The following is a 1,004,683-nucleotide window of genomic DNA, read 5'->3' as shown; positions in this document are numbered from 1 at the left end:
TCTAACAAGGCTATTATTGTTGTGCTTCCAAAGCCAGGTAAAGACCCCCAGCTCTGCAGTAGCTATCGCCCCATCTCTTTATTGAACACTGATATTAAAATCTTGGCCAGCATTCTTGCTTCGCGTTTGCGTAAAGTCTTGCCTTCCTTGATACACCATTCTCAAGTAGGCTTTGTACCGGGTCGATCCTCTCGGAACCATCTGCGTTCTCTGGCCCATGCATTATGGTCGGCTCAACATCTCAAGGATGATGCGTTAGCCCTTTCACTTGACGCAGAAAAGGCGTTCGACCGCATTGAATGGAACTATCTCTTCAAAGTCATGGATAGATTTGGTTTAGGCACGAAATTTATTGATAAAGTACGCTTATTATACGACCATCCTTCTGCTCAGGTAAATTGTGGTGGGTTTCTATCAGACACCTTTACCATTAAGAGAGGGACACGTCAAGGATGCCCACTATCCCCTCTTTTGTTTCTTCTGGCTATGGAGCCCTTGGCCGCCACCATTCGTCAATCGGATGAGGTCTCTGGTGTCCCCCTTCCAATTGGACATTCTAAAATATACCTGTATGCTGATGATATTTTACTCACCCTTACTCGTCTTCCCCGGTCGATTCCTTCCCTTCTTCACATTATTAATGATTTCTCTTCTTTTTCAGGTTATAAGATTAATTGGGACAAGAGTGAGGCTTTGCCCATCTCTAACGGTACCACAAAAGCAGCCATTTTTGGATTTCCTTTTCATTGGCAGCCTTCACGCCTTAAATACTTGGGTGTCCTCGTTAATAAAGGATTGCAAGATATGGTTGCAGATAATTTATCTCCTCTTATATCCCAAATGCAACGGGATTTTGACAAATGGAAGGCTCTGGGCCTTTCTCTTTGGGGCAGAACTCAGGCGGTTAAAATGGTTACCCTTCCGAGATTTATATACATTTTAGGGATGCTTCCTTTGCAGATTCCTCTATCCCTACTTCGATCAATAGATGCCCAGATTAAAACTTTCATCTGGGGTACTATGAAGCCGCGCCTTGCTATCACTAAGTTGAAGGCTCACCAGTTATCTGGCGGAATTGGTCTTCCTTCTATTGAACACTACTCTTTGGCGTTACATATTTCCCAAATCTCATATTTTTTACCTGGCATCAAAGATTTACCACAATGGGTTCAAATAGAAAGACATCTCCTATCCTCAGAATCAAATCTTTCTCCTCTGTATGGTACTGGCTCTAGTCGTTCTGACCCAAAAAACCCGATACTATCTGCCATGCATAAATCCTGGCAGAGAAGTCATAGATTATTAGGCTCAAACTCCAGAATCCATGCTAAGGCTCCCTTGTGGAATAATTCGGGGATCCGTCTTAATGGTCGTATGTTATCCTGGCCTGAATGGCGAGCTGCAGGTATTCTCCATTTGGATCAACTTCTACATGATGGGGATTTTAAGTCATTCTCTCAGCTAAGGGTAGAATTTGATCTTCCCCTTCATCATTCTTCCAAATATCTTCAACTCCAACAATGTTTAAAGACCCATATGGGGACATCACCATGGCTCCTGCAGGATTCCCCTATATTATCCTATTTGCACGTTTGGGGGAAATTTAAGGGTGTTACTTCTGGTATATACAAAATTTTTTCATCTCATCTTTTTTCTAAACCTCTTTCACATGATCTCCAGCGTAAATGGCAATCTCGTCTCTCCATTTCCTTTTCCGATGCTGAGTGGGATTTGATTCTAGAGAGTTTAAATAAGGGAGCCCGTGAATCAAGGCTTAAATTTTGTCTTTTTAAAATTCTGCATGATTGGCACTGGTCTCCTGTCAAATTACACCAAGCTGGTCTTCTCTCTCATTCTAACTGTTGGAGATGCTTCAATTCAGGTTGTGATATTACTCATATCATTTGTGAATGTCCCAGTATCCAACCCTATTGGACTTTTATCGGTGTTACCTTGAAATCCACTATGCCCCTAAAATTGCCACTCACATCTACTAACATTCTCCTACATGACTTACGTCATTCCCCAAAGCTCACGAAGCCACAACTCCGTCTTTTTCATACTTCAATTGCTACTGCCAAAATATGTATACTGCGTCATTGGAAATCAACTATGCCTCCATCACAGGAGGACTGGTTGGTGGCAATGATGCAAACTGCTTCCCATGAACGTATAATCTATAATCTTCAAGATCAAAACGACACTTTTCTTCGAATATGGTCTCCATTTCTTAAATCAAATGCTGATGATTCTCCGGCCTCCACTTCTACTTAAACACACTAATCAACTTTCACTTTTCTGTTTTTTGTTTTTTCTCTTCTCTCTGTTCCCTCACAATCCTTTGCTCCCTCCGTTGTGTTATTCTTCTGCTTTTATTTAATTATTTTTCCTTTGTTCTATTTCTTTATATTTCCAGCACTTTATATTCTACTATGTTTTTCTTCTCTCTCTTTTCCCTATTGCTCACTCTTATTACATGTCATTCTGCGTTTTGATATCATTGTTGCATTAATTCGTATTTATCTATTTAAACGTATATTTATATTGTATTTCTTTATTAATATCTTATTCCATGATTCCTTCTAACATGTAATTATTCTCTTTTACTCACTATTGCATATGCTCTAATGTATTTGTCTTATAAAATTCAATAAAAAATTTCAACACAAAAAAAAAAAAAAAAAAAAAAGAATGGAACCAGTAGCGTGGGATCAGGAGGAAGATGAAAGACAAGGTATTGGAGAAGGGAACGTTACACCAGTGAATTAAAATCAGGGTGGTCCATGGGGTGGCATAACATAATATAGAAAGAAGGGGAGCAAAATATCTGGAGAGAAACAACGAAACACAGGACCACAGTCCACCTTTCGCAGCTATGAAAAATGTACGAAATTGCTTCTGCCCATAAATATACCATGAAGATTATGTCATGGTACAGTCATGCAACAGAAAAGAGTCCCAGGTAGTGGCGTAACATAAGTCCACGCAGCTCCCCCCGGTGCGGGGGGGACCCGCTCTGCAAAAGTGCTAGGCGGTGAGCCAGGGAGGGGTCCCGCTTGGCTTACTTTGCAGTGAGGCCCCCCTCAAGTTGTATTACGGCACTGGTCACAGAGTGAATAGACTTCCCCAGTAGTACTGACGATAAAGCCAGATTGGCTGCATGATTCTGTATGGACATCAGTTCATTACATTTTATTGCTTCAGGTAACAATTTATTACAGCAAATCATACAATAAACCCAGAAAATAAATACATTAGGATCACAAAATCAATGAAGTCACTCTCAGAATGTCTTAAAAATCTGGGTCCATTGACCACTGAGCCCTCAAGACAAAAATTAAAACTTAGTCACCAGCAAGTGGCAACTTTAACACACAATTACAGTTTTATCATTCCATTTGTCTTACCGCAGGATGTAGCTCAACGATTGGTTGACAAGCGAATAAATAGCCCAAGAGATCAATGCAACTTATTTGGCAATCTATGTCATAGAAATGAATAGTTCTGGAAATGGTAATGATGCCATCGCAAGTAGATGATTCTGTAGGGAACTCTGTCGAGTCTTCCAACATAAAGAGACGTATCAGAAATGGGAGAACGGCCAAACGACACATTCAGCAAGAGCGGGTCTTCTGATTTTGCTTATCCAAAGACACAATAATAACTAGGGTGACATTTTGACAAAAACAATGTTGCATGACCCCTTACCAAACCCCAGAAGACACTGGCTCTACTAGGTTTTTAGTCCCCGCCTGTTGGTCAACAGTGTCCTTTCGTCCCTCTTGGATTTTAGTTATAATTTTGAGCCTTTTAGTTACCTTTAATAACACATCATCAAACCAGATTCCCATGAGATATTTTTCAACATTTCAATCAGAGAAACCTAAGGGCTACCTCTAAATACCTTGTAAGAAGCCATACCTTTTCACGATTGACCAGCTGCAACAGAGTAATTCTGCTTGAAAACATATAGCAAGGCGGTTTTATCATCTAGCATACGTTCTGCGACTCTACCCAACTCTAATCTGACTAGCGCTTGAACTCCCTCAAATTTAAGAGTCGCTGAAACACATTACACTCAATCAATGTAAGTTTTTTGGGTTTTTTTACAATATGTTCGATTATACACTACTGCCAAGTACAACAATATCGACACGGTCTTGCAGGAAAATATTTGCAGCAAAGGGCCAGGTGCACGAAAGCAACAGGATACAAAGTTTTCTTGACCATTGTTTTCTTAAATATAGAAAAAAGCTTTCATGTTTCCTTGCCGGACCAGGAGATCAAAGCAAACGTAAGGAGCTAAAATAGGAATAACGTTTACCCTGAGGCTTAAGGGGCCGGATTCAGATCTTGGGGGACGGGTTACTCCGCCACAACGGTGATGGATATCCCGTCCGCCAAAATATAAATTCCATTGGATATCATGGGATTTCTATTTTGGCAGACGGGATATCTGTCAGATCTAAATTAGGCCCTTAAGTTCTTTTCTCGTCCTTCTGAGTAAGATGAGTAGGCAGCCTTTATTTACAGAAGTGTCCAACAGCAAAGATGTGCACCTATTTTCTGTGTAATAGAAGACTTATTTAAGATAATTCTGTGCCCCATCCACAGTGCTTGAAATGGACATTCAGAAAAGCAAGTACTCAAGAGGACCTGCTCACTACTGAGAAGTGCCGATACTCTCCCTTTCAAATTTAAGAAATGCAGGTACTCAGTAGCGGACAGTAACTCGCTCAATTCAAGCCCCGCCTTTCCATGGCACTGCCACCACGCAAAGTGGTCCCTGGCACTCTGATGCCGTGTGTCATTGTTTTATTTTATTTTCAGCTAGTCCAAAAGTATCAAACCTGAAGCATTTGTGCATTTTTAGGATACACTGACACAGCATTTACATAGTTGCATTTTACTTCCTTAAGCTGGGCCTGGGGGGTGATATAACTGAGCAGAGCTCAGGGGTATTGTGTCAAAGTGACTGCAGAGGATGTCAACACGGTCTCATGAATGAACGCAAGAATCCAAGGTTACATGGCAAGTTATTAATGGAAGGATAATTGCTAATGCTAAGGCACCCTGCCTAATTTTGTCAATTTTCACGGTCAATCTTCCATTCAGGTGTGATCGGCAGACAAGGAGAGGCTAGCTTCATGCAGAGGCAGTGGGATACAGACACGTGACCTCTGTGCGTGTAGCGTAGTAGCTCTGGACGTCCATAAATGTCCGCGATAGTCTTTCGGAGTCGAGGACACACTGCTTTAGAGGTCTCCGGAGTGTTAGCATCAATGAGAAGCAAGTTTGACAAAGATACAACACTAAGTATAAGCCAGGAAGTCAAAAGTGACTTATTTCCAATCGTCGCGTAACAAACTACCCATGCTTCAATGCCAATGGCTGGTTCTTGACCTCGCGCAGCCGGTGGAACCAAAGCTCCAGTATCTGAGCAGGGGGGGGGGGGGGGCTGCTTTTTTGCTCCACCCAAGGACCGAGGGCCAGGTTTAAATGTTGCCGGAGAGAGAACTCCACCACAAAGGAGTTCACTCCCCGCCAACCTTATGGTCTGCTCGGCCAATTTAAATGCGGAGTCACCATAGTTTGACGACAACGGAGACTACAATGGAAAAAGATGGCAGTACGGGGCAATGAAAAGTGCGCAATGCCGCCCTCGCCATGGGAGGCAACTCCCATGGCGAGGAAGGAATTGTGTCTTTTTATGTTCAAAACGAAAATAACGCTTTCGGATTTCCTTACGGAAAGTTAAAAAAACGTGGTAAGTTTGCTGTACGCCTCCGTCATGTCGATGGAGCCGCACATCAAAATTGCAATGCGTTGACCGGAACTGCAACGACAGTGGGTTCTACCAATGCTAGGAGTGTTCACTGGGCCGGCGGACATTTCTAAATTTGGCAGAGTCTGTAGCTACAACCTAAGCTCTTTCCTGATCATGCAGCTTTTTTTTTTTTAATGAATTTGTGATTGGGCTTCAACCTAGATTTGCCCATCTCCAAATCGGATTCCCTGCTCCTGGGTAACTTAAACTTTCCTGTGCGTTTTTAGCAGCTCATTGCCTCCTCTCCCTGACAAAATGATCTCTTTTCAGTCTCTGAACTGCTATCAAAGCCATAACTTCCATTAATGAGCCCTTGCTCTAGCTACAAAATGGCTGTTTCTAAAGTTGAGCAACAAATTCCAAACCAGAGAGCACAGGCGGCATGGTCTTAAAACAATCATAAAGCTAACCGACTCAGCATCTCAACACTCTTTGAGGATGCACCATCCAGCCAGACAGGAGAAGTGATCTATTTCCTAAACTTAGGGCTTCACCTATAATGCCACTTTTATTTCCGGGAAAATGTTCCCTTTATCCCTTTCAAGCATTTGGTTGTTTTACTCACAGTAGGATAGGGGTGCTCGTGGGATTTTTAGATGCTTCAGTCCCGTTTCTACTTTCACTGAAATCTTTGTAGGAAATGTGTGTGCATTAATGTTTAACCCTCACGCTGCAACACAACGAAATGGCATGAAGTAATATCTAGCTGATAGTGCTACTTTGCTTTTTACTTTAACAACCACAGTAAGTATCCTCAACCAAGAAATGTTCTATATTCCTGCTTCACTGCTCACTTAGTGCGACGCTACGCTACTCAGAGCGCCACCTTGAATGTTGTAACCCTGTCATATCACACAGTTCTATCATGTTTAAATGGCATATTTAAAGGAATCGTGGAATCCTAACATTTCCACGTGGGAGAAGAGTCATAAGGTTGGAAAGAATACTGCACTGAGATCAGAAGAAGCAAAAATATATATGTTTGTATTACTCTTGTCTAGTGTCTGTGGGAAGTTGTAGAGTGCAGGTTTGTTGACATTGTGTGCACTTCTTAGACGAGGCCTCTTTTGAGGCAAGAAAGGCCCATTTCTTCCTGAAGCAACCTTAGACTCCTGAATTATCACAGGTAGTCAACAGATGTGACTAGAATAGAAGCATGATGGAAGTAAAAAGACAGGATGCAGTAAAAAAAAATTCCACCAAGCCAGACCAGTCGACAGGATGAGCAGAGGAACAAAGCTTGAGGAAAGAATGAGAAACGAAGGAATACCAGCAGGTCACCAACAGGCAAACACGCATAATTGTAATATGACCAGGAACTAGTTTGGTCTCCTTTTCATAGCTCAAAATAGGAAGTAAACCTGTGGAAAGAAACAGGAACTGGTGAGCCACCATCTTATCTTGGGCCATTCAAAAACTAAATAATGGAAAAAAGAGACCTTAACCAAAGAAAGAAAATCTGACAGGGACTACTAAATTATTAAGTTCTCATTTTCCTTGCCTGCAGCTTTACAGAGATGCTGGAGGCAACAACAACCTCATGGCGTGCAATCCTACTGAAACGCTGCCGCCAGGAAGCAAACTCACCCAGGACACACGCTGCACAACGATGCGCGGCATCAGACCAGAAAGACACTGCGCGACTGCGCAACACCAAAAACAAAGCCATGGCGCCTTCAATGAAGTCAGAAATGGCGAAATCTGGCCCCTGGTAGACAAGAGCTACACACCGCCTCTGGAGCGTAACACAGGTACCTGCAACCCTGGGTGCCCCAATCCTTCAGGGAGCACCCCTTCAGCCCAAAGGCATTGAATATCTGTGAGATATGGGAGAGTCAGGGGCCCTTCCTCGGGTTCTACAAAGAGGGGGGCATCATATAGCATGATGCCCCTATCTGCCTCCTCTTAGGAGCTCCAGGTGTACTAGGGTTTCTCTTAAAACATGGTCTGCTCTGCCCTCAGGGTAAGCGGGAGCTCACAGCCCTCTGCTTGCACACACATATTGGAGAGTAAACCCTGCCGGGGCTGTTCAGTAGAACACAGCCACATTAGCTCTAGTTTGTGTCCTGCTCTGCAGTGTTTCCAACTCCATCAGACGGACAGAATAGGAGGCGGAAGGAGCCTGCGGGACAACTGTGCAGGCACAGCAGGACGGTCCACCTGTAAACAAAGAACTCCTAGCTCCCGTACACAAGTTAACATAAAACCGTGGTCATGGCCCAGTACAACGAAAGCTTGACCATTCCCGGCCCGACTCTGAGAAACTGGAACCAGGCCGATGGAGCAGGGAAGTAACACAGGAGCGGGATTTCATGGATTAAAAGATCCTGATTATGATATTAGCGGAGGGGATACTCCATCACAAACACGACGGCTATCCTGCCCACCCTATTAGAAGCTCTATAGGATATAATGGAATTGTACTTTGGCGGGCGGACGTTTGTGACCGAGTAACCCTTCTGCCTTGGATCGTAATCAAGCCCTTACTGAGTATTGCCTGAAGTGGAGCCCCGCCACACTGTCATACTCAGTTTTTAATACTCAGCTGAGAGTGAGATCTTGAGTGACTTTGGAAGGGTCTCAGACTCCATATATCTGTAGCCGCATGCACAGGAAGCCACCAATCGGAGCACTTTGACCAAAGGAGTCTACATCAGTGTATCCACAGTCGCTGTAGCTGCAATATTTACGTTGTCATTTTCATAGCATCAGACTACATCGTCAGTACATATAGGTCATCTACTATACATCATGTTGTCAATGTCTTTCTATTGTAACCGCCCCTAAATCCAACCCATAACTCCTAGCCTTAACCCACCCCTTAACCCCACCTTTACCACTATCTCTCGAACGACTGCGACTCCTCTGCTATGGCGGAGTAGCAATGCCCCCAAAAACGTCAGGGAAGGAAAAAAAATGATAATTATGTTGTAACATAAATGATGTCCAGTTGACCAGGTGTAGATTAGTTAAGATGGGTTTAATAAGGAGTTAAGATCAAGAACTATAATGAAGAGCCCCACCAGAAGCAGCCTTCCAGCTGCTCAGCCCATCCTCCAACTGACTCTCTGAGACATCCAACATTACATGCATCACCAGGCACCAACGTTACACTCTACACTCACTCTGGAGGAGCAGCAGGTATAGCTAACTCCCTTCTTTACAAAAGCTCGAGTAACGTTAGCGACTACTACATGCATATCTACAATAGCAAATCGAGAGGCAAGAAACATGCATGGAAAGATCAGGTGGAAAAGAAGTCAAACCCATGCTGCAGAACTCAGTAAGCAAACATATTGTCAATGTAAGTATAGAGAGGTACACGTCACAATATCAAATGCAAGAAGAACATGCATGTAACTTATTCTTTGCAAAAGACCATGCATGAAAATCAAATTAAATTAAAAAAATAAGATCTAAATGTAATCAGAAAACATGCAAGTAACTTGTTGAGTGCAAACATATTGTCATTTTAAAAATAGAGAGATGGTACACGTCAACATGTCACTATGATCATACACTCTACCATATGCATGCCACTCAGAACAAAGAAAACAATAAATAAATCAAGCACACCTCGCTCATCTTCTCCCTTTCCATCAACAAAAGAAAATCATACACTCTACCACACCACAGCCCCTCTTTCAAACCCCTAATGCCACAAACACGCCAGCTGGCCAGGCTGACATGAAAGACAACACGCAGGGAACCAACCACAGAAGGTGCAGTAGGGACAAGCCCATAGCAACAAAACAAAAAAACACAGGTGGGTTACACCCCCACAATCATATCACACTAAAACATCACCATTCCCCTTATAAGTGGGAGATTCACTTACGACCTTCCCACAAATCCACACAGCTGTGGTAGACAAAAGCGACTTATACCCATACAGTCATCTCAACCATAACGCCTAATTATGTGGTTGATTACCCTATAATCAAAACCAAACAACACAATTGTGGTAGAAGTGAGTGACTTCTTCTCAACCAGTCATCTCAAACACAGCATCAACAGTGGGTGATTTACCTACTCCATCTCACAACCACACAATAGTGGTAGACATGAGTGACTTAACCACGAAAAGCCATCTCAAACACAACACCAACAGTGAGTGGGTGATTTACCTACATCATCCCACAACCATACAATAGTGATAGACCTGAGTGACTCAACCAGTCATCTCAAACACAACACCAACAGTGGGTGATTTACCTACATCATCCCACTACCATACAATAGTGATAGCCTGAGTGACTCAACCAGTCATCCCAAACACAACACCAACAGTGAGCGATTTAACTACAATCATCCCACAACCACACCATAGTGGTACACCTGAGTGACTTAACCACGAGCAGTCAAACTCATAACACAGCAGTCATCCCAACTGTACAACCTAGAAGTGGGCGAACAAGTCAGAAACACTCCACACATCAGCAAAAAAAGTAATCTCAAACACACATGACTTACACTATAACAGTCTTTCCAGTCTCAACAGACGGAATTAATAAAATACCCACACAAAAATAACTCCGCATGAAAGCAACATACATTAGTCCCACCAAACTAGATCAGAGTAAGCACAGAGCACACAACACCACACACACCTGTCACCATAAGAGCCTTGCGTAGAACGTACATGACACAACATCACAACTCAACACATTGACAATACCCACTCAAAGGTATACAGGACAACCCAAACCTCCCACACCCGTACTTCCATCACATGCAGCATTACATCTGTCATTTGCTGGAATAACCCGGAAGTCAGTCGAGCAGCACCCAAGACAACAAGGGCAGTTTCTGGCTCCAAAGCAGTCCTCCCAACAAACACAAGAAATTCCCCAACTGATGGCTGTGAACAGATCTCCAGAGCGTCACGGGACCGCCCAGCTGAGACAGTTTACGAATGCATAAAGAAGGGAGAAACATTATAAGTGCTATCATAAGCAATAGACAATGTCTTGATAAACCACCAGTGAGCGAAATCTCAATCGAATTGAAACAATCCCAAACGGACCCAGTCTTACCAGCCTGCCAACATAGAGAAATTGATCAGCAGTAACGTCCATGAAAATTGTCCATACAGCTCCATTCTCTATATGAATGCCCAATAGGGCTGAAACTCCCCTGTTGAGCGCGGTGACGAGCATAGCAGAGACGCCACACCAATATAGGCTCCAGTGCCCGGAACTCTGCCACATTAAACCATCAGGTGCTAGAAATTACTCCAATATAGCGGTGGCTCTGGGCGCGTATGCTCAGTACAACGTCACTCTGCAAAATGCCAAGCCATGCACTGCCGAACACCTTGAACAGCTCCATGCTGCTCCGACGACAAGGTGAGGGGTGCACGAGTAACTCACAACCCATTCGTCGTGAGTTACTCGTAGCATTTAACGTGCAAGTAGCACTCAACGGGCATACACCGTCAACACCGTTACTTCTCCAAAAACCTCATAGCTCACCAATGTCACAAGTGGTTCAAAGGCACATTGCTGGTCCTTCAGCCAGCTTCACAAAATCGCAATAGAGACCATGCCACTGTCAGTTTCCCCCTTTAAAAAACTTCCACTTTGACTGGACACAACGCAACACGCTGCAAACACAGATTCCCCTTTAAGCCTTGCCAAATCCTATTAAATAACTGGTACAGCCCAGGTTGTCATCAAGCACATGAAGCTCATGAAAGTAAATAAAAGAAGCACACCTTGCTAGGCTGACCGGTCTCAAGATCACTGGTGCGGCGGCAGGGTTGCTGAGCTTACTGTATTTCCGTGTACCTATAGTCACTTTAAATTCCATATAAAGTCTTTCTCTCCTTCAGGTTTCTTCGGGTTCTCAGTTCCTTTTAATTCTGGTTTTCAACTTTTTTCCCCATTCAATTAAGTGCACATAGGCTCTTGTTCACCAAATTATTGCCAAAATGTTGTGATGTCCAGTTGACCAGGTGTAGATTAGTTGAGATGGGTTTAATAAGTAGTTAAGATCAAGAACTATAATGAAGAGCTCAACCCATAATCCACAGGCACTCACAGGCACCCTAACATTCCAAAGCATCACCACGCACCAACGTTACACTCCACACTCACACTGGCTAAGCAGCAGGTATAACAAATTAACACTCGTTTTATTTATCCTTTCGTGCCGAGTCTCGGGGGCAGGGCCTGGGAGTGACAGGCACTGAGGGAAGTGGTAGTGCTCTCCCATCACTGCGCATGACAGTTTGGCCAGCTGTCTCACACTGGCCAAACCGTCATGCGCAGTGAAAGCTCTCTCCGACCCAGCAACGCAGCTGGGTTGGAGAGAGTAAATGCAAAAACAACAGTTGATGGACAGAATGCAGAACAATGTCATACATTCACCCCAGTACAGAGATCTGGGCCTAAATCCATCGTTTTTTTGCTCACCATGCCATTCCAGTGTGAACCCAGCCATATGCAAATCAGTCTTGACCCTGTGCCTCATGGGAACAGTCCAGCCCGAACTGCCAAGCCAGGCCAAGCCAGGTCCTCCCTGGACTGGAAACAAGCATCCTAGGACCGGTTTCGGGGTTTCACCCCTCTTCAGCCAGGATAGCTTGATTCCAGTGGCATGGAGAGCAAGGGACCCACGTCTGGGCATACCCGGGCCACTCGCGTTGACAAATGCAAAAACAACAGTTGATGGACAGAATGCAGAACAATGTCATACATTCACCCCAGTACAGAGATCTGGGCCTAAATCCATCGTTTTTTTGCTCACTATGCCGTTCCCGTTTGAACCCAGCCATATGCAAATCAGTCTTGACCCTGTGCCTCATGGGAACAGTCCAGCCCGAACTGCCAAGCCAGGTCCTTCCTGGACCGGAAACAAGCATCCTAGGACCGGTTTTGGGGTTTCACCCCTCTTCAGCCAGGATAGCTTGATTCCAGTGGCATGGAGAGGGTCGGAGAGAGTAGGCACAGACTTACGGTCTGTCCTGGAGTGCAAATCAGGGGCACTCAGGGCAATCCTGAAGCGGTCTCATGTGTGAGGGCAGCTTCAGGATTAGCCGCAGGGCATTCTGGGAGCCTGTGCCTTCTTTTCCTACAGCGAATAGGTGCAGAAGAGCGCAACGGCTGCAGGGAACTTTTTTTTATTATTATTTTTTACCCCACCCGCGACCCTTGTATACCCCCTGTCTGCCCCGCTGCTTGTCCAGCACACCGGCCGCTACTGCTCTTGAATCTACCTACAACACAGACCTCTTTCCCTTGGACTAACCCCAGCCTCTAACAGACCTTATTGTTAAACGACAGTGTGACTTATGATAATGTAATTGTTATCGTGTAAGTGATGCTACTGTAAAACTAGCCGGCCGAGTACATGTGAGTCTAGTGTAATTGTAAAGGGGGGTATGAGAAGCTGGTATGTGGGATAACACTCAATAAATCAGTGTCAGTCAGTGCTTTTACTTTAAATAGGAAAAGAACCTTAATGTACATACAGCCAAACACTACCACAAAATCACAAATATATATAAAATTCCAGTAGATAAAATTACAGCAGACCTCCTAAGGGGCCTCGCGAGAACTACCTGGATGCATATCTTCAACCCCAAGGTTTTATCGGAGAGGCTAGCCCTAAAACGTTACCCCCTAAAGTAATCTGCCAAGTTTCATGCTACGAAAACCCAGCCCAGGGGCTTTGAAACAGTGTAATGACAATCCACGTCTTTAACACATTTTTCATTAGTAGAAATACAGGCCTACAGACTTTAGCATGACTTTTAATAACACTTAAAATCGTGCCTTCAAGCTTTAAAAATGTCACTGTTTACAATACCACAGAAATGCCTACTGTCTGTGGGTTAACCATGGGTCTTTAACTAAAGAGATAAGTCTATGCACTAGCCAGACCTAATATATCATGATGTTAAGATAATGATTTCCGATGCAGTGTTGTACAATTGAAGTTTTATCCTCAAGATCAAACATATCAACCCTCACAGACCTCGGTCCAGCATCAAGTGCCGGAGGCACACCCCAAACAGAACAGAACAACATCAGAACCATGGAACCACTTACATCCCGCAGTGACGCGGTAAGTGTTCCTAACCTCACACAGAACCATAGCACATGAGTGCTCCAGTGGGGGCTGATTTGGATCACACCCGATGACATTTGATACCCAGAGATATTTATTAGGTGCGATAGGCATTGCATATTGCAGGTTCAGTTCTCCAAAATGGGGCATAATATGCAGATGAGGTGTTTTATGCACCAAAGTAGAATGTTCCTATATTTTCAGGACATTGCCCCAGCAAATAGCCGGATTGAACCGCAAAAGTGTACCGGGGGAAGTTGTGAGACAATTACCGGGTGTGGTGAACTCACACTGCTGACCCCTGCACAAACCGCGATTTGCACAAGAGTCAGAATTTCCTCTTCCCGTTTCAACGAGGGCGATACAAGCTTAAAGAATTGACCAGACCTAAATATTTATACATAAACCTAAGGTCCCCCTACCGTAAGGACTATGCAAAGCTCAGCCGTGCTTAATTTTAGGAGGGCCGAGCTCGCAAGCTTCAGCCTGCTATCCTGGTTGCTTACATGGTTTCCTAGCAACCAGGCAGCCAATCAGACTCGACCAGGTACACGGCTGGACTCTTTGTTACAGCCGCCTTGATGTTTCTTTTCATTAGTAAAAAGTGCTTCATTGTTTCACTCTCTGCAGACACCCCGCCTTTCTTGGGGTCCCCAACACACCCTGCACCCGGCCCACTGTTGGTCACCTGACCTCACTGAGGCCATCACAACCAGCACCCCTCCCCTCCCCCCACCTGTCTTGCAGACAAGCTCCCTTTTTGGTGGTTCTTGGCACACCTGCACCCAGGACACCATCAGACCTCAGACTAAGAAGTGTAAAAAAGAGAAAAACGGGACAGCAGGCTTTCCCATCAATGCACCCCTTATCTGGTGCTGCCTCCCTGTATCAGTCAGGACTGCCCAGTGGCGGCTAGCAACTACGCGGCGGCGGTTGTACGCGCAAAAATATTAGTATTAAAAAAACGTACCTGAACCGCCGTCCTCCGTTCCAGAACTCCTCCCAGGAACTGGATGCAATGTGGGCACCAATCCTGGTGCTGTTCTCATGCTGTGAGAGCAGCGCCCTGATTGGAGAGAGCAACTTCACTCTCCGCTACCGAGGACACTGGAGCCCTCGCCTTACTGTAACGCTGCTGTTTTAAGACAGCTGGGTTAGAGGTATCAAAGTGCGCATGTGCGGCTGGCCATCGCAAGGCTGCCGGCCAAAGGGACATCAGCCCACCCTCCTCCCTGCTGTCATTCAGCAGCGGCCCGCCCCCGTCCTGACGCTCCTTCCAGTACAGGCGGATAACAAATAAAATGGAAATGAACGACCATTTTGTTTTTCATCTTCGGAGGTAATTCAAGTGTGGCGACGCTCCTCAGCTCCAACCGAGGAGCCGTCCCTGGGACCGCCCCAACGCTGCTTCAATTTAGAAACAAGTTGAAGACGCGCGTCTTTAAAGAGCACTACATCGAAATACATCAACCGTCTGCATCTCAGCTACCTCTTCTATCACTCGTTGACCTCATGCTCGTCTTTGATCCTGTACACTGTTCCGCAGCCGTTTGGCTAAGTTTGCGCTATGGAAATACCAGATACATCCATTCATAACATGCATACATATATGCATACATACGTTTGTTGTTTCTTTGGTCTCTCTTGCGCCTAGCCATGTCTTGTGACCTAATTCTCAGATCAGAGTTGACATTTCATTTATTTTTGTTAGGAGATGCAATTTGAAGATGGATTGATCCTTTCATTACATTTTTAATTTTTTTTTTAAATAAAATCTTTTTATGAGTTTTCTGTTAACAGTGTGCCTAACAATGGGGCATAGTAGAAAACACATCAATAGCATACGTTCATGCATGAATCACCATCAAATAATAAACAAACAGTAACCAGAACAACAACAATAACGCGTAGTGGCGCGGTCGTTTGGCTTCGCTTCCTTACCATCCTTAGCATTGATACAGTTCAAGGAAGACAGTCATGTTTCTATCCCCCTTCCGTCACTTCCTCAGTGTTTTTTCAGTGCAATATTAAGTAGCCCCCCAAATATGCAGGCCTTTACACCCTGTCCCCCTCTCTAGCTGGTTTACCCCCTGACCGCCTGACCCTTTCATCACATAATGCATGTTTGTTGTGCTGCGGCAAGCTGAGCATAAGATCCCTTGAGGCTCTGTTTGAACACACTAATGAGGAAAGCTCTGATGATGTAACATTGCTTTCATGAAACTTATGTCTCAATTAATTAATTGGCATAGGTTCTACGCTTGAAATGACTGAATTATGTAGAAGTTTAGGGATTTCCTTTTTTTTATATTATCAATTCCACGAAAGAATATTCCAAGTAATGTTCTTTGAGAATGCCTAATTTGTAGGGGAACGATCATCAGAATTAATGGTTCTTTTAAGGATGGCTGTCTCCCCCCTCTCTCCTACAGAACATGTTCTAGTTATCATTTCATCGACTATCCTCTTCGTTAGTTTGAGCAGCTGAAGTGATACATGGTCCCGTGGTTACCTATGGGCTTGGTTAAATAAAACACTTTGGGCCACATTACGATGCGGTTTGGACTGCAACCGACAGCTTGTCGGTTGCGATCGGAACCGTATCTACTGCTGCGGTCCGACCAACGCATTACGATGTGTGTGGTCGGAGGCAGCAGTCAGAGGGACCGACCAACGCCTTTTGACAGGCTCATGGAGCCCGTCGGACAGTTGGAAACTCCTTATAATCCCTTAAAGACGGCATTTCCGCAGTCGGGATTATGATGTCAGTTTCCGACAGCCTTTCCATGTCAGCCTTTCCGACATGGAAAGGCTGTTGGAAAGCAACATTGGGGGCCCCTAGCAGGGCCTCCTTACTCCCTGCCGTCAGCATCTGGCCCCCCTGAAAATTCCTGCACCGTGTGACAGGCACCGAGAGATGCCTGCCACACGGTGCAGGGAATTTCAAAAACTCCCATTCAGAAATGGAAGTATGCGACAGCACCATGTGTGGTCGGATCATGATCAGGTGTTCGGAACCGCCGACCTATGGTTGGTTTGTTTCCTCACCACACGATGTCGGTCGGAGGCAAATCCGACCGACACCGTAATCAGGGCCTTTGTGTAGCTGTAAACCTTCACACTGCAAGAGGGGCAAGCTGCAACTAAGGCCACCATTACAAATATCGATCAAATTACACATACAATAAGTCAAATTGTGGTCCACTGATTTTTTTATTAGTTGAGAAATTTGAGATTCACCCTCCCCCCCCCCCCAAATCTCACTGACTAAGCTACACCCCTAGTTGCAATGCTCAGTAAGAATTTCAAATGGTTCTCTGGAGCCAATCAAAAATGCCTCCATTCAGTACAAGCCATCTTCATGGCTGAGAGCAATCGTCCATGTGCTGCGTAATTCTCTTCTGATTCTGACAGATCATAATACAAACAAAATAAAGGATGTTCTTGTCCATCATCTTCCTGCTTCTATAATAAAACTATTCCTACTGCTCTTTCTGAGGAGTCTTTTTCCACAATAAACATATTTGAAATATCAGGATGTGTCAGGTTTGTAAGAAAGTGCTCTTTTTGTATGGTCGTCCCCTTACTTTTTGCTCCAGTGCTGATGGTTATGACTGAGTGCAAACTACTTGAACTCGACTTTACCCTCACCATGTGTGGTAAAGTCAATGCATTATTTTTCATCTGTGCCAGTCACCCCTAAGGAAGGCCTCCTGAAGCCCAGGTGGCAAGGTGCATTATATCAAAGGTGTTGACATGTAAGTGCAAGCTTATATGGCCCTATAGTGCCCTTTACCATCAAAAGACACTATAAGTGATAGACGGTCCATAGAATAACATGGACTGGCACCCAGGCAAACCGAGGTTGGCAGCTCCATTATGGTACTGCTAAATATGTCATATTTGGTATCAAATAACGTGCCTTCTCACCCCTGATATGAATCTCAAGTCGAGGGTGATGTGACATTCACCCAGGTGGCTACTTTAGAGGTTGTTCTCCTGATATCATACTGAACTCCTCACGCACAATGAAACGCCAGATCAACGGCGTATCCTCATCCTGCTTCCAAACGCTCTGCCTGCTTCGTAAGCCATTCAGATGGATCCCCACAGAATCCAAAAAGACGGTCACCCACGGACTCATCACCAGCAGACTCGACTATGGCAACACACTCTACCCCGGCGCCACCCAGAAACAGCTCAGGAAACTACAGAATGTTCAAAGGAAGATCCTTCTCCTACGTCACCGCCAAGACCCGGATCACCGTGCCCCTCGACCTCAAACAATCCCCGTTGCTGACCCAATTCAGGAAGGATCTCAAGATCTGGCTCTTCAACTGAACTTCCACGCACCAACGGATCAAAGCCCCCCCAAGTGCCTTGATACTCTCTCGGGTGAGTAGTTGCACTTTACAAACTCCCGATTGATTGACTGGTTGCTCCAGCTTCTCTGTGCTCTGGCTGGCATGTTCACATAGCAAAAGAGGGATACTCTGCACCCTCAGACTCCCTCGAACTAGTGGCACTAGTCCTTTGTGAACAGTAGGTAAAAGAACGCTCTGGATCCGAAGATTCACTGGCTGTCGGGCCCTCTGTTGGACTGCCCAAATGCAGATGGTCTAGTGTATTATGGGAACTGTAGTTCTGCCTTCCATGAAGTTACAGGCAGGTACCATGCTCCCCGGGGACCACCGGACGTCGAAGTACCTTTTTGCAAGGATTATTGGTACCAGTCTGGTAACCAACCCCTTCACTTGACGCTACATCTAGAGTGAATTCCATACATCCTTCGATCAACATCAGCAACGCTCCAGTTGTTGTGTTTTTGCATCTTGTTTCCTCACAACACTGTGCATTCGGTAAAAGCAGCTCTCCTGCGGCTCCCGTTCAGCACCAGGGACAGCCAGGACAACTCTTCACCGGGCTCCACGGGCCAGGTAAATTTGAACTGATTGTCATGGCCTGGTCCTGGTACCCGCATCACCTTTACCCTGCAAGGTTACCTGGCAACTCAACCTGCAAGTGACGATTGTCACTAGGGGTTTTTCCTACTGACCGCAATGTTAAATTTTCCCTATATTACTTTGCACTGGTTTTATATTGCTTCTAAAATCTATAACTCTGGTTACTTGTATAATATTCAGTTCATTTTTGGTGTCTAAATTAAGAAAAAAATACACTCAAATTTTATAAATTAGTGTTGTATTTCTCTTGAGTCATGTCAATTAGTTATCGTCTATGTTGGTGCTCAGAAATGCTTAACACATGTTCCTCTAGTAAAGCCTGACAGCCCTTTGCCACACAACCAGGGCTGAGCTAAGGATTTATTAGTGTGAATACAAGGAGCATCTTTGGGGTTTGTGACAGTATTGCTATCCAGCATCACCACATAATATTCCACCTTCCTCAAAGGATGTACTAAACTTGTGCTCAGAATTCAGCGGCAAAGATGCACTCTCTCATTGTTCACCACCTTCCCCAACTACGACATACACAGGAATACAAAGGTCGAAATGGGCAAAGGGGTTGGAAAAAGAGAGCAATCAGAGACATTGAACTCAAACATTCTGATTTGCCACTTCCACTAGTCATTGATGTCTGCAGGCTGGAGTGGATACCTAAAGGCAAAGAGATATCTTTAGTAACTTGGCATGACATTTCAGCGCTCACCAGTAATGGCGAATGGATATGACTTTGCAATAGGGCTGCTTAATAGACTTTCTGTACTTTATGTAAAATTGTCAGTTCCTGAAACTAAACAAGCAAATAATGAGTATCTTAAATCTATGTTCCCTGACACTTCACCGTGGGAATTGAATATCTACTTCAACTTTGGTCAGTACACACTCTCTATGAAAGATGCGTCATAGTTTCTACTCGTCTCCTGTAGCACTACAAGGTAACCACCATTTGTTAAATATTCTGCAATTTCTTATCGGATCAACTTGAGTGAACGTGCTAGAACTCTACTACCTTCTGCTTTAAGATGTACACCTAGCATGAGCAACACAGCCTCATGGTCCTATCTGTCCCATCACAGGATAACCCTCAAGTGAATGCAACAAACCCATATTAGTATTCAAGTTCTTATACACGTTCAACTAGTTTATTGTTAATTCCCACCAAAAACATGTTTTTCAGATATACTTCTCTAAATCTAAAGGAAGCAGTTGGTTTTTAGCAAAGGAAATCCTAGATCTACATAGCAAGATGCTGGCTGAACAACCCCGTGTAACCATTATTATCCAGCAAAGGTGCCATAAGCTCGAGGAAAGTTATATTCCTAAGCCCAAAATGGCTGCCGTATCTCCAGGCTGTGTGAGAGTTCATGGACCGGTGCTTGTTGTTGGGATGATGCAGCGTAGTGCATGTGAAACCGCAGTCCAAGCAATGCTGACACTCTGCAGGAACCGTCAGCCTTTCCCTCCCTGGGAAAGCAATGTCTTTAGCTTTGCTTCCTCACAGTGGACCCGTCTCTCATAGGCTGCCATCTCCTGGGTTGGTCTCATGGTTTATCAGGATATTATGCATAAAGTTCTTTCAGCAAACATGGAGCATGAAAATTAGAAGCAAGTTTCAATACATCAGATATTACAATCCTCCAAATATAATAATATTTATTACAATTATTGCATCTAACATCTTATGTCTCTTGTGCACTTTCTGCATTCACATGAACTGTTTTAACGAAAGATACATGAAAAACTGAGTATATCCTCATAATCTGGGGTAATTTCATATTGCACAATAAATAGATTTAAAATCTGTTTGATCAAAAATTCACCCACAAACTTAGGTTGCAATTGAGAAGATTTTTTCAGAAGCAATTATTTTTGTGAGTAACCATACTTTCTCACCTGCAACATATTGGGGTGCTGGACTTTCCTTGTGGTGACATGGAACTTTAAAGTATCTTTGTTTTTTTCAGAAACTGTATGGCTTGATTTCTGAATATTAAAGAACTCAGTTAAGTGTTCTTGCATATAAGGAACAGATGCAGACAAGGACTGAGCCAATAGAAATAAGGGGGATAGTGGCCATACATCTCAAATAAAGATGACAATACAATAGTTGAGTGTTCAATGTTCTGTATATTGGCTCTGCAAACTACACTGCCTTACTCAAGTCCTCCTCTTGTGACAGAGTTGATTCCTCAAATACTGTTCAATACATTGATTCCACCTCTCAGTCTGTCAATCTGTCTGAAGATGGTAATTGGTAGAGAGTAGAACGTCAATATCTAACTCTTTACACATGGAAGCTTAGAACTTTGAAATAAATTGAGACATTCTGCCGGTATTCAGAACCTATGACACACCTTGTAATTGAATAACATGTTGTAGAAAAGCCCGTGCTAAGTCTTCTAGAGGTGGGCAATCAAGGCAAGGATATGAAATGAACCATTTTTGTAAAATGGCCACAACCACAAGAATTACTATGCAACCTTGACTTTTCGGTGATTCGACAAGAAAATCCATTGACACTGTATGCCAAGATCCAAGTGAAATAGGCAAAAGTCACAAAAGAAAGACCCATTGGTTTACTGTACGAACTCTTAAATTGGGTACAGATTGAAAATGTCAACATCAGCTGATAGACTTGAGCACCAAAAATATCTCCTCGCTGCTGCCAAAGTCTTAGCAGTTCCAGGTTGCCCAACCAGTTCATGGCCTCTTGTCGTAACTGGATTGATAGTTTTTCCTTGACATAACAATCCATCTTCTTCATGTCTATTTTTTTGTCCTCTTAACAAGCTTCTTTCTAAATGGATTCACTTTCTGCACATACTTCTGTCAGAAATGAATCCACGTTCATTAGAGCAATGGATTGATAATGTAACACATTTGAAGATAACATTAATTGACAACTGAATTACAATTGAATTACAACCTCTGAATGTTCTCATCATGACAGAGCATCGGCCATACCATTCTTAGACCTGGTCTGCAGTTTATCATACAATCGCAGTGAGAATAAAACAAGATCTATCCGAGTTGCCTGGAAGTGTGCGCTCTGGTTGATTTCAGAAATTGCAAATTTCTGTGGCGTCAGTGCACACTTTATAGTGTGTTTGGCCCCTAATAAATAATATCTCCACTCTTACAGAACAAAACTCTCAATGCGCAAAAGTATCTTGCAAGTGATTGCATAGTTTAACTCTGCTGGTGAAAATTCCGTAGGAAAGTAAGTACTGGTTAAACCTTGCCAGTGTTTCAATTTCTCTAAAGTAAAACACTTCCCACAGCATGATAGGAAGTATCTGCCCCAACTAGGAAGTCACTTTGTACAATAGGAGGTTACAAAATTGGAATACAGGAACAACTCACTTAAAAACAGCCTACTCTGCTTCTTTTGACATAATAAAAAATACTCTCTTTCACATAAACTTGGTAATGGGTCTTATGATTTCAGACAACCAATTAATGAATTCCTGTTAAAAATGTAAAATGCCCCAAAAACTTTGACTAGCCTTGGCGGACATTTGTGTGGGGCCCTGAACAATTGCTAACAATTTCCTTTCTTCCATCATAATGCCCCGGAGTGTAATTTTGTACTGAAAAACTTTCCATTAGTGGTATTCAAAATATTTTTATCCTTGGTGATTTCTTAATAGCTGTAATACTGCCTTAACATGTGAAATGTGAGTTTCCAAGGTTTCTGAAAGGAACAAGATATCATCTTAAGAGGTAATGCAGAACAGATCCAAAATTCCTTTCAATACCCCATCCATAAATACTGGAATGCTACAGAACAAGAGCTAAAAGGGTATTCAAACAACCCAAACTTGGTATGGAATGCTATCTTCCATTCATCACTCTCTCGGACTCTGAATAGATTGTAATCTCTCTTGAGGTGCAGTTGTGCATTTTGAAGATGCATACAGGTAGGAAGCCTAGAGGGCAGGTAGGTATAGGAACAGGTACTTAAGGAACAAGTTACAAGTAATGACCTCCACCAGAAAGTAACATGTAACACGCTCAGCCTCTACCTGTAGACTGAAACTGGAACGGAGAGGAACCGACAGTCACACTTATAACACCAGGTATTCCACATGACTCAACATTCAACACCAGGCTAGCATAGAAGACACACCAGGTTATAACAGAGAACAGGAGCACACATCTTCACTCTAACAGAAAACAGTGGCACAATAAAGTACAAGAACACAAAATAACACAACAAACAGAACACATGATAGCCAAAGTATAGGAACACAACTGGGTTGACTTATAATACACAAATAACACTGAAACAATGAAAGCAAACTAAAACCTTATAAGCCATGCACACACCATTCTATAAACAAATTCAAAATTAAACACCAGCGTACACAACATCACAAACAGCAAATGATAACACACAAGCTCATACACCTCCTCAGACAGGGAACTCAACTACACACCCATACAGGGCATACACAACCAAAAAATAACCTCAACATCAATATTATGCATGGCCATCACACCCAGACAAACATCACACAGCAGTACAACACAGCATAGTACAAAAATGCTACACAAAGAGCAAATAGGCCTTCAACCGGGTGGAATAGAGGCCCTCTACACAATCAGCACACAGGCCTTCAAACTAGTGAAATATGCACCCTCATTTATCAGCAGTCTTCAAACTTTCAAATGCCGCGAACCCCATAGAAAAAACTTATAATTGCTTACCCCCTCAAAATTGTTCACAATTATTCTATTAAACTTGCATTGTTTAAATATATCTAGACTTACTTAAACATTGCAGTTTAGTTCTGTATCGTTTTAAAAATGCAATCAAACACATGATTGCCAAACATATTACTCTGGTCAGGCAGGTCTTACTAACATGTAAAAGTATCCACAGAGTGATTATCAGAAATTGGGATGCAGGTGTTGAAGGATATTTGGAATCTCTTCCCTTGTGACACCTTCTCCCAGCCAGGATATAAATGACAAAAGATGTTAGTGATGGGTCACTACAGAGTGGCTTACTGCCGCTCAGTCTCCCCCTGCTGACAACAAAGCACTGTTATCACCATAATGCTTCTTATAGCCAGAGCCTGGCGCCCCCCTCCTTGTACTCAAGGCCCCCCCGTTTGAAGACCCCTGCTCTATACAAACAGTACATGGGCATTCACCGCAATGGAGTACGCACCCTCCAAGTAAACTGTTATTGGGCATTCAACCCTTTGGAGTACACACATTTCACACAAACAGACAGGGTCTTCAACCCAGGGGATTAAGTGCCCTCCTCACAAACAGCACACAGGCCTTCAACCGAGTGGAGTATGGACTGTCCATGCAAACAGCACACAGGCCTTCAACCGAGTGGAGTATGGACTGTCCAGGCAAACAGCACACAGGCCTTCAACCGAGTGGAGTATGGACTGTCCATGCAAACAGCACACAGGCCTTCAACCGAGTGGAGTATGGACTGTCCATGCAAACAGCACACAGGCCTTCAACCGAGTGGAGTATGGACTGTCCATGCAAACAGCACACAGGCCTTCAACCGAGTGGAGTATGGACTGTCCAGGCAAACAGCACACAGGCCTTCAACCGAGTGGAGTATGGACTGTCCATGCAAACAGCACACAGGCCTTCAACCGAGTGGAGTATGGACTGTCCATGCAAACAGCACACAGGCCTTCAACCGAGTGGAGTATGGACTGTCTATGCAAACAGCACACATGCTTTCAACCCAGTAGAATGACATCACACATTTCACATGGCTTAACATCACTAGGCTCTTCATAACAATGGGGTAGATGGACAGCACAGCCAGTAGCTGTCAAATTCCACATTCCCCTGAGCACTTTAAAGGAACTACTCACTCTGTGTTGCCATTAAATACTCTGACAGTAATATGGATTCAGTTGCACGGTCCTGGTGTCCCAAACATTACAAGGATTATATAAGGTCACCCAGGGCACTCACAAAAGCACCTTAAACTGAGGAGCACCAATCAAAGCAAGTAAATCACGTGACACCTCATTAGACCTGAGCATACATTAGAATTGTGAGCGTGCAGAGCCTGGGGATCCATGTACCAGTGGTGCACACAAACATTGGATGGATTGTGTTCACCTCGCAGTTATGAAGCAATGTGTCTGTAGAGACAAGAGTAAAAACAGAATAAAAATAAGAAAATAAAACACAGTCAATAAGAAAGGATTGACTCAAAAAAGGAGTTTGAGATTAGAAATGTAGAAAGACCATGAAGGTTTATCGCAAAATTCAAAGTACAACTCCGAAATAATAAAATGCAGATGCAGCAATAGACTCATTGAATCTCACAAAGGTGATTTGCCATGAAGGCCCCACATGCAGAGCAATGTAGCAGCAGGAAAAAACCATAGAAATACCAAGTCTCAAGTTTGCAGCAAAATCAATATGAAGCAAGACTGTGCACACGTTAATTTCACAGTATTCAAGGTATGTTACCAATTTGTATTCAAACAAGATTCATGCAATATAATAATTGGATAATGAGGGATCACAGGACGACCAAGTAGATTCAGTTTTCGGTTTTATGGTGAAATTCAGAACAATCCAGCCAGCCAACACGTGTTTCGTCATGGGGTACACACACCCCCCGACTTCCTCAGGGCTGGTAAGAAAACATATACAGGGTATATATCACAGACAAGTATCTGAATATAATGACATACAGTAATCTAGTTAAAAATCTAACTCGGAAGGTGGGAAAAACCGACATTGGTCAATTGCACCATGAATTTCAGAGAGGTAACCAGGTGTTAAGGGTCCACTTGTAGAGGGTTTAGGGGTTGTTTTCCCTCTTCTGTTGCACCGTTTCTGATTTATTTCAACTTGAGACAAGAACGTTCAAAAGAGAGCGCTCATTAATAACCTGGCAGTGTGAAATAATACCCCCATTTTGGCTAATTATCAAATTGGTACGCAGGTTAGAGCAGCATCCGCGTGAAGACTCATCATGAACAGTGATAGAGATAAAATTGCAGAGGAACTTTTTGACAACCTTGCCAAAGGGCAATCAGTAGCAGCGAGTGCTGGGCTTAATATACCCACACGCAAAGAGGGTCTGCGGGACAAATTTATGAGATTAGAAAAATTGAAAAAAACTGAAAATTCGAAATGGTGGGACGGAGCTACATTGAAGCAGTACATGCGTCTCAATAGGGTCCCCAGGGGTCTAAGATCGCAAATCTTCCCAACATACGATGACCTGGAGGAGGACCTTTTAAAGAAATGGGAAGACACATTAAATGATAAATCCCAAACACTTATGACAATTCTAATTGAGAATACAGACAGGAAATTGATAAAACTTCAAAAAGATATTGAGACATTAGAACAAGAGATATTAGCCCTAGACCTCAAAGAAGCCACCGAGAAAAATTATGTTATACTTAATGAGATTTTAATGAAACATCAGAATGAGATTAAAGAAAGGAAAGCGAGAAAACTGAAACGGGATGAAATAGATTACAGGGAAGGACGAGTGTATACCTATGCGAGAAAATATGATTATCTTTTTCAGACAGGGAAAGAATCAGAAAAAACTAATCTAAGACAGGATATGAGTTCAATCTCTTCCAGTACCTCTTCTTTAAATGCACCAGTCACTAGCGACAGCGAATTGGAGAATGCAGGGGCACCTTCCTCTTCCTCTTTTTTACGAGAGGTACTGAGAATCAGGAGAGGGAACAGACTTCCACCTATCCGCGATCCCACAAACGCAAAACCCGCAGAGGTCAGAGGGCAGGGAGAAAAAGAGGATTACCGCACCAAACTGAGGTCAGGTCAGAACAAGAAATAAAGGCAGGGTCGACAGATGATATTGAGATCATGAACCTGTCTTCCATATCTTTGAATGATGAAATGGTTAATTTGTTAAAAAAAGGTTTGAGTTTTAACCCCACTAATGAGGGTGATGTGTGTAATACCAAAGTGGATCTATACAAATTTACGAGAAATTTGAAATTGAAAAGTTTTTTTGAAATGAACCCTGTACCCAATAAAATCTCTATGCATATTCCTACTGATTCTTCGAACATCAGTTATAGTATCCAAGACGCGCTAAATACACAATTACTCTTATCTTTAGCAGACACAGAGGAAACACCCCAACGAATAGATTCACTATTACAAGAGCTTGACATCCAGACAGATTACACATTGACCAGTGGGCTTCGATCAAAATCCAAGTGGACACCCATACTAACTAGCGGGAACTCAATAGACATTTTTCACAAATTAGTACTGGCTGACCTTAACAAATTTGAAGACAAAAGGGACAAAAAGAAATCAAGATACACGGACAACCTGTCCAAAGGGGAACGAGTGGCCCTTAAAGAACTTGCAAACAACAAAGATGTTGTAATTAGAGAAGCGGACAAAGGAGGCAACGTAGTGGTAATGAATAAGCAGGATTACAATGCAGAAATACTTTCACAACTCAATGATACATCATGCTACGAACCAATACACCACAATCCAATAGGTCCACTTTCACAAACGATTAATCACAAACTTACTGAGTGGTATAATGACAGTCTGCTGACCCTGGAAGAAATGCATTATCTCAAAGTGTTTAAACCCAACTACCCTTGCATTTACACACTTCCGAAAGTACACAAACATTTCACTTTCCCTCCGGGTAGACCAATAGTAGCAGGAATTGGGGGTCCCACGGAGAGATTGGCTGAATATGTAGACGTGTTTCTGTCACCACTGGTAAAAAACCTTCCTTCATATATAAGGGACACGAAGCATATATTGAACATTCTGTCAGATCTAAGATGGGAGGAGGGCATGATCCTGGTGACGATGGACGTGGTGTCTTTGTACACCAGCATTGAACTGGAACTGGAAATAAAATCCATAGAGAATATTCTGTTTAAAAGAGCGGCTTCACAATGGAAACACACAGAGATGCTGATCGATATGATGCGCATTATTCTCTATAACAATGTATTTTTATTCAATTCCCAATGGTATAAACAGAAGAAGGGAGTGGCGATGGGATCCAAATTTTCCCCCAGTTTCGCAAATCTGTTCATGGGTAAATTGGAAGAGGACTGGATATGGGGACCAGGAGGAGGCAGATTCCATGACTCTATTCTATACTGGGGGCGCTACATCGATGATTGTCTAATGATTTGGACAGGCAGCCCTGAAAAACTCACGGAATTCTGCATATACCTAAATTTAAACACTTCACATATGAAATTTACACAGGAATCAAGCAGCATGGGTATCAAATTTTTGGATATTGAAATATTCATTAAAAACAACCAACTGCACACCAGATTACATAGGAAAGACACTGCATGTAATGCGATCTTACACGCAAAAAGTGCACATCCACCGCACCAAATCAATGCCATTCCACTAGGCGAATACACCAGGGCCAGACGGAACTGCAGTATTGACACAGATTTTCGACATTGCTTACGGGACATGGAAACCAGATTTATCAAAAGGGGATACAACACATCTGTGATCCAGAAAGCAGGGAACAAAATCAGAAACACTGACAGAATCAAAACAATCACAGACAAGGAGAAGAAACCCGCAGATACATCAGTCAGGCTGATCACTAATTACGATGATCACAGTAGGGCCCTATCCAAAAGCCTACAGAAACACTGGCACATCCTCACAATTATCTAAGTTCATTAACAAAAAACCACAGATTACTTATCGAAGGGGCAAAACCTTACGCGCACGCCTAAGTCCGAGCTATACACACAACGCTTTCCCAGACACATGGCTTAGCGCAAGATCCAAAGGTTTTTACAAATGTAGTTGTTGTGGCATTTGTAGATGGGCGGATGACAAGAAAAGGACGTTTCAAGGCCCAAGTAAAGAATATGAGATCAGGGTAAACATTAATTGCAACACTAAATTTGTAGTGTATGTACTAGAATGTACATGTGGTGGTAAATATGTAGGCAGCACTATAAGATGCCTGAAGGAAAGGATTGCAGAACACGTAAGAGCCTTAAAACAGAAAGATTCAAGATACCCCATGGCATTACACATTTGGGAGTGTCCCACACAAGGCCAGACCAAGAAGTTTAAATTCTATGGTATAGATTTTTGCAAACAGAACCCTAGAGGAGGTAATAGGGAGCTTAACTTGAGGAGACTGGAAGCCTTTTGGATCATGCGCTTGAGAACCTACGACCTAGGTTTTAATAGTGACAATGAGATACACTATTTCATAGGAGACTGATAGGTTCCTTTTATTTTGAAATCTGAAGGGTTATTGATTTTGGAGCATGGTCCTGAGCAGGTGATCATCTCGACAAAGTATATACACGGGAATGACCACCATTGAACCATAACCCATATTAATAAAGGATAGTAACATCATGTACCAACAATCACACCACACAGCTTTTTCTAAGAAACAAATTTGTCACAATAAATTTTGAATAAGGGTACACCGAGAACGATATCAGATGGTTAGTAATGTGTAATGCAGACCTTTTATCATGAAATTTCATGCATCGATAAATATTGTGGCTTATTTTCTTCTCCTATGTGCACTTTAATGTCTCTGCTTTTCTCTACGAAGTGTTTTCAATACCAATCGATACTTTGCTGCAATTTGTACCGCTTCTCCAATGTAATCCATCAAGTGAAGAAATTTTTTTTATCGTTTAGAATATATATTGATTTTCGGCCATGTATTTTCATGTAAGAATTGTCTTAACTTTTCTTTCGAGATTCGCGTTTCTTGACAAACTTGGAGATAAACACAAATTCAATCCTACGCATGCGCACCACTAAACGCATTCACACACACACGTTCTAGTGTTTGACTTAGTTTCCCAATATAAACACTTCCGGGTATGCGCATTAATAGAAACGCAAATACACGCGGAGAACACCAAGCACCTACGGATAGACGTACTCGTCAACGGGTAAGAATTACTCTAGAATTGGAGACTCTTGTTTAATTGATGGCCCCATTCGATTTTTTAGGGCGTGCGAGTGACCGATTCATATTACTCTTTACAGAGCCTGAATGTCGAAATTGGAACAGTGTGACTAACTCACAGATTTGTTGGACCTTTGGGTAAACAACTGCGGACAACGCTTAATCACACCGGTTGTTTTTTGAAATATAAGACCCCCTGGGTCGGAATTATCACCAGGTGTAAGGTAAGCCTGGATTCGAAGTACTTACTGCACCGCATATGGTGAAAGAGTGTATCTAAGGACTCTTCAGTGTGTGTTCATGGTTAATCAATAATCAAGAAATGGATCGTGATAGTGTATGGATTTTTCACTTGCTTATAGGTCTGAATCATTGGCCGTACTACGATAAGGTAGGGGTACTTCGATATCGACTCGCACGTATATTTCAATTCTCTCCCTGAGTGGGGCTAATGATAGAATTCGCCACATACACTTGGTTCACCCGGTTTAATACAGTCTCAATCAGGATGTTTGAATCCACAAGACTCGCACATGTAACACCGTGTAAAAATAGAGGACACATCCGTTCACGCGGCACCTGCTGTGAAGGGGTCTTCATAGTATTTTCACGCACTAAGGACGACGTATACCTATTGATATTTTTCTATCTCTCTGTTTTGGTCAAGAATACTCAAATTACAGTCTTTGATCTATACTTATTTGGGTGATTAACCCTTAACACCTGGTTACCTCTCTGAAATTCATGGTGCAATTGACCAATGTCGGTTTTTCCCACCTTCCGAGTTAGATTTTTAACTAGATTACTGTATGTCATTATATTCAGATACTTGTCTGTGATATATACCCTGTATATGTTTTCTTACCAGCCCTGAAGAAGTCGGGGGGTGTGTGTACCCCATGACGAAACACGTGTTGGCTGGCTGGATTGTTCTGAATTTCACCATAAAACCGAAAACTGAATCTACTTGGTCGTCCTGTGATCCCTCATTATCCAATTATTATATTGCATGAATCTTGTTTGAATACAAATTGGTAACATACCTTGAATACTGTGAAATTAACGTGTGCACAATCTTGCTTTACGTTCGTATAGCGGGCTCAGGCCCACTTGTAGAGGGTTTAGGGGTTGTTTTCCCTCTTCTGTTGCACCGTTTCTGATTTATTTCAACTTGAGACAAGAACGTTCAAAAGAGAGCGCTCATTAATAACCTGGCAGTGTGAAATAATACCCCCATTTTGGCTAAAAATCAATATGAAATCAGGCAACATCCTTGGAAGAAGCCCAAAAAGAGTCTGTCGCACCCCCAGATTCAAGTGTTTACATACAGTTTTTATGTATCTAAAAGTCATCATGATATGATCATTGCACATGGTTACATTCTCAAGCGTCACATGAGCCCTATCCCAGTACACGAATATTGATTCGCCCCTTCTGACCTAATATCATCCGGAGATGCTAGAGCAAATTAGCTACATAAACAACAGGACACCACTGTGAATGACTGCAGTACAGTGTGCGAGTGGAAATGCATGGAATATTTGTTTTACAAGGGCTTCCTCTAGAGAGCACTTCGAGAACAATGTCATACAGAAATAAAAAAACCACATCTTGCAGCAAGTAGTTTAGAGAGAAATATAAACACAAATGAAACATCAGGATACGGCGTCCATTTTAAATAGGATTCCATTGAGGCCTAAGTCGCCAATGTCAGAAGAACACCATAATACGCCACAGCAGATTTGCTCCAATCGCAGTAGCCTTATGTCAGTCACACGTGTGAATCAAGTGCAGTGCAACTGATAATAATGTACAATTTTGGTAAATCCCCAAAACCGCCAGCATTTTTCCTCCTGAAGAATATATAATCACCAAAACCCAAACTATTTACAATACAGTATACATCACTTTCTGTTTCTTGCGTCTCGACTTTTCCAGCATCTTACGCCGGTCATAGACTCTTCCATCTCACTCGATGTCCTTTTGGATGCCGTTGTCTCCTTTTCTTTGCACTCACAATTTAGACCCATCTTATAAATAATAAATTCAGAGAATTTGAACAAAAGGCATAGAACTATTGCACAATTCAATAATCATAGTAGTTAATATACCCCGCATCATGCCCTCACCCAAATTGTCAAACCACTCACCAACTTTTCTATATCTTTATCCAAGCTCACTAAACCAGGAACCTGTTGATTCCCAAAAGCCGTACTATTCAAATGCTTTGACTTCACAAGAAACATCAGTAATGTTATTGAGATCTGCATTAATAACCTTACTGTTATCAGTAATGAGGTTACAGCACTCTCTCATCTTCAAAACACTGCAACGTTTGCCCTCCTTCGCGAGAAGGATATCTCTTACAAGATAGTTTTGTATCATCAGAGCTTGCATTGCAATAAATTCATTATTGATCTTGGTTAATGCTCCAGCACTTTTAGACGCAAGGTGATCTAAAAGTGTAGACAATCTTTTAATTTGCACGCCACTCATAACCGAGTCCAATAGATGGAATCATAGCACCCAACACATCTAACACAACTTGTCCAAATCCACGATTTAATTTCTTTAAACTACCATCATGAATCATTCACATGGTAAACCCGAGGGACTCCCAAAGTAAGCTCCCAACCAATTACGGTCATTTAACACAATATCATCAGTCGACACAAGTGCTACTGGAGGGACAAACAGAATTTGCATAGCTCTGCCCAGAAGGATTTAATGAGGTGAGAGACCTGTATTTTTTTCTGGGGTGCTTCTGATGCCCATGAGAACAAAAGGAAGAGCATTCGCCCATTCAAACTTGTTGAGGCACACACCTTGGCGAGTTAGTGAAGAGGTGTGGCGCCGTGGCCAGGGCAGGGAAGAGGTGTGGCGCTGCGGCCAGGGCAGGGAAGAGGTGTGGCGCCGCGGCCAGGGCAAGGAAGAGGTGTGGTGCCGCAGCCAGGGCAGGGAAGAGGTGTGGCGCGGCGGCCAGGGCAGGGAAGAGGTGTGGCGCCGCAGCCAGGGCAGGTGTGGCGCCGCGGCCAGGGCAGGGAAGCGGTTTGGCGCCGCGGCCAGGGCGACTGACTCCAGAATCTGGGGATCGCGGTTCGATCCCCGGCACCTTAGGCAGATTAGCCCTGCACCATGTGACTCTGGGCAATAGCTTGCTTATTCTTCCCGACGGCCCCCAGCGCCTAGAGACCCTTACAGGTGACCGTTCGTGCTTTACAAATGTGTATTATTATTATTAGTTCATTTTTTCAAATACTTCAGATGCTTCCAGACGGTTACTGCAGCAGAACCCTTGCTCTATCTGTGGAGCAATGCACAATCATTTGGGGATCTCATTCTTAGAATGAGTTCCTCGGTCTGCCTCAATATAAGGCATACCCAACCGCTGTATCAACTCCCGCAGGAGTTTGGCCGCAGCCATGCTGTCACTTCTCCTGGTCGGATACTCCTGCGCACATCTAGAAAACAAGCAGACAATCACAAGAACATATCTGAGCCCATTACACACAGGCATCTCTATGAGATCTGCTTGCAGTCTTGTGAACGGGCCTTCGGATTTCGCCTGCTCATTTTCTGACCAGTAATCCATCTCTGACACAAATCTGCTATGCTTCTGAACTGTAAATTATACCAATGCTAACCATACCACCCCTGCCTACATGGGTCTGAGCTTTTAGGTATCTTGAAATGCCCTGATGCCTTTAGCCTAGCAAAACAAATCTGAAATAATCCAAATATTATGTTTTCTCTTACAACCAGTTTTTTCCCAACCTTTCTTTCATCCTCTGCTAGTTTTCCCTGTAGCTCTCTGATTTCACAAAAAATTTGCTTTTATTGGATTCAACAAAACAGTTCACGTTATTTGTATAATCAGCTTTTACATCAATTTCACAGTGTTCTGAGTCTTCGGTCTGTTTCTGCACAATTGATTTAACAGTTACACTTTCAGGAGTGCATTATTTTGCAACCTGGTCAGCATGGTGATTGCCCAGGGTGGCAATGTCATCACCAGACTTAAGAGCAATGCCCTTTATAACTGACACCTCTTCTGGTTCCCTAATACCCTCCAACAGGTCTAAAGTGTATGACCCATTTTGCATAGGAGCATCAGAGAATGGCACAAAGTCTCTTCACGACTGTCCAAAGTTGTGTGCAACTCCAAATCCATATTGGCTGTCCGTGTAAATTGTCACAATCAGATCACTGGCTCAGCAGCGGGCTCTGGTTAGAGCAATGGCCTCTGCTACTTGGGCTGAAATGACATCGGCAAGCATGATGGTCCGAGGATTTTAGAAATAGAACAGCCTGCGTATATACATTCCTTGATGGCCTCTTAACCAGAACCATCCACAAACAAACACAGTCAGATCAGCTACCTCCAGGGGGACATCTTTGGGAAATGGCCTTGGTTTGGTACACAACTCTCAAGCAATAATACTGGTATGGTCGGGGTCTTCTTCATCACCTTCATCAGTGTTTGGAATCGGAAGCAACTTTGCAGGATTTAAGGTAAAGCACCTTCTAGTCAAAATGTTTTCAGCTTCAGCATTGCCTCTTCAGATGCTGAAATCGAGTACGTTTCAACAAAATCTCGACTGAATGAAGGAGAAATACAACAAGGTTATATAACGCATAACGAGGATTGGGAGGCGACCCTGATGCACACCAGGGAGGTGGCGGTCAAGTCCCGCCTGCGACTTATTCAGTTTAAGGCCCTGCACAGGGTAAACTATGACAGGGCCAGTTTACATAGACTTGGTAGGGCAGAGGCCCCAAACTGTCTGAGATGTAGGGTCGAGATTGGGTCATTCATGGATACAATGTGGTCCTGCCCAGTGATAAGCTCATACTGGATTATTGTTGTGGAGGAACTTACTAAGATACTGGGTGTAAGCCTGACAATAGCCCCCAAATTTGGCCTAGGGGGATACCCACGGAGGGAGACATACCCAGATGTAAACTCTGCTATAGGAATTTGGGCCTTGTGGTGGCGAAGCGGGATGTGGCCAAGCACTGGTGTGCCCCCCGAACCACCCACCCTCAGGGAATGGAAGGTAGGAATGGATCTTTATATGGTGGCTGAAAGAGTTCCATATAAGGCAAGATGATGCCCCAAGAAGTTCTGTAAAGTGTGTGCTCCCTGGCTCAGGCACTACAACATAGACATGGGTGGAGATGGAGATAGGCCCTCCTCTACGTAGTTTCCCTGATTCATACCGATACAGAAAGAGGAACATACAGAGGTAAGGCTGTGGTGGACATGCCGGATCTATACTGCATTACTGTAACACTGTACGATTGTACGTTGGATCCCACGTAGCATTGTTGATGAATGTGATGTTTTGTATCATGTTTTGTTCCAGAGAAAAATCTAATAAAAATATATATTTTTAAAACCAATTTCCTCACTCTGTTCAATTGCATGGCAAACGGCGAACAGACTTCAAAGAACAGAAAGAGCTACGACTACTGAAACCGATGTAGAAGAAATGTAACTGACAGGCCACTTTACCCTGTCATGCGTTTCTACCAGAATAGATAATGCACACCCTTCCTTCCCAGGATAATAGAAAGAGAACTCTTTCTTGGAGTCACTCATTGTGATTGTGACAGCCGGTGAACTGCCCACATTTTATCTGAGCTCTCGAAAGCCTTTCATGCATTCTCTATCAAATAGCACAGCCTCCTTTATGTCACTGTGAGTAAGCCTTAGTAAACACTTCGTAGTCAGGGATCTTTTTGTAAATTCCACTGATAACAGTAGCCAACCATGCCCCAAAACATCCTCACTTCCCTATGGGTAGTTGGAGGTCTAATTTTTAGGATTGTAGAAATGCGTTCTTTGGACTTTCCTTGCCCCCTCCTCAATGTGGTGACCAAGATAAATCTCTTCTCTCTTACAGTACAGCATCTTGAGCATTGTCAACAAGGTGTTTTAGGAGTGCGATTGTATCTAACTTGCAAACTATTTAAATTTTTGATTCCACTAGTAAATCGTGAATACATTGCACCAGCACTGTTACAGGGCAGCTGTAAACTCTCCAAATCTTTCTTTTAAATCTGACTAAAGTTTGAGGGGTTTTCTGTATACCCTTGTGGGATTCAACACCAAATTAGAATTTTATTGATGACCTGAAATATAAAAAACAATATTGGCTAACCTCATGAAAAGTAAGAGAAAAGAATGCTTGGCATAAGTCAATGACTAGTCTATATCCGCAGGGATTTGAAGGGAGATCAAAGCAGGATGTGATACCACTGGACAGCATAGGACTACAATTTTACTTATTTTCCTAAGGTCTTGGACTGCCCTCCACTTTCCACCTGGTTTTTATTGCCTATCACCGGAGAGTTGCTAAAACTATGAAGCACCTCTTGTAAAAATTCCCTGTCCTAACATCTTCTTAATAATGTGCTTCATTCCCTCTTTCGCTTCACCTGAAAGTCTGTACAGTTGAGTTCTTGACTAGTTCTGCACTTTAAAAAAATCCTATCTGCTATTCAGTAATACTTCTTAAGTCACTGTGTGTCTTAAATCAAGAGGCAGACCATCCTTTAGATTAATGATTCTTCTCCGTTTATCTTATTTTGACTGGAACATTAACTGAAACCTGGTTATTAATCTGTTTGTTGCTTATTTCTACGACTGGGACTTCTCTTGCAGAGAAGGGTTGGTTTGGAAACTCCATGGAGTGAGTGGTGGAGTGAGTACCACCAGTATGGATCAAGAATAATATCAAGGGCCCTTTTATCTCACCTGCAATGTATGGGCCACTCTGGTCTATCTCTAGGACTGGACAGTATGCAGTCCAGCTCTTGTGTGGCTCCCATCGTCTTTGCCCAGTTCACCTCTTTCTCTGGAACCTTCTTTTTCAAATTTCTATTACTGCTTACATTGTTCTATAACTACATCAACAGGAGCATTATTAAGTGGAACCCTAGTTGTTGGTGCCAAACAACAGCAGCTTTGCATTCTGCCAATAAATCTTTGGGAACAATAACTTAAAATAACACACCTAAATCCATTCAAAGCTTCTCAAATTGTCACTAATCTGGGAACCTTTCCATACCATGCATCATGTCCCTCTCTCAGTTTGGGAAAACTTGTCATAAAAACATAGAGACTGCCCCTTGTCCAAGATACATGTACATGATTCCCTTCCCATATATCTCATATTGGAAAATCTGTCACTGATTCTGCTTCAAGTTCAATCATTTTTTTCCAGTGTCAATATTCTTTTTCATAGAACCAACTTTCATCTTCCACTTGTCCCGAAATGTCCTCAAGTGTCTCCAGTCCCTTTTACTTCCACCTTAGGGCCTTATTACGAGTTTGGCAGTCCCATGGACTGCCGTATCAGCAGTGGCGGTCTGAGTGCAGTGAGCTTGGCTGTCCAACTGCCGTATTACGAGCTGCGCGGATTGACTTTGAGAAGACTGCCACTGGACCACTGAGACCACCAACCGCCGGGTACGTGGTTGGGGAAAGGCCGATGCCATAAAGTGGTACAGGGGAGCTGCACCGCCATCCATATTACGAGTTTTCTGTTCCACGAGCGGACCCCAGCGATATGACTGCCTGCTTCAAGGTGGTGGTGATGAAGGATTTGGGATGCAAATTCATCCCTTTCTTTTCCTTCCAGTCAGATTCCAAGGTGAATCCCTTTCTCCAGGTCAGCCCTTCACAGCAGGATCTTCAGCCTGAGGATTATGACTCTGTTTGCGGCGATCTTCAGGTGAGTCTGTTTCGAACCATATACCCACTGCCAGGACTGCCCACATATGGGTTAAACCCTGTTAATGAGTATGTTTTTTCCACAGATATCATGCATATGTGTGCATCTGACACACCTGCAATCAAAATGCACACAAATGCAACCATATATTCGTGAAAAATACTCCCCACCGCTGCAAGTTCCCCTCCTCCACACTGCCAGGCCCTGTAGCCGACTCGTAATACAGCAGTCTTTGGACCGACAGCGCCATGGGCTGCTGGCATGGGTGGACGCGGACCTTCGGCGGTCGGACCGCCAAACTCATAATAAGGCCCTGAGACTTTGATATGGGATTGCAGAGTCATTTGACACGTTTGCTATTTCTGCTTTATTCAATTCCATTTTGTACTTCTTTCACAAAGTAATATACTTGTGTTAGTCCGCCCCAAAATCTTGTGCTAAATCTTGCATATCATTAGGAGCCTCATTTGCACTCCTCGTTGCTTCTTTGATCAAATATTTAAACTCATCTGAATTATATACGAGTATCCTATTTATGTCACTTATTCCCTGCACAATTTCTTCAAATTCACTTTTTCAATTTGCAATATTAATTTCTCACTTCTCAGGTAGTATAGAGGCCACAGCTTCAACAACAGTAACAACTGTGCTCACAACACGTGTAACTCCACTATGACCAGGTAAAATGATCAATGCGCTCTTACGGAGCACCTGCAACTGCAATAGTACTTGCGCCTGGTAGTGCTAGCGTTGTTATTCACTGTGTACTCCTACACAGTTTGCCACCCACACACATATCGGGTGTGTCTGTGTATCATCTGTGCAAGGAGGAGGTCTGGAATCTAACGGGTCATTTAAGAAACCATCACACTCATCAGAATCAAATTCCTCTATTTGTTTCTGCCTTTCAGTTTTAGATTCATACACTTTCTTTACATCTGATTCATTAACCATTGCTGGGAAACCCCTCACACCTTGCCTTTTTCTGAATGCCCTACTTGGTTTCTAACCAACCTTTAAAGTGCTCATTCACTTTGTTTCTTTCCCTTTCTGTAGCTTCTCCACCCCATTCATTTAATGCTTTACATTGTGTAGGTCTAGGTTGTAGCTTTATTTCATGTATTTCATGCCTCGGGAAATCAAGCTTTCTAGTCTTAAAGGTACCCTCTAAAGGAAATTGCATGTCCTTGACACCGGAAGTATACTTGTACCACGCTTTTAACTGCATGCACTTGTAATCAATGGCGTCTGTCCTCATTCCACATGCTGGAGAACCTTCGAAAGGAATCCCTTCACCTTCTGCAGCAGGTACGCTCAGGACTTAGGGCTTTTTCAATTCATAAACCTAAAAAAACTCACAAAATAAGCAACCAAATGAACAAACAATTCCATGGCGGCTGTGGCAAATCACAATCCACCAATCACCATGCAGCTACAGCGGTAACCAACCAATGACAGCATGGCTCATGACGATGGCTCCCAGCGTCAGCTAACAAAATGCAGCACATCTCCTCCTTCATGAATTGTGAATCAACACAAATGTCTTTCGCCAGTAAACAAGCACAAATAAACAATTAAACTCTTGTCTGCCCAACCTAAAGAAAAAAAGTAAGGTCAAAGGAAGCGAATAATTCAAAGGTACTAATTCACATATCACACTAAGGCAGAGTCCAGTCCAGTAGTATTCCACCCCTGATTAGTGCATTTACTTTTGTACACAGAAGGGAACATACATTTTACCAATCCATATTAGACGCACAAACCAGTGCAAGAAAACTTTTAGTTAATTCAGAAAATCCCTTAACGTGTGAGAGCAGCACCTCACAAAATACACTGCATTTGCAGATAAATTCAATAGCAAATGTCGAGGTCTTGGATTAAAACAAAACCGAGTAACTCAGCTTAACCAACAAATAACAAAGCCTAAACCTTTTTCAACACACTTCACAAATCTGACAAACACATCATAACTACAGAAACTGAAGAGAACCAAGAATCAGAAATGCAAAATTAATGAAATCACACACACTGAAGCAATTATAACCCAAACACAACCTATGCTCTGAACTACAAATCCCACAATGCATTATTAACACATCAAAACACTCTCTGTCGCCTCAATAATTTGCCTATTGATACTCAGAAACATCTTTCACAGGAACAGCACCATAGTATTGGTGTTCCAGCCCCAGCAAATAATCCAATTTGAGTTCTAAGGAGCTGAGACAAAAATCCAGATCAGGTATAAAAATTGTAAACAGAGGAACTATCCTCTTATCTTTCTAAACCATCCTCTGCTCCCAAAACCTGTGGGTGTGCAGGGCCCTTGGAAATCTATGCATCTCTGGGTGTGCCAAATGATTGTATGGATCGGGATGGTGTTAACCTCAAAGTTATGAGGCAGTGTGTCCCTAGAGAAAAGAGTCCAAAAGGCATTTAAAAAATACAGTAAATAAGAATGGACTGACTGAAAAAGGGAGTTCGAGATCAGAAAGTTAGAAAAGCCATGAAGCTTTATTACAAAATCCAAAGTAAAATACTGGAATTAAAAAAAAGAGATGCAGCAGTAATCTCATGGAAGTTCATAAGGGTCACTGGCCATGAGGGCTATTAAATACGAAGTAACCTAACAGTAGACAAAAAACATAGACATGCCAAGTCTCAAGTGTGCAGCAAAGGCAATAGGAAATAGAGGAGCATCCCTAGTAGGAGCCCAAAAACAACCTGGCTCACCCACAAATTCAAGGTTTATATTCAGTTTTTTTGCTCTTGAAAGTAGAGACACTGCAAAAGCAGCATGGTATGATAATTGCACTAACAAACCACAACATAACATACTATGATGTCACATAGCCCTATCACATAAGCACTATCCCAGTGCATGAATATTGATTCACCCCTTCTGACCTAATGTTGTCCAGAGATGTGAGAATAAACTAGTCACATACACAGCAGTAGTATCAGGGAGAAATATAAACAGAGAACAAACATCGTGGCACCGCATCCATTTAAAACAAGATGGTTTTGAGGCCTGAGGCCTAGTGAGCCTAAGCCAGAAATACACACTGTAATACACCAAACACCATATCACATCTGTTCAATTGCAACAGCCTCATGTTATTATACAAGTGTGACTCAAGTGCAGAGCAACTGATATCAATGCTCAATTTTTGTTAATACACAAAAGCTATAACAGAATCATCCACTGCCTTGAGATACTTGGGTAACATTTTCTCCATTACCGAAATCTGCAAAGTATGAGCAAACTTAAGATCCATATCATTTCTAGAAGATTCAGACTCTATAAGTGCCTTAAATCGTCCTCTCATGACCCTAGGACAAAAGCGTCTTCATGGAATTAAGCATATGGGCCACATCCGACGGCATAGTATTCAATGCCAACGTGGGACTAACATAACCTCTTCACTCGACAAGGCACCTCCTTTCATTTTGGAGGAAGCTTGTCTTCCAATGGCTCCGACCTTTCGATGGGCGAGGCTGCAGATGCTTGACTTTTAAAGATCCTCATAAAATAGTGACAAAGTGACCTGACTTTCCACAATACAAGCACAATCTGTGTATGCACATGCTTTCTCTCCCTTTTCTATTTAGAAATGGGCTCCCTAATACATACCTGCCAACTTACAAATGAATGCCACTGTGTGAGAAGGGGCAGAGCCTTGGAGGGGGCGGGGCCTGATGCCGGGAGCTATTTAAGAGGCAATCTGCATCTCACCAAGCTCCCACGCCCCTCCCAAAAAAACACAAACAAAGGGTCGTTGAAGCTGTTGCGATGTCCTGGGGTGTTTCCACACCTCTTAATGTGCATTGACCGCTTACTGCCTCTGAAAAAGAGCTAAAAACCCACTGTTTACAGTGGTTTTCAGCTCATTTTCCCTGCCACCATGTGATTTAGGCTTTAAACCGCGTGAAGGGAGCCAACATCGTGTGACACATGGTGGCCCCGTGTGATTTCGCAGTTATACAAATACTGCCTAACTGCCTTGGCTCACAGTCTCAATAAATCTATTCGCCTCTACATTAGGCTGAACTCCTTAGACTTTGGTCTCTTCTGAAAGATGTTCAGGTAAGCGATGATACAACTCCATCGCTGATTCTGTGAGCTCACCACATTTACTAGGAGGATTAACCATCTGCACCAAGACATCCTTCGATTCACTGCCCTTGATAAAATAAGGAAGCCCTTTTTGTCTTGGGCCAACCAGTCTCAACTACCAGGTGAATAAATGTGGTAATACAAGTTAATACATCTTGATGGATCTGTTCACATTTGGCAACTCATCGCCTAAAGACACAGCGTGTCATTTTCTGTGAAACAGTTTCCTTATCAAATAACAGGCAGAACAATTACAAAGCAAAAGATAATGTCTGTCTTCTAGTGGGATACTCCAGGTTGCTGCATTCCCACACTACAATGACAAAACAGATGATACATTAGTTTCATCGTCAGCAAAGTTTTAGGTTTCAAGATAAAGTATCACTGGCATTGATTAGGAAATAATGCAAATTGAATTGGGTGTCTGGAGAAACTGCTAAGCAATACTGGTTTAGCGCCTTGTTATACTATAACCTTTTTTTCATTATAAGGTACTTATTAGCAATATGTAAATCCTCTACCACCATTTCTAGAAACACCAGGTGTTCTACCAATTCAGTGGAAACAATGGTATGATATAAGATGCATTTCAAATGTATTTGGGAGCTATTGGTCCATCTTGATTTAGACCAGAAAGTGCTATATTCTGTTATTTACTTCATTCATTAGGTTTTGAAACTTGGGAAATATTCAACCATCTCCCAAATCTTGTTATGGTAGAGAAAAGATGTTTTCTGTATCTGCACAAAATTGAGAGGAACAATTATTATTGTATGGTCTGTTGCTGGGCAAGTCTTTCTTTCATGTCAACCATAGTCTGTTCTTTATATTGATTACTATCACTGGCACTGATGATCTGGATTGACATAGGTGACAACGTCAAAAAGCATCACCAGTAAACGAAATACTGGATTCATAATCTTCGGTGTGCGGGTCCACTTCCTGGTATAGATGGGGTCAGGTGGTGGCACCGGCCAGCCCTGCACCAACCTCTTGAGCTGTGTGCTGGGTGGGATACATACAAATATATCCAATCCCGCTTTTATTGGTACAAGTGTGGCAATGCTGGGTGGGAAGTAATTTGTGGATCCCCACAGATTCCGTAACTTTCTCTCATAGAAATGTGAGGAAAATGCATGTTTTATGCCAAAGTATGAAGCTTGAAGGGCATTGTGGGTAAAAAAACATCATGGGATCCATGCGATGCACACCAACCTGGACTCACCTGTGCGTCTAGTTTTCAGAAATGTCTAGGTTTGGTAGGTTTCCCAGGGTTACTGCTGAGCCGGGGCCAAAATTCAGCAGCTATCCACATCACAAAAATAGGGTCAGTTTCGACTGGTCTCTTTAGCTCGTTTTTGGGTGTTTTGTGTCACAGACACTAGGCCCAGCCACACATGTGGGGTACTGTTTTTTTAGGATGACATGTGGGAATACTGAGTGGTAGTAATTTTGTAGACCTCGCAGGTTCTTGAATTTTATCTCACAGAAATGTGAGGAAAATGTGTGTTTTTAGACAAAATTTGAGATTCACATGAGTTTATTGGTAAAAAAATAAATATTGTGAGACCCATACATGTCATACCACCTTGTACTCCCCTCAGAGTCTCGTTTTCAGACGTGTGTGTGTGCTAAGTTTCTCTGCAGGGCAGAAGAGCCATAGCTTACAAACCTCATATACCCACATCGCTGAAGCGGGTCATTTGTTTCCCACATTTTTGATGTGTCCACACATTGGGTTTTGGAGCCCTATGTGACACAAGTGCGAAGCCCAGTCTCACAAGTGGAGTACTATTTTTATTGAGCGATGTATTCTGGGTGGTGGGAATTTTGTGCATCCCTGCACTTTGCAAAACTTTTCGGCCACAGAAATGTGAGAAATGTAACGAAAATTGCTGTTTTTGCTAAAGTTTGAGGTTTGCAAAGCTTTCCGGGAGACAAAAAGTTATGGGATCTACACAAATCACACCACCCTGAGCTCCCCTGGGTTTCCAGTTTTCAGAAATGTTCGAGTGTGATAGGTTTTCCTTGGTGGTGGTTAGGGCCCAATTTCCACAGCTACTCACATTGTAAAAAGAAGTGTTGATTTTGGTGGGTGAAACGCAACGTCTCCAGGTTGTGTTAGGGAGCGCTTCACGTTGCTAACTGCTGGGTACAGCCACACAGTTGTTGCAGCGTTTGTATCTTGTGCACATTTCAGAAATACATGGGCTTCCGTCAAATCCATTTTTCATTTTAGATATTTTACCGCATGAATTGCGCTATGGTCGTTACACATTGAAAACTCACGGTAATCCGCAGCTCAGTTGTTGGCGCTGGTTATCGCGCGCTTTCGGAGAACCTATAACCTTTATACATCCCTGTAGCTAGAAGGGTCTATCGGACATTAGAGAATATTGCTTTTGTAATACGGTCATCGTGACAAAAACTTACAGGTGAAAAGGTTGTCACCAGTGGCTATATTTTCCTAGGTATTCAGACTATTTTTTTTTATTCAATGACTAGTTTCTTTGGGAAAACGTAAAAGGAATCTACATGAATTGCCCCTTGGTAAATTCCACATGTTCTCTGCTGTTCAAATGTGTATCGCTTTCTGGAATCACCCCTGGGTTCCACACCTGTTTGCACTGCAAAGTGGACGTAGGTGGAAATCACAAACATTAGGAATAATGGACTACCTCTTAAAAAACGCAAAACACTGTAGTAAAAAAGATGTTTTTTGATATAGCTCTGCTCAATATGTGTGGTATATCCCTCCGAAAGCTGCATGAAACCACAAATGAATGGATTCAAATCTAGAATTATGATGCTGAACCCCTCACACAGTCCGCACTCCTCGCTCACGGGCCTTCCATGCAGACACGTCAGTGCATCTGGAGCCGCCGCAACGCTAAAGCGCCTAGAGGCGTGGCGGGTGTCTGAAGAGCGCAGCTTCTGAAGTGGCGTTTCTCCAAGCAGATTCTGTTCCATTCTGGCTAGAGTCATGGGACTTCTTGTGAGAATCAAGCTGCATTCCATCGCGAGACCCAGAGTTCAATCCCCGCCCCCCCCCCCCCCCCTCCTGTAAGAACTCTGAATATGTCTAATTGTGGCTGAGGTGATACTCACTGAACAGCAGCGAGCTCTCCGGGCGAGGCGTGTCCTTCGCTGCTGACAATCTGTGTGCTTGGCCTACTTAAGGTATGTGAGCATTCACTGTTGTCATGCCCTTGAAGAGCGTGAAATGTCCTTGGGCTCCTGGAAGGCGTCAGACGCCGGTGCCAGCTGCTGGGCCCGCGGGCAGGAGGTGGGCGGCTTCGGGGGGGGGCTTCATGTGTGCTCCTGTGCCCTCCAGCCCCCCTTGAGGTGCCCTTAGAGGCCTTGAAATGATGCCACAGATCTGTGACAGAGCAGCTTGCCCTGCTCTGTGGCTCGTTGCTGCCCACCTGGTGCCAGCTCCTGGATCCGCGGGCAGGAGGTGTGTGGCTTCAGTGAGGCTTCATGTGTGTTCCTGTGCCCTCCACCCCCCCCCCCCCCCCCCCCCCTTGAGATGCCTTTGGAGGCCTTGACATGATGCCACAGACCAGGGACCCAGCAGCTTGCCCTGCTCCTTCGCTGCCCACCTGGTGCCAGCTCCTGGGCCCGCGGGCAGGAGGTGGGAGGTTTCAGGGGGGCTTCATGTTTGCTCCTGTCCACTTCTGCCCCCTTGAGGTGCCCTTGGAGGCCTTGAAATGATGCCACGGATCAGGGATTCACCTTGCCATGCTCTGTGGCCCGTCGCTGCCCACCTGGTACCGGGAGGCTGTTTCCCACTGCCTGGCGTCTTGTTGTTTTACAGATAAGCCGTGTGTAGCCTGCAAGAGCTTCATACATATTTTTCAAGGGCCTGGCTGATTGTAAAGGCCTCAGTAAACAATACCAAGAAAATGCCAGAGTTGGACCTGCTGCTGTCAGTAACTTTGCTCCTCGATGCTTTGCCCTGAGAGTTAGGCCTTGTTATGTTCTGCAGCAGATACAGACTTGTGGTTATTACACTCATCTGTTGAAGGCTGTGCTTTTTTTCTTGCATGGGTTTTAACGGTGCAGCACGCGCTTTCCATGGGGCTGCAGCACAGCGTGCATTGGAAGGAGCTCCGCACCCCTTTGTAGCGTTGTGATTGGTGCAAGCACAGCACTCAGGGAGTGCAGCACATCACCACCGCCTGGGCTGCCTGTCCCCGTCCTTCTTCATCGGAAGACAGGCAGCTCACATGCCCCCTTTCTTTTAGTCCTCCCGCAAGGCTATAACTTCCTGCTGGCCCTGATCACTTTCTGCTGGCCCTTACCACTTCCTGCTGGCCCTGATCAATTCCTGCTGGCCCTGATCACTTCCTGCTGGCCCTGATCACTTCCTGCTGCCCTGATCACTTCCTGCTGGCCCTGATCACTTCCTGCTGGCCCTGATCAATTCCTGCTGGCCCTTACCACTTCCTGCTGGCCCTGATCACTTCCTGCTGACCCTGATCACTTCCTGCTGACCCTGATCACTCCCTGCTGCCCTGGTCACTTCCTGCTGGCCCTTATCGCTTCCTGCTGGCCCTGATCACTTCCTGCTGGCCCTTATCTCTTCCTACTAGAACTGATCACTTCCTGCTGGCCGTTACCACTTCCTGCTGGCCGTTACCACTTCCTGCTGGCCCTGATCACTTCCTGCTGGCCCTGAACACTTCCTGCTGGCCCTTATCGCTTCCTGCTGGCCCTTATCACTTCCTGCTGGCCCTTATCTCTTCCTGCTGGCCCTTATCTCTTCCTACTGGACCTGATCTATTCCTACTGGACCTGATCTATTCCTACTGGACCTGACCTCTTCCTGCTGGACCTGACCTCTTCCTGCTTGCCCTGATCACTTCCGACTGGACCTGATTAGTTCCTGCAGGCCCTGATCGCTTCCTTCTTAGTCTGATCACTTCCTGCTTGATCTGATCTCTTTCTCCTTGCCCTCATCACTTCCTGCTTGGTCTGACCACTTCCTCCTTCCCGGATTGCTTCCTGCTGACCCTAATCACTTCCTGCTCGGCCTGATCACTTCCTACTTCCCTGATCACTTCTGCTTGGTCTGCCTCCTGCAGACTTCGAAAAAAGGGGAAGGTAGAGGAAAAATGAGGAACAGGAGGATCCGTCCTCCACAAGTAAACCTATAACCATCAAAAAGAGTCCCTCTGTTTTGCCAGAATAATGAAAACATTATTTTTCCTTTCCCAGCTAGGTGGTAATGGTGTTTTTAAATATATAAGGGAAAGCACAGTGTTTTCCTTCAATGACCCTCACCCTCCTAAAGAGACGGGTGTCTCTAACCTTTACGTTGGTAAAAGAAGGTAAATTAATCTTCAAATTATGTGATTGATTCATAATCATGATCTCACCTTGCGGGCATGTTCAATGCTAAGCTCACTGGTGAGAGTTGCCCGCATGGGCTTACGCTTAAGTAGACACGGGGCTTAAGGTGGCGCTCTCCTGGCGGGAACTGAGGGGTATGGCCTCTGCTGACACAGCACTTCCCTCAAATACCTAGTTAAGCCGTACTCGGGGGAAGTTAGGGTTGAGGACACGGTACTGCCACTGATGGGGAAAAAGGCCGTTCCTGGCTTTATATAACATAACATGTGTATTTGTAAAGCGCATGTTCACCCCAAAGGGTATCTAGGCGCTGATTAACAGATGTTATATTGTTACCCAATCAATGGTACTCCTTTTATCGACCTCTGAAGGATGAAAGACTGATTGGACCCCCCAGGATTTGAACCGCTGACCATGAGGTCAAACACAGGCCCCTACAGGGGATTTTAGTCCACTAAGCCACCAGACCCCGCTTTCATGGCACCGCTTATGTTGTGCTACCACACACATTGTTCCATCACCATGGTAACAGGAGACGTTGGAACTGCGGGGACTGAAGAAGATATTTCCTTCTTACAGTTCTGGTGTCTTACTTTTAGTTGAAGCAGTAAGTGGAAAGATCTCCGACACAAGATTTGTCTTCAGGAGGCAGTGACGTAAAGCTCCATTATGAGTAGGCTTTGAAACCATTTTAGGTAACAGGAGTCGTCATATTTCCACTTTTTATGCAGAATCATTGTCATGTCTGCTTTGCCGCAGACGTCGTCTGACCTTATCTTTCTAAGAACCGAGAAAGTGTCCAGTCAATCGGCTAATGACATAGATAAAACACCTGATGTGACATTAGTCTGGGTCATGTCTGCTTATGACCATGTTAAGGTCAGTTAAGAACAAATACAGACACATAGCCAAAACAGTGGTATCTTAATTGATGTCCTTTCACCTTATATGTTCATAAGAAAATGTCTGGGACATACACCTTGATGCACATAATCTATGTCAGACATTTATGTCAAAAACTCCAATCTCTGATAAGATTTAGTATATAAGGACTGCCACTTGACCACTTGTCAGGAGAGGATCTTCGCCCAAATTAGCATTCGAGATTCTGCCAAAGACGACCCTCACCTACTGCCATCGCACTTCGAAGATATTGCATCTCTCCTGATACTGATAAGGCCGAGTTCCAGAGGAAGGCCGCTACCGCAGCAAATGTTTGCCTTTCACAGGGAACCAGTGATTAATTTGTAAAAACCATAAGTGCCGCGGACCAACTCATTAGACCACCCATTGCCCCTGCCATCACTACCAATGACTGTACCAACACAACCACTAACATCACAGCCCGACAAATGGACAAATGGACAATTCGGAGTATTTCAGGCCCCCAAAGCTATAACGATGGATTTGGTGCCAGGTATTAGTCATTTTTATGTATATTAAATTATGTATATTAAATTAATAAACAACTAAAGTTGTGGATATTTGTAAATGAGATAAATAGTGCCACCATGTAGCAGATTGTCATAAGTGCCGGTGTTGACAATGAAATACCGATGCTCAGCACTGGAAACCACCGGCTCAAATTAAGCACTGAAGGGAACACTACCTTCACAGCTCCACTGCTCCACTGATAACAACAGTTCTTGCTGTCAACAAGATATACAGTGCATCGCTTCTCCCTAAGAAACTCTTGATTTCAAGTTGCTCTGCTCTTCATGCCATCATAGTGTAGCGCATAGAGGTAGGTTTTAGGGTGTTAAGTTTATATGACATTTTAACCATGTTAGAAATATTCATTTTATTGTTTTTCTTCACAATATGCCTTTTTGATGTTTACGACATCCTGTGTATTTATTTTAGATGTGCTGAGAAACTGGTTCAACATGTTGTAGTAAATGCTTTTAGTTAAACGTGCCTATTCTTTTTAGTGCTGTGTGTGTGTGATATTGTGAATACTAAGATAGACTTGTTTCTATTACTATGGTACCCCATGATACCTTTCCAGGGATTGTTAGCAACGCAAAAGCAATAACTCAACTTCAACTATGTATTGGGTGGGTGTTATATCTAAGCATAACAATATATGTGAATGCCCCAACCTATAGACAAATGTGTTGGGGTATTCACATATATTGTTAAGCTTATGTGGTGGGAGCTGGCTCGTGTGACTTCCAGCTCGTGACCCCTCCGCTCTGCGCCGCTTGTCTTGACACTTGGTTGGAATGTTAAGTGAGCGGTTGGAGTCGGCATGGAGCTCCAGGTGTCAGCGAGTGGCTGCCCATAATATGTATAAACCTTCACTTTATTCACACCGAAGCGTGCTGGTGTACAGTGGGGTTTTGTGGGCAACAATAACCTGTCTTTCACATTCAGTGCTGGTGCATTGAACCAAGTTCACCTGCGTCACCCGCGGGTGGGAAAGCAAACCTTGTGGAACTACGCCAAAGTCGTGGTTTACACAACTGCAAAGAAAGGCTCAAGGATTCCTGCTTCAGGATCAATGACCCATGCAGAGCTACAAGAAAATGATGGAGGTGCGGCCTCTGCGCTGCGGCGCCGGTCTCTCCGACAGCAGGACTTTGAAGAGGAGGTAATGGATGACGAGCTCAAGGGAAGCGGCGTGCGGGGCGCCAGCTCCACAGTAAAGGCAGCCTGGGGCGTCTTCCACCGAGGCTGTGGATAATGAGGACTTATTGCTCTTCTGCATCCAGGACTCTGCCTCATGACCTGCGCATGTCGGCGTTCACATATTGTCAGCCAAGAGTGTTGTGATATTGATCGCCTGCTTTCCCAAGGTTCTTTGCTCCCAAACACTGGTTGGATGACTTCGAGGATTGAAGTCCCATCTGCAGATACTGGGATATTTGGGAGCCAGTAGAGCTTCTCCGTCTGCTTTGGCATCTGAAGATGTCTCCCCAGTAGATGCCACAGATAAGAAAAGTGACTTTGCATCAAAAGATCTCGTCTGCTTCCAGTTTTGCACCGCGTGCTGGGGCAGATGACACACACATGTTCAATTACTACTACAGAATTTCCCAACTCTCTTTGATGCGCTACAAAAAGGGCAGGAGCCCGTCCCGCTCTTAGCTGTCCTGGAAGAACAGGTTCAGTTAATGTCAAAAGTGACTTTCGCTGCTGCCTCTGGGGGAGTTTTTTCTAGGTGCCGCCAGGTGTGATTACAACATAGGAAAGTGGATTTAGCCCAGCACAATTTTTTTCTTCACTTGCCTCTCATGGATCAGGTGGTGTTTAGTCCTCAATACGAGTCCTTGATAAAGAAATCAGATGTCTATTACAAAACACTCTTGCCCCTTCTAAAGGTTCATCCTTTTCCAGTAACTGAATGAGCCGTCTCAATACCTATTTTGCAGCAAGGCCCACAGCTGGGGACCTTATACAATGACGTTAAGAAACGGTGGAGGGTAGTGCCTTCTTAAATGGTCCACGTCAGTGGATAATCAACATCAAGAACATTGCTCAAAATAAGATTACTTGTGTTGTTTTTATTTATATTTTGGCCAAAAAAGTGCAGGTATAAATTGTGAAAGGAAAAGCAACAGGCCGACACGTGTTTCGCCCTAGTGGCCCATTGGCCTTGGGCTTTTTCAAGGCGGTTTCCAGTAATCATCAAAAGTCTTCCTGCGGATGTAAGTAGATGAGTCTCTGCGGTCTCGTGGAAATCGGAGGAATGAGCTGTCAGAAGGGTTCATTTTGAGCAATGTTCTTGATGTTGATTATTCACTGACGTGGACCATTTAAGAAGGCACTACCCTCCACCGTTTCCTAACCTTACCTTTTCAATGGCTCTTGGGTGTAGCCATTAACGAGGATTGTGCCACATATAAAATTGGGCCTCAACAACTGTAGTGCCGCAAGTCCAGAACTTTCCACCCATACAGCAATTCATAACCTTATACAATGACAAATTCGGGTCTGCCTCCATTCGCCCCAACCTGTGTCTCCACCCTCCTTCCGACCAGGTCCTTCAAAAGCATGACTACTCTGAGATTCCAAAGCAGATTCCACTCTCACTCAAAGGGAGCAGGTTGTCAGTGCACTGAAACCAGTGGACAAAACTAGGTTTGAATATGTAGGCTCTTAGAGTGATGAGACAGGGCTATTCAATTCAATCTCTATTGGGAAGGCAATCAAAATAGTTCCAAGAACAGAGGAAGGGCCTGTATTCCCCTCTTTTTTAGTGAAAAAGTAATTTAGCATTTATTGACCCATTCTAAGCCCGAATGACAGCTTTATAATCCATTCTGCCCCATATCCATCCTGGGGGTTTTCTTGTGTCCTCGAATCTCAAAGATGCACACTTTCATGTGTCCATTCATCCCACCTGAGGGTCACCATGGCAGATTCTCATCATCAATTTCAGATACAGCGTTTTGGTTTGACATCAGCTCTTCGTACTTTTAACATAGTATTGGCTCCCATGGTTGGTTTTTTTTATTCTAAGGGTGTCAGAGTATTTCTGTATTTAGACAATTGGCTGGTTGCTGCTTCTGCTTTTTCCACGGCTCAGGAATATACTGGGCTTATGTCTCAGACTTTACAGGATCTTGGATTTTGAACCAACACCAAGAAATCCCACGTCAGCTCTCACGGAATTGGATGTTCACGAGGGCCTGCTTATCCAGACTTATAGATGGTGTTCCTTCCAGAGGATTGTGTTCTTTCAACTCCAAATCCAGTTGTCTTTCTTGCTGGAAGAAAATCCAGCTCCAGTTTGATCCTGGCTTCAACTTATGTGTTTCATGGCGGTCAGGACGTTCTTAGCTCGGTGGGCTCAATTCCATCAGAAACATTTAGTGAATTTCATTCTACGTCACAGAGCAAAGACATCAACCTCAGGGCTTGCAAGCTCTTCGGGTTTTCCTGACTTAGTGGTTGAACCAAGACAATCTGCTGTAAGGGATGCCCCTTCTTCCCAAGTCCCCAGTAGTTCTTACCACACATGCCAGTCTAGTGGGATAGAGCACTACTGGGGGAGAGCTTAAAGTCTTTGGCACCCTTCAGAGGGTCTGAACTCATTCAACTGGATGGAAATATGCATCTTTCTGAGGGCCCTTCAGTTCTTTGTTCTCTAGGTGGAAGGGTGTCATCTGAGAGGGCGGATGGACAATCTAGATTCCAGGGCCCACATAAACCACCAGGAATTGTGTGTGTGGGGAGGGGGGATGACAAAATATGTTTCTCCGGATTAATAGGCTCAGGAGATCTTTTTTCAGTAGGCAGGCTCATCTACTATCTATTAAAGTAGTGTTCCTTCTCCAGTTCATTTCTGTCTGTGCCAGAAGGTATTTTTTTCAAATTTGTGCAAGGCAGGGATCACCTCTTCTAGATATCTTTGCCTTTCTGGAGGATGCACGTCTCTCTGTGTGTTGTACAGCGAGTTCCTGGCTCAAGGTTTGGAGAGCGGATGCACTGGCACTAGCTTAGACAGAAAGGTTCTTGGATGCCTTTGCCCCGTGTGAAGAGGACGAGGTGCACCAGAAGCGTACTGCAGGTGGTTCTGACATACCACCCGAACCGGAAAGCCCAGCGGTCTAGTGCCACCGAGGAAAGCCGAGGAAGATGCCATAATGTCACAGTCGGGGGCAAGCCCGGAAGAGGTGGATGGCAGAGACAAAAGCCGGTCTCAAAAAGGACGAGGGGGAGAGCGAGAGGGATCGTTTGGAGTCGGGAGAGAGCAGAGCACAGCAGAAGGGAAGAAGAGGACTGGACGCCCCGGGTCCCAGCGCCACAACCCTGGATACGGGTCGTGGCTCAAGGCAAGTGCCTTTGAGGGGAGTGATCTGGTGGGGGCGGTGGGAAGGTACGAGGAGGTAGAGCACGAGTGTCTTTTTTTTTTTTGCACTACCGGCATTAACCTCACTTTTGCCCTCCACCACATTCTGAAACCGGTGGAGGTAGCACAGTACACGTGAAGTTTAGGACCCTTTATTAAAACAAGACCTTTCTCGCCTGGCGAAAGCAGCGCATGCGCTGCCCTCGCTATAGCGAGTACCTTTTGTAATCGATTCTGGCAAGGGTTTTCGTGCATGTGTCCGCATGGACAAACATGGCTGCTCTTGCCATTTGTCCATAGCAGACAGCATGCGCGTGTCCGTAGTCCGTAGGGACTGTGGACAGCCCGACGCCATTTTGCATCTTGCATTTTGGTGTCCTAGTGTGTCCTAGCAATGGAAATGCTACGCACTAAAATTTAACGACTGCCACCAGTTTTAGTGATGCGAACACTTCCGTCACCCCTCGGGCGCAGTGCACTAAAGCTCACCCAAACTCACAAAGCTCTAACACGATCTCCCTATGCAGTCCACCCCTTATCACCTAAACCCTAAAAATCCGCCGTTCCCCGGGGCACTGTCAGCCTCGCTCCGAGCCCTGCGAGCGCCCCCGGGGCACCGTGAGTGCCCTTCTGGGCCCACGAGCTTCGAAGTTTGCTTGTTCACCATCTTTGAAACTTTCCGACCCCTGTGCTCCACACACCCCTCTCTCATTGGCTGCTCTTTACAGTCATCGCCTTCAATGCTGCCTGCGCATCACACACTCGCCTGTAAAAGGCGAGTCTCTTCATGGCCAGGCGTCAACCTGCCCCCATCCCCACTCCTGTGCCTCAGATCAGCCCCCTGCATTTCCCCGCCACTCCCCCTCACACCACTTTCCAGCAGTTTTCTCGAGAGAGTGGATGGGAGCTCGCCCTAAAACCTTATGGCTCAGTGTGAACTAAACTCCGCTGCTCCTCTTCCCCTCCCTTGTGTGCCCGCCTCCTCCTCCTTACACTAAACTTCCCCTTAAGAGGCGGCGGTAGCATGTGACCCTCCCACCCTGACGCAACCAACCAACCACAGAAACAGCAAGGCGGGGTGTAGGATCAGCTAGCAAGCGCACACCACTGACAACATACACTCCGGTCTCTACAAGCACACACCACCAACATTTACTCCACTCCCTGCTAGCGCAAATCCGCCAACATTCACGCTACTCCCTGCAAGCACACAGCACCAACATTCACTCCGCTCCCTGCAAGCACACACCACCAATATTCACTCCGCTCCCTGCAAGCACACACCACTAACATTCACGCTACTCCCTGCAAGTACACACCACTGACCACATTCACTCTCCCCTGCAAGCATAAACCACCAACATTCATGCTACTCCCTGCAAACATACACCACCAACAGTCACTCCACTCCCTGCAAGCACATACAGCTGACAAACATGCAAGGCACACTACTCCCTGTGTGCACTCTAACACGCACAGCACACTGAGATACCCTTTGCAAATACATACCTACTCACAGCTGAGGCGTCCTTAGCCATCCACTTTAGCAGCTGGGGGGAGGCGGTGCCAGGTTGGGGGTGCCAGAAAGTAGTTCTGTGTAACATATAACTTTTAAATTGGTGTTTAAGGCCGCGTTGACTTTGATTAGAAGCTCATAAACTCCAGCTCTTGCAATGGAAGGAAGGGAGAGATGGTGGGGGAGAGGGAGGAATAGAGAGAAGGATGGGGCCGAAGGAGCGCTATAGAGGAGGATGGAGAGGTTGATGGGTGGATGCCGAGATGAATGGCTAGAGAGGAGAATGGATGGGTGGAGGGAGGGAGGGATGCATCGAGAGAAGCAGGTATTGGGAAAAGTATGGATGGAAACAAGAGTGAATGACTAGAGCCGAAATAATGGTAAGAAAGAAGGAAGGAAGATAGATAGATGAAGGAGGCAAAGATGCACGCATAGATAGAAGAAGGAAGGGTGTATGTATGCAAGGTAAAAAGGAAAGGCGGAGGGGTAAAAAAGGAAGGAAATACAAGATTGGAGTGCAACAACATCAACTGTTGCATTGCTAAACACTTATAAGGTCCGAAAGGCGAGACCTATTGGCTATGCCAATGCTTATGTTTGTTTATTTTCTCCTAATCCCCGCTTCTTGGCTCAAGAGACGTGCCGCTTTCCCCCTGGACCCCTAGACGCAAAGGCAACTTAGAGGAAGTCTCCGGGTATACCGTACTGGGACAAGAAGGGAATCCAAGGATAGACATTCCTGACTGTATTGTTTCTTTTTTCCGGTCTCCACCAAAAAGGACTATAAAATAAAAACGAAAGAATAACCAATACCCCTGCCACATCTGGTGTCTTCTTGTGCCAAAAACAAACCTCTCCCCTACACCACAATTTGTCTCTTATCTCAAAAGTTGGAGAAAATTAATCCCAAAAATTGGAGGAAATTGTGATAGTGACAATTTGGCCTTAAAGGCCTTGATTTCCATTTCTGCTGGAACTAGAAGTTAGTCTTCCTAACGTACAGCTGGTGTCCGCTGGTGTACTCCTCTCTGCCTACCCCTCCTGTCCATCCGTTCAGACTCTTCGTTATCTTCATCAAAGACATAGAGGTTGAGTGGGTCAGCCTCCAGTGATTTGATTATTCTCAAAGGTGGCTTTGGCTCTTTAACAAGAATGCAATTCATCTACCTTGTAACTGTATGTAAAGCATTGGCCTACATTTACTTCTTGGTGTTCATCTAAAGGTTTAAATCTTCAAAACTGTCATCCATAGAAAATTCTTAATTCCTTTGGGGTTTAGAGTCCAGTGGGACCAGAAACCAGCATCCTGGGCCCGGTTTTGGGGTTACACCCCTCATATGGCTGGGTCTGAACTGGGGTGACAAAGTGAGTTCAAGAATTATGATGGATTCAACCCAGATCTGTGACTGGGGGTGGGTGTCTGAAAAATGTCAGCGCTCCGTCCATCATCACCTTGTGTTTGCTTTGCTCGCCCTAAGTTGGCAGGGTTTGCCCAGATGTGGGCCCCCTGCTCACTTTGCCACTGGATTCAAGTTAGCCTGGCTGATGAGATGTGTTACCCCAAAACCGGCCCAAGGAAGCTTGTTTCCGGTTCAGGTAAGACTTGGCTTGGCATTTCGGGCTGGACTGTTCCCATAAGGAACAGGGTCAAGACTGATTTGCATATGGTTGTGTCTGAACTTGGGTGGCGAAGTGAGCTAAAGAACCATGATGGATTTAACCCAGATCTGTGACTGGGAGTGAGTGTCTGAAAAGTTTTAGTGCACCGTCCATCGTCTCCTTGTATTTGCTTTGTTCACCCTAAGTTGGCAGGGTATGCCCAGACGTGGGTCCCTTGCTCAATTTGCCACTGGATTCAAGCTAGACTGGCTGATGAGGGGTGTTACCCCGAAACTGGTCCCAGGATGCCTGTTTCCAGTCCCGGGGAAGACCTGGCTTGGCAGTTCAGGCTAGACTATTTCCATAAGGAACAGGGTCACGACTGATTTGCATATGGTTGGGTCTGAACTAGGGTGGCGAAGTGAGCTAAAGAACGATGATGGATTCAACCCAGATCTGTGACTGGAGGTGAGTGTCTGAAAAGTTTCAGTGCTCCATCCATCATCTCCTTGAGTTAGCTTTGTTCGCCTAAGTTGGCAGGGTATGTCCAGACATGGGTCCCTAGCTCACTTTGTCATTGGATTCAAGCTAGCCTGGCTGGTGAGGGGTGTTACCCTGAAAACAGTCCAAGGACGTCTGTTTCCGGTCCAGGAAGGACCTGTCCTGGCAGTTAGGGCTGGACTGTTCCCATAAGGATCAGGGTCAAGACTGATTTGCATATGGCTGGGTCTGAACTGGGGTGGAGAAGTGAGCTAAAGAACAATTATGGATTCAACACAGATCTGTGACTGTTGGTGATTGTATGAAAAGTTTCAGCGCTCCGCCTATCAACTCCTTGTGTTTGCTTTATCTAGTTATTATGGGCATTGTAGGAGAGTAGGGTCTGCTATCCTATGGTCATCCCAAATTTTTGCTTTTTGCTTCACTGGTTTTTGACATATTGAGGCTGTGGGCCTGCCAATCAGACCCCCAGCCTGCTGTTCTCTCTACTAAATTAACACTATGCACCCTAGGTGCATAACCAATTGGAAGTGGATCACCCTGTCAGCCCCTGTACCAGTGTACACTAGGTACCCAGGGCATTGGTGTACCCAAGGCTTGCCAGGGGCTGAAGCATGTATTATGCCACCCCAGGCTTGGCCTAACAATCTGACACAACTGGCTGATCACTCAGCTGGGGTAAGTTGGTGTAATCACCTCTTACTTAGGTGTAGTATACCTATACCTAACCTTAAATGGGACACCTGGTAACCTATAAGTCACTCCTATGGCAGGCCTTAACAATCCTGAAGGCAGAGTGCTTGGTTCCATGTGAGATGGTGCTCTGGCATGAGCTGAGCCTGTCTGCAGTGGCCGGAACAACTTCCTTCTACTGTTTCCAGATATCGTCATACCATATACTCTTAAGTGCATTATGAACCTCGCGGTTAAATGCTATCTTTGGTTTGGCTTTATCAAAACATGTCGAGTAAGGTGTCATACGAATTGGAATACTAACCCCTCGCCAATTCTGGCGACGGAGTTAGCATTCCACCCTTCTAGAGGGACACGACATGTACAGTACCTGAAACCCGGGTAAAATCAGACATAGCCTCAGCTCCACAAAATGGATGCTGCCACCACAGACACAAGTCTGCCCTCCTGCTGCTGGGAGTCCTTCCAGCTTGGGAGGTGTGGACAAAGGGTTTCCTGCCAGGGGAGGTGCGTGCACCACCCCAGACAGGATTTTGTGTATTGGTCAGGTAGGGCTTGAAAGAAACCAGACATGCCTGTGGCTCACAAGGAGCCTCGGTGCATATGCCAGTTCAAACCGGTCCTGGGGCACACCAGTCCCGGGCTTGGGGCGAGCTGGACAAAGGATTGGGGGTGTAACCACCCCCCTTCCTGGTCCCACCCATAGGGAGGGACCTAGCAGGTAGTCCGGCCCCTAGAATCCGCTTAAAGGTAGGAGCTGTGGCCTAAGACTTCAGACATCCTGGAATCAACTTGAAACTAAGAAGAAGACGGGAACTTCGACATTCTGCTGCACAGAAGACTGAAGGAAATCTCCCCTGTGGTCAGGGAGTGACCACCTTGCTAACGCAAGCACCATCCAGCGAATCAACGTCTGCTTTGCCGCCGCCTCCCGCCGGAGCCCGAGCCCAGAGACTGACAAGACCTGGACCTCCAGACCTCTCACCGCCCGATCCACAGTCCCTGAAAAGAGGAGACCCGTGGAGGCACCGAGACACGTGGAGCCAGCCATCTTGAAACGACCACGACAAGCTGACAAGTGCAACAACCGAGGCTCCCTCCAAGTTGTGCTTTGGGATCTGAGAAGCCCAACCCTCGAACAGCATCTGCACCAAAGGTGAGCCCTCCAGCATCTCCACGATCTGCGTGGGGCCCTTCTGCATTTTGCCACTCGACGCGCCTAACCGGTTGCTGGCCCGCTGGCTAGTAGCCATCTTGGCGACGAACTTTATAAAATACACCGCTGGTCTGGTTGCTCCAGACTGGCCCTTGCTCCCCTCCAAAGGAGCAGTCCTTCTGACCTTGCTGGCCAGAACCATCAGCTTATTTCATCTCCTACAACAATTGCTTTTGCCAAGGCTTGTTTGCGTCGATCAAGTCGCCGACACCGCCGACAGCGAGAGCCTGCGTGGGACAGCTCGTGAACCGACTCCTGGACGTCGTCGACCTCCAGGGACCACGTGGCTGCAGAGACAAGCTACACCTTTCTTCCTGTTTGCACCCGACATTGCCTGGTACCCACCTGGTGCCACGCTGGTCACTGGCTAGTGACTGTGAACACTGTCCCCTCTGCTTACAGGTCTTCAACATCTCCGATCCACTCTTGGATCCACCGCATCTCTCCCGGACCGACCACCTGCAGCATCTTTGTCTTCAGGCTCCACGGAACAGATAGAAGAAACCCGACGCACTTCGAGGCCTATGCACCCGCTTCCTGTGGGTGAGGTAAAGCTGGCACTCCTGTGCCCAAGTGTAGTATTACATCTCTAGTGCCTGTGTTCCAAATCTTGAGTTCCTAGTCCATCCGGAAGATCCTCTTTGCAGTAACTTTGTACTTTTTACGCACCCATTGAAACCTATGGGAGCACGCGTGTGACTATTTGCTCTGCACACGCCACCCGTGGACCTCCTGGTCACTAACTGAAGTTAGCTCCTTGTAGGCCCAGCGATTCTAGAGGCCCTAGGCCTTTTCCCTTTTCTGTTCGTGGTACTTATACCACTATTTTAGTGTATGGTTCGAGCGGCCACCAGGGCCTATCCATATAAAGTGCAACTTCTGTGTATTCTACTGTAATCTTGTTTGACGATTTGTGCTCCTGTGCTCATAAAGAGACTAGGGGTTACTTTGAGAAATAAGTACATATATATTTTGAATATATATCTGTGTGGTGTCCTTTCATTGGTATAAAAGGGGGTTGCATTTGGTAAAACAGCTGGCTTAACACGCTTCACGAGTTTAGCCTCAAAGACTGCTTAGCCTACGCTACCACTAGGGCAGCTAGTCCGAAAAGGTTGACTTACAACCACACCATAAGGGTTGCTTGGCATGGTACAAGGTGATCACTTTAACTAGTGAGCATCATATACCAGGCCAACTTCTCACAGGCATGCCATTTCCAACTCGCCTTCCTCCAGACTTTCCACCCTCTTCCTATCCTTTGGTGAACTTGCTGTCTACATGTTCTCACAATCCGCCATCCCCCTTGAAAATATGCTGCTGGATCAGGTTTTTTGGATATATCTAGCACCAAGGGCACTGACAAACGTTTGTGAAATTGTTTTAAAAATCCAGGTACAAGGGCATAGTCTGTAGGTTCCCAGGATCTATCAGATACATCATATCCCTTCCATGCAACTGGGTACTGTAATAGTAGCGTAACATTAGCACCCACAGTGTGGGGGACCCCATAGCTCCACGGGTCCCCTTTGGCACTGTACAAGGGTGGCGGGTGTAGGAGAGTAGGATCTGCTTCTCATGCTTACCCCCACTTTTTGGTGATGTTACACTGTTTTTCGACTTTAGTATGGCTAGGACCCTGCTATTCAGGGCCCCGTCCTAGCTGCTTCCTCTCTAAATGGATTCCTTGTACTTTAGGTACACTCCAGATTGGATTGTGGGGTACCCTTATAAGTCCCTAGTATATGGTATACTATGTACCCAGGGTATAGGTACCCCAGAGGCCTACCAGGGGCTGCAGCATGTATTGTGCCACCCCTGGGAAGCCATTTAAAATGACACAACAGGTTTGCTACAGCAGCCTGTGTAAGGTGGTGTATGCACCCCTTACTCAGATATAGGTTCCCTGTATCTATCCATATCAATGCACATATAACCCGATCAGTCACCCTTATGGCAGGTCTTATCAATCCTGAAGGCAGGGCGCTGGGTTTTATGTGAGAGTGTGCCCATGCATGAGAAGAGCCCCTCCGCAGCCTTTGGAACCTTTATTACGGGGTTGTTTGTGATGCAGCTAAACCATATACTCTTAAGTACATTATAACCTCGCTGTAAATGCTAACTTTGGAATGGCTGAATAGAAACATGTTGTGTTTGGTGTCAAACACCTTGGAATCATACCTCCACACCAGTAACTGGTGTGAAAGGTATGATTCTACCCTACTAGAGGGAGAACCATGACTTCACCTGTACACCCAGTACCAGCTTCACAGACCCTGGCATCACAAAATGGATGCTGCCAGCCACAGACACAAGTCTGCCCTCCTGCTGCTGGACAAAACTCCAGCAGGGGAGGCTGGACAATAGGTTTCCTGTCACAGGGAGGTGTAACCATCTCCCAGACAGGCTTTAGTGTATTGGGGCTGGGTGGGTGCATTCCAGAAGTGCTTTGATGTCTGCACTGGGGGCACATTTGGTGTCCCTGTGCATAGTCTAGCTCAAACCGGTTGCAGGGGCACTCAGCCCGTTCTCCCTGCTCTAACGCGAAACTGGACAAAGGACATGGGTGTAGCCACCTCTCTGTCCTGACCCTCCCACAGGTGGGTACCCAGAGTTTGTCCCACCCCTTCCTTGGGTATAAAGTAAGAACCCCTGACTACAGGACTTTAGATTTACCTGGACGAAACTCTGCTACAGAATCCCAGAACTTCTACTATCTGCACGATGTTGGATGACCGAAGAATCTCCCTTGGAGTAAAGGAGTTACTCCGCTGCAAGGTAGGCACTAAAGACGCATCTGTCCGGTTTGCATCGACGCTGCTCCTGAAGGACACCAACGATTTTACAACACAGGAGGTGGGTTTCCAAGCTTCCCCAAGGCCGATCCGTGCTCTCAGCAAACCTGAGATCCAAAGCCCTCGTGGGGACCGTGCAACCCGAACCCCTGGACACCGCGACCATTTGCAGCAGCATATGCTTCTTGGCAATCCCTGAGGCTGTGTTTTGGGCGACTTGTAGTCCGGACCCCGAGCAGTGATTCCACAGAAGATTACTGGCCTACACTCCTCGAGTGACCCGTGGGCTGGTATCAAGTGATTCCTCTCGAGGTCCCTTCGCGATCCCTTGTCCGTCGACTTGTGGGTCCCTGAGAAGGATACTTTGACTTTCAACGGGCTTTCCTGGTTGCTCCAGATGTGCCCTGACTCTCCATCGCTTGGGGAGTCCACAGGACCTTACTGGTCCACACCAAAGCCGTTTTACACTCACCGCGTGGGTTGCCGTTGCCAAGGCCTGTTGGTTTCCAATCTGGACACCGACCCCCCAGCACTCGACATCCTTCGTGGGACAGCTCGCCTGCAGACTGTGGTCATCATCGACGCTTCCCGGTCTCCGTGGCAGTGGAGTCAAGCTTCACCTCATCGCACCTGAAACACACGTTCGGTGGGCATTCGTCTATCGTGCCCCTGGTCACTAGAAAGTGACCCAGACTCTGCCCCCTCTGCTTTCAGGTTCTTCAAATCTTCGATCCAAGCTTGGATCACACCGGACACTTTTCCTTTCCACAGCAGCAGCACTTCGCAGCAACTCTCCATTGACGACATCGAAGATTCTCAACACTATTTGACACCTATGCACCCGGCTTCCCTGGGTTAGGTAACGCAAGTACTCCGGTGCTCACGTGGCTGCTGGCCTTAGAACCTTCTAAGTCTGAAAGGGTTTGCTCCAAGTCCTCTCCTAAGTGTCCTTAAACGCTAAAATTCCAACTGCGACTTTCCCATAGGATTGTACGGAGCTCGCGGCTGTGTTCTCACACTGTACGCGTCCCCCGTGGGTCCCCATGTCACTACCTTGGGAGGTTCTTTGGGGTCCCAGCAATTCTACGTGCTCTAGGCACTGTGTCTAGTCAAGTCGTGGTTCTTATACCACTTTCTTCATATATGGTTTGGTCCCACCCTGGAGCCCATTGTATATTGTGCTATTTACTGTTGTTTTAGAACTGTAATATTGTGTGCCTTGCTCTCAAATCTCATAAAGAGGTTAGTAGAGTGTTTAGAAATAAACACATATATTTTATATATACCTTGTGTGGATCTCCTTTCATTTAGTTATTCAAGAGGTTATAATCTGGTAAACCAAGCTGCTTTACACTCCTTCAAGACTTAGCCTGAAGGCTGCTCTCCATAGCTACCACTAGGATAGCTTTCAAAAAAGGTTGTGTTAAACCTAATCATCAATAAGGGTTGTTTGGACTGGTGCAAGGTGCCCACTATAACTAGTGGACAGCATATAACAGGCCAACTTCTCACAGCGGGCCCCTGTCCTGAGAGCTCGTAATTGAGTCCGGACATGGGTGGGCCCCCTATGTGTAATTTGCAGGAGGGCCCCCTCAACTTTTGTTATATAAAATTTCCTAGTTATCCTGTTGGGGAGAGGATGTAGCCTTACGGCTAGAGCGGTTGACCACAAAGCTGGGGAACCAGGTTCGAGTCTCAGCAACGACGCTCAACATCCTGTGATTCTGGGCAAATCACTTAACCTCCCCGAGCCTAACAAAAATTAATGTGTCCATCTGTAACTAAACTGGTGCTCATGTAAAGCGCTCAGATACCCTATGTCTTGGGTCTAGTTTGCGCTATAAAAAACTCTAAAATCTAAAAAAATACAACTGTACTTTAATTGTAACCACAGTAACCCGGAATCAATGATTGCCTCAAATTCATATTAAGGGAAACTATCTATCATCAGGGGAGTAAGAGTACAAGGAGAGCTGCTGGTGGCGTCTATAAGATGAGATACATGAAATGTGGGGTGTATGCGTCAGTGAGTAAGCAGTGCCAATAGAAATGCTGAAGCCCCACTCCATATTTCAATTTTATAAGGTCCCTCATATTTTGGATGGAAGTTGCAGTGTGACCCAGGAATGGTCAGATGCTTTGTTGAGAACACACGTTCTCTAATTTTTGAAATTCCGCTGCTGCAACCCTTGACTGACGAGACTGTGGATGTTGAGATCCTAGCTGGTCACGTCTGAGGATGGTACCCTGTCAGGTGTGTATGTGCAGGAATGAATGACGGCTGTACGACAACCGAAGTATAGAACTTTAGAAATGCGTTTATTATTCTTCTGATATAAGTTTCGGGCCTCTATTGTCCCTCTCCTTTTCTTCCCAGTTTCCCCCGCAGAGGATCTCAGATTAAAAGAAATAAACGCAGGTAAGTCACTGGCATTTTAGTATAGCACGGCCCTCCACCGATTTATCATCCAAGAGTGTTGGTGTACAGCTTGAGGTGAGCACTCACAGCCACAACATCTATTAATGAACACAACAAAATAAATAATAAGGGTAACAAGCTTTCTTGAGACTCTCAAAAGAAGGATTAAGCTCTGCTCCAGGCTTTATTAGTGAAATTTTATAATGGGTAGTTTAAATGTTTCAATGAAAGTTCAGTGTTAGTCCCCCTGATTTCCACCCGGTGACCAGTAGTCTTCAGTTCCCGCCACACATAAGCCCGGATTTTTGAATGCACCTGCTCTAGCCACTCTCCTCCTGAAGCATGGCTCGGACATGTGGCTCTTGGGTTTCTCTGTAAACTCGCCTGGGCACGCAGTGTACAGTATCAGCAATTTTCTCTGGACGACAGTATCTTCTCACATCTCTGGGTCCAGCTGCTTTTCTTTCAGCAGCACTTTGGATCCCTCGCTGTAGAACATCCACAGCGTCTCCAGCGGACCCCTCCTTCTCTCTGCCTGACGCGCCTTCTGGGTTATGCGCCATCCAATTATAGTGATCTCCTTTGTAGGTCCCAAGGTCAAACTCCACCCCTTCCTCCTCTGCGCAATATCGGTTAAAGGGTTAGTACACCAGAGCCTGCGGGAAATTAAAATCTACGTCCTTTGTCATGGAGGAAGACATAGGGGGCCATATTATATATGCAGGTAAGTCATCAACCTCCTCACATAACCATACATACAAAGGATGGGAAATCTTCCAAGAGAGGCATTGCGTGGGCTATTATAGTTAAATTCTGCGAGAACTATCCACCTATTCCAAACATCCGTGTTGGTTCATGGGGAAGAATCTCAACTCTGTATGATGCATTGGTTCAGCCATTTGGTTTGTCCATGCATTTGCGGATGGTAGCTCGTGGGCATATAATGTTTACTGCCTACCCTTTCATAAACGCTTTCCAAAAAATAGCAGTAAACTGTCAGTAATAATGACTTCTGGTAATCCATAAAAACAAACCCTTTGTCTCAATTCAGCTTCCTTTGTATCACTGATATCTGTTTCCCTACCTGGGTGGGAGGGGACCCCTGGCTGTCCAGCCTGATATACTCGTGACAGGGCCCCGTAGGAAGGCATCTCTTCAGATCTACTCTTGTGGGAACATCTCTTTCTAGTTGTAAGAACAGCACAGGTATTCTACATGTTTAGTGTGTTAGGGTTGATCAAAGCCCAGTATTCTGCTCCCTGAAGACAACTTATCTCAACCATTGTTAGATTGGGCTTCATTTGGGTAGAAGGGCACACACTGAACAAATGCCAAGTTTAAAACCTCAAATGAACATTATTCTTGAAGAATTGGCAAGGATTGGGTGACTCTGCTCCACTTCAGAGATCCAGTCTCAATTACTGCATAATCTGATGCCAAGATAATGAGTCATTCGCCGCCTCTGTTTTGGTACCATTTACACATAACACATGTTTAACAACATTGGAAGAATCCCGCAATAAGTTTGATTTCCTTTTATTGAACAATAATACTGAAAGAACATCCGTAACTTATGGAAGGCCTTCTCTGACATGGCAATCAGTACAGAATCAACTGCATTAAAAAGACACGATATTCATGTGCCACCATGCCTCAGGACAGTCACGGTAGCAGTGGACAGTAGTGCAGCACTATCATTTATAAACATGGCAAATAGGGTTGAGGCTAAAGTACAGCCTAGCCTGACCCCTTTGTTCAGGGCACGAGTCGGGGCTACACGCAGGTGTACGGTGTCCACCCACTATTTTCATGAACGCCATCCACCCTGCCAAGAATTTGGGCCCCACTGAATAATGTGCTGAACCCGTCCCGGTGTAATTTCCAAACACCGGTACACTTTCAGCAGCGCCTGCACATTATCCGCAACAACGTGCAGGTGGGGGCGGGGCTTTCATATTTAAGATTCCTGCTGGGCCCATTACAAAGGCCGAATCTGAGGGGTCATCAGGCCTCCTTTTGTCTGAGTCTTCTGGCTGGGAGCAGTTAGGAGCCTCACACCGGATACAAATGAAGCGGAGGGCAAACAAAGGCTCACACCTTGTTAGCACTTCACACATACTTAAGAGAGGCAGCTTTTCACTTTGTTCAGTCCCTGTTTAGGAGATATGCATGCACTGTAAGAACATCAGATGTGTTGGTCTTTCCCAGTATTTACACAAAGCAAATTGCATTTATATTGAGCTTACGTCCCCTGAGGAGGCGTTTAAATAATTTAAGTACCACTATTTTTTCTTGTATAGACCTACTCATTCCAATGCAGGGTGTCAGAGGCATATTACATGTACAATACATTATACACGTTTGTAAATGAATGTACAGGATGTGTTACATAAAACTGGGGGACTGCAAGGTGTAGAAGTCACATATCATCTTCCATAGCTATTATCCTCACAATGCGCTCAAACGTACACATGATAGACCTGCTAAATATATATGTGAGGGCTTTAGATATGATGTCATTCCTTGTGATGCCACTTCCTGTAAAGTTGTGGCTTGTGATGCCCTCTTTTTATCATGTCAATTCCTGTGATGGCATGTGTGATGTTACTCGCCGTGATGTCACGCGCCATGATGTCACTTGCACACTGCCCAACTAGGTTAGTCCCCCCACTTCTTTTTTAAGACTTGTGCCCTGCCTTTGTTGATGACGATGGGTGCGGTACATTGCCCTGCTAGCGTAGGCCCGATACCCCGCAATATTAGTGTGCAAAGAAAGTAGGGCATTTATGAGCACTAAACGCACGCGCGGCGTGGGGAGGCAGAAGGTTTGTGCTGGAAGCATCGAAAGCATGGAACGCTCTTCCTCTACACATGAAAGCCACGACCAGCCTTGTGGCTCTCGAGAAAGCCTTGAAGACGTGGTTCTTTACTTCTGAACGGGCTCCCTACCTTCAGGTCTCTCAGACAGAGACGAGTTTGGTACTCGAGCGCTTTAGAACAATAATTAACATACATGGTTCTTGTTCCACCCCTCCCCAAGGGATGGTGTACACATGAAGGACGTGTGTGCTTAGTGTAGATGCTGGTCTCTGGGGTAACCAGGACTGGCAGGCAGGGCCGGCTTTAGGGCAGTGCGACCGGTGCCACCGCACCGGGTGCTGGCTTCCTGGGGGCGCCGTGTTTGAAAGTTTATTATGCTTTTGAAGCACCTGCTGCAGGGTTTCTTTCCCCGGCAATTACCAGGCCTCACGAAAATGTCAAGATAACTCGTGTGATTAATTATCTTCCTGGAAAGAGATGAGCATTTTATATAGTTGAGGTTTTGACTTCGGTGAAGTAAGTGCAGAGGGTTAATATGCCTGCTGCAAAGAAGGTGTACCAAGTAGATTACAGAGTGCGTATGATGTAAACAGATCATCAGGTTACTGCTTTCAAAAGAGACATCTTTTTTTATACTTGCAATTTATAATTTAAAGTCCTAATATAGAATAGTGAGCTATTAACTTTCATCCTAGAACTGCATACACTATTAAAATATTGATTAATGTTGCAAAAAGGGATCATTTGGCTAGAAATCGATTCTTATTATTAAAGAAAACTCCCAACTATGCTGTTTCTTTTTCGACTCTGAGTTTGTGCTTCTCCACACTTGTTTGTGCACTCTTAAACTATACTGCCTACCAGTATGGATGACATGTGACTCCTACACTTTTAGTCCTTTGGCTTATGTAACATTTCCTATACACTGATTTACACACGGATGATTGATTGTCTCTGTGTGTGTGTGATGCAAAGTGCTCGGACACCCTACACTGGTATGAGTGGCGCTACATAACTAATTCAATGCATCTGAGAGAGTGTGGTTATGGAGACTTGGTCACTGTTAAAGGGTGCTAGTGAGAGAATCCGTGATGGAGGTGGTCATTGGGGGGCGCCAACAAACATTGTCGCACAGGGCACCACCAGCACTAAAGACGGCCCTGCTGGCAGGGGAAGGAGGGACAGACTACAGCTGTAAGATGTGCCTGCCAACATATGTGATCCCTCTGTGCGTGCTTGAGATCCTGGGGCCTGGCCCTGCCTCGGTCCTTCCACTGAATACACATATGTTCCACCTGTAACCGACCAGTATATACTAATATTTTCGCTTTTATTTTCTCTTTTCAAGTTTCACTTTCTAATTTTGAACTGCAGATACCTTTAAGGCAATAAATCGCCAAATGTTCTTACCGGGCAGTTTTATATAACAAGAGGAAAGACAGCCAGCCACGCCAGGGGTATAGAAACTTAAAAGTTTAATTTAAAAACCATTGACAAGTGTTTGTACCTAGCTCTCATTAGACAAGACTGCAGCCCTGTCACTGTCCAGCCCAGCAGCTGTTTCTTAGGTACTGGCCTGTCTCATTTGCATTTCCGTCAGCCTACTGGTGAGGGTTGGTGATGTTGTAACAGATGGAGGAGAAATATGCCCCTTAGAAGAATCTTTTAGTCACTAAAGAACCATTCCGATAATAAAAGTGTATTTCATATGCTGCCTTCTCTCTCAATCTGCTTCGTATTTAAAAGGTCAGAAGAAGTTTTCTGGAATGTTTAATTCTGAGGCAGAACCGCCATCTGCTGGCGATGAGCAGTACTGCACTACAAATAGCAGGGCTTCCTAATTTCAGAAACAATGGATGTAAGCGATCAACTTTAGCAGCGGGGTGGACCAAACTATGGGGTAAGGAAAGGCACATTTTCAAAACGTATGCGACATTTCTTCCCATTGAAAAACAGCTCTGCAGAACAGTACATTGCACGCCATATCTGTCATGTCCTCGAGGAGGTACGGCAGGATTTAAGAGCTGGGAACTTAAACATCAATATTTGTAATTCTGCTGAAGTTTGAGTCCTTGGTGTAAATAACTGTGGCGTTGTGTATCGTGGCTTCATTGCGAGGATGAGTTTGTGTTACTAGTTAAATAAAAAATAAAAAAATCGGTAAAGAAGCGCCCTGCTGCAGATAAAAGTACAATCCTTAGTTCATGAAAACGAGATGTTTTAACAGGGCTGGCTTTAGGGCAGTGCGACTTCTGGGTGCTGACCTCAGGTGGGCCACTGTGTTTAGAAATAATTTATTATTTAAAAGCAACTGATGCAGAGTTGCTTATGTGGCAGCGATAAAAATGTCAAAATAACTCTTGTGATTAATGTTCCTGCTAGAGAGATAGAAATCAGAGTTATGTCTAGTGTCAGTCTAGACATTTCCATAAAGTAAGTTAATGTGCTTGCTGCAAAGAACAGATCTGTATTTAAAGTGGATAGCTGAGTGGATTAGTAAAACCAGCCTTTACCCAGTGCTTAATTTGTAAAATATGAAGTGCAGGTGCTCAAATCTTTGTCGGAGGCCACACCCACTTTTCTATGGCTCCACCCACTTCCTCGATTAGCTCCACCCACATCCTCAACTGGCACTGCGAAAAGTCAGATGAATTTCAGCAAGGGAGCCTGCCTTCCTCAGAGTAAGGCCAAATAAGGACTAACAATATAGGCAGTTACACAGCATTACCCTTGTTATAGGGGCAGCAAAATGCTGTGTGCATGCCACCAAAATAAAGGGGGGGGGGGGGGGGGGGTAGAGAAATACAGAAACATAGATGCCAGCATGTGCCAGGCAGAGATGATGTCAAACGAGTAAAAGGATGGGAAAATAGGGAAATAATTCAAATTGGTGACATAAGCAGTAGTCCTGTATCTTTTTTTCAATTTTATTTCCTATTTTTCATTCAGGGCATTGTCCTCAACCTCATGAAAGAGGAAGACAGAGCAATTACTCTCCCACCCTGAGCAGAAACTAGGTAATCTTTACAAAGCCTCGACTCCCCCTCTTCTGCTAGGTCAGAGGAAGACAATATTTTGAGCAGGTGCTTACACCCCAAGCTCCTGAAAAAACTCCTGAAAGCTCCCAAAGGTAGATAAGAACCTCGCTGTTGAGGCATTGACAACATTGCGTCCTGCTCGTTGTCGACGGTGTTGTGCCTACTTATGAAGTGCCCTAGATCTGAGGTGGACACGGTAAACTGTACAGTCTGGGCACGGCACCATCTCAGGTGGCAATTGCCCCTAGAGATATCTATGCTAGCTGGAACCCCACATTACATAACCTGGCCTTGCCGCTGATTTCAGATCGTAGGGTATCTACTCGACTACAACAGCTGTATTTGATGAAGGTGGGGTGTCTATTCCCAGGGGCACCTTTATAACCACACAACACAAGACATAATAGTAGATCCTAACAACACTCCACTAGGCCCATTTTTGATCCAGAGATTCTGCACCACATGCTGAGAGACGTTACAATTGTTTCCTGATGGTGCACCGGAGCTACATGCAATCCACACTGCAATTTATTACCTGGTTATTATATGCAAGTCAAGGTGCCACTTTGCAAACCAAGTGCTCAAGACCTCAAGCAGCGAGATGTAGAAACGGAACACACAGATGAACAATGGGCATATAATCTGCTATCCCGAACTATCGATTATGGTTGGTACACGTTAAATATCTCCACCATAGAAAGTATTGCACCCCCATCACACTATGTCAACGACATTTGTTGTGCATGCTGTGGGATGGCAGATGCAGACTTTCTGCACCTAGCATGGAGTTGTCCCAGAGTAGCGGCATTTTGGTCCTTAGTGCTAGACACTAGAAAGTATCACAGACTACCGGATAAGTAGGAGCCCTTTAGTGTCAATACTGGTTACATTGCTACTACACTACCACACGGTGACCGGGTGACGTGACCTGCTGCGACCGTCACGCCACCACCACGCTGCACATTATGCCTTTGCAAAAGGTTACTAAGGTTCGCTTCATTTCATTCTAAACAACACACAATGTTATCTCTTCTGTTACGAGAGAGAAGTAACTTCTTGTGACCTTATTCAAGATAAGAAGGAGCCCGGGCGCGATGATTCCAGGCAGTCAGTCACATGAAGCAAGCAACCCAGAGAAATGCAGCTGCCTGCAGGCATCTTGTCCTGACCTGCACCCCCGTATAAGATTAAATCCCACGTTCATGATCATGGTGGCATGACGGCTACGCTACTTAACTAATTTAACTTCTTCAAATCAGTACTGAGTTACTGTTTTGTTTAGTAAAACTTAAGTTACCGCCAGCCACTGATTGTCTTAGGCTGCTGTAATTTAGCTGATTAGGCCTGCCAGACCCTACCTCAAGTCACCTGGTGCTGTTGCATTCAGTCACAGTGATTGCCACTAGCACCCACTACTGGCAGGGGCTAGTACTCACCCATGCAATGCAACATTGTCCAGGTCGTGCTGGCTGGCAGTGAGGGCAGGCACTCTCGGTTCTTGAACCGTTGAACTGTTATTATTTCAATCACTCAATCATAATGACTCGATGGTGGGATGTGGCTGTGAGCGGGTATGCTGGGGAGTGGCAAAGCGGCAAATGCCCCCCCCCCCCCCCCAGCCACACAGATTTGTAGAATACAGCCTGAGCCCTGCCCGGCAACACCGATCTAACAGCCGCCACGCCATCAACAGCAACATATCAGTAAGAATATATTGAGATTTGAGATTCATTCATCATTCATGAATCTCTGTCTCCTCTTGGCTCAGCCAAGGCAGGTCAGGCTGAGGCTCACAGGCTCGCCCGCAACACACTTCGCGCTGGGAGTATACTGGATGGGAGTGGGACGGGGACAGTCAGTGACGGGGGCCAGTACATTGAGTGGGAGACTGGGAGTAGGAATCTATGCACTGCCGGCTGCTGCGCAGCTTTACTAACTGATTGATTCGGCCCGCCAGCCAGGAGGCCCTGTCTCACCTGGTGCAGCTGTTACCAGTACTGGCTACTCAACTTCAAGTCTCAATGCTGGCCAAAGTCGTCCAGGTTGCGTCGTTCAGTACTTAATTGAGACAGTGAGTGAACGGCCATTGAAGTGAACGTACCACGATGACTCGGTCGGACCGTGCGGGTATGCTGGGGCTTGGCAACGAGGCGAATGCATGCGCAATCCTGCCAATCCACAATATAAAATCCAGCCCAACTCTGTGTCCCGCCCACTGGGCCGGCGAAGGCAACACTGCATCAACAATCAACATTACATTGATTTTTCATTATCAACTTAGAGCAGTGAGATCATCAGAACATCATTGAGAAGAAGTCATGTATACTGGCAGAGTCTCCGGACGAGAAGTAGTTGTCAGTTGAACACTTGAACACAACAAAGTACAACAGTACTGCCAAGTCCTGTAGCGATAGCGAAGTAAATTACTATAAATCAATTACGTGCACTAATGCGTGTAGACCCGGCCCTGATAATTAGGTGCCGGTGCTAAGCACCGGCACAAATTAAGCACTGCCTTTACCTGTGCTTTAAAACAAATTTAATGTGTGCGAGGCAGGGGTTATGGAGAGATGAGGGGCCCTTTTGCCAGGTAGTAGTGAGGGAATTTGAGGAGGAGGTCATGGGGTGCGGGTGGGGAGAGGCGCTAAAAAAGATTGCAGCACCGGGCGCCACCAGCGCTAAACACAGCCAGGGATGTTTACACTAATGGAAATAGATGTCATTCTCTTGTTTGCATTGTTTCTTCTCCCACTCTCTGCATCAGGACTGTGGCTGAGTCTCAAAAAGAAAGAGCAAAAGTGAATCTAAATGTGTCTTTGATAAGAGCAGGCCACTTTCCACCTCAGATCCCTGGCTACATTTTCTTACAGCCTTTTGATAATTTGCTGTCTTGTGCCCTGGGGTCCCTGCCCCTTCCAGCATCCCAGGCAGCATGATGACTTTAACACAATGGGAGGCACAGGATTTTAGGAATCATGCAAGTTCAATTGATGGGAAAATACACTCTTTTTTTGTGTGCACCTAATGAAAACTCAGTTGGCTAATGCAATCATTCAGAGGTTGTATGTATGCACAACCAAAAAGAAACAAATACAATTCTGGTTGGTGCAGTGCGGAAAAGTGACTTTTATTTTCATTGAGCTATGAACACATACAGACCGGTCACCGACTTCTCTTTTCTGCCTTAAGTATTGGAGGGCTGTGTGCAATCACAACTCAACAATTCAACAACATACTTGAGGAGACGCCATCAGGCTTCTGACCGGGCTGCTGCACAGGGAATGCCTCTCTAACAATAGTTGGTGATGCTCTCCATGCACTTGACCAAGGTGACTCGTTGCTCCTCACCCTTCTCGGACCCTGAGCCTGTGAATTATGTGAATGAAAGCACTGTGAATATGCAGCAGTCATCTGTAGGTGAGCGCTCTTCCGTTTCAGGGGTTTTGCTGCAATTTCAAGACCGTTTTACAGCTTCTCATTGCTTGAAAAGTTTAATGTCTGATATCTATGTCTTTCTGTGCACTAAATTGCTTGGTTTTACTCCTGAGAAAGTGTCACTCTAAGTGTCACACATTTGGCAGTTGCATGTCACTCATAAGTGCACTGAAACCATGGAAATGTGAACATAAGCAATCTGAAGACCTGACAGCTATGTTTGCGCTCTCAAACGTCCTCTGTGGACCACCTAGTTTCTGAAAACTTGATGCTCACCTCGTTGCGCCCCATAGCACCTATGTTGACTACACATCCTATGAGAACACAGCAGCCTCATTTTAAAGCTGCAGCTTCACTGGCTGCACCAACATACCTCTTGGGGGACCACCTCACCCCGATAACTTGGTCATATTAGTAATCTGCGTCTTCTCCAAGCAGTTGTTCTGCACGATGCTGACGACAGATATTGAGGCATGTAAATCCAACAGCAAGGATTTATACTTTCACTTAAGGCCCACATGGATCATTTCCATGAACAGACTACTTTTCTGGTTAGTAAAATATGGTGTCTAATTTACAAACTATTTTGGACATTCAAAGTCAACACTTAAAAAAGTTGCAGAAGACAGAAAATGCAGTTGTGAGAGTCTTGCTAGGTTTGCCCAAATTTCAGTCGGTTTCTAATGAAATATGAAAATTGCACTGGCTTCCAGTGGGGTACTGAATTAAGTTTAAGGCCTTATGACTGGCTTATAAAGCCTTAAATAACGCAGGTCCTGTCTTTCTTAGAAAGCTTTTTAACAGGTACCAACCCAATAGACTTTTACGTTCCACTGGAGCTAAATATATGATTATTCCCAGATTTCAAAAGACTAACTGGGGTGGACGAAGCCTGACCTATGGAACGGCTAAGCTGTGGAACACTCTTCCCCTGCGTATTAGATCGTCGCCTTCACTGATCCCCTTTAGGAAGGAGCTCAAAACGTGGCTTTTTCAGAACTAGTTTATTTCTTCCAGTTATGTTCTTTGAGCTTCAGCGCCAAGACACCCCAGGGTATTTGTGCGCTTAACAAGTTGCACTAACATAACATAACAAACTTAAAGTATTAACATCCCTGCTCAAGCTCTAGTTTACATGCCACTAGCACTGAATGTAGTTAAAAAAATATTGACAATGCTTATCTTTGGGTTGTACATGCTAATGCAGGCAGAGTAAGCACATCAAAGCCAGACACTTTTGAGAAATGGAAATGCACCCTCGCCTTCAGTACAGTCCAGTTTTGGTTCCCATGTCCAACTAAGGTTGGATGGTAGGTGGTTCTTTATTACAATCAGGGATCGGCAGGGCAAAGCGTGCCCCTACTTCTTCAATTCAATATATTCCGTCCCCCTACTTTTTTATTTTCAACATGCGTCCCAGGACGGCAGAAATAACCAAGGCTCGGCGTTCCTGGCAGTTTGGGGACGGACGGGTGGGCAGAGAAAGAAAAGGACTGTATTTTTGCCTTCTTGCCCAGAGAAGGCAAGGACAGTGTCGACTTCTGCTCTGCCGCTGTGCCTTCAAGAAACAGTTCTCACCCTCTCTTTCCTCCTTTAGTTTATTTGTTCCCCTGTGAAATGGATCCAAAAAAGAAAAACACTTTTGCGGAAAATGTCGTTTTTTGCACATTTTTCTATTTCAAAGTGCTGCCTCGGAAATAAAAGGTTCAAATATGAAAAAAAATTAATGACTATATAAAGCAACACAGAGTGGTGGTAAAGTGGCCAAATTGATTTTATTCACACCTAAACACATCAGTGTCACTTTACAGACTTTGCAGTGAAGCACTACTTTTGTTTTCTTGTCTTTCTTTGAACAGTATTGTTTTCCCTGGGTGGGGAAGTGCACAAATCCTGAAGGTACAGCAATGCCTGATTGATGGGTGGATTGAAGAACAAAAAGTGTACCGCAGCTCTGTGTTCACGGATGTGGTCTTTTTAAACCAAAAAGTCTACCCAGTCCTGATTCCGTGTCTTCTGGGTGTCTCCGAACTTAATCCTGTACTGTTCAGTGGTTAAGCCAAACCCATCAATGAGAGCACTCATCAGAACGGAATAATTGTCGGCATCCTCTTCTCTAACAGTGTGCAGCTTTTCTCTACCTTTGTCAGCAAAGGAGAGCCACAAGACAGCTGCCCACTGCTCTGGAGGGGCCCTCTGTACTTTAAAGGCCCTCTCTAAAGCAGGTATCCATTTGTGTATGTCATCCCCAACATGGAAGGGAGGGACATTCTTGTTCAGGTTCCTATTATCAAAGGAATGATCCTTAACTCTAGAGACACTGTTGCTGCCCCCATGGGACTCTATTCCAAACTTTTTTCTAGCTCTCTGGACTTCTAGGGACTCTTTATCAAGGGCCAACTGCTCTTGCCCGAGCATAAGCCTAGCTTTCTCAAGTTCAAGAAATTGGTTTTCACTTTCATAAGAGTGGTCCCTCTTGCTAGATACAGAGGTCCCGACAGATTGTCCTGAGTGATTAGACTCTGCAGAGGGAGATCTAGATCTCCTTGGTAAACTCTGCACTCTACCAGGAGAAGTAAAGAGGGGAGCCTCATAGCCTCCTCCATTATCCTCTTGAAGATCTGAGTTGTCCAGTAGAGAACCATTAAGTTGTCACCAGTCAGGGTCAGAGTCTAGGTCATAAATGGTGTCAACTCCTGACCTGCCTTCATTCCCTGTCCCACCCACTCTGTCCAGTCATCTGACCCAGGGGTTTTCCTTAAGTCATCTAGAAGTAACACCTCTACCAGGCATTGATTGTTGGCACTTCTCCCTGTCTTCAACTTTCTAGAGGCACACAGGGCTTTCAGTTCTTGGAACGAAAGCTCACTGTATCTAGAAGGCAGAGAGCCACTGGCATCTCCTTTAGCAGACATACTAAGTGTGGTGAGGTGTTGCACCTACCTAACCTAGTGGGAACTAAACTCTCTGAGGTTGTAGAAAGGGTGTGCTAGACCCTTGACTTACCTAACCCTAAGTTCAGTAGAACTTAGTTATTATAAGGTAGTAATATAAGTACCTAGAACTAGTGGTTTTTCAGTTATTCAATCCAAAGATTTATCTGATAAAACAATACAGGCTTGAATCCCAACCGCTGCATACCAATGTGAGAGACTGGCCTGGTATATGATATCCACTAATGTAAGTGTGCACCTTGCACCAATCCACACAACCCTTATTGTGATTTAAGAGGTCTCAGACAACCTTAGAAAGCTATCCAACTGGTAGTTGTGGAGAGCAGCCTTCATGCTTAGTCTTGAAGGAGTGTAAAGTAGCTTGTTTTACCAGAATGCAACCTTACAGTATTTGTTAAATGTAAGGAGAACCACACAGTAGTTAGAAAAATATGTATTTATTAATATAACACTATCTAGTATGACACAGTATCTCCTACACAGAGATAATCACAAAGCACACAATACTTAAGCACAGAAATGACAGTAAATAGCACTAATACACAGTGGGCCCCGGGGGGGACAAAACCATATACTAAGAAAGTGATATAAGAACCGCAACTCGAGTCAAGACAGTGTCGAGAGGACATAGAATCGCTGGGACCCCAAGGAATCACCTAAGGTGAGTAAGTAGGGCCCCCACAGAGGACGGGTGCAGTGTGGAAACAAGACCGCGTGCTCCGTACAATACTATGGGAAAGTCAAGGTTGAAGTTTTAGAGTTTAGGGACCCTCCAAGTGGACTTCGAAGAAACTAAGTGGAAGATAGGAGGTTGGAGAGGCACCCCACCTGTGAATACCGAGGTACCCAAGTTACCTAACCCAGGGAAGCCAGGTGCATAGGTCTGAAATGGCGTCGGAAATCACAGTCAAACCCAATGGAGGATTTCGAAGAAGAGCCGCTGCTGGAAGGAAGAAAAGTGTCCATTGTAATCCAAAGGTGGATTCTTGTCGAAGAGTATCTGAAAGCAGAGGGGACAGAGTCTGGGTCACTCAGGAGTGACCAGGGGTTGGGTAGACGAATGCCCACCGATGTCGGTGCTTCAGGTTGAGGTAATTCAGTTTTCCGATTCCGTTCGTATTTAGCCACCATTTTGTGTTGCCCTCACTCAGGCAGCATGGTGAACGAGGTGTTGTTTTCCCTCTTTCTACTGCAAAGTGTCACATAACCTCCTGCCTCTGTTTAGAGCTGGTGTCAGGGTCTGGCCAACTCCACTAATCCTCGTCTGGTTTGACTGATCCCTGTCTCGACTATCTGTTGGTTCGCACCATTCTTTCCTGACTTTATCTTATCCTCTGGCCTTCGCTATTCTTTACTCGTATTCTCTCATTTCACAACTGTCCTCCAGGGCATACAAATGTGTCCTGCCACCTGCAAGTCGAATTATAAACACTACCACTGATTAAATTGTGGGGAAGGGTGACAAACACAGTTGGAAGAGAGGCTTATTTGAGTTACTTAATATCTTGTTTTCACATTCTTCTCATTGGTTAACCCTGTATGCATTGGGAGTGTTCTTTGTGAATATGTGTGTTATAAAAGATTGTGCGCCATGAAGTAACGTGGCAGTCTCCTAAGAACATACCGAGTGTACTTCTGGGACAACTGTACTTATCTGCAGCTAATAAACCTTATCTTCTACGTCTAAGGGAGTGTCCCGTGTCTCTGTTCGACAAAGCAGGTGGACTCAGGAGATTAAGGCGCACCCTGCGCCGCCAGGCCCATAAGGTCTTGGTTCTTCAAGGTGCGTTGATGGAGTTCTTGATTCTGCAGCTACAGGGACCAGGATATGTCGAGGACAACCAGGAGCTGGATACGAGCTGTCCCACAAAGGATGTCGAGTGCTGAGGGGTCGGTGTTCGGCGGGAGCACCAACAAGCCTTGGCAACGGCAACCCACGCAGAAAGTCAAGGATGGGTATGGTTCGGGCCAGCAAGGTCCAGGAGACTCACCACAGCAAGGGGAGTCTAAGTTGACCCTCAAGTGGACTCACAGGCCGGAGGCACAGGAGGCGCGAGAGGACCTCAAGCTATTTAACCATACAACAGCCCACGGATCATTCGGTGCGAGGAGGCCGAAGTTCTTGGTAGGAAATGGTGCCAGAGGTTGGGGCTACTCGGAGCCCAATGCACTTGTTGGGGAAATGCCACAAGCATATGCACTTGCAAATGTACGCGGTGCACAGGGGTTCGGGTATTGCAGCCCCCACAAGGGATTCTGACCTCAACCTTGGTGAGAGGGCAGCTCGGACCTCGAGGGATGTAGAAACCCACCTCCTGTGTTGCTGAAGCCTTCGGAGTCCGTAGGAGTTCAGGGTCAGCAGGCCTGACAGCAGTGTTGCGGTGCCTGCGAATGCAGGGAAGTGACTCCTTCACTCCAAGGGAGGTATCTTCGGCTGTCCTTGATGCTCCACAGGTCCTGCACGGAACCTGTATGGTGCACGGGCACAGACAATGCTTCAGACTGAGAGGGAGACGAAGTCGGGCCCAAACAAAGTCCTTCGAAGTCCAGAGTGTCCAGACGGTTGAAGTTCAGTGGTTTCTGGTTCAGAATCTTGTCCATGTCAAATCTAAGGTCCAACAGACAGGTAAGTCCTTATTTACCCACGGAAGAGGGTTGGCAAGATTCAGGGGACCCTCCCAGAGGAGGGTCTAGACCAGAGGTACTCACAAACTTTCTCTCGGGGGCCAAATTTACAGTGTGGTTTGTGGCAGAGGGCCGCACCGGTGGGGGCGGGGGCAGTGGGGGAGGGGGCGGGGCTAGAGCAAAAAAAAACTGTGACCATGAGGTTGTACACAGGCCCCTGCAGCAGACGCCTTCGGCCACTGAGCCACCAGACCCGGCATTCACACATATCTATCTATCTATCTATCTATCTATCTATCTATCTATCTATCTATCTATCTATCTATCTATCTATCTAGCTCTGTCTCCCTCCCTCCCTCTATCACTCTCCCTCTCTCTGTCTCCCTCTCTCTCTATCTATTTCTCTCTCTCTCTCTCTCTCCCCCTTTCTCTCTCTCTCCCTCCCTTAGTCTCTGTCTCCCTCCCTCTCTGTCTCAGTCCCTCCCTCCCTCTCCCTCACTCCCTCTATCTCCCTCTGTGTCTCCCTCCCTCTGTCTCCCTCCCTCTCTCTGTCTCCCTCCCTCTCTCTGTCTCCCTCCCTCTCTGTCTCCCCTCTCTGTCTCCCTCCCTCTCTCTGTCTCCCTCCCTCTCTCTGTCTGCCTCCCTCTCTCTCTGTCTCCCTCCCTCTGTCTCCCTCCCTCTCCCTGTCTCCCTCCCTCTCCCTGTCTCCCTCCCTCTCCCTGTCTCTCTTCCTCTATCTCTCTCTCTGCCTCACTCACTGTGTTTGTCTCCCTCCCTCTCTGTCTCCCTCCCTCCCCCTGTCTCCCTCATTCCCTCTCTCTCCCTCCCTCTCTGTCTCCCTCCCTCTCTCTCCCTCCCTCCCTCTCTCTCCCTCCCTCCCTCTCCTTCCCTCCCTCTCTCTATCTCTCTCCCTCTCTCTCAATCAGTTTGTCTCCCTTTCTCTCTGTCTCCGTCCCTCTCTGTCTCCGTCCCTCTCTGTCTCCCTCCCTCTCTGTCTCCCTCCCTCTCCATCTGTTCTCCCTCTGTCCCCCTCCCTCCCTCTGTCTCCCTCCCTCTCCCAACTTGTCTCTCTCTCTCGCTGTCTCTCCCTCCCTGTCTCCTGCTCTGTCTTCCCCCTCTCCCTCTGTCGCACTCTGTCTTCCTCCAGCTTTAAACTCACCTGCTGCTCCCACTAGCTGCTGCCCCCCCCCCCCCTGTCTGTCATCTCACCCGGCGCTGAGTCAGCTTCCCTGGAACACAAACAGCCGCCGCACCCAAGTACTTCACAGGTCTTTTAAAGGCCAAGTCACTTGTTAATGAGGCTTTGTTGTATTTCATCTCTTCTTAGCGCCCCTGCATCTCCACTCATTCAGAGGGGAGATGCAGGGGCGCTAAGAAGAGGTGAAATACAACAAAGCCTCATTAACAAGTGACTTGGCTTATAAAAGAATCGCACGGCCCCCGCTGCTGCAACCGGCGGTGCTTGCACAGGTACGATGTCTGCAAGGTCCGCGGGCCGCCAGGGAAGGCTTGCTGGGCCGTACTATGAGTACCCCTGGTCTAGACAGTGGGGAGGTTACTCTCATGTCCCTTGTTCAGTTTGGCTTGGCTCAGCAGTAGGAGTGCAGACATGTGTCTCTGGTCAGCAGCAACCATTTTGTGCTGTCCAGGACTAGAGGGCTGGTACTGGAAACACCAGGGACCCCACGAAGCTCACTTCTGAGGGGTGGAATCATACCTCCCACACCGGTTACCGGTGGGGGGAGGGTTATGATTTCAACATGTTTGACACCAAACATGATAGGGTTAGATTCAGACATTTTAGAGTTAGTCATCACGCGGTCGCATAATTCCACTCTATATGTCGTAAATGGCTGCCTCACTGACAACCCGGGAGAATGGACTCCGTAGGTCCGTAGGCTGCAGGGGTGTTCTGCTCATTTAGTGGCACCCTCTCACTTAGAACCAAGCACCCTGTCCTCAGGATTGTAAAGGCCTGCTAGAGGGGTGACTTATAGGTTTTAAGTGCATTGACCCTTAAGATGTAGTAAACCTATATCTTAAATAAGTGGTGCATGCACCAACTTGCACAGGCTGCAATGGCAGGCCTGTAGTTCCATTTTGCATGGACACTCATGGGTGGTGTCGGACTCTGCAGTCAGCTCTGCCCGCAGCAGCACTCTTAACCCCGCCAGCGACCTACGATGCGAGCCTCGCCCACTGACTCCAGTCAACTGACGAAGGGGGTGTTTGAGCAGTTATAAGGGGGTTTTGGCAAGGTAAACGCACTTCGCATTCTAACACGGACCACGCCAGGCCTCCCGTATATCCTTTGACTACTGACCTGCCATAACTTGATCCCACGCTGAATGGTAGTCGACCCTGTGTTCTTCTCCGGGCATCTTTGAGTTGTTGTCCATTTCCAGGTTATTGGGCTTCTTCCGGGGTTCCGAGTATCTCGGAGTTCCCTTGCCGGCTGGGAACATCGTTTCCTTCAGGTTTTTGCTGCACTATGTAATGCCTCGTTCCCTGGCAATCTGCCTCTGAAAAATAGAAAAAGGAAAATATTTAAAGAATCATTGTTTCTGTTGTCTGGAAAATCCGTTTTCCTCTTTTTTGGAGCACTCTCACACTTATCCAATTGCTGTGTTCCTTTGTTTGAGGAGTGTGGTTCCTGTTCTCTACTGGTTGCCTCAAGTCTCTGCTTGCTAAAAGAGAGACTGTATTAGAACCACATATTGTTCACATTCCTTTCTTAGTTTGACCCTGCACTTTTTGATATATTTTTTATCCTTGTTTTCTCCTGACAAGGGAAATTAGTTTTGGGGTTTTTCCCAAACTCAGGCGTACTGGATGATTTTTTCTAAGGGTCTCTTGATCTCTTAAGGTGATTCTTATTTAGGTTGGTATGCTTTATATTCCATCCTTGTTTGTGGTTAAACTCCTGCAGTCCCTATAAATAATAAGTTTGGATGGGAAACATCCTTTACCACGCAACCATTACAACGCGGTATGGTTACATCGTGGTTTTTACAACGAAAGTCGTTACACCGACTTGCACTGGAGGGCGCTCTAGACTAAGTAATAGTGTGAATTACTATTCCAACACCTTCCCTACTGTACGTAGACTGGAGTTGGAATAGTAATTCACACTATTCCTAAATCCAGCGCCCTCCAACGCAAGTCGATGTAACGACTTGCGTTGTCAAAACCGCGATGTAACATACCGCGTTGTGATGGTACGCGTTGTACCATCATACATCCAGTTTGGATTTATTTTCAAGATATCTTATGTGTATCCTATGTTCTAGTTGAGAATGTTCTCTACGTATGAATAGCACATCTTTCAACAGGTATAATATCAGAGACGATGATGAATAAATAAGGCCAGTTACTTGTATAATAGAAACTTACTTACCTTGTGTATTTTCCATTAGGAGCATTGGTGACACCCCAAAGGACGATCCAGTGGATTCTACCCCTTCTTCCTTTCCTTGTTTTGTCTCCCCTTCTTCCCCACCCTCCCTCGTTTGCTTTGACCTTATTGGATGAAGGAGGTGGGTGAGGTAAGTAGGGACCTAGCATCGATTCCATCCATTTCGTCCTTGCAGTAAATCCAGGTGAGCCTCAGGTGGCATAATACATGCTTCAGCCCATGGGAGGCCTCTGAGGTACCTATGCCCTGGGTACATGGGTACCATATACTAGTGACTGACAAGGGCAACCCAGTATCCAATATGGAGTGTACCTAAGTACATAGCATAACAGTTTAAGGAGAAAGCAGATAGACTGGGGTCTTGATTAGCAGGATCCCAGTGAGACTAGTCAAAACAGTATCACATTTAGCAAAAAAGTGGGGGTAACCATAAGAAGCAGATCCTACTTTCTTACAAGCATAATTATTCTAAGTAGGGTGATACCAGTGGTGTGGCCCAAGCCAAGGCAATTCCTGATAAAGAATAAATTAAACAGCCCAACTTTGTGAGACCTGAAGAGAACTGTCCAGGATGGAAGGAAAGATTTAGAGTTAGTCCATCCCCAAACTCTTGTTAACAAAACACAGTAGTGCTTGTGGTGACCATCGGAAAATCACGTTCACATCTAGTTAGGGCTTGCTTTAGTAAGGCATGCTCTTATCAGAGTTGAATAAGCTCTCGGTTTTATTCCGGAAAAGCTACTGCCATATCCTCATTCAGATTCATGGCTCCAGTACTATCATTGAAGTGCTAGCATCAAAACCTGTCAAAGGCTGAACATGGAAAGTTTTTCAGGGGCTTGTTTCTGACTTTTCTGAGATAAGGGCTATGCCTTGCATTAGCCCCTATCCCCTCACACGATAACATTTACATTTAAGAAGTAGGTGTCTGTGAAGAATCCAGTAGCTGAAGAAAAGGCCCTAATGTTCAGCACATGAAGGCACAGAGCTGAAACTCAGCTGAAGGCACCATACCTCAGGAGCAACAAGGAAGTAAGTCCAAAGCTAATCTAAATCTGACACAAATAGAGAAGGGACAAAAAGAGAGAACAGGGCAACAAACATGTCAAAATAATATTCTGAGTTATGACACAGAGAGGAACTGGTGTGGTCTCCTTAAATGGTGCCGTACAGCAAAAGAGAACAGGAATCAAGTCCACCATTTTTGATGTGTCACTTGAGTATTGGAAAGTAAAGTAAAATAAAACAGTCTTTACAACAAAACAAAAAAAAAAATGGCCTCAGACCTACAACTCCAACTTGGAATCTTGAAAGGCACCCCTGCAGACTTCCAAAATGGCCCTCGAAGAACCCCACACACTCCCTGCAGCCATGTGCCAGGAAAAAGGAACATTTTCATCCACCGCACACTGGTGGCAAGAACTAAGGAGTGCGCAACCCAGCTCAAACAGCAGGAAGAGAGCAAAGACACTACGCACATGCGGAACTCAGGACAACAACCATCCGCCTCCGGCTATGTGGCATGGGACATCGCTGCTCAACAAGACAGGTAAGTCTGGCGGGCACCACAAGTCCTGGTTACTATTGCAACCAGTGCATAGGAGTAACAGTACATTCCCCTCCCGGAGTGCGTAGCTTGACTGGGAAACTATGGAAGAAATTATAGAGTACCACCGGTTCATCCAGAATTCCAGGACCCATGTTCATCCCACTAGGAGGATATGTTTCCCAATTGACCAAAAATGTAAGTTGGTTAGACTAGAATCATACATTTCACTGACTTCATATTTTGGATGATCAGCCACAAAAACCGGAGGACGAGAAGACAAATGATCGAACAGATGCCGACCATATGGGTTTAGCTGTAACACACGAGAAGTGGATGCACTTTTCTTGATAAGGGTAACTGCAGGTGAAACGTAACTGGACTGATCTGCCTACTAACAATGAAAGGTCTGAAACAGCGTGGCCTTTTGTATGTATGAAATTGTCAGGTCGGTAAAAATCAAGAAGACATCTATACACTGTCACAAGGTTGAAACTTCAGTGTCTGTCTGAGATGTAATCAGTCTTCATAGCTTCTTTAGATTGACGCAAGTGATTATGGTTATTTGTTGTTCCTGAGAGTGCTGAATATAATCTGAAGCTGCTGGAACCACGGGAAGTAACTAAAATGAACCTGGATAAGTTTGAGGATAAAAACCTTGGAGACTGAAACATTTAGATATCTTGGTTTCTGAATGTTCATTATATGGAAATTCTGCTAAGGGTAAGGATTCTGACCAGTTATGCTGAGTAGCATGTCTGAAACTTCATATATACTGTTCCAAACTATGATTGACCCTTTCTGTCTATCCATTGGTCTGGGCATGGAATCCACAGAATGGACACGGATCTATCTTTAATGATTAACAAAGGGTCTTCCAAAAGCAAGAGATGTACTGCGACCTTCTATCAGAAATAACAGTATTTGGCAGACCTTACAGACAAACTATATCAGAAATAAATCATTTTACTCATTACAGGACCAGATGGTATAATCTAAAAATGGGAAAATTGACCCATCTTTAAGAATATAACTACAGTAACCATAATGAATTTATAGCCACTGGAAGAAGGTAGATCAATGATAAAGCTGGTTGAAATGCTGTGCCGTGGTTAAGAAGGTACCAGTAGGGTTTCTAAATCGTGAGTAGCTAGACTTGGACACAGATGGGACAAGCTCACACATAAACTCCCGCATCTTTATGTACTGTTGCCATCAAAAATAAACACTCAAACCAAATTGTCTCATCTTCTAAAAAATGTCTTCTTTTCTTAGAGACAGTATGAAACAGAGAGTAAATACATACATGAGCTCTATTAGAGAATACTTATAACAGTAACAACATACATTACTTCTGTCTACAACCTTGTATAAAGGAGGTAATGGAAAACCAGAGTCAGATTTAAGCATGTCGGCAGGCAGATGGGAAGAGGTAAAAAGGGAACGGAAATAATCAGTCTTGATGAATGAAGCATACAGAAGCATTGATAGGGAGCCCCATCTGATACAGATGTTGGAGAGGGTTACAGTAGGCATTCACAATATAAACCATGAAGAAGAAGCGAAAAGGAGGGGATATATAGCAAGAGTAGGGAGGGGGACCATCATGTGGCTAGCAGACAGTATTAAAAGAGGGATTACGATAGCTTATGTTCGTGGGGGAACAGAATGGACCAAGAGGGCGTCAGTTGATGGCCATAACATTATCATGTATGTGCCAAATGGACTGAGCCGCAACAGGGTTCCCCATAGAGAGGGATATGCTTTTATGTGTGCTTCTAAGATAAGTGACACATGTCCACCATGTGTGATATGATATGTTATTTAATGACTTCCAGTTCAATAAAATGACTTTAATTGCCACTGTTAGCATAAGATCTAGTAGAGCTGATTCTTTGTCAGGCATGTCTAATGGGAGGCTGGAAGCAAGCAGGCCCGACAGTATAAAGTGTAGAGTTTGCTAGAAGTTCACGTTATAAATAACCTTGTGGTTCTCTTTGTATCCTTTATTTATATGTTTTTCATAACAGTGGGATCATAACCATCAGTGTGGCAGTGTCAACAACCCGTTTGTCCCTGCAACGTTATCGTAATTACATCTTGTAAACATCAGCATAATAATATAGCCTTATGTTCATAAATACCACTTTGCAATACAGCATACAATGCAATTCTCAATTTCTACCACATTGCCATCCCATCCATTGAACATTATTAACAGCAGTGCATTGTTCCTGTCCTTCCTTTACCCTCCCCATCAAGTGCCCGTGCCACCCACACCCAGCACACTTATATAGTCTATTTATTGGCTGTTATTTATCATGTACCCTGGTATTTAAATAGTTTCTCAGCAGTTGCCAAATGTCTTTCAGCCTTTATGAAATTGGTTGTAACTCAACAAACAGCTCACTGTTAGTGTCGCTATACATTAAGCTTTTAAACCATTGCTCCATGGTTGGCGTGCTTCTGCGCCCCCAGTGGATGGCCAACTCTCGTTGTGCTATGAGGAGTGCTATACCAACTAGCCTACGCAAGGACTTGGGGACCTTTATGACATATTCCAACAACGCCAGCAGGGGAGACGGCCTAATTGTAATATTTGTCAATTGCTGCAGTTCTAGGAATATATGGGTCCAGTACTCCGCCACCTTGGTGCATGTCATGTCATATGTAGGTAATCAGCATCCGGTGCTCCGCACTTGGGGCAGTCCGCAGTGCTGGAGGCATCTATGCGTGCCATTTTAGCCGGTGTCATATATATCCTGCATATGTATTTATAATGTAACAGCTTATGCCTATAATTCCCAGAGACCCTTTGAGTGTGGATGCAGCATTCTTTCCATACATCATCAATAATGGGGTGCCCCAAGTCTGCCTCCCAAGCGACCCTGAGCCCAGTGTCACACACCGGCATGAGCTCCAGCCCGGCCCGGTATAGCCTAGACACCAGCCGGTCCACCTTTGCGTCAGATATGAGAAGCTTTAATGGTGGGAAAATGTCTGGCTCTAGGGGGTAGGAGGATATGCGGCTCTGCAGCGCATTTTGAAGTCTGGCCAACACAAACCAATCCATAGGTGCCGCGTCTACGAATCGCGCGTCTTCTGTGCATGAATAAACGTGCATCCCTGGGAAAGCGTAACCAAATGTAAATAACCAAAGTGCACACCGTGTACGATTAACTAAGGGTTCAGATGTAATAGGCACCCATGGGTTATTGAGCAGCGGAACTTGAGAATCATATAGTTCCGTACCTCCCGTCAGTCGTAGCATTTTCCTCCAAGCCCAGCAAGTATTTGATACTGTTTGAACATGCCATCTATTGGGAAGCAGGTCGGTTGGCAACAACCCTTGCAACGGCAGGGGGGCCGTCTGGTCCATCTCGGGCTTTGAATATGGCAATCTGGCATCTGGATTATACCAGTGCCATGCATAGCTACACTGGGCTGTCAGATAGTATAACTGCCTATTTGGGACACCGAACCCCCACTGTTCATATGGTAGCATTAAAGTATCCCACCCAATACGCGGTACCTTAAGTCGTTTATTGATATCAGCCCAGTATGAAGATAGCCGTTTGCATGAAAGAAATGTGTTCAGAGTCCCCAGGGGCATCTTTACAGAACAATCAATCAATCAGGCGTTTGTAGAGCGCCGCTACTCACCAGGAAGGGTCTCAAGGCGCTTGGGGTGAGGGGATGGGAAGAGGGGCGCGCAGCTCCTGGGAGTTCAGGGTGATTTGTCGAAGAGCCAGGTCTTGAGTTAGGAACGCCCTCCTGTTCTGGTCTTCTTGATGCGTGGTACCGTAGCAAGGTAGAGCTGGGCTGAGGGTAGGGATCTTTTGGGCGCGTGAAACTAGAGGCGGTGGCTCATGTAGGCGGGTCTAGTGTTTTGGAGGGCATTGTGGGTGTGGGTGAGAAGTTTGAAGGTGATTCTCTTCTTGACGGGGAGCCAGTGTAGTGTCCGCAGGTGTTGGGTGATGTGCAGTGGCGCGGTAGGTTGAGGACTAGTCCGGTCTAGTCCGACAGATGCATTCTAGACATTCTGGAGTTTTCAGGTGAGATTCATGTTCATTCCGGCATAGTGTGTTGCTGTAGTCCAGTCTGCTGCTGATGAGGGCGTGGGTGACGGTTTTCCGGTGTTCGAGGGGAATCCACTTGAAGGTCTTACGTAGGAGGCAGAGGGTGTAGAAGGAGGAGGAGGTGACAGCGTTGATTTGGTGGTCCATTTTGAGTTTGCAGTCTAGGATGATTCCGAGGTTGCGTGCATGTTCAGTGGGGGTGTTCCCAAGGGCGGGGGCCAGCAAGAATCTGAGTCAATCAGTTTCAGTTTGAATAATCTGGATGGGGGCAAATATAAGAAGTGTGATGCAAAAATATCTTGTCTGGGGCAATGAAGGGATCAATTTGTTCTTCATGAGGCTAGTGGAGATTTTGGACAGGCAGTGTCTGGTAGGGGGTGTGTGCTCGAAGTTTGGAAATGTTTGGACCAGCGCTTCTGAATGGGCAGAACAGAGGTGGATTGCGAGTAGAGTATTGTTTTGTAGATTTTAGATGACAAGTGGCCACCCTTACTGGCTGGATGGAAAAATTGGATCAAAGTTGAGGGTTGGAGAGGACAAAATTTGGATAGGTTTATTAAGAGTAAATGTATCCGCTTCCGAGAGTGACTTCATGGGAGTGGATCGACGTACGTCAGCAAATGATTCTTTTGAGGCCGTGTTATTGGGGGTATAGAGTGAGGTGTAAAAACATTTTTTTTAACTCCCAGGATGTCGGAGGTCTTAGTTTTATTGAAACCTTGTTGGGCTCTAATGGCTGTTATAATGGAGTTATTATGTTTGTATTGTAAATAAGCTGCCAGGAATTTCCCCCACTGTATTTAGATTTTTATGCTCTTCTGTGCCTGAACTTGAAGGTGCAATCTTTAGCTAACAATAGAGTTGTATTCATGTTTGAGTGATTTGATCTCCGTCATCTGAGTAGAGTTCCTGGGTTGTCCATAGAGAGATGCCTTGCCTTTGATTTCTTTTTCTAGCTTAGATAGAGAATGCTTAATATCCTTGTTCTTCTTAGTCATTCGTCTGTTACAGAAGCCGCTAGAGGCACACTTTAGAGTGTCCCGTAGTACTATCTGCAATGAGACCGAGTTTGTGTTTTCCTAAAGAAATTCAGATAATTCTTTTTCTAGCCATTGTCTGTCTTCTTCAGAGTCTAAGATTTCACTATTCATGAGCCAGGGACCTTTTTTGGTACTAATGGGGAATTTTAATTGAGCTAGTGATTGCTGCATGATCAGAGACCAGGATCGGTTCTATTGAAGAATCTCGGGAGTCTTGGAGAAGTCCTGCATTTACTACTAAATAGTCAATCCTAGGCAAAAGTGTCGTGGGGAGGTGGAAAAAATATAAAATCACAGGCTGTGGGATTATGGAGTCTCCAAATATCCGTGAGTCTATGGACAGTGCAGAGATTGAGCATAGATTTGTCTGCTTTGGGGAGCCTGCATTTGAATGCCGATTGTCTATCTAGAATCACACCCAGAGAGGTTAAAGTCGCAACCCTAGGACAATGCGTGCGATTGAGGGAGGGAAGCTAGTTTGGCATTAAGGGTGGATCAAAATTGTGGCTTATTACTATTAGGGGCATAAATGTTAACTACGTAAAATTCTCCCTCACTGTGTAATAGTATGGCAATCAACCACCTATCGTCATTGTCTTGTTCCACTGCAATTGTTGACAGCCCGAACATTTTACAATAAGGGTGACCACCTAATTTTTCTTAGAGATGCCAGGTGAGCAGGCCAAATCGGAAATCCAACCACCTCGCATGGATAGGGCATTCTTAGTTTCCTGAAGGAACCTAATCTTAGTTTTTTGAAGGAATGTTATATTGTCCTTAAGATTGTTGCAGTAATCGGAGATCTGTCTATGCTTCATCTGGTGGTTAAGGCACTAAGGGTTAAACAAAACCACTTTCAGGGCGTCAATTTTGAAAGAATCTGTGGGTATGGTATATGATGAGTGGGCAGCCAGGGTGATGGGCAGTAGATTATGCATGTCTTGTGACGACATAAAGGGCCACATTGTGGGAGGTAGGAAAGGAAGAAAAGAATAGAGAAGCAAAGTGAGGAAAACCAAGAGTCCTCTCTCAGAAGGGAGAGGAAGTGTCCCAGGGGACGAGGTATGAAGCCCAGAGACTGTGGGTACATTCACGCAGGGGGTGGGGGAACCTGCCGCACCAACAGGATAGGAAGTCATAAATACATAAGTGAGCTGCCGAAACATCAAAAAGATTAGCCTTTTTTTTATCACATGGAAACAAACAAAAACAACGAGTCTAACAAAAAGAGCAGTTGCATAGCAGTCCGTTAGAAGGTCAAAAGCAAAATTAAGCAAAGCAAAGAGTTCCAACTGCAAGTCAAAATGCTGTAGAATGAGGAGGAAAAAGGGTTAATTAAGTAGTAGCACCAACAGTGAACAGCTCCTACATATCCTTCCACAGAGTAGCAACAATAATTGAAGAACATTTTGTTGTAAGATATTACATTGCCTTAATATCGTCCTGGCCAGTAAATGTGTGTGGGATCATTGTACTGGCCATTGTGCAAACATACAGAGTTGCAAGAAAAGGACGAAAACAGGATGTTGCACAACCATAATGACTTCTGGGACACCAAATATGTTAGGGACCATATGCAAAAAATCAAACTTAGGATACCTTAGATAAAAGAGGACCACCACATATTTTATAGCAAATAACAGACAAGATCCTCCCACTCCTGGAGGCAAGTGAGACAAAACAGCAGTGGAGGAACGCCAGCCCCCTCCACCCCCCACCGGCCGTAGGCCCCCCAGTGGGTAGGAAGACCATCATCAGGAGAGATGAGAAGGACCTGATAACTGCGTCTGATATCTAAAAGAGGGAGGTGAGCCATGCTAGAGGGGGCCTAGTCTTCGTCCATCCCAGATTAGGAAGTGTTGTCCAGAAAGACGCAGAGGTCAGCGAGCTCGTCAAAGATTTGAGTCTTGCCCCTAAAGTCGATTCTAAATCTGGAGGGACATACAAATGAGTGTGGATTTGTTCTTTCAGCAAGCCTCTTCATTAGAGTCAGAAAACCCTTCCTTCTCTCCACAGAGTTGCTCGCAAAGTCTTGTAAAATAGAAATTCTGGCTCCCTGCCAAGAGACCGATTTAACTTTCCTCATGTGGGCAAGAATGGATTCTGAGTGTTGGTGTTGCACAGGTTTAAAAATCACTGGGCGTGGCATGATAGAGTTCTTATGTTTGAAAGTAGGAATCCGGTCGGCTTGTTCGAGTTTAAAGTCTTTATGAAATGTTATATTCAAAATGGACCGAATGCAAGTTTCCAGAAATCCTATCACAGAGGTAGCAGTGTTTTTCACTACTTCAGATAGCCCAAAAATTCTAAGGTTATTCCGTCTACTGTGTCTTCTAAGTTGGTGATGTCACGCTTGAGGGTGGAGATGAGGTATTCTGATGTCTGTAGTTGCTTGGCATGAACAGTAGTGCGATCCTCAATGTTGCCTATTCGGGTGTTCGCGTGAGTGAGCCTGATGTTCAGATCCTTCAGGTCCTTCCTAATGCCTGCCACCTCCACCTGTAGTAAATCTGTGATGGTTTTGGTACTTTGCGCAATGTCATGAACAGCGTTTATTTTTTCAAAAATGACTTCCAGCGTTGGGGACTCTTCTGCCTTGTTCTTAATGGGTGAGTCCGGTACTCGAGGCTCTTGTTTGACTCTCTTCAACATCCCTTAGTTTTCTTTATGCATTGACTACTTAAATTCTGTAATTGTGCTGAGTAGGCAGTGGGCAGGATATTACAGCATAGGGAGCCCAGAAAACAGGGTGTACTCTCCTAACGTATAGACACCAATGACAAGCGCTAAAAGCAATGTATTAATCTCCTCAGGTACGCAAGTTGACAGCACCACTGTGAGAAATATGCATATAAAGCACAGCAAATGCACTTCATTAGAGTGAGGCACATTATTAGTAAAAAATAATGGGTCATATGCTGCAGGGAGTTGAGAGGCCAGTGATTATAGTAAAAAAGTGGAAGTTACGTAAGGTAATTGCATTGCAATGAACCAGAGCGGTATGTTCAATAACTGAAGGATACCACAGACTGATGGATCCATTGACGGCAGAAACTTCTGGCAGCACGTCACTTCAGGGAGAGCCTTTGCTACATAGGCGCTGCCATCGTGGATCCTGCCGTGCTCCCGGGTCGGAGTACACAAAACTGTAGAACAAATGCAGAACGACCAAAAACACTGCATGCTTCCAGAGGACTATCGAATACAAATGACAGATGTCATTGGCAGCCCTGTTGTAGTTGTCAGAGTTGGCGCTGTGGGTTCACTGAAGCTCAAGGCTGAGCAGCCATTCAGTGAGGAGACCAAACCAAGTTGAGTCTTGATTTAATTACCTCAAAAGAGTTACTCACTCACATGCACCCGCCGGTAAGGGGATCTCCAATCCCCCTTAAAAGTGCAGGCGGGTTGCCGCCTGCACAGTGAAACACAGAGTGGCTGCTTCAAAGATGTTCCAAATAGCTGAGTCATGGCACATTTGAAGAACCTCTTCCTGTAACTCTTTTGTGGGAATCAATAAAGCACGTGAAAAGTAAAGATTATGATGGTGAGAAAACAATGTCTTACACTGCATTTTTTGTAATGTTTCCTGGTCTAACTTTGTATGAGCATCTACAATTCTTTGAAGAAAGAGTGACACAACACAAACAACTTGATTTTGTAAAAGTAGCGAAGGTACATTTAAATCTGGGTCTCTGGAGTGTCTTCAGGATAAGGCGTATGCTGTCATATTTTTAGAACGGAATTTATAAGAAGTTATGCGGCTGGTGAACGGTAACTCAATACAAAGTGTTCCCATTTCATTCATTCCTTGGCATGGCCAGATACTGCAATATATATATATATATATATATATATCTACATGATGTCTTCTTACGAGAATGCATATATATCTTCAGGACATTGCCTCAGTTAGTGCTTGGCTAAGACAAAATGAAAAAGAAAAAAAAAAGGACAGTCGTACTGCTAGCCTTAGAAATGTCAAGATGGTTGCGAGGGGTAGTGAGGGGAATTATACAGCCTCAAAATTGTGACATACCTTGTCAATTCTGTGTGTGTGAAATTATGCAGGAAAATATATGTTTAGGATTATGTGCAAATTCAACACTGGAAGAAAATACTAGGTGAATTAGTTAATATTTGATCTATTTAGGTATAGCCAACTTCGGTATGCAAGGTGCATGCTTAATGGCGACTTACGTACAATTGAACAAACGTTCTAGTTTCTGATTTAGCCACACTTTGAGGTTCGAATTTAAAACCATACAGATCTTTGCTGCTGGGAACTGCAGTTCAAACTGCATTCCATGACCAGGTACAATACCAGAGACGCTGGATTAGTTTGGCCCTGGACATATAGCTGTGCTGAATAAAATAAGTGATTAACTTAGAAGATACCCATGGGAGTTTTACTTGTCGAGAGAAAGGACATAGAAGCACTAAATTTTAGTCTCAAACATGGTCACATCCACTGCAAGGGGAACACTTGCTCACATACCGAGGGGGAAAATATAAAGGCTGATTTATTAGATTACTTGTAGTGTTAGTACTGTTGGCAAATATTGCCAAACATTAACGCACATGCTGGGCAGAGCTTAAGGAAGTCATAGGCACCTACCTAAAGATGTCACAAAAGCTGGACAAGTTGTTATTCATTTAAATATGATAACATTCATAATTATTATTCCAAAATCAAATGTTAAACTCACTTTCTTTCAATAGAAACAACACCGAAATTTCTGGTATGCTCCAAAGCAAAGTGTATCTAAGAAATCTGATGAAGTTCACAGTTAGCTATCATAGAAGAAAAGTTAACTAAATGAATTTAAAAGCGCAAAGCAATATTTTTCTAAGCCACTGTAAAGTGCTTGTTTAGTCAGGAGGTCATGCCAATATTGAAAGGTTAATGTAGGCGGCATCTAAACATAAGCTTCCAATGTGATCCTCCGCATTTAAACATAAGCTTCCAATGTGATCCTCCGCATTTAAACATAAGCTTCCAATGTGATCCTCCGCATTGTTGTAGCGATTTCTGGAAGAAAGAGAAACTTACATCACGATTTGATCATTATACATACTAATGGGAAAACGAGCATCAATACAGGAAATGGGAGTACAGTAATCATAACTGGACCAATAAGCAGAAGTGAACATAAAGACTGTCTTTATGAAAGAGGATATAAAAATTCTTGCATAAGTAGAGAGCAGGGACCTTATGTACACATCTCTTCTTCCTTCAAAAAAAGACCCTTCATTGTTCACATCACCAAACCTCTAATTGCTAAGAGGCCCCTTGCTTCAGGCCCTGTCCTTTCATAACTGAAAGAACATCCCAAGTTGAGCTGAAGTAAACAGCTAACATATGAGAGCCCTCCCACTGATGGGCTTTTGCTTGAGGGTCCCTGGTGATGTGGCAAAAGACTTGTCCTTGCTGTAAATAAGTTGGTAAATGCAACATGCCTACATACCACTTAAACTAACAAATATTCCATTAGCTGTACTAAATGCTGCTGTTGTTGAATTTCACTTGTGGCAGCAATACATCAAAGTGCCCATGGTTTTACTTCCATTCATAGTACTACAGCTGATCACACATTCATTTATAGGATTAGATTGGTAAAGGGCACTGCCCAGGATGCAGCATGCGTTACTTATTTAGATTCCAAGCCCTTGTTTCTTTACAAGTCCTTCTAGTGATTACAGGGTAGAACAGTTATATTTGAGGTTTTAATATACAAGAATACCTACATTTGTAGATCTGACATTTTGAAAATAGCATTTCATTTTCTCTAAGCACAACATATCACATTTTGGAAAATAAATAGTGATTTTGTTTTAGTTAACATTTTGCTTTAAGGAAATGCAATTTTGCTTAAATTGAAGAAAACATCACCGGACCAATGCTGCCGTGTTTACAACATTTATTTTTCCATACCCGTTTTATTTTAGTTTTGGTATTTTTTATCCAAAAGTAGATATTTATTGAATTCCATCATTGAAGTCGTGCCTTTGTTTTAATCTGAATTTTTAATAAAATAAACACATTTCTCATACTTATATTTTGTATTCTCTGTTTATCAAATAATGAAATGGTGGGCATTAATTAATTACATTCTGTTTTCCCTCAAAAAACTGCTGTTTACATGTGTTTTAATAAAAAATAAAGGTGTATGTGTTATGGTTTATTAATGCTATGTCATAACATGTTATATTTTATTTATCAGCGCATGTACACCAAAGTTTCTTAGCGTTATTGAGAAGTACAACTTGTAATGGTAAGAAAAATAACGTTGAAATCACATAATGTATATGATAGGAGAGTATTAAAAAAGATAAGGCTTTAATTTCTTGTGGAGGTCAAGCAAGAACGGAAGTGCCCGAGAGGCAGGAGAACCCTGTTCTACTCCGAGTAATACAACTTGATTCATCCATGGGACAATAGGTGACCACTTTTTTAGATAAGTCAATCTCATTCAATTTTACTTCAAGAAAGGATTGTACTCTGACAACAATTGAAATGTTTTTAACTGTAGCTCAGCTACTGATCACTAAAATACTGACTAAACCTGAACTAACTTTTGTGTTTGATTTACATGGGTATTACCTAGATAAATTGCCTTTTGTCTAGATTCTTGCTACAAAAATACCATAAACGTGCCTGCATACATACACTAACTGTTAAGTTACCTGAAAATAAATTGTCAGATTACTTTATACATTGCCTAAGTTTCTGCCTGTGCTTGGTGGGGATGCTAAATGTATAATACCTTTTTATATATACAAAATCAGGATAGCATAGTTGTCATGGAACGTTACTACCATTAAATTAATACGTTTTGATCGAAATAAAGGTTTTTTTTCTGTAGCAGAATTTGAGATGATGATGATTTCTGAGTCTGCGGTGGGATTTAACTAACAATAATTTAATCATCATTTTTGGAGTTAAAGATGCCACCTGACATTGAAACATTCAGCATGAAACCACAGCACTATCCTTTCAGCGTTGTACACAAGTCATGAAAAGACCACAATACTGCAGGTTTCTCGAGATTTTTGCTGTCACACACACCCTCTCTCAGCCCTCGACTATCAATGGAGTACATAAAGTTTGCCATAAAACACGCTCGCCCTGTGGCGCTGAAAAAAGAAGACATCAAAAGACAACTCAAGAAGGTATGACCATCAAATTTGTGTCGGAACTGATGAAAACTCAGAGCTGGGGAGACAAAAAATGTCCAGTGCTTCATGATAGTGCTAAAGAAAGCCATGGCATTTGCCAAACTCACCAAAGCACTTATCTAAAGTTCTCTTCCAGACTCAGGGAGGTCACCATGACATCCCCATAACTCTACCAGGAAAATGTGGGACAAATTTCTGTTTGGTGGGAAAGTAAGAACCCAGCATCCACAGAACAAATAACCACTTCGTCAAGATCATGCAGAAGCACACTAGCAAGATCTGTGCAAGAAAAAGATGAAACCACATGCAGATGGGGGGGGGGGGGGGGGGGGGGGGTTGGCGGTGGTCTCTCACAAAGATGATTTTTGACCCTCGGGTATGTATTGTAAATAACATGAGGGAGTCCGTCCCTCGCAGTTTGGAGAAAGGGGAAACCTCTGACAAGGAACTTGTCTTACTTCATCACCTGAATCGGGACCTATATGAGCCTTTGGCAGCGGATGAGGAGACTGACACTGAGGGCCTCCCTACAGGGAATTCTCTGTCTGATTAGTTTATTGCTGACTCTCTCCAGTGCTGAATGCCTCACCCTCATCTGGGTCTGAACTCAACCTCTCACCCAAGGTGCATCATCAGACCTTCTCAAAGACTTATCAGGGAGACGGCATAGTCACCGCAAGCAGTTTGGTAAGTCGTGTGGACATGCACTGTCCAAAACTATTCATCAATGTTCCAATACGTGAAGGCCTGCACTTATGGTGTGTGTGTGTCTAATGACAGGCATACCAGAACAGATAGATCTGTGCCGACAGCAGATGAGTCTGGACAAGCTGCTGCTAATCTTCAGACTGTCAAGGAGAGAGGGTCTACGTATTGGGACAGCAATAACACGGACCATTATAGAGTGCATGTGGCAAAGGATTCACTCCTGGCAGTGTTGCTAGGGCACTGGATGCAGGAAATCTCCAGTTTCAAAACGATTACTTTTAACAGGTGTCGGTGTCATGCCTGTTAACTATCAGGCACTCAAAATGAGGGGTGTGGTACTGTTTAATAGAGCGATCCTGTTGAAGTGAATGGGGAAAAAAACATTTGGGATGCTGGTGTAGCTTTGTAAAGAAATAGACCTAATGGTCTAAGGAGACATGTTGCTTTTAGGAGGGTGTATGTTATAGAAACAGGAAGACACCCGCCAGATGAGGATGAGTTGACATGTTAATTACAAGTGTTAATATAAAACTGATTTTGATTTGAAAGAGTCTTATCACATGGTTACATGCCATATCTTTAGATGGCTCTGCTAGTGATATGGCCGTTAGACCCAAGCCTGACCCTGGCTGGGCTTCCTTGCTCGCTCACCCCAACTTGTTTGAATTTTTAATTAACAGAATTTGGTGGAGTTTGAGCATCAGGTATGCAATAGAGCTGAAACAATCTTCTGACTGAGGAGCTGGTGAGAGACATCAGCTCACTAAAATGATATGGGTCTGTAACGAAATGAATAGTAAAGAGATTCACTGACAGCTCCACGCGCACTGAGATCTGTAAAACAGGAAAAGACTAGTGAAATAAAGGAGTGACAAGAAAACAAAAGGAAAGGAGAGACAGAAACAGAGCAAGCATTGGCAAAGCCAATATATCTCGGCCATGCAAGAGCTATTGGCTTTGGTAATATGTTTTAGCCATGTTGTGCACCAGTGTGGATGCTGTTCAGCATGGCTAAAAATTAGAGGGGTGAATGGAGTGTCATTGAGTGGCTTAGAAAGTAGTGGAGTAGCATACAGTGGTGTAGAGTGGAGTGGAGTGTTATGGAGTGGCATAGCGTGGAGTGGTGTTGAGTGTTACAGAGTGTTGTGGCTGGAGTAAAATGTTGTTGACTAAAAGGGCACAGAGTGGAGTTGAGTGCAGTAGTGTCAGAATGAAGTATTGTGTTGTACAGTAGAGTGGCGTAGACCTGAGTAGATTGTCGTAGAGTGGAGTAGGCATAGAGTGGAGTAGCGTAGGAGAGTGGAATGGCATAGAGCGGAGTATAATGTTCTTGAGTGGAGTGAAAGACGGAAGTGTGGTAGAGTGGAACAGTGTAGGAGGCTGGTTTAGTATATGGTGCACACTTATTTAACCCCTTCGCCGCGGCACGAATTCCGCCGCGGCGCTGGGGGGGGTTTGGGGGCAGTGCGGCGCCGCCGTGCTCGTGACGGAACCACTCCGTCATGAGTCACGGGCGAGCTGTGCTCATGACGGAGTGGTTCCGTCACGACTCCGCCCACTGCGCTAATCGCCCGTACAGGCGGGGAATTAGCGCCGCGTGGGCGGAGCGGCCGCCAACGGCCGCAGCATGACGGAACCACTCCGTCATGAGCACACGGCGCCCGTGGCTCATGACGGAGTGGTTCTGTCATGAGCACGGAACGGGTTAAGTGAAGCACTCTGCACTTATCCAGATAACCTTTATGGCGATTTTAGTGGTCTTAGACAACCATAGAAAGCTCTCTAAGTGGTAGCTGTGGAGAGCAGCCTTCAGGCTTAGTCCAGAATGAGTGTTAAGCAGCTTGTTTTACCAGAACTAATCATATAGTGTAGGTTAAACGAAAAAGAACCACACAGTGTAGTTATAAAAATAGTTATATCTATTATACACACTCAATTGGTATATCTCCTACCCGGAGATATCAACAATATATTTCAATTGGAAACAGGTAAGTAAGAACAAATACACAGTGGTCTCCAGGGGGAGACCAAACCACATACTAAAGAAGTGGAATGCAAACTGTGACCGAAGTTGACACTTGGACCAGAAGACTCAGTGGAGCTGGGAACCCCAGGAACCACCCAAGTTAAGTACTCAGGGACCCCACAGAGGCTGTGTGCAGAGTGGAAACACAGTTGCGTACTCAATGCAAGTCAATAGGAAAGTTGCTACGGAAGTTTTTAAGAAGAAGGGCCTTTCCCAGAGGACCCTGAAGAAACCCCTTAGAAGGTGGGAGAGTCACCCCATCCGTGGATACCCCAGGAACCAGGATACCTACATCAGGGAAGCTGGGTGCATCGGTGCGAAGTGACGTCGGAAACCGCCGTAGACCACAATGGAGGACTTCAGTAAAGATGCTGCTGGCGAAGAAAGTGAAAGAGTCCGATGGAATGCAAGGATGGATTCTTGAAGAGGAGTACCTGCAAGCAGAGGGAACAGAGTCTATGCCACTCTGGAGTGACTAGGAGGCACGGAAGACCAATGACCACTGATGACAGAAGATACAGGAGTGAGGACGGAAACCTTGTTGCTGCAGCTGTGAGGACAAGGCGATGCAGGGGAAAACCAGGAGCCGTTCACGAGTTGTCCCACGTTGGAAGTCAAGAACTAGGAGGTGGGGTCGGTGTCCGGTGGGAGATCCAACAGGCCTTGGCAGCAGCAACAGACGTGGAAGAGGAAAAAGGTGCATCATTGGGATCCGCAAGGTCTGAGGGATTCACCAAATGCAAGAGAGTCAGAACAGGCCTGAGCAAGCAGGGGTTCCCACTGAAGCCAAAGAAGACTCAAGAGGACCCACAGGCCGAAGGCACAGGAGTCGCAAGAGGACCTTGAGCAGATCACCAAAGATGCAGGCCCATGGTGCAGAGGATGCGATGAGGACGAAGATCTTGCAAGGAAGAGATGCTGGAGGCTGGAGCGTCTTGTAGCCCGAAGATCTCTGGAGGTTAGAGTCAAAATGTTTTGGGAACGGAAAGTCGACACGGTGCACAGGGGTAGAGGGATACTGGCCTCAAACTTGCTGAGAAGACAGTGCAAGCCTCAAGGGAAGGTTCAGGACCACCACTTGTGCTGCTGAGCCTTTCAGAGTCCGTGGGACCTCAGGAGCAGCAGACGGGTAAGCTTTGTTGCGGTGCCGGCAGATGCAGGGAAGTGACTTCTTCACTACAAGGGAGATTACTTTGGGTGTCTTTGATGCCCACAGACCTGGAGAAGAACCTGGATGAAGCACAGACACAGATGACGCCGAGGACTGGCAGGACGACAAGACCAAGAGCAGCAGGAGACTTCCTTGATGCAGTCTTGGTTCCAGGCGAATTCCAACAAAGTCCAAGGTGCCCAGACGGTGAAGTTGAAGTGCTTTCGGATTTGAATCTTGTCCCACAACGAATCTGAAGAGTCACCAACAGATAAGCCCTTAACTACCCTAGAGAAAGGGTTAGGATGATTCAAGGATCCCTCCCAGAGGAAGGGCTGGACAGAGGGGAGGCTACTCCAATGTCTTTTGTCCAGTTTCTCGCCAGAGCGGGAGCCAACGGCTCCATAAACTGGCTGAAACTGGACTATACAAGGAGGGCACCAAATGTGCCCTTCAAAGCAGTCTGGTGGCGCTGGTAAGCACACGCACTCCAGCTTAATACACTAAGTCCTGACTGGGAGGTGGTGACACCTCCCTGTGAGAGGAAACCTATTGTTCTGCCTACCCCTGCTCGAGCTCAGCTCTGCAGCAGGAGGGCAGAAATGTGTCTGTGGTCGGCACAGCAGGCACTAGCTTGCTGTTAGACCCTAAAAGGCTGGTACCAGGAATACAAGGGGGCATCCTAGGGGAGCCCCCCAGTACATGGGATCCTACATCCAACACTGGATTTGGTGTTGGGGTAGGATTCCATCTTGTTTTGATACCAAACATGACTGGTTTTGGTGAACGAAATATATAGTTAGACATCTCGTATTTGACTTGATGCCCACTATATGTATTAAACGGCTGATCGCATTTACAAAGCCTTGTAGAGGGGCCCTGCTGATGCAGGGGCACCATCGCACTTGTAATCAAGTACCCTGCCCTCAGGACTGTAGAGCCTGCCATTGGGGTGACTTATAGGTTTTAAGTGCAGTAACCTTAGATAAAAGGAAACTTATATCTGTTGTAAGTGGTGCTAGCACCAACTTACACAGGCTGCAATGGAAGGCCTGTAGTCACAGTTTGAGTGGTCTCTCATGGGTGGTATAATACATGCTGCAGCCCATGGGAGACCACTGGTGTACCTATGCCCTGGGTACCTTAGTACCATATACTAGGGACTTACCTAGGTACATCAGTAGCCAATTGGGAAGGTACCAACGTACTTACCACTGTCAAATTTAGGGAGGAAGCACAGTGACTGGGGTCCTGATTAGCAGGATTCCAGTCAGACTAGTTAGAAAACAGAATGACAAACAAAAATGGGGGTAACCATAAAAGCAGATCCTACTTTCCTACAAGCAGTGTGCCATATAATAGAGTGGAGTAAAGTGGCATGGAGTGCCATAGAGGAAGTTGTGTTGAGTGGCATAGGGTGAAGTAGAGTGGAGTATTGTGGAGTGAAGTGTCGTAGAGTGAAGTGGCCTTAAGTACAGTGGTGCAGAGTACATTGGAGTAGAGTGCATTGGTTTTGAGTTAAGTGGTGTAGAGTCCATTGGCATAGAGTAAGTGGTGCAGAGTAGGATGCAGTGGTGTAGAGTGAAGTGGAACAGAGTGGAGTACAGTGGTGTAGAGTAGATTGAGTAGAATGAAGTGGCATAGAGCGGAGTGTTGCAGTGTAAATTGGTGTAGAGTGCAGTGGCGTAGAGTGGCGTAGAGTGTAGTGGCATGGAAGGCAGTGGTGCAAAACAGATTAGAGTGGAGTGATGCAGAGCAGAGGGGGTAGAGTGCAATAGGGATGCGCAGTATTGAGTGGTGCTGAGTAGAGTACAGTAGAGTAGAGTGGTGCTGAGTTCAGTGGTCGAGAGTGCAGTCCTATGGAGTAGGGTGTCATATACTGCAGTGGCATAGAATGCATTGTCAGAGTGCACTGGCGTAAAATGCATTGGCGAAAGGTGCAGTGGAGCATATTAGAGTGGGGTAGAGAGCACCGACAGAGTGAAGAGGTGTAGAATTAAGAGGTGGTGTGGAGTGCAGTGTCATACAGTGCAGAGGTGCACACTTTAGAGTGGATTGGCATAGAGTGTACTGGCCCAGAGTTGAGTGGCATAAAGTGGTGCAGAGTAGACTGCAGTAGCATACAGTGAAGTGGCACAGAGTAGAGCGGCACAGAGGTCAGTGGCTGAGAGTGCAGTGGTGTAGAATAGAGTGGTGTAGAGGGCACTAGTTTGGAGTGCGTGGCGTAGATTGGTACAGACTACAGTGACGTAAAGTGCAACGGTCTAGAGTAGCGTAGAGTGTTGAAGACTAGGGTTTCATAGCGTAGAGTGCAGTGGCACAGAGTAAAGTGATGTAGAGTAATTTAATTTGATGATCCCAAGCGAAGAATAATAAAACCTAGTGGCACAACCCTAATTGTGTTCCTAGTAGGTCATTTTAACCTACACAAACCACCTCACGTCTACAGGGTTCTAAAAAATACTAATGTTAATGAATGAGCTAATGCAGCAAATGAACAAAAAACTTTAAGTTAAGAGCAGAGCTTGTATATGTGGGAGGGAAGGAGGATGTTGATATAGTAGTCTAGAGACATTTTTGTTTTGTTGCAACAATGCGGTTCAATAGTGCATTATGAAGCAATATACATAAATATCTGTATAGTGTCCATATTTATTCAAACAGGGTTTAGGAGACTTTAGAGGTGTTTGAAACATGCATGCACACAAAGGTAAAATAAAAGTGTATTGGTGTCATTTCTCACCTTTATTTTGAAACTTACCTTCCAAAATTAAAAGACCCAAATGAGCCTCATTTGTAATAGTTTTAAATGGAGCTTTTTTATGTTTGTGTCTTTCATCACACATTCGTTCATCCTCCATCGGACCCGGTCACAAGAGTGGCATATGTTTTTAACCACCACATCTTTGAAGCCACATAATTTAAAATTAGATATACACCACAACGAAATGTGCAGTAGTTTTGTAAAAAGTTGTTCTCTGTGCTCCATAAATTACCACTGACCTTTGAAAGCCCTTGAACAAACACAGCAAATGCTGTTCTAAAAAGAATACTGATTGAAAGGCTTCATCATTTTCATTATCATAGTGACCTGCCCCACTGGGTCTGGAGTAGGGTTGCTACTTTTCTTAGAAACAATTCTGGCTACTTGATCACATTTTGCTGTTCTGAACCAGCAAACAACTGGTAGGAGAAAACAAATCTTGCAAAATTGTCAAGATTCTTTTGTAACATAGCAATTAGCCCTTTATTTGGTCTAATGATCTTCTGAAACTATTTAGACAGCACTCGCATACTTTTAACAGATTTTTAACGTGCTTGCGCTTTTAGATTTATGTTGCAGAAGGTTATTACCAGAATTCACTATTTTCTCTAGTATTTATTTTCACCGGCTTGTGCTTAAAAGTACAGGCCAGGCCTCTAACAAACACAGCCAGGTGGCATCCTCCATCATGGGATGCTGCCTAGTTCATGCGACCCTCACACAAGTGTTTCTAAAGAGGTCTTTTGTTGTGGGGTTGCCTTTTCTGACATGATGCTGCAGGTCTCTGACATTCAATGAATGCCTAGACGCAGGTGACCTTGGCTTCCTGTTGTGATTTAATCCACTTCAAAGATTGCCCCGCATTATTACAGTAGCACTCCTTTTTCACCGAGTACTCTGGACGTTTTCACGTCCAAATAATTAAAAGTAGGGTCAGCTACCGTGTGCAAAGCAGGCAGTCGTAAAGATGATCTTACATATTCATTAGTGCAGACTGTCAACCGTACCCCACAATTTGTTTGATACTTATCAACAATCCAAGCAAACAAGGATATCTTCCGGACATTCTACTCAAGTGCAGAGTAGCACATGTATATGTAAATATATTGTTGTCTCCGCTAGACTTATAAGTGCGTAAGCAGGTATTTGAAACCTTCATGTTTAGAATATTGCATTAAACATCAGTATTGGGTTGAAATGTTTACAATGGTGATTAAAACTGGGGAAAGCAATTCATGCACATAGGCCAAGATGTAGTTATTATTATTCTAATAAAGGATTCAATCTACATACATTGTTGGTGTGATGTTCTCCAACTTTCCTCCTGTCTGATTTCTTTATGATATTTCTGTGAATTGAACGGATACATTCTTCTTTTGGGAGCACAGCTGCTTCTGCACCCCTTGGCCCAGCTCCGGAGCACAAACCCCTCTTTGAGGGTCCCTCGTTTCTAGCAGACTGCAGGGCCCCGAACGGGTGCAGTCCATTGCCCCGGACCTCCAGAAGCCTTCACCCTCCTCCTCTTGCTGTGTCCCCCCCCCAGGGCCGCGGCATGCTGGGCTCTCCCGGGGGATGTCGACTGTTCCCTCAAGGGCCCTAGACAGCACCGAAACGACGGCGCGCACGCCTCGCTACCAGGCCAGCCTCCCCCGCCAATGGACTCTCCCAGTCACAGTTAGAAAGGGGCGGGGCCGCTGGGCGCGTCCAGTGCGTGGCGCGCAGGGGTGCACAGAGGAGCCGGCGGCCAGCGCCAGTTTGTTTGTTTGTTCAGTTGTGGTTTAGTTTGTGTTCATTCTTAGTTCTGTTTTTTACCGAAAGTTGTCGGCGTTCCAGTTGAGTTTCACAATGGTGAGTACCGCTGCCGCGCGGGGGCGGGAATACTGGGCCCGGCGGGCCCGCGCAGTGACGTATGTATTCGGCGGGAAAGTGGCGACGTAGACTGGTGCGCAGCACACTCTGAGGGGCGGCGGCCCCGGTTAGAATCACGAGTTTGATTTTTGCTTAACGCATCCGATCACGATCGGATGCGTTAAATAACCCAACAATGGTTACGCCGCGACTGGTTAAAACTGTCGGATTTTATCCTACTATGCTTATTTTAAAACACTAAAATCCGCCCGTTATTCCCCAGTAACTCTTTATCGCACCCGAGGAATGAACCCAGGGTACCGTTATTTACCATGTGCGACAGAAAGCACCTTAACTCGTAACCAGGCCATGATTGCGCTGTTATAGGACCAGGTGGTAATGTTTTTTTAAATCGGAAAGTTGGGTTATTGGTTAAAACCGATCGTTTTAAGGAATGTCTTTTCTCGGCCTATAGCCTAATTCAACATGTTAAGTGTGAACATTTATCGTGCTATGCGCGAGGTACAGGATTATACATAACCATTTAAAGAAACACAACATTAAGCTTGGAGTAACAGTTCTTGGCTTGATTTTGTCTGGTGCGCGGGCCGGGTGGGGGACTGCAGAAACAGCGGAGGTTCCGTGGCTTTGTTTTTCTCCATTCTGCCCGTGCCGATCCATTCCGGGTAAAGAGATTTTTAAGTGACGGAAGGAGCGCGTAGGCCTCGTCCTCGGGTGTGGCGCGGACCCATGGATCCCAAAATGGCGGCGGCCCTGATCCGCGCGGTGCGTCTCCCCCCTGCCGTGGAGAGGCCGCCTGCGCGGGGAGGGGCCTCAAGCGGGGAGACTGGAGCGCACATTACCGGCGCGCGCAGCCTCGCGGAGGGTAGCGTGCGCGCCCACGAGAGGCCTCTGAGCGCGTCTCCGGGGGTGCCCGCGCCCGGCCAGCGCTAACTTAAGAAGCCTCACCTTTGTAGAGGGGCGCTTCGACCAGAGCAGCCACGAGGAGAGTAGGGACGAGCACTGTCCTGAGGCGAGAGCTAGAGGGATGCAGGGGTAGAGACCCGTGATCCCTCACGGGAGGCAGGGATATCCGCACACCGCGCAAGGGATCTACTTGTCATGTCTGTGTTCCTTTATACACCTGTTTCAGAGTACTCTTAAGGTGGCTGCAGGCTAAATTAGCCTATTGGCTTGTACTTTCCTGACGTAAAATAACTCGTTCTATTCACTTTATTTAGAACTAAAAGAGTGCAATCATTTCCCCCGTAAAAATATTTTCCCCCCTTATTTGCGTGTCTGATTGACCAAGTGCAGAGAAAATCCTTGCCCTGAACGTTTTGCTAAACTGTTCCTGTGTGCACCAAGTGCTTTCGAGTTTATATATTTTTTTTGTATTGCTGTTTCTGCAAACTAACTGGGCAATTACAGGATAGCAATTATTTTCAGAATACGAGTTTGAGACGGAGACCGCCCCTATCCCAAATAGCCAGCGTCAGAAAACTCCGCGCATATTTAAAAAAAACCCATAGTATGCTGCCACAGAGTTACTAGCACCTACTGCAAATTATACCATGGAAACAAGAACTTATGACTTGTACTCAACGTGTTACGGCTTTAGGGCCACCTCGATCTTAATAATTTACTACTCCAAATTTTATTTGCTATTTTTGGAAGGCCAATGGGGTGGGGCCGAAGGTGATTGGTGCGACGATTTGCAGATGGGTCTATCAAATATTTCTCTAGGATGGGAGGACTTCTAGTAGGTTTGGGTGCCTGGATCGCCTTAAAACCATTCGCTAAAACACAAAATAAACTCATTAATGCTTTCTTTTGGGCATATTATCATGCACCATTAACGCGAATTAATTTACAAACTGCAGTTGTCACTCACTTTCAAACGTCTGTAATACTCCGAAAAGTACAAAAGAGAAGGTAAGGGAGATGATTAACATTTTGGCCTACTTTTAAGGACACAGTGCACCCTACGAGATGTAGTAATTTTCAACATGACCCGTAGATCACCCCCCCCCCCCAGGATGGCCTACAACGTTTTTACTGCACACCAGAGCCCGAACTGAAGTTAATCATCTCTAGAACATGTGGTTGAAGACTTTAAATGCAACTGGCAGATTACTGCTGGAATTCTATTAGTACCTTAGAAGTATGGGAAGTAGTTGACAAAATATATCAAGAATTCAAACCCCCAGGAAGTTCCTATGGATGGGAATGAATAAGTTGGACGTGGCTACAAATAAATTAACTGAAAACGGAAAGGTGTTTTTTTATTTTTATTGTGTACTGTGTGCTCTTTTGAGGACAAGACCTGGAGATTGGATACTTGTGGCCCTTTTAATTGCTCATAATTAATACATATAGTGTGGTGTTTCAGTTCAACTTCGACACAATACGTTTTTAAATTTATTGTCTACTCCTGTGTTCTGTCAGCTGTAATTTAATGGCAACTGGAAAATGTGGCCGAACTGTAAACTGAAGGCGGGGGTCACTGGACTTGTGTGCCCCAAGAAGAACCAAATTATGTCAGGGTTGACAAAATTAGGCAACAGGAAATTGAAAATTATATGGCAAAATGCAACACTGTAGCAGAAATCATTTCTAATTTTAACATTATTAATACTGTCTGAGGTAAGGTACACCTTGTTAGTATAACAGCTGCATACAACTATCAGAATCTGAAAGGTGACAAGCTAATCTTTGCAACAAATCTATTCCTGTGTGTACCTAGATCTGGTACTGTTTATTTTTAATCCATTTGAAATTGAAACATTTTGATTTGGGGTAGGAGAGGAAAATTATGCAGCATAAAATGGATTATGACGCAAATCAATAATTAGGCAGAGCACAGTTGAATCCACAGAAACCCATAATTCCAGGCTCCCTGACAAAAAAATTACATTAACTAAAGTTCATGGTAGACCTTCTTTCTAGCGAGTATCCTAAGCAAAAATTCCCAAAATGTCTTTTCATAACACAAATCTATGTTAACCTGTTAAGTGCAGCCAATGGCTGCTCTTCCTTTCCGCTGCCTGTCGGTCATTGGCCAACAGTAAGAAGGTATTATATAAAGGCCTCTCTCTCTTCTGCTCTGCTCCCCAGGGATTCCTTTATTGTATTTTTACCACTGACTGCTTGGGATCAGCTTCTCGAACAGCCGGAGTGGTTTTTTGTTGTTAACTGTAATGACGATCATTTCAGTAAAGTGAAAGGAAAACAAGCTGATGGGCTTGTTTTACTTTCAGTGTGGGCGGGTGGGGGGGAGAGACATCCCCCAGGGCCTCTAAATATTTCAATGTTTCTGCCCCCAACTCCTCCGGGCAGATGGGGCAATTATCCCTGATTTGCCCCCAGGTTGCAGAAAGCCCATTAGACACCAGGGAAAGTAAAAAAAAAAAAAATAGTATAGGGATGGGGGCTTCTCACCATGGCAATGTTTCCACCCAAGTAAAAGTGGCATCAGTCTTTATGCCCCCTCTGTCCGTGGGTTTGATTGCCCCCAATGTGGCATGGCCATGCTTCCATCCAAGTAAATGTGGCGTCAGTCTTTCTGAACCCCCTCCGGTGGGGGGGATTACCCCCAATCTGCCCCATTGATAGGGGGCAAAAGCCCACTAGACTGGGGAAACTAAAAATAAACATATAAATCTTTCTGCCCCCACCCCCTCGGGGTTTGGTAATTACAGTCCCCCAAGAAAGCCCACTAAAGAGATTTTTTTAAAAGAAATATAAGGGTGGGGGCTTCCAACCATGACCATGCCCCCACCGCAAATAAACGTGGCAAAAGTCTTACTGGTGCTCCTGGGGTGACAGGTGGATGGGGGAGATTACTCCCTCCACCACCCCTGGTGGGGCAGTTGGAGAGCAGTAAATTCACTAGGCACCAGGGAATAAAAAAATACATTTATAAGGGGGGGGGCTGCCCATCATGGGGTTGGCCATGCTGCCACCATACCTGTCTGCCTCCAATTTCCCCCTCTCCCAGTGTGAGGGGTTAGAAAACCCACTATACTCCAGGGATTAAAAAAAATATATACAGGTGGGGCTGCCTGGCATGGCCATGACCCCATCCGAAAAACAAGGCTGTGGGGGTAGAAAGCCCACTAGACGCTAGGGATTGCCTTCAAGCAATGTTTTTTTTTGGGGGGGGAAAGGGTGGTGGCCGTGGGCTTGGGACGTGCCTCCATACCCTGGAACCCAATAGACTTTGTTCTTCCTCAATAGTGAAATTCACCCCCAGTCTGCCCCCACCTGTGGGGAAGAGGGGGAGAAAGCACACTGGGCACCAGAGATTTCAAAATAGAGACAAAACAAGCAAAAGGATGGTGCAGCCTACCCTGGCATCGAGCCATACCCCTGCCCCAGTAGAGTCAATAGTGGCTCTCAGACCCCTTGGGTGTAGATAGGAGGCTTGTCCCAATTTGTGTGGTTGCTCTAAATCTGCCCCCTGAGAGTGTAGAACGCTCACTAAACACCAGGAATTATGTATTTGATGAAAATGAAAGGGGTACGGCGGGCATTGCACTTTTGAATCAATCAATCGGGGATTTGTGAAGCGCATTACTCACCCGTGAGGGGCTCAAGGTGCGAGTGGGGTTTTCGAGCAAGTCAGTCTGATCCGAAGAGCCAGGTCTTGAGGCTCTTCCTGAATCCTAGCAGTGTGGGGGTTCGTCTAATGCTGAGGGGGAGGTTGTTCCAGGTCATGGCAGTGATGTAGGAGAAGTCTCTTCCTCCCGCTCTGACTCTGCGTATGCGAGGGATTTCGGCCAGGGCAAGGTCGGGGGAGCGGAGGTTTCTCTTGGGTGTGTAGAAAGTGATTCTTTCGTTGAGTTATTGGGGTTTGGTGGTGTGGAGGGATTTGTAGGCATGAGTGAGCAGCTTGAAAGTCACTCTCTTTTAGACGGGGAGCCAGTGGAGGTCTTGTAGGTGCTGGGTGATGTCTTGTGGAATGCAGAGTATGAGTCTGGCTGCGGTGTCCTGGATGGTCTGGAGTTTGAGGAGTAGAGATTTGTTGATTCCGGTGTAGAGGACGTTTCCTTAGTCCAGTCTGCTGGTTATGAGTGTGTAGGTGACGATCTTTCTGGATTTGGGGGGATCCATTTGAAGGTCTTGTGGAGAATGCGGAGGGTATTGAAGCACATGGAAGATACTGCGTTGATCTGTCGGTTCATGGTGAGGGAGGAGTCTAGTATGATGCCGAGGTTGTGGGAATCGTCTGTGGGTGTCGGAGGGTTGCTGAGGGCGGTGGGCCAGGTCTAGTACCTTGAAAAATCTCCTCGACCTAACTTCACCCTACTTGACCTCCGTCTCTGAATGCGGAGCAAATGTGACAAGTTAACAAGATTTAAAGGCATCTTTATTGCTCATTAGCTTTGTGAGCAATAAAAATGCCTTTAAATCTTGTTAACTTGTCACATTAGCTCAGTTTTTAAAGACAGAGGATAAAAGTTAGTTTGTTGTCCTACTCGCCAGAAAGGGCGAGTAGGACCTAAATATAGCTCGTTCTCATTAATTCTACCTCGCAAATTCAAGTGGATTTGTTGAGCCCTGGTTGTCCTACGCGGTGGGGTGGATCCGAGGACTTCTGTTTACTCCGAGTTGAGATTCAGGCAGCTTCTGCTCATCTAGAATGCGACGTCCTTCATTCCTTCCTGGAAACTGTGTCTGGTGATGTCGGGTTCCTTGGTGTGGGAGAGGATGAGCTGGGTATCGTCTTGGTAGGATACTATGCTGAGTCTGTGTTTCCCGATAATGGTAGAGAGGGGGGCCACGTAGATGTTAAAGAGTGTGGGGCTGAGTGAGGATCCTTGGGGTACTCCGCAGCTGATCTCAGTGGGTTCGGAGAAGAAGGGCGAGTTTTATTCTTTGAGTTCAGCCGGTGAGGAAGGAGCGGATCCAGTCTAGGACCGTTCCCTGTATGCCGGCGTTGTGGAGTCTGGCGGCTAGTGTGCGGTGGAAGACTGTGTCGAAGGCTGCTGAGAGGTCTGGTAGACTGAGAGCTGCCGTATGGCCTTGGTCGAGGAGAGTGCGGATGTCGTCCGTGGTGGCTAGGAGGGTGGTGTCCGTACTGTGGTTGCTGCAGAATCCGGATCGGGAAGTGTCGATAATAAAGTTGGATTCTATGAAGTTTGTGAGCTGGTTGTTGACTATCTTCTCGGTGACTTTGACTGCGAAGGGGAGGAGAGAGATGGGTCTGTAGTTCTTAAGGTCCATCGTGTCTGCGGAGGGCTTCTTGATGAGGGGTTTGACTTCTGCGCATTTCCGGTTGTCGTGGAATGTGCCTGTTTTGAGGGGTGCAGGTGATTGTACGTCATGGCGTACAATCTATGGCGGAGGCAGCTCTGTGGAAGATGTGCAGCAGGCAGGGCTTTGTGGGGGCTCCTGAGTGTATGCTCCTCATGGTGTTTGCGGTGTCTTCTGTGGTGACAGGGGTCCAGGCGGTGAGGGTAGGCTGGGTGGCGTTGTGGTGGTAGGTGTAGTGTCGGTGCCTTGGTTCTGTTCATTGAAGTCGCAGAGAGTCCTGATCTTGTGATGGAAGTAGGAGCCGAGTTTGTTGCAGAGGTCCTGGGAGGGAGGGACTTCGGAAGTTTCGCTGGGGGGTTTGGTGAATTCTTGTATGATGCTGAAGAGTTCCTTAGAGTTGCAGGAGTTGGAGAGGATTCTGTCCTGGATAAAGTTCCTCTTCGTGGACCTGATGAGTTGGTGGCGTTCTGTCATGGCTGTCTTGCAGGTCGTACGAGCTTCTGAAGTTTTGCTGTTTGGCAGTGCTTTCTTGAGTCGCTGGCTTTTGTGCTTGGATTCCCTGAGGTCCGTGGTCATACACCAACCTGAAAAGGGACTGACCAGTTTTTCTCCTCAAACCTTGATTAAAAACACACATTTTCCTCACATTTCTGTGGAAACAACTTCTGAAATCTACGGAGAGGCTCATATTTCCTCCCACACAGCATTTCCCTAAGTCTCACGATAAAAATGGTACCTCACTTGTGTGGGTGGGAAACGAGACCGTGACTAAAAAAAGGCCCTAAAGCGCAACCTCGAGAGATCGGCGATAAAGGTACCTGCAGTATTCGGAGCAGTGTGCAGCTGCCACCCATGGAAACCTGCCAACCACAGACATTTTTTTAAACTAGACAACCAGAGGATTCCAAGGTGGTGTGCCTTGTATGGATCTCTTGAGGTTTTCCTACCCACAATGTCCTCCAAACCTCAGTTTGCCTGAATTCATGCATTTTCATTACATTTCTGTGATGTAGCTTCGGAATCCACAAAATTCCTACACACCTATCATTGCCCCACCTGTGCTGATAAAAATGCTGCACAACTTGTGTGGCTGGGCCAAGTGCCCGCAAGAAGAACTGATCAAACCAAAGTAAATGGTGGGAAATTTGTGGTTTCCCACAGATTCCAGAAGTTTCCAACACAGAAATGTGATGAAAATGTGTTTCTTTTCTTTGTTTTTTTCCCCGAAGTTTGAGGTTTGAAATGATTTCTGTGTAAAATTACCTAGTTCATCATGCCAAACCCTTTCCAATGGTAAAGGGGGTTCTGGCATAACTCTATTAGAAATGCCTCTTATAGAATATGGACATTTCTAGACATTTCTATGGTATAAGAGTCTTGTGTGCCGTTGTGCCTTGCTCCGGTAGACACCAAGGGTCGGGATAGCCCATCTGTGCATACCCCTGCGACAGTCCTAAACCATGTGCATACCACTAGAACGACAGACCTCTGCCATTTGAGTGCTGAATGGGATGTATGGGAGGGAGGTTTTGACACCGCCTCTGGGGCTGGATCATGGCCCCACGAAAGTTCTACATTCCACCGCCTAGATTTTAGGGTAGACATCTGTGGTTCAAAGGGAAACCAGTTAAACCACCCCTGACTTCAAAGACATACATCAGTATAATTACGACGGCCATCCTTCTGCAAAGGGTGAGATACGATTGTAGGGACCGGCGAACCCGGACTGCGTGGTGCACATTGCAAGATGACTCTGTGTACATAGAGGATTACTGCCCGTGAAGGGTACCACGTGCAATTTCTGAATAGTGGCCCACCAGGGCCTAAGACCTGCTGATGTGTGGTGCCCCGAAGTGTGCTGTCAGTGGGCCTTCTGTTCTCCCGGAGATCTCAGGGACATCAAAAATCTCCTGCGAAGGTCCTACATCATTTACCTGTGACATCTGGAGAGCGGTGCCCTCCTGTAACGCCCTGAACGTCTCAGGATCGTTTAACAGACACGATAATGAGAACGCAACCACTTGTGAAGGTTTAGTTATTTTAATGAAGGCAAAAACAATACAAGGAATAAACAAAGGTTATAGTCACTGGAATCCTCCAGGCTAAGTACGTTACCAGCCCACAGCACGGATGGTCCTAACCGTCCTCTGCATATACGCCGATCCCGGCGTATGCCAACAGAGGGCAGAAATGAAATGGCCGACAACGCCAATCGGTAGGCTGTGAGGGGCACGAAGAGTGTTGGGGAGAATCGAGGAGTCAGGGAAACACCCAGCCGGGGTCTCTACCTGAAGGGAGCAGCCGCTCAACCTCTTCCTCAGACTGCACCGGGACGCGGATTCACCTCCTGGTGATGCGTCACCGATACCCCAATCACAAGCAAAGAAGACTGAACCGAGAGCAGCTCGATCGATCCTGTGGACTTCCGAGTCTGTAACGCGGCAAACACCTCCTGGTGTGCGTTACAGCTGGCAGTCCCTGTATCTCTGGTCGGGCTGGGAGTTACGACTCCAACCAGCAAAAGCGCCACTGCGCTTTGACTCAGCCGAGTCAAAAAAGCGAAGCTCAATGGTTATCCGGTAGAGCTTCCGGGTCCTTCACAGGTGACGATGGGGCAAGACACGGCCCAGGGAGTAACGACTCGACCTACCTCCGTTCTTGCCTTACTGGAGCACCACTCCGGAACACTGCTCTTCACTAAGCAGGTACGTCGGTGTAAACACAATATCCGACAGCGTTGGACCTCCCGGTTCCTCCCTTTATAGGGCGTGTTTTCCTTGAGTTATGTAACAGCTCTCCTGTTTACATAAGGGCGTGTTTTCCTTGAGTTATGTAACAGCTCTCCTGTTTACATAAGGGCGTGTTTTCCTTGAGTTATGTAACAGCTCTCCTGTTTACATAACCTCTCAACCGCTAAGCATCCTGGGAGATGTAGTCTGTTTTCGCTGGTTACCGTTTTCCTCCCCTCGCATGACAGGAATTCTTGACACCTCCCAAGTGCCCATGTAGGCTACCGAATCCCAACAGGTATCGCAGTGTGAGCGTGGAATTAAGAATTGTGCCTGGATTCTGGATTGTATAGTCTGAGCCCCAGAAATCTTGCCAGCATCTAAGACATGTGGTTGACATGACCCTAAGTTGCGATCCCCTCAGGAACAGATGACTTGTCCCAAATCCACTCCACCACTGCTCGCAACAAATTCTACTAATCTGTCACGAACACCAGCGAGGGGGGAAAGGGGAAGTGGAAGAGAAGAAAAAAGAGATTGCCTCAATCGTCTGGTGCATCTCCTCCTACTTTCTTTACTTACACCTAAGAAATGGCATTAAAAGATTTTAACATAAGCACTCCTTAAATTTATCTCCAAATTTAATCACAACTTGTACTAATGTTAATTTTTACCTATTTGATATTGAGGTTTTGCCACTCTATTTTGTTAATAGTTTATTTTTATATACCTAGTAATGTCTGTAGATAATTGACATGCGATTTCCCAATACTATGGTAGCAATAGATATGATGTTCTTAAATGGTCTGGAAGGACTCATTCGATCTTGATCATAGTTTTCAACAGTTCTGTATTTTTTGTAGTAATCTTGTTACTCTCTGGGTTCCTTTGAGAAAAGTTCTGGAAGATTCTTTATGACGAGCTATGTTGTTGCTATATATATATATATATATATATATATATATATATATATTTTTTTTATTTTTACAAGAGTTTTATATAGCGCGAACTTGACCCGAATCGGGTATCCGAGCGCTTTACATAGCACCAGTTGCATTACATGAGGACGCATTCATTTTTGTTGGGCATGGAGAGATTAAGTAATTTGCCCAGAATCACAGGATGTTCAGCGTCGTTGCCGAGACTCGTGCCCAGTTCCCCAGATTCGAGGTCGACCGCCCTAGCCGTTAGGCCAACTCCTCTCCCCTAAATAAATAATAAAATATATATAATATACGATTATGAAACGGGAAGAATTTTCACGTTTGCCCGCAAATATGATACAGCAAAAAGACAGGCTCTGGTTTCCAAAACTCCTGTAATACCTGTACAAAGTACATCTAGTACCATAATGTCAGATGTTGAAATCAGCTCGGCAGCCAGTAGTACTGACTCGGAGGATCTAGCACTACTAATCAAACTCATATGCCGATAAAATATTCTCCTTCAGAAGAATTGTTTTTAATTGTTTTTTTTTAATAGAGGACCGGCGCCACACTCTTCAGCCGCGGACACAACAACAACAGAAGAAAAACGCGGCAGGGACAACAAGCGGCGCAGACAAAGGAGACTATGCAGGAGGCAGGTAAAAGAAATGGTGAGCGATCCCACATCAACCACAGTTCCTGATAACACGGTGGTTAATCTAACGGACACAGTGCTCACAAAAGCGGAATCCCAACTGTTGTCGCTAGGTCTGTCATTCTGTCCGAAATTCTTTCAACTATGTACAAACCCGCATAGACATTTTCAAATTTATACGGAAGCTCAAATTGAAAAAGCATTTAAAACTCAACAAAGCACAAGATCAGGCAGGAGATATAACCAACTTAACGCGCCCCACCAGATACCAGCATTTTGAGAACAATACATGCTCTTTCCACAAATGATGAACACCGTGTTGGATCCACACGAGGATTTATCATCCATGGGCATAAGGAGTAACTTTAAACCACCCTCAACGTTCATACCACTCATGCCAAAAGACGCTATCGATACATTCAATGATGTTGTAATTGAAGAGTTGAAAACGCTGCAGTGTATTACATCTGGCAAGCAAAAAAGATATAGATATATGGAAAAACAATATGCAAAATTGATGAAAAAACTAAGAAGCAACTCTAACCTGATTATCAACAAAGCGGACAAGGGGGGAAACATTGTCATTTGGCCTCGCACTTTATACATGGAAGAGGCAGAACGACACCTAAGCGATAATTTCTGCTACAGGAAAGGCACGTTCAATGACATTAAATGCCTTAAAGAGACTGTTTTTAAAGAATTGAGTCAATGGAAAAGGGAAGGGTTGCTGAGCAAGCAGGAACACAACTTCTTAAAGAATGATTTTCCAGTCACACCCACCCTTTATTTCATTCCGAAAATCCATAAACCGACTATGGCAGTACCAGGTCATCCCATTATCTCGGCCCAACGTAGTCTCCTGGAACCACTCTCAAAGTATGTGGATCATTAACTTTACGAATCAGTAGAGAACCTCCCTTCCTACATCAAGGATACAGGTCATTTTTTGTCCAAACTAAAAGATGTAAAATGGGAAGAGGACTATGTATTAATGGTTATGGACATATGTACCCTTTATACGAGTATTCATCATGCAGATGGATTAAAAGCAGTGAAGTATTTTTTGGATAAACGTAGCATTAACTATCGCCAGCATAATGTTATGATTCTGAAAATGATACAACTCTGTTTGGAAAATAACTACTTCCTGTTTAACAAAGAGATCTTTCAGCAGCTGAGGGGTGTCGCCATGGGGGCATGTTTCTCCCCAACCTATGCTTGTTTACATGTTGGGTGGTGGGAGGAACATGTCCTCAGGGCCACCCACAAGTTGCTGTTTGACTCCAATGTGGTAGAATTCTGGAGGTTTATAGATGACCTTTGCATGATTTGGAAAGGCACACCAGAATCAGCTAGGGATTTTGTAAAAACCATCAACAATAACTATTTAAATTTACAATTCACTGCAGACATCAGTAAATCCGATGTCCAATTCCTAGACGTTGAAATTTATATCAGTAACAGTAAACTCCAAACCAGATTACATAGAAAGAAAACGTCGGGAAATGCAATTCTGCATGCTAGTAGCGCTCACCCTGGTCATCTCATTAGGAGTATACCATATGGAGAATTTCTGAGAATGCGCAGAATTTGCAGTTCTGATATTGATTTAGAGGAATGCCAAACTGAGGCCCAAATGAGTTTTCTTGCATGTGGATACCGTCCAAAAGAGCTGGAGCAGTCCAAAATTAGGGATAATAGCCACATGAGAGAAGAGTGTTTAGACACCACTACTAAATCAAGAAACAAAGAAGTGGCAAGCAACAGCCTTGATCCCCAAACAAGTCAAGAGCAGATCAGACTTATAACTACTTTTAGTATGGAAGTAAAGAAAGTTAGGGGGATCATAAATAAACATTGGCCAATATTAAAAACAGACATAACTTTAGCTCAGCTTCTACCTGAAATGCCACTTATCGCTTTCAGAAGGGCTCCCTCAATGAGGGATGCCCTAGTTAAATCCAGTCCTGAGGTGATAACCTCTAAAAATTGGCTATCAACTAAGACAGGTTTTCACAAATGCATATCCTGCAGGGCCTGTAAATTTGGCATTAACACCACAGAATATTGGAGTGTGTTTGATCCTGGCGCCGTTAAAATCCTAGGCCTGTTTACCTGCCGCACAGAATATGCAGTAAACGTTTTAGAATGCACCTGTATAATTAAATATGTCGGGAGTACCACATCACAGGCATTCTATAGTATTCTGCAACTTCTGTGGGCAATAGTCAATTCTGACGAAAGCTATCCTGTGGCTCGTCATTTCAAATTGGTACACAACAAAAATTTGAATGACTTGCGTTACTTCGTCATTGACTCTGTACCCAAAAATCTGAGAGGGGGTAACGGAGAAAAACAACTGAGGCAACCGGAATTTAAATATATCCTTTTATTGGATACTAGGATTCCAAAAGGGCTTAATATAGGAGAGTATCTTCATAATTTTCTGTAAAATAAAGTAAAATCGTCCAGAAATATCACACTGAATTAGAACATATGATAAGTACTATATTATGTTTGCCTATTTATTGATTTCTGTGATGTCTCTCATATTGATTTTAAATCAATGATTAACAGCTCCCTTTTCATTTCAAGACATTCCATGAGGACTGGCTGAGATCTCGTTTCTTGTCTTGACTCCAACTTTGTTTCAGTCAGGTCGATGGCGAGTATCGGGGTCAGGAGACTGAAAGGTTCTTTAATATAAAGGAACTGCACTACATTCAGGTTTTAACTGGTTTCTCAGCGGAATTATACGACTATATCGTTTGAGTATTTTCATGTGATAGATCATGTGTACATATAGAGTTGTGGGGTTACCTGTGTACTGTTTGAGTTATGATAATTGAAGTGACCTACGGTATGAAATTATATTCTTATATGAATTTTAAGAATGTATGCACTTGCACGACTTAGGGTAATTAGAATCGAGCATCAGCTAATATGCCGCACATATATGTTTTTATTAAGTTTTAGACACTTTTATCCTGGATTTGATATGGATTTAATATCTTTTATTCATGGATAGTTTACTCATTTGCACTATTTTGCACATTTTGCGGTTTTAGCACTAGCACTTTATTACCCTTTTGGTTACAACGTGATTTGGGAATCCAATTTGAGCCAAGGTTCATAAACATGATTATGGTGCATTGATTAAGCCACTTGGCGGTCACGGAAACATGACTACTTGTTTTTAGGAAATTGTTTTTTTAAAGACTTCTTTGTATAATGTTGATATGCTTCATGTCTTTTAACGTATTTTTGTATATTTATAATATTTTAAATATTTATATACAATAAGCGTATTTATTTTGAACCTAACGAATATACTCGAATAGGAAGTATTTTGTTTAGTTCTATAATTGGCCTCACGTAACGTAACCATTCTGTCCAGGATGTCACTATAAATTCACCATGTTTGCTACCGGGGGGGTCATGTGATCAAGGCTGTGGTGACGCAGCCGATACGCGTCATGTTTACTTTGGAGAAATAAAGCACTAAGAGGAATATCTTGTACGTTTGTGGTCTGTACCTGATTTGTCTACTGAAGGATAGCACAGGACTGTTGGTGATATATTATCTACTGGCGGTCGCCAGTAGATAGTTATAGTTAGGACCCTGTTTCCATAGGAAATCCGCAACATTCTATTTGGAATAACTTTGGCGCCGGTCGATGAATCCTCGCGAAATTTTCAAAATAGGTGGGGCGCTACGCTCCGCTCCTACCCTGAAAGTCTCGGGGGGATTCGTCAAGCGGGGGCTGAGAAAAAAGGGGGGTCCCAAAACGCGTTTTTCCCATGCATTTTTCCATAGGACCTTTAGACACAGCTACAGCCAGAACGGCTGAACAGAGTTACTTGAAATTTGGCAGAGAGGTAGTCCTCAGGTCAAGGAAGTGCCTTTTGTAGGTCTGGTGTAAATCTGTTCAGTAGTTCCTGAGAAAATAGCATTTAAATCAATATATATATGTGGGCGGAGCCTAACCACACATCTCATCCTGAGATCTGATTGGCTGTCAGCACTTCATCCAAGAAGTGTTGGCAGCCATCTTGGGACCAATATACATGATAGCACCTCATTAAAAAGCATTGCAGTTAATAGAAGATTTTAAGACTTTAGTTACATTATAAATCATTTGTTGATGGTACCATACTCATTTTAGGAATTGTGGTATGTTCTAAGGTGATTTCACCATGTGAAAAAGCCTTCTGCTGGGATATCATGATTGAGAGAAAAATATTTTCTCATGCTTTTACCACAGAGGTTTGGAAGGTGATCTATAAGCTAAACTGAGAGCTTATTTTCTGTAAATTCACATTATCTTTCTCAGTCATGTGAGAATGAAGTCTGACATTCTCAGTAAAACATGTACATCCAACAAGGGCAGAGACTGTCAGTTGATTCCTTTGTGTTCTACTGCAGCTTTCCAGAGTGTTCCAAAGAACTACTAGAGCGCTAACCGTCCTACTTATGATAAATGTATGGCACACCTGAAGCCATCTTGCTTGGATTAAAGTGGTAACTCTTAAAACATTTAATTTAAAAAGGAACAAAATGAGGTGGTTCATTTTTCCATAAAAAGTATGATTAGTGCTGCATAAAGAAAAATTAGGGCACATTTTGAGTGACTTCTCAAATCCTGGCATGCAGACTGAAACATGCACTTTCAATACCAGCAGCAGTTTTCCCTGGTGAGCAGTAGCTTTACTACAGTGATCTAATGAGCAAAAAGAGTGCTAACATTCTGATTTTATGGCAAATGTGTGACACATTTGAATGCCTTCTTGATGGAATCAAAGTAAAAAACTGAAAGTATTTCCTACTGAGGAGACTGCAGTAAATGAGGAAATTAGGAAACTTCATAACAAATAAGTCTCCCAAGATGGCCACCAGAGACAAAAGAGCCCAAATGTAGCCCAAATATCACCCAGATGTAGCCCAAGTATAGCCCAATGACAGAATGTCCAAGAATGTTCTTAAAAACAACTAGAGCACTTACTGTCTTCATTATGACAAAAGTATGGCACACCTGAAGCCATCTTGATTGGAATAAACTGGTAACACTTAAAACATTTAATTTAAAAAGGAACACAATGAGGGGGTTCATTTTGCCATAGAAATTATGATTAATGCTGAAGAAAGAAAATGAGGGCACATTTTGAGTGACTTCTCAAATCCTCTTCTATTTCATTAAAAAATTCTGACATGCAGACTGAAACATGCACTTTTAATACCAGGAGCAGACTTCCATGGTGAGCAGTAGTTTTACTACAGTGATCTAATGAGCAACTAGAGTGCTAACATTCAGAATTCATGGCAAATGTGTGACATATCTGAATACCTTCATGATGGAATCAAAGTAAAAAACTGAAAGCATTTCCGACTGAGGAGACTGCAGTACATGAGGAAATTAGGAAACTTCATAACAAATAAATCTCCCAAGATGGCCACCGGAGACAAAAGAGCCCAAATGTAGCCCAAAATCACCCAGATATAGCCCAAATATAGCCCAATGACAGAAGTGTGCAAAACACTTATTATTTTGTGTTTTTGCAGTGTTATATAGTGCAGACTTGTCAGGTATTGGAGTGCTTTACATGAGCATTGGTTACATCACACAAGAACAAATTCATTTTGGTTGTAGACATGGGGAGACTAAGTGATTTGACCAGAATCACAGAATGTCGAGCTGAAGCAGAAACTTCAACCTGGTTCCCCAGTTGCAAAGTCTGCAGTTCTGGAAGTAACACCACATCCTCTCCCCTAAGTGCAACATTTAATCAAGTTGTCAACTAGATAAAAAAACATAAAGATAACAAATAATTTAAAAGTGCTTTGTCGCTATTTGAAAACTCAGAAAATATGTCCTTATTTTAGTCTTTTAGAGCACTAACCATAATTTTGATGCCAATAAGACCCTCACATATATGTAATTTCTAAAGGAATGCTCTAGGTATTACAGTTTTGATTACATCAAGATGATGTCAGGCGCTCCACACTTTTGTAATAAATATAGAATGTTAGCAATCTAGTTTTTCATTAGGATACTGTTGAGAGGCAGAGGCCAGGGGCACGGACTCTGAAAATTGAAGGCAGGTAGGAGGGTGCAAAGGCAAAAATTTAACCACACTGAGCAGGCAGGAAGGGCCGTGGAAGCACAACAGACTATGGAGGGCAGTGGAAAGGGGGGAAGGGGCAACAAACCAACAATACAGGACTTGCAAGAGAGGCTGTTGGAGGGAAGATCTATTACGGGTCAAGGAAGCTAGGGGCGGTCCCCAGAGCCCCGGGAGCCACCACAGAACTGAGCAGGAGAGTGAGTCAGGGACAAAAGGGGCACCTTAATTTGAGCCGGGGTGCCTAGGAACGCTTGCTCCAAAAATGAAGAAAACAGACATATGAGACATGGAATTGGAGGCAGAATACAATGGCAGTTTAATGAGAAGATGCAACTTCAAAGAAACCGCAGAATAGAGACCTAAAGTACAAAATACAGAATCCAGATAATCATACAGCTGTCATGATATTCTCTGTATCTCAATTAATGGACTGACAGAGAGAGAGAGAAAACACATCTATAAATGCATCATGAGAAACAAGTTACACCAAGGAAAATGTTACCTAGGGACACTCACATTTACTCTTAGAGCAAGCATTCCTGCAATTACAATACAACATCTTTTAAATGCAAAAGTAAAGAGAACAATGGTTAAACATAACATGACATTTCATATAGGTAAAATAGAATAAGATACTTCAAGCAAAGCCGAGCAAGACATTTTAAGCAAAGGAAGACAAGAGCTCCCAGTTCTTGGGGAAAACCTGCACAGCCTGTTAACCTACATACAGACGGCGAGGTTGTCCGTCGATATCTGTGGGTGCTCCCTTTTTATATCATTTTGTGGGCTCCTTTGCACGCTACATCTACCTACGTATGCTACCCAAAAGCTTCGTCTGCAGATTTTACCAGACATTTCGTCATTTACCCACTTAATGCTGACAATGGACTGGGTGAAAAGGTCAGTCTCTCAGGCCAATCGCTTATCGTAAGTTCCATAGAGCAAGCAGAAAATAATGGGTATTGTACAGGAATTCAATATATTCATGTATAAAATCTCCTCAGTTCTCCTAACTTGACGCTCTGCGGTTGCCACTTCCTTAAAAGCGGGAAACCTGCCCAGGAAGCAAGTACCAGTCCAGGATGCAGCCTACTGTATGTCGACAGCTTCAGGGGGATGTTGAACTTTGATACCGAGCACGGAGCACTCGGGTAGGGTGGGGGCTACTAGTTTGGAGCAGAAGGCCTCGCAGACCTGCCTTCAGACTGCTATACACTAAAATTGCAGAGCTATGGTCAATTTAACAAAGAGGCCTACATATTGAACAGAAGGGCCTACACAGGGGTTTTATGCTGGCTGAGTGGTAAGGATGTCTCAGGATAATTATATAGCAACACAGGACCCGCTGGTCAATTTAATACGGCCTACAAATGCGGCTGGCAGGGCAAGGACAAGGGTCTCATACTTTAGGTGTGGACAGAACGGGCCAGGGGCCCCCTGTGATACAAAATCTACCCTCCTTCAAGGCTGTGGCAATGTAATAGACCATTGTGGGCAGAAGGAAGAGGCAATGGTAGTACAACCATACATGCCAACAGACCCGATTCAGCCAGGAAACGTCCAATGTTTTTAAGCTCAAATGGGCTTTATTTGATCTGTCTCCTGTCTACAATATCCTCTTTTTCAATGTAACTCAAAGGGGAAAATCAATACCCCAGTTTTTTTTCAAAATCTCCCTCTTACCAAGTTCAAAATGTTCGCAAGTATGGTACATTGGATCATGGAAGGAAATGGGATAGGGACATGGACTTGGATAACAGAGGACAGGAGAGACATGGAGAGGTGCACCAAACTGACCCTGCAGGGCAGGCATCAGGGTTTGCAGCAGCACAATACACCACACAGGGCATGCAGGACGGGAGTACAGCACAACAATCCATAGAAAGCAAGAGGGAGGGGACAGGACCATGCACATGGACAACAGAGAACAGAGGGGCAAGAGGCAATGGTAGCTAGCTGACCATAATGGACAGACAGGAGAGAAGGCTGCAGCATAACAGACCATAAAGGGCAGGAGGGACGGATCAGGGGCATTACAATGGAACAGACAAGCCAGGAGGGAGGGAGTAGGGGTCTGCACATGTAAACAGAGGGCTGGGGGCAAGGGGGCAGGGCAGGAGCAGCAAGATGGCCATGGAGGTCAGGCAGGATGGGCACTAGAAGCAAGACACAACATGAAGAGCAACAGTGAGACTGTGATGGCATACACACAGACCATGGAGGGAAGGTGGGAGGGGGTCAGGGGCAGCTAACTGACCACACAGGGAAGGTGGGAGGGGCCATGGCAGCACAGAAGACCATGCATGGCAAGTGGGAGGGTTAGTGGCAGCACAATGGCTATGATGGGCAAGAAGGAGGGTGCAGGGGCATGCACAAAGGACAATGGAGGATAGAAGGGAGGGTCAGGACCTGTGCACAGACAAGAAAGTTCAGGGGAAGGGGCCTCACAACAGACCACACGGGGCAGGCAGGAGGAGCAGTTGCAGCACAACAGACCAGGGAGGGCAGAAGGGTGTGGCAGTACAATGGACCATGTAGGACAGGAGGAAGAGGATAGAGGCATGGCATGTGGACTGGCAGGGTGGAGGTGGCAGGGACAGGTTACAGTCATCTGACAATGCTAGGCAGGTGGGAGGGGAGTGGCAGCTCAACAGAACACTTAGAGTAGATAGGAGTGGCAGGTCCATGGGACATGGTGGGCAAAAAGGATGGAGCAGGGGCATGCACAAAGACATCGGAGGGCAGGGGGAAGGAGAATAGGGGCAGCAAGCTAAGCACAGAGTTTAAGCAGGAGGTCAATGATGGGGCATAGAATTGGGCAATGGAGGGCAGGAGGAGTGGACTGGTACATCATACTAAATTGAGGGCAGTGGCAGCACATCAGACCATGCATGGCAGGAGGGAGGAGGCTAGTCCATGGATTCACACAACAGAGGATAGGGAGGAGGGGGATGGGGCAGCAAGCTAACTGTTCAGAGAAGGCGGGTATTAGAAACTTTATTGTTTTTAAAACATTTTGTCTGTGCAAACTACTTAAAATATGAACAAGTATGCAGCATAATCTCACTTTTATTCAGGAAGAAGAAGACGTTAGTGACTGTGACTCCGGGCTCACTTGGCAAAAACACCCCCTGACCCTCCACCCCCTATCGCAAAATGTAATGCCCGTGAAAAGGGTAGGTGAACACAGTGTTATATAGAACATAGTCCTGAGAGCACGATTGAAAATGAAAACTAGATATAGTGTATGGTATAAACTATGCACCAAAAAGTGTGATATAAGATGAACCATGCGTGAAATATAATATGCAATACATTGTGCGCAATGACAGATTCATTGGAGAGCGCGAGATAGCACAGGCACTAGCGTGTGCTATGCGATATGCGCCTTGGAGTGTAATATGCACAGGGCAGTGTTGTGTAACCTAACTAGTCTCTAAAGTTGTAATATAAAATATGTGCTGGGGAGTGTAACGTTGCATATGCACTGTGACAAAGATATGGATCCCAAATTGTAATATGTATGGCATAGCACTGTGCGTTATAACATAGGCATCGAGGAAGGCACGTTAGATGGGGCAATATAACCCGTGCGAAGACAAGTGTGGCATGACATTTTCACGGGGTGGTGTTACAGTGCACATGGGCTAGAGAGTGTCATAGCATATGCACTAGCTAGTGGAATACAATACAGAGGTGTGTGGCACTCGGCAGGCAATGGTGGGTGTAACACAGCATTGGGCTCTGTCAGGAGCGCGCTGTGACTCGCAAGTGATGTTCGTCCCCTTTCCAGAGAGTAAAATAAAAAGTATTACACATCCGGCAGTGGATGTGTGTTTTATTAACTGTGAGGGGGGTTTCTTGCATAGTTTTGGTCGAATTTTTGTCGAATCCCCTTTGAATGGCTTGGTGTGCATGTGTATTAAATGTGCCCGTCAATAGCTACCCATGTTTGTATAAATAAACGACAAGGGTGTCTACCGGGATTAGGCACGGTAGAGCATCAGACATGTCAGAGCTTCACTAGTGGTGTAAATACATTCCACGTGGATTAATTGCATGCATAGTCGCCTTTTAATGAATATCACGCAAATCGTCATGGTGATAGGTACGTACGGTTTGTCCAGCATGTCCTAGGTGTGTCTATAAATATATATTTTTTAAAAATAATAAAAAACAGTGGCCGGCCCTGGGGATTGGGGTCAAAAAAATATAATTAGGAGACAGGCCCTGGGGGATGGGGTCATCAGGGCCAATAAATTAGAATAAGAAGGGGAACCACACAGCCCCCCTTCTTAAAAAAATAAAATAAATAAAAGACTGGCATCGTGCCGGAGGCCATGCCCCCTCCATGCAGCACTCTGCAAACGCGCCCCCAACAGGCATCTCCAGTATGCGCCAGGGAGCTGCGCTGCAGACAGGTGTTCTGAGGCCAAGCCCCTTTTTACACCTCTCTGCAACGCAGCTCTGTGGCGCTTACTGGAGGTACCTAGTGGTCTAGTGTGACCCTAGGGACCCTTAGGATTCAAGGGGACTTAATCTCTCAACTTAGAACAGCCACAGGGCGCGTTTACACAGTGGTGAAGGGAGGGGACGGGGCCTGAGGTGACGTGTGCAAACACGCACCATGGCACGTTTTAAATTGGGGATATAATTTCCCTTCAATACTGAGGGCCCCTGGGGGCTAACTAGCCCACCAAGTGCTTCCAGTAAGCGCCACTGAGCTGCATTGCAGAGAGGTGGTCCAGGCCGTGCCACTTTTTACACCTCTCTGCAACGCAGCTCTGTGGCACTTACTGGAGGTACCTAGTGGGCTAGTTGGACCCTAGGGACCCTCAGGACTCAAATGAACTTAATCTCCCAACTAAAAACGGACACAGGGCGTGTTTACACAATGGTGAAAGGAGGGGACGGGGCCTGAGTTAACGTGTGCAAAAACGCCCTGTGGCCTGTTTTAAGAGGTAGTTTTAATCCCCATGCCCTATTATATACTAGGGGCTTATAGAGGAGGTAAGGCTAATCACAGGGGGACCCCAACGCATAATGTTCCCTAGTGTATGTAGGTGTTTTCACTGTATTCTAAGTGTCTTTTAACATAGCACTGGCTCTAGGACTGGTTAGTCAGACTCAGTTACCACCAGTATCCGTCTGAAAAAGTTGAGGGTACAGGATGATTTTGCAACAAGGCTTCTTTCTGCTCTTCTTTTTGTTCTTTCTGCACGTTATCCTTCTTCCTGCACTTATCTTTGTATTTGAGGACTTCTGTTGCTTCTTTCTGCACTTCTTTTGTTTCTTTCTGTGCATTTTTTCTTCTTTCTTCACATGTCCTATCTCTGTAGGCATAGTTAGAAATTAGCATTTAAAAAACCTTTGAAATTAACAGAAAAAACCATAGGTTTCAGGCACGTTATAGTTAGGAATTAGCATTTAAAAAACCTCAGAAATTCACTGAAAAAACCATAGGTTTCAGGGGTGTTATAGTTAGCTGGACTTTTCACTTGTACAAAACCATTGAAATTCCCCCGTTATAGTTAGTTCAGCTAACTATAACTCGCGCGCCCGCAATGCACTGCTGATGACGTCACATATTACATCACTCATGACATGGTCAGTGACATCACTCATGACATCACTGATGACATCTCAAATGACATCACTGATGACATCACTGATGACATCATCCTTGTGATAGAGTGGCAGACCTCCTCTCACCCTAATATAACCTTTGATACACACATTCAAAAATAGAGACTAAAATTTTCAAAACAATGGACATACCAATACCAGTTACAACAACCTCTTCAGTAATTCTAAGATCCACATACACATCCACTCATTCACCAACAGTCCAATACAGTCACTCATACATGTACTCACTCATCATATGTACTCATACACCTATACATCCTGTTACACAATGCCACTCATCCATAGTTACTCACACACATAGTCACTCATGCTAATAAAGAATCAAACATACATTTACTTGCATATACAGTTATACACACACCACCACACTTACTTCTACGGAAACTTACACATACTTAGTCTTTTAAACAATCACTTATAGAAACACATACTTATTCATACAGGAACTCTTTCAATCTCTCACTCTCACATATACTCACATATATACACCAATAGTCACATATACTAGTTTAAAACATATGTAGTTACTCATAAAGACACTATTGAGACAGTCATTCACTCACTAACACACCCATACACACACTCATCCACCCATACAGTCCTGCACACATACTGTGTTCAACACATACAAACAGTGAGTCACTCATTCATGCACCTATGCACTACGTAATACCCCCACCGAACCATGCAGACACTCAGACTGATACTCAAAAAACCAACTAATAACCTATATAGACACCCATGTAGCTACTCACCAACCCATGCAGCCACTTATACACAAAGTGAGAGACTGATACAGATATTTACATATTTAAACATTACTCACTAAGCCATGTATTCACTATGATACACTTAATCAGTCAGTTACACAATCAATTTTTCAAAAACAAATCATCCATTTAGACACTTATATACCCATTTATTCTTCCATCGACCTTGAGATATACATATATAAAACATATTTAATTTTCAGAATAACACACATTCACTGGATGATGTCATCAGTGATGTCATCAGTGATGTCATTTGAGATGTCATCAGTGATGTCATGAGTGATGTCACTGACCATGTCATGAGTGATGTAATATGTGACGTCATCAGCAGTGCATTGCGGGCGCGCGAGTTATAGTTAGCTGAACTAACTATAACGGGGGAATTTCAATGGTTTTGTACAAGTGAAAAGTCCAGCTAACTATAACACCCCTGAAACCTATGGTTTTTTCAGTGAATATATATATATATATAGTTCTTTGATTGCGTGTAACTTATTTTACTCATTTCTTTAGAATTGATATTTGAAAAAATTGGAATTCAGTCTTTAATTAAATTCAATATTAACTATGAATCTATTGTAATCAAATACCTAAACAAAGCGTCTTCTGTGCAATTTCACTGAATCACTAGACTCCGATTACAAGAACACTCTTACTTGAATTTTTTAGAGAACTCTTCACTTCACAGAAGGTTCTCTCTTCTCCAACAAAACTCTCCTTGTTTTCTTGTCAGTTCCTTCCCTGCTAAGCTTCCTGAGCTTATGCAGGGAAAGACGCTATTCAACAACAACATTTTCTGGAAACGATAGCTTAGAGGAAACGCAATGCTGAGACGCTACATCAACGGTCCAAATCTTCAGTTGAAGTGCACCGTGCATATATTGCATGTGCGCACTAACAACTCTTCATGTCCTCGCGGCATGAACAACTAGACCGTGAACCTTGCATCGGAGTTGCCACAGCCCAATCAGTATGTGCTCCTTGCACTAGAGCCAGGCACTGCAAAATAACTTTAAGAAGTTTCCAACAAGGATTCCCTCTTCTCCACAGTGGGTAACGGAAGACTTTTCCGGCCAACCAAGGGTCTTTTAAGAAACAAACCATTACAGGATAAGGGGTTCCTGACAGTGGTTCCTTTACCGCAGGGACCCTGACACTCCTAAATGTACTGTTGGTGGTGAGCGGATTCACCAGTTGCGGGAACCGCGTGGCCTGTTTTATCGATTGTGCCATATCTCTATCGTGCTTCACGCTGACTGCATGCTTATTGCGTGTGGTGTCCCGATTCACAGGTTGCGACCCTCTCAGGTGGGGGTGTACCCGTCGTAGTGACTCATTCTATCTCATATGGCTCTGATGAACTTACGCCTGTGTGTGTGTGTGACCGGAATTGCCTGGTGCAACCTATCTCAACGTGCATCGTCATTGTGACTCATTTCCGGGGAGGTAAGCAATTTGCAAATCTTCGTGTTTGAGACCTTAAATGTCCCATACCAACGCGCACCAGATGCTATGCCCGGATTGCCTGGGCACGACCCTGATCAATGCATACCGGACGGGGTGCCTCCTCCTATTGAGAGACTCCCCAGTGTTACACCCCATTCATCTGTTCTCCATTGACCTTCATCATGGCGGACCAACCGCCGCTCTCCACACCTGGCCCCTCCTGAAAACATGGTGGGGCCAGGTAGTAGTGAGCGAGATTGACTGGGTTGAAGCAACTCTTCTGAGAGAGTTTCGCAAGTTGGTCAAGAGACTGCGTGATTCTATTGTGTTTTGAGACCTGTTGGTGAACTTACCGAGTGGCTGCTAAACTCCTGTCGTTTACGTCTACCTTGCTACATATTTCCACCTGCTTCCTGAGGAACCAGACTTAGTGTGACTTTGGCACATGCGGCCTAGTATTCGGGAGGAGGGGCTGGTTATCTTCCTTCCGGGGTGTAGGACAATCAGGTTGAATTACAGGGTGAAGTGAGGTTGGGGTCACGAAGTCTGCAGGTCATTGTCCATTGACCTGCTGGGTACCATTAGTGTGCTGAGTGCGCATGTGTGTGAATGTTCGTACGGACTGGGCTGAAACGTGTTGCACTGTCTAGCAGTGCAGAGTGTGTGTGAGTGGGAGTGATAGTCGGACCGCCTGAGATTCATGACACTGACCAGCGGTGTCGCCTTATACTTTAATTTCATGCCAAAATACATTTGACATTGGGTTTACCCACGAGGCTCCAACTCGTGGTACTTCTAAAAATTGTTCTAGTTTCTTGTATGTACATATTTTTGATATCGTTGTGACCTGGGGTGTACCCTATAACTGTCTGGGATTGTATTATCAGGATTGCTAGTGTGGGCCTGGGGTGGACAGCGTGTCATCCCACATAGTGATGCACTCTCTTTCTCTCTGTGTGAATTTGTTGGGGTGGGGGGGGCAGGGTTTTGATTTGGAATTGTCCACAGTGTGCATACTATTGATATCATACCAATATGAATGGACCGAGTACTGCTAGTAATATTTCTAGTTGTGTTTTATGCCCAAAGTACCTGATGTTTCTGTTATAATGATTCAATAGGTGTGTTGAATACAAACGTTATTTACATACATCCTGTTTGAAGTCTCATTTGTGACTCATTGTATTTATCGTCAGTGATTCCTGTGCCTTTGCTTTACACATTGCCTCTGAGATGAGCCTGACTGCTCAGTGCCAAGCTACCCAAGGGTGAGCACAGGTTATACAGCAAGTGTAATCACCCGCCCTTGATGGGAGTGGGTGGATCTGCCTGGCTGGGGCATCCCTTTAGCCAACCAGAAAGTGCCAGTTCCAACATTTGGCAGTCAAGCGGTGGGATAGGTCTTGCATTTGCACAGCAGCACACGGTGAATGAATGGGCACCATGACTTCATCAAGGCAAATGTGTTTTTGTTTCCTAAGGTGTCCCTAGAAGGGACAGAGACGTGGAGGTGGGCGTTTAGTACTTGTGTCCTCATTGATCTCTCTTTCTGCCCTACTAGTTCGCCAACATGTTTGAGCCTGAGGGCCTGTCTGATGTAGAGATTGAGCTGGCTGAGTTGGAACCTTATACAGTGACACAACTTAAGGAGGCCTTCCGGGCGAGGGGGTGACTTGCAAGGGTAAAGTGAAGAAGGTGGAGTTGCAGGAAGCCTCTGTTGCCTGGGTAGAGGCCCATCCCACGAGGTGGCTGTGAATGTGCACCAGGTTCCGAAGAGAGCGGGGGAAGTAGTTTATTGCGGTACATGCCCCCAGTGGGGAGGGACACCCTCCTAACACTGGATGTGGGGGACCAGACCAGCTACCCTGCCATGAAGACAGAACAGGTCAACAAGTTTGGACTGACCCTGGAAAAATACCACCAGGGGTTCCAGGGGTTTAGAGCCAGACGCACACTGACCACGCAGAATTGGGTAGAGTTCTTAGACTACACGAGTAAGGCACTTAAGGGTTGGGTGTTGGGCAGTAAGTCAATGACTATGAGGGATTATTCAACTTAGACCTGAGGGAGCACTTCATTGAGACCTGTTACACTGACCTGCGCCAACACCTGGTCGACAGCAAGCTGGTTGATTGCCAGAAGTTTGCTGAGGAAGCAGACCTCTAGGCTAGCACCAGAGTGTCTAAGAAGATAGCTGGAGGGGACTCCCAAAAGGGAAGGGGGGCAGGGTCCCACCAAAAGAAGGAGAGGGGGCGACAAAAAGGAGTCTAATGCTCACCCTCCGAAACACTTCCCGGGAAAAAGGCCAATCCTGAGTTCCCAGTCCGGTCCCCTGAACAAAACTTCCCCAGACCAGAATTTGCCACTGAAAACCTGTAGGTGCTATGAGTGTTATTGGTATGTGCACCACAAAGGAGATCCCAAGTTTAAAAAATGTGTGGCCCCACCTGCTGGGGGGAAAGGCTCCAGGGGTGGCAAGCATAGCCGCGGGGAAGGGGCGGTTCCAGGTATTGGAGGGGAGTTTAGTGTTGTTACTCTAGTGTCCCTGGGTGACATTGAGATGGTTCCCCAGATCCAAGTGCCTGAGAATACAGCAAAGCATAGGTAAAGGGCCACCATCAATGGGCAGGGGGCAAAGTTCTCAGGGCTACAGGGGCTAGTATGACTATGGTAAGGAGTACACTGGTCTTCCTGGAGCAGGTGATTCCCCCAGGCCACCCAGCAGGTGGTGGTGGCTGACAACAGAGTGGGTTGTTTCCCGGTGGCGCCGGTGCCGTTTGGATGGGGGTGTTGGGTGTGTTGAAGGCTGCCGTAAGCCCCGACATGCCAGTGGCCATGCCAGTGGCTTGTCTGTTGGGCAATGACCTGGAGCACACCATCTGGTACGAAGTAGCGCTCCAGGCTCATGTGGAGATGGTGGGGTTACCCGACTGGATCTGTGCTATCGCACGATCCATGGATACCAGAGACGCGAGCCAGAAGGGGCTCAAGTCTGGAACAGTAGCCCAGACTCCCACTGCTAAGAAGGGGAGAGGAGGAGGATGGGGAGGCCCGCCTCAGAATGTGCCTTCAGTGAGATGAATGTGGAACTTGCCGAGGCCCCTGAAGAGGGCATTATTTTCCCTGGTGTCCTACCAGGGCTTGCCTGTTGGCAAGTGGAGGCCCCACCAGGGAGGAGCGCTGTAGGGCACAGAGCGAGTGCCCCACCCTCGAGGGCGTACGGTGAAAAGCTGAGGCCCAAGCACCCGATAATGAATCCGGTACACATCACCTATACTTGGAGGACAACCTTCTGTGTAGTGAGTTAAAGGCTCCTGGCCAGGGGACTCGCAGTGCCTTGGTGGTCCCCCAGTGTGATCTGCCCTTCCTATTGGAATTGGCCCATGACATCCCCCTGGCAGGAGGTTTAGGCTGGGACAAGATCTTTGCCTGACTTGCTCCTCAATTTTATTGGCCCAGACTCAGGGTGTCCTTGGATACATTCTGCAGGATCTGTGTGACCTGCCAGGTCAGTGGAAAGATGGGGCAGAAGCTTAAAGCTCCTCATAACCCCTTGCCTGTTGTTGACACCCCATTTGAGCCGATGGACATCGAGATAGTAGGGCCTGTGGACCCACCAACGGCCCAGGGCACAGGTATATCTTGGTGTTGGTGAATCATGCCACACGGTACCCAGAGGCGATCCCTCTGAGAAGCACGACTGCACCTGTGGTGGCGAAGTACCTAATGGGGATTTTTACCCTAGTGGGTTTCTTCAAAGAAGTGGTGTCTGACAGGGGCACAAACGTCGAGGGAATTTTATTTATTTATTTTATTTTATTGAACTTATATTGCGCGCAGCTACCCGCAGTGGGTTTCCCGGCGCCAGGGATAGACTGGAGGAGAAATCGGAAAACAAGTAATTGCAAGAGGGAGACACTAGACCGGAGGAATCTGGAACTAGAACAGGAGGGTCTTCAGTTTTTTGCGGAAAGCCAGAAGACTGGTTTCTGTTTTAAGCGCCATTGGGAGAGCATTCCACATCTTGGGGCACAGATATGCGAATGAACGGCCTCCCATTTTTGCCAGTCGGATTCTGGGAATCACAAGATTGCCACTATTGGATGACCTCAAAAGGCGGCCAGGCTGATTTGGCTGCGCAAGATTGTGCAAGTAGGCCGGAGCGGAGCCTTGGCGAATTTTGAAGAGGATGCACAAAGTTTTGAAGGCCACTCGATCCGAGATTTTTAACCAATGGAGGTCACGTAGAGCCTGCATTGCGGACATTCTCCTTGGGACATTACGCAGCAGGCGGGCGGCTGAGTTCTGTACAACCTGGAGTTTATTGATTGTAGCTTTATCTGCTCCTAGATAAAGCACATTGCCATAGTCGATATGGGACATCACAAGGGCCTGTACGACAGTTCTACGAGTGGACTCAGGCAGCATCCATATGATCTTTTGCAACCAGCGAAGGGTGTTAAAGCAGATCGCAGCGACCTTAGTTGCCTGCTGCCTCATCGAGAGTTTGTCGTCGATTAGGACACCGAGGTTGCGAGCAACAGGCACGGGGGTAGGCAGAGGACCCATGTCACTGGGCCAATGTCGTGGACCCCAGAGATCTTTTTGTTTGCCTAGTATGATCACCTCGGTCTTGTCTCCGTTGAGCTTTAACAGATGCATTTGCATCCAAGCTGCAACGCGAGAGAGGCCGATTTTGAGGGCAGAGGTGTCCTGAGCCCTGCTGCTAGACAAAGAGAACACAATCTGCGTGTCGTCTGCGTATGAGTATATAGACAGACCGGCGTCCTCTACGATGGAAGCAAGTGGTCTGATGTAAATATTGAACAACAGAGGGCTCAATATAGACCCTTGGGGGACGCCGTAGGCAGAGGAATGAATCGCAGATTCAGCTTTGTTTGAGAAAACCTGAAAGGTGCGCTCATTAAGAAATGAGGACACCCAGGCGAGCGCAGATCCAGCAACACCGAGGGAACCGAGAGACTCCAATAGGATGGAGTGGGACACGGTATCGAAAGCAGCGCTTAAGTCAAGAAGAATCAGCGCAAAGGTCTCACCGCCATCGATACCGTGTCGGAGTCGCTCAGTTACCCCTAGGAGTGCGGATTCGGTGGAGTAATTAGCGCGAAAGCCTGATTGGGACGGATGGAGATATCCCATGTTTTCAACAAACTCATTAAGCTGGGTGTTAACATGGCGTTAGTTCTCCATCCTGTACCACCCTCAAACTAAGAGACTTGTGGAAAGATTCAACAAGACCTTTAAATGCATGATCCGAGGCCTACTAGAGGCTCTTGAGGAAAAAGTGGGATGCCCTCTTGCCATACCTGTTGTTCGCCTACCAGGAGATCCCTCAGCAGCGAGTAGGGTTTAACTTCTTTGAACTCCTGTTTGGGCACCCGGTCAGGGGACCTCTAAGTTTGGTCAAAAAGAGCTGGGATCAGTCTCCCAAGAGAACTCCCTTGGATGTAGAAAGCTACATGCTAGTCTTCTGGAGGCAAATGGCCAGGCTGTGGAAGCAAGCCTCCCACAACTTAGAAGTCAGCCAGGATGTCATGAAGAAGTGGTACAACAAACGCCACTCCCGTGGAATTGCCACCGGGACAGAAAGAGTGGGTGATGGAGGCTGTAGAGCCAGGGGTCCTTCAGCACCAATGCTTCGGACCCTGCAAGGTGATTGAGAGAAAGAGGACAACCACCTACATGGAATATCTCAAGACCCCAAGGCAGCCCCTCCGGGTAGTGTGCGTCAATCCACACTTGGAGAGGTCTGAAGTTTCCATGCTAAGGGTGACGGAAGGGAAAAAGGAAGAGGAGAGTGAGCCCCTCCTGGACTCCAAGGAGATGTATGGGTCTGTGCCCTAACTCTTGACCAGCAGAGGGACTGTCACCAAGTGTTGAGACAGTTTCCCTCTCTGTTCTCCGTTATCCTGGGGATGACACACCTGTGCACCCATGATGTGGACACAGGGGACAACCTCCCTGTCAAGAGGAAATCTTACCGGTTGTCTGATCAGGTGAGGGTTATCATCAAGGCGGAGGTATCTAAGATGCTAGAAAAGGAGCCATAGAGACCTCTAGCAGCCCATGGTCCAGTACAGTGGTTCTGGTCCTCAAAGCCGCTCCAGCGGGCACCACCCCAGACCCAAGGTTCTGTGTGAACTAAAAAGGGCTGAACTCGGTGACCTGGATGGATGCCCATCCAATCCAGTAGGCCGATGAATTGATCTATAGGTTGGGCGAGAAAACTGCCTTCTCCACTCCGAAAGGGCTGTACCAATTCCTGGTCATGCCATTCTGGCTCAAGAATGCTCTTGCCACCTTCCAGAGGCTAATTAACCAGGTCCTCGCTGGTATGGAGTCATTCTTGGCTGCGTATCTACACAACCTTGCCGTCTTCAGTACTTCCTCTAGGAAGTACTTCAGGTCCTGAAGCAAGTATGCCTGACTATCAAGGCTAGCACGTGCCATATAGGGCAAGGATTGGTGGTGTACTCGGGACACAGGGTGGGCTGGGGTAAGGGGCCATCCCTTCAGGCCAAGGTGGAAGCCATTCTGGCCTGTGAGCCCCCGAAAACCTAAATGGACGTCATAGCTTTCTTGGGCCTCGCCGGGTGCTACCGGAGGTTCAACAAGGGATATGGCACAATTGTGACCCCCTTGATGGAGCTGGCTTCATAGAAGAAGCCCAACAATGTACTCTGGACCGAGTCCTGCAAAACGACATTGGACTCCCTCAAACAGGCCATGTGCACATCTCCTGTGCTCTGGAACCCTGACTTCTCTCTGGGGGTCATGGTTCAGACAGATGGTATCCGGTGGTACAGTCTCAGCTGAACGAAGAGGGCCTAGACCAGCTGGTAGCCTTTTTCTTCCGGGGGTTATTCCTCCAGTAGCAAAGGTGGAGCGCAATAGGTAGGGAAGCTTTCGCAGTGGTCTGGGCACTGAAAACGTTGCAGCCGTATTTGTTTGGCACACACATTTTGGTACAAATTGAGCACAGTCCCATCAGATGGCTAATGCAGATAAGGGGTGAGAATCCAAAACTGCTGAGATGGTCCCATTTCCTAACAGGGTATAGGCTTTAGAGTGGAGCACCGACCAGGGATCGACCACTCCAATGCTGATACCTATCTAGGTTTTTCCACCTTGTTGAGAAGGACTACCCAGAAGCTGTGTAGAACCTCTCCATTTTTGGCTCAGGGGGACGCACGTTGGACCTGATACTAGTCGGGTAGCCTTTCACTAAACGTTTAGCTTTTTTCGCTTTGGTTTTGCTGATTCTCTTGTGGTGTTCTCCGGGCTCTGGGCACTTTCCCACTGTAAATACCGTCTGGTAGTGCCCGCACCCTTCCTACTCTTGTTGGGAAGTACCGCTGACTCAATGTTCTGAAACATGGGGTGTGTGCGCACTGGCATCTATCTTGATTAAACACATGGGCAACTTTCATTGCAGGTTGCTGTATGTGTGCACCTGTGGTGCCCGTGATTGCGTGTGCAGCCTGCCATCACAGGCCTGTGTGTGCGCACTGACACCCGTATCAGTACACCCATGTTCAGTCCGCCGTTGCATACTCAGGTGGGCGCACTTGCACCCCTGGTGCTGTGGACTATGTTTCCGATCTGCCATTGCAGGTCTGTGTACACGGTAGCGAACATGCGCCCAGGTAGTTAGGAATACGTGCGTGTGTTTTCACAGTCATCACTGACTGGTATGTGCGCACCCACACCTATCTTGATTAAACTCATGAAAAGCCTCCATTGCAGGCTGCTGTATGTGAGCATCCACACCTAAGGGGCCCGTGATTGCGTGTGCAGCCTGTCATCGCAGACATGCGAGTGCGCACTGACACCCGTATTTGTAAACCGCGTCCAGTCTGCTTTTGCAAACGTGGGCGGGCGCACTTGCACCCCTGGTGCTAGGGACTATGTGTCCGACCTGCCTTTGCAGGTCTGTGTTCGCACTAGTACACGTGTGCCAAGTTAGTGAGGAATACATGTATGTGTTTTTACTACCTAAGAGGCTTGCTCTTCCCATAAGTTAACCTGGGAAAGTCGCTGACATTACTGCCTGCTGCAATAGTGGATTGCAGTGGAGGAGCCTCATGATGTTTTCTATCGATGGAATCGCCATGCCAAACACGTTCCAGTGGTAAAGTGGTTTTTGGCATAACTTGCTTAGAAATGCAACTTATAGAATATGGACATCTCTATGCTCTAAGAGTCTTGTTCCGTGGTGCCTGGCTCTGGTGGACTCCAGGAGTCAGGGGAGCACATCTGTGCATTCCCCAGCGACAGTCATAAACCATGAGCATACCACTAAAACTGTAAACCTCTGCCATTTGAGGGTCAAATGGGATAGATAGGAAGGAGAGGTTTTGACGCTTGGCTTCTCGGGGCTGGATCATGGCCCCACTATAGATTAAGACCTACATTCTATGGCCCCATGACAGACAGACCTACAATTTAAGGGAGAAGTCTGTGGTTCAAACGGAAACCCCTTAAACCCCCCCCCCCCCCTTCCCAACTTCAAAGGCACACAACAGTAAAATGTGTTCCTTCAGCAAAGGGTGAGATAGGCTTCTGGAGTCGTGGGACTGGAGAACCCAAACTGCGTTGTGCACATTTTCAGAGGACTTTATTGTGCACATGGAGGTTTACTGCCAAAGACTGGGACCGCGTACCCTTTCTAAATAGTGTCCGGCCTAAGCCAAAGACCTGCTTAAGTGTGGCGCCTGAAGTGTATTCTCCAAGGGCCCGTCGGTGGGCCTCCTGTTCTTTCAGAGATCTCAGGGAGATAAAAAAATCTCCCGCGAGGGACCTACACCAGGTCCCCCGCGAGGGACCTACACCATGTCCCTGTGACATCTGGAGAGCGGTGCCCGCTCGGTTGCCCACATCGGCTACTGAATCCGAACGGGTAGCGTGACATAAGCATGGAACTAAGACTTGTGCTTAAAGACCAAATTGTCTAGTGCCCAGCCCCAGAAACCTTGCCTACATCTAAGACGTGTGGTTCCTGTACTACAGGGACCCTAACTCTCATAAGCGTATAGTTGGTGGTGAGCTGATTCACCGGTTGGGGGACCCTTTGTGGCCCGGTTTATCGTTCGTGCTGCATCTTTCTTGTACGTCATGCTGACCGCATGCTCATTACGTGCAGTGCTACATTCACAGGGTGCGACCCTCGGCAGTGGGGGTGTAGTAGTGACTCATTCTACCTCATGTGGCTCTGCTGAACTTGCGCCTCGTTTGTGAGCGGACTGGTCTGGTGTAACCTGTATCATTGTGCACTGGACGTTGTGCCACATTTCCAGGTAGGTACGGAATTTGCAACTCTTTGCTGTGTGTAACCAGAATTGCCTGGTGGATGTCATTTCAACGTGCACTGGTAATTGTGCCTCATATACAGAGAGGTACGGAATTTGTAACTCTTCGTGTTTAGTGCGACACGTGCCAATGCATACCAGATGCTGTGCCCCAGATTGCCTGGGCACGACCCTGATCAGCGTGTACCAGACGGGGTGCCTGCTCCTATCGAAAGGCTCCCTGTGTTACTTCCCATTTATCAGTTGTTCCTCTTTGAGCCTCATCGCGGCGGATCAACTGCCCTCTCCACACCTGGCCACTCCTGAAGGCATCATAGTTAGTGCCAGACTGCCCTCTCCACACCTGGCCACTCCTGAAGGCATCCTAATCATAGTGCCAGGTAGTAGGGTTGAAGGAACGCTTCCCCAAGGCAGTTCGGAAGCAGGTGAATAGACTACTTGACTCCATTGTTTATTGAGACCTGTGGGTGAACTTTCAGAGTGGCTGCTAAACATGTGTGTGTGTTTTCGTTCGGATTAGGAATTGTCCAGTGTGCATACTATTGATATAATAACAGTACAAGTAGGCCTAGTTCTGCTAGTAATATTTCCAAATGTGTTATATGCCCAAAAATATCTTATGTTTATGTTATGTTTGAATGTGTGTTGAATACAAACGTTATTTACATACTTCCTGTGTGAAGTCTTATTTGTGGCGCTCACTGTATTTATCACAAGTGACTGCTGTGACTTAGCAGTCAGGGTTATCTCAGAGGTAATGTGTAAAGCAAAGTGCCAAGCTACCCAAGGGTGAGCACAGTTTATACAGAGCATGTAATCACCCGCCCTTAACGGGAGCGGTAAGTTCTGCCTGGCTGGGGGCATCCCTTCAGCCAACCAGAAAGTGCTGGTTACAACAGTATGTATGTATAAACTATGTAAAGACATTCCAAATGACAACCTTTTTTTACATTTTTGCTGGCAACCCTGCCAGTTGCGCTGAGGTGACCATGCATAGGGTGGCCACCAACATAATCTTGACTGTTGTGGTCACTACACTATTAGTGTTAGTAGCTATGGATGATTTTCTTTTAACATACCTAGCTCTTATTACAGAAAAGGTTGGAGATTGTTGTTCTAGATGCTGCTGTGATGAGGTGTATTTTGTGCACCTAGCCTGGTGGTGCCCCTGGGTAGCTGCCAAACGGAGAGAGATGTATATGATTTGCAAAAGATAATGCAATCTTGGCTTTGGTTAAATGCCCCACATCTGATAAGGCATGTGCCCTCTTGCTGGCCAGGTGTAAAGTGGCAATGAGTTTAGTGAGCGGCCATGACTTGGGGTGGCATGGTGGCTGAAAGATTTCACTTTTGTAATGACTCCTCAGACACATGAAAAACTTCCACACCCAAGTGCATTTTGTGTCTTCTGAAAGCAATACCTGAAGACCTGAACACTTAGCCCTTGACGTGTACACTGTTACCTGGGTGCTGGAACTTTTTTTTTTTTCCTTCTCAGCTAACAAATGTATGATATGATTAGAATGGCACAGTGACTTTTCATGTGTATGGTTGTTCTTCTCCGAACATTATTTATTGTGCTGAATATATTTTTGAAATCTGCACAGAATATTTTTTTTTTTAAAACTCTTTTTATTAACATTTTCATGTATAACCAATACTGCAATACCATAGCGTGTATTATCAATTACATCACAGTTTGCTCGTGTCAGCTGCTGCCGCGCTTCAAAAGTTCCATTCCGTCTCCTCAGGACTTTAACACCCTCTTCCCCCGCCGTGCCAAACAGCTTGTGTGATGCCGCCCCAGACACCCTAAGTTAGTCTGAGTCATCCGTTAGGGAGTCATCCTGCGGGGGTTCACAGATGTTCCCTCGATAGTCATTCCACTTCCCCCATATCTTAGTCCATTTTTTGGGGCATCTTCTGTGCACATAGACCGACTTCTCCGTCACCATTAGGTCGTCCATACCATTGCACCATTTTTGGAGGGTCGGAGCCTGCCTGGCTCCCCATTGTTGCGCTATGTCTCTTTTCGCCAACGCCATCCCCAACGCTACCCATGTTTGCACTGTCTGCGTGATGTCCGCTTCGTCCCAAATATTCAAAATGCACCCCCTGGGATCAGGGACTAATGTTGCCCCCGTGACCTGCGCAGCTGTTCGCATGACTGCCTTCCAATATTTCTGCATGTGTACACACTGCCATATTATGTGCCAGAACGTGCCTGGCTCTCCGCACTGTCTGACGCAGAGTGGTGTGTCGGCTCTATGTAGTTTATGTAGTAGTGTCCTGGTGTAATAGGTACGGTGTAGTATCTTAAGTTGTATTAATTTAAATCTGGATGAGATCGCCACCTCTCGTGGCGATGCCAGCGCGTCATGCCAATCCATCTCATCCAGCTCCCCCACGTCGGCCTCCCATTTAGTTTTGAGGGCTTGTGTCGGGTCCGGTTGGTTGTTTACTAATTTTTTATATGTGAGTGAGATAGCCTTCTTCGTCATATGATCAGTAAGGAGCCTATCCTCAAGGGGTGTGGACTCTGGGAGCTTAGTGCCTTGTGGTATAAGCGCCGTAAGGGCATGCCTTATCTGTAAGTAGCGGAACGCCTCAGTGTCTGCCATCCCATAGCTACGTTGCAACTGCTCAAACGGGATGGGGCTCCCCTTTTTCCACACGTCCCCTACCTTTGAGATACCGATCAAATCCCACTGTTTAAACCCCTTCGTGTTCCGTAGCCTGCCCAGTTTGTCGGTGTCCCATAGTGGCGTCGCCTGCGTGATGACTCCTTCCCATCCCATCTCCTTCTGTACTGTATGCCAGATCTTAATTGTATGTGCTGTAGGGCCTATAAGGTGCTTGTGTTGAGTCCTATTGTACAGTATTCCCATGAGGTTATCCTCCCCCAGTAGGTGTCTGTCCATACGGTAGGCTGGGTCTCCCTGATCAGCATGAAGCCATTGGTTGATCACCATCAGGTGGGAGGCCCAGTAGTACAGCTTAATGTACGGGAGAGCTATCCCTCCATCATACCACCCTTTCACTAATTTGTGCATCGCTATACGTGTCGCCTTGCCATCCCATAGCAGCTTACTGAGTTCACTATTCACTTCCCGAAAATATGCTGGGGCGACCGGGAATGGTGTATTTTGTAGGGCGTACAGGAACCTCGGGAGCGCCATCATTTTAAAGAGGGCTGCCCTGCCCAATAGGGTGAGTGGTAGGGACCGCCAGCACTGCACATCCCTGCGTAGACGCTCCAGTGGTTTTTTAAGGTTTTCCGCTATGAAGCGGGGTTCCTGCGCCGTGATGTAGATGCCCAAATACATGAATCCCTCAGTCACTATTTTAGCAGCACAATTACGTGGGAGTCGGGGCCCATCGCCCGAGAGTATATAAATATGTGATTTTCCCCAATTTATGGTATACCCTGAGACCCGGCCAAACGCTACACAAATATCCATGAGGCAATTGAGTGATCGGGCCGGTGAGGCCAAATAAAGGAGTATGTCGTCCGCGTAGAGTGATATTCTGTCTTCCCACCCCCGCGCCCATTTAAGCCCACGGATTACCTGGTCTTGTCGTATCCACGCCGCCAAGGGTTCTAACACTAGTGCGAATAGAAGAGGGGATAATGGACAGCCCTGCCGGGTCCCCTTAGCCAGAGGGAAGGTGCCCGAGATCCTCCCATTGGCCACAACGTGCGCCATGGGTTTTGTATAGAGCAGCTCCACCCATTTTATGAATTTGGGACCGAAACCCAAGTGGTGAAGTACCGCGAATAAAAACGGTCATTCCACCATGTCGAACGCCATTTGCGCGTCCAGGGAGAGAATTATGGCGTCTTCTTGAATGAGGGGTTTGCGTGCCATGACGCTATTCACTCGCCTCAGGTTCAGCGCCGTATTCCGCTGTGGCAGAAACCCCGATTGGTCCGGGTGGACCACCGATCCCAGGCAGGGCTGGAGCCGCCTTGCTAGCACTTTGGCTAGTATCTTCGCCTCCGCGTTGATCAGGGATATGGGCCGGTAGGACATGCAACTGGTTGGTGGTTTCCCGGGCTTGTGTATTGCTACTATCGTGGCCAAGCGCTGGTCTCTGGGAAGCTCCCCCCGTTCTAAGCTGTCATTATACATGTTCAAGAGGTGGGGCGTTAAGACCGTAAGCAGGTGTCGGAAAAGCTCCACCGGGATACCATTAGGCCCCAGGGCCTTGCCCGTGTGGAGTGCGAGTATGGCCTGAGTCGTTTCTTCCAGCGTGATGTCCGCCTCAAGCGCCTGCACTGCCGTGGGAGCCAACTTTGGCATTTGAATGTCGTGCAGGAAGGCTATGTTTTCTGCCATAGTGGCCGTTGCAGTTGGTGTGTAGATGCGTTCATAGTGTGCCGCGAGTTCCTCCACAATGTCTTGGGGGTCTGTGATTGGCGCGCCAGTTGGCGCGACCAGCTCTGCTATCCACCTATCGGCTTTGTCTTTCTTATCTAACCAGGCCAGCAGCTTTCCCGCTTTGTCACCCTGCTCATAGACTGTGTGCCTTGTGGCCTGTAGTCTGGTTTTCGCCTCCTCCCATACAAATGTCTTGTACTCTTGCTGCGCCAGCTGTAGCCCATGCGCCGCCTCCTCGGTAGCATCGGCGGCGTAGTCCGCCTCTGCCCGTTGCATGTTCTCCTCCAGCGCGTGGAGTTGTTGGCGCTGGCGCTTTTTGTGGTGCGATATTGAGGAAATGGCCTGACCCCGCAGGACCGTCTTATAGGCTTCCCAGAGTGCCGTTGGCGACTCCACCGTGCGCTCGTTCTCACTAAAGTAGTGTTTTGTGGTGGTGACTAACTTTTTCTTGATCTCTTTAATCGCTAAATAATGTGGATAGATTGGATAGAGTCTGCGCCTGCCCGGGATGTCTGATGAGTATGTGAGCATGATTGGGGAGTGGTCCGAGATTCCCCTGGGCAAGTGCGTCACCTCTGCTATCTGTTCCAATCCCAGCATCTGGGTAAACATGTGATCTATCCGCGACTCACTGTTGTGCGCCCCTGAGTGAAAGGTATACTGCCTGTCTTGTGGGAATTTCGCTCTCCAGGTATCTGTGAGGCCGACCGTATCTACAAAATCTTTAAGTTTCGAACTAGCGCTACCGGGGCCTCTGGGGGGCCGCCTATCCATGTCAGGGTTAACTACGGCGTTGAAATCCCCCCCTATAATCGTTGCACCCTGTGGGAGCGACAACAGGAATACGCCCAGGTCTGGGAGCGCGGTGCCATGCAATGCTGGTGGGATATATACTGATACGAAGTTGTAGCGTTTCCCTTCCCATTGGCCCGTCAAAGCCGCGAATCTGCCCTGCGCATCGGTCCATGTCTGCTGTACTATCAGGGGGCAGCGCTTATGAAGTAGTATACCTACCCCCCGGGATCCAGAGGTGAACTCCGAGTGTACCCCCATTTTATACCCCCACCTGTCTAAGGCTTGACATGCAGTGCCCAGTAAGTGCGTTTCCTGCAGCAGTGCTACCGTCGGCCCCTTTCGTTTAATGTATTGGAGCACCAGACCCCGCTTAATCTTGTCCCCCAACCCGTTGACATTCCAGGACAGGACCACTAGGTTTTTGCCCGTACTGTTGTGGTCAGTTGTGAGCGGATTGTCGGTCGTCCCTAAGGTTCGTTCCGCGTCCAGCCCCATGTGTTATCGTATGTGGTATGCGTGGTGTAGAATGTTCGGTGTATAGCGAGTCTATGCAGGTGCTGACCGAGCTTGCGGTATGCAGATATAACCTTGTGAACCAAAACCCCCTGTAAACCCCTCATTCCCCCCCCCCCCCCTCCCTGCTGCCCTGCCCGGCGGATTTCAAACTACCCACCACCCCCAACTGAGCAGAGTGCTTTATCCCCATAACTGTGTACTTGCGTGCCAGGGGGGGAGATGCTCGCTGCACCCAGTCTCAGTGTCCCCCTCAGAGCTTCATCATGTCCACGGCTGCGAAGAGGGCTCAGGCTCCGGCCGTGCAAGCCCCCCCTCCAGCCCTCTCCAGTATGGCGCCGTTTCTAGACTTCGTAGGCCTTCTGAGCCATCGCCGGCGAGAGTCCCCGGGGAGACAGCCAGGGCCAGCCCCCACGGCCCTCCCCCAGGAGCGGCCGTGGTCGTCAGTCCATTCTCGTTGCCTGGCGAGCACCGCATTCATGTCGTACTTGGCCCAGTGTCACAGTTGTACGTCCGCCTCCTCTTGCAATGGGTCCGATACCTCCGTCCTGCCCGCGGACTGTTCATGTCTCTGCGCCGCTCCCGTGCGTCCCGTTGGTTTTCGCCAGCCCTCCAGCCACTCCATGGCTTCCGTCGGGGACATGAAGAACCAGGTTTTCCCCTCCGCCTCCACCCGGAGCTTCGCGGGGAAGAGCATTGCTTACTTCAGTTCTCTCTTTCGTAGCTCTTTCTTCACGTCCAGAAAGTCTCTGCGTTGCCTCGTTACCAGCGCTGTGTAGTCCGGGTATATCTCGATTTTGCTATTCTCCACTCGGAGTGGGGGAGCGACTCGCGCTGTCTGCAAAATGGCGTCGCGGAAGTTGAAAATTCTTGCTAGTATCGGTCGTGGTGGGGCTCCCGGCTTGGGCGGCCCACCTGGCACCCTGTACGCCCTTTCCACCGAGAAAAACTCCGACAAGCCTCTAGGCTGGAGTTTCTTCTTGACGAGGTCCTCCACATACAAGTCCAGCGCCGGACCGCGCACGGTCTCCGGCACTCCCACTAAGCGGATGTTGTTGCGGCGGGCGCGCCCTTCTTGGTCGTCCAATTTCGCCTCCAGTTGTTTCTGCGCCAGTTCCAGTGCCTTTACTTTGTTCGTGAGCCGCGTTGTTTCCGTGGACAAAGTGGCCGTCGTGTCTTCTACCTCCCTCAGCCTGTCGTTGATTTTTGACACGTCTGCTCGTAACAGTGTAATGTCCGTGGAGATCGTGCCTATCGCCGTTTGCATTTGTGTGAGTGTGCGCATTATGTCCTGCAGGGTAACCTCCCCCGGCTGACCGTCCTGCGTCGCGTCTTCATTCTTCCCGGGAGCCTCTGGGGTTTGCGATGTCTCCCTGCGGTAGGCATATTTATCCAATTTGCCAGTCTGCGGTCCCCGTTGGCCTTTGCCCCCCATGGTGCTTGCTGCGCCTCGCGGTGTAGCGGGGAGGTCGGCAGCCGCCGCTGCCAGGCTGCGCCTTACAGGTCAGCGCTCGGCCTTTTCTACCGTTCGTTTATTGCTTTTTTTTTTGGGCTTATCGATCTTGTAAAAGTAAAACAAGCGATCTCTGTGATCTTAGAAAAATTTGAATTTCTTTTCGACATAAGACGTAACCTGGATTTATTCAGCACCTGGAAACGTGATTCATTTGGAAAAAGTTGGGGAAAAAATGCTTATGCAAAAAGTTTCCGCAGAACAGTTTGTTCTTCACCGTAATCGTATGTAGTTGATTAGTCAGCATTTTCCATAGATTCCAGCTGTTCTTCTTTGATCTCGTTTTAGTTGGAACATCACCGTTCTAAAAGAAACATTGTTTGCATGCATGTATAGGTAGATAACCACAAACAGCCATCTCCTTGTATGGTTGCATTAGCAAAACGTTTGGCCCTGACTGGATGGATCCTGAGGGGGTATTAGGTAGATGTCATTTGGTTTCTGACTGACTATTTAGGAGAACCATTAATTTGGTGTGAATGAGGGGCCGAAGCATCTGATTTAGTATTTTCTTTGCCTCTTCGGAGGGAAGTGGAAGACCATCAGTGTATTGGAGATGCTCTCTCTTCCTACAGGGCCAAAGATGAAACTGACTGATAATTTTGTACCTGCCAAAACCTGATGGTCATCTTGGCAGGGAGTCCCGGGTAGATCCCACGTGGGTCACCCGAGTGAAAGAAGTCCACTGCGTCATGATTCATTATGACATGAGAACTAGAGGTTGGCCTCCAGAGCACGCATAGATGAGAGAACACAGTGGATAGGTTGGAGGTCATAATGATACTTGTAGTTAAGCAGGCAACGCAGTGCTTCTCTTCGAAACCTCCTTCCCGGGCAGGGCTCTTCAATTAGGGCCGTAAAATGAACAATTTGGGGAAGAGTTTCTCTCTAGTGATGACTTCTATGAAGGCTGTCCACTTTGTGGCCATTATTGGGTGTAGGCTGTTCAAACATTATGAATGATCTGGGTATTATTTGGTTATTCATTGCAATAACTCTCCTACCGAATTTGACCCTTGTGAGCATCATTAGGCTAATTCCTGTTCCTTCATTTCAGCTGGCATAATCACAGTCTAGGACACATCAGTTTGACTAGATTGCACAGATTCTGGAATATTAGTCCCACTTGCAAGTCATTTTACACTTTGAGTATAATATAGGACTCCATGAAACTACATTTTTCCTCTTTTACCGATAAACAAAAAAAATGTTATATTATTTTCGATATAGTTACCAGGCCCACTTCAAAACAACATCTATAGCATAATAGGACCTTTTATACCAAATTTCATTTTTACCCGTGCAATTGGAGTTGGGTGTTTTAGATGACATCTGTTCTTTCAGCCTTGACAAAGTCTGGTGGACGTAACACATGTTGGGTGCTTTTCCAATGGAACTTTGTTGTGGAGTAGAATAATAAAAAATCAGTCATTGAAAGATACAAGGCAGTATACTTTTTTGTCTAAATTTACTCTTGAGTTAATGGTATAAATCTTGTGTCAGTGCCCCTGTCACATTGTTCTCAAGTTTTCATGTTAATTTTGTCAACTGAACAAGTAGACCCAAGCCCTTGCACCACAAACCCTTTGGCTGCCAATTACGATGCTTTTTGACGATATGAAGGTGCGTTTACAAAATTAAAAGCAAGATTGTTGAGTTCCAAATGCTTTTTCGGCATACGCATGGACGGGGTAGGTTCAGAGGAGGGAACACCCGTATGAAATTCCTGGTTACTTGCGGGCATCCATTGCTCTTGCCAAGGGAAGTTACATTTTTACAGTGCTAGGCATGGTCAGGAGCAGTCCCTACCACACAGCTGTAGCCACAATGAGGGTACACAGACTTCTGCTCTGCCCTGACTGAGAAAAAAGAGTATTTTAATGCTACGTATTTTGGTTTATTGTGCACCTCACTTGTTTGATGATTTTGGTCCTGAAGAAGCGCCACCGACCTTTTTGGCGATTTAGGCGCGAAACATGTTGACCTGACCTATGACCTCTGACACCTAGGCATAGTGTGCCTTTGGGGCGATGCTTTTACTGCAAAGGGTAAAATGTTTACCACTACGCTGCAGATTTACCCTTGATTATTATTTTATTATTTTTCTATATCACTTTGCACGCACCTCTCTTACCCTCAGTAGACCCTCCCTTCACACACCCTCATGCACCATCCGGCAGTCCTTAAAAGATCTCCGACAAAGTGACCCTTCGGGGGACCCGTAGGGAATTGCAGCGCCGGCCCTACGAGGAGCAATGCCCGATGATGAAGCATGACATCCCTTGGGGTGTGTGAAGGCACTAAAGGACAAAGGTTGATCTTTCTTTCTCCTTCTTTATGGGCTCTCGTTCCTAGGATTCTTTCTCCTTTTTTCTTTTTATTACATGGGTGACTTTTGCACCCCGTTGCATGGGTGACTTTTTGCACCCTGCTATAGGAACTGTGTCATCTTGTTGTTTATTCAGTTCCAAATGCTCCCATATAAATTTTGTAATTTGAAAAAATTGCACCAGTCACATGCAGTTTTGTTAAACTATTGTGCAATTTGAAAGGACAAGTAGATTGAATAAATAATAATGGAGCATTAGAGTTAAACCATTAAGAACAACATTAATAGCAACTGGTAAAAATAAATGATGGGCATTTTCTTCTAGTCCTACAAGTGCACCTGCAGTTTAATCACTTTGCATTGTTTCTGATCTAAGACTTAAAGGAATATAGACCTGTGAGTCTTACTCCTGGCAAACGTTTCTGAATTTTATTTTGACATGAGCAAATACACAAAAAATGCACATTTGCTCAGGTGAAAACCTTGAGAGCAAACCCACATTACAGATTTGTTTCCTTTTTCCCCAGTGGGCAAATATCCCCCCTCACCACCAAGAAATTCCTTTCTCAACATCCCCTCACCTTTTGGAGAGGGTTGTCCCTTCCTCCTCTGGGGAAAGATTTTCCTTTGCCACGTTTAAATGTCCACCCTTTTGGTGATTATATTGGAAAGGAGTAGATAAAAGCCCATTAATACGCTAGTTTGTGGGCGTGTACAATCCAGTAGGGAAATTTAGCCATGGAACTATCATTTCCTTCCAGCCCGACATGACATTTGCTCTCATGAAAAGTTTGTAAGTAAATGATTTTAGGAGTGCAAAACCAACTATGCAGGTGTAAGTCACACTTAATTCCGCAAGTAGTTTTGAGAATGGAGCCTCATATCATTTTGTCTCTGACCAGATATTACAGATTTCATCTAGTTGTAAAATATAAACTAGTTGTTCATCTAGTACTTGGTACATGCTCACAAATATTGCAAATAAGGGAACAGGCACAGTAAAATATAGGGAGTTGCTAACCATTTAAATTTTTTATATAGTAGGTCTTCTGCAACCTATGGGAATGTTGATTCCCCTAATCTTATGGTATCCCCCACGTCTCTGCACCCGGCCGCCTTAGTGCCACTGGTGGTGCAACTTGAGTGCTTACCTAGACCTTAGGGAACCTTGGTCAGAATACTGGTAACATAAAAGTAAAGTATTGGTGAGAAATCCTGATATGAAGGTGCCATGTCCCTCATTGAAGGAATGGAGTACACATAAGACGGAAAGAGACATGACTTAAGCATATGGAAAAGCCAGTTGTGACCGAACTAAATGAGGTCAGTTTGGATGATCTGAAATTAAGGAATATGGTTTGGATCAGCATGACTTGGTAAAATGAGCTAAAGTGAAATATTACAGATGTGGAAGTAGTGTGCCTTTAGCCAACACCAAGTTTTTGTGCTAGAAATTCAATTTGTAGGAAGTATGGGCTTAAGGGACACTATGGACCAGTGCGTACAGCTGTCATTGACAGAGTGAAGTGAACACAAGCCTGTACAAGTGGAAGACAACTATGAAAATGCATGTAAATTACTTATTGGCGTATCAGATGTTGCAAATTAGCAAACAGTGTGACACAGGGAAGATTACATTGTAGAGTGTAATATCATGATAGGACGGTTCGAATTTTCTTTTTTTTTAGCAGACTCTTGTATGTTGGCGAATGATGAGGGTTTGGTGAAAACCTTTGGCTTAGATGACAATGTGTAACATAAGCCAGCCAGACACCGTTTTGGATATGGAGGTGCCACCATTGACCTTGTAGGATACGCTCATATGGTAATAAAATTCTAACGTAGAGAGATGGTTGGTTAAGAGCGTATGGCTAAGAGAGGAGATATTTTGTTTGGGTGGTGTTATCAAAGAGATTTAGGCATTCCTTTGAATCCTAATGCACCGGAATAGGTAATGTTGATATCTCTTGTGAGTTATGATAGTGCTCTACTGGAGAAGTTTCCGGAATTATTTCAAAAGGAATTGGGGTTGTTGAAGGATTTTCTAAACTAGATTGTGTTGAAATGAGATGCAAAGCATGCAGTCTATTAACCCAGTAAGGTTCAAAACGTGATGATTGAGCCACTTAAAGAGGTATTGAACAAGTTATTAAGACAAGGGGAGCTCGAGGAGATAAAACAGTGGAGTTGCTTGCACCTATAGGTATGGCATCCAATGATGGAGGCAAAAATATAAACATGCGTCCGGACCCTAGGGATGTGAACTTAAACATCTGGGTGGATAGACAGCCTTTGCCCAACACATTCGAGGAATTATTGATAACAAAGGATGGTGCAGCGTTCAGTGTGATAGACCTTTTCTCAGTGAATCTTCAAATAGAGTTGTCCATAGAGGGTAGGCCACTCGTGTCATTAGTGACACCTCGGGTGCTTACTCATTAATTAGGAGGCTCTTTGGGCTAGGGTCTGCAGCAGCTTGTTTTCAAAGACTCATGAAACGTATACTTGATAGGTTGCACCAACCTTTATTGTTTTAGGATGATATTTTGGTTTGTGGCAAGCATAAAAAACACAATGGATTTCTGTTGGCACTTCTGGAGAGAGTAAGAGCAAATGGTTTAACGATGAAGAGAAATGCAAATTGAAGTTGCACAGGGAGCTCAAATAGACATTTACGTTTTTGAGGGACTTCCGTTCTGCCTTGTGCTTTGTCTGTTGAGTAATAGCATGTTTGATTTATTGCAAGGGCATTTTTTCAGTTTACACAGTAAAATTTGTAGTTTTTGCAGTGTGATTCCATAAAACATGCAAAACTTCAGCTCTAGAGTGTTCTAGTGTAATAGGGGCTGCTGCTGTGTCTCTCGACAGAAAACCAGTGACTAGACACCAGGTCACATCACTTCACAAGCCTAATTAATTGCTATCTGGACTCTTTCAACAGGATGACATCAAGCTCACTGGTGAGTTTGAGAACTGATTAAAAGCAACATGTATCCCTATTTCAGATAGCGATTACCTAATTATGATTCTCTGCGAATCGCAATTAGGTAATCCCTATTTGATCGTATGAAACTGCATGATTTTCGTTTTGCGTTTCCTAATGGATCGCAAATAGATCTACCTCATTAATATTAATATTAATGAGGAAGGTCGCAATTTGTGACCCATTGGGAATCTGAAAAATCACAGGGATGGTGGCCTGCTGGGGTCAGCAGACCGCCATGTCTGTGATCACTTTTAAATAAATCAATCATTTGTTTTTAAACGCAGCAAGTTTTCCTTAAACGAAAACTGGCTGCGTTTAGAAAATGAAAAGTTTTCTTTATACAAACATTCTCAAAGAGGAAAGGATCCCTCAACGACCCCTTCCTGTTTGCGAATGGGTCCCCACCTACTTGAAGTAGATAGTAAAATGCGAATGTTTTGCCACCGCATTTCGGTTGCAAAACATTCCTACATACCTCTACGATTCAGTATCGCCCTAAACACGCCCCTACCAAATCGGTATGTATTTGTAATTCCAAATTTCAATTAGGTAACATGTTACCGAATCGCAAATTTGTATTCATACATACCATAAAGCATTTTACTGGTCGCAAACAACCTGATTCTGCGATTGGGCCATTTGTGACCGTTAAAATGCATGATACATGTGGCCCAAAAACATTTATCTGTTCCGAACGTACCAGTACTTGCGATACCTTTTGTTTGAGTTACTATCATAATACATTGGTTACTGGGCAATGCCCCTTGTGGGTATTGTCGTTTAGCACTGGTCTTTTCAGAGACACCAATGCTACTGTAATCCATTTGTATAACCAAGTTTCTTCCTTTTGGTGCTAGACTCTCCCAAGGGTAAGCAAGGTGAAATGAGTTAGAACTTCAGTTGTAATCTCACTCAGTCATTGAAACTCAGCAATTTAGTTTCAATACATTTTTATTAAAAATGTAATCAAAAATGTGGCTGTAGGCAAGCCTATACAATAATACATAACCCCTTTTACACCCACTCCCTTTCCAAGAGGTCATACAAACTCAAGAAACTAAATGTCCAGGCAGTGCAGTATCATCCAAGAATAGAAATGTTATTAAGAAGCAGCTAAAATAACAGGCAAAGAAAACCAAGTAGTGGTAACACCTTCCTGGTCAGTCTACTGGACTCAGCTGCTAAGTTTATAGTCACCGAAATTGTGCAAATTCCTACCACAAAAATTTGCCCTGGTGGTCAAGATCACTGGCGGATAAATATCTCAGGACACACTGTTAACAACGTACATTGCAGGGTGGCACTGTTTTCCAATCCATTTAAACAACCTTCTTCCCATTAGATAGGTTAGGTTTCCCACAGTCTGTTCAATCACACCTCAAGGCAGTGTTACACTCTGCGATCAGACCCATTCATCCTGAGGGAAATGCAATCGTGTTAAACCAGGAATGGAGGTAAAGACTCCCTCCAGCTGGCACACACTCAAAACTTTTACTTCACTGATGGGACAACCTGCTGGAACTGTTTCCCCGTGAAGCCTCTGGTGCAAACCGCACTGCTATCCTTCAACAGTAATTTAGAACATTCAGCGTTCTGCCTCTTTTCATTCTGGCAGGCACTCATTGTTGGTCTTCTAGAACCTCTTGTACTTGTTCTTATCTGTTCTATAATACCAGCTGCTGGTTCTATATAATGTACTTTTATACCAGTCGAGTGCATGTGCTGTATATGAAATAGTAATATGAAGAATGACACTGTTCTGGGATGCTAGGTGGGTGCTATAAACCAGAATACTGAAGTGAGTTAAAGAGTATCTGCTTTTATGCATGTTAACCCCAAATGATCCTTACTCCTATTAACTTCAAACTTCTTCTTTGTATTCAGTCTACCGTAGTCTCTGAATCACCTAATGCCACTATCGCCCGAGAGGATGAGACCCACTCCTCGCTGACAACCACGAGTCAAGGCTATGTTTTACCTGAAGGGAAAGTCATGCCTAACACCGTTTTCGTTGGTGGGATTGACATCAGGGTAAGTGGGATTTTCAATTCATGCTTTTTCTTTGTATGTAGTTTGACATGAGTTTGCAGTATGATGCAAGGTCTATATATTTTTCAGATGGATGAGATTGAAATTAGAGATTTTTTTGCAAGATTTGGTGCTGTGAAAGAAGTTAAAATAATCACTGACAGAACTGGGGTTTCTAAAGGGTGAGTATTGATCCTTTAAAAAAAAAAACGTAATATTTGAATGTTATCACATGTTCATTCTCTGTGTGGCTTAAAGTACTTGTTGCTAATGAATTACATTAGTACCTTGTTCCCTTTCCAGATCTTTTGAATCTGAGATCACCACTCAAATTCTTGTTTATAAGCTGGTGTGTAATTACCAGATCTAAGATTACTTTCAGGACTGTTTATATTTGTAGATTAAAAAAAATAATAATCTTGAAAGGAAGTTATGGTGGCCGGGAATCAATAGTGGTTGATGCACATCAAGTAAAAACATCCTGAATAACGTTTTTAAGGCTCTGCCTTCATCCGATTACCCACTGCTGTGTCACCCTCGTCGATCTTGGAGGCTTTGAAATTAGTGCGTGTGAGACTAAGCATCAATGATTGAGTAAACGTGAATGTGATTGTGTCATTAAGTAGGTGGGTTTACACTAAATAGAAATGGTAATTTCTGAATACATTGATGTTTTCTTCTGGCATCTGAACTTGATGATACTGGGTGTGGTATTATGGTCAGGAGGTGTTCTCTGTCATATGATCCTGGCTGGTATTCATGCGTGGGATCTCAGGACACTTTTTACAAGAGAAATAGCTCTTTTTAATAACGTCAACTATAACTATATAACTTAGTAGTCACTGTCTTTTGAGTTTAACTAAAATTTTAAAAAATACCGAAAAGCGTCGACTTGAGTATTAACATTTTTGGAAAGAAAGGCCTCCTGCATGCTTTTCCAGTGTGCGGTGCAAGCCTGCCTTGTAATGTTCCAAAACGAAACTCTGGTGTATTTTTGGCGCTTTTCAATCTCAGCACACAACTCGTTATGTACACCGAGTACCCTTTTTGATTAGACCAGGCCAATGTGGTCTGAATGGGCACATTAAGGGTGCCAACCTTAGCAAGTATGATACTATTAGCTCTCCTGATTATGTGAAGCAGCAGTGTTTAATTTGTATAGATAGATAGATTTTGTTTTACCTGTGCCTTTTGGTCGACCTGTTTCATCATGGTAAATGTCTGATCATCCTCTTGCGACTTGGTTCTTTACTACTTTCGGTATAAATGGAGCATTTGTGTGCAGTACAATTGTATGATAGTGTGAGCTGGGAATGGCTTTTGGGTTGCTCTTGTCCTGACCTACGGTGCGCTACTACTTCTGTTACTGGCCTTACCTGGTGCACCCTGTGCCCTGTGCGCTTCGCCCTGCTGATCTCTCCGTCCTCCGCCGCCGCCTTTAACAACAGTGGCCGCTGAGCGGGGACGATACTACCTTAACTACAACTTCCAGCAGCCCGAGAGGGGGAGAGTCCTGCCGTCAGCGTTTCCCGCGCCAGGAGGCGCTTAAAGACCCGGCACTTCCTCGACAGAGCGGGTTGCTCTTGTCCTGACCTACGGTGCGCTACTACTTCTGTTACTGGCCTTACCTGGTGCACCCTGTGCCCTGTGCGCTTCGCCCTGCTGATCTCTCCGTCCTCCGCCGCCGCCTTTAACAACAGCGGCCGCTGAGCGGGGACGATACTACCTTAACTACAACTCCCAGCAGCCCGAGAGGGGGAGAGTCCTGCCGTCAGCGTTTCCCGCGCCAGGAGGCGCTTAAAGACCCGGCACTTCCTCCGCTTCGCGGGCGGCACCGGGCTAAGCCCGGGCAAAGGGCGGGCCGTCTGTGGCCGTCCGGGGCTGGACAGGGCTGGGCTGGGCCACCCCCTTAACCAGCTTCCACTGCATTCGGGGACTATCTGTTGCTGTCGCTGTATAAAGCCTGTTGTAAGGTTTGGTTAACAATTGTTTGATATGTCGTGTTAACTGTGGTCACAACTGCCCCAAGAGACTTGGCTTAGTACTAGCTATGGCAAAAAACCACAGTAAGTGCTCAACTGTGGCGGGATCAGGGACTTTAGATGCCTTCTTAAGAAAAGCTGAACATGCTGTCTCTAAAGAAATTGAGATCGTTGAGAAAAGGTTGTCTTTAGAGCCCCTTACACAGCTTATGATATCTGCGCCCTCCCAGGCACCTCATTCTATTTCTGCTGGGACTGTTTTAGAGTTTGGTCATTCTAGCGATCAACTTTTGTTGAATGTATCTAGTCCTTCATTGTCCCCCCCTGCCTTACGTTCTAGGCAATCAAAGCCCCCCTCTGTTGTCCCTGTTAAAATACCCAAGGGCAAGAGAAAAGCTACTCGTGCCCCTACTGGAAACTGCCAAAACGCTAAGCAACCCAGAAATAAAGATCCTGGTGAGGGGCTGATTCATCCGATAGGTAGTTTGACGGTTGAGGCTACCACTCATTTAGGAAACGGGTTAATTGAGTCCATTGCTCAAGGGAGCACTGCCACCATGATAGCCATGTCAGCTGACTTAATTAAACGATTGGAGGAGAGTTTGAGTAAGCTTATTTTGCCAGTCTTGGATAGACTTAGCGAGATTGACAATAGACTCACTCTTATCGAACGCCACATCGTTGGTCAACGCGCTCAGGTGTCAAGGCCCACTCCTTCTGATTTATCTCCCTTGGGTGAAGTCACCTCTAGAGTGTCGGACATGGTCAATTGTATGGCAAGTTCTGTGGCAGGCCCTACAATCCCCTCACCACCTGTACGGAGCATTAGCGGTGTTAGACCAGGACTGAGGGACACTACTGATAGTCGTCCAGCACAGGGACAGTTGACACACAAGGAACGTCCATTAAACTTGCCACCAGAGGCATGTCCATATACGATCATCTTGGCTAATGTCCCGAAGACTTGTGACGGCAAGGAAGAGCACTGGTCTTCCCTGAAATATAAAACTCTTCACTTTTTGACGGGGAAGACAGTGCTGGGGAGTCATCTCTTTGATAGCTTTAAAATGGTGAGAAGGGTTCCGTGGGTGGGGAAAACCAACAAGACTTTGAGGGGCGATTGCGTTGTTGTGAATTTTAGTTCCCCTGACATAGTAGATCACATTCTAAGACAAGCAGGGTCTTTGAGAATTCAACAGAACCACATCAACGTTCTTCCATTGGGCTTTTTGTACCCTCCACCTTTTCTAGGTCAGGTTATACAGAGAGAGCGCCCTTTTCTGCAAGTTCCTGGAAGTAACCCACTGGATTTAAAAAACAGATTTGAAGCCCTTAGTACCTTAGACACAAACGATTGACTTAGGGTTAATGGAGTCTACTTACATAATGAGATTTTTAGTACACTTCCCTCTAACCCTTTTGGGCTTTTACCTGTTAGGTCATCTGCTGTGGATTACAACGTTATTTTCACCGCCCCGACAGTTATTAACTCATCTTCACAGACAGAGGTTGCCATTGGTGTTACACAGAGATGTTCCAAGGTAGTCTCCGCAGTAAAGAGAGGTACAACTCCCACTCTTCACTCTGAAAATTTGGGTGTCGTATTGCCTTCTTATGGAGTAGAGGTTGAGCCATTACCCCCTTCATGTGAATTGGCCAATTGTTTAGTTAGCGAACAAGCGGGTGTAACGGAATTTCCAGCAATCGATTCAATTTCTGCTTTATCATGGAATATTGCTGGTCTCCGCTCTAAACGTGGTGATCAAAACTGGAGGGCTTTCCTCTCTACTCATCATATAATCGCTTTACAAGAAACATGGGAGGCCACTGATCCTTATTACCTGGATGGGTACCAATCTTTCATCAAATACGCCATGCCCTCTGTTATGGGGAGACCACGAGGGGGTCTTTTGTTATTCTTTAGCTTAAAGTTATTATATAGCACTGAGCTGATAGTAACCAATTCTCCTCATATTTTAGCGGTGAAAATGGAATGTGTTAACTTACCATCATTTTTGGTGGTTAACTTTTATAACTCATTTACAAGGTCGGACGAGTTAGAGCATCTCAAAGCACTGTTCAGCTTTCTGGATGAGTATGATGCAATTAATGTTAAACCTTATTTTCTTTTACTTTTTGGCGATTTTAACATTCATGTATGTAATCTTAACTGTTTTGTAAATAATTATCATGACTCATGCTTACAAGAGGCTATCCATTTTGAACACTCTAAGGGTGGGAATTTCTTAGAGAATATGGTATCGTCCTTTTACCTTCATATGCCTGTTCAAGATGTGTTGGTCCCGGTTCACACGTTTTCAGGTCAAGGCCATTGTAGCACAATTGACTATATTTTTGTACCACGCATAATGGTGAACCTATTGGGTACTTTTCGAGTCACGCATAATGTTCTAAGTGATCACAACCCACTCACGCTGGAAATTAAAGTCAAGGCACTGAGGAAAGAAATTCTCCTGCCTTTGATTTCTAACACAAATCTTGAGTCTACCAGTCAGGGAAGACGACTGAGATGGGAAGTTATTAACCCGGCCGACTTCCTTGTTAAGTTATATGAACGTAAAAAAGAGGACTTTAGCTTGTGTTTTTCGCCATTGGCTCAACCGTTGGTTATTCTGGGTGCTTTTGACAGAATTACTAAACATGTTACGGGGAATCTCACCACTCATGGGAAACCTAAGCCCAAGAAATTTAAAAACTGGTTTGACCAGGCCTGTGTTAGTGCTCACTCTGCCCTTTTATCGGCTCTTAAAGAACCTGGCAATAACCCAAGTAAGTTAACTGAGGCTAGAAGAAACTATAAAAAAGCGATTAAGGCCAGGAAAAGTGAGCTAAAAAACAAGGCTTGGGACGAGTTATCAGATGCAAGCACTCAGAAAAACAGCAGCCAGTTTTGGAAGGTGATAAATAGCCCCCTTTTTAATGAGCAGGAGAACACTATTAAAGAATGTTTTATCCCGCCTGATAAATGGGTGGCCCATTTTAGTGGCCTATACTCGGAGATACAGGATGTTAACCCAGTAAATTACGCAGACCACACATTAGCCTCAAGAATCCTTTTTAAGGAGGAGGAAGTCCTAGAGGCCATTGAGGCAATGGCATTAGGCAAAGCCCCAGGACCGGACGGAGTGCCTGCGGACCTTTATAAGGCTGACCCAGGGTTTCGGGCGAAAATTTTAACTCGCGTTTTTAACGCTGCCTCTGAGGCCGGAGCTCCAAGATCATGGGGCAAAGCTGTTATTGTCCCTCTTTTTAAAAAGGGTTCAAGAGAAGACCCGGCTTGCTACCGGCCCATTTCTCTCCTGGACACCGCCGTGAAAGTTATGGGTAAAGTTGTCCTTGCCCGTTTAACATTGTGGTTGGAGGAGCAATCTATAATTTCTGACCTACAATATGGGTTCAGACAAGGAAGGGGAACTGTTGGCCAATGCCTTAACTTGCATCTGATCATAGGAAAGTACACGGTCGCCAAGCAGGGGGACCTCCATCTAGCCTTTATGGATTTGTCCACCGCTTTCGACCTTGTTAATCGACAAAAACTATGGGCCTTACTAGCCACTCTGGGGCTTGACTCAGTTCTGATTTCTTTCCTGGCTGTTATCCACGAGGACACCACTGCAGTTGTTCGTTACAGTGAAGACGGAAGTCAGACTGATGCCTGGCAGGTAAAGCGTGGTGTAAGGCAGGGGTGTATTCTTGCACCCCTACTTTTCTCGCTTTACATCAATAACTTGGGTCCGGTTTTAATTGCAACTAGTAAAGACATTCCGAAAGCCGGCTCCAAAATGATCCCTGCATTGCTATACGCGGATGACACAGTTTTATTGGCCAGAACTGCGAGAGGATTACAAGCTCTTTTAAATGGTTTTTATGATTTTATGGTCTCTTTAGACTTTTTAATTAATTTTAAAAAATCCCACTCTATGTCGATTGGCTCGGGGAGAGCAAAAAGGGTGAAATTCTTCTGTAATGGGCAGGAATTAACCAAAGTTCAGTCCTTCCCTTATTTGGGGATTGCATTTGACGACAGATCATCTTGGGTTATACAACGCGCTCAGAAAAAGAACAATTTAGCCAGAGCTACTGGCGCATTGCTGGGCTTTGCAAAACGCATAGGTTGTAAACTGCTTCCTGCTCTATTAAAAATTTATAGCGCAAAGTGTTTGCCCATGGCACTTTATGGAAGCGAGGTCTGGGGTTACAAGGCTGCTCCTAGTATTCAAGTAGTCGAAAACAACTTCTTTCGGAAATTGTTGTCTCTCCCTCCCTCTGCTCCTATTTTTAACATTCATGAGGACTTGGGGATGGGATATGTTGCTGATCAAATAGCTGTTGCACCGCTATTAGGTTGGTTGAGGGTTTGGGCACAACAGCCACCAAACCTAAACCAACAAATTATCGAAGATTGCCTGTCCTTGGAAAAAGCCCTGTCTATTCCATGGTTACGTTACATTAAAAACAATTTGAAATCACTTGGCTGTCTGGAATTGCTCACCAGCCCTTGTGTACTAAGTAAAGAACAAATTAAGGCCATTAAGCATCAGTTTTTGTCCAGAGCAATGTTGTCAAGGGAAGGTGAGGAACTGGGGAAACCGTCAGTTAGGAGGTTTGTTATGTTAAGTTCAGGGAGCGAGATTCAGCCCTATTTAACCTTCATTAACAAACCTTTCCACATGTTTTTGCTAATAAGGTTTAAGCATGGTTTGCTCCCTTGGCTCTTGGCATACCCAAAAGGATTTTTTAAAGAGGGAACTTTGGGGCCCTGTCCTTGTGACAACATTTCTGAACAAAATTTGTTGCATATGTTATTTTTCTGTAAATTTTACTCTTCTCAGCGTAAAAAATATATTCTGCCGATCTTGAAGAATTGTCAATTTAGGCAAGCAAGGCCTGCACTGACCTATTTACAAATGTTGGACTCTCCTTTGACTTGTTTTGGGGTTGCTTGTTTTATTGTGGGTGCATTAAGAGCTAGAAACAGGGCCCAGCTTATATAGTTTTCCACTAATGAGCATTGCTCTTAATATGTTGTTGTGGACAGAGCCTTTTTAGAAGACATGATTTTTTTAGAATGTTTTATTATTGAATGAATGAATTAATTGAAAAACATACTTTTATTGTATATTGCGCCAAACAGTATTGTATTTAATTTTTGTGTTAATTATTTTCTGTAATTGCATTTGCCTGTATCATGAATTTCTGTCCTGTGCTTTGATGGTTTTAATATTTTAACCGAATAAAGCAAATTTTGACTTTGACTTTGGCTTTTGGCACTGTGGACCTAATCTTGGATTGCCTCCACAGATGTTCTGTGTAAAATGAAGGGCGATGTAGCCTGCCAGACAAGCACAGTGTATTGCTTGTATTCCTGTAGCCTTTGTGTGGGAGGAATGACGACATTTGGCTCTTTAGAAATGCAGGAACAGGCCTTGTTCCTGTCAGGCCTTTTGTTCCTTCTTAGCACTATATTAAGTGTGAGGAGAGGGAGTGGTGAGCTAGAGACAGCAGCATATTTAGAAGTTCCCTCAAGATGACACTCCAGAAAGGGTGATAGATGCTATGGTGGTTCTCTCATCGGGTCCTGAGTTTCGGGGTTTAGAATTAGCTGGCTTTGAGCATCATTCCCTCCTGCTTGCAGTTACCTGAGACAAGGACATTTCTGGATTGACCAAGTTGAATACAAGAAGTGACTGGTCCTGCCTTGTACAATTGCAAAATGGAGGTAAGGAATGTAGACTCCTGCCTGTTTGCAATATGAGTCTATAAGAATGACTATTTCAAGTTTTCAAGTTTATTTTTATTATGCATAGTTACTAAAAAAACATTGCACAGTTTTGTGCTGTCAATAAAAACATTGATACAAATTATAAAAGTGCTGTGCAGTGCTTAGTTATAAATATACAAACAAGCATTTGCAATGCAATTGGTCTTGCCTTTGGGACCTTATAAGTATTTATCCATGCAGCACATTATCCTGGGTGCTGCAACCGCTGGCTCAAATTAAGCAGAGGGTGAGTGGAGCAACAAGGGAGGGATGAGAAGCTTGGAGGGAGAGTGTAGCAATAAGGGAGGGACGAGAAGCATGGAGGGAGATGGGAGGAACGAGAGGCCTGGAGGGAGAGGAGAGCAGAGGAAGTACGAGAGGCCTGGAGGGTGAAGAGACCAGCATGGAAGGACGAAAAGCCTGGAGGGAGAGGGGAGCAACGAGACGAGAAGACCACTCCAGTGCAAGAACTTCAAATGGATTCCTGTGCTGCTACAGCTATTCTGACACACAAACTCCATGCACATCCTACTGCATATACATAAGTTACGCACACAAGCAACACCCATGCCCCACGTGGATGAAGCAAAGGACCCTGTTATAGAAAAATGACAGAACAATTTAAAAACACAGAAAACAACTCTTTCTGTAAAAATGCGTGCCCTACCACTATCATCTGTTCCTACCACCACCGTTCAGTGAACCGACTGTCACAATGCTCAGAAAAGGAGAAGGCACTGATGTGCCCCTCCAGGGGAGCCCCCTCTACCGAGCCATGTAGGGGACCTTTTCTGTCCACCCACCTCGTAAATGCATCGACGCTCCTCGAATATGCTGTTCATCCACTATTCTGATCACTTAAGTTACCTCACTAACCTGCCCAAATCGGTCTTTGGACTTTGCAGCTCTATGGTTTAGTATGTTGTACTTGTAGGGTTTCATGTCACACCCGTATATTTACATAGTGTTGCACAACCAAAACATGAGCACATAAAATGAAAACTAACACTGTGAGCGATTCACCAGTAGCCGAGAAGTGGAAAAATACTAAAACATGGGACATTGGAAACAAGGGTTGATTCAAAGTATAATAACATTAACCACTCCAGATATATTGCATACGTTCTCATACCACTAACGTAAACTTGCATTTGCTTTAAACAAATTAAGGCCTTTATAATTACAGCAAAGTATACTCTACTTTTGGTTGTTGCAACATCAATTCAAGATCATTGTTTATTTAAGCACGCCCAGAGTTGGACTGATCCGCGGTTTCCTGTGAAAGGGTTAAGAAGTAGATACTCGACACTGGTTCCGTATTTTTGAAGCAGTGCATTATAGAAGTTGTCCCCCGGCTCGGAAAGGCAGCAGGCGCACGCCGTACCTTACAGTTGCAGAAGTTGTTCAGCGTGTAGGAGTTGCATACCAGGGGGAGGTTAGGCAAGCTGTGTTCAATTGCCCCTTGCGCCGCGGCCGGCTCCGCCAGCGCTTCCTGCTGCTCCCTGGCTCTCTCACACAAGGGCCCGGGCGAGCCCAATCCGCCAGCATACTTTAAATCAGGGGTCTCCAACGAGTAGCTCGGGAGCTACTGGTAGCTCGCCAGTACCCTGAATGTAGCTTTCAGAGTTGAAGACAAGCCAAGACAATCTCAAAGAGTCTATGCATATTAAAGATGGCAGCACCGCTCATCTCAAAACACTTAGGGCTCCATTAGTATTGCGTGCGGACATTGTCCGCCCGCCATACCCTCGGGAAACGGGACCGCCCGCTGAGGGTGTGGCAGTCCCGCACTCCTGATTAGCATGCGCCCGCCACACTGGCGGGCACATGGCGTATCTGCAACATTGCGGCAGACGGTGCAGAGAGCACCACCCGCCGCAATGCCACAAAGGCAGCCTGTGCCTTTCAATGCACAAAGTGGCAGGCACCACACTGTGCCTGCCACGTTGTACATTGAAATGCCGGGGGGTACCATAGGTACCCCCCATTTGCACCCCCCACCCCCAGAATCCCTGCGGACCTGCTACGGGCCCCCAATGTCAAAAACCACCTGCCTTTCAGGCAGGTCTCCGCCTGCATAGTAATATGGATGACAGTGTCTACCAGAAACCGCCACCATATGAACTGCTTTTCCACCCGGTAGGCAATCGGGCGAATTGCCTACTGGCGGAAAACCGACGGACGGTCTTCCTGTCCACCGGGGTCCCCTCCGCCATGGTAATGTGGCGGGGGAATTTTGCAGCGGGCGGAGCTTTTTATCGGGTGGATCGCCACCGCCATACAGGCGGTGGCGATTTTCCTGCTATACTAATGACCCCCTTAGAGTGAAAGCCAACCAAACCAATAGCAGACCCTTTTAATAACACTCAAACACAAACTGAGTTGGGTTACGGGTCGGCCACATGACCGTCTGTATCCACTCTAACTCTAAATCACAAGGAGATTGGCCATGTTATACGCCCTGCTCTTTCAGTCCCCGCACATCTGTGAACAATACGCTATCAAAGAATGACAGTAGAAATCAGTGCTGACCCACCAAAGTGTGGGACTGTAGAAGCCGGAGAGAAAATTTGTTAGGAGCATGATCATCCCAAGAGCTGAGAGGAGCAGTGTATGGATCGAAAGCAGATAAAAAACAATAGCCTCATCTCCATTTATTTATGTGTCGTCTGTCTGACATGGTGTTGCTCCCTAATAAACAGGTTTGTTTCATGGAAGCTACGTCTGGAGTCAAGGACCGTCAAATGTGTTTGTTGGCCTGCATCATAAGGGTTTTATCTTTGGTGCAATTGTTTCCGTTCATGGCATAATAGTGCCCATGCTGTAATAATGGTCATCCTTGACTATTACGGGTATTTTTTAGTGTAGTTTTCCAATACCGGCTGCCATCATTGACATATTGACTGGCCTACTTTTAGCCACCCCTGACAAAATGATGACTGTTTCTTGCAGAAAAATGATGGCCATAACTGATATACGTTGGGCATCCTGGATGTTATGGCGCCCAGCCTTGGTACCTTTGGCCCTGGTATAACGGTGGGCATTATTTGCATAACAAAAGCATACTTGGTGCTATGGTGAGAATCCATTACCTATGATTGTAATATCTGGGCACTTTAAGCAGAAACTGTGTATGTGAGGCATTTTTACATGATAGTACTGATATTTGTGGATAAAATTGAAAACTGATATTTTAATGACAAATATGTTTTTTAGAAAAGATTTTTATTCTGAAAACTGAATTTGTTTGCCCAAAATGGAAAGTGGTATTTGATAGAAAAATAAATCTGCATATTTTCAATAACTAATATGCTGACGAAGACAAAATATTTTATTTCTAAAACTCATTTAAGTTGATCGCCGAATGCTAATTCAAGCTGAGTTGGGGGGGACTTACTGCTCTAGTTCTGTCCTCTGTGCCGCAGAGCATTTGATAATTTGAATGTAACTTCATTAGTGAGGGGGTGGCATTTAATAGTGAGAATTGCTTTCCTGCTATTTCTGCTGGTAATCTTATCTTGAATGCTTGGGTGATTTCTACTGACAATCCTGCTTAGAGTGGTCATAGTGTAATGTTAACACATGTTGGCACTACTTTACAGTGATAACATATGCTAGTAGCTCAGCAGGACTTTGCTTGAGCAGAAGTAGCTCTCAACACAGAAATGGTTGGAGACCCCTGCTTTAAATTGTAAGCAGACGCTTCCCGTCCAGATGGCCCGGCCGCAAATTACTTCTGTGCTGGCAGAACTGGAAGCCCTGCGAGATACGGCAGCCCCTGCCAGCCTGCTTCTGCAATCTGACTCGGAGCACAGGAATGGAGGGCGGCCTGCTGGGGGGGCAAGGGGGTGGGAGACCGACACCAGCTCCAGATTTCCAGGGAGGGGCCTGAGGGCTCATGCAGCAACAGCACCGCATCCGCAAGCATATGTGTTTTGGGTAATTTATTTGTCAAGCATACCTGAGGTGTGCATAATGATCTGGTTGCATACGGTTTCAAGCGCAAGCCCCCCAAAACAGTCCCATTTGGAATGCTGTTGTACCCGTTTCTTTTTTTGGGTTTCAGTGCAATAACCTCGATGGGTTTGAACACGTACATGCCCGTTTGGTAAGCGGCAGAGCTTTGTTGATTGCCACCCTGTTTATTATGTTATATATGTGAAAGCTAGAGTGTCTCACTTACTTTTTGTGGTTGTAGTACTGCAGGAAGTTCCGGCTCGACGCACACCGAGTGCTCGGCGGTCTCTCCGCAGCACGGGTACTGTTTGCCACCGTCCACCCAGGTGTACTCCTGCTTGTGGGACAGTGTCTCTTCAAACTCCAGCACGTAGTTATCGGCGTTTGTCCTCCTCTGCCCGAGCACCTCGTCTGCTTTCTCTTTGGCATGGTGGCCGGGCGCCACCTTCACCACGTGCCCCTGCAGCTGAGCTCCATCCTCGGGCAGTGCGCGCCATACGCCAAGTCATCGGTGCCCAGGAAGTGGTCAAAGCAACAAATAGGGAAGAACATCAAAAAAGCCGGACATGCTTGTGGTGTTTTGTCGCGCATGCGTACGATGTAAGGCATTGCGCGCATGTGAGACAAATAGTGCGAATGCACGCAGGAATCAAAAAGCAAACAAGCACTGAAAATGCAATAGGACGCGTATTTACGAGAGCCCTATTGCATTTTTAACGGAAGTGCACACGTAAAAGAAGGCACGAACAGGAGGGGGTAGGAAGGTGTTTATTGTCGAAGAAGTCACGAAGTAATGGAGGGAACGGGGAGAGGCAGGGGAGAGAAAAACTGTTTATGAAGTAAAGGGGCTGATAGCCTCGGAAGGGAAAAAATGACGACATGCTCGTCAACTGTTGTTTTTGCATTTGTCACCCCAAGTGGGAAGGGTATGCCCAGACGGGGGTCCCGTGTTCTCCATGCCACTGGGATCAAGCTATCCTGGCTGAAACCCCGAAACCGGTCCTAGGATGCTTGCTTCCAGTCCAGGGAGGATCTGGTTCTGTTCCGCCAGTTTGAGGAATTTGACCGCTCTGCAGTTCAGTTGTGTGGCCTCTAAGTCAAAATATGCCAACACCGCTTGTCCCCTGTTGCGGGTCCCCGACTGCTTGAGCGGGATCTTTAGCAGCTGTGTCCTCTCTTGCTCCAGCGCCGTTCATGTGCAGATTAAGTGCAGAATGTCGTCGCACAGACCGCAGATGTTTGGTGAGCATGCCCTCTGCCATGGTGGAAGATGTTCAACGCACGGTAGAATGCCCAGGCGGTGTTTTTTTGTTTTAAGAACCTTATTTTGAGACTTTTAGGATAACCCTGGTTAAAGTATTTTTGGGGTGCAGATGTTTTGTAAGAGTTCAGGGTCATCCAGGAATGGGATCTGGCTGAGAATAGAGCCTTGTCTTCCAGCAGTGAGAGTTGTTATACTGTCTCCAATACCAATTTTTTTGAACTGTGTGTGTTGTAACTGAGTGTTCCAGAGGTTGATGAGCCTTGAGATTTCAAGAGATTCTTGTAGGTAGCGTCTGCCCGGGGAGGTATCTCTATGCTGGAGTTCTTGCCATAGCAGCTGATTTACAGTGTTTGAGGCAGAGTCTTATCTTAATCCAGCAGATGATGTAGGTGCCATGCCTGGCCAGCGATTGTTTCACTAAGCCGAACTCTAGCCTTATCTGTGCTGGTGAGGTGTATTTTGGGAAGCTGAACGCCAGTATCAGGGAGCTGTCCAGTTGCTTTGCATCTCTCCCCTGCGTTGCTTCGCTGCCGTAGGTTAGCGTGAGGAGTAGCTTGGCCTGTGCTACCTTCAGGAGAGGGCATAGTGAGGGCCCCATCAGTTTTGAAGACAGTTTTTTCAGTGTTATAGCGACAACCAGGCCTCTCCTTCTGATTTCTTCTCTCTGGTGCGTAAAAGAACCTACATTATCAAAAATGACGCCTAGATATTTGTAGTCCGTGGTGGGTTCATTAAGAACTCCCAGGTGCCACCTCTTCTGCTGCCTTCTTTTGTAATTTATTGTCATAGCTCATGTTTACTTGAAGTTAATTTTTTGACTATTTCCTGGGTGTATTTCTGCATTTCGTCGAGCAGATTTTGGAGACCGATGAGTGTGGCTGAGCAGCGCCACGTCATCAGCATACATAAGGTTTGAAAGGGGTTTACCACCGAGCCTGGGTGCGTGTGCGTTGTTGGTGTAGAGAGCTTCAGGGAGGTCGGCCATATAAAGGTTGAACAGAGTGGGTGCCAGCACGCAATCCTGCTTCAGGCCTTTGGTTGTGGAGATGTTTCTAGAAAGGTCAGTTCCCCCTCCCAGTTTCACCTGGACCTAGGTGTCCGTGTGTAGAAGCTGCAGGATGTCCAAGATGTCCTGAGGGATTCCCCAGCATGCCAGCTTCCCCCAAAGTTCCCCCATCTCAACATTATCGAATGCCGCACGAACGTCAATGAAGCCTAGATCTAGTTGCAGGTTGGCTATCTTCATTTCATCAATAAGAAGAGCGAGTGTGAGGATGTTAGTTGTCGTGCCAGACATTTTGCAGAAGCCGGTCTGGTTTGGCGGGATTATTTTGTTGGCGTCTGCCCAGGCTATGAGATCCTATAAGATGGTGCCTGTGAGAAGGTGGCCTGATATATACTGTCCACTAGTTCTAGTGGGCACCTTGTATCAGTCCAAACAACCCCTTGGGGTGAATTGATTATAGACAACCTTTATTGAAAGCTATCCTAGTGGTAGCTGTGGAGAGCAGCCTTCAGGCTAAGTCTTGAAGGAATGTAAAGCAGCTTGTTTTACCAGTCTATAATCTCTTGAATGATCAAATGAAAGGACAACCACACCAGGTATATATTCAAAATATATGTATTTAGGGTAAACACACCCCTCTAGTCTCTTTATGAGACTGGAGTTCGAAGTACTTAATTTACAAGTTAGCAATCAACAGTAATAGCACAAATACACGTTTGGGCCCTAGGGGCGTGCCAAACCATAGACCAATAAAGTGGTATAAGAACCACAACTGAACTAGACACAAGGCCTAGAGCCTGCAGAATCGCTGGTACCCCAAGGAACCACCCAAGGTAGTGACAGAGGGGACCCACGGGGACTGTGGCAATGTGTAAACACGACCGCAGGTTCCTGTTAGCTTCTATGGGCAATGTCGCGGTTGGAAATTTAAGATTAGGGACACTTAGAATCGAGTCTGGACCAAACCCTTTTGGACTTAAGAAGTTCTAGGGCTAGCACCCACGAGAGCACCGGAGTACTCGAGTTACCTCACCCAGGGAAGCCGGGTGCATAGGTGTCTTTTGGTGTCGGGTCGCGCCGTCGATTACAATGGAAGCTTGGGAAGAACTGCTGCTGCCATGAAGAGGATAAGTGTCCGAAGAGATCCAAGCCTGGATCTAGATGGAAGGAACCTGAAAGCAGCGGGGACAGAGTCTGGGTCACTTATGAGTGACCTAGGGCAGGATGGACCAATGCCCGCAGATGTCGGGTGCTTCAGGTGAGTTGATGGGTGTCTTGACTCCTCAGCCAAGAGGTCCAGGAGGCGTCGACGAGCCGGATTCGAGCTGTCCCACGAAGTGTGTCGTGTGCTGCGGTGTCGGCGACCAGATTGGACCCAACAAGCCTTGGCAATGGCAAGTCTCGTGGAAAGAAAAGAAGGATGTCGGTGCAGACCAGCAAGGTCTGAGGGACTCACCCAGCGAGGGTAAGTCAGGGCACGTCTGGAGCAACCAGGGAAGCCCACCTAGAAGAGGAGTTGCCTTCGTGGGGACCCACTAGCCAACGGACTAGCGATCACGAAGGAGCCTCGAGCGGTCGCACTGGAACCCGGCCCACGGGTCACTCGTGGAGTGGAGGCCGGATATCTTCTGGGCAGTCTGTGCTCAAGGCTGGGACTACTCGGAGCCCAAAGCAGAACTTCAAGAATGAACAGGAAGTCGATGTACCAGCAATAGTACGTGGTTCCCAGGGGTCACGGTTCCTCGTCACCCACGATAGCCACGGGCCTCAGCTTTGCTGTGGACTCAGGGTTTCCTCGGGGAAGTCAGGAAATCCACCTCTGGTAATGCAGAGACTTCGGCGTCCAACGGGAGCTTTGGAATTGCAGACCGGACAGTTGCTTCTTTGGTGCCTGCCAAGCAGGGGAGTCACTCCTTGACCCCAAGGGAGATTTCTTCCGTCTTCTAGTCGAAATAGAAAGTCGAATGTCCAGGATATATATTGCAGAGTTTCATCCAGGGTAATCTAAAGTCACTAGGACTGGGTTCCCATACTTATACTGAGTTTGGGGGTTGGACATACTCTAGGGACCCACCTATGGGAGTGTTTGGAAAGAGGGGTGGTTACACCCATTTCCTTTGTCCAGTTTCGCGCCAGAGCAGGGGCAGGTAGCCCCTGGAAACGGTTTGAACTGGACTATTCACAGGGACACCAAATGTGCCCCCAGTGCAGGACTTCAAAGCACCAGAGAGTGCTCCCACCCAGCCCCAATACACATCTGCCTGTCTGGGGAGGTGGTTACAACTCCCTGGGACAGGAAACCTATTGTCCAGGCCTCCCCTGCCGGAGTTTCGGTCTGGCAGAGGCATCCATTTTTTGATGCCAGGGCTCAAGAAAGTCCTACCGGGTTAGACCAGTGTGAACATGTCTCTCCCTCTAGAATGATGGAATGCTACCCCCGCTGCCAGAACTGGCGGGGAGGAGGGGGGTAGTATTCCAAAGCGTTTGACACCAAACACGACATGTTTCCGTGCAGCCATCCCAAACTTAGCATTTTTCGCGAGGTTATAATGCACTTGAGAGTATATGGTCAGGCTGCACCACAAACCGCATCAGTGGAGGTACTCGGAACGCTGCAGAGGGGCTCTGCTCATGCAGAGGCACCCTCTCACATAAAAACCAAGCACTCTGCCTTCAGGATTGTTAATGCCTGCCATAGGAGTGACTTATAGGTTTTATATGTGTGCGCAATGGTAGTGATATAGGTAGCCTATGTGAGAAGTTGGCATGATATATGATGTCACTAATTCTAGTGTACACCTTGTATCCGTCCAAACAACCCTTATGGTGATTGGTTGTAAAGTCAACCTTATAGACCAGCTATCCCAGTGGTAGCATGGACAAGAGCAGTCTTAGGCTAAACTCTGTATGGCATGTGAAGCCAGCTGTTATACCATATGTAATCCCTTGAATACCAAATGAAAGGACACCACAACAGATATATATATAAAAATAGAATGTATTTATTCTAGTCAAACCCTCTGCACTCTTTATGAGATTCGAGGTAAGTACAACACAGTCTTATTTAAGCATACATTAAGTCACACAGGTAAGTAATACAGTTAGGCCCTAGGGGCCACGCAAACCATATACTAAGTAAGTGGTATAAGAACCACTGTCACGAACACAGGATAGGCCTAGGGAATCGCTGGGGCTACACTATACTACCAAAGGTTAGGAAGTGGGAGGCCCACGGATTCAGGTGCAGAGTGGAAACACTCACGCTTAATGCGTAAAAGTCGATATAAATAGTGGTTATTAGAAATTAACAGTTTTAGGACACTTCTGGAATAGCTAGGAGTTCGAGACTTGGAAACTAGACCCTAGGATAGTCAATACCCTTGTGAGCACCGGAGTACTCAAGTTACCTAGCCCACGGGCTGCGGGTGCATAGGTGTGAACTTGCGTCGGGTTTCGTCGTTGACTCCTATGGATGCCTGAAGGATAGTTGCTGACAGGCAGTCAGTGAAGAGTGTCCGGTGGATCCCAAGGATGGAATCAAGAAGGAAGGATACCTGCAAGCAGAAGGGACAGAGTCTAGGTCACCAGCCAGGAGCCGGGCAGGAACCAGGAAGGAACCAGGCGATGTCGTGCAGACGCAGGTGAAGAGGTGAAGCTTGTCGCAGCAGCCACGGGTACCAGGAGGCATCGAGGACGACCAGGACCAGGAGGTGAGCTGTCCCACGAAGGTTCTTGCTCTCGGTGGCGTCGATGTCGAGTTAGGACCCAACAAGCCTTGGCAAGCGGAACCCACGCAGAATGGAGGACTTGCTTCTGGTGCAGACCAGGAAGGTCTGGGGTGCTTCTCTTTCACAGAGGAGCAGGTGCCAGTCTGGAGGAGCCGGACCAGCAAGGTGAAATCAAAGGTTCGTCGTCGCAGAGGTCACTAGCCAACGGGCCAGCAACCGGACAGCACGTCGAGCAACTCAGGTGCAGAAGGGCCCCACGCAGAACACGTGAAGTGTGGGGAGCTGATCATCTTTGCAGATGGTGCTCGGGATGGGGGCTTCTCAATTCCCCAAGCACAGCCTCGAGGAAGCCTCAGAAGTCGCGCTAGTCAGTTACTAGCCACTTTTCCCAAGTCTCCGGTCCCAAGTCCCTCGTCGCCTCCACGGGTCTCCGCTTTGCTGTAGAGGTGGATCTGGTTCAGAGGTGTCTGGAAGTCTCGGCGCTGGTCAGTCTCTGCAGTCGTCCCTCGTAGGATCAGTCGCAAAGCAAGCAGCGGTCGCTGGATGGTGCCTGGTTGCCCAGGGTGGTCACTCCTTGGCCACAAGGGAGATTCTTCAGTCTTCTTCCTGAGGTCGAATGTTAAAGGTCCAGAGTTTCTGTTCAAGTTGCAGATTCAGGATAATCTAATCTTGCAGGGCTCAGCTACCTTCTAATATACTAGGCTAGTGGGCTGGGCTACCTGCAAGGTCCCTCCTATGGGTGGGACCAGGAAGGGGGGTGGCTACACCCCCTTTCCTTTGTCCAGTTTCGCGCCAGAGCTGGGGCTGGAGTGCCCCAGCGCTGGTTTGAACTGGACTATGCATGGAGCACCTTGTGTGCCCCAGGCATTTCTCATTCCTTTCAGCCCTCCCTGCCCCAATACACTAAAGTCGGTCTGGGGAGGTGCTAGCACCTCCCCAAGCAGGAAACCTATTGTCCAGGCCTCCCTGGCTGGGAGGGCTCCCAGCTGCAGGAGGTCAGACTCGTGTCTGTGGCAGCAGCATCCATTTTGTGATGCTGAGGCTTTGGTCAGAGTTAAACAGCAAAGTAGGATTTTAACATGTCTCTCCCTCTAGAAGGGGGGAATAATATCCTCCTCACCAGAAATGGTATGGGGGTATTATTCCAAAGTGTTAGACACCTTACACAACGTGTTTTGATACAGCCAAACCATAGTCACCATAACCGTTTAAGATTATATGGCACTTTAAGATTATATGGTAGGCTATATCATAGAACAGCTATAAGGACATGGTTCCGAAAGCTGCAGACAGGCTCAGCTCATGCTAGAGCACTATCTCACATGTTACCAAGCACTCTGCCTCCAGGATTGTTAAGGCCTGCCATAGGAGTGGCTGATAGGTACACGTGTCTATATATAAGGTAGGTATAGGAATACTACACCTAAGCAAGGGGTGATTACACAACCTTGCCCCAGCTGAGTGATCAGCCAGTTGTGTCTGATTGGAAGGCCAGGCCAGGGGTGGCATAATACATGCTGCAGCCCCTGGGAGGCCTAGGGTACACCTATGCCCTGGGTACCTAGGGTACACTGTACAGGGTCCAATAAGGTGACCCTTACCAATTGGGTATGTACCTAGGGTACATGGAGTCCATTTTAAAGAGTGAGCAGACAGCCTGAGACCCTGAATGGCAGGATCTCAGGCCAACTAAGTCGAAAAACCAGCTAGACACTAGGCAAAAAGTTGGGGGTAACCATAGTCTGATATCCACCTTCCTACAGCCTATACCACAGTAAGGGGTGCAAGCACACCCTTACCCAGGCTCCAGTAGCAGGCCTCTGATGCCATTTGGGAGTGCTTCCCAGGGGTGGCATAATACATGCTTCAGCTCCTGATAGGCCTCTGAGGTACCTATGTCCTAGGTACATAGTATACCGTATGCTAGGGGCTTATAAGGCACTCCAAAATCCAATTAGATATGTACCTAATGTGCATGCAAACCTTTTAAGAGAGGAAGCAGATAGGCTGAGGTCCTGATTAGCAGGGTCACAGCCAGACTAATGTCGAAAAACAGTGAAACACCAGCAAAAAGTGGGGGTACCCATGTGAAGCAGATCCTACTCTCCTACAGTGCCTGCAAAATACTTTGCCTCGTTGTCGATCAGGGCCACTAGATAATAGTTGCTAGGCTGGGCCTTGTCGCCACTCTTATAGATCGGCGTGATCGTTGAGCCTTTCCATGATTCGGGAATTCTGCCTTGTGACCGGAATTCCAAAAATAGGGGTTGCAGGAAGTTAGCCCAGTCGACCGGTTTGTGTTTAAACCCCGCTGGTGGAATTCCATTTGGGCCTGGAGCCCCCTCTCTTCTCCCTTTTGCAATTTGCTTCTTGGTTGCCAATGGAGATGGGTCGTTTGGCTCGTGCCCTGCTGATTTTACTGGATTTGGCATGTTCGACCCCAGCAACACTTTATGGCCTGCTCCTGGGCGATCGCATGGTTTCCGTCTGTGTCCATTGGGCAGGTTTCCCCGGCATCGTTGTTAAAATGCTCGAATAGAAATTTAAGCCATATTTCCTCTGGGATGTGAGACAAGACTCCCTTGTGGTGTGGGCGGATTATAGCATTTACCTTTTTCCAGAATTGGGCACTGTTGTTACAGTTAGCATCATGAAGCAGCTTTGCCCAGATTACATCTTCTTGCTCTTTCTTGATTCACCCAGTTCAATTTCTTTAGAAGTTTCCGTCTGTCTCGCAAGAAGGTGCAGGCGCTTGAGTCCCCTGGGTCTCTTCTCAGGCGTCTTAGAGTGGAGTTGATGTGATTTCGTGAGCATTTTTAGTTGGTCCCTTTGAGCTTTGGGGATCCTGTTTCACGGGCCGGTTGTCCGGCAAGAGTCTGCTTTCAGGGGTGTTATGCCCCAGAGGCTTAAGAGCTTTGCGAAAAAAAGTTTCCCAGTGTGTTATTTGGTCAATTGTGCCTGTTTCTGTTGATTGAAAAAACGTGGTTTCTGTTTTTGAAAGCGACTCTAGTTGTTGCTGCGCATTTGATCCTCCTTAAATTTGAGGTGTAGGTAGGCACCAAAGCTAGTTCTTGTTGGATAGCGAAGGGAGCAGTAGCTGACAGTAGAATTTCCTGTGGGCGATGGTCGCTGTCCCCCATTCGAAACTCTCGAATGAAGGAGAATATTGAGAGGCTTGCGAACGTGTAATCTAAGATTAAACATGATGAGTTGGTGTAATGTGAGGGAACGGGGAGAGAGTCCTCGGGGAATCTGCCGTTTAGAGCCCCGAGTTTTAGATGTTCTAGATCTTCTAAGAGGCAGTTTTTCTTGCGGGTCTTGCTTGCAGATAGGGAAGCGAACTGTGGCGGGATGTTGCAGAGTGAAGTGAGGATGGCGGTCTCTTCACCCCCCCGATGTGCCTAGGAGATGTTGATTTAGATCCCCGGTTACGATTAAATATGGGATTTCCGTTTCAATTATGAAACTAGATACTTTGTCTTTTAAATTCTCTGAATCTTTGGCTTTCCTTTTTGGGTTGATGCAAGTGTTGACTTAGTACCACCTCGTCTTGCTCTCCGTAAAGAGAGAGGGCAATCTTTACTACGAGGGTGGCCTGTACAGGGAAGCCAACTGGGGCCGCTGAGGTGAATCGTTGTAGAGACCAAGGTCGCCAGCCCTCCAGAATGGTGTCCAAATTTGTTGCTCATCATGGCCGATGTGGAGAAAGCATATAAAGCCTTGGATATGATGCGGTAGAGTGTTTTCTGCAGCATAATTACGTCGAAAGATTGAAGATATTGTAATAAGCACTGATCCATCATTTTTGTCGACAAGCCGTTTGTATTCCACGAGCATAGGCGGAGAGGGTTGGAGTCTGCTCTATCCTTTAGGCCGTTTTGAGTTGGTTATCATTGCCTTCCGTTGGAGATGGTTATTGTCCGAGTGATTTGCCTGAAGTCTGGCGATCTGCTCCACGTGGCGGGTGCTGCCCAAGAGCTGTTTTGACTGTCCGTCCTCGAATTGGCCCCTCGGAGAGGTGATTGGCCTAGCGACCCTCTGAGCACTGAGTTTGGGCCCCCCTGGGGATTTGAAGATGCTGGCCTCAGAATGGGGGCCAGAAAAGGCATTGATACGCTGGAGTTAGAAACCGGCCGATATCTATCCCCCAGGCTTTGAAAATGCCCTGTTAAGCTAAAACCTTCTGGGCGGCTGTTGCAGATTTCCATGTAGCATTGGTGGCCTCTGGCATTGTAGGGTCTGCAGGTCGAATGAATTCTATAGAGAGTATGTCAGTTGAACTCAGATCAGGGAGAGTTGGAATTGCTTTCAGCAGCCTTATGATATTCCCCCTGTTCAGCGGTATCCTGGTGACCTCTTGATGTAAACTTGGGGTGACTGCCTTGTAATGCTGCCCTTATCAGGTATTAGGGTATCTTTCATAGATTCACATGCCTGAATCATTCCCCGTCGTCGGGATGGGAGTCCGCGGTACATAAATAAAGTAATGTCCCATTAGACATATATAGTAATAGGCCAAGGGCCTCACATTAGTAACATCTCCATGTCCTTTTGTAAAAAGGACCAAACTCTAGAAAAGAGCCAATAAGCTATCACCACCCTCTGGAACCCACCTGGAAGGAGCTCTAGTTCCACAGATTTTCTACCGCACGTCGTGCTAAAGTCTCCCCTGAGCTCTGCTCAGTTTTCCCTGTTTTCTGGATTTCCAGTTATTTTTTTTCTTTTCTTCTTCTGTGTGAAGTTCTCAATATCTTTTCATGGCAGATACTCCTAAGGAAAGGCCTTTTTAGGCCCTGTGCTTCCTGTGGTAAAAAGAGGCTTCATGTTGATGACCAAAACAAATACTGCCTCTATTGTCTTTACCCTGAACACTCCTCGAAGGACTGCAAGGTATGTCGTACTTTTTCCTCAAAGACCCTTAATGATCGGGTGGGACGCCTTCTAATTTGGCTGCAGAGACTTAAAGATAAAGACCAAGTCCTGTCTTCTGAGGAGAGTGAAGGCTGCTCTAACCTTCAAAATCCTCTCAAAAAAGCCCCAGAGTTGCTTCTCCAGGACCTTCGGCGCAGCCCCCTCAAAAGAAGGCGCACAAAAAGTCTTCAGAGACTCCCCTTAAGGCTTTACCAACAAAGGTTTCTCCACAGGAGGTTCTACACACCTTTAAAAAGCCTGGTTCCACCTCTTCGACGACGGCTTCGTCGACGGTGAGAAAATCCCTGTCTACAGCTGTGGGGGTAACTTCATCAACGACGACCGTCTCCACCTCTTTGGCATCCTCTGCCTCGTCGTCGACGATGACTTCATCGTCGACGGCTGCTAAACCTGCATCGTCGACGATTAAAATTAAAAAATCAACGTCCAAGCCAGCGTTGATGCTACGATCGCCGACGAGCGCGTCGACGCCTATGTCGACGAAGAGTGTTTAGTCGAAGTCTACCCCGTCGACGACGAAGACGACATCGTCGACGAGGGCTCCGTCGACGACGACGCTGTCGACGACTGTTCCGATGACGACGACACAGTCGACAACTGCTCCGTCAACGGTAGCTTTGTCAACGTTTCCTTCAATTTTGCCAGTTGGTGCTTCACCGTCCACGACTACACTGACGACGGGCTCGTCGACGATACCAGAGTCCAAAGTGGAGCGTGCGTATGTCCATCTCAAAATCACAAAACGCACGTTTTCACCTGCCCTGACTTCTCCTAGCAGGCTCCAGCAGTTACCTCCGACTCACCTTTTGGAAGAGGAGGAAGATTCAGACGATGGTGGTATGTTCGGAACTGCAACGAGTCCTACGGAGCTTCATGTCAAATACCAAGAGAGTTCGGACTATGACGAACAAGAACCAGAAGACCAGCCATATTATCCTGACGACAGCCATCCTCCTCAACCTCCCATGGTCGGTCTACCCACGTCTTTGGTTTCTGACTTCCAATTTCTGATTACTGACTACAAGCAGAGATTTCCTACTTCAGCTATGTCTCCTGCTCCGGTTGTCTCTCCGCCGCCAAGGCTGCAGCCTCCACCTCTTCCTCCACAGTGTGTGCCTGTCATGCTACTGCCTCCAGCTTCCACAGATGATGAGGATGATGAGCAACAAGAGGAGGGAGAACTCATGATTCTCAATCTACTCATGATGAGTGGGATGATTGTTATCCCTTGTCCAGCGTCCCCGGTGCCTACTCAAGCTGATTCGCCTCCTGAGGATATCGGGGGTTTTCATAATGTCTTGGAAAGAGCCGCACAGCGTTTCCAGATCCCTATGCCTTCTCACCAACAGGATTGTTTCCTTTATGACTTTAAAGAACCTTTCAAAAAGTCTGTAAGATCAGTACCTATTATAGACTGCATCTGGGATCAGGTTGTAAAAATAATGCACAATCCATCTTCGATTCCCCCAGTGTTACCTCGGCTAGACAAAAAGTACAGAGCCCCGGACACTGCTCCAGCCTGCCTTACCGGACATCCAAAGCCTGATTCAGTCATCACTCAGGCTGCTCAAAGGAAGTCTAGAAACCCTTCTGCCCCACTGTCCGCTCCTCTTTAAAAAGAATGCAAGACGACTTGACAATATTGGAAAACGTTTTTCATCCATGTCTGCATTAACAGTGCGGGCGTCAAATTTCTTAGCGTTATTAGGGCGCTATAACAGGCAGATGTGGGCGGACATTGCTCCATACTTGGGAGCCTTGCCGGACGACTCGAGGGAAGAAGCGAAGAAGATCCTGCTGGAGGGCGAACGTTCGGCTTCCGAGATCATTGATTGTGCGATGGATATCGCCTCTACTGGTTTCCGTCAACTTGCTGGCGCTGTTGTTCTAAGACGCCAAGGTTGGCTGAAGGCAACTTCATTCCGGCCGGAAGTTTAGACAAAAATTCTGGACATGCCCTACGATGGTCAGCTTCTCTTTGGCACGCATATTGATGAGGCTCTTCAGGGTATACAAAAAGGATACCGACACGGCTAGGGCTTTGGGTATCCTTCAATTTAAAAAAAAAAACCTTTTCGTGGCTCAAGGGGTAGAGGTCAATCTTCCACCAGAGGAGGCTACCAACACTATTGGTCTTCCTATTCCTCCTCCAACCAACAATATCGGCCACAGTACCAACAACGTCAACAGCAATCCTCTTACACTAAAACCTCCTTTTGAGGAAAAGGAGGACGACAGAAGGACGCTGCTCGGCGGCAATGACGTGTCTCTACCGCCGGTCTCCATCTCCTCTCCACCCTTCAAAGTTGGAGGAAGGATTTCCCACTTTTTACGCAATTGGAAACAAATAACAACGGACCGTTGGGTTCTTCAAATAATACAGTTTGGACATTCGCTGGAGTTCACTCACAAACCTCCCCAGACCTCTCCCCGACCTATGCTTCATAATAATCTACCCCTATTACAATTGGAACTTTCACTCATGCTCCAGAAGGGAGCTATACAAAGGGTTCCTCTTCGTCAATGGGGGAAAGGGTTTTACTCCCGTTTTTTCCTGGTGCGCAAAAAGGAGAAGAAATGGAGACCAATCCTGGACTTAAAAAGTCTCAACATATTTTTAAAGAAACAGTCGCTTCGCATGGTTACCATTCAAGAAGTGCTGCAACTTCTCAACGCAAATGACTACATGATGTCTTTGGATCTTCAGGATGCCTATTTCCATATCCCTATCCACAGAAACCACAAGAAATTCCTGAGGTTCGCCGTGGCAGGCAGACATTACCAATTCCGAGTCCTGCCCTTCGGACTCAAGTCAGCTCCACGCATTTTTACGAAATGCCTCCCTTCAGTGGCTGTATATCTCAGGGAGCACACCATCAGGTCATTCCCTATCTCGACGACTGGCTCGTCAAGGTATCTTCTCTGGACGGCGCGACCAGGTCTTCCGACGCCTGTCTACAGCTTTTCAGTTGCCTAGGACTCACTCTGAATCAGAACAAGTCCGTCCTCCAGCCTTCTCACCGGATAACCTTTCTGGGTGCTACTCTCGACACAACCCAGAAAAAGGCTTTCCCATCACAAGAGCGACAGAGAAAGCTTCTTCATTTGGCAAATCACGTAAAATCCAAGAAGTGTCTCTCAGTACGCCTCTTCAAATCCCTTCTCGGAATGATGTCATCCTGTATTCTGCCTGTTCCTTACTGTCGCCTCCACATGTGCCCTCTCCAAGAAGCACTGTCTGCTCAATGGATTCAATCCGAAGGATCCTTCGACGATGTCATTCAAGTGAACCCTCAGATGGTCACTGCTCTGCAGTGGTGAACTCGTCCACGGAATCTTTCTCAAGATCTGCCTTTCTTGCTCCAAGCTTCTCCACAGGTCACCACAACAGATGCGTCCCTGGAGGGTTGGGGAGCTTTCCTCCAAGAACTCCGAATCAGCGGGAAGTGGTCTCCTGCCGAACGAAAGCTTCACATAAACCTTCTCGAGCTACGAGCTGTCTATCTGGCTCTCCTGGCGTTCCCTCCCAGGATCAAAGGTTCTCTAGTGCTCGTCCGGACGGACAATACTACGACGAAGCACTACCTGAACAAGCATGGAGGGACTCATTCACTGACACTTATCTCACGAATCTCCCAAAATCTGGAACTGGTTACTTCATCACAACATTTCCCTTCAACCGGAATATGTTCCAGGAACAGACAACGTACTGACCGATTCTCTAAGCAGGCAACAAACAACATGCCACGAATGGGAGTTGAATCAGCGGACTCTCGACCGCATATTCTCCCAATAGGGCACTCCTCTCTTGGACCTATTTGCTACCAAGCAGAACGCCAAATGCCAAAACTTCGCAAGCTGGCATCCCCAACGGGGATCTCTAGGGAATGCATTTTCGATCGCATGGTTCAACGTCTTTGCATACGCTTTTCCACCGATTTCCCCTGATTCCCAGGATCCTCGGGAAAATGAAGACCGAACCCTGCACGCTAATCCTAATGGCTCCAGCGTGGCCGCGTCGGCATTGGTTCATGGAGCTCCATCTTCTCTCTCTGGAACCGCCGATCTCTTTGAAACCGTTTCCCCCCTCTCCTCACAATGAACTGGGAACACGTCCTGCATCCTGATCCAGCATCTCTCAAGTTATCGGCTTGGCTCCTGAGTTCCAAGAGTTTCATGGCCTAGACATTCCTCCAGACTGCAGGGTGGTTCTGGCTCGGGCTCGAGCCGACCGTACTAACAAGACATATTCCTTAAAATGGAAGAGGTTCTGCATCTGGTGTAAGTCAGCGAAAATACACCCTCTTTTGTCTTCCCCAGAACAAATACTGCCTTACCTTCTCTCAGGTCTTGCTCACGCCTCTATTAAAGTTCATCTGGCAGCAATATCCAGTTTTAGAAGATCTTCTGCAGGCCCTTCTCTTTGGTCTAGTAGGTTGATTAAACAATTTCTCAATGGCCTATTCAGGACTTTTCCTGCAGTGAAGTCTCTGCCTCCCACTTGGCAGCTCAGCACAGTTCTTGCTCAGCTTATGAAACCTCCTTTTGAGCCGATACACAGAGCTGATCTTAAATATAATTTCTTGGAAGACGGCACCCCTTCTAGCCCTTACCTCTGCCAGGCGAGTAAGTGAGCTCCATGCATTCCCAGTTCAAGACCCTTTTCTTCAGTTCAAACATGACAGGGTCATACTGCGGACTAATCCTAAGTTTGTACCCAAAGCCCTGTCAGACTTTCACCTCAATGAACCTATAGTCTTAACGACCTCTTTTCCAAATCCTCAAACGGCGGCAGAACGAGCTCTACACTCTCTAGACCTTAAATTCTACCTTGACAGGACAAAATCGTTCCGCAAATCCAACCAACTCTTTGTGGCTCACAGTCGACCTAGGAAAGGTCTTCCACTTACTAAACAAAGTATCTCTCGTTGGATCTCTGGAGCGATTACTTTCTGTCACCAGCAAGCGGGCCACCCCTTGCGTTCCACGGTTTGAGCCCATTCCACTAGGGCGATGTCTACTTCCATGGCACTCTTTGCGGGTGTCCCCATCACAGACATTTGCGGAGCGGCAACATGGAAGACGCCACATACATTTACAAGCATTACTGCTTGGATACAGAACTCATGAAGGATGCTGCAGTGGGACAGGCGGTGTTGCGTCATCTATTTCGATAGAGGTGAGCCCTTTTTTCATCCCACCATCCTTTCTTTTATACACACATTTCTCTATTGTGTTCCATAATGGTTTCTTTGATTGTCCTTTGGTACTCTCTATGTTTTACATTATGTTATTATTGTGAGAAGTTGGCCTGATGTATGATGTCACTAGTTCTAGTGTACACCTTATATCAGTCCAAATACCCTTATGGTGATTGGTTGTAAAGTCAACCTTATAGACCAGCTATCCTAGTGGTAGCATGGACAAGAGCAGTCTTAGGCTAAACTCTGAATGGCATTTGAAGCCAGCTGTGATACCATATATAATCCCTTGAATACCAAATGAAAGGACACCACAACAGATATATATATATATATATATATATATATATATATATATATATATATATATATATATATATATAAAATAAAGTGTATTTATTCTAGTCAAACCCTCAGCACTCTTTATGAGATTAGAGGTAAGTACAACACAGTCTTTTTTAAGCATACATTAAGTCACACAGGTAAGTAATACAGTTAGGCCCTAGGGGCCACGCAAACCATATACTAAGTAAGTGGTATAAGGACCACTATCACGGAAATAGGATAGGCCTAGGCCTAGGGAATCGCTGGGGCTACACTATACTACCAAAGGTTAGGAAGTGGGAGGCCCACGGGATTCAGGTGCAGAGTGGAAACACTCACGCGTAATGCATAAAAGTCAATAGCAATAGTACAGTTTAGAAATCGATAGATTTAGGACACTTCCGGAGTAGCTAGGAAGTCGAGACTGGAAAACTAGACACTAGGATAGTCACTATCCTGATGTCCTGATGAGCACCGGAGTACCCAAGTTACCTAGCCCACAGGCTGCGGGTGCATAGGGGTGAAGTTGCGTCGGGTTTCGTCGTCGACTCTTATGGATGCCTGAAGAAAGATGCTGACAGGCAGTCAGTGAAGAGTGTCCGGTGGATCCCAAGGCTGGGATCAAGAAGAGAGGAGACCTGCAAGCAGAAGGGACAGAGTCAAGGTCACTAGCCAGTGACCACGTGGAACCAGGAAGGAACCAGGCGATGTCGTGAAGATTGCAGGTGAAGGTGAAGCTTGTCGCTGCAGCCACGAGGACCAGGAAGCGTCGAGGACGACCAGGACCAGGAGGCGAGCTGTCCCACGAAGGCTCTTGCTGTCGGCGGCGTCGAAGTTGGACTAGGACTCACCAAGCCTTGGCAAGCGGAAACCACGCAGAACGGAGGACTTGCTTCTGGTGCAGACCAGGAAGGTCTGGGATGCTTCTCTTTTTCAAAGGAGCAGGAGCCAGTCTGAAGGAGCCAAACCAGCGATGAAGATTGCAGGGTGCGTCGTCACAAAGGCCACTAGCCAGCGGGCAAGCAACCGGACAGACGCGGCAAGCAGGAAAATGCTGAAGGGCCCCACGCAGAACTCGTGGAGTATGGGGGGCTGATCTTCGGTGCAGATGGTGCTTGGGGTTGGGGCTTCTCAATCCCCGGTGCACAACTTCGAGGGTGCCTCAGAAGCTGCGCTTGAAGATACTAGCCACTTTTCCAAGGTAGCCGGTCCCACGTCGCTCGTCGCCTCCACGGATCTCAGCTCTGCTGTGAATGTGGATCAGGGTCGGAGAAGTCTGGAAGTCAAGGCTCTGGTCGGGCTCTGCAGTCGGTTCCTCGTAGAACTTGGGCAAAGCAAAGGGTAGTCTCTTGATGGTGCCTGTTTGCACAGGGTAGCCACTCCTTGGCCACAAGGGAGATTCTTCAGTCTTCTTCTTTCGTCGAATGTCGAAGGTCCAGAGTTTCTGTTCAAGTTTGCAGGTTCAGGATAATCTAAAGTCTTGAGGCCCAACTCCCACTCTTATACTAATCTGGGGGGCTGGGATACCTGCTAGGTCACGCCTTATGGGTGGGACCTGGGAGGGGGTGGTTACACCCACTTCCCTTTGTCCAGTTTCGCGCCAGAGCTGGGGCTGGAGTGCCCCAGCGCTGGTTTGAACTGGACTATGCAAGGAACACCTTGTGTGCCCCAGGCATGTCTCATTCCTTTCAGCCCACCCTGCCCCAATACACTAAAGGCTGTCTGGGGAGGTGCTAGCACCTCCCCAAGCAGGAAACCTATTGTCCAGGCCTCCCTGGCTGGGATCACTCCCAGCAGCAGGAGGTCAGACTTGTGTCGTGGCAGCAGCATCCATTTTGTGATGCTGAGGCTTTGGTCAGAGGCTAACAGTGAAGTATGATTTTAACATGTCTTTCCCTCTAGAAGGGGGGAATAATATCCTCATGTCCAGAAATGGCATGGGGGTATTATTCCACAGTGTTAGACACCTTACACGACATGTTTCGATAAAGCCAAACCATAGTTACCATAACCGTTTAAGATTATAAGGCACTTTAAGAGTATATGGTAGGCTATATCATAGAACAGCTATAAGGACATGGTTCCGAAAGCTGCAGACAGGCTCAGCTCATGCTAGAGCACCATCTCACATGTTACCAAGCATTCTGCCTCCAGGATTGTTAAGGCCTGCCATAGGAGTGGCTGATAGGTACACATTTGTCTATATGTAAGTTAGGTATAGGAATACTACACCTAAGCAAGGGGTGATTACACGACCTTGCCCCAGCTGAGTGATCAGCCAGTTGTGTCAAAATGGAAGGCCAGGCCAGGGGTGGCATAATACATGCTGCAGCCCCTGGTAGGCCTAGGGTACACCTATGCCCTGGGTACCTAGGGTACACTGTACAGGGGCCAATAAGGTGATCCTATCCAAATGGGTTATGCACCTAAAGTACATAGTATCAATTTAGAGAGAGAACAGCAGGGCTGTGGGTCTGATTAGCAGGCCCACAGCCACATCTAAGTCGAAAACCAGATAAGCAAAAGCAAAAAGTGGGGGTGAACATAGAAAGCAGACCCTACTCTCCTACAATTATCTGGTGAATTTTTATATGCTGTACCATCCGAAATGTGCTTATCATTGCTTACTACTCTGATTCAGGCAGGTAAATCTATGAAAGATACCCTAATACTGGATAAGGAATGTGTTACATGTAACTGCAGTTATCCAGTATTGGTATCTTTCATAGATTCACATGCAACCCACCCGCCTCCCCTGGAAGGGCTCACCTAGTTCTCTCAGTGATACACCTTTTTAGCACTGTGCTTACGAACATCTGAGGGACTAGAGCTCCTTCCAGGTGGGTTCCAGAGGGTGGTGATAGCTGATTGGCTCTTTTCTAGAGTTTGGTCCTTTTTAGAAAAGGACATGGTGATGTTACTAATGTGAGGCCCTTGGCCCATTACTATATATCAAAAACCAAAGGAAATGATGGACGGAGTGTTGAATATTGCAAACACTCACCCCCAGTCAACTGATCTGGGTTTAATCCATCACTGTTCTTTAGCCCACTCTGCCACCCCAGTTCAGACATGGCCATATGCAAATCAGTCTGACTCTGTGCCTCATGGGAACAGTCCAGCCCGAACTGCCAAGCCATGTCTTCCCTGGACCGGAAACAAGCTTCCTAGGACCGGTTTCTGGCATTTCAGCCGTCTTCAGCCAGGCTTGCTTGAATGCAGTGGCAAAGTGAGCAAGGGACTCACGTCTGAGCATACCCTGCCAACTTATGGCGAACAAAGCAAAAACCAAAGGAAATGATGGACGGAGTGTTGAACATTGCAAACACTCACCCCCAGTCAACTGATCTGGGTTTAATCCATCACTGTTCTTTAGCCCACTCTGCCACCCCAGTTCAGACATGGCCATATGCAAATCAGTCTGACCCTGTGCCTCATGGGAACAGTCCAGCCCGAACTGCCAAGCCATGTCTTCCCTGGACCGGAAACAAGCTTCCTAGGACCGGTTTCTGGCATTTCAGCCGTCTTCAGCCAGGCTTGCTTGAATGCAGTGGCAAAGTGAGCAAGGGACTCACGTCTGAGCATACCCTGCCAACTTATGGCGAACAAAGCAAAAACCAAAGGAAATGATGGACGGAGTGTTGAACATTGCAAACACTCACCCCCAGTCAACTGATCTGGGTTTAATCCATCACTGTTCTTTAGCCCACTCTGCCACCCCAGTTCAGACATGGCCATATGCAAATCAGTCTGACCCTGTGCCTCATGGGAACAGTCCAGCCCGAACTGCCAAGCCATGTCTTCCCTGGACCGGAAACAAGCTTCCTAGGACCGGTTTCTGGCATTTCAGCCGTCTTCAGCCAGGCTTGCTTGAATGCAGTGGCAAAGTGAGCAAGGGACTCACGTCTGAGCATACCCTGCCAACTTATGGCGAACAAAGCAAAAACCAAAGGAAATGATGGACGGAGTGTTGAACATTGCAAACACTCACCCCCAGTCAACTGATCTGGGTTTAATCCATCACTGTTCTTTAGCCCACTCTGCCACCCCAGTTCAGACATGGCCATATGCAAATCAGTCTGACCCTGTGCCTCATGGGAACAGTCCAGCCCGAACTGCCAAGCCATGTCTTCCCTGGACCACTATATATGTCTAATGGGACATTACTTTATTTATGTACCGGGGACTCCCATCCCAACGACGGGGAACGATTCAGGCATGTGAATCTATGAAAGATACCAATACTGGATAACTGCAGTTACAGGTAAGTAACGCATTCGTTAGCTGAGGTTCCCTGCTGTTGCTTTGGAAACATGCAGTTATGCTCCTTGGCTCTATCTCGAGTGTTATTGGCCCGAGGCTTACCTCTGTTGGACGATGCTTAGGGGGGTGCAGTGTTCTTTTCAGAGCAAACTGTGTGATCTACAAGATGCTTTCCAGGCAAGAGAGTGGACGGTTCGGGCAAGTTTTCCTGGTTGTGCCCTGCCGTCCGTGATTGCCCAGTTTTGCTGTTGAGTACTTAGGTGCTAATCACCTTGCTTGTATCCTTTTGTGACTTGGGGCTCTTTGAGGCTGCCTCCAGAGACCGTGATCTAAGCCCATCCATTACTATATGAGAATGACTGAAGCACGCCGCCATTGTTCTAGGGCTTCTCTTTGAAACATTTGAGGAACTGCCCTGCAGGGTGCAGATCGGTGCTGGCATCCAAGAATGCCAAGTCTGCCAGAGGAGCACCCACCCGTAGCCCTGGTGGAGTGTTTAAGGAGAAAGAAGCGTATTGACCAAGCCTTCCAGAGATGATTTCACCGTTGTGTCTTGGGGAGGAGTGAAGCTGCTGGAGTCTGGTGATCCCTTCATTCCTTGTCAGTATTTCAGCCAGCAACACACAACGGGTTGAGATGTGCACAATAAGATTCAACCGACAAACACAGACTAATGAGTTACCAAGAAAAACTGGAGATTATGGAGGACTTACTCTTGGCAGCTGGGCACACACACCTGCAGGACTGCAGAAACACTCTCTTCTGGATCAGAGCCAGGAGGCGCAGTAAAGCAGCCAAATTAGTTCCAGGTTTCCATAAATAGAGCCGTAACGTAGCAGGATTGCGTCTTGCATATTCTCATTTGTTGTAGCATTCCTGCTTATTTTAATACCAACATTGCACCCCCCACCTTTATTATGTTGGGATTCCTTCCTTACCCGTTATCTCACATATGAAGGGTCAACATTTCTGGACTGCTTGGCAGTGCTTTGACAATTTCCACAGTGCTGGTTCCTTGGGAGTCCCCGGGTGGTTCTTGTTGCCTGCATGGGCAGCATTGTTTACTTGTCCATAGGATCCATTAAGCCACTCGCACATGTATGACATTTGTTGTGTTGGTGGTTATTTCATATATTAATGGTGTCATTTTATGCATTATCTTGAGAAACATCTCAAACCCAGTCATTACCCTGTCGCTGCCATTATCTGAACAAGTGCTGAGAAGCCTCTCCTGTGAGCGTGTGCTGTAATTTCTAAGGTTCCTCATCCTGAACTTATTTTTTCCTTATAAAGAACTGTCTCGCAGTTGTATTCAATATGGGGATGGCCGTTCGAAGAGATTGTGGAATTATCCATCTAATACATGGCCGTTCGAAGAGATTGTGGAATTATCCATCTAATACATTGCATCTCTTTTCCTCATTGGATGGCAATATTCCTAACAACCCTATGCCTCCCATCCACGAGTGTCCCTGGTTGTCTCCACTAGGCATTGTAGTAATCCTGAGCCCCCTTCCTATACTGTGATTGACTGGCGTGTCGGCTTGAACAGTGTGGAGCCTTGAGTTTGTGACTTGACTGTCACCTGTTATGGGCCCTGTCTGACCTCCAGGGCACGCTGTACTGAAGCAGGAATGAATCCTGTCCTGCTGGGGTATTTCAAGACTAAATTGCAAGTGCTCCTGTGAACTCCGACCCCTCAGTTGTGTGCGCTAGGAGTGCTGGCTATAGGGTCCGCTTGAATTCAACATCAGACTCCAGTTCCTCTGTGCAGTAACCTGCGGGTGGTCAGGACTCTGTTCTGACGAGGATTTATTGGACTTGAAAAGCTAGGGCCTGTGAAACTGAGACCTGTGACCTATCCCCGGTACCGGATAGTGGTAGTGTGTGGCTGATACCGCTGTCTAAGATGAGGGCAACTCTCCTCCATAAGTGGGCTTTAGGGATTGGACATTGCTAGAGACCAGGATGAGAGAGTGAAAAACTGCTCTCTGAACCATAGGACCAGCGATTCAGCTCGTCCTCTGCACGAAGGCCACCCTTGTGATCGGCAAGCGGCCCGGCTACGCGGACTCCAAGATCTTCCAAATCACCGGCGCCGCAAAATTATTAACTAAATGGCAGTTCTGCATCCACCCCGGTAGTACGATCAGGCCACTCCTGTGATCGGCAAGCGGCCCAACTACCACGCGGACGCTGAGTTCCTCCTTGTGACCGTCGCTGTCAATTAATTACATCCAAACTCATCAAACTGTCAGTTGTACCCCTGGTTTACGATTAGCAGTCCCCAACTCGGATAGCCCTCCGTCTCCCTCTGCGCATTCATTATCACGGCAGTGTGCTCTCAGGCTTGTCATTGTTTAGTCCTGATGATGATCTATGTATCCCTTAATAGATCGAAACGTCATCGACCTGCTGAACAACATGCACGTTAAACACATATGTTAAAAGTTGTGCATTACTGTTCACTTTCTAAATAGCTTGCCGCTTTACTTCTATCGGCGTTAAGCTTGTTTGTTTCGCCTGAAAAATTTCTGTTATTAGTGAATTTCTCTAAATGTTTTGTATGTCGAAGGACACAGGATTGTGTCCCACTCTATTCTACTTCTTGTAAATTCCAATTATCACGGTTTATATAAAATTACATGTCCGGCTGGACATTTTGAATTAATATAGTACTGATTCTGGTCTATATGTATTGCTCTTACACCAAAGTAATTTTGAAGGACCAATAGTTTTTTGAAAAAATAAGTACCCTAGGTCTTTCTTACCTGACGGGTTTCCCCTTGTTTATAATGAACACTCTGAACTATAGGAACAGAGAAAAGGTTTTGCCACACTACATGCAAGTTTGCACCTGCTATGCTACTCTGAGGAATGTTGGACCTGTAAAATCGACAGGTGCTGAGGTATGGCAGTTGCGTCCTACTGGGCGAGTCATCCATGATAGTGTCTTTAACATTTGTAGTTTCTTTGCCAGTGGGGCCTTCTGCTTTAGCAACAACACAATGCCTCGATGATGGCTGTACCACCGGTCTCTTGGAGTCACAATGGATTGCTGGTTGGCTTAATGATGATTGGTAATGCAAAAATCTTCCTGCAGTTCACAACAGAATTGTTGAGAGAGACTCTTGAGTCCTGGAGTTTGTGCTCTCCAGGGCTCATGACCATAAGAAATTGTAGTAAGGAACATGAATTACTACACACCCTTAGAGACATAGAAGACAGAACACCCTTAGAGAAATAGAAGACCGATTTGGGTGCAGGGGATATGAAGAACGTGTGATAAAAACTTACTCTCACAGAGCCCTACTACTCAAAAGTGAGGATTCACTGAAAGATCACCAGGGGATATTGTGGAAAGAAACAACTAACTAACTCGATCAGGCTTATTACACATCATGCGGTCATGACACTATGAAATTTAGCTGATTTCTCAATAGTCACTAGGGTTTACTGACCAGTGACTCAATTACAGCCATGTGGTCAGCTAAGAACCCAAGTGTGACATTCAAATGCTGAAATACCCTCAGAAATATAGTAAGCCCTAGCTTTCCCCCAGTAAAAAAGTTAGATTACTGGCGGCCATGGATTACTATAGGGTTTTCAAAATGTGGAAACTGTAGTGCAGTTTTTTAAATGATGGCAAGACAGACTTTCCAGTACAATACTGATGATGCGTATCTTGTACACACGAACATGTGCTCCACATAATATCTTGTGCAGCCAATTGTATGTTGTTTAAATTGGTGGGATGATCATTCTACTAAGGAAATGTGTTCTAGAACACCTTCAAACTATCCGACAGAAGGATGGGAGGTGCCCTCTAGCCCTGCACTGTTCCTCTTGCTGAGCCAAATCTCAGGGCAGACCGATTAAATTTCATGGTATAGAGCATCTTCCCCTATATCCAAGACATGGGAGCAGGTAATTAGCCTTACTTAGAGCACAGGCTATGTGGATTTTTCAACTAAGAGCTGTGGAAAAAGATCTCAGCATGGACCCGGAATTATAGTACTTTCTGGGTGAATGATATGTTCAGATCATTTTTTGTTTAAATCTGTTTTATTGAATTTTACAGGTACATAAAAAGAAGCATTTTTGTGCTGTCAATAGAAGCATATTTTCATTGCATGAAGGCTGAGCCCATTAACATACACGGCGCATCTACCACACCGGATTACCTACAAGGGCAACATACTGCTCCTTTCATTTCTGCGATGCTTCACAGATTGGTGACTGGTTAGTTTCGGCAGTCCCATAAGTATAGTCTTTCAGCTGATTCAGCGTGGACTTCAGAACAGACGGAATAGAATAATAACAATTAACATCTAACAATCTCAAAGCAGACCGGTATTGGTACCAATATCTCCCTTCCCCCCGCCCTCTCGGCCTCCTCAACAACATATCACAGCATTTCAGATTGACTGTTGATTCCCCTCAATGGCAACCACCACTTTCTTCTTAGATGACAATACTAATCAACTCCCACACGGAACATCACAGTTGCACACGGTTAATGACTCCGGCATCTACCCTGCGTCCCCGTCCCCCCCCTTCGAGTTGTCCCCCTGAGCACTCTTACTCGACCCTCTGAAGTGCCTGAAGCATGATATGTTGAGATATCATGTTGCATATTTTGCCAAGAAGTGATATACGATACTGACATAATAATTTGTTTTTGTGGGGAAAACTGAGGAAGTATACAATTTGATCTAGACACAGTCTATGCATGCTGAAATCTTGTAAAAATTGGTCATGGAATACTAATGACTTTGTATATCCCCTACAAATAGCAGTGCAATGCTTGGATTGTTATATAACATCAACAATGGTTCCCTTGTTAAGAAATGAGCATTTGGAATCTGTTGGGAAATTTTGTATTCTCCAGTATTGGGGTGTCTTTCATAGATTCACATGCTTGAATATTCCCCGTCGTCGGAGTGGGAGTCCCACGGTAAATAATATAGCAATATATACAGTCATAATATATATATATACATATACATAAGTAACCATATAAAACAGAGATATAAGTAAGTGATAAACATCAAGAATGTCCCTATATGAAATCTCCATAGAGATACATGGAAAGAGAAAAAAGACATTCGTAGTCTATCTCTGTCATTATGTTAGTCCAAACTATGGCCAATCAGGCATCAGCCCCTCTCTAGAACCTTCTCCTCAGAGCTCCTAACCTCAGATTTTCTACCGCACGTCGTGTGAAAGGGAGTCTCCCTGAGCTCTGCTCAGTTTTTTCTCTTCAGGATGTCTTCAAGTAAGAAGTCTTTGTTTAGACCTTGTTCTTCTTGTGGAAAGCTACGTTTGTTCTCAGAGGATCCACACAGTAAGTGTATTTACTGTCTTTACCCGGACCATGAAGTGGGTAAATGTAAATTTTGTAGAACTTTTTCTACAAAAACTCTGAAAGACAGGGAAGGCCGTCTCTTATTGTGGCTACAGAGACTGAAGGATAAAGATGAAGTACTTTCTGAGGTAGAAAGTTTTACTTCTGGCCGTTCCCACACCGCCTCAAAGCGCAGTAGTGTACAGGATTTACCATCTCCTTTCCTTAAAAAGAAGAAAATGTCTCTGACTATGACATCTGCCACTTCTTCTACATTGACTACTGCTTTGTCGCCCACGAGACTTAGTTCTCAGGCTAGTGAGGCTTCAACTTCCCAATTTTCAGGCAAAAAACTGGCTTCATCGTCGACGAGGCTTCTGTCGACAAAATCCGCAGTTTCCTGCTCGTCGACGGTGACCCTGACGACGACGTCCGCATCAAGCGCGTCGACGTTGTCGGCGTCGACAATGATGATAAGTACTATAAAAACTGTGTCATCTATATTACCAATTGGTTCGTCGTCGACGAAGAAGGGAAAAATCTCGTCTACGTTGCCATCGTCGACGAAGATTGGGAAATCTGCCTCGTCGACGAGTACGTCGGAGATTGACCCGTCGACGAGTGCTCCGTCGACGAAGAAGAAGACCTCGTCGGCGTTCCCGTCGACGACGACTCCGACGACGACTCTGTCGACGGCCCCGTCGACGACGATCCCGTCGACGCTAGTCTCGCCGACGCTAGTCCCGTCGACGATGGTTCCGTCGACGATGGTTCCGTCGACGATTCCGTCGACGAAGATGTCTTCAATAGCCTCTTTGCCTCAGAGTCCGTCGACGGCTGTCTCGTCAGTGAAAATAAGGATTAAAAAGACGACTTCTGCGCAGAGGTCATTGAAAACCCAAATTTCATCCACGTCTACAGCGCCTACTTCGTCCTTTGCCGCTGTTCCTTTATTAGCATTACCACCGAGTACTCGACAAGATATGTCGGGTCAGGTTTTATCGTTGGAGGATTCCCACCTTCCTTCACCATTGTTTGCCACTGACTCAGATCAGGATTCAGAAGGAGGTTTACCTGAATCGTTTGGGACGGCACACAGTCCCTCAGATTTAATAATAAAATGCCAAGAAGAGAGTAGTGATGATGAGGAGCAATTTTATCAGGAAAAAATTCCTATGGAAAGACAAACTACGACACTACCATTGTCGCTGATAACTAACCTTCAACTCATGTTGGATGACTATAATCGAAGGTTTCCTTTATCACCACAAGAGTCTGTGGTTCCGCCTACTCCGGTAGTACCAACAACTATATCGGAACCGGTGCCGGCTCCTATACCCTCTGTGGTAATACCTTCAATACCACTACGGCATTCTTCAACCCGGACACTCCCTCCTCATCATACTGATGAAGAAGAAATTCCGCAGGACAGGGAGGATGGTGAAATTCTCGATGATTGGCAATGATGCCGATGATGATGGTATGACGGAGTGGGATGACTATCATGCCCAAACACCATCTCCCTCTCCTGTGCTACCCGGTGACTCGCCACCTGTTGATATTGCAAGTTTCCACCAGTTAATTGATAGGGCAGCACAAAGGTTCAAGTTGACAACTGAACACAAGGAAGACGATTGTTTCTTGTACGATTTTAAGAATCAGCCTTATAAACAAACGCATACAATCCCTATAATTGAATTCATTTGGGAGGAAGGAAAAAAGATTATGAAGACTCCAAATAGTCTTCCGGCACAGGTGCCTAGATTAGAAAAGAAGTACAAATCACCAGTAGGAGCGCCAGCGTGCCTCACTGGTCAAGCGAAGCCGGATTCTGTAGTCACACAGGCAGCGCAACGTCGGGCTAAAAACCCTGCATCTACGATCACTGCACCACCTGATCGTGATGGACGTCGTTTGGATGCCATAGGGCGAAAGTTTTCCTCGATGGCGTCTACCATTGTGAGAGCGGCTAATGCATTAGCCATCTTAGGACCTCCAAGTATGGGCAGATATATCAGCGCTAGTTGATCAACTACCGGAACCGTCAAAGAGCGAAGCAGTAAAGCTGCTCCAAGAGGGAGAGAGCACATCTGCAGAGATAATAGACTGTGCAGTTGATATCGCCTGTACGGGGTTCCGTCAACTTGCTGGAGCAGCAGTATTGCGCAGGCAAGGTTGGTTGCGCTCAACATCCTTTCGTCAGGAAGTGCAGGCACGGATATTGGACATGGCCTATGACGGAGAGGCTTTATTCGGAGATCATGTGGATGAAGCTCTCCAGTCAATAAAGAAAGATACGGGCACTGCTCGCTCTCTGGGCACATTACAGTTTCGAAAACAGCCCTTTCGGGGTGGACGCGGCACCTCCTCTAATTGTCGAAGAGGAAACCACCAATATCGAAATTATAACCAGGGTTCCAACCGATATTCCTATACCCAACAGCAAACCTCTCGACAGCAGTCTTCCAAGACTTACAGAGGAAAATCCTCTTATAGGGGTTCCACCCCTAAGAGACAATGACTTGTATCAGTCCCAGAAAATTGGAGGTCGAATCTCTCTGTACTCTTCTCAATGGTCCTCCATAACAAGGGACCGTTGGGTTTTGGACATTGTAGAAAGGGGTCACACCTTAGAGTTCACCGAATTCCCTCCACCCACACCACCTACCGGACCACCACCGCCTCATATCAAGGAACTGTTACATCAAGTTCAACTTCTAATAGACAAGGGAGCTATAGAGGTAGTACCAAGATCTCAAAAAGGAAAAGGATTTTATTCCCGATTTTTTCTTATCACCAAAAAGAAAGGGGAATGGAGACCCATTCTAGATCTGAGGGCTCTCAACAGGTTTCTGAAGAAACAATCCTTTCGCATGTTGACGCTTGTAGAGATCTTGCGATTACTCTCACAAGGAGATTTCATGGCAACAATCGATCTCCAAGATGCATATTTTCATATCCCCATACTACGACAACATCGGAAATTTCTTAGTTTTCGAGTGGGTCGGAAGGAATTCCAGTTCAAGGTACTACCATTCGGCCTACGCTCGGCCCCGCGAGTGTTTACAAAGGTGCTAGCCCCTGTCGTAGCGTTCCTACGTCTCCAGGGTGTCCAGATCTTCCCATATCTGGACGACTGCCTCCTAAAATCACAATCGGAAGTGCAACTTCGACAGCATACACGTCTTTGCAAGGAGGTGTTTCGCGCCTTAGGGCTCTCCATAAATGCCACGAAGTCCCATCTACAGCCTTCTCATCACAAAGATTTTCTGGGAGCAACTTTGGAGACAGTGTCAGCAAGGGCATTTCTCTCCCAAGACCGTCTTCAAAGGATTCTCCGTCTGGTAACCCTTATCAGATCAAAAAGATCCGTTTCTGTAAGACTGTTAAAGTCATTTCTGGGAATGGCGTCATCATGCATTGCATTAATCCCTCATTGCAGATTACGGACACGCCCCATCCAGGAAGAACTGGATGTTCAATGGCGTCAGGTGACGGGTTCTTTCAACGATCTCATAACCGCCACAGATCGGATGAAGTCGGCGCTGAAGTGGTGGACACAATCGTTAAATCTAATGGAAGGCATTTCATTTCTGTCAATAGTACCAGACATGACAATAACAACAGACGCCTCTCTAGAAGGATGGGGTGCTCATTTGGAGGATCTATCAATCAAAGGAAAATGGACAATATGCCAAAAAGCCTGGCACATCAGAAGGGCTGGAGCTCATGGCTATATTTCTGGCTCTCAAATCCTTTCTCCCTTTAATCCAAGGAGAATCAGTCCTAATACAGACAGACAACACAACCTGCATGCACTACATCAACAAGCAGGGCGGAACAAAATCTCCGAAACTGTCTCGACTAGCCCAGTCGATCTGGGATTGGTCTCTCAACCATCACATCACGATAGCAGCAGTTAATCTACCGGGGGTATCCAATATCCTAGCGGATTCCCATAGCAGGTCCTCCTCCTCGACCCACGAATGGGAGTTACATCAGCCAACTCTAGAGATGATATTTCGACGATGGGGTCGTCCACAGCTGGATCTCTTTGCCACACCAGAAAACCGCAAATGCCAAGACTATGCAAGCTGGCATCCCCATCAAGGGTCACGGGGCAATGCCCTTTTGATGAACTGGTACAATCGGTTTGCCTACGCTTTTCCTCCAATCCCACTCATACCTCGTGTCCTGTGGAAGATGCGGAGGCAACCTTGCCATCTACTTCTAATAGCCCCCCGTTGGCCTCGGCAAGCATGGTTCTCAGAGTTACTCCTAATGTCTTAATGCGAACCAATCCTTCTACATCCTCGTACAGATCTACTTACAATGAGCAAGGGGAAAATTTGTCATCCGAATCCCTCCTCACTGAGCTTATCAGCTTGGAACCTGAGCTCTGTGAATTTGCCCATTTAGACATTCCACAGGACTGTAGAGACATCTTGGCTCAGGCGGGGGCTCCTTCTACGGTAAAAACGTACAAATTGAAGTGGAAAAGATTCTGCCACTGGTGTGCAGCTAATGGGGTTCACCCGTTTCACTCCACGCCACAACAATTGCTACCTTTCTTCTTGCATTTAGCTAACTTCGGATTGTCTCATGCAACCTTGAGGGTTTTTCTGGCGGCAATTTCCCGTTTCCGTCAAGATGGTTCGACGTCCCTTTGTTCTTCAAGGATTATCCATCAATTCTTCAAAGGGTTATTTCGCAAATTTCCTCCTGTTAGACGCCCGCCTCCATTGTGGCATCTAAACATCGTATTGGCACAACTAATGAGGCCACCGTTTGAACCTATTCACAAGGTCGAGTTGAAGTATCTAACATGGAAGGTGGCTCTTCTTCTGGCACTAACGTCTTCACGTCGTGTCAGTGACATTCATGCATTTACCATAAATCCGCCTTTCCTACAGTTCAAACCAGATTCTGTAGTGTTGCGTACAAATCCAACTTTTTTGCCTAAAGTGCCTTCAGACTTTCATATTAACGAACTAATGATTTTGAAAACCTTCTTCGCTAATCCTCAAACTCCTGCGGAGCAGAGATTACATTCCCTGGATGTGAAACGATGTTTAAAGTTCTACATCAGCAGAACAGCTTCTTTACGGAAAACTGATCAACTCTTCATAGCTTATGGACGCTATCACAAGGGACGTCCAGTGACAAAACCAACTATTGCACGTTGGGTTTCATCAGCCATCGTCTTCTGCCATCAAAAGGCAAACAAGCCATTGCAGTCACCAGTGAGGGCTCACTCCACTAGAGCGATGTCTTCTTCAACCGCATTATTTGCTGGAGTGCCTTTGCATCAGATCTGCAGAGCAGCTACGTGGTCAAGCAGACATACGTTTACAAGACATTACTGCTTGGCAACTTTAAACGAGGAGGATGCTGCAGTTGGGCAGGCAGTGCTTCGCAATCTTTTTAAATAAGGTGAGCCTCTTCCTTCCCTCCTCCATATTGTTTCCATTTACTGTTGAGATAATGGTTAATTTACACTTATAGATATTCAGTAATATCATATATATAAGGATATTGATTGGCATTACAACTGTTTAGTGCTGTTATAACTATGGAAACAATAATAATTGTTACTGCTGGCTATTCTATATTCAAGCATGTGAATCTATGAAAGACACCCCAATACTGGAGAAGAACAATTGTTACTTACCTGTAAACAGGTGGTTCTCCAGTATTAGTGTCTTTCATAGATTCACATGCGATCCTCCCTTCAGAGGCTCTCTTCTCCTCATACACTCTAAAGTCACTTTGGTGCTACGAAAATCTGAGGTTAGGAGCTCTGAGGAGAAGGTTCTAGAGAGGGGCTGACGCCTGATTGGCCGTAGTTTGGACTAACATAATGACAGAGATAGACTGCGAATGTCTTTCTCTTTCCATGTATCTCTATGGAGATTTCATATAGAGACATTCTTGATGTTTATCACTTACTTATATCTCTGTTGTATATGGTTACTTATATATATGTATATATGTATATATATATTATGACTGTATATATTGCTATATTATTTACCGTGGGACTCCCACTCCGACGACGGGGAATATTCAAGCATGTGAATCTATGAAAGACACCAATACTGGAGAACCACCTGTTTACAGGTAAGTAACAATTGTTCATCACCAGAAAGTTAGGCTTCCCCTTTTAACACTAAAACAATTATTTACACTGATCACAATACTCTGTCACTGCTGAATCTCTTATATTCACTACTCCATCTGAGGTGAACCACACTATTAGAGACTGTGGTTTTCTAGTGCTCTCAGTACACCGGGTGCCTGATCTTTTTTGTCCATAATTTAGTTGGAACAGTGCTTTGATCTATAGGCGATTTACCATTTTTTGTATGCATACTCGTATATTGCACTCTACAATGATATAGTGAACTAGCAGTTATTAATGTTGGTACAGATATAACTGTAGGAAGGTGGATATCTGACTATGGTTACCCCCAACTTTTTGCTTAGTGTCTAGCTGGTTTTTCGACTTAGTTGGCCTGAGATCCTGCCATTCAGGGTCTCAGGCTGTCTGCTCTCTCTTTAAAATGGACTCTATGTACCCTAGGTACATTCCCAATTGGTAAGGATCACCTTATTGGACCCTGTACAGTGTACCCTAGGTACCCAGGGCATAGGTGTACCCTAGGCCTACCAGGGGCTGCAGCATGTATTATGCCACCCCTGGCCTGGCCTTCCATTTTGACACAACTGGCTGATCACTCAGCTGGGGCAAGGTCGTGTAATCACCCCTTGCTTAGGTGTAGTATTCCTATACCTAACTTACATATAGACACATGTGTACCTATCAGTCACTCCTATGGCAGGCCTTAACAATCCTGGAGGCAGAGTGCTTGGTAACATGTGAGATGGTGCTCTAGCATGAGCTGAGCCTGTCTGCAGCTTTCGGAACCAAGTCCTTATAGCTGTTCTATGATATAGCCTACCATATACTCTTAAAGTGCCTTATAATCTTAGACGGTTATGGTAACTATGGTTTGGCTTTATCGAAACATGTCGTGTAAGGTGTCTAACACTGTGGAATAATACCCCCATACCATTTCTGGACATGAGGATATTATTCCCCCCTTCTAGAGGGAAAGACATGTTAAAATCATACTTCACTGTTAGCCTCTGACCAAAGCCTCAGCATCACAAAATGGATGCTGCTGCCACGACACAAGTCTGACCTCCTGCAGCTGGGAGTGATCCCAGCCAGGGAGGCCTGGACAATAGGTTTCCTGCTTGGGGAGGTGCTAGCACCTCCCCAGACAGCCTTTAGTGTATTGGGGCAGGGTGGGCTGAAAGGAATGAGACATGCCTGGGGCACACAAGGTGTCCCATGCATAGTCCAGTTCAAACCGGTGCTGGGGCACACCAGCCCCAGTCCTGGCGAAAAACTGGACAAAGGGAAGGGGGTGTAACCACCCCCCTCCCAGGTCCCACCCATAAGGCGTGACCTAGCAGGTATCCCAGCCCCCCAGATTAGTATAAGAGTGGGAGTTGGGCCTCAAGACTTTAGATTATCCTGAACCTGCAAACTTGAACAGAAACTCTGGACCTTCGACATTCGACGAAAGAAGAAGACTGAAGAATCTCCCTTGTGGCCAAGGAGTGGCTACCCTGTGCAAACAGGCACCATCAAGAGACTACCCTTTGCTTTGCCCACGTTCTACGAGGAACCGACTGCAGAGCCCGACCAGAGCCTTGACTTCCAGACTTCTCCGACCCTGATCCACATCCACAGCAGAGCTGAGATCCGTGGAGGCGACGAGCGACGTGGGACCGGCTACCTGGGAAAAGTGGCTAGTAACTTCAAGCGCAGCTTCTGAGGCACCCTCGAAGTTGTGCACCGGGGATTGAGAAGCCCCAACCCCAAGCACCATCTGCACCGAAGATCAGCCCCCCACACTCCACCCACGAGTCCTGCGTGGGGCCCTTCTGCATTTTCCTGCTTGCCGCGTCTGTCCGGTTGCTTGCCCGCTGGCTAGTGGCCTTTGTGACGACGCACCCTGAAATCTTCTGCGCTGGTTTGGCTCCTCCAGACTGGCTCCCGCTTCTCTGCAAAGAAGAAGCACCCCAGACCTTCCTGGTCTGCACCAGAAGCAAGTCCTCCGTTCTTCGTGGGTTCCGCTTGCCAAGGCTTGGTGAGTCCTAGTCCAACTTCGACGCCGCCGACAGCAAGAGCCTTCGTGGGACAGCTCGCCTCCTGGTCCTGGTCGTCCTCAACGCTTCCTGGTCCTCCTGGCTGCAGCGACAAGCTTCACCTTCCCCTGCAATCTTCACGACATCGCCTGGTTCCTTCCTGGTTCCACGTGGTCACTGGCTAGTGACCTTGACTCTGTCCCTTCTGCTTGCAGGTCTCCTCTCTTCTTGATCCCAGCCTTGGGATCCACCGGACACTCTTCACTGACTGCCTGTCAGCATCTTTCTTCAGGCATCCATAGGAGTCGACGACGAAAACCGACGCAACTTCACCCCTATGCACCCGCAGCCTGTGGGCTAGGTAACTTGGGTACTCCGGTGCTCATCAGGATAGTGACTATCCTAGTGTCTAGTTTTCCAGTCTCGACTTCCTAGCTACTCCGGAAGTGTCCTAAATCTATCGTTTTCTAAACTGTACTATTGCTAGTGACTTTTACGCATTACGCGTGAGTGTTTCCACTCTGCACACGAATCCCGTGGGCCTCCCACTTCCTAACTAAAGCTAGTGTAGTGTAGCCCCAGCGATTCCCTAGGCCTAGGCCTAGTCTATTTCCGTGACAGTGGTCCTTATACCACTTTCTTAGTATATGGTTTGCGTGGCCCCTAGGGCCTAACTGTATTACTTACCTGTGTGACTTAATGTATGCTTAAATAAGACTGTGTTGTACTTACCTCTAATCTCATAAAGAGTGCTGAGGGTTTGACTAGAATAAATACACTTTATTTTATATATATATCTGTTGTGGTGTCCTTTCATTTGGTATTCAAGGGATTATATATGGTATCACAGCTGGCTTCACATGCCATTCAGAGTTTAGCCTAAGACTGCTCTTGTCCATGCTACCACTAGGATAGCTGGTCTATAAGGTTGACTTTACAACCAATCACCATAAGGGTATTTGGACTGATATAAGGTGTACACTAGAACTAGTGACATCATACATCAGGCCAACTTCTCACATCCCAGTCAACCTTCTTTTTTTCAGATGCAGGTGGTCAAGGACTTCTTGGAGGGGTTGAAGAAAGTTTACCCCCCTGTTCGAAACCCTTCTCCTCCGTGGGAGTTGAACTTAGTGTTGTCCAAGTTGATGGGCCCACCTTTTGAGCCGATCAACAAAGCTTCTTTACAGCATCTGTAGTGGAAGGCCACTTTTCTGGTAGCCATTACATCGGCACGCAGAGTAAGCGAAATCCAGGCTCTCTGTACTAAAGAGCCGTACACAGTTTTTCACCAGCACAAAGTGGTCTTAAGGGCACATCCATCTTTTCTCCCTAAGGTAGTGTCTGATTTTCATATTAATCAGTCCATTTCTCTGCCATCCTTCTTCCCGAATCCAGCGACCCCGGCTGAGCGGTCGCTCCACTCCTTAGACCTCAAGAGGGTACTTAAATTCTACCTGGCAAGTACCAGAGGCATTAGGAAGACGGATCAGCTGTTTGTCAACTATGGCGCCATGAGAACAGGCTTCCCAGCAGCTAAACGATCCATTTCCAGATGGATTGTTTCCTGCATTACCCTAGCCTACCAGCTGGCGAAAAGGCCCTTACCTTTGGCCCCTAAGGCTCATTCTACTAGGGGGAAAGCGGCCACAGTAGCTTTCTTGCATGACGTTCCCATGGCAGAGATCTGCAAGGCGGCCACTTGGAAATCGGTTCACACCTTTACCAGGCACTACTGCCTCGAATCCGATTCCAGGGCGGATGCCCAAGTAGGCCAAGCCTCCTTGAGGAACCTGTTTGGGTAGCCGGGTCTATCTAAGCATACTGTTCCTTCTCTGTTTTTTCTTTCCTTTGCCCGCAGGGGGATGAGGTGAGGCTCGCTATTCTATTCTAATGCTTATGACTATTGATGAGGATCCCCTGGAAGAGAAGGATTAATTACTTACCTGTAATCCTAGTTCTCTTCCAGGGGTATCCTCATCAAAGTCATAAGCAACCCTCCCGCCTCCCCGGGCAAAGGTGTGATAGTGTTCAGAGGTTATTATTTCTTTGTGCCATGACTTTTCAGTCTCCGCAAAGAACTGACCTAACTGCCACCCCTGAGGCATGATGGGAAGGTGGGGGTCAGGTGTGCCTTAAAGGCACGGTGTCAGTTTTTTGCTATGCAGCTATTAGTTAGCTTTTCAGTCTTTTTAGACTGGGTATTTGCAATGCAGCCTGGGAGCTTCCTATGCTTTCAGTGTTTTCTAAGAATTTCTGCTGTTTCCTAAGCATTAAAACAGTTTCCAAACAAGTTATAATGTTGTTTCTCATGTTTATAATGCTATTTTCTTATGTATAGTGGAAATTCCTTACAGCATGGTTCAGCTCTAGGGTGTTATGGGCTGCAATTGCTTGTGTATACATATAGGTATATATGTATGGATATATATATGTGGGGCACATATAATATACTGTTTCCGGGATCCCGCACATGGGCGGGAATATTCTAATGCTTATGACTTTGATGAGGATACCCCTGGAAGAGAACTAGGATTACAGGTAAGTAACTAATCCTTATTGCCTTGAGCTCACCCTCGCACCTCTACCACATTCCACCTCGCAATCACAAACCTTTACCACAACATCAGCAGTGGCTCAGGGAAGTTCTGGTACTTCTCAAAAAAGGTGCCTTAGAATCAATACTACTCCACCAGCAGGGCATAGGAGTTTATTCACTTTACTTCCTTATTCCCAAAAAAGACGGGTCCCTGAGACCATTCTTGACCCCCAGGGCCCTAAACAAATGCATTCTCTTGGAGCACTTTCACATAGTCACTTTTCAAGATGTCATCCACTTATTACAAAAAAGACAACTTCATGGCCGCCCTCAACCTCAAGGACGTCTATTTCCACATTTCCATTCACCTAGTGCATCGCAGCTATCTAGGATTTGTCATAAATGGTCCGCACTTCCAATTCAGAGTGCTTCTCTTTAGGGTCACAGCTGCCTCCTGAGTGTTCACAAAATGTCTTGTGGTAGTAGCTGCTCACCTGCGTAGGCAAAACATTCACATCTTCACATATCTAGACGACTGGCTCATCAAAAGCGCAACTCGGCAAAAGTGCTTCCAACACACTCAGTCCACCATAAACCTTCTTCATCAATAGGGCGTTACGATCAAAGCAATCAAATCCCTCCTCCAACCCCTTCCAGTACAACCCTACCGTGCAGCGATCCTCGACTCACAACAGCGGATAGCTTACCCTATTATTACCAGGATAACATCCTTCCAGACACTTTTCCCCAGTCAGGCCTCAAAAAATCATAAAAACGTTACTAGACCTGCAGGTCTAGTGACTTAAATAATCTACTCAACCTAGTTGTAATCGTCTTTACCCATAAACTGGTTTCAAATGATGCTATCATGGGCAAATAATTTAATTCATTGAGCCGCCATTTTCTACATTATCACATAAGAGAGGACCTTCAAAAGTGCGAGTTCAGCATTTTTTCTGTACAAAAAACCTCTTATGTTTGATTTAATAGACTAAACTTTTTTTCCATATATAATGCAAATCTAGCCACATTCAGGATAGACATGACCCCTGACTTGCCTCTTAGTTCACTAACAGCATTTTCATTAGAGTGGGGCAGGAATGTTTCTCAAATCATGCTTAACAAGCATTTACAATGCAACGGTCTCGGCATTGTTAAAGTTAGAGCTATTGGCATTGCTCATGACATTATTTTTGTTTATGTTTTTGTTTTTAAAACATTTAAAGAAACGGCATTGTCATGAGCAATGCCAATAGCTCTAACTTTAACAATGCCGAGACTGTTGCATTGTAAATGCTTGTTCAGAATTCCCGAGACGTAGAAGCTAACCATCTGGGTCATTCCATAAATGAGAAAGAAGGGTATGGAAGTAGGGGAGAGTCGCTCTGCATGCCTATAATGGATGGTGTTGTAATGCGAAGTCAGGGCTGAATGCCATTAAAGAACGAGTAGCATAAATTAGCATATATGAAAATACTGGAAGTACAAATTGAAAGATATACAGACAAGGAGAGCACTGAAACTCGCCAGGTATTTCAGAGAAGATGACGCTTACGGGCCACGAAGCCACCAGGATACACTCAGAGGCTCAGAAGCATACTGAGGTCCGTAAGGCAAGGCTGCTAGTTAGCTCCGGTCGCAACTCTCCTAGGCTGACGGCAGCGGCAAGTCTTTTTCGCTTACCTGTGCTCTCAATCATGCCGAAAATAGGGTGAGGTCTCTCCGGGGCTGTGCTGAGTGCGGCGGATGGGGGGGGGGTCCTGAAAAGCAGGGTTACCTTCATCGTGGTGGCACCTGTGAGAAGTTGGCCTGATGTATGATGTCACTAGTTCTAGTGTACACCTTATATCAGTCCAAATACCCTTATGGTGATTGGTTGTAAAGTCAACCTTATAGACCAGCTATCCTAGTGGTAGCATGGACAAGAGCAGTCTTAGGCTAAACTCTGAATGGCATGTGAAGCCAGCTGTGATACCATATATAATCCCTTGAATACCAAATGAAAGGACACCACAACAGATATATATACAAAATAAAGTGTATTTATTCTAGTCAAACCCTCAGCACTCTTTATGAGATTAGAGGTAAGTACAACACAGTCTTATTTATGCATACATTAAGTCACACAGGTAAGTAATACAGTTAGGCCCTAGGGGCCACGCAAACCATATACTAAGTAAGTGGTATAAGGACCACTGTAACGGAAATAGGATAGGCCTAGGCCTAGGGAATCGCTGGGGCTACACTATACTACCAAAGGTTAGGAAGTGGGAGGCCCACGGGATTCAGGTGCAGAGTGGAAACACTCACGCGTAATGCGTAAAAGTCACTAGCAATAGTACAGTTTAGAAATAGATAGATTTAGGACACTTCCGGAGTAGCTAGGAAGTCGAGACTGGAAAACTAGACACTAGGATAGTCACTATCCTGATGAGCACTGGAGTACCCAAGGTTCGAGGCATGTGGGCTGCTGAATTCATATCTGTGCATAGATCGCCGCCTAGTGTTGGGTCCGGATGTTTGCACGTTGTTGTACTGGAAGAGTCTTCGAAGTATCCTGAGATAGGGGACTCCTCCCCTGGACCACAGTGCGCATGGGCATCCTCTCCATCCTCAGATTGTTTTTTTCCGCCATTGGGTTCGGATGTGCTTATCTTGACTCAAGTTAGGAAAATTTAGTTTTCAGGCCAAAAGGCCTTTAGTTTTCGACTGTACTGTTCCCGATCGGTATCGACAGTTTACAGGCTAGTTTTCACGGCTTTAACAACTTTTCGGATCCATTAAATCCGACCATCGACCGAACTTCGACGATGGAATCGAGGACCCCATTCAAGCGGTGTCCTGTTTGCCACGCCAAATACCCCCATATCGACGTCCACCCGGTGTGTAACAAATGCCTCTCACCGGATAATGACGAATCGAAATGCATGGCCTGTCAAACCAAACAAAGAAATTTATAGAGCGCACTACCTACCCGTAGGGTCTCGAGGCGCTTGGGGGGGGGGGTGCCGCTACTGCTCGAACAGCCAGGTCTTGAGCTTCTTCCTGAGCCCGATTCAGATCCAAGAAGACTCTCCGGAGTCGACGCGCCGCGCGACTGGAAGCGCAGCAAGCGGCACCGACCAACATCTTCAGCACCGAGGACGAAGATGTGGAAAACGTGGAAAATATACCCTCCAGCCCCACTTCCGAACACGGTTCCCGATCGGAAGATGTCGATGAAGAGCTTTTTCACAGGGAAGAAGCCGACGACGAGGTAGGAGACTACGATGAGGCCTTAGGGGCCGAAGAAGGTAGCTCCGGTGAGGAGCAAGGCCTACCCGTACAAATTGAGGCTATCCCAGTGTGTCAGTCGACGGCTCCGGTCGAGGGATCGCCTTCGGGCCTTACCCAAGACCAATCCCGCAGTTCTTCGGCTCCGCCCTCCGGCCCGGCCACGGACATACAGCAAGAGCCATTGTTACCTAAAAAGACTGGTTTCCCTACCACGAAACCGAAACCAATCATCGCACCGGTTAAACAGAAACCGAAAGTGAAACTGACACTGGTCGGCTCGAGGACCACCACACCTTCGACGCCAGCCAAACCCGTCGGCTCCGACCGCACCAAAAGGGACTTCGGTGCCGAACTCGCTGCAGCCGATGTCGGCGCCGACCCAAAAAGAAAAGCCGTCGGTCCCGTCAAAGCGCCTCGGACCCCGGCACCGAAGCAATCGGCACCGACCACCAAGGTGAAAATAGCCACAGCATCGCTATCCACCTCGAAGGCAGCGACTACGGTACACTCATCGACGCCGTCGACGGCTCCTACCCCTCCTCGACTCGATGACCCGGTCACTTCGAAGAAGTCCACACCTGCCTCTACGGAACCACTCTGCGCCAAAGAACCGTCGGAGTTCCAGGTGCGACAGGTGGCAGCGTCCTTGCAACGCATCAGGGAAAAGGCAGCCCTCCAGACCTCGTCGGGCTCCGCACCGACACGGGCACAGAAGGCACCTTCGGCACCAGCCAACATCACCTTTTGTTTGCCGCCATCCACGGCGCCGAAAATGTTCGAAATCAGAACCCGCGTTACCCAGACAAGGTCCCCATCTACCGAACACTCGACTTCTGGGACATCACCGTCCCACTTCATCGACGCCGACACCGGCAGGCTCATGCTCCGAAAGCGGAAGATCACTTCAGGGCAAGCTTTTGACTCTTACAGGATCCCGCTAAAACAAAAAATGCCGGCGGAATCGGAACCAGTTCTTTATGAACGCATCCACACCTCTTACACAGATCCATCATTCTCTCCAACGCACTCCGACACGGATGCAGTGGAGGACTACATGGGTGACGACACCACCTACCCCGACGACATAGACCCTGAGGGACAGCAAGACCCTGATCAAGTCTGGGATGACCCTGTAGACCCAGGTGCCGCTCTGGATACACAGGACACGCAACTTTATGGCGCAAAAACGTCCCCCACAGAGGACACTGCTGCATTCAACGCCCTCATTGAACGTGCCGCAGCCAATCATGGAGTGCAACTCCACTCAGACACTATTGAGGATGATTTCTTGGTGGACACTTTCGCATCCTCCGAGAGGACTGTAAAGACTCTGCCCATGTTAAATGGTGTCCTCAAGCCAGCAAAGGACATTTTCAAGGAAACCACCAGGGCACGGGTAATAAACCCCAGGATCGCGAAAAAGTACAAACCCGCACCTGGGGACCCCACGTACATTAGAAGCCAGTTGCCTCTGGACTCCATTGTAGTTGCCAATGCTCGCAAACGGGCGCACTCTCAGACAACTGGTGATGCTCCTCTCCCGGACAAAGAGTCCAAGGTTCTAGAGACCTCCGGCAAACGGATTGCAGCCCAGGCAGCAAACATATGGCGCATCGCCAATACACAGGCCCTCCTAGCTCGCTATGACCGCTCACACTATGACACGTTAGAGACCCTACTCCAACACCTGCCAGACGAGTACAAAGAGGCAGCGGAGCTCCTCATCAGGGAGGGACAACTGCTCACAAACGCATCCATCAAGTGTGCACTGGATGCCGCAGACACTGCTGCAAGGGCAATAAACACCAGCGTCATCATGCTACGACGACACGCCTGGTTACGAATCTCCGGAATCAGCCGGTCAACCCCGACTACTTGTTTGGACCGGAGGTTGACACCACCTTAGAAAAGATAAAGAAAGACACGGACACTGCGAAGTCAATGGGGGCTCTGCAAACGCAGACATTTCGTAGTGGCTCCTTTCGTCGCCCCGGAAATAGAGGTGCAGGTAGAGGACAGGGGGCACAGCAAACCTACAATAAAGGGGGCACACAGAGTTCCTACGATAAAAACACGCGAGGTGGATATCGTGGCTCCAGCACCAAGGGCAAAGGACGTGGTTACGGCAATACCAGGTCCTCCCCCAAGAACAAACAGTGACGCCCTCTCCCTTCCCCCGCCCACATAACACCTGTCGGGGGAAGGCTCCAGCGGTTCCTGTCCACGTGGGATTCCATCACCACGGACAGGTGGGTCAAAGATGTTATCCAACACGGTTACTGTCTCGAATTAACCTCCACTCCACCCACCATACCGCCAAGGCACCGTCCTATGTCCTCAGAGCACTTAGCGTTATTACAGCAGGAGGTGCTAAGTATGCTGCAAAAAGGCGCAATAGAGGTCGTGCCCGTACACCAGCAGGGAACAGGGGTGTACTCTCTGTACTTCTTAATACCAAAAAAGGACGGGTCACTCAGACCTATCCTAGACCTGAGACCCCTCAACCACTACATTCTCTCAGAGCACTTTCACATGCTCACCCTACAGCAGGTTCTCCCGCTCTTCCGACAGGGAGATTTCCTAGCCACGCTAGACCTCAAAGATGCGTATTTCCACATACCCATACACCCGTCACACAGAAAATATCTCCGGTTCACCATTCAGGGGCAGCACTATCAATTCAAAGTCCTCCCCTTCGGAGTGACAACAGCACCCAGAGTTTTCACAAAGTGCCTAGCTACCGTGGCTGGACATCTACGAAGGCAACACATTCACGTCTACCCTTACCTGGACGACTGGCTTGTTCAGGCAAAGTCAGCCCAGCAATGTGCCAGCCACATGTCCCGCACCATTCACCTTCTTCACAGTCTGGGATTCTCACTAAATTACCCAAAATCACATCTCCAACCCGCACACGTACAACAGTACCTAGGTGCGACCATAGACACTCTGGCAGCCACAGCTCAGCCAAATTTAGGGAGGATCAACAGCTTGCAAATGCTGATGTCCAAGTTCAAACCCCAACACTCCCTTCCTGCGCGAGTGTTCATGCAGTTGATAGGCATGATGGCCTCCTGCATTTTCATAGTCCCACACGCGAGACTACATATGCGCCCGCTTCAGGAGTGCTTAGCACGTCAATGGAATCAGGCTCACGGGCAATTAAAAGACCTAGTGTTGGTGAGCGGTCGGGCATACAACTCTCTGCATTGGTGGAATCCACAAAACCTTTGCAAGGGCCGACCGTTCCAAGAGCCTGTTCCACAAATAATACTGACAGCGGACGCGTCTCTCCAGGGATGGGGAGCCCATGTACTCAATTACACAGTGCAGGGACTATGGACTACACAACAAAAGAAGATGCACATCAACCTTCTGGAACTGATGGCAATCTTCCTGGCTATGAAAGCATTCAAAGTACACCTGTGCAACAAGGTCGTGTTGATCGGGACGGACAACATGACTGCCATGTACTACATACAGAAGCAGGGAGGAACACACTCTCCACAGTTGTCTCATCTGGCTCAGAGCATGTGGAAGTGGGCCATTCAAAGGAACATATTCCTCATGGCGGAACACCTCCCAGGCAAGGACAACCAGATGGCGGATCTGCTCAGCAGACACAGCCACCAGATGCACGAGTGGGAGTTACACCCATCAGTACTCCAACCATATTTCCAGCAGTGGGGTCATCCAGAGATAGACCTATTCGCCACAAGGGAAAACGCAAAATGCCAAAGCTTTGCCGCCAGGTTCCCACATCCACAGTTGCAGGGCAATACGATATGGATGAACTGGTCCGGCAGATTTGCGTACGCTTTTCCCCCAGCGCCGTTGATACCGCTAGTGGCACGCAAACTGCGACAACACTCACTGACACTCATCCTGGTTGCTCCAACATGGGCACGCCAGCCATGGTACACCACCTTTCTGGAACTTTCCGTGGTGCCGCATCAAAGGCTGCGGATCAAACCCGCGCTTTTGACGCAGAACCATGGAGAAATTCAGCACCCAGATCCGCAACAGCTGAACCTGGCAATCTGGCTCCTGAAGTCCTAGAGTTCGGCTACCTAAACCTGCCACCTGACTGTATGGACATCATTAAGGAAGCTAGGAGACACACTACCAGAGCTTGCTATGCAGCCAAATGGAAGAGGTTTGTCATTTATTGCAATAACAATGACATTAACCCGCTAGACGCATCCATTCAAAACATAATCTGTTACCTCTTACACCTATACCGATGCAATCTGGCATACACCTCAATACGTATCCATTTAACCGCAATAGCAGCCTATCTCCAAAACAGGCAGCACCTCTTTATTCAGAGTGCCTGCCATCAAAGCCTTCTTGGAGGGACTTAAACGAGTAATTCCCCCAAGACACCCACCAGCACCAGTGTGGAACCTCAACTTGGTCCTCACCCGACTGATGGGTCCACCCTTCTAACCTCTCCACTCATGTGAGATGCAATTCCTCACCTGGAAGGTAGCTTTCCTAGTAGCAATCACTTCGTTGAGAAGAGTTAGTGAACTCCAGGCACTAACCATTCAAGAGCCATTCATACAGGTTCACGCAAACAGGGTCGTACTACGTACCAACCCCAAATTCATGCCTAAAGTAATATCGCAGTTCCACATGAATCAAACCATTGAACTGCCTGTTTTCTTTCAGAATCCACAAAATGTCGCTGAAAGAATGCTCCATACACTAGACGTCAAAGGAGCCCTCATGTACTATATAGACAGAACTAAAAACTTTAGGAAGACGAAACAACTTTTCGTCGCCTTTTCCCCACAACACAAAGGCAACGCAATCTCCAAAGCAGGTATAGCCAGATGGATTGTTAAATGTATTCAAATCTGCTATCAAAAGGCTAAACGCACATTAACAATTCCCCCACGGGCCCACTCAACACGTAAGTTAGGGGCCTCCATGGCTTTCCTGGGAAACATTCCTTTACATGATATATGTAGAGCAGCCACATGGTCCACTATACATACATTTACCAAACACTATTGTGTAGATGTACACTCAAAACAGCAGGCAGCTGTAGGACAGGCTGTTCTCAAAACTCTTTTTCAGACCGCTGCAGCTGGCACTGGTGGCCGCCACTAATGAGAGGTACTGCTATGTATTCTATGCACAGATATGAATTCAGCAGCCCACATGCCTCGAACTGAATATGCTACTTACCAGTATGCATCTGTTCTTGGCATGTAGGGCTGCTGACATTCATATCGCCCACCTTCCTCCCCAGCGCCTGTAGCAGCTGCAGCTCTCAGAATTACTGTATAGCATGGTCATCACTTTCTATATCTACTCCATCACTGCCACAATGGCGAAAAAAAACAATCTGAGGATGGAGAGGATGCCCATGCGCACTGTGGTCCAGGGGAGGAGTCACCTATCTCAGGATACTTCGAAGACTCTTCCAGGACAACAACGTGCAAACATCCGGACCCAACACTAGGCGGCGATCTATGCACAGGTATGAATGTCAGCAGCCCTACATGCAAAGAACAGATGCATACTGGTAAGTAGCATATTCATTACCTAGCCCACAGGCTGCGGGTGCATAGGGGTGAAGTTGCGTCGGGTTTCGTCGTCGACTCCTATGGATGCCTGAAGAAAGATGCTGACAGGCAGTCAGTGAAGAGTGTCCGGTGGATCCCAAGGCTGGGATCAAGAAGAGAGGAGACCTGCAAGCAGAAGGGACAGAGTCAAGGTCACTAGCCAGTGACCACGTGGAACCAGGAAGGAACCAGGCGATGTCGTGAAGATTGCAGGTGAAGGTGAAGCTTGTCGCTGCAGCCACGAGGACCAGGAAGCGTCGAGGACGACCAGGACCAGGAGGCGAGCTGTCCCACGAAGGCTCTTGCTGTCGGCGGCGTCTAAGTTGGACTAGGACTTGCCAAGCTTTGGCAAGCGGAACCCACGAAGAACGGAGGACTTACTTCTGGTGCAGACCAGGAAGGTCTGGGGTGCTTCTCTTTTTTAAAGGAGCAGGAGCCAGTCTGGAGGAGCCAAACCAGCGGTGAAGAATTCAGGATGCGTCGTCACAAAGGCCACTAGCCAGCGGGCAAGCAACCGGACAGACGCGGCAAGCAGGAAAATGCAGAAGGGCCCCACGCAGGACTCGTAGAGTGTGGGGGGCTGGTCTTCGGTGCAGATGGTGCTTGGGGTTGGGGCTTCTCAATCCCCGGTGCACAACTTCGAGGGTGCCTCAGAAGCTGCGCTTGAAGATACTAGCCACTTTTCCCAGGTAGCCGGTCCCACGTCTCTCGTCGCCTCCACGGATCTCAGCTCTGATGTGGATCAGGGTCGGAGAAGTCTGGAAGTCAAGGCTCTGGTCGGGCTCTGCAGTCGGTCCCTCGTAGAACTTTCGCAAAGCAAAGGGTAGTCTCTTGATGGTGCCTGTTTGCACAGGGTAGCCACTCCTTGGCCACAAGGGAGATTCTTCAGTCTTCTTCTTTCGTCGAATGTCGAAGGTCCAGAGTTTCTGTTCAAGTTTGCAGGTTCAGGATAATCTAAAGTCTTGAGGCCCAACTCCCACTCTTATACTAATCTGGGGGGCTGGGATACCTGCTAGGTCACGCCTTATGGGTGGGACCTGGGAGGGGGTGGTTACACCCACTTCCCTTTGTCCAGTTTCGCGCCAGAGCTGGGGCTGGAGTGCCCCAGCGCCGGTTTGAACTGGACTATGCAAGGAACACCTTGTGTGCCCCAGGCATGTCTCATTCCTTTCAGCCCACCCTGCCCCAATACACTAAAGGCTGTCTGGGGAGGTGCTAGCACCTCCCCAAGCAGGAAACCTATTGTCCAGGCCTCCCTGGCTGGGATCACTCCCAGCAGCAGGAGGTCAGACTTGTGTCGTGGCAGCAGCATCCATTTTGTGATGCTGAGGCTTTGGTCAGAGGCTAACAGTGAAGTATGATTTTAACATGTCTTTCCCTCTAGAAGGGGGAATAATATCCTCATGTCCAGAAATGGTATGGGGGTATTATTGCACAGTGTTAGACACCTTACACGACATGTTTCGATAAAGCCAAACCATAGTTACCATAACCGTTTAAGATTATAAGGCACTTTAAGAGTATATGGTAGGCTATATCATAGAACAGCTATAAGGACATGGTTCCGAAAGCTGCAGACAGGCTCAGCTCATGCTAGAGCACCATCTCACATGTTACCAAGCACTCTGCCTCCAGGATTGTTAAGGCCTGCCATAGGAGTGACTGATAGGTACACATGTGTCTATATGTAAGTTAGGTATAGGAATACTACACCTAAGCAAGGGGTGATTACACGACCTTGCCCCAGCTGAGTGATCAGCCAGTTGTGTCAAAATGGAAGGCCAGGCCAGGGGTGGCATAATGCATGCTGCAGCCCCTGGTAGGCCTAGGGTACACCTATGCCCTGGGTACCTAGGGTACACTGTACAGGGGCCAATAAGGTGATCCTATCCAAATGGGTTATGCTCCTAAAGTACATTGTATTAATTTAGAGAGAGAACAGCAGGGCTGTGGGTCTGATTAGCAGGCCCACAGCCACATCCAAGTCGAAAACCAGTAAAGCAAAAGCAAAAAGTGGGGGTGAACATAGAAAGCAGACCCTACTCTCCTACACAACCCCCCCCCCCCCAAACTTAGGAACATTAAACTAACCTTGACCAGTTGAGTCTTCATGTTCTAAGTGGAAATATCTGGAGAGTCCATCTGCATTGGCATGGTCAGTCCTAGGTCTATGTTCCACTGTGAAGTCCATCCCCTGTAGGGAAATGGACCACCTAAGAAGTTTGGGATTTTCACCCTTCATCTGATTTAGCCACAAGAGGGGCTTATGGTCTGTCTGAATCTTGAAGTGGGTGCCAAACAAGTATGGCCTCAGCTTCTTCAGGGCCCAAACCACAGCAAAGTCCTCCCTCTCAATAGCTGACCAAAGTTTCTCTCTAGGGGTCAGCCTTCTACTTATAAAAGCAATGGGCTGGTCATGACCATCTACATTCAGTTGTGAAAGAACAGCTCCCACACCCAACTCAGAAGCATCTGTCTGGACTATGAACTCTTTGGAGTAGTCTGGACTTTTCAGAATAGGTGCACTGCACATGGCCTGCTTCAGGTCATCAAATGCTTTTTGACAGCTTACTGTCCACTGAACTTTCTTTGGCATCTTCTTGGAGGTCAAGTCATTAAGTGGGGTCACAATGGACCCATAGTTCTTAACAAACTTTCTGTAGTACCCAGTCAGGCCCAAGAAAGCTCTGACCTGAGTCTGGGTAGTTGGAGGAGTCCAGTCCTTTATGGTCTGGATCTTGCTCTCCAGTGGTTGAACCTGACCCCCACCAACTAGGTGGCCCAGGTATACAACCTTGCTCTGCCCTATCTGGCACTTAGTGGCCTTGATAGTGAGGCCTGCCTTTTGCAGGGCCTCTAAAACATTCCTCAGGTGGACCAGGTGATCCTCCCAGGTGGAGCTAAAGACAGCAATATCATCAAGATAAGCTGCACAATAATCATCCAACCCAGTAAGGACTTGATTCACCAACCTTTGGAAAGTGGCAGGTGCATTCTTCAAACCAAAGGGCATTACCACAAATTGATAATGTCCTCCTGGGGTCGAGAAATCAGTTTTGGCCTTTGCATTCTCAGCTAGTCTGATTTGCCAGTAGCCTGCTGTCAGGTCAAATGTGCTCAAAAACTTAGCAGCTGCCAGTCTGTCAATGAGCTCATCTGCCCTAGGTATTGGGTGGGCATCTGTCCTAGTGACAGCATTGAGACCTCTGTAATCCACGCAAAACCTCATCTCTCTCTTACCATCTTGGGTGTGAGGTTTTGGCACAAGGACTACAGGACTAGCCCAAGGGCTCTCTGAAGGTTCAATGACTCCCAGCTCCAACATCTTTTGTACCTCAACTTTTATGCAGTCCCTGACATGGTCAGGTTGCCTGTAGATTTTACTCTTCACAGGCAGACTGTCACCAGTGTCCACCTCATGGGTGCACCAGTTTGTCTGACTTGGGGTCAGAGAGAACATATGTCTGTAGGACTGCAGAACTTGCCTGCAGTCCTGTTGCTGATGGGCAGTGAGGCTGTCAGAAAAGACCACACCATCAACTGAGCCATCATCAGGGTTCTGAGTCAACAGGTCTGGGAGAGGGTCACTCTCTTCCTCCTGCCCCTCATCTGTAGCCATGAGTAGCCCCATGTCTGCCCTGTCAACATATGCCTTCAATCTGTTGACATGAAGCACCCTGTGGGGGCTTCTGGGAGTCCCAAGGTCCACCAAGTAGGTGACTTCTCCCTTCTTCTCAACAATAGTGTGGGGTCCAGACCATTTGTCTTGGAGTGCTGCTGGGGCCACTGGCTCCAACACCCACACTTTCTGTCCTGGCTGGTACACAGTCAGTACAGCCTTTTGGTCATGCCAAGCTTTTTGGAGTTCTTGGCTTGCCTCAAGGTTTTTAGAAGCCTTCTTCATATACTCTGCCATCCTGGAGCGGAGACCCAGTACATAATCCACTATGTCCAGTTTGGGTTGTCTGAGAGGTCTCTCCCATCCTTCCCTTACCAAACACAGGGGTCCTCTTACAGGATGCCCAAACAAAAGCTCAAAAGGGCTGTAGCCAACCCCCTTTTGTGGGACCTCTCTGTAAGCAAACAGAAGGCAGGGTAAAAGGATGTCCCATCTTCGCCTAAGCTTGTCTGGTAAACCTTTTATCATTCCCTTTAGGGTCTTGTTGAATCTCTCAACAAGCCCATTGCACTGTGGGTGATAGGGTGTGGTGAACTTGTAGTTCACACCACACTCCTTCCACATTGCAGTCAAGTATCCTGACATGAAGTTGGCACCTCTGTCAGAAATGACCTCCTTTGGAAAGCCCACTCTGGAGAATACTCCAAGCAGGGCCCTTGCCACAACAGGAGCTGTTGTGGTCCTCAGGGGAATTGCTTCTGGGTACCTGGTGGCATGGTCCACTATCACCAGTATGAATCTGTGCCCAGCTGCTGTTTGTGGGTCCATTGGTCCTACAATATCTCTGCCCACTCTTTGAAAGGGGACCCCCACCACAGGTAGTGGTATGAGGGGGGCCTTTGTGGTGCCACCTGATTTGCCACTGGCTTGGCAGGTGACACAGGAGCGACAAAACTCCTTAATATCTTCTGACATATGGGGCCAGTGAAAGTGAGGGACAAGCGTGTCCCAAGTCTTGTTCTGGCCTAAATGTCCTGCAAGGGGAATATCATGGGCCAAGGTAAGAAGGAAGCCTCTGAACTTCAGTTGTATGACCAACCTCCTGGATGCACCAGGCTTGGGGTCTCTAGCCTCTGAATACAGTAGCCCTTCATCCCAATACACTCTATGGGTACCTTGAGCATTCCCTGCAGCCTCAGCAGCAGCCAGCTGTCTGAGGGGTTCAAGAGAGGGGCAGTCTAATTGAGCCTGCCTCAGATCTGCCCTTGAAGGTCCCCCTGTCCCAAGAAACTCAACCTGATCAGGTTCAAGTTCTTCTAGGACAGTTCCTTCAGGGCTCTCAGAATCATCCTCCTGGGAGTGCTGATCCACCACCTGAGGCAGGGGGGAAGGCACAGCCTTAACCCTACTGCTCTTTCTCTTGGGTCGTGACTGGTCCATAGTTTCAGGATCCAGCACTTGTTCAGTGGTGCACTTTTTGGCCTGTGACCTGGTCACAGCAAGGACATGTGCATCTATCCCCAGCATCTCTGCATGGGTCATATACTCCACTTCAGACCAAACTGAAGTTTCAAGATCATTGCCCAGTAAACACTACAGGAAGGTCTGAACTAACAACAACTTTCTTGAGGCCAGTTACCCCTCCCCAGGAGAAGTTAACAATAGCCACACTATGGGAGGTAGTGGCATTGCTAGCGTTGGTCACTAGGTAATTCTCACCTAGTATGATCTGTCCAGGGTCCACAAAGGCAGGTGTCACCATTGTGACACTAGCCCCAGTGTCCCTGTAGGCCTGAGCCATTCTTTGGTTGATAAAAGGAGTCTGTCTGTACTTGCCCAGGTTACTGGGGCCTACAGTAAAGGACAAAGCTAAGTCCCCATCACAGATCAGAACAGCCTGAGTAGGTATTCTGACTAGGCCAGAATCTTCCTCAGTTCCCAGGGTTAACCCTACTACACCCTTTTGCTGAGAACCACCACTTACAGCTGAACTAGGGGGTACATTTGCCTTAGGGGCAATGGTGGCTGGGGGCTTATCCTTTTTGGTGCACTCACTAAACCAATGTGAGTTGGACTTACAATAGTTGCACCATGGTTTCTTTTGGCCTTCTTTCTTTTTATCCTTTTTGGGACCACCCTCCCCCTGAGCCTTTTGGGGGCCTGGTGAAGACTTCTGGTCTTTTTGTTTCTGATCACTACCCTTCTGGTCTGCCTTTTTCTGATCACCGCCCTGGTTCTGGTTTTTCTGCTTATCTCTAGTCCTGACCCATCTATCTGCCTTCTTTCCCAATTCTTGGGGAGAAGTCAGATCAGAATCAATCGGGTGTTGATGCAATAGCTGGTTTTGACAGTTGTTAAGAATTTGTTCTCTCATGATCAAATTATACAATCCTGTATAGTCCTTAACCTTACTTCCCATTAGCCAGCCTTCCAGAGCCTTAGTGGCACAATCTACAAAGTCAGTCCAGTCCTGAGTCTGTGTCTTCTGGGTATCCCTGAACAACAACCTGTATTGTTCAGTGGTTAGGCCAAACCCATCAATCAGAGCACTCTTCAGGACAGTGTAATTATCTGCATCCTCATCACTAACTGTGAGGAGCTTGTCTCTACCTTTCTCAGAGAAGGAGAGCCACAAGATAGCTGCCCACTGACTTTGGGGTACCTGCTGTACTTTGCAAGCTCTCTCCAAAGCAGTTATCCATTTGTGGATGTCATCCCCACACTTGTAGGGAGGGACAATCTTGCTCAGGTTTCTATTATCATAGTGCCTGTCTCTATCCTTAGGGATATTGCTGCCACCAGTGGGTTCTGACCCACTTAACTTTTGCTCTCTAGCCAGAGCAAGCTTCTCCTTGGCAAGGGCAAGTTCTTCCCTCTGAATCCTCAGATTAGCTTCCTTCATTCTGGCTTCATGTTCCTTTCTCTCAGGGGAAGTCATTCCCCTGTGAGAGGAAACACTAGAGATGCTAGAGATATGGGAGTGGATGGATTCCCTTGAAGGGGATCTGTCCCTCCTGCTTCTCTGTGTAAGCCCACTTGGGGGTCTGTATGGGGGGACCCCATGCAAACTTCCATGTAAGCTTAGGTTAGCCTGGCTAAGTCTTCCTACTTGGCCCTGGCTGTCTACCTCTTCATCTGAAGTCCCATCTGACTCATCTGTGGTGGGTAGACCCTCCTTTGTACCTAGGGTAGCTGCCTGTGAGGCTTTAAGAGCATCATACTCCTCTAGGAGTTGTCTTAACTGAAGGAGGGTAGGGTTTGCACCCTGTTTTATTCCTCTGGAGGTACACAATTGTCTCATCTCCTGGAATGTTAGGGTATCCTATCTAGAGGGGGTCTTCTGCAGACCTGACCCTCCTGAGAGAGCATCTACTTGATCTCCTCCCAGAGACATGATCTAGTGAGGGTGTGGTGTGTGCACCTACCTACACTAGTTGTTTCTACTAAACCTCTCTGGTAGTTGTAGTCAGGGTGTGTTACTCCCTTCAACCTACAACTACTAAGTCCAGTAGGACTTAAGTATTATAATCTATGTTATATGTACCTACACAATATCTGTGTGATCTTTCAATTTAGTATCTTAAGATTACAATGGTATTACAACAGCAAGCTAAGATCCCAACCGCTGCTCACCAATGTGAGAAGTTGGCCTGATGTATGATGTCACTAGTTCTAGTGTACACCTTATATCAGTCCAAATACCCTTATGGTGATTGGTTGTAAAGTCAACCTTATAGACCAGCTATCCTAGTGGTAGCATGGACAAGAGCAGTCTTAGGCTAAACTCTGAATGGCATGTGAAGCCAGCTGTGATACCATATATAATCCCTTGAATACCACAACAGATATATATATAAAATAAAGTTTATTTATTCTAGTCAAACCCTCAGCACTCTTTATGAGATTCGAGGTAAGTACAACACAGTCTTATTTAAGCATACATTAAGTCACACAGGTAAGTAATACAGTTAGGCCCTAGGGGCCACGCAAACCATATACTAAGTAAGTGGTATAAGGACCACTGTCACGGAAATAGGATAGGCCTAGGCCTAGGGAATCGCTGGGGCTACACTATACTACCAAAGGTTAGGAAGTGGGAGGCCCACGGGATTCAGGTGCAGAGTGGAAACACTCACGCGTAATGCGTAAAAGTCACTAGCAATAGTACAGTTTAGAAATAGATAGATTTAGGACACTTCCGGAGTAGCTAGGAAGTCGAGACTGGAAAACTAGACACTAGGATAGTCACTATCCTGATGAGCACCGGAGTACCCAAGTTACCTAGCCCACAGGCTGCGGGTGCATAGGGGTGAAGTTGCGTCGGGTTTCGTCGTCGACTCCTATGGATGCCTGAAGAAAGATGCTGAAAGGCAGTCAGTGAAGAGTGTCCGGTGGATCCCAAGGCTGGGATCAAGAAGAGAGGAGACCTGCAAGCAGAAGGGACAGAGTCAAGGTCACTAGCCAGTGACCACGTGGAACCAGGAAGGAACCAGGCGATGTCGTGAAGATTGCAGGTGAAGGTGAAGCTTGTCGCTGCAGCCACGAGGACCAGGAAGCGTCGAGGACGACCAGGACCAGGAGGCGAGCTGTCCCACGAAGGCTCTTGCTGTCGGCGGCGTCGAAGATGGACTAGGACTCACCAAGCCTTGGCAAGCGGAACCCACGAAGAACGGAGGACTTGCTTCTGGTGCAGACCAGGAAGGTCTGGGGTGCTTCTCTTTTTCAAAGGAGCAGGAGCCAGTCTGGAGGAGCCAAACCAGCTGTGAAGAATTCAGGATGCGTCGTCACAAAGGCCACTAGCCAGCGGGTAAGCAACCGGACAGACGCGGCAAGCAGGAAAATGCAGAAGGGCCCCACGCAGGACTCGTGGAGTGTGGGGGGCTGGTCTTCGGTGCAGATGGTGCTTGGGGTTGGGGCTTCTCAATCCCCGGTGCACAACTTCGAGGGTGCCTCAGAAGCTGCGCTTGAAGATACTAGCCACTTTTCCCAGGTAGCCGGTCCCACGTCTCTCGTCGCCTCCACGGATCTCAGCTCTGCTGTGGATGTGGATCAGGGTCGGAGAAGTCTGGAAGTCAAGGCTCTGGTCGGGCTCTGCAGTCGGTCCCTCGTAGAACTTTCGCAAAGCAAAGGGTAGTCTCTTGATGGTGCCTGTTTGCACAGGGTAGCCACTCCTTGGCCACAAGGGAGATTCTTCAGTCTTCTTCTTTCGTCGAATGTCGAAGGTCCAGAGTTTCTGTTCAAGTTTGCAGGTTCAGGATAATCTAAAGTCTTGAGGCCCAACTCCCACTCTTATACTAATCTGGGGGGCTGGGATACCTGCTAGGTCACGCCTTATGGGTGGGACCTGGGAGGGGGTGGTTACACCCACTTCCCTTTGTCCAGTTTCGCGCCAGAGCTGGGGCTGGAGTGCCCCAGCGCCGGTTTGAACTGGACTATGCAAGGAACACCTTGTGTGCCCCAGGCATGTCTCATTCCTTTCAGCCCACCCTGCCCCAATACACTAAAGGCTGTCTGGGGAGGTGCTAGCACCTCCCCAAGCAGGAAACCTATTGTCCTGGCCTCCCTGGCTGGGATCACTCCCAGCAGCAGGAGGTCAGACTTGTGTCGTGGCAGCAGCATCCATTTTGTGATACTGAGGCTTTGGTCAGAGGCTAACAGTGAAGTATGATTTTAACATGTCTTTCCCTCTAGAAGGGGGGAATAATATCCTCATGTCCAGAAATGGTATGGGGGTATTATTGCACAGTGTTAGACACCTTACACGACATGTTTCGATAAAGCCAAACCATAGTTACCATAACCGTTTAAGATTATAAGGCACTTTAAGAGTATATGGTAGGCTATATCATAGAACAGCTATAAGGACATGGTTCCGAAAGCTGCAGACAGGCTCAGCTCATGCTAGAGCACCATCTCACATGTTACCAAGCACTCTGCCTCCAGGATTGTTAAGGCCTGCCATAGGAGTGACTGATAGGTACACATTTGTCTATATGTAAGTTAGGTATAGGAATACTACACCTAAGCAAGGGGTGATTACACGACCTTGCCCCAGCTGAGTGATCAGCCAGTTGTGTCAAAATGGAAGGCCAGGGGTGGCATAATACATGCTGCAGCCCCTGGTAGGCCTAGGGTACACCTATGCCCTGGGTACCTAGGGTACACTGTACAGGGGCCAATAAGGTGATCCTATCCAAATGGGTTATGCACCTAAAGTACATAGTATTAATTTAGAGAGAGAACAGCAGGGCTGTGGGTCTGATTAGCAGGCCCACAGCCACATCCAAGTCGAAAACCAGTAAAGCAAAAGCAAAAAGTGGGGGTGAACATAGAAAGCAGACCCTACTCTCCTACACAACCACTCTGGATTAATGCGGCAGACAGTAACAACGGGGCTGAGAACACTGGGAGGAGTGTGGGCGGAGGCTGCAGTGCGGCTCAGCTGGGGCCACCGGGCTGCTGCGAGAATCGACTTCCTGGGGAGCAGGATCAGTTTGTGCTCGTCCTCGAGACAAGCTGGCCTGGGAAAGCCACAAGACAGCATATTCTCTGAACATCGGCAGCCAGGAGATAACACCAAAGAACCCCTAATGACCCTGGTAAGGAGTAGGGAGCGGGCCCCATTATAGAAGGCGATATCACTAATACCAATATTGGTGCCTCTAAACAGAAATCAGCTGCTCCAGGGAGACTGTAGGTTCCGAGGGCACCGGAAGACACCACCGCCTTTCTCCGAGGCAGAGCAGAAATGCCTCGGAGAAAGGCATCGGCATTTTCGGATTCAGGGGCGTGTTTGTCTTTTCTCTCCTCCAGCCATTGGCTGGAGGAGAGAAGGAGACTTCTTGCAAAAAACACGCCCCCCGATCCGAAAAGGACAGGGCCTAATTTGAATGACTGACCTCTTCTCCAATGGCTGGCCAGCATTCAAGAGGCCAGCCAATGGAGAACAGGGGAGAAGAGGGGTGGGTTCAAGCCCCTCTTCTCCAAGTCATTAAATCTCGGAGCTCGACTGCGCAAGCGCAGCCTTCGCAGCCGAGACCTAAAAACTATCGCTTCCAATAAACACATAACTAAAGTATTAAGTGGTAGCACACTGTCATTTGTGATCAGCAGATTTTACATTGAAATGGCCACAAACTTAACGACTGACAAGCGGCTTTACTGATAAAACTATCTAGTGTACAAACAATGTTTGGAAATGGAGCTTCTGCCAATATTTGTCATTTACACATCACCAAGTAAAGTGTTCTGGTTTGTTTTTCTTCTATCTAACTCTTTGTTTTCATCACACTTCTTAATGACAAAAAAAATTGCTTTTGTAATAACTGATATATTTGGAAATATGTATAATATTAATTTACAGGCTATTTATTTAAATGTTATGTTTTAGAGAAAAATAACTTGCATCTTCATACAGCTCACTTGACAACCTGTAACTCTAGTAAGAGAGAAAAATAAACCTCATTTTCCAAGCAGAAGTTAAACCACTGAGATGTGAACTCTTTACTTGAACTGACAGCAAATGTGTCCAGATAAAAACAAGAATTAATGGCAATTTTATTGCTCATTCACTTTCTGAATGAACAGAACACCTGTTCCTTTCCAGCCTAAGTCTACTCAGATGGGACTAGTAGGTGTTAAAAATAGCTAGACGTGATAAAGGTTTTCTCGCACATTGGGAGTGGGCGAGTAGATCTTTGGTGGCCTGCCAGTTTCAGACACATCAGCAGGTAACCGTGAGGACCATAATGTGTCTCCTCTGTATGATGGCTTCATGTGTAAGACCTAGTACCTCATGCCAGACTCAACATGCGCTTGTTGCTGGAGTGCTTAGCGCACCAATGAACTCAAGCAGAGGGTCAATTGAAAGATCTAGTGTTGGTCAGCCGTCCATCGTGCCACTGCATGCTGGAACACCAACATTTCTGCAAAGAATATCTCAGCAATTAATGTACATAGCAGTATATACAACCAACACAAGTGCGTATTTCTGACGATCTTGATTTATTGTCCGGTTCCTTCACCTCTTCTTTATTTTGGCGATCTTTGTAAGCTGTAGCCAACACATGTTTCGCCGTAAAAGGGAAGTCTCCCCACTACTTTGTGAAGGCTTTTGTTTGATCGGCATCTAGTAGGACATTCTTGCTATGAGCTGTGGTTGCAGCTTCTAATAAGATGTTGTGAATTCAGTCTGCCTGAATCATAGATGCGGTGTGCATAATACTGTCTCTTCAATGGTCACTCCCGTGTGACTTGGTCAAGATTGTGACCAAGAGTCCAAGTGGCATGTTACTCCGTTAGCCGAACTATTTCAGCCAACCCAAATCAAAGGTGTGCATGGGTAATACTTAGTAGGAGCTGCCACCACAGCTAATAGGAAGAATGTCCTACTAGATGCGGATCAAACAAAAGCCTTGAGAATGTCGTGGGGAGACTCTCCCTTTTGCGACGAAACATGTGTTGGCTAAAGCTTACAAGATTGTCAAAATAAAGAAGAGGTCGAAGAACCGGACAATAAATCAATATCTTTAGAAATAGGCACTTTTCTTGGTTGTATACACTGCTATGTATTGCTGAGATATTCATGAGTGCCTCAAATTGTGTAAATATTGGTTTATCTAATCTCCGGACTAGATAATTTTTCTGGGGAGTAGGTCATTTCTTCTCTTTTTCAGAGCTTCGTGGGACGTATTAACTTTATACCTAGTTTCTTTTGAAGGTGACAGTCAATTGAGCGCTGCATACCTACTAAATGCCCTCTTAAACTGGTACATCTCTACATCAATTACCTGGAGTCGCTAGCTATTCACCTAGCACTGAGAGCTTTCCTCACCCGATTTGCAAGGTAGTCCTAATCCAAACCAACAGCATGACAGTCATGTATTCTCTCCAAAATCAAGGGGGTGCCAGGTTCCCTCAGTTTTCTCATTTAGCCCAGACCTTTTGGAGGTGAGCCCTCTGATACAACATTTACCTGTTAATGGAGTACCTCCCTGTAGTTTGTAACTACTTCCTCAGCAGGAGGCGTCAACAAGTCCATGAGTGGAAACTGGACCTGCAAATCCTCCGCCAATACTTTCATTGTTGGAGTCAACAGCAAATAGATCTCTTAACCACAATAGAAACCTCCCAAATGCCCAAACGTCGCCACCAAGTACCCACAACCACAATCTAAAGGCAACACATTATGGACGGGTTTCCACTTCTCTCACTGCTTCCGTTTGTGGGTCGCAACTTCTGCAGATATCTCAGTCTCATCCTAGTGGCTACCACATAGGTGAGCAACCATGGTTCACCACTCTCCCAGAACTCAGTAGTTACTCACAAAATACTGCCGAACAGGCAGGGCCTTCTCACGCAGAACCATGGAGAAATCGCACACCCAGCCCAGGTCTCTCAACCGTGTGATCTGGCTCCTAAAGTCTTAGAATTTGGCTACCTGAATCTCCCACAGCAGTGTATAGACATTCTTAAAGAGGCACGCAGGCCTACTAGTTGTACCTGCTATGCTGCTAAATGGAAAAGGTTTGTTCACTGCTGTCATTCCAAACACCTTCATCCATTAGCAGCCAAGGTTCAGGACATTGTCTGCTACTCATTTGATTTGCATACCTCTGGTTTAGCTTTTGCATCTATAAGGTTACACCTAGTGGCAGTAGCTGCATTATTACAAAACGGAAAGCACACTTCCCTAATTATGATTCCAATTATCAAAGCATTTGTGTTAGATGTTAAGATTCATTCCACCTAGACTACCACCAGCTCCCAAGTGGAACTTAAGTATTGTATGAGCGAGAATAATGGGCCTTTCATTTAAACTCCTCCATTCCTGCCCCCTCCAGTTTTTATCCTGGAAGTTAGCATTTTTTGTTGCTATCCCTTCACTCAGATGTGTCAGTAAGCTTAACTGCAGAAGAACCTTTATTCCAATTGCATAGATATAGAGTGGTACTTCGTAGTTGCGGAATGGGCTCTACGTACCTTAGACCTAAAACAATACCTCATGTACTATATTATACAGAACTAAATCATTTAGTTCAGCAAAACAACTCTTTGCTTCTTTTTCAAAGGAAGGGTCATCTCTAGGTCAGGCAATGCTCCTTGAATGTTCAAATGCATACAAACCTGCTATGCTAAAGTTAAAATATCTTTACCCATCCCTTGTAGAGCTCACTCTACTTGTAAACAAGCATTTGCAATGCAATAGGTCTCACATTTGGTTGTTAGAGGTATTGGTATTGTAAATGATAATGTCTTTTACCTATGTGTTTTGGTTTGGAGTGTAGTGAATGTATGTGGTGTGGAGTGGAATTATAAGGGTTGTATTGAAATTGTTAGTTGTGGAATTGTTAGACTTGTGGGTTAGTTACTGGCAGGGTTAAGGTTGGGGTTAAGGTTTGGGTTAAAGGTGAAAATTAGGATTAGGTGTGTCATTGGAGCAGGTCTTTCTTAAGGGTGAAAATTAGGGTTAGGTTAAATGATCCATTTGATTTGAGAGTGAAAGCGTGGGTTAATGCGAGGGATAGAAGCAAGGTTGGGTATATGGTCTGGGTTAAGGGTGAAAGCTATAGTTATGGAGAGAAACTGGCTGGAATTACGGGTGAAAGGTGAGTGTTATGTCTTGGTTAAGGGAGAAAGGTAGGGTTAGATGAGGTTTAGTTGCAGAGTTAGGCATAAGCTCTGTGTTACCAACTGATTTAGGGCCAGGAAGAGAGTTTGAGGCAGAACTGAACACTGGCAAGGAAGGATTTTTGAAGAACACTGACACACACAAATGAAAAACAAAGGCAAGCAATGGGTGGAGTTGGAACACCACAAAGCAATTACTACAGGTTGCTAAGCGACAGCGTAAGCTCTGCCTAGGCTTTACCTAAAAAGGATCTTTAATGGCCTTTCTAGGAAATATACCTATAGCTGATATATCCAAAGCAGCTACATGGTCTACACCGCATGTATTTACAAAACTTTACTGTGTAAATGTGATAGCCTGTCAACAAGCTAATGTGGGCCAAGCAGCTCTACGTAAACTATTTCAAGCAACTCTAACCCCCACAGGTTAGCCACAGCTTATGGAGGAGGACTATTTTACAGTCTATGCTAAGCATGTGTATCTACAAACTCACATTCCTCGAATGGAAAATGTTACTTACCCAGTAAGCATCTGTAGCATTTAGTGCTGTAGATCCACCTGTCCCTGGACCCCTGTGTTTGTTCTGATTACTTCTATGGGTTATCTCAAACTCCTTTAGCATGGATATCTCACCATACTGCGCTCTGCTTCCTATTTCATCCTCACCCGCCTTGCGGTAAAACAGTCTAATAATGGAGTCGATGCCCATGCGCTTTACCAGCAAGAGGAGGAGTCACACTACCTCGTGACTCGAAAGGCTTTCTTTGAAGAAAAATAACTTGTACACATCCGAGCCCGACACTGTCTTACTTCGCCTTTCAGATAATACAGAATCTCCCACACGGTGGCTCAAAACCCACGGCGAAGCAGGAAACATAACACATCAAAGCAACACCTTTAGAAAAGGGTTTTATTTTACAAAATGCAAAGACTCTTTTTAGAATAAGGCTTGGGGTTTTATTTTACACAATGCTCTAACAGAAAAGGCTTTCCCAGATGCCAAATACGCAACATTCAAATATATATATATATAGATATATATGTTTATATGCAAGCAATAATAACACACTTGGTAAATGCAACAGTTAAATGCATGAATAATACCACGAATAAACAAGCAGCAAATAATATGAGATAACACTCTAGAAAATATAATATGCAGGACATCCTGCAAGAGATCAGAAAGATAGATACACACTAGATACATCAAATGATTACTTTGGATGTGCACCTTACTCATTCACACATCCCAAATTAAATACCTCAAATGATCAAAGCCACTGGCCACACATCACAATGGCAATAATCAAAACTCTACCTGGTGCAAACACTGCATCTTAACCCACTCCTGACTAGGGGATTAACAGCAGGGGATAAGAGCCTCAGCAACCAGGGTTCCGCTGTACCGAAGTAGACGCATCCGTCCCCATTCGGATTCCAAAATCCCAGTTTCTAAGTCAACATCCCTCAGCTTTATAATCTCGGAAAACACTGGAAGGTTCGAGAATCTTCCCCCCTGCGCCAAAGGAATCTTACTAGGACTGGCCATCTTCCAAGCAAGCATTCCATGGCAGGAAGGAGTTCCCACGTTCCCTCTACAGTCTTGCATGTTCCAGCCTTTATCTTAACAAAGCTTACAAAAGCCTTCCAGGGTACATTAAACAATCTCTCACAAAAACAAATCTTGAACGTGATTAACCCAAACAACTTGCAAGCGTGGCTGTGCGCGCAGATAAAGCTCAAGCCAGAATTCAGGATGACATGAGGCCATGTTATAGCCAATAGTAAGAACTTCATAATACTTCCAATGTACAACACAGTGCACATTTGTGCACCACTGCTCATAACACTGCACTTCGAGACCAAAAAGTACATTCCACATCTCCATCTCTCTCTCTCTCTCTCTCTGTCTCTGTCTCTGTCTCTGTCTCTGTCTCTGTGTCTCTGTGTCTCTGTGTCTCTGTGTCTCTGTCTCTCTGTCTCTCTGTCTCTCTGTCTCTCTGTCTCTCTGTCTCTCTGTCTCTGTGTCTCTGTGTCTCTGTCTCTCTGTCTCTCTGTCTCTCTGTCTCTCTGTCTCTCTGTGTCTCTGTGTCTCTGTGTCTCTGTGTCTCTGTGTCTCTGTGTCTCTGTGTCTCTGTGTCTCTGTCTCTGTGTCTCTGTGTCTCTGTGTCTCTGTGTCTCTGTGTCTCTGTGTCTCTGTGTCTCTGTCTCTCTCTCTCTCTCTCATATATATGCTTTCAAATGCACATCCCATACGTTCTGTTCTGGGCAAGGCTGGTCTTCTCTGTAACTGCTCCCGCTGAAAGACTACAAGATTACAAGAAATAAACCTTTAAGAGAAGCAAGGTATATACAGACGTTGTACATTCAGGCTAGGATAAGATAACACACCAAAGTCAATTAAAATGATGGTAGTCAAAGGTCATCACAGGGCCTCTAGCACTACAAACACTAGGAATATGCTAAACATGTGAATCTACTGCACTACATGCCACAAACAGTTGCTTACTGGATAAGTGACATTTTCCTTTGACACATTCACTTTGTTGAAGCTATTTTTAAACATAAAGATAAATAGCTGTTCGTTAGATAAAAAAAGCAATGCAGTACATTTTGGCCCTCCTGAAAGTTAGTGTTTGTTCTGTTCCAGTAATGCCTCTTTCTTTTCCATTATTAGTTACCTAGAACAGTGGTTCTTAACCAGTGGTCTGGGGAACCCTTGCTGTCCGTGGCTTCTACTCCTATAACTTTAACAGATAAAGCAATTTTAAAATGTTGTGTCAATGTGGAGGAATTTGAAAACGGAGGCTAAAAATTAAGTTAGTGTACAGGTTACTTTGTGATTCGTGGGAGTGGTGCAAATGTATCAAACAATATAGTATGGACAATAAGTGATCACAGTTGAATTTAGAATTCTCCAACCTTCACATTGAAATAAAAAGTATCAGTACAAAGAAGTTAAAAGATTAAGAACCACTGACCTATGATATAACGTTGTCTTGTTAAGCAAATCCTGGTATTGATCACTGCTTGTTTGTTTTAGATACGGATTTGTTTCCTTTCATGATGATGTCGATGTACAGAAGATTGTTGACGTAAGTGGCATTCCAAATTGACAAATATTTAACACATTTCATTTTCTTCTCTTAAGAATATTTGTCAAATCTTTTTTTACAAGCATGTCTCGGTAATATGAACTTCCTTTTTTTCTCTGAAGCATGCACTCCCTTTTCCGTATAAGGAATATCCTTCCAAACTAGGAAGAGTCAATTATTATTTTTAACATCTTGGGAGTAAAAAAGCATGGAGAGCTACATCTCCCTTCTACTGTGATCTGGCCACTGAGTCCTGATTTTACTTTTCTATAAGGTGTCACTCAAAACCACCTTGGTACATGCCTTAATCAGCGCACATGTGGGATCTTTAGAAATGTATCATACAATTATTCTTCACATCAGAAAAGATCCATTTCCACTTAGGGCAATATTTCACATTTGTCTCCCTTATTTGTTTAACTGTTTGAAAAAAAATTAAAGGAAAATGTAGCCACTTGTATACTCAGTAAACATACACCAAAGGACTTGGTGGTAAACGGGTATTGTAGCTTTAAGAATTCCAGAAGACTAAAGCCTTGCCATTTTCCATTTCCGGATCAATGATGTAGTTCATTTAAAACCCTTAAAACCATCCAACTTGACTTTGGCGCTTTGGATGTCGGGAGTGATACTTAGGAATTCAGAGGCCGCACATACAAGAGAACTATGATTATAGGTAAGTAATGTGTTCATAGCATATGTGGCTGTAGATACAAACTCACTGCATCCTGCTGACATCTGTTGGACACTAACATATGCAAGTTGTTTTTCTCTGAAGCTTTTTTCGAGTCAAAACCTCCTTTGATTCCATTTTTGGCCACAATGCATCAGGTCTAAGACTCCACAGCAGATTGTTTTTTTCTACCATTGGATTTGAGTGTTTGACTGTCAGCTCCGGGACAGGCTATGTTTCTTCACCAGGACCTCTATTGTCCGCTCTCTGCGGACAGTGTTTTCTTTTGGTGTTAGCCTTTGAGACCTTCAGCTCTAGTGACCTCTTCACCATACCGCAACAAAGAGACTTCACCTTGTAGCAGAGCAAGGTGGCTCCTTTGAGTATTCAGGTGTATTTTGGGAATGACTTTGGGATGACAGGTGTTTGTTGAACACCCTATATAATTTGCCTTAAGCCCCAGATACCTCTGCTTGGACCAGCAAAGGATGTGCAATTTTTGATTCGTCCCCGAGCACAATGATATGAAAGCATTTTGGTGCAAATGACCAAGCACTGCGGGGCACACCATAAAATGCAGCAACAGAAGTTGCCTGAGACTCAGGATTTGTTCGGTTTGAGTACCATTTAAGCTTCAAAGAGGCAGGCTCTTTGTACCTACGTGCAAGAAAAGTACAGGTGCTGTCCTCTGCAGCCTTGGAGCCAGAGCTGGTTGAAGTGGTGTTCCAAGCGTTCCATAGCACAGGCCCCAGCACAATACCCATATCGTTCCAGCTCCAAGGGACATCCCCACAGAGTCTGAGCTTGGAAGGCTCACTGGTTAAGGCCTAAGATCCTTCCAGAGAACTTTGGTATCGAGCCTATGCATGGTCTAAAAAGGCATTGACTTTCAGGACCTGCTCACTGGGCCGACACCTCCAGAACCTGAGAGACCTGGAGTAAACCCCCAACCAGGGGTATCGAGCATAAATCACACAGTCCCCATCCACTGGACAAACAGATCTCGAGCCTTCACAGCCACAATTCATCGACGCCAACACTGGCAGGTTGATGCTCCGCAAGCGGAAAATCACGCCAGAGAGGGGATTGGACTCCTATAAAATTCCTCTCAAACACAAATTGCCGGCAGGGTCAGAGCGAGTGCTTCATGAACACTTTCAACCCTTCCATCAAGATCCTCCGTCCTTTTCTCCGACGCCTTCAGAGGCGGACGCCGTAGAGGACTATGTAGGGGATGATACCACCTACCCTGGGGATATCGATCCTGATGATCATCTGCAAGACCCAGATCAGGCATGGGATGACCCCACAGACCAGGGTACCACACCGGATACCCATGACACGCAGCTTAATAACGTAAAGACATCTCCCACAGAGGACACTGCTGCCTTTAATGCCCTCATAGAACGGGCTGCTGCCAGTCATGGAGTAGAACTCAATTCTGACACTGTCGAAGAAGACTTCTTAGTGGACACTTTCGCCTCTTCCGAAAGAACTGTCAAGACTCTGCCCATGTTAAAAGGGGTTCTCAAACCTGCCAAAGACATTTTGAAGGAAACAACCAGGGCACGGGTGCTAAACCCCAGGATTGAAAAAAAGTACAAGCCTGCACCCGGAGACCCTATGTACATTAGGGGTCAGTTACCTTTGGACTCCATGGTGGTTGCTAATGCTCGCAAGAGAGCCCACTCACAAACAGGTGATGCTCCTCCCCCGGACAAGGAGTCCAAAGTGCTGGAAACATCTGGCAAACGGATTGCAGCGCAAGCAGCGAACATCTGGCGCATTGCCAACACACAGGCACTCCTGGCCCGTTATGATAGGTCCCATTATGACACACTCGAATCCCTACTCCAACATTTGCCAGATGAATATAAAGAGGCAGCGGAGATCCTCATTAGAGAGGGACAACTCCTCACCAATGCATCCATCAAGTGCGCACTGGATGCAGCCGACACAGCGGCGAGGGCAATCAACACAAGCGTCATGTTGAGACGGCATGCATGGTTGAGAATCTCAGGCTTCAAGCCAGAGATTCAGAACAATATCCTCAATCAACCGGTCAACCCAGACTATTTATTTGGCCCAGAAGTTGACACTACCCTCGAGAAAATTTAAAAAAACACTGACACTGCGAAGTCAATGAGGGCTCTACAGACGCAGCAGTTTCGTAGTGGCTCCTTTCGTCGCCCCGGGAATAGAGGAGCAGCTAGAGGTCAGGGGTCACAGCAGCAGTACACTAAAGGAGGCACACAAAGTACCTATGATAAAACCAACAGAGGTGGATATCGTGGCTCCAGCACCAAGGGCAGAGGACGCGGTTACGGCAACACCAGGTCCTCCCCCAAAAACAAACAGTGACGCCCTCTCCCTGCCCCCCGACCACATAACACCTGTCGGGGGGAGACTCCAACGGTTCCTGTCAGCGTGGAAAACCATCACCACAGACAGGTGGGTCAGGGACATTATCCAACACGGTTACTGTCTCGAATTAACGTCCACTCCACCCAACATACCGCCAAAGCACCGTCCTATGTCCGTAGAGCACTTGGCATTATTGCAGCAGGAAGTGCTAAGTATGCTGCAAAAAGGTGCAATAGAGGTCATGCCCGTGAACCAGGAGGGGACAGGGGTGTACTCTCTGTGCTTCTTAATCCCAAAAAAGGACGGGTCGCTCAGATCTATACTAGACTTGAGACCCCTCAACCAATACATTCTCTCAGAGCATTTCCATGTGCTCACCCTACAGCAGGTTCTCCCGCTACTCAGTCAGGGAGACTTCCTAGCCACACTGGACCTAAAAGATGCGTATTTCCACATACCCATACACCCTTCACACAGGAAATATCTCAGGTTCACTATTCAAGGCCATCACTATCAGTTCAAAGTTCTCCCCTTCGGAGTAACAACAGCACCCAGGGTCTTTACCAAGTGCCTAGCAACAGTGGCGGCACATCTACGGAAACAACACGTTCACGTCTTCCCATACCTGGACGACTGGCTTGTTCAGGCAAAGTCAGCCCAGCAATGTGCCAGCCACATGTCCCTCACCATTCACCTTCTTCACAGTCTGGGATTCTCACTAAATTACCCAAAATCACATCTCCAACCCGCACATGTACGACAGTACCTGGGCGCGACCATAGACACTCTGGCAGCCACAGCTCAGCCAAATTTAGTGAGGATCAACAGCATGCAACTGCTGATCGCAAAGTTCAAACCTCAACACTCCCTTCCAGCGCGAGTGTTCATGCAGCTGATAGGCATGATGGCCTCCTGCATTTTCATAGTCCCGCACGCGAGACTACATATGCGCCCGCTTCAGGAGTGCTTGGCACGTCAATGGAATCAGGCTCACAGGCAATTAAAAGACCTAGTGTTGGTGAGCGGTCGGGCATACAACTCTCTGCATTGGTGGAATCCACAAAACCTTTGCAAGGGCCGACCGTTCCAAGAGCCTGTTCCACAAATAATACTAACAGCGGACGCCTCTCTCCAGGGTTGGGGAGCTCATGTACTCACTTACACATTGCAGGGACTATGGACAACGCAACAAAAGAAGATGCACATCAACGTTCTGGAACTGATGGCAATCTTCCTAGCCATGAAGGTATTCAAAGTACACTTGTGCAACAAAGTCGTGTTGATCCGGACGGACAACATGACTGCCATGTACTACATACAGAAGCAGGGAGGAACACACTCTCCACAGTTGTCTCATCTGGCTCAGAGCATGTGGAAGTGGGCCATTCAGAGGAACATATTCCTCATGGCGGAACACCTCCCCGGCAAGGACAACCAGATGGCGGATCTGCTCAGCAGACACAGCCACCAGATGCACGAGTGGGAGCTACATCCGTCAGTTCTCCAACCGTACTTCCAACAGTGGGGTCATCCAGAGATAGAGCCACAAACGAAAACGCAAAATGCCAAAGCTTTGCCGCCAGGTTCCCACATCCACAGTCACAGGGCAATGCGATATGGATGAACTGGTCCGGCAGATTTGCGTACGCTTTTCCCCCAGCGCCACTAATACCTCTAGTGGCACGCAAACTGCGACAACACTCACTGACACTCATCCTAGTTGCTCCCACATGGGCGCGCCAACCATGGTACACCACCTTTCTAGAACTTTCCGTGGTGCCGCATCAAAGGCTGCGGATCAAACCTGCACTTTTAACGCAGAACCATGGCGAGATTCAGCACCCAGATCCGCAACAGCTGAACCTGGTAATCTGGCTCCTGAAGTCTTAGAGTTTGGCTATCTAAACCTGCCACCTGACTGTATGGATATCATCAAGGAGGCCAGGAGACCCACTACCAGAGCTTGCTATGCGGCTAAATGGAAAAGGTTTGTCATTTACTGCAACAACAATGACATTAACCCGCTGGACGCATCCATTCAAAATATAATCTGTTACCTCTTACACCTATACCGATGCAATCTGGCATACACCTCAATACGTATCCATTTGACCGCAATAGCAGCCTATCTCCAGAACAGGCAGCACCTCTCTTTATTCAGAGTGCCTGCCATCACAGCTTTCTTGGAGGGACTTAAACGAGTAATTCCCCCAAGACACCCACCAGCACCAGTGTGGAACCTCAACTTGGTCCTCACCCGACTGATGGGTCCACCCTTCGAACCTCTCCACTCATGTGAGGTTCAATTCCTCACCTGGAAAGTAGCTTTCCTAGTGGCAATCACTTCCTTAAGAAGAGTTAGTGAACTCCAGGCACTAACCATTCAAGAGCCATTCATACAGGTTCACGCACACAGGGTCGTACTACGTACCAACCCCAAATTCATGCCTAAAGTAATATCGCAGTTCCACATGAATCAAACTATCGAACTGCCTGTTTTCTTTCAGAATCCACAAAATGTCGCTGAAAGAATGCTCCATACACTAGATGTCAAAAGAGCCCTCATGTACTATATAGACAGAACTAAAGACTTTAGGAAGACAAAACAACTTTTCGTTGCCTTTTCTCCACAACACAAAGGCAACGCCATCTCCAAAGCAGGTATAGCCAGATGGATCGTTAAATGTATTCAAATGTGCTATCAAAAGGCTAAACTCACAATAACGATTCCCCCACGAGCCCCTCAACACGTAAGTTAGGGGCATCCATGGCTTTCCTGGGAAACATTCCTTTACAGGATATATGTAGAGCAGCCACATGGTCCACTATACATACATTTACCAAACACTATTGTGTAGATGTACACTCAAAACAGCAGGCAGCTGTAGGACAGGCTGTTCTCAAAACTCTTTTTCAGACCGCTGCAGCTGGCACTGGTGGCCGCCGCTAATAGGAGGTACTGCTATGTATTCTATGCACAGATATGAATTCAGCAGCCCACATGCCTCGAACTGAATATGCTACTTACCAGTATGCATCTGTTCTTGGCATGTAGGGCTGCTGACATTCATATCGCCCACCCTCCTCCCCGGCGCCTGTAGCAGCTGCAGCTCTCAGAATTACTGTATAGCATGGTCATCACTTTCTGTGTCTACTCCATCACTGCCACAATGGCGAAAAACAATCTGAGGATGGAGAGGATGCCCATGCGCACTGTGGTCCAGGGGAGGAGTCACCTATCTCAGGATACTTCGAAGACTCTTCCAGGACAACAACGTGCAAACATCCGGACCCAGCACTAGACGGCGATCTATGCACAGATATGAATGTCAGCAGCCCTACATGCCAAGAACAGATGCATACTGGTAAGTAGCATATTCAATACTCTACCATAGAGGATTTATCTTTAATGATCTTTATTGAAATAAGCTTTCTTTATTTCCTCAACAGCCTATGAGATTCTACATTTGTGTCCACACTTTTACACCAATACCACTGGGTGTCAATAAAAGCACAGTAGACATTGATAATTGTAGCATCACACTTGGTCAAACAGCCATGGTTCTCATGTCTTTTGACTAGTCCATAGGTCAGTTCATGCTTCTACCAAACGTCACGAAAATACTTGCAATCGAAAGGGAAAAATGTATCATGCCGTACCAAAACAGTTAAGCTGGTAGTAAGGTTCCGGAAACCATAGATATAAAATATTTCAATGTACCTGAAACTGCTAATCAGTGAAGCATTCTTCAATATTTAATGCACGTCTTACTAAACCATTCTGCATCAGTGTTTGTTAGCAGCAATGGCATACAAGATAAATAGTGATAGCAAGCATTTTTGTCTATCCCAGTCATTATTAGAATATTTTAAAGATGAAGTATCCAGAAACTGCTAGCCTTCCCATTTTACAGTGCAGGGTCTGGTCATTGAGGCAGTTTGTCTTTCCATCTCACCAGAAAACGATCCCCTAACACTATTGCCTTGTGACTGAATATCTGCTTTTTGTGACTTTTCTTAGCTTCTTTCAATGCTTTTTATCTTTTCCTTTAGATTCCATAATTTTCTTGCAACAAGGGTCATTTTATCATGTCAATTCTCCCCTCTCTCTTTTCCTATGGGCACCGTGCTAGATCTTTTAGCCAGGTGCACTTGAGGGGGAGGTAAGAAGCCTGATATATATATATATATGCCACGGGTACAGTGGTGCCATATGTATGATGACTTCGTGAAAAAGTCCAATATATTGCATGAAGCGCGTTGGCTGGTCTACTCTACACGTTGTAGGATATGTTCAAGTCAAACTGTGATTAAATAAAAAGGAGTACTTGAAGAAGAACTTAGGAGACAGACTTTGTAATTTGTGATATCGTTCATATGGTGGTGCTCCGATTGCTCTTTCATGTCAAACAGTCTTTCTTCACAATCTCAGTCATCAAAGACTTCTTGAAATGACTTAAATGGATCATCCCTCCGACCAGAAGGCCTGCTTCACCATGGGAGATGACTTTGGTTTTCTCTATACTCATGGCTTCTCAGTTTGAGCGCATTCATGAAGCCACATCTAACATTTTTTGTAGGAAGTTGCTTTCCTCATTGCAGTTACATCCACTAGAAGAGTTAATGAGTTCTAGGCCCTAACCTCCTCTGAACCCTACTTGATGTTACATTACAACAGGGTAGTTTAAAAGTTTTCATTTTACCTAAAGTTGTGTCAAACTTCCTTGTAATCAACCCATTTCTATTCCAGTATTCTTCCCTAATCCTTCCTTTCAGGCGAAGAGATCAGTTAATTCACTATTCATAAGGGGAGTCTTAATTTTATTTAGACAAAACTAAATACATTAGAAAAACAAGCATTGGCATAGCCAATTGGTCTCGCTTTTGGGACCTTCTAAGTATTTAGTTATGCAGCACAATATCCTTGGTGCAACCACATCAACTGTTGCGTGGCTAAACACTTATAAGGTCCCAAAGGCGAGACCTATTGGCTATGCCAATGCTTGGTGTGGTGTGGGTGTGGTTGTGTGTGTGGTGTGTGTGGTGTGTGTGGTTGTGCGTGTGGTGTGTGTGGTTGTGCGTGTGGTGTGTGTGGTTGTGCGTGTGGTGTGTGGTTGTGGGTGTGGTTGTGTGTGTGACAGTAATACTAAAAGCATCTCAAAATAAAGGAACACAAATATCGAGTTTGTGGAAAGAGAAAGCACGTTGTAAGTCAAACGGGCGCAGCAAAGCATTAACTAAACAACAAAACAAACAAGATCACTTAGCGAAGACTGAGTGCTGATAATAGATACACACAGCCCATCATCTTAAGAGTTTGATTGCAGCCAATGTGCACTCAAACCTACCCCCTCCTTGTGAGTTGCACCCCATATTTCATGAGTTGTAACTGCTGCACCCACCATAGCGCTTTGAGAGCTAAAGCGCTACATAGGTCTAATTGATTAACCAGTCGCCAACATGCTGTGCGTTTAAAGAGAATGTGCCAAAAGATTCCAGCTTCCTCATCATGTCCTCATAAAAGCGCCAACTAAAGGACTCCCTGAATGGTGCAACGGACATGAAGCAGCCGCTGCAATCAGAAATAAACACTGTGAACGTTGTCCAGTTTTACAGTAACATTTCCTTAATGTTCTTTAAGTCATAAATCAGTAATACTAAAAGCATCTCAAAATAAAGGAACACAAACATCGAGTTTGTGGAAAGAGAAAGCACATTGTAAGGCAAACGGGCGCAGCAAAGCATTAACACAACAACATGTTCTTTGATGTTCGATGTTCTTTGAACGAGAACATCAAAGGGGTGCCGCGAAAGTGATCGCGGGCGCTTAATGAGCATGACGAGGTTTGCCAGCCTCTGCTCTTAAACGCGTGCCCGCGCACTTGCACTGTAGCTCTAGGCTGGCCATGGTAACATTTTTTGAGCCCTCACAAAAAGTCTCACCATACCAGCGTATGTGCTGGGTCAGGCGAGACCTAACAAAGGCATCTCTTTGTTAACTATTGTCCTCTTCAAACAGGATTATCATCCTCCAAATTGGTGTTCATTGGATAGTGTTCTGCAGTACATGTTGGTTCAAGCGGGCAAATAAAATTTTATCTGGTCAGCCAAGACCCCACTCACTAGAGGAAAAGCAGCATCTACTGTTTCTTTCAAGAATGTACAAGTAATTTTCGATTTTATTTTAATTTTAAATTAACCTACTGAGAATCTTTGACCTTTCTTCATGGCTTACTTGTATTTTCTTTCCTTGCATTGACGGCCGTGAAGTGGGGTATGATTGCTACGCTATAGTGCATTCATGACTATCAGTGAGAATCCTATTATGAAGAAGGGAATGTTCTGTTCGAGGCATGTGAGCTGTAGATCACATGCAGTGCGTAGATCGCCATCTAGTGTTGGGTCCGGATTTTTACACTCTGTTTTTCTACGAAGAACTCTTTCCAGTCACGAGATAGGTGACTCCTCCTTTCGGTGAATAGTGCGCATGCGCATCGACACCATCGTCATATTGTTTTTTCCGCCATCGAGTTCGGATGGTAGTCGCTGCGCTCCGGTTCGACGCCGTTCCTTCGGGTTCCCTCGGTGCGTAAGACACTCACCCTCGACGGTATTGTTTCTTACCGCGTATACCATTCTTCGCATGCCGTGTTTAATTATAAAAACCCTCTTTCGATCGGAGAGCTCGTGGCGGGCCGTCAGGCCTATCTGCGTCGGTTCGACTCGCAGTCGATGAAACTAACTCCCTTCAAATTCTGCCCTTGGTGCCACGCAAAGTACCCGTGCACCGAGTCACACGGTGTGTGTAACCTGTGCTTGTCACCTGAGCACAGAGAACAGGACTGCGACGCGTGCCAGGCTTTCTGCTCCAAGAAGACGCTTAGCGACCCCCAGGCTTGACATCGCGACATACAGAGTCAACACACAAGCTCTATTCCAGACCGCTTCGGATCACAATCAGATGAAGAAGCCAGAGACGCCATCAGGGCCAAGGAGGAACAGGAATTTCCGAGTACGGCTCCGACTAGGATGAAGACATCCCGCATGGACAGCATTCTGTAAGTACAGAATCTCCCTTGCCTCGACAGCTATCTCAACCAAAAAAGAAGGCTCCGAACCAACCCGCGCCCTCGGGCCCCGGTTGGCCCCGAGACCACGCTTCTGACGCCCTGACTTCGGGCTTGCCACCAAAGCCTGCAAAAAAGCATTCCGGCTCCGGAAAGCCCCTCTCTAAATCGGGTACCGACCCAAAACCTTCGGGATTGAAGCCAAAGTCCGGCTCCGAACCACATTGCTCGGCACCGATACATACTTTGGATCCGAAGACACCAACTCTGAAAATGTCGGCATCGAAACCTTTGGCGTCAAAACAGACTGATGCACAGAAGTCACCAAAAAAGCACTGTTTTCGACGATACGCTCGATAAACCGGACCCGAAACAGAAGGTGTTGTATATTAATCCTCAGACTGGACATATTACCACAAAAGTGACACTAAAATGAAGGACTGATGCAGAAGAGGAACGTCACATTCCTTTGAAGAAGAGAACTGTTGAAACTAAGCCTTCCCCTCCTCCACTTCCTCCTACTCTTCCATCACCCCCTTCTCCTCAGTTTCTACCTATGCCAACTTCACATTTACCACATACATCTGACAATCAGGATGATGGGGATGGCAAAAAAAGATGAAGATGATATTCAGCCTATACCTACAGACCCATGGGACGACTACAACACTAACTCGCTCACAGGCAATGATCCTGACTTGTACCCAACGAAGCCCTCTCTACCGGACAGTGTCGGCTACATTGAATTGCTGGGTAGGGCTGCTAATTACCCTGGGGTGCAGCTCCACAAAGAGTCTGTCGAAAAGGATTTCCTCTTCGAAACCTTAGCAGTACACAAAAATCATCACACACGTTACCCATGCTCAAAGGTATGATTAAACACGTAGACGATGTATTTAATGATCCCGTCCGGGCACGTATCCTTACCCCTAGGGTAGATAACAAATACAAGTCTGCACCATCTGACCCAGTCTACATAAGGGGACAATTACCATTGGACTCGCTGGTGGTGTCCAACGCACGCAAAAGGGCCAAATTCCAAGCTACAGGAGATGCTCCAGCCCCAGATAAAGAATCTAAGCTTCTTGATGCTTCTGGGAAAAGGGTGGCCTCTCAGGCAGCAAACCTCTGGCACATATCTAACACTCAAGCATTGTTAGCTAGATACGACCGTGCGCACTGGGACAAAATGGAACAATTATTCCAATTTCTACCCCAAGAACATAGAGCTAAAGCTCAAGACATAGTGAAAGAGGGACAACTTATGTCAAATCATCAAATTGAGTGCTTCCTAGATGCTGCTGACACAGCGGCCAGAGCGCTAAACACCAGTGTCCTGTTAAGAAGGCACGCCTGGCTTCGCATATCTGGGTTCAAACCTGAGGTCCAGACTTCCACACTAAATACACTCTTTGATAAGCAAAACCTCTTTGGCCCAGTGGTAGATTCTTCACTGGAAAAGATGAATAAAGACATGAAGTGGCCAAATCCATGGGAGCCCTTCAGTCAACTCATGGCCGTGGTTCCTTTCGGCACTCATTCTATCGATCAGGGTCCAAAAATACTTCCTTAGAGACTACATCTACCTACAAGGGCAATGACCAAACCTCTGGCTCTAAAAATTACTTCAGAGGGGGTTACAGAGGAAACTAAAGGCAGAGGTAGAAGGTCAAACACACGTAGCTCCACCTCCAATACAAAACCGTGACTTAGCTATACTTCCTTCCAACCATTTAACACCTTTCGGGGGAAGACTGTCACATTTCTTACCAACTTGGCAGTCAGTGACATCAGACAAGTGGGTTCTACAGATTATCCTTTCTGGTTACTGCCTGGAGTTCATCAACACTCCTCCAAACATTTCTCCAAAGGTACACAAACTTTCACAGAACCACTTACACCTCCTCAAACAAGAGGTACAGTCTCTAGTTGTAAAAGGAGCCAGTACCGCTACAACACCAAGTGCCGGGCGTGTACTTCTTTTACTTCCTAATACCCAAAAAGGACGGTTCTCTCAGACCAATATTAGATCTCGGCTTACTAAATTTTTACGTACAGTCAGACCATTTCCACATGGTAACACGTCAACAGGTACTACCTCCTTTGCAAAAGGAGTAGACTTTCTAGAGTAGACTTTCTGTCTACTCTAGACTTAAAGGACGCCTACTTTCATATTCCAATCCACCCTGCTCATCACAAATTTCTCAGATTTGTGTTAGCGGGTCAACATTACAAGTTCAAGGGAAGAATATACTTTTATTTGATTTCGTGAAAAAAACCCATAAAGGGTGGAAAAACCACCATGAATAAAACTTACAAGGATATACATTGTAATTATTTTTGTAAAAGATATAAAAAGGCGGTGTGTTTATACATTTTTTTTTTTTGAGTTAACATGTAAGCATAGCTTTCGGATGGTTTCAAAGCCAGATGTTCTAACGCTGCATGAGTTGGTTAACAGGTTTTGCATTGGCCAGGTCTCTTGCCGCGTTTTTTAAAAAGTTTATGGCTCTGCAGGACAATGGGATAGATGAGCCCGTGAGACAGTGAATTACTGCTGCTCTACAAGTTCTTATTTGTTCCTTCCTGAAGAGCTCCCGAGGGCCCTTTTTGCGCGTTTCTGCCAAAGCAGGGCAGATGCATAGTAGGTGCAGTAAGGACTCATCCCAAGCTCCACAGAGGCGGCATTCCTTTGATTGCTATACATATTTCCATTTTGGGGTCAGGTCCTTTGATGGGTATGACCCAAGCCTTAATAAAGTGAAAAAGTGTTTTTTCTGGTGCGGAAAGTGATCTAGCAGGTAGGATTGGGGTTGCAGCCTCTGGTATGACTGTATCACGGCCCAGGCATGTTTGTTTTTTGCTAGGGCAGTTTTGTCTAATAATATAGAATGCCGTTTTTATGGCTTTGTTGACCAGTAATTTAAAGCCGGAGTAGGTGGGAGCTGTAAGCCCTGCCTCCTCTAACTTCAGTGCTGGGAGGGAGGCCTTCAGAGCTTCGAAGATTGAATTTTTGAAGCTGGCTTGCTTTTTGATTTCTGCCCAACAATAATGTACAAGTGTGTTTTCCTCTGCATCCCGCATCCTCCAATAATACTTGACTAGTGTGCCTTGTTTGTCAGGGATCTGGTTTTTTAGACCATATTCAAGTCGGATTTGGGCTTGCGGAATGTGGCGGGGGATTGCAAACAGCTTCTTAAAAAGGATTGATTGTTCCAGGTTCAAGCCTGTAGCGTCCTTACCATTTAGGATTTCTGTGAAATAGAGGACAGGAATTTTGCTGCTATAACCTTTAATAGGTGCCCAATGGAGCCACTTGCAAGTTTGTTTTTTTAAAATTTTGAAGGCAAACTGCAGCTGTTTGGATTTTGTATGACCTTGGGACAGATGAATCTTGAAGGTGAATTTGCGATCAATTTGGAAGTTAAGGTATTTGTATGAATCCACCTCGGTCAAAGGTCGCTTGTCCAAAGTTCAAGTAAATTTGAGGTCAGCTTTATGATGTTTGGTAAAGCGCATCACCTTTGTTTTTTTGTGGTTGATGGTCAATTTGACCGAGGTGGTATAGGCTCAGAGTTCAGTAATTAATCGTTGCAAACCAATTGGCGTTTGCGCCAGTAAGACAATGTCATCCGCGTATTGAAGGCTGGGTATGGGTGTTGTGCCAAGTTTCGGAGGGTCACATTGGATTGACCGAAGGTGCTCATCCAGGTCAGCGGTGTAAATGTTGAAAAGGCACGGTGCCAGGACACACCCTTGTTTTAGCCCGTTGAGTGTGTGGATCTTCTTAGTAATGCTGAGCCCATCTCCTTTCCTAATCTGGACCCACGTCTGGGAGTACAGATTGGTTATGGCCTTCAGCAACTTAGCTGGGACCCCCCTAGTTGCGCATTTTTGCCCATAGCTTGGCTCTTGAAACCTTGTCAAAGGCTGCTTTAAGGTCGATGAAACATACGTAGAGTGGCCTTGATTTTCTGAGGGCTTGATTGGCCAAGAGTGTTACTGCAGAAATATTCGTCAGGGTGCCATGCTTGCAGTGTAACTGGGTTAGGTTGTGATTAAGTCGTGGTGCTGTTGGTTCTGCTACTTCCGCACGTTTTTAATTGTAATTTAAATTTTAGTTCTCCGGCTCAGTTTGGTACTTTGGTGCTGGATGGATGGGTGCGAAGGTGCAGGAAAACTACCAGAGCCAGGGCCGTTCAGAGCCGCGGGATGAAAAAGCATAAAAGGAGAGGGAGGCGGAGTGAGGAGCGGGGAAGATAGTCTGACCCTGCTCGACCCAACCCTACCTGTTTTTGCGACGAGTGAGCCGCTTTTAGCCTCGATCCCGCCTTGCGAAGGGTTGCGCCCGCTCACACCCCTTGCTACCTCACGTTCACTTCACTTCCCACTGCGGGAGGCGGGGAGCGAGACGCGGTTCACAGCTCGCAGTTTTGTCATTCCCCCCAGACCCCTGGCTTGTCCGGCCTGATTGTCGTCTGAACTCCTATTGAGGCTGGGGCTGGGGGCTGGGGGCTGAAGCTGCTTCAGGTCCCTCCGCTTCGCGCTCTCCTCGCGCTAATCCTGCTGCGGTATGCCGGAAGACACGGAAAACTGGAATCACCGTTTACTGTTGTCCGATGCAGTTCAAGGTACTTCCATTCGGAGTCACCACTGCCCCCAGAGTCTTAACAATGCGTCTGGCTGTAGTAGCTGCTCATCTGAGAAGACAAAGCATCCATGTCTTCCAATACTTGGACGACCGGCTCATCAAAGCCAGCACGTACCAACAATGTCTCAAGCCTACTTCCATAACCATTAATTTACTGCATCAACTAGGGTTCAAAGTCAATGTGCCAAAATCATATGTTCAGCTAGCCAATACTCAGAGCTATCTAGGAGCCACTTTAGATACTCAGAAGGCTCTCTTGTTTCCCAAAGCAGCCAGAATTTGCAACATTCAGTTCTCCAGTTTCAACCCAATCAATCACTTCCAACTTGGGCTTATATGCAACTGCTGGGGATGATGGCATCTTGCATCATGATCGTTCCCCATGCAGGCTGCAAATGCATCCGCTTCAGGAATGCTTAGCCAGTCCCACGGTCTATTAACTGATCTAGTGTTGGTAAGCGGCCGTACTCATCGCCCTCTCCAGTGGTGGAACACGCGCAATTTATAAAAAAAGGACTGCCCTTTAGAGACCCGGTTCCACAGATAGTAGTAACAACGGATGCATCCCTTACTGGCTGGGGAGCTCATCTTCAGCAACACACTGTACAAGGTCTGTGGAGCCAACAGCAAAAGTTGCTCCACATCAACCATTTAGAGCTGATGGCAATATTTCTAGCTCTCAAGGCTTCTCAGACCCACCTAGCAGGCAAAACTGTCTTGGTTCGTACCAACATGACAGCTATGTATTGCATACAAAACGGGGGGGGGGGGGGGGACTCTCTCCAACTCCCACTGTCCCTCTTAGCCCAAGACATTTGGATGTGGGCTAGTCACCACAAAATCTATCTCCTAGCGGAACACCTCTTAGGAGTGAACAACCAGATTGCGGACCTCCTCAGCAGGCAGAGGCACCAAATACACGAATGGGAACTTCACCCTCAAGTTCTCCTCCCATACTTCCAAGCTTGGGGAGTCCCTCAGATAGATCTGTTTGCCATACACTAAAACGCAAAATGCCAAATCTTTGCTTTCAGGTACCCACACCAATTATCCAAGGACAATGCACGATGGATGAACTGGTCAGGGATATTTGCCTACGCTTTTCCGCCTCTCCCACTCATTCCATTCCGTTCAGAAGCTCAGAAAAACGGCTCACACTAATCCTAGTAGCTCCTACATGGGCACGTCAACCTTAGTTCCCAACCCTGTTGGAGCTCTCTGGCCTGCATCAAAAATTGCATTAAACCTCCATTCTCCTCACACAGAGCCATGGAGAAATCAAACACCCAGATCCCAAAACAATTAAACCTCGCGATCTGGCTCCTGAAGTCAGAGTTTGGTTATCTGAATCTTCCACCAGACTGTATGAAGATCATTAGGGAGGCCAGAAAACCTACCACAGGAGCCTGTTACATAGCTTAATGGAAGCATTTTGTTATTTATTGCAATAACAATCATATCAACCCTCTTGATGCTTCCATACAAAACATTCTCTGTAACTTGTTACACTTGCACAAGTCAGCATTGGCTTATACCTCCCATCAGACTGCATCTTGCTGCAATAGCTGCGTATCTTCAGAATAGACAACATTTGTCATTCCTTAGAGTGCCTGTAATTAAAGCTTTTATGGAAGGACTAAAACGAGTCATGCCACCAAGACTCTCACCTGCCCCAGCATGGAATCTTGCGTAGTCCTCAAAAGATTAATGGGCCCACCCATTGAACCCATGTACAAATGTGAACCACAGTTCCTCTCTTGGAAAACAGCTGTTCGAGGCATATGAGCTGCAGAATTCACACTGTGCATGGATCGCCATCTGGTGTTGGGCTCGGATGCTTGCACCTTGTTGTTGTCTTGGAAGAAGTCTTTGTAGTCACGAGATAGGTGACTCCTCCCTTGAACGACAGTGCGCATGGGCATCGACTCCATCCTCAGATTGTTTTTTTACGCCATCGGGTTCAGAAGGAACTTCAGCGCTTCGGTCAGGTGCCGTGTTTTTCCAAACCTTTCGACTCGCAAACTCGTCTGTATTGTTTTAGTTTGCGTGCCTTTCGACGCACTAACTCACAAACTCAATTCCGGTCATCGATGCCGGCCCCTGGGACTATCGCCGCCATTCGGGCCTACGGCTAATGGAAAAGACTCCATTTAAAAAATGCCCCCAGTGTGGAGCTAAATTCCCACACAGTGACCAACACAAGGTCTGCAACCTCTGTCTCTCACCCGACCACGAGGAGAACAATTGCCAAGCGTGCGTCTCCTTCCGCTCCAAGAAGACTATCCGTGATAGCTGGGCTCGACGGCTTTCTCATGGCGCAACAGGCTGCTCCGGTGCCAGAGTACATCTTTGATGAAGGCCCCGACGTTCCAAAGGCAGAGGATTCAGAGAATCTCAATATCTTATTCGAAGCAGATGACTCCAATGACCACATCAGTCCAGGTCAACGAGTATAACTGCCCCTGCTCCAACCTCACCCGAAAAGCAAAAAGCTCTGGTCAAGACTTCGCCTGAAGGCCCTAGTCGCGACCGAAAGAAAACTTCAGAAGCCCCGTCCCCGGGCCCGGCTGCGAAGACAAAGGAGAAACCTTCTGGCAGCTCGGGTTTGAGCAAGCCGCACGCCAGTGCCCAAAAAACATTGTTGCACCAAAAGGGGGAACACATCCTACTCCCGCGGGTTCCAAAAAGGCCTCGGTACCCAAAGAACACAAGTCCTCGTAACCAAAGACACCTCGAATACCTTCGGATCCGAAAAAGATTTCGGACACGACACCGAAGCCGAAGGACACAAAAACCCCTTCTAAGGCTCCAGATCCAAAATCCAAACTGCATTCAACAAAATCGGCGCCGAAGGCTACCATCAAAAAGGAAGAACTATTTCTGCCGGATCGCATCGATCAGAAGCAAAACACTCTCCATGTGGACCCTAAAACAGGACATATTGTCAGTTTTCCACACAAGAAGAGGTAATTGGACACCCCACACATCCCTGAGGTGCCTGTGAAAAAGAGACTGTGCAACTTCACCTTTAAGACTCTCTTCTCCTATTCTTCCTCCTAAGCCTACGTCTCCTCCAAAGTCTCCCATACTTCCCCCATATTCACCACCACCACAGGATGATGATGACCTGGGGGTGGGAGAGGAAATAATTTAAGGGTGGGCGTAGTGCTCCGCCCGCGGAGTGTGCGTAGTGCTGCCTGCTTCGTGGTCCACAAAGTAGGCGTAGCAGGCAGCGCTACGCACACTCCACGGCGGAGCAGAGCTACCCGCCTCCCGCCCGCCCTCATTTTAAATGCGCATTGGTGAGGAAGAAGTTGCCGCTGAAGCAGGAAGAGGCAGCCCCGGGACGCTGCACCTCAGGTAAGACATTTTCTTACTTTTAAACACTTTTAAGTTATTTTAAAATGAGGGTGGGCGGGAGGCGGGCGGCGCGTAGTGGGACTACGCAGAGTGCACGAGTGTGCGTAGATTTGGCCACACTACGTGATGCTCCACATAGCCCCACTACGCCCAGGGTTAGAAATAATGACCCTTTCACTGATCCTGATGATGACAATAACATACCACCAGACCCATAGGACGACTACAATGTCCCTGTAGATCCTCCAGATCTTCCTGGTCCAGATGCATACCCCACTAGACCGTCTCCCCAGATGACAACATTGGGTGTTTAGTCAGCTTATTGATAGGGCTGCCCAATATCATGGCGTCCAAATGCATTTAGACCCCCACAGAGGAAGAATTACTAGTGGACAGGCAACCCCCCTCCAACCTTCCTATCCTAGCCTCTTTGCTGGGGAATAAAAATAACAACCCCCCTCCAACCTTCCTATCTTAGCCCTTTTGTTTCATCAAAATTACAAAATCATAACCAAACAAGAACAGATAATAATAAAAAATACTCCATATTAAAAAAAAAACATGGGTATGACCAATGGGCATCTCTTAAGATCAATAGAGGAGAAAAAAGGAGACTTAATTGATGCTGTAAAATTAGGTTGCCGAACAGCAGCTTTTCATAATGTCAGGCAGGATTGACACCCACTAACCGGTGTTCCTTTAAGTGGGTCAACAATCACGAATGAAAGGATTATAATATGTTCTTGGAATATAAATGGGGTTCATGCAAAGATTCAGAACAAGCAATTATCCACCTTGTGCTGTTTTCAAATCATTTGTTTGCAAGAGACATGGGCTTTAGATCCTTTCAGGTTATAAGGTTATAAAGGCTATTATTCATTGGCCAAGAAAACAAGCAACTATGGCAGACCTTGTGGGGGTTTGGCTATTTTTATATCAACTGATCTAAAAATGGAAAGTGAAATGGACGTACAAGTCAAAAGGATTTATAATTGGCAAAGTACGATACAAGGAACAAAATATAATTACATATCTTGTAATAATTAACATATATATTCACCCCGATATTAGTTCACGAAGAACTATGGCTAACTGTTTGATAATTATTATTTTGCAGCAACTGGATAATGACATTCAACCCGAGATCATTATTACTGGTGATTTTAACATGAATATGTTGTGGTCTTACGTTAGAGATGTTGAAATACAACAATAAAATTACTTATGGTCAATCCCCAGTTCCTCATCCACAATGGATTTAAGGGAACGAAAGAATGAAAAAACTGGTAAGACTTTTGTAAAATAATTAGAAATCATAGGTCTAAGGGTGCTAAATGGGCGATTTCTGCAAGACTCGCCACATGCATGGACGTTCCAAGCAGGTGATCATAGGTCCAGAATAGATTACACCATAGCATCGTTGAACTTATTTCTCAAAATTCTGTCATACCAGATAGAGAGAACAGATAGAAGCGACCACGATCAGCAAATAATAGAGTTAAACTTAAACGGTCCAAGATTTGAAAACTATACGTTTCTTCCGGGAGAAATAGTGACAGTAAATTACAAGAAACTTTATTGGTCGGAAAGCATCAAAGATTCAATTACAATTAGTGCACAGGCAATTGTTGAGTTACATTTCGAAGGAGATTATTCGAATGCTACCGAAAAATGGTCCCTTTTTATAAAGGAATTAATTACCAGCCAGTCTAAAAAATATGCTAATGAAAGTCAGTAGAGGAAAAAATCATCATGTTCAATGGTTAGAATATCCTCTGAAAGTAATCTATTAAAAAAAGAACGTAACAGAACCCTGAGATCCGTAAAAAAGTTCCCATGTAATTTAATTTATAGAGTAAAACTTGAAAAGGATAAATACAGAAGTAAGGAAATTGATCTGGAAGGATAAAATGCAAGAAAAACTAATGTTATGGGCGAAAGCTGTATATGCTTGCAAAAGGAGTAATACAAGAGACTTCTGGATTCTAGTTAACAAATTGAATAGAGCTAGTAGGAAATCTACTTCTTCAACAGTAACTGAATCTGAATGGGTATCGTTTATAGATATGCACCTGAATCCTACTCCAAACAAGGTTACGAACTCCAACTGGGCTAGGAATGGAGTAGGAGGAGAAAAGAATACTAACACTATTGTGATAACAGAAAATCAATTATGCAAATTAATAAAGAAACAGAGATCCTCTGATGCCCCCGGCCCAAATGGGATTCCCGCGGTGCTGTATAAGGAGAAAGCCTCATATTGTTCGTCCTATTTAATACCAGTATTTAATCACGCTCTGCAATCAAGATCAGTCCCTGAGTCATGGAAGGGATCTTTAATTTCTCCTATTTATAAAAGTGGGAACTGTTCCCACCCATCCAACTATAGACAAATCACGCTCCAAGATATTGAAGCTAAACTTTTTGCATCAGTTTTGCTTATGGAGTTAATTGCCTGGGCTAATAAAAAGCATTTAATTCCACCGAACCAATTGGGTTTTGTACAAGGTCAAGGGACAGCATCGAATATTTAAAAAAAAAAAAAAATTTTTTTATAAACTCTTTTTCAGTTTACATGTTATAAAAACAAAAAACACACAATCTGGCATCAGATCATTGTATACAGGAAAATGTATGAAATCATTAATGGCACATAGGACTACAGACAGCATCAGGGAGGAAACGGAACCATGGGGGAAAGAAAAAATAATGTGCAAACAGAGCACCGTGAGGAAGGAACCGGGCACAGCACTTTGTCGCACTGCGGACTTTCCTGGGGCTGACCCTCTCGCTCCCCGTCGGGCTCAGACCCAATGGGTAGATCCAACCCACTTCCCTCACTGTCAGTCGTATCCTATGGGGAGGGCTCCCCTTCTGCTAACCCAGAAGTACACATAACCCGCCAAGCCATTAGGTCGTCCTGCAGCTTCTCATCCCTTCGAGTGAGTTGCATTTGAGCTTCCTCGGCTAGGGACCATTCACGGACATCTTTAAGCCAGATGGGCACCTCTGGGGCCTTCTGCCCCATCCAAGTTATTGCCACCCTGCGCCTGGCTAGTACCAGCATTAATTGTAGGAGCTTATACGGGAGGTTCTTTTTCTTGGGTTTCTGGACTAATGCAAGCAGACAATACAAGGGTTCGGGAGCCATCTGAAGGCCCGTGGCTGCAACTATCCGACCTACCACCCAAAACTGCCTAACCAATGGACAGTCCCAAGCCAAGTGTAAAACGCCTGCTTTCTCAGCAGCACATCTAGGGCATCTATCTCCCCTGTCCCCAGAGATATGTTTCAGGGATACCGGGGTTAGGTAGGTGCGGTGTAAAAAATTGAAGTGCGTCAGCTTAAACCTGGCGTTGCATGAAACTGTGCGTGTGAGGGAGCCTATGCGTGCCCATTGTTTCTTCTCCAGCGGGGTGGCGAGATCTGTCTCCCAGGCAGCCCGAAACGGCGGTACCTGGGGGGGAGGGGTGTTGAATCCTATTTCATGGCTTTGTACAGGAGAGAGATCAATTTACGACCCTTACCGCATGAAAGTAGGATATCCAGGGTGTGTGTCAGTGGTGGAATGTCCAGGTACTGGGGCCAGGTGACTTTCACCACATCCTGGGGTCCCCGGAAGTGTAGGAATTGTCCAAGGCCAAAGGTCTCTTCCGCCTGCTCGTAAGTAAGTACGGTCTCGTTGGGATAAAGGTCAGCCAGAACTTCGCACCAACCCTCCCTCCAAGATTGAAAGGACATATATTGCTCCACTTCGATGAAGGGGGCCAATATCCAGATCGGAAGCTCCCTGTGAAAGGGTGCCTTCCGTAAGACATTCTCAACGAACCACTGCCATATACCGGCCGTGTGTCGCACAATATAGGGAAGGGACGTGTCCGACCCCCTACCCTGCATCAGTGCTACCTGCAGCGTCGGGGTGTCCACCCTACCAGAGAGAAGGCGTGTCTCACAATTGTCTGTATCTGTAAGCCAACGTGCCACATGTTGTAAATGGGCCGCGTGATAATATAGGTCGAAGCGTGGAGCTTCCATGCCCCCTTCTCGTAGCTGCGGATAATGGTGTGAAGAGCTACCCTACTGCGCCGGCCCGCCCATAGCAGGGACGTAAGTAGCGTGTTTAGAGTTCTGAAAACTCGTGGCGGCAACGGACATAGTGAGTTCTGGAGTACATATAAAGTCCTAGGGAGCATTACCATCTTAGGAATGGCCAGCCGACTCATCAATGAAAGCTGTAGAGAATTCCAAAAGGACACCGACTGCTGTAAGTACGCGATTATGCGATCTACGTTCCGGGCTAGCGCCTGCGTGTCAGTCAGGGCCACCTGTATCCCAAGGTAACGGAACCCTTCCTGTTGCCAGCGCAGCCCGAGATCTGGTAGGTCCCCCAGGGGCACCGAGTCCAGACCCGCCAGTGGAAAATCTGTGACTTACTGCGGTTAAGTCGTAATCCAGAGACCTCCCCAAACCGGTCTAAGTGGTGCAGCAATACCGGAAGTGCGTCCAGGGGAGAAGCAAAATAAAACAGAGCGTCATCAGCATACAGGGAGATAACATTGCACGTGTCACCCACCCTGATTCCCCACTGTTCCATGTTGGTCCGAATCCGGACAGCGAAGGGCTCTATGGCTATTGAAAATAGTAACGGTGAGAGGGGACACCCCTGGTGTGTACCCCATCCCAGTCGCCACTCTTCTGACCTCGTGCGCCCAAGTTTCACCCTAGCACGGGGGGCCGTATACAAAATGCGAATCCAGCGACAAAAGTTGGGACCCAACCCCACAGCGCGGAGGACCTCCAGAAGGTAACCCCAATCCACTGTGTCGAACGCCTTGGCGAGGTCAATAGACACCAACACCATTTGCTCCTCCCGACCCCGCACCTCATGTAGAATGTGATTCAACCGCCGCAGATTCATAGCCCTGTTGAGTCCCGGTATGAAACCGCACTGATCCTCGTGGACCAAGTAAGTCATGTATGGCGCTAAGCGAGAGGCCAAGAGCTTGCACAAGATCTTAACGTCCGTGTTGATCATCGTGATCAGTCGATACGAGGAAGACTCATGGGCATCCCCTCCCGGCTTTAGGATCATGCATATTTCCCCCAGCGTCATGCTCGGTGGGAGAATTCTGCGAACAAATGCCTCGAGAGAAACCTGCAACAGGAGTCGGGAAAGTGTACCCTCGAATGCTTGATAAAACTCTGGAGGGAACCCGTCACTACCCGGGGACTTGGCTATCGGTAGGTGCTGCAGGGCGGATCGTACCTCGCCCAGTGTTAGGGGTTCGTCAAGGTCCTCCTGTGCCCGCTTGGGTCAGATCCTGAAGGTAAGGGAGATAGGACACCTCGGAAACGGCAGGGTCCGCGGTATACACTAGCTGGAGATGAGACTTAAGGACCCGCAGCAATCCCACCTCAGAGTGGACCAGGCCCCCCCCATAGGCTCCCATAAAGCCTCACTTACATCTGGGGCTCTTTCTGCCGGAGAATCCAGGCCAGAAGTCTACCTGATTTATCCCCTTCCCTATGGAGACGTTGCCTGTACTGTGTGAGGATGTATTTATTGAGCCTGTCCAAAATGTCATGGATGCGTGTCTGGATGTCATGTTCCCCCTCCCTCTCCGTTGTGTCAGGGGCCTCAGAGGTCTGTACCTCCAAGAGGTGGCGTTCCTCCTCCTGTAGCTCTCGTTGGAGCTGCTTCCGTACTCCGTATGTAAGGCTCATACACGCCCCTCTCACCACCGCCTTCAGGGCATCCCATTTCGTGGCCAGTGAGAGGTCCGCCCCACCCCAGTTCAGGTCAACGTAGTCAGTTATGGCAGTTTCTAGGTGATGCTTCCCCACCTGGTCCTCGAGAATCTCTGTCGGCAACCTCCAAGTCCGTGGCCGACATATCGGGCCTTCCCAATTCACCACACATGCCACAGGGGAGTGATCAGATAGGAATCGCGCTTGATGGGTCACCTCAAAGGACATAGTGGCATCCGGATTTGTGAGTAAGACCCTATCCAAGCGACTATGCGTATTGTGAGTGGAAGAAAAATAGGTGTACACCTTCTGAGTTGGGTGTCTCTGGCGCCATACATCCTGGGCTCCTATATTGCCCATGACCTCCCGGAGTTTCGCTGTCATTCGTGGTTTCGTGCCAGCACGGGGTGGGAACCTGTCAAGAACGGGGTCTAAGACACAATTAAAATCCCCCATCCAAAGTAGTGGAACCTCCAGCTCCGAGACCAGGACCTCCTGCAGGGACTGAAAAAAGTCTGGGTCGTCTGTGTTTGGGGCATAGATGTTCAGTATGGCCACATCCCTACCATCCAGTTTAGGTCTAAGGAGTAAATACCTCCCATGGATGTCAGCTTCCACATATTGGATGGCAAATGGGACCCCAGGGGCCACCCACACTAGGACTCCCCTGGCAGATGTAGAAAATGAAGAGTGGAAAACCTGTCCCCGCCATTTTTTCCCCAATTTCTGAGCCCCGTCGTCTGTAAAGTCAGGTTCGAGGCATATGAGCTGCAGAGTCACACACTGAGGATAAGATCGCCATCTGGTGTTGGGCTCGGATGATTGCAGGTTGTTGTTGTCTTCGGAGAAGTCTTTGGTCACGAGGTTGGTGACTCCTCCCCTGGACAACAGTGCGCATGGGCATCCACTCCATCGGCAGATTGTTTTTTTCCGCCATTGGGTTCGGATGAACTTTTTTCCGCTCCAGCAGAAAACTTCCAGCAATCAATTTAACTCTTTAATCTTCATTTCATCGACGTCGACATCAACTCGGACCGGTTCCGGAAGCGGCTGATGGACAGGACACCCTTCAAAAAATGCCCCCAGTGTGGAGCGAAGTTCCCCCACAGTGACCACCACGAGGTCTGCAACCTCTGCCTGTCGCCGGAACACAACGAGTCCACCTGTCCAGCTTGTTCCGCTTTCCGTTCGAAGAAGACCCTCCGGGACCGAAGAGCTCGACGCCATATCATGGCCAAACCAGCTCCAGAACCGGAGGACATCTTTGCTCAAGATGTTCCCGAAGACGACACCGAAGATCTCGAGATCGTGTCCGAAGCCGACGATTCCGATGACCTCATCACTCCAGGGCAGCGTGTGAGTACCACCCCCCCTGCCCCTGCCCCATCCAAAAAAGCATTGGTCAAGACTCCGCCAGTTGGGCCCAGTCGCGACCGGAAATCCTCTTCAGAAGCCCCGCCCTCGGGCCCGGCTCCGAAGACAACTAAGCCTGTGGGTGGCTCGGGCTCGAGCAAACCTCACCTAATTGTGCCTTTAACACCCTCGGCACCCAAACACCCATTGTCGGCACCGAAACAGGCTCCAAGACCGAAATCTCCTTCGGCACAGAAACGTTCCTCGGCACCGAAGTCTCCACCGGCACCGAAACGTTCTTCAACATCAATGCCTGAAAGTCCATCGGCACCGAAACCTCAGTCGGCACCGAAACCTCAGTCGGCACCGAAACCTCAGTCGGCACCGAAACCTCAGTCGGCACCGAAACCTCAGTCGGCACCGAAACCTCAGTCGGCACCGAAAAATCAGTCGACACCGAAAAATCAGTCGACACCGAAAAAATCATCGGAGCCGAAAACTGCGTCCCCGCCGAAACAAGCTCATAAAGACCCGAAGCGGACGTCACAGACACCACCTTCGGAGCCAGATGATCTTTTTCGACCAGATCCTACTCAGAAGCGGATCTATATCAATCCTAAAACGGGACATGTGACTGCCATCCCATATAAAAAGCGGAAGCTGGACACTACACGTCCGCCAGCTCCCATACGGAAAAAGGACTGTGCTACTTCACCACTTCGTCCTTCCTCTCCTGTTTTACCTCCTAACCCGTCCCCCCCCCCTCCTCCTGATTCTCCTTTACCTTTACCTTTACCATCTCCCTATCATTCACCTCCTCCACAGGATGATAATGATGACTTAGGGGGAGGGGCGGACCCTGATTTATTTGATGATCCTGTTGACCGAAACGACCCTTTTACGTTCCCAGACCCAGCACCCATGGATGACTGGTCTTATCCTATACCTGACATGCCTGACCCCACTACCTACCCTTCCAAGCCCTCCCCTCCTGATGACCACCTAGGGTACGGCCAACTTATAAATAGGGCAGCAACATTCCACGGCGTTACTATGCACACAGACGCCATTGAAGAGGACTTCCTCCTTGATACCTTTGAGCAGTCACAAAAGACTGTTCACATACTGCCCATGATCAAAGGGGTCATAAAGCATGCTACTGAAGTCTTTAAAGACCCTGTTCGAGCTAGGGTTCTCAACCCACGCATCGAAAAAAAGTACCGACCAGCCCCGCAAGACCCTGCATACATTAAGGCCCAGCTCCCTTTAGACTCCCTAGTCGTATCAAATGCCAGGAAGCGCGCTAACTCACAGACAACTGGAGAAACGCCTCCCCCAGACAAGGAGTCTAAGCTTTTAGAAGCCTCGGGCAAACGGGTCGCCGCGCAGGCGGCTAACCATTGGCGTATTGCGAATACCCAGGCCCTGTTAGCCAGGTATGATAGAGCGCATTATGACCAACTTGAGGACCTTATGCAACATCTGCCTGAACCTTTTAAGTCCCAGGCCTCTGACCTCATCCAAGAAGGCAAATTAATATCTAATGCCTCCATTAAATGCGCCTTAGATGCAGCAGACACTGCTTCTAGAGCGGTCAATACTGGCGTCTTACTCAGACGACATGCCTGGCTCCGTATTTCCGGTTTTAAACCGGAGGTTCAAACCGCAATTCTAGCTCAACCTTTCAACCAAGAGCAGCTATTTGGCCCTGCAGTGGATACTGCATTAGAAAAAATGAAAAAGGATAATGAAACTGCCAAGTCTATGGGAGCACTGCAGTCTCATCAAAACCGGGGTTCCTTTCGTCGCTCCTTTTATAGAGGAGGCTCCAAAAACACATCAACTGAGACCACGTCCACCTTTAAAAATTCTGGACAAACATCCCCTAACAGAGGTTACTTCCGGGGAGGTTATAGGGGAAACAATAACAAAGGTCGAGGACGGGGCAACAACAACAACACCCGCACCTCACCAGCCACCAAACAGTGACTTGCCACCACTCCCCCCAGACCATTCCACTCCGGTCGGGGGGCGACTCCAACAATTCCTGCCTGTCTGGACTTCCATCACCACAGACAGGTGGGTAAGACAAATTATCCAGTCTGGCTACTGCCTCGAACTCATACAATCCCCCCCAAACATACCGCCCAAACAACGTCCAATGTCCTCGCATCATCTCTCTCTCCTCAAACAAGAAGTTCAATCCCTGTTACAAAAACATGCGATAGAACCAGTCCCCCTTCAACATCAGGGAAAAGGGGTATATTCTCTATACTTCCTCATTCCCAAAAAGGACAAAACACTAAGGCCCATACTGGATCTCAGACTACTAAACCAGTATATACATTCGGATCATTTTCACATGACCACTCTCCAACAAGTCCTCCCACTTTTACAACAGGGAGACTTCCTCGCCACATTGGACCTCAAGGACGCATACTTTCACATCCCTATGCATCCCGCTCACAGAAAATATCTACGATTTGTGGTAGATGGGCAACACTATCAATTTACAGTTCTCCCATTCGGAGTAACAACAGCACCCAGAGTGTTCACCAAGTGCCTAGCAGTCGTGGCAGCGCATCTCAGAAGACAACAGATCCATGTCTTCCCCTATCTGGACGATTGGCTCATAAAAGCCAATACATACCAAAAATGCGTTCTCCACACTCATCGCACGATTCAAACTCTCCACGATTTGGGATTCACTATCAACTACCCCAAATCCCACCTACAACCTTCCCACTTACATCAGTATCTAGGAGCAACCATAGATACATCCAAAGCCATTGCCTATCCCAGCACAGCCAGGATAGCCAGTATACAAAATCTCATCTCTCAATTTCAAACTCATCCATCTCTTCCAGCAAGAGTGTTCATGCAGCTCCTAGGCATGATGGCGTCGTGCATCTCCATAGTCCCACACGCACGACTTCAAATGCGTCCCTTACAAGAATGCTTAGCACAACAGTGGAACCAAGCTCACGGACAACTTACCGATCTGGTGTTGGTGGACAGTCGCTCACTTCGATCACTGAAATGGTGGAACACCATCAACCTGTCCAAAGGGAGACCGTTCTTAGAGCCTCTTCCACAAGTTGTGCTAACTACAGACGCATCTCTCACGGGGTGGGGAGCCCACCTCCTTCACCATACCACTCAGGGCAGATGGACCAGTCAACAAAAACTGCTCCACATCAACCAACTGGAACTCTTAGCAGTGTTCCTAGCACTAAAATCCTTTCAAATTCACCTAAAGAACAAAACTGTCCTCATACGCACAGACAACATGACGACAATGTATTATATACAGAAACAGGGAGGGACACACTCTCTCCAACTGTCCCAACTGGCACAGCAAATCTGGAGATGGGCAATTCCCCAAAACATCTACCTGTTAGCAGAACATCTCCCAGGGATCCACAACCAAGTGGCCGACCTCCTAAGTCGCCACACACAACAGATCCACGAATGGGAACTACACCCCAAGGTTCTACTCCCCTTCTTCCAAAAGTGGGGACAACCAGACATAGACCTGTTCGCCACTCCCGAAAACACAAAATGCCCAACCTTCGCCGCCAGGTTTCCACACCCACAGTCGAAGGGCAATGCCCTATGGATGAACTGGTCAGGCAGATTTGCGTACGCCTTTCCGCCTCTCCCACTAGTTCCATTTGTGGTACGCAAACTGAAACAACAGTCACTAACACTAATACTAGTGGCTCCCACTTGGGCACGTCAACCATGGTTCACCACACTTCTGGAACTATCTTTAGTTCCACATCAAAAGCTACACCTCTCCCCGGATCTGTTAACCCAGAACCATGGAGAAATCAGACACCCAGATCCTCAAACACTGAACCTAGCGATCTGGCTCCTGAGGTCTTAGAGTTCGGTTACCTCAATCTCCCTCCAGACTGTATGAATATCATAAAAGAAGCCAGACGCCCTACTACTAGAGCGTGTTATGCCGCTAAATGGAAACGATTTGCCATCTACTGCGCTAATAATGACATACATCCATTGGATGCTTCCATCCAAAACATCATTTGCTATCTACTACACTTGCAAAGATGCAATCTAGCGTATTCCTCTATACGATTACACCTAGCAGCCTTGGCAGCCTACTTGCAAAATAGGCAACACCTGTCCCTTTTTAAGGTACCAGCCATCAAAGCGTTTATGGAAGGTCTCAAAAGGATTCTTCCCCCAAGATTGCCACCTGCCCCAGTGTGGAATCTCAATGTGGTTCTAACAAGACTCATGGGCCCCCCATTTGAACCTATGCACAAATGTGAATTGCAATTCCTAACATGGAAGGTAGCCTTCCTTATCGCAATCACTTCCCTGCGCAGAGTAAGTGAAATACAAGCCCTTACACTTGAAGAACCTTTCTTACAACTACACCGTAACAAAGTGGTTCTTAGGACAAACCCTAAATTTCTTCCAAAAGTGATTTCCCCTTTCCACCTTAACCAATCAGAACTACCGGTCTTTTTCCCAAATCCAGACTCGGTAGCTGAAAGGGCCCTACATACCTTAGATGTTAAAAGAGCATTGCTTTATTACATCGACAGAACAAAACCTTTTCGAAAGACAAAACAACTCTTTGTTGCTTTCGCGCCACCACACAAAGGCAACCCGATCTCCAAATCAGGAATAGCCAGGTGGATAGTTAAATGCATCCAAATATGCTACCTCAAGGCTAAACGTACACTCACAGTTCCCCCTAGGGCGCACTCCACGCGTAAAATAGGGGCTTCTATGGCCTTCTTAGGCAATATTCCCTTAGAAGACATTTGCAAGGCAGCCACATGGTCTACCACGCATACCTTCACTAAACACTATTGTGTTGACGTGCAGGCCAAACAACAGGCCTCCGTGGGCCAGGCTGTCCTAAAAACTTTATTTCAAACTGCTGCAACGGATACAGGCGACCACCGCTAAGGGGAGCACTGCTGTATAATCTATCCTCAGTGTGTGATCTGCAGCTCATATGCCTCGAACGGAATATGCTACTTACCAGTATGCATCTGTTCTTGGCATGTAGAGCTGCAGAGTCACACACGCCCGCCCGCCTCCCCGGGACCTGTATCTGTTCCAGCATCCGTCTTACTTAGACATTACACATGGACATCCTTTCTTTCTTTTCTATATACTCCATCTTTTCCCATCATGGCGAAAAACAATCTGCCGATGGAGTGGATGCCCATGCGCACTGTTGTCCAGGGGAGGAGTCACCAACCTCGTGACCAAAGACTTCTCCGAAGACAACAACAACCTGCAATCATCCGAGCCCAACACCAGATGGCGATCTTATCCTCAGTGTGTGACTCTGCAGCTCTACATGCCAAGAACAGATGCATACTGGTAAGTAGCATATTCCTTTCTTGGAGGAATGCTATCGAAATCTTATGTTTGCGAAGGGAGGACAGGACCCTATATCTGTTGGTGCATGTACCCAGCCCCCTCACATTCCAGCTCAGGAATTTATACCCCATGTGTGGTGAAGTGACCAACCCCTTCGTGTTCCGCGTCCCGGGTAGCCACACCGGCCCTGTGCCCGAAATGCTATACATACGATGCCTAAAAAGAACCAACAACCTCCCCCCCCCCCCCCTTAAAAACACCATCCCCCGAGCAATTTACTGACAGCAACGTAACATGCAGAAATGCCCTTTCCGTGCTGGTGCCAGGTCGTGCACAGCCGACCCATGAGCCCAAACGGGCTGAACTACCCAACAAAAGGAGAAGAGAACCCCCTTCCCCCAAGTCCAACCCCCGGCTCAGACCAGCCACCTCATGGCATAATTCAAAGTCTCGGACTGCCCAAGTATTTACCTGGGGAACCCCTAGGTCAGAGTAACCGGCAAACCCCACCAAAGGCGTGCCACAGCAGCTCAAATTCTGTAAGGCATCCGGATCCCAGTGAGGAAAGTATTGCTAGGCCTGTAAGGACCGGCCCCCTCCAACAGTGGAAAAAAGAAAAAGGATATCAACTGCAGGGCGCTGCCGTAGCAGACACAGAAGGGTCCATGACTGTTTCTGGAATCACATGGGAAGTGGACAGGAGATTCTCTGGCACCAAGCTCTCCCCGGGAGTCCCCGCCACAGTCCCCGGGGGAGGGCCGTCGGACTCAGAGGACTCCACTCACAGGTCGCCGTCGTCTCCCACCGTGATCCTCTGTCTCTCCACCGGAGCGTCAGGGATGGCCAGACTCCCACGTCGGTCCCTGTGGTTTCCAGAATGTCTAGTCCCCCAGGTTCGCCGGGATCCCCTCCGCTCGCGTGGGGGGAGGACATCCTCTCTGATCTCCAGCCACTCCCAAGCCTCCTCTGGAGATTCGGAAAAATGGGCCTTCCCATTCGTGAGCACCTTGAGTTTCGCCGGGTACAGGAGCATGTACTGTAGGTGGAGTTCACGCAGCTTCTGCTTGATGCCAAGAAAAGACTTCCGCTGTTACTGCACCTGGCGGGTGTAATCCGTATAAATGGAGACCTAGTCGTTGTCGAAAGTGAGGTCAGGCGCTTCTCGCGCTGCCCGCAGGATTCAGTCCCTGTCCCGATAGTTCAGGATTTTAGCAATGAAGGCCCTGGGAGGAGCCCCCGGCCTCGGCGGAGGGACCAGCGCCCTGTGGGCCCTCTCAACCACAAAGACCTCCGACACACCGGTGGGGCATAGTTTAGTACGTATCCAGTTCTCCAGGAAGCGCTCCACATTACCCTGGTCCGAGCGCAGCGGAATGCCCAAGACTCTGATGTTACTGCGGCGTGCCCGTCCCTCCGCATGTTGTTCCAGTGCTCCGGTAGTGTCGGTGAGCTGGGAAACCTGCTGCCTCAGAGTGGCCACCTCCTCCTGGAGCTGGATGATGTCACCTTCCGCTGTGGAGACCTTATCCGCCACCTTCCACAGATCTGCCCGTAGTAGATTAACATCAATAGAGACAGTCTCAATTTGTTTTTCCAAGGTGGTGCGGGACCCCTGTATCGCCTCCAGGAGCTCGGCTCGAGACCGCTCATTGGGGGTATCACCCTCAGAGCCCGTCTTGACGAGTGATTCGCTGCGTGGCAAGGCGTTGTGTGGTGTACTGTGTGATGGTGTTGGGGGCACGCGGTAGCTTGTCCCTGCCCATGATGGAGGCCCCAGTGGAATGCCAGGCGTCCGCAAGTATAACGATCAGCAAACACAATGTCCCGTCACAGGGCGAACGAAAGCGGACACACGTCCCTCCTCAGATGCCGCCAGGAGCAAGGGGGGCCAGGTCAAGCACGTTGCCGTCCAGCAAAACCGGGGAGCTAAAGTCTGCTACTCCCCCAGGAAGGGGCTGAGCGAGCGTCCAGCAGTGACCCCAGGGCTGCTCACCTCAAAGCTGGCGCCAGCGCGAGGAAACCCGACCTGTCGTCCACCAGTGAGGGCCCCCCACAGTTCTCCCAGGCCCCAGAGACGTCTCTGCAGTCTTCTCCAGACAGACAGCCAGTCCAACCGTAGTTGTCTTCAAGCAGGTAGGCCGTATGGGAGTTTCCAAGGGTGGTCGGGCACCCCCGCGACCTCCGCAAGGGGCAGGCAGAGAGAAGGGCCCAGCCGGGCGTCGTCTCATGCGTGGCAGGAGTACGTTTCCTGGCGCATGGCAGCCTCCTTCTTGCAGTGCCGCAGCGAGGCAGTAGGTGTTCACTTCCCGCGGGCCCCAAGAACCAGAGGGCCTCCAGGCGCCAGCAAGGGGGTCCAGGATGTGCCCACTGAGGGGGGGGAGGGGGGGGGCGAAGCAGCCCAGCACGTTGTGCCTCCAAGCACCGGCTCACTAGTCCAGCCGGGCCGATTGCGCCCCTTCGGCCTCAGGAACTCCCCAGCAGGTCAAGAGGGGTTCATGGCCATCGACAGGTACCGCTTCTCATAGACCCCTGTCCGGGGTCGTCTCACAGCCCCGCCCGCGGAACGCAGCACACTCCAGGGGAGGGGGGCATAAGCTCACAGTTCCAGTGGAGGGTCCTGCAGCAAAGACGGACACCTCAGCCGCGGGCGCCAGAGCCTCCGTTGTAGGCGATGGTGAGCCCGGTCGCACCGCAGGCCGATCCTCTCTGTCCCGCTAGGCCCTTCGGGGACCGTCCAACTCCTTAAGGCCCAACAGCAAGGGCCGGGGCCAGTGGATATCGGGAGGCCCCCAACGGCAAGGGCACCTCCTGAGTAGCTATCGAAGGCGTTGGGCAAGCGGAAGGAAATACGCCGCCCTCGAGGTCCACTCAGACCTCCGGTTGGTGCAGGCTTCGTCCCCGGCCTCTCATGATTTCAGCCGAGCAGGTCGGCAGGCGCAAAGCCGTCGCAACCGATTCCGGGCACTTCCTCCGTCCCGCTTTCCTCCGAGGGTGCCCCCGCAGCGAGCAGAGTCCCAGCCGCACAAGAGGGACTGTCGTAGATATCGGCAGACAGGATATTGCAAGATTTAGTGGCTGGCTGGTCGTGCGCCGAGGGAGCTCACGTCCTGTCGGCCATGTTGCTTGGCCACGCCCCGGCATCGAATATTTTAACGCTGGGAATTCTAATGGACAAATGTAAAACAAAAAAACAGCCACTATAGTTATGTTTTGTTGATTTTAAAGCTGCCTTTGCCTGTGGATAGGCAAATTTTATGGAGGAAACTGGATCATTATGGCATTAGTCCCTGCCTTTTAAATGAAATACAATTGTTATATACTGAATCCTGGACAAGAGTCCGACTAGGGAACGGCTCAAGGCTTTCTAGGAAAGTCAATACAACTCGAGGCCTAAAGCAAGGGTGTGGTTTAGCTCCATATTTATTTAATCTATTTTTATCAGATTTTACGCCTGCAATGAACAATGAGTTAGCAGACTCACCAAAGCTGGCTAAGAAACAAATATCGAATCTACTATACCCTGATGATGTCGTCCTGCTAAGCCAAACAAGGATAGGGCTACAGCGAATAATAAAACATCGATGTATTCAATTGAGAATAAAATTACAATAAATGAAACAAAAACAAAAGTAATTGAAGTCAGCACCAAGAAACGGAAGTGCAGTAAATATAAATGGTACCACCAAAAGCGGGAGCTAGAAAAAGTTCAATGTTATAAATATCTTGGGATACTGTTTGATGAGAAAGGATCTTTTTCATTCCATAAAATAGAGATGAAGAAAAGAGCCAAAGTCTACAAGGGGCCTTTCGCTTACTCTACAGCTCCTTGGGAGGCCCAACCTATTCCCCATTAATAAAAGTAATAAAAGCTAAATTGATCCCTAGCCTCACATGTGGAAGTGAAATTCTTCGTGGTTTGGATTTTACATTACTAAATAATGCTATTATAAATACATTTAAACATCTGTTTCGACTTCCATCCAATGTATCGCCTGCACAGATCAGCCTGGAGTTTGGCTTTTGCAATCAACAACATGCAAGAATGGGTCAGTACGTAAAGACCTGGAAACAAATCAAAACTAATATTAATAACCCAATGTGCGCCCTACTGTGGCAAGAGATGCAACAGAATGAAAAATTATCTTTCTATAAATATCTGCAAAAAGCTCTTGAAGAATTGTCAATTGCTGAGATCTGGGAAATGTCCTTAACAGTACAAAGTTTTAAGAAAATAATTAATAAATCCGTTAAACATTTATCCCTTTTGAAAGACAAAGAACTGTTCATTAAGCGATCCCATGCATGGATGTTGTTGCAGGAATATACAAGTCTTAAGGCTCAACCGTATTTAGAAATACCATGGTCTGTACAAACCAAAAACATATTTATGAAAGCAAGATTTGGCAACTTACCCGGCTTAATACATGCATTGCCTTGGTTGAGACCATCTATGCCGACTATGTGCAGACTGTGCAAGCTATGGGATGAAAGTATTATGCATTTTGTTTGTGTATGTGCAGTAATGATGGCGGAAAGAAAACGACATCTGAAAAGCTGCTTCATTGACAGAGGTGTTCGTACTTGCAGACATGCTATGGTAGTTTGTTTTAGACCAATGGATATTAAAATGAACGCCAATTTTACTAAATTTTTAATACTTGTAAAAAAGAAGTTGGATGCTTAAGAGTTGACCACAGGAAATCTGGAAGTCTAAAACAATTAGGGAAAAAATTTAGTACTATATTAATACATTTACACACGAGTAAAGAAATATTTATTGATACTATTCATATTAAGGCCTGAAAAAATTACAGACTAATGTAATGATTATAAATTATTTACAGGTTTCCTTTGAGAACATTATTCTGAGACTTTCAATACTTTTAAAATTGTAATTTTAATTGGTGTGTTTTTTATAAGATTGTATCAACTGTAAGGTTTTTGTTAATCATGCAAATAAAATTTACCTTTACCTAGTGGACACTTTTGCACAGACTCAAAAGACAGTTCAATCACTGCCCATGCTCAAAGGTGTCATTAAACATGCTCCAGATGTATTCAAAGACCCAGTCAGGACCAGAATTATCAATCGTCGGATTGATAAAAAATATAAACCCGCCCCTAATGATCCCACCTACATTAAAGGACAACTCCCCTTGGATTCCCTGGTAGTGTCCAATGCCAGAAAGCGTGCTATCTCTCAAACCTCCGGTGAAGGTCCACCTCCAGACAAAGAGTCTAAATTACTAGATGCTTCAGGCAAACAAGTGGCTTTCCAGGCAGCTAATCACTGGAGGATAGCTAATGCACAAGCATTACTTGCCCGATACGATAGGGCTCACTATGACGAACTAGAGACCCTCATGCACGTACCTGACCAATACAAGGCCAAAGCCAATGATCTGATTCAGGAAGGAAAGTTGAACACCAACGCATCCATTAAATGTGCCCTTGATGCAGCAGATACTGCATCTAGATGAATCAACATCAGTGTGTTACTACGAAGACATGCCTGGTTGCGCATTTTTTAGTTCAAACAGGAAGTGCAAACTACTATCCTCAATCAACCGTTCAATCGGGAACAATATTTTTGGCCCGGCTGTGGACACAGCATCAGAAAAAATGAAAAAACACACTGAGACTGCAAAATCCATGGGAGCATTACAGTCTCCATCTACACAAGGCTCCATTCGCAGCTCCTTTTATAGAGGCGTATCCAAAACCATCAGTACAGACACTGCCTCTTCTTCCTATAAAAATCCCACTCAAACACCCTCCAACAGAGGATATTTTAGAAGTGGATACAGAGGAAATAACAAGGGAAGAGGCAGAGGTAACAACACTCGCCCCTCTCCCACTAACAAACAGTGACTTCCCTACACTCCCTCCAGACCATTCCACTCAGGTCGGAGGGAGACTCTCGCAGTTCCTACCTGTATGGAATTCCATCACTACAGACAGGTGGGTAAGACAAATTATTCAGTATGGTTACTGCCTGGAACTTACTGCAACTCTCCCCAACATACCACCCAAACAGCGCCCAATGTCTGTGGAACATCTAACGCTCCTCAAACAGGAGGTTCTCTCACTGCTTCAAAAGCATGCAATAGAGCGAGTCCCCATAGAGCATCAAGGAACAGGGGTCTACTCCCTAATCCCCCAAAAAGATGGGACTCTCAGACCAATATTGGACCTGCGACCTCTCAATCTCGACATACAGTCAGATCATTTCCACATAATCACTCTTCAACAATTCCTTCCACTACTTCAACAAGGAAACTTCCTGGTCACATTAGACCTCAAGGACGCCTACTTCCATATTCCCATACACCCTGCTCACAGGAAATATCTAAGGTTTACAGTGGACGGCCATCTCTATCAGTTCAAGGTTCTCCCATTCGGAGTCACCACAGCACCCAGGGTATTCACAAAGTGTCTTGGGGTAGTAGCAGCACACTTGCGAAGGCAGCAGATCCATGTGTTTCCATACCTGGACGAATTACTAATAAAAACCAAGTCATACAGCCAGTGTGTTCACCACACTTGCCAAATGATTCAGCTACTACACAACTTGGGGTTCACAGTAAACTACACCAAGTCGCACCTTCAGCCCTCCTACCTTCATCAGTATCTAGGAGCCACAATAGACACTTCCAAAGCTCTAGCATACCCCAATCCAACCAGGATCGCCAATATGCAAACCCTCATCAAAAAACTCCAACCCCAACACACTCTCCCAGCTCGAGTGTTTATGCAGCTCATAGGAATGATGGTCTCTTGCATTTTCATTGTGCCTCACGCAAGACTTCAGATGCACCGTCTACAGGAATGCTTAGCATGTTAGTGGAACCAGGCTCAAGGTCAACTTACAGATCTGGAGATGGGCCATTCCACAGAACATATATCTTCTGGTAGAACATCTTCCAGGAGTGAACAATCAGAGTGCAGATCTGTTGAGTTGTCAGACTCAGCAGATACACGAATGGGAACTTCATCCGCAAGTTCTTCAGCCCTTTACCACATGTGGGGCCACCCAGACATAGATCTGTTCGCCGCACACCGAAACGCAAAATGCCCTCCTTCGCCGCCAGGTTCCCACACCCGTTGTCCAAGGGCAATGCGATATGGATGAACTGGTCAGGCAGATTTTTGTACGCTTTTCCGCCACTTCCGTTCATTCCACCAGTAGTACGCAAGCTCAAACAGTCTCTCAAGATGATCCTAGTTGCTCCCACATGGGCACGGCAACCATGGTTCACAATACTCCTCGAACTCTCAGTAGTTCCGCACCAAAACCTGTCTCTCCCCAACCCTGCTAACGCAGAACCATGGAGAGATAAGGCACCCAGATCCAGCACAACTGCATCTAGTAATCTGGCTCCTGAAGTTCTAGAGTTCGGTTACCTCAACCTCCCACCAGACTGTATGAACATTATTAAAAAAGCCAGGCCCCCCACTACTAGAGCTTGCGATGCAGCTAAATGGAAAAGATTTGTCATTTACTGCAATAACAACAAATTTGACCCGCTAGATGCTTCAGTTCAGAGCATCATTTGTTATTTGCTGCATCTACAAAGATGTAATCTAGCGTACTCATCTACAAGATTACATCTAGCTGCCCTTGCCGCCTACCTACAAAACAATCAACATTTGTCATTGTTTAGAGTACTCGCTATCAAAGCCTTTATGGAAGGCCTTAAAAGAATAATTCCTCCTACACTGCCACCCTCTCCAGTGTGGAATCTAAACATTGTCCTTACTAGACTCATGGGTCCCCCATTTGAACCTCTACACAAATGTGAACTGCAGTTCCTTACATGGAAAGTAGCTTTCCTTGTCGAAATCACCTCTCTCCGGAGAGTGAGTGAGATCCAGGCTTTAACCATACAAGAACCATTCTTACATATACATTGCAACAAGGTGGTTCTTAGGACCAATCCAAAATTCCTTCCCAAAGTAATCTCTGCTTTTCACCTTAATCTGTAGAGTTACCAGTGTTGTTCCAAAACCCAGATTCCTTAGCAGAGAGAGGTCTTAACACACTTGATGTCAAAAGAGCTATACTTTATTACATTGATAGAACTAAACCTTTCAGGAAAACAAACCAATTGTTCGCACCTTTATCTCCCCCTCATGAAGGCAATCCCATCTCAAAAGCTGGAATAGCCAGGTGGATAGTTAAATGCATCCAAATATGCTACCAGAAAGCTACACGCACATTGACAATTCCCCCTAGAGAGCGTTCAACACACAAACTAGGGGCTTCCATGGCATTCTTAGGGAACATTCCCCTAGAAGACATTTGTAAGGCAGCAACATGGTCTACCACACACACCTTCACCAAACACTATTGTGTAGATGTGCAGGCGAAGCAACAAGCTTCAGTAGGCCAGGCTGTTCTTAAAACATTATTTCAAACCACTGCAACAGATACAGGTGACCACCGCTAGGGGAGGCACTGCTTTACAGTCTATGCACAGTGTGAATTCTGCAGCTCATATGCCTCCAACAGAAAATGCTACTTACCAGTATGCAGCTGTACTTGGCATGTAGAGCTGCAGAATCTCACACGCCCACCCACCACCTGTATCTGTTCCAGGGTTATCTTACTTAGATACATTACACATGGACATCTTTTCTGTTTCTTACAAACTCCATCATTTCCCTTCATGGCGAAAAACAATCTGAGGATGGAGTCGATGCCCATGCGCACTTTCGTCCAAGGGAGGAGTCGCCTATCTCGTGACTACAAAGACTTCTTCCATGACAACAACAAGGTGCAAGCATCCGAGCCCAACACCAGATGGCGATCTATGCGCAGTGTGAGATTATGCAGCTCTACATGCCAAGAACAGATGCATGCTGGTAAGTAGAATTTTGCTTCCTCATTGCGATCACTTCATTGAGGAGAGTGAGTGAACTAGTCACTAACCATAGAAGAACCTTTTTTTCCCCAACTTCACAGAGATAAAGTGGTTCTTTGTACCAATCCCAAATTTTTTCCTAAGGTGGTATCTGCATTTCACATAAATCAATCAGTAGAATTACTTGTATTATTCCCTCAACCTGATAATGTTGCAGAACAAGCTCTACACACCTTAGATGTCAGAAGAGCACTCTTGTATTACATTGAAAGAACAAAATAATTTTGTAAGACCAAACAACTCGTTGTTGCTTTTGCACCACCTCACAAGGGCAATTCTGTCTCTAAATCCGGTATTGCAAGGTGGATTGTTGATTGTATTCACATTTGCTACGCAAAAGTGAAGAGGACTTTAACTGTACTCCCTAGAGCACATTCCACTCACAAGCTAGGGGCCACTATGGCTTTCTTAGGAAACATCCCCATAGCTGGCATTTGCAAAGATGCAACCTGGTCTACACTGCACACATACACAAAGCACTATTGTGTAGATGTGTTAGCAAGATAACAGGCTAATGTGGGCCAAGCAGTACTTTAAACACTGTTTCAGACAACTCCAACAGGTACCGGAAAGCCGCTGCTTTTGGAGGATACTGCTATGTAGTCTATGCACAGCATGTGATCTACAGCTCACATACCTCGAACGGAAAATGCTACTTTCACAGTATGCATCTGTTCTTGACATGTAGAGCTGTAGAGTCACATGCGCCCACCCGCTTTCCCTGGTACCTGTAGCTGCTGTGGTTGTCTCTTTTACTATGCATACATACACATGGACATCTCTTCTCTCTACTACTACTCCATTCTCACCCTCTGCGGGAAAACAATCTGAAGATGAAGTCGATGCCCATGCGCACGTGCACTGAACGGTGTAGTCAACTCTTGTGACTGGAAAGACTTCTTGAAAGAAAAACAGTGTAAACATCCAGACCCAACAGTAGATGGCGATCTATGCACAGAATATGACCCTACAACTCTACATGCCAAGAACAGATGCATACTGGGTAAGTAGCATTTTCCTTACTTGTAATCGTAGATCTGCATCATAGGTGTTTTCCACTGGAGCCATGAACAACCCTCCCTTCTCCCCGACTCTCAAGGTAATACAATTGTACATGGATGTTCTCTTGGGATGTCATATGCTTCAGTTCAAAATGTACTGAACCTGTGAGACAAACTGCAGGTACCGTGCATGCTGGCTTATATAAGCTGTTGTTTCTCCTAAAGATACAGTATGCATTGAGTGCTGGAGATGCACGTTTGACCTTACGGACACCTTTCCCTTAATTGTTCTCTCTGCAACTACAACAGGTGTTTATGATAGTATTTCAATTCTATGACACATTTCTATATAAAATGCTGCTATTTGGTTTAGAATTTTAACTATAGTACTGTAGTTCTCTGCCGAACCCCCCCACCCCATATAAAGCACTTAATGCGAGCCTGTTAGACTTACAAAGGTATGACTAGACTGAACAATTTTAAGTTGGCTACCTCCAACACGACAAAAAATAAACACGCACATTCACGTGTAGTAGTGTCCCCTCACGCGAGTGGGACTACTGTACGTTCGTGATTTCTCTGGGGAAAAAAATGATGTAAACCTAGCATCACAAGTAAGTAACATTTCCTTATTTGCTTTCAATTTAGAAGTAGGGATATGCAGACTTCTCAGACATATCGATGCTGAGGACTGAAATTGCTAGTAAGTAAAGACATTTCATTCATCATAATTTAAATGTAGCTAGACCAATTACAACTACATGGTGCATGTAGAAAAGTACCTTAAAAGCAGGTGCTGCCGTTGAACATATTTGATTTCATTGTTTTATTTCAGTCGCAGATTAATTTTCATGGAAAAAAACTTAAACTGGGTCCAGCAATCAGGAAGCAGCAAAACTTATGTAAGTACATGTTCCATTTCTGAAAACATCCTTAATGCTCTTTTACTGTTGCGTGTTTGAAAACTGTTCAACAGGTGTATTCGTTTTTTATTTATACCATAGGTGCGTATCATGTACAACCAAGACCTATGGTCCTTAATCCGCCTGCACCTCAGTTTCATAGTATGTGGAGCAATCAGAATGCTGAAACGTACATGCAGCACCCTCACATGATTAGTCCAGTGCCCCAGTATGTACAGGTAAGATATTGTCTCTTCACTTTCATCTAGAACAGTTGGAGCCGGTTTTACCAATAGATGCTCTTCAGTGGTTAACTAATTTTATTGAAATTGTTTAAAAGGAATTTGAGTACCAGAATGCTATGTATGAATCCCTTAATAATCCTCATTATCGTAAATACATGATGCATATACTTGCAGTGTTGTATTAAAAATTAAGGAAAACTAGTTTGACAGGGTATCTTCATTAATATTCATAAGCATTGCAATAGCTGTGTGGGGTTAATGAACACTTCATCAATAAAGAGAAGCACATATCTCAAACATGAACACTTATTGCCTTTGTAAAGGCAACGTTTCTTTCTATTTTAATGCATTTTGTGTGTGTGTGTGTGTTTGTAGCATGTGTTGTAAATACATATGCTCTGCATAATCCTGCCCACTTTTGTTGGGTTCGGACATTTTCAAGTTTGTTATTTTATACTGAAGTACTGTTTCGAGTCATGCGGTATAGTGTGACTCCTTTAGTTGACAGTGGGCATGGGTACTGACTTCATGTTAGATTGTATTTATTTTTTCCGCCATCTGGTTTAAAACTGTACTGCCGGGCTCTGAGTTTGATGCGTTCCTCATGCTCTTATTCAGGTCAACTGGCAAGTTCAACTCCAATTCTCGCTTTAGCTGGAGGGATTGTTGTCCAATAGAGATACCAAAACCTCCAGCTAAGGCACAACCCTCTGGGCCTTCGTTACTTTCGGGCCTGGGTTGGCACCAGACAAAGGCTTCTAAGCCTGCAGCTCTCCGGCCCACAGGCATCGACCCTTTAAAGTTGTCAAGCTTGTAGATTGTCCTCAAGCCTGTAGCCCCATCAAGGCAGACAACCCTGTCATCACTGGCACTGGAGCCAGCCTGTAAGTTGCCGTTCTGCGCCAACAGTCCCTTCAGGTCTGAGGACCCCATTGCTGACTCCTTCAACGGCTGGCTCCTTTGGCTTGGAGCAACCCATCCAAAGGCTCAAGGAGGAGTTGGATGCAAGACAGAAGAGACTCTTCATATGTCACCAAACGGGGAAAATCTGTGCAAAGCTGCTCCATCGACTGCCTTTAAAGGCTTTGCTTCAGAAGAGAACACTAACCCTTGAAGAGCTGGCTTTTAAACTCCCAGCTCCCAAGCTTGAAAGATGAAAGGACAGTGGCACCTTCTCTTCCAGGGGATCCTCATCAATAGTCATAAGCACTGAATATTCCCGCCCATGTGCGGGGACCCCGGAAATAATAAAAATTATGTATGAAAAACATATATACAGCTATATATATATGTATATGTTCGAGGCATATGAGCTGCAGATTACACACTCTGCATACATCGCCATCTGGTGTTGGGCCCGGATGTTGCAGTTGTTTTTCTCTTGAAAAGTCTTTGGAAGTCACGAGGTATGTGACTCCTCCTTTGGATCATATTGCGCATGGGCTTCGGCTCCATCCTCAGATTGTTTTTTTCCGCCATCGGGCTCGGAAGTGTTTTTCGCGCTCCAGTTCGGAACCGTTCCAGTTTTCCTGTTCGGCGTGCAATCTTCCCCCCCTTCGACTGTATTGTCTTGATCGCTTTCTCCACACTCGACGCGACTCAACAATCAAAGTCTTCGATTCTGGTCGTCAACGAAGGCCTTCGGGCCTACTTGGGCTCCGGTCCTGGCTGATGGAAAGGACGCCATTTAAAAAGTGTCCTCGATGTGGGTCGAATTTTCCCCACACCGATCTCCATGAGGTGTGCAACCTCTGCCTCCCTCCAGAACACGAGGCAAGGGACTCTCCAGCTTGCGCCTCCTTCCGATCGAAGAAGACGATCCGGGACCGACGAGCAAGGAGAACAATGGCTCACTCGTCGACTTCGATCCCCGACGACATCTTCGAAGAAGGCGTCGATGTTCCGTAACAACAGCGCACCGAAGAGGGCCTCGTCAGCGCATCCTAATCTGACGACTCCCACGTCGAGGACATCACTCCGGCACAGAGGGGCGTGAGTACAGACGTCGACCCCGATCCTAAACCCCCCTCCACGCCATTGAAAAAGGCTTCGGTCAAGCCTCCGGGCCTAGGTATGCACCAAAAGACTGCTTCCCATACCTCGCTTCTGGGCCCGGTTAAGAAGCCCATCAAGCCATAAGGCAGCTCGGGCTCGAGCCAGCCTACCCATGGTGCCGTAAAAATCTCATCAACACTGGCACCGAAAAAGAAAACACCCCTGTCCTCGTCCGCGCCGAGCTTGACACCGAAGCACTCGGCGCGAAGACTGGCACCGGCTCCTCGGCACCGATAACATCCTCGGAGCCGAGCAAGAAGCTGAAAAGCCTTGACTTCCAAACCTCGAAGCCGAAACCCACCTCGGAACCGAGGAAGTCAAAAGACATTTCTAAATCCCACGGTTCCAAACCAAGAACCATTGCCGAATCAACGCCTAAAAAACCCACGGCTCTGACACCATCGGCACCGAAGGATCTGTTTTGACCCGATACTTACCCTCGTAAAGGATCCAAAGACTGGGCATTTGACGCTTAGCACCAGAAAAAGATCTCTGGACAAGCCTGCACCAGCTCAACCACCAAAAAGGAGAGATTTTGCCACCTCCACCTTTAAAGATTCCTTCACCTCCTCCATCCCCTCCTCCTCCTCCCCCAACCCATCATTTTCCCACACCATCTACAGATGAGGATGATGATGACATTATATACGACACAGGGGACGGGGCGGACAACCAACCAACAGGGGACCCTACTCCTACAGGCTCCCCAGAGCCATGGGATGACTACAACATCCCAGACGTCCCTAACGTCCCGCAGGACGATCTTTACCCTTCTAGACCCCCCTCCCCCCTCAGAGGACACCATGGACTTTAACCAGCTACTCCATAGGGCTGCCCACTACCACGGGGTTGATCTCCACACAGAACCCGTAGAGGAGGATTTCATCTTAGATACATTTGACACTGCACAAAGATCCACCTCAATTTTGTCCATGCTTAAGGGGGTTATTAAGCACGCACCAGAGGTCTTTAAAGACCCCGTTAGGGCCAGGGTTATTAACCCTCGCATTGAGAAAAAATATAAGGCCGCCCCAACAGATCCAACCTACATTAAAGGCCCCGCACCACTAGACTCCATGGTGGTTTCCAATGCGAGGAAACGTGCCAACTCCCAGGCATCAGGTGAGGCTCCACCGCCAGATAAGGAGTCTAAACGCCTGGACGCCTTTGGGAAGTGAACAGCGTCCCAAGCGGCCAACATATGGCGCATTGCTAACACCCAAGCGCTCCTAGCCAGATATGATAGTGCACATTATGATGAGCTGGAGTCAATAATGTAACACCTCCCTGACATACAAACATAGGACCAACAAATTAATTCAGGAGGGTAAAACGATCACTAATACCTCCATCCGTTGTGCCCTTGATGCAGCTGACACCGCCTCCAGGGAAATAAATACTAGCGTCCTTCTGCGTAGGCATGCCTGGCTAAGCATTTCAGGGTTCAAACCTGAGACTCAAAGTTTCATCCTCAACCACCCCTTCGATGAGAAACACCTGTTTGGCCCTAACGTCGATGTAGCCCTCGAAAAAATGAAAAAGGACACAGACATGGCAAAATCTATGGGAGCCTTGCAGTCGCAAGCTCCCAGGCGCTCCTTTCGCCGTTCCTCCTTTAGAAGCACCACCAGAGGCTACTCCGACGACAGCGCCTCCACTTTATACAAGACCCCTACCCAATCCACCTTCACTAGGGGTGACCAAAGAGGCAGTTACAGGGGTAACAGAAACAAAGGCAGAGGCAAAACTAACACCTCCTGCTCTGCCTCCACCCAGTGACTTCCCTCCACTCCCCCCAGACTATTCCACTCCAGTCAGGGGCAGACTCCAAAATTTCCTTCCTGTCTGGGCTACCATAACCTCAGACAGATGGGTGCAACAGATAATTCAATCAGGCTACTGTCTAGAACTAACATCTACCCCCCAACCATTCCACCCAAACAGCGACCAATGTCACAGGAACTTTGTCACTTTTAAAGCAGGAGGTGATCTCCCTCCTACAAAAAAATGCAATAGAACCAGTTCCTACCCACCAACAAAACAAGGGAGTTTACTCCCTATATTTTCTCATACTAAAAAAGGACGGCTCTCTAAGACCCATTCTGGACCTCAGACCCCTAACCAATACATACACTCAGACCACTTTCACATGGTCACACTCCAGCAGGTGCTTCCTCTGCTCTCCCAGGACGACTTCCTGACCACCATAGACCTCAAGGACGCCCATTTCCACATTCCCGTGCACAACGCTCACAGGAAGTTTCTCAGACTCGTAGTGGACGGTCACCACTACCAATTCAAAGTACTCCCCTTCGGAGTCACCACAGTGCCACAAGTGTTTACCAAGTGCCTAGCGGTAGTGGCGGCACACCTGAGAAGACAACACATCCACGTCTTCCCATACCTAGACGACTGGCTCATAAAAGCCAGCTCATACAACCAGTGTGTACAACACACTCACGCCACTATCCAACTACTTCACGACCTGGGCTTCACAATAAACGACGCCAAGTCCCATCTGCTTCCATCCCACGTACAACAATACCTCGGTACCACCATGACACCTCAAGAGCGTTAGCCTACCCCAGTCCTGCCAGGATAGCAAGCATACAGGCTCTTCATGCCAAATTTCAACCACAACACTCCCTTCCAGCCCGAGTGTTTATGCAACTTATAGGGATGATGGCCTCTTGCATATTCATAGTACCTCATGCAAGAATCCAGATGCGTCCTCTCCAAGAGTGCTTAGCACGCCAGTGGAACCAGGCTCAGGGTCAATTATCAGATCTGGTATTGGTAGACGATCGTGCCCATCGCTCTCTGCAGTGGTGGACCACAAAAACCTTTCCAAAGGGCGACCATTCCTAGAGCCGGTTCCTCAAATAGTTCTAACTGCGGACGCATCGCTCTCCGGCTGGGGAGCTCACCTACTACATCACACCATGCAGGGCAGGTGGACACCTCAAGAAAAGTTACTCCACGTCAACCATCTGGAGTTACTGGCCATATTTCTAGCCCTGAAAACCTTTCAAACACACGTCTCAGGCAAGGCTGTCTTAGTTCGCACAGACAACATGACAGCAATGAACTACATCCAAAAACAGGGCGGCACACACTCTGCAGCTCTCTCAGCTAGCACAGACCATATGGAGGTGGGCCATACCTCAGAACATTTTTCTCCTAGCCCAACATGTCCCAGGAGTCCAAAACACCGTTGCAGATCGTTTAAGCCATCAAACACAACAAATCCATGAGTGGGAACTTCATCCACAAGTTCTTCAACCATTCTTTCAAATGTGGGGGCAACCACAGATAGACCTCTTCGGCACCCACGAAAACGCCAAATGCCCAAGCTTCGCCGCCAGGTATCCACACACATTGTCCAAGGGCAATGCGATATGGATGAACAGATCAGGAAGATTTGTACGCTTTTCCACCTCTCCCACTCATTCTTTTAGTGGTGCGCAAACTACAGCAACATTCCCTAACTCTCATCCTAGTCGCTCCGACTTGGGCCAGACAACCGTGGTACACCACATTGCTGGAACTCTCCATAGTTCCGCACCAAAAGCTACACCTCTCTCCACGCCTCTTAACCTAGAACCATGGAGAGATCAGACACCCGGACTCAGCTCAGCTCAACCTTGTGATCTGGCTCCTGAAATCCTAGAATTTGGTTACCTTAATCTTACCCTGACTGTATGAACGTCATTAAAGAAGCTAGATGACCTACCACTAGAGCTTGCTACGCAGCCAAGTGGAAACATTTCGTGATTTATTGTCACAACAATAATATCAATCCCTTAGATGTGTCTATCCAACACATCATAGGCTACTTACTACACCTACAAAGATGCAACATAGCCTAAACGTCTATTAGACTACACCTTGATGCCATAGCAGCGTATCTACAAAATAGACAACATCTATCACTCTTCAGAGTACCTGCCATAAAAGCCTTCATGGAAAGCCTTAAAAGAATAATTCCCCCCAGAGTGCCACCCTCACCGGTGTGGAACCTAAACATCGTTCTCACAAGACTAATGGGGCCTCCATTTGAACCTCTACATAAATGTGAGCTTCAATTTTTAACAGCTTTCCTTGTAGCCATTACTTCCCTCAGTAGGGTCAGTGAGATACAAGCACTCACCATTCAAGAACCTTTTCTGCAAATGCATCATAATAAGGTTGTTCTCCACACTAATCCAAAATTCCTTCCTAAAGTCATTTCTCCCTTTCACCTCAATCGATCTGTGGAACTGCCCGTATTCTTCTCGCAGCCACAAACCATTGCAGAAAGAGCTCTACACACCCTAGACGTCAAAAGAGCTTTACTCTACTACATCGAGAGAACACAACCCTTTCGCAAGACCAAACAACTATTCGTGTCTTTCTCACCACCACACAAAGGCAACCCCATCTCCAAATCTTGGATAGCTAGGTGGATTGTTAAATGCATACAGATTTGCTACCACAAAGCAAAACAAACGCTATCTGTTCCCCCTAAAGCCCACTCTACACAAAAAATAGGGGCTTCCATGGCATTTATAGGGACCATCCCTTTAGATGATATCTGCAAAGCAGCTACATGGTCTACACCGCACACTTTCACTAAACACTATTGTGTAGATGTGTAAACTAAGCAACTGGCTAGTGTGGGCCAGGCTGTCCTCAAAACACTGTTTCCAACAACTGCAACAGATAGTGGTATTCGCCACTAAGAGGGGGTACTGCTACACAATCTATGCACAGTGTGTAATCTGCAGCTCAAATGCCTCGAACGGAATATGCTACTTACCAGTATGCATCTGTTCTTGACATGTAGAGCTGCAGATCTACACACGCCCACCCGCCTCCCAGGCTACCTGTATCTGTTCCAGTTTTATCTTAAGATACAGCACACATGGGCATCTTTCCTGTTTTTTACAAAGCTCCATCATTTCCCCGCTGGCGAAAAACTATCTGAGGATGGAGCCGAAGCCCATGCGCAATATGATCCAAAGGAGGAGTCACATACCTCGTGACTTCCAAAGATTGTCCAAGAGAAAAACAACTGCAACATCCGGGCCCAACACCAGATGGCGATCCATGCAGTGTGTAAATCTGCAGCTCTGCATGCCAAGAACAGATGCATACTGGTAAGTAGCATATTCTCATATCAATGCAGCTCCCATCTAGGAGACAAAACAATGTAATTACACACATAAAGACTGTATTTGCCAATATAAATAAAAACAGAAGAGGGCAAGTAGCACTTGAACTCTGTTTTTTAATGAGCAAAGTACTCCTGAATAGTAAACTTCAAATAAAGTAGACATTGTTAGCCTTCAGGCTGCATTGCAAACCAATAGCATAGAAAATGAAAATTTTTAACAAAAACTGGCACCGTGCCTTTAAGGCTGCCATGACCCCTAGCTTCCCATCATGCCTCAGGGGTGACAGTTAGGTCAGTTGTTCTTTCTGGCTCCTTCAGTCAGGACCCTGGATTTTCAGCTCTTTGTTCTTTCAAAAATATCTTATAGAAATCTAGTTTTTCTGCTTTCACTCGACGTCTCTTGGTCTTAGAGTGCAAGTAACACCTTTTTGTGTTCCCGATAAGGTTTGTTTTCTTTAAAAATGCCTTCTTTATTCGATCCTTGCCCTTCCTGTGGCAAAAAAGAAAGCCAGAACAGATACACATCCTGTGTGTATTCTCTGCATCCCTGAGTCTCACTCTTCTAACAACTGCCATCATTGTAAGAAGTTGTCGAGAAGGACCATCAAGGACAGGGAGAGGATTCAACTGTATGGCCTCTCTGAAAGAGGTAGGTCTCCTGTGAGGCAGCAGAAGAAAAGAACTCAGTCGATGTCGAGAGGAAAAGTCTTGACCTGTTCTCCGTGGGCGTCCGGATCGACGTCAAAGCTGCCGACGACGAAGAAATCGGCATCGAAGACTTCAGTGATGCAGAAGCATCATCAATTGACAACTAAATCATCGTCGACGAAGGTAACAGATCCTTCGTTGACGTAAACCAGGCGACGCTCAACGTCGAGAGACAAGTCTCCATCGACGCCGGCTGGGCGTTCGACGTCGAGGCACATCACTCCTTTGCCGCATCGGCGATCGATGTCGAGGCACATCGCTCCGTCGTCGCCTCATCATCGGCGATCGACGTCGAGGCACATCACTCAGTCGTCGCCTCATCGTAGGCAATCGACGTCGAGGCGTAGGTCTCCGTCGAGATCAGTCTAGTGATCTTCGACGTCGAGACACAGGACACCTCCTTTGGCGTCGAAGCAGAAGTCTTCGTTGAAGTCAGGACAAGGCTCTTTGATGGCGATCTGTCATACTCCATCATCGACGTAGAAGCAGAAAACGCCGCCGAGATCTGTACAAGGATCTTCGGTGTCGAGACAGAGGTCTCCGTCGCCGGCAGCCCAACGTTGGTCGACGTCAAGGCAGCAGTCTTCTGAGAGGGGGCAGAGAACGTCGAAACATGACACTCCATCGGTGTCGGGGAGACGTTCGACGTCGAGAGGACGTTCTGTTGCAAGATCATGTCCACCTTCTAAGAGAAGAAAGTCAACGTCGAGGCATACGTCTCCGTTGAGACGACAGTCGGTGCACTGACGCTCCAGATCAACGTCAAGGCGCCCTTCCAGAGACACCTTACCTCCAGTGAGCCTATCATAGTCACCTTCAGGCTCCCGCAGTTCTCACCGAGGGTCAACGTCAAAATCCCCAGAGGTGGTGATCTCGACGTCCAGCAGTCAAGTGTCAGGGGGACACCAAGATACCCCAAAAAGGTCTGCACATGAAGAGGTGAACTCCCCTCCCCTCCCCCCCCCACCCCCTCCCTCCTGCACAGTCACCTGAGGGAAGAGAGAGGCACAGATCGCCTTGCATCCATTTGTCACCACGATGGTACAGGCCAATGCATCACTGGGCCACTGACAAGGTCACGGCGGAACAGCATTACTCGAGTCCTCTGCACAGATCTCCGTTTGCTCATCTAATACAAGAAGTGGATAAAGAACGATCTCCTTCAAGAGCCAGAGCTCGCAGCCCCACCCCTGTGCACTCGCACAGAAGGAGGTCTAGATCAAGAAGCAGGAGGAGAGCGCACAGATCCCCGACTCCGTCCTCTTCTTCCACTCGTACATCCCACAGAGACTACTCGCCTACTTTGACAGACAGTCCGCCGTCGAGGGTCTCTTCGGTGGACAGTATCTACACTTTTCACAACATTCTTGGCAGAGGGGCGGTAAAGCTGGGTATCCCTATGCCAACTCGTCAAAGCAAAGACTCTGATTTTTGAGACTCTACACCAAAGGGCAGCATCTAAGCCTCTGCTTCCCTTGGTACCAGGCCGCCAGTGATGGACATCTTTCTCACACCGACGAGTGTTAAGACCGCTCCAGCGAGAATCTTAAAAAAGTACCGTTCACCAGAGGACGACCCGCTCTTCCTTAGAGCTGATTCTCCCCCGTATTCAGTCATAATTGCTGCGGCAAAGAAGACCCATGCGGTAGCATCCTCCTCTACTGTTCCACCAGATAAGGAGAGTAAAACGCAAGATTCCTTGGGAAGGAAGGTTTGTGGCACTTCGGCCTCCATGTTGAAGGTCTTCAACGCATCGGTGCTCCTGGGCCGCGACGACAGATCTCTGTGGGACTCACTACAGTGATTCACTGAAAAGTTGCCACAGGAAGATCGCAAAGATTTTGAGGAAATCCTAACAGAGGGCAGTCTGGTGTCTAACCAGGTCATCAGTGCTGCGGCGGATGGAGCTACCCTTTCGGCTCATGCTTATGCACATGGGGTATGCGCAAGAAGAACTTCTTGGCTCCGACTTACAGCGCTCAAGCCAGAAGCGCAGTCACGCATCCTCAATCTACCTTTCACCGGTAACAGCTAAGAGGAGGTCTGCCACTCTTACACAAGGATGATGTCATCAGTGATTTCATCAGTGATGCCACTGACCATGTCATGAGTGATGTAATATGTGACGTCATCAGCAGTGGATTGCGGGCGCGCGAGTTATAGTTATCTGAACTGTGAGAAGTTGGCCTGATGTATGATGTCACTAGTTCTAGTGTACACCTTATATCAGTCCAAACAACCCTTATGGTGATTGGTTGTAAAGTCAACCTTATAGACCAGCTATCCTAGTGGTAGCATGGACAAGAGCAGTCTTAGGCTAAACTCTGAATGGCATGTGAAGCCAGCTGTTATACCATATGCAATCCCTTGAATACCAAATGAAAGGACACCACAACAGATATATATATAAAATAAAGTGTATTTATTCTAGTCAAACCCTCAGCACTCTTTATGAGATTCGAGGTAAGTACAACACAGTCTTATTTAAGCATACATTAAGTCACACAGGTAAGTAATACAGTTAGGCCCTAGGGGCCACGCAAACCATATACTAAAGAAGTGGTATAAGGACCACTGTCACGCAAATAGGATAGGCCTAGGCCTAGGCCTAGGGAATCGCTGGGGCTACACTACACTACCAACAGTTAGGAAGTGGGAGGCCCACGGGATTCAGGTGCAGAGTGGAAACACTCACGCGTAATGCGTATAGTCGATAGAAATAGTACAGTTTTGAATTAAGCAGTTTAAGGACACTTCTGAAGCAGCTAGAGAGCCGAGACTCGGAAACTAGACCCTAGGATAGTCACTACCCTTGTGAGCACCGAAGTACCCAAGTTACCTAGCCCACGGGCTGCCGGTGCATAGGTGTGAACTTGCGTCGGGTTTTGTCGTGGACTTCTATGGATGCCTGAAGGAAAGTTGCTGACAGGCAGTCAGTGCAGAGTGTCCGGTGGATCCCAAGGCCGGGATCAAGAAGGAAGGGTACCTGCAAGCAGAAGGGACAGTCAAGGTCACTAGCCAGTGGCCACGTGGAACCAGGAAGGAACCAGGCGATGTCGTGAAGATTGCAGGTGAAGGGTGAAGCTTGTCGCTGCAGCCACGGGTACCAGGAGACGTCGAGGACGACCAGGACCAGGAGGCGAGCTGTCTCACGAAGGCTCTTGCTGTCGGCGGCGTCGAAGTCGAACTAGGACTCACCAAGCCTTGGCAAGCGGAACCCACGAAGAACGGAGGACTTGCTTCTGGTGCAGACCAGGAAGGTCTGGGGTGCTTCTCTTTCACAAGGAAGCTGGAGCCAGTCTGGAGGAGCCAAACCAGCAGTGAAGACTTCAAGGTGTGTCGTCACAAAGGCCGCTAGCCAACGGGCAAGCAACCGGACAGACGCGGCAAGCAGGAAAATGCAGAAGGGCCCCACGCAGGACTCGTGGAGTGTGGGGGGCTGATCTTCGGTGCAGATGGTGCTTGGGGTTGGGGCTTCTCAATCCCCGGTGCACAACTTCGAGGGTGCCTCAGAAGCTGCGCTGGAAGATACTCGCCACTTTTCCCAGGTAGCCGGTCCCACGTCTCTCGTCGTCTCCACGGATCTCAGCTCGGCTGTGGATGTGGATCAGGGTCGGAGAAGTCTGGAAGTCAAGGCTCTGGTCGGGCTCTGCAGTCGCTCCCTCGTAGAACTTCAGCAAAGCAAAGGGTAGTCTCTTGATGGTGCCTGTTTGCACAGGGTAGCCACTCCTTGGCCACAAGGGAGATTCTTCAGTCTTCTTCTTTCGTCGAATGTCGAAGGTCCAGAGTTTCTGTTCAAGTTGCAGGTTCAGGATAATCTAATCTCCTGGGGCCCAGCTACCACTCTTATACTAATCTGGGGGGCTGGGTTGCCTGCTAGGTCACGCCTTATGGGTGGGACCTGGGAGGGGGGTGGTTACACCCCCTTCCCTTTGTCCAGTTTCGCGCCAGGACTGGGGCTGGAGAGCCCCAGCACCGGTTTGAACTGGACTATGCATGGGACACCTTGTGTGCCCCAGGCATGTCTCATTCCTTTCAGCCCTCCCTGCCCCAATACACTAAAGTCAGTCTGGGGAGGTGCTAGCACCTCCCCAAGCAGGAAACCTATTGTCCTAGCCTCCCTTGCCGGGATCACTCCCAGCAGCAGGAGGTCAGACTCGTGTCTGTGGCAGCAGCATCCATTTTGTGATGCTGAGGCTTTGGTTAGAGTTAAACAGCAAAGTAGGATTTCAACATGTCTCTCCCTCTAGAAGGGGGGAATAATATCCTCATCACCAGAAATGGTATGGGGGTATTATTCCAAAGTGTTAGACACCTTACACGACATGCTTTGATAAAGCCAAACCATAGTTACCATAACCGTTTAAGATTATAAGGCACTTTAAGAGTATATGGTAGGCTATATCATAGAACAGCTATAAGGACATGGTTCCGAAAGCTGCAGACAGGCTCAGCTCATGCTAGAGCACCGTCTCACATGTTACCAAGCACTCTGCCTCCAGGATTGTTAAGGCATGCCATAGGAGTGACTGATAGGTACACATGTGTCTATTTTAAGGGTAGATATAGGTATACTATATCTAAGCAAGGGGGGATTACACGACCTTGCCCCAGCTGAGTGATCAGCCAGTTGTGTCTGATTGGAAGGCCAGACCAGGGGTGGCATAATACATGCTGCAGGCCCCCGGGGAGGCCTAGGGTACACCTATGCCCTGGGTACCTAGGGTACACTGTACAGGGTCCAATAAGGTGATCCTTACCAATTGTGTATGTACCTAGGGTACATGGAGTTCATTTTAAAGAGAGAGCAGACAGCCTGAGACCCTGAATGGCAGGATCTCAGGCCAACTAAGTCGAAAAACCAGCTAGACACTAGGCAAAAAGTCGGGGGTAACCATAGTCAGATATCCACCTTCCTACATGAACTAACTGTAACGGGGGAATTTCAATGGTTTTTTACGAGTGAAATGTCCAGCTAACTATAACATGTGTGAAACCTATGGTTTTTTAAGTGAATATATATATATATGAGAGTGAGAGAGAAAGAGAGAGAGATGTATATATCTATCCATATGTTATTGCATAATGTTTTCTATGTACACATGCTTTATTATGTATATGATATCACGAGCATTATTATGGATGTACTGCTCTCTACTCTGAATCAGGCATGTGAATCTATGAGAGATACCCCAATACTGGAGAAGAACAAAAGTTACTTACCTGTAATCTGTGGTACTCCAATATTGGTACCTTTCATAGATTCACATGCAACCCTCCCACCTCCCCTCAGAGGGTCTTTTATGCTCTTTTCACTGTGGATCACACTTGTGCGAGAAAATCTGAGAGCCTGAGCCTCTGAGGAGAACATTCTGGAGGGTACTGTCGCCTGATTGACTGTAGTTTGGACTGTATATAATGACTTGGACGAGTCATAGAGGTGAAAGATTTTTCCTTTCCGTTTCTAGCTTCTTTACTTCCTGGTTCTATGTTACCTATGGTATGGTAATTATGTGCATATTTATTGCTTTTTTATGTACCGTGGAACTCGCACACCGACGACGGGGAATGATTCAGGCATGTGAATCTATGAAAGATACCAATACTGGAGAACAACAGATTACAGGTATGTAACTTTTGTACATAGTCCTTACAAGGCTGATGGGTCCGCCTTTTGAACCAATGCACAAGTGTTGACTGTAATTTCTCTCATGGAAGGTTGCTTTTCTTATTGCAATCACTTCCTTAAGGAGGGTTGGTGAACTTCAGGCATGAACTATACAAGAGCCTTTCTTTCAACTTCAGAAAGACAAAGTGGTTCTTCGAAACAATCCCAAATTTCTTCCTAAAATGGTTGCTGTTTTTCACATCAATCAATCAGTGGAGTCACTCGTGTTCTTTCCTCAACCTGATTCTGTAGCAGAACGAGCTCTACACACTCTAGATGTTAGAAGAGCTCTACTGTGTTATGTGGAAAGAACAAAAGATTTTTGTAAAACGAAACAGCTCTGTTCAAGGCATATGAGCTGCAGATTACACACTTTTGCATAGATCGCCATCTGGTGTTGGGCCCGGATGTTTGCAGTTTGTTTTTCCTCTTGGAAAGTCTTTGGAAGTCACGAGGTCGGTGACTCCTCCATTAGTTCGTATTGCGCATGGGCTTCGGCTCCATCCTCAGATTGTTTTTTTCCGCCATCGGGCTCGGATGTAATACTTCGCGCTCCGATTCCGAACATTCCAGTTCGACGATCGAAGCGGAAGCCTCGCTCTCCGCTGTATTGTTTAGATACTCATCTCCTCAATCACCTTCTTCTTCGACACACCTTCGATTCCAGTCATCGACGGCGGCCTTCGGGCCTATCCAGGCTCAGGTCCCGGCTGATGGAAAGAACTCCATTCAAGAAGTGCCCTCGATGTGGGTCCAAATTCCCCCACAGCGATCTTCATGAGGTGTGCAACCTCTGCCTCTCCCCTGAACAGCAAGTCTTTTAGATCCAAAAAGACTATTCGAGATCGAAGGGCCAGACGGAAAATGGCGCACTCCTCGACTTCCGTTCCAGTCGACATCTTCGGGGACGACGTCGTAGCTCCGGGACAGCAGCACACCGAAGAGGACCTAGTCAGTGCTTCCGAAGCCGACGACTCTGATGTGGAGGACATCACCCCGGCGCAGAGCGTCGTGAGTAAAATACCCCCTCCCACACCCGCGCCGACACCCAAAAAGGCTTCGGTCACGCCTTCGCCTCCGGGCCTAGGCAAGACCAAAGACACTGCTTCGAACACCCCAGCTTCGGGCCCGGTGAAGAAGCCAATAAAGCCTTCCGGCGGCTCGGCTCGAGCCAGCCTGCCAGCGGTGCCGAAAAACACCCTTCGGCACCGAAGAAGAGATCGGCCTCTACTTCGACACCGAGCCCCATACCAAAGCCCTCGGTGTCCAAACCCAGCCTCTCGGTGCCGACCAAACATCATAAGGCCCTCGGCACCGACACTCCCGTGCCGACGCCTGTCTCGGCACCGAACAAAAAATCGGAGGTCCCGAAAAAGCACGGCACAGACAAGCCTAAAAAGCCATCGGCCCCGAAAACTGAATCACCAGTGTCGCAAGAACTTTTTACACCGGATCCTTTGCAAAAGACACTTACCAAGGATCCTAAAACTGGGCATTTGGCACTGTCTTCTAAAAAGAGACATTGGGACAAACCAGCTCCACCTCCAAAGAGGAAGGACTGTGCTACCTCCCCTTTCAGAGTGCCTTCCCCACCTCCTCCACCATCTCCACCTCTGCCCCCTCCACCTGCTCCACCCCTGCCTCATCGCTCTCTGACCCCGTCTCCAGACCATGATGATCAGGGGGACCCATACTACGACCCAGCAGATGTGCCACAAGACCCCATCCCTACAGGATCCCCAGACCCCCCGGATGATTACAATAATCCAGACATTCCAGATGTCCCACAAGATGACCTTTATCCATCCAGGCCATCTCCACCAGAAGACTCACTAGGTTTTGACCACCTACTTTAGAAGGCGGCACATTATCACGGGGTAGAGCTACACACTGACCCAGTAGAGGAAGATTTCCTCCTAGACACCTTTGAAAATGCACATAGGTCTACTGCTATACTACCTATGCTCAAAGGGGTAATAAAACATGCGCCAGAGGTTTTTAAAGACCCAGTCAGGGCTAGGGTCCTAAACCCACGCATAGAAAACAAGTATAAAGCCGCCCCCACAGATCCTGCATATATCAAAGGGCCAGCGCCACTGGATTCCTTAGTGGTATCCACTGCAAGGAAAAGATCTAATTCACAGGCATCAGGCGAAGCACCACCGCCGGACACAGAGTCAAAGCTCCTGGACGCGTCAGGAAAACCCACTGCGTCCCAGGCAGCCAATATATGGCGTATCGCCAACACTCAAGCACTATTGGCCAGATACGACTGAGCGCATTATGATGAACTAGAAACCATCATACACCATGTCCCAGAAAAATATAAAAATAGAGCCAGTGAATTAATTCAAGAGGGTAAGACCATAGCTAATACCTCTATACGCTGTGCCTTAGACGCAGCAGACACAGCCTCCAGGGCCATTGACACTAGTGTCCTCCTCTGTCGACACGCTTGGCTTAGAGTTTCAGGCTTTAAACCGGAGGTACAAGCCTCTATATTAAACCATCCATTTGATCAGGAACATTTATTCGGTCCAAAGATAGATGAGGCCCTCGAGAAGATGAAGAAAGATACAGATACGGCGAAATCTATGGGAGCCCTACAGTCACACCCTCCTAGGCGCTCCTTTCGCCGCTCTTCCTTTCGGGGCACGGGCAGAGGCTACTCCTCAGATAGCACATCCACGTCTTACAAATCCCCTCCTCAGTCCACCTTCACAAAAGGTTATCAAAGAGGCGGATATAGAGGCAATAACAATAAAGGCAGAGGCAAAACAAATACCGCCCGCTCTGCCACACCGCCTACCCAATGACTTTCCCCTGCTCCCTCCAGACCATCCCACTCCGGTCGGGGGCAGACTACAAAATTTCCTTCACGTCTGGGAGTCCATCACATCAGGCAAATGGGTGACCCAAATTATTCGTTCAGGGTACTGCCTAGTACTTACATCTACCCCCCAACATTCCACCCAGGCAACGCCCAATGTCAGAAGAACATTCCACGGTTACTAAAACAGGAGGTAATTTCCCTCCTACAAAAACACGCAATAGAACAGGTCCCCCAAGATCAGCAAAATGTAGGGGTCTACTCCCTATATTTTCTGATACCAAAAAGAGACGAGACTCTACGACCTATCTTAGATCTTCGGCCTCTAAACACATACATACATTCGGACCACTTTCACATGGTAACACTTCAGCAGGTACTTCCGCTCCTTTCTCAGAACGACTTTCTCACCACACTGGACTTGAATGACGCATACTTTCACATTCCGGTACACCATGCCCACAGAAAGTACCTCAGATTCGTAGTGGACGGGCAACACTACCAGTTCAAGGTGCTCCCATTCGGGGTCACAACAGCACCACGGGTATTCACCAAGTGCCTAGCGGTAGTGGCGGCACATCTCAGAAGACAGCACATTCACGTCTTCCCGTATCTGGACGACTGGCTGATAAAAGCCGCGTCCTACAACCAATGTGTACACCACACCGCCACTACAATCCACCTACTTCACCAACTAGGCTTCACGGTGAACCACCAAAAGTCCCAGTTAACACCATCCCACATAAAGCAATACCTCGGTGCCACCATAGACACCTCAAAAGCCATAGCCTACCCCAATCCGGCCAGGAGTGCAAGCATTCAGGCTTTGCGTCAAAAATTCATACTTCAACACTCCCTCCCAGCAAGAGTGTTTATGCAACTGATAGGGATGATGGCCTCTTGCATTTTCATAGTGCCTCATGCAAGACTCCAGATGCGTCCACTCCAAGAGTGCTTAGCGCGCCAATGGAACCAGGCCCAGGGGCAACTGACAGATCTGGTGTTGGTAGACGGTCGCACCCATCGCTCTCTGCAGTGGTGGAACACCACAAATCTTTCCAGAGGTCGACCGTTCCTGGACCCGGTTCCACAAATAATCCTGACGACAGACGCATCGCTATCCGGCTGGGGAGCTCATCTACTACACCTCACAGTGCAGGGCACATGGACGCCGCAACAAAAATTACTCCACATCAATCATCTGGAGTTATTGGCAATCTTTCTAGCCCTAAAATCTTTTCACACACAGATTTTAGGCAAGGCAGTCCTTATCCGCACAGACAACATGACCGCCATGTACTACATCCAAAAACAAGGCGGCACACACTCTCCACAGCTCTCTCAACTAGCACAGAGCATATGGAGATGGGCAATTCCACACAAAATCTTTCCCCTAGCCCAACATGTCCCAGGAGTCCAAAACACCATGGCAGATCTGCTCAGCAGACAGACGCAGCAGATCCACGAGTGGGAACTTCACCCGCAGGTTCTTCACCCGTTCTTTCAGATGTGGGGGCATCCACAGATAGACCTATTCGCCACCCACGAAAACAAAAAATGCCCAAGCTTCGCCGCCAGATACCCACACCCATTGTCCAAAGGCAATGCGATATGGATGAACTGTTCAGGCAAATTTGCATACGCCTTTTCACCTCTCCCAATAATTCCATTAGTGGTGCGAAAGCTACAACAGCACTCCCTCACACTGATTCTAGTAGCTCCAACATGGGCCAGACAACCGTGGTACACCACGCTGCTTGAACTCTCAGTAGTGCCACACCAAAAATTACACCTCTCACCATGCCTCCTAACCCAGAACCATGGAGAGATCAGACATCCGGACCCAGCTCCGCTCAACATTGCGATCTGGCTCCTGAGATCCTAGAATTTGGATACCTTCACCCTGACTGTATGAACGTTATCAGAGAGGCTAGACGCCCTACCACTAGAGCCTGCTACGCTGCCAAGTGGAAAAGATTTGTTGTTTATTGCCATAATAACACAATCAACCCTCTAGACGCATCCATACAGCACATCATATGCTACTTACTACATCCTCAAAGATTTAACCTAGCATATACATCCATTCGGTTACACCTCGCAGCAATTGCCGCTTACCTACAAAACAGACAGCACCTATCACTTTTCAGAGTGCCTGCCATTAAAGCCTTCATGGAAGGCCTAAAACGAATAATTCCCCCCAGAGTGCCCCCCTCACCTGTGTGGAACTTAAATATAGTGCTCACAAGGCTAATGGGACCGCCTTTCGAACCTTTACATAAATGCGAACTGCAATTCCTCACCTGGAAAACCGCTTTCCTTGTAGCCATCACCTCCCTTAGAAGGGTCAGTGAAATACAAGCACTTACTATACAAGAACCTTTTCTCCAAATGCACCCGATCAAGGTTGTCCTCCGTACCAACCCAAAATTCCTACCCAAAGTCATCTCACCCTTTCATCTAAACCAATCGGTAGAATTACCGTTTTTTTTCTCGCAACCTCAAACTGTTGCGGAAAGGGCTCTACCCACACTGGATGTTAAAAGGGCCTTGTTTTACTATATCCAGAGAACACAACCTTTCAGAAAGACAAAGCAACTGTTTGTCTCTTTCTCTCCACCTCATAAAGGCAACCCCATCTCTAAATCAGGGATAGCTAGGTGGATTGTAAAATGCATACAAATTTGCTACCACAAAGCAAAACGCACGCTATCTGTTCCCCCTAAAGCCCACTCTACAACAAAGATAGGGGCTTCTATGACTTTTCTAGGGAACATCCCATTAGATGATATCTGCAAAGCAGCTACATGGTCAACACCGCACACTTTCACTAAACATTACTGTGTAGATGTTCAAACCAAGCAACAAGCTAGTGTGGGCCAGGCTGTACTAAAAACACTATTTCAAACCACTGCAACAGATACCGGTGGTCGCCGCTGTGAGAAGTTGGCCTGATATGTAGTGCTCACTATTCTAGTGATCACTGTGTATCATTCCAAACGACCCTTATTGATGATTGGTTGTAAGTCAACCTTATAGACCAGCTATCCTAGTAGCGTGGATACGAGCAGTCTTTAGGCTAAACTCTAGAGGGCGTGTTAAGCCAGCTGTTTACCATCACATATACCCCTTGAACACCAAGTGAAAGGACACCACACAAGCTGTTATGAAAATAAAGGATATTTATTTATAACAAGACTACCCTGGCTCTTTATGAGTCAGGGAGCTAAGCACACTACAAAACTCTTATGAAAATACTTCTGGTTGCACAATTTACACGAGTGCCCGGAGGGCACGAAACCATATACACTGCAAGTGGAATGGGGAAAGGTTAGATAGTTTAAAGTTACTGATTCCGGAGGAATTCGATCAGTGGGACTAAACGAAAAAGGAACTGGACACTTGTAGAGCGAACCTACGATGGAGCACCGAGATGCTCGAGTTACCTAGCCCAGAGGCTGCGGCTGCGTGGGGTTCAGCAAGATGTCGGGAGTCCTTGTTGTAGTCTCAGGAGCCTGAAAGAAGAAGTTGCTGGCAGGCGACCAGTGTCGATGTTCAGAGAGATCCAAGCCTGGATCGGTGATGAAGGAAACCTGAAAGCAGAGGGGACTCAGTTCTCAACCGCTAGCCAGCGATCGTGTGGGTACCGGGAAGGTACCGGCTGAAGTCACCTCGACCAGGTGAGTGGATGACGTCGGACTCGGCTGCTCCTCGGACCAGGAGGCGCGGCGGCGACCAGGATGGAGGGCGAGCTGTCCCACGAAGGTGTCTGCTGGCGATGATGCTGGGCCCAGGAATGGGGCAGCAGGTCTTGGCAGTGGCAAACCCACGCGGTGGAGTCAAGATGGCGTCTGGAGTGGACCAGGAGGGTCCGGGGTACTCCTCTGTTGAAGGTGAGCAAGAGCCAAGTCTGGAGCAACCAGACCAGTGATGAAAGTCTGTCGTGGTGCGTCGTGAAGAGGGCCACAAGCCGGTCGGCGAGTGGTCGGACAACGCGGTGAGCAGCAAGGAGCAGAAGGGCCCCCACGCAGATCTCGTGGATGCTGGGGAGGCAGACTTCGGTGCTGGAGCCGCTCAGGGTTAGGGCTTCTCAAACCCTAGGTGCACTCACTCGAGGGTCCCTCGGTGGGCGTGCTAGATAAGCGTCGTGCAGGTTCTGAAGATGGCCGGTCCCGCAGGTCTCGTCACACCTACGAATCTCAGCTGAGCCGATGATGTAGGTAGAGGTCAGAGATGGCAGGGAACCCGGTTCTCGTCGAGCTGGGCAGTCTTGATCCGTGGGAGAGACGTACAGCAAACCGCAAGCGCTTAGGTGGTGCCTGCTGGTGCAGGGTGGCTACTCCTTAGCCACAAGGGAGAGTCTTCAGAAATAGTCAAGAGTTCCTTTCGTGGAAAGTAGTTCAAGATTCAGAATTATCCAATTTGGGAAGGGGACCCGCTCCCACCTTTATTCTAGGAAAAAGGGGCTGGCCCGTGACTAGGTCCTACCTATGGGTGGGACCAGGAGGGGGGTGGTTACACCCCTATCCTTTGTCCGGCTTCGCCCCAGCTCAGGGGCTGGTGTGCCCCCGAAACTGGTTTGAGCTGGGCTATGCACAGTGAGCACCGGGGTGCCACTTGCAATCACCTTCCTTTCAGCCCTGCCTACCTGGGATACACAAACCCTGTCTGGGATGGTGCTAACACCGCCCTTGACAGGAAACCCTTTGTCCAAGCTCCCCTCGCTGGAAGGTCTCCCAGCAGCAGGAGGTCAGACTTGTGTCTGGTGGCAGCATCCATTTTGTGATGCTGAGGCTTGAGTCAACTTTTAACCGGGGTTCAAGGTTACTTCCATGTCGTGTCCCTCTAGAAGGGTGGAATGCTAACCCCGTCGCCAGAACTGGCGAGGGGTTCGTATTCCAATTCGTATGACACCTTACTCGACATGTTTGGGTGATGCGATGCCAAAGTTAGCAAATAACCGCGAGGATTATAATGCACTTTAAGGTAGTTGGCCCGCGTCACCATGGAACGGCTATTAGGATTTGGCTCCGCAAGCCGTCGACGGGCTCAGCTCGCGCCAGAGCACCATCTCACATGATTCCCAGCACTCTGCCTTCAGGATTGATAAGGCCTGCCATAGGAGTGACTGACAGGAATCCATGCGTCCATTTTAGGGTTAGGTATAGGAATACTACACCTACAGCAATGGGTGATTACACCACCTTGCCCCAGCTGTCGTGCAGCCAGTTGTGTCAGATTTGGGCGGCCATCCAGGGGTGGCACAATACATGCTGCAGCCCCTGGTAGGCCCTGGGTACACCGATGCCCTGGATACCTGTGGTATGCTGATACAGGGACTGATAAGGCGGCCCAGTTCCAATTAGTGGATGCACCTAATGTACATGTGTGTTAATTTCGAGAGAGAACAGCTAGGCTGTGGGTCTGATTGGCAGGCCCGCAGCCGGGGAAAGTCGTAAACCAATGAAGCAAAAGCAAAAAATCTGGGTGATCATAGGATTGCAGACCCTACTCTCCTACAGCCGCTAAGGTTGGGAACTGCTATAGTCTATGCAAAAGTGTGTAATCTGCAGCTTATATGCCTCGAACGGAATATGCTACTTACCAGTATGCATCTGTTCTTGGCATGTAGAGCTGCAGATCTACACATGCCAACCCGCATCCCCAGCTACCTGTATCTGTTCCAGTCTATCTTATTTAGATACAACACACATGGGTTTCCTCACTGTTATTACTACGCTCCATCTTTCCCTGCTGGCGAAAAACAATCTGAGGATGGAGCCGAAGCCCATGCGCAATACGGACCAAGGGAGGAGTCACCGACCTCGTGACTTCCAAAGACTTTCCAAGAGGAAAAACAAACTGCAAACATCCGGGCCCAACATCAGATGGCGATCTATGCAAAAGTGTGTAGATCTGCAGCAGAACAGATGCATACTGGTAAGTAGCATATTCCTTTTTGCTTCTTCGCCACCACACAAAGGCAATCCCATTTCTAAATCAGGCATTGCAAGATGGCTCGTGAAAAGTATCTAAACATGGTATGTGAAAGTGAAAATAACCTTGACCCCCTAGAGTGCCTTCCACCCTCAAAATAGGGGCTACTATGGCCTTTTTAGGGAATATTCCCCTCGCTGACATCTGTAAGTCAGCAACATGGTCTACACTACACACATTTACCAAACACTATTGTGTAGATGTGTACGCAAGGTAACAAGCTAATGTAGGCCAGGCAGTACTTAAAACACTTTTTCAAACAACTGCAACATCTACAGGTTAGCCACCAGTTTGGGGGTATACTGCTCTAGAGTCTACGCAAAGCATGTGATATACAGCTCACATGCCTCGAACGTATAATGTTACTTACCCAGCAAGCATCTGTTCTTGGCATTTAGAGTTGTAGATTTACATGCGCCCACCCGCCTCCCCGGGTACCTATACCTGTTGCAGTTTTCTTACTTTACATACATGCGAATGGACATCTCCATTCTACCTTTACTAACTCCATTCTCACCCTCTGCGGGAAAACAAACTAACAATGGAGTCAATGCCCATGCGCACTATCACCGAAAGGAGAAGTCACCTACCTCGTGACTGGAAAGACTTCTTCGAAGAATAACAACTTGCAAACATCCTAACCCAACTCTAGATGGCAGTAGTATGCAAAGCATGTGAATCTACAGCTCTACATGGCATGAACAGATGCTTACTGGGTAAGTAACATTATCCGTTCCCGAGATGACGGGTGTCTGTGTTGGCAAACATCGGTCAGACCTGCCTCCTCCAGCCAGTGCCTAGTGCCTGCAGTGAGTCCCCACCCCCCTGACTGCCCCACTCTGGGTGTAGTTCGGGCCCTTTGTATGCCCATCACAATATTTAAATCTCCCCCGACTAGTACCCCTTTGTCTGCCGTGATCAGGAGTTGGCTTAGGGTGCCCCAATAAATGATTTTTGGCCTTTGTTAGGAGCGTAGATCGTGGATAGTGTGTTTCTAGTGCCAGTAAAAAGGACGTGTAAGGCTAATAATCTGCCTGGTATGTCTCGGAGAACCTTTTCAACCCGTCCCGAGAAACGCATGGCCAACAGGACAGCAACCACTGATTTTGTTTAGAGCCCCCTGAGGGGAAGAACTGGCAATCATACCATCGGGAATGAAGCAGTCGCCAGTCGCTCTGTAGTAGGTGGGTTTCTTGTAGCATGCAGATGTCGCATTTGGAGTCCCTAAGATAGGAAAGGAGTGCTAAGCGTTTGGACGGAGCATTAAGGCCTAGAACGTTGAGGCTAAGAATATTTAGTGCCACACCATTACCATTACTAGTGTGGTAGTATATTCCCCAAAGAGGGGCACCTGGTCTCAAAACGGGAGTTTTGTAGAGCAATACTGGGGGAGGGGAGGTTATAGAGATCAAAGAGAGAAGTGGGCATAACATTCCATAGGAAAAACAACTCAAACATATCCCCCACCTGGGGTCCAACAATTGGTATAGAACCAAGTCCTGTGCACAGGTTTTAGGTTAATGGTTTAGTGTGAAAACCAATATTAAAGTAGTTTTCTTGCAGAAATTATGAAGATCGACATCAGGAGTATCTTAATGGACAGTCCAGATCAATACAGAAAGAAAAACCACCCGACACGTTTTTCGTCACAACTTGGTACAATTGTGACTCTTCAGGGCTGGGAAGGACACAAAGCATAAGGTATATTACAAAACAAAAGCAGCCAAACTCCCGTGCATGAGACAAAAGACACAATTGGGTTGAGAAATTCGGAAACACCTCTAATCTCGTGGATACCCTATGGTGAAGAAAGTACAAAACGTGACTTCACTGCACACAAGGCGAAGCGTCTTGTGACATCAGAAACGTGTATACGTGGTGAAGTTGAGGGAAGAAAACTTATAACATGAGGAGCACAACATTAATCTTATCCTAATGGATAGGCCTGACAGTTGAGAGCGTATTCAGCAGCATAAATCTCAACAATGTGGAATTGAGTGCGTGTATAAATGGTGACTTCAAAATGTATTAAAGATGCATGCGGCATGCCAAGTGGTTTCAAGTGAAATGCGGAAAGCTCTGAAAATCAGCAAAACCTAAAATAAAAAATGCGCTAATAGAAATGTACAGTAGGCCGAAATGAAAAAGCAGGAAACGGTGATGGTAGAACACAGTCACCGAGCAGCAGTTCATTGAAGCCGTAGTGAAACTAAGCCCGACTCAAAAACTAAGCAATCAGTGGTGGCATGCGGTCATGCACGAGAGCCAACAAACAAACAGAAGTACACAATGTACCTGTAATGTAGTAAAACTGAGGCACGAGAGTCTAGGGAGAAAAGATTCAAATTGCGTTCAATGGAAAATCAAACACACCGGTAAAGAAAGTGATTTATCGGTAAAGAAGTGTGTCTAATGGGGAAAAAGAATATGAACTCACCGCAGTACCGGTGATAATTCCAACCCGGTAAGGACACAGGTTCATCGACTGAAAGGACAGGCGGGAAGGGTAAAAGTCGTCCTGCCCCGGTGTTTCAGTTAGAAACTGAAAACAAGAGCGAACGGACGTGTCAGTCCGTGTAAAAGGGAGATCTGTAAAAATGGGAATAGATTAGAAAAAATCCAATCAGTGGCGTAATACGGAGGTAAAAGTGGCGTGCATGGAGTGGGCTTACCTATGCTCCCCGGTTTCGGCGGGTGGTAGTCTCGTCTCAAGTTCTTGGGTAGTGGAAATTGACGTGGAAAGCGGATGTGCTTAAGAGCACAAGTACGGGGAGTACTAGGGCGTAAATCCCAGTCGGAAACCCTAACGGAAGTGAGTATTCCCGGCACGGGTGTTGAAAACTCAAAACCGATGTGCTGGAGGAAAAGAAAAATGTACAAAAAAGTGAGTTCTCATGCCGAAGGTGCACTAACGTCTAAAAATGAAAAAAAACTATTGGTATTTACTAGGGTCCATGTCACCAGCTAGTTCACCAACCAAGTACCATCCGCAAGGGGGAAGCTCTGCTGGTGGATAAACAGACCGCAGCGTGTGCTCAGCACTGATAAAGTTCCACATCCATCACCAACCGGTATGTTAAGCGGTTGTCAAGTGAGAGTAAGTAATTGAAACAGGCAGCTAAAGTCAGTCAGTGATCTCTCTCTGATCGGATTCGCCATCTCCCTGGAGCTGCTGAAGTATTTTATTGCGAGCTTCCCGGGTGTCTGCCTCAGATGGTTTGCTCAGAACCTTCATTCTTCGCCACCTGCAGCGCTTTAAAGTTGAAGCCGCCGCAGCGTCTTGCAACAGAGACGACACCCTCGAGGAAGAACACAGATCCGGCTTCTCAGGAAGTGCACAAGTGTCCTCCAGGGACAGCACTATACGTGTTTCCTCCTGCCACACAAACTGAAGCTGGAACGGATGTCCCGATTTATATATAATGTTTATATCTCGAAGAAGTTCCGTGTGGGGCTTAAGGTCCCTCGTACGTTGTAGTGTCATCAGCGAGAGGTCTTGTTAGAGCCAAAGTCAATGGCCTTTGAAATCAATAGCTCATTGGCCCCGTGCAGCTAACATGATTACTTCCTTCTGGCGGTAAGAGTGAAGACAGGTAAGTATGTCCTGAGGTTATCCTGGTGCAGTGGCTGGTCTGCCAGAACAGTTTATCCTATCCAAGATAATTTCCTTATCCTGTAAGAAGGGGTGATATGTTTGAAAATGCAGACAACAAATTCTTCAAAAGTACCTGAGATTGCCTGTAACTGGACGCCCCTAATCTGTATGTTGGAGCGGCGGGATCTATTCTGCAGGTCCTCGAGGCGATGGCTGGAGTCCAGATTGTGGTCACGCAGAGCTATTAATTTCTGATGATGACTTTCGACCTCCTCCTCTCAGGAGTCTGGGCCCTCCTCTAGCCTGGCCACTCCCATACCCACTGCATCTACATCTTGTTGCAGTTTCTTGAGTTCGGTAGCGATGATCCGCTTAAGGCTGGCAAAATCCTCCCTCAGTGTTCCAAATAGTTGTTCCATGAAAGCTTTGGTAATGGGGGAGTCATCCCCGTCCACACTACTGGCACCAGTGGCGTCCGCCTGTGCATCCGAAGGGACAGAGCCGCCCATCTTAGAGACAAATTTGTCAAAGATGTCCTTCACTGAGGGCCCTTTCCTTGCGGCCTGTAGAGAAGACCTGATGCAACGAGGAAGCAGGCTCCGCTCACACGCTCTTGTGGGAGCCGTCACCTGATCCGGTGGTCACCCAGTGGGGAGCAATGAGTGTGTTCTGCCACGGTCGCATAGGCTCACCGCAGTCAACAGCTGATGTGTTCCAGAAGTAAGTACAGGCTTGGGGCGGGGGGGGTTGGGGGGAAGCTCTCCAGGTCTCTTTAGGGGCAATACACAGTGGTGTAGGCTGCGCTGCTTCTTTAGAGCTATAGGTTGCACCAGCTCAGGACCCAGGGCGGCATCCGCTGACCGAAATGTGTCCACCGTCAGCATCCTAGGTGACCGGGGGCAGTGGATGAAGGCACCTGCGATCTAGAGGCGGGCCAGCCCACTACCCAAGAGCCGCAGAAGGCCACTTGAGCGACCCCCCCCTCTCTGCCTCCCCCGGTTGGTCTAGGCCTCTCCGGAGCACCAATCACGCAACACCAAGCCAGCTGGAGCCAGGCCACAAGGCCGCAGAATATCGGCACGTTTGCAGTATCCACTGCGCACAGCCGATAAATGTCTTCCCTGGGTTGCTCCACTTCCCGGGTTGGGGGTGGAGGGGTTGGCGGAGATTGTGAGCAACACACAGAGCTCGGGCTAAGCAGAGGGGAGCTGGATCCTGGGGCAGCGTGGGCTCGGATAAGGTTAGTGTGCATTCCCCCCATGCCTACGCGCTGGCGATCAGGCACTTACATAGTGGCTATGCAGGCGAGGGCGGTCGGGGCCTTCTTCCGCTGGATTGTTGGAAGGCTCCACTCCGTGTCGCATCTGCTGGCAGCCACGATCCTCCAGTCGACCACGGGGATCCCAGGAGGGTCACACCCGTTCCACGTCTAGGCTGGTCAGGGTATGGCTGGTGGCCTCCCCAGTGCGGCGATGCAGATGAGGGTGGTCGGAGCCCTCTTCTGCTGGCTCGCTCGGGAGGTATCCAAGGCCTATGGCCCTCGTGGCTCCACACCGCATTGAGTCCACTGGCAGCCACATTCCTAAGCCGGCCACCCGAGTCGCAGGAGGGTCACACCGGTTCCCCGCGTCAAGGGTTGTTCGGGGTCAGGCCGCGGACCTCCAATTTGCGGAGCCTGCCCTGCTAGGCCTACGATGTCCAGCAGAGCTCCGGGATGTGCACCGTAGCCAGTTGCCATCTTGGACACGCCCTCCGTATATTAAAGGGCAGGTTACACCAGATTCACTGGATGTCCACACTGTCAGAAAAAAAGCTAATTCTCAGGGCACAAGAGACATACTTCCTACAGATGAGGAGTGTAGAAAATATGGTGTGGCAGGTAGAGGGGTAGCAGCACAAGCTGCCAACTATGTGAGTATCGATAATTCTGTGGGGGTACTAACACAATATGTTCGAGGCACATGAGCTACAGATCATATGGTTATGCATAGATCGCCATCTAGTGTTGGGTCCGGAGGTTTGCACTTTGTTTTTGTTCAATGAAGTCTTTCCAGTCACTAGGTAGGTGACTCCTCCTTTCGGCGATAGTGCGCATGGGCATCGACTCCATCCTTCGATTGTTTTTTTCGCCATCTGGTTCGGATGTGTATTGCTGCGCTCCGGTTCGGCACCGTTTTCGGATCCCTTCGATACGCAATTCACTACCTTCGATGGTATTGTTATCGATCGCGGTTCCCCATTCGACGCGCATCGTCTCACCTCGCTAAACCTTTGATCTGGAACCTCATGGCAGGCTGTCGGGCCTACCCGCGACGACCTTTCTAGCAATCGATGGAATGGACTCCCTTCAAGTTCTGTCCCGGGTGCTGTGCTAAGTTTCCACGCACCGACTTGCACGAAGTGTGCAATCTCTGCTTGTCCCCGGAACACGACGAGAACGACTGCGATGCGTGTCGATCGTTTCGATCGAAAAAGACACTTCTTGACCGTCTGGCTCAACTCCGTGAGATGCAACACCATAGCGGCTCCGCACCGGACATCTTCGGCAAAGATTCCAACACTGAACATCAAGCTCAAGGATCCGAAGAAGAAGAACTGATCTCCGTGTCCGACTCCGACATGAAAGAAGAGGAGCAGGTTACTCCGGGCCAACGTACTGTGAGTAAAGATACCCCTTTGCCCCCTCAACATAAAACAAAGGCTCCAGTCCTTCCTCTGCCCTCACTTCTAGGTCGGCACCGGCAAAAAGTTTCCAACGCCCCGCCCTCGGGCCCGGCGCCGAAACACAGAGAAGCCTTCGGGCTAGGGCCGGCCCCACTCTGACGTCGAACAAACACCTTCGGCGCCGAAACACAAGTCCAAGCATGTGTTGGTCACAATACCACCGTTGCCCAAGATTCCACCTTCGACACCGTAAGGCTCAGAGTCAAAACCTTCGACGCCCAAGGGCTCGGAGCCGAAACCTTTGACGCCAAAACCGGTAATAAAGAGAAAGACACTCCCTCTAAAGAGCCTTGGTCTGATGCCCCGCCTTCGGATCCGAAGCAGAAAAAACTGGTGACCCACCCTGCAACAGGACATATTCATGCCACTCTTCCAAAAAAACGGAAATGGATCGATCAGAGGACTACCACATTCTTCTCAAAAGAAAGAGTGTGGGTACTAACCCGTCTCTCCCTTATATTCCACCTCCTTCTCCACAGGACACTGATCCTTGGGAGGATTATCATACAGATTCAAACACAGACAATGACTCTGATTTGTATCCCTCCAGACCCTCCCCACCTGTCGACAACATAGGGTACATTGAGCTCCTTAACATGGCTCCTCAGTATCATGGGGTGGAGCTCCATAAGGAGCCTTTAGCAGAGGATTTCCTCTCTGAAACGCTTACTTCTTCCCAAAGAGCTATCCATACCTTACCAATGCTCAAAGGCATGTTAAAACACACGGATGCGATATTTAAAGACCCTGTAAGGGCAAGGATAATTACACCCCGGGTGGATAGAAAATATTATCCCACTCCCACCGACCCAGTTTATATTAGAGGTCAGCTGCCCTTAGACTCTCTTGTAGTCTTCAGCACTCGCAAGAGAGCTGACTCTCAAACCACAGGTGAGGCTACTCCTCCTGATAAGGAATCAACATATTGATGCCTCTGGCAAAAGAGTGGCTTCACAGGCATCAAATCACTGGCGCATTGCCAACGCTCAAGCTCTGTTGGCTCATTATGATCGGACTCATTACGATGAATTAGAGAAACTCATACAAGATGTTCGAGGCATATGAGCTGCAGATTGTACACTGTGCATAGATCGTCATCTGGTGTTGGGCTCGGATGCTTGCACTTGGTTGTTGTCTTGGAAGAGTCTTTTGTAGTCACGAGATAGGTGACTCCTTCCTTGGACGATAGTGCGCATGAGCATCTACTCCATCCTCAGGTGGTTTTTTTCCTCCATCGTGTTCGGATATAACTTCTGCGCTCCGGTTCGGCACCATATTCTCCAAACCTTTTCGACGCGCAAACTATCTAAAATGAATGAATGAAAGAATGAAATTATATTTGTATAGCGCTTAGCTACCCTGAGGCCTCCTAGCGCTTTTGTGGGGCGGAGAGACTAAAAGGCGGGTCCTGCTAGTGTGCCGTGATAAAGAGGTGTGTTTTGAGCAATTTCCGGAAGACCAGCAGATTAGGTTCTCCTCGGAGAGTGGGGGGGAGGGCATTCCAAAGGTTGGAGGCATTCAGAGAGAAAGAATGTCCATCCCACCTAGATCTTCGCACTTTCAGAGGAGTGGCAAGAAAAGCAGAACTGGAACGAAGATTCCTAGAGGGATGTTAGGGGGTGACCAAAGACTGAATAATGTGGGGGCCGGATTTCCAAATAGCTTTGTGGGCGATGCACATAGCCTTGAAATGGATCCTGGCCCAGATAGGCAGCCAGTGAAGATTACTCACAGCAGGTTTCGCTGTTTGTCTCCGGGGAAGCTGGAGCAGTTGGCGAGCCGCACAATTTAGGATTACTTGTTGTCTATGGAGTGTGGACTGAGGGGCTCCCAGATGTAGTGCTTTCCCGTAGTCTAAGCGGGACAGTATGAGGGCCTGTACCTTAATCCTTCTTGCCTGAAAAGGGAGCACAGGAAGAATTTTCCTGAGCATCCTCATCAGGCCAAAACACGTAGCAGAGAGCTTGGTAGCCTGATGGTTGAAACAGAGGGAGCTGTTGAGCCACATACCAAGGCTTTTAATCTGTTGCTTTGGATTGACATGGGGCTGAGACAGGTCGGCCAAATGAGTGCCGAGGCGGGTGATGGAATTTTACCCAAGAACATCAGTTCGGTCTTGTCCCCGTTTAGCTTGAGGTGGGAACGGTCCATCCATTTGGCTACTGCCTCTAGGCAAACACCTAGAGTGCAGGATGATCCCTCAGGGTGGTTTAGTGCCACCACCAGTTGGGTGTCATCTGCGTAGGTAATGGTTTTTATGCCGAATGGAAGGACTATCTCAGCTAATAAGGCCATATAGGTGTTAAATGGTGTGGGGCTCAGGAAAGATCCCTGTGGGACCCCACAGCTGAGCGGCCATCGATTGGATGTGGCAGTTCCCTCAAAGACTTGGAAGAATCGATCCTTTAGGAAGGACTGAAACCAGGTAAGTGCCATATTTTCCACTCCCATATTTTTCAGCCGCTCGAGCAGGATGTGATAGTTAAGTGTCAAAGGTGGCACTGAGGTCTAAAAGAATGATAGCTGCCGAGCCGCCCTGGTCCAGAAGTCTTCTAGCTTCCTCAGTCACCGCCAGAAGGGCAGTCTCTGTCCCTAGCTGAGGGCGGAACCCTGTTTAAGAGACATGAAGCAGGTTGTTGAATTCCAAGTGATGAACTAATGTGGAATTTATATGTCTCTCATTTAGCTTGCTGAGCCATGGGGGGAGAGAGATGGGATGGTATGTGGCCATGTTCGAGCGATCGAGGTTGTTATTTTTTTTAGAAGGGCTCTAACCTGAGCACATTTCCAAGCCAAGGCCAAAGGCAATGGAGGAGTTTAATACGTCTAGGATGACTGGGCCAATTGTATTGGAAACTAGTGTGAGGTACTGTGGAGGGGCGGGGTCCGTTGGAGAGCCAGAAGTTACCCTAGTCAAAAGGATGTCCAGGGTTTTTGGATCTAATAGGGGGAATTCTCCAAGGGAGCCCTGTGTTTTAGGATGTAGATTTCGTGTGCTAAGATCAATAGACTCCGGCACATAAGGGGAAAAAGGCAGGCAGATTGAATGTCATGATGGAAGTATTCGGCTAGGTTATTGCAGCCATCTGGGGCTTCCTCCTCTTTGGGAGGTTTCCTGCGGTAAGGTGGAGATAGATTTGGCGATCCGAAAAATCTCTTTAGGAGAGTTGGCGGCTGCATTGATTCTTTCCTCATAGAAGTTTATTTGTGCAGTTTTGACCTCTGCTTTATAGGTCCTTATTGCCTCTCTATAATCAAGTTTCCTATCTTCTAACACAATGGTATTGTTTTCGATCGTGTGATTTTCGACGCGCACATCAGCTACTCGATTCCAGTCGTCGACACGGGCCGCTGGGCCTATCGACGCCGTTCGGGCCTACAGCTAACGGAAAGGACTCCATTTAAAAAATGCCCCCAGTGTGGAACTAAATTCCCACATAGTGACCACCACAAGGTCTGTAACCTGTGTCTCTCGCCTGAGCACGACGAGAACAGTTGCGAGGCCTGCGCCTCTTTTAGATCCAAAAAGACCATCCGTGATCGCTGGGCCCGACGACACATCATGGCGCAGCAAGCAGCTCCGGTGCCGGTGGACATCTTCAATGAAAGCCCCGATGTCCCAGAGGAGGATTCTGAGGACCTGGAAATCGTGTCCGAAGCAGACGACCACATCACTCCTGGTCAACGAGTGAGTGCAATTGCCCCTACCCAAACTCCACCCGAAAAAAAGAAGGCCCTGGTCAAGACATTGCCTGCTGGCCCCAGTCGCGACTGAAAACAAGCTTCAGAAGCCCCACCCTCTGGCCCGGCTCCGCAGATAAGAGAGAAGCCTTCTGGTAGCTCTGGACCGAGCAAACCGCATCTCAGTGTCCCGCAGGCGCCTTCGGCACCGAAGACTGGAGCGCAGCCTACTCCCAAAAAGGCGTTGGCACTGACCACTTCCACGCTGAAAGAAAAGACTTCAGACCCGAAACCAAAGCATTCGGAACCAAAAAAGATTTCCGCCTCCACAGCCAAGCCGAAGGACCCTAAACCACCTTCCAAGGCCTCGGAGCAGAAATCCAAACCCCGCTTGGACCCGAAAAAATCGGCGACGAAAGCGGTTACCGAACAAGAAGAACTTTTTCGACTGGATCCTATCGATCCAAAACAAAAAAATCTCCACATAGACCCCAAAACAGGACATGTGGCTGCTGTTCCACACAAGAAGAGGAAGATAGACACACTAGACATTCCTGCAGTGCCTGTGAAGAGAAAAGACTGTGCCACTTCACCTATACGTCCCTCTTCTCCTGTTCTTCCTCCTAAGCCTGTCTCTCCTCCACATTCTCTAAACCTTCCACCACACTCACCACCACCACAGGATGATAATGATTCAGGGGGTGGGGGAGGCAACAATGGCCCTTTCACTGACCCTGATGCCTACACGGACGTACCACAGGACGATTGGTACGATTATGATGACCCAATAGATCCTCCAGACCTCCCGGATCCCCAGGCATATCCAACAAAGCCAACTCCCCCAGATGACAATTTTGGCTTTGGTCAGCTTGTAAATAGAGCTGCTCTCTACCATGGTGTTCAGATGCATTCTGACCTTGCAGACGAGGATTTTCTTCTAGACATCTTTGAACAGTCTCATAAGGCTGTACAAACCCTGCCAATGCTAAAGGGTGTCATCAAACATGCCCCTGACATATTCAAAGACCCTGTGAGAGTGAGAATTCTCAATCCCAGGATTGACAAAATATATAAACCCTACTTGCATCAAGGGTCAACTACCTTTAGACTCACTAGTGGTAACTAATGCTAGAAAACGGGCCAACTCTCAGACCTCCGGTGATGCGCCACCTCCGGACAAAGAGTCTAAGTTGTTAGATGCCTGCGGCAAGAGAGTTGCTGCGGAGCAGCTAATCACTGGCGGATAGCCAACACAGGCATTACTTGCTAGGTACAGTAGGGCTCACTGTGACGAACAAGAAACCCTATTACAACATTTACCTGACCAAAATAAAACTAAGGCAAATGAATAACCAATGCATCAATTAAGTGTGCCCTTGATGCAGCTGACACAGCCTCTAGGGCCATTAACACTAGTGTATTACTCAGACGACATGCCTGGTTACGCATCTCAGCCTTCAAACAGGAGGTACAGACAACTATCCTCAATCAGCCGTTCAATAAAGAACAACTTTTTGGACCGGCTGTAGACACCACTCTAGAGAAAATGAAAAAGGACACGGAGACTGGTAAATCCATTTGGGCATTACAGTCTCCATCCACACATGGTTCCTTTCGTTGCTCCTTTTATAGAGGAGCATCCAAAAATATCGGAACAGACAACGCCTCTTCTTCCTACAAAAACACCACGCAAACGTCCCCCAACAGAGGATATTTTAGAGGCGGATACAGGGGAAATAACAACAAAGGGAGAGGCCTAAGTAACAACAACACTTGCGCCTCCCCCACTAATAAACTGTCCACTCCCCAGACCATTCCACCCCGGTCGGAGGGAGACTAACACAGTTCCTACCTGTCTGGAATTCCATCACTACAGACAAGTGGGTAAGACAAATTATCCAGTATGGTTACTGCCTGGAACTTACATCAACCCCACCGACCATACCGCCCAAACAGCATCCAATGTCCACAGAACATCTCACACTCTTAAAACGAGAGGTTCTCTCACTGCTTCTAAAGCAGGCAATAGAACTAGTTCCCTTACAGCATCAAGGAACAGGGGTGTACTCGCTGTTTTTCTTAATCCCCAAAAAGGACGGCACCCTAAGGCCAATACTAGACCTCAGACCCCTCAATCTCTACACACAGTCAGATCATTTTCACATGATCTCTCTTCAACAGGTCCTCCCACTACTATAACAAGGCGACTTCCTTGCCACACTAGACCTCGACGCCTACTTCCACATTCCCATACACCCCGCTCACAGGAAATATCTAAGATTCATAGTGGACGGACAACACTATCAGTTCAAAGTCCTTCCATTCGGGGTGACCACCGCACCCAGGGTGTTCACAAAGTGCCTTGCAGTAGTAGCAGCACACTTGAGAAGACAACAAATCCATGTCTTTCCATACCTCGACAACTGGCTGATAAAAGCAAAGTCATTCAACCAGTGTTTTCATCACACTCATCAAACCATCCAGCTGCTACACGACTTGGGTTTCACAGTAAACTACACCTAGTCACAAATCTTCAACCCTCACACATACATCAGTATCTAGGGGCCACATTGGACACCTCCAGATCTCTCGCATATCCCAATCCAGCCAGGATAACCAGCATACAAACACTAATCACTAAATTTGAGCCACAGCATTCCCTCCCAGCAAGGGTATTCATGCAACTCATAGGAATGATGGCCTCTTGCATTTTTATCGTACCACATGCAAGACTTCAAATGCGCCCCTTACAAGAATGCCTAGCACGTCAGTGGAACCAGGCTCAAGGACAACTTACAGATGTGGTGTTGGTGGACAGCCGCACACATCGCTCTCTGCAGTGGTGGAACACACAAAACCTTTCCAAAGGGCGGCCATTCCTAGAGCCAGTTCCACAGATAGTGCTAACAGCGGACGCATCACTCACCGGCTGGGGAGCCCTTCAAGGCAAATGGACCACTCAACAGAAAGTGTTCCACTTCAATCACCTAGAATTACTGGCAATCCTTCTAGCATTAAAATCATTCCAAGTACATCTACATCACAAGACTGTCCTAGTCCGGACGGACAACATGACAGCCATGTATTACATACAAAAACAGGGAGGCACACATTCTTTGCAGCTGTCTCAGCTGGCGCAAAACATTTGGAGATGGGCCATTCCACAAAACATATACCTTCTGGCAGAACATCTTCCAGGAGTTCACAATCAGATTGCGGATCAACAGACACAGCAGATGGAACTTTCAGTAGTTCCACACCAAAAACTACGTCTCTCCCCAACGTTGCTAACGCAGAACCATGGAGATATAAGGCACCCCGATCCAGGTCAACTGAATCAACTGAATCAAGCGATCTGGCTCTTGAAGTCCTAGAGTTCGAGTACCTTAACCTTCCACCAAATTGTATGAACATCTACTAGAGCTTGCTATGCAGCAAAATGGAAACGTTGTGTCATATACTACAATAACATCGATCCGCTAGATGCTTCAATCCAGGACATCATTTGCCATTTGCTACACTTACAAAGGTATAATCTAGCATATTCATCCATAAGATTACACCTAGCGGCACTTGCCGCTTATTTACAAAACAGACAACACTTGTCACTATTTAGAGTACCTGCAATTAAAGCATTTATGGAGGGCCTTAAAAGGATAATTCCCCCCAGACTGCCACCCTCTCCGGTGTGGAATTTAAACATTGTTCTTACCAGGCTCATGGGTCCCCCATTTGAACCTCTACACAAATGTGAACTGCAGTTCCTCACATGGAAAGTAGCTTTCCTTGTCGCAATTACCTCTCTCAGGAGAGTAAGTGAGATCTAGGCTTTAACCATACAAGAACCATTCTTACAAATACATCGTAACAAGGTGGTTCTTAGAGCAAATCCAAAATTACTTCCCAAAGTAATCTCTGCTTTTCACCTTAACTAATCAGTTGAGTTACCGGTGTGTTTCCAAAACCCAGACTCTGTAGCAGAGAGAGCTCTTCACACACTTGACGTCAAAAGAGCCCTACGTTATTACATTGACAGAACTAAAACCTTTAGAAAGACAAAACAACTGTTTGTAGCCTTGTCACCACCTCATAAAGGTAACCCCATCTCCAAAGCTTGGATCACTAGGTGGATAGTAAAATGCATTCAAATATGCTACCAGAGGGCTAAACGCACATTAACAATTCCCCCTAGAGTGCACTCAACACGCAAACTAGGGGCTTCCATGGCATTCTTAGGGAACATTCCCTTAGATGACATTTGTAAAGCAACATGGTCTACACCTCACACCTTCACCAAACATTATTGTGTTGACGTGCAGGCTAAGCAAAATTCTTCCGTAGGCCAAGGTGTTCTTAAAACCCTTTTTCAAACCACTGCAACAGATACAGGTGACCACCGCTAGGGGAGACACTGCTGTACAGTCTATGCACAGTGTTCAATCTGCAGCTCATATGCCTCGAACGGAAAATGCTACTTACCAGTATGCATCTGTTCTTGGCATGTAGAGCTGCAGATTTGTACACACCCACCCGCCTCCCCGGAACCTGTATCTGTTCCAGTACTATCTTAATTAGATACATTCACATGGACATCTCTTTATCTCTTACTGACTGCATCATTTCCCATCATGGCGAAAAACAATGGAGTCGATGCCCATGCACACTATCGTCCAAGGGAGGAGTAACCTATCGCGTGACTACAAAAGACTCTTCCAAGACAACAACAAAGTGCAAGCATCCGAGCCCAACACCAGATGGCGATCTATGCACAGTGTACAACTCTGCAGCTCTACATGCCAAGAACAGATGCATACTGGTAAGTAGCATTTTCCTTACCTGATGAATTCAAATCCAAGGCTGATGACCTTATTCAGGAAGGTAAACTTATCACCAATACATCCATTAGGTGTGCCCTAGACACAGCATAGAGAGCAGCTGTGCAGTCAACACCAGTGTACTCTTATGCAGGCATGCTTGGTAAAGAATGTCAGGCTTCAAGCCAGAGGTGCAAACCTCCATCTTTAACCATCTATTCAACAAAGAGCATTTCTTTGTCCCACCTGTTGATACCTTGCTGGAAAATATGAAAAAGGACACTAACGTCGCAAAGTCCATGAAGGCTTTGCAGTTACCTACCAATAGGGGTTCCTTTCGCCACTCCTTTTATAGGAGTGGTTCAAAAACTGGCCACTGAAAATCCCTCTTCTTCTTACCAGGGCAACAACCAATCCCCCTGTTCAAGAGTTATTTCAGAGGAGGTTTTAGAGGAAACAATGGTAAGGGAAGAAGCAGAGGTACCTTCACACGCACTTCCCCCGCAAACAAACAGTGACTTCCTTCTGCTATCCCCTGATTATTCCACCCCTGTCGGGGGACGTCTCTCCCAATTCCTACCTGTCTGGAATTCAATCATCTCAGACAAGTGGGTACTACAAAACATCCAATACAGTTACTGCCTGGTGCTTACAGACACTCCCCCAAATGTTCTTCCAACATCACATGCAATGTCACCAGAACATCTCACCCTACTAAAACAAGAGGTTCTCTCTCTTGGAAAAACACGCTATAGAGCCAGTCCCATTACTATACCAGGGAAACGGAGTATACTCCCTGTATTTTTAAATTCCCAAAAAGGACAGCTCTCTCAGGCCTATACTAGACCTCAGAGAACTAAATCTGTACATTCAGTCGGACCACTTTCACATGGTCACACTCTCAACAGGTGCTCCCACTCCTTCAGCAAGGCGACTTTGTCTACTTTGGACTTAAAGGACCCCTGTTTCCATATTCCCATTCACCCATCTGACCGGAAATACCTCAGGTTTGTGGTGGACGGACAACATAATCAATTCAGAGTTCTCCCATTCGGAGTAACTACAGCACCCAGGGTTTTCACCAAGTGTCTGACAGTAGTCGCGCTCATCTAAGAAGACCACACATTCACGTCTTCACATACCTAGATGACTAGCTAATAAAAGCCAGCTCGCAGTAGAACTGCCTACGCCATACTTGTAAAACAGTCCAACTGCTACATGATCTTGGGTTCACTGAAAACTTCACCAAGTCTCATCTCCAACTATCCAACACACAAGTGTATCTAGGAGCCACTATAGACGCTCCGAAAGCTCTAGCCTATCCAAACCCAGTAAGGATCTGCAACATGCAGACTTAAATATCGCAGTTTCAGCCTCAAAACTCATTACGAGCTCGAGTGTTCATGCAATTGCTGGGAATGATGTCATCTTGCATTTTAATGGTTCCTTACGCAAGACTCCAAATGTGTCCCCTGCAGGAATGCTTAGCACGGCAGTTGAACCAGGCTCATGGTCAGTTATCAGATCTAGTGTTGGTGGATGGTCGCACCCATCGCTCTCTGCAGTGATGGAACCTACAAAACCTTTTAAAGTGGCGGCCATTTGTCTACCCGGTTCCACAGATAGTGCTAACAGCAGACGCATCGCTCACTGATTGGGGAGCTGATCTTTAAAAAGATACCATTCAGGGCTTGTGGACTCTGCAACAAAAACAACTCCACATAAACCATCTAGAGCTGCTAGCAAGTTTTCTAACATTGAAAGCCTTTCAACTTCATCTAGTAGGCAAAATTGTCCTAATTCGCACAGACAACATGACAGCAATGTACTACATACAAAAACAGGGGAGGACACACTCTCTCCAGCTCTCACAGTTAGCCCAGAGCATCTGGGGATGGGCCATACCTCAAAAAATAGATCTGCTTGCAGAACACCTTCCAGGAGTAAACAACCAAATTGCAGATCTGCTCAGTTGTCAACGACAGCAGATTCACGAATGGGACTCCACCCTCAAGTTCTCCTCCCGTTCTTCCAAATGTAGGGCTTGCCACCCACCTAAACTCAAAATGCCCAAACTTCATGTCCAGGTATCCATACCCATTTTCCAAAGGCAGTGCACTATGGATGAATTGGTCAGGGATATCTGCTTATGCTTTTCCTCTTCTCCCACTCATTCCATTAGTGGTTCGGAAGCTCAGACAGCCGTTCCTCACGCTAATCCTAGTTGCTCCCACAGGGCCCGTCAACCTTGGTTCACAACCCTGTTAGAGCTATCAGTAGTTCCTCACCAAAAACTACACCTCACTTCTAATGTTCTCACTCAGGACCAAGGAGAGATAAGACATCCAGACCCCAGTCATCTCAACCTTGCGATCTGGCACCTGAAATCCTAGAGTTTGGCTATTTTAATCTTCCTCCAGACTGCATTTATATTAACAAAGAGGCAAGGCGCCCTACCACAAGAGCATGCTCTGCAGCAAAGTCGAAGCGGTTCATCATTTACTGTAACAACAATCAAATCAATCTGCTAGATGCTTCAATCCAAAGCATCATTTGCTATCTATTACATCTACAGCCGTCCAATTTAGCGTACACATCCATACGCTTACATCTTGCTGCAATAGCTGCATATCTACAAAACAGGCAGCATTTGTCTCTTTTTAGCGTGCCCGCCATTAAAGCATTTATGGAAGGACTTAAGAGCCATTCCCCCCCAGACTTCCACCTGCTCCAGTGTGGAATCTCAACATTGTCCTTACCAGGCTAATGGGTCCACCCTTTGAACCATTGCATAAATGTGAAATACAATTCCTTACTTGGAAAGTAGCTTTCCTCATTGCTATCACATCTCTGAGGGGAATGGGTGATCTTGAGGCACTAACCATAGAGGAACCATTCTTACAAATATATCAAAACAAAGTGGTTCTGCGAACCAACCCTAAATTTCTACCAAAAGTCATTTCTGACATTCATATCAGCCAATCTGTTGAGTTGCCTGTGTTCTTCCCTCAACCAGATTATGTGGCAGAACGTGCTTTGCACACTTTAGATGTGAAAAGAGCTATTCTTTACTATAAAGGAAGGACAAAACCTTTCCGCAAAACAACTATTTGTCGCTTTTTCTCCACCACATAAATGCAATCCAATATCAAAGTCAGGCATTGCTAGGTGTATAGTCAAATGCATTCAGATATGCTATGCAAAAGCAAAAATAACTTCAAAATTCCCCCTAGAGCACACTCCCCTCGCAAACTAGGGGCTTCTATGACATTTCTAGATAACATACTGATAGATGATATCTGCAAAGCGGCAACATGGTCTACACCTCAAACATTCACAAAATACTATTGTGTAGGGATGTATGACGTTACAACGCACACTTTTACAACGCATGCACTTACAACGCATTTTTTACAACGCATAATCCATTACAACGCATGACATTACAACGCAGGACACTACAACGCATTTTTAAAAAATACCTTTACAACGCATTACCATTACAACGCATACTACCTTTACAACGCATACCATTACAACGCATAATATTAAATTACATTTAAGGTAAGTATTAGATAGTATAGGGGTAAAAATTACTATTCTAACTCCAGGGGGTGCAACAGTAGGGTAAGTGTTGGATAGTGTAGGGATAAAAATTACTATTCTAACTCCAGGGGGTGCAACAGTAGGGTAAGTGTTGGATAGTATAGGGGTAAAAATTACTATTCTAACTCCAGGGGGTGCAACAGTAGGGTAAGTGTTGGATAGTGTAGGGGTAAAAATTACTATTCTAACTCCAGGGGGTGCATCAGTAGGGTAAGTGTTGGATAGTATAGGGGTAACAATTACTATTCTAACTCCAGGGGGTGCATCAGTAGGGTAAGTGTTGGATAGTATAGGGGTAAAAATTACTATTCTAACTCCAGGGGGTGCATCAGTAGGGTAAGTGTTGGATAGTATAGGGGTAAAAATTACTATTCTAACTCCAGGGGTTGCATCAGTAGGGTAAGTGTTGGATAGTATAGGGGTAAAAATTACTATTCTAACTCCAGGGGGTGCAACAGTAGGGTAAGTGTTGGATAGTATAGGGGTAAAAATTACTATTCTAACTCCAGGGGGTGCAACAGTAGGGTAAGTGTTGGATAGTGTAGGGGTACAAATTACTATTCTAACTCCAGGGGGTGCATCAGTAGGGTAAGTGTTGGATAGTATAGGGGTAAAAATTACTATTCTAACTCCAGGGGGTGCATCAGTAGGGTAAGTGTTGGATAGTATAGGGGTAAAAATTACTATTCTAACTCCAGGGGGTGCATCAGTAGGGTAAGTGTTGGATAGTATAGGGGTAAAAATTACTATTCTAACTCCAGGGGGTGCATCAGTAGGGTAAGTGTTGGATAGTATAGGGGTAAAAATTACTATTCTAACTCCAGGGGGTGCATCAGTAGGGTAAGTGTTGGATAGTATAGGGGTAAAAATGACTATTCTAACTCCAGGGGGTGCATCAGTAGGGTAAGTGTTGGATAGTATAGTGTAATATTATGCGTTGTAATGGTAGTATGCGTTGTAATGGAATGCGTTGTAAAGGTAGTTTTTAAAAATGCGTTGTAGTGTCATGCGTTGTAATGTCATGCGTTGTAATGGATTATGCGTTGTAAAAAATGCGTTGTAATGGTAGTGCGTTGTAAAAGTTGCGTTGTAAAGGTTGTTCCCCATTGTGTAGATGTGTTAGCAAGCTAGTGTGGGCCAAGCAGTTTTACGTATTCAGACCACTGCTATAGCTACAGATTTGCCACCGCTTTGGGAGATAACTGCTCTTTAGTGTATGAACCCCATGTGATTACATCTCACATGCCTCGAACAGAAAATGCTACTTACCCAGTATGCATCTGTTCTTGGCAGGTAGAGCTATAGAGTAACATGCGTGCACCCGCCTCCCCGGGTACCTATGCTTGTTGCAGTTGCATCTTAATTAGATACATACATGGACATCTCTTACTACTCTTACTAATTCCATTATCACCCTCTGCAGCAAACAATCTAACAATGGAGTTGATGCCCATGTGCACTATCACCGAAAAGAGAGGTCACCTACCTCATGACTAGAAAAGACTTCTTCGAATAAAAACAAATTGCAAACATCCGGACCCAACACTAGATGGCGGGCTATGCACAGCATGTGACTCTCCAGCTCTACATGCCAAGAACAGATGCATACTAAGTAGCATTTTCCTTTAGAAAGTATGGTAGAAGAACCATGGGGTGGAGTTCCCACGTGGACTTGCTTCTGCACCCTGATAGAAAGTCCGCAATTTGATTGCTTGTCCTTGGGTCATGTTCTGCCAGGAGGTAAATGTTTGGACGCATTACTAATATCCATATTTTCTGTGCTAACCAAGACAATTGGAGAGAGTGCGTCCCCTCTCCCTCTTTTTGTGTAGAATACATAGTTGTCATATTGTCTGTTAGAATTAGGACAACTTTGTGTTGTAGGTGCGGTAGGTAGGCTTTCACTGCTATGTGAGCAGCTTGCAGCTCTAGGTGATCGATATGGAGATACTTGTGTTTGGATTCCCTTTCCCCCTGAATTGTGCGGTTTTGGAGATTTGCACCCTAACCAATTATGGAAGCGGCTGCTGTGAGAATTATTTGTGGAACTTGGTCTTGAAATGGACGCCCCCTTGGATAAATTGTTTGGATCCCACCATTGCAGAGAGTGATGCGTGCAGCTGTCTCGCATTACTAGATTGTGAATTTGACCCGTTGACTGTGTCCATTGATGATAGAGACATCCTTGGAGAGGTCTTGTGTGTAATCTGGCATGTGGAATTATTGAAATGCAAGATGCCATCATGCATAGAATCTCGAATGTTTTGGTTGGGATTTGACTCCCTGCTTGAAACTGTTGAATTAATGTTACTATGCTGTGTATTCTGTCTACATTTGGGTATGCCAATTCTGAATGTGCGTTGAGCAAGGCTCCACGGATGGAGGCTGGTTGTAGATATGACTTCTGTAGGTTGATGGTGACCCCTAGTTGATGTAAGGTTAGGGTTTGTTTAGTATTTTGTTTGCAAAGGCTTAGGCTGTTTGGTTTTATTATCCAGTCATCTAAATATGGGAAGATTTGTATGTTTTGTCAGCGAAGATGTGCTACCACTACTGCTAGAGATTTTGTTAATACCTTGGTGCGGTGGTAATACCAAAGGGAAGAACCTTGAATTGATAATGGTTTCCTTGTGATTGAAACCTGAGATATTTCCAGTGTTCGGAATGAATAGTTATATGGAAGTAGGCGTCCTTAAGTCTAACACGGCTATGAAATCTCCTTTTTGTAGCAAAGGAATGATCTAAAGCGTGACCATATGGAAGTGTTCTGATATGACGTAATGATTTGGTGGTCAGAGATCTAGAATGGGTCGTAGCGAACCATCTTGTTTGGAAATAATTAAGTAGTGTGCAAAGTCCTGTTCCCTGAAACTGTTTTTGAACAGTTTTTTTCTAATAGAGCTTCTTTTTTGTTGTTGTACGAGATTTTGATGTTGAATGGACAGTTTGTTTGCGAGGTGGGATATTTAGAGGAGTTGTAATGAGCTCCAGACAGTAACCATGTTTGTGAAATATCCAACACCCATTGGTCTGTTGTGTTTGATTTCTAGATGGGGAGAAGGTTTTGCAGATGACCTCAGAGAGGTGTTAAGTGGTCTGGGGAAATGTAAGGAAGTCATTACTTGGTATTGTTGTTTGAGGTACGGTTATTGTTTCCTCACCCTCATCCTTTAATTGTTGTTTCCTGTTTAGGAACCTCTGTAGAATTTTTTAGGTGTAGATGTTTGTCCCTGGTTTTTATATGCTGACTTGGTGTTGTCTGATGAGGCAGATCTTGCACCTGTCTTATAATTGGGGCTATGAAAGGAACCACGGTGTGTGCTTGTTTGTGAAGCCCCCATTCATTTTGCGACTGTGTCTTTTTTCATTTTCTCAAGAGCTGTGTCCACTTGGGGCCCGAAAAGATGTTTCTTATCAAAGGTTAGGTTTAAAATTGCTTGTTGTACTTCAGGTTTAAATTGTAAAACACTGAGCCATGCATGCCTACGTAATAGGATAGTAATATGTTCAAGGCATGTGTGCTGTAGATACACATGCTTTGCTTATTCCTGCAATCTAGTGTTGGGTCCGGGTGTTTGCAAGTTGTTTTTGTTTGAAGAAGTCTTTTCCAGTCACGACGTAAAGTGACTCCTCCTTTTGGTAATATTGCGCATGGTCATCTACTCCATTGTTAGATTTTCTTTCCGCGATCGGATTCGGATGTAAATTGCGGCGCTCCGGTTCGAGACCTTCCATTCGGTTACCCATGGTACGCAATTCACGGTACCCTTGCCGGTATTGTTCTTGTACACGTTTCAGTATTCTCCGTGTATCGAATAGATTGGACATTTCGACATCTTCCATCGAGAAGACATGATCGGTTGACTTCCAATCCGGTCCATATTAGCGTGTTTTCTGCCGATGGAACGGACTCGGTTTCAATTCTGTCTTCGGTGCCACTCCAAGTACCCGCGTACTGACGTGCATAAAGTCTGCAACTTTTGCCTCTCACTGGAGCACAAAGAAGAGGTCTGCACTGCTTGCCTTTCCTTCCGATGGAAAAAAAAGTGCGGAATAGTCGGGCTCGATGAAGGGACATGCAGCGACAAAACATTGACCACACTCTTGATATCTTCGGGGAAGACACCGAACACGAAGAGATGGAAGCGTCTGTGGCAGAAGAGGAGGAGGCCCTCTCTATCCAAAAATGGGATTCTGAGCTTGAAATTGAGTTGGAGTCCGAAGACGTTCCACCAGGACAGGATGCTGTGAGTAGCAAAGCCCCTTTGCCCCTCAAACTCTTTTTTTTTAAACAAAAGGCTTTGGCACCACCACTGCCTTCTGTCCATGATAGGCACGAGATGCTGCTTTCAACGCCTCGCCCTCGGGCTCGACACCAAAACAGTCAGTCAAGCCTTCAGGCTTGGGACAGAGTTGATAAAAGACTTCTTCGGAATCTAAACCTTTGGCTCCGAAAGACAAAAAGGACAAGGCAGTTGGGCACCGAAACCTTAGGCACCAAAATTAAAAGATAACCTTAAAAATACTCCGTAACTATCCTGGACATTGTGAAGGAGAAACTGGTCCCTAAGCAAACGAAAATGTATATTAATCCAGACACTGGACATATTGGCTAAAGGTGTGACACCTTCCAAAAGAAAGATTATCTCTAAGGTCACAAGCTACAAAATTCCTCTGAAAAACAGGAGGACATGGCTACAAGACCCATCTACCCTAATCCTCAATCCCCTCCACCATCTTCACCACTACTACCATTGCCAAACTCAGACCCTTTACACATAACACCTCGGGGTTCTCCACACACACAGCCTGATATAGTGGATGAGGATAATGATAATAGTCCACTACCAACAGACCCATGGGATGACTGTAATATCGATCCACCAATCGATAATGACCCTGATTTATATCCTGTAAAACCATCACCTCCCGATGACAAAGTAGCATATCAGGAGTTGATGTGCAGGCCAGCATCTAAACCATGGGGTTACATTAAACAAAGAGTCTTTATAAGACGACATCTAAATGAGACAGTTATGGGATTCTCACCTTAGAATTACCCCCAGGCGTCAGACTGGATCTGGAGAATTTTTCCTCAGCATTACCCCTGCGCTTCGGTAGGTGGCGTTGGTCGACTCTGTGTTTGTCGTTGGCGCCGTGGTCGCTGGAATGACGTTGCGGTATCTACTTAGACGCCACCCCTGCGCGCTGACGTCATTCTCCGCACCGGCCAGCGCAGATCCGGAGAGAGCGGTACTCCAACTCACTTTTTGACTCTATTTTGTGACTTTCTTGAGTCGTTACTCCTGGTGCACAGGGATATCATCTTGGCAGACTGGCTAAAAGTCTTGTGACACCTATCACAAGCTGATGTCGGTGACGGATCCCCATTGTGTGTGCTTCTGGTGCCTAGAGCGCGACCACGACCCAAAGTCATGCTCCGACTGCCAGACCATGCCCCAAAGTCTTTGCGGGAGCGGCCCCGAAAGCTTCTGGAGGCCTGGCAGTCGGCTCTGCGCGGATCGAGGTCCCAGTCGAGAGGGAGGTCGTGGGACCGTTCGTGAAGCCATCACCACTCCTCGTCGTAGTCTTCGTGTAAATCAAAGCACAAAAAGAAAGCGTCATTAGTCGTGTTCTCCTGTCCGTCGGCCGACGTGACGCGGGATGTGGGTGGTAGTCGCCCAGCTCTGCCCGCAGAGCCATTTAGGTCGCCCCCGGGCCTCCCTCCCTCCCTTTCCATGAGCCAGGGTGACCCCTGCCCAACTTCGTAGCTTTTACGAAGCTCTTCACTCTATTTTTTGGCAGCCTGACTCCACTGGCAAGCCTTCGGGCCCCGCTGTGGGCTCTAGGCCTTTGATGGCGGCTACGACCCCGGCGCCGCAGATCCCCCTGGGATTTAGGCCTGGAGCCGGATTGGCACCAGTTGACCTCATGCTACCTCCTCCGGCACCGATTCCATTGGCGACGCCTCTGCCCCCTCTGACGCCGGTTGTGTCCCCAGTCGACGTAGACCCCGGCCTCCTCCTCAATGTGGTCAAGGAGCCGGACCGACGTCCGGACCGGCACCGACCTGTACTTTTGTACCCATGTTCTCCCCTGGTGTTCCCTATTGCCCTGAGTAGCTACCAGGGGAGGGTGAGGAGGACTGGGAGCGGTCTGCGAACCCTCTGGCAGACCAGTTGGAAGAACCAGACTGGAGAGAGGAGGTATGGTAAGGCCAGTGATCTGGGCACTTCCCCAGACCTTGGCATGCTTTCTCCCCCTACCGTGGCTACGGAGGAGGGTGCGTCATATGTAGTGGTGTTGCGTAGGGCCGTTAAGGCCTTAAACCTCGAGCTTCATACGGTGGTGGTTAGGACTAACCTCTTGACTGAGGTGCTTCAACCGGCATCAGCCTCTTGAGAGCCCCTGCAGACGTTCAATTAGGCCCTTACGGACATCATTTTGCGCATGTGGTACAAGCCCAACACAGGGGCTCCTGTGGACAGGATAATTGCCCAGCGCCACCGCCCTGCCCCGGGCGATCCCATTTTCCTCTCCTCAACACCCCATCCGTGAGCTCTTGGTGGTCCAGGCCTCGACTTCCAAGGGCGCATTCCCTACCGGACCACCTGATGGGGAATCCAAGAAGCTGGAACACCTTGGGAAGAAGATGTATTCTTCCTCCAGCTTAGGACTGTGGTCCGGTGAACACTGCATGTCTCTTGGGCCGTTACTCCCACTCTGTGTGGGATTCGGTCGCATAAGTGCTGCCACAATGCCTGGAGGAGGCCAAGGCTGTACTCTACCGTGCAGTGGCTGAAGGGAGAGATGCAGCAAAGTTCGCCATCCGGTGTGGGTTGGATACAGCCGACTCACTAGGCAGGACGATTTCCACGTCAGTAGCCCTTAAATGCTACGCCTGGCTGATGTCCTCTGGCTTTTCGGGCAATGTCCAAGCTACTCTTTTGGACATGCCTTTTTATGGCCGTCGTCTATTCGGCGGCAAAGCAGACAACGCGCTTGAGCGCTTTACGGACTCGAGGGCTATGGCCAATTCCTTGGGCCTCGCTTCCACCTCTTGCCTCGTGCAGTCTGCTTTCCGCCCCTTTTGTGGCTATGGAATTGATGCCCAGCCACGTTACACCCAGAACCACAATCATGCATAAGCGGTCCAGCCTCTGTGCGGCCGGAGACGTGGGACCCACCGTTGTGGGTCTGTAAGCCAGCGGTGGCCAGTCCACCAGCGGCCCCTCCGCAGCAGCCTCCAAGCCCTCCTAGCTCGACATTTCAGGGCCACCAATCGCCAGTGGGTGGCAGGATTCGTCATCACCTCCCCCACTGTCGCAACATCACGTCGGACAGGTGGGTTTTGCAGATAGTCCGAAGGAGCTACTCCCTCCCCTTCAAGACTACCCCTCAATCCATTGTCGGAAGATCACCTGGCCCTTCTCCAACAGAAAGTTGCAGCTCTCTTGGCCAAGGGAGCCATCAAACGAGTTCCTGCCCCAGAAGTAGGTCGTGGTTGTTATTCCCACTACTTTCTGGTGCCCAAGAAGGACTAAGGCCTGCTTCTTATCTTGGATCTTAGGAACGTCAAACGCTTCCTCCGGAAGAAGAAGTTCAAAATGTTGGCATTGGCTCTGGTCCTGTCTGCCCTCGACACTTGAGACTGGATGGTAGCGTTGGACTTGCAGGACGCTTATTTTCACATCCCTGTCCTGCCTGCTCACAGGCGTTACCTATGGTTCACGGTAGGCCACGAGCACCTTCAATTTACTGTGCTCCCCTTTGACCTTACCAGCGCCCCTCGAGTGTTCACGAAGGCGGTGGTCGCAGCTAAGGTCATCTGCGCAGATCAGGGGTTCCAGTCTTCCACTATCTCGACGACTGACTGTTAAATGCGGGCTCGCCCCATCCTGTCGTCTCCCACATCCAGACTACGGCCGACCTCCTGCATTCTCTGGGGTTCACTATCAACGTGCAGAAGTAACACCACTGCACCTTTGAATAATATACACTTTTGAGCATGTCTTACCACCCTAGGTTTTATTTAACAAAATGCAAAGACGCTATCACTTTTAGAGTAAGGCTTGGGGTTTATTACATAATACTCTTTAAACAAAGGCTATCTCAGATACCAAATGCATAAGATTCAAATATATGTAGCAAACTTCTAATCTAAAGGCATTAATCAATAACTGAGCAAACTATAATACTGATTAATAAACAAGCAATAACTGATATAAGATAAGATACACTGGACGTCCTGCAAGAGAACAGCAAGAGATATATATATATATATATATATATATATATATATATATATCTATATATATCGGTCGCCAGTAGATAGTTATAGTTACAACCTAGTTTCCATAGGAAATCTGAAAATTCTATTTTGAATAACTTTGGCGCCGGTTGACGAATCCTCGCGAAAGTTTCAAAACTAATGGGGCGCTCCGTTCAGCTCCTACCCTGAAAGTCTCGGGGTGATTCGTCAAGCGGGGGCCGAGAAAAAGGGGGGGTCCCAAAACGCGTTTTCCCCATGCATTTTTCCATAGGACCTTTAGTCGCAGCTACAGCCCGAACGGCAGAACAGAATTACGTGAAATTTGGCAGAGAGGTAGCCATAAGGTCAAGGAAGTGCCTTTTGCAGGTCTGGTGTAAATCTGTTCAGTATTTCCTGAGAAAATAGCATTTAAAAGCATATCAATATCTATACGCGCGCACTGTGCGCGCACCCTGCCGTGCGCGAGCGCAATTCTGATTGGTTGTTAGATGTCGGTAAACATTCGAATCAGTCGAAACCAGGAAGTGACGGCCGCCATTTTGTCTCTCGCAGTCTGAGGGGGTGAAAAAAAAAGGTGGACAACTTGAAAAGGGGGCAGAGTGGACAGTTCCTGACCCCCTAGCCTTGGTCAGGGGGTCACAGAAGGACCCCCAAGAGTGAAAAAAAAAAGATATTTTTTTTTAAAAAATCGCGAGAAGCGCGCACGGTGCGCGCACGCCGAACCGTGGGTGCGCGAAGCGCACCGAGCGCCCACAGCGCGCGCACGGTGAAAAACCTGAAAATAATAAAAATTTATAAATACATAACTTAGCATTTAAAAAACCGTACAAATTATCTGAAAAAACCATAGGTTTCACACACGTTATAGTTACGAATTAGCATTTAAAAAACCTTGCAAATTCACTTAAAAAAACCATAGGTTTCACACATGTTATAGTTAGCTGGACATTTCACTCGTAAAAAAAACAAGGAAATTCCCCCGTTATAGTTAGTGCAGGCAACTATAACTCACGCGACCGCAATCCTCTGCTGATGACGTCAGATATTACATCACTGATGACATATTTGTCTTTATGAAAAATAAATATTTGTAATATATGTATAGCTAAAGATTAATGGAAGAAGACATGGGTAAATAAGTGTCTAAATACAGTGATGTAATATCTGACGTCATCAGCAGAGGATTGCGGTCGCGTGAGTTATAGTTGCCTGCACTAACTATAACGGGGGAATTTCATTGGTTTTTTACGAGTGAAATGTCCAGCTAACTAGAACGTGTGAAACCTATGGTTTTTTTAAGTGAATTTGCAAGGTTTTTTAAATGCTAATTCGTAACTATAACGCGTGTGAAACCTATGGTTTTTTTCAGTGAATATATATATATATATATATATATATATATATATATATATACAGTAGAGGATCACTCTGGATGTGCACCTCAAACGATCACAGCCACTGGCTCACATCACAATGGCAATAACCACAAAACTCAATACATTACCTAGCATCTTAGCCCACTTCCAGCCGGGGGAGCCTTCACACACCGGGGATCAGAGCCTCAGAAACCAGGGTTACTCCGAGATGGACACGTCTGCCCTCGGTCGGATTCCAAACTCACAGTTTCTCAGCCTGAAACCCTCAGCTTTAAACACACTAGAAGATTTGTGAAAGACCTCCTCCCACCGCCAGAGGAATTTTACAGAACTGGCCAAGTTCCAAGCAAGCATCCTCATGGCAGTAAGGAGCTCTCAAGTCTCTTCCTCCATTCGCACTTCTTCCAGCCTCTGTCTTGACAAAGCTCTCACAAGGCCTTCCACAGTACACTAAACAAAAACAATCGCTCAGGAAAACAGCAAGACCTTGAATGTGAATAACGCAAACAACTTGCAAGCACTACTGTGCACGTAGCAGCAAGGCAGAGTCAGGCATGAGGCCCTGCCAAAGGCAATAGTCAGCACCTATAATTTCATCCACACAACTTACAAGCACCACTGTGCACACAGAAAAGTTTGAAGCAAGGTAAAGTCAGAAAGCAGGATGACATGAGGCCATGTCAAAGAAAGACAGCAAGATTACAGGATAAAAGAGAAGCAGATATATGCAGGACCATTCTACATTAAAGCTAAGGTAATATAACACACTAAAGTCAGTTAAAATGGTGGCAGTCGGAGGTCATCATAGGGTGCCAAACCACAAGAGTGGCTCTTTCACTACAACACCTGATTCCCTCTCAAACTCCTTTTCATCGGAGCGGTTCTGGACACAGCACAGTTTTGGGGTTATTCTCCCGAGCAGCGAGTCCGGGATATTCGTACTATGATTCCGATCTTTCAGCCTCTATCCCGGTTAGAATGACCCTGAGGCTTCTGGGCCTCATGGCCTCTTGCATCCTTCTGGTAGACTATGCCAGGTGGCATTTGCAGGCTCTGCAGTGGGACCTGAAGTTCTAGTGGGCACAGCATCAGGGGAACCTTTCCGATTGTGTCCAGAACTCAGAGGGCACTGCACATCAATTGTAGTGGTGACTAACGAACCAGGATTGGGTCAGCGGCAAGCCCTCTCCCTTCCCCAGCCAGAGTTCACACTGATGACAGATGCCTCTCTTCTGGGGTGGGTCGGACACTCGGCAGAGGCGGAGATCAGAGGCCTCTGGTCTCCGGCGGAGTCCGGGCTCCACATGGAGCTTCGGGCTATCCGTCTGGCACTGAAGGCATTCCTTCCTTCTGTCAAAGGGAGAATAGTGCAGGTGTTCACGGGCAACACCACCGCCATGTGGTACTGCAACATATAGGACAGGGCGAGGTCGTGGACCCTATGCCAGGAGGCACTTCGTCTCTGGAAGTGGCTGGAACATCAGGGCATGTCCCGTGTCGTTCTACACCTGACAGGTTCTCGGGTTTGCCAGGGCGGATTAACTCAGCCGCCGGTGCATGATCGATCAAGAATGGTGTCTTCACTCGGAGATGGTGCAAGGTCTCTTTCAGCGGTGGGGAGAGCTCTGGTTAGATCTATTTGCCACCGAAGAGAACGTGCAATGTCAGCAGTTCTGTACATTGGAGTTTCCAAGCCGGCACTCGCTTGGCAATGCTTTTCGTCATGAGTGGAGTTGCGGTCCTCTATACGCCTTTCCGCCTATACCACTTCTACCCAGAGTGCTGAAGAAGATCAAGCCCGACCCGGCCCAAGTCAGTCTTGTGGCCCCGGACTGGGCACGAAGAGTCTGGTATCCCGAGCTCCTGCATCTGCCCATCGATCCTCCAATCAGTCTGCCCCATAGGGAGGATCTTCTGTCCTAGCAGTAGGGGACAGTCCTCCACCCGAACCGGTCCATCCTCCACCTCCTTGCGTGGAGATTGAGCGGCGATAGTTCACAGCTTTCGACCTTCCTCCCGAAGTTTGTAATGTTAATTTTGTCTGCCAGGCGTCCTTCCACCAAAACGGTATACTCCTGTAGATGGAACAAGTTTGTGCCATGGTGCGCAGCAAAGGCTGTGGATCCCCTTTCCACCCCCCTTTCAGAAGTTACTCTCTTCCTTCTTTCTTTGGTTCAGCTGGGCTCTGCTCTGGGCGCTCTAAAAGGCTATCTTATAGCCATTTCGTCTTTTTTTCGGCTTCCTGACCAGCCTTCTCTTTTTAAGTCCTCTATTGTTAATCGTTTCCTTAAGGGCATTACTCGCTTGTATTCTTCAATTCCCTTCGTAATACCTCAGTGGGACTTGAAACTGGTTCAGACCTATCTTATGTGCGCTCCTTTCGAGCCGCTACATAACTGTCCTCTCAGACTTCTGACACTTCAAACTGCCTTTTATGGTCGCCATCAACTCTGCTCGCAGGGTGAGTGAGCTTCAGGCCCTTTCTTCAAAACCTACTTTCCTGGCTGTTCATCCGGACAAAGTTGTACTTCGTACTAGGCCTTTCTTCCTTCTCAAAGTGGTTACCTCTTTCCACATAGGACAGACCATCACTTTGCCCACCTTCTTCCCACTACTGCATCCTTCTGAAGAGGAAGAGAGGCTTCACCGTCTGGATCCAAAATGTACGCTATCCTTTTATATGGATCCCACAAAACAATTCCGGGTGGATGACCAGCTCTTTTTTGGCTATGTGGGCGCCAAGAAATGTTGTGCCGTGCAGAAATGAACCATCTCTTGATGTGTCGTTCTTTGCATTAATATGTGTTATTCCTTGGTGAAAAAGGAGTCTCCAGTAGGGTTGCACGCCCATTCCACCAGGGCAACAGCAGCCACTACTGCTTTGGGACGTGGTGTTCCCCTCAATTACATCTGCCAGGCAGCCACGTGGGCATCATTGCACATGTTCACCAAACATTGCTGCCTGGATAGCCAAGTCCGGAGAGAAGGCTTCTTTGGCCCTTCAGTTCTCCAGGACTTTCTGGTGTGAACTTGGTTTGCAGACCCACCTACGGGGTTAGTATTACTTGGAAATCTATTCTAAGGTAAGGAATCTGTAACGAATAGTCTTTCAGATGAACAAGTTACTTACCTTTGGTAACAATATATCTGAAAGAGACGTATATAGTTATACATTCCTTACCGCCCCACCCGCTTTCCCCGTTCTTCGAGCTGACTTCTAGAGTTAAAGGACTCCGTTTCAGGGCCCTAGTTTTGTGCATCAGTGGTCAGTGTCTTGCATTGCTCTGCGCTTATGGCGTAGAATGTCATGTAAATAACTGACGTCCGCACGCATGGGGGCGGCATCTTAAGTAGATACCGCAATGTCATTCCGACGATCCCGACGCCAACGACGATCGTGGAGTCAACCGACGCCACCTACCGACGCACAGGAGTTCTGCTGAAGAAAAATTCTCTGGGTTCACTCTGACGCCTTGGGGTAATTCTATGGTAGCGAATCTATAACTAATATATGTCTCTTACATATATATCGTTACCGAAGGTAAGTAACTCGTTCATTAATGCGTGGTTTTATAACGCTGGCTTTAAAAAATGTCTTTAAAAATGTTGTCTGCGTGACGCATCAATTCCTTACGTAGTGGTAGGTATTGGGCCCCCCTCTGAGCATTAGATAAGGTTTCAAAAAGAAAATCCATCTCAATTGTCTTTATACAAGGAGACCTAATGGAAAGTTGCTGCCCTTGCAATTAAATCCTGATATGCAGAAGCATCATCAGGTGGTGATAGTTGTGTGGGATAGAGATCAGGGTCTGTATCCCCTTGTGGTTCTATATCATAGTCATCCCAAGCATCCCCAGGGTGTATGTTTTGTGTTATATCCTCATCAACCTCTGCAATGGGTGTGTGAGAAGACATGCCACCTGTCTCAGATAATTGAGGTGAATGAGGTTGTGGAGTAGGTGGTGGGCGTGGTGTTTGTGGATTTAATGAAGTTGGAATATGGAGATCTATATTGGGATTGTGGCATCCTTCTTCTTTGGAGGCTGCAGAGGATTGTCCAAAGCCTCTCGGAAAGGTGACTGTTTTTTAGAAGAATTAGTTTTTGCTGGCTGAAGCACTATTTTCTTAGTTCCAGACAGAATCTGGAGCGTTTTTTGCTTCGAGTCGAGATGTTCCTGCATTAGATCGAGAATCAGCTCTGGTGGAGATTTCGGTTAGAAAACAGAAGCATTTCGGTGGAGGAAGTTGTTTTGGCGCTGAGACCAATGACCGACGGGCTGTAGACCCAGAGGTTGAGGATGGGGAGGCCCCTGCTGCAGGCTGAACTTTCCGAGCCAAGCTGAAGGGCAGGGCTACCAAGTTCGTATTTTGGTGCGCGTCATGGCCTTTTTGCAGTAGCGGACCGTGAGCAGGTATTTCGGTCGGAGCCCGTGCTTCGATTAGGGGTTTGAGTACTCACTGTGCTGGCTGAATGGTGGCTGTGTCGTGATATGATTGGGACTCTGAATCGGAATCTTGGATAGATAGTGATTCTTCTTGTGCTGCCAAAGCTTCATCGTCTTCCTCCTGTTATCGACCGAAGATATCTAGTAATCATCCGCTTGCCTACGCTGCATTTCTTAGCGTCGAGCATGTGTATCTCAAAGAGTCTTTTTTGATCCAAAAGACTTGGAGGCCTCAAATCTTTCCTGTCGATGAATGGGGAGAGGCATAGGTTGCAAACGAAGTGTTGGTCAGTATGAGGATACGTACAGTGACAGTTTGGACCGAAATGTAAAAGAGTACGTTCCATTAGCATGTCATTCTCCAAAGGATATTTGAATTGGAGAAAGGAGGCCCATCCGGGCATCGCCCGTGGGCCGAGGAAGCGAGGCGAGAGCCCGTAACACTAAAGGGTGATCGCTCGGATGCAGTAAAACTGCATGATAGGGACAAAATTGTCAAGTGGAGATCAACTATAGAACCGAAGGGAGCCCAAAGGAGTCTCAAACTGGAGCAAGATTGCATCCGAACCCGTTCGCAGTAAAAAACAATCTGAATATGGCGTTGATGACCATGCGTAGTATTACCAAGAGGAGGAGTCACACAGCTTTGTGACATGAAGAAAACTTCTTGAAACAAAAACAACTTGTAACCATCCAAGCCTAACACTAGATGGTGGACTTGTGCAAAGCACGTGTATCTACAGTACACATGCCTCGAACGTAAGTGTTATTTTTCTAATTTGGTCTTGGAGTTATTCTTTGAGTGTGTGTCTCATTTATTGCCTCTTTGTGAACAACAAATGCTTAACATTACCCTCTGATAAGCCTAACTGCTCTCACTAGCTACTGTTAGTATTATCTACTTTAGCTTATGTAAGCCAATTGGGGACCTACTGGACTCTTCACAGTGGTATTTTTTTTTTAGTACACTAGATAGAAAGCCAGCTTCCTGCACTTGGCTATTCAAGTAAACCTATAATTAATATTCTGAGCCACCTCTGTGTTCGTTACCTCAATGCCAAGAAATCTTTTGGTGTATGTGCGCTATGCAAGTTACAGTAACAAGACATAACACGAAATATATAAGGATTATGTCACTCACCCTTTCAGCATCTGTTTGTGGCTTATGGTGCTGTTGTAGATTCACATACTATGCATACTCCTGCCATCTAGTATTGGATCCGGATGAGTGCAAGTTGTTTTCCTTTGAAGAAGACTTTCCAGTCACAAGTTTGAGTGGTGACTCCTCTTGGTGATATTGCGCATGAGGATCGACTCCATTGTTAGATTGTTTTCCTGCAGGCGGGTGAGAATGGAGTGTAAAGAGATGTCCATGGATAACAACAAGATAAAGGAAACTGAAACATCCACAGGTGTCTGTGAAAGAGGGTTGGTGCATGTGAATGTACAGTACTACGTGCCAAGAAAATATACTTACAGGGTATGTAAAGTAATCAGTTTGAGGCATGTGTAGCTTTACATACACATGCTTTGCATAGACTGTAAAGCAGTTCTTCTCAAAGCGGTGGTTAACCTGTAGGTGTTGCAGTTGTGTGAAAGAGTGTACATAGCACTGCCTGTCCTAAGCTTGTTGGCATGCTAGAACATTCAATAATGCTTTATGAAGGTGTGTGGTGTAGACCATGTAGCTGCTTTGCATGTCTCAGCTAGTGAGATGTTACCTAGGAACGCCACAGAAGCCCCTTTTTTCAGTAGAGTGTGTTCTAGTGGTTGTAGGTAAAGTTACTTTGGCTTTAACGTAACATGTTTGAATGCAGTTAACTATCCATCTGGCGATGCCGGATTTGGATATAGGCTTTCAATTCTGTGGTGGTGAGAACGCAACAAAAAAGTTGTTTTGTTTCTCTAAAAGTTTTCGTTTTGTCAGTGTAGCACATGATGGCTCTTTTGACATCCAATGTATGGAGAGCTCTTTTCTGCAACTGATTCTAGTTGTGAAAAGAATACTGGCAACTCAACTGATCGAGATGAAAGTGAGAGACAAACTTTGGAAGGGATATGGGGTTGGAGCGGAGGACCACCCTTTCTTTCTTAAGTTGGAAGAAGGGTTCCTCTGAGGTTATGCCTGGAATTCACGAACACCTCTAAGTGATGTGAGGGCAATTGGAATACCACCTTCCAAAAGAGAAATTGGAGGGGGCTATTATGAAGGGTTTCGAATGGAGGAACCATGAGTCTTGTGAGAACAATGTTATGATTCAAGGAAGATACAGGTGGAACTCGAGGTGGAAACACTCTGTTCGAGGCATATGAGCTGCAGATTACACACTTTTGCATAGATCGCCATCTGGTGTTGGGCCCGGATGTTTGCAGTTTGTTTTTCCTCTTGGAAAGTCTTTGGAAGTCACAAGGTCGGTGACTCCTCCCTTGGTTCGTATTGCGCATGGGCTTCGGCTCCATCCTCAGATTGTTTTTTTCCGCCATCGGGCTCGGATGTAATACTTCGCGCTCCGGTTCCGAACATTCCAGTTCGACGATAGAAGCGGAATCCTCGCTCTCCGCGGTATTGTTTAGATACTGATCTCCTCAATCACCTTCTTCTTCGACGCACCTTCGATTCCAGTCATCGGCGGCCTTCTGGCCTATCCAGGCTCCGGTCCCGGTTGATGGAAAGAACTCCATTCAAGAAGTGCCCTCGATGTGGGTCCAAATTCCCCCACACCGATCTCCATGAGGTGTGCAACCTCTGCCTCTCCCCTGAACACGAGGCTCGAGACTCTCCCACCTGCAAGTCTTTTAGATCCAAAAAGACTATTCGAGATCGAAGGGCCAGACGAAAAATGGCGCACTCCTCGACCTCCGTTCCAGTCGACATCTTCGGGGACGACGTCGAAGCTCCGGGACACCAGCACACCGAAGAGGACCTCGTCAGTGCTTCCAAAGCCGACGACTCGGATGTGGAGGACATCACCCCAGCGCAGAGGGTCGTGAGTAAAATACCCCCTCCCACACCCGCGCCGACACCCAAAAAGGCTTCGGTCACGCCTTCACCTTCGGGCCTAGGCAAGACAAAAGACACTGCTTCGAACACCCCACCTTCGGGCCCGGTGACGAAGCCAAGTAAGCCTTCCGGCGGCTCGGGCTCGAGCCAGCCTGCCAGCGGTGCCGAAAAACACCCTTCGGCACCGAAGAAAAGATCGGCCTCTACCTCGACACCGAGCTCCACACCAAAGCCCTCAGTGTCCAAACCCAGCCTCTCGGTGCTTCCAAAGCCGACGACTCGGATGTGGAGGACATCACCCCAGCGCAGAGGGTCGTGAGTAAAATACCCCCTCCCACACCCGCGCCGACACCCAAAAAGGCTTCGGTCACGCCTTCACCTTCGGGCCTAGGCAAGACAAAAGACACTGCTTCGAACACCCCACCTTCGGGCCCGGTGACGAAGCCAAGTAAGCCTTCCGGCGGCTCGGGCTCGAGCCAGCCTGCCAGCGGTGCCGAAAAACACCCTTCGGCACCGAAGAAAAGATCGGCCTCTACCTCGACACCGAGCTCCACACCAAAGCCCTCAGTGTCCAAACCCAGCCTCTCGGTGCCGACCAAACATCATAAGGCCCTCGGCACCGACACTCCCGCGCCGAAGCCTGTCGGCACCGAACAAAAAATCGGAGGTTCACAAAAAGCACGGCACAGACAAGCCTAAGAAGCCGTCGGCCCCGAAAACGTCAGCGCCGACCAAACAACCAGTGTCGCAAGAACTTTTTACACCGGATCCTTTGCAAAAGACACTTACCAAGGATCCAAAAACTGGACATTTGGCACGGTCTTCTAAAAAGAGACATTTGGACAAACCAGCTCCACCTCCACCTCCAAAGAGGAAGGACTGTGCTACTTCCCCTTTCAGAGTGCCTTCCCCACCTCCTCCACCCTCTCCACCCCTGCCTCATCGCTCTCCGACCCCGTCTCCAGACCATGATGATCAGAGGGACCCATACTACGACCCAGCTGATGTGCCACAAGACCCCACCCCTACAGGATCCCCAGACCCCTGGGATGATTATAATAATCCAGACATTCCAGATGTCCCACAAGATGACCTCTATCCATCCAGGCCATCTCCACCAGAAGTCTCACTAGGTTTTCACCACCTACTTCAGAGGGCGGCACATTATCACGGGGTAGAGCTACACACTGGCCCAGTAGAGGAAGATTTCCTCCTAGACACCTTTGATACTACACATAGGTCTACTGCTATACTACCTATGCTCAATGGGGTAATAAAACATGCGCCAGAGGTTTTTAAAGACCCAGTCAGGGCTAGGGTCCTAAACCCGCGCATAGAGAAAGTGTAAAGCTGCCCCCACAGATCCTGCCTACATCAAAGGGCCAGCGCCACTGGATTCCCTAGTGGTATCCACCGCAAGAAAGAGATCAAATTCCCAGGCGAAGCACCACCACCTGACAAAGAATCAAAGCTCCTGGACGCGTCAGGAAAACGCACTGCGTCACAGGCAGCCAATATATGGCGTATCGCCAACAATCAAGCGCTATTGGCCAGATACGACAGAGCGCATTTTGATGAGCTAGAAACGATCATGCACCATCTCCCAGAAAAATATAAAAATAGGGCCAATTAATTAATTCAAGAGGGTAAGACCATAACTAATACCTCTATACGCTGTGCCTTAGACGCAGCAGACACAGCCTCCAGGGCCATTAACACCAGTGTCCTACTCCGTCGACACGCTTGGCTGAGAGTTTCAGGCTTTAAACCTGAGGTACAAGCCTCCATATTAAACCATCCATTCGATCAGGAACATTTATTCGGTCCAAAGATAGATGAGGCCCTCCAGAAGATGAAAAAATACACCGATACGGCGAAATCTATGGGAGCCCTACAGTCACACCCTCCTAGGCGCTCCTTTCGCCGCTCTTCCTTTCGGGGCATGGGCAGAGGCTACTCCTCCGATAGCGCGTCCACGTCCTACAAATCCCCTCCTCAGTCCACCTTCACAAAAGGTTATCAAAGAGGCGGCTATAGAGGCAATAACAATAAAGGCAGAGGCAAAACAAATACCGCCCGCTCTGCCACACCGCCTACCCAATGACTTTCCCCTGCTCCCCCAGACCATCCCACTCCGGTCGGGGGCAGATGTAGGAAGGTGGATATCTGACTATGGTTACTCCCAACTTTTTGCCTAGTGTCTAGCTGGTTTTTCGACTTAGTTGGCCTGAGATCCTGCCATTCAGGGTCTCAGGCTGTCTGCTCTCTCTTTAAAATGGACTCCATGTACCCTAGGTACATAACCAATTGGTAAGGATCACCTTGTTGGACCCTGTACAGTGTACCCTAGGTACCCAGGGCATAGGTGTACCCTAGGCCTCCCAGGGGCTGCAGCATGTATTATGCCACCCCTGGTCTGGCCTTCCAATCAGACACAACTGGCTGATCACTCAGCTGGGGCAAGGTCGTGTAATCACCCCTTGCTTAGATATAGTATGCCTATATCTACCCTTATATATAGACACATGTGTACCTATCAGTCACTCCTATGGCAGGCCTTAACAATCCTGGAGGCAGAGTGCTTGGTAACATGTGAGATGGTGCTCTAGCATGAGCTGAGCCTGTCTGCAGCTTTCGGAACCATGTCCTTATAGCTGTTCTATGATATAGCCTACCATATACTCTTAAAGTGCCTTATAATCTTAAACGGTTATGGTAACTATGGTTTGGCTTTATCAAAACATGTCGTGTAAGGTGTCTAACACTTTGGAATAATACCCCCATACCATTTCTGGTGATGAGGATATTATCCCTCCCTTCTAGAGGGAGAGACATGTTAAAATCCTACTTTGCTGTTTAACTCTAACCAAAGCCTCAGCATCACAAAATGGATGCTGCTGCCACAGACACAAGCCTGACCTCCTGCTGCTGGGAGTGATCCCAGCCAGGGAGGCCTGGACAATAGGTTTCCTGCTTGGGGAGGTGCTAGCACCTCCCCAGACAGCCTTTAGTGTATTGGGGCAGGGTGGGCTGAAAGGAATGAGACATGCCTGGGGCACACAAGGTGTCCCATGCATAGTCCAGTTCAAACCGGTGCTGGGGCACACCAGCCCCAGCTCTGGCGCGAAACTGGACAAAGGGAAGTGGGTGTAACCACCCCTCCCAGGTCCCACCCATAAGGCGTGACCCTGCAGGTATCCCAGCCCCCCAGATTAGTATAAGAGTGGGAGTTGGGCCTCAAGACTTTAGATTATCCTGAATCTGCAAACTTGAACAGAAACTCTGGACCTTCGACATTCGACGAAAGAAGAAGACTGAAGAATCTCCCTTGTGGCCAAGGAGTGGCTACCCTGTGCAAACAGGCACCATCAAGAGACTACCCTTTGCTTTGCCCACGTTCTACGAGGAACCGACTGCAGAGCCCGACCAGAGCCTTGACTTCCAGACTTCTCCGACCCTGATCCACATCCACAGCAGAGCTGAGATCCGTGGAGGCGACGAGCGACGTGGGACCGGCTACCTGGGAAAAGTGGCTAGTAACTTCAAGCGCAGCTTCTGAGGCACCCTCGAAGTTGTGCACCGGGGATTGAGAAGCCCCAACCCCAAGCACCATCTGCACTGAAGATCAGCCCCCCACACTCCACGAGTCCTGCGTGGGGCCCTTCTGCATTTTCCTGCTTGCCGCGTCTGTCCGATTGCTTGCCCGCTGGCTAGTGGCCTTTGTGACGACGCACCCTGAAATCTTCTGCGCTGGTTTGGCTCCTCCAGACTGGCTCCCGCTTCTCTGCAAAGAAGAAGCACCCCAGACCTTCCTGGTCTGCACCAGAAGCAAGTCCTCCGTTCTTCGTGGGTTCCGCTTGCCAAGGCTTGGTGAGTCCTAGTCCAACTTCGACGCCGCCGACAGCAAGAGCCTTCGTGGGACAGCTCGCCTCCTGGTCCTGGTCGTCCTCGACGCTTCCTGGTCCTCCTGGCTGCAGCGACAAGCTTCACCTTCACCTGCAATCTTCACGACATCGCCTGGTTCCTTCCTGGTTCCACGTGGTCACTGGCTAGTGACCTTGACTCTGTCCCTTCTGCTTGCAGGTCTCCTCTCTTCTTGATCCCAGCCTTGGGATCCACCGGACACTCTTCACTGACTGCCTGTCAGCATCTTTCTTCAGGCATCCATAGGAGTCGATGACGAAAACCGACGCATCTTCACCCCATGCACCCGCAGCCTGTGGGCTAGGTAACTTGGGTACTCCGGTGCTCATCAGGATAGTGACTATCCTAGTGTCTAGTTTTCCAGTCTCGACTTCCTAGCTACTCCGGAAGTGTCCTAAATCTATCGTTTCCTAAACTGTACTATTGCTAGTGACTTTTACGCATTACGCGTGAGTGTTTCCACTCTGCACACGAATCCCGTGGGCCTCCCACTTCCTAACTAACGATAGTGTAGTGTAGCCCCAGCGATTCCCTAGGCCTAGGCCTATTCTATTTCCGTGACAGTGGTCCTTATACCACTTACTGGTTTGCGTGGCCCCTAGGGCCTAACTGTATTACTTACCTGTGTGACTTAATGTATGCTTAAATAAGACTGGGTTGTACTTACCTCTAATCTCATAAAGAGTGCTGAGGGGTTGACTAGAATAAATACACTTTATTTTATATATATATCTGTTGTGGTGTCCTTTCATTTGGTATTCAAGGGATTATATATGGTATCACAGCTGGCTTCACATGCCATTCAGAGTTTAGCCTAAGACTGCTCTTGTCCATGCTACCACTAGGATAGCTGGTCTATAAGGTTGACTTTACAACCAATCACCATAAGGGTATTTGGACTGATATAAGGTGTACACTAGAACTAGTGACATCATACATCAGGCCAACTTCTCACAGCAGACTACAAAATTTCCTTCACGTCTGGGAGTCCATCACATCAGACAAGTGGGTGACCCAAATTATTCGTTCAGGGTACTGCCTAGAACTTACATCTACCCCCCCAACATTCCACCCAGGCAACGCCCAATGTCACAAGAACATTCTACGTTACTAAAACAGGAGGTAATCTCCCTCCTACAAAAACATGCAATGGAACAGGTCCCCCACGATCAGCAAAACGTAGGGGTCTACTCCCTATATTTTCTGATACCAAAAAGAGACGAGACTCTACGACCTATCTTAGATCTCCGGCCTCTAAACACATACATACATTCGGACCATTTTCGCATTGTAACACTTCAGCAGGTACTTCCGCTCCTCTCCCAGAACGACTTTCTCACCACACTGGACTTGAAAGACGCATACTTCCACATTCCGGTACACCATGCCCACAGAAAGTACCTCAGATTCGTAGTGGACGGACAACACTACCAGTTCAAAGTGCTCCCATTCGGGGTTCTCAACAGCACCACGGGTATTCACCAAGTGCCTAGCGGTAGTGGCGGCACATCTCAGAAGACAGCACATTCACGTCTTCCCGTATCTGGACGACTGGATGATGAAAGCCGCGTCCTACAACCAATGTGTACACCACACCCCCACTACAATCCAACTACTTTATCAACTAGGCTTCACGGTGAACCACCAAAGGTCCCAGCTAACACCATCCCACATAAAGCAATACCTTGGTGCCACCATAGACACCTCAAAAGACATAGCCTACCCCAATCCGGCCAGGATTGCAGGCATTCAGGCTTTGCGTCAAAGATTCATACCTCAACACTCTCTTCCAGCAAGAGAGTTTATGCAACTGATAGGGATGATGGCCTCTTGCATTTTCATAGTGCCTCATGCAAGACTCCAGATGCGTCCACTCCAAGAGTGCCTAGCGCGCCAATGGAACCAGGCCCAGGGGCAACTGACAGATCTGGTGTTGGTAGACGGTCGCACCCATCGCTCTCTGCAGTGGTGGAACACCAAAAATCTTTCCAGAGGTCGACCGTTCCTGGACCCGGTTCCACAAATAATCCTGACAACAGACGCATCGCTCTCCGGCTGGGGAGCTCATCTACTACACCTCCCAGTGCAGGGCACATGGACGCGCAACAAAAGTTACTCCACATCAATCACCTGGAGTTACTGGCAATCTTTCTAGCCCTAAAATCCTTACACACACAGATTTTAGGCAAGGCAGTCCTTATACGCACAGATAACATGACCGCCATGTACTACATCCAAAAACAAGGCGGCACACACTCTCCACAGCTCTCTCAACTAGCACAGAGCATATGGAGATGGTCAATTCCGCACAAAATCTTTCTCCTAGCCCAGCATGTCCCAGGAGTCCAAAACACCATGGCAGATCTGCTCAGCAGACAAGACGCAGCAGATCCACGAGTAGGAAATTCACCCGCAGGTTCTTCACCCGTTCTTTCAGATGTGGGGGCATCCACAGATAGACCTATTCGCCACCCACGAAAACAAAAAATGCCCAAGCTTCGCCGCCAGATACCCACACCCATTGTCCAAAGGCAATGCGATATGGATGAACTGGTCAGGCAAATTTGCATACGCCTTTCCACCTCTCCCACTAATTCCATTAGTGGTGCGAAAGCTACAACAGCACTCCCTCACACTCATTCTAGTAGCACAAACATGGGCCAGACAACCATGGTACACCACGCTGCTGGAACTCTCAGTAGTGCCACACCAAAAATTACACCTCTGACCATGCCTCCTAACCCAGAACCATGGAGAGATCAGACACCCGGACCCAGCTCAGCTCAACCTTGCGATCTGGCTCCTGAAATCCTAGAATTCGGATACCTTAACCTTCCCCCCGATTGTATAAATGTTATCAGAGAAGCTAGACGTCTTACCACTAGAGCCTGCTACGCTGCCAAGTGGAAAAGATTTGTTGTTTAATGCCATAACAACACAATCAACCCTCTAGGCGCATTCATACAGCACATCATATGCTACTTACTACACCTACAAAGATGTAACCTAGCATATACATCCATTCGGCTACACCTCGCAGCAATTGCCGCTTACTTACAAAACAGACGGCACCTATCACTTTTCAGAGTGCCTGCCATTAAAGCCTTCATGGAAGGCCTAAAACGAATAATTCCCCCCAGAGTGCCACCCTCACCTGTGTGGAACTTAAATATAGTGCTCACAAGGCTAATGGGACCGCCTTTTGAATCCTTGCATAAATGCGAACTGCAATTCCTCACATGGAAAACAGCTTTCCTTGTAGCCATCACCTCCCTTAGAAGGGTCAGTGAAATACAAGCACTTACTATACAAGAACCTTTTCTCCAAATGCACCCGAACAAGGTTCTCCTACGTACCAACCCAAAATTCCTACCCAAAGTCATCTCACCCTTTCATCTAAACCAATCGGTAGAATTACTGTTTTTTTTCTCGCAACCTCAAACTGTTGCAGAAAGGGCTCTACACACACTGGATGTTAAAAGGGCCTTGCTTTACTATATCCAGAGAACACAACCTTTCAGGAAGACAAAGCAACTGTTTGTCTCTTTCTCTCCACCTCGTAAAGGCAACCCCATCTCTAAATCAGGGATAGCTAGGTGGATTGTAAAATGCATACAGATTTGCTACCACAAAGCAAAACGCACGCTATCTGTTCCCCCTAAAGCCCACTCTACAAGAAAGATAGGGGCTTCTATGGCTTTTCTAGGGAACATCCCATTAGATGATATCTGCAAGGCAGCTACATGGCCAACACCGCACACTTTCACTAAACATTACTGTGTAGATGTGCAAACCAAGCAACAAGCTAGTGATGGCCAGGCTGTACTAAAAACACTATTTGAAACCACTGCAACAGATACCGGTGGTCGCCGCTAAGGTTGGGAACTGCTATATAGTCTATGCAAAAGTGTGTAATCTGCAGCTCATATGCCTCGAACGGAATATGCTACTTACCAGTATGCATCTGTTCTTGGCATGTAGAGCTGCAGATCTACACACGCCCACCCGCCTCCCCGGCTACCTGTATCTGTTCCAGTCGATCTTATTTAGATACAACACACATGGGTTTCTTCACTATTATTACTATGCTACATCTTTCCCTGTTGGCGAAAAACAATCTGAGGATGGAGCCGAAGCCCATGCGCAATACCAACCAAGTGAGGAGTCACTGACCTCGTGACTCCAAAGACTTTCCAAGAGGAAAAACAAACTGCAAACATCCGGGCCCAACACTAGATGGCGATCTATGCAAAAGTGTGTAGATCTGCAGCTCTACATGCCAAGAACAGATGCATACTGGTAAGTAGCATATTCCTTACCCAGTATGCATCTGTTCTTGGCATATAGAGCTGTAGAGTCACATGCGCCCACCCGCCTCCCTGGATACCTATACCTGTTGCAATAGCGTCTTACTTAGATACATGCATACATGGGCATCTCCTTTTACTAGTCTTGCTAACTCCATTATCACCCTCTGCGGGAAAACAATCTAACAATGGAGTCGATGCCCATGCGCACTATCACTGAAAGGTGGAGTCACCTACCTTGTGACTATAATGACTTCTTGGAAGATAAACAAAGTGCAAACATCCGGACCCAACACTAGATGGCGATCTATGTACAGCATTTGACTCAACAGCTCTATATGCAAAGAACAGATGCATACCGGGTAAGTAGCATTTTCGTTCCATTCCACCGACCTATAAGGTGCTCTGTTTCATCTGGTGCTCATAGACAACCCTTGGGACAACTATGATGTTGATCACTTGGGAAATCCAGGCTGGATCATCATCTGGTAAGGGCACCACTCCCCAGACACTGCCGCCTCCTAACATGGGGTGATTAAAAAGGGCTGCCACCTTTCACAAGAATATTTTATGCACCTACAATGTATGATGGCCTAATGCATCACCATATTAATTTATTTATTTAGAGAGCTTGTATAGCACAACAGCTACCCAACACTGGGTTTCCCGGCGCTTATAGTTAGCTTATAGTAGCCCTGGCCTGGCTTTACATGAGCCCGCTACACTGTGCCTTTTAGCCCAGTGGTCAAAGACAGTGGGTCAAATGGACGAGTTAGTGTTGGTAATTGCCAGTACATATTATACAGTGGTTTGATAGCACCAATTTGTAGCAGGGCAGTACTTTGCTAGACCCCTTTCCACAAGTCACCATTACTACGGACATCTCTCAAGCTGCTGGGGGGCATAGCGTGACCATGCCACAGTCCAGGGAGTATGGGCTACTCATTACAAAGGGCACCACATCATCAATCTGAAGCTCCTAGCCATACTCCTCACCCTCAAAGCCTTCCTTCTGCTGATTCAGAGCAAAGAAGTGCTCATCAGGACAGACAACATTATCGCTATATATTTCCCACCGCCTCCCCGGCTACCTGTATCTGTTCCAGTCTATCTTATTTAGATACAACACACATGGGTTTCTTGACTGTTATTACTACGCTCCATCTATCCCTGTTGGCGAAAAACAATCTGAGGATGGAGCCGAAGCCCATGCGCAATACGAACCAAGGGAGGAGTCACCGACCTCATGACTTCCAAAGACTTTCCAAGAGGAAAAACAAACTGCAAACATCCAGGCCCAACACCAGATGGCGATCTTTGCAAAAGTGTGTAGATCTGCAGCTCTACATGCCAAGAACAGATGCATGCTGGTAAGTAGCATATTCCTTTAAGGCCTTCCATGAAGGCTTTAGTAACTGGCTCTTTGAATAAAGACAGGTGTTGTCTCTTTTGCACTTAGGCAGCTATTGGAGCAAGGTGAAATCGTATGTATGTGAAACCGAGCACAGAGAGCTTTAATTGAGCAGTTAACAAAAAATATTTTGTATAGTGGCATTGAATGGATTATTTTATTGAGCTTGACCATCAAGAGCTAATCTTTTCCATTTAGCTGTGTAGCATGCCCTTGTGGTAAATCGGCGTGCTTCTTTGAGAATGGTCAAATATTCTCGTGGGAGATTGAGGTAGCCAAATTCTATGACCTCAGGAGCCATATCGCTTGTTGAGTACCTTGGGATCTGGGTGCATGATTTCGCGTGAGGATGTCTAACCTGAGGGGGAGGTTCTGGTGGGGAACTACTGCGAGATCTAGTAGAGTTGTGTACCAGGACTGTTAGGCCCATGAGGGAGCTACTAGTATGAGTGTGAAAGATGTTTGCCTGAGATTCCGAACCAGAAACGGAAGGAGAGGGAGAGGCGGAAAAGTGTAGGCAAATAGCCCCGTCCAATTCATCCATAGACCATTGTCCTTAAATAGTGGGCGTGAGACCCTAGAGGCAAAGTGTGGGAATTTTGCATTGTTTACGGTTGCAAACAGAACTATTTGTGGAAATCCCCATGTTCGAGGCATATGAGCTGCAGATTGTACACTTAGCATAGATCGCCATCTGGTGTGGGGCCCGGATGTTTGCAGTTTGTTTTTCTTCTTGGACAGTCTTTGGAAGTCACGAGTTTGGTGACTCCTCCTTCGGTCCGTACTGCGCATGGGCTTCGGCTCCATCCTCAGATTGTTTTTTTCCGCCATCGGGCTCGGATGTGATACTTCGTGCTCCGGCTTCGAACTTCTACGGTTCCAGCCTCGACGGAAAATCCTCGTTTCTTCGAGTTTCTTCATCATCATCTTCATCTCTCGAAGCGGCACTTTCTCCATCCCGTACATCGGCACCGGCCTTCGGGCCCTCCTCGACTCCGGTCCCGGCCGATGGAAAGGACTCCGTTCAAAAAGTGCCCAAAATGTGGGTCTAAATTTCCCCACACCGACCTCCATCAGGTGTGTAACCTTTGCCTCTCTCCTGAACACGAGGCTAGAGACTGCCCCGCCTGCAAGTCTTTTCGATCGAAGAAGACCATCCGAGATCGAAGAGCTCGACGCACCATGGCGTACTCATCCTCTGCAGCTCCACCGGACATCTTCGGAGACGGCGCCGAAGCTTCGGGGCAAACACACACCGAGCAGGATGAAGACGTCGTCAGCGCTTCCGAGGCCGACGACTCCGACGTGGAGGACGTTACACCGGCGCAGCGGGCCGTGAGTACTATGCCCCCTCCCACCCCCGCGCCAAAAACCAAAGAGACTCAGGTTACTCCCTCGCCTGCCGGCCTGGGCAAAACCAAAGCTTCTATCACCCCACCTACGGGCCCGGTGTCGAAGCCTCCAAAGTCTCACGGCAGCTCGGGATCGAGCCAGCCGACGCCCGGTGCCGAAAAACAGCATCCGGCACCGAAGAAAGCAATATCCAGCTCGACTCCGAAGCCACCGGTGCCGAAGCCTGGACACTCGGTGCCGACCAAACACAAACATAAATCTGTCGGCACCGACGCCCCGGCGCCGAAACCTCATTCAACGCCGAAACACCCGGAGACCTCAAAAAAGCATGGCGCACACAAACCATCGAAACCCTCGGTTCCGAAATCACCGGTGCCGACAGACGATTCAACACCATTGGCTCTGTTTACACCAGACCCTTTACAAAAGACTCTGTCCAAAGATCCAAAGACTGGGCTTTTGACTTTAATTACCAAGAAAAGACGCCTTGATACTCCGGCTCCTCCTCCTCCACCCAAAAGGAAGGACTCTGCTACTTCTCCCCTAAGAGTGCCCTCCCCACTACCGCCTCCCCTACCTCCTCCACCTCCTCCACCCCCTCCCCCTCCCAGGTCTCCGCCACCTCTACCTCACTACGATCCGGCCCCATCCCCAGATCCGGATGACGGGGACCCGGACAATTACCCGGCGGACGCCCCAATGGATCCCACTCCACCAGGGACCCCAGACCCATGGGAGGATTGCAATAACCCTGATATACCAGATATACCTCAGGACGACCTATACCCATCCAGGCCGTCTCCTCCAGAGGACTCCTTAGGGTTTCATCATTTAGTGCAGAGAGCAGCACACTACCATGGGGTGGACATGCACAGTGAACCAGTGGAAGAAGACTTCCTACTGGATACATTTGACATACAAGACAAATCCACTTCTATTTTACCCATGCTTAAGGGTGTCACCAAGCACGCTACAGAGGTGTTCAAAGACCCTGTCAGGGCCAGAGTTCTGAACCCTAGAATAGAGAAGAAGTACAAGGCGGCACCCACAGACCCTGCATACATTAAGGGCCCTGCTCCCCTAGATTCCCTAGTTGTCTCCACAGCTAGAAAGCGGGCTAACTCCCAATCCTCAGGAGAAGCCCCACCGCCAGACAAGGAATCTAAACTTCTGGACACGTCTGGTAAACGCACCGCCTCCCAAGCTGCAAACATGTGGCGCATTGCAAACACAGAAGCACTGCTTGCGCGATATGACAGAGCACACTATGACGAACTAGAGGCTCTTATGCAGCACCTTCCAGAAAAACACAAGCGCAAGGCTCATGACCTGATACAGGAGGGTAAACTAATTACAAACACCTCCATTACGTGTGCCCTCGATGCAGCCGACACTGCTTCTAGAGCCATAAATACCAGTGTCCTGCTTCGTCGCCATGCCTGGCTCAGGATCTCAGGGTTGAAGCCTGAAGTCCAGGCGTCCATACTCAATCACCCCTTTGACCAGCAAACTCTCTTTGGGCCAAAGGTAGACGAAGCGTTGGAAAAGATGAAAAAGGACACAGACACAGCAAAGTCTATGGGGGCACTCCAAACACAAGCCTCTAAACGTTCCTTTCGACGCTCGTCCTTTCGTGGCACAGGCAGAGGCTCCTCCACCGATAACGCCTCTACCTCCTACAAGTCCCCTCCTCAAAATACCTTTTCAAAGGGCAATCAAAGGGGTGGTTACAGAGGCAACAACAATAAGTGCAGGGGCAAAACCAACAACACCCGTTCTGCCACCCCACCCGCACAATGACTCCCCTCCGCTCCCCCCAGACCATCCCACTCCGGTCGGGGGCAGACTACAAGACTTTATCCACACATGGGAGTCCATAACATCGGACAAATGGGTGACCCAAATCATTCGGTCAGGGTACTGTCTCGAGCTAACATCTACCCCACCCAATATCCCACCAAGGCACCGTCCAATGTCTCAAGAACATTCCACACTGCTCAAGCAAGAGGTACTCTCACTCCTCCAAAAACACGCTATAGAGCAGGTCCCCGTCAATCAACAAAATCTAGGGGTCTACTCCCTATATTTCTTAATACCAAAGAAAGACGGGACCCTCAGACCCATTCTCGACCTCCGGCCTCTAAATGCCTACATACATTCAGACCATTTTCACATGGTCACCCTACAACAAGTCCTCCCACTCCTCTGCCAGGGAGACTTTCTCACAACCTTGGATCTGAAAGACGCATACTTTCACATTCCAATACACCCCTCTCACAGGAAATACCTCAGGTTCGTGGTGGACGGGCAACATTACCAATTCACGGTTCTCCCCTTCGGGGTCACCACTGCACCACGGGTGTTTACCAAATGCCTAGCAGTAGTAGCAGCACACCTCAGACGTCAACATATTCACGTCTTCCCTTACTTAGACGACTGGCTGATAAAAGCCGCGTCCTACAACCAATGTGTGCAACATACAAACAGCACCATCCAACTGCTCCACCAGCTAGGCTTCACGGTGAACTACCAAAAGTCCCACCTCATACCATCTCACACAAAGCAATATCTCGGGGCCACTATAGACACCTCCAAGGGTATTGCCTATCCAAACTCAGCCAGAATCACAAGCATTCAAGCCTTACGCAAAACATTCCTTCCTCAACACTCTTCCAGCAAGAGTGTTTATGAAGCTCATAGGAATGATGGCGTCTTGCATCTTCATAGTGCCCCATGCAAGACTCCACATGCGTCCACTTCAAGAGTGCCTAGCACAACAGTGGAACCAGGCCCAGGATCAGCTGACGGATCTGGTGTTGGTGGACGGCCGCACACATCACTCTCTGCAGTGGTGGAACACCACAAACCTTTCCAAAGGGCGGCCGTTCCTGGACCCGGTTCCTCAGGTGATTCTAACAGCGGACGCATCGCTCTCTGGCTGGGGAGCGCACCTCCTACACCTCACCATGCAAGGTCTATGGACGCCACAGCAAAAATCGCTCCACATCAACCATCTGGAGCTCTTGGCGATCTTTCTAGCCCTAAAATCTTTCCAAAAACAGATTTCGGGCAAAGCAGTCCTCATTCGCACAGACAACATGACTGCGATGTATTATATACAAAAACAGGGGGGGACACACTCTCCCCAGCTCTCCCGCTTAGCCCAGAGCATATGGAGATGGGCAATTCCCCAAAACATCTTTCTCCTGGCACAGCACGTTCCAGGCGTACAAAACACCATGGCAGATCTGCTCAGCAGACAAACGCAACAATTACACGAATGGGAACTGCATCCACAAGTTCTTCACCCATTCTTCCAACAGTGGGGGCATCCTCAGATAGACCTCTTCGCCACCCACGAAAACAAAAAATGCCCAAGCTTCGCCGCCAGATACCCACACCCATTGTCCAAGGGCAATGCGATATGGATGAACTGGTCAGGCAGATTTGCATACGCCTTTCCACCTCTCCCACTAATTCCATTAGTGGTCAGGAAGCTACAACAGCACTCCCTCACACTCATTCTGGTAGCTCCCACGTGGGCCAGGCAGCCGTGGTACACCACGCTACTACAACTATCAGTGGTACCACATCAAAAACTGCACCTATCCCCATGCCTCCTAACCCAGAACCATGGAGAAATCAGGCACCCGGACCCAGCTCAGCTCAACCTGGCGATCTGGCTCCTGAAATCTTAGAATTCGGATACCTTAACCTTCCCCCTGATTGCATGAACATCATCATGGAAGCCAGACGTCCTACCACTAGAGCATGCTATGCTGCAAAGTGGAAAAGATTTGTAATTTACTGCCGTAATAATACAATCAACCCTCTAGATGCATCCATACAGCACATCATATGCTATCTGCTCCATCTTCACAGGTGTAACCTGGCATATTCATCCATACGCCTACACCTAGCAGCGATCGCTGCTTATCTACAAAACAGACAGCATTTATCACTCTTCAGAGTGCCCGCTATTAAAGCCTTCATGGAAGGCCTTAAACGAGTAATTCCTCCCAGGGCACCACCTTCCCCTGTATGGAATCTAAATTTAGTTCTTACACGACTAATGGGTCCGCCCTTCGAACCAATGCACAAATGTGAGCTACAGTTTCTCACCTGGAAAACAGCTTTCCTTGTAGCTATCACTTCCCTTAGAAGGGTTGGTGAAATACAAGCGTTCACCATACAGGAACCCTACATACAAATGCATCACAGCAAGGTCATACTTCGCACAAATCCGAAGTTTCTGCCCAAAGTCATTTCCCCCTTCCATCTCAATCAATCAGTGGAATTACCTGTCTTCTTTTCGCAACCCCAATCTGTTGCGGAAAGGGCCTTACACACACTTGATGTGAAAAGGGCGTTGCTATACTACATACAAAGAACGCAACCCTTCAGGAAGACTAAACAATTGTTTGTTTCCTTCTCTCCACCACATAAAGGCAACCCCATTTCGAAATCAGGGATAGCTAGGTGGATTGTAAAATGCATACAAATTTGCTATCAAAAGGCAAAGAGAACATTATCTGTTCCTCCTAAAGCCCACTCTACAAGAAAGTTAGGGGCTTCTATGGCTTTTCTAGGGAATATACCCTTAGATGACATCTGCAAAGCAGCCACATGGTCTACACCGCACACCTTCACAAAACACTACTGTGTAGATGTGCATTCCAAGCAGCAAGCTAGGGTGGGCCAGGCTGTACTAAAGACACTTTTTCAAACAGCTGCAACGGATACCGGTGGTCGCCGCTAAGGTTGGGTACTGCTATATAATCTATGCTAAGTGTACAATCTGCAGCTCATATGCCTCGAACGGAATATGCTACTTACCAGTATGCATCTGTTCTTGGCATGTAGAGCTGCAGAGTTGTACACGCCCACCCGCCTCCCCGGCTACCTGTATCCGTTCCAGTACATCTTATTTAGATACAACACATGGGTTTCTCACTGTTATTACTACGCTCCATCATTTCCCTGTTGGCGAAAAACAATCTGAGGATGGAGCCGAAGCCCATGCGCAGTACGGACCGAAGGAGGAGTCACCAAACTCGTGACTTCCAAAGACTGTCCAAGAAGAAAAACAAACTGCAAACATCCAGGCCCAACACCAGATGGCGATCTATGCTAAGTGTACAACTCTGCAGCTCTACATGCCAAGAACAGATGCATACTGGTAAGTAGCATATTCCTTATAGAAGTAAGGGATGCGGACTTAGAGGTGGAGTTTCCATTTGTGGACTGTACAAAAGTGCTTCTTTGTGCATGCATGGCGGCGGAGGGGGCGGTAGAGAGCCAGGCCACAAGATGGCCTTCACTCTGTGAGGCTCTGCGGGCTGGAGTGCTAATCCGGTATTTACTCGCTGCTGCAGGCGGCATCTGTGGCTGCCAGCTGAGTTGGGGTACTCCCCTTCAGATAAAGAACCTGGGTGTCCCCAATTGAGAAGCGCAGATGCTGTAGAAGAGGCATTAAGGGTTCGACCATGAGATCACTGCCTAGTTCTGTGGTGTGGGCTGCATTGCGGACCACACGGTGAGGCAAAGAAGAGGCTGCTCTTGCAGAGGCGGCGCGGCGGCACCTGTGAGCTGCGTATACCTGTGGCTGGTGGCGTTGTCCCCCCCTCCTGATTTAGAAGTAGTGTTGATGCAGAGCGATGGGCTGATACAGGCCCTGCGGATTGCCTTGCGGACCGAGGACAGCTGCTTAGATGCATGGTGAGGGCGTAGAGGCTTACCTGAATGGCTGACATTGGAGGACTGATGCAGCCCCCCGCCAGGCATTGTTGGAGTGAACAGGTTGTGTCTATGACCCTCTCAGAAGTCCCTTACCGGAGACACAGGGTTTGAGGCACCTTTGGAGTTGCTGGCGCCATTGCTGGGTAGGAGGATTGACACAGCACTGCATACTGCGGGCGGGCTGACAGCCATTATTGGGTGAAGCAGAGATTGCTCACTCCCGTGCGGGGACCATCTGAATAACTGAGAAAGGAAGATTGAGGTGGGCGGCACATAGTGAGCCGAGCGGCTCTAAAAGAGTTGAGACTCTAGGCTCCGGAACACATTGCAGCAAGGTGGTGGATAGTGAGTAACCCAACTGGGAGGCAGGTTGCACGTATGTCTGAAGCAAGGAATGGAGTGAGCCATTCTGTTTGAGTTGCGAGTGCTAACGACTGGTGGAATCCTGGGGCTAATCTGAGAGCCCCCATTGAGGGGACTAAAAGGGAAAGCCTGCATTTAGAATCCTAAGCCGAGGCCTCGTCTGTTTGCAGCCCGCTAACATTTGAGCACCTATTGCTGTGCATTCCTCACTTCTGCCTCATATTACGCTAACTCCAGCGAGTGGCGGTTTGCTAGTTCTCTCCACTCCTGCATTGGTTGGGAAGTGGTGGGACAACAGAAGCCGAACTGTTCTTCCTTACACTATTACCCAACACTTCCCTTCTGCCACCAGGATAGGAAAGACAGACACCAAATTTTTGATCACAGCAGTCAGCCCCACAGTTTTGAGGACCCCAGGATAAATCATCTCCCGACCTTAGGGGTGAAGGTGGTATAGCATCAGGAACCTGATATATGGGCAATGATTTAGGATCTCCATAGACGGTAAATATAGACTCACTGACCGAGAGATTTGATCGCCTTAAAGAGAAGGTTGCCAGCCATGACGAACGCATTGGTCAACTAGAACAACGCACGTCGACAATGGAGGAGGACAGTAATACCAATTGTGCAAGATGTACAACCATAGCATTTTGGGGTTCTCCAGTTAAGAGAAATTGCGTTTTGCAATTTGCGAGAGTCGCAAAATGCTATGTACAACAGTGTCTGAGACACTGCGATTCCCAATGGGGTTGCAAATTGCATGCCTCATTAATATTAATGAGGCTTTCACATTTTGCGACCCCATTGGCAATGGTTAGCACTCCCAGGGATGGTGGCCTCCTGGGGTCAGCAAACCACCATGTCTGGGACTGCTTTGTCAATAAAGCATTTTTTTTTAAAAATGCAGCCCGTTTTCCTCAAAGGAAAACGGGATGCATTTAAAAAATAAAAATGAAACTTTCTCAGTTTCATATTTTAAGGGCAGACATTGGTCCCTGGGACCACTGCCTGCTCTTAAAAAATATTTGCGCATGTATTGCCAAAGGGGAAGGGGTGCTCTGGGGCCCCCTTTCCGTTTGCGAGTACATCAACACCCTTCTGGGAAGGGTGGTAAACTTCAAGTATTTTGCAATCGCACTTGCGGTCGCAATACATTTATACATGGGTTCTGGACTCGCTATTAGGATGGGACGCCCTAGGCATGCCCTTTCCTAATAGCGAGTCGCTAACCTTATTTTGCGAGTCGCTAATTGATAAGCGACTCACAAAGTAGTGTTGGTACATTTGCCACTCGTTTTTGGCAGTCTCAAACGGGCCCAAAGCCCCTTTGCGACCGGAAAATATGGTCGTACATCTGGCCCCTAAAGAGAAATTGCTCCAAATGGGAAAAGTCCTGGATCCGAAGGAAGAATGAAGATTTCAAGGCCAGGTCCAGATGAAACAACCTTAGAATCAAGGAAGTACCGGAATCAATTGCAATGAACAGAGTGTAAGATTATTCTGGAGGAAGTGCTATGGTCTTTTTTTGGGGTAGCACTGTCATCCGTCTGCATTGTGGAAGCATAGCACAGATCAATAGGCCCGAGTCCTCCACCTGGGACCCTTAAACTGGCTTGCTCCAAACAAATGACACCCTATCAAGGGAATAATGTATGCTTCTCCCGACTTTACGGTTGCTGTGCCAGCTGCACAAGATGGTTTCCTGTCAGTAAAGTACCCCTCCAAAAACATATCCTAAATATTCTCTGCTATACGCGGCTAAGCTGCATATTTTCCATGCTAGTAAATCTACATACTTTACCGACCCTAAGGCGGCTCCTTGATTTGTCAGTGGTCTTCCGTTGGCTATGACAAAATCAATACCTGAACATGAGATTAATGAATCAGGCCGCACTAGTGATAATGATCGAGCACGTTGCCAGACTAGCGGTGATGGCCATTGTGTCATCTGACCCTTTTTAGAAGGTCATGACAAGATGAAAACACTGCTAGTACACATGGTTTGTTTATGCAAATGTGGGGTCTCCGTCCGACTGCTGGGGGCTGGCTGCTGAACGGTTCCCTTCTCTAGCCACCCAGCTTTCTCATTGCTGGGGTAGTGCCCGGTGACTGGCGATCCTCCTCTAGGATGATTCATTATTGGCCCCCTGAGGCTGTAGTTGGTGTGGGGTGTGTATTCAGCCCGACTGGGGGGCTGTAGTGGGAGTGGGGTGGATTTTTGTTAGAGTTGGTTGAACATGGGTGTTTCTTTTTCCTCCTTTCTATCACTGATTTCTTTTCCTCTTTTCCCTATACTGTTGATCATTATCTCACTGTACTGCAGTGGTTCTGCATTAAGCTCTGCCTGTTTAAACTGTTATGTCACACTCCTGTACTACAACTATGGCACAGCTAAAGAACGTCACTTGGAATGTCCATGGATTAAATGACAGACGCAAGGCTAGGCTAATGTGTAGTAATGATGACATGCTGGTGAGTTGTAATCCAAGTAGGTTTATTCACAGGTAGTATCAGTCAGTCCTTAACAACAGGTAGGTCATCATTAACGGGTATAGAGGTCCTGTAGGGCAGTCTGTCGGTGGTAATCAACAGCCCCACCAGGAGCAGCCTGCTAGCTGCTCAGCCCCTCTCACCAACTGTCATCACTCATCCAGTCACACAGGCATTCCACGGTTAGCCCACACCCCAACATTCCACTCACACAGGCTGTGCAGCTAGGACAGAGAAACATAGGGAATAAAACATCATGCAAGAATACTACATATCTCTTCCCTGTTGAACAGAAGAATGAACGAAACCAAAGCATTAAACTAAAAACATAAAAATACAGCAATAGTAAATAGTCCACAAATCAAAGATGAAGGAAACAATGCCCACATCATAAAATGGAGCTGAACTATTTAAAACAGAGTCAAAATCCCAGACCCAGGGATGACGGGAACACCGCATCACGAGAGGGAAAGGAACCAAAGACAAGAAGGAAAGATGGATACAGAATCCAATACCCATCCCCTCCTCAAATACGGAAAATAAATCTACATCAAAATGTCGTGGACTAAAGGGACGGAAACCTAATATCCTGCCCCAAACATAACCAAGGAACAACAAAATACATATATGCTCTCCATGTAGAAACACAAGTCGTGTTGACTTGAGGGACTAAAACCCAATGTCCTGCCCCCACCATTAACAAGGGACAACATGTGAAAAACGCATATGCTCTCCTTGTGAGGAGGCACACAAGGACTGAACTCTGCAACAACAACAAAAACATCCCATCCTTGTCGCCTAAACTAATGTAGTTATGATGACACGCTGGTGAGTTGTAATCCAAGTAGGTTTATTCACAGGTAGTATCAGTAATTCCTTAACAACAGGTAGGTCATCATTAACAGGTATATAGGTCCTGTAGGTGGTAATCAACAGCCCCACCAGGAGCAGCCTACTAGCTGCTCAGCCCCTCTCACCAACTGTTATCACCCATCCAGCCACACAGGCATTCCACACATAGCCCACACACCAACATTCCACTCAGAACACTCACACAGGCTGAGCAGCTAGGACAGAGAAACAGAGGGAATAAATCCTCATGCAAGAATACTACATAATGCTTGCATAATTGCAGCGACACAGAGCTGATTTTTGTCTACAAGAGCTCCACCTAATTAGTCATTCCATTAGGTGCTTGCGGGCGGGCTGGGTTTGTGAGAAACACGTTGCTTTTTCTATGAATTCTGACAGTGGAGTCGCTCTACTTCTGAAAAACACATCTGCCCTGGCGCACGGTTTTATGTGATAGGGAAGGTATGTGATGCTTGCTGTCACTTTGCAGGTAGTCCCGCTCAGGAATGTTTCCATCTACGGCGGCACTGTAGATGACCCCGGATTGCTTCGTTGAGGTCTGGAGGCTTGTAAACACGTTGGGTCGTAGTGCGATTATATAGAGAGGAAATTTTAATGTGATCCCTGATCCCCTGCGTGATAGGTCTGGCAAGTCTTGTCACCCACTCCTCCATGCAGCTGCTCAACTACAATCCATAGTAGTTGATAAGGACTTGATAGATGTCAATAGAGGTAGACTTCTGGACAGAGAGGAAGGTACTTGTGTGAATTCTACAACATCATTGTGGTCGTGGATTGATTATTGGCTTACTACACGAGATGTGGATGCCTGGACCACCGAGGCGTCACATTTACTGAGAACCTTTTCAGATCACTACCCCGTACTCCTTAAACTTCTCCTTCCGGAATGCCATACTCTGGCATACTCATGGTATATGCCGCTGGGGGCCTTGAGAGATCAGGTATTCAGGGAAGACATACTCGTCGCTATAGTGGAATACTTTGCACATATTGTAGGTACAGTGGACTCTTACTTGACAGTATGGGGAGCCTTTAAAACTGTTATAAGGGGGATACTGCATAGCTAAGCAAGCTAGGGTTCTATTATCAATACAAGGGGCTCTGAAACTCCGTGAGGTTGAAAATAAAGATCTTGAGCTTGAGTACTTTGTTGATGTGGAAATGTGCTATGTCATGTGTGTAGGAAGATAAACAAATTTGATGAACACATTGCAGCGGGAGACTCTATCTTGGGAAGGTGGCGCAAACTAGGTGATATTGGGAGGAATACAGGGCGGGCCGAACTTTGACAGGCCTCCTTAGCAAACCTTGGGCTATTGGCTGTATCGCTGATCTCTGCAATGATGAGGCTGAGCTGGTGTAGGAAGCTGGCTCTGCATATACTATACCAAAGTAAGGTACAGTGTGCACAGAGTCCAGTGAATCTCCAGAGGCCTAAGTAGATAATACTAAAAGCTCTATGTTTGAGGCATATGAGCTGTAGATGGTATACTTATGCATAGATTGCCATCTTGTGTCGGGATCAGATGTTTGCACTTTGTTTTTGTCTTGGAAGAAGTCTTTGTAGTCGCGAGGTAGGTGACTCCTCCTTAGGACGATAGTGCGCATTCGCATCGACTCCATCTCCAGATTGTTTTTTTCCGCCATCGGGTTTGGGTTCCGATGTGATTTGCTGCATTCTCCCTTCGAAGCGCAGTCCCTCTCCATTGGACGGTATTATCTCGATCGCGTTTCCTTTTCGACACGCATCTTTAAAGACAAACTCCTCGATTTTGATCCTCGATGCAGGCTGTTGGGCCTATCCGTGCCGACCACGCCTGCAGTAAATGGAAAGGACTCCTTTTAAAAAATGCCCCGGGTGTGGTGCTAAGTTCCCACACATGGACTTGCTCAAGGTCTGTTACTTCTGCCTCTCCCCGGAGCACGAAGTCCAGAACTGTGAAGCCTGTTCATCTTTCAGGTCGAAGAAACCATCCGTGATCGTCGGGCTTGAAGTCATGAAATATCTTGCGGAAGCAGCTCGATTCCGGACATCTTCGGAGCAGATCCCAATGTCCAGCCGGAGCAACAAGGTGATGAAGAAGACATCTCCGTCTCCGAAGCCGACGAGTCTGACCTCGAAGATGAAATGGTTACCCCGGCTCAGCGGTCCGTGAGTTCCGAAACCTCTTTCCCAACCAAAACCAAACCTAATGCTCCTGTAGCACCCTCGCCTAAGGGCTCGGGTCGACACCGGCAACATGTGTCAAACGCCCCGCCCTCGGGCCTGGCTATGAAACCTAAAGATAAGCCTTCCGGCTCGGGCTCGAGCCAACCCCATTCCGGTACCAAAAGTAACCTTCGACAATGAAGCACAAGACCACAGATGTGCCACACCTTTTTTCGTCGACACCGAAGACCGCTTCGATGCCGAAGCCCTCGGCATCAAAACATACCTAAGAGAAACATTTCAGAACCGAAAAAATAGTCGGAGCTGGAAAAAGTCACAAACTCATAGATCAAAACCTCACAGAAAGCCTCAGTGACTCTGTCCTTGGTCCAAAGAACATTTTGACCCAAAATCTTCGGCACCGAAAAAATACATTTTACCCACGCAACCTGTACCTGATTTTTTGGATCCAAAACAAAAAACTCCTATTGATCCAGAGACTGGCAAAGTCCGTCACCAAGCCTCCAAAAAAGAGGAAACTGGAAACTTCAGTGGAATCTGCAATACCCTTAAAAAGAAAGGAGATGAGAACACCTCACCACCTCCTTCTCCTCCAGCTGATCCAAATCTTCTCATTTCTCCACTACACTCCCCACAACATATTTCTCCACTACACTCCCCACAACATATTGTTTCACCTTAGACATCAGAACTGAGGATGATCATACCGATGGGGGTGGGAATATTGATCCACATGGGGATGATGATGCACATACCATCCCACACGACATAGACCGTTGGGATGATGACAACACGGTTCCCGACCTACATAACGACCCGGACCTCTATCCATCTAGGCCATCACCACCAGATGACAATATTGGGTTTGTGCGACTTATCAGTCTGGCTGCCCAATACCACGGGGTACAGTTACATTCTGATCCCTTAGAGGATGATTTTTTCACTTGAAACCTTTGCATGCTCGCAAAAGTCCACTCACACCGTGCCAATTTTAAAAGGCATGCTCAACCATGCCCCCGAAGTTTTTAAGGACCCTGTCGGAGCCAGGGTTCTAAACTCAGGATAGATAAAAAGTATAAGGCAGCTCCCAGTGACTCAATTTACATTAAAGGGCAGGTCCCTTTGGATTCTCTTGTGGTGTATAATGCACACAAGAGGGCAAACTTGCAGAGTACAGGCGACACCCCCCTCCTGATAAGGAGTCCAAGCTAATAGACGCATCTGGTAAACAAATTGCGTCACAGGCTGCAAATCATTGGTGGATTGCCAATGCCCAAGCTTTATTGGCCAGGTACGACAGGGCTCACTATGATAAGGTTGAAAAGCTCATGGAACACCTTCCTTACCAGTACACACAAAAGGCGAACGACTTTATACAAGAGGGGAAATTGATCACAAACACCTCAATTAAATGTGCGCTTGCTGCAGCTGATACCGCATCTCACGCCATTAACACTAGCGTTTTGTTGCACATTCAGGCTTGGCTCCAAGTCTCCGGATTCAAACAAGAGGTACAATCTGCTATTCTAAATCAGCCCTTTGATCAAGAGCATCTTTTCGGGCCCTCAGTTGACACATCTTTAGAAAAGATGAAAAAAGATACAGAAACTGCTAAGTCCATGGGGGCCTTACAATTCTCTTCCCCTAGAGGCTCTTTTCTCCGCTCCTTCTATAAAGCTGGCTCCAAAACCATTGGTTCAGAACATCCCTCTCCGTCCTATAAGAACCCCACTCAAACAGCCTCCAAAGGATACTTTCGCGGAGGCTACAGAGGCAACAATGGTAAGGGAAGAGGTCGCGGCAACAATAACCGCACCTCCCCTACCACCAAACATTGAATTCCCTGCACGTCCCCCCGATCATCCCATTCCTGTCGGGTAACGTCTCTCACAGTTCCTACCTGTCTGGAATTCAATCACAACAGACAAGTGGGTAAGACAATTTATCCAGTATGGTTACTGCCTGGAACTCACCTCTAACCCCCCCCCCCCCCCCCCCCCCCCCCACACACACATGCCTCCCAAGCAACGTCCAATGTCCTCGGAACATCTTAACACTTCTCAAACAAGAGGTTCGCTCCCTATTAGAAAACATGCAATAGAACCAGTTACCTTGCCTCACCAAGGCACGAGGGTTTACTCCCTCTATTTTCTAATTCCAAAAAAGGAGAGAGCTCTCAAGCCCATATTGTGCCTCAGACCGCTAAGCCTCTACATTCAGTCGGATCACTTCCACATGGTCACTCCAACAGGTGCTCACACTAATTCAACAGGGCGACTTTCTCTCTACTCTGGATTTAAAGAACACCTACTTTCATATTCCCATTCACCCTGCTCACAGGAAATATCTCAGGCTCGTGCTAGATGGTCAACACTACCAATTCAAGGTCCTTCCATTCGGGGTGACTACAGCACCCAGAGTCTTCCACAAGTGCCTCGCAGTAGTTGCTTCCCACTTAAGAAGACAGCACATTCATGTCTTCCCTTATCTGGACGACTGGCTCATAAAAGCCAACTCACACAGCATCATTGTGCAACACACACACAAAACAATCCAACTGCTTCCCGACTTGGGTTTCGCAGCAAACCTCACCAAATCCCATCTCCAACCATCCAACATACAACAGTATCTGGGGGCTACAATAGACACTTCGAAAGCTCTAGCATACCCCAACCCAGTCAGGATAAGCCCATTCAAGCTCTAATAGCAAAATGTCAGCCTCAACACTCACTACCAGCGCAAGTGTTCATGCAGCTAATCGGGATGATGGGCCTCTTGCATTCTCATTGTCTCATATGCACAACTCCAAATGCGTCCCTTACAGGAGTGTTTGGCACGTCAGTGGAACCAGGCTCAAGGTCAGCTAACAGATCTGGTATTGGTAGACGACTGCACCCATCGCTCTCTGCAGTGTTGGAACACACAAAACCTTTTCTAATGGCGGCCCTTCCTCGACCCGGTTCCACAGACCGTGCTAACAGCAGACGTATCGCTCACCGACTGCAAACCCATACCATCCAGGGCATATGGACCCCCCAACAAAGACAATTCCACATAAACTACCTGGAATTGTTAGCAATCTTCCCAGCGTTAAAAACTTTTCAACTACACCTCCTAGGCAAAGCTGTCCTGGTCCGTACAGACAACATGACGGCAATGTACTACATACAGAAACAGGGAGGAACACACTCTGCAGCTTTCACACCTAGCTCAGAGCATATGGAGATGGGCCATTCCGCAAAACATATATCTCCTTGCAGAACACCTCCCAGGTGTACACAATCAGATAGCGGATCTGCTCAGTCGCCGGACACAGCAGATCCACAAATGGGAACTTCATCCTCAAGTTCTTCTTCCATTCTTTGAAATGTGTGGTCACCCAGAAATAGATAATCTCTTTTATGATAGATCGTGCACTGCCGTGCTGTTATGTAGGGTTTATCGTGTGTGCCGTGCTCCTGGGTATCGCTCCCTGCTGAAGTGATTGTATATCAATGTGGTAGCATCCCCATGTCCGTGGGGTGTCTCCCTCGGCACAGGTCAAAAGAGCTGAAAGGTCAGCTTGTCCATTCTTAAATAAACACGCTTCTCAAATAGTTCTTTTCAAGAATTCTTAGTTGTATTAATTGTTTTTTTCACAATCAATTGTTTATTACTCAAACTTCATTTCCCAAAATTCAACATTCCTGGGTTGATCAATCCAACATCATTCCATCATCCCTATGCATTTCGGCCTGAAGCCTTCTTCAGGGGAATTTGTCTACAAAATCAAAATTAATAATTGTTTAGTTATGGGGAATCTCCACCGAAATTATGTTACTACCTGACCTTAATCATGTGTCTAAAGTGCCTGAATTTGGTGCGCACTGTTTATATCATGCTTCTATGTTTGCGCGGGCTTAGTGCTTATTAAATCGAGGTGCGTATTTGTTTCAGATGCGTGCCTCTCGTGCCGACTATATTTAAGTCCTTCAGTTACAGCTTAAAATACATGATTCACAGAGACCTTTTGCTTGACCCCAAGGGCTGCATGCAAGTTCTCCTCAAACCCCTAGCTTACCGGTCGTGAAAATTAAGCACTCCTCTCTTCAAAATGAAGCCGTGTTTGTTAGTGATCTGCCGTGACTTCCTGTTAAATGGTAGCTGACGGGTTACGCGCTAACGTCCTATACCAAACATTAAAAGAGGACTGTTGGTTGCCTAGTGTGAATGGCTTTACGTTTTAATAAAGCTGTGATGAAAGTTATTTCAAAACGGCACTCTATGTGCGAATGTTATGTCATTATTAATAATGGCTCCACTGCGGTTTGAAAAGTTAAAAGTTAAGACCTGCACATCACTCTAGCTGTCTGAAAGAAAGCTATGGGAAAGTGCTTGCCCCTTATGTACATACATTTATAGTGCACACATGCTGTATTTCTCACACGATCTTGATATAAACAAATATATATTTAAACATCCTCTAGACTTTTCGCCAAAACAAGAACATAATGTCTATCGGCACCTGGGCTGATTTAAATCCTATTCGTGTTGTAAACCCTTTGTAGTCAGTTATAGATAACATTGGAATTCAACTCTTTCATTCATCCCGTTCAGTTTTAGGGTGTTCATATGATATATCCAATAATGCTCTCGTTGTAGTAGGGTGTTGCGATTGTCTTTTCCTTCTTGTTTTTCTATGATCTCTAACACACAGAATTTTAGTTGGCTAATGTGATGATGTGCTTCGATGAAATGATTTGCTACTGTTGATTTCATTTTTTTAGTTCTAATGTTACTCTTATGTTCGTTCATCCGAATTTTCAGTTTCCGTTCTGTCTGTCCTACGTAGGCTTTCCCACATGGGCACTTGAGCATGTTAACTATGTTAGATGTATCGCATGTAGTGTTGACTCGTAGTTTGATCTTGTACCCTTTCATAGAGTGGGTGATGTGGGTTCCTCTGATTACGTTGTTGCAATTGTTACAATTCCAATATGGTACGGTGCCTCTGTACGGAATTTGTTAAACATTCTTGATGGGGTGTCTTATTAGTTCTCCTATGTTTTTACTCCTGGTGTACGCAAAAATTGGTTCCTGTTCAAATATGTTCCTAAAATCCTGTTCCAGTTTTAATAGTCTCCAATGTCTCTTTACTATTTTTTTATAGTGCTGAATCATGGTAGAATATTTACATACACACGTTATTCGGTCTTCCTTTGTTCTGTGTTGTGTTGCCAGTAGTTCTTGTCTTGTTTTACCCTTACTTCGATTTGTGGCTTGTGTTAGTATGTCTTCTGGGTATCCTCTTTTTCTGAATCTCTGTAACATGTTATTGGTTTGTACTGATTCCTTCGTGGGGTCTGAGACTATCCTCTTAACTCTCAATAGTTGAGAATACGGAAGATGATGTTTAAGTGGCTGTGGATGGAAGCTATCATAAGCTAAGGTGTTGTTTCTATCCGTCATTTTTCGGTACAGATTTGTTTCAAAACCTGCTAGTGTCTTAGTGATTTCCACATCCAAAAAGCTGATTGTGTGTTCTTGTATGTCAAACATAAATCGTATTCTATCGTCAGTCAAGTCAAGTGAGTTATTTGCTCCTCCAACATTTCAGCTGAGCCTCTCCATATCATGAATATGTCGTCGATGAATCGTAAATACAGTTGTACTTGGTTCTTCCAAGGTTGGACATTTAGAATGTGTTCTTCCTCATAGTAGTTCATGAAAATGTTGGCACAAGTGGGTGCTACACAATTTCCCATTGATGTGCCGGTCTTTTGTTGATACCAACTCTCCTGCCATTTAACGTAGCTATGTAATAAGGTGAATTCCAAAAGTTCCATCAAAAACACTTTTATGCCCTCTTCATATTCTGTGTGTAACATGGCTCTCTCAACGGCTTCTATGCCTTGTTGGTGTGGGATAGACGAATATAAAGATTTTACATCTATGGTACATAGTAGGAACCTATACTACTATGTACCATAGATGTAAATTCTTTATATACGTCTATCCCACACCAACAAGGCATAGAAGCCGTTGAGAGAGCCCTGTAGGCATAAAAGTGTTTTTGATGGAACTTTTGGAATTCACCTTATTACATAGCTACTTTAAATGGCAGGAGAGTTGGTATCAACAAAAGACGGGTACATCAATGGGAAATTGTGCAGCACCCACATATGCCAACATTTTCATGAACTACTATGAGGAAGAACACATTCTAAATGTCAAACCTTTGTTGGGGCTACTTACTTCCACCTGTTAAATCCAAACAAAGATTTTAGAAACGGCATACAATGGTGAATTGCTGTTTGGAAAACATGTTGATGAAGCACTCTAGTCAAGTCTTCCTATAGAGCCTGAGAGTCTGCTTAGCAACAGCGGCCTTTTGCAAGGCCTGCCTTCCCTTCTACTTCTACTACCCTCATAGGAGGCAGAATTTCCAATTACCTTCACCAATTGCCCCAGAGCAAGACCGGTGGGTCCTCTATCACCTATGCACATACCCTGGAGTTTCTACAAACCCCTCCAAATATTCAATCGAGAGGCCCACCACCTGCCCACTTGAAAGAGCTCTTATTGCAGGTTACAGCAATGATACGGAAAGGGGCCATAGAGATAGTATTAAAGTCACAGAGGGTAATTAGTTTCTACTCTTGCTTCTTCCTTATTCTGAAAAAGACAGGAGGCTGCCGCCCCATCTTGGATCTTTGTCCCCTCAAGTTCCTGAAAAATGTAATTTTGAATGTTTAGTCTTCAAGATGTTTTTCACTTTAATCAAGGGGATCAAATGACAACCTTGGATCTCCACTACGCCAATTTTCATGTCCCAGTCCACCCCAACCACAGGCAACTTGCGATTCAAGGCAGCCGACAATCACTACCAATTCAAGGTGTTACTGTTCTATCCGAGATCTGCACCTCGTATATTCACCAAGGTCTTAGCTCCAGTGACAGCACATCTTAGACAAAGAGTAGTCCAAATATTTCCATACTTTGACGATCGGCTCTTAAATGCAAGCTCATCATACAAGCAGCCAAAGACACAACATGTCTATCCCGCTTCCTAGCTTCAGGCCTTTCAGTCAATCACCAAAAGCTACATCCAGCACCTTTAGCCAATATTACCTTTTTGGGAGCTGTACTGAATGCTCACCAAGCAAAAGCCTTCACCTCTCGCGAGAGACAAATAAAGATTTGTAACCTTGCACTATGCCTTGCAAAAAGAAAGTCCATTTCTGTCCATCTCTATAAGTTTTTCCTGGGGATGCTCTCCACTTGCATTCCCCTAATACCAAACTGCAGTCTCCACATTAGGCTACTGCAGGAGGAACTGGAAAGTCAATGGCTTCAAACCAGCGGCTCTTTAGGCGATATCGTTCAAATTGCATCTACAATAAGACCGGCCATGTAGCGGTGGGCGCACACACCCAACATCTCCAAATGTATTTTTTCCGACACGGATTCCGGAGTATGTCATCACCACCGGTGCGTCCATCAAGGGCTGGGGCACTCATCTTTAAGACTGGACGGTGAGAGGAAAGTCCATATCAACAAACCACAAATAAAACATACATACTTAAGTGGAAGAGGTGTTGTTTCTGGTGTATGAACTGCAACATTCATCCTTTTACATAATAGTCAGAACAAATACTTCCATATCTCCTACATCCAGCAAAATCTGGCCTTTCTCATGCATCAATAAAAGTCCATTTGGCGGCCAATCCCGGATTTGGTGGAAGAAGTCATTCTCCATTGTTATGTTCCGCAAGAATAATAAGTTTAGAGGACTATTTTGTATGTCTACTCCAGTGAAACTTCCTCCTCCTCCTCAATCAATCAATCAATCAGAACATTTGTAAAGCGCACTACTCACCCGTGAGGGTCTCAAGGTGCAGGGGGGTGGGAAGGGGTGCTGCTACTGCTTGAATAGCCAGGTTTTGAGTAGTCTCCTGAAGGTTAGTAGGTCCTGGGTCTGCTGAAGGAGGATGGGGATGGTGTTCCAGGTTTTGGCGGCGAGGTGGGAGAACGATCTGCCGCCGGTGGTCGCTCTTCGGATGCGGGGGACGGTGGCGAGGTCGGTGGAGCGGAGCTGGCGGTTCAGGGTGTAGAAGGTGAGTTATCTGTTAAGGTATGCCGGTCCGGTGTTGTGGAGTGCCTTGTTTGCGTGGGTGAGGAGCTTGAAGGTGATCTTCTTGTTGACGGGAAGCCAGTGCAGGTCTCTCGGGTGGGGGGTGATGTGGCTGTGGCGAGGGATGTCGAGGATCAAGCGTGCAGAGGCGTTCTGTATGCGTTGTAGTCGTTTCAGGAGTTTGGCCAAGGCTCCTGCGTACAGGGCATTTCCGTAGATCAGCCTGCTGCTGACGAGGGCCTGGGTGACTGTTCTTCTTGTTTCGGTGGGGATCCACCTGTAGATCTTGCAGAGCATGCGAAGGGTGTTGAAGCAGGAGGACGAGACGTCGTTGACTTGCTTGGTCATGGAGAGTGTTGAGTTGAGGATGAACCCCAGGTTGCGTGCGTGGTGGGTGGGTGTCGGTGCTGCTCCCAGTGCAGTTGGCCACCAGGAGCAAAAAGGATGAACGACATTCAGGCTCTAACAATTAAACTACCTTTTCTCCAATTTAAAACTGACACTGTCATCCTCAGGACTAAACTGAAAAAAATACTTGTAATCTTGACAGAAAGTTTCAGTTCTATTAAGGAGACGGGTTTGAGGATTATGCTCAAACTTTCTTGAATCGTTTTCCAGCAGATTCAACTCAAACAAAAAAAATCTATCCTTCACACGATGCACATGCAAAGGTAATCATCAGTCCTCCAAAAGGGAAGTCCACATTTTCCACAAAGGGTTATTCTTCCTGAGTAACGTCCTCTTTCTCGACTGTGACCACATTATCCTCTCAACCTGTCAATCTGTTTTGGAACTCTCCAAACCTAAAAGAAGTCAGAGGAAACCCAATGAATCTGAAATCAAACAATTGCAGTAAAAGCAGAGACACTAAAATCATGATTTTGTTATGCAAAGCAGTATTGTAAACAGATTAAATAGAATGCATTGGTAACACTCAGAATGATGAACAATACAGAAAACAATGCAACTCAAGAAATGTAAATATCTATACCATACAAAGGAGCTTATCCTTGATGGTCTCACATCATAGTTTTCACACGGTGGGACCAGGTCTCACGGAGCCTCGGGCGGGAATAATCCTTGTCTCCATGTCCTTGATTGAATTGAAAACTTTCTGTCATGATTACTGGGAAATTTTTCATTCTATGTCAGGATCGGAGGTGAGGATTATGCTTGTTCAAAGCTTACCCACCACCACCGGCACCATGTTCTTGACTGGTTTAAAGTAGAACCTCTTGAACATATCCAGATGACCAGTCTGCAGCGTTTATGATATCCTCTAATCGGGCACCTAGGGTAAAAGCTTCTTGCGCAACCCATCTGATCCAGCGGGCTATAGTTGGTGGCGTAACTGCTTTGAACGGCTTCTGTAGGGAAATCAATAACTTGAGTTCCCCTGGTGGATGCGTCTCCTCTCATTCTCTCGTACTCTTACGGCAGCGGACTACACACAATTTAGGGAATCTATTGAACGCTGGGTAGGACACCAACCTGGAATCGGGCTTGGTTCTGCGAACAATATGGAATGTGACCCCTTGAGGAGTGAAGACTCTTCCTGAAATATCCAGAGCTCCTACGTCGGACACTCTCCGACATGACACCAGGAATAGAAGCCTGGCCAATTTGGCTGTCAATTTCTTCTGAGAAAGGTACTTGTTGGATTGCCAAGACTGAAATAAATGGAGAACTTTTTTTCACATCTCATAAGGATGAATACCTGGGTTCCAGGGGATGTGTCAGACAAATGCCCCACATTAATTTACAGATCATTTGATGCTCTCCAAACGGGGCCCCTTGAACTGGGATGTGTCCGACTGAAATAGCTGACCTATAAGAATTGATAGTGCGATACGCCAGGCCCTGAGACGTTGAGGACGCCAGGAAATTCATAATGGCTACCACTTCGCACCCCATGGGATCCTGGTTGTTTTGTACACACCAACCACGCTTTCTTGTGCTGTCAGCCCATGCTGCTCCCAGTAGTTGCTCAGCACCGTCCGATAGGCCTGAGATTCTCCAGCGATGCCTGAAATCCGCCAGCCAACTAGGGACTTTTGTCCTTGTTGGATTAGAGGATGGGGATTGCCTTGGTGATCATGTAGAATAGATGGGTCTGGTGAATCCCAAGAAAGTTCCAGAAGAACTCAAAGCCACACTTGAAACCTCCAGTAAGGTGTGATTGAGACCAATTTCACCTGCTGATTTGGAATGTGTGTAGTGAGTCTCATTATCATTACAAACCGGGTAAAGGAGTACCCTGTCTCCCAATCTTGCAGGTAGGCATCCGTTGCTGTAGTGAGCGGATCTGGTTTGCAACTGAAGAACCTGGGCAGGTGGTGATCCAGCCGAGACGCGAAAAGGTCGACCGAGAACAGGCCCCAAAGGGGTGTGTAGTCTCCGGAAGAGCGGCGGATGTAGTTGCCACAGGCTCATGTCTGACCACCTCCTGGAGCACCAACCCACTATCCTGGAAAGTACTCCGCCATCACCGATACGTTGTAAGAAGGACAAAACGCCCAAAAATCTTTGAAACGTCCATCTTCAATAGGACACGGCAGGATAACCTTGTCTTTCGTGTAATATTGGATGGTGAAAGAACCCGCCATCAGCTCCGGGCAATTGTGAATCGTCTGCAGACCATTTTCCTTCGGTAAGGAGTCTCCACATCGAGCCCCCCACCCAAATTTGCTTGCGTCGGATGCTATCACAATGTCTGGATCTGAGCCAAAAATGGCTCTGCCGTTCCAGGCGTCCATATAGTCCAGCCACCATCTCATCCTTACCCGCACCTCCTCTATTAAGGGCACCTGATCTTGAAGCCCTTTGCGAAGATGAGATACTTTAAGACATTGCAAGGCTCTGTAGTGGAGCGGCCCCAGAAAGTTTGCCTGAATTGACGAGGCTAGGGGGCCTACTGTCTAAGCCAACTGTTTCAGTGAAGTGGTGGGACGTGCCAGCATCCATCTCAATTCCCTGTGGTTCTTGGCCACCTTCCGCACTGGGAGGCTCAAAGTGCGCAACACTGAGTCAATGACAAAACCCAGGAAGGTTGTCTGCTTGGATGGCGTCGGGAGAGACTTCTTGGCATTGATTACAAACCTCAAGCCCTGGAGAAGGTCTACCGTCTCCTGTAACTGTTGTGCAAGCCGCCGCAGACACTGGTCCAGAAGCAGGATGTCGTCCAGGTAAATGATGATACCGGAACCTCTCGCTCTTAATGTCTCAACCATTTGCTTGAGGACCTTGGTCAAACACCAATGGGCAGAGGAAAGGCCGATAAGAAGCGTGGTGAATTCGTACACCTGGTTCTTCCACAGGAACTGCAGAAAATGACGGTGCAGGGCAAAGATTGAAACTGTCAGGTACCCGTCCTTCAAGTCCAAGCGGACCATCCAGTCGTCGGGCTGAAGGAGGTCCCGCAGGAGATTATTGCCCTCCATTTTGAAGTGGCGCTAGACCAACCATTGATTAAAATCTCTTAGATTTATCACCGGCCGTTGACCCCCATCTGATTTTGTCCTCGAAAAATATATTGCTAAGACACCAAGTTATGTGAGGATCAGTGGGTAAGATCGCTCCTTTTTGCAGGAGATCTGCCACTTCCCGATCTATGAGGGTAACTTGATCTTCTGCAAAAACCAGCGGACGCGGACGCGGACTTGACTCCTGCATTGGAGACCTGTAGAATTCTATCTGAAAGCCTTTTATGGTCTGTAGCACCTAGGCATCAAAGGTAATAGACCTCCAGTTGCGCTCGAAAACCCTGAACCTGCCACCCACCTTTAAATGAGGAAAGGGGAAAAGCCTCACCTGCTGTGGCCTAGGATTGACCTCTGGATGCTCCTCTGCCACCGCGGTAGCCTCTTCTTGATTGGAAGAATTCCCCTTGTCTGGCCGACTCCTGGATTGCCACCTCTTTGGGCAAAAATGTGAGGGTGAAAAACTTTTATAATGGAAGCCTGCGCCTTATCCAAGGACGTAAAAGTGACGACAAACCTGGTTAGTTCTTTAATGAAGGGGTTGCCGAAGAGCCTGTCTAGTGCCACAGAGCCCGCCTCAGAGGAAGTCAAGTCCCCCCAATTTGGGATCCACCTTCTGGAGTAGCGAGCTCCCCTCTCTCAGTGGAGAGAGCGCACTTGGTGTTCCCAAGAAATAACAATTGTGCGTTGCACCCAATTAGAAACTCGTTCTGCTTCCTCCGCCAGCTACAGGATCTTTGTAACAGGGCCGGAGATGTCTAGTAACTTATCTTGGCAAGATTTCCAATACCTATTGGTTTCCTTTGTTATGGTCTCTTACATATTTCTGGAGGAACGTAGCCTTGTTTGGGTCAATTTCTGGTATCATCGCCACTATGCTTGGGAGTGTGGGCGAGGCCATTCTGCCCAGACACAAGCTCTTATCTTCTTCTCTAAAGATTTGCGCAGGCGCCCTACGACAAGCGCGGAGTCCTTGTGAGAGGGGGCCCTCTCCGAGGAGCATGGATACACCAGGTCTCCAGGGACCAGCATGTCAGAGAGCTCCTTTGATCCATTTGCTAGGTCTGCGGCAGGCGTCATCACAGGGCGCCGTGGCCTGGAGGGGCCTGCCTCATCAACATGTAGTCTTCCCCCCTCCTCCTCTAGGTCTTGTTGACTCTGAACCGCAGGGACCTCGGGAAGGGTATCCTGCAACTCTGCATCTGAACGGGCCAAAGAGGCTCTCTTCAAGAGCTCAAAAGCCTCCAGATTGATGCCTGAGTTGCTTTTATGCTTGGGGGCACACTGGGACTGAGTTCCCTGACAGGCATAGGCTATCTGTATAATGCAGCACTCAAAGGGTCCCATGGCTGCTTGCCCTGCCTGGTGGATGGAAGCATCCTCTGCATCACAAAATTTATCATCAAAGGGAATGACTTGCAGAGACTCATTCTGTATAGTCCTCTTCAATGATGCCAGGGGATCCACCAGTTATTACAGGAGACAGATTGCTTGAACAAGGCCCGATGTGGATCTTCCCTAGGGAATTGGCCGGGGACAGCAGTTGGCAGAACATCAGTCACGCAGAGCACGTGTGAAATTTAGCAGCCTAAGGCTAATAAAGGTGTAACTGAAGTTGCAAGAGTTGGGGCACGCAAGGCGTGCTGAGCAGGTGTGAGGACTGTGCTTTGGGGCAGCTCACCCTTGATTTATACCTGGTGTCCGTAACACCTGGGCTGGGTCCTATCAGCCTCGCATAAAACATTGCCTGCTCCCGCCTCTCCGGCGCGCAATCTACAGACCCGCGACCGGGCATTAGGCTGAGCGTTTGAGGTACAGACCAGCGTTAGACTACACGTGTCTGGCTTCCAGGTGGCTCGAGCGGTGTTGACACCGAGTAAGTTGTGGCCGGGCACTTGTTGCTCTGATGCTGACAAGCGTTCAACACGGGTCAACGAGCTGCGCAGAGAGGTGGCCCCTACCAGGCTCCAGTGCACACCGCACCACTGCTCGAGGCTTTCAGCTGGAGTGTCCGCGAGCGGAGCAATGACAGCGCACCCGCGGGCCCGTCAAGCTACACACAGAGATAGCAATGGTACAAAAAAGACATACAATACACCGTTATACCCTATAAACTGGCGAAACATACATCAAATCTTCCCCTAAACTCAACATGTGAGAGAAAGGGAAAAGCGTACTTATCTTGCTGGAAGCAGGAAAAGAAAGAGGACGTCACTCAGGAAGGATACCCCTTTGTGTACAATGTGGACTGCCTGTTGGAGGACTGCTGATGACCTTTGCCATCTGCATCATGGGAAAGAATTAGTTTTTGTTTGTTTGAGTTGAATCTGCTGGAAAAGGATTAAGGAAAGTTTGAGCATAATCCTCTCCTCCGGTCCTGACATGGAATCCTAAATTCATACCAAAGGTCCAGTCAGATGTTCACCTCAATGAACCAGTTATATTTGGAACATCTTTTCCTAATTCCTAATCCAGAAACACCAACCAAAAATCATTACATACTTTGGATATCAAACGATTTCTTGAATTCTACATTCACAAAACTACCAGTATACACACAGCAGATCAGTTGTTAGTAGCCTACGGGAACCTTAGAAAGGGGTTACCGGTTTCTAAACAGACTATAGCAAGATGGGATCACTTCTGCAATGCAATTTTGTCATCGCCAAGCAGGTAAGCCGTTGACTGCTAAGATCAAGGCCCACTCTATCAGAGCCGTCTCCACCACCACAGCTCTCTTTGCAGGTGTGTGGGTTCAGCCGATAGGCCAAGCAGCAACTCGGTCTAGCAGGCACACATATACTCAACACTACTGCCTTGATGCTGCAGACCGAATAAACGCAGCAGTATGGCAAGCAGTTGTACGACATCTGTTCCAGTAAGGTGAGCCACTATTCTTCCCACCTTCCGCTATTAATTGTCATATGTTTGGAATGCGATGTTTAAGGCTAACTATTCTGATTGAAACATGTGAATCTATGAAAGATCCAACACTGGAAAAGAAATAAGTTACTTACCTGTAACTGTGGTTCTCCAGTATTGGTATCTTTCATAGATTCGCATACCACCCACCCTACTTCTGTTAGAGGCTCTCCTTAGGTCTTCTCTCGTGTATATCACTCGTGCTAGAAAATCTGAGAGACCGAAGCCTCTGAGGTGAAGGTTCTCTTGGGTGCTCTCGCCTGGTTGGCTAAACCTTAGTCCTTTTCTAATGACAATAAGCTATTAAAGTGAATGTCTTTTGCATTATTTTCATAGCTGATTTATTGAATTGCTGCTTTCTATATATCGTGGGACTGCCAATTCAACGACAGGGAATGATTCAAGCAGGTCTATGATTGATAACTGGCGAACCACATTTACAGGTAAGTAACTTATTTTCTTCCTTGGTATCCGCTCTGGATGCCACGCCACACCAATGTGAGGCAAGTTTTTGCTTACACTACCAGCACTGAACACTGGTAGCCAAAGACACATGGTCCTTTCAGTGTTGAAAGATAATTCTCTCTTTGATTCCTGTCTAGTTACTGAACATAGCAAAGACTGGATATGGTTATTTGACCTTTGAAACATCTAGTTTCCTATGCATTTTCAGGAAAAAACAGAATATATTCCAGAGGACCAGTTGCGTTAAAGACGGACACATTCATTTTTGTTAGGCACAGGGAGATAAAGTGATTTGCCAAAAAACACAGGATGTTAAGCGTCGTTGCCGAGACTTGAACCCGGTTCCCGAGATTCGAGGACGACTGCGCTAGCTATTAGGCCACATCATCTCCCCAATTATGTTGGTATCAGGATGGTGTTTAGGATGTCAAATTGTTTCTAGTCATTGTTACCACTGTAATAGTAGGGGCTCATTTCTTTATCAATGAGACTGACGGCCTAGTGGTTACATAGAGTTAGGGGACTTAAGGCCTCGAAAAATCCACTCGCAATTGCAGTGAGATTTTATCAGGTCGAGCTATTGTTAGCAACCGCTCGTCTGTGCTGGCGAGTGAACTTAAACTGAAAGAAACAGGTGTTCTGTTTATTCAGAAAGTAAATGAGCAATTAAGCCACCTTTAAATCTTGCTTTTATCTTGACACATTTGCCACTGCGCAATGCCAGAGATCAAATGTGTTTGTCTTTTCACTAATTGTTGCTTATCTGTTACTAGAAAATGGTTTAAATTTTTTTTCTTTTACTACAGTTAATGCTTTTTGTCAAGTGAGCTGACAAGAGTTATGAAACAAAAAGATGTAAAAATGTCATTTAAAATATAGCCGGATTTATGGAAGAACTTTTTTTTGTAATTCAGAAGTGTGATGCAAACAAAGATTTAAATACGAGCAAAACAAATCAGAACGCTCAACATGATGTGCAAATGACAAATATTTGCAATAACTTTGTTTGAGGCATATGAGCTGCAGATTACACACTATGCATAGATCGCCATCTGGTGTTGGGCCCAGATATTTGCAGTTTGTTATTGTCTTGGAATAAGTCTTTAGAAGTCACGAGATAGGTGACTCCTCCGTTGGACAATAGTGTGCAGGGGCATTGACTTCATCTTCAGATTGTTTTTTTCCACCATCGGGCTCGGATGTGTTCGGCGCGTTCCAGTTCGGTGTTGTTACCGATCTAACTTTCGACGCGCAATCGTTACCCTTCTTCGGTATTGTTTTCGATCGCGTTTTCCCTTTCGACGCACATCTCTACAAGCTTCTACTCTTTTCCGGTCGTCGAAGCAGGCCTTCGGGCCTCCCTGCGCCATCAGACCTTTTGGCTCATGGAAAGGACTCCCTTTAAAAAGTGTCCTCAATGTGGATCCAAGTTTCCACACGCTGATCTTTATGAGGTGTGTAACCTCTGCCTTTCACCTGAGTAGGAGGCCAATGACTGTCCAGCTTGCGCCTCTTTCCGCTCCAAGAAAACCATCCGAGATCGTCGAGCTCAAAGAAGCATGGCTCGATCATCGATACCGGACAACATCTTCCAGGAGGACATATGTACCAGAGTAGGAGCGGATGGAACAAGGCACCTTTAGCGCCTCTGAAGCCGAGGAATCCGACGTCGAAGACCTCACTCCTGGGCAATGGGTCGTAAGTACTGACGTCAACCCCCCCATCCCCCACCCATCCATTCATAGGATTCGGTAACACCTTCACGCCTAGGTGCACACCGGGATAAAACCTCTAACGCCCGCCTCCGGGCCCGGCAAAGAAGTCTACACATTAGCATTCAGGCCACTCGGAATTGAGCCAGCCTGCCGTCGGTACCAAAACTCCATCCTCAGCACTGACAAAAGAGAAACCGAAAGAGAAACCATTGTCTTCGTCCGCGCCGAAGCCTGGTTCCACACCGGCGCATTCAGCACTGAAACCTAAAGACACTGAACCTTCGAATCCGAAAAAATCCTCGGAGCCAAGGAAGCCACCGGTTCCGAAAACCACTACTAATGAACCTTCGGATCCGAAAAAACAACCGGTTCCAAAGACATCTGGCACACACACCTCGGATCCGAAAAAATCATCGGAGCTGACCAAGCAACCGGTTCCAAAGACTCCAAGCAAACCTTCGGAACCCACCAAAGCGCCTGATCCCAAACCTAAGGAGCATAAGACAACTCCAAAAACTGTGCCACACAAGCACTCAGCCCTGAAAAAAATCAGCACCGAAACATACTCTAAAGGAGGAGCATGTTCGACCCGCTCCTACACAAAAAACTCTGGAAATAGACCCACAAACAGGTCATCTTAGAATTAGTCCTTCCAAAAAAAGGAAAATGGACAAGCCTACACCACCTCCAATTCCTTCAAAGAAAAAAGACATTGCTACTTCTCCTTTAAGGATTCCTTCTCCACCTCCTCCTCCACAATACAACTCTTATTCCATCTCCAGTACCCTCCGAATCTCCTCCACCTCCAGATGATAATACCACTGGTGACGAAGGGGATAATGAACCTCTAGGGGAACCTACTCATCATTACACCCCAAATGATCCATGGGAAAATTATGGCACACCAGATGTCCCTAATGTACCACAAGAGGATGTCTACCCTTCTAGACCATCCCCTCCAGAGAACACTATAGGTTTCACTCAGCTTATACACAGGGCTGCAGAATACCATGGGGTAAATTTACATACAGACACCATAGAGTAGAGGAAGACTTCCTCGTGGACTCTTTTGCAACATCTCAAAGGTCCACCTCCATTCTACCAATGTTAAAAGGGATAATTAAACATGCTCTCGAAGTCTTTAAGGACCCCGTAAGGGCTAGAGTCATTGACCCTAGGATAGAAAAGAAGTACGAAGCTGCTCCAACTGACCTTACATACATTAAGGGACAGCTTCCCTTAGACTCCTTGGTAGTTTCCAACGCCAGGAAAAGGGCTAACTCAAACCTCAGGCGATGCTCCACCGCCTGACAAGGAGTCAAAATTCTTGGACGCATCTGTCAAAAGAACAGCGTCACAAGCAGCCAATGTTCGAGGCATGTGGGCTGCTGAATTCATATCTGTGCATAGATCGCCGCCTAGTGTTGGGTCTGGATGTTTGCACGTTGTTGTCCTGGAAGAGTCTTCGAGGTATCCTGGGATAGGTGACTCCTCCCCTGGACTACAGTGCGCATGGGCATCCTCTCCATCCTCAGATTGTTTTTTTCCGCCATTGGGTTCGGATGTGCTATCTTAGCTCAAGTTAGGAAAAACTTTATCGAGGCCAAAAGGCCTTTAGTTCACGTCGGTACTGTTTTCTCGATCGGTTTCGATACTCCTTTGTTAGTTTAACAACTTTCAGCACCGACTTTTCGCTTCTTACCTGCCCATCGACGACATCGACGATGGAATCGAGGACACCGTTCAAGAGATGTCCGGTATGCAATGCGAAATATCCCCACATCGACGTCCATCCGGTGTGCAACAAATGCCTTTCGCCGGATCACGACGAATCGACATGCATGGCCTGTGCCCGGTTCCGTTCCAAGAAGACTCTACGGAATCGACGAGCGGCAAGACTCGAAGCGCAGCACGCGGCACCGGCCCCGGCAGACATCTTCAACGCCGAGACCGAAGATGTCGAAGAATTGGAGATCCTACCCTCCAGTCCCGTTTCCGAACATGACTCCGGATCGAACGACGTCGACGAATCACTCTTTCGCAGAGATGAAGACGACACCGAGGTAGGAGACTACGATGAGGCCTTAGGGGCCGAAGAGAGTAGCTCCAATGACGAGCAAGGCCTACCCGTCCAGACTGAAGAGAGCCCAGTGCCACAGTCTATGGCTCCGGTCGAGGGATCGCCTTCGGGCCTTACCCGAGACCTATCCCGCAGTTCTTCGGGCCCGGCCTCGGACGTTCAGCGGCAGCCATTATTACCTAAACCGGCTGGTTTCCCTTCTTCCAAACCGAAACCGAAAGCTGCACTGGTTCAATCGAAACCGAAACCAAAAGTAGCGCTGGTCGGATCGAGGCCTTCCACACCTTCGACGCCAGCGAAGCGCGTCGGCACCGAGCGCACCAAGCCAGACTTCGGTGCCGAACTTGAAGCGGCCGACGTCGGAGTCGGCATGCGGAAAAAGGCCTTCGGTGCCAACAAACCTGATCGGTTCCCGGCGTCGACGCCATCGACTCCGACACCAAAGGTCACACTGCCGGCTGCGTCTCACATCGCTTCCACGGCAACACCGAAGCCTCATGCATCGAAGACGTCGACGGCCATTCCCGCCCCTCGACTCGATGACCCGCCGGCGCCGAAAAAGTCGACGACCGCCTCGACAGACCTGGTCGGCGCGAAAGCCTCAAAGACGCTCCAAGTGCGACCTGGTGCAGCACAAAGCAGCAAAACCAAAACGGTCCTCCAGGACACTTCGGGCTCCGGCCCAATAAAAGCTCCAGCAGCCTCTTCGGCGCCAGCCAACATTACTTTTGGCCTGCCTCCGTCCACAATCCCAAAAATATTCCAACTCAGGACACGGGTCACCCACACCACAACTACACCTGCTGACGCGTCTCCGTCACATGTCATCGACGCCAACACCGGCAGGATGGTTATCCACGAACGGAGGATAACTTCAGAGCCACCTTTGGACCCTTTCCGGATCCCGCTAAAAAGGAAGCTGCCTGTGGACTCAGAACCTCTCCTAAGCGAATCTTACCACTCGCCCTACCAGGATCCACAATCATTCTCTCCCACACACTCCGACACGGATGTGTTGGGGGATGAAATGAAATGAAATGAAATGAAAATTAGATTTATAAAGCGCTACAGCTGCCCTGAGGCGTCCAGGTGCTGGGACAGATGGGACCCTCTTGAGGTTACTAGCTAAGCATTAAACAGCAGGGTTTTTAGTTGTTTACGGAAAGTGGTCAGGTTGGGGTTGTTTCTTAGCTGCAAAGGGAGTGAGTTCCAGAGTTTGGAGACGTTATACGAGAAGGAGCGTCCTCCTGCTCTGACTCTGCGAGTTCTGGGGATCTCAGCCAGGAATGCTGTGGAAGAGCGGAGGGATTTATTCGGCCTATAGGGAGAAATCAGGGGTCGGTTGATGTCTGGGCCCGTTTCCCAGAAAGTCTGGTGGGCAATGCAGAGCGATTTGAATCTTACTCTGTCCCTGATAGGTAGCCAGTGCAAGGTCCTCAAGCTGGTTCTCACTGAGGTCCTCTGGGGGATGCCCAACAGTGCTCTAGCAGCACAGTTTTGGGTGCGTTGGAGCTTCTGTAGGGTGTAGTCCGGGGCTCCTAGGTATAAGGCGTTATTAAAATCCAAGCGGGATTGGATAAGGCCTTGTATAATTATCTGTTTGGCCTCGAAGCAGAGGAGGGGAAGGACTTTCTTGATCACTCTGAGGAGGCCAAAACAGGTGGCTGAGATCTTAGTGGCCTGTGTGTTAAAGCTCAGAGACTTGTCGAGCCAGACCCCTAAGCTTTTGATGTTATCTCTAGAGGGTGGAGCCACTCCCATGCTTGACGGCCAGCTCGGCTCTATGGAGACGGGGGAGGCTGTGCCCAGGATCATCAGCTCAGTTTTGTCATCATTCAATTTTAGACAGGAGCTCATCATCCACTTCTTTACGTCCTCCAGACAGGCCGCTAGGTCTGGTGGTGCCTGGAGGCCGCTCTTTTCTGCCAGGGAGACCACCAGCTGGGTGTCGTCCGCATAGGAAATGATCTTTACACCATGCGGACGGACCACCTCAGCCAGCGGCCTCATGTAAGCGTTGAAGAGCGTAGGGCTTAAGGAGGAGCCCTGGGGGACTCCACATCCCAAAGGACGAGTGGATGAGCGTGATGTGCCATCGAAGACCTGAAAGGTTCTGTTGGACAAAAAAGAATTGAACCATGTCAGGGCATCTCCGGTCACTCCTAGGTTGGCAAGACGAGTTAGCAAGATTTTGTGATGCACCGTGTCAAATGCGGCACTTAGATCGAGGAGGATCACTGCCACTGATCCTCCCCGATCCAGGAGCCGTCTTGCCTCCTCAGTCACAGCCAATAACGCCGTCTCAGTTCCGTGTTTGGTACGGAAGCCTGTTTGGGAGGAGTCGAGGAGATGGTTTTCTTCAAAAAACATTGTCAGGGTGGTATTGACATGTTTCTCCAGGATTTTCGATGCCCAGGGGAGTAACGAGATCGGACGATAGTTGCTGGGATTAGCTGGGTCTAAAGTAGGTTTTTTCAGCAGGGCCCGCACCATAGCATGCTTCCATGTTGGAGGGACTATCCCACTGATTATGGAGGAGTTCATGAGCTCCAGGAGCGTGGGGAGAATAGCAATATTGGCAAGATTCAGTGGGCCTGGGGGGGCGGGGTCGCACGGGGAGCCAGATTTTATTTTTTGTGCCAATGTCTGTGCGGTTTCCAAAGTAATCAAGGGGAAAGAGTCTAGGCACTTGGATGAATTAGAAGTCAGATGCAGGTTCTGGCCAGGGGAGTCGGAGGGGGGATTGGGAAAGGAAAGGTAGATTTTATTAATTTTTTGGAAGAAGAATTCCGCCAGATCATTGCATTTGGTTGGAGAGTTATTGTTATCTGTGGCTGGGGACGGGGGTTTGATCAGGGAGTTAACTATGCGGTAGATTTCTTTGGATTTAGATTTGGCCGTAGTTATTTTAAGGTTGTAGAAGGCAGCTTGCGAAGATTTAATAGCCAGTTTATAGTTCCTGATCATTTCCCTGTATGTGGCTTTTACTTCAGGGTCGTATGAGGTGCGCCACTTTCTCTCCTGTTTTTTGCAGAGACGTTTGAGGTTCCTGAGCTCTTCTGTGTACCATGGAGCTGTTTTACTATGTCTCTTGGATTTGGGTGCGTATTCTGGGAGGACCTGGTCCAGCGAGGTGGTTATCCATTCTTGGATGACCAAGTCCCCTACCACGGAGACATAGACCCTGATTACCAACAGGACCCTGATCAAACTTGGGGCGACCCTGTAGATCCAGGTGCACCTCTAGATGCACAGGACCCACAACTCTATGGGGCGAAAACATCTCCCACAGAGGACACTGCAGCGTTCAACGCTCTTATCGAACGTGCCGCAAATAATCATGGAGTGCAGCTTCACTCTGACACCATCGAGGACGACTTTCTTATGGACACCTTCGCATCCTCAGAAAGACATGTAAAGACTCTGCCCATGTTGAAAGGGGTCCTCAAACCAGCCAAGGACATCTTCAAAGAACCCACCAGGGCACGAGTGATAAACCCCAGGATCGATAAGAAATACAGATCGGCGCCTGGAGACCCTACTTACATCAGAGGCCAATTACCACTAGACTCCATTGTCGTAGCGAATGCTCGCAAGAGGGCACACTCGCAGACGACAGGTGACGCTCCTCCCCCGGACAAAGAGTCCAAGGTGCTAGAGACCTCCGGCAAGCGAGTTGCCGCCCAGGCTGCCAACATATGGCGCATTGCCAACACTCAAGCGCTCCTCGCTCGCTACGATAGAGCGCACTATGACACATTGGAGCAACTACTCCAACATCTCCCTGACCAGTACAAAGAAGGTGCAGAAATTCTTATCAGAGAGGGACAGCTACTCACAAATGCTTCCATCAAGTGTGCACTAGATGCCGCAGACACGGCTGCCAGGGCCATTAACACAAGCGTCATACTGCGACGACATGCCTGGTTGCGAATCTCCGGATTCAAACCTGAGGTGCAAAATAATATACTCAACCAGCCTGTCAACCCCGACTATTTATTCGGACCGGAGGTTGACACCACCCTTGAGAAAATAAAAAAGGATACGGACACCGCAAAGTCCATGGGGGCTCTCCAGACTCAGTCCTTTCGGAGCAGCTCCTTTCGTCGCCCCGGAAATAGAGGAGCAAATAGAGGACAGGGGTTACAGCAAACATACAACAAGGGCAATACACAAACCACCTACGATAAAAACACCCGGGGTGGATATCGTGGCTCCAGTACAAAGGGAAGAGGACGCGGCTACGGCAACACCAGGTCCTCCCCCAAGAACAAGCAGTGACGCCCTCTCCCTTCCTCCCGACCACATAACACCTGTCGGGGGAAGGCTACAAAGGTTCCTGTCCACGTGGAACTCCATCACCACGGACAGGTGGGTCAAAGATATTGTCAAATACGGTTACTGTCTAGAGCTAACCTCCACTCCACCCACAATTCCTCCAAGAAACCGTCCTATGTCCTCAGAGCACTTAACGCTCTTACAGCAGGAGGTGCAAAGCATGCTTCTAAAAGGCGCAATAGAGGTCGTACCCGTCCACGAGCAAGGTACGGGGGTGTACTCCCTGTACTTTTTAATACCGAAGAAGGACGGGTCACTCAGACCTATATTGGACCTGAGACCCCTAAACAGATACATTCTTTCAGAGCATTTTCACATGCTCACTCTCCAGCAAGTCCTCCCGCTGCTCAAGCAGGGAGACTTTCTAGCCACACTGGACCTCAAGGATGCGTATTTCCACATACCCATTCACCCATCACACAAAAAATACCTCAGGTTCACTGTTCAAGGACAGCACTACCAATTCAGAGTCCTTCCCTTCGGCGTGACAACGGCACCAAGGGTGTTTACAAAGTGCCTAGCTACTGTGGCGGCACATCTACGGAGGCAGCACATACACGTCTACCCTTACCTGGACGACTGGCTCGTTCAAGCGAAGTCAGCCCAGCAATGTGCCAGCCACATGTCCCGCACCATTCACCTCCTTCACAGTCTGGGGTTCTCACTAAATTACCCAAAATCCCATCTCCAGCCCGCACACGTACAACAGTACCTAGGTGCGACTATAGACACTCTGGCGGCCACAGCTCAGCCAAATTTAGGGAGGATCAACAGCATGCAAATGCTGATCTCCAGGTTCAAACCCCAACACTCACTTCCAGCACGAGTGTTCATGCAGTTAATAGGCATGATGGCCTCCTGCATTTTCATAGTCCCACACGCGAGATTACATATGCGCCCGCTTCAGGAGTGCTTAGCACGTCAGTGGAATCAGGCTCAAGGACAGTTGAAAGACCTAGTGTTGGTGAGCGGTCGGGCATACAACTCTCTGCATTGGTGGAATCCTCAAAACCTTTGCAAGGGCCGACCGTTCCAAGAGCCTGTTCCACAAATAGTACTGACAGCGGACGCGTCTCTCCAGGGATGGGGAGCTCATGTACTCCACTACACAGCGCAGGGACTAAAGACGACACAACAGAAGAAGATGCACATCAACCTTCTGGAACTGATGGCAATCTTCCTGGCCATGAAGGCAATCAAAGTACATCTGTGCAACAAAGTCGTGTTGATCCGGACGGACAACATGACTGCCATGTACTACATACAGAAGCAGGGAGGAACACACTCTCCACAGTTGTCTCATCTGGCTCAGAGCATGTGGAAGTGGGCCATTCAGAGGAACATGTTCCTCATGGCAGAGCACCTCCCGGGCAAGGACAACCAGATGGCGGATCTGCTCAGCAGACACAGCCACCAGATGCACGAGTGGGAGTTACACCCATCAGTACTCCAACCGTACTTCCAGCAGTGGGGTCATCCAGAGATAGACCTCTTCGCCACAAGCGAAAACGCAAAATGCCAAAGCTTTGCCGCCAGGTTCCCACATCCGCAGTCGCAGGGCAATGCGATATGGATGAACTGGTCCGGCAGATTTGCGTACGCTTTTCCCCCAGCGCTGTTGATACCGCTGGTGGCTCGCAAAGTCAGACAACACTCCCTGACACTCGTCCTAGTTGCTCCTACGTGGGCACGCCAGCCATGGTACACCACCTTCCTCGAACTTTCCGTGGTGCCGCATCAAAGGCTGCGGATCAAACCCGCGCATTTGACGCAGAACCATGGAGAGATTCAGCACCCAGATCCGCAACAGCTGAACCTGGCAATCTGGCTCCTGAAGTCCTAGAGTTTGGCTACCTCAACCTGCCACCTGACTGTATGGACATCATCAAGGAGGCCAGGAGACCCACTACAAGAGCTTGCTATGCAGCCAAATGGAAAAGGTTCGTCATTTATTGCAGTAATAATGACATTAACCCGCTGGACGCATCCATCCAAAACATCATTTGTTACCTCTTACACCTATACCGATGCAATCTGGCGTACACCTCTATACGTGTCCATTTGACAGCAACATCAGCCTATCTGCAAACCAGGCAGCACCTCTCACTATTCAGGGTGCCTGCCATCAAAGCATTCTTGGAAGGACTCAAACGAGTCATTCCACCAAGCCACCCACCGGCTCCAATGTGGAACCTCAACCTGGTCCTCACACGCCTGATGGGTCCACCCTTTGAACCTCTCCACTCATGCGAGATTCAATTCCTCACCTGGAAACTAGCTTTCCTGGTAGCGATCACTTCTTTAAGAAGGGTTAGTGAACTCCAGGCACTAACAGTTCAAGAGCCATTTATACAGGTTCACGCCAACAGGGTCGTACTACGTACCAACCCCAAATTCATGCCCAAGGTAATCTCGCAGTTCCACATGAATCAAACTATTGAACTGCCCGTTTTCTTCCAAAACCCACAAATTGTCGCGGAACGAGCACTCCATACACTAGACGTAAGGAGGGCCCTCATGTACTACATCGACAGGACTAAACCCTTTAGGAAGACAAAACAACTGTTCGTTGCCTTTGCCCCACACCACAAGGGTAACGCCATCTCCAAAGCAGGGATAGCCAGATGGATAGTTAAGTGTATTCAAATTTGTTATCAAAAGGCAAAACGCACGTTAACTATTCCCCCACGAGCCCACTCAACACGTAAGTTAGGGGCCTCCATGGCTTTTCTAGGAAATATTCCCCTGCATGATATATGTAGAGCAGCCACCTGGTCCACCACACACACATTTACCAAACACTATTGTGTAGATGTGCAATCAAAACAGCAGGCAGCTGTAGGGCAGGCTGTTCTCAAAACCCTTTTTCAGACCGCTGCAGCTGGCACTGGTAGCCGCCGCTAATAGAGGGCACTGCTATACATTCTATGCACAGATATGAATTCAGCAGCCCACATGCCTCGAACTGAATATGCTACTTACCAGTATGCATCTGTTCTTGGCATGTAGGGCTGCTGACATTCATATCGCCCTCCCTCCTCCCCGGCACCTGTAGCAGCTGCAGCTCTCAGAATTACTGTAAGCATGGTCATCACTTTTCTGTATCTACTCCATCACTGCCACAATGGCGAAAAACAATCTGAGGATGGAGAGGATGCCCATGCGCACTGTAGTCCAGGGGAGGAGTCACCTATCCCAGGATACCTCGAAGACTCTTCCAGGACAACAACGTGCAAACATCCGGACCCAACACTAGGCGGCGATCTATGCACAGATATGAATGTCAGCAGCCCTACATGCCAAGAACAGATGCATACTGGTAAGTAGCATATTCAATATGGAGGATTGCCAACACACAGACTTTACTAGCTAGGTACGATAGGGCGCACTATGATGAACTAGAAACCCTACTACAACACCTTCCAGATCAATACAAGAGCCCATGATCTCATACAGGAAGATAAACTAGTAACCAATACCTCCATTCGATGTGCTCTAGATGCCGCAGACACAGCCTCCCGAGCCATTAATACAAGTGTCCTTTTACATAGACATACTTGGCTAAGGATTTCAGGGTTCAAACCCGAGGTTCAGACTACCATACTGAACCAACCCTTTGACCAAGAACACTTATTTGGACCTACGGTGGATTCATCTTTAGAGAAGATGAAAAAAGATACTGATACCCCCAAATCAATGGGCGCCTTGCAATCGCAAGCTCCCAGAAGTTCCTTTTGACGCTCCTCTTATAGGGGTTCCTCTAGAGGCTTTAACACCGATAACTTCTCCACTTCCTATAAAAGTCCCACACAGACCTCCTCTACCAGAGGTTATTACAGAGGAGGCTACAGGGGCAATAACAGCAAAGGTAGAGGCAAAACTAACAATACTTGCACTGCCACCACCTCTAAACAGTGGCTTTCCGCTGCTCCCCCCGGGCCATTATACTCCAGTCGGGGAAAGATTAACCCAGTTCCTACCTGTCTGGAACACTATCACCATGGACAGGTGGGTGAGACAAATCATCCAATCTGGTTATTGCCTGGAGTTCACTTCCACTCCCCCCAACATACCACCCAAACACCGTCCAGTGTCAACAGAACATTTAACGCTTCTAAAACAAGAGGTGCTTTCCCTACTGCACAAACATGCAATAGAACCAGTTCCCCATCACTACCAAAACACAGGAGTTTACTCCCTGTATTTTCTGATTCCCAAAGAAGGATGGGACCCTTAAACCCATCTTAGACCTCAGACCATTAAACCTATACATACAATCAGACCATTTTCATATGGTCACTCTTCAACAGGTCCTTCCCCTACTCAAGCAAGGCAATTTCCTTGCCACTTTAGATCTCAAGGACGCCTACGTCCACATTCCTGTTCACCCTGCTCACAGGAAATATCTTCGATTTGTAGTAAAAGGTCAGCATTACCAATTCAAGATTCTCCCATTTGGAGTTACGACAACACCCAGAGCATTCACAAAATGTCTAGCAGTGGTAGCAGCCCACTTAAGAAGACAACAAATTCACGTCGTCTTATGCTTGGACGACTTGCTCATGAAAGCCAAGTCACATACCCAGTGTGTAAATCACACACACACACTACAATCCAACTACTTCACAACTTAGGGTTTACAATAAATCTCCCAAAGTCTCACCTCCAACCATCCCGCATCCAACAATATATAGGTGCCACAATAGACACCTCAAAAGGTCTTGAATATCCCAATCCAGCCAGGATAGCAAGTATGCAGGCCCTTATAACAAAATTCCAACCGCAACACTCGCTGCCAGCTCGAGTGTTTATGCAACCAATAGAGATAATGGCCTCTTGCATATTCATAGTACCTCACGCAAGACTCCAGATGCGCCCTTTACAAGAATGCTTAGCACGTCAGTGGAACCAAGCTCAAGGTCAGTTAACAGATCTGGTGTTGGTGGACTGCTGCACACATCGCTCTCTGCAGTGGTGGAACACCCAAAATCTTTGCAAAGGGCGACCGTTCCTAGAGCCGGTTCCACAAATCGTGTTAACAGCAGACACATCGCTCACCGGCTGGGGAGCTCATCTACTACATCACACCATACAGGGCAGGTGGACGCTGCAGCAGAAGCTACTCCACAGCAATCATCTGGAGCTACTAGCAATATTTCTAGCATTAAAAGCATTCCACAAACATGTATCAAACAAAGCTGTTTTAGTCCGGACGGACAATATAACAGCAATGTATTATCTACAAAAACAAGGGGGGACACACTCTCTACAGCTCTCTCAACTAGCTCAGAGCATATGGAGATGGGCAATCCCTCAAAACATATTCATTTTAGCCCAACATCTTCCAGGAATACAGAATCAGATGGCAGATCTGTTAAGTTGTCAGACACAACAGATTCACGAATAGGAACTTCATCCGCAAGTCCTTCAACCATTTTTCTAAATGTGGGGGCATCCAGAGATAGATCTCTTCGCCACACATTCAAACACAAAATGCCCAAGCTTCGCCACCAGATATCCACACCCATTGTCCAAAGGCAATGCAATATGGATGAATTGGTCAGGCAGATTTGCCTACGCTTTTCCGCCTCTCCCACTCATTTCACTAGTGGTACGCAAGCTGCAACAACAGTCACTAACACTCATCGTAGTTGCTCCAACATGGGCCAGACAGCCGTGGTACACAACCTTGCTGGAACTATCAGTAGTCCCGCACCAAAAAGTACACCTCTCCCCACAACTCTTAACACAGAACCATGGAGAGAGCCGACACCCAGATCCAGCACAGCTCAACCTAGCGATCTGGCTCCTGAAGTCCTAGAATTTGGGTACCTCAATCTTCCACCTGATTGTATGAACGTCATCAAAGAAGCTAGGCGTCCTCCCACTAGAGCCTGCTATGCAGCCAAGTGGAAAAGATTTGTAATATACTGTGCCAATAACACAATCAATCCTCTAGATGCGTCTACAACACATCATATGTTACCTACTGCATCTTCAAAGATGTAATCTAGCTTACACATCAATCAAATTACATCTCGCTGCCATAGCAGCCTACCTGCAAAATAGACAACATCTATCATTCAGGGTACCTGCCATTAAGGCCTCAAAAGAATAATTCCTCCCAGAGTACCACCCTCTCCAGAGTGGAATCTGGATATTGTCCTCACTAGGTTAATGGGTCCTCCATTTGAACCTCTACATGAATGTGAACTACATTTTTTTTCATGGCAAGTCGCTTTCCTTGTGGCTATCACATCTCTCAGAAGAGTCAGTGAGCTACAGGCACTTACTATTCAAGAACCATTTTTACAACTCCATCATAACAAAGTGGTTCTCAGAACAAATCCCAACTTCCTTCCAAAAGTTATTACTCCCTTCCACCTCAACCAATCTGTAGAGTTGCCAGTATTCTTCTCGCAACCACAAACAGTTGCAGAAAGAGCTCTTCATACACTAGACTTAAAAAGAGCACTCCTTTACTACATTGATGGAACAAAACCTTTTCGCAAAACAAAACAGCTTTTTGTTTCCTTCTCACCACCACATAAAGGCAATCCCATATCAAAGTCTGGAATTGCAAGGTGGATTGTCAAATGTATACAAATTTGCTATCAGAAAACAAAACGTACACTGTCTATTCCCTATAAAGCGCATTCCACTCGCAAAATAGGGGCTCCCGTGGCTTTTTTCGGAAACATTCCCTTAGATGATATCGGCAAAGCAGCTACATGGTCTACACTGCACAAATTCACAAAACACTCTTGTGTAGATGTGCAAGCAAAACAACAAGCTAGTTTGGGCCAGGCTGTACTCAAAACACTATTTCAGACAAGTGCAACAGATATTGGTGGTCGCCGCTAAATGGACAGTACTGCTATGCAATCTATGTATAGTGTGTGATATGCAGCTCATATGCCTCGAACGGAAAATGCTACTTACCAGTGTACATCTGTTATTGGCATGTCGAGCTGCAGATTCACACACGCCCACCCTGATTGCAAATGAGTGTGCTGCTACTTTATGCTTTAGCTATGTATTTATTAAAAGTGATAGTTTTTTAACATGATTTGATAAACATTCCTGCCCCCACTCTGATGACAATGCAGTTAATGAACTAAAAGGCAAGTCAGCGGTAATGTGTATCCTATATGTGGCTAGATTTGTTTTCTATATGGAGCTAATGTTTAGTTTATTACATCAAACAAAAGAGTTTTCTGTACAGCAGACGTGATGAACGTCAGTATTTGAAGGTGCTTTCATATGTGATAAAGAAGAAAATGGCATTTCAGTGAATTTAAATAATTGTCCAGGGTCACATAATTTGAAACCAGTTTATGGGTCATGAGTATTATAATTAGGTCAAGTAGATTATTTAAGTCACTAGACCTGCAGATCTAGTAACACTTTTAGGATTTTTTGAGGCCTGGACTATTGGCATCCTGTATATGTGTACTTCAGAGCAAGCTCTGGATGAGTTCGCTCCAACTCCATTTGGCATATTAGCATCAGGACATATGAGTGACGGCCACTTAGAGCTCACCATAATTCCTCTGAATTGGTGAGAGGCACACTACTGGGAACTGTCAATCTTTGCCTCTTGGTGCTAGTCAGTAATGTTCCTGCACATAAATATGTGCCTGCTAATCCTAGTCCCCTGTGTTGTGGGCATAGACGCCAGAGTAGACAGACTATTTTCCACCAACAGACGCCCTTCAAGGAATCTGCCATCCGATCTTCTGGGCGTATGGTCAACTCCACTAGATGCATTTGACACCCTTTTTGATTTTAGATGTGGCCAGTTTCTTTCGTGAATGCTACAAATCCAGTTTTTTGGAGTTGCTGCCTGAAGTGGGACTGGAAAAGGACGTTTCTTTTCTCTTTTCATCCAATTCCTCTGATTCAGGTGGTTTTCCAGCAGAGCAGTGAGCTCAGAATATGGAGTGATTATGGTGGCTTTAGCCTGGCCTTGCCAGGTTTGGTCTACTCACATCTTCTTCCAACAACCTAATGTTTGCTTGTTCCAGAAAATACAGTACGGCTCCTTGGATTAGATGGCAGTATTATCGTCTGCCAAATAATCCTCAAACACTGGACCTAAACCCCCACACTCCCCAAATAGTCAGTTCCCATGCTGACTTGAGAATATCTTATCTTTTACTTTACTTAACGTTTGGATGAAATCGGGATGTTGGTGAATACCTCTTGAAGACCTTCCTTCCAGGCCAAAGAGACATACATGAGCATGCTTAGACAGGCCTTCACAACCAAATAGGCTGCTGTGAAATATGATCAGTCTAATGAAGGTGTTCCCTTGCTGATGTCCCTTGGAGCTGTACTATGTATGCATAAATCTTTTGAGCCTGTAGCATCATGCAACCAAACATTAATTTCTTAAAAATGTTTCCATATTGGTGGGTATAAGATTTTTTTACAGGAACAGGGTCGCTCGTTAACTTTGCCTTCCTGCAGCCCAAAAGTGTTTTCCAAAGTTCCACCTGCAGAAAGAAATCGCTTTTCTGACTTTATATACCTGGTGCCCACACCTCCTCAGGTGAGGAGGTCCTTACTATCTTGGAAGTGTTGTGTTCCTTGCTCTTTATCTTGACAGAACTTCAAGCAAACATTTTGTGGCTTTTGTGGTCAAATGTGGCAGCTAAGCTGTGTCTACCATTTATATCATCATTGCGTACTTTCTACGAGGAGCTTGGTGTGCTTTTGTTGTGAACGCACGTGCAACTAGCTTTAGTGGGACTTTACCAGGCTTCTGCCTGTCAGAAATGCCTACTTAGCTGAGAGCTGGGCTATTCCGAACACATTGTGTTGACAGTATCATGTAAGATTTGGCAGGGAAGTTCTAAAGAATCGCATTGCGTATCTGAAAATGCCAGATGCTGTATTATATTTCCTCCTCCCTTTCTCATTACCCGTTCTTTCAGCAACTACCCACAAGTTGATGTGGCAAAAGAGCCAGGATGCAAACTTAGGATAAAGTTACCTTCATGGTGACTCTGTGACTCTTAATTGGAAAGATATTCTCTGTAATACACACTCTTGCTGACCCCTCTTCCATCAGCAAATAAGAAACGATCATTGATTCCTTCTTCAAATTGAATAGAGGGGAGGCTTCTGGCCAGGGTTCGAGGCACGCAGTGTACAATTTTCCTGCTTATGCATTAGTGGCTTGCAAAGCTATCAACTTAAACAGGTATGAAAGCATTTACTTGTAATGTAAACATCGATAATGGAAAAGAGCCAATCATGGGCTAAGAGTAACATAGTCTTTCAAAAGGTAACTATATGTTCGAGGCATATGAGCTGCAGAATACATACTTGTGCATCGATCGCCATCTGGTGTTGAGCTCAGATGACTGCAGTTTGTTGTTGTCTTGGAAGAAGTTTTTGTAGTCACGAGATAGTTGACTCCTCCCTTGGACGATAGTGCGCATGGGCATCGACTCCATCTTCAGATTGTTTTTCTCCGACATTGGGTTCAGATGTGACTTAGGCGCTCCGGTTCGGTACCGTGTTTCCAAACCTTTTCGACGCGCAACCCATCACCATTTGACGGTATTGTTTTCTTTCACGTGCCCTTCGGCGCGTTAACTCTCAAATCCTCGATTCCGGTCGTCGATGCGGGCCGCTGGGCCTATCGGCGCCATTCGGGCCTTTGTCTAATGGGAAGGACTCCATTTAAAAAATGCCCCTAGTGTGGAGCTAAATTTCCACACAGTGACCACCACAAGGTCTGCAACCTTTGCCTCTCGCCAGAACACGAGGAAAAAGATTGCCAAGCCTGTGCCTCTTTTCGATCCAAAAAGACTATCCGTGATCGCTGGGCTCGACGACACGTTATGGCTCAACAGGCTGCACCGGTGCCAGATGATATTTTCGATGAAGGCCCGACATTCCAGAGGTAGAGGATTCGGAGGAGCTTGACATTATCTCTGAAGCGGATGACTACGACTCCGATGACCACATCACTCCAGGTCAACAAGTACAAATGTCCCTGCACCACCCGGAAGAAACAAGGCTCCGTTCAAAACTTCGACTGAAAGCCATAGTCGAGACCGAAAGAGAACTTCAGAAGCCCCGCCTCCAGGCCTGGCTCTGAAGACAAAGGAATACACTTCGGCAGCTCGGGACCGAGCAAGCAACATATCAGTACCCAAAAAACACTGTCGGTACCGAAATCGGGAATACATCATACTCCTGTTACGTCCAAAAAAGTCTCGGCATCGAGCTCTTCTGCACCGGAAGACCATAAGGCCTCGGATCCGAACAAACCATGAAAACTTCGAATCCAAAAAAGATTTCCAACTCGACATCAAAGCCAAAAGAGCACATAACCCCTCCTACGGCTCCAGAGCACAAATCGAAACCACGTTCGGAACCGAAAAAATAGGCACCGAAAGGAGACAACAACCAGGAAGAACTGTTTCAACCAGATCCTATCGATCCGTAACAAAAGACATTGCATGTGGACCCTAAAACAGGCCATATTGCTAGTCTCCCAACAAAGAAGAGTAAATTGGATACCTCACACTCTCCTGAGGTGCCTGTGAAGAAAATAGACTTTGCAACTTCACCCCTAAGACCCTCTTCTCCGGTTCTTCCTACTAAGCCTGTCTCCTACAAAGTCTCCCATACAGTCTCCTAGACTCTCCATGCTCACCCATACCACCACAGGATGACGACCTAAGCGAAGGGGGTGGACACCATAATGACCCTTGAGATGACCCTGATGAGGACACTGCTATACCACAGGATACATCGGCAGATTACAATGATCCTTCAGATCCTCCAGACCTTCCTGATCCAGATGCATACCCAACAAGACCATCTCCCCCAGATGCCAACACAGGGTTTAGTCAGCTTATTAATAGGGCTGTGCAATATCATGGCGTACAACTACATTCAGACCCCATGGAAGAAGAATTCCTGTTAGATACTTTTGTCCAGTCACAAAGTACAATGCATACATTGCCCATGCTCAAAGGTGTCCTTAAACATGCACCAGACGTCTTTGAAGACCCTGTCGGGACCAGGACTCTCAATCCTCGCATTGATAAAGTATAAACCTGACCCCAACGATCCCACCTACATTAAAGGACAACTCCCTTTAGATTCTTTGGTAGTGTCCAATGCAAGAAAACGTGCTAATTCACAAACCTCTAGTGATTCTCCACCTCCTGACAAAAGGTCTAAACTGCTAGACTCATCAGGCAAACAAGTTGCCTCCCAAGCAGCTAATCACTGGAGGATAGCTAATGCACAAGCACTACTTGCCAGATATGACAGGGCTCACTACGATGAGCTTGAGGACCTAATTCAACATTTGCCTGACCAATACAAGGCCAAAGCCAATGATCTGGTCCAGGAGGGCAAGTTAATTACAAATTGATCCATCAAATTTGCCCTTGATGAAGCAGACACCACATCTAGATCTGTCAACACTAGTGTCTTACTACGCAGACATGCATGGTTGCGCTTTTCTGGTTTTAAACAAGAAGAGCAAACAACTATCTTAAATCAGCCGTTTGATCAAGAACACCTGTTTGGCCCAGCTGTAGACACAGCTTTAGAAAAAATTAATAAAGATACAGACACTGCAAAATCTATTGGAGCATTACAGTATCAAACAACACGAGGTTCCTTTCGTCGCTACTTTTATAGGGGCGCATCCAAAAACATCAGTACAGACACGATTTCCTCCTCCTACAAAAGCCCCACACAAACATCCCCCAACAAGGGATATTTTAGAGGTGGGTACAGGTGAAATAATAAAGGGAGAGGCCGAGGTAACAACAATCGAACCTCCCCTACTACCAAACAATGACTTCCCTCTGCTCCCTCCAGACCATTCCGCTCCGGTCGGAGGAAGACTCTCACAGTTCCTACCCGTCTGGAACTCCATCACTATAGACAGGTGGGTAAGACAAATTATCCAGTATGGTTACTGCCTGGAACTTACCGCAACACCCCCCAACATACCGCCCAAACGTCCAATGTCCATGGAACATCTAACTCTCCTCAAACAGGAAGTTCTATCACTGCTTCAAAAACATGCAATAGAACCAGTTCCCCTCCAGCATCAAGGGACAGGGGTTTACTCCCTTTACTTTCTCATCCCCAAAAAGGACAGTACTCTCAGATAAATACTGGACCTCAGACCTCTCAATATCTACATACAGTCAGATCACTTTTACATGATTACTCTTCAACAGGTCCTTTCACTGCTTCAACAAGGCGACTTACTTGCCACTCTAGATCTCATGGACGCCTACTTCCATATTCCTATACACCCTGCTCACAGGAAATATCTAAGGTTTACAGTGGACGGCCAACACTATCAGTTTAAGGTCCTCCCATTCAGAGTAACCACAGCACCCAGAGTCTTCACAAAGTGTCTTGCAAAGTGTCTTGCAGTAGTAGCCGCACACTTGCGGAGACAACAAATTTATGTGAGGGTTCCATGTAGGGTTTTGAGTTTACAAGAAAAATGGCGCCATGCCTGGTAGTGGTGAGTCAGAGTAATTAGAAAATAAGGAGGATACGGTGCCACTAAGTCAGAGGAAACCCCGATAACCCATGAAGAGAGTGGCAAGGGCCCACTCAGTAAATACAACAAAAGTCCTGTGCACACGTTTCAAGATAAATATACGTAAGCGTTTTTCTTTTCAAAAGAACATGATATGACAGTATGTAATGGAGATAAGGTCGACACAGGTTTTTTTTTGTTCTTTTCAAGTTGCAATATATATGAAAACTCCTTCATCAGAAGGAAAACATCAAAGAGAAAACCAGCCGACACTTGTTTCGTTAAGCGGGCAGTATACCAGTGACTCTTCAGGGCTGACTGCGGAACCAGGATTAAAGGGTCATGAGGCCGGTGATAATTCCAACCCGGCCTAGTCGGGTTCAAAGTAAACGAGAAAGGCCAGTAGTGGCTTGTTGAGAATAAGAGCCACGGGATGACGGGCGGGTTCAGCCGTCAACCGAGAAGTCTGAAAGCTCCAAGGTCTGAGGATAACGAGGTTCTCTCCACGTGAATGAGCTATGGAGAGAGCCACAATAGACACTTCCAAACCTCTTGCATACCCCAATCCAGCCAGGATAGCCAGTATGCAAACCCTCATCACAAAATTTCAACCCCAACTCTCCCTACCAGTTCGAGTGTTTATGCAGCTCATAGGAATGATGGTCTCTTGCTTTTTCATAGTACCTCATGCAAGACTTCCGATGCGCCCTTAACAGGAATGCTTAGTACGTCAGAAGGAACCAGGCTCAAGGTCATCTTTCAGATCTGGTGTTGGTGGACAGTCGCACTCATCGGTCTCTGCAGTGGTGGAACACACAAAACTTTCTAAAGGGCGGCCGTTCCTAGTCCCAGTTCCACAAATAGTGCTAACAGAGGACGCATCACTCAACGGCTGGGGAGCCCATCTCCTAAACCACACAATTCAGGGCAGGTGGACCACTCAACAAAAAGTGCTCCACATCAATCAAGTAGAATTATTGTCAATATTTCTAGCATTGAAATCATTCCAAATACATCTCATCAACAAGACTGTCCTTGTCCGCATGGACAATATGACAGCAATGTATTATAAACAGAAACAAGGAGGAACACATTCTTTGCAGCTTTCTCAACTAGCGCAAAGCATATGGAGATGAGCCATCCCACAAAAGATATATCTTCTATCAGAACATCTTCCAGGAGTACACAATCAAATTGCGGATCTGCTAAGTCGTCAAACACAGCAGATACACGAAAGGGAACTTCATCCTCACGTTCTTCATCCATTTTTTCAGATGTGGGGCCACCCAGGCATAGATTTGTTCGCCACACAAACAAACGCAGAATGCCCAACCTTCGCCGACATGTTTCCACACCCATTGTACATGGGCAATGCGATACGGATGAACTGGTCAGGCAGATTTGCGTACGCTTTTCTGCCACTGTCGCTCATTCCATTAGCATTAGTAGTGCGCAAGCTCAAAGAGTCTCTCAAGATGATCCTAGTTGCTCCAACATGGGCCCGGCAACCATGGTTCACAACACTCCTGGAACTCGCAGTAGTTGCACACCAAAAACTACAGCTCTCCCCAATGCTGCTTACACAAAACCATGGAGAGATAAGGCATCCAGATCCAGCTCAACTGAACATGGAAATCTGGCTCCTGAAATTCCAGAATTCGGTTACCTCAACCTCCCACCGGATTGTATGAACCTTATTAAAGAAGCTAGACGCCCTACTACAAGAGCTTGCTATGCAGCCAAATGGAAAAGATTTGTCATTTACTGCAATAAGAACAAAAATGACCCGCTAGATGCTTCAATTCAATACAATATGTTGGAGGCATATGAGCTGCAGAATTCACACTGTGCATAAATCGCCATCTGGTGTTGGTCTCGGATGCTTGTAGCTTGTTGTCTTAGAAGAAGTCTTTGTAGTCATGAGATAGGTGACTTCTCCCTTAGACGATAGTGCGCATGGGCATGGACTCCATCCTCGGATTGTTTTTTTCTGCCATTGGGTTCGGATGTAACTTCAGCGCTTCAGTTCGGTAAAGTGTTTTCAAACCTTTTGACGCGCAAACCCAACGGTATTGTTTTTGCTTGCGTGACTTTCGACGCGCTAGCTCACATACTCTATTCCGGTCATCGACGCGGGCCACTGGGCCTATCGATGCCATTCGAGCCTATGGCTAAAGGAAAGACTCCATTTAAAAAATGCCCCCAGTGTGGAGCTAAATTCCCACAAGTTGTCCAACACAAGGTCTGCAAAGTCTGACTCTCGCCCGAGCACGAGGAGAACAATTGCGAATCCTGCGCTTCCCATCCGGCTCAAGAAGACTATCCGTGATCGCCGGGCTCGACCACACGTTATGGCGCAACAGGCTGTTCCGGTGCCAGAGGACATCTTCGATGAAGGCCCTGATGTTCCAGAGGCAGAGGATTCTGAGGATCTCGACATCGTAACGGAAGCAGATGATTACGACTCCGATGACCACATTACTCCAGGTCAACGAGTGAGTAAAACTGCCCCTGTCCCAACCCCACCCGAAAATCAAAAGGCTCCGGTCAAGACTTCACCTGAAGGCCCTAGTCGCGACCAAAAGGAAACTTCAGAAGCCCCGCCCCTGGGCCCGGCTCTGAAGACAAAAGAGAAGCCTTCAGGCAGATCGGGACCGAGCAAGCCGCACGCCAGAGCCCCAAAAACATCATCAGCACCGAACGCGGGAGCACATCCTACTCCCGCGGTCTCCAAAAAGGCCTCGGCACCGAGCACCTCAGCACCCAAAGAACAAAAGGCCTCGGATCTAAAGGCACCTCGAAAACCTTCGGATCCGAAAAAGATTTCAGACACAACACCAAAGTCGAAGGACACAAAAACCCCTTCTACGGCTCCAGATCCAAAAACTAAACCACGTTCGGAACCGAAAAAATCGGCGCCGATGGCTATCATCGAAGAGGGAGAACTATTTCTGCCGGATCCCATTGATCCGAAACAAACTCTCCATGTGGACCCTAAGACAGGCCATATTGTCAGCATTCCACACAAGAAGAGGAAATTAGACACCCCACACATCCCTGAGGTGCCTGTGAAGAAAAGAGACTGCATCTTCACCTTTAAGACGCTCTTCTCCTGTTCTTCCTACTAAGCCTTTCTCTCCTCCAAAGCCTCCCATACTTCCCACATATTCACCACCACCACAGGATGATGATGACCTAAGGGGTGGGGGAGGAAATAATGACCCTTTCTCTGATCCTGATTATGACAGTGACATGCCACTAGATCCATGGGACGACTACAATGTCCCTGTAGATCCTCCAGATCTTCCTGATCCAGATGCATACCCGACAAGGCCATCTCCCCCAGATGACAACATTGAATTTAGTCATCTTATTGATAGGGCTGCCCAATATCATGGTGTCCTAATGCATTCAGACCCCTCAGAGGAAGTCTTCTTAGTGGACACTTTTGCACAGTCACAAAAGACAGTACAAACACTGCCCATGCTCAAAGGTGTCATCAAACATGCTCCAGACATATTCAAAGACCCAGTCAGGACCAGAATTCTCAATCGTCAGATTGATAAAAAATATAAACCCACCCCTAATGATCCCATCTACATTAAAGGCCAACTCCCCTTAGATTCCCTTGTAGTGCCCAGTGCTAGGAAGCGTGCTAACTCTCAAACGTCCGGTGATGCTCCACCTCCAGACAAAGAGTCGAAATTACTAGATGCTTCAGGCAAACGAGTTACTTCCCAGGCAGCTAATCACTGGAGGATAGCTAATGCACAGGCATTACTTTGCCAGATATGACAAAGCTCACTATGACGAACTTGAGACCGTCATGCAGCACTTGCCTGACAAATACAAGACCAATGATCTGATTCAGGAAGGCAAGTTAATCACAAACGCATCCATTAAATGTGCCCTTGATGCAGCAGGTACTGCATCCAGATCAATCAACACAAGTGTGTTATTAAGAAGGCATGCCTGGTTGCGCATTTCTGGGATCAAACAGGAAGTACAAACTACTATCCTGAATCAACCGTTCAATCAGAACACGTTTTTGGCCCGACTGTGGACACCGCTTTAGAAAAAATGAAAAAAGACACGGAGACTGCAAATCCATGGGAGCATTACAGTCTTCATCTACACGAGGCTCCTTTCGCTGCTCCTTTTATAGAGGCGCATCCAACACCATCAGTACAGGCACTGCTTCTTCCTCCTATAAAAAAACCCTACACAAACATCCCCCAACAGGGGATATTTTAGAGGAGGGTTCAGGGGAAATAACAAGGGAAGAGGCCGAGGTAACAAACATCTCGCCTCTCACACTAACAAACAGTGACTTCCCTCCACTCCCTCCAGACCATTCCACTCCGGTCGGAGGGAGATTCTCACAGTTCCTACCTGTCTGGAAATCCATCACTACAGACAGGTGGGTAAGACAAATTGTCCAGTATGGTTACTGCCTGGAACTTACTGCAACTCCCTCCAATATACCGCCCAAACAACGTCCGATGTCTGCAGAACATCTGACTCTCCTCAAACAGGAGGTTCTCTCACTGCTTCAAAAGTATGCAATAGAGCCAGTCCCTATAGAGCGTCAAGGAACAGGGTCTACTCCCTGTATTTCCTAATCCCCAAAAAGGATGGGACTGTCAGACCAATACTGGACCTCGGACCTCTCAATTTCTACAAAGTCAGATCACTTTCACATGATCACTCTTCAACATGTCCTTCCACTGCTTCAACAAGGCGACTTCCTTGCCACATTAGACCTCAAGGACGCCTACTTCCATATTCCCATACACCCTGCTCACAGGAAATATCTAAGGTTTACAGTGGATGGCCAACACTATCAGTTCAAGTTTCTCCCCGTCGGAGTCAACACAGCACCCAGGGTATTCACGAAGTGTCTTGAGGTAGTAGCAGCACACCTGCGAAGGCTGCAGATCCATGTGTTTCCATGCCTGGACGAATGGCTAATAAAAGCCAAGTCCTACAGCCAGTGTGTTCTCCACACTTTCCAAACGATTCAGCTACTACACAACTTGGGGTTCACCGTAAACTACACCAAGTCGCACCTTCAGGCCTCCTACCTTCATCAGTATCTAGGAGCTACAGTAGACACTTCCAAAGCTCTAGCATACCCCAATCCAACCAGGATAGCCAGTATGCAAACCCTCATCACAAAATTTCAACCCCAACTCTCTCTCCCAGCTCGAGTGTTTATGCAGCTCATAGGAATGATGGCCTCTTGCATTTTCATTGTGCCTCACGCAAGATTTCAGATGTGCCCTCTACAGAAATGCTTAGTACGTCAGTGGAACCAGGCTCAAGGTCAACTTACAGATCTGGTGTTGGTGGACAGCCGCACACCAGGCTCTCTGCAGTGGTGGAACACACAAAACCTTTCCAGAGAGCGGCCATTCCTAGAGCCAGTTCCACAGATAGTGCTAACAGCGGACGCATCACTCTCCGCCTGGCGAGCCCATCTCCTAAACCACACAATTCAGGGAAGGTGGACCATTCAACAAAAAGTGCTCCACATCAATCACCTAGAATTACTGGCAATATTTTTAGCGTTGAAGTCAGTTCGAGGCATGTGGGCTGCTGAATTCATATCTGTGCATAGATCGCCGCCTAGTGTTGGGTCCGGATGATTGCACATTGTTGTCCTGGAAGAGTCTTCGAAGTATCACGAGATAGGTGGCTCCTCCCCTGGACTACAGTGCGCATGGGCATCCTCTCCATCCTCAGATTGTTTTTTTCCGCCATTGGGTTCGGATGTGCTTATCTTAGCTCAAGTTAGAAAAACTTTATTTAAGGCCAACTGCCTTTAGGTATCGACGGTATTGTTTGTGTTCGGTATCGATAACTTCTTAGACTTGTTCTCAAACTTATTCACCTTTCTCGGACCGAGTTTCGGTCCGAACAGCGATCGACGTTCGAAGATGGAATCGAGGACTCCCTTCAAGAGATGTCCTCTATGTCACGCTAAATATCCACACATAGATGTCCATCCGGTGTGCAACAAATGTTTATCACCGGGTCATGATGAGTCCAGGTGTATGGCCTACGCCCGGTTCCGGTCAAAGAAGACCCTTCGGAATAGACGAGCGGCTAGATTGGAGGCCAAACAATCGGCGCCTAACCCGGTTAACATATTCGGCACCGAGGATAAAGAAGTCGAGAGCGTCGAAGACATAGACTCGGGCCCTGCTTCGGAGCAGGAATCCCAATATGACGACGATGATGAGGTGATCCGCGAGGACGAAGACGTCGTCGACGAGGTAGGAGACGACGATGAGGCCCTTGGGGCCAAGGAAGATAGCTCAGGCGAGGAGCTCGGCCAATCCGTCGATGCGGAGGCCGTGAGAGATAGTCTTGATAAGGCTCAGGTCGAGGGATCGCCTGCGGGCCTTACCCAAGATCGGTCGGATCGTTCTACGGCCCCGCCTGAAGGCCCGGCTTCGAACATTTCAAAAGAGCCAGAATTATCTAAAAAGACTGGAGTCGATTCCATGAAATCGAAACCAAAACCTGCACCAGTCAAATCGAAACCGAAAGTGCAACTGGTTCAGGTCGGATCGAAGGCATCGAAACCTTCAAATCCGTTGACACAAAAGAAGGCCATCGGAGCCGAACAAACGAAAAAGGACTTTGGTACCGAGAAACCACAAAAGGACCTCGGCACCGAGAAACAGAAGAAGGCCCTCGGTCCCCAGAAGACGCAGAGGCCTATGGCACCGAAGGTTGGGGCACCACCGACCAAGGTCAAGGTGGTCGATCCGACTACATCAACCCCGAGGAGTGCTCAGACTGCCAAAATTCCGGATCGACAAGGCGTCGATCCCAAACTTCGGACCGAAGCCCCGAAGACTGGCAAGACACTGGAGACCGCGTCGAGGCCTGCCTCCAAAGAGCCTGTCGGATCAAAAGCACCGTCGGCATTCACGTTACAACAGGTGTTGGAGTCCCTGAAGCGCATCAGGGACCGGGTCACTCTCGAACCGAAAACGGGTCCCGAACCGAACAAGGCCGCCAAGACTCGCTCGGCGCCGGCACCGATCAAGTTTGGATTGCCACCACCGGGGGCACCTAAGATGTTCGAACTTCGGAAAAGTATCGAACAACCAAGGACAGTGTCCACAGAAAGATCTGATGTCGAAGACTCACAGGACCAGTTTATCGACGTCGACACTGGTAGACTGTTGTTCCGCAAGCGGAGAATTGTTACAGAAAAGCCTTTGGACTCATACAAAATTCCACTCAAAAGGAAAATGGCGTCAGGTTCGACACCCGTGCTTGTAGAACATTACCACACATATGATCAGGACCCACCATCCTTTTCTCCCACACACTCGGAGGCGGATGCAGGAGAGGGCTATACTGAGGATACCACTTATCCTGTGGATACTGACCCTGATAACCAACAGCAAGACCGGGATCAGACATGGGGAGACCCTAATGACCCAGGAGACCCACAAGATGCTCCTGACACTAATCTTTATAATGTAAAACCATCTCCCACTGAAGATACTGCTGCTTTTAACGCCCTCATTGAAACAGCGGCTGCCAATCACGGAGTGGAACTTCATTCTGACTCTGTGGAGGAGGATTTCTTGGTGGACACGTTCTCCACATCAGAAAGAACGGTCAAGACTTTTACCAATGTTAAAAGGGGTTATTAAACATGCTAAGGACATCTTTAAGGAGACAACCAGAGCACGGGTATTGAACCCGAGAATAGAAAAAAAATACAAACAAGCCCCAGGAGACCCCATGTACATTAAGTGTCAATTGCCGTTGGACTCCATGGTAGTTTCTAATGCTCGCAAGAGAGCTAACTCACAAGCTACCGGGGATGCTCCTCCTCCGGACAAGGAGTCCAAAGTGTTAGAAACATCAGGAAAAAGGATAGCAGCACAAGCAGCAAACATCTGGCGCATTGCCAACACCCAGGCACTCCTGGCCAGATACGACAGGTCACACTACGATACACTAGAAACACTGCTAGAACACCTACCAGATGAATACAAAGATGGAGCTGAGCTCCTCATCAGAGAGGGACAACTCATTACAAATGCGTCCATCAAATGCGCACTAGATGCAGCGGACACTGCAGCAAGGGCCATCAACACTAGTGTGATGTTGCGGAGGCATGCATGGCTGAGAATATCTGGTTTCAAACCTGAAATTCAAAATAATATCCTGAATCAACCAGTCAACCCAGACTTTTTATTTGGCCCGAGTGTAGGAGAGTAGGGTCTGCTTTCTATGTTCACCCCCACTTTTTGCTTTTGCTTTACTGGTTTTCGACTTAGATGTAAATGTAAATGTGTTTGTACTTGTATAGCGCACTGCCACCCCCAACGGGGGCATCCTGGCGCTTTTACTCATACCGCTGTGGAACCCTTCCTGGTTTTCCATGTGAGGTGTCCACTCCTGGGCACCCCCATGGTGAGGCCAGGCATCCCAGCGCTGTTGGGGCCGTTGTGGAGATTAAGCAAGCTATTGCCCAGAGTTGCAGCGTGGGACCCATGATTAGAATAGGCACTGAGGCGAGAATATCCGGTCCGCGGAATTTATAGCCCGAGACCCTGCCGTGACGGGAATCGAACCCTGGTCCCGGACCAGTGCTCTGCATCGAGGTCTGCCACTCTAACCATTGAGCCACACTTCTCCGTGGCTGTGGGCCTGCTAACCAGACCCACAGCCCTGCTGTTCTCACTCTAAATTGATACTATGTACTTTAGGTGCATAACCCATTTGGATAGGATCACCTTATTGGCCCCTGTACAGTGTACCCTAGGTACCCAGGGCATAGGTGTACCCTAGGCCTACCAGGGGCTGCAGCATGTATTATGCCACCCCTGGCCTGGCCTTCCATTTTGACACAACTGGCTGATCACTCAGCTGGGGCAAGGTCGTGTAATCACCCCTTGCTTAAGTGTAGTATTCCTATACCTAACTTACATATAGACACATGTGTACCTATCAGTCACTCCTATGGCAGGCCTTAACAATCCTGGAGGCAGAGTGCTTGGTAACATGTGAGATGGTGCTCTAGCATGAGCTGAGCCTGTCTGCAGCTTTCGGAACCATGTCCTTATAGCTGTTCTATGATATAGCCTACCATATACTCTTAAAGTGCCTTATAATCTTAAACGGTTATGGTAACTATGGTTTGGCTTTATCGAAACATGTCGTGTAAGGTGTCTAACACTGTGGAATAATACCCCCATACCATTTCTGGACATGAGGATATTATTCCCCCCTTCTAGAGGGAAAGACATGTTAAAATCATACTTCACTGTTAGCCTCTGACCAAAGCCTCAGCATCACAAAATGGATGCTGCTGCCACGACACAAGTCTGACCTCCTGCTGCTGGGAGTGATCCCAGCCAGGGAGGCCTGGACAATAGGTTTCCTGCTTGGGGAGGTGCTAGCACCTCCCCAGACAGCCTTTAGTGTATTGGGGCAGGGTGGGCTGAAAGGAATGAGACATGCCTGGGGCACACAAGGTGTTCCTTGCATAGTCCAGTTCAAACCGGCGCTGGGGCACTCCAGCCCCAGCTCTGGCGCGAAACTGGACAAAGGGAAGTGGGTGTAACCACCCCCTCCCAGGTCCCACCCATAAGGCGTGACCTAGCAGGTATCCCAGCCCCCCAGATTAGTATAAGGGTGGGAGTTGGGCCTCAAGACTTTAGATTATCCTGAACCTGCAAACTTGAACAGAAACTCTGGACCTTCGACATTCGACGAAAGAAGAAGACTGAAGAATCTCCCTTGTGGCCAAGGAGTGGCTACCCTGTGCAAACAGGCACCATCAAGAGACTACCCTTTGCTTTGCCCAAGTTCTACGAGGAACCGACTGCAGAGCCCGACCAGAGCCTTGACTTCCAGACTTCTCCGACCCTGATCCACATCCACAGCAGAGCTGAGATCCGTGGAGGCGACGAGAGACGTGGGACCGGCTACCTGGGAAAAGTGGCTAGTATCTTCAAGCGCAGCTTCTGAGGCACCCTCGAAGTTGTGCACCGGGGATTGAGAAGCCCCAACCCCAAGCACCATCTGCACCGAAGACCAGCCCCCCACACTCCACGAGTCCTGCGTGGGGCCCTTCTGCATTTTCCTGCTTGCCGCGTATGTCCGGTTGCTTGCCCGCTGGCTAGTGGCCTTTGTGACGACGCACCCCGTAATCTTCAGCGCTGGTTTGGCTCCTCCAGACTGGCTCCTGCTCCTTTGAAAAAGAGAAGCATCCCAGACCTTCCTGGTCTGCACCAGAAGCAAGTCCTCCGTTCTGCGTGGGTTCCGCTTGCCAAGGCTTGGTGAGTCCTAGTCCAACTTCGACGCCGCCGACAGCAAGAGCCTTCGTGGGACAGCTCGCCTCCTGGTCCTGGTCGTCCTCGACGCTTCCTGGTCCTCGTGGCTGCAGCGACAAGCTTCACCTTCACCTGCAATCTTCACGACATCGCCTGGTTCCTTCCTGGTTCCACGTGGTCACTGGCTAGTGACCTTGACTCTGTCCCTTCTGCTTGCAGGTCTCCTCTCTTCTTGATCCCAGCCTTGGGATCCACCGGACACTCTTCACTGACTGCCTGTCAGCATCTTTCTTCAGGCATCCATAGGAGTCGACGACGAAACCCGACGCAACTTCACCCCTATGCACCCGCAGCCTGTGGGCTAGGTAACTTGGGTACTCCGGTGCTCATCAGGATAGTGACTATCCTAGTGTCTAGTTTTCCAGTCTCGACTTCCTAGCTACTCCGGAAGTGTCCTAAATCTGTCTATTTCTAAACTGTACTATTGCTAGTGACTTTTACGCATTACGCGTGAGTGTTTCCACTCTGCACCTGAATCACGTGGGCCTCCCACTTCCTAACCTTTGGTAGTATAGTGTAGCCCCAGCGATTCCCTAGGCCTAGGCCTATCCTATTTCCGTGACAGTGGTCCTTATACCACTTACTTAGTATATGGTTTGCGTGGCCCCTAGGGCCTAACTGTATTACTTACCTTTGTGACTTAATGTATGCTTAAATAAGACTGTGTTGTACTTACCTCTAATCTCATAAAGAGTGCTGAGGGTTTGACTAGAATAAATACACTTTATTTTATATATATATCGGTTGTGGTGTCCTTTCATTTGGTATTCAAGGGATTATATATGGTATCACAGCTGGCTTCACATGCCATTCAGAGTTTAGCCTAAGACTGCTCTTGTCCATGCTACCACTAGGATAGCTGGTCTATAAGGTTGACTTTACAACCAATCACCATAAGGGTATTTGGACTGATATAAGGTGTACACTAGAACTAGTGACATCATACATCAGGCCAACTTCTCACACCGAGGTTGACACTACCCTAGAAAAGATTAAAAAGGACACTGAAACTGCAAAATCTATGGGGGCTCTACAGTCGCAGCAGCTTCGGAGTGGCTCCGTTGCCCCGGGAATAGAGGAGCAGCTAGAGGTCAGGGGTCCCAGCAGCAGTACAGTAAAGGAGGTACCCAGAGTACCTATAATAAGAACAATAGGGGTGGATATCGTGGATCCAGCACCAAAGGCAGAGGACGAGGACACAACAACACCAGGTCCTCCGCCAATAACAAACAGTGACGTCTTGTCACTGCCCCCCGACCACATAACACCGGTCGGGGGGAGACTCCAACAGTTCCTGCCAGTCTGGAGATCCATCACCACAGACAGGTGGGTCAGAGAAATTGTCCAGTACGGTTATTGTCTGGAATTAACATCCAATCCACCCAACATACCGCCAAGACACCGTCCTATGTCCGGAGAGCACTTGGCATTATTGCAGCAGGAAGTACTAAGTATGCTGCAGAAAGGAGCCATAGAAATCGTGCCCGTAGACCAACGAGGGTCAGGGGTGTACTCTCTGTACTTCTTGATCCCAAAAAAGGACGGGTCTCTCAGACCTATACTAGACCTGAGACCTCTCAACCAATACATTCTGTCAGAGCATTTTCATATGCTCACCCTCCAGCAGGTTCTACCGTTACTCAGTCAGGGAGACTTCCTAGCAACACTGGATTTGAAGGATGCGTATTTCCACATACCCATACACCCATCACACAAAAAATATCTTAGGTTCACTCTTCAGGATCAGCATTATCAGTTTAAAGTACTCCCTTTCGGAGTAACGACGGCACCCAGAGTCTTTACCAAATGCCTAGCGACAGTGGCTGCACACTTAAGGAGACAGCACATTCATGTCTTCCCTTACCTGGACGACTGGCTTGTTCAGGCAAAGTCAGCCCAGCAGTGTGCCAGCCACATATCCCACACCATTCACCTTCTTCACAGTCTGGGATTCTCACTAAATTATCCAAAGTCACATCTTCAACCCGCCCACGTACGGCAGTACCTGGGCACGACCATAGACACTCTGGCAGCCAAAGCTCAGCCAAACTTGGTGAGGATCAACGGCATGCAACTGCTGATAAAAAAGTTCAAACCTCAACACTCCCTTCCAGCGCGAGTGTTCATGCAGTTGATCGGCATGATGGCCTCCTGCATCTTCATAGTCCCGCACGCGAGACTACATATGCGCCCGCTTCAGGAGTGCTTGGCACCTCAATGGAATCAGACTCAAGGACAGTTGAAAGACCTAGTGTTGGTGAGCGGTCGTGCATACAACTCTCTGCATTGGTGGAATCCACAAAACCTTTGCAAGGGCCGACCGTTCCAAGAGCCTGTTCCACAAATAATACTGACAGCGGACGCGTCTCTCCTGGGATGGGGAGCTCATGTACTCAATTACACAGTGCAGGGACTATGGACAACACAGCAAAAGAAGATGCACATCAACCTTCTGGAACTGATGGCAATCTTCCTGGCAATGAAGGCATTCAAAGTACACTTGTGCAACAAAGTCGTGTTGATCCGGACGGACAGCATGACTGCCATGTACTACATACAGAAGCAGGGAGGAACACACTCTCCACAGTTGTCTCATCTGGCTCAGAGCATGTGGAAGTGGGCCATTCAGAGGATCATGTTCCTCATGGCGGAACACCTCCCGGGCAAGGACAACCAGATGGCGGATCTGCTCAGCAGACACAGCCACCAAATGCACGAGTGGGAGCTACATCTGTCAGTACTCCAACCGTACTTCCAGCAGTGGGGTCATCCAGAGATAGACCTATTCGCCACAAGTGAGAACGCAAAATGCCAAAGCTTTGCCGCCAGGTTCCCCCATCCACAGTCGCAGGGCAATGCGATATGGATGAACTGGTCAGGCAGATTTGCGTACCCTTTTCCCCCAGCGCCATTAATACCGCTGGTGGCACGCAAACTAAGGCAACACTCGATAACACTCATCCTGGTTGCTCCAACGTGGGCACGCCAGCCATGGTACACCACGTTTCTAAAACTGTCCGTGGTACCGCATCAAAGACTGCGGCTAACACCCAAACTTTTAACTCGGAACCATGGCGAAATTCAGCACCCAGATCCCCAACAGCTGAACCTGCCGATCTGGCTCCTGAGGTCCTAGAGTTTGGCTACCTGAACCTGCCTCCAGAATGTATGAATACCATTAAAGAGGCCAGGAGACCCACGACCAGAGCTTGCTATGCGGCTAAATGGAAAAGGTTTGTCATTTACTGTAAAAACAATGACATTAATCCGCTGGATGCATCCATTCAGAACATCATCTGTTACCTGTTACACTTATACCGATGCAATCTGGCTTACAGCTCTATCCGTATACACCTAACCGCAATAGCAGCCTATCTTCAGAACAGGCAGCACCTCTCTTTATTCAGAGTGCCTGCCATCAAAGCCTTTTTAGAGGGACTCAAAAGAGTGTTTCCTCCAACACACCCACCAGCACCGGTGTGAAACCTGAATGTGGTCCTCACCAGATTGATGGGTCCACCTTTTGAACCTATACATTCATGTGAGATTCAATTCCTCACCTGGAAAGTAGCTTTCTTAGTGGCAATCACTTCGTTGAGAAGAGTTAGTGAACTCCAGGCACTAACCATTCAAGAGCCATTCATACAGGTTCACGCAAATAGTACTACCCTACCTTCATGCCTAAAGTGATATCGCAGTTCCACATGAATCCGACTATTAAACTGCCTGTTTTCTTTCCAAATCCCGAAAATGTCGCGGAGAGAATGCTCCATACACTAGATGTAAAGAGGGCCCTCATGTACTATATAGACAGAACAAAGGATTTTAGGAAAACAAAACAAATGTTCGTTGCCTTTTCTCCACAACACAAGGGCAACGCCATTTCCAAAGCAGCGATAGCCAGATGGATCGTTAAATGTATTCAGATTTGCTATGAAAAAGCTAAACGCACATTAACGATTCCCCCAAGAGCCCACTCAACACGAAAGTTAGGGGCGTCCATGGCTTTCCTAGGTAACATTCCTTTAGAGGAAATATGTAGAGCAGCCACATGGTCCACTATACATACATTTACTAAACACTACTGTGTAAATGTACATTCAAAACAGCAGGCAGCTGTAGGACAGGCTGTTCTCGAAGACCCTTTTTCAGACTACTGCAGGTGACACGGGCAGCCGCCGCTAATGGAGGGACTGCTATATAATCTATGCACAGATATGAATTCAGCAGCCCACATGCCTCGAACCGAATATGCTACTTACCAGTATGCATCTGTTCTTGGCATGTAGGGCTGCTGACATTCATATCGCCCACCCTCCTCCCCGGCGCCTGTAGCGGCTGCAGCACTCAGAATTACTGTATAGCATGGTCATCACTTACTGTATCTACTCCATCACTGCCACAATGGCGAAAAACAATCTGAGGATGGAGAGGATGCCCATGCGCACTGTAGTCCAGGGGAGGAGCCACCTATCTTGTGATACTTCGAAGACTCTTCCAGGACAACAATGTGCAATCATCCGGACCCAACACTAGGCGGCGATCTATGCACAGATATGAATGTCAGCAGCCCTACATGCCAAGAACAGATGCATACTGGTAAGTAGCATATTCGTTCCAAGTACATCTTCTCAACAAGACTGTCCTATTCCGCACCGACAATATGACAGCAGTGTATTACATACAAAAACAAGGAGGGACACATTCTTTGCAGCTGTATCATCTAGCGCAAAGCATATGGAGATGGGCCATTCCACAGAACATATATCTTCTGGCAGAACATCTTCCAGGAGTGAACAATCAGATTGCAGATCTGTTAAGTTGTCAGACTCAATAGATACACGAATGGGAACTTCATCCGCAAGTTCTTCAGCCCTTTTTCCAGATGTGGGGCCACCCAGACATAGATCTGTTCGCCACACACGAAAACGCAAAATGCCCAACCTTCGTCGCCAGGTTCCCACACCCTTTGTCCAAGTGAAATGCGATATGGATGAACTGGTCAGGCAGATTTGTGTACACTTTTCCGCCACTTCCGCTAGTAGTACGCAAACTCAAACAGTCTCTCAAGATGATCCTAGTTGCTCCCACATGGGCACGGCAACCATGGTTCACAACACTCCTCGAACTCTCAGTAGTTCCGCACCAAAAACTACGTCTCTCCCCAACCCTGCTTAAACAGAACCATGGAGAGATAAGGCACCCAGATCCAGCACAACTGAATCTACCAATCTGGCTCCTGAAGTCCTAGAGTTTGGTTACCTCAACCTCCCACCCGACTGTATGAACATTATTAAAGAAGCCAGACACCCCACTACTAGAGCTTGCTATGCAGCTAAATGGAAAAGATTCGTCATTTACTGCAATAACAACAAAATTGACCCGCTAGATGCTTCAATTCAGAAAATCATTTGTTATTTGCTGCATCTACAAAGATGCAATCTAGCATACTAATCTATAACATTACATCTGGCTGCCCTTGCCACCTGCCTACAAAACAGACAATATTTGTCATTGTTTAGAGTGCCCACTATCAAAGCCTTTATGGAACGCCTTAAAAGAATAATTCCTCCTACACTGCCACCCTCTCCAGTGTGGAATCTGAACATCGTCCTTACTAGAGTCATGGGTCCCCCATTTGAACCTCTACAAAAATGTGAACTGCAGTTCCTTGCATGGAAAGTAGCTTACCCTGTCACAATCACCTCTCTCAGGAGAGTGAGTGAGATCCAGGCTTTAACCATACAAGAACCATTCTTACAAATACATCGCAACAAGGTGGTTCTTAGGACAAATCCAAAATTCCTCCCCAAAGTAATCGCTGCTTTTCACCTTAATCATTCTGTAGAGTTACCAGTGTTTTTCCAAAACCCAGATTCCGCAGCAGAGAGAGCTCTTCACACACTTGTTGTCAAAAGAGCTATGCTTTATTACATTGATAGAACTAAACCTTTCAGAAAAACAAACCAATTGTTGGTAGCTTCTCTCCCACTCATTAAAGCAATCTCATCTCCAAAGCCGGAATTGCCAGGTGGATAGTTAAATGCATTCAAATATGCTACCAGAAAGCTAAATGCACATTGACAATTCCCCCTAGAGGGCACTCAACACGCTAACTAGGAGCTTCCATGGCATTCTTAGGGAACATTCCCCTAGAAGACATTTGTAAGGCAGCATATGGTCTACCACACACACCTTCACCAAACACTTGTGTAGATGTGCAGGCAAAGCAACAAGCTGCAGTAGGCCAGGCTGTTCTTAAAACACTTTTTCAAACCACTGCAACGGATACAGGTGACCACCACTAGGGGAGATGCTGCTTGACAGTCTATGCGCAGTAGGAATTCTGCAGCTCATATGCTTCGAACGGAAAATGCTACTTACCAGTATGCATCTGTTCTTGAAATGTAGAGCTGCAGAATCTCACACGCCCACCCGCTTCCCCGGAACCTGTATTTGTTCCAGTGTTATCTTACTAAGATACATTACACATGGACATCTTTTCTGTTTCTTACAAACTCCATAATTTCCCTTCATGGCAAAAAACAATCTGAGGATGGAGTCGATGCCCATGCGCACTGTCGGCCAAGGGAGGAGTCACCTATCTCGTGACTACAAAGAGTTCTTCCAATACAACAAGAAGTTGCAAGCATCCGAGCCCAACACCAGATGGCGATCTATGCACAGTGTGAGATTCTGCAGCTCCACATGCCAAGAACAGATGCATACTGGTAAGTAGCATGTTCGAGGCATATGAACTGCAGATTATACACTGTGCATAGATCGCCATCTGGTGTTGGGCCCGGATGTTTGCAGTTTGTTTTTCCTCTTGGAAAGTCTTTGGAAGTCACGAGTTTGGCGACTCCTCCTTTTGTTCGTATTGCGCATGGGCTTCGGCTCCATCCTCAGATAGTTTTTTTCCGCCATCGGGCTTGGATGTAATACTTCGCGCTCCGGTTCCGAACTTTTCCAGTTCAACGATTGACGCAAAAATCCTCGCTCGTAGAGCTCCTTCAGATAATAAATCATCTTAATCACCTTCTCTTCGACACTTCTTCGATTCCGGTCGTCGACGGCGGCCTTCGGGCCTATTCCGGCTCCGGTCTCGGCTGATGGAAAGAATTCCCTTCAAGAAGTGCCCTCGATGTGGGTCCAAGTTTCCCCACACCGATCTTCATGAGGTGTGCAACCTCTGCCTCTCCCCTGAACACGAGGCCCGAGACTGTCCCGCCTGCAAGTCTTTTCGCTCTAAAAAGACTATTCGAGATCGACGGGCTAGACGCAACATGGCGCACTCCTCGACCTCCGCTCCAGTCGACATCTTCGGGGACAACGTCGAAGTTCCGGGACAGCAGAACATCGAAGAAGAAGACGACGACCTCGTGAGTGCTTCCGAGGCCGACGACTCAGATGTGGAGGACATCACCCCGGCGCAGAGGGTCGTGAGTACAATACCCCCTCCCACACCCACGCCGATACCCAAAAAGGCTTCGATCACACCTTCGCCTTCGAGCCTAGGCAAGACCAAGGATACTGCTTCTCACACCCCACCTTCGGGCCCGGTAAAGAAGCCTATTAAGCCTTCCGGCAGCTCGGGCTGGAGCTAGCCTACCAGCGGTACCGAAAAACACCCTTTGGCACCGAAGAGAAGATCGGCCTCCATCTCCACACCGAACCCAGTACCAAAGCCTTCGGTGTCGAAACCTGCCCTTCCGGTGCCGACCAAACAGCACAAGGCCCTCGGCACCGACACTCCCGGGCCGAAGCCTTCTTCGGCACCGACCAAAAAATCGGAGGTCCCAAAGAAGCACGGCTTAGACAAGCCTAAAAAGCCGTCGGCCCCGAAAACTTCGGCGCCGACCGAACAACCAGTGTCGCAAGAACTTTTCACACCGGATCCTCTCCAAAAGACACTCACCAAGGATCCAAAAACTGGACATTTGACATAGTCTTCAAAAAAGACACTTGGACAAACCAGCTCCACCTCCAAAGAGGAAAGACACTGCTACCTCCCCTTTCAGAGTGCCTTCTCCACCTCCTCCACCTCCTCCACCCTCCCCACCTCCACCCCTGCCTCATTGTTCCCCAACCATGTCTCCTGTCCCAGACGATATAGGAGACCCTTATTATGATCCAGCAGATGTGCCACAAGACCCCACCCCTATTGGATCTCCAGACCCATGGGACGACTATAACAATCCGGACATCCCAGATGTCCCACAGGATGACCTTTACCCATCTAGGCCATCCCCACCTGAAGATTCCTTAGGCTTTCATCACCTATTACTAAGGGCGACACACTACCACGGGGTGGAGTTACATACTGACCCAGTGGAGGAAGATTTCCTCCTAGACACCTTTGACAATGCACGTAGGTCTACTGCCATTCTACCTATGTTAGAGGGAGTGATTAAACATGCACCGGAGGTTTTTAAAGACCCAGTCAGGGCCAGGGTCTTAAATCCCCGTGTAGAGAAAAAAAACAAAGCCGCCCCCACAGACCCTTCATACATTAAAGGCCCTGCGCCATTGGATTCCCTAGTGGTATCTACAGCTAGGAAGCGCTCAAATTCTCAGGCGGCAGGCGAAGCACCACCACCTGACAAAGAGTCCAAGCTCCTAGACGCGTCAGGGAAGCGCACTGCGTCACAAGCCGCCAACATATGGCGTATCGCCAACACGCAATCGCTATTGGCCAGATACGACAGGGCGCATTATGATGAGTTAAAGGCCATCATGCACCATCTCCCTGAAAAATACAAAAACAGGGCTAATGAATTGATCCAAGAGGGAAAAATAATAACTGATACCTCTATACGGTGTGTCCTAGATGCAGCAGATACCACCTCCAGGGTCATAAACACCAGTGTCCTTCGGCGCCGCCATGCCTGGCTCAGAGTTTCAGGTTTTAAACCTGAGGTACAAGCCTCTATATTGAACCACCCATTCGACCAGGATCATCTATTTGGCCCAAAAGTTGATGAAGCCCTCGAAAAGATGAAAAAAGATACTGACACGGCGAAATCCATGGGAGCCCCACAGTCTCACACTCCTAGGCGCTCTTTTCGCCGCTCTTCCTTTCGGGGCACGGGCAGAGGCTACTCCTCGGATAGTGCATCCACGTCCTACAAATCCCCATCTCAATCTACCTTCACAAAGGGTTATCAAAGAGGCGGATACAGAGGCAATAATAATAAGGGCAGAGGCAAAACAAATACCGCCCGCTCTGCCACACCTACTACCCAATGACTTTCCCCCGCTCCCTCCAGACCATTCCACTCCGGTCGGGGGCGGAATACAACATTTCCTTCACGTCTGGGAGACAATCACCTCAGACAGATGGGTGACCCAAATTATTGCCTAGAATTAACATCTACCCCCCCAAACATTCCACCCAGGCAACGCCCTATGTCTCAACAGCATACTACGCTACTAAAACAGGAGGTGATCTCCCTCCTGCAAAAAGAAGCCATAGAGCAGGTCCCCATAAATCAACAAAATTTAGGGGTCTACTCCCTGTACTTTCTGATTCCAAAGAGACGAGACTCTACGACCTATCCTAGATCTCAGACCTCTAAACACTTACATACATTCAGACCATTTTCACATGGTAACCCTTCAACAGGTTCTTCCACTCCTCTCCCAGAACAATTTTCTCACCACTCTGGACCTGAAAGACGCATACTTTCATATCCCAGTACACCAATCTCACAGAAAGTACCTCAGATTTGTGGTGGACGGGCAACACTACCAGTTCAAGGTGCTCCCGTTCGGGGTAACAACAGCACCCAGGGTATTCACCAAGTGCCTAGCAGTAGAGGCTGCACACCTCAGAAGACAGCACATTCACGCTTCCCGTATCTGGACGACTGGCTAATAAAAGCCACGTCCTACAAACAATGTGTGCAACATACCGCCGCTACAGTCCAACCACTTCACCAGCTAGGTTTCACGGTGAACCATCAAATATCCCACCTGGTACCATCACACTCAAAACAATACCTCGGTGCCACCATAGACACCTCAAAAGCCATAGCCTACCCCAATCCTGCCAGGATTGCAAATATACAGGCTCTGCGTCAAAAATTCAAATGTCAACACTCTCTCCCAGCAAGAGTGTTTATGCAACTGATGGGGATGATGGCCTCTTGCATCTTCATAGTGCCCCATGCAAGACTCCAGATGCGTCCACTCCAAGAGTGCCTAGCGCGCCAGTGGAACCAGGCCCAGGGACAACTGACAGTTCTGGTGTTGGTAGACGGCCGCACCCATCGCTCTCTGCAGTGGTGGAACACCACAAACCTTTCCAGAGGTCGACCGTTCCTGGACCCGGTCCCACAAATAATCCTAACAGACGCATCGCTCTCCGGCTGGGGAGCTCATCTGTTACATCTCATAGCACAGGGCACATGGACGCCGCAACAGAAGTTACTCCACATCAACCATCTGGAGTTACTGGCAATCTTCCTCGCCCTAAAATCCTTTCAGACGCAGATTTCAGGCAAGGCAGTCCTCATTCGCACAGACAACATGACTGCCATGTACTACATTCAAAAACAGGGGGGCACACACTCTCCACAGCTCTCTCAATTAGCACAGAGTATATGGAGATGGGCAATTCCACAAAAAATCTTTCTCCTAGCCCAACACGTCCCAGGAGTCCAAAACACTGTGGCAGATCTGCTCAGCAGACAGATGCAGCAGATCCACGAGTGGGAACTTCACCCACAGGTTCGTCACCCGTTCTTTCAGAAGTGGGGGCATCCACACATAGACCTATTCGCCACCCACGAAAACAAAAAATGCCCAAGCTTCGCCGCAAGATATCCACACCCATTGTCCAAAGGCAATGCGATATGGATGAACTAGTCAAACAAATTTGCATACGCTTTTCCACCTCTCCCACTAATTCCATAAGTGGTGCGAAAGCTACAACAGCATTCCCTAACACTGATCCTAGTAGCTCCAACATGGGCCAGACAACCGTGGTACACCACACTGCTGGAACTCTCAGTAGTACCACACCAAAAGCTACACCTCTCACCATGCCTCCTAACCCAGAACCATGGAGAGATCAGGCACCCGGACCCAGCTCAGCTCAACCTTGCGATCTGGCTCCTGAGGTCCTAGAATTCGGATACCTTAACCTTCCCTCTGATTGCATGAATATTATTAGGGAAGCTAGACGCCCTACTACTAGGGCATGCTATGCTGCAAAGTGGAAAAGATTTGTTGTTTACTGCCACAACAACACAATCAATCCTTTAAATGTGTCCATACAGCACATCATATGTTACTTACTCCATCTACAAAGGTGTAACCTAGCATATACTTCCATTCGGTTACACCTCGCTGCAATTGCTGCTTATTTACAGAACAGGCAGCACCTATCACTTTTCAGAGTGCCTGCCATCAAGGCCTTTATGGAAGGCCTCAAAAGAGTAATTCCACCCAGAGTACCACCCTCACCTGTCTGGAACTTGAATATAGTTCTCACAAGGTTGATGGGACCCCCTTTCGAACCATTACATAAATGTGAGCTCCAATTTCTCACATGGAAAACAGCTTTTCTAGTGGCCATCACTTCCCTCAGAAGGGTTAGTGAAATACAAGCACTCACTATACAGGAACCTTTTCTCCAAATGCATCAGAACAAGGTTGTACTCCGCACCAACCCAAAATTTCTACCCAAAGTCATTTCTCCATTCCATCTAAACCAGTCGGTAGAATTACCAGTCTTTTTCTCACAACCTCAAACCGTTGCGTAAAGGGCTTTACACACACTGGATGTTAAAAGGGCTTTACTTTACTACATCCAAAGGACACAACCTTTCAGGAAAACCAAACAGCTATTTGTCTCCTTCTCTCCACCACATAAAGGCAACCCTATTTCTAAATCCGGGATAGCTAGGTGGATTGTAAAATGCATCCAGATTTGCTACCACAAAGCAAAACGAACGCTATCTGTTCCCCCTAAAGCCCACTCTACAAGGAAGATAGGGGCTTCTATGGCTTTTCTAGGAAACATACCACTAGATGACATCTGCAAAGCAGCAACATGGTCAACACTGCACACTTTCACAAACATTACTGTGTAGATGTGCAAACCAAGCAACAAGCTAGTGTGGGCCAGGCTGTACTAAAAACACTGTTCCAAACAACTGCAACGGATGCCGGTGGTCGCCGCTAGGGTTGGGTACTGCTATATAATCTATGCACAATGTATAATCTGCAGCTCATATGCCTCGAACGGAATATGGTACTTACCAGTATGCATCTGTTCTTGGCATGTAGAGCTGCAGATCTATACACGCCCACCCGCCTCCCCGGCTACCTGTATCCGTTCCAGTTTATCTTATTTAGATACAACACACATGGGTTTCTTTACTGTTACTACCACGCTCCATCTTTCCCTGCTGGCAAAAAACAATCTGAGGATGGAGCCGAAGCCCATGCGCAATACGAACCAAAGGAGGAGTCACCGAACTCGTGACTTCCAAAGACTTTCCAAGAGGAAAAACAAACTGCAAACATCCGGGCCCGACACCAAATGGCGATCTATGCACAGTGTAAAGATCTGTAGCTCTACATGCCAAGAACAGATGCATACTGGTAAGTAGCATATTCCTTTCCATTTGTTGCATGAAGTAAAATATAAAATAGTGTGTAAAAGTATTAAGCGTATTCAAACTCCACTTTAAAAATCTTTTAATAAATGTAGACCTAAACAGATAATAGCTGGTGTCTCCATTTGTCAAAATACATAACACTATCACATTCCTGAGCATGCCAGCAGTTACTCTGGGTTTTTGAGTTAAGAGGAATAAAACTCCAGGAATTAGGGTTTTAAAATGATGTGCAGTAGTATTTCCCCACATTAAATATGTTCAATGTAAAACATTGAAGGGGGCGGACTAAACTGTTTCGGAAGGTTTGATGTTTATCGCTCTGTATTTTACATTGTAACGTTGCAGTGTTGTTCAGTTGTTCCCATGAAGAATTCTCGTTGCCAAGTATGTTACCAAAAGGCTAATGGTTTTCAGCAACATTTGTGTAAAAGGCCACATATCTTGTCATCCCAAATAGGTCTTCTCATTTCCCCAAAAGCCACTTCCATCCCAGCATTATGAGTTGGCCGGTCGTTTAGTTATGAAAGGCAGTGTGAAACTGAAGTGCAGACCTGAAGAGTTGGAGGGTGTATGTATGAATAGGGCATTGGTGTTTCATAAATGACAATTGAAAATCATTTTCTTTTTAAATTCAGGCATACCCATATCAGAGTTCTCCACCTGTAATTATTCAACAAATTCCAGTAGGATACCAACAACCACCATATAATTACCAGGTATGGTTCCATTTGCAAAAGTTTCATGTAAACAAAGATCTGTATTTTTGTGAGGGGAAATGGTGTCAGTAGTATCTGTAATGTAGTGCTTGCTGTGGATATGTATCATTTACTCCAGTATTGGAACTTTCATAAATTCACATACTTGAATCATTCCCCGTTGTCGTGATGGGAGTCCCCGGTACTTAAAATAGTTATAGTAGTAGTAGACTTGAATAGTCATAATACACTAATAGGTATAGACTAAAGAAGGCCTAGGCCTCTTAGTTTACTAACCTATCTAGTCCTTATAAAGAAAAGGACCACATTTTGCCTCAACCAATCGGCATTAATCTCCCTCTGTGACTCTCCTGAAGGAAGCTCAGAACCTCAGATTTTCTACAACACTTTGTGCAAGGGAGTCTCCTCTGAGCTCTGCTCTGCTTTCTCATCAAGGATAAATAATTTTGGACTTTTTCTACAGGAAAGTACAATTTTATTATATTTTCTTAACATCATCTTCCTACTTTTGTGGGTCTTCAGTATATGTGGACTATGTCCGACAAGGCTAAGAAGGCCCTCTTCAGAGAATGTGCTACTTGCCTGAAGAAAAGACTTTGTGGATGATCCCCACAAAAATTGCATATACTCCCTATATTCATCTCATAAGATGTTAGAATGCAAGAATTGTTGTACTTTTTCAAACGAGACCCTCCGATACAGGGAAGGACGTATTCTCATCTGGCTTCGAAAATTGAAAACTAGATCAGACCCTGTGTCAGACTCTGAGAGTTACCAGTCTACGTCTGCAAAAGCCTCTTCAAAAAGGGCAAGAGAGTCATCACAGTCTGAAAAAGAGCCTGCTAAAAAGTGTGCCAAGAAGTCCTCTCCTGAATCTTCCTCTGAGCGCAAAGGTTCTCATAAAAAAAAAAAGCCATCTAAGACTGTTGCTGAACCAAAAACACCTCCTGCGGAGCTTAAGGTGACTTTCAAAATACCTACTTCTGACATTCTGTCAGGAAGTTCTCAGTCAGTGAAGAAATGTACTTCAGCGCCGTCGACGACAAGAGGATGCATTTCTGGCACGTCAACAACATGTTTTATGGCTGTCTCATTGTCGATGATGACCCTGAAATGGTCACCGCGAGGTCCAGTTTCATCGACCATCTGCTTAACATCTCACAAGGAGATTGGCACACCGTCGATAAAGCATTTGTCGTTGACGCTGAAGCCGACTACATTGTTGAAGAAAATACCGTCGACAAGGTTGTCATCGATGTCGCCACCGGCAACGGAAAAAAGGTCATCGACGCAGAAAAGGTCGGCGAGCTCATCACCGTTGAAGAGTTCACCATCGTCGATGGACACATTGATTGCCGTTGATGAAATTAAAGTCACAGGCGCCTTCGAAGTCCTTACCGTCGCAGGTGTCAACGAAGTCCCCTGTGTTGACGCATCATCGTCGACGACATCACCTGCGGCAAGCGCAGTTAATGCTGTGGAATTTAAGACGCCATCGTCGACAAAATCGTCAATGAAAGTTATATCTATGAAACTGACTACGCCAAAGAGGATGACGCCTGAACACACCTCACCTAGCAAAATTACCCCTCACCTTGAAGAGAAGGGAGATTCTGAAGAAGGGGATGAAGGTGAAGATCCCTTTGGGTTACAATTTAGCCCTCCAGAATTGCACGTCAAGTGCCAACCAGATGATGATGAGGATGATGATGACCAACAATACTATGGTCAAGCCTATTTTACCCAGCCTGAACAACATCATCAGTACCATGAGGAAATGGTATCAATACCGTCTGCATTACTGACTGATATGCAGTTTGTACTGCAGCACTACAGACAGCGCTTCCCACCTTTGGACCCGTCTAATATACCTCCTCCTCCTCCGCTGACATCGACGGTGAGAGTTAGGGCTCCTAAGGTCCCTTCAGTGCTGAATACTTCACAATCTATTCCTCTCCAAGAACCAGTATCTTCTGATGAGGAAGGGGAACTTCATGAAACAGCTTCTGAATGGGATGACTACAGGATGTTTTCACCAGCCTCACCTACTCCTTCTCCTGTAGATTCCCCACCTGAGGATATTGGGGGATTTCACAATCTGTTGGAGCGTGCTGCAAAGAGATTTGCCATACAAATGCCTTCCAAACAGGCGAACTACTTCCCATATGACTTTAAGAAACTATTTTGTAAGTCAGTTAGGGCTATTCCCATGATTGATTATATTTGGGAGGAAGGGATTAGAATTTTAAAGAACCCAGCATCTGTGCCGGCGGTGCTTCCACATCTAGATGAAAAGTATAAAACAACTGAGGACCAGTCACGGCTGCTCCATTAGGGCGTCGGAGCGCCGCCCACTGCATTCTCGCAGTGCGAGAAGTAGAAAGTAAATTGGTATTTAAAATACCATTTTATTTTCTGATTCTTGCGATGCGAGAAAGCAGAAGGCAGGGATATGCCTGGTTGGGGGCGGGCAGGAGGATATGCCTGGTTGGGGGTGGGAGGGTGGGCTGGTCAGGGAGGAGTGGCTTGAACCACTCTGAGTGCCTTGACTGTTTGGTCTTCCCCAGGGCCGACCAACGCAGTCCTGCGCACTCTACATTTTCTCTATGTAGGCTGCGAGAAAATAGCCTCCCTACAGGGACACCGCACCAATCACAACGCTGTCATTGCAGCGTTGTGATTGGCTTACAGGAGGGAAGGAGCGTGCCTGTTCCTGTCTAGGAGCAGAGGCGGCGTGGGACGGGACCCGGATAGGTAAGTTTAATTTATTTTTTGTCCTCCCCCCGATGTATTGTGAGCCGCGACTGCTCTCTCGTTGTCGACGTACGTTTTTCACCCTCGCTGCCATTTCTGCTTTCAGACCTTCTATCACCCCGCTCCCCTTCTATGTCCCCTCAAAGATTGATCGGTGTTTTCGGACTTTCATTCCGTCTCCTCGCTCGAGGATCCCGTGTTTTAGCTGACATGACACTTCGCTGCCTTTGTGGTAAGGCATCCTCCGCAGAAAACTAAACTTTAACCTTTGTTAAGGATATTAGCAGCATACATTTCTGAGAGCTATTCTATGCAGCATCCTTTTCGCATTGATCTGTCCTGCTGGAGTTTGGTCGTGCCCTTGCACCGTTGAGATCACGAGGCCTGTTTGCAGAATCACCCCCCTCTTTTCAATCTTTGTTTGCAGCCAGAGCAGCAGAACCCATGAACCAGGCTCTATAATCTACGAACACTTCATAACAACTCTTGTTTGTTGGCAAATCGTGTACACTACAACATATTTTTAAGAAGGTGAACATTTCTTGTATTGTTTATTGGCATGTGTGTAGTTCCCACTCTACTACTAGTAGGGCATCAGGGTGCCTTTCGGTAGTCCTGGGTAAGTCTTTAGGAACGTATGTAACAAAGACTAGGCGGAGGTGTACGGCCAAAGGGGAGAGAGTTTTGGGGTGGAGTTGGTATGGGTTCAGACACAGCAGGACGGGGAGTTGCCTCCGGGCCGGGCTGCCAGACCTGCACCTCGGAGCATCCCTCACAAGTGCACAGTTAAGGGGGATGTGGGAGGGAAGGGGTGATCTGTTTGACGTGTCCTACCACCGAAGGAGCACACACCAGCTGCTCCTGGGGTTTTCACACATCTCTAATTACATCTGTGACTCGAGCACGCTGTGTTGTTCTGCTCTACACGGGCACGCCCAGCATTTAACCCTGAACCACATACACACACGTGCACGTTAAATCTTTACCTCCTGTGCGCGTGTTCACAATGGCCAACTGGTTGGCGTCGTATTTAAATGTGTGACAGCACAGGCGTCACTCCCTCCAGACGCATTTCGCGCTGTCTGCGCTGCCCCTCTCAGCCCCAGAGTCCAGTTGTCTTCGGCTTTCAGTCGAAGTTTCTCACCTTTCCCACCTCTGAGCTGCAGATGTATGTCCTCTACTGCCTGTCTGTTTGGATCTCTGTCTGTGTGTCTGTGTTCTCCGTACTCTTCTCAGTCCGCCTCCATGTCTCTCCATTGGCATTACTCCTCTATTTTTGTCTGTCTTCCCCTCTCTGTCCCCGTGTCTTCCTGTCTCTCACTGAATTTCATTCACTCTGCTCACTTGAATATTTCTGTTAGCTGTACCCCTGTACGCCATTGTCTGTCCCTGTCCTGACTGCTACTTTGGTTACTGTTTGTCGGTCTGTCTGTCTCAAACTGTCTCCTTGTCCGTACATATCTTTTTCTATGGTTCTAGCCGCTTGTCTCCCTGTCTTCCAGTCTCTGTGTCCATCTCTGCTTGTTACACAGTTCCTGCCTATATCTATCCCTTGATCGCTATGTTTGTTTGTTTCTTTCTTTGTTTCTACCCCCGCCTCGTATTTCATATTCCACTTCTTTCCAAGACCTGTTAGCCCTTCTCATCCATTTCCCTCGCCCACATCGTACTTGTGTGAAAAGGTGTTCGTTTTCAGAGCGATTGTCAAGTCTTTCCTCCTTGTCTGTCTGAGAGAGCACACATCAGCATGATTTGATTTGATAAATAAGGGGTAGTGGTGGAAAGGATACAAAGTAACTAAGTATCATGCATATAGATGCAGAATGTAAATACCTTCGTTTATTTTCCTCTGTTATGTTAATTTTCTATAGCGCTCGACTCACCCTGGGGCATCTCTGCGCTGCCTAGAAAATAGTGACCCGAGTATGGAATGTACAAAGAGTGAATCAGAGAAAGCAATTAGAACAGAAAGGCTTTCAACGGTTTCCTATAAATACAGTAGCTGGAAATTGTACGCAGGGTCATGGGGAGCTCATTCCAATATCTTGGAGCGAGATACGAAAAGGCACTGGCCCCTGTGCGTGTCATGCGAATTCTGGGAACCTGAAGGAGGCATAATGTGCTGGATCTGAGATTCCTGCAGGGAGAATATTTAACGAGTTTATTTTGCAAGTAGAGAGGTCCTCTATCTTTCAGAGCATTATAGGTTAGACAACAAGTTTTAAAAAAGGATCTTTTTTTTTTTTTACTGGCAACCAGTGCAGTTTCATAAGCAGTGGAGTCGAGGGGGAGCCTGCAGGACAATTGAGAATCATTGTAGCTGCTGTGTTCTGTACTACTTACAATTTAGCCAGTAGGGTCTCTTCCCCCTTCAGCCAACAGAGCATTTCCATAGTCCAGACGACTGATTACCATTGCCTGAACTAAGGTCTTGCAGTGGGAGGTAGGCATATAGGGAAGAATTCTTCGGAGCAGACGTAGACTATAATAACAGGAGCTGGTGGTGGTAGCAATGTGGTCCTTCATAGTCAGTGCCTGGTCCAACTTTAAACCTAGATTTTTTTATAGATTGTTTGGGAACAGGAGCTGCACCCAATTGAGAGGGCCACCAGTTGTCAGACCAGATGTCCGAGGCTTTTCCCGTTAGCATCTCCTTGGTTTTTCCTGGGTTCAATTGAAGACAGTTTTCTGTCATCCAATTTGAGATAGCGAGCATACTGATGGCAAAACGGGTTTTCTCAGTAGCTGGATGTGGAGCGATGGTAAACATAAGCTGCATATCATCAGCATTTGAGATGGTCTCAAATCCCAGCTGCTCGACTATCCTTGCCAGGGGAGTCATGTATATATTGAATAGAGTCGGGCTGAAACAGGAGCCCTGAGGGACACCCCTATCAAGATGCATTTTGGCTGAGGTGTAAGGTCCTAGCATGATGGTTTGAATTCTTTCAGACAAAAAGTGTTGCAGCCATTTCAAGGCTGTCCCCTGAATACCACAGGAGAGTAGTCTCTCTGCCAGCTTTGAATGCGAGATGGTATCAAACGCTGTGGAGAGATCTAGGAGAATCAGTACTACTGATCCTCCTACGTCTATTGTCTGCCTGAAGGAGTCAGTCACTGCCAGAATGGCAGTCTCAGTGCTGAAACCTAGCCGGAAGCCCGATTGAGATGGATCCAGGATTTGATTGGATTCCAAGTATGAACTTAGTAGTCTGTTGATAATGCTTTCCAGATTTTTGCCCAGAAGCGGAAGTAAAGAAATGGGACGATAGTTGTTAAAAATTAACGGGTCCGCTGTTGGTTTTTTAATATTGGACGGACAAACGCATCCTTCCATGTGCCAGGGATGGTGCCAGTTAATATTGAGTGGTTGAAGATGTCTCGAATTGCAGGGGTACAACTTGTGGCTAGGAAAGCCATTGTCTTTGGCGTGCAGGGATCTGACGGCGAACCAGATTTGGCAGTAGCGAGGCCTTTAGAGACCTTCTCAATCGAGGTCGGTTCAAAACTATCTAGAGTGCTACTTGCTATCTTTCCTAACTCCTCCAGTTTGGTAGGAGGTTCGGAAGTAAGGGGGGCTGTTGGTGAGAAATTATCATAGATTTAGATATCTTTTCATGGAAGTAAATTGCAAGGGAGTTGCAAAACTCCTGAGATTCCATTGGCAACTGTTTGCATACATTAGGGGATACAAAGTTCCTTACTATACGAAAAAGGGCTTTTGGGGAATTGCTGGCGTGTTCTATTTGGTTAATGATGCACAGAATTCTGGCTGCTTTTAGATTTAAATGGAATCTGGACAAGGACTGTCTATAAAGTAGTCTATTTTGAGGTTCCTTTCTAGCATCCTCTCACATTGCCTTTGCTGGTCTTGTGATCGTTAAATGTGTATTATTAAGAGACTTGTGGTTCTAATTATATGAAAACTGAACTGCTTAAAAGAGGTTTGTCAGCATACGAGCATCCCAAATTTTAGAGTGGCACTGCAGTGATCGGTCAAAGATACCCATCAGTTAGTTTAAAATGCGTCATTACTAATCTACGTCGTTTTTAACTAAGAGAGTAGCATAACTGTGAACTAGCTTACACCACAAAAAGTCCCTATTAAATGAACTTTGGTGCCTAGAGTGTGAACATTGTCCAGTAAATGGCTGCTCAACATGGCTTAAAAGTGTTAAGCTAAAAATCTGTACTTAGCTTAGTGTGCTGCCCCACTGGTATTGTGCTTCTTCTGTCATTGCCTCCAGATATATAATACGAGTGACATTAAACCTACAACCAGCCAGGACTATAGTCTTTGTCAAGGGTTGTAAGTTGCATAAGATAAATAAGAAAAAACTGCAACATTTTCATTATTATATACAATGAAAACATAGGTGGTTAAGAGATGTGTTACAGGTGGGAAACACTTAGAGGGCCAGTTTCCGTTGGTTGGATGTGCTTGGCTTGTGGGGTCATTTTGCAAGCAGACCAGTTTGAGGATTGGACACATTTTTTGATTTGATTATGTTTTCTTCCCACTTGTGCTTCAAAATGCTATATTTGGATCCCCCTTTTTTTCACAATTTGCAGTAAATATGTGGTGTAAATCCCACCATTTCAATCCATTTTTTTTCAAAAAGTTTTGCGGCGGGAGAATTCCCCTGCACCCTCCTTTTGCAGTTCGGGTTTGTCTGCTTTGCTCGCTCCCCTATTACGTTAGGGTACAACATTTTTCACTTACCACTTTCTAAACCCACAAGCCGCCACTGCTGAGGACGCCCCAGCGCGCCACGCAGGACACTCTAAACCAGGCTCAGTAGTTATGCAGGCCGCTCAACGCCCCTTGAAGAATCCTACGGTACCCCTTTCTGCGCATCCGGACAAAGAGGGCAGACGTCCAGATTCTATTGGGAAAAGATTCTCATCAATGTCGGTTCTCACAGTAAAGGCAGCAAACTCCTTGGCGATTTTAGGGCACTGTGATTGCCAAATGTGGTCGGACATTGCTTCTTATATTGATCAATTCCCAGAAGATGTTAAAGAGGAGTCAAAAAAAATATTGCATGAAGGTGAAAGGACATCAAACGAGATTATAGATTCAGTGATGGATGTTGCTGTAACAAGATTCAGACAACTAGCTGGTTCAGCAGTTCTATGAAGACAGGGCTGGCTTGAACCCACCTCTTTTAATCCTGAGATTCAAAACAAAATATTGGACCTTCCATAAGATGGAGAGGCTCTTTTTGGCAGCCATCTAGAAGAAGCCCTTCAAACCAACAAGGCAGACATGGACACTGCCAAGTCTTGGACACAGACTCAGATATGCGGACTGTTTCACCCACTAGCAAAAATTCCCCGACCAACGCAGATACATATCGAACTGGCATACAGATGCTACAGGAGAAGCCTCCACCGCACGAAAGACACACTCCCCTATGCGCCGACACTACCACTTATAGGGACACCTAGGGGAAGAGGTTCTATAATTGACACAACATTGATGCCTTGGGCTGAGGCGGGAGTCGAGACACTGGGAGATCTATACGTAGATGGCACCTTGTTGTCTTTTGAGGCACTAACAACAGACACTGGTTTACCAATGGGCCAATTCCTCACACATGCAACCGTTACACGGACGTTCACTCTAGCATGGGGGGACATAACAAACGAACCGCCGGTGCATCAATTATTGCAGTATCTACATGTAATGGGGAGGGGTCGCATGTAATACACTGGATAGTGCAAGCCCTCCTAAGTCGCACGCTGCAACCGCTACAGAGGCTCCGCGCTTATTGGACTGAAGACGGAGGCCGTCCTTGGACAGATAAAGACTGGGAATGAATTTTAGCCAGCGCCACACATGTACCGCGTAATTCAAGATTCAAACTAATACAAACATGTTCGAGGCATGTGGGCTGCTGAATTCATATCTGTGCATAGATCGCCGCCTAGTGTTGGGTCCGGATGATTGCACGTTGTTGTCCTGGAAGAGTCTTCGAAGTATCCTTGGATAGGTGACTCCTCCCCTGGACTACAGTGCGCATGGGCATCCTCTCCATCCTCAGATTGTTTTTTTCCGCCATTGGGTTCGGATGTGCTATCTTAGCTCAAGTTAGGAAAATATTTTGTCGAGGCCAAAAGGCCTTTAGTTTGCGTCGGTACTGTTTATCGATCGGGTTTCGATACAATCCTGTTAGTTTACTAACTTTCAGCACCGACTTTTTTCGCATTTACCTGCCCATCGACTACTTCGATGATGGAATCGAGGACACCATTCAAAAGGTGTCTGGTATGCAATGCGAAGTACCCACACATCGACGTCCATCCGGTGTGCAACAAATGCCTTTCGCCGGACCACGACGAATCGACATGCATGGCCTGTGCCCGGTTCCGTTCCAAGAAGACTCTACGGAATCGACGAGCGGCGAGACTCGAGGCGCAGCACGCGGCACCGGCCCCAACAGACATCTTCGACGAGGCCGAAGACGTCGAGGAATTAGAAGTCTTGCCCTCCAGTCCCGTTTCCGAACACGAACCCGTATCGGACGAGGTAGACGAGTCACTCTTCCACAGAGGTGAAGACGACACCGAGGTAGGAGACGACGAGGAGGCCTTAGGGGCCGAAGAGAGTAGCTCCAATGATGAACAAGGCCTACCTGTTCAAACCGAAGAAACACCAGTGCCACAGCCTATGGCTCCGGTCGAGGGATCGCCTTCGGGCCTTACCCGAGACCCATCCCGCAGTTCTTCGGGCCCGGCCTCGGACGTTCAGCGGCAGCCATTACTGCATAAACAAGCTGGTTTCCCTACCACAAAACCGAAACCGAAAGCTGCTCCGGTTCCACTGAAACCGAAACTGAAAGTGGCGCTGGTCGGATCGAGGCCTTCCACGCCTTCGACGCCAGCGCAACGCGTCGGCACCGACCGCACCAAGAGAGACTTCGGTGCCGAACTTGAAGCGGGCGACGTTGGAGTCGACAAACGGAAAAAGGCCATCGGCACCGACAAACCTGCTCGGCTACCGGCACCAACGACACCGAGGGCCGTACCGCCTGCTGCGTCTCATCGCTCCCTCGACGACACCTAAGCCTCACGTATCGAAGACTTCGACGGTGATCTCCGCACCTCGACTCGATGACCCGCCGGCGCCGAAAAAATCCACGGCCGCCTCTACGAACCTGGCCGGTGCCAAAGCCTCAAAGGCGCCCCAAGTACGACCTGGTGCGACGCAAGGCAGCAAAACCACGGCTGTCCTCCAGGACACGTCGGGTTCCGGTTCGATCGGAGCTCCAGCAGCATCTTCGGTGCCGGCCAACATTACCTTCGGCTTGCCTCCGTCGACAATCCCAAACATGTTCCAACTCAGGACACGGGTCACCCAACCCACGGTCACACCTGCTGAGACGTCTCCGGCACGTGTCATCGACGCCGACACTGGCAGGATGATTCTCCACGACCGAAGGATAACTTCGGAGCCGCCATTGGACCCTTTCAGGATCCCACTAAAAAGGAAGTTGCCTGTAGAATCGGAACCTCTCCTTTATGAACCCTTCCATTCATCCTACCAGGATCCACGCCGGTTCTCCCCCACACGCTCCGATACGGATGCATTGGAGGACTACATGGATGACCAAGTCCCCTACCATGTAGACACAGACCCTGATGACCAGCAGGACCCTGATCAAACTTGGGGCGACCCTGCAGACCCCAGTGCACCTCTCGATGCACAGGACCAACAACTCTATGGGGCAAAAACATCTCCTACGGAGGATACTGCGGCGTTCAACGCTCTTATTGAACGTGCTGCAAACAACCATGGAGTACAGCTTCACTCTGATACCATCGAAGATGACTTTCTAATGGACACCTTTGCGTCCTCAGAAAGACATGTAAAGACTCTGCCAATGTTGAAGGGGGTCCTCAAACCAGCCAAGGACATTTTCAAGGAACCCACCAGGGCACGAGTGATAAACCCCAGGATTGATAAAAAATACAGATCAGCACCTGGGGATCCTACTTACATCAGAGGCCAATTACCACTCGACTCCATCGTCGTAGCGAATGCACGCAAGAGGGCACACTCGTAAACGACAGGTGACGCTCCTCCCCCGGACAAAGAGTCCAAGGTGTTAGAGACCTCTGGCAAGCGAGTTGCCGCCCAAGCTGCCAACATATGGCGCATAGCCAACACTCAAGCGCTCCTTGCTCGCTATGATAGAGCGCACTATGACACACTGGAGATAATATTCCAACATCTCCTTGACCAGTTCAAGGAAGGCGCAGAAATGCTCATCCGAGAAGGACAGCTACTCACGAACGCTTCCATCAAATGTGCACTAGATGCTGCAGACACGGCTGCCAGAGCCATAAACACAAGCGTCATGCTGCGACGACATGCCTGGCTACGGATCTCAGGATTCAAGCCTGAGGTACAAAACAATATACTGGACCAGCCCGTCAACCCCGACTATTTATTCGGGCCAGAGGTTGACACCACCCTCGAAAAGATAAAAAAGGACACGGACACTGCAAAGTCCATGGGCGCCCTACAAACTCAGTCCTTTCGGAGCGGCTCCTTTCGTCGCCCCGGAAACAAGGGAGCAGGTAGTGGACAGGGGTCACAACAAACATATAACAAAGGCAATACACAGACCACCTACGATAAAAACACCCGAGGTGGATATCGTGGCTCCAGTACAAAGGGCAGAGGACGTGGCTACGGCAACACCAGGTCCTCCCCCAAGAACAAGCAGTGACGCCCTCTCCCTTCCTCCCGACCATATAACACCTGTCGGGGGAAGGCTACAAAGGTTCCTGTCCACGTGGAACTCCATCACCACGGACAGGTGGGTCAAAGATATTGTAAAATACGGTTACTGTCTGGAGTTAACCTCCACTCCACCCACAATACCACCAAGAAGCCGTCCTATGTCCTCAGAGCACTTAACGCTCTTACAGCAAGAAGTGCAAAGTATGCTTCTAAAAGGCGCTATAGAGGTCGTACCCATCCACGAGCAGGGTACGGGAGTGTACTCCCTCTACTTCTTAATTCCAAAAAAGGACGGGTCGCTCAGACCTATATTAGACCTGAGACCCCTGAACCAGTACATTCTTTCAGAGCACTTTCACATGCTCACTCTACAGCAAGTCCTTCCGCTTCTCAAGCAGGGAGACTTCCTAGCCACACTGGACCTCAAGGATGCGTACTTTCACATACCCATCCACCCCTCACACAAAAAATACCTCAGGTTCACTGTTCAGGGGCAGCACTATCAGTTCAAAGTCCTTCCCTTCGGCGTGACAACAGCGCCCAGGGTTTTCACGAAGTGCCTAGCTACGGTGGCAGCACATCTACGGAGGCAGCATATACACGTCTACCCCTACCTAGACGACTGGCTCGTTCAAGCGAAGTCAGCCCAGCAATGTGCAAGCCACATGTCCCGCACCATTCACCTTCTTCACAGTCTGGGATTCTCACTAAATTATCCAAAGTCCCATCTCCAGCCCGCACACGTACAACAGTACCTAGGTGCGACTATAGACACTCTGGCGGCCACAGCTCAGCCAAATTTAGTGAGGATCAACAGCATACAACTGCTGATCTCCAAGTTCAAACCCAATCACTCACTTCCAGCGCGAGTGTTTATGCAGTTGATAGGCATGATGGCCTCCTGCATCTTCATAGTCCCGCACGCGAGATTACATATGCGCCCACTTCAGGAGTGCCTAGCACGTCAGTGGAATCAGGCTCAAGGACAGTTAAAGGACCTAGTGTTGGTGAGCGGTCGGGCATACAACTCTCTGCATTGGTGGAATCCACAAAACCTTTGCAAGGGCCGACCATTCCAAGAGCCTGTCCCACAGATAGTACTAACAGCGGACGCGTCTCTCCAGGGATGGGGAGCTCATGTACTCCACTACACAGTGCAGGGACTATTGACAACACATCAAAAGAAGTTGCACATCAACCTTCTGGAACTGATGGCAATCTTCCTAGCCATGAAGGCATTCAAAGTACATCTATGCAACAAGGTCGTGTTGATCCGGACGGACAACATGACCGCAATGTACTACATACAGAAACAGGGAGGAACACACTCTCCACAGTTGTCTCATCTGGCTCAGAGCATGTGGAAGTGGGCCATTCAAAGGAACATGCTCCTCATGGCGGAACACCTCCCCGGCAAGGACAACCAGATGGCGGATCTGCTCAGCAGACACAGCCACCAGATGCACGAGTGGGAGTTACACCCATCAGTACTCCAACCGTACTTCCAGCAGTGGGGTCATCCGGAGATAGACCTATTCGCGACAAGCGAAAACGCAAAATGCCAAAGCTTCGCCGCCAGATTCCCACATCCGCAGTCGCAGGGCAATGCGATATGGATGAACTGGTCAGGCAGATTTGCGTACGCTTTTCCCCCAGCGCCATTGATACCGCTAGTGGCCCGCAAACTCCGACAACACTCCCTGACACTCGTCCTAGTTGCTCCCACGTGGGCACGCCAGCCATGGTACACCACCTTCCTCGAACTTTCCGTGGTGCCGCATCAAAGGCTGCGGATCAAACCCGCGCATTTGACGCAGAACCATGGAGAGGTTCAGCACCCAGATCCGCAACAGCTGAACCTGGCGATCTGGCTCCTGAAGTCCTAGAGTTTGGCTATCTCAACCTGCCACCTGACTGTATGGACATCATCAAAGAGGCCAGGAGACCCACTACCAGAGCTTGCTATGCAGCCAAATGGAAAAGGTTCGTCATTTATTGCGGTAATAATGACATCAACCCGCTGGACGCATCCATCCAAAACATCATCTGTTACCTCTTACACCTCTATCGATGCAATCTGGCGTACACCTCTATACGTGTCCATTTGACAGCAACATCAGCCTATCTGCAAACCAGGCAGCACCTCTCACTATTCAGGGTGCCTGCCATCAAAGCATTCTTGGAAGGACTCAAACGAGTCATTCCACCAAGCCACCCACCGGCTCCAATGTGGAACCTCAACTTGGTCCTCACACGCCTGATGGGTCCACCCTTTGAACCTCTACACTCATGCGAGATTCAATTCCTTACCTGGAAAGTGGCCTTCCTTGTAGCGATCACTTCCCTAAGAAGAGTTAGTGAACTCCAGGCACTAACCGTTCAAGAGCCATTTATACAGGTTCACACCAACAGGGTCGTACTACGTACCAACCCCAAATTCATGCCCAAAGTAATATCGCAGTTCCACATGAATCAGACTATTGAACTGCCAGTTTTCTTCCAAAACCCACAAACTGTTGCAGAAAGGGCACTACATACACTAGATGTACGGAGGGCCCTCATGTACTACATCGATAGGACTAAACCCTTCAGGAAGACAAAACAACTGTTTGTTGCCTTTGCCCCACACCACAAAGGTAACGCTATCTCCAAAGCAGGGATAGCCAGATGGATAGTTAAGTGTATTCAAATCTGTTATCAAAAAGCAAAACGCACATTAACTATTCCACCACGAGCCCACTCAACACGTAAGTTGGGGGCTTCCATGGCCTTCCTAGGGAATATTCCCCTGCATGATATATGCAGAGCAGCCACATGGTCCACTACACACACATTTACAAAACACTATTGCGTAGATGTGCAGTCAAAACAGCAGGCAGCTGTAGGACAGGCTGTTCTCAAAACACTTTTTCAGACCGCTGCAGCTGGCACGGGTAGCCGCCGCCAATAGAGGGCACTGCTATGTATTCTATGCACAGATATGAATTCAGCAGCCCACATGCCTCGAACTGAATATGCTACTTACCAGTATGCATCTGTTCTTGGCATGTAGGGCTGCTGACATTCATATCGCCCTCCCTCCTCCCCGGCGCCTGTCGCAGCTGCAGCTCTCAGAATTACTGCAAGCATGGTCATCACTTTCTGTATCTACTCCATCACTGCCACAATGGCGAAAAACAATCTGAGGATGGAGAGGATGCCCATGCGCACTGTAGTCCAGGGGAGGAGTCACCTATCCAAGGATACTTCGAAGACTCTTCCAGGACAACAACGTGCAATCATCCGGACCCAACACTAGGCGGCGATCTATGCACAGATATGAATGTCAGCAGCCCTACATGCCAAGAACAGATGCATACTGGTAAGTAGCATATTCAATATAATATACGGGGCATATCTTTCACCTGATAAAATTAACAAATATTTTAATATCAACACCTCTGAATGCCCAAGATGCCGCCTCATAGGTGCTAACCTGTTGCATATGCTGTGGGCTTGCCCTAGGCTCCACACTTACTGGTGTGCGATAGCGGAAACGCTAACTACCTGCACTAACATGGATGTGCCTGCAAATTGGGAAGTCTGTGTCCTGGGGTTCTATAAAAGAAACAAGGTAAATAAAGCGAGCTTCCGATTTCGAGACTTAGGTCTCATAATGGCGAAACGACTCATAACCAAAAGATGGAAGCACAAGGATCCGCCAGAGGCATCACACTGGAAAAGGTCCCTGGAGGTGTGGGCGCAAGCAGAAAGCACCACCCTACACAGGGAAGAAACGGCAGGGTTGAGGAATCATCCCATTGCACAGACCTGGGATGATATGCTCAGAACGCTCATGCGCTATGATGCCCCACTGCAGCCACCGCCTGCAGAGCAGGTGGGGGCCTAGCGTCTGTGCTATCACCAGAGAGTAGACGATGTGCTGCACCTGTGTACTATCCCAACCATAGTGGTTGGATCCGGCAGGGCCCCACATTCAATTCCTTGAAGATGTTGAACGGAAGCAGAAGCACCCTGGTGACCACATGCCTGTATGGCTAATGGAAGTAGCAGCCCACGCTCAATAGCGACACACTATTCTAGACATGGCAACACCAAATAAGACATACTAGGTACTGGACACATGTTCTCCCTGCACATAGACATCTTTTTTTTGTTTAGGTTTATTATTGGTTAACAAACTAATTTGGTTGAAATGTTTAAAGGAAAAGGGGGGAAAAAAATAAAAAGAGAGAAGAGAGATATCTAATGCATAGATGCGACATTCATTCATACATACGGATTTGTATACTTTACGCAAGTTCTAAGGTAACTTTCAAGAATTGAGTTCCACAGTGAATAACATTCTCACATAAGTGTTGCTTACCTTTTATTTATATTGTTAATTTCTTGCTTCTGTCGCACTATGGATTACTGTCGGGAGTAGGCATACTGAACACGTTAATCCTGGCGTTAGATTGGAGATGACAATGTGTGGGCCGTAAGTGCTCAAGACAATAAGCAACTGGATAGGCATCCACACACTGTAGACACCGATGACACCAAGATTGTGAGAAGGAAATACACCGCTTTTACTGCACAGTGTCAGAGAACACGAGTTGTAATGTTGCAAGTGATGCCGATTGATGTTTGACAATAAATGTATTGGCAGGGAATGAAAATATACTAATAAAGATATTCAAACAAAAAAAAATAGACATTACCAAGTCTTTGGGGACTCTGCATTTCCTAAAAACGCCCTTTTGGGAATCAAAGGGTCAGCCTTCTTATAGATGAGGATACCAGCAATACCATTACCCGGCGTATTCTTCCACATCAGTCATATAGACCTCAGTTCCAACAAAGAAAACCACCTCAGACATCCTATGTCAGAGCAAATAGAGGAAAGACGTCAAGGGCTGGCAAGGATACTAGCCGCTGCCGCCAATAGTACATCTCCGGCTCCAACTCTCAGTTCACCAAGCCAATTGTTTGTCTCATCCTACCCGCCTGGGAGGCAACATTTCATACTACCTTCATCAATGTCAAGCCATTACTACAGACCAGTGGGTCATACACCTAGTTCAATTTGGACAGATGCTAGAATTAACCCAAAAATCGCCCCCCCCCCCCCCCCCCCACAAGCCTTACACCACAAACATCTAAAGGCTCTTTAACAATAGGTAAAAAAAAAATGCTAAAAAAAAAGAGCAATAGAGAAGGTACCATTCTCAAGCTAGGACACAGGTTTTTACTCCCGTTTCTTCTTGATCACAAAGAAGTTAAGGCAGTGGAGACCAATTTTGGACCTTCGAAATCTCAATCTGTATCTGAAGAAACAATCTTTCAGAATAACATTGCAAGAGGTACTGAAGCGCCCAAGCTAACACGATTTCATGACCACATTAGACCTCCAAGACGCCGGTTTCCATGTGCCTATTCACTCAGAACACAGAAAATACCTGAGATTTGTGGTAGCCGGATGCCACTACCAGTTCAGAGTGCTCTAATTTGGCCTCAAGTCTGCAACCGGAATTTTTACGAAGTGTCTCGCTCCGATTGCAGCATTTCTCAGACTGCGGAAACATCAAGTCTTCCCGTATCTGGACAACTGGCTTATCAAAGCCCTGTCCAAGGGAGAAGCGAGAGCATCCAAGAAGGCCTACACAGACCTTTTCAAAAGTTTGGGTCTGACTATAAAACAGCAAAAATCAAATCGAATCCGTCACAAAAGATTGCCTTGCTAGGAGCGCTACTGGACACAGCCTGCTTAAAAACATACCCAGCAGAGGAACGTCTGCTGCAATTTCTTGTTCTGGCAAATTCTATCAAAAGAAAAAAGTAACTTTCGGTTAGACTTTTCAGATCCCTTTTAGAGATGATGTCATGCATACCACTGATTCCGTTTTGTCGTCTAAGGATGCGCCCATTTCAGGAGGAGCTGGACAGACAGTGAGTACAGTCAGTAGGCTCATTCGACGACATCGTCAGAATAACTCCACGTATGGTGAAGGCCCTAGAGTGGTGGTTAGACTCCCATTTGTCAGTAGGGATGTCCTTGCATCAAGAAGCCGCACCACTAGTGATCACACAAGATGCATCCTTAGCGGGATGGGGAGCTTACTTTCAAGAATTCTAAGTAAGTGTAAAATGGCATCAAGCTCTAACTCAATCTCACATAAATATGTTAGTTGAAAGGTGTGCTTCTAGCCCACCAGGCGGTTATGCCCAGGATACAGAATTCATCATTGCTAGTCCGAACGGGCAATACCACAACGATGCACTATGTAAACAAGCAAGGGGGCTCGAAATTTTGCCTTCTCTCCAAGGACGCACAAAAGTTGTGGGAATGGGCTATAGACCACGGAATGTGCCTATGAGCAGAACATGTTCCAGGACGGCAGAACATGATTGCGGAGATGTTAAGCAAACTGACATCATCGTGTCACGAATGGGAGCTGCACCACCAGACCCTGAGGAGCGTATTCTGGCGGTGGGGCACACCGAATTTGGACTAGTTTGCAACTCCCCAGAACAGCAAAAGCCGGTACTGTGCAAGTTGGCATCCCCAACAGGGGTCATGGGGGAAATCCTTTTCAATTGCATGATCCGGTATCTTTGCTTATGCTTTTCCTCTCATTCCTGTTCTTCCAAGAGTCCTGAGAAGATAAAAATAGAGCCATGAAAACTGATCCTCATCGCTCCGGCATGACCACGTCAACACTGGTACACGGAACTGCTTCTCATATCTCAAGTCCCACACTTCAAACTTCCAGTGATTTCCAGATCTCCTGACCATGAAGCGGGGGCAGATACTACACCCGGACCCCAAGGGCCCATTTGTCAGCTTGGCTCCTGAATGCAATGAATTCAGACATTTAAACATTTCTTGTGAATGCTGCAATATCCTAGCCAAAGCAAGGGCAGACAATACCAACAAGACGTACCCCCTCAAGTGGGAGCGTTTCTGCATCTGGTGTCATCGGGAGAGTTTACATTCTCTGTCTTCCTCTCCAGAACAGATCCTACCTTATCTTCTGCTTCTCACAAAATCAGGTTTGGCACATAGTTCTATTAAAGTTCACTTAGCGGCCATTGCCTGGAACAAAAGATTATCTTCGTCTTCTTCTCCTCTATGATCTCCTAGAGTAATTAAAGAGTTTCTCAAAGGGCTCGTTTGAGTGTTTCCGCGAGTTAGACTTGCACCGCCAGCCCGACAACTGAACACGGTTCTTTCACAGTTAATGTAAAACCCCTTTGAACCAATTCACACTGCAAAAATCAAATTCTTATCTTGAAAGTTGGCTTTGCTACTTGCTTTGACCTCAGCCAGACAGGTCAGTGAAATACAAGCTTTTGTAATAAAGAAACCTTTCTTACCAATTCAGATCAGATGGAGTTCTGCTCTGAACAAATCCAAAGTTCATTCCCTAGGTGCCATCAGATTTCCACCTTAACAAACCAGTGGTTCTAAAAACTTTCTTCCCGACCCCTACGACATCTGCGGAGAGAGTTTTGCATTCCTTGGACGTCAAACGTTGCCTTAAGTTTTATTTAGTTAGAACAAAATCTTTCCGTAAGACGTCGTAACTATTTGTGGCATAGAGTGCACCAAGGAAAGGTTTTCTCCCCTCCAAAGAGTATTTCCAGGTGGAGTGCAGGGGCAGTACAATTCTGTCATCAAAAGGCTGGTAGACCTCTGTCGGCTAGTGTCCGAGCGCATTCCACGCTATTAGTGGAAACATCTACAACTTTATTTGCGGGAGTATCACTTCCGGAAATTTGCCGGCAGCAACGTGGTAGAATAGACACGTTTTCACCCGCACTACTGTTTGGACTCAGCAGTTCTCAATGATACAGCAGTGGGTCAGGCAGTACTTCGGCATCTGTTCTAATAAGGTGAGCCACCCCTGTCTACCCTCCTACCTATATACAACTGTATCACATTTCCATATGGTAATTTGGTTATTGTATTGAATGCTTATGTACGTTTTGTCCTTGACCGTTGACATTATGGTTATGTCTTTTACACTGTTTGGTGATTGCTTGCTGGTCACACTGTTTTGATTCCTGTTCAGCTTTAATACTATGGTAAATGTGCCACCAAACTGCTTGCTACTTTGATTCAAGCATGTGAATCTATGAAAGTTCCAATACTGGAGTAAGAAATAATTTTCTTAACTGTAGTTCTCCAATATTGTAAACTTTCATAGATTCACATGCGACCCACCTTCCTCCCCAGGTGGAAGCTCACCTTAGATGTCTCAACAGGTTGTATATAGCACTTGTGCTCGAAAGTCTGAGGTCCTGAGCTTCCTTCAGGAGTGTTCTAGAGGGTGATTAGTGCTGATTGGTTCAGGCAAAAAGTGGTCCTTTTCTTTATTAGGACTAGGATAGGTTATTAAATTAGGAGGCCTAGGCCTTCTTTCTTGGGGTATACCTATTAGTGTGTTATGACTATTTAAGTCTACTACTACTACTATTTTAAGTACCGGGGACTCCCATCATGACGACGGAGAATGATTCAGGCATGTGAATCTATGAAGGCTTCCAATACTGGAGGACTACAGTTACAGTAAGTAACTTATTTCTTTTGGATCCGAAACAGAATTTCTTTTAGTTTTTGCAATTTTCTGCGGCCTTTTAAGTAGATGGGCAAAAAAGTGATAATGTAGTGAGATTGTTTCTCTGTGCCTGAGCAAGTCCATATCACAAGATTTCAATCAAGAGTTTTACATGTTATGATGACCAACTAAGTGTTTTATTTGGCTTTAATCAACTTAATTAATCTATGGTTCTGCAAAGTACATTCACCTTGGCTTCAATATTTGCGGTCGCAGTCAAGCAGTCTGAACAAGATTGAATTGATTTAGTTTAGAAAATTGGACTGGTAACTAAAAAAAAGATTACTAACAGTAGCCTATTCTCAGTCTCATTCTTTGACAGCTTGTAGTAAATACCTCTATCGCAAGCAGAACCTGAAAAGATGTTGTTCAAAAAATGCTGACCGTTCAATTAATAGTAGAGATCTATACTAAGCATGTTATCTTCACGAGCCGCCCCACCCGCTGTCTGTGCTTCACCACCCATCCAAGCCCATCCTTTTTTTTTACTTTATTGGAAGGACATAAAGAAATGTTTCGTATCATCCGCTGAAAAAATAACACTCTAAACGACAAAAGATAATATGGTCACCCTCGTGTGTGCCTGCAGTGTATGTTTGGAAGCTATTACTTTACTGTTTGTTGCCTGACCAGATGCCCTTTAATGGTTTGATCTTATAGCTGTTAAGCAAACTTACTATTATTGAGGTCTTATGTGATTTCGGACTAGAGTTTTGCCTTTCAGTATTTTTCAGTTGTCTAGCTTTGATAATTTACAATAGGAGTAAATGGCATTACCATGCCTTAACTGTCATAGAGTAGTGTTTAAGGTAACCCATCTGAAAGAAACACATAGTGATAGATTTCTCACCTTAGAATTACCCCCCATACGTCAGACTGGATCCAGAAAGTTTTTGTCAGCAGTACCCCTGCACGTCGGTAGGTGGCATTGTGCGGTTCCACATCCGTCATAGGCGTCGTGGTCGCTGAGATGACGTCCCGGGCGCTACTTAGACACCGCCCACCCACGCTGACGTTAGTTCTTTTTCCACGCCAGCAAGCGCAGATCTGAGAGGAGCAGGTACCCCCAGTCATTTTTTGACTGACTTATTGAGGCTTTTTGTCTCGATTTACTTATCGAGTCTTCAACTCCTGGTGCAGTTAGGATGCCCGGTTTTAAGTCCTGTGAGGACTGTCACCGCATGATGTCGGTGACGGACCCGCACCGAGTGTGTCTTTTCTGCCTGGGGCGCAACCACGACCCCAAGTCATGCCCCGACTGCCGGGCCATGACCCCGAAGTCTTTGCGGGAGTGGTCCCTAAAGCTGCAGGAGGCTCGGCAGTCGGTTCCGCACGTCGAGGTCCCGGTCCCTTGGGAGGTCGAGGGACCATGCGCGGAGTCATCATCATTGATCTTCGGGATCCAAGTCTTCGCACCCTGGGTCAGGTAAGGCGAAGCACAAGAAGTCGAACAAATGTAATCGTTCTCCGACTTCCCCTCGCCGGTCGCGCGATGCGGCTGAGGGTACAGGTGGTGCCTCCCCCGCGGCTCCGGCGGAGCCTGTGGTGTCACCGCCGGCCTGCATGCCCCTCCCGGGTCCGTCGGCGACTACGGCCCAGATACAGGAGATCCTGTCGGACATGGCTCACCTCTTTGGGCAGTCGGGTCCCGACTGGGGGTCCTCGCGTTCCATCGCCGGTGGCTCCGGCGCCGCTGCCGGCTCCGGCCCCACCGCCGCAGGACCCCCATGGATCCAGGCCTGGATCCGTTTCGACGCTGGTTGACCTCGTAACACCTCCACAGACATCGACCCCACCGCAACCACTTCCGACGTCGCCCGCTCCTCGGAACGACGTCGACTCCGGATTCGGCCCCGGTTTCAGCCCCTAAGGGGATGCGGCGTCGGGACGGCGTCGATCTATGCCGTTTTCGACGTTGCTCGGGGATTTCTATCCCCATGTTCCTGCTCCTTATTTTAGGCCTGTAGAACGGCCTTAGGAAGAAGGGGAGGACTGGGAGGGGTCTGAGGACCCTCTCGCAGCTGATTGCGGGTCTGAACAGGAGTGGGCAGAGGAGTTGAGAGAAGCCAGTGGTCTGGATACCTCACCAGACCTTGGCATGATGTCTCCTCCTACTGTGGCTACGGACAAGGGCGCTAGTTATGCTGTGGTGTTGCGTAGGGTTGCCGAGGCCCTACACCTCGTGCTCCCTACTGTGGCCGTCAGGTTTGACCTCCTGACAGAAGTGCTTCAGCCGGCAGCTACTTCTGCGGAGCCGCTGCTCCCCTTCAACGAAGCACTTTCCGACGTTCTTCTGGGCACCTGGTCCAGGCCCACCACAGGGGCTCCTGTGGATAGGAACGTGACCGATGCCATCGCCCGGCTCCGGTTGTCCCCATTTTCCTCTCGCAAAACCCCACCCGAGAGCTTGGTTGTCTAAGCCTCTGCTTCCCCAACAGCCTTCCCTTCCGCAGCACCGGATAGGGAATCTAAGAAACTGGATCAGTTCGGAAAGAAGATTTTTCCTTCTGCCTGTTCTACGCTGCGGTCCGTGAACACTGCATGCCTCTTGTGCCGTTACTCCCACTCTCTGTGGGATACGGTGATGCAAGTGCTACCTCAGTGTCCGGAGGAGGCCCGGACAGCTCTCTCCCAGGCTGTTGCAAAGGGGAGCAAAGCAGCCGACTCACTGGGCTGGTGGATTGCAACGACGGTGGCGGTCAGACGCCACGCCTGGTTGAGGACAACTGGATTTTCGTGGGATGTCCAAAGCACACTTGTGGACATGCCCTTTGATGGCCGTCGCCTCTTCGGCGACAAAGCAGTCAGCGCGTTGGAGCGGTTTAAAGACTCACGGGCTACGGCAAAGTCCTTGGCGCTCTCCGCAGTCCACCCTCCTCTGCCTTCTGCTTTTCGCTCCTTCCGTGGCACCGGAAGGGGCGCCCCGCAGCGTCCGCAACAGAACCACTTTCCCACAATCCCAGCGCGGACGAAGGGGCCAGCGGGCGGGTCAGTCCACCTCCACCCTGGCCACCACTGCCTCCAAACCTTCCTAGTCCGAACTTTCAGGCCCATCAATCGCCAGTGGGTGGCAGGCTTCCCCATCACCTCCCCCACTGGCGTACCATCACATCGGACAGGTGGGTTTTAAAGATAATCCGAAGGGGCTACTCCCGCCCTTCGATACTACTCCTCCAGCCATTCCACCTCGGTATCACCGCATGTCGGGGGATCACTTGGTGCTTCTTCAGCAGGAAGTTGCGGCCCTCTTGGCCAAGGGGGCCATTGAGCTCATTCTGACGCCAGAAGTAGGTCGTGGTTGTTATTCCCACTACTTTCTGGTGCCAAAGAAGGACAAGGGCCTGCGTCCTATCTTAGACCTCCGGAACATCAATCGCTTCCTCCGCAAAGATAAGTTCAAGATGCTCACTTTGGCTCAGGTCTTGTCTACTCTCGATGCACAAGACTGGATGGTAGCGCTGGACTTGCAGGATGCTTACTTCCACATCCCAGTTCTGCGGGCCCACTGACGCTACCTGCGGTTCATGGTAGGCAACGAGCACTTTCAGTTCACCGTGCTTCCTTTTGGCCTTACTAGCGCCCCTCTGGTGTTCACAAAAGTGTTTGCCGCAGCTCATCTGGGCAGATCTTCCCCTATCTCGACGATTAGTTGTTGAAGGTGGGCTCGCCCCAGACAGTCGTCTCCCACCTCCAGACTACGGCCGACCTCCTGCTTTTTCTGGGGTTCTCCATCAACGTGCCGTAGTCGCACCTGATTCCCTCTCAGAAGCTCCTCTTCATATGAGCGGTTCTAGACACCGCAGTTTCGGGTCTATCCTCCCAAACAGTGAGTCGGGGATATTCGGGCTCTGATTTCGATCTTTCAGCCCGTGTCCCGGATTTCGGTCAGGGTGACCCTGAGGCTGCTGGGCCTCATGGCCTCCTGCATCCTGCTGATCTATCATGCCAGATGGCATATGTGGGCTCTGCAGTGGGACCTTGAGTTCCTGTGGGCGCAGCATCAGGGGAACCTGTCCGATCACGTCCAGATCTCGGAGAGCACTGCACGACAGTTGCAGTGGTGGCTCACGAACCGACATTGGGTCGACGGCAGATCCCTCTCCCTTCCCCAACCGGAGTTTACAGGGTGACAGACGCGTCCCTCCTGGAATGGGGCGGCCACATGGGAGAGGCGGAGATTAGAGGCCTCTGGTCTCCGACTGAGTCCAAGCTCCATATCAACCTTCTGGAGCTTCTGGCGATCCGACTCGCCCTGAAGGCATTCCTGCCCTCTGTCAAGGGGATAGTAGTGCAGGTGTTCATAGACAACACCACCGCCATGTGGTACTGCAACAAGCAAGGTGGGGTGGGGTCGTGGACCCTATGTCAGGAGGCTCTGCGCCTCTTGACATGGCTGGAACATCAGGGCTTTTTCCTGGTAGTTCAACACTTGGCAGGTTCTCTGAACGGCAGGGCGGACGAACTCAGCCGCAGGTGCATGATGGATTACGAATGGCATCTTCACTCGGATGTGGCGCAAGGTCTCTTTCAGCAGTGGGGAGAGCCTTGGTTAGATCTATTCGCCACCGAAGAGAACGCGCAATGTCATCAGTTCTGCGCGTTGGAATTTCCATTGTGGTACTCGCTTGGCGATGCTTTTCGTCGTGAGTGGAATTGCGGTCTGTTGTACGCCTGTCAGCCTATTCCACTTCTGCCCAGAGTGCTGAAGAAGATCAGGTGCGACCGGGCACGAGTCATTCTTGTGGCCCCAGACTGGGATCGAAGAGTATGGTATCCCGAGCTACTCAGAATGAGAATCGATCCCCTGATCTGACTGCCTCTTCTGGAGGATCTTCTGTCGCAGCAGCAGGGGACTGTCCTCCACCCAAACCTGTCCAGCCTCCACCTCTTTGCGTGGAGATTGAGCGGCGAGAGTTGATTCCTTTCGACTTGCCTCCTGAAGTTTGTGATGTCATTCTGGCAGCCAGGCGTCCCTCCAGTAAAGTGGTATATGCCTGCAGGTGGAACAAATTTGTGGCATGGTGCACAGCAAAGGCTGTGGATCCCCTTTCTGCCCCTCTTTCAGAAGTCCTTTTGTTCTTTCTTTCTCTGGCCCGGCAGGGCTCTGCTCTGGGCACTATCAAAGGTTATCTTTCTCAGGCTTCCTGATCAGCCCTCTCTTTTCAAGTCCCTGGTTGTAAATAGATGTTCGAGGCATATGAGCTGCAGATTGTACACTTAGCATAGGTCGCCATCTGGTGTTGGGCCCGGATGTTTGCAGTTTGTTTTTCTTCTTGGACAGTCTTTGGAAGTCACGAGTTTGGTGACTCCTCCTTCGGTCCGTACTGCGCATGGGCTTCGGCTCCATCCTCAGATTGTTTTTTTCCGCCATCGGGCTCGGATGTGATACTTCGTGCTCCGGCTTCGAACTTCTACGGTTCCAGCCTCGACGGAAAATCCTCGATTCTTCGAGTTCCTTCATCATCTTCATCTCTCGAAGCGGCACTTTCTCCATCCCGTACATCGACACCGGCCTTCGGGCCCTCCGCGACTCCGGTCCCGGCCGATGGAAAGGACTCCGTTCAAAAAGTGCCCAAAATGTGGGTCTAAATTTCCCCACACCGACCTCCATCAGGTGTGTAACCTTTGCCTCTCTCCGGAACACGAGGCTAGAGACTGCCCCGCCTGCAAGTCTTTTCGATCGAAGAAGACCATCCGAGATCGAAGAGCTCGACGCACCATGGCGCACTCATCCTCTGCAGCTCCACCGGACATCTTCGGAGACGACGCCGAAGCTTCGGGGCAAACACACACCGAGCAGGAGGAAGACGTCGTCAGCGCTTCCGAAGCCGACGACTCCGACGTGGAGGACGTTACACCAGCGCAGCGGGCCGTGAGTACTATGCCCCCTCCCACCCCCGCGCCGAAAACCAAAGAGACTCAGGTTACTCCCTCGCCTGCCGGCCTGGGCAAAACCAAAACTTCGATCACCCCACCTTCGGGCCCGGTGTCGAAGCACCCAAAGTCTCATGGCAGCTCGGGATCGAGCCAGCCAACACCCGGTGCCGAAAAACAGCATCCGGCACCGAAGACTGCAAAATCCAGCTCGACTCCGAAACCACCGGTGCCGAAGCCTGGACACTCGGTGCCGACCAAACACAAACACAAATCTGTCGGCACCGACGTTCCGGCGCCGAAACATCATTCGACGCCGAAACACCCGGAGACCTCAAAAAAGCATGGCGCACACAGACCATCGAAACCCCCGGTTCCGAAATCACCGGTGCCGACAGACGACTCGACACCGTTGGCTCTGTTTACACCAGACCCTTTACAAAAGACTTTGTCCAAAGATCCAAAGACTGGGCTTTTGACTTTAACTACCAAGAAAAGACGCCTTGATGCTCCGGCTCCTCCTCCTCCACCCAAAAGGAAGGACTCTGCTACTTCTCCCCTCAGAGTGCCCTCCCCACCACCGCCTCCCCTACCCCCTCCACCTCCTCCACCGCCTCCACCTCACAGGTCTCCGCCACCTTTACCTCACTACGATCAGGCCCCATCCCCAGATCCGGATGATGGGGACCCGGACAATTACCCAGCGGACGCCCCAATGGATCCCACTCCACCAGGGACCCCAGATCCATGGGAGGATTACAATAACCCTGATATACCCAATGTACCTCAGGACGACCTATACCCATCAAGGCCGTCTCCTCCAGAGGACTCCTTAGGGTTTCATCATTTAGTGCAGAGAGCAGCACACTACCATGGGGTGGACATGCACAGTGAACCAGTAGAAGAAGACTTCCTACTGGATACATTTGATATACAAGACAAATCTACTTCCATTTTACCCATGCTTAAGGGTGTCACCAAGCACGCTACAGAGGTGTTCAAAGACCCTGTCAGAGCCAGAGTACTGAACCCTAGAATAGAGAAGAAGTACAAGGCGACACCCACAGACCCTGCTTACATCAAGGGCCCTGCTCCCCTAGATTCCCTAGTTGTCTCCACAGCTAGAAAGCGGGCTAACTCCCAATCCTCAGGAGATGCCCCACCGCCAGACAAGGAATCTAAACTTCTGGACGCGTCTGGTAAACGCACCGCCTCCCAAGCTGCAAACATGTGGCGCATTGCAAACACACAAGCACTGCTTGCGCGATATGATAGAGCACACTATGACGAACTAGAGGCTCTTATGCAGCACCTTCCAGAAAAATACAAGCACAAGGCTCATGACCTCATACAGGAGGGTAAACTAATTACAAACACCTCCATTAAGTGTGCCCTCGATGCAGCCGACACTGCTTCTAGGGCCATAAATACCAGTGTCCTGCTTCGCCGCCACGCCTGGCTCAGGATCTCAGGGTTCAAGCCTGAAGTCCAGGCATCCATACTCAATCACCCCTTTGACCAGGAAACACTCTTTGGGCCAAAGGTAGACGAAGCGCTCGAAAAGATGAAGAAAGACACAGACACAGCAAAGTCTATGGGGGCACTCCAAACACAAGCCTCCAAACGTTCCTTTCGACGCTCGTCCTTTCGTGGTACAGGCAGAGGCTCCTCCACCGATAACGCCTCTACCTCCTACAAGTCCCCTCCTCAAAATACCTTTTCAAAGGGCAATCAGAGAGGTGGTTACAGGGGTAACAACAATAAGGGCAGGGGCAAAACCAACAACACCCGTTCTGCCACCCCCCCGCACAATGACTCCCCTCCGCTCCCCCCAGACCATTCCACTCCGGTCGGGGGCAGACTACAAAACTTTATCCACGTATGGGAGTCCATAACATCGGACAAATGGGTGACCCAAATCATTCGGTCAGGGTACTGTCTAGAGCTAACATCTACCCCACCCAATATCCCACCAAGGCACCGTCCAATGTCTCAAGAACATTCCACACTGCTCAAACAAGAGGTACTTTCACTCCTGCAAAAACATGCTATAGAGCAGGTCCCCGTCAACCAACGAAATCTAGGGGTCTACTCTCTATATTTCTTAATACCAAAGAGAGACGAGACCCTCAGACCCATTCTGGACCTCCGGCCTCTAAATGCCTACATACACTCAGACCATTTTCACATGGTCACTCTACAACAAGTCCTCCCACTCCTGTGCCAGGGAGACTTTCTCACAACCTTGGATCTGAAAGACGCATACTTTCACATTCCAATACACCCCTCTCACAGGAAATACCTCAGGTTCGTGGTGGACGGGCAACATTACCAATTCACGGTTCTCCCCTTCGGGGTCACCACTGCACCACGAGTGTTTACCAAATGCCTAGCAGTAGTAGCAGCACACCTCAGACGTCAACACATTCACGTCTTCCCTTACTTAGACGACTGGCTGATAAAAGCCACGTCCTACCACCAATGTGTGCAACATACAAACAGCACCATCCAACTGCTCCACCAGCTAGGCTTCACGGTGAACTACCAAAAGTCCCACCTCATACCATCTCACACAAAGCAATATCTCGGGGCCACTATAGACACCTCCAAAGGTATTGCCTATCCAAACTCAGCCAGAATCACAAGCATTCAAGCCTTACGCAAAACATTCCTTCCCCAACACTCTCTTCCAGCAAGAGTGTTCATGAAGCTCATAGGAATGATGGCGTCTTGCATATTTATAGTGCCCCATGCAAGACTCCACATGCGTCCACTTCAAGAGTGCCTAGCACAACAGTGGAACCAGGCCCAGGGTCAGCTGACGGATCTGGTGTTGGTGGACGGCCGCACACATCACTCTCTGCAGTGGTGGAACACCACAAACCTTTCCAAAGGACGGCCAATCCTGGACCCGGTTCCTCAGGTGATTCTAACAGCGGACGCATCGCTCTCCGGCTGGGGAGCGCACCTCCTACACCTCACAATGCAAGGTCTATGGACGCCACAGCAAAAATCGCTCCACATCAACCATCTGGAGCTCTTGGCGATCTTTCTAGCCCTAAAATCTTTCCAAAAACAAATTTCGGGCAAAGCAGTCCTCATTCGCACAGACAACATGACTGCGATGTATTATATACAAAAACAGGGGGGGACACACTCTCCCCAGCTCTCCCGCTTAGCCCAGAGCATATGGAGATGGGCAATTCCCCAAAACATCTTTCTCCTGGCACAGCACGTTCCAGGAGTACAAAACACCATAGCAGATCTGCTCAGCAGACAAACGCAACAACTACACGAATGGGAACTGCATCCACAAGTTCTTCACCCATTCTTCAAACAGTGGGGGCATCCTCAGATAGACCTCTTCGCCACCCACGAAAACAAAAAATGCCCAAGCTTCGCCGCCAGATACCCACACCCATTTTCCAAGGGCAATGCGATATGGATGAACTGGTCAGGCAGATTTGCATACGCCTTTCCACCTCTCCCACTAATTCCATCAGTGGTCAGGAAGCTACAACAGCACTCCCTCACACTCATTCTGGTAGCTCCAACGTGGGCCAGGCAGCCGTGGTACACCACGCTACTACAACTATCAGTGGTACCACATCGAAAACTGCACCTTTCCCCATGCCTCCTAACCCAGAACCATGGAGAAATCAGGCACCCGGACCCAGCTCAGCTCAACCTGGCGATCTGGCTCCTGAAATCTTAGAATTCGGATACCTTAACCTTCCCCCTGATTGCATGAACATCATCATGGAAGCCAGACGTCCTACCACTAGAGCATGCTATGCCGCAAAGTGGAAAAGATTTGTAATTTACTGCCGTAACAATACAATCAACCCCCTAGATGCATCCATACAGCACATCATATGCTATCTGCTCCATCTTCACAGGTGTAACCTGGCATATTCATCCATACGCCTACACCTAGCAGCGATCGCTGCTTATCTACAAAACAGGCAGCATTTATCACTCTTCAGAGTGCCCGCTATTAAAGCCTTCATGGAAGGCCTTAAACGAGTAATTCCTCCCAGGGCACCACCTTCCCCTGTATGGAATCTAAATTTAGTTCTTACACGACTAATGGGTCCGCCCTTCGAACCAATGCACAAATGTGAGCTACAGTTTCTCACCTGGAAAACAGCTTTCCTTGTAGCTATCACTTCCCTTAGAAGGGTTGGTGAAATACAAGCGTTCACCATACAGGAACCCTACATACAAATGCATCACAGCAAGGTCATACTTCGCACAAATCCGAAGTTTCTGCCCAAAGTCATTTCCCCCTTCCACCTCAATCAATCAGTGGAATTACCTGTCTTCTTTTCGCAACCCCAATCTGTTGCAGAAAGGGCCTTACACACACTTGATGTAAAAAGGGCGTTACTATACTACATACAAAGAACGCAACCCTTCAGGAAGACTAAACAATTGTTCGTTTCCTTCTCTCCACCACATAAAGGCAACCCCATCTCAAAATCAGGGATAGCTAGGTGGATTGTAAAATGCATACAAATTTGCTATCAAAAGGCAAAGAGAACATTATCTGTTCCCCCTAAAGCCCACTCTACAAGAAAGTTAGGGGCTTCTATGGCTTTTCTAGGGAATATACCCTTAGATGACATCTGCAAGGCAGCCACATGGTCTACACCGCACACCTTCACAAAACACTACTGTGTAGATGTGCATTCCAAGCAGCAAAATAGGGTGGGCCAGGCTGTACTAAAGACACTTTTTCAAACAGCTGCAACGGATACCGGTGGTCGCCGCTAAGGTTGGGTACTGCTATATAATCTATGCTAAGTGTACAATCTGCAGCTCATATGCCTCGAACGGAATATGCTACTTACCAGTATGCATCTGTTCTTGGCATGTAGAGCTGCAGAGTTGTACACGCCCACCCGCCTCCCCGGCTACCTGTATCCGTTCCAGTACATCTTATTTAGATACAACACATGGGTTTCTCACTGTTATTACTACGCTCCATCATTTCCCTGTTGGCGAAAAACAATCTGAGGATGGAGCCGAAGCCCATGCGCAGTACGGACCGAAGGAGGAGTCACCAAACTCGTGACTTCCAAAGACTGTCCAAGAAGAAAAACAAACTGCAAACATCCGGGCCCAACACCAGATGGCGACCTATGCTAAGTGTACAACTCTGCAGCTCTACATGCCAAGAACAGATGCATACTGGTAAGTAGCATATTCCTTCTCAAAGGCCTTACACACCTTTTCCCTCCTATTCCGTTTGTGATGCCTCAGTGGGACTTGAATCTGGTTCTAACTTTATCTTATGTGTGCTCCTTTCGAGCTCCTTCACAACTGTGTTCTTCGTCTGTTGACCTTGAAGACTGCCTTCCTGGTTGCCATTACCTCCGCTAGGCGAGTGAGCTCCAGGCTCTTTCTTGTAAATATCCTTTTCTGTCGGTCCATCCGGAAAAGGTTGTGCTCAGGCCTTGTCCTTCCTTTTTGCCAAAAGTTGTTACAGCCTTTCACATTGGGCAGACCATTACCTTGCCTACCTTCTTTCCGCCTCCGCATCCTTCCAGAGAGGAAGAAAGGTTCCACCGTTTGGGCCCAAAACGCGCGCTCTCATTTTATCTCAACCGCACACAACAGTTCCGGGTGGATGACCATCTCTATTGGCTACGTTGGCACTAAGAAAGGTCGGGCGGTACACAAGAGGACTATCTCCCACTGGATCCTCTTGTGTATCAAAGCCTGTTGCTCTTTGGCTAAAAAAGAGCCACACGACGCCACCTACCGACGCGCAGGGGTACTGCTGACGAAAACTTTCCGGATCCAGTCTGACGCCTGGGGGTAATTCTAAGGTACGGAATCTATCACTACTAATGTTTCTTACAGATATATCATTACCGAAGGTAAGTAACTTGTTAATCTCCTTAAAAGAACATTGTGTTGAAGGTGCTCTTAATTTCACTCCTGCAGTGGGCCATCAAGGCTCAGATTTCCACTGCAAATCCCTTGAGAGTTCTGCTCTGTTTTCTTTATTTCCTAACCCATTTCTTAGTCCAAAATCGGAACTTTCATAGATTCACATGCTTGAATCATTACCCGTTGTCAAGATGGGAGTCCCACAGTACCTTAGACAAGCAATGCAATGGTAGATTTAGAGTAAAAAGTGCCTAAACTCTATAGTTTAGTAACATATCATAGTAAGTTTTAGAAGAGACCAAACTTAAATTTCAACCAATCAGGTTTCCCCACCTTCTGGAACACTCTTGTGAGAAGCCCCAGTTCTGATGATTTTCTACCGCACATAGTGTTAGGGTGTCTCCACTGAACTCTGCTCAGTTCTACCTGTTCCAGACTAGTTTCAGAAGATTTTCAGTGATATGTCTCTTCAAATATATATAGATATGTTTCTGTATATCTGTTTTTCTTGCTCCAAATCTGACTTTTGATATGTCAGAAAAAGCAAAGCAAGGTCTTTTCCGACCCTGTATATCACTTGTGATAAAAAGAGGCTTTATTCTGATGACACTCATCAAGACGACATACACTGCCTTTATCTATCTCACAAGGTGAAGGACGGCAAGGTATGTTGTGCTTTCTCTTCAAAAACAATGAAAGACCATGTAGGGAGATTCTGACGCCATAACAGCAAACTTCAAACCAGAAAGGAGCCTGTGTCAGATGATGACAGTGAGTATTCTTCATTTGCCTCAAGGAGGTCTCAAAAAAGAGATTGAGATGTTCTCCATTCTCATTCCTCTTATTAAGCACCTAAACAATCCTCTGAAAAGACCTTTCATAGGTCTCAAAGAGAACACAGTACATCTAAGACTCCACATAAAGGGGAGGGTTATTCAAGGCAAAAGAAGAAAAAAAGAGACAACCTTTTAGTCTAAAAGACCTTAAAAATCAAGGTGTGAGCCTCCTGCACCTCCGCCTTAAGTTCTTCACACCTTCAAGAAACCCCCATCCGCTCCGACGAAGCGATCGTCGACCATAAAATAGTCCTCAGCACAATCATCAATTAAGACAACCATCGTAGTGTCTGACATCCACTATCAGTACTATATCCATGCTGTCTATGGCCATGTCCTTTTTGACAACGACCTCCTTGTTGACGAGTTAATTTCCCATACCATCGACATACAAGATCATTCCAACCTCTTCGACAACATCGAACAACGGCACGCATGTCGATGACCCAATCGGCCTCAACAGCGTCGTCGCTCAAAGCACCGTCTACAACCTCGACCATATCCTCTTGGACCACCTCGTTGAGGAGAGAAAAATCTGTAGCAAAAATATAAAAACAAGGAAAAAAACAAGCATCTCTCACCTGCTCATACTTCACCAAGTAAGGTGACGCCATTTGTGCCTACCCACTTTTTATACAGGGATGATTTTGATGACGACTGTCCCTTTGGTGTTGCACACAGTCCATCCGAGCTGCATGTCAAATGTCAAGAGAACGACAAGGGCGAATATTATGAATAGGAGTACTACACTCCTCCAGGGCAATTCTACCAGCAGTATCAGGAAAAGATGGCATGTCTTCCATCAGCTCCACTTTCTAACCTGCAGTTCATGATCACAGATTACCAAAGGCGTTTCCCTCCAATGTCGCCTTCTACTAGATACACTTTTCCACCTGCAGAGTCTCCACCTGTGCAGCCGTCGACCCCACAAGCTCCACGACGAACAATTACTTATGCCTCCATCTGCACGGCACACTCCACAAACAGTTCCCCTCCAGGATCCCATATCTTCAGATGAGGACAGAGAGGAGTTGAGCTCTGTTGAGCACATAGTGAATGGGATGATTATCTTTTACCGACAACATCTCCAATGCTGCCTCCTGCGGATTCTCTTCCCGAGGACATAGGGGGCTTTCATAACCTTCTCAAAAGAGCAGCAAGGAGGTTTGAACTTCCAATGCCTACAAAACAGATAAACTGTCTTCTTTAAGATTTTATAGAGCCCTTCCGAAAGAGCATCGGGGCCATGTCCATTTTCAACTACATCTGGGTGAGAAAAAATCCAGCCACAGTAGTTTCATTCTTACCACGCCTGGATAAAAAGTACAAGACCCTGGAAGATGCTCCTGCATGTCTCACAGGGTACCCCAAACCAGATTCCGTGATAATACAGGCTACCCAGCACTAGTAGAAAAACCCTTCAGCACCTGTTTCGGCGCCTCCAGACAAAGAGGGTAGGCTCCTTAATAACGTCGGAAAGCGTTTTCCTTAATGTTCGAGCTTACAGTCAGGGCGGCAAACTCTTTGGCTGTTCTTGGACGATGTGATAGCCAGATTTTGTCGGTAATTCTTGAGGTCGGTGGAGTCTGCTGAGGGCTTCTTGAGCAGGGGCCTGACTTCTGCACGTTTCCAGTCGTCGGGAAAGATGCCGGTCTCGAAGGTGGCGTTGATGGTGTGTCGTAGTTCAGGAGCGATGGCGGTGGTGGCTCTGTGGAAAATGGGCGGGGGCAGGGGTACATGGGGGCTCCTTAGTGGATGCCTTTCATGGTCGATTATGGTCTCTAAGGTGGTGACTGGGGTCCAGGGGAGATGGTGGGCTGGATGGCGTTGCTCGAGAAGGAAGTGGTTTCGGAGTTGGGTGTCTGGCTGTTGAAGTTTTCATAGAGTCCCTTGATTTTTAGATGGAAGTAGGATCCGAACGTGTTGCAGAGGTCCAGAGAAGGGGTGATGTCCGTGTGTTCGCTGGGGGGCTTGGTGAATTCCTGGATGACGCCGAAGAGTTGCCTGGAGTTGCAGGCATTGACAAGGATCTTGTTTTAAATGAGTCGCTTTGGTGGATCTGATGTGTTGGTGGTATTCCGTCATGGCGTTTTTGCAGGTGGTGCGGTCTTCTGACGTTTTACTAATTCTCCAGTTCTTCTTGAGACGTCTGCAAGTGCGTCTGGTTTCTTGGACGTAGGCGGTGAACCAGGTGGCTTTCCTGGGGTGCTGTCTGTCGGGGTTGCGTAGGGGTGCAAGCTTGTCTGTGCAGTTAGAGGTCCATCAGTGGAGTCCGTTGGCTGCTAGGATCTTGTATCCGTCGGGGATGGCGGTGGCAATGTCCGGGCGGAGGAGTCGTTGGTCCAGGTTTCTGTAAAGAATGCGACGTCTGGCAAGAGGGTGTCGAGGACGTCCCAGATATCTACGGCATGTCTGTGCAGGGCAAAAGAAACAATTGATGGACTAAATGCTGGACAATGCAATCCGTCACCTCCAGTCACAAGGATCTGGGTTAAATCGATCATTCTTTTGCTCACCACACCACCCCAGTTTGGACCCACCCATATGCAAATCAGTCCTTGTGGGATCAGTCCAGCCCGAACTGCCAAGCCAGGTCCTACTTGGACCGGAAACAGTCAACCTGGGACCGGTTTCTAGGCATCACCCTTCTTCAGCCAGGCTAGCTTAATTCCAGTGGTATAGTGAGCACGGGACCCACGTCTGGGCATGCCCTTCCCACTTAGGGCGACATATGCAAAAGAAACAATTGATGGACGGAATGCTGGACAATGCAAACATTCACCCCCAGTCATAAGGATCTGGGTTAAATCCATCATTCTTTTGGTCACCACACCACCCCAGTTTGGACCCAGCCATCTGCAAATCAGTCTGTGCAGGGAGCGCATGTTGAGGATGCACCTCAGGGCTTCGGAGGTGTTGGCGTTCGGTGCGGGGGCCATGAGGGTGCTGTCAGAGGTGAAGGATTGGATGCAGTGACGGCAGGAGAACTGGCCGTGGCTGATGTTCAGCATCGACTGCTGGCAGTTGTTTCTTCCGGGGTGGAGTGCGAGGAAAGCAGCGGAGTTATAGCGGTAGGAGGTCGCAGATCCAGGGTTCCTGGTGCTGCCTGTGGTCAGGTTGCGGACGGGCGTAGACGGGCTTATCTTTGCGCCAGCGGCCACCAATAATTAGGGGAGGGGTGAGGGAAGCGCAGCTGGGAGGCGGGAGCGGGAACCGGAAAGGGTGGGGGCTGCAGGGGCAGCAGCGGTGGGAAACGGGCACGGAGAGCAACGGGCACGGAAAAGCAGAAAAACAGCAAAGTGAATCTCAAGCACAGGTACAATAACAAGACTGGCACAATAACAAGACCGTGAAGAGGCTAGAAGGAAGACAGAAAAACGGGCACAGAAAGACAGAAAACGGCACAAACAAAGAGACAGACAACAGCGGCCAGCCGAAGAGCAAGGCTCTCCCACTGGACCACCAGGGATGAGGCACAGACAGGAGCCTGCGGGTGGAGTAGGGCCTCGAACATCCACCTGCACAGGGGCAGCGGCAGCAACACAACCACGGAGCTGCTGGGGGAGAGAGTGGGTATCTGACCAGGAGGAATAACAAATCATCATAAGTGCTGACAAGAAATAACCGACCAATGTGTCTTAGACCTTGTTCAATTTGGCCATACATTAGAATTCATTCAGAAGCCACACTCAAACCCCACCCCAAACCTCCATGCAAAAACATTTGCAGCTCTTCAGGTTATAGGTCAAAACCATGCTCAAAAAAGGAGTTATAGAAAGAGTTCTAAAAATGTAAAGGTTTCTATTCCCTTTTCTTCTTGGTTCGCAAGAATTCAAAGGAGCTGTGATGGTGGGGAGCGGCCCCGTGCGTAGAACAATGAAGAATACTAGTCCGGATCAAGAGCTATAGGCTTTCTTTAATGGTCACGCTGCAGTACAAGATTGAATAGCTGTTTCTCTCTCCTGTTCTTGTCTTCTGTTCCTCCTTCTCCGGGGGATCTAGGTCCGATGGGACGGCTCCGGCGGTCATGAAAGGAAGAGAAAGACCACTCTTAGACTCACTGTTCACTGGGTCAATAGTGAGGGGGGGGGAAAGGAGTGAGGAGTCACCGGGGGTCCACCACCAACAATGCTACCATTGGCCGTAGGGAGGCAATACCTGTGTCATACGCTGTCAATCAGCCCCAAAGAACCATCCCTGTGACCTCCCTGCTAACGATACCTTGCCTACTTCCCTCCCCTTGGTGAAATAAAGCCCAGGATTCGACCCCGCCGTGGGTGCGTGGCAGGGCGAGACGCCGTGTCGTTGGCCTCCAGGCGCTCCGTCCCTCTCGTTGCTGAGGTTCTCGTCTCCTCCGCTCACGGTCCTCCCGACTCTTCCTCCGTCCGCTTCCTCGCTCTCCTCGACTCTTCCTCCGTCCGCTTCCTCGCTCTCCGTCTCCACTCGCTCTCCGACTTCCTCTCCTCCGTGGGCTTGCGCGCCGCTCCCTTCGAAAACTTCCTCCTTACGTGAACTGCTCAGACCGGATTGGTGCGCCTGGGGCGACGTCGGGAGGGGCGTGTCAGCCTCCGAAGCAAGCCAGGCCGTATTAAAGGGGCCACGGGCGTCCTGCAGAGAGGGTGGAAAGGCATAGTCACTGAGGGTTCTTTCCGCCCCCTCCAGCGACCATGTGACAGGAGCGGTGACCAATTCTGGACCTGAGAAACCTGAACACCTATCTCATTCCGCATTGTAAGACTGCAGTTCCTGAACAAAGGACACTATATGTCAACCCATGATCTCCGAGATGCATATTTTCATGTTCCCATCCACCTAAAACACAGAAAATTTCTAATATTCACAGTAGCCAGCAGCCGTTACCAATTCAGGGTGCCCCCATGTGGCCTAAAATCCTCCCCTCGGATCTTCACAGAGTGCTCGGCACCTGTAGCAGTCTTTCTGAGACAACACAAACGCCAAGCGTTCCCGTATCTTAATGACTGATTGGTCAATTCACCCTCTTGTCAGGCCGCACAGACGTCAACAACCGCATGCATGATCTTGTTCAGCAAGCTGGGCCTCACACTGAATCCACACAAGTCAGTTCTTCACTCGTCACAAAAGAACATTTTTAGGGGCCACGCTAGATACAGTTAAGTGTACCCCACACCAGAGAGATAGCTAAAATATGACTTTAGCAAAAATGGTACAAAGAAAAAAGTCACTTTCATTTTGCCTCTACAAATCCCTCCTAGGGATGATGTCATCTTGCATTCCTTTAGTTCCATTCTGCTGCCTGCGGATGCGTCTGCTGCAAGAGGATTTGGACAGGCAATGGATAGAAGCTACAGGATCTTTTGACGACCTCATTCAAGTCCCGCTGGGCATGATCCACGCCTTATCCTGATAGATGCAGCAAGCACATCTGTCGATCAGCCTGTTCTTTCTAACGCAAGCTTTTCCTATGCTCATCACTACCGATGCTTTCCTAGAGGGTTGGAGAGCTCACCTCCAGGATCTACAGGTCAGTGGCAAATGACACCCTTCTCAGCTGCTTCTCCATATCAATCTGCTCAAGCTCAAGGCAGTGCATCTAGCCTTGCAGGTTTTTCTTCCCAGAATATAATATTCATCAGTGCTCATCCGCAGGGACAATTGCTACCACGACGCACTACATCAAAAAGTAGGGTGGCACAAGAACGCACGGAAATAGATCAGAATATCTTGGAGAACATTTTCCTCCAGTGGGGCAAACTGAATCTGGACCTCTTTTTAACACCCCTGAACCAAAAATGCCAGTTCATCTCAGGCTGGCATCCACAACCGGGGTCGTGGGGAAATGCCTTTTCGATCGCATGGTCCAGAATCTTTGCCTACCACGCCTTTGCTCTGATTCCTCCTCTCAAGAGTACTCATTAAAATGAAACCGAACAATGCAACATCATTCTCATAGCCCTAACATGGCCACACCAACATTGTTTCCCTGAGTTACTCCTCCTTTCAGCTGAAGACACTACCCTACCTATTGTCAATGAGCTATTGCAAAGTACTGCACCCGGATCCTAAGTCACTTTACTTGTCAGATTGGGTCCTGAGCATAACAAATTTGCACATCTAAACACTCCATCAGACTGCAGAGATCTTAGCCAGAGCCTTGCAGAGTACAAATTGAGATTTATCCCCTCAAATGGAAATTATTTTGCATGTGGTGCAAAACTGCTGATGTCCATCCACTTTCATCTTCTCTTTAAGAAATCCTCCTGGGTCTTCTGCATCTGGCACAATTGGACCCTGCGCATGTGTCCATTAAAGTCCGCTTGACAGCCATTTCCTGCTTCTGGCATTCAGCTACATATCCATCATTATGGGCTAGCAGACTCGTCAATCTAAGGATTATTCAAGGTCTTTCAACCAGTGAGGCCTCCTCCTCCTCTTTTGCAAATCAATACTGTACTTCCACAACTAATGTATGACAAATTTGAAGCCATCCACAAAGCGGATATAAAATTCTTTTACTGGAAGTTGCTCTACTCTTGGCTTTAACATAAGCCAGAAGAGACAGTGAGATACAAGCTCTAACTATTCAGGGACCGTTCTTTCAATTTTGAAGCGATAGGGTAATTCTTTGGACAAACCCTAAGTTCACCTTAATGAGCCAGTGATTCTAAAAATCTTTTTTTCATACCGTAAGACGCCAGCAGAAAGGGCTCTACACTCTTCAAACATCAAAAGATGCTCACATTTCTACTTGGACAAAAGAGAGCTTTCGCAAATCCAACCAACTATTTTTAGCGTTTAGCGCTCCAAGAAAAGGATATCCTCTCTCAAAACAGAGCATTTCTAGATGGATATCCAGTACCATTCAATTTTGGCACCATAAAGCTTGCACACCGTTGCGTACAAAGGTGCGTGCTCATTCTACAAGAAGTATGTCTACTTTCATGGCATTGTTTGCTGGTGTCTCTTCAAGAAATTTGCTGGGCAGCCACCTGGAAGAATAGACAAACTTTTACACAGCACTACTGCTCGGAAGCAGCAGTTTAGTGATGCTGCAGTGGGCCAATCGGTGTTAATGCATCTTACATATGTGTATATATATATATATATATCTCCAAGTATTTCATGTTTTTCTGGGAAAATTTGCTCTTCAACTATTTTATCTGATTTAAGCATGTGAATCTATGAAATTTCCAGTCCTGGAGTAAGAAAATAAGTTACCTGTAACTAGGTTCGAGGCATGTGTGCTGCAGATACACATGCTTTGCATAAGTCCGCCATCTAGTGGTGGGCTTGGATGATTACAAGTTGTTTTTGTTCCAAGAAGTTTTCTTCAATTCATGAGGCTGTGTGACGACTCCTATTGGGAACACTGCACCCGGTCTTCGATGCCATGTTTGTATTGTTTTTTACTCTGACGAGTTCGGGTGCAGTATCCCGCATTCTGGTTAGTGTCTCCTTCGGTCCGATATATATCTGAACTGTATTTTCTCGATCGATGTAGTTTACATCTCATACTAGACTTCATAGTGGGTTTTCAGCTTGTCCCTTTTGGCCTATGGGCCACGCCCAGCTGAGCAACACTTCTTTATTTCGAACGAGATCGAGAAGGACCTGCTAATGGAATGCACTCCGTTCTGTTCTGTCCGTAGTGCCACTCCAAATTCCCTCACACCAACCAACATCCGGTTTGCAACTTATGTCTCTCGCCTGAACATCAAGAGGACACCTGTGAGGCCTGTATGTCTTCGCTCAAAAAAGGCTTTTCGAGAGAAGGACTAGACAACCAGAAATCCAGCAAAGGCCAATGGACAATGTCTCTGACATCTTCGGTCGACAAGAAGAGGCGTCTGCAGCAAAAGAGTAATCCCTTTCCATACATGACTCTGAGTCTCAATAAGAAGAAGACTCTGCTACTCTTCGGCCAGCGCAAAACCAACACACTGTGAGTACTTCTACTCCTGCTCCGAAAACCAAATCCTCAGCCTCCACTGAGAAAACTGCTCACGGGCCGCCACTGCTCGCAAGCCGTGGTGTGCACCGAAAACATGACTCAGAAGCCTCGCCCTCTGGCTCGGCTCCGTAAGTTTGGCCTACGGCAGGGGCCTCTATCCCTTCCATCCCAGACCAGAAAACCTCACTCTTCGGTCTAGGCACCGAAAAAAAGATTTGTTCTTTAGGAACCAAACCTTCCTCCACCAAATTGCTTTGTTTTCGGTCTGAAATATCCTCCAGAGCCAATCCTCGAGCAATTTTACCAAAAGCTCGATCCAAAACAGAAAACACTTCAAATTCAGCCTGGAACAAAGAAAATTGTGGTACAGCCGTCAAAACAACGTTCCTGTTCAACCCCTAAAGAAGAAAAGAAAGGATGTTACAACTAGTCCAATGCACATTCCCATTCCTACTTAACCAGTACCACAATCTACAACTTCACCACCCACTCCACCACCTCACTCACCACAATTATCTGTGGGAGGTAATATGTCTTCTCAGTCAACAATAGATGTGGTTCAAGACATCACAGATTACATAAAACCAGAGGATACTTGGGAAGATTTTATGATTGACCCTCATGTTAACACTGATCCTGATTTATATCCTAGCCGTCTATCACCACATGATGATGCATCAGCTTATCAGGATCTCATAGCCAGAGCAGCCACTTTTCATTAGGTACCTTTATATAAGGACTCAGTAGAAGAGAATGTCCTCTTTTTTTCCTTTGGTTAATGAGGTTGGAGCTGGGTATCAGTTGCCCTTGCAGGTCCACACGACTCCAGGAGGTATCCCCTTAAAGGATTGCATATGTCTCAGGGGCAGGAGGAAGGTGGTAGGAGCTCAGCATAAATGAGTGATTTTCCTGGCGATATGCTAGATCGTGTAGCCATTCCTTAAACTTAGGGACTCGCCCCCTTCCCCATCTGCAGGCCACCCCTCTTTTAGCCAATAGTAACCCCAGGGAGACATACTTTCGGATCGAGGGTGGTAGCTCTTCAGTATACCCTACCAATGCTGTAAGTGGGGTAGCAGGAATTACTGATCCCGTCATCTGCTCCATTGCTTTGAAAACCTTTGTTCCGTATGCTTTAACTGGCACGCACTCCCACGCTAAGTGTAGGATATCTGCCCACATCTTACGCATTTGTCTTCGACTTGCAAGTGAAAGTGATGGGAGTCCAGCAGGGGTGCAGTACAGCCTATGCAAAAACTGAAAATGTATGATTGCAGCCTACAGCTTGCTGATATATGTCCTGCAGTATTGCCATTGCCCATCTTCAGGTGGCATATCCAATTCCCGATCCCAGTGTAAACTCGAGCCTTGATCTATCTCATTGCTCTCAGCCTGAGTAGTATGGTAGAGTAGCGAGATCACATGTACCGGGTTGTCGCTCTGAAGTAGCCTATGCAAGGGACGCAGCACTGGAAGTTCGCTTGGGAAGTTTGTGGCTTTCCTAACGTCTTGCCTCACATATAGAAACCGCTCCATCAGGGTAGGCTGAGCTTCCTTATAGAACGACCCCTCATCTCTGAATATGCCCATACAGGTCTCCCCAGGCTCTAAAGCCTCCGGTGACACACCGTTTTGTGCGTCACCAGAAGATCCGGGTGCCAAGGAATGGCCAACAATGGAGAGTACAGCATAGGCGCTTGCAATCGTTGAGCCAATCCCCACCGAGCTGACAAAGTACAATCAACTGTTGATGGGTTTGCAGCTCTGGGGCGAGTAGGCGCACCAAAGAAGGCAGACAGCGGGACCGGTCCCTGTAGCCCTGTTCAATGGCCAAGTGGGGCATATGTAGCGGGTGTTTAAACCAGTATGCTGCAAAATGCGCCTGGGTGCATAAGAAATAAAGTTCCATATCCGGAGCCTCAAATGACCTTTGAAAAGGGCTGGGTCATCACTTCCCTGCGCAGTCTAGGTTGCTTCCCGCCCTTGGTCAGGCAGATCAGCTGGGTTTTCAGAGTTTTCGAGAAGTGTCTACCCAATTGAAAGAGATGTTAATAAAGAGATAAAGAAGTTGTGTGCAATATTACCATTTTAAATAATGAGATGCGGCTTGCCAGGGAGATGGACTTGGAGATACATCTTGTGATGGAATCAGTTTGCGCATCCATTGCTCTTCCATAATTTGCACGCAACAGTTCTGTTTTATCTCTTGTGACTACTATCCCATGGTATTTAACCTCCCAAGTCACACCAGGCCAGAGTGTAGTCTAGATTTCTCCCAGTCAATCTGTATTCTGAAGCACGTGCTGAATGTAATGAATTCTCGCAGGAGTGGATTAAGGCTAAATTCAGGGTCCTGAAGGTATATGCGTGATGCTGTCCGCGTGGAGGGAGATTATTAGATGTTGTGTGGTGTATCGAACAGCGTATTCCCGATGGTGTTGCTGAAGTTTGGCTGCTTGCAGCGCTACAGCTAGCTCAAACAGGAGAGGGAATAGTGGGCAGCTCGGTCTCGTGCCACGCGTGGTACCAAAAAGTGGAGCGAGTGCCCTATTAAGCAATACTCTCGCATGTGGCTGGCTGTATAGCGATTTAATCCAGGCAAGAAACCCGGGTGGTAGTCCCATATGATGCAAGATGCCTAGGAGAAAGTCCCATTCATGGAATCAAACGCCTTAGTGGCGATGAGAAAAATTGCCACCGGGGAGAGGTCAGGGTCAATATCTTGCATTGCAGTGAAGAGGGTTCGGAGATTGTGTGATGTGGCGTGTCTGGGGATGAAACCCGCTTGGTCGGGTAGGACCAAGGAGTCCATGAGGAGACTCAATCGGTTAGAAAGTACTTTGGCTTGTATTTTCACATCAGTTTATCATAGGACTCGCATCTATCTCCCGGTTTCAAGATTGAGATGATTAGGGCTTCCCGCATAGATAGCGGGAGTATGCCAGATTCCCCTGCCTTTTCGTATGGTGCTTTCATAATAGGGACTAGGTAATCTACGTATGTTTTATAAGCCTGGGCAAAGCACTACGCTACGCTCGCGTAGTTTGCGAAGTTTGTGCTACTTCGCACTACGCGAATTGCACGTAGCACAGTGCAAACATGCGTAGCGTTGCGTAGTGCAGCGGTCATTTTTAGCTTGCTCGCGGTCCTCAAAATCAAGTTGGCGACCGCGAGCAAGTAAAATGACATCCCGGCGAGACTTTTTCCTTGTTCGCGATCAGCAACATCAAGTCGCTGATCGCGAGCGTGGAAAATAAACATCCCGACGAGATTCACAACGCGGGCAGGTCAGGTTTCTCATTGCGAGTGGTCGCGTATGCTCGCAAACCGCTCGCGATGAAAATCTCCTCGAGCGGCAGAAAACTACAGCTCGCACTGTGCAAGATGCCGTTTTCAATGATTGCACAGTGCCGGATGCTTGTCCGCACTGTGCAATCATTGAAAACAGCATCTTGCACAGTGCGAACAGGGTACTAGGCAGTTCGCGAAGTGCTACGCGTAGCTCACGTAGTGCGAAGTGCACTTTGCGTAGCTTAGCGTAGTGCTACTTCGCGAACTACGCCCAGGGTTAATGTTTTATAGAAGTCGGCTGGGAAGCCATCTGAGCCCGGGCTCGTCCATAGCGAAGTTGCATAATAGCGGTCCTGACCTCATCCTATTCAACATCAGCAGATAGGAACTCTCTTTGTGAATCCCCCAGCGACACATCCTCCAAATATTGGTCGACATCTGGGAGTTTGTCCTGCTGTGTAGTATATAGTGTTGTGTAGAAGCTGTGAAATGCTTGTAGTGTGTCTGATGTGCCTCTACATATTTTTCCTTCCGCTCTGGTGATCTCTACGACAGTGTTAGAGAATCTAGGTTTATGAAGTCGTTCAGCAAGTGCTCTCCGAGGTCGCTATCCCTCCCTGTATCTGCGGGCCTGGCCATATTTATCCTGGAACAGACACTCGCTCTATGCCGTTTCTTGATAGTCAGACAGTTTGTTTATAAGTGTCGCTTGAAGGTCTCTGTTAGGAGCCTATCCTATCTCCCGCTCTATCCACCTGATGCCTGTCTCCAGGTTATGAAGGGTGTTGCGAATGTCTTAGTATGCCTTCTCCGTTTGCTATGCACAGGCCTCGCAAGGTGACATTAAAGGCCTCCCATACTGTCGCTCGTTGTGAAAAAGTCTTGCATCTCCTGCCCCACTTAGTTTAGAAACAAAACATCTAAAAGGGCAAGGGTGGAGCGTTGCCAAGCAGGTGAGAAGAAACTGCATTAGGAGGCGCCAATTTCGTCACAACCAGAGAATGGTCTGAATAAGTGTGTGCCAAATGAACAGTTTCTTTAAACCAATAGCTCAGCCCTCGAGAGATCAGCCAACAGTCCAGTCTTGACCCCGATGAGAGGCCCACAGAGTGGCATGTTCCCTAGGCGTTCGAGGGGTGTGGAGCTCTCCAGGCATCTAGCAAGTGGTATGGCTGTACTGTATTTCGGACCTGCCGCTGGGCTTTGGTTTAGTGGTGGGTGTGACCTATCCTGCTGCAGGTCAATGGTAATATTGAGGTCTCCTCCCCATATGATGTGTGTTGAGCCTATATTATTGACCTTCTTCCATAGATTGTTAAAAAATTCTGGGTCATCGCTGTTAGGACCATAGGCGCAGACCAATGTTAGGGATTGCGATGCTAGCCTATCCCACGTGATATTGTATCGTCCCATTGTGTCCTGCGTGGACCATATGGCTACATAAGGGCCGCCCTTCTTGATTAGTATCGCCGTGCCCCTGGAGTAAGTGGAGTATTCTGTGAAGCTGCTGTGAGCGGCCCAGCGAGAAGCAAAATTGATAGGGAGTGAGGGATTCATATGTCTCTCCTGGAGCATAGCAATGTGTATGTCGTCCCTGTCTAAGTAGGCCAGTATGTGCCTGTGTTACGGGGATTACCCAGACGTTCCACATTAGGAAGTTATATTCTCCTCTAGCATGGTTGTGCATCACCTATAGGTAGCTATCTGTGATTGAGCTTGGGCGGTCGATGTATATGGCCTCTAATCCTGCCAGTTAGTAGCGCCAGCACATAGCATATATTTTGTAGTAGCATGAAAAACAGTCAAGTTCCCCTTCCCTCCCCTCACCCACAGCGGAAGGCCAAACCTGCCGAAGACATTGCCCCTTCCGGTCCCAACCAACCATGAAGAAATTATAGGAAATTATGAGTAGCTGCGTTGGCCATATCATAGCATGTATCAGGGTTTTGCTGAAGGTGTTCACTTTGAAAGCATCTTAATGCCTTTCTTAGGTTATCATAGGCTGTCTTTCTTAGGTTATCATAGACTGAAGAGAGAAGAAAAGGAAAGAGAAAAGTATCTACTGCTAGAGTAGAATCGAGAGGAAGCAAAAAAACATAAAACGTAGAAAGAAAAGAGTTCAGGAGCTAGGCAGTGAAAGGCTTCGGGGCACCCCCGGGGGTGTTCGTGCCGCCAGGACCCTGTGCTCTCTTTCCACCTTCAAACTGTTGCCTGGCTTGCCTTCCTTAGGTCATGCTCATGTCCATTTAGTAGTGGCCGCGGTATTCTAGAGGGGCACTTAGAGTGTTCGTGCCAACCCCAAAAAATGGGAAGCGTAGTCTATTTGCTGTGCTTTCAAGGCTTCAAGGAGGGGTCAGAGCTAGCTGCTGTTGCTCTGCTGCCAGCCACTTTCTGTCTCTCTTCAGAGGCGAACCCTGTCTGCCTACTTTCAAGGGGCAGCCAGAGTGCTAACGCTCACGTCTACGTAGTATGCAAAATGCCTTATATAATTTGACTGAAGTGGATAGTGTCTCTAGCTCTGCGGTCTCATCCTGATTTCTAGGGGTGTAGTCGCTTGGTGCTCTTGCTGACGAAGGACTGCAAAGTGTCAGATCCTCATCATTTTGCTCTTGTACCTTCGTGTACCTGGGCGGTTCGTGGCTTCAATTCCCAATTGCCAACCGTTCATTTATTTCCTTGGTCCCCATCTGGGATGCAGTGTTAATTATAGGCCACAGCTTCAGCTTGTTCTCCTTGGGCAGGCAAAGCCTCTCACCCTTGTGTGGAGCAACAGAGAGTCAGGAGGTGCTCTGTCCCCCAGGCACCGGCAGTGTCGCAGGCCGGGGCATACGGCCGCACCCGCTCGGCTGTCAGAAGCACCCCCCCCCCCCCCCTCTATTAACTCCCACCCTCTCGCCGTGCCACCTCTTACCTTCAGCCTCCCTCCGCCGCTCCTCAGACGTCTGGTTACCTGCTCGTACTCTTTGTTCTGGCGTTGGTTTGCCCTCCTATCGGTGGCTGTGACTCCAGCGGAGCCGATCAGCAGTCGCAGCTCTCCTCGCTTGCTGCAGCTATCAAAAGTCAGCTTGAAAGCATCCGCAAGGGCCACCCTCCTGATCAGCGGTCTCGGGGTAGGCAATTCACCCCAGCAAGCACCGCAATCTGTGCGCAAAGCTTCTCAAGCGACCGCCATCTTGTCAGTTTCTGGGGTGCAGCGCGGCCTCAGGGCGTTTCACCCACTAATACCCCGCCACTGGGGATGCAAAGAGCTTCTCGGGATTGCCGTCTGTTGTGTGATCAATCGCCCCTTAGTTTGAGCGATCAATGTTGCCCACAGGGACAGGATTACTGTTGATTGTCATCCTGGGCCGGAGGAGGCTCACACCAGTGTGGCCATCTTGCGTGTGCGCCCTCTAGCGCCCCCGATAAGTTTCTCTTTGAGTCTTTATCTACTACACAAAGAGGGTCACAATATTAACTACTTTTAAATGGTATGGCACTTCATGCTGATTACATTTTTGAGCAACCTGTCAAAGCAAGAATAATTACTCCTCCCATTGATAAAAAAATACCAACCACCACCATCTGACCTCATTTTTATTAGAGGTCAATTAACTCCTGACACTCTAGTGGTATCCAATGCTAGAAAAAGGTCTAACTTCCAAACAACTGGAGAAGCACCACCACCAGAAAAGGAATCCAAACTTATGGATGCCTAAAAAGTTGAGGCACAAGCAGCTAATGATTGGCATATAGCCAATAGGCAAGCATTACTATCAAGATATGACAGGGCTCACTGGGACAAAATGGAGGTACTTCTCCAACACCTCCCAGAGGAGCACAGAAAAAGAGGTCCAGAGATTGTTAATGAAGGCAAACTTATCACCAGAAACTCAATCAAGTGTGCATTAGATGCATCCGACCCTGCTGATAAATGTATAAATACCATTGTCCTAATAAGAAGACATGCATGGTTAAGGGTGCCAGGTTTCAAATCTGAGGTACAACAGACCATATTAAACCTCCCATTTGACAAGGAACATCTCTTTAGCCCGCAGGTGGACATAGTCCTTGAGAAAATGAAAATGGACACAGAGGTTGTAAAATCAATGGAAGCTTTACAAACTAACACCTAATGATCGTCCTTGTGTATGCCCAATTACAAAGGAGGAGATTCAGGCACTGGGTCAACTTCACGATCTAGTGTTGGTAAACAGCTGCGTATCACGTATTACTCTCTGCAGTGGTGGAATCCACAAAATCTATCCAAAGGGCGGCCGTTTCAAGACCCAGTTCACAAATAATTCATTAAACAGATACATCCCAAACAGGATGGGGAGCACATCTCCATAACCTTACTATTCAGGGACTAGGGATTCCATACACAATAATTTCCATGTCAATCACATAGAGCTGCAAGCTGTTGATCTAGCGATCAGAGCCTTCCTAACTCACCTAAAGTACAAAGTTGTCCTTATTCGAACAGACCATATGGCAACAATGTATTATTTACAGAAACAGGGGGTGGTGGGGGGGGGACACTCTTTCCAATTATCTCACTTAGCTCAGAAAATATGGAAATTAACAATAAAACACAACTTTCATCTGTTAGCAGAACATGTCCCAGAGACAAGCAATCCGATTGCGGACTTTCTGAGCAGATCACAACAAGTCTTCGATTTCGGAGATTCACCCCAATGTTCTTCAACCATACTTTTGCAAATGGGGATTCCCACAGAGAGATCTGTTTGCAACAAAAGATAACACGAAATGCCCACACTTCGCAAGCAGATATCACCATGATCAATCCAAAGGGAATGCTCTATATATGAACTGGTCTTCGATATTTGCATATGCTTTTCGACCTCTCCCACTACTTCTATTAGTGGTCAGGAAACTCAGGCAAACAGCGCTCACCATGATACTAATCTCTTCCATATGGGCTTGACAACCATGGTTCTCAACACTCCTAGACGTATCTCTAGTCCCTCACGAGAATCTACATCTGAACCCGGACTTTCTCACGCAGAACCATAGAACATTAAGACATGCCAATCCCAAAGAAAGGAATCTTGCAATTTAGCTCCTGAAGCCTGAGAGTTTGAATATTTAAATTTGCCTCAAGGCTGTATGAACATTCTTAAAGAAGCCCGTAAACCAACTACAAGGCAATGTTATGCAGCAAAATGGAAACAATTTGTTCTCTTCCAGGGGATCCTCATCAATAGTCCTAAGCATTAGAATATTCCCGCCCATGTGCGGGATCCCGGAAACAGTATATTATATGTGCCCCACATATATATATCCATACATATATACCTATATGTATACACAAGCAATTGCAGCCCATAAACCCTAGAGCTGAACCATGCTGTAAGTAATTTCCACTACACATAAGAAAATAGCATTATAAACATGAGAAACAACATTATAACTTGTTTGGAAACTGTTTTAATGCTTAGAAAACAGCAGAAATTCTTAGAAAACACTGAAAGCATAGGAAGCTCCCAGGCTGCATTGCAAATACCCAGTCTAAAAAGACTGAAAAGCTAACTCATAGCTGCATAGCAAAAAACTGACACCGTGCCTTTAAGGCACACCTGACCACCACCTTCCCATCATGCCTCAGGGGTGGCAGTTAGGTCAGTTGTTCTTTCCGGCTCCTTCTGGAAGGATCCTGGCAACAGAGCTCCACTTTTTTCTGAGTTTGTCAGAAAATATTGTCTATTTTTCAACTGTTTTTTCCCTTACTTCGACGTTTTACATCTAAGTCAGTAAGAGGCTGTCTTTTTTAGACATTTTTGGGCATTTTTTCCAACTTAAAATGCCTTCTCTTTTCGATCCTTGCCCTGCTTGTGGCAAGAAGGAGGCCAGGACTGACTCTCATAGGGTCTGTATCCTGTGTCTACCGGAGGATCATGATTCCAAGACATGTACTCACTGCCAGAGCCTGTCCAAAAGAACTTTAAAGGACCGAGAGCGAATTCGCATTTATGGCCTGGCACAACCATCCAGAGGCCGATCTCCGGTGAGGAAGGGCTCCAAGAGGCCTAGAGATTCATCTAGGAGCAAGTCCTCTCGTCCTTCCGCCTCAGCGTCAGGCTCGGCGCTGAGAAAAGATGTTCCGGTAGGTCGTGTTTCCAAGAAGAGACTTTCAACAGCGGGCTCGCCGTCGAGAGCAGGTACGTCGTCGTCGAAGTCCAGACCGCCATCGTCAACTCGGCGACGATCGGCGTCGAGATCTAGAGCCTCTCCGCCGTCGTCAACCCGGCGACGTTCGGCGTCGAGAGACACCACCCCTCCGCTGTCGTCAACCCGGCGACGATCGGCGTCGAGGAGCAGGGAACCTCCGCCGTCGTCAACCAGGCGACGATCGGCGTCGAGGAGCAGAGAACCTCCGCCGTCGCCAACCCAGCGGCAATCGGCGTCGAGGAGCAGGGAACCTCCGCCGTCGTCATCTCGACGACGATCGGCGTCGAGGAGCATGGACCCTCCGCCGTCGTCAACCAGGCGACGACCGGCGTCGAGAAGTGTCACCCCTCCGTCGTCGAGGGCACGATCCCCTCCGTCGTCGAGGCTCCATCAGCGTTCGACGTCGAGACTGCAGGATCCTCCGCCGTCGTCATCCAAGCGGCGTTCGGCGTCTAGGTTGGCATCCGCGTCGACGTCGAGAGTGGCAGCATCTCCGCCGGCGTCCCCGCGGCGTTCGGCGTCGAGGGAGAGAGGGCCTCCGTCGTCGGCTTCACATCGCCGTTCGACGTCGAGGCGGCATTCTTCGCCCACTGAACATGGCCGCCGGTCCGCATCGAGGCGTCGTTCGACGTCGAGAGAAGAGTCCCGGCGAGAAAGGAGACGACGCCACGGATCGACGTCAAGACCACGCTCGACGTCAAAACAGGCCTCGGACAGGTCGGTGGTCCTGGTGACAGAGTCGGCGTCGCGCCATTCCTCCTCTCACTCAGGGGCATCTCCACGACCGGCAATTCCACGAGAACCTGCAGGCCAACCCCGTAGGTCCTCTCCTCAGACTCAAATTAATCTGTCGCCCAGATGGCTGCTGCCAGCACGTCATTGGCAGGACTCAGGGGCTACAAGGAGGCTGCGGGAATACGTCAGTCCAGTGCATGACTCTCCGCTGCAACGGCTGGTGGCGGCTGTGGACAGAGCTAGTCCCCCCAGGCCAACACGTCAGAAGTCTCCAGACGACAGGCGGCGCAGATCGCGCTCCCCAGACGGGAGGGGCGTTCATCTGGATCACGGGCTCGTGATCATCGCCGGACGCGGAGGACTCCATCATCGTCCTCGTCCACCAGGTCCTCCATCAGGGACTATTCACCCACGCTATCGGGCAGCCCAGTGTCCAGGGTCTCGCCCATTGACGACATCAACACCTACCAGGAGGTGTTGCAGCGGGGAGCGCAGAAGCTGGGGATTGAGATGTGTGTCCCCCCAAGTCACCACGTCGGTGATTTTTCAAACACTTCACCAGAAGTCTGCCTCTCGTCCACTGCTGCCTTTGGTCCCAGGAATCATGGAACCAGTCATGGACACCTTTCTCACCCCGGCGACCGTCAAAGCGGTTCCGGCTCGTATCCTCAAAAAATACAAGCCAGCTACCTCTGACCCCGTCTTTGTGAAGATGGACCCGCCTGCGGACTCCGTCATAGTGGCAGCTGCAAGAAAGGGTCAGACGGCGTCGGCCTCCTCTTCCGTTCCTCCAGATAAGGAGAGCAGAACCCAGGACTCCTGGGGACGCAGGGCCTGCTCTTCCGCGGCGGCGTCCCTCAAAATCTACAGCGCGGCGGCGCTTCTGGGCAGATACGATAGGGCTCTCTAAGACTCGATGGAGCGATTCAAGTCCAAGCTCCCCAAAGAGGACCAAAAGGACTTTGAGGAGATTGTTACTGAAGGGGCTCTGGTGGCTAATCAGTCGATTAGCACAGCGGCGGATGGTGCGCTACTCTCAGCCCACTCTTACACACACGGCGTGTGCGCCAGGAGGTCGTCCTGGTTGCGGCTGACAGGGCTCAAGCCAGACGCACAGCAACGGATTTTAAACCTCCCGTTCTCTGGCAACTCCCTCTTCGGCACTCACACGGATGAGGAGATGGGGCGCATGAAAACTGAGCTAGACACCCTCAAAGCTGTGGGCTTGGAGAAGAAAAAGGAATTCAAGCGCCGCTTTCGACCCACCCAACGCAAGGGGCCTCAACAGAGGGTTCAAACCCCTCAGTGGTCTCAGAGCAAACCCCAAGGAAAATCGCAGTTTCGAGGCGGAAAGTCCGGCAGGGGCAGAGGTGGACACCAGCAACAGTCCTCCACTACCACAAGAGGAGGAAAGTCATGAGCTGTGGCTTCCTCTTCGGCCGTTGCCCACTCCAGTGGGAGGAAGTGCGTCACAACATCTAGCAGAGTGGGACAGCATCACAAAAGATCGCTTGGTGCTGAATATACTGCGTCATGGATATGCGCTACGTTTTCGAGCGCGTCCCAGAGACATCCCGCCAAAGAGGTCCCGTCCTCACCACTTAAAACTACTCCAACAGGAGGTGAGGACCCTTCTGCAAAAACAGGCCATAGAAAAAGTTCCTCCTTCGCAGGTCGGAAAAGGAGTGTACTCCCGGTACTTCCTTGTGCCCAAAAAAGATCAAGAGCACAAGTTTCGGCCGATTCTGGACCTTCGTCTCCTAAACAAAGTCATCGTCAAGGAGAAGTTCCGTATGTTGGCGCTTCACCAAATATGTCCACATCTGCAAGTCGGGGATTGGATGTGATCGGTGGACCTCCAAGATGCGTTCTTTCACATTGCAATAGCGAGACATCACCGCAGGTACCTGTGGTTTGTGGTTGGAAGCAAGCATTACCAGTACAAAGTCCTTCCATTCGGACTCAAGTCGGCTCCGCGAGTCTTCACCAAATGTATGGCAGTGGTGGCGGCCTGCCTACACAAGCAGGGTCTCTTCGTCTACCCGTACCTAGACGACTGGTTGCTGAAGGCTCCATCCCAGCAGCAGGTGAAGAAAGACTTCCAAATCTGTCTGAGACAGTTGCACGCTCTCGGCCTTCACGTCAACATGGCATTGTCCGTGCAGCAGCCCACTCAGTCCATCCACTACCTTGGCTCCGTTCTGGATACAAGCGTGGGAAGAGCGTATCCTTCGGGGGAAAGACTGTCTTCAATGAAGAGGAAATGCAGGCTTATGCAGCAGATGCGGAGGCAGTCAGCCCGGCAGGTAGCATCTCTGCTGGGATCCATGGCGTCCTGCATTTTTCTCATTCCCAACGCCAGACTGCGAATGAGACCTTTGCAGCAAGCCCTGGATGACCAATGGGATCAGTCCACAGGCCGTTGGGGAGATCGAATCTCTCTCTCCCAGGTGGCGAAATCTTCCCTAGCATGGTGGACTCGTCAGGACAATCTGTTGGTGGGAGTCCCGTTTCACCAGCCACTTCCGGTGCAATCGGTGGTGACAGATGCATCGCTTCAAGGTTGGGGGGCCCACATGGGGTACCTCCAAATACAAGGTCGGTGGTCGGCAAAAGAACAGGGCTACCACATAAATATGCTAGAGCTTCGGGCAGTCCATCTTGCTCTAAAGGCGTTCCTCCCAGCAATCAAGACCGACTCAGTCCTGGTGCAGACCGACAACACCACGACCATGTTTTACCTGAACAAACAGGGCGTGACTCGGTCACGCCCCCCCTCTCCCTGGAGGCGCAGGCGATCTGGCACTGGCTGCTCGCCCGGAACCTCTCGGTAGTGGCAGTGCACCTTCCAGGGGAGTTGAATATCAAGGCAGACGCACTCAGCAGGCACTTCAAAGATCAGCCCGACTGGGTGCTGCACGACGACGTGGTGGCAGACCTGTTCCGTTGTTGGGGTCGTCCAGACATCGATCTGTTTGCAGACGACGAAAATTCAAAATGCCACGCCTTCGCGTCCAGATTCCACCGTCCAGGGACCAGGGGGAATGCTCTTTTGATGGATTGGTCCGGGACATTTGCCTACGCCTTTCCGCCCCTGCCTCTGATTCCGAAGGTGGTATCCAAGCTGCTCAGATCCGACATGAAGATGATCCTCATAGCTCCGGACTGGCCGCGCCAGTGGTGGTACCCGGACCTTCTTCATCTCTCAGTTCGACCTCACAGGCGACTGCCTTGCAGGCCGGACCTGCTGTCCAAGATGGGCGGGAGGATTCTGCATCCCAACCTTCCCTCACTGAACTTAACAGCATGGCTCCTGAGATCCTGCAATACGGACATTTAGGTCTACCACCTGACTGCATGCATATTCTCAAGGAAGCGAAGCGACCCTCCACGAGAGCGTCTTATGCGTTTAAGTGGAAGAAGTTCTTCATTTGGTGTAGGGAGAATCACCTTGATCCTACAAAGGGGCAGGAGGACGTCATCCTTCCGTACCTCCTTCACTTAGCTAGATCAGGCTTGAAGTATGCATCCATCAGGGTCCATTTGTCTGCCATTACAGCTTACAGGAGGTCTCCCAGTCAACCTTCCTTTTTCCAGATGCAGGTGGTCAAGGACTTCTTGCAGGGGTTGAAAAAAGTTTACCCCCCTGTTCGAAACCCTTCTCCTCCGTGGGAGTTGAACTTGGTGTTATCCAAGTTGATTGGCCCTCCTTTTGAGCCGATCCACAAAGCTTCTTTACAGCATCTGTCGTGGAAGGCCGCTTTTCTGGTAGCCATTACATCGGCACGCAGAGTAAGCGAAATCCAGGCTTTGTGTACTAAAGAGCCGTACACAGTTTTTCACCAGCACAAAGTGGTCTTAAGGGCACATCCATCTTTTCTCCCTAAGGTAGTGTCTGATTTTCATATTAATCAGTCCATTTCTCTGCCATCCTTCTTCCCGAATCCAGCGACCCCGGCTGAGCGGTCGCTCCACTCCTTAGACCTCAAGAGGGTACTTAAATTCTACCTGGCAAGTACCAGAGGCATTAGGAAGACGGATCAGCTGTTTGTCAACTATGGCGCCATGAGAACAGGCTTCCCAGCAGCTAAACGATCCATTTCCAGATGGATTGTTTCCTGCATTACCCTAGCCTACCAGCTGGCGAAAAGGCCCTTACCTTTGGCCCCTAAGGCTTATTCTACTAGGGGGAAAGCGGCCACAGTAGCTTTCTTGCATGACGTTCCAATGGCAGAGATCTGCAAGGCGGCCACTTGGAAATCGGTTCACACCTTTACCAGGCACTACTGCCTCGAATCCGATTCCAGGGCGGATGCCCAAGTAGGCCAAGCTTCCTTAATGAACCTGTTTGGGTAGCCGGGTCTATCTAAGCATACTGTTCCTTCTCTGTTTTTTTCTTTCCTTTGCCCGCAGGGGGATGAGGTGAGGCTCGCTATTCTATTCTAATGCTTATGACTATTGATGAGGATCCCCTGGAAGAGAAGGATTAGTTACTTACCTGTAATCCTAGTTCTCTTCCAGGGGTATCCTCATCAAAGTCATAAGCCACCCTCCCGCCTCCCCGGGCAAAGGTGTGATAGGTTTCAGAGGTTATTATTTCTTTGTGCCATGACTTTTCAGTCTCCGCAAAGAACAACTGACCTAACTGCCACCCCTGAGGCATGATGGGAAGGTGGGGGTCAGGTGTGCCTTAAAGGCACGGTGTCAGTTTTTTGCTATGCAGCTATGAGTTAGCTTTTCAGTCTTTTTAGACTGGGTATTTGCAATGCAGCCTGGGAGCTTCCTATGCTTTCAGTGTTTTCTAAGAATTTCTGCTGTTTTCTAAGCATTAAAACCGTTTCCAAACAAGTTATAATGTTGTTTCTCATGTTTATAATGCTATTTTCTTGTGTAGTGGAAATTACTTACAGCATGGTTCAGCTCTAGGGTTTATGGGCTGCAATTGCTTGTGTATACATATAGGTATATATGTATGGATATATATATGTGGGGCACATATAATATACTGTTTCCGGGATCCCGCACATGGGCGGGAATATTCTAATGCTTATGACTTTGATGAGGATACCCCTGGAAGAGAACTAGGATTACAGGTAAGTAACTAATCCTTATGTTCGGTCACAAATGTTAATCCTCTTTAGGCAAAGTACAAACCGTTATCTTCTACCTATTGCATTTACAAACTGCAGGATTAGCATATACTTCCATAAGATTACATCTTCCAGCTATTGAAGCATACCTCCAAAATAGACAACACATATCAGTGTTTACAATTCCTGTTCTAAAAGCTTTCATGGAGGGGCTTAAAAGAATAATTCCCCCTAGACTTCCACCTGTCCAAGCATGGAATTTAAACATTGTCCCAACGAGATTAATGGGCCCTCCTTTTGAACCATTACATTCTTGTCAGTTGCAATAGCTTTCATGGAAACTTGCATTTTTAGTTGCTATTACTTCTCTTAGAAGAGTCAGTGAAATTCAGGCGTTAACCGTAGAAGAGCCTTTCTTTCAACTACACAGGGACAGGATAGTGCTTAGAACTAACCCTAAATTCCTACCAAAAGTAGTTGCCAGTTACAATATCAGACAGCCCATTGATTTACCTGCGTTTTTCCCTCAGCCAGACACGGTTGCAGAAAGGGCTTTACACACTTTAGAGGTTAAAAGGACATTAATGTATTACATTGACAGGATTAAATCATTTAGAAAAACGAAACAATTGTTTGTTGTCTTTGCACCTCCTCATTTAGGAAAAGCAATTTCTAAATCAGGCATTTTAAGCTAATAGTTAATGGCTAAATGACTTTTACCCGTTCCACCAAAGCACATTCCACTAGAAACATTGGAACTTCTATGGCTTTTTTTTAGAAAACATTCCTATTGCCGAGATTTGCAAAGTAGCAACATGGTCTACTCCACACACCTTCACAAAACATTGTGTGGATATATTTGCACATCAACAAGCCATTTTTGATCAGGCTATATGTTTAAGACTCTTTTTCAAACAACTGCAGCCCCCACAAGTTAACCACTAGCTAGGGAGAGGGACCTCTTTACATTCTATGCAGAGCATGTGCAGCTACAGCACACATGCCTCAAACGGATTATGTTACTTACTCTGTAATCATCTGTTCTTGGCATGTAGTGCTGTGGATTTTCATGCGCCATCCCTCCTTCTCCATATTCTTGTGTAGGTTGCAGTTGATATACTTTATTTCATACTAACGCATGGCCATCTCAATGCTTACATACACAACATTCTTATATTCTTACCTACCCATGGCAAAACAATCTGAAGATGGCATCGATGACCATGCGCAGTCTTCCCAAGAGGAGGAGCCACGCAACCTTGTGATTTGAAGAAAACATCTTGGAACAAAAACAACTTCTAATCATCCAAGCCCAACACTAGATGATGGACTTATGCAAAGCATGCTAATCTACAGCACTATATGCCAAGAACAGATGGTTACGGGGTAAGTAACATAACCCTTATAATTTATGACCCCCCCCAAAATCGATCTCCTAATAGCAAGGAGCATTAAGAATGATAACTGCTTTGCATCCAAATATCTACGGTGCAGTCTTGGTGGCCATCATTGAGCATATATAATTTTCAGTGGATATTCTCTTTTACTGTATACTCGTGATCAACTCTTAAAGTTGGATTCTTTCTAGAAAACGAAACTTTTCAAATCACTAATTACACATGTGGTTAATTTACAGTATATCAAGTTCAAACCTATTAAGTATAAGTAAGTTGTTTTTGTTCGCTATTGCGAATTTACACTGCATTAAGCTTTTTTTGTGTATCTGTCCATTAAAGTGTAAGCAGCATATGCTAATTAATTTTATTTTCTTAAAGCTATCCCCACAGTGGACGCCAGGAGAGCAGAGGGGTTATATATTTCCACAGGTAAAATGAATGCTTTGCATAATGAATCAAACTTATTGGTCATTGTAGAATGTTTATTTCAAAGCAAAAAAATCTCAAACATCTAAAAAGTATGTTGATCTCAGTTAATTTTGTTTCATACTTCCACTTCACTGCATCTTTTTGTAGATTTAATTTATATACATAAATATTAAACATGGTGCTTACCACAGGTGTTGTAGAGAATCCATAGCGTTTATAAATATCACCTGTATTTTCTACTTCTGTGGAGCCATTTACTCTAAACTGAAGTGACGTCATTCCCAAACTGGATAAGACAGCGAAACTTTGTATGCAACAAATATATGCAATTTTGAAGCACCATGCATGCCACAGACCAGTTTAATTTACCCTCTGATGACTCCATATGTTGTCATCAGTGGGACTGTTTGCTTCATCATTGAACTTAATTTTTTCCTTTAAAAACAGAATGTTTCTGATAAAGATTTCTAACTGCAGATTTGTCATATTATAAATTTCAGCTTGCGCCAGACTGGGTTCAGAAACCTTGGTAGCAATTCTCTTGTATATTGACAGAGGGCTCCATGTCGGATCCGTCCAACCCCAGACATGATGACGGGGCCCAATATATATATGTCCCCTCTGTGTGCTGATGCCTGTTCCTTTTTTTTCTCCACAGCTGCTGACGCAGATCCGGTGCTCTCAAATCCTGTAATTCCTAACAGATTCTTTCCCTCAAATGTTTTGTGTGCAGACAATATCAGCCCCTAAAAGAACAGGATTTAAACGGTGTTGTGACTGTTACTGTCAGATATATGTGGCGAAATCCCATGACCTCGGTCTATGGTGCCTTTGTTCCAAACAGGGCTCTGGGTTGTGTCCATGCTACATAAAAATGAACAAAAAGCCATCCACGACTGGTAGGCCAAATTAAGTCGCCGAACTCCAGAGGTCTTAAAAGTTCTCTTGGTTGAAGGTGCACCTGTCTGAATTGAATGTCGCCATAGGCCCCTCTAAGCCATAGAGTTGATGCCCAGGACCCTCCATGCAGAACCCATTCCGGCGCTAGTCCTGATTCGGTCTCACCCTGAATGGACAGCAATACCACAGCAGCAGCTCCAACATGTGAATTAGGATGCCACACTGGATCCCTCTGGAGGTCCTTCAGGATCCACAGATCCAAGGAAGCCTCTGCGCGATCTACTGTCACTGGATCTGTCCTCGATGCCGACTGCATCCCTAGACCTCACCTCGAGGCCGGCTTTGCCCTCAACTTTAACTCCGGTGAATCCAACGACTAAATTCACTGCTGCATGCATCGATGCTGATTCCGACATCGCCGATGCTGGAAGGTTAGCCAATAGTATTATCAAATTCAGAGACCTACTTGCTACCTTGTCAGCACATGACAGGCCTTCATGGGGCCATATCACCACAAATCAAAGAGTGCGCGAGACTGTGCAAAATAGATGGTCCCTACCGTTTTTGTCCTGTCCCTCAGACATGCCACCTGGACCACAACCCCTCCCTCCTGTTTATTTTTTCAATCAACCTGCCAAAATAACAATTACTCCTTCCCAGTGGCTCCTTTTCATTGGAGCTATCCTGAATACAGTGCTTCTCAGAGCCATCCCTCCGAGTTCAGGCTATTCAGGCTATAATCCCGATGTTTCAACCCTTGACCTGAGTCTCATTAAGAGTGGTTCTGAGGCTTTTGGGCTTCTTGACCTCCTGTATCCAACTTATGGATCACAACAGGTGGTACTGGTGTGGTGGGCAGTGGGATATGAAGTCTCAGTGTACCCAACACTAAAGAGACCGTCCAGAGTCCGTCCAGGTGTTGGGGACTGCAAAAGATCTGCAGTAGTGACTGCTCGACTACGATTGGACTGCGACAAATCCCCATCCTACCCAGTCCAGAGCTAATAATTGTGACAGATGTTTTGTCGTAGGTTTGGGTATGTTATCTGGGCGAGCTGAGGATCAGAGGATCCTGGTCTCTGGCAGAGACTCTCCCCCACATCAACTCTGTTGGGGTTGTGAGCAATTTTCTTGCCACTGAAAGTGTTCTTCCCAATCCTCGACAGGAATTTGGTTCAAGTTCTCACAAAGAACAGGACCGCAGTGTGGTATTTCAAGAAACAGGGCAGAATAGGGTCATGGGCTCTGTGCCAGGAGGCCGTGCGCCTCTAGAAGTGACTGAACTCTCAGTGCATCTCCCTGATTGCCCAGCACCTAGAAGGACCTTTGAACGCCATGGCAGACAAACTCATCGAAGCTGATCACTAATAACAGTTACACTCTGAGGTGGCACAAGGAATCTTCCTAGAAATTAAGAGATTCTTGGCTCGATTTGTTCACCATCGCAGAGAACACACAGAATTTAAAGTTTAGTGCATTAAACGTCCCAAGGCATTCCTTACTTGGAGACACCTTGTAGAAAACTGGCTTTTCAAGGCATGTGTGCTGTAGATACACATGCTTTGCATACTCCTGCCATCTAGTGATGGGTCCGGATGTTTGCAATTTTTCTTCGAAGAAGTCTTTCGTAGTCACAAGGTAAGGTGACTCCTTTCGGTGATAGTGTGGTTGGGCATTGACTCCATTGTTAGATATTTTTTTACGCCATCGGGTTCAGTCAGGTATTGCTGCGCTCTAGTTCGAAACCATTCTTTGGGTTCCTCCTCAACGCACAATCGTCTCTACCCCCGACGGTATTGTTTCTGTACGTGTTCCCGTTTCTCTGAGTATTGTTTTGACAACGGAATCACTTTTCTATTGTAAAGCTTCGTGGACGGCCTTCGGGCCTAACCGCACCGAGTCAGTTCTCCGTCGATGGATCGCACTCCGTTTAAACTCTGTCCTTGGTGCCAAGCAAAGTTTTTGCGCAACCGAATCACACAAAGTGTGCAACTTGTGCTTGTCTCCCGAGCACAAAGAAGAAACCTGCCATACTTGCAGATCGTTCCGATCAAAGAAAACTCTTCGCAATCTTCGGGTTCAACGTCGAGATGCAGCGTCAAAGCATCGAAGTTACGCCGGACATCTTCGACCAAGATTCAGGCCAAGAAGACATTACTGCATCAGCGGCAGAGGAGGAGGAAGCCTTCTCCGAAAAAGACGCTGAATCGGAGCTCAAGATAGACCTCAAAGCGAAGAAATGCTGCAGGGACAAGGTGATGTGAGTACAGAAGACTCCTTGCCCCCACAAACTCCCAAAAAACACAAGGCCTCTGCACCACTTCTGCCTCCTGGCCAAGGTCGGCACCGAGACTACGTTTTCCCATGCCCCACCTCCGGGCCTGGTTCCGAAACAGCCAAGCCTTCCGGCTCTGTACCGAGTCTTCAAAGTCCTCCTCGGAACGGAGGCCCTTGGGTTCCAAATACAAATCCGGCTCTGAGCAAAATCCTCTACGTTGAAAACCAAGCACCCTTTGCAGCCACAACCTTTCATGCCGAAAGGCCAGCTTCCTCCGGCACCGAAGACAACCGCACCGAAACAGAAAGATACCCCTTCAGATCCAAAAGTGAACATTATTCCCTTAGCACCAGGTCCTAAGGAAAAGAAGCTGTATATTAACCCCGAGACCGGCCATATTCACACAAAGCCGCCTCAGTAACGCGAGTTTCAAGATGAGGACACTTCTTACAAGATCCCTTTAAAGAAAAAATCTGTGGCTACAGGTCCTTTTCATCTACTATCACCACCACCTCCTTCTGCACCTAAGAATTCCTTGCAAATTACACCTCAGGATTGCCCACAATCTCACCATGGGGATGACCATGCTGATGATGGGGGATACATCTCCCAACAGATCCATGGACAGATTATACAATTGATCCCCCGGGTGATAATGATCCAGACCTTTACCCAGCCAAACAATCTCCTCCAGACGACAATGCACCCCATCAAGAACTCCTTGCCAGGGCTGCACAATATCGTGGTGTGCTGTGATTTTAAGAATCATTTATTGAATAAAAGAATAAAAAAGAAAATATTTTCCAGAAACTAGGATTTGCAATGTGATTTATTTGGGAGATACCATTTTCGCCTTTGTTTTGATGGACTACGGACATTAATATCCATTGATTGTTAATTCACTTATAGAGTTGAGTGCAGAGCCATTTGTGTCTAAATTTTGCTTTAGGGTTCTCTTTCTCCATCATTGGAGACATAGGAGGGTCACGTCTCTGGCTCGTAACACCACGCATGGAATCTTTCTATATAACCATCATACTTTATTTACTGGTGCAGGATTTTGGTTGCCTTGACCCTTTTTTTCCTGTGTGTACAATATCATGGGGTGGCACTGCACAAAGAATCACCAGAGGAAGAATTTGTTTTTGAAACTTAGCATCCACACACAGGTCATCACAAACACTTCCCATGGTTAAAGGCACGATGCAACACGCTGATTAGATTTTTAAAGACCCAGTCAGAGCATGCATCTTAACTCCTAGAGTAAACAAAAAAATAAGGCCTCCCCTACAGACCCTATATTTATCAAGGGCAGTTGCCATTAGATTCCCTAGTAGTATCTAATCGTAAGCGGGTGAATTCTCGGTTATCAGGAGATGTTCCTCTGCCAGATAAAAAGTCCTTTCTGTCAAGTGCATAGTTGCTCAAGCTGCGAATCAATAGGGCATTGCAAATACGCTGGGTCTTTTAGCCAGATACGACAGGGCACACTGGGATGAGATGGAGCAATGGAGCTTCGATATCTCCCAGATGAGCATACAGCTAAGGCACAGGACTTAGTAAATGAAGGTAAACTAATGTTCGAGGCATATGAGCTGCAGATTATACACTGTGCATAGATCGCCATCTGGTGTTGGGCCCGGATGTTTGCAGTTTGTTTTTCCTCTTGGAAAGTCTTTGGAAGTCACGAGTTCGGTGACTCCTCCTTTGGTTCGTATTGCGCATGGGCTTCGGCTCCATCCTCAGATTGTTTTTTTCTGCCATCGGGCTCGGATGTAATACTTCGCGCTCCGGTTCCGAACTTTTCCAGTTCAAATTTCGACGCAAAAATCCTCGCTCATAGAGCTCCTTCAGATAATAAATCAGCTTAATCACCTTCTCTTCGGCAACGGCCCCCCACATTCGCCGGGGATGCCTGGTTTCACCTTGGAGATACCCAGGAGGGACCATCTCACAGGGATAGCCAGGACGGGTTCCCCAGCGGTCTACAGCGCCACGACGCCTCAGGGCAGCAGTGCGCTTTACAAGACACATACACATACATTTACTTCTTCGATTCCGGTCGTCGACGGCGGCCTTCGGGCCTATTCCGGCTCCGGTCTTGGCTGATGGAAAGAACTCCCTTCAAGAAGTGCCCTCGATGTGGGTCCAATTTTCCCCACACCGATCTTCATGAGGTGTGCAACCTCTGCCTCTCCCCTGAACACGAGGCCCGAGACTGTCCCGCCTGCAAGTCTTTTCTCTCTAAAAAGACTATTCGAGATTGACGGGCTAGACGCAACATGGCGCACTCCTCGACCTCTGCTCCAGTCCACGTCTTCGGGGACAACGTCGAAGCTCCGGGACAGCAGAACATCGAAGAAGAAGAAGACGACGACCTCGTCAGTGCTTCCGAGGCCGACGACTCAGATGTGGAGGACATCACCCCGGCGCAGAGGGTCGTGAGTACAATACCCACACCCACGCCGATACCCAAAAAGGCTTCGGTCACACCTTCGGGCCTAGGCAAGACCAAGGATACTGCTTCTCACACCCAACCTTCGGGCCCGGTAAAGAAGCCTATTAAGCCTTCCGGCAGCTCAGGCTCGAGCCAGCCTACCAGCGGTACCGAAAAACACCCTTCGGCACCGAAGAAAAGATCGGCCTCCATCTCCACACCGAACCCAGTACCAAAGCCTTCGGTGTCGAAACCTGCCCTTCCGGTGCCGACCAAACATCACAAGGCCCTCGTCACCGACACTCCCGTGCCGAAGCCTTCTTCGGCACCGACCAAAAAATCAGAGGTCCCAAAGAAGCACGGCTTAGACAAGCCTAAAAAGCCGTCGTCCCCGAAAACTTCGGCGCCGACCGAACAACCAGTGTCGCAAGAACTTTTCACACCGGATCCTCTCCAAAAGACACTCACCAAGGATCCAAAAACTGAAAATTTGACATTGTCTTCAAAAAAGAGACACTTGGACAAACCAGCTCCACCTCCACCTCCAAAGAGGAAAGACACTGCTACCTCCCCTTTCAGAGTGCCTCCTCCACCTCCTCCACCCTCCCCACCTCCACCCTCTCCACCCCTGCCTCATCGTTCCCCAACCTTGTCTCCTGTCCCAGACGATTTAGGAGACCCTTATTATGATCCAGCAGATGTGCCACAAGACCCCACCCCTACTGGATCTCCAGACCCATGGGACGACTATAACAATCCGGACATCCCAGATGTCCCACAGGATGACCTTTACCCATCTAGGCCATCCCCACCTGAAGATTCCTTAGGCTTTCACCACCTATTACAAAGGGCGGCACACTACCACGGGGTGGAGTTACATACTGACCCAGTGGAGGAAGATTTCCTCCTAGACACCTTTGACAATGCACATAGGTCTACTGCCATTCTACCTATGTTAAAGGGAGTGATTAAACATGCACCGGAGGTTTTTAAAGACCCAGTCAGGGCCAGGGTCTTAAACCCCCGTATAGAGAAAAAATACAAAGCCGCCCCACAGACCCTTCATACATTAAAGGCCCTGCGCCATTGGATTCCCTTGTTGTATCTACAGCTAGGAAGCGCTCAAATTCTCAGGCGGCAGGCGAAGCACCACCACCTGACAAAGAGTCCAAGCTCCTAGACGCGCCAGGGAAGCGCACTGCGTCACAAGCCGCCAACATATGGCGTATCGCCAACACGCAAGCGCTATTGGCCAGATACGACAGGGCGCATTATGATGAGTTAAAGGCCATCATGCACCATCTCCCTGAAAAATACAAGAACAGGGCTAATGAATTGATCCAAGAGGGAAAAATAATAACTAATACCTCTATACGCTGTGCCCTAGATGCAGCAGATACCGCCTCCAGGGCCATAAACACCAGTGTCCTTCGCCACCGCCATGCCTGGCTCAGAGTTTCAGGTCTTAAACCTGAGGTACAAGCCTCTATATTGAACCACCCATTCGACCAGGATCATCTATTTGGCCCAAAAGTTAATGAAGCCCTCGAAAAGATGAATAAAGATACTGACACGGCGAAATCCACGGGAGCCCTACTGTCACACACTCCTAGGCGCTCTTTTCGCCGCTCTTCCTTTCGGGGCACGGGCAGAGGCTACTCCTCGGATAGTGCATCCACGTCCTACAAATCCCCTCCTCAATCTACCTTCACAAAGGGTTATCAAAGAGGCGGATACAGAGGCAATAATAATAAGGGCAGAGGCAAAACAAATACCGCCTGCTCTGCCACACCTACTACCCAATGACTTCCCCCGCTCCCTCCAGACCATTCCACTCCGGTCGGGGGCGGAATACAACATTTCCTTCACGTCTGGGAGACAATCGCCTCAGACAGATGGGTGACCCAAATTATTCAGTCAGGGTATTGCCTAGAATTAACATCTACCCCCCCAAACATTCCACCCAGGCAACGCCCTATGTCTCAACAACATACTACGCTACTAAAACAGGAGGTGATCTCCCTCCTGCAAAAAGAAGCCATAGAGCAGGTCCCCATAAATCAACAAAATTTAGGGGTCTACTCCCTGTACTTTCTGATTCCAAAGAGAGACGAGACTCTACGACCTATCCTAGATCTCAGACCTCTAAACACTTACATACATTCAGACCATTTTCACATGGTAACCCTTCAACAGGTTCTTCCACTCCTCTCCCAGAACGATTTTCTCACCACTCTGGACCTGAAAGACACATACTTTCACATCCCAGTACACCAATCTCACAGAAAGTACCTCAGATTTGTGGTGGACGGGCAACACTACCAGTTCAAGGTGCTCCCGTTCGGGGTAACAACAGCACCCAGGGTATTCACCAAGTGCCTAGCAGTAGTGGCTGCACACCTGAGAAGACAGCACATTCACGCTTCCCGTATCTGGACGACTGGCTAATAAAAGCAACGTCCTACGAACAATGTGTGCAACATATTGCCGCTACAGTCCAACTACTTCACCAGCTAGGTTTCATGGTGAACCATCAAAAATCCCACCTGGTACCATCACACACAAAACAATACCTCGGTGCCACCATAGACACCTCAAAAGCCATAGCCTATCCCAATCCTGCCAGGATTGCAAATATACAGGCTCTGCGTCAAAAATTCATATGTCAACACTCTCTCCCAGCAAGAGTGTTTATGCAACTGATAGGGATGATGGCCTCTTGCATCTTCATAGTGCCCCATGCAAGACTCCAGATGCGTCCACTCCAAGAGTGCTTAGCGCTCCAGTGGAACCAGGCCCAGGGACAACTGACAGATCTGGTGTTGGTAGACGGCCGCATCCCATCGCTCTCTGCCGTGGTGGAACACCACAAACCTTTCCAGAGGTCGACCGTTCCTGGACCCGGTCCCACAAATAATCCTAACAACAGACGCATTGCTCTCCGGCTGGGGAGCTCATGTTACATCTCACAGCACAGGGCACATGGACGCCGCAACAGAAGTTACTCCACATCAACCATCTGGAGTTACTGGCAATATTCCTCGCCCTAAAATCCTTCCAGACGCAGATTTCAGGCAAGGCAGTCCTCATTCGCACAGACAACATGACTGCCATGTACTACATTCAAAAACATGGGGGCACACACTCTCCACAGCTCTCTCAATTAGCACAGAGCATATGGAGATGGGAAATTCCACAGAAAATCTTTCTCCTGGCCCAACATGTCCCAGGAGTCCAAAACACCGTGGCAGATCTGCTCAGCAGAGAGACGCAGGAGATCCACGAGTGGGAACTTCACCCACAGGTTCTTCACCCGTTCTTTCAGAAGTGGGGGCATCCACACATAGACCTATTCGCCACCCACGAAAACAAAAAATGCCCAAGCTTCGCCGCCAGATATCCACACCCATTGTCCAAAGGCAATGCGATATGGATGAACTGGTCAAACAAATTTGCATACGCTTTTCCACCTCTCCCACTAATTCCATAAGTGGTGCGAAAGCTACAACAGCATTCCCTAACACTGATCCTAGTAGCTCCAACATGGGCCAGACAACCGTGGTACACCACACTGCTGGAACTCTCAGTAGTACCACACCAAAAGCTACACCTCTCACCATGCCTCCTAACCCAGAACCATGGAGAGATCAGGCACCCGGACCCAGCTCAGCTCAACCTTGCGATCTGGCTCCTGAGGTCCTAGAATTCGGATACCTTAACCCTCCCCCTGATTGCATGTATATTATCAGGGAAGCTAGACGCCCTACTACTAGGGCATGCTATGCTGCAAAGTGGAAAAGATTTGTTGTTTACTGCCACAACAACACAATCAATCCTTTAAATGTGTCCATACAGCACATCATATGTTACTTACTCCATCTACAAAGGTGTAACCTAGCATATACTTCCATTCGGTTACACCAATTGCTGCTTATTTACAGAACAGGCAGCACCTATCACTTTTCAGAGTGCCTGCCATCAAGGCCTTTATGGAAGGCCTCAAAAGAGTAATTCCACCCAGAGTACCACCCTCACCTGTCTGGAACTTGAATATAGTTCTCACAAGGTTGATGGGACCCCCTTTCGAACCATTACATAAATGTGAGCTCCAATTTCTCACATGGAAAACAGCTTTTCTAGTGGCCATCACTTCCCTCAGAAGGGTTAGTGAAATACAAGCACTCACTATACAGGAACCTTTTCTCCAAATGCATCAGAACAAGGTTGTACTCCGCACCAACCCAAAATTTCTTCCCAAAGTCATTTCTCCATTCCATCTAAACTAGTCGGTATAATTACCAGTCTTTTTCTCACAACCTCAAACCGTTGCGGAAAGGGCTTTACACACACTGGATGTTAAAAGGGCTTTACTTTACTACATCCAAAGGACACAACCTTTCAGGAAAACCAAACAGCTATTTGTCTCCTTCTCTCCACCACATAAAGGCAACCCTATTTCTAAATCAGGGATAGCTAGGTGGATTGTAAAATGCATACAGATTTGCTACCACAAAGCAAAACGAACGCTATCTGTTCCCCCTAAAGCCCACTCTACATGGAAGATAGGGGCTTCTATGGCTTTTCTAGGAAACATACCACTAGATGACATCTGCAAAGCAGCGACATGGTCAACACTGCACACTTTCACAAACATTACTGTGTAGATGTGCAAACCAAGCAACAAGCTAGTGTGGGCCAGGCTGTACTAAAAACACTGTTCCAAACAACTGCAACGGATGCCGGTGGTCGCCGCTAGGGTTGGGTACTGCTATATAATCTATGCACAATGTATAATCTGCAGCTCATATGCCTCGAACGGAATATGCTCCTTACCAGTATGCATCTGTTCTTGGCATGTAGAGCTGCAGATCTATACACGCCCACCCGCCTCCCCGGCTACCTGTATCCGTTCCAGTTTATCTTATTTAGATACAACACACATGGGTTTCTTTACTGTTACTACTACGCTCCATCTTTCCCTGCTGGCGAAAAACAATCTGAGGGTGGAGCTGAAGCCCATGGGCAATACGAACCAAAGGAGGAGTCACCGAACTCGTGACTTCCAAAGACTTTCCAAGAGGAAAAACAAACTGCAAACATCCGGGCCCAACACCAGATGGCGATCTATGCACAGTGTATAGATCTGCAGCTCTACATGCCAAGAACAGATGCATACTGGTAAGTAGCATATTCCTTCTAATTCCTCTGTAGGATGTGCTCTAGATGCTCCAGACAAGGCAGCTAGAGAGGTTAATACCAGCATCCTGCTCAGGAGACACGCTTGGTTAAGGATTTCAGGGTCAAAGCCAGAGGTCTAACAATCAATCCTTAAAACACCTTTTGATAAAGAACATCTGTTTGGTCCTAATGTAAATCAAGCGTTCGAGAAAATAAAAAAAGACACTGAGGTGGCCAAATCTATGGGATCGCACCAGTCTCCATCCAACAGAGGATCCTTTCCTCACTCCTTTATTTTTGTGTGGATAGAGGAGGGCCCAAGATCCCGTTCCTAGATCAAATCAAAATACCTTAACTGATAAAGGTAACAACCAGTCCTCTCCCTCCAGAGGATTTATTTGAGGAAGTTATAGAGGCAACAATTTCAAGGGTAGGGGAAAGGAATACGCACCCCGTAAACCCCCCCTCCCCCCTCCCCACCTCCCCCGATTACACCACACCTGTTGGGGGAAGACTCCAACAATTTCTCCCCATTTGGCGGTCTCTAACAGACAAATGGGTGATTGGAATTATCCAACATGGTTATTGCCTGGAGCCAACAATCTCCCAGATATTCCACCTTGATCTCACAAGTTGTCTCCAGAACACATACACTTGCTAGAACAAGAGGTCCAGTCTCTCTTACTGAAAGGGGCAATAGAGCTGGTTCCAATACAGTTCCAGGGCTCAGGGGTTTGCTCTCTATTTTCTCATTCCCAAAAAGGGCGGTTCCCTAAGACCTATTCTGGATCTCAGAGAATTAAAGTGTTATATATACTGTCAGAACACTTTCACCTGGTGACGCTTCAACAGGCACTCCCACTTTTACAAAGAGCAAATTTTATGTCTACTCTAGATTTAAAAGACGCATAGTTTCATGTTCCAATTCACCTGGCTCATCCCAAATACCTCAGATTTGTGATAGCAGGCAAGCATTACCAGTTCAAGGTGTTTCCCTTCGCAGTGACTACAGCGCCCAGAATTTTTACCAAATGTCTGGCGGTAGTCGCAGCTCATCTCAGAAGATAGCAGATTCAGGTCATCCCCTATCTAGAACTCTGGCTTAACAAAGGCAGAACACACCAGAACTGTCTACAGCACACACAGATCACAATAGATCTACTTCATCAACTGAGCTTCACCATCAAAGCACAAAAATCTCACCTGCACCCGTCCCAGATGCAGTCTTATCTAGGAGCCAGTCTAGACACAGTCAAAGCTCTAGCCTCTCTTACAGCCAGAATACACAATATTCAAGCTATCATTCTACAATTTCAACCCAACTAAGCTTTACCAGCCAGGGTGTTCATGCAACTGCTAGGAATGATGGCGTCTTGCATAGCAATTGTACCCCATACAAGGTTTCACATGCACCCCCTACAAGAGTGCTTAGCACGTTAGTGGAATCAATCACAGGGTCTAGTAACCGATGTATTTTTGGTAGACAGCTGTACCCATCGCTCTCTGTAGTGGTGGAACCCACAAAGCCTATCAGCAGGACGGCCTTTCATCGACCCTATTCCACAAATCGTGCTCATAGCAGACGCATCTCTAACAGGTTGGGGAGCTCATCTCAAAGATTACACTATAAACGCCTGTGGAGCAACAAGCACAAGACACTCCACATCAACTATCTGGAGCTTTTAGCAGTGTTCCTAGCACTCAAAGCTTTTCAAACTCGCCTCGTAGCCAAAAAGGTCCTAGTCCGAACGGACAACATGACAGCAATGGATTATGTGAAAAAGCAGGGGGGACACACTCCTCAACTGTCAACACTTGCTCAAGTCATTTGGAACTGGGCAATCCATCACAAGATCTATCTTCTGGCAGAACATCCCCCAGGAGTAAACCATCAAACTGCCTATCTCCTCAGCAGAAGAAGGCAGCAAATTCACGAGTGGGAAATTCACCCCCAGGTTCTCCTTCCGTACTTTCAACAATGGGGATTTCCACAAATAGACCTGTTTGCCACAGCCTAAATCGGAAAATGTCCAAACTTCGGCTCCAGGTTCCCACACCCGCTCTCAAAGGGAAATGCCCTATGGATGAACTGGTCAGGGATATTTGCCTACGCTTTTCCGCCTCTCCCACTGATTCCGTGTGTGGTTTGGAAGCTCAGGCAAACGTGTCTCACACTAATTGTAGTAGCTCCCACATGGGCCGGTCAACCATGGTACACCAACCTGTTGGAGCTGTTAATAGTTCCACATCAAAAGCTGCACCTCACACACAACCATGGAGAAATCAGACATCCAAATGCCAAAGAACTGAATTTAGCGATCTGGCTCTTGAAGTCATAGAGTTTGGTTATTTAAAATGTACTGCCAGACTGTATGAATAGCTTAAAATAGGCAAGAAGACCTAGCATTAGAGCTTGCTATGCAGCAAAATGGAAAAGATGTGTTGTGTACTGCAATAACAACAAAATCAATCCTTTAGATGCTTCCATACAAAACATCATCTGTTACCTGGTACATTTACAGCAAACAGGACTAGCTTATACGTCTGTTCGTTTGCACCTTGCAGCAGTAGCTGCCTACTTAAAAAATAGGCAACTTCTGGCACTATTCAGAGTTCCAGTCATTAAAGCTTTCATGTAAGGCTTAAAAAGAGTAATACCACCACATATTCCTCCTGCCCCAGTGTGAACCTCAACATTGTTCTCACATGGCTCATGGGGCCACCTTTTGAACCATTGCACAAGTGCCCTTTGCAATTCCTCTTATGAAAAGTTGCTTTCCTCATTGCCATCACATCACTTAGGAGAGTTGGTGAGCTACAGGCATTAACTTTACAAGAAACCTTCTTTCAGCTACACAAAGACAGGATCGTTCTATGCACCAACCCTAAATTCCTTTCCAAAGTAGTTTCTGCTTTTCATATAAACCAAACGGTTGAGTTACAAGTTTTCTTTCCTCAGTCTGATTCTGTAGCAGAATGTGCTCTACACACGCTTGACTTTAAAAGAGCTTTACTGTACTACATATAGAACAAAAGACTTTCGCAAAACATAACAACCATTTGTCGCATTTGCTCCACCGCACAAGGGCAATCCTATCTAAATCTGGGATTGCCAGATGGATTGTTAAATGCATTCAAACATGCTAAGCTAGCTACCCAAACTCCTCTACCTTTTTACAAACATCCCGCTCCCTCTCACTAATAGCTTTAGGAAGTGGCTAAGCTTCAACATAATCACCTTTGCATGGGCGGGCAAACAGCCCAGAATGGCCTGGGAGATTCTCACCTTACCTTTCGAGCAGGGTGGGCTGTGTGCTCCTGACTTTGACCTGTACTACGGGTCTGCCCAAGCACAATTCACCCACCGTTGGATATATCCCACACAGTTGATGGCACACACCTCCACCGAGCATGATCAGGTGTGTCCTCTCCCCCCTCCCTGCAGCGCTATATCAGTCTAGACCCTGATCAAGATCCAAAATTGATACGGTGCGCTGTACAGTGAGGGCCTGGCAGGGTATGCGCGTGCGGGCGCGACAAGAAGAGATGCACGCCCCCCTTGGACCTTCTGATAAAGCACCCGGGGATGCGCAGGTGCCAGCCCCCGCCACAGGTGGCTAGGCTGCGATCCATGAAGCTCACTACCATGAAGGATGTGTTCCCGGAGGGCTTGTTTATTGCACCACAGCAAATCAGGGAGGGGGCACACTACCTACACTAGAACTGATGACATACTACCAGCTATGAGCCGCTCTACACTCCTACCTCCCCTCCTTCCCATCCGCGCCCCCCACATTACAAACTTTAGAGCGGGTTTTAAAAAAGCCCTCCCCACGCAAGCTAGTCACGTGACTATGTTCAGACATGCAACACACAGCACAAGTGCGAACACCACAGACCCATCAAGAATGGGAGGCAGCACTTGGAATCTCCATTATGCAAGACCAATGGGCGTTCTGCTGCTCACAGGGGCGAGCCCTCTCCCCAAACTATAGACTGTGCCTCACTCACTTTAAATTTCTTCATAGACTCTACGGAACACCTGTCTGGCTCCGTAAAGTAGGCTTAATCACTATAGCGCGCTGTCAGCGTTGCGCGGCAATTGACGCGATGTTCCTACACCTGGCATGGGACTGCCCCCAGGTTCACCACTATTGGGGGGGCTGTCTTTGACACAATAGAGAAAATGGGTTGCACACCCATTGAATGTTCCCGACTAACAGCGCTGCTTGTGTAGGTGAAGGACCTCCTGACAGAACAGAAAGGTCACAGCGTTTCTCCTGCTACTCGCCATGCGTAGAATTGAAATGACATGGGGTAGAGCACCGGCACCACAAATAAAGGCATGGTTGGGTGACGCGGCGTTTTGCCATGAACAGTTGTGAGCATACTGGGACCCAATGTCTACACAATCCCGACCGAAAAATGTTTGGGGCCCGTTGCAGATATACTTGAGGTTGAGTGCAGCATCACACCCCCAGATCCCAGCAGATCAGTCAAAACGCAGCATATGCCCACCCAGAGCAGCATTTGTGACTTGACACATTTAAAAGTTCTCCTCCCCCCGCACTCTTACCCTCTGACCTATATCCACCCCCCTGAATGTAAGGCAAGTCCCCTCTCCGTTTTCTTATTCTTTTTCTCTGATTTAAATTATGGAAGCATAAATAGGTATCCCGAGATAGTAAAATAGTCTATGCAGTAGAACTACGAAAGGATCAGCACAGATACGATAATATACTGTCTTATTTTAATTGACTCAGCATAAGTTTGTACGTCGGGACAAGGAGAGGCGGTAGACCGGTGACAGTATAAGAGATGCTTAATGTTAAATTCTGTATAACAGAAAATTTTGAGAATTGGAAAAAAAATTAAACAAAAAAAACATGCAATTCTAAAGCTAAAAGAACTTTGACAATACCCCCTAGAGCGCAATCCACTCGCAAAATAGGGGCCACTGTGGCCTTTTTAGGTAACATATGTAAGGCATCTACATGGTCTACACCACGCATATTTACCAAACACTATTGGGTAGATGTGTTAGCACGTCAACAGGCTAATGTAGGCCAAGCAGTACCTAAATAAACTGTTCCAAACAACTGTAACATCTACCGGTTGGCTACTGCTTTGGGAGTATACTGCTTTTTAGTCTATGCAAAGCATATGTATCTACAGCACACATGCTTTGAATGGATAATGTTACTTACCCAGTAGGCATCTGTTCATAGCATGTAGAGCTGTAGATTCACATGCGCCCACCCGCCTCCCCGGGTACCTGGAATTGTTGCAGTTCTTCATTATACATTTATACGCATGGACATTTATATACTACACTTAATTACTCCATTCTCACCCTCTTGCGGGAAAACAATCTAACAATGGAGTCGGTTCCCATGCGCAATATCACCGAAAGGAGGAGTCACCTTACCTCTTTACGAGGAAAGAGGACTTCGAAGAAAAACACCTTGCAAACATTTGGACCCAACACTGGATGGCAGGAGTATGCAAAGCATGTGAATCTATAGCGCTACATGCCAAGAACAGATGCTTACTGGGTAAGTAATATTATCCTTGTTTTGACCATCTTTGAGATTTGCAAGGGATTCTGGGTAACAGAACCTGGTGAGAGTCACTCAAGTTACCCCATCCTGGATTTCTCTGGGTGTCTAGTTTAAAAAAAATGTATAGGTTTGCTAGGTTTTCCTAGGTGCCAGCTGAGCTAGGGTTCAAAATCCACAGCTAGGCACTTTGCAAAAAAAAAAAAAAGAGTCTGGATTTACTGTAAAAATGGGGTGTGTTCACGTTGCGTTCGCGGGCACTAGGCCTACCCACACAAGTGAGGTGCCATTTTTATCAGGAGACTTAGGGGAAAACAGAATTGTAGAGCAACTGTTATTACCTATTGACTTTCTATGCATTTCTGCCTTCCAAATGTAGGACAATGAATAAAAAAGAAGCCACTTTGAAAAATGTGCTATAATTTACATGCTAGAATGAGCACTCAAAATTTCAGAGATGCTACTGCTTCTAAACTCTATATTTTGTTCCCATTCCGGAAATACATAGGTGTCCTTGATACCTATTTTTCACTCTTTATATTTTACCAAATTAATTGCTATATACCCAGTACACAATGAAAAGCCTTTGCAAGACACAGCTCAGTTATTGGCTCTGGGTTCCTCGGGTTCTTGGTGACCCTACAAGTCCTATATATCCCCACAACCAGAAGGGTCCAGCGTATGTACCTGTATACTGCTTTAAAAATTCTGTCATATTTAGAAGAAGTTACAGGTGAAAACATTAGCACAAATGGCTGTTTTTTCATCTAATTTTCAAGTTTTTCAACTGTTAGTTTCTATTAAAAAAACCTTGAAGGATCTACACAAATGACCCCTTGCCCGAATTCAGAATTTTGGCTACGTTTCAGGTTTCCAGGATCCATTATTGCTTTCACACCCATTTCTACCACTAACTGGAAGGAGGTTGAAAACACAAAAAGTTGCAAAAATAGGCTATATCCCAGTAAAATGCCAAAACTTTGTAAATAAAAAAAATAAAAAAGAAATTGTTGTTTTCTGACAAAAGTCTGTCCATCACTGAAAGCTGGTAAGATGGTGATTTCAGCACCACAAACCGTTTGTTGATGCCATTTGCGGGCAAAAAACAAATGCTTTCTTCTGCAGCACTTTTTCCCCATTTCAAAAACAAATGTGCTCTATTCTGGCTAATTTCTGGGTCCCCTTCAGGGGAATCCACAAACCCTGGGTACTTTTAAAAACCCCATGATGTTGGAAGAAAAGGACGCAAATTTAGCATGGATACCTTATGTGGAGAAAAAGTTCCTGGGGCCTAAGCGTGAACTACCCCAAATAGTCAAGTAGAGGCTTAGCACAGGGGGGAAGGACCTAGCAGCAAAGGCATAAATAATAATAATAATAATCAAACTAGAGAGTCCTTGGAAGACACCCAACTTTTTGTCTGATTCTGTGCGGCCAAGAAAGGTAAATTCATGCAGAGGAAAACCATCTTGTACTCTGCAGAAAGATCTGCTGTGGACTAGCCAATAAGCAGAACCCACAAAGCCTGCAAGTACACTCTACCATTGTGAAGGCTTCAACACTGTGCAGTACGTTGTGAACCCGTCATGGACATCATTCAGACTGTAAGCGCGTTCCTCCAAATTCTACAGACACACCAACTTGAGGTACTCCTTTGGTATCTATTCACAAAGTAAGGAATCTGCATTTGAAAGTCTTCATTAAAAGAAAAGGTTACTTGTCTTTGATAACGCTTTTTCTGGTAAATACTGCGTCTAATCAGACTCCTCAGCAACCGACCCTCCTACCCGTGCTGTAGAATGGATTTGTATAGTCCATTTAGAAGATTTCAGCCTCAATCAGTCGTGCGGCTTGAGAAAGAAACTGATGTCAGCACGTGGGGGTGATGCAGATATAGGGGCTGCCACGCCATAGACGGGAGAGTGGACCCTAGGTGGAGCAGCACATTGATGCACATCGACACATTAGTGAATTGCTACAAATGTTTTTGGATCCATCCTAGCGTCTGGGAAAATTCACAAGGTGAGGAATCTGCGATTCTACCAGAAAATGAGTTAACGGAAAGTACGTAACTTGATCATCTGGCCATGGGTGAGAATCTAAAACACGTGTTATATTGTAAAATATAGATTTTTGAGACATTTTTGCATGCCAGATATGCGTACAAAAAGCATGTTTTTCTGACTTTGAAAAAAATATGTTCCGTGAAAAAAATATGTTCCGCAGTAGTGTCTGCACCAGTAGCACTACACATCTCCTACGCTTGAATAAGTCCACACCTCAGTGGAAAAGAAGGGTCATGAAATACATAAAGAATATGTACAATTGCTGGTAAATGTTTAAGAGGCAGCACGAAAAGGCTAAAGAGATGGTTTTGTGGTACCTTTGAAAGTCTCCTCAGAGGTGCTCTGAGTCCAGCCGCCCTAGATCTTTTATTTATTTATTTGTATGCTTGAATCATTCCCCGTGGTCAATGTTAAAATAGCCATAAGCATCAACAACACTGCTTGTTTCAAGACTCCTGAAACCCTCCACAGGCTTCCATGAAAAACTCGTATGCACAAAACGCGATGGGAGGAATGCTTGCAAATCATGTAAACCACAGGCTGGAACTCTAGGTAGCATTCCAAACCTTCATTTTTTCACCTACTGAGCCACTTTTGTCAGAGCCCCGCCTTATGCAACTCAGTGCTAATCCTGCTCCTAATGGAAACAGATCATCCAAAATACTCAGGCAAGCCCCCCCTCCAGAATTGCCCACAAGCAACCTCAGACCAGTTTCAGCCTTGTCAATGAGATGGTTGCTTGGATCCTGTGGCACCGCAATCAAGGGACCCTCAACTAGACAGACCTGTGGCCAGTTAGGGTATTAAATCAAAATGACAAAAGGAGATGTAAGAAAGCTTGCTAATAGTTTAAATGACCGACAATTACTCTGAGCAGCATTCCAACCATCATTTTGTTCCCGCTGACACACTAGACAGAGACCCACCTTATGCAAATTATCACTGACCCTGGTCCTGATGGGAACAATCCATCCTGAACTACCAGACAACACCTCCAGATAAAAGTACAAGTCCTTTCCGTCTTGTTAGGCCACGTCAGTTTGGTATAGTTTGGATTCTATGGCACAGCAAGAAAGAGATCCACCTGTGGGCATACCCTTGCTACTTTGAATGTTGAATCGAACCTGCAAAGGGTGATAGGAGCATGCTTGTAAATTGTCTAACCATTATTAACAAATTAGGGTAACCCAATAAGCCTCACAGGATCTGGGTACAATATATTGTGACAAAGTTGGTCCTTGACTGACTTGAAAGAAGTAATTAAATATGGAAAATTGGTGATATGGGGGTTGCCAGGAGGGTCAACCACAAGTAATAAATACAATACACTTATGAGTATACACCCTAGAAAACCAAATAATTCCTCATATCATACAGAATATACATATAAACTACACCCACATGTATTTCAGTTCAATATGTTCATTGTTTTATATATTTTTATCATAGTTAACTACAAACATCAATCAATAAGTAATGTTATTACCACATGGAGTAGATGAAAGGTTGCGCACGAAAAAGGAAAAAGACGTGCTGCTGAGAAAGGAGTGAAGATCGGGAGGTTTGAAGATGCACACTATTCCTTATTTTAGAAGGGCACTGCTCTATATAAGAGCCCGTATTATCCGGCCTGTCCACGATCTTTTTTTAGCACCTATTAACATTATTTGTGAGCGCATAAATGCAACATCAGATTTGTAGGGGATAAATAGTGGTACAGGCCCTTGCTGGGGGTATGCGTCGACGTTTCTACCCGTCTTATGCGATGAGGGCGACTTGAAGCCTCCGCGTGCGGGTCTTCTTCAGGACATGGGGGGGGGGGGGGGTAAGGGCAACCTAGGAAATGTTATGTTATGAGGGATGTTATGCACTCCCTTAACAAGGAATATGTCAAATTCAATTTCTCCAAACCTGAACATGTGTCACTTGCTTCACTTAAAAGGAACAGTAACATTATCAAGCCAGCGGACAAGGGGGGTGCCATAGTCATTCAGAATACACTAGACTTATAAACAAGAGATCCTGGACCAACTTGGGGTACCTGACAATTACATCAGACTAACACGTGCCCCTACAAATGAAATTGCAGGGATTATCAAGACCATAACGGAATTTGGTCTCTCTGAAGGTTTTTTGAATAAGCAAGAGCATGACTATTTAAATAACTCATACCCCCGCATGCTTACTATATATACGCTATCTAAAATTCATAAGCGTATGCCCAAACCACCGGGCAGACCCATTATTTCTGGTTGTGGCTCCATTTTGGAACCTTTATGTAAATACATAGACATGTTCCTCAAACCCATTGCTGTCATTACAACTGCCTACCTGAGAGACACGATGAAGACCATAAAATTGGTGGATGACCTTCCCTTTAACATCATGGAAAAAATCTTGGTCACCATGGACATAACATTGCTCTACACGAACATCCCCCAGGGGGCTGCTCTTGATGTCTTCAGAGCAGTTTTAGACCAAAGACCTAGACTGACCCAAGTACCCACAGAGTTTATCCTCCAACTACTTAAAACCGCCATGACTAAGAATTTCTTCTGTTTCCAGGGCAATCATTTTATACAGACAAAAGGGGTGACCATGGGTGCAAGCTATGCTCCAAACCTGGCCATCATCTACATGAACAACTATGAACATTTTAATGTACTAAATGATGCAAAATCCCTTCAGAGAGAATATCAAAATGTGGCCCAGATATATAGACAATGTCATCATGATCTGGCGAGGCACAGAGGAACGTCTAACACATTTTCACTCTTGGTTAAACGAAAGGTGGACTACATCCAATTTTTCCAAGAACATAACATGAAGGACATTCACTTCCTAGACATCACCATTAGGGCTGAGGAAGGCAGATTACACACCACCCCATATAGGAAGGAAAGCGAAAGGAATACTCCTCTAAGGAACTCGAGCCACCACACACACGTAGTCTCAGGGATAACCTGCCCTATGGGCAATTTCTCTGGGTCAGACGTAACTGTTCCAAAAACATGACTGCTTTACAGAGTCCGCTGACCTGCTATGTCGCTTAAAAGAACGTGGCTTCCCGGTTAGTCTTCTCAAAAAAGCCCGCAAAGGGACTTGGTTTTCCCCATGGGAATTGCTCTTAGAGCCTAAATCTAAAGAATCCCCTGCTCAGGAACGCTTGACATTTGTTACGACTTTTTGTACCAAGAGTCATATAATTAAAAAAACCATCAATAAACATTGGCATTTGGTGGCAGACGATTTAGGTATACCTGATCCCCCTATGCACGCTTTTAAGAAAGGCAAAAACCTCAGGGATCATTTGGTTAAATATCTACTTCCTTCAAAACCCACTAATGTCCAACTTCCTTTAGGGAATATTCAACCTATAAAGGGCCATTTCAAATGTGAAAGGTTTGTAAGTCCTGTTCCATGACCAAGGAGTAAAAAAGTTTCACACAGAATGGGTACACACATACCATGCGAGACCACACCAATTGTAACTCCGCAGGGGTCATATACGCTATTGCATGCCCATTTGATTTTCTTTACATTGGCCAGAACGCACAAAAGGTAAAGGCTCGTATTCTACAGCACTGTAGTCGAATACGCTGTGCAGTACAGGGGGCCACCCTAGTGGAACATTTCTCCACTTTACTCGGCTGAGAGCCTTAAGTGGTGGATCATTGAGAAAGTTCACCCCAATGTAAAGGGTGGTATTTACTCCAATACCCTTAATTTTCGCGAGTGTAAATGGATCCATATCTTTGATATGACGATTAGGGGTCTGAACAAGTAAGAGGAGATAGTTAAACAGGCCGCAACATTGAGCAATGGATAATACCCATATGTACAATAGCTTGTGGTAATTTTTTAATTGGGGTAGTCGGTCACATGAATGTAACTACCAAGGGGTAACTCACCACATTCTGTTCCTAAGTTAATGCGCATTATGGATTTTCGTTTTTCGAAACAACTGGTGACCATAGTGCTCCACTGTGAAACAGGAATATGCATCCTTACCGCAGTCCGAGGCTCCTTGCAACCATGCCTCATAGAGTGATGCCCATACCCCCCACTGTACATAGTGTAAATACACTTGCCATGTCGATATATATACTGTAACATATTATTGTGTTTTATGTACATATGATTGTCATCTTATTGCATTATATGTAAACTATTCACTTGTTTTGCAGGCACTGTATCTCTTTGGCTGTCACCACTGCTAACGTGTTGACCCTATTACATCCATTCTGATCGTGATGAGCCCTTAACAGCCTTTCTGACATTGAGACGTCATTCATGGCCCTTGCCATGTTTAAACCTCAGCCACGGGCAGGCCCCGTCCATCACAGAGCCATCGATTGCTCTGACGGCTATGTCTGGGCTCCCACGTTTCCTAGGTGACTCTCACGGAGATGTACACCACTGGATTCCGAACGCGCGACGTGCACGCCAGACCGGCTGAGGCCGGCTTCTTAAATCATAGCGCACTCGCCTGTCAGTCCCTTTGGATACCTGACCGAGCAGCTCTCTTGAGGGGCGACGCTCCTGCAATCATCCAGGTTTGTTTCAGGCCCAGTCCTCGCTCAGCCTCCAACACAGCACGGTTTGAGCCTGGCTTTTAGTGTCCCTTCACTTCGTCTTCTAGGATTGGATCCCCTTCTAGGTTACCTTAAATAATTGCATTAAGCTCATACGTGAGGACTTCATTATTGGTTGTCCCCAGCACGCCTACACCACTAATTGCGGGGACGTTTTCTCTCCGCGCTCAGCACACTCTAATACTTGAATTTTTTAGTCTTTGCAATTATTAACTAGTTCCTGCTCTATCCTCAGACCTTCCACTCATGAGATTAGATACCGGGCTCGCCCTACATTGGCTCCTGGCTACCTTAGACTAAAATACTGATGCCATCCATGGCATCTATATTAGGTTAGTACACATACCTTTACTCCTCCTATTGTTGGAGTTTGCACCCACTAACTCCTCCATTTCATTTCCTAGGTTGCCCTTACCCTCCTTGTCCTGAAGAAGACCCGCACGCGGAGGCTTCAAGTCACCCTCTTTGCATAAGAAGGGTCGAAACGTCGACGCATAACCCCAGCAAGGGTCTCTACGACTATTCATCCCCTACAAATCTTATGTTGCATTTATGCGCTCACGAATAATGTAAATAGATGCTAAAAAAGATCGTGGACAGGCCTGATAATACTGGCTCTTATATAGACCAGTGCCCTTCTAAAATAAGGAATAGTGTGTATCTTCAAACCTCCTGATCTTCACTCCTTTCTCACAAGCACGTCTTTTTCCTTTTTGTAGTGCAACTTATCTTTTATCTACTCCATGTGGTAATAACATTACTTATTGATTGATGTTTGTACTTAACTATGATAAAACAATGAACTTATTCAACTGAAATACGTGTGGTTGTAGTTTATATGTATATTTTGTATGATCTGAGGAATTATTTGTTTTTCTAGGGTGTATATTCATAAGTGTATTGCATTTATTACTTGTGGTTGACCCTCCTGGCAACCCCCATATCACTAATTTTCCCTATTAATTACTTCTTTCAAGTCCGTCAAGGACCAACTGTGTACATTGTCTAAAGCATTGTCAGTCACTGTGTAGGATTCCATCCTATTGTTTTTCACCCACAGTGCCACACCTTTAATAATTCTCCTTCTGTAATAGTGTTCATGAGGCCAATGGGGAAAATCCACCCCTAATCCTCACTCCTGGACTCCAACATTAGATCTGAATGAACAATTGCTAGAGTGAAGAAACAAATGCATTAAAAAGGTAAGCAAAAGGGATGAGCCAAGCATTGAACGTTTAGACTCAGTTATGCTTCAGAATCTGCAAACTGGTAGGAAACTCGGTCCACTATTTGAATCACCTCTGAGTCACGTCAGTAGTTAAAGTTCAAGAGACTGTGTTAATGGCTATGAGAGGCATTTCTAGGATTAGCTGCAATGTGTTCTACTTGAAATAAATTACTCCGCAAACTTGTGGACCAGAGTCTCATGTAAATTCATAAAATGTCTAAATTATCAGCAACAATTTTGTATAAACTAGTAGCTATAAACCACCAGTAGTCACAGAAGAGTCTAGTTCTACAGTTGTCCACAGTATCAAAGCCGGGGATCTCCACCAATGACAAAATTGAAACAAGAAGGGTCATCGGTATGCTCTGTGACCGATCCCTGCGATATCCTAGCTTTACAAAGTCTATGGACAGTGAATGGCACTGATTTCCTACGCCACTCTCATGAACAACCATTTGTGCTACATTTTCATTGGCTACATTTTGGGAGCAAAGTTATGTTCTTGAATGAAGACCGTACAGACTTTCCTCACCCCCAACCTTTCCTGTAGTAGGTCCATTGCCAAGCCTGATGTCAACGTATGTTTGAAATATAGAAATCCTTCCTGTTCTGGCAGTTGGTCGCATGATGTAAATCTGCAAGTCTGTATGTCAGTCTTCCATACCAGGTACCCACACTAGAGTCCTGGTAGACAGACACAACGGACAACTTTACAGAACTGGACAGGAGGACTACTAAACAAATTTATGGGAACTCCGTTCCCATGCTATTAAGCAGAATGCTGAATGCAGCTTGGTTTTGGATAGTTGCTTATATTTTTCCTCCACTGCAGATAATCCTGTATTTACTGAGGAAATTTAAAAATCATCCAAAATATTAAATCTCATTGCTCCCACTGTCATTGTTCTCAATGCTCTTGGACATGTCTATACATCCACATTAGAAGCTGTGTCTATGCTCAGATCTTTTCATGCAACATCAAGGCCAGCTGTAACATTCAAACCCGTGGCAATAAATCTTGAAGTTTGGCACCTGAACTCTCAAAGTTTGCGTACCTTAAGTATGAGGTGGTGCGTGCTCATTCGTAAGTAAGCTCTTTACAGAGGCTTGCTGCATGGCTAAATTAAAAATATTTTTGAACTGCTGCATCAGTCTTGGGAAGCAGCCCTTAGAAGCCTGTATGCAAGTTGTCTTCTGTTACTTGCTGCAATTTCACAAGACAGGCTTAACATGTATGTACTTCTATAAGGGTACACTTGGCCGCTCTGGCAGCCTATTGTCATATCCTTTAGGTTAGTTCCATCATGTACATACCGATTACATTAATTTTTTCCCCTCCACACGACATAAGTCTTACACAGGTGACCTTCTACCTAGTAGCTTATTTCTGTCTCCTAGACAACCAGACTCTCAGTATCCTATATTAATCCCTGTACCTGACGTACATAAACATGTCCCCAGGCACGGTAGATTTATTCTGTAGAAGGTTATCTACTTTTTTTCATCCATTACCAACAGCCAGCTGCGCATGAGTGTTTTATGTTTAGAAAATTATTAGTAAACTATTAGTGAATGTCTTCAAAACGTATCCGGTCTGGAATAAACTCTGGAGTGACCACTTTAGTATAAAAGACCCTCACTCCCCCCTTAGAAAGTCAGAGGAGAAATCCTTCCAAGCTGAAATGAGGCTTTGCAGGCTGATCCTTCGACAGGCAGAGACCTGACATCCTTTGCGGGGTGCCATCCTCAACTCAAGAGACGGGGTCCTTCATGCAGAACCATCAGGTGAGGGATTAGCACTTCCTCTGGAGTTTCTTGGTATCTTTGGGATATATCCTGACATTAACATTCACATGATTCACCTACATATCTAGGTTAGGTACACTTAGGTAGGCTACGCGTCGTAGAAGTACACCAATGCTATTGTTTAATATAATCTGCTTTTATTAATCTTATTAGCACTATGGTAGACAAGCATCTGCTATTTACGATATTGGTACTAGCGATCACATTTGTCTGCTCCTGTCTTTTGATTGTCGCAGCTAACATGTTTCATACTACACTGACGCTTGACCAATATATAATAATTGAAACCGTTCCAATCGTCATTCTATATATTCTGAGAAAAGCAAGCACGAGTGACTGAGCGAAAGATACCTTATTGTTTCCATGATACCTGAGGAATCAGGGTTGTCATGTTCAGTGGTTGCCAGAAACTACCTACACCGCTGTAGAATACAGAGGGGTGATAGTGGCACTGTAGAGCTAGCTGGTCTAATGGCTTACTCATCCTGTGGGGGTTCCCAGAGTCTTTCTGCACACCAAGCCTCAGTTTAGGTCATCCAAAATGCGCAGGTCCTGGGGGGTCCTAGGAACTACACAACACTGAGGAAAATGGACAACTAAAGACCATGTTCGAAATAGCGGTGATTAAAGCATTTATGAAAGGCTTTTAAGATATTAAACCCTACTAGGGGACCACCAGTTTCCTTGAAGGACCACAATGTTATTCACGGGGTCACAGGGCAGCTGTTTTAAGTCCTTAAACTCCTGTACACTACAGATTCTTTCATGGAAAGTTGCTTTCCTTATTGCAGTCACTTCTTTCTGTGGAGTCTGCGAGCTGCAACCTGTGACTAGTGCACCAAGATAGGTTCACTGTAGAACAAATCTTCATTTTTGTAGCATGTGTGTCTATAGATGTACATGTTCTGCATACTCATGACATCTAATTTTGGGTTTGGATGTTTGCAACTTGTTTTCTTCAAAGAAGTCTTCATAGTCATGAGGTATAATAACTCCTCTCCTAGTTGGCAATCTGCATGGACGTCCGTTCCATTGGTATTTTTTTTAAAATCTTTTTTTTACTCCATATGGTTCGGATGTGTACCAATCGGGCTCCAGATTTGGCACATGTTAGCACCTCTTCCGGGTCTTATTGACCTGTCTATTTATGCCTCCATCAGGGTCTTCATGCCCTCTTGGGGCCTCAGGCCCTCGTCTCCAGCGCCTTCTCGTTGAGGATGCCATGTCAGTGATGAAAAGGATGCCTTTCCAGTATGCCCCCCATTGTCACTCCCAAGTTCCCCAGGAATGACCACCATCAAGTCTGCAAACCTCCTCGTCTCGCCTGAGCCCAACCAGTACGTGTGTCAGGTCTGCCTCACCTTTCGGTCAAAGAAGGCTCTTCGATACTGACGCAAACAAAGGTCGACCCATGAAGGATGCAAAGGCGAGTCAAAGACGACGCCCCCGGCATTTTCAGGGGGTGTGAAATCAAGGTTGAGAAAAAACTTGGCCCTTCTGGTGACCATCTGTTGCTGTCCAGCTGGTAGGTGAACGTGCCTTCTGAGTCCAATGGGGAGCACCAACAGCAATCACTGGCTCCAGCAATCACTGGCTCTACAGCCCACAAAGACATCGTCCCTGAGTATGGTCACAACCCAGTCCCACGGCAGCAGGCAGAGCACAGCACCAGTGCGGGGCAGGTGTCGAACCCAAAGATTCTACTGGTGCACCACTGCCTCTGTTCCATGGTCGGCAACGGCACAGACCCTCGGAGGTGACAGCACTCCCTTCTCCTGGTATAAAGGTTCCAAAGGAGCCAGGACCTACCTCAGAGTGGACGTGCTCTTCAACTCTGGGATCAAAGACCACGCCAAAACATGCAGTGAAAGTGATCATGGCTCAGACACTGAAGCCTACGTCTGTAATGAGAACATTGATGTCAATGTTATCGACAATGCTGAAAAGCCACTTAAGGCTAAGAGTAGCTTTAACTGTTGGCTCCGACGACTCAGAGCAACCCATTCTTCAGTGGCTAAAGGAGGAGTTGGAAGGTTAACAGAAGTGTCTCTGTTTACCCATTAACTGAGAAAATATAAATGAAGCTCCCACCAAAACCTAGGAAAAACTCCCCAAATAAAGGAAATTAACCTTTAAAGGAGCAAATGGCTCTGAATCCCACAGCTCACGTAAAGCGCAACAACCAAAGGATGGGGATACCAGCCCTCCTTTATCCTCCTATTCCTCCTCCTTCCCTCACTGCCACCACTGTACGTGCCACCTCCCCAGCTTCACCAGAGGGGTCACAGCACTTATCCTATGGGGGAAGGATGGGCAGTTCAGGGCATTCACATTATTTCTATGATTGTCTCTAAGATCTAGAGCCCAGGGAAGACCCAACGGATGTCTATGATGTTGATCCTGAACTGTACCAAGCAAAACTTTCCCCACCTGGCATCACTTCGTACCACAAGATTATACAGAGGGTTGCCACTTTCCGCAAGTTAGACATGAATGTTGTCTCAAAAACACAGCACACTCTACAGTTCCTCTCCATGCTCATTGTAATGCACAAGTCAGGGTCTGCAACCTTCAAAGAGCTGCTTAAGGCTATGGTCAACACAATAAAGTTTTATAAAAAGTATAAAAGCTCACCCAATGACCCCCATAAATCTATGCCCATATTCCACTGTACTGCCTCATATTTCACAAGGCATGGAAGCATGCCAATGACCAGGGTACGGGTGATGCACCACATCCTGATGGGAAAAGTAAGAAGGTTGATTCAGTAGTCAAACAGGCGGTAGCACAATCGGCCGCTCACTGGCAGATTGTAAACTGTTGCTCTACCATCCTAATAGGACAGGGCACATTGAGATGAGATGGAAGAGCTCCTCCAACTTCCCCGACCATATAAACAGTGAGGGGAAGAGCTGGTGGCTGAAGCAAAACCATCTCAAACGCCACCATCCTCTTAGTTCTTGACACATCCAACACCGCGGCCACTGGCGGTAACATCATCCTGGTCAACGATCATGCCTGACTCCGTGTCTCTGTCTTTAAGCCAGAAGTTCAAAACATCTGCTAAACCTGCTGTTCAACGGAAAACATCTGTTTGGGCCAAGGTCGATCAGATGCTTAAAAAGCTACAAAAATAAAAGACATGGCATTGGCTAAGGGTGCTGTAGGAAAGTAGGATCTGCTTTCATGGTTGCCCCCCACTTTTTGCTTGGTGAAATTGTGTTTTTGACCTAGTTTGCTGGGATCCTGTTAATCTAGACCCCAGCAACTGTACTCTCTCCCCTAAATTGACATGGTAACCACTTTGGTACCTCCAGAATTGGCTACTCGTGTTCCATTCAAGTCCCTAGTATATGGTACTAAGGTACCCAGGGCATAGATACACCAGGGGTCTCTCATGGCTAAAGCATGTATTATGCCACTTATGGGAGTACACTTAAACTGTGACTACAGGCCTGCCATTGCAGCCTGTGTTAGTTGGTGCTTGCACCTCTTAGAACAGATATAAGTTTCCTTATATCTGCGGTCACTGCACTTTAAACCTATAAGTCATCCCTATGGCAGATTCTTCAGTCTTGAGGGCAGGGTGCTAGATTATAAGTGTGAGGGTGCCCCTGCATAAGCAGGACACCCCTACAAACCCCAGAGGTGATTCTCCAGGCTTTGTAATTTCGGTCAGCCATTTTTAGATATATAGTGGACATCAGTCATTACGAGATGTCTAACTATATAGTGGCTGTACTGAACCCAGTCATGTTTGGTATCAAACATGTAACCATACCCCAACACCGAATCCAGTGTTGGAAGTATGATCCAGTGTACTGGGGGGGCCCTTCGGGTAACCCCTTGTACTCCCTGTAACAGCCTTTCAGGGTCTGCAAGCTAGCTAGTGCTGCTGCCAACCACAGACCTGATTCTGCCCTCCTGCTGCTGAGTCAAGCTCGAGTAGGGGACGGTAGAACAATAGGTGTCCTCTCACAGGGAGGTGTGACCCCCTCCCAGACAAGACTTAGTGTATTGGGCTGGGCTGGAGGCGCTTGCCAGCTCCACTAGACTGCTTTGAAGGGCTCCTTTGGGGCCCTCGTTGCATACTCCAGTTTGAGTCACTTCAGAAACCCTTGGTTCATGCTCTGGCATGAAACTAGACAAAGGACATGGGAGTATCCTCTCCTCTGGTGGGACCCCCGAGTTGTTCCAACCCTTTCCTTAGTGTACTTAAGGGCTCCTGTGTGGGTGGGTCCTTAGATTTGTCATGGGACAAGACTCGACCCCAAAGTTATGTCTGTCTTCAATCTTCTAGCCACTTGGACTTCGTTGGATTTCGACTGGAACCAAGACTGCCCCAAGGAAAAATTCCTGCTGCTCCTAGTCGCGCTTTTCTTCAAGTCTTCGTCTCTGTGCCTCATCCAGATTCTTCCACAGACCTGTGGGCATCAAGGACACCTGAAGAAATCTCCCTTAAAGTGAAGGAGTCCCTCCCCTGCATCTGCAGGCACCACAACGAATCTGACCGGTCGGCTGCTCCTGTCGTCCCATGGACTTCCCGAGGTTCAGCAACACAGATGGTGGTCCTGCAACTCCCTCGAGGTCTGACCTGTCCTCTCTTCAATTTTGAGGCAGTTATCCCTCGCCGGAACCACTGGGACCAAACCCCAGGACACCACATCGACTTGCCATTGCCAAGGCGTGTTGGCTGTACACTCCAGGGATCTTTGAGCTACAAGAAGCTCCTGCCTCCAGCACCTTCCCTTCCAGATTTTTTATGTTTAAATATCTTTTTTATTGGCATTTGTTATTTTGCAAAACAAACAATCCACAATCCATTTACAGTCATGCATGTGGTAAACCTTTTACAATAGGTATCTCTGGGTTTAGCAGTGGAAATCCTAAGCATTGAAGATAGATACCATGTCAGTCAGTCAAAAGTCTTTATTCGGTTTAAGTGCAAACCATAAAAGCATACTACAATAAATAACTTTAAAAATACAGAATTCATTACAGCTAAAACACATTGATACAGATTAATAAAATAAAGCAATATATACAGTTTAAAAACATTAAAAGGGATACAGTTCATTTCCTCAAACAGCGAATTACAACGGACAAAAAATTCGCAATGTTAAAGGTTTCCCAAACATTATTTAACATCTGAAGATAGAGAAGAGCAGGTCTCACCTGAACAAAGCCTTTATTTCTTAATATAGGGAATAAAAAGCGTTTCCTTATGTCAATAAAGTGCTCACTGAAGAAGAAAATATGTGTCATGTCCTGTGGGGAAAAATTGTCACAGGAACAAGGGCCAAGATCCACAGCCCTTTTCCAACCTTTCCTGTCTCCAAACAAGTTGTGTAATTGGTTTAGTCTAAATCTAGTCAGTAGGAAACGATGATTTGCATTTGTGACATAGCCTAAGTATGGTTCCATGGATGGTATAGTTTTACAGAGCTGGTGAGCCCTGACGGTGCTCTTAACCAGCTCGTTCCCTTCCCTATCCATGGTAGATATGTACATAAATGTTTCTTTACACCATTTAATGTCACCCTTTACAAGGGCCTCTGGGGACTGATATAATTCAGGCCTTCCTAGCTTTATGGCCAGGTTCTGAATATATTTCAGCCAAGGTATTCGGGACCCAAAGTCTAGCAATGTACAGTCTTTCATGATTGTATGATTTAACTGTAGGTCTGGGTTAAGCCAGGTTCTAATCCATTTCAGTAATGGGGCCAGAGCGATGCTATCTTCTACAGAGCCGATTCCAAGTTCCTGATGGACATTATAATTAGCAGTTGAGATCGGGACTGAGAGGATGTTTTTTAGAAACCTATCCTCAATAATCTGAATACTTTTAACATTTTTGTAGCCCCATATCTCAGCTCCATACAATGCCAGAGAGAGGTATTTAGCTTTATAAACTTGAATAAGGGCCCTCATTGGTCTGGCACCTAGCTTTCTGGCAAACCCCAGAACGCCCACAGTAGCTCTAGATAAAACAATCTTTTTTGCTGTAATTTGGGTTACCCAGGAACCTTGGTCGTCAAAAAGAAGGCCTAAATAAGGAAATGAAGATACCCTAGATAATTGGTGACCCCCACATTTAAACGTTTTGGACTTAGCAGATTTTGGACCAATAACCATGACGTGCGACTTAGCAAAATTGACAGTTAAATCCAGGGCCTTCATAAAGCCCTCAAATGAGTCTAGCAGTAACTGAAGGCCCACTCCCGTTCTTGCAAGTAAGGCGGCGTCATCGGCATATAAAAGTGCAGGGATTCAACATTTTCCTGCACGGGGAATATCATTACTTGAGGTGATTAAGGCATTTTCTAATTCATTTATATAAAGAGTGAAAAGCAGGGGTGCCAAAATGCACCCCTGTCTAACTCCATTTGATATGGGTATGTCTTTTGTGCAATTGCCCGATTGATCATACCGTACTGTGGCCGATAAATCCCTGTGAAGATCAGCTAAGAAGTAGACAATGTTTTTGTCTACTCCATAGGAAAGGAGCAGGGACCATAGTTTTGACCTATTTACACGGTCAAAGGCCGATGACAAGTCCATAAAGGCTACCAACAAGGTTCCCTTTTTGGCCACCGTGTATTTGCCTATTAAAAGATGTAAATTTAGGCATTGGTCTGTGGTGCCCATCCCTTTTCTAAATCCGTACTGAATCCTGGAGAGTGTTCCTGTTTCCTCTAGCCAATCAGTCAATTGGACAAGGACGACCCTCCCCAGTACTTTCACAGATGCGTCTATTAAGGAGATTGGGCGGTAACAGCTCGGGTTGGCTCTATCACCTTTTTAAAAAATAGGTACAATGACAGATTTCGCCCAAGTCGACGGTAGACCCAGTTGACATGCGTTAACGAAAACGTTAAAAAGAATTTTAGACCAAATTTTTATGTCTGATTTAAAAAGGTCTGCCGGGACACCATCAGGTCCCGGGGCCTTATTGCTTGTCATTTGCATGATGGCATGTGTAACCTCTAATTCCGTAAAGGATAGAGTATAATTCTCGGAATTCAAAATAGGCGTTACCCTAGAACCATCTCCATCATACACCTGTTTGAAGTGGCTAAACCACTTATCTTCTTGGATACCGCAATCAAGCTCATTATTACTTTTACCGTTAAAAAAAGGCTTGTTTACGATAGACCAAAATTTGGCACTATTTTTAATGACATCAAGGGATAAAAGTTCGTTCCAAGCCTCTTCCCTAATTTCATTTTTATGCTTATTCTGGGCCTTTTTATAGGCTTTCCTGAATACAGCGATTTCTGCTCTGTCTGGTGGGACAGCTGTCAGAGCTCTCATTAACTTCCGTTGGGCTAATGAGCAGCTGTGATCAAACCATTTCTCCCCATTCATGGGTTTGGCCTTACAAACTTTTTTAAGGTCACTATTTACCTGTGAACAAATTTTGCCATAGGCAGACAGGACCACTTCACCAAAGATCCCATCTTGCAAACACGTATGCATTTCTTCCCCCACCGTTCCCAACAAGTTCTCATTAAAGTCCTTTGGGACCACTTGACACCATTTCAGGCTACGTGTTTGGTCAGTTGGCCTTATGTCCGTGATTCTGACAGTCGGATTGTCAGATTCTTTTTTACTAAGATCGTCAGACAAAATTATCTGAACAGGATTATGATCACTAGAAGTAGACCAATTAACCTTATACCAATTTACATTATCTGCTAGGGTTGTACTAACAAAAATGTAGTCTATGGTGGAGCCCAAGCCAGTTCCTTTATACGTTGGGATATCATTTAAGTGGTTAATGGGGTGAACCAGAGCATTACCGGCAAGAAGCTCTTCTAGATACAAGCCCTGTGGTGTGTGTTCGAAGTGTATATTTCCTTGGTGTGAAGGACCTAAACTGTCCCATACAAAGCAGTTGCTAAAACAATGATGAACATTAAAATCACCAAGTACTATAACAGAGTAAGGATTCTTGTTATTTTCATTATACATTTGCAAGAAATGATATAGACTGAGCAAGTGTTCATTTGGTGTACTTTTAGTGAACGAATTGTAAAAATTAACAATAAGCCAATTCCCTTTTGAATTGGATTGAATTTCCACTGCTAAACAATGAGGCGAACCTGACTCCACTTTACTGTATTTACCCTCAAGTGACAATGAAATAAGAGTGAGGAGTCCGTCCTTAGCCCTCCCCCGGCAAGATACCACCGCAGGTGACCAAAAGGCAGAAAACCCATCTAACAAAAAGGTGCTTTCAGTGTCCCAAGTTTCTTGTAGCCCAATAATTTCATGGCCTAATAAACAGTCCCTCCATAGGGGATCATGCATTTTACTATTAAGGCCGGCTATATTCCAACTAAGGACACTTGTGCCTGCAGGCTGTAATGGAACAACAGCTATGCTATCCACATTATCAATATTAACATTCCTCACTCTTGTCATAACATGTAGGGTGCCCTCAGAACTCATACTTAACTCAATTCCACTTAGACCCTGGTCCGCCTCAGGTATCGGAGTTGAAACTTCCCTAGTGGATATAGAGGAAACCCAATCATCGTGAAGTCAATCTTTTGAGTCTAAATTGCTCAACGCTTGAAATCGGTTGGATATAACGACACCATGAGAAAATTGTTCATCAAGGGAACATGCTCTACCCTCCGTTGGGTCACTAACGGGTGGATTTGTCAGTTGCCTATAAAAATAACCCAACGGTCGGACAGTAATACCCTGGTCAGTATGGGGGAGCGCAGTAGCATTTAATAGGATATTATTGACTAAGGAAGGATCCCTAAAATGTATTATAACACAATCCCCCTTTGTGTTCTTACGAGAATGCCCTATCCATGAGACTCTTCTAGTGGTTGAAATCTGATGTGCCATATGCACTGGAAAACCACACTGTTTATTTAACCACGAAACAGTTTTGTTCTTGAGAGATTCGTGGGATTCTGATTTAATTTTATGAGAGTCATCCTTCAAGGAGGGAACGTTTGTTAATACTACGACGAATGGGGCGCACTCAGGGGGTAAGTCTGGTTGCGCTCCTCCTGTGTACATAAACCTAGGTAGCTGGTTGCTCCTTAGACAGCTATCCAAAGGTAAAGTATTATTCACATTGTTCTTGGGTACAACACCCGGTGGTTTGACACAGTTAGAGATTGCCTTTAGGGATTTATGAGGATCAACAGATCCACCTGAGCCCCCAGCCACACTACAAAGTTTCACAGGGGAGTTAATTCGAAGGGCCACGAGCTTACGTAGACCTTCGATCTCTACCGATAGTTCACTGATCTTTGCTACAAGGGGTTCAACTATTTTTATAATTTTAGCCTCGAAGAGGCCTGCCGAACACTTTTTTTGATCAGGATCGAACTTAGTGGTTAAGTTATTAGAGGAGGCTTCATTCGGGATATTCCCGATTACAGAGGCTGAGCCTGTTTTTTTGTGGTTACTTCGTGCGCCTCCTTGTTTCAATTGAGTATGTTTACGGGGTCTCAAAGTTCTCTGGGTTGTCGGATCTGGAGATTCCTCTAAAGGGAGCTCATTTACAACTTCTGGAGGGTCCCTATTAGCTTTAGGCAAATCTTGTTCAGTAAGAGCTAAATCACCCAGGGTAACCAAATCTTGATTATCATTGGGACTAATTACCTCGTGGAAAAGAGGGGATACTATGGTAGATGTATTATTCATTAAGGGGGAGATGGGAGTCGAGGTGGAACCTTGACCTAAGGGTTTACGCCTTTCACTATTAATTTTAGTAACTACTTTGAGTAGGTAGTTATCCAGTGTTGAAGCAGTGGAAACTTTGTTTCCCAACGTGGGTTTAGACATGTTAAACATATATTTTCAAAATCCTAAAACATTGAATTAAACTATAACAAAAAGTTATCCAAATGTCTTAATTAAAATCAGCACAACAGTCTCTTAAATCCTGGGGTTAGGCAGGTCACCAAGGCCAACTAATCGCAGAATAATACCTTGGAGCTTAGTAGCATGGCCCGTCCCGGCCTCTCTCGGTCCTCTGAGGGCCACAGAGGGCCCGCCCTTTGCCCGGGCTTCGCCCGGCTCCGCCCGCGCGCGTCCCGCGACGTGGAGAAAGCGGGCGATTTTTAAGCGCCTCCGGGCGCGTCAATGACGTCAGGATCCCAGGGGAGTTTGGGGACTGTAGTTTCTCCCCGCTCCGAGCCGCGAGGTGCTGTGGCGGCGGCAGGGGAGAGATGCAGTCCAGGAGGGCCAGGGGTCAGCGACCGTAGAACCGGGCAGCAGAGCGTCCAGCAGAGCCCACAGCAAGTATGTGCACCTTATTTCCTCCTTCCCCCATGTGATATGATCGTCTCTACTTTAGAAGACTGAAGCTTATAGGGTATACCGTAACATCTTATAGTGTCCCTAATTATACAATCGCCTCTACCACAATACAAAGGGAAAGATAGTTGAGACATCAAACAGTAAGGAAGACCCAGCAGTACCATTCGTATGGGCTCGCTGTCCATGTGGGAGTAGCAGTACAACCTGTCCAGACTTCCAGAGGGCGCTGTATCGTTAATCCCTCAATTCCCAATTGCATCTGGTATACAAAACAAAAAAGAAATACAGTCTGATTGTGGCGGATAACTAACGCCAAAGTAATCCAAGTAAATAATGAAACACCAGAGTGTATGCCTGTGTCTCTTCCTATGTTAATAAACTCAACATTAAAACTAACTACCAGGGGTCGTGCCCAGTATACTTTGTATGAATTATTTTACTTGGGCTAATGACATCTGTGAGGCAATGAGGGAGACCTGGGCGGTAAAGGGCTACCAACCTCCCTACCATGTTAGGCTAACACAGTGGAAATCGACCTTCCCCCGCGCTCTCAAGTGCCATAAATTCCAACGTCTAGGTTTGGGTGTCTCACATGCACTATGAACCATGAACTATGTCTAATTCTGGGTGTCCGAATCAGTCAGATCTATATCGGAAGACTGTAGTGGGGCATGACGCTTATCCCAAGCTTTCACTAGATCAGCCCAGGGTTCTGCAAGTGGTTTGAGTCGTTTAATCACGTTGTCTTCTTTGAGCAGAGCCCGTTCCTCTGCTCTCGCCCAACACGTCAAATCATCCTCCCATTTGGTCACTAATGGTGACTGTTTTGCTTTCCACCCTAGTGCTATACGCCATCGGGCCAAGAGCAAGGCCAAGTCTATGAAGCGAAATCGCAGCCGTTTGGCTTTGGGCCTTGGGAATATGCCCAGGAGGCAAGCAGCTGGTGCACACGCAATACCCAGTGACATCACTTTGTTTATCAGCTCCACCACTTTCGTCCAGTAGTCACGGAGCTTAGGGCAGGACCAGACCATGTGGTCAAAGTCCGCGTCACTCAGAGTACAGCGCGGACATGCTTGGTTGGTACCCCCAAATACCACGTTCAGCCGGTGTGGTGTGAGATAAGTTCTGTGTAACCAGTTAAATTGTAAGTATTTAAAGGCAGCGTGCCAAGACACCTTCTTGGGGCCTCCCAAGGCCCTTTCCCATTCTTGATCGGTAAACTGCTTGGCAAGCATCTCCTCTCATCTCTCCCTTAACCGATGGTAGTGTGCGGTTAGAGATCTCCATGATAGCCTGGTAGAGCCATTTCACTAGGTGTCCGGCCGAGCCCAGTGTCACCATTGCGTGCATGACTGGGTGGGTACCTGGCTCCACCATCTCTCTTCCCCATAACCTTGTAGGGCGCCCCTAATTCTATGAAAATTCAAGAACTGCCCAGGCGGCAACTCATGATATTCCAAGAAGTCTGTTAGCGATAGCAACTCCCCATCTCTGTAATAGTCTCCCACTGTCTGGGCCCCTGCATCGTCCCAACCCTGCAATTGGCGGCTTGTGAGGGGCTGGCCGCCCCCTAGTTGAGGCAAACCCCCCAGGGGAACGCAAGGGAGTAAAGTCTTGTGTCTCTGGACCTCGCCACACATCTATCCCAACACGCCATGGCCACAGAAAGTAGCACCCCCATGGTTTTAACCTTCCAACGCCTATCAAGCATTCTAGGCAGGAGGGTCGCTGTCACCGATCCGGGGGGTGACAGGTAAGGTATCCAGCCCTCTCCCATCAAGCCACCGGGCCAACCAATGTAATTGGGCCGCCAGGTAATAGGCCTCGAAATCTGGGGGCCCCAAGCCACCGCTAATAAGCGGGAGCCGCAGAGTCTGTAGGGATACTCTATTGCGGCCACCATCCCACACCAAGTCTCTTAGTAAGGAATCTACCTTCTTAAACCAACTGCGCGGTATTACGACTGGTGGGTTGACAAAGTAATATAAAAGGCGGGACAGCATCACCATCTTTGACAGCGCCACCCGTGCCATTACTGGAATTTTCAAGGAGCGCCAAAAGGTGACATTCTGTTGAAGCCCCCCCGTAAGGCACCTCCAAGGTTACCCTCCAGCAGGTCAGCCTGTGCATGATAAACTCTTAATACCCAGGTATTTAAAGACAATCGGGCCCCAATCCAAGTCCGAAGGGAGAGTTGGTGGTCTCGGTAAAGAAGGACATAACAGGAAGTTCTCTTACTGAATATTCCCGCCCATGTGCGGGGACCCCGGAAATAATAAATATAATATATATATATATATATATATATATATATATATATATATATATATATATATATATATATATACACACACATAGATTATTTTCGCCAAACCAATGCAGCCCCCATAGTAGGCTAGACAATGTAGATATAAATATCCAAATAAACACAATAGGTATACAAATGCACCTAGAGCTCTTTTTTTTTTTTTAATGAGACAAAACTCATGAGAAAGAAAAGAAAACACTGTGCCAAACACAGATCAAAAAAACATTATTAGCCTGCAGGCTGCATTGCAATACAATACCATAGAGACTGAAAAGCCTTGTACAGGTAAAAACTGGCACCGTGCCTTTAAGGCAGCCCTGATTCCAATATCCCATCATGCCTCAGGGGTGACAGTTGGGTCAGTTGTTCTTTCCGGCTCCTTCTGTCAGGACCCTGGAATTCAGCGCTCTTCATTTTTGACTTTCTAGTCAAGAACTTGCCAATTTTTGGTGATTTTTTTTGCTTCATTCAATATATTCTCCTGGTTGGTGAAGCATTTACTGATTTTCCTGACAGATTTCTAAACTTTTTTCTGTCAGAAAATGCCTTCCTTGTTCATGCCCTGTCCATCCTGTGGCAAAAAGAAGGCTTCTTCGGATACACATGATGTGTGTATCATTTGTCTACCTGACACACATTCTCCTGCTTCCTGTCGTCATTGTAAGAACCTTTCAAAGAGGACTTTGAAGGAGAGGATTAGGCTTTATGGCCTTTCTGAGATGCGGTCGACGTCGAAGCAGTTGATCCCTGTTTGTTCTCGCTCGGCGTCGAAGACTCCAGCGGCGGGATCGTCGTTGAGAGGTGAGGAGACAAGGGAGAGTCACGCTTCCAAAAGAAAATCCGCGTCGAAGCAATATCCGGCGGCGAAACGCAGACGTTCGTCGTCGAAAGCATCGCCGTTGAAGAAGCATCGATCAACGTCTAGAGAGAAGCATCACCGTTCGGCGTCGAAGTCGACATCTAGACGGAAGTCGATGTCGAGGGAAAGGTACAGACGGTCGCCGTCGATATCAGCAGCGACGTCGAGACGAAGATCGACGTCGAAAGAACACAGGCGATCGCCGTTGAAGGCATCATAGACGTCGAGGCACAGTTTGTCGTCGAGAGAAAGGCACAGGCGATCGTCGTCAAAATCTTTAACGACGTCGAGGCGAAGATCGTCAAAAGTTTCCATGACGCCAAAATCCACGGCGAGGATACAGACGTCGAGGCGAAGTTCCCCGTCGGGTTCTAGGCCTCCGTCCAGGATAAGCCCTCCGTCGACGACAAGGCTCTCGACGTCGAGGCACGACTCATCGCCGGTTGTCCACTCGGCGTCGAAGTCCAGATCTCCGGCGATTGGCTTATCGCCATCGAGACAGTCCTCCGCTGTGGGGCTTCAGGAGACGTCAAGACTTAGATCGACGTCCAGGTCAGCGTCGAGACGAAAGTCTCCGCATGGAGAGACGTCAGGTCATCGATATACACCTGATGTGACATCGGAGCATGGTTCAGCCTCTAGGTCTCCGCCTATTTCCATTTCACCATCGACCTCAGCAGGATCAGGATCTCCTCTGTCTCCTTCAAGATCCAGATCCCCAGAAGTAATAAATTCTTCTCCAGCTCCTCTTTCCCCAGTAGAGCATCCTCGACCAACAAGTCCTCAATTGAGAGTGTCACCGACACTCCAAATGCAGGAAGAGGGACATCTTCCTGGACAACGCCCCATCAGAGTCCTACCTCAGTCCATACCACCACGTATGCCTGCTATGACACATGCAGTGAGCATTTCCTTGGCTAGATTGAGGAACCTTGCCCAACCAAGGAGGCCAGCAAGTTCCCATTCTCGTGAAAGAGAGTATGAACGGCGCTCTCGTTCACGTTCGCCCAGGAGAAGATCGAGATCCACCTCTCGCAGAAGAGAGTCTGTGCGACCTGAGAAACGAAGGCGTAGGTCCCCTACATCCTCTTCATCCAGTCGTTCTTCCAAGAGACGTTACTCCCCCACACTGTCAGATACGCCTCCATCTCGAGTTCCTCCAGTGGATGACATCAGCACATTTCAAGACTTTTTGTGCTGGGGAGCGGCAAAGTTGAACATTCATATGCCTGTTCAGGAAACCACTTCCTCAGTCATCTTTGAGACCCTTCATGAAAGAACGGCGACTCGTCCCCTTTTGCCTCTGGTCCCTGGGTTGCTTAAACCAGTGATGGACATCTTCCTCACGCCGGCTACCATCAAGTCGGCTCCGGCAAGAATCCTTAAAAAATATCGTCCCTCTCCGGAGGATCCTTTGTTTCTCAAGGCGGATCCTCCTCCTGATTCTGTAATCACGGCGGCCGCTAGGAAAACTCACTCCGTGGCGTTGTCGTCTACAGTCCCTCCGGACAAGGAGAGCAAAACGCAAGATTCTTGGGGTAGAAGAGTATGCGGATCGGCCGCTTCCAGCTTAAAGGTTGCCAGTGCCTCAGCGCTCTTGGGGTGCTACGACAGAGCGCTTTGGGATTCTCTCCAAAGATTCGTAGACGGACTTCCTCAGGAGGATAGGAAGGATTTTGAGGAAATCCTGCAGGAGGGCAGTTTGGTTTCCAATCAAGTGATAAGTGCGTCAGCAGACAAAGCTACTCTGGCAGCTCACTCCTACGCTCATGGTATTTCAGCCAGAAGGTCCTCTTGGCTGAGGTTAACGGCTCTTAAACCTGAGGCTCAAGCTAGGATTCTCAACCTACCTTTTTCTGGAGCTTCTCTTTTTGGCTCTCACACCGACGACGAGATGGCTCGTATGAAATCAGAGCTCGAAGCCATGAAAGCTGTGGGTCTGGAGAAGAGGAAGGAGTTCCGTTGTCGTAGGGGATCTGACAGGCGTACCTTCCAGCAGAGGGTTCAAACCCCTCACTGGCAAAAGAATCAAGACCGGCAAGGGCAGAAAAATCAGCAATGAGCAATCGCTTCCTCCAACACCGTCCACCGCTCCAGTGGGGGGGGGAAGTATTTTGCGACATCTTCAAGAGAGGCAAAAATTCACCAGAGACAAGTGGGTTCTAACTATATTGCGACAAGGATACTCTCTTCGTTTCCGGAGTCGTCCTCCCTCAATCCACCCAGTGCATTCGAATCATCAGCTCAAGATGCTACGAGAAGAGGTGGCGACCCTTCTTCTCAAATCGGCCATAGAAAGGGTTCCGAGAGCACAGAGAGGGAGAGGAGTCTACTCCAGATACTTTCTAATGCAGAAAAGAAGTACAAAAACGGAGTTCAGACCCATCTTGGATTTAGGAACACTCAACAAACATATCAAAACGGAGAAGTTTCGCATGTTAGCACTCCACCAAATATATCCACATCTCCATCGAGGCGATTGGATGTGTTCGCTGGACCTACAAGACGCGTACTTTCATATACCCATCTGCCAACGTCATCGGAGATACCTGAGTTTTGTGGTCGGAACCTCCCACTACCAGTTCAAGGTTCTGCCATTTGGCCTGAAATCAGCACCTCGAGTGTTCACAAAGTGCATGGCGGTGGTAGCTGCCGCCCTGAGGCGCGCAGGAGTCTTAGTCTATCCCTATCTAGACGATTGGTTACTAAAAGGTCCATCGCCCCAGAGTGTAAGCTCACAGCTGACACGCTGCCTAAATCTGTGTCACCGATTGGGGCTTCGGGTGAATTACTAGAAATCCACCTTCACACCAACGCAAAGGATACACTACCTAGGAGCAATTATAGATTCCGAAGTAGGAAAAGTGTTTCCTTCGGAGGAGAGACAGTTAGCCCTCGCTCAGAAAGGCAAACGTGTCATGGTCAACAATCTGTCTACTGCGCGACAGATATCATCCCTGCTAAGGGCCATGGCATCTTGCATATTTCTAGTGCCCAATGCCAGGTTATGAATGCGCCCTCTCCAACAGGATCTAGAGGACAAATGGGACCAAAAGACTTCTCTTTGGGAGGACAAAGTGTGTCTTTCGACAACGGCCAGGCAGTCGATCAGGTGGTGGATGAGACCGATCAATCTACAGGTTGGAATTCCTTTCCATCAGGAACCTCCATTGCAAACATGGATCACCGACGCATCGCTCCAAGGTTGGGGCACGAATCTGGGGACTCTACAGACCCAGGGGCTTTGGTCCAGCAGCGAGCAGCTATATCATATCAACATGCTAGAGCTCAGGGCAGTCCATCTCGCCCTCAAGGCTTTCCTGCCCTCAATCAGGACGAGTTCCATTTTAGTACAAACGGACAACACCACCACGATGTACTACCTAAACAAGCAGGGAGGTACTCGTTCCAGGACTCTCTCGCTGGAAGCTCAGTCCCTATGGCACTGGATCCTGGCAAGGAATATTTCCATAACGGCGGTACACCTGCCAGGCGAGCTCAACGTTCAAGTGGACTCACTCAGTCGGCACTTTCAAGATCCAGAGGACTGGGTCCTCAACGACGAGGTGCTAGAGGACAATTTCGAGTAGTGGGGCCCTCCGCAAATAGACCTCTTCGCGGACGAAAGCAACACAAAATGCCGAGGCTTCGCCTCAAGGTACTATATACCAGGGTCAATGGGGAATGCCCTTTTGATCGACTGGTCAATGACATTTGTGTACGCTTTTTCTCCTGTTCCGCTAATCCCGAAAGTGGTGACCAAGCTGCAATACTCAGCCACCAAGATGATCTTGATAGCACCGGATTGGCCGAGGCAGTGGTGGTACCCAGATCTCCTTCACCTATAGATCCGCCCGCACAAGCGTCTGCCGTGCAGGCCGGACTTGCTAACCAAGATGCAGGGGAGGATTTACCATCCCAACCTTCCCTCACTGAGCTTAACAGCATGGCTCCTGAGGTCCTCCAGTATGGCCATTTAAACCTCCCTTAGGAATGTATGACCATATTGAAGGAAGCTAGGAGGCCTTCTACAAGACACTCATATTTCTGTAAGTGGAAGAGATTTTACATATGGTGTATTCAAAATCAATATAACCCTACGAAATGTCAAGAGGAAGTGATTTTACCTTATCTACTTCACTTTGCCAGGGTGGGATTGAAATTTTCCTCCATCAAAGTGCACCTGGCGGCCATTACGGCCTATAGGTGCTCTCCCTCTCAGCATTCATTCTTTAAACTACAAGTGGTGAAAGATTTTTTGCAGGGGCTCAAAAAGGTTTGCTCCCCCAAAAAAGGTCTCCCTCGCCTCCTTGGGAGCTGAACCTAGTTGAGTCCTCCTTTCGAACCCATACATAAGGCTACATTACAGCACCTTACGTGGAAAGCAGCCTTCTTGGTAGCTATTACCTCAGCACGTGTGGTGAGTGAAATTCAAGCCCTTTGCTCAAAAGAGCCCTACACGGTTTTTCACCTTAATAGAGTGGTTATGAGGACTCATCCATCTTTTTTACCTAAAGTGGTGTCCGGTTTTCATGTAAATCAGACTATCTCGCTACCAACAATCTTTCCCAACCCCTCCTCGCCAGCTGAGAGGGCTTTGCATTCTTTGGATATTAAGCGAGCTCTCAAGTTCTACCTCGATAGATCTAAGGCAATCAGGAAGTCTGACCAATTGTTTGTAAACTATGGTGCTGTCCGTACAGGTTTTGCAGCATCTAAACGTTCTATTGCCAGATGGATTGTGTCAAGCATTAAACTGGCTTACCAACTAGCTCAAAAACCGTTGTGGCCTCTACCTAAGGCACATTCCACAAGAGGAAAAGCGGCTACTGCTGCGTTTCTCAATAATGTCCCACTCTCCGAGATCTGTAAAGCAGCTACTTGGAGATCTGTCCATACATTCACGAGACATGATTGTCTGTACTCGGACACCAGGGCAGACACTCAAGTAGGGCAAGCTTCCTTGAGGAATCTGTTCAACAACTGACTATCTCGGTTGTTGTCTTCATTTTTAGTGCAGTTCTCATTTGCCTGCAAGTGGAAGGTGGGCTTGCTATTCTATTCAGTGCTTATGACTATTGATGAGGATCCCCTGGAAGAGAAGGATAAGTTACTTGCCTGTAATCCTAGTTCTCTTCCAGGGGTATCCTCATCAAAGTCATAAGCAACCCACCTGCCTCCCCAGGCAAATGAGACGATTATATTATTAAATATGAAAGAAGTATATCTTTGTGTTTAGACCTACGGGTCCCGTAAAGAACAACTGACCCAACGGTCACCCCTGAGGCATGATGGGATATTGGAATCGGGGCTGCCTTAAAGGCACAGTGCCAGTTTTTACCTGTGCAAGGCTTTTCATGCAATGCAGCCTGCAGGCTAACAATGTTTTTTTGATCTGTGTTTGGCACAGTTTTTTCTTTTCTTTCTCATGAGTTTTGTCTCATTAAAAAAAGAAAGAGCTCTATGTGCATTTGTATACCTATGGTGTTTATTTGGATATTTATATCTAGATTGTCTAGCCTACTATGGGGGTTGCATTGGTTTGGGAAAAATAATATATTTGTTTATACATATACAGAGCTGTATATATATGTGTTTTTCATATATAATTTTTATTATTTCCGGGGTCCCCGCACATGGGCGGGAATATTCAGTGCTTATGACTTTGATGAGCATACCCCTGGAAGAGAACTAGGATTACAGGTAAGTAACTTATCCATACGAGTCTTCTGTCTTTTGAGGTGTAAGCCCGATATCTCTGCAAATTCTCCCAGAAGTCGCAGTAGTTCTGGTACCCCCACGGCTCCGTCTCTTAAATAGACCAACACATCGTTGGCGTACAGTGAAATTATATGTATGGCCCCATCTAATCTGATCCCCAAATGCTCACCTTCCTGCCGAATGCGTTCTGCCAAGGGCTCCATAGCTAGAGCGAACAATAGTGGCGATAGGTGGCAACCCTGTTGAGACCCCCTATAAATATTTTATGATGTGGATATAATAGGGCCTGTGCGGACCCGTGCACTAGGTTCCTTATACAGCAGCCGTACCCATTTTAGCCAACCCTCGCCCATCTTCATCCTCTCCATTGTCGCCAGAAAGAAGTCCCAACTCAAGGAGTCAAAAGCCTTCTCGAGGTCAATTGACATGACTACTGCATCTGGGTAGTCACCTAAATCCTTATGGAACATTACATTATACAGTCTGCGCAAATTATTAGACGTGGACCGCGTGGATATAAAACCGTTCTGATCTGTGGGGATCAGCTGTTGCATATAAGGCAGTAGCCTAGTAGCCAACGCCTTGCTGAGAATTTTAAAATCTGTGTTTAACATGGGCAGGGGCCGGAAGTCCATCACACTCGGGTGGTCAGTCTTAGTTTTAGGTAGGGAGACCACCAGCGCCTCCCTAATGGAGGATGGAAACTTATCTTTCTCAAGCGCAGTCGCATATAGATGTTGCAGTTGTGAGGCCAGAATATCAAAGAATGTTAAATACAAGTCTGCAGGTAAGCCTTCTGGTTCGGGTGTCTTCCCTCTTGTCATCCCCTTAATTGCTTCCCTAATTTCACCCACTGAAAGCACCGAAGGGAGAGTCGCTGATGGCTGACTCTAAACCCGGCAACCGTAGTGCGACAAGATGCATCTGGATCTCCTCGGGTTGAACGGTCCCTGGCTGCCGATACAGGTTCTCATAGTATCTGCGAAACGCCCCATTGATCTCGCTAGGAGAACAAAGCACTCGCCCCATGTCATCAGTAATACTCTGGATGGGCACCCCCCGACTTTCAGGTCTAACCAGCCAGGCTAACAATCTGCCGGCTTTAACCCCTTCTTCGTGTTGATGCTGTTTATATTTTGTCAGGTCCACCGTCCGTAATCTATCCCATGTAATATTATAGCGACTCCTAAGCTCCGCCAGCTTATCGTGCACCGCTAAACCATTCGCTAAGTCCCTATCTAAATCTTGTAGTTGTTGCTCCAGCACTTCCATTTCCCTTGCTATTTCTCTTCGGAGGCCCACAGTCTGTCCTAAGCATTGTACCCTGGTGACCACCTTAAACGCCTCCTATTCAACCAACAAGGAACTAGCTGTACCCCGATTTTCAGAGAATAGGTGGACCGTGCCGCTGCTAATATCTGTCGGAACCCGTCATCTTCCAGCAAGGTGGAGTCTAATTTCCAAGAGGGAATTGGAGTTCTCTCAGAGGTAGGAGCAAACTGCATAATCAGGTGACTGTGATCAGAGATGGTTCTCCCCATGTATTCAGCCTCGGAGAGCATGTGGGTCAGTGTAGTAGAGCAAAAAAACATATCTAATCGTGTGTGGCGGTCATACAGGTGAGAATAATATGAATATACTCTTTGTTGGTCGTCTTGAAGTCTCCACATGTCCACCGATCCCCACCCCGCAGCCCAACGCCTAAGCCCCTGTGCCTTATTGGATGCCTGCGTGCCCCTCAAAGGGGGGGGGGGGGGGAGATCTATCCCAATCTACTTCGCACACACAGTTAAAATCACCACCGAGTATCACATTGTCAGCATCCATACCTGCTAGGGCACCTGAGAGCTTTTCTAAGAAGGAATCTGTTCTCGATTGGGGGCATAAACACTTTCCAGTGTGATCTCTCTCCCTGCCAACTCCCCTGTATCACCACGTACTGCCCTTCTGTGTCCACCATTCTACGGGAGAGTTGGAAAGGTACCCCTGGTCGAATCCACACAAGGGCCCCTCTCGCAAATGCAGAGTAAGTGGTCGCATACAACTGTCCCCTCCATCTACGTTTCAATCGCCCCACATCAGTCTCCGTGAGATGAGTCTCCTGCAGGAACGCCACATGTACACATGAGGGGAGCCCATATCACGTATATTCCATGTAAGGAGCTTGAACCCTTCAGGTCTAATTATCTGATTCTCCATCTGTCAAAAGAATACTCTCCGCCCGGCTCCCTCCCCATCTGAGCAGCCCCATAAAGTATCATAGACCACCTGGTAAGTAACGTCAACTCTAACCAAGTAACTCCCACACCCGTGAGCGGACTGACAACGATCAGCTGCCCAAATGTACCAAAACAGTGCATAGCATAACCTTATGACAAGACTAAATGGCCCCAGGCAACTAGCCAAGGGCCTACGAGGGGAGCGCGACCAAAGCTTCTAAAGTTTAGTAGCAAATCAGTTTAAAACCCATGGCGCCTCAGCCTATACAGGCCGTCCCCGCCCGCGCCCAGAGGCCCCCCCCCCTCCCCCCCCATACAGCAGAAACGGGGCCCTGTGTACGATGTAAACCTATGCAGCTTATACGGTTTCCTCAGTTCAACAGGACACCAGGGGGAGGGAAAGGGAAGCGACAAAAGGCAAAAAGGGAAAGAGGAGAGCAGGAACAAAGGAGGGGGAAAAGAAGAAAGCGGGGGCGGAGAGGTGAAAATTATCAGGCCACTTATCCGAAGAACTCGTCGGCAGTCTGCGGGGTCACATCCGGCATGCTTTTCTGTCCACTTCGTGAACTGTCCGATCCTGAGTCCGTTCTTCTCCCCCGAGTTTGGAGTTTCCACCTCACAACATCTCCGCTGCTACTTGCAGTGCGTTTACCCTTTCCTCCGCCATCCGGAGGAATGTGGCTTTCTTGTGGCCTTCTGTCGCTGTCGCCTACGAAGTCGTTTCCCATGCTTCCCCGCTCCTGCCGCTGATCGTTGAGGCCGAAGCTGAGCTCAGCCCTCCGTCTTATAGGTTTCAATCCACTCCCAGGCAGATTTAGGATCATCGCAGAAATGTGTTTTTCCGTCCAGCATGATTCACAGCCGGGACAGGAACATCAATGAATACAGAATCCATTCCTCGCGTAGTGCTCGCTTAACCTTTAGGAAGGACGCACAACGCCGTTGCACCTCCAATGTGTAGCCTGGGAATAGCGATACTCTCCAATTTTCCACCATGAAAGGACCATCCGATCTTGCTTTTCGGAGCAGCAGGTCTCTGTCACGGTAATGGAGCAACCTGACCACCACTGGTCTCGGAGGTCGCCCTGGGGCTGGCGACCTGTTGGGCACACAATGGGCCCCCTCCAAGGTGTAAAACTGCGATAGGCCCTCCGGCGCCACCACGTCCCTCAGCCAGGTCTCCAAGAAGGCTACCATGTCCTTCAATGTCCTCTGGCAGCCCCAGGACCCGCACGTTGTTTTGCCGATTGCGGCCTTCCGCGTCCTTTGCTCTGCCTTCCAGCACCCCATTCGGTCCGAGAGGTCTTCCACCTTCGCGGCCAGGAATTATTGCGCGGTGGGCCAGTTCTTCAAGCGCCAACTCAGTATGCTTCACTCGATCAGAGAGTTTACAGTGTTCGGCCCGTAATAGGCCCAGTCCCACTGCAACTGTCCTGATGCAGTGTCGCCTTGGTATCGGCGATAGCCTCCAGGATCTTGGCATACTGCTGGTGGATTGGTATCTCAATGGGGTCATTTCCAGGGTCCTTAATCGCTGAGTCCACAGCACTATTGTCTTGCTCTTGGGGGGGACCCACCAGCCTCCCCCTAGGTTTCCCCATAACTAGTGCAGCATGCTCTACGACCACCGATCTCATGCGGCCCACTCTGTGTGCGCTGAGCTACCTTAGACGTTTGCGGTACGTGCCTATCCAGGTTTCAGAATAGGAGAAAATGCTTGAAGGCTCTCACAGTATTATGACTCTGATCTCGCCCAAGTCCACACTAAGGTGCCAGTCCCATTCAAGAGAGAATGCCCGCAAGAGGATGGCAGTGGGCTATGCAGAGGGTGTGTTGCGGACTATAGGCCGATTCACAGATGGGTCATCCACAGTTTTCTCCTCCTCCTCTATAAAGTTCCAGTGGGGCCGCAGTTCGGCCGCAGCGCAGCTCCCCCTAGCGCAATTGAAGCACTCAAGTTCTGACCAATTGTAGCCAAGGGTGGTTCGCCGCACAACCGATCTCAGCCAGTGGTCACTGCACAGGTACCTCGCCCCCCAGGCATGCGGGCCCCAAGCACTGTAATCCCTCACCTTCACAGGAGGCTCCAAAAAGAAAAGGGCACCAGGCCTCACCAGGTCAGGGCACCGTCTATCTATGCCACGTTCAAGTCTCGGGGGAGGGGGAGAGAGCTATATCAGTGACTCGGCTCCCTTCTGCGCCGTGGATCGAGGGGTCTGTGCCGGCAGTAAGGCTTACCCAGCACTAGGAGTGCAGGCAGGCCCTATCTCACCGCCGATCGCCCCCGCAGTCACTGGCTGGACACCCTAAAAGGTGGAGGAACAGTGGGGGTCCAAGAGATCCACGCGGAGCCTCAGTGGAGTCATGGGTGGCCAGGGTGACCGCCTGTTCATGCACGCACCTTGAGTCTATTATTGTCCCCACTGGGGTGTCGGTAATCTTGGAAAGTGCGCACCGGCGACGCCTCCTGTCTGCAATCCTGGCTTTTTTGTCCCATGCAATCGCGGGGCCGCGGAAGCCCGGGAAAGCAAGCGCCTCTTCCGATGTCCATGCTCCAACCAAGCGCCGAACTGCGCACCGCGCCCTGCACTTCCAGGAGTTGCCGCTCCGTACCCCCGCAAAGGCCCCAGCACTCATTCCAGTGCCTACCAGATGCGGGACCCGATCTCACTAGTCCCAGGGGAAGTCTTTTAGGGGTCCGATCAGTGTTTGCGCTACCAAGGTGTCCGCTCAGCCCGTCCCGGCTCGATCCGGTGGGCAGGTTCAGCTGTGACGCAGTACGTGTTCGCCGCACTGGCCGCCATCAGTCACCTCTGTGCTCATCACACCGCTCGGAGCTCTCGGCTCCCCACCGATATCCCAGCCTCCAAGAGCGGCGTTGGGTGCAGGAATGTGTCCCCTCGAGGAAGGCACAGGAAGGAGTCCCCGGGCCTGGGCAGGGACACTGCTAAGCAGGAGAATTGAATCGGTCACGTGTCCGCCATCATTGACTTCGTAGCCATGCCCCCACCTTCCCTCCCAGATCAGCGTCCTTCCTGCATCCGCCTTTGCACCCTGGGCCTCTATCTTTAGTGAGCTGCTTGAGATCCTCTTACAACTCCTGTGCCTTCGGCCTGTTGCTCCTCTCTAGGGTCTTCCCTCGCTTCAATGGGCTCCCCTGCTTGGTAAGTCCCTCTGAACTTGCCGGTCCCAACGTTGCTCGTTTTTTGTCTTCCGTGCCAGTTGCGGCTACCAAAGCTTGTTGGTGCCTTCTCTGGACACTGACTACCTAGACACTGGCATCCGACGTGGGACAGCTCGTGCTTGCCTCCTGGTCTTCCCCAGCATCGGCTGGTCCTCACAGCTGCAGCGACAAGGTCACAGTCGACTCTTCAGACATTTGTGGGCATTGTGTCTCCGTGCCCCCTCTGCTTGCAGGGTCTTCACTTTCCGAATCCATCCTTGGACTCCATCAAACTCCTTCACAGTCTTCTCTAGAGGCATCTTCTTTGAAGTCTCCCATTGCTATCTACGGCAGGTTCTGACGTCACTTCACCCCTTGTCTCCTGGCTTCCCTGGTGCAGATTAACCTGGTTCCTGGGGCATCCACGGGTGACTCTCCAGCATTCTCTCTTCTACAGGGTTTAGGGTCCTCCGGTAAGGGTCCTTCTTCTTAAAAACATCAGCCAAAACTTCTCCATTGACTTTCATTGGGCACGTGGCTGTGTTTCCACTCTGCACACAGCCTCCGTGGGGCTTCTGGGTACTTACCTCGGGTGTTTCCTTGTGTCCTCTGCTCCTCTGGGTCTTATGGTCCAAGTCCCGTTCTCCTTTGCATTTCGCATTCCACTTTCCTAATGTATGGTTTGGTCTCCCCCTGTAGACCATTGTATTTTGTGCTACATACCTGATTGCTTTTGAAGTATTCTCGTGTATTATGTTGATATCTCCAGTTAGGAGATATACCAATGTGATAGTGAATATGTGCTGTAATAAATATTCTTATTTTTGTTAAACACTGTGTGGTTTCTTTTCATCTAACCTACACTACGGATTAAAGTTAGTAAAACAAGCTGCTTTACACTCCTTCAAGGTTGGCCTGAAGGCTGTTCTCCACAGCTACCACTTTAAGAGCTTTCATAGGATTTCAAAGTCCACTAAAATTACCATAAAGGTTGTCCGGATTAGTGCAAGGTGCAAGTGCATCACTTAAATAAGTGTGTACCATATACTAAGCCAGCCTCCTACAGGTGTCCTTCAAATGCCTACTGACCAAGGGTAGTTCTCAAATCGTGGTATAAAGAAGGCAGAAAAACACTTCCCCATACTCTATTGCCTCCTACCAGAGGCAGCTGTAGCACTACAAACAGCAGCCAGTACATGGGTATTTATGGGGTTGTTACAGAAGTAACAATACCAAAGGAAGGGCCAAAGGAGGTGTAGCCAAAGGAGCTGTTTCCTTCAAACAGTGACTCACTTACACTACATCTGTCTTGGGAAGACTACAGAGAGTTTCTTCCATGTTTGGAAGAGATCACCTCTTACCAATGCGTAGTTTATAATTCAACATGGTTACTGTTTGGAGCTCACTGAAGTCCCACCAAACAAGCATCACCCCGCAAACACACCCTGCCTGCAGAACACCTGCACCTCATCCCCAAGAAAGATGGGTCCCTAAGGATGGTAATCGATCTCATGCTCCTCTACATTTACATCCTCCGAGCATTTCAATATAATCATTCTTCAGGGAGTCATTTCTCTGCTGCAGCAAGGTTACTTAATGACGACTGTAGGTTTGAAGGATGCCTACTTTTATCCAGTATTAGGGGTGTCTTTCATAGATTCACATGCCTGAATCATTCCCCGTCGTCGAGACGGGAGCCTCCGGTACATAGAAAAGTAATGTCCTATAGACATACATAGAGAAAAATAGGCCTAAGGGCCTCCCCTTAGTAGCCTATCTTTGTCCTTATGCAAAAAGGACCAAACTCTTAGAGCCAGCCAATCAGCTGTCACCTCCCTCTAGAACCTTCCTGACAGGAGGCTCAGTCCCTCAGATTTTCTACCGCACGTTGTGCTAGGGAGTCTCCAGCCTGAGTTCTCCTCAGGATTTCTTTCAAACCAGATTGTTCACTTTTTAAAGTGACGTATTTCTTCAAGGACTTGAACTGAGATTGCTTCAGGCCACTTATTACTGCAGTGAGTGATTTCTTTCTTCTAAAATTTCTGGCATGTCTGAATCCCAGAAGAAAGCCCTTTTCAGGGCCTGCTCTTCATGTGGGAAGAAGAGGCTCCATGTGGATGACAAACATGACCTCTGCCTATATTGCCTTTATCCAGACCACGTGCCTAAGGACTGTAAAATATGCAGGTCTTTCCCTCATAAGACCTTGAGGGACGAAGGCGTCGACAACGAGCGCGTCGACGACGAGCGCGTCGTCTACGAGGAAAACATCGTCGGCGGGGACACCGTCGAAGAAGGCCATGCCGTCGACGAGGGTATCGTCGACGGGGGAATAGTCGTCGTCCATAGATATTTCTGAGCCATAGAAGAAATCTAAACTAGCAGGAACGTCGTCTATGACCCTACCACCGTCGACAACAACACGGACGACGGCAGGGGATCCTGTACAGGGTTCTGGATCTGGCAAACTGACCAGGAAACAGATTACACCAGAAACAACGTCTCCAAGTAAGGTGCAAACTCATTTGCCTATGGAGATTCTTCAGAGTGAGGAGTCTGAAGAAGAACTCCTGGATCAGGCTACTTCCCCTTCTGAGCTGCACGTCAAATGTCAGAGCACGGACGAAGAACAGGAGGAGATGAGCTACCAGGAACTCCCTGTCCGGGAGCAGGTTCGCACAGAGGTCACCCCGATGGTATGCCTTCCCCTGTCGATTGTTAATGACCTCAAATACCTTATCCGGGACTACAAACAACGTTTCCCGGAATCACCGGCGCTTGAGACAGGGGGCCCGATGCCTACTACAAATCCACCAAAGACAGCCCCAACTCAAACACGACCAACTACCCAGGTCCGCCAGGAGAAACTGCCACCTCAGGTGATAGTCATCGGATGACGAGGCTGAAGAGATGGAAGAGGGGGAAGTCCAAGAAGACCAGACGGATCAGGATGAAGAGGAGGAGTATGTGGCATCCTCCCCACCTTCCCCGCAACCGCGCCAAGCACACTCACCGCCAGTGGATATTGGCGGTTTCCATAAGATAGTAGAAAGAGCAGCGACGCGGTTTCATATGGTGATGGAATCGACTGAGACTGAGTGCTTCTTGCATGACTTCAAGGAGCAGACAAAGAAGACGACAAAGTCAATCCCAATTATTGACTTTCTCTGGGACCAGGGGAAGAAACTGATGCTGACGCCGGCCTCCGTACCTGCGGTTGTTCCACGCCTGGATAAAAAGTACAAGGCTCCATCCACGGCGCCAGCTTGCCTTAATGGGCACCCGAAACCGGATTCGGTGGTAACCCAGGCGGCCCAGAAGAATTCTCGAAACCCTTCCTCTCCTCTGTCAGCCCCACCAGACAAGGAAGGCAGGAAGTTGGACACGATTGGTAAAAGGTTTTCTACCACGTCGGCAATGACCATCAAGGTGGCCAACTCCATAGCCCTGTTAGGGCGTTATAACCGCCAACTTTGGGAAGATATAGCCCCATATATAGCGGAGCTGCCAAGCGCAGTTTAAGAGGAGGTCAAAGCACTACTTACTGAGGGCCAAACCTCGGCGGCCGAGATCATTGATTGTGCCATAGATGTGGCCATGACAGGCTTTCGTCAACTGGCTGGGGCTGCAGTCCTGCGCCATCAGGGATGGCTGAAGGCAACATCGTTCAGGCAGGAAGTGCAGACAAAGGTGCTGGACATGCCCTTCGACGGCCAACACCTTTTCGGGGATAAAATTGACGAGGCGCTCCAAGCAATCAAGAAAGACACTGATACGGCTAGAGCGCTTGGTACTTTACAGGCAAGGAATCAGTCCTTTCGAGGCAACAAGTCCAGAGGCCAGTCCTCCTACAGGGGATCCTATCAGAATAGGTCCTCGTATTCCTTCCAGAATAAATCCCAGTACCAGCAGAAACAACAACAAGGTCGTCAGACTTCTTATGGGAGATCAAATTTCAGGGGTAAAAACCAGAAGAGGGGCACCGGCGGACGCCAGTGACCAGTTACTCCAGCCAGTCCAGCGACTATCTCCCTCATCAAAGATTGGAGGCAAATTGACCCATTTCCTAAAAAATTGGCATCTCATCACCACAGATCGATGGGTACTTCAATTAATAAGATTCGGCCATTCCCTGGAATTCACCACCATCCCACCTGCAACCCCTCCCCGCAGGTTCCCACACAAACATCTGCGACTCCTACTCCGAGAAATATCTGCGATGTTGAAGAAAGGAGCGATCGAGCGAGTTCCATCGTCTCAGAGGGAGAAAGGATTCTATTCCCGCTTCTTTCTTATACGCAAGAAGGAGAAGAAGTGGAGGCCCATTCTAGACCTCAGGGCACTCAACTCTTTCCTCAAGAGTCAGTCGTTCAGGATGGTGACGATCCAAGAAATACTAGGCATTCTAGAAAAAGGAGATTTCATGACATCGCTGGATCTTCAGGATGCCTACTATCATATCCCGATACTCAGGGGGCACAGAATGTTTCTACGTTTCGAGGTGGCAGGACAGCACTACCAATTCAAGGTCCTGCCGTTTGGCCTCAAATCCGCTCCGCGGATTTTCACCAAGTGCCTTTCACCTGTGGCAGCTTTCCTGCGTCAAATGGGTCACCAAGTCTTCCCCTACCTCGACGACTGGCTGGTAAAGGCACCTTCAGCTGCAGGCGCAACCAAATCCTCTAACGCCTGCACCAATCTTTTTCAACATCTAGGATTGACTCTCAATCACCAGAAATCCTATATGTCCCCAACAAGAAGCATCACCTTCCTCGGGGCGACCTTGAACACGGAATGCGCAAGGGCATTCCCTTCAGAGGAAAGGAAAAACAAGATAATATCTCTGGCCACGGCTGTGGCGTCAAGGAAGTCCCTAAGAGTTCGAACCTACAAATCACTCCTAGGAATGATGTCTTCTTGTATACTCCTCATCCTTCACTGCAGACTTCGGATGCGTCCATTGCAAGAAGCCCTCACGCGCCAATGGACTCAGAGTTCGAAGACATTGTGAGGATAACACCGCAAATATCCAAGAGCCTGGAATGGTGGAGAGATCACAGGAATTTGTCTATAGGACTGCCATTCCTGCTCCCAGCAGCGCCGCTGGTGATCACCACCGATGCATCTCTGGCAGGCTGGGTAGCCGTCCTACAGGACCTCCGAGTAAGCGGCAAATGGACAGATCAAGAGCAGCATCTCCATATCAATCTTCTGGAATTGAGGGCTGTGTATCTGGCGCTACAAGCCTTTTTACCACGCATCCAGAACTCCCAGGTGCTCGTCAGAACGGACAACACCACGACGATGCACTATCTCAACAAACAGGGAGGAACGCGTTCGCTCACTCTATCACGAGAATCGCAAAAGATCTGGAACTGGCTTTTTCTCCATGGGATCACTCTCAGGGCGGACTATGTCCCGGGCAAGGACAACACCATTGCAGACGCCCTAAGCAGACAGAAATCCCTATCCCACGAATGGGAGCTCGACGAGAATACGCTAGCTCAGATATTCTCGGAATGGGGGGTCCCAGGAATCGACCTGTTTGCCACCAAGGAGAACGCCAAATGCCCAAACTACGCAAGCTGGCATCCCCAACCAAGGTCACTCGGAAATGCCTTTTCCATAGGCTGGTTCAGCGTATTTGCGTATGCTTTTCCGCCGTTTCCGATGATTTCCAGGGTCCTCAGGAAGATGAAGGCAGAGCCATGTACCCTGATCCTAATTGCTCCGTTCTGGCCGAGGCAGCACTGGTTCTCGGATCTTCATCGCCTCTCCATCAGGACACCGATTCGTCTGAAACAGCATCCGAACCTGCTGACAATGTCCAACGGGCAGGTGCAATACCCGAACCTGCAATCGCTCAGGTTATCGGCCTGGCTCCTGAGCACAGAGAGTTCTGTCATTTAAACATCCCGCAGGAATGCAGGGACGTGCTGGCAAAGGCGAGAGCGGACAGTACCAACAAAACCTACTCTCTCAAATGGAAACGATTCTGCGTATGGTGTTTAGAGAAAGGCCTGCGCCCACTCCATATCACACCTGAACAGATATTGCCATATCTACTACACTTGGCACAGTCGGGATTGGCGCATGCATCTATAAAGGTGCATCTGGCGGCCATTTCACGTTTCACCAGGACTTACAAAGGCCCGTCTCTCTGGTCCAGCAGGCTTATCAAACAGTTCCTAAAGGGACTATATAGGTCCTTCCCAAGACCTAGACGGGTCCCACCGACGTGGCACCTCACTTTGGTCCTTAACCAACTCATGAGGCACCCTTTTGAGCCCATTCATCGAGCTTCCATCAAGTACATTTCATGGAAAACGGCTCTGCTGCTCGCTCTTAACATCTGCCAGGAGAGTCAGCGAGCTTCAAGCTCTCTCCATTCAGGAACCCTTCATGCAGTTCAAACAGGACAGGGTAGTGCTGAGGACAAATCCCAAATTCATACCGAAAGTGCCTTCAGACTTTCACCTCAATGAACCGGTGGTTCTCCGTTCCTTCTTTGCAAACCCTACCACGGCAGCAGAAAGGACGCTCCACTCTCTGGATCTCAAAAGGTGTCTAAAGTTTTACATAGACAAAACAAAGAGCTTCAGGAAGTCATCTCAGCTATTTGTGGCCTACAGTAGGCCAAGGATGGGTATGCCTCTAACGAAACAGAGCATCTCACGGTGGATCTCCTCAGCGATAGCATTCTGCCATGACGGGGCCGGTCGGCCTTTGAGAGACAGGGTGAAAACGCATTCCACCAGAGCGATGTCCACATCAGCAGCACTGTTCGCTGGAGTGCCGATTTTGGACATATGTAGAGCAGCGACGTGGAAGTCACCGCACACCTTCTCCAGACACTACTGCCTGGATGCTGAGCTTACGAAGGATGCGGCAGTGGGCCAGGCGGTGCTTCGCCATCTATTCCAGTGAGGTGAGCCTTCCAACATCCCGCCATCCTGGTATGCACATCTCTTGCTGATATATTGTATTGATGTATGCCAATGTTTTAAACTCGCATAGTAATATGTGTTTTATCTAAAATAGCTATATGGCATGATTACATCAGAAATGTGCATAATGTATTGCTGACTACTCTGATTCAGGCATGTGAATCTATGAAAGACACCCCTAATACTGGATAAGAAACGCGTTACTTACCTGTAACAGCAGTTATCCAGTATTGGTGTCTTTCATAGATTCACATGCAACCCTCCCGCCTCCCCTGGAAGGACTCACGTCTCTCTCTACCTATGTTACGCCTACCTAGCTTGGTGCGTACGAAAATCTGAGGGACTGAGCCTCCTGTCAGGAAGGTTCTAGAGGGAGGTGACAGCTGATTGGCTGGCTCTAAGAGTTTGGTCCTTTTTGCATAAGGACAAAGATAGGCTACTAAGGGGAGGCCCTTAGGCCTATTTTTCTCTATGTATGTCTATAGGACATTACTTTTCTATGTACCGGAGGCTCCCGTCTCGACGACGGGGAATGATTCAGGCATGTGAATCTATGAAAGACACCAATGCTGGATAACTGCTGTTACAGGTAAGTAACGCGTTTCTTATATACCCATCCATCCTGCCCATCACTGCCACTGTTGTGTAGTTCCTAGTACCTGCGTGTTTTGGATGACCTAAACTGAGGGCTTGGTGTGCAGACAGACTCTGGATACCCCCACAGGATGAGTCAGCCGTTAGACCAGCTAGCTCTACAGTGCCACTACCACCTCCCTGTATTCTACAGCGATGTAGGTAGTTTCTGGCAACCACTGAACATGACAACCCTGATACTTCAGGTATCGTGGAAAACAATACGGTATCTTTTGCTCAGTCACTCATGCTTACTTTTCTCAGAATACACATAGAATGATGATTAGAACGGTTTCAATAATTATTTATTGATCGAACACCAGTCTAGTATGAAACATATTCGCTGCAACAATCAAAAGACAGGAGCAGCCAAATGTAACCACTAGCGCCAATATTGTAAATAGCAGATACATTTCTACCATAGTGCTACTAAGATGAATAAAAGCAGATTATATAAAACAATAGCATTGGCGTATTCTTACGATGCCTAGCCTACCTATATGTACCTAGCTTAGATATGTAGATGAAGCATTTGTATGCAAGTGCTATGATATATCGTAATGGAGCCAAGAATGCTCCAATAGTGCTAATCCCTCACCTGATGATTTTGAATGAAGGAACCCATCTCTGCGTTAAGGATGGCACCCCGCAAGGGATGTCAGGTCTCTGCCTGTCGAAGGATCAGCCTGAAGAGTGTCGGTCCAGCCTGGAATAAATTCTTCTCTTTTGTATGGGGGGAGTGACGGTCTTTTATACTAAAGTGGTCACTCCAGGGTTTCTTCTAGAATCAATATGTTTTGAAAACATTTGCTAATCCTCTGCTAAGCCTTTTCTAAACTAACATGATCATGCACAGCTGGCTGTTGGCCATGGATGAAAAAAGTGGTGACCCTTCTACAGAATAAATCTGCTGTGCCTGGGGACATGTTTATGTACGTCAGGTGCAGGGATTAAGATAGGGTACTGAGAGCCTGGACAGAAGTAAGCTACTAGGTAAAAGGTCACATTGGTATGTACATGATGGGACTGTCCTAAAGGACATGACACCCACTTCTCATCAAAAGGTCAACAAGTCAGATAGGTAATGATAGATTATGCTAAAAAAAAAGCATCAAAATGATGTATATTAGAACATACTAAAAAGCTTTAAAAAAAGGTCCTTTATTTGTTTGAATATATCGTCCGTGCCAAAGAAGCAGTGGAATACTGGCAGAATGCAGTCATGCCAGGCCGATCTGAAAGACTGAAACCAATGCTCACTCAGCTATTGAAGCCGAGGTATGTCCAGCAGTGTTCTCTCCATGTCTCGAGTGATGTTGGCATCCATTGCGAAGCAATAGAAATAAAACCAGGATGCCTGCCACTGAAAGCAGGCCCAAAGGAAGCCCTCCAAAAATGCTTCCAAGTACGGAGTGTATGAATGATGGAATCAGTCTGAAAATGGTTTGAAAGGTGGTGACCAGATCCAATGCTCTAAGTGTACTATTCTCTGCGTATCAGACCTGTTAAAGATACGATGAACCATTTCTCCGAAATGGAGCTGGAAGTTCGTACGGACCAGAACCTGTATGTCTCCCGAGGACCTTGCAACTTGGAGATCAAAGATCTCTCGTGCTGAAGTTAAGGGCACATTTTGCTGAACCAGCATGGCTTTCAGTCTGCTCAGAGAATCAAACTCTATGTTGGAGACATTCAGTGAAGGCCACAGTGCTGCCTTCCTAACTGTGCCAGCTGGGGGAAACAATACTTGCTTACAACAAATAACCCTGGAGTTTACCGTCACTAGATAAGCGATGACTGGCGTCATTCCACAATAGCAGAAAGAACTTCTGATGTACAGAATGCAGAACATTGTCATACATTGAACCCAGTACAGAGATCTGCGCCCATTGTTTTTTTGCTTCCCATGCAAATCCAGTTTGACCCCAGCCATATGCAAATCAGTCTTGACCCCGCACTCAATGGGAACGGTTCAGCCCGAACTGCCAGGCCAGTTCCTCCCTGGACTGGAAACAAGCATCCTAGGACCGGTTTCGGGGGTTTCACCTCCCATCAGCCAGGATAACTTGACTCCAGTGGCATGAAGACAACATCCTTCAGCATCAAGTTACTCCCTTTGGAAAGTATCTCAAAAACGGAATAAATTACAGCAGCTGGGGAATCCTTCAGGTAGCAGGACAAGTTTACTATTGACGCAATACATGCTCCGTGAAGTGACACTACCTTACACACTAGAGGCCCACTAAGTGCCTTTTCGCTGTTTGAATCACTCAAGAAAACCTCCTTGTCCTTGTTCCTATATGTGTATGGCAACTCCCATGTTTCTCGTATGTACCTTTAGCCCAACGCTTCATACCTGCCTACTGGGTAGTATTTCTGGCAGTATTTGAATTGGAATGTCGTGATTGGCAGTGTGATATAGCCATGGATTAACCATTCCATAGACGGTGACTCTGTTACAGTAAAAGTTAACTCCTCTAGTTTTTCAATGAGCAGCATGGTGTACTTCGGATCCCTGCATGCCATGGTCAATTGTCTTTCGGTCAGATTGTAAGCCCAAAACAGATTTGTGTTTTTAATGTATCGCCATGGAACGTGGTCAGAATGCAATCATTGAAGTGTCCAGCTTAGAATCATAATAGCGCGTAGCGGAGATTGCCCATGTTGTAGAATAGACAAATCTTGTTCCATTTATTCACTGGGCAACATTGTGTCCTCACTATCCACAATCTGAGGACACAATGTTGCCCAGTGAATAAATGCGAGAAGAGTGTGTGGTCATGCCGTTGTCTACCACAGCTAAGGCCTTTTCTATGTTAATTCTATCGATTTCACGAAGTCTCTCAGCAGCTTCCTGTTGGGAGACTTTCCAGACTTCGCTGTGGACGGTATATAAGAAGGATTTTCTAGGTGGTTTCTTGGAACCTAACAAGAAATCCCTATGGTCCAGCTTGGCTGACAGAAGAGACAAGTGTTGTTTCACCTGTGTTAGTGTTGAGGTCTTTAGCCAATCTAGTCACAACTTCCCGATACTATAGGAAGTCACTACCCCTATGTCGTCTGTGTGTACATAGCGTCGGTCGAGCCTATGGATACTAAACCCTTCGGTGGTACCCTTGAATCTTGAGTTACACATATTCGTGTGTGCAGGCCAAACCAACCAACCCTTCCAATCTGGAGATGATGAATTGTATGTATTTGTACCATGTGTTCCTTCACTTGTTAGTGTGTTATTTGAATTACCCTTAATAGGTGTTGATGAAGGGATGCTCGGTGTCTTCACGTCTATGATTTTTGCAAACCCGTAACTGGTAATCTGTTGTACTGTTCCGGAAAATCCTCTGTAATGGTATAAGGCAAACTCTGAATAAAGCCTCAGTTCCCTCTTGTTCCCCAGATGGATTTTGTGTCAATTGTGTCTCTCCAGTAGTTGAAACTCTGTATAGACAGTTGGGAGATAAAAAGTGCTGAATATATCAGCTTAGTATTAGTCAGCATAATCTTCTTTGCTGGTACATTAGTCTCTGCAAGTTTTTAGTAAAACTATTCTGGGTCTGATGTATTAAACCCTGAAAAGTATGCGAATTTCTGTGCAAATGTGGCAGAACTACCTTTAGGTGGTGTCTGGCAATGGTCCCGTTGAAGGTAAGTGTTAGCAGTGCGTGGTACACTTGTTCTACGCAAAAAATGATGACCATAATGCTGTTAATAAACCATGCTATTGTGATCGGTTGTGTATTCATACAATTCCCTGTAAGAAAATGCAGCAGACTGTTCTAAATGTGAAAGCATAGCATTCACAGTTTCAATGTCCCAATCATCAGAGAGTATACTGGGAGTAATGAAATCATTTAAAGAAATTTTAAACAAATGTGGAATTTTTAAATGTTCAGTGGTACCAAATACATCATATGAAACTTAATCCCAAACTATACATCTAATCAAGTCTTTTTGTGCAAAAGATTGAATTGTAGAAGGTTCTCTTTCTTTGAAATGGGTGGCGTTTGGTCAGTTTCACTTGGATCTGAGGAAAAATCATCGAAGTTGATGATTAACCAGATGCAGTTCGATCTATCTTTTGTAGCTCTAGGTTTTGTAGACTGGCAGATGTGTCGTTTGAAGGCACATTAATGTAGACCTCATTGTTGGGCCGAATTGCAGCTTGAATTGTTTTCTTTTTGATGTCTTTAAATTTCAACTGGAATGATTTGTGCTCCATTATTTGGTACTCCTTCACTTTGTGTAGTGGAGTCTTGAAAGGTTATTAGTCTTTCTATCTGAACTTCCTGTATAGTAGGAAGAGGAAATCTGCGGCTACTCAGGACCCCACGCGGGCTACTGTTGAGAATCGGCCACATGATGCGGTTTGATTAGATCAATGGAGACAAATCTTTTCTCTTTTTTGCCAGCAAGAGGTGTAAGAAGTACTGTTCTTGTTCCCACAACTGCCAGGACAGGTACAGGTGCTCTGTAGGATGGCCCAAACTCTCTTCTCTCCACAATCTTTTCCCTGACCAGGTCCCCAATCTGCGGGACCCAAGCAGGTCTTGCCCGAACTGGTTTCAATTCCCCAGTGGCGGTGCGTTTGACTTGCACGTTGCTTTGTAACGCCCAGAATTCATTGAGTTCCTGTAAAACAGCCAAACGGTCATTCAGTTCAAATGGTTTTGCATCCTTAACTGAGCTGGCACAATCGAGATCAGGTACCCACATTCTTGTCCAAAACAGGATTTCATAAGGTGTATGGCCGCCCAAAGAATTTCTTGGAATATTGATTGCCCTCTGGACCCCGTAAAGGTGATTGACCCAACTACCTCCCGCATCTAATACTCTAGCTGTTAAGGATTGCTTTCGGTCCCGGTTTTTCCTCTCCACCGAATTTCCCTCGGGATGGTAGGGGGAGGAGTACCACAAGGCCACGCCCGTACGTTCTATGGCTTCCTTGTAAGCCAGAGAGCTAAACGCAGGCTCATGGTCGGAATGTAACGTGCCAATTGCGTATGTCCTGATAAAGAGTCGCAAATCCTTTATAACAGTTTGAGTGTCAGTCGAGCACTGGGGCCAAACCCATAGGAATCTAGAGAATAAATCCACTACCACCAAGATGTATGCCCCGTCTGAATTTAAGGGGCGCAGTGGTCCAAATAGACACATGCGAGAGGTCTGTCTGAAATCAGTAATGGTGTTTGTGGTGGCCTGTGAATGGTGGAACCCTTCATCTGCTGGCAAATATCACACTTCAGGACATAGTCCTTTGTTTGTTTGGTCAACCCCGACCACCAGTAACGCTGCTTCAATAATGAAATAGTTGCTGTGACTCCTGGGTGTGCAGAGCCTAGACCCTTGTGTGCAGCTAGAATTAAACCTAACTTGCAATCTTTGTTTGGTATTACTCTATCCCACACTCCTGGAATTTGTGCATGTGGTGTGTTGTGCGCATCTAACTTGTAGGAGTACTTGAGTGGAAAGCCTTTTGGCAGTACGGCAGAGCCCTTCTTTGTGGCATTGATAGCTACTAGTATATCTCAGTCTATTCTTGTGTGTGAACGAGTGTTTGCAGCAACGGCCACTGTTCACACTGTCGCCTTGGCCTCTTCATCAGCCAGTGAATTCCTTTCAACGTGTATGCCAAAAGCCTGATGATTAAAGGTGTGAATAACTTGAGCCTGTGGCGGGCTTGCTTTCAGCTTTGCCACTTGTTCCCATTGTGAGAAGTTGGCCTGATGTATGATGTCACTAGTTCTAGTGTACACCTTATATCAGTCCAAACAACCCTTATGGTGATTGGTTGTAAAGTCAACCTTATAGACCAGCTATCCTAGTGGTAGCATGGACAAGAGCAGTCTTAGGCTAAACTCTGAATGGCATGTGAAGCCAGCTGTGATACCATATATAATCCCTTGAATACCAAATGAAAGGACACCACAACAGATATATATATAAAATAAAGTGTATTTATTCTAGTCAAACCCTCAGCTCTCTTTATGAGATTCGAGGTAAGTACAACACAGTCTTATTTAAGCATACATTAAGTCACACAGGTAAGTAATACAGTTAGGCCCTAGGGGCCATGCAAACCATATACTAAAGAAGTGGTATAAGAACCACTGTCACGGAAATAGAATAGGCCTATGGAATCGCTGGGGCTACACTACACTACCAACAGTTAGGAAGTGGGAGGCCCACGGGATTCAGGTGCAGAGTGGAAACACTCATGCGTAATGCGTAAAAGTCAATAGAATCACTAGCAGTTAGAAATAAGCAGTTTTAGGACACTTCTGGGATAGCTAGAAAGTCGAGACTCGGAAACTAGACCCTAGGATAGTCAATACCCTTGTGAGCACCGAAGTACCCAAGTTACCTAGCCCACGGGCTGCGGGTGCATAGGTGTGAACTTGCGTCGGGTTTCGTCGTGGACATCTATGGATGCCTGAAGGAAAGTTGCTGACAGGCAGTCAGTGAAGAGTGTCCGGTGGACCCCAAGGCCGGGAACAAGAAGGAAGGATACCTGCAAGCAGAAGGGACAGAGTAAGGGTCACTAGCCAGTGACCATGTGGAACCAGGAAGGAACCAGGCGATGTCGTGAAGATGCAGGTGAAGAGGTGAGGCTTGTCGCAGCAGCCACGGGTACCAGGAGACGTCAAGGACGACCAGGACCAGAAGGCGAGCTGTCCCACGAAGGCTCTTGCTGTCGGCGGCGTCGAAGTCGAACTAGGACTCACCAAGCCTTGGCAAGCGGAACCCACGAAGAATGGAGGACTTGCTTCTGGTGCAGACCAGGAAGGTCTGGGGTGCTTCTCTTTTGCAGAGGAGCAGGAGCCAGTCTGGAGGAGCCAAACCAGCAGTGGAAATTCAAAGGTGTGTCGTCACAAAGGCCGCTAGCCAACGGGCAAGCAACCGGACAGACGCGGCAAGCAGGAAAATGCAGAAGGGCCCCACGCAGGACTCGTGGAGTGTGGGGGGCTGATCTTCGGTGCAGATGGTGCTTGGGGTTGGGGCTTCTCAATCCCCGGTGCACAACTTCGAGGGTACCTCAGAAGCTGCGCTGGAAGATACTCGCCACTTTCCTTAGGTAGCCGGTCCCACGTCTCTCGTCGCCTCCACGGATCTCAGCTCGGCTGTGGATGTGGATCAGGGTCGGAGAAGTCTGGAAGCCGAGGCTCTGGTCGGGCTCTGCAGTCGGTCCCTCGTAGAACTTCAGCAAAGCAAAGGGTAAGTCTCTTGATGGTGCCTGTTTGCACAGGGTAGCCACTCCTTGGCCACAAGGGAGATTCTTCAGTCTTCTTCTTTCGTCGAATGTCGAAGGTCCAGAGTTTCTTTTCAAGTTGCAGGTTCAGGATAATCTAATCTCCTGGGGCCCAGCTACCACTCTTATACTAATCTGGGGGGCTGGGTTGCCTGCTAGGTCACGCCTTATGGGTGGGACCTGGGAGGGGGGTGGTTACACCCCCTTCCCTGTGTCCAGTTTCGCGCCAGGACTGGGACTGGAGTGCCCCAGCACCGGTTTGAACTGGACTATGCATGGGACACCTTGTGTGCCCCAGGCAGTGTCTCGTTTCTATCATCCCTCCCTGCCCCAATACACTAAGGCCTGTCTGGGGTGGTGCTCGCACCTCCCAAGGCAGGAAACCTATTGTCCAAGCCTCCGGTGCCGGGATCACTCCCAGCAGCAGGAGGTCAGACTTGTGTCGTGGCAGCAGCATCCATTTTGTGATGCTGGGGCTCTGGTTAACTTTAACCGGGTAAGTAGGTTTCAACATGTCTTCTCCCTCTAGAAGGGAGGGATAATATCCTCATCCCCAGAAATGGGATGGGGGTATTATTCCAAAGTGTTAGACACCTTACACGACATGTTTTGATAAAGCCAAACCATAGTTACAATAACCGTTTAAGACTATAAGGTACTTTAAGAGTATATGGTAGGCTATATCATAGAACAGCTATAAGGACATGGTTCCGAAAGCTGCAGACAGGTTCAGCTCATGCTAGAGCACCATCTCACATGTTACCAAGCACTCTGCCTCCAGGATTGTTAAGGCCTGCCATAGGAGTGGCTGATAGGTACACATGTGTCTATATATAAGATAGGTATAGGAATACTACACCTAAGCAAGGGGTGATTACACGACCTTGCCCCAGCTGAGGGATCAGCCAGGTTTGTCATAATGGAAGGCCAGGCCAGGGGTGGCATAATACTTGCTGCAGCCCCTGGTAGGCCTAGGGTACATCTATGCCCTGGGTACCTAAGGTACACTGTACAGGGGCCAATAAGGTGATCCTATCCAAATGGGTTATGCACCTAAAGTGCATAGTATTAATTTAGAGAGAGAACAGCAGGGCTGTGGGTCTGATTAGCAGGCCCACAGCCACATCTAAGTCGAAAACCAGTAAAGCAAAAAGTGGGGGTGAACATAGAAAGCAGACCCTACTCTCCTACACCCATAACAATTTGTTTTATCGTGCCACCCATGGCGTCTTTAAATCCATTCTGGCCCGAGTAGTGAAGATATTCATTGTAAGATTGAACACAGTAAAATGAATCGCACACAATCAGTGTGGGGAATTCCCGATCTGTATACTGTAGTGTTAATATCAGGGCCTTCAGTTCTGCCAGCTGCGCTGTACAATCTCCCAGAGATTGCGTAGTCGTATTGCTGGGATGGAACTTACACTGACAACCGTCAGTGTAAATGATGTATTCATACTGATCTAGAGGCAAGATTTCATTCGAGAGAGGGTATTCTTGTTCGTACTGCAGAAATGCTTGTGTTAGTGTAGCATCATATCTATATTCTACATCTGTTGCAAAGAGATAATTAGCCCATTGTATCCAACGTGGATGCAATCCTGGCTTTGGTTACTTCTTCTAAAATCAGTATTGGGGTTACAACGATTGTGTTTCCCCTTTGCTAGTGCTCTTTCTCTCCCTACAGCAGTCTGTACTGCCATCAGTATTGATTTTTAGCATTTGTGTACAAACGTGATTTATTTGCGATTGGAACGGTCTCACCTTCATTAAACATGATGTATGTATACCCGGATAACCCGGGGACGACCTGTATTACCAGTTGGCTGACATTTACTCGTGTATTCTAGGGTTCTGAAGCTGTCATGTCTGCTTGAACTGAACCTAGAGTGTCTACGTTTTTGTGTCATTTGTTTGTTGTGAAATGTGGTCTGATTAGATCGTAGAAAGGTTTTACTCCTTCTGCGTAGTCTTGAATGTATGTTCTGCCGAAATTTTGAAATCCTAAAATGGATTGTACACCCTTTGAGTCTTTTGGAAGTTGTATTAGCATGCATTTTTCTAAAACATTTGTGGCCAGGCTTTTTCCTTCACTAGACAGCTCAAATCCCAAAAATAGGACGCTGAGATGGGCAATTTTCGATTTTTTTTTTTTGGTTTTTTTTTTGAAAACCTTTATTTCAAAATTCAGGACACAGCTATTCAGCCGACAGCCCGAAGGTTCGGCAGCATTGAGAGTTAGATACAGTGATGCGTCCCCAATACAGGTCAAAGAGTAATGCAAAGGTCCAATTTTAAATAAACACAGAAAAAACTCACAACAAACCCCAGCAAGGCAGAACATTGAAAGCCCATGGCGAAAGCCCCCAGGGGAGGCCGGACCCCACTCATCTACTAGTTACAAGACTGTGTACGGAGGAAGAAGGGGGACAGCAGAGGCCCAAAACGGTTCCTAAAACCAAACTGTGCTGGAAAGTAGGTCAGGGGGAAAGCTGTTCCTCGGGAGGTTCCAGATCCGGGGCAAGACATATTCCCCCCCTGTATTGGTTCCACCGCCCCCAGATGGCGTGCCACTTCCGGGGGCGACCTCTAGAGCAGTAGACCGTCTTCTCCCTAAACATGCTCTAGTCCATGTTCTCCTTCCACGCGGTCAGTGTAGGGGGTCCCGAGGAGCCCCACAATCGCGCGATATCCCTTTTAGCTACCATGTTACCCAGAGTCACCCATTGGGTCTGCGCCTCATCGAGGTCAGTGGGCCCCCAGACGTTCAGGAGGCAACACCGCGCCTCCGGCTGTACCGCAGTGCCCGTCACCTCCCCCATAACTGCATGGACTCTCCTCCAGAACTCCACAATGACACCACATTCCCAAATGATGTGCAGGAAAGTACCCACCATACCACATCCCCTTCTGCACAGGCCGTCCTCCGAGAATCCCATGTGGACCAGCCTTGGCCCCGTCACATAGACCCGGTGCAGTATTTTAAGCTGCACCAGCCTCAGACGCGACGGGATCGCAACCTCCTTAGGAGAAGAAACCGCTGACTGCCAGTCCTCATTATCCAACTCAAGGCCATCCCTAGTCCACTGTTCTCTCAGCCCCAAAAGCATATCTGCCCGGACGTTAATCAACTTCTTATATATGAGCGAGATCGTGCTCTCGGGCATATGACCATCAAGGACTCGGTCCTCAAGGGGAGAGGACTCCGGCACCTTCTCACCCTCCACGAGGACTGATCGGAGGGCGTGACGCAGCTGGATATACCTGAAATACTCTGAGGGCCCTAGCTCATACTCAGTCTGCAACTCCTCGAAGGACTTCACCCTCCCCTTATGCAGCACATCTCCCACCTTGGATATACCTATCAGGTCCCACTTATCAAAGCCCTTCGTATGCCAGAGTCTTCCCAATCTCTCCGATTCAAACAATGGGGTAGCGAGGGTGAGCCTATCCTTCCAGCCCAACGAATCAGTCGCCATCTTCCATACACGCACCGCCACACCTGTGGGCCCCGTGAGGGACGAGTCTAAGGACCGCGAATACAACGCCCTGTAGTAGTTGCCGCCACGAAGCAGCCACCTATCCAGGGCATACCCAGGGCTGAGGGCAGGGCCATAAAACCCATGGTTGATCGCGCTCAGCTGCGTGGCCCAATAGTACCGTCGGATGTCTGGGAGCGCAATGCCCCCATCGTACCATGGGAGCGTCAACTTTGAAATAGCTATTCGCGGCCGCCCATCCCACAGCAACGTCCGTTGGAGGCCTTCGACCTCCCGAAAGTATTTGGCCGGTACCCAGTCCAAGGTGTTCTGGAGGGCATAGAGGAAGCGGGGAAGAGACATCATTTTGAACAGGGCCGCACGCCCAACAAGGGAGAGCGGCAGCCTCCGCCAACCTTCAACATCTCGCCTCAAGCGCGCCAAGGGGGGGAGCAGATTCCTCTCATAGCGCACAGCAGGATCCATGGATATAAAAATCCCCAAATACACGAAACCCTGCTGGGCAACCTGTATCGAACATGTTCTAGGGATCGGTGGGACCTCTCCACTAAGAACGTACAAGTACGATTTGCCCCAATTAATCACAAGCCCCGAGTTCCTACCGAACGATGCGAGTACGTCACAGACCACTATAAGTGACTTCTTAGGTGAGGCAAGATACAGTAGGATATCATCGGCATAAAGCGAAATACGGTCCTCGTGATCAGGCGACCACCGAAGGCCCCTTATATCCGGGTGCCAACGTATCCACGCAGCCAACGGTTCAAGGGCGAGGGCGAACAACAGAGGCGACAGGGGGCAACCCTGCCGAGTACCCCTACCAAGCTGAAACGGAGTAGATGCCCGACCATTCACCACAACATTCGCTAGTGGCCCCTCGTACAGCAACCGAACCCAACTCACAAAACCGCGACCGAAACCAAACTTGGCCAGCACGGCCCATAAGTATGCCCACTCCACCGTGTCAAAGGCCATCGTGGCATCAAGAGATGCCACAATAGCCGGTTCACGCAGCGTGCCCGCCCTGGCGATGACGCCATGAAGACGCCTAAGGTTTAATGCTGTGTTTCGGTGCGGGATGAAGCCAGATTGATCCGGGTGGACCAAATCGCCAAACACCCTACTCAAACGGGTAGCCAGGAGTTAGGCCAGAATTTTCGGCTCAGCGTTGAGGAGTGAAATGGGCCGATAGGAGGCGCACCTATCTCGGGGTTTACCCTCTTTATGTATTACCACGATCCACGCCAGCCGCTGATCCAACGGAAGGATCCCATCCCCCCGCGCCTCCAAAAACATGGCGCGCAGGTGAGGGGCAACCCTATCCGGGAACAGTTTATACAGGTCGATCGGCAGTCCATTCGGTCCAGAGGCCTTACCCGAGTTTAACGCGCGAATCGCCCCCGCCACCTCGTCAACCGTTATGTCACCATCCAAATCATCCCTATCTATGTCAGAGAGGCAGGGCAACTCGATATCACGGAGGAGCTCAGACGAGTCCTGGGGCGGCCTGTCCGACACAGAGGAATAAACCCTACGAAAATACTCGGCGAAACACTTCACAATCCCCTCAGGTTCCACAATCGCCTCTCCCCACTCTCCCGTCAACTCTGGCACCACTCTATTGACCCGTTCTTTCCTGTCCAACCACGCCAGGAGTTTCCCTGCCTTATCACCAACGTCATACAGGCGGCCCTGTTGTTCCCTACTGAGGGTCTTAGCGGCGTTCGTAACCAGGTCCCTATACTCCGCCTGCTTCAAGCAAAGCTCATGCAGTGAGGACTCTGTAACCTCCTCCTCCATAGCCCCCTCAAGGGCCGCGATCTCCTCCTCCAATTGCCGCACCTCGCCATCCCTCCGATTCTTGGCAGCCACCACCAGGGAGAGGGCTTCCCCCCGAAGCACGGTCTTAAAGGCTTCCCACAGCGACACCGCCGAGTCCACGGTTCCCAGATTGTCCTTAAAGTAATTATCCACCTTCTTTACCAGGGCGCTGCGCATCTTGGGGTCTCGGAAATACCATGGGTTGATGGGGGCCACCCTCCCTCCTCCCTCCCGACCTAGATCCAGCCGGATCTACACTGGCGAGTGGTCAGAGATACCGCGTGCCATGTGCCTCGCCTCGGATATCAACGAGGCATGTGCGGCCAGAGTGAGCAGGTAATCAATCCTGGAGAGGCTACCATGCGCCCCGGAGTGAAACGTGTATTGACTCTGTGTGGGGTGCCGGAGCCTCCAGCAGTCTATCAGACCAAACGTATCCAGGAAGTCTGGAAGCCATTTCTGAGCCCCCCCTGTGTCCCTGGGCGGGTATCTATCCAACAGTCCGGAGCCCACAGCGTTGAAATCCCCTCCCACTACCAGCATTCCCCCCGGGAGAGTCAGCAAAGCCCTGCCCAGTTCAGCAAGTGTGGAGGCCTGCAGGGCCGGCGGGACATAAACCGAAACCAAAACCAAAGTCCTTCCTTCCCACCGCCCCGCCACCGCCACAAACCTCCCCCTCTCGTCAACAATGGTGGAGTCCACCTCAAAAGGCAACGATGCTCTTACAAGGATGCCCGCACCCCTGGACCCAGAAGAGAATCCCGAGTGTGCAATGAATTTATACCCCTTTCTATTCAAGGCATAGCACATATTACCTATGAGATGCGTCTCCTGCAGCAGGACAACATCTGGCATTGAGCGTTTCAAAAATTGCAAAACAATCCCCCTCTTGATGCGGTCCCCCAAACCATTAACATTCCAGCTTATAACACTTAAGCCCCTACCCCCCATCCTCAAACGGAAAGAGGCCCACCCCACACCCGAGGAGCCACCATGGAACAGCCCTGAGGATAATCATCATGCCTTGCAGAAATAAACCCCCCAACAACAAACTCAAAATCCCCAAAACTCCCCCCACCCTGCACCCCTGCTGCAGCTTACAAAGCCCCCCCCAACTTGCAGTGTGCCTGTCGCCCTACAAAAACAAAAAATCTACAAAAAGTACCCTAAGGGAGGAAAAGAGCATCCCTCGTCCTCCCGCAACCCTCCACAGTTACTGCACTCTGTTCGAATCTTCAAGTATGATCAAATCAAGTCAGGCCGGCTCTGAGATCTCAGCCCTGTCCATCCCGGCCACTGTCTCCATGCTCGGCTGTGTCATCCCCCGTCCGTCGCCGGGGCAAAGCGTCCAGCCATTCGTCGGCCATAACAGGAGAGTCAAAAAAGAATGTCCGATCTTCACGCACCACCCGTAGTCTGGCAGGAAAAAGCATGGCATACTTCAGATCCAGTTCCCGAAGTCTCCGCTTCACCCCCAGGAAGCTCTGTCTCTGTCTCTGCACCTGCTGGGTGAAGTCCGGATAAAAATTCACCGACGCATTCTGGAAGGGGACTGGGCCCGTCACCCTCGAAGCTTGCAGGATAGCGTCCCGATCTCGAAAATGAAAGAGCCGGGCGACAATCGGCCGCGGCGGGGCACCCGCCTTAGGCCGCCCGCCCGGCACCCTATGGGCCCTTTCCACCGCAAAAAACTTTCCAAGGCCCTTAGGCTTCAGATGATTGAGGACCAAATCCTCCACAAGCAGGTCCGCCGAAACCTCATCCGAGGACTCCGGGACCCCGATGACGCGCACATTGTTGCGCCTGGCCCGGCTCTCGAAGTCCTCCAGCCGGCGGGCGGCGAGGTCACTCTCGGCCCTCAGCTTCCGAACCTCGGTCTGCAGATCCGCAACATCATCAGTGAGGCCCGTGGTCTTGTGGTCCAGGTTCTTAACGCGCTCGTTCGTCTTGCCCAGGTCCGAGCGGATCAGATTGACATCTACCAGGATGGCATCCACCTTATGCGCCAGGGCCTCGAACTGTCTCCCCATCGAGGTCTGCATCCCGTCGAGCGCGCCCATGACATCCTGTAGGGAGAGCTCCGGTGTCCCAGGCGAGTCCTCCTTCTGGGCATCCGGCGCCTGGCTCGATCCACTCGGCGATGCTTTCAGGAGGGCGTAGCGGTCCATACTGTTGACTTGGGAATACGTTCCCCGCCTTGTGGACTTAGTCTTCAGCCGATCCCCTTCTGCTTTGCCCGACATAATGGACTCCGGGCAGTCCAGTGCAGTTAAGACTGTTCCCTCTCAGAGAGAGGGATAAGGAGTGAGCAGCCCGCCGAGCGTCCTTGGGGTAATAAAGCCACCCAGAGCTCTACAGTGTCCGGGCAGACAAAGGGAACGAAATCGAAAGTGAAAGTGCGAGGACCTCCGTCCGACAGTTCACACCTCGCCAGGCCGTTGTTGATCAACTAGGAGTCGGGCATCCTGCCAACTCTAGCCCCTGGCATCCCCGGGAGTTAGGCCGCAATCTTCCGCCAGTCGTAAGTCCGGTTCCCGATGGGCGATCCGACCGCGGGTAGCATCAATCGCCTCCCTGACAACTCAGCAACACGGTGCCATGCATACCATCAGGATTAGAGACAGGATAGTCGACGGAGGGCGCGAGGGTCTCGGGAGCTCTAAGCTCACGCGGCCATCTTGGTCAAGCGCTAGGCTCCTCCCCCAATTTTCGATTTTTTTAAATAAAATTTGTGGCCCAAATTGGCAAATCCAACAATTATGATGTTCACCCTGCTCGTGTTCAAGTAATTCAACCTCCGTCAGATAAATATCTACATAGAACACTGCCTCCTTATCGCAAGTTTGTAATAGCTCTGACACTGTTGCCGAGAATAGCCCGGGACTGTTCTTCTAGCCTTGTGGCACACGCCAAAATTGACGCTGAGGGCAGAAAACCCTGTCAAATATCTGCTTTCATGAGCTATGTTTTGGCAGAAGAATGCATTTGAGATATCTAGTGTTTTCTTGTATTTCTTCCGCACAATGTTTTTCAATAATGCGGCACTATGTGCGTTCTGAACTGCAAATGTTTTTGTGCACATTTTCAAATGTCTGTAGACTAAAACCTAACGATATCTGTTGTCGGGTTCCGTGACTGGAAACAAAGGGTTGTTTATTGGCGAGGTGCAAGTTTCAATCACACCTTGGTATTCTAGTTAGCCTAGGATTTCTTTGACTTGTTTCGTTGCCTCATTTTTAATAGGGTACTGTCTCTGTGGAGTTATAGTAGTTTTTAATGGTATTTTGTGGTGTTTGGACTCTACGTCCCACCCTACATGGTTGTGGTATAATGCCGGAGCTAGTGCTTGCGACCACTCCTGGGCGTATGAGTGTTTTAAGGAAACGGGAACAAGGTCAGAAAAAGCAGGCAAAATGACACTTTTACCTTTTGGTCAATCCACTACTAGTTCAAGTGGCCAATCTTTTTCCGCTAACCGGATGTCATATCAAAATGTCACATTTTCCCAAAAGAGACCTGTAATTTTTCTTGAGATGTCCCCCTCTATTTGGAGATTCATTTTGTGTAGACGGTGTGGGACACTCACTCTAATATCAGGTGTTTCCACAGTGATGTTCCTTCAATACTGCTGTCACCCGAAATTCCTTCAGGTCTGGCTAGCTATTGTTACTTTGGTTGTGCTTTCTAGCATCGTCAAAGCCCATTCCCTGTTCAGAAGCTGAGTCCTCAGTAACCTGGGCATGTCTGATTTTTAATCCAGCTACTTTCTTCTTTTTGAATTGAGTCTTTGCTTTAGGTTGCTCTTCCTATTTGATAATACAATCCGAAATGCGATGTTTCCCCCTTTGTCCCTTTGATCGATCTTCTTTTGTACTGACCGTTTTTTGATGAACCCTGAAAGGAATGTGTATCAGTATCCTGATGCCTGTCAAGTTTTCAAATGTTTTCACGATTCCGAAGGTTGTACCTCTTTTCAGAGGACTCCGTTTTGGAGACCCACCCCTTGATCGTGAAGTGTTTCTTTTATTGTTATTTTTGTATTGATTTGGATTGTTTTCCCATTTCTTTTTAGAACAAATGGGTGCTTGCTTTGAGTTATCCTTGTCGGAATTACTCACCATTTGTGGTTTCCCTGTTCTCTTCCAGGGGATCCTCATCAATAGTCATAAGCACTGAATATTCCCGCCCATGTGCGGGGACCCCGGAAATAATAAAAATATATATGTAAAAAACATACATATATACAGCTCTGTATATGTATAAACATATATCATTTTTTCCAAGCAAATGCAGCCCCTAAAAAAGAAGGCTAGGCAATGTATAAATACATATCCAATAAAACATATAGGTATAATAAAACACCTAAATCTCTTTTTTTTTTTTTTTTTTAATGAGGTAAACACTCATGAGAAAGCAAAATAAAAAGAGAAAAACTGTGGGAAACACAGATCCACAACACATTGCTAGCCTGCAGGCTGCATTGCAATACAATACCATAGAGACTAAAAAGCCCTGTATAGGTAAAAACTGGCACCGTGCCTTTAAGGCAGCCCTGGCTTCCATATCCCATCATGCCTCAGGGGTGACAGTTAGGTCAGTTGTTCTTTCCGGCTCCTTCAGTCAGGACCCTGGAATTCAGCTCTTTTTTTTTGACTCTTTAGTCAAGAATTATTACAACTTAAAGATTTTTTGGACTTCTTCTTATAACATCTGAGAGGAAGTTAGTATCCTGTGTTTTTCTGACTGATTTTTTTGCTATTTTGTCAGAAAAATGCCTTCTTTATTTATTCCATGTCCATCTTGTGGAAAAAAGAAGGCGGCTTCAGACACACATGAGGTGTGTATTATCTGTCTGCCGGACTCTCACTCTCCAGCAACATGCCATCTTTGTAAAGACCTTTCCAAAAGGACTTTAAAGGAGAGGGAGAGGATTAGACTGTACGGCTTAGCAGAACGGTCGACGTCGAAGCAGTTGGTCCCTGTTTGCTCCCCATCGACGTCGGGCTCGCCGTCGAAGACTCCAGCGGCGGGATCGTCGCTGAGAGGTGAGGAGTCAAGGGGAAGTCATGCTGCAAAGAGAAAATCATCGTCGACTTTAGATTCAGCGTCGAAGCGGATGCGTTCGACGTCGACGGCGTCTAAAAGATCAGCGTCGAGGACTCGGCGCCACAGTTCAACGTCGAAAAAGCATCTGTCGACGTCAAGAGAGGATCGATCGACGTCTGCACAGAGATATCGTTCGTCGTCGAAGGAAAGACATCGTACGACGTCGAGGTCTGCGAGACATCAGTCGACGTCGCAAGAAGTACGTAGGCGATCTACACGGTCAACGTCGAGACCAAGATCGCCGTCAAAATCAAGATCGCCGTCGAGGAAACATCGTTCGTCGGCGAAGAGGCTTTCGACGTCGTCGGAGCATTCGACGTCGAGACAGAAGTCTCCGCCAAGAACGACGTCGAGGCAGATGCCTCCGTCAAGGCCGACGTCGAGGCAGGGGCCTCCGTCAGAGTCGACGTCGAGGCAGATGCCTCCGTCAAGACCGACGTCGAGGCAGGGGCCTCCGTTGGAGTCGACGTCGAGGCAGGTGCCTCCGTCCTCACAGGTCTCCAAAGCTTTGGAGAGGTACATAAGGCCTCCGTCGAAGATAATCTCGACGTCGAGACAAGAAGCTCTGAGCTTCGGGGATTCGAGTCCAAGATCTCCGGTGATAGGCCTATCACCGTCAAGGCAGCCCTCTGCTGAGGGTACGCAGGAGGTGTCACATGTTCGCCTTACGATTCGACCAGTCTCAAGGCGCAAATCCCCTCATAGACTGATATATACAACTCCTGAGTCACCGCGTCCTATATCTATCTCGCCTTCAGGATCAGAGGGCTCAAGTTCAAGATCCGAATCACCAGAGCTTGTGCATCAATCTCTAGTACCTGCAAGAGAGGAAAGTTCGCAGGAAGAGGACAATGCGGTACCTCAGAGTCCCGTAAGGGAGATGCCTCAGGACTCTGCTATGCCTGACGCAGTAAGGGAATCACTAACAAGATTAAGGGGCATTGAATTCCCAGCGAGACCGATCAGACCGAGTTCTCGGGGAAGAGAATCTCGAGGTCACTCTAGAACACCAAGAAGGCGATCCAGGTCTTCCTCCCGCAGAAGAAAGTCGACCAGATCAGAGAGAAGGCGCCGTAGGACCCCTTCTACCTCCCCTTCTTCTAGATCATCCAGAAGGGATTATTCACCGACACTCTCGGCGACGCCACCCTCTCGGGTATCTCCGGTGGATGATATTTCTACGTTTCAGGAAGTGTTGTGTAGAGGAGCTGCAAAATTAAATATCCCTATGCCGGTTCAGGAGAACACTTCATCCATAATCTTTGAAACTCTTCATGAACGCACAGTGTCACGCCCGTTATTGCCGTTAGTCCCTGGTTTGTTGCAACCAGTAATGGATATTTTTCTCACGCCAGCAAGCACCAAAACGGCGCCGGCGAGGATTCTAAAAAAGTACCGTCCAGCTCCGGAGGATCCTCTATTTCTAAAAACAGATCCTCCACCGGACTCTGTCATCACCGCCGCTGCCAGGAAGACACATGCAGTAGCTGGGTCTTCAACGGTGCCACCAGATAAAGACAGTAAGACGCAAGACTCCTGGGGGAGGAAAGTTTGCGGCTCAGCATCCTCGAGCTTAAAGGTGGCCAGTGCCTCAGCGCTTCTGGGGCGCTATGATAGATCATTATGGGACTCTCTTCAGAGGTTCATTGACAAAGTTCCATCAGAGGACAGACGGGACTTTGAAGAAATTTTGCATGAGGGAAGTCTGGTTTCTAACCAGGTCATAAGTGCAGCGGCGGACGGGGCAACACTGGCAGCGCATGAATATGCACACGGGATCACAGCCAGAAGATCATCTTGGCTTAGATTGACGGCCTTGAAACCGGAAGCGCAGGCAAGAATTCTAAATCTGCCTTTCTCCGGTAGTTCTCTTTTTGGGTCCCATGCAGACGAAGAAATGGCCCGTATGAAGGCAGAGCTGGAGACCATGAAAGCCGTCGGGCTTGAAAAGAGAAAAGAGTTTCGACGCCGCAAGGGAAATGACAGGCGCAATTACCAACAGAGGGTTCAAACCCCTCATTGGCAAAAGAACCAGGACCAGCAAGGTCAAAAGAAACAGCAATACCAGTCCCGCAAACCATCCAGGGGACGGGGTAACAACAGGCAGTCTAATGCTGGAAACAAAGCTCCGGGGAAGCAATGAGAAGCCGCTTCCTCCGATGCTGTCCACCGCTCCGGTGGGAGGAAGTGTTGCACATCATCTTCCAGAGTGGCAATCCATCACAAAGGACAAGTGGGTCCTGAATATACTGCGTCATGGGTACTCACTTCGTTTCAGAAGTCACCCCCCATCAATTCCTCCTGTCAATTCATCCCAGCATCTGAAGCAGCTCAGAGAAGAGGTAGCGACGCTTCTACTCAAATCTGCAATAGAAAAGGTGCCCAAAAACCAAAGAGGAAAGGGAGTTTACTCCAGATACTTTCTCATTCAAAAGAGGAGTGTGAAGGCAGAGTTCAGACCCATTTTAGACCTACGGATACTGAACAAACACATAAGAAAGGAAAAATTTCGCATGCTGGCGCTCCACCAAATATATCCTCTTCTCCGGATGGGCGATTGGATGTGTTCGCTGGACCTTCAGGACGCATATTTCCATATTCCCATCCTGCGGGATCATCGAAAATTTCTCAGGTTTGTGGTAGGCAACTCTCACTATCAGTTCAAAGTCCTCCCATTTGGCCTGAAGTCAGCTCCTCGAGTATTCACAAAATGCGTGGCAGTAGTAGCGGCTGCTCTGAGGCACGCAGGAGTCTTCGTCTATCCCTACCTAGACGACTGGCTAATAAAGGGCTCATCGCCTCAGAATGTGCGGTCACAGCTGTCGCTATGCCTGAACTTGTGTCGCAAGTTGGGTCTCAGAGTGAATGCCAAAAAGTCCAATTTTTCACCAACGCAGAGGATCCACTACCTGGGTGCAACTATAGACTCCGGAGTAGGAAAAGTGTTTCCTTCGGAGGAAAGACAGTCATCCATTATTCTAAAAGGCAGGCAGATTATAACCAACAATCTGTCGTCGGCAAGGCAAATCTCATCTCTGCTAGGGGCCATGGCATCCTGCATTTTCCTAGTGCCCAATGCCAGGCTAAGGATGCGTCCTCTCCAGCAAGATCTCGAGGACAAATGGGATCAAAGGAACTCCCTGTGGGAAGAAAAAGTTTGCCTCTCCTCTGCAGCCAAGCAGTCAGTCAAGTGGTGGCTGAAGCCAATGAATCTACAAGTGGGGATCCCCTTCCATCAAGAGCCCCCAACTCAGACCTTAATCACCGACGCATCCCTTCAGGGATGGGGTGCGCATTTTGGGTCTCTGCAAACTCAGGGACAGTGGTCCAGCAGCGAGCAGTTGTACCACATCAACATGCTGGAGCTCAGGGCAGTCCACCTAGCCCTCAAAGCGTTCCTGCCTGCGATCACAACGAGTACCATTCTAGTGCAGACGGACAATACCACCACAATGTACTACCTGAACAAGCAGGGGGGTACTCGATCCAGGACGCTCTCGCTGGAAGCTCAGTCCCTGTGGCACTGGATCCTAGCAAGGAACATCTCATTGAAAGCGGTGCACCTACCAGGAGAACTCAACGTGCAAGCGGACTTACTCAGTCGGCATTTTCAAGAACCAGAGGACTGGGTAATAAACGACGAGGTGTTAGAAGACATCTTCGGGGAATGGGGGCGTCCGCAAGTGGACCTCTTCGCGGACGAGCAAAACACAAAATGCCGAGGCTTCGCCTCAAGATACCATCGACCAGGATCCCTAGGGAATGCCCTTTTGATCAATTGGTCAATGACATTTGTGTACGCTTTTCCGCCTCTCCCACTAATCCCCAAGGTGGTGACCAAGTTGCAGAATTCATCAGCCAAGATGATACTCATAGCACCGGACTGGCCGAGGCAGTGGTGGTACACGGATCTCCTACACATGTCGATCCGCCCCCACAAACGGCTGCCGTGCAGGCCGGACTTGTTGTCCAAGATGCGGGGGAAGATTTACCATCCCAGCCTTCCCTCGCTGAGCTTAACAGCATGGCTCCTGAAGTCCTCCAGTATGGCCATCTGAACCTCCCTCAAGAGTGTATGTCCATACTGAAGGAAGCCAGGAGGCCTTCGACAAGACACTCCTACTTCTGTAAGTGGAAAAGGTTTTATATATGGTGTGCTCAGCATCATTATGATCCAACTAAATGCCAGGAGGATGTAATTTTGCCCTATCTTCTACATTTAGCGAGGGCAGGGTTGAAATTTTCATCCATAAAGGTTCACCTAGCAGCCACAACAGCATACAGGCGTTCGCCTTCACAGCAGTCATTTTTTAAGGTGCAGGTGGTGAAGGATTTCTTGCAAGGTCTCAAGAAAGTCTATCCCCCTGTTAGACCTCCCTCTCCTTCCTGGGAGCTAAACTTGGTTCTGTCAAGGCTCATGGGTTCTCCCTTGAAGCCTATTCATAAGGCTACCCTACAGCACCTGACGTGGAAGACAGCCTTTTTAATAGCCATCACTTCAGCACGGAGGGTCAGTGAGATACAGGCCCTCTGTTCTAAAGAACCCTACACTACGTTTCATCTCAATAGGGTAGTGATGAGAACTCATCCCTCGTTCCTTCCTAAGGTGGTATCGGAGTTTCATGTAAACCAAACCATCTCCTTACCAACCTTTTTTCCCAACCCCTCCTCTCCGGCAGAGAGGGCGTTGCATTCTCTAGATGTCAAAAGGGTCCTAAAATTCTATCTAGATAGGACTAAGAATGTCAGGAAATCTGATCAACTGCTTGTGAACTATGGGGTTGTCCGTATGGGCTTTGCTGCATCTAAACGTTCCATTGCTAGGTGGATTGTTTCATGTATTACATTGGCCTACCAACTGGCTCAGAAACCATTGGGGGCGCGCCCTAAAGCTCATTCGACAAGAGGAAAAGCGGCTACCGCTGCTTTTCTCAATAATGTCCTACTCTCCGAGATCTGCAAGGCAGCCACTTGGAGATCTGTCCACACCTTTACCAGACACTATTGTCTGGACTCGGACACCAGAGCAGACACTCAAGTAGGACAAGCCTCCTTGAGGAATCTGTTCCATACATAATCATTTTCATGATTCTCTTTCTCCATGTGTGGTACAATCTTTTTTTCATTTGCCTGCAGGTGGAAGGTGAGCTTGCTACTTTGTTCAGTGCTTATGACTATTGATGAGGATCCCCTGGAAGAGAAGGGAAAGTTACTTACCTGTAATCCTAGTTCTCTTCCAGGGGTATCCTCATCAAAGTCATAAGCAACCCACCCACCTCCCCAGGCAAATGAGAAGAAGTGTATGATTCATTATGGAAACGATATATCTTTGTGTTTAGGACTACGGTCCCGCAAAGAACAACTGACCTAACTGTCACCCCTGAGGCATGATGGGATATGGAAGCCAGGGCTGCCTTAAAGGCACGGTGCTAGTTTTTACCTATACAGGGCTTTTTAGTCTCTATGGTATTGTATTGCAATGCAGCCTGCAGGCTAGCAATGTGTTGTGGATCTGTGTTTCCCACAGTTTTTCTCTTTTTATTTTGCTTTCTCATGAGTGTTTACCTCATTAAAAAAAAAAAAAAAAGAGATTTAGGTGTTTTATTATACCTATATGTTTTATTGGATATGTATTTATACATTGCCTAGCCTTCTTTTTTAGGGGCTGCATTTGCTTGGAAAAAATGATATATGTTTATACATATACAGAGCTGTATATATGTATGTTTTTTACATATATATTTTTATTATTTCCGGGGTCCCCGCACATGGGCGGGAATATTCAGTGCTTATGACTTTGATGAGGATACCCCTGGAAGAGAACTAGGATTACAGGTAAGTAACTTACCCTTTTGGCTCCCAAACTAGCTCTACCTAGTGAAGCATAGGTTTCCTTGATAATCTTTGGTAATGCATGCTCCTGATCTGTAGGAGCTGTTTCCCTTAAGCGTTGGTGTATAGCCACTGCTGCTGCTTCACCCTTGATGTTGCTCAGCATAATTGCCAAGACTTGGTCAAAATTACCCATCTGTTTGATCGCCAAGCCCCTGTACTAATTTTGTATCTGTTTCAATGCTTCAGGAATAACTGATATGGTTGGGGTACTGTGTATTCTAATGCAGACTGCAGCAAAGATTGTTCCCCGTGTGACAAGCTATTGCTGGGGTAGCTCTTCATGGACCCAGCTCCACAGGTGAGCATCATCAAGAATGCCTTGCTTAGGGTGAGGGATGAGAAGTGCATCTTCAGCAGCTGATCGTTCAGGGTGGATGTATGACATTACAACGCGGGTTTTTACCACGCGTGCAGTTACATCGCATGCGTTACAACGCATGCGATGTTACAACGCTATGCCATTCCAACGCAAGTCTTTACATCGACTTGCGCTAGATGGCGTGCTAACATTAAAAAAGTGTAATGTTCGAGGCATATGAGCTGCAGATTGTACACTTAGCATAGGTCGCCATCTGGTGTTGGGCCCGGATGTTTGCAGTTTGTTTTTCTTCTTGGACAGTCTTTGGAAGTCACGAGTTTGGTGACTCCTCCTTCGGTCCGTACTGCGCATGGCTTCGGCTCCATCCTCAGATTGTTTTTTTCCGCCATCGGGCTCGGATGTGATACTTCGTGCTCCGGCTTCGAACTTCTACGGTTCCAGCCTCGACGGAAAATCCTCTATTCTTCGAGTTCCTTCATCATCTTCATCTCTCGAAGCGGCACTTTTCTCCATCCCGTACATCGACACCGGCCTTCGGGCCCTCCGCGACTCCGGTCCCGGCCGATGGAAAGGACTCCGTTCAAAAAGTGCCCAAAATGTGGGTCTAAATTTCCCCACACCGACCTCCATCAGGTGTGTAACCTTTGCCTCTCTCCGGAACACGAGGCTAGAGACTGCCCCGCCTGCAAGTCTTTTCGATCGAAGAAGACCATCCGAGATCGAAGAGCTCGACGCACCATGGCGCACTCATCCTCGGCAGCTCCACCGGACATCTTCGGAGACGACGCCGAAGCTTCGGGGCAAACACACACCGAGCAGGAGGAAGACGTCGTCAGCGCTTCCGAGGCCGACGACTCCGACGTGGAGGACGTTACACCAGCGCAGCGGGCCGTGAGTACTATGCCCCCTCCCACCCCCGCGCCGAAAACCAAAGAGACTCAGGTTACTCCCTCGCCTGCCGGCCTGGGCAAAACCAAAACCAAAACTTCGATCACCCCACCTTCGGGCCCGGTGTCGAAGCACCCAAAGTCTCATGGCAGCTCGGGATCGAGCCAGCCGACACCCGGTGCCGAAAAACAGCATCCGGCACCGAAGACTGCAAAATCCAGCTCGACTCCGAAACCACCGGTGCCGAAGCCTGGACACTCGGCGCCGACCAAACACAAACACAAATCTGTCGGCACCGACGCTCCGGCGCCGAAACATCATTCGACGCCGAAACACCCGGAGACCTCAAAAAAGCATGGCGCACACAGACCATCGAAACCCCCGGTTCCGAAATCACCGGTGCCGACAGACGACTCGACACCGTTGGCTCTGTTTACACCAGACCCTTTACAAAAGACTTTGTCCAAAGATCCAAAGACTGGGCTTCTGACTTTAACTACCAAGAAAAGACGCCTTGATGCTCCGGCTCCTCCTCCTCCACCCAAAAGGAAGGACTCTGCTACTTCTCCCCTCAGAGTGCCCTCCCCACCACCGCCTCCCCTACCCACTCCACCTCCTCCACCGCCTCCACCTCACAGGTCTCCGCCACCTTTACCTCACTACAATCCGGCCCCATCCCCAGATCCGGATGATGGGGATCCGGACAATTACCCGGCGGACGCCCCAATGGATCCCACTCCACCAGGGACCCCAGATCCATGGGAAGATTACAATAACCCTGATATACCCAATGTACCTCAGGACGACCTATACCCATCAAGGCCGTCTCCTCCAGAGGACTCCTTAGGGTTTCATCATTTAGTGCAGAGAGCAGCACACTACCATGGGGTGGACATGCACAGTGAACCAGTAGAAGAAGACTTCCTACTGGATACATTTGATATACAAGACAAATCTACTTCCATTTTACCCATGCTTAAGGGTGTCACCAAGCACGCTACAGAGGTGTTCAAAGACCCTGTCAGAGCCAGAGTACTGAACCCTAGAATAGAGAAGAAGTACAAGGCGGCACCCACAGACCCTGCTTACATCAAGGGCCCTGCTCCCCTAGATTCCCTAGTTGTCTCCACAGCTAGAAAGCGGGCTAACTCCCAATCCTCAGGAGATGCCCCACCGCCAGACAAAGAATCTAAACTTCTGGACGCGTCTGGTAAACGCACCGCCTCCCAAGCTGCAAACATGTGGCGCATTGCAAACACACAAGCACTGCTTGCGCGATATGATAGAGCACACTATGACGAACTAGAGGCTCTTATGCAGCACCTTCCAGAAAAATACAAGCACAAGGCTCATGACCTCATACAGGAGGGTAAACTAATCACAAACACCTCCATTAAGTGTGCCCTCGATGCAGCCGACACTGCTTCTAGGGCCATAAATACCAGTGTCCTGCTTCGTCGCCACGCCTGGCTCAGGATCTCAGGGTTCAAACCTGAAGTCCAGGCATCCATACTCAATCACCCCTTTGACCAGGAAACACTCTTTGGGCCAAAGGTAGACGAAGCGCTCGAAAAGATGAAGAAAGACACAGACACAGCAAAGTCTATGGGGGCACTCCAAACACAAGCCTCCAAACGTTCCTTTCGACGCTCGTCCTTTCGTGGCACAGGTAGAGGCTCCTCCACCGATAACGCCTCCACCTCCTACAAGTCCCCTCCTCAAAATACCTTTTCAAAGGGCAATCAGAGAGGTGGTTACAGGGGTAACAACAATAAGGGCAGGGGCAAAACCAACAACACCCGTTCTGCCACCCCCCCCGCACAATGACTCCCCTCCGCTCCCCCCAGACCATTCCACTCCGGTCGGGGGCAGACTACAAAACTTTATCCACGTATGGGAGTCCATAACATCGGACAAATGGGTGACCCAAATCATTCGGTCAGGGTACTGTCTAGAGCTAACATCTACCCCACCCAATATCCCACCAAGGCACCGTCCAATGTCTCAAGAACATTCCACACTGCTCAAACAAGAGGTACTTTCACTCCTGCAAAAACATGCTATAGAGCAGGTCCCCGTCAACCAACGAAATCTAGGGGTCTACTCTCTATATTTCTTAATACCAAAGAGAGACAAGACCCTCAGACCCATTCTGGACCTCCGGCCTCTAAATGCCTACATACACTCAGACCATTTTCACATGGTCACTCTACAACAAGTCCTCCCACTCCTCTGCCAGGGAGACTTTCTCACAACCTTGGATCTGAAAGACGCATACTTTCACATTCCAATACACCCCTCTCACAGGAAATACCTCAGGTTCGTGGTGGACGGGCAACATTACCAATTCACGGTTCTCCCCTTCGGGGTCACGACCGCACCACGGGTGTTTACCAAATGCCTAGCAGTAGTAGCAGCACACCTCAGACGTCAACATATTCACGTCTTCCCTTACCTAGACGACTGGCTGATAAAAGCCGCGTCCTACGACCAATGTGTGCAGCATACAAACAGCACCATCCAACTGCTCCACCAGCTAGGCTTCACGGTGAACTACCAAAAGTCCCACCTCATACCATCTCACACAAAGCAATACCTCGGGGCCACTATAGACACCTCCAAGGGTATTGCCTATCCAAACTCAGCCAGAATCACAAGCATTCAAGCCTTACGCAAAACATTCCTTCCTCAGCACTCTCTTCCAGCAAGAGTGTTTATGAAGCTCATAGGAATGATGGCGTCTTGCATTTTCATAGTGCCCCATGCAAGACTCCACATGCGTCCACTTCAAGAGTGCCTAGCACAACAGTGGAACCAGGCCCAGGGTCAGCTGACGGATCTGGTGTTGGTGGACGGCCGCACACATCACTCTCTGCAGTGGTGGAACACCACAAACCTTTCCAAAGGGCGGCCGTTCCTGGACCCGGTTCCGCAAGTGACTCTAACAGCGGACGCATCGCTCTCCGGCTGGGGAGCGCACCTTCTACACCTCACCATGCAAGGTCTATGGACGCCACAGCAAAAATCGCTCCACATCAACCATCTGGAGCTCTTGGCGATCTTTCTAGCCCTAAAATCTTTCCAAAAACAGATTTCGGGCAAAGCAGTCCTCATCCGCACAGACAATATGACTGCAATGTATTATATCCAAAAACAGGGGGGGGACACACTCTCCCCAGCTCTCCCGCTTAGCCCAGAGCATATGGAGATGGGCAATTCCTCAAAACATCTTTCTCCTGGCACAGCACGTTCCAGGCGTACAAAACACCATGGCAGATCTGCTCAGCAGACAAACGCAACAAATACACGAATGGGAACTGCATCCACAAGTTCTTCACCCATTCTTCCAACAGTGGGGGCATCCTCAGATAGACCTCTTCGCCACCCACGAAAACAAAAAATGCCCAAGCTTCGCCGCCAGATACCCACACCCATTGTCCAAGGGCAATGCGATATGGATGAACTGGTCAGGCAGATTTGCATACGCCTTTCCACCTCTCCCACTAATTCCATTAGTGGTCAGGAAGCTACAACAGCACTCCCTCACACTCATTCTGGTAGCTCCGACGTGGGCCAGGCAGCCGTGGTACACCACGCTACTACAACTGTCAGTGGTACCACATCAAAAACTGCATCTATCCCCATGCCTCCTAACCCAGAACCATGGAGAAATCAGGCACCCGGACCCAGCTCAGCTCAACCTGGCGATCTGGCTCCTGAAATCCTAGAATTCGGATACCTTAACCTTCCCCCTGATTGTATGAACATCATCATGGAATCCAGACGTCCTACCACTAGAGCATGCTATGCCGCAAAGTGGAAAAGATTTGTAATTTACTGCCGTAACAATACAATCAACCCTCTAGATGCATCCATACAGCACATCATATGCTATCTGCTCCATCTTCACAGGTGTAACCTGGCATATTCATCCATACGCCTACACCTAGCAGCGATCGCTGCTTATCTACAAAACAGGCAGCATTTATCACTCTTCAGAGTGCCCGCTATTAAAGCCTTCATGGAAGGCCTTAAACGAGTAATTCCTCCCAGGGCACCACCTTCCCCTGTATGGAATCTAAATTTAGTTCTTACACGACTAATGGGTCCGCCCTTCGAACCAATGCACAAATGTGAGCTACAGTTTCTCACCTGGAAAACAGCTTTCCTTGTAGCTATCACTTCCCTTAGAAGGGTTGGTGAAATACAAGCGTTCACCATACAGGAACCCTACATACAAATGCATCACAGCAAGGTCATACTTCGCACAAATCCGAAGTTTCTGCCCAAAGTCATTTCCCCCTTCCACCTCAATCAATCAGTGGAATTACCTGTCTTCTTCTCGCAACCCCAATCTGTTGCAGAAAGGGCCTTACACACACTTGATGTAAAAAGGGCGTTACTATACTACATACAAAGAACGCAACCCTTCAGGAAGACTAAACAATTGTTCGTTTCCTTCTCTCCACCACATAAAGGCAACCCCATTTCAAAATCAGGGATAGCTAGGTGGATTGTAAAATGCATAAAAATTTGCTATCAAAAGGCAAAGAGAACATTATCTGTTCCCCCTAAAGCCCACTCTACAAGAAAGTTAGGGGCTTCTATGGCTTTTCTAGGGAATATACCCTTAGATGACATCTGCAAGGCAGCCACATGGTCTACACCGCACACCTTCACAAAACACTACTGTGTAGATGTGCATTCCAAGCAGCAAGCTAGGGTGGGCCAGGCTGTACTAAAGACACTTTTTCAAACAGCTGCAACGGATACCGGTGGTCGCCGCTAAGGTTGGGTACTGCTATATAATCTATGCTAAGTGTACAATCTGCAGCTCATATGCCTCGAACGGAATATGCTACTTACCAGTATGCATCTGTTCTTGGCATGTAGAGCTGCAGAGTTGTACACGCCCACCCGCCTCCCCGGCTACCTGTATCCGTTCCAGTACATCTTATTTAGATACAACACATGGGTTTCTCACTGTTATTACTACGCTCCATCATTTCCCTGTTGGCGAAAAACAATCTGAGGATGGAGCCGAAGCCCATGCGCAGTACGGACCGAAGGAGGAGTCACCAAACTCGTGACTTCCAAAGACTGTCCAAGAAGAAAAACAAACTGCAAACATCCGGGCCCAACACCAGATGGCGACCTATGCTAAGTGTACAACTCTGCAGCTCTACATGCCAAGAACAGATGCATACTGGTAAGTAGCATATTCCTTACTATTCCAACTCCAGTCCACTTAACAGTAGGGAAGGTGTTGGGATAGTAAACTACACTATTTGTAATGTTAGCACGCCATCTAGCGCAAGTCGATGTAAAGACTTGCGTTGGAATGGCATAGCGCTGTAACATCGCATGCGTTGTAACGCATGCGATGTAACTGCACTGCGTGGTAAAAACCGCGTTGTAATGGCTGTTCCCCGTTCAGGGAATGTGTCAGCGCAACAAAGGGGCCTCCACATCAATTACCTGGAGCTCCTGGCCATCCAGCCACTCTCGAGGCCTTCTTTTAGCAAGTGTAGCCCAAAGTTGTATTGATAAAAACAGACAAGAGGACCACCATGTATTATCTCTAAAATCGAAGCTGCACAAGCTCACCAGAGCTGGCCAACTTGGCACAAAGCATTTGGCACTTCACTATAGGATACACCTACTGGCGCAGTACCTTCCGGTAGTGGAGAACAATTTTGCAGACCTCATTAGGATGCAGCAGGAAGTCCACAAGTAGGAACTCCACCCACGAGTCCTACTCCCATACTCCTGCCATTTGGGGTTTCCAGAGATGGACCTCTTTGCCACTGCACAAAACGCAAAAGGCCAGAGCTTCGCCACCAGGCTCCCACTGTCTAATGGTAATGCACTGTGGATGACTTGGTCAGGGATATTTACCTAAACTTCTTTTCCCACTTCTTCTGTACGTGATTCAGAAGCTTCTGTAGATGTCCCCCACTCTCATCCAGGGGGCTCTCAGATGGGCCAGACAAACATGGTTCTCGACCGTTCTCACGGGAATCCCCCGTCACACAGAACCACTATGCACTCCGGCATCCCAACCCCTGGCAACTCAATCTAGTGTTCTGGCTCCTGAGGTCCTAGACTTTGGATACCTTAACCTCCCTAAAAAGTGCATGTGCGTCTTCAAAGAAGTGTCAGGCACCTTGCCTCCTACTATGCTAAATGGAAAAGATTTGTTCACTGCTGCATTTCTAATCACATGGGCCCACTTCAACCTGCAGTTCAGGATAGTTTCTTCCCTCCATCATCTTCAGAAATCTGACCTCGGCTATACTTCTGTATGTCTTTACTTAGCCTCTATTGTGGCTTTCATGCAGAACAGGGAACACACTTTCTTATTCAAAATCCCTGCCTTTAAGGCTTTCATGGAAGGACTCGAATGGGTTATTCCGCCCAGGGTTCTTCTGTCTGGAACCTTAATGTTGTCTTTAACAGACTCATGGGCCCTCCTTTTGAAGTCCTCCATCCGTGCCCATTGTAGGAACGTGCCCCTTTGTGACATGGCCACCCTCACTTTTTGCCCTTGTACTGATTCTTTTCGAAGGAAAGTGCACTGGGACGTTGATAACCAGGCCCCCAGTGCCAGTACTTTTTCCTTTAAACCAAGCTACATGTCTAATTGTAACCCAATTGGCAAGGACTTTAGTACCTCTGTAAGTTCCTAGTAAGTGGTACCCCTAGTAACTATTGCATGGGTACTAAAGAGGGTCCCCTTGAGCGGCAGCACTTAATCTGCCACCCATAGGGACTCGCACAAAAACTGCATTTAACTGCCATTGTAAGATTCGTGAAATGGTGCAAACCATTTTGAAAACATGACATGGCACACTCCGTGTGCTATGCTAAGGTTCACTGCATATACTATATGTAACCCACCCCTACAGCAGGCTTAGAACCAGAAGACAGGATGCATTATATTATATGTAAGGATGTATCTTCATGAGCAGATATGCCACTATGATGTCTGGTTCTATTGCCACGACATTGCAAGTGACCAGGAAGCCATTTTAACCATATGTACTAGTCATTAGGTGAAACTAAGCTACATAACGGCTTCACTAACAGTAATGGTGTTTGGTATCATACACCTCTTCTTAATAAATTTGTTGTGATGCCACTACTAGCTTTATTATGACATGTACCCAGAGGGTACCTCAGAGGGGCTGTATGATGGAACCACTCATGCCATTACCATTCATCCCTTTACAACAAGGTCTGAACAATTCATGCGTCTTTACCATGCATGCCTTTACCATAAAAATGTAAGTATTTTACAGGTAGGTATAAACCCTTTATATAAGGGTTTATACTTACCTGTAAAATACATATATACAACCTGTAAAATACTTACGTTTGAGGCATGTGAGCTGTAGATTGCATACTCCTGCCGTCTAGTGTTGGGTCTGGATATTTGCAAGTTGTTTTTCTTCGAAAAAGGTGACTCCTCCTTTCGGTGATATCGGCATGGGCATCGACTCCATTGGTAGATTGTTTTTTTTCTGCCATCTGGTTTGGACGTGTATTGCTGCGCTCCGCTTCGAAACAGTTTCTTCGGGTTCCCCTTGGTGTGCAATCCACTCTACCTCTGTCGGTATTGTTTCGAACGCGTGTCCTACTTCTCTGCATATCGTATCTGTCGAGGAAAACCTCTATTTCGATAGAAGATGTTGGAAAGGCCGTCCTGCCTAATTGCGTTGGTCCATTGCACAGTCGATGGAACGTACTCCATTTAAATTCTGCCCTCGGTGTCACGCCAAGTAAATAAGCACCAACTTGCACGAAGTGTGCAACTTGTGCTTGTCCCCAGAGCACAATGAAGAAGACTGCGACTGGTGCAAATCATTCTGATCGAAGAAAACGCTCCGTGATCGTCTGGTTCGATGTCGCGAGATGCAGAGTCAAAATATCAGATACACGCCGGAGATCTTCAGTGAAGGATCGAAGCAAGAATTCGAGACGCAAGGGGCAGAGGAAGAATAAGAGGAACATGTCTCCATCCCGGAATCGGACTCCGAGTCTGAAAAAGACTTGCTACAAGGTCAATGTACCGTGAGTACTGAACACCCCTTAATCCAAAATCCAACTCAGCCAAAACACACACGGCTTCGGTCCCACCCCGCTTTCGGACCATGGTCGCCACCGTCAAGATGTTTCCGACACCCTGCCCTCTGGCTCGGCACCAAAACACGTCTCTAAGCCTTTTGGCTCAGGATCGAGTCAGCCAAAGACTGGCACTGAGCTGAAACCTTCAGGCTTGAAGCCGAAAACCGATTCAGAGCTGAAATCATTGACACCAAATACAAAGTCTCCTTCGGCACCGAAACCTTCAGTGCCCAAAATGGATTCCACCTTTGCACTGAAACCTAAAACTGTGCCTCCGAAGCTGCAGGATGCGATTTTTGACACCCAAACACCCTAATCAGACACTTAGGAAAAGGAATCCTACATAAATCCTGATGCAGGACGTGTTCTTACTAAGTCACCTCATAAACGCAAACTTGAGTCAGCAGAAGAACCTTTCTTTGTTTCTTTCTAGAGGAAGAATGTGGGTACTAACCCTCCCCCTCCTCCTCTTTTACCACGTTCCCCTACACCAACCTCTCCACCTTTGCGTCATACTAATTTCACCAGCTAACTCTCCACCACCACCTGATGATGATGTGGATGGGGGGACAATATCGTACCGATAGATCCCTAGAAGGATTATCACATAGATTTGCCTACAGATAACCACACAGATCTTTACCCTGCAAAGCCTTCCCCTCCTGATGACAATGTTGGACATCTAGAATTACTTAAGAGCTTCAGAATATCATGGGGTGCAGTTGCACGAGGAATCTTTAGAGTAAGATTTCCTATTTGAAACGCTCAGGACCACACATAGGGCTAGTCACACTTTGCCTATGCTTAAAGGCATGATGAGATCTTTAAAGATCCAGTGCGGGTTCATATTCTCAATCCCAGGACTGATAAAAAATATAAAGCTGCTCCCTCAGATCCAGTCTTTATTAAAGGTGAACTACCACTAGACTCTTTGGTAGTCTCCAATGCCTGTAAACCAGCCAATTCACAGACTACAGGTGATGCTCCCCCCTCCAGACAAAGAGTCAAAACTATTAGACGCCTCTTGTAAACGAGTAGCTGCCCAGCCAGCAAATCAATGGCGCATTGCCAACACTCAGGCCCTGCTATCCAGATATGATAGGGTACACTTGGACAAAATGGAGCAGTTGCTACAACACCTCCCAGGTGAACACAAAGCAAAAGCCCAAGATTTAGTCCAGGAAGGGAAGCTCATATCCAATTCCTCAATAAGATGCGCTTTAGATGCAGCAGACACCGCAGCTATAGAGATCAACACTAGTGTGTTATTAAGACAACATGCATGGTTGAGGATTTCTGGTTTGAAACCAGAAGTACAACAGTCTATTTTAAATACTCCTTTTGACAAGGAGAATCTCTTCGGGCCAGAAATAGATAAATCATTAGGAAAAATGAAAAAAGGCACAGAGGTAATTAAGTCTATGGGAGACCCCCCCCCCCCCGATCATCTAACACCTGTCGGGGGACGTCTTCTACAATTCCTCCCCGATGGGCAATCTATCACCATAGAAAAATGGGTATGGGTGCTATAAATTATCCAACATGGCTATTGCCTGGAGCTTACCAAGAATCCTCCAAACCTACCACCACGATCTCACAAAATGTCACCAGAACATTTACATCTACTTCAGCAAGTAGTAAGGTCTCTCCTCTCCAAAGGAGCCATAGAACCTGTGCCTATACAACATCAAGGGACAGATACTCCCTGTGCTTTCTCATCCCCCAAAAGTCGGCTCCTTGAGACCTATATAATTCCCCCTTCCCCAACAAGCATTGACTTGCCTACACTTCCCCCCGATCATCTAACACCTGTTGGGGGACGTCTTCTACAATTCCTCCCCATTTGGCAATCTATCACCACAGACAAATGGGTGCTATGAATTATCCAACATGGCTATTGCCTGGAGCTTGCCAAGAATCCTTAAAACATACCCATCACGGTCTCACAAAATGTCACCAGAACATTTACATCTACTTCGGCAAGAAGTAGTCTCTCCTCTCCAAAGGAGCCATAGAACCAGTGCCTATACAACATCAAGGGACAGGTGTGTACTCCCTGTACTTTCTTATCCCCAAAAAGGTCGGCTCCTTGAGACCTATTCTGGATCTCGGAGAACTAGACCTCTCCATACTGTCAGAGCATTTCCACATGGTAACACTTAAACAAGTACTCCGCTTCTACAGCAGGGCGATTTTATGTCTACTCTAGACTTAAAAGATGCATATTTCCATATTCCAATTTGTCCCGCTCATCGCAAATAACTCAGAATCATCATAGCCGGTCACCATTACCAATTCAAAGTGCTACCGTTTGGAGTCACCAACGCTCCCAGGATATTAACCAAATGCCTGGAAGTAGTCGAAGCACATCTGAGAAGACAACACATCCATGTCTTGCCATACCTAGATGACTGGCTCATCAAAGCCAGTACGTACCAAATGTGCCTCCAACACACTCAAACTACTATTCACTTACCTCACCAACTAGGGTTTACAGTGAATGCGTTGAAGTCTCATCTACAACCTTCCAACACGCAAAGATATCTGGGAGTCACAATAGACTCTCACAGAGCTCTAGCCTCTCCCAATACAGCCAGTATTCACAGTATTCAGTCACTTCTCACTCAATTTCAGCCCAACCAATCATTACCAGTAAGAGTCTTCATGCAATTGCTAGGCATGATGGCGTCTTGCATTGCAGTTGTTCCCCATGCAAGACTTCACATGCATCCCCTTCAAGAATGCTTAGCAAGTCAGGTGGAACCCTCAAAATGTATCCAAAGGTTGGCCCTTTCTCGACCCTGCTCCACAGACAGTGCTAACAGCACATGCATCGCTCACTGGTTGGGGCGCTCACCTACAAAGTCACACAATCCAAGGATTATGGACTTTAAAGTGCAGTAGCCTTCATATCAATCACCTAGAGCTACTACCAGTGTTTCTAGGGCTCAAAGCCTTTCAAACTCACCTAATCGGCAACACTGCCCTAGTCCGCACAGAAAACATGATAGCTATGTATTACATACAAAAACACAGGGGGGACACACTTTCTTCAACTGTCTTGCCTAGCACAAGCCTTTTTGAAATGGGCCATACATCACAAAAATGATCTCCTAGCAGAACATCTTCCAGGAGTAAGCAATCAAATTGCAGACCTCTCCACAGACAGAGGCAGCAAATCCACAAGTGGGAACTTCATTCCCAAATCCTTCTTCCCTACTTTCAGGAAAGGGGTTTTCCTCCCATAGACCTGTTCACCACAGCTCAAAACGCAAAATGCCCAAGCTTTGCCGCCAGTTTCCCACACCCACTTTCCAAAGGCAATGCCCTATGGATGAACTGGTCAGGGATATTTGCCTACACTTTTCTGCCTCTCCCACTCATTCCGCTGGTAGTTCGGAAGCTCAGACAATCATCCATCATACTCGTTCTCATAGCTCCCACATGGGCACGCCAACCTTGGTTTATGACCTTGTTAAAGCTCTCAGTGGTTCCACACCAAAAGCTGCATCTCAACTCCAGTCTCCTCACTCAGAGGTATGATGAAATGAGGCATCCAAATTCCAAGGAACTCAACCTGGCTATATGGTTCCTGAAGTCATAGAGTTTGGTTATTTACAAGTTCCACCAGACTGTATGAATATCTTTGAGGAGACTAGGAGACCTACTACTAAGGCGTGTTATGCACCAAAGTGGAAACGTTTTGTTATATACTGTAACAACACCAGCATGGAACTTGAACATAGTCCTTACAAGGCTAATGGGTCCCCTTTTTGAACCAATGCACAGGTATCAATAGCAATTTCTCTCATGGAAGGTTGCTTTTCCTTTTGCAGTCACTTCCCTAAGGAGAGTTGGTGAACTCCAGGCACTAACTATACAAAAGACTTCTTTCAACTTCACAAAGACAAGGTAGTTCTTCGAACCAATCCCAAATTTCTACCTAAAGTGGCTTCTGTTTTTTGCCTCAATCAAACTGTTGAGCTCCCTGTGTTCTTTCCATATCAAGCCCTGGCACACATACAAACAGTGTTCTAAGTAATCACTTATAGCAAAGAAACAATCATGTCGTATATAGATGAATTTAATGTTCTCTTGTTGTAGCTCCAGCCAACACGTGTGTTGTCGATCAGGACAAGAGACCCGCGACTTCCTCAGGGCTGTATGTATACTGGATCGTGTTATGAGCCTTCTGGCTGGTTATAATTCCATCCCAGCCTTAGTGCGGCTGGGAAAAGTCAAAGAGTGATTGCTTCTGTCCTCAATATATCCGACACACATGGATCAGTGTTGTGTCTGTACGTCGGTTTTTAGGCGGCGTATTCTGGCAGGTAGCGATACGCTGTGTGTGGCAGCGTCTTCGATAGCATCCGAACGTGGCACCTCAGTATGGCCTGGTTCACAAGGCCATATTGAGGACAGAAGCAATCACTCTTCTTTGAATTTTCCCAGCCGCACTAAGGCTGGGACGGAATTATAACCAGCCAGAAGGCTCATAACACGATCCAGTATACATACAGACCTGAGGAATTCGCGTGTCTCTTGTCCCGATCGACGAAACACGTGTTGGCTGGAGCTACAACAAGAGAACATTAAGTTCATCTATATACAACATGATTGTTTCTTTGCTATAAGTGATTACTTAGAACACTGTTTGTATGTGTGCCAGGGCTTGATATGGATTGTTGTACAGATCCTTGGATCTTAATTGTGGGGTGTTGGGTGATTACCCCTCCCTGAGCTCCATATACCAAAGGATAGCAATATTATACATACCGGTAATAGTGAGCGCCACTCCCACCTAGGGCATAATTATCCCATCCCGTATTTTCCCTGTGTTCTTTCCTCAACCTGATTCTGTAGCAGAACAAGCTCTACATACACACTAGATGTTATAAGAGCTCTACTATATTATGTAGAAAGAACAAAAGATTTTCGTAAAACAAAACAGATTTTTGTTGCTTTTTCGCCACCACACAAAGGCAATCCCATCTCTAAATCAGGAATTGACAGATGGATCGTGAAATATATCCAAACATGTTACGTGAAAGCGAAAAGCATGCGTGGTAAAGATGCCTGCATTTGAAAGCATGCTTGGTAACGGCGTGCGTAGTTCGAGCCGCGTTGTAAAGACTATGTTCGAGGGATATGATCTGCAGATCGTACACTATGCATTAGATCGCCATCTGGTTTTGGCCTCGGATGCTTGCACCTTGTTGTCTTGGAAGAAGTCTTTTGTAGTCACGAGATAGGTGACTCCTCCCTTGGACGATAGTGCGCATGGGCATCGACTCCATCCTCAGATTGATTTTGTCCGCCATTGGGTTCGGATGTAACTTATGCGCTCTGGTTCAAAACTTTGTGTTCGAGGCATATGAGCTGCAGATTACACACTTTTGCATAGATCGCCATCTGGTGTTGGGCCCGGATGTTTGCAGTTTGTTTTTCCTCTTGGAAAGTCTTTGGAAGTCACGAGGTCGGTGACTCCTCCCTTGGATCGTATTACGCATGGCTCCATCCTCAGATTGTTTTTTTCCGCCATCGGGCTCGGATGTAATACTTCGTGCTCCGGTTCCGAACATTTCCAGTTCAACGATCGAAGCGGAATCCTCGCTCATCGCGGTATTGTTCAGATCTAGATCTCCTCAATCACCTTCTCTTCAACACATCTTCGATTCCAGTCGTCGACGGCGGCCTTCGGGCCTACCCAAGCTCCGGTCCCGGCTGATGGAAAGAACTCCTTTCAAGAAGTGCCCTCGATGTTGGTCCAAATTTCCCCACACCGATCTTCATGAGGTGTGCAACCTCTGCCTCTCCCCTGAACACGAGGCTTGTGACTGTCCGGCCTGCAAGTCTTTCAGACCGAAAAAGACTATTCGAGATCGAAGAGCCAGACTAAACACGGCGCACTCCTCGACCTCCGTTCCAGTCGACGTCTCCGGGGACGACGTCGAAGATCCGGGACAGCAGCACACCGAAGAGGACCTCGTCAGTGCTTCCGAAGCCGACGACTCCGATGTGGAGGACATCACCTCGGCGCAGAGGGTCGTGAGTACTTTACCCCCTCCCACACCCAAAAAGGCTTCGGTCACGCCTTCGCCTCCGGGCCTTGGCAAGACCAGAGACACTGCTTCACACACCCCACCTTCGGGCCTGGTGAAGAAGCCAAATAAGCCTTCCGGCGGCTCGGGCTCGAGCCAGCCCTCCAGCGGTGCCGAGAAACACACTTCGGTACAAAAGGGGGTGGTGATGGACGGAGCATCAGAACCAATCAAACACTCACACCCAGTCAACAGATCTGGGTTTGATCCATCACCGTTCTTTAGCCCACTCTGCCACCCCAGTTCAGACATGGCCATATGCAGATCAGTCTGACCCTGTGCCTCTTGGGAACAGTCCAGCCCGAACTGCCAAGCCATGCCTTCCCTAGACTGGAAACAAGCTTCCTAGGACCGGTTTCTGGCATTTCAGCCGTCTTCAGCCAGGCTTGCTTGAATCTAGTGGCAAAGTGAGCAAGGGACTCACGTCTGAGCATACCCTGCCAACTTATGGCAAGCAAAGCGGTACAAAAGGGGGTGGTGATGGACGGAGCATCAGAACCAATCAAACACTCACACCCAGTCACCAGACGTGAGTCCCGTGCTCGCCATGCCACTGGAATCAAGCTATCCTGGCTGACTAGGGCTGAAAGCCCGAAACCGGTCCTAGGATGTTTGTTTCCAGTCCAGGTAGAGGACCTGGCTTGGCAGTTCGGGCTGGACTGCTCCCATGGGGCACAGGGTCAAGACTGATTTGCATATGGCTGGGTTCAAACTGGAATGGCATGGTGAGCAAAAAAACGATGGATTTAGGCCCAGATCTCTGTACTGGGGTGAATGTATGACATTGTTCTGCATTCTGTCCATCAATTGTTGTTTTTGCATTTGTCACCCCGAGTGGGAAGGGTATGCTGAGACGTGAGTCCCGTGCTCTCCATGCCACTGGAATCAAGCTATCCTGGCTGACGAGGGCTGAAAGCCCGAAACCGGTCCTAGGATGTTTGTTTCCAGTCCAGGGAGGACCTGGCTTGGCAGTTCGGGCTGGACTGTTCCCATGGGGCACAGGGTCAAGACTGATTTGCATATGGCTGGGTTCAAACTGGAATGGCATGGTGAGCAAAAAAACGATGGATTTAAGCCCAGATCTCTGTACTGGGGTGAATGTATGACATTGTTCTGCATTCTGTCCATCAATTGTTGTTTTTGCATTTTTGAGAAACACACTTCGGCACCGAAAAAGAAACCGGCCTCTGCCTCGACACCGAGCTCCGCACCGAAGTCCTCGGTGTCGAAACCCAGCCTTTCCGTACCGACACCATCTTCGGTACCGACCAAACCCCATAAGGCCCTCGGCACCGACACTTCCACGCTGAAGCCCACCTCGGCGCCGACCAAGAAAACTGAGGTTCCCAAACCCAGTGCTAAGCACGGCACGGACAAGCCTAAAAAGTCATCGGTCCCGAAACCTTCGGCGCCGACGGAACAAACATTGTCACAGGAACTGTTTACACCGGATCCCTTGCAAAAGACTCTTACCAAGGATCCAAAAACTGGACATTTGGCACTCTCTTCTAAAAAGAGACATTTGGAAAAACCGGCTCCGCCTCCAACTCCAAAGAGTAAGGACTCTTCTACCTCCCCTTTCAGAATGCCTTCCCCACCTCCTCCACCCTCTCCACCTCCGCCTTCTCCACCCCCACCTGATCGCTCTCCGACCCCGTCTCCAGCCGATGATGATCAGGGGGACCCATATTACGATACAGGGGATGTGCCCCAAGACCCCACCCCTACAGGATCCCCAGACCCATGGGACAACTACAATAATCCAGATATTCCAGACGTCCCACAAGATGACCTTTACCCTTCCAGGCCATCTCCACCGGAAGACTCATTAGGTTTCCACCACCTACTTCAGAGGGCGGCACATTATCACGGGGTAGAGCTACTCACTGACCCAGTAGAGGAGGATTTCCTCCTCGACACCTTTGATACCGCACATAGGTCTACCTCCATACTACCTATGCTCAAGGGGGTGATAAAACATGCGCCAGAGGTTTTTAAGGACCCAGTCAGGGCTAGGGTCATTAACCCATGCATAGAAAAAAAGTACAAAGCTGCCCCCACAGATCTGCCTATATCAAAGGGCCAGCGCCACTAGATTCCTTAGTGGTTTCCACTGCACGGAAGAGGTCAAACTCCCAGGCGTAAGCACCACCACCTGACGAGTCAAAGCTACTGGACGCGTCAGGAAAGCGCACTGCGTCACAGGCAGCTAATATATGGCGTATCGCCAATACTCAAGCGCTATTGGCCAGATACGATAGGGCGCATTATGATGAATTAGAAACCATAATGCACCACCTCCCAGAAAGATACAAAAATAGGGCCAAGGAATTAATTCAAGAGGGTAAGACTATAACTAACACCTACATACGCTGTGCCTTAAATGCAGCAGACACAACCTCCAGGGCCATTAACACTAGCGTCCTCCTCCGTCGCCATGCTTGGCTGAGAGTATCAGGTTTCAAATCAGAGGTACAGGCATCCATCCTAAATCATCCCTTTGACCAAGAACACATATTCGGCCCAAAGGTAGATGAGGCCCTCGAGAAAATGAAGAAGGACACTGATATGGCAAAATCTATGGGAGCCCTGCAGTCACGCCTTCCTAGGCGCTCCTTTCCCCGCTCTTCTTTTCGGGGTACGGCTAGAGGCTACTCCTCAGATAGCGCGTCCACTTCCTACAAATGCCCTGCTCAGTCCACCTTCACAAGGGGTTATCAAAGAGGCGGCTATAGGGGCAATAACAATAAAGGCAGAGGCAAAACAAATACCGCCCGCTCTGCCACACCGCCTACCTAATGACTTCCCCCCGCTCCCTCCGGTCGGGGGCAGACTACAAAATTTCCTTCAGGTCTGGGAGACCATCACCTCCGACAAATGGGTGACCCAAATCATTCGCTCAGGGTACTGCCTAGAATTGACATCTACCCCCCCCCAAACATTCCACCCAGGCAACGCCCAATGTCACAAGAACATTCCACATTACTAAAACAGGAGGTAATCTCCCTCCTACAAAAACAGGCAATAGAACTAGTTCCCGCCAATCAGCAAAATTTAGGGGTCTACTCCCTATATTTTCTAATACCAAAGAGGGACGAGACTCTACGACCTATTCTAGATCTCCGGCCCCTAAACACGTACATACATTAAGACCATTTTCACATGGTAACGCTTCAGCAGGTACTTCCGCTCCTCTCCCAGAAAGACTTAATCACCACACTGGACTTGAAAGACACATACTTTCACATTCCGGTACACCATGCTCACAGAAAGTACCTCAGATTTGTAGTGCACGGGCAACACTACTAGTTCAAGGTGCTCCCATTCGGGGGCACAACAGCACCAAGGGTATTCACCAAGTGCCTAGCGGTAGTGGCGGCACACCTCAGAGGACAGCACATTCACGTCTTCCCATATTTGGACGACTGGCTGATAAAAACCACGTCCTACAACCAATGTGTACACCACACCGCCACTACAATCCAACTATTTCACCAGCTAGGCTTCACGATGAACCACCAAAAGTCCCAGCTAACACCATCCCACATAAAGCAATACCTCGGTGCCACCATAGACACCTCAAAAGCCATAGCCTACCCCAATCCGGCCAGGATTGCAAGCATTCAGGCTTTGCGTCAAAGATTCATACCTCAACACTCCCTTCCAGCAAGAGGGTTTATGCAACTGATAGGGATGAGGACCTCTTGCATTTTCATAGTGCCTCACGCAAGACTCCAGATGCGTCCACTCCAAGAGTGCTTAGCGTGCCAATGGAACCAGGCCCAGGGGCAACTGACAGATCTGGTGTTGGTAAACGGTCGCACCCATCTCTCTCTGGAACACCACAAATCTTTCCAGAGGTCGACCGTTATAAGAATAATACTATAATACAAATAATACAATACAAATAATACTAACAACAGACGCATCGCTCTTCGGCTGGGGAGCTCATCTATTACACCTCACAGTGCAGGGCACATGGACGCCGCAACAAAAGTTACTCCATATCAACCATCTGGAGTTACTGGCAATCTTTCTAGCCCTAAAATCCTTTCAAACACAAATTTTAGGCAAGGCAGTCCTCATTCGCACAGACAACATGACGGCCATGTACTACATTCAAAAGCAAGGCAGCACACACTCTCCACAGCTCTCTCAACTAGCACAGAGCATATGGAGATGGGCAATTCCACACAAAATCTTTCTCCTGGCCCAGCATGTACCAGGAGTCCAAAACACCATGGCAGATCTGCTCAGCAGACAGACGCAGCAGATCCACGAGTGGGAACTTCACCAAAGGCAATGTGATATGGATGAACTGGTCAGGCAAATTTGCGTACGCCTTTCTACCTCTCCCACTAATTCCATTAGTGGTGCGAAAGCTACAACAGCATTCCCTCACACTGATCCTAGTAGCTCCAACATGGGCCAGACAACCGTTGTACACCCCACTGCTGGAACTCTCGGTAGTACCACACCAAAAGCTACACCTCTCGCAATGCCTCCTAACCCAGAACCATGGAGAGATCAGGCACCCGGACCCAGCTAAGCTCAATCTTGTGATCTGGCTCCTGAGATCCTAGAATTCGGATACCTTAACCTTCCCCCTGACTGTATGAACGTCATCAGAGAAGCTAGACGCCCTACCACTAGAGCCTGCTACGCTGCCAAGTGGAAAAGATTTGTTGTTTATTGCCATAACAACACAATCCATCCTCTAGATGTGTCTATACAACACATCATATGCTACTTACTCCATCTACAAAGGTGTAACCTAGCATATACCTCCATTCGGCTACACCTCGCAGCAATTGCCGCTTACCTACAAAACAGACAGCCTGCCAATGAAGCCTTCATGGAAGGCCTCAAACAAATAATTCCCCCCAGAGTACCACCCTCACCTGTGTGGAACTTAAATATAGTTCTCACAAGGCTAATGGGACCGCCCTTCGAACCTTTGCATAAATGTTAATTGCAATTTCTCACATGGAAAACAGCTTTTCTTGTAGCCATCACTTCCCTTAGAAGGGTCAGTGAGATACAAGCACTTACCATACAAGAATCTTTTCTCCAAATGCACCAGAACAAGGTTGTTCTCCGTACCAACCAAAAATTCCTACCTAAAGTAATTTCCCCTTTTCATCTAAACCAATCGGTAGAATTACCGTTATTTTTCTCGCAACCTCAAACTGTTGCAGAAAGGGCTCTACACACGCTAGATGTTAAACAAGCCTTACTTTATTGTATCCAAAGAACACAACGTGGGTCCCGTGCTCTCCATGCCACTGGAATCAAGCTATCCTGGCTGAAGAGGGGTGAGATCCCAAAACCGGTCCTAGGATGCTTGTTTCCAGTCCAGGGAGGACCTGGCTTGGCAGTTCGGGCTGGACTGTTCCCATGAGGCACAGGGTCAAGACTGATTTGCATATGACTGGGTTCAAACTGGAATGGCATGGTGAGCAAAAAAATGATGGATTTAGGCCCAGATCTCTGTACTGGGGTGAATGTATGACATTGTTCTGCATTCTGTCCATCAAATGTTGTTTTTGCACACAAGATGAAGAAGCTGGACACAACAGACACTCCTGCAGTGCCTCTCAAGAAAAAAGACTGTGCCACTTCACCTATAAGACCCTCTTCTCCTGTTCCTCCTACTCCTGCACTTCCTCCTATACCTCTATCGCCTCCACAGCCTATAACACTTCCACCACATACACTACCACCACGGGATGATGATGATGATAATATAGCGGGAGGGGGAGGCAACAATGACCCTTTCACTGACCCAGATGATGATACAAACACACCACAAGATGATTGGGACAATTATAATGACCAAATAGATCCCCCAGACTTTCCAGATCCCCCAACCATATCCAACAAAACCATCTCCCCCAGATGACAATATTGGATTTGGACAACTTGTTAATAGAGCTGCTATTTACCATGGTGTTCACATGTATTGAGACCCTGCGGATGAAGATTTCCTCCTAGATACTTTTGAACAGTCGCAGAAATCCGTCCAAAAACTGCCAATGCTTAAAGGGGTCATTAAACATGCCCCAGATGTATTTAAAGACCCAGTGAGATCTAGAATTCTCAATCCAAGAATTGATAAGAAATGCAGACCAGCCCCAATGATCCTGCCTACCTCAAAGGGCAGCTACCTGTAGACTCACTAGTAGTGTCTAACGCTAGAAAACGCGCCAATTCCCAAACCTCCGGTGACGCACCGCCTCCGGATAAGGAATCTAAGTTGCCAGCTGCCTCTGGCAAGAGAGTTGCTGCCCAAGCAGCCAATCACTGGTGCATAGCAAACACCCAAGCATTACTTGCTAAGTATGATAGGGCTCACTATGACCAACTGGAAACCCTATTACAGCATTTACCTGATCAGTACAAGACTCAGGGAAATGACTTAATTCAGGAAGGCAAATTAATAACTAACGCCTCAATCAAGTGTGCCCCTGACGCAGCAGATACAGCCTCTAGATCCATTAACACGAGTGTGCTACTCAGACGAAATGTCTGGCTATGCATTTCAAGCTTCAAACAGGAGGTACAAACCACCATCCTCAACCAGCCGTTCAATCAAGAACAGCTTTTTGGACCGGCTGTAGACACCGCTCTGGAAAAAATGAAAAAGGACACGGAAACCGCTAAGTCTATGGGAGCGTTACAGTTTCCATCCACACTGGGTTCCTTTCGTCGCTCCTTTTATAGAGGAGCATCCAAGAACATGGGAACAGACACTACCTCCTCTTTTTACAAAAACACAACACAAACATCCCCCAACAGAGGATATTTTAGAGGAGGATACAGGGAAAATAACAACAAAGGGAGAGGCCGAGGTAACAATAACCCTCGCACCTCCCCCGCTAATAAACAGTGACTTCCCTCCACTACCCCCAGACCATTCGACTCCGGTCGGGGGAAGAATTTCATGAATCCTACCTGTCTGGAATTCCATCACAACAGACATGTGGGTAAGACAAATTATCCAGTATGGTTACTGCCTGGAACTCACAGCAACCCTGCCCAACATTCCACCCAAACAGCGTCCAATGTCCACAGACCACCTTACGCTATTAAAACAAGAAGTTCTTTCACTGCTTCAAAAGCACGCAATAGAACCAATTCCCTTACAGCATCTAGGAACAGGGGTTTACTCACTATTTCCTAATCCCCAAAAAGGACGGGAACCTAAGTCCAATACTCTACCTCAGACCCCTCAATCTCTATATACAGTGCGATCATTTTCATATGATCACTCTTCAACAAGTTCTCCCACTGCTACAACAAGGCGATTTCCTTGCCACACTAGATCTCAAGGACACCTACTTCCACATTCCGATGCACCCTGCTCACAGGAAGTATCTCAGGTTCATAGTGGACGGACAACACTATCATTTCAAAGTTCTTCCATTCGGGGTGACCACCACACCCAGAGTCTTCACAAAGTGCCTTGCGGTAGTAACAGCACACTTAAGAAGCCAACAAATCCATGTCTTTCCATATCTCGACGACTAGCTGATAAAAACCAACTCATTCAACCAGTGTGTTCATCACACTCCTCTAGCTATCCAGCTGCTACACAACTTGGGATTCACAGTAAATTACCCCAAGTCCAATCTCCAGCCCTCCCACATACATCAGTATCTAGGGGGCACAGTAGACCCCTCCAAAGCTCTAGCCCAGTCCAGCCGGATAGCCAGTATACAAGCCCTAAGCAGCAAATTTCAACCGCAGCACTCCCTCCGAGCAACGGTATTCGTGCAACTCGTAGGGATGATGGCCTCTTGCATCTTTATCGTACCTCATGCAAGACTTCAGATGCGCCCCTTACAGGAATGCCTAGCACGTCAGTGGAACCAGGCTCAAGGATAACTTACAGATCTGGTGTTGGTGGACAGCCGCACACATCGCTCTCTGCCGTTGTGGAACACACGAAACCTGTCCAAAGGGCGGCCGTTCCTCGAGCTGGTTCCGGAGATAGTGCTCACAGCAGACGCATCACTCACCGGTTGGGGAGCCCATCTCCTAAACCATACAATTCAAGGCAAATGGACCACTCAACAGAATGTGCTCCATATCAATCACCTGGAATTACTGGCAATATTTCTAGCTTTAAAATCATTCCAATTACATGTAGAACACAAGACTGTCCTCGTCCGGACAGACAACATGACAGCCATGTACTACATACAGAGACAAGGAGGCACACACTGCAGCTGTCTCGGCTCGCACAAAACATTTGGAGATCGGCCATCCCACAAAATATATACCTGTTGGCAGAACATCTTCCAGGGATTCACTATCAGATTGCGGATCTGCTAAGTTGACAGACAGCAGATACACGAATGGGAACTTTATCCCCAAGTTCTCCAACCTTTCTTCCACATGTGGGGTCAACCAAACCTAGATCTGTTCGCCGCAACGCAAAATGCCCAACCTTTGCCGCCAGAGTTCCACACCCGTTGTCCAAAGGCAATGCGATATGGATGAACTGGTCAGGCAGATTTGCCTACACTTTTCCGCCACTCCCACTGATTCCCCTAGTAGTACGCAAGCTCAAACAACAGTCTCTCAAAATAATCCTAGTGGCTCCCACATGGGCACGCCAACCGTGGTTCACGACACTACTAGAACTCTCAGTACTTCCACACCAAAAACTACGCCTCTCCCCAACACTGCTGACGCTGAACCATGGAGAGATAAGGCACCCCGATCCAGGACAACTGAATCTAGCGATCTGGCTCCTGAAGTCCTAGAGTTTGGTTATCTTAACCTTCCGCCAGACTGTATGAACATCATTAAAGAAGCCAGACGCCCTACTACTAGAGTATGCAGCAAAATGGAAAAGATTTGTCATCTACTGCAAAACTAATAAAATAGATCCACTGGATGCTTCCATCCAGGACATCATTTGCTATTTGCTACACTTACAAAGATGTAATCTAGCATATTCATCCATAAGGTTGCAACTAGCAGCGCTAGTGGCTTATTTACAAAACAGACAACATTTGTCATTATAGAGTACCTGCAATTAAAGCCTTTATGTAGGGAATTAAAAGAATAATTCCTCCCAGACTGCCACCCTCTCCGGTGTGGAATTTAAACATTGTTTCTACCAGGCTCATGGGTTCCCCATTTGAACCTCTACATAAATGTGAACTTCAGTTCCTCACATGGAAAGTTGCTTTCCTTGTCGCAATTACCTCTCTCCGAAGGGTAAGCGAGATCCAGGCTTTAACCATACAAGAACCATTCTTACAAATACATCAGAACAAAGTGGTTCTCAGAACAAATCCAAATTTCCTTCCCAAAGTTATCTCTGCTTTTCATCTTAACCAATCAGTTGAGTTACCAGTGTTTTTCCAAAACCCAGACTCTGTGGTAGAGAGAGAGCTCTTCATTCACTAGACGTCAAAAGAGCACTACGTTATTTACATTGACAGGACTAAACCCTTTCGCAAAACAAAACAACTGTTGTAGCCTTCTTCCCACCTCATATGCATTCAAATATGCTACCAAAAGGCTAAACGCACATTAACAATTCCTCCTAGAGCACATTCAACAGGCAAACCAGGGGCTTCCATGGCATTCTTAGGGAACATTCCCTTAGATGACATATGTAAAGCAGCAACATGGTCTACACCACACACCTTCACCAAACACTACTGTGTTGACGTGCAGGCTAAGCAACAAGCTTCTGTAGGCCAGGCTGTTCTTAAAACACTTGTTCAAACTACTGCAGCGAATACAGGTGACCAGCGCTAGGGGAGACACTGCTGTACAGTCAATGCATAGTGTACGATCTGCAGCTCATATGGCTCAAACTGAAAATGCTACTTACCAGTATGCATCTGTTTTGGCATGTAGAGCTGCAGATCCATACACGCTCACCCGCCTCCCCGGGACCTGTATCTGTTCCAGTTTTATCTTAATTAGATACATTCACATGGACATCTCTTCTACTTCTTACTGACTCCATCATTTCCCATCATGGCGAAAAATAATCTGAGGATGGAGTCTATACCCGTGCGCACTATCGTCCAAGGGAGGAGTCACCTATCTTGTGACTACAAAAGACTTCTTCCAAGACAACAACAAGGTGCAAGCATCCGAGTCCAACACCAGATGGTGATCTAATAAATAGTGTACGGATCTGCAGCTCTACATGCCAACAACAGATGCATACTGGTAAGTAGCATTTTCCTTCTACAGTATTGTATCTTTCATAGATTCAAATGCTTGAATCATTCCCTGTCGTCGAAGTGGGAGTCCCACTGTACCATAATAAAGCAATAGGTTATCATAGTCCATAATGGCAATGAACTATTACTCAAAGAGCCTATCTATGCCCTTTTAAAAAAGGAAGCAAACTCCAGCCAATCATGAAATAGCACCCTTTAGAAGACTCCCAACAGAGCCTGAATCTCTCAGATTTTCTACTGCATGTCTCCCTGAGTTCTGCTCAGTATTTCTTCAAAACCAGTTTCAGACATCCAAAAAAGGGCTCTTGTGGTCCTGCAAGATGTGGAAAGAAAAGGTTTCATGTGGATGATCACAACAACGGCTGTCTGTACTGCCTCTACCGCCGCACAAGGTAAAAGACTGTAAAGTCTGTTCTTTTCCCACCAAATCCTTGAAGGTCAGGGAGGGGGTGGCTTCTCAGGACGCTTACCTTGGTCACAACGATGATGGCAACATCAATGACTCCTTCCATTTCCGCGTTAGCATCGATCCCTTTGCCGAAGATATCGTCGTCGAGGACTCCGTCGGCGGCTATACCATCACTGCTGTCGATGATGGCCCGCCGCCAAGTATATCAATGATGCCACTGAAAGTCACTCGGCAAACCCAGCTTTTGCTACCTACTTCCATCGGCTTGACATCCTCAGAAAGTTTCAAAAACGTTCCTCTTGCCTTCGCGTGCCTCACCCAGCAAGGTATCTCCTCTTCCCCCAGGCCATCGGAGGAGTCGGGGGTAGTTTTTTTAAATTTCTTTATTTACAGAGTTATATAGCGCAAACTTCACCCGAATCGGGTATCAGAGCTCTTTGCATAGCACCAGTCGCATTACTTGAAGACACATTCTTTCTTTTTGTTAGGCACCCGCAGATTAAGTGATTTGCCCAGAATCACAGGATGTTCAGCATCATTGCCGAGACTTGAACCCAGTTCCCCAGATTCAAGGTCGACGGCCCTAGCCCACCTCCTCTCCCCAATGAAGGCCCTCTCGCGACAGCCCATAGCCCATCCGAAATCCACGGAAAATATCAAGAGGATGAGGAAGATAATCAATATTATGGAAAAAAATACTACCTTCCACCGACCAGATATCCCGCCAGACCTAGGCATTATGGGGGATAGGACCAGCATTATGGCGAATCTCCTTCTTGAGAGGGTATGATTCAAGTACCTACGTCTTATTTCAAGACCACAAGGCATTGCTGAAAGACTTATCAAAAAAAGGGTTACTGCACCTCCAAAAGAACAGCCTTTTGCTCCATCTATGTTTCCCAGAACACCAGAGCCTATCCCGCCACATGTAGCGCCCAGGATGACGCCTGCATCGACATAGCACCCCCCTATGGCTGATCCTTCATCATCATATGATGACCAGGAGGAGGGAGAAATTCCAGACAACTCGCCCATGACAGATGTGACGATTACCTACTTCTTACTCATCATGTCTTGCTCCACAGCCTGTGGACTGACCTCCAGAGGACTAAGGAGGATTTCACAAATTGGTGGAGAGGGCTGCGACAAGATTAGAATTGCCGATATCAGTCAAGCAATCCGACTGCTTTCTTTATGATTTTAAAGAGCCAACAAAGAAATCGGTGCAATCCATCCCCATTGTAGACTACATATGATATACACTGGTCTGTATTGATGGTGCTTCAAAATGTTAAGAGAGATGAACTTCAAATGAAACAGATTAGAAGCAAGGTTGATTGAAAAATACCACATGGCAATACATGGTCTTAATGACCGGGACGAAGTGTGGTTATTGTTACAGTAGTTTGCAATGCTTGTTTAGCTTTACAAATACATCTGAATTTCTTACTGTATGGTAAATAAATAATATGAAGCAGATATGACTTGTACTGATTTTGCGGTATGATTAGTAATATTGTACGGAGTGGCATATATATGGGACACGAGGTGCAGTGAATTCTTATTCACATTATTATTTTCTTACCTTGGATGGCGGTACTTTTACTAATTTCCATTAATTTGCATTTTTGTTATTACTTTTATTACACTTGATCGATACATAATTCTAGGTTCACCGGTAGTCTTTCTTCATAGTTCACTGCACGTCTCATTTTGAGCGAACCCATAGCCCTTTTATTCGGAACGCGCAGCCCCGGTCACGTGACTGTTTTCTTGGACCCGGAACTAAGTTGAGAGTCGGAGGAGTTAGCGCGCACATCGTACGGAGTGAACGGTAAGATTAATTGCTTACCTGGTCGCAGCCGTTTTAAATAATTAGTTAGACCGTACTTCTCTAGATTGTAATTGTTATTTAGTCATTTTCTTTGGGCTCACTCTCTTTATAGAACGAACAAGGAGTCAGGAAGTTAAGCTCTGGGATACGATTTGCGAGGTGCCAATAAGACGTGGCACTTTAAACAACACTCATTGGTAAGCACACTTGTGCAATTTAGTCTTGCGCTCGGTCCATTTACTTGGTTAACTTTATATCGTTATGGCCATTGATGTATATATTACATTTAGATGTGCTTTATGCTTCTATGCCCACAGAACTAGTGAGATATCGCTGTTTGTCCGGCGGGCATTAATTCCTGATTGTTCTATGCTGTTGAACCGGGATTATTCGACTAGACTGGTAACCTTTTAGTTCTTAGAGGGGGTTCATATGGTCGAACACTTTAGGCACGAAATAGTTTGTTTTAGCTATGTGGCACTTCTTTATTGTTAGACCCCTAGCATCTGCACTCGTCCTCTTGAATAGTCTTTCACTTTATTTCGGTTTTTCGGTTATTTTCGTCACGGGTGATATAATTCTGAAGGTAAAATGGTATCTATCTTTTTGCACTTACTGCACCCGGTATAAAATATTTCATATACTTTTGTTATGCCACCTCAAGAGAGGAGTTTTTTGTAAATAGAAGGTTTATACCTTTGTTCCTGTGCAATTGGCTATTTGTATATACGGTGTGTGTGTGTGTATATATATATATATATCTATATATATATATATATATATATATATATATATATATATATATATATAGATGTAAATATGTTATTTTATATATCTGTAAGTAAAACAAGATATTTGTATTTTAGGTGTCTTTAGGGAAATATATCCTTGTATACCCTAGTCCTGATGAGGCCCAAAGCAAGTTGGGCTGAAACACGTCGACTGTTTGAATTGAAGAAGCCTTTGACAAATCAAAATTATTTGTATAATAGATATATAAAGTACTGAAAAAATTGTTTAGAGGTATAAAGTGTTGTTTCCTCTTAGTACTACGGATTAGGGCTATCTGAAGCAATGGAATGCTCGTTTTAAAAAAGTGAGAGCATCCATACTCACTAATAGGGGAAAAAGGAATAGAGTTTATATTCCTTGTTTATTTGTATTTAGTTTTTGTTTGAGTTCTTTATTATAGTTTTTTTGATTTAATTTTCTGATGTGTGCCATATTTGTATGTATATTCGCACATGTGTTGAATTGTTTTTGCATTGCATATTGATACATAAAAAGTTTTTGTCTAAAGCTGTTTTCTGTCAATGATATTGATCAATGTAATAATAATATAAACTTTATTGCGTGATTTAAAAGTAAACCATTGCAAATACAAATATTTAAAATTCAAGGTTAATTTAAGACGATAATTTCATAAAAAGTTGATATGTATGGATAATCAGGTAAAACTTCAGTTTAAAAAGTCATATTCAAAGGAGCCAGAAGCAGCAAGTGAAGATTTAGCAGCATTATTCCAATGGGGGATCGCAGACTCTGGACAGCTGTTCTGCTTGGGTTTTCGGATCAGATAGAACCCGCTCATCAGAGCCTCACTAACCCAGCCAGAACGTTACCCCCTCCCTAGAACCTATTTACAATAGTGCAACCACATATATCTATCACCTAAGGACAGGGAATTCCTACTATACATACCAAGACCTCTTATCTTACAATCGGCGGCCTCGCGATCCCATACGGATCCAGACCTCTCTGCCCATACGACAGTATCACAAGTGGCGGCCTCGCGGTCCCATATGAACCCAGACCTCTCTACCCAGACGGCAGTCTCAGATCGGCGGCCTCGCGATCCCCTACGAATCCAGACCTCTCTGCCCATACGACAGTATCACAAGTGGCGGCCTCGCGATCCCCTACGAATCCAGACCTCTCTGCCCATACGACAGTATCACAAGTGGCGGCCTCGCGGTCCCATACGAACCCAGACCTCTCTGCCCAGACGACAGTATCACAAGTGGCGGCCTCGCGATCCCCTACGAATCCAGACCTCTCTGCCCATACGACAGTATCACAAGTGGCGGCCTCGCGGTCCCATACGAACCCAGACCTCTCTGCCCATACGACAGTATCACAAGTGGCGGCCTCGCGGTCCCATACGAACCCAGACCTCTCTGCCCATACGACAGTATCACAAGTGGCGGCCTCGCGATCCCCTACGAATCCAGACCTCTCTACCTAGACGGCAGTCTCATACGACAGTTCATCCTATGATTACCATAACATACAAAAAGGGAATCAGTCTCACTATTCATCAGATCACACAAGGATTGCCAGTTCGAGCATAGCCTGTTCTCAGGTTCGAGGGGCTCCTCTTTTCCTTATTCAGTTACCACTTACCTGATCAGGGTTAACATCTGTTCATGTAGCCGCAGCTGACTAGAAGAATAGGCTACCCTCTTATACAAGAACACGCAGCACATGTTGGTTCACTACAAACTGGATACTTTATTACTCATTACATACACAATCACATAACATTACGATATAACACATAACCTGCAAAGAAAAGTGAAAGATTAAGTTGTACACTCTAATAAGAAAGGGTCGACATCACCTTAGTAGTATGTAGCCTGCACTCAGTGGTCATCTAGGTTCCCTTCTCGTCTGTGCCTCGGCTCGCCTGGAATCACCCTTCTCCGAGTCACTGGGACCTCTTCCTTATCGGCTACTCTCTCCTCTCTGGCTATTCTGCTAGGAAAGCATCTGTCTCTCGGTTCTTCTCCGCCTTCAAGATGGCGTCTGTCTTCCCTGGAATAAGTAGTAGCTTTACTGCTAACGGCTAGATGCCGCCTACGGACTGAACATGTAACTGCCTCAGACTTTCACTAATATAGAGGTGCGTTTCCTCATGGAAAATTCCGGCCTGTAACCTGCCGCCCACCAAATTCTTGTACCTCCCCGTACCAAAGACACGTTCCCAGCCGGCCGGCCTGATGTAGTGTCTTCGGCATGAAGAAAAATACAATCCTTCGATAAGGGCCGGCCTGAACCGGTTCTCTCCAAGCGAATAACACCTCATAACTAAAACATTACGTTTGACCTAGAAGCATCCCAAGCTGCCGGAGCAGAAAGAAAGATAGAGTCTCTCCCGTTTGAGGCCTACCAGGCCTGAATTCAGCACAGCTCCGTGAAATACCCTCACTACAGGACAGGTTATCCCTAATACTAACAAATCTATCCCCTAAGCTATGTGTGCAAGCCCTGATCTATGGGGAAGAGCACAGAATCATGTCGAAGTGCCTAGTAAATAGGCTCCATTCACTACTCTAACCCTTAGACTTGAATGGTAAGAGACTGAAGTCACATTTAATCATCTTTTCCTCACAAGAAGGCCGGGAAAATCGAGCAGAACAACAGCTCAGTATGTTTTTTTGCAGCGCACTCCATAAATCTTACTAGGGCACAATTTAGTTTAGTGTTCCTAGGATCGAAACACGCCAAAACTGCTGCTCTACAGCTTCTAATCATGTCTCTATTCCAGTGATGCTTGAGTAAAGCCCGTCTCTCTGTCAATAGTAGAGGACACAGGCATATGATATTGATCAATGTATGAGAGTGCACCTCGTTTTGAAGGAATAATTAATGTTGTCCTTCTATCTACAGTTTAGTATTGATTGATTCCATGCATTACGTGTATTTTTGTATACATATGGGAAGAGGGCACAAAAATTGGGAGAAACCTGGCTACTGTAGCAGCGGTTTTGCCGCGTATATATAAAAAATACAAAGCACCAGAAGAGTTTCCTGCTTGCCTAATAGGGCACCCCAAGCCTGACACTATAAGTGCACCAGGTATGCCCAGACTTGGGTCCTGGGCTCACTGTGCCAATGGAATCAAGTTATCCTGGCTGAAGATGGGTGAAACCCCGAAATCGGTCCTAGGATGCTTGTTTCCGGTTCAGGGAGGACCTGGCTTGGCAGTTCGGGCTGGACTTTTCCCATGAGGCACAGGGTCAAGACTGATTTGCATATGGCCAGGTCTAAACTGGGGTGGCATGGTAAACAAAAGAATGATGAATTTAACCCAGATCTCTTGACTGTGGGTGAATGTTTTGATTTGTTCTGCATTCCGTCCATCAATTGTGTGTCGTTTGCTTTCTCACTAAAATTTCTCAAGCGGCTTACCGTCGTTCTAAGAACTCCTCCACGCCTATCTCTGCTCTAGTTGGACAAGAAGGGCAGGCACTTGGATATAATGTAGGGGAAATATTTGTGACCATGTCTCCCATCACAGTTTGTGCGGCCAACTCCTTTGCCATATTGGGTTGGTGCGACAGACAAATGCGGTCTGACATCAGTGTCCTAATAGCACTGGTACCGAAGGACAGAAAATCAGAAGCAAGAAAGATCTTGCTGGAAGGAGGATACACATCATTTGAGATCAGAGACTGAATAAAGGCAATAGCCTTGATCGGATTCCAGCAGCTGGCGGGAGTTGCAGTGTTGAGATGACAAGGTTAGCTCAAAACGACCTCTTTCCAGCCGAGAGGTGCAGTCCAAAATCCTAAACATATCCTATGGTGGTGAAACCCTTTTTGGACGAACACATAGATGATGCTTTGTTAGCCATCAAAATGAATACCGAGACAGCTAAATTAATAGGCAGCTTGCAGTTTCTAAAACTGCCCTGTCATGGAGCACCAAGAGGAGACTTCCCATTGTACAGAGGAGGGTATGAGCGTTTCCAGCAGTACTAGCCCTTCTAATCACATATAGGTCCTCTTACCAACAGCAGCCCTATCGTCATCCACTTGCAGCGACATTCATTAAACAAGGGCTTAGAAGGAAGCAGACCCCCCAGGTTTGAGACACAAGCTGCAAATAGTGACCTAACCCGGGTGCCGGATACCCTCCACCCTTCAGAGACTCTGGGTGCAAAGATTGCCAACTACCTAAAGCAATGGAGGCAAATAGCATCAGACAAATGGGCAATAGATCTTGTTACCTACGGTCATACCCTGGAGTTCGTCAAGAGGACTCCAACCACTCCACGAAATGGAGCGCACCCACCTCGCCTTCACTTTCTCGGAAAAGAACCACTCACCGTGTTAGCCAAAGGAGCAATAGAAAAACGTCCTCCATCCGTAGATGGATATGGGATCCTACTCCTGTTTTTTACTGATCAAAAAGAATACATGGGAATGATAACCCACCCTAGACCTCCAAAAATTAAACCAGTATCTATGGAAATAATGTTTGCATGGTTACCCTCTCGGACATCCTGCATCCCCTAAACCAGAGACCACATAACAATTCTGGTTTTACAGAATGCATACTTCCACAGCTGTGTACACCCAAACATCGCAAATACCTATGCTTCGCTGTAGCCAGCACCCATTACCAATTCAAAGTCCTCTTATTTGGCCTCAGATCATCACCCTTGTTTTTAACAAATGCCTAACCCCTGTGGCATCTTCTCTCAGGAAGGACGGTCATCAGGTATTCCCCTACCTGGACGACTAGCTGATAAAAGCACCGACAGCATCTCAAACGTCCAAGGCAATAAAGCCTTGCCTAAAGTTGTTTCACAAACTAGGTCTCACTGTTAATGATCAAAAATCTTCAACTACTCCATCCAAGGGGATACTGTTCTTGGGCGCAGCCTTAGATACTGTCATAGACTAAGCCTTTCTACCCCAGGACAGGCAACTGAGGCTCAAGGAACTAGTTCTTAACTATCCAGAAAAAAGTCAGTTTGTGTGTCTGTTCGAATCTCTTCTGGGCATGGTATCCGTAGCAATCAATTTGCTCCTTCCCACATGCCTGAAAGAGCTAAAAAAAACAATAGATTTGAACAGAAGGATCATTCAAGAACCTCATAAAGATCCCACCAGGTATGAAGGAAGCACTTGAATGGTGGTCCCAGTCCATCCACCTGCCAGAGGGCCTGACCACCTTACTTCAAATACCTGACTTTGTGATACTATGGATACCTCACTAGAGGGTTGGGGCGGTTATCTACCAGACCTTCAAATTCCAGGAAAGTGGTTTCCACTCCAGAAGAACATGCATATCAGTCACCTGGAGCTCAAAGCCATCTGTCTCAGACTCCAAGGTTTCCTACCAAGGATAGCAGGGTCTTCAGTTTTGCACACACATTAACACCAACATGCATTACGTGAACAAGCAAGGGGAACAAGATCACTGCCGCTTTAAGGAAGCTTAAAAAATCTGGAGTGGGCTGACAACACACAAGACAACTCTTTGGCTGAGCATGTTCCTGGGACAAACAAGCTTTTAGCAGAAATGCTCCGCAAAATCAAGCACAGCTGCCTCGATTGGGAGCTGGATCAATTTGTGCTGGACAGAATCTTCTTTCTCTGGCGCAAACGAGCATCAGATCTCTTCGCAACATGTGAAAACCGCAAATTCCAGTTGTATGCAAGTTAGCATCCACATCCAGAACTGTAGGGGAATGCCTTTTCAATCAGATAGTCCGGGATCTATACATACCCCTCCCCTCCCCGATACCTCTCATATCCCAGGTTCTCAGCAAAAGTTAAGTGGAGCGTTGCCACCTCCTCCTGATAGCCCCCAGTTGGCCCAGGAAGCATTGGCTCACGGAGGTTCTCCTACTATCGGAATCCAACCACATTCACCTACAAACATCACAAACGCTTTTGATGATGAGCCAAGGACAAGTCCTTTATCCAGACCCTACTTCTCTCCACTTATGTGTATAGATTCTAAATTCCGTGAATTCCTTAGGTCTGCAGGGATATTATCTCAAAGGCAAGGACAGGAGCCACAATAAAAATATGTAGCTGAAATGGAAACGTTTGTGTCTGTGATGCCAGAAATCAAACCTACATCCTCTAAACGCATCACCTGAGCAGCTACTATCCTGTTTCCTCTTGCTAGCTCAATCAGGCTTGGTGCATGCATCTGTTAAGGTGCATCTCCCAGCAATTTCAAGATATAGATGGTCATTACATTCTCTGTTTGTGCTCAAACAGAATCATCAAACGGTTAATCAAAGGATTGTTCAGAGTCTTTCCTCCAGTAAGGCCTCCTCCCATGGACTGGCACCTGAACGTAGTTGTGTCTCAACTCATGAAGAGTCCATTTAAACGGATACACAAAGCATCCCTCAAATTTCTCATGTGGAAGGTCGCATTGTTACTAGCGCTCACTTCTACCAAGAGGGTAAGTGAGATATAGGTTTTCACAACTCAAGAAACATTCTTGAGCTTCATAGACAATTCTGTTATTTTCTGAACCCTTCAAAAATTAATTCCGGAGGTCCCTTCGGATTTTCACGGATACACGGTGGAGCTGTCGTATGCGGCTATAGAGGAGTTTGGCTCTGTTTCACCCCTCGGCCGGCACCTACCCAGCCGGACATTGGACATTGTTTTCCGCGCCTCCCCGTTGTGTTTTCCTACCTGTATTCCCTACCCCCAATTACCATCCCCCTTTACCTCTTCACACAAATAATCTCACATTATTGTGTAATCTCATGTTTTTTTTCTTTTCTCCTATGTCTATACCTGTCTATGTAATTATGGAACCTGTAACTCACTGATCCTCATGTAAAGCGCTCTGATACTTCCGGGTCTAGCCAGCGCTATATAAAACTTTGCAAATAAAATAAAAATAATCCTGTAATATTTTGGACTTTCTTCCTGACTCCTTCATTACCAGCTGAAAGGTCTCTCCATATGCTAATTTTCAAAGATGACTAAAATTCTACTTCACTCTCCCTAAACAACTCGGTAGAACTGACCACCTATTGGTCTCATATGGACACACTCATGAGGGTGATCCAGGTGTTTCAATCCAGTCATGAAAGCAACCATCACTCGATGGATCTCTGGCACAAACCAATGCACATTCAATCTGGAAGAAACGCGTTAGTAAGATTCCTCACCTTAGAATATCCCCAGGCGTCAGGCTGGATCCGGAAAGATTTTTCGTCAGCAATACCCTTGTGCGTCGCTAGGCGTCGTCTGCGGCTCCGCGTCCGTCGTCGGAGCCGCAATGACGTCAACGGAGTACTTAGACGCCGCCCTCGCACTCTGATGCCAGTTCTTTTTTCCGCCCCAGACAGCGCCGATCCGGGAAGAGCATACCCTTTTAGTCATTTTTTGACTTAACTTTTTGACTCTTTTGGTCTACTCTGTCGACTCGACTCTGGTGCCGGTAGGATGCCTGGTTTCAAACCCTGTGACTCCTGTCACCGACTGATATCAGTTACGGACCACCACCGCCGGTGCCTCTACTGTCTTGGGGCCGACCACGATTCTGAGTCGTGCCTCGACTGCCGGTCCCTGACTTCGAAGGCTAGGCGGGAGCGGTCCCGCAAGCTACTGGAGCCGCAGTCACCACCACCACTCGTCTGGTTCCAAGTCTTCGGGTAAGTCGAAGCATAGTAAGAAGTCCAAGAGGCGACATCGCTCTTCGGGCTTCCCTTGCCGGTCGAGCGACTCGGCTGAGGGTTCGGGTGGTACCACCCGCGCAGCTCCATCGGAGCCGCAGGAGTCGCGTCCGTCCCCATACCCGCCGGTCCCTGGGACCGACGCGACTCCGGCGGAGGTCAGTGCCTGCCTCTCGGTCATGAGGGGCCATGCCACCGCAGTACCACCGCATGTCGGGAGATCACTTGAAACTTATACAGGAGGAAGTTACGGCCCTCTTGGCCAAGGGGGCCATCGAGCGCGTTCCTGGTCCAGAAGTAGGTCATGGTTGTTATTCCCACTACTTTCTGGTTCCCAAGAATGGCAAAGGGGGCGTCAACGCCTTCCTCCGCAATGAGAAGTTCAAGCTGCTCACCTTAGCTCAGGTTCTGGCTGCGCTAGACCCTGGAGACTGGATGGTAGCGTTGGACTTGCAGGACGCTTAATTCCACTTCCCCGTCCTGCCAGCCCACCGACGTTACCTGCGGTTCACGGTGGGCCAGGAGCATTTTCAGTTTACCGTGCTCCCCTTCGGCCTCACCAGTGCCCCTCGGGTGTTCACGAAAGTGATGGCGGTGGTCGCAACTCATCTGCTCAGATTGGGGGTTCCAGTCTTCCCCTATCTCGACGACTGGTTGTTGAAGGCGGGATCGCCCCAGGCAGTCGTCTCCCACCTCCAGACTACGGCCGACCTCCTGCATTTGCTGCGGTTCTCCATCAATGTGCCGAAGTCGCATCTGAGTCCCTCCCAGAAGCTCCTCTTTATCGGAGTGGTTCTGGACTCGGCGCAGTTCCGGGCTTATCCTCCAGAACAGCGGGTCTGGGATATTCAGGCTCTGATTCCCATCTTTCGGCCTCTATCCCGGGTTTTGGTCAGGTTGGTGCTGCTGCTTCTGGGTCTGATGGCCTCCTGCATCCTGTTGGTGCATCATGCCAGATGGTGAATGCGGGCTCTGCAGTGGGCCCTGAAGTTTCAGTGGGCCCAGCATCGAGGCAACCTGTCCGACCACGTCCTGATCTTGGAGGGCACTGCAAGACGGTTGCAGTGGTGGCTTACGGACCTCGATTGGGTCAGCGGCAGATCCCTCTCCCTACCCAACCGTAGCACGTAGTGGTGACGGATGCGTCCCTCCTGGGATGGTGGGGCCACATGGGAGAGGCGGAGATCAGAGGCCTCTGGTCTCCGGCGGAGTCCCGGCTCCATATCAACCTTCTGGAGCGGAGGGCGATCCGACTTGCACTGAAGGCATTTCTTCCCTCTGTCCGGGGAAGTGTGGTGCAGGTTTTCACAGACAACACCACTGCCATGTGGTACTGCAACAAACAGGGTGGGGTGGGGTCGTGGACCCTTTGTCAGGAGGCTCTGCGCCTCTGTACATGGCTGGAACATCAGGGCATCACCCTGGTGGTTCAACATCTGGCGGGCTCTCTGAACGCCAGAGCAGACGAACTCAGCCGCCGGTGCATGATGGATCACAAATGGCGTCTAAACTCGGACGTGGCGCATGGCCTCTTTCGGCAGTGGGGAGAGCCTTGGTTAGATCGATTGGCCACCGAAGAGAACGCGCAATGTCAGCAGTTCTGCGCGTTGGAATTTCCAAGGCGGCACTCGCTCGTGGGCGCCTTTAGTCGCGAGTGGAGTTGCGGTCTTCTGTGCGCCTTTCCGCCTATACCACTTCTGCCCAGAGTGCTGAAGAAGATCAGGCGTGACCGGGCCCAAGTCATCTTAGTGGCTCCGGATTGGGCACGAAGGTACTGGTATCCCGAGCTACTCAGTCTGTCAATCGATCCCCCGATACGACTGCCTCTTCGGGAGGACCTTCTGTCGCAGCAGCAGGGGACGGTCCTCCACCCGAACCTGTCCAGTGTCCACCTCCATGCGTGGAGATTGAGCGGCGACAGTTGATGCCATTTGACTTCCCTCCTGAAGTCTGTGATGTGATTCTGGCAGCCAGGCGTCCCTCCACAAAATCGGTATACGCCTGCAGGTGGAACAAATTTGTACCATGGTGCACAGCAAAGGCTGTGGATCCCCTTTCCGCCCCTCTTTCTGAGGTTCTCCTCTTTCTTCCTTCTTTGGCCCAGCAGGGCTCTGCTCCGGGCACCCTAAAAGGTCATCTCTCTGCTATTTCTGCTTTCTTACGGCTTCCTGTTCAGCCTTCTCTTTTCAAATCCCCTGTTGTTTCTCGCTTCTTTAAGGGCATTACTCACATGATTCCTCCTGTCACTTTCGTAATGCCTCAGTGGGATTTGAATCTGGTCTTGACGTTTCTGATGTGCGCTCCCTTTGAGCCACTTCATAATTGTCCCCTTCGTCTCTTGACGCTTAAGACTGCTTTCCTGGTAGCCATCACCTCTGCTAGTAGAGTTAGTGAGCTCCAGGCACTCTCTTCTAAACTTCCTTTTCTTTCTGTCCATCCGGACAAAGTTGTTCTCAGGACTCACCCTTCCTTTCTCCCTAAGGTGGTAACTGCCTTTCACATCGGGCAGTCTGTTACGTTGCCCACCTTCTTTCCGCACCCTTCGAAAGAGGAAGAGAGGCTTCACAGTCTGGACCCAAAACCGGTGCTGTCCTTTTATTTGGACCGCACCAAGCATTACTCTTTGTTGGCTACGTGGGCGCTAAGAAGGGACGGGCGGTGTACAAGCAGACCATCTCTCGGTGGGTCGTTTTGTGTATCAAAGCTTGTTACTCCTTGGCTAAAAAGGAACCTCCTGTAAGGCTGAGGGCCCATTCCACTCGGGCCACAGCAGCGACTACTGCCCAAGGCCTGGGAGTCCCCTTGCAGGACATATGTCAGGCAGGAACGTGGGCCTCGCTGCACACGTTTGCTAAACATTGCCTGGACAGCCAAGTCCGGAGAGACGGCTTCTTTGGCCGTTCTGTTCTCCAGGACTTTCTGGTGTGATCTTGGTTCGCAGACCCACCACCGGGGTTGGTATTGCTGGGGTATCTATTCCAAGGTGAGGAATCTAACTAACTTGTTTCTTTCAGATGAACAAGTTACTTACCTTCGGTAACGATATATCTGTAAGAAACATTAGTTAGTCAGATTCCTCACCGACCCACCCATCCTCCCCGTTCTGCGAACCGATATCTAGGGTTGAGGTTATCCCTTTCAGGGCCTTAGCATTTTTTTGGCACCTGTGTCGGTCTCTTGCATGGCTCTGCGTTCCTGGCGCGGAAAGCTATGTACAAGAACTGACAGCGCGAGAGGGCGGCGTCTAAGTACTCCGACGTCATCCCGGCGCACGACGACGGACGCGGAGCCGCAGACGATGCCTAGCGACGCGAAAGGTTATTGCTGACGAAAAATCTTTCCGGATCCAGCCTGACGCCTGGGGATATTCGAAGGTGAGGAATCTAACTAACTAATATTTCTTACAGATATATAGTTACCGAAGGTAAGTAACTTGTTTATTAGGGCAGTTTCAACCCCATCTGCTCTGTTCACGGGAGTATCTCTGGAGAAAATGTCGTGCTGCGACTTGAGAGTGTGTATACATTCACGTAGCATTATTGCCTGGAATCCATGCAGCGCAGTGATGCAGCTGTTGGACAGGCCGTGCTATGCCATGTATTTCAATAAGGTGAGCCACTTTTGATTACAGGTGTTAATGTATGCATACAAATTATGGTATATAACATGTTTATTTGCTTGCATATGGATATTTTCTGTCTATATATTTTCTATCCACTGTCCGCTATTTGTGATAATGCTATATGAAATGTACAAATACAATAATTGCTTGCTATTCTGATTCAAGCATGTGAATCTATGAAAGACCTAATATTGGAGAAGAAAATTAGTTACTTACCAATAATGGAGAACTACAGTTACAGGTATCTTTTGTAGATTCACATGCATCCCTCCCTCCTATGGTGTGAGGCTCGCTTTATAGCTAGGGATTATTTTTCCCCACTTGTGCTTTGAAAACCTGAGGGACTCAGCCTCTCTTAGGAGTGTTCTAGAGAGTTAAGTTACAGGTAAATGATGTTCGAGGCATATGAGCTGCAGATCACACACTTAGGATAGTAGATCGCCATCTGGTGTTGGGCTCGGATGCTTGCAGGTTGTTGTTGTCTTCGGAAGAAGTCTTTGGTCACGAGATAGGTGACTCCTCCCTTGGACGACAGTGCACATGGGCATCAACTCCATCGTCAGATTGTTTTTTCCGCCATTGGGTTCGTATGCAACTTTTCCACTCCGGTTGTAAATATCAATTCCAAGCTTTTCGAAGCGAAAAACTTCACAACACAACATCCAAACACCTTCATCCTCGACATCGATTAAATTGGCTCGATTCCAGACGTCGACGCGGGCCGCTGGGCCTATCCAAGCCGTGAGGCCTACGGCTCATGGAAAGGACGCAGTTCAAAAAATGCTCCCAGTGAGGAGCAAAATTTTCGCACAGTGACCACCACAAAGTCTGCAACCTGTGCGGAACACGACGAGTCCAGCTGTCCAGCCTGCGCATCCCTTCGATCCAAAAAGACCATTCGGGATCGAAGGGCTCATCGCCACATCATGGCACAGAGACCAGCTCCGGAACCAGAGGACATCTTTGATGAAGGCCCTGATGTCCCGGAAGAAGATTCCGAAGATCTGCAAATAATTACCGAAGCAGGCGACTCAGACGACCCCATCATTCCTGGGCAACGTGTGAGTACCAATGCCCCTGCCCCAACCCCACCAAAACCAAAGGCATTGGTCAAGACTTCGCCTGCTGGCCGCAGTCGAGACCGAAAACATCCTTCAGAAGCCCCGCTTCCTGGCTCGGCTCCGAAGAAACATAAGCCTTCCGGTAGCTCGGGACCGAGCAAACCGCATGTCATTGTCCAACCGGCACCATCGGCACCGAAAACAAAAGACCACTCTGCACCGAAAACACCAAGGACAATAGACACACCGGCACCGAAGGTTCCCAAGCCCACAGATACACCTTCGGCTCCGACAACCACATCGGCACCGAAACCACCGGCTAAGGACTCTCATACGCCTCCTAAAGCCAAACACGCTACCGATCAACCAAAACCTCGATCGGAACCGAAAAAATCAGTACCAAAGACTGTTCCTGAAGAACAAGAACTTTTTCATCTAGACCCAAGGCAGAAAAAGATCTATATCAACCCCAAGACTGGACATGTCACCGCGGTGCCATCTAAAAAACGGAAGCTGGACTCACCACCTGCCCCAGTTCTTGTAAATAGGAACGACTCTTCTACTTCCCCTAGCTCTCCTTCCTCTCCTATACTGCCTCCTATCCCACCCACTCTGCCTACACCACCATTACATATACCCTCTCCATCTCATACACCACCACCACAGGATGATTATGATGACCTAGGGGGTGGGGGTGATCCATATGATACGTTCATGGTTCCAGACACCTCACTGTTGGATGATTGGGCATTCCCCTTACCAGACATGCCTGACTCTCAGCCATATCCCTCAAAACCATCGCCTCCTGACGATCACCTGGGGTTTGGACAATTATTAAATAGAGCAGCAATATACCACAGCATCACAATGCACTCAGACGCACCAGAGGAAGACTTCTTATTAGACACTTTCGAACAGTCTCAAAAGTCTGTACAAATCCTGCCCATGATTAAAGGAGTCATAAAACACGCCCCCGAAGTCTTTAAAGACCCCGTTCGTGCCAGGGTTCTCAACCCACAAATCGAAAAGAAATATAGGCCTGCTCCTGAAGATCATCACTACATCAAGGGCCAACTCCCTTTGGATTCTTTGGATGTTTCCAATGCTCAGAAACGCGCCAACTCCCAAACCACAGGCGATACACCACCCCCAGACAAAGAATCCAAACTATTAGAAGCCTCTGGCAAAAGAGTAGCAGCACAAGCCGCTAATCACTGGCGAATTGCCAACACCCAAGCCCTACTAGCACGCTACAACAGGGCCCACTACGATCAATTAGAGACTCTCTTACAACATCTGCCAGACCAATACAAAACCCAGGCAAATGACCTCATTCAGGAGGGAAAGCTAATTTCAAATGCAGCAATTAAATGTGCACTTGACGCCACAGACACCGCCTCTAGAGCAATTAACACAAGTGTGCTCCTTCGACGACATGCATGGCTAAACATCTCAGGCTTTAAGCCAGAGGTACAAACTACCATACTTAGTCAGCCATTCAATCAGGAACAGCTCTTTGCGCCAGAAGTAGACGCTGCCCTGGAAAAAATAAAAAAGGACACAGAGACGGCTAAGTCCATGGGAGCATTACAATCTCCCCAAGCACGTGGGTCCTTTTGGCGCTCCTTCTATAGAGGAGCCTCCAAAAATATTGGAACGGACACCTCCTCTACATTCAAAACCGCCACACACACATCCCCCAGTAGAGGATATTTTAGAGGCGGATACAGAGAAAACAACAACAAGGGGCGTGGTTGAGGTAATAATAACACTCGCACCTCCCCTGCCACAAAACAGTGACTTTCCCCCACTCCCCCCAAACCATTCCACTCCGGTCAGGGGAAGACTAACACAGTTCCTACCTGTCTGGAACTCCATCACAACAGACAGGTGGGTAAGACAAATTATCCAGTATGGTTACTGCCTGGAACTCACAACTACCCCCGCATATACCACCCAAACAGCGTTCCATGTCACAAGATCATCTTACACTCCTCAAACAAGAGGTTCTCTCATTGCTTCAAAAGCACGCAATAGAACCAGTTCCCTTACAACATCAGGGTACAGGGGTATATTCACTCTACTTCCTAATCCCCAAAAAGGACGGTACTCTAAGACCAATACTCTACCTCAGACCCCTAAATCTGTATATCAACTCAGATCATTTCCATATGATCACTCTTAAGCAAGTGCTCCTACTACTGCAACAAGGCGATTTCCTTACCACACTAGGGGCCTCATGTAGGTAGCGAAATACCGGTCGGTAACGGCCGAATTTCGGTAAATATGCCGTTACCGACCGGTATACAGACAAGTGAGATGTAGGAGTCCAAAAACCACTTTTCGGTAAATATGAGGCGGTAAATACCGATTCATAGTTACCGAATACATAATTAACGAATCGGTAAACATGAAGTGGTAAATATGAAGTGGAAATAATCAAAATGACATGTAGGAGCACTCGGTAAATAAGAAATCCAGGAAAATCGGTAAATAAGAGTCGGTAATTAACACGGAAGGAAAGCAGGTGGTAACCAACAGCAGTGCAGCTCAGCAATCCCAAAATGCAACAGCGTGGACAGCCTGGCAGCCATGCACGTCATTGCAATGCGCCTACGTCTACAGGCAGCAGGACTGAGGGTTTGGCGACGGAAGGAACGCATCCACAGACAGCGCATCACACTATTCCAGCTGACTGATGCAGAGATACATGAGAGGTACAGGCTACACCCCGAAACCATCATGGACTTAAGCAGGGACCTACACCCACTCCTGGACCAGCCAATAAGAAGGGCGCACGCCATACCCCCACATGTGCAGGTGCTCTGCAGCCCACATCTGCTGGCATCCTGCATTTCGCAGGTGGTGACAGCTGCGGTGGGTGGTGTATCCCAGAGTTGCCTGTCCCGTTCCTTCAGGAATTCATTCCCCCATTACATTGGCTGCATTGATGGGACACACATCCCACTCTGTCCACCAGCTGACACAGAGCACATCTACAGGATCAGGAAGTCCACCCACTCCATCAATGTGCATACCGAATGGAAAGTTATTGTGAAAGGTCCCGTGGGTGGCAGAACCAAAAGGTGCGCGTATGCTATTTACAACGAGGTCTGCAAGTTGTCGCACAGTGAGGCGGCCACCAGACTGAGAGCCATTGACCAAGCGAACATGGAGAAGGCCTAAGCCGTTATAGATATTAGCACTAGCACTCTCACTCCTAGGATTCATGCATGAGACAATGGGCACATGCAAGTACACGGCGCATGCAATGTACAAGCCCCGATTTCGGCGTGCGTCCTACGAGGTATCCCAGTGCCTGTGATTACACCTTCTTTCGCTGTGCTTGCAAACGGTATTCATTTAAATATGATAAATGATGTTTGCTGCGGGATGTGAGTGGTAATCCCGTACATAACTGTCTCGCATGAAGTTGTCTGCTGCAATACTGTTCTCATTCCACCCCCGCATGGGCGGCGGGATGTTTCCATCTGACCTTCGATTCCAACCTTGAAAGCAGAGTCCAACTAGTTGAGCAGAATAGAGCGCCATTGTCCCACAAACAGGTGCCTCTGACTTCCCTCGTGAAATATTTGTCCTTCACGTTGCTACTACGCGCACTGAGGAACAGGCGCTTCTGAATACTGACCTCCCCCTGCATTTCGGCTCTTTGATCCAATGTATTATCAATGCCTCGTCCACGACCGGCCGGGCTCAATTTGTGTGAACATGTGGGGCTCGGGTCTCGTGACCTCCTTCCACACTATTATTTGTGTAATTTCGGCATTTTACATTCACTGTTGCCGAGCATCTTTGGAGGTGTTCCGCTGCATCTGGCGCTGGTGGAAGGTGTGCTGCTGTAACTTTTCATACTACGGAATGGCTGCTCCTTCTGTGCCACACGAGCGCCTGTCCCGTCTGCATCTTCTTCGTGATAGGATGCTTGACTTCTATGGTACTCTGCCATTGGCGACTTTGAGCCTGGCTTATGGATTATCCTTCAGGTATTCCTACTTCACCTGCGTACAACCTGTATTGCACTGCCTGGATTGTCCCTTTGAATGGCCTCTGGATTTGTGCTTGACCAACATGCTGTCTCCGGTGCCGGATGTGGATCGACTGATGCGGCCCTTAGTGTCTCACGAGTTGTCCTGTTATGGTGTCCGGATCCTGGAGTGTGGAGCGGCGCTTGGTATCCTGGGTAATTGGGACATCTCAGCGGCAGCCTACGACTTCTTGTCCATGAGCTATTTGGAGGAACATTCCGGGTGCCCTCAGATTGTGCTAGAGGCTCCGTTGGTTGGAGCACACGTATGTTCCTTTTCTTTACTCAATTGGATGGCTGAGACTTTTAGTGGCCCTGAAAACGATTGGCTGTTGGAAGCCGTGGCCACATATGCTGCCTATACATTCATGGATTGACTGGATAGTCGTCCATTGCGCCTGTGCTACTGGACAGCACCCTGGCGCGACATTCATTTCTTTTATTTCTCGTTTTTCTCTTCCTGATGGTCTGCTTGAGTTGTTTACTATATATGCATTGTGTTTTTTACAATTGTATGCTGCAATTAATTGGACTGTAGGACTTTGGCGCTGCATTGGTTATGCCCTGTCCTGCTCTGACCAAACTGAACTCTGCTTTCTCTCTTTTCTTGCCTATTACATATTGCTTCGCTCAAGGGGGCGTGTAGCGAGTTCTCCCTGCATACGAACATGCATTGTTCAGTTGGCATGACCGCGTTGAATGTTATGTAGCCATATTTGTGTCTTTGCACACGACACTGCGTTTACATGTTCTTTCTTGAATAAACTGATGACTCGAAAATTCCTTCAGACGAGTGCATTATGTTGTTCCCATCCCAAGCACTGCGCAGCGACCTTGGTCTGTACATGCTGTGACACACAGTCTGGAATTTTACACAATGCATGTTTTCCACTCTGGGTTGTTCGACCCACGATTTAGCCATGGCACACGCACAGCTGCACATACCTGAAAGTTGGTGCTTTTAATATCACAGACATCATGTTTATTATTCAGACCGAAGGCGAGCCTTCCTGCGAGGAGACTCCTGATGCTCCTGTGATGTGATTTCACTGAGCTGATCTTTGAGGTGTGGGGTCCCCTATTCAAGCCTGAGAGACCTTCTATGATGGCATGATTGTGATATTGGCTACTTGGTTATGGGTAGGTGGTAGTATCCTCGGTATTTTCCGAATCGCTAAATACCACCTCGGTATTTACCGAATCGGTGGATTCCACCTCGGTATTTACCGATTCGGTGTATTCCACCTCGGTATTTACCGATTCGGTGTATTCCGATTCGTAATTACCGACTGTTACCGAATCGGTAACTGTTACCGAATTTTTACCTACATATAACTTACCGATTCTAATTTACCGATTCGGTACGGCTCGGTATTTACGAACCGGTAAAATTTATTTACCTACATGAGGCCCTAGATCTCAAGGACGCCTACTTCCACATTCCCATACATCCTGCCCACAGGAAGTATTTAAGGTTTGTGGTGGACGGACAACACTACCAGTTTACAGTCCTCCCATTCGGGGTAACAACCGCACCCAGAGTATTCACAAAATGTCTAGCAGTAGTAGCAGCACATCTCAGACGGCAACAAATTCATGTCTTTCTGTATCTAGACGACTGGGTAATAAAAGCCAAGTCATTCAACAAGTGTGTCCTACACACTCACCAAACTATATAATTTTACACAACTTGGGATTCACAATAAGCTATCCCAAATCTCACCTCCAACCTGCTCACATACATCAGTATCTGGGAGCCACAATAAACACCTCCACAGCCCGAGCATATCCCAATCCAGCCAGGATAGCCAATATGCAAGCTCTTATCGCAAAATTCAAAATCCAACACTCTCTTACAGCAAGAGTGTTCATGCAACTCATAGGCATGATGGCGTCATGCATCTTCATTGTGCCTTATGCATGACTTCAAATGCGTCCCTTGCAAGAATGTCTAGCACGTTAGTGGAACCAGGCTCACGGATAACTTACGGATCTGGTGTTGGTGGACAGCCGCACACATCGCTCTCTCAAATGGTGGAACATAACAAACCTCTCCAAAGGGCGGCCGTTCCTAGAGCCTCTTCCACAGATAGTGCTGACAACAGACGCATCGCTCACAGGATGGGGAGCCCACCTCCTCGGCCACACCACTCAGGGCAAATGGACCACTCAACAAAAAATGCTCCATATCAATTACCTGGAACTGCTAGCAGTGTTCCTAGCACTAAAATCATTCCAAATACATCTCCAAAACAAAACTGTCCTCATTCGGACAGACAACATGACAGCTATCTATTACATACAGAAACAAGGTATTTGAAGTAAGAAGGTCAGGCCCTCTGGCAGGTGAATGGTCTGGGACCACCAGTCTAGTGCTTTCTTCATACCTGGTGGGATCTTTATGAGGTTCTTGAATGATCCTTCTGTTCAAATCTATTGTTTTTTAGCTCTTTCAGGTATGTGGGAAGGACCAAATTGATTGCTACGGATACCATGCCTAGAAGAGATTCGAACAGACACACAAACTGACTTTTTTCTGGATAGTTAAGAACTAGTTCCTTGAGCCTCAGTTGCCTGTCCTGGGGTAGAAAGGCTTAGTCTTCGACAGTATCTAAGGCTGCACCCAAAAACAGTATCCCCTTGGATGAAGTAGTTGAAGATTTTTGATCATTAACAGTGAGACCTAGTTTGTGAAACAACTTTAGGCAAGCCTTTATTGCCTTGGACGTTTGAGATGCTGTCGGTGCTTTTATCAGCTAGTCGTCCAGGTAGGGGAATACCTGATGACCGTCCTTCCTGAGAGAAGATGCCACAGGGGTTAGGCATTTGTTAAAAATGCAGGGAGATGATCTGAGGCCAAATAAGAGGACTTTGAATTGGTAATGGGTGCTGGCTACAGCGAAGCATAGGTATTTGCGATGTTTGGGTGTACACAGCTGTGGAAGTATGCATTCTGTAAAACCAGAATTGTTATGTGGTCTCTGGTTTAGGGGATGCAGGATGTCCGAGAGGGTGACCATGCAAACATTATTTCCGTAGATACTGGTTTAATTTTTGGAGGTCTAGGATGGGTTATCATTCCCATGTATTCTTTTTGATTAGTAAAAAACAGGAGTAGGATCCCATATCCATCTACGGATGGAGGACGTTTTTCTATTGCTTCTTTGGCTAACATGGTGAGCGGTTCTTTTCTGAGTAAGTGAAGGCGAGGTGGGTGTGCTCCCTTTCGTGGAGTGGTTGGAGTCCTCTTGACGAACTCCAGGGTATGACTGTAGGTAACAAGATCTATTGCCCATTTGTCTGATGTTATTTGCCTCCATTGCTTTAGGTAGTTGGCAATCTTTGCACCCAGAGTCTCTGATGGGTGGAGGGTATCCGGCACCCGGGTTAGGTCACTATTTGCGGCTTGTCTCTCAAACCTGGGGGGTCTGCTTCCTTCTAAGCCCTTGTTTAATGAATGCCGCTGCAAGTGGATGACGATAGGGCTGCTGTTGGTAAGAGGACCTATATGTGATTGGAAGGGCTAGTACTGCTGGTGTTGCAGGGATTCTGCTTATGCGCAGAACTATGTGCAGGAACCCAGGCCCTCAGTGAATTGTGGTGTACCAAAAACTCGCCTCAGAACCCCTTATCCGGCCAGCATCAGTGTCCCATTCGTTATCCGAGGTTTAGCTCGGCGGTCCCAATGTATAGACAACCCAGAACAAGCAACTTAGTATATTTCTCAGGAATGGTGGGAATCCGAAATACCTTTTCGTAATTATTCTCGTACCAGTCCACAACAGAATAAACAGAGACACGGTAAAAGTTTAAAGAGTTTATTTTATAAACCTCGTGTCCTAAGATGCAGCAGTTTGGCTAACATTAGCAGACAAACGATTAAAATCAAAACCATCAGCATAGTTACAATACCATAGAAAATGAAAGGAGCAATCATACTAAAATGACAGTGGATCTAAGCCACCTTCCTTTCTCTAACACACTAATAGTATTATTAGACTAATAAAAGGTCTCTAGGCTTGAATGGGGAACCCCATACCGTAAAAATCAGCTATGCTCTGCTCCTAGGAACGCTCTTCTTCCGAATGTAATGAAAACATGTAACACCGCAATATTAAAAGCACTCGACTTTCAGGTATTTGCAGCTGCGTGCGTGTTATGGCTAAACTAGTGGGCCGATCAACCTGAACTCAACAACATGCACCGTCTAGCGACCCAGACTGTTTCTTTTACACTGTGTACAGACCAAGGTCGCTGCTCACTGTTTGGGATGTTAACAACAGACAGTTCTCATGTGAAGCAAAGTCGAGTAAGCATTTCTCAATTTAATAACATGTGACTACAGTGTTGTGTGCAAAAGCGGCAAGATGGCTTTCTAGCATCTAACGTGGTTGTGCTAACTTAGCATTGTACATATGTAGATAACGATCTTCACTACACCCCCCCTTGATAGGACCACTAACCAGTAGGGGCGCACTTGCAAGAACGCAGAGTTCAAGTTTGATAGAACGGAACCAAGGGCATGAACTATAAGTCCATATAAGGGAAGTGAAAAAGTTCGAAGAAAAAAGTTAAAACGGAGTAAAAACAAAGAAACAAGTTAAAACGTGTTTTGACGAACACATAGATGATGCTTTGTTAGCCATCAAAATGAATACTGAGACAGCTAAATTAATTGGCACCTTGCTGTTTCGAAAACTGCCCTGTCATGGAGCACCCAGAGGAGACTTCCCATTGTACAGAGGAGGGTATGATATCTGGGTTAAATCCATCATTCTTTTGCTTACCATGCCACCCCAGTTTAGACTTGACCATATGCAAATCAGTCTTGACCCTGTGCCTCATGGGAACAGTCCAGCCCGAACTGCCAAGCCAGGTCCTTCCTGGACCGGAAACAAGCATCCTAGGACCGATTTCGGGGTTTCAACCCTCTATAGCCAGGCTAGCTTGATTCCAGTGGCACAGTGAGCCCAGGACCCACGTCTGGGCATACCTGGTGCACTTAGGGCGAGAAAGCAAAAGACTCATAATTGATGGAGGGAATGCAGAACAAATCAAAACTTTCACCCCCAGTCAAGAGATCTGGGTTAAATCTATCTGTAATGAACAACAAAAGAAGGATTTCACCATCTTTGATTCAATGAAACTAGGAACTCTGGGTCAGGTTTTTGCCCACTCTCTGAATGAAGAATACAGATGAGCAGTCACCGCGAGAACTGAGGACTTCCCACCAGTTTGCGCCAAGCCCTGCCTTGCTGCTGGAACCTCGACAATTGCACCCCCCTCTCAACTCGTCCAAAAGCTGAACTCCTCTCAGAGCTGTGGAGGACTGTCCAGCGACTTCAACATCCAAGCAGTATCTCCCTTGCGGTGGAGGAGGCATCCCCCTGCATCTGCAGACACTGAAAGCATCTGTCCGGTAAACCGTGCTGTTGGCCATCGGGTCCACCGAAGGAGCAGCACAGCAGTCTCTCTGGTGAGTTTTAATACTCTAGACCCTCCATGAGCCCTTCTGCACCAATACTCTAACTACCAGCGCTCTTGCATCCACCAGGGCTTGTATGCGTCCAGTCAATACATCACCGCCACATAGACTTACCTGCACGTCAAGGGACTTTGAGAGAGGTGAGATCCACACCAAGAGTGGCCCTGCTGTGTTTCTTTCCCCTCTTCCCCTCTTCTGTAAGTATACCAGTAACTCAGAGAGTCTCCAACGCTAAAGCAGTCCACCAGCCAGCACCTCTGCCCCAGAGCCACACAGCCCAACTACTCGTCTTCTGCTTGCAGCCCCTTGACCTATGAGTCCCCACCAGTTGATCTCCCCTTTGGGTTTCACCGGAACTTGTCCCAGAGTCCCCCTTTGCATACTCTGTTGTTTTGATAGGTCCTTTTAAACTTTGAAAGCTAACCGCGCTCATGGCTACCATCGCGAGACCAGCACCTCTTCACCCGAACACAGCAGGGCAGGTAAACTCGAACTACTTGCTGTACTTTGTACCTTGGCCCTCAAGCATCTTAAGTCCTAAAAGGTACCCTCTGCAACTGTTTGCAGTACATGTCTTTTCCTTCCATAGGATAACCTTATCATGTTTGAGGCTTATGCCTCAAATCTGACTGCCTTGTTATTCAAGTGTTTTACTGTGTAAAAACGATAACCAACTAAGGTACTTACCGATCCCAAAGATCTGTATTGTTTTGGTACACTACATACGAAGCCAGCTTCCTACACACATTGCACTTATTTTCCTAGAAGGTTGCTTTCCTTGTCGCCATCTCATCTCTAAGATGTGCTAGCAAATTGCAGACTTGCCCTTGAAGAGCCTTTCTTTCAGATTCACAGTGACAGAATTGTTCTTAGAACAAAGCCCAAATGCCTCCCGAAGTGTCCTCTCCCTTCCACCTGAGTCAAACAATTGAGCTCATGGTTTTCTTCACACACCTAGACTCTTTGGCAGAGAGGACCCTTCACACAGTTGATGTCATGCATGCCTTTATGTCTTACATTTTCTGATACAAACTTCTTATCGCAGATTCCTCATTTTAGAATATTCCCCTGGTGGCAGACTAAATTCTGAAAATCTTGAGCAGTACCTCTGTGTGCCGGTAGGTGGTGTTAGTGGCTCCGTGCCACCGTCTGCGTCAGAATTGACGTGCACAGTGCCTATTAGGTACCACCGTGACGATCTGAAATCAGTTCCTCACTTTGTGTCAACAGCACGGAACTAAAAAGCTACCTCAATCATTTTTTGGACACTTTTTATAACATTTGTCAATTTGTCTTGAACTATTACACCCAGTGTGCTAGGGACATATCCACTAACAACCTCATGGGTTTCAAACCTTATGGAAACTGCCACAGGCAGATGTCTGTGGTAGGATCACAACTCCAGCCCCTGCTGGACTGTCAGTCCATGCACCAGAAGATTGTCCAAGAGCTGGCAATGAAGCTTCTGGTGGTACAGCACAAGAAGGCACTTCCTGGCTCCCGATAAAGATCTCTTGCCCGGACGTGGAGTTGGTCCTGTGAGAGGTCGCCTTCCAAGTCAAAGTAGGGTAAGTCTAAGAATCACAAGAAAAAGAAGTCGAAACATTCTTCACCTTCCTCTCTCTACCCTCTACATCTAGACCTTGCTGCCGCACTCCACCTGCGGAGGCCGGGTCCTCCCTGAATTCCCTGTAGAAAGAGTGACTACTCTGTTTGGTGAACCTTCAGGCCTCACGGAAGCAGAGAGTTGTCCCAGTTGGGTTGCTGCCGACGGGCCCAGATACCAACTGTGCCCTCTGGGTCTGCTTCCATATTTGGTTCATCTTCAGTCTTCAAACCGAGACCCACGCCTTAGCCAGTTGACCTGATGCCTCTTCCGATGTTGCTGGTGCCACCCAACAACGTGGAACCCTTGTCCTGTCCAACTCGAAGATGGCGCCACCTTGCTGTTGCTTCTGCCCTTTGATAAACCTGGGGTGGGCCCAGATTTTGGGGGTGGTGACTGTGGGCTCCCTGACCCAAACAATTACCAGGGCCTAGCTTATGAGGAGGATAACTGGTATTTGGAGCTGGGAGATGTCAGCAGACTGGACATGTATCCAGATACTGGCCTGGTCTCGTGTCTGGGACCTGCCATGGAGTAGGGAGCATCCTTCACCATGGTGATGAGGAGGGTGTCGGAGGTCCTCGACCTGCAGCTTCCCTCCGCCACAGTCAAGACCAACATTTTGACTGAGGTTGTTGAACCGGGGCTCTCCTCTGCAGAACCCTTGCTTCCCTTTAATGAAGCCCTTACGGACATCCTTCTGGGGGCCTTTGCCAAACCCTGCACAGGTGTGCTGGCACAGGATTATTGCCTGTGCCACTACCCCATACCTGGGGACGCAGCTTTCCACACCCAGCATCCCACCCCAATAGCCTGGAGATACAGGTTTTGGCTGTCAATGTCATCCAGAGCACCTTTCCAACCTCCACACCAGTCAATGAATCCAAGAGGCTAGATACCTTTGGGAAGATAATTTTTTCTTCCACCAGCCTCCCATCATGGTCAGTGAACCCTGCATGCCTCTTGGACTGGGTCTACCACAACTTGTGGGGTTCAGTTGCGCAAGTGCTGCCCTCGGTCCTGGTGGGGCCTTATGCTATACTGGACCAGGCCATACTAGATTGCCAGGATGCAGCAAAGTTCACCATCCGATGTGGATTGGACATCACCAACTCGACGGGCTGGGCCATTGCATCAATGATGGTACTCCACCTACATGCCTGGTTGAGGTCCACTGGTGTCTTGGGGATGTCCACTTGGCACTGATGGATATTCCCTTCAATGGCTTATGCCTGGTTGTCGACGACGCCAATACAGCGCTTGTCCATTTCAAGGGGAGTCTGGTCACTGCCAGACCATTGGAAACCTCCCTGGTATTGCACCAATAGCACTCCTTCTGGTTGCCACCTCCATGGCTACGGTAGGGGCTCTAACTTGCATCCTCAATGCCAACCGTCCCATCCAGGCCCACAGGCTTCCTAATCTCTGAGTGTGGACATAGTTCTCACAGAGGATGTGGGTCTGAGAGCCAGTGTGCTGTCTAACACCCCATCCCTCCGGCTGCTGAAGCCTCTAAGCCACTTTAGCATGCCCTAAACACAGCAACACTCTGTTGGCATAAGGGTCAGGCTTCACCTACCCATTGGCAAACAATAACATAAGACAGGTGTGCTTCAAATTGCCTGTCAAGGTTACGCCGTGCCTTTTTCAGAGACCCCACCTCCCTTGCCACCGTCCTCAGATTGGCTGATGGAGGACCACCTTTCCTTACTACTAAAGGAAGTGCAGGGTCTTTTGGCCAAATCAGCCATAGCAAGGGTACCAGTATCATAAGTAGGTTGTGGTTGCTATTCTTAGTGCTTTCTGGTGCCGAAAAAGGATTGAGACTTATCCTAGATCTCGGCCGTCTCAATGCCTTTCCACAAAAGGAAAAATTCAAAATGCTCACCCTGGCCCAGGTCTGGTCTGTCCTGGATCCTAGGGACTGGATAGTATAGTTGGACCTGCAGGGTGCATATTTCCACATTCTTTCCTGCATACCCACAGGTGTTCCCTGCGGTTCACAGTGGGTCATGAGCATTTCCAGTTCACTGTGCTCACTTGTGGTTTCACCTGTGCCCCTTGATGTTCATAAAAGTGATGCCGGTGGTTGCAACACGTTTTCAGAGTTCAGGGATTCCAGTCTTCCCCTACCTTGACGACTTGTTTGTAAAGGTGGTCTCGCCACAGGCCGTCGTCACCTACCTCCAGACTGTGACGAACCTCCTTCATTCGTTGGTGTGCTCTTTCAGGATGCCAAAGTCACACCTGACACTTCAGCTCAAACGCTCCCCTTCATTTTTTGCCATTGTGGACACAGTGCACTTCTGCCCCCCTCCCCCACCTCCTGATGAAACAGAGTCCAGGGCATTCGTGGAGGAAAGTTAGGCCAGCTGAGTAGCTTTCCTGACCTCCCTTGATAGGTGGGTCACCGCAGAAGATATCCTTTTCCCTTTATTAATATTTAAGTGCTCCCCTGAGGGTGGGTCCTTGAACTCGTCCTGGACTTCGTCAAGATCCATCAAGAACTGTCCGAAGCCACTTATGAATTGACTATCTAATGAAAAATATGTTTATTCAATATAGTTAGATGTCAAAAAATAAAAGCATGGTCAACATGTTTCAGCCATTAACGATCCCATCTTGTGATCATGGCTTTCTTCAGGACCAGATGTTACTACTGCAACATATACAACACCTTGTGAAAAAAATCTGAACCTGAATTCACTTGGAACGATACCTCCGGCAGATGAATCCTACCAACTGCTGGTGAGTAGAACTACAGGGGTACAGTCAGGAGGACCGCCCGGGGTAGCGACGGCCAGAGCGCTGCCTCACGCCCGGAGTTGTCACCAGGAGTGGAGGCGTATATTCCGATTCAAGACGGGTAAAACCTGAGAACCCCTGTAGTTCTACTCACCAGCAGTTGGTAGGATTCATCTGCCGGAGGTATGGTTCCAAGTGAATTCAGGTTCAGATTTCTTTCACAAGGTGTTGTATATGTTGCAGTAGTAACATCTGGTCCTGAAGAAAGCCATGATCACAAGATGGGATCGTTAATGGCTGAAACATGTTGACCATGCTTTTATTTTTTGACGTCTAACGATATCGAATAAACATATTTTTCATTAGATAGTCAATTTTAACATAGTATTCACTCACACTGCACTTTGTACGTCACTTCACTACACGTTAGGCAGCTTTAGTCTCTGTTTAGTTAGGCCTCATTAGGTTGGTGTAAAAAAGAAAACATCCGCGAGCTCCTCCTTCCTTATTCATCCAGGCGTTGTAGCTCCTTAGCCGCACCAGGTGTGGTTAAGAGGAGGCCCCAGATGAGGAAGCATGCCACTTCGGTGGGTGATGGGACTTCGTGCTCTTCATGAGGACTTTTGTTTTCTTATAGCATTTTGATTTGTAACGTTGAACAAACAGATCAGCTTTCTCAGACCCACGGATTTCTTGTTGTTTTTAGATTATCCTGTGCCAAGAGGCCTCTGGACACGGCTGGAACGTCAGAACATCTTCCTGGTTGTACAATACCTGGCAAGATCTTAAAATGCTAGGGAAGACAAACCGATCTGTCTGTCTTGCGGACCACGAATGGCGTCTGCACCAGGAGGTGGCACAGGAACTCTTATGAGAATGGGGCAAACCTTGACTTGATCTATTTGCCATTGCAGAGAATGCAGAATGTCAGCACTTATGCATATTGGGGTTTCCAAAGCGGCTCTCACTGGGAGACACATTCCATTTAGGATGTAACTTGGGATTCCTGTATGCCTTCCCGCTGATGCCTCTTGAACCAAGTCATCAAGAAGATAGGAACCGACCGGGCCTAAGTCACCCAGTAGCTCCGGACTCGGCAGGTAGCGAGTGGTATACAGAACTTCTGGGCATGGGCAGCTGACCTCTGATGAGCCTACCCTTTTTAGGAGGATATACTGTTGCTGCAACAGGGCAGGGTCTTGCATCCGAACCTGAGGAGTCTCCACCTCATTCTTTTTCAATGCCCCTTTTGAAATGTTCAATGTGATTCTACCAGCCAGGCGTCTCTCAGCCATAATGATATATGCTCGCTGTTAGGACAAGTATGTGGCTTGGTGCTCCTCATGACAAGTTGACACACCCTCTCCCTCGTTATTGGAAGTGCTGTTGCTTGTGTTTTCCTTGGCCTAGCAAGGCCTTGCCCTGGGAACTGTAAAGGTTATCCCTCTGCTGTTTCGGGTTTTTTGTGATTGCCGGATCAGCTCTTTTTGTTTCAGTCACCAGTTGTGACATGTTTTCTAAAGGCTTTTCTCTACGATTATTCCATTGACTTCCCTCACTTGATGCATACAGAGTGATGGAAAAGATGCCTTTCAGCTTGTGCCACCCAAAGTACTCCTTAAGCAGGATCACCATCCAGTTTGCAACCTCTTTCTGTCTCAGAATCTTGAGGAAACATTGTGTGAAGCCTGCTGTGCCTTTCAGTCAAAAACAGTCTTTGACAGCAATAGGAGAGGCATCTTCGGGGACCAACAAACACAACTCCAGGAGGAATCAGGCCTCAAAACTGAGGCCCAACACGACAGACACGGAAGCCCAAGGTGCCCCAGTGGACATCCTTATCCTTCTCCCAAGCAGCGGAGAGGGGTCCCACTCTGACAAAAAAATGTCGGAAGCACAACATATCCCCTCAATGAGGCATGTGGTAAGATGACAAAAACCTTGCACACACATACCCAAGCAAAAGCTAAAGACCAGAGACAGGCTCATGCAACCCCACTACACTAAGTTCATGTAGGAATCCAATATAAGACAAAGGAGCAGACCATCGTCCCTCTGTCCAAACAAGCCTCCAAGGCAACTGCAAAGACTAAGGCACCAACTCCTCCAAAGGTGAAGCCAGTTTTGGAACCAGTGGCGAAAAAATGTGCATCAACGCCGATGAAGCCTTTGGAGTTGAATACGGGGTTTGAAATACCTAGAACCACTTTCAGAGCTTATGTAGCTGTCTGTGCCGAAAACACACCCTTGGTACCAAAACCACACTCAACGTCTAAAACACCATCCGACTCAAGACCACCATCCGCTTTGAAGACTTTGTCAATGCCAAAGACAATATCAGTGTCCAAGACCCCATAAGACGTAAAAGCCTATACAGACCCCAAAGAACAGCATGTGGAAACCATTTTATGCAAACTTCATGAAGAACTTCATGCCAGGCAGAAGATTCTAGTCATCAGTCAAGATACAGGCAAGGTGGTGACAAGGCCACCTCTCCACCATATTCTACTATGGAGCTTGAACCACACAAGCCCCCACATGGCAAGGACAAGGGCACTAGCCCCATTCATTTCCCATTAGACCCTCCACCTCTTCTACCACCTACTTTTCCAGTATTGCCTCCTCTTCTTCCTCCTATTCTTTCGGCAGTGCCATCCACACCTCCTCCTTCACCACCCTCCCCACAACACTGGATTCATCCATTACCTCATCTTTAGGGGAGCACTTCATTGGAGAAAACTTGGACCTGCACCCCAATCCTTATCTACCATATTAACAGGGTGATCCTGATGTACTAGATGAACCCTGGGAAGACTATAATGTTTACCAAGAAAGGGATACAGATCTTGACCTATACCTCTCAAAATCTTCCCCACCGGACGACACTACCACATACAATGAGGTAAAACGCAGGGCTGCCGAATATCATAATGCTGATATGCATACACTGGAAGGTGAGGAAAATGTAATGTTCGAGATACTATCAGAAACACAAAGAACCCTCCAATTCTTTCCCATGCTAAATCCCACCGTTGACATATTTAAACAACCTGTCAAGTCACAGGTCCTAAGCCTAGGGTTGATTTAAAAAAAACACAAAAGAAAATACACACCCTCACCAACAATTGTTAAAGGCCACGTTAACCTCCGGAGTCTCTTGTGGTACATACCGGAAGAAAAAAAAGCTAACTCTTAAGGTACAGGTGACACACCTCCTACAGACAAGGAGAGTATAAAATGTGATGCTACAGCAAACAAGATGCAGTACAGACGCAAACCACCATACAATTTCCAACTCAGTGGGACGAGATGCAGATTTTTACAGCATCTTCCCTTTCACTGCAAGCAGAGAGGAACAGAACTAGTTGAGGAGGACGAGGTCATCTCGAATGCGACAATCCAGGGTGCGCTAGATGCTGCAGACACCAGTGCTAGGTAGGTTAACTTGAGCATTATAATCTGCCGTCACATGTGGCTAAGGCTGTCTGGTTTAAAGCCTGACGTTCAGCAATATTCACTCAATTTACCTTCTTACAAACATGCCAGCATAGAGGGTCCTTTCGTAGGGGTCAGTGCAGAGGGGCATCCCAAAAAAAAACTGACACAGAAATGGGTACCTTTCGCAAGCATCAAGGCACCTATCAACCCCAAAACACTAGAGAGTCCTATCACAGAGGTCGATACAAAGAAAATAACTGCCAGTCGAAGTAGTGGATCCACTACCCGGGGTGCCACTTCTAATAAGCTGTGACCCTGTCTGCCTCTCCTCCCTACACTTACCAGTAGGGGGAAGGCTACAGGACTTTCACACCCAATGGGAGAATATAACTACAGGACAGTGGTTCCTTTCAATAATAAAAGACAGATATTGCATAGAACTCAGCTCTTCTCCACCCAATATCCCACCTGTGCACAAACAGTGTCAAGAGAACAAACTCTTAATACTCCTACAAGAGGAAGTTTAAGCTCTGCTTCTAAAAGGGCCAATACCAGGGACACAGGGTCTACTCGCTGTACTTCCTAATTGCAAAGAAAGATGGTACCTTAAGGCCTATACTTGCCCTAATGCCTCTCAACAAGTACATCTTATCGGAGCACTTCCACATAGTAACAATACAGGAAGTCATGCCGCTGCTACCACTAGGAGACTGCCTGACAGCTATAGACCTCACCCAGGTCATCTGCGTTACCTCTGATTTCAAGTAAGTGGCCAACATAATTAATTCAAGGTGTTGCCATTTGAAGTAAGTACTGCGCCAAGAATATTTTCAAAATGTCTTGTGTGAGTAGCTACTCATCTCAGAATGGGGGGGGGGGGGTGGGGCATACACGAATATCTCACCGTGCGGGATCAGTGGTCTCTAAACCAAATGTTTCTACACTTCCTTCATCTAGAGATTCTTATGATTCAATTAGCTTCCAAAGCTTTCCAATAAAATCTGCTAAACAAAGTGGTTTTAGTCTGTACGAACAACATGACCATCATTTATTGCATACAAAAACAGGGAGGAACAAGTGTCCCGTCTAGCGCAGCGCATATAGCATTAGGCCATAAATTGCATCATCCACCTACTAGACGAATACCTGCCAGGGTTGGACAGTGACTTCGCAGATATGCTCAGCAAAAGACAACAACAGGCACACGAGTAGCAAATCAACACACCATTACTCCGCTCGTACTTCCAATGGTTTGTAACCCAGGAGTTAGATCTCTTTGCAACACAGCAGAACGCAAAACGGCAAAGCTTCGCCTCCATGTTTGCTCACCCCTGGCCCAAGAGCAATGCCTTATGGTTCAGTTGGTCAGGAGTATTTGCCTATGCTTTTCATCCCACACATTCCTTATGTGGTTCAGAAGCTCAGGCAAACATCCATCACACTAATCCTAATTGCCCCAACATGGGCTCGTCAAGCATGATTAACAACTGTGGTAAATCTGTCAATTGTGCTACACGAGGAAGTTGGCAATCTGAAAGAAACAGTTAGGTAAAGGTTCCTTACCTTCGAATTAGCCCCAGGCGTCAGACTGGAACTGGAGACTTTTTCGTCAGCAGTACCCCTGCGCGTCGAAAGGTGGCGTTGGTCGGCTCCGCGTTCGTTGTTGGCGTCATGGTTGCTGGGATGAAGTTGCGGTATATACTTAGACGCCGCCCTCGTGGGCTGACGTCAGTTTTCTTTTTCCGCGCCAGCTAGTGCAGTTCCGGAGAAAGCGGTACCTCCAGTCACGTTTGACTGACTTTTTGGCGACTTTTGTCGGCAGAGTTTTAGAGCCTTCAACTCCTGGTACATGAGGGATGCCAGTTTCAAGGCCTGCGGCTCCTGTAGCTGACTGATGTCAGTGACTGATCTGCACCGCGTGTGTAACGCCCTGAACGTCTCAGGATCGTTTAACAGACACGATAATGAGAACGCAACCACTTGTGAAGGTTTAGTTATTTTAATGAAGGCAAAAATAATACAAGGAATAAACAAAGGTTATAGTCACTGGAATCCTCCAGGCTAAGTACGTTACCAGCCCACAGCACGGATGGTCCTAGCCGTCCTCTGCATATACGGCGATCCCGGCGTATGCCAACAGAGGGCAGAAATGAAATGGCCGACAATGCCAATCGGTAGGCTGTGAGGGGCACGAAGAGTGTTGGGGAGAATCGAGGAGTCAGGGAAACACCCAGCCGGGGTCTCTACCTGAAGGGAGCAGCCGCTCAACCTCTTCCTCAGACTGCACCGGGACGCGGAGTCACCTCCTGGTGATGCGTCACCGATACCCCAATCACAAGCAAAGAAGACTGAACCGAGAGCAGCCGCTCGATCGATCCTGTGGACTTCCGAGTCTGTAACGCGGCAAACACCTCCTGGTGTGCGTTACAGCTGGCAGTCCCTGTATCTCTGGTCGGGCTGGGAGTTACGACTCCAACCAGCAAAAGCGCCACTGCGCTTTGACTCAACCGAGTCAAAAAGCGAAGCTCAATGGTTATCCGGTAGAGCTTCCGGGTCCTTCACAGGTGACGATGGGGCAAGACACGGCCCAGGGAGTAACGACTCGACCTATCTCCGTTCTTGCCTTACTGGAGCACCACTCCGGAACACTGCTCTTCACTAAGCAGGTACGTCGGTGTAAACACAATATCCGACAGCGTTGTACCTCCCGGTTCCTCCCTTTATAGGGCGTGTTTTCCTTGAGTTATGTAACAGCTCTCCTGTTTACATAAGGGCGTGTTTTCCTTGAGTTATGTAACAGCTCTCCTGTTTACATAACCTCTCAACCGCTAAGCATCCTGGGAGATGTAGTCCGTTTTCGCTGGTTACCGTTTTCCTCCCCTCGCATGACAGGAATTCTTGACAGTACATCCTCCCTCTCAGCGGCTCCCCACGGGTCCAGCGCTGGCAGGAAAACGCCGATGGAACAAGGAGACCAAGCGCGGAGCATGAACCCCTTCAGCCGGTTCCCATGACTGCTCCTCCGGGCCATAGCCTTTCCATGCAACCAGGTACCACAGCTTCCCCCTGCGCCATTTGGACGCCCGTATGCCCGACACTTCATACTCCACCTCCGACTCCACGCATACCGGCCTAGGTGTCCCAGACGGCTTGGAGGGCGCTGGTTTGAGCAATGATACATGAAAGACAGGGTGTATCCGCAATGACTGGGGCAAGCACACCTTCACGTTCACGGGACCCATACACCTGGTAATTCGATAGGGGCCCATGTACTTGGGATGGAACACACTGTTCTTTCGAAACCTCATGTTTCTTGTGGATATCCAGACGTAGTCTCCAGTGCGGTACAGTGGCCCGGGCCTTCTCTTCCTGTCTGCCGCAGCCTTGTATCTTCTCTTGGCCTCTATTAGGACAGCCCTTGAGCGCATCAACGTGTCTTTTATGTGTGCCACCCTGTCCGCTGTGGCGGGAATCCTGTCCTCTCTGAACGGATGTAGAAATGGCAAGAACCTGGGATGTTGGCCATAGTTGCTATAGAACGGAGATGCCTGTGTGGAGCTGTGAGTGGCGTTGTTATAGGCTATCTCTGCAACCCATAGCAAGTCGACCCATTCTTCCCTGCCCTGGTCCACAAAACATCGCAGATACTGTTTGAGCGTTTGGTTCAGGCGCTCGGTTTGGCCGTCCGTTTGAGGGTGGTAGCTGGTGGACAGGGCGGTCTTAACATGCAGCGCAGTGCACCAAGTCTTCCAGAATTGCGCAGTAAACTGCGACCCCCGGTCCGATACGATCACCCCAGGTAATCCATGCAGTCGTACCACATTCTTTAGGAGTAGTGACGCCAATTCCCCGGCCGTAGGGACTCTCTTGCAGGGGATGAAGTGCCCCATTTTCGTCAAGTAATCCACCACCACCAGTATTGCCGTCATCCCCTGGTCTACCGGTAGGCCCACCACGAAGTCCAGTGATATGCTATCCCATGGTCTATCCGGGGTCGGAAGTGGATGTAAGAGCCCTTGGGTTCGGCCATGGTCGGCCTTCATGGTAGCACACGTAGGACACTCCTGTCCCCATCTCCTGACATCCACTCTCATGGTTGGCCACCAGAAATGCCGTCCCATGCTAGCCACCGTTTTTTCAAAGCCCAAATGACCTGCGCATGGAGAGTCATGGCACCAGATGAATGCTTGTTTCCTTAGCCTAGGCGTGGGTATCAATAGGCACCTGCCCTTCAGGGGTATCCCGTCCTTCAGCTGCCATTCTCTGTGACTGAGGAGCCACCTCTGCCATGCGAATGACCTGATCCCTCTCTTTATTCCCCTCAGGAAAGTATCCGGTTGGATAACCCCCAATACCATCCTCGGGGAAATGATGGAATGCTCGGTCGCAGGCAATGGTTCCTTAACTGCAGATTGACGGGACAGGGCGTCCGCCTTCCGGTTTTCCGTCCCCGGCCGATATGTGATGCGAAAGTTGAACCCCGCAAAGAAGATCATCCACCGCAGCTGTCTGGGAGAAAGGTGTCTTGTGGCCGTCATGAACTGTAGGTTCCGATGGTCCGTGTACACCGATACCACATGTCTTGCCCCCATCAACCAATGCCTCCATTCGGTGAAGGCGTCCTTGATTGCGAGAAGCTCCTTCTCCGCAATATGGTAGTTGCGTTCGGCGTCGTTGAGTTTGCGGGACATGTACGCAACGGGATGAAGCACCCCTGTGTCGTGGTTGCGTTGGGACAAGATAGCCCCCAGCGCCACATCCGATGCGTCCGCTTCCACCACGTAGGGGAGATCCGGATCGGGGTGAGCCAACACCGGCGCCTTACCAAAGGCGCTTTTCAGGGCCTCAAAGGCTTTGTTCGCTTCAGGGGACCAGACAAACTCCTTGGACTTCCTCAGTAGCTGTGTGATTGGGGCCACCAATCCTGAAAATCCATCTATAAACCGCCTGTAAAAGTTGGCGAAGCCAATGAAACTTTGGACGTCCTTCACGCTTTGGGGCACCGGCCATTCTTTCACCGCCTTGATCTTTCGTTCTGCCATCTCCTGTCCCTCTGGACTCAGCATCACTCCGAGGAATTCCACGGATGTGACGTGGAAGTCACACTTGCTGAGTTTACAAAACAGCATGTTTTCCCTCAGCTTTTGGAGCACAGCTTTGACGTGGTGTACGTGCTCCTCCACACTGGACGAATAGATGAGGATGTCGTCGATATATACGACCACGTAGATATCCATCTCCTCTCTGAATACCTCATTCAAAAAGTACTGAAAGGCTGCCGGGGCGTTGCACAGACCGAACGGCATGACGAGGTACTCAAAAAGGCCGAACCTGGTCTTAAAGGCGGTCTTCCACTCGTCTCCGTCCCTCATGCGCACCAGATGGTATGCCCCTTTCAAATCCAACTTGGTGTAGATACGAGCTTTCTTGACCTGTTCCAGAAGTACACTGATGAGAGGCAAGGGGTACCGATTCTTTACGGTTATCGCATTCAATGCCCTAAAGTCCACACAGGCTCTCAGCTCCCCATTAGCCTTCGGGACGGGATGAAGAAGAGTGGCGAGGCGGCCGGAGACTTGGACGGGCGGATGAATCCTAGCTTGAGGAGTTTATCCAGGTACCCCCGGAGATGCACGTTTTCAGGCTCCGTCAGGGCATACAGCCTGCCGCTGGGAACGCTGGCCCCTGGCACCAGGTCGATCTGGCAGTCAAACTGTCTATGTGGTGGTAGCACTTCCGCCTTCACCTCATCAAATACATCCTCAAAACTGTGATAAGCCTGGGGGAGAGCCACATCTTTTTCTGCCGCTGTAGCCACCGTCTGACTCCCGCTCTCATCTGCGTCAAGGGATTCCGTTCTTGCACAATGCAGGATGCAATACGGTGACGTCAGTTCGATGCGATGTGTTGGCCAATCCACAGAGGGGTTGTGTTTCTGTAGCCACGGCAATCCCAATATGACGCCATATTGGGGCGCTCGGATGATGTTAAAATCGATTTGTTCCAAATGGTTCCTCCCACATCTCATCGGAAGGACCCCCGTGTGCTGCCCGATGGGCCCCGTCACCAATCGCCTTCCGTCTACAGCATAGACGTCTTCGGGTACAGCTTTGGGAAGAAGCACTAGCCCTAGCCTGCATGCCTCGTTGTGGTCCATAAACATGCCAGTGGCCCCTGAATCCACCATGGCCACAACGGGTATCCACTGGTCATGCACTCCCACGTGCACCGTGAGAAATAGGTGTCGTTGTCCCTTAGTGACCGAGTTGGAAAGTGAAGGGATGGATGAGTGACTCCGAGATGCCCCTTCTTTGGTCTGGGAGTCCTCTAGTTTTCCGCCGGTACGTCCACCACGGCTGTTACCGACCGGTTGGCCCGATAACGTGACGTCTTCGGTTTGGCAGGGCATTCACGTACGTAGTGGCCTTTTTTGCCACAATATAGGCACAATCCTTGTTTACGGCGTGACTCTTTCTCCGTGGCTGTGAGGCTCGCTCGTATTGCGCCGATGTCCATGGGTTCTCCCACTGTCACATAGGATGGAAGGGAGTTTCCTTTTCTCCCATGATCCCCCTTTCTTTCGCTTAGCCTATGTTCCAGCCGTAATACCAGGTTGATAAGGCCCTCACATGTCTTGGGTTGTGGGTCAATATGAGCCACGGCATCCTTGAGCTCATCGCACAGCCCGTGATGGAAGAGCGCCGTCTGTTTAGCAACAGGCCACTTGGTTTCCGCAACCAGCCTTCGGAACGCGTTGAGATACTGCACCAGGTCGTTGGATCCCTGTCTCAACTCAAGCATTTCACGGTCCGCCGTGTACGAGTCAGCCCTTCTGTCGAAGACTTTCAGGAATTCCTCGCGAAAAGCACCCCAATCACATAAGATGGGGTCGTCCCTGCTCACCAGAGGTACGGCCCATTGTGCCGCGTTTCCAGCCAAATAGGATATAAGGAAAGCCACACGAGCCTGACTCGTGGGGAACGCCCTTGGTTTGCACAATAAATGTAGCGCCACTTGTGTGAGGAATACCTGCACTGTGTTAGGATCCCCACTGTACCTCTCTGGTGTTGCCAAGGGGACGGCTACCGGCATTTCCACTACTACTGCAGGGGTCTGGTTCGTGAGGGAGGTGCTGGGCGTGAGCGGGTCCAATTGGATAGCATCCAGTCTGGCTTTTACATCGGCTGTTTCTTGCCTGGAGGCAGCCAATTCAATTTGCACGGTCGCTAAAGCAGCCAGCACATCATCAAGTGTTGCCATGTCTGTTATCGACCGGGAGACAGTTAGTGTTATTGATCGATCGATCCTGTGGACTTCCGAGTCTGTAACGCGGCAAACACCTCCTGGTGTGCGTTACAGCTGGCAGTCCCTGTATCTCTGGTCGGGCTGGGAGTTACGACTCCAACCAGCAAAAGCGCCACTGCGCTTTGACTCAACCGAGTCAAAAAGCGAAGCTCAATGGTTATCCGGTCGAGCTTCCGGGTCCTTCACAGGTGACGATGGGGCAAGACACGGCCCAGGGAGTAACGACTCGACCTATCTCCGTTCTTGCCTTACTGGAGCACCACTCCGGAACACTACTCTTCACTAAGCAGGTACGTCGGTGTAAACACAATATCCGACAGCGTTGTACCTCCCGGTTCCTCCCTTTATAGGGCGTGTTTTCCTTGAGTTATGTAACAGCTCTCCTGTTTACATAAGGGCGTGTTTTCCTTGAGTTATGTAACAGCTCTCCTGTTTACATAAGGGCGTGTTTTCCTTGAGTTATGTAACAGCTCTCCTGTTTACATAACCTCTCAACCGCTAAGCATCCTGGGAGATGTAGTCCGTTTTCGCTGGTTACCGTTTTCCTCCCCTCGCATGACAGGAATTCTTGACAGCGTGTGCCTGTTCTGCCTGGAGCGTAATCACGATCCCAAGTCGTGCCCCGACTGCTGGACCATGAATCCAAAGTCTTTTTAGGAGTGCTCCTGAAAGCTTCTCAAGGCCCGGCAGTCGGCTCCGCGCAGTTCGAGGTCCCGGTTACGTGGGAGGTCGAGGGATCGGTCGCGGAGCCACCACCACCAGTCATCTTCCAAGTCTTCGCTCTCCTCAGGTAAGTCGAAGCACAAGAAGTCGAATAAGCATAGTCGCTCTTCAACTTCTCCCAGTCGGTCGGCCGACGCGATGAGGGATGCGGGTGGTGCCCCTCCTGCGGCTCCGCATGCGGAGCCCGAAGGGTCGACTCAGTTTCCCTCCCTTAACAGGACCCGGAGCAACCCCTGCCCAGCTTTGCCAATTCTACAAAGCGATGCGTGCCATCTTTGGGCAGTCCCACTCCGCCGTAGTGCCTTCGGAGTTCTGATGCTTCGACGCCGGCGGCTCTGGCCCCGGCACCACAGGGTCCCCTTGGATCCAGGCCTGGATCCGGATCGGCACCGGTCGACCTGATTATCCCTCCTACAGCGCTTAATCCACCAGCACCACGTCTGCAGCCTATGCCGGTTGTGTCCCCAGTCGGCGTCGACCCCGGCCTCCACGTCGATGCAGACACCGAGCCGGACCGGCGTCGATCGGGGCTGATGGGTACTTTTGTGACCTTGTTTTACCCTGGCTCTGAGGACTGTGAGGAAGACTGGTAGGGGTCTGGAGACCCTTTAACTGGCCAGTGGGTTATCAACCGGACTGGAGAGAGAAACTGGGGGAAGCCAGTTGTCTGGATACCTCACCAGACCTTGGCATGTTGTCTCCTCCTACCGTGGCTACGGAGGAGGGAGCGTCTTACGCCATTGTGGTGCATAGGGTGGCAGAGGCGCTCAGCCTTGAGCTACCTAGGGTGGCAATCGGGACTAACTTCCAGAAAGAGTTGCTTCAACCAGTAGCGCGCTCTTTGGAGCCCCTACTAACGTTTAATGAAGCCCTCACTGCCATCCTTTTGGCCACCTAGTCCAGGCCCAACACAGGGGCTCCTGTAGATAGGATGATTGCCCAACGCCAGCGCCCCTGCAGCCTGGCGACCCCAATTTCCTCTCCCAACATCCCACCCCTGAGAGCTTGGTGGTCCAAGCCTCCACTTCTAAAAGCGCATTCCCTAACGCACCACCTGATTGGGAATCCAAAAAGCTGGACCATCTTCGGAAGAAGAGGTTTTCTTCCTCCAGCTTGGGACTGCGGTTGGTAAACACCGCATGTCTGTTGGGCCGTTTTACTCACTCTGTGTGGGATACAGTGGCGCAACTGCTGCCCCATTGCCCGGCGGAGGCCCGGGCCGTACTCTCCCGTGCAGTTGCCGAGGGGAGAGACGCAGCAAAGTTTCCCATCCGCTGTGGGCTGGATACCGCCGACTCACTAGGTAGGACGCTTTCCACGTCGGTAGCCTTTTGACGCTACACTTGATTGAGGTCGACTGGTTTTTCAGAAGATGTCCAATCCACTCTTATGGACGTGCCATTTGATGTCCGTCGCCTATTCGGCGACAAGGCAGACCACGCATTTGAGCCTTTTAAGGGCTCTCGGGCTACGGCCAGGTCCTTGGGCCTCGCCACCACCCACCCTGCGCAGTCTGCTTTTTGCCCCTTTCGTGGCTACAGAAGGGGTGACCAGCCATGTCCCACCCAGAGCCACAGGCCAGCGCAAGCTGTTCATCCCCAGTGCGGCCGGGGGTGTGGGAACCACCGCCGTGGTTCTGGGGGCCGGCGGGCGGGCCAGTCTAAAACAGCCTCCCTGCAGCATCCTCCAAACCCTCCTAGTCCGACCTTTAAGGGCCACCAATCGCCAGTAGGCAGCAGGATTCACCATCACCTCCCCCACTGGCGCACCATTACGTAGGACAGGTGGGTTTTGCAAATAGTCCGAAGGGGCTACTCCCTCCCCTTGGAGACTACCCCTCCATCCATGCCACCTCAGTTCCATTGCATGTCAGAGGATCATCTGGCCCTTCTCCAACAGGAAGTTTTGGCACTCTTGGCTAGGGGAGCCCTCGAGCGAGTTACTGTTCCAGAAGTAAGTTGTGGTTGCTATCCCCACTACTTTCTGGTGCCCATGAAGGACAAAGGCCGGCGTCCTATCTTGGATCTCAGGAACGTCAACCGCTTAAAAATGTTGATGCTGGCTCAGGTCCTGTCTGCCCTCGACCCTGGAGACAGGATGGTATCTTTGGACCGTTGGACTTGCAGGACGCTTATTTTCACATCCCCGCCTGCCGGTCCACTGGCGTTACCTGCGGTTCACGGTAGGCTACGAGCACTTTTAATTTACCGTCCTCCCTTTGGCCTTACCAGTGCCCCTTGGGTGTTCACAAAGTGGGGGTGGTCGCAGCTCATCTGCGCAGATCAGGGGTTCCAGTCTTCCCCTATCTCGACTACTGGCTGTAGAAGGCGGGCTCGCTCCAGGCAGTCGTCTCCCACCTCCAGACTATGGCCGACCTCCTGCATTCGCTGGGGTTCTCCATTGTTATACCTGGTATCATTGGCGTGGGTCTCCCTTCCTCTTTTCGCTTCCTATCTTTTATGTTGGCTGGATTTAGATGCTCTGGGCGCCGTGCCACTGCTAATCAGTGCCACAGCGCGAATGCTCCCCGTGTAAAGATGACTGTATGAATTAGGTTTACCATAATGCCTAGATCTTTGTAGCATGTTCTAATAGCGAGTTACCCTCCATTTCACTGTTACTATTGTGAAGCTATCCGTTCTCATAGGCCAGAATAGGAGGTTGAGGATTACCTTCTATAATCCTATCTGACCCCCAGAACCTGATAGGAACTTCGAGTTTGATATGTTTATGGCAGGACATTGAGATGCACCTTTTAGTAAGAACCATTTATATATCCCATGTTCGAAAATGCCTCTTCTGGAAACGCGGCATTTTCTTGCCTGAGCTTTCCTGTAGGCTTTGCTAGTATGTGTATTGGCCGTCTGGTTTTTGAGCAGCAGGGCCAGGTGGGTCAGACCTGGCTGGAGAGAGAGATCGGTATTCAGAGCATGGGGAGGGGTGACTCTTTGATCTTAGCAAGGCCGTGCCTGGCAAGGTGAATGATGGCTCCACCCCCCCCCCCCCCCCCCCCACCGGGCGTCTGATAGCAGACGCCCGCATTCTGAAAGGGCAGGATGTCGCCTCGTAAACCAAGTGCTTCCCGACCCCATCGAACTGGTTCTGACTGGATTTAGTGATTTGTGGCTTTAGAGAACAAAGACCTTTTAGGTATAAAACGCTGTGCTGGACCCTTGTCCAGGTGTGTTCCTTCTGGATGTCAAGACGAAACTCTGTCCGAGTGAACAGAGGAAAAGACTTTTGAAACTTTAACCAAGCTTGCTGAAGAAACTACCAGAGGGTTCTGCCCACTGTGGATTGCACCACCTAATACAAATGTCAAAAAATCGTAAATAGACAAATGTCCATCCAATAGATGTCCGTTTTCAAATTTTCTTTATTCTTCTTTAATTTATGCAAAAAACACCGGGCAGCCAACGCGTTTCGTTCTTGTTAGAAGAACTTAGGGCTGTAAGAACATTAAAAAACATATATAATACAATCTAAGATACATTTGACAATCAATATAAACAAACAATATAAAACCATACCTCAAGACAGGAAATATTCCAAAATATCCCCCAAACTATAAACTCTCCATTATACATAAAAAATGTGATACAATTATAAATCCGTCAAGCACCTGATCCTGTAGCCATTCTTTTTAGTATTGATATGGACATTTTTCCCAAAGTTCATTTCCCAATCCTTAACAGAAGCTCTAATCCCAACTGGATAGGCAAATCCAGTCATTCCAACTTTTATGTTTCAAAGCGAGTTACCATTATACATGATCCAAATCTCAGATATTTTGTATCTATAATGGCAACACCTTTTCATTTGACCTTAGAATAGTAATACTAGCCCCATGTGATACAACTGGCAGGCCTCCATATATGGTTCAACTACAATTACATCTACTAGGCATTCATGTATCTACCCATTCCCAATTGAACACGAAATAAAAAAAAATAAACATGAGAACAATTAGGCAAAATAGCACAACATATTGAGTGCTACACACATCTTCATGTGGTCCTACCTAGAGTCTCCCGTCTAATTTTTTGAGTACATATAAAAAGAAATCAGGCATAAATATACCCCCTTACGAACCCTAAACCTTCATTAAAGACAAGGGACAGACAGTGCCTATCATATTTCGTATCTAGCATTAGAGACATAGAGCAATATCATAGTATGGTTGCCAAATAATCATAGCCAATCACGACCCATATCTATCTTTTTGCCCTATAAAACATGCCCCATACCAAAGAACCATACACCTACTGATTCTTCTAGAGGTGATTGTACATTAGTAATCGAACGCGTGTTCAAAGATGGCTCGATTGCAGATTCTCCTGGTACTCCTTTATTTTGTCATTTTTTCAGCCACCTCAAGCGTCCTTACTGGCTATTGCGCCTAATAAGGATAAAAGTTAACACTAGTTGACTACAGGTTCTTCTATCCGCACGCCAACACTAGACAATTATTATACTAGTAAATTATCTAGGTGTTAAACACATTGTACGTGTATCTTACCTATAATTCCAATATTTCTGGTATTTCTTTAAATTTTTTACTTCTTCCTAGTAAATGGCTACTGTGCCTGCAATAAAATATGTATACAATATGCTAATTACTATCAAAATGACAATTTATCCCTAAATAGTTTACAGCCAACCAATATTAAAACAATATGTGTATAAAAGAATATCCTGACTCCATTTTATGCTTGCAAATGTATTTACGGCCGTAATTCATTGCGAGCTCGAGTGCTTCTACAACCATATTATCTCGCACCCAAGACCGCTTCAACTCGCAAGTTATATAGATAGCAAGAGCACATGTAAGCCAACTCATATAATATGTAACGCTGTTATTTTATAGCGTAATTTTGCAGTCGTGATTACTTAGGAACAAGCAAACAACATTGTCTCAAGTTAAAATGCTACTTAAGCTTGCAAATAATGTATGCAGCACACGCGTGAAACAACTCGTGTGATACGCAAGACTATTGATTTATAACAAAACTTGGATATAAACTTCCAAGGTTATACAAGTTTATATACTTTACCCGTTAGTATGGCTTGAGATCTATTTATCCAAACCATCAATATTAAAACGGCAAACAATCCATGTTGCCAGTTTATAATTTCACGAGCCCTTGGTTCCAGACTAGTTTTTTAAATTCTCGGTAATAATCGATATATATTGCCGGCCCTCGTTACTCCCTACTCGTTTGTTCACGTCCGGAGATATATATATATGCCCCTCAAGTACATATGCACTCAACATTACTCACCCGTAGCAAAGTTTATCGAAGAACTATGATATCTCTTCTCAGGTGCTCAAAGAGAACACCAGGGCGTCCTTCCTCCATTTATTCACCGGGTCCATCAGCAACGTTCCCCAACGTCATTAAAACTCAAGAGGAAGTCTCTAAATTGGCTTATCGTGTTAAATAAGGGTTACAACGTGTGCCCCCATTGACAGTCCACCAATTCACTCGTCCCGATCTTATTTCAATTATATAGAACCTTACCTCCTCATGTATCGCCAATTCCAAATGTAAAATAAGGCACCAAAAAAATCTAAGACTTTATAAACCTTCAAAACGCCCAATACGATTTTAAACTTATCCTCATTTTCATATTCAACATATATGACCAAATATTGATACCTGCCAAATGTATCAACAAGCAAAAGGGGCAAAATAATATTTCTATCTATCTTTCTTCCATTAATACTCATCCAAGTATAAAATGCCACTAAACATTTTGACCCCCAAAATGACATTGATTTGAACCTACAAACCAATCGTTTTTGCAGGTTTACAAACACAGCTTCTATTATAATGTAATTGTGTATACCCCATATTAATAAGTGTAATATTTCTATCATTTTGACTTAGTCTGGTGTGTATCACAAATGGCCATCATCAATTATAATCAAGTCACTCCCCCTACTCCACCACATTTAAACTGTTCCAATATCTCATTTGATCTTACTTCTCTCCATACTGATTGAAACTACATTTGTCAAACTGCAGAATCAAGCTATCAAAGGAAATAATGCAATCCATCATCTGTATTATGTCCCTTGCTCGTACTGCGTAGTCTACAAATCCAACCAGCTTCATTCTGTCTTAGGGCTAGATCTCTATCTCCCCCCCTCGGTTTCATTGGAACGTGATCAATTCCATGGAACCAAATTTCGGGTCTGTCCCCATGTTGTTCACTCATATGTGATGTCATAGGGTATCTAGTATCTTGATTTCGAATGGCCCGTACATGCTCCTGAATTTTAACTTTCAAGGGCAGAATAGTACTACCCACATAAATAATATTACAACTACAACCTAACACGTAAGTAACATATGTTGTTTTGCACGTAATAATGTGTCTGATGGTATAGACACGTTGTGTGTTGTAACTAAAATCTTTCACCGTATTCTTGCCATATTGGCACATATTACAATCAGTGCATGTAAAAAAAACATTGATTGGTCCAGGTAACCATGATCCCTCTGTTTTTTTCTTCTTCTTGGATGTTACATAACTGGGACCTAGCATCTCTCTCAATGTCCTACCAGAGTATACAGACTTGCTACCATGACGAGAAGCGGGTGCCACCTGCTACTCCAGCAGCTAATTCCAGCAACAAAAAGTCTACATCAGTCATTGGCTAACCACCACTTATTGTCGAGCACTGCTTTACGTTTGATGCTAAGCATATGTGTCTAAGGCCAACACATGCTACAAATGAAATATGTTATTTACCCTGTTAGTATCTATTTGTAGCGTGTAGTGCCATGGGTTCCTATGCACACCCTCCTCCCCAAAGCTAATAACTGATGAACACACTGTTCGAGGCATATGAGCTGCAGATTGTATAATCTGCATATCGCCATCTGGTGTTGGGCTCGGATTTTTGCACTTTGTTTTTGTCTTGAAAGAAGTCTTTGTAGTCACGAGGTAGGTGACTCCTCCCTAGGACGATAGTGCGCATGGGCATCGACTCCATCCTCAGAATTTTTTTTTTCCACCATCGGGTTTGGATTTGAATTGCAGCGCTTGGGTCGATATCGGTTTCGAATCCCCCTTTGACGTGCAATCCCTTTCCACTCAACGGTATTGTCTCGATCTCATTTCCCTTTTCGATGCGCATCTTAAAACAAACTCCTCGACTGTCAACGCGGGCCGTTGGGCCTCTCCGTGCCGACCATGCGTGCAGTCAATGGAAAGAACTCCTTTCAAAAAATACCCCAGGTCTGGTGCTAAGTTCCCACACACATACTTGCACGAGGTGTGCAATCTCTGCCTCTCCCCGGAGCACGAAGATAAAAACTGCACGGCCTGTGCATCGTTCAGGTTGAAGAAAACCATCCGTGATCGTCTGGCTCGACGTCACGAAATGTCTCAGTTCGATTCTGGACATCTTCGAAGCAGACCACCATATCCAGCCGGAACAATCAGGTGATGAAGAACACGTCTACTTCTCAGAGGCAGACGACTCCGACGCCGAACAAGATACACTCACCCCAGCTCAACAGTCGATGTGTACCGAAACCCCCCTCCCGAAAAATAAACCGAAGGCTCTGGTAACACCCTCACCCTCTGGCTCGGGTTGGCACCCTCGCGCCCGGCTATGAACCCTAAATATAAGCCTTCCAGCTCGGGCTTGAGCCAACCCCATTCCGACGCCGGAATGTCCTCACTGACACCGAAGCAACAAGTCAAACACTTGTCCACGCCGAAGACCGCCTAGATGCCAGAGCCCTCTGTATTGAAGCATAGTAAGGACAAACACTCCGAACCGAAGAAATCTTTGGAGCCAAAAAAGGCTTCTGACTCCAAAAAATCGCCTGAGTCGAAAAAAGTTTCGATGCCACAAAAATCTAGTCAAAGACGCCACGGAAAGCCTCACAAACTCCCTCCAAAGAAGGTTCGGACCCAAAATCTTCGACACCGAACAAAGACATTTTGCCCACGCAGCCTGCACCTGATTTGGCAGATCCAAAGCAAAAAACTCTGTTCATTGATCCAAACACGGGCAAACCAGTCACCAAACCTCCAAAAAAGAGGAAACTGGACACTGCAGAAGAACCTGCATTACTTCTCAAACAACCGGACATGGACACTAACACGTTCCCACCTCCTTCTCCCCCTCCGGTAAATCCACATCTATTGATTTCTCCACCTCCCTCCCCACAACCTATATTTTCACCTCAACCATCAGATAGTGAGGATGACACAGGTAGAGATATAGACCCACATGGGGATGATCATTCACATAACATCCCACATGACTTGGGGTGACTACAGTAAAGATTGTGACCCACAGAATGATCCGGATCTCTACCCATCTAAGCCGTCACCACCAGATGACAACACTGGGTTCGCGCAACTAAGCAACAGGGCTGCCTAATACCACGGGGTCCCCTTACATGAAGATTTTTTGCTGGAAACCTTCGCAAAAATCAACAAGCACCCTGCAAATGTTAAAAGTCTTGCTAAAACATGCCCCAGAAGTTTTTAAGGACCCAGTCAGAACCAGGGTTCTCAATCCCAGGGTGGATACAAAATACAAAGCAGCCCCCAATGACCCAATTTACATTAAAGGTCAGATTCCCTTGTGGTAACTAACGCACGCAAGCGTGAAAACTCCACATGCAACACCCCCTCCCCCCCCACCCTGTTTAGGAATCTAAATTAATTGACGCATTGCGTCGCAGGCTGCAAACCATTGGGCAGATCGCCAATGCCCAAGCTTTATTATCCAGGTATGACAGGGCTCACTACGACGAGCTTGAACAGCTCATGGAACACTTTCCTGACTTGTACAAACAAAAAGCCAACAACCTTATCCAAGAGGGCAAACTGATTACCAACACCTCAATAAAATGTGCGCTTGATGCCGCCGATACCGCATCTCGCGCAATTAACACTAGCATCTTGTTACGTAGACACGCTTGGCTCCGGGTTTACGACTTCAAGCAGGAGGTTCAAACTGCTATTTTAAACCAACCGTTTGATCAGGAACATCTTTTCGGCCCGCAGTTGGCAAATCCCTAGAAAAGATGAAGAAGGATACCGAAACTGCTAAGTCTATGGGGGCCTTACAGTTTCCTTCCCCTAGAGGCTCTTTTTGCCGCTCCTTCTACAGAGCCGGCTCCAAAACCATGGGTTCAGAACATCCCTCCTCCTACAAGAGCCACATTCAAACATCCCCCAAAGCATACTTTCACAGAGTCTACAGAGGCAACAATAATAAAGGGAGAGTTCGAGGCAACAATAGAAGCACCTCCATCTACCACTAAACAGTGACTTCCCTGCACTTCCCCCGATCATCCCACTCCTATCGAGGGACGTCTCGTACAGTTCCTACCTGTCTGGAATTTCATCACAACGACAAGTGGGTAAGACAAATTATCCAGTATGGTTATTGCCGGGAACTCCCTTCTACCCCGCCAAACATTCCTCCCAGACAGCGTCCCATGTCCTCGGAACATCTGACACTTCTCAAACAAGAGGTTCTCTCTCTATTACAAAAACATGCAATAGAAACAGTCCCCTTGCCTCATCAAGACCAAGGGGTTTACTCCCTGTATTTCCTTACTTCAAAAAAGGACGGCTCCCTCACGCCCATACTGGACCTCAGACCGCGAAACTTCTACATTCAGTCAGACCACTTTCACATGGTCACTCTCCAACAGGTGCTCCCGCTACTTCAACAGGGTGACTTTCTCTCCATTTTAGATCTAAAGGATGCCTACTTCCATATTCCTATTCACCCTGCTCACAGGAAATATCTCAAGTTTCTGGTAGATGGTCAACACTACCAGTTAAAAGTCCTCCCCTTCGGGATCACTACAGCACCCATAGTCTTCACCAAACTCCTCACAGTAGTTGCAGCCCACTTAAGGAGACCGCATATTCATGTTTTCCCTTATCTGGACGACTGGCTCATAAAGGCCAAATCACACAGCAGCTGTGTGCAACATTCACACAACACAATTCAGCTGCTTCACAGCTTGAGATTCACAGTAAACCTCGCCAAATCCCATCTCCAACCGTCCAGCATACAACAGTATCTAGGGGCTACAATAGACACTTCAAAAGCTCTAGCGTATCCCAATTCGGTCAGGATAAGCGCCATACAGGCGCTAATTCAAATATTTAGGCCTCAACACTCACCACCAGCGCGAGTGTTCATGCAGTTAATTGGTATGATGGCCTTCTGCATTCTCCTCGTTCCTTATGCTAGACTTCAAATGCGTCCCTTATAGGAATTTTTAGCGCGTCAGTGGAACCAGGCTCAAGGTCAGCTGACAGATCTCGTGTTGGTAGACGCCCGCACCCCTCGCTCTCTGCAGTGGTGGAACACACAAAATCTTTCCAAAGGGCGGCTGTTCCTCGACCCTGTTCCACAGACAGTGCTAACAGCAGACGCATTGCTCACCTGCATCTGCAAACCCATACCATGCAGGGCATATGGACCCACCGACAAAGACAATTTCACATAAACTACCTGGAATTGTTGGCAATCTTCCTAGCGTTCAACTACACCTCCTAGGCAAAGCTGTCCTGGTCTGTACAGACAACATGACAGCAATGTACTACATACAGAAACATGGGGGATCACACTCCGCAGCTTTCACACCTAGCTCAGTATATGGAGATGGGCCATTCCGCAAAACATATATCTCCTTGAAGAACACCTCGTATGTGTACACAACCAGATAGCGGATCTGCTCAGTCGTCAGACACAGCAGATCCACGAATGGGAACTTCATCCTCAAGTTTTTCTTCCATTCGCATGTGGGACCACCCAGAAATAGATCTGTTCGCCACACACTAAAACCCAAAATGCCCAACCTTTGCGTCCAGGTATCCACACCCATTGTCCAAAGGCAATGCGCTATGGATGAACTGGTCAGGCAAATTTGCTTAGGCTATTCCGCCTCTCCCACTCATTCCGTTAGTGGTTCGGAAACTTAAACAGCATTCCCTCACAATGATCCTAGTTGCTCCAACATGTTCCTGATAACCATGGTTCACAGCCCTATTAGAACTATCAGTAGTGCCTTATCAAAAACTACGTCTCACCCAAGCTTCTCACTCAGAACCATGGAGAGATAAGACATCCAGATCCCAATCAACTAAACCTTGCGGTCTGGCACCTGAGTTTGGCTACCTAAATCTTCCGCCAGACTGTATGAATATCATTAAAGAAGGTAGACACCCTACCACCAGAGCATGCTATGCAGCAAAATGGAAGCGATTTGCCATTTATTGCACAGACAGCAAAATCAATCCTCTATATTCTGCTATTTAGAACATTATCTGCTACCTCTTGCATCCACAACAATGTAACCTAGCATATACATCTATTAAGCTACATCTAGGTGCCATAGCAGCCTATCTCCAAAACAGACATTTGTCTTTGTTTCGAGTGCCTGCTATCAAAGCTTTTACGGAAGGAATTAAAAGAATAATCCCACCCTGAGTCCCGCCCCCTCAAATGTGGAACCTAAATGTGGTCCTTACCAGACTCATGGGTTCCCCTTTTGAACCTCTCCACAAATGCGAACTACAGTTCCTCACTGGGAAGGTAGCCTTTTTGGTTGCCATCACATCTCTCAGGAGAGTTAGTGAACTCCAGGCATTAACCATACAAGAACCATTTTTACAAATCCATCATAACAAAGTGATTCTTAGGACAAACCCTACATTTTTACTCGTATCTTCCTTCCATCTCAACCAGTCTGTTAAACGCCCAGTGTTTTTTCCTCAACCAAACTCAGTGGAAGAACTAGCTCGTCACACGTTAGACGTTAAAAGAGTAATAATATACTACTTTGAAAGGACAAAATCCTTTAGAAAGACCAATCAACTCTTTGTGGCTTACTCCCCACCTCATGAAGTCAATCCCATCTTAAAGACAGGAATTGCAAGGTGGATTGTTAAATGCATCCAAATATGCTATATCAAAGCCAAATGCACACTAACCATTCCCCCTAGACCTGATTCCACATGCAAACTAGGGGCTTCCATGGCATTCTTAGGGAACATTCCCCTAGATGACATCTGCAAAGCAGCAACTTGGGCTACACCACACACCTTCACAAAACACTATTGTGTAGATGTGCAGGCAAAACAACAAGCTAGTGTGGGCCAGGCTGTATACAGCTACAGGTAGCCACTGCTAAGGAGGTAACTGCTGTATAGTCAATGCAAATTATACAATCTGCAGCTCATCTGCTTCGAACCGAAAATGCTACTTACCAGTATGCATCTGTTCTTGGCATGTAGAGCTGCAGATTCGTATACGCCCACCCGCCTCCCCAGATACCTCTATCTGTTCCAGTACTATCTTACTTAGATACATTACACATGGACATCTCTTTCTACTTCTTACTATTCCATTGTAGCCCTGCGTGGCAAAAACAATCTAAGGATGGAGTCGATGCCCATGCGCACCATCGTCCTAGGGAGGAGTCACCTACTTCGTGACTACAAAGATTTCGTCCTAGACAAAAACAAAGTGCAAACATCCGAGCCCAACACCAGGTGGCGATCTATGCAAAGTATACGAATCTGCAGCTCTACATGCCAAGAACAGATGCATATTGGTAAGTAGCATTTTCCTTCTGTTCTCATTTGTCTTTCTAAAACATAACCTGCATGATAATCTTTACTGTTTCATTTACTGCTCCTGTCCTAAGCTTACTGATGCTCGAAAAACATTCTAGCAAAAGAGCCGATGGCCATGTGCAATACAGACTATAGGAGGAGTCACTTTGTGTTGTGACTTGAAAGATTTTGTGAACAAAAACAACTTGCAACGTCTGAGCCCAACGCTAGGTGGCAGGAGTATGCTGAGCAAATTAATCTACGGCAGTACATGCTACGAATAGATGCTTACAGGGTGACTAACCTGTTCCTTTTTGTCTCAGGTTTCTTTTGTAGCAGTGTCCCAGGATTCCACTTGCTTCTAAAGATGTTCAGTGTCCATAAATTTAGTATAGAATTCCATATCGGGTGACTTGGGTTACAAATAAAGTATCTTCCTTACAAATAAATAATTTACAAAGTAAGCCTTTCAACTTGTAACTTGTGTGTATGTTTTTCTCTTTGTGTACAAAACACAAATCTTTGTTGGACTTTTTGCTGTAGTTAAAGTGGTATAATATCGTTCTTGAAATCTGGCGTTTTTTTCCTATTAGGCCTATGCAGCTGTTAATTATCACTGTGCTGATATGGACCAAACTGGAACTGAACTTATCCAAACTGAATTCCCTGTTCACGAGCCCACTCAGTCTTCTGGAAATAGCCCTCAAAAAGTAAGTCTCTATTGATTTGAGTCTGATAGTGATACCTTAAAAGGTTTCTTGATTTCAGCTTTTCAGAATGATTTGAATCTGTCTAAAACATGCATAATTACTAAATGCGTGCAAGTCTTTTCGTGCACGATAAACTTTTTTGTGGCTCCAGTGTTGTTACCGACTTACACATACAGTGATTTCTGTTTGATAAGCCTCAAAACATTGAATGTCTTTCAGAGAGTCTCATTTTTAATCCACATTTCCTTTCATCTTGCTGTAAATCATGTTATAAACTTTCCTTTTCTAGTTTTTCGGCCTTTAATTTGGAAATGGCATGAAGTTGAACCAAATGTTTTCATGAAAAAAATTAGAATTTAATATGTTCAATAAGCATGCTTTTTTTGAGGGAAGAGTAGCTGATCAAATATGCACCGTATTTTCCAATATTTAGTCCGGTTACAATTTTGTTTTCTCTACCAAGATGGCTGATGAGTACTATATTCATAGTTACTTCCATTTCTGCAGGAAAATGTTCGGGCAGAGCCAGACCTCTGAAAGATGGGATTTTTCAAGTATTTTCTTCACTTTTTATGAAAAAAAGTTCCAATTAGAAAAACATGAGAAAAAGATGTTCGAGGTATGTGTGCTGTAGACCGCATGCTGTGCATAGCTCGCCATCTAGTGTTGGGTCAGGATGTTTTAACTTTTTTTCCTTTCGAAGAAGTCTTTCCAGTCACGATGAAGGTGACTCCTCATGGGCACCGACTCCATTATTAGATTGTTTTTTAACGCCATCGGGTTCGGACGTCTATCGGTTCGACACCGATCCTTCGGTTTCCCTTGGTGGTCAAGATACTCACCCTCAACGGTATTGTTATCAATCGCATTTTCCTTTTTAGCGCGTATATTATTTTCTTGCAAAAAAAAAACTTTAGATCGGAAAGCACGTGGAAGGCCGACGTGTCTACCCGCGTCGGGCCTACCCGCAGTCGATGAAACAAACTCTCTTTAAATTCTGCCCTCTGTGTCACGTGAAATACCCGCGCGCCAACTCACACAAAGTGTGTAATCTGTGTTTGTCCCCCGAACACACAGAACAGGACTGCGACGCGTGCCAGGCTTTCTTCTCCAAGAAAACACTTCACGACCGTTGGGCTCGACTTCGGGACATCGAAATTCACTTCGGATCCAAAAACATCATCATCTAAGACTTCAGCACCAAAACTTTCATCGCCAAAGCACTGAGATGTACCGAAATAACCAAAAAGACACCGTTCGACGCTCCAATCGACAAACCGGATCCGAAACAAAATGTGCTGTATGTTCATCCTCTAACTGGACAGAACACCACTAAAGTGACTTTAAAGAGGACTGATCCAGACGAAGAATACCACATTCCTTTAAAGAATGGTTGGAATGAACCCTTCCCCTCTTCCTTCACTGTTGCAGGAATTCTGCACATACCCAGAACTATGCACAGGAAAGCAGGACTTCGGTGTATTGTGGTGTACTAAAAACACGCCTCAGTGCCCGGAACCCCAATCCGGCTAGGTATAGTATCCCATTCATTCTCCGTACTACAGCAGAGCTACCAATGATTGGATATCCTAGAACATGTGACTCAGGGCCTCTCAGAATTCGTGGGAACAAGACACTTTCGCTTAGATACTCATACCTGTTCACAATGTGGGTAACCAGAGACACCCTATAGTTTAAAATGTTTATTTCAACTAACATGCTCTGTAATGCAGTACACGTGCTAACATTAGCAAAGAAATGGATAAAAACAATATAATCAGCATAGTTACAATTCCATAGAATATGAACCGGGACAGCATAATATAATGACACAGCATATTATAATGACAGTGGATGAAGCGCTTATAGTGCTTCACCACCCTCCCCGTGCTACAAGCTATGTTTATTATATTAGTGGAAGACCTCTGGACAGCGGAACCCCCTATCTCAAGTCTTAGATGATAGGATTTACATCTCCGGACTAGCACAGCTCTTCTTCTGGAAAGGTTTTCTTCAAGTGTTGTTAACTTGCATCTCGTGCCATATTAAAAACACCCGAAAAGCCAGGAGCGCAGCTGTGTTCAATGTTATGTCTATATGTGTGTGGGACGGACCAAAGGCGATTAACCAATGGAGTTGTTTTCTGTCCTTGAACACGATGTACAGACTAGAACACAGAGCACAACCGAAATAGTGAAAGGCAGTCAGTTCCCATGTGAAGCAGCACGAGCAGAGGTGTTTACGGGAACCGAGGCATGAAGTGTCATGTGCTTAAGTGGCAAGATAGCGGTGATGCAGAGCACAAACCAATGCTAACTTAGCAACGTCCGCTGGCACCCCTAAACCCTCACGACACCCTCCCCTCGGGCAGGCCTACACACTGATTGAAGTAGAACACAGAGTTCAAAAAGTCTGAGCAACAAGAGCTTGTGCGACCAGGAAGTGAAGAATGTCAATAGGGTGAGATATTTGAGGTCTTCTATTTATAAAAATATCCTTTTGGTAGCCAATAAGAAAATAAAAAATACTGAAAAAGGAGAAGAATTAAAAAATAATTTAAAAAATGTCTGGGTGGCCCGGTCCTATTAATCCATCAGCGTGTAAGCACAAAAAATGGTGACAGCTTCCAACAGGAAATTGTCATCGTCTGGAAATGTAGATGCCATCCACTTAAGCAATTCAAAGGAGCAAACATGCTCATTAATGATGGGTGCTTTCAGCACCATCGGTGTGCAACTTGCGTGGTACTCGATGTGACTCCGTTGTAGGAAATCATGTGCTGCTGCACCGATAACCCACTGAGCTAGCACTCCAAGCTCAGATGCACAGGCCATCAGACCCATACCAGAACAGTCCTGCTCATGAGACACTAGAGGGCTCATCAGTAAGGCAAAGTCCGGTTCAGGAGACGCTGTTTGTGAGGCAGATATACAAAGCCCATTGGAAAGGACATTCCAAGCATGAGAAAACTGGTTGCACGCAAGTGTTCCATGGAAATCGAAAAGACAGATTATAAGCCACGCCTAGAGTGGCCAGTGGCAAAGTACCGTAGCACTGAAGCATGCGGTTACAAAGCAGCAGTTGCTGGGCCAGGTTGTGAACGACCTCAAGAGGGGTAGCCATTCCTGAGAAGGCAAATCAACACGAAGACCCCGGCAGCTAAGGCGAGTATTAGTGGGAACCCGCCGAAGACGCTGGAAAAAAAAAGAATGAATGAAAGCCGAGAGCGTGCCAAAAATAGTTTGAAAAAATGTTACACGGCCAGAGCCCACAGTTTTTAAAAAAAAAATTAGCCAAGCCCGTTGTATAGAAGCATTGAAGATAGAATGTATTAGCTCACCAAAATGTTGTGGGAGGTCAGTGTTTAAAAGTGTTTGAACTTATGTTCTTGTATTAGCCACCTGCAGGACATAGGTCTCACGGGCAGAAGTGAGAAACTTCTTTCTGGGACAATAAACCTCTTATTCGGCTCAGCTTGTCGAACTCTGCCTTCAAGGTCGGAATGGAAGGCCAAATTGAGATATCGGACTCCCACGAGGTGGAGGAAATAGCACATTTTTGCAGCAAACTACATGTCGTGACACAGTCACAATTTATGGTATGCCTATCAGTATGCCGCAGCATTTTTCATTATTCAGAAGTAAATAACTCCCATTAGACAACAGTGTAAATGTTGGCTTAATCGAGGGGACGGGTTTACCTTTTAACATGCACTCTAAATTTGGCGCCTCTAAATGGGAAGCGCCGTGTAATTGTATGTTTTTACTCACAAGGGAGTGTCCAATGGGAGAATCACAAGACTCACCAGTCAGTTACACCTCTGTGTCATCACGCAAACATCTAAACGTAAAGGGGAGTGACCAAACTCTATGCAGGAACGAGTTTCCTAATGGTTCATAGCGGCCTAGGGGAAAATGTTTTATGCATGATGTAAATTTAAATAAGGAGAACAGCAGTGTTATTACCCCATGAACGAGCCAAACAGCAGAGTTTGTTTCCGCTACTGAGAATGGTAAAGGGTCTAATTTTTTTATTTGTAAAAGGGTATAAGTGGTATCTTTCATGGACATAGACTGTTGTCTTTCAGTCAAATTAAAAGGCAAAAACAAAGAGGACGCGTTTACATAGTCCCATGGCACTCGACCCATTTTAAGTGTCTGCAAGTTCCATGCTAGCTGCATAATAGAGGGCAATTGGTTCTGGCCATGATATAACACAGATACATCATCCTGTACAATATCAACAGAAGAAACAATATTGTCCAATGTGTATTTCCTGGAAGAAAGGGTATTAATACTGTTATCCACTACAGCAAGAACTTTTTCAAGATTAGCTTAGTCTATAGCCCATAAACGTGATACGGCTTCAATTTGATACATTTTCCAAATTTCATTATAAACTGCTTATACCCATCGTTTAGGCCTTGGACCAATCGGGCCTTTTATGAAATCTGATAGATCCACATCATTCGAGAACATTGACAAATGCTGTTTAACAGAAGCTAGGGTAGAGTGTTGTAACCAAGTTTGACATAATTTACCAACAGAATACGTTGTAACAGTATGTGATGTAGTAAATCATGGATCAGGTCTATCCTTTGTGTAACCTGGAGTCCTATTATGGAAACGCATTTGGCATGCATCTGCACTGGTCTGCCAAACCACAACCACCCCATAGAGTTAAGGCACGAGATATTAAATGTTGCATTTGTAAATAAAGACTGCAACTCTTCAAATGTGTAATTGGTAGTATCATTCCAGTCTGGATATTCGGCAAGGGAAGGAAAAGCAGGAGTCTTCAGTTTAGCCGTAGCTAAACCCAGACAAGTAGTCTGATAGATAGAATCGTTTAAAAACAGTATTTGCGTTGGTATAAGACATGCACAATACAAAGCTTATGTGCCCTGCACCTGCCAGGGTTTGGAACCCCAAACTGATTTCAAATCAACTGTATCTTTCAAATGATCATAGCCGCCCACCGCCAATTTAAGGATGAATGAATCGGAATATAATAATTTAGTGTGGGTAAGTATAACTTTCGTATTTGGTTTATAATTCATGTTAAAAGAGTAAGATTCAGGGTTCGACTTATTAAAACTCGTAGAATATGTAAATTTATCCAACAGGGTCTTGGAACTTCCTATTGGTGGTGCGGGGCAATGTTCCCTTTGAGTGTAATTAATAATAGATCCAAAAGTAGATGCTTTGTGTAAATAATGGTGGCCATAATGCCGATAGCAAAACAGTCAGCACAATCTGCACTATTCAAATACAAGTCTTCAGCATCAAATGCTGCATAATATTTTAAATCTGAAAACAGAGATTGTATTGCCCGCACATCCCAGTCATGTGAACATATGTTATATTTAACCACATCACCCAATGAGACACAAAGTACATTTGGAACATTAATAATCTCTGTCGGAGCATCAATTTGAAATGGGTTTGTATCCCAAACTATTCCATCCGTAACTGGCCAGGCTGTAATGTTGACGAAGGTCAGGTCCCTCTTCATGATGTGTAATGAAGAATTCGGGGTCAAAGTTCCATCCACCAGTTCTAAAGCAGAGTGTTCTTTAATTGATCAAAAGAACAAATACTGTCACAAAACCAATGGACATAAATAGAAAAATAAGAATGAGCCCCAGCCAAATATATATCCATGGGGGAACCAAATAAGTGCGTTTGAACCAGGAGAGAAATTGAAAATTTTGATGGTGTCAGTCGATGTTGAATGAGAGTCAAAGGAAAAATTCAACTCATTCCTGGCCGTAGCAGTTAACCCAGGCAAAGATTCACTTAAAGGGTAAGTATAATCCGGCTCTTCTGTGGCAGCTATGGAGTGTGGGACCAGCAAAGGATAAGCAACAGAGTCCATCTCCATGGCAGTGTCAGGATTTTCTGGAATAGAGGCATACGATGAAGCCGGTGGCAAACTATTCAGAAACGTCCAGATGTTGTAGCTTGACATTGTCAATTGAGACGTATCTGTTGTCCTTGCGACCTGGAAGTGATGGTAAAATTACTGTACGAGTTCCCTGCATGCCCAGCACTGGAACCACAGCTCGATATGATGGACCAAATTCTTTTTTGTTCTCCACCTTCTCTCGGACCAGTTTTCCAATTGTAGGCAGCCAGCCAATCACTGGAATCTGCAGTGCACCATCAGCAGCGGCAGGTAAATGTTCTTTTGCTAGACTGTCTCTTGTGTCTTGTAGGTTCTGTAATACAGCACAATGTTCATCTATGTCAAAAGGGACGGCTGCAGCCGCCATGTCTAGACCATCAAGGTCTAGCACAAACATTTTAATGCCAAAGAGCAATTCGTAAGGGGTACGTCCACCCAGAGGTCTTCTAGGGAGATTATTAAGTGTACGCTATACAAATGGGCGAGCCAATTCCTGCCAGTGCCTAGGACTCTAGCTGTTAAGGATTGCTTTAAGTCATGGTTCATTCGCTCCACAACAGAATTGCTCTCAGGTCGGTATGGAGACGAAAATTTGACCTGCACACCAAAGACCGCATGGATTCTTTGTACGCTTTAGAGAATGTATGGTGCCCACTGCAAAAATTCCCACAAAGACACGCAAATCCCTGACTACAGTTCGAGCGTCAGCGCTGCGTTGTGGCCAAACCCATAAAAAAACGTGTGCATGAATCAACTGCAACTAAGATGAATTTATAGGCAGTATCAGAAGAAAATGGACCGCAGTGATCCAAATAAACACAAGCAAATGGTCTATTGGATATGCACAACGGTGTTTGTGGTGGACGAGTTACAGTAGACGGCTGAATTTGCTGACAAATGTCACAAGAAAGCACATAAGTACGTGTTTGTTCATATAAGCCACGCCACCAGTAACGTTGTTGCAAGATACTGACTGTAGCAGACACACCAGCATGCGCCGAGGCCATGCCCTCGTGTGCTGCGATTATCAGTGTAAGCCTGCGGGCTGCGTTGGGAATCCACCTCTCACCAACGTTATTAATTGTCACAAAGGGAACGTCAGGGTTTAAATGATAAGAGTATTTGGAAGGGAATCCTTTTGGATAATTACCTCCCTTTTCTGTAGCAGCTATAGCTGCCAAGATGTTATCATCAATCTTACTCATGGATCTTGTAACTGCTGCTACTAAACACGTGTCCACTGCCGACTTAGCTGCTTCATCAGCCAAGCTGTTACCAACCGCGTGTACTTCTACATGTTGGTGGCCAAGAGTATGAATTACTTGTGTGAGCGGCAGGCGTTCTTTCAGCTCTGCCACCCGAACCCATAGCATTTTATGCTTAATTGTCTCGCCTTTGGAATCACGGTATTCATTTTGAGACCAAAAGAATAAATGGTCATTAAAAGATTGTACACAGTAAAAGGAATCGCTTACAATCAAAGTAGTCACATTAGGATCTGCAAACTCCAGTGCGAGCACCAAAGCACGCAGCTCAGCCAATTGGGCGGTGCAGTCGCCGAGTTCCTGTGTGTGGACCACACTGAACTTAAACTTGCCGTTCACTATGGAACTAGCCACAATTGCACACGCTGCAGAATAATCATGTTTAGATCCAATCGCCGGTTGTGCCGAACCGTCAGTGTAAATGATACAACGGTATTTCTCGAGCGGGTGCATGGACAGAGGAGCTGGATGAATTAATTCATATTGAAGTGACTCTTGAGTCTGTAACCAGGAATCCTAGATAAATGTGCCATCCGGGGATGTCAACATTGTATCCACCGCGGATGTAAAGCTTTGGAATTAGGAACACTCGCCTTTGTCACTGCTTCCAGAGCAGGATATGGTGTTACCACCAACATGCGTTTTACTTGAGCCAGGGCGCGTTCTTTCAGAATCGCCATCTGGACTGCAGTTGAGACCTTTTCAACTGAGGAAAACCGCAGTTCTGCTGAAGTGTACAAGTGTGACTTATAAGCAATAGGAACTGTGTCTCCTTTATTAAACATCAAGTATGTGAAACCCACCGTGCCCGGGACTATTCTTATCACCAGGTTAGTATGGTTGTCACGAGTTAACAAGAGTTTAGCATCAAGTAAATCAGACGGCAAAGACTGCAGTATATTTGTATGTTCCGGAAGCCAGCATGCTTTCGTAAATGTTGGTTGTATCAATGCATAAAGAGGCTTGATACGCTGGGCATACTCTGGTACGTAAGAGCGACCAAAGTTCAAGAAACCCAGCAAGGATTGTAATTTTTTAAGGGTTGTCGGAGGACGCAATCGTGCGCACTTCTCTAGGAAGTGCGGTGCCAATCCATGTCCCTCATTATTGAGCTCGTAGCCCAAGAACAACACTGCAAATTCAGCAATGTGTGATTTAGCTAAATTAAATTTGTAAACGTAGTCCGCAAACTCCACAATGATGCAGTTCACGCGACAAAGATGCGGATATAACTCGTCGTCTGTGAGATAAATGTAATCTACATACGAATATGCATCCGAGTCGATCGTGTCTAACAATGAGACCACACGTGCGGCAAAGACACCCAGGCTGTTTTTGTAGCCCATCGCTAACCTTTTAAATTGGTTTTATTTGCCACCATGTGTAAAAGCTGTCCACTGACTTGACAAGGGGGACAGATTGTGGCTAAAAAAGTCATTGGATATATCTAGCGTCGTCTTATATTTTTTCCGAACTAGACTGTCCACTAGGGCTGAACTATGGGTATTCTGTACCGCATTCATCCGACAATTAGAGTTCAAATGACGGTAATCCAAAATTATGCGATACGACCTGCCTGGCTTGGTTACTGTAAAAAGAGGGTTATTCATAGGTGACACACATGTCTCAATTACCCCTTGATACTTCAATTGGTCTAGTATTTTCTCTACAGGAGCCTTTGCTTCCCTTCAGATGGGATATTGGGGTTGTGCCTGTGACATTGACCGCAATGGAATCTCGTGGTTGGGAGATGTTGTATCCCATCCCACCTGAGTACAGTATAAAGCCGGTGCAAGCACCGAAGCCCATTGTTCTGCAAAATGTTGCACATGCTCTTTCGAGACACTGTGAAAAACTAGGGAGGATTACCTCCTCCCCTCTCAGAGCCACCAGGACAAAAGGCGGGGACCAGCCTGCCTCCGCTAACAGGATGTCATACTAAGAAGTCAGATTTCCCCCCCAAAAAACTTTGATAATGCGTCACCTTCTATGAGAATACTAATTTCATATAGTCAGGGGGAGCCACTCGGGTGTCAGCAGTTTCAACCGTGATGAAAGTATCCGCTGCTGTCTCCTCCAGAAATGTATGCAGTGCTTGCCGCACTACTGTAACCTCCGCTGGGCTGTTTAGCAGCGTTACTGCCCATGTTATATTCCGGAGCTGGGTCCTCACCATCTATGGCATACCTCGCAGTTAAAGCGGGCACTTTCTTCTTCTGGAACGGAGGGCACTGACGAGGGAAGTCCTCTTGTTTACCCTTTCCGTCACTTGTCCGTGGCTGTTCACGTCCCTGCGGGGCACCTCGACCTCTTCCGCACTCCTGGGGATCACCTCCACCGGCATATGAGCCGGATGCTTCCTGTGAAGAACGAGGAGAACGCGTATCGGGAACCTGAAATAGATCAGGAGATTTAATTCTCGCGCGGTCACGCATTTCATAATTGCGTTCTGGGATCGAAGATGTAGGGGACGATGCCCGTCCCCCTTGCTTTTGTTGTGTTTTCCCCCGTTTATTATTTTTCAAATTCTTTTTCAGAAATTGTGGACAGCCTCCTTTATCATTTTGAGACTTCCGTTGAACCTGCGTTTGTGCAGGCACTTTAGCAAAAGGCTTAACAGCTAAACAATTACGCCCAACTGTTTTATAAGCCTGGGCTATAATCTTAGATAATTTGCGGGGCTTGTCTACATCTGGGACAAGCGCCAAAGCATTAGACACCTGAAAGTTGACTGCATCACCCTTAACATTAGCATGGATTAGATCAGCAACCACGTCATACGCTCCAACCAACCTCATCCTCAATTCCGCTGCCGCCTATGGTCCGTGTTCATCTTGAACATGTTTTATTACAGAGGGCAGTACTGTCATGGATGGTATGCCAAAACACTTTGAATAAACTGCCACGAATATTTTAGCCCAACTCTCGCAATCAGTGACTTCAGGTACCAAGTCTTTCTGCAAACTAATTATCAAAATTCGGTGTTTCTCCACGGGAGTGGTATGTGGAAACACTGCTTCCAGCTGGTCAAATTTCTCAGCAAGCCAATAAGGTAAATCTTCCTTATTTGGGGAGGCTTGCCCATAACCAAATTAACCATCACAGGGCGAATAGTAACTCCGCCTGGATGTTGCGGTTCACATACTGAACCAATGCTCTATACACACGGATTAGAGTAGCGTGCATGAGACGAAGGGCCGCTACATCGCACGTAAAATGCTGTGGATGCGGCGTGTAAACCGCCAACACGGGCCAAGTGGCTTCATCAATCGACAACGGGCCCAACATGACAGGTGTCAGGGGTGCGGGTAGGGCGCCATCAAACCAAATGTGATACTGCCATGCCGTCAATGGAACTTCGAGAGTTCTATATGGCCGATACACAGCAGGAAGTGCGGTATGGCTGTATTTATGCCACAAACTATCCGCCCCTTCTACTGCTGGAAATGTCACCCAGGAATAAAACACTTCATATGTATAGACTGGGTCTGGTTGGACCACAAAGATCAGATTGACACCAGCATCCTGCACTCCATAATCTTGCAGATGCTGCCGGACCACCAGGCGGCTGTGCGCCGCGATGTCAACTTCCATATAGAAACTTGAAAAGGAAATACTAAGGAAAAAGGCGGCAAGACAATGTTTGGTCATAATTCAAAATGCGAACTATACCTTTTAGTTAATTTCAAGCTTGAATCACCTATAAAGACGACAATATAGGCAGGTAAACCGTCACCAGTGCTATTCGGAAACAGAGGCGAGGGTATTGCGAGCAAGTACTGAGAACTACTAAAGTGCCTCGTAAATAAGTACCAGACCCAACGTTGGGTGCACCATGTTGCAGGGATTCTTCACATACACAGAACTATGCACGGGAAACCAGGACTTCGGTGTATTATGGTGTACCAAAAACACGCCTCAGTGCCCGGAACCCCTATCCGGCTAGCTATAGTATTCCATTTGTTCTCTGTACTACAGCGTAGCTACCAATGATTGGATATCCTAGAACATGTGACTCGGGGCCTCTCAGAATTTGTGGGAACAAGACACTCTTTCGCTTAGATACTCATACCTGTTCACAATGTGAGTAACCAGACACACCCTATAGTTTAAAATGTTTATTTCAATTAACATGCTCTGTAATGCAGTACACATGCTAACATTAGCAAAGAAATGCATAAAAACAATATAATCAGCATAGTTACAATTCCATAGAATATGAACGGGGACAGCATATTATAATGTCAGTGGATGAAGCCTTTTAGCGCTTTACCATCCTCCCCGTGCTACAAGCTATGTTTATTATATCAGTGGAAGACCTCTGGGCTTGGACAGCGGAACCCCCTACCTCAGGTCTTAGATGATAGGATTTACATCTCCGGACTAGCACAGCTCTTCCTCTGGAAAGGTTATCTTCAAGTTTTGTTAACTTGCATCTCGTGCCATATTAAAAACACCCGAAAAGCCAGCAGCACAGCTGTGTTCCATGTTATGTCTATAGGTGTGTGGGACGGACCAAAGCCGATTAACCAGTGAAGTTGTTTTCTGTCCTTGAACATGATGTACAGACTAGAACACAGAGCACAACCGAAATAGTGAAAGGCAGACAGTTCCAATGTGAAGCAGCACGAACAGAGGTGTTTACGGGAACCAAGGCATGAAGTGTCGTGTGCATAAGCGGCAAGATGGCAGTAATGCAGAGCACGAACCAATGCTAACTTAGCAATGTCCGCTGGCACCCCTAAACCCTCAAGACAAGTGCTGTATGTTCATCCTCTAACTGGACATAACGCCACTAAAGTGACTTTAAAGAGGACTGATACAGACGAAGAATACCACATTACTTTAAAGAAGAGAATGGTTGGAACTAACCCTTCCCCTCCTCCTCTTCCTTCACCTCAGTTTCAGCCTATTTCACCTGAACATTCACCACCACATACACCTGACAACCATGATGATGGGGATGATAATGGGGAGGGGATGATAATCAACCAATGCAAGACCCATGGGATCATTACAGTACCAATTCGCCCACGGGCAATGATCCTGATTTATATCCTAACAAGCCCTCTCCACCAGATGACAGTGTAGGCTACATTTAGTTACTGGGTAGATCTTCGAACTACCATAGTGTGCAGCTACATAAGGAGTCCTCAGAAGAGGATTTCCTCTGTGAAACCCTCAGTACCACGCAGAGGTCATCACATACACTACCTATGCTCAATCGGCTGATCAGGCATGTGATGACATTGTTAACGACCCGGTCAGAGCTCGTATTCTTACCTCTAGAGTAGACAAATATACAAGCCAGCACCATAGGACCCAGTATATATAAAAAAGGTCAGTTGCCACTAGACTCGGTGGTAGTGTCCAATGCAGGAAAAAGGGCCAACTCCCAGACAACAGGAGATGCTCCACCCCCGGACAAGATATCCAACCTTATTTTTGCCTTTGGGAAAAGGTTGGCGTCTCAGACAGTGAATTTCTGGCGTGTCTCCAACACTCGGGCATTGCTAGATATGACCGTGCACACTGGGACGAGATGGAGCAATTAATACAATATATGCCCCAGGAACATAAATCTAAGGTACAAGACATTGTGCGTTAAGTGCAACTTATTTCCAATAATGCTATAATATGCTTCCTAGATGCTGCAGACACTGCTGGTAGAGCAATTAAACGCCAGTGTCCTCTTGAGAAGACATGCTTGGCTTCGCATAACAGGGTTCAAACCAGAGATGCAAACCTCCATTTTAAACACTCCGTTAATAAAGAGCATCTATTTAGCCCATTGGTAGATTCTTCACTAGAGAAAATGAAGGGCACTGAAGTGGCCAAATGAATGGGAGCCCTTCAGTCAGCGCAAAGCTGTGGTTCCTTTGGGCTCTGCTTTTACCGCGGGGGCTCTAGAAATTCCTCCTAGGAGACCACCTCCACCAATGAGGTCAATAACCAACCCTCTCCATTTAGGGTTGACTTCAGAGGGGGTTACAGTGGCAACAAGGGCAGGGGTTCAAGCACATGCACCTCCCCCTCCAATACAAATGTCATGACTTGCCTCCACTCCTGGCGTTTCCCAGTGCATCCTTAATTCGAAATATTCAGGCTTTAGTTCTCCGATTTCAACCCAATCATTGGATTCCAGCTCGGGTTTATATGCAATTGCTGGGAACGATGCATCTTGCATCATAATCGTCCCCCATGCCAGACTGCACATGCGTCTACTTCAAGATGCTTAGCCAGTCAGTGGACCCAGTCACACGGTCTGTTGACCGATTTAGTGTTGGTAAGAGGCCGTTCTTATCGCTCTCTACAATGGTGGAACACACAAAATTTGTCAAAAGGACGCCCTTTCATAGACCCAGTTCCACAGATAGTACTGACAGTACGAACGTGTCCCTCTCTGGCTGGGGAGCTCATCTCTAACACACAGTGCAAGGCCTGTGGAGTCGACAGCAGAAGTTGCTTCAAATCAATGCTCTAGAGCTGCTTGCAATCTTTCTAGCTCTCAAAGCGTTTCAGACTCACCTGGAAGGCAAAGCTGTCTTGGTTCATACAGACAACATGACCGCTATGTACTGCATACAAAAACAGGGAGGGCCACACTCTCCAACTGTCACACTTGGCCCAAGACATCTGGAGGTGGGCCATTCACCACAAACTTTATCTCCGAACGTAACAAATCCCAGGAGTGAACAACCAGATTGCAGATCTCCTCAGCAGACAGAGACAGCAAATATTGTCTCCGTGAGGGAACTCCACTCTCAGGTTCTCCTCCCATACTTTCAGAGTTGGGAAGTCCTTCACATAGACCTGTTCGCCACACACCAAAACGCAAAATGCCAAAGCTTCGTATCCAGGTACCCACACCCGCAATCCAAGGGCAATGCACAATGGATGAACTGGTCAGGGATATTTGCCTATGCTTTTCCGGCTCTACCACTCATTCCATTAGTGGTTCAAAAGCTCAGGCACACATCTCACACTGATCCTAGTATCTCCCACATGGGCACGTCAACCATGGTTCACAACCCTGTTGAAGCGATCTCTAGTCCAGCATCAAAAGCTACATTTAAACTCCAGTCTCCTCACACAGAACCGTGGGAAATCAGACATCCAGATCCAAAGCAACTAAACCTCGCGATCTGGCTCCTGAAGTCTTAGAGTTTGGTTACTTAAACCTTCCACCAGAATGTATGAATATCATTAGGGAGGCTAGGAGACCTACTACAAGGGCTTGCTACGCAGCTAGGTGGAAGAGATTTGTTATCTACTGTGGTAACAATCATATCAACCCTCTTGATGCTTCCATACAGAACATCATATGCTATCTGTTACACTTCCAACAGTCAGCGTTGGCTTACACTTCTTTGAGACTACACGTAGCTGCAATTACTGCATATCTACAAAATAGTCAGCATTTGTCGTTATTTAGAGTACCTGTGATTAAAGATTTCATGGAAGGACTGAAAAGAGTCATACCGCCAAAACTTCCACCAACTCCAGTGTGGAATCTTAATTTAGTCCTTACAAGGTTGATGGGCCCACCTTTTGAGCACATGCAAAAATGCGAACTACAGTTCCTCTCTTGGAAAACCGCTTTCCTCACTGCAATCACATCATTAAGGAGAGTGAGTAAATTAAAGGCATTAACCATACAAGAACCTTTTTACCAAATCCACAAAGACAAAGTGGTTCTTCGTAGTAATCCTAAATTTGTACCTAAGGTCATATCTGTATTTCACATAAATCAGTCGTTTGAATTACCTGTATTCTTTCCTCTACCTGATTCAGTTGCAGAAAGAGCTCTATACACCTTAGATTTTAGAAGAGCACTCTTGTACTACACTGAAAGGACAAAATCTTTTCGTAAAACAAAACTACTCTTTGTTGCTTTTGCGCCACCACACAAGGGCAATCCTATCTCCAAATCAGGTATTGCAAGGTGGATTGTTGAGTGCATTCAAACCTGCTATGCGAAAGCAAAAAGAACTCTAACTGTGCCCCCTAGGGTACTTTCCTCTCGTAAGCTAGGGGCCACTATGGCTTTTTTAGGAAACATTCCTATTATTGACATTTACAAAGCTGCAACATGGTCTACACCGCACAACTTCACTAAACATTGTTGTGTAGGTGGGTTAGCACGACAACAAGCTAGTGTGGGTGAAGCAGTACTTTAGACATTATTTCAGACAACTCCAAAAGCTACCGGTTACCCACCGCTTTGGGAGGGTACTGCTATGTGATCTACAGTTCACGTGCCTCGAACGGATCATGTTACTTATACCCAGTAAGCATCTGTTCTTGGCATGTAGAGCTATAGAGTCGCATGCCCTCACCCGCCTCCCTGGATACCTGTAGCTGCTGCAGTTCTCTATTTAATTTACGTACATATGCATGGACATCTCTATTCTTAACTACTACTCCTTTCTCACCCTCTGCCGCAAACAATCTAACAATGGAGTCGATGCCCATGCGCACTATCATCGAAAGGAGTAGTCACCTACCTCATGACTGAAAAGACTTCTTTGAAGAAAACTGAATGCGAACATCCGGACCCAACACTAGATGGCGAGCTATGCACAGCATGTGGCTCTACATTCCAAGAACATATGCTTACTGTGTAAGTAACATTATCCTTCTGTCTGAATTCCTGGATGGTGGCCTGCTTCTTTAATTTTAGAACCATTTGGCATGGACCTATCCAAGAGATTTTGGCCACAAGGAAATATTGATAGTTCTGCATCATGGTATGCTCATTGATAGACATGAAGGTAGAATATTCCGGCCTAGGTATGAGGACTGTGAAACACTTCTTTCTTGAAAGTAGTAGCACAAAATCTGTAGTTGGAGGTAGAAGCCTCAGTGTTCCACAGTCCGGTGACATCTCTGACTAGCAAGATAAAGACAGCTTGCTTGCATTTTTCTGTATGAAAAAAGCTGCCCCCTAGAAAGTAAACCTATTACATTGCAGCACCTAGTGAAAAGTTTACACTGCCCTAAATATTTATGACCTGCAACCTTCCCCCAGAGAGAGAGAGAGAGAGAGAGAGAGAGAGAGAAAGGGCGAGAAATATAGGTAAAAGTGACTGTTAGGTTAAAAGTGCAGCTTCTGCCAACAACATACACTTACTTTAAAAAAAAATAAACTACACTACACATTCCCTTTTCCGTTTCCGTTTTGGGAGATAATAAAAGATTGAGCTTGAAAATTCACTAAGCAGAGGTGTTGAAAGAAAACTGTTGTCTTGGAAGCAAAAAGGGGTTACCGTTGGAGACGTAAGTAATGGGGGTTTTAGTGTTGGGTAGGATTACATTTTTCTTTTGACATGCTTTGTGTCAAATTTTGCAGGGAACCAACAAGTAGAGAAGCTAGATTTGTTGTAGAAGATTGAGTCAGAGCGGCAAGGTTTGGATTCTCTCGATGATGAAAAACATCTGAATTTGGCATTGGAATGGGCAGATCTTACCTTCTGGCTGCTTTTATTTATGAAGTCTTCATTGACATCCAGACCTGTGTTGGTCTTTGGATTTGGTGGTTAGTATAAAGTGAGTGGAAGACTCCTTTAGGGATGCAGGCCCGGCTCTTAGGTGATCAAAATGATTATTACCTTTAGCTTGAGATAAAACGTGTATGCCCTAAATTCAAAGAAACAAAACTGAAACCCAGAACATTTTTAAAAAGAAAGCTAAGATTGAATTAGTGTTCAAGTTAAAGGTATGGAAAAAGAAAATGGCTTAACATGAGTAACTGTGTTCACAGTACTAGGGGCCTCTACATCCCCAACTGTTTCATAGTTTATAATCATAAAGACTGATGTGGTGTGAGGTTGGGTTTTCTTGTTGCCTTACCAGAACAGAAGAGAGGCTTCTGGAGGGCAGCAGGGATTAAAATGTCTTAACATCCATCATTTGACTGCCGGTGTGTGGAGTCATTAGACCCGCCAGAGATTGGAGAAAGGGTTCTAGTCCTCGCAACGCCTGGGGTAGACCCTCTGTACCTCCAGGAATTCACTGCTAACACCCTGGCTCCATTGAGGTGCCCTGCAGGGACGTGCCAGTGCCAGGAACACAGCAGCTATCACTCATCCTGTAGAATGCCCTGAGGATGAAAGAGGTGACTTTTCTAGTGTTGTTGTCGATATCAGTGTCAAAAGATGTGGCTTATGCCCTTGTGTGTGCCCACACTGCTCTCAATGTTTCTATGAGTGCATGTTCTGTCCGGTGGTGTACCCAGGTCAGGCTGCAGGAGCATCATCATTGCGTTCTGGTACTCAAAGTCCTTAACCTTTGTAAGACTACAATACTGTCTTCACCCATATGGACAATAACGTGCCAAGCAGATCTTTTTGTAACATAACCACTGGCATGTGCTAGTCAGTGTCCTATTTTTTGCTTTGTAAATATATATGGACGCAATGGAGCATATTTTTGAGTCACATCAGAGCTGTTCTTGCATGAGTGTACCGAAAAGCCATTAGTTGCCTGCATGTCCTTACAGATTAGTTAATAAGAGTAGCATATCCTATAACACCATCCGCCTTTTCTCCAGTAAGTTATCACATCAGCCAGGAAGTGATTATCAAAATTTAATTCGCAGTTAGATCTGTGTCGGAGAAAAAAAATGCTGTGGTTCAGCAGCAAACACAAGGAGATAACGGATGGAGCGCTGAAACTTTTCATACACTCACCCCCAGTCACACATATCTGGGTTGTATCCATCATCGTTCTTTACCTCACTTCGCCATCCCAGTTCAGACCCAGCCATATGCAAATCAGTCTCGGCCCTGTTCCTCATGGGAACAGTCCAGCCCGAACTGCCCCAAAACCGGTCCCAGAATGCTTGTTTCCAGTTCACGGAGGACCTGGCTTGGGGCACCCACCCCCAAGCAGGAAAAGCATTCAGGGCGGTGAGCATCAAAAGATTCCTGCCCTTTGTTATGTTAGCCAGGGCCTCTCCAGGTAGGGTAAATGCCTGTTTCCTTGACCAAGTCCCACTTTTGGCGGGAAAGTCAACAGGAAAATTAGTAGTCAGGAGACGTGGGTCCCCTCTCTGTCAGGACCACCACTAAGGTGCCCATGGACTGAGGTGAACCACTCCTTAGGAAATCCTCCATCTTGAATGGAAGGATTCTGCTCAACCAGGCTAGGGGATGCCTCCGCCCCAAAGGGAGGGGACATTCAAAGGTTGTTGTCACCCTAAGAGGCAAGTAGCCTATTGGCTATCGGCTGCCAGTACCTGCAACACACCTAAATTCATTATTTAGGGACACCCCTGAACCTTGATCGTCTGATTCCTGCAACCTATGAAGAAGAACGAAGAAGACGCTATGAAGCAAAGATTGATGGTAAGTGACTTTGCCCTAGCCCTTCAAGCCTGTCCTGACCAAAGACGATGCCTGTCCTGTGGCCAGTGACTTCTAAGAACCCCAGGAAAACATCCACTCTTCGATAAACACCTGATCTCCTGGGAACAGCGGCCCTGTCCAGAAGACTCAAACTTTAAGGACTCAGGATCCGGGCGGATCCGCGACCACTGCCCACTGTGCACCTGTCGCCCACGGCCGAAGTCTGAGTGGATCAACTGCCCAGTGAAGTGTCCCCAGTGACCCGGACCTTGACTCCATCGGTGGCTGATCTCTGCTGGCCTCCAAGAAGTCCCCTGCAGCCTCTGCACAAAGGGCCCCCCTGACTGCGACCAGCTCTGGTAAAGAAAATCCAACATCAAAAGACACCCCTGTATCCTCATCCCCCTGACCTTGGGTAACCCAGGCGATGGTTCCCAGACCGTCCCCAACAACCCAACTTACCTGTCTAGCCGATGGTCACCTTCATTCAGCCTTCTGGCCCGAGCCTGCCACCTCCTTGTGTGACCAAGATCCTCCATTCGTCTGCATTGGACGCCCAACGCTGATTTGCACCCCGCACCCGGTCACCCATGTGCCGCTGGTGGTCTGGCTTTTGTGCTGCCTTGTGGGCCGCACTGTGCTTGCTTTAACCCCCAGGGCCTGTGCCCTGAAACTGCGGGTACCTACCTGCAATCTACACCCTATTTGGTACCCCCAGTCTCCATTGATTATCGTTGGGCTCAGTTACCTCTGCACCCGGCCGCCCCAGGGCCACTGGTGGTGCGGTACCTACCTTAAACTGAACCTTGCCCAATGTTGCTCTAATCCCCCGAAGCCTGGAAGAGTAAATTCTGTACTTACCTGTTATTGAACATCAGTTTCCCTCCCATACGATTGCATTGCATTCTCCTCCTATTGCACTGAATGTCTATCTTTTGCCAATTCTAACGTTTGATATTGTTGATTGACATCCTGAAAGTATCTCTATACTCCTGTAAAGTAATTCTTTTGCTTTTGCAAAACAATACATAATGCATTTTGAAAAGTATTACTATTCTTGAAACTGTTACTTACCTGCAACTGAGTTCCTCTTGGTTCTAAAATAAAATGACAAAGTATTAACTTTTTAAACAAAACAATTGGTCTTGGATTCTGTATTTGAGGGTGTTTAATCAATTATTGCCTGAGTGTGGACAACAAATACTTAACAGAGCCCTCTGATATCTCGAACTGCTCGACCACACTACCACAATTAGAGCTTTTAGTATTATCTATTTGAATTTGGGGTACTCACTGGACTCTGTTTACACCATACCTTACTTTGGTATAGTATATACAGAGCCAGCTTCCTATAGTGGGAAGGTATGAATATGGCTATTGAGAATTTTTTTTAGGAATTGTGGGTTGTGTGATAATTTGAACAAGACCCAAGGCCACCTGTATGACCCATCAGGACACAGGATATCCCATGGGAAAAAATGAGTATGGATAGTGCTGGTCCGATTTTAGATGGAGTGTGGCACAACTTTTTTGCAAGTAACCATGGATCATTTTTCGAAATGGCCCAAGGTGATGATTGTTGATTGTGCTGATTCCAGACCCATTGTGCCGTTTCTGGATAGGATGTTTATGAAGGAAGGGCTACCTAAATGCATCATCACAGATAGTGGGTCGTAATTTGTATCCGAGGTTTTGAAACGTTCTTGAAGTGTAATGGTATAAAACATACCACCTCCATTTATCATCCAGCTGGCAATAGGGCTGTTAAGAGGTTTAACTGAATTATTAAGGGTTCGATCCAATTGGATAATAATAATCTGGAATGGAAAATGTAATTGTTCACACCATTTCGGCGTTCAGAATTGCATTATGTGCTGCAACTGAGCATAGTACGTTTGAATTTATGAGCGGTAGAACAGTATGTTTGAGGCATATGAGCTGCAGATTGTTTACTTTGCATAGATCGCCATCTGGTGTTGGGCACGGATGTTTGCACTTTGTTTTTGTCTTGGAAGAAGACTTTGTAGGCACGAGGTAGGTGACTCCTCCCTAGGACGATAGTGCGCATGGGCATCGACTCCATCCTTGGATTGTTTTATTCCGCCATCAGGTTCGGATGTTAATTCCTGCGCTCCGGGTCGATAGCGGTTTTGAATCCCCCTTCGACGCGCAATCCCTCTCCACTCAATGGTATTGTCTCGATCGAGTTTCCCTTTTCGACGCGCATCTTAAAACAAACTCCTCGACCGCGATCTTTGACACGGGGCGTTGGGCCTCTCCGCGCCGACCATGCCTGCAGTCAATTTAAAGGACTATTTTGAAAAAAAAGGCCCCGGGTGTGGTGGTATGTTCCCACACACAGGATTGCACGAGGTGTGCAATATCTGCCTCTTCCCGGAACACAAAGATAAAAACTGCACGGCCTGTGCATCGTTCAGGTCGCTGAAAACCATCCGTGATCGCGGGTCGACATAAAAAAATGTCTCACGGAAGCAGTTCGATTCCGGACATCTTCGAAGCAGACCCCGATATCCAGCCGGAACAATCAGGTGATGAAGAACACGTCTCCGAGGCCGATGACTCCCGACGCCAAACAAGAGACACTCACCCCAGCTCAACGGTCCGGAGTACCGAAACCCCCCTCCCGAAAATTAAACCGAAGTCTCTGGTAACACCCTCTCCCTCTGGCTCGGATCGACACCGGCAACATATTTCAGATGCCCCGCCCTCGGGCCCGGCTATGAAACCTAAACATAAGCCTTCCGGCTCGGGCTCGAGCCAACCCTATTCTGATGCGGAAAGTCCTCCTCGGCCACGCCGAAGACAGCCTCGACGCCAGAGCCCTCGGTATCGAAGCATAGTAAGGACAAACACTCTGAACCGAAGAAATCTTAGGAACCGAAAAAGGCTTCTGACTCCAAAAAATAGTCTGAGCCAAAAAAAGTTTTGGAGCCGCAAAAACTTGAAAAGTCAAAGACCCCACGGAAAGCCTCTCAAACTCCCTCCAAAGAAGGTTCGGACCCAAAATCTTCGACACCGAACAAAGTCATTTTGCCCATGCAGCCTGCACCTGATTTGGAAGATGCAAAGCAAAAAACTGTTTATTGATCCAAATACGGGCGAACTAGTCACCAAGCCTCCAAAAAAGAGGAAACTGGACACTGCAGAAGAACCTGCGATACCTCTCAAACAAGAGGACATGGGCACTAACACGTCCCCACCTCCTTCTACCCTTCCAGTTAATCCACATCTATTGATTTCTCCACCACACTCCCCACAACCTATATTTTCACCTCAACCATCAGATAGTGAGGATGACACAGGTAAAGATATAGACCCACATGGGTATGATCATTCACATAGCATCCCACATGACTTAGGGTGACTACAATACAGATCCCGACCCACAGAATGAGCCGGATCTCTATCCAGCTAAGCTATCACCACCAGATGACAACACTGGGTTTGCGCACCTCAGAACAGGGCTGCCCAATATCACGGGGTCCTCTTACATTCCAACCCCTTAGATGAAGATTTTTTGCTGGAAACCTTCGCACCCTCGCAAAATTCAACAAGCACCCTGCCAATGTTAAAAAGCTTGCTAAAACATGCCCTAGACGTTTTTAAGGACCCAGTCAGAACCAGGGTTCTCAATCCCAGGGTGGATAAAAAATACAAAGCAGCCCCCAATGACCCAATTTACATTAAAGGTCAGATTCCCTTGGATTTCCTTGTGGTAACTAACACACGCAAGCATGCAAACTCACAGAGTACAGGCGACACCTCCCCTTCTGATAAGGAATCCAGATTAATTGACGCATCCGGGAAATGTATAGTGTCGCAGGCTGCAAGCCATTGGCTGATTGCCAATGCCCAAGCTTTATTAGCCAGGTACGACAGGGCTCACTACGACGAGCTTGAAAAGCTCATGGAACACCTTCTTGACCAGTACAAACAAAAAGCCAACGACCTTATCCAGGAGGGCAAACTGATTACCAGCACGTCAATAAAATGTACGCTCGATGCGGCCGATACCGCATCTTGCGCAATTTAACACTAGCACCTTGTTATGTTAGTATAATGTATATCGCACACGGTAACAATTTCCTTAACAGCCTTGGGCTAGTAGTGTCCCATAGTGTGTAGGGCAGAGAGTTCCAAGCTTGAGCTGCCTTGAAAGAGAGAGAGCTGCCCCCCACTCGTACAAGACGGAACAGAGGGATCACTGCCAGCCTCTGAGAGGCTGAACGCAGCAGTCTTTGTGGTACATAGAAGCTGAAGCGATACCGAGGACCCGACCCATGAAGGGCTGCATGGGCTATAGTGAGAGCCTTAAATTGGACCCGTTGGGCCACAGGAAGCCAATGTAGGTCGCGCAAATGTTGTTTCACGCTAGTTCTTCCGGCGATGTTTAGCAGAACTCTGGCTGCTGTATTTTACACCACTTGCAGCTTCCTCAGCTGGAAGCCTGGTAGACCTATGTACAGTGGGTTAGCATAGTCCAGGCGTGAAAGAATCGGTGCCCGCGTGACCATTTCTTTAGCTGCCCTGGGAAGCAGGGGCAGAAACTTCCTGAGAATCCTCAGTGTGCCAAAACACTGTCCGGCCAGTTTATTTATTTGTGTAGTAAACCTTAGGTCCTTATCAAACCAAACACCTAGGATTTTAACTGGCTGACCCACAGAGCTAGGTAGAGGGCAATTTGTCGGCCAGATGGCTTCTCTAAACTGCAAAAGAAAAGACCCATATAAAAGAACCTCAGACTTCTCCTTAAGCTTCAGCTGGGCCAGAGCCAGCCATTCAAAAACCGCAGTAAGACAGGCTTTGGCCTGGACAGGAGATGTATCCGGCTTCCTCCAAGTGAAGAGGAGCTGGGTGTCATCCGCATAAGCGATGATCTTCGCTCCCAACTCCTCTGCAAGATAGATCAGCGGGGTGACGTAAATGTTAACCCCTTCGCTGCTAGGCCTTCACGCTCCCCCCTGTGCGAAGCCTTTTTTTGGCTGTTTGGAGTTGTGCGCACTTAGGCCCCTGTAACTTTTTGACCACATAAGGTATCCACGCCAAATTTGCATCCTTTTCTTCCAACATCATGCGGATTGTAAAGGTACCCAGGGTTTGTGTATTCCCCTGGAGGGGTCCCAGAAATTAGCCAAAATGCAGCTACATTTTTTTTTTTTTTTTTTTTGAAAAATTGGAAAAAAAGGGCTGCAAATGAAAGCATCTGGGTTTTTCCCTGCAAATGGTATCAAAAAAGGGTCTGTGGGGCTGAAATCACAATTTTCCCAGCTTTTAGGGAATTACAGACTTTTGTCAGAAAACCATCATTTTTCTCACAGTTTGGGCATTTTTCTGGGACATAGCCTATTTTTGCAATTTTTTGTGCTTTCAACCTCCTTCCAGTTAATGGTAGAAATGGGTATGAAAGCAATAATGGATCCTGGAAAGCTATACATTTTAAAAAAGTAGACAACATTCTGAATTCAGCAAGGGGTCATTTGTGTAGATCCATCAAGGTTTCTTTATAGAAACTAACAGTTAAATATAGGAAAATTTGAAAATTTGTTGAAAAAAACAGCCTTTTGTGTCAACGTTTTCACTTGTAACTTCTTCTAATTATGAAAGCTCTTTGAAAGCAATATACCGTTACATCCGCTGGACCTTTCTGGTTCTGGGGATATATAGGACTTGTAGGTTCACCAAGAACCCGACGAATCCAGAGTCAGAAACTGAGCAGCAATTTGCAGTGGCTTTTTATTATGTACCGGGTATATATCAATTATTTTGGGAAAATGTATACATGGAAAAATCGGTGTGAAAGACACCTATGTATTTTTGAAATGGGAACAAATTATAGAGTTTAGAAACAGTAGATATTTGCACATTTTTGAAATTGGGAATACTCATACTAGAATGAGAATTATCAGTCATTATTCAAAATGACTTCTTTTTGACACAATGTCTTTAATTTGGGAGGCAGAAATGCATTGAATGTCAATAGGTAATAACAGTTGCTTTACAAATCTGAATTACCCTAAGTCTCCCAATAAAAATGGTACCTCACTTGCGTGGGTCGACCTAGTGCCCGCGACAGGAAACGGCGCAAAACGCAACGTGGTCACACCTCAATTTCGCAGTGAAAAATTACCCTTTTTTGGCAAAGTGCCTAGCTGTAGTTTTTTAACCATAGCTCTGCCGGCACCTAGGGAAACCTAGCAAACCTATACATTTTTGAAAACTAGACACCCAGGGCAAACGAGGATGGGGTGACTTGACTGCCTCCCACCAGGTTCTGTTACCCAGAATCCGTTGCAATCCTAACAAATTTGAAAAAAAAACTCATTTCTGTGGTGGAATGTTATGGAATCTGCGTAGATCCACAAATTTTCCACCCACCCCGCGTTCCCCAAAGTCTTTTGAGAAAAATGGTATCTCACTTATGTGGGTCGGCCTAGTGCCCGCGGCAGGAAACGGCGCAAAACACAACGTGGACACACCTCAATTTTGCAGTATAAAATGACCCTTTTTTGGCAAAGTGTCTAGCTGTAGTTTTTGAACCATAGCTCTGCCGGCACCTAGGGAAACCTAGAAAACCTATACATTTTTTAAAACTAGACACCCAGGGAAATCCAGGCTGGGGTGACTTTACTGCCTCCCACCAGATTCGGTTACCCAGAGTCCCTTGCAAATCAAAACAATAGTAAAAAAAAAAAAACCACATTTTCCCACATTTCTGTGGTGGAAAGTTCTGGAATTAGCGTGGATCCACAAATTTCCACCCATCCCGCGTTCCCCAAAGTCTTCTGAGAAAAATGGTACTTCACTTGTGTGGGTCGGCCTAGTGCCCGCAACAGGAAAAGGCGCAAAACGCAACGTGGACACACCTCAGTTTCGCAGTGAAAAATGACCCCTTTTTTTTTTGGGGAAAGTGCCTAGCCGTAGTTTATGAACCATAGCTCTGTCGGCACCTAGGGAAACCTACCAAACCCACACATTTCTGAAAACTAGACACCCAGGGGATTCTAGGGAGGTATGGCTTGCGTGGATCCCCCAAAGTTTCCTTACCCAGAATCCCCTGCAAACCTCCATTTTAGTTGACAAAAATCACTTTTTTCACAAATTTTTGTGTGGGAAAGTTGCGGCATCATTGGGCTGACACAAATTTCCTACCACCCAGCGTTTTCCCGGGTCTACCGATAAAAACGGTGCCTCACACGTGTGGGAGGCACAAGTACCCGCGACAGGCAAGGGCCCAAAACATAGTGAGGCGATATCAAAATTGCCTATCACAAAACAACCTGGTTTTGCAAGGGGGGTCACCTGGGTTTTTGACCCTGTGCTCGATGGCCATCGAGGGAAACCTACCAAACCCACACATTTCTGAAACTAGACACCCGGGGGATTCCTAGGAGGTATGGCTTGCGTGGATCCCCCAACGTTTCCGTACCCAGAATCCCCTGCAAACCTCAATTTTAGCTGAAAAAATCACTTTTTTCACACATTTTTGTGTGGGAAAGTAGTGGCATCACCGGGCTGACCCAAAGTTCCTACCACCCAGTGTTCCCCCGGGTCTCCCGATAAAAACGGTGCCTCACTCGTTGAGAACAAACCCCTCTTTCCTTCCTAAGGTGGTGTCAGATTTTCATGTGAATCAGACCATCTCTCTACCCACCTTTCTTCCCAATCCCTCCACTCCTGCTGAGAGGGCCTTACACTCTCTGGACCTGAAAAGGGTTTTAAAATTCTATCGGTCCAGATCTATGAGAAAATCTGATCAACTATTTAACTATGGGTCGATCAGAACTGGTTTTGCAGCTTCAAAGCGGTCCATCTCCAGATGGATAGTTTCATGTATCAAACTTGCTTATCAATTAGCGCAGAAGCCCCTTGGGTTTAGTCCCAAAGCGCACTCTACCAGTGGAAAAGCAGCTACTACTGCTTTTCTTCATAACGTGCCCATGTCTGAAATTTGTAAGGCGGCAACTTGGAGGTCCATCCATACATTTACGAGGGACTACTGTCTGGATTCAGACACCTGAACAGACACCCAAGTAGGCCAAACCACCTTGAGGAATCTGTTCAACAGCTGATTTCGGCTGTTATAATATGTTGGGCTTGCTATTCTATTCAGTGCTTAGGACTATTGATGAGGATCCCCTGGAAGAGAAGGACACATTACTTACCTGTAATACTAGTTCTCTTCCATGGGTATCCTCATCAAAGTCATAAGCAACCCACCCGCCTCCCCAGGTAAATGAGATGTTTCTAAAGTGTTAAAGGATATCTTTGTGCCCTGGCCTTCAGGGTTATGCAAAGAACAACTGACCTAACTGTCGCCCCTGAGGCATGATGGGAAGCTAGGGGTCATGACTGCCTGAAAGTCACGGTGCCAGTTTTTGTTGAAAATGCTTTCATTTTCTATGCTATTGGTTTTCAATGCAGCCTGTAGGCTAACAATGTCTACTTTATTTGCAGTTTACTATTTGAGTACTTTGCTCATCTGAAAGAAACACGTTAGTTAGATTCCTCACCTTAGAATATCCCCAGGCGTCAGGCTGGATCCGGAAAGATTTTTTTAGCAATACCCCTTGCGCGTCGCTAGGCGTCGTCTGCGGCTCCGCGTCCGTCGTCGGCGTCGTGCGCCAAAATGACGTCGTCGGAGTACTTAGACGCCACCCTCGCGCGCTGACGTCAGTTCTTTTTTCCGCGCCAGTAAGCGCCGATCCGGGAATAGCTTACCCCTAGTCACTTTTTGACTAACTTTTTGTCCTCTTTTGGTTACTCGACTCGACATCTGGTGCCGGTAGGATGCCTGGATTCCAGCATTGTGATGCCGGTCACCGACTGATGTCGGTCACGGATCACCATCGCCGGTGCCTGTACTGCCTGGAGGCCGACCATGACGCGGAGTCGTGCCCCGACTGTCAGGCCTTGACATCGAAAGCTAGGCGGGAGCGGTCCCGTAAGCTACTCGAGCTTCGACATTCGGCTCTGCGTCGCTCTCGGTCCCGGTCCAGGAGGAGGTCCAAGGACCTCTCGCGGAGCCGCAGCCATCGACATCGCTCGTCGGGATCTTCGGGTAAGTCCCGTCACTCCAAACACTCTAAGAAGTCCAAGCGGCGTCCGCGCTCTTAGGACTCCCCTCGCCGGTCGCGCGACCCGGCCAAGGGTCCGGGTGGTTCCACCCCCCGGACCCTCGCCGGTCGCGCGACCCGGCCGAGGGTCCGGGTGGTTCCACCCCCGCGGCTCCGTCGGAGCCTCAGGTGCCGCGCTCGTCCCCATACCCTCCGGTCCCTGGGACTGACGCGACTCCGGCTGAGGTCAGTGCCTTCCTCTCGGCCATGAGGAATCTGGCTCCGCCGTCGACGCGCCTTCGGGCCCCGCAGGGTTGACTGGGCGACCTCGCGAGCCGGCGGCTCCGGCGCTGTCGAGGGCTCCGGCCCCGACGCCGCAGGTCCCCGAGGGATCCAGGCCTGGATCTCTTGCCGGCGCCGGTCGACCTCACAACGCCTTCTCCGCCGGCGCCGACACCGGTTCCGCCCCCAACGCCGAGCCCGCTCGGCATCGAGCCTCAGTTTAGCCCTATTCCGGACCCGGCACAGGTACAGCGCCGTCCGACGCCGTTGCCAGCGCTGATGGGTGACCGCTTCATCCACCGTCCGGCTCCGATCATTCCTCCTGTCTACCAGGAATCGGATGATGAGGGCGACTGGGAGGGGTCTCAGGACCCTGTGGCCGAACAGGCCCAATTGTCTCAGGACTGGGCAGAGGAATTGGGGGACGCCAGCGGTTTGGATACCTCTCCAGACGCTGGATTCATCTCTCCTCCGACTGTGGCCTCGGAGGAAGGTGCAGCCTTTTCTGTGGTGATGCGCAAGGCGGCCGCAGCCCTGGGGCTCGAGTTGCCTGCTGTGGCTGTGAGGACTAACGTCCTCACCAAGGTGCTTCAACCGACAGCAAGCTCCACTGAGCCTCTGCTGCAGTTTAATGAGGCCCTCATTGACGTTCTCCAGGGCACTTGGTCCAAGCCCTCCACAGTCCCTCCTGTGGACAGGAACGTTGCCCGGCGCCACCGCCCTGCTCCGGACGACCCCACATTCCTCTCCCACCCACGAGAGCCTGGTTATCCAGGCCTCTACCTCTCAATCCTCCTTCCCGTCCGCTCCTCTGGATAGGGAATCCAAGAGGTTGGAGCAGTTTGGCAAGAAACTGTTCTCGTCCCTGAGTTTGGGACTGCGGTCTTTAAATACCGCTTGCCTTTTGGACCGTTACTCCCACTCGCTGTGGGATGCGGTGGAGGCCGTGCTGCCCTTGTGCCCGGAGGAGGCCCGGGAGCGACTCACCCAAGCCCTTGCTAACGGGCGAGATGCAGCGCGGCACGCCATTAGATGTGGACTAGACACCACAGACTCGCTGGGTCGGGCGATTTCCACCACGGTGGCGCTTCGGCGTCACGCCTGGCTGAGGTCCACTTCGTTTTCAGGGGATGTCCAAAGCTCCCTCATGGACATGCCCTTCGATGGCACTCGCCTTTTTGGCGAGAAGGCGGACAGTGCGCTGGCCCGGTTCAAGGACTCCCGGGCCACGGCCAAGTCCTTGGGTCTTTCGGCCCGAGGCCGCAAACTTCCTCCTTTCGTGGCCAAGGAAGGGGCGCCTCCTCACGTCCGCCCAGCCACCGACCGCAGAACCAACCTGCACGCGGTCGCGGACGTGGTTTCCGCCGAGGCGGTTCTGGAGGACAATGTGCCGGTCAGTCCACATCCACCCCGTCAGCATCCGCCTCAAAACCCTCCTAGTCTGAGCTTTCAGGCCCATTCAACGCCAGTGGGGGGCAGAGTTCGCCATCACCTGCTCCACTGGCGCTCCATCACTTCGGACAGGTGGGTGCTGCAAATCGTCCGAAGGGGCTACTCCCTCTCCTTCGAGACGACCCCTCCAGCCATGCCACCGCAAAACCACCGTATGTCGGGGGATCATTTGCATCTTCTCCGGGAGGAGGTTTCGGCCCTCTTGGCCAAAGAGGCCGTCGAGCGCGTTCCTGGTCCAGAAGTAGGTCGTGGTTGCTATTCCCACTACTTTCTGGTTCCTAAGAAGGGCAAAGGGGGCCTACGCCCGATCTTGGATCTCAGAAGCGTGAACGCCTTCCTCCGGAAGGAACGGTTCAAGATGCTCACTTTGGCTTAGGTACTTGCTGCCCTAGACCCTGGAGACAAGATGGTAGCGTTGGACTTGCAGGACGCTTATTTCCACATCCCCGTCCTTCCGGCCCACCGGCGTTACCTGCGGTTCACGGTGGGTCAGGAGCACTTTCAGTTCACCGTGCTCCCCTTCGTCCTCACCAGTGCCCCTCGGGTGTCCACGAAAGTGTTGGCGGTGGTCGCAGCTCATCTGCGCAGATCAGGGGTCCCAGTCTTCCCCTATCTCGACGACTGGCTGTTGAAGGCGGGCTCGCCCCAGCAAGTCGTCTCCCACCTCCAGACTACGGCAGACCTTCCGCATTCGCTGGGGTTCTCCATCAATGCGCCGAAGTCGCACCTGAGTCCCTCCCAAAAGCTCCTTTTCATAGGGGCGGTTCTCGATTCGGCGCAGTTCCGGGTCTATCCGCTGAAACAGCGGGTCCTGGGCATTCGAGCCCTGATTCCCATCTTCCGGCCTCTGTCCTGAATTTCAGTCGGGTTGGTGCTGCGGCTTCTGGGGCTGATGGCCTCCTGCATCCTGTTAATACCTCACGCCAGATGGCGGATGCGGGCTCTGCAGTGGGACCTGAAGTTTCAGTGGGCCCAGCATCAAGGCAACCTGTCCGACCACGTCTTGATCTCGGAGGGCACTGCGAAACAGCTGCAGTGGTGACTCACGAATCGCGATTGGGTCAGCGGCAGATCCCTCTCCCTTCCCCAACCGGAGCACGTGGTAGTGACGGATGCATCCCTCCTGGGATGGGGGGGCCATATGGGAGAGGCGGAGATCAGAGGACTCTGGTCTCTGGCGGAGTCTCGGCTCCATATCAATCTTTTGGAGCTGAGGGTGATCCGACTTGCACTGAAAGCCTTCCTTCCCTCTGTTCGGGGAAGTGTCGTGCAGGTGTTCACGGACAACACCACCGCCATGTGGTATTGCAACAAACAGGGCGGGGTGGGGTCGTGGACCCTTTGTCAGGAAGGAGGCCCTGCGCCTGTGGACATGGCTGGAACACCAGGGCATCACCCTGGTGGTTCAACATCTGGCGGGCTCTCTGAACGCCAGAGCGGACAAACTCAGCCGCCGGTGCATGATGGATCACGAATGGCGTCTGAACTCGGACGTGGCGCAAGGTCTCTTTCTGCAGTGGGGAGAGCCTTGGTTAGATCTATTCGCCACCGAAGGGAACGAGCAATGTCAGCAGTTCTGCGCGTTGGAATTTTCAAGGCGGCACTCGCTCCGAGATGCTTTTCGTCGCGAGTGGAGTTACGGTCTGTTGTACGCCTTTCCTCCTATACCACTTCTGCCCAGAGTGCTGAAGAAGATCAGACGCGACCGGGCCCAAGTCATCTTGGTGGCTCCGGATTGGGCACGAAGGTACTGGTATCCCGAGCTACTCAGTATGTCCATCGATCCCCCGATCCGACTGCCTCTTCGGGAGGATCTTATGTCGCAGCAGCAGGGGACGGTCCTCCACCCGAACCTGTCCAGCCTCCACCTACATGCGTGGAAATTGAGCGGCGGCAGTTGATGCCATTTGACTTGCCTCCTGAAGTCTGTGATGTCATTCTGGCAGCGAGGCGTCCCTCCACAAAGACGGTATACGCCTGCCGGTGGAAGAAATTTGTGGCATGGTGCACAGCAAAGGCTGTGGATCCCCTTTCTGCCCCTCTTTCTGAGGTTCTCCTCTTTCTTCTTTCTTTGCCCCAGCAGGGCTCTGCTCTGGGCACCTTGAAAGGTTATCTTGCTGCTATCTCCGCCTTCCTTCGGCTTCCTGATCAGCCTTCTCTTTTCAAGTCCCCTGTCGTTTCACGCTTTCTCAAGGGCATTACTCATATGTACCCTCCTGTTCGTTTCGTAATGCCTCAGTGGGACTTGAACCTTGTTCTCACTTTTCTGATGTGCGCTCCCTTTGAGCCCCTTCTTAACTGTCCCATCCGTCTTTTGACTTTGAAAACTGCTTTCTTGGTTGCCATCACCTCCGCTAGGCTGGTGAGTGAGCTCCAGGCTTTGTCATCCAAGCCTCCCTTCCTTTCAGTTCATCCGGACAAAGTTGTCCTCCGGACACATCCTTCTTTCCTGCCTAAAGTCGTGACTCCCTTTCACATCGGGCAATCTGTCACGCTGCCCACCTTCTTTCCGCCTCCGCATCCTTCAAAAGATGAAGAGAGGCTCCACCGTCTGGACCCAAAATGTGCGCTATCCTTTTATTTGGACCGCACAAGACAGTTCCGGGTGGACGACCAACTTTTTGTTGGATACGTAGGGGCTAAGAAGGGTAAAGCGGTACACAAGCGGACCATCTCTCGGTGGGTCGTGTTGTGTATTAAGACCTGCTATTCTTTGGTGAAAAAGATTCCTCCTGTTGGGCTACGGGCCCATTCTACTCGGGCCACAGCGGCCACGACTGCAAGACATCTGCCAGGCGGCGACGTGGGCTTCGCTGCACACGTTTGCGAGACATTACTGCCTGGACAGCCAAGTCCGGAGGGATGGCCACTTTGGCCGTTCTGTTCTCCAGGACTCTCTGGTGTGATCTTGGTTCGCAGTCCCACCACCGGGGTTGGTATTGCTGGGGTATCTATTCTAAGGTGAGGAATCTAACTAACGTGTTTCTTTCAGATGAACAAGTTACTTACCTTCGGTAACGATGTATCTGTAAGAAACATTAGTTAATTAGATTCCTCACCGACCCACCCAGCCTCCCCGTTCTGCGAACCGACATCTAGGGTTAAGGTTCTCCCTTTCAGGGCCCTAGATTTTTTGGCACCAGTGTCGGTCTCTTGCATGGCTCAGCGTCCCTGGCGTGGAAAGCTATGTACAAGAACTGACGTCAGCGCGGGAGGGCGGCGTCTAAGTACTCCGACGTCATTCCGGTGCACGACGCCAACGACGGACGCGGAGCCGCAGACGACGCCTAGCGACACGCAAGGGGTATTGCTACAAAAATCTTTCCGGATCCAGCCTGACGCCTGGGGATATTCTAAGGTGAGGAATCTAACTAACTAATGTTTCTTAGCGATACATCCCTGTTCTCCAGTGCTACTTGCCCTCTTGTGTTTTTATATATATATATTGGCAAATAGTCTTTGCGTGTAATTACATTGTTTAGCCTCCTATTGGGAACTGCATTGGTATGAGAAAAAATGATGTGTGTGTGTGTGTGTATATATATATATATATATATAGAGAGAGAGAGAGAGAGAGAGAGAGAGAGAGCGCGAGAGAGCGCGAGAGCTGTGTATATATATGATTTCCATATATATTTTTATATTATTTCCGGTGTCCCCGCACATGGGCGGGAATATTCAGTGCTTATGACTTTGAGGATACCCCTGGAAGAGAACTAGGATTACAGGTAAGTAACTTGTCCTTACTGTTTCATTTGCAGTAGAGAGAAGAGGGTCGTGGGTTATGGCAAGCATGGGATGCAAGTGGCCCAGGCGTTCTATTCCTCTGATATCTTGTTGCCGACGGAGTGGGTCTGTTTGTTTCCAAAAGGTTGTTTCAGTTCCTTGGCAGCTGACCGCAAGAGACTCCACTGCTGTATACTCTTGAGTTCTTTGAGGGTCCATAACAATGATAGCATTCGAAGACCCTACACCTCCCCCATGCCTTATGAGAAGAGAACTCAACAGATAGTTGGGCCCCCTTTCCTTCTAGACGGCTGAGGGTGCGGGTGAATTTCACTCCTCAAGTCAAAGCGATGTGAGCAAATGATTTAGTTCTGTGCACATTACGCTCATTGTTATCCACTAACCTCTGTTTGACCCAACACCTCTTGATGCATTGCCCACCCATATTATCTTTTACATGTTGAAAGTAACTCCATCTCAGCGCATTATTCTGCTGGGGAATACACTGCCCGATGTTGCTCTCTTGCACGCCGTGCACTCACCGAAAGGCTAAACCACTGTCACACACACACACTCAGGCACAAATGTTTACACACTGGCATCAACAGGCATGTATTTCCAAACGCATATAATCACAGTCAGGCTTCCAGCAATCTCGCTGTCTTACGCACACACAGTCATGTGAATAATTCGATCCCGATTCCCCCAACTCGCATGGAAACACTTAAAACATAATCACTCATGCATTCACAACATACTCGCTGATCTTCAACCACATACACTTCCACACAGCCAATGACCAGCTCGCACTACTATGTTATCTGAAAAAAAAAAAAAACACTGACACACTAATAGATTCCACATAGGCGAATCCTCTTGGATTTACCAATGCTTGTTTTTTCCAGCTATTGTCTCTTTGAGAGACAGTGCTGGGAATATGCTTTGTGGACATGCTGTGCTGAAAAGTAAATCCGATTAAGCACAAAAATGTATTAAGTCGCTTGACTGTACTGTGCAAAAAAAAGTGTCTGGTTTGTGACCTGATCCTTCATGCATCTGACCAGTAGTTCAAACAGGTCTGAAGTTGATTTCCTCGTTCAGGAAAGGTCATTTTTAGTAAAACACACTTGTTAAGCTGTCTCTACTGAACCCAATTCCAATCCCTTCACTGAGATTTTGACTCCTCTAACCCTCAAGAATGTGTGCCTGTTCTACCCCATATTGAAGCTCTCAATGCCACCGTCTACGGAACCTAGGAAAAGATGCATTCAGCACTGGCCGTTTTCCCAAAGATGCTTAGAAGCTGAATGTAATTCCTTCAGATCTGATTTTGTTGCCCAGACAGCTGATGTTTAAACATAACCATCTAAATTCAAACCTAAAAACATTCCATCCGTATCCACCTGATGGGGAATCAAATATACTCAATACCAAAGGCCACTCTGTTGATTGCTGTAGACAGCTTAACCTTGAAAAAGTGTGGAGCCTTGTATCTCATGATTTGGTATTTTAATGGTGTATGGGAAATGGCGGCTTTGGCTTCTTTTTTGGGAACGTGGTGTGCCCCATATTGAAAAGTGGAATGGGAACAACAAAAGAAAGACCATGGATACTGTTTTGGACATCATGCGTGTAGTGATGAAGAAGATGGTCTCAAGTATTGAACTGCAGCGCCATGTATGGATGTAAATCCTGGATTTTCCTGAGATGTCCAGGTGGACTGAAAATCATGACTTCCAAATGTTAGCAGTTTTTTTGACGAGGAAGAGGGAAATTGGTTTATTTAATTTTCCCTTTTGATTGTATGTCGAATCCCCATGACCCACCCACCCAGCCCCACCGCTTCTGGACTGAGCGTTCTCTTTAGATATAAAAGTATGTATGTATGCACGTGGTATTTGTATCACATAAACCCAACCCAAAAGCAGCATAGCCCTGTACATGATTAGTGGCAAAGACACTGTAAATTAATCAATTGAGTGGTATGGGTGACTGGTTTTGAGAGAAGAAGTTGATTATATCATAATAATAGTGTCCTTTAAAGACGTGTGTCTTCAGCTCTTTCACAAATTGGAACAGGATGGGACAGCACTAAAATAAAATCAAAGATAGTTGGTGCATAAATGGAAAAGGCCTAATGCCTTTTTACTTATGCCTTTTTACTTTTCCTTTTTGCTCGTCTTTGCCTTCGTCCTGGATTTGGATCTTGTTAGTAATAATGAAGACAAGGAGGTGGTGTTCTCGTCAGCCACGTGGGAGTCTGGTGCGGGTGTAGCGGGCCACAGGACTGCCGTGATGACTTTTTAAATGATACAAATGGTTTTAAGATAATGCAGGTTGACAAGAGGAGCCTGTGGAGTTCGATCAGGGTAGGGCTTTATGTCCTGTTTATTCAGGTGCTTGACGAGGAGTGCTGCAGTCTGACATCAATGGGGGACCAATGTGGAGCTTGAGAGGCCATGGAACAAGTTCAAGAGGGTCCCTGTTACGGTTCCACAAAGCTGCACAGCCATGTAATGGATTAAATCCAATGAATCAAATTTATTTAATTTTTCTTTGCTTTAACGTTTTACTCCTTTCACTTTCACCATACTTTTCACCTTGGTTCAATATATTTTATTCAATGTATTACTTTCCGTATTCCAAAGAGCACTCAGAAGCATGGGGTTTATTCCATGTCATGATTTATTGTCAATAATCCAATGCATTTCGGTAGAAACCCTCCCTTCGTCAGGGACATCTAAAAGTATAAACAAATACATATTTTTAAACGCTTTATGCCAGTATTAACTACCAATATACTATAACCTCACAAATTGCATTTATCAATCATTCACATGCCACTAATCATTAACATTTGCTGCACTTTTATATTGGATGCATTAAAAAGCCGTTCGATATTCACTTTTGTTTAATAGCTGTTTTGGTGCACCCTTAATTCCCCCCTAACTACCTTAAACAGAAATCCCAAATTATCACAGTTCTATTACGGTCACATTTTTAAATCTGAACTTACCATGACATGTAGACAAATCATATTACATAAAAATGCATTCCCATTCGGCCACCTCTATGTAAAATGATAACCAGTTTTTCATTTTCCTAATGTGCCGTAGCACACATCTTCATTGTTCCAACAAGCTGGTTCGAAACTCTCTCACCCTTATATTAGTATATGCTCCCGCCCTCCACAATGAGCAACAGGGTGATACCCTATGCGAACCTCAATCTCTTTAACGCTCTCAATTTGGAGTTCCTCATTCTACCAGAATGCAATTCTTTTTATACTCCTCCCCCCAGTTTGTTTTACATAATGACTTGCAGCCCTTAGCCTTAAATAAAAACATGCAATTACGACTTCATAACTTTGTCAAATTACCCCGTGATGTCTGGCATAAACTCATCTGAATAAAACTTAAACTTCCACTATGATGCCTGTGAGATATTAATAAATACTTTTCCGGCATGGCACGTAATTCATCCCATACTTCCAGTGACCTTTGCATTGCTGCTATTATTTCAACTTCCTTTTCTTCAATGTTTTTCACTGTGGTTGCTATCTCATGAGAGACGAAAAAGTTCATTCTATGAGTTCACAGAAAATGAGATGCACTTGGAACAAGGCCTGTCACTGTCCTGATGGAGCATTATGAGGTCTTGAACCGAAGTTCTGAAATCAATCACCTACCTGGAGGAGTTTTACTTCATTTTTTAGTTGTGTTGGTACAGAATATCTTGGTATATTTGAGAATGTGTTCCTTTAGGGTGAAGATGGTGTCCTGGGTGAATCCATGTGACTTGGAATGGGTTGAAAGTTGGTTTCAATCTGTTATGGTACATATTGTTAAGCCAGGTTTGGACTCAACTTTGCTTAGAAAATAGTAAGAATTCTGTTTGGGCGACGCTTACCTTTATTAACGTACTGGGCATCTAGATCTGTATGAGGTGCAGGTACTGTTTGATGTGATGGATGTTGGCTGTTGTCTTTGAGTATTGTTGAATTTTAATGATATGTGTATGTACAAGGGTCTTCATTTAAAAGTTTGAGTTCATGGTGACAAGTTCCTTACTGGACTCTACAGCTGACAGAGGTTTTTAGGGACTTTGAAGTGCACATGTGAATGAAGTGGTGTGGGTTTGATAGATGTGAGGAGAACCAGTGGATGTTGCCAATGAATCACATGAGTTGTGAGGTTGTGTATGAGGATGTGATGATGGATGGTGTTAAAGGTGGTTAGATGACCTAGCAAGAGGTACAGTGTCTTTATTTTTATTCAATAATCTGTTGTCTACGATCTATAATTTGCAGTCTCCATGCTTCAGCATGGTCTATCCAAGAGACATTTGAAAAATCTGACAGACTTCTATCCACAGATTCCTTACATTTTAATTTCCCAGGCATCAAACTGGATTCTGACGTTTTTTTTGTGAGCAGTACCCCCTGTGTGCCAGTAGGTGCGCTATTCTGCTATGTGCATGTCGTCCACGCTGGAAGTGATGTTTGTGACACCTGTATAGGATCACTGACGCCATTTCTTTTCTTTCTGCACCAGCCAGAGCTGATTCTGAGAAGAACTAACCCTTAGTCACTGTTTGACTGGGGTTTTTTAAACGTTTTGTTGAGTACTTTTGAGGTGTGTTTTCCTGGTGTGCAAGTATGCCATCTAGGAAAGAAGGATTCAACCCCTGCGGAGCCTATCATCAGTAGAAGTCGGTGACAGACACACATCATGTCTGCCTGTGGTGTCTGGAGCATGACGACAACCTGAAGTGGTGCTCCGTTTACCTCACCATGAATCTGAAGGTCTTGCGGGAGCGATCCCTCAAGTTCATGGCAGCCGGCGTATGCCTCCATGTCATTTGAGGTCTCGGGTACGAGCAAGTTCCTGAGAGCACTCACGGAGTCTGAGGTCGTTGTCTCACTCCAAGTTCTCTGGACATTCAGGTAAGTTGAGGCAGAAGAATAAGAAGCACTAAAAGAAGTCTTCGATTACTCCTTGTCTGGCGGCTGACGAGCTGAGGGAACGTTGACATTCGAGGCCAGGCTCTGTGGTAAAGTCTGCGCCTGAGCCGTCTCTGCCTCCCCGATTTTCTGGCAGCTGGAGCGATCCCCGCCCAACTAAAGGTATTTCATGGGGCCATGTGTCTCTCTGGCCGGCCCGAACTCGCTGGCACGCTTTCGGGCTCAGCAGGTTCGAGGGCACCCCTTTTTGATTTCGTGCCAGCGGCTCCGGTTCTTTCTTTAGTCTACCCCTATGTACCTATTTCTGGATCCGGACTGGTGCCAGTCGTACCAACTCTACCTTCCCCATCGATGGTCCAGATGACTATGCTACCTGCAGCACTATTCCCATTCTGATCCCCAACTCCAATACGGAGCTGGAAGTTCGTCGCCTGACATTGAAGACAGCGTCGACTGGAGCCTTGCCTCCTAGATCGGAGCCTAAGCCCGATTCCCTTGGGTTCGGACTCGGGGAACAATTGGAGGGGTTGCTGGACCCTGGAGAATACCAGCCATATAAGGAAGACCATAACATGGACTGGTGTGAGGAATTGGGTGAAGGCAGTGGACTGGATGCCTCTCCAGATACTAGAATGCTTTCTTCCCCTTCCATGGCTACGGAGGAGAGAGCCTCATACGCAATGGTGGTGTGGAGGGCAGCTGCGATCTTTGACCTTCAGTTACCCTCTGTTGCAGTCAAGACTAACATCTTGACAGAGGTGCTGCAACCAGGAGTCTCCACATCCAAACCGCTACTCCTGTTCAAAGACGCCATCACTGAGCATTGAAGTCTGTGAACACCGCATCCCTTTTGAGCCATTATTTCCACAGCAGTGTGACAGAGTTGTACAGGTGCTGCCATCAGTCCTGGTGGAGGCCCGGACTGTATTTTGTCGGTTTCCCAATGGAAGGGTAAAGTTCACTAAGTGCTGTGGATTTAACATGTCTGACTTACTGGGCAGAGCAGTTTTATTGACAGTGGCCCTGAGGCGCCATGCATAGTTGAGGATGACTGGTTTTTCAGGGAATGTCCAAGCATCCCTTACGGACATGCCCTTCGATGGTACCCGTCTCTTCGGAGACAAGGTAGATTTGGCGCTGCAGCGCTTCAAGGTCAGTCGGGCTACTACCAAGTCCTTGGGCCTTTCTATGGCCCTACACCACCTGTGATCTCCCTTTTCGCTCCTTTCATGGCTACAGAAAGGGCTTCCAACCACGCCAATTTCCTCCAAGCCACCGAACTCTGCATGCTCCCCAGTCTGAGTGACCGTGGGCGTGGTACCCACTGACCTCGCTTTTTGGATAGCGAGCGGTCTCCACCACCCCAGGAAGCTGCAGCTTACAACCCTCCTAATCTGCCCCTTTTCCACCATCGGCATCCAGTTGGCAGCAGGATTCGTCATCACCTGCCCGACTGACAGTCCATTACATTGGACAGGTCGGTTTTGCAAATCGTCCGAAGGGGCTACTTTCTCCCCTTTGTGACAGCCCCTCCCTCCATGCCCGTAGTACGGAGAAGCTGCAGGCATGACGTGAAGAGAGAAGGGAGAACGCCTTTTCAAATCTGATACATTGTTGCAGGAGTGAATTGCCAAATTTTGAAGGAACCAACGCGTCTCCCAAAGCAGCTGTAGTGCATTAAAATAGAGCTGAAGGAAAGGCTTTCATAACTAACACGTTCAGCACGCTGTGGTACACTCCGCTTTTAATGGAACCAAGTGCGCACCAATGCGAAGTCACTGTGACATCTTATTGAAAAATGAGGATACGTCGATAGGCGCTGTTGGCCAGTAATACGAGAAAATTGATGCAACTTCGACCCATTGTGGTTTTATTGACAACAGCACCACAAGTGCTTGTCTTATTTCCAAAGAAGTGTTCGCCCAAGTCCCATTCCTGAGGAGAACCCTGAATTTGAATTGGGTTCTGAAACGCGTCGACCCGACCCAGCTAGCAGTATCTACCACTAAATCTACAGTACAATTGTATACACAAACCGGACAATTGGTCTGGTGTAATGATAGTGGTGCTTAGCTGTACATGTCAGGCTGTCTTGGTCAAAAACAAAAGATAATTTGTACCGCCATGTTTCTTTTGTTTAAATAAGGACTGGTCTGTTATGTATTGTTCTGTTATGTCATTATTGTCTTTTTTCTTAAAATTGTAAAAAATGTTGTAGTGTTGATTTGTCATAATAATTTTGTATGTATGTATTGTCCTTCTCGAAGTCATGAGTTTATTTTTTGTGATGGTTCTTAAAATAATGAATTAAGAAAAAAATGAAATTAAAACACCAAAACTGCTTTAGACTTCAAAGTGGTTTATTTAAAATGTGTTGATTACAAACATACGTCCAATCATCCTTTATGTACTAGATATTCCAGCGCCCTAGTTTGGATGTCAATATAGGCCCAACCCCTCTAGGTTAAACACCATCTCACAAAGGGCTGACTGAATATCATCTGTCGATTCTCCGCGAGGAAGTTATGGCTCCCTTGACCAAGGGAGCCATAGAGAGGGTTTTGGTGCCAGCTGTAGGCTGTGATTGCTATTCTCGCTACATTCTGGTTCCAAAAAAGGACAAATGCCTTCGTCCTATCGGGTCCACTTTCTGAAGGAGAAATTCAGATTGCTCAGGTCTAGTCTGCCTTGGACCCCGGAGACTGGATGGTAGTGTTGGACTTGCAGGACACCTACTTCCACATCCCTCTCCTGCCTACTATTTGCGGTTTACAATATGCCACAAGCATTTTCAGTTCACCATGCTCCCTTTTGGCCTTACCAGTACCCCTCGGGTGTTCACCAAGGTGGTGGCAGTGGTTGCAGCTCATCTGCGGGGATCACTCTTCCCCTAGCTCGACAACTGACTATCTGATAAAGACTTCTAGCTGCAGATTCCTGAACGTAGAATTATCCCCAGGCGTGAGACTGGCCCCGGAAAACTTTCTTGCCCAGCATCTCTGTGCGCCGTGGGCCTGTACCACGCGACTCCGCCCCGACGTCCTCCAGCCAGGTCACATAAGCCCCACCCCGGCTCGCTGACGTCAGTTTTCTTCTTTTCCGCGTGCAACGCGGACCTGGATCATGTTCCTGGCCTGTTTCCGGCCTTCTTTTTCCACTTTAAGCACTTTTCTTGGAAACAGTGTACGAATTCCTTTGGGCTTCAAGACATGCTTGTCTTGCGCGCGCCAGATGTCGGCGACAGATCCTCACTCCATCTGCATGTGGTGTTTGTGGGAGCACCACGACTCCACGGATTGTGAGGCGTGTCAGCAAATGAAGCCGAAGTCCCTGCGAGACCGCCGGATGAAGCTTCTTTCGGCCTTGCATGTCCAGGTCGGCGGCGGCGCCGCGTCCCTTCCCCGCGGACGGCTTCAAGAACCTCCGTCTCCGACATCGTCCTTCTCCCAGGCCGCAAGGGCATCGCTCACCTGTTGGTAAGTGTCGCAGTTTGTCCCCAAGGCCCGGTCCCCGGCCTGTTGGGGGCGTGTGTTCTTTGCGGGTGGTGCGGCCCCGCACGTCGCCATCCTATCCGCTGTTTCCCGGCACAGGGGCGACCAGAGCCCAGATGGAGGCCTATGCGGCGGCCTTGCAGGCATCTTTGGCTCTTCCTTCTCCTCCTTCTCTTCCTGGGACGTCTGCGGATCCCTTGCCGCATGCGGGGACATCTGCGGCGTCGCCAGAGGCTCCAGCCCCGACAGGTTCGGACCCAGGTTCGGAGGATGTGGTGCCGTCGGGGTGCGGCCCTTCGGGGTTCCCTCCTTCGGACCCGGGTGCCTCTGCCTCGCCGCAAATCCCCTCGGTCCTCTGGGCAGGCGGCGGCCTTGTGTGAGGCCGAGGTGCCGCCACTCAGGTGCCGGCAGCCGCTGGCCCTGGCGGTGGTGCCGCAGGGGCCGGCTAGGGGTCGGGGCGTGTCCCCAGGCCCCCCTCATCCCTGCACGCAGGCGGCTGCTTCGTCGGTCGAGTCGACGCCTTTTCGGTGCCATACCTTAGCCGCCCCGGCTCCGACCCAGCTCAGGTCTCCTGCGCCGCGCATTGTGGCAGAGGTCGTTCCGGCATCCCCTTCAGCGCCGGTCGACGTTGACCTGACGCCGGTCGCAGACTCTACGGCGCCGAACCGGCTTTGGGTCGGTGAGTCTTCTTCGGACGCCCTCTCTTCTCCAGAGGTTCGGCGGTTGTTGGTTTCATCTTCTCTGGAGACGGACCGCCGCGTCGTGGAGTTTTCCCCGGCGTCTTCCAAGGACGGCTCATTGCTGTTGCCGCGCCCGCAGTCTTCGCCGGAAAGGCCTCAGGTTCCCCATTCCTCGGTCCCCCTTCCTCCTTTCCGGTCTTGGCCTTTCCTTCCTCCGGTTGGCCTGGGAGATGGCTGCCTTAGCTTGCAGCCGTCACCCACAGAGTGAACTGCTTTCCCCGCCGCAGGGCCCTACGGAGGCCGGTGCTGCCTTCGCTCGGGCTGCTTCCACGGCGGCGGGGATCTTGCGCATGGGCGATCCAGCTACCCATTTCCCCACGAATCATCTTCTGGAGGTCCTCCATCAGGGTTATGGGGGTCGGGGACTGCTTCTTACCTTTGAGGCTTCGCTCCACACGTCTCTTTTGGGGGCTTGGGAGTGGCTCACCACAGGGGACCCGGTGCCCTAGCCACTTGTGCACCGCCACCGTCCTGCGCCACATGACCCGGTCTGTCTTTCCCTTCACCTCTCTACCAGGGGTCCTCTTTTACAGACTGCCTTTCCCTCCCTACCATCGGTGTTGTCTGCCCTGTCAGGGGAGGCCCACTGGTTAGATTCCTGGGGGCGCAATATCTTCGCCTCCACCAGTGCGGTTTTGCGGGCCCTTAACACTCTTTGTGTTTTGGCAAGGGCTACTTCTTGCTTGTGGGACTCTGCGGAGTCCCTTGTGTCTGCCGCTTCTCAGGAGGGTGCCTGTGTTGATCTCCGGCACCATGTGTTGGATGGCCGGGAGCTGGCGGCCTTTATTCTTCGCTCGGCTCTGGACGTTTCGGACGTACTTGGTCGTACCATGGCTTTTATTCTGTGGCCCTTCGTTGACATGCCTGGCTACGGGATAGTGTGTTCCTGGAGAAAGTGAGGGAACGGTTGGTGGACCTTCCTTTTGATGGTACTCTTTTGTGCCACGCCCCTGCGGACTCTGCCAATCCGAGGTTTCTTGCGGGACTTCCTCCTCCTCCTACTCCTCCTCCTCAGTGACCTGTCAGTCGGTCTGTGTTTTGGGAGGTGTTCTTCTGTTGTTTTCCTGGGGCCTTGTAGCGCGTCGTCCCGGTTGTGTGTTGTGTGGTTCATGTGCCTTCAGGTCCTTTTGTTAGGACTTTGGTGCTGTTGGCTGTTGGTCCGGCCCTGTTTTGACTTGTGGTTTGGCTGTTGAGCCGTGTAGGCCCTGAGATTAGGCCTTCTGTGTATTCTTTATTGGCTGATTAGCAAGCCATCTGCGGTTTTCTCCGCAGGTCTTTCTGTTTGTCCTCTGCTGCCGAAACTTTTTCCTAAGAGGGTTCCCATGTTCTTGAGACGTAACATGCCCTATGTGGGGAAATGGTAGCTATTACATAGCTCTATCGTGCTGGGGGAGTGTGGTCGCCCTTCGGGCGTCTGCTCTCCGTGGCGTCCCGGTATATCGCAGGTGCGATCTTTCTTGCTGACTGTTTTGGAGTGGCTTGCGTTTCTCCCCGGTCCGTCCTTCTCCTGGGTCGCTGTGTCGCTAGCCTATTCTGGTCTACTGTCTGCGGCATCGCGTGGTAGCGGTTTTGCCCTTCTGTCCGACTTGGTCCTCGTGTCTGGTGTTCCGGGGGGGGGGGGGGGGCGGCTTCCCTGGCTTTTGTGTTCTGGTGGACGGCTTGGCCCGTCCTCCGTCTGTCTCTCTCTCTTTCTGCCTGGTTCCACTTCATTCGTGGGTCAGCGTGTGCCAGCCCCTCCCTTGGGGCGTGTCCTGGCCTCTGCCTTCGGCTGGCGTTAGCTTGTCCTTCGATAACTATGTATCTGGTAGAGATGATTCTAGCCGCAGATTCCTTCAGGACCCGCCCTTCCTCCCCGTTCTGCAAGGACCCTCTGCTTGGGTTTCTGCAGTCGCCTCCCTCTGGGTGGCTTGTCTCTGTGGGTGTCCTCTTAGTTTTCTTTCGGTCAGTCATCCCTCCGGATGGTTTTTCTCTGGCGTGTGAGCCTTCTTTTGCTCTTTCCCTCTGCTGTTAGAGTTTCTGCTCCCCACCTGGTCCTCTTCGTTGGGGGTTCTTTAACCTGTCCTTTGCCCTACTCCTTTCGGGGGTTAAGGCCCTCCTTGGCACTGTCGTCTGGGGTTGGTTTACCTATCCTATGTCCTCCTACTCCTTTCAGGAGGTGTGGCCATCCTTGGCAGTGTAGTTTAGGGGTGAATTGCTGTTGCTCCCCTGTTCTGGGCTTGTGGCCCTTTCCCTTGTGGTGGTGGCTGCAGTCCCTCCCTCTTTCAGTCACGGTGCTTTCAAATGCTTGTGCCTCTAGGGTGGCTCTCGCCTTGGCTTGCGAGGTGGTTCAACGGAGTGATGCTTGCGCTTTTCTAGCTCTGGCTTTGCTGCTCTGACCTTCTGGTACTTTACAGCCACCTGGTGCTCTCGCCTTGCGCAATTGTTCCTCAGAGTGGTGCTCTGCTCTTTTCCTGCTCTGGCCTGCTGTTGTCGCCTTCTGGTGCCTTGGTGCCACCTGGTGATGTTTTCTCACCTTTTGTTTTCTTCTATTTTGTTTCTCTGGTTTTTTCGCACACTGTTCCCATGCTCTCCTCAGTTTTGTTGTGATGGTTCCGCGTTGTAACGCGAAAAAGTTCTCCGAAGCAAACTGACGTCAGCGTGCCGGGTGGGGCTTATGTGACCTCTGACGCTACGCCCGTGGAGGACGTCGGGGCGGAGTCGCATGGTACTGCCCCCCGGCGCGCAGAGATGCTAGGCAAGAAAGTTTTCCGGGTCCAGTCTCCCGCCTGGGGATAATTCTACGTTAAGGAATCTGCGGCTAGAACCGTCTCTACCAGATACATCGTTACCGAAGGTAAGTAAATTGTACGTTAAAAGCGTGCTCACCCCAGGCTGCAGTCTCCCACCTCCAGACTACCGCAAATCTCCTGCCCTCGCTGCGGTTCACTATCAACATGCCAAATTCACACCTGACCCCCTCTTAGACGGTTTCATCGGAGCAGTTCTGGGCACAGTGCAGTTTCGGGCCTCCCCTCCAGAACGGCAAGTCCAGGATATTCAGGCTATAATTCCGAGGATTCAGCCTCTATCCGGGATTTGGGTGAGACTGACTTTGTGGGCCTTTTGGCCTACTGCATCCTTCTTGTGACACATGCCCGATGGCATATGCGGGTTCTGCAGTGGGATCTTGAAGTTTCATTGGGTGCAGCATCAGGGGAATCTCTCTGACATGGTCCAGATCTCAGAGGGAACTGCGAAAGATCTGCAGTGGTGGTTAACGAACCGCCATTTGGTCAGAAAAAGACCCCTCTCCCTTCCCCAGCCAGATCTCACAGTAGTGACAGATGCCACACACCTGGGATAGGGTTCCTATCAGGGAGAGGTGGAGATCAGAGGACTCTCATCTCCGGCAAAATCCGGACTCCACATCAACCTGCTGGAGCTCGGTGCAATCCCACTGTCATTAAAATCCTTTCTACCCTCCATCAATGGAAGGTTGGTGCCAGTGTTCACGGATAATACCACCGCCTTGTGGTACTGCAACAGACAGTGTGGGGTGGGGTCTTGGACCCTTTGTCAAGAGGCCCTGCGCCTCTGGACATGACTGGAACAGCAGGGCATATCCCTGGCATTGCAACACTTGGCGGGCTTTCTGAATGCCAGATTAGACGAACTCAGCCGCCAATGTCTTGTTTCGCTTCAGTCAAGAACGTGCAATGTCGCCAGTTTTGCATGTTGGAATTCCCAAAGCGGCTTTCACTTGGAGATGCTTTTCATCTCAAGTGGAGCTCAGGTCTACTGCATGCCTTTCCGCCCCTACCACTCCTGCCCAGAGTTCTCAAGAAGATCTAGAATGACCAGGCCCAAGTCATCCATGTGACTCCGGACTGGGCATGGAGAGTTTGGTAACCAGAGCTACTAAGCATGGACAGCGATCCTCTAATCAGGTTGCCCCTTCGGGAGGATCTTCTGTCTCAGCAGCAGTGGAGGGTGTAGGAGAGTAGGGTCTGCTTTCTATGTTCACCCCCACTTTTTGCTTTTGCTTTACTGGTTTACGACTTAGATGTGGCTGTGGGCCTGCTAATCAGACCCACAGCCCTGCTGTTCTCTCTCTAAATTACTACTATGTACTTTAGGTGCATAACCCATTTGGATAGGATCACCTTATTGGCCCCTGTACAGTGTACCCTAGGTACCCAGGGCATAGGTGTACCCTAGGCCTACCAGGGGCTGCAGCATGTATTGTGCCACCCCTGGCCTGGCCTTCCATTTTGACACAACTGGCTGATCACTCAGCTGGGGCAAGGTCGTGTAATCACCCCTTGCTTAGGTGTAGTATTCCTATACCTAACTTACATATAGACACATGTGTACCTATCAGTCACTCCTATGGCAGGCCTTGACAATCCTGGAGGCAGAGTGCTTGGTAACATGTGAGATGGTGCTCTAGCATGAGCTGAGCCTGTCTGCAGCTTTCGGAACCATGTCCTTATAGCTGTTCTATGATATAGCCTACCATATACTCTTAAAGTGCCTTATAATCTTAGACGGTTATGGTAACTATGGTTTGGCTTTATCAAAGCATGTCGTGTAAGGTGTCTAACACTCGGGAATAATACCCCCATGCCATTTCTGGACATGAGAATATTATTCCCCCCTTCCAGAGGGAAAGACATGTTAAAATCATACTTCAACTGTTAGCCTCTGACCAAAGCCTCAGCATCACAAAATGGATGCTGCTGCCACGACACAAGTCTGACCTCCTGCTGCTGGGAGGGATCCCAGCCAGGGAGGCCTGGACAATAGGTTTCCTGCTTGGGGAGGTGCTAGCACCTCCCCAGACAGCCTTTAGTGTATTGGGGCAGGGTGGGCTGAAAGGAATGAGACATGCCTGGGGCACACAAGGTGTTCCTTGCATAGTCCAGTTCAAACCGGCGCTGGGGCACTCCAGCCCCAGCTCTGGCGCGAAACTGGACAAAGGGAAGTGGGTGTAACCACCCCCTCCCAGGTCCCACCCATAAGGCGTGACCTAGCAGGTATCCCAGCCCCCCAGATTAGTATAAGAGTGGGAGTTGGGCCTCAAGACTTTAGATTATCCTGAACCTGCAAAACTGAACAGAAACTCTGGACCTTCGACATTCGACGAAAGAAGAAGACTGAAGAATCTCCCTTGTAGCCAAGGAGTGGCTACCCTGTGCAAACAGGCACCATCAAGTGACTACCCTTTGCTTTGTGAAACGTTCGACGAGGAACCGACTGCAGAGCCCGACCAGAGCCTTGATTTCCAGACTTCTCCGACCCTCATCCACATCTGCAGCAGAGCTGAGATCCGTGGAGGCGACGAGCGACGTGGGACCGGCTACCTGGGAAAAGTGGCTAGTAACTTACAGCGCAGCTTCTGAGGTACCCTCGAAGTTGTGCACCGGGGATTGAGAAGCCCCAACCCCAAGCACCATCTGCACCGAAGACCAGCCCCCCACACTCCACGAGTCCTGCGTGGGGCCCTTCAGCATTTTCCTGCTTGCCGCGTCTGTCCGGTTGCTTGCCCGCTGGCTAGTGGCCTTTGTGACGACGCTCCCTAAAATCTTCTGCGCTGGTTTGGCTCCTCCAGACTGGCTCCCGCTTCTCTGCAAAGAAGAAGCACCCCAGACCTTCCTGGTCTGCACCAGAAGCAAGTCCCTTGTTCTTCGTGGGTTCCGCTTGCCAAGGCTTGGTGAGTCCTAGTCCAACTTCGACGCCGCCGACAGCAAGAGCCTTCGTGGGACAGCTCGCCTCCTGGTCCTGGTCGTCCTCGACGCTTCCTGGTCCTCCTGGCTCCAGCGACAAGCTTCACCTTCCCCTGCAACTCTTCACGACATCGCCTGGTTCCTTCCTGGTTCCACGTGGTCACTGGCTAGTGACCTTGACTCTGTCCCCTCTGCTTGCAGGTTTCTTCTCTTCTTGATCCCAGGCTTGGGATCCACCGGACACTCTCCCCTGACTGCCTGTCAGCATCTTTCTTCAGGCATCCATAGGAGTCGACGACGAAAACGACGCATCTTCACCCCTATGCACCCGCAGCCTGTGGGCTAGGTAACTTGGGTACTCCGGTGCTCATCAGGATAGTGACTATCCTAGTGTCTAGTTTTCAAGTCTCAACTTCCTAGCTACTCCGGAAGTGTCCTAAATCTATCTATTTCTAAACTGTAACATTGCTATTGACTTTTACGCATTACGCGTGAGTGTTTCCACTCGGCACACGAATCCCGTGGGCCTCCCACTCCCTAACTAACGCTAGTGTAGTGTTGCCCCAGCGATTCCCTAGGCCTAGGCCTATTCTATTTCCGTGACAGTGGTTCTTATACCACTTATTTAGTATATGGTTTGCGTGGCCCCTAGGGCCTAACTGTATTACTTACCTGTGTGACTTACTGTATGCATTAATAAGACTGTGTTGTACTTACCTCTAAACTCATAAAGAGTGCTGAGGGTTTGCTTAGAATAAATACACTTTATTTTATATATATATCTGTTGTGGTGTCCTTTCATTTGGTATTCAAGGGATTATATATGGTATCACAGCTGGCTTCACATGCCATTCAGAGTTTAGCCTAAGACTGCTCTTGTCCATGCTACCACTAGGATAGCTGGTCTATAAGGTTGACTTTACAACCAATCACCATAAGGGTATTTGGACTGATATAAGGTGTACACTATAACTAGTGACATCATACATCAGGCCAACTTCTCACATTGGTGGCAGCGGTGGGATCTGAGCTTGCTGTTGTAATACCATTGTAATCTTGAGATACTAAATTGAAAGATCACACAGATATTGTCTAGGTACATATAACATAGATTATTATACTTAAGTCCTACTGGACTTTGTAGTTGTAGGTTGAAGGGAATAACACACCCTGACTACAACTACTAGAAAGGTTTAGTAGATACAACTAGTGTAGGTAGGTGCACACACCACACCCTCACTAGATCATGCCTCTGGGAGGAGATCAAGTAGATGCTCTCTCAGGAGGGGCAGGTCTGCAGAAGACCCCCTCTAGGTATGATACCTTAACATTCCAGGAGATGAGACAATTGTGTACCTCCAGAGGAATAAAACAGGGTGCAAACCCTACCCTCCTTCAGTTAAGACAACTCCTAGAGGAGTATGATGCTCAGAGGGCATCACAGGAAGGTGCCCTAGGCGCAGAGGAGGGTCTACCCACCACAGAGGAGTCAGATGGGCCTTCAGATGGGGAGGTAGACAGCCAGAGCCAAGTAAGGAGACTTAGCCAGGCTAACTTAAGTTTACATGGGAGTTTGCATGGGGTCCCCCCATACAGACCCACAAGTAGACATTCACAGAGAAGCAGGAGGGACAGATCCCCTTCAAGGGAATCCATCCACTCCCATGTCTCTAACACCTCTAATGCTTCCTCTCACAGGGGAATGACTTCACCTGAGAGAAAGGAGCATGCAGCCAGAATGAGGGAGGCTAATCTGAGGATTCAGAGGGAAGAACTTGCCCTTGCCAAAGAGAAGCTTGCTCTGGCTAGAGAACAAAAGTTAAGTGGGTTAGAACCCACTGGTGGCAGCAACATTCCTAGAGATAGAGACAGGCACTATGATAATAGAAACCTGAGCAAGATTGTCCCTCCCTACAAGTGTGGGGATGACATCCACAAATGGATAACTGCTTTGGAGAGAGCTTGCAAAGTACAGCAGGTACCCCAAAGTCAGTGGGCAGCTATCTTGTGGCTCTCCTTCTCTGAGAAAGGAAGAGACAAGCTCCTCACAGTTAGTGATGAGGATGCAGATAATTACACTGTCCTGAAGAGTGCTCTGATTGATGGGTTTGGCCTAACCACTGAACAATACAGGTTGTTGTTCAGGGATACCCAGAAGACACAGACTCAGGACTGGACTGACTTTGTAGATTGTGCCACTAAGGCTCTGGAAGGCTGGCTATTGGGAAGTAAGGTTAAGGACTATACAGGATTGTATAATTTGATCATGAGAGAACAAATACTTAACAACTGTCAAAACCAGCTATTGCATCAACACCTGATTGATTCTGATCTGACTTCTCCCCAAGAATTGGGAAAGAAGGCAGATAGATGGGTCAGGACTAGAGTTAAGCAGAAAAACCAGAACCAGGGTGGTGATCAGAAAAAGGCAGACCAGAAGGGTAATGAGCAGAAACAAAAAGACCAGAAGTCTTCACCAGGCCCCCAAAAGGCTCAGGGGGAGGGTGGTTCCAAAAAGGATAAGAAGAAAGAAGGCCAAAAGAAACCATGGTGCAACTATTGTAAGTCTACCTCACATTGGTTTAGTGAGTGCACCAAAAAGGATAAGCCCCCAGCCACCATTGCCCCTAAGGCAACTGTACCCCCTAGTTCAGCTGTAAGTGGTGGTTCCCAGCAAAAGGGTGTAGTAGGGTTAACCCTGGGAACTGAGGAGGATTCTGGCCTAGTCAGAGTGCCTACTCAGGCTGTCCTGATCTGTGATGGGGACTTAGCTTTGTCCTCTACTATAGGCCCCAGTAACCTGGGCAAGTACAGACAGACACCTTTTATCAACCAAAGAATGGCTCAGGCCTACAGGGACACTGGGGCTAGTGTCACAATGGTGACACCTGCTTTTGTGGACCCTGGACAGATCATACTAGGTGAGAATTACCTAGTGACCAACGCTAGCAATGCCACTACCTCCCATAGTGTGGCTATTGTTAACTTCTCCTGGGGAGGGGTAACTGGCCTCAAGAAAGTTGTTGTTAGTTCAGACCTTCCTGTAGAGTGTTTACTGGGCAATGATCTTGAAACTTCAGTTTGGTCTGAAGTGGAGTATAGGACCCATGCAGAAATGCTGGGGATAGATGCACATGTCCTTGCTGTGACCAGGTCACAGGCCAAAAAGTGCAACACTGAACAAGTGCTGGATCCTGAAACTATGGACCAGTCACAATCCAAGAGAAAGAGCAGTAGGGTTAAGGCTGTGCCTTCCCCCCTGCCTCAGGTGGTGGATCAGCCCTCCCAGGAGGATGGTTCTGAGAGCCCTGAAGGAACTGTCCTAGAAGAACTTGAACCTGATCAGGTTGAGTTTCTTGGGACAGGGGGACCTTCCAGGGCAGATCTGAGGCAGGCTCAATTAGACTGCCCCTCTCTTGAACCCCTCAGACAGCTGGCTGCTGCTGAGGCTGCAGGGAATGCTCAAGGTACCCATAGAGTGTATTGGGATGAAGGGCTACTGTACTCAGAGGCTAGAGACCCCAAGCCTGGTGCATCCAGGAGGTTGGTCATACCACTGAAGTTCAGAGGCTTCCTTCTAACCTTGGCCCATGATATTCCCCTTGCAGGACATTTAGGCCAGAACAAGACTTGGGACAGGCTTGTCCCTCACTTTCACTGGCCCCATATGTCAGAAGATACTAAGGAGTTTTGTCGCTCCTGTGTCACCTGCCAAGCCAGTGGCAAATCAGGTGGCACCACAAAGGCCCCCCTCATACCACTACCTGTGGTGGGGGTCCCCTTTGAAAGAGTGGGCATAGATATTGTAGGACCAATGGACCCACAAACAGCATCTGGGCACAGATTCATACTGGTGATAGTGGACCATGCCACCAGGTACCCAGAAGCAATTCCCCTGAGGACCACAACAGCTCCTGTTGTGGCAAGGGCCCTGCTGGGAGTATTCTCCAGAGTGGGCTTTCCAAAGGAGGTCATTTCTGACAGAGGTGCCAACTTTATGTCAGGATACTTGACTGCAATGTGGAAGGAGTGTGGTGTTAACTATAAGTTCACCACACCCTATCACCCACAGTGCAATGGGCTTGTTGAGAGATTCAACAAGACCCTAAAGGGAATGATAAAAGGATTACCAGACAAGCTTAGGCGAAGATGGGACATCCTTTTACCCTGCCTTCTGTTTGCTTACAGAGAGGTCCCACAAAAGGGGGTTGGCTACAGCCCTTTTGAGCTTTTGTTTGGGCATCCTGTAAGAGGACCCCTGTGTTTGGTGAAGGAAGGATGGGAGAGACCTCTCAGACAACCCAAACTAGACATAGTGGATTATGTACTTGGTCTCCGCTCCAGGATGGCAGAGTATATGAAGAAGGCTTCTAAAAACCTTGAGGCAAGCCAAGAACTCCAAAAAGCTTGGCATGACCAAAAGGCTGTACTGACTGTTTACCAGCCAGGACAGAAAGTGTGGGTGTTGGAGCCAGTGGCCCCAGCAGCACTCCAAGACAAATGGTCTGGACCCCACACTATTGTTGAGAAAAAGGGAGAAGTCACCTACTTGGTGGACCTTGGGACTCCCAGAAGCCCCCACAGGGTGCTTCATGTCAACAGATTGAAGGCATATGTTGACAGGGCAGACATGGGGCTACTCATGGCTACAGATGAGGGGCAGGAGGAAGAGAGTGACCCTCTCCCAGACCTGTTGACTCAGAACCCTGATGATGGCTCAGTTGATGGTGTGGTCTTTTCTGACAGCCTCACTGTCCATCAGCAACAGGACTGCAGACAAGTTCTGCAGGCCTACAGACATATGTTCTCTCTGACCCCAAGTCAGACAAACTGGTGCACCCATGAGGTGGACACTGGTGACAGTCTGCCTGTGAAGAGTAAAATCTACAGGCAACCTGACCATGTCAGGGACTGCATAAAAGTTGAGGTACAAAAGATGTTGGAGCTGGGAGTCATTGAACCTTCAGAGAGCCCTTGGGCTAGTCCTGTAGTCCTTGTGCCAAAACCTCACACCCAAGATGGTAAGAGAGAGATGAGGTTTTGCGTGGATTACAGAGGTCTCAATGCTGTCACTAGGACAGATGCCCACCCAATACCTAGGGCAGATGAGCTCATTGACAGACTGGCAGCTGCTAAGTTTTTGAGCACATTTGACCTAACAGCAGGCTACTGGCAAATCAGACTAGCTGAGAGTGCAAAGGCCAAAACTGCTTTCTCGACCCCAGGAGGACATTATCAATTTGTGGTAATGCCCTTTGGTTTGAAGAATGCACCTGCCACTTTCCAAAGGCTGGTGAATCAAGTCCTTACTGGGTTGGATGATTATTGTGCAGCTTATCTTGATGATATTGCTGTCTTTAGCTCCACCTGGGAGGATCACCTGGTCCACCTGAGGAATGTTTTAGAGGCCCTGCAAAAGGCAGGCCTCACTATCAAGGCCACTAAGTGCCAGATAGGGCAGAGCAAGGTTGTATACCTGGGCCACCTAGTTGGTGGGGGTCAGGTTCAACCACTGGAGAGCAAGATCCAGACCATAAAGGACTGGGCTCCTCCAACTACCCAGACTCAGGTCAGAGCTTTCTTGGGCCTGTCTGGGTACTACAGAAAGTTTGTTAAGAACTATGGGTCCATAGTGACACCACTTAATGACTTGACCTCCAAGAAGATGCCAAAGAAAGTTCAGTGGACAGCAAGCTGTCAAAAAGCATTTGATGACCTGAAGCAGGCCATGTGCAGTGCACCTATTCTGAAAAGTCCAGACTACTCCAAAGAGTTCATTGTCCAGACAGATGCTTCTGAGTTAGGTGTGGGAGCTGTTCTTTCACAACTGAATGTAGATGGTCAAGACCAGCCCATTGCTTTTATAAGTAGAAGGCTGACCCCTAGAGAGAAACGTTGGTCAGCTATTGAGAGGGAGGCCTTTGCTGTGGTTTGGGCCCTGAAGAAGCTGAGGCCATACTTGTTTGGCACTCACTTCAAGATTCAGACAGACCATAAGCCCCTCTTGTGGCTAAATCAGATGAAGGGTGAAAATCCCAAACTTCTTAGGTGGTCCATTTCCCTACAGGGGATGGACTTCACAGTGGAACATAGACCTGGGACTGACCATGCCAATGCAGATGGACTCTCCAGATATTTCCACTTAGAACATGAAGACTCAACTGGTCAAGGTTAGTTTAATGTCCCTAAGTTTGGGGGGGGGTTGTGTAGGAGAGTAGGGTCTGCTTTCTATGTTCACCCCCACTTTTTGCTTTTGCTTTACTGGTTTACGACTTAGATGTGGCTGTGGGCCTGCTAATCAGACCCACAGCCCTGCTGTTCTCTCTCTAAATTACTACTATGTACTTTAGGTGCATAACCCATTTGGATAGGATCACCTTATTGGCCCCTGTACAGTGTACCCTAGGTACCCAGGGCATAGGTGTACCCTAGGCCTACCAGGGGCTGCAGCATGTATTGTGCCACCCCTGGCCTGGCCTTCCATTTTGACACAACTGGCTGATCACTCAGCTGGGGCAAGGTCGTGTAATCACCCCTTGCTTAGGTGTAGTATTCCTATACCTAACTTACATATAGACACATGTGTACCTATCAGTCACTCCTATGGCAGGCCTTGACAATCCTGGAGGCAGAGTGCTTGGTAACATGTGAGATGGTGCTCTAGCATGAGCTGAGCCTGTCTGCAGCTTTCGGAACCATGTCCTTATAGCTGTTCTATGATATAGCCTACCATATACTCTTAAAGTGCCTTATAATCTTAGACGGTTATGGTAACTATGGTTTGGCTTTATCAAAGCATGTCGTGTAAGGTGTCTAACACTCGGGAATAATACCCCCATGCCATTTCTGGACATGAGAATATTATTCCCCCCTTCCAGAGGGAAAGACATGTTAAAATCATACTTCAACTGTTAGCCTCTGACCAAAGCCTCAGCATCACAAAATGGATGCTGCTGCCACGACACAAGTCTGACCTCCTGCTGCTGGGAGGGATCCCAGCCAGGGAGGCCTGGACAATAGGTTTCCTGCTTGGGGAGGTGCTAGCACCTCCCCAGACAGCCTTTAGTGTATTGGGGCAGGGTGGGCTGAAAGGAATGAGACATGCCTGGGGCACACAAGGTGTTCCTTGCATAGTCCAGTTCAAACCGGCGCTGGGGCACTCCAGCCCCAGCTCTGGCGCGAAACTGGACAAAGGGAAGTGGGTGTAACCACCCCCTCCCAGGTCCCACCCATAAGGCGTGACCTAGCAGGTATCCCAGCCCCCCAGATTAGTATAAGAGTGGGAGTTGGGCCTCAAGACTTTAGATTATCCTGAACCTGCAAAACTGAACAGAAACTCTGGACCTTCGACATTCGACGAAAGAAGAAGACTGAAGAATCTCCCTTGTAGCCAAGGAGTGGCTACCCTGTGCAAACAGGCACCATCAAGTGACTACCCTTTGCTTTGTGAAACGTTCGACGAGGAACCGACTGCAGAGCCCGACCAGAGCCTTGATTTCCAGACTTCTCCGACCCTCATCCACATCTGCAGCAGAGCTGAGATCCGTGGAGGCGACGAGCGACGTGGGACCGGCTACCTGGGAAAAGTGGCTAGTAACTTACAGCGCAGCTTCTGAGGTACCCTCGAAGTTGTGCACCGGGGATTGAGAAGCCCCAACCCCAAGCACCATCTGCACCGAAGACCAGCCCCCCACACTCCACGAGTCCTGCGTGGGGCCCTTCAGCATTTTCCTGCTTGCCGCGTCTGTCCGGTTGCTTGCCCGCTGGCTAGTGGCCTTTGTGACGACGCTCCCTAAAATCTTCTGCGCTGGTTTGGCTCCTCCAGACTGGCTCCCGCTTCTCTGCAAAGAAGAAGCACCCCAGACCTTCCTGGTCTGCACCAGAAGCAAGTCCCTTGTTCTTCGTGGGTTCCGCTTGCCAAGGCTTGGTGAGTCCTAGTCCAACTTCGACGCCGCCGACAGCAAGAGCCTTCGTGGGACAGCTCGCCTCCTGGTCCTGGTCGTCCTCGACGCTTCCTGGTCCTCCTGGCTCCAGCGACAAGCTTCACCTTCCCCTGCAACTCTTCACGACATCGCCTGGTTCCTTCCTGGTTCCACGTGGTCACTGGCTAGTGACCTTGACTCTGTCCCCTCTGCTTGCAGGTTTCTTCTCTTCTTGATCCCAGGCTTGGGATCCACCGGACACTCTCCCCTGACTGCCTGTCAGCATCTTTCTTCAGGCATCCATAGGAGTCGACGACGAAAACGACGCATCTTCACCCCTATGCACCCGCAGCCTGTGGGCTAGGTAACTTGGGTACTCCGGTGCTCATCAGGATAGTGACTATCCTAGTGTCTAGTTTTCAAGTCTCAACTTCCTAGCTACTCCGGAAGTGTCCTAAATCTATCTATTTCTAAACTGTAACATTGCTATTGACTTTTACGCATTACGCGTGAGTGTTTCCACTCGGCACACGAATCCCGTGGGCCTCCCACTCCCTAACTAACGCTAGTGTAGTGTTGCCCCAGCGATTCCCTAGGCCTAGGCCTATTCTATTTCCGTGACAGTGGTTCTTATACCACTTATTTAGTATATGGTTTGCGTGGCCCCTAGGGCCTAACTGTATTACTTACCTGTGTGACTTACTGTATGCATTAATAAGACTGTGTTGTACTTACCTCTAAACTCATAAAGAGTGCTGAGGGTTTGCTTAGAATAAATACACTTTATTTTATATATATATCTGTTGTGGTGTCCTTTCATTTGGTATTCAAGGGATTATATATGGTATCACAGCTGGCTTCACATGCCATTCAGAGTTTAGCCTAAGACTGCTCTTGTCCATGCTACCACTAGGATAGCTGGTCTATAAGGTTGACTTTACAACCAATCACCATAAGGGTATTTGGACTGATATAAGGTGTACACTATAACTAGTGACATCATACATCAGGCCAACTTCTCACAGAGGGTTCTCTGTCCACTCTCCGCCCTCTTGTGTGGAGACAGTTAGCAGCCTTCAGCCTTGCTCCCCTATTGTACATAGTTTCCTAAAAGGTCTTGTCCTTCTCTTCCCTCCTTAACTATTTTATTATGCCTCAATGGAACCTTAATCTGGCCCTTGACTTTTTTTAATGTGTGCTCTTTTCAAACCTCTCCATAATTGGCTCCTCAGACTTCTGACAATCAAAACAGTCTTACATCTGCCCGTAGAGTGAGTGAGCTGCAGTCATTGTCATTCAAAGCACCTAACCTCTCAGTCTATCCTGACAAACTGGTGTGTTGCACGAGGGCCACCTTTCTACCGAAAGTGGTAACCCAGTTCAATGTAGGCCAATCAATCACCCTGCCTACCTTTTACACTCATCCACATCCTTCTAAAGAATGGGAGCAACTCCACCTCCTGTACTCAAGAGTGTTGTTGTTCTACCTTGACCGCGCACAACAGTTCTGGGTGGATGACCAACTCTTTGTTGGGTATGTTGGTGACAAGAAATTGGGCTGTGCAGAAGCAGATCATCTCTAGATGGGTTGAACTCTGCAGCAAAATTTGATACGCATTGTCCCAAAAGAAACCTCCAAAGGTTTGGGAGCTCATTTCACCCAAGATAAAGCTGCGACCACTGCAGTAGTGTGCAGAGTTCCGGTGCTGGACATCTGCCAGGCATTGACATGGGCTTCCCTGCACATGTTCACCAAACATTACTGTTTGCACGGTCAGGTCCGTAGAGAGGAACACTTTGTCCTGCGGGTCTTCCATGTGTGAAATTGATCCGCAGACCCACCTCCTGGGTATTATTGCATGGGTATTTGTTTAAAGGTAATGAATCTGCAGCTAGAAGCCTCTATCAGATGAACAAGTTACTTACCTTTGGTAACGCCTTATTTGGTAGAGACTATATCTAGCGGCCGATTCCTTACCGACTCACCCATCCTCTCCACTCTGCCAACGGATTTCTAGGGACAGGGCAAATCTCTTCCAGTGCCATATTTTTCCACACTAGTGGTCAGTGTTCTTCATGGCTCTGCACTCTTCCTGTGGAAAGTGCTGAAAAGAAACTGAGCGCAAATATGGGTGACGCAGACTTCACTTCCGGTGCGGCAGCAGCCGCCAATGCACGCGGAGCCGATCGACACCACCTACTGGCACGCAAGGACCTGCTCACGAAAAATCTTCTGGATCCAGTCTGAACCCTTGGAAATCCAAAGGTAAGGATTCTGCAGCTAGATTTAGTATCTACTAGATAAGGTATTACCGAAGGTAAGTAATTTTTTCTTTGGAATTTTGAGATGATCCTGAAGTTGTGCGTAGGCTGTCTTTTCAATGCCGATGAAGAGTAAGTGAGTGATGGCTTTATAGATGACAAGATTTTAAGGGGCTAGCGGTGTGATCTTCAAAAGTCCTATTTCAAGGATGACTGTTAAGGGACAGTGTGGAATGTGGGTGATAGTGGAGAAGCTTGCTTGTTGCTGCCATGTGCTGTCTGATCGTCTAATTTTTTTGTACTGAAGAGGGGGAGGTTGATGGCATTTCACTTGTCTGGCGGGATTTGAGGATCAGACATGGATGATGACGATGCAGTGTATGATTGTCTTGAGCCGTTGCTGAGGAAGAGATGAATTTGAACTACAGTCTCTCGATGGAGAAGTCTTTAAAGGATATGAAGACATTGTTCTCTTTTGTGTTGACCTTGTTGTTTTGGTTGGGCACTGAGCATGATGATGGAAATGGGGAGGTGGTTAGCCTGTGCATGGGTGTGGTAGGTCAAGGATTTGGCTTTACAAGTCTTTTTTGTGTAAAATATTGTACCACTTTGCGTGTGTTATAGCGATGCTGAGGAGAGATTTCTTTTGTCTTTTTATTATTTTATTGTATAGAATACCTCAACTTATAAAGATAAGGTACAGCCATATAATGCTTTACTCCCACGGTGCATAGGGATGTCCCCTGTGCTTCCTGTCACAGGCAAATGTCTGTAACAGACCCCCACCTGGTTTGTCTCTGATGCTTGAAGCTTGGCTACTACTCCAAGGCTTGCTGCAGTTGTTGCACCATGAATCCGTAGGTGTTCTGGGAGTGTTCCCCAAAGCTGTTTGTGCCTCTAGTGTTAGAGTTGGGGACTCTTATTTTCACATACCCGTCCTGCCGTCCCAAAGACGTTAGCTGCGGTTAATGTTGGGCCACAAGCTGTGCTCTCCTTTGGCCTTACCAGCTCCCCTCTAGTGTTCACGAAGGTAATGGCCGTGGCTGCAGCCCATTTGCAGATGTCTGGGGTCCATTTCTTCCCTTACCTAGTGTATTGGGCTGTTGAGGTGGGTGCTTTCTAGTGCCACCAGACTGCATTGAAGGGCACATTTGGTGCCCTCCTTGAATACTCTGGTTTGAGCCCGCTCAGGAACCCTAGGTTCCGGCTCTGGGGCGAAACATGACAAAGGACATGGACGTATTCTCATCCTCTGTTCGGCCCCTCCTCTGGTAGTGATCCCCGAGTCGTTGCAGTTCCTTCCTTGGGTATTTAAGGGCTCCCCCGTGGGTGAGTCCTCAGATTTGTCGTGGAACAAGACTCACCTTTGAAACCAAGACACTCTTTGAACGTCTGGACACTTGGAATTTGTTGGACTTAGACTGGAACCGAGACTGCATGAAGGAACACTCCTGCTGCTCTTGGTCTCGCTATTCTTCAAGGCTTCTGCCTCGTCTGTGTGTGTGCTTCACTCAAGTTCTCAAGAAGACCTGTGAGCATAAAGGACACCCGAAGAAATCTACCTTGGAAGGAAGGAGTTACTCCCTTTCATCTGCAGGCACAGCAATGAAAATAACCAGTCTGCTGCTCATGTCATCCTACGGACTTCCCGAAGGTCAGCAACACAAGTGGTGGTTCTGTAGGTCTCCAGAGGCCAAACCTTTCTTCCCTCGTTGGAGTCCCTGGGACCAAACCCCTGTGCACCCTGCCGACTTGACATTGCCAAGGCTTGTTGGCTCTGCATTCAAGATCTTTGGGCTACAAGATGCTCCAGCCTCCAGCTCCTCTTCCCTTGAAGATCAGTGGCCTCACTGCAACCCTTGCACCGTGTGCCTCCATCTTTGGTGAGCTGCCTGAGGTCGTCTTGCGACTCCTGAGCCTCCGGCCTGTGGGTCTTCTCAAGGGTCTTTTTCTGCTTTGATAGGCTTCCCTGCTTGTTCGGGACCTGTTCTGACTCTTCTGCGCCTGGTGAGTTGATTGGACCTTTCTGGTCCCAACAATTTTGTGTCGTCTTCCATGGTAGCTGCAGCTACCAAGGCTTGTTGGTGCTCCTGCCAGACACCAACCACCCAGACACCGACATCTGACAAGGGACAGCTTGTGCACATGTACAGCTCCTTATCTTCCTCAGCGTGGGCTGGTTCCCACAACTGCAGCGACAAAGTCCTCGTCAACCTCTCCTGAGCTCCCTGATAAGGGTCGGTATTGTGCTTCCGTTCCTTCTGGATACCTCCGGGTGGCATACACTCAGCCCCCTCTGCTTGTAGGTTCTCCTCTTCAAGAATCCACCATTTGGATTCCACTTGACATCTTCAGATACTTCTCCAGAGGCCTTTTCTCCAATGTGCTTCATTGTCGTCTACGGAAGGTTCTGACGTCACTTCACCCCTATCATCCGGCTTCCCTGGTGATGGGAACCTGGCTCCTGGGACATCCATGGGTGGAGTGGCTCTCCAACCTTCTGTCCTCCAAAGGGTTTCTTCGGGGGTCCTCTGCGAAGGGTCCTCCTTAACTGCAACCGCAACTTCTCCATACACTTCCACTGAGCATGCAGCTGTGTTTCTACTCTGCACACAACCCCCTTGGGGTTCCTGGGTACTTACCTTGGGTGGTTCCTTGTTCTCCCAGCTCCTCTGAGTCTTCTTGCCCAAGTCCTGTTCTTCTGTGCAGTTTGCATCCCACTTCTTTAGTATATGGTTTTGTCTAGCCCTGGAGGCCTGTGTATATTTGTACTTAAGTGATTTCTTATGAGTATTTTCACGTGTATTGTGTACATCTCTGAGAAGGAGATGTACCAATGTGCTAGTGATTGTGTTGTGTAATAAACAGACTTATTTTTATAAACACTGTGTGGTTCTTTTTCATCTAATCTACACTGTTGATTAAATATGGTAAAACAGGGTACTTTACACTCCTTCAAGATAGACCTGAAGGCTGCTCCCCACAGCTACCACTTTGAGAGACTAGGTTTATCAAAGAGCACTGGTTGCCTCGATTAGTGCAAGGTGCATCACTCCTTTAAGTGTGCACCATATACTAAGCCAGCCTCCTACATTTGTGTATGATTACAATGATTCAGTGTCTATCCTTGATTTTGCTGAGGCTTTCTCCGAAGCTTTGTGGCCTCATTTCCTCCTGCTGATAATGCATGCCCGCTGTAATAAATGGGGTATGCAGTTTGGTCTGAAGTCCCAGAGAGAGCAGCATCAGGGTAATCTCTCTCACCTAGTCCAGATATTGGAGGGAACTGGAAAAGACCTTCAGTGGTGGCTGACGAACCACGATTAAGTCAGTAGCAGACACCTCTCCCATCCACACCTGTAGCTCACAGTGGCGACAGATGCAGCACAACAGGGTTGGGGCAGCCACCTGCAAGAGGTGGAGATCGGAGGACAGTGGTATCGAATGAAGTATCTGAAAGAAACATGTTAGTTAGATTCCTTACCTTAGAATATCCCCAGGCGTCAGGCTGGATCCGGAAAGTGAAGTACTGGGTATTTTAGTCCCAGCGGTGCAGGGGCACACACCCTATGACTTCTGGGTTTCACCCTGTTCCGGACCTACAGAAACACAGAGTCTTCTGGGTGAAGTCAAAGAATCGTTTATTGGCTGCAGACCAATTACAGGTATCCTAGAAGTACACCAGCGTGTATGTTCTCAGGAGACTGCTGAAAATCATAGGAACAGGCTACATCTTAAATAGGCCTTTTCTGGCCCCAAGCATACATTCCTGAGTTTTATGAAACGGCAATATACAAGGATATGTTACAAAGAAAAGGCAGAGTCATGATGACCATCCCACATTCCAGTTCGGCCAGCCCACAATGATTTACACAACAAGGTTCAGATCCCACATTAGATTTACAGATCCCCCCAATAAACATGAGCATCTCCTGTTTTGGGAAGCAAGTCATAAAGCAGGAACAGCCAGGTGTGAAAGAGATTAGCCAGGGGCTTGTGTAGGATGAAAAGGGTTTTATGACGGGCCAAGCCCTGATACGAATCACAGGTGGAGAGAGGAAGGGGAGCTCGTGAGACCAGTTTGACCCGGGGCAGCAGAGCCAGCTGCCCAGGTCACAGAGAAGTCAGAGAGGAAGCCCATGTACTGTGAGGCCCGTATTTGCTCCATTATAGCCTATGTGAGGGCAATGACAAGATGGCCACTGCTTCCAAAATGGAACCCGCGTAGCGAAGCAAAATAACGTGTACGCAGTGCATTCATAGCTAGAACGATATATAAAGCACTCGTACGTGCCGCATTTACCATTTGCGGTTCGCTAATACCAAGATAGACAGAGGTAGGGCCCTGTTCCCTACGCGGTCCCGAATATTAAAGTACGACAGACCCTCCTTTTGCCCTTACATAGGCAATCACTATACTCATCTTAATCCGAGTCTAGGTCAATGTTCACAAAGTCATGGAGATGTTGCTGTAGCATCATCCTATTACTTAGCTCGTCCCTCGATACAGGTTTCCTTACACATAAGGTAGCACAGAGGCCACATATCGCAGGAGCACACTGTATGCATAGACAGAACAGGAAAAGAATGGCTAAGATCATTCCAATGACCATTAGAACTTTCCAACCCCAGGCAGATATCAATTCCCAGAACCACCCACCAGTGACCAATCTCCCTTATCCACGTGTATGGATTCAGATATTTTATGGAGTTTGGAGATGGCTTGATACACTGTTGGAGCATTATCTGGTATGAAAATGCAGCAACTGGATTGGATAACCCTGCATACCCCACCGCGGTCTGCAAGAATAACGTCTAGGACCATGCGGTTCTGCAAAGTCATAAGGCGATCCGCTTGGAGCTCAGCTGTCAGATTACCAAGGGCACCAGCCGTTACATTGACGGTGGATTCAACCACACGAGTCAGCTGTCTCAGGTTCCTACTATTGACCATAGGTCCCCAAAACGGCAGGAAACCCAAGAAGAAATCTCCTGCTTCCTGACCGGCAGTGTCCTCCTTACTAATCACGCCTCTCACAACTCTGGTCTTGTGATAGTCGGAGGCAGCAGTAAATGTAGGCGGTAGCAGATTCGCAATATAACATGTGCCCGAGAAATCAGGGGGCAACCATGTATATGCTCGATCATTACAGATGAAATATGTACCCTTGGCAGTCAAAAACGCAGGGGAAAACTGTGACGGAAAAGTGTACGTTTCAGTACAGTCACTTCTTCCCAGTTGAGCTCTAGGATTCTGACCATTACCCTGTAAGCAGAACCGACCCATGTGGGGTACGACCCAGATTGGAGATGAGATTTTTCGCTGTCTTTCACCCAGACTAATACTATACCCCGTCGGTTTCCATCCTACATAAGGTCTCAGCTCTTCTTTAGGAATGGATGAGTATGCATCAATATCCCTACTCATATCGGCAATTCCTCTCACTAAGGCTTTATTATTTGTACCAGGTCTGATGGAACGCGGTTGGCGAGGGGAGTACGTATCTAGAGCATAGAGAAACATGGTTTGGAATGCCCATGACGATCCATTGTAACTATATGGCAGCACCAGGTAGGGAATACCCTTGTTAATGGTATGTGGCATTAACCCACACACCCAGCAATTGGTCGTGTTCACTACTAGTTGGTGCTGGTGCAAGAGCTGGATGAACGAGTTATTTACGAACTCTGATCGTCTGGTCTGTTCGTGTTCAGGCAAAGGGTGAAAAGAGTGAGAGGAGGCAGTAGAAAGAGATATAGGCTGTTGAGTGGGTGCAATGGGTTTTTGAGCAGAGAAAAGCACACATCCTACAATAAACATCATGATACTACACAGTGTAAAAAGGCACAAAAAGACAAAACATTTACTTTTCACAATTCTACACATCCTTGTTTGAAAGTTCATTTCCTCAATCGGTCTCTCCATCTTAAACAACTCCATCCTCTACTCGGGCCGCTCGCGGCGGATGAGTTTCTTCTGCTAAGGAGTACGCCTGTCAGTCCAGGGAAACGCCCTAGACCAACCAGAACCGTTGACCTAACGTCTTCGGCCTGTACCCCAAAGTCTTGGCACCGCGACCCTGCGGCAGAACCCGGATGGTGGTTCGAAAAACAAAAATCAAGAAAGTCCTTCAGATGGGAGAGCAAAAAATGTCAAAAAGGAAAGAGTAAGGAAAATCTTTATTTGTCCATGGGCCTTGGTCTCAAATTATAACGGAGACGGCCAGGTGCCGTTTGGTCTTGAAACAAAAGTTCAGGCTCAGTGGTGTCCAGTCGATTCGATGGCGGCACAGCTTCCTGCAGAATATTGTCACTCTCTTGGACTGAAGCTGTGTCTCTTAAGCGTGCGTCACTGAATGGTACAAAACGAAGCACAGTGTCTGTCTCAGTGTCGGCGATACCCTCTTTGACCCACTGGTCATATGGCAGAGGCAAAGGGACTATTTTGCAGTGGGCACCATGAATCCAGTGCTTCCTCCCTTTTACTCGCACCGCTGATCTCGTTGACAGAAGCACAAGATGAGGGCCGATCCAGCGAGGTTCGTCGTTACCCTTACGCTGGAAATTCCGGACCAGGACCCACGAGCCAGGGTTGATGGGGTGTCCAGGAGGTCCAGAGGCTTGGGGAAGAGTATCATGTACCTGTTGGTGCAAAACACGCAGTTTAACAGTCAAATCATACAGGTAATCGAGCAGTACTGGATGCTCTATTTCACTGAACTTTGTAGGCCTTGGCACACCCCATACGTTGGCCGGGCGGCCAAAGACTACTTCATAAGGACTAAGTCCCACTCGTGAGTGTATCGTCATTCTGGTGGACAGGAGTGCTAAAGGCAGAGCGTCAGGCCATTTAAGACCGGTGCTCGCCTGGATTTTGGCCAGCTTGAGCTTTAAGGCTCCATTGTAGCGTTCAACTAGTCCAGCTGATTGGGGGTGATTTGCAGCGTGGAATTTCTGCCTTATGCCTAAACCTTCACATACATTCTTCATCACTTTACCCACAAACTCACTTCCATTATCACACCATACCATTCTCGGCATTCCAAACCTGGGGAAAAATTCCTTCACAAGGGCTTTGGCTGTGGATAGGGCAGTGTTATCTTTCAGAGGATAAGCCTCTACCCATTTGGAGAAAGCACAAACAACCACCAGTACATATTTTAGGTTGTTGCATCTGTCCATGTGAATAAAGTCCAGCTGCAAAACTTCGAATGGACATGATGGGGGTGCAAAGTGACCGGCTGGAGTTGGGGTTCCCCTACCAGGGTTGTACTTCAAGCATACCATACAATTCTTGACCACATTCTCTGCACACTTGGGAATCCCAGCATTCTGCCATACTGGAGCCAACAACTTACAGATACCTTTCGTACTGATATGTGCCATTCCATGTGCCATAGTAACCACTGGAAGCACATATGCATCAGGCAACAACCATCGCTTATGTTCTGTCAGATCAATCCAACAACCATTCTCATCCAACTTACCCATACTCTCTCTCCACTTGCTTAACTCGTCTTCCGTAGCTTCAGCCTGAAGCGACTTCACACTCTCTATTGTGTTCTCACATATTCCCACATCATTAACCCATCTTGCGGGGCCTGCAACATACATTCTAGTCTTCACATTCTGTGCGGTTTCTCTCGCGGTCTCATCAGCAAACGCATTCCCACGTCCAACATCATCTGTGACTTTCCTGTGCGCACTGCATTTCATGATCGCAACTTGCAACGGTAGGGTCAGTGACTCAAGGAGATCATTCACCAACTTGCCATTCTGGATTTTAGCTCCATGTGACGTCAGGAACCCACGCTCTTTCCACAGTCGCCCGAAACTATGAGCCACGCCAAAGGCGTACTGGCTATCTGTGTATATATTCACTCTCATTCCTTCAGACAACACGCATGCTCTCGTGAGGGCAATTAATTCTGCTGCTTGGGCCGAATTATGTGGCACTCGTGCAGTTTCCACGACCGTGTGCAAAGTCGTGATAGCATATGCAGCAGTCGTGTCACCATTAGGGAGTTTGAAGCATGAACCATCCACCCATAAAGTACCATCACACTCAGTCAGGGGAGTATCTTTCAGATCCACTCTCCCTTTCGTTTCTTCTTCCGTTCTGAACAGGCAGTCATGCTGCTCAATCTCATCTGAGTCTGCTGGAATCGGCAATAACGTGGCTGGATTCAGCGTATTGCATCTTTTTATGTGTATATGATTCGCTAACAGTGTGAGTTCATACCCTGATAATCGCGCACTAGTCAAGTGTTGTGTCTTGGTCCTATTTAATAATGTGTCTACAGCATGTGGAACCATAACGATCAATGTGTTGTCCATTACCAGACCAGCAGATTGTCGGATAGACATTGCTGCAGCAGCTGTCGCTCTCAGACAGCTTGGCAATGCCCTCGCTACAGGGTCCAAGGTGGATGAAAAATATGCGCATGGGCGCGGTCTGTCGCCAAAAGGCTGTGTTAACACTGACAACGCACATCCATCTTTCTCGTGAACATACAATGTAAAAGGCTTGCTATAGTCAGGAGTGCCCAACACAGGTGCTGAACACAACGCATTGCGCAATTCCACAAAACTTTTCTGGCACTCTTCAGACCATGGGATAGGATTCGGTGTGTCTTTGCATGTTAATGCTAATAAAGGTTTTGCCAATAAAGAAAAACTTGGGATCCAATGCCTACAGTATGAAGTAATGCCCAAGAAAGCACGCACTTCTCTCTGTGTTCTTGGCACACTCAACTGTGCGATGGCTTGAATTCTTTCTGGGGTCAGTCTCCTTCCCTCCTTCGATAAGAGATGACCTAAGTAGGTCACTTCTTGTCGACAATATTGCAGCTTAGAGAGAGACACTTTGTGATGGAATGCGGATAAATGGCGCAACAGTGACAATGTGGCTTCTTTACAGATCTTCTCAGTATCCGCGGCGATTAGTAAATCATCCACGTACTGGATCAGGATAGCGCCACTAGGTAAAACAAGTGCATCAAGCTGCGCTTTCAAAGCTTGACTGTATATGGATGGACTCTCGCAGTAGCCTTGGGGAGCGCGTTTGAAGCGGAAGCTTCGGCCTCCCAGACTAAAACCAAAAATGTCTCTGCTTTCTTTTGCAATTGGGATACTAAAGAAAGCATTCTTTAAATCTATCACTGAGAACCATGCAGCAGAAGCTGGAATCATCGTTAACAAGGCAGTTATATCGGGGACAACCGGAAACTGAGGCACAACAATCTTATTAACCTCTCTAAGATCAATCACAAATCTGTAAACAGGTGGCTGTGAAGGGTCCGTTCGTTTTAAGACAGGTAAAATCGGACTATTGCAAATGTTGCCTCTTGTCTCTTCAATCACACCCTTATTAATCAAGTCGCTGACAATGTCTAACAATGTTTTCTGGCCTTCATTAGAGATTTTGTACTGGGGAATACGTGGCAGTCTGACATTAGCCTTTAAAGTCACCACGTATGGCGGTATCTCCAAGAGGCCCACATCATTGGGACCAGTAGCCCAAAGGGCATCCGAAAGGGATGACAATTCAGGTGGCATCGTATTTTTAGACAAGTACATAGGGGAAATCACTTTCTTGCCTAATGTAAGTTGTACTCCTGAAGGAGAACAATACAGTGTAGCGTGCAATCTTTTCAACAAATCTAATCCCAGCAAATTCTCACCACAACCTGTTGTTAGGATCAGGGGTGCTTTCAGTTCGCAAGGTCCAACAGAAAGTGACATGGGACTAGAAATCGGGTTCCTAACTGGGGCGCCAGAAAAACCTACTGAAACATTTATATCGCCAGACAAAGGTGCGCCAGGGAGTTTGGAATGCATTATTGAACTCTTTGCAGCACCAGTGTCTAGCAGGAAAGGCTCCGTTACATTTGCTGTAGTCACATCAACATACGGTCCACTCTGATCCACTGGCACTGAAACAACTCCCTCTCTCTGTCTATGGCTGTCCTAGTAATCATTATTTTCTGCATCGCCATCCTCCACATAATAATCATTATTGTAATACTGGGCCGTATTACTAGTCGCGTTAGCTTGCTGATCAAAACTATTAATGGCGCTTTGGGGCGGAAGAGGACGCGCGTTTTGGGGAACACTTCCACGCCCTCTGCCTCTAGGAGCTTGCTGACCACCTCTACCTCTGGCGCCATACGCATTACCGTTCCGTTGCATTAATTTAGGGCAACTATATTTAAAATGACCTTCCTCTTTGCAGTATGAACATTGGTTGGGACCTACAGGGACACGTGGTTGATAATACCCATTCATTTGCTGATTAGTCTGAAACTGTTGGGGTTGGTGATAAACACCTTGGGGTTGCCTATAATTATTCTGACCTCCACGTGGTGGATAGGCCTGCTGTAAAAGGACCTTTGTCTTTAATTCCTTCGTTTTCTTTTCTGTCCTATCTTTCTCGTCTTTATCTCTGTTTTCATAATACTGTGCAGTAGCCAGTATTTGCGCTGAAGAAGAAACAGCCCAAGAACTCTCTGAGTCTTTCAACTTTTTACACAGGTCAGGAAGTAAATTCTGCACAAACTTATCCACAAACAGCCGTTGGCCACCCTCAGTACTCATATCCTGCCCACTGTGGTCAATAAACGTTTCCTCAAACCTAGTAAAGAAGTCTGACACTGTCTCATCTTTCTTCTGCTTACATGCAGATAACTTGTCCCAATTTATGCGCATCGCAGGCATTAGTGTCTTCATATACGTGATTATTCTACCAGGCAATTCAGCTACTAAAGGCTCAGGTTTCGCGCCACCAGTTTGTCTTGCATCAGCAGCAATAATGTTAGCCCATGTATCCCCTAGTTCTGCATCGTGATCTGCATTACGAATTGACCCCCATAGAGGCTGTGGAACAACATTACCAAACAACATGTCTATATCGGCCAGGTTCATAACGCATGACCCTGCCGTCTGTGACAACTCTTTATAATAACCTGCTGGGTTTTTACGGGGATCAGGCAATGTCTGTTTAAGTGCTAACACCTCAGAGCGCTTCCATGGAACATGCACCCAAACACGTTGGAAATGCGCTGGCACAGCGGGGTTATTGCCGACAGCTGCAACTGCTTCCTTCCATACCGGGGGAACTTCTCTCATGGGATATTGTCGCGCTTTTACCTTTTTCCCCGCAAGGACATCTTGCTCAAACAATGACTGATGACAATCATCATTCCTAAAGGAAAATACGACCGCAACTGCTTTATCTATATCGCGGTCCACAATTACACCAGTTCCGAAATCAAACCTCACTCTACACAATTCCTGCGGGCTCGGATTTTTACCACTATCCTCCAATTCCTCACAGAGAAATTCGCACATTTTCTCAAACACATATCTCTGTTTTGGGGCATCCCACTGATGGAAGACATTGACAACTGATTCCACATCATACAATGAAGGGAAAACAATCCATCTACGCGCCATGCTATCTATTACCCTTTTCTCATCAGGGTTAGGCAACTGACTACGCAATTGCTTACGCCGTAAACCAGGAGTCGCACCAGATGACTCAAAGAGAGGCGACATTAACGTAGTAACCACATTAGCTAAACGCTGTCGCGCTGAAGGAGAAGCTGAAGCGGAAACAGGGGGAAAAACAGAGGGAAGAAAAGAGGATGTAGAAACGGGTACTGGAGTGGTGCAAGGAAGAGTGTTAGGGGAGGCAGCTGCTGGATTAGGCAAAGTCGCAGGAAGTGCGGGGGCAGTTGGAAGCACTACCGGAGGCGCTTGGGAGGACTGCGCTACAGGAATAGGAACTGGTTGCAAAGCAACTGGCGGTTGCGGCAAGGCTTGCAGTATATGCACTGGAGGTGGCATATTTACAAGCTGGGGAGGCGCCGTGGCAGTTTGAGCATACGGGGGTGGCGAACTCAACAAATGTGACATCAGGGGATCTTTCTCCTTTTCTTCTAACTCATCCTGCTTAGAATGTGGCAAAGCTGGGTAACATTTGTCAATCCCTAACTTACGCTGCCTGTGCAATTGCTCGCTCATCTGCTCCTCCTCATTGTCTTTAAATTGTACAGCTGCTTGCATTACTGACATACCTCTCTCTCTTTTATTCTTCTTCGCTAGCTTAATTTCCTTCTGTTTGGCTTCCTTTCGCCATAAGCGGAAAGAGTCAAACATCGCCGGCCGGGCTTTCTTCTTAAACAATTTAATTTCCAAATTATCTAAAATATCGGTATCAAAACTACCATTTTGGGGCCATTTTAAAACACCGTCTTTCCTGGTGTAGTGGATCCACACTTCGTTATATGCAATGGGGCCTACGCCATGTTTCACATAGAGCTCATAAGTTGGAGTTCCAACCGGAGGAACCGGACATGATTCTTCCAGCTGGAAACCTTTTCCACAACCCAAACAGAATAATCTACCAAATAGTCCAGAACCAGGCATCTTCGCTCACTAGTCTAGATCCAAACGTCAGAGGATTATCGATTACGATATTCTCGTGAATACACGAGTCCTCTGGCTTTGGGGTTTGCAAACACCAAATCACCAAATTACCAAATCAAACCAAACGATCCCGAAGGATACCAAAACAAATGGGAGACGCTCCACTTATACTTAACTGAATATTGCTGATCGATGACGTCACCAGAAGACTCTCTCGATTGTTTCGCTCTCTCAAACTCGTCAAGGGTCCAAAACAGGTCGATTAATCAGGGCAGCAGTCCTTCGCAGCCGTCGGGACGCGGAGAACCTCGCAGAAAAGACTTTCGGACCACGTCGACATGCAGGGGTCGATGAAGTGGCGGCCTTCCTCCGGAATTTCCACACGAAGCTCCTCACGAACCTCTGGCTTGGACTGGTACCGCTGAAATCGTCCCGAGTTGGGCGCCAAACTGAAGTACTGGGTATTTTAGTCCCAGCGGTGCAGGGGCACACACCCTATGACTTCTGGGTTTCACCCTGTTCCGGACCTACAGAAACACAGAGTCTTCTGGGTGAAGTCAAAGAATCGTTTATTGGCTGCAGACCAATTACAGGTATCCTAGAAGTACACCAGCGTGTATGTTCTCAGGAGACTGCTGAAAATCATAGGAACAGGCTACATCTTAAATAGGCCTTTTCTGGCCCCAAGCATACATTCCTGAGTTTTATGAAACGGCAATATACAAGGATATGTTACAAAGAAAAGGCAGAGTCATGATGACCATCCCACATTCCAGTTCGGCCAGCCCACAATGATTTACACAACAAGGTTCAGATCCCACATTAGATTTACAGATCCCCCCAATAAACATGAGCATCTCCTGTTTTGGGAAGCAAGTCATAAAGCAGGAACAGCCAGGTGTGAAAGAGATTAGCCAGGGGCTTGTGTAGGATGAAAAGGGTTTTATGACGGGCCAAGCCCTGATACGAATCACAGGTGGAGAGAGGAAGGGGAGCTCGTGAGACCAGTTTGACCCGGGGCAGCAGAGCCAGCTGCCCAGGTCACAGAGAAGTCAGAGAGGAAGCCCATGTACTGTGAGGCCCGTATTTGCTCCATTATAGCCTATGTGAGGGCAATGACAAGATGGCCACTGCTTCCAAAATGGAACCCGCGTAGCGAAGCAAAATAACGTGTACGCAGTGCATTCATAGCTAGAACGATATATAAAGCACTCGTACGTGCCGCATTTACCATTTGCGGTTCGCTAATACCAAGATAGACAGAGGTAGGGCCCTGTTTCCTACGCGGTCCCGAATATTAAAGTACGACAAAAGATTTTCGTCAGCAATACCCTTGCGCGTCGCTAGGCGTCGTCTGCGGCTCCGTGTCCGGCGTCGGCGTCATGATCGCCGGGATGACGTCGTCCGAGTACTTAGATGCCGCCCTCGAGCGCTGACGTCAGTTCTTTTTTCCGCGCCAGTAAGCGCAGATCCGGGAAGAGCATACCCTTAAGTCACTTTTTGACTAAACTTTTTGAACTTTTTTGGTTCCTCTTTCGAGTCGACCTCAACTCCTGGTGCCGGTAGGGATGCCCGGGTTCAAGCCGTGCGACGCCTGTCACCACCTGATGTCGGTAACGGATCACCACCGCCGGTGTCTCTACTGCCTTGGGGCCGACCATGATGCCGAGTCGTGCCTCAACTGCCGGGCCTTGATCTCGAAGGCTAGGCGGGAGCGGTCCCGCAAGCTGCTCGAGATCCGGCAGTCGACTCCGCGCCGCTCAAGGTCCCGGTCGAGGAGGAGGTCGAGGGACCGGTCGCGGAGCCGCAGCCATCACCGCTCGTCAGGGGCAAAGTCCTCGCATTCCGGTAAGTCAAGGTACAGAAGTCGAAGAGGCGACATCGCTCTTCTGACTCCCCTCGCCGGTCGCGTGACACGGCTGAGGGTTCGGGTGGCACCACCCACGCGGCCCCGTCGGAGCCGCAGGAGTCGCATCCAGCCCCATACCCTCCGGTCCCTGGGCCTAATGCGACGCCGAGCGAGATCCGAGACTTCCTCGTGGCCATAAGAAGTCTCGCTCCGCCGTCCAGGCCTGCCGTCGTCGACTTCAGTCCCGACGCCGCAGGCCCCCGTGGGATCCAGGCCTGGATCCCGGTTGACCTTACGACCCCTGTGCCGGCGCCAACCCCTTCAGTGCCGCCCCCGGCGCCGTCTTCGGGCGACGTCGTCTCCAGGTTCAGTCCGGGTCCGGCATCGGAGCGGCGCAGTCTCCGGCGCCGATGGATGAGCAATTTATCTACCGCCCGGCTCCGACCTTTCAGCCTGTCTACCAGGAGTCGGATGACGGGACGACTTGGAGGGGTCTGAGGACCCTCTGGCACAGCAGTGCCAGTTAAGTCAGGACTGGGCAGAATAGCTGGGGGGTGCCAGTGGTCTCGACACCTCCCCTGACACTGGCTTCATCTCTCATCCCTCCGTGGCTACGGAGGAGGGTGCTACCTATTCTGTGGTGCTGCGCAGGGCTGCTCGAGCCCTTCATCTGGAACTCCCTGCAGTGGCCGTGAGGATTAATCTCCTCACTGAAGTGCTTCAACCGCCAGTAAGCTCCTCGGAGCCTCTACTGCAGTTCAATGAAGCACTGACTGACGTTCTGATGAGCACCTGGTCCAAGCCCTCCACAGTCACTCCTGTGGGCCGGAACGTGGCCGGGCGCCACCGCCCCGCACCGGGCGACCCCAGCTTTCTGTCGGTGCACCCCACCCCTGAGAGATTGGTTATCCAGGCCTCTACCTACCAGACCGCCTTCCCGTCCGCTCCTCTGGATCGGGAATCCAAAGGGTTGGAACAGTTTGGGAAGAAGCGGTTTTCCTCCCTTAGTTTGGGGTTGCGGTCTATCAACACCGCGTGCCTTTTGGACCGTTACACCCACTCCTTGTGGGATACGGTGGCGGACCTGCTGCCCAAGTGTCCGGAGGAGGCCCGGACACGGCTCGCCCAGCCTCTTGCTGAGGGGCGGGATGCAGCACAGTACTCGATACGATGTGGGCTTGACACCACGGACTCGTTAGGTAGGGCAATTGCGACCACGGTGACGATTCGTCGCCACGCCTGACTGAGGTCCACGAATTTCTCCGGGGATGTCCAGAGTACCCTCATGGACATGTCCTTCGATGACCGTCGCCTTTTTGGCGACAAAGCGGATAGTGCGCTGGAGCGCTTTAAGGACTCCAGGGCTACGGCCAAGTCCTTGGGCCTCTCGGCCCCACACCCTCAATCTTCCGCTTTTCGCCCCTTTCATGGCAAAGGAAGGGGCGCTCCCACACGTCCGTCTAGCCACAGACCGCAGAACCAGCCTTAACGTGGTCGCGGATGTGGATTCCGCCGAGGCGGAGCAGGGGGAACGAGAGCCGGTCAGCCCACATCTGCCCCAGCAGCATCTGCCTCAAAGCCTTCCTAGTCCGAGCTTTCAGGCCCGTTTCACGCCAGTGGGAGGCAGAGTTCGCCATCACCTGCTCCACTGGCGTACCATCACATCGGACAGGTGGGTGCTGCAAATTGTCTGAATGGGCTACTCCCTCCACTTCGACGCGACCCCTCCAGCCATGCCACCGCATGTCGGGGGATCACTTGCAACTTCTGCAGGAGGAAGTTACGGCCCTCTTGGCCAAAGGGGCCATTGAGCGCGTTCCTGGCCCAGAAGTAGATCGTTATTCCCACTACTTTCTGGTTCCCAAGAAGGGCAAAGGGGGGCCTCCACCCTATCTTGGACCTCAGGAGCGTCAACGCTTTCCCCCGGAAGGAGAAGTTCAAGATGCTCACCTTAGCTCAGGTTCTGGCTGCCCTAGACCCTGGAGACTGGATGGTATCGTTGGACTTGCAGGATACATATTTCCACATCCCCGTCCTGCCGGCCCACCGGTATTACCTGCGGTTCACGGTAGGCCACGAGCACTTTCAGTTTACCGTACTCCCCTTCGGCCTCACCAGTGCCCCTCGGGTGTTCACGAAAGTGATGGCGGTGGTCGCAGTTCATCTGCAAAGATTAGGGGTTCCAGTTTTCCCCTATCTCGACGACTGGCTGTTGAAGGTGGGCTCGCCCCAGGCAGTCTTCTCCCACCTCCAGACTACGGCCGACCTCCTGCATTTGCTGGGGTTCTCCATCAACGTGCCGAAGTCGCATCTGAGTCCCTCCCAGAAGCTCCTTTTCATCTGAGCGGTTCTGGACTCGGCGCAGTTCCGGGTTTATCTTCCGGAACAGCGGGTTCGGGATATTCAGGCTCTGATTCCGATCTTTCAGCCTTTATCCTGTGTTTCGGTCAGGTGGGTGCTGCGGCTGCTGGGTCGGATGGCCTCCTGCATCCTGCTGGTACATCACGCCAGATGGCGGATGCGGGCTCTGCAGTGGGACCTGAAGTTCCAGTGGGCTCAGCATCGGGGCAACCTGTCCGACCACGTACTGATCTCAGAGGGCACTGCAAGACAGTTGCAGTGGTGGCTCACGGACCGCGATTGGGTCAGTGGCAGATCCCTCTCCCTACCCCAACCAGAGCACGTAGTGGTGACGGATGCGTCCCTCCTGGGATGGGGGGAGCCACATGGGAGAGGCGGAGATCAGAGGCCTCTGGTCTCCGGCGGAGTCCAGGCTCCATATCAACCTATTGGAGCTGCGGGCGATCCGGCTTGCACTGAAAGCATTCCTTCCCTCTGTTCGGGGAAGTGTAGTGCAGGTGTTCACAGGCATTTCCACCGCCGTGTGGTATTGCAACAAACAGGGCAGGGTGGGGTCGTGGTCACTTTGTCAGGAGGCTCTGCGCCTCTGGACTTGGCTGGAACATCAGGGCACCACCCTGGTGGTTCAACACCTGGCGGGCTCTCTGAACCCCAGGGCGGACGAACTCAGCCGCCGGTCCATGATGGATCACGAATGGCGTCTGAACTCGGACGTGGCGCAAGGCCTCTTTCGGCAGTGGGGAGTGCCTTGGTTAGATCTATTCGCCACCGAAGAGAACGTGCAATGTCATCAGTTCTGCGCGTTGGAATTTCCAAGGCGGCACTCGCTCGGAGACGCTTTTCGGTGCGAGTGGAGTTGCGGTCTGTTGCCTTTCCGCCTATACCACTTCTGCCCAGAGTGCTGAAGAAGATCAGGTGCGACCGGGCCCAAGTCATCCTTGTGGTTCCGGATTGGGCACGAAGATACTGGTATCCCGAGCTACTCAGTCTGTCAATCGATCCCCCGATTCGACTGCCTCTTCAGGAGAACCTTCTGTCGCAGCAGCAGGGGACGGTCCTCCACCAAACCTGTCCAACCTCCACCTCCATGCGTGGAGATTGAGCGGCGACTTTTGATGCCATTTGACTTGCCTCCTGAAGTCTGTGATGTCATTCTGGCAGCCAGGCGTCCCTCCACTAAAATGGTATACGCCTGCAGGTGGAACAAATTTGTGGCATGGTGCACAGCAAAGGCTGTGGATCCCCTTTCCGCCCCTCTTTCTGAGGTTCTCCTCTTACTTCTTTCCCTGGCCCAGCAGGGCTCTGCTCTGGGCACCCTCAAGGGATATCTTTCAGCTGTTTCTGCTTTCTTACAACTTCCTGATCAGCCTTCTCTTTTCAAATCCCCTGTTGTTGCTCGATTCTTTAAAGGCATTATTCATATGTTTCCTCCTGTCCCTTTCGTAATGCCTCGGTGGGATTTGAACCTGGTGTTAACCTATCTGATGTGCGCTCCTTTTGAGCCACTTCATAATTGTCCTCTTCGTCTTCTGACTCTTAAGACTGCTTTCCTGGTTGCCATCACCTCTGCTAGACGGGTGAGTGAGCTCCAGGCTCTATTTTCTAAGCCTCCTTTCCTCTCTGTCTATCCGGACAAGGTTGTTCTCAGGACTCGTCCTTCCTTTCTCCCTAAGGTGGTAACTGCCTTTCACATCGGCCAGTCTGTTACACTGCCCACCTTCTTTCCGCTTCCGCATCCCTCGAAAAAAGGAAGAGAGGCTCCACCGTCTGGACCCAAAACGAGCACTGTCCTATCTGGACCACACGAAACAGTTCCGGGTGGACGACCAACTCTTTGTTGGCTACGTGGGCGCTAAGAAGGGGCGGGTCAGTGCACAAGCGAACCATCTCTCGGTGTGTTGTTTTGTGCATTAAGGCCTGTTATTCCTTGGCTAAGAAGGAACCTCCTGTGGGGCTTGTGAGAAGTTGGCCTGATATATGATGTCACTTATTCTAGTGTACACCTTGTATCAGTCCAAACAACCCTTATGGTGATTGGTTGTAAAGTCAACCTTATAGACCAGCTATCCTAGTGGTAGCATGGACAAGAGCAGTCTTAGGCTACACTCTGAATGGCATGTGAAGCCAGCTGTTATACCATATGTAATCCCTTGAATACCAAATGAAAGGACACCACAACAGATATATATAAAAATAGAATGTATTTATTCTAGGCAAACCCTCAGCACTCTTTATGAGATTCGAGGTAAGTACAACACAGTCTTATTTAAGCATACATTAAGTCACACAGGTAAGTAATACAGTTAGGCCCTAGGGGCCACGCAAACCATATACTAAGTAAGTGGTAAAAGGACCACTGTCACGAACACAGGATATGCCTAGGCTTAGGGAATCGCTGGGGCTACACTATACTACCAACAGTTAGGAAGTGGGAGGCCCACGGGATTCAGGTGCAGAGTGGAAACACTCACGCGTAATGCGTAAAAGTCGATAGAATCACTAGCAGTTAAAAATAAGCAGTTTTAGGACACTTCTGGTATAGCTAGAAAGTCGAGACTCGGAGACTAGACCCTAGGATAGTCAATACCCTTGTGAGCACCGAAGTACCCAAGTTACCTATCCCACGGGCTGCGGGTGCATAGGTGTGAACTTGCGTCAGGTTTCGTTGTGGACTTCTATGGATGCCTGAAGGAAAGTTGCTGACAGGCAGTCAGTGAAGAGTGTCCGGTGGATCCCAAGGTGGGGATTAAGAAGGAAGGAACCTGCAAGCAGAAGGGACAGAGTCTAGGTCACCAGCCAGGAGCCAGGAAGGAACCAGGCGATGTCGTGAAGATGCAGGTGAAGAGGTGAAGCTTGTCGCAGCAGCCACGGGTACCAGGAGACGTCTAGGACGACCAGGACCAGGAGGTGAGCTGTCCCACGAAGGCTCTTGCTGTCGGCGGCGTCAAAGTCGAGTCAGGACCCAACAAGCCTTGGTAAGCGGAAACCACGCAGGATAGAGGACTTGCTTCTGGTGCAGACCAGGAAGGTCTGGGGTGCTTCTCTTTTACAGAGGAGCGGGTGCCAGTCTGGAGGAGCCGGACCAACAAGTTGAAAGTAAAGGTTCGTCGTCACAGAGGCTACTAGCCAACGGGCCAGCAACCGGACAACACGTCGAGCAACACAGGTGCAGAAGGGCCCCACGCAGAACACGTGAAGTGTGGGGAGCTGATCTTCTTTGCAGATGGTGCTCGGAAGTGGGGCTTCTCAATTCCCCAAGCACAGCCTTGAGGAAGCCTCAGAAGTCGCGCTAGTCAGTTACTAGCCACTTTTCCCAAGTCGCCGGTCCCACGTCCCTCGTCGCCTCCACGGGTCTCAGCTTCGCTGGAGATGTGGATCTGGTTCAGAGGTGTCTGGAAGTCTCGGCGCTGGTCAGTCTCTGCAGTCGTCCCTCGTTGGATTCAGTCGCAAAGCAAGCAGCGGTCGCTGGATGGTGCCTGGTTGCCCAGGGTGGTCACTCCTTGGCCACAAGGGAGATTTCTTCAGTCTTCTTCCTGAGGTCGAATGTCGAAGGTCCAGAGTTTCTGTTCAAGTTGCAGATTCAGGATAATCTAATTTGCAGGGCTCAACTAGCTACTAATATACTGGGCTTGTGGGCTGGGCTACCTGCAAGGTCCCTCCTATGGGTGGGACCAGGAAGGGGAGTGGCTACACCCCCTTTCCTTTGTCCAGTTTCGCGCCAGAGCTGGGGCTGGAGTGCCCCAGCACCGGTTTGAACTGGACTATGCATGGAGCACCTTGTTTGCCCCAGGCATGTCTCATTCCTTTCAGCCCTCCCTGCCTCAATACACTAAAGTCTGTCTGGTGAGGTGCTAGCACCTCCCCAAGCAGGACACCTATTGTCCATGCCTCCCTGGCTGGGAGGGCTCCCAGCAGCAGGAGGTCAGACTCGTGTCTGTGGCAGCAGCATCCATTTTGTGATGCTGAGGCTTTGGTGAGAGTTAAACAGCAAAGTTGGATTTTAACATGTCTCTCCCTCTAGAAGGGAGGAATAATATCCTCATTACCAGAAATGGTATGGGGGTATTATTCCAAAGTGTTAGACACCTTACACGACATGTTTTGATACAGCCAAACCATAGTTACCATAACCGTTTAAGATTATAAGGTACTTTAAGAGTATATGGTAGGCTATATCATAGAACAGCTATAAGGACATGGTTCCAAAAGCTGCAGACAGGCTCAGCTCATGCTAGAGCACCATCTCACATGTTACCAAGCACTCTGCCTCCAGGATTGTTAAGGCCTGCCATAGGAGTGGCTGATAGGTGCACATGTGTCTATATATATAAGGGTAGATATAGGTATACTATATCTAAGCAAGGGGTGATTACACGACCTTGCCCCAGCTGAGTGATCAGCCAGTTGTGTCTGATTGGAAGGCCAGACCAGGGGTGGCATAATACATGCTGCAGCCCCTGGGAGGCCTAGGGTACACCTATGCCCTGGGTACCTAGGGTACACTGTACAGGGTCCAATAAGGTGATCCTTACCAATTGGGTATGTACCTAGGGTACATGGAGTCCATTTTAAAGAGAGAGCAGACAGCCTGAGACCCTGAATGGCAGGATCTCAGGCCAACTAAGTCGAAAAACCAGCTAGACACTAGGCAAAAAGTTTGGGGGTAACCATAGTCAGATATTCACCTTCCTACAGGGTTGAGGGCCCATTCCACTCGGACCACAGCGGCTACTACTGCCCTGGGACGGGGTGTCCCTCTGCAGGACATTTTTCAGGCAGCTACGTGGGCCTCGCTGCACACGTTTGCTAAGCATTACTGCCTGGACAGCCAAGTCCGGAGAGACGACTTCTTTGGCCGTTCCGTTCTCCAGGACTTCCTGGTGTGATCTTGGTTCGCAGATTCACCACCGGGGTTGGCATTGCTGGGGTATCTATTCTAAGGTAAGGAATGTAACTAACGTGTTTCTTTCAGATGAACAAGTTACTTACCTTCGGTAATGATATATCTGTAAGAAACATTAGGTTCGAGGCATATGAGCTGCAGATCACACACTAAGGATAAGATCGCCATCTGGTGTTGGGCTGGGATGATTGCAGGTGTTTGTTGTCTTCGGAAGAAGTCTTTGGTCACGAGATTGGTGACTCCTCCCCTGGACAACAGTGCGCATGGGCATCCACTCAATCCTCAGATTGTTTTTTTTCGCCATTGGGTTCGGATGAACTTTTTTCCGCTCCAGCAGAAAACTTATAGCAATCCCTACAACTCTCATAACTTCAAAACTCGAAGTCGAAAACCATGTCGGACCGACTCTGGACGCGGCTGATGGAAAGGACACCTTTTAAAGAATGCCCCCAATGTGGAGCAAAGTTCCCTCATAGCGATCACCACGAGGTCTGTAATTTGTGCCTTTCACCAGACCACAACGAATCCAGCTGTCCAGCCTGCGCCGCATTCCGTTCGAAGAAAACCATCCGGGACCGAAGAGCTCGACGCCATATCATGGCCAAGCCGGTTCCGGAACCAGAAGACATCTTTGCACAGGACGTCCCTGACGATGACTCCGAAGATCTCCAAATCGTGTCCGAGGCCGACGATTCAGATCCAGGGCAGCCTGTGAGTACCAGCCCCCCTACCCCAACACCACCCAAAAAGACATTGGTCAAGACTGCCAACTGGGCCCAGTCGCGATCCAAAAACATCTTCTGAAGCCCCGACCTCGGGCCCGGCTCCGAAGAAAAGTAAGCCTGCAGGTGGCTCGGGCTCGAGCAAACCTCATGTCATTGTGCCTATAATACCTCCTGCACCAAAGCAGGCTTCGGGACCGAAATCTCCACATCGGGCCCGAAACGTCACTCGGTCCCGACATCTCCACCGGCACCGAAACGTTCTATGGCGCCGAGGTCTCCACCGACACCAAAAGGCTTGTCGGCACCGAAAGGCTCCTCGGCACCGAAAAGCTCATCGGCACCGAAAGGTTCTTCGGCACTGAGAAATCCACCGGAACCGAAAAGTTCTTCGCCACCCAAAACATCTTCGGTGCCAAAACACGCCCATAAAGACCCGAAAAAGTCGGCGCCACAGCCGCCTTCGGACACTGAGAAACTCTTTCGACCTGATCCTAAGCAAAAACGGATTTACATAAATCCAAAAACTGGACATGTCACAGCGGTGCCCTACAAGAAAAGGAAGCTGGACTCACCACCTCCTCCAGCACCTCCAAAGAAGAAGGACTGTGCCACTTCACCCATACGTCCTTCCTCTCCTACATTACCTCCTATTCCATCCCCCCAACCCCCACCGCCTGCACCTCTACCATCCCCTTCTCATACACCACCTCCACAGGATGATGATGATTTTGGGGGAGGGGGAGACCCAGATTTCTTTACTTATCCCACTGATCCCTTTACACTCCCGGACACAGCACCAGTAGATGACTGGACTTACCCTATACCTGATGTGCCTGACCCCGCTCCATACCCCTCAAAACCTTCCCCCTCCTGATGACCATTTAGGGTTTGGTCAGCTTATTAACAGAGCAGCATCGTTTCATGGTGTCACCATGCACACCGACACTCCTGAGGAGGATTTTCTACTTGACACTTTTGAGCAGTCCCAGAAATCAGTCCACATTCTACCCATGATTAAGGGAGTGATAAAGCATGCCACTGAGGTTTTTAAAGACCCTATCAGGGCCAGGGTTCTCAACCCCAGAATAGAAAAAAAATACAGACCAGCGCCACAAGATCCTGCGTACATCAAGGCGCAACTCCCCCTAGACTCACTAGTTGTCTCCAATGCCAGAGAAAGGGCCAACTCCCAAACAACCGGAGACACGCTGCCCCCAGACAAGGAGTCTAAACTCCTGGAGGCTTCCGGCAAAAGGTTTGCCGCTCAAGCGGCTAACCACTGGCGTATCGCAAATACACAAGCCCTATTGGCTCGTTATGATAGAGCCCATTATGATCAACTGGAGGATCTCTTGCAACACCTGCCTGAACCTTTCAAAACACAGGCCACTGACCTCATACAAGAAGGCAAACTAATATCCAATGCCTCCCTTAAATGTGCATTGGACGCAGCGGACACCGCCTCTAGGGCAGTCAACACAAGCGTATTGCTTAGACGCCACGCATGGCTGCGCATCTCCGGCTTCAAGCCGGAAGTACAAACCTCCATTCTTGCTCAACCCTTTAATCAGGAGCAACTATTCGGCCCGGCAGTGGACACTGCCCTAGAAAAAATTAAGAAAGATAATGAAACTGCAAAATCTATGGGAGCATTGCAGTCTACTCAACCCAGAGGCTCCTTTCATCGCTCCTTTTATAGAGGAGCTTTCAAAAATGTGGGAACAGACAACTCTTCCACCTTCAAAACATCAGATCAAACATCCCATAACAAAGGATATTTTAGAGGAGGGTATCGGGGAAACAATAATAAAGGCCGGGGACGGGGCAACAACAACAACACCCGTTCCTCTACAGCCACCAAACAGTGACTTGCCACCACTCCCCCCAGACCATTCCACTCTGGTCGGGGGCAGACTTCAACAGTTCCTACCTGTCTCATCACTACAGACAGGTGGGTAAGACAAATTATCCAATATGGCTACTGCCTCGAACTCATAAACCCGCCCCCAAACATACCACCCAGACACCGTCCCATGACGTCTCACCACCTCACGCTCCTCAAACAGGAAATACAGTCTTTGCTTCAGAAAAACGCAATAGAACCTGTTCCACTACAACATCAGGGCACAGGAGTATATTCTCTATACTTCCTCATTCCCAAAAAGGACAAAACCTTGAGACCCATACTGGACCTCAGACTACTGAACCAGTACATACAATCAGATCATTTCCACATGATCACTCTCCAACAGGTCCTTCCATTACTTCAACAAGGAGACTTCCTTGCCACATTAGACCTCAAGGACGCATATTTTCACATCCCTATGCATCCCGCTCACAGGAAGTATCTACGATTCGTGGTAGACGGTCAACACTATCCGTTTACAGTTCTCCCATTCAGAGTAACAACTGCACCAAGGGTGTTCACAAAGTGCTTGGCAGTTGTGGCAGCATATCTCAGGAGACAAAAAATCCACGTCTTCCCCTATCTGGACGACTGGCTCATAAAAGCCAATACTCTAGACAAATGCGTTCACCACACCCACGCACTATTCAAACCCTGCACAACTTGGGATTTACCATCAACTATCCCAAATCTCAACTACAACCCTCCCAAGTACAACAATACCTGGGAGCCACCATAGACACAGCCAAAGCCGTAGCTTTAGCCAGGATAGCCAACATACAAAGTCTGATCGAAACATTTCAAACACAACACTCTCTCCCCGCAAGAGTGTTCATGCAACTCTTAGGCATGATGGCGTCATGTATCTCCATAGTACCCTACGCACGCCTTCAAATGCGTCCCATACAGGAATGCCTAGCACAACAGTGGAATCAGGCCCACGGACAACTTACCGATCTGGTGTTGGTGGACAGCCGCTCACTTCGCTCACTGAAGTGGTGGAACACCATCTGTAGGAGAGTAGGGTCTGCAATCCTATGATCACCCAGATTTTTTTGCTTTTGCTTCATTGGTTTACGACTTTCCCCGGCTGTGGGCCTGCCAATCAGACCCACAGCCTAGCTGTTCTCTCTCGAAATTAACACGCATGTACATTAGGTGCATCCACCAATTGGAACTGGGCCGCCTTGTCAGTCCCTGTCTCAGCATACCACAGGTATCCAGGGCATCGGTGTACCCAGGGCCTACCAGGGGCTGCAGCATGTATTATGCCACCCCTGGAATGGCCGCCCAAATCTGACACAACTGGCTGCACGACAGCTGGGGCCACGTGATGTAATCACCCGTTGCTGTAGGTGTAGTATTCCTACACCTAACCCTAAAATGGACACATGGATTCCTATCAGTCACTCCTACGGCAGGCCTTATCAATCCTGAAGGCAGAGTGCAGGGAATCATGTGGGACGGTGCTCTGGCGTGAGCTGAGCCCGTCGACGGCTTGCGGAACCAAGTCCTAATAGCCGTTCCATGGTGACGCGGGCCAACTACTTTTAAATGCATTATAATCCTTGCGGTTATTTGCTAACTTTGGCGTCGCATCACCTACACATGTCGAGTAAGGTGTCATACGAATTGGAATACGAACCCCTCGCCAGTTCTGGCGACGGGGTTAGCGTTCCCCCCTTTTAGAGGGGCACGACATGGAAGTAACCTTGAACCCCGGTTAAAGTTGACTCAAGCCTCAGCATCACAAAATGGATGCTGCCACCAGACACAAGTCTGACCTCCTGCTGCTGGGAGACCTTCCAGCGAGGGGAGCTTGGACAAAGGGTTTCCTGTCGAGGGCGGTGTTAGCACCATCCCAGACAGGGTTTGTGTATCCCAGGTAGGCAGGGCTGAAAGGAAGGTGATTGCCAGTGGCACCCCGGTGCTCACTGTGCATAGCCCGGCTCAAACCAGTTTCGGGGGCACACCAGCCCCTGAGCTGGGGCGAAGCCGGACAAAGGAGAGGGGTGTAACCACCCCCCTCCTGGCTCCACCCATAGGTAGAACCTAGTCATGGGCCAGCCCCTTTTCTTAGAATAAAGGTAGGAGCGAGTCCCCTTCCCAAATTGGATAATTCTGAATCTTGAACTACTTTCCACGAAAGGAACTCTTGACTATTTCTGAAGACTCTTCCTTGTGGCTAAGGAGTAGCCACCCTGCACCAGCAGGCACCACCTAAGCGCTTGCGGTTTGCTGTAAGTCTCTCCTACGGATCAAGACTGCCCAGCTCGACGAGACCCGAGTTCCCTGCCATCTCTGACCTTTTACCTCCCTCATCAGCCCAGCTGAGAGCCGTAGGTGTGACGAGACTTGCGGGACCGGCCATCTTCAGAACCTGCGCGACGCTTATCTAGCACGCCCACCGAGGGACCCTCGAGTGAGTGCACCTAGGGTTTGAGAAGCCCTAACCTTGAGCAGCTTCAGCACCGAAGTCTGCCTCCCCAGCATCCACGAGATCTGCGTGGGGGCCCTTCCGCTCCTTGCTGTTCACCGCGTTGTTCGACCACTTGCCGACCGGCTTGTGGCCCTCTTCACGACGCACCACGATTGTTTCATCACTAGTCTGGTTGCTCCAGACTGGCTCTTGCTCCCCTTCAACAGAGGAGTACCACGGACCCTCCTGGTCCACTCCAGACGCCATCTTGACTCCACCGCGTGGGTTTGCCACTGCCAAGATCCGCTGCCCCATTCCTGGGCCCAGCATCATCGACAGCAGATACCTTCGTGGGACAGCTCGCCCTCCATCCTGGTCGCCGCCGCGCCTCCTGGTCTGAGGAACAGCCGAGTCCGGCGTCATCCACTCACCTGGTCGAGGTGACTTCAGCCGGTACCCTCCTGGTGCCCACACGATCGCTGGCTAGCGGTTGAGAACTGAGTCCCCTCTGCTTTCAGGTTTCCTTCAACACCGATCCAGGCTTGGATCTCGCTGAACATCGACACTGGTCGCCTGCCAGCAACTCTTCTTTCAGGCTCCTGAGACTACAACGAGGACTTCCGACATCTTGCCGAACCTTCCACCGCCGCAGCCTCTGGGCTAGGTAACTCGAGCATTTCGGTGCTCCATCGCAGGTTCGCTTTACAAGTGTCCAGTTCCTTTTTCGTTTAAGTCCCACTGATCGGATCACTCCGGAATCAGTAACTTTAGACTTTCTAACTTCTCCCCTTCCACTTGCAGTGTAATGGTTTCGTGCCCTCGGGCATTTGTGTAAATTGTGCAACCAGAAGTATTTTCCTAAGAGTTTTGTATTGTGCTTAGCTCCCTGACTCATAAAGAGCCAGGGTAGTCTTGTTATAAATAAATATCCTTTATTTTCATAACAACTTGTGTGGTGTCCTTTCACTTGGTGTTCAAGGGGTATATGTGATGGTAAACAGCTGGCTTAACACGCCCTCAAGAGTTTAGCCTAAGACTGCTCGTATCCACGCTACTAGGATAGCTGGTCTATAAGGTTGACTTACAACCAATCATCAATAAGGGTTGTTTGGAATGATACACAGTGATCACTAGAATAGTGAGCACTACATATCAGGCCAACATCTCACACCATCAACCTCTCCAAAGGGCGGCAGTTCTTTGAGCCCCTTCCACAAGTTGTGCTGACCACCGACGCATCTCTCACAGGGTGGGGAGCCCACCTCCTTCAACACACCACTCAGGGACGGTGGACCACTCAACAAAAACAGTTCCACATCAATCACTTAGAACTTCTAGCGGTGTTCCTAGCACTGAAATCCTTCCAAGTGCATCTCCAGAACAAAACTGTCCTCACCCGCACGGACAACATGACCACAATGTATTGCATACAGAAACAAGGAGGAACACATTCTCTACAACTGTCCCAACTGGCGCAACAAATTTGGAGATGGGCAATTCCCCGTAACATATACCTGCTAGCAGAACACCTCCCAGGGGTTCAGAACCAGGTGGCCGACCTCTTAAGTCGCCACACACAGCAGATACACGAATGGGAACTACACCCCAAAGTCTTACTCCCATTCTTCCAAAAGTGGGGACAACCAGACATAGACCTGTTCGCCACACCAGAAAACGCAAAATGCCCAACCTTCGCCGCCAGGTACCCACACCCGCGATCAAAGGGCAATGCAATATGGATGAACTGGTCAGGCAGATTTGTGTACGCTTTTCCGCCTCTCCCTCTCATTCCATTTGTGGTACGCAAACTGAAACAACAGTCGCTGACACTCATCCTAGTGGCTCCCACTTGGGCACGTCAACCCTGGTTCACCATACTTTTGGAACTATCGCTAGTTCCACATCAAAAACTGCATCTCTCCCCGGATCTCTTAACCCAGAACCATGGAGAAATCAGACACCCAGATCCTCAAACACTGAATTTGGCCATCTGGCTCCTGAAGTCTTAGAGTTCGGGTACCTCAACCTTCCTCCAGACTGTATGAATATCATTAAAGAAGCCAGGAGACCTACTACTAGGGCATGCTATGCTGCAAAATGGAAAGGATTTGCCATTTACTGCGCTAACAATGACATACAACCACTGGATGCTTCCATCCATTACATCATTTGCTATTTATTGCACTTGCAAAGATGCATTTTAGCGTATTCCTCTATACGTCTACATCTAGCGGCATTAGCAGCCTATTTGCAAAATAGACAACACCTGTCCCTCTTTAAGGTACCAGCTATTAAAGCATTTATGGAGGGTCTTAAAAGAATAATTCCTCCAAGGTTACCGCCTTCCCCGGTGTGGAACCTTAATATTGTTCTAACAAGGCTCATGGGTCCACCATTTGAACCAATGCACAAATGCGAACTGCAGTTCCTAACATGGAAAGTGGCTTTCCTCATCGCAATCACATCCCTGCGAAGAGTAAGTGAAATACAAGCCTTAACTCTTGAAGAACCCTTCCTACAACTACATCGGAACAAAGTGGTTCTTAGGACGAATCCAAAATTCCTCCCTAAAGTCATTTCCCCTTTCCATCTAAACCAGTCTGTGGAACTGCCAGTCTTCTTCCCTAATCCAGACTCAGTAGCCGAAAGGGCACTTCATACCTTAGATGTTAAAAGAGCCATGCTCTATTACATCGACAGAACCAAACATTTTCGGAAAACCAAGCAACTGTTTGTTGCTTTCGCTCCACCACACAAAGGCAACCCCATTTCCAAATCGGGTATCGCCAGATGGATAGTCAAATGTATCCAAATATGTTACCAAAAAGCTAAACGTACTCTTACCGTTCCCCCTAGTGCGCACTCCACGTGTAAAATAGGGGCCTCTATGGCATTCTTAGGGAACATCCCCTTAGAAGACATTTGCAAAGCAGCCACATGGTCTACTACACACACCTTCACTAAGCATTACTGTGTTGATGTGCAATCCAAACAACAAGCTTCAGTAGGCCAAGCTGTCCTAAAAACTCTATTCCAAACTGCTGCAACTGATACAGGTGACCACCGCTAGGGGAGACACTGCTATATAGTCTATCCTTAGTGTGTGATCTGCAGCTCATATGCCTCGAACGGAATATGCTACTTACCAGTATGCATCTGTTCTTGGCATGTAGAGCTGCAGAGCCACACACGCCCACCCGCCTCCCCGGGACCTGTATCTGTTCCAGCATTGTCTTAATTAGACACTACACATGGACATCCTTTCTCTTTACTTCTTACACACTCCCTCATTTCCCATCATGGCGAAAAAAAATCTGAGGATGGAGTGGATGCCCATGAGCACTGTTGTCCAGTGGAGGAGTCACCAATCTCGTGACCAAAGACTTCTCCTGAAGACAACAACAACCTGCAATCATCCGAGCCCAACACCAGATGGCGATCTTATCCTTAGTGTGTGGCTCTGCAGCTCTACATGCCAAGAACAGATGCATACTGGTAAGTAGCATATTCCTTAGTTAGATTCTGATAGTTGATATCTAGGGTTAAGGTAATCCCTGTTAGGGCCCTAGATTCATGGCACCAGTGTCGGTTTCTTGCATGGCTCTGCGTTCCTGGCGTGGAAAGCTATGTACAAGAGCTGACGTCAGCGCGCGAGGGCAGCGTCGAAGTACTTGACGTCATCCCGGCGATCACGACAACGGACGGGGAGCCGCAGACGACTCCTAGCGACGCGCAAGGGTATTGCTGACAAATCTTTCCAGATCCAGCCGGACGCCTGGGGATTTTCTAAGGTAAGGAATCTAACTAACTAATGTTTCTTACAGATATATCGTTACCGAAGGTAAGTAACTTGTTCTTCAACTCCACATGAACCTGTTGGAGTGAAGTGTAATACGTCTGGCATTGAACGTCTTTCTTCCTTCCATCATGTGGAACCTGGTCCAGGTGTTCGCACACAACACCACCACAATGTTGTCTTACAACAAACAGGGTAGGGTTGTGGGTTCTGTCAAGAGGCTTTGAGATTCTGGAGATGGCTGGAAGGTCAAGACATCTTTCTGGTCAGCTGGCGGGCTCTCTGAACGCACTTGTGGACAAGCTCAGCCTTCAAGCCTTGTGGATCACGAATTGCGTCTCAATACAGATGTTGTGCAGTCTCTTTTGCGGCTGGCGACAATCTTTGTGCCTTGTATCGCCTTTCAAATAATACAGAATCTCCCACACGGTGGCTCAAAACACACGGCGAAGCAGGAGACATGAAACACAACAAACACCACCTTAAGAAGACTCTCTTTTTAGAATAAGGCTTGGGGTTTTATTTTACACAATGCTCTCTAACAGAAAGGCTTTCCCAGATGGCAAAATGCACAACATTCAAATATATATAGAGATATACTTGTTTATATGCATACTATATTAACACACTTGGTAAATGCAACAGTTAAATGCATGAATAATACCATGAATAAACAAGCAGCAAATAATATGAGATAACACTCAAGAAAATATATGCTAGACGTCCTGCTAGAGATCAGAAAGATATATATACACTAGATACATAAAATTATTACTTTAAATGTGCACCTCACTCAGTCACACATCAGAAAGAAAACGCCTTAAATGATCTAAGCCACTGGCCACACATCACAATGGCAATAATCAAAACTCAAATACCTCAAATGAGCACAGCCACTGGAACCAACCATCACAATGGCACTAGTCAGAAACAGTCGAGTTTACGCACTCTCCTTGGGACAAGAATAGTTTTTCCCTGATGCACTCAGAAAAATGTTCAGTTCTTTATTCCATAGATACAAAAAACTATTATCTTGAGACTGACTCAAGGTGTGGTCAATATCTTTTAATCTTGATTTTCAGTAGATCTTTGAGTATTCATGCACTCCGTTATTATTCCTTCATAATAGTTGCAATGGTATACCCAACAATTCTTTATGCCCAATGCATTTCGGGCACCGATGCCCTTCTTCAGGGGTTATACACTGTAAATGAGAGGAAACGAGGTATCAGCACAATACACTGAATGGGGATTAACAGAAGTTAATAAGGGTGACCATCCCCCGATCGTAAGCTAAAGTGTTACATGCTCATGTGATAGGTATGGGAAACCCGTGCTAAAACCTGCATGGTGTCTATTGGTGTGGCGTGGGGAAATTCAAACAGATCAACAGGTGCATTAGTGTGATAGTGTTGACAAGTGTGTTTCGTTTTGTAAGAAACAAGTCACCTCACCCGATCGCTCACTTGACATCCTTGCCAATTCTTGCTGGGGGGCTCATTCACAGCTGGCTTGGACTCTCGACCGGGACTCAAGTTCCGTTTGTCTTACAGCAGTACGTCTACTCTGTAAGTGAGCACCCAAACTCAGCTGTCAACAAACCTCAGCTTTATAGTCTAAAAACTCACACTAGAAGGTTCGAGAATTTCCTCCCTGCGCCAAAGGAATCTTACCAGGACTGGTCAGCTTCCAAGCAAGCATTCCATGGCAGGAAGGAGTTCCCACGTTCCCTCTACAGTCTCGCGTGTTCCAGCCTTTATCTTGACGAAGCTCACGAAAGCTTTCCAGGGAACATTAAACAATCCCTCACAAAAACAATCCTTGAACATGATTAACCCAAACAACTTGTAGGCCTGGCTGTGCGCGCAGATAAAGCTCAAGCCAGGCAGGGTCAGAATGCAGGATGACATGAGGCCATGTCAAAGCCAATAGTAAGAACTTCATAATACTTATCAGTGTACAACACAATGCACATTTGTGCTCCACTGCTTATAGCATCACATACTTCATCTCTCAATGTACAACACAGAGCACATTTGTGCACCACTGCTCATAACACTGCACTTAGAGACCAAAAAGTACATTCCACACCTCCTCTCTCTCTCATGCTGTCCAACGCACATCCCACACGTTCTGTTCTTGGCAAGGCTGTTCTACTCCATGACAGCTCCCACTGAAAGACTCCAAGATTACAAGAAATAAACCTTTAAGAGAAGCAAGGAATATGCAGGACGTCGTACATTCAGGTTAGGATAAAATAATACACCTTAAGTCAATTAAAATAATGGTAGTCAAAGGTGTCGGACCACAAGAGTGCCTCTCGCACTACATTCCACCCCATGACCTTTGACTATCATAACATACATATATTGTCAAACTGAACTTCTTAACTGAAAGCACAACTATGATTGAAGCACATGTTGAAACAGTGACATTATAGACTCATGTGCTGAACTGTAAGCACACATATAATTGAAACACACATTAAAACAGTGAAATCATAAAAGCATGTAATAGTAATTTCAAAGCATGTAAAATAGTTCATGCATGTCTGAATAGTCCGCAAGAATAAATGTTTGATGAATACACAAAATAAATGCACACATAGAATCAAGCATATGAACTCAGTAATGCTCCTAATGTCACAAATGGCTAATAATTGGAACTTCTACTGTCAAAGCAGCCAAACATATATATTTTGTGCTTAAAAATAAAGGCAAAATCATCATCTTTAAACTGAAAAACATCTTCAGAACAAATAATGTCTTTCTGTGTGAAAGACACACAGCCTTCTTGCATTCAAAATTATAACTGTGAACATTTTACTTCATATTTATGGTAACAGTCCATGATCAGTTGTTTGGTTAGTTTTTCTGGTTTGTTCAGCCAAAGGATGTCCACTTGCACCGTCCGGAGGTCACTCCAGGGTTGGGGGACGGGGGGGCACTTAGTCATGCACACCAAATCAGAATCGTGTGTCACCACCTCTGTCTCCAAGATTTTAGCCTTTTAATCTGTAATGGAATTAAAGGTTCTGCCTAGTGAATGTATTGGACCATGAGCATACACAGTAGCTGCGCTTTGTAATAAAAGTTGCCACTTCACTGGGGAATCCTGAGCCTCAGGCACCTCAAACGCCATCCCTGAACTTTCTATTGGGACTTGCACCAACTGTTCATGCAAAACTGCAGGTTCGAGACAAATGAGGTGTAGATCGTATACTTGTGCATAGATCGCCATCTGGTGTTGGGCTCGGATGTTTGCACTTTGTTTTTGTCTTGGAAGTCTTTGTAGTCACGAAGTAGGTGACTCGTCCTTAGGACGATAGTGCGCATGGGCATCAACTCCATTTCCAGATTGTTTTTTTCCGCCATCGGGTTAGGATGTGATTTGCTGCGTTCCGGGTCGATATCGGTTTCGAATCTCCCTTCGACGCGCAATCCCTCTCCACTCGACTCTGTTGTCTCGATTGCGTTTCCCTTTCGACGCGCATCTTTAAAACAAACTCCTCGATCTTCGACGCCGGCCGATGGGCCTATCCGCGCCGACCGTGCCTGTAGTCAATGGCAAGGACTCCTTTAAAAAAAATGCCCTGGGTGTGGTGCTAAGTTTCCACACATGGACTTGCACGAGGTCTGTAATCTCTGCCTCTCACCGGAGCACGAAGATAAGAACTGCAGTGCTGCCCTGTACATCGTTGAGGTAGAAGAAAACCATCTGTGATCGTCGGGCTCAACGTCACAAAATGTCTTGTGGAAGCAGCTCGATTCCGTACATCTTATGAGCAGATCCCAATGTCCAGGCGGAGCAACAAGGTGATGAAGAAGACATCTCCGACGTTGAAGAGGAGACAGGTACTCCGGCCCAACGGTCCGTAAGTACCGAAAGCCCCTCTCCCAAAAACCAAACCTCAGGCTCCGGTAATACCCTTGCGCTCGCGTTGACACCGGCAACAGGTCTCAGACGCCCCGCCCTCAGTCCCGGCTATGAAACTAAAAGATAAGTCTTTGCGCTCGAGACGATCCTATTCCGGCGCCGAAAAGACAACTTCGGCACCGGAGCACCAGACCAAAGAAGTGCCACGACCTTCTTCATCGACGCCAAAGGCAGCCTCATCACCGAAGCCCTCAGCGTCAAAACATACCAATGACAAAAATGTGGATCGGAAAAAATCTTCGGAGCCGAAAACAGCTTCGGAACCCAGAAAATCATTGGAGCCATAAACTCCTAGAACAAAACCTAAAGAGTCCAAGACCCGCCCAGAAAGCCTCAGAGACTCGGTCCCCAAAAAATGTTGACCCAAAATCGTCGGTACCGAAAAAAGACATGTTCGAGGCATATGAGCTGCAGATCACACACTTGCATTAGATCGCCATCTGGTGTTGGGCTCGGATGCTTGCACCTTGTTGTTGTCTTCGAAGAAGTCTTTGTAGTCACGAGATAGGTGACTCGTCCCTTGGATGATAGTGCGCATGGGCATCGACTCCATCCTTAGATTGTTTTTTTCCGCTATTGGGTTCGGATGCAATTTTTTGCAATTTTTGCGCTTTGGTTCGAAATCTCCATTTCAAACCTTTTCGACGGCAAAACTTCCACAAACTCTACAGATTACCTTCAAACATCTTCATCTTCGACGCGCCTGTCATCGGCTCGATTCCGGTCGTTGACGCGGGCCGCTGGGCCTATCCACGCCGTAAGGCCTACGGCTCATGGAAAGGACGCCATTCAAAAAATGCCCCCAGTGTGGAGCAAAATTCCCGCACAGTGACTATCACAAGGTCTGCAACCCGTACCTCTCACCTGAACACGACGAGTCCAGCTGTCCAGCCTGCGCATCCTTTCGATAGAAGAAAACTCTTCGAGACCGAAAAGCTCGACGTCACATCATGGCGCAGAGATCAGCTCCGGAACCAGAGGACATCTTCAACGAAGGCCCGGATGTCCCAGAGGAAGATTCCGAAGCTCTCGAAATCGTGTCAGAGTCAGACGACTCCGACGACCTCATCACTCCTGGTCAACGAGTGAGTACTACTGCCCCTACCCCAACCCCAACACCAAAGGCACTGGTCAAGACTTTGCCTGTTGGCCCCATTCGCGACCGAAAACACACTTCAGAAGCCCCGCCACCAAGCCCGGCTCCGAAGAAAAAAAGACAAGCCTTCCGGTAGCTCGGCACCGAGTAAACCTCACGTAATCGTCCCGCCAGCGCCTTCGGCACCGAAGGCAAAGGAACACTCTGCTCCGAAATCGGTTCCGACGCCTTCCACCAGTCCGTAGATAAGCCGGTTTCCAACGCTTCCAAGCCTAAAGATCCCGCTTCGGCTCCGAAACCAAGACCCTCGAAACCAAAAGACAAGCCTAAGGACTCTACCACGCCTCCTAAGGCCAAAGACCATAAAACTCAACACCATCCACGCTCAGAACCAACAAAATCAGCACCCAAGGCGGTTCCCAAGGAGTCATTAAGCATGCCCTGAAGTGTTCAAAGAGCCTGTACGTGCCAGGATTCTTAACCCTAGAATCGATAAGAAATATAGACCTGCCCCTGAAGACCCTGCTTACATTAAAGGACAGCTGGCTTTGGATTCTCTAGTAGTTTCCAATGCTTCAATCCTCCGGGGATGCACCACCCCCTGATAAAGAATCCAAATTACCGGACACTTCTGGCAAAAGGGTAGCTGCGCAGGCAGCCAATCACTGGCGCATAGCCAACACGCAAGCACTGCTGGTTAAGTATTATAGGGCACTCTATGACCAATTGGAAACCCTATTGCAACATTTGCCTGATCAGTTTAAAACCCAAGCAAATGATCTCATCCAAGAGGGCAAGCTAATTTCAAACGCGTCAATTAAATGCGCACTTGACGCGGCAGACACTTCCTCTAGATTCATCAATACCTGTGTACTCCTTAGACGACATGCCTGGCTGCGCATTTCAGGCTTTAAGCATGAGGTCCAGACTACCATCCTTAACCAGCTGTTCAACCAAGAACAACTTTTTGGCCCGGCTGTAGACACTGCACTTGAAAAGCTGAAGAAAGACACTGAGACTGCTAAGTCCATGGGAGCGTTACAGTCTCCACAAACACGTGGCTCCTTTCGTCGCTCCTTCTATAGAGAAGCCTCCAAAAACATGGGCGCAGACACCTCATCTTCGCTTAAAGCCACTACACAAACATCCTCCAATAGAGGATATTTTAGAGGCAGATACAGAGGGAATAACAATAAAGGAATAGGCCGAGGTAATAACAACACTCGCACGTCCCCCGCTTCAAAACAGTGACTTCCCTCCGCTCCCCCCAGACCATTCTACTTCGGTCGGGGGAAGATTATCACAGTTCCTACCTGTCTGGAATTTCGGGCCCTCAGTTGACAAATCTTTAGAAAAAATGAAAAAAGATACGGAAACTACTAAGTCCATGGGGGCCTTACAGTTCCCTTCCCCTAGAGGCTCTTTTTGCCGCTCCTTCTACAGAGCTTGCTCCAAAACGATTGGCTCAGAACATCCCTCTCCGTCTAAGAAGAGCCCCACTCAAACATCCTCCAAAGGATACTTTCGCGGAGGCTTCAGAGGCAACAATGGTAAAAGAAGGGGTTGCGGCAACAATAACCGCACCTCCCCTACCACCAAACAGTGACTTTCCCAAAACTCCCAACCCCCCCCCCCCCCCCCCCCCCCCCCATCTTCACACTCCTGTCGGGGGACTTCTCTCACAGGAAATATCTCAGGTTCGTGGTAGATGGTCAACACTACCAATTCAAAGTCCTCCCATTCGGGGTGACTACAGCACCCGGAGTCTTTACCAATTTCCTTGCAGTCGTTGCGGCCCACTTGAGAAGACAGCACATTCACGTCTTCCCTTATCTGGACGACTGGCTCCTAAAAGCCGACTCACAAAGCAGCTGTGTGTAACAAACACACAAATCAATCCAACTGCTTCACGACTTGGGATTCACGTTAAACCTCACCAAATCCCATGTCCAACCGTCCAGCGTACAACAGTATCTAGGGGTTACAATAGACACTTCTAAAGCTCTAGCATACCCAAACCCAGTCAGGATAAACATCATACAAGCTCTAATAGTAAAATTTCAACTTCAACACTCACTACCAGCGCAAGTATTCATGCAGCTAATTGGGATGATGGCCTCTTGCATTCTCATCCGCCCGTACGCACGACTCCAAATGCGTCCCTTCCAGGAGTGTTTGGCACATCAGTGGAACCAGGCTCAAGGTCAGCTAACAGATCTGGTGTTGTTAGACGACCGCACCCATTGCTCTCTGCAGTAGTGTAACACATAAAACCTTTCCAAAGGGCGACTGTTCCTCGACCCGGTTCCACAGATAGTGCTAGCAACAGACACATCGCTCACCGGCTGGGGAGCTCATCTTCAAACCCATACTATTCAGGGCATATGGACCCCTCAACAAAAATAATTCCACATAAATTACCTGGAATTGTTGGCAATCTTCCTAGCGTTGAAAGCTTTTCAACTCCACCTTGTAAGCAAAGCTGTCCTCGTCCGTACAGACAACATGACAACAATGTATAACATACAAAAAAAGGGGGGTACGCACTCTGCAGCTTTCACACCTAGCTCAAAGCATATGGAGATGGACCATTCCTCAGAACATATATCTCCTTGCAGAACACCTCCCAGGAGAACACAATCAAATTTCGGATCTACTCAGTCCCCAAATACAACAGATCCACGAATGGGAACTTCATCCTCAAGATTTACTTCCATTGTTTAAAATGTGGAGCCACCCAGAAATAGACTTGTTCGCCACACACCAAAACGCAAAATGCCCAAGCTTCGCATCCAGGTATCCGCACCCATTGTCCCAAGGCAATGCGCTATGGATGAGCTGGTCAGGCAAATTTGCTTACGCTTTTCCGCCTCTTCTACTCATTCCGTTAGTGGTTCGGAAACTCAAACAGCATTCCCTCACAATGATCCTAATTACTCCTTTATGGGCACGACAGCCATAGTTCACAACCCTCTTGGAACTATCAGTAGTTCGTCATCATAAGTTACGCCTCTCACTCAGAACCATGAAGAGATAAGGCATCCAGATCCCAGTCAACTTAACCCTGCGATCTGGCACCTGAAATATTAGAGTTTGGCTACCTTAATCTCCCGTCAGACTGCATGAACATCATTAAAGAGGCTAGGCATCCTAACACTAGAGCTTGCTATGCCGCAAAGTGGAAACGATTTGTAATTTACTGTACAAATAACAAAATCAACCCACTAGATGCATCCATTCAAAACATCATCTGTTACCTTATGCATCTACAAAAATGTAATGTAGCGTATACATCCATTAAGCTACATCTCGCTGCAATAGCAGCCTGTCTCCAAAACAGACGACACTTGTCTTTGTTTAGGGTACCAGCTATCAAGGCATTTATGGAAAAATAATTCCACCTAGAGTTCCACGCTCTCCAGTATGGAACCTAAATGTGGTACTTACCAGGCTCATGCGTCCCCCATTTGTACCTATGCATAAATGTGAATTACAATTTCTCACCTGGAAAGTAGCTTTCCTAGTTGCGATCACCTCTCTCGGAAGAGTCCGTGAACTCCAGGCATTAACCATACAAGAACCATTTCTCCAAATCCATCATAAAGTGGTTCTTAGGAGTAACCCAAAATTCCTACCTAAAGTCGTCTCTGCTTTCCACCTTAACCAGTCTGTAGAACTCCCAGTGTTTTTCCCCACTACCAGATGCAGTAGCAGAACAAGCTCTTCACACGCTAGACGTAAAAAGAGCAATACTTTACTACATTGAAAGAATAAAATCCTTTAGAAAGACTAAACAACTTTTTGTGGCTTTCTCTCCACCTCATAAAGGCAATCCTATCGCAAAAACAGGAATTGCAAGTTGGATTGTTAAATGCATCCAAATACGCTATGCTAAAGCCAAACGCACCTTAACCATTCCCCCTAGGGCTCACTCCACACGAAAACTAGGGGCATCTATGGCATTCGTAGTGAACTTCCCTTAGATGACATATGCAAAGCAGCATCTTGGTCTACACCACACACTTTCACAAAACACTATTCTGTAGATGTGCAAGCAAAACAACAAGCTAGTGTGGGCCAGACTGTATTAAGAACACTTTTTCAAACCACTGCAACAGATACAGGTAGCCACCGCTAAGGAGGTAACTGCTATATAGTCTATGCACAAGTATACGATTTACAGCTCATATGCCTCGAACGGAAAATGCTACTTACCAGTTTGCATCTGTTCTTGGCATGTAGAGCTGTCGATTCTAATACGCCCACTCACCTCCCTGGATACCTCTATTTGTTCCAGTACTATCTTTCTTAGATACATTACACACTGACATCTTTTTCCATTTCTTACTAACTCCATCATAACCCTCCATAGCAAAACAATCTGGAGATGGAGTCGATGCCCATGCGCACTATCGTCCTAAGTAGGAGTCGCATACTTTGTGACTTCAAAGACTTCTTCCAAGATGAAAACAAAGTGCAAATATCTGAGCCCAGCACCAGATGGCGATCTATGCACAAGTACACAAATCTATAGCTCTACATGCAAAGAACAGATGCATACTGGTAAATAGCATTTTCCTTTCTGTCTTTATGTAACATTTGATCTCCTTTACTTTTTGTCATTGCATTTGAGAAAATTCAAAACTCAATCATATCTCTTATTGTCATCTGCCCAGTGGCTGTCAGTGTGCGAAAGCATCTGTATCTGTCACAGCACAAAAACACAGATAATTGTGTAACACAACTCAAAATCAATAGTGTCTGTCCTGTATCTGTCAGAGCACAAGTCAAATACAGCTGTGTTTGCCCTGTATCTGTTGTTCGAGGGAGTTATTTTAGGAGGGATGGGGGACCTTCACCGAATGATCGAGGGAGTGATTTAGGGGTAAAAGGGGCACCTTAACTTGAGGCGGGGTGCCTGGGAACGCTCACACTAAAAATGATATGTGAGTCATGGAAACTAAGCCAAAAGGTTTAACAGATTCATTTAGAAGGTGCAACTTCAAGAAAAAGGCATAAAAATACAAAATACAAATATAGTGAACTTGCATTCACAGAATCAGAAGGCATTTCTACATGGAAGCATTGATCTGGTTTGGAGAGAGACCCTTCAGAAAACCTCAGACACATTTATAAATGCATTATGAAAAACATAAGTTAAATCAAGGAAAATGTTCTCAGAATGCAACACACGTTTGATCTAGAATACTGAGAATACTCGCGTAACTACCTAAAACCTAAAAGAAAGCAGCTTTGCAAGTGTAATATAAACTTTAAATTGTCAATAAGAAAACACCTAATTTAGAGACAAACTCACATACATAGCGTATACAGCAAATATATTGGCAAGTTAAATTGTATCTTAAAAACAAAAAGCAAGAGCTCTTGGGGTGCACCCACACCCGTCTGCCATCTACTAACAGACGGGTGGGGTAGTCCACCGAGGACTGTGTGAGCTCCCTTTTTATACTGTTTAAGGCTATGAGAAGCGCCTACAGTAACGTCATCTCATGCCACTTCTACCTACGTCAGTCACTTAAAGCATGGTCATAAATTGCATAGGGCAATCAGAAATTATGTCATGCAAAGGAATTTAATATATGTGTGTATATATATATATATATTATCTACTGTTAACTTTGGCGCGGGTTGACGAATCCTCGCGAAATTTTCAAAACTAATGGGGCGCTCCGTTCAGCTCCTACCCTGAAAGTCTCGGGTGATTCGTCAAGCGGGGGCCGGGAAAAAGGGGGGGTCCCAAAACGCGTTTTCCCCATGCATTTTTCCATAGGACCTTTAGGCACAGCTACAGCCCGAACGGCTGAACAGAATTACTTAAAATTTGGCAGAGAGGTAGCCATAAGGTCAAGGAAGTGCCTTTTGCAGGTCTGGTGTAAATCTGTTCAATATTTCCTGAGAAAATAGCATTTAAAAGCATATCAATATCTATACGCTCGCACTGTGCGCGCACCCTGCCGTGCGCGAGCGCAATTCTGATTGGTTATTAGATGTCGGTAAACATTCGAATCGGTCGAAACCAGGAAGTGTCGGCCGCCATTTTGTCTCTCGCAGTCTGAGGGGGTGAAAAACAAAGGTGCAGAACGTGAAAAGGGGGCAGAGTGGACAGTTCTTGACCCCCTAGCCTTGGTCAGGGGGTCACAGAAGGACCCCCAAGGGAGAAAAAAAACAATTTTTTTAATAAAAAATTGCGAGGTGCGCGCACCCTGCCTGCGCGCACGGCACCAACTGCGCACTGTGGGCGCTCGGTGCGCAGCGCATGCCGAGCGCACACAGAGCGCGCACGGTGCGCGAAGGGCACCTCGCGAATTTAAAGAAAAAAAATTGGTTTTGTTTGAAAAACCAGAAAAAAATAAAGTAAAATAAAATCATAACTTAGCATTTAAAAAACCGTACAAATTCACTGAGAAAAACCATAGGTTTCACACGTTATAGTTACGAATTAGCATTTAAAAAACCTTGCAAATTCACTTAAAAAACCATAGGTTTCACACATGTTATAGTTAGCTGAACATTTCTCGTAAAAAACCAATGAAATTCCCCCGTTATAGTTACTGCAGGCAACTATAACTCACGCGACCGCAATCCTCTGCTGATGACGTCAGATATTACATCACTGATGGCATATGTGTCTTTCTGAAAAATAAATATTTGTAATATATGTATAGCTAAAGATTAATGGAAGAAGACATGGGTAAATAAGTGTCTAAATACAGTGATGTAATATCTGACGTCATCAGCAGAGGATTGCGGTCGCGTGAGTTATAGTTGCCTGCAGTAACTATAACGGGGGAATTTCATTGTTTTTTTTACGAGAAATGTTCAGCTAACTATAACATGTGTGAAACCTATGGTTTTTTAAGTGAATTTGCAAGGTTTTTTAAATGCTAATTCGTAACTATAATGTGTGTGAAACCTATGGCTTTTTCAGTGTGTGTATATATATATTATCTACTGGCGGTCGCCAGTAGATAGTTATAGTTAGGACCACGTTTCCATAGGAAATCCGCAACATTCTATTTTGAATAACTTTGGCGCCGGTTGACGAATCCTCGCGAATTTTTCAAAATAGGTGGGGCGCTACGCTCCGCTCCTACCCTCAAAGTCTCGGGGGGATTCGTCAAGCGGGGGCTGAGATAAAAGGGGGGTCCCAAAACGCGTTTTTCCCATGCATTTTTCCATAGGACGTTTAGAACGAGCTACAGCCCGAACGGCTGAACAGAATTACTTGAAATTTGGCAGAGAGGTAGTCCTCAGGTCAAGGAAGTGCCTTTTGTAGGTCTGGTGTAAATCTGTTCAGTATTTCCTGAGAAAATAGCATTTAAAAGCATATATATATGTGGGCGGAGCCTAACCACACATCTCATCCTGAGATCTGATTGGCTGTCAGCACTTCATCCAAGAAGTGTTGGCAGCCATCTTGGGACCAATATACATGATAGCACCTCATTAAAAAGCATTGCAGTTAATAGAAGGTTTTAAGACTTTAGTTACATTATAAATCATTTGTTGATGGTACCATACTCATTTTAGGAATTGTGGTATGTTCTAAGGTGATTTCACCATGTGAAAAAGCCTTCTGCTGGGATATCATGATTGAGAGAAAAATATTTTCTCATGCTTTTACCACAGAGGTTTGGAAGGTGATCTATAGGCTAAACTGAGAGCTTATTTTCTGTAAATTCACATTATCTTTCTCAGTCATGTGAGAATGAAGTCTGACATTCTCAGTAAAACATGTACATCCAACAAGGGCAGAGACTGTCAGTTGATTCCTTTGTGTTCTACTGCAGCTTCCCAGAGTGTTCCAAAGAACTACTAGAGCGCTAACAGTCCTACTTATGATAAACGTATGGCACACCTGAAGCCATCTTGCTTGGATTAAAGTGGTAACTCTTAAAACATTTAATTTAAAAAGGAACAAAATGAGGGGGTTCATTTTTCAATAAAAAGTATGATTAGTGCTGCAGAAAGAAAAATTAGGGCACATTTTGAGTGACTTCTCAAATCCTCTTCTATTTCATTAAAAAATTCTGACATGCAGACTGAAACATGCACTTTCAATACCAGCAGCAGTTTTCCCTGGTGAGCAGTAGCTTTACTACAGTGATCTAATGAGCAAAAAGAGTGCTAACATTCTGAATTTATGGCAAATGTGTGACACATCTGAATGCCTTCTTGATGGAATCAAAGTAAAAAACTGAAAGTATTTCCTACTGAGGAGACTGCAGTAAATGAGGAAATTAGGAAACTTCATAACAAATAAGTCTCCCAAGATGGCCACCAGAGACAAAAGAGCCCAAATGTAGCCCAAATATCACCCAGATGTAGCCCAAGTATAGCCCAATGACAGAATGTCCCAGAATGTTCTTAAAAACAACTAGAGCGCTTACTGTCTTCATTATGACAAAAGTATGGCACACCTGAAGCCATCTTGATTGGAATAAACTGGTAACACTTAAAACATTTAATTTAAAAAGGAACACAATGAGGAGGTTCATTTTGCCATAGAAATTATGATTAATGCTGAAGAAAGAAAATGAGGGCACATTTTGAGTGACTTCTCAAATCCTCTTCTATTTCATTAAAAAAATTCTGACATGCAGACTGAAACATGCACTTTTAATACCAGGAGCAGACTTCCATGGTGCAGTAGTTTTACTACAATGATCTAATGAGCAACTAGAGTGCTAACATTCAGAATTTATGGCAAATGTGTGACATATCTGAATACCTTCATGATGGAATCAAAGTAAAAAACTGAAAGCATTTCCTACTGAGGAGACTGCAGTACATGAGGAAATTAGGAAACTTCATAACATAAATCTCCCAAGATGGCCACCGGAGACAAAAGAGCCCAAATGTAGCCCAAAATCACCCAGATGTAGCCCAAATATAGCCCAATGACAGAAGTGTGCAAAACACTTATTATTTTGTGTTTTTGCAGTGTGTTATATAGTGCAGACTTGTCAGGTATTGGAGTGCTTTACATGAGCATTGGTTACATCACACAAGAACACATTCATTTTGGTTGTAGACATGGGGAGACTAAGTGATTTGACCAGAATCACAGAATGTCGAGCTGAAGCAGAAACTTCAACCTGGTTCCCCAGTTGCAAAGTCTGCAGTTCTGGAAGTAACACCACATCATCTCCCCTAAGTGCAACATTTAATCAAGTGGTCAACTGGATAAAAAAACATAAAGATAACAAATAATTTAAAAGTGCTTTGTCGCTATTTGAAAACTCAGAAAATATGTCCTTATTTTAGCCTTTTAGAGCACTAACCATAATTTTGATGCCAATAAGACCCTCTCATATATGTAATTTCTAAAGGAAATGCTCTAGGTATTACAGTTTTGATTACATCAAGATGATGTCAGGCGTTCCACACTTTTGTAATAAATATAGAATGTTAGCAATCTAGTTGTTCATTAGGATACTGTTGAGAGGCAGAGGCCAGGGGCACGGACTCTGAAAATTGAAGGCAGGTAGGAGGGTGCAAAGGCAACAATTTAACCACACTGAGCAGGCAGGAAGGGCCGTGGAAGCACAACAGACTATGGAGGGCAGTGGAAAGGGGGGCAGGGGCAACAAACCAACAATACAGGACTTGCAAGAGAGGCTGTTGGAGGCAAGATCTATTACGGGTCAAGGAAGCTAGGGGCGGTCCCCAGATCCCCGGGAGCCACCACAGAACTGAGCAGGAGAGTGAGTCAGGGACAAAAGGGGCACCTTAATTTGAGCCGGGGTGCCTAGGAACGCTTGCTCCAAAAATGAAGAAAACAGACATATGAGACATGGAATTGGAGGCAGAATACAATGGCAGTTTAATGAGAAGATGCAACTTCAAAGAAACCGCAGAATAGAGACATAAAGTACAAAATACAGAATCCAGATAATCATACAGCTGTCATGATATTCTCTGTATCTCAATTAATGTACTGACAGAGAGAGAGAGAAAACACATCTATAAATGCATCATGAGAAACAAGTTACACCAAGGAAAATGTTACCTAGGAACACTCACGTTTACTCTTAGAGCAAGCATTCCTGCAATTACAATACAAAATCTTTTAAATGCAAAAGTAAAGAGAACAATGGTTAAACATAACATGACATTTCATATAGGTAAAATAGAATAAGATACTTCAAGCAAAGCAGAGCAAGACATTTTAAGCAAAGGAAGACAAGAGCTCCCAGCTCTTGGGGAAAACCTGCACTGCCTGTTAACCTACATACAGACGGCGAGGTAGTCCGTCGATATCTGTGGGTGCTCCCTTTTTATATCATTTTGTGGGCTCCTTTGCACGCTACATCTACCTACGTATGCTACCCAAAAGCTTCGTCTGCAGATTTTACCAGACATTTCGTCATTTACCCACTTAATGCTGACAATGGACTGGGTGAAAAGGTCAGTCTCTCAGGCCAATCGCTTATCGTAAGTTCCATAGAGCAAGCAGAAAATAATGGGTATTGTACGGGAATTCAATATATTCATGTATAAAATCTCCTCAGTTCTCCTAACTTGACGCTCTGCGGTTGCCACTTCCTTAAAAGCGGGAAACCTGCCCAGGAAGCAAGTACCAGTCCAGGATGCAGCCTACTGTATGTCGACAGCTTCAGGGGGATGTTGAACTTTGATACCGAGCACGGAGCACTCGGGTAGGGTGGGGGCTACTGGTTTGGAGCAGAAGGCCTCGCACACCTGCCTTCAGACTGCTATACACTAAAATTGCAGAGCTATGGTCAATTTAACAAAGAGGCCTACATATTGAACAGAAGGGCCTACACAGGGGTTTTATACTGGCTGAGTGGTAAGGATGTCTCAGGATAATTATATAGCAACACAGGACCCGCTGGTCAATTTAATACGGCCTACAAATGCAGCTGGCAGGGCAAGGACAAGGGTCTCATACTTCAGGTGTGGACAGAACGGGCCAGGGGCCCCCTGTGATACAAAATCTACCCTCCTTCAAGCCTGTGGCAATGTAATAGACCATTGTGGGCAGAAGGAAGAGGCAATGGTAGTACAACCATACATGCCAACAGACCCGATTCAGCCAGGAAACGTCCAATGTTTTTAAGCTCAAATGGGCTTTATTTGATCTGTCTCCTGTCTACAATATCCTCTTTTTCAATGTAACTCAAAGGGGAAAATCAATACCCCAGTTTTTTTTCAAAATCTCCCTCTTACCAAGTTCAAAATGTTCGCAAGTATGGTACATTGGATCATGGAAGGAAATGGGATAGGGACATGGACTTGGATAACAGAGGACAGGAGGGACATGGAGAGGTGCACCAAACTGACCCTGCAGGGCAGGCATCAGGGTTTGCAGCAGCACAATACACCACACGGGAGTGCAGCACAACAATCCATAGAAAGCAAGAGGGAGGGGACAAGACCATGCACATGGACAACAGAGAACAGAGGGGCAAGAGGCAATGGTAGCTAGCTGACCATAATGGACAGACAGGAGAGAAAGCTGCAGCATAACAGACCATAAAGGGCAGGAGGGACGGATCAGGGGCATTACAATGGAACAGACAAGCCAAGAGGGAGGGAGTAGGGCTGGGGGCTAGGGGGCAGGGCAGGAGCAGCAAGATAGCCATGGAGGTCAGGCAGGATGGGCACTAGAAGCAAGACACACCATGAAGAGCAACAGTGAGACTGTGATGGCATACACACAGACCATGGAGGGAAGGTGGGAGGGGGTCAGGGGCAGCTAACTGACCACACAGGGAAGGTGGGAGGGGCCTTGGCAGCACAGAAGACCATGCATGGCAAGTGGGAGGGTTAGTGGCAGCACAATGGCTATGATGGGCAAGAAGGAGGGTGGAGGGGCATGCACAAAGGACGATGGAGGATAGAAGGGAGGGTCAGGACCTGTGCACAGACAAGAAAGTTCAGGGGAAGGGACCTCACAACAGACCACACGGGGCAGGCAGGAGGAGCAGCTGCAGCACAACAGACCAGGGAGGGCAGAAGGGTGTGGCAGTACAATGGACCATGTAGGACAGGAGGAAGAGGATAGGGGCATGGCATGTGGACAGGCAGGGTGGAGGTGACAGGGACAGGTTACAGTCATCTGACAATGCTAGGCAGGTGGGAGGGGAGTGGCAGCTCAACAGAACACTCAGAGTAGATAGGAGTGGCAGGTCCATGGGACATGGTGGGCAAAAAGGATGGAGCAGGGGCATGCACAAAGACATCGGAGGAGTTTAAGCAGGAGGTCAATGATGGGGCATAGAATTGGGCAATGGAGGGCAGGAGGAGTGGACTGGTGCATCATACTGAGGGCAGTGGCAGCACATCAGACCATGCATGGCAGGAGGGAGGAGGCTAGTCCATGGATTCACACAACAGAGGATAGGGAGGAAGGGGATGGGGCAGCAAGCTAACTGTTCAGAGAAGGCGGGTATTAGGAACTTTATTGTTTTTAAAACATTGTGTCTGTGCGAACTACTTAAAATATGAACAAGTATGCAGCATAATCTCACTTTTATTCAGGAAGAAGAGGACGTTTGTGACTGTGACTCCGGGCTCACTTGGCAGAAACACCCCCTGACCCTCCACCCCCTATCGCAAAATGTAATGCCCGTGAAAAGGGTAGGTGAACACAGTGTTATATAGAACATAGTCCTGAGAGCACGATTGAAAATGAAAACTAGATATAGTGTATGGTATAAACTATGCACCAAAAAGTGTGATATAAGATGAACCGGGCGTGAAATATAATATGCAATACATTGTGCGCAATGACAGATTCATTAGAGAGCGCGAGATAGCACAGGCACTAGCGCGTGCTATGCGATATGCGCCTTGGAGTGTAATATGCACAGGGCAGTGTTGTGTAACCTAACTAGTCTCTAAAGTTGTAATATAAAATATGTGCTGGGGAGTGTAAGGTTGCATATGCACTGTGACAAAGATATGGATCCCAGATTGTAATATGTATGGCATAGCACTGTGCGTTATAACATAGGCATCGAGAAAGGCACGTTAGATGGGGCAATATAACCCGTGCGAAGACAAGTGTGGCATGACATATTCACGGGGTGGTGTTACAGTGCACATGGGCTAGAGAGTGTCATACAATCATGGATGCACAGTAACTGCCTGAAACTTAATGCAGAGAAAACCGAAGTTATGACTTTCGGTAAGATCTCCCCCGAATGGTCTCCAACTTGGTGGCCCAGTCAGATGGGCTCCCCCCCGATTCCAGCTGTTAAGGTTAGGAATTTGGGAGTGATTTTTGATAACAGGCTATCTTTTGGTTATCATGTCAACAAGGTGGTCTCTGCTGCATTCTTCGTGCTGAAGAAAATAAAAAAACTCATGCCCTACCTACCCGCTTCGGCAGGGAAAACACTGATTACCACCTTAGTGTTTTCGAAGCTGGACTATGGAAACGCCCTCTTCCTTAGCACTCACAAATACATCCTGAACAAATTGCAGTCCGTGCAAAATGTGGCAGCACGAATTCTGCTTAATATTCCTTGGCGACACTCTACTTCAGCAGCCATACGCCATCTACATTGGCTAAGAGTGGAGAGCAGAATTAAATTCAAGGCTCTCTGCATCGCCTACAAGGCCATTCATCAGACTGGACCAAAGTTCTTAAAGGAAGCTTTTCAGGTGTACATACCTGGAAAGAATCTAAGATCAGCAGCAAGCCACCTATTGCATGTTCCCCGAACAAGAACGGCCACATGGGGAGATAGACGCTTCCTGGTAGCGACCCCCATACTGTGGAACATACTCCCCTTGTATATTAAAACAGCACCAACACTCATTGCCTTCCGTAAGGCTCTGAAAACTTGGCTATTTAATCAATAAGTTCCTGTCCTCAATTTTGTGTATCCTAGAGAATCTCATTGCGCCTAGACACCCTAGGGTATTAGTTGCGCATTAAAAATCCCATAAATAAATAAATAAATAAATAAATAAATAGCATATGCACTAGCTAGTGGAATACAACACAGAGGTGTGTGGCACACGGCAGGCAATGGTGGGTAAAACACAGCATTGGGCTCTGTCAGGAGCGCGCTGTGACTCTCAAGTGATGTTCGTCCCCTTTCCAGAGAGTAAAATAAAAAGTATTACACATCCGGCAGTGGATGTGTGTTTTATTAACCGTGAGGGGGGTTTCTTGCATAGTTTTGGTCGAATTTTTGTCGAATCCCCTTTGAATGGCTTGGTGTGCATGTGTATTAAATGTGCCCGTCAATAGCTACCCAAGTTTGTATAAATAAACGACAAGGGTGTCTACCGGGATTAGGCACGGTAGGGCATCAGACATGTCAGAGCTTCACTAGTGGTGTAAATACATTCCACGTGGATTCATTGCATGCATAGTCGCCTTTTAATGAATATCACGCAAATCGTCATGGTGATAGGTACGTACGGTTTGTCCAGCATGTCCTAGGTGTGTCTATAAATATATATTTTTTAAAAATAATAAAAAACAGTGGCCGGCCCTGGGGATTGGGGTCAAAAAAATATAATTAGGAGACTGGCCCTGGGGGATGGGGTCATCAGGGCCAATAAATTAGAATAAGAAGGGGAACCAAACAGCCCCCCTTCTTAAAAAACTAAAATAAATAAAAGACTGGCATCGTGCAGGAGGCCATGCCCCCTCCGTGCAGCACTCTGCAAACGCGCCCCCAACAGGTATCTCCAGTATGCGCCAGGGAGCTGCGCTGCAGCCAGGTGTTCTGAGGCCAAGCCCCTTTTTACACCTCTCTGCAACGCAGCTCTGTGGCGCTTACTGGAGGTACCTAGTGGTCTAGTTTGACCCTAGGGACCCTTAGGATTCAAGGGGACTTAATCTCTCAACTTAGAACAGCCACAGGGCGCGTTTACACAGTGGTGAAGGGAGGGGACGGGGCCTGAGGTGACGTGTGCAAACACGCACTATGGCACGTTTTAAATTGGGGATATAATTTCCCTTCAATACTAAGGGCCCCTGGGGGCTAACTAGCCCACCAAGTGCTTCCAGTAAGCGCCACTGAGCTGCATTGCAGAGAGGTGGTCCAGGCCGTGCCACTTTTTACACCTCTCTGCAACGCAGCTCTGTGGCACTTACTGGAGGTACCTAGTGGGCTAGTTGGACCCCAGGGACCCTCAGGATTCAAATGAACTTAATCTCCCAACTAAAAATGGACACAGGGCGTGTTTACACAGTGGTGAAGGGAGGGGACGGGGCCTGAGTTAACGTGTGCAAAAACGCCCTGTGGCCTGTTTTAAGAGGTAGTTTTAATCCCCATGCCCTCTTATATACTAGGGGCTTACAGAGGAGGTCATGCTAATCACAGGGGGACCCCAACGCATAATGTTCCCTAGTGTATGTAGGTGTTTTCACTGTATTCTAAGTGTCTTTTAACATAGCACTGGCTCTAGGACTGGTTAGTCAGGCTCAGTTACCACCAGTATCCGTCTGAAAAAGTTGAGGGTACAGGATGATTTTGCAACAAGGCTTCTTTCTGCTCTTCTTTTTGTTCTTTCTGCACGTTATCCTTCTTCCTGCACTTATCTTCGTATTTGAGGACTTCTGTTGCTTCTTTCTGCACTTCTTTTGTTTCTTTCTGTGCATTTTTTCTTCTTTCTTCACATGTCCTATCTCTGTAGGCATAGTTAGAAATTAGCATTTAAAAAACCTTTGAAATTCACAGAAAAAACCATAGGTTTCAGGCACGTTATAGTTAGGAATTAGCATTTAAAAAACCTCAGAAATTCACTGAAAAAACCATAGGTTTCAGGGGTGTTATAGTTAGCTGGACTTTTCACTTGTACAAAACCATTGAAATTCCCCCGTTATAGTTAGTTCAGCTAACTATAACTCGGGCGCCCGCAATGCACTGCTGATGACGTCACATATTACATCACTCATGACATGGTCAGTGACATCACTCATGACATCACTGATGACATCTCAAGTGATGTCACTGATGACATCACTGATGACATCATCCAGTGAATGTGTGTTTTTCTGAAAATTAAATATGTTTTATATATGTATATCTCAAGGTCGATGGAAGAATAAATGGGTATATAAGTGTCTAAATGGATGATTTGTTTTTGAAAAATTGATTGTGTAACTGACTGATTAAGTGTATCATAGTGAATACATGGCTTAGTGAGTAATGTTTAAATATGTAAATATCTGTATCAGTCTCTCACTTTGTGTATAAGTGGCTGCATGGGTTGGTGAGTAGCTACATGGGTGTCTATATAGGTTATTAGTTGTTTTTTTGAGTATCAGTCTGAGTGTCTGCATGGTTCGGTGGGGGGTATTACGTAGTGCATAGGTGCATGAATGAGTGACTCACTGTTTGTATGTGTTGAACACAGCATGTGTGCAGGACTGTATGGGTGGATGAGTGTGTGTATGGGTGTGTTAGTGAGTGAATGACTGTCTCGGTAGTGTCTTTATGAGTAACTACATATGTTTTAAACTAGTATATGTGACTATTGGTGTATATATGTGAGTATATGTGAGAGTGAGAGATTGAAAGAGTTCCTGTATGAATAAGTATGTGTTTCTATAAGTGATTGTTTAAAAGACTAAGTATGTGTAAGTTTCCGTAGAAGTAAGTATGGTGGTGTGTGTATAACTGTATATGCAAGTAAATGTATGTTTGATTCTTTATTAGCATGAGTGACTATGTGTGTGAGTAACTCTATGGATGAGTGGCATTGTGTAACAGGATGTATAGGTGTATGAGTACATATGATGAGTGAGTACATGTATGAGTGACTGTATAGGACTGTTGGTGAATGAGTGGATGTGTATGTGGATCTTAGAATTACTGAAGAGGTTGTTGTAACTGGTATTGGTATGTCCATTGTTTTGAAAATGTTAGTCTCTATTTTTGAATGTGTGTATCAAAGGTTATATTAGGGTGAGAGGAGGTCTGCCACTCTATCACAAGGATGATGTCATCAGTGATGTCATCAGTGATGTCATTTGAGATGTCATCAGTGATGTCATGAGTGATGTCACTGACCATGTCATGAGTGATGTAATATGTGACGTCATCAGCAGTGCATTGCGGGCGCCCGAGTTATAGTTAGCTGAACTAACTATAACGGGGGAATTTCAATGGTTTTGTACAAGTGAAAAGTCCAGCTAACTATAACACCCCTGAAACCTATGGTTTTTTCAGTGAATATATATATATACACACACACACATATATAGGCTGAAGCGCGTTGATGTTACACCTCGTTCATTAAAATAAAGACCGAGTGCCCAGTTTTAACTTTGGAGTGCTGGATGTTTATTTCAAAGAAGAAATACACCTATAATTGGATATATATATATATATATATATATATAGGCGAGTAGGGTTTGCTTTCTATGTTCACCCCCACTTTTTGCTTTTGCTTCACTGGTCTTCGACTTAGATGTGGCTGAGGGCCTGCTAATCAGACCCACAGCCCAGCTGTTCTTTCTCTAAATTCATACTATGTACTTTAGGTACATAACCCAATTGGTAAGGATCACCTTCTAGGGGCCCTGTACAGTGGGTACCCAGGGCATAGGTGTACCCTAGGCCTACCAGGGGCTGCAGCATGTATTATGCCACCCCTGGCTGGCCTTCCAGTATGACACAACTGGCTGATCACTTAGCTGGGGCAAGGTCGTGTAATCACCCCTTGCTTAGGTGTAGTATTCCTATACCTACCTTATATATAGACACATGGGTAACCTATCAGTCACTCCTATGGCAGGCCTTAACAATCCTGAAGGCAGAGTGCTTGGTAACGTGAGATGGTGCTCTAGCATGAGCTGAGCCTGTCTGCAGCTTTCGGAACCATGTCCTTATAGCTGTTCTATGATATCGCCTACCATATACTCTTAAAGTGCCTTATAATTCTCACGGTTATGGTAACTATGGTTTGGCTTTATCAAAACATGTCGTGTAAGGTTTCTAACACTTTGGAATACTACCCCCACACCATTTCTGGCGATGAGGATAGTGTTCCTCCCTTCTAGAGGGAGAAGACATGTTGAAGACCTACTACCCGGTTAAAGTTAAACAGAGCCCCAGCATCACAAAATGGATGCTGCTGCCACAGACACAAGTCTGACCTCCTGCTGCTGGGAGTCCTTCCAGCGAGGGAGGCTTGGACAATAGGTTTCCTGCCTTGGGAGTTGCTAGCACCACCCTAGACAGGCCTTAGTGTATTGGGGCAGGGAGGGATGAATGAAACGAGACACTGCCTGGGGCACACAAGGTGTCCCATGCATAGTCCGGTTCAAACCGGTGCTGGGGCACTCCAGTCCCAGTCCTTGCGCGAAACTGGACACCCCCTCCCTGGTCCCACCCATAGGAGGGACCTAGCAGGTAACCCAGCCCCCCAGATTAGTATAAGAGTGGGTGCTGAGTCCCTAGGATTATGGATTATCCTGATAACTGAAACATGAACAGAAACTCTGGACCTTCGACATTCGACTACGGAAGAAGACTGAAGAATCCCCCTAGCGGCCAAGGAGTGGCCACCCTGTGCAAACAGGCACCATCAAGCGACCTGCCGTTTACTTTGCCCGAAGTTCTACGAGGAACCGACTGCAGAGCCTGACCAGCGCCTTGACTTCCAGACTTCCCTGACCCTGATCCACATCCACAGCAAAGCTGAGATCCGTGGAGGCGACGAGAGACGTGGGACCGGCTACCTGGGAAAATTGGCTACTTGCTTCCAGCGCAGCTTCTGAGGCATCCTCGAAGTTGTGCTGTGGGGATTGAGAAGCCCCAACCCCGAGCACCATCTGCACCGAAGATCAGCCCTCCACACTTCACGAGTTCTGCGTGGGGCCCTTCTGCATTTTACTGCTCGACGCGTCTGTCCGGTTGCTTGCCCGTTGGCTAGTAACATCTGCAACGACGAACCCTTGACTTTTCACCGCTGGTTTGGCTCCTCCAGACTGGCCCTTGCTTTCCTGTGAAAGAGAAGCACCTCAGGCCTTCCTGGTCTGCAACAGAAGCAAATCCTTCATTCTGCGTGGGTTGCGCTTGCCAAGGCTTGTTGGGTCCAAACTCGACATCGACGCCGCCGACAGCAAGAGCCCTCGTGGGACAGCTCGCCTCCTGGTTCTGGTCGTCCTCGACGCCACCTGGTACCCGTGGCTGCTGCGACAAGCTTCACCTCTTCACCTGCATCTTCACGACATCGCCTGGTTCCTTCCTGGTTCCTTCCCGGCTCCTGACTGGTGACCTAGACTCTGTCCCCTCTGCTTGCAGGTATCCTCCTACTTGATTCCATCCTTGGGATCCACCGGACACTCTTCACTGACTGCCTGTCAGCATCTTTTCTTCAGGCACCCATAGGAGTCAACGACGAAACCCGACGCAAGTTCACACCTATGCACCCATAGCCCGTGGGCTGGGTAACTTGAGTACTCCGGTGCTCACAAGGGTACTGGCTATCCTAGTGTCTAGTTTCCAAGTCTCTAACTCCTAGTTCCTTCCGAAGTGTCCTAAAACTCTTAATTTCTAAACATTACTATTTCTATCGACTTTAACGCATTACGCGTGGGTGTTTCCACTCTGCACCTGAATCCCGTGGGCCTCCCACTGCCTAGCAACTGATAGGATAGTGTAGCCCCAGCGATTCCCTAGGCCTAGGCCTAACCTGTGTTCGTGACAGGGGTTCTTTTTTTTTTTTTTTTTTATTCGTCCTCATTGCTACCATGGTTTCAATGCCAGACCAGATTAACATACAAACAGCTGTCTCAGTTCATAGAAAAACTGGCAGGGATAGAAAAACGACTTAATGGGTACCCAATATCCCTCAGCTATTGCAGTCTCAATCTTAGAAGGCAAAGAACCAACCGGTTACCATCTTATAGGCAACCTTGGTAGGGGTGGCAGCCAAGTCAACCCGGGCTAGGACCAGGTACCGGCTAATCTCATGGTGCAAAGGCATATGGGGGGCACCATAGTAGTATAATCATCGGACCCGGGGGGGGGGGGGGGGGGGGAGAGAAAAAAAAACGGATATTTCAGTGTACCCATGATAACAAGTACCAGAAAGCCCTTTTGCTCTGATTACCAGACCTAGCAAGGTCCATGCGTGATGTGTACAAAACGGAAGCCTGCCATTCACTAAAGTTGGGGGGTGACGAATCCTTCCACTTCCTGCAGATCTCCCTTCTTGCCAACAGCACCGCATAGAACACCAAATTTTTGGCTGCACTTTGAACTCCTTACAAAATCCCGAAGATCACAAGAGGCAAGTCTATGTTAACCTGGACACCCAGTGATGTGGTTAGAGTATTACTGATAGCTGCCCTATATGACTCTAGTCTAGCTCAATCAAAGAACATGTGAGTGTCTGATGCTGCCAGGAGGCCACACCTTGAGCATGCCACTGAATTGCCCTCAGAAAATTTAGATAATCTGAGGGGAGAATAGTATGCTCTATGTAAGGTAAAAAGGTGGTTTCTGCGTAGCCATGAAGGCTTCACTATGCTACACAAGAGGCCGAATGACGCTGACTAGAGTTTTTGTAAGTTTTAACCAGAAATTGAAGGACTCCACAGCAAGTCCGGCAGACTGAAAACTCCATCCGTTTCCTCAAGTAGGAGTCTATACCACTGTGAAGTCTCCTTTTTACCCGATGGGTTGTTGACCAGATTATTGATAAGTAGGCTATATCCTCCAAGTGGAAACTTATTTCTTTCGAGGGATTGAGTTTTATAGGCCTGAGTCCAACTAGTCATTTGCAAGTATTTGAACATTGATAGGTTGGGGCCGATCTTGGCCTGAAGCTGTTCCCATGAAAGCAACTCCCCTTCAAAGAAGAGATCTCCCAAACCTCTAGGCCTGCGTCTCTTATAGGCGCCGCTAAACTGTCTCCAAGCCAAACGAGATTTTTTGGTAGCCCCCATAGCGGTGTTCTATCACAGAAATACCCTTGTTTTATAGATCTTGTGACTTCGGCCCACATTTTTGCCAATCCTTGTAAAACCTTCAGTTTGATTTTTTTAAAGTACTTTGGGTTGCCAAATTTAAAAAGAAAGGCCGATTGGCTAACACCTTCCCCTTCTAGCATAGCTGAGAACATCAGGCCCACCCCGTAATCAGAAGGCATTTTTAACAACATACGGGAATGAGACAACTGGAAGGCCCAAGCGTATAATTTCAAATCCGGGGCAGCCAAGCCCCCTTTGTCTCTTTGCCGCCTTAGCTTTTTCCATGATATCCTTGCCTGTTTGTTGTTCCAGATAAAAGATGTTATGTCTGACTGTAGTTTAGCTAAACAAGAATAATCGAAGTGCAAGGGAATGGTACAAAACAAAAAAGAAATTTTAGGATGAATCGATATTTTAATTAGATTGACCCTCCCAATTAAAGAGAGTGGAAAATGAGACCATGAATGCAATAACCTACGGCATTCTTTAGCTACTGCTGATAAATTAACTTGAGCAATTTTTTCTATATCCTCCCAAATATGTAGACCCAAATACCTCATCGAGGAACCTGCTTGTAACTCCCTAGCTCGCCCGTCATCATTCCAGACGAGCATCTCGGTTTTTGTATCGTTAATCTCATAACCAGATACTTGGCCAAAAGAGTGGTCAGTCTTTAAAATTATGGGTAGTGCAGTGCCAACATCTGATGTAAGAATAAGCACGTCGTCGGCGTATAGGGCTACTTTCCTTTCCCACCCTTTATAAGAAAAAGGCTTGATAGTGACCTCCTCCCTCAGTTGTTGCGCGAAGGGCTCGATATAAAAATCAAACAATAGGGGGGAAAGTGGGCAGCCCTGCCGTGTCCCCCTAGTGATAGTTACCGGGTCAGACAGCTCTCCATTAACCAAAAGACGTGCAACTGGGCTGTGATATAACAAACCAATTGCCCTACGAAACCCTACCCCCACGCCAAACTTAGCCAAAGCCCCCGACAGGTATACCCAATTGACCCTGTCGAAAGCTTTGGTCGCATCCAACGTGAGGGCCGCCAAAGGAAGGATCCGGCCCGATGCTATATCCATAGCACCTATTAAGTCCTAGGTTAGCTCAAATAATTGTCGCCCCTTCACAAAGCCGTTTTGGTCGGGATGGAGAACCGAGGGCGCTATCTCGGCCAACCTCGATGCCAAAATTGTGGTGAAGATCTTATAATCCACATTGAGGATCGAAATTGGCCTATAGGATCCACAAGCGGTCTTTGGTTTCCCTGGTTGCAAGATAAGGGTGATTGAGGCATTATCCCAAGAGGCAGGCGGGATCTGTCCTTCCACTAAGATTTGATTAAATAGAACAGTAAGAAAGGTGACTAATTCTGTTTCAAGGGCTCTATAGATTTCCGCCGGCAACCCATCGGGTCCGACCGCCTTCCCCTTCTTACTTCTTTTAATGGCAGATCTTACCTCATCCTCAGTAATGGCATTATCTAAGAATTGAGACTGCTCAGCAGATAGCGAAGGAAGATTAATGTCCCTCAGCCAACCTTCAATAGATTCTAACGAGATCTCCTTATCCTCCTCGTAAATCACCTGAAAGTAATCTCTGAAGGTACCCCTGATATCCTCATCTGAAGAGAAGGTGTTATTATCAACAGTTATTGCGGCTATGTTATTGCGAACCAGATCTGTTTTGGTCTTCCAGGCCAGTAGTTTCCCCGCGCCCTCGCTGTATTCGAAATGGGCCAACTTACTGGCTTCCCATCTCTGTTGAAGTCGAAGGTTTAATATCGAGCTCAAACTACCCTTCAGAGCCACTAATTGATTGTAAAGAGTGGCTAGATCTAATCCGGAAGCCATATAATTGGTCTCTATATCTTGTTGCGTTTGACGTATTTGAGTTTCAATAGACATCACTTCCTCTCTATGTTTCTTCCTGCGGTATGAAACTTTCCCCATAATAACCCCTCTCAAAAAAGGTTTAAACGAATCCCAAATCATCCTGGTCGTAGCTGAACCCCTGTTGGAATCCAAAAAATTATGGGTTTCAGATTTAAGAAATGTGATATCCTCAAAAGAAGAGAGAAGAGAGCGGTCAAAAGACCATGTGTTGGAAGAACTCTTAATCGGTCTGACAAGTTCCATTACAACAGCCGCGTGGTCTGACAGATGTAATGGGAGGTAGCTAATGGCCTTTACGGAATCTACCAGCCTCAGACTAATTAAGATAAAGTCAATTCTGCACTGGTGATGGTACTTGTAGTTCCGAAAAGAAACCCCTTGTTGTTGCCCGACCTCTCTCTCCAAATATCAACATATCCATATTGCTTCATTACACTTTGCAGCAAGGCCCTGGTCTTAGAAAAAACTAGGGATCGATTATTGGTCGATTTGTCCAATAGGGGGTCCAGTACGACATTAAAGTCGCCTGCCAAGATAATGGGTTCAGGGAAAGAAAGCAGGTGTGAAACTATAGACTCCAGAATGGAGGGGTCGTCCTGATTCGGACCATAGTACCCCAAGATTGTACTTTGCATACCGGACATAACAACTGACGCTATGGCCCATCTGCCACCTGTGTCGACCACCTGTGATATCAGCCTAGCTTTAGCTCCTATTTTGAATACAACTGAGACCTCTCTTGTGTTAGTTGTTTGGGTAGTTGAAACTGCGAAGTCTATCCACCTATTTTTCTTGATAAGGGCAAGCATTTCAGTATGAGTTAGGTGCGTCTCCTGGAGCACAATGACCTGCACATCAAAGTCCCGCAAGTATTGCATAATTCTATTAACTCTAGGCTTGGTGCGGAGGCCATTTACATTCCAGGAGATATATTTTACACTACCATACTTAAACAAGAAGAGAAAAAATAAGGCTAAGATTACCATTTGTTGCTTTAATTCTTTGCTCAACATCTGCCTGCTTCCATCCTTTTTAACACTTCTACGATCAATGAGGACCTTTTTATATTTTTGCCATCTCCCACCCCCCCTCCTAACCCCCCCCCCCCCCCCCTTGGAAAACCCTTGTGTTATCTAACCGGCACATAGTCCGGTAGATAGCACCCCTTCCACAAGCACCCGTCGAGAAAACCCCACCCTAAAAAAGAAGTTACCAAAGCTATTTTTAACAATTTAGCTGGGAAGTAGAAAGAAGAGGACATTTTAGTCAAAATGAATAAGTAGATGTGACCTAAGGTAAGAAAAGCATACAGCTTCATTTTAATAGTAGCACAGTAACTATTAGGCTTATCAAAAAAAGATTCACCGACGCTATCTCACAATATGCATAGTCTATTTATTCTCATTACCTAACGTCAACAAAACCTCGTCGGCTGCCTGCACTGACCTAATGTTGTACATCCGGTTATTGTGCATAACTTTAATGGCTGCTGGGAACATGAGCTGAGCTGTTGCTCCTACCTTTCTAAAGGCATCCAAACGCCTCCCAAACTCCCATTGTTTCTCCAATGTGATTCTGGAGAGATCAGACCTAACTAGGCCTCCCACTTCCTAACTGTTGGTAGTATAGTGTAGCCCCAGCGATTCCCTAGGCCTATCCTGTGTTGGTGACAGTGGTTCTTATACCGCTTACTTAGTATATGGTTTGCGTGGCCCCTAGGGCCTAACTGTATTACTTACCTGTGTGACTTATGTATGCTTAAATAAGACTGTGTTGTACTTACCTCGAATCTCATAAAGAGTGCTGAGGGTATTTTGACTAGAATAAATACATTCTATTTTTATAATATATCTGTTGTGGTGTCCTTTCATTTGGTATTCAAGGGATTGCAAATGGTATAACAGCTGGCTTCACATGCCAAACAGAGTTTAGCCTAAGACTGCTCTTGTCCATGCTACCACTAGGATAACTGGTCTATAAGGTTGACTTTACAACCAATCACCATAAGGGTTGTTTGGACTGATACAAGGTGTACACTAGAACTAGTGACATCGTATATCAGGCCAACTTCTCACAATATATATATATATATATATATATGTGTGTGTCTGGGTTGCCACATTCATCACACAGCTGCGGTGGGAACTTCTCTATTGTCATGTAATAACCCAGGATATGATGTGCTATATGTCGACAAAATAGAAAGACAGTAAACTCTGCGCCAGTGAACTTCGCACACGGGTAGGGTGGGGTCTCTATAGTTTGGAGCAGGAGGCCTCGCAGAGAGGGGCTGGCTGTGATTTTTGGTCAGACAAGCCTAGAGCCTGCTATTCAGTAAAGATGGGTGCAGAACTATGGTCAACTTAACAAAAGGCCTACAGATCCGGCTGGCAGGGCCTACGCAGGGGTTTATACTGGCTGAGTGACAAGGATGGCCCAGTGCATTTGTTGTATAGTAAAACAGGACCCTCTGGTCAATTTAACACGGCCTACAAATTAGGCTGGCAGGGCAAGGACAAGGGTCTCATACCTCAGGTGTGGACAGAACGGGCCTGGGGTACCCTATGATAAAAAATAGACCCTCTCTCACTGTCACAATGCAAGCAAAATATTCTCCAGCATTTGAAAATGTTTCAGTCCACAAGTCTAAAAACATACTTTTCTTATCTTGTTTTTCACAATTACTAAAAGTAGCACACTGCTCCTGAACTGTCACACAAGATTCACTGTCTCCTTTCTGAATTGACCACAAGTTTAAAACTCATTGCACAATGTTTTTCCCAGATTCAAAAGCACATTGCTGCATTTCTTTTTTTTAAATAGCGTATCTCCATGTTAAACAAGGTTCGTCATTTCTTATTTATAACTACAACCAACTATCGCTAATTCTAATAGACTGGTTTGTTTATCATCCTGCACGTTTACATTTTCTCGGTTCAAATTCATTTCTGACTGAGGAACGCCCTCAAAAGAATTAATTAAAACCTCCTGTGAAACCTGCAGATTAACAGGCACAGAATTACTCTGGCTATATGAATAGCCTGGCAAAAGAAACAACTTCTTGGCTTGGTACATATTTAACTCTTTTTTCAAAGAGTTTTCAAACTGAGCGTCATCTAACTCTCTTTTCAGTTCACTACATTCTTTTTCCAATTGTTCACATTTTTGATGCATGCTGAGCAATGCATTCAAAATGACACCACTAATTCTGTCTGAAATACCATCTTGTTTGTCCTCTTTAAAAGAGGCAATCTCCCTCTCAAATAACTCAGTGTGCATCTGGGACTCTGTACCTGAAGACATAGACATTTTAGAGAGCATCTTCCCCTTTTAAAATTGCACTTTTTCAAATCCTGTCGTGTCTTGCTTCGCCTTTCAGATAATACAGAATCTCCCACATGGTGGCTCAAAACACACTGCGAAGCAGGGGACATGACACACAACAAACACCTTTAGAAAAGGGTTTTATTTTACAAAATACTAAGACTCCTTTTAGAATAAGGCTTGGGGTTTTATTTTACACAATTCTCTCTAACAAAAAGGCTTTCCCAGATGCCAAAATGCACAACATTCAAATATATATAGAGATATATATCTTTATATGCATGCAATAATAACACACTTGGTAAATGCAACAGTTAAATGCATGAATAATACCATGAATAAACAAGCAGCAAAAAATATGAGATAACACTCAAGAAAATATAATGTGCTGGACGTACTACAAGTTATTAGAAAGATATATACACACTAGATACATCAAATTATTAATTTGGATGTGCATCTCACTCAGTCACACATCACAAAGAAAACACCTCAAATGATCAAAGCCACTGGCCACACATCACAGTGGCAATAGTAAGAAACAAGTCACCTCACCCAATAGTTCACTCGACATCCTTGCCAATTCTTGCTGGGGGGCCCGTTCACAGCTGGCTTGGACTCTAGACCGGGACTCACGTTCCGCTTGTCTTACAGTAGTACGTCTACTCTGTAAGTGAGCACCCAAACTCAGCTGTCAACAAACCTCAGCTTTATAGTCTCAAAACTCACACTAGAAGGTTCAAGAATTTCCTCCCTGCGCCAAATGAATCTTACCAGGACTGGTCAGCTTCCAAGCAAGCATTCCATGGCAGAAAGGAGTTCCCATGTTCCCTCTACAGTCTCGTGTGTTCCAGCCTTTATCTTGACGAAGCTAACGAAAGCTTTCCAGGGTACATTAAACAATCTCTCACAAAATCAATCCTTGAACATGATTAACCCAAACAACTTGCAAGCGTTGTGTGTGCGCGCAGATAAAGCTCAAGCCAGGCAGAGTCCGCATTCAGGATGACATGAGGCCATGTCAAAGCCAATAGTAAGAACTTCATAATACTTATCAATGTACAACACAATGCACATTTGTGCACCACTGCTCATAACACTGCACTTGGAGACTGTGAGAAGTTGGCCTGATGTATGATGTCACTAGTTCTAGTGTACAACTTATATCAGTCCAAATACCCTTATGGTGATTGGTTGTAAAGTCAACCTTATAGACCAGCTATCCTAGTGGTAGCATGGACAAGAGCAGTCTTAGGCTAAACTCTGAATGGCATGTGAAGCCAGCTGTGATACCATATATAATCCCTTGAATACCAAATGAAAGGACACCACAACAGATATATTTATAAAATAAAGTGTATTTATTCTAGTCAAACCCTCAGCACCCTTTATGAGATTAGAGGTAAGTACAACACAGTCTTATTTAAGCATACATTAAGTCACACAGGTAAGTAATACAGTTAGGCCCTAGGGGCCACGCAAACCATATACTAAGTAAGTGGTATAAGGACCACTGTCACGGAAACAGAATAGGCCTAGGCCTAGGGAATCGCTGGGGCTACACTACACTAGCGTTAGTTAGGAAGTGGGAGGCCCACGGGATTCGTGTGCAGAGTGGAAACACTCACGCGTAATGCGTAAAAGTCACTAGCAATAGTACAGTTTAGAAAACGATAGATTTAGGACACTTCCGGAGTAGCTAGGAAGTTGAGACTGGAAAACTAGACACTAGGATAGTCACTATCCTGATGAGCACCGGAGTACCCAAGTTACCTAGCCCACAGGCTGTGGGTGCATAGGGGTGAAGATGCGTCGGTTTTCGTCGTCGACTCCTATGGATGCCTGAAGAAAGATGCTGACAGGCAGTCAGTGAAGAGTGTCCGGTGGATCCCAAGGCTGGGATCAAGAAGAGAGGAGACCTGCAAGCAGAAGGGACAGAGTCAAGGTCACTAGCCAGTGACCACGTGAAACCAGGAAGGAACCAGGCGATGTCGTGAAGATTGCAGGTGAAGGTGAAGCTTGTCGCTGCAGCCAGGAGGACCAGGAAGCGTCGAGGACGACCAGGACCAGGAGGCGAGCTGTCCCACGAAGGCTCTTGCTGTCGGCGGCGTCGAAGTTGGACTAAGACTCACCAAGCCTTGGCAAGCGGAACCCACGAAGAACGGAGGACTTGCTTCTGGTGCAGACCAGGAAGGTCTGGGGTGCTTCTTCTTTGCAGAGAAGCGGGAGCCAGTCTGGAGGAGCCAAACCAGCGCAGAAGATTTCAGGGTGCGTCGTCACAAAGGCCACTAGCCAGCGGGCAAGCAACCGGACAGACGCGGCAAGCAGGAAAATTCAGAAGGGCCCCACGCAGGACTCGTGGAGTGTGGGGGGCTGATCTTCGGTGCAGATGGTGCTTGGGGTTGGGGCTTCTCAATCCCCGGTGCACAACTTCGAGGGTGCCTCAGAAGCTGCGCTTTAAGTTACTAGCCACTTTTCCCAGGTAGCCGGTCCCACGTCGCTCGTCGCCTCCACGGATCTCAGCTTTGCTGTGGATGTGGATCAGGGTCGGAGAAGTCTGGAAGTCAAGGCTCTGGTCGGGCTCTGCAGTCGGTTCCTCGTAGAACGTGGGCAAAGCAAAGGGTAGTCTCTTGATGGTGCCTGTTTGCACAGGGTAGCCACTCCTTGGCCACAAGGGAGATTCTTCAGTCTTCTTCTTTCGTCGAATGTCGAAGGTCCAGAGTTTCTGTTCAAGTTGCAGGTTCAGGATAATCTAAAGTCTTGAGGCCCAACTCCCACTCTTATACTAATCTGGGGGGCTGGGATACCTGCTAGGTCACGCCTTATGGGTGGGACCTGGGAGGGGGTGGTCACTAGGGGTGGGCGGAATTTGCGGAATTGCGTTACGCAAATCTCCGCGAAACGGTAAAAAATCTCCGCGAACACGCAGAAATTCCGCGAACACGCGGAATTGCTTGTTCGCGATGCTTTTTTCCTGTTCGCAATTGCTGTTTGCGTGCTCGAGGAGAAATATCTCGCGAACATGCATTTTGAGAACGCGAACAAGCAAAAATTTCGCGAAATCGCGGAAAGCAGACTTTTGAGCAATTTCGCGTTCTCCGCGGAACGCGAAATTACGCAAATTCCGCAAATTCCGCGAGCGGAACGGAATTTGCCGCCCAGGCCTAGTGGTCACACCCACTTCCCTTTGTCCAGTTTCGCGCCAGAGCTGGGGCTGGAGTGCCCCAGCGCCGGTTTGAACTGGACTATGCAAGGAACACCTTGTGTGCCCCAGGCATGTCTCATTCCTTTCAGCCCACCCTGCCCCAATACACTAAAGGCTGTCTGGGGAGGTGCTAGCACCTCCCCAAGCAGGAAACCTATTGTCCAGGCCTCCCTGGCTGGGATCACTCCCAGCTGCAGGAGGTCAGACTTGTGTCGTGGCAGCAGCATCCATTTTGTGATGCTAAGGCTTTGGTCAGAGGCTAACAGTGAAGTATGATTTTAACATGTCTTTCCCTCTAGAAGGGGGGAATAATATCCTCATGTCCAGAAATGGCATGGGGGTATTATTCCACAGTGTTAGACACCTTACACGACATGTTTTGATAAAGCCAAACCATAGTTACCATAACCGTCTAAGATTATAAGGCACTTTAAGAGTATATGGTAGGCTATATCATAGAACAGCTATAAGGACTTGGTTCCGAAAGCTGCAGACAGGCTCAGCTCATGCTAGAGCCCCATCTCACATGTTACCAAGCACTCTGCCTCCAGGATTGTTAAGGCCTGCCATAGGAGTGACTGATAGGTACACATGTGTCTATATGTAAGTTAGGTATAGGAATACTACACCTAAGCAAGGGGTGATTACACGACCTTGCCCCAGCTGAGTGATCAGCCAGTTGTGTCAAAATGGAAGGCCAGGCCAGGGGTGGCATAATACATGCTGCAGCCCCTGGTAGGCCTAGGGTACACCTATGCCCTGGGTACCTAGGGTACACTGTACAGGGGCCAATAAGGTGATCCTATCCAAATGGGTTATGCACCTAAAGTAGATAGTATTAATTTAGAGAGAGAACAGCAGGGCTGTGGGTCTGATTAGCAGGCCCACAGCCACATCTAAGCCGAAAACCAGTAAAGCAAAAGCAAAAAGTGGGGGTAAACATAGAAAGCAGACCCTACTCTCCTACAGAGACCAAAAAGTACATTCCACACCTCTCTCTTTCTCTCTTTCATGCTTTCAAATGCACATCCCACACGTTCTGTTCTTGGCAAGGCTGTTCTACTCCGTGACAGCTCCCACTGAAAGACTGCAAGATTACAAGAAATAAACCTTTAAGAGAAGCAAGGCATATGCAGGACGTACGTTCAAGCTAGGATAAAATAATACACCTTAAGTCATTTAAAATAATGGTAGTCAAAGGTCATCACAGAGTGTCAGACCACAATAGTGCCTCTAGAACTACACTTTGTTAGACCTCTTTGCCACCACTGGAATTGTACAATGTCCGCTCTTTTGCACACTGTAGTTTCCAAGGCGTCTCTCGCTCAGAGAAGCAGAGTAGGCCTCCTGTACGCCGTTCCGCCAATGCCGCTCCTTCCCAGAGTTCTCATGAAGTTCAGGAATGACCAAGCTCAAGTCATCCTTGTGGCCCTGGATTGGGCACGCAGGGTATGGTATCCCGAAATCCTGAGCATGAGCATTGGTCTTCTGATAAGATGCCCCTTCCAGAGGATCTTCTGTTGCAGCCACAAGGCAATTTAAAATAATTCATATTTTATAGAGAAGATAGCCACCATCAAGGCTAGTATCTCTTCTGTGGTCGTTGCCCTACAGGACCCTAATATCGATCTGAGCCCTCATTGTCTTAACCGAATCCCTCCTATTTCGGAGGTGGCTTTTTTGAACGTATTAAATAAGGTCACTTCTGGCTCTCCCTTAGACTGTTGTCCCCCCCATATTCTTCGGGAAGCCTTTACCATATGCCCAGACCCGCCCCGATCATTTCTGAATAACTCGCTTGAGCTTGGCATTGTTCCAGATTCTTTTAAAAGGGCTGAAATTATTCCAATCTTGAAGAAACGGGGCGCCGACCCGTCGGCTCTCAGCAACTATCGCCCTATTTCTTTGCTGCCCTATATGGGAAAAGTTTTAGAGACCCATGTAGCTAAGTGCCTCAGCTCTTTTGTTGAACACGTCCAGGTCTTAGACACTCACCAGGCCCTCTTTAGACCTGCACACTCGACCGAGTCAGTCATCCTTACTGTTATGGATGTGCTCAGAGGGGGGGGGGGGGGGGGGAATATAGGCACCACCCAGGCCCTGATTCTCCTGGATCGTTCGGCAGCTTTTGACACAGTCGATCATGGTATCTTGATCGACCGTGTCAGCAATGCCGGAATTCAGGGTCTGGCCCTGAAGTGGCTTTCCTCCTTTCTGAGCAATCGGTCCCAAGCGGTGGGCCTTGCCAATTTTTCTTCCAACCAAAGAGATATTACCTGTTGGGTTTCTCAGGGCTCTTCTCTTTCCCCACTCCTTTTTAATCTTTATCTTCCTTTAATTCATTCATTGAGGGAAAGGAATGTTGGAATTTTTAACTACACAGACGATCTTCAACTGGTGTTTAATGTTAATTCTTCTGCTTCATCTGAGTCCAACGTTCAAGACACGATGGTTTTTATAAGTGACTGGATGAACAACAACCAGTTGAAGCTGAACCCGGAGAAAATGGAGCTGATTCATACAGGTGGGTCAGCAAATCCATGGCATTCCAATTTCTGGCCCCCTAAACTTGGTAATCCCCCTGTGCCAGCTGCCTCGTCTTAAGAGTCTGGGGATCATTATCAGTTATGATTTTTCCATGAAGGCTCAGATCAGCTCGGTAGTCTCTGCTGGTTTCTTTCAGCTGCGTAGAATAAAGATCAGTAGATTCTTGAGCAGGGAAGCTATGATTTTGGCCATTCTAGCCCTAGTGATTTCTCGCTTGGATTGTGCCAATTCATTTTATGTTGGCATTCCGGCATACCAACGGAGGCGCCTCCAACTAGTTCAGAACCAGGCGGCCAGGCTGATCTTTCATCAGCCTAAATGGCATCATGTAAGCCCATTAATGAAAAGCCTCCATTGGCTTCCAGTGAGTAAGCGCTGTGTTTTTAAGATGGGCTGCCTCATTTTTAATGCACTACATTGCAACGGTCCGGCTTTTATTTCGGCCCGTTTGCACCGCTACACTCCCTCTCGTAATCGTAGATCCTCCCACTTGAATCTGTTGGAAACTCCTTCAGCCAAACGGAAGAAGTATGGTGACTAAGGTTCTCTGTCCTTGCTCTGCAATTTTGGAACTCTCTCCCGGCGGAGATTAGGTCTTTGACTTCCCTTGCCCAGTTCAGGAAACAGTTAAAGACTTGGTTGTTCACTCAAGCATATACTGATTATGCACTCTCCTTGCTACTGCCGATATCCTTATCTGAGCGCCAAGAAACCGTTGGTGTATGCGCGCTTAATAAATGCTTTTAACATAATATAACAAGAAGGCAGGTTTCTGCACCTGAACCCGCGCACGTTCCGCCTTCACACATGGAGATTGAGCAGCAGTAGCTGACAGTCTTTGACTTTCCTTCTGAATTATGCAAGTGTATTCTGGCAGCCAGGCACACCTTAACTAAGACTATACGCCTGCAGTTGTGACAAGTTTGTGGCGTTTTGCACTGAAAAGCACATTGATCCCCTTTCTACAACTTACTCTGAAGTTTTGTTGTATGTTTTATCTTTAACCCTGCAAGGGCTTGCTTAGGACACAGTTCAAGGATGTCTTTCGGCCATATCAGTTTTTTATGGATTATCCTTCACTGTTCAGGCCACTTGTTTTGACCCATTTTATAAAAGAACTTTAACATATTTCCCTGCAAACCCTTCATCATGCCCCAAGTGGGACCTGCACCTAGTTCTAACATTGTTGATGTGCTCGACTTTCGAGCCCATGCATATATGCCCGCTCTGCTTCTTAACCCTCAAAACTCTCTTCTTAATGACTGTTAAATCGGCCAGTTGAGTTAGCGGGTTGCAGGCACTCTCTGTGCATCCTGCATACACCAAGTTTCTTGCAGACAAGCTGTTTCTGAGAACACATGCCTCTTTCCTGCCGAACGTGTGGACATCTTTAATTTCGGCCAGACCGTCAGACTGCTGACCTTGTTTGTTCCGCTTCACCCTTCCCATCTCCTGGACCCAAAAAGATTGCTATTGCTCTACTTTGATCGCACCAAAGAACGCCGGGTGGACAATCATTTCTCCATTGAGTTCGCTGCAACAAAGAAAGGAAAAGCTGCAGAAACTGAGCCATCTCCAGATGGATTGTACTGTGCATTAAGATCTGCTACGCACTGGCCAAACTCCAACTGCCTGAGGGTTTGCGGGCTCATTCCACCAGAGGCAAGGCTGCAACCCCTCCGTTAGCTCATGTAGTTCCAGTCCTAGATATCTCTCAAGCTGCTACATCGGTGTAGTTGCACATAATAAAATAATAATGTAAAGTAAACGTGGTTTGACATATACGTAATTCCACAGTTCAAATTCAATGAATAAAGTCCTCCTTCGCCCTGATGAAGGTGCAGCCCCTGCTGGGGCTTGTACACCGAAACGCGCGTTGGCGCTCTTAAGCCTATCCTGGCTGCTTAAATTGTGCTCATTTGTGCTTTTTAAACTGTTTTGAAACTTTATTCATTGAATTTGAACTGTGGAATTACGTATATGTCTCCATTTTTGTGTATTTATGTAATGTGGTGAATGATGATGCTGTTGAATGAGTGCTAGTATGATTGTGCTGTTTTGAAGGAGCTTTACTTGGGACTGTTAGCAATTTCTTGTATAGGAATTTTGTAATGTATAGATATCCATTTCTGGTTCTTGATGCTAACCAACACACGCAAAAAATCACGGTATTTGCATGAATAAAAAGGATTAAAAAATTTTTTTAAAAAAAATCTATAAATCTATCTGTATCATTACCTGTTTGTCTTGGTTTGCCCATTGGCGGTGGGTATTAATTGCTCGGACCCTATTTAGGGCCTTGTTCCCATATCAACGTGTGGCAGGCATCCTCCCTTCCTTTTGGTATTCTGAGTTCCCCTGTTCTGCCTGCCCTTATCCGTCGTCAGGGGTCCCCCTTCTTAGTGGATATTCAAGGACATCTTTGTCTAACTTCATTTGCTGACCCCTCCTCTGGGAAGGTATTGCTTGAGTATCCATTCTCAGGTAAGGAATCCGTTACTGGAAGTCTCTATAAGATGAGCGAGTTTCTTATCCTTGGTAATGCCTTATCTAGTAGAGAATAACAAAGTTACTGAGCTTCGTTCACGCATTATCTAGACTCTATATACTTACAGATTCCTTACCTTCGAATATTCCCCAAGCATCAGGGTGGAATGAGAAAATCTTGAGCAGTACTTCTGTGTGCCGGTAGGTGGCTTCGATCAGCTCTGTGTCTGGATCATGCGCGCTGTGACTGGTGTGCACAGTGCCTGTATAGGACCACCCCAGCAAGCTGACATGGAATTTTTTGTCATTTCTGCACCAAACTCACGGAGTCACTGTAGAAAGCCAATGAACCAGCGTCCAGACACTAAGGACCTATAGGGATCAGAGAAGGTGTTCACAGAGTGGGGAGTATGGTAGGGTCAGTAAGGAATCCACAACAAGCTACAATCAAGCAGAATGGGGATGTTTGTGAACATGTATAGCAACTGGGGTAAGATCACCGTCTTGGCACGGCTCAGTCTCTCCGCTATGGACAATGGTAACCTAAACCAGCAGTCAACGTGGGTCTTAATGCGTCATATTGCCACTCTATTATTTTCCTGCCTGTTGTCGTCAAAATCTCTGCTAACATGTATCCCTAAATATTTGAACGGGTGGTTACACACCATCTTGGGGAAATCTAGCTCTTAGCAGCTACTGGCCTATGGTAACGAGAATACCTCTGGTTTGTCCCATTTAATGGAAATTCCAGACAAGGACAAAACTGAACAGTGGAGAGATGTTGGTATCAGGGTTTGTCACATATAAGATGTCATCTGCAAAAGTTATACTATTTTATAGCAAATATGAATCTGTATTCCCGTTCTATGTTGTTACTTACGGTGTGCGGGCAGATGTTCTTTTGCTATTGCAAAGAGTATAAGGTATGAGTAGTAGTTCAGCCGCCTCGTGCCTGCTCCATTGTCACAGGGCTTGACACCAAGTTATTCTGCTTGATGCGCATAGATCTACCCGAGAGGAAGACAGTACCCACCCCCAATTGTTCCAGCACGGAAAATAAGTACGCCATTATAACATATTGAAGACTTTATTTACGTCCAGCTGGACAGCCACTGCTAGAAGTAGGGGATCCTCCTGATGTACTAGGCCAAATCTGGTGCAGAGGTTAGGCGTGGTAGAGTGCCCAGGTAGGAATCCCAAATGATTGGGTGAACAATCATAGTGAGGAGTGGGCTGTCATAGTGAGGAGTGGGCTGATACAGGAGGCAAGAATCTTTGCCAGTATTTTATTGTCTGCATTTATTAATGATAGTGGTATGTAGGAGTCACATTTGTTGGGGGCTTGTAGTAGAGTGACCATGAAGGCCTCTAAGCAATGGGGTGAGCTCACCCTTCTCAAAAGCCTTCTTGTATATTGCCAGGGAATTATGATTTTCATATTAAAGATGTCTCTTAAGGTTCAAGTCCATTAGAATGGCAATGTGGACTTGTCAATTGGATGATCTGTGAATTTGTCTGTGGAGTGCTTCTGCTGTCTGGGAGGCTGGTAAAGGCTGCAGAAAGTTGTGGATTGAGTTGCAAATAGTGGGAAGCAGCATGAGAGAAGGCCCCTTAAGTTAGACATCGCTTGTATGCATAGTGTGCAGCATCAGGCGGTTTAGTGGATAGCGGACGGTTCTCCTCCCTTTATTGTGTTTGCTGTCAACATTCCATTTTGGATTCTATAGACTGTCAACAAGTTTATCTAGGATGTGTGAGGGTGAGCTGTTTTTCTCATAAAGAGTGCATCATGACCATGAAAGGTGATGAGCTCTGCAATGTCTGTAGCGTGAAGTACTGCAGAGAATGTGCTAATGAGCAATAGTTGAAGTCTTGTGTTTGGTAGATGAGATTGTGTAATGGTTAGTGGGTTGTTTGAAGTTGGATCTATGTGTTTTTAGGATGCACGGCGAGGGTGCAGGTTAGGTCTGGGTGTGATTGTGGATATGGATAGTCAGCGTGCGGGGCTAAGCGGCCAATGAGATCTTATGTACTAGGTTCTTGCTGAGGTTGCAATTCTGACCCTGACCGGCCCATTGAGGTGGTGCCCTGACAACTCAAAAATGAGTGTTGTCAGTATACTTCCGACAGATGAGTCCTCCCTCTTTTACCAAATGGGCTGGAATTAATGATATATAAACCTAAAGAGGAAAGTTTGCAGGGCACAGCCGTGCACAACTCCATGTATGTTGGTAGGATTTTGAAGACTTTCCATAATGCTTGCTTTGACATGGGTGTGGTTAAGTGGTCTACAGTACTGAAGTCACTATTCTGAGCTGTTCAAAAATGTTTTTGAAGTCTTCATATGCTGTAAAACCAAACATGCCAAATCTCCAGGTAAAATTACTATGGGCTGTACTAAATTACTAAAGGTGTGTGTGATTGTTTGCTGAGTGTAACATATTTTCTGTGTCATTGATATCTTTGACAGATTTACATGCAACCAGCATTACATACCCCAGATGAGCCACATGCTGAATAATTAAATGCAAGTGCTCAGAATCTAAACTTTAAAGGGTTGATCTATGAAATCCCAGTGCATCACATTCAACAAGAAGATATGCATAGAGGAAATAAGCTGTGCTAAACAGAGAAAGGTGCCCTAGTAAACAGGTTGGCTATAATAAGCAGTTACAGATTCATTTTTAAAAAGATGTTTACCCATGTTTTTAAACCTTCCTCAAATACATTTTTAACAAGCATGTGAATCTTTAAAAGATATTAATGATGGAGAACTACAGTCATAGATAAAAGAATTGCAGTCATAGGTAAGTATCTTACTTTTTAATACTGTAATGTGTTTTACAGATTTTTGTTTTAAGATTAAAATTACTTATATGCGTTCGAGTAAATTGGTGTCCTCTTCATATGACTGCTTTAAATCGGCAGTTTTCTGGTCCCAAAACATCTTTTTACAGAAATCTGTGGACCGAAGCATTCAGACAGTGGTATCCTGCTTGTTCGCTCCTGAAAACAGATTGCAACGGAACTCTTTTATATCTCAGGAAGAATACCTGAAGGTATGTTGGATGTAGTTTTTATTAATGTCTTTATTAAATGTTTCTGGTGTGCTACATGTTTGTGTTACAAACTGCTTTTGTTTGCATTTCACTGTTTGCATTCCTAATTTTGTTTCTGGACTCCTAATGAACTTAGTGGTGTATGTACATCGCATTTCTATAGTGCCAATCCAGCTAAAAGGCAGCAGAGCACTGTAAAGAGTCAATCTGATAGAGACTCCTAGCCGCAGATTCCTTAACGTAGAATTATCCCCAGGCGTGAGACTGGACCCGGAAAACATTCATGCCCAGCATCTTTGCGCCGTGGGGGCGGCACCTCGCGAGGCCGTCCCGGCGTCCTCTGCGGGCGTGACGTCAGCGAGGTCACATAAGCCCCACCCGGCACGCCGACGTCAGTTTTCTTCTTTTCCGCGTGCCACGCGGAACCGGATTGTGTCCTGGCCTGTTCAGGCCTTCTTTTCTTGTTTTTTTGGGTACAGTGTGCGAATGCCTTCGGGCTTTAAAACGTGCTCGGCTTGCGCACGCCAGATGTTGGCGACGGAACCTCACCCCATCTGTATGTGGTGTTTGGGGGAGCACCACGAGTCCACGGATTGTGAGGCGTGTCAGCAGATGAAGCCGAAGTCCCGGCGGAAGCGCCGGATGAAGCTCTTGTCGGCACGCATGTCCAGGTCTGTTTCATCGCCAAGTCCGTCCCCCACGGACGGCTTCAAGACCCGCCACCTTCGTCTCCGACATCGTCCCTCTCCCAGGCCGCTCACCTGTTGGTAAGTGTCACAGTTTGTCCCCGAGGCCCGGTCTCCGGCCTGTTGGGGGTGTGGGTTCTCTGCGGGTGGTGCGGCCCCACGCGTCGCCATCCTATCCGCCGTTCCCTGGGCGAGGGGGCGACCTGAGCCCAGATGGAGCCCTATGCGGTGGCCTTGCAGGCCTCGTTGGCTCTTCCATCCCCTCCTTCACTTCCTGGGACGTCTGCGGGTCCCTTGCCGCGTGCGGGGGCTACTGCGGCGGCTCCAGCCCCGGCTCTGACGGGTTCGGATCCAGGTTTGGAGGATGTGAGGCCGTCGGGGTGCGGTTCCCTCCTTCGGACCACGTCGCCTCTGCCTCGTCGCAAACCCCCGCGGGGGTCCCTGTGGTGTCGCGGGAGGTTGCCGGGGCTCGGGGTTTGCTCTCGAGTTCCTCTCGGTCATCAGGGCAGGGGGTGACTTCTGGCCCTGGCGGGGCCGCCAGTGGTCGGGGCGTGTCCCCGGGCCCCCCTCGTCTCTCTACACAGGCAGCTGCCTCGTCGGAGGTCGAGTTGATGCCTTTTCGGCGCCGTTCCTTATCCGCCCCGGCTCCGACCCAGCTCCAGTCTCCTGCGCTGAGAGTTGTGGCGGAGGTCGTTCCGGCGTCCCCTTCGCCACCGGTCGACATTGACCTGACGCCAGTCGCGGACTGTACGTCGCCGGGCCGGCGTCGGGTCGTTGAGTCGTCTTCAGACGCTCCCTCTTCTCCAGAGGTTCGGCGCTTGTTGGTCTAGTCTTCTCCGGAGACGGGCCGCCGCGTCGTGGAGTTTTCCCCGGCATCTTCCAAAGACGGCTCATCGGCGTCGCCGTGCCCGCAGTCTTTGCCAGAAGGCCCTCCGGTTCCCCATTCCTCGGCCACCCCTCCTCCTCCTTTTCGGACTTGCCCCTTCCTTCCTCCGATTGGCCTGGGGGACGGTCGCCTTAGTTTGCAGCCGTCGCCCACCGAGGTCCTACTTTCCTCTCCACGGGGCCCTACGGAGGCCGGTGCTGATTTTGCTCGGGCTGTTTCCACGGTGGCGGGGATCTTGCACATGGGCGATCCAGCTGCCCATTCCCCCACAGATCATCTAATGGAAGTCCTCCATCAGGGTTATGGGGGTAGGGAGCTGCTTCTTCCCTTTGAGGCTTCGCTTCACACGTCTCTTTTGGGGGCAGCCCGCCACGGGGGACCCGGTGCCCCAGCCGCTTCTGCACCACCACTGTCCTGCACTGCATGACCCTGTCTGTCTTTCCCTCTACCAGGGACCCTCTTTTGCAGACTGCCTTTCCCTCCCTGCCATCGGTGTTGTCCCCTCTGTCGCGCGAGGCCCGCTGGTTGGATACCTGGGGGCACAATATCTTTGCCTCCACCAGTGCGGCTTTGCAGGCCCTTAACACTCTGTGTTTTGGCAAGGGCCACTTCTTGCTTGTGGGACTCGGCGGAGTCCCTTATGTCTGCCGCTTCTCAGGAGGGTGCCTGTGTTGATCTGAGGCACCATGTGTTGGATGACCGGGAGCTGGCGTCCTTTATTCTTTGCTCGGCTTTGGACGTTTCGGAGGTGCTTGGTCATACCATGGCTACTTCTGTGGCCCTTCGTCACCATGCCTGGCTTCGGGATAGTGTGTTCCCGGAGAACGTGAGGGAACGGTTGGGGGATCTTCCTTTTGATGGCACTCTTTTGTTCCACGCCCCTGCGGATTCTGCCATTCAGAGGTTTCTTGTGGGGCTTCGCCCTCCTCCTCCTCCTCAGTGACGTGTGAGTCGGTCTGTGTTCGGGAGGTGTTCTTCCGTTGTTGTACTGGGGCCTTGTACCGAGTAGCCCCAGTTGTGTGTTCTGTGTGGTTCATGTGCCTTCCGGTCCTTTTGTTGGGACTTTGGTGCTGTTGGCTGCTGGTCCGGACCCTTTTTTTTGCCTTGTGGTTTTGACTGTTGGTAAGCCGTGTAGGCCCTGAGTTTAGGCCTTCTGTCTTTTCATTATTGGCTGATTGACAAGCCATCTGCGTTTTTTTTCTCCGCAGGATCTTCTGTTTGTCCTCTGCTGCGGAAACTTTTTCCTAAGAGGGTTCCCATGTTCTGGGACGTAACATGCCCTATGTGGGGTAATGGTAGCTATTATATAGCTTTATCATGTGCTGGGTAGGTGTAGTCGTACTTCGGACTTCTGCTCTCCGTGGCGTCATGGTATGTCGCGAGTGCGATCTTCCTGCTGGTGTTTTTGGAGTGGCTTGCTTTGCGCCTCAGGCCTTCCGTCTCCTGGATCGCTGTGTCGTGGGCCTGGTCAGGCCTGCTGTTCTGCAGCCTTCCGTTGTCGTGGTTTTGCACTTCTGTTCTCCTCTTCCTTCTTTCTCCTAGTTCCTCTTCATTCGGGGGTCAGTGTGTGCAGGCCCCTCTCGTGGGGCTTGTCCTGGCTCTTCTTGGCCCCTCCTGGCCTCTGCCTTCGGCTGGCATCTCGTTGGTCCTGGGTGCACTGTTCAGTGGTGTTGTGTGCTGCTGGCTGTCATGCCAGTGTAGGCCTGTTTGTTCTTCTACACCATTGTGGCCTTTGATGTGTTCTTTTGTGCCTTTCTTCTTCCATCTGCACCTTTGGCGGTGGAGCCGTCCCTGCCTTGTCTGCTGCTTAAGGCTGGGGTTTGTCCAGCTCCCTTCTGTCACTGTGTCTATGTTTCTTCAGAGGGGCCCTGCCTCCGGTTCTACCTCTTCTCCGTAGGGGTTGAGGTGGTCCTTGTGTTCCTTTTGGCTTTTTGGGCGCTGTCTGCCCCTGCGGGGTGTTAGGCAGTTCTCCCTTGGTGGGGCTTAAGATATCCTGGCCTTTCCCTTCTTGTCCCTGTGACATGTACCCTGCTGGGGCTCTGTGTCTCTCCGAGTGAGGGGTTCTCTCGCAGGCCCTCCTCCCTTCTGGGTATGGCTAGGGTATCTGATAGACTACTAGCCGCAGATTCTTCACGTAGAATTATCCCCAGGCGTGAGACTGGATCCGGAAACCTTTTTACCCAGTATCCCTATGCGCCATGGGGACGGCACCATGCGACTCCGCCCAGGCGTCGTCGCGCACACGTGACGTCAGCGAGGTCACATAAGTCCCACCCCGGCGCGCCTACGTCAGTTTTTTCCTTTTCCGTGTGCAATGTGGATCTGCTTTGTGCTCTGGGCCTGTTTAGGCCTTTCCCTTCTGCTATTGAGAGTCAACTGAGAGACCTTCTATTTACATGCTCCACCTTGAATCTCCATCAACTGGTGTGTAGCCCTACCCATCAGAAGGGCCGTATTTTGGATCTGGTCTTCTCAAGTCCAGATATAATGAAAGTGATCAATATAACACCTTTGAATTGGACTGATCACTTTCTTATTCGCTTGAGTCTGGAGATGCCGCACCAGAAGAACTTGCCCAGACAGCAGGGCTTTTTTAGGATGGACAGAGAATGGGCCAAACTGGCTAAGGTTGACTCTTTGATCACCTCTCTCGATGTCAATCTTTTCCATCCCAATAAGTCTGTGGAGGATAACTATAAGTTATTCACTGACCACATAACTAAGGTTTTAGATCATTGTATTCCTATAAAGCCACTAAAGAAGGCAAGGAAGCGATCAGCGCCCTGGTACAATGAGAAGCTGCGCCTTCTCCGACTCTCTCGTAGACAGGCAGAGAGGAAATGGAGGAGAAGCTACTCCGAGGCAGACAAAAAGGATCTAAGACAGGTACAATTACAATATAAAACTCTTATCCTGAGATCTAAGGCAGATTTCTATGCCAATTCCATCACACAGGCATCTAATGGGTCTAAAGCTCTCTTTAAGATCGTCCGAGACCTCACTAACCCAGACTGTATGAGCAATAGAGTCGCCCCCTCGCAAACTCTATGCAATGAAATCGCCTCTTTTTTCCAGGAGAAGATCCTTAATATTGTAAATAATTTACAGGTTCACATCCAACAGCATGGCTCTGAGGAAGCAACCAGCCTGAATAACGGAGATCCTAAAACGACCGCCTTCTTAGACAGCTTCCAACCTTTCTCTCAGGAAACTTTTGATAACCTGACAGAAAGCGTGTCGTCGGGCTCACCTCTAGATCCTATACCCCACAAGATCTGGAAGCTGTACGGACATCATACCTTCCCTTGGCTAAGGATGATCTGTAATCAATCTTTAACAGATGGATCCGTTCCAGACTGCTGGAAACTAGCAGTGGTAACTCCACTGATAAAGAAGCCGAATCTGGACCCTTTGGTGCCAGCCAATTTCAGGCCTATTTCTCTTCTACCTTATCCGGTGAAATTATTGGAGAAATCCGTAAGCAAGATCTTATCTCAGTTTCTGGAAGAGAACCTTCTGTTGGATAGGGACCAATTCGGTTTCCGTCCCGGCCACGGAACCGAAACAGCTTTAACCACCATGCTGGATCACCTTCGAATGCAGGCGGACAAAGGGAATGCCATGATTTTGGTGCTCCTTGATATGTCAGCAGCTTTTGACACGGTTAGCCACCCTGTCCTGCTGGAGAGGCTGAGGCAGATAGGTGTAAAGGGTAGAGCGCTGCAATGGCTTCAATCCTATCTAGAAGACAGGCAGCAGGCAGTTACCTTGGCACCGTTCTCTTCTAGCAGGTCTCCAGTTGCGTATGGGGTGCCGCAGGGATCCGCAATTAGTCCCATCCTCTTTAATATTTACCTGCGGCCCTTATTCCCGTTAATAAAGTCAGCTTGGTGAACTATGCTGACGATACGCAGCTGGCCTTCTCTCTTGAGGGGGAAGACGCTCTGTCTATGGATCATTTCCATCAATGCATGAACCAGACTAAGGACTGGCTGAAAAAGAACTCGCTCCAATTTAACAGCGGCAAAACAGAGGTGGTCTTCTGTTCACCATTTAGGATCCCTAAACATCTCCCCTCCGAATTCTGTCTTACACCGGAGGAAGGACCCCTCACACCAGTTAGGAAGGTCCGTAATCTTGGGGTGATCATTGACGACGACCTTCAGATGGTATCCCAGGCAAGCAAGAGTGCTAATGTCTGCTTTGCCTTGCTGCGGCTGCTTCGTAGTATTCTACCTCTGCTCCCTAGGGAGTCGCGAGCCACAGTGGTGCGCAGCACGGTATTAAGCAGACTCGATTACTGCAACTCCCTTTACTTGGGGGCTCCGCAGTACATTCTCCAAGGATTGCAGAGGATACAGTCTGCCGCAGCTAAATTGGTACTTGAGAGGCGACGCTGTGCCTCGTCCACCAGAGCACTAAAGGATCTACACTGGCTTCCTGTAAGGGAAAGGGTCCTTTTTAAGTCCATGTGCATCTCCTTTCGAGCAGTGCATGGACTGGGCCCAGCCCCCCTACAGGATAAGCTCGCCCACTACCTACCAAGTAGGCAATTGCGCTCCTCTACTGCTGGCCTATTGGTGGTTCCGAGGTATAAGCGTGTTAGGGTGGGTGGAAGAGCCTTCAGCACAGTAGCCTCCGGCATGTGGAACAAGCTTCCGGTGAACTTGCGGCAGTGCAATTCCCTTCTTGAATTCCGTAAGGGACTCAAGACCTGGTTATATCCCAAAGCTTAAACCAGGCTAGCGGTCATGACTCCTTTCTGTTATCTCTGTTGTCGATCCTCAGTCTAAGCGCCAGGATGCCCGTAGGGCGATAGTTGCGCTATATAAGTTCCCCATCAATCAATCAATCTATTGCTGCGTGTGTGGGAACAGTGTGCGAATGCTTTCGGGCTTTAAAACTTGTTCGTCGTGTGGCCGCCTCATGTCGGCGACGGATCCTCACCCCAGCTGTATGTGGTGTTTGGGGGAGCACCACAACTCCACTGATTGTGAGACGTGCCAGCAGATGAAGCCGAAGTCCCAGCGTGAGCGCCGGATGAAACTTCTGTCGGCTCGGCTGTCCAGGTCGTCGTCGTCATCCCACCCGGCCCCTGAGGAGGGTTCTTGGCTTCCCTCGCCGACTTCGGTCTTCTTCCAGGTTGCAGGTGCGCCGCTCGCTTCTTCGTAAGTGTCGCAGAGGGGTCGGGTTCCATCCTGTCAGGGGCGTGGGCTCTCCGCGGGTATCCCCATATCCGCGGTTTTCCCAGCTTGGGGGCGACCAGAGCCCAGATGGAGACACATGCGGCGGCTTTGCAGGCCTCGCTGGCTGGGACGTCGGCGGATCCCTTACAGTGTGCAGGGCCCTCCACGGCGTCGCCAACCCCAGCGCCGACTGGTTCGGATCCAGGCTCGGAGGATGTGGTGCTGTTGGGGTGAGACCACGGCGCCTCTGCTTCGCCGCAGACTCCCACGGGAGTCTCTGTGGTGTCGCGGGAGGTCGTTGGTGCTCGGGTCGCACCCCCGGGCCTCTCTCGGTCCTCGGGACAGGCAGTGGCCTTGTCCGAGGCGACGCCGCCACGGCGCTGGCGGCTGCTGACCCTGGCGGCGCCGCATGGGTCGGCGGAGGGCCCTTCTCCCCCGAGCCCCTCTTGGTCTGCGGGACAGGCGGCGCCCTTGTCCAAGGCTGAGGTGCCACTACGGCGCCGGCGGCTACTGGCCCTGACGGCGCCACAGGGGTCGGCGGAGGACCCATCTCGCCCCGTCACGAGTCGCGGCTGGAGGGTGTCTCCTTGTCCCTCCCCGGGCCCTTCTCGTCACTCTGCGCAGGCGGCTGCCTCATCTGAGGTCAGGTCAGAGCCGTCCCTTCCTCACCCTGGCTCCGGTCTCCTGTGCTGTGTCGGAGGTCGCCCTGGTGTCTCCTCCGGCGACGGTGTCCTGCCTCAGGTTGCGGACTCTTCGGTGCCGGGCCGACATCGGGTCGTGGACTCGTCTTCGGATGCCTCCTCTTCTCCATAGGTTCGGCGGTTGCTGGTGTCATCCTCGCCGGAGACGGGCCGCCGTGTCGTGGCTGTTTCCCCGACGTCGTCTAAAGGCGGCTCCTCGCCGTCGCCACGGTCTTCGCCGGAGGAGCCGCAAGTCCCCCACTCTTCGGTCCCTCTTCCTTCCTTTCCGCCTTGGCCATTCCTTCCTCCGGGTGGCTTGGTGGATGGCCGCCTTAGCTTGCAGCCGTCACCTAACGAGGAGCTGCTTTCCCCTCCGCGGGGCCCTAAGGAGGCCAGTGCGGCTTTCGCCCGCGCTGTTTCCACGGCTGTGGGAATTTTGCGCATGGGTGATCCAGCTACCCATTTTCCCGCAGATAATCTTCTGGAGGTTCTCCATCATGGCTCTGGTGATAGGGAACTGTTGCTTCCCTTTGAGGGTTCACTCCACTCTTCTCTCTTGGGGACTTGGGTCCGTCCCGCCACAGGGGACCCGGTGCCCCATCACCTTCTACACCGGAACCTTGTCACCCCCCCCCCCCCCCTTCCCGGGAGCCCAGCTGGCTGGACTCTTGGGGCGCAATATGTTTGCCTCAACCAGTGCGGCTCTGCGGTCCCTTAACACACTGTGTGTTTTGGCTAGGGCCACTTCTTGCTTGTGGGACTCGGCGGAGTCCCTTATGTGTGCCGCTTCTCAGGAGGGTGCTTGTGTGAATTTGAGACATCACGTCTTGGATGGTCGGGAGCTGGCGGTGTTTATCCTTTGCTCGGCTCTGGACATCTCGGAGGTGTTGGGTCGCGTCATGGCTTCTTCAGTTGCCCTTCGTCGCCATGCCTGGCTTCGGGACAGTGTGTTCCCGGAGAATGTTCGAGAACGGCTGGTGGACCTTCCCTTCGATGGTGCTCTTTTGTTCTATGCCCCTGCGGACTTAGCCATCCAGAGGTTCTTGGCGGGGCTTCGCCCTCCCCCTCCTTCCTCTCCTCCTCAGTGACCTGTGTGTTGCTCTGCTTCTTGGAGCTGTACTACCGTTGGGGCGGGTCGCCCTGGTTGTCTGGCTGAGGTTGTGGTTCTGTTGCCTGCTGGCCCGCCCTTTTTGACTGGGTGTTTTTCCTTTGGGTTTTTCACACCATGCTGGGCCTGAGATTGGGCTTTCTGCGTTCCCCTCTGGCTGCTTGATAGGCCTCCTGTGGGGTATTTTGCCGCAGGTCTTTTTTTGTTGTGCTGCGGAAGTTTCTTCCTAAGAGGTTCCCATGTGTTGGGATCTGACATGCCCCCTGTGGGGCAGGGTTGGCTGTTATATAGCCCTGGTATGTGCTGGGGAGTTGTGGTCGCCTGCGGGCTTCTTCTCTTCGTGGCGTTATGGTATGTTGCGGATGCAACCTTCTTCTTCGCCTTTTTGCTTTGAGTGTTCGTTCTGTGGTGGCCCTGGCGGAACTTGCCAGTGCCGCCCTCTTGTTCTTTCTGCACCCTTGTGCCTTTTTGGGGCTTTAGTGGGACTGTCATCCTGCCTTCTCTGCTGCTTCCAGTGGTCATTGCACTCAGCTTTACTTCTTCCACCTGTGAGGGGCGATGGTACCTGACTTTTGGACCCTCTTGCAGGCGCAGTCTGCCCCTGCGGGGTGTTGGACGATTCTCCTGGGTGACCTTGAGTCCCCCTTTTCAGCTTCCACGTCTCCTTGCTGCCAGCGCCATCCTGTCTGGGATTGCCTTTGCTCTGCCTCTTCTCCTTGGAGTCTCTAGGTTACTCTTCTCCTTCGGTGCTCCTTTCCTTGCCTTGGTGCAGGTTTTGTTGCCTCACGTTGGCGTGGGGTGTTTGGCCTCTTTGCGCCTTGCCTTGTTTCCGCTGGGAACTGGCTATCTTCTTCACTTTGTTTCCCCTTGCCTGGGGGACGGGGCTCTACGTCCTGTTTTGGACTTGGCCCCCGGGCGGTCCTCTGTCCTGCCCCGGTGGGTGGAGTCCTCTCGCAGACCCTCCTTCCCCTTGGGTATGGCTAGGGTATCTATTCTACGTGAAGGAATAGGCGGCTAGTAGTCTCTATCAGATGTACGAGTTACTTACCTTCGGTAACGATGTGTTCGAGGCATGTGGGCTGCTGAATTCATATCTGTGCATAGATCGCCGCCTAGTGTTGGGTCCGGATGATTGCACATTGTTGTCCTGGAAGAGTCTTCGAAGTATCACGAGATAGGTGGCTCCTCCCCTGGACTACAGTGCGCATGGGCATCCTCTCCATCCTCAGATTGTTTTTTTCCGCCATTGGGTTCGGATGTGCTTATCTTAGCTCAAGTTAGGAAAACTATATGTTCGAGGCATATGAGCTGCAGATTGTACACTTAGCATAGATCGCCATCTGGTGTTGGGCCCGGATGTTTGCAGTTTGTTTTTGTTCTTTGGACAGTCTTTGGAAGTCACGAGTTTGGTGACTCCTCCTTCGGTCCGTACTGCGCATGGGCTTCGGCTCCATCCTCAGATTGTTTTTTTCCGCCATCGGGCTCGGATGTGATACTTCGTGCTCCGGCTTCGAACTTCTACGGTTCCAGCCTCGACGGAAAATCCTCGTTTCTTCGAGTTTCTTCATCATCATCTTCATCTCTCGAAGCGGCACTTTCTCCATCCCGTACATCGGCACCGGCCTTCGGGCCCTCCTCGACTCCGGTCCCGGCCGATGGAAAGGACTCCGTTCAAAAAGTGCCCAAAATGTGGGTCTAAATTTCCCCACACCGACCTCCATCAGGTGTGTAATCTTTGCCTCTCTCCAGAACACGAGGCCAGAGACTGCCCCGCCTGTAAGTCTTTTCGATCGAAGAAGACCATCCGAGATCGAAGAGCTCGACGCACCATGGCGCACTCATCCTCTGCAGCTCCACCGGACATCTTCGGAGACGGCGCCGAAGCTTCGGGGCAAATACACACCGAGCAGGAGGAAGACGTCGTCAGCGCTTCCGAGGCCGACGACTCCGACGTGGAGGACATCACACCGGCGCAGCGGGTCGTGAGTACTGTGCCCCCTCCCACCCCCGCGCCCAAAACCAAAGAGACTCAGGTTACACCCTCGCCTGCTGGCCTGGGCAAAACCAAGACCAAAGCTTCTATCACCCCACCTTCGGGCCCGGTGTCGAAGCCTCCAAAGTCTCACGGCAGCTCTGGATCGAGCCAGCCGACGCCCGGTGCCGAAAAACAGCATCCGGCACCGAAGAAAGTAATATCCAGCTCGACTCCGAAGCCACCGGTGCCGAAGCCTGGACTCTCGGCGCCGACCAAACACAAACACAAATCAGTCTGCACCGACGCTCCGGCGCCGAAAACTCCCTCGACGCCGAAAAAACCGGAGGCCCCAAAAAAGCATGGCGCACAGAAACCATCGAAGCCCTCGGTTCCGAAATCATCGGTGCCGACGGACGATTCGGCACCATTGGCTCTGTTTACACCAGACCCTTTACAAAAGACTCTGTCCAAAGATCCAAAGACTGGGCTATTGACTTTAATTATCAAGAAAAGACGCCTTGATACTCCGGCTCCTCCTCCACCGCCCAAACGGAAGGACTCTACTACTTCTCCCCTCAGAGTGCCCTCCCCACTACCTCCTCCCCTGCCTCCTCCACCTCTTCCACCCCCTCCCCCTCCCAGGTCTCCGCCACCTTTACCTCATTACTCTCCGACCCCGTCCCCAGATCCGGACGACGGGGACCCGGACAATTACCCGGCGGACGCCCCAATGGATCCCACTCCACCGGGGACCCCAGACCCATGGGAGGATTACAATAACCCTGATATACCCGATATGCCTCAGGACGACCTATACCCATCCAGGCCGTCTCCTCCAGAGGACTCCTTAGGGTTTCATCATTTAGTGCAGAGAGCAGCACACTACCATGGGGTGGACATGCACAGTGAACCAGTGGAAGACGACTTCTTACTGGACACATTTGACATACAGGACAAATCCACATCTATTTTACCCATGCTTAAGGGTGTCACCAAGCATGCCGCAGAGGTGTTCAAAGACCCTGTCAGGGCCAGGGTACTAAACCCTAGAATAGAGAAAAAGTACAAGGCGGCACCCACAGACCCTGCATACATTAAGGGCCCTGCTCCCTTAGATTCCCTAGTTGTCTCTACAGCTAGAAAGCGGGCTAACTCCCAGTCCTCAGGAGAAGCCCCACCGCCAGACAAGGAATCCAAACTCCTAGACGCGTCTGGCAAACGCACCGCCTCTCAAGCTGCAAACATGTGGCGCATTGCAAACACACAAGCGCTACTTGCGCGCTATGACAGAGCACACTACGACGAACTTGAGGCTCCTATGCAGCACCTTCCCGAGAAACACAAGCGTAGGGCTCATGAACTAATACAGGAGGGTAAACTAATTACAAACACCTGCATTAAGTGTGCCCTCGATGCAGCCGACACTGCTTCTAGAGCCATAAATACCAGTGTCCTGCTTCGTCGCCATGCCTGGCTCAGGATCTCAGGGTTCAAGCCTGAAGTCCAGGCGTCCATACTCAATCACCCCTTTGACCAACAAACTCTCTTTGGGCCAAAGGTAGACGAAGCGCTGGAAAAGATGAAAAAGGACACAGACACAGAAAAGTCTATGGGGGCACTCCAAACACAAGCCTCTAAACGTTCCTTTCGACGCTCCTCCTTTCGTGGCACAGGCAGAGGCTTCTCCACCGATAGCGCCTCTACCTCCTACAAGTCCCCTCCTCAAAATACCTTTTCAAAGGGCAACCAAAGGGGTGGTTACAGAGGCAACAACAATAAGGGCAGGGGCAAAACTAACACCACCCGTTCTGCCACCCCGCCCACATAATGACTTCCCTCCGCTCCCCCCAGACCATCCCACTCCGGTCGGGGGCAGACTACAAAACTTTATCCACGCACGGGAGTCCATAACATCGGACAAATGGGTGACCCAAATCATTCGGTCAGGGTACTGTCTCGAGCTAACATCTACCCCACCCAATATCCCACCAAGGCACCGTCCAATGTCTCAAGAACATTCCACACTGCTCAAACAGGAGGTACTCTCCCTCCTCCAAAAACACGCTATAGAGCAGGTCCCCGTCAATCAGCAAAATCTAGGGGTCTACTCCCTATATTTCTTAATACCAAAGAAAGACGGGACCCTCAGGCCCATTCTGGACCTCCGGCCTCTAAATGCTTACATACATTCAGACCATTTCCACATGGTCACCCTACAACAAGTCCTCCCGCTCCTCTGTCAGGGAGACTTTCTCACTACCTTGGATCTGAAAGACGCATACTTTCACATTCCAATACACCCCTCTCACAGGAAGTACCTCAGGTTCGTGGTGGACGGGCAGCATTACCAATTCACAGTTCTCCCCTTCGGGGTTACCACCGCGCCACGGGTGTTTACCAAATGCCTAGCGGTAGTGGCAGCACACCTCAGACGTCAACATATTCACGTCTTCCCTTACTTAGACGACTGGCTGATAAAAGCCGCGTCCTACCACCAATGTGTGCAACATACAAACAGCACCATCCAACTGCTCCACCAGCTAGGCTTCACGGTGAACTACCAAAAGTCCCACCTCATACCATCTCACACAAAGCAATATCTCGGTGCCACTATAGACACCTCCAAAGGTATTGTCTATCCAATCTCAGCCAGAATCACAAGCATTCAAGCCTTACGCAAAACATTCCTTCCCCAACACTCTCTTCCAGCAAGAGTGTTTATGAAGCTCATAGGAATGATGGCGTCTTGCATCTTCATAGTGTCCCATGCAAGACTCCACATGCGTCCACTTCAAGAGTGCCTAGCACAACAGTGGAACCAGGCCCAGGGTCAGCTGACGGATCTGGTGTTGGTGGACGGCCGCACACATCACTCTCTGCAGTGGTGGAACACCACAAACCTTTCCAAAGGAAGGCCGTTCCTGGACCCGGTTCCTCAGGTGATTCTAACAGCGGACGCATCGCTCTCCGGCTGGGGAGCGCACCTCCTACACCTCACAATGCAAGGTCTATGGACGCCACAGCAAAAATCGCTCCACATCAACCATCTGGAGCTCTTGGCGATCTTTCTAGCCCTAAAATCTTTCCAAAAACAGATTTCGGGCAAAGCAGTCCTCATTCGCACAGACAACATGACTGCAATGTATTATATCCAAAAACAGGGGGGGACACACTCTCCCCAGCTCTCCCGCTTAGCCCAGAGCATATGGAGATGGGCAATTCCCCAAAACATCTTGTTCGAGGCATATGAGCTGCAGATTGTACACTTAGCATAGATCGCCATCTGGTGTTGGGCCCGGATGTTTGCAGTTTGTTTTTCTTCTTGGACAGTCTTTGGAAGTCACGAGTTTGGTGACTCCTCCTTCGGTCCGTACTGCGCATGGGCTTCGGCTCCATCCTCAGATTGTTTTTTTCCGCCATCGGGCTCGGATGTGATACTTCGTGCTCCGGCTTCGAACTTCTACGGTTCCAGCCTCGACGGAAAATCCTCGTATCTTCGAGTTTCTTCATCATCATCTTCATCTCTCGAAGCGGCACTTTTCTCCATCCCGTACATCGGCACCGGCCTTCGGGCCCTCCTCGACTCCGGTCTCGGCCGATGGAAAGGACTCCGTTCAAAAAGTGCCCAAAATGTGGGTCTAAATTTCCCCACACCGACCTCCATCAGCTGTGTAATCTTTGCCTCTCTCCAGAACACGAGGCCAGAGACTGCCCCGCCTGTAAGTCTTTTCGATCGAAGAAAACCATCCGGGATCGAAAAGCTCGACGCACCATGGCGCACTCATCGTCTGCAGCTCCACCGGACATCTTCGGAGACGGCGCCGAAGCTTCGGGGCAAACACACACCGAGCAGGAAGAAGACGTCGTCAGCGCTTCCGAAGCCGACGACTCCGACGTGGAGGACATCACACCGGCGCAGCGGGCCGTGAGTACTGTGCCCCCTCCCACCCCCGCGCCCAAAACCAAAGAGACTCAGGTTACTCCCTCGCCTGCCGGCCTGGGCAAAACCAAGACCAAAGCTTCGATCACCCCACCTTCGGGCTCGGTGTCGAAGCATCCAAAGTCTCACGGCAGCTCGGGATCGAGCCAGCCGACGCCCGGTGCCGAAAAACAGCATCCGGCACCGAAGAAAGCAATATCCAGCTCGACTCCGAAGCCACCGGTGCCGAAGCCTGGACTCTCGGTGCCGACCAAACACAAACATAAATCTGTCGGCACCGACGCTCCGACGCCGAAAACTCCTTCGACGCCGAAAAAACAGGAGGCCCCAAAAAAGCATGGCGCACACAAACCATCGAAGTCCTCGGCTCCGAAATCACCGGTGCCGACGGACGATTCGACGCCACTGGCTCTGTTTACACCAGACCCTCTACAAAAGACTCTGTCCAAAGATCCAAAGACTGGACTATTGACTTTAATTATCAAGAAAAGACGCCTTGATACTCCGGCTCCTCCTCCACCACCCAAAAGGAAGGACTCTGCTACTTCTCCCCTCAGAGTGCCCTCCCCACTACCGCCTCCCCTACCTCCTCCACCACCTCCACCCCCTCCCCCTCCCAGGTCTCCGCCACCTCCACCTCACTACGATCCGGCCCCATCCCCAGATCCGGATGATGGGGACCCGGACAATTACCCGGCGGACGTCCCAATGGATCCCACTCCACCAGGGACCCCAGACCCATGGGAGGATTACAATAACCCTGATATACCAGATATACCTCAGGACGACCTATACCCATCCAGGCCGTCTCCTCCAGAGGACTCCTTAGGGTTTCATCATTTAGTGCAGAGAGCAGCACACTACCATGGGGTGGACATGCACAGTGAACCAGTGGAAGAAGACTTCCTACTGGACACATTTGACATACAAGACAAATCCACTTCTATTTTACCCATGCCTAAGGGTGTCACCAAGCACGCTACAGAGGTGTTCAAAGACCCTGTCAGGGCCAGAGTACTGAACCCTAGAATAGAGAAGAAGTACAAAGCGGCACCCACAGACCCTGCATACATTAAGGGCCCTGCTCCCCTAGATTCCCTAGTTGTCTCCACAGCTAGAAAGCGGGCTAACTCCCAATCCTCAGGAGAAGCCCCACCGCCAGACAAGGAATCTAAACTTCTGGACGCGTCTGGTAAACGCACCGCCTCCCAAGCTGCAAACATATGGCGCATTGCAAACACACAAGCACTGCTTGCGCGATATGACAGAGCACACTATGACGAACTAGAGGCTCTTATGCAGCACCTTCCAGAAAAACACAAGCGCAAGGCTCATGACCTGATACAGGAGGGTAAACTAATTACAAACACCTCCATTAAGTGTGCCCTCGATGCAGCCGACACTGCTTCTAGAGCCATAAATACAAGTGTCCTGCTTCGTCGCCATGCCTGGCTCAGGATCTCAGGGTTCAAGCCTGAAGTCCAGGCGTCCATACTCAATCACCCCTTTGACCAGCAAACTCTCTTTGGGCCAAAGGTAGACGAAGCGCTGGAAAAGATGAAAAAGGACACAGACACAGCAAAGTCTATGGGGGCACTCCAAACACAAGCCTCTAAACGTTCCTTTCGACGCTCGTCCTTTCGTGGCACAGGCAGAGGCTCCTCCACCGATAACGCCTCTACCTCCTACAAGTCCCCTCCTCAAAATACCTTTTCAAAGGGCAATCAAAGGGGTGGTTACAGAGGCAACAACAATAAGGGCAGGGGCAAAACCAACAACACCCGTTCTGCCACCCCACCCGCACAATGACTCCCCTCCGCTCCCCCCAGACCATCCCACTCCGGTCGGGGGCAGACTACAAGACTTTATCCACACATGGGAGTCCATAACATCGGACAAATGGGTGACCCAAATCATTCGGTCAGGGTACTGTCTCGAACTAACATCTACCCCACCCAATATCCCACCAAGGCACCGTCCAATGTCTCAAGAACATTCCACACTGCTCAAACAAGAGGTACTCTCACTCCTCCAAAAACACGCTATAGAGCAGGTCCCCGTCAATCAACAAAATCTAGGGGTCTACTCCCTATATTTCTTAATACCAAAGAAAGACGGGACCCTCAGACCCATTCTCGACCTCCGGCCTCTAAATGCCTACATACATTCAGACCATTTTCACATGGTCACCCTACAACAAGTCCTCCCACTCCTCTGCCAGGGAGACTTTCTCACAACCTTGGATCTGAAAGACGCATACTTTCACATTCCAATACACCCCTCTCACAGGAAATACCTCAGGTTCGTGGTGGACAGGCAACATTACCAATTCACGGTTCTCCCCTTCGGGGTCACCACCGCACCACGGGTGTTTACCAAATTCCTAGCAGTAGTAGCAGCACACCTCAGACGTCAACATATTCACGTCTTCCCTTACCTAGACGACTGGCTGATAAAAGCCGCGTCCTACCACCAATGTGTGCAACATACAAACAGCACCATCCAACTGCTCCACCAGCTAGGCTTCACGGTGAACTACCAAAAGTCCCACCTCATACCATCTCACACAAAGCAATATCTCGGGGCCACTATAGACACCTCCAAGGGTATTGCCTATCCAAACTCAGCGAGAATCACAAGCATTCAAGCCTTACGCAAAACATTCCTTCCTCAACACTCTCTTCCAGCAAGAGTGTTTATGAAGCTCATAGGAATGATGGCGTCTTGCATCTTCATAGTGCCCCATGCAAGACTCCACATGCGTCCACTTCAAGAGTGCCTAGCACAACAGTGGAACCAGGCCCAGGGTCAGCTGACGGATCTGGTGTTGGTGGACGGCCGCACACAGCACTCTCTGCAGTGGTGGAACACCACAAACCTTTCCAAAGGGCGGCCGTTCCTGGACCCGGTTCCTCAGGTGATTCTAACAGCGGACGCATCGCTCTCCTGCTGGGGAGCGCACCTCCTACACCTCACCATGCAAGGTCTATGGACGCCACAGCAAAAATCGCTCCACATCAACCATCTGGAGCTCTTGGCGATCTTTCTAGCCCTAAAATCTTTCCAAAAACAGATTTCGGGCAAAGCAGTCCTCATTCGCACAGACAACATGACTGCGATGTATTATATACAAAAACAGGGGGGGGGACACTCTCCCCAGCTCTCCCGCTTAGCCCAGAGCATATGGAGATGGGCAATTCCCCAAAACATCTTTCTCCTGGCACAGCACGTTCCAGGCATACAAAACACCATGGCAGATCTGCTCAGCAGACAAACGCAACAACTACACGAATGGGAACTGCATCCACAAGTTCTTCACCCATTCTTCCAACAGTGGGGGCATCCTCAGATAGACCTCTTCGCCACCCACGAAAACAAAAAATGCCCAAGCTTCGCCGCCAGATACCCACACTCATTGTCCAAGGGCAATGCGATATGGATGAACTGGTCAGGCAGATTTGCATACGCCTTTCCACCTCTCCCACTAATTCCATTAGTGGTCAGGAAGCTACAACAGCACTCCCTCACACTCATTCTGGTAGCTCCCACGTGGGCCAGGCAGCCGTGGTACACCACGCTACTACAACTATCAGTGGTGCCACATCAAAAACTGCACCTATCCCCATGCCTCCTAACCCAGAACCATGGAGAAATCAGGCACCCGGACCCAGCTCAGCTCAACCTGGCGATCTGGCTCCTGAGATCTTAGAATTCGGATACCTTAACCTTCCCCCTGATTGCATGAACATCATCATGGAAGCCAGACGTCCTACCACTAGAGCATGCTATGCCGCAAAGTGGAAAAGATTTGTAATTTACTGCCGTAATAATACAATCAACCCTCTAGATGCATCCATACAGCACATCATATGCTATCTGCTCCATCTTCACAGGTGTAACCTGGCATATTCATCCATACGCCTACACCTAGCAGCGATCGCTGCTTATCTACAAAACAGACAGCATTTATCACTCTTCAGAGTGCCCGCTATTAAAGCCTTCATGGAAGGCCTTAAACGAGTAATTCCTCCCAGGGCACCACCTTCCCCTGTATGGAATCTAAATTTAGTTCTCACACGACTAATGGGTCCGCCCTTCGAACCAATGCACAAATGTGAGCTACAGTTTCTCACCTGGAAAACAGCTTTCCTTGTAGCTATCACTTCCCTTAGAAGGGTTGGTGAAATACAAGCGTTCACCATACAGGAACCCTACATACAAATGCATCACAGCAAGGTCATACTTCGCACAAATCCGAAGTTTCTGCCCAAAGTCATTTCCCCCTTCCATCTCAATCAATCAGTGGAATTACCTGTCTTCTTTTCGCAACCCCAATCTGTTGCGGAAAGGGCCTTACACACACTTGATGTGAAAAGGGCGTTGCTATACTACATACAAAGAACGCAACCCTTCAGGAAGACTAAACAATTGTTCGTTTCGTTCTCTCCACCACATAAAGGCAACCCCATTTCTAAATCAGGGATAGCTAGGTGGATTGTAAAATGCATACAGATTTGCTACCAAAAGGCTAAAAGAACATTATCTGTTCCGCCTAAAGCCCATTCTACAAGAAAGTTAGGGGCTTCTATGGCCTTTCTAGGGAATATACCCTTAGATGACATCTGCAAAGCAGCCACATGGTCTACACCGCACACCTTCACAAAACATTACTGTGTAGATGTGCATTCCAAGCAGCAAGCTAGAGTGGGCCAGGCTGTACTAAAGACACTATTTCAAACCACTGCAACGGATACCGGTGGTCGCCGCTAGGGTTGGGTACTGCTATATAATCTATGCTAAGTGTACAATCTGCAGCTCATATGCCTCGAACGGAATATGCTACTTACCAGTATGCATCTGTTCTTGGCATGTAGAGCTGCAGAGTTGTACACGCCCACCCGCCTCCCCGGCTACCTGTATCCGTTCCAGTACATCTCATTTAGATACTACACACATGGGTTTCTCACTGTGATTACCAAGCTCCATCATTTCCCTGTTGGCGAAAAACAATCTGAGGATGGAGCCGAAGCCCATGCGCAGTACGGACCGAAGGAGGAGTCACCAAACTCGTGACTTCCAAAGACTGTCCAAGAAGAAAAACAAACTGCAAACATCCGGGCCCAACACCAGATAGCGATCTATGCTAAGTGTACAACTCTGCAGCTCTACATGCCAAGAACAGATGCATACTGGTAAGTAGCATATTCCTCTCCTGGCACAGCACGTTCCAGGCGTACAAAACACCATGGCAGATCTGCTCAGCAGACAAACGCAACAACTAATCGAATGGGAACTGCATCCACAAGTTCTTCACCCATTCTTCCAACAGTGGGGGCATCCTCAGATAGACCTCTTCGCCACCCACGAAAACAAAAAATGCCCAAGCTTCGCCGCCAGATACCCACACCCATTGTCCAAGGGCAATGCGATATGGATGAACTGATCAGGCAGATTTGCATACGCCTTTCCACCTCTCCCACTAATTCCATTAGTGGTAAGGAAGCTACAACAACACTCCCTCACACTCATTCTAGTAGCTCCGACGTGGGCCAGGCAGCCGTGGTACACCACGCTACTACAACTGTCAGTGGTACCACATCAAAAACTGCACCTATCCCCATGCCTCCTAACCCAGAACCATGGAGAAATCAGGCACCCGGACCCAGCTCAGCTCAACCTGGCGATCTGGCTCCTGAAATCTTAGAATTCGGATACCTTAACCTTCCCCCTGATTGCATGAACATCATCATGGAAGCCAGACGTCCTACCACTAGAGCGTGCTATGCCGCAAAGTGGAAAAGATTTGTAATTTACTGCCGTAACAATACAATCAACCCTTTAGACAGCACATTATATGCTATCTGCTCCATCTTCACAGGTGTAACCTGGCATATTCATCCATACGCCTACACCTAGCAGCGATCGCTGCTTATCTACAAAACAGACAGCATTTATCACTCTTCAGAGTGCCCGCTATTAAAGCCTTTATGGAAGGCCTTAAACGAGTAATTCCTCCCAGGGCGCCACCTTCCCCTGTATGGAATCTAAATTTAGTTCTTACACGACTAATGGGTCCGCCCTTCGAACCAATGCACAAATCTGAGCTACAGTTTCTCACCTGGAAAACAGCTTTTCTCGTAGCTATCACTTCCCTTAGAAGGGTTGGTGAAATACAAGCGTTCACTATACAGGAACCCTTCATACAAATACATCACAGCAAGGTCATACTTCGCACAAATCCGAAGTTTCTGCCCAAGGTCATCTCCCCCTTCCATCTCAATCAATCGGTGGAATTACCTGTCTTCTTCTCGCAACCTCAATCTGTTGCAGAAAGGGCCTTACACTCACTCGATTTGAAAAGGGCTTTGCTATACTACATACAAAGAACGCAACCCTTCAGGAAGACTAAACAATTGTTCGTTTCCTTCTCTCCACCACATAAAGGCAACCCCATTTCTAAATCAGGGATAGCTAGGTGGATTGTAAAGTGCATACAAATTTGCTATCAAAAGGCAAAAAGAACATTATCTGTTCCGCCTAAAGCCCACTCTACAAGAAAGTTAGGGGCTTCTATGGCTTTTCTAGGGAATATACCCTTAGATGACATCTGCAAAGCAGCCACATGGTCTACACCGCACACCTTCACAAAACATTACTGTGTAGATGTGCATTCCAAGCAGCAAGCTAGGGTGGGCCAGGCTGTACTAAAGACACTTTTTCAAACCACTGCAACGGATACCGGTGGTCGCCGCTAAGGTTGGGTACTGCTATATAATCTATGCTAAGTGTACAATCTGCAGCTCATATGCCTCGAACGGAATATGCTACTTACCAGTATGCATCTGTTCTTGGCATGTAGAGCTGCAGAGTTGTACACGCCCACCCGCCTCCCCGGCTACCTGTATCCGTTCCAGTACATCTTATTTAGATACAACACACATGGGTTTCTCACTGTTATTACTACGCTCCATCATTTCCCTGTTGGCGAAAAACAATCTGAGGATGGAGCCGAAGCCCATGCGCAGTACGGACCGAAGGAGGAGTCACCAAACTCGTGACTTCCAAAGACTGTCCAAAGAACAAAAACAAACTGCAAACATCCGGGCCCAACACCAGATGGCGATCTATGCTAAGTGTACAACTCTGCAGCTCTACATGCCAAGAACAGATGCATACTGGTAAGTAGCATATTCCTTAGACTTCGCCGGTATCGTTCGCGTTCGGTATCGATAACTTTCTTCTTTCACCTCATCGGATCGAGTTCGGACCGACCTTCAATCGACGATCGAACATGAAATCGAGGACTCCCTTCAAGAGATGTCCTCTGTGTCACGCCAAATATCCCCACATCGACGTCCACCCGGTGTGTAACAAATGTTTGTCACCGGATCACGATGAATCCAAGTGTATGGCCTGCGCTCGATTTCGGTCAAAGAAGACACTTCGGAATCGACGTGCAGCTCGCTTGGAGGCCAACAAATCGGCGCCTACCCCGGTAAACATATTCGGGACCGAGGATGAAGATGTCGAGAGCGTCGAGGAAGTGGAATCTGATTCTGCTTCGGAACCTGATTCCAACTATGAAGCCGAAGACGAGGGGATATTCCAGGACGAAGAAGTCGTCGATGAGGTAGGAGACGACAATCGGGCCCTTGGGGCCGAAGAAGATAGCTCAGGCATGGAGCTAGGCCAATCCGTCGATACGGAGGCCCAGGGACAGAATGTCCATATGGCTCGGGTCGCGGGGTCGCCTACGGGCCTCACCCAAGACCAGTCACTGCGTTCTACAGCCCCGCCTCCGGGCTCGGCTTCGAACATTTCCAACGAGCCGGAACTTTATAAAACCTCTCGAGTCGATCCCTCAAAATCGAAACTGAAAGCTGCACAGGTGAAACCGAAACAAAAAGTGCAACTCGTCCTCGTCGGATCGAAGGCTTTCAACCCTTCACATCCGCAAACACAAAAGAAGGACATCGGAACCGAACAGCCTAAAGGCACTGTCGGTGCCGAGGACACACACAGGGTTTTCGGCGCGGAGAAACACAAGAAGTCCCTCGGTCCCCCGAAGCCGCAGATGCCATTAACAACCAAAGTTGGGGCGCGAACGCCTACAGCCCAGATGACCGATCGGGCATCGACTGCAAAGGTTGCTGACGGTGCGAGGATCCCCACTCCACAGGGCGTCGACCCGAAAACTCAAATCGAAAAGCCTAAGTCGGGAAAGGGACCTGGGACGGCCTCCAAGCCGGTCCTCGAAGAGCACGTCGGTTCCAGTGCACCATCGCCATCCCTGGTGAAGCAGGTGTCTGAGTCCCTGACGCGCATCAGGGAACGGGACACACCCGACCCGAAACAGGGCCACGAGCCGAAGAAGGTCGCAAAGGCTACATCGACGCCGGCGCCGATCACTGTTGGATTGCCGCCGTCGGGGACAACTTAAATGTTAGCACTCCGGAAGGGCTTCGCACCCGCAAAACCCGCACCTGCAGATCCACCTGTCGACGACTCACAGGAGCGGGTCATCGACCTCGAAACTGGTAAACTGGTGTTTCGGAGGAGAAAAATTGTCCCAGTGAACACTTTGGAGTCCTATAAAATCCCGCTCAAGAAGAAAATGGATTCCGGCTCCACTCCACTGCCTGTGGAACCTTATCAAACTTATACTCACCACACACTTGATTTTTCTCCAACACCTTCGGAGACGGATGCAGGTGACACCTATTATGAGGATACCACTTATCCTCTACATCATGACCAGGATGAACCACAGGACCAGGATCAATCATGGGGAGACCCACATGACCCAGGTGACATCCACAATGCTCCTGACACCCCTATCTACAATATAAAACCATCCCCTGCTGAGGACTGTAAGAGAGTAGGGTCTGCTTTCTATGTTCACCCCCACTTTTTGATTTTGCTTTACTGGTTTTCGACTTAGATGTGGCTGTGGGCCTGCTAATCAGACCCACAGCCCTGCTGTTCTCTCTCTAAATTGATACTATGTACTTTAGGTGCATAACCCATTTGGATAGGATCACCTTATTGGCTGGCCCCTGTACAGTGTACCTTAGGTACCCAGGGCATAGGTGTACCCTAGGCCTACCATGGGCTGCAGCATGTATTATGCCACCCCTGGCCTGGCCTTCCATTATGACACAACTGGCTGATCACTCAGCTGGGGCAAGGTCGTGTAATCACTCCTTGCTTAGGTGTAGTATTCCTACCTAACTTACATATAGACACATGTGTACCTATCAGCCACTCCTATGGCAGGCCTTAACAATCCTGGAGGCAGAGTGCTTGGTAACATGTGAGATGGTGCTCTAGCATGAGCTGAGCCTGTCTGCAGCTTTCGGAACCATGTCCTTATAGCTGTTCTATGATATAGCCTACCCTATACTCTTAAAGTGCCTTATAATCTTAAACGGTTATGGTAACTATGGTTTGGCTTTATCAAAACATGTCGTGTAAGGTGTCTAACACTTTGGAATAATACCCCCATACCATTTCTGGGGATGAGGATATTATCCCTCCCTTCTAGAGGGAGAAGACCTGTTGTAACCTACTTACCCGGTTAAAGTTAACCAGAGCCCCAGCATCACAAAATGGATGCTGCTGCCACAGACACGAGTCTGACCTCCTGCTGCTGGGAGTGATCCCGGCAAGCGAGGCTTGGACAATAGGTTTCCTGCCTTGGGAGGTGCGAGCACCACCCCAGACAGGCCTTAGTGTATTGGGGCAGGGAGGGATGAAAAGAATGAGACATGCCTGGGGCACACAAGGTGTCCCGTGCATAGTCCAGTTCAAACCGGTGCTGGGGCACACCAGCCCCAGTCCTGGCGCAAAACTGGACAAAGGGAAGGGGGTGTAACCACCCCCCTCCCAGGTCCCACCCATAAGGCGTGACCTAGTAGGTAACCCAGCCCCCCAGATTTGGATAAGAGTGGTAGCTGGGCCCCAGGAGATTAGATTATCCTGAACCTGCAACTTGAACAGAAACTGTGGACCTTCGACATTCGACGAAAGAAGAAGACTGAAGAATCTCCCTTGTGGCCAAGGAGTGGCTACCCTGTGCAAACAGGCACAATCAAGAGACTACCCTTTGCTTTGCTGAAGTTCTACGAGGGACCGACTGCAGAGCCCGACCAGAGCCTTGACTTCCAGACTTCTCCGACCCTGATCCACATCCACAGCCGAGCTGAGATCCGTGGAGGCGACGAGAGACGTGGGACCGGCTACCTGGGAAAAGTGGCTAGTATCTTCCAGCGCAGCTTCTGAGGCACCCTCGAAGTTGTGCACCGGGGATTGAGAAGCCCCAACCCCAAGCACCATCTGCACCGAAGATCAGCCCCCCACACTCCACGAGTCCTACGTGGGGCCCTTCTGCATTTTCCTGCTTGCCGCGCCTGTCCGGTTGCTTGCCCGCTGGCTAGTGGCCTTTGTGACGACGCACCCTGAAATCTTCACTGCTGGTTTGGCTCCTGCAGACTGGCTCCCGCTTCTTTGCAAAAGAGAAGCACCGCAGACCTTCCTGGTCTGCACCAGAAGCAAGTCCTCCGTTCTTCGTGGGTACCGCTTGCCAAGGCTTGGTGAGTCCTAGTTCGACTTCGCCGCCGCCGACAGCAAGAGCCTTCGTGGGACAGCTCGCCTCCTGGTCCTGGTCGTCCTCGACGTCTCCTGGTACCCGTGGCTGCCGCGACAAGCTTCACCTTTCACCTGCAATCTTCACGACATCGCCTGGTTCCTTCCTGGTTCCACATGGTCACTGGCTAGTGACCTTGACTCTGTCCCTTCTGCTTGCAGGTATCCTCTCTTCTTGATCCCAGCCTTGGGATCCACCGGACACTCTTCACTGACCGCCTGTCAGCCACTTTCCTTCAGGCATCCATAGAAGTCCACGACGAAACCTGACGCAAGTTCACACCTATGCACCCGCAGTCCGTGGGCTAGGTAACTTGGGTACTTCGGTGCTCACAAGGGTAGTGACTATCCTAGGGTCTAGTTTCCGAGTCTCGACTCTCTAGCTGCTTCAGAAGTGCCCTTAAACTGTTAATTTCTAACTGCTAGTAATTCTATCGACTTTTACGCATTACGCGTGAGTGTTTCCACTCTGCACCTGAATCCCGTGGGCCTCCCACTTCCTAACTGTTGGTAGTGTAGTGTAGCCCCAGCGATTCCCTAGGCCTAGGCCTATCCTATTTCCGTGACAGTGGTCCTTGTACCACTTCTTTAGTATATGGTTTGCGTGGCCCCTAGGGCCTAACTGTAATACTTACCTGTGTGACTTAATGTATGCTTAAATAAGACTGTGTTGTACTTACCTCTAATCTCATAAAGAGTGCTGAGGGTTTGACTAGAATAAATACACTTTATTTTATATATATATCTGTTGTGGTGTCCTTTCATTTGGTATTCAAGGGATTATATATGGTATCACAGCTGGCTTCACATGCCATTCAGAGTTTAGCCTAAGACTGCTCTTGTCCATGCTACCACTAGGATAGCTGGTCTATAAGGTTGACTTTACAACCAATCACCATAAGGGTTGTTAGGACTGATATAAGGTGTACACTAGAACTAGTGACATCATACATCAGGCCAACTTCTCACAAGGACACTGCTGCTTTTAACGCCCTCATTGAACGGGCGGCTTCCAATCACGGGGTTGAACTTCATTCAGACTCTGTTGAAGAGGATTTCTTAGTGGACACGTTCTCCACATCAGAAAAAACGGTTAAGACACTACCGATGCTAAAAGGCGTTCTTAAACATGCTAAGAACATCTTTAAGGAGCCAACAAGAACACGAGTGTTAAACCCCAGGATTGAGAAAAAGTATAGACCAGCCCCAGGAGACCCTATGTACATTAAGGGTCAATTGCCATTGGACTCCCTGGTTGTTTCTAACGCCCGCAAAAGAGCGAACTCTCAAACTACTGGTGATGCTCCTCCTCCGGACAAAGAGTCCAAGGTGTTCGAAAACTCTGGGAAACGGGTGGCAGCTCAAGCATCAAACATCTGGCGCATTGCCAACACCCAGGCACTTCTAGCCAGGTACAACAGGTCCCACTACGATACCCTGGAACCCCTAATACAACACCTACCAGATGAGTACAAGGAGGGGGCGGAGCTCCTCATTAGAAAGGGGCAACTCGTTACCAATGCGTCCATCAAATGCGCACTGGATGCAGCAGACACAGCAGCCAGGGCCATCAACACTAGTGTGATGTTACGAAGACATGCATGGTTAAGAATATCGGGCTTTAAACCAGACATCCAAACAAATATCTTGCATCAGCCAGTCAACCCAGACTTCTTATTTGGCCCTGACGTTGACACCACACTCGAAAAGATTAAAAAAGACACTGAGACTGCTAAATCTATGGGGGCTCTACAATCCCAGCAGTTTCGTAGTGGCTCCTTTCGTCGCCCCAGAAGTTCAGGAGCAGCTAGAGGTCAGGGCTCCCAGCAGTAGTACAATAAAGGAGGGTCCCAAAGTTCTTATAATAAAAACAATAGGGGTGGATACCGTGGCTCCAGCACCAAGGGCAGAGGCAAAGGAAACAACAATACCAGATCCTCTGCAAATAACAAACAGTGACATCTTGTCACTGCCCCCCGTCCACATAACACCGGTCGGGGGGAGACTACAACGGTTCCTGCCAGTCTGGAGTTCCATCACCACAGACAGGTGGGTCTTAGACATTATCCAGTACGGTTATTGTCTAGAATTAACATCCATTCCACCCAACATACCACCAAGACCACGTCCTATGTCCGCAGAGCACTTGACATTATTGCAGCAGGAAGTACTGAGTATGCTGCAAAAAGGAGCCATTGAGCCCGTGCCTATCCAACAGCACGGTTTAGGGGTGTACTCTCTGTACTTCTTAATCCCCAAAAAAGAGGGCTCTCTCAGGGCTATACTGGACCTACGACCTTTCAACATGTACATTCTGTCGGAACATTTTCATATGATCACCCTCCAGCAGGTTCCTCCGTTACTCAGTCAGGGAGACTTCCTAGCAACACTAGATTTAAAGGATGCGTATTTCCACGTCCCCATACACCCATCCCACAGAAAATATCTCAGGTTCACTATTCAAAATCAACATTATCAGTTCAAGGTACTCCCTTTCGGAGTAACAACAGCTCCCAGGGTCTTTACCAAGTGCCTAGCGACGGTGGCTGCTCACTTGCGAAGACAACATATTCACGTCTTCCCTTACCTGGACGACTGGCTTGTTCAGGCAAAGTCAGCCCAGCAATGCGCCAGCCACATGTCCCACACCATTCACCTTCTTCACAGTTTTGGATTCTCACTAAATTATCCCAAATCACACCTTCAACCAGCCCACGTACAACAGTACCTAGGCGCGACCATAGACACTCTGGCAGCCACAGCTCAGCAAACCTTACTGAGAATCAACAGCATACAGTTGCTAATAAAAAAGTTCAGACCTCAACACTCCCTTCCAGCGCGAGTGCATGCAGTTGATAGGCATGATGGCCTCCTTCATCTTCATAGTCCTGCACGCGAGACTACATATGCGCCCGCTTCAAGAGTGCTTAGCACGTAAATTGAATCAGGCTCAAGGACAATTAAAAGACCTAGTGTTGGTGAGCGGTCGGGCAAACAACTCTCTGCATTGGTGGAATCCACAAAACCTTTGCAAGGGCCGACCGTTCCAAGAGCCTGTTCCACAAAAAATACTGACGGCGGACGCGTCTCTCCAGGGATGGGGAGCTCATGTACTCAATTATACAGTGCAGGGACTATGGACGACACAGCAGAAAAAGATGCACATCAACATTCTGGAACTGATGGCAATCTTCCTAGCCATGAAGGCGTTCAAAGTACACTTGTGCAACAAAGTCGTGTTGATCCGGACGGACAACATGACTGCCATGTACTACATTCAGAAGCAGGAAGGAACACACTCTCCGCAGTTGTCTCATCTGGCTCAGAGCATGTGGAAGTGGGCCATTCAAAGGAACATGTTCCTCATGGCGGAACACCTCCCGGGCAAGGACAACCAGATGGCAGATCTGCTCAGCAGACACAGCCACCAAATGCACGAGTGGGAGCTACATCCATCAGTACTCCAACCGTTCTTCCGAAAGTGGGGTCATCCAGAAATAGACCTATTCGCCACAAAGGAAAACGCAAAATGCCAAAGCTTTGCCGCCAGGTTCCCACATCCACAGTCGCAGGGCAATGCGATATGGATGAACTGGTCAGGCAGATTTGCGTACGCTTTTTCCCCAGCGCCATTAGTACCGCTAGTGGCACGCAAACTGAGGCAACACTCAATGACGCTCATCCTGGTTGCTCCAACGTGGGCACGCCAACCATGGTACACCACGTTTCTAGAACTTTCCGTGGTACCACATCAAACGCTGCGACTAACGCCCAAACTTTTAACGCAGAACCATGGCGCAATTCAGCACCCAGATCCGCAACAGCTGCACCTGGCGATCTGGCTCCTGAAGTCTTAGAGTTTGGATACTTAAACCTGCCTCCAGAATGTATGAACATCATCAAGGAGGCCAGGAGACCCACCACCAGAGCTTGCTATGCGGCGAAATGGAAAAGGTTTGTCATCTACTGTCAACACAATGACATCAACCCGCTAGATGCATCTACTCAGAATATCATCTGTTACCTGCTACACTTATACCAATGCAGTCTAGCATATAGTTCCATACGCATACATCTCACCGCAATAGCAGCCTATCTTCAAAACAGGCAACACCTCTCATTATTCAGAGTGCCTGCCATCAAAGCATTCTTGGAGGGACTTAAACGAGTAATTCCTCCACGACACCCACCGGCGCCGGTGTGGAACCTAAATGTGGTCCTCACCAGATTGATGGGTCTACCTTTTGAACCTCTACGTTCATGTGAGATTCAATTCCTTACCTGGAAAGTCGCCTTCCTGGTGGCAATCACTTCGCTGAGACGAGTTAGTGAACTCCAGGCACTAACCATTCAAGAGCCATTCATACAGGTTCATGCGAACAGAGTTGTACTACGTACCAACCCCACCTTCATGCCTAAAGTAATATCACAGTTCCACATGAATCAAACTATTGAACTGCCTGTTTTCTTTCAAAATCCGGAAACTGTCGCAGAGAGAATGCTCCATACACTAGACGTAAAGAGAGCCCTCATGTACTATATAGACAGGACCAAGGATTTTAGGAAAACAAAACAACTATTTGTTGCCTTTTCTCCACAACATAAGGGCAACGCCATTTCCAAAGCAGGGATAGCCAGATGGATAGTTAAATGTATTCAAATTTGTTATGAAAAAGCTAAACGCACGTTAACTATTCCCCCGAGAGCCCACTCAACACGAAAGTTAGGGGCGTCCATGGCTTTCCTGGGAAACATTCCAATAGAAGCAATATGTAGAGCAGCCACATGGTCCACTATACATACATTTACCAAACACTACTGTGTAGATGTACACTCAAAACAGCAGGCAGCTGTAGGACAGGCTGTTCTCAAGACTCTTTTTCAGACTTCTGCAGCTGGCACGGGCAGCTGCCGCTAATCGAGGGACTGCTATATATTCTATGCACAGATATGAATTCAGCAGCCCACATGCCTCGAACCGAATATGCTACTTACCAGTATGCATCTGTTCTTGGCATGTAGGGCTGCTGACATTCATATCGCCCACCCTCCTCCCCGGCGCCTGTAGCAGCTGCAGCACTCAGAATTACTGTATAGCATGATCATCACTTACTGTATCTACTCCATCACTGCCACAATGGCGAAAAACAATCTGAGGATGGAGAGGATGCCCATGCGCACTGTAATCCAGGGGAAGACTCTTCCAGGACAACAATGTGCAATCATCCGGACCCAACACTAGGCGGCGATCTATGCACAGATATGAATGTCAGCAGCCCTACATGCCAAGAACAGATGCATACTGGTAAGTAGCATATTCGATCTGGTAGAGACGATTCTAGCCACAGATTGCTTCATGGTCCGCCCTTCCTCCCCGTTCTGTGAGGGCTTGTGATTTGGTCTTGCACTCACTTCCCTGTGGGGCTGACTATGTCTTCCTTCCCTTTTTCTGTCGGGCTGTCCCACCCTTTTCCTCCGCGTTGTCACATGGGAGGATAGGTTTGTTGGTACTTCTGGCTCTTTACGTCCCTTGAGGTTGGGGTCTTTTGGCTGTGCCTCTGCCCTTGTTCCTGATGGGGGTTGTCACACTCTGTGATGGGGATGTCTTGGAATTTTGTCTTTCCCTGTGTGTCCCCCACTGGTTCCCCTTCCTTGTCTTTGGTTGGGTTTGTAGTCCTGTTGCATGTTATTGTGACATTTTTACATATGTCCCTTGTCGCGGTGGGGGGCTGTCTCTGTACTGGCAGGGTTGCTGCTCTGTTCTTTCTTCTTTCCCTGCCTTTGGGTACTGCAGTGCCAGGTGCGGCTCTTAAGGTGTTGTTTCTCACCATTCCCTTTTGCTGCTCTTTCGCGCACTGTCCCTATACTCTCACAGTTTTGCCTACTGACTCCGAGTTGTGGCGCGGAAAAGTTCTTCGAAGAAAACTGACGTAGGCGTGCCGGGGTGGGACTTATATGACCTCGTTGACGTCACGTGCGCGGACGACGCCTGGGCGGAGTCACGTGGTGCCGTCCCCCTGGCGCGCAGGGATGCTGGGCAAAAAGTTTTCCGGATCCAGACTCACGCCTGGGGATAATTCTACGTGAAGGAATCTGCGGCTAGAATCGTCTCTACCAGATACATCGTTACCGAAGGTAAGCAACTCGTACATCTATTCTATGTTAAGGAATCTGCGGCTAGTAGTCTCTATCAGATGTACAAGTTACTTACCTTCGGTAACGATGCATCTGGTAGAGACGATTCCAGCTGCAGATTCCTTCACGACCCGCCCTTCCTCCCCGTTCTGCGAGGACTCTCTCCTTGGGTTTTTGCAGTCGCCTCCCTCTGGGTGGCTTGGTCTAGTTTTCTTCCGGTCAGGCTTCCCTCTAGCTGGTTCCTCTCCAGCGTGATGGTCTACTTTTGCTCTTCGCTCTGTGGATAGTGTTTCCGGTTCCCTAACGGTCTTATTCGTTAGGGGTTCCTTTACCTGTCCTTTGGCCTCCTTCTCCTTTCAGGGGTTGTGGCCCTCCTTGACAGTGTAGTCTGCTGATGGGTTACCTGTCCTTTGACCTCCGGATCCATTCATGGGTTATGGCCCTCCTTGACGCTGTGGTCTGCGGATGGATTTCCAGTCCTTTGACTTCCTGCTCCTTTCAGGAGGTGTGGCCATCCTTGGCTGTGTAGACTGGGGATGACATGCTTCGCTGCTTTGGTCTTCTGGTGCTTTACTGCCACCTGGTGTTTTCGCCTTGGCTTGCACAGTTGTTCCTTGCTCTGCTCTTTTCCTGCTCTGGCCTGCTGTTATCGCCTTCTGGTGCTTGGTGCTGTCTGGTGGTGATTCTCCCCTTTTGTTTTTCTCTATTTTGTTCTCTTTTTTTCGCACACTGTTCCCATGCTCTTCTTAGTTTTGTTGTGATGGCTCCGCGTTGTGGCGCGGAAAAATTCTCTGAAGCAAACGGGCGCCGGGGTGGGGCTTATGTGACCTCGCTGATGTCACGCCCGCGGAGGACGTCGGGCGGATTTGCGAGGTGCCAGCCCCCGGTGTGCAGAGATGCTGGGCAAGAAAGTTTTCCGGGTCCATTCTCACGCCTGGGGATAATTCTACGTTAAGGAATCTGGGGCTAGAACTGTCTCTACCTGATACATCGTTACCGAAGGTAAGTAACATGTACAACAGAAGCATCAACTCAACGAACAATAGGAGATGCAGCTAGCTTGTGGACGGTTAATGCATTGTGACGTAGTGTTCCTTAAAGAAGTTTGTCTTCAACTCTTTCCTAAACTGGAGAAGCATTGGGGTGTTTCCTTATAGGAACAGGGTTGTTGGTACAGAGCCTTGGTGCCTTAGATGAAAATGGCCTACTGCTTTGTTTTTTTTTTTTTTACTTTTCTGAAGGCCTGATTTAGTTTGGCGGATGGCTAATCCACCACAAACATGGCAGATAGCTTGTCTGCCTTGTTACCAGTACACTAGGACCCGTCTGCCAAGCTGTAAATCTGACCCTTAGTCAGCAGTATAAGGGTGACCTGGCTGTGTGTACCAACAACCACCAGAGATGGTGAACGTGTATGCAAGATAAGCAGGGTGATGGCCTTGATGGCTTCGTAAATGATGCAGCTGGTTTTGAAGATGGTGCGGGCGGCAAGGGGAGCCAGTGGATTTTCATCAGGGTGGGGGTGATTTGATCATATTTCTTCAGGCCCTTACCTTTATCCAGACATTGAGCAGGGTTTATGTCTGTTAGGTTTGCAGCCAGATACTTAAATAATTCGCTGATGGCAGCTGGCTTTACTTGCTATTGCAAAATGTCATAATTCCTGAGCATTAATACTTATCAGCTGCTACAAATGAAAATGACAATGTCATTTTCACTTTTTTAGTCCCAGAAAAGGGTTTAAACTCTGTTTGAACATGAAGGCAAATAGTAAATGCTGTTGAATATCAAGTCTATAAATTAAGTGTTGAACCTGGGTACCAAAATGGTTTGATTCTGACATGAGAAATTCTACCTTTCATCTTTTTCAAGTAGGTAAAATAAGTACCTTTAAATTTGCAACCAGTGATACCGATATTGCTGACAATGATACTAAAGTTTTGTATCAAAACATGTGAATATTATTGTTACTACCCTAACCATATATTCCAAATACGGGTAGGAAGGCCCCATTGTATTTGTAAATTTTGGCTGTCAGTTCTCTACTGTAATCCAGTTATACATGATGGAAAGAGCATCGAGTGTACTAAGAAGATTTTGTGCAAGTCATAAGTGGAGTTGAGCCTTAATTGTGACTCTTTGGGTCGCATTTAGGCCCCAGGCAAGTAATTAAGCCAGTTTTTAGCTAACACTGTGTGTCATTGACTTACAGGTTCGCCCAGTCTTTGCAGAGTACCTTTTTTTCTTTCCCTCCAAGTGCAGTACTCTGTACCTGGGCCCCACTAATGGCCAGAATGCGGTTGGTAACAGGGATGCAATCTTTTTGTCAGTTGCAGGCTACTACAGGGCTATTGCTTTTTCAAAGTCCTTGTATCTTGCACATATGGACTCCTTGCGTGATGGATGGGATTTGGAGATTGATAAGTAATAATGAAAAAGTTTCAAGCATTCACATCAAGAATTCTCAAATCTAATAAGGGCATGGAGGTGAGGATTATGCTTCTCTTTTTTTACTTCAAAACTTACAGCAGCCAATAAAAAGTAAACACAAACTACTTTTCCCGGAACTCCAGCAACCAATCGGAGGTCACCCACCCCTATATTATGGACATTCCACGAGAACTCCTCCTCTCTCTTTGCAAGTCCCAAGATAGTACAGCTCAACCATGAACCCTAACAGTTCAACAAGTCAAACACAGCCGATCATCCTCTAGCCCCTGAAACATGATCCAATGCTGGAAAAAATAAGGCAACTGAAGAAACCTTGAATCACCGGAACCTGAAAACTTTGGACATTCAGATCCAATGCTGGAAAAAATAAGGCAACTGAAGAAACCTTGAATCACCGGAACCTGAAATCTTTGGACATTCAGCCCTGAGTACGCTCAGCTCTGCTTCTTGCCTTAACCTGTCAAGAAAAAGGGAAAGGAGTAACCTCTGCCATACACCACAAATTATCCACTTAAAGCAGGAACAGATTTGTCACCAACATAATCTCATACAATGATAAATTAATAAATTGTGCGGGTGGGATAATCATCACCTCCGTGTCCTTAATAGAAAGGAAAATTCTTGACGCAAATGATTGAACATTTTTCAGTCAGGACCGGAGGCTCAGATTATGGTTGTTTAAAGCTGACCCACAAACACAACATTTACAAAAGTGTTATAATTAATGTGTTTAAAAATAGAGACTGATGACCAGTCAGTCGCTCTCATAACGTCCTCTAAATGTGTCCCCAACACAAAGGATTTCAATGCCATAGCTCCCCTTACTCTATGGTTACTAATCACACACACATCCACTCCGGCGTCTGCCAGCAACCATTTGACTGTACCTAGTAGAGGCCTCCGGACCAAAGGGTTTCTGCAGTTCAGTCAACAATTGCCCTAAAGGATCACGTCTGATCAATCTGGTTGCCAGCTCGTAAGCTTTAAGGCATTGAACAACACACAATTGTAGTTTGTCTGGAAAACTGGGGTAGGGAATACATTTATCAAACTTTTTTTGTGTTCCTGGAAAGAAACTTTTTCCAGAGTAAACACTACCTGTAATGTCCAGAGCTTTGATGTCTGAGACTCTGTGGCAGAAGATGAGACAAAGAAGGTTAGTCAGTTTTGCAAACATTTGCTTACGTGATAAAAGGGAGCTCTCTCTCCACCTCTGTATGAATCTAAGCACCATGTTGACATCCCAAAGCAGAGAACGTCTCTTCAAGGGCTTTGAGACTTGAATGCCACGCATAACCCTGCAAACCAAAGGATGCTCTCCGATGGGTTTACCATCCAGGGGAGTATGGCTGGCAGAAATGGCTAAATTAAAGTTTTTCACAGATCAATAAGCCATACAGTCAATTGCGAGAGCAGACAGGAAATTCACTACCTGGGATAAGTCTGCCCCCATGGGATCAAGACCTTGTGGATCACCCCAACTGAACCATCAATGCCATGGCTAAAGCATATTGCTTATTGGGTGCTTGAAGACCCAAGCCCGCGTGACAAACATCTCCGCTTGCTGCTAAAGACCGTGAAGGCTCACACCTCTCCTGAAATACGCCATGCCATGAGGCGAAGTTTCCCTTGCAGAACCAGGGGGTGATGAGTCCCCAAGGGGTCTCTCAAAAGCTCCCGCATTAGAGGAAGTTACACTGGATGACTGCATGACAGATCCATCAGAGTTGGGGACAAGGATTAAGATCTCCAAAGAGGGGTCACAAGGACCAGATTCGCTCTCTGACGCGTCAGCTACCACCCAAGCAATCATTGGGAACGGAGGAAAGGAGTACACTAACTCGTGACTCGTCTTAAAGGAAGGCATCGGTTGCAAAGGCCAGAGGGTCCGGCCTACAATTGAGGAAACTGGAGAAGCTGGGCGTTCAGACGGTATGAAAATAATTATATCTGGTAAGGACTCCATGACCATTAAAGCAGTTCAAAGAAGAGGGGAAATAACCTCCAGTTGCGGGAATCTTTCAGAAATCTGAAATTCTAGTCTGCAGTTGCATTGGACCAACCTGGCCAATGTTCCACAATAAGCTAAATTTAGTGTTGCAGGCAAAAACGCCAAAATGCCTTGGCAATCTCCACCAGCGTGCGAGATCCAGTGAGCCCCTTTTGTTGAGATATTGGACCGTCTACATATTGTCCAATCCCAGAAGGATGCAATCCAAGAACTTCCCGGGAGACAAAGTCCTGATAGCAAACAAACTTGCCAAGAGTTCCAGACAATAGATATGGACCTGAAGTTCTTCCTCTAACCAACAACTACCCCGTGGAGATCGAGCCGCAGCGGGCTCCCTAGCCCCATCTGCTTTCATTAGACTCTATGATGGTGTCCAGTTGAGATCCCAAAATTGCCATGCCATTCCAGGCCCCTATGTGACTCGGCCAACATTCCATCTCCATCCTGGTTTTCTGGACAGGGGAACTAAATCCTAATCGGACAGGCCTTTTCGGAGTAATGAATTTTGAGCCGGTGGAGAGCTCGGTAATGAAGGGGATTTGGAAAAATAGCTTGAATGGCCCCATAATTTGAGTCACATGTCTTCGAGATACCACTTTCTTGAATAAGAGGGACTTTAAATCCCTCTTGACATCCTTGATCTTAGGGGGCAATAATAACTGCACCGATCTGGAAGCCCAGGAATTCTATGGATTGGGAAGGAATCTACCAGGACTTCTCCAAATTCAGAAAGAAACCCACTGTTAAAGAAGAGATATGGTCATGCATGTTCAAGTGTGTCAGGAGAATATCATTCTCCTGAGCCATAATAAGAAGGTCGTCCAGGTAAATTATGAAGGCCCTCCATGAGTTCGTAAGAATCCCACCACAGGTTTCATTAATTTGGTGAAATACCAACGTGCGAAAAATAGACCAAAACATAGGTTAGAATACCCGAACGAGGCATCCTGCCATTGGAACCAGCGATATCGACGGTGAGGAGGAAAAATTGGGAACATGATGTAGGTGTACCTCAGGTCAAGCCAGACCATCCAGTCGTCTTCTCTGGTGAGGTCTCTGTGTAGGTGAATGCCCTCCATCTTGAAATCGTGATAACAAACCAAGCTGTTGAAGTTTCCGAGGTTGAGAACCTACCTGTGACCCTTCCCAAGCCCGCCCCTCCCCCCCTCATTTGGGAATCAAGAAAATTGTATTGCAAAAACCTCCTGGGTGATGAGATGTCAGGGAAATGTCACCTTTGGCCAACAGACTCCAAATCTCCTTGTCTATGATCGCCTGGTCTGGAAGGGAAAAAGAGTACGAGGAGGGATGGGGTCCCATAAAACTATCTAATAACCCTGAACACTTTGGAGGACACAGGCATCCCGAATTATCTGAGCCCAGTTGTGGAAAAATGAAACTAATCCGACCCCCAAGGATACCTCAGAGGAAGAAATCGGGCTCACCTGTAATTGACAGCTGCGCTCCTCCGTGTGTTCCAACTCTGGAGCCGCCCCTCCCATTCCTGGCTCTAAAGAAGTGGGATCAGAAGTGATAGAATGTGTTGCCACTTCCGTAAAACTGCCAGGAGGTGCCCCGGTGATCCTAAAACCCATGTTGGAGGCCTCTGAGAAAGGCACGGCTCTGCAAGTGACCTCTGAAAAGCCCAGCCCTAGCAAATATGTTAGCCTGAAGGACCTTTTTGAGGGAGGTTTGGACCTTGTCCTGGGCTCTGAAAGTATTGACAAATTTTCTCAGATCTTTGATAGAAGGATCTCTAAACAGGAGGCCGTTGTGACAAGTCCCGCTTCTGCATGGGCTAATTCTGAAAGTTTCAGGTCTTGTCGCATTATTATTGACTTCCTGCGTTCGGTAGATATGGCGCATTTAGTATTGCCCAGCTGGCAAATGGTGCTGGACCCAACTTGCCAGGACCTCGGGGTCAATATGGATTCCCTGTTTCGTACATTCTTGTCAAACCTTTTGCCTAGTTGGTCATGTATGTATGCAACGACTTGGTGTCGTGAGGTCCAGTCACTGGGTCAGAGTCAAGGAGATTTGACTGGGACAAATCCTGCATGGGGTCGGCACAGCTCCTTTTGGCTGCCTTAGATTCACAAATAGGTTCATATTGGGAATTGAACCCTTAGCTCAAATGACTTGACACCAATAACGAGTAGTAGGAAGGTTCAGAAACGGATATGTAATGATGCTATGACATAGGGTAGTTTAGTCAAGCTAACGAGACAAAAACAATTCAGTCCTAAAAAGGTCTGTAGAGTGCATTTGCTTGCTCCAAAACCACCCATAGGATCTTGAAAGCTGTCAGAGCAAAACAGCAAACCCCCAGTAGTTGTTCATACACTGAGATGTACCTGAATGTAATGTTCGAGGCATATGAGCTGCAGATCACACACTAAGGACACTAAGGATAAGATCGCCATCTGGTGTTGGGCTCGGATGATTGCAGGTTGTTGTTGTCTTCTGAAGAAGTCTTTGGTCACGAGATAGGTGACTCCTCCTCTGGACAACAGTGCGCATGGGCATCCACTCCATCCTCAGATTGTTTTTTTCCGCCATTGGGTTCGGATGAACTTTTTTCCGCTCCAGCAGAAAACTTCTAGCAATCAAAACAACTCTCAAAATTAAAAAACTCGACGTCGAAATCCACATCGGACCGGATCCGGACGCGGCTGATTGAAAGGACACCTTTTAAAAAATGCCCCCAATGTGGAGCAAAGTTTCCTCATAGTGATCACCACGAGGTCTGTAATTTGTGCCTTTCACCAGACCACAACGAATCCAGGTGTCCAGCCTGCGCCGCATTCCGCTCGAAGAAAACTATCCGGGACCGAAGAGCTCAACGCCATATCATGGCCAAGCCGGTTCCGGAACCAGAAGACATCTTTGCACATGATGTCCCTGACGACGACTCCGAAGATCTCCAGATCGTGTCCGAGGCCGACGATTCTGATCAGGGGCAGCCTGTGAGTACCAGCCCACCTACCCCAACCCCACCAAAAAAGACATTGGTCAAGACTCTGCCAGCTGGGCCCAGTCGCGATCCAAAATCATCTTCAGAAGCCCCGACCTCGGGCCCGGCTCCGAAGAAAAGTAAGCCTGCAGGTGGCTCGAGCAAACCTCATATTATTGTGCCTATAATACCTTCGGCACCGAAGCAGGCTCCGAGACCGAGATCTCCATCGGCCCCGAAACGTCACTCGGCACCGACGTCTCCACCGGCACCGAAAGGATCCTCGGCACCGAAAGGTTCTTCGGCACCGAAAAATCCATCGGAACCGAAAAGTTCTTCGGCACCCAAAACATCCTCGGTGCCAAAACAAGTCCATAAAGAACAAAAATCAAAATTGGAACCAAAAAAGTCTGCGCCAAAGCCGCCTTCGGACAGTGAGGAACTCTTTCGGCCAGATCCAAAGCAAAAACGGATTTACATAAATCCGAAAACTGGACATGTCACAGCGGTGCCCTACAAGAAAAGGAAGCTGGACACAACACCTCCTCCAGCACCTCCAAAGAAGGACTGTGCCACTTCACCCATACGTCCTTCCTCTCCGACATTACCTCCTATTCCATCCCCCCACCGCCTTCACCTCTACCATCTCCTTCTCACACACCACCTCCACAGTATGATGATGATTTAGGGGGAGGGGGAGACCCAGATTTCTTTAATGATCCCACTGATCCTACTGATCCCTGTACACTCCCGGACACAGCACCAGTAGATGACTGGACTTACCCTATGCTTGATATGCCTGACCCCACTCCATACCCTTCAAAACCCTTCCCTCCTGATGACCATTTAGGGTTTGGTCAGCTTATAAACAGAGCGGCGCTGTTTCATGGCGTCACCATGCACACCGACACTCCTGAGGAGGATTTTCTCCTCGACACTTTTGAGCAGTCGCAGAAGACAGTTCACATTCTACCCATGATTAAGGGAGTGATAAAGCACGCCAATGAGGTTTTTAAAGACCCAGTTAGGGCCAGGGTTCTCAACCCCCGAATAGAAAAAAAATACAGACCGGCGCCAGAAGATCCTGTGTACATCAAGGCGCAACACCCCTTAGACTCACTAGTCGTATCAAATGCCAGAAAGCGGGCGAACTCCCAAACAACCGGAGACAGACCCCAGACAAAGAGTCTAAACTCTTGGAGGCTTCCGGCAAAAGGGTTGCCGCACAAGCTGCTAACCACTGGTGTATTGCCAATACACAAGCCCTATTGGCTCGTTATGATAGAGCTCATTATGATCAACTAGAGGATCTTTTGCAACACCTGCCTGATCCATATAAATCACAGGCCACTGACCTCATCCAAGAGGGCAAACTAATATCAAAGGCCTCCATTAAATGTGCATTAGACGCAGCGGACACCGCCTCTAGGGCAGTCAACACAAGTGTATTGCTTAGACGCCACCCATGGCTACGCATTTCCGGCTTCAAGCCGGAAGTACAAACCACTATTCTTGCTCAACCCTTTAACCAGGAGCAACTATTCGGACCTGCAGTAGACACTGCCCTAGAAAAAATGAAGAAAGATAATGAGACTGCCAAATCAATGGGAGCATTGCAGTCTACGCAACCCAGAGACTCCTTTTGTCGCTCCTTTTATAGAGGAGCTTCCAAAAATGTGGGAACAGACAACTCTTCCACCTTCAAAACATCAGGTCAAACATCCCCTAACAGAGGATTTTTTAGAGGAGGTTATCGGGGAAACAATACTAAAGGCCGAGGACGGGGCAACAACAACAACACCCGCACCTCCAGCCACCAAACAGTGACTTGCCACCACTCCCCCCAGACCATTCCACTCCGGTCGGGGGAAGACTTCAACAGTTCCTACCTGTCTGGAATTCCATCACAACAGACAGGTGGGTAAGACAAATTATCCAGTCTGGCTACTGCCTCGAACTCATAAACTCACCCCCAAACATACCACCCAAGCACCGTCCCATGACGTCTCACCACCTCACGCTCCTCAAACAAGAAATTCAGTCTTTGCTTCAAAAACACGCAATAGAACCTGTTCCACTACAACATCAGGGCACAGGAGTATATTCCCTATACTTCCTCATTCCCAAAAAGGACAAGACCTTAAGACCCATACTGGACTTCAGACTACTAAACCAGTACATACAATCGGATCATTTCCACATGATCACTCTCCAACAGGTCCTTCCATTACTTCAACAAGGAGACTTTCTTGCCACATTAGACCTCAAGGAAGCAAATTTTCACATCCCTATGCATCCCGCTCACAGGAAGTATCTACGATTCGTGGTAGACGGTCAGCACTATCAGTTTACAGTTCTCCCATTCGGAGTAACAACCGCACCAAGGGTGTTCACAAAGTGCTTGGCAGTTGTGGCAGCATATCTCAGGAGACAACAAATCCATGTCTTCCCCTATCTGGACGATTGGCTCATAAAAGCCAATACTCTAGACAAATGCGTTCTCCACACTCACCGCACTATTCAAACCCTACACAGCTTGGGATTTACCATCAACTATCCAAAATCTCAACTACAACCCTCCCATGTACATCAATACCTGGGAGCCACCATAGACACATCCAAGGCCATAGCTTATCCCGGCACAGCCAGGATAGCCAACATACAGAATCTCATAAAAAAAATTCAAACACAACACTCTCTCCCCGCAAGAGTGTTCATGCAACTCTTAGGCATGATGGCGTCATGCATCTCCATAGTACCCCACGCACGCCTTCAAATGCGTCCCTTACAGGAATGTCTAGCACAACAGTGGTACCAGGCCCACGGACAACTTACCGATCTGGTGTTGGTGGACAGCCGCTTTCTTCGCTCACTGAAGTGGTGGAACACCATCAACCTGTCCAAAGGGCGGCCGTTCTTGGAGCCTCTTCCACAAGTTGTGCTGACGACCGACCCATCTCACAGGGTGGGGAGCCCACCTCCTTCAACACACCACTCAGGGCAGGTGGACCACTCAACAAAAACAGCTCCACATCAATCACCTAGAACTTCTAGCGGTGTTCCTAGCACTCAAATCCTTCCAAGTGCATCTACAAAACAAGACTGTCCTCATCCGCACGGACAACATGACCACAATGTATTACATACAGAAACAAGGAGGGACACATTCTCTACAACTGTCCCAACTTGCGCAACAAATCTGGAGACGGGCAATTCCCCAAAACATCTACCTGCTAGCAGAACACCTCCCAGGGGTTCAGAACCAGGTGGCCGACCTCTTAAGTCGCCACACACAGCAGATACACGAATGGGAATTACACCCCAAAGTCTTACTCCCATTCTTCCAAAAGTGGGGACAACCAGACATAGACCTGTTCGCCACACAAGAAAACGCAAAATGCCCAACCTTCGCCGCCAGGTTCCCACACCCACGGTCAAAGGGCAATGCAATATGGATGAACTGGTCAGGCAGATTTGCGTACGCTTTTCCGCCTCTCCCACTCATTCCATTTGTGGTACGCAAACTGAAACAGTCGCTAACACTCATCCTAGTAGCTCCCACTTGGGCACGTCAACCCTGGTTCACCACACTTTTGGAACTATCGCTAGTCCCACATCAAAAACTGCGTCTCTCCCCGGATCTTTTAACCCAGAACCATGGAGAAATCAGACACCCAGATCCTCAAACACTGAACTTGGCAATCTGGCTCCTGAAGTCTTAGAGTTCTGGTACCTCAACCTTCCTCCAGACTGTATGAATATCATTAAAGAAGCCAGAGACCTACTACTAGGGCATGCTATGCTGCAAAATGGAAACGATTTGCCATTTACTGCACTAACAATGACATACAACCACTGGATGCTTCCATCCAAAACATCATTTGCTATTTACTACACTTGCAAAGATGCAATTTAGCGTATTCCTCTATACGTCTACATCTAGCGGCATTAGCAGCCTATTTGCAAAATAGACAACACCTGTCCGTCTTTAAGGTACCAGCCATTAAAGCATTTATGGAGGGTCTTAAAAGAATTGTTCCTCCAAGGTTACCACCTTCCCCAGTGTGGAACCTTAATATTGTTCTAACAAGGCTCATGGGTCCCCCATTTGAACCGATGCACAAATGCGAACTGCAGTTCCTAACATGGAAAGTGGCTTTCCTCGTCGCAATCACATCCCTGCGAAGAGTAAGTGAAATACAAGCCTTAACTCTCGAGGAACCCTTCCTACAACTACATCGTAACAAAGTGGTTCTTAGGACGAATCCATAATTCCTCCCCAAAGTCATCTCGCCTTTCCATCTAAACCAGTCAGTCGAACTGCCAGTCTTCTTCCCTAATCCAGACTCAGTAGCTGAGAGGGCACTTCATACCTTAGATGTTAAGAGAGCCTTGCTTTATTACATCGACAGAACCAAACCTTTTCGGAAAACCAAGCAACTGTTTGTTGCTTTCACTCCACCACATAAAGGCAACCCTATTTCCAAATCGGGTATCGCCAGGTGGATAGTCAAATGTATCCAAATATGTTACCAAAAAGCTAAACGTACTCTTACCGTTCCCCCTAGGGCGCACTCCACGCGTAAAATAGGGGCTTGTATGGCATTCTTAGGGAACATCCCCTTAGAAGACATTTGCAAAGCAGCCACATGGTCTACTACACACACCTTCACTAAGCATTACTGTGTTGATGTGCAATCCAAACAACAAGCTTCAGTAGGCCAAGCTGTCCTAAAAACGATTCCAAACTGCTGCAACGGATACAGGTGACCACCGCTAGGGGAGACACTGCTATATAGTCTATCCTTAGTGTGTGATCTGCAGCTCATATGCCTCGAACGGAATATGCTACTTACCAGTATGCATCTGTTCTTGGCATATAGAGCTGCAGAGCCACACACGCCCACCCGCCTCCCCGGGACCTGTATCTGTTCCAGCATTGTCTTAATTCGACACTACACATGGACATCCTTTCTCTTTACTTCTTATACACTCCATCATTTCCCATCATGGCGAAAAACAATCTGAGGATGGAGTGGATGCCCATGCGCACTGTTGTCCAGAGGAGGAGTCCCCTATCTCGTGACCAAAGACTTCTTCCGAAGACAACAACAACCTGCAATCATCCGAGCCCAACACCAGATGGCGATCTTATCCTTAGTGTCCTTAGTGTGTGGCTCTGCAGCTCTACATGCCAAGAACAGATGCATTCTGGTAAGTAGCATATTCCTTTCGTTTTTTTACTTTACGTAAACACAATTCTATTCCCTATTTGTATCTATTTTGAGTGCACATTTCAAATGTATGACTGTGTACTAATATTTCTGTTATATGCACATCAATAGCATATCAACCCTGCTTTATACTAGTTTAATACATATATATATATATATATATATATATACATATATATACATATATTTTATAATTCCTTCTAGAGTTAAATGAAGGTGCAACACGATTGATATGTTAATTCTTTCATTTCATATAATTCATTCTGATGCCTGTCCTTTACGAAATAATCTGAAAACTGTATTTAATAATTTGCCCAAGACATTTACAAGTGGACAAGGAGTTAGTACAAATGCAATAAGTAAAGATAGCGATGCAAAAATGCTTTTAAAGACTTTGGAGAAATGTATGAGAAATGAAATCACCAAATGGTGGGAGCATAAGTCTAACAAAATAAGAGGAAGCAGGGAGAGTCCCAAGAGGGCTAAGAATTATGCTAGCACCCAGTTTCGACAATCCAAACCCCAATATGCTTAAAGAATGGGGTGAAAGCAATTTAATGGCATCAATGAACCTAGTGAAATTTGTAATTAAGTACGCCGAGATTGATCGACAAGCATTAATTATAGAAATCGAGAAAATCAATGAACAACTGGGCAAATTAGAATTACCGAATATATAACAAAAACAAGGAAGAAAATACAAGAGTGTCTATACAAACAGGAAGAAAAAATCAAAACCCATAAGGCCTACAAATTTGCACGCAATAAATCTGATTACGAGCAAGGCCAGATTTTTACTTTTGCGCGCAAATATGAAAATGCTAAAAGAATGAGACTAAATGTTAAATCAAAAAATGCCAATGCAACCAATACACAACAACATTCAGAAAATGTTGCAAATGAGGTATCGTCAAACTCAGATGTGGACTCACTAACCAGCGAAACAGGCTCAGAAAGCGGAAGCTATAGCAGTCTGAGTGGACCACCTGAGCGAAGCACGCTCAGCCTAGGAGAGGAAATGGATTTTTTTGCCTTGGAGCGCCAACAGTCCTTGAGGCCTCGCAATCAAAAGAGACAATCCGAGAAAGGAGAAGCGCAGGGAGAAGCGCAAGACGCAAAAGGAGAAAAAGTTAAACCCAAAAAAACTCATTGGCGCAACAAACCGAGATAGCTGATAATACCATCATCAACCTATCACCCATGACATTAATACGAGCGGAAGAACAACTATTGTTATTGGGTTTGACTTTTTGTCCTGTAAGCGATTTCAACTATACACAAACAAGAGTTGACATCTTTTGTTTTATTCAAAAACGTAAACTTAAAAAATTCTTCACTGTGAAAACAGGCTTGAATGAATAAAAAACGGCGCAACCGTTCCCAGCACGCACCAAGGAGTTGCTCCTAGTATCAGATATCCCGACCCTGTTCACCCTGCAGGAGCTAAGTAAAGACACCAACATGACTGTACAAGAATCTAACAATATAGAGTCAACACAAGAACAATTACAGCAAATGAATACTATACAACATGGGTCTGGCAGTAGTCCATTTAAATCCAAGTCTACATTCCTCTCAGTCATGACTAAAGATGCTATTGATATCTTTGATGAGCGAGTAACTGAGGATATCAAGAAACTGTACCATTGAGTTAAGCACAAAAAACGCACCAAGCACTTTCAAGAAATTGCATATTCCAAACTGATTAAAAGACTGAAAGACAACCATGAAGTGGTAATTAATAAATCAGACAAGGGCGGTAATATAGTGATATGGCCCAAAACCGAATACCTACAGGAAGCACAAAGACAACTAACAGAACAGGAATGCTATGAGAAAAGTAGCGTTAAAGAATATAACAAGACAAAAGAAGCACTTTGAAAAAATTTACAGCAGTGGAAAAGATATGGACTATTATCATCTGAAGAATTTAAATTCTTACAGATTGAATATCCAGTTCTACCCATCATATACTTTATTCCCAAAGTCCACAAAAACACCACACCAGTACCTGGAAGACCAATTATCTCATCAATAAATAGTGTAGGAGAACACATCACACAATTTGTGGACTTTTTTTCTGCAAGATTTGGTAAACAAGACTCCTACCCGGGATACAGGAGACTTTCTCCAAAAAGTGAGTGACATTCAGTGGGCAGATGATCTAATACTTATAACATTGGACATCGAGTCACTATACACCAGTATAGAACATCGTACAGGTCTGAATGCGGTTAAGCACTTCTTCGATACAAGACCTTTGAACTGTTACAACCACAATAAGATGCTGCTTGACCTCATTTTATGGTGCCTTTATAACAACTATTTTATGTTTGGGAAAGACATTTACAAACAACTGAGGGGTGAGGCAATGGGAGCCTGTTTCTCCCCCAGCTATGCCTGCTTGCATGTTGGCTGGTGGGAGGAACAGGTCCTCTGGGTAACGCATGCAAATTTGTACTCTCAGCACTGTTCCTGCACTAACTAGGGTTCTTTTTTGCTTCCTTTTAAATCTTTGTATATGTATTCATGAGTCATATGGTTTTAATATTTTGTTATGGTTTTTAGTAATCAAACAATAAATTTGAACTTGAACTACTCTCAGCATGTGCAAAAATGGTACGCTATATTGATGACGTTTTTGTTGTGTGGAAGTGAGATGAGGAAAGTGCCAAGAATTTTATTCAGAAAATCAATGTGAATACTGCCAATCTTAAATTTAAGTAAACAAAGTATCGAGTTTCTAGATGTAAGGGTATATATCAAAGATGGTAAGTTAGAAACCATATTATATAGAAAAACAACTGCTGGTTATTCCACGCTGCACGCAAGCAGTGCCCACCTTAAACATCTGGTTAAAAGTATACCTTACGGCGAACTTCTAAGGCTTTAAAGAATCTGTAGTACACAAGAGGGCTAGAAGAATGCACACAACAGGCACTCACTAGATTTAAGAGAAGCGGGTAGAGTGACTCTATACTCAAGGAGACATAAAGGAAAATGATAGACAGACCCAGGGTGTCTCTTATGCCAACAGGGGAGGAGGAAAGTGAATCCCCACAGGATGACAACGCCCCCAGATTGATAACTACACATAGCCAGCAGGAGAGAAAGTTGAGGTCTATTATTAAACGAAATTGGCCCATCGTACTCACGGATGGATTGCTGGCAAATAGACTACCTACAGGACCCACAATTACTTAAAGGAAAGGAATATCCATGAGGTCCCAGATTGTAAAAACAGGCCAGAATTGAGCATCAAAAGCACATGGCTAAAGCACAGGCAAGGATTTTTTAAATGTTTGACATGTAGAGCATGTAAATTTGGAGAAAACGCTATCCATTATTCCACCCCTTTCAGTCCAGGTGTAACAGCCATAAAAGGGAGTTACAACTGTAGAACGGAATATGCGGTATACGTACTAACATGCACCTGTGGCTTGAGGTATGTGGGGAGTACTAAGCTACAGGTGGATGTTAGGATATTGCAGCACCTCCGCGCAATTGTCAATAACAATACCGCATATCCTGTTGCACGCCATTTTAAGACCGAGCATCACAACGACTTAAAATTTCTAAAATATTTTGTTGTTGACGCTATCCCCAACCTCCGTAGAGGAGGCAATATTGAAAGGCTGTTGCGACAATTGGAGTAAAAAATGATCCTTGAATTCAACAGTAAAGCACCGAATGGGCTGAAAAACACGGAGGATCTCCATAATTTCCTGTAATAAGTGGTATGATTTAACTCCTTATGTTCCACTTAGAATTGATTAGTAAGGGCTTAGAATTATCTAATCTTGTGAAAACCGCGGTCTGCAATCATGAATTTTACACATATTTTAATCCCAGAGGTGTATTTTTAGTAGCTTTGGTTTTTTTTCAGCACTAGCACTTTTCTAAACCGTAAGGTTGATTTGCACTTTATGAACACAGGGCACTTTTTTGTAGTTTGCTCATATGGTTGAAGCTACTATAGTATAAGGCACTTTGTTATATGATGTACATTTTATTATAAGGTACATAACCATAAACTGAATAGCAAGCAATGGAATAAACTGACATAACACAGAAAAAATATATATGGAGTAGAGGAACTCCAAGGTGCAACATATATACCACACGGTTATGTCAACAATAGGCGATCTGGCAGCCGCAATGCAGAGAGCCTGATTTAAGCATTTATGCAGTTATATTGTGGTACGTTGATTGGGCCACACAGCGGCTTGTGGCAATTTGTTTACATGGTTTTAATAAGCGATTTTTGCTCACATTTTATTTATGGCAACATAAGTAAGCATTAATTGCGGCATATAATGGAATTAATGTATTTATTTATATATATTCGTACATTTGAATGTTTATTCATGTACATTGCCTGTTTGATCGTCATACGTTGAAAAGATCAAACAACAAGTATATTGTTGCACGGATTGATAAATCGGTAGAGAACAAACTATAATAGTGCTGAGTTAAAGTTGGAAGTATGTTCTTGATGTTTATGATGATGTGACACTGGGATGGTGAGCAAAGTATAAAAAAGATTGCGGACTGCGTTTCCATATGTGATCAAGGACACTTCATGTCCGAAACGTGTCATTACGGAGGCTCGTGAGCAATAAAGAACTTATGCCATTTCACCCACTGGAGTTTGTAACTCTCTTCTCGCCGTTTGGATAGTTGAGGGTATTTCGAGATATATATGTGTGTATATATATACACACACAGACACACACACAGACACACACACACACCCCTACACCTACCTACCTATATTTTATAATTCCTTCTAGAGTTAAGTGGAGGTGCAACATGATTAATATGTTAATTCTTTCATTTGATATAATTCATTCTGATGCCTGCCCTTTACGAAATAATCTGAAAACTGTATTTAAGCTTGATGCAGACCAGTATAAGGCAGAAAGGAGAATCATCGCCTTCCGGGGAGACTTGGTTTGTATAAGTAGAACCTGTAAACACCTCTGCTGAAGGTCATGTGCATGCTTCTTGGAGCCAGCTTGCCCTTATCAGTATGCTTAAATGCCATAGCAAGAGTTCAAGACAGAAATTGATCGACTTGAAGCACCAGATCTGTTGTTCGGCTAAGTTGTGTGGGTGAATGGCCACCCCAAAAAACTCAAACAAGCCTCTTTGATGCTAAGACCGTCTAGATAAGGTCAAGAATGGAAGAGTTAGTAAATATTAATTAGGTTTATCTTCCTCTGAAACTAACTTTTGAAACAGCTGTCACAGATTTGTTTTAATATTTTGTTTATTAGTCACGTTGCCAATGTATTGTTCGTTTCATAGTTACATCTGTCCACATTACTTGAACTAGATAAGGACAGTGATTTGAATATTGGTAACATTTCTAATGTTAATTGTGTGTCCCTTCACGATGAAAGGAGTGACCTAACAAATAAGCCTGTAAGTCTCACAGTACTGAACATTGCCCAGAACATACAATCCCCAGGGTACTACATAGGTTGTTGGTGGGTTACAGTCCACCACTCCCAGTTCTCTGGCTTTTTTTGGTAAGTTGAAGTAAACAAAAAAGTGATGGGTGGGATGCTTGAATAAAACTCAGCCACCAGTAGTTCTCGGGATTGCATTCAAGTCCATTATTTTTTTGCCAACAATGACACCTCAAATTGGATCCAGCCATATGCAAATTAACCTTGCTATTACTCGAGTAGAAACAGTCCAGCACAAGCTGCCAAGCCTGGCCTTCTCTGAAATGGAGCACAAGCAACCCAAGACAGGTTTCGCCATAGTGGAGTCCCACTCTTCAGTCGTGTGCTCCTTAGTTCCAGTGCCAAAAAGAGAACTGGACCTACATCTGAGGATACTTGTTGGACTAAGGGCGTCACCCTGAAGTAAACAAGATAGTATGGAATAGCAAAAAAAAAAAAAATGTTACTGATTCCAAAGTGGAGCTAACCTTTGAGGTAATCCTGATTGACACATTCAAGACTTTACCAAAAATAACTAAAAGCAGAGTCTTCCATTGTAATGTTGGTGTCAGTTCAAACAGGAGCTCAGAATCTGCTGCAAGTTTGTCAGGAGCGTGACTAGTAAAAGTATTACCATTTTGATTTAATTTTCGAAGCTCACTCTTTGTGAATCTGTTTTACAATGACACAGGGGTCCATTAATACAATGCCTTATGGAAGAAGTTTTCCTGTGGCATTGGAATTAAGTAACTTTTGTTATAAATGCACTTGGTGCCTTCTCCATTGAAATATTTTACTAATTGGTGGTGGTTTATCATGTTGATTCAAACTTTCTGCAGTTTCGTACACCTAACGATGCCCCTACACCAGGAGAATATGAACCACAACCTAGAAGTACTGATGGGATATTAGGAACGCCAAGGTTGGTCAGGTGGATGTATGCAAAATGTCAGGATTACTGGAAGCGGAGGACAACAGCCTAAGCATTTTCTATCATTTGACCTGCAAAGAACCTTGATTGGTCTGTTGTGGGGAGGCGAGGTATCATTGTCCTTGCGGACACGTGATCCTTCAACAGGCTTTATCAGGCATCCCTGCTGACGCGTGCAGCGGACGCGCGCAGTGGGCGCGCCAAAGGCAAGCCCGTCCGCGGCAGACCGGGGCCAGAACCCCTGCCCCTCTGTCCTCTTTAGGCTCCCCACGATTAGTTTACTCCTCGTCTCAACTCCTTGCTTTACGACCGGTCTGTCATACCGATTGTGCTCTTTTAGCTGTTGACAATGCTCGCACTTTCACCTGTTTAAGGGCGCACTGCTTCTTCTCCTTGACCCACTCCTTGGAGTTTACTGACCGTACAGCCACGTTATCTGATAACACTGTTCCTAAGTTTCGCTTCCTAAGCTTAAACTGTCGTTCCCTTCCTAAGCACAAAAACTTCATCTTTGATCTCCTTCTGGAAGATTCACCAGACGCCTTTTTTTTTTACTGAGACTTGGCTTCACAACAGTTCTGGGCCAGATATAGCTGCTGCTCTTCCCTCCAATTATGCCATCGCCAGATTGGATCGAACCACTGGGTTGGGCGGGGGAATGGCTATTATTTATGAACATTCCTTTCAATGCAACTTAGAATCTGTCAACCTTCCCAATTGTGAAGCCGCACGATTTAAACTCATACTTAGTCCAAATTTTTCCTTTTGTCAAGAATTCCTGTCATACAAGGGAAACACGCCCTTATGTAAACAGGAGAGCTGTTACATAACTCAAGGGAAACACGCCCTTATGTAAACAGGAGAGCTGTTACATAACTCAAGGGAAACACGCCCTTATGTAAACAGGAGAGCTGTTACATAACTCAAGGGAAACACGCCCTTATGTAAACAGGAGAGCTGTTACATAACTCAAGGAAAACACGCCCTATAAAGGGAGGAACCGGGAGGTACAAGGCTGTCGGATATTGTGTTTACACCGACGTACCTGCTTCGTGAAGAGCAGTGTTCCGGAGTGGTGCTCCAGTAAGGCAAGAACGGAGGTAGGTCGAGTCGTTACTCCCTGGGCCGTGTCTTGCCCCATCGTCACCTGTGAAGGACCCGGAAGCTCTACCGGTCAACCATTGAGCTTCGCTTTTTGACTCGGCTGAGTCCAAGCGCAGTGGCGCTTTTGCTGGTTGGAGTCGTAACTCCCAGCCCGACCAGAGACACAGGGACTGCCAGCTGTAACGCACACCAGGAGGTGTTTGCCGCGTTACAGACTCGGAAGTCCACAGGATCGATCGAGCGGCTGCTCTCGGTTCAGTCTTCTTGCTTGTGATTGGGGTATCGGTGACGCATCACCAGGAGGTGACTCCGCGTCCCGGTGCAGTCTGAGGAAGAGGTTGAGCGGCTGCTCCCTTCAGGTAGAGACCCCGGCTGGGTGTTTCCCTGACTCCTCGATTCTCCCCAACACTCTTCGTGCCCCTCACAGCCTACCGATTGGCATTGTCGGCCATTTCATTTCTGCCCTCTGTTGGCATACGCCGGGATCGGCGTATATGCAGAGGACGGTTAGGACCATCCGTGCTGTGGGCTGGTAACGTACTTAGCCTGGAGGATTCCAGTGACTATAACTTTTGTTTGTTCTTTGTATTTTATTTGCCTTCATTAAAAGAACTAACCCTTTACAAGTGGTTGCGTCCTCATTGTCGTGTCTGTTAAACGATCCTGAGACGTTCAGGGCGTTACACCTTTTCAGGGCTTTTGCTCTATCGACCTCCTGGTTCCTCCTCATTGTGGTCGTCCTCTTTGCCTGGTTTGGTTTCTTCTCTTCTTTTGACTTCCTCTAATTTCTCCCTACTTGGAGATCTAAATCTCAATTTGGAAGACACTACCAATGTCACATGGTCCAATCTCATTTCCGATCTCCTAGCTATGAATCTGTTTCTCTGTAATTCTGGCCCCACTCATGAAGCCGGCCATCTCTTAGATTCTATTTTCTCTAATGTTACATCTATTGTGTGCGAACCAGCGTTACCTATTTTTTGGTCGGACCATTTCCTACTGAAATTTCAAATTCAGGCCCCTGATGGCTCTCTCCCAGCCCTCCCACAGTCCATGTTCTTTACTAGGGACTGGAAAAAAGTTGATACTAACGCTCTGAACAACCTACTAAGGGAAAATACACCCTCCGTTACTATGCAGGTACCTGTCTCTGCTAAAAACATCCAAAATTGGCAGTCCCATGCTGTTGAAGTATGCCTTCCCCCTGTCAAGAAAAAATCAACCTATCACCACCCCCCTGGGCCTTGGTTTACTGACAGCCTTAGGGTCTCAAAATCCAAATGCAAAGCATTAGAAAGAAAATGGCGGCAAAACTATGCTCCAGATTTGAAAATAGCATACAAAAACTCTTTAAAAATTTACCATGACCTATGCAAATCCTCGCGTGCTGCGTACACCTGTGTCACCGTTAACAATGCTACTAACCGTCCAAAGACATTGTTTAGCCTAGTGAAAAATTTGGCTGGCGCTCAGACCATAGCAAAACCTTTGCCCCTTAACAAGCAATCTTGTGATGATCTTGCTAAACTTTTCTCAGATAAAATAGAACTTATCCATTTAGAAATAGCAAACTCCCCTCTAACTGCACGAGGTCCCTTTCAATTCCGGCCGATACTCTTCAAGAACATTCTAGTGCCCCTTCTAAGTTGTCTTGCTGGCCCTTTCTGAAACTGGAAACTTTTATTTCCACTCTTGGTACCGTTAAATCGGTTTCTCCCAATGACCCTTTACCTGCTTCCATTATGAAACAACTTGATCCCGTCCATCTCCAGGTTATTATGGAAGTTCTTAATTTCTCCCTAAAATCTTCTATTGTTCCTCCAATCTGGAAGCATTCCATGGTAGTCCCTTTGTTAAAGCCTGCTGCTCATCCTAAAGTCCTGTCTAATTTCTGCCCCATATCTCTTATTTCCATCTTTTCTAAGCTTCTAGAAAAACATATCCACACTCACCTTGTCAAATTTGTGGATACAAATAATCTCCTCCACTCTTCTCAGTCTGGCTTTCGTGCCGGTTTCTCGACTGAAACCACACTTTTAGGCGTGACTGAAAGACTGTGCCACCTATTGGATTCCGGTGAGACAGTAGCGCTCATATTATTAGATCTGAGCGCGGCTTTTGATACTATCTCACATTCCATCCTGATTAACACTCTTGAATCCTTTGGCATCTGTGGTTCAGCCTTGGACTGGTTATCTTCTTTTCTTACTGACTGTACTTTTCAAGTGTTTTCGGCGTCAGACAGCTCCAACATCTTTTCCTCACCTTTTGGTGTCCCTCAGGGCTCCATTTTGATCCCTTTGCTTTTTAATTTGTATGTAAGGCCTCTTGCGGATATTGCTGTTAACGCAGGACTATCCCTTTTCACCTACGCTGATGATTCCCAAATTATTTTTTCACTTTCCAAATCTCATCCCTCTTCTCCCATTTCTGTTCTCCAGTCGGGCCTACGCCAAATTGCTGTTTGGATGAATAACAACTATCTAAAGCTAAACTCAAACAAAACGAAGGTCCTTATTCTGGGCAACCAGAAGGATCTTTGGGGTGCTCGTCATTGGCCGAACGAGTTGGGTACTCTCCCCCGTCCTGTTGACCATGTCCGCAACCTGGGATTTTTCATTGAGGATTCCTTGAAAATGCACAATCAAGCTATCAAAGTTTCAGGCACCTGTTTTACCATCCTTAAGTGGTTTCGTAAAATCATTTGGATGCTGCCTAAAGACACCCAAAAAACCGTAGTCCATGCTCTTATTACGTCACGTTTGGACTCTGGAAACGTTTTGTTTTTGGGTGCAAACAAGGCGGTATCCCGTAGGTTGCAACTTGTGCAAAACTCTGCTGCTCGACTTCTATGCGGAGTTCCTAGATGTTCCTCTATCTCCCCCTATCTTCGGGACCTACACTGGCTCCGTATTGACAAGCGGGTGGAGTTTAAAGCTCTTTCCTCTATGCACAAAATCAAGTGGGGCCTAGCACCTGACTACCTACAGACTCTTGTCTGCCAGTATGTTCCAACTCGTCCCCTTCGCTCCGCCTCACTTGAAAAATTTCATGTTCCCAGGTTCAGACTCTTAAGAATGGGAGGTAAATCCTTTTCTGTCTTGGGTCCCTCCCTCTGGAGCTCAATTCCTCTTGCCTTACGCAGGGAGCCGTCTCATTCCCACTTTCGTTGTTCTCTTAAGACTTGGCTTTTTAATCAATAAATTCTTTCCTCTTCAGTAGATTCATCCAGGCGCCGGGAAACCCTTGTTGGGTAGCTGTTGCGCCATATAAGTTAAATAAATAAATAAAGCAATACATACAAAATAATGAAACGAGCAACAAAATATACATTTGATGAAAAATGTTATTTAATTCACGAACTGCTCCCATTAGTCAGTCAGAAGATACTAACTTTAATTTTTAGCCTCCCATTTTGAATTCCTACACATTCACAGAATTACATTTTCAGTTGTCCATTTTTATTAATCTTTTAATTTTATTTAGTTTTCTAAGCGGTCGCGGAGCTCCTGAGTAGGCTTCGTAGAACCCCAGGGGTCCCTGGACAACAGGTTGAGAACCACTTCCTTACATAATCCAGGAGCTACCTGGCCCGTGTTGGCTGGTTATGCTTTGTCTCTAGATGGAACAAATCTGAATGCTCCAGAACTAAGATTGTTATTAAATAAATTTGTGGCTGTATATAAACGACTTTGCCGCGGCGTGTTAACAGACCACAGTTACTACCAAATTGGTTCCTGGTTCTGCACAACATGATCATGGGAAGAACAACCACAAAGTGAGGTGAATTTCCATTTTGGAACAAAATGAATCAATTGGAAGCAGTCTGGTCTTAAACTAGACCCTAAGACAAACATGGAATGCTAACTGTGTGTTCCACTTGGTATGGTACAATCATTACAAAAGTGTACTGCATGGGGAAAATTTGTGCCCGTATTTACACCACTGCGCTTAGCACATCCTAATTGGCAACTATACCACAGGTGTTTAAGCAAAAACAGAATGAGCATGAAGTTGCACCTGCTGCTTATTTAAAGAGAAAATTGATTGGTAATTTTGAGACTATCTCTTCAAAAGTTCTTTGTAACATTTAAGGGGAAGTAGCAGTTCTGGCAGTGCACCAGTATTTGACTCGTCCCAGCTTAAGCTCGTGGGCTGGAGAGTCCTAAAATTATTTCAGAAATAGATAGTTCTGTAAGCCAGTGTATATACTTTGTTCTCGCGCCACAAAACCATAACTTCAAACAAAAAATTAGCCAGTAAAGAACATCGGAAATTAAGAAAAAAAAACAGTAAGCTGAACAGAAATCTAGGACTGGATCTGTCACAGCAGGAGTCCAGTAGGAGTGGATGGAATTTGAGAAATCATGAAAAAGTTTTTAAAAAGGTGGATTGATATCAGTGAAAGAGGGACAGAGCTCAAATTGAGTTTAGTGTGAAGAAAGAAGAGTAAGGTTTGGATTCAAAATCTCATTTTAAGTAAAAGAAAGTAGCCAATTGGACAAAGAAAAAACATTTTTCAGAAGCTGTGCATACTTCCGCAGAATGGAGTTTCAACAGGAGCTCTTCTGGACAACGCAGTAAAAGTAACTACAGTTCCCTCTCAAGTGATCTCCATTGATGATCATAAGCATTGAATAGTCCTGCCCGCATGCGGGTATCCCAGAGCACTTCTTTACAATATATCTTCTTAAGTGTAGATGTTCTCCTTTCTTCAGTAAGGCGTGGAGAAAACACTCAAGACATTAATCTTTTGCAGCCTATAAGGAAGCTTACGTTGGCCAATTGCTTCAGTTTGCATTTAAAAAAAGGGTAATAAATATATTTGAAAAATTCAGGCAAATTAATTTGAATTGTGATATTTGTTTGTTTAAATCTCTCTCTCAAATCCTTTTTAAAAAGAGAAAGATGGAGGAGAGGACAATGTACCCTCATAGGATGGCCTTATGTAAATGTGAAAAGAGAGGCTTCGCCTTTAAGGGCTCATAGCCTACGAGTAACCCATCATGCCCAGCAAGTGGCAGTTGCCTCTGATCTTTATTTCCGGCTCTTGGCGACAGGATCTTGGAGCACTGAGCTCAGCCTTTTTTTCCTCAGAAATTTAACCAGGACATTTTTGACAACTCCTTCACTCTACGGACTTCATGTGTACCTGTGTTTTTCTGACAAATATTTTTTTTGATTTGTCAAATAAAATGCCATCTTTATTTGACAAGTTCCCTGCCTGTGGAAGAAAGAAGGGCAAGTCAGACCCTCATGACAGCTGTATCATCCGCCTTATTCCTGGTAGGTGTTCACACTAAAGGATTTTTTCCAGGCACACCCTGAGGGACAAGGTGAAGATTCGCCTGCATGGGACAGTGGAGCGACTCAGGCAGTGGCAGGCTCAGTCTGAAGGTGGGACATCACTGGAGTGAGGAGGGGATCAGTCATCTACCAGGTCTCCTCCACCTTCCTCTGGGGACTCCAGGCGTGGAAGATCCAAAAAGAGAGACCACCATAAAAAACGATGTTCCATGTCGACGCAGAGGTCCTAGACGTTGAGACAAGGTACAGTGCTTACATGTTTGCAGTCAAGAGCTGGGTTGACTTTGAAGAGGAGGCAGCATTCGATGTCCAGACATAGAAGGTTGATGTCAAAGGATACCACAAAGTATAGACATAGAAGAAGTTTGACCTCAAGAAGTTTGTTGAAGCATAGGAGAAAATCGACGTTGAGGAGTGCGTTGACGTCAAGGCACTCCAGACCTGTAGAAAGAATCAGAATGATTGAAGCGGTTATCAGCAGCTTCTGATTTAGAATATCCCATGGCATACTCAACATCGTCGCCCATATTGCTTCCAGATTCTCCCCACACCTCCTCTGCCACCTCCACCACCTCTGGTGTTTCTTCCATTTCCTACACCAGCGCCTCTCCCAGGACCAGAGACTCCTGCGGAAGCACCTTTGCGGCATACTCCCCCGAGATCAAGATCTCCTCACTCCAGATCTTGAGATGGGTTTAGAGCATGAGTGCCTTTGAAACATCGTCATATGTCTGGCACTCTTCTTCACAACAATTTTCCCGCACACAAGACATTATCGTCCTGCATCCAGATCTACATGTAGAACAAGGTCAAAACTCAGATCTCCTTATTTGATTTCTTCCTCCAGCGCTGTAACATATTCGTTAACTGTATCTGACTTTCCTCAGCCAAGGGTCTCTCCCATCGATGACACCCAACACCTTTCAAGAAGGACTAGTGAGAGGGGCATTGAAGTTTAATATTCCATTTCCTGCCCGGCAATGTCGTCGATTTTCGAGACCCTTCATCAACGAGCAGCGTTCAGTCCCCTCCTACTCCTAGTTCTGGGTTTATTTGAAGCAGCAATGGAACTGTTCCCTGCACTCCATCAAGGTTTCAGAAAACATATAGACCTCAGGAGCAGGACCCATTATTAATTAGTTCTGATCCTCCCCTTGATTCAGTGGTCATTCTAGCAGCAAAAAAAGAGCCTTCTACTACTCCTTTGTCTACAGGTCCTCCGGACAAAGAGAGTAAAAAAAACATGATTTGGGGAGACGCAATGTATGTGTTACGGAAGCCACTATAATGAAGGCAGCAAGTGCATCTGCCAAGCTGGACAGGTACTGCAGGGCCTTATGGGACTCCTTGCAGCAGTTTGCAGAACACCTCCTGAGAGATCGAAGGGAAGATTTCCTTTAAGTAGTAAATAAGGGCATGATGGTCTCCAACTAAATCATTAGTGCGGCTGCAGACTCTTCAGTACCGGCAGCACATGGATATTGCCGTGGATTGGCCTTTAGAAGGCATACTTGGCATAATTTAACTGCACTGAACAAGAAACCCAGCAGTGGATTGTTAATCTACACTTTTTGGGCAACACTTTATTCGGTAGTCATACTGATGATGAAATGGCTCAGATGAAATCCGAAATGGAGATCTTAAAGCAGTGGGTCTTGAAAGCGTAAGGAACAACATAGACACTTTAACATGCTGTATGAACAACGTTTCTATCCACAGAGGGTTCAAACCCCTCGATGGTTGCAAAGTAACCACCAACAACAACAACAACAAAGACCTTTCCATCAACACTAACATCGTCAACCCAAATAAAGAGCTGGCTACAAGCCTGCCCAAGCAGGAAGGCCTCCAGCAGGCTCCAAGCAGTGAGTCTCTGCTTCCCCCTCTTTTGTTACCCACTCCGATAAGTGGCAGTATCTCTCATTTTCTGACAGAGTGGCAGTCTATCACGAAAGATGACTGAGTTCTGAATGTTGTAAAGAATGGGTATTGTCTATTATTTACCACCCCTCCGCCAAATATCCCACAGAAACCATCCAATCAACATTTGTAGATACTAAAATCGGAAATGAACATCCTTCTGCGGATGCAAGCAGTAGAGATCGATCCTCCCAAACAACGAGGCATAGGGATTAATTCCTGTTATTTGGTGAAAAAGAAAGGACACAAAAAACCAATTTAGGCCCGTACTAGATCTGAAACTAGCCCACAAATGGATTCAGAGAGAAAAGTTCCAAATGCTCACATTACATTAAATTTATCCCCAAAACTGTCAGGAAGACTGGCTCTCCTCAATGGACCTCCAGGATGCATACTTTAACATTACGATATCCTGAATACACTGCAAATGCCTGAGATTTGTAGTTGGTCGCGATCACTACCCTTTTACTGGTAGTGGTCGTGACCAACTACAAATCTCAGCAAAACTCAAACAGCCACCAGAACGTTCTCGAAGTGCATGGCTGTGGTCGCTGCCCATCTCAAGAAACTCTGAATGTTCATCTGTCAGTCAGTCAAATACTCTTTATTCGATTCGTTAAAATCATAAAAGACATAAATAATACATATACACAACATACACCATAAAAGCACTCAATTTCGAATTTACAGAAATCAGTACAAAACCTAAACAATTGATATGAAACAAATTAATTATTATTAAAATCCTCTTAAAAACATTAAAACATTTCGTGGGGGGGGGGGGCTTGCTTTTTGATCCTGATAGCTGCCACTAAAAAAGTAGCCACACAAAAAATAATGCGAGTGGACCCCAAATGCTGAAGATAGATCAGTGCAGGCCTGACCTGAATAAAGCCGGCCTCTTTTAGTATTGGTAACAGATATCTTTTCCTTATGTCCCTATAGATCTCGCAGAACATAATAAAGTGCAAAGTGTCTTGTTGCGAAAATTTATCACAATTACAAGGGGGACCTAGTTCAGGTTTTACCCCAAATGGGTAACTGCCTAAAATCTGATGAATCAAATTAAACCTAAATTTGGTCAGCAACAACCTATGAAAAGGTTTAGTGACAATTTTAAGGTAGAGCTCTAGAGAGGGAGAAAAGGTTAACATAAAGTGCGCCCTGACAGCTGGTTTCTCTAGTTCCTTTTCCTCCCGGTCCAATCTAGCCCTCTCCATAAATTTAATTTTGATCCAATTAACGTCCTCCTTCCTAATGGAAGCTGGCGACCGGAAAAGTTCTGTACGGCCCAACTGGTGAAAAGTTTTTTCCAAATAGACCAGCCATGGGATTTTATGGGCCTGATCCATTCCCCTAAGGTCGGACATAATGGCATGATTCAGGGTTAGCTCTGGATTGAGCCAAGTTTTTAACCAAAAAGTCAGGGGGGCCAGTTTTAGCCTGTCTGAAATATAATCCAGGCCCACCTCCGAGTGTATGGCGAAAGTCGGGGAGGATTTGGGGAGAGACAGGAGATATCTGATAAAAACCATTCTCCACTCTTTGAATTTTATCCACAGATGCGTAACCCCACAAGGGTGAGCCGTAAGAAACTATCGGTATACATTTGGTACTAAAGATTTTCAAAAGGGCCTCCATAGGCCTAGACCCAAGTCTCCTTGAAAAGCCCATGAGGGCTGATGACGAACGGGCCATAGATATGCTCTTCGCCTTTATTTGGGGGCCCCAGGATCCCTTTTCATCAAAAAGGACGCCAAAGTAGGGAAAAACAGCAACTCTGGAAACCAGGTCCCCTTCGCAGAAAAAGGTTTTAGTTTTAAGCCTACCTCTGCAATGACCTACCGCCATCGTGTGTGACTTTTTAGCGTTTATTTTTAAGTCTAGTTGCGCCATGAAGGCCCCAAATTGATCCAAAAGTCTTTGGAGGCCAACTCCCGTACGAGCTAATAAAACTGCGTCATCCGCGTATAGGAGAGCTGGCACTGAGATGACTCCTACACGCGGAACATCCGCCCCCACATCCACCAGAGATTTCCCCAACCCATTGATGTATATGGTAAAAAGGAGGGGGGCCAGGATACAGCCTTGACGTACCCCCCTTTCAGACTTAAATCGGGTTGTACACCTGCCTTCCCTTGTGACCCTGACTACAGCAAACAACTCCTGATGAAGGGAAGCCATAAAGTGGACAAGTGTTGGATCAACACCAAACTCAAGTAAAATATGCCACAACTTAGACCGGTTAACCAAGTCGAAGGCCGAGGAGAGGTCCATAAAGGCCAAGAATAAAGATCCCTCCTTGGCCACCGTATACTTTGAGATCAATAAATGTAGGTTCAAACATTGGTCCATAGTGCCTCTTTTCTCTCTGAAGCCGTACTGAATGTTTGAGAGACCCCCCTTGCACTCAATATTGTCCCTTAATCTATTCAATAAGACTCTGCCCAGAATCTTAATCGCAGATTCTAACAAAGAGATGGGTCTATAACACCCTGGGTCATCTCTTTGCCCCTTTTTGAAGATCGGCACAATAATTGAAGTGACCCATGTAGAAGGGAGGGTATTGCCATTGGCGGCACAAAAAACATTCGTTAAGATCTTGGCCCAAAATTTTGGTAGGAATGTGTACAAATCTGCAGGCACGCCATCGGGGCCGGGAGCTTTATTTCTTGAAGTCTCTAGGATTGCGTTCTCCACTTCCTCACAATTAAAAACAAGGGGAGCGCAAGCAGAAGCCACTGTGAAGTTATATTGTATATCAGTGGCTGAGTTCCCATAGACTCCTTGAAAATGAAGCAACCATTTTGAATCGCAGATTACACTATCCATAACCGTGTTCTCGGATTCAGAAAAAAAGGGATGATTAATAATGGCCCAAAACTGGCTGCTATCACGCAGGACATCCGTATTAAGTAGTTTATCCCAAGCGTCTTGTTTGATAGCATTCCTCCTACTGTTAGTGGTTAGCTTGTACTCCTTCCTTAGTTTAGCAATGAGGGCCTTATCTCTTGGGATAGTTGATAGTGCTTTTTTTAGGGCCCTATGAGCTTTGGAGCAATTGGAGTCAAACCATTTACAGGGGTTAGTTCCTTGCCGGTGTGATACAATTAACAAGTCATTAGATATTTGAGCACATATTCCCTCAAAGGCCCCTATTATTTCTGGGTTTGTGGCTGATGGATCCTCACAGATGGCTACACTAGTCTCAATTTTTGGCAACAGGTTTTCAATAAAGTGTTCCGGGACCACCTTTGCCCACTTGAGTCTTCTGCCATTGGTCCGTGGGTTGAAGAGCATTTACCCCGCCCAGGGAACTAGAACTGTTAACCTTTAGATCGCTCCAGAGTAACTCGAGCAATACCGGGTTGTGATCACTGTGCTAATTACTCTATAGGTCACTGCCCTATGTAGAATGCCAGGAGTCAAAAAAATATAGTCGATTACCGAACCATGATCATGCCCCTTGTACGTGCATGGACGAACCTCCCCCACCGAATTCATTAATTCCACAATATTAAAATTGGCCAACAACTCTTCAAGAGCCTCCCCTGATTTATTATGCTCAAAATGGGGGGCCAATGAACCTTGTGGTACCTTAGATTCCCCAGAGTGGCAAAAATCGCCAGAAGGGTGAATTTTGAAGTCACCCATTAAAATAAGATCGAATTGAGTATGGTTATTAAGACTGAAATTATACAAAACATTTCCCAAAGAGACAATGTGGTCATTACCATGTTCCCTGTCCCAGGAGTTATAAAAATTAATTAATAATAATTTGTGGGAGGTTGAGACTACCCATTCCACAATTAAAAGGTTAGGTGAACCTGAATCAATCCTATTTAGTTTACCTCTCAGATGTAAAGAAAAAAGAAAGATGAGGCCACCTTTAGCTCTACCCGCACTACTAGCATTGGCTGGGACAACAAAGCTAGTATAGCCATCCAACCAAAAAGTGGGGGAAGGGTCCCAAGACTCCTGCAGAGCAATAATATCCTGGTTGGTGATAAAATCCAACCAAGCTGGGTCTGTCCTTTTTGTTCTGATGCCAGCTATATTCCAACTAATAAATTTGCAGCGTACTAGGGTATCAGTTTTGGGGGCGCCCTTAGGTTCTGGTGATATTGAAACCGACCGTCAATCCAGTTCCTCTATGTCTGAAAGGGGAGAAAAACGATTGCTCGTGGCTAACCTTGGCCCCAGGTGTGCCATGTGCACGGGCCTCAAATGGGGACTAATGATGGTTGCATTTTGGCCCCCTGTGCGGAATATGGGCGACTACAATTTCCCAGATTTTTCTCCCCTGGAACTGAATTGCGGGCCCCACCCTCATTATCCAGGCTACACGAGCCAAACTGTATTGGGAATGGAGGATGGGATGTGTCGGGAGGAGGATAGAAGAAACCCAACGGGACTGGTCTCATAGAACCATGGTCTGTGATTACTGAACCATCCCAGAACAATCTGTCAGCCATATCAGGGGTATCGAAATTAACTATGACACAATCCCCCTGTATGTGTTAAGAGGAATACCCGATCCAACCCACCCGTCTTGCCATAATTACTCTGCCTGAAATGTTCAGCCCACCACTGGAGAAATCCCTACACCATTGTTTTGCCTTGCTTATTAAATCGGTGGTGTGTTCTAGTTCTCCCATGCTAAGCGGGGAGACTCCTGTAAATATGCCAACGAGAGGCGCAGCCTCCGGTGGCAGGTTTATAGTCAGTTTACAACCTGGCGATGGTGAACTAGCAGGGGAGCGTTTAGACTTAGAAGTTCTAATCACTGGGCCTGTTAAGGATTGGGTAGAATCCATGCCGCTAGAGATTAAACCAGGAACCCTCGGCCCAGAGAAGTTTGGGTTTATGTCGCTAGTGCTTGGTATACAGCTGACCTGCCTTACTGGAGCGTTGGCATTATTTCCCAGGGACTCCCCGGGCACTATATAGGGGTCCTGGGTCAGCGCAAGTTTGTTAGCTACAGATTCTATAAGGGCACATTTCTTCAATAAACTTGCTAAACAGGTTTTCAGTGTGTCCACAATATCTTTGGCAATACCCATCAACAAGGGTTCAATACGGCCAACAAACAATTTTTCTAAATGTTCGTCCACGTTATCTTCGATAGGGAGAGGGACGATACTTTGCGCCCCAGCTGCCTTCTTTCTCCTTTTAGTAGTCATCCTTGGCTTACTTGTAGGCACCTGGGCCTGCTGTAATGAAGTTAAAGCAACAATGTCTGAAGCAGGTGGAACGATAGCATCTACCAAACTAGTATTATGAGTCACAACCACAATCTCAGGGACCAGGGGTACATGATGTGCGTTAGTAATGTCTCTATTCATCAATGGAGATGGTGGGGAAGGAGTTACAATACCAAGCTCCTGTTCTGCGTTGGCAATTTCATTTGACAGAGCCCCCACAGCAGAAGAGACATACGATATTATAGATTCGGATTTTCTAGGGACTTTCGATTTTTTGCCACCCTCTGCAGTCGTCAACATTTTGCGCTTACCCATAGTTCGTTGTTAGGGACAGGGCCCGGCCCTGCCTCTTTCTGCCCCGGATGGCCACAGACGGCCCGCCCTTTGCCCGGGCTTAGCCCTGCGTCGCCCGCGCGCGTCCCGCGACGCGGAGGGAGCCTCGTATTTCTGCGCCTCCGGGCGCGATGGCGGGCGGAAGTGCCCCAGTACCGCTCAGCAACCTGGGAGCTGTAGTCTCTACACTGCGGCCGAAGGTGTCGAAACGGCGGCAGGGAGACAGACAGCGTAGGTGGCCCAGGTGCAGCAGGCGGGGACCCCAGGTACGTGTGGATCCTCTGGCTTTGCTGGTATAGTGCGGAAAATGCCCCCGCTCAACCGAGGGAGCCTCTCGTATTTCTGCGCCTCCGGGCGCAATGGCGGGCGGAAGTGCCCCAGTACCGCTCAGCAACCTGGGAGCTGTAGTCTCTACACTGCGGCCGAAGGTGTCGAAACGGCGGCAGGGAGACAGACAGCGTAGGTGGCCCAGGTGCAGCAGGCGGGGACCCCAGGTACGTGTGGATCCTCTGGCTTTGCTGGTATAGTGCGGTAAATGCCCCCGCTCCACCGAGGGAGCCTCTCGTATTTCTGCGCCTCCGGGCGCGATGGCGGGCGGAAGTGCCCCAGTACCGCTCAGCAACCTGGGAGCTGTAGTCTCTACACTGCGGCCGAAGGTGTCGAAACGGCGGCAGGGAGACAGACAGCGTAGGTGGCCCAGGTACAGCAGGCGGGGACCCCAGGTATGTGTGGATCCTCTGGCTTTGCTGGTATAGTGCAGAAAATGCCCCTGCTCCACCGAGGGAGCCTCTCGTATTTCTGCGCCTCCGGGCGTGATGGCGGGCGGAAGTGCCCCAGTACCGCTCAGCAACCTGGGAGCTGTAGTCTCTACACTGCGGCCGAAGGTGTCCAAACGGCGGCAGGGAGACAGACAGCGTAGGTGGCCCAGGTGCAGCAGGCGGGGACCCCAGGTACGTGTGGATCCTCTGGCTTTGCTGGTATAGTGCGGAAAATGCCCATATTGGACGACTGCTTATCAAGGCGCCAACGCGACAAGAAGCACAATTGCATTATCAAATGATGACAAATGCTGTCCTCCGATTAGGCCTGCATGTCAATCACAATAAATTGACCTCTTCAGTCCAGTCTCTGCATTACCTAGGTGCTACCATCAACACCATACAAGCAAGAGTATGTCCTTCGTAGGAGAGACTGTTATCGATCTATCTGAAGTGTCAATTTATTTTGGAAGACTCGCGAAAAGTGTAATCTCTTCGGGGCTCAATGGCATCATGCATTTTTCTGACTCCAAACACATGTCTCCATATGGGACCACTTCAATGAGATCAATATTCAGGCAATTGGGAGGACAAGACCACTCTTTCCCAAAGCAAAACAGTCCCTGAAATGGTGGTACTGACTGAAAAATGTCCTTCAAGGGATGACTTTGCAATAGGATGGTCCTTCTCACACAATAGCAACATATGCCTCTGTTAGGTTGGGGAGTGCATATGGATAATCTTCGAATTCAGGGAACATGGTCTTCGAGGGAAATTAACTTATCACATGAGTCTTCTCGAGATATGAGCAGTTCACTTAGTACTGAAGGCTTTTCTCCTGTCTTTCAAGACGAAATCCCTGCTTGTTCAGACATACAACATGACAACTATGTACTATTTGAACAAGTAAGGGGAAAGAAGTCCAGGCCATAGTCTCACAAACCCCAGACAATCTGGAATTGGTTGATAGCCTGAGATTCCCTGAAACTCTTTTCCCAGTGGCTTAAAATGTTCAAGCAGACTCCCTAAGTAGGGTTCTTCAAGAAAACCACAAGTGGGTTCTGCACAACGAGGTTGTACAAAGCATCTTGGGTACTCCTCACATAGATTTATTTGCAACCATGTAAAAAAAAAATGCCAAAACTTCCCCTTGCGATAACACTGAATAATGCTCTATGGATCAACTAGTCCGACAAATTTCTCTAGGCCTTTCCTCTGATACCTGTGATTCTCATCACACGGTCTTACTCAAGAGCCAGAGCCAGAATTATCTTGATAGTTCCGTAGTGGCCCCAACAATAGTGGTTCCCATTACTTCTCCACATATCGGAGCGTCAGCATGTGTATCTGCTGTGCAGACCGGACCTTCCAATAAAGTTTGAAGGCTGGATAGTTCATCCCAATCTCTCCTCTTTTAGTTTGGCAGCATGACTCCTGGGCTAGTACAATATGGGCATTTGAATCTTCCTCAAGAATGCATGAATATTATGAAGGAGGCTAAAAGACCATCAGCATGTTCAGCTTATACATTTAAATGGAAGAGATTCTGTATCTGATGCTCTGACAAGAAATTTGATCCCCGAGCTGTCAAGAAAAAGTGATTTTCCCATATTCGCTTTATCTTGCCAACTCGGGCTTGCAGTTCTCTTCTAAAAAGTTAATTTAGCAGCAGTTACTGCCTGCAAGAAATGTCCTTCACAAACCTCCTTTTTCACGATTCCTGATATTAAGGGCTTCTTAAAGGGGTTGACAAAGGTTTTCCCTCCAATATGACGTCCATCCCTTCCTTGGTAGTTGAACATAGCCCTTTCATGCCTCGTGCATGCTCCTTTTGAGCCTATTCATAAATCCTCATTACAACACATTTCTTGGAAAGCTGCTTTCCTAGTAGCTGTGAGGTAAACACGTAGGGTTAGTGAGATTCAGACATTATGTTCACACAAACGATATACAGTGTTTTATTGTAGCAAGGGTGTATTGAGGACTCATCTGAAATTTTTACCTAATGTGGTTTCGGATTTTCACATTAACCAGTCCATTTCTTTACCTGCTTTCTTTCAGCAAATTTCCATTCTAGCTGAAAGAACTCTCCATACTTGAGATTTCAGGAAAGTTTTAAAATTCTATCTAAAAATGTTCCATGGCTGTAGATACACATGCTCTACATACTCCTGCCATCTAGTGTTGGGTCCGGAGTTGTGCAAGTTGTTTTCTTCAAAGAAGTCTTTTGAGTCACAAGGTCGAGTGACTCCTCCCCTTGGTGATAACGCGCACGGGCATCAATTCCATTGTTAAATTGTTTTCTCTTTGCCATCGGGCTCTGAAGTGTGTACCTCTGCTCCGTGTTTCGTCTCAGTTTCGGTTCTATTCTCCGGTTCTCTTACTTGGATGGTATTGTTATTGTTCGTGAAAGGGCTCTCCTTAAAGAAAGAGGGGCATCTCCCGCATGCACTTGGAGAATTATATTCTGTCCTTTCTTTTTTGTTAAGTTAAGACTCTTCACAAAGCGTAATCTCAGATACGTTGCTTTTCATTTGTGTTTTCAATGAGTTCAAGGATGTTCAATCCAAATTCGTAGTTATTAAATCATAACAAGTAATGTAGAACAAGCAATAGTCTTTGCCCAATACATTTCGGGCAAAAATGCCCTTCTTCAGGGGTTGTACACTGAAATGTAGAGGAAACAAAATTATGGAACCAGACATTCAATAAACACTGTTGAAACAATTGTGCAAACAAAAACAGTCAATTCTTCTCCAATGTTGTGGGTTAGTGACATGATGCCACATGCACAGAAAGGTGAAGTAGAGTGAGGGCGATCTTCAGTTTATGACAAAACTTGATAGCGTCATGCGATACAACCGTACAAACGACTGGTGTAAGCAGAAGGACCGTACACCTGGTGAAAGTGATTCGACTGATTCAAATGGTGCGCGTACGTGTTCAAGCGTTGTGTAACGTTATCTGATAATTTAGAATGATAATTACCACCATGTGAAGAGACCCTCAACTGATGTGACTGGGAAAGATGTGCAACTGGTGAAAGTGAATTGCATAAACGCGTTGTAGGAAACTCAAACGTTTTTACGAAAAAGTAAAACAAACTCGTGTGAACTCCAAAGAGATATGTCTTGTCACTAGACCCTTGTGTGTTGAAATGGATGCTTACCGAACATATTCTCCCACGGTGACCAAATTAAAACCCGCAAACGCGGAACATGTCTTACCCGAGTTTGAGCCAGCGTTTCTTGCAAATGTAAAGCTTCAATATGTCAACATGGTTCCCGACCGGAAGTTTCAATGTGTAAACGCGATTCCCAACCGGAAAGTATATATACGTCACCGCAATGTAATAAGGGAAATGAAAAAAAGACTTGGATACCGATTTTGTACACCCTTTAGTAGGGTTAAAGGTTCAAGAAGTCATACGCTTGAATAACTGTGGTATTAAAATAAAACGTGAGTGCTCTTTGTGAATACCTGTACCAATGCGCCACAAATTGATCCCGGGTGATGTGATTACGACTACACCAGCAATGGAAAGTGAAAAAAAACTCCTAGTTTGACGCGAGTGAGTTATGTGACATTCCCCTATAGATTCCACCTAAACAGTTACTTGTAAATTGATTCCAGTACATGAATGTGCTGTACATATACAATTACACTTGCAACCTTAATTACAATTTACAATAGAAACCCATGAAAGAATCTTCTACAAGGTATGGATACTTAGCCTGAAACACCCCAATCATCGATATCTAGGATGCTGTCTTGATCGTAACATGAGAGTGAATGACATTTCCCCCTAAATGAAGGTAAAACAGGCATGATAATACAAAATGCGTATGAGTAAGATGGGTGGAGGAAAGTTTGTGACGCTATGTACTCAACCCCAATATGGAACTTAAACCGTGTGTATTATGCCTGAGCCATGTATATAAAATATGATAACATGTCTACTCATCATTACTGAGTACATCACGAAATGTTACAAAAAGCAACTGAAATCATAACGTTCATTCAACCCCTTTGGGTTAATCGTATCCATGAGATTTATCCAATAAACCTCCCTTTGTAACAGGAACTGTGTATTGTTGCGTCCTTTTTGGATTGGGACCTGTTCAAGAATTTAGGAACCGAAGTTGGCTGACATTGTGGTTCATGGTATTAGTGTGCAGCAACTGTAGATTTCGTATTTTGGGTGCGAATGTTACTCTTATGTTAATTCAATCTCATGCAAATTTTGCGTTCAGTCTTGCCAATGTAGGCCAGTCCGCACGGACATTTAAGCAGATAGATAACATTTTGGCTGTTGCAGGTTGCGTTTACTTTGAGTTTAATAGTAGTTCCTTTACTGGGATGTTTGGTTGTATTGCCTTTAATTATAGAATTTCAGTTACCACAATTTAAACAGGGTGTAGTTCCCTTGAAGTTGGTTTCTCTAGAACTGCTGGTTGTAGTGAGTAACTGTTTCAGATTTCTTGATCGCTTATAGGCAAATCTGGGTGGTGTATTGAACATGCCTTTGAAATCAGTTTCCGTGCTAAGCATTGGCCAGTACTTTAGAATGATCTTAATCTGGTAAATTTGGGTTGAATACTTATATACAAATGCATATCTACTTTCACCTTTGACCTGGGGGATATTCATTAGTAGGTTCGCCCGTGATTTATGTTCTGCTTTACTGACTGCTTTCTTGAGTATGGCATCCGGGTAATTTCGTTGTTTAAACTAGTCTATGCATTCCTTAATGCTCTCTTGGTACAACAGATTATTGGACGATATTCTTTTCAGCCTGAGTAACTGGTAATATGGCAAATGTTCTTTCAAAGATGGCTGGTGAAAGCTGTGGAAGTGTAATAGGTTGTTCCGGTCCGTAGGGTTGGTGAACACTTGAGTTATGAGAGTGCCATTGTTGTTGTGATGCAAATGTCTAGGAAAGGGATTTGTTCCTTGCTGATGGTTGATGTAAATTCAATGCGTTGATCCACCTTATTAAGGGTTTCAATAGCCCTCTGTAGCTCTGTCTGTGATCCTTGCCTTAGCACAAAAAATATCATCTATATATCTTTTGTATAGAATGAGGTGTTGTGCTCACTCATCCTCACTGAGTATATGGTCTAGCTCGAATCGGTGCATAAACAGGTTGCATAAGTTGGTGCTGCGCAATTGCCATAGATGTTCCTGAGCATTGGATGTAAAACTTGTCTGACCATCTGAAATAACTGTGATACAGTGTAAAATGGATGCGTTCCATGAGAAAAACTTTCAACTGCTCGGGTTTGTCACTGTTGACTAAAAATGATTCAACTGCTTGGAGTCCCAAGTCATTGGGAATAGACGTATACAGAGATTTGGTGTCGATAGTACATAGAATGGTTTCTGATGTTATTTGGGTTTTCGTTGTCTAAAGGATGTTTAAAAAATGTGGCGTATCCCGTATGTATGTAGTCATGGCTTGAACATGGGGTTGTAGATGTTTGTCCAAGTACTTGCCTATCAGTTTGTGGATGGAGTTAAGGGTTGAAACTATTGGTCTGAAAGGTGGTATGGTGGCATGTTTGTGTATTTTGGAAATCATATAAATGTATGGCTTGATGGATTGGTCTTAATAAGGTATATTTTGTCTTCATTGGTGATAGGGCCGTTATCAATGGCGTCATCAATAATCTTGGAGAGAATCTGCAAAAATGTGTTGGTTGGATCAAATGTCAGAGGCATGTATGTATTGGTGTCTTATATGTTTTCATTAACATTTTTCTCGTAAAAGTCCGTATCCATAATGACCATTGCCCCTCCTTTGTCAGCCTGACGTATGGTAACTTCTGTTCTTGCCGCAATTTGTTTAAGCGGCAGACGTTCTTTCTGTGAAATGTTAGAACCTTTGGAATTGTTTTGAATAAATATCTTTTGCAGTTCTGTTTGTGTGACCGTCTCAAAGGCGTCCAATACTTTGTGGCTTACTGGAGCCATAAATGTGCTTTTATTGCGTAAACCCAATAAGGTGTTCATTTGCTGTTGCTGGGTAGGTTCCACGATGTTGCTAAAGCAAGGTTTCAATCGATTTCCTCCTGCTTCGTCTGGTGGCCTTGTGCCTACTTCTAAAAAAGGTTGTCTGTCGGTGGTATTTGTAGAAGTAAATGAACCCTCTCTGTCTAATCTCTGTTGTTCCTGTATTCGTTGTGGTAGACTTTTTGTTGTGCATCCTCTAAGGATGGTCTATGTTGATCCTGTACACGCGAGGGTCGGCTTCTTTGCTGTGCGTCATCAGAGGACGATGCATCCATGTCTGAAAATCGGCCTGTATTGCCACGTTGTCTTCTTTGGGCGTATATCTCTGCCCAATTATAAACTTCCCCCAACTTGTAATCAACGGTGTCTTTTGAATATCCTTATTTTTTCACTCGTTGATTTCATTTCAGTATGCATCAAGTTGTTTATTTAGGTCTGCCAGTGTCTAGTCCCAGTTCTCATTGATCATGTTTTCCGATAATTCCTGTTTTAATTGAGAGATCTCTTTATTCAGTTCATCTAGAAGCTTTGATAATTCCTCAATGATTAGTAAGATCAAGTCCAGTGAGCATTTATTAATAATTTTTATTGTTCAGACTTTCTCCAGCTGCACTTTCTCGTAAAACTCAGCCGGTTTGACTCTGTTAGACGGAAGAGTTAGACGGAAGACCCTTCAGGGCACCGCCCTTAGAGGCCTACCTCCAACGTAGTTACCAGTATTTTCATAAATGCTTCACTGGTAATGGAACGCACACCCTTTCCGTTATGCCCGCGCTGTCTTACGAAGTACCTGCACACGAACCAATATTCGGTGTTTAACTTGTGTCTATTCCCAGACCACAAGGAGTGCGATTCATGCAAATCCTTTAGATTGAAAAAGACACTCTGCGACCTCAGAGCTTGTCGCCTCGAGATGTCTTACCAAGCCACGGACAATCTCTCAACATTTTCGGTAAGGAGCATGCCCAGGTTCAACAACCTGCTGAAGAAGAGGATGTCTTCTCTCTCGTCTGAAGCTCCTGCTTTGAGGTTGATTGGAAATGCAGAAACTTCCTTTTCTCAACCTGTGAGTACTTCAGCCTCTGCCCTCCAAACCAACCTGACCAAAAGACCTTCAGCTTCCACAATCGCACATTCAGAGTTCACTGGTCCACCACTGCTAACCTAGCCATGGTCGTATACAGAGAATTGCTTTGATCGCCCTACCCTCTGGCCCTGCGCCTAAAGACATGTCTATTCAAAACCTTTGGCATTGACCTCTTTGGACCGAGATCAGCCTTCAACGCCAACTCAAACTTCGGTGCCAGCCTGGTAGTTGGCTTCCTCCATCTCAACTCCGACAGTGCCTCACCCCTCAAGGCCCTAAGCTTTGGCCTCAAAGCCCTCGGAGCCCAAACATACTAAGACTCCTCTGCCTCTTTCTCCCCTGTCAGACCCATTATGAAGAAGCTGGACATTTGAAAACAAAATATTAACATTCAAACAGGGACTGGGCACATACTTGCCAAACCTTCCTGTCCTCCACCACTCAAAAGGAAGATGACTTTTAAGGAAGCACTGGATCTGGCCCTTCTTCCTAGGAAGAAAAGCATAGACGAGGCCATCAGCCCTGCCTCTCTTCCATGTCCCCCACATCTTCTCCTTCACCACCACCTCATTCTCCTCCACCATTATCTCCATCTCAAAACCCCTTTCTCATATCACCTCACGGGTCATCACATTCGGACCCTAATGGACACGGAGGACCACAAAGGGGTGATCCATGAGACATATACGACACAGATTCCAATACAGATAATGACCCAGATCTTTATCCAGCTCACTCTGACCTCCCGGAGTATTCAACATCTTGTCAGGAGGTTTTGCCATAGCAGCAGCCTTCCACAATGTGGAGTTACACTGGGAACCACTGGAAGATTTCTACATTCTCATGGACACACAATATTTGTCCCTGCTTGTGGGTATGATGCAAGTTTCCGACAACATTTTTAAAGATCCTATTAGGGCTAGGGTCGTGACACCTAGCGTAGATAAAAAATACATGCTTGCACCATCTGACCCTATTTTCACCAGAAGTCAGCTGCCACCAGACGCTCAAGTTGCCACCACAGCACCCAAAAGGGCGAACTCTTAAGCCACTGGAGACATCCAACCTCCAGATAAGGAGAGCAAACAAATCGACACTGCGGGTAAAAGGATTGCAGCCCAGTCTGCCAACCATTGGCATATTACCAATTCCCAGGCTGTCCTTGCACAGTACAATAGAGCTCACTGGGACGAGATGGAGGAGTTACTTCAGCTGAGGGGCAAACCTAAACCATCACTATTGCCTCCATACGTTGTGCCCTAGATGCGGCAGACACTGCGGCATGGAGAGTTAATACCAGTAGTCTCCTAAGATGTTATGTTTGGCCCAGGATTTCTGGTTTAAAACTGGAAGTTCACCAGGATGTGCTTAACAAAAGAGCACTTACTTGGTCCCCTGGTAGTCTCAATTTGGAGAAGATAAAAAAGACATAGGGACCACTAAGGCTATGGGAGCATCACTAACATCTACTTCCAGGGACACTTTTCATCGCCCCACCTACCGTGGGGCCTACAAGTCTACCTCTGCAGAGGATTCATGCTCACTACAAAAGCAGTCACAAAGCTCCCACGCCAAAAGCTACTACTGTGGCTCGTTTAGAGGTAGCAACAGGGGTAGAGGTAAAGGTGCCTCCGCTCGCGGAGCAACACACTCCGCCATAGGATGACTACCCTATCCTATTCCCCGGCCTCACAACCCATGACGGGGCAGACTGCAACATTTCCATCGAACATGGCATTCCATCCTCACAGACAAGTGAGTATTAGCCATTATCCAACATTGCTATTTTCTGGAGCTCATTACCACATCACTCAACATTCCACCTTACACTTACAGGTTAACACAGGAACATCCAACATTACTCATGCAGGAAGTCCTATCTCTTATCCTCAAATGAGCCATAGAACCCATTCCTCCTCAACATTACAGCTCAGAAGTATATTCTCTGTACTTCCTAATCCCAAAAAAGGAATGGCCTTTAAGACCAATCTTAGATCTCAGGTCCTTAAATAAACACATCCTATCATAGCAAATCCACATGGTCACCTTACAGGATGTCATTCCACTTCTTCAACAAGGCTGCTATATGGCAACACTAGACCTAAAGGACGTCAATTCCACATACCAATACATCCAGCTCATCGCAAATTTTTAAGATTTTTCATAGCAGGCAAACATTACCAGTTCAAGGTTCTTCCATTCGGAGTAACACCGCACCTCAAGTGTTCACCAAATGCCTAGCAGCGGTTGCAGCACATCTGCGCATACAAAATGTCCATGTATTCCCTTACCTGGACTACTGGCTTATCAAAGCCAGCACTCATCATCCGTGCCAACAACACACTCAGATGAAAATAGGTCTTCTCCACAGTTTAGAGTTTACTATCAACATTCCTAAATCTCACCTGCACCCATTAGAAGTTCAACCATACTTAGGGGCAATCCTAAACACACAAATCGGATCAGCCTACCCCAATCCCACAAGAATTCAAATATTTCTGGCAATATTGCTTCAGTTTCAAATGAATCAACTCACAGTGAGAATGGTCATGTGTCTGCTATGGATGATGGCTTCCTGCATTTCCATAGTTCCCCACGCAAAATTACACATGCGTCCATTACCGGATTGTCTAGCGTCTCAGTTGTCTTAGTCACAGGATCAGTTGACAGATGTAGTGTTGGTAGACTGCCACACTCACCGTTCTTTGCAATGGTAGAACACCACCAGCCTGTTGCAGGAGCAGCCTTTTTTTGACCCTGTTCTCCACATCAATCGCTCAACAGACACATCTCGGACCGGATGGGGTGCTCACCTACAGGATCGCACAGTGGAGGGCCAATCACCAGTCTCTCCACATCTACTATCTAGAGCTTCAAGCTGTTCGCCTAGCATTGAAAGTATTCCCTACCTCATCTGACTCACAAGGTTGTCCTAGTCTGGACGGACAATATGATAGCCATGTGTTACTTACAAAAACAAGGAGGGACATGGTGTCTTTAACTATCACAGCTGTCTCCGACCATTTGGAACTGCACTCTACATCACCACATTTACCTGTTAGCAGAATACCTTCCAGGAACAGATAACGACTTTGCAGACTTGACCAACAGGATGCCGTAACACGTCCACGAGTAGGAACTCCACCCACTTCCAAAAGTGGGGGTTCCCTCAAATAGACCTTTTTGCCACAGCAGAACACACAAAATGCCTAACCTTCGCCTCCAGGTTCCCACACCAACTATTCAAGGGCAATGTTGTATGGATCAGTAGATCAGGGATAGTTGCCTACGCTTTTCCACCCCTCCCTCTACTTCTGGTTCGGAGGCTCAGGCAGACTTCTCTAGCAATGATCCTAATAGATCCCACCTGGGCTTGTCAGCCTTGGTTCACAATATTATTAGACCTTTCTGTAGTTCCACACAAGAAGCTCCTCAACAGACCAGACCTTCTCACTAAAAATCGCGGACAAATCAGACACCAAGATCCCCGGAACTCTCAACCTAGCAGTCTGGCTCCTGAAGTCATAGAGTATGGTTATCTTAACTTACCACCAGAATGTATGGACATTCTTAAGGAAGCACATAGACCTACCACTAGGCCTGTTAAGCAGCAAAATGGAAACATGTTGTTTGCTACTGCCTCTTAAAACAAATTGACCTTTTCACAGCCACTATATAAAACATTATCAGCTATCAATTTCACTTGTGAAAGGCTAGTTTAGGGTTCACTTCTATACGCTTACATCTCGCTGCTATGGCTGCCTAACTCAAAAATGGCCACACTGTCTCTCTTCAAAATTTCTGTCATCAAAGCCTTCATGGAAGGATTTAAATGAGTTATTCCACCCAGGATTCCTCCTGCACCTTCATGAAACTCATAAGACTCATGGATCCCCTATTTGAACCCCTACGCTCATTCCCTGTTCAGTGCCTATCAGTTGGCATTTTTATTCGCCATAACTTCACTCGGAAGTTTAAATGAGCACCATGCTCTAACCTTGGAAGAACCTGTCTTCCAAATACACAAAGACAAGGTGGTTCCCCACACCAACCCTAAATTCCTCTCTAAGGTAGTCTTTCAATTTCACCTCAACCGATCCATTAAATTAACAGTTATTTTCCTCAACTTTATTGTGTTGCGGTACAAGTTCTTAATAAATTTAATGTCAAAATAGTAATTATGTTCTATATTAGTAGAACTAAAACTTTCAGAAGGTCTGAGCAACTTTGATCACCTTTTCATCATCACATAGAGGCAACCGTATATCCAAATCAGACATAAGCAGGTGGATAGTAAAATTCATTCAGATGTGCTATGCTAGGGCCATAAGAGACCCTTACCTGTTCCTCCCAGAACGCACACTACTCGCAAAAAGGGAGCAACCATGGCCTTCTTATGAAATATTCCCATAGCCGACATATGTAAAGCAGCTACATGGACCACACCACACACTTTCACCAAACATTATTGTGTGGATGTTTTAGCACACCAGCAAGGCAGTGTAGGACAGGCAGTGCTTTGTATCCTTTTACAAAGTTCTTACAGATACTGGACAGTAGAAACCTATCAATTGGGGTTGTTCTAAACACATGATGGTACAGATACATAGTTTATAGTGAAGCGCAGAGCAATTGCACATACAGTAGAAAGAAATGCCCTATTAATAGCTCTTCATATAAGGCAGATCCATTAGTTTCCACACTTACTGTGTCTGAGTCAGCATTTTGTGTACAGGGTTACACTGCGGACTCTCCTCTTTGACACCTTAACATATTCAGACATCAAAAGGTAATTTGATAAAAGCAAAGCAGTTTTAGGGAAAGGTTGTTGTTCTATAACACCAGTTTCCTTTGGTCCGTGTAGAAAGAGCTGTATAGGTGAAGACCTTGGAAGGTTAGTGGATTCATCTAACCCTGTTTCACAATTGATGTTGTTACAGAATATTGAAGATATTACAGAGACTCTCTCCAAAAACAGTAATCTGTTGCTACTGTATATAAGAATAAAGCTGCCAACAGGTGGCTCCCCGAAGTGCAAGAACTGGTTTACGAACGATCTGTGACAAGCAAGTCTTCGGACCTTCCTGAGGGCTACCTGTTCCAGTTCTTGTAGTAGAAGGCACACACACTGTAATGCTTCCCCAATTTCCCAGTGGAAAGAAAACCAGAGACGTGTTGATCCATTAAACCAAGTAGCATTATGTGGCCAGTTCTGTTCATCCGACCCCCACCAGTGCAGAAGTGTCTCCATATTAGTCCAGTATGTCAGCTGTCTATTCTGGAGTTATATTCAAATCATTTGCCCCTTTCTGGAGTCTGATGAGCCTGCTGTGTCTCCTGCTTTAAACCCATCATCAAGTTCTATGCTATTTTAAAGACCCCTCCACCAAGAAAATCTACATTAACTGAAATAATGCGGATGTAAGAAATCGTATGGCCTGAAAATGAGCCCACACAAGATCCTGAAACTTTAGAAGCGTTTGTCTCCCTAAGAAATGTGAGAAATAACCTTCTCTCTAATAAGCTGATGCTACAAATGGATTCTTGTCGGTTGCTGGTTCCACAACAGATACACCAAGCCACAAGGGATCTACATTTGGATACTCCTTAGTAGCAGTATTGCTCCTTTTCTGCATCATATTGTTGGGTACAATTTTTTAGCTAGTGCACAGGCTCTATCATCCTGAAGGTATAACACCATCTGTTGTGCTTCAGGCATTACCACCACATACTTCTCACAGAGCTAAAGGGAGTATCTTTCTGGTAACATCGCTGCATATGCCAGATACTCCTCCCCGCCCAGCTTTTCGCAATGACACGAATTGCAAATTTTTCGCAGAAGTCGGCACAGTTGTGCCATGCCCATGATTTCTAATTCTCAACCTCAAAAAAGAGCCTCTGTTTTGCAGGGCTCTCCACTCCTGTCTTCCTATTGGCTGCCATGCTGCACGATGTGACGTGTGTGTGCATGCTGCCACTGTTTTAGACTTCTCAGAAGAGAAGCCGTAGGGTGAATGTGCACTCCCATTGAGAGCTACTCGGTCCATCCAGCCTTCCCGTGCTTCACTTACTTCCCCTGTCTGGTCTCCATCTTTACTCTTGTTTAGACAGTGCCATTGTTTCCTTGTATTTATAATCCAGGACTTATTTAATTTAGGGCGGTTGTGCCTTAACCAGTTTTTATGGTTAAAGCTATCCTGCATTCACCATATTTCAAAAGAAAATACAATTTCCAGAACGCACTTAGCTGCAAGGTGGAAATAATTAAAGTACTGTTTGAACTGGTACACGTATTATTTGCAGCGCTTCAAATCTGCATTGGAATGCATAAACCGCTAATCTAAAAATCCGCGTTTGTGGAGTAATTGTCAAGCCTCTGCTGTCACTTGTCATAAAGTGTGAAATTTCATTTGGGATCATTAGCATTCCTTTCTTCTGAACTGAATACAGTAGAACCAATGTGTTCCTTTTCAATTTACGCGTTTGAAAGACACATAATTTTAATAGTTGAATATAACTCATCGTATAGATAGCTGCTTTTCATAGCTGCTTAAATAAGATTATTCTGTAACCAAACTGACCATGCCTGCAACCAGCAGCTAGCCGAGCTACATATATTAGATTAAGGGTAGCCACTTGGCCTTCTATCTTAGAGAGGTCAATAAACCAACTAGCTTTGGGTAATAATTAGCAGCTCCTACCGGTGCCTAGAAACGGTACAAATTGCAATCTGTATAAGGTAATGCAGTAATAATTATTACTATTGTTTTTTTGCGCAGTGCTAAATCACCTATGTGAGGTGCATTTTCAATCTGTTTGTCTCAGTATGTGGCAAGATCCTTTTTGGACAAAATGGCTCCCAGCAGACTGTAAACTTGAGTTTTTATTCAAGTAGTTTGGATCTGTTTCCTGTACCTGAAGTGGTCCATCTCTGCGTTCCATCTGGTATGACGTATGATGTATCACTGAGATCTCTCAGCAACATGCCAGGATGTGCTCAGCAGAAAAACACCCATCTAGTTTGAGTTCATTTTCTATGCACCATATTCTGTACACTGAAAATAAACATAATTGGTATTTGCATTTTGTCGCTGGCCCGTTCCCAAGAAAACATACAAATACGCATAACACGGAAAACAGTAAGCTATTTGGACTGTTACTGCTTTAAAAAACATTTTTAAAGCAGCAAAGTGCAAGTTATTACAATAGGACTATTTTTGGTAACATTAGAAAGGTTTTAACACAAGGTAGCCCATTGGCATTTGAGTGTAAAGGAGAAGGTTTCTGATGATGAAATAAAACTTTTACTTATCCATGTGGTAGAATAAGAAAACCGCCCACGCAAAATATTACAAAAGGTTTTACACAGGATGAATCTACTTTGCCAAAATGATTGATGCTGCGTTGTTAATTGAAAATTCTCATTTGTTTCTAGGTAACAATAATAAGCTTGCTATTATATAATTTGCAAAAGACACTCAGATGATGGACGGAATACAGGGCAAATCAAACATTCAGGGAGGACGTGACTTGGCAGTTCAGGCTGTACTGTTCCCCTAGGGAACAGGGTCAAGACTGATTTCCATATGGCTGGGTCTGAACTGGAATTGCATGGGGAGCAAAAAACAATGGATTTAGGCCCAGATGTCTGTACTGGGGTGAATGTTTGACATTGTGCAGCATTCTGTCCATCAAATGTTTTTTGCATTTGTCACCCCGAGCGGGGTGGGAATGCCCAGACGTGGGTCCCGTGCTCTCCATGTCACTGGAGTCAAGCTAGCCTGGCTGATGAGGGGTGATGTCCCGAAACCGGTCCCAGGATGCTTGGTTCCAGTCCAGGGAGGACCTGGCTTGGCAGTTTGGGCTGGGCATGGGAAGAGAGCCAAGACTGATTTGCATATGGTGGCTGGGTCTGAACTGGAATGGCATGGAGAGCAAAAAGATTATGGATTTAGGCACAGATCTCGGTACTGGGGTGAATGTTTGATATTGTGCAGCATTCTGTCCATCAATTGTTCTTTTTGCATTATATAATATGCAGTATCAAAAATCTAAATCATTTTGCCAAATAAAGTGAAGAAAAAACGCAGCAGAAAAATGCAGTTGTATGCCGCAAAATTTTAATTTATGTGCCGCAAAATTTGCTCATCTATGCTGCAAAATCCCAGCCGGGGGGAGGGCTGATCTGCTGTTCCTGATAATGTTATGTGGGAAAAAATTCCTTATCAAATTTTAGGCCCTACAGAAATGATTGAAATCCCTTATGTTTTGAGATTCTCATTGAATGACATTGTTACTCCAAAACCTTTTGCTAGTTCATGGGACACAAATGCTTTTAAAAAGCCGATGACTGACTTGCTGTGTGTAATCTGCAGCTCATATGCCTCAAACTGAATATGCTACTTACCAGTATGCATCTGTTCTTGGCATGTAGAGCTGCAGATCTACACACGCCTCCCCGGCTACCTGTATCTGTTCCAGTTTATCTTATTTAGATAACACACACATGGGCATCTTCACTGTTATTACTACGCTCCATCTTTCCCTGCTGGCGAAAAACAATCTGAGGATGGAGCCGAAGCCCATGCGCAATACGATCCAAAGGAGGAGTCACCGACCTTGAGACTTCCAAAGACTTTCCAAGAGGAAAAACAAACTGCAAACATCCGGGCCCAACACCAGATGGCGATCTATGTACAATATATATATAATATTTATCAGAAACAGCTGCTTCTCGCCTTCGCAAAGTTTTCTTTCGGCAGAGCAGACACCGACCCAGAGTATTGTGCTTTAAGATTGCATTTTAATGACGGCCATTACGCGTTTCAGTCCGAAGCGGACCTTGATCACATGACAACGCTGAGAGTATTGACAGACCATTTAAAGTGCTACATTTTGCCACGTGATGGGTGAAATGCAATGGTACAAGAAAAAATACTTCTCAGTTCAGTGAAGCATATGTCACAGTCTATGTCACATTAAAAGAAATACTGTTGCAATTGGTATATTTATGGCATAGGATGCCATCTCTCTCAGCTAAAACAACCCCATCTAAAATCCTTAAATAATTTAATGGACAATTTAGGTTAAAATAAGCCTGTAGAAAACATTAGGTTCGAGGCATATGAGCTGCAGATTGTACACTTAGCATAGATCGCCATCTGGTGTTGGGCCCGGATGTTTGCAGTTTGTTTTTCTTCTTGGACAGTCTTGGGAAGTCACGAGTTTGGTGACTCCTCCTTCGGTCCGTACTGCGCATGGGCTTCGGCTCCATCCTCAGATTGTTTTTTTCCGCCATAGGGCTCGGATGTGATACTTCGTGCTCCGGCTTCGAACTTCTACAGTTCCAGCCTCGACGGAAAATCCTCGTTTCTTCGAGTTTCTTCATCATCATCTTCATCTCTCGAAGCGGCACTTTCTCCATCCCGTTCATCGGCACCGGCCTTCGGGCCCTCCTCGACTCCGGTCCCGGCCGATGGAAAGGACTCCGTTCAAAAAGTGCCCAAAATGTGGGTCTAAATTTCCCCACACCGACCTCCATCAGGTGTGTAACCTTTGCCTCTCTCCAGAACACGAGGCTAGAGACTGCCCCGCCTGCAAGTCTTTTCGATCGAAGAAGACCATCCGAGATCGAAGAGCTCGACGGACCATGGCGCACTCATCCTCTGCAGCTCCACCGGACATCTTTGGAGACGGCGCCGAAGCTTCGGGGCAAACACACACCGAGCAGGAGGAAGACATCGTCAGCGCTTCCGAGGCCGACGACTCCGACGTGGAGGACGTTACACCGGCGCAGCGGGCCGTGAGTACTATACCCCCTCCCACCCCCGCGCCCAAAACCAAAGAGACTCGGGTTACTCCCTCGCCTGCCGGCCTGGGCAAAACCAAAGCTTCTATCACCCCACCTACGGGCCCGGTGTCGAAGCCTCCAAAGTTTCACGGCAGCTCGGGATCGAGCCAGCCGACGCCCGGTGCCGAAAAACAGCATCCGGCACCGAAGAAAGCAATATCCAGCTCGACTCCGAAGCCACCGGTGCCGAAGCCTGGACTCTCGGTGCCGACCAAACACAAACATAAATCTGTCGGCACCGACGCTCCGGCGCCGAAAACTCCTTCGACGCCGAAAAAACAGGAGGCCCCAAAAAAGCATGGCGCACACAAACCATCGAAGTCCTCGGTTCCGAAATCACCGGTGCCGACGGACGATTCGACGCCACTGGCTCTGTTTACACCAGACCCTCTACAAAAGACTCTGTCCAAAGATCCAAAGACTGGACTATTGACTTTAATTATCAAGAAAAGACGCCTTGATACTCCGGCTCCTCCTCCTCCACCTAAAAGGAAGGACTCTGCTACTTCTCCCCTAAGAGTGCCCTCCCCACTACCGCCTCCCCTACCTCCTCCACCACCTCCACCCCCTCCCCCTCCCAGGTCTCCGCCACCTCCACCTCACTACGATCCGGCCCCATCCCCAGATCCGGATGACGGGGACCCGGACAATTACCCGGCGGACGCCCCAATGGATCCCACTCCACCAGGGACCCCAGACCCATGGGAGGATTACAATAACCCTGACATACCAGATATACCTCAGGACGACCTATACCCATCCAGGCCGTCTCCTCCAGAGGACTCCTTAGGGTTTCATCATTTAGTGCAGAGAGCAGCACACTATCATGGGGTGGACATGCACAGTGAACCAGTGGAAGAAGACTTCCTACTGGATACATTTGACATACAAGACAAATCTACTTCTATCTTACCCATGCTTAAGGGCGTCACCAAGCACGCTACAGAGGTGTTCAAAGACCCTGTCAGGGCCAGAGTACTGAACCCTAGAATAGAGAAGAAGTACAAAGCGGCACCCACAGACCCTGCATACATTAAGGGCCCTGCTCCCCTAGATTCCCTAGTTGTCTCCACAGCTAGAAAGCGGGCTAACTCCCAATCCTCAGGAGAAGCCCCACCGCCAGACAAGGAATCTAAACTTCTGGACGCGTCTGGTAAACGCACCGCCTCCCAAGCTGCAAACATGTGGCGCATTGCAAACACACAAGCACTGCTTGCGCGATATGACAGAGCACACTATGACGAACTAGAGGCTCTTATGCAGCACCTTCCAGAAAAACACAAGCGCAAGGCTCATGACCTGATACAGGAGGGTAAACTAATTACAAACACCTCCATTAAGTGTGCCCTCGATGCAGCCGACACTGCTTCTAGAGCCATAAATACAAGTGTCCTGCTTCGTCGCCATGCCTGGCTCAGGATCTCAGGGTTCAAGCCTGAAGTCCAGGCGTCCATACTCAATCACCCCTTTGACCAGCAAACTCTCTTTGGGCCAAAGGTAGACGAAGCGTTGGAAAAGATGAAAAAGGACACAGACACAGCAAAGTCTATGGGGGCACTCCAAACACAAGCCTCTAAACGTTCCTTTCGACGCTCGTCCTTTCGTGGCACAGGCAGAGGCTCCTCCACCGATAACGCCTCTACCTCCTACAAGTCCCCTCCTCAAAATACCTTTTCAAAGGGCAATCAAAGGGGCGGTTACAGAGGCAACAACAATAAGGGCAGGGGCAAAACCAACAACACCCGTTCTGCCACCCCACCCACACAATGACTCCCCTCCGCTCCCCCCAGACCATCCCACTCCGGTCGGGGGCAGACTACAAGACTTTATCCACACATGGGAGTCCATAACATCGGACAAATGGGTGACCCAAATCATTCGGTCAGGGTACTGTCTCGAACTAACATCTACCCCACCCAATATCCCACCAAGGCACCGTCCAATGTCTCAAGAACATTCCACACTGCTCACACAAGAGGTACTCTCACTCCTCCAAAAACACGCTATAGAGCAGGTCCCCGTCAATCAACAAAATCTAGGGGTCTACTCCCTATATTTCTTAATACCAAAGAAAGACGGGACCCTCAGACCCATTCTCGACCTCCGGCCTCTAAATGCCTACATACATTCAGACCATTTTCACATGGTCACCCTACAGCAAGTCCTCCCACTCCTCTGCCAGGGAGACTTTCTCACAACCTTGGATCTGAAAGACGCATACTTTCACATTCCAATACACCCCTCTCACAGGAAATACCTCAGGTTCGTGGTGGACGGGCAACATTACCAATTCACGGTTCTCCCCTTCGGGGTCACCACCGCACCACGGGTGTTTACCAAATGCCTAGCAGTAGTAGCAGCACACCTCAGACGTCAACATATTCACGTCTTCCCTTACCTAGACGACTGGCTGATAAAAGCCGCGTCCTACGACCAATGTGTGCAACATACAAACAGCACCATCCAACTGCTCCACCAGCTAGGCTTCACGGTGAACTACCAAAAGTCCCACCTCATACCATCTCACACAAAGCAATATCTCGGGGCCACTATAGACACCTCCAAGGGTATTGCCTATCCAAACTCAGCCAGAATCACAAGCATTCAAGCCTTACGCAAAACATTCCTTCCTCAACACTCTCTTCCAGCAAGAGTGTTTATGAAGCTAATAGGAATGATGGCGTCTTGCATCTTCATAGTGCCCCATGCAAGACTCCACATGCGTCCACTACAAGAGTGCCTAGCACAACAGTGGAACCAGGCCCAGGGTCAACTGACGGATCTGGTGTTGGTGGACGGCCGCACACATCACTCTCTGCAGTGGTGGAACACCACAAACCTTTCCAAAGGGCGGCCGTTCCTGGACCCGGTTCCTCAGGTGATTCTAACAGCGGACGCATCGCTCTCCGGCTGGGGAGCGCACCTCCTACACCTCACCATGCAAGGTCTATGGACGCCACAGCAAAAATCGCTCCACATCAACCATCTGGAGCTCTTGGCGATCTTTCTAGCCCTAAAATCTTTCCAAAAACAGATTTCGGGCAAAGCAGTCCTCATTCGCACAGACAATATGACTGCGATGTATTATATCCAAAAACAGGGGGGGACACACTCTCCCCAGCTCTCCCGCTTAGCCCAGAGCATATGGAGATGGGCAATTCCCCAAAACATCTTTCTCCTGGCACAGCACGTTCCAGGCGTACAAAACACCATGGCAGATCTGCTCAGCAGACAAACACAACAACTACACGAATGGGAACTGCATCCACAAGTTCTTCACCCATTCTTCCAACAGTGGGGGCATCCTCAGATAGACCTCTTCGCCACCCACGAAAACAAAAAATGCCCAAGCTTCGCCGCCAGATACCCACACCCATTGTCCAAGGGCAATGCGATATGGATGAACTGGTCAGGCAGATTTGCATACGCCTTTCCACCTCTCCCACTAATTCCATTAGTGGTCAGGAAGCTACAACAGCACTCCCTCACACTCATTCTGGTAGCTCCGACGTGGGCCAGGCAGCCGTGGTACACCACGCTACTACAACTGTCAGTGGTACCACATCAAAAACTGCATCTATCCCCATGCCTCCTAACCCAGAACCATGGAGAAATCAGGCACCCGGACCCAGCTCAGCTCAACCTGGCGATCTGGCTCCTGAAATCCTAGAATTCGGATACCTTAACCTTCCCCCTGATTGCATGAACATCATCATGGAAGCCAGACGTCCTACCACTAGAGCATGCTATGCCGCAAAGTGGAAAAGATTTGTAATTTACTGCCGTAACAATACAATCAACCCTCTAGATGCATCCATACAGCACATCATATGCTATCTGCTCCATCTTCACAGGTGTAACCTGGCATATTCATCCATACGCCTACACCTAGCAGCGATCGCTGCTTATCTACAAAACAGACAGCATTTATCACTCTTCAGAGTGCCCGCTATTAAAGCCTTCATGGAAGGCCTTAAACGAGTAATTCCTCCCAGGGCACCACCTTCCCCTGTATGGAATCTAAATTTAGTTCTTACACGACTAATGGGTCCGCCCTTCGAACCAATGCACAAATGTGAGCTACAGTTTCTCACCTGGAAAACAGCTTTCCTTGTAGCTATCACTTCCCTTAGAAGGGTTGGTGAAATACAAGCGTTCACCATACAGGAACCCTACATACAAATGCATCACAGCAAGGTCATACTTCGCACAAATCCGAAGTTTCTGCCCAAAGTCATTTCCCCCTTCCACCTCAATCAATCAGTGGAATTACCTGTCTTCTTTTCGCAACCCCAATCTGTTGCAGAAAGGGCCTTACACACACTTGATGTGAAAAGGGCGTTGCTATACTACATACAAAGAACGCAACCCTTCAGGAAGACTAAACAATTGTTCGTTTCCTTCTCTCCACCACATAAAGGCAACCCCATTTCTAAATCAGGGATAGCTAGGTGGATTGTAAAATGCATACAAATTTGCTATCAAAAGGCAAAGAGAACATTATCTGTTCCTCCGAAAGCCCACTCTACAAGAAAGTTAGGGGCTTCTATGGCTTTTCTAGGGAATATACCCTTAGATGACATCTGCAAAGCAGCCACATGGTCTACACCGCACACCTTCACAAAACACTATTGTGTAGATGTGCATTCCAAGCAGCAAGCTAGGGTGGGTCAGGCTGTACTAAAGACACTTTTTCAAACAGCTGCAACGGATACCGGTGGTCGCCGCTAAGGTTGGGTACTGCTATATAATCTATGCTAAGTGTACAATCTGCAGCTCATATGCCTCGAACGGAATATGCTACTTACCAGTATGCATCTGTTCTTGGCATGTAGAGCTGCAGAGTTGTACACGCCCACCCGCCTCCCCGGCTACCTGTATCCGTTCCAGTACATCTTATTTAGATACAACACATGGGTTTCTCACTGTTATTACTACGCTCCATCATTTCCCTGTTGGCGAAAAACAATCTGAGGATGGAGCCGAAGCCCATGCGCAGTACGTACCGAAGGAGGAGTCACCAAACTCGTGACTTCCAAAGACTGTCCAAGAAGAAAAACAAACTGCAAACATCCGGGCCCAACACCAGATGGCGATCTATGATAAGTGTACAACTCTGCAGCTCTACATGCCAAGAACAGATGCATACTGGTAAGTAGCATATTCCTTATTAAATACATAATTAATATATGCAATCATAATAAGAGAAATAACGAATACAAAATACTCTTCAAAATTTAAAAGGTTTCCTAAAAGAAAAAGGCATGTTATACTGAGAGGGTTAATGTGACTCTATTAACATGTACACAATACTGGGATCAATCCCCGGTTTGACATATTAATAATGATAAGTATCTCATAGACTGGATGAGAATAATACAAAACTCTGTTCCATTGAAAAAAGTGTCATGTGCTACCTAAAATGTGTTAAAATATCACCATCTTCTTATTCATCTTGAGATGAATAAAAGCAAGTGTAGATTACTAAAGTGCAATAAGTGTAGCAAGTTAAAAAAACAGAATATTAACTAGTTGGAGTGGTTTGGCAGCCTCCAGTGAAATTATAAGTATTGTTCCCATATGTTGCCTTTTTGGTTATTAAGCTCAGTTCATTTTGTTAAAAAGCAATAGGATTTAAAACAGATATGGGAAAACCAAAGAAAGTTAATTAAACAAAGAACTGATCTAAAAAAAAATATATATATATATATATATATCCATCACTAGGACTAATGATGTATAGTTTTTATCGTAAAAAAAGGTTGCGCGAAGTTTCAGGTTGGGCAGGACATAATTACAAACAGGTATATAAATCTTCCGTATTGTTTAATCCTCCTGGTGATTTACTATCTAGATTAGGAATGTAGCGTGTCTCAAGTTTTCTGAGCTGGTAATCTGTCGCTCCCACTTTTGGTTTTGGGTATGGCATTGATTACAAAATATGAAAAATCTTTAAAATCATTATTGTGATTTTCCTGAAAATGCCTGGCGACTGGGTAGGTGGGGTCACAGTTATTTATAGCCCTATATGTTGCAAAATTCTTTTGCTAACAGGCAGCTTTGTGCTTCCTACGTACCTGAGTTGGCATGTACATTCTAGTATGTATATGGCCTATTCTGTTTTGCAATGGAGTGGTTTATTCATTTTGATCTCCTTGTTGCAAAATGCAGTATGATAGCTATTTTTATTCTTGCCATATTGACATGCCTTACATGTCTTACATTTAGTAAAACCATTGGGGATAGTCAACCAATTGCTTATTTTAGATGATTCTGGTCTGCTAGAGACTAGGCAATTGTACATCGAGGGCGCTCTTTTATAAGTGATACTGGGTTTGGCGGGGAGCTCGTGTCCTATTACAGGATCATTTTTAACCGAGACCCAATTTCTATGTATGATCTTTTGTATTGCTTTCTCTTGAGCATTGTAGGTAATGATAAGTCTCAACTCATCAAAGTTTTCATTTTTTGTCTGTGACATAATTTTGACTTTTTTCAGAATCAATAAATCATTTCTTTCCAAGTTTTTTGTTTTATTGAGGCCCCTTGTATGTGTTGATGGGGTATCCCCTCGATGGAACTCTCATCTTGCTCTTATGTTGAGCTATAGCTAGCTCCTCTGAGTTACTACAAATTCTTTTGAGGCGCAGCATTTCCCCATGGGATGCTGCGTACTAGGTGTCAGGGATGAAAACTGGAAAAATGTAGTACAGCATTGCCTGCAGTCTCATTTCTGTCAAGTCTAATTTCAAGAAAATGACCCTTAGCATAGATATATATATATATATATACACATACATCTAAACATGCAGCCTAAGACCCTTCAACAGGCTAAGAAGCCAAAATTGCATTGGATTTTTCATTTAAAATAAAACACATGTTTTTAAAGATTTTTGGACATATAACATGCACTCCTTAGAGTTTTGACATAGCCCTTTATTTTCAAGGAAAAAGGCAAGTAATAGCAGGCAATTAGCCCATAGGCTGCATAGAACCTCCAAGACCTCCCTGCTCCCATCATGCACCACAGGTTACAATTGGGTTAGTTCTTTTTTCCGGCTCCTTCTCTGAGGATCCTGGAGGATTAAGCTTGTCAGTTTTTGATGTTTTCCCGTCTAAAATTGGTTTCCTAGTAGTTTTTCTACTTTCACTGTTGGCTATCTTTTCTAGCATTTCTCTGACAATTTTGCGAATTTTTTCTGTCTGATATGCCAGGATTATTCAATAAATGTCCTTCCTGTGGGAAGAAGATGGCAAAATCTGATCCCCACTCCGTCTGTATTGTGTGTTTGCCGTCCTTGCACAATCCAGATTAGTGTTATTATTGCCAATAGTTTTCCAAGAGGACACTTACCGAGAGAAGAGCAAGCTACATGCCTTGCTGGAGAGAGGAAAGGGATCAAAAAGTGGCCTTGAGAGCAGCCATGCTCTTAAAGAGCCCTCCTCTCATGATAAATAGCACAGGGGCAGAATCAGCATTGTTCTGCTTTATCAGCGAAAAAAAAGGAGCAATTACCTGATTGTTCCCCTTCGGCATCACGGTCAATGTCGGAAAAACATGCACGGCATGAGACGATGTCGAGGGACAGATCGCCGTCGAGGTGACCTCCGCTGACGAAAGGCAAGTTGAGACCCATTGCTTCAGTCTCGGAGTACGTAAGACCTTAGAAGCGCAAGTCGACGCCGAAGAGCGGACTTGGGTCAGCGCCAAAAACTCCCACGTTGCCATTCACCGGCGTCGCTTCATCTGTCGATGTCCAGAACTCCTCCACTGTCAGAGCGTATACAGCCAGCATCGAGAGTGTTGAAGTAGAGGACCCCGCCGCAGTCACATAGGCCGTCGACGTCGAGAGCGGTGCAGTCCGTGTCACCAGTTCCAGTTTGAAGGTCGAGAGGCCCGGCATTACCTCTCCGTGACACTCACCGGGAAAAAAAGCAGTGTAGACCTTCCTCACTGTCGAAGAATCCTACATCATCACGACGTTGAGGCCCCCCTCACCGTCGATGGATCACTGGGAAGGCAGACATCAACGACGAAATCCAGACAGTAAACGTCAAAAGAAGCGTCAGGATCGTGCAAATGACGCCAGGCGGATCTCTGGTTCCTGGAAAGCAGACCGGTCCTGTTAAAATGTCTCCAAGGTGGTTGCAGAATATCCGGCATTGGAGAGTTCCACCTAGAAGTCTACCGTCGGACTTCTCACAAACTTACTCTCCTTCCAGAGTCTCTGCTGGTCCTCCACCTGCAACGTCTACGGGAAGATCTCCACACAGGTCTCCAAGGAGAACGAGGTCTCCTCCCGCACAAAGATCCCGATCTAGAACACCCTTCAGATGGTCGAGATCTCATCATTCCTCCAGATCATGAAGAAGCAGACAAAGATCACCTTCATGGTCTACATCAACAAGATCGTCTGTGAGAGATTACTCAACGAGTCTGTCTGTTACTCCTCCTGATAGGGTTTCTCCAGTGGATTACATGATCACCTTCAATGAAGTCCTGAGCAGAGGTGCCAATAAGTTGAACACTGAGATGCCTTTGCCGAATACCTCTGCATCTGTAATATTTGAGACACTGCATCACAGGCCTTCAGCTCCCTCTGGTTCCTGGGCTACTTGAACCAGCACTAAAGACTTTTTTAACACCAGCTGCGGTGGGGTCCGCGCCACCACGCATCTCAAAGAAATACAAGGCACCAGACCAGGATCCACTGTTCCTAAGAGCAGGTCCTCCACCAGATTCTGTTATAGTGGCAGCAGCCAGTAAGGCACATCCAGGAGCTGCATCCTCTTCAGTCCCTCCTGAGAAGGAGACTTACCACATAGACTCCCTGGGAAAGAAATTGTGCAATACTTCTGCATCCTTTATGATGAGGTGGTATGACAGGGCGCTGTGGGACTCTCTGGCTAGGTTCGCCTATAAGCTGCCCAAGGAAGACCAACAAGATTTCCATGAGATCTTGCTGGAAGGTGGTCTTGTTGCGAACCAGGTAATCAGTGCAGCTGCGGATGCCTCGTATTTGGCGGCACATGGGTACTCCCACGGAACCAATGAGCCTGGTTACGGCTCATTGTTCTCAAGCCGGAAGCTCAGCGTAGGGTCATGAACCTTCCTTTCAGCGGTACCTCCTTATGTGGCACTTGTGCCGATGATGAGATGTCCAAGATGAAATCTGAATTAGACACATGGAAGGCGTTTGGCCTTGAGAAAGGTAAAGATTTTCAACGCAAGTACCGAACCTACGATCGTCTGCATTTTTAACAGAGGGTTCAAACTCCTCACTGGTCGACACATCAACAGCAGTCCAGGTCACATTACCACCTGCTTCGACCAGGACGAAGAAGGGGAGCCCCCAGACCAGCAACTTCCTCAGCAAAGCAACCTGCAGAGCAATGAGCACTGGCTTTCCCTGTCCCCGTTGCCCACTCCATTTGGGGGAAGTATCATGTTTCACCTGGATGAGTGGAAAAAGATCACAAAAAGACAAATGGGTGCTCAATATTGTGCAAAATGGTTACTTGCTCAGATTCAAGCCCCCACCTCTAGCAGTACCACGTCGGAGAACGTACGTCCAGCAACATCACTTACTTAAGGCAGAGGTGCATACTCTACTAAAAAAAGACACTATAGAGGAAGTTCCTTTACTGGAGCAACAGCAGGGTCCATCCCAAGAATACAGACCAGTACTCAATTTGAGATGCTTGAACAAGTTCATCTGCAAAGAGAGATTTGGTATGTTGGCGCTGCACCAGATTTTTCCTCCACTCCATCTCTGGGACTAAATGTGTTCCATAGACCTTCAGTACACATATTTTCACGTGCCAATTTCCAGAAAACATCAGAAATTCCTACGTTTTCAGGTAGCGTCTCAGCTCTTACAGTTCAAAGACCTCCCGTTTGGGCTAAATTCAGCACCCCACACGTTCTCAAAATGCATGGTGTAGTAGTGGTTTTCTACGCAAGCAGAAGATCTTCATCTAACCGTAGCTGGACGACTGGTTGCTGAAAAGTTTGTCACCCACTTTGCTTCAGAAACACCTTCAATGCTGCATTCAAGTGTTAGGCTGTCTGGGCCTACAGATCGACTACAAAAAGTCGATTTTCAACCCAACTGATAAGATTCATTACCTGGGGGCACCTCTCGATACCGTAAGCTCAAGCGTGTGTCCTAGAGAGGAGAGGTTGTCCTCAATATTCAAGTGCTGCACTCTCCTCCGCTTTCACCTCCCCACGGTCAGACAAATGTCCTCACTTCTGGGCTCGATGACATCCTGCATCTTCACCGTCCCAAACGCCAGACTACAAATGCGTCCTCTCCAGCAAGCGGTAGAGGATCAGTGGTTGCAAGTCTCGGACTGTTGGGAAGATTCATTGGTTCTCCCTCAGTCAGCCAAGGATTCACTCGAATAGTGGATGAAACAATCGCATCTGCTGAAAGCAGTTCCTTTCCATCAGGATCTTCCCAGCCAGACGATTATCACTGACACTTCCCTCCAGGATTTGGGGGGGGGGGGTTGGGGGAGGGCTCACATGGGTCCTCTCCAAGTGCAGGGACTCTGATCAGAGGCGGAGCAGGGATATCATATCAATATGTTAAAAATTGTGAGCCGTACGTCTTGCACACAAGTCCTTGCTTCTGACTATCCGCACATACTCCCTGTTGATTCAGAGGGACAACACCACAACCATGTATTACCTGAACAAACAGGGAGGAACCAGATCGAGACCCCTCTCACAAGAAGCTCAAACCATATGGAAGTGGCTGCTTGCAAGGAAGTTAACCATTTCTGCAATTCACCTCCCAGGTACTCTCAATGTCTAGGCAGACTCTCTAAGGCGGAACTTTGTCGAAGCTCATGACTGAGTGCTAAATAACAAAGTCGCACAGGACATCTTCCAACAATGGTATTTTCCAGACATCGACCTGTTTGCGGACGCAACAAACGCAAAATGCCGCGTATTCGCATCCAGGTTCCACCAACCAGAATCCAGAGGGAATGCGCTTTTGATCAAATGGTCGCAGACATTACTGTACGATTTTCCACCAATACCACTCATTCCTCTTTTGATCAACAAGTTCTACTGAGCCAAGACCAGAATGATACTGGTTGCACCAGAGTGGCCCTCCCAGTGGTGGTACGCGGATCTTCTTCAGCTATCCGAGACCCCACACAGGACGTTACCGTGCCATCCGGACTTACTATCTAAACTCGGGGGTAAGGTGTTCCATCCCAACCTCTCATCTCTGAGATTGACTGCATGGCTCCTGAGGTCCTCCAGTATGGGCATCTAGGTTTGGCGGCAGACTGTATGAACATCCTTAAGGAGACAAGAAGACCATCCACCAGAAAGTCGTGCTCTTTCAAATGGAAGCAGTTTTACTTATGGTGCATCAATAATGATAATGATCCCATTCTCATGCAGGAGTAGGTGATTCTACCATACCTACTGTATTTAGTCAAATCAGGCCTTCAGTTTTCCTCTATAAAGTTTCAATTAGCGGCTATTACAGCATACAGAAAAGCTGTTACCTTTTTTCAGATACCTGTGGTTAAAGACTTCCTTGAAGGATGTGGAAATATGGATTTTTATGGTCGGTTATGTCCCCTATCTTGGACCCCAACGGCTTCATGTATAAATCACAAGTACATGTATGTTCCCTCCAATTCCAGTTATGAAGACGCAAACACATGTGCGTCCACCGTCAACATGTCCTCTTTCAGATCCGCCATGAATGGGCCGGATATTCTATTCCTAAGTATAAAAGGCCACCGGCTTTATATGGTTCACTTTCCACATTTCTACAGATTCAGGCGAATAGGCCCGGATTCTGCCACCAAGCCTTTTCTTGCCTTCTGCCTCTGAAAGCTCCAGTCTGAGCCTGCATCTGTGACCATGAACTTTGTCTTACTCCCTGCGCGGCTAACGGTGCCTGATCTAGCCCGTCGCCTGCCAAAAACTGTATTTCACCTTCGAGATTATCTCCTTCGCTCCTCATCCGATGCATTCCTTTCTAGCAGTTTAAGTAAACATTCCTCCAGCTACCGTGCAAAGGGGCCAGGCCTCGCTGCCCTCATGCAAGTAATTCATAGCCCTGTTACCATGGAATATTCCTACCCCCTCGCATCTAGTGTAGACACTTAGACGCTTGTACACGCACTAACAGTCAGTATAGTCAGTATAGAATAAGATTCTATCCTAAGAGACCTCTCTTTTTGGATAACACAGTTCTTTAAACATAGGATATTAGATATGATTTGGGATTAGGTTGACATAACCCCAGACTTTTGTCTCCACATGTAGAGCTAAATGTCAAGTCCCATTCTCCCCCTAGTTGCACGTCAACTCACACGTCATGCTGCTGCGCGCGCATCTCTGCCAAGTATTCTTGCTGACATTGCGAAATTCTTTCATGGAACCACCCATTTGTGACATCATACCTAATGACGTTCTTTAGTTACGCCTAGTTACACCCATTTTAGTTACGCATGTATGCCTTTATCTCTGTTATCAACTGTTACGCCTCCTGCATCTGTTTTACTGTAATGCCTTTTCTATAAAAATGATTACCTGTCAATAATGTATTGTCCCTTCCTTCCTGAACTTTCGTGGTGATGGAATAGAAGGCCCATAATTCGAATTATGTTCCTTTGTATAGGAATAAAGCCCGTTCCGAACCTCTAATACCACGGATTCTGCCTCTTATTTTATTGAGCTATTCTTATTAATGTTCCGCATCAAATTAAGTACAGGTAATTAAATTATTTACCACATATATGGCGCCCGAACAGGGACACTTTCTCATCTCACGCGCCGGAGGTGCGTTGCAGGCCCGGTCTCCTGCCACAGCTGGACGGACAACAACGCGTACCCACAGGATTTCCTGTATCTCCCTCCTGCCGAGCGGGGGTAACTGAGGCTGCGATCAACACCCAGACGAGGCGGTGAGAAGTGCGAAGTATCCCGACCAGAGCCTAGCTGAGAGAGCAAGATCCGAGGTATACAGAGGCCCACCAAGTTCCGAAGTATCGAGTCGAGTCCAGTCCGGTCCAAGTCCAGTTCAAGTTCAGTTCCGAGGCCTTCCGTTCCGAGCTACCCGGTGAGTACCATTGCCGGGGAGGCGTTCTGACGTGCACAGAGGTTGTGCCGGTCAAGACGGGTTTGGGTACACAAATCCGGTCTGCACTGTTTCAGCAGTGTATCTGTACTGTTTAGCAGTATATCTAGTATGTCTAGTATATATTCAGAATACCTAGTTAGTGCCGAGTATTATGCTTAGTGACTAGATCCCTAAATGGCCATCATTGTTGTTCATTAAATGTTAAATGTTAAATGTTTTAAATACGTTCTGCATATTGTGGTGTGAATGACTGTTCATTATTGTGTTTTGTTGTATTAAACGTGTTCAAAATTAGGTATCAGATCAGTTCTCAATATGCCGCTCTTTTCGAAATTAAGACAGATCAAACTAGAAAAGGGGTACTCGAAGAAGCTGTTCCCATTCCTCCTAGGGACACTCCAGGGTACTTCATGTATCATAAACATGGCCTAGACGCCATATTATTTCTTGATTTATGGGTAGACTACACCAAGGAATTACCAGAAAGTCAGAGGTGGCCCGCAGCTGGGACCTGGGATGCAGATTGCATCATGAAAGTAGAGGAAGAATTATGGAAAAAGAAAGCTAGACAATCACAGAAAGATGCCATTGAATTATGGCGTAATGAATCGTATAGACGTACAGAAAAAGCACGCAGACAGGAAGAGAAGAGTAAGGAGAATTCAAGTAAAGTCCGAGAAAATCTATTAATTGAAGAAGGTACCCGAGCAAAATCAGAACAAGTAGACAGACAAAGAAATGCCCTTATGAATGGTATGTATCCTCTTCTGGCCGAAGGGTTACCTAAGGCTACTCCGGAGATACCAAAAGACTTGCCACCTCCGTTGTTTCCGATAAAATCACATCCCAAAGGGCATCCCAGAACCGCAGAAGATGTTTTCCTTTCCTCTTATTTAGACGACGCAGCTCCCGAGTATGCTAATACTGCACCACATAGACCGCCTGCCGAGGGGGTTCAACGCCAAGACCCTCCGTCTGTACCTCCGCAACAACAAACTCCGACACAAGTTCCGACAAACACATCTGTTTCTACAGCTGTACCCACACCTATGGTTGCTATATCACGTTCAACGAATCCTTTCACATCCAGCACCCCAGGCGGTGCTACAGGAGGTACAACAAACATTTTTTCCACGCCACCCAGAGTAAATAAACTTTCCTTTCAAGAATTAGCCCACCAACGTACGCCCAAACTAGTAACTCCCGACATGCTTAAGGAACTTCTAGTAGATTGTAGATATGACCCTGTGCCCGGCAAAGAGGATGAAATGCTGCTGGCCTCATTACGTATCCGACGAGCTGCAATATATTTAGGGAGGCTACCAGGAATGACTACACATTTAGAAAATATATATCATTTTATCCAGTCAGGGCGAGATTCTGAAAGTATTAATAGAGCCATGGAGTACCAGAAAGTGGAGATACAGGGGGAACTGTTACGTTTCCTCATAAATTGTGTGGTCAGAAATCAAGACCGACCAGGGGTAAATCCGGAAGAAATGCGAATTCTTACCACATGGAGTCGGAATATATCAGAGGGGAGACATGATAAACTACTAAGTATAGTAGCTATGTGCCGAAAGATCCGCAAAGAAGTAGAACGAATACACGAAGAAAGATTGGCGGTAGACCAGCCTGAACAAAACGAGGAGGAGGAAGAATTAGAACTGCCCACAGGACAGTTAGAAACTATGGCCTATGTAAGTAAAGGAAGACCCCATAATAATACCAGAGGCTTTACTGATCCGATACGTCCGATACGTCCAGAAAATAACAGAAATTTCCAAACCCCTATAATAAATATAAGGTCCCCCGAACATTCGTTCCATGCCGCTGACAAATTACTTCGAGAACGAAGGGGTTATCATATACTAGATTCTATGGACGAACAAGAATTAGCCAGGTCAGCCGTTCACTGGGTTGACAGTCCCGGAAAATATAGTGATGATACACTAGCGCACACGTTTTTGAACCTCACCCCAGATGAACAGCGTTTAGCTGGTATCTACATGATTCAACAACTCCTTATATTATATAAAAGCCAACACTCCGATCCTGGTCCCTTACCTGATATATTAACTGAATTACTCACGAATAAATGGAGAGGTTCAGGTACTGAGTTAATTAGAGGAATACTAGAATCCAGAAAGCAGTACATTCTTTTTGTATGCCCCGAACATGTCTCACTGCCCATCAAGGAAAGAACGACGTATTATATGGATAGACAGAATCCCTTACGCGAAGTCCACCCGATAAAAGGTGAGGACAATCAGTTTAAACGTGTGTTTGTATACACACCCATATCTAAAATGGAACTATTAGAAATGAAGAAAGTGGTACCCAGTCATGACAAAGACCCAGCGGGTTTCCACCGTGAAATTAAAGACATGTTGCTCATGGGAGAGTATACCTATCCCGACATTATGAAAATATTAAAGGTATTAATGCCTGCGGGCATTTATGAAAAACTCAAAGAAAAGGATTGGGAGGTGGGAGACCAAAAGATAGATTGGACAGCATTAGAAAACGAAGAAACAGCTCGAGGTCCAGGTTTAGGGCTTGGGGAAAAGACCAAAATACTACCAGGTTTATTAGTACAGGTACTGCCACGTTTATTAACTACGAAAAAGGAAGACTGGGGTGCAATCTCAGCCTGTAAACAAAAGCAAGATGAAGACACTAGTGACTTTTATGCCCGATTCGAAAAATGTTTTGGTATAAATAGTGGAATAAAAGCAAGTAGCGAATCGTATCCACATCTGTTTGTGACAAAATTAGTTGAAAATGCCTTGCCCCAAGTTAAGAATAGAGTATTGAAATTCGAGAGTACCTGGCAAGGTAACACTCCGTCACAAATGTTACAAATGCTACAGTACCATCACAATAGAATTAGAGAGGAACAAGAACATGAACAAAGACGCATGAAAGACACGAAAATGAAAATGCTAGTTTCCCAGACAGTTCCAGCTGACGGTCATAAAAAGGGTATGACACAGTCCAGTGTTTCAGCAGGTTCTGTAAAAGGGACATGCAACTATTGTAAACAGCCAGGTCATTATGTACACGATTGTCCAGTTTTAAAACATAATATCGCCATAGGTAATACAAAAGAAAGACCACGGCCACTTAGACAGGATCAGAACCAACAAGGAGCCCCGCAGCATGCACAGGCCATGCCAGCTCCGCAACAGTCTATGCCAGCTCCACCACCGCAGCCTATTGCTGCCACACCAACAACGACACGACAGATGTACCAGACTGCACAGTATGACTACCCTGATTATCAACGATACTCATGAAACAGCCTAGAGAGGGAAGTTGGCTTACCCCTTATCGAGGTCCCTGTAGATCAAGAAGGACCTTATGTACACAGTGAACTATTAGGCCAAGATAGAAAATGTTTACTTGATACAGGGGCAAGCCGAACAACCATAAAACGTAGTGAAGTACCAGGGGCACCCCTCTCAGGCTCACAGAATATTTCCCTTGGTTTTTCAGGAAAACCTATCGTTAACGAAGTATCACAGCCTCTTCCACTTACGATTGGTCCCTTGACACGAACTACAGATTTATTGCTTACTAAATCATGTCCAGAAAACTTGTTAGGTATAAAAACATTGAAAGCTCTAGGAGCTATAATATGTTGTTCTCCGGAAGGAGTAAGACTGTTTTTACGTGATTTCAAAGGGCACTATGTGTCCCGAGACATGGATCACCGACTGCAGACTTTACCCACACATTTATGGGCACAAGGCCCTACAGATGTTGGTTGTATGAACATTACACCATATCGAGTCACACTAAAGACAGGAGTGGTACTACCACGAATGCGACAATACAAGTTACCCCCAGATGCTGTAGTGGCTTTACTGCAAATCGTTGACGAGCTTATTACCCAAGGAGTGGTTGTGGAAACCGACTCCAATGTATGTAATTCTCCGATAATTCCGATCCTTAAACGAACTGATCCAAAAGCCCCGCCAGTATATCGATTGGTTATTGATCTGCGCGAATTAAATAAATGTATTGTACCACAATACCCCGTAGTTCCAGACATTTCTTCATTACTGACAGCCATTGATTCCGAAGCAACATTCTTTACTGTAATTGATCTCAAGAATGCCTTTTTCAGCGTCCCAATAGATCCGGAAAGCCAATACTTGTTCGGATTTAGTTGAAATGGACGAAGCTTTAAATTCACACGCGCACCTCAAGGATTCACAGAAAGCCCCAGCATCTATAGCCAAGCACTGAAACGAGAACTTGACAGTATCCACATGCCAGTCAACACTGCCCTGCTTCAATATGTCGATGATCTGCTGATCACCGCTAGAAGCGAACCTGAATGTGAAAAAGCTTCACTGACGGTTTTACAATTTTTGGCCGAAAAGGGGCACAAGGTGTCCCCTTCTAAGCTGCAATTCTGTGTCCAGCGAGTTGTTTACCTTGGGCACTCGCTGTCCAAGGAGGGAAGGCAGCTTACGTCAGATCGCATCCAGTTAATTGCTAACATGCCAATACCCAAGACACAAAAGGAGGTACGGGCTTTTATAGGCCTCACTTCATATTGTAGGCAGTGGATCCCTCAGTATGCATTTCTAGCAAAACCACTCATTCAGTTGACAACACAGGAGGCGGCCACATCGACTGTCCTCCCTTGGACTCAGGAACATACACAAGCTTTTGAAAGCCTAAAGAAAGCTTTATGTCAAGCACCAGTCCTAGCAACACCATGTTACAGTAAACAGTTTACACTCTTTGTTACAGAACGCGAAGGTACTGCTTTGTCAGTACTCACTCAGGAACAAGCAGGATCACATAAACCATGTGCTTATTTCTCTAGTACATTAGATCCAGTAGCTCAGGCTCTGCCTGCGTGCCTGAAATCAGTGGCAGCGACAGCTTTAGCAATCAGACAAAGCGATGCCATAGTATTAGGACATCCATTGACAGTACAAGTACCACACGCAGTAGAGGTTCTTGTGAACCGAACGCAAACACAACACTTGACTATAGCAAGACTTACCGGTTACGAATTAACATTGTTTCAGCCACATATAGAAATCAGACGTTGTAATACGTTAAATCCTGCCACACTTTTGCCAGTAAACGGAACAGACCCACTAGCACATGATTGTATTGAAGTTATTACTATCACGACGAAACCCAGACAAGACTTAACAGACGTCCCATTGACAGATCCAGACCTGACGTTGTATGTAGATGGTTCATGTATGAGAACAAGTACAGGAGAGCTAGTGGCCACGTATGCAGTCACAACAGACACTGAAGTCATTGAAACATATTGCATAAATACCTTGTCAGCTCAAGCAGCAGAGCTCATCGCTCTGACACAAGCCTGTATTCAAGCCACAAATAAGAAAGTCAACATATACACTGATTCAAATTATGCATTCGGAGTTGTACATGACTTCGGCGTGCTGTGGCGAGAGAGAGATTATTTAACTTCTCACGGTGCCCACATTCAGCACGGACCCCTCATTCATGCCTTATTAGATGCAATACATCTACCTACTGCAATATCAATTATGAAATGTAAAGCTCATACGAAAGTTACTGATATCATTTCCCAAGGCAATGACCTAGCTGACAGAACAGCTAAACAGACTGCTCAGAATAAAACTCACACATCTGACATGACAAAGACAATAGTTCTGACACCAACACATTGCATGACGGTTAAGGATCCCGCTCTTGACGTAATTGACATACAGACACATGCTACACCAGATGAAATAAAGAAATGGACTGAATTAGGAGGGATCCAAACAGATCAGGGATGGATGACGAAGGAAAAATCTATATGGTTTCTTCCCGACTCAATGGTCCAAGTCATCATTAACACTATACATAGTCCAGCGCATCTAGGAGAAAAGGCTATGCTAGACAGCATTCAACACATTTGGTTCAACAAACATTTGCGAGCCGCAGCTAAACAAAAAGTTCGTACCTGTATGATCTGTTGTCAGTTTAACCCAGGTAAAAGCATTCCCGTAGAACAGGGTGGATTTCAGCCTCCTGATCACCCTTTTGAAGTCCTCCAGATGGATTATATCCAGATGGAACGATGTCGAGGATTCAAATATGTTCTTGTAGTTGTTTGTGCTCTTTCCCGTTGGACAGAAGCATACCCGGTCTCAGATTACACTGCCCCGACTACTGCCAAACAGTTAGTTCGAGAATTCTTCCCACGGTACGGTTTACCACGTGTTGTCTACTCAGATAACGGCCAGCCGTTCTCATCCGAACTAATGAAACACGTTTCACTTTTGTTAGGCTATCAATGGAGATTTCACTGTGTCCGACACCCCGAGGCAGCAGGTCTCGTGGAACGACATAATCAAACTCTGAAAATTAGATTGTCCAAAATATGTAGAGAGAAAGGTGTCGATTGGGTAGTAGCCTTACCAGTTGCACTCTTTTACATGAGAATGGTAGCACATTCTCGAACAGGGCTATCCCCGTATGAGGTGATCTTCGGTAGACCACCAAATATGTGGGGGACGCCTATACCACGCAAAATAACTGATGTTGACTGTAATATGCTGACAGATTACCTGGCTTCCTTGATGTCTGCACTACAATCTTGTCGTTCACAGGTAGCTGCAGCCTTTCCCGACAACACCGAGGTGAAACCCCATGACGTAGTTCCCGGGGACCTGGTGTTAGTGCGTAATTTTGACCGGAAGACTCAGCTGGATCCTAGGTGGAAATCGCCTCAACTTGTACTGCTCACCACGAGGACAGCCGTGAAGATCGAAGGTCGCAAAGGTTGGATACATTCAAGTCATATCAAGAAATTTTATGGACTACCATCCGATATAGAGACTAAACCCTATATTTCCTCAAAGACAGACTCAAAGCTCCCTTTGGTTGAGCAATCGAACTCAGAACTATATAGACTAAAATTGAGGTCCAGTCAGTCAGACAATTTGATTGTTTAAGTCCTCCCCAAGGTGAATCGGTTGAATTTGTCTCTGACATGTATCCTCTGGACCGGAATAGAGAAAGAAATAATCAAATGCTGCTCAAAAGACATGCGTACTTCCTGAATGAATGGTGGTATGGCGACAGGTCGGATCCGGCATATAGCCTTGAACGCCGCCTAATGGGTGATCACTCGCTCCACACCCTCCTCTATTCCGCTCCGCTGCGACGGCTACTACCTAGTGTGACGCAACTGGTCTTTCAGATTTGGAGGCAGGCGCTGCGGAGGACGGGGTGGTGGAATCGCCTTACGGGGGAGACTCCGCTCTGGGGAAATGGGGGTCTGCCGCAGCTGGCGGCCCTCCCCGGTTTTCGGGACTGGGATGCGATAGGGATTTCCACCCTGGGTGACGTTATGAAGGGGCCCATTCTGAAATCCTTCCAGGAGCTTCAGAAGGACTTTCAAATGCCGCGTACCCAATTCTTTAAATACCTGCAGTTCCGACATGCTCTTTCCCCAAGTCTGGTGGGGCTTGAGGTGTTGGACGATTTTAGTCCAATTGAGGCGAAGGTGTTCATGGGGGACCTACGAGACCACAAGATTTCGAGAATATATCAGTCCCTGGTAACTCACTGCTCCCCGTCGTTGCAGCACCTCCGAGAGGTTTGGGAGGGGGATGTGGGTCAGCTGGAGGAGGAGGACTGGACAGAGGCTCTGGCCTCGCCACGCGGGGCGGCTGTTGCTGTGAGCCTTCGGCTCATCCAGTTTAAGTATTTGCACAGAGTCTATTTCACTCGAGTTAGGCTGTATAAGGCGGGCCTGGTGGCCTCTCCGCATTGCCTCCGCTGCCTGACTGCTGAGGGGACGCTGCTCCACACGATATGGGACTGTCCTGTGTTAACTAGGTTCTGGCGGGGGGTCTTGACCTGTCTGTCGGAAGTGCTGGGGTGGGATCTCCCACGGTCCCCCAAACTGGTGCTCTTGCATGTGATGGAGGATATAGGGGGCAATGTCTATAAGCGCCATCTGATGCTCCTGGGTTTTACGCTAGCTAAAAGGGATATAGCGAGGGCGTGGAAGGCGCCAGTTGCACCGTCCATATCTGTCTGGAAGACCGGTCTCGATTTTTGTATGGGATTGGAGGCCCCCATCTATGTGGCGCGGGGCTGCCCCCGTAAACATTATAAAATATGGAAGCGCTGGGCAGACTACAGGGGACTAGATTTAGAGCCCATGTTGGAGGAATAGTTGGGTGGGGGGTGGACCGTCTCCTTCCAGCCCTACAGAGGCATGGCACACTGGAGTGCCGGGCGCAGCCGAGCTTGGGGGGTATGGGTCATGGACGGCACAAAATAGTGGTTGAGCATAGATCTGCTGCCTTGACTGGATGGACAGTGCGATGGGTGGGGGAGGGGGGTGGGGGGTGGTGTTATGTTTTTTTAAGGGAGGGGACTGCATTGGTTCTGCATGTCTCTTTTGTAATTTACACACGATATCTCATGAGGAAAATGTCAAAGCTGGTATGTTGTCTTCTGATATGGCTGAAGTCTCTGGGTCACGGAGCTTCGCATGACGTGTCTTTGACGGATAAAATTTGTTTACAAAAAAAAAAAGACATGCGTACTGTAAATCACTGCGTAGTCATTGCACAGTGACGTTATTAATTTTGTTTTTCTTAAGTCTTTTAATAATCACTGCAAGTATATTGTTGCACATATATTATCCTATTTCTAAACATGTTTACAATGTTACTGCTGAACATTCTTTTAGTGAATTACCCCCGCATGAGTTGTCATATAGATTTGCGCTGCGCAACAACACTTTTATTAGTATGTTACATCATTCCCATCAAACTAGCAATGCTACAAATTGTTGGATATGTGGCCGACTCCCTCCCTATCAGAACTATAAGGGAGTTTTGCCCCTCTTTCCCTATCCGTTCACACACAATGGCTCCTGTGGAGCATGGTTTAGTTTGATCAATTCCCTAGACTCGAATTCCGCAGTTTATCAAGACAACTGGGTATGGGGAAACCTGAACTTAGTTTTGCTTAAGGTCTGCTACCCTAACAAGGAGGGACTTCCCAAAAGAACAGGAACTGATCTAGAAAATGAAGTATATGGATTAGGTAATTTTACACTTAACCTCATGATCCTGAACGTTGAATCTGAAGCTACACCCATATTGCCCGCCATGTCGGTATTCCCAGTAAAAGGGGAACTATGTATAAGAAAGAATGGCTCCATACACATGGGCCATAGTAAATGCACCACTGTGATAAAATTTAGTGATCAAGGCAAGTCTACATTTAGAGCTTCTCGTCATTCCTACTTTATATGTGGCCAGACCGCATATATACGCCTACCTCTAGATTGGGATGGTACCTGTTATATAGCATTCCTCCTACCACCTGTTTTCTTAGCTCCTCCTGATTATCATAGAAATACTCATTTAGTACACAATAGACAGCAGAGAGATCTCCCAATCGTCGATTACACTGAAACAGCATGGGAAAAATACACAGATTTCAATAAAGGTTTCTTTCCTTATATAGGTACAGTTACTAATAGTAAGCTAATACGTAGATTAACCAGAACCCTCGAAGCAGTAGTGAACGAAACTATTTCCGCCTTAGGCAATTTAACAGAAGAGCAGTCTGCTATGCGGATTGTTGTGCTTCAGAATCGTCTTGTCCTTGACGTCATCCTGGCTGATAGGGGCGGAGCTTGTAGGGTCATCGGATCAAGTTGTTGCATTTTCATACCAGAAAATTCACCGTCAGTATATAAAGCCATAACCCGCCTTCATAAGATTGTAAGCCAGATACACCAGAGTCCAGGCACCTGGACTTGGTCCGGTTGGTTCTGGGGCGTGTTGTCAGCCTGGGGATGGAGAATTCTATCCTTCCTAGGTATTGGCTTTCTCATACTATTCAGTTGCTGCTTATGTCTACAATGTGGGCCAGCGATTTGTGGTCTATGTGCCACCTCGTGTATCCCACATCCAAGTTTTCGTTCGAGATCCCGGAAGAAGAAAGAAGAACAAATGATGTTATATGAACAGATCGATGGATTGATGAAGATTGATATCTCTTAAGGGCAAGTAGGGGACAAGGAGGGAATGTGGAAATATGGATTTTTATGGTCGGTTATGTCCCCTATCTTGGACCCCAACGGCTTCATGTATAAATCACAAGTACATGTATGTTCCCTCCAATTCCAGTTATGAAGACGCAAACACATGTGCGTCCACCGTCAACATGTCCTCTTTCAGATCCGCCATGAATGGGCCGGATATTCTATTCCTAAGTATAAAAGGCCACCGGCTTTATATGGTTCACTTTCCACATTTCTACAGATTCAGGCGAATAGGCCCGGATTCTGCCACCAAGCCTTTTCTTGCCTTCTGCCTCTGAAAGCTCCAGTCTGAGCCTGCATCTGTGACCATGAACTTTGTCTTACTCCCTGCGCGGCTAACGGTGCCTGATCTAGCCCGTCGCCTGCCAAAAACTGTATTTCACCTTCGAGATTATCTCCTTCGCTCCTCATCCGATGCATTCCTTTCTAGCAGTTTAAGTAAACATTCCTCCAGCTACCGTGCAAAGGGGCCAGGCCTCGCTGCCCTCATGCAAGTAATTCATAGCCCTGTTACCATGGAATATTCCTACCCCCTCGCATCTAGTGTAGACACTTAGACGCTTGTACACGCACTAACAGTCAGTATAGTCAGTATAGAATAAGATTCTATCCTAAGAGACCTCTCTTTTTGGATAACACAGTTCTTTAAACATAGGATATTAGATATGATTTGGGATTAGGTTGACATAACCCCAGACTTTTGTCTCCACATGTAGAGCTAAATGTCAAGTCCCATTCTCCCCCTAGTTGCACGTCAACTCACACGTCATGCTGCTGCGCGCGCATCTCTGCCAAGTATTCTTGCTGACATTGCGAAATTCTTTCATGGAACCACCCATTTGTGACATCATACCTAATGACGTTCTTTAGTTACGCCTAGTTACACCCATTTTAGTTACGCATGTATGCCTTTATCTCTGTTATCAACTGTTACGCCTCCTGCATCTGTTTTACTGTAATGCCTTTTCTATAAAAATGATTACCTGTCAATAATGTATTGTCCCTTCCTTCCTTCCTGAACTTTCGTGGTGAAAAAAGTGTATCCACTAATCACATTCCCATCCCCCTCCATGGTACCTTAATATTGTTCTTACTAAGTTGATGGGTTCCCCATTGGAACCCATTCATAAAGCGTTGCTGCAACATTTGTCATGGAAGAACGCTTTCTTAGTGGCCATCACTTCTGCTCGCAGAGTGAGCGAAATACAAGCTCTGTATTGTAAAGAACCTTATATCATTTTCCATGCAAACAGGGTGGTCCTTAGAACTCATCTGAGTTTCCTGCCTAAACTGGTCTCCGATTTTTATATCAACCAATCTATCACTCTTCCTACTTTTTTTCCAAACCCTTCAAGGCCTCCGGAGAGGGCTGTGCATTCGCTAGACCTCAAAAGGGTTCTTTAGTTCTACCTAGGCAAGACCAAGGCTTTAAGAAAATCAGACCGCCTATTTGTAAAATATGGTTCCATATGCACTGGTTGTTCAGCTTCCAAGCAGTCCATCTCTAGATGATTAGTTTCATGTGTTACTTTGTCTTAACAGCTGGCTAACAAGCATCTCCCTGGTAAACCAAAGGCTCATTCTATCAGGGGAAAGGCCTCTACCACGGCCCTCCTCAGAAATGTACCCATTGCAGAAATATAAAGCTGGCGATCAGTACACTCATTTACTCGCCATTATTGTTTAGACTCTGACACTCAGGCGGGTGCTCAGTTTGGGCAAGCCTCTGTAAGGAAGTGTTTTGCTGTGACTATACTGGTGTTCGTCCGCAGGATGGTGGGTATGGACTTGCTATTCTATTCAGTGCTTATGACTATTGATGAGTATCGCCTGGAAGAGAAGGATAAGTTACTTACCTGTAATCCTAGTTCTCTTCCAGGGTTATACTCCTCAAAGTCATAGGCAACCCGACCACCTCCCCAGACGAATACCTGTGATGTAGTAGCATTTTCTTTCTTGCTTCATGGTTCCTACATGTTAGTTATGTCAGGTCTTTTTTTACGGTGTACTATCATGTGTGGTGCAATATGGGAGCAGGGAGGTCTTGGTCTTAAAGGCACGGTGCCAGTTTTATTACTGTTGTGATTTTTTTCTATGCAGCCTATGGGCTAATTGCCTGCTATTACTTGCCTGTTTCCTTGAAAGGGCGATGTCAAAACACTACAGAATACTTGTGTCTTTATGCTCCGCTGTGACTTTGTTCTTACTGCTCAATAGTTGTTTCCTTGGTTGATCGTATCTCAGCAAATGTCAAGATACAGCCTTGCTGATAGTCACTTTGGTCCCGTTCAAACTTGTCTTGTTTTCACTGTTTTATTTTCTGCTCATATGATAAGAGACGTTTTGTCGTGGCCTCTCTTAATTCTTCCTGTTTGTTCTTATCGCTGTCTTTAGCGATTTCCTTCTCCAATTCACTAATATCATAAAGTGCCTTTTCCCTATCGCTCAAGGCGAATTTTCTAAGAATCACTAGCATTCCTTTCCACGACGCTGCAGTGTGTTCTGCCCATTCTTCGAGGAGCAAAGGATTGGGATTCTCATAAGCGGGGACGGTATAGATTCGTAATCCTTGCGGCACCCTCTGTACTTCTATGTACAAGTGTGTTGTACGTTCCTTCGACCTGCCGAGATTATTTCCTCATGCGCTAAGCCGAGCGTCAGCTTTCGTCAATAACACCAGTTTTCAGACACGTTTACTTCCAATTGTCAAACGCCAAACTTCAGCGTTCCCGCTGAAGCCGTACAGGATCGCCGGTGATACAATGTTGCAGTTTTCTGCTTCTCTCAGCGGTGAAGGGAAGTAAACATGGCGCTCAAAATTCCGTCTTCCTTTTCCTTTCACTCACGACTGGGTGCTTTGTAGCGCGGTGACAGACACCGCACGGATTAAAAATCCAAGGCTCACGGTAAAATGAAATACCAGCACTCACAGGAACGTAGTTTCCCAGATTTTATTGGGATCTCTAACACGACCAGACGTGTTTTGTCTGCCGCCTTTTTCAATAGTGGCTGGCGCCGACATAAAGCAGACTTAAATATTACCAACTGCTAAACAAAAACAAAGGACACCCGACTTACTTCAGTCAAAGGTGTCGGCCATTTGTAAACATGCATTTAGTTCGTTAACAGCATAAGAACATTGCGGTATGTAGGTTCACGCAACAAAAATCTCGCCCTGGATGGGCCTTTCTATTGTGTTACATTTCACCTGCACTAATATTTAGATCATAGCAATATCTGGTGTTCGTCCGCAGGATGGTGGGTATGGGCTTGCTATTCTGTTCAGTGCTTATGACTATTGATGAGTATTGCCTGGAAGAGAAGGATAAGTTACTTACCTGTAATCCTAGTTCTCTTCCAGGGGTATACTCCTCAAAGTCATAGGCAACCCGCCCACCTCCCCGGACAAATACCTGTGATGTAGTAGCGTTTTCTTTCTTGCTTCATGGTTCCTACATGTTAGTACACTGTAAAAAAAAGACCTGACATAACTATCATGTGTGGTGCAATATGGGAGCAGGGAGGTCTTGGTCTTAAAGGCACGGTGCTAGTTTAATTACTGTTGTGTTTTTTTTCTATGCAGCCTATGGGCTAATTGCCTGCTATTACTTGCCTTTTTCCTTGAAAGGGCTATGTCAAAACACTACAGAATACTTTATTAACGTGTGTATATTTTAAATGAAAAATCCAATGCAATGTTGGCATCTTAGCCTATGGAATGGTCTTAGGCTGCATGTTTAGATGTGTGTGTATGTGTGTGTGTGTGTATATATATATATATATATATCAAAGCTCCAAGGTTCCCACCTGTGGAGACGCACTCTGACATCCACTGCAGCAACCTTCATGAGGTAAAAGCCGGATCGGCGAGCGGATCCAGTTTACAGCATGCCTGTCGATTCACGCCTGCCGCGTTTCGTGCTCATTGCACTCTTCAGAGGCGCGACAGTCTTGGAGCTCTGTATCACGGAGTCTCAATGTGGAGGCATCCATGGAGGATTGACAAGCCGGGTTTGCAAGTGGAGGCCCATTGGTGGGCTTGAAATGTCTCAGAGAGCGGCACATAACTGAGGCACACACCACTAGACCCACAAACCAACGCAGACTCATTCGAGTCGCCCATTGGAGGGCTCATATTTCAAAGTGGGAGGTGTGGCCTCTATGCCAAAATGGCTGTCGCGCCTCTGAAGAGTGCAATGAGCACGAAACGCGTCGGGTGTGAATCGACAGGCATGCTGTAAACTTGATCCACTCGCCGATCCGGCTTTTACCTCATGAAGGTTGCTGCAGTGGATGTCCGAGTGCGGCTCCACAGGTGGGAACCTTGGGGCTTTGATGTACACGCGGCCTCCCAGCCGCGGGAGATGCACCACCCGAAAATTTGGGGCCACGGAGCTCTGTATCACGGAGTCTCAATGTGGAGGCATCCATGGAGGATTGACAAGCCGGATGTGCAAGTGGAGGCCCATTGGTGGCCTTGAAATGTCTCAGACAGCGGCACATAACTGAGGCACACACCACTAGACCCACAAACCAACTGTCACAGCGGTTTGTGAACACAGCATGTCTTTTGGGCCATTATTCCCATTCCCTTTAGGATTGGTTTCTCAGGTGCTGCCCATGGTCCCGTAGGAGGCTCATGCCATACTCTCCCAATCTATGGCTAATGGGAGAGACTCAGCTAAGTTCACAATTCGATGTGGCCTAGACACGACTGACTCGCTAGGCAGAGCGGTTTCTTCATGTGTGGCGTTATGGCAAATGACTTTTTAGGAGATGTCCAAGCTTCATTTATGGATATGCTCGTTTATGGCTTCTGTCTCTACGGAGACAAGGCGAACACAGCGCTGGAGCACTTCCAAGACCGCAGAGCTACAGCCAGGTCTTTGGTCTTTTCATGGCCCCAGTCTGCCTTTAGTTCCTTTCGTGGCCATTGAAGGGGCTTCCAGGCATGACTCTACCCACTCAGCCACCACAGCACTTAAGCTTTCCAACTCCTGCGTGGCTGAGTGCGCTCGCTCAGAGACCCCGTGTGTCAGGTACCATGGGGTCGGCTGAGTCCACCACTCCCCCCTGACCTGCACCCTCCAAGCCTCTTCAGTTTGCTCTCTGACCATTATAGGCAACCGGCAGGTGGGCAGGATACGCCATCTCCTGTACCACCGGAGGTCAGTAACTTCAGATCACTGGGTACTCCAGACTACCCAAAGGGTAATTCCTGACCACCACACTGCCCATGCCACCCACTTACGACTGGCTGGCTGAGGACCATCACTCCTTACTCAGCCAGGAAGTAGCGGTTCTCTTGGCCAAGGGAGCCATAGAGAGGGTTCCGGAATAAGAAGTAGGTTGTGGTTACTATTCATGCTACTGTTCTGGAAGGACGAAGGCCCTCATCCTATTCTCGACCTGCATTCTTTCAATTTCTTTCTTATGAAGGAGAAATTCAAGATGATCACTCTTACTCCGGTCCTGTCTGCCATGGAGACTGGATATTGGCGTTTGACATGCAGAACACATACTTACATATTCCTGTCCTGCCTGCCCAAACGTGTTACTTGCGGTTCACTGTGGGGCACAATCATTTTCAGCTTGCTGTGCTCCCTTTTTAACTCACAAGTGTCTCTCGGGTGTTCACCAAGGTGAAGGTGGTTGCAACTCAACTGATGAAATCGGGGTGCCAGTCTTCCCTAATCTCGACGACTGGCGAAGACGGGCTCGCTCCAGGCTCTCATCTCCCTCCTCCAGACTACGGCGGATCTTTTGCATTCGCTGGGGTTCACTATCAACATGCCAAAGTCACACCTGACTCCTTCTCAGATGCTCCTTGTATCATTGCTGTTCTAGACACGGTGCCGTTTCTGGCCTTTCCTCCTGAACAGTGAGTCTGAGATATAAGGCTATGATACCGATGTTTCAGACTCTGTCCTGGATTTCGGTGAGACTGTCTCTGGCGCTGCTGGGCCTCACGGGCTCCTGTATTCTGCTTGTAACACATGCCTGTTGGAATATGCGGGCTCACAGCATCACGTGACTCTGGCATGGTCCAGATCTCGGAGGGAACTGCAAAGGACGTGCAGTGGTGGCTTAGGAACCATGATTAAATTGGTGGAAGACCCCTTTCCCTTCCCCAACCAAATCTGCAGTAGTGACAGGTGCGTCACTGCTAGGATGGCGCTGCCACTGAGAGAGGTGGAGGTCAGAAGACTGGGGTCCGGTAGAATCCGGACTCCACATCAACCTGATGAGGCTCCGAGCGATCCGATTGGCTGTGAAAGCATTTCTTCCTTCCATCCTGGGAAGGCTTGTGAATTGTTCACAGACCACACCACTGCCATGTAATAATGCAACAAACAGGGTGGGGTCGAGGGCCCTTTGTCAAGAGACCCTGTATCTCCGAACATGGCTGGAACATCAGTGCATTTTCCTGATGGTTCAACACCTGGTGGGCTCTCTGATTTCCAGGGCAGACGAACTCAGCCAAAGATGCCAAGCAGATCACAAATGGTGTCTCCATCTAGAAGTGGTGCAAGGTCTCTTTCAGCAGTGAGAAGAACCTTGGTTGGGTCTGCTTGCCGCCGTCAAGGACGCGCAGTGTCAGCAGTTTTGCACGCTGGAGTTTCCAAGGCAGCTCTGAGACACTTTTCATCTCGAGTTGAGCTCAGGCCTCCAGTACGCCTTTACACCCATACCACTTTTGCCGAGAGCTTTCAAGAAGATCAGGAACAACAGAGCCCAAGGCTCTGCACTGGGTATTGAAGAGTCTGGTATCCAGAGTTGCTGAGCATGGCCATCAATCCTCCGATCTGGCTGCCCCTTTGGGTGAATCCTCTTTTGCTGCAGCAGGGTAGGGTTTCCCCCCCGAACCTGTCAACGCTCCACTTTGATGTGTGTAGATTGGGCGGCAACAGTTGATAGCATTCAACCTTCCACCCAAAGTCTGTAATGTCATCTTGACAGTCAGGTGTCCCTCCACCAAGACAGTATAGGCCTGCCATACGGGCAGGTTTGTGGCATGGTGTGCTGAAAACAGGTTGATCCTTTTTTTGCTCTCCTCTTTCAGGTCCTTCTTCATATTCTCGCTCTTACCCAGCAGGGCTCTGCTTTGAGCATCTTAAAAGGCTATCTTTCTGTTATCTCGCCATTTCTGCTGTTGCCCAATCAGCCATCCCTGTTCAAGTCCCCTATTGTACATCGGTTTCTGAAAGGTATCCAACACTTGTTCCCACATTCACCCTCCATCATGCCTCAATGGGATCTAAATTTAGTTCGGACTTTCATGTGCTCTCCTGTTGATCCGCTACACAACTGTACTCTCCGGCTTCTATTAAGATGGCCTTTCCAGTGGCATAACATCTGCTCGAAGGCTCAGTAAGCTACCGGCTTTGTCATCTAAGCTGGCCCTTAGCACGAAAGCTTGCTTCTTACCGAGGGTGATCACTCCCTTTCTTGTAGGCAAGTCCATCATCTTGCCTATCTTTTATGCTCAACCTCATCCATCTAAAGAAGCGAAGACACCCCACTGACCGGACCCAAAAAGAGCATAGTTGTACCTTGACCACACAAAAGAGTTCCAGGTGGATGACCAACTCTTTGTGGGGTATGTCACGCAGAGTTCCGATCTTGGACATCTGTCAGGGAGCAATGTGGGCATCTGAGCACACATTTACTGGCTGGACATTCAGGTCTGTAGAGATGGGCACTTTGCCCAAACGGTCCTGCCGGACTTTTCAGTGTGAAATTGTTCTGCAGACCCACCTCCGGGAGGTATTGCTGGGTAATCTACTCTAAGGGAAGGATTCTGCGGCTAGAAGTCTCTTTGAGATGAACAAGTTACGTACCTTTGGTAATGCCTTATCTAGCTGCAGATTCCTTGCCGACCCCCCCCCCCCCCCCCATTGACCCCGCTCTGCGAGCATATTTTTAGGACTAGGGCTGTGCTTCCCTTCAGGGCCCTAGTTTTTCACACCAGTGGTCAGAGCTCTTTGTGGCTCCCCGCTCCTGTTGTGGAAAGTTGTGAAAAGAATCTGTTTGCACGCTGGATTGGTGCCTATACAGACACCACGCACTCTACTTCTGGCTCGGACATCGCCACCTACTGGCGCACAGTGGTACTGCTCCTGAAACGTTTCCATATCAAGTCTGACACCTGGGGGTAATTCTAAGGTTAGAAATCTGTGGCTAGATAGTCTCTACCAGATAAGGTGTTACCAAAGGTAAGGAACTTGTTCATTAACAAGTGCAATCCAAGCCAAGCTGAGAAATGACTGAAGCCTCTTACTATTCCAGGCACAGTATTACAGATTTGGAATGGTAAAATACCACCAAAGCCAACCTGAAATGAATAAAAGCAACCCTTGACATGTGTTTCGCTCTTTTAAAAGCTCGTTAAAGAGGTATGGCTTTGTCCAGACACATGATAGCAACTAGTATAAGTCAAAGCAATGATCTTCAAGTTTTAAAATAAATATGTTTTTATTAGCATTTAAATTTTATATTTGTACGTAGGACCGGGGATGTTTTATTCCATACATTTTACTCTTCACCCAGGGTGCATCTCTTAACCAATTCTGAGATTTTTGTTTCCAGTACGTTATTAATCTATACAATGCTTAACACTGTTCTTCCGCATTTAACATTAGTATCTTATCACCCCCTGGTTTTCCCTTCATTTTTGTCGTTTATGTTGCTTGTGTCCCCGGTCTGTGTTGCAGCATCCTGTACTCAGTAGAGTACCATCTGTCTGTATGTTTGCTAAATATCCCATATTCATTAAACTGCGTGTCGTCTCCAGAAGAAAAAAGTCAGTCAAGTTGTATCCGTCCACTGTTAATTCTCTGTTATCTATGCCCACCTTGAGTTCCATAGTTGTCACTGTCTTGGTCTACCTCTCCTTTTATAGTCTCTCGTTAACTTAGCTGTTCCGCCCCTCTGGAGTACCAAGCCCTCGTTATCTCTGTCCACAGGTCTTCTATAGGGCGTCTCCTGAGTCCCCTTCTTTCTTCTTTGTATAGCCCATTCTTCTGATTTTGCCCAGCGGTCAACTTCTTGTTTCCAGAGTGTCACTGCAGGGCCCTTTGGTGCCTTCCAGGCCATAGCCACCCGCCTACGTGCCGGGACCAGGGCTAGGTCTACAAATCGTGTGCCCACTTTTTTAGCCTTCGGTCTAGGGAATAGTCCCAGGAGACATACCTTGACTGAGTTTGGGAAGCTCCTGGCTAGCGTCACGTTGAGTTAGTACTATGTCCCAGAATCTTTGTAGTGTTGTTCATCCCTAGTTCATATGGACAAAACCCACATCTGGGACACCCCCGAGTCTTCCCTCCATACATCACATTTAATCCGTGGGGTGTAGGGTAAACCATGTGTATGTAATTAAATTGAATACGCTTCAATGCTGCATTTCTAGAGATTTTATTGGCGCTCCGTAATACCTGGGTCCAATCTCTGTCTTCCAGATCCCTCCCCACCACTTCAACCCATTTGGCCCTAACCCTCTCCAGTGGCTTCTTCACCATCCCTATCAAAGCTCTGTATTGCTATTTTATTAAGTGTCTCGCGGACACCGGTGTGATCAGCACTTGTAGCGCGTCATGTGTTTGGGGCTCTCACTGGGCTGTTCCCCATATTTCCTTAAACGTATCCACTACTGTGTGAGAAGAAGGGAATTGACCACCTGTCGAATCGTTCCGAGTCAAGAATTCCTCAAGCAGAATTAATGCACTGTCCTGATAGAGATCTCCCACAGTCGTAATTTCAACCTCCGACCAGCTAATCAATTGCTATCCTGGGAAAGGAGTGGGTGGTGTCCTATGTGGAAGCCCCGCTTTTGGTAGGTCTGGGGGCATAGAGTGGTGTTCCTGTCGTATGTCTTTGGCATCTTTTCCAACAGTACAGCGCTCTTAGCAGGAGCACTCAAGGATATATGGTCCTCAAATGGGGGTATATGAGCATAGTTATAAGTGTTCTCTGGGTGTCATTGTGGTTTGTGTCAGTCAAGAGATTGAGGTTTCGTCCATCTAACCCCTGGGCTAAGCATTGCAGCTATGCTGCCAAATAATATAGTTCAAAATCAGGGGCCTCTAGGCCACCCTCTTCTGGCATTTGTTACAGCATGGCCAATGAAACCCTGTTTCTCCCCCATCCCATATCAGGTCACGTGCCAATCTGTTAAACCCCGCGAACAACGCGGGTAGCATTACCACCGGTAGGTTCACAAAATAATACAGCAGTCTTGGGATCATCTTGGTCAACTCAATGCGTGCCATCGTCTACAGTCAAGCTCCAAGGGACTATTCATTTTGCCACATGAGAAGATAAATGTGGTCCTAAGCTTTCTCTTCAAATCACGGTCAAATAACACTAGTCTTATTTTATTGGACCCTCGGTTCACATGTCCTTAATAAAGTAGTTTTACATCATATGTTTAATAATTTCTTCTGTGTAGACTCCTACTTTTCAGTTAATAAGGAAGAATTTTAGCTCTAGATTGGACTTGTGTTCTTTGCTTCAATGTTTTCTCTTCGGCATTTGCATCCATTTTTTTCTTAGGATAGCAGCATGCTTTTCTTTGCCTCTATTTCTCAAATTACATCAGCACTTTGAAAGGGGATACAATGGCTATTCTATTCAGTATTTATTCATATAAATCAATATCCTGTGACGGAGAAGAAAACGTTTATCTTGAATATCTCATTACATTTTTTTTAACAACTCTCTATTAGCCTGGTAGAGGTAGAGCATAATTATCATAGTCCTTGTCCGACGACAGTATTAACTGAAGGACTAACTGCCATTATATGGAAAGACGGGATTGGGTCTGGATGCAGCCTCAGTATGTGGCCAAATCTCTTTTGAAAGCTCCATTTTATTTCCTTTTAAAGAGCTAAATAAAAAGAGATTTCAGGCTCCAACGTTGCTAGATTTTTGAACCAATTTAGTGTTTAATTTACTTTTTAGATTTGTATTTGTTGCTTTTATAAGTGGAAGAAATGCTAATAAATTTCCTTATATAGGCATAATTGTAGTCTTTTGTTTGACCAGTTTTCTCTCCCCTATTAATGAATATACAGAGATCCTACAAGTGGGCAGAGATTTTCAGTAGTGATGAATACAAGGAAGATTTCTTACATAAATCTGTTGTTACAGGTAGGTACCTTTTTCATCCTGCAATGTATACAAAGACACTGGTTCATTTATATCAAATGAGTTCTTTCATCTGTAATAGCGATAGGCTAGTCCATCGTTTCAGTAAAAATGTTGTCCCTTTAAGAGATCGTAGTTCTTTTTTTAAAAATGTGACGAGCAGTAGTTATCTCCAAGTGCATGACTTATGGTACAATAAATTGTTCATGAGTCATGTCAACACATTTTAATTACGTTTATTTTAGAAGACTGTAACCTCCTATCCAATTTGCTAATTTTTTCATATATTTGGAGACGGAGTTGAGCTAAAATATTTGTTTGGTTTGACTCTGCACTTTACAAGTATATAGTGTTTCATAAAAGCAATTATACAGCACTTCAACAGTGGAAGCCAATTAGTTTAAAGTGTATTATGAGGCAGATGTACAAAGCCATTTTGCACACAATCAACAGGTTTGCTACTGCAAACTGGCTTTCGGTAAATTTTAGTCCCATTTTACAAGTTTGAAAGGCCTTTCTGTCTCCTAAAACACGTTTAGCCACCCATTTCTGGGTCCTAATTAGGAAGGGGTGTGACCAGGGCATCTCCCCTAACTGCATTTGTTTGGTGTGTGCAATTTTTGTCACAAACCATTGATCGGTTACCAACACCTCAAGAATGCGGGACTTTTTTTGTTGTGTTTTTTACGCACTTCAGGTTACTTAAAGAATCAATTGCTGCTATTTAACAAAGCCTCCACTTTTAAAATGCAAACACATCTATGGTGGTCTCCTGCTCTTTTTAGCCCATCATCCCTGTGTGTAGTTAATCAGTGTTCTTGTTTATTTTTTTATTTTTATTTGCAATTATATATAGCACAGGCTTGGCCCATGTGTATTAAAGGCAGTTTACATAAGCACCGGCTACATTCCACAAGGTCATAATAATGTTTTTAAGGCATGGGGAGATTAAGTGATTTGCCCAGATCAGAGTATGTTGAGTCAACTCCAGGATCGACCCTTGTTCCCAGTTCCAAAGTTGGCAACTAGTCGTGACGCCACATACTCTACACTGGAATATCCCCTGCATGATGTACAGTTGTGTTCCTGCTGCCCTTTGTTCCCGAACTGTATATCTGTCATCCTGATTTTTGATCATGCCACACGATCCTGCGCATGTGCATTAATTTAGGCCCGGTCTGATGAGAATAATTTGTTCTGGTCCTAGTCTTGAACCGGAAGGGGTGCAACGTCATAGTGACCGAGGACTAAAGGCTCTGTCACTGGTTTAATGAGGACTAAAGGCTCTGTCACTGGTTTAATGCGTGGTGTGCAGTGGTGGAGCATACCATGTCAGTGAATTATGACAGGCTTTTTACATGTGGGATGTGAAGGCACGCCTACTGGCCCATCCATCTAAAGATCTGCTGCTCATGACGAACTTTGAATCCAGTCCTGAAGTAAGTGCATTGTGTGACCGTAACACTGCGGCATATATATAAAGTGGACCCAGTACCAGAAGGGGAAATCCTATATAGACCGGTGACATTCTTATTAGCAGATGCCCCTTTGAGCACCAAGCCCAACATCCGGGAATTGCATATTTGTGCACAATTTTTTGTTTAGTCATTATTATTAAATAGACTTGTCGAGCAAATGGCTACCCCAAAAAAGGGTGTTCGAGGCATATGAGCTGCAGATTATACACTGTGCATAGATCGCCATCTGGTGTTGGGCCCGGGTGTTTGCAGTTTGTTTTTCTTCTTGGACAGTGTTTGGAAGTCACGAGTTCGGTGACTCCTCCTTCGGTCCGTAGTGCGCATGGGCTTCGGCTCCATCCTCAGATTGTTTTTTTCCGCCATCGGGCTCAGATGTAATACTTCGTGCTCCGGCTTCGAACCTTACCAGTTCGATCTTCGACGAAAAATCCTCGTCCATCGAGATTCTTCATACAAAATCATCACTTCTTCGATTCCAGGCATCGGCGGCGGCCTTCGGGCCTATCTCGACTCCGGTCTCGGCCGATGGAAAGGACTCCCTTTAAGAAGTGCCCTAAATGTGGGTCTAAATTTCTCCACACCGATTTACATCAGGTGTGCAACCTCTGCCTCTCTCCCAAACACCAGGCTCCGAGACTGCCCCGCCTGCAAGTCTTTTCGATCGAAAAAGACTATTCGGGATCGAAGAGCTAGACGCACCATGGCGTACTCCTCGACCTCGGCTCCACCTGACATCTTCGGAGAAGACATCGGAGCTTCGGGACAGCAGCACACCGAACAGGAAGACGACCTCGTCAGCGCTTCCGAGGCCGACGACTCCGACGTGGAGGAGATCACACCGACGCAGAGGGTCGTGAGTACTCTACCCCCTCCCACTCCCGCGCCCACACCGAAAGAGACTCCGGTTACACCTTCGCCTCCGGGCCTAGGCAAAACCAAACATACCGCTTCCATCACCCCACCTTCGGGCCCGGTGAAGAAGCATCATAAGTCTTCCGGCGGCTCGGGCTCGAGCCAGCCTACTAGCAGTGCCGAAAAACACCCTTCGGCACCAAAGAAAACCACACCAAGCTCCGTTCCGAAGCCATCGGTGTCGAAATCTGGCCTCTCGTTGCCGACCAAACATAAATCCCTCGGCGCCGAAACTCCCGTGCCGAAACCTGCCTCTGCACCGAACAAAAAATCGCAGGCCCCGAAAAAGCATGGCACAGATAAACCAAAGAAGCCGTCGGCCCCGAAAACATCGGCGCCAACAGATCAGTCGGTGCCGGAGGAACTATTCACGCCAGATCCTCTACAAAAGACTTTAACAAAGGATCCAAAGACTGGACATTTGACTTTGTCTTCAAAGAAAAGACATTTAGACAAACCAGCTCCTCCTCCACCGCCCAAACGGAAGGACTCTGCCACATCCCCTTTCAGAGTACCTTCCCCACCGCCTCCACCTCCTCCACCCTCTCCATCTCCGCCCCCTCCACCTTCTCCACCCTTGCCTCATCGCTCTCCAACCCCGTCTCCAGACCCTGATGACCAAGGGGATCCATACTATGATCCAACAGATGCCCCACAAGACCCCACCCCTCCGGGAACACCGGACCCATGGGAGGATTATCATAATCCAGATGTCCCAGATGTACCTCAGGATGATCTTTATCCATCCAGGCCATCTCCACCATAGGACTCCTTGGGGTTCCACCACTTGTTACAACGGGCGGCACATTTATCATGGGGTGGAGTTGCACACTGATCCAGTTGAGGAAGACTTCCTACTTGATACCTTTGACATCGCAGATAAATCTACTGCCATACTACCCATGCTTAAAGGGGTGACCAAACATGCGGCAGAGGTTTTCAAAGACCCAGTCAGGGCTAGGGTCTTAAACCCCAGAATAGAGAAAAAATATAAGGCCGCCCCCACGGATCCTGCCTATATTAAAGGACCTGCACCCTTAGACTCATTAGTGGTATCCACAGCTAGGAAGCGGTCCAATTCTCAGTCATCGGGTGAAGCTCCACCACCCGATAAGGAGTCCAAGCTCCTAGACGCGTCAGGCAAACGCACTGCCTCGCAAGCTGCCAATATGTGGCGTATTGCCAACACGCAAGCGCAGTTGGCAAGGTACGACAGAGCGCACTATGATGAGCTGGAGACTATCATGCAACATCTCCCAGAAAAATATAAAAATAGGTCTCATGAACTAACACAAGAGGGAAAGACCATTACCAACACCTCTATTAAATGTGCACTTGACGCAGCAGACACAGCTTCCAGGGCTATAAACACCAGTGTTTCTGCTTCGCCGCCACGCCTGGCTTAGAATCTCAGGTTTTAAACCAGAGGAACAAGCATCTATACTAAACCACCCTTTTGACCAGCAACACTTATTTGGCCCAAAAGTAGACGAAGCCCTGGAAAAAATGAAAAAAGATACAGATACGGCGAAGTCTATGGGAGCATTACAGTCCCACCCTCCTAGCCGCTCTTTTCGCCGCTCCTCCTCTCCAGGCACTGGCAGGGGCTACTCTGCCGATAACGCCTCCACATCCTACAAGTCCCCTCCACAGACTACCTTCACAAAGGGCTATCAAAGAGGTGGATATAGAGGAAACAATAATAAAAGCAGGGGCAAAACCAACACCGCCCGTTCTGCCACACCCCCCACACAATGACTTTCCCCCGCTCCCCCCAGACCATTCCACTCCAGTCGGGGGCAGACTACAAAACTTCTTTCAAACCTGGGACCATAACATCAGACAAATGGGTGACCCAAATTATTGGGTCCTGGTACTGTCTCGAATTAACATCCACCCCCCCACCCCACCCCCTAAATATTCCACCCAGACACCGTACAATGTCTAGAGCAGGTCCCCATCAATCAACAAAATTTAAGGGTCTACACTCTGTACTTTCTGATACCAAAAAGAGACGAGACTCTACGACCCATTCTAGACCTCCAGCCTCTAAATACATACATACAGTCAGACCATTTTCACATGGTAACTCTCCAACAAGTTCTCCCACTCCTCTGCCAGAACGATCTTCTCACCACACTGGACTTGAAAGACGCATACTTTCATATTCCAATACACCCTTCTCACAGAAAGTACCTAAGATTTGTAGTGGACGGCCAACATTATCAGTTCAAGGATCTCCCCTTCGGGGTCACAACCGCACCAAGAGTGTTCACCAAATGCCTAGCAGTAGTGGCGGCACACCTCAGAAGACAACACATTCACGTCTTCCCTTACTTGGACGACTGGCTAATAAAAACCACGTCCTACAACCAATGTGTGCAACATACAAACACTACCATCCAACTACTTCACCAGCTAGGTTTCACGGTGAACCACCAAAAGTCCCAGCTGATACCATCTCACACAAAGCAATACCTCGGTGCCACTATAGACACCTCAAAAGCTATAGCCCATCCCAATCCAGCCAGAATTGCAAGCATACAAGCCTTGCGTCAAAGATTCATTCCTCGGCACTCTCTCCCAGCAAGAGTGTTTATGAAGCTAATAGGGATGATGGCATCTTGCATTTTCATAGTGCCTCATGCAAGACTCCACATGCGTCCCGTCCACTCCAAGAGTGCCTAGCACGCCAGTGGAACCAGGCCCAGGGGCAACTGACGGATCTGGTGTTGATGGACGGTCGCACCCATCGCTCTCTGCAGTGGTGGAACACCACAAATCTTTCCAAAGGGCGACCGTTCCTGGACCCGGTTCCTCAGGTAATTCTAACAACGGACGCATCGCTCTCCGGTTGTGGAGCGCATCTATTACACCTCACAGTGCAAGATGTATGGACGCCACAACAAAAGTTACTCCACATAAACCATCTTGAGTTATTGGCGATCTTTCTAGCCCTGAAATCATTTCAGAAACAAATCTCAGCCAAAGCAGTCCTCATTCGCACAGACAATATGACTGCAATGTACTACATTCAAAAACAGGGGGGGGGAAACTCTCCACGGCTCTCTCGATTAGCACAGAGCATATGGAGATGGGCAATCCCGCAAAAAGTCTTTCGCCTGGCACAACATGTCCCAGGGATACAAAACACCATGGCAGATCTGCTCAGCAGACAAACGCAGCAAATGCACGAATGGGAACTGCATCCACAAGTTCTTCACCCATTCTTTCACAAGTGGGGGCATCCTCAGATAGACCTCTTCGCCACCCACGAAAACAAAAAATGCCCAAGCTTCGCCGCCAGATACCCACACCCATTGTCCAAAGGCAATGCGATGTGGATGAACTGGTCAGGCAAATTTGCATACGCCTTTCCGCCTCTCCCGCTAATTCCATTAGTGGTAAGGAAGCTACAACAGCACTCCCTCACACTCATTCTGGTAGCTCCAACATGGGCCAGGCAGTCGTGGTACACCACACTACTACAGCTCTCAGTGGTACCACACCAAATATTACACCTCTCCCCATGCCTCCTAACCCAGAACCATGGAGAGATCAGGCACCCGGACCCAGCTCAGCTCAACCTTGCGATCTGGCTCCTGAAATCTTAGAATTTGGATACCTTAACCTTCCCCCTGATTGCATGAACATTATCAGGGAAGCCAGACGTCCTACCACTCGAGCATGCTATGCCGCAAAGTGGAAAAGATTTGTTATTTACTGCCGTAACAATACAATCAACCCTTTAGATGTATCCATACAGCACATCATATGTTACCTGCTCCATCTACAAAGGTGTAACCTGGCATACACATCCATCCGTTTACACCTAGCAGCAATTGCTGCTTACCTGCAAAACAGACAGCATTTATCACTTTTCAGAGTGCCTGCTATTAAAGCTTTCATGGAAGGCCTTAAAAGAGTAATTCCACCCAGAGCACCACCCTCACCTGTGTGGAATCTAAACATAGTTCTTACAAGGCTGATGGGACCGCCTTTCGAACCAATGCATAAATGTGAGCTACAGTTCCTTACTTGGAAAACAGCTTTTCTCGTAGCTATCACTTCCCTTAGAAGGGTTAGTGAAATACAAGCGTTCTTTACACAAGAACCTTTTCTACAGATACATCACAATAAGGTGATACTTAGCACAAATCCAAAATTTCTGCCCAAGGTCATTTCCCCCTTCCATCTCAATCAATCGGTGGAATTACCGGTTTTTTTCTCGCAACCTCAATCTGTTGCAGAAAGGGCTCTATATACACTTGATGTTTAAAGGGCTTTACTTTACTATATACAAAGAACGCAATCTTTTAGAAAGACTAAACAGCTGTTTGTCTCGTTCTCTCCACCACATAAAGGCAACCCCATCTCAAAATCAGGGATAGCTAGGTGGATTGTAAAATGCATACAAATTTGCTATCACAAAGCAAAAAGAACATTATCTGTTCCACCTAAAGCCCACTCTACAAGAAAGATAGGGGCTTCTATGGCGTTTCTAGGGAACATACCCTTAGATGAGATCTGCAAAGCAGCCACATGGTCAACACCGCACACCTTCACAAAACATTACTGTGTAGATGTGCACACCAAACAACAAGCTAGTGTGGGCCAGGCTGTATTAAAGACACTGTTTCAAACCACTGCAACGGATACCGGTGGTCGCCGCTAGGGTTGGGTACTGCTATATAATCTATGCACAGTGTATAATCTGCAGCTCATATGCCTCGAACGGAATATGCTACTTACCAGTATGCATCTGTTCCTGGCATGTAGAGCTGCAGATCTATACACGCCCACCCGCCTCCCCGGCTACCTGTATCCGTTCCAGTCTATCTTATTTAGATACAACACACATGGGTTTCTTTACTATTATCACTACGCTCCATCTTTTCCCTGCTGGCGAAAAACAATCTGAGGATGGAGCCGAAGCCCATGCGCAGTACGGACCGAAGGAGGAGTCACCGAACTCGTGACTTCCAAACACTGTCCAAGAAGAAAAACAAACTGCAAACATCCGGGCCCAACACCAGATGGCGATCTATGCACAGTGTATAGATCTGCAGCTCTACATGCCAAGAACAGATGCATACTGGTAAGTAGCATGTTCCTTTCCAGAGCTACGCTGCTGGACGGAACCCATAGTCACATTACACCAAGATTAAAACATCAGTTTTCAGCTTCTTACTGAAAATTGGTCTAGAACGAAAATCTCATAATTTAGAGATTAGGAGTTCCATAGCTGTGGACCTAAAAAAAAAATGCACTGCCAAGATTTCCGAATTTGAAGAATTATCGCAAGGTCCAAGTTACTAGACTGCAAGGCCCGATTGGGTACATCTGGTGACACCAGAGAATTAAGATAGCTGGGGCCTGAGTTGGAATGACATTTATGAACATAACAAAGTGCCTTGAATTGAACATGTTAAATTGGAAGCCAGTGAAGTTCCCGAAGCATACTAGCTGTAGGATCAAATTTGGGAAGTCGGAGTAAGAGTCTTGCCACCACGTTTTGCACGGCCTGGAGTCGTCTAAGCAGACACTTTTTTGGACTCCAAGATAAAGAATATTATCGTAATCGGGCCTGGAAATAACCAAGGCCTGGATAACGGTTCTTTGTGCAGACCTACTGAGACATCCCAACATTTTCTTAAGCCATCTTTAATTGGCAAAGATTGTGACAACCACCTTCGTAATTTGATGACTCATGGATAGGCTTTCATCAAACCATACTCCCAAATTCTTGACTATAGGCACAGGGGTAGTAACCGCACCTTTAGCCACAGGCCACAATTGAGGGCCACACAGGGGGGGGATGGTTGCCCACCAAAAACACATCAGTCTTATCCCAGTTTAACGTGAGAGAGTTGATGTTCATCCAATACGACACTTGTATGAGACAGCTAGTCAGTCTTTCCGTTATGCTTCTCCTGAGAAGACAGGTGTAGAAGTATGGGACCAGATGTATCAAGCTAAATTGCGATTGCAAACGCTGAAATTCTCATTCTCATTCTCACGTTTTCAAAGTGCCATGTGGCACACATACATGCCTTTAGGGTATGTATGTGCGTCACCTGTGCACACATGCACATTTCAGGGATGCAACAGGGTTTCCTTTAGGAACCCTTGCACCCTTGAAATTGCGTGCGCAATCTGCGAGTACCTATTGGGTACTTGCAAATTGCGCACGCAAATTCCATTCTTTCCTATGGGCCTCTTGGCCCATAGAAATGAATGGGAAGCCATTCCTTAATTGCAACTCACAGTTTGCGAGTCGCAATTAAGGAATATGTAGGAATCGCAATTATTATTGCTATTCCTACATACATAGCATTTTGCGAGTCCATAATAGCGATTGAGGACTTGCAAAAAGGCTTTTTCATACATGTGCCCCATGGCTCTTTATATAGCATACAAAAACGAGATATACTGTGCAGAGAGACCAGGTATGAGTAGACAGAGGTTTGCTCCAGCAATCGCAAGGTGCTCCTCTAGGGGGTAATAATGCACATGACTCAATAAGGAGATTACACCATTTATAAAAATACCTCTTATCTTTATATATCTTTTGGCGCCAAGATCATCAAAATCGGGTAAGTACGTTATGATTTTTTACAGGGTTGAAAAGTCATCTGTTAGTGTCATTTCTGAAGCTGTAATGTTATCCAATTGAGGAAAAGAATATACTGTGTACAGGTATTGTACAGTGACTTACGGGTCAATCTCCTGGGCTTAAGGTAGTTATGGAGCAAGGTCCAAGGCTGCACCATCAGGTCACCTGTGGCGGTCAGGTGCAGAGGTGCTTTTTAGCATTGGGCGCCCAATATTATCCTTTGGCGGGAAAACATTTACTGCATTCGGGCACTTAACGACTTAGGGGCCCGTTTTCTGGACTTAATGTAAGTATGGGCAAGGTCCAAGGCAGCACCAACAGGTCACCTCGGGCGGCACTGGGGTGGCCGGGTGCAGAGGTGCTTTTCAGCGTCGGGTCCCCCGATGTTATCCTGTCGGGAAAAACTTGTACTGCATTCGGGCACTTCACAGCGACTTACGGGACCAATCTCAAGTATGGGCAAGGTCCAAGGCTACACCAACAGGTCACCTCAGGAGGCTTTCAGGCGTCTGGGTGCAGAGGTGTGTTATGGCGTCGGGTGTCCCTTTCACTTTAATGGGGAACGGTCTGGTTGCAACGATGCTGCAGGCTTAAACTGGAAAACCAGTCAGCCTGAACCAACATGTGGGCTCAGGTCTCACGATGCTGGGGAACATGGGAACCCCTTTGGTCCTCTTCCCCACAGGCCAGGGGCGACAATTACAGAGGTGTCTTTAGACATCAGGTTTTCATCACCCGGGAGCACTTGCGGTCAGGGGAGCTGCACAAAGAAGCTGCAGGCGGCATCGAGGAGTGCCTTTCTGTCAAACCCAAAGTAGGCTTCTTTACTGTAGGGTTGGGCAACCATGCTGGCACCACTGGCCCACTTCAATTCAGGCTTGGATCGATGCTTTCAATGGTGCTTGGCGGTATTGAGTTTACGCCATCTCGGAGTCCTCTCAGGTCTTTCTTAGGTACCTGCTAGGTGCAGGGGAACATCTCCACTGCTCCACCGGAGTTCCTGAGTCTTGGCAGAAGTGCTGGCAGACCTCCCAGGCTTTTGGAGTCACAGCAGCTTTGCAGGGAGAGATGACTTTGGCGCAGTCATCCGGAACAGCAGAAAGGCCAGCAGGGTTGGCGCCTAGTCAGTTGCTTCTTCCATGGTGCTTGCTATTCGCTACTCTTTGGTCCTTCTTCTTTTGGTTGGCAGGATCTGATTTCCTTGTGCCAGGGGCTCCCCTAAATACTAGATTTAGGTGATTTATGTGAGTGTAGGGTAGAATCCAATGGGCTACTGGCCCCTGGGGTCACTATGCCCACTAGATGACCACTTGCATAACCCTGTCCCATCGTTTCCTCTGAAAAATCGTATCCACTTAAGGTAGCCCACCTTAGGTTTAGTACTAGCCTACGGTGGACACACCTGTCAGACTACTAATTTTCCTGCCTCTCCAGGTGCCAAAGGGGCTCTAGACAAGGGTGGTGGGGGAGCATCTTCTCATGTGAGGGAAGCCATATTCGCATATCAAAGGCAGCAGGCTTAATGAAGCACCCTGCCTTGGAATGCTAATTTGCAGGTCATCCTGTGGGAAGAGGTGTAAATACCCTCAGCTCGAGCAAGCTTTGTTTCTGACCTCCTGAGAGCAAAGTCCCTCACCCTTGGGTGTCAGAAACTCATCTGTCGAGGCAGGCTGGCTAAAACTAGCCAGTCCGCACACCAGTAGTAGGTAGATTTTCAGGGGACATCTGTAAGGTGTTCTATGGGTACATGTATTAATGAATCCATTACTAGAATCTGTGTGGGTTTAATAATACGGAGTGTTTGATACCAAACATCCCTGGTTTCAGTGAAGCCATCATGTAGCTGAGGAACTTTCTTTTTATGATTTTTTTTTTACCTGAGTCCATCACATGATGTTTTGTACTGGCAGTAATGGACTGACCAGGACAGGGGCATATCTGCTCATTCAGATATGTCCTCACATAATACACCCTACCTTAGGGCTGTAAGGCCTGGTGTAGGGGTGACTTACAAATATTGCATGCGGTGTTAGGACTCATGGCACACAAGGATGTGTTCCATGTCGTGTTTTCACTATTTTCTGCACCAAAACACGAAGCCTGCAATGGCAGTCTTGCATGAGTTTGGTGAGGGGCCCTTAGGGTGGCACAATATGGGCTGCAGCCCTTAGGGACCATCTTTAGTACTTTAGATACCAGGGGTACCATTTACTAGGGACTCAGAGAGAGTGCTAATGGTATTGCCAATTGGGGTATAGCTGCACAGTTTTTGGGAAAGAGATCTGGCACCGGGGGACCTGGTTAGCTGGAACTCCGTGCACTTCCAGTCAAAATCACATCAAATACCAGGACAAATGTGAGGGGATTACTGCAACGAAAACCCAGTTTCCCACAACAGGGAAAAAATAATCTGAGTGTCCTAGGTAGATGAGAAGAGAGTAAGACCCCAGTCCTCTACAATGTCCGTTAGTGGTCTTACACACAGGTTAAACAGGGTTGGACTGAGTGGATCCTTGAGGGACCCCCAAAGGTAGAGTGTGTGGCTCACAGTAATTCTGATGCGAGTGGACTTGAAATACTCGATCTTGCAAAAAGGAGGTCTACCATAACAGGGCCATGTCTTGTACTGCCGTGGCTTTTAGTCTTTAACGTAAAATATTGTTGTTGACCATATCGACAGTGGCACTGAGATCCAACAGGATCAGTGTTGCAGTGCCCCATTATCAGCCTGTTGCCTGAGTTAGTCCGTCACAGGAAGGAGGGCTAACTTGGTGCTATGGCCTGCTCTAAAGCCAGATTGATTATGGTGGTCTGTATGCCTCTTGAGCTGTTTGTTCACGTGCTTTTACAGAGCTTTAGACAGAATGTGCAGGAAAGCTATTGGCCTATAGTTTGACCAGATAAACGAGTCAAAATTAGGCTTTTTAAGGGTGGCCTGACCAAATTTACCCAACACCGAGGGGAGGGGGGGGGGGCACGAATCAAGCGGGGGTGCTGACATAGTAGTGGTGAGGAGGCATACAAAAGATGGAAAATTGAGCTGCTGAAATGTGCTCAAACAACTGGGCCCAGCAAAATGTCTGATTTGAGACACCGGTTCCAGACTGGGAGAAAAGGAGGCCTGGATATCTGCCGCTTTCTATGAAAAGAAAGTGGCTAACTCCTCACACTGAACTTATGAGAATGAGGTGGCTGGGGTCATGTTCGCGGGATCGGATAATGACTTTACCACTTGAATGAGAGTTCTCAAACAATTTTGAGCCAAACTGATTTTGACTGAAAAAAAGGCAGCTCTAGTTGCTTGACATTTTTTGTGGTAATCATTTAAGGCTCACCTATATTTTGCTTTATCCTGTATACAGTATGATTTACGCCATATTCTTTCAAGAGATTTACAGGTTTTCATTTTCTCTCTCAAGTTACCATAAAACCAGGGGTCCAGTGGAAAAATTATTTGTTGCTTTTTGGCAGTAATAGCGCTAAAAGAGCCTAGTGCAGACTTAATCCAACCATCAATGATTGGAGCTTCAAGGGAAACCAAATTATTCAATGCCAGGCAATTATCCTCTAACATAGAGTTTAAAGCATAAAAATTAAGTTTCGAATAGGTTCTTCTGGAAGAACTGAACTCTACTGCTCTGACCTTGCCCCAGGAATAGCGAGAGAGAAGGGGACTGCGAAGCGGTCTGTCCAAGATAACGGAATTGCCTCATGGGTCAACAAGGGTTTTACGTTGGAAAATATAGGGTAAAGCAAATGACCAAATGAGTGGGGCCTTTGCTAGCAAGCTGAATGTCAAGGGCCATGAAATCCACAATAAGGGCAGAGGCAGTATTACACGTCCTGCTATCAAAAGGAATATTGAAGTCCCTAAGGCCTGTGAAATTAGTTTATTTTACGACAAGTGGGTATAAAGTCTCCATTATACTAGAGCTCTAATTGCCATCTAGACCAGGTGGACAACAAATCAGAGCTCCTCACAAGAAACATTTTTTAGAGGGATAGTGAGAACAGCAGTGCTTCACAGTCTGGAATGGTAGGTTTGTCAATTTTACTGATTATCTGTGATATATAAAGACAATTGCAATGCCTCCTCCTTTCTTCTCCATACATTCCACTCTAAAACTACAGTAATCAGAGGGCAAAACTACTAAAATTACCTGTGCTGAGGCCTCATTTAGCCAATTTTCAGTTAAAAAGACAGCATATGGGCTATATTGAATTACAAAATTAAAATTTTACAATAAAAATGTAAGATGAGTAGAACTGCCAATTTATGTGACCTTGCTTAAAGGTGGGACTTGTGGCCCTGGACTAAGAGCAGGTAGTGCATAATTGCAATGTGTACAAACTCAGCATCGGTTAAAAAAAAAAAAAGGCGGCAAGCCTCTGTTATGGTAGGTTCAACGGCGAACAACGGTTCTGAGGTATGAAACTTCCTACCTGTGGGCAGTTGACCAGATTCCCTGGTCCTGGACTGGCGCAGACGGGCTTGTCTTATACGTGTCCGCACCACGGCTGTGAATAAATATGCTGCCTGGGAGCGAAAGAGAGGCTGAGGGCACTAGAGCGCTAACCGCTCTCGATTCCTGTCCCAACAAAAATAGTGGCTTGAATCAGAATTCCCTGTGACCATCTTTGTACATTAAAAGTACTTGTCTTTCCCTACAAAGAAAAGCACTAGGCTGGATATTAATTTTATTGTGATGTTGGGGCTGGTATTTATTCTTGAGCATGAGTAACCCTCGCACCTCCATGAGAAGCCTGTGTTTGCTCACCTACCCCACCACTGAGAGTCAAGAGCAGAAAGGGCCATCCTCTGATCGGCAGAGATTAAAGGCCTCAATCCTGTGGGGTCTGATAGGATAGTAAATAGCGACCTGTCTAATATTCATTAGGCAAACCATTGTGACTGAACGGTGCATAGGTCTGGCCCCCCTGAACATACCTGCGACTGGAACTCCGATCGGTCAGGGCCCTTGTGGCTCAGCACCTCGAGGCACCCACCTCGCCCCTCTACCTCATGTTTTCTCTATCTCTCTGTGACTTTTTGTGCCACTGCTCTCGATCTTTCTGCCATTTCTTTCGCTCTTTCTATGTCTTTGGTGCCAATTTTTGTGATATTTTTATGTTTTATGTCATTTCCTCTGCTCTCTGGTATTTTTCTTGCCCTTTTTGTCATTTCTCAGTCTTTCTGCCATTTCTCGTGTTCCTTTTTTCTCTAGCTTTTTCAAACCTTTTTGCTCATATGTGACCTTTGTGCCATGTCTCTCTATCTTCTATCTCTGACTCTGCATGCCCCTTCCCGTGTCCCTTTCCGGCCCTCTCTGCACTCCCTGCTTCCTCCCCTCACTTCTTACCTGATCCTCACAACTCTCCTTCCCGCTCTACTGCCAACCGCTGCCCGGCTCAGCCCCACCCCCACACTCCTTCCACCTCCCATGACCTACTTAATGGTGGCCACAGCGCCAATGTGCCACTAACACCCCAAAGGCAGACCTGTCTGTACCAGTCCCAGCGGCCTAGTCCACCTCTGACCCATTAATACCCCACCACTCTTCTTCACACCCTGAACCCCGAACGTCACACCACCCTCTGCCAGACTGCACAACATGGAGGGAGCTTTCACATGGTTCTTCTGCTGCTTCACCTGCACCACTGCTTCTGCAACCCAACATCCACCAAGAACATATCCTCAACACCCAACCCCTCACCCACTCTAACACCTACCAGCAAACACACTCCCTTCCCCCACACACCAATATCATGCATGCTGTTTAACACTTGCTCTCTTAGCAAGCATGCCACAGAGATCTGCAACCTCCTTGATGGCAACTCTTGGACCTCGTCTTCCACATGGAGACATGGCTGACCACAGCTTTAATGTCATAGTGCCAGAGCTTGCTGTCGCCATCCCCATCGGATACAAGATCACCAGGCAAGACTGCCTAAACAGACCTGAGGAAGAATCAACATCATTTATAAGCACACGTTCAACTGTACCGCCTCAACAGAAGCTGAGACAAACTACACGAAGCACCTCAACATTAAAATACAAATCACAGCAAATTTCACCCTGGCCAGACCCTGGTCTACTGTCCTCTGTCCCTTGAGCCAAGTTCACTAGCAACATTACAGACTTCATTGCCCCACTAGTTTTCAACTCCAGCGCATTCATCGTCCATAGGAGACCTATTTACATCTACAAGCCCGTACAAACTCAACCGCAGTCTTGAAAACCTGGGACTAACCTCACGGATCCCACCCACACTACTGTACACATGGTAGATCCCATCTTCACATTCTTCAACAACATAGCAATCAACACACACATGCCTGTCACCTGGACCGAGCACGTCATAGTCCTTTTTATAATCAACATCCATCAGCGCAAAGGAACCCACACAGTGGGCCAGTGCACAGACAATGGAGGAACCTAGCAGAGGCGTATTGGACGCCCACCTTCCATGAGATCAAACCAGAATTCGTAGACCACTCAGCATGCAACTTGGAAAACTTCGACAAGTGGATCACCAACTTCACCAACACCCTGGCCCTCGAGAAACTAAGTTACAGAGCATAAATTAGAACACAAGCCAGCTGGGACGTGGAAGACCTCCGACCAAACATATTTACCAGCTCCAACAGCAGCAAAGAAATGTTTGCAATAGTAAAGAATTTCACCACAATCTATCGCTTTTCTCTTCATTCTCAGATATGAATGTACCTTCAAATATGTGAGCTTAGCCTTTCTGCTGCACAACACAAAATGATTTCGTTTGATTAAACAGACTAAACGTTTGCTCCATGTATAATAAGAATCTAGCCCATATATAGGGTACACATGAACCCTGACTTGCCTCTCAGTAGCATTGCCATCAGGGCAGGGGCAAGAGTGTTTCTCTGTTCATTTTTAAACACTCACTTTTAATAAATATATTACTAAAGCATGATGTGGTAGCACACTGTCATTTACAGACTGTACATTTTCAAGAAATTGCCAAAAATCTTCCCAATCAGTATCTTGCAGCTTTACTGATAAAACTATATAGGGTACTAACAATAATCTGTTAAAATTGTGTTTCAGAAAACATATTTATCATTTGCACATCACCAAGTAAAGTGTTCTGATTTGTTTTCATCCTATTAAAATATGTTTTTCATCACAGAAGTACAAAACATTGGGCTTAACCAAATACTGAAAAATATTTTGAAATGTTTGTACAGTTGACTGGCTAGCTATTTAAATGTGTGTTCAGAAAATCCTGATTCCCTAAAGCCTTTAAATTCACTCTTCGCACATCAGGTCAGGCAGTTCACTTTACAAAATACTGGAACTCTGCAATTAGAGAAAGATAAGTAATTGTAAACTGACTTCTGAACCTGTCTCTGAACACAGAAAATGTTGACAAGATGAAAACAAGATCTAAAGGCATCTTTATTGCTCCTTCACTTTCGGACTGAACAGAACACCTGATCTCTTGTAGGGGATTTCCATGTATAGTCATAAGCTTTGAATAGTCCCGCCCATGTACGGGACCCTGGAGCCGTTCTTCAATATATCTTAGAGACAGATTATGCAGCCTACCTAGGCTACAATGGCCATATTCTTCAAAACGAAGACAAAAAAGGGAGAGTAAAATACATTTTGAGAATAATTTAAGATGTTGAACAACGAGCATAAATCCCAAACCCTTTTTTGGTAGAGATGGAGAGTAGGGTAAAGTAGCATCATAGGCTGTCATTATATGTCTAAAATATAGACTGTGCCTTTAAGAATCGAGAGACCACCAGTATCCTATCATGTACCGCTTATGGCAACTGCCTCAGTTCTCTTTTCCGGCTCCTGCTGGCAGGACCCTAGAGGATTGAACTCAACCTTTTATAGGGGTTTTCTTTCTAAATCTTTGTCAGAAATTGGTGACAGCACCTTCACTCTACATCTTATAGCTTTTCCTGTGGTTTGTTAGGACAGAAACCTGAGGCATTTTGTTGCATAAAATGCCTTCATTGTTTGACAAGTGCCCTCAATGTGACTGGAAATATGCCAAAACAGACCTTCACAAGGTCTGTATCATCTGCCTTCCTTCAACTCATCTTCCTGAAGCCTGTGACATCTGCAGGAAGTTTCCCAGATGCATTTTGCGTGACAGAGAGAAGATTCGACTTCAAGCAACTCAACAGCGAAAACATCCGCAAACCCAGCCTGCAAGTGGGTCCTCAGAGCGAGGGGGAAGGTCAGTCTTTCACCAGGGTTCTTTCTTCAGCTTTCAAAGGATGCCTATTACTCATTGGCTAAGAAGGAGCCTCCTGTGTGGCTGCATGCCCATTCTACCAAAGCGACGGCAGCCACTACTGCCTTGGGACGCGGCGTCCCCTTGCAGGACATTTGTCAGGCAGCTACGTGGGCCTAGCTGCACACGTTTACCAAGCTTTACTGCCTTGACAGTCGGGTCCGGAGAGACGACTTCTTTGGCCGTTCTGTTCTCCATGACTTTCTGGTGTAATCTATTCACAGACCCTCCACCAGGGTTGGTATTGCTGGGGTATCTATTCTAAGGTAAGGAATCTATCACTAACGTGTCTCTTTCAGATGCTCAAGTTACTACTTGTGTAACGATATATCTGTAAGAGACATTAGTTAGTGATAGATTCCTTACCGCCCCACCCATCCTCCCCGTTCTGCGAACTGATTTCTAGGGTTAAGGTCATCCCTTCCAGGGCCCTAGTTTTCTTGGCACCAGTGTCAGTTTCTTGCATGGCTCTGCGTTCCTGGCGCGGAAAGTCATGTACAGAACTGAAGTCAGCGTGCATGGGTGGCGCATAAGTAGTCTACTTGACGTCATCTCGGCGCTTACGACGCCTGCGACCGACGCGGAGCTGCACAACGCAACCTACTGACTCGCAGGGGTACTACTAGCAAAACTTTCCGGATCCAGTCTGATGCCTGGGGATATTCTAAGGTACGGAATCTATCACTAACTAATGTCTCTTACAGATATATCGTTACACAAGAAGTAACTTGTGCTTCACGTTAGCACCTTGGAATACGGCAGGTATATATAGGAAAACAAGTGACCCTCACTAGCTTATCTAGCTGAGATCATTTGCCATAATATGTCTACAGGAAATGTGGGACATGAAGGGCTTCCTTTTCTTGGAAGGCTACAAATCCTGTTTCAACCCTGCTGTCCCTTCAGTAAGGGTACATCCAAGGAACACCTTGTTGATTTTGTTTTCTTTCTTTAAATTGCTTGGTTGAGGATCTGGTAATATGTTCCATCAGTATACAGACAATTCTCATTAGTTCCCTTTGGTCTGTAATTTTGTTTTATAAAATTTTTATAATGCTACCATTTGAGCCAGATTTATTTTGGCTGGGGATTTTAACATACGGCAATGCTTATATTCCTTTATTTCATTTGATGAAGCAAATAATGAAGACTATTTACACATGGAGCATAACTGCGCTGGTTCCTTTGTAAGCAATCTTCATGCAGAATTTAACTTAGATTGTGTAATGACCAAAATGTTCCAACGCTCGGATGAAAGTTTTTTTCCCTTTTCCACCAGACGGGGACAATTTTCCCACAGTAGATTATATTTTAGTTTCAGTCCATTTGTGGAATTTTTAAAGTAATTTTTGGATATATGTCTCAGGTTTTAGTGATCACAATTTTGTTTCAACTAGCATCAGTGATCTTTTTGCACGGGTCCGGGGTAGGTCCCTACATGTGGATCACGATTCGCGAGGGTCAAACTGACCCCTCTCCCTTGTCCACCTCTCAAAAGTAAATTAACTTTTACCATCGAGGAGGTTTATTTGCCTATAGGACATTTAACCACACATAAGGCCCTTGGTCCTGACAGAATCTCTTCAGACTCACATAAGGCGACACCAGAAGTTTAGGCTCCAATTTTAACCTGCATGTTCATCTTGACAATACGTATGGGCCTCCCAGACTCATGTTCCCAGTCGATTATCATACCTGTGTTTAAGAAGGGTTCGAGAGACCTACCAAGTTGCTAAAGGCCTATCTCTCTGATGGATTCTCTGGTAAGGGGTTAGGGACAGGATTATCTTGGAGCTAATCATGTCCTGGGCTAAGGATGGTTCCATTCTCTCAGTTCTGTAGTTTGGCTTTTGACCGGCCTCGGTACCTGTGATCAATGATTAAACGTTTTGCTAATTAAGTGCACAGTGGCAATATCTGGGTCATTGTGTATTGCATTTATGGACCTGTCCTCTTCCTTTGACCGAGTAAAATGTCCGAGTTGTGGCCCATCTTGCTAAACCTGGGAATGGATGCAGACATTGTGTCTTTTCTCAGTGAGCTGCACAGGAATATGATGGCAGCTGCTCGGTATAACCAGGATGGATCCTGTACTGCTTGCTTCCCCTTAAAGCTTGGAGTGAGAGAAGGATGCATACTGGCCCCATTTTTGTTCACTTTATATGTGAACAATCTTGGGGCCGGGTTATAGGCTTGGCAGATTGGCTGTTCTTGAGTGGGTAGTCACCAGGTCCCTGCATTGTTATACATGGATTGCACCGTTTTGCTATTGAGAACTGCCCTGGAGGCCTCAATGGTTTTGTCACCTATATAAATAGTCTTGACCTATCAACCAATCACAGCAGGTCCCAGGTGATGGTTCTGGGCCCAAAGGAGACCAAGTCTAAATCTTTTCATGCCCAGGGCCGTAAGTTATCGAAGGCACAGACAAATGCATACCTGGGTGTGGACTTTGATAACTGCTCCTCTTGAGGCCCGTTGAGAAAATCTAAAAAACTGTCTTGTTCTATAGGGACTGTATTTTACTTTTCCTCTACAATCTGTTGTAAGCCATTGGGCACACTGATCAAGATGCATCAGGCTAAATGGGGCTTGGCAGCCTCAATGCTTCTGAGCTTCAGTTGGAGGTGTATGGTTTTTCAGATGCCTCCTTGCAGTCCCAGCATTTACTCCCACATTTATGGTGCATGAGTAGGTGGGCTTGCACACTTATCGAATCTCATTGCACTGCGTCTCTTGCTCAGGTGGCTCTCTATCTGGGTGTGACCCAAGAGCCATTTTAACCAGAAAATACTCTCAAACTGTGAAGCTCCATTGTTGGGAGGTCATTAAACGGCTTGTGTATATACGGGATACCTTTGCTAAATTAGGAAGAGTAGCTCTGTTTGATTCATCACAAAATATTGTGAAAGCAGACATTTCCTAGACAAGGAAGATTTTTTTGTTATGGCGGGAAGTAACGAGATGGTCTAGAACTTGGGAAGTCTTCTGTGCAAGCACTCTCTCAGATTTTAACAGGGACAGTCATTAAACCGTATCTGCTTAATGTACATAATGGTCTCCGTTGATTTCTCATTTCTAGATTTTGGTTTAATCAATTTATTCTGTTGCTGGCCTGTCTCATGCCCATTAATGGGTTTGGACAGTTGGGACACTGTACCTGGGATAATTTTTCTTCCCAGAATCTTGTACATTTTATGTTTTTTTGTGGTTTTTATGACGGTCCCCGTAAGACCTTGTTGTTACCCTTGTTGAAATACCTGAATTTTGTCCAGACCAATTCTGCTCTCAGGGATCTCCAGTTACTCCCTGATCTTCGTGTATCTTACATTGTCTCTCCCTTCTTGGCTTCGTCTTTGAGGATGAGAAAGCAATTTGATGCAGTGAGTGGGTGAGATCTTCCCAGCTCATGCCCTGTCCCTCATCGTTCCACTGGATCTGGTCCCGTGTCAGAGGCCTAATACAGTAGAATAATTTGGGGACCTGAGACTCCCTGTTTATAGCCTTACACCTGGGCGTGTATGACGTATGGCCGCTCTCGGGCTGGTCTTATTCAGTATGCTATGCACTTTACTGTTGTCACGCAATGTTCGAGGCATATGAGCTGCAGATTGTACACTTTTGCATAGATCGCTATCTGGTGTCGGGCTTGGATGTTTGCACCTTTTTTTTGTCTTCGAAGAAGTCTTGTAGTCACGAGGTTGGTGACTTCTCCTTCGGTCGACCGTGCGCATGGGCATCGACTTCATCCTTGGATTGTTTTTTTCGGCCAGCTGGTTCGGATGTAACTTGCTGCGCTCCCGGACTTTATCGAACCCATTTTTCGATTCACAATCACTGGTAACCTACGGTATTGTCTCGATCGCGTACCCTTCGATGCGCACACCCGACAAAATTTGCGAATTTCGGCGCAGGCTGCTGGACCTACCCGCGCCAGTAACGACGGAAGTCGATGGAACGGACTCCCTTTAAGAAATGTCCCCAGTGTAGTGCTAAGTTCCCACACTCTGACTTCCACTCCGTTTGTAATCTGTGCCCCTCTCCAGAATATCGAGAGGACAACTGTGGGGCTTGTCTATCCTTCAAGTCTAAGAAAACCATCCGTGATCGTCGGGCTCAACGTCTCGAGATATCCCGAGGCACCGGCTCCAGTCCCGAGGCACCGGCTCCATTCCGGACATCTTCCATCCAGGCCCCGACAGCCTTCCGGAACCAGAGGAAGAACCGGTCTCGGTCTCCAAAGTAGACGACTCTGACGCAAAAGAGGACCTCATCCCAGCTCAACGGGACGCAAGTACTGAGACCCCTCCCCAACCAAGCCCATACCAAAGGCTCCGGTGACACCTCCGCCACCGGGCCCAGGTCCTCACCGAACAAAAATTTCGAGCGCCCCGGGACCGGCTCCGAAAGACAAAGACAAGCCTTCCGACTCAAGCCAGCCACCCGGTCCCGAAAAAACGCCTTTGGCACCGAAAACGAAGTCTCCCAAGATGCCCCCCCCCCCCCCCCCCCCCCCCCCCCGATCCAAAACCATCTAAGAAGAGGCCTTCCATAACTACGCCTCCCAAACAAAACCTGCAGAGCAGAAACAATCCGCATGGAAGGTCTCGGAGCCAGGGATAGCTTCTAAACCGGATACTGTTGCTAAACAGCCTAGACCAGTTTCTAAAGAGAAATCTTCCATACCAAAGAAAACTATCGAATCCGAAGAACTTTTTCTCCCGGATCCGAAACAAACCACCATCTTTATTCATCCAAAGACTTGTCATATAGTTACTACACTACCTACAAAGAGGAAACCAGAACCTTTACCACATTCACCAGTTCCTCCAAAGAAAATACACATGGCCACTAATACTTCACCACCTCCTTCACCCCATCCACCAATTAACCCTAATCTAATGATTTCTCCAGTACATTCTCCAGAACATACTTTCCCACAACCAGAGGATAGTGACGATGCACATGGGGATGGGCAAGGAGATGACAGTATAGTCCCATTAGACACTGATGATACTGATGAGCCACCACAGGATCCAGACCCATGGCATGACTATAATGCCGATCCTGACTTGCATAATGATCCGGATCTCTACCCCTCAAAATCATCTCCGCCAGATGACAATGTGGGCTTCGCCCAACTAATAAATAGGGCCGCAACATACCATGGAGTCAATCTACACTCAGACCCTGTAGAAGAGTATTTTCTTCTAGAAACCTTTGACCAGCCACAAAAATCATCTCACGTCTTGCCAATGTTCTCAAACACGCTCCTGAAGTGTTCAAAGACCCCGGTTAGAGCTAGGGTTCTTAACCCCAGAATAGATAAAAAAAAATACACGGCAGCTCCCACTGACCCCATATACGTTAAGGGTCAACTCCCTTTAGATTCCCTGGTCGTAGCTAATGCACTCGAGGGCAAATTCTATGGGGTCAGGTGACACACCACCTCCTGACAAAGAATCTAAATTATTAGACGCAAACGTATGGCGTCTCAAGCTGCAAACTATTGGAAGATAGCAAACACACAAGCTCTCTTGGCAAGGTATGACAAGGCTCACTATGATGAGCTGAAAAAGCTCATTCAACACCTACCTCAACAATATAAAGACAAAGCCAATGACCTTATACAGGAAGGCAAACTAATTACTAACACATCCATCAAATGCGCGCTGGACTCAGCAGACACCGCGTCCCGCGCAGTGAATACTAGCGTTTTACTACGCAGACATGCCTGGCTCAGGATATCTGGCTTTAAACAAGAAGTGCAAAACAGTATCCTTAATCAGCCTTTTGACCATGAGCACCTCTTTGGCCTGGCAGTGGACACATCTTTGGAATTTTTTTTTAAAAAGGACACAGAGACTGCCAAGTCTATGGGAGCCCTGCAGTCATCTTCTACTAGAGGCTCCTTTCGACGCTCCCCCTTCAGAGCAGGCTCAAAAAAAAAAAAAATACCCCAGAACACCCGTCCTCATCCTACAAAAGTCCCAACCAGGGCTCCTGTTCCAGAGGATACTCTAGAGGAGGTTACAGGGGTAACAACAACAAGGGCAGAGGCAGGGGTAATAACAGCCGCAGCTCCCCTAACACCATATAGTGACCTCCCTGCGCTTCCCCCGATCATCCCACTCCTGTCGGGGGACGTCTCTCACAGTCTGGAATTCCATCACAACAGACAAGTGTAGGAAGGTGGAATCTGACTATATGGTTGCCCCCACTTTTTTCCTGGTGTTTGAATGGTTTTTGTCTAGTCTGGCTGGGATCCTGCTATCCAGGACCCCAGCCTATCTGCTTACTCCCTTAAATGATTGGTGTGCATATTAGATGCACTAGTGATTGGATACTGTGGTACCTTATGAGCCCCTAGTATGTGGTACCTTAGGTACCTAGGGCATTGGTACTTCACAGGCCTACCAGGGGCTGCAGCATGTATTATGCCACCCCTGGGAAGCATTCACAATCTGACACAACAGGCCTGCAACTGCAGCCTGTGTGAGGTAGTGTTAGCACTCCTCACTGAGGTATAGGTTCCTATATCTCACCATACACACACATATAAACCTATCAGTCATCCCTATGGTAGGCCCTATCAATCCCAAGGGCAGGGTGCTTGGTTTACTATGTGAGGGGGTGCTTCTGCCTGAGCAAGACCCCTCTGCAGCTGGCAGAGTCTATTCTCTGCTGCTGTTTGTGGATGCGGTTAAACCATATACTCTTAAGTGCATTATAACCTCGCGGTAAATGCTAACTTTGGAATGACTGCATCAAAACATGTCGTGTTTGGTGTCAAACAACTTTGAATCCTACCCCCACACCAGTAACTGGTGTGGGAGTAGGATCCCACCCTTCTAGAGGGGACGACATGTACACACTGTACTACACGGTAAAAATCATCTAGAGCCCTGGCATCACAAAATGGATGCCACCAGCACAGACACCGGGCTGCCCTCCTGCTGCTGACCGAAACTCGCAGTGGAGGGAGCCCAACAAAGGGTTTCCTCTCACAGGGAGGTGTCACCACCTCCCAGACAGGATTTAGTGTATTGGAGCTGGGTAGGTGCACTCTTAGAGTGCTTTGAAGTCCTGCACCTGGGGAGCAGTAGGCTCCTCTGTGCATATGCCAGCTCAAACCGGTTCAGGGGCTACCTGCCCCTGCTCTGGCGCGAAACTGGACAAAGGGAAGTGGGTGTAACCACCCACTACCCTGACCCTCCTAGAGGAGTGGTCATAGAGCTAGTCCCTCCCATCTTTTCACTATAAGATACCACACATTGCCAATGCAATTTAGATTACACCTGGACGACGCTCAACTAAGAATAATCCTGGCCCTTCGACGTTCCACTATCTCTGGAAGACTGAAGAATCTCCCTTGGAGTCAAGGAGTGACTCCCCTGCTTGGCAGGCACCAAAACTCTCTACAACGGTTGCAAACTTTACCGCTCCCGCCGGAGCCCGAAGTCCCTGTGTCCCCAGAAGCGGATTTCCTGACCTCTCGACGGCCATTTTGAGTCCCCAGCAAAGCTGTGGCATCTGGACCCCAAGAGTGATGAGGAACAGCAATACCAGGGAACCGTGCACTGATTTAGAGTGCAAGCCCTAAACTACGTCCAACGAAGTTGTGCTTTGGACCACTTGTTGTCCAAGTCCCTAGCAGGTCTAGTACCGAATTTCAGCGACCTACCCCGTCCCGAGTGACCGTGGGCTGTTGAACTTTTCCTGCAAAGGCGTCTTCGCGGTTGCTTGCCCGTTGGCTAGTAACTCACCTGAAGACCTCCACATCGATTTCAAGGTCTCGCCTGGTTGCTCTGGGCCTGCCCTCACTTACCCTCGCTGGGTAAGTCCATCAGACCTTGCTGGTCTGCACCATTGCCAATCTTCACTCTACACGGGACTTGCAGCTGCCAAGGCTTGTTGGCTCCAATCCAGGTGCCGACACCGTCGACAGCTGCAGACGTCGTGGGACCTCCCGAATCCAGCTGCTGGTCATCGTCGAGCCTTCCTGGACCTCGTGAGCGAAGAGACAAAACACCATCATCGACCTGAAGAGGCACGACAGCTGTGGTCATCCATCTCGCTGGCCACCGGTCACTGGCAAGTGACTTTGAACTCTGTCCCCTCAATTTCTAGGTCTTCTGCAACTCCAATCCATCGTCGGATTCGAACGGACACCTCTCCAGTCGTCAGAAGCAGCAAGTCTTCAAGAATCTCCATTGAAAACAGCATCGTGACCCAACACCAAAGGACACCTATGCACCCGGCTTCCCTGGGTGAGGTAACTCGTGCACTCCGGTGCCCAAGTGTGTGTTGGCTCTCGAAATACTTACCCTGTAAGTTTCTTGCTTGTTGACTTTTGCGAAGTGCCCTAGAACTGTAAAATACAAACCGCGACATTTGCCATTGAAACGCATTGAAAACCCGCGTGTGTGTTTAGATACTGCACGCGTCTCCTGTGGGCTGATTACTTACCTGCTAACACTGCAGAAGTGAAGCCCCAGCGATTCCCAAGGCCCTAGGCCTCTTACTTTTGCAAGTCGAGTTTGTTAATCCACTATTTTAGTATATGGTCTGGTACGCCCCTAGGGCTACAGCCATATTTGTGCTTAATTTATTGAGAACTGTTGAGCTTTTGAATGTTTACCTGGCTCTAATCTCATAAAGAGATTAGTAGAGTATATTTAGAAATAAATACATATATATTTGATATATATACCTGTGTGGTGTCTTTTCATTTGGTAATTCAAGAGATTATAAGGTAAAACAAGCTGCTTTACATTCCTCAGAGACTTAGCCTGAAGGCTGCTCTCCACAGCTACCACTAGGATAGCTTTCTTTAAAAGGTTGTCTTTAAACCTATCTACCAAGAGTCGAATTGGACTGGTGCAAGGTGGCCACTATAACTAGTGACCAGCATATGCCAGGCCAACTTCTCACAACAAGTGGGTAAGATAAATTATCCAGTATGGTTATTGCCTGGAACTCACTTCTACCCCTCCCAACATTCCTCCCAAACACCGTCCAATGTCATCAGAACACCTGACGCTTCTCAAACAAGAGGTTCTTGCACTATTACAAAAACATTTAATAGAGCCAGTTCCCTTGCCTCATCAAGGCACAGGGGTCTATTCCTTCTATTTCCTAATTCCAAAAAAAGACGACTCTCTCAGGCCAATACTGGACCTCAGACCACTCAACTTTTACATCCAATCAGACCACTTCCACATAGTCACTTTACAACAAGTCCTTCCACTACTTCAGCAAGGCGACTTTCTTTCCACGCTAGATCTAAAGGACGCCTACTTCCACATTTCCATTCATCCCACTCACAGGAAATATCTCAGGTTTGTGGTAGATGGTCAACACTACCAATTCAAAGTTCTATTATTCGGGGTCACCACGGCACCCAGAGATTTCACCAAGTGCCTCGCAGTGGTTGCAGCCCATTTGAGAAGACCGCACATTCATGTCTTCCCTTATCTGAACGACTGGTTCATAAAAGCAAAATCCCACAACAGCTGTGTCCAACATACACTCAGAACAATACAACTGCTTCACAGTCTGGGATTCACAGTAAACCTGGGCAAATCCCACCTCCAACCGTCCAGAACACAACAATACATAGGAGCTACAGTAAACCCTTCCACAGCCCTAGCGTATCCCAACCCAGTCAGGATAAGTGCTATGAAAGCGCTAGTTCAAAGATTTCAGCCACAACACTCACTACCAGCACGAGTGTTCATGCAATTAATATGGATGATGGCCTCTTGCATTTTTCTTGTTCCTTATGCAAAACTCCAAATGTGTCCATTATAAGAGTGTTTGGCACGTCAGTGGAACCAGGCTCAATGTCAGCTAACAGATCTGGTGTTGGAGGACGACTGCACCCATTGCTCTCTACAATGGCGTAACACACAGAACCTTTCCAAAGGGCGGTCGTTCCTCGAGCCAGTCCCACAGACAGTGCTAACAGACGCATCGCTCACCGGCTGGGGAGCTAATCTTCAAACCCATACCATTCAGGGTATCTGGACCCCCCAACAAAGACAATTCCACATCAACTACCTGGAATTAATAGCAATCTTCCTAGCGTTGAAATCTTTTTCAACTACACTTCCTAGGCAAAGCTGTCCTGATCCATACAGACAACATGACAACAATGTATTACATACAGAAGCACACACTCCCTGCAGCTTTCACACCTAGCTCAAAGCATATGGAGATGGGCCATTCCGCAAAAGATATAACTCCTTGCAGAACATCTCCCAGGGATACACAATCATATTGGAGATCTGCTCAGCCGTCAAGCACAGCAGATCCACGAATGGGAACTTCATCCTCAAGTTCTTCTTCCATTCTTTCGTATGTGGGGACACCCAGAAATAGATGTTTGCCACACACCAAAACGAAAAATGCCCAAATTTCTCATCCAGGTATCCACACCCATTATCCAAAGGCAATGCGCTATGGATGAATTGGTTAGGCAAATTTTCTTACGCTTTTCCACCTCTCCCACTCATTCAGTTAGTGGTTGGGAAACTCAACCAACATTCACTCACAATGATCCTAGTTGCTCCAACATGGGCAAGGCAACCATGGTTCACAACTCTATTGGAACTAGTACCACATCAAAAGCTACTCCTCTCACCCAAACTTCTTACTCAGAACCATGGAGAGATAAGACACCCAGATCCCAATCGACTCAACCTTGCGATCTGGCACCTGAAATCTTAGAGTTCGGCTACCTCAATCTCCCACCAGACTGTATGAACGTTATTAAAGAGGCTAGATGCCCTACAACAAGGGCATGCTATGCAGAAAAATGGAAACGATTTGTCATTTATTGCACGCACAACATCAACCCACTAGATGCTTCCATTCAGAACATCATCTGTTACCTCTTGCATCTACAACAATGTAACCTAGCATATACATCTATTAGGTTACATCTAGCCGCCACAGCGGTCTATCTACAAAACAGACAACACGTGTCTTTGTTTCGAGTTCCTGCTATCAAAGCTTTTATGGATGGACTTAAAAGAATAATTCCACCAAGAATTCAACCCTCTCCGGTGTGGAACCTTAATGTAGTCCTTACCAGACTAATGGGTCCTCCTTTTGAACCTCTCCACAGATGCGGACTACAGTTCCTCACTTGGAAAGTAGCCTTTTTAATTGCTATCACATCTCTCAGAAGAGTTAGTGAACTCCAGACATTAACCATACAAGAACCATTTTTACAAATCCATCATAAAGTGGTTCTTAGGACTAACCCAAAGTTTTTACCCAAAGTAGTATCTGCCTTCCATCTCAACCAGTCTTTTGAACTTTCAGTGTTTTTCCCTCAACCAGACTCGGTGGCAGAACAGGCTCTACACACCTTAGATGTTAAAAGAGCAATACTCTACTACATTGAAATAACGAAATCCTTTAGGAAAACCAAACAACTTTTTGTGACTTTCTCCCCACCTCATAAAGGTAATCCTATATCCAAAAAAGGTATTGCAATGTGGATTGTGAAATGCATACAAATATGCTACGTCAAAGCCAAACGCACATTAACCATTCCCCCTAAAGCTTACTCTACACGCAAACTAGAGGCTTCTATGGCATTCTTAGGGAATATTCCCCAGATGACATATGCAAAGCAGCAACTTGGGCTACACCACACTCCTTCACCAAACTTTGTATATGTGCAGGCAAAACAACAAGCTAGTGTGGGTCAGGCTGTATTAAAAACACTATTTCAAACTACTGCAACAGATACAGGTAGCCACCGATAATGGGGTAACTGCTGTATAGTCTATGCAAAAGTGAGCAATCTGCAGCTCATATGCCTCGAACGGAAAATGCTATTTACCAGTATGCATCTGTTCTTGGCATGTAGAGCTGCAGAGTTGTACACGCCCAGCTGCCTCCCCGGATACCTCGATCTGTTCCAGTATTATCTTACTTAGATATATTACACATGGACATCTTTCTACTTCTCACTACTCCATTTAACCCTGCGTGGCAAAAACAATCTAAGGATGGAGTCCATGCGCACTGTCGACCGAAAGAGGAGTCACCAACCTCATGACTACAAGACTTCTTAGAAGACAAAAACAAGGTGCAAACATCCGAGCCCAACACCAGATGGCGATCCATGCGAAAGTGTACAACTCTGCAGCACTACATGCCAAGAACAGATGCATGCTGGTTAGAAGCATTTTCCTTTCATGTCATATTTTATTGTGTTACGTTGGGCCAGTTGCATCTAAATGTTATGTACTTTATTGCGCCTCGTTGTTCTTATGACATTGTTTTAAGGGGTAAAAACCCCATGGATGAAAGGTATTGATCATGATCTTGGTGAACTATTTTTATATTTGATTGTTTAATACAACTCATTTGATTTGATTTTAGCATGTACAATCTGAAAGAAACACGTTAGTTAGATTCCTCACCTTAGAATATCCCCAGGCGTCAGACTGGATCCGGAAGATTTTTCGTCAGCAATACCCCTTGTGCGTCGCTAGGCGTCGTCTGCGGCTCCGCGTCCGTCGTCGGCGTCGTGCGCCGGAATGACGTCGTCGGAGTACTTAGACGCCGCCCTTGCGCGCTGACGTCAGTTCTTCTTTTTTCCGCACCAGTAAGCGCAGATTCGGGAGAGCTACCCCTTTAGTCATTTTTTGACTAACTTTTTCGATCCTTTTTGATCTTGTCTCGACTCCGGTGCCGGTAGGATGCCTGGTTTTAAAGCCTGTGCTGACTGTAGCCGCCTGATGTCGGTTACGGAGCATCACCGCCGGTGCCTTTACTGCTTGGGCCTCGACAACGACGCGGAGTCGTGTTCGGACTGCAAGGCCCTGACCTCGAAGGCTAGACGGGAGCGGTCCCGTAAGCTTCTCGAGATTCGCCACTCGGCTCCGCGCCCCTCTCGATCCCGGTCCAGGAGGAGGTCCAAGGATCGGTCGTGGAGCCGCAGCCGACGTCCTCATCGGTCGTCGGGATCCAAGTCTTCGGGTAAGTCGAAGCACTCCAAGAAGTCCAAGAGGCGACACCGCTCTTCGGACTCCCCTCGCCGGTCGCGCAACTCGGCCGAGGGTCAGGGTGGTTCCACCCCCGCGACTCCGGCGGAGCCGCAGGCGCCGCGCAAGTCCCCATACCCACCGGTCCCTGGGACTGACGCGACGCCGGCGGAAGTCAGTGCCTTCCTCTCGGCCATGAGGAGCCTAGCTCCGCCGTCGACGCCCGCTGGCGCGCCTTCGGGCCCCGCGGACCCAATTGGGCAACCTTGCCTGCCGGCGGCTCCGGCCCCGGCGCAGTTGACGGCTCCGGCCTCGACGCCGCAAGCGCCCGAGGGACCCGTTCCCGAGTCCCCGCCGACGCCGGTCGACCTTGTCACGCCTCCTCCGCCGGCGTCGACACCGGTACCACCTCCGACGCCGACTCCGCTCGGCGTCGAGCCCCGGTTCAGTCCCGGTCCGGGCCCGGCGCCGATACGGCGTTGATGGACGCCGCGTTCGGCGCCGCTGGAGACACATTTTGTCTATCGCCCGGCTACGATCCTTCCTCCTGCATACCAGGAATCGGATGATGGGGACAACTGGGAGGGATCCGAGGATCCTATGGCCGTTCAGGCTCAATTGTCACAGGACTGGGCAGATGGACTGGGGGAGGCCAGTGGCCTGGATACCTCTCCAGACACTGGATTCATCTCTCCTCCGACTGTGGCTTCGGAGGAGGGTGCTGCTTTCTCTGTGGTGCTGCGCAAGGCGGCCGCAGCCCTTGGGCTCGAGCTACCTGCCGTGGCTGTGAGGACGAACGTCCTCACTGAGGTGCTTCAGTCTGCAGCAAGCTCCACTGAGCCTCTGCTGCCATTCAATGAGGCCCTCACTGACGTTCTGCAGGGCACCTGGTCCAAGCCCTCCACAGTTCCTCCTGTGGACAGGAACGTCGCCAGGCGCCACCGCCCTGCTCCGGGCGACCCCAGTTTTCTGTCCCAACACCCTACCCCCGAGAGTCTGGTTATCCAGGCCTCTACCTCCCAATCCTCCTTCCCGACCGCTCCGCCGGACCGGGATTCCAAGAGGCTGGAACAGTTTGGCAAAAAGCTGTTCTCCTCCGTTAGTTTGGGCCTGCGGTCTTTGAACACCGCCTGCCTCTTGCACCGTTATTCCCACTCTCTGTGGGATGCGGTGGAGGACGTGCTGCCCCTGTGTCCGGAGGAGGTCCAGACACGACTTACCCAGGCTCTGGCCGATGGGAGGGATGCAGCGCGACATGCTATCCGATGTGGGCTTGACACTACGGACTCGCTGGGTAGGGCGATTTCTACCTCAGTGGCGCTTAGACGTCACGCCTGGCTGCGGTCCACGTCCTTTTCGGGCGATGTCTAGAGCACCCTCATGGACATGCCCTTTGATGGCACTCGCCTTTTCGGCGAGAAAGCGGACAGTGCGCTGAATCGCTTTAAGGACTCCCGGGCTACGGCCAAGTCCTTGGGCCTCTCGCCCCCGCGGTCGCAAACTTACGCTTTTCGCCCCTTTCGTGGCCAAGGAAGGGGTGCCTCCTCACGTACGCCTAGCCACCAGCCGCAGAACCAACCTGCGCGCGGACGTGGTTTCTGCCGAGGCGGTTCTGGAGGACGACGAGGTCAGCCCACATCAACCCCGGCAGCATCCGCCTCAAAGCCTTCCTAGTCCGAGCTTTCAGGCCCATTCCACGCCAGTGGGCGGCAGAGTTCGCCATCACCTGCTCCACTGGCGGTCGATCACATCGGACAGGTGGGTGCTGCAAATCGTCCGAAGGGGCTACTCCCTCCCCTTCGAGACGACCCCTCCAGCCATGCCACCGCAGCACCACCGTATCTCGGGGGATCATTTGAATCTTCTCCACGAGGAAGTTTCGTCCCTCTTGGCCAAGGGGGCCGTCGAGCGCGTTCCGAGCCCAGAAGTAGGTCGTGGTTGTTATTCCCACTACTTTCTGGTTCCCAAGAAGGGCAAAGGGGGCCTACGCCCTATCTTGGACCTCCGGAACGTCAATGCCTTCCTCCTGAAGGAAAGGTTCAAGATGTTAACTTTGGCTCAGGTTCTAGCTGCCCTAGACCCTGGAGACTGGATGGTAGCGTTGGACTTGCAGGACGCATATTTCCACATCCCCGTCCTGCCGGCCCACCGGCGTTACCTGCGGTTCACGGTGGGCCAAGAGAACTTTCAGTTTACCGTGCTCCCCTTCGGCCTCACCAGTGCCCCTCGGGTGTTCACGAAAGTGATGGCGGTGGTCGCAGCTCATCTGCGCAGATCAGGGGTTCCAGTCTTCCCCTATCTCGACGACTGGTTGTTGAAGGCGGGCTCGCCCCAGACAGTCGTCTCCCACCTCCAGACTACGGCGGATCTCCTGCATTTGCTGGGATTTTCCATCAACGTGCCGAAGTCACACTTGAGTCCCTCTCAGAAGCTCCTCTTCATCGGAGCGGTTCTCGATTCGGCGCAGTTCCGGGTCTATCCGCCGGAACAGCGGGTCCGGGATATACAGGCCCTGATTCCCATCTTTCGGCCTCTATCCTGGGTTTCGGTCAGGCTAGTGTTGCGGCTTCTGGGGCTGATGGCCTCCTGCATCCTACTAGTGCATCACGCCAGGCGGCGCATGCGGGCTCTGCAGTGGGACCTGAAATTTCAGTGGGCCCAGCATCACGGCAACCTGTCCGACCATGTCTTGATCTCGGAGGGCACTGCACAGCAGTTGCAGTGGTGGCTCACGGACCGCGATTGGGTCAAGGGCAAGAGCCTCTCCCTTCCCCAACCAGAGCATGTCGTAGTGACGGATGCGTCCCTCCTGGGATGGGGTGGCCATATGGGAGAGGCGGAGATCAGAGGCCTCTGGTCTCCGGCGGAGTCTCGTCTCCACATCAACCTGTTGGAGTTGAGAGCGATCCGACTTGCAATGAAAGCCTTCCTTCCCTCTGTCAGGGGAAGTGTCGTGCAGGTGTTCACGGACAACACCACCGCCATGTGGTATTGCAACAAACAGGGCGGGGTGGGGTCGTGGACCCTTTGTCAGGAGGCTCTGCGCCTCTGGACGTGGCTGGAACACCAGGGCGTCGCCCTAGTGGTTCAACATCTGGCGGGCTCTCTGAACGCCAGAGCAGACGAACTCAGCCGCCGGTGCATGATGGATCACGAATGGCGTCTGAACTCCGAAGTGGCGCAAGGTCTCTTTCAGCAGTGGGGAGAGCCTTGGTTAGATCTATTCGCCACCGAAGAGAACGCGCAATGTCAGCAGTTCTGCGCGTTGGAATTTCCAAGGCGGCACTCGCTCGGCGACGCTTTTCGTCACGAGAGGAGTGGCGGTCTGTTGTACGCCTTTCCGCCTATACCACTTCTGCCCAGAGTGCTGAAGAAGATCAGGCACGACCGGGCCCAAGTCATCTTGGTGGCTCCGGATTGGGCACGAATGTACTGGTATCCCGAGCTACTCAGTATGTTGACCGATCCTCCGATACGTCTGCCCCTTCGGGAGGATCTTCTGTCGCAGCAGCAGGGGACGGTCCTACACCCGAACCTGTTCAGCCTCCACCTCCATGCGTGGAGATTGAGCGGCGGCAGTTGATGCCATTTGACTTGCCTCCTGAAGTCTGTGATATCATTCTGGCAGCCAGGCGTCCCTCCACAAAGACGGTATACGCCTGCCGGTGGAACAAATTTGTGGCATGGTGCACAGCAAAGGCTGTGGATCCCCTTTCCGCCCCTCTTTCTGAGGTACTCCTCTTTCTTCTTTCTTTGGCCCGGCAGGGCTCTGCCCTGGGCACCTTGAAAGGTTATCTTGCTGCCATCTCTGCCTTCTTGCGGCTTCCTGATCAGCCTTCTCTTTTCAAGTCCCCTGTAGTTACACGCTTTCTAAAAGGCATTACTCACACGTTCCCTCCTGTCCCTTTTGTAATGCCTCAGTGGGACTTGAATCTTGTTCTCACATTTCTAATGTGCGCTCCCTTTGAGCCTCTTCATAATTGTCCTCTTCGTCTGCTGACGCTTAAGACTGCTTTTCTGGTAGCCATCACCTCGGCTAGACGGGTGAGTGAGCTCCAGGCTTTATCTTCAAAGCCTCCTTTTCTCTCTGTTCATCCGGACAAGGTTGTCCTTCGGCCTCGTCCCTCCTTTCTTCCGAAAGTGGTGACCCCCTTTCATCTTGGGCAGTCTGTCACCTTGCCCACCTTCTTTACGCCTCCGCATCCTTCCAAAGAGGAAGAGAGGCTCCACCGTCTGGACCCAAAACGTGCGCTCTCCTTTTATCTGGACCGCACAAAGCAGTTCCGGGTGGACGACCAACTTTTCGTTGGATACGTGGGTGCTAAGAAGGGGAAAGCTGTGCCCAAACGGACCATCTCTCGGTGGGTCGTTTTGTGCATCAAAATGTGTTACTCCTTGGCAAAAAAGGACCCTCCTGTTGGGCTGCGCGCCCATTCTACTCGGGCCACGGCGGCTACTACTGCTTTGGGACGAGGTGTCCCTTTGCAGGACATCTGTCATGCGGCAACGTGGGCTTCGCTACACACGTTTGCCAGGCATTATTGCCTTGACAGCCAAGTCCGGAGGGATGGCTTCTTTGGCCGTTCTGTCCTCCAGGACTTTCTGGTGTGATCTTGGTTCGCAGACCCACCACCGGGGATGGTATTGCTTGGGTATCTATTCTAAGGTGAGGAATCTAACTAACGTGTTTCTTTCAGATGAAAAAGTTACTTACCTTCGGTAACAATGTATCTGTAAGAAACATTAGTTAGTTAGATTCCTCACCGACCCACCCATCCTCCCCGTTCTGCGAACTGACATCTAGGGTTAAGGTTATCCTTTTCAGGCCCCTAGATTTTCTTTTTGGCACCAGTGTCGGTCTTTGCATGGCTCTGCGTTCCTGGCGCGGAAAGCTATGTACAAGAACTGACGTCAGCGCGCGAGGGCGGCGTCTAAGTACTCCGACGACGTCATTCCGGCGCACGACGCCGACGACGGACGCGGAGCCGCAGACGACGCCTAGCGACGCGCAAGGGGTATTGCTGACGAAAAATCTTCCGGATCCAGTCTGACGCCTGGGGATATTCTAAGGTGAGGAATCTAACTAACTAATGTTTCTTACAGATACATAGTTACCGAAGGTAAGTAACTTGTTCGTATAGGATTGAATCGATTTGACCTATGACATCCGTGTACTAACCTGTATTTGGTTATGTATTATAGTACATTGATTGTGTTTCACAATAGTGGTGTATTTTAATGACGTTCTTTTTATTGTATGTTATTAAGTTTTTTTAATGTATTTAATGTTTCATTAAGACCGAATAAAGTTTTATGATGATATTAAGATTAATATTTTGTGACCTGGGCATCTGCGTGTTGAATAAATAGTTTGGCACCTCCCATAAATACAAGTTAAAGATTGAAGAGGCCAGCACACCACTCTACTTTAGGTCATTGCCCATTTACTTGATAGACAAAACAGGTTACGGTCTGTGGGACCCGGAGGATTGAGGGGTCTCTTCAACAGTTGAAGAGGGGTGGGGGGGATACGTCCTCTCTTGTATACTCAAAAAGAACAAAAGAGTATCCCGCCTAAGGTTTCAGGGATAGTAGTTTATACTACACAAGACACGGATAGGTAGGCTAACTGGTACACCCCTAGTGGGTATGCTGACTGCATGACTGGTGCGAGGAAGGAAAAAATAATTTTTATATATAACCCTCGCACACTCATAGTGTCATGCTTCATCATTGGGTTCACCCTGACTCCTAACGGTCAGGGTGGGCTCGACGGTATGTCAGGGAGCGCTTAAGGATAGAGGGTGACCAGGGGGCTTAAATAGAGATTAAAAAACCCTCACCATCTCCTAGGTATCCTTTTATTAGTGAAGATGGTGGGGAAAGCTAAAAAAGATAAGGGGTAATGTGGACTATTATGGGCGTATGACCCTATGTTTTGTTAACCGACATGTTTTATCCCTACTCTAAGACCTAGCAAGGTCCGGGGCTTTCATCAGGGTATCAAATACAGGGCTCGAAATATCCACTCGCCCGCTCGCATTTGCGGGATAAATTTAATGAGGGCGAGCTATTTTTAGGTCCTACTGGCGAGTTGGAAGACAAGCTAACTTTTGTCCTCTGTCTCTGAAAACGGAGCAAATATGACAAGATAACAAGATTTAAAGGCATTTTTATTGCTCACAAAGTGATAGAGCAATAAAGATGCCTTTAAATCTTGTTATCTTGTCACATTTGCTCTGCTTTCAGAGCCGGAGGTCAAGTAGGGTGCAGTTAGGTCAATGAGATTTTTCAAGGTACTAGACCTGCAGGACTAGTACCATTTTTAGGATTGTTCGATCCCTGACATAAAACACCTCCCTGGTGAATTGATTGCAGAGCAATGTCATGTGCTTATTTATGGGCAGTGTTAATACTTGCCCATCCTGTATTTCAGTTTCTATTGTAACCCCCAAAACGGATGGGTGTCATATATCTCAGGAGTAAGGGTTGGGTTCCCTTTAGTCTCACATTCATCAAGGGGTTTCCCCGGCCATTCGCCTAAACTCGCCTTCGTGCTTCCAGCTTTGGAACCTTTTATGATTCAGAGCAAAGACTCTCAGCATGGTGCCACGCATTTGAATGAAGTTGTATTATGAAAGGTAGTAGTCCCAGGTCAGACCCCCTGTCCCTTTCACTCCATAGTGTTGAGTGATCCACCCTGTTGAATGCTGCTTTCAAATTCTACAGCAACATATTCTGCTGCTCCTTTCTCTGTACACTTCTTTGTAAGCTAGTTGTGCATGTTTCATTTGTCCCCAGAGGCGTACCCTTTCGTAAAGCGGGCTTGCTCCTCTGTAATCAACTTTAAAGAGTCATCCAATTCTCCACGCTTCACAGTTTTTGTGAATGTATAGCCACCTCTCAACTGTAGATAGCCAGATGCTTGTGGGTGCCTTTTTTTGAAAACACAAATTAATACTATCCTTGGATGGATGTGACTGTCTGGGATTAATTACGACAGCGTTTGTGTATAAAAGAATTTGAAGTCTAATTCAGGCCCCACTGGCAAGCGTGCTGGAAAATTGGATGAGGGTACAGATTTGATAATCCCACTATTCACAATTGGCTGCCCACTCCCCATGGTTTTACATAAAATTCCTTCTGCCTGATCGTGTCGTGGGACTCCCTCGTCACATGGATGTATCGGTCGTAAGAACTGATCCTGGACAAGCTTGGAGCTCCAGATCGAATTGTGGACCGTTTGAGACAAGACCACGACAAGTACGAAGATACAATGACAATCTAGGCGCTAAGAAGTCTTAAGAGATACATCCATGTGACGAGGGAGTCCCACAACACTATCAGACCCATGCTATTGATGGTTCAGAAAGACACAACATCCGGAGTTTCGCAATGTCCTGCGTAAGCATTTTTTCGCCCTGATGAAGACCTTCAATCAAATCATCTTATGGTCTGATTATGAAGGTTGAAACGAGTTGGCATTTTCTCCTTGAGGCCAAGAGTAACCACTTTGAATCACTACATTAAATAACGTATTATCTGGGCTTTAGTAAATGGGCGCAGCCATAGAGTTTTACATTTGTACTCTGACCTCTCTAGGGCCGTGAAAATACACAGTACCGAGGATTTGAATGTAACAGGTCCCTATTCTCTAAATGTACAGTAGGACAGACAAGCTTTTTGGATTTGCTTACGCATTAGTTATATTAGTTCTAACACTGCAGTAACTGTTCAGTGGACTAGTGATTTGTTTATGTATCAACCTTGTTTCTAATCACTGTATTATCTGTCTGTGGATTATGTACATGTCGTAATGTTTGTTTACACTGTGCTTTGTAAATATAAAAAATGAAATTGAGGTGTATGTTTTAATTTAAAAAAACAGAAAAAACCCTATAAATATAAGTATAAAGAAGTTTGTAAAGCGCTCGAATGGCGCTGAGGTGTGTACGGTCAATAAAGAGAGGAACAAGTCGCTAGTGAATATTAAACAACTGAGACTTCAGGGCCTTCCTGAAATATGCGAAATTCTGTTGAAGTCGCATAGCCACTGGTAACTTATTCTATAGTTTAATTGCACAGCTGGCAAATGAACGGCCACCCCATCTTGCCAGTCTATATCTGGGGGTGCAAATAAGGCCAATGCTGGCCGAACGCAGGTCACGGGAGGGAATGTAAGGCCTAAACCTATCCCTACCATCAGTTGCACCCCCACCAAACCGTGCCCTGTGCACCAGACAGAGCACCTTGAACTCGATTCTCTGCTGGACCGGAAGCCAGTGTAGTGATCTTCTTCCCTTGGAAGTGGGGTGTCCCCTAGGTAAATTCAAGATAACACGAACCGCCGCGTTTTGCAGTGACTGGATCTTACCGACCTGGTACTTATCAATACCCAGGAACATAGCATTACAATAGTCCAATCTGGACATAAAAAGAGCAGCCATTACCGTCTTCTGCAACGCCTGCGGAATAAAAGGAAAGATTTTTCGTAGCGTTTTTAGCAGGAGAAAACAAGAGGAGGTTAAACTGTTGACCTGAGCTGACATGTTCAGCTTGTCTTCAAAAATCACCCCCAAATTCCTCACCTTAGTGACCGGTAAAGGGCACTGCCCGGCCTCAGGTGGCCACCACAGAGTATTCCACAGAGGGGAGCCCCTACCGAATTCCATGACTTCTGTCTTCTCGGTGTTTATCTTTAGGAAGCTCTGGCGCATCCATTCCATCACCTCCTTTAGACAGGCATGAAATTTGGCCGCAACTAACTCAGGATTGTCAGATACTGATATCACCAATTGTGAATTATCAGCATATGACACAAGGGTAAAGCCATGTGTCCTGACTACTCTGGCCAATGGCCTGACATACACATTGAAAAGGGTCGGGGAGAGGGCAGAGCCTTGTGGGACCCCGCAGGGCAAGGTACAATTACCCGACTGTAAGCCCGCCCAGTTTAGGCTCTGCTTTCTGTCATCCAAGAACGAAAAAAGGAGGGCTCAGTAATCCCTACCTCTTTTAATCGCTGTACCAATACCACGTGATTAACGGTATCGAAAGCGGCCGACAATTCAAGGAGGACAAGAATTGCCCTCCCTCCTCCATCGACTACTGCCCGAATTCCCTCCGCTGCCGTAATAAGGGACGATTCAGTGGAGTGTTTAGGCTGGGACCGGTCAAGCAGGCCATGTTTGTCTAGGTGGTCAGTTAGACTTAAGTTCATAGCTCTCTCCGTTACTTTAGCTACCAGTGGTAGGCCCGAAATAGGTCGATAATTTTTTTAATCTGACGGCTCCAATGAGGCTTTCTTAAGAAGAGGCATGATACTGGCCGTCTTCCAGGCAGCTGGATAAGTCCCAGCAGCCAAAACTTGATTGATCAGGGACGTGAGGGTGTAACCGATCCTTTCAGCCGCCAAATGCATGATTTGCGGGGGACAGGGGTCGGAAGCTGAGCCGGACTTTATAGATCTTAACAAATCTAATACCACCTCCTTAGACAGAGGACCAAAGGAGGTGAGACTGCACGGCGAAAACTAATTGACGAGTCTGGGAGTTAATAAAAGTAACTTCTGAGCGAGAACGAATCACTTTTGATCCTTGGTTGGAGAGGTACTTCTTTGTAATACTGTCTGTTCATTTAGGAGTACGAGGCCAGTTCCTTTCAGTTCTATGGAGATTTTGTCTCAGTATGTGGCTGGAACGCGTCTTGCTGATTATTCGTGGATCACATGATCTGTTGTTTTTAATTGATCTTTCCCAGGGATTGTTGGTAATAGTAGTTTGTAATGGTTTTATGTGCTGCTCTCTGAAGCACAAATTAATAAGTAAAAGCACACTTCCGATCTTGTGATAGAAGTAAGATTGCCTAGCTGTGATCTGTCTGTCTCATGCGGTCTGGTCCGGGACCGACATCCTATACAAGAAGGCAAGGCAGCACTTGCTGATGAAATGTACATGAGTTTTCAGACGTGTGACTTTTCCTTTCCTCATCCATCAGATGTAAAGTTGGAGAAAACGTGTTGTTATAGCATACTCAATTTAAATCGGCCATTATTTATATTTACCATCTTACACTATATGCAAATTTGTTAAGCCATAAGTTAAGTGTCTCATGTTGTCAAAGCTTGGGGCATTGTTGTAGATAATATTTCCAATTTTTTACCTAAGAAATGATTTAAACATTATCGGTTCATGCATCCTTCTATAAATGTATAATTTTGTTTTTGCAGGACAAGAGAGTGCACCAGTTTCGGAGAAGCAAGGCGGTATTCAAAACGGTGCCAAACTGACTGTGAATAAACCTGAGAAAAGGATCTTCAGTGTTCATAAACTGGGCTCGGATAATTATGAGACTTTTCAGATTTCGGTTTTGTACACTTTCTTGAGGTGTAAATTATTTCCCTGATCAAGGTGTGGTATTAGTCAGTTGAAATACCCACCCTATGTTTATAGATGTTTGTAAGGAATAGCCATTGTTTACCACTGTTTATATCACTCTTGTTTTGAGTGACTTTGTTGAAATGTTAAGTACTTATATTTGTTAATACATTTAAGTCTCCAGTAGATGGTTGTCTGCTCTCATTCAGCTGATTTTATTTCAATCAGCAACACCTATTTATCTCACTTACACAGTTGCAATGTTTTCATTAGGTCTTAGAACGCTAGGATTTTTGTGGCAGTCTCCCAGCAAACCACAATGTAATTTTTTTACTGGTGATTTTGTGGTATGATATAGATTTGCCAGTGCACAACAGTTTACAAACTGTACCCTGGTCTGTTGGACCTAAATATATCAAGTCAAATGGAAAATTTGAAGTCAGTCATAGATCAATGCCCAGTATTTAATTGATGGCACTCTGCAAGCAATGCAATCAGGAGAAGTTGTACTTATTAGCTTTTGTGATTTTCTTATGTCAGGAATCAGAAAATCACTTTTATCAACTTAAGTTCAGCATAGTAATTACGAGGCCCTTCGCACTGAACGCACCGTGATTAAAAGATCCTGATGTACTGAATGTATGGAGTTTATACTAGTGGGCTAATTTTTTACCGTTTACATTTGTAATGGCTGTGTATGTACCTGGCATTCAAGTACTGTAAACTACTTTTATTTTCTTATTATATTTGGTAAATCAGAGACAAATCTTTATTAATGTGTTTTTATAGCAATTATGTAGATTTTAGTTGCAAGTGTTCCATAGAGAAAAATAAACATTTTTACAATTTTATTTGACTCTTTTTACTCTGTTCGCCGTCAAACGCTGAGTAAGATAGTATTTGAATGAATAGAACGGGCCTGATTCTAGTGGGGAAGCTACTGATCTGTATATACAAAGGGCACATTTTTATCAACAACAGATTTATGTTTCACAAATTTGATTTGATTACTATTACTGGTGATTAGTTATCACGTTACTGGTGATAAGTTGTCACTTACAACGGAGGACCTTGTATATTCTTAGCACCTGATTCCACATGAGGTCCCTTTAATGTAGGTCTGGATTTGTTTTATGTCTGTGTAAATACACAGCATGTAATGTGTATGGTATGTGACAGGAGAACCTGTTTTCCCAGCACTGCATGGAATTGGTTCTGGGTGGGTGACATAAGCTCCTTGAGAACTCTTGTATTCATAACATAGTTGTTTTTTAGGTCTTTTTAGTGTTCATAAATACTCCTAACATCAAGTTGTAATTAAAAAAAATGTTTGATTACTCATTGGATTACGTTATGGGGGAGAAGGGTGTAGACAGTTGCCTAAAGAAGTTTGGTCCTGAGGAATTAATTGCCATAGATTTTTGATGACTTAGAATGCAAGAAACATGTGTTCGAGGCATATGAGCTGCAGATTACACACTTTTGCATAGATCGCCATCTGGTGTTGGGCCCGGATGTTTGCAGTTTGTTTTTCCTCTTGGAAAGTCTTTGGAAGTCACAAGGTCGGTGACTCCTCCCTTGGATCGTATTGCGCATGGGCTTCGGCTCCGTCCTCAGATTGTTTTTTTCCGCCATCGGGCTCAGATGTAATACTTAGCGCTCCGGTTCCGAACATTTCCAGTTCGACGATCGAAGCGGAATCCTCGCTCATCGCGGTATTGTTCAGATCCAGATCTCCTCAATCACCTTCTATTCGACACATCTTCGATTCCAGTCGTCGACAGCGGCCTTCGGGCCTACCCAAGATCCGGTCCCGGCTGATGGAAAGAACTCCTTTCAAGAAGTGCCCTTGATGTGGGTCCAAATTCCCCCACACCGATCTTCATGAGGTGTGCAACCTCTGCCTCTCCCCTGAACACGAGGCTCGAGACTGTCCGGCCTGCAAGTCTTTCAGATCGAAAAAGACTATTCGAGATCGAAGGGCCAGACGAAACATGGCGCACTCCTCGACCTCCGTTCCAGTCGACATCTTCGGGGACGACGTCGAAGATTCAGGACAGCAGCACACCGAAGAGGCGCAGAGGGTCGTGAGTACTATACCCGCATCCGCGCCCACACCCAAAAAGGCTTCGGTCACGCCTTCGCCTCCGGGCCTAGGCAAGACCAGAGACACTGCTTCAAACACCCCACCTTCGGGCCCGGTGAAGAAGCCAAATAAGCCTTCCGGCGGCTCGGGCTCGAGCCAGCCCTCCAGCGGTGCCGAGAAACACACTTCGGCACCGAAAAAGAGACCGGCCTCTACCTAGACACCGAGCTCTGCACCAAAGTCCTCGGTGTCGAAACCCAGCCTTTCGGTACCGAGCAAACCCCATAAGGCCCTCGGCACCGACACTTCTACGCCGAAGCCCACCTCGGCGCCGACCAAGAAATCGGAGGTTCCCAAGCCCAGTGCTAAGCACGGCACGGCAAAGCCTAAAAAGTAATCGGCCCCGAAACCTTCGGCGCCGACAGAACAAATGCTGTCACAGGAACTGTTTACACCTGATCCCCTGCAAAAGACTCTTACCAAGGATCCAAAAACTGGACATTTGGCACTCTCTTCTAAAAAGAGACATTTGGAAAAACCGGCTCCGCCTCCAACTCCAAAGAGTAAGGACTCTTCTACCTCCCCTTTCAGAATGCCTTCCCCACCTCCTCCACCCTCTCCACCTCCGCCTTCTCCGCCCCCACCTGATCGCTCTCCGACCCCGTCTCCAGCCGATGATGATCAGGGGGACCCATATTACGATACAGGGGATGTGCCCCAAGACCCCACCCCTACAGGATCCCCAGACCCATGGGACAACTACAATAATCCAGACATTCCAGACGGCCCACAAGATGACCTTTACCCTTCCAGGCCATCTCCACCGGAAGACTCATTAGGTTTCCACCACCTACTTCAGAGGGCGGCACATTATCACGGGGTAGAGCTACACACTGACCCAGTTGAGGAAGATTTCCCCCTAGACACCTTTGATACCGCACACAGGTCTACCTCCATACTACCTATGCTCAAGGGGGTGATAAAACATGCGCCAGAGGTTTTTAAGGACCCAGTCAGGGCTAGGGTCATTAACCCACGCATAGAGAAAAAGTACAAAGCTGCTCCCACAGATCCTGCCTATATCAAAGGGCCAGCGCCACTGGATTCCCTAGTGGTTTCCACTGCACGGAAGAGGTCAAACTCCCAGGCGTCAGGCGAAGCACCACCACCTGATAAAGAATCAAAGCTACTGGACGCGTCAGGAAAGCGGCAACACTCAGGCGCTATTGGCCAGATACGATAGAGCGCATTATGATGAATTAGAAACCATAATGCACCACCTCCCAGAAAGATACAAAAATAGGGCCAATGAATTAATTCAGGAGGGTAAGACTATAACTAACACCTCCATACGCTGTGCCTTAGACGCAGCAGACACAGCCTCCAGGGCCATTAACACTAGCGTCCTCCTCCGTCGCCATGCTTGGCTGAGAGTATCGGGCTTCAAACCTGAGGTACAGGCCTCCATCCTAAATCATCCCTTTGACCAAGAACACCTATTCGGCCCAAAGGTAGATGAGGCCCTCGAGAAAATGAAGAAGGACACGGATACGGCGAAATCTATGGGAGCCCTGCAGTCACACCCTCCTAGGCGCTCCTTTCGCCGCTCTTCCTTTCAGGGTACGGCTAAAGGCTACTCCTCAGATAGTGTATCCACTTCCTACAAATCCCCTGCTCAGTCCACCTTCACAAGGGGTTATCAAAGATGCGGCTATAGGGGCAATAACAATAAAGGCAGAGGCAAAACAAATACCGCCCGCTCTGCCACACCGCCTACCCCCCGCTCCCTCCAGACCATCCCACTCCGGTCGGGGGCAGGCTTCAAAATTTCCTTCAGGGCTGGGAGACCATCACCTCAGACAAATGGGTGTCCCAAATTATTCGCTCAGAGTACTGCCTAGAATTGACATCTACCCCCCCAAACATTCCACCCAGGCAACGCCCAATGTCACAAGAACATTCCACATTACTAAAACAGGAGGTAATCTCCCTCCTACAAAAACAGGTAATAGAACAAGTTCCCGCCAATCAGCAAAATTTAGGGGTCTACTCCCTATATTTTCTAATACCAAAGAGGGACGAGACTCTACGACCTATTCTAGATCTCCGGCCTCTAAACACATACATACATTCGGACCATTTTCACATGGTAACACTTCAGCAGGTACTTCCGCTCCTCTCCCAGAACGACTTTCTCACCACACTGGACTTGAATGACGCATACTTTCACATTCCGGTACACCATGCTCACAGAAAGTACCTCAGATTTGTAGTGAACGGGCAACACTACCAGTTCAAGGTGCTCCCATTCGGGGTCACAACAGCACCAAGGGTATTCACCAAGTGCCTAGCGGTAGTGGCGGCATACCTCAGAAGACAGCACATTCACGTCTTCCCATATTTGGACGACTGGCTGATAAAAGCCACGTCCTACAACCAATGTGTACACCACACCGCCACTAAAATCCAACTACTTCACCAGCTAGGCTTCACGGTGAACCACCAAAAGTCCCAGCTAACACCATCCCACATAAAGCAATACCTCGGTGCCACCATAGACACCTCAAAAGCCATAGCCTACCCCAATCCTGCCAGGATTGCAAGCATTCAGGCTTTGCGTCAAAGATTCATACCTCAACACTCTCTTCCAGCAAGAGTGTTTATGCAACTGATAGGGATGATGGCCTATTGCATTTTCATAGTGCCTCACGCAAGACTCCAGATGCGTCCACTCCAAGAGTGCTTAGCGCGCCAATGGAACCAGGCCCAGGGGCAACTGACAGATCTGGTGTTGGTAGACGGTCGCACCCATCGCTCTCTGCAGTAGTGGAACACCACAAATCTTTCCAGAGGTCGACCAATCCTGGACCCGGTTCCACAAATAATACTAACAACAGACGAATCGCTCTACGGCTGGGGAGCTCATCTATTACACCTCACAGTGCAGGGCACATGGACGCCGCAACAAAAGTTACTCCATATCAACCATCTGGAGTTACTGGCAATCTTTCTAGCCCTAAAATCCTTTCACACACAGATTTTAGGCACGGCAATCCTCATTCGCACAGACAACATGACGGCCATGTACTACATTCAAAAACAAGGCGGCACACACTCTCCACAGCTCTCTCAACTAGCACAGAGCATATGGAGATGGGCAATTTCGCACAAAATCTTTCTTCTAGCCCAACATGTCCCAGGAGTCCAAAACACCATGGCAGATCTGCTCAGCAGACAGACGCAGCAGATCCACGAGTGGGAACTTCACCCACAGGTTCTTCACCCGTTCTCTCAGATGTGGGGGCATCCACAGATAGACCTCTTCGCCACCCACGAAAACAAAAAATGCCCAAGCTTCGCCGCCAGATACCCACACCCATTGTCCAAAGGCAATGCGATATGGATGAACTGGTCAGGCAAATTTGCGTACGCCTTTCCACCTCTCCCACTAATTCCATTAGTGGTGCGAAAGCTACAACAGCATTCCCTCACACTGATCCTAGTAGCTCCAACGTGGGCCAGATACCCGTGGTACACCACGCTGCTGGAACTCTGTAGTACCACACCAAAAGCTACACCTCTCACCATGTCTCCTAACCCAGAACCATGGAGAGATCAGACACCCGGACCCAGCTCAGCTCAATCTTGCGATCTGGCTCCTGAGATCCTAGAATTCGGATACCTTAACCTTCCCCCTGACTGTATGAAAGTCATCAGAGAAGGTAGACGCCCTACCACTAGAGCCTGCTACGCTGCCAAGTGGAAAAGATTTGTTGTTTATTGCCATAACAACACAATCAATCCTCTAGACGTATCTATACAGCACATCATATGCTACTTGCTCCATCTACAAAAGTGTAACCTAGCATATACATCCATTCGGCTACACCTCGCAGCAATTGCCGCTTTCCTACAGAACAGACAGCACCTATCACTTTTCAGAGTGCCTGCCATTAAAGCCTTCATGGAAGGCCTCAAACGAATAATTCCCCCCAGAGTACCACCCTCACCTGTGTGGAACTTAAATATAGTTCTCACAAGGCTAATGGGACCGCCCTTCGAACCTTTGCATAAATGCGAACTGCAATTTCTCACATGGAAAACAGCTTTTCTTGTAGCCATCACTTCCCTTAGAAGGGTCAGTGAGATACAAGCACTTACTATACAAGAACCTTTTCTCCAAATGCACCAGAACAAGGTCGTTCTCCGTACCAACCCAAAATTCCTACCCAAAGTCATTTCCCCCTTTCATCTAAACCAATCGGTAGAATTACCGGTATTTTTCTTGCAACCTCAAACTGTTGCAGAAAGGGCTCTACACACGCTAGATGTTAAACGGGCCTTACTTTACTATATCCAGAGAACACAACCTTTCAGAAAGACCAAACAACTATTTGTCTCTTTCTCTCCACCACACAAAGGCAACCCCATCTCAAAATCAGGAATAGCTAGGTGGATTGTAAAATGCATACAGATTTGCTACCACAAAACGAAAAACGAATGCTATCTGTTCCCCCTAAAGCCCACTCTACACGAAAGCTAGGGGCTTCTATGGCTTTTCTAGGGAACATCCCATTAGATGATATCTGCAAAGCAGCTACATGGTCAACACCGCACACTTTCACTAAACAGTACTGTGTAGATGTGCAAACCAAGCAACAAGCTAGTGTGGGCCAGGCTGTACTAAAAACACTATTTGAAACCACTGCAACAGATACTGGTGGTCGCTGCTAAGGTTGGGAACTGCTATATAGTCTATGCAAAAGTGTGTAATCTGCAGCTCATATGCCTCGAACGTAATATGCTACTTACCAGTATGCATCTGTTCTTGGCATGTAGAGCTGCAGATCTACACACGCCCAACCGCCTCCCCGGCTACCTGTATCTGTTCCAGTCTATCTTATTTAGATACAACACACATAGGTTTCTTCACTGTTATTACTACGCTCCATCTTTCCCTGTTGGCGAAAAACAATCTGAGGATGGAGCCGAAGCCCATGCGCAATATGATCCAAGGGAGGAGTCCCCGACCTTGTGACTTCCAAAGACTTTCCAAGAGGAAAAACAAACTGCAAACATCCGGGTCCAACACCAGATGGCGATCTATGCAAAAGTGTGTAGACCTGCAGCTCTACATGCCAAGAACAGATGCATACTGGTAAGTAGCATATTCCTTTCCTTTATTGAGAATATGATGAACATTGTTTTCTCATATATTCCCTGAAGTTTTTAATCCTTGAGAGGTACTCCTAAAATAAATAGTTTTTAAAGGGAATTTGGCAATAATTTTAACCGTTCTCTACCAACCTACGCTATTTTGATTGATAATCGTTCCACAATGAAACATAGGAGGTTCCCGAGTTAAGACAACTCATATAAGCCAGAATCAAAAAAGATCTTGTGGAAAGAGCCCTGTTTAGGGATCTGTTAGGCATTGAAGTTCCAGCTCAATGAGGAGCTAGCCTGATGATGAAGCTTGCCACCCTTGGGTGGGAGAGGACTCTTGCTCTTATAAGTGAACACTTTTTTTCTGACCATATTTTGTCTAGGGCAAAAAAATGTGACACTCTGACACTGGATAGGAACTGCAGACTGAATTACATTAGTATTTTATAATGTGTGCATGACTTGAAGAACATTTTGCATTAAAAACGAAAATGTTGTATTAAAAAAATATATATTGTTCGAGGCATGTGAGCTTTAGATCACATGCTGTGCATAGATCGCCATCTAGTGTTGGGTCCGGATGTTTTCACTTTGTTTTTCTTCGAAGAAGTCTTTCCAGTCACAGGGTAGGTGACTTCTCCTTTTGGTGATAGTGCGCATGGGCATCGACTCAATAGTTAAATTGTTTTTTTCAGGCATCGGGTTCGGATGTGAATTGTTGTGCACCGGTTCTGCACCGTTTTCGGGCTCCCTTCGACGCGCAATCCACAACCCTCGATGGTATTGGTTCTCGATCGCATTTCCTATTCCCCGCGTATCGTCTACACTTGAAACCCTTTGACCGGAAGATCGTGGAGGGCCGTTAGGCCTACCAGTGCCGGGGTCAATAGCAGTCGATGGAACAACTCCATTCAAGCTCTGTCCTGGGTGTCGCGCTAAGTTTCCGCACACCAACTTGCATGCAGTGTGCAACCTTTGCCTATCCCCGGAACACAACAAGAAAGACTGCGACGCGTGTCAGTCATTTCGATCGAAGACGCTCCGTGACCGTCGTGCTGGATGTCACGAAATGCACTAACAAAGCAGCTCCGCATCACATCTCGTCTGAGACGACTCCGAGCATGAAGAATCCCACACGTAGGAAGTTGAGTTGGACGAAGAACACATCTCCTTGTCTGAAGCCGACTCCGATGCCAAAGACCTCACACCGGGCCAACGGATCGTAAGTACAGAGACTTCCCTTACCTGCCATCTTCTACAGAAAAAGGCTCCGGTCCCTCCTCTGCCTTCGGGCCAAGGTCAGCACCGATAAAAAGTTTTGAGTGCTCGGCGCCGAGACACAAAGAAAAGACTTCCGGCTCGGGCTCTACTCGTCCCCACGCCGGTGCCCACCCGTCGAAATCGAAAAATGTGCTGGTAACCATTCCACCATTATTGAAGAGTAAATCTTCCGCGCCGAAAACTTCGGAGCTGAAATTTTCTACGACAAAAGAGGTATCTAAAGAAACCAGTTCAACCAAAGAGCCTGGGTCCGACATTCCACCTTCGGATCTGAAACAAAAGGAACTGGTGATTTATCCAGAAACTGGGCATATTCATGGCAAATTGCCTGAAAAAAGGAAAATGGCTATACAGGAGGATTACTACAGTCCAATAAGAAAAATGTGGGTAATAACCCTTCTCCACCTTATATTCCGCCTCCTTCACCTATTGATCCAAACTTGCTCATCACACCCACACATTCACCACCGCCACTATCACCTGACCCACAGGATATAGGGGTTGGGGATGATGATGAGGATAGACCACAGGATACTGACCCATGGGATCATTACAACACTGACCTTCAGCCGGATAATGACCCTGACTTATATCCGTCCAGACCTTCCCCCCCAGATGACAATATTGGATATATTGAGCTACTTAACTGAGCTGCACAGTATCGTGGAGTAGAACTACATAAGGAGGCTTTTGAGCAGGATTTTTTGTTTGAAACCCTGAGTTCCTCTCAGAGGGCTATCCAAACACTACAGATGCTAAAAGGTATGCTTAAGCATACAGATCACCTATTTAAAGATCCTGTAGGGGCAAGAATCATTACTCCCAGCGTGGAGAAAAAGTATAAACCTTCATCTACTGACCCCGTATATAATAGAGGTCAGTTGCCCTTAGACTCTCTTGTGGTTTCTAACGCTGGTAAGAGAGCTAACTCTCAGACCACAGGCGAAGCCCCTCCTCCTGATAAAGAGTCCAAATTAATTGATTCCTCGGGCAAAAAAGTAGCGTCACAAGCAGCCAATCATTGGCGCATTGCTAATGCTCAAGCTCTATTCGCTAGATATGATAGAGCTCATTATAAAGAACTCGAAAAGCTCATGCAATTTCTTCCTGATGAGCATGCATCTAGAGCTAATGATCTTATTCAAGAGGGTAAACTCATAACAAATACATCTGTCAGATGTGCCTTAGACGCAGCAGACACAGCAGTCAGAGGAGTAAACACTAGCGTACTGCTCTGTAGGCATGCTTGGTTGAGAATTTCAGGATTCAAACCTGAAGTGCAAGCTTCTATTCTCAACCTATCATTTGACAAGGAACACCTCTTTGGTCCAGCAGTTTGACACCTCGCTGGAAAAAATTAAGGACACAGGTTGCAAAGTCCATGGGGGCTTTACAGTCACCTTCTACTACCTTCGTCTCTCATTTTACAGGGGTGGCTCAAAAATACATCAACAGAAAATCCCTCCTCCTCCTAAAAGGGCAACAATCAATCGCCCTCTTCAAGAGGTTACTTTAGAGGTGGATATAGAGGAAATAATAGAAAGGGAAGAGGCAGAGGTAACTCAACACGCACTTCCCTTGCAAATAACAAACATTGACTTCGTTTCCCTACCCCCTGATCATTCCACTCCTGTCAGGGGACGTCTTTCTCATTACATCAGACAAATGGGTTATACAAATTATCCAATATTGTTACTGCCTGGAGCTTAGTCATTATATTCGGTATAAATAGACTTGTACTGTCACATCTGTGACATTAGGTGAGTAGGGTCCTATTGTAATTTTATTTAGTTCATTTTTGTTACATGTTGCTCTACTGTGATTGGTTGACCTGTGAATGATATTGATTTTATGCTGACAGCGTGACATTTTCTGGCATTTTATTATAAAAAGCTTGGTTTTTTTTTTGGTTTTTGGAGGTGAGCCAGTCTGGTTTGCCCTGACTCCTTGGGAGTGGACCCATGTCAGTCTGCCTCTTGCTTAAGACTTATGTTTGCTCTGGGCCTTGAATTGTCTGACTCTTTTCTGCATTTGACTGAGCCTTATGCTAATTCCCTATTTTTGATTTTACAGTGCATTTTGATTGATTCTGAAATTAACCATTATTTTTTTTTCTGTATTGACATTAAATATTTAACAACCGTTGATGCTTTCTAACTTTTATTGGTCCTTAGCTATTTTGAAACTTGATAATTTAATTGACTATGCTGATTATTTACTGGCAATCTAATCTCTGGAGGGGCACACTGCCTCATATATTCTTGAGGGCAACACTGCCCATGATCCTGCGTAGGCACTTTATCTTAAACTATCAGATAAGATAGTATCAACAGTGACATGACTGAAAATCATAAGCACTAAACATTCCTCCAAAATCACACCTCATGTCACAAGAACATCTCCCCCTTCTAAAGCAAGAAGTTCTCTCTGTTGCAGAAACGGGCTATAGAACCAGTCCCATTATAATACCAAGGAGCAGGTATGTACTCCCTCTATCTACTTCCTAATTCCCGAAAAGGACGGCATCTCTCAGGGCTATATTGGACCTCAGTGAACTAAATTCGTACATTCAGTCGGACCACTTTCATATGGTAACACTCCAACAAGTTATTCTACTCCTTCAGCAAGGCTACTTTCTCTCCACTCTAGATTTGAAGGACGCCTACTTCCATGTCCCAATACACCCTGCTCATCGCTAATGCCTCACGTTCATGGTAGCAGGCCAGCATTATCAATTCATGGTGCTCCCATTAGGAGTAACAACTGCACCCAGAGTTTTCACCAAATGCTTGGCAGTAGTTGCAGCCCATCTACGAAGGCAACACATTCACGTCTTCTCTTATTTGGACGACTGGCTCATAAAAGCCAGCTCACAAAACAGCTGTCTACGCCACACACAGAAAGCAGTGCAGTTGCTCCACGATCTTGGATTTACAGTAAACCTGTCCACGTCCCATCTACAGCCATTTGACACACAGGCATATCTGGGAGCCACAACAGATACACAAAAGGCTTTGGCCTACCCCACTCTGACCAGAATACGCAACATGCAGACCCTACGCTGCCAGTTTCAGCCTTAACACTCATTGCCAACTCAAGTGTTCATGCAGTTCCTAGGGATGATGGCGTCTTGCGTTCTGATAGTCCCTTACACAAGACTGCAAAGGCGTCCGCTTCAGGAGTGCTTAGCACGTCAGTAGAACCAGGCTCAGGGTCTGTTATCAGATCTAGTGTTGGTAGACGGTCGCACCCATCGCTCTCTGCAGTGGTGGAACACAAAACTTTTAAAAGGGCGGCCCTTCAGCGACCCGGTTCCACGGATAGTGCGATCAGCAGAACCATCACTGACAGGTTGGGGAGCTCATCTCCAAACCCACACAATTCAGGGCATGTGGAGCTGACAGCAGAAGCAGTTTCACATAAATCATCTAGAGCTGCTACCAATTTTTCTAGCGCTGAAAGCATTTCAAGTTTATCTAATAGGCATAACTGTCTTGATTCGTACAGACAACATGACAGCCATGTATTACAAAAACAGGGGGACACACTCCAGCTGTCGCAGTTCGCACAGACCATCTGGAAATGGGCCATACATCACAAAATTTATCTCCTAGCAGAACACCTTCCAGGAGTAAATAATCAGATGGCAGATCTGTTAAGTCATCAAACACAACAAATCCACAAATGGGAACTGCACCCTTGAGTTCTCCTCCCATTCTTTCAAATGTGGGGCTTCCCAGACATAGATCTGTTCGCCACACACCTAAACGCAAAATGCCCAATGTTCACATCCAGGTATCAACACCCATTGTCCACAGGCAATGCACTATTTATTATTAGTGCGATTTATAAAGCGCACGGCTACCCCAAATAGGGGTGTCCCGGCGCTAGAGACAGCTGAGTTACGACCAAAAAGCCCGAGGGCCTAAAAGAGCCATGTTTTCAATATTTTTCTAAAGCTGGATTCAGTATTTACCTTCCGCAGGGGTTCTGGTAGGTTGTTCCACAGTGATGCAGCACCCACTGTGAAAGTCCGTCCTCCCAAGCGAGCCTTCGCAAAGCGAGGGACTTGCAGAAGCATCTGAGAGTTTGAACGTAACACCCGATTTTGTTTATATATGCTTAATCTTTGCTTCAGATATTTAGGACAGTTTCCCTTTAGGGCCCGATACGCCAGAATCATGGCCTTAAATTGGATTCGCTTCTCCACCTTCAACCAGTGGAGCTTCTGTGCATGAATTGGTCAGGGATATTGGCTTACACTTTTCATCCTCTCCCACTCATTCCAAGAGTGGTTCGGAAACTCAATCGTCCCTGACACTAATCCTAGTTGCTCCCACATGGGCAAGTCAACCGTGGTTCACAACCCTGTTGGAGCTATCAGTAGTGCCTCATCAAAAACTACGTCTTACACCCAATCTCCTCATACAGAGCCATGGAGACATAAGATATCCAGACCCCAGTCAACTCAACCTGGCGATCTGGCACCAGAAGTCCTAGAGTTTGGCTACCTTAATCTACCGCCAGACTCTGTGAATATAATCAAAGAGGCTAGACGTCCTACCACAAGACCCTGCGATGCAGCGAAGTGGAAGCGGTTTGTAATTTACTGTACTAACAATTACATCAACCAGCTTGATGCTTCTGTTCAGGACATTATATGGTAGATTGCATCTGCAGTGTTCAAATTTAGCGTACGCATCCATACGCTTACAACTGCCTGCAATAGCTGCATATCTCCAGAAGAGACAACATCTATCTCTCTTCAGAGTGCCTATTATCAAAGTGTTTATGGAGGGACTTTAGAGTCATTCCACCAAGACATCCACCTGCTCCATTGTGGAATCTCAACATTGTTCTCACCAGACTAATGGGTCCACCTTTTGAGCCATTGCACAGATATGAACTGCAATTCCTCTCACGGAAGGTAGCTTTCCTCATAGTTACCACATCACTGAGGAGAGTGGGTGAGCTTCAGGCACTAACTATAGAAGAACCCTTTTTACAGATACATCAAAATAAGGTGGTTCTTTGGACCAACCCTAAATTCATACCCAAAGTCATTTCTGCCTTTCATATCAATCAATTTGTTGAGTTGTCTGTGTTCTTCCCTCAACCAGATTCTGTGGCAGAGCGTGCCCTACACACATTGGATGTGAAAAGAGCATTACTCTGTCACATAGAAAGAACAAAACCTCTCCGTAAGACAAATCAACTTTCTCTCGATTTTGCTCCACCACATAAAGGCAACCTCGTATCAAAATCTGGTATTGCAAGGTGGATAGTCAAGTGCATTCAAATATGCTATGTAAAAGCAAAACAAACATTAACAGTTCCCCTTAGAGCACACACTACACGTAAACTGGGGGCTTCTATAGCATTCTTACGGAACATACCCATAGATGACATATGCAAAGCTGCAACCTGGTCTACACCTCACACATTCACAAAATACTATGTAGATGTGTTAGCAAGGCAGCAAGCTAGTGTGGGCCACGCGTTTTTACATACATTATTTCAAACAACTACAGGTTAACCACCAATTTGGGAGATAACTGCTCTGTAGTCTATGCACAGCATGTGATCTACAGCTCACATGCCTCAAATGGAAAATGCTACTTACCCAGTATGCATCTGTTCTTGGCATGTAGAGCTGTAGTCACATGCGCCCCCCCACCTCCCCGGGTACCTATACATGTTGCAGTGGTATCTTACTTAGATACATGCATTTATGGACATCTCTTTTTACTACTCTTACTAACTCCATTATCACCCTCTGCAGGGAAAACAATCTAACTATGGAGTCGATGCCCATGCGCACTATCACCGAAAGGAGGAGTCACCTACCTTGTGACTAGAAAGACTCCTTCGAAAAAAAGCAAAGTGCAAACATCCAGATCCAACACTAGATGGCGATCTATGCACAGCATGTGACTACAGCTCTACATGACAAGAACAGATGCATACTAGGTAAGTAGCATTTTCTTTCCTGGGCTTGACCAAACTATGCCAGAATTAGGCATATCCTTATTCTTTGATTTCAGTGCAGCTATGTGTGTGTGTTGCATTTGTCGTCTTCCCATGTGCAACAAGATGTGCACTCATGAAATGGTTTGTGTTGGTATGCTGTTTTTGAAGAACTCAGTGGAAGTTTCCTCTCTGTTGCAACAATTCAAGGTTGTGTCTGCCTGTTCCACAGTTGGGCTATTGTTCCAGTAAGCCTGTCATTATATTCTGTATAAGTAGACTTGTACTGTCACATCTGTGACATTGGGTGAGTAGGGTCCTATTATAATTTTATTTAGTTCATTATTGTTGCATGTTGCTCTACTGTGATTGGTTGACCTGTGAATGATATTGATTTTATGCCGACAGCGTGACATTTTCTGGCCATTTTATTATACTTTTTTGAGGTGAGCCAGTCTGGTTTGCCCTGATTTCCTGGGAGTGGACCTATGTCGGCCTGCCTCATGCTTAGGAACTTGTATGTTTGCTCTGGGCCTTGAATTGTCTGACTTCTTGCTGTATTTGACTGTGCCTTATGCTAATTCCCTATATTTGATTTTACAGTGCATTTTGATTGATTCTGAAATTATCCATTATTTTTTCTTCTGTATTGACATTAAATATTTAACAACCGTTGATGCTTTCTAACTTTTATTGGTCCTTAGCTATTTTGAAACTTGGTAATTTAATTGAGTATACTGATTATTTACTTGTAATCTAATCTCTGAAGGGGCACACTGCCTCATATATTCTTGAAGGCAACACTGCCCATGATCCTGCGTAGGCACTTTATCTTAGATTATCAGATAAGATAGTATCAACAGTGACACGACTGAAAATCATAACTACTGTTCTCATGCCTGGCGCAAATTTCTGTGTCTTTTTCTAGGACCATTTTTGGCGGCATTAGAACCTTTGTCTTCCTTAAACATTGATTCACCCCAGGTTCGATTATTGGGGTACCCTTGTTCACTGTAACACGTACTGAAGCAGTGAAGCATTGCGCTGCGTCTGTTATGACCACAGCTGGGCTGGCAGAGCACATTTAGGCCCACTTCCAAGCCCAGGTCTCGGGTGGCCATTGGAGGGGAAAAGACTCTTGCTAAACAGAGTCCAGGCACTGGGTTCAAAGCGGTTTGAGCCTTTTCTGTCCCTGGGGCTTTGATCAGACGAGCCAACAAGTCCTTGGAGTCACTCTAGTGGTCCTGGGATCAAAATGCAATTCCAGCACGGCAACACAGTAGCAGTCCTCCTGAGTTTTCCTCATGCCCAGAGGTATACTGAAGAGTAGGTCTAAGGGAACCACTTTTTAGTAGGAGAGGTTTCCACCCCATAGGTGTTTGGAATTTTATGTGGCTTTCGGCATGTCTTGGGATACAAAAGACTAATGTCAAGCCCTGTGAGTGTGCTCAGGCAGAACTTTTGTAATATGCAAGTGTGGTAGGAGACAGCTCCTCCCCCCATGAATTCAGATGGCCCATCCTGCCAACACCTATTCTCCTTTGTCTCACTGTCTTGGGGTAATACACAAAGCCCAGATGACAGCTACACCTAGTCATGAGACCCAAGATACTTGCTTCAGGCACCGAATGGTGTGGGTAAGAAAATGGCAACTTTCTAAAACAGGCATTTTCAGAATTGGGACTTAAAATTCAACTTTACCATTAAAGAAGGTTTGATATTCCGACTTGCTGCCAATTGAAATTTAGTACTTATTAAATGTAATAAGGTAAACCAATTCTATCCTTTTGGAGAGGTAGGCGTTGCAGTAGCGAAAACCAAATGTAAGAGTTTTTCGCTACCAGGACATGTAAAAGGTAAAAATATATTTCCAACTTTTGAAATGCGCTGCACCCTGCCCTTTGGGCTGTTCACAGCCTTTCCTATGAGTGACTAATATGTGTTATAAAGGAAGGTTCAGGCCTGGTATATGGTTTATTTTGCCAGGTCGAAAAGGCAGTTGACAACTGCACACACAGGCTGCAAAAGCAGGCCTGAGATATTTATAGAAGGGCTACTTAAGTGGGTTGCACGATAATTGCTGCAAACCAACTAGTAGCATATTACAGGCTCTGAGTACATGTAGTACCACTTTGCCAGGGACTTATATGTAAATTAAATGTGCTATTTGGGTGTAAGAAAATTTAACCATCTTGGTCCCTTGATATACCTCTATGAAAAATTGTTGTCTAAAGATGTTCCTTTTTGATTTTTGTTTTTGTATCATTAGAGAAAAGAAATTTAGCTGGAGTAGACATTGCTAATCCAGGCCTAATTTTTCTGGACGACATTTTTAAAAATGGAAGATGTGTTGCAGTGCTGATGTAATATTTCAGGAACCCTGAGACATATATACTTAATTTTGGTGTCAAAACATAGGGTTTGGGTAACGAGTAGTATTCTAGAGGCAAAAAAAATCACACCTCAAAGCAACCCTTCTGCCATTTTCTAAAATGACGGCTTTATAACGATCTATTTCAGCTTTCTTATTGGTAATGTATATCTGAAAGAGACAATTAGTTATAGATTCCTTACCATGGAATTACCCCTAGGCGTCAGACTGGATCCAGAGAATTTTTTCGTCAGAAGTACCCCTGCGCGTTGAAAGGTGGCATCGGTCGACTCCGCGTTCGTCGTTGGCATCATAGTCGCCGGGATGACATTGTGGTAGCTACTTTAGACGCTGCCCTCGCGCACTGACGTCAATTCTTACTTTTTCCGCGCCAGCCAGCGCAGATCCAGAGAGAGCGGTACCTCCAGTCACTGTTTGACTGACTTTTGTTGACATCGTTTTTGAGTCTTCGACTCCTGGTGTACATCTGGGATGCCCGGTTTCAAGGCTTGTGGTTCCTGCCGACGATTGATGTTGGCGACGGATCAGCACCGCGTGTGCTTGTTCTGTCTGGAACCCGACCACGACTCCCAAGTTGTGTTCCGACTGCCGGACCATGAACCTGAAGTCTTTGTGGGAGCGGTCCCAAAGCTTCTCGGGCCCGGTAGTCGGCTCTGGGCCGCTCGAGGTCCCGGTCGTGTGGGAGGTCGAGGGACTGGTCGCAGGGCCACCATCACCAGTCAACTTCCACGTTTTCGCACTCCTCAGGTAAGTCGAAGCACAAGAAGTCGAAAAAGCATCGTCGCTCTTCGACTTCTCCCCGTCCGTCGGCTGGTGCGACTAGGAATGCGGGTGGTGCCCCTCCCGCAGCTCCTCGTTCAGAGCCTGCTGGGTCAACTCTGGATTTCCCTCCCTTCCCGGGACCCGGTGCGACCCCTGCCGAGCTTCGGAGTTTCTACGTAGCGATGCATACCATCTTTGGGCAGCCTGACTCCACCAGCGCACGTTTGGGCCCAGCGTACTCGGCTGGGGGCTCTGGGCCTTCGACACCAGTGGCTTCGGCACCGCAGGGCCCCCTTGGATCCAGGCCTGACCATATCTCCCCCAGCGCCGACTCCACCGGCACCATGTCCGCAGCCGGCGTCGACTCCAGCCTCTGCCCCGGCGTGGACACGGAGCCGGACTGACGTTGACCGACGCCGGATCCTACACCGACAGGTACTTTTGGGCCCTTGTTCCACCCTGGTTCTTTTAGGCCAGATTGGCAACCAGAGGAGGGTGAGGAGGACTGGGAGGGGTCTGGAGACCCTTTAAGTGACCACTTAGAATATTATCCGGACTGGCGAGAGGAGTTGGGGGAAGCCAGTGGACTGGATTCTTCCCCAGACCTTGGCATGTTGTCTCCTCCTACCGTGGCTGCGGTGGAGGGAGCGTCTTATGCAGTGGTGTTGTGTAGGGTGGCCGAGGCTCTCAACCTCGAGCTACCTACAGGACTAACCTCCTGACAGAGGTGCTTCAACCGGCTGCGAGCTCTTCGGAGCCCCTGCTGCCGTTCAATGAAGCCCTCACTGACATCTTTTTGGGCACCTGGTCCAGGTCCAACAAGGACTCCTGTGGCTAGGATTATCGCCCGATGCCACTGCCTGGCTCCGGGCGACCCCTCTTTCCTCTCCCAGCACCCCTCCTCTGAGAGCTTGGTGGTCGAAGCCTCCACGTCCAAAGGCTCTTTCCCTAACGCACCACCTGATAGGGAATCCAAAAAGCTGGACCACCTTTTGAAGAAGATGCTTTCTTCCTCCAGCTTGGGACTGTGGTTGATAAACACCGCATGTCTTTTGGGCCGTTACACCCACTCCATGTGGGATACGGTGGTGCAGGTGCTGCCCCAGTGCCCGGAGGAGGCCCGGGCCATACTCTCCCGCGCAGTTGCCGAGGGGAGAGACGCAGCCAAGTTTACCATTCGCTATGGACTGGACACCCCTGACTCGCTAGGCATGATGATTTCCATGTCGGTAGCCCTTCAACATTGGCTGAGGTCGACTAGTTTTTCAGGGGATGTCCAAGCTACCGATATGGACATGCCCTTTGAGGGCCGTCGCCTGTTCGGCGACATGGCAGACAACGCATAGGAGCGCTTTAAGGACTCTCGGGTTACGGCCAAGTCCTTGGGCCTCTCCATCACCCACACTGCGCAGTCTGCCTTTCGCCCCTTTTGTGCCCCACCATGTTCCCCCCAGAGCCACAGGCCGGCGCAAGCTGTTCAGCCCCTGCGTGGCCGGATATGTGGGAACCACGGCCGTGGGTCTGAGGGTCAGCGAGTGGGCCTGTCTACCACAGTCCCCTCTGCAACAGCCTCCAAACCCTCCTAGTCCGACATTTCAGGGCCACCAATCGCCAGTGGGCGGCCGGATTCGCCATCACCTGGCGCACCATCACGTCAGACAGGTGGGTTTTGCAGATAGTCCGAAGGGGCTACTTCCTCTCCTTCGAGACTACCCCTCCATCCATGCCACCTCAGCACCATCGCATGTCGGAGGATCACCTGGCCTTCTCCAACCAGAAGTTTCGGCACTTTTGGCCAACGGAGCCATCGAGCAAATTCTTGCCTCAGAAGTAGGTTGTGGTTGCTATTCCCACTACTTTCTGGCGCCCAAGAAAGACAAAGGCCTGCGTTCTATCTTGGATCTGTGGAACGTCAACTGCTTCCTCCGGAAGGAGAAGTTCAAGATGTTGACCCCGGCTCAGGGCCTCTCTGCTCTCGACCCTGGAGACTGGGTGGTAGCGTTGGACTTGCAGGACACTTATTTTCACACCCCCGTCCTGCCGGCCCACCGGCCTTACCTGCGGTTCACTGTAGGCCACGAGCACTTTCAGTTCACCGTGCTCCCCTTTCGTCTTACCAGCTCCACTCGATGTTCACGAAAGTGATGGCAGTGGTCGCAGCTCATCTGCTCAGATCAGGGGGTCCAGTCTTCCCCTATCTCGACGACTGGCTGTTGAAGGCGGGCTCGCCCCCGGCTGTTGTCTCCCACCTCCAGACTACAGCGTACCTCCTGCACTCGCTGGGGTTCACTTTGAATGTGCCGAAGTCACACCTGACTCCCTCTCAGAAGCTCCTTTTCATCGAAGCAGTTCTGGACATGACGCAGTTTCAGGTTTATCCTCCAGACCAGCGAGTCCGGCATATTTGGGCTATGTTTCCGATCTTTTAGCCTTTATCCCGGGTTTTGGTGAGAATGACCCTGAGGTTGCTGGGTCTCATGGCCTTCTGCATCCTTCTAGTGGATCATGCCAGGTGGCATATGCAGGCTCTGCAGTGGGAACGGAAGTTCCAGTGGGTACAGCATGTGGGGAAATCTGTCCGATTTGGTTCAGATCTCGGAGGGCACTGCACGTCAATTGTGGTGGCTAACGAACCAGGATTGGGTCAAAGACAGATACCTCCCCCAACAAAAGTACACGATGGTGACGGATACATCACTTCTAGGGTGGGGTGGCCACATGGGAGAGGCGGAGATCAGAGGCCTCAGGTCTCCAGCAGAGTCCGGGCTCAACACCGACCTTCTGGAGCTACGGGCGATCCGTCTTGCACTGAAAGCATTCCTTCCCTCTGTTCGAGGAAGAATAGTGCAGGTGTTCACAGACAACACCACCACCATGTGGTACTGCAACAAACAGGGCGGTGGGGGTCGTGGACCCTATGTCAAGAGGCTGTCTGTCTCTGGACATGGCTGGAACATCAGGGCGTATCCCTGGTGGTTCAACACCTGGCAGGTTCACTGAACGCCAGGGCGGACGAACTCAGCCACAGGTGCATGATGGGTCCAGAATGGCGTCTTCACTCGAGGTGGTGCAAGGTCTCTTTCGGCAGTGGGGAGAGCCTTCGTTAGATCTATTTGCCACCGAAGAGAATGTTCAGTGTCAGCAATTCTGCGCATTGGAATTTCCAAAGCGACACTTGCTAGGCGACGCTTTTCATCGCGAGTGGAGTTGCGCTCTTCTATACACCTTTCCGCCTATACCTCTTCTGCCTCGAGTGCTGAAGAAGATCAAGCGCAACCGGGCCCAAGTCATTCTTGTGACTCCGGATTGGGCAGAAAGAGTCTGTGTAGTGATCACACTGAGGCAGGCAAGTGTGGAAACACTAAGTTATCTCCACAGCTTCCAAGGATACAGTAAACTGTCCCCCAGTATTCAAAGATACACATTCCATCACCATGACAGTGACATCATAGGAACAAGGAACTAGTTACAGAGAAAGACTAGAAATATTATTTCAACATCTCCTTTCTCCCTAATGCAGAAAAGCATTAAAAAACAACAACAAAAACATAGTATGGAGAAGTGAACCTAAAACTGAAAGAAAAAGGTTAAACAGGAATAAACAGTGAAGCAGAGAAAATAAGCACAAAAATAAAGCATTGCATAATGATACAGAGTACAAAGCAATACCAAACCAGACCACAAGTTAAAGGTCTAAGTGCATGGGCACAGTTATTCTCCTGCTATTAGTGCAAGGAGAAACATACTCAAGAGCTAAATTGTGAGGTTGAGAAGACAATGGAAACCTGCTTCTCTGAAACAACTGGGAACTGTTCCCTAGCGTGTTTTTTAATAACTTGACCAGAATTTCCAGATTCAAGCCCCAACTGCAACACGACTCTTCTGGGAACCTTGTCGATCCTAGAAAGATTCCACCAACTGCTCCCATTGACCAAACAGCAAAGCGAGAGGTGGCATCCATTATGAGAGGACGACCAAGTTTGGTAAGACCTTTTGCAACATTATGGGGAGACTTGATTCTGGCCCAATCACCCTCTTTGACACTTTAAACAAACTCATCCAGGTCAGTGTCAGAAGAATAGCTACATGCTTCGCCACCAGAGATAGAAACATCACTCTTAAAATGTAGACCCCATCTGTTCATCCAAGCAGGACACATGTGGAAAGTGGCAATCCTCCCACGAAGTAGTGCAAAAGGAGTGGATCCCATCACAGAATTAGGAGTGGTGCGGTGTGCCCACAACATGCTTTGAACAGCTTCTTTAATATCAATTGTGGAAGAAATAGCCCACTGCACACACACAACCAAAATGCGGTTGGTGCACTCAATGAAAGCATTTGCCTGTGGGTGATATAGAGCGACACGGCGGTGCAGGATACAAGATTGAGATAAAAAATCTGATAGATCTTTGGAAGTAAATTGAACTCCATTATCAGAAACAATCTTCTTGGGAAAACCTTCCTTTGCAAAAAGTGCTTGAAAAAATGTAATTCTTGAGTATTAGGATCTGACATGAATTGAACCTCCCACCACTTGCTGAAATAATCAGCCACAACCAAAGCCAATTTGTACTTTGGAAGAGTATTAAAGGGACCCACAAAATCAACAGCTAATTTCACCCATGGGTCATCAGGCAAATCCACACTCTGGGCAAGAGGCTTAACAATCTTAATAACTTTATCACTTGTAGAACAAGTAACACATTCCCCAACAACATTATTCACTTGACGATCCATGGAAGGCCACCAGTACACACTGTGAATCCTCTTTTTGCTTTCGTTTGTCTCAGATGACCTTCATGCCCATAGTTAATGATACGAGATCTCAGGGCGAGAGGAGAAACAAATGTATCACCAGCCTCCAAAGTAAGCTCATCTGCAATTTTTAAGAAAGGTTGTAATTCACCATCCAGGTTTTTCTCTTTAGGCCAACCTGAAACAATATGACTCTTCACCTTCCTGAGAACAGAATCAGAATCCATGGCACTAAACCACTCCTGTTCTGTAAAACACTCAACCGCACAAACATCTACTACAGCAATCAAACATTCCTCATCCGCATCTTGAACAGAAATATCACATTCATCTAAAGGCAAAGGTGATCTTGAAAGAAAATCTGACCTTGTGTCCTTTCCACCTGATATGTGTGCCACCTCAAAATTGTACTAAAGTAACTTGGAACTTAGTCTTGCAATTCTAGGAGAATGAACCTTAACAATATTCCCATTCAGAATGGGAATGAGAGGTTTGTGATCGGTAAGCAATTTAAAAGTCTTACCCCACAAAAAACACTTAAACCTCCCTATGGCTCTGCAGCACGCCAAAAACACCCTCTCGATGACCGAATATTTTTTCTCGCAAAGTCGTAAAGCACGAGAGGCAAAACCAACTGTATACTCCTTGCACTTCTTGAACTGTGTGACCATGCCACCCAAACCATCCAAACTCGCATCTACAGACACACACATACTGCACATGATGATCGAAAGGTGTAAGAATAACACAGGAACCGAGTTCTTGTTTTATGCACACAAACTCATCCTGGCACGATTTATCCCATTCAAACATGGCCTTCCTCTTCAACAACCCTCTTAGATGCACTGTTTTAGCAGCACAATTAGAAATTAATTTAGTATAAAATTCGCATACACCCAAAAACGAGGAAACTTGTTCCTTGTTGGTGGGACAAGGAGCATTCACAATGGCTTCAATGAGACCATCTCTTGGTTGGATACCATCACCAGAAATACGATGCCCCAAATATTCAATTGACTCAACACCAAACACACGCTTAAGTCTGTTGGCCACAATACCTTTTCCTTCCAACCTATCCAAAACCTCACAAAGATTTCTGTCGTGCTTCTCTCTAGTATCACCTGCAACCAGAATGTCATTTTAGAAAACCGCCATGTCTTTCACACCTTCCAGCACTTTCTCCATCACACGTTGAAAAATAAGAGGCTGCTGACCCCAACCCAAAAGGCATCCCTTTAAACTGGAAAGTCCCCACCAGAGAAACAAAAGCGGTAAGATGTTTGCATGAAGGATCTGTAGGAAGGTGGAATCTGACTGCATGGTTACCCCCACTTTTTTCCTGGTGTTTTGCTGGTTTTCGACTTAGTTTGACTGGGATCCTGCTAATCAGAACCCCAGCCTATCTGCTTTCTCCCTAAATTGGTTGTTCATGTACTTTAGGTACACTCCAGATTGGATTCTGGGGTACCCTTATAAGTCCCTAGTATATGGTATACTATATACCCAGGTCATAGGTACCCCAGAGGCCTCTCAGGTGCTGCGGCATGTATTTTGCCACCCCTGGGAAACCATTCAAAATGGCACAACAGGTCTGCTACAGCAGCCTGTGTAAGGTGGTGCATGCACCCCTTACTTAGATAAAGGTTCACTCTATCTACTCCATATTACTGCACACATAAACCTATCAGTCACCCCTATGGCAGGCCTTATCAATCCAGAAGGCAGGGTGCTGGGTTTTATGTGAGAGGGTGCACCTGCATGAGCAGAGCCCTCTGCAGCCTTTGGAACCTCTATTCCGGAGTTGTTTGTGATACAGCCAACCATATACTCTTAAGTGCGTTATAACCTTGCGGTAAATGCTAACTTTAAAACGGCTGCCTGGAAACATGTCGTGTTTGGTGTCAAACACCTTGGAATCATACCTCTACACTAGTAACTGGTGTGGGAGGTATGATTCCACCCTCCTAGAGGGAGAATTATGACAACACCGGTACACCCGGTACCAGCTTTCTCGACCCTGGCATCACAAGATGGATGCTGCCAGCCACAGACACGAGTCTGCCCTCCGGCTGCTGGACGAAACTGCGGCAGGGGAAGCCTGGACAATAGATTTCCTGTCACAGGGAAGTGTGACCACCTCCCAGGCAGGCTTTAGTGTATTGGGGCTGGGTGGGTGCACCCCAAGAGTGCTTTGATGTCTGCACTGGGGTCACATTTGGTGTCCCTGTGCATAGCCCAGCTCAAACCGGTTGCAGGAGCCATTTGCTCCTGCTCTGGCGTGAAACTGGACAAAAGACATGGGTGTAGCCACTCCTCTGTCCTGACCCTCCCATAGGTGGGTCCCCAGTGTTTGTCCCACCCCTTCCTTGGGTATAAAGTAGGAACCCCTGACTACAGGACTTTAGATTTACCTGGACGAAACTCTGCTACAGAAACCAAGTACTTTGACTATCTACACTATGCTGGATGACTGAAGAATCTCCCTTGGAGTAAAGGAGTTACTCCCCTGCAAGGCAGGCACCTTAAACGCATCTGACCGGTTTGCATCTCCTGAGCTCCTGAGTACTCCGAAGATTTCGGCAACACAGGAAGTGGGTTCCCAAGTGTCCCCGAGGTCAACTAGAGCTCTCAGCAAACCTGAGACCCGCAACCCTTTTGGGAATCGTGCAACCCGTACCCCTGTGCACCGTGTACATTTGCAGCAGCATTTGCTTTTCGGCGATCCCTGAGGCTGTGGTTTGGGCTACTTGTAGTCCTGACCCCAAGCAGTGTTTCAACCGAAGATTTCCGGCCTACACTCCACAAGTGTTCCGTGGGCTCGTATTATGTGATTCCTCTCGAGGTCCCTTCGCGATCCCTGGTCCGTCGACCTGTGGGTCCCTGTGAAGGTATCCTTAACTTTCAGTGGGCTTTCCTAGTTGCTCCAGACATGCCCTTACTCTCCATAGCTTGGAGAGTCCCCAGGACCTTGCTGGTCCTCACCGAAGCATCTTTCCTCTGACCACGTGGGTTGCAGTTGCCAAGGCTTGTTGGTGTTCAATCCGGACACTGACCCCCCCCCCCCCAGCACTCGACATCCTTCGTGGGACAGCTCACCTGCAGACTTTGGTCGTCAACGTCTCCTCGTCCCCGTGGCTGCAGAGTCAAGCTTCACCTCTTCTCACCTGAAACACCCGACATCGGTGGGCATTCGTCTACCATGCCCCTGGTCACTGGGAAGTGACACAGACTCTGTCACCTCTGCTTTTAGGTTCTTCTCAGCTCCGATCCAGGCTTGGATCACACCGGACACTTCATCTTACGGGCAGCAGCACTTCTTCGCATCACGCCATTGAAATCAACGAGCGTTTCCGACACCACTTGACCCCTATGCACCTGGCTCTCCTGGTATGGGTAACACGGGTACCTCTGTACTCTCAAGGGTGCTAGCCCTAGAACCTTCTATGTTCCAAAGGGTTTGCTTGAAGTCCTCTCCTAAGTGTCTTTAAACTTTAAAATTCCAACCGCGACTTTCGGCTGTGTTCTCTCACTGCACACGGCCTCCGTGGGTCCCCTGTGTCACTACCTTGGGTGGTTCCTTGGGGTCCCAGCGATTCTACGTGCTCTAGGCACTGTGTCTAGTCAAGTCGTGGTTGTTATGCCACTTTCTTAGTATATGGTTCAGTCTCCCCCTGGAGCCCGCTGTGTATTGTGCTATTTACTGTCGTTCTAGTGCTTTAATATTGTGTGCCTTGTTCTCTAATCTCATAAAGAGGTTAGTAGAGCGTGTTTAGTAATAAATACATATATTTTATATATACCTTGTGTGGTTCTCCTTTCATTTGGTCATTCAGGAGGTTATAATCTGGTAAACCAAGCTGCTTCATATTCCTTCGAGACTTAGCCTGAAGGCTGCTCTCCATAACTACCACTAGGATAGCTTTCAATAAAGGTTGTCTTTAGCCTAATCATCAATAAGGGTCGTTTGGACTGGTGCAAGGCGCCCACTTTAGTGGACAGCATATACCAGGCCAACTTCTCACAGGATCCAACTCCACCTGGTGATAGGCTGATGCAAGATCAATTGTAGAAAAAAACTTTGCATCAGAAAACTTAGAAAGGATGTCATCTATGCAGGGAAGAGGGTGTGTCTACCCAAATCTCCTTGTTCAGATTGTGCAAGTCAATACAAACTCTCAATTTTCCATCCTTCTTGCATGCAACCACCAATGGTGACAACCCAAGAAAAGATTCAGTGACACCAGATTCACACATCTTCAGCTCAGCAGGCAAATCCTCCCTGACACTAAACTGCACATTCCTAAGTTTGTGCTTGACAGGCACCGCATGTTCCTTTACTTTAATGAGATGTTTGAAACCTTTAATGCATCCCAAACTATCAGCAAAAACACTCAAACTTGTGGGACCAAGATGAAGGACTATCACCTTGAACAGAATCACCCACCACCGACACCTGTACAGACGTTCCCGGCCTAAGACTCATTCCAAACAGGCCCTGGTGGTACCATCCCAAAATATTGAGACCCTTTCTCGCACATAAACCTTACCCGGAATTGACCAATTCCTAAATGTAAGAGTAGTCTCAAAAAACCCACTCAATAAAATGTTCCTTCCTTCCTTCATAGGAAACGGGACTCCTGTCTAGCGGTTGAAGCACTTTGTCAGCCCATTTACACGCAAACGAATCCACACTGTTCCTCCACAATGACATCCACCACAGGATCAACACAATCTTCAGAATCGTCTTTGACTACCACGATAACGTCAGTCAAAGAACTCAACTTCACTCACGGAGTCATTCTTATCCTTCTCGGAATAGACAACATTAACATTCCCTCTGGCACCACACATTTTAGCTAAATTTCCTTGCTTACCACACTTCCTGCAAGAGGCATTCTTAGCTGGACAAATGCAAGAATTCGGAAAATGGGATGGAAAACCACACTAAGAACATACATTCTTATTTGACCTAAATTCCTTTTTATATTTAACTGGGTGATTGACCGCCTTGGGTTCAATGGAAGGCTTTTCTTTTTCCACTTGTCGCTTTGCGCCTTGATCTTTGCACTCAGACACAACACCCACAGCATTTTTCTCTGGTTAAAGCTCTCTTGAAGCCTTTTGAGATAGTTCAATACTTTTTACAATGGTGATAGTCTCTTGCAAAGACGGATTTTTCAAAGTCAAGAGTTTTTCTTGTATTTTTTTGTCTGCAGTGGACAACAATCTGATCTCTGATTAACTGAGAAGTTAAATGTTTAAATTCACATTCAGAGGCTAAAATGCGCAAAGCTACAACATAAGACACAATACTCTTAGGTGTCCTGTTCTCTTGTGAATTTTTTTTGCCTAGCTACCACCAAACTTCCTTCAACATCAAACTGTTTCTCAAAAATTGTAACCGCTGGATCGAATTCATTCAATTCATCCTCTCCTTCTACCAGATCAAGAGGAGGCAAATGCTCAAGAGCAGCTTGACCCTCAAAACCTAAATTGTGCTCTAAAATAAATCTTATACGTTCAGCACTAAATTTTGTCCCCCCATGGCACCTAAATATTTAACAAATGCCCTATACCACACCTTCCACCTAACTGGTGGATCACCTGGAAACTGTAAAAAGGGAGGAGGAGGTTGAACATTTTGCTTCTTATATTAATTAAATGCTGAGCAATTCAAATAAATCTCCTACAAACGAGATACAGGTGCCTGTCGAAAAAGAAACCGTTAACATGCACCACAAGAAAGAAACAGTGAAATGCGCCCACAAATCAACACTTTTAGCACTGCTCCCCTGGAATAAGGAAAAACAACAAGCAGGCTATGAAATACACACGTGTGTCTTTAAACACTTAAACATTGCAATAGCAAAAAATTAGTACTTATTGCACAATTCTCCGGGAAGAAGGAAAAACATGCACACTGTAGAAACAAACTTATGTTATGTATGTTTTCAACAAACTTCAGTTAGAAATGGTTTTTAAAAATAAAAACTGCAGTAAAAACACTCCCATAACACACAATTCCCACTAAAGGTTAAGAAATATCGAAACAGCAAAATTAGAAATGCTATGAAGCTTGCACACTGCAAATTGGCAAAACGAAAGCTAGTAATACCACATATTGTCATAGAGAATGTTTGCACACTGCAAATTGCCAAAAACGAAGGGTAATAATGCCAAGATTTTCATAGAGAATGACGGAGACCTCTTGAACGTTGTGTTCTAGGCATATGAGCTGTAGATTTTATGCTTTAGCATAGATCGCCATCTGGTGTTGGGTCCGGATGTTTGCACTTTGTTTTTGTTTGAAGAAGTCTTTGCAGTCACGAGGTAGGTAACTCCTCCTTTCGGTGATAGTGCGCATGAGCATCGACTCCATCCCCAGATTGTTTTTTTCCACCATCGGGTTCGGATGTGTATTGCTGCGCTCCGGTTTGGTATCGTTTTGAACCCCTTCGACATGCAATCCTCTACCCTCGATGGTATTGTCTTTCGATTGCGTTTTCTCATTCGACGCGTATCCTGTACATAGTGAAAACCTTCGATCGGGAACTTCGAGGCGGGCCGTCGGGCCTACCCGTGCTGACCACGCCAGCAGTCGATGGCACCGACTCCGTTCAAACTATGTCCCGGGTGTCTTGCTAAGTTTCCACGCACCGATTTGCACGAGGTCTGCAACCTGTGCTTATCCCCGGAACATACAGAAAAATCCTGTGAAGCGTGTCGATTACTCCAATCGTAGGAAACCATCCGTGATCGTCGGGCTCGACGTGTCAAGATGCAATGCGGCAGCGGCTCATACCGGACATCTTCGGCGAAGACCTAGAATACCACCGTCCTGCTGCAGAAGCCGAAGAAGAAGAACTGGTCTCCGTATTAGAAGCCGACTGGAATACCTGAACGTCACTCCGGGTCAACGTACCGTGAGTACAGATCCCCATGTGCCCAGATAAGGCTCCGGTATCGCCCTCGGGCTCCGGTCGACACCGAGAAAAGGTTTCAAATGCCCCGCCCTCCTTGCCCGGCTATGAAACATAAACACAAGCCTTCTGGCTCAGGCTCGAGCCGGCCCCATTCTGGCGCCGAACCAACACCTTGGGCACCGAAACATAGGGAGAAACATGCCACTTCCCACGTCATTGGCTCTAAAGACACCTTCAGCACTGAAAACCTCGGAGCCGAAACCCTCAAAAACAAAAGGTTCCGAACAGAAATCATCCAAGCCTAAAGCCTCGGAGACGAAACGCTTCACACCTAAAAGCTTGGAGCCAACACCCTCTGCGCTGAAAAGTTCGGAGCCGAAACTTGTCACTCCGAAAACTCCAGAGCCTAAACTGGCTAAAACTTAGCATTCCGGTTCAAAACACTCGGCACCCAAAGACACTGTGCCCAAATCTTCAATGCCGAAATCCACTCCTAAAGGGAAAGATACTCCTTCCAAGGAATTTCCATCCGAGGACACACCTCTAGATCCAAAACAAAAAAGACTTTTTATTGATCTGGAAACTGGGCACCTTCTGGCTACCTAAAAAACAGACGTTACACCCCTCAGAAGATGCCCGTATACCTCTGAAGAAAAAAAATTGATATGGTTACTAACTCTTCCCCTTACATACCTCTCTCTCCTCCTATTTCCAATTTACAGATTACACTATCAAATTCACCACCACCTCCAATTTCACCTGACCCACAGGATGACGATTTTGGGGATGAGGATGACGATCATAATATTACACTTGATCCGAACATACCACATGACACTGATCCCTGGGAAGATTATAATAAAGATCCAGATCAACATAATGACCCTGACCTGTATCCCTCCAGACCGTTCCCACCTGATGACAACATTGGCTTTGCACAACTTATCAACAGGGCTGCCCAATATCACGGGGTGGAACTACACACAGACCCTCTGGAAGAGGATTTCCTTGTAGAAACATTCACACAATCACAAAGGTCTACAAACACTTTGCCCATGCTAAAGGGTATGTTAAAACATACCGACGAGGTATTCAAAGACCCAGTTAGAGCTAGGATACTAACACCTAGAGTGGATACAAAATACAAGCCCGCTCCTACAGACCCTGCATACATAAAAGGTAAGTTGCCTTTAGACTCTCTTGTTGAATCTAACGCCCGCAAGAGAGCTAACTCTCAAACTACAGGCGACACCCCTCCTCCTGATAAGGAGTCTAAACTTATTGATGCCTCTGGCAAGAGAGTAGCTCCACAGGCTGCTAATTATTGGCGTATTGCCAATGCTCAGGCTCTGTTAGCACGTTACGACAAGGCCCACTATGATGAGATGGAAAAACTCATGCAACATTTGTCAGAGGAGTATAAAACTTAAGCTATCAACCTCATTCAGGAAGGAAAGTGCATCACCAACACTTCCTTAAAATGCACCCTAGATGCAGCGGACACAGCTTCTCGTGCTATCAACACTTTCATACTGTTGCAGAGACACGCTAGGCTTCGAATCTCTGGATTCAAGCAGGAGGTACAATCCTCCCTACTTAATCAGCCTTTTGATAAAGAGCACCTTTTCGGGCCAACAGTAGATACTTCATTAGAAAAAATGAAGAAAGACCGAAACTGCAAAATCCATGGGAGCCCTACAATTACCTTCTAGCAGGGGTTCCTTTTGTCGCTCCTTTTACAGTGGTGGCTCAAAAACACTGCTGTCAGAAAATCCCTCCTCCTCTTACAAAGGAAACAACCAATCTAACTCCTCCAGAGGCTATTTTCGGGGAGGTTACAGAGGAAATAATTACAAGGGAAGAAGCAGAGGTAACTCCACCGCACTTCCCCTGCCAATAAACAGTGACTTCCCTCCACTACCCCGATCATTCCACTCCTGTCGGGGACGCCTCTCACAGGTCCTACCTGGCTGGAATTCAATCACCACAGACAAGTGGGTAATACAAATTATCCAGTATGGTTATTGCCTCGAACTCCACCAACAATCCTTCCAAGGGAACGTGCAATGTCACCCGAACATCTCACCCTGTTAAAACAAGAGGTCCTCTCATTAGTAGACAAACATGCAAAAGAACCGGTCCCATTACATCATCAAGGGACGGGAGTGTACTCCCTATACTTCGATTCAAAAAGAAGAACGACTCCCTCAGGCCCATACTGGACCTCAGACAGCTACACCTCTACATTCAATCAGACCACTTCCAGGTGATCACCCTCCAACATGTGCTCCCATTGCTTCAGCAAGGCGACTTTCTTTCCACTCTAGATTTAAAGGATGCCTACTTCCATATTTCCATTCTCCCAGCTCACAGGAAATATCTCAGGTTTGTGGTGGACGGACAACATTACCAGTTCAAAGTCCTCCCATTCGGGGTAACTACAGCACCAAGAGTCTTCACCAAGTATCTAGCAGTGGTCGCAGCTCATTTAAGAAGACAACACATTCATGTCTTCCCTCTCTTGGACGACTGGCTAATAAAAGCCAAGTCGCAACACAGCTGCATACACCACACTCACAAAACAGTTCAGCTGCTTCACGACTTGGGATTCACTGTCAACCTCACCAAGTCTAATCTTCAACCCTCCAAAACGCAAACGTACCTAGGAGCCACAATAGACACTCGCAAAGCTCTAGCGTCCCCCAACCCAGTCAGAATACGCAACATGCAAACCCTAATATCACAATTTCAACTGCTTCACTCACTACCAGCCCAAGTGTTTATGCAGTTGATCGGAATGATAGTGTCTTGCATTCTAATCGTTCCTTACGCAAGACTCCAAATGCGTCGCCTACAGGAATGTTTAGCACGTCCGTGGAACCAGGCTGAAGGTCAGTTAACCGATCGGGTGTTGCTGGACGGCCGCACTCATCGCTCTCTGCAGTGGTGGAATACACAAAACCTTTCCAAAGGGCGGCCATTCATCTATCTGGTTCCACAGATAGTGCTCACAGCAGCCGCATCGCTCACTGGTTGGTGAGTTCATCTTCAAAAACATACCATTCAGGGCATGTGGACTCTACAACAAAGACAACTCCACATGAACCATCTGGAGCTACTAGCAATTTTTCTAGCATTGAAAGCTTTTCAGATACATCTAGTAGGCAAAACTGTCCTAGTTCATACAGACAACATGATAGCGATGTACTACATACAAAAACGGGGGGGGACACACTCTACAGCGTTCACACCTAGCTCAAAGCATATGGAGATGGGCCATACCTCAAAAAATATATCTCCTTGCAGAACATCTCCCAGGAGTAAACAATCAAATTGCAGATCTGCTCAGTCAAAAACAACAGATCCACGAATGGGAACTACACCCTCAAGTTCTTCTCCCATTTTTCAAAATGTGGGGCTACCCAGAAATAGATCTGTTTGCCACACACCTCAACGTAAAATGCCCAAACTTTGCGTCCAGGTATCCACACCCATTGTCCAAAGCTTTTCCACCTCTCCCGCTAATTCCATTACTGGTTCGGAAGCTCAAACAACATTCCCTCACAATGATCCTAGTTGCTCCCTCATGGGCTCGACAACCCTGGTTCACAACCCTGTTGGAACTATCAGTAGTTCCTCATCAGAAACTACACCTCTCCCCCAAGCTTCTCACTCAGAACCATGGAGAAATAAGGCATGCAGATCCCAGTCAACTCAACCTTGCGATCTGGCACCTGAAATCATAGAGTTTGGCTTCCTTAATCTCCCTCCAGAATGCATGAACTTCATTAAAGAGGAGTGATGCCCTACCACAAGAGCATGCTATGCAGCAAAATGGAAACGATTTGTAATGTATTGTAATAACAATCCAATCAACCCGCTTGTTGCTTCAATTCAAAACATTTGCTATCTGCTACACCTACAGCGGGTTAACTTAGCATATACATCAATAAGACTGCATCTTGCTTCAATAGCGGCTTACCAACAAAGCAGACAACACATGTCCTTGTTTCGTGTTCCCACTATCAAAGCCTTTATGGAAAGACTCAAGAGAATCACTCCTTCTAGACTTCCTCCTTCTGCGGTGTGGAATCTTAATATAGTCCTTACAAGACTCATGGGCCCACCATTTGAGCCGTTGCACAAATGTGAACTAAAATTTCTAACTTAGAAGGTAGCTTTCCTCATAGCCATCACATCTCTTAGAAGAGTTGGTGAGCTCCATGCACTTACCATACAAGAACCATTCTTACAAATTCACCAAAATAAAGTGGTTCTTAGGACTAACCCCAAATTGTTACCCAAAGTCGTTTCTGCCTTTCATCTCAACCAGTCTGTTGAGTTACCCCTGTTTTTTCCTCAACCAGACTCTCTGGCAGAACATGCTCTTCACACATTAGATGTTAAGAGAGCATTACTTCTTTCCATTGAAAGAACTAAGGGCCTCATGTAGGAAGCCAAATACCGGTCGGTAACGGCCGATTTTCGGTAATTATACCGTTACCGACTGGTATTTTGGCTTTTGAGATGTAGGGGGAGAATTTCATGATTCGGTATTTACCGAATCGGTAAAATTACCGAATCGGTAATTTTACCGATTCGGTAAATACCGAATCATGAAATGAGATGTAGGGGGAGTGTGTGGTGGGTGTGGGGCTTCGTTATTTACCACCAACTAAAGGTTGGTGGTAAATAACGAATAGGGTTATAAAAGCATTTTTGTGCACGTTTAAGTGTGCAATGTGGCAGACATACATGCCCTTAGGGCATGTATGTGCGCCACATGTGCACACATGGCCGAATCAGGGGTGCAACAGGGTGTCAATGTGACACCCTGCCACCCTTGCATGTGCTCCCCCCATTACCGAATCGGTATTTACCGAATCGGTAATGAGGCATACCTTCCCATCAATGGGAAGGTATGCCTCATTACCGAATCGGTAAATACCGATTCGGTAATTACCGAAGTTCTACGAATCGGTAATTTTTACCGCATAAATACCTACATAGCATTTACCACTTCATAAATACCGAATCGGTATGATTCGGTATTTATGAAGTGGTAAATGCCAGCCCACCTACAAGAGGCCCTAAATCTTTTAGGAAAACCAAACAACTCTTTGTTGCCTTTTACCACCGCATAAAGGCAATCCTATATCAAAAGCATGTATTGCACGGTGGATAGTTAAGTGCATACAAATATGCGACATTAAAGCTAAACGCACATTAAAATTCCCCCTAGAGCACACTACATGCAAACTAGGGGCTTCCATGGCATTCGTAGGGAACATACCCTTAGATGATATTTGCAAGGCTGCAACATGGTCTACACCACACACATTCACAAAACACTATTGTGTAGATGTGTTAGTGAAACAACAAGCTAGTGTGGGCCAGGCTGTTTTAAGAACACTATTTCAGGCCACTGCAACAGATACAGGTTAGCCACCGCTCAGGAGTAACTGCTGTATAGTCTATGCTAAAGCATATGATCAACAGCTCATATGCCTCGAACGGAAAATGCTACTTACCCAGTATGCATCTGTTCTTGGCATGTAGAGCTGTAGATCCATATGGACCCACCCACCTCCCCGGATACCTTTATCTGTTGCAGTATTATCTTACGAAGATACACTATACATGGACATCTCTTTCTACTCTTACTAACTCCATCATCACCCTTACGGCAAAACTATCTGGGATGGAGTCGATGCCCATATGCACTATCACCGAAAGGAGGAGTCCCCTACCTCGTGACTGTAAAGACTTCTTTGAACAAAAATAAAGTGCAAACATCCAGACCCAACACCAGATGGCGATCTATACTAAAGCATATGGATCTACATGCCAAGAACAGATCCATACTGGATAAGTAGCATTTTCCTTAAGGAATATGCAGTCTCTTCACAAACTCACTGCTGCTGAGGATGACCTTGAACACGCCGATCAGGTAAACGTCAGGCACCCGTGTTCACTGACACATAAGCAAGGAGATTCTCCTCAAATACCATGCGTGCTTACGACAGAGAGGGAGAACGTCGTTAACAGCAACATAGCAGCGTTGTAGCGAAGGTCACAACTTGCTGGCGTAGAGGGAATCTGCACGAGCTCATGCACGTAAACAAGAACATTGACGTAGATGCATGCGGGACAGCAGCAGGTATTCCAAAAACTACGCTTACAGGAAGAGCGTTTCAACACTCCAATGAATCACCTGCACTGACAGGGCATTCCACCACGTCATCAGTATCCGATCGACTCGGTTACTGAGCAGACCCTCCAATGTCTTGAACAGACAAACAAACGGAGTAGACTCTGGCATACAACGGTGCGAAGACCAACACACAGCCAGACCAGTATAGCAGGGAAGAACAAGATGGTAACCGCAGGGTTACTTTGGCTCACAGTTTTAACCAGCACTGGCAAATGGGAAATTCAGTAAAAAGATGAAGGCTGTATCAAGTTGAACCGATCAGAGGATGTCCAGGGAAACTGCCACACAGTCGATGCCAGTCTGATGCCAAGAAGCATGAAAAACAGCATAAGGGAGTTAGCTGCACGCCAATCTTGAGGACAATGATGGTGATCTTGAAGAAAAACACAGCAGGAACCAGAACACTGCTTCCAGGGATACAATAAATTGTCCCCCAGTATTCAAAGATAAACATTCCATCACCATGACAGTGACATCATAGGAACAAGGAACTAGTTACAGAGAAAGACTAGAAAGATTACTTCAGTCTGGTATCCAGAGCAATTACACATGGCCATCGATCCTCCGATCAGACTGCCTCTTCAGGAGGATCTTCTGTTGCAGCAACAGGGGACGGTCCTCCACCTGAACCTGTCCAGCCTTCACCTCCTTGCGTGGAGATTCAGCGGCGACAATTGACAGCCTTCGACCTTCCTCCTGATGTCTGTGATGTTATCTTGGCAGCCAGGCGTCCCTCCACTAAGACGGTATACGCCTGCAGATGGAGCAGATTTGTGGCTTGGTGCGCAGCAAAGGCTGTGGATCCCCTTTCTGCCCCTGTTTCTGAGGTTCTCTTGTTCCTCCTTTCTTTGGCCCAGCAGGGCTCTGGGCAGTCTTAAGGGCTATCTCTCGGCCATTTCAGCCTTTCTTAAGCTTCCTGATCAACCTTCTCTGTTCAAGTCCCCTGTTGTAAATCGCTTCCTTAAGGGTATTACTCATCTTTTTCCTCATGTTCCCTTCGTAATGCCTCAGTGAGACTTGAACTTGGTTCTTACCTACCTTTTGAGCCACTTCATAACTGTCCTCTCAGACTTCTTACTCTAAAGACTTCTTTTCTGGCTGCCTTCACCTCTGCTCGCAGGATGAGTGAGCTGCAAGCCCTTTCGTCAAAACCTCCTTTTCTGCCTGTCCATCCGGACAAGGTCGTCCTTAGAACTAGGCCTTCCTTTCTTCCAAAGGTGGTTACTTCTTTCCACATTGGTCAAACCATCACTTTGCCCACCTCCTTTCCTCCTCTGCATCCTTCTGAGGAGGAGGAGAGGCTCCACCGTCTGGATCCAAAACCTGCGCTTTCATTTTATTTGGATCGCACCAAACAATTCCGGGTGGATGACAAGCTTTTTGTTGGCTACGTGGGCGCCTAAAAAGGTCAGGAGGTGCACAAACTGACCATCTCTAGGTGGGTCGTTTTGTGCATTAAAGCTTGCTTCACTTTGGCAAAGAAGGAGCCTCCAGTGGGACTGCGTGCCCATTCCACCAGGGCGACTGCAGGGTCCACTGCTTTGGGACGGGGAGTCCCCCTCAATCACATCTGTCAGGCAGCTACGTGGGCATCTCTGCACACGTTCACGAAACACTACTGCCTGGACAGCCAAGTCCAGAGAGACGGCTTCTTTGGCTGTTCTGTTCTCCAGGACTTTCTGGTGTGAACTTGGTTCGCAGACCCACCTCCGCAGTTGCTATTGCTGGGGTATCTACTCTAAAGTAAGCAATCTTTAACTAATTGACTCTTTCAGATTAACAAGTTACTTACCTTCGGTAACGATATATCTGTAAGTGGCATAGGTTAGTTAGATTCCTTACCACCTCACTCATCCTCCACATTCTGCGAACTGACTTCTAGGGTCATAGAATCGTTTCAGGGCCCTAGTTTAGTGCACCAGTGGTCAGTGTCTTGCATGGCTCTGCGCTTCTGATGAGTGTTGTGTAAATAACTGACGTCAGCACGCGAGGGTGGCGTCTAGCTACCACAACGTCATCCCGGTGCCACAACGACGAATGCAGGGCTGACCGACGCCACCTTTCGACGCGCATGGGTACTGCTGCCGAAAAAATTCTCTGGATCCAGTCTGGCGCCTGGGGGTAAAGCTAAGGTAAGGAATCTATAACTAATCTGTCTCTTACAGATATAGTGTTACCAAAGGTAAGTAACTTGTTCTTTAATATTGTTTTCTGTTTCAGGTGTTCTGTTGATTCAAATTCATAAACATGAGCGAAGCAGGTGGTAGCAGAGGATCTTTACCTCCTGACAGTATGTAGCTTACTACAAAATCTGAGGGCTACTTCAACAAAGAAAAATGTGTCCTATGCCAAACTAATCGGAAAGAAAAGTTAACATCAACTGCGGCTGGACCGAAGAGAGTTTGAAATGCTGCAGAAATACGGCAAGATGGAGTTCACAAAATATTGAAACTGATGGGTGAAGAGGATCAAATAGTGTATCATTGTAACAACAAACGCTACAAGTCATATACAGTGGAAAAGGCCTGGACAAAATTTGCCAAAAAATTGCAAAAACCAGTGAATCACAACAAGAATCTGAGTCTCCTCAGAAAGCTACGACAACCAAACCCAGTGCCCATCCGCTTAGAAGATCGATGGCTACCCTTTGTCCACCTCCAACAACTGATCAGAAAATTGAGGATCTTTAACGTATTAGCTGTGGTTTAGCCAGAACAAGGGCCAAAGGGATTGCCGAAAGAACAAAGTGCACAGTATATGAGTCTCAAAGGGGAAACATGTTTTTATCTGAAGCTAGTTTCTTCCAAGATGAAGTTTTCAGCCGGGTAGCTGATCTAAACAGAGAGGTGGATGTATTTGCTGCGGATTTGTATGTCCACCTGAAGTGCATGAGTGCATACATTCTAGAATATGAATGTACAATGAGCGCCTAGCAGCAACGTAACTTCAGTTAAGTTTGCACTTTTTGAAAAAATGAATGACGTTTTAGCCACTCTTGAGTGCTGGCTACAGGTTCGTACTCAGTGAGATCAGAGAAATAATGGTCAACATTGGTGAAACTGTATTGATCCATAATAATGAAATTAAGATTTGTCGGGTGAGAATGTACAATGATGGAATTTGTTTTTGTCATTCTTGTAAAAAGAATGAGCCCACTTTTAAGAAACATCCAGAAAGATTTTGATTTTGGGCTTACTGACAAATTTTGTGATGCCTCAGAGTTCCGCAGATCACGAGAGTCAACAAAAATGCCTGATGTTGTTCTAACATAATTTACATCATCGTTTATTATCAGCTAAGCAAAACAGTTACAAACTAAAGTTCTTGAGGTCTGATCAGAAGCCGACAACATTGATGATGACTTTGAAGATATAAGCGAAGAAGTGGAAGACAATCCTATGAACAGACCGGCATATGCTGTGCAAATGTAGTGTCTTTTCCAAATCATGGTTTATTAATTACATCACAGCAAAAAGAAAACTCAGCTGCACATGATGACTGGCAACGTATTCTATGACAAGTGCAAAAGTAGAGAGCTAATCACTTCAATGAATAAGGTTGGTGAGTCAACGACTTCTGACATAGCATGGAGCAAGAAGTTGTTAACAGCTCATGCTGTAAAATCTTGGGAAACTGATAGCACACCACTTCAAAGACACTTCACCAGGAAAGGATTTATAATTGCTGCTATTGATAATTTTGATTTTGAAGACGGCTCTTCTTTATGTGGAACATCCAGCACATATGATACTGTCATGGTGCTTTTTTAAGACTGTACCAATGAAGTTGCTGGAAAGCGAGCTGTGTCAGCTGTAGGCATAAACAAAGTTGCATACTTATAACCCAACTGCCTTGCCAATGTATGCAAAATCACTACAAACCATCAACATATCCCAGTCTACCAGAAAGTTTCAAAGTGGCTGAGGACATGGATCTTCTTCTACCTGATGCAGACTGGAGGGTGAAGAAAAGCCAGTTACTCTGTGGGCTGGATTTCATGCTCTGATCTCCCAGAGTATTGTCCTACTGAAGAAGGTTGGCTTTTTACCAGTAATACTATCTCCAGTCACAAACTACACAACTGTATACATCGCTCTAAAAAAAAAATCCAAAATGTGTGTACTCAGCTTGAAGACCAGCCTAGCCTGCCAAGTTTCTGCGATGAAGTTGTTTTCCATATTGTAGTTGACATTTTTATGAGCAATCCAGTAGAATTTGATGATCCTTATCCAATGATAAGTGTTTTCCACCAAACAAATGTTGTGTTGCGGTGTGCAGGAAGTTATCTCAGTGAATGTGGCATAGACAATGCACTTATTGAGGCTGGAATTTTTGGAAGCAAAGCTGTCTAGTCAGTATTGAGCGGTACTTGTTATGTTAGTTTGTAACAATGTATGCTCATAATGTCTGAGGCTATAGAAACATTGCGTTGGAATACTTTCTGGGACAAGAATGACAAATTAGATTTTGCATATCTTATCTCAGAAGTGTATAAGGCCCAGGGTGCACTTCATTCAAAAGACATAATGCAAAGCCAGGCAATGTTCAATAAACTCAGTTCAAAATCAGAGTACCTGAAAACGAAGTAAGTAGAGTTTTTCAAACCTCCAAACCCTCCTAGTCTGCACGCTTACCATCATGGGTCCCCAGTGAGGGGCAGTATTTGCCATCACCTGCCCCACTGGCAGTCCTTAACCTTAGACAGGTGGGGTTTGCAGATTGTCCGAAGGGGTTAGTCCCTGCCTTTCGAGACTACCTGATGGAGGACCATCTGTCTGTTCTCCGCCAGGAAGTGTTAGGTCTTATGGCAAAGGCGCCATAGAGAGACTACCAACGCCAGGAGCATGTTGTGGTTGCTATTCCCACTACGATTCAGGAAGGATGGAGGCCTTCGTCCTATTCTCGACCTACATTCTCTCAGTTTCTTTCTCGAAAAGGGGAAATCCAAGATACTCACTTTTGCTCAGGACTCATCAGCCCTGGAGACTGGATGGTGGCATTGGACTTAAAGGACGCATGCTTTCATATTCCTGTCCTTCCTGCCTACAGGTGTTACCTGCGATTCATGGTGGGCCATGAGCATTTTCAGTTTGCTGTGCTCCCTTTGACCTCACCAGCACTCTTCGGGTGTTCACCAAAGTGATGGTGGTTGCAGCTCATCTACGGAGATCAGGAGTGCCTGTCTTCCTTTATTTCGACGACTGGCTGTTAAAGGCAGGCTCATCCCAAGCTGTCGCCTTCCTGTTCCAGACTATGTCGGACATCCTGCATTCGGTGGGGTTCACTATCAACGTGCCAAAGTCACACCTGTCTCCCGAACGGGGAGTCATGGATATTCAGGCTATGATACTGATGTTTTAGCCTCTGTCCTGGGTTTCGGTGAGACTATCTCTGGGGCTGCTTGGCCTCCTGCATTCTGCTTGTAATACATGCCTGCTGGAATATGGACGCCCTGCAGTTGGACCTGAAGTTCCAGTGGGCGTTGCATCAGGGGAATCTCTCCGGCATGGTCCAGATCTCGGAAGGAACTGCAAAGAACGTGCAGTGGTGGCTTACGAACCGTGATTGTGTCAGTGGCAAATCCATCTCCCTTTTCCAACCAAATCTGCCAGTAGTGACAGATGCGTCACTCCTGGGATGTGGCGGTCATCTGGGAGAGGTGGAGGTCAGAAGACTCTGGTCTCCGCTGGAACCCTGACTCCACATCAGCATGTTGGAGCTCCAAGCGATCCAATTGGCATTGAAAGCCTTTCTGACCTCCATCCAGGGAAGGTTAGTGCAAGTGTTCACAGACCACATCACCGCTGTGTGATACGTCAATAAGCAGGGCAGGGTGGGGTCGTGGAACCTTTCTCTGGAGGCCCTGCATCTCTGGACGTGGCAGGAACTGCAGCGCATATCCCTGGTGGTTCATCATCTGGCAGGTTCTCTGAACAGCAGAGCGGACAGACTCAGCTGTAGATGCAAGGTCCCTATCAGCAGTGGGGAGACACTTAGTTATATCTGTGCGTCACCAACAAGAATGCAAAGTTAGCAGTTCTGCGCACTTGGGTTTCCAAGTCGGCTCATGCTGGTATACGTTTTTCATCTGGAGTAGAGCTCCGGCTTCCTGTACGCCTTTTCGACCCCTACCACTCCTGCCTAGAGATCTCAAGAAGAACAGGAACAACTGGGCACAAGTCATCCTTGTGGCTCCAGATTGGGCACGAAGTGTCTGGAATCCCGAGCTGTTTATCAGGCTGCCGCTTCAGGAGGATCTTCTGTTGCAGCAACAGGGAAGGGTTCTCTACCCTAACCTGTTCTCCGCCTTCTTGCATGGAGATTGAGCAGCGACAGTTAATAACTTAAGACCTTCCTCCAGAAGTCTGTATGCTATCTTGGCCGCCAGGCGTCCCTCTACGAAGAAGGTGTGCGCCTGCTTTTGGGCTAAATTTGTGGCATGGTGTACAGAAAGAAGGAGGATGGCTTAGTATGAGGTGCACACTTATTTAAAAGATGCACCTTGCACCAATCCAGACAATCCTTATGGTGATTTTAGTGGACTTGGAGTTTTCAACATGGAAATTGAGATTTTCGAGTAAGACGTAGTGGTGGGAGTCCATGGCTAGGGGGGCGATGAGGATGGAGATGGCATTGCAGAAAGCTGGTCGGGGTCCAGGGGCCTATAGACGAGGGTGCCTCTTATTGTAGTCTTAGCGTCAGTTTGTAGTCGAAAGTTGAGGTGTTTCATGAGAGGCATTGGGTCGTTGTTGGCGACAGTGCGTCTGATGGTTTCACTGAAAAGGAAAGCAACGCCCCCTGTCATGTTTGATGAATCTTATCTTATGTACATGCACAAATATACAAGTTAAAATGATATTGAGTACAGGCAGTATCATAAATAACGAATACAAGTTCATGTGCTTTCTTGTTTTTTTGTATTTTCTTTAATCCAACGAATGCCCAGCCAACACGTATTTCGTCGGCCGGGGATGACCCTATGACTTATTCAGGGCTGTAACGCTCTTCAGTTTTATGTTCTTAATCCTCTCTGCCGGTTGTACTTCCGACCCGGCTGGTCAATAGGTATTAAAACACGATGTGTGTCAATATTCAATGTGTCCCGAATATTATGAGCCTTTTACAATGCAAGGCGAGTCCTTTCAAGCGAGGAGGCAGTCGAACAAATGTTGCCCCAAATTGCAAGAATTGAAGTCAAAGCGAGTACGCTCCTGCTGTCTGACGTTCCGCGATCGCATCTGAATCGCCAACTTTGTTGGTGCAGTCTCATTGTATCATCTTGTAGCCATTGGGAGTGGGATGTTGAGGTTCGAGGAGGGGTTGAGCCATGTTTTGGTGATGCAGACATCAGGGGAGAGGGTGGTGATGATGTCCTTGAGTTGCTGAGGGAGCAGGCGTTGAACAGGATGCATTGGAGTTTTCCTGGGTTGTTTGTAGTCTTCTGAGTGGAAGCGGCGCTGGGTCCAATGTGGGCAGGTGGTCCTGTGTAGCAGGAGAAGCAGCAGTGGCTGCAAGTGATGGGTCCTTTAGTTTATCGTGGGGAGGACATGAAGCAGTTGCTGTTCCGGGGTCTAGCGCCAGGAGCTCCTTGGTGGTGTAGCGCAGGATGGTAGGAGGACCAGGGGTCTTTGCACTGGGATTAGTCCAGGCGCAGACGTGCTTGCCTTTGGCATGCATCCATAAGTAGTCCTCGGAGGTGGGAGGAGCTGTTAGGAAAGTGGGAGGGCGGGGAGAGGGAACAATGTGGAAGCGAGAATAAACGGGGGAAAACCAAGCAAAGGTTAAAGGCCCAAAATATCACACAAACTGAAGTGCCAATAATTCAAAGCAGAAAAACAAAATTACCCAACCAAAATAAGACAACAAAACAAATTAAGCTACAGATGAAAACTCAAACCGAGCAGGCCGCAGAGCAGCGATCTCGAACTGGATGCAGTAGGGAACTAGGAGCGCAGTCCCAGTCTCATGCAGCTTGCAGCAGCGGGGAAGCAGCACACACGACCGGGGTCAAGGGCTACTCCAACGTACAGTGGTCATCTATGCTGTTACTTCAGTCCATACTAGTCTTGCAAAAAAGGTATGTACGGCGAAGTTTTTTCCTCTCCTGTGTGCATAGAACATGCTCTGTTCTTATGAGTACCATGTGTGTTCCTGTGGTGGTACACATTATTTTTGGTGTCTATGCTCTTTTTGACACTGTGTTGGGTCTGTATTCCACATGTGTTTGTGCGCTTCTGTGTCCCCATGTGTCCTTTTCTTACATATTGCTTGCTACTGAGTACCCCTTGAATCTCCTGGGCTGATATAATATTCCATAAATAAGCACTTGGGTCTGATTTATATGTTATCGGAAAGGGTACTCCGTCGCAACAGCTTAAGATTAAGAGCAGCCCGGAGGTGACCTGTAGGAGGGGCGATGAGAATGGAGATGGCGTCGCAGAAAGCTAGTCGGGGGACCGTAGGCGAGGGTGCCTCTTATTGTAGCCTTAGCGTCAGTTTGTAGTCGAAAGTTGAGGTGTTTCATGAGAGGCATTGGGTCATCGTTGGTGATGGTGCATCGGATGGTTTCCTTGAAAAGGAAAGCGATGCCCCTCCATGTTTGTTGATGCAGTCTCGTTGTATAATCTTGGAGCCGTTGGGAGTGGCGGTGGCGATGTCAGGGTTCGAGGAGGGGTTGGGCCATGTTTCGGTGATGGAGACGTTAGGGGAGAGGGTTGAGATCGTGTCCCAGAGTTGCTGAGGCAGCAGGCGTTGAGCAGGATGCATATAATTTAGATGGGCGGGCATAGAGATCACTGCCCATCACCCTCAGGAGAACCGTGGCAGTAAGGAGTAGTGAAAACTGCAAAATGGTCGCCTTGCCATGGAAGGTAACTCCGATTGCAAGACTTTTTTTTTTCTTTTTCTAAAACAAAATCGTGCTTTGGGATGTTGTTATCTTTTTAAATAGAAAAGATTTAACTCTGCCGTACAGCTCCATCATATTTTGAAGGATGATAGTTCCTGTCAATGCATTAAATGTCCACTGACCCGATTGAGTTTTATAAATGTGGTCTTCGGGACCTCCATAAGCTTGTACTTTACTCCGTTGCCCTGGCGGAAGATGGCCAGACCTCCAAAGTATATATCGGACCAAGAATTCCATGTTCTGCGACTTTCGGAACCCTTTCTTGTCATTGCAGGGCAGGCTTTCCCTGGTGCGATGCAGGGTTCAGTGCACATTTCACTTGGTGCCTGTTAGGCAATTCAGTTTGACCATGTCTGAGACTGGAAAGCTGCAACACATTAATGGATGTACAGTACATTGATGAATAAACATCAGTTCATATTCTCAGTCACCCCCCTTCATCAAAGCAGGTGACTTACCTGTTCATCAAGCTGTTCATTCCCTCAAGCAGCTCAGCGAGATCCATGCCCACTCCTGCTCATCCATGAATTCGGTCACTGTGCCACTGATTCTTTAATGCATACTGGCAGTCACTCATACAACCACCATTGTCAATTTCACTCAAAAAAGCCTGCCCCTTTACTCCCCTCCCGGGTGAAAGGGTCAGCAGTCAATACACTATTGGCAGGCACAGCTACTTACTGAGTGGCATGGGCACACAACTTGGCATATCTGGAGACTCCACGACCCTTAAACCCCCCAAATCCTTCCCTTATGCACACCTGAGCCGGTTCGAGAGCATTCATGCTTAAAACATGGTCCCTTGAATGCACATCAGTCTTCTCTCGACCTAGGCTGCCATCCCACAGCCACGACCTCAACCAGGGCCGGACTGGGAACGCAAACGTGCCCTGGCAATAACGTTGGATCATTCCGGGGTGGGGGGAGGATGTGCTGTTTGGAAACACTGCTGCTGTGCTGCGCTGTTACAAGGGGCCTATAAATCAGGTGTTTGTTAAGCGCGACTACTCACCCGTCATTTTGAGCTCTGAGTCCAGTATGATTCCCAGGTTGCGTGCGTGGTCCGTGGGGATGGGCGGGCTTCCGAGGGCGAGGGGCCACCAGGTGTTGTTGCAGGCATCGGGGTTTGGGCCCATGATGAGTACTTCCATTTTGTTGGTGTTTAGTTGTAGGCAGCTGTTTTTCATCCATTCGGCGACGGCTTCCATGCCTTCTCGAAAGTTGTGTCTGGCGGTGTTGGGTTCGCTGGATGAGGAGAGGATGAGTTGGGTGTCGTCTGCGTATGACACAATGTTGAGTCCGTAGGTTCTGACGATGGGGGCGAGCGGAGCCATGTAGAAATTGAAGAGCGTAGGGCTGAGGTAGGACCCCTGGGGGACTCCGCAGGTGGTAGGTGTAGGGTCCGAGAGGAAAGGGCGGAGTCTGACCCGCTGCGTTATGCCAGAGAGGAAGGAGTGGATCCAGTCGAGGGGGCCTTGTCTTGGATCCTTGCGATGTGGAATCAGCGTATTAGGGTGCGGTGAGAGACTGTGTGGAATGCCGCAGAGAGGTCGAGGAGGATGAGGGCTGCTGTTTCTCCTTTGTCAATTAGGGTGCGGATGTCGTCTGTTGCGGCGAGGAGGGCGGTTTCCGTACTGTGTTTTTTTCTGAAGCCGGATTGTGAGGAGTCGAGGATGTTGTACTCTTCAATGAATGTGGCGAGTTTGCTGTTATTGGCTTTCTCAATGACTTTCACTGGGAACGGGTGCAGGGAGATGGGTCTGTAGTTTTTGAGGTCGGTGGGGTCTGCCGAGGGTTTCTTCAGGAGGGGGTTGATCTCGGCATGTTTCCAGTCGTCGGGGAACGAGGCGGTTTCCAGGGAGCGGTTGATGGTGTGGCAGAGCATGAGTGCGATGGTGTCGGCGGCTCTGTTGAAAATGTTGTGGGGGCAGGTGTCTGTGGGGGCCCCAGAGTGGATTGACTTCATCATCTTCAGAGTGTTTTCGGTGGTGAGGTCTGTCCTGTTGTCAATCATTGGCTTCAGGGGTTGGTTTGGTTGGTGAAGGGTCAGTGTGTTGGTTGTCTTCGTCGAAGTTGTCGTATATGGTCTTGATTTTGTGGTGGAAAAAGGTGCTGATTTTGTCGCAGAGGTCTTGTGAGGAAGGTATGTTGGTGGACTCGCTGGTGGGTTGGGCGAACTCCTTGATGATGTTGAAGAGTTCTTTGCTGTTGTGTGCATGAGTGGAGATTCTGTCTTCAATCCCTTTTTTTTCCGTTTCTCTGATGAGTTGGTGGTGGGCGTTGGTGGCGGTTGTGAAGTTGTTGTGGCCTTCTGTGGATATGGTGTTCCTCCAGGCCTTTTCGAGGCGGCGGCAAGTGCGTCTGGACTCTTGAAGTTCGCTGTTAAACCATCTAGCTTTCTTGGCGTGGGTGTTGTTGTTTTTCTTGAGGGGGTTATGGTGTTGGTGCTGTCGGAGATCCATCTGTGCAGGGTATGGGCTGCGGTGTTGGTATCGTCTTTTTCTGCGATGGTTGGGGTGGAGTTGCTGAGTGATGAGGTTAGCTGGTCGTCGGTGATTCTGGTCCAGTTTCTTCGTGGGAGCACGTGCTGGTGTCTGTGGATGGTGGGTGTTCTGAAGGTGAAGTGGACGCATCAATGGTCAGTCCATGGGAGTTCAGCGGTGTGGCTAAAGGTGATGGAGTTTCCAGTTGTGAAGAGTGGGTCGAGGATGTGTCCTGCTGAGTGCGTGGGTTCGGTCACGATCTGGCAGAGTCTAGTGTTGTGGTGGTTGTCCAGGAGGGATGCGGTGCTGGGGTCCAGTTGGTTGTCAAGGTGGAAGTTGAGGTCTCCCAGTAGGGTGTAGTTGATGGACTCGATGGCATGGGGGGAGATGATGTCCGTGATGGAGTTGGCGAAATGTCCACAGGGACCAGGGGGTCGGTAGATGAGGGTTCCTCAGAGGGTGGAGGTAGGGCTGGCGAGTATCTTGAAGTGAAGGTGTTCCATCAGGTCTGTGGGTTCATCTGGGAGTGTGCTCAGGCGGAGGGTGGATTTGTGGACGATGGCGATAACTCCTCCCGGGCGGGTGGGCTGGTGGGGGCGGTCCTTCCCTGAAATCTTGCATCCTTGGGGAATGGCGATGGCGTAGTCCGGCCCGAGGTGGTGTTGGTCCAGGTTTCGGTAAAGAACATCTGGGGTGGTGCTGTCGAGGAGGTCCCAGATTTCAGTGGCGTGTTTGTGGAGGGATCAGACGTTGAGGAGGATGCATTGCAGGGTCTTCGGTTCGGTTGTGTTCTTGTGGGTGGGTTGCGCTGGGTCTGTGGTCTTGGCGGTGCTGAAGGTGTGCCGGGAGCGGTGACAGCTGAAGGGTCCATGAGTGTTGGCTGGTGATGCTAGCTTGCAGTTGTTGTGGCTTGGGTTGAGAGCGTTGAGTGCCGCTGTGTCGTAGCATTGGCGGTGCAGAGATCCAGGGTTCCTGGCGCTGGTCGCGGACAGGCGCAGACAGACTTGCCTTTGGCGTGCCAGCGGCGTGGCCGCCATTAAGTAGAGGTCGGGGAGGGCTGGACAGCTGGGAGGCGGGAGCGGGGAGGGGAGCTGGATTGGGCCGGTCGCGCTGGAGGGGAGGGGCCACGCAGGCGGCAGCGGCGTGGAAGCGGGCGGGAAAGGGAGGAATAAAGGAGAAAGGGGGTAAAGTGAAAATAAAGCAGAAAAGTGCAGAAATGCAGAAGAGTGCAGAAAGGAGGCTGAAATTGAGGGTAGAAAAACGAGTGAAAAAAAACGAGTAAAAGGTGGAGCGAGAGAAAGGAGACAGAGGTCCACTGGACCACCAGGAATGAGGCGCAGGTAAACCTGCGGTTGGAGGAGGGCCTCGATCACCAACACACGAGAGTGCAGGGGCAGGCCTAACTTAATGGTGGAGCTGCGAGGGAGGGGGAGCAATTTCACTGACAATGACCCTTTTTTGTAGCACTGCTCCAAAACCGACCCCCAGTTATGAAAACAGCCCCCAGCACTCCTAAACAGCCCCACCCCCACCCTTCCGGCCCACCGGGAAAGTGCCCGGTGCCCGCTACTGCCAGTCCGGCCCTGACCTCAACCCACAACAGATGGACAGGACCTCGCACCTATATCCTCGACATGTTGTAGCTTCGCCCAAATGTCTCCTGCTTATATCTTACTCTCTAGCTGCATATAAGTTAACCCTGTTTGTAACCTTTCAAAAATGTGAATAAAGAAATTTTTTTAAAAAGCCAGCCCCTTTGACTTTGCTTGTTATTTATTGGTTCCTTTATAACATTATACGTGTTACTACTTCCAGTTTTCTTTTACTTCAGATGTGCGTTATCTTGATTTAATTACCCTGAGATATTTGTATCCCAAGGCAATTGGACCGAAAATAATATATCACCCATCAGCTACCCCCAACAAGTCAAGCAGATTTTGTATTTCTCTCATCCCTTGGAGATGCAACCTTCCTTTTATGGGTGGACGTTATCACACTTGGTGAAACCGTTCCTCTTTAGGAACCATAGTTATGGCTTATGGGATATGTTAAGTACGAGTGATGCCTTCAGTGAAAGTTATCGGCTTTGAAAGGGCTCCGCTTACAACCCTATGTATGGCATTGGAGTACTAAGGCTAGGGAAAATACAGGATTTATCTATCTCTGGAGCATCACTGTGAATCGCCTGAAGAGGCAGGCAAAACCAGAAAATGTAAAACAAAGCTGACACTCTGAAATTAGCTTGATTGGAAAAATGGTTGGGCTTTCCAGGTCCAACCACCTACCGGCAAAGAAAACAGCACTAGACTCCCCAGCAAAAAACAGCATTTTAATAGAAAAGAAAGAACAAGCTTATCAGGGTCTTAGGAAGCTTAACAGCCCACTGTAGTGCTAGAACAATCCCTAGCACCCAGGAGGCAAGTGTTCTATCGCTTTCCCTCTACGGATAAGCCTCCCAGCTGGAGAGAATCTTCCAGTATTGCAGAGTTTACCAGAAGACAAATAGAGGAGAAATCCCGGGCAAGGCGGGTAGGAGCTCCGGATTTGAAATTCCCAGTCAAGCACTACATTGGGAGTTTTTCCTGCATCAGTGATTTATTCCTGCTGCTTCTTGGTGAAAAAGTGAAAAAGAAAACATATTGAAGGTTGAGAATCCAGATAGGTGGATCAGAAAATATAAATTAAGGATGCTTGTCACTACTACAAGTTTCCCCCAGGTATAGCAGTTGAGCTGGATGTGTACCTTAGATTCACTAGATGCCTATTTTTAGGTATCACTTGTTGCGAATCACAGTATGGTTATATACATCTGTAGATCTACAACCAACATTATATGGGGAAGTTCTTTGTACGTTCATTTTCCAAATGCATGGTAGTGCTGGCAGCTTTAGGGGACAAGTTAACAAATGTTCACATCCTCAAGAAAACAAAATAATTTGCAGAATATTTCGTATTTCCTACATGATATGGGTCTCCATATGAGCCACAAGTTCACAATCACTCCAGTCTAAATAATCCATTACTTAGAGTAAGTTGTGGTAAAAAAAAATGGCAAACATATCTCTCATTTGACAGACTGTCTTCTCTAACCCCAACATGTCTTTAACCTAAAATAATCCATCGTCGGACACAGGCAGATGTTACTCTAGGATGCATGCCATTACCTTTCATAGTGATACAATCAAGCTCCCACATAAGGGCTTACAGGACTGTCTAGAGCAGTGGCCGTCGAAACTTTTAATGCTGCATCCCTTGTTTAAAAATGGAAAACATTGCCTCCCTGACTTTTTCACAATTATTCTATTGAATTGGCAGTTTTTAAATACGTCCAAACATATTTAAACATGTCAGTTAAGTCCTGTTGCACCTTTTGAAAATGCAATCAAATACATGGTTGCCTAACATACTACTGTGGTCAACCAGTCCTTACTAAAGTGTGAGTATCCACAGTGTGATTATCAGAAATGGGGAGTGTGTGCGTGGGGGTAAGAGGATCCCCTTGCCCTTTTACATCTACTCCCAGCCAGGGTATAAGTGACAAAAGATATTAGTGACGGTATAAGTGACAAAAGATATTAGTGATGGTATAAGTGACAAAAGATATTGGTGACGGCGTGTTACGGAGTGGATTACCAGCCCCTCATTACTTTTCGTTATAACAAAGCACTGTTACCAGAATGATGCTCCTCTTGGCCAGATCCTGGTGCCTCCTCTGGTCTAGAGGACCATTGAAGCTACAGAAAAGGGAATTGAGGGGAGGCGGTGCGAGGGCAGGTTCTCTATCTCCAGTAGATATACAGCTATTCCCTCGCCTGAGAAAGGTGAGACTAGGGTTGTTCACTTACTGCTGTGTTTTTCACCGCAACTAAAGTTGATGGATGCCTTAATGTAGGGTTCAGGTACCCACTTTTGGCAACTAATAAAAGTAAGGAAAATGCTTGACCAAGGATTGGTTGTTTCGTATGAGAAAAGTTGGAACTGGGAGCTTATGACCTATGATGCCTTCTTGCCCGCACAATATCAGAGTCGACTTCTGATAGCCAATACAACAGCAGTGTAATTCCTGAACAAATAAGGGGCTCAAGTCAGGGCATTTTCAGTGGTGGCTCAGGAAAGAGGGCACTGACTCAAGATTAGTAATGCCAGTTCATGTTAATTTACCCACCATACCAGAACAGATTAGGCAGAAATGTTTTTGAGGAGCACAATTGTCTGGTAAATGATGACATATCAAAATACTCTTTTTCTGATTGAGATGCACCAAATTTCAAACTTTTTGCCATTGCAAATAAGATTAAATGCTTGGACTTTCCATCCAAGTGCAACAGTACCCTCTCAAAGTTTGTGTGTATTGTGTGCCAAAATGAGGCTATGGCTGGGCATTCCCACATGGCATTGAAGGAAAGTGCCCTGTACAGCATTTCAGCGCCACCATGCCGCCGATGGAGTTCTGCCCATCTGCAACAACCTAGCTGGATAGTAGTATACACTGTGTAGGTAATTAATTGTATGAAATGGAGTCGCTGAAATGGGCAGAAGTCTGAGGGTCATTCTGACCATAGTCTACTAAGACGCCAAGATCTTTTTACCATGTATCTCGGAGATGGTAGAAAGAATCAGTGGAATTGATCACTAGAGGCCTATAGATCAGTGATTTGCCTTTCTGACTGAGTTGTGCCATGGTGACCTTGGGAGTGTAACTCCATTAGTGCCTGCAACTCGTTGGCATGGATATCGAGGGTGTGCCGCAGCTGATAGCAACAAAAGAATTGCCTCTTGTGAAGGGCAAAGTCGATCACCAGTTGGTCGAACGATTTCATGTAACTATTGTGGATATGCCTGGGAGGTCCCTGGCCTTGAATCCTTTGAAGTCGGCATCATGCGTCAGATCAGTTTCTGTGGTTGGTTTGCCTTACCAGCTTATGTGTTTAACCACTGCCTTCCAGCACGTCAGTGTACTTCTGATAATCATGGGCAGCATTAGCGGAGTTTGGGCTCCCTATAAAATAGAGTGCAAGTCATTGGGTTATAGTGTAAGTAACTCAAAATGAATCATTGTGTCCCGCCCATCACAGAAAGGCCAATCATTCAGCTGGATAAGTTGGGATGACCTGTAATAAAATTGTAAGTTGGGGATCCTCAGTCCGTAGTCATATGCAGACTGTGTGCACTTGGTAACAGAAATGTGGGGGGCAGGTGGGTCCACCTGCCCATAGAAAACGAGTATAAGAGTGAGGCAATGTTTGGGCAATGGTGGAGGATAGCAAATACAGGGTTTGTATCGTGAGAGCAGTGGTTCTTAACCTGTGTTCCAGGGACCCCATGGGGTCCACAAACCCTACTCAGGGGTCCGTAACTGCTCAGAAAATAAATAATATTACCGGATTCATAAAGTGTATATAAATAAAGAAGCAAAATATACAATTGCTCATTTTAAAACATTCTGTAAATGTGAAGGAATTTGAAATAGGAGGCTATTGCTGAAGTTAGAATCCTCAGAATGATCAGTGGGAGCAGTGCAAATGCATCAAACAGAACATAGTATAAATGACGAGTGACGTTGCCTCAATTGAGTTTACAAAAGCTTCACTCTTCCTATTAACATGAAAATTTAGTTTTTTTTCATATTTGTGAAATAATTTCTTTTTTTTTTTGTATTTGATGAATGCTTGCATCTGTACATTTTGTTTACTGTTTTGCAATTCAAATCATCGAAAGTGCTTAGGCAGCGTGTAGGAAGCTGGCTCTGCATATACTATACCAAAGTAAGGTATAGTGTGCACAGAGTCCAGTGGATCCCCAGAGGTATAGCAGAGGCTAAATTAGATAATCACCTACAGCTCAATTTGTTGTAGTGTGGTTGAGCAGTTAGACTTATCAGCATTCATTGTATTCACTCAATCAAGGCTGATGTCACACACACACACACAGAATCAAGACCAATTAGGTAAGTACAAAACAAAAAAAACTTATGGTTTATTTGTAGAACTAAGCAGGACTTGGTACAGGTAGGTAATAAGTACTTTCAAATGCACAACTGTTCTAGGAAATGCAGTTGTTCTTGTAATTGTAACAGTTACAGGTTGATATCACTTTTCAGAATATTTGCCATTAAACAGTAAATACTCTCTGGTTACTTTCGGATTACAGTAGAATAGTGCTCACTTTTACCCATACATTAGCATTTCTACATAGAACACTTTCTACACCCAAAATCTCATACTAGGAGTCCCTGTGGGAGGAAAAATAGTTATTGAACTCAGAGGAAGGTATTTGACTTACGAGGTTGAGGTTTCAGGGTTAGGACCAAGGTTCCCCAAGGTCCAAGTGGACACACTAGTTAGTGGCACTGGGGCGTCCGGGTGCAGAGTGCAGGGGCCCAATGTTAGCCAACGGGCTCAGGGCCTTTGGTCGTGGTCTGCTGGCAAGCAGGCCACTTGAGTGTTTGAGCAAAGCTCCTAAGGTTGTGGTCGACAATGCAGGGGCTATCAACCGTCACAAGAACTGCACCGCGGCCAGGTGCAGGAGTTAAAGTGGACGTCGCTGTCCCTGGGCTTCTCTTGGAGGCGACCAATGACTGGGAAGGCAACTGGGGGTCTGGGAGGATGCTTGGACACCGTTGGTTGGGCCACCCAAGTCCGGGAAAGTGTTGAGGGCTGAGGTGTGTCTTAGGCTTCGGTTTCCTTAGGATGCGATCGGTCGCGGTCGGCATCAGTCGGAGAGACGAGGTCAGACTTCCTGGACCGCTTCGGTCAAGGGAGCAGTTGTCTTACCGCCTTCAGTCGCAGTTGGGAACCCTTCAAATAAAGGCTGCAGGTTTAGCTTCGAAGCTTGTGAGAGGTCAGGGGTTACCAGATCCCAACTTAGGATCACTGGAAGAAACTCTTTGGAGAAGGGGGCCACTCGACCTCGGGCCATGGCGGTCGGGTGCAGAATCGCGGAGTACAGACTCTGATGGTTTAGTCTTTGGTTTGATCAAATCCGGTGCTCATGGGAGACAGTCTGTTAGTTGAGTGCAGAGCAGGACCTCCGGGCTCTGGGGGTCTGCTGCTGCGCCACATGCTGGTTTCTTCACTGTAGGCAGGTCGTGGTTGGGACAGGCGGGTATGGCTGGGGCCTAGTCAGTTGGTGTCCTCGGTTTCTGGGTCATCACTGCTCTTCGGTCCTTCTTTCTTACTCGAACGTGAGGAGGCAATGTTCAGGGTGACTCCTAAATACTACATTTAGGGGTGTTAAAGGAGTGTGCAGGTTGGGACCAATGGGTCCCTTCCTTGGGATGGGTACACCCCCTATTATGCCACCCTCCAGTGGGAGAGTGCACCAACCTCTTCCTAATTGGCTGAGTCCCCTCATCTTCAAGATGGAGGTGACTGAGATGTGTGCTTCACCTCGCTTCCCTCACCTGAGGGGTGGGGTTGACAACGGTGGGCACACCTCTCTTCTTATCTTGGAATTCCCACCTATTCTCCTGCCCAAGTGGGGGTCAGAACCGGTGGGAGCCAGTTGCTGGGAGCAGAAAAAGGCCCGGACAGCGTCCAAAGGCGGTAGTCCTTTGAAGGTTCCCCTTTCGTGGGTGCTGCAGCATGACACCTCTACCCAGGATGGGCTTTGTTTCTGGACTCAGAGAGTCGGGTTGCATCAGATGTCATGCAAAAATGTGGAGTAAATATGCAAAGAAGGGGCCCTTTCCTACACCATGGTCCCCGAGTTTCAATCTCTGGATTCCAATAATGATTCATTGGGGTCCCCAGGTTCCAATTATGATTAAGTGGGGTTCCTCAGAAATCAAATGTTTATGACCCACTGGTGTAGAGGATCCGTGGGAGAGCCACCATTTTGAAGAGTGCGCCCGACCCATAACAGTGAGTGGCAGTTGGGACCAACTTTCTATGGAGTCCTGATTGCAATGGGTTGATATTAAGGACCCAGCTCCGACGTGAGTCTGTCGTAATCATGCCCAAATATTTGAAGTGGATGCCAGCCACCTTAGCTGTGATGTGAGGACGTGCCATGGTGGGGTGTCTACAACCGAGGAGTGTGTTGATTTCCCCCTGTTCACTGAGTTCTGAGGTCTTACAAAAACCTGCAGCATTTGAAAGACCCACAAGCTTTTGATAAAAAGGTGAAAGTGGTCCTCATGGAGGGAACTCTTTTCTTGTGACCCTCTGGTCACTGGAATCCCCAGTAAATCGCGTCTTGTCAGAGCCAAGAGCACGAAGTAGAGGGCTCGGACAAATCAGAGAAGCGCCAGCCAAACACCATCTTTTCTAATACTGCCAGCATAAAGGGCCAGTGTACTGTGCGGAATGCTTTACGGAAATCAGCAGTGACCAGGGCGGCATCTCGGTGTAGCCCGTGTATCTGCATTAGGGCCACCTGCAGGTTTCCTAGCTTCTAACCAGACTTTTCAGACCTAGCTGCCCATTCCCGTTGCCACTTATTCTCTCCAGCTTAGTTCAACTGGCCTAAAAGAGGATGTGCCAAATATGATCCTTGCCACTCGTCTCTTCCATTGGATGTTTTGTAGCAGTCAGAAGAGCTTGCTTTTATCCACTCCTTTTTATACCAGCAAATCTCTGTACAGCAGGCATCTCCCCTGATCAGAGTCTTATTGCATGTGTGAAAGAATCCTAGAGCTCTGGCATGTTTCATATTGAAGACAGCTTAGTGAGATAGGTTGTTGTTTGATGGTTGCCTTACTTTGTTAAACGTTACCTTGTTGCTTACTTATACCGGAAGAATATTTTTGTTAATTGTGTAGCCTTGAAAGAAAACCATTTGTCCTGTTTAAAGCTTGTAGGGGACATGGCCAGAGGAGTGGCCCTCGAGGATGGCCCTCACCTTACTTTCCACTACCTTACACGCAATCTGTGAACAATTTGTCGTGACTGCACTAAGAGGGAAGGGATATGGACCATGAGGAGCGTGCATTTAGAATGTGAGCAATTGTTTGATTAAACAAAAAAAAGCGTAGATTAGGCCCCAAAACCATTTCCTCGACTAAATCTGCAGATCCAAGGTCCCAGCACTGGATGGATTCTGAGAAACCCCACTATAAAACTTCACCCTGACTTAATACCTAAACAATTTTTCGATACCTTTGTGAAAAAGCCACAGGGAACCCTTCCCTGCACTGAAAAATGTCCTATGTCAGGCGTCGTGCATGACTTCATGTGCCCTTAAATGTCACAAGAACCAAAACCAGCCATCACAGCATCAAAAACTGCTCTCCCAAACCCAACCCCGATGACACCAGTGGTCATCATGGATGACTTTGGGCTTAAAATCCCTTTGCTATTGAGAAAATGCCGAGAATTCGTTCAGCAAGGAAAGAAGGAAATCAAGCTTCCAAATGATAAGCGGGAGCCTGCTGAATAAAGAGAACCCAGCCTGGTTACAGCCATCAGATGTGGATTATTCAGTCCCGGAGACATCCTCCCATAACATTTGACAAAAGCCAGTGCTTTAAATGGGCAGGTACTACAGGGTACTCAGTACCTGCACTTCTTTCATTTGTATGGGAGTGCCCGTGCCTTTCAGCACTGCTCCAATGCTTTTAATGGGAGAGTTTCGGCACTTCTCAGCAGCAAAAGGTACTGTGGGACAGGCAGTTCCTGCATTTTTATATTTCCATTTCAGGCACTAGGGTAAGCAGCAGAGCACAGTCCTTTGCTCTCCTGGCCAGAGCCTTCCAATGGCTACCCATAAAATCTGTTTATAAGTATACGATGGATGCGGAAGACTCAAGTTTCCTCTTTATTTTAAACAGATGTCAGAGAGCAGATCCAGAGTGACCATTCCTCACCCCTCCCGTGCTGAACCACGGAGGAAAGAAAGGGAAATTGTTACTAAAAGATTCCACTCAGACCAAATCTGCTACTGAGACCAGTTAAAATGAGCATGGCTCCAGAGTAAGCCAAGACGTCCGGGATCCCAAGCCAAAGGAGATCAGGTAGTGGCAGCGGCAGTCTAAAGGAAGAGTTTGACCCCTGTTGGAGGGCATAGGCAGGAAGATGTATGGGTCATCTTTTCTGACCATCTGGGTACCCCATGCCTCCGTCCTCCTGAAAACATATGACCTAGAGAACAGGGGCAGAAATGATCCTGCGATTCCAACCTGAACATAAACAAGCTGAGATAAAGTTCATCCCAACAGGATATACTGGCTTGGAAGCACACCATGAGTGTGCTCCTAGATTTGGCAGACTCCAGTTTAGAAATGTGTGTAGCGTAGTCTGATTAAAATGCTGAATTCACACCAGATGTGTGTAACCGTGCTAGACATGTTCTTTCATGCAGAAGCCTTCTTCGGAAGGAAGGTGATCAAGATCAAATATTAGCACAGGAGAGGCAGAGGGAGCCCTCTTGGCAGGGCGTCTGATTTCCATTCAGGCGCTCGATCAGAGGCCCCCATCTCTGACTTTGGTACACACAGATAGCAACAACCACCCCCACGGCCGTGTCTGAAGCGGTTTAGGTAAGCTCAGTATTTCCACAGATAAAGGTACCATCCGAAAGCAAATGTGTTGGCTCATTTTAATATGAGAGCCACATTGCACAAGAAAGATGTGCGTCTCCTCAAATCTCAGACTAGGAGCTGGCCGTCAGAAAAGTTGCCACACAGATGACCATACTGTTAGATATTGCGTAAGGAACACCTCCAGCAGCTGGAGATTGAAGTTCTAGATCTAAAATAGAAACCACAAGAGAGCTACTTCATCTGTTTCATGGGGCAAATTATGCATGCAGACCAGGGAGCGTATTACACAAGGTGCCCAGGGGGCGCAATGGGCGTTTGCGCCCGCTTTGCTCGCCTCTGGGGCACTTTGGTATTACAAAAGGGGTCACAGACACTTGTTTGTCCCCTACTGTAATACTGAAAGCGCTGGTGCACTAACAGCGCTAGCGCTTCGTCAAGAGGGCGTTCCCTCATTTGCATGGGGGTGTGGCCCCATGCAAATGAGGGGATCCCTTTGCCTCTGCGCCTGGGCTGTATTACAGACGCGGCTGCAGAGGCAAAGAAGCTCTCAGGAGGTGCACTGTCAGTGCACCCCCTAATTGCAGCCCTCTGCTTGCAGGAATGGCGGTCCCATGGACCCCCCAGACATCCCCTCACAGGCAAGCACAGTCACTCACTGAACCCGCAAGGGGATCTCCAATCCCCTTTAAAAGTGCAGGCCGGTTGCCGCCTGCACAGTGAAAAACACAGAGCGGCTTTATAGCAGCCGCTCTGTTTTTCACCCGAATGCGCTACCCTGTGGGCAGCGCATTCACCCTATTGCAACTCAATTTTCCTGTATTGCACCGGGTGCACCTTTTGAAAGATGCGCCCAGCGCAATACAGGAAAATGCACTGCATACATAACATGGCCACTGATGATCATGCTGTCAGAAGCAGCACTGTAGCTGCAAGAAGGGGATGTTATGTGTTTCTTGGATCTAGACAGTACCTGAAAGCTTTGCAAAAACTCTAGATGCTAAGTGAATCAGTTATAATGGCAATGCATGGCACTGCCCGTTATATTTGAAGTGGTGTGCTTGTACAGGTTAGGTATATAAATACCTTGCTTTTCATTTTACAGATAACTTGCATTGGAACAAACATCAAGCAGTCTTGCAAACATCTTTACTTTGGAATCTCAATGCTCTTGAGAGATTTGTGGGATGACTCTTACATTTTGCCCCTTTTAGCCTCCCCATTGAGGTTCTATGATGTAGTTAGCCATTTAGTACACTCTCCAATGTCCTCATTAAATGTTATTTCATTCAACGTCAAAGGGCTAAGCCACCCAGTTAAAAGGTCTAAGATCCTTGACTATTTTAAAGATTTAGCGGGCTATACAGTACAAAGATTGGTTTTAAAGAGGCCTTGTTGATGAGGAAGGGATGGGTATCTGTTGTTACTTGTTCTGAGGCTCATGGGATAAAGTATAGGATCCTTTCACTACTCTCTAAAAAATCTGGCTCATTAGGTATTGCCTATGAGAATGACAGTAATGGCAGATGGCTCCTGACCAGATTAAATAACGTAGAACAGGATCTTAGCGTTATGAATATATATGCTCCCAATATTAATGATCAAACGTTTTGCTGTACCCTCAACAAAAAGTTGACATTTCACAGGACTCAAAGCTGAATTTGGGAGGCGATCTTAACCTTCCTATGGATCCCATTCTAGATGGCCATTCAGCCTTCAAATTTAGAACCCCCCAGGGCGCACAAACAAATGTTAAACCTTCGCTCCACGCACCGCCTAACGGATGTATGGAGGTTACACAATCCTAAGGGCAATGATTTCACTTTCTTTTCACCTCCCCACTCGAGTTTCTCTCATATAAATTATCTCCTTGTATATGCCTTACTCCTTAGAGCCGCTTCTGACCCAAAGATTCACCTCAATCTGGTCTCAGACCATGCTGCCATCTCCATATCCACCTTTATTTGCCCAAATAAAGGTGAGGACTGGATTTGGTGTTAAATTCCGACATTTTAGAAAATGAAGCTGATGTTGCTGAATTAAAGAAGGAAATAAAGCTCTTCTTCAGCGAGAAAAAACATTCAGTTTCCTTTCCTGTGATGCTTTGGGACTCATTCAAATCGGCGGCATCGCCCCACTGGCTCAGAGCCAGCAGCTAAAAAATTAAATGATATTTCATTATTGTTTTATTTTTAAGCAGCTGGTTCAGCCAGCGTGTGTAGACAGGGGCATGAGAGCAGTGCGGGGATTGGACAGGGAGTCTGAGACATAGTCCCAGTGTCTGCTGGGACAAGGAAAAACCAACACCGACTCGGGAGGCAGCCGGCAGCAGGAAAGTTTAACTTTTTGAAAATGTTTATTATTATTAAACTGACCCCTCTCCCCGCCCCACCACTTTTTCTGTGTGGCACCTGCTGCTGATTCAAATGTGTTTTAGAGGCCACATAATTAAACAAAGGTCTAAGAAAAATAGTGCCATTAAAAAATCCCTACATTACCTACAAGCTGAATTTAAGAGCAAAGAGGAAGCATCCCCATCACCCCTTGGAGCGGTTTGATTTATCCAGCATCACCTTGAACGCACGAGCTCTGCGTCAGGACACTTCAGGGGTGAAGAGCAATGGTCGAGGAGGGGGGCGTTTGATTGCTGTGAGCACACACACACATTGGATGCCTTGAGTGAGTTGGGTCATGCTGCCAAGTGCCGGCTGGGCTGTGGTGGGCCTTTTTGCTTTGACACTTGCACACACCGGGCAGTGTGACAGACACACAGCGTTGTGACCCGTGAAGAGATGCCTATCCCTGGACTGAAGTAATGGTGGGGCATTGGAGCCAAGTGTGACTGGTGTGAGATGACACTTGACTCTTAGGGCAGTGGCAAACAGCCTGGCCGGATCCCCCACACTTCATTCCAGAGCCAGGAGGAAGGATAAGTGAATCTCACCTGACAAACTAAAATGAATGAATTTATGAAACTAAGTACTGAGTTACCCCGCAGACCCTCCTCTTGCAGCCTAATTCAAGTGAGGCTGCTGAAGCAGTGACCGTAGGCAATTGAGATTACACAGTCATCACTTGACAGTAAGATTGGGGAAGTGGCCATGGATGCTTTTCTGCTCTGCCAGGACCTCTTCAACTCCGTTACCACGTCTGTCAGCCAAATGTCAAAGACCAAAGATGCATTTCTTACCCTCAAGTCTACGGTGCCCACCTGGTGGATTATACCAAGCACCTAGAAGACAAACTTGATGAGTCAGAGAGTTGAAGAAGTCTCAATAACTTAAAGATTGATGGAGTCTCCAAAAGGGCAGAAGGCTTCAACCAGGAGCAGGAGCTACTCTCCTGGCTCATTTCTTGGCCCCGGTAGAGGAGTTATCTTAGTGCTTTATCGATGATCATACACATTAGGCCATGCGACTAGGGCTTACCCCTGTGGTGCACAGGCCCCTTATTGCTCGACTCCTAAACTATATAGGTTGCAAGAGCATGCTGCCTGCAGCCTTAAAAAGGAGGGGGGCGGTCTTCAATGAATCAAAGAGTGTTGCTTTTCCCTGACTATACGAAACAAGTCCAACAACAACAGAAGCCCTTTGTTGGAGTTAAGCAGATATTTAAGGAGATGCAATTAGACAACAACTTGCTGTATTTCACTAAGGTGACAGTGCTCTTTTATGACAGATCCTGTTTTTGCGAAACCCTAGAGCCACGTGGGACTTAGTCATGGAGCAGTGAGACTTAGATGATGAGTAATAAGGTAGCAAGAGCCAGTTGGTGACTTGCCAAAGGAACAAAGGAATCGTGTGTCAAGGCGTAGTGCATCAAGGGATAAATCACACTCACAAGTATAATAGGTAATTTTAATTGATTCATCTAGATCCCACCATTGTCTTCACCCAGACAGTCTCCCTCCTGGTGGAGGTATGGCTCACTTGGAGAACTGAACATTCAAGTGAGAGACCCTATGATGACACTATCCACTACATCACTCCAACGGAAATAATATACACTAAAGTGACAACGTGGTTGAGGGTCCCCAAGACAATCTCTTTGAGACTGTGGTTCATAGACTGGTGAGGTTCAATCCCTTCTTGATTTACATTCAACAGCTGATAATAATTTAGACCTGTGTTAGTTCCTGGTGATACTCTTGAATATTAGCAGATTAAAATATGAGATCTAGAGAGGCTTGGTACTGTGTTGTAATTTGCTTAGGCTTGTGTTGTTTCATGTGGAAACAGACAAAACACGTGTTGGCTGCTTTGTTTGCTGGAAATTTATTTCTGAAAAAGAAAATCAATAAATCAAACGTTTTCTACAAAAAGAGTCTTGTGGAATACCCTCCATGTCCTATTTACTGGTCATGAGAAGTGACAGAATTGTATGGATTCAATAATTGGAACACAGATTACTAAATGTTCACAACACAGATTGATTTACGTGATCAACTTGAATATACAATTGGTGTGCTGTATTAGCTTTTTCTTTTGCTTTGAATGTGCATGTTTTACAGGTGATTTGCACCCTTTGGTAGTGGGTGACTCAAGCTAGCCAAGCACCCTGCTGTACTTACAGAAAATTCGCCTAATATCCATGCCATTTACTGGTATATACATGTTAGACCTGTCAGCCCTTTGGGTGGTCCCTCCTCATCATTATTTATTTTGTCCCACTTTTGCCTCAAACCCTGTTAGTATTTTTTTCCTTTTTGGGAACCACCAGACTTTTTAGTATTGATGCAGATTCAGGGAGCCATTTTATCTACCCCTGGAACTTCTGTCTGAGGGCCTGGAGCACAAAATGGTGGCCACCTGTGACATCATCAGAACCCACTGGAACCTACTAGAACCTTCTGCAACATTCTGGAACCCTGTGACAGTTGGAGGCGGTTTGGAATGTTGGGAAGCTAAGCCAGAGTTGACAGTTGGAGCGGGCAGTTGGCACCTGACTGGTGAAGAGAGAGCAGCAGAAACCTGAAGGAGGAAGGAGTGAGGCAGCAGGGGTGGAAACTTGTGCCTGGAGTGGGGTCCATAAACCCACCCTTGATACTAGTCCCTACTGACTGAGCCCAGCCTGGAGCCCTGTGTGGGAGAAAGCAAGAAAAACCATCTTAAGGACCTGGACAGCAGGAACAGGCCTTAGAAGTAAAGAAAAGCAAGAATCTGACCTGTTTATTGGTTTCCCTGGAGTCCGACGTCGAGAAGCCTGAGACCTGGAGCCCGAGGTGGAGAAGCGGCGCTGACTGGAAAGCAGACGTCGTACTCGGAGCCGCCAGAGGTCGAGAGAGGGCGCCGACGGAGGTCGTGGAGAGTACCAGAGGTCGAGGAGGAAGACACCTGAGGTCAAGTGATCGGCGTCGACGGGGGAGTGAAGTCCGCCCTCCGGAGTCGCCGGAGACCGAGGTGAAGCGTGCCGGAGGTCGGGAGTGGAGATCGCACTCCGGAGTCGCCGTAACCTGAAGAGAATCGTGCCGGAGGTCGGGAGTGGAGGTCGCACTCCGGAGTCGCCGGAACCTGAGGAAAGGAGCACCGGAGGTCGGGAGTGGAGATCGCGCTCCGGAGCTGTCGGAAGTCGACATCGAGCCAAGACTGCCCGACGTCATCGAACCGGAGGTCGACATCGAGCCGAGGCCGCCGACATCGAACCGGAGCCGTCGGAAGTCGACATCGAGCCAAGACTGCCAGACGTCATCGAACCGGAGGACGACATCGAGCCGAGGCCGCCGACATCGAACCGGAGCCGCCTATCGACGTCGTCAAGAACTGACATTGCGCCGAGGCCGCCGACATCGAACCGGAGCCGCCTCACGGCGTCGACACGACTCCAGTGGCGTCGGAGCTTCATAAAAAGGGCAGTAAGTGGAATAGAGGGCGCCTAAGGCCCTGTGGAGCCCTGAGAGACTAACCTAGGGTGCTGGAACCAGCTTGATTCTGCCAGGGGTGAGCTGAGACTAATACAGAGGGGTTGTGTAGTGTGGGAGAGCCAGATCTCTAGACTCCCCCTTTATCTACCTCAGTTTAGGCCTCAGCCTTGTCCAAGCCAGGGAGTATACCCCTCAGGCCATCCAAATCTTTACAAGCTGGGATTGGGTCAAATCATCCCATAGTACCTCAGGAATGTGAACTGATTTACAAGTGTAACTGTTGGCTTTTATTATTTATTGAGAGCACTGTATTTATTGTATTTATCCTATTTATTGCCTCACAGTATTTATTGTTTTACAGTATTTATTGTCGCACAATATTTATTGTCGTACAGTATTTATTGCCTCATAATATTTAATTGCCTGTAATGTAATGCACTTATATTTATGCCTTGATTATTTATGATCTACCTTATTTATTGAATCGTTAAGACAGTATTTATTTGACGTACCCTTCCACAGAAAAAGCCTTGTGTACTGTGATTGTATTATTATTTATTTAATCAGCAACTAAGAGAAAAGAAGATAAAGAGATATATTTTCAGTATAATTTTTAAGGTGTAGTATCGTTTTTGGAACGGATGCACGCATGGTTATTGTGTGGGTATTGCGTAAGCTTAACACGGTGCCTGACCCCTGACCACTCGAGCCAAGCTACCACAGTGTATGTCTGGAAAAATCCCATTACCACCACCCTTCCGGTGTGGGAGTGGGGTTTTTCTAACATAATTGGTGTTCAGTGGTGGGATAGAGCTGTGCCTACGTATACTCGACAATAACTGTGGGTAGTCCATAGGCCTACACCTGGAGTTTTCTCAAAGCGGCCTTCCTAATTGTGAGTTTTTGTTTTTTCCAAATTTACTCTGGTGGTGGGAGGAGGTATTATAAAAGGTACCCCCCTGCATAGCTTCTGCAAATAACTGTCCTCTGACCTGAGTGGGCAAAATGGAATTTGTCTTAGAAAATGTGGAAACCTATACTGTGGCCCAACTCAGAGAGTTTTGTCAGCGGGAGGGGGTGTATTGTCCCCCAGGAGCAAAGAAGGGTGCACTCCAAACCAGCTTAAGGGCTTGGGGGGAGGCACGACGAGAAAGCAAGGCTGAGGAGGAGGACAGGGATAGAGAGCCCGACAGTGAGGGAGCTGGTTTGTACCAACCTGAGGTGGGGAACCTGTTAACGGGGCCCAGGACACTTTCTAGGAAGGGCAGCAGTGCCTCTAGCAGTGGCTTGTCTGAAGTGGAGTTAACAGACCGGAGGGAGAAAAGACAGCTCACATGGGACTTAGCAAGGCTGGAGAAAGAGAAGGAGGAACAGAGGATGGCTCATGAGTTAAGGCTGAAAGAGATAGATCTTCAGATCCTACGAGCCGGGGCACACCCTATTCCTAATGGTGGCAGCGAAGAAAGAGAAATCACCAGGGAACCCAAACCCTACCTGCCAAAGGACATAGTAGCTAGCTATGGTGTGGGCGACGATATTGCCAAGTGGCTAGCGGCCTATGAGGTCTCATTAAGGGCCCATGGGGTTCCAGAGAAGTACTGGGGAGGGGGATTGTACAGGTACATGCCTCCAGCTGGTAGGGATGCATTATTGGCCCTAGAGGAGGATGAGCAGACCCACTACCCCACCATGAAGGTGGCGCTCATAAGAAAGTTTGGACTAACACCCGAAAAGTACAGACAGAAGTTCCGGGGTAGTCACAAACTGAGCACACAGAATTGGGTGGACTTCCTGGACTATGCAAAGAAGGCACTAGAGGGTTGGATTCAGGGCAGTGAAGTGAGGAACTACGAGGGGTTGTTTGATTTAGTACTGAAGGAACACCTGCTCGAAAAATGTTTCCCTGAACTGCGTCAACACCTGGTGGATAGCAAGCTGACCAATCCCCGGAAGCTTGCTGAGGAGGCGGACATTTGGGCTAGTACCCGGGTGTCCACAAGGGGGACTGGAGGGGATGCTCAAAAGGCCGGACAGGGCGCCCCCCAGAAGAAAGAGGGAGGGGAAAAGAAAAAGGAGTTCTCCAAAGGCCCCCAAAATAACTTCAAAGGGAAGGGAACAGGATTCACCCCTAGGGCTAACCCCCCCAGAAACCCTAATCCTGGCCAGAGTCAGCAGCCAAGGGTTGTCCATTGCTTCGAGTGCGGTGGCGTTGGACACTACAAGGGAGATGCGAAGTGCCCGAAACGACCACCCCCTCCCATTGGAGGAAAGACCCCCGGAGTAGCTAGTGTAGTGCTCGGGGAGGAGATGCCCTTAATTAAGGGAAGGGAGTGGGCGGGTGTCACTTTAGTGTCCCTGGGAGAACGGGAGATGGTTCCTAAGATCCAGGTGCCCGCAAATACCGCAAAGTATGGGCAGTGGGTCACCATCAACGGCCAAAGAGGGGAGGCTCTGAGAGACACAGGAGCCAGTATGACTATGGTGCGTAGCCAACTGGTGTCTCCAGAGCAGGTGATTCCCGATGTACTCCACCCTGCCGCGATGGCTGACGGCAGAATGGGCCACTATCCGGTGGCCGAGGTTCCCTTTGAATGGGAAGGGGTTGCAGGTTCACTTCGAGTTGCCGTAAGCCCTGCCGTGCCAGTCGATTGTCTGCTAGGGAATGACATGGAGCACAATGCTTGGAAGGAGGTGGAGTACCGGACTCATACTGAGATGCTGGGTACACCTGACTGGGCCTGTGTGAGCACAAGGTCCGCGACTACCCGGAGAGGGAGTTCGTTTCGGCTGGAGCCTGGAACAAAGGCCCAGCCAGCTGCCAGTCAAGGGAAGAACCGAGGACAGGAGGAGCCTGCCTCGGCGTCCGCACTCCGTAGGACGGATAGGCCACCGGAGGTGGTGGACCAGGAGTCTGCGGTGGGGGATGTCACCGAACTGGAGGACCTACCCATCCCGGCCGAGTGGCACATGGAGGGAGGCCCGTCCAGGGAGGAATTCTGCCAGGGCCAGAAGGAGTGCCCTACCCTTGAGGGACTGAGGCGACAGGCCGAAGCCCAGGCAGCAAGGAACGTTGAAGGGAACTACAGTGTTTACTGGGAGGATGGCCTCCTCTACAGTGAACCCAAGGCACCCCTACATGGATCGTCACGAGCCTTGGTAGTCCCTCAACGTTATCGAGCCTTCCTTCTGGAGTTGGCTCACGAGATCCCCTTGGCAGGACACCTGGGGCAAGACAAGACCTTCGCCCGTCTTGTCCCACACTTTTATTGGCCTCAAATGAAAGTGTTGTCCGATACCTACTGCCGGACATGTGTGTCTTGCCAAGCCAGTGGGAAAACAGGGGTGAAGCTGAAAGCTCCCCTGGAACCACTTCCTGTCGTTAGCACCCCCTTTGAAAGGGTGGGCATCGACATTGTGGGATCGTTAGATCCACCTACTACAGCTGGTCACAGGTTTATCCTGGTTTTGGTGGATCATGCCACACGGTACCCAGAGGCAATACCTCTGAGGACCATAACAGCACCTGTTGTGGCTAGGGCCCTGATGGGAATCTTTACCTGAGTGGGTTTTCCTAAGGAAGTTGTGTCCGACAGGGGGACCAACTTCATGTCAGCGTACATGCGGGCCATGTGGAAGGAGTGTGGAGTGACCTACCGGTTCACCACTCCTTACCACCCTCAGACCAATGGTCTGGTGGAGAGGTTTAACAAAACCTTGAAAGGCATGATCAGAAGTCTGCCTGTAAGCCTGCGGAGGAAATGGGACGTCCTCCTACCCTGTCTACTCTTTTCTTACAGGGAAGTGCCACAGAAGGGAGTGGGCTTCAGCCCCTTCGAGCTTTTGTATGGGCACCCTGTACATGGACCTCTCAACCTGGTGAGAGACGGATGGGAAAGAACTCCCAGAAAGCTTCCCCAGGACGTGGTGAGCTACATGCTGGCCTTCCGAAGCCAAATGGCTAAGTTGTGGAAGCAAGCTTCTGACAACTTGGAGGCCAGCCAAGCAGTAATGAAGGCGTGGTATGACCACAACGCTCACCCGGTGGAGTTGGAGCCTGGCCAGAAGGTGTGGGTGATCGAACCAGGAGAGCTTAGCGCCCTCCAGGATCGCTGGTCAGGACCCTTTGAGGTATTGGAGAAGAAGGGTAAGGCTACCTACTTGGTGGATCTTAAAACCCCTCATCAGCCCCTACGGGTGCTGCATGCCAACCGCCTCAAACCCCACCACGAGAGGCCCGAAGTCATCTTGATGATGGTGACTGACGGAGCAGAGGACGCGGAAAGCGAGCCTCTCCCAGATTTGTTTGCGTCTCAAGAGAAGGATGGGTCGGTGGAGGGAGTGATTCTCTCCCCATCTCTAACTCCTGAACAGCAGGAGGACTGCCGCCAGGTCCTGGGACAGTACTCTTCGTTGTTCTCCCTTGTTCCGGGTAGGACTCACCTGTGCGTCCATGATGTGGACACAGGAGACAGCCCACCTGTGAAGTCCAAGATCTACCGGATGTCAGACAAGGTGAAGGCCAGCATCCATAGTGAAGTCACTAAGTCGCTGGAGCTAGGAGCGATCGAACCTTCTAGCAGCCCCTGGTCCAGTCCGGTGGTACTAGTACCAAAAGCTGCACCACCGGGTGCCCAACCGGAACTGAGGTTCTGTGTGGACTACCGGGGACTGAATTCAGTAACCAAAACTGATGCTCATCCGATCCCTAGGGCGGATGAATTGATTGACCGGCTGGGAGCTGCCCAATATCTGAGTACCTTTGACCTTACTTCTGGGTACTGGCAGATCTCTTTGACTGATGGAGCAAGGGAAAGGTCAGCCTTCTCCACGCCCAATGGCCACTACCAGTTCTGTGTGATGCCCTTTGGGCTCAAGAACGCACCTGCCACGTTTCAGCGCCTGGTAAACCAGATCCTCACCGGAATGGAGAGTTTCTCTGCTGCTTATCTGGATGACATAGCCGTCTTCAGTAACAGCTGGGAGGATCACTTGCGTCACCTGCAAGCTGTTCTCCAGGCCCTGAGACAAGCTGGATTGACGATCAAGGCCAGCAAGTGCCAGATCGGGCAGGGGTCGGTAGTGTACCTTGGACACTTGGTGGGTAGGGGAGCGGTGCAACCCCTCCAGGCGAAGATCGAGGCCATCATGGCCTGGGAACCCCCCAAGACTCAGACTGAGGTCCGAGCATTTCTGGGCCTCACGGGATACTACCGCCGCTTCGTGAAGGGGTACGGAACTATTGTAGCCCCCCTCACGGAGCTCACGTCCAAGAAACAACCTCGACGGGTAGTCTGGACGGAGGCTTGTCAGCAGGCCTTTGTGAAGCTGAAGCAAGCCATGTGCGAGGCCCCGGTCTTAAGGGCCCCAGACTTTTCCAAGAAGTTCATTGTCCAGACAGATGCATCAGAACATGGCATTGGGGCAGTGTTATCGCAACTCAATGAAGAGGGTCTGGATCAACCCGTGGTCTTCCTATCCCGGAGACTACTTCCCAGGGAACAGAAGTGGAGTGCAATAGAGCGTGAAGCCTTTGCAGTGGTATGGGCTCTGAAGAAGTTGCGGCCATACCTGTTTGGCTCGCACTTCCTGGTTCAGACCGACCACAGACCCCTTCGTTGGCTGAAGCAGATGAAGGGGGAGAATCCCAAGTTGTTGAGGTGGTCTATTTCCCTACAGGGAATGGACTTTCAGGTGGAACATCGGCCTGGAGTGGAACACGCCAATGCAGACGGTCTCTCAAGGTATTTCCGCCTTAGTGATGAGAACTCCCAAGGGGTTGGGTAGCTCTCCCCACTTTCAGCTGGGGGGGACGCGTGTTAGACCTGTCAGCCCTTTGGGTGGTCCCTCCTCATCATTATTTATTTTGTCCCACTTTTGCCTCAAACCCTGTTAGTATTTTTTCCTTTTTGGGAACCACCAGACTTTTTAGTATTGATGCAGATTCAGGGAGCCATTTTATCTACCCCTGGAACTTCTGTCTGAGGGCCTGGAGCACAAAATGGTGGCCACCTGTGACATCATCAGAACCCACTGGAACCTACTAGAACCTTCTGCAACATTCTGGAACCCTGTGACAGTTGGAGGCGGTTTGGAATGTTGGGAAGCTAAGCCAGAGTTGACAGTTGGAGCGGGCAGTTGGCACCTGACTGGTGAAGAGAGAGCAGCAGAAACCTGAAGGAGGAAGGAGTGAGGCAGCAGGGGTGGAAACTTGTGCCTGGAGTGGGGTCCATAAACCCACCCTTGATACTAGTCCCTACTGACTGAGCCCAGCCTGGAGCCCTGTGTGGGAGAAAGCAAGAAAAACAATCTTAAGGACCTGGACAGCAGGAACAGGCCTTAGAAGTAAAGAAAAGCAAGAATCTGACCTGTTTATTGGTTTCCCTGGAGTCCGACGTCGAGAAGCCTGAGACCTGGAGCCCGAGGTGGAGAAGCGGCGCTGACTGGAAAGCAGACGTCGTACCCGGAGCCGCCAGAGGTCGAGAGAGGGCGCCGACGGAGGTCGTGGAGAGTACCAGAGGTCGAGGAGGAAGACACCTGAGGTCAAGTGATCGGCGTCGACGGGGGAGTGAAGTCCGCCCTCCGGAGTCGCCGGAGACCGAGGTGAAGCGTGCCGGAGGTCGGGAGTGGAGATCGCACTCCGGAGTCGCCGGAACCTGAAGAGAATCGTGCCGGAGGTCGGGAGTGGAGGTCGCACTTCGGAGTCGCCGGAACCTGAGGAAAGGAGCACCGGAGGTCGGGAGTGGAGATCGCGCTCCGGAGCTGTCGGAAGTCGACATCGAGCCAAGACTGCCCGACGTCATCGAACCGGAGGTCGACATCGAGCCGAGGCCGCCGACATCGAACCGGAGCCGTCGGAAGTCGACATCGAGCCAAGACTGCCCGACGTCATCGAACCGGAGGACGACATCGAGCCGAGGCTGCCGACATCGAACCGGAGCCGCCTATCAACGTCGTCAAGAACTGACATTGCGCCGAGGCCGCCGACATCGAACCGGAGTCGCCTCACGGCGTCGACACGACTCCAGCGGCGTCGGAGCTTCATAAAAAGGGCAGTAAGTGGAATAGAGGGCGCCTAAGGCCCTGTGGAGCCCTGAGAGACTAACCTAGGGTGCTGGAACCAGCTTGATTGTGCCAGGGGTGAGCTGAGACTAATACAGAGGGGTTGTGTAGTGTGGGAGAGCCAGATCTCTAGACTCCCCCTTTATCTACCTCAGTTTAGGCCTCAGCCTTGTCCAAGCCAGGGAGTATACCCCTCAGGCCATCCAAATCTTTACAAGCTGGGATTGGGTCAAATCATCCCATAGTACCTCAGGAATGTGAACTGATTTACAAGTGTCACTGTTGGCTTTTATTATTTATTGAGAGCACTGTATTTATTGTATTTATCCTATTTATTGCCTCACAGTATTTATTGTTTTACAGTATTTATTGTCGCACAATATTTATTGTCGTACAGTATTTATTGCCTCATAATATTTAATTGCCTGTAATATAATACACTTATATTTATGCCTTGATTATTTATGATCTACCTTATTTATTGAATCGTTAAGACAGTATTTATTTGACGTACCCTTCCACAGAAAAAGCCTTGTGTACTGTGATTGTATTATTATTTATTTAATCAGCAACTAAGAGAAAAGAAGATAAAGAGATATATTTTCAGTATAATTTTTAAGGTGTAGTGTCGTTTTTGGAACGGATGCACGCATGGTTATTGTGTGGGTATTGCGTAAGCTTAACACGGTGCCTGACCCCTGACCACTCGAGCCAAGCTACCACAGTGTATGTCTGGAAAAATCCCATTACCACCACCCTTCCGGTGTGGGAGTGGGGTTTTTCTAACAATACATATACAGTATTTCTCATTGATGTGCGGCTTTTCCCTTCCAGGGAACGCTACTACCTATTTTGTGTACGTTTGTTTTCTATCTCAATCAGGCTCTCCTCCAGTTGCATGGGATGATTGGATTATAATCTTTGATAATTATTTAGAGGATTTAGATGAGCAAGATTTTGAGCCTTCTAGGAAAAAAGCGTTATTATTGAGCGTATTGGGTATTTACCCCAAGCCACTGAGCAGAGTGGTCAACCAATGGTAGATGCATTTGAAGAAGCTAAACACAGGTTAGAGGTTAGGTTTGCTTAGGAAGAATATTTAGTTATTACACGATTTAAATGTTATACTCAACCACAAAGAGTAGATGAATCGATTGATGAATTTGCTTCAAGGTTGCGTGAGCTGTCTACAAAATGTACGTTTGGGGACATGAATGACGAGTTGATAAGGGATCAGTTGATTGTACAGTGTAAAGAGAAGGAAATTCAAGAACGTTTGTGAGCAGCGAAAAATCCCACTTTCAGGGAGGCCATTGATATGGCCATGGTTTTGGCGCAGTCGGCCTCATGCATACAAGATTTATAGAGGAAGAAACAAGAGGGAGAGGTATCTGAAATAGGGGCCATTGGTAAACCATTAGAATCTGTAACTACACTGAAGCACACTCACAAATTTAACAAATGTGGTGGGACTGTTAAACAAGGTAGTAGGTTGTGCAATCAATGTGTTAGTACTACCGACTCTTCAGACTATAATAAGGAATGCAGGAGGTGTGCCCGTACGGCCATTTCACGAGGATGTGTAGGATGGGTAACCGCAACATAAGTGTCTGAAGGGGGTTTATGCTCTGTTGAGTCGTGCAACAGAATTCTCATGGTAAGCGATGTATAAGATGGGTTCGTATCCCATCGTCCTCGCCATAAATTTGTAGTAATCGAGGCTCACACGAGTAGATAGAGTTCAAGATGATTTACTGTAGATATGTAGATGAGCCCCACCAGGAGCAGCCAGCATGCTGCTCAGCCCCATCTCAACTGTGGCAGTAAATACATCATGAATGCAACATTCCACTGGCAGAGCATATGATGAACAGGATACTACAAGGGCCAAAGGAAAAATTGATCCAAAGCAATGTTTCTCATAAATGACTGTGAAGTGGAACTAATGGTGGAACTGGGTCTATGTATACCATTATTCCAGAGCCTATTTTTTAACAGAGGTGGACAGGTTGTACTCTGGAACCCAAGGACATTGCTCCAGGAGGATATCAGCGTGTATCTATCGACATCTTGGGTTTCATGGATGCTAAAATTAAATTTGAAGGTAGGATTACCGAGGGCAAAGTGTAGCTGAACGCAGACCAACAATTCTAGGATGGCTTCCCCAATATGATTTACATATCATTGTTAATCCTAGGGCACCTTCTCAAGTGATAGTAGTTGATCAGGAGTCTATCGAGGATAAACTTCTCTAAAATAGTAAAGTCTTTAACAAAAGTTTGGGTTTGTTGAAGGGTATGCCCATAAGATTCTTTTGTAGAAGTGGGCTTTTCCTGTACAGCATAAACTAAGGAGAGTCTCAGTGGTGGTACGTGAGGAGGTAAAGGAATCAATTCAAAATGTTTGTGAGCAGTAAAAAATCCCACTTTCAGGGAGGCCATTGATATGGCCATGGTTTTGGCGCAGTCGGCCTCATGCATACAAGATTTATAGAGGAAGAAACAAGAGGGAGGGGTATCTGAAATAGGGGCCATTTGTAAACCATTAGAATCTGTAACTTCACTGAAGCACACTCACAAATTTAACAAATGTGGTGGGAGTGTTAAACAAGGTAGTGGATTGTGCAATCAATGTGTTAGTACTACCCACTCTTCAGACTATAATAAGGAATGCAGGAGGTGTGCCCGTACGGCCATTTCACGAGGATGTGTAGGATGGGTAACCGCAACATAAGTGTCTTTGGTGTCTGAAGGGGGTTTATGCTCTGTTGAGTCGTGCAACATAATTCTCATGGTAAGCGATGTATAAGATGGGTTCGTATCCCATCGTCATCGCCATAAATTTGTAGTAATCGAGGCTCACACGAGTAGATAGAGTTCAAGATGATTTACTGTAGATATGTAGATGAGCCCCACCAGGAGCAGCCAGCATGCTGCTCAGCCCCATCTCAACTGTGGCAGTAAATACATCATGAATGCAACATTCCATTGGCAGAGCATATGATGAACAGGATACTACAAGGGCCAAAAGAAAAATTGATCCAAAGCAATGTTTCTCATAAATGACTGTGAAGTGGAACTAATGGTGGAACTGGGTCTATGTATACCATTATTCCAGAGTCTATTTTTTAACAGAGGTGGACAGGTTGTACTCTGGAACCCAAGGACATTGCTCCAGGAGGATATCAGCGTGTATCTATCGACATCTTGGGTTTCATGGATGCTAAAATTAAATTTGAAGGTAGGATTACCGAGGGCAAAGTGTAGCTGAACGCAGACCAACAATTCTAGGATGGCTTCCCCAATATGATTTACATATCATTGTTAATCCTAGGGCACCTTCTCAAGTGATAGTAGTTGATCAGGAGTCTATCGAGGATAAACTTCTCTAAAATAGTAAAGTCTTTAACAAAAGTTTGGGTTTGTTGAAGGGTATGCCCATAAGATTCTTTTGTAGAAGTGGGCTTTTCCTGTACAGCATAAACTAAGGAGAGTCCCAGTGGTGGTACGTGAGGAGGTAAAGGAATCAATTCAAAAAATGTTGCAACAAGGAGTCATAGAATCCGTGGAGGCATCAAGCAGGGTCTCTCCTGTGGTCATTACATGAAAGTCTGATGGGCGGCTCAGATTTTGTGTGGCCTTGAGGTCACTCAACCAGAACGTTGTGGCAAATACATATCCCCTACCCAACCTTAATTAGATGATTTTGTTGTTGAAGGGGGTGAGATATTTTTCAAAATTGGATTGAAAGAGAGCTTACCACCAAATAAAGCTCCATGGAGACTCACAGCATTCATGACTATGGAGGGAACTTATCAATTTACTACGATGCCCTTCAGACTATCATCGGCTGCACGTGTGGTTCAAAGGATGATCACTGAAGTTTTCAAAGGGTTGGTAAACATCATTTACTTTCAGGATGACATACTTATTTTTGGCAAGACTGTTCAAGAACACAATGCCTTTTAAAAAACTTGCTTTCCAAAGGATAGCTGATGTAGGTTTCACTTTGAGGAAAGAGAAATGTAATTTTCCGAAGGAACAAATTAAATATTGTCGGCCGAATGGGTGAGACCGCAAAAAGACTTGTTGGAAGCCATACGTCTGTCCCCTTCTCTTCAAGACCAAGATCAGCTGAGGTCCTTCATGGGCCTTATTGAATATTATTTGAAATTTGTCCAAAATTATTCCGACACAACAGAGCTTTTGAGAGTTCTTTTGAAGAAGGAAAAAGAATTTGTATGGTCACATGTCCAGAAAGTGTTTTGTGACGATAAAAAAGAGATTTGTGAGGCTGGCATATTGGTACCCTTTGACTTTGATCTTAAGTCCATTGTGACGGTGGAAGTAAGCGCTACAGGGGTGGGCGCCATACTCTCCCAAAGACATAAGGATGGTGAACGTTAACTGATACTTAAAGGAACGATTCAGTTATTGAAAGAGAAGCCTTGGCCCCAGCATGGGTGCCGAGTACTTTCATACATATTTGGGGGGCACTCATTTTATCGTGAGGTCTGATCATAAGCCTTTAATTAAAATTATTCTCCCTGGTGGTGCGGGCAAAGGTTCTGCGAGATTAGCAAGGTTTACTGCCAGGCTCCAGGAATATCGTTATGTGATACAGCATATTCAAGGTTGGAGCAATGTACAGTCGGATTGCCTTTCACGATTATTTATGGATTGCGGATGGTGAAAGGTCCTGTGGTGAATGATCAGGAAGGCAAAGGAGCAGTTGATCTCTATACAATATGTAGTGTTGGGAGGTGTTGGTGCATTCACAAAAGAAGAGTAGTGGCAAGCTATGCATGTGGATTTTACTCTTAGTGAGATCATACGTATGGTTGTTTCTGGTAAGCGAACAGAAAGTTGTGTTGCCAGTCCTGTGTGACCATTTGTCAAGTTGATAGATGAGTTGTCCACATGTGGCAATCATATCTTAATGAGGGGCGAACAATGAATGCCGCCACTTAATTTGAGACACAAACTGGTAGCAATGGCTCATGGTGGGCATTTGGGACAAAGTTTGACCCAGAAACACCTTAAGGCACAATTTTGGTGGCCCGGGATGAATGCTCAGGTTGTGGATTAGGTGGTGAAATGCATTGTGTGCACTGTTTGTATGGATTTCTTAAGTCCGATGTCCGAGGTACGTAGTGTCTTGAGGTTTGCATGGTATCTGTGGACGCCTATTCAAAGTGGTTGCGTGTGAAATTCATGGGTGATATTACCACAAGTACCACTATGCGTGCCTTGAGAAAAGTGTTCCTTGAAGAGGGAGTTCCCTCCGTCATCGTGACGGACAATGGTACGCAACTTACTTTCCAGGTCGTGGAGGAGTTTTTATGTAAAAATGGTATCAAACACCAGTGCACCTCACTCCCCAGTCCCCAAGAGAATGGCATAGTGGAAAGGGCAGATAGGTTGGTTAAGGGAGTCATTCAGATGGAATGAGTCTAATCAGGGTGTCGAGGAAGATGTTGATGGTATAGTATACCAAACAAGATACTTTGGGTAGATCTCCGTTTGAAGTGATGACAGGAGGATTTTCAGGTGATAGATTGGTACCAGCTTGGTTGAAAGATTGTGTGTTGAGTAAAGATGTATGTGTTGAGGAGGTTGTTAGCAGGGGAACGATTAAAGCGGATGATCGGATGAAACTTAAGGCAGGTAGAGTAACTAGAGAACTGACCAAATTTAGGGGACCTTTCAAGGTTAAGCATGCCTTTGATTTTCATGTGGTCTTGGAGAATGGAGAGCATTGGAACAAACGCAGAGTTTCCCTGCGTCAGAAGGGCGGTGTTTGCTTAAAAAGAAATAATGAAGCTTTGGATGGATTTATGCTCATGGGGGAAGGGGTCTTTGGATGTAGTGATGGTCCTTTGTCCAGGCACGACCAAGGGGAAGAAGTGGTTCCTCAGGAAGTTACTACAGATTCTGTGGTTCCCGAGAGGGAAAGGACAGAAGGCATTGGGTGTGCTGAAGAAAAACGTACTTGAATGATTATGTTTATTGATACACTGTGTTTGGCCTTTATTTGTTCGCACATCCTAGTGTTCTTTTCTCTCTTATCTCCTTTGTAGCCTTCTGTGGCACCTTAGTTGTTCAGTCTTTTCTTATCATTCTTTCCCCATGTCCTGTAAGTGCACTTGTTTTTATTAATAACAGTTTTCTTACATTTTGGAGGAAAAGGAGATGAGTTGAAATTTGCTCAGGCTTGTTGTGTTGTGCTTTGATATTCCACTGGATGGGTTTTGTGCAACGAACGTTCTGTACTGGTCAGTTGACTACAGGCCAAGAGGGAACCGGTCCATTGCCAGGTGCCATTTCAATAAATCAACTTACCTCCTCGTATCCTACTGTCTGCGGAATGGATTATTTTGTAACATACTGCAGTGTGCAAAAACACGCTCTCCTGTAATGCTAATAATGCAGGAAACCTACTGCCTAGGTACTAGATGTAGCTTCCTAGGGCAGTTTGGGTATACATGTTTTTTCATGCAGCGTTCACGAAGAGTGCTAGAAAGGTTGCCATTTACCTTAAAGAATCCTTTCCTTTTACTCTTATAAAGACCTCTGCAGATCAACAAGGCAGGTTCCTATTAGTCTCAGGGATGCTTGCAGGACAACTCTGGACTTTTATACGCATTTAGATTCATCGTCTAGTTTCATGTTCCTATCTATAAATTAGGTTTTCTCGTTACAGATACAGCACCCATGTAAATCTAGGGGGGACAGGCTTAAGTGGTAGTGCATTGTCCTTTTACCCTTCCTTCGGAAAAACTCAGTGAAGCTCCAGGAGGACAGACATTTGCAGGAGTCCTCTCTGCTGTTGTTATGACTCCCTCTCCTCTTGTGGTACTGTCCCACGCTGCCATTCTATCATGGATGCACATTCTGTTCTGTAGACTGAACCTGTGTCTGGTGCTGTTGTTATGGCTCCCTCTCCTCTTGTGGTACTGTCCCACGCTGCTATTCTATCATGGATGCACATTCTGTTCTGTAGACTGAACCTGTGTCTGGTGCTGTTGTTATGGCTCCCTCTCCTCTTGTGGTACTGTCCCACGCTGCCATTCTATCATGGATGCACATTCTGTTCTGTAGACTGAACCTGTGTCTGGTGCTGCTGTTATGACTCCCTCTCCTCTTGTGGTACTGTCACACGCTGCAATTCTATCATGGATGCACATTCTGTTCTGTAGACTCAACCTGTGTCTGGTGCTGCTGTTATGACTCCCTCGCCTCTTGTGGTACTGTCACACGCTGCCATTCTATCATGGATGCACATTCTGTTCTGTAGACTGAACCTGTGTCTGGTGCTGTTGTTATGGCTCCCTCTCCTCTTGTGGTACTGTCCCACGCTGCCATTCTATCATGGATGCACATTCTGTTCTGTAGACTGAACCTGTGTCTGGTGCTGTTGTTATTGCTCCCTCTCCTCTTGTGGTACTGTCCCACGCTGCCATTCTATCATGGATGCACATTCTGTTCTGTAGACTGAACCTGTGTCTGGTACTGTTGTTATGGCTCCTCTCCTCTTGTGGTACTGTCACACGCTGCTATTCTATCATGGATGCACATTCTGTTCTGTAGACTGAACCTGTGTCTGGTGCTGTTGTTATGGCTCCCTCTCCTCTTGTGGTACTGTCCCACGCTGCCATTCTATCATGGATGCACATTCTGTTCTGTAGACTGAACCTGTGTCTGGTGCTGTTGTTATGACTCCCTCGCCTCTTGTGGTACTGTCACACGCTGCCATTCTATCATGGGTGCACATTCTGTTCTGTAGACTGAACCTGTGTCTGGTGCTGTTGTTATGACTCCCTCTCCTCTTGTGGTACTGACACACGCTGCCATTCTATCATGGATGCACATACTGTCCTGTAGACTGAACCTGTGTCTGGTGCTGTTGTTATGACTCCCTGGCCTCTTGTGGTACTGTCACACGCTGCCATTCTATCATGGATGCACATTCTGTTCTGTAAACTGAACCTGTGTCTGGTGCTGTTGTTATGACTCCCTCGCCTCTTGTGGTACTGTCACACGCTGCCATTCTATCATGGATGCACATTCTGTTCTGTAGACTGAACCTGTGTCTGGTGCTGTTGTGATGACTCACTCTCCTCTTGTGGTACTGTCCCACGCTGCCATTCTATCATGGATGCACATTCTGTTCTGTAGACTGAGCCTGTGTCTGGTGCTGTTGTTATGGCTCCCTCTCCTCTTGTGGTACTGTCCCACGCTGCCATTCTATCATGGATGCACATTCTGTTCTGTAGACTGAACCTGTGTCTGGTGCAGCTGTTATGACTCCCTCTCCTCTTGTGGTACTGTCACACGCTGCCATTCTATCATGGATGCACATTCTGTTCTGTAGACTCAACCTGTGTCTGGTGCTGCTGTTATGACTCCCTCGCCTCTTGTGGTACTGTCACACGCTGCCATTCTATCATGGATGCACATTCTGTTCTGTAGACTGAACCTGTGTCTGGTGCTGTTGTTATGGCTCCCTCTCCTCTTGTGGTACTGTCCCACGCTGCCATTCTATCATGGATGCACATTCTGTTCTGTAGACAGAACCTGTGTCTGGTGCTGTTGTTATGGCTCCTCTCCTCTTGTGGTACTGTCACACGCTGCTATTCTATCATGGATGCACATTCTGTTCTGTAGACTGAACCTGTGTCTGGTGCTGTTGTTATGACTCCCTCTCCTCTTGTGGTACTGTCCCACGCTGCCATTCTATCATGGATGCACATTCTGTTCTGTAGACTGAACCTGTGTCTGGTGCTGTTGTTATGACTCCCTCGCCTCTTGTGGTACTGTCACACGCTGCCATTCTATCATGGGTGCACATTCTGTTCTGTAGACTGAACCTGTGTCTGGTGCTGTTGTTATGACTCCCTCTCCTCTTGTGGTACTGACACACGCTGCCATTCTATCATGGATGCACATACTGTCCTGTAGACTGAACCTGTGTCTGGTGCTGTTGTTATGACTCCCTGGCCTCTTGTGGTACTGTCACACGCTGCCATTCTATCATGGATGCACATTCTGTTCTGTAAACTGAACCTGTGTCTGGTGCTGTTGTTAAGACTCCCTCGCCTCTTGTGGTACTGTCACACGCTGCCATTCTATCATGGATGCACATTCTGTTCTGTAGACTGAACCTGTGTCTGGTGCTGTTGTGATGACTCACTCTCCTCTTGTGGTACTGTCCCACGCTGCCATTCTATCATGGATGCACATTCTGTTCTGTAGACTGAGCCTGTGTCTGGTTCTGTTGTTATGGCTCCCTCTCCTCTTGTGGTACTGTCCCACGCTGCCATTCTATCATGGATGCACATTCTGTTCTGTAGACTGAACCTGTGTCTGGTGCTGTTGTTATGGCTCCCTCTCCTCTTGTGGTACTGTCACACGCTGCCATTCTATCATGGATGCACATTCTGTTCTGTAGACTGAACCTGTGTCTGGTGCTGTTGTTATGGCTCCCTCTCCTCTTGTGGTACTGTCCCACGCTGCAATTCTATCATGGATGCACATTCTGTTCTGTAGACTCAACCTGTGTCTGGTGCTGTTGTCATGACTCCCTCTCCTCTTGTGGTACTGTCACACGCTGCCATTCTATCATGGATGCACATTCTGTTCTGTAGACTCAACCTGTGTCTGGTGCTGTTGTTATGACTCCCTCGCCTCTTTTGGTACTGTCCCACGCTGCTATTCTATCATGGATGCACATTCTGTTCTGTAGACTGAACCTGTGTCTGGTGCTGTTGTTATGGCTCCCTCTCCTCTTGTGGTACTGTCCCACGCTGCCATTCTATCATGGATGCACATTCTGTTCTGTAGACTGAACCTGTGTCTGGTGCTGCTGTTATGACTCCCTCTCCTCTTGTGGTACTGTCACACGCTGCCATTCTATCATGGATGCACATTCTGTTCTGTAGACTCAACCTGTGTCTGGTGCTGCTGTTATGACTCCCTCGCCTCTTGTGGTACTGTCACACGCTGCCATTCTATCATGGATGCACATTCTGTTCTGTAGACTGAACCTGTGTCTGGTGCTGTTGTTATGGCTCCCTCTCCTCTTGTGGTACTGTCCCACGCTGCCATTCTATCATGGATGCACATTCTGTTCTGTAGACTGAACCTGTGTCTGGTGCTGTTGTTATTGCTCCCTCTCCTCTTGTGGTACTGTCCCACGCTGCCATTCTATCATGGATGCACATTCTGTTCTGTAGACTGAACCTGTGTCTGGTGCTGTTGTTATGGCTCCTCTCCTCTTGCGGTACTGTCACACGCTGCTATTCTATCATGGATGCACATTCTGTTCTGTAGACTGAACCTGTGTCTGGTGCTGTTGTTATGGCTCCCTCTCCTCTTGTGGTACTGTCCCACGCTGCCATTCTATCATGGATGCACATTCTGTTCTGTAGACTGAACCTGTGTCTGGTGCTGTTGTTATGACTCCCTCGCCTCTTGTGGTACTGTCACACGCTGCCATTCTATCATGGGTGCACATTCTGTTCTGTAGACTGAACCTGTGTCTGGTGCTGTTGTTATGACTCCCTCTCCTCTTGTGGTACTGACACACGCTGCCATTCTATCATGGATGCACATACTGTCCTGTAGACTGAACCTGTGTCTGGTGCTGTTGTTATGACTCCCTGGCCTCTTGTGGTACTGTCACACGCTGCCATTCTATCATGGATGCACATTCTGTTCTGTAAACTGAACCTGTGTCTGGTGCTGTTGTTATGACTCCCTCGCCTCTTGTGGTACTGTCACACGCTGCCATTCTATCATGGATGCACATTCTGTTCTGTAGACTGAACCTGTGTCTGGTGCTGCTGTTATGACTCCCTCTCCTCTTGTGGTACTGTCACACGCTGCCATTCTATCATGGATGCACATTCTGTTCTGTAGACTGAACCTGTGTCTGGTGCTGCTGTTATGACTCCCTCGCCTCTTGTGGTACTGTCACACGCTGCCATTCTATCATGGATGCACATTCTGTTCTGTAGACTGAACCTGTGTCTGGTGCTGTTGTTATGGCTCCCTCTCCTCTTGTGGTACTGTCCCACGCTGCCATTCTATCATGGATGCACATTCTGTTCTGTAGACAGAACCTGTGTCTGGTGCTGTTGTTATGGCTCCTCTCCTCTTGTGGTACTGTCACACGCTGCTATTCTATCATGGATGCACATTCTGTTCTGTAGACTGAACCTGTGTCTGGTGCTGTTGTTATGACTCCCTCTCCTCTTGTGGTACTGTCCCACGCTGCCATTCTATCATGGATGCACATTCTGTTCTGTAGACTGAACCTGTGTCTGGTGCTGTTGTTATGACTCCCTCGCCTCTTGTGGTACTGTCACACGCTGCCATTCTATCATGGGTGCACATTCTGTTCTGTAGACTGAACCTGTGTCTGGTGCTGTTGTTATGACTCCCTCTCCTCTTGTGGTACTGACACACGCTGCCATTCTATCATGGATGCACATACTGTCCTGTAGACTGAACCTGTGTCTGGTGCTGTTGTTATGACTCCCTGGCCTCTTGTGGTACTGTCACACGCTGCCATTCTATCATGGATGCACATTCTGTTCTGTAAACTGAACCTGTGTCTGGTGCTGTTGTTAAGACTCCCTCGCCTCTTGTGGTACTGTCACACGCTGCCATTCTATCATGGATGCACATTCTGTTCTGTAGACTGAACCTGTGTCTGGTGCTGTTGTGATGACTCACTCTCCTCTTGTGGTACTGTCCCACGCTGCCATTCTATCATGGATGCACATTCTGTTCTGTAGACTGAGCCTGTGTCTGGTTCTGTTGTTATGGCTCCCTCTCCTCTTGTGGTACTGTCCCACGCTGCCATTCTATCATGGATGCACATTCTGTTCTGTAGACTGAACCTGTGTCTGGTGCTGTTGTTATGGCTCCCTCTCCTCTTGTGGTACTGTCACACGCTGCCATTCTATCATGGATGCACATTCTGTTCTGTAGACTGAACCTGTGTCTGGTGCTGTTGTTATGGCTCCCTCTCCTCTTGTGGTACTGTCCCACGCTGCAATTCTATCATGGATGCACATTCTGTTCTGTAGACTCAACCTGTGTCTGGTGCTGTCGTCATGACTCCCTCTCCTCTTGTGGTACTGTCACACGCTGCCATTCTATCATGGATGCACATTCTGTTCTGTAGACTGAACCTGTGTCTGGTGCTGTTGTTATGACTCCCTCGCCTCTTGTGGTACTGTCACACGCTGCCATTCTATCATGGATGCACATTCTGTTCTGTAGACTGAACCTGTGTCTGGTGCTGTTGTCATGACTCCCTCGCCTCTTGTGGTACTGTCACACGCTGCCATTCTATCATGGATGCACATTCTGTTCTGTAGACTGAACCTGTGTCTGGTGCTGTTGTTATGACTCCCTCTCCTCTTATGGTACTGTCACACACTGCCATTCTATCATGGATGCACATTCTGTTCTGTAGACTGAACCTGTGTCTGGTGCTGTTGTTATGACTCTCTCGCCTCTTGTGGTACTGTCTCACGCTGCCATTCTATCATGGATGCACATACTGTCCTGTAGACTGAACCTGTGTCTGGTGCTGTTGTTATGACTCCCTCTCCTCTTATGGTACTGTCACACACTGCCATTCTATCATGGATGCACATTCTGTTCTGTAGACTGAACCTGTGTCTGGTGCTGTTGTTATGACTCCCTCGCCTCTTGTGGTACTGTCACACGCTGCCATTCTATCATGGATGCACATTCTGTTCTGTAGACTGAACCTGTGTCTGGTGCTGTTGTTATGACTCCCTCTCCTCTTGTGGTACTGTCACACGCTGCCATTCTATCATGGATGCACATTCTGTTCTGTAGACTGAACCTGTGTCTGGTGCTGTTATTATGACTCCCTCTCCTCTTGTGGTACTGTCACACGCTGCCATTCTATCATGGATGCACATTCTGTTCTGTAGACTGAACCTGTGTCTGGTGCTGTTGTTATGACTCCCTGGCCTCTTGTGGTACTGTCACACGCTGCCATTCTATCATGGATGCACATTCTGTTCTGTAGACTGAACCTGTGTCTGGTGCTGTTATTATGACTCCCTCTCCTCTTGTGGTACTGTCACACGCTGCCATTCTATCATGGATGCACATTCTGTTCTGTAGACTGAACCTGTGTCTGGTGCTGTTATTATGACTCCCTCGCCTCTTGTGGTACTGTCACACGCTGCCATTCTATCATGGATGCACATTCTGTTCTGTAGTCTGAACCTGTGTCTGGTGCTGTTGTTATGACTCCCTCTCCTCTTGTGGTACTATCCCACACTGCCATTTTATCATGGATGCACATTCTGTTCTGTAGACTGAACCTGTGTCTGGTGGGCGGAGCGCAGTATTCGCGGTGGTGTTGCGGTACAACCCACAGAGTCAGAGAGATAGTGATCCTGCTCTTGCCCTTCTGGCTGGTGTGCAAGGTGAGCAGAGGCAGCGCCAGCACCAAACAAGGAAGCTGCTGTAAAGTCTGGCTGTTTGTGGCTCCTTGCCTCTTGGGGCTAGGGTACTCCTTGGTGGACAGGGTTCTCTATTCACTGTGGTGGTGCGGGACTACAAGCCACAGAGTGTGAGAGGCAGTGATCCTGCTCTTGCCCATATGGCTGGTGGGCAAGGTTAGCAGAGGCAGCGCCAGCACCAAACAAGGAAGTTGCTGTAAAGCCTTGGTGTTTGTGGCTTCTTTCCTCTTGTGGCTGTGACATTTCTCGGGGCCACACAAATAATCTAAGTGGCCACTCTGTGTTGTCTTGATGATATGTTGTCTAAGGTGAGAGTTCCTCAGCTGGTATGACCCTCCTCCAGAAGTCTTGATTCTTTCCAAGGGGGACCACAGGCGGTGGGCCGATCCTCTTTCAGAGTTGCATAGTTTCTTGGTGCAATTTATCTGGCTAACCAGACTGGCTACAAGTTTACCTCAATACCCTTAATCTATGAAGGTATCTAATTCAGTTCCGCAGCAGGGTTAGTTTGGGATCCCTGACCCTTCTCTCACAGAACAGTGCAAGTCCTTCCTGGAAGAGGCAGTGGGCATCTTCAGTTCTTAACGTCTTGGCTCTTTCGCTGCCCCTGTTCCTTTGAGCAGGATTCTTTTCAGTGCCCCTCCTGTGCAGTCAGTAAGTGCGCTCTTTCTTAGAGGACGGTCCAAGCCTTTTACCATAGAGCCCTGTTCTTGCTCTCACATCAACTCATAAAGAGTGCTTAAGGCGCACACTCATAATTGTGTGTGCTATGGTAAGAGTAAAAGAAGTTATAGCTTGCTATAGTAATTTCAAGGCACATAGCATGCTTTTCTGAGCCCTGCTGAGGGTCCTTTTCTGCCCGAAACCTACGACAAAAGGATGCAGATCTAGCTTAGGGCCTGAGCTAATCATTCAAATGTCGAAGAAGACGAATCTAGATGGATCTTTCTTCTCTGTGTATTTCAATAGCGCAAACCTAGCAAAAAGGCATCGGAGCACGCTGCAGGGTCAAAGACAAGCATAAAGTCATATAGTGATAGGAGAGGCATCTGTGTTGTAGATGCGTATTGCATTGTGATGTAGTGTTCTTTAAAGAGATGAGTCCTTAACTCAATTCCTAAATTTAGAGTGCGTGGGGCATTCCTAATGGATATAATGATGTTGTTTAGATCCTGGGTGCATAGATGGAAACGGTCTGCTGTCTTGTTTTTTGCTTAGACTTAGTCTGCAGTATGATGCTTTTCTGTCTGTGGGTTTGCCGAGAGCCACCAGAGATTGTGAGCTTGTCTGCAAGATAAACAACGTTGCTGGTCATGATGGCTTTGCAATTGATATATCTGGTTTTGAAGATGATGCAGGCTGGCAAGATAACCAATGGAGATCCATCAGGATGGTTGTAATGTGATCATATTACTTCAAGCCCTGAATAAGACGTGCTGCGGCATGTAAGAATGTGTTAATGGGTGACAATGTGGAGTCTGGCTTGCCGCAGCCTGGTGGTTCTGGCATCCGACTGCAAGAGTACAATGGATTAACAGGAGTTCTGAAGTAGTTTTCCATATAGAAAAGATATAGAAAGGAGAGCAAGAGAAGGGGGAGCTAGTACCACGTTGTCTTTGTTTCTTTGGCATTGTGTTCCTTGAGGGTGAAGTTGGTGTCTACAGTGAATCCGAGTGACTGGCATTCAGTGAAAGTTGGGGTTCGGAGCCGTCAAGGTTCATATTATTGAGCCAGGTTAGTATTGTTGCTTGTTTGTTGTTCTTGGAAAAATAACAGAAGTTCTATCTTGGTTGGGTTGAGCTTCAGTTAGGCGCTGGACATCCAGATCTGGATAATGTGCTGGCAGCGTTGGGGGCATTGGATGTCTGAAGTGCGAATAAGTGTTGTGGATTATATGGTGCGGTTGTGAGACCTCTCCATGTAATACACTCACAATACCTGAGTCCATTCAGGTTTCTTTGCAAGAAACTTTAGCTCACCCTTGGATAGCTGTGGCTTTGAGCAGTAAGGCTTAAACAAAGGAAAATGTGTAAAGCATTTAGAAGCACAAAACAACAAATTAAGAAAGTCACAAAAGAAATCCAACACAAATGTATAAAAGTAGCTCTTATTACATTGAATTTTAAGACATCAAATTGAACAAAATCCGCCTGAGGGCTCCAGAAATATAGATTTTTAAGCATAAAGTAAAGCGCTACAAAATGCAAACAAGTACTGTTTAGCGCATAGTTTGGAAAATTTTTCAAACCTTTTAAAAGTTGTGTACAGCTATTCTGGCACTGTTTTGGTGACCAACTCCAGCAGGGATAATGTCCAGGGGGACAATAAGGAGGGTGCAGGACAGTTAGCCTGTCACCAAAGCAGGTGAATCGTCATAGATTTCAATGGAGTGGTCCTGATGCAAGGGATACAGGACGCAGAAGATGATGAGGATGCTGTGTGGCCGGTGGGGGCTTCCTGGGGCTACTCCTTACTACACAGCTCAGGGGTGCAACTTTAACCACAGGGTTCGGTGTCCCTCGAAGTCCAGCAAAAGTGCTGTCACCATTGGACTACTGGTCTTCAGTTACAGAGAAACCAGTTCCCTTTGTTGAAGGCTAGTGTCCATCTTGGGTGACTAAACTGCACCATGATGACTGTTCCAGGTCCAGCCGACTTGGGGGCAGCTTGTGTGCATTGTGGTTTAGTCTCCCTGTCAGCACGTCGGCGGTCAGTGGTGATCAAGTGATTGTGGCTTTCAACTCGCCATGGCGGGCTTCTTCTGCTTTTGTGGCCCTGGTGCTATCACTGACTCTTGGAGTTCACTTTTGCTGTCTGGGGCTCGGAAATTACATTTCCATGAGCCAGGCACCACAGGCACAGTCCTCTCTTTGCTAGCCCAAAGGTCAGCAGGTGCAATCCAGTGGCTGGTGGAGCCTATCTTGCCAGGCCCAGGGAGAGCAAGGCAGGCCTTCTTTGGTCCTCTCTCAAGTCCAGACTTGACCTGAGGTCCGGAGTGCCATATTTATGCCCACAGAGTGCCCTTGGGGGATGAAGCGGTTACTGCCAGGGCTGCCAGGTTCCTTCCCAGCTGATGACAACTTCCTGCAATGTGTGGCATCTAGCTATCCCAGAGTGCACTTCTCTGCACATTCCCAAAATGGCTGCACCCTTGTCTTGGTGTGTGGAGCTTGGTAGCCCAACCTAGAGGTGTGGCTAACTGAGGGCTAAACTCCAACGTAAAAAACTGTTTGGCAACTGGTTTCCCCTCTCTTCCCCAACGCAAGACCATCAACCTGATCAAAAGAGCAACCCCTTTTGCATGCAGTCACCATTTGCCCTTCAGAGGTGACTTTCCCTTTGAAGCTCACCTATGATGCTTCCTGTCAGGGAGAAATAACACCACTTCGAACGGCAAGCCTCTATCGTGTCCTTTTCTGGGAGCCGTTCACACCTCTCCCAAGGAGGCCAGAAGGTTGTTTTGTGGCCAACATCTGCCAGTGGCCACTGGAAAACTTGGGCAACAGAGTAGCAGCCTTTTTAAATTTGCATATACTCAACAGTTATATTAAATTCGACTTGGGCATCAAGTCGGATTTAATTCAACAATTAATTTGATACCTTGAAGCACCAACTTTAGTCGTACCATTCATAAATCGGCACAACTGAGTTGTCAGTGTGTAACCCTTTTTACTCACCAATGAAGCTACTAGCCTTTCCACAGTAAAAACAACAATTTGGGTTTTTGACTGTTAAAACATGTAAAAATACATGTCCTACATTTTAATATACAGCTTCCTGCTTTAGGATGGCAAAGTCGTGTTAGCAACGAAAAGCTGTTCTTGCAGGCTGCAAGGGCATCCTGGAGACACGTTTTACTTTGTCACACTCGAGGTGGCACAATCAGTGCTGCAGGTCCTGGCGGTCACTTCAGCTTACAGGCCCTGGGTTCCCCTGGTGCCATATACTAGGGACTTATAAGTAAGTTAACCTAGGCGAAATGGGTGGAAGCCAACCAAACATGTACTTTTAAGGGTTAGAGAACTTGCACTGAGGTCTGGTTAGCAGGCTTCAGAGCACTCTCATAGTCGAGATACCAGCAGCATAAGTCTAAAACTTTGAGGGTGACCATGCAAAAAGAGACATTTCCTTAAACGAAGCTGAAGAGACTTTCCAATAGAGTTGTGTATCTTTGCATTTTGATAAATTCGACGCTGTTACCTGTGAGTAAACCTCCAAGTGGCTCTATATAGAGGTTGAAGATGACAGGAGACCAAATGGAACCCTTATGGTCTCAAGTGATATTGGTCTTTTGAGACCTGGATGTGCCCATGTGAACACACTGTGGTTTGTTGGAAAGGCAGGAAGGGAACCAATGAAGGGCATTGCTGGTGAATATGGTTTCAGAATCCAGAGTGTGTATGACGGTGGGATGGCTGATTGTGTTTAAGGCTGCTGAGAGGTCCAGTGATATAAGGAGAGAGGGGTCATCTTTATCGGTGGTCAAGAGGGCATTGGCTATGATGTGTAAGGTAGCAGTCTCCATGCTGCAGCATGACCTGAGGTAAGACTGGTAGTCCTACAGGAGAGGGTTAGCAATGAGGTGATCTTGGAGTTGAAGAAAGAATGCTTTTCCAGAAACCTTGCCAATGAACGGTAAGAGAGAGGCTAGTAGTAGGCAAGGTCATCAGAGTCTAGTGTAGGTTTCTTTAGGGTTGGGAGATTCTTGCCTGGCTTGAGAGCTTCTGGGGAGTTGCCTTGAGTAAGGGAGGTGGCATTGAAAATGATGAGAAGGAGCGATAGAGCTTCCTCAGAGAGATCTTTGATGGAGGATGATGGAAATACATTATCTT

General features: G+C 47.3%; 1 protein-coding gene across 2 annotated transcripts; it reads left to right on the top strand.

Moving 5' to 3' along the window:
* Nucleotides 1-104,047: 104,047 nt before the first annotated feature.
* DAZL (deleted in azoospermia like) lies at nt 104,048-916,853 on the top strand. 2 transcript variants are annotated; one of them, XM_085629945.1, is made up of 11 exons: nt 104,048-104,189; nt 152,480-152,626; nt 152,714-152,805; nt 227,253-227,304; nt 268,651-268,717; nt 268,820-268,956; nt 408,813-408,893; nt 466,603-466,653; nt 627,990-628,106; nt 758,988-759,118; nt 915,855-916,853. In XM_085629945.1, the coding sequence occupies exons 1-10, from the start codon at nt 104,187-104,189 to the stop codon at nt 759,114-759,116; spliced, it is 876 nt and encodes a 291-aa protein (XP_085486071.1). In that variant the 5' UTR covers nt 104,048-104,186; the 3' UTR covers nt 759,117-759,118; nt 915,855-916,853. The 2 variants fall into 2 exon arrangements, with proteins under 2 accessions (XP_085486071.1, XP_085486070.1); XM_085629944.1 differs by having other exon boundaries at nt 104,054-104,189; nt 759,017-759,118.
* Nucleotides 916,854-1,004,683: the final 87,830 nt, after the last annotated feature.

This window comes from Triturus cristatus, chromosome 10 (assembly GCF_964204655.1).
Source record: "Triturus cristatus chromosome 10, aTriCri1.1, whole genome shotgun sequence".
NCBI lineage: Eukaryota > Metazoa > Chordata > Amphibia > Caudata > Salamandridae > Triturus > Triturus cristatus.
This window is presented reverse-complemented; position numbering and strand designations above follow the sequence as displayed.

Coding starts and splice junctions, on each gene's coding strand:
- DAZL (XM_085629944.1), top strand. Junction 152,627..152,713: donor TTGGTGGGATTGACATCAGG/GTAAGTGGGATT, acceptor TATATTTTTCAG/ATGGATGAGATTGAAATTAG. Junction 152,806..227,252: donor AGAACTGGGGTTTCTAAAGG/GTGAGTATTGAT, acceptor TGTTTGTTTTAG/ATACGGATTTGTTTCCTTTC.